Source organism: Diabrotica undecimpunctata, chromosome 3, assembly GCF_040954645.1.
Source record: "Diabrotica undecimpunctata isolate CICGRU chromosome 3, icDiaUnde3, whole genome shotgun sequence".
Classification (NCBI taxonomy): domain Eukaryota; kingdom Metazoa; phylum Arthropoda; class Insecta; order Coleoptera; family Chrysomelidae; genus Diabrotica; species Diabrotica undecimpunctata.
The window spans coordinates 12,837,513-13,990,945 of NC_092805.1; the positions used below are offsets into that span (position 1 = coordinate 12,837,513).

General features: G+C 33.2%; 19 protein-coding genes and 1 non-coding gene across 23 annotated transcripts in view; 11 read left to right on the forward strand and 9 right to left on the reverse strand.

Moving 5' to 3' along the window:
- Positions 1-5,901: 5,901 nt before the first annotated feature.
- LOC140436452 (uncharacterized) lies at positions 5,902-514,306 on the reverse strand. Its single transcript, XM_072525289.1, has 18 exons — positions 514,058-514,306; positions 460,855-461,592; positions 391,368-391,597; positions 342,305-342,671; positions 335,810-336,024; positions 178,897-179,048; positions 159,588-159,800; positions 134,371-134,731; positions 118,618-118,901; positions 82,210-82,511; positions 63,099-63,380; positions 57,041-57,334; positions 38,241-38,360; positions 20,224-20,294; positions 20,031-20,168; positions 16,082-16,709; positions 6,927-7,204; positions 5,902-6,521 (listed from the first exon to the last, which is right to left on the reverse strand). The coding sequence occupies exons 2-18, from the start codon at positions 461,296-461,298 to the stop codon at positions 6,323-6,325; spliced, it is 4,578 nt and encodes a 1,525-aa protein (XP_072381390.1). The 5' UTR covers positions 461,299-461,592; positions 514,058-514,306; the 3' UTR covers positions 5,902-6,322.
- Positions 514,307-663,615: 149,309 nt separating this feature from the next.
- Positions 663,616-665,268, reverse strand: LOC140437880 (uncharacterized). Its single transcript, XM_072527675.1, has 4 exons — positions 665,174-665,268; positions 665,000-665,143; positions 664,757-664,894; positions 663,616-664,688 (listed from the first exon to the last, which is right to left on the reverse strand). Exons 1-4 carry the CDS (start codon positions 665,266-665,268, stop codon positions 663,794-663,796), a joined length of 1,272 nt encoding a protein of 423 aa, XP_072383776.1. The 3' UTR covers positions 663,616-663,793.
- Positions 665,269-671,084: 5,816 nt separating this feature from the next.
- On the forward strand, positions 671,085-686,566 carry LOC140435492 (uncharacterized). The gene is made up of 2 exons (XM_072524226.1): positions 671,085-671,596; positions 683,831-686,566. Exons 1-2 carry the CDS (start codon positions 671,101-671,103, stop codon positions 684,100-684,102), a joined length of 768 nt encoding a protein of 255 aa, XP_072380327.1. The 5' UTR covers positions 671,085-671,100; the 3' UTR covers positions 684,103-686,566.
- Positions 686,567-774,185: 87,619 nt separating this feature from the next.
- LOC140435493 (NADH dehydrogenase [ubiquinone] 1 alpha subcomplex assembly factor 3) lies at positions 774,186-775,414 on the forward strand. 2 transcript variants are annotated; one of them, XM_072524227.1, is made up of 4 exons: positions 774,186-774,319; positions 774,376-774,499; positions 774,554-774,612; positions 775,060-775,414. In XM_072524227.1, the coding sequence occupies exons 1-4, from the start codon at positions 774,252-774,254 to the stop codon at positions 775,397-775,399; spliced, it is 591 nt and encodes a 196-aa protein (XP_072380328.1). In that variant the 5' UTR covers positions 774,186-774,251; the 3' UTR covers positions 775,400-775,414. The 2 variants fall into 2 exon arrangements, with proteins under 2 accessions (XP_072380328.1, XP_072380329.1); XM_072524228.1 differs by having other exon boundaries at positions 774,192-774,319; positions 774,379-774,499.
- A 652-nt stretch (positions 775,415-776,066) lies between these two features.
- Positions 776,067-785,955, forward strand: LOC140436453 (uncharacterized). The gene is made up of 8 exons (XM_072525290.1): positions 776,067-776,258; positions 776,319-776,754; positions 776,894-777,072; positions 777,627-777,816; positions 778,836-779,040; positions 782,781-782,911; positions 783,036-783,287; positions 785,548-785,955. The coding sequence occupies exons 1-8, from the start codon at positions 776,112-776,114 to the stop codon at positions 785,763-785,765; spliced, it is 1,758 nt and encodes a 585-aa protein (XP_072381391.1). The 5' UTR covers positions 776,067-776,111; the 3' UTR covers positions 785,766-785,955.
- Positions 785,956-792,351: 6,396 nt separating this feature from the next.
- Positions 792,352-792,505, reverse strand: LOC140437934 (U12 minor spliceosomal RNA). Its single transcript, XR_011950416.1, has one exon. It is a non-coding gene; the product is annotated as a U12 minor spliceosomal RNA (small nuclear RNA).
- A 14,979-nt stretch (positions 792,506-807,484) lies between these two features.
- Positions 807,485-815,610, reverse strand: LOC140436454 (E3 ubiquitin-protein ligase MARCHF5). The gene is made up of 4 exons (XM_072525291.1): positions 815,253-815,610; positions 812,293-812,538; positions 810,525-810,712; positions 807,485-810,102 (listed from the first exon to the last, which is right to left on the reverse strand). Exons 1-4 carry the CDS (start codon positions 815,439-815,441, stop codon positions 809,772-809,774), a joined length of 954 nt encoding a protein of 317 aa, XP_072381392.1. The 5' UTR covers positions 815,442-815,610; the 3' UTR covers positions 807,485-809,771.
- A 288-nt stretch (positions 815,611-815,898) lies between these two features.
- On the reverse strand, positions 815,899-816,643 carry LOC140435494 (uncharacterized). The gene has a single exon (XM_072524229.1). The coding sequence runs from the start codon at positions 816,520-816,522 to the stop codon at positions 815,947-815,949; it is 576 nt and encodes a 191-aa protein (XP_072380330.1). The 5' UTR covers positions 816,523-816,643; the 3' UTR covers positions 815,899-815,946.
- A 234-nt stretch (positions 816,644-816,877) lies between these two features.
- On the forward strand, positions 816,878-846,830 carry LOC140436455 (uncharacterized). Its single transcript, XM_072525292.1, has 10 exons — positions 816,878-817,231; positions 817,313-817,478; positions 817,581-817,822; positions 818,675-818,870; positions 819,653-819,831; positions 822,194-822,517; positions 829,274-829,622; positions 834,776-834,988; positions 840,944-841,185; positions 843,730-846,830. Exons 1-10 carry the CDS (start codon positions 817,091-817,093, stop codon positions 843,901-843,903), a joined length of 2,226 nt encoding a protein of 741 aa, XP_072381393.1. The 5' UTR covers positions 816,878-817,090; the 3' UTR covers positions 843,904-846,830.
- A 120-nt stretch (positions 846,831-846,950) lies between these two features.
- Positions 846,951-854,809, reverse strand: Atg3 (Autophagy-related protein 3). Its single transcript, XM_072525293.1, has 6 exons — positions 854,576-854,809; positions 854,180-854,402; positions 852,843-853,069; positions 851,066-851,209; positions 850,393-850,520; positions 846,951-848,833 (listed from the first exon to the last, which is right to left on the reverse strand). The coding sequence occupies exons 1-6, from the start codon at positions 854,645-854,647 to the stop codon at positions 848,683-848,685; spliced, it is 945 nt and encodes a 314-aa protein (XP_072381394.1). The 5' UTR covers positions 854,648-854,809; the 3' UTR covers positions 846,951-848,682.
- Positions 854,810-855,321: 512 nt separating this feature from the next.
- Positions 855,322-876,552, forward strand: LOC140436457 (uncharacterized). 2 transcript variants are annotated; one of them, XM_072525295.1, is made up of 3 exons: positions 855,322-855,451; positions 874,623-874,969; positions 876,254-876,552. In XM_072525295.1, the coding sequence occupies exons 2-3, from the start codon at positions 874,672-874,674 to the stop codon at positions 876,445-876,447; spliced, it is 492 nt and encodes a 163-aa protein (XP_072381396.1). In that variant the 5' UTR covers positions 855,322-855,451; positions 874,623-874,671; the 3' UTR covers positions 876,448-876,552. The 2 variants fall into 2 exon arrangements, with proteins under 2 accessions (XP_072381396.1, XP_072381395.1); XM_072525294.1 differs by lacking the exon at positions 855,322-855,451 and having other exon boundaries at positions 862,362-874,969.
- On the forward strand, positions 855,445-856,032 carry LOC140436458 (uncharacterized). The gene has a single exon (XM_072525297.1). The coding sequence runs from the start codon at positions 855,667-855,669 to the stop codon at positions 856,030-856,032; it is 366 nt and encodes a 121-aa protein (XP_072381398.1). The 5' UTR covers positions 855,445-855,666.
- On the forward strand, positions 856,050-859,731 carry LOC140436459 (uncharacterized). Its single transcript, XM_072525298.1, has one exon. The coding sequence runs from the start codon at positions 856,050-856,052 to the stop codon at positions 856,329-856,331; it is 282 nt and encodes a 93-aa protein (XP_072381399.1). The 3' UTR covers positions 856,332-859,731.
- A 7,350-nt stretch (positions 876,553-883,902) lies between the features above and the next one.
- On the reverse strand, positions 883,903-901,149 carry LOC140436460 (ankyrin repeat domain-containing protein 16). Its single transcript, XM_072525299.1, has 8 exons — positions 900,979-901,149; positions 900,613-900,927; positions 900,351-900,555; positions 898,881-899,074; positions 894,583-894,758; positions 892,337-892,527; positions 888,717-889,038; positions 883,903-884,248 (listed from the first exon to the last, which is right to left on the reverse strand). The coding sequence occupies exons 1-8, from the start codon at positions 901,055-901,057 to the stop codon at positions 884,012-884,014; spliced, it is 1,719 nt and encodes a 572-aa protein (XP_072381400.1). The 5' UTR covers positions 901,058-901,149; the 3' UTR covers positions 883,903-884,011.
- A 620-nt stretch (positions 901,150-901,769) lies between these two features.
- Positions 901,770-946,246, forward strand: LOC140436461 (ATP-binding cassette sub-family C member 4-like). The gene is made up of 21 exons (XM_072525300.1): positions 901,770-902,247; positions 908,001-908,072; positions 908,309-908,516; positions 909,291-909,513; positions 909,564-909,720; positions 918,980-919,193; positions 919,433-919,835; positions 920,063-920,342; positions 922,033-922,306; positions 927,296-927,465; positions 927,548-927,724; positions 932,531-932,678; positions 934,412-934,562; positions 937,194-937,424; positions 939,601-939,764; positions 940,302-940,436; positions 940,788-940,943; positions 941,256-941,379; positions 942,976-943,214; positions 943,732-943,872; positions 946,110-946,246. Exons 1-21 carry the CDS (start codon positions 901,841-901,843, stop codon positions 946,191-946,193), a joined length of 4,158 nt encoding a protein of 1,385 aa, XP_072381401.1. The 5' UTR covers positions 901,770-901,840; the 3' UTR covers positions 946,194-946,246.
- A 927-nt stretch (positions 946,247-947,173) lies between these two features.
- Positions 947,174-1,017,657, reverse strand: LOC140436462 (NAD(P) transhydrogenase, mitochondrial-like). Its single transcript, XM_072525301.1, has 19 exons — positions 1,017,457-1,017,657; positions 980,789-981,049; positions 977,264-977,418; positions 976,956-977,096; positions 971,487-971,609; positions 971,212-971,399; positions 970,997-971,152; positions 970,394-970,598; positions 970,119-970,334; positions 966,858-967,084; positions 966,607-966,695; positions 966,198-966,396; positions 965,920-966,086; positions 964,299-964,436; positions 963,999-964,219; positions 962,781-962,932; positions 962,408-962,672; positions 952,293-952,535; positions 947,174-948,280 (listed from the first exon to the last, which is right to left on the reverse strand). Exons 2-19 carry the CDS (start codon positions 981,019-981,021, stop codon positions 948,171-948,173), a joined length of 3,228 nt encoding a protein of 1,075 aa, XP_072381402.1. The 5' UTR covers positions 981,022-981,049; positions 1,017,457-1,017,657; the 3' UTR covers positions 947,174-948,170.
- Positions 1,017,658-1,040,708: 23,051 nt separating this feature from the next.
- LOC140436463 (isocitrate dehydrogenase [NADP], mitochondrial-like) lies at positions 1,040,709-1,081,046 on the forward strand. Its single transcript, XM_072525302.1, has 7 exons — positions 1,040,709-1,040,964; positions 1,062,044-1,062,197; positions 1,063,305-1,063,411; positions 1,073,023-1,073,222; positions 1,074,113-1,074,351; positions 1,074,486-1,074,737; positions 1,080,358-1,081,046. The coding sequence occupies exons 1-7, from the start codon at positions 1,040,865-1,040,867 to the stop codon at positions 1,080,635-1,080,637; spliced, it is 1,332 nt and encodes a 443-aa protein (XP_072381403.1). The 5' UTR covers positions 1,040,709-1,040,864; the 3' UTR covers positions 1,080,638-1,081,046.
- A 6,267-nt stretch (positions 1,081,047-1,087,313) lies between these two features.
- On the forward strand, positions 1,087,314-1,101,219 carry LOC140436464 (2-Hydroxyacid oxidase 1-like). Its single transcript, XM_072525303.1, has 7 exons — positions 1,087,314-1,087,750; positions 1,091,563-1,091,714; positions 1,092,119-1,092,239; positions 1,095,852-1,095,986; positions 1,097,280-1,097,541; positions 1,100,560-1,100,788; positions 1,101,101-1,101,219. Exons 1-7 carry the CDS (start codon positions 1,087,617-1,087,619, stop codon positions 1,101,166-1,101,168), a joined length of 1,101 nt encoding a protein of 366 aa, XP_072381404.1. The 5' UTR covers positions 1,087,314-1,087,616; the 3' UTR covers positions 1,101,169-1,101,219.
- A 17,174-nt stretch (positions 1,101,220-1,118,393) lies between these two features.
- Positions 1,118,394-1,132,498, reverse strand: Hao (Hydroxyacid oxidase). Its single transcript, XM_072525304.1, has 7 exons — positions 1,132,281-1,132,498; positions 1,123,971-1,124,122; positions 1,123,501-1,123,621; positions 1,123,016-1,123,150; positions 1,122,688-1,122,949; positions 1,122,397-1,122,625; positions 1,118,394-1,118,585 (listed from the first exon to the last, which is right to left on the reverse strand). The coding sequence occupies exons 1-7, from the start codon at positions 1,132,412-1,132,414 to the stop codon at positions 1,118,518-1,118,520; spliced, it is 1,101 nt and encodes a 366-aa protein (XP_072381405.1). The 5' UTR covers positions 1,132,415-1,132,498; the 3' UTR covers positions 1,118,394-1,118,517.
- Positions 1,132,499-1,139,321: 6,823 nt separating this feature from the next.
- Positions 1,139,322-1,153,433, forward strand: part of LOC140436466 (breast cancer anti-estrogen resistance protein 3 homolog) — a 293,734-nt gene continuing 279,622 nt past the window's right edge. For both annotated transcript variants that reach the window (XM_072525305.1, XM_072525308.1), the window contains exon 1: positions 1,139,322-1,139,611. In XM_072525305.1, the coding sequence (XP_072381406.1) occupies positions 1,139,610-1,139,611 (2 nt within the window). In that variant the 5' untranslated portion in view covers positions 1,139,322-1,139,609. The remainder of the gene's footprint in view (positions 1,139,612-1,153,433) is intronic.

The window sequence follows — 1,153,433 nt, forward strand, 5'->3', positions numbered from 1 at the left end:
CTGTTAAAATGGAGTCACACTCAATTTCACTATGATCGGAAATTAAGAAATTTAGTTCAATGCTTTCCAAATGTAGAATATTTTGAACAGCTGTTAAGCACATACTAGCGACGTTTTTATTTAAATTTTGTCCACCACATCTATCACTAAAACACTGAACCTGAGTTACTCGTTCCGGCAAAGATTCAAACTATTGGTATAAGTAACTGGCAATCTTACAGCTGCCTCGTTTTCCTTTGACCTTTGTCCACATGAAGCAATCAGCCTGTTTAGAGACTGTATTATAAATGGTGAAGTTAAATACTTTTAATCTTTGATTGTAAAAAACAGCGTTATTCGTTGGGTCGTTTGGTACCAAAAGCACTTGTTAAAGATCAAAATTGCAACTTATGAGTGTACCGTTAGAATTTTCTGCCAACTGTCTACTTATTCTCGTTACATCACAGGCTCTGTTTTTGGCTGCTATGTGAGCGAGATATTCGGTTTGCATAGATTCTTTATCGCTTAAGGGGAGTTGTAGGCCATACAAACCCCGCCTCGGTCTTTACGAGGTCGGTAGAAGCCAAGGTTATATTCCTCTGAAAATATCTTTCTATAAATGGCAGAGTTAGCTGTTTGATTATTCTCACTGCATTGTTTCTTGTATAACGAATACATAAAAGTAATGTTCTGAGGATACATATTTCTGTTGTGTTTTTGAACGGTAATAATGTGAACTGACTACATAGAAATTCTCAATATGTTTTTTTACCCTTGCCAGGATAGCAAGTGACGTGAACTTTTTTGTATGTTTTTCCCGATTGTCTACCTTTCCCGAAGTCGTGTTTTCTTCAGTTCTCTTTTTCATAGCTATGTCTAGAATTCCTTTTCGAATTCCCAGGGTATTGATAAATATGATTGTACAAACCTGGATTCTATTAGAATTTTTGGGTAAATATAATAAAATGGTTTTTTACTTTTGTGTCACAAAATATCACGAAAAATAAAGCGACAATGACACTCACAACGTATGCTATGAACCAGTGCACAAATAGCTATCTTAAAGAATATCCGGAAGAGGCAATGCATAACACGTGTTACCCGGACCCACAATTAGGTATGTCAAATTAAATACTTGCTGCAGCGGAAATTTTTTGGCGTTGTCAGCTGCACTTTTAGATATTTCAATATGACCACTTTAAGCACTAATTTTTTTTCGGACTCCATGACATAACTATTACTGTGTAATTGGATTCTCATGTATGGACATGGAACTTACCTATTTGTAGTTTTAAAAAGAGCGTGAAAAATTGTATAGGTGACGGTAGATAACTCAAAATCGCAACATTTCGAGTTGCCTAGTTGTAGTATTAAGAGGACGGTATTATTTACTTGTTTCCGTTATTTTGTTCATTAAGTTTTGCAGCCCTTCTATGATATTGGAAAACACTATTGTACCATCTGCATACCGCAAGTTATTGAGCTTGACTCCATGTATTGAGATGCCTTCATCAAGATCTTTTAGAGCCTCTTCAAAAATGTGCTCCGAGTACAGATTGAATATCAGTGGTGAAATTATGCACCCCTGTCTCGCTCCCCTTAAGATTTTGACCTGATCTGTATATTCTCCATCTATTCGGAGTACCGCTGATTGATTCCAATACAGGTTAGCTATTATTTTTAAGTCTTTTTAGTCAATCCCTGTCCTCTTCAGCACTTCCATCATTTGTTCATGCCTGAGTCTATCGAAAGCCTTCTTGTAGTCAATCAGGCATGCAAAAACATTACAGCTGACTCAAAGAGTCATTGGTTTCTTTAATAAAAAGAATTTCTACTTTATTAAAGTAGTTTTTATTAGTGTATAGACAGGACTATAGCTGAACCAATGAGATGAAATCAATAAGAAATTAAGACTCAATTAACTCAACTATTTTTTTCATTAATTAGTTTTTCTATGTTTTACTATGTTTTTCAAGTAGATTTTATGTATTTCACATTAAAAAAAAAAACAAGTCCGAAATTTGTAAAAGAAAAATTCTCAACACAAAAATTTGAATGAATTCTAGAACCAGTCCTAGTTAAAAGGCGATTAGGCATTTATAGCCTACAAAGATAATAGTCTAAGCACTTATGACCAATTTTTTATCAAAAAATACCACATTTTATGTAGGAAATACTATGTTAGCAACACTTTTGTTAATAATAAACAGTTCGTCTCTAAAATCTTCTAAAGAACTAACATACGAGGTATTTTTTAAATACTGATTTATGATTTTGGTCGTATTGTATGGTATTAGTTTGGTATTGTTTAACTATAATACTGGATGTGTAGTTTCTTTCATTGTTAAGTATTTTTATCATCAACTAACTCATTTATTCGTTTTTAAAATTGTTTAACAATTATACTGTTTAATTTATTTGACAGTATTGTCGTTCAATATCAACAGTTATAAGTAGTGCGTGTAAAGTGGGTATTCGTGTCATTTTTTTTTAATTGTTGAGAATATACTGAGTCTTCTTTTTCTTGATGTACCTATCCGTTACGAATGTTGGCGATCATCATGGCAATCATTATCTTATCTGTAACAGCGCGGAAAAGCTGCACAGATGTTGTATTGAACCAAATTCTGAGGTTCTTTAACCAAGATGCTCTTCTTCTTCCCGGACCTCGTTTTCCAAATATTTTTCCTTTCAGGATGGCTTGAAGCAGAGCATATCTGGATTCATTTCACATAATATGTCCGAAGATACCTTTGTACCTTTCGAGATGTGATAGTGGCCAGTACCTCTCGGTTCATATTCATAATTTTAAGGACCTCCTCATTTGTAACTCCGTCAGTCCACGAGATCTTAAGTATTCTCCGATATACTGAGTGGAACAGTAAAATGGAGTGAATTATTCCTTCTTCTTCTCGTAGCACTACAACCCGGGGTAAGTTTTGGCTGATTGCACAACTTGCTTAGATCTTGAACGGTCGTCCATAATAGTTGGGTCAGTGGGCAGCCCCATTGCTCTTAGATCTGACTATATATTGTCTCTCCACCGCATTCGTGAACGTTCTAAGGGCCTTCTTCCTATGGGGGCTTCCTCCCATATTAACTTGGCAGAGCCGTTATTATGGAGTCTATGGACATGGAGTCTATGGACATCTTAGACGTTGGGATTTAATCTTTTGGACTATATTGCTCGCTCTATATATCTGCTTGACCTTAGCATTTGTTCTCATTCGGTATTGGTTGCTATTAATGTCGTGATAAGGCCCAAAGATTGTTCTGATGATTTTCCTCTCAAACCATCTAAGTTTTCTTTCAGTTTCTTTGGTCAGGGTCTACGTCTCACACCCATACATGAGCACCGGTCTAATCACCGTTTTATATATTCTAATCTTTGATGTTGGTGTTAGGCTTTTAGATTTAATAGTAGGTTAATAGTAGGAATAAATTCTATAATAACTAAATGGTGGCGTATGCAGAAAAACGCTCGGACATGTCGGTTGGTATTTTAGTTGCGCATTTTTTGAAATAATAACTTTTTATACAGGATGTGTCATGTAACAACCGGTAAAATGTTTTTTTCAAGTCGATCAAATATAGGAATGCTTGATCAAGCATCGTTATGACCAGTATTTCATCTGTACATGACCTTCCTGAACGTAATTCTTGTCGCTCATCTGCTAGGTTTAAGCTTTATTATTAAGTTGGTTAAAAGAAAAAAGTTCGATAAGTAATCAAGAGATTTCAGACCAGTCTTCTCGAAAAAGAGCAAAAGTTTCCATATTATACAAATATATTAAGAAGGCTAATGTAACCAATTGTATTTTTTTATCTATAATATATCTTTATTTAGCGACTCATCGCGTTTTTGGTCATAGAAATTTTGAACATATTTATGCAAAATCTATTATTGGTAATCATAAAACGTGATTAGTTGAACAAATAAACATATTAAAGAAATATGTAGTGCTATATCAGCAGAATATGGTTATTGCTGCGGTAAAAGCAATTGGTAATTCATTACCTTCCATGACGATATTTCCATGGGTTCATTTTAAAAAAAGAATGCTGTTTTGTGTACCAAAAAAAATGCTTTTACACAGTAAATTAATCGGGTTTGTCAAACGAAGAGTCCTTCTGGAAGTTTTTAACCATTTTATGAAGTCAAAACATCTAAAGGCGAGCGTTTACTATTAATACTTGGTCGATGAGACAATCTCTTTCCAGCGGTTCTTGACAAAGCATCTGATCAAGGTATTGTAAATGTGACTTTCTCTCCTCACACGTCACACAGGCTACAACCCTTGAACCTATCAGTCTGGGATTCATTGCAAACATATTAAAATCTAGCTGCTGAACGACGGCTTTTAAGCAATAAAAGAAAAACCTTTGATATTTACAGTGTAGCCGAGGTTTTAGGTACTGCTAACAAAAAATATTTCACACCAAACAACATCTTATCTGGCTTCCGTAAATCAGAAATGTTTCCTTTCAATGAGAAAATTTTTACTGATGATCATTATTTATTTTCTTACGTGACTAATAAACCCTCAAACGCTTCTAGCTGAGTCATTTCTATTTCCTTAGATACTGGTCATTAACTTATTTAGAAGATATGTCTTTGACTTTTTCACATCTGTCTTCAGTTTCTCCAATGCTGTTACCTTTGAGTTCTTCAGAGCTTGCGTCTTTTTCTTCAGTTTCTGAGGCACTAACTGTTTTTAAACCTGCTACGTCTTCATCTTCAAATCCTTTTGCAACACTAATGGCTAACAAGGAAAAAATGAATAGATTTCTAAGCCCTGAAGTACTACTTTAAGGCAAGACCGAGGAGCGTAAGAGGAAGAAGCAACGTAGAAAACCAGAAAGAACCATTATTGCCACTGAAATAACAGAAAAATGCAACCAAAGAATTAAAATAAAAGAAAGAAAAGTCAAAGAAGGAAATCAATATAGTGGAAAAAGTAACACGAAATCTAGGGACATATTTAAAAAATCCTACTGAGAAAAGAGTACATAGACAGAAAAAAACAAACAAAAAAAGTAAAAAGATGAACGTCGACTAACTCATCTGATTTTCAAGAGTTATCCTTGGTATCAACGATTAATGATCACAGTGTTGGTAAAGAAGAAGATGCTTATATTGTTGTTAAGATGAACTTAAACCATAAAACCTTTATGTTTGTACTTAATAAAAATATGCTTTAAATAATCAAAATATTTTTGAAAACTGAGTGCATTTTTTATTAGTATTCTTTGTTGTTTTGTACTTGGCTCAAGGTATTAGATGCCTTTCACAAGGCATATGAGCATCGTGCACCATAGACCATTTGACACAAAATTAATTTTGTATTTTTTTAAGCTTTTCTGGATTCTTCTTAGTTAAAACTAAGAATTAAAAAATTTTAAGCAAGAAGTGGTCCAAGGTACATCTGTCTCCCCTACGATGTAAACTGGAAGTTAAAAATAACGAAAATAAAGTAATACAATGTCCAGCTATAAAGTAGTTGAAACAGAAGTAAGAGAACAAGTACACAGAGCAAATAGATTGGCAGGATCGTGAATTTCCTTTTTCGTGCCAATTTGCCCTTTTCCTTTATTAAATAACGTTATCGAAAATTTATTATATAAAGGAAAAAGAAGAAGAAGAGTAATAAAACGAGACCATACACTATCGATAGCTAATTATTTGGTGATTGTTTTATTTTAGAAAACGTTTTAGGAAGGAAAATCAGGTGAGAGTTACTGACTCGATGGACTGACCAAATCTGACATTCAACAGACTACTCATTCTGTAAGCTACTTAAAACAGCTGAAGATAGAAACCAATATAAACATCTAGAGAGACAACAGTGTCTATATAGAAACTCAACTTTTATACCGATTTATTTGATATGGTGTAATTTATCTAATTAAATTGAACACATCTCAAATTTAAGCTTCTGTAACTGTATTGTTTTTAGAAATGATCTCCAAAAAATAAAAGTCGATTACTTTTATAACGATCTTAGTAATTTTATGGATACAGTACTTCATCATAAAATGTAGTATTTTTTTCATAAAGGGCTTAGACTACAAGGCTTCTAATAACACTTAGTGGTCAATTTTTATATCACTCTACAATTCTATAAGGCCGTTTAGTCATCCTTAGGCACCACCGCAATGCGCGTTTCTCCATGCCCAAAGATTAAACGACTTCCAAAATGTATTATTTGGTTTTTCTAATGATGACTCGTCTTAAAAGATGCTGATGATGATGGTCGATGATCATAAAAAACGCATTTTTTAAATTTGTCTGCCACAAGTGGCTCCAAATGTCACAGAAAGTAAGATTTCCTCTTTACTTTCTTCAAGGCGGGTCCGAAGGTTCTTCTTTACCGCGAAGCGCCTTCAGCAGATGGCTTCTTAGTTCTGATTCAGAACTTCTCCATAGGAGTACGAGTTCGTCTTTGGACAAACGTTCCAGGGGTGATCTACCGTTCGAGTTCCTCGGTGAGCAATTGGGTGGTGGAGGAGCTGGTGGTAAATCATCGTCTCTGGATTTAGATCTGTGGATAACAAATAAATACGAAAATTACTTTAATTAATAGTTAAATAATATCTTTAAGTAGTAAATTAAAGAAAATGATTGAATAGTAATCTAACAAACAATTTCTATAAAACTTTTGGGAATGTAACAGAGAAATCCATATAGTATTTTTTAACTTTAAAGCTTTGTAGACAAGACGATATAAGCATTAAAGCAACTGTTGCTGCTAAAGAAACTAAGGAAACTGAAACAAAGGTTACTAGAGAAAAAAAAATGCAAACTTTAAGGGCAAGTAACAGAGAAGAGCTAAAACTAAGGAGCAAAATTATCTCTCCAACAAAACTGTTTAACCTTAATGCAGATGATTTATTATTATTTACAGGACAAACAAAAACTATTAAAGATTATAAAAAATCCAACTTACCTAGCTCTAGATCTTCTTCGTTCAGAAGTAGATGGGTTGCTGCTATCTAACGACTTGGACTGTTCCGTTAGTTTGTTGCGCTTTGGAGGATCTGAACTATTGGTAGCGTCTCCTAGACTTTGATGCCTAGTTTTGGTTTTTCTTGAAAGGGGAGGATGACGTGCTTCATTCTTAGATGTGTCTTCTACTTGGATTCGTATCTGGGGATTGGTGTTTTGCTTTGAATTATTGTCATTGCTTCGTTTAAGTGGCGGTCTTGGTTTATTGATGATCACTCCCTAAAAATGGTTGTAATATATATTATTTACCAATATAATTTTAAACAAAATATTGTTGTTATTACCAAAATTTTATTTAAAATGGTCACAAAATAATGCCACTTTTAAAACTACCTTAATGACCCAGTTGTAAGAGCGTTGATTTACTGAGGGTAAAAATTCATAGGTCGTGATTTTGGCAGAGATAGGAATTTTTAGTAAAAAAAATTTCTTTTGTGGGACCGGCTCTCGATCCCGAGCCAAGTTACTGAAGGCGTTCGGATATAATAGGCAAGTTTTTGTAAAGACAATGAAGCCGACTTTACTTAGCAATAAGTAAATTATCCAACACATCTATGCGAACTACAACATACACGTGGTATCATGCTCCAGGCCGTCAAAAAACATTTCAATTGTTGTATTCGGACTCCAAGAAATGATTTAAAAAACCGATAAATACCAAGTACAAAACAAATTTACCTTGATTTTTGGATATATTTTACAATAGACGGAGGAGCTTTTGTACAGATTTCACTTTTGATATTATTGGATTAAGGACCGGTAAGTATTTTTACAATCATTAACTATACAATCATGTTCAAATATAGCTAAATGCTTCTTTTCAATATCTATTTAAAAAGAATACATATAGTCTAGGCGGGATCTGTTTTGGATTGGACATTTTCCATAGGAAGCTATTTTTTAGCTGGAATCCCTTCAGGATGTGCCCAATATCGATAATCACGATATGCGCCAGTCGCAAACCCTGTGCTAAATTTTTTATTTTACAAAATCTGAAAACAATTGAAAATTTCTCATTTTTTTTGCTCCTATTTTCGTTTATAATTCGGAAAATATTGATCCTAGAGAAAAAATTAAAAGAAGTTAAAAGTTTCGCTATTCAATTTTACACAATATTTCGTTAGCTAGAAATTGAAAATTTAATGTTTATTGTTGAAAACATAGCAATAATTGGAAAAAAAAGTACAAAAAAATGAAGTTAATCCTTTAAATGTTTTCGATTTTCTAAACTTGACTTACAGGCTCCATATTCCGCCTAGAAAAACCTTTTAATATATTTAAAACGTGTGCTTAATTTTGTTAAGATCGATCGGATAGGTTTTTGCATAATAATTTTGCAATCAAGCCTACTGGAAAAAAATCGCAAATTTTCAAATTTATAGTAGGCCCTAAATAAGGCCCTCAGATAGTTGTAACTTTTTTAACGTATAAAGGAAGGCTCAAACTTTCAAACGCTTTTTGTAAAATTCAAATCGGTTCACTATGAGAGCCTAGAAATTTTTTTAAAGTTTTAAATTTTTTTTATATATATTAGGCTTATAAACAAATTGAATAACTTTACGAGCTTTAAACATATCAATTTCAAAATTTATACACTTACAGAACATGAAAAGTCGCTTCTTTAAAAACAAAAGATACATTCGGCTTACTGGTTGCCGAGATATTGAAGGTCAAAGTTGGCATACATTTGCCGTGTAACCATAAGTGATAGAGGGCTCGTTTTAAACAAATACCCTCGTCTTGTCAAGTACTTTTTATATGAAAAGTTTTACGTAATGCGCTTCATGCCAACATTCATAAAAAAGACAAATAAAAAACCGTTTTCGGGTAAACTGTCGCTCGGAATGCATGAGAGGTGGTGGTGGGGGAATTTCACTCTAAATGTGAATCGGCGAGTTCAAAATCATAGCGCGCGCTAAAAATTGCATTATCTTGGCTTCTTGTTAACCAATTTTGCTCTTTTTTTTTGAATCGATGTCTCGGACGACAAGGATTTCAAATATCATATTTTCAAATAACATTTTTAATTGCTAATTGGGAAATTTGCAATAAACAATTGTATGTTAAACAAGTAATTGCATTTTTTCTTCATGCATTTTTTTTGAGCTTGCAATTTATACATTGAAGTAAATTGTTACTTTTAGTAAACAAATATGTATTTATAAATTGTTAATAAATAATTTAAATTGTTAAAACAAAGGCGAACGAAAAAAACTTTTTTTTTTATAAATTAACTTTTCTTTTTTGGAAGGATATGTTTAAAGCTCGTAAAGTTATTCAATTTGTTTATAAGCCTAAAAAATGTTTAAAACTTTTAAAAAATTTCTAGGCTCTCCTAGTAAACCGATTTGAATTTTACAAAAAGCGTTTGAAAGCTTGAGTCTTCCTTTATATGCAAAAAAATTTGCAACTATCTGAGAGCCTTATTTAGAGCCTACTATAAATTTGAAAATTTGCGATTTTTTTTCAGTAGGCTGGATTGCAAAATTATTATGCAAAACGTATCCGACCGATCTTAACAAAATTTAGCACACGTTTTAAACATATTAAAAAGTTTTTTTAGGCGGAATGTGGAGCTTGTAAGTCAAGTTTAGAAAGTCGAAAACATTTAAAGTATTAACTTAATTTTTTTGTACTTTTTTTTTCCAATTATTGCTATTTTTTCAATAATAAACATTAAATTTTCAATTTCTAGCTAACGAAATATTGTGTAAAATTGAATAACGAAACTTTTAACTTGTTATAATTTTTTCTCTAGGATCAATATTTTCCGAATTATAAACGAAAATAGGAGCAAAAAAACGAGAAATTTTCAATTGTTTTCAGATTTTGTTAAATAAAAAATTTAGCACAGGGTTTGCGACTGGCGCATATCGTAATTATCGATATTGGGCACATCCTGAAGGAATTTTGGCAAAAAATAGCTTCCTATGGAAAATGTCCATTATGGTCTGAATTTCTACAGATCCCGCCTAGTCTAATAAGGTATCATTGTATCTACAATGAGAACAATACCTAAAAAGTATGTACGCCCACTATTTTTAGAAGGAAAGTTAAAAAACCTGGAAAGGGAATTAAATCCAAATGGATTATTTATTGAGTAACGCATTTTTTGTCGTGAATATCTAAATAATTATTACAATTATGTTTTTATAAATTAATGAAAAATAATAACAATAAATGTGGTTATAAACCAGCTGAATAAACAACAAAATAAAGTATTGCATTTAACAAAGTAAATTAAAAAAGATGCAACGCGCTGAACGAAAATCTCTTTTAAATAAATAAAATTGTTCGCATTTGCAATGTGACAAAGAATAATTGAACCACGTTTTTTATTTAACTGAAATATATGTTCAAACTCAATCGCGGCATGAAATAAAGTTTCAAATATAGAGACAATATTGCTATTGTGTAGCATTGAAAATATAATATTCATTATAACTGTGTGTTTTAAATATATATTGTTAAAAATTAATATTTCTACATAAATTGGAAAACAAATAGTTATAGAGGGTAAGTTATATTTACTGTGGAGGCAATGGAGGCAAATTATTTCAACCAAAATATGCTTCATAGGCCAGGGTGGATAATTTTTGAGTCCACAAAAATAGTAAGACGATGGAACCAATTGGAAAAAGAAATTATTTAAAGCGATCTGAGGTCGAGAAGTAGAAAGAGATAAGTTTTTAAGGAGAAAAAACTGTTTATTACGATTTTCGGAAAAACTAGAAGGCCAATGGAGAAAAGCACAAACTGAGTGGAAGATTAGAACCCTGATTGTCCATTATCAGAAAAAGCAGAACCAATACTGAGTAGCTAAAAAATAGACTTGTTCGGTCAAATATACAAATTATATTTGAGGCCATTATTTGCAAAACTTGCTGCAAAGTTTGACTGCTCGAAAGTCATTTTTTGGGAAATTAAAAAACACGATTAACGGCCGAGTAGTGTTTAGCTCACAGCATAAAGAATTTTATTAAGGTTGCTTAAAATTTTTAGCAATAGAAATTAGAAGTTTCTAGCCTAAAATATTTACAGATTTTAGAAAAAAAAATGTTTATTTTTATTTTTTTTTTATTTAATTTAACGTGCTTGTGACAGCTTCGGCCATTAGCACGAGGCACCGTGGATACAATTATATATAAGGTACAATTACATAATATAATATACTATAGTTATATATTATTTAGTAAGTTTTCTAGCTTCAGGAACTGGATAGCTGTGATGACTTGGCTCTGGTTCAATAATATATCTGTGATATCGCCCTTCATGCCCAGTTCTTGGCGTCGTTTATTGTAATGAGGGCAGTCCACAAGGATGTGTAGAACGCTTAGTGGAGATTGGCAATAGTGACAGATTGGCTTAGGTGTAGAATTCATTAGGTGACCATGTGTAGATCTGGTGTGACCGATACGCAATCTTCTAGCAACAACCATCTCATTTCTAGTTATACCAGGAATAACGAAGCGCTCAATCGTCTGATCTATTTGGTGTAAAGTAGTAAATAACCAGTTTTGCAAATAAAAAATATTTATATATTATATAAAATAATTACAAACAAAAGCAGTCTCAAGCAGTCATGCTCAAATGAAAAAACAGTCATTTTCTGCATTTTGGAAATTTTCCAAACCATCAACGGTTTCTTCTGGTGAGGTAGAATCTATCTTCAAGTGTTCTTTGTAAAAATTTAGGTCAAGAAGGCTCTTCCAATATACTCCATAGTGTTTGGAAATGAGACTATTATTAGTTCCATTATCCCGCTTTAAATCTTTTCCCAGTGGTAATTTCTTAGGAGCCATTGAAGAAAGAGAAAAATTTTTCTTACAAACGCTTTTAGCTTTTCCAACGTCAATTTGGTAATTGGGTTGACGTTGGACTAGAACATTTTTGCCTTTTTTGTAAAAAATAAACCGCTTTGCCTGATTAAATTCAAAGTGCCATGAACTAAGCAGCTTAATAACTCGTTTTGTTTGTGTTTTTTTCTAATCAAACACATCCCAATCCATAACGATTTTCCATACAGTGGAATGTTGACAGCAAAATCAAAATTCTTTAGAGCATGTTGCAAAGCTGGCGCTATTGTATTAGAATCTTTTCGAGTGTCAATTTCTGTTAACACCTAAGAAAACACATTTTTTGGTCTTAGTTTATCAGTAGAAGTTCTAGCAACAATTGTAAAATTATTCTAGTTTATTTGCTGGCTGAAATATGCTGCTTGATCAGGCAGTCTGGGCAGGGCAAGTTTTTTTGGCAGTCGAACGAAAGGTAAGTTGTGTTGGGTTTTGGATTATTAAGGAGTTTGAAAAAAGCCTTTGCTTTTACGACATGAACACGATGCTCAGTGGCTAACTTTTGCCAAACAGCAAAAGGAGTTGCTACGTTTAACTGCTCCTTTGTTCTCCAGCAAGTGGAGCAACAGTCAGTCAGCGGAGTTCCAAAAGCGATGTTGTAGTAAACATTCACATACTTTCGAAAATAACTAAGCTTTACATGCATAGGCTGAGGCACTCTTCGAAGATAATGGTCAAAAAGTTTCTTAAAATTTAAGTCTTGTGGCAAGTAGACCTTAACGCTTGTCTTGCTTCTACAGTAACGAGACTCTGTACATGTTATGGATTCTATAAATTTTTTGATGCAATTTCTTTTTTTATTCTTTTTGGACCCACTGTATTACCACCTCTACGTTCCCTGGGTAGCTCCCCAAGTGATAACAAAATTTCTTACAATTCTTTGTATGCGGCCCTTGCTTAAATTTGTGATTTCTAGAAACGGCTTGGCACATACTCTAATCATCTTAATCTCACTCAAACGTACATGGTACTTTATCGACACTGCAGCATGATTAGACTTTTTTTTGGTTTATGTCCCTTAGTACAAGCCAATATCAGAAGGTCTTGTTTATTTTTATCTTTTGACTGATAAAGGTAGGCATGAAAATCACTTGCTTCATCGTGAGTGTGGTACAATAATACGGCAATCTGGGTCGTCCGTTACGACCACAAGTTGGAAAGACCGGCAATGCTTTTGGTGTATTTCTGTAACAATACAATTTTTTTAATAAACTTTTCTGTAGCTCTACTCAACGTTAAAACGCGAAAAACAAGTGAAACTGCATAAAAAATCAAATGATTGTGGCAGAATTCTAAAATCATAAATTTTAATATGAAGAACTCACCTATCAAGTTTACCCACCTTCCTTTTATATGTTACTGACTGAAGAACTTTTTTGCGTCCTTTTCCCTTTGGACTAGGTTTAACAAAACAACCATTTTCACTTACTAACTCCTTGAAAATAAAAAAAAAACTGTTCCTAATTCGCAAAAATACAACTGATTAATCACTTGGATAATTATAAACTACTGAAAATTTGTTTCTTCGACACTGCTGTTAGTTGTAGTAGCGTGTTCGTCACGTGATCCAACCGGCAAATTTCATTGGTGTTAAAGCAAACAGCGAGTTTTGCAAATAACTGTAATTTTCTCGAGAGCGTTTGTATGCTAAAGAACGAGTTTCTTAATATTGTTTTGAACCTAGTTTCTTGTGGCATTTTAATGTAATTACTATTTAAATGGGAATAAGTCACAATTAAAAGTTAAAGTATCGTTCTCAAAAAAAAAAAAAATTATTTTTTTTGGAACGATTTCCGAAGCGGATTATTCCCATTTATATAGTAATTACTAAAGAACGAGTTATGGGAAATTCTGATTATATCATTCGATTCCTATTTAAAATTGAGATAAACCCACCAAAAAAAAATAATTTTCGAAATTTTAACTCGTTTAGCGAGTTTCGCAAATAATGGCCTCATTTAAGTTACTACCTTACTTGAGTTTGGTAGTGGGAAGGTCACGTAGGTAATAAACCCCACCCATTAAAAAGAGATGCAGGGACTACTATGCGTCATTTTTCTTTGTCAAACTGGGGGAACGGGTCTATACTGCAGCGCTCAACCCAATAAGTCTTTTGTGACTAATGTATAGGTTACAGTACCTAACTAAATTGTTAGGTCAAGCATTAAAAATTTGCACTTGTTAGAATTAATAATTTTTATCAACAAAAATTTTCATGTTGGCAACATCGACCTATCCACCATTTCTAGTCAGCATTACATCATGTCAAGTAGTGTGCATTCATAATCACAAATACTGTGTGTGGACATTTGAGTTTTAAACGGTTTTGACTTAAAATTTCATTGCTGAGATGAGGCTTTTTTATTATTTTTTAGATTATAAACATATACAGTGCAGTTATTGGCATAATTAATGGTATTAGACTTTTTTAAAAAAGAAAAAACGCTTATCTGTCACCTAAAACAGAAAGTACTCTTAAAAGGACTCCTTAAAACTATATGGACTCCTAAAAGCTGACCAAATGTCTTAACATAAATTAGCAGCAATGGTAGAGGTATCAAGAAGTTCTTTAAAGCACATAAAACAAAAAACTGCGTCTGGAGTCAGTTTGGATCCAAAGCGAAAGGGTCACAGTGAAAGACATTTTGTGACCACTCCCAGGAATTATCGTAAAATATGAGATATTGATCTAGAAAACAGAAAAACCCATTGCTAATGCTTACTTAGGAGATAAAATATGAATGAGTTTGTGTACCACAAACAACAGTTCATCGAAAACAAACTGCTAGCCAACAAACCAGGTCGAAAGCCAAGGCTTACTCTGACTATGATAAAGAAACATTTTGAATGGGAACAAGAATACAAAAATTGGACATTGGAAGACTGGAAAATGTATATTTGTGTTATTTTACATAAATATCAATATAAAAATTAATAAAATATGAGCATTTCTTAAAATAATTATTGATTTCAGGTCTGCTTTTCAGACAAATGTGCTTTTCAAGTTTTGACAGAAAAAACAAAGTTTGTTAGGAGACATCCTAATGAGAAATATAAGCCCGAATGCATTGTGCCCACAATCAAACACCCACTGTCACTCATGGCCTGGTCTGTGATATCCGGCAAAGGTACATGCCGTCTCTACTTGGTGAAAAATGCAGTGAGACACGACCAGTACCGGAAAGTTCTCGAGACGAGACTTTTGCCACAGCTGCAGGGATGGTTTCCTGGAGAAGAGGAACTTATATGTATGCACGATGGTGCCCGCTGCCACATGGCTAAAAATATTTCAGCTCATTTAGAGCAAAAATATGAGACTGGGTGAAAAATACTGAAAAGGGATATTTTGAAGAAAAAAAACATTACATATAAAAGAGAGTTACTTTCTCTAAATACGCATAAAATGTTCATATATAATTTTAATCATAATTCGCACCTCCAGGACAAGCCTGCATCGAGCGCAGGCCTCGAAGTGATCAAGATCTTCTAGCAGCCAAAGGCGGACATACCAAGTGTTGAACTAATCACTACTTTGTAAAAATTATACTTTTTTAATAAATAAATATTTTTGCTCAACTTTTGTAGCAAATTTTATTACCTAAAAGTCAATATTTATAAAAAAAAAGAACAAAACAGTAATTTTTATCAAATGTATTCATAATCATAAGAGAAATAACTTTGTGTAGTGAATTTTACCTTGCTTGGCCCAATAATTTGGCCAGGTATTGTAAAGTTGTGCCTTCAGCCTAGTCTTTTTAGCAAAGTCTATTATGGCCTTAAGTGATACTTCTACTAAGCCGTAGGGTCCGAGTTTGTAACACTTAAGTGTATTGAAACTTATCCTATCCATCTCTCAGCAGTTTCACATAACGTGTTCTGCCCTCTCGTCATCATAAAAAATTTGCCATTCTAATACTCAAAATGTTAGACACATTCCAAAACTCACACAAACCAAAAATTTTTGAAAATAGACAAGGCTTTCCATACATAAAATTCACTTTGTATGGATTTTTAAGTAAAAAAATAATTATCCTAATAAATGTGTTCATTAATTTTAAGTACGTTGCAGAAGTTTAAAATTATATTAATTACAGAGTTTGTGCACTTACGGTTTATGAACATATAACACATATTCAAAATACATATATTAACTAGTTTGACGAAATATTTGTAAAATTAAATTTTATATGTAATTCTAAAAACATTTAAAAACGTATATGAATATTTTAAACCAAATTCTCACCTGTAACTGACTAATCGTCTCTTTATTCCTCCTCGCTATTTCGTCATCCGACAAATTACTTTTTTCGTTCGTGTTTGTCTGTGATACGTTGTTGAAACTTCTCGCTTGCGCCACAGGTTCAGGTTTCAAGGTTTTGGACAAAGCTTCGTCACTTTTACCCAAATTCAGACTGTGTTGAGGCTGTAATAAACGATGCTTGTCTATAGATTCGTACCTTGGCAAAGTAGCCAGCTTTTTCCCTATACTTTCCGAGTCCGACAGTTTTCTCATAGGCTCCGAGTACTTGCTGCAGTCAGAGAGGTTTTCGATGGACAGGATAGGGCTTTTGCCAGCCAGTTTACTTCCGGTGTTTATTATGTCTAGATAGCTGGACCGCCTGCTGTTGATGTCGGGTGGAGAGCTGGATAAAAACGCGGACGCATCTTTACTAAGTCGTCGACCGACTACAGTACTGTAGTCTTTGTTATTAAGTGTCTGTGAGTTAAATATACTATCTGTACTAAAACGCCTTACGTTAAGGTTGGTTGAACTTTTGTTTTTATTTTTGGACCGTGGACTGAATAGTTGTTTGCTAAGATACGTTGTTGGTGATCTGCTCTTTGTTCCATTATCAGCTTTTGGACTAGACCTGAAAATTATATTATTATATTTAGAAATATTAAGATACATAATTATTTTTTTTTTGTGATTTCCAACTTGTATTCTGTATGAAATGTACCTTATTATAAAATAGAAATAGCGGAAACAGATAAAGTAGCTATTATAAAGATAACAATTATAATTGCTTTGACTAAAATGTTAAAAATAAAACTGAGGTAACTGAAGGTAATCCGGCTCGAAGGACCATCGTAAAATCAAATTTTCTATGTCCGGACTTTGGCGATGTGAAATAATACGCATTGAAGACGACATTGTATAAGGTAAAAGTTCTAAGGGACTACATACATAAAACAGTTTTATTCCAAATTTATAAGCTCACAATAGAAAATAACAATGCATAAAAAAGCAAACAACTTGTAACTTTGGCTGACGGTGCTAACATAAAAAAAATATTTGCATTATGTAGTTATCGCCATAATATTTTTCAAATGATCTAGTTTTACCGGAAGTAAAATAACCTCAACTGCAGTTTTTTCAATGTTTTCTGGTTAAGATTTCTGCGGTGTCGCCTACAGAATTTATCGTCAAAATGATGTGATGTTCTTTGGTAAACGATAGGTAAGATGGGTCAAGATCAATTTCTTGAACAACTTGGACATCATTGGTAATAGTCGATAAAAATGAGTCGATATGACTCTACTCTGCTTAATCCGTTACAAAATTTTTAAACCATTATGACAGACTGTTTTTTATCCAGCATGTACATAGTTAAACTTTGTTCATTTGATAAAAGCCTTTCTTCAAAATCTCCTCAAAACCTCTCCCGTTATTAGATCAAAAGCTAGTGCCTTTTTGGGATTGAAATTGTTTCTAATATCCTCAGCAACTTCCTTAACAGTGAGATTCTGTCAATGTTCTTATTTGAGTTACATTTTTTCAATGTATAACTATTTTATTTATGTATATTTATTTGTATATATTATGCATATTTATGTATATTTATTTTAACCTAACTTGGTTATGGTAAAATAAAAAAAGTACAAAAAGGGGGTAAGACGTCTGAGATGCAAAGCTCTAAGGGAGCACTAAGACGGGACAAGTAAAATCCTAAATAAAAAGGGCATCTCTAATGGAATTATGCCCCTTTAGAATGATAGAGGGAAGAGCGCTTAAGGTTGCACAAAGGTCCTGCAAGATAATTTTCAGCACGTTAGGCAGCAACGCCTATGGTATGCAAAATGTTTGACAAATAAGGTTTATATCTAGCCCTACTTTAAAAACCTTGTTCTTATAATGAAAAGGTTGTAAGCCTAATGCCAAATAAATGTAAAATACTGTATAAATGTTTTCGGGAAAACCCCTAGCTTAGGTAATATGTAGTAACGGCAAGAATTCCGAGATTTACACCAGAGATTTTGTTACAGGTATCTTAAATTCATTCAAGGAGCAATGCAGTAGAAGATATTTGGTTTGCTCTGCCTACTTCACAGTAGATCAGAAGGTCTGTCATCCAGGCATTGTAAAGGATATAATTTTCTACATCCAGAAGGAGAATGATAACGCTAATAATTTGATGTGGAAAAGTACAAACATCAACAGTAGAGGTGACTCTTTTTTACAATTCATCTTAAGAATTTATTTTTATACAAGATAAAAATATTGGGAAAGACTGAGGGAAAAATAAGTAGCATTACAGGCATGAAGGGTCTTAAATGGGTAGTAGAAATAAAAAGTAAGGCCATAACGATGGCTTACCACGAGAGCTGGCCAGAGAGATCAAGAAAGCAACCAAAAAAAAAATACCTTGGTGGACTAAATATTTGCAAAAAAGGTTGAAGCAGTAAGAATGATATTTAATAGGGCCAAATCCAACAAAGAGTGGGATATTTGAGAAATAATACAATCCAATGGAGAAAAACTGATCTGGTACAATAAAGAAAATCCGTAAAGGCAAAAGGGTTTTATTTCTTATCTATGGCATTTCTGAAATATTCAGGGTGATTCTTTTAAAATGAACATAGTATATATTGATATAAATATAAAGGGTGTTTTTTAGAGATTTAGAATTTTAAATGAAATAAAACATAATCTTTTGGCAATATAATTTAAATATAATTTCTGGTATATAACCATCATGGCTGGCTCTGACATAGTCTTATTCTTAAGTCCAATCACTTTTTCCAATATTTGTCGCCGCATATCGGCAATAACGCGGCGAATGTTATCCTTCAAGTGGTCAATTAATTCATGCTTATCGGCGTAGACCAGCACCTTCATATATTCCCACATAAAATAGTCTAGCAGGTTTAAATCGCACAATCTTGAAGGCCAATTCACGGTCCAAAACGTAAAACTATACGGTTGCCAAATGTTCCTTCAATAAATCAATTTTGGCACAACCAGTGTAAGATATTGAGCCGTCTTATTGAAACTACAGCTCCTGAACATCATGGTTGTTTAAATGGGGAATGAAAAAGGCAGTAATCATAGCTCTATAGCGGTCACTATTGACTGTAACGTTCTGACCAGCATCGTTTTTGAAAAAGTACGGTTCAATGATTCCACTAGACCATAAAGCACACCAAACAGTCAAAGTTTTCTGAATTTAATGGTCTTTCAACATACATTTGAGGATTATCTTTTTTCGAAATGCGGCAGTTGTGTTTGTTGACGTAGCCATTCAACCAAAAGTGAGCCTCATCGCTAAACAAAATTCACTTATGAAAATTTTAATCAAACGGCAATCCCGATTTGGACCCACTCATTAAATCTACGAATCTGCGCCTTACTAGGTGATGATGTCCCTCAATTCTTTCATGAGTTGGATTTTGTAAGCACGCAAAGTAATATCTTTCCTCAAAATATTTCATAGTCGATGGACACGTATGCGATGTGATGGACACGATGGCAGATAGACTGATTCGGGTCTTCCTGTATGCTACGCTCTACAGCAGCAACACCTTCTTCTGTACACCCTGTACGACGTGTCTGTGGATGCATATTATCATTTAAAGTAAACGTGGTGCAAAAACGTTTCATGGATAATCGAATTACTTGCTCTGATGGACTATTATGTTAACCACAAAACGGACGTAGGCGCGATACGTATTTCGAACAGAACCACAATTTTCAAAATAAATTTGTACAATTTGGAAGTTGGAATCATTGTTTAGTTTATTTATGCTGAAATGCCAAACCCAACTTAACATAAATCACTAGACAGCTATCAAAATGACCAACAGCTAAAAAAGTGTTATCAACTTACATTTCTTTACTTCTAAAAAACACCCTAATAGACTATGATGCGAGCTAGCATAATATTTATTATCAAATCATAACAAAAACATACCTTAAGAAAGTCCTTTTAATAATACTCGGACTTAATCTCGACTTTTTCTCATCCGGACTTAACTGATACTCAGAATCCACCTCGGTAACGGACTCCAGCGGTGGTTCGCGCTCCTCTTGTTGCTGCCTACGGATGGTGCTTTAATTTTAATAGTAATTGAGTATTGGGGAGGGACGCATGCCTTGTTACTTACCTGCGTATCTCCTGAATCATCTCGAAAAATTGCGCTTTGCTCTTTCTTCGCCTACGCTGTTCGTGTTCCTTCTGAAACAAGAATCATCAAGACAATTGCAACTAATACTCTATAGTGCGCAATATACTCTACGACATTAATTGTTTGTGTAGAGATACTTCACATTTGCACTACCAATATAAGGTTAAATGTATATAAAAAAAACAGAGTTAGCATTTAGGTTACTTGAAGACTGGAATTATGTCAAATATTAAAAGAGTTGGTTTAACATTACGGTATTGTTAGTATTCAAAAATTATTATCTCAAAAGAATATATTGCCAAGTTTTCATATGTTCATCAATTGTTGAAAATATAGTAATAATCCTTGACATAACAAAAGTTTTCTATTGGATAGCATACTATGACACAAGAAAAAAATGAAGCCTCCAGTAAGGTGCTTACTCAAAGAACTATAACAACTGTAGAAAATTACCCGACAAAGAGAAGAAAAGAAAAGAGGATACACAAAAGGAAAAAACGAAACCACCCAAATGAGGAATTTAAATATATAGAAAACCTCGACAAAGAAAAATAATTCAGAGCATTCTATAAGAACATTAACATTAGAATTAACAAAAGAATTCAAGACAACCACAGGACAATGCAAAAGTCAGAATGGCGACCTATCAACAACAAGGAAAGATGTAATTAACAGATGAGTGAGATACTTTAACCAAGCACTTAATATACAAGAAGAAGAAGAAAACCTGGACGATGAAAGAGATGAGGTAAGGAGAACAGATGAGAGGAAAGAGGAACCACCAATGATTCTTGGGTACCATGAGGTATTACAGCAGCTTATAAAAGAAATATGGACACAGAAATCCCTTCCCAATGATTGGAATATTGAAATACTTTGCACCATACACAAAAAATGAGATATCTTTGAATACTTTAACCACAAAGGAATTACAATAGGATGTTTTTAAGATTTTTTTTTAAACTTACAGCAGAAAACAACACATACACTGGCTTGGGCTTTGCAGTTTCGTAGCTTACAGAGAGAGTATACTTTTGATCGACAAGTCCCTGTATAGAGGAGTACATATGATAGTCGATGTATACGTATTTGAACAAATATATGCCTAGGAATCGTTAACCCATCTAAGAAAGTTCTGTTATAGTGATAGGAGAAAATAATTGTAACAGATTTACAGTTACAGATTGATTTTGAACAGGAATTGTATCATTATAATGTATAGAATGGAAGTCACCAACAGTGTTATTTTAATTCATTTGATGCAGTTATAGATCAAAATTTTCTTTAATTGGCAATATAATTCCACATTGGCTACTTGTAATTCGAGAAAATGAAGACATTGCTTATTTGATCTTATCTTCAAAGAAACTTTAATTACATTGACCATATTTGCAATAAATATCTGAAAGTAATTGATGATGTACAAGATTATGTACATGATCGATGCCTTAAACTCTTTAACAGTGTTTACTGTCTTGACTTTGACTGCAAATCAGACAAGGTAGAATTAAAAATTTATAGGAAAATATGAACATGTATTTCCTGTCCTGACAGACAATGAGGAACGGTATATTGTTATAAAAAGTAATTTATCTAATTATCGAAAACAAAGAAGTCTTGCAATGGTGTTAGATCTATCTGCGTCTTCATTTTGTTTGATTCCAAGTAAAAATACTTTCTCACTAATCTTATTTGTATTTTCATAGTTTAAACTTTTATTCAAGATTGATGTGTACTGTATCATAACAACAGCAATTCTAAAGCATTGTGAAAAAATGTTTTCAAATCTAAGTCACTTCTGAGTTCGGTCTCATATTTTTCCAAAAATGCTACTACTAAAATGTCCAAACAATATTTCAAGTAAAATACTTATAATTAATATTAAATACAAAAACTCGCAGATATAACTACTGTGCTGCGTTCAAGGAAAAGGTGTTTGCAACAAAAAATATAATTTTAATCATTCATCAAAAATTCAAACTACACTACGATACATTATAATTATTAAGATTATCTAAATGTTAAATTAAATTATTGTTTAATTTGTCATTGTTCTTTGAAGATATGTTATGTTATTTTGAAGCAGAAAAAAATGGTAGTTTTCCGTGATAATAAAATCAACAATAGACATCCAGAAATTAACTTTAAGGAAAACCATCGACCTTACTAAAACACATCTCTTCCCAATCCCGGATACTCCGCCTTGGAATAGACCAATCCCACATTTAATCACTTCTCTATTAAAATACAGTAAACATGAAACATCAAACCTTCTTATAAGGCAACACTTCGAAGAAATCATAAGCAAGAACCAATTCCAAAAAATTCTGTATACAGATGCCTCCAAAAGCGAAGCAGGCGTTGGATGTGCCGTTACACCCAACCGTTACCGAATTTATGCAGCGTATACACTGGAGAACCTTATGCGATACTAGAAGCTTTTAAAAAACTAGAAACAAATGATAAAAACCAACCAATATGCACAGACTCCCTGTGGTCACTGCACTAGATAACAAGTCTATACTCTCAGCATCCTTTAGTTCAAGAAATCCATAGGATTTACATTGCACTCGCTTTTCAAGGTGTAAATATCACTATCGTCTGGCTACCATCCCATATTGGCATCCCCGGTAATGAAAAAGCAGACCAAGCAGCCAAGCAAGCTTCTTGTGTAAACAGTCAATCCTCAAAAGCCCAACATATTCAAATCTATAATGACCTAAAGCAAATATTCAAGCAACAACAGTATCATACCTGGCAAACCCACTGGAACACAATAAAGAGTGCATTAAATGAGATCCGGAAGACTGTCGAAAAATTTGAACTTCCAACAATCTGTAGAAAAGAAAAAGCTGCCATCCGAAGGTTAAGAATAGGACATACCCGTCTCTTACATGAATACTTAATGATGACCGAGCCGTACCCCAATTGCCAAATCTGCTCAAGTGTATTAACTGTGAAATACATCCTGATCGAGTGTCCCCGGTACGCAAAACACAGCATGCAACATAAACTTAAGTCAAATATCAAAGACGTTCTAAACTCACCCGATCAAGTCTTTAACCTAATTGGTTTCTTGAAAGACATAGTATATGACCCCTTGTTTTCCATGTACTTTACTTATATTATATTATTTAGTCATAGGTTCTAAGCTTATAGATTAATTGTGGCAATTAGTAACATGTGCTTTTTGTAATTATTGTACACAATATTGTTTGTGTCAATGGTCTTTGCAGCCGAGACACATTAATTTAAATAAAAAAAATTACTTTGGTGTAGACATACTAATTACAAAGAAGTATTGTAGTCTGTATTTAAATTGACAAAACCATAACTATACGATAATAATACGATAATGCGGTTTATGTGGGTTTAAGGATAAACCCAAGAGTATGAGACTGTTATTGCAAACATTGAAAGAAATACAGTCAACTCCCAGCCATTTTAAAAGTGAACTAAAAAGTATATAATAAAATATATCAAATGCATTAATTTTAATTTTAATTTTAATATTATATTTTCAACATATTTTCAAACATATTTTCTTACTGCCGATAATGATCTAATTCACTATTTCTGAGAATTCATGATTGACACGTGATTTCTGCTAGTTTTGACTACTAAGGACGCGTGATTTTGGATGACTTGTTTCACTATTTTTCTGTTAAGGCCGGTTTTCACGCTGTGTTATTGCACCTTTTTTGGAAACAAATCCTATCAAATAAAAGGTGACTTGTAAACAGCAAAACGTACGACTTGTCAAATCGAAATGAAATCCAAGGTTAGAATAAAGAACGGATGAAAAAAGCATTATTTTGCGAGAACTGATAGGACAAAATAAAACGTGTAGACTCATGTTCGGACAAGATGCCCGTTCTTACCTAAAAATTTACAATGGGCTGAGATTTTCGTTAGCAAATAATTGCACCATTCGTCAGGTTCCGTTCTCAGTTCTTTTAGTAACAAAACGAAAAAATACTGGCTTTTTTCTAAAACCACTCCCTTGGCTATCTTGTCTTTTCCCTCTTCGTCTCTTTTCCTGTCAGTTATTGTATCATTATATGTAAAAAAATTAAAGAAAGCAACCGTGTGTCCCCATATTTAAAAAATTATGTCTCTTAAAATGATTCACAAAAAAAATTTTACATAACTTAAGAATCTGGATTAAAACTGAGGTAGAAAGCAGAAGAAAAAACACATAGTGTGTATGCCCTCGACAAAACATACATTCTGTCGTACGTAATGCTTCACAAAAGTTACAATAAAACAGCGTAAATGCGCTCTTTAGACTAAGTTTTTTGTCTGCTTTGTGGTGAAAAAAAACCTTGACTGTGACTGGCAGGCAGTAATGAAAGAGGACTGTAAACGAGCTTGTGTTGATACTCAGTCTTAGTTTGCAGTTCGTTCAGTTTTATTTTGACCTACAGTGTCACGTGTATAATCTTTCTAAATAAATAAAAGGCCAGGACAAGGCGCTACTTGCTAAAAAAATGATACAGTTTAAAGTGAAATATAAAATTAAGAAACGCCTTTTTCAATTTAAGAAACAGAAAAAAGTCGCAGACTAATTTGAAAAGTGTAAATTAAAGCTATAGTTACAGCTATTAATTAAGTAGGTAAAAATGGAAATTTAAATTTTTTTTGTATTCATATAGAAAGAAGAAATTTTTGTATACAACTTTCTGCTGTAAGTGAATATTTTATAAATCATTTTTTGTTGCATCATTAAAGAGCTCTTTTCTAAATTTTAAAAGCCAAACTTTTCGCAACTAAGTTATCCAAGGAAACGTCAAAGTATATGTTATAAAGAGCTGGTGAGAGATTAAACGTAAGAAAGAAAGTTCGGCTGAGACTTGTTAACCATAAAAGAATCGTTCGGTAAACTACTTAACTGTGAAAAATCTGTCCCTTGAAGTCGTGCAAAGAGCTGAGGATATAAAGAAAAAATCAAGAGAAGCAAAGACACGCAAAGGTTTTATAGTCTAGGAGCTTTACTTTTACTTACCTTTAGCTGTAGAAGATTTTGTTAAAAATATTATATTAATGATGAACTGCCAAATCCACTGTTTGATTACTTTATTTGGGTAACTTATGATTTCCAGATTTCCAGATTTTTTGAGCACATACGGTATAAACACTTTATTTCCTTTAATATAAGTTTTATTTCTTATATATTATTATAATATGAAGGTAATTGAACATTGTGATGTATTTGACGCAAAATTAAAGTCAGTAATTTTTTGTTTCAAAATTTACAACAAGTTTTAATTGAGAAACAATTAATAGTGCTGTACTATGCCAAGTAGAGACCAAGACAAAATAATATTTGTCGATTATGAAAAGGCATTCGACACCGTAAATCAACAAAAAATGTTGGAAGCCTTGACAGAATGCCGAATTGACTATCGGTATATAAATATAATTAAACACATATACCAAAACGCAACAGCCAGTGTTAGAGTGGGTGATCGTCAAACCCAGAAATTCCCGATACAACGTGGAGTACGCCAGGGGGACACCATATCGCCGAAACTGTTCACTACGCTTTTGGAATATATATGCAAAAGGGCAAAACTGACCGACAAGGGCATAAACATAAACGGAGAAAAGCTTAGCCATCTAAGGTTTGCAGATGATATTGTACTAATAGCTGATAGGATAGATGAGGCCAAAGAACTTTTAAATGAGCTCTACCTTTCCTCGCTAGAAAGGGGATTGAAAATAAATATATCTAAAACCCAGATGATGACAAATCTTGTAGTCAGCGAAGATATATGCGTAGGAACAAGATCCATAGACCAGGTAATGGCCTATAAATACCTAGGTCGTCATGAGATTCGCATAAGAAAAGATAACCAAACCGTTGAGCTTCTCCGTCGTATAAGACTGACTTGAGCAGCCTTCGGCAAGCTGAACCATATTTTTAAATCGTCTGATATACCAATATGCCTTAAAAGAAAAACGTTTAATCAGTGTGTTTTGCCAGTGTTAACTTACGGTGCAGAAACGTTGACCATGACAAGGAGAACAGTTTAAAAGATCCGTGTGTGTCAAAGGGCGATGGAGCGTGCTATGTTGGGCGTTTCACTACGAGACAAGATCCCAAATCGCCAGCTAGGACTAAGAACATGAGTGGCTGATGCAGTAGAGAGAGTAGCAACACTGAAATTGAGCTGGGCAGGTCACGTGGCTCGAATGACAGATAATAGATGGACAAAGCGGATACTGGAATGGAGACCAAGAAATGATGCCTACCGAAGCAGAGGTCATCCACCAACACGTTGGACTGACGATCTAAAACGTTGTCATAGGAATTGGATGCAAGAGGCACAAGATCGAAATAGATGAAAAATTATGAGGGAGATCTATATTCAGCAGTGGATAAGCGAAGATTGAATGATGATGATGAATATGCCAAATCCCGTGTAAGATATAGGATTTGTTTTTGGGGAACACGTAGCCATATTAATGAAGCTTTAAAGAATGACAAGCTTTAAACTATAACTAAAATATAAATTAAAAGAAATTTTTGACTGTACACATTTTCGATTGTATTGAAGAATTTCTTCAATTTTAAACATTACTCATTTTGTTAATAGTTTGTTTAGTGTGTTTGTTTTATTTAATTAACTGACTATTTCTACACAAACTATGTTTGTCTAAAAGGAAATACAGTATTTATTTATTTATTTATTTATTTATTTAGTAATGGAGCCCAGAGACAGCGCAAGGTACCAACGCTCACACTGTAATAAACCTCTAAGAAATGTCACCGTTATAGGAGAAATACCCTATCCAGAATTAAACCATGCCGATTGATGACAAGACCTAATGTTTCTGACTGATGTCATGGAACATTTGCAGACACTGAATTTACAAATGCAGTCAAATATAAAATAATATCATACCTCCACAGTCTATATCAAGGTTTCAAATTTTAGTGCAACCTTTTTTAAAGGACATTAAAAATAAAAAAATTTCATTTTCCTTGAATTAAAAACATTGTTCCAATATTAAACATGAAAATCTCAACGAGTAAGTATATTAAAAAGAGAGAAGAAGTGTTGACGGAATTCCAAAATATATTTCAAAACATAAATTTTTTTTAATCATTACTTGATTTTTTCTGAATCCACTTGAAATTAACTTAATTCAGGGTGAGTTTTCCATTTCCAATATAATTATATAATTATTACCCAAAAAGGATCAAGAGACCTGGAATCAATAGAGGGGTAAAAAGATTAAGCTTTACGATTAAAATAAAAGTCGAAGTCGATTGCTGAATGTTGGAAATTTAAACCAGAATTAAAGAAATCGGAATTGTATCCAGAAATAAAGCTTTTTGTTGAATTATTTACATATTCAGAACAATGTACTTATGTGACACATTTTATTACACTTAAAAATTCGTGAAATCCAAACACCGATCAGTATTAACTAACCAGCATCTGAAAGAAGGTATGCAGACAATAATACACTTAAAGGTATTATCTTTTGAATGGTGCTTATTAGGTGTTTGTCCAGGTAATATTACTAAAATTGCAAGTCGGATGTCCACTATGACATTAGTTGCAAAAAGCCATATGTGGTACATCGGTTTTTTTTTGCATGGCACACTGATTCTTCAAAAGACGGTAGTCCAATCTCTATGGACAACTGCCTGCCAGCTGTGTAAAAATTGAGGTTATAAGCTAATGTTTTTGCATGGTTTATAGATAAAAGTAACTTTTTTCTTTATCGAGATTATTGTGATATTAATATAGAATAACCAGAAATGTCTAAATCAAAAGCAATGAAGATGGTAAAAATGTGTTTACAAGAAAAAAATGAAGGTAAGTGAACTTTTTTCTGTGTACTGTGAAAATCTTTAAAATTTTGTACCTATCCGCTCTACACATTACTAACTTAAAGTAGGTACACAATTGTTGTGAAGTGTAATATCTTACAGCGTTTAATCTACGTGTCTGTGGTTAATAACAAGAGCTGAATTTTTAATAAAACTATTTAAGGAGTATCGCAATAATTGAATAATTGTTATTTTTCAGATATTCGTGATGTTCACTTTACTTATGTGCCTGAATCTGATTCATCCAATGAACAAAACCATGTTTCTGTTCATGAGAACCATAAAACCTACTGTCAGTCTGTAAAGCCTGATATGTTTAATGATGTTGCCAATGGAAATTTCTCCATGTATGAAGAAACTGAGAGTGAAAAAATATTTGCTAAACCTTCTTGTAGTAGATATTCTGACATTTCCAATGAAAATTTATCCACGGATGAAGACATTGAGACATATTTGATTAACTTTCTTGTAGTAGATATTCTGACAACTCTGTGGATGACCAGATAATTGCGGTATCAGTGATGATTGTAAGGAAAATACAACCACTACCTGTGTTTCAGAACATGATTACAGAAAGGTGCTTTCCAAAAAACTAAACATGGATAACATTACTGAAGTGAACAAGAGAGATAAAACAGAAACAATTAAAAAAAACTAGAAAGAGAAAGCAGAAGCCTTCAACTTGGAAACGCAACGTACCAAAGAAGAAGAGACGATTGGGAGAGGCATATGTAGGTTTTAAAAATATATTGAAAAAAGCTAAAGAAGTAGGTCCCTTGTGCAATAGATTATGTAGGTTTAAATGTACTACTAACATACAGGATAATGTTAGAACGCAAATACTGAATAGTTTCTGGAAAAGCCAGACAGACTGGGGCCATAGAAGACAATTTATTGCACAAGCAGTTGATGTGGGTACCGTTATTAGAAGACGTCCAAGAAATGACAATCAAAAGGACCATTGTTACACTTACACTCTCTTCTTAAACGGATCTAACATAGGGGTGTGCAAGTCATTTTGTTTAACTGCACTAGCCATCTCTGAGAAAAGGTCAGAAATTTAATAAAAAAGAAAATTAATGATGCGGCTGGGCTGGTAATTAGTCACCATGTACTTAACCACCAAATTACAAAAGAGGCAAAACAATTAGTTATGAAACAGTAAAGAAAAGTATGTTCCACGAAATTTTTTCTACCGACTTCAACCTTCATTTCAAGCCCCCTAGCATTGATATCTGTGGGATGTGAAACCTGTGATAGTTTTGAAAATAAGCGAAAAAGGGCAGATCTTAATGGAGTTAAAGATATTTAAAGGAAAAAGGCAGATCATTTGAACGACACAACAAACAGATACAAGTTATAAAGGCAGTATAAGATAAGATTTTAAAAGCAGAATTTAAAACAAATCGTAGCAATGATAGATTTGCAAAAATGCCTCTCCACACCTATGTTAACTAATTGATAAGCACTTATCGTCAGACATTGCCCTAAGGAAAGCCGCCCTAGAGACGATACACACCAAGTACCCAGCACATGAGTGGCTCCACATCTACTGCGATGGATCCTCGATGCCGGACTCGGGAAGAACAGGAGCAGGATATGTCTCAACGTTCTTCTCAAGGCTCTATAGCTGTGGGTGCCCCCCTCACCAACTACGACGGCGAAATTGCTGCTATACACGAAGCTGCAAAAAATCTTGAGAATTTCCAACACCCCCAAAAAGTTGCCTTCTTCATCGACTGCCAAGCCGCAATCCTCGCCCTGTCGACAAATCGATACACCGACTGTGCCAAAACAATATCTTGCCGCGTCCAACTATCGAACTTGGTGGAAAAAGAGTGGCTGATTACTCTACAATGGATCCCTAGTTATGTCGGTGTTGAAGAAAATGAAGCGGCGGATGAACTTGCAAAAGAAGGCACAACTCTTCCACAGCCCCTAGCTTCCAATCGTACGCATCAGCAAAGTCCACCATTAGAAGAGGAATCAAAGCGAAGATAAAAGAGCAGCAAATACAAGCCGGTGCTGGAAAATCTTGGGCCCACCTAATAGAGTCACCAATCCCTCGCAACTTGCCGAGACCCATTAGTGTAGCCGTGTTCAGAACAACTACGGGGCATGACTACCTGGCCTCCCATCTACATCGCATCGGCGTCCGCGAAAATGACAACTGCTCACTATGTGATCAGCCCCAGATGGATGCTGCTCACCTTCCAGAGTGCCCAGCCCTGAAAACAGACCCACCCGAGGAGGATGAAGATCGCCTACGAGAAACGGCTCGTCTATACTGGTCAGCGCGCCACCAAATGGCTAACATGCCAAGGGTGGGCGTTGGCTAGTAAGTAAGTAAGTACCTATGTTAACTAATGGAAAATCGTTTTATTTAAAGCAGTTATGGACATTTAATTTTACCGACTACGATGATGGTACTGCCGAAGGTTCATGCTTCATGTGGGACGAGTCTATTGCAAAAAGGAGTGGGAACGAGATATCTTCCGCTATAATAATAATAATTGAAATATATTATATTTTTTATTTTGCATTTAATAAATTAAAGAAACGTTTTTTATTTCTATAATTCATGTATTTAATATTTAACTTTTTCCTTAATATTTTATTCATTATATATTTTATCAAAAAACTTTGACCAAAGCTGCTCGTATTTTCACATTCTATTAGCACACTATTTCTATATAAACGAATCAAATCAAAGATTCCATAGACCCATTTCCGAAAACTAAGCTTAAAAGAAAATATAAACCCGTTTTCAATGAAATCCACTCTAAAATCGTTAGGATATTGAAAGATAAAATTGGCACGTACTTTTATTGGTGTATCGATACTCTGGTAGACACTTTTCAATTTGTTCCATTAAAATCGGTGGATTCTAAACGAATTTTCTCCGATTTCACAAGTACACTAGACGCAAAGAAGGAGAAAATTATAATAACAAAAGTAAATAGGCTTCCATGTATATGTGTAAAACTCGGACCAGAAAATTGTTTTAGATTAAACGGTTTTTAATAATAATAATATTGCGATTGTATTGTTAGACACTTAAATAACTATACAGCGCAAATAAGACTAAGGAATACGAGTAGTATTCTCTAAGTATAACCAAAACTTTAAGTAATAAATTTGGTCAACGTAATATATGCTTTGTAACTCACAAAGATTGTACTACTGATAGATAAAGCTAGAAATTAGGGCGATTTTATTGCTCGTGTTAGCAATGATATAGCGATATAATGAAAATATCGGAGATAAAAACGGAGACCTCCTTACAGACCTCTGCAGCCTAAACAAAAGACGTATTAATAATATATTTTTTCCTTTCAAAACAGTAGAGGACAAATATTTATGATAGACTATATTCTGTAGAATAGAGAGTTACACCCCTCTCAAATCTTGGATGTAACATCAGCAGAAATAGGAAGCGATCATAAATTGGTATTGTGCAAAATCCGAATGAAAACACATATATGTGATAACAAAGCACCAGAATACACCACAAAGATATAACTCGAAAGCTTACACGATGCCTGCACAAAATAACTATTCCAAAAAAGAATAACCAAAAAAGGCAGAAACACACATATCACAGAAATTTATTGAGTCGAAGAAAGCTGGGCAAAAATTAAGTCTAATATCTTAGCCTCAACCAAGGAAGTTCTTGGTGAAAGAAATATAAATAAAAATAAATTGTTCCCAAGGTGAAGATCTCCATTGTTTTTTACATACATGAAGAAAAGATTTAAAGAAAAGAAAAAAGTTTACTCGTTTATTAGCGGAAAATACTCGAAAACGTTAAGAACAGAAAAGCAGCCGGTGAAGACGAGATACCAAACGAATTACTAAAATATTCTGAAGCAACAATGACAGAATAATTATAAAACACAGTAAAATATCGGAAAATCGAGAACGATCAAACTAATTTTACTATTCAAAAAAAGAGAAAAAAAAAAACAGCCAGAAAACTACAGAGGTATAAACTTATTAAATACTATGCTAAAACTTAACACTAGAAAGTCGGAGGGGCCAATTTGGCCCCTGTTGCGATTTGAAGTTATTGTAGTTCTTTTATTTGACACAATAATAATTTCATATTTTATGACTTTTAATATTTTGATACAAAGTCTTATTTAACGCAAAAAAATATTGTTTACTAAATTTATTAAATGGATTTTCTAACAAACCTACCATAGAAGTCTGAAGGGGCCAAACTGGCCCTGTATTAATTATTATCGTTTTCTCGGAAATTTGACGATTTCTTTTAACTTTCTGTCGGATAGATAAAATTATGTTTATGTACGTTTATTCCTAGAAGGTATTTTGTTACATACTGTTTGTTTCTCGAAAGTATTTTGTTTATTGAGCGGCTTATTAGGTTCTGCTGACTCTCGTTTCTAGAGTATTGAAACATTCGTTCAATTGTGAAAATTCAAGACGACTGTTAAGATGTCTCGTCGTGGACTATCAGAGCTTGAACTTCTTAAAGAAATACGAAAAATACAAGAAGATGTTTCGGGAGGTGAATCAGAATTTGCAGAAAATAATGAGCCAGACGATGAACAATATGTACCACCACAAAATAATGATTCAAGTGACTCTGATGCTTCAGAGCAGTTAGAAAGTTTTATTGTACAAGACTCACCAATTTATTTAAACACTACTTCTACAACTCAACAGCACGAGTCAGCTGATTTTATCGTAAATCCAAGTGCATATAAGCCAAGTCACAAGAGAAAAAGAGGTTAACAAGGAAAAACTATTTCAATCGGAGACACCGAACAATCGAAAGACGGAACAACGTGGAAAGTTATTGATTCTGGATCAGTACCTGGTAAGATTCTGATTTTTAGTATCTTCATATTCATTGAATGTTTGCTCATTACAGGACGCCGCGCTCAGCACAACATTTATCGAGAGAAATCAGGTCCTACGTCGTATGCAAAAAGGAAAGTGAGGAACAATTGTGTGGTAAGTGCTTGGCATCAACGACAGCATGTTACGTCATATAAAAGATTGCACTATTGCAGAAGCACATCGATGTTTGAAAAATGACACATGGACTATAACTTTGGAAGAACTGGAGGCTGCTATTATGTACGCAAGAGGAGTCTACGGCGCCACAAATTTCCCAACCAACAGCTTGTGGTCAACAGTATGGGGTCCTCAGTTTTTTAGGCAAACTATGCCACGAGACAGATTCAAGGATATTATAAAATATCTCAGATTTGACATAAAGCAAACGAGATCTGAACGATTGAAAACCGACAAATTTGCTCTAGCCTTTGCGGTTTGGAATGGATTTATAGAAAATAGTGGCGCATGTTACAAACCGGGAATAAACCTTACTGTGGACGAACAACTACTGCCTTCTAAAGCTAGGTGCCCGTTCACACAGTACATATCAAATAAGCCGGATAAGTTTGGCATTAAATTTTGGCTTTTGACATGCGTGGAATCAAAATATATTGTAAATGGTTACCCTTATACTGGCACTGATAATCTACGCAAGAAGGATACAAGTGTTGGTGAACATGTTGTTTTGCGGTTAATGGAAAATCAACTGGGAAAGGGCAAAACTGTTACGACAGATAACTACTTTACATCGTTAAAATTGGCCAAGGCATTGCAAAAAAAATCAACAACTCTTGTGGGTACTTTGAATCGCAACAGAAAGGAAGTTCCTCTAAGCGTAAAGAGTAAAAATGGAGAATTATATGTTACCCATATATTCCAGAGCGACGAAAAGATAACACTTACTGCATACCAAGGAAAGAGTTACAAAAATGTGCTTTTGTTAAGCTCATTACATCAATCAGTGGATGTTGCTGTCGATGGAAAAAAACTTCCTCAAACAGTAAGTTTTTATAATAAAACAAACTACGGGGTTGATGTAGTGGACCAAATGGCGCGTCTTTATACTACAAAAGTTGCTTCAAGACGATGGCCAATGCACGTGTTATATAACATTCTTGACTTAGGAGCAATAAATGCATGGATTATTTATAAAGAAGTTACTGGAAGTAAAATCAGTCGTCGTAAGTTTATTCTTCAGCTGTGTGAAGAATTACGGGCTCCATACCTTGCCTCCCGAAATCTGGTACTATACCCAGCACCACCGGATTTACCAACCACCAGCACTGTTACTAGCCAAAAAAGAAAAAAATGTCAGTTAAAAATGTTTTGTAAAGGAAATCATACTTCCAATAAGTGCCACGGCTGTAACAAGGCAATGTGTGGCAAATGCCAAAAACTGCAAACTGTATGGTGTTCCAAATGTTTAAAATGAAACTAAAAAATGAAATCAAATTCTATCGTCAAGAGTTTATATAATTTCTTAAAACTGTTTATTTTTATTTTTTGTTTATTCCCAAATAAATAGTTAATTCTAAACTTGGTTTTTATTGATTTAGGAACTTGGGGCCAAAATGATCCCTTCGGACTTTCTAGGTAGGTATGCTAAGCCCGACTTTCTAGTGTTAAAACTAGAATTTTACAAGTGCTAATAAATCAGAGGATACGTTTAGCAGATAAACCACAGGGTTTTCGTAGTGGAAGATTATGTACAGTTGCAATATTTGTTATAAAGCAAATTACCTACTGAGAAATCACTAGAGTATAATAGGACAGCATGTCTGTGTCTGATTGACCTAAAAAAATCGTTTAAAAGAGTAAGACTCAAATATGTAATCCATTTTTTCTATAATAGAGAAGTTTTCCTAAATATTATAAAAACTATCTAAAACATCTACCACAAAATGGAAGTCAGAATAGATGGACAACTTACAGAACCTATAGAAATAGGCAGCGAAACAAAATAAGTGGATTCATCGAGCCCCATGCTTTTTAATTTGATCGTGGATGAAATCATCAAAAGCGGTAATAAAGGAAGAGAATACAGAATGGGAAACAAAGAAATAAAAACACTCTGTTACGCAGACGACGTAATATTGATAGCCCAAGATGAAGATCAGTATGCCGACCAAGAAAAAGATGGAAGGATGATTTTGAAGCCGATTTATCTAGAATTGGGGTACAACAATGGGAAATAGAAGCGCAAGATCGTAGAGGATGGAGGGCGTTAGTGGATGCGGCGAAGACTCACCCCAAGTTGTAAAGCCAGCCAAGAAGAAAAAGAAGAGCATATTTATAGATTTCAAATAGGCCTACGACTCAACACGATAAACAAAAGTTATATCAAATATTGCATAGCTTTTACAAATTTCAGAAACAAAACCGACTAGTAAAAGCAACAATGGATTTATCAACAGCAACTGCCGGAGTACAAAATGAGCTCACTGAGAATGTTTCAATAGTCAAAGGATTAAATCAGGGATAATGACTTGTGTAACAAAATAATGACTGTCACCGACACTGTTCAACCTGACTCTTAAATATGTGATAACATAGCTGAATATAGAAAGAGCTGATCTGCTAACAAAAAAACTATTACAGATTGTCGCCTATGCCGATAACACCAGCATTATGGTCCCGCAGAACGGAAAAAGCAGCAGAAATACACACAACGCAAAAGTCTTGCTTAATAGGTGAGTTAGAGAAATTGTCTTTTAACATGCAACGACAACATTTAACGTTGGACGAGATGAATAGAGCCGTGGGCCTCCTTCAAGCTGGTATGCGACAAACTCAAGTTGTTGACCAGCTGGGTCAGTCGTAAGTCCTTTGTGGCGTCGATATAGAGACACTGGGAGTCCAGCCGAGCAACATCCAGGACGTGGTCGCCCTACAGCCGTCGCTCGAGACCGATATTTAATTTTAAATTCCAGAAGGCAGCCAACAATCACAGCACCCGAGCTAGTTAATGAATTACAGCTTGCACATAATGTAACAATTAGCACCAGTACTGTGAACAATCGTCTCTATGAAGCCAATCTTCATAGTCGGCGATCACTGAGATGTCCACCTCTATCTAGAGGCAATCGCGCCGCGAGATTAACCTGGTGTCAAGAGTTTTAGAATTGGACTGACAATGACTGGGCCTCAGTTTTGTTTAGTGGCGAATCTAGATATGGATTTCATTCAGATTCTCGTCAGACAAGAGTTTGGAAACGACCCGGAAATGGAGAACGATTACGACATCTTCAAGAAGTGTATATATACAGAGGTGGTACATTAATGGTATGGGGCGGAATCATAATTGACGGAAGAACTGACCTCATTTTCCCACGTGGCTTTCTCACAAGTCAGCAATATTTGGACACTATTCTTGAACCTGTTGTGGGCCTGTTTGCTGCTGTTGTTGTAGAGAATTTTTACTTTATGCATGATAACGCTCGACCACATGTTGCGCATATTGTAACAAACTGGTTGGATAACGATGGTATTGATGTATTGCCGTGGCCAGCACAATCACTGGACTTAAATCCCATTGAGCATGTATGGGACATGCTCCAACGAAGAATTACTCCACATATGGGCAATATCTACAATAAGTTTCAATTAAAAGAACTTCTGAGACAACAATGGACACAACTACCTCAAGCAGACATTAACAATGTGATTCGGAGTATGAACAGTAGATGTAGAGCTGTGATAAACCAACGTGGTGGTCATACTTAATTTTAAGTTTATATTTCGTATTTTTGACATTCTATGGTGGTATGTGAAACATGGGTGATTTGCAATATATTTTTTTCGCTCCAATTTTCTGTTTATTTTCCAATTTATGGTTTTTGACATATAAAACAACAATTTAAACTACAATTTTTGTATTACTTTTTTACGTTGACTACAGATAAACAAAATACGTCTATTTATAAAAATATCCCTAGACTTTTGCGTTGTGTGTATATTCACAATAAATTAAAAACAGCGGCAAAAGAGCCCAGACTAGAAATAAATATTTAAAAGACAAACAAGCTAACACAGATAAGGGCTAGGAGAAATAGAGACACAGTTGAATTAGGACGATTTTATTACTGTAGAAGGTTTTACATTGAGAGTTGCGTTAAGCACAAATGGAACAGAAATTCAAGAACAGTAAAGCTTATTTTTACTTGCCTAAGTGTTCAGCTACAAAGCACACACTGAAAATCGAATGTGAGGATTTCCAAAACTTTTTTCAGAGCAACTATTATGTTATAGATGGGAAAGATAAGTGATGACAAAAAATACACAAAGAAAGCTGGAAATGTTTGAAAGAAAAGTCATAAGGAAGATATTTGGATCTATTTTCGAAAAAGAATATGGAGATCCAGGTACAACCATAAACTCTACCAATTGTTCAAAGAGGCAACGATCTCAGAATTAGTTAAACTTCAGAGACTTCGATGGGCTGGTCATGTAGTAAGAATGGTGTCCGAAAGATTGTTGAAAAGAGCCCTAGATAGTAAAAACCAAAAGCAAGGCCACGGAAGAGACAAAAGGATAAAGCGGCAGCAGAGGCGCAAAATTTGCTAGACGTAAGAACCTGGAGAAAATCGGTGCGGGACTAGCAAAGTTAGAGACATAGTTTTGAGGGAGCAAGGCTCGAGCCATCTCTCCAATGGCTGTAGAGCCATTGGAGAGAAACATATTTCTACAAATGAGTTGTAATAAATTCAGTAATAGTGGGTGTATCTTTTTTCAAAAGCAATTTAGTTCGGGAGAAAATTTCAAAAACATAAATAAATAATTAGTAAAATATCAAATGGACAAAAATTTCAAAGCCAACAATGCCAAAAGATCTCCATAGTTTTAAATTCCTTGATTTGCTTTATGGATTAAACTCTACGCAAAATAACTTATTGTATATGTTTAACTAATATACAACATTTGAAAAGGAATAATTTTCTAAATGTTTTAGAGTGACCGATTCGTCTGATTGCAAGTGACCTTGGGCGTAACAAAAAAACTATCTAACTAATATCAACTATATCAACAATTAGCAACATCCCTCTCTAACGAGAAAGAAAAGTTGTTTTAAAGCATTTGGAAGCTTTGTAGTGTATATTTTACCGACTTTGTTCTTTGATATATTTTAGTAATCGATCTGGACCATGTACTCTATCTTTCTATCGTAACTTTATATATTTTTTTTGTCTCTAGTTATAGTAAAACGAGCTGCAGCTCCTAGACTAAGCAAGCAAAAGAGTGTTTTTGTGTAAAAGCAAAAAGAAAGAAAACGATCCTATATACGAACCCTTTTGATGCTTTTCTGAAACAGGCTAGTTATCTGTCCTTGTCTAATGGTGTGGACTAATTCCCTGGCAGCGTGATGGGGTGAAACTAATTCCACGCAGTTGATGAACCGATACAGTTTCTGCAAATAAAGAGAAAATATAAAGATATATAGATCGTCTATCAAACTAGAATCTATTTTTGTCACTTAAAATATAATAGGTACGAAAATATACCAAGATAAGACGACAAAAATTTACTGTGTAATAAATCTTGTCACTTCTAAAGTATATTTTATGTTACATTAGGTTATTAGATTATGATCAGTCACCAACAAAGTTTTTTAAATTTTTTTATAAGTTGTATAACACAATCATATGCTGCTACACATTTTTTGTCACTAATAACTTTACTTTTTGACGTTGACAGCTCTAGAACTGTCATTTGTGTCAAATTATGTCACAACATAATCATTGTGCTGAATTTGCGCATGGAAGATAGACTTGAATTTGTCTGTTTTTATTTTGTTTTTAATAGATTAATATCGTTTATCTATGTAGTATGTTTTAATAATATATTAAATGTGTTTTTAATTTTAAAGACATTTTTAAAAAATACCAATTTTTGAGAATAAAATCCTAATGGGTAAGGCTAAAGACATTTGTGAAATTTAAATAGTGGAGTTAGACGACACTTTCATGAAATACAAAGCTTTCCCAACAAATATATCATACCAACAAATCCCTGATTCATCAACGTGCCTAAAATGTGGTCGAAAGCGTGTCACTACACCCAGAGATAAGAGAAAAATAAGGATATCTTCGTAAATAACAGGAAGAAACCACAAAAAAATTCTCACGGGACTTATTCGTGAAGCTGGGGTGCCATTTTCTGACATATAGTCCGCAGAAGGCTTGTTGAGCAAGGTTTGACATAAAACAAAACAAATGTTGACCGTCGCAATGATGAAAAAGAGACTGCAATGGGCCAAAAATACCAAAATTGGACAATTAAATCCCTATAACCACTCTTTTTATTCTAAAAAATCTTATTTTTTTATTATTCACAGGTTTGTTTTTCCAATGAGTTTACAGTGGAAATACTAATAGAAAACTCAACAGAGAAAAAAATACAAAGATACAATTTTCTAGAGGATCTTGGATAATAGTTAATTAAATCACACGTGTGTAAGCGCACTAACATCACCGGTGTACCACAGACAATTAAACTAAGAATTCAGGAAATCTATAACATTACCGAGGTGAAAGAGGAAGAGAAGTCAAGATATAATACAAATGACCAATGTTTCGTTGGTTCCAGAAAAATAAGCAGGAAGACTAGATTCACATCTCATCGTTGTAAACATTTCTTATGCTTAGATCATGTGACTTCCTCCTGTGAAAAATGTATTCGTCAATGAACTTACTAGATAGTTTTTAACAATATGTGGATATATTTTCAATATTTTTCTTATTTGCTTTTTATATTAAACTCTTTATGACATTTAAAATAACAAAACTTCCCGGAAACATAAATATTGGTAAAGAGCTGGGGTTAACCATCACTAATAAACTTTTAAAAATCCCCATCGATATTTAAATTCTATCAAAAAAATTTTTACAAATTTTATCGAAAAAAAACCTTAAACCAAAGTTTTAGATCTTAAAATTCTCTACAAAAATGATCTAAATTATTTTTTTCTAAGAGTTACCATTCCTGAGATATAGCGATTCTAAAAGTCACATTACACATGATATGCACACATTTCCGCGCCACCTCTGAGGTAGTGTACTCGGCGTTTTTTTTACTGTGGTTTGCCCTGTAGGCTTACTTCACTAACTGTCATCTTAATTTTAGGATAATTTAAGGGAACAATACCCGTCAAGTTCTAGATATTACCTTATTATTGATATTGATTATTTATATTGCTATTGATTATTGATATTGCTATTGATTATTGGGTTAACTTTTGTTTTGATTTCTTTAGATATTTTAATCAGATTTATTATATTGAAAGTCTACTTTAACAGTCAAGTCTTCTTGATTTCTTCTTATTCCTCTTGCTCTTGCTGGATGTTCATAAATTGTTCGAATGTGGCTGAGTTATTGGTCTCTACATTAAAATCACAAGAATCTTTTATTGTACACAACTGAACATTTGAGCAAGACTAACCCTGGCAATTGGTACACGCTGGAGAATACAGCAACCCGACTTTTTTACAGCCACAATTAGCACTGCAATCTTTTTTGCAATTGCAAACAATACTGCGGAGGATTTTTTCTGGAGCAGGTGGGAGTAAAGTTTTAATCGGTTCCAGAGTATTATCTATTAATTTCCAACCCCATACTTCTGGATTCAGTTGATTGCTTAGACATGTTTGAACTTGATAATATTCTCGATACAAGTGTTGAATAGCAGATACAGATGTTGGAGGAAGACAGGATAGTTGTACTTGTGTCTTGTTTCGCGTATTTTTTACAAAAGTTAAATATCCGTATTTATCAATGCAAGTAATTCGTTTTAGCTCCATAAATCACACGAAGAAAGCGAATTCTTTCTGTAATTATTGTTTGAGGTGTTTCTTCATCGCAGAGTTTTTAGTTTAATCTTGTGGACGCACAATTTTACCACCAGTATTGGGTTTTCAGAAAAATTTGTAACAACTGCCATGGTATTTTGCATCAGTAGCGACTAAATCATATTCAAAATTGATACGTTGAAGAACAGTTTTTAAATCATCATCAAAACGATCTTTAGCTAATTTTAAAACGGGATTCTTTGAATTTTAGTGTAATCACGTTACAATTTTTTTTCGAAGATGCTGTGTTTTTTTTTTCAGTTTCTTTATTGGCTTCATTGACACAAAATAAACAGTACTTTTCAAAACAACAATTTGATTCACTTATTTGCGTTCTAGTACGAGGTGGACTTAATTATTTAGAATAGAATAGAATAGAATAGAAATAAGCTTTATTGTCACTGAAAATTATTGAACAATTTTATGGACAAAGCTAAAAAAAATCGGTCAAAAAGTACAAAAAGTATAAAACAAAAACAAATATAATAAAAAAACAGAACAATACAATTTTAAATTAGTAAAATTATTGTATAACTTACATAATTTGTACAGACAACAACAAATGAGACAAATTGTAAGCCACTGCTTGAGACACCCAAATGTAATTATAAACAATACTAATTTTGTTTCTTTGTTATACATTAACTCGTCAACTGAATAATATGGTCTTTCAGAGAGATAGATTTTTGTCATCTTACGAAACTTAATGAAAGATGTTGCGGGTATAATTTCTCTTGGAAGGTGATTATAAAGCAAATTTTTTTGCACTATATAGAATAGAATTCTTTACTAGCTGAGTGGACGGGATCGGTAAATAAACGTTACAATCCGAATTTCTAATGGAGTAGCCATGATCAGGTCTATCGGGAAAAAATTTAATTCTTATCCTGTTTGTCCTCACGTTGTCTTTTCACTGCAGCGACTGAAGTTTTCCGGGTGTATGATTTGCTGCAATCCACGTGTATTGTAACGGATTTTTGAGTTCTTAAATACTCAGTAAACTTCTCACCTCTCGCGACACTAGCCTCGATTAAATTTGGCATTCCACGATCAACCACAACTGCTTTATCTTCACTAAAAAGTTTATTCCAAATAAAGCGAAATAGAGACATTTTTCGGAGCTATAAAATAGCACAAATAACCTAAATCGTAGGCGCTTGTAATAAGTATGTATATTTACTTGCACTGAATCTTCACCTGAAAGTGAAGGTGAAGGTGTCTCAGGAATGGTAACTCTTAGGAAAAAAATTATAAAGACTATTTTTGTAGAAAAGTTTAAAATCTACAACTTTGGTTCAAAATTTTTTTTTTAAAACCGTTTTCGAGAAAAATCCGAAAAAAAATTAAATTTTGACCTTTAACCCCGAATAAGTTTTGTACAATTGATAGAAATAGATGGGGATTTTTAAACTTTATTTGCAACTATGACCAGTTTGTTATAATTAAATTTTAGGTAAATTGTTTTTATTTTGTTTGGTGTTTTGTTAATATTTAAGAGGCTTAATAACTTTTTTTATTGAAATTAACGTGTCTCGACATTTATGGCCATTGACACGGGTACAAGAACGTCTGTAGTATTACATTATACATATAAGATTATTACATTATATAAGATAAATACAGTAAGTTACATTAGATTTGGAAAAATATAGTGTTACAAACTTTGTTTTTTTTTGAGCGAATAATGTTACAATATTTGTTATATACAATAATATAATCTGCAATCTTTTAAAAAGTCACTGTGCACATTTGGCGAACTAAGTATCTGTTTCAGGTTACCGTTTACACTATGCGTTAGTCTATATAGTCTATAATAACTGCACTCAACGAATAAGTGTTCTACTGTAAGGCGGTGGGAGTCACAATGTTCACAAGCAATGGGTTTTCAGAAATCATCAAGTATCCGTGAGTGCGAGTGTGTCATAGTCGGAGTCTTCGAATGATGAGTTTGTCCCTTCTAGTCATTGTAGGTATCTTAAATGAGTATACAGTGGGATTAATTATGTGCAGTTTTGTGTTTTGTCCATTATAATGATTTTACCATGTTTTACGAGTGATTTGTTTTATGGTTTCTGCTAGATGAAGTTGAATTTTTCATAGGCGTAGGTCAGAACAACTTGCTTTTCTTGCTGCGATATCTGCAGACTTATTTCCACTGATCCCCACATGAGATGGGGTCCAAAGAATGGTTATTGATGTTCCCCTGCTGTGTTTTTGATGACAGATGCGTTGAATTTTTTGGACTATCGGCTATAACGAGTATATGTTGACAATGGACTGAATTGAAGAAAGAGAATCGGTGAATATAGCTAGAGATTTCGTATTAGGGCAAGTCAAGAGCTTTAAGGATACTATATAATTCTGCAGTGTGAATACTACAAGTGGTTGGTAGTCGATGTAGAGCTAAGGTTATGTTTTCGGTACAGACAGCACAGCCATATTGTTTTTATCTTTAGATGCGTCGGTTTAAAGAACCGACTATTGCTTCTTGAAATAATTGTCTAAGAAAGTGGTTAGGAGTGTCTTCTTTTTTATGTCGAGTTAGACTAGTATTAAAAGCTAGGCTAGGTACCTTATTGGTCAATATTGGAAGAACTGATACGGGGCAGTTATGTTTAGGTCTATAGCTGCTAGCAAAGATTTAACTAATTGTGAATTGTGGAAGGGGGTAAAAGACCTGTCTCTATTTTCAGGAGCGTGGTGAATGTTAATGAGCTTAATTACTGGGTTTTTTGGATTGACGGAAACTCTAGTGAGATAGGAAGAGAGTAAAAGCTGACGTTGTATGGAAAGAGAAGGTCCTAAAGCTTTAATGCACATGGTTTCGGCGGGGCTAGATCGAAATGCACGTAGACATATACGTAAGGAGGTCGTTTAAATTGAATTTAGGGATTTAAGATAAGTATTACAGGCGGTCATGTAGAGCATGCATCCATAATCTAATCTAGAGCGGATAAGAGATCTATAGATTCTCATTAACATATTTTCTTCAGCTCCCCATTGATAATGTACAATTGTTTTTAATATGTTTAGTTTAACAGTACAGTTGTCCTTTAGATTTTTTAAGCGTATTTTCCAGTTTAACTTCTGATCGAATATTAGCCCCAAGATTTTATGATGATTTACTGTAGGTAAAGAAACATCGTTCAGATATATTTTTGGGTTTTGAACACTTTGATTTTTGATAAATCTTAAGTATCGAAGATTTTGAGCTGTAAAGTTTGATGCAGTATTGTGTGGACCAAGAATATACGTTGTTCACAGCATTTTGAATAAGATATGATGTACTGGATATGCTTGCTCCACTACAGCACTACAATAAATAAGTAGATCATCAGCATACAGTAGAGCTTTTACCGGTTGACGAACTTCTTTTGAGATGTCATTAGTTGCTAAGTTAGTCAGAGTTCGACTTAAGAAAAAGAGCCTTGAGATACACCATTGAGTTGTTCAAAAACATTTGACTCATTACCGTTTATTGCAACTTTAAATTTACTGTGATTTAAAAAGTTATTTATGAACATGTAAATATTGCCTGTAATAATATTATCGATAGGTTTCTGTATACCTTAGTAAATTAAAAATAGGTATTATTCTTGTTTAATTTCATTCCTTCAAGGAGTTAACAAAATTCTACGCCTGAAAATGTGCCAATGGAAACATTTTTTTATGTAGGTCTCTAAGATCTTTTTTTTTTCTTCTTCTTCTTCTTCCTTTTTCTACTTTTTTCTACATGAAGGAAGAAAAAGAAGAAGAAGTCTCTGAAACCGGTATTAGCTTTAATGATCAGAAAACCTATGTTAGTTTGTTGTAAAAGGTTAAGAGTATATGAGGAGGTTTCAATCAAAATCAATCATGTCCACCTTAAGAAGTTTTAGGGAAATCGCAAAAAACGTATTAGTAAATAACCTTACATGAAAAATCGGATAAATTAGCATATATCATTTTATTTATTGAAATTAACTGACTCAGTAAATATTTTAAATCTGAAGGTATAAATAAACCTGTAAATACATTTTAAAAAAAGGACATGTTCTTATTGGATTGGACTTCATGGACGTTGATAGAAGGGGTTGATAAAAAAACTCTTAGACTACTTAAAATATCTATTGTATTGTTACAAAAAATATCTTGAAAAATGGCTAACATTTACCAACGACACTTTCCACAAAATATAAATGTTTAAATGTGTAGTCCAATGTCAGGTTCTAGACAATCACAGGATTCGTCCACTTCGTCAGCATCAATTTCGTCGTCCTGGACTTCCACTATTATGGTCTTATACCAAGATAAAAAGTCATGTTTCTGCCAGTCATCACCATACATTTTCACAAGTAACGTCTCCACGTCCTTCTTCTTAGCTGCTTTCACTATTATTGCTTAGTGGAAGTGACTCTACAGGAGTTGAGAATGACCTTGCAGAATGCCAGCCTTTTTTTTGAGGCTTGTTGTAGGTTTCAAAATCACTTTGAAACCTAAAATTCTGTGCCGATTTCACTTTGATAACAGTAAGTTCTTGTCCATTGCGGTTGACAGCTTTCTCTTTCCTCACAAAAATCCTCTTCTTTTCAGATATCATTTCAATGTTTTTAAATCGTGCAGCCAAACTTTTAGCATCAATCAATCCCTAATCCTCTCCAAGTTTCCGTACTTCTCCAACAGAACTATATACATTGCAGTACTCTTCCTTTTGTTGCAATGGTAGGCTGCTTCCTGAGTAACTTTTCAACCCTTCCGAACACCCGATCAGCAAGGAGGGAGCTATGCCCGCGAACAGGATATGTTAGAACAATCTCCTCTAAAGCATTTTGCACTGATCCTTAGTAATACACTAATGTGTGAACAACAGCATTGTTTTTGTTTTGACCGGCACACCCATCACAGAACAGATTCAGTCTTGTTACATTTGAAAAATTAGCGGAGTTCAAGAAATTTATAAGTGCAGATGAAACTTCGGTCGCACCCCTTTCTGCAAGTTCTTCAGTCCATACGTAAAATATGGGGTTTTGTGCGTTTGATGCTACAATGCAAAAAGAGTAAAAACTTAATTGTCTTTTGTAGAACGCGTCTTGAATAGGAGTTTTGGGAAGTGCTTGAATTTGCTGGAGATCAAAACAGAAAGTAACCTCATTTTCTTTGTTTTCCTTTAAGAGCCCATAAAAATCATTAGCTCTTAATCTGTGTATCCTTTTCTACATCATAAATTGGTTGACCACTACCAAGTCTTTCACAGCTTTAGCCTTCTCAATTTTCAGCTGAAGATCTATTTTATTGCATGTACTGCAAACGTCAGAAGCTGGTGATGAAAATCCGATATTTAATTCATTGAAAACTCTCCTAAACATAGATTTCTTAACTTTAAGATTATCAAGTACAGAATCATTGTATATTAGCCACAACTTCTTAATGTTTAAATCTGCACCAAGATAAATCCTTTTTGATTTTTTTCGATTATAGTGGCTTTCTTTTCCTCTTAAATTTCTCAAAAAAAGGCGGACTGATTCCTTGTTCGAAGCAGATTTGTGAGTCTTCCTATCGCCACCCCTCTGATCCTTAACAGCCTTTCCCTCTTTCACCTTTTTAGAAATATTAGTCAATCTTGTTCCCTTCACCATGGTAATATGCATGAAAAGTTTCCTACACACAGGTATAACTTTACCGGTTGATGAAAGTATAGAATATTGTACACTAAAACTTTTAGCCTTTGATTTTTCAGAGGTAGGCCTAGGCCTTCGCCGCTTTATGTTACGTTGATTTATCCAACTGGTAATGGTGTTATCTTGCGTGTTTTTGTCAGGTATTTTGTAGAGGATATTTCGAACAAAAATAGCATCTATAGGCCTAACTAATGCACATTTCATACCTTTGTTCATGTGTTTACATGGAACAAACACACGACATCCCACTGGAGTACTGTATCGCTTAAGCTTGGCTCTAGTTTTTTTATCCACAGTCTTTTTATTTTTACGAGATCCTTCATTGGCATCGCCCACTCTCACTAAGTTTTCTTCATCCATGGAAAATTTCAATTTTATTTAATAAAAACTACTATAATAATATTAAAATTAAACCACAGTGCAATACAAACTCAATACTCGCTATCGACAAAACCTAGAGGGAAAACACAGACAATGTGTTGACATGGTCAAATCACGTGACCAAATCGGGACACTCCTATTAGCTGAATGGACATGTGGTGGTATGATTGAAACCAACTGTGGACATGATTTCATTTGATTTGGGAACCTAATATTGTGTATTCATTTTAAACAGGACATGATTTTTTTTAACCGAAACCGAAAACACCATAGAATAGGATTCACTCTTTATATTATGAAACAGCTGCTAACTCATTTTTTGAGTTTTATGGACATGATTGATTTTGATTGACACCTCCTCATATGTTCTCTTGTTTTATAGTATTACGCCTATTATACCGATTGCTGCAATACTTAAAAACACTTTAAATAAATCTTTACGTGTTATTACTTTTATTCTATTAAAAATTAATCAAAGTTAAGTATTAAATTTTTTGTTTTTCAATGATTCTGTTCTTTTTTTTATATCAATATAAAAATAGGATTGGAATTAAGTTTTTTGTGAAGATTCCAAAAAATTCTCATGTATAATAAAACATTCACTCGAGCTTGAACAAACTCTTATACACTATTTTCTTCTTTGTGAGCTGTTATATTTGTTCTCACAATTTTGTCGATTTTGGAAAATCGATCCGACTTAAACAACAAAATTTATCGTCGTTCGTCGTGTTATCCCGGTGTTTACTGTGCTTTATTTACTATGTAGCTGCATAGAAATATTTATGTGTTCGATAAATGTCAGAAACACGTTCGTTTATGTTTTCCAAACAAAGAAGGACGTTGTCATTTCATGACGTGAAATGTAAAACAATACCTTTATAGATGTGACACGTAGGTAACTCGATTCAGTAATGCACTTAACACCGACAGTAATCGTTGTGTTTATAAAGGGTGTTTTAGAAACTATATTTGAGATGGATAAATATACGCCGATAAAATTTTACGAATATAAAATTAAATTTAATATAAAAATTTCAGTGTATTGGAAGTTGTCTTGGAAGGTTACCTAAAATATTCGTGACATAAAAAATTAATATAGTGAGTTTTATTAGTAGATATCAGTAATTTAACTAAATAATCTTAGTTTAAAAACTAAGACAATAACTTTTTGGCTTCTCTCCTATCTCTCCTATCTATCCCTCTCTTTTCCATTCCCATTTCTCCTTGACGTATTTCTCTCTCTTATGGCTTTGTCTAATGTTGTATCTTGTTAAATAGTGATACCTAGATATTTGTAGTTACAGCAGTGCTTTATCGTGGTGTTATCGTCTAATATAAGATCTTTTAGTTCTACTCCAATGTACAGGTATTTTGTTTTCTGTGTATTTACTTCTTGACCCTATATATCATACTCTTCAATTAATTTTCGTACCATATAGTTCAAATCGTCATAATCTTGAGTTATTATCACTTGATCGTCTGTAAAGTTGAGCGTATATACCATAGTGTTGGTGAGCGGTATCGCCATTGTCCTGCATTTTTGTTTCCATCTTTTTAAAGCACTTTCGAGCTATATTTTAATCCTTTTGATGTTGTAAAGCCTGTTGTTATTTGTGTCCCTGCTTTTATTTTTGTTACTGGTTGGTTGTATAGCACTTTGACGGCTTTTATTATTTCTATATTAATATTCGTGCTTTCCATTGATTGCCACAGCTCCTTCAGTGGAACGCTGTCATAGACTCTCCGTAGGTCGGCGAACAACATATGAATCTCTTGATTCCGTGCCACCTTTTTTTCTATTATCTGGGTTAAGGAGAAAATGTGGTCAATAGTGGATCGAACCGTATGAAATCCTGCTTGTTCTTCTGCTTCATAATCTGAGTAATCTCTCTCAATTCGGTTCTTTAAATAAAACCTTTCCATATATTCGACTCATAGATCCGGTTACAGCTATTCCTTGGTAATTTTTACAATTATTTTTATCACCCTTTATATGTATAGTACTGAGGTATGATATCTTCCATTCCGTAGGGATTTCGCTTGTGTTTATGTATTCTTGAAATAGTCCAAGACATTCGTACAATTTGTTCGTTCCATACTTAAACAATTCTCCGGGTATATCCCCTGGTCCGGGTGCTCTGTTCCTCTTCAGCTGTTTACATACATTTTTAATTTCCTCTGTTGTTAATCTTATTGGCGAACCGACTATTGAAAATCTATCTTGGTTTTGATTTCTAGGTTCTTGAAATTCAATACGAATCTATTCTCTACCAAAAGTTCTTTAAAATACTCTTCCCAGTCTTCAGGTTTTATGCTCTGTATTACTTCTTTATTCTTTTCTTTTCTCCATTTTTTTATCAGTTTCCAGCTTGCTGTGCTTCTGGTTCCTCCTAGATAAGTATCTATTCGTTGACAGTTTCTTTCCCAAGACTCTTTCTTCTTCTTACATATTTTCCTTCGTACTTCTGCTTGTTTTTTTTATATTTTATTTTGCCTTGTAATGATTTGGAGTTTAAATATTGTTGGTATAGTTTTTTTACATTTTATTTCTTCCTCTATTTCGTTATCCCACCAGTATGGTTTGTTTACCTTTGGTTTTATGTAGTATCTTATTGCTTCAAATGCTGCTTTGTGTAAACAGTTTTTTATATGTTCATATAACTGGTCGATATTCTTATAGGCGGGAATTTGTAACTTCTCATTCAATTTATTTTTGAATAAGTCTTGGGTACATTCTTCATCTATGCTTCTGGTGTTGTATCTTCGTTCCTGTAGCTTTTCTGTCTTGTTTATGTCTATATGTGTTTCTCTTTGTAGTCTTTGGCTTTAAAAGTGTATTTTTGAACGTAATAAATAGTGATCGCTGCCGCATTTTGCGCTTTTCTGAACTCTTACATCTTGTACTCGCAGACTGTATAGCTGTGTATCAGTTTATGTGGAAAGTATATATTTAAGATTCTGAATTGATTCTGGTTGCATAAATCTATGAATCTTTCACCATTGTTGTTCGTGGTGTCTTCTTCGTATTTTCCTACTATTTCATCTGCATCTTTTCTTCCTACTCTACTGTTAATATCCCCCATTAATATTATTTCCCGCGATTTACTTATTTTCGAAATTTTTTCGTGAAGCTGTTCAAAAAATGCGTCTTTTACGTTGGCTAGTGCGTCGTTATTTATTGCGTATACGCCCATAATAATTGTTAGTTTATATCCATAAATACACATATTTACTTTAATTAATCTTTCATTTATGGCTTCCCAGGTTGTTATAAACTTTCATAGTCTTCTGTGAATCATTAAAGGAATTCCCTGTTAAGCTCTACATTCTTTTGGTACTCCACTATAGAAATGGTCATATTTTCCTAGATTTTCAGAGCCGGTTCCCTTATTTTTTGTTTCGGTAATGACTGCTATGTCTATTTTTAGTTCTGTTAATTCATGTAAGACTTTATTGAGTTTTTTTGACATAACATGAACGTTCCATGTGCCAAAAAATCGTGTCCTTTTTCGAAGCTTATGTCGTCTTTGTTGTGCCGTCCTATTCCTAGGCGTGCGATTGGGTTTTTTAACAGTTTTTATGTTTTTTTACAAGTACTGGGGAATTAGCCCAATGCCTTAACCTCCAACTTGGAGGACCAGGGGTTTGGGTTCAGAGTCTCCCTCTCCTAGAGGGATTGCGGGATCTACCGCTAACGGGTTCCGTCCACCCTTTTAATTTTATACGAACCCTAAAATCGGGGGTCGCCACTTCCGCCATACACACCGTACCGAAGATGTTCTTCTCCGCCGTGGATACCGTTGTGGGTCTTCATCCGTGACCCTGGACAAGGGACTCTAAACAGGTACTAGTTTCCCGGATCTGGAAACTTGATTCACTTTCCCTGGTAGGACTGTCCAAAGGAGTTCCTACCCGCTCCCCACGGAGTATTATTACGTATCTAAATTTTTTATTAAGACTATCTTTCTTCGCTTTTCTTTACATTTAGGGAGAGCTCCTATTCAAACATAGTTTTGTTAATACTGAATATCATAATTTTTCAAAATACTTGCTGTGTAGAATAATATTCAAAGCAGAATTTAACAAAAAGAAAGCTACCCGAGGGCATTCTACGTTTTTCAGTTTAACTAAAAAAAACAACTTTTCCAAACACACAACATCGTATAATTGAATTATAAATAATAAATGCTAAATCTCCTATAGTCTGGGACAAAAACTGTATGCAAAAATGGAACGTTTTGATAACAAAAACCAATTAATCTTCTCTGCGTTATGTATATAATCGGTATATTTGTGTGTATGTATAGTAGCTGCATAGGATTAAGTTGAAAGTAAATTGTGGATGATATTGAGTCGGTAATTTCAACTGCGAAATTTGTGGTGTAATCTCAGTTGAGCTATTAAATATTGTCACAGCAGGAATAATTCGTATGTACAAACCAACTGCATAAATTCGTCAATATTTCGTCACATACCGATTATTTACTCGTATATACAGGGTGCCAGAAAATCCTTCCTTTTCTTATAGTGCACCTATAATGCGTTGGCAAATTATCTTAAGGCCAGACGTCTGTCTTTTGCGGCATGCAAAAGCTTGCCAGTATTATTTATGCCTGTTCAGTTTTTTATATTTCGTAGCCACGACATTTACTTTTAACCTCCTCCTCTTTTTCCCTTAATCTTTTCTTGAATAATTAGTTGAGGGATTACGATTTTGTTTCTCTCAAGATATTTTTTTCGTACCTTGATCAAGTTCAGTAATTCTCTCTCAGTAGTTGCGCTTCTTAAGACTTTATCATTTCTCACCCTATCTGTCCATAGTATGCGGAACATTCTTCACAAGGTCCATATTTCGAAGGCATTCAACTTGTTAATGGAGGAGATTTTTAATGTCCATGTCTCTATGTCGTATAACAATATGAACCATACATAGCATTTAAATATCCTATAGCGGAGATTGCAATAAAGATTGCGGTTACGTAGTAGCGGTTTAAATTTAATAAAAGCATGTCTTGCTTGTGAGGTACAGCATTATATTTTTTGTTGAGGATCACCATCATTCCCAAGTACCTATTTGAATGTTTTTACTTGCTAGATTGAATTACAGAAAACAGGGAATGATACTCTCGAACATATGCTTATATACTATTTCAATATATTATTAAGATGAAAAGTGAGATATTTACCTCAGTTTCCGGTTGGCAATACTGTTGGTATTGTTAAATGTAGGTGGTAAATATTAATTAAAACTAGACTTGAAAAAGAAGTAATGGAAGAGAGAGAAATATCAATAAAAACATGGGTTTGGGAAAGGAAACTATGCAATAGACGTAGTGGAAATAGTATCTACATGTAGAAATAGGTGGTTGGTGGCCTTCTTTCTATATAACAAAAATACTCTTAATTGTACAAGCTAGAGAACAAAAATAAAGATAGTAAAAAACGTGGAAGTATCTCCATACCTTAGATTTAGTAAATATATACTTCATAAAAGACAAATAGGTATAGTAAAGGGCAATCTAATGAGGTAAAAGATACAATATGTGTCATACGCAGAAGACTTGGTAGCACTTATAGAATACAATGATGATAATTGGCTTATCATGGACATAACAAATACTGCACTAAAAAGTGTTTAAATTTGGTGAGAAAACGGAGATCTAAAATCTGCTTCACAAAAGATGGAAGCAATATGTCTCCTTAACCCATTAACACCCAGTGATCTATTTGTAGATCACTTTATCTTCCTGTGTATATTATAATGACCTTGAACGTATCAGCGGACAATATTTCTGTTATTATTATTAATTACAGTGTTAATGTGCTAGACTTGTCTCTTGGTACTGCTATGTTATATTGTCGGTTTGTTGATATATAAGTAAAGACTAATATTATGTGTTTATGTTATCGTCAGATAACGCGTTTATCAAATGTGATTTATTCAATTTTGTGTAGCGTTAGAGTCATAGTCATTAGAGCATCTATGTATAGATCTGTAAATATTTATCATTTGGTTCCAAAAATCGCCATAACCAACAAACCGTTGAAAACAATGGAAAAAGCGTTGGAATACTATTTTTCAGATTTCATCGAAGCGGATATCGCTATGTTTCCACCAAAAGTTGATGACCAATCGGATAAAAATGGCATTGATGATGACAACATTGGTTGGTCAGATGTTACTGATCTTCCTGGTTCTATGGAAGTGATAGTAAATTCTCCAGAAAATCCAGGAAATAAAGAAAAAAGCGACGAGGAGCTGGAAGGTTCATCGACATCTTCTTTTGTTAAAAAAAGTAATAATTTATCCTAAAATGGTGATGTATATATAGAAAATTCCAGACGTGTTGTCAGTGATACAAAAGAAAAAACTCTTGTAAAATATTTTCAATTTTTTGATGGTAAAGCATACTATCTTATTGTAACCGAAACAATTCGCTATGTTAAAGAGGTGAAGAATAAACAGAATATTACCACATCAAAGGACGACATAAGGACCTTTATTGGATTTCTAATTTTTGTGGGATACTATACTTTGCCCAGCAGACTATTGAAACGAAAAAAAAGACTTAGGAATTTCTTCCGTAGGTCTGGAGTAGGTATGGGGTATCTTTTTTTATTATGGAAATCACTTTCAATTCATGTTGAAAATGAATTATTGGCTATTTGTGGGAATGACAAAGAGCAGCAAAACAATAAGGTTTTGAACCGCTTGAAACTCGTGAGGTAAACAATATGCTGTCCATTGTCATTTTTTTTAATAAAAAAAGGTTATCGTGCACTTTACGAAATGACAGAATCTTAGGTACGCCAATAAAGTCTTTCAAGGACATTGAAAAATGCTCCCGAGGTTGCCATGATTCAGTTTTCGATCTCAAAAACAAAATACTCTTGCTGAGATGGAACGATAATCAATGTGCCACAAAGGCCACCAATTTTGATACAATTAAATCACTGGCTTCAGCATAAAGGTGAAATAAAAACGAAAAATCCAAAACACCCGTATCGCAGTCAGCCGCAATCAACAGATCATATACCCATACGATGGAAAAAGTAGTGGTACTGTTGTCTTATAACGCGAATTATAGACAAGAAAGTTGTCAAGGCTTGCCAACTTTATAAAAAAGTGAAAGAACACCTTTAATAAAAAATTTCGTAGATCCATTGCAGTTCCCTACCTGAAGTTAGGGCATGGATCTAGTATTGTTAAAGGAAGACCATCTGGTGGAGAGGATAAATTTATTACCAAGATTTCCACATTTTGGAAAGGCGTAGTTGAACACCTAATTGCTTCAAAATATTTAATAAGGACCACTGAAGCAATAAAACACTTAAGACGCTTTTTCCTTCGATTTATTTATAGTAAACTTAAGGGCCGATTCAATACATTGACAACTGTCGCAATTCTGATAGTAACAAAAAGACTTATAAAGGATGATTCATTTAGAGGTACTTTTTTGGTGGGGATTTGATTGGAGATCGTGCATGAATACTGTCAAACTGACATTTCACTTTTGTTCAGTATTGTTTGACATTTCATGATGGAAAGACTTAGCCCGGCACAGCATCTAGAAATTATTAAGTTGTATTTTGAAAATGGGAGTTCTGTGAGGAATGTTTTCGTGCCCTTAGAGCAATTTATGGTCCACATAATCGGTCTACCGAACGTAAAATTCGCTTTAAAATTAGTAAGTTTGAAACCCAGTTTTTATTAGCACGTACTGAAGAAAATATAGTGGCGGTAACGGATAGTGTACTCTAAAATAATGAAGAATCGATTCGTCGCCGTTCTCAACAGCTTGGCTTGCCATATAGCAACCACTTGGCGTATTTTACGTAAGGATCTTGATTTAAAAGCATACAAAATTCAATAAGTGCAAGAGCTGAAGCCGACCGACCTTTCGAGTCGTCACCGTTTCAGTCGATGGGCTTTTGATAAGCTTTTAGAAGATCCACTGTTTTCGAGAAAAATTTTGTTTTCAGATGAGGCCCATTTTTGGCTTAATGGGTACGTTAATAAACAACAAAATGCCCGTATTTGTGGTGACGAACAACCCAAAGAGGTTCAATAGTTGCCATTACACCCTGAAAAATCAACTGTTTGGTGTGGTTTATATGCTGGTGGAATCGTGGGTCCACATTTCTTTAAAACAGTGGCCGGCCAGAATGTTACTGTCTATGGAGACCGTTATCGTGCCATGATAACGGACTATTTGGTACCTCAAATTGAAGTTCGTGGTCTCGGCGGCATTTGGTTCCAACAATATGGCGCCACTTGCCATACAGCCCGTGGAAACATGGCTTTACTACGAGACGTACTTTTTTTGTCTACAAAACATAGAGACGATATGATAGAAGTAACGCATAAGAAAGGTCCTTAAAGAAAACCTGCAGCCATTGTCGAGTAAAATCGTTTGTGAACATATCAGATTAAAAAATAGCTTATTCAAACTGCTTATGAAAGTCTGTCAAATGGTAAGTGGCATTTAAGATGATAATTGGTACTTCAGTGGTGAATGGTCTAATTATTTTCAATATCACTAACCAAAGCAAAATGTCAAAAGCTGCAAAATTCAAAAAAAAAATGTGTGCGTACAACTTCTTAAATGTAGTAGCCTACACTTTCCTGTACAAGTTCAAACTAAATATGAACTTACTTAAGATGCTTTGAATAAAAGAAGCAGATGCACGATTTGTTACAAAAAAAACTCTGAACTGCATCGTCGAATTTATACTGCAAAACACACAAAACGAGTAACATGTATATGCAAAGGATGTGAAGACAACCTTTTGATGTGTTAATAATGTTTCTTTGCCATCCATGTTTTCACAAAAAAATAAATAAAAGATGTCCAACAAAACTGACTATCAGTACTTAATTTTCTAGTTAAAAAATACTACATGCTATGTTTCTTTTGATTATATAATATGCTGTACTACTCATGGACAAAAATATCGAATATTTTGGAATTTTCTAATTTTTGGTTTTTCAAAATAAATTCTGGCCAATCAAGTCGTTTATTGTAAAATAGAGTTTATTTTAACAATGTTTAATGAACAATTTTAAGTTTTTATGCGCAGAAAATTGTGAAAAAAAAAGAAATGTTTAATAGTAAGTAAATAAGGTTATTTTACTCTAAACTTAAATGATAATTTAAATTGCTTAAACAAGTCGTTTTAACTGAAAGAAGTGCACGATCAGTAACGAGTATTCCGCTCTCTAGCTCTTATTACTGCTTGCATCTTTTTCAGCATGCTTAAAAGTAAATTTTGGACATATCCTTGGGAAATTGCATTCCATTTATCCTGTGCAGCAAGCCGAAGCTGCTCTATCGTATTTGGAACGGGATTTCTTTGTCGTATGCTGCGCTTTAGGTGATCCCATATGTGCTCTATTGGATTTAAATCCGAGCTAAACGGCGGCCAATCCAATCTTCGAATTTGAAACTCATCAAGATAATTACACACTATAGCAGCAGCATGTGGTCGAGCATTATCGTCCATTAACGTGAATCTTTCATATCCAATGTAACCACCATATGACAAAACATGATCTTGCAGGATGTTTTAAACGTAAGAATCACCAGTCATCCGTCCAATCACTTACACAAATGCGGTACGTACCTTCCAACTAATACCTTTCCAAAGAATGATACCTTCAACTCCAAAACTAACAGTCTGGGCGAGACTGCAGCTGGCGAATCGTTCTTCAACTCTTCTGTAGAGGTAGATTTGACCATCTGGCTTCCATAATAGGATTCTAGTCTCATCAGTGAAAAGAACGTTTTTCCAGTTGTCGATATTCCACTAAATATGTGTTCTTGCAAATTCCAAACGACGAGCTTTATGATTTTGAAGGAGACATGGAACTTTGGCGGGGCGTCTAGGCTTTATGTTTGCTTCTTTTGATCTTCGTTTAAATTGCCTGTGTTCATATATGGTACACATGACACTTAAAGTGTTGAGCAAATAATTCAATATTTATGCTATACAATTTAATTTCAGTTATTAACTTTACCATCCTGTACCTATTTACCATAATTTTCAAAGTAGTAACGTAATAAGTCCTGATTTATATGGTTTAAAATTAAATTAATAAACAGTTTCAACACCACTAACACTGTAATTTAAGGAGTTTCTCAATATAAAAAAAGTTGGAAAACATTTATTCTACTTAAATGTAAACCTCCTAGACTATCACTTACCTGACTGAAAAACATAATATTTCTACTCCTCCAAATACTTCCCTTCGGCTTATCCCTCAAAAGGGGCAGAGTATACCGGAAAAACAGATGTTCGACGAGCAGGATGAGCAATCCAAGGGCAATGCCCACCCCCAACAGGATGAAAACCCCCGTGACGGCGGCAACCCCTAGAGGACGAGGTTGAGCTATATCCGTCGCTAGCTTGAAACACGGCAGACCTCCGTACCACTTCTCCTGGAGGATGTCCATGTAGCCGTTGTTGGAGTATTTCGCTATTACGGCTGATATACTGTCCTAAAATAATAAATAAGTATTTTAGTATCTAACACACAACAAGGGGGAGTGTAAAAGACGTAAGTTACTATAATATTGTTAAAATATTTATTTTTAACGAACAAATTAAGAATACATACCAATAATAACTTCGAAAACTATTTTCTTGTGTTTCGATTGTTTAATGTTTCGATTTCCAAATTTTCAAAAAATTTTAAAATAAAAATTAATAATGATTTTAATCTGTAAATGTTTATATTTGACACTGAGTTGTAATAATAATTATACAGTTATTTTAATTGGCATTGATCTTGTAAGCGATAGCCATATTTTTAATGAAATGCTGAAAGCTGTTGTTACGTACACTCTCTTATGTAAATTATGTGACGAGGAGGAAAATTTTCCTAATTTCTTAATCTGAGTAACATCAAATTGACCTTATTGATTAGCGCAGTGGTAGTTAGGGCCACTGCTGGTGCTAACGTTGGGTGCCCGACTAAAATCTGTCTTCGAAGAATAAAAGAAAGTCTGACATAACTTAACTTAAGTTAATTTAATCCCACGTATATAAACTCCCGAGCCTGTCCACTCATGAATCTGGCATTATTCTGTAAACCAAACGAGTCCACTCAAAGGCAGATGTGCTACTTCTGATTCTACCCACTAACCACGATCAGAAAAGTAAGCCGAGAAGAAGGTTATGAACTCAAAGGAAGTGAGTATACTGTGCTGCATCATGAAAAGCATAGGGAAATACTTGACAACCTTTGTCCAAATATCACAATTATCAGTCCGAACGGTCCAAACGATAGTTGTTTTTAGTAGTACAGACCACTGTAACAAAAACCTATATGTTTACTGCAGTCGATCTTTTGGACTTAGTTATAACAAATAAAGGCCACAAAATGGTAAATTATATTATTTTTTCGTCTATCCGCAAAAGGTAAAACATTTGTAACAAATTTTCGTTGTTTTCCACAGCAAATAGTCTGTGGACTCTGTAGGTGTAAGGCTTCCCAGGTAACACTGGATTCTCTTATTTTGTTCTGCTGTGGTTAGCTCTTTCAATTCTTTGGTGGTGGTGGTTCAACTTTTCCTCTGACTGAAAGAGATATTTGATTTTTTTCTTGACACATTTTATAATGCCAGGTAGCCTCCTGTATATTATTAGTCAACACTTTTCAGCCCCCGTTTCTATGTCAAGCTCATTTCTTAATAGCTTAATAGACTATTTAATCACTTTAGATTAAATAGTCTTCTTCTTCTTAACATGCCATACACCAAAGTGCGTAGGCGACTATCTCATTACTAGAATTCTGTTCTTGGCGGCGTGACACAGCTCGCCTGTATTGTGTATTCCTGTCCATTCTTTAATATTCCTTAACCAGGATAATTGTTTGCGGCCGGCTCCTCTCCTACCTTCGATCTTCCCTTGTAGGATTAACTGTGGTATTTCATATTTTGCTCCACTCAATATGTGCCCAAGGTAACCAATCTTGCGTTTTTTAATTAATTTAAAGAGTTCTCTTTCCACGCCGGCTCTCTTAAGGACGTCATCGTTTCGAACTCTATCCACCCAAGGTATGCGCATCATTCTTCGTAATGACCACATTTCAAATGCTTCAAGTTTGTTGATAGATGTTTTTTTTAAGTCCACGTTTCCATACCATAAAGCAAGATGGACCATATGTAGCACTTGACCATTTTGTAGCTTATTTCGAAGTTTAGGTTTTGATTACATAGGAGCGGTCTGAATTTCACAAAAGCTTGTCTTGCCATTTTTATTCGGGTTTTTATCTCTTGTTGTGGATCCGATTTGTCATTGATTGTGGTGCCAAGGTATTTAAAAGTTTTCACGCGTTTTATGCGATCGTCACCTATGCATATTATCGGGTTTTCTGGAGGGTTTCTGCTAATGACCATATATTTCGTTTTCAAAATGTTGATTTTGAGGCCATATTTTTTACCTATGCTATTCACCCTATCAAGTAATAACTGCTGATTTTCCAAATTATCAGTTATAATCACTGTGTCGTCCGCATAGCGTAGGTTGCTAATTGGTATGCCGTTCATCTTAGTGCCTAATTCCGTGTCTTCTAATGCTTCCGCAAATATATTTTCACCATTAAAAATAAAAAACATCGGAGAGATTATGCAGCCTTGGCGGACACCTTTCCGGATTTCAAATTCATCCGTATATTGGTCTTGATCAATCCTCACCTTTGCCATTTGGTTCCAGTATAGATTCTGAATAATTCTGATCTCCTTCTGGTCAATGTTGGCCCTATGTAGTAGTTCCATCATGATATCATGTTTAACATTGCCAAATGCCTTTTCGTAGTCGATGAAGGTGAGGTAGACATCTTTTCGTTGATCTAAACAGTTTTGTATTAAAATGTTCAAACATAAAATTGCCTCTCTTGTTCCTAGTCCTCCCTTAAAACCGAATTGTGTTGACCCGCTAAGTTCTTCTAGTATCTTGTACATTCTTGAGTGTAATATCCTAAGGAAGAATTTCAGCAAGTGACTCATTAAACTGATTAAGCGGTGTTCATTGCATTTTGTGGCATTAGCTGTTTTTGGGATCATCACAAAGGATGACTGCAGCCATTCTCGCGGAATGTAAACAGTATCATAAATTCTATTGAATAGCTTTACCAAGATTTTAATATTCTTCTCGTCTAGTAGTTTTATTGCTTCTATATTAATTTCATCTGGACCTGTTGCTTTATGCAACATTGTGGTTCTAACTGCATATTCTATTTCACTTTGCATTATTGATGGCCCTGATAAGTTTTCGGAAGGAAGTTTGCGCGTTGGTTGTGTTGGTCTTTCGTCATTAAAAAGTCTTTCTGCATATTCTTTCCACGCCATTGCTATCTCCTCTTCTGACTCTATGTATTCGTTTCTGTCGTTGCGTATTCTTGTTCTGTGGTGGCTTTTGTATTAGCCTATATTAAATAGTCTATTTTTTCCTAAATACTGCCCAATCGGTTTTATTGTTATTTGGGGATGGTTGCTTTGGCTGACATAATATTTCTGAATATATTGATATTATTACTGGAGAATGATCCGATGATAACTCATGGCAGGATTTCGCTATGCTCTTTTTGGTATCAACGCATTTTTTGATGCAAAAGTCAATAGCATTGAGCATTTTTTCCTGTCAGATGGCCAGTATATTATTATTTTACTTAATAATAACACCTTTTGTCTAATTTATATATCTTCTGCATTAAATGTAAGATGATACATTTTTTAAATTATACCACTGTCAAGTCGTTCTGGTACCAAGTTTATAATATTTTCCTACATAAATATTTTTAAAAATCATGACGTTCTATGTCACAAGAATTTAGCATTTTTGCTTCGATTCTATGAAGAACTCAATGTAAATAATATTCAGGCATTTAAACTTTTAGTTAGTTGGATAGTTTTCTAAAGTATAAAAAGTTTTCCCTTTACCAGAATGCATTTTGTTTCGATAAGTGCTATAACTTCGATGGTATTGTTAGGATTACTTTTAACCATTTTCTCGAGTATTATACTTTTGAACTTTTTCAATACGTTTTTTTTTCGATTACTACTTTTGAATTATCAGAAATATTTTTATAAACCTAATTAATTTTATTTCCTAGCTACCGCGCCCTGAATTAAGTTCGAATAAACGTTTTTCTAGATATTTCTAATCAAAAATAAAAGAGGCACATTAAAGGAAAATTAAATAAAAGAAAAGAGTAAATGTAGTAACCGAAAGTTTTACGTATTGTGTTACAATGACACGGTTAATTGTTTATTTTTTAAGTTTTTATTCATCAATAATTTGCGAAGATAATAATTGAAAAATGCCAATTTTTTGCACTATTTATTAAATGGTAACAACTTTGCAATAATTGCATTAGTAACATAAATATACTACCTTCACAATAAAAATATTATGTGTCTATACAGTAAAACCTCCGTTAACCGAAATATTTGGGGGGGCCGTTTCGGATAACAAGAATTTCGGTTAAAAGTAAAATTGTTTTTTATAGTATTCTTGGTCAAAGTATTAGTATTAAAAAATACTATGAGGTGATTTCGTAATGTTTTCTAATAAGTAAATACAGAATAAAGTAATAAAATTAAGGAAAATGAACAAGTTTAACATGCTTTTTTAAAGAAATCTTCTATTTTCTTTTGCGTTTTTGTTTGACAACGATATTTTACAGCTATATCTTTTCATCGTTCAATTGCAGAACGTCATGAGTTTGCCTCATTCGATTGTTCGACGAAACGTAAAGCAATTTGAAAAGGACAAAACTTTATGCAAAGACCACAAAAATTAAGAACCTAGCCGTGTCCCTAACTAACTAGGCCTACTGTATAAAGTTCTTACCTCTACGGCATTGAAAATCATTGAAGACAGCGCGAGTCGGCGGTTTCGTGCTGCCTGTTGTCTGTTGGGTCGTCATCTTCGTCGTCTGATACGCTCAGGTTGTCTGAATGAAGAACCATATCAATGATGTCCTGGTCGATAAATTTACTTTGTGAGTCATCGGCTGCTAATCACTCACGTTTCTCTTCTTGGTTAATTTCTTCACATCCCGGCAAAATTTTTTATTAAAGTTTTAATTTTTTCTGTTGTTTCTTTACGATTTTCTTCTTCAGGATCATCAATCAAAATTCCATCAAAAAGGTTGTTCCAGCATTTGAAGATTTGATCTTGGCCCACGACTCAGCACACCAATAAACAACATGTTTCATTGTTAAAGATTGAGAATCAACACTTTTGGATTCATTTGTCTTCTGTAATAACATATGTCTTAAGAATGTTCCTCTATAATATTTGTTAAATGTCTCTATTACTTCCTGGTCTAACGTCTGAATTAAGCTCGTGACATTCGGTGGCAAAAATCTGACCATTTTGTACATTTTGAGGGTGAGTTGGCGCATTGTCAACAAGCAACAATGCTTTGATGGGAATGTTTTCTGATTTTAAAAAAAAATTTACACTTAGGACGAATTCATGTTCGAACAGTGGAAAAAGTGGTCGACATCCATGAGCTTTTTTGGCCTCGATAAAAAGCTGGAAGTGCTTTTTCGGAAATATCCTTTAGAACTCTTGGTTTTTTGATATCCCAACACACATAGGCATTACTCGGTGAGTGAAATTAATGAAACTGTTACGTTTTGCGATAAAAATTTACTTTTTATTGACGAAATTATTGAAACTCAGCCGTTTCGGTTAAACGAGGTTTCGGTTAAAAAGGTTTCGGTTAAGGGAGGTTTTACTGTATAAGTGTGCAACATTTTAAACACATCGGTTTCTTAGTTCTGGAGTTAAAGGAATTAAAGTGGAAATCGAAACGTTAAAAATAAACTTTTTTTAACGTAAAATTGTGGCTTATTCCCAGAAAAAATAGTAAATTGTATTAGTTTAAGAAATTATTGCTACTAAAGGTAATCTTCTACAGTTATTTAAAAAAGAGCAATAGATTCTTGAACATAAAAATTACGACTAATGAAAAAAACAAATTATATTTACAAAAAAATGGCTTTAAATAAGCCATTACAAAAACTGATGTCTTTTTGTTAATAAATAAATAGAATAACTTCCGAAGGCTCCGAAATTGATCTCTTGTGGCATGAATAAGTTAAATGTTGTAATAAAAATTACTTTTTTAGCTACTGATTCACTTTTTGAATTCCACTTAGGAAATCGTATTAAAAAAAATATATATTTGTGAATAATGAGCTGTTAAGACAAATCAGACACACACCAGATGGTTACAATGATACTTACCTTAAGTGGAAACCCCTTGGCCATTCCAATTGCATAACTGTCTTCATTTATACTGTCGCCAATTTTTTGCAGTTTGCAGCCATGGTCAGTAGCTCTGTAATAATCCAAAACAGGTGTGTCAGCGATGAGAATATCTAAGGATCCATTTCGGAGTCGCTTAACGCCTTCTTCTATACTCTCGAGGGAGTATTTGTGCATGTGTTGCCAAAGAAGTTGGTTGGCTCTTTGGACGTAGTATTCAGCGGCTGATGATCTTGGTGCTCCTACCTTTTGACTCAATAACTGAAATTAAGAAAAAAATATAGCTGAGACATATATTTAACGATTTTACAGTATTAAGTCGCTTTAAATGGTAAAGATAGAATTAAAAAAAAACAAGATGATACCTAAGAAAACAGAAGATTGCAATGCAAAATATCGAATGATATAAAAAAACATAATAGTTAGTATTCAATTTTGATTTGTAAGTAACGATCTGTAAGATATGATTTTAGAATAAAGTATAGTTGGCTGCCAGAGTAAATGTTATCAAAGGAAAAGATAGTTGACGTGAGGTTTTGGGATACATTCTTATATCATCATCTTTATAGTTACTAGTATCTGGTGCTGAGAATACAGTTGCAAGATGCCTGTTTGTACGGGCCATATTCATGTGAGAGGTTCGAAAACTAAACCTAAAAAAGTCAAGTCGAGCGCTTCTTTTTTCTGCTACACGTTCTCTTATATGAAGGTGTATATTATGGTATTTTTGCACACTTCTTTAGCGCTGTGGTGTTGCTTCCCATCCTGTTGTTTGTAAAACGCTTGTAAAATAGTCTACTGCTTTTTCTACTCTTTCTCTGGTTATCTTTTATCCTAATATCTAATATAATATATGTATTTACAGTATTTTGGAAAATACCCCAATTTGGTTTTTTTAGTTGTGAGTTTAGTGGTAGTATTCTCCATATTATAGACATCGTAAAACGTATTAAGATACGACGTCTGAAGTGGAAAGGGCTTGTAATAAGGATGGAACAAAACGATTTAGCTAGAAAAACCCTCTTTGATAGACACATTGGTCAGAGAAGCAGAAGAAGACCCAGAACAAGGTTCCTTGATAACATCGATGAAGACGTGAGAAATATGGGAATACGGGATTGGAGGAGGAAGGCGATGGATATAGACGACTGGAGAAAAATGTTTGAGGACACCAGGACCCATTTAGGGTTGTAATTTCACATATTAATTATAATCCACATATAGTAATAAATAATAATATAAATTGGGGTCTAGGGTTGTGTTATAGAGGTAGTACCTTTTATTGGAACGACCACATCGAGCGTCATAAACGAGAGATGGTTCTTGATAACTGGTCCTCATAAGCCACCTAACTCTCACTTATGGCTCCAAGTGCCACACCCCGGGCAACTGCATTGGTCTGCAGGCTAAACTAAGTGAGGGTAGCCAGATATGGCGAAAAATTTCACGTAGTGATTGCCGGTATAAGCAGTCCCTCACTTACTGACCAACGGCTTCGGGCGTAGGAGTTGGTAAGTGGTAAGGCACTTTTTATCCTGGGGTTAAAAAATCGACCCCGAAGGCGGATGAACAAAATAGGCCAACGGCATAAAGATGTAGAAGGTAAGGAGAAACCAATATATTAAAGATGTCTACGGATATCCCTGAAATAATGATCTTACATGTTGGACAAAATTGAAGCAAAGGCCCTCAGTCCCGGGCAGACCTTAGATGGTCCGAGGGTGCTAAAAATCCCCCGGGTTCCACTTCAAGATATTATTCATAAAGTAGCGATATGGAACGTCAATAGTTTGTACATCCCAGGAAAGTTACATAACCTGCTCAAAGAAATGCGGCGCCTAGAAGTGAAAACAATGGGTGTATGTGAATTGAGGTGGTCTGGCTCAGATATTTCTCACAAAGACAACTTTACAGTGTACTATTCCGGTAGCGACGTCACAGATAATTACCATAAGCATGGAGTTGTAAGAGTGCTTAATAATAGAATTGCCATATCTGTTATAGATTACATACCCATTTCAAATAGAGTAATCATAGTGAAGTTAGCCAGACAGCCTATTAATATAAATCTAATCCAAGTTTACGCACCCACATCTGATAAACCGGAAACTGAAGTTTTAGATTTCTATAAAGACATAAAGGAAGCATTAAGGGTTACAAAGAAAAACAATATCAACATCATAATATGCGATTTTAATGCCAAAGTCGGTAGGGGTAGATGTGGTATTACAGTCGGTGATTTCGGTCTGGGTAACAAAAATGAGCGAGGAGAGTTACTAATTGAATTTTGTAATGACAACGATATCGTCATATCCAGTACGTAGTATCAACTTCCACCAAGAAGATTGTATACATGACGAGCACCAGGAGATCGTCCAGGTCATTTGATACGAAATCATACGAAATCAAATTCATTAAATCTTGATAAACAAAAGATTCCGCAACTATATAAAAAGAGTGGCCGCTTACCCTGGTGCGGACATTTCGTTTGAGCACGACCACAACCCCTAATCGCGAATGTAAGGCTTCGATTGGCAAAGGTTAAAAAGCCATCCAATAAAAAATACATAAACACTAAAGAATTAATGAGAGATGAATAGCTTAGATCTACATACAGTAAGTACATCAACGAGAACTTGCATAAAGGAAACCTGAAGAAAAAAGAGATACTTGATCTAATGGAGCAACGCAGACAGTACAAAATACATCAGAATTAATAGGAATACAAGGAAATCCAATGTACGATAAGGGCAAAAATTTAAAACGCAAAAGAAAGCTGGATGAAAGAGCGTTGTGAAGAATTGAAATCACTACAAAAAAAGGGAGACAGCTTTGAACTACATAAAAAGGTCAAAGAAACAAGACAAGCTTTTATCAAATTTAAACCGCTACTATGTAACCGCAATCTTTCCTTTAATCTCCGCTACAGGATGGTTTAATGCTATTGTATGCTCCATATTGTTATACGGCATAGAAACATGGACGTTAAGAATATATATATATATATATATATATATATATATATATATATATATATATATATATATATATATATATATATATATATATATATATATCCGGTATTTAGGCGTTTCACGCCCTTCCGGTAGGGATCTATGGAGGAGTATCACCTAGCCGCAAGCCCTTATCTCTTGCCGTACTGCTCCACCATAGGCCGATCAGATACCAGCATATTCTAGACTAAGCCGCAGATTCATTTTATAATTTTAAACTACTGCGTTAGCCTTTTTGTTTGCTATTCACCGAGCCGGGGATTTGAACTGACATCTCTCGCATTGAAGCGAAGGAGAAGCCAGCCGCCCAGCCCGCTTGGCTATCCGATCGACAACGACAACGTTAAGAATACCTTCCATTATTAAGTTGGAGACCTTCGAAATGTGGACGTTGCGAAGAATGTTCCGCATACCATGTACAGATAGGGTGAGAAACGAGGAAGTCTTAAGAAAGGCAAATACTGAGAGAGAACTACTCAATTTGATCAAGGTGCGAAAAATTTTATACCTCGGCCATATTCTGAGCGGAAAAAAATACGCAATCCCTTAACTAATCATCCAGGGAAAGATTGAAGGCAAGAGATGAGTAGGTCGCAAACAAATGTCGTGGCTACGGAACATAAACAACGGGACAGGCATAAATAACACTAGCGATCTTTTCCATGCCGCAAAAGACAGACGTCTGGCCTTAAGATAATTCGCCAACGCACTATAAGTGCACGGCACTATAAGAAGAAGAAGTAATAACGCGTTATAAGAAATATCCACTTCAGCCTCCTCAAAAGCCATGCGCCATTTTTATATTGGTGTCCTTGTATTTCACATAAATATACAAGTTTTTATCTAAATTAAGTTTTGAACTAAAGAATTTATTTTTATCAGTAATTGAGCGAACGTTTTCTTAAAGATCACTGTCATTAACATGTATTTATTATTTATTTGTAAATACTTCTAAAGCGTTGGTGTAATTACTTATCTAATTAAATATTTCCCCACAGTTTTTTAAACTTACACCCTTAAGGTCGTCTTTAAAATGATTAGGATCTTAATGCTGCAGACAGCCATTGATGAATTAATTAAAACGACTGTGGTATCTCCATTTATCTCATACTAATCACACTTCTTGGGGTTACTTCAAGTCATTTCCATTTTCCGTATACTTTATTTAATTAAAAAAGTGAAGTTTAAGCTGCCTGAGTTCGTTAAGCAAAATTTATTTTAATATATTCAGTGTATGCTTTTTGTTCTGTTTTATGTAGTTGACTTTCGTAATCGTCCTGAGAAGACTGGAAGCTTTGAAAAACTTAATAATCTACTGACATGAATAAATATTTAGATATACACTTGTCACAAAAGTGCCGAGTTATATAGGATATTTTAAGTATTGTATTAAAGAGATTACTTTCTTGAATACACTGCTCAAGAGTTCTTACTAGAGCTCGGGAAATTTGAAAAATGCCTATTAAGTGCATATTTGCATATTTTGGATAAATTGTATAAGTGCATATTATGCATATATTAAAAGTGCATATTTTCAGGTATACCACAATATAGACGAATATCTGATAACACAAGTAATGCAATTTAGCGAGGTAGGTAAAAATATCTCTCGGAAATACCCCTTATTGATATAAGTATAATATGACATTATGCCCAGTAAAACGCGATTAGCCGGTTGCCGGCATTAAATAAAATCATTAATCATAAATCAATATGGTTTTTCTCGAAAGCTTAACAAATCAAAAATTACTAGAATTTGTATTACCAAAAGACAAAATGCAATTGTCGTTCTGTCTGTAGTTACAGTTAATTCTCTTTGTCAACCATTTTCCATCCACTCTGAATGTAGGTCTTTCCTAATTGCTTTAATCTTTCTCTATCTTGCGACAATCTAATCCACTGTTTGCCTGCCACTGCTCTTATGTCATCTACCCATCTTTTTTGAGGTCTTCCCACGCTTCTTGTTGTCGTCCTTGGTGTCCATTCTAGAATTCTCCGTGTCCACCTGTTGTCATTATATCGGACTAGCCCAGCTAGTGACCTGCCCAGCGCCATTTAATTTTTGTAATTTCTTCCATAATATCCCTAATCTTTGTTCTACGTCTTATCTCGCTGTTTCTAATCTTCTCTCTGTGATATTCCAAGCATGATTCGTTCCATTGCTCTTTGCGTTGTTTCTAATTTTTTAGCAGATTTTTTGGTAAAGGCTACTGTCTCCAAACCGTACATAGGTACAAACCAGCAGGTGTTATACACCTTTTTCTTTAAGTTTACAGGAATGGAGGTGTTTTTCAAGATATATGCTAGTTTGCCGAAAGCGCCCCATGCCATTTGTGATCTTCTTTTAATTTCAGCATCTTAATTTGGTTTTTCAAGTTTGATGACATGACCTAAATATACATAATGTTCAACATTTTCTATGGTATTATTTTGTATTGTTATATTTGTGTGGTCTCGGCTCAGTATTTTTGTTTTACTGTAGTTTATTTTTAAGCCTACTGCTCCTGAAACTGCATTTAATTGTTGTAACATATTATTTAGTTCTTGGATATTATCGGCTATTAAAACTATGTCATCTGCGAATCTCAAGTGGTTTAAGTATGCTCCGTCGACGTTGATACCCTTGTTGTTCCATTCTATAGAGTTAGTTCAGTTTGGTGTATTCTTTGGTTCAGTAAAGTTGTGTTTAAGTTTATATCAAAAGTGTTTGAAAATGCCAAAACAAAGTGCAAGTAAAACAATTCTTCTAAAAAAGTGGATTAATAATAAAACAGAGTTCAAAATCATTGATGACGATCATATACTTTGCAGGGTTTGTGACAAACCGGTCAATATTATGTTTAATTTAATTATTGTTTTAACTTTTAAATATTTTTCATCATAAATTAATATGTCATTTTCTGACGGTAAAGTTGTGACATTTTACTAGAACCTCTGATATTTTTAAAGAAAAATTCTACGATCAAAACTCAAAAAACAGTTTATATAGGAGTTACTTCGGGAAACAAGTTTTTTAAAGTGAAGAAGTACTACAATTTATTTGTTAATTATTCATTAATTTCTTTATTTTAAATTTTCATATTGTGTGTGAAAAAGAGATGTTGTACAAGTTCCTTTTGCTACGACACTACTCTTCCTTCTGCTCGCGGAGATAAGAATACGACCGAGGCAATTTACCCTGCCTGTCGTAAGAGGTGACTAATGTGAAGTAATTGAGAGGTGTAGAGCCGTCGTTTGAGGTGTCGGGTTTGTAGAAACACACGCAGGGCGCTTCGGCGTTACGGTCACCGCTCTACTCTCCTAGTATCCGAGACGAGACTATCGTGGGACTACTCTACTCTCATTTCCACAAGATCCAGGTGAGGTTGAACGAGCTGCATCCCTGACGCACTTTTTCCCCATTAGGGGTGCTGGGTCACGGCACTTACTTACCTTGGAAGACACAAGAGTGGTAGAGGAGAGATCTTCAGTGGCTACCTGTCTACGTGCGAGGTGGAATTCCTCTACCTGTTCACCTTTTCGCCCCCGAGGGGGGGGGGATAACGAACGGGTGTTGGTAATCGCAACACAGGTATGGTGTCGGACTCGTAGGGGCTAGTGGTTCCGCTTACAGTCGTATGCCAAAAGGTCAGGAAGACCAGGGTCCTGCCAATGTTTTCATTGGAGGGAACACGAATATATTTAATGCTATGACTCTAGAAAAAAATATGTAGATTCCAGCATGTAATTTACTGTTGAAGCGATTAAAACTGCAATTGGAAATAATCAAATATGGATATTTGTTGACGAGACGACTGATGTTAAAGGATGGTATATTGCAAATCTGGTTATAGGAAGTTTAATTGGGAGTGAGTGTAGCACCGGCCATTTAGCTTCCGTTACGGAGTTGCAAAAAATAAATAATGTAACTATTTGTAGATTTGTAAATGAATGTCTGAGTAACTTTTTTTTACCTCAACTGATACCAACTTAAAAAATTTTGTTATTAAGTGATGCTGCGCCATATATGATTAAAGCTGGACAGCATTTAAAAACATTTTTTCCAAATTTGATATAAGTTACTTGTTTAGCACATGATTTAAATAGAGTAGCATCCACTGTAGGGACAGAGTTTCCAATGGTCAATACCCTTGTATCAAATATATATAAAAAAATATTTTAAAAGCCCCTCTGCGAGTTCAGGCGTATAAAGATGATTTGCCAAATGTATTTTTATCACCTGAACCGGTGATAACTAGGTGGGGTACATGGATAAATTCAGTAAATTTTATAACAAATATTTTGAGGAAATTGGAGTCATCATTTTTAGTTTCGATGTAAAAAAACCGTTTTAAGAATAACGTATAAATATTGCTAAATCAATTACTAGATTAGAAAAGCGAAACATTTCATTAGACCAAAGTATTAAAATTATCAATTTAATAAATGAAAAAGTTAACCACCTTGGGGAAACCAAAAAAGTGTATCAAAAATTCTGCACAGTGTTAGTGAATGAGAAACATCAAAAAAAAAATTAAATAAATAATATTATTAAGATAGGGAATTGTGAAGATAATTTAATTTTACAGGTAGAACCCTAAATTATACAATACACAGTTTGCTCCTTTAACTTCGTGTGACGTAGAAAGAAGTTTTTCTCGTGATTGATCATGAATCAAAGAATAAATGAATATAATGATTTAGATAATACAAATTACAATAAATATTTTTTGTGACTTTAGGATAAAATAAATTAAATAACTTGAATACAAGTATTACTGCGTTTTTTATTTATATGCATTAAATGCATAAAAGAATAAAAAGCATATTTAAGTAAGTACATTTTCAACTGTTTTTTTGTGCATATTTGCATGCATATTTTAAGTGCATATTTCCTGGGCTCTAGTTATTACTCTTGTATTGTCACATTTAAGCTTATCGCCTTTTTTCTGTAATCTTCACATCCATTCCACCAATATTTTATTCTTCAGATATTTGTCATTCTTCCCATACTCTTTCTCTTATTGGGTTTTGTCTGTTAAGTGTTCTGCATATCTTGTCTGCGGAATTTCGTAAATTTTCTGGTGCTTTGATTTTCTTTTATTTTTAGACAGCCACATTAGTTTCCTATAAGGCCACTTATTTTTCTACATGGAAGATGGGTGCTGACAGCAACTCTATACATTTTATACAGAGATAAATAGATAAAATACTAAAAAAACTATTTATAATCACCGAAGCAATACCATTAGTGCAGTTCACCAAAAATAGCAGAAAGTCTGAAACTGCCTGCATGAACAATGAAGTGAGAACGCACTCGGAAGGAAAAAGATAGCCTGTGCGCGCGGGTGAACTTTAAAATATATGTCTAATCGGAGACACAAATATAGAAACGTAAAGTTTGAATAGTTTCTAATAGGTCCCATACACAATTATTATTATTGTTATTACTTTTCTTCAGTATATTTGTAGTATTTGTTCTACAAAGTGAGATGTAAAAAAATAGATCCAACAAAAGCCGCTTGTGTTGCTATAAATTATGGCATTTTAAACCAAAAATTATATTTTTATATTGACCATTTATACTTTATATTACCATCATATTGACCAAAAGGTTTCGGAGAAAAAGGGCGCAAGCAGTAGGGTTAAAAAGTAGTAATAAAATCGTCTACTGCAATACTAATAGAAATGAGATGTTCGGTTCCGGTGAAGCATAATTATGGTGTCTTTGTACCAGTACCTTTTATTGACAGTGGCCTTTATCTTTGAAGATTTCCCAACGTATGAAACAAGTGTAAACTCTGATAACAGGTCAATTTACAGAGAACTGCGTACATATTTAAAAATACGAAAATAGAATTCAGACTTTTCCCTTCAGATTCGATTTAAATTACATGTTTAATATAGGTACACAACACAGATTTGCAAATTTGGAAATGACTTTCCTTTGCGGTTTGTACTTACAAAAAATATTTCGCAGCCTTTCGGCTATTTTTGGTGAACTGTAAAGTCACTTTGAAGAGGTATAAGTGTTATCAAGAATATCTGTTATACTCCAGGCGTCAGAGACGAAAATGCCACTGATCCTCTAAAAATCATACGCTCTAAATTTTGCCGAGCATATTAACTTTGTATCCCCAAAAAAGATGCAAAAAAGTTTACCACTTTTATCCCCGGGCTTCCCCAGTAAAAACGCAAAAAATCGATTTACCAAGAATTTGTACACCGTAGAAAAAGATGTTTTAAATAAAAAATGTAGCTAAGATAATTTTAAACAAACTGCATACGAAATATACACTCTTTGTATTTAAAACGCATTTTGATTTTTGTCGATAGGACACTTGGATCAAAAATATCGAATTTTACCGTCGAGCTGATACAAATTTGATTGAACATTGATTCTGGCATGCAAAATCGACGGTCGCTTCAAGCGTTGTTTCTAAGAGAACGGTTTACACGTTTTTTTTTAGGGGTAAAAGTGGTAAAACTTTTTTGCATCTTCTTGGGGTCCCACAATTAATATTCTCCGCAAAATTCAGCTTGTTCGCATGATTTTTAGTGGTCAACAAGTCGATATTCTAAAAGAACTTTATATAAACTAAACAAAAGGGATTTGTAATAAGTTTAATTCCCCTGTGCGTCAGATATATCACTTATTTTTATTTAATAATAAAATTATCAACAATCAAAAACTTTATGCACGATATATATCAATTATTATATTTACGGCTTGATATATCGCGACTGGGGGATGTATTTGCATCACCAAATTAAATAAAATATCGGAGGTTTGTGGGCAACCGTTTGTAAACTGTGGTTAAAATATTTTTGAATTGGAAATTTGTTACGATTTAATTTATTGGACAGTCATTTTGTTAACTAAATCGATAAATGGTTTATATAGTTCACCATTGCTACATTCTAATCAGGTGATATATACCACAAAAGCCACTATATGTATATATTTACAATTTTGATTTACTGTATTTTGGTTATATTCTTCTTTTTATTATTACGATTTAAATTTAAATTAAATATTCTCTAGACATTTAGATAAATATAGACACAGTTGTGAATTTACACTTGGACGAAGTTCTTTAAAGTGTTGCGTCATTCAATTAGTAACTATGGTTTTCAAAAGATTCCTAAACCAGCAATATTTAATAGATGGTTTAGAAGAAGCTGTCAAGAAAATTCAATATGTTGTGTTTAAATTTAAAAGATTAACGAGTAAGGGAACATTGACGGGGATACTAATCTTGAAAACACCAGAGCTTCGCAGGATATTGCAAGAACTGTTGAAGTATATAGAACACAAATAGTTTTTAAAAACTAAAAGACAGCGTCTATTATCTGTTTATAAAAAGAGATTACGATGTACGAGACGACAGGTATAGTGGACAAAAGTGGTTACGTCATGTAACTACTCAAAAAAGCCAGTCAAGTATTTTAATTTAATGGAACCATTTTAGATATATATATATATATATATATATATATATATATATATATATATATATATATATATATATATATATATAAATATATATACCCCTATAAAGAAATAATAATAATATAAAAGAATAATAATGTTATAGGTGAAAACCCTCCCAATGAACATAAACAAAACATAAAAGCTTATGAAGACAATTTAAAATAAGAAAAACATCTGGGCCGCATATTTCGAAGCGATAAATACTCTTTTCTCTACGTGATCATGCCTGGAAGAGTAGAGGGAAGAAAAGACGAAACCTTGGCTGAGGAATATCGGAGATTGGACTAAACTCAGAAGACACAGGAAGTGAACACAAACTATTGCTAGAAAAATAAGAATAAAAATAACACCAAAACATTTTCTACAGGAAATCACCGAGGATAAATTCAATGTAAAATCATTGTGAAACGACTCTACAAGCGAAATGTACCTAAGGAGGCTAGCACAGAAGATACAGCTGAAACAAATGGACGACATCGAAGATATAAATGAGGGCTGGGAGAAAATTAAAAACAACATTGAAGAAGCAGCAACAGAAGCTCTATGAAAACGCAAAGTCATACTGAACAAAAGAAACAACAACAATACACCATGGTTCAGAGGCCTACACAAAGTACAAAACATCAAATACTCCAGAAACCCGAGACACACATAGAAGAATACAAAATGAAACAAAGCAGTTGGTAAGAGAAATAAAAAATGAACACTGGGAACAGTTTACAAAAAGGATGTAAAGCGACTTCTACACTATACAAGACAAATATGAAGATTCATAAAAAACCAATGGAAAAAAATGGCACAATAGAAAGAATACAATAACAATACAATACCAGCAAACGAATGTGAAAGATCCCTGACGGAGTTGTTTAAAGAAAAGGAAAATAATAATCAACACAATAACGTACCTGAATTAAGACACGAAATAGAAATCAATTTGCAGGAAGTAGAGATAACCATAAATTCATTCAAAAATAGAAAGTCACCAGGACCAGACGAAATAACCAACGAGCTTTTAAAACACGGAAAAACAGCATAATGGTACCAATGTTCAAGAAAGGAGATAAAGAAGACCCCAACAATTAAAGAGGTATAAATCTGCTGAAAACCACACTAAGCTTACCACAAAAGTCCTAACCAAGAAAATCAATAAACTAACAATTTCATACGATGAACAACAAGAATTCAGATGATCCTACGTAGATGCCGTATTTCTACTAAGACAAATCACAGGAAAGGCCATCGAGTACAATAAACGAGCATATCTACGTTTTATAGACCAGATAAAGGCTTTTGATTGCATCCAACTCAAAGACGTCTTACACCTACTGTACAAAAGAAACATACCAATCAATATTATAAAAACCATCGAAAACATCTACTTCCATAATCGAATAAAGGCAAATATAAATGCAGATAGAAGACATAAGTGAATGGGTGACAAAACAGAAACAGGAGTGGAACGAACACATTAGAAGAATGGCAGATGGTAGGATAGTACGAATGGCACGAGATAAGTCACCAAATGGACGAAGAAGTATTGGCAGACCAAGAAAAAGATGGTGCGATAATTTAAACAATTTAGGAGGCTACGATTGAAGAAGAAACAGGCTTTAAAGCCTACAGACAAAAAGAAAGAAGAAAAAAGGACTAACCTCAGTGTTGAACAGTTATTTACCGTTGCAAAAGATAGGGAAGCATTTAAAGAAGTGATCGCCAACCTTCGGCAAGTTTCTTAGAAGACGGCATAATAAGAAGAAGGACCATTTTAGTTCCTTGTAATGTGGGTTTCAATGGAATTTTTGAAGACATCATAAAAAATAAATATTTGAACAGAAATTGATTCATTTTAATCTGCATATAATTTTAATTTGTAATTTTGACTGTTGTAATTTTTCATATTTAATAAATATGTGGTGACTCCGCCGATAATCAAGTTTCATTTGGGCTTTTTTTAAATAACCGAATAGGAAAAATATTTACGTAATTTTCACCGATATTATAACTCGCATCACTAGCTCCTTTATATTTCATTTCCATACAATTAAATTTATTCTAAATGATATCGCCCTGAAAACACGATATGTCAATTTATAAATTAATTACGGCATTCCGCGTCAGTGCCCTCCATCCAAATAGCGCATAAAATTGAAAAGTATGTGCCTGTTTATATTCTAAAAGAGTTTACTGGGTCACTGGCTTTTAATTGATTGATTGTAAATTAAAAATCAACCCTTTGCGAGTCAACGGCTGAAATAATAAAGAGTATTGTAAGAGCAACGTGATCCACTTCGAAACAAGTTAATAATTCAAAGAACAGTCCGAACTGGAAGAGAAAATTTTGAAATAAACGAGTTAATTAGAGAAGCTAAAAATGCCATTTAAGTATTTTAAATCCTTTGTAATTGTGCTTGTATAATTACTAGACGCGACAGTTTGTTTGTTTTAAAGTTACAGATTATTTTTAGCAGTAAAAAGACCATAGAAACGAGTTATATCCGACAAAAATATACAGAATAAAAAGGCCAATTAAGAATCATCGAAGCATTTGCAGATTTTTAGATACTAAACTTACAGATGTATTCATTTTTAAAATTAGATTGGTCTAGAGCATCACTAAATTGTTAGGCGTAGTCGACTCCAAACATACATTGATGTCCTTCCATAAACGATATCGAATATCGAATAAAATTGTCTATACTCGAAAAAAAAAGAAAGCTATTTTCGTAAACTTTGATAAACTCAATGTGTTTGTTGTTTTAAATGTAGTAACCTTTTCGTGCGTGAAGTTGACTCACAACAATTCGCGATTGGATTTTCTTCTGCCTATTCTATAAATTGCGGCGATTTACATTAGAGGACTTATCTCAGTAATTTTACTAATCGAGCGGAAGTGTAGTATTCCACATATTTGAGCTTTAAGCATGCGACAGATTGCATGTAGTTCAAAGATATACATTTCTTAAATATATATATATATATATATATATATATATATATATATATATATATATATATATATATATAAAAAGGTTTGTGTAAGTAATTTTTCAATTATTCGAGTTTGAGTGAGTCGCTGACGATTTTGTACAATTTAATTTACTCGATGATAATAAATAAGATTAGCAAGTTATTATTTTTGTTTTAAATGTTTATAAAATAAAACTTTCCTGATGGGTGGGGTATTGCTACTAGTGAAAAAGGTTGGATACAAGTAGATGCCTTTCATAATTGTATATCTAAAATATTATATCCTTATTTAATAAAACAACATATTGAATTTCCAATTATAATGTTTGTAGATGAACACAAAACACTTTTAACATACCAACTAAGTCAACTATGTACAGAACTCGAAATTTTCTTAGTGGCATTATATTCAAATGCCACTAGAATTCTTCAACCCGCCGATGTCTTTAGTTTCAAGCCACTTAAAAATGCGTGGAAAAGAGCTTTGAAAGAGACAAAATCCATTTGAACAACTAAGTAAGACGAACTTTGCTCCAATTTTAAAAGAAGCGGTAGATACTCTTAAACCATCGTCTATCTTAAGTGGTTTTAGAGTGTGTGGTCTCTGTCCTTGGAACGCGGATAGTATTGACTACAGCAAATGCCTAGGTAAAAAATATACCGTTGATAAATTTGGCGATGCCTAGGTAAAAAATATACCGTTGATAAATTTGGCGAAACCACAACAAAATCAATCAATTTGACCGATTTTTGCAACATATGCGATGAAGATACTTTACAGCTCTTAAAAGAAGCCAAAAAAAATGATAAGTCTGATAACACTAGCAAAAGTTTTAGGGTACTACTTAATCTATTTACCATTTTTTATCCGAATAATCCAAATATCGAAGAAGGCGATAATTCATAAATTGTAATAGATGAAATGTTTTTGGAAGATATGTCTGTAATAGAAGAGAGAGCAGTGATGACTTTAACTTACGATACAGAATCTGTACCTGTTGTTCTTTTGAAACAAGTTCGTGAACAAAGGTGGCACAAAATCTAGCACTTTACTCAGAAAATACTCACGAAATAATCACAGGATCGCTGCCATTTCAACATTTGATTCAGTTCCCTATACTAGTCAAAACTCTATAAATAAGAGCAGTAACATATGTTAGATTATTTGCCTTTGGCCAAAACTTCCGAAGGTAAGGAAATACGTAATACCCAAAGATCTAGTGTTGTAATTTTTCTCCAATTTTTAAAAGAGAACTAGAGGAAAAGGAACGCGAAAAAAATTAAAAAGAGGGGACAAAGTGAGAAAATAAAGCAAAACGATTTCTGAAAACTAAAGAAAATTTATGGAAAGGAAAAAGTGTTAAACGAAATACTAAGATCAAGGTACTCAAAGAAATATCTTTATTTCAACAGAAACCTGGTATTTTAGAGGACTTAAAAGTACACAAACTTTTAAATAAAGAAGATGATCGACAGCCTCATGAAAAAAATATGGAAATAGGTCAATTCCAAAAGGACGTTAGAAATCTGTTAGTATTGGGATTTGGTCCAGAAGTTCCAGTTACCCTATCTCCAATAAATTTTCTTTATTCCCCCTGTATCTCAGCCACTAAGCCCTTCAAGGTTTCATCTTATTACATTAAAACGTTTTTTGTCGATTGACGATAAATGCATTGTATATAAATTTTGGCTTTAAATGCATTACTATTAAGTGAAAACTAGTGCAAACGTAATGAAAAAGTGTCAATTATTTAACGAATCACTCGAGAGATAATAATGGCTGTGCAAACGAATTAACTATAATTCTTACAAATGCTAGAAAATCCATCTCTCAAAAATGAAGCTCGTTAAGATTGCAATTAGTGATAAATTAGTTCTCACATACGGTTACCATCACTCTGCGATTTAATAGGAAAAAAACAACGCGGAAAGAGAGATAAATGGGAAAAAGCGGTAGAACGAGCGGTAATTGACTTAAAAAGAGAGACGCAAAGTAAACAGTAAAATTTTTGAGCACACAATGGTTTATTTGTGGACTTTAATAAGTAGATAAAAAAATACTAAAAGCCAAAATGCAATCAGCAGAAACTATGCATTTTAACCAAATGTTATAATTAAAGAATGATGTTTAAATTTACAAGCTTTGTTAGTTTTATTTCTAGAGGGCAAAATAAATAAATAAAATCAAAACATTTTATCACTTTATTTTTTTATGCATATGCGGTGCCGCCTTTTTTTACATGGCGCGTCAACCGCGTAGGGTTATTGGCGTGTATGGATTATGATACAGAGTATTTCTATACTATTATTGTCGTTCTTTATGTATATCGCTACTCTTCCGCTGGCTATTTTAGCATGCTGTCGATTTTTAAAGAAACAGCTAAAGTTTTTTTACTTTATGTACAGTGTTTCTTTTAAAGTTAGTTGCTTGTAAACATAGAATCATTGGTCTGTAGTTTGAGACCAGTATTTGAAACATTTCTAAATGGGTGTAATACACTCGCGATCATAAAATCCGGGTCATCTTGAAAATTTCAAGTTTCTTAAATATTTTTGCCTCTGGTGCAGTAATTACCTTTTTTTTGGCTAATGTATTTTTTATTTGTCATCAATGTTTGTTTTGAAGGAAAAAAAATGGGTTCTTATTGTTTTTATTGAAAAAAACAGAAAACAAATCAAATTTTTGATAAAACAGACATACGAAAAAAAATTGAAAATACAGAACGTGGTAAAAAATCAGTGAAATTTCAATGACCAATATCGTGTATTGCCTCCCCTTGCTCTAATAATCTCTTGCAGACGACGGGGCATACTCTCAATTTTTCTCCGGATTACATGTTGTGGTATGTTATTCCACTCTCTTACTAACAGATCCTTAAGCTCCTGTGCGTTGTTAGGAGGAGGTGTATGGGTTTGAATACGTTTTTCAAATCGTCCCAGAGATGTTCGATGGGATTCAGGTCCGGAGACCTAGCTGGCCAGGGTACCCTCGTAATTCCAACTTCGTCCAAGTATTACATACTGATCCTGGCAACATGCGGTCGCACGTTGTCCTGCATAAAAACGGCGTTTTCTCCAAGCCCTGCCAAGTTGGGTATAACATGTTCTTCCGGAATCTCCGTAATGTACCTTCGTGCAGTTAGGGACCCATTTTCGATGAAAGGTAATTCTGTGTGGAAGTCGGAAGATATACCTCCCAAAGCCATGACCGAGCCTCCACCAAATGGCATTCTTGGAGCAATGCAAGCTTGTGTAAATCGTTCACCGGTTCTCCTCCAAACTCTTACACGTCCATCGGATCCAGTTAGGCAGAAACGGGATTCATCTGAGAATAACACTTTGCTACAATCGTTAATTCCCCAATGCGCGTATTGTCGAGCAAAAGCTAGTCGTGCAACTCGAGACACCCGGCGAAGTGGCGGTCCTCTAGCCATTACCCGAGAAGATAGTCAAGAAGAACGAAGTCTTCTTCTGACTGTTGCAACACTAAAATTGCGATTTCGTACTTCCTCTAGACGATTTTGGTGCATAACCGCAGTTGAGGTCCGGTTTCGTAAAGCCTGAAACACAAGGAAACAGTCATCTAGTGCCTTGGTCGTTCTTCTTCGTCCAGAGCCAGGTCGCCTGGTTAGCAAACTTGCCTCCTGAAAGCGTTGAAGCACTCGTTAAACCGTAGAAAGGCTTACGCCAACAGTTCTTGCGACTTGCCGTTGAGTGTGACCGTCTTCCACAAGTGCAACAATTTGTACCGTTTCAAACAGTTAAAGGCATTTTTGTCAAAAAATAAACAGTAATAATTGCACTAATAAACACTAATGGTGGCAATAATAAACGTTTGTCCGTTGCATTTAAACAAAAAGTCGAAGTACAAACGAGACATTTAAAACAAGCGGAGTTACAGGTAGCGTTCATTTTGGGAAGTGTGCACTTTACCGCGAAATCGGCACTATTGGAATTCTTTGTTACAAAGGAAACCGCAACAATTCTCAGAAACATGCATTAGTTTGTATTTGTGTTATTATTATTTACGATAAAGCTCGTTAAAAATGAAATATCGGTGATTTTCAAGGTGACCCGGATTTTATGATCGCGTATCATGGACGTATAAATAAAGATCTTTATTTATACGTAAATGGTGTAATATACATTTAGATTCCATTGCAATAAACTGCTCAATGTTATTATTATGTTAGTATGTGTCTATAGAGGTATCGCTGTCTGCCTCGATATGGAAGTTTGGATCAATTTGTCAAATAATTTTATTTCTTAGCCGGGTGCATCTACTTTTAATTTTTCTGTCATTTAGTTTAGAGTATATTTTTGTCAGTAGATCTGTGACTAAAGAAATTTCATTGGTATATATTCTTGCAATACTTAGTGTGTCCGAAAATCCTGTGTAGTTTTCGAAAAAATCTATTAGTTGTTCATAGTTTAAGGGATAATTGGAATTTTGGTCGCTAAAAAATTCTTCTGTTGGTTTCAGCATTTGCTCTAGCGTCTTCTCTTGGTTTAATTTAGTCTTTTTCTCTTTGTCTTTTGGTAATTCAAAGATGTGTTCTAATGAAAGAGTTGGGGATGGTGTAGAACGCTCAGAAACTGTGCGTTTTTGTGGAACTGAATCTGTTTCTATTTAATTAGTTAGAGGAGTTTTGTACTTGTAACTTGTATACTTCTGTACTTGTTTTGTAATTGTTACTATTTTCTATAGGGTTCTGACATGCTTCTATATTGTGAGGTATAGAAGATGTGTCGCCTGATACAAACACCTTTGCTCGACAGTCTTTTGATAAGTGATTGGTGTTTTTACATATTTGGCAAGTCTGGTTATTGAAAGATAAGTATAGTCTATATGATGTCTCCTCATAAGTAATAACAAAAGAATCTGTTAAGCTATGGTTGGTTAAAGAAGATATGTAAGTTTGCCGCCTGAAGCTTAATATATGCTGGAATTCAGGACTTGAAGTCCCTATCCGTAGAAACGATAGGGGTGACAAAAGTTTGACACCAAGTGCTTGCAGTTCAGATTCTAAGATTAAGTGTGGAATGGACGGACATAGGTTAGAAAGTACTAGTCGTTGGCTGGTGGTGATTAGTCGACGTGCTTGTAAGAGTTGTTGATTAATGTTAATTTTTCCGTGGTTGGTTGTTTTTTTTTTTTCTCGTTTTTACAATATTTTTTCGACTGTTAATTTAAAAGCACCTATATATATATATTAATACCTCTATATTAAGACATGAAACAATCTCGTTTACATTTTTATTTATTTTATTTAGATTTGACATTATCAACTCTTCTTCTTCCTCTTATTCTTGTAGCAATAAAATTATTGCGATAAGTTTGCGAGAATTTATTTTTCTAAACGTACAATCTTTTGAAGAACGAACGTGAAACTAATTTCTAAACTTGTTTTGAGCACGACAGAATCTATGTATGCGAACTAATCTAACAAACCGACTTACCCAAAACTGCAATGAGTCGATTACAACAGATTCTGCTGTACCTGTATGCCGTGCGCTGAGCAGTTTTCTAACAAACCGTAGCTTTACACTCATGATAGGCCACGTCATGTAACGTACCCAACACTGAATAATATATAAATACTGTAGGATATTAAAAATAAAAATAAAGACTTACACTTCGATCATGGTAGTTGCTGACGGTATTATGGAAAAATAATCCAGCAATTAACGCCGCAATGTTGGCAGTATAACTAGCTACAAATATCACTGAGAATCCTCCCCAAACGTTGATTAGGAACTTATTGGGCCAACTTTTCGGTGCCTTAAATGCTACTAGGTGGCCGCATAGTAGACCCCACATCACCCAAAGCGCCGAAGACATGCTGAAGTTTTTGGACCGCTGTCTGCCCCATGGATTCAGTCCGAACGGACTGAGCCACTCGTAAATCGCTACGGCTATGGCGGTGATGTTGAGACCTGCAAGTAAAAACATAATTAATACTGATAAAGGAGATTAGTATTAACCCTTAACTTGGCAAAGTATGTTATAATATACAAATTTTTTATTTAACAAGCAGTAGTATTTGAAATCCAGTTCTTGGCACTCTATAGTTGAGTATACTGTTATGTCTTTATTAATTCCAATTTATTGTTCTTATTTTAATTGGCATTACAATACACTTGGCAATAACACTTGGCATTTGTAAACCTGAGAAAGGCGTATGACTCTGTACCAAGGTCAGAACTATGGGAGGCAATGTACAAATTAGAAATACAGACGGAACTTATAGAAGCTACAAAAGCTCTGTATAAAGAAAATAAAGTATCCATTAAAATGGGAACAAGAATCATAGGAGACTTCACCACAACAAAAGGGCTCCTGCAGGGTTGCTCCACATCTCCAACCCTATTTAAAATATACTTAGAAAAAGCCTTGACTACATGGAAAAGAAAATGCGAAGGCATGGGAGTACCGGTACGGAACGAATAGCTATATACATTAAGTTTTGCAGACGATCAAGTAGTGATTGCACAAGACCAAGACGACCTCAGCTACATTATAAAGAAACTACAAGAAGAATATACCAAGGCTGGCCTAGATATTAACCTCGCGAAAACAGAGTACCTATCTACAAGTGAAGAAGACATAGAAGATCTACAGATTGATGACAACGTAACAATCAAAGGAAAGGATAAATTCAAATACCTGGGGTTTATAATCACAAAAAAAGCAACAACAGAGGAAGAAATTACACAAAGATTAGGACAAACAAGAACAGCAATCCGACAACTTAACTCAGTATGGTGGGATAGACACCTAAATATGAAGACAAAAATGCAGATTTATAAAACATTAGTGCTAAGTATTATGACATATGGGGCTGAAAATTGGATCATAAACAAGAGAAACGGCAGTAAGATAGTAGCAACAGAGATGGAATGCCTGCGAAGATGCTGCAGAGTAACAAGAATGGATAGGAGAAGTAATGACGAAATAAAGCAAAGAACATCAATAGAAACAGACATACTAACATATATAGAACAAAAAAGACTAAAGTGGTATGGACATGTAAGAAGAACTAGCGACAGCAGATGGATATAGAGAATAACCGAATGGAGCCCCATAGGAAGGAGGAAAAGAGGACGACCCCGAAAATCCCGGAGGAACGAAGTAGACGACGCCATGAGTAAGAGAGGACTAAACGATGGAGAATGGAACAACAGAGAGAGATGGAAACGGTTGAGCGAGAGAAGGCAGTGAATACTGTAGAATCCCTAAATAAATATATATTTTAATTTAATAAAACACGATAATTAATATCAATTTATTAAACCACTGTATAACAATTTATTTGACTAATAATTACATAATTTATCTATCGGACGTTACATTTGAAACGTGTCGCGATCTTCTTTTCTGACTGCCCGTTTTCCTCAAAAAGGTCCTGTTATATACCCAATACCGTTAGACTAAAAAAGTCGGTGGCCTTCTCGACTAGACAGAGCGGCGAATGGTCTCAAAACTGGTATTTTTACATCGGCTCGTCTCCAGAAAGTTCGATTGTTGTTTTTATAGCGGAGGGGGACCCATCGTGTGTCAGGTACGTATTACCTAGAGAATACGTGAATGAATGAGAATATTATTATCTGTCTACGGAAAAGACGGAGTAATAAAAATGCATTATCTGCACGTGATCGTTGTCAAATTACTTTCTTCGCAGAAGTTGTATGGGTCAGTTATCGGTATTGTACACAAGGGCGTACGTTAAGGTATTTTGAAGAAATATTGTGCTTTGTATTGTGGTATTGTGCTAATTGTATTTATTTTATATGTTAAGATTTATATTGTGTATTGTACATTTTTGTGTTTTGTAAAGAAATTAGGTAAGTACATATACCAATACAGATATTGGTCAACAAAGTATTGTGGATGTAATCACGCAGTATAAATATGTATAAATTATTTTATAAGAAACAGGGACGCGCCAAGTAACTTCCAGTAAAATTACCAGGGTAGAACTATTATAATCAATCACTCCTTCACATTTTAACGAGGAAAACTATGAAGTTTTCTCTACATCTACCTACATTTTTTAAGGAACAATCAGTACACAGTACACTTAAAAAATACTACATTAAACACTAAAATTCCACTAAAATCCCACGTTTCACCGGGAAAAGACCCAGATTTCGACGGCATCCACCACGAATACATACTCAATTGCATTCAGAATCCCACGGGAATTTAAACATTCAAAATTCATAGCAATACTAAAACCAGGTAAACCAGCTGATCACCCAAAAAGCTATCGACCAATTTCTTATAATATAAATCTTATAGTATAAACTACTTAAAACAGTAATGTTTAAAAGAATCAGCCCAATGATCTGCAGCTTTCAACACAGTCTGACCAGAAGGAATGATTTATAGACTCTTACGTACTCTGCCTTGCAAATTCACCGCTAGACTAATAGAAAATATGCTCACCGACAAAGTATTTCAAGTAACTATGGGATACGAAATAAGCAAACAACATCAACAAAGTTTGGCTATGCTGATGACTGGGCTTTATTAACAACAAGAAAATCACAAAAGAAGCTGAAGAGATTCTGACAGAAGACCTAGTAATTATGGAACGTTACTTTCAAAAATGGAGACTTTGTCCCAATGCCTCTAAAACTGAAGTAACCTACTTTCACCTAAACAGCAATCTGGAGTCCAGAATACTACTTAACGTTATTTTGATAACACATGACTCAACCACAATAAACATCCAAAATACCTAGGCGTGGTTTTGGGCAGAACGGTAAGCTTTAGAAAACATTTAAATACAGTTGCTAAAAACTAAAAACCAAAAATAACATAATTCAGAAGCTCTGCGGCACAAAATGGAGGCATCGTTATCCAGACTCACGTCTTCAGGCTTAGCTCTTGTTTATTCTATAGCTAAATATTGCATACCAATATGGATCAACAGTACTTACGTTCAAAAGATTGATATCCAGCTCAATAACAGCATGAGAATGAGAGCTGGAGTAATCAAACCTAAACCAACCCATTGGCTACCAATCTGCTGACCAAAGAATATACGAAGATCCTTAGCAACATGGCGCTGCCGATTCATAACTATATAAAAGATGCAAACCAAGGTCGACTGCGCTCCAGAAAATCTCCAATACAAACCGCAGAATTAGCTGCAACTACCGAGTTCAACATGATCACCAAATGGATCCATGAATGGTCGGAACCTTAACCAAATACAGTTATACCTTGCATCACAGAGACACCTCCTGGATTTGACCTACCACGTAAGACCTGGCACTTAAGACACTTAAAAGCATCAGAACTCAACATGGTCGATGTTGCGTAGTTCCGTATATGTTGTACAAACGGGGTAAGCTACCATCACCTACACATTTACATTTACATGTGTATAAGGTCCACATTGCCTAAAGTTAGCCTATAGTATTTTGATACCCATTTCTCCCCATTTGTTAAAGACACTTCCAGGTTTTATTGTTTACTTTTTAAGGAACTTCTATTATTTTTGTATTGCATTAAAAATTTTTAAGTTATAGTGTCAGATCGAGGTTATATTTTAAAGTTATATTTTAAAATTGAATTGTCCACTTCTACGCCAAATGTTAAAAATTGTTTAAAATTAACGCTATATATTTCCCGTACAGTCAAGCTTGCGTTACTTACATTTTAGCGGTATCTCTCTTTTATAACGCTCCCAATTAATCCTATTGAAATTTACGTTTTTTTTATTACGACGTACATAACATGTTTTTATAAAATAATCGTTCATTTTAGTTTTTGTCTGTATAACTTTTTATTTTATTTTTCTGGTACGTCACTGGTTTAATGCGAACATGGCAGTATCAATAGGCGAAAATGGCAGTATCAGCGCGAGTAGGGAGGATAGCACTAATGACAGTATTCTTGTTCTTTCACTGATCAACTGTTTGCCACGAATTCTGACTAGTTTGACTGTTTGTAGGAATGATTATAATATTTCATGAGTTCACATGGTATTCACGTGATAACTCCGTCTGTTGGGTAGACGGAGTAAGTAATAAATATTTAATATGTTTACGGTTTTGGGTCAGAATTTATCGTAACAATACATTAAAGGCGGGTACACATATGCGAGCAGAACGGCTATATTCGTTAATTTGTACGACAGGACGAACCGCTTGCGAGCTGTTCGTTCGTTGCTCATCAGGAACCACAGCCTGTCGGTTTTTGGGACGAACACAAAGAATGTTCGCAGAACTATAAATTGTGTCTTGTTTCTGCTAAGTGTGCGATGAGATCATTCGGTTAAACAAAATTGCTGAACGAGCGCGGCTTATTCAAAAGTAACGAGAGAAATTAATAACAGATAATGTAAACAAAATACCGAAATGTTTAGAATAACGAAGAAAATTAATTCTCGGTTTGTTATTACATACTTCGGGTATTGGATAGTCTGAACATAAACATATTTTCAACGAACTCTTCGCGAACAGCTCACGAGCAGTTCGCAAACAGTTCGGCTCGCATATGTGTACCCGCCTTAAGGTTACAGAACTGTTCGCGAACCGTTTGTGAACGCTATATTCGTTAATTTGTACGACGGGACGAACCGCTTGCGAGCTGTTCGTTCGTTGCTCGTCAGGAACCACCGCCTGTCGGTTTTTGGGACGAACACAAAGAATGTTCGCAGAACTATAAATTGTGTCTATAAATTGTTTCTGCTAAGTGTGCGATGAGATCATTCGGTTAAACAAAATTGCTGAACGAGCGCGGCTTATTTAAAAGTAATTAGAGAAATTAATCACAGATAATCTAAACAAAATACCGAAATGTTTAGATTAACGAAGTAAATTAATTCTCGGTTTGTTATTAGATACTTAGGGTATTGGATAGCCTGAACATAAACATATTTTCAACGAACTCTTCGCGAACAGCTCACGAGCAGTTCGCAAACAGTTCGGCTCGCATATGTGTACCCACCTTTAGGTACTGCATGTGGCCGACTGGAAATCGGCCCAAAAATTCTTAACTTCGCGCATTTAGTTCTGACGGTATGTATGGATTATGGATACAGTATATAATCCAAATTTTTTGACATAAAGATATCATATTTTTTGTTGTTATAGAATATTTGTATGATGCCCATCTGGCAACATACCAATTTACAGATTTTAAGATTCAAAATTAATCTTTTACCTGAGGGTTAAACTAAATAGCGAAAAAGTTCTTTTGAGGCTGTTGAACAAATTAATATAAATATAACATTGTTATTCTCAACATAAACTTTTTTTGTAAACTAGTATATGCTTTAATTTATTTTTAAATTGTAAACAATAAGTTTAGTTATGTAAATGTTATTTTATGGAAATTACTAAAATCTAAAATATTGAAATTTTATTGCACAGACTATTCTAATCAAGTTTTTTTTTCAATGGCTTTATATTTTTGGCTTTTTCCTTTGTATTGTCTGAAGAAAGGAAATATAATTTTTCAGTTTATCTAATACAAAATGAAATTCAGCTACAAAAGAATTTAAACAGACTTTTATACAAGAATGTATCTTTTCCGACGATTTTCTTAATACACATTCTTTGTTGAAAAGATATTGTAGATAATGAAATTAACAACCGGAGGGTATAAATACAGTCAAAGAATGCTACATGTTTATACAGCTCATTTATTTACAGGTTCCGCAAATAATTTGTTTTTAGCGGAGTCCTGAAATAATGAAGAGTAAGCGGATTATTGATTTTTTATGGAATATTACTTACTTTATTACGTTATAAGGAATTTTATAATTATTTTACTGATATTTATAAATATACGAACAACCATTAGGAGATAGTAAATCTATATTATTAAAAATGAATCGCCGAAATGTATATACATTGTATATAGAGTCTGCTTTTTAATTTTGTTTTATTTGCTGCAAAATCATTATCACAGGGCAGGAAGGAATGACCGACCCCTAACAGCAAAATAATGGTCAATGGTCTTAAATTTTACGAGTGAAATCAAATCGGAAAATAACCATAACACAGAACGGTTTTTATTTTGCTGTCCACAACCATCAGGGACAATCATCATCAGTTGGCGCTACAGTCCTTCGTGAGCGTTGGCCTGCTTCAAAACATTCTTCCATCCTTCCCTATTGAGTGTCTGTCTTCTTCAGCCCCCCACTCCAATCTCCCTCAGATCTTCCTGTACATCGTCCAGATATCTGAGTTTAGGTCGCCCCCTTCTTCTTCTTCCGACCGGCCTGTTTAGCATAGTTATTTTAGTGGGATCACTCTCATCCATCCGCATAACGTGGCCCACCCACCTTAGGCGGTTTATTTTGATGGTCTTCACAATATCTGCATCACCAAAAAGTCTATAGAGTTCAAAGTTATATCGCCTTCTTCACAGACCCTGTTCGTTTACTCCGCCATATATGGTCCTCAATACTTTTCTTTCAAAGACTCGCAGTAACTCTTCATTTCGGGTCGTCATTGCCCATGTTTCCGATCCGTATGTGAGCACTGGGCGTATTATTGTTTTATAAAGTTTGCACTTTGTTGCTATTGACATACTTCTCGCTCTTAGTTAAGGGCCCAGGCCAAAATAACAGCGGTTAGCCACGCATATTCTTTTTTTTTTATCTCGTTGGATGTGTTATTTTTGTAGTCTACCAGTGATCCTAAGTAGCAAAATTCTTCTACCATTTCTATCGTTTCGTGTTGCACCGCTAAGTTATTTTGTTGAATTCTTGATATGGCCAGCATATATTTAGTTTTCTGGATGTTAATCAGAAGTCCGATGTTTTCTGCGGTATTTTTGATACGTGTGAAAGCATCCACTGCTTCATTTTGGGTTCTTCCAATTATGACGATATCATCAGCGTATGCCATTAGTTGTATACTACGGGTATAAATCGTACCTTTTAAGTTTATTCCCGAATCTCTCATAACTTTTTCTAACGCTAGGTTGAACAGCGTGCATGATAGCGCATCTCCCTGGCGCAGTCCTCCGTTGGTTTTAAATGGTTCTGAAACACCCCCTTCTACGCGCACTTTACATTCGACTTTCATCATTGTCCTTGTCATTTTAGTTAATTCTACCAATCCTTTTGGTGTTCCTAATTCGATCATCGCCGAATATAATTGGGACCTGTCAATAGTATCGTACGCTGCCTTAAAGTCTACGAAGATGTAATGGCAGTCTATGTCGTACTCCGTCGTTTTTTCTAATATTTGTCTGATGGATGATATGTGATCAATGGTAGATTTATTTTTCAAGAAGCCTCTTTGGTAGGATCCTATTATATTGTCAGTATACCGTGCCAGTCGTTCGTTAAGTATCAGGGACATAATTTTATATGCTGTATTAAGAAGGGAAATCCCTCTAAAGTTGGAACATTCAAGAACGTTTCCTTTTTTGTGTATGGGGCATATACTTCCAGTATTCCAATCTTCTGGTAACGCGCGATCTTGCGATACCTGTATTAGTAGTTTGTGAAGGAGGGTTACAAATGTTCGACCACCACATTTAAATATTTTTGCGGGTAGGTTGTCTGCTCCGGGTGACTTGTTTCTGGCTCGAGACTGAATTACTTTGTTTATTTCTTCCAAAGTTGGTAGTTCAGTATCCTTCTGTTCTATTTCTATATCATATCTACCTTTAACTCTACTTTCTCCATTAAGTAGCGTACTAAAATGTTCCTGCCATCTTTCTAGTACTTCCACTCTCTCGTTTAAAAGAATTCCGTTAAGGGCCTTGACTTGGTTCGCTTGTAGCTTGAAAACTTTTTTTTTTGTGTTAACCGGTTTGTAAAATTTTCTGTATTCGTGTTCTCTACTAAGGTTTTCCATTTCTTCGAACTCTTTATTGATTTGTTGCCGCTTTTTCTGTTTGTGTTTTGTTTTTCCTCTCGTCTCTTTATCAGGGACAATATTGTAACGAAACAGTGAATATAAAATTGCATTCTACGACACATCAGTTCACCTAGGTAAGAACCTTTCGTAAATTGGTTTCTTATAGTCAGAATAAACTTGTCATGTATACGTATTACGCCTTTACAGGACTTATAACTGTCTTTATTATAAAATCAATTATGTCTTAAAACAAAGAAGTAGATATACTAACAAAATAAATTGAAGTATGGAACAGATGCATAGAATTCTTAAAAAAAGTTGAAAAGAAGAGAGAGGTTAAAAATAATAAATAGAAATAGGCGATATAAAAAATAGATCCCAACAATATAAGTAATCTACTATAGGTTGTTATTATATCAGAATTAATTAAAAAAGCCCATGTTTCTTAAGAATTAATTTCATTTAAGTTTCCAATAAGACAACTAATTTGTTCAAGTAAAATAAATTATCACTTAATTTACGGTAGCGTTATATCTCGAGACGGTTAGAAATAGAACTGGCAAAAAGTTAATCTATTTTTTTTATAAACTCAATGCTTTTATCTATCAATATTTTCAAGATATACGTCGTCAGCCTAAAATCCGTCTTAAACGACGTGATATACTTTTCCACAAAGACAGCAAAACCCAAAATGACATAATTTTTTCTGTCTTGGGTTCGTGTTATGCGGTAATAATTCTCAGATAGCATCATATATACTCTCAGTGGTGGCGTAACAAAAGAAGTAAAAAAGATTATAATATTTATTTAGGTGCTGATTTATAAATTATGTTTACTCTTTTATTTGTAACGATCTCTATAACTGAAGTCGTTGGTAGTGTATAACATGCACACATCAAAATAATCTAGGAGACAAAAACAAAATGCGAGATTACAAAATAATCTAACATCATTTATTTTAAATATTTTTAATAAAAAGGTATAAACAAGCGTCCCGAATATAAATTAAACATTTTTTCTTAGAATTATCGCAATAGCTTTTAACAAAATTAAAAGAGAACACCATAAGTAAAAATATGGTAACGAAAAAAAGAAAAAACTAATTTTTTAACCCTCAACTCCCAACAAAGTAGTCTTTAGGTTAAGTTAGTACAGTGTATGGTCTTCACAGTTGTTGATTACTGTTCCACATCTGTAAGGCAAACTCATGATCAGAAGGTCAATGTCTTGCTGCGGTATTCTCTTCCACTCCATTAAAAGGCCCTTATACAGTTGCTCTCTTATATTAAACGCAATATTTTGTTGTAGCATCTGCTCAATATGTCCCATATATGCTCAATCTGTTTAAATCTGGCGATTGTGCAGGCCATGGTAAAATCTCAACTTCATTATCTTCGTTGAATGTTCGCACGACCCTGGCAGTATACGGACGCGCATTGTCGTGCATTAATTGAAATTGGGGATCAGTTTGTTGTGCATTTAAAAACCGTTCCAGACAAACGAGATTGGTTCTTCCACCAAGAGTGATGCCACCTCATACCATTATACTGCCGCCTTGCTGTCTATAAAACTCCTGCACATTGTCCAATCGTTAAGCACTGCCAGATAGTCTCCAAATTCTTGTTCGTCTTGTACCTGGTGCAAATTCAAATCGGGAAGCATCTGTGAGAAAAATAAAGGACCACTTACGTCTAACCCAATTTGCGTGTTCTTGCACGCAAAGAACACGAGCACTCTCACAGGTCTTTGAGCTTTTAACCCTACTTCATGTAGTCTATTTTTATTGGTATGGCATCTTACAAATACCTGATGGGTCTCTTGTAGCCTCATTTGTAATTGGAATGCAGTTATAGTACGACTTGCAAAGCCTGCAACCTAATTAAACGGTCTTTAATCTGGTTGGTTATTCTTGTAGGGCCTGTATGACGTTCAGTAACATCACGTTTCTTGACACCTTAACCACAAACGATTAATGACACTTCTATTCGTGTGGAGAACCTCAGCAACATCTCTTTGATTTCTGCCAGCTTGAAGCATCCCGATAGGACGAAACTGTGTGTCGCGTTATAAATGATGTCTCTCCATTATTAGCAATTGCAAAACTAAATAAAAATCCACATAGACATCGAAAACCAGGTATCAAGTTTTGTTAAATTTTTTATAGTCATTCTTATGAGAAATACCGTCCAAGTTCCTACAATAGTCGACAAAACAACAAAAAAGATTAAAAGGTAAATTTATTTTTGTATTTGCAGCTAACATTGATTTAAAGCTATTAATAGAAGTATTCCCTAGATTATTTTGATGTGTGTATAATGACTCCACTTGATATTTGAAGAATTAGTATAAGTGTTATCCCAATGACGAATTGAGAAAAAGATCAAAAAAGATAAACTGAAGGATAAACGAATATTCGAAATCGATTAAAAAAATAACAATAACAATTTGAAATTTACTGAAATCACATAAATCGTCAATATTACAAAATAAAAGGTAATAAAATAAAATACTCAATCCATTGCAAAATTTAAATATATTGCGAATTGCATAATAAAGCCTTATGAACTAATAGGTTTAACTTGCTGCATGTGATACCCAAATATATAGTGATTTTTAATGTAGCTTCTGCAATGTGTTATTCTACTGAGGCCAAAAAATACCATATTGCCATTTTTTGTAATTTAAAAATAATATCAGATTGGGCAGCGGTACTAGAACCAAAAAAGAAAACCATATTGTTGTAGTTTCGCAAGTATATACAAACATTTATAAAATATTAACAGACTTTGTGCTAGTTTTGGTTCTCTTTTTATTCCAAGATTCCGTGTACAAAAATACAGCTGTGTTAAAAACTACATATTACGAGACGAGCCATCTGCAAAATGACACCGACGTGTATTTGAGATAAGAATGAGATAAGAGACCAGTTCCATATGCCATATGAGACAGACGTGCGTTTGGGTTAAGAATACCTGACACACTTTGCTTCGGTCTTGTGAGAGAGTCAAGTTTTATCTTCCAACCAACACAGATGTGTATGGGTTAAGGGCAGCGCTTCCTAGGTGACTTCGAATCGGTCTTGTGAAAGAGGCTAGTTTTGATTCATAAATTTCACCGAACCAGAGGGTTCGCAATTCATTCTGTGGATGAATCCGTTTCACGAGGTAAAGTACAACTTATATAAACCATCACATTGATGCTGATACACTAAATTTTATAGTTTGTGCTAAACTATATTTCACATTATATCGCGTGTTAAATATTTTAACCGTTTGAGAATATTTTACGTTTGGTTAAATGTTATTACCTTTATCGTAGATTTGTATATTAATTTATTAGATTGTAATAATTTCACTATTCTTTTTTTTTTCGTATGTATATTACAGCGTTTACGTGATAGATTTACTAATTTTATTAATTTCATTATTAATTTAATGTCTATTTTATTACCGATTATACTTTTTGAATTGAGTTTATTGATTAAATTGATTGAATATAATTGATATATATTATGTCTGATTGCATTTTATTAACAAGGTTTGTTCATTTTTCCACGCATTAATTATATTATTATAGGTGCGCATATTTTTTACTCTAACGTCTAATTTCAATGTATGCGTTAATTCCAGTCATACTCAACCATAGCAATGGAAATCTCAAATTTTTTGTTGTTAATATGTTTTTAAAACCTATTTATCGACATCCTGCATCCAGATATTCTTGTTTATTTAGTTATAATTATATGTTTGTTCATGTATATGTATGTTTGATTTTACTTCTTTTTTTTTATTAAAGTTAACCCATTACCCAATGCGAAAAGGGGAAACCAGCGAGTTCTAGATTGAACATAATATATTCTCTCCCCTTTCTGATGACCCCAATTGTTATACTGAGGTCATCGTCTGTGCAGAACGCAACACATATCGAAGATGGGACTCGAACAAATAAAATATGATATTTTAGAAGATGCTAAATTGATTTCCGTTGAAACAGATCTTATTACATATCAGGCTCAGGCAAGTTTCTTATTTAACAAATCGTTATAAAGGGACCATTTAAGATTTCTGTCTATAAAAATACCAAGAAATTTTACAGACTCAACGATACTGATCTGGCTGTTATTGAGAAGCAAAGGTTAAAGAGCTTTTTTATAGAATAATGATACTGTGATCTAATGATCCACGTTAAAAGAGAGTAAATTAGAGTCAGACCAGGTTTTTATTTTAAGTAGATCAAAAGTTATAATTGCATAGAGAGTTGCAACATTACAGTTCCTCTAGGTGATACTGGTATCATCAGCAAAAAGAAAAATTTTTTCATCGATTTTTAAGTTATTGATGTCATTTATAAAGATAAGGAAAAGTAGAGGACCCAATACTAAACTTTGTGGTACTTTACATACAATGCTTTTGTGACTAGAGTCAGTATCATTTGCTCTAACTAGCTGTTTCCTATTCTTCAAGTAAGATTGGAACTAATTCAAAGAAATACCTCGAATTCCGTAGAAATTTAGTTTGTCTATCAAAAAAGCTTTGCCATAGTCACAAAAAACAGTGGCAGTGTAAAGATTCTTGTTTAGTGCTTGATAGACCTCAGTTAGTACAGAAAACATAGCATCACTGGTACATTTATTAGATAAAAAACCGAACTGACCTTTTTATTAAATGTTGTTTTTAACGTGAAATGACGTAATTCCGGCTTTTATAAGTATATATATACAAGGATTTCCACAGTTTTCACTGTATTCCTTCACTCAACCGTTTTCTCCAATTTTTCCTGTTTAGCCAGTCCCCTTCCTGTAGGTTTCTTCTACTCATTGCTTCGTCCACTTCATCTCTGAAAGATTTTCGGGGTCTGCCTCTCTTTCTTCTTCCTATCGGCTTTTATAAGTCTCTCAATAATTTTGGATACGACCGGTAGTAATGCAATAGGTGTATAGTGGCAGACATTCAATTTTTCACCACCTTTATGAAGAGGAATAATAATAGCTATCTTTAGGCACTCTAAAAATATACCATATATCATTAATTAGTGAGACCAGGACTTCTAACACATTTTTTGCGAGATTTTAGAAATTTTTTATAGATAGTCCGTCAGTACTACAGGAAGATTTGCTTTTGATACTACTGATTGTTTTGATCAGTTCAGATTTATCAACTGGTCTTATAAAGAATGAATTCAAGACCTTGGGGACATAGAAAATAGGATCTTGTTGTGGCAAAATACTTGATGTTATATTTTTACTCACAATATCGAACGAAGTATTTATTCAGATTTTCAGCGTTTGCAAAATGTTTGAGCTATGTTAGTTTTACTTGGTCCATAATAAACGAAGATCGGATTATGGACCAAGTTTCTCTTGCAACATTTTAAGAGTTTCCCAGACGATTTTGATGGTACATTTTTTTAGCTATTTTATTAAATTTTAAATGAGTTCCCCTGTATTTGAAAATATATTCAGTGACAAAGACGTTGGTAGTAAATTTCTTGATGTGCAGTAGTGAACGCATATTCTTGGCTGATATGCGGATGCTTTTGGTAGTCTAAAGTTTTTGTGATGTTTTTACTTAACTGTAATTAAAGGAAATACCTTATTGAAAAGACAGACAAGTCTAAACGTTGAATTTTCGAGGATGGTTTGTTAACAGCGTTAAACTTTGTATATCCTGCTTTATGGCCAGATAACCCTGCATTAATAATTGTAAAGCTAACGTAGAATTGGTGGACTATAGAACTTTGTTCATTTTAACAAAGTCAATTGTTGAGTTTTATTTGTTTTACACAACACGTAAATTATACAAATATACAGTATTAGCCAAACCTAGCTACACACAATGTGAGGTATTGAAGTGAAAAAAATCCGTGCACCTTTCATGAAAAACGTACTCAATTTACAGAAAAAGTAAACATTTGGGCAGGTATTTCGGAAAACCACATAGTTGAGTCTCGTTTTCTTAATTCTAACTTAATGAGTGAAATGTATCTAGAGATGTTACAAAACGCAATTGAGCCAATAAATTCTTGAAATTCAGGAAGATAATCCAGTTAAATTCGGCAACTTGGAAATAACGTTTCAACAAAAAGAGGAACGTTGAGAAAGAAATCGAAGATGCAAAAGATCCAGGGAGTGGAGCTATTCCGGATCCTAAGCACAATCACCTTACCCGATTTTATATACATATTTTGAAACGTATGCGTAAAGAGAAACATTTTAGTATTATTTTAGATTGTATTTCTGATTGTATTCAGCGACTTAAAAATCCAGGAGGCCAAGGATATGACAACAGCTTTAACATGAAGGAAAAAATAAAAGAGTTTAATCTTGTATTTGTAAAGATTATCGTGCTTTTTATGGCATGTGGATGCCACTCACTCAATTTAGTCATTGGAAATGCAGCTTTATCTTGCACATCATCAACATCTTTTTTTTTAAATTGTACAACGTTTATAGATATTTTTTCTGTTTCCGTGGTGCAGGGGAAAATGACCAATTCAATAGATTTTAATAATGCTGTTAATTTACTAAAATATTGTTCTAAATATTTTTGTGGCCTGCGTAGCGCAAGCGGTAGGATGCTTGCCTCGCATGCCGGTGGTCCGGAGTTCGAATCCTACCGCCGGCAAGAATAACTAGACATTTTTAAAAATGTCTATAGGCCCCAGGTCGACTCAGTCTGAATAAAATAAGTACCTTGCGTAAAACCAGGGGTAATAATAGGCGGTTGAAGCGTAGCACTGGCCATGTTACCTTCCTTGTATACCGTAGGCCCTAGATATAGCAGACTACCCTGCTATACTACCAAAGCCACGAGCGGTAAAAAACGGGAGACTATTATATTGTACTAAATATCTTAAAAACCGTTTCAGTCATTTGAAAAATGCTTGGTAGTCGCGATTGTCGCTTGGTGTAATATTTTTTAAATCAATAGATAAGAATTCCAATAGTGCCGATTTCGCGGTAAAGTGCACACTTCCCAAAATGAATGCTACCTGTAACTCCGCTTGTTTTAAATGTCTCGTTTGTGCTTCGACTTTCTGTTCAAATGCAAGGGACAAACGTTTATTATTCGACAAAAATGCCTTTGACTGTTGAAACGGCACAAATTGTTGCACTTGAGGAAGACGGTCACACTCAACGGCAAGTCGCAAGAACTGTTGGCCTAAGTCTTTCTACGGTTCAACGAGTGCTTCAATGCTTTCAGGAGGCAAGTTTGCTAACCAGGCGACCTCACTCTGGACGAAGAAGAACGACCACGGCACTAGATGACCGTTTCCTTGTGTTTCAGTCTTTACGAAACCAGACCTCAACAGCGGTTATGCATCAAAATCGTCTAGAGGAAGTACGAAATCGCAATTTTAGTGTTGCAACAGTCAGAAGAAGACTTCGTTCTTCTTGACTATCTTCTCGGGTAATGGCTAGACGACCGCCACTTCGCCGGGTGCCTCGAGTTGCACGACTAGCTTTTGCTCGACAATATGCGCATTGGGGAATTAACGATTGTAGCAAAGTGTTATTCTCAGATGAATCCCGTTTCTGCCTAACTGGATCCGATGGACGTGTAAGAGTTTGGAGGAGAACCGGTGAACGATTTTCACAAGCTTGCATTGCTCCAAGAATGCCATTTGGTGGAGACTCGGTCATGGCTTGGGGAGGTATATCTTTCGACTTCCACACAGAATTACCTTTCATCGAAAATGGGTCCCTAACTGTACGAAGGTACATTACGGAGATTCCGGAAGAACATGTTATGCCCAACATGGCAGGGCTTGGAGAAAACGCCGTTTTTATGCAGGACAACGTGCGATCGCACGTTGCCAGGATCAGTATGTAATGCTTGGACGAAGTTGGAATTACGAGGGTAGCCTGGCCAGCTAGGTCTCCGGACCTGAATCCCATCGAACATCTTTGGGACGATTTGAAAAAACGTATTCAAACCCATACACCTCCTCCTAACAACGCACAGGAGCTTAAGGATCTGTTAGTGAGAGAGTGGAATAACATACCACAACATGTAATCCGGAGAAAAATTGAGAGTATGCCCCGTCGTCTGCAAGAGGTTATTAGAGCAAGGGGAGGCAATACACGATATTGGTCATTGAAATTTCACTGATTTTTTACCACGTTCTGTATTTTCCATATTTTTTCGTATGTCTGTTTTATTAACAATTTGATTTGTTTTCTGTTTTTTTCAATAAAAACAATAAAAAACTATTTTTTTTCTTTCAAAACAATCATTGATGACAAATAAAAAATACATTAGCCAAAAAAAAGGTTATTACTGCACCAGAGGCAAAAATATTTAAGAAACTTGAAATTTTCAAGATGACCCGGATTTTATGATCGCGAGTGTATATTATTGTATAAAGGGGCACCAAATTTTGTTTTTTCCGCGGCGCTTGAAGCGGCTCTGTACGGGTTGATTTGAGAGAATTTAAAACTAGAAACTGAAGAAAGAAAGATAAAAATAGTAGCAAATTAAGGGGATTAATTAAATAGGCCAAGGCCCAACCTAATCGGTAAAGCTAGTAGTGATAATTGCCTGAAGTAGCTAACTGCCATTTGCTATTTAATATTAAAATATTAGGTACTTAAGATGACTCACAAGTTCAGAAAGTTATTTATGGGGCAGGTTGTTTATTAAAAGTTATAATTATCTTTGAAAGTTTCCCAATAATATCGCATACAGACATGTTAATTCTCTCAAAAGATTAATTTAATAAAGATACAACTTCACACTAAACTTGACCCTAAACTTTAACTACCCATCACGCAATTTTAATGTGAAAATACATTAAATTTATGAATGCATCCACGGATCGATAGACCCAGTTTCCTAGCGAAACGTGCTCAGAACTCGTAACTTACCGTCCGGTTGGTCTAGTGATAAATTTTTGTCTGGTTTTTATTTAGCGGTATCGTAAATCATTCACCAAAATAAGAAACATACTGCTCCTCGACGCTGACGCTGACCAATTTATTAAATAAATAAATTGACCTGTAGTGGCATGTCATCTTTGACAATTTGAGGTATTTTGGACACAGTATAGTAGAGAATAAAACATGTTGAATAATCTATAAAAATCACTATAAAAATCATTTGTCTTTTGTTACTTTTATTTTAGGAGTAATATTATTTTGCTAATTATAAAAATATGCCGATTAAACTATATACCGTATTAATTATTTAAGACATAAAAACGTCGTCACAGTACATATTAAAAATATTGGGAGAAAGTTTGCAGCTCTGTTTCGCTCTTTGGTTGGGTTCGATTTGTTGGATCCCTTTCTCGCAATTCTTCATAATTTTATCTGGATGAGGAAAGCAACCATGGCCAATCCTATTAATTCGTAATGTGGCTGAAATAAGCCCATTTTATGTTTTGCTACGGTGTTAATAATTTCTTTGTCATTTCTTAGCCTCTGGAGGATAGTTATGTTAAAGTTGTGCCGCCGAACAAATAGAATCCCAAGGCTGCGTGATCACTGAGTATCGGAGAGTTGCATGGTTGTGACTGGCTGTCTGCAGACTTACATGCGTTTGAAACCGAACGGGAGAAGCCGTGTGCACAACGCGTTGTATTAATAAAATCAGTTTGTGTTAGATTATCGTTTGTTTTAAATATGGATGGAAATACTCTTTCGCCTCCAAGAAAAAGGGCAAAAAATATAAAACTTACTGTTGAAGAAAAATGTGTAGTTTTAAATACATATAAAAAAGCATCTGAGGAGGTAAACACAGAGAAGGGCTGCGAAGGTGTTAAATTCACTGCTGAAGCTACAGGTAAATTGTTAATATTTATACGTTATTAATAAAAATAATAATAAAAATAATTTTAAGTATTAACAAATCATCTATTTATAATATTTTAGAAGAGAATCGCCAAAATAGTTAGAATTTAATTTAAACCTCCAAAACCTTACCAAAGATCTAAAAAAAGTGCTTGATGAAATTACCGATGCACATAAGAGCATGATTCGACGAATTGATCACTGTTTCTTTTTACTAAATGAGCTTCCAACGGTTCAGACCGTTTAACATTCCAAACTTAAAGAAAAGTACTTTGAAAAAAGTTTTGAAATTAATTTTGAGTGAGTACAATTTTAATACCAACTAACTAATATTAAATGTACCAGGGATTTAAAACTGGAACTAAGAGTTAGGTTGGCGAGGTGCTATGTTTTTTCGACTTTATTTTATGGAATGGAATCTTGGACCTTGAATGCGACATCAATGAAAAAACTGGAATCATTTGAGCTGTGGGTGTACAGAAGAATTCTGAAAATATCATGGACAGAACACGTCACAAACAAAGAGGTTCTGGGAAGGATAAACAAAGAAATGAAAATTTTAAATTCAATAAAAACAAGAAAGTTAGAGTATCTCGGGCATATTACACGTGGAGAGAAATACACCTTGCTCCAACTGATTATGCAGGGAAAGATCCAAGGAAAGAGAAGCGTAGGGAGGCGTAGAATGTCATGGCTGCGCAACCTGAGAGACTGGTACGGATGTACATCAAATGAACTTTTCAGAGCAGCCGTCTCAAAAGTCCGAATCGCTGTGATGATTGCCGACCTCCGCCGCGGAGATGGCACTTGAAGAAGAAGAAGAATATTAAATCTCATATAAATAATAATAAACTGGCTGAATGACTTCGGTCGATGGCATTTTGGTGCATAGTATCAATAAAGTATAATTCTCTTTCTAATAATAAACCTTTTATCTGGACTGATTCATTCTTGTTTTAGGTTTAAGAAAAGATGTCAAAACAGAGTTTTAAAGGAAAAAAATAAAATTATATTACGGAGGCGACGATACTTTCGATCCGTAAGGCAATATATGCAAGAAGAGCGTACTATTTATTCATCATCCAGCCTTAAGAGTCCACTGCTGAACATAGGCCTCTTCCTCATGTTTCCAACCCCGTCTATCTTGCGCCGCTCTCATCCAGTTTTTATTGAGTCTTCTTAAATCGTGAGTCCATCTTGTAGGTGGTCGATCGACTCTTCTCTTGTCTTCTTCCCTTGGCCTCCATTCCAATAACCTCTTTGTCCATCGCCCATCTGTCATTCTGGCTATGTGTCCTGCCCATCTCCATTTTAGTCTGGCTATCTTCTCGATGATGTCAGTCAGTCACTGTACTATTTATTATTTGGATGAAACTTGGGTGAACGCTGGTCATACTGTTGACAGATTCTGAACTGACATCCAGTCATCGACATGGTCATCCGTCAATTACCAGTGCTCGACAAGCATAATGTTAAAGGCCTTTCTACAGGATTGAAACATCTTTCTGGGAAAGGCAAACGACTTATTGTTTTACACATCGGATCTAAAAATGGATTTATGGAAAACGCACTGCTTTTGTTTGAATAAAAAAAAGGCGACCAATATAAAGACATAAATTCCAACCTTTTTGAAGAGTTGCTGCAAAGGGTTTTGCTAACTTTAGCTAAAGCGGCAGTTATTATCCTAGATAATGCGTCCTACCATAGCAGAAAATATGCAAGATACCAACTAGTGCTATGCGCAAAACTAATATTCAAGAATGGTTGCTGCAAAAAAATATTTTATTTACTGACAGCATGGTCAAAGCTGGGTTACTAAAGCTAGCAAAAAGTCATCCCATAGAACAAAAGTATGTGGTAGATGAAATTATTAAGTTTTTAGGTAGATGAATGAGTAGATTGCCCCCTTATAACTGCGAACTAAACCCCGTTGAGCTAATATGAGCACAAGTAAAGGGTGAATTTGCAAGAAAAAATACCACATATAAATTAACTTTGATCAAATAAAAGGCAGATATCGAGCACAGTTTATTAATTAAATCTTGCCCAAGTACTTTCGCTTCCTAGAGCATCTTCAGGGGCATTTCGTCAATTTTGGCATATCCAACAACCAAAGATGATGAAAGAATCATTCTCTCATCATATTTGGATATAAAGACATTTGGCATTATCCTTATCATTTACTTCACTTGAAATGATCTTCTTCTTCTTCAAGTGCCATCTCCGCGGCGGAGGTCGGCAATCATCATAGCTATTCGAACTTTTGAGACGGCTGCTCTGAAAAGTTCATTTGATGTACATCCGTACTACTCTCTCCGTACCACTTGAAATGATCGGGGAAAGTCTAATATCTTATAAAATATTCACTTTTTGACGTGACAACGTCTTAAATTAGGTTGTGGCTCGGAGTCATTTAAGAAAAAGTGTAACGCCCGCTCACGTCTGTTACAGTGAGTCGCCGAACGAGAGGGAGGCCCGCCGGACCGGCGAATGCCTTGCGTCTCCCACTCAAACATGATCGGTCCGCTGCGCGCGGCACTAGAGAATTAGGCGCGTTGAATCGCTAAAGTTGAAAATCGTTGAAAGTATCGTCAGCTGTGTCTGTAGTGAAAATGTGGAGTGCTTAGATTCGTCATTTACAACAACTACAACAATAAAGGTAAATAATTGTACACTAATGTTTCATTATCGTAAACTATGATTGATTGATTAATTGTTAGATTGACACAAAAGTTGAGAAACTGAGTTTATAGGTTATGTCATACTATTGACAAATGTTAATAGTGTTAAGTAAATTATTACTTTAAATCACTCTGCAATCAATCGTAATTCAGTCGATTGAGAAGAAACAGCGCGTATTTCTAGTCAAACATTTAAAATAACAAATTATAACTTCTAACCTGTCAAAACAGGGCGACCAAACAAACGAACTAAACCGACCAATCACCACGCGCGGAGTTAGAATTTAACTGTGTTTAGCAAGAATTTCAAATTCCAATTTTAGTAAATATTTTAATTTTCAACTTTACCATTTACATTTACAAATTTTAATTAATTTCAAATTTATTTAGCAAAAATTTGAACCTTCGATCTGAATAAGTGTTTTGATTTTCAAATTGATTCTTTAAAATTAAAAATATTAAAATATATATAATCAGAAGTGAACGTCACATAACATTATCTGTACTTATTATTATTTAATATGTAGGCAAATACATGTGACCATACTTGGTAGACACAATTGGAAATAATAATTTTTTATAACTGAAAAAAATAAATATATAAAATACTGGTAGCAAACAATAACTTCAATGATCGATATCTCCGCAACTAATTGATATATCGAAAAAATTTTCAAATAAATTTTGTAGAAAATAATAAGATCAATAATATAATATAAAATAAATAATATATAAAATAATACATATATAAAAATATAATATATAAAATATAAATAATATATAAAATAATAATATAATAATATATAATATATAAAATAATATATAAAAAAGACGTTGTCACGTAAAATCTTCGCCCGTAAAACCGACTTTACAGGCAACCGATTTTTTTTATCATCATTTCTTTTGAAATTATTTTTAAATGTATTTGGAAACAGCAAATCGAAATCCCTGTCACTATCATTACCACTTTCACATATTACAAGTTATTATCTAAGAATAAGTCATCAATTGCCATAATTTCGTTGACTATGTCTTGCAATTCTGTTTCAGAAAGAGTAAAACCGTTTTATTTTTTTATGCTTCTTGTTCCTTAGCGCTTACCTTTTCTTGTAAAATGTCGAAAACAAGATAAAAGTTATTACTAGTTGGATACTAACCTCATACCATGCACTTCAGAATGTAAAGCGGAAGATACCCACGCCTGTTACTAGCACAATGGCATACCAGTACCTAGCAAGCACCAGCTACTGTCCCCAAACTGACAAGTGTGTACGTTAACTGGCATGCTAGTTCCTGGCATGCTAGCTAATGGCAAAGAATTTGATTTTTCTTGAGAGTAGCTGGCTGTGAAATGCAAAGCGCATGCGTGGGAAGTGTCACTGGCGTGTGTGAACGTGCGCTATCGCTACGGGCATGCCAGTAGCTAGCAGAGAATTGTCAGATTTGTTGTGTTGGTGATAAAAATTAATCGTTTTATTTTTAAACTTGTTGATTAAAAAAATGTTTCGTTGGGGTGATGAAAAAACCATCAAATTTATTGCTATATTAAGAGAATTGGAGTGTCTTTGGAATTCTAAATTATCTTTATATAAAAATAAAATAGTCCGTGAAAATGCTTACACAAAAATTCAAGAGGGAATGGGCGAAGGTGTTACTATAAAGAAAATAAAGGCCAAAATAAAAAATTGCTCCAAGATTTTCTCGTCTACCAATCCAATTTCTCACCCAAATTTTTCTCTTTTTTGAGTTTCGCTTCGAATTCATTATTAAATTTTTAACAATATCTGTGGTTTGTTAAGCTGTTTGGCATCTTCTGGAGATTTTACTGCTTCGCTTATAAGCTGAAACTACAAGCGAAGCAGTAAAAACTCCAGAAGATGCCAACCCCTAGTGTTGGCGAAACTAATCTCAGAAGACAACGGCCTAACAACCCGAACAACTTAACAAGTTAGACGATGGCCGTGAAAGCCTAACGCATTATATCAATATCTTTGGTCATTAGCAATATTTGCTCGTTGAATTTATTCCGAATACCTTCCATGGATCCCCTTTTTTTTTTGTTGGAAACTCAAAAACTTTTAATTACAAAACACGTATTTTAGTTTCAAATGAAAACCACTCGATTGTTTATTAGCACTGGCATGTGTAAAAATCTACCCTGCTATTTCGTCTTGTCAGTATAGGCAAGCGAGCTACTGGCATACCAATTCCTAGCAAATATATTTTGTGCTTGCCAGTTACTGGCCTATGTCAGCAACTGGCATGCCAGCTACTTTCTTAACTTACTGGCATGTGTGTACTGATCAAATAGGAATAATGTAAATATTACTTTTGCACATGCGCTGCATCGAAGATGTAGAAAATACATAGGATTTTTGTGTACCGTCAGGAAGAAGCAAAACAAATGAAATATATACAATATACAAGCGTTCAAACTCAGTGGTACTTTAAAGTACCGTCGGGCAGCAAAGGGTTAAGCTTGTTATAAAAGCAAGAGAGATGCGGGAGTTGTTAGAAAATAAGAATTAGTGTAAATATTTTCTTAGCTGGAATTCTGTATACATCCTTTTATTTCTATTAAAAAAAATATTATGTCGTAAACAATAATAAGTCTACACCCTTAAATATGTGTATCGCCTCCAGCCATGGTGATGTGAAACGTGGCATGCTACGATCGTCCGGTCGCAATCCCAGCGCCTTCTTATCTAACGACTGTAATCCTTACTTCTTGTAAAAATGGCGGTCGCGGTCTCTTCACTTCTTTAGCCCCGGCACGAAACGACATCAACTTTTTTATTTCAACTAAATGCATTAAACGAAAGAGCATGTCGCTGCCAAGAAAATTTTATAGTATTACAAGTTGGAATGAGTGGTAGAGCTCCTTAACGTAGCAAAATCTTGTACGACGAAAGCTGTAATTTAGAAATGTTGACTTTTAACGTGACTTCCCGGAATAAACACAAACTTGCGACATGTTCCATTTTTATAGAATCTTAAATGAAGACGTTCACAAAATTTTAGAATTTGACGAATTTATATTTGATTACGATGGTAAGAAATATACGCGAAAAAGAGAAAAAACGGTGTAGAAACTTATATTATGTAGAATGTATAGCTGACCTGTAGGTCAGTTACCAAAGACTTAAGTTAAACTGCTATAATATGTACTACTAAACTATTTCATAGCAATGTGTATTTTGTGCAGTTTTTTATATGTAAAAAAAAACTTTTATTTATTATTGAATTAAACGAAAATTGATTGTAATGAGACGAAGATTTTACATTTCGATTTCCAAATACTTGAAAAGCTGAAGAACCGAAAAGCAGCAGATAAGACGGGATACGAGAAGAATGGAGAACGAGCGCAGTTATTCTACTATTCAAAAAAGAAGATAAAAACAGCCAGAAAACTACAGGGGTAGAACTTGCTAAATACTACCCTAAAACTTACAAGTAATAATAAATCAGAGGATAAGTTTAGCAGACGAACAACAGGGTTTTCGTAGTGGAATATCATGTACAGATGTAATACTCGTTATAAAGCATTAGAATACAACAAACCGGCATATCCATGTTTCTTGGACCTTAAGAAGGCATTTTACAGGGTCAAATTAAAGAACGTTATCCATTTATTAGACGCAAGAGAGATACCTTTAGGAATAATCAAAACGATCAAAAACATTCATCAAAACAACACAATAAAAGTAAAAGTAGAAGAAGAACTAACCGACCCTATTGAAGCTGGCAATAGGATAAGACAGGAAGATTTCCTGAGTCCTCTATTGTTCAACCTAATTATGGATGAAATATTAAAAAAAGTAAAAACTAAAAAAGGATACCAAATGGGACAAAAATAACTTAAAATAATCTGCTATGCAGACAAAACAATACTACTCTCTCAAAGTAAAGACGATTTACAAACTATGCTGCACCAATTTAATATCAACATCAATTAGCCTATATTTATCCACTGCTGAACGTAGGCCTCCCATAAAAAAATTTTACGGGAGGCCTACAAATTTAATATAACCACCAGAAAATTTAACATGTTAATTTCCCCAAAAAAGAGAAAATGCATGGTTACAACAAAAAATTTACCAAGATGTAAATTGAACCTGGAAGGTCAGATACCAGAAAAAGTGATGGAGTTTAAATATCTAGGCATCACAATATCTAGCTACGAAGAGCTCGAAACTGAAGTGGAAGATTAATTGAATGGAGCAAACAGAGCCGCAGGCTGCCTGAATAAAACAATATGAAGAAATAAAAATATCGGAAAAGATATGAAAGGCAGAATTTACAAAACAGTCATCGAACCAATAAAGACATATACGGCAGGAACACGACCTGACACAGAGTAGTCAAAAAGGATGTTATAAGCAGAAGAGATAAAAACACTTGAAAAATTGATGGCAAGTCACTATAAGATAGAGCTAGAAGTATAGATATACGACGTAGATGCAAGGTGGAGAACATCAAGAACTGAGTAAGAAATAGAAGAGAAAAATGGAACGATCATATAAGCCGAATGACAACAAAAAGAGTAGTAAAGACGGCAACAGACGGTTCCCCAATAGGAAGACGATCAGTAGGAAGACCACGAAAACGATGAAACGATAACTTACTAGAGGCACATTGAAAACCAGACAGAGTCATGTCTACATAAAAAAAGAAGAAGAAGAAGAAGAAAATTACTGAGAAATCACAAGAGTATAATAGACCAGCATTTCTGTGTCTGATTGACTTAAAAAAAGGGTTTGACAGAGTAAGACTCAAAGATGTAATCCATCTTCTGTATAATAGAGAAGTTTTCCTAAATATTATAAAAACTATCGGAAATATCTACCACAATAACAAAATGGAAGTCAGAATAGATGAACAACTTAGAGAACCAATAAAAGTAGGCAGCGAAATAACAGAAGGGGACTCATTAAGACCTATGATCTTCAATTTTTTCATGTATGAAATCATCAAAAGCAATAACAAAGGAACAAGATACAGAATGGAAAACAAAAAAATAAAAATACTCTGTTACGCAGATAATGCAATATTGATAGCACAAGATGAAGATAGTCTGCAAAGACTGGTCCACAGATGTAAAATAAGAGCAAAAGAATTTAATATGACAATCTCACCTCAGAAAACGAAAACAATAGTAATCAGGAGAGAACCCATCAAATGTAAAATAGAAATTAATGGCATCAGTATTGAACAAGTAATGGAAATAAAATACATTGGAATTACATTGTCCAGCTATGAAGACCTGGACAAACAAGTGAAATATCAAGTAAAAAAAAGCAAATATAGTGGCACGATGCCTTAATAACAATATATGGAGAAACAGACACATTAACACTATGTTTAAATCAAGAATACATAAAGCTAGTGTAAGACCAATAATGACATATGCCTCAGAAATAAGACCCGACACAGCCGCAGCATAAAGGCTACTGGAAACGGCAGAGATGAAAGTACAAAAAATACGCTGAGAGATCGAAATAGGAGTAAAGACATAAGAAGAAAATGTAACGTACATTGTATAAACGAATGGACACTCAATAAAAAAAAGAATGGAATAACCACATAAGCAGAATGGAGGGGACGTATGTCGTCAAAGTAGCAAGAGATAAGTCACCAATCGACAGAAAAAGTATCGGACGACCGCGCAAAAGATGGACTGACAACCTTCAATAGAGTCATTAATCCATAGAGGCATTAATGAACAAGCAGAATTGCTTATAAAGAGGACAAAAAAGAAAACTGTGTTATTCACTTCACCAGCTTAATGTAGATTTCTAACATTCCAAGTCACTATTTTGCGGGTTTTTTTGCGTATTAACGACTGGAGATACTTACAGTATTGAGAATTTTCTCCTCCCTCCAATTTTTTTTTCGATTTCGATGTAAGGTTGTTAGGTTAATTCTTCTTAGCCATGATGATATAATAAGTCTGATTTTTAAGCGTGTAATGTCGTGGTTCTTCCATTGTTTTATGCATACCTATATCGTTAACCATTTCTGGTTCGTCCACCTTTAGAAATGGTTTATCATTTATAGAATAATGAAGGTGCTCTTTTACTTACCGACCCTTCCACTCAAAACTGTAGATCAGTAACTAAAAGGTTGATAATCATTCTTCTTTAAAAGGCAAAATTTACTACTTAGCTCTACCATGAAATTATTATGCTGTCAGTATCAATAATTTGGTCGCTTCCTTGGAGTTTGGACTAAACATTATTACAAACAAGACAATAATGACTAATGTGATGCAAAATGGAAATATTGCTATTGCCAGAGGTGATTTTGTTTAAGTACTTGTGATTTGAAATTCGGTTGGGCAGAGATAACCAGACATTTTAGCTCCCACATCTCATAAGATTAGCCTGGGCAACGTTTGGTAAATTAAACTATGTATTTAAATCGGACCTACCCATATAGAACCAGAGTTTTAACCTTGTTTAAGCTTTTTGCTTCTTCAAGGAAGAGGTACTCCTTTTTTTTTGCGGAGTAGTGGTAGTGTGACAAAACGTGATGATTGATGTTTTATGTGGAGAAGTAGTGGACTACTAAGGAGCAGGGATTCAGAAGGTGGCGTGTTTGTGTGGACGATGTGTTAAAAGTGCACAAGATGAATTTAGGTGACTGTGCCAAACATGTCGAAGGTACTTCAGGGGTTACCAGCCATACAATAGGAACGGCTCTTAATCAGCATTTTTAGCGTGTAGATATTAGCTGCGATATTTAATGAGGGTTGTTTCTAAGATTTTAAAATACTCATCACGAAGTTCGTGTCCATTGTTATGCAGAAGTTTAGCTGGAGGGAACGGAACTTTACCACGGAGCTAACTACCTACTTTACGGAACTAACCTACCCATATGCCACAAAAGGAAAATCTTTGACCAATGTGTGTTACCTGTACCGACTTATAGAGTGGAAATATTAATAGGTAGTGAATAAGACTTTTAGTCACGAGAGTCTTATTCACTACCTTCACCTATTAGTCTGCAGCTTAAAATCCGAACGATCAGATGTTACTTTTTTTCTGTCTTACTGTAAAGCTGTGAAAGTTGGACAATGGACTCTGAAATAGAAAAAAGAATAGATAACTTTGAGATGTATATATACAGAGGAATGGTAAGAATTCCATGGGTACAAAGAGTTACTAATGTTGAGGTACTTCGTCGCATGTGTAAACAAAAAGAATTACTAAGAATAATCAAAGAGAGGAAAATGCAATACTTGGGTCATGTGTTGAGAGGCGAAAGATATGAATTACTTCAAGTTATACTGGAAGGAAAAGTACAGGGCAAAAGATCAGTAGGAAGACGCCATAACTCGTGGCTGTAAGACCTGAGGAGATGGTTCGACAGCTCATCCACAGAAATCTCTCGCGCAGCAGTTTCCACAACTACAATTGCCGTTGGGATCGCCAACCTTCGAAAGGAGGCGGCGCCATGAGAAGAAAGAAGACTCAGAGAGCTAAGGAGCGCCAGATATTAGGTGTCTCTCTGAGAGACCGAACCCCAAGCGAAGAAATACGTCATAGAATAAAAACAAAAGACGCCATCAAAAAAATTGCTTCGCTAAAATGGAATTGGGCAGGAGACACCACCAGATTATTGGGCAACTGATGGACAAAACGTATTGTCACAAGATAGAGACAGATGAAAAGAGCTGAGGGAGATATTTGTCCAGCAGTGGACGAATATGGATTGATGATAATGATTATTAGTAATTTTATAATAACAACAAAAATATAAAAGATTTATTACAGGACGAATATAAATAAAAAGTTTCAATGAACTGTAATAATGGCTTATATATTTTTAACACTTTTTTTCTTTAAGATTTGGGTCATATTATTTTATATTTAAAATGGTGCTTAACTTTACAAATAACATCGGTATAAACAAACTTCACCAGTTAACTTCCATGTACTGAAGTAAATATATTTTTCATATTTCTCGAAACACAGTCTAAGATACATCGTAATAAATTTAGGTCACACATTTTAAGAACACATTTCTCTAAAAGGCATTTCTACAAACAAGTCCTCATATAGTAATAACATATACAGTTCGCTAGAAGCTCTCGCAAACATAAATATTTTTGCTGTTACGTTTACTGCTTATATTGTATAACTAATATGATACGACACTTCGGAAAAATCATGGGAAATAAACGTGGTTCGCAAACAACTTCTTTCTAGCTAAGATAACAATAAGAAGTGTCAAATGGGAAAATTGTAAAAGATAACAAAAAATTTTAAAAATAATACGTGAATCTCTTACTCACAGATATGATTGAACGACCAAATCGTTCAATAGATAATCAAAATAATAAACCGTATAAATAAGTTGAATGTAAGCTAAATTTTGCCGAGAATATTAATTTTGGGACCCCAACAAACATGCAAAAAAGTTTACCACTTCTACTTCTCCCGAAAAACCCCCTCGCAGGGGGGTAAATACGCAAAAAAATCGATTTACCAAAAATCTGTACGCCGTAGAATAAAATATTTCAAATGAAAAATGTAGTTGAGATAAGTTTAAACAAAAATGTTTATTAGCACTTTTTGTGTAGAATAACCCTCACAAACAACGCTTGAAGCGACCGTCGATTTTGAATGTCAGTTTCGTGCGCGAAATCAATGTTCAATAAAATTTGTACTAGATCGTCAGTAAAAATTCGATATCTTTTTATTAGTGTCCTATCGTCACAAATCAAGATGCGGTTTAACGGTAAAATTGCTCAAAGGTGTATTTTGCTGCAAGTAAACTTAGATTTTATAAAAGTGTTAAATAAATAAAGGTAGCGCGATTTTAGCAGCGTAGCAGCAGCGCAAAACGGGATCAAACCTGGAAGACTATGAAAATTTTAAACGAGAAGAAAAAAGGAAGTTTAGAACAAAAAATAAAGAGCCATATAAAAACGCTCTAAACGAGATTATTAACCACCACAATAGAAAAGACTCGCGAAAATTCTACCAGAAGATAAACAGCTGCAGAAAATAATTCAAACCGAGAATAACAGCATGTAAAGACAGAGATGGTTCTATAATTAGTGACAAAGAACAGATACTAAACAGTCAGTCTTAAAGAAGACCAAATAGAAATTACTTTGCCTTAAATGGATGAAAACGCTCAAGAGCCGCCCCCCACCGAAGAAAAAATTAGAGAAGCCATTTCAAAACTGAAAAATAACTAAGCCCTTGATTTGGACAATCTTCCTGCCGGAGAGGCAGGAAGATTTCTCTTTAAAAATGGTAATGACACCCTTTTTAAACACATGCATAAATTATTAACCGAAATTTGGCAACGGAAGGAAACGCCCGCGGACTGGAAATTGGGTGTAATGCACCCTCTTCACAAAAAGGGAGATATGATGGTGTGTGATAATTATAGAGGCATCACTTAACGTGGCATATAAAGTATTTTCCAACTTATTGTACAGAAGATTGATCCCCTATGCTGAACAAATTGTTGGGAACTACCAGTGCGGTTTCCGACCCAATAAATCAACAACAGATCAAATCTTCACAGTCAGGCAGATTATTGAGAAAACGCTTGAGTTCGGAGTCGACACCCACCACATATTCGTGGATTTCAAAGCCGCATACGACTCAGTCAACAGACAAAAACTTCTACAGGCTATGGTGGAATTTCAAATGCCGCTTCATATTGTTCAACTAACGGAACTTACACTCACAGGCGCAGAGAGTGTAGTCAGAATCGAAAACGACTTTTCAAGAACCTTCCATTGTAAAAGTGAACTGAGACAGGGAGATGGACTGTTGTGTCCCTTATTTAACCTTTCCCTAGAAAAAGTAATTCGAGAGTGCCATATTAATACGAATGACGCGACCTTTAATAAATCTGTACTAGTGGTCGGATATGCAGATGAAATAGACATTATTAGTAGGTCCATAGAATCTCTGATCGAAGCATTTTGATCACTAACGGCGTCTGCACTAAGAATGGGATTAAAAATAAACGCGGAGAAAACCAAATATATGTATTGTACTAGATCAGGCAACCAGATACCTAGACTATTAATTGATGATCTGGAACTGGAAGGTGTGGACACCTTCGTCTACCTGGGCTCGCTGCTGACCAAAGACAACAATGTCAGCGAAGAAATTAAAAGAAGAATAGTGCTTGCCAATAAGTGCTATTATGGCTTGAGGAAACAGGTGGCCCCAAAACTGCCCAGAAAAATTAAAGTTACCATATATAAAACACTAATAACGACAGTGTTAACATACGGGCCAGAAACGTGGTCACTTACACAGAACGACTAAGAATTGCTTAAACGTTTCGAGAGAAAAATTCTAAGGAAAATATATGGAGGAGTCCAAGAACAGAGTTTGTGGTATAGGCGCTACAACTTTGAGTCATACAGAAGTTTTGGGGAACCTGACGTTGTAAAATGTATTAAATTAGCACGCCTTCGATGGATAGGACATGTAATTAGGCGAGATGAAGACGCAATGATCAAAAAAATTTTTGACCGAAGAGGACCAGCGGGAAGACGAGCCAGAGGAAGACCAAAAATTAGATATCAAGATAACATAGAGGATGATCTAAAATTCATCGGAGTTAAAGCATGGAGAAGAGTTGCCAGAGACAGGGACGAATGGAAGATTGTTCTGAAGAAGGATTTGGCTCATAACGAGCTGTAATGCCACTGATGATAATGTAGCGCAATTTTTGCTCTATATAGATCAATACAATCTATCCCTCTTATTGACTGGCTACTATAAAATTTCATTTACTAGAGCCTTACCTTCAGAACCTATAGCATGAAATTTTAGTTTTGAGCTTTGGCAACAAATGTGGCGCATTTGTAATATGCTTAAAAAACGCTGGATTTAAACTTTCACATAACAAACAATCTAAAACAATTAAAACTTTTTTTTTCAATAAAACTCGTACGTTTTTCAAAAGAATTAAACCTTTGCTATAAACTACACATTTTATTTGTTGCCACAACTCAAAATTGAAATTTTTTGTCATAGGTTTTAAAGATTGATTTCTAAAAATGAAAATTTACTACGAATGATCAATGAAACTGATCAATTTTATTGATATTTATATTGATATATTAAATAATGGCAAAAATCGAGCAACGTTAATTTATTTAACACCTTTATAAAAACTAAATTTATTCGGAGCAAAATATAAACACTGCATAGAAAAGCTGCATTCTTTATATTTAAAACGCATCTTGATTTTTGTGGATAGGATACTTAGATCAAAAGATTTTTACTGTCGAGCTGATACAAATTTTATTGAACATTGATTTCGCGCCCGTAACTAACATGCAAAATCGACGGTGGCTTCAAGCGTTGTTTCTAAGAAAACGGTTCACTTTACACAAAAAATGCTTACAAACATTATTCTTTAAAATCGTCTCAGCTACATTTTTTTTTAATATTGTTTCTACAGCAGCGTGCAGATTCTTGGTAAATTAATTTTTTTGTGTTTTTACCTCCCTGCGAGGGGAGTTTTAGGGGGAAGCCCGGGAGTAAAAGTGGTAAACTTTTTTGCATCTTTCTGGGGCCCCAAAAATTGGCTCGGCAAAATTCAGCTTGTTCGTATGATTTTTAGGGTCAACTCTCTGACGACGAAACTGTTTACTTGTGCGTTATGCTAATTAAAACATTTTGTATTATAAAAGGGCATAAAATATTAGAGAATGAATAATATAAGGCTGTAACGCTTGCCGTGCTACAATAATATTACAAGGCCAGAATCGCTCGTTGTCGAAGAGAATAGGGCGGGGTTATAGAAACTATATCGTATTTTAAATTCAAGCACAATTAGATAATATGAAATTATTATTTATTATTGGACGCCACCCCTGGTTTATCCTCGAAGGGGAAGAGCAAAAAAAAATTAAGATTTATTGAAAGTTTACAAGAAAACTATTCTTTATTATTTCTTAGTAATGAACAAAAAGAAAACATTAAAAGTTATGTCATCCCAAAATATTATTTTATGTTAACATTATCATAAACAAAAAATATTTGTATCGTATTAAATTAAGAATTGGTTATAAAGAAAATGAATGTATATATATATATTAACCCCAAATTTCGAAATTTGTTTACATTGAAAATAATATAGTTATTTATCAACTAGGAACAATGAAGAAAATAAACCTTTAAATTAAATTAGAACACTTCACTATATTTTAATTTTTTTTGAGTTCATAATCATTTCTGTTGTCTTGAAAGTAGGTATAATAAAAATTGGTACAACCTTAATCTGCTCTGTTTCTCTTCTTATTTAATCAGTCACCAAATTGATTCAGCTACGTACTATATCAAATCACCACCATCCTAGATAAGAGGGGTTAGGGATTCCATAAAAAGATACTGCTACTGGGCCATGATCTGGAATAACTCCATAGCAATACTATCTTGCGACGAGTATTAGAAATATAATATCAGCATTATAGCCTCTCCAATAAGGGTCTCTGAATTGAGGCCCACTTTGGAAACACGTCTTAACGGTTGGACGGTCTTAACAGAAAAGAGCGAAGCGCTATCATGGCGCCTGAATCTGGAAATGGACAGTGGAAGTGTGACGTCACAACTGTCAATTACTTTCCAAACAAAAGTTGAAATGCCCAATCTCAAGACTTTTTAAATTCTATAAAGTTAACATTTCGCTTCCTCTGCTGCTTTTTTTTAAGTATAGTGTTTTTTACGATAATACCATCATAATTCAGTGTTCTATTTCTATGAAATATAGTTTAAAAATTTAAATTAAAGACATTCTAACCTTACTTTATTGATACATTCATTTTATTGCTATTTTTATAAAACAACATGCTTTATTATTTACACAACCTTGTAAAATTGTTGTAGTAACTATTAGAATACTTAGATATTGCTAAAAGCGGAAAGATTCTGTAAAAAAATGAAAAAATAAGGAAAAATACAAATTATCCACACTAAACAAGGTTTGTTTGGAAAGTGAAACTGACAGATGTCAATAAAATCTACGTCATCACTTCCACGGTCCATTGGGCGTGAGTGACAAGTTGAAAAATATGCTCATCTACCGGATATATTTGGGAATTACAGAAGAATCCTTGAGTCGGCTACAGGTAGGTACTTGACAGATAGATGGGCTATTAGTTGTATTAAAAAAAAATATAATCGAAATATATAATGAGTTTCTTTTAAATCTTTTGAAACGGTTACAAGGCTACAATTGAGTTTTAATTTCAATATTTTATAAATGCTAGAATATTCTACAGGGAGTTCCAAACTTTGAGAAAAAACACAGTATAATTGTTACACCCGGTATATAATGACATTTACCTGTCTAGCAACAATATTATTACAGCGATAATCTTAAAGAATAAGGCTATAATAACATATTAAAAAAATCACTTAAATCGAACAACAAGTTTAGAAAATTCGAGACATCAAAAATGTCTCAATTTTAAGGCGGTGCGTTAATTTTGATGCTTGGTGTATGTTTATAATTATTTGAAACAAAAAACTTTTAATCAGTAAAAACTTTCTATTAGCTAGCAGCTGTGGCCTGTTATACATAATAAATGATATTTACATCCAAATTTTGTTTACAATTTTGTCTTTTTTTTTTAAATCAATTTCATAATTTGTAAAATAAAATTTGTAACAATCTTTATGTATAGGATATTTTATTTTGCAATTGGTAGCAAGTAAATGTAATTTTTTTAACAGTTAATCACACTTTGTTTATTAAATTAAAGTGTTTTAAAAACAGAAGTAGGTTATCTATAGTGTTTTCTGAATTTAAAATATCTTTAAGATTGTTTGGTAAATGGTATTTAATTCTGTGACTATTGAACTCTTCGCACTTTTCCACTAGCATATATGTTTTACTGTAAGGGGTGAACCGCACTCATCACAAATTGGACGTTCTCCTTTCTTGAACACATGAGAAAACTGAGTATATCTAAGTAGTAACGGGAAATAATTATTTGCTTTCGTCTGCATACCACGGGTGGTTGCCACAATCCAATCTTATTTTTTATCTCCTGAAGCTTTGATCGTGTGGATTTCCAATTTATTGTTTCAGTTCTCGAACAGGTTCTTTATGAAATAGCTTTTTAGATCCATACTTACAGATTGGGGTCATATGAGATACTGTTATCGTTTATAGCTTCTTTGGCATTTTTGTCCGCTGCTTCGTTACCTGCTATTCCAACATGTGACGAGACTCGATGCTTGTATCTTTAATATGCAATTTATTTAGTCCTTCCTTCAATAGTAAAGCTAATGGATGCGGCGTGTATATTTTCCTAATTATTTGTAGTGATGACATAGAATATGTCATGATTATTATTTTGTTCATCTTATTTGCATTTGCGTGTAGCATCGCTTGGTCAATAGCATAGAGATTCCCTGTTAATATAGTTGCAGTATCTGGAATTCTATGTTTGAGAATCTCTGTGCTGTTAATTATTGCTACTTCGCTACTTTCTGTGCTACTTTCGACGCATATATATGATACTAGTGACGTTATCCATATGTGAAGAAAGAGTTATTCTTTCACCGAGAGTTAATTTAATAAGATTTTCACAATTTAGTGAAAATTTTGAAACGGTGCCACAAAGAATCAAAAAAATCCAGGGACCTAATGATTTATACAAGTGCTTTCAAATAATATATTAATTTCTTCATGGTCCCATTTAAAAGTAGCTTACAAAATGGCGCCAAGACGCTATTAAATACAACTGAGGCTTAGTTCAGTTACCTAAAAATTTAGTAATTTAAGTTTTAAGGTTCAAAAAAGAGTTGTTTGGGTGGGACTTACTTTGTTTTTTTCCACGTTAGCATATTGAATAAATTTTTCGCTAGAATATATGTTGAATATGTTGTAATTATCTCCATAATTTTTGAGAACAACCTATATACTAAAATTTTTGACCCTTTTAATATTTATTATTAAGGATTTATTGTCTGTCTGTTTTTCTACCTTTATGTGCTATAACTATAAAGGAAAAATCCTAACAACTTGATACTTGATACATAGCTTGGTCCAAGATCTAACCCTATTGAATTTCTTCTTCTTATTCTTATTCTTTATAAACAATCCTGCTTGTTCATTGGCGAATTAGATAAAACATCTACGGAAGGTTGTAAATCCGTCTTTTGCCCGGCCGTTCGATACTTCTGGTGACTTACCTCTTCCTATTTTGACGACACGGGTCTTCTTCATTCTACTTATGGGGTTATTCCACTTTAAATTTTTCTATTTATTGTCTATTCGCTTATACACTGTACGGTACATTTTCTTCTCAGTACATTCATCTCTGTCGTTTCCAGTAGCCTTTGCGTTATGACTGTGTCGGGTCTTGTTTCTGAGGCATATGTCATTATTGGTCTTACACTGGCTTTATAAATTCTTGACTTCATCTCAGTGTTAATGTGTCTGTTTCGCCATATAGTGTTATTAATTCATCCTGTCAGTCAATTTGCTTTTTATACTTGATTTCTCACTTCTTTGTTCAAGACTCCATAGCTGCACAATGTAGCTGCACATTAATAATAATAGTATTTTATTTCCATTACTTGTTCAAAGTTTTTGCACCGGGGTGTTCAATTGTTTTACTTAATCGTGTTATACTGTTTTAAATCGTGTTTTTTTAAAATATTTACAGAATTATATTTATTACGATTACCTATTTCATTTTCAGATTGAAACTGAAACCACTAACAAACATACTCACTTGTAAATATAGCGATCCATAACTCCGGTGAAAAAGGTAACAAGAAAGCCATTAGTGGTATCTCGGATTTCTGTTGTGGAGCCGCCAAAAACGAGACGCCGCTAAAGAAATACGGAACGCTGAAATCTATCACTTCGCTTCTTACGCTGGAGACGCTAAGAGCCGCAAAAGACATGTGCGCTGCCCCCGATACTAAATCCCCTACAATACCGTTCCATTTGATGTCCACTTCGTCAGGGTTCAGCTCCTTGACACGATCAGATTTCACGTGATCGTCTTTAAACCTGGAATCAAAGAAAACGTTTTAGAATCTGGGCTTTAAAATGTGGGAAGGATATTGTATTTTATCCTGAATTTCGCGTAACGTTAAGCACGTGATAGTGAAACGGTAATAGTTGTGTTATAATAAAAGAACTTATTTTCATACGAATCTTTTATCCATATCGAGATTATATTATTTTGCTTAAAAATAGAAAGTGAAATATTGAAATAAATATTTGTTTTTTTTTCTATGCAAAAAAAATCAAAACTCTATTCCGTTTTTTGACATCAAAATTATTAGAAATGAGAATAACATCTTTATCACAGAGTGGTACAGAAAACCAATGCGTAGTAATAGGTTCAATAATTATTACACTTATCGGCCTTTAAAAACGAAAATACATTTATTAATAATATTAAAAGCTGGAGTAATCAACGTCACAGACACAAAAGAGAAGAAAATTTGAAAAAACTTACCATTTGTGACCCAATTTTTCATAAAAATTTTCACCACGCCCCCTATCGTACAATTACAATAAATGTATGCAATAATAATATACCTTAAGTATTTTGATGCTAAACTTACAGTAAAACCTTAATACCTAAATTACCGAGATTAAGTAAATTTATTGATATGTGGCAACACCTATCCCATATCTCTCTTCCCGAGAAGTTCCAAGTTATTTGGAATATTCTCGACCGTCTGCATCTCCTCAGTTCTGACATGGTATAAAGAATAACAGGTATGATATTGCGCAGGCCACTCTCCTAGTGTCGACGTAGTAGTGAGAGTTGCCGTCATTGTAATACATCTGATTATAATGGGATTTTTATCAATGTTTTAACTTTCGACGTCTTTAATAAGCTTGTAGAAAATTTTATAGTGTTTTGTGACAGTTAAGTAGATTTGTAGGCATTTTAGTAAAAAAGAATTATTATTAAGAATATGTTCACCTCTCTATGCGAGTTTTTTAAGTGATAGTGGCTTTGTAGGTATACCTACTTTATATGGACAACATTTTGGTCTTTTTTGGCAAAAGGTGCCGATAAATCTATTAGGTTTTAAAGTTTTCGAAGATATAAGAAATAGAAGAAAATTAATAATAAATTGTAACTTAAAACCTTGTGTTTGATTTGTTTTCCGATTTTAGTGCAGATAATTAATGATCAATTATTTTCTTCGACACCGGCGCCAAATAAGACAATACAATCAAAAGCTAGCTCGTAAAATTTACGAAGATTACCTTTCTAGGTTTTAAAAAGCGAAAAACACAAAATAACTCACAAATTTATTTTACAGATTTATTTATTTTTTTTCACTGTATTATTATTTTTTTAATCAAAATAATAAAACACCTATATTTCAATAAATCCGAAATAGTTCAATAGAAACTCTATTAATCCATTAAAACGACTTTTTTTATTGCCAATTAAAAATTAATTGTGTTCTGATTGCTAACGTTCTTACGGGGAATATTTAAAATCACTCTCATTGTGAGGTAATGCGCGAACTCGTCCCAATTTCTCTCTCGGGAGTATCATACCTGTTCTTTGTACCATGGTTCTGACCAATCTTACTTGAGTCACTCCTTCTGTACGTGTTAAATTTATTGTGAATATGTATTTTGTAGTTTGCGTGTTAATTGCAGTTACGGTATTGAAATAAGCTGTAAATATAAATTTGTACAAAATCGTGCATAAATTTTTAACTGGGCGTAAGCAAGTGCACAGGCGAGAGTGGTTACAAAAATAAAATTAAGAAAATATTCTCAAGAATACTAATACAAATTATGGGTTGAGCTTTACTGAAGTAAATAAAGAAGAAAGGCTTCTGTGTATCATTTGCTCAAAAATTTTAGCAGCCGACAGCATGAAATCTACTAAACTTAAAAGACATTTGAAAATGCTTCATAGTTAGTACATTAACAAACCCCGAGAATTCTTCGAGTTAAAATTAAAATCACATGAAAAGTCTTACTCATTTTTAAAAAAAAATTTGACTGTGAATGAAAAAGCTTTTCTTGACTCTTATAAGGTCTCATATCAAACAGCCGGATGTAAAAACCTCGCACTATTAGTGAAGAGCTTATTTTGCCAGCATTTTGCCAAAAAATTGAAGTCTATACCTTTATCAAATGATACTGTTGCCCGTCGAATCGGTAATATAGCTAAATATGTACAGGATTAGCTACAAGGGAAGTTGGGCGACAAGCTGTTTTCGATTCAGCTTAATGAGACAGCAGATAGCAATAAATATGCTCATTTTATTGCCCACGTTCGATTTAGTGATGGCAAGTCAGTAGTAGAAGAAATACTTTTTGCAAAACAATAAAACTTAAAACAACATCACTCGCATTGTATGCTATCCTAAATGATTATATACATAAAGCAAAAATAGAGTGAAAAAATTGCGTTGAAATATGCACCGATGGTACTCGTGCAATATCTGTAAAACTATACGAGCACTTGTAAAAAAAAGTCTCCAATGTGTATATGAACACACAGAGAACATAGTCTTTGCAAGGAGACATAACAGATTTAAAAACCACCGTCCTGTCAATTTGCTTTCACACATATATAAACTTTTCACAAAAGTTATCAAAAAAAGACGACGCTAAATTAGATTTTTATCAGCCTAGAAAACAAGCGGGATTTAGATCGGGATACAGCAGTAACGACCACATACTAGTGAAAAAGAACCTGGTAGCAGAATACACCAAATCATTGGCAATGATATTTGTCGACTACGAGAAAGCATTCGATAACATTAGCCATCAGAAAATGTTAAAAGCATTGAAGCATTGACCGAATGCCGAATAGACCATCGCTACACTAACATAATCAAACATATCTACCAAAATTTCACAGATAGCGTAAGACTATCTGAACAAGAAACTCTGTAATACAGAAATTCTGTATACAGCGAGGAGTACGGCAAGGAGACAGAGTCTCTCCAAAGTTATTCACGAGGCTTTTAGAACATACTTGTATCTAAACGAGCATGGTATCAACATAAATGGAGAGAAGCTCAGTCATTTGATATTTGCAGATAATACAATGATGACTGCATTATTCCATTAAGAAGGAGTTTTTCCTTGGTAGGTGCATTCAGTGAAAAGCTTGGCCAAAGCCTGGATAATTTTATTTCCACCTAGTTTGATCACTTCGATTACTACTAGGGGATTTGTTATTTTTCATTTCTAAAAGCGCCGTTTTGATTTCGTATAGAATTATTTCTGGCATTTCTGGTACTAATAGTACTATTACGGTACTCTTTATAACTATTAATTCAGTATTATATCAGCGGTTATGTGTATTTAATTTTTTATTTTGTCAAAATTTTGTTTTGTTTTGATTGTAGTAAATTAGTCAATGCGCCCCACAGTTTGAGAATCACTGACTTAGAACCATTTTATCAGAAAATTGGTAGCACTTACTTAACTAACTTTTTTTCAGCGAATTATAATGTTGACAATAGTAATGCTACACTGCTAAATCCTAATGAAAATTTACAGGATAATATTGAATCTGGTAACGCCAAACAGGACAGTTATTTTGTCGTCACTTAATTACATTAACGAATTGACGCCAAATTTATTTAAAAATGAAAATATAAACATAGCTGAGAGTAATGATTGGTCAAATAGATAGTAAGGTAAAAGCACCATTAACACAATTAGAAATATCCAACATAATCTGTTCTATATTGTGTGGGGATTGTGTGTAAGGTAAGGTATATGTTGGGCAAACTTCAAGAAATATAAAAGGAAGAATAATCTCTCACAAAAATGATTGCAGATTGCAGAAAATTCTTGTGCCTTAGTCGAACATTATAAGACTACTAAACATACTCGTATTATTAATTATTTTAATGCGGTGAAAACATTGGATGGAGAGAAGAACTACCACAAATGGGTTTTCTTGGAAATGTGACTTGAGTAACATTTACACTTACATGTTAAAATGTATATCTAAGCCTATTCGTGGAACCTGCTCGTGGCTAATGGTCATTAGCGACAAACTAATAGATTACATAAATTTAATAAATTTTGTGGTGCTTATTAAATGTCTTTCAATAAATTTAAAATACTGTTGAAATTACAGTCTGCACCTAGAACTGCTATAAGTGTCGCTGGTATCTTGTTGTTATCTCTTTCTCTCTCTCTCTCTTTGTCTTTTCAACCAATTAGGACATAGGTCTTCTCCGAAGCAATTCAGTGTTTTCCATTTTAAGCCACTTGCTTCCAGTCGTGTCCTCCGATCTTCTTAACGCCATCAGCTCATCTCATTTCTGATCTTCCTCTGCTTCTCTTTCCTAACCATGGCCTCCATTGTTGTATTTCGTGGTTCCATCTTTTACCCTTTAGTCGGGCATTGTGTCCTGCAGAGCTCCATTTTAATTTGGCAGTGTGTTCTCCTGCGTCTTTTACTTTGGTTTTGCTTTTAATATATTTGTTTGTTTTTCTGTCTATAAGTCTCACCCCGAGCATTGATCTTTCCATCGCTTTTTGAGCATTTACTTGGTTATCCATATTAGACTTAGTGTGTGTCCATACGTATGTCTGTAAACCATACGTGAGTATGAGGAGGATATACTGATCGTAAATTGTGGTTTTTAATAATTGTTCTATTTTAGGTCCTTTCAAGATCCAACTTAGTTTTCCAAATCCTTTCCAAGCTAACCTTATTCTTCAGGTAATTTCGGCAGTTTAATTTTCTTTGTTAACTTTTATTATCTGTCTCAGGTAAGATAAAGATATATTCGCCTACTGTTATAAAATTCGCCTAAATTTATGTCGTTCAACGTTATTTCTGTAATGTTCGGTGTATGTGTTATTATTTTTGTTTTTTTCATCTTATCACAAATTCATCTTAAGACCTACTTTTTCTAAAGCTTGAAATATTTGCGTCATCATGGTCTGTAGTTTTTCGAAACTTGTAGCGAATATTACAATATCATCAGCGTATCTCAAATGACTCAGTTTCCTTCCATTAACATTTATTCCTTTATCTACCCGGTTAATGTCTTTGAACACGTCGTCCAGTCCAAGTGTGAATAGCTTTGGTGAGATAACATCGCCCTAACGTACTCCTCTGTTGATTGGTGTAGCTTTGGTTATCGCATCTATTTGTAATTTTATTGTAGCTTTCTTGTAAATATTATGTATGAGAATTCTGTATCGGGAATCTCTCCTGCAGTTGTTCCCAAAATTCTTTGGAGTCGAATGCCTTTTCATAATCAACGAAGCATTGGCTTTCTCTATTAGCGTTCTGACTGTAAGAAGATGATCCGCTCTACTGTAACCTTTTCGGAATGCTGCCTTCTCTACCGGTTGATAGCTATCAACCTATATTGTCAAACTTTCATTCCAATCATCTGGGACTTCTCCTCTGTGAAGACATTTGTTGAAAACATTTTTCAGTTCTTCGAGAATAATTTCACTTCCCTCCTTCAACTTTTCTACAAGTATTCCATCTGGGCCCGGAGCCTTATTATTCTTTAGTTGTGCCATAGCTTGTTTTATTTCGAATGATTCTATGTTAGGGAGTATTTCTGAGTTTACATTCGTTATCATTCTCTTAAGATCTTCCATTACAGCGTTATCTGGATTTTTGTTTGAGAAATATAAATCACGGTAAAATATTTGAGTAACTTTTAGGATTTCGTTCTTTTCTCTTATTTCTTTTCCATCTTTATCCTTGATTGAGATTATAATAGGCTTTCCTAAGTTTCATCTTAAGCATTAAAGGCTCGGTTCTATTCTATTATTTTTTCACCTTGTCTTCATTGTAGATCCTTAAATATTCCTTTACTTCCTTCTTTATTTGTTTATTAAATTCTCTGAAACAATCCGTGTTTCGCTTTCCTTCGCTTAGAAATGTGCGTTCCTTTTTCATCAACCGTTTTGTTCCATCACTTATTCTGTCTTCTTTCCTTTTCGTTTTCTTTGCAACACTCAGTCCTGCTTTCAATAGCTTTTGTTGCATTTCTTTATTATTTGTGTTCATATCGGAATATTCTTGTTGATAATGTTCTTCAAATTCTTTTCTTAAGACTTCTCTGTACTCATCTCCCTTCTGTCGCATTTATCTGGTTTCTCAACCGGAAATACTTTTCTAGCAGAAGATTATTTTCCTATGATTTTTGTATATTTTTATCGATATTCCAGAAGGTTTTTTAGTAGTGTAATTTAAAAGATTTAGCCAGCAATTGATGTGTAAGTTAGCATTATATTAACATTACGTACAGAACAATTTTGCAAACACGCTAATGCATCTTGATTCCAAACATTTATCTTAATTACAAAAATTAGATAAAACGTTCAGTATATTGAACCATAAGTTTGGAAATTACAACATTCCGAGTCGCTTATCTGGGCGCCGCTGGTGCACTAGATATGCCATAACAGTTAGTTAAGATATACTACAGCAAACTTAAACAGATAGATGTAATTGTCAAACTTCTATTAAAACTTAATAAGGGATAATTTTACTGCAAACAAACAAACCAATATTTAGTATGTAATTAATGTGTTTTCTATTCCCATACAACGAAAGCATTAACAGTAATTACGTATTACATAAAAATTAAAAAATTGTTAAAGCTTGCAGTGAAATTTTAATATATTATTAATTAGATTCATAACGGGAAGCAATTTACAATTAATTAAGAAAGAATACGATTTATAGACGAGGTAGTCTTCATTTCTAATGATCTGAAAACTAACAGCAATATTGCTTCAATATAAATGTAACCTTAAAAATATGTCCAATAATCTTTTTCGATACTGTTTCTTAATTTATGAAGGCATTTTTCCTTCTTTTAGAAATCTATTACGTCTTTATTTGACTGAATTTTATCCGTAATTAAATAGCGATTTAGGTGCAATAAATCGATGCACTCAAAACCGTCCACATGCACTTAAAACCGCACACTCCCATAAAAAAAACAGATCGAAATATTTTAATAAACAAGAGACAAAAAAGGAAGCCAATGTGAGCGAGATAAAGCGTTTTAACATGATTTAGTTAGTGATAAAACTTTCTTTATTATGAAAAAAAATATGTAGAGTGTATATGTATACAGTGTGTAAAAGCCAAATGGAATAAATTCATTATTTAGGTTACTGTACATATTTATAAAAAATCCCGAAACACGTCAAATTTAAATTATAACTTGACATTCTTTAACGTGAAAATGCAACCCCTACCTTCAAACCCCTTAGAATGACAGGTACAACCCCCAATTTTTAAAATAGGAAGTATAGGCTTGTGATATATCGTTTGAAAGGTCTTTTCATTATCCATTCAAAAATGTTGTCGTTTTAAGTTTATTAAGATTAATTAAGATAAAATAAATTAAAATCATGTGGTTACCGAAATTCGCTAAAATATACTTAAAACTTATTTCCCGTTTAGGTCTTGATAATGAGAAAGAGAACAAAAATCATAGCAATGTGGTTTTTAGATGGTAACCATTAAAAAACTTTAAAGAATTTCCGTGGCAACGTTATTTTAACACGTATTAGTAAATTGTTTTATTTAAGTTGTCAGTATTTTAATTTAAGTAAAAAGTTCGTTCAATTCACATCTGAAAAATGGTTAAATTAACGGAAATGCATAAAATAACAGTTTTATAAATGATTGGTTACGGAGATAACACCCGAACACAACAGGAAGTAACTCGCCTATTTCATGAGAAATTTCCTAATTTACCGCCTATATCCCAAGGAACAATAAGTAAAATAGAGAAGCAGTTTCGCAAGTTTGGTCATGTAAGGCAGATAAAAAAAGCAACTGCCAATGCTCCGAGTGATGAACTCAAATTAGACGTGTTGCTTGAGTTTCACGAAAATCCACATACATCGAGTAGACAGGCATCACTACATTTAATGCTAGCCATACATCGATAGTAAACATATTAAAAGAAAATAAATTGCATTCCTATAAGATGATACCTACTCAGGAGCTCATGGAAGACGGTTTTGATAGAAGAACTTTTTTTTGTGAGCAAATGATGGACAAATACCCTCAAAAGGTTAATGTTTGGGCAGGGATTGTAGGAAACAATATCAATGGTCCCTTTTTCATTGAGGGCAACAATTATTTGGCACTACTTGATGTCATTCCAACGTTGGCAAATTTATATCCTGATCCAGGAAACCCTCAAGTTCCAGCGAATACCATATGGTTTCAGCAGGATGAAGCACCACCACATTACCAACTTAATATCCGGCAGTACCTCGATACAATATTTCCCAATCGGTGGATAGGGAGGCGAGGATCGATTGATTGGCCAGCGCGATCACCTGATCTTACATTATTAGATTTCTTTTTATGGGGATATGTGAAGAGCCATGTGTACAAAACTAAACCTTCTGATTTAAATGACTTAAAAGAACGAATAACGCTTGCGATTAGGTCGATCACGCCTGTTATGTTAAATAATGTTAGAAGACAGTTTTATTTGAGATTAGGATGTTGCAAAAACCTTCGTGGTGAAACATTTTGAACATTTACTTCATTAACATTCATAGTTCTTTTTCGTGTTCTACATTTTATTACGTTTTGCATTACATTTTAGTTTTTGATTGTATTGTAGCGAATTTCGGTAACCACATGATTTTAATTTATTTTATCTTAATTAATCTTAATAAACTTGAAAGCGACAACATTTTTGAATGGAGAATGAAGAGACCTTTCAAACAATATATCACAAGCCTATACTTAGTATTTTAAAAATTGGGGGTTGTACCTGTCATTCTAAGGGGGTTGAAGGTAGGGGTTGCATTTTCACATTAAAGAATGTCAAGTTATAATTTAAATTTGACGTGTTTCGGGATTTTTTATAAATGTGTACAGTAACCTAAATAATGAATTTATTCCATTTGGCTTTAACACACTGTATATATATTAGAAGAATGAACTACTACTACTATCGGTTTACAGCGTTCTCGGACGCCTTCCGACTCCTAACCGCCATTCTTCTCTATTCAGCCATAGGCCTGGAGGGATTTCTCTTTCCTCTAGTTCTTTTTCAATTCCCTCTCTCCAGCTTTTTCTCGGCCTTCCTCTTTTCCTTCTCCCTTGTGGTGTCCACGTCAAAATCTGTTTTGGAATCCTGTCATCTGGCATTCTCTGTACATGGCCGTACCATATTAACTGTTTTGTTATTAGAAGAATGAATCTTCCTTTAATTACAATTATATAATTAAAGATTTTAGTATTTATTCAGAGGATTTATAGCATACATTTGTATTAAGGTCTGTGATGTTATGAACATTCATTATTTCTAAGTATTTTATTCTTATAGATTTTGCTTATTTGTCAAATTATTTGTTGTTTTTAATTTTGTTTTTCTAATATAATTGTCACTTAAATTTGTTAACCACTAAGTATCCTATAACAGACAAAATCCTTGCCAATCTAGTGCAAAGAAAATGCTCACGATCTGCACATGGAATGTTAAAACATAATACGATGCCGGTAAGACATATAATGTAATCAAGGAGATGGATAGACTCTATTAATAGACATCTAGGGAATAAGCAAAATGAGATGGACGAATTCTAAGCAATGTAAAATTACCAATCATCATATATATTATTCAGGTAACCCCAACGGAAGACATGAAAATGGAGTAAGTATAATTTTAAATCAACAAACTGCCAAACATTTTAAAAACTTTGTACCCATATCGGAAACACACAGACGTACACAGTGATCAACCCTGCCCCTAAGGAACATGTGTTTACCATTGTAAAGTGGGATCCACATGTCTAAAGATCAAATCGGCCACACTTCGCTATTGAAGCCGTACCTATCTGACCCCCAGGCTTTTCCTCCACCCCTCCTCAGCGTGTGACTTACGTGAGGAGGAGGCTTATGATCTGAAAGTTACTTTGGGTACCCTGGGTAATGGAACACCCTCTGTTTTTATTGACTGTGGCTACGCCACCTCATTTTAGGGGTAGCACACATATCGGCGTTTCTCCCTATTTACTTTACTGACTCTATTGAAGTTACTCTAACTTGACGTCGGTACTTGAGTCCCTAAAAAAAAAGAAGAAAAAAGTGTGTGTTTCGACCAGAGAGCCGAAAGGTGGCTCTCTGACCGAAAGAATGTGTGTTCTCAGCCACTCAGCCGCCGATTTGGCAAAATAAATTTTGTTCTCCTCGCCGGCTGAGCATCCGAGTGGGGTCCGGCCACCGAGCCCATGTATGCAGCACATGACTTTAGTGCTCGGAGTTCACGAATAAATCTTCAATTGATCTGCCTGAGGGGCCTAGTCCGCTATTACGGTTGTTATAAAAGACCTGAAGGGTCTTTTATACATGTTCAATTTATTTATTTATCACCTCACCCGATTTCAGCGATTCCGCGATGACTTAGACAGAAGGCATTTTTTTGTTTTTTTTTATTATTTTTTTGGTTTTGTTTTTTTTTGCCTAAAACTAACTGAAGCTATCCAAACTTAAAAGTATGCGTGTGGTGCAGCTTATTCTCTCGCCAGAGTGATTTTTTTGGTTTCTTTCTCTCCAACTTTACATTCGTTTTTGGGACTACTGCGCAACTATAACATTCTTTATCATTAATTTTGGATTTCTCTATGTCCTGCTATCTGTTGTTTAGGTTTTGTTTGTACCATCCTTTTGTTCTCGTTGTAATTCGTCAGCTCTCTTAGCATTCTGCTAGGATGATTTGATCCGTTGAATATCTCGTATGCTCGTTCATTCAATATACGAAGGATTCTTTTCTGTCCAGAGTTTCTGTATACGTATCTCAGTTATACGTATATAGGTATTATTAGAGCGGCTCTTTTAATTGGTTTTGTGTCGTCTGGATTTTTTCCTGTTGGTTTTACAGGTGTCCCCAAGCAGCGGAGGCATACGCTGCCTTTTTTTAGCACTTTAGCTTTATATATCGATTGGTTGACGTGCTCGGTGAACGTGAGCCTTTTTGTCGATTATCACCCCCAGGTATTTTGCTTAATTTGTCCATTCTACGTGTTTTATATGATTTAAGGCAATTTTCTATTTGATATACCATCTTTGAAACTTATTCAGTGCTCTCTGCAGATGATTAGCTGCATGATTTGGGTATCTCCAGCTGACAGCTATTGCCGTGTCATCAGCATACAAACCTAAAAGGGATCCTGGCTCTGTTGGCGTGTCGGCCGTGTATATGGTGTATAGGTAAGGAGATAACACCGCTCCTTGAGGCACACTTACTTCCAGGACCCCGACTTCGGATAGGGTTGCCCCTATCCGAACTCTGAACCTTTTATTGGCTAGGTATGACACAAGAAGACATGTCATCGCCTCGCTGTATCCCATATCACTCATTCTGACGTCTAGGAATGCGGTTGTAGTGTACATTTTCTCGTTGTATGAATTCCGTTAGTCTTAATACCTGCAATTCACAGGAGTGTTCGCTTCTGAACCCGAATTGAGCTTCCGAAATAGTGCCTAAAGCCTGTGACTCTTCGTTGAGTCTTTTCAGCATTACTCTTTCCGCTAGTTTCCCTATTGACGATAATAGGCTGTAGTTCAAAAAAGTCTAGAAGAGTTGGATATTTGGCAGACAACCAAAGTAATCCACTACTAAGTGTGGAAGAGAGACTAGACAGTTAAAAGAAATATATGGAAATAACATTTGCAGATAAAAAGCAGATTGCCGTTGAAGACATAGAATGCCAAACAGGACCTCCGATTACTATTGAAGAAGTCACGGCAGCTATTCGAAAAACTAAAGGTGGTAAAACTGTAGGGCCTGACACATTTTATACAGAATTCCTGAAACCTATGGACGAACAAGGAATAAAATGGATAACGAGCATATTTAACAATATATATATATATATATATATATATATATATATATATACATATATATAGCTGAAAATATTCCCCAAAGCTGGTTAAAGTCGATCTGTGTAATTATACCAAAAAATCAAATGCAAAAACATCCGAACACTACTGAATAATTAGCTTAATGAGCCACTTACTTAAAACGTTTTAAAAAGTAATACATAACAGAATATATAAAAAATGTGAAAAACAAGTGTCATGGACACAACCTTAGGCACTCGAGAAGCTATGTTCGCTATACAACTGGTTATCTACAGGTGCAGGGATGTCAACTCTAATGTATATATTTATTTTATCGATTACAAAAAGGCATTTGATAGAGTAAAACATGACAAGCTCATATCCATCTTTAAAGAAATGGACTTGGATGATACAGACTTGCGAATTATATATAATTTATATTACAATGAACCTGCCAAAATTAAAGTGGATAACCAGTTGACAGAGATAATCTCCATAGATAGAGGAGTAAGACAAGGATGCATTCTGTCTCCAGTGCTGTTCAACATGTACTCCAAGCGTATCTTCGGGCAAGCAATGGGACAACTACAGGAAGGCGTCTTAGTTAACGGAGTGCGTCTAAACAACATTACATATGCTGACAACGCAGTAGTTTTTGCAGATAGCCTAAATGGTTTACAAACAATAATGTCGCTCATATCAGATATAAGTCGAGAATATGGGCTGGATCTCAATACGAACCAAACAATGTACATTGTAGTTAGTAAGCGCAAAATATTAAATACACATCTTTTGGTAATTACCAACAGCCAATTGACAGGATAAACAGCTACACATATCTTGGTACTAACATAAACCGTCAATGGGACCACTCCAATGAAATAAAACAAGGCATAAGCAAAGCAAGATCAGCGTTCGTAAAGATAAAGTCTCTTTTCAGAAGTCACGATTTAGCACTTAGTACCAAAATCTCTATCATCAGATGCTATGTATTTTCTACATTATTATACGGAGTAAAGACATGGACGCTCTCTAAAGCTTCTTTAGGAAAGCTCGAGGCGTTCGAGATGTGGTGTTTCAGGCGCATCTTACGAATTTCATGGGTGGATCGTGTGACTAATATTGAGGTCCTACGTAGAATGGGGAAGGAATGCGAGATCACTAACAATCAGAGAACGCAAATTAGAATATCTTTGCCATGTTATGAGAAATAAACACAGATATGGCTTATTGCAACTCATTCTTCAGGGCAAGGTATTTGGAAAGAGAGGACCAGGGAGAAGAAGAATATCTGGGCTTTAATACATAAGGAAGTTGTTCGCTACGTCTACAACTGAAACATTCTGAATAGCTGAGAGTAAAGTTAGGATAGCTATACTGATCGCCAACATCCGGAATGGATAGGCATCGTAAGAAGAAGAAGAAGAAGTATCATATTCAGTTAGTTTTCCATTTTTAATTTTCCCCTTATTTAATTAAATTTCACATTTACCTTTTGTATAATTCTTAGATACATATTGACTAGTTAATGTAGTTAACTATAGGATCAGAATTTAAACAAAAATAGTAACCTAGTTTGGACCCTAATATTTTTGTAAACCAATATATGTAACCTTTTTTTAAATAATTACAGCTAATTCTAGTCTCTTAATTTTCTAGAATTTTGATATAAACGTTCTTCGTTGCGCTTTGAATATATGTAGACAACTGAGCTTATAACATACACCTCGAACCTCTAACGTAAGCAAACACCACACGCTACTTATATTTGAAGATCAGTCTGATTTTATTAAACGCGCTTTTGAAAAGAAAGAGCATTCAATAAAAACGACAACAAGAAAAACGAGAGCTCTACTGAGAGATATTAAAGTCAAAAGAGTCGTCAGGATACGCAGGAAATATGAGGAAGATTTTTATTGTAGTGAGTTTCGTTCCGGAGCGTCCGAGCGTCATTAGGGTTGAGTTATTACGTTAAATCCAAAAAAGAAAAACGAAAAAGTTAATTTATCTATCTTGTCAGAACGTTTCAACCGGTATGTTAATCATTGTGATTTATTGGCTTTTTTACGTTATTAATTGGAGTTTTACTACTACAATTGCCATGTATAAAGAGTGTGGATTTATGTGTGTTAGTATAACATATTATATAGAGAATAAGCGTACAATTTATGCTTAATAAAATAATAGCAAGAAGAACAAAACAATCATATCCCCAAACATTAGTTATTGAAACAAGATATCAAATATCTGATATACCGCATCCGCCATAGGTCGATTGGCGGGAATAAAATTCTAATACTCAACAATACGAACAGCCGTCGAATTATTTGAGAAGAAAGGAATGACGATTAACGCTGGTAAGAGTGCAGCTATTACGGTTAATGTTACAGTAATAAGTACTCTTACTGCGTGACGCGTTCGCTCTTCTCTGTCGGCAACGACAGGATTCGGCAGCTGCAACCGAGTGAGTTGGTTGGATATTGACAAGCTCCAGAGTCCCACAATTACGATCAAAACGCTGAAGGGCGTTGACAGGTCCATACGTATAGTCGTTCGGAAAATTCTGTCCCTCAATCGAACGTGTGCCAATGAATACATCCAAGCTCCCACTAAAGAGGGTGGTCTGGACGTCATGACCATGGCCATGCACGTCCTGGCTATCATGAGAAGGAGACTGAAAAAATTGATCAGCTCAGCAACTGATACTACGTTGTTCTTCTTCTTTAGGTGCCGTCTTCTTAGCGAAGGTTGGCGATGACCTCTGCAAAGTCTTCCCAATTTTGGGCTTTCCTTATTAAACTTTGAAAGTCTAATCCTGTCCAATCTTTGATGTTGCGCAGCCAGGTCATTTGTCGTCTACCCGGGCCGCGTCTGCCTTTTATTTTCCCTTCTATAATAAGCTGAAGGAAGTTATACCTGTCGTGTCTAAATATGTGTCCAAGATAAGACGTTTTACCTTCAGTTTACCACATATGTCACGTCTCTTGAGAGGTCTCACGGAGAAGTCTGGCAGTTCTGGCATCGATCGCACGTGAGTTGAGCCAGAAACTTGAGGACGGCTATAGCGGAAACGAACTTCGTTAGGGCTCTTCACACTCCGAAAGCTCTGCCTAAATAAGCAATCCACCGTCCTACGGATCGGGGAGAGATTTTATTAAGGCAATACAACTGCGAGGAGATCTACTTCCAACTAGAGCATCCCTTCAAATCCACCACATGAGCGTAGGTGCCAAAAGAGATGCGAACGTAACGAGAGCCTTAGTCACGTAAGAATGACAATAAATAGTGTAGTAAAGTGGCAACAGACGGCTCCACAATAGGTAGACGATTAGTACGAAGAGCACGAAAAACAGATAGAGTCATGACTACATAAAAATAAGAAGAAGGAGACATGTTCAATAGCTTTGAATATTGCATGAAGTTCAGTAGAGAAAATACTGAATTATTGTCTAAAAGTCCAAATTGTAATTGATTGGTCGGCATTACATATACAACACCAACTCCTATAATACATTTGATTTCCACACTAAGAAATACTGATAGACTCGGCAATGCTTATTAGAATAAAAGAAGAAATATTATATACGGAAAATCCTAAGAAATAAAAATGAAAAAAAAAGTTTTATAATAATTGATTATAGAAAACAAACAATGACTTACCTATAACTTAAAAATTTCTTCCCCACATCCCTCTCACTTCTTTTGCCTTTCCTCTTTACAATTCTTGATCCGAACAGTCCATCGGCGACTATATACAACCTAAAATCGAATTCTAATTCTTGAGCAACATTCTCGAGTAAGTCCATGGATAAACCGTAGCAGCAGTTGGTCTTGTATTTGAACTTTTGAAACGGAAAAAACCTTTCGTCATCATCGCTGTAATCGCTTGTAAATTGCTTGTAGTCCGAGTAGTCCGATTGGTCGATTTGTGCGTCGTCTTCGTCTTCTAATCGCTGCATTTCGTTGAAAACCAAAGTGAGGTTATCTTTGTCCGATGTAAGTACGCGATGACAAGGGAGACCTGAAAAAAATTAGTCTATATTAGTAAAATACAGTGGTGTTAAAAAGTCGTGCATCACCTAAGCGCCTTATAGTTTTTGAGGTTTAACACACAAGTTTTTTGTATATTTTCGCTAATTCATTTTAAGTTTGTGCTTGTAATTAGCATTATCGGTATACTTACTAATGATTTTTTAATTACTAGCTCAAAATTCTACAGAAAAAAATGAAATAATCTGATTGAAGGGATTTCCCATAATCCGAGAAAATTATGAGGTGATTATTAAGTCGTTAAAGTACTATTAAATTGAATCTTAATGACAAATTTGCCACATATTTTGACTATATAAACACTGTAGTTACCCTAACACATTTACTCGCTCTTTGATTTTTGCTAAAAAGGTCAAAATGCCATCCCAGACCAAACAAACTAAATTATCGGACGAAAAGCGTTTTGAAATTATTTTTCACCATAAAAATGACAAATCTAATCGCGAAATAGCATCCGCAGTAAACTGTAATTAATCAATCAATTTGAAAAATTTAAACGCAGAATGAATGATTACGTTATTACGGAGGGCCAAAAGTCTCTGAAAACTACTATAATGTTTATTTTAATAAGTTACAGGGGTGAAAATAAAAGAGAAATTTTAGAGTGACTTTTAATTTTAAATATTTGATTCAAAAATAACTTTTTTGTTATTTTAAGGGAATTTTGGCCCTCGTTAATAATGCAATTGTTCATTTTGCGTTTAAATTTTTTAATACATTTAAAGCATAATGCATTTAAAACGCATTAAACATTTTAACAGGCGGCATTTTGAGCCTACGCCGTTAAATGTAGGTTACATCAAATAAGGTAGATGAAGGTACAAATATACAAAATATCATTAAGTAAACCTTTGATCAAATTTATTATTTTTTTTTATATTTAATTAAACGTGCTTGTGACAGCTTCGGCTATTAGCACGAGGCACCGTGGATAGAATTATACATCAGGTACAATTACTTATTATAATATACTATAGTTATATATTATTTAGTAAGTTTTCTAGCTTCAGGAACCGGATAGCTGTGATGACCTGACTCTGGTTTGATAATATATCTGTGATGTCGCCCTTCAAGCCCAATTCTTGGCGTCGTTTATTGTAATGGGGGCAATCCACAAGGACGTGTAGAACGCTTAGTGGATATTGGCAATAGTGACAGATTGGCTTAGGTGTAGAATTCATTAGGTGACCATGTGTAAATCTGGTATGACCGATACGTATTCTTCTAGAAACCATCACAATTCTAGTTATACCAGAGATAACTAACCGCTCAATCGTCTGATCTATTTGGTGTAAAAATGTAGTGGATTCGTTCCAATGATTCTGCCAGTAATTATGTACGAGTTTCTTTATACTAGTTTTTAGGTCACTGGCAATTTGTATATTACGTGGTATACAATTGGATACAGCAGCTTCTTTGGCAAAGCGATCGGCGTTGTCGTTACCCATAATCCCGATGTGGGAGGGAATCCATATGATAGTGATATGGATGTCGTGGATGATAAAATTTTGGTAAGTGACATGGATTTTTTCTACAAGAGGATGATTATTAAATAGATTATTGATGGATTGGATAGAGGCAAGGGAGTCTGTACAGATGGCAATATGTTGATTGGGTGCTGTACAGAGTTTGAAGGATTGGTAAATAGCATACAGTTCACCAGTATGAACGCTGTATGTGGCCACCCCCTTTTCACTCTTTGATGCGTCAGTGTAGAGTACCCGATCGAATTTCTTAAAATTAAGAATTTCTAGTAAGGATTTCTTAATCAAATCCTGGTTGGTTTCTGCCTTACTAAACTTTTTAAGTGACACATTAAATTTATCGGATCGGGAGAGGGTTAGTTAGGGAAAAATTTATATGTGGTATTAAAGTTGGAAGTAGGAAGGCGATAGTGTGTATGCGTGGAACAGGAAGGTGAGTACTAGTATAGTTGGGTAATGTCAACAGTGTGTGTACTGAATTAGAAAGGTTAGCTGAAGTAGAGGCAGCACAAGAAAGGAGGAGATATTAGCGCCTAAGCTAAAGAGGGGGTTCGTTGGCTTCGCGGTAGAGGCTCTCAGTTGGACTGCTATGAAAAGCTCCTAAACAGAGGCGGATAGCAGTATTATGCACTGAATTAAGGGTTTGTAAGGATGTTTTGGATGCTGACACATATATAAAGCTGCCGTAATCGAGTTTAGAGCGAATAAGAGACCTATATATTTTTAATAGTGTACATTCGCTAGCGCCCCATTGGTAGTGGGAAAGTGTTTTGATAATATTTAAACGTTTTAGGCACTCTGCTCTAGTTTCCTGAATATGTTGTTTCCAAGAAAGTCGAGAGTCGAATATTAGTCCTAGAATTTTGCGGTAATCGACGACTGGGAGAGGGTGATTTAATATTTAAATTATAATATTCTGAGGTAAAGAACTAAATATATTTTATGTACAATTACATAAAAATCATCATTTATATATTTTATATGTTTTTACGAGCTTGAACATTATACAGAATTGTGTTGTATAGGCAGAAGGTAAATCAAATTTACTTCCATCAGTGTCTCAATTAACGTATTGAGATATAGCGAAGCTGGGCTATGTGCTAAATAAATTATTTGATTTTCTGACATTTGTGCGTCTATATTTGGAACTAGTATGATAAATTAATACTATGGCGAAAATAAAAAACTAATAAATATGATATTAATATCTAACAATAAAACACTGAAAACTTTTGTTTTCAACAATTCTACAAAATTTATTTAAAATACCATAATATCAATACAGCTGTTTCGGCCAGAGTGCCTTTTTCAAGGGATCTATTTTTTGTGTTTATATTTTATAGTCTTTTTACTGAATAAGTTGAGAAGGGAAGAACTGATTGTCCGAATTATGTATGTATTGTTTTATTTGCTGATTTCCATAGATTCTAATAAAGCTAATAAGACCTTTATTTTGAATGTGAATAATTCGAAATTCGTCATTAAAAGAATGATTATGGTCTAAAAGCTGAAGTGCCTACGTAGAATCTATTTTCTTGTTATTGAAAGCTCTTTTATGTTCTGCTATACGTTTGATAAAAGTTCTACCCGTTTGACCGATGTAAGTTTTTGGGCAGTCACCACATTTAAACTTGTATACACTGCTGGGTAGTTGCTTTTTCTGTTAACTCTTGTTGTTCTTAATATATTCGCCCAAGTTGTTGTTTGTTTTTAAAGCTGGTGTTATTCCTTTCTTGTTTATGTGTTTGGCTATTTTCGATGATATCTTGCCTGTATATGTAATCAAGCAGATGGTATTGGGTTTTTTCTCTGGTGGTGGAAATACTAATTTCAAGGCTTTCTTATGTAGTTTTTGGTTTAAACTCGGCTTTGGCCGAAACAGCTGTAGTGATAATAATTTAAAATAAATTTTGTGGAAGTGTTGAAAACAAAAGTTTTCAGTGTTTTGTTGTTAGATAAAGTAAATTTTTATCAAGTAACGGTGGAATCTATCACCTATATTAATAATATACTGAACCAAAAGTATTTCCGTTTGTCTTTTTAATCCATGATTTTTAAAGAATTGTCTTTTGTTTTAATACAGTACCTAAAAGTTGGTAGAATTAAATGGACATTTGTTCAACAAATTAGGATGGCGATCTTGCTACCATTTAGAGCGTACTAAGTCTTGTAATTACTTCCAACTTGAAGGACCACCCACTGGTGCGGGAAATAAGAACACAATCAGTTTAAACAATACGTAGTTTAATAATTGAATGTTACTACAATTAAATCAATATCTAGCCAAAGTTTTAGCGCAAGTTCTTTTATTAAAAACAGCCTATCACTGTCCATACTAGTCCGCGACACACTACACTAGCACTGATACAGATTAAAATGTTACTAATAATTATCACTTTAACTAAGGACGTTTTCTTCTATATCAATATACTTAATTAATAGTGAGCGTTCTGCTTTTAACTATAAGCTATGTAACGATAACTAAAATGCGAGAGATAAAACTCTAAAACAAGACGTGGCCAACTTAGCTGGGACACAATTTGATACTGAATACGCGAGAGTCTAAACTGTTAAACCAGAAATGCTTTGAATTTGATCGAATATGAAACTAAACACTAACTAATATGCGAGAGCGACCAGCTAAGCTGGGGGACAACTTGGATATATCTATACAGAGGTAGGTAAAACCAACCTTTTGAATTCTTGTCTAACAGGGAAATTTTTGAAATTGGTCGGAGAAAGTTAATCTATGGGTAAAAATATCTTTTGAATACATTTTCGGCTTTTATGAGAATTTGCGTGAAAATTTACTTAGGTCTTATTTAAGAAGTGTAAGTTAATTGCTACCAGTGGCGTAGCAACACTTGGATACATTTCTTACAGAAGTTTATCCAAAAGTTTATAAATACATAGTATAAAATATAGGTCAAAACGGCAACGGGTGAACGTTCAAAAAAAAAACTTGATAGTGTGTAAATGTTTATTAAAATCTGCTAAGTACTTTCAGCATATCAGAATGCCATCTTCACAGCTTCGTCTTATAGGAGGTTATAAATACAATATTATCATTATTGTCAACACAAAATACAATAAAAAGTATTAAAAAGCTGTAAAAATTACATTTAAAAATGCTTGGTATACCAATGGCTGCCTTGTTGAAAGAAGAAACAGCTGTAAGAGTAAGTTAAGGGCAGACCTCTGTATCGTAGAATTAAAATTAAAAATGACTAAGTTGCCATGTGCACTTGTCTACACCATGGTTAGATAAATTAAAGAGCAACTGGAGCAAAAAGCAATAAATTCAGTTTCAGACATAATTTAAGAAAGGATCATTAACGAAACTCACGATAGAGTACTAATATCAGAAGAAGAGCTACAAGAACGAATAAAAAAATTAAAAAACAGAAAAGCACCTGGTCTTGATAGGATAAACAATGAACTGCTAATATATGGAGGAACAACACTACGCAAATGACGTATTTCGTCGATATAATAAGTACCGGAGTAGTACCAGCTGAATGGAAGGAAAGTCTCCTGCTACCGATACTTAAAAAGAGAGACTCGAGATAAAATCATAAAAGATCAAATCGAGGAAAAAGCGAACACGGCAGATGAACAACAAGGCTTCCGGAAGAACCGCAGCACAATAGACGCAATTTTTATTATCAGACAAATATTAGAGAAGTCTATTGAATATGGAAAACCAGCATACATGTGCTTTGTAGATTTAAAAAGTGCTTTTGACAGGGTGGAGCGAAATGACATCTTAAATTTATTACAGGCTGAACAAATAGACCATCAGATAATAAGGACAATTAATGAAATTAACAAGAACAACAAGACCAGAGTTATAATGCCAACAGGAGCAATAAAATGCGTAGAACTAAAAGGAGGAATCCGCCAAGGAAACTCGCTCAGCCCGTTGTTATTCAATATGGTGATGAATCAAATAATTCATGGAGTAAGATAATGTACAGTAAACAACGACTAAAACAGAATAAGAGGCAGACAGACAGGAGAAATCTTAGTCGCACGAAGAAGAGGAAGAAGAAGAAGACATTATTTGAGTAAATACTACAAAGTACTTGGTTTAGTTCAATCTACATCGTGAACAATTCATTTCAGGCAATGTGCTTTCATCATCATCCAGCCTCAAGAGTCCACTGCTGAACATAGGCCTCTTCCTCATGTTTTTAACCCCGTCTATCTTGCGCCGCTCTTATCCAGTTTTTATCGAGTCTTCTTAAATCGTCAGTCCATCTTGTAGGTGGTCGACCGACGCTTCTCTTGTCTTCCCTCGGCGTCCATTCCAATAACCTCTTTGTCCATCACCCATCTGTCATTCTGGATATGTGTCCTGCCCATCTCCATTTTAGTCTGGCTATCTTCTCGATGATGTCAGTCACTCCGGTTCTTCTCCTGATGTCTTCGTTGGTTATTCTGTCTCGCAGAGTTATTCCTAACATGGACCGCTCCATTCTTCTCTGCGTGACTGCGATTCTTCTCTTCAGTTCATGAGTCTGGTTATTCCTGCCAATCATAATTCTATGTCTCAGGTATTTATATCTATCTACGAGTTCTATTTCTTTCCCACCAATACTGATGTTCTGGTTGGGTACCAAATTGGTCATGATTTTTGTTTTCGAGATATTTATATTTAAACCTACACTTTCTGTAGCCACAACGAGTTCCTGTACCATCTCTCTTGCCATACCTAGATCTTCAGCTATTATAAGTATATCATCGGCGAAACGTAAGTTGTTTCGTTATTCTCCATCTATTTTTATTCCCTTTGTCATCCAATCCAAATTCCTAAAAGCATGTTCTAGCACCATATTAAAAAGTTTAGGTGACATTGGGTCTCCTTGTCTAATCCCCCGTTCTATTTTTATGCGATTACTGTTAGTATGTAATCTGACAGTGGTTGTTGCCTGCAGGTATATTTTGTATAATAATTTAGTATATCTATAATCTAGCCTGCATTCTTTAAGCGCCTGTAATATTTTGCTTAGCTCAACTGTGTAAAAGGCTTTGTGAAAATCAATAAATATTATAACTAGAGGTTTATTGTATTCCACTGCTTTCTCTATTAGGGTTTTTATACTTTGTAGATGGTCATTTGTTCCGTAACTTTTTCGGAATCCTGCCTGTTCCCTTGGTTGATAAGTCTCTAATTTTCTTTCCATTCTCTTAACTAGTATTCGCGTAAACAACTTATATATATGGCTGAGGAGGCTAATCGGTCTGTAATTCTCTAAATTTGCTTTGTCTCCTGCTTTGTGTAATAGAATCATAGTAGCGTTGTTCCAGTCTGTTGAAATATTGGCGCTGTGAAGGCAGATATTGAAAAGTTGTTTAATTTTTTCAAGTAATACATCCCCTTCAATTTTTAGTGCTTCTGATACTATTCCATCTTCACCCGGGGTTCGATTATTTTTCATTTTTTTCAGGGCTTCTTTGATTTCTGATTTTGTTATATCGGGCATTAAATCTGATCCTTGGTTTAATACCCCAGTTTTTAGTGTAATTGGAGGTTCCGTATTGTTATCGTAATGTGCTTTAAATTAAATATATATTGCTATATGAATAATTTAAAACCAAACAAAAATACATTAAATGCATTAAGTCTAAGCAAACTGACATAAATTAATCATATTTTTGTTCAGTTTGAGCAAATAACCAAAATATGAGAATCACAGGTCTGTTCAAAGAATGTATTTTGCTTACTTAGGTACTTTAGAGGAAGTTGTTTTTTTGTACGGTTGCATCAGACACTGCATATGTATTTATTAAAATGGAAGACATTATCTTTAGTATTTGTGTAAAAGATCGTAACCAGGGAAGTCAAAAGAGAATAGCTAAAGTGTCTAAAAGATCGGTTAAAAAAGTAAAAGGTAAAAACACATTAACATTTACTGTTTCTAACGGTTCTAACTGGTGATTTAAATTATTTGTAGGTATGAAGAATAACATTCGTTACTAAAGAAGTTTGATATACCATGTAATCATTCAGAATAATGGACTAATATTAATGTATCTGATATAAGACGATTAAGGCAATCTTTTTAGGCTACGACTGATAAATCAGCGCAAGATATAAAACTATTTTATATGATAACTATTGGCCCCGTAGAAAGAAAAGGAGGTATTTAATACTCTTTATCATTTAACACCCATAAAGGGTATAAGACCTACAAGAGTTTGTCTAAAATTCTTGTCAACAGCTCTAGGAATCAGTGAGAAAAGAGTAAATACACTTTGTAAAAAGAAACACAATACTGTTTCACTAAAAGAACGAAGAGGGAAAGATAAGGTTTTTCATAAATCAGTAAAGAAAAAAGAAAAATATTATTGAATTTATTGGAAACCTAAAAGGCTGCAAAAGTCACTGTAACAGATCAAAATCAAAGATGACCCATTTTCCTGCCAACGTAAATATATCAAAATTACATAAACTATATAACTCACAATGTAAAGATAATAACCATATCTCCAGTTTAACGATGTTTGTCAATATTTTTAGAACAAAATTCAATATCGGATTTTCTTCCCCTGCATCTAATTTCTGTTCTCCGTGTACTCGATTAAAGCACAAAATTAAAGCAAAGGATGACAAGGAAAAAAGCGACTTGATGTTACAATACAGAATTCATAATAAAAGAGGCAAAGCTTTTTATGAGTTAATAAGAGAACACCTATTAATGATTTTTTTGCGCAATAAGTTAGTTTCTACGTTTCATGCTGTGTCGACATGCATGCTAAAAGTCCCGTATTCTACAGATGGACAGAAGATATAGCTGGGCGAGGATAGATGGAAGTATTATCTGCTTTACTTTGTCATCTGAATTCTGAATCTTGAAAATAAACAAAAAGAAAATAAACAAAAAATGTAAAAGGAATGTGATTGTCTAGAAGGCCTACATATTTGAGAAGCTTTGTTTTATAAATAAACAATAGTATTTTCGTATACCGGTGTTTTATTTTCGATATTTAGGTATTTATTTATTTAACAAAATGGCATGAATCCAACCAACAGTTAAGCTAAACGAAAAAAATCCATTCATATGGAGCAAAATGCTAGAATTTCATACAAAGTTTAAGCCAACAGATAAATCCAACAAAATGAAAGCTTTAAAAATTGGAAGCTCGAAAATTAAACAAAAAACTTCAACTTTCTGTCCAAAATAATATTATTAATAAAGTTCTATAGTCAATAAAATATTTACTTTTAACTAGATTTAACTCAATTAGATTTTTGTCGATAACTCAAAATCATATATTTTGGATTTAATACGTTTTGCTGAGGTGCTCTTAAATTGGTGTCTACTTGACCAAATAACAAAAAGCTCACCCTAGGGTAACTAGAATGAAACTCACGTATAGTTAAAAAAAGGATAATGTTAAAATAAAGAATAAATTCGAATATATTGCAGATCATCACTTAAAAAAAAAATAAAAATCACAAAAAGTCGACTATAACTACCAATGAATAGGACTTTACGAATCATTAATTATATAGGTGGTACCAGTAGTACTATTGTTTACACCCATTGTGCCATACTTCCAATATAATTAGGAATTTTAAAGAAGGCGTTTACTTTTTCTAACTAATTATTTTCTAGCACTGCCTCGAAATCTTTTTATTCGTCAATAATCACTTAGCAATTTCGTAGTATGTGAATCATCACCAACAATTATTCTCGGTACACAAAGTTTAAGGTTCGGTATTGCGACTGATATTTTTTGTGGTAGTAAATCTAATTTTTATGAATACGTTATTACGAATACGAGTTAAATAAAATATACGAATTAGAAAAATGGAAAATTGTTACGAAAAATGTAAATATTAAATCAATTCACCCAATATCCAAGTCCAGTATACCAAGATAAAATGAGGTATAAAATCAAATTTTTTGAAGACGCATCGATTTGTATAAAAATTTGGAAATAAGCTATATTTACCCTCCACATCAAAATCTACCATATGTCGATATGTGATTATTGTTTGAAAGGATGTAAACTACCCATTTTATTAAAAACCAATAAAAGTAGAAAATGAAGCATGTAACAATTTCAAAAACATTTGTACGTCCAGAATTAAGGTTTTCTGATACTTTAATATACTATTTATCATTTTTCAACTCTTTTTGAATTATTTCATCCCTTATAAAGCATCCAGTGGTGATATAGAAATAGAAAAATAATTTCATGACCAATTATGACACTAATTATAATTAATTGTTATCTTTTATCGTATTTAACTTAAATATTTCACATCCCTAATTTTCAACCCCTATTACGAAAACAATGGAACCATTGTTTACCGGCTAACTTGTATAATGTGATACTTTATTTATATTAAATCAATATCTTTTTATCGCGTTTAACTAAAATGTTTATTTTCCATTTTTTTCAACCGTTATCAATCATTCCTTATCACAAAACATCGTTTAGGAATCGATTTATAAAATTAATCATATAATATAATAATATATTTCATTTGATAGTAAATTTAGTTATTATATAAACTAAATAATATGTTTAAAAATAATTGTATTTATATGAAAATATTTTAAAATGAGAATTTATTAATAACTTGTATTAAATTTAGACAATCGCTACGAATCGAATCTTCTAGTGATAGATATTTTTTTAATTTTTTACTTTTCATTTAATGTCTATATTTTGTTCACGCAGTTTTTAATTTAAATCTGCCTAGAATAAAAATATGATAACTAGAAACGAATTTATCGAGAGTAGCGAATCGATGTCAAGAACCGCTATTCTATGACGCTACCCGTGGCTATGCCAAAATCTATACATTTTTTGCTTAAAATGTGCCCCCTTATCCATTTGTGGAGTTATTTTTGATTTAAAAAATTTGATCGCTGAGACAGGGTGGTATTTACTCCCAGGAAAATATCACATCAACATAGGATATATTTTGCTCGCTGAAGTATTCTCTAGCTACTATTACCTATAATTTCAAGGAATTCGATGTCTCTTTAAGGAAATCGAAGGTGAAAACCTTGATAAACTGGACTATAAACGTTGTTGATAAACACATTGTATTTACATATTTATTAAAAATATTTTTCCGTCGACCGTCCATTTATCACCCTCAAAATCATTGATTAATGACCCCTATTAATGAATGATTTTCTATTAATGAACGATTTTATTATAGGCAACACAACATACATTGCTTGTATAAATTAATTTAACCACATTTAACGCTCTGTGATTGGCAGTGACCTGTGGTGTAGGCAACCAAATACCTATTTATATTCCCACTAAAAAATTATTTAAAATGACATAGCCGCTGTAAGTACTGTCTGTCATTGTATGTCATTATTTATCGTTAAGTAAATAAAAATTTACGATATTTTTAAAGATATTTTTATTTCTGAAAAGTACGGTCGACGGAAAAGTTTTGTAACGAACTCGTGAATTAAAATGGCAATTAACAATTTCGAACATTAACGCGCTCGCTTCGCTCACGCTTAAAAATATCTCAATTGTTAATCGCCCTTATTAATACACTTGTTAGTTAATAGTTATTTAACCAACAAGTGTATTAATAAGGGCAATTAACAATTGAGATTGTTATCACAATTGTTTTACATTAATTGTTAATTGTTCAGATTAACAATTGAGATTCGAGATTGTTAATCGCCATTTTAATTCATGAGTTAGTTTAAAAACTTTTCCGTGGACCGTACTTTTCAGAAATAAAGATATCTTAGTTTAAATATTTATTTACTTAACGATAAACAACAATTTTTTCAGCTTTCATTGACTTTATTCAAAGTTTCCTTAGTGGTAGTTTTATTACAGTAAACATTAATATTCTAAATGGTACAATTACTGAAATTAAAGAAAGATATTGATAAATAATTATCTGCTGTATAGCATTTTGACAAATTTATATTTAAGTCTTCTTGGACCTCTGTAAATTCTGTGATAGAAGAAGTTAAATTCTGGTGGAGTTAAATTAAACTCTTCGTCAATATCCATCCTTTGATTTTTCAAATACACAGAATTTTAAACAATAAAGTAAATAATGACATACAATGACAGATAGTACTAACATCGGCTACTTCATTTTAAATTAATTTTTGAGTGGGTTTATAAATAGGTATATGTTTGGTTGCCTACATCACAGGTCACTGCCAATCTCAGAGCGTTTAATTAATTTATGCAAGCAATGTATGTTGTGTTGCCCATAATAAAATCGTTCATTAATAGAAAATCATACATTAATAGGGGTCATTAATCAATGATTTTGAGGGTGTTAAAATTGATCATAAATGATCGGTCGACGGAAAATAACTATTAAACACTAATAAAGGTTATTATATCGGTCCGCGCTAAAGACTAAGGCAAGTAAGCAAGCAATTTAATTGAACCCAGGTGTTCAATTTGAAATGGCGTTCGGGTATTACAATTCATTGGAGCGAGGTCTATTAATTCGTGTAAAAATAAGAAGCACTTTACCGCGCTCCAGACCATCTCTTTTCCCTCTATAGCACTCTGCTGCGCGATAGTGGCACAACTATCAGCCAAATACTATTCATGTGGGAGTCCTGGTTATAAGAACTCTAACACGGTTTCCTACCCGATCAATTCAGGCTAACATTAGGCGCTTTATTCCCCTTGTGACTTATTCGCAAATCTAAATTGCTTTCTCGGACCTTAAGTATCCGCCCCGGGCTATGTCCAGTTCGGCTATTTTGTGCTTGAGGTTTTGGGCCCTCGTGCCCGGGTTTTTGGTCTTTGTTATTTTTTTTTGTTGGTTTTCGTCGGTTTTTGTCAGTATATTTTAAATTTTTTGGTGACCGAAACCGTTTTTTTGGTTTTTATTAAATGTCCTGAAAGAAAAATCATTGCTAATGGGAACTATCCCTCTGATTTTGTTTATTTACTTTCTCTCTGATAAGTATTTTCTTTTACTTCAGTATTTGCTGTTTGGGGCGTTTTTCCTTCCATCAATATACCGCATCATATTTCATTATCTCTCGCAGTATCGGACTTCAGTTATTCTCCAATTCTGCGAATTTTGTCCTTGTTTTCCTTGATTATATCAGTCACCCTGACTTGTAGTTCTCTGAAGAAAGAGATGGAAGGACGCTGTAGCCAGTGATCTACGCAAAATGAGAATATAGCAATGGGAAATAGCTGCTCAGGACCGACAACAATGGAGGAAAGCGGCCAAGACTCACATAGCGTTGTAAATGATGATGATGATGATGACGTATCTCGGTACGTTGACTACTTCTCTTAAGCTGCTGTTGTGGGCCACTTGTATCCTTTTCGTAGTTGTTTTACAGACATTTTTTCATGCGAGAGATGTGTATATTAATATCGGTAATATGCTGCTATTTATAAATTTTATCTTTGTTTTTATTCTTAATTTTCTTTTTGTATTGTTGCGTCTATATGTTTTTGAAAAGTTAGTCCTTTATCCATTGAGACATCCAGGCATTTAGCTTGACTTTTCCATTCGATAAATTGTTTTGCAGCGTCAGTTGTTCCTCTGTGTATTGTTATCTTATTTTAAAGAGCATCGCTTGCATTTATGGCGAATTTCCATTGTATGCTCCATTCTTCAATATTGTGTAACGCTCTTTGCAGGTTGTTTACTGCAATGTCTACATTTCTATGTTTGGCCGCTGTCGCCGTGTCGTTGGCATAAAAACTGAGTGGAGTTCCAGGTGTTCTTGGAACATTGGCGATGTATATTGTATACAGAAGTGGTGAGAGGACATGAAGCTACAGTTGCCCAGGTATGAAAAAATCAGTCCCTTCATTTCTCCACTATATCCATAGCCTCTCATTTTGTATAATATAAGTAATTTATGCCAGACTTTGTCGAAAGCTTTTCTTACATCCAGGAACGCTTCACCTGTGTCATGTTTGTCATGTTTCGAAATGTTCGCTCGGAATCTAAACTGAGCTTCTGGAATTAGTCCTAGCCGGTCGGTTTCTGCTCGGAGTCTGCTAAGGATAACTCTTTACACAATCTTTCTTACTGTTAGACAGAGGGTAAGGACATATAGGCTGAAAGAATAGATATTGTAGTGCATCGGACAAATAAACAACAAGAGATTTCAACTCGTAGAAGAACAATGACAAAGATCCTCATGGATCCTCATGGTGATTATAAAATGGTGTAAGCAATTCTGTTTGTTTATCGAACTTAGTAATTTTGGTAAATGAATATTAATTCTAATGAACTTATTTTACAATTTAGTTTTTATATAATTGATGGATTCGACCGTTACTTGATGGAAATTCATTTTATATAACAATAAAACACTGAAAACTTTGTTTTCAAAACTTCCACAAATTTTTATTTTAAATTATTATCACTACAGCTGTTTCGGCTGATTGCCTTTCTCAAGTGATCTGTTTTTGGCATGGGTTTACACTTTATAGTCTCTAATGAAATAGGTTGAGGAGGGGAGAACTGTTTGTCTCAAGCTGGTCATTCAGAATTATATCTGTGTTTTTTAATTTGTTGATTTCCATAGATTCTAACAAAGATAGCTTAAGGCCTTTATTTTGAATGTGAAGAATTTTAAATTCGTCATCAAAAGAATGATTATGATCAAGAAGGTGAAGTGCGTATGTAGAATCTGTTTTTCTATTATTGAAAGCCGTTTTATGTTCTGCTATTCGTTTATTAAAATTTCTACCTGTTTGATCAATGTAAGTTTTTGGGCAGTCGCCACATTTAAGTTTGTACACACCACTGTGTAAGTGTTTTTTATGTTGGCTCTTATTGTTTTTAATATATTTGCCTAGGTTGTTATTTGTTCTGAAATCTGGTGTTATTCCTTTCTTTTTTATGTGTTTGGCTATTTTTGTTGATATTTTGCCTGTATATGTAATCGAGCAGAAGGTACTGGGTTTTTTCTCTGGTGGTGGAAATACTAAGTTCAGGGATTTCTTGTGTAGTTTTTGATTTAACATTTTATTAATTGTTTGTTCGTTGTATCCATTGTTTACTGCTATTTGCTTAATGATATTTAATTCTGTCTCAAAATTGTATTTTGACATAGGAATTGCTGTTAATCTATGTAACATACTATGATAGGCTGCCAGTTTATGTTGTGTGGGATGGGATGATGAATTGTGAATAGTCGTGTCAGTATGGGTAGGTTTATGAAATATGGAGAAGTCATGTTTGTTTTTATGTCTGGTAATTTTTAAATCTAAAAAATTTATGGATTGATTTTGTTCTGTTTCTATTGTAAATTCAATATGACTATGAAGAGAATTAATATAAGATAAAAATTGGTCGAGTTGCCTGTTAGTTCCTGTGAAACATACCAGTACGTCGTCTACGTATCTCCACCAATATAAAAACTGTTTGAATATGGGATGTTTTGAAATCTTTGTCTCTAGATGATCCATAAAAATAACTATAGATGATAATAAAATAATAATAAGATTATATACAAATAACAGTGCAGGACTTATAATGGGCAACCCTCTAAGCCCATTGCTATCAGATATTTTTATGGATCATCTAGAGACAAAGATTTCAAAACATCCCATATTCAAACAGTTTTTATATTGGTGGAGATACGTAGACGACGTACTGGTATGTTTCACAGGAACTAACAGGCAACTCGACCAATTTTTATCTTATATTAATTCTCTTCATAGTCATATTGAATTTACAATAGAAACAGAATAAAATCAATTCATAAATTTTTTAGATTTAAAAATTACCAGACATAAAAACAAACATGACTTCTCCATATTTCATAAACCTACCCATACTGACACGACTACTCACAATTCATCATCCCATCCCACACAACATAAACTGGCAGCCTATCATAGTATGTTACATAGATTAACAGCAATTCCTATGTCAAAATACAATTTTGAGACAGAATTAAATATCATTAAGCAAATAGCAGTAAACAATGGATACAACGAACAAACAATTAATAAAATGTTAAATCAAAAACTACACAAGAAAGCCCTGAACTTAGTATTCCAGCTTTCAGAACAAATAACAACCTAGGCAAATATATTAAAAACAATAAGAGCCAACATAAAAAACACTTACACAGTGGTGTGTACAAACTTAAATGTGGCGACTGCCCAAAAACTTACATTGGTCAAACAGGTAGAAATTTTAATAAACGAATAGCAGAACATAAAAGGGCTTTCAATAATAGAAAAACAGATTCTACATACGCACTTCACCTTCTTGATCATAATCATTCTTTTGATGACGAATTTAAAATTCTTCACATTCAAAATAAAGGCCTTAAGCTATCTTTGTTAGAATCTATGGAAATCAACAAATTAAAAAACACAGATATAATTCTGAATGACCAGCTTGAGACAAACAGTTCTCCCCTCCTCAACTTATTTCATTAGAGACTATAAAGTGTAAACCCATGCCAAAAACAGATCACTTGAGAAAGGCAATCAGCCGAAACAGCTGTAGTGATAATAATTTAAAATAAAAATTTGTGGAAGTTTTGAAAACAAAGTTTTCAGTGTTTTAGTTTTTATTTTAATTTGAAAATGAGTTTTATAATTTGGAAATAATATAATAAAATGGCTTTGAAACAGATACAAAAAATAGCTTATTTGGTTATAAAAACTTTACTAATAATTAACATGGAAATCTGTTTTTGTCAACAACTACCAATTAACAATCTCATTTTCAAACAAACTTTTAAAATGCGGATGCTCCCTCTAGTGTATAAATAACATCAACATAATAACCAAAGTTTAGAAGTAGGCCATTTGTCGAACTAAAAATGCGTCGACTGTATAACAGAACGCAAACTTTACCAAAAGAAAAGCAGAGTAGATATATAACAAGAGAGTTATTGAGACCATCAATTAGACAACCTCGAAATGAATATAACAGAATGTGCTGCCGGATTTCAAAGGGTTTATATATAATATATTTCGTCAGCTCTCGGTCCTTTACAAACACTCACCCGCAATGTAATTTCAAACTGTAGATCCAGTGCCGTAATAATAAAGATGGTGGTGTGTACTTTTATATACAGAATAATACTATTAAAAAGGAGGAAGTTATATGTGCCATATGCATTATGCCCCAACATCTTCACATAAAAGAGTTGTTTTTGTATTTGTTTTCAAAGAAACATAAACTGCATGATTATGTACCTCAATGACAAAAGACGTTACAAAAAAAATTTATGAAGGTTCATTAAATTTTATAATTTGACAATTTATATATATGACAACAACAACAACACAACAACAACAACAACACAACAACAACAACAACAACAACAACAACAACAACAACAACCTATGAACTGAAATTCAGTGAAGACGATGAAATAACAGTACAGGAAGTCGAGAATTCAATACAAACTCTAAAAAATCGGAAGTCATGCGGACCACAAGGTATACCAAATGAATTATTAAAACATAGCCCACAAGTATTACGGGAATTATTGGCGTATGTCTTCACCTTATTCTATAGTGGACACGACTTACCACCGGAGTGGACAAAAGCACATATTAACAACATCTACAAAAAAGGAGATAGAAAGAATTGTTCAAACTACAGGGGGCTAAGTGTCATAAATTCACTCTCAAGACTGTATGGAAAAATAATAAAAAACAAAATTGAAAAAGAGATGACAGATGTTGAGGAACAGAATGGCTTTCGTGCAGGCAGATCCTGTATGGCAGTATATTCTCTCTAAAGCAAGTTATCGAGAAAAGATTAGCCCACAACCTTTCAACTTATATAGTCTTTATAGATCTGACAAAGGCATACGATAGTGTACCACTTTCAATGCTTTCATTAGCAATGGAAAAACAAGAAATAAGCAAAAAAAAAATATACAAGCAGTACAACAGCTCTACAAAAATATGACGGCAAACATTAAAACTGGAAATAGATTAACTAGAGAAATTCCTATTAGTGAGGGCCTAAAGCAAGGCTGCTGCATAGCACCTACACTCTTCAAAATATATCTAAATGAGGCACTCTCAGTGTGGAGAAGAAAGTGCTGTAATATGGGCATCCCAATCGGAGATGATAGATTGTACACGATACACTTCGCTGACGACCAAGCCATTCTAGCTGAAGACGAGAGTGATGTAGGCTACATGCTTAGAAAACTGGAAGATGAGTATACCAAATGGGGCCTCACAATTAATATACAAAAAAATGAGTACTTAGTTGTAGGAGAAAAACCAGAAAGCCTACAAATCGAAACGGGAACTATAAAACCAAAAGACAATTTCAAATACTTGGGAGTCCAAATAACATCAAAAGCAGGAAGTAGCGAAGAAATAAACTCCAGGATTGGCCAAGCAAGATCAGCCACCAGACAGCTACACGGACTATTATGGAATAAAAAAATAATAAAAGAAAATAAAAGAAGAATTTATAAAACAGCAATAGAAAGTATTGGGCTGTACGGCGCCGAACTCTGGGAAATAAACCAAAGAAACAAATCAAAAATTAAGGCCATCGAAATGAACTACTGGAGACGATGTTGCCAGCTCACTAGACTTTATAGGGTGAGAAACGAAAATATTCGGAGAGAAATGGAAATCGATCTAGACATAATAGACACAATCGAAGCCAAAAGACTTAACTGGTATGGACACCTTCAGAGAATTCCTGAAAATAGATGGCCAAAAAAATAGAAGAATGGACTTTGCCAACTAGAAGAAAACGAGGTAGACCAAGACAATCCTGGAGAGACGATGTCGACGATGCAATGACCGCCAGAGATCTAACAACTGAAGATTGTTTCTACAGAAAACGCTGGAAATTAGGATGCGAGAAGCGGCGCCAGCTGTAAAAGACTCGCTTGTTATATATATACAATTTATATAGATATACATTATTAAAATATAAAAAAGTGTTTTTTGGTTGCAGGCAAAGAGTCATTTAAAATTCAGTTTATTTATATCATTTTTTCAAACGTAGGTCAGAGGTGTCTCTTAATAAATATATCGACGCAACTAGTGTTATTTATTTAATACTTTTCTTCTTCTTCTTATTGCGTCCCCTTTTGAAGGTTGGCGATCCAAATGGTAATTCTAGCTTTGAAAATTGCTACATGAAAGCTTACTGTCGATGAGCGTCAAACCATCTCCTAACCAGACGAGGATGTTAGATACAGCAGAGATGAAAACACTTAGAACAACTGATGGTAAATTATTATGGAACAGAGCTTGAAATACAGATATACGACATAGATGCAAGGTGAAGAACATCAAGAACTGGGTAAGAAATAGAAGAGTAGAATGGAATGATCATATAAGCCGAATGACAACAAGTAGAGTAGTAAAGACGGCAAGAGACGGTTCCCGGAAGCACGGAAGCATGGAAGCACATTGAAAAACAGACTAGTCATGTCCACATAAAAAAAAGAAGAAGAAGAATTTATGTATTAATTTGGCGGTATTTTTTTAAGATCAATCTTTACTTTTATGACTTCTCCTGATGTCCCTTAATTGCAGAATCTCTTCTTTCATCCATCCTTCTTTTTTCGATAAGTTATCTTTAGTTACTCTTTTCACATATTTTTGATTATCTGTTTGGTCTCGTTCCATTTTTCTAAGGTATCGTTACTTCTTCTTCTTTTTCTTCAGCTTTTTCGTCCTCCATAGCACTCTATTCTCCCAGTCACCTTTTCTGAGGTCTCTATCTATCATAGCATTTCCGACGTATGTTTTCCATCTTGTAGCAGGTCTTCCTCTCCGTCTTCTTCCCGGCGGGTCCCAGTTTAATATTCTTTTCGGCCACCTATGCTCTGGCATTCTTTGTACATGCCCGTACCACTACAGGGCTCTGTTTTCCAACTTTTTTGTAATTGAGCATTTTACTTCCATTCTGTTCCATATTTCCTCCGTTCTTATTCTATCCGCTCTTGTGATTTGTAGACATCTTCTTATAAAGTCGAGTTCAACTGTTCTTATTTTATTTTGTATTGTTGTTGTCATTGGCCATACTTCCGCTACATATAGGGTAATATTCATCAATATGCTTTGAAAGATCCTCTTTTTGTTTTCTTTGGTTAGAGTGTTGTTCCATATCACTCCATGAAGTGCTCTTGTGGCTTGTTTTCCCAGTGTAATTTTCATTTCTATATCTTTCATACAAGTACCATCTCGGCCAATCATTGACCCTAAATACTTAAAAGCCTTACAACTCTTAATAGTCTCTTCTTCTAAACTTAAGTTCAAATCTGCAACCTCGGGTCCAATACATGGTATCATTACTTGATGTTATTATCTATATTTTTATTTTAAGTGTGGTTGCAATCTGAATCCTTGTTCCTTCATCTCGGAGTTTTATAATATCCGTTCTTCGATTAATAGTGTGTTTATTAATATATACATACACTTTAAACAAATATTTATTTATATAGAAAATCGTTCTAGCATACGATTAAGAATTATTTTTAAAACTATAGTTTTATAAAGAATTTTCCATTCCTAAAAAGATTAAAAGCAGTTTATATTACTTCCGCTTCCACGTAAATCCAACTCTGATCTCTTGCCGTCTCGTTCTCTTTTCATCATTGTTTGGATAATGGTCTACCCGCTAATGGACAAAGCTTTGAATCTCCTATTAAATTTCCAACAATACAACTGAATGCAACTATTGTTTCAAGTTCGTACGAACTTTTTTATAAAAAGTACTTCGTAATTAACCCCAGCAATAACTGCGAGATTCTGGCAATTACGGAAGTGATCTATAGAGCTAGTTCTTGCCGCTTTGCAATTTGTAAGTTAACAGTGACGACATACGTGGAATTATATTACCTATCAAGGAGATCGTTTGTCAACACAAAAGCTCCAAAACTACAAGTATGGTTGCGTTAGTAAAGTGAAACCTGGAGTAGCGTATACAGTAGCAAAGACAATTACCATGATTGAATTCTGGAAAGCTTTTGTAATATGGTAAGACTATCATTTGGTTAGCATAACAATATTTTTTCTTTGTTATATACTTTTATATAAATTCACAATATTTTCGTTAAAAATAACTACAGTCCTCTCTCTCTATAACGATATGCAAGGGACCGGGAATTTTCATCGTTATAAGGAGAGATCGTTATACAGAGAGAGACAAAATTCGGTACTGTAATATTTATAATACTGTACTAAATAACCTATTTTAATTTAAAAAAATTATCAAAACGAATATAAATGAATTAACATTGTATTCCACATAGATTTATTAACGAATAATATAAGCAATACAGTATAAAAAATGACTGTACAATTAAAACATGTGTACTGTACAATAAAAAAAAATATGCTTCTGTAAAATATATTTAGCCTACATTACCAAAAATATCTGTCACCTTGGTCTATCTTCTTTTCCCTTTCCACAGAACTGACCTGACCCTGTCCTGAAGACGCATCGAATCTTCCACAGCACTCATATCGTCTTCCTGGTGGATGAAGAATCGATGCAGTACTTTTGCCGCATCCAATGCCTGCTGAGTAGTTGGAGCTGGTTCTGGCTCTGCTTCCATTTCCGAATCACTGTTTTTTTCTTTTTCTACACGAACTGATTGCAGGGTGTCCTCGTCAGAAAGTCCAGATGTTGTAGCTACATTTTCATCAACTTCTTCAAAATCTGTTAGCTCTTCCGGTCCGTAGGTGATAGTAAGTTCAAACTGTCTTGCCCAAACATCACGTCACCTTGCTCGTCACCTTGTCCCAGAATTTACTAATCATTACGATGGAGCCAAGAATGTTTAGTTTAAGATCTCCATTATTCTCAACCAATTCCATCAAAAGTCTCCTTTAATGGCTTTTCAAACTCTTGATGACACTTTGGTCCATGGGCTGAAGGACACTCATTTTGTTTGCTGGCAGAAAACAGAGTTCGATGTTTTGAAGGTCGCGCAATACAGGATGAGCAGGAGAATTGTCTACAAGCAAAAGAATTTTTTTCTCTTTAAGCTCGATATCCCACTTTATTATCGCTTCTTCAAAAATTTTCGAGGTCATCCACGCACTCTTGTTTGCTTTATAGGTCACCGGTAGATTTTTTTATGTTTTTATAGCAACGCGGGTTTTTTAACTTCCCTATCACTAACAATTTTCGCTTCACTGAACCTGTCATGTTAGCGGCCACTAAAACTGTAATGCGTTCCTTAGAGAGCTTTTCACCAACTCACTTTTCCAATTTAAATTTTAGAGTTCTGTTTGGTGTCATTTTAAAAAACAATCCAGTCTCATCCGCATTGAAAATATCGCCTGACGCATATCGTGCCTTCAGTCCAGGCCACACGTTTTCTAGCCAATCATCCGTTACGTTTTTGTTAACATCGCGAGCCTCTTTGCTGATTTGCCCGTAGTTGAGCAGTCTTGTTCCGCAGCTTCCACTTGCTCAGCCAACCCTCAGATGCCTTGAAATTCTCAATTCCAAGTCCAGTTACAAAAAATTCAGCTTTTGTCCTGACGACAGGCCCAGAAAGTGGAAGATGGTTCAAACGCTGCTGCTGGAACCACTGAAGCATAGCGCGATCTAAATCTTCGTGCTGAGGTTTCCGCAACTTCGTCCTGCTACAGCCCTCCATCTCCGCTTTAAGCCACTTTTTTCTGTCCTTCCATATCGTAGCCACAATTGACTGAGACAGCCCCGTCCGGCGAACGATATCCGATTGCTTTTCACCTTTCTCTATTGCTCGAGTTATCGATAACTTTTCCTCCACCGAGAGCACTTTACCCTTTATCGAAAACATGTTGACTGTTGACACACTAAGACACAACTCAAACTGGAAATGAAAAGTCGTCAATAGATGACAACATCTGTGTGATAACAGTTAGGTCACTTAATTCTCTGATAAGAAAGAGTAGAATGGGTGGCCGCATTCATTAAGCGCAAAACAAAACAACCGCTGGACAATGATCTTGCCACTCGTGACTCAGGTAGTCTGAACTTTAAACACAATAACACATTTGTTATCAACTATTGAACGCTAAAAAGTTATCGCTATAAAGGGAGAACGATATCGGTATAGAGAAAGATTGAGCTTGTTTTAAAGTTAAACAACATAATCAACATCTAGTTTTTGGAGTGGACCTTTATTGCCTTCCAACTTTTCGTTGATCGTGGTGATTAACTATTTAAAGTGGTACTCTAAATATTGATTATGGACTGCCGACCTATTGGCATACATTTAATATAAATTTACGAAGGTACTACAGGCGACTGAATAGAATAGAATGGAAATATGCTTTATTGTCACGAAAAATTGTACAATTGCAACAAAGCTTACAAAATGTCGAAAAAAAATAACAATATATTGCAAGTTCATCCTCATTAAGCGCGTGTATACAGGGTGTTTCAAAAAAAGGTAACCCCGTCTCTAGGGTAGGAAAAACTGAAAAATAATTGGGGTTTGCTTAGTAAAAAATTTTTGTTTCGCCATCCGTTTTCAAGATACAGGGCCTTGAAGAAAAAAAAATTACGCATTTTTTACGATTTTGCCGAAACTACTGGCAACATTGTAATGAAATTTTATACGAATATGTTTTGAAAGCTGATACATCCCATGAATTTGTTTTTGTATCTGATTTTCATAGAGGGCGCTAGTTACACGGATCGTACTAAGTATTAGTCAATATAACTTTTTTAAGAGTATAATTATTAATCAAACTTTCAAGTAAACTTAAACACCATTCAATTTTACACGAAAAAGGTACTTTTGATAAAACTCCGTACCGTTTTCGGAATATTTTGATTTGAAAATTATGAAGTAATAATTGATGCTGGTATAAAATAGTTAGTAATTAAACAAAACTCACAAGAAGAAAATTAAATTAATGACTAAGAACATAAAATAAAATTCAATTACAGTAAGTGTTCAAAATGCCCTCCGTTTTCGCGAATACACAAGTCTATTCTTTTTTCTAAAGATTCCATTAACATTCTAAACGGTAGGGGATCAGCTATGATGTCATTAATTTGACGTTGAATTCTTTCTTCCAATTCTTGACGTGAATTTTCCTCTGTAGCATAGACTTTTTCCTTAATATACGACCAAACTGCGTAGTCCAAAGGGTTAAAATCGCATGACCGAGGAGGCCAATGAATCGGAGCTTCTGCACCTCTACCAATCCATCGATTCGGAAAATGATTACTCAACCAATTACGACACCTTCTATCAAAGTATGATGGAGCTTCATCGTGCATAAAAAATAAAGATCTTCGCTCGTTTAGCGTTAAATCTTCTAATATCTCGAATAAGGAATTGTTTAAAAAATCGAGATACATATCACCATTTAAATTTCCAGGTAGAATATGATAACCTATTAATTTGTTACCTAAAGTTGCTGCCCAAACATTAACTTTAAATGAGTGTTGGTAATGTGATACCCTTTTGACTCGTGGATTCTGATTACACCAGTAGTGTGCATTATGGGAGTTAAACATACCTTGTCGCGTAAAGGTGGCCTCGTCCGTAAAAAGAATGCATTTAAAAAAATTTGGATTGTGGGCTGTCCTTTGTTTGTTTTATTTGGTCTTAATTTCCAGTTTCTCGACAACGTCGTTCAACGGCTCTAAATATTTGTTTACTTGGTAAGTTTCTTCTAGGAAACTTTTCTGCATAACGTGTCACAGCTGCACTAGAACATCCTAAACATTCGCCTAAGGTTAATAACATGTCAGTGTATTCAACATTTGACTACATTTTGATTTGATTTTATAAATAACAAGGTTTCAAAACTCTAATTATTGTTGATTTATCGTCATAACAATCAATAGATGTCAGATTTCCATGGCACACTTGGAGAAAGTAGAGGTATACCTATTAGAACTTTATCATTACTACCAGCATCAATTATTACTTCATAATTTTCAAATCAAAATATTCCGAAAACGATACACGGTATCGAGTTTTACCAAGAGTACCTTTTTCGTGTAAAATTGAATGATGTTTAAGTTTACTTGAAATTTGATTAATAATTGTACTCCTAAGAAAGTTATATTGACTAATACTTAGTACGATCCGTGTAACTAGCGCCCTCTATAAGAATCAGATATAAAAACAAATTTATGGGATGTATCAGCTTCCAAAACATATTCGTATAAAATTTCATTACAATGTTACCAGTAGTTTCGGCAAAATCGTAAAAAATGCGACAAATTTTTTTTCTTCAAGGCCCTGTATCTTGAAAATGGATGGCGTTACAAAAATTTTTTACTAAGCAAACCCCAATTATTTTTCAGTTTTTTACCTACCCTAGAGACGGGGTTACCTTTTTTTGAAACACCCTGTATATTCAAAACTAAGAAAGGCGTAAGTAAGCTACCTTAACTATGAATCCCTCACTTACCTCTTAGACATTGTCCATCTTCATCTAATTCACTTTCCATAACGAACGGCGGTGCAAGTGCCGTTACGACCCTAAAAACGGTTCTCGCTCGCGATGATACTGCAGCTACTGATAGATCTCCTCCAGGCCAGATGATGGTGTCCAACCGTACCGCTCGGCCAGATACCATTCCGACACGTTTCCATTTTACGTTCGATAATGAAGACGGACTATCTGAAACTAAAATAATTAAGTTTAAATATTAAATTAAAAACCGCTTGATAATTTCTTCTAATACCGGCTTCAGATTTTAGCACATCAGGATTATATTTCTAGCTGTATATAAGTAACAGCTGATAAAAAAGTGACATTTTTATTTGAGAATAAGATCAGAAAATCTACCACAGGACTCATACGAACGGAATACTTAAGCCACTTGTTTTATTTTCTCTAGAAAGTTGAATTTTTAAAGTCTGTTACCAGTTATAGTAACTGTGTTATCAAAGAACTGTAAATTAGAGAAAAAGCTTTTAAATCTAATTTTTGACAAACCCACGTACTTTCCACCATCATTGGTATATAACATTTTTTGTACCAAATACTTACACTATTATTTTTACTAAAGCAATCTTTCAACGTAGACATCCATGTACATTAGATGTAAACATTTCTGGAATTCTCAGTTTATGTGAAAAGGAATAGTATTTAACAACTACTTTATTACTTTGTCCTTAATTACCAAGAAAATGGTTAATAACCCAAATTATTATGTAACCAAACCTATATTTTCTTATAAACACTCTGTCTACTTATCTATTTATTTTCCCACTGTCTCTTGCTTCATTATTTCGTTAAATAAAGGACGGTCTGTAGTGATAGATGATGTACATAAGAAAAATATTAGTTAAATTTTGCAAAAGCTCATCCAACTATACCAAATCCGGCCTACATTACACAATAATTGTTAAAGCAATCGTAAGATAGCGATCACCATAACACAAACAACGGATTACAATAAGCTATTGATTTTCCGTCGATGGTATCGTTCGGTTAATAGACAGGCTCTGGACAAACATTTGGATTTAATGCAGTGATAAGTTTAATTAGCTGTTAGTGAATATTAAATTATGGCATTTAATAATATTATGATAAATTATAATAAATAGATACCAATAAACAAATCACCGTATAAAACAAAATTCGAAGATTAAATGATACTGTCAATTAGCTTGCAGAGTTTGGTATATTAAGCATTGATTTTGTGATTAAAAAAGTTAAAAGATGGCAAAAATATTTATAAGATGGTATTTTATTATCCATGTTCTTGTCTTTAGGTTGCAATTTCGTTGACAAGTTTCTTTAACTTTTACACAACGTCATTCATTCTTCTTCTTTTTCTTCCTCTTTATAAGCAATTCTGCTTGTTCGTTGGCGGATTAATACCTCTATGGAAGGTTGTCAATCCATCTTTAACGCGGTCGTCCGATACTTCTTTTGCCGATTGGTGAATTATCTCTGGACGCTCCGTTCGGCTCGCGGAGATAAAAATACGGCCAAGGTCAGAAAGCCCTTCCTGTCGTAAGAAGCGACTAATGGGTAGGAATTGAGAGGTGGAGAGCCGTCGCTTGAGGTTTTGGGTTTGTAGAAACGCACACGGTCGCTTAGGCGACACAGTCACCGGTCTACACTCCTAGTATCCGAGACGAGACTCTCGTGGGACCACTTTACTCTCATTCCAAGGGAACCAGGCGAGGTTGAACGAGCTGGGCCCGTACACATCTCTCTTGGCCTTGTGTCAAGCGTGGTGTTGGTGTCCCGGTACGTACCCGCCAGGAGATTTAAGAGTGGTAGAGGAGAGATCCTCGGCGGCAACCTGTCTACGTGCGAGGTGGAAAATTCCTCTGCCTGCTTCGCCTATCCGCCCGTGGGTGGGATAACGGGTAGGTGCGGTAATCGCAACACAGGTATTATACTACGGGGAAGGTGAAGCCCCACGAAACGTTTCTGGTATACGTGGCGTGGCACCTTCATTTTGGTGTCGAAATCGTAGTGGATTAGTTAACGGTCGTATAGCCGAAAGGCCAGGTAGACTAGGGTCCTGCCAGTTCTTTAATTGGAGGGCACAAACGCTTTGCAATGCTATTTGGGTGATACAGGTCTCCTCCATTCTGCTTATGTGATTATGCCAATATGTTTTTTGTATTTTATTCCAAATATGTTTTGTATCCATTCATTTATACACTACATTTTCTCCTAATGGCCTCACTTTTTTTTCGATCTCTCGGCGTATTTCCTTTAATTCTTCTCAGTACTCTAATCTCAGTTTTAGTATGTGTATTTCGCCATGTGCTAAGGCATTCTGCCAGTATATTTGCTTCTTTACTTGATCTCTTTGTCTAAGTCTCTGTAGCCGTGCAGTGTAATTCCCAAATATTTTATGTCCAATACTTGTTAAATACTGATGCCATAAATTTCTGTTTTACAACTGGTTGGTTCTTTGCTGATTACCATTGTTTTAATTTTGTGAGTTTTTATTTATTTTTACTTAGATATATGACGAATTCCACAGAAAATATTGATTTATCTATTGTTTTGGCTGATGGAAATATTTTTTTCCACAGAAAATATCCACTTATCCCTTGTTTAGGGTGGTGGCACTATTGGCTTTAAAAAAGCAGATATCTTCTGAGAAATTTGTCATATGTATCCTCCATTATGTATTTCTGTGAATAAGGTATGTGATCTCTATTCCAGGATCTTTGCTTCACTTTCAGACCTGAGATATTTGTTCTATCACTATTATTCTCATCTACCCACCCAGTTAATATTCTACTTACTTTATATCTCTTTTTTAATCATTTTTAATTCAGTTCTTTGGAAATGACTTAAATCTTCTGCAATACTTCTGTAATTACTCCATGTCATCAGGCTTTTAAAAAATGTACAAAAAATATTCGCACCTTGAAAACCATATGGCAATATCTGCAATTTTTTCGTAAAATGACCTTTTAATGCAGTCTAATAGAAAAAAAAATCTATTTTTTAATGCTATTTAGCAGCATCTGCAACGAATTTTAAATTCGGCACCAGAAAGATACGTCCTTATGGCTTTTGTAAAAAATCTATTCATCTTTTTATACCATCAGGCATTATCTGCAGTTGTTGCTCTATGGTTCTAAAATAGGAACAAAAACTCAGATCTATCTGGCAATATCAGCAGTTAATACGAAATGGTTTTTCAAGCCTGGCAAAAATGTAACATTGCCTGTAACTACTTTTATCTGTTGTGTTGTGAGTAAACAATCGTTTTTAATTTAGTTAAACGTAACATTTCGTAGTAGCAGCTTGCCTAGTACTTCACGAGTACTTTCAGCACATGAATTTGACTTTTCCTATGAGAAGGTAACTACTTGTAACAATTTTTTCCATTTATGCCACTGAGGAGCACGGGCGTCTCTCGCTCAATTACGTGAGGAGATGGAGTTTACACGCCTTCTTTTTGTATTGCATTTTATGCGCTCCCTCTAATATAACGTTCTTTAAATCAAAATTGTTATTAACTTCGCTTAATTTTTTTTTTGCAGTATGACTCAGTGGAAACGAAGAACATTACTGTTGATTTAATCACTACTATACTTGAGGAAACGAGTGGAAATGAGGGCAACAACACGGTTATTAAATCATACAACATTGGTGATCAAAACGAAATATCTGTTTATAACGACCCAGTGATATTCAACCGTCATCAAAATCGAGTGATAATGAGGAAATATGCTCATCCGAGTCATTATTTGGAGAACTCAGTGACGACGATCGTACCTGGCACCGATGACAACACAGATGAGGAAATTTGTCCAAGACTGAATAGTGTTACTAATTCTAATACTCTTAAAAATAAAGGTGTTGTGGAGATAAGCTCTCAAAAGAAAAATAGAAAGAGGAAATGTCAATCGGAGGAATGGGGCAAAAATAAAAGAAAGAAATTACGCAGTTCAGGAATGGATTATGTTAATGTAAAAAAAAATGTGACCCTTGCTCGTAAAATGAAAGCAAGATGTACTGAGGGAAAATGCAAATTTGAAAGCAAAAATGTAACTGATGAACAAAGAACGCAATTATTTAAAAATTATTGGGCATTAGGAGACTTACATCTGTAGTGGAATTTTATAGGAAGATCAATGGAAAAACTAATGTGAAATATAGAAGAGTAAATCCAGACAGTAATCGTGAAGCAAACTATGCCTATTTCTTCGAAGTGGAAAGCAAGAAACAGGGTGTGTAAGCACAATTTTATTGCAACACTGGAAATAATCGACAAAACTATAACAAATATACAACGTCGTGCTGTAGATGGGTTTATCCCAAAAGACAATCGAGAACAAGACAAGAGAAACTCACAAGAATGGAAAAAGAATCGACGAAGTCGTGAAACAAAACATAATGAGTTACATCCAATCCATTTCTAGAGTGGAATCTCACTACTTAAGAAAACAAACTACCAGAGAATTCGTCAGTGGTGACAAAACTCTGGCTGATATTCATCGCGATTATATGAAATTTTGCGAAGATAAAGGTTCGGTGCTCGGAAATTACGCTACGTTTGGGACCATATTTAACACGGAATTTAATATAAGTTTCTTTAAGCCCAAAAAAGACCTCTGCTCGCTATGTGAAAGTTACAAAAATTCATTAGCTAAAACTACATTAGAAGCAGCCTATAATACTCACCGTCAAGAAGTGGAACTTAGTAGAAAAGAAAAAAAAATGACTCAAAATCTGCAAAATCCAATACTTGCATTACTGCTTGTTTTGACTTACAAGCCGTATTACCGACACCTTCAGGCGATCTTCAGGTCGTCTGGGATGAGATTAAGATAATCAAGGTGGAGAAGACACTTGAAAATAAGTTTCAGGTTAAGACAAGCTACAATGATACAGAGTTCAGAACCTTAATATAAGGCGAAGACAACGAGGGTTGGTGGCCAATATGGAACTAAGTAAAGCATATTCACATCCACCAGAAATATCCAATCTAAAAAAACAAGATCTGCTCTGTGTAAGGCTAATGTTATTCAAGAACAGTAGAAACCGAACAAACAGAATACAATATGCATGACTTTGATTAAGTGTTAAAACCAAAAAGTTGTAATAAATAAGTACAATCTTAAATAAAAAAACTTATATTTGATATGAATTTTTACAGCATCATTTTCCAAAATTAATATATATTTTAAAACCATATGGCCGTATATGCTAAAATACCTATTTCCTGAAATAAATTTCACATACTCCTTACTGCATATGAAAATATGCAAAATTAAAGACAATTATGCTAAATACCAGGTTTGTAGCTTAATTTTTGGAATAACAGTAAATAATATTAACTTAAAAAAAAATTGAAACGCTCATAACTGAACATTATGATTTTTGCAGTTACTGCCCTATGGTTTTCAAGGTGCGAATGTCTATATTGTCATTTTAGAGTACCAAATACAATTGCCAAATTACCGTTTTTGTTCTGATTATTTTTTTTTGAATGTCAGTTTGATCTCTTTCATCCAATGTAATGATGGCACCTAATTATGATATTTTAAAAAATGTTTAATAATTGTGCCAGGACAAAATCCATTCAAAATTTTTACTCCACTGTGGCAAATATGCTAGGAAGTGTCTGACTGATTTCTATACAGATATATTAAAATTAGGAGAAATTTTCCATTCACTAAAAAAGACCTCCATTATAGCCATATTAAAACCAGGAAAGGAAAATGATGAGCCCCAAACAGCTCATCACTAAAGACCGATTTCACTGCTGAGCTGTGTCTACAAACTGTTGGAACTCCTAATCTACAACAGAATTAATAGATACATATTTAAATTGATACCTATTAAGCAAGCAGGGTTTCGACCTAACCACAGCTGCACAGATCAGATCCTATCTCTAACAACACATATTAAAAAAGGTTTTCAAAGAAAGCAAAAAACATCCTTTACTTTTATTGACCTATCAGCTGCATACGATAGTGTTTGGAGACAAAAACTAATCTGCAAACTAATCCGTGCAGTCCCGTATCAAAAGGTAACTAAACTTATTGATAGCATGCTCACCGACAGACCTTTCCAAGTCACAATAGGCAACTTTAAAATTATCAAAATAAAGCTCAGCAATGGGCTGCCACAGAGATCTGTTTTGGCACCCTTACTGTTTAATTTACACATCGGCCCTACTTGGGACAACTTGGTATAAATTTGGCTACGCTGACGACTGGGCCATTGCAGCAAGACATAATAACATGGATATCACAAAAACCATACTAATGGATGACCTTGTCGTTATGGGAGAATACTTTCGCAAATGGAGGCTGTGGCCCAATGAAACTAAAACCAAAGTGTGCTGTTTTCATCTTAATAATGCCCAAATAAAAAAAAACTCTCCGTACACTTTGAAAAGAGACTGCTCACTCATAACTCAACACCAAAATATCTTGGAGTGACTTTAAACAGAATATTAAGTTCTGTTCAGAAAACAGATAAAGAACACCCACAAAGAACGGCAACAAAATTAAAACGCAAAATAATATAGTCCAAAAGCTCTGTGGCAACACATGGAGTTTCCACCTACCGTACTCAGATCATCCGTTCTTGAACTTGTATACTCGGCTTCTGAATACTCTTCCCCAGTATGGCTTAATAGCAAACATACGAAGATTATTGACACCGAATTAAACCAGAGAATTCGAATGGTCTCAGGTACAATTAGACTCACACCGAACTATTTCCCATTCTGGGGCTAACCATCAACTACCCATCCACCATGATTAGCTTGATATTAAAATAAACAGACTACGCTCCAGATATCTTTTATTGTTAAGAGTCAACTCCTTACATCAGAAACATTTCAAGCTCACCAACGCTTGGAGAAGACAATGGAAAAGCAACTCACCACAGAAAGCACACCAAATGGCCTGTATAGACCAGAAACCGCCAGGCTTTGAACTGACCCGCAATATATGGACAACGCTAAACAGAATAAGAATAAGCAGCGGTAGATGTGCTGGCAGCTTATATAGATAAAGAAATGTCCTTACTCCTGAGTGTGACTATAATGCGCAACGACAGACCGTCCGACACATTGTTGAAGAATGAGCCCGAAGGCGATTTCCTGGAGTTTTCGATGAGTTTCTGAATGCGACTGTAAATGTTTTACATTATATTAATAATACATTAGATGTTCGTTTGTAATACTTCATGTAACATTTTATATTGATTTTAATTATGTATTCTTATTGTATGCCATACAATAAATAAATAAATTATGCCAGTATCTAACTGTAAGTCCTGCCCTTATCGTTCGATTACCATATAGTCCTAACTGTTTTGTTTTATTAAACTTCAACAAGTCCTGTGGTCTAAACAAAAGATAACAGTTTCGTCATTGGTAGAGTAAGGATCTCTTCTGGTTTAAGCCTTAGATGATCAGTCAATTCCTGTCTCAAATCACCCATCCATATTACAATTGCGTTTTCTATTTGCTTTAGGGTCTCCTTTTAGGATTTCATCAGTTCAGGCCACTAAAGCAAAAACTTAGGCGTGGAACACAGTTGTATATTGACTAAGGCTGTAAGATTTATTAAAATTGTATCTTTTTCCAAAGACTCCTTATCCAGTACCATGGGAAGTTGTAGATCCATCAGTGAATCAAAATAAGTCCCCATGAATGTTTGGGTCTTCTTGTTCTTTATATGGTATAATTTTGTTAATCTTCTCAGTAAAAGTTAGTTCTGGTGTCATAATATTTGGATTTATCTGAAAGATGGATTCCTAAAGTATAATTCCAGTGGTATTTGTATGACAAATGATGATGATATAATTCATAATTTAACCTTCAAGTATTGTTTGCTTTAAGTGTCATGATGGTCATAAAAACTACCGCTGAAATATATTTTTCCAGCGAGGGGAGACCTATAAAAGCCTGTGGAAATGCTATTCCTATACTACTAAAGGTTATTGTCGGATCTAGAAGCGCTTTTTTTTGTAGACTGGCAAAAGAAGTCACACAATATTGCAAAGCTGTCTTTTTTTCAATAAAGTACTAAACTATATGTAACTATCGCTCTTATCACTGATGTGCGAACAAATTATCTTCTGTTTCAGTGGCCAAGTTTTGCCCACAATTCTAAAACTATTTGGTTAAGTTTCTACGACACCAAAAAATGACACCGAAAAATGATGGATGTTCCAACAAAACCTCAAATAGATAATAAAGACCGGCGTATAATACAAAATTTAGACTGGAATTAATTAGCCACAATAAGAGCAAATCTTGGAGATGAACCGACGGAAGCGATACAGATCGAGGCGTTAAAGAAGGATGTTTACTTTTACCTTTATTATTTAGCCTATATTTAGGGGAAATATTTAGTGAAGCCTTAAAACATTGCGAACATGGAATCCTCTTAAATGGAGAACGCCTAAACAACACCCGCTATGCAGATGACATCGTTATTTTTGCAGACAATTTAAACAGTTAACAGCAGCTAATAAACAAAGTAAATGAAATAAGTGAAAGATTTGGACTACAAGTAAACATATCAAAAACTACATTTATGGACATCAGCAAAAATAAAATTAGAGACGTCCAACTGCTTATCAAGAATACAGCAGTGGACCGAGTAAAACAGTTTACCTATGTTGGAACAATAGTAAAGTAATGATGGGATCACTCACAAAAAGTAAAATGTAGAATAGAAAAGGCTAGGAGTACTTTCAACAACATGGCCAAACTCTTTAAAAGCCACAACCCTAATCTGGAGATAAAAGTAAGGCTCCTAAGATGTTATATCTTCTCGATATTATACCACGGAGTTGAATCCAAGACACTCACTGAAGCGATGGAGAAAAAACTTGAAGCCTTTGAGATAAGGCTATACAGAAGAATCCTAAGAATATCATGGCAGGACAAGATAACCAACGAGACTGTACTACGAAGAATAAAGAAAGAAAGAGAAGTGATGTATACGATTTAAATAAGAAAGTTAGAATATTTCGGACACCTAATGAGAAATGGCACTAAATACAGATTCTTGAAAATAATTTTTCAAGGCAAAGTATATGGAAAGCGAGGAATTGGAAGAAGAATATCATGGTTAAAAACCTAAGGAAATGGTTCTCCACAACAACTACTTGATCTCTAGTTAAAACATAAGTTAATAAAATAATTATAGTCAGAATAATCGCCAATATTCGAATCGAATAGGTACCAAAAGAAGAGAAGAAGCTTCTACGTTTTTTTTGTAATCTTTTACGACTCTTCCACTCACACTTGTTATTTCTCCAGACGTGAAGTGACCACTGTAAGTATATTCAAATAAATGGAGCTTTTGAAGTAAGTCTTTAGCAAATGCAAGCCTTTATATATATAATCTAAGCTATTTTAAAGTATTTGCTCAAGGTGTAGCAAATGCTTTTGCTTTAGTTGTAAATCAATTGCTCCAGACTCATTTATCATAATCTTTGAAGGTTTTATCTAGATACCCAATGTGTTCTCTGTTTTGGTGTAGATCTAGAACAGACATCCTGTATAGAAATTCCAATCGTTTTTACTCTTAATTAGTATTATCAATATTCTTACAACATTTCTTAAATGCACCTTTAAAGGTAAATTTAAATACTTTTTAAAACATTTTTTATCAATTTTTTTATAATTATTAAAGTCCCATCATTTAACACCATTCGAATCGGTTCCACCTTATTGACCAGCATTCAATTAAGGTCGTCTTTAACAAGCTGTAAGATAAAATTGAATCAATATTTTTTGCCACTGATGACACCGTAATGAACTCGCCGGAAATATTCTTTTCTCTCGCTTTTCCGTACTAATAAAATTACTGAGACAACATGCAATTTCTGGAAACGTACAACCGAGTTCTCGAGATGCTTTTGTGTCCAGAGCTGGTGTCGGGAAAGGAAGTTGTTAGTTAAATATTTTACATAATTCTATTTTATGGAGCTCTATCTTAGTTTTAAAACTTTGCTTTTTGCATATTTAGTGAACTTAATAAACTCTTTTATTATTATACTATGTAAGTAATTACATTTCTTTTTTTATTTGGTAAAATATTTACTTACTGTATTTTACAATAAAATTATGAACGAAGCAATTTGGCAGCCTTAACTGGATATACACTATTAAATAGACCATCCATGCGTAGACTTGATGTAGGAAAGCACCTTGTTTAGATTTTTTACACAATTAAAAATTTACAATAAATTTTTATTCAGGTTCGTATTCATATGACAGCTTAAATATGTTTAACACTTTCGTTATATCTGTCAATGTACAGGAAATACTCTCCTTTAGTATCTTATCCGCTCTGGATGTTAGTAATCATCAAGGGCCTCATGGGTTTGTTAACAGCTCTTAGAAAAAATTCACCATCGCCATCATCCTCCAAGCCTGCACTAAGATTCGTCGCACATTCTGTTTGGTTTCTGGTGACCTGCTGACATCTTCTGATTTTTAATATCCCTAGTTCGGTATTAGTAAAGACAGTGATGATAAAGATATTGACGAAATAGACAACATACTTACAGCAGCCATGAATACATCAGGAAAACAACTATATATCAACAGAAACAAAGAAGCTTATGGATAAAAGAAGGAAGCTGAATGAAGAAGGCAAAAGAAAATCTATAGAATATGTAGATATCAATAAAACAATAAGCAGAATGATAAAAGAAAATAAGAGAAAAAAACAAGAAATAAAAATAGAAGAAGTAGTACAGAACAACAAAAATATGAAAAAATATGAAATCAGCTTATTATAGAAGGGAAAATAGAAGGCAGACGCGGCCCGGATAGACGACAAATGACCTGGCTGCGCAACACCAAAGATTGGACAGGATTAGACTTTCAAAGTTTAATAAGGAAAGCCCAAAATAGGGAAGACTTGGCAGAGGTCATCGCCAACCTTCGCTGAGAAGACGGCACCTAAAGAAGAAGAAGAAGACCAAAATTAGGTAAGTGTGAAATAAACAAAATTAAAGATTTAAACGGAGTAGAAACAAACATTAAAGATGACATCATAAATATAATCCACCATTTCTACTCAGAATTATATAAAACAAAAAAGGAACCACCAGAAGAATTTAAAAACCAACTTAAGGCTAAAATAAAAAATGTCAAAAATTTTTATTAAAAATCCTTTATAAAAGGTATATAATTTAAAAAAAACCCAATTGGGCTATATCACAAAACGTTTTCGGAATCCATATTCCATCATCAGTGCACTAGGTGGGTATACATGTATTGAGCCACTAAATATGTGGCTAAAAACCCGTTAAAATTGTTTTTTTTTAATTTGGTTTACATTATATGGTGATACGTTCTATGATGTTAAAGTTACCAGTGGATTTGGTAACATGGCGACGTATGACTCCAACTGTCAAAAAATATTACCTTAGAGCTACAACCAGAAATAAGCAAATCAGAAATAAAAATGGCATTAAAAGAAATAAAAAACAACAAATCACCTGGAAAAGATGGAATAACTGTAGAAATGCTGAAATCCCCTTTTTAACAAGATTTTAAAAGAAAAAAGAATCCCAAACTGGAAAGAATCCGTAACCATTATCCTACACAAGAAAATGAATAAAGCAGATATAAAAAAATAACGTTCTATAACACTCCTCAATCGCGTCATCCATTTCTTTACCACGCTGCCTGTATTGAGATCTGGGCCACTACCGGTACAGTGAGGTCATCCGCGAATGCGAAATATGCCAAATTCCATAGTGTCATGCCCAAAACAGATCCCTGAGGGACACCGGCCGTCACGTCCACGATCGTGCCCTTTTCCACCATCTACTAGGGTGACATCGGATTTTTCGATATGACGATCGTTAAATTTTGCGTGGAAGAATTCAACCCATTTATTCAAGATTGAGGCCGTATCATTACGAATAGTTGCATTTTTAAAGCTTCCTATTATTACTTAAAGCTCTTTGTTAATTTTGTTTAGATTTCTGTAGAAGTTTCGAATTTCGTTTTGATTTCTAAGCCCTTCTATACCTTCTAACTGCTTTTCCTCAAATGGTCTCTTTGTTCCTCTATGTAATTTTTTTTCTCTTTTTAAAATCCAGTATTCCTCCACTGCTCCTGTTCTGCATCTTGCTTGATTTGTCTTTATGTATGCTTTATTTTTGTTATATGCTGCTTCTTGGTACTCCTTGTCAAACCATTTACTTGTTTTTAATGCGATAAAATTGTAAACACTTAATTTTTCCGCTTGTTTCTGTCAACTTACTTTCTGTATATTGAGTACACAAAAACCCCTAAAGCCGAATCTGTATATTGTAGCAATATTTATTAGCTGTTGTCGCCCCTTGAAAAGGACTAAAAAGTACCTTGTAGACTTGTTTATCTCTCAGAAATTGTCATTTTCGCAAAATTCCAGAGAACGGTAATGCTTGTTTTCTTGGCAAAGTTGATATTAAAAACCATAATGCCTCTTCTTGTTTTTTTTTCTATATTTTTTTTTGAAAATGATGTTGTATAAGGAAAATTTATTGGATTTTTTATAAGGTATGAATATGGCGTAATGTTTTAGATAGTATGAATTTATTGAACTTTTATTATATTAAAACATACCCACATAATATTTAGTATAAAATTTTATGATTGTAAGATATGAATATGAAAATAATAAAAAAACGTACAAATAAAAAAAACCTAAATTTGAATAACTTAAAACATTATAGCGCATTCTTGACCGAATTTACTTGTTAACGAAGAAAATCTTAGCGATAAACACTAATAACAAAGAGAAAAAATATAAAAAAAACGATTTCTTTTATAATAAGACATAACTTGCCTGTAAAGAAACCCTAGGCGGTAGAAATTGCTCGCAAGAAATCGTGGGATACATTTATAATAAAATTAAAGGATATTTTAAATTACTGCAGGATGCTATTCAAGAATTAGGTAAAGCAGATAAACTCCATTTGATTTTTAGTTGCCATGAGACTAGTTTCTATGAAGATCATTTCAGAAGCAAAGTAGTAGGTGTCAAAGGTAAGCCACGCACAAGATCTACGAGCAGATCATCAGAAGAATATATAGATATTTATCACAAGAATATATACATCACAAGAATATATAGTCTTATCAACACTTAGTGCATATGAAAAACAGTTACCGCATTAAAAAGGTAAAAATATTTGGGATCAATGACGTACACCAGAAGGCACAGGTTTTCCAGGAACAATGGATGGATGGATGCAAGTTGTAGTATTTGAAAATGACTTCATTAACAGTTTTGTAAAAAATTCAGTCAACGACGAATAAAGTTAACACGTTCGCACCTAACCTATTGATACTAGACGTTCCTCAGAAACGGATATGGGTTTTTAGGTAAAAAACAGGAATATTGGATTAAAACTCGGACATATGGATTAGTATATAGATATTAAAACATTTTTTTTTGGTTTCCTTTGCCTGTCAGTATACTGGTAGTCAGGATATAGATGTACGTTTTTAACTATATACTAAATACCAGTATACTGGCAGGCTAATCTAGACAAAATAAACAACAATAATCGCTGTATAATTGGGAAAAAAATTTCTCTTATCAATTTTATCATTTTTTTTTTATTACAAAAGAAACATAATTATCATTCTAAACTTAAAACTATAAGAAATAAATTTATTGTTTGACTTGTGTATGGAACAATTTGTAGCAAGGAACTATGCATAGTCCTGGTGAGTCGGGGCAGCTGAGATAATAATAACGGGACCTTTTGCGGGCATTTTGCTTAGTACAATATCGGCACCGTAACATACCACTTTTTTTCCGTGACAGAAACTTGTTCTGGGTAATGCATATTGTTTGCAGTTGTTTGTACCTGAATAGCTTTGTTATTGTCGATAAGGTCCATTACTATGCTCTCACGAAATTGCAAAAAAGAAGTTTTCTTATTCGATGCTCTCTTGTAGATGTAAAAGCTGTTCCAAATGCATATGTCTAATAGATGGAAAAACAATTTTCTATACCACCGAAGTGTTTTTTTTGGTACCGAGTAATATGACAACTGAGTAATATGACAACAGACAACTGGTCTGCTCGATCTATCCCAGACATGTGCTTATTGTAGTCAAGCACGCAATCGGGGTTAATTTTCGTAGCACCTCGTTTACAAACAACCTCAGTCATAACGTGCTTATGCTTTGTGCTGATCATTCTGACATCACGCTTATCTTTCCATTTAGTAACCAATACGGGCCCTTTACGTTTCCATACAGCATCTCCTTTCTTTAGCTTCTTTTTTAACATGTCCTTGGGGTTTCCAGTTCTGTCTTCTCGTAGAGTTCCAACAACGTGTGTCTTTTCCTTGAATAGGGCTTCCGCCAATCCTACGCTGTTGTAGAAATTATCCATGTATAAAACATGACCTTTTCCGAAATAATCCTTCGTCAACTCTTTGACAATATCCGCCGTTTTTAAGGTACCTCTTCCGGTATATACAATAATATTTAATATATATCTATCGTGTGTAGTGAGTTCGTATAGTTTAATCCCATACTTGTGACGTTTACTGGCTATGTATTGTCGAAAGATGAGACGACCACGCCACAAGATCATGGCCTCATCAATAGAGAGCTCTCTATTAGGGTATAGACAATTTTGTATATTTTTTAGAACTGCGTTTAAAATAGTCCGAATCTTGTAAAGACGGTCCTCAGTATTAACATCAGTATGGTCTACGAATTGTAGCATTTTTAAAATCTCTAGAAATCTATCGCGGGCCATAGTTTTTCCAAAAACAGGGTGGTAGTAAATACTTTCCCTGCTCCAGTGTTTGGCAAGGGAAGGAAATTTTACGATGCCTCCCAAAACACACAAACCTAGGAATTTTTTGATTTCCTCATTAGAAACTTCTTTCCATACACTTCTTTTTCGTTGAAGTGTTGTAGATGTGGATACAGTGGGTCGTCTATTAGTTTCACATACAATTGTGTTGATTATATCGTTGTCGAAAAGCACATTAAAATAATCTATGGGTTTTGCATTGGCCGGAATATTTACATTGATAGACGATATTCCAGTAAAATCAAATTCTGTTACATCTTCTTTTACTTCGCCCCAACCATAATGTTCATCTGAAATGTATTTTGTAGATTTTTTCTGTGTCATAGTGGTAATTGTTGTCTTATTATGGCAAATATGTGGTTCATCTGTTAGATCAAAATGTTGTTCATTCCCAGATTCACTTTGATCGGACTCTGTATCTTCAGAACTATTTACACTAGTTTCGCTAAGATAAGTTTTATCAACTACAAAATCATCGTCAGAAAAATCGTCTTCGGACTCATTAAGATTTTCTGGGAGACTATCGAAACATTCTGCCTCTATTTTATTTGCTTCAATCTGTAATTCTTGTTCTGTTAACGGGCGATTGCTAGCATACTTTGAAAGTCTAGGTTTTTTCATACCACTTGGGCTAAAACAAAAAGAAAACAATTAATAATGGACAAACTATTGAACTACTCTGTACATAACTTTATTTTTCATCTAAATTTTATAATACTTTTAAGAACAATCAAAACATTTCAATATTATTTATTCGTCCAAGAAATATTCAAGTGTTTATAATGGGGCAATAAAAAAAATCTTGTAACTAAATAAAGTGAACAAAATTTAAGAATGCTAAATTTAACTTAAGAGTGAGAGGTTTAAGTTCATACAATCAACTACATTTAAAGTAAAATCATCTAAAAAAATAATAAAAAAATTATCAAAAGTGGAATTAGTTGCACAAGTGCTTTTAATTATTCAGTAACTAAATAACACTAAAATATTAGACCAAAATTATTTTGTTTTATTACTAGCACTATTATGACTTATTTTATAAATGATATTTAATATTTCTTACCCTGGAATATTTGTATTATCCATATTTCATCAATAAAATTCACCAATATCACCATATAACCTTAAAATTATCACGTGCTCTAAATGTGCCAATAAAATTGTTTAGGAACGAACTACCAGTATACTGGCAAAGATTACAATATTAGAGACTACATACAATACGGCGTCTACATCTCGTTCCTTTACTCCTGGTCTGTGTGAATATATAAAGCATTGAAATTAGTAGAGCTGTGAGCCAGTAAAGTAGTAGTCAGTATATTACGGAAAACTCGAACTACCAGTATAGTGGTAGTCAGGTGCGAACGTGTTAAAGCAATGTCGTATGTATAAATCTAATACAACTTTTAAGTTTTTTATATATAATACGATTATAATAAATTATTTTGAAATATTTTATACACATAGTAGACACTAGCGGGTTGTGAGAAATATATCGCCCTTTAATTTAAAAAAATGTTAAATAAAATTGGTAGTTAACCCCTGCTCGTGTCTCTAGAGAAGGGACCGAGGAAAAGCTATTTACCTAACGTTCCACAACTTCGTCGCTCATATCCTCCAGAGATGGTGCGTCCATCGTTCCGTAAGATTTTCTTTATTTAATTTTAAAAATTTATTCTAATTTTATTTTTTTATTGCGAAATATTTCAAAAGCAGGAAAATCTTAAAGTTTCGCGACTTTATTATTTTCCTTTCCTGTTGAATTTTCTTGGGTCGGCTGTGGATGACTGGTGTATAATATTTGTTAATATAAAAAGGAAGTAATAAAAGGATTTTAAATACTTCACAAGTTTACCGCCTTTTCAGATAGCTAAACAGTTAATAAAATATTGATAGTTATACAGTGTTGTAACCGTTTCAAAAGATTTAAAAGAAAATCATTATAAATTTCGATAATTTTTTTTTAAATAAAACTTCTAACCCCATCTATCTGTCAAGTACCTACCTGTAGCCGACTCAAGGATTCTTCTGTAATTCCCAAATATATCCGGTAGATGAGCCTATTCATCAACTTGTCACTCACGCCCAATTTCCAGAATCAGGCGCCATGATAGCGCTTCGCTCTTTCCTGTTAAGAACGTCCAACCGTTAAGACGTGTTTCCAAAGTGGGTCTCAATTCAGAGGTGAGCTAAGCAATCCTTTTCTTGTTCATATTTCAGATAAATATTTATTTTTTTTAGACCCTTATTGGAGAGGCTATAATGCTGATATTATATTTCTAATACATTGTCGCAAGATAATATTGCTATGGAGTTATTCCAGATCATGGCCCAGTAGCGGTATCTTTTTATGGAATACCTAACCCCTCTTATCTAGGATGGTGGTGGATTAATATCGGGTGTAGCCAAATCAATGGTTTATTTGGTGGCTGATTAAATAAGAAGAGAAACAGAGCAGATTAAGGTTGTACCAATTTTTATTATACCTACTTTCAAGACAACAGAAATGATTATGAACTCAAAAAAAAATGAAAATATAGTGAAGTGTTCTAATTTAGTAGTATTTAAAGGTTTATTTTCTTCACTATTCCTAGTTGATAAATAACTATATTATTTTCAATGTAAACAAATTTCGAAATTTGGGGTTAATATATATATATATATATATATATATATATATATATATATATATACATTCATTTCCTTTATAACCAATTCTTAATTTAATACGATACAAAGATTTTTTGTTTATGATAATGTTAACATAAAATAATATTTTGGAATCCCTTTGGGATGACGTAACTTTTAATGTTTTCTTTTTGTTCATTACTAAGAAATAATAAAGAATAGTTTTCTTGTAAACTTTCAATAAATCTTAATTTTTTTTTGCTCTTCCCCTTCGAGGATAAACCAGGGGTGGCGTCCAATAATAAATTATAATTTCATATTATCTAATTGTGCTTGAATTTAAGATACGATATAGTTTCTATATGTTTAAAAGAAAACCCCGCCCAATTCTCTTCGACAGTGAGCGATTCAGGCCTTGTATATATCATTGTAGCACGGCAGTGTTACAGTGTTGCAGTTAACAGTAATATTTTTATTGATGTAAGTACACCAATATTTCAGATTTATCACAGTCTCAACTTTTAGCATAAAACCTAACATTTTGTGTATTAAGTCCTATTTACAACACCTGTCACTAAGCCATATCTACAAAGTTATTGCATTAACATTAACAATATAGTACTGATTTAGTCTTAAACAAATTTAAATTTGTGATAACACTTAACTTTCTTCTTCCTCAGTTTATCCTTTTTCATGATTCGTTGTTCCTGACTCTTCTTTGCCACCCATCTTTTCCTCTTAAGTCCTCTGCCAAATAGTTCCTCCATCTTCCGCTCTATTTTCCAATATCTTTCTTTCCTCCCCCTTTCACTGTCTACCTCTCTGCGATAAGGGCGATAAAAACGTAGAAATTATCAGTAGTAAATTCAAATCTTTGATTAAAAAATTACTTTTCCATTACAAATAATACCCATTATTATATTAATGTGGCTAAAAATTGTTGACAGTACAGAACAGAAATTATCTGAATACTGTAAGATATTGCAATTAATGCATATAGTATGTATATCGTTACGCCACTGTCTTCGAATCTAACATCGGACGCAGACGCCGCGTCGCCAGAAACTGGCCGAAAAACCGAGAAAAAGAACTGGTCTTTAGAGGGTTTGGATGAAGTTCTAAGAGTAACTATACGGTGCAGAGTCGAACCGTATAAATACAAAGGAGTTAGATTTTTAAGATCTTTGTCAGAGTAAAATAAACTGTTGTATCGCATAAGCTAGTAAATAAATTAATATTGTGTTTCTTTTGTCGATTAGAAGTGTAAAAGTCTGTAACACATTATATAGTATAAATTAATAAATAAATAAATTAAGTATTAGCACATTTTAATAATAAATTAAGAGATTGTGAATAAAGATAGTATAATCGTTACAATATTCATAGTGTACAGATTACAGAATCTTGGATCTTGAATGCGACATCAATGAAAAAACTGAAATCATTCGAGCTGTGGGTATATAAAAGAATTATGAAAATATCGTGGACAGAACACGTCACAAACAAAGAGGTTCTGAGAAGGATGAATAAAGAAATAGAAATTTTAACAATTAAAATAAGAAAATTGGAATATCTCGGACATATTACACGTGGAAAGAAATACACCTTGCTCCAACTGATTATGCAGGGAAAGATTCAAGGAAAGAGAAGCATAGGAAGGTGTAGAATGCCATGGTTGCGCAACCTGAGAAAGTGGTACGGATGTACATCAAATGAACTTTTCAGAGCAGCTGTCTCAAAAGTCCGAATAGCTATGATGATTGCCGACCTCCACCGCGGAGATGGCACTTGAAGAAGAAGATAGATTACAGAGATTTTAATGTAAAAGTACTTACCTGTTTCAGATTTATTAGCGTATATACTAGGCTCTGGAACTAAATTGAGAATTTCGAAATTTGCAACTAATGATTTGTCCACTTTTTCAACGCCAATTTCTTGTGTGAATTTTATCCCCGCTAAGGCATTTGTACAGGCTATCTTCAACTCTCTGAAACAAAATAAGTCACTTAGATAAATCTCATAATCAAAATAATAAATCAAAAAGTATAATTGGAAGTAAACAATTGTAAAATTGGAACTACTTTATTTGAGATTTCCGCGCTCTACCTATATATAAATTTATATTAGATAATTTTATGTATAGTTAAATACTTTTAATAAACATAACTTTTTAAAAATTAAAAGCAGATTATTTCCGCTATTCTAATATGTTCCATGCTTTGTTTTTTTTAGTTGGTAATCCTTGTAGTTTCCAAATCTTCTACTTGTTCCATACATCTTTTGTTTAAGTCTTCTATTTGATCTTCTACTTACTAGTCTTATCATCTGTATTAGTTTCTTTTGATCATATCCAGTGTAAATTTCGAATCTTTATAAATTTCACAAATCAAACATCGTCTATCCGTATAGAGGCAGGAGAATTCGATAACAAAATCAAACGTGGATTCCGACAGGGATGTATACTATAATCCTTGCTGTACAATATATACTTTAAGGAAAACTTTTGAGAAGCTGTAGAGGATGTTAAATTTGGAATGCGAATTAACGATGAATTGTGGTGTTCGCTGACAGTTATGAAGCCGAAATCAAACGTAGGATAGAGAGAGCAAGATCTGCATTTCAAAAAATGGCTAAGCTATTTAACTGCCATAATTTATCAATACCCATCAGATTGCTACGATGTTATATCTTTTCTATACTGTTGTACAGAGTTGAGTCGTGGACTCTCACAGACGCTACCTGTAAGAAAATTGAGGCTTTTGAAATGTGGCTTTATCGTTGAATCCTGCAGATATTCTGTATCGACCACGTTACTAACCAGGCCGTTTTATTAAGGGGTCTTGTCTCAATAACAGTAACAAAGCATCAATAACCACACAACGGAAAGCTACGCTAGGTTCGCGCACGATCTCTGCTCTGCGTCTGAAAGCCCTCCCCTGAGCGGATCTACCTGGTTTTGTTGCAAACTTTGTGACTTACCTGGTTTTGAAACCAACCTTAATTAATTAATTCGAATAGGATGTACATGGTTTTGAACATTTTTACTTAGCACACATATTGATCCGTATTTTAACTCAATAAAAATAACACAAAAATAAAATCTGAAAAAAATAGATGCATCTGGTTTTGAAACTAGACGGCTCACTTGATCAGCACAATAGTCTCCATCTTTAATTATTTTCGCCAGCTCCTATGGAAATATTTTTGCTGCTGCTTCTTCTTCTGTAGCATTGTCTCCTGTAATATTGATATTATGAAATGCATTTCTCTTTATAAACCTGATTAGCCATTATTTGCTAGCTGAAAAATTTTTACTACCTTGAGAATTGGAAGTAAACTGAAGAGCTTTACATAGTTCCTCAATCCAAATTGTGACGGCTCTTTCTGTTCTTTCTAATAATGCATTCCTTGAGTAAGATAAAAATTTTGCGCTGATTTGAATTTTGTACCTGAAATTATAGATCTCCTTATAGCAACTTTATTCTTTTTAATTGCTCCTTCAGTTGATTCGCCTAAATTAAAATGCTTTACAATTGCCGTAGATCCTTCTTGTTTTTCTAAGCGCTCTAAAATTTCAATTTTCGTTTTCAACGAAATTAATTTCTTTTTTTTCTAAAATCTTAAAAACAGAAATGAAAAAAAAATTGGACTTATTGAGATGGCAAAAACCTTTCCTCATGACAAATAAAACTTTACTATAACTCACTTGAAACATTTCAATCCGAAAACCATGCTGCTTATTATACTGCAACTTAGAATCAGCAAAATTTTAAATAATAGGGACATCATGTAACAAGAAAATCCCGGAATTGCAAACGCTCACTTTTACTGACATCTTGATGTGAATAGTTAATATTTAATTATAATAGTTAATAAAAGAAATTTTTGGATAAAATCAAAGAAATTTTTGGATGGTTTAACTTACAGTACTGTACTCAACAGTATACGAAATAATTGATTTTGAAAATGCAAGTCGCAAACTGGCTTATATTGATTGGAATGATGTTTTCGGCGACATAAGGAATCCAGTTGTATTCTGGGATAAGTTCTTACACGTTATTAATTTCTGCAAAAACCAAAATACCTTTAAAAAACCATTCACAAAAATAACATAAAACCTTGGATTCATGGGGAATTAATGTATCTGATCAAGTATAAAAGAAAGTTGTGAAACAAATAAAGACGTACAAATCGCATAGAGGATTTAATAATTCATCGAGACTTTGCCAAGAATTTAAAGAAATCTCTACATGAAGCTCATGTTGCCTACGAAGAGAGTATAGCCGTTAGTAATAATTGTAAAAAATTGTACATTGTAAAGTATATTAGATCTTCGTTGACAACAAAAGTTTCTATACCCTTACTGGAAAATGATAATGGGGATATATCCCAAAGTAACTATGAGAATGCCGAAGTCCTCGCCAATACTTTCTCTAAGATTTTCTCTGTCGAACCCACTAATCATTAGTTGCCTAATATTACTTTGTCACGAGTTTCTTTTTCCCTTGAAAATATAAACATTATTACTAAAAAAGGTAAACATCATCTTCAAAGCCTAAAAAATAATTCGTCTCCTGGTCTTGACTTAATATCTTTATTTTTGTTAAGAAATGTTCTGATGCTTTAGCTTACCCACTATATGTGATTATGTCCTTATCATTTACCACATATATTTTACCTCCTATAGGGAAAACCGCATCTGTAACACCGATTTTTAAAAAAAGGAACAAATTGAATCCTAATAACTATCGTCCTATCAGCTTATATATATATACAAGGATTTCCACAGTTTTCACTGTATTCCTTCACTCAACCGTTTTCTCCAATTTTTCTTGTTTAGCCAGTCCCCTTCCTGTAGGTTTCTTCTACTCATTGCTTCGTCCACTTCATCTCTGAAAGATCTTCGGGGTCTGCCTATCTTTCTTCTTCCTATCGGGCTCCACTCTGTTATTCTATTTATCCACCGATTTTGGTCTGCTCTTCTGACATGTCCGTACCAGCTTATCAGCTATACCAGCTTAACATCTATAATATCTAAGATAATGGAATCTATTATTGCCGAGACAATTTCTGATTTTGCTGCAAACTGAACTGGTTGTATCAGAACAGCAGCATGGTTTTGTCAAAGGACGTTCTACAATAACAAATCTTCTTTGGTGTGTCAATGAATGGTCAAGAGCATTAGATAGAAAAGCCCCGGTAGACATTATTTACCTTGATTTTGCTAAAATTTTTGATCGAGTTCCCAAGCGAAGACTATTACATAAATTGGAACACCTTGGTATCCGTGGTCAATTACTGAGATGGATTGAAGCGTATTTAACAGATAGAAACTTTTGTGTTAGAGTTGGGGACTCTTTCTCGGTTGAGAGAACGGCTTTAAGTGGGGTACCGTAAGGATCAGTTTTGGGTCCACTTTTATTCATAGCATACTCAAGTGATCTACAATTTCACATTAAATGCAGCAAAGCTTTCTATGCAGATGATACGAAGCTATTTTCCGATCCCTTCGTAAATTTCCAGTTACTACAAGATGACCTTGATTGCGTATCGGAATGGTGTTCTACTTGAATGCTGCCTCTTAATGTCGACAAATGTGTAGTTCTTTACATTGGTAAAAATAATACGTATCTTCCTTACTCTATTAATGGGCGCTTGTTAAAAACAGTGAAATCACATAATGATCTGGGTGTTATAATTAATAACAATGTATGTTGGTTGGAACAAATTTGGCATATTTCTAAAAAAGGTAACAGTAAATTATATCTACTAAATAGAACGTTTGCGAAAGTGCCATTTATGAGCTCAGTTTATCTGTATAAACTGTACATTCGTCCAGTTCTGGAATATTACGGAACTGTTTGGTGTCCGGTATTAGTGCGCGATCGTAATATTCTCGAAAACGTACAGCGGCAGTGCACTAGAATGTCTTTTGGTTGCTCAAGATCTACGTATACAGAAAAACTGAATATGACAAATCTCACTACATTTGAACAATGTCGACTTCGAGGCGATTTAATTATTACGTTTCGGATAGTAAAATACAAATTTGGAAATGTGGGGGATATGTTTATACTAGACAATGACAATCGTCTTCGTGGCCACAAACTTAAGTTTAAAAAGGAAACTTCTTTAACAACAACTAGACAATTGTTTATCTGTAATCGATTGTTCTCGATATGGAATAGCCTTCCGGCTGAAATCATAGATGCTCCATCTGTCAATATTTTTAAAAATAAACTGGATGACCATCTTCTTCATAGTTGAACATTTAATTTGTACTAAACACTTGCTATTACCTATGTTTTTGTATATTTATTTAGTTAGTTAGTGCTTAATATGTAACTATTGCAATGTAACCTTTTAATTGCACACTATATAACATTGTATTCGCATGGGCATATGGGTTTTGCGACCCCTGCTCACATTAATGGTAAAATAAAAAAATAAATAAATAAAAAATACAAACCACACAACTTTAAAATCGCATAATAATAATCGTAATTAAAGAGACTTTACTCTATGCTATATTTTTGGCTGTGATTGTGTATAAATAGTTATTTTCAGTTCATAATGTTTAATGAAATACTCGTACAGTAAAAAAGTAACTAGGGAAAGATATATTGTGACTTCTATAATATATAACGTAAACCATTAATGTAACATTAATTAATTTGGCTTCCTTCTTAATAAAGTACAAAAACATACATAAAAGAATAAATCATACTTAAAAAAGAAGCTTCCACAGCTATTCCATTGTGCTAACTTTGGGCGAATTCAACTACAAAACCAATTCGATTTAGGAACGTATAAATCAGCGAAAGAAAATCATTAATTTAACTCGGGATGATTTACCGCAATAAATTTTATCAAGGAAATTCGGAAAATGATATCCGGAATCGTTACTTTTTCCTCTTATTAAACTCAGTCAATCTGGAACAGTATAATCTGACGAGAAAAAAGATATTAATTCTTGGTAACAAATGATTCCCATCGCACCGATTTACAGAAAAATTTTATGGGATTATCGCAGTGCCAGAGGTGAATTTCTTTGGAAAAAATAGTGTTTTACATATTTTTTAACCCTCCATCACTCGCACCGTTAGAAAAAATCTAACATTTTTAAATATTTCGTCATAGTTTTCGAAATATTGCTTCTTTTGGGTTGTGCAACCAGGAATACTCCTATGAAGACTCGTATAAGACTATGTGAAATAATGGTGGGAGTACATCTCATCTTACAGCTAAAAGCAGTAGTTGTTGTTAGTTCAAATCTAACACGCTAGCGACCGCGTTCGTCTGAACGTTAGAAAAAATCTAACTACGCGAGTGTTGGCGTGCGTTGATTTTTAGAGAGATCACTTAAGAAAAATTATAATATTATCATAAAAGGTAAGATTTTTAGTGAAATACCTATAGATTCTTGAACATCCGTTATTATGAGCACTATGTTGTTTTATTGCAGGTAAATACGGACAAGAAAATCAAAAACCAGTTACTAAAATGTTATGAAGAGATAGACAGCGAAGTGGAACAACTAGATTCTAATAAGGACTTAAGTCATGTTCGTTCTAAACACAGTATCCACAGTACAGATTTTGAGCAGTCCACACAAGATCCTCCCAGTGATCCTGAAGATGCCATGGAAGAAAGCTGCCAAGATGACGGTTATCCAAGATTTTATGGCAAAGATAAAACACCATGGTTGAAACATAAGAAGCAAACTCCTAAAGGTAAGACCAAAGCTTGTATTATTGTTACAAACTTACCTGGGATAGAAGCAAAAGCAAAAAGCGCCAAAATAATATTAGAATGCTGGAAATTGAAAACATTTTTCACACAAAATCTCGAAATTTACTTCGGCAAATAACCTGAAGGACCATATCAACTACCCACCGATGCATCTAGTGTAGAGAAAAGACTTATACGACCCATAAGTGGAACCAGTCGAAATGTAACTACGGATAATTACTTTTCCTCTGTACCCTTAGCCAACTCTTTATTGAACAATCATTGCTTAACAACGATAGGTACTTTGCGTAAAAGCAAACAACAAATTTTCCCTGTGTTGACAAACGTATAAGGAAGACCTTTATGTAGTAGTACGTTTGCATATGGTGACGATGGAAACAAGTATGTACTTGTATCATATTTGCCAAAAAAATAAGAATGTACTACTACTTTCAACACTACACAGCGATGGTTATATTGACGAAAACGCCAAAGAGCATATGATGAAGCCAGAGATTATTACTAATTACAACCTCACAAAACGCGGGGTGGATGTTGTTGATAAAATGAAGGCAGAATACTCGGTGACTCCATTTAGCAATTGCTGTTTTTTGCAGCCTACTAAATATTTCAACTATAAACTGCCAAATAATTTACAACAATAACACTAATATTGTAACATCTCGAAGAAGGTACATTGCGGAGCTTGGCAAGCAACTTTTAATGTCCCATCTTCAACAACGTTCCAATATCCCAAATCTGCCTTTTCAGTTGAGACTTAGGATTCGAAATATAACCGGAGAAAAGCCATCAGTTTCTCAAAGGACAACTCCCACTATAAAACTAAGAAGTTCTTTTTGCCCTGTAATGAAGAACAGATTTACCCAACATTATTGTACTAACTGTAAGTTGATAAGTTATTTGTTTTGTTCTAGGGTAATGTGTATATTTTTTTAGTTTACTTAGTAGATTTTTTTTGCAGTTTTGTTTTAAAAAAATATAAGTTTATCGTTTTTTGTGAGTTAACAGCCAACAAACTTAACCAATAAGTACTAATGACTCATTTATTTGATCTATACCCATATGTTAGATAAAATCTAACACGCGAGTGATGGCGTAATTTTTTTGTGGTGCGAGTGATGGAGGGGTAAGACGTGATTTTGATGCAGCTTAAAAAAGAATTTCTAATTATTTAAATATTATGCATCTATATATTACGGCAAAAAAAGAGGACGAAAATGTTTTACTACTACTGTCAAACCAGTTTAGAAAAAATATCTCAACTCTCCAAAAATCCCAACTGTCTAGTAAATTTAGTGATTCAGTTTTTGCTATGTTGTTTGGATAAATTTTTACCGACTGGCAGTTAAAAACCGGATTTTAATTTTCAGGAAATAATTTAGGCCTTAATTGACAAAGACAGAAAATCATATCATTACAGGGCATTCTGAACAAAAGATATCGATTTTTTACTGTCAAGTTGATACAAATTATAGTTAACATTGATATCGCGCGCCTAACTGACATTCAGAATCGCCAGTCGCTTTAAGCGTTGTTTCTAAAGGAAACGCTTTATTCTACGCAAAAAGTGCTAATTACCATATTTCTAAACTACATTTTCTATTTAAAATATTTTATAAATAAATATATTCTTGGTAAATCGATTTTTTTGCGGTTGTACTCCCCTGCGAGGGAGGTTTTAGAGGGAAGCCCGGGGGTTAAAGAGGTAAACTTTTTTGCTTTTTTTGTGGATCCCAAACTTGATATTTTCGGCATAATTTACCTTGTTTGTATGATTTTTAGTGGTCAAATCTTTGAAGACTGGACTGTACGTGTCCATAGCCAATATTTAAATAAAAAAACTCACGTTCACAAACAAGAACACTTAAAAAAACTAGTAAATCGTCTCGAAACATCGGTTTTAGTTTTTGTTCCAATACAGCAAAATGTATAATATTGTCAAAAAAACATCGTGGATAACTAAACCTCACGCTTGACAATGAAAATATTTCCTATATATAATATAATAGGCGAGTCTTCGACAGCTGGCGCCGTTTCTCGTATCCTAATTTCCAGCGTTTCCTGCCGAAGCAATCTTCAGTTTTTAAATCTCTAGCGGTCATTGCAACTTCGACATTTTCTCTTCATGATGATCTTGGCCACTTCGTTTTCTTCTAGTGGGCGGATTCCATTTTTCCATCTTTTTTGGCCATCTATTTTCAGGTATTCTCTGCGGTGTCTATACTAGTTTAGTCTTCTCGCTTCGATAGTATCTATTATGTCTAGGCCAATGCGTCTTCACAAACGAAATAAAATTTCTAGGAATGATACGTAATCAACAGTTAAATTGGAAAAGTCATATTTAGCAGTTAATTCTTTTATGACAAAATAGCGTTAACTTTTTAAATTACATACCTAGATCACATGAACAATGCTCATATTATATAGATCCTTAATTCGTTCCAATATTGATTACGGATGTGTAGCAAATGCAAGTGTCAGCAAAACAAACGTTACAAACCTTTGAATACGTTGCATAACACATCTCAAGAATTATTATACTTCGAGCATACAGAACAACTTCGAGAAATATCATACAACCTGAAAAAGGTGAACCTGCGCTAAAGCTTCCTAAACAGCTGTTAACCTTAACTACGCTTCTAACATAACTATAAATAAAATTCAATGACAATGCTCCCGTAATAGTGGCAAGTAATCATTTTGTAGTAAGCCATGTGCAAAATACAACCAGGAGAGTAAAATTTGAACATAATAAAGATGTCTTCTTCTTCTTCCTATGCCGTCCCCATTAACGGAGGTTGGCGACCACATTTTTAAAAGCTTCTCTGTCTTTTGCAACGTGGAATAATTCGTCTACAGTCATGTTTGTCCAGTCTCGAATATTTCGCAGCCATGACTTCCTCTTTCTACCTATTCCCTTTTTGCCATCGACTCTACCCTGCATGATGACCTGCAGAAGGCTATATTTATTATTTCTTAGTATGTGTCCAAGGTATGCAGTCTTGCGTACTTTTATCGTTCTCAAAAATTTTTTGATAAAATTTGATTTGAACATAAAAAAGATGTAAATAAATCAAATTTGATAAGACAGTATAACATTGGAATAGGTGGTGTTGACCTTTTTGATCATTTAACTGCTTCTTATCGTCCCCGACGATAAAGCTAAAAAAATGGTGGTGGAACTTGTTTGTTAATGCTTTGAATTTGGCTGTTGTGGCAGCTGTTCGCTTTTTTCAATATGTGAATGCAGGAACAAATATAACACACCTTAAATTTCGCAGAAACGTTGCCTTAGCACTTGTTAAAGCAGGATAAATTTAAAGAAAAAAAAAAGCAGTCCATCTGCCCCTGTTTTAAACGACATAAAATTTGACGGTATAAATCATATTCTCGAAGGCACTAAGCAAGGGCGTTGTGTTGTGTGCCATAAAAATACTAGACTTGCTAAAACTGCAGGAGATAAAAATAAGATTGGATCATCGCAACCACCCAAGGTATTCAGAAGAAAGCAAATAATTTTTTCTCGTTTGCGACTCTGACATACCCAGTTTTCTCATGAACATTTGTTTAAAATATGTGCCAGTGGAACAGTGCGAGAAGTTCAATCGTCACAGAATTAAATATTTAAACACACTTAAAATCTACTTCTTCTTTTTTTCTGGTTTATATATATATATATATATATATATATATATATATATATATATATATATATATATATATATATATATGTTCGGATAAGTTTCCGCGGTCAGATAAATGAAAATTACTGAGTTCTCGGGAAGAACCGCGTTGAGAATTTAAAACCAAGCCGAAGTTGCCAGACAAGATGTCGCCAGAATTCTCCGTACTTCCAAACCCCCACCTTCAAATATCAGTCTTTCAGAAAGACGTGCCCTCAAAGAACTTTACAACAACCCTGACATCGTCATCCTTCCGGCCGACAAAGGTAATGCCACCGTCATTCTCAACTCTTCTAACTATTTCGACAAAATGTCCGAACTTCTGAATTCCACAGAATACAAACATGTCCCAAATGATCCAACCACATATCTAAAAAAAACGACCAAATCCATTATAAATAAGTCTACTCTACCTCCAGACCTCAAAAAATCTCTTATACCCAGAGAAAAATCATCCCGAATTCCAAAGATATACGGCCTTCCAAAAATCCATAAGCCCAATGTTCCCCTAAGACCCATCGTCAGTGCATACAACTGTCCTACTCAGAAATTGGCAAAACATCTCGCTTCATCCTTATAACCATTAGCCGAAAACGCCTCGTCCTTTGTCAAAAACTCTTTTCATTTCATTGATCTTCTGAAAAACTTTTCTATTTCACCCTTAGACATACTAGTCAGTTTTGACATTGTTTCTTTATTCACCAACATTCCCATCGATGAAACCATTTCCATCTTGGACTCTAAACATCAAATTCCCCAAGACACATTATCTCTTATAAAACACTGGATGTCTAATACATATTTCACGTTCCAAAATCATTTCTATCGTCAAATCAAAGGTGCCCCAATGGGATCGCCCCTCTCTCCCGTAATAGCAGATATCTACATGGAACATTTCGAAACAGTAGCCTTGTCCTCGTAAAATCTCAAACCCACCTGCTGGTTACGGTACGTTGATGACACCTTTGTCATTTGGCCCCATGGTAAAGACACATTAGATCTCTTCCTCTCCCACCTGAATGGAATACATCCCAGCATTCAATTCACGATGGAAGTTGAGTCTGAAGCGTCTTTGCCATTTCTTGATGTTCTTATGTAGAAAAATCCACCTCACAGTTTTTCTTATTCCGTGTACCGGAAACCCACTCATACAAACCGCTATCTCAATGCCCAGTCACATCATCACCCCGCCCAACTTAATTCAGTCATCAACACTCTTATTTCCCGTTCCATAATACTTAGCGATAACAACCACAGGTCATGCGAAATCAATTCAATAAGACAAACACTCCTACAAAACGGCTACCACAAAACCCAAATCAATAGAAGCATTCAAAAACTTCTAAACCCCATTCCATCCAAAAAAGAAACCTTGCCGCCGGATCAACCCAAAATCTTTCTACCTTTCATTAAAGGTGTCACTGACAAGATCAGTAGAACTCTTATCCCTCTTAATATCAAAACCATCTTCACCACTCACTCCAAATTGTCCAATCTCGTCAGATCCGTAAAAGACCAAATCCCCAATGAAGACCATGGTGTCTACGAGATACCTTGTTCCAGTTGCCCACGTACATCCGTAGGACAAACAAACCGACGAATCCATAACCGTATTTACGAACATTCTCTATCAGTCAAACATTCCGATACCACTTCAGCCCTAGCCCAACATCATATTCAGACAGGCCACAAAATAGATTTCGAAAAAGCAAAAACCATCGCTCCCATCCGCTCATTAAAAGCGAGAATCATTCGTGAAGCTATCGAAATCGAAAAACGGCCTAACAGCTTGAACACGCGCGATGACGCGAAACGATTGCCGGCAACATGGCGACCCCTGCTTCAGCGACCTCCCGCCCACACCGCTCAGGCCACGTCAGTTCAGACCACGTCAGCGCATACCGTTCCCGCGCATACAGCGAGTATAAAAGCAGCCACACAGGGTAAGACCGGTTGTCACTCGACACTGAGGAGTAGGCAGATTGAGACCTCAGTGCCGAGAGACAGTTCTTGCAATATAGAACACGATACTGGTACGTCTCGAGTGAGGGGAGTAGGCAGATTGAGACCCCGAACTCGAACCGAACCGTATCACTCTTGATAATGGCTCCAAAATGGGTGCAGTTTAAATTCTCAATCTTCCCGAGAACTCAGTAATTTTCATATATATATGTATATATATATATATATATATATATATATATATATATATATATATATATATATATATATATTTGAGCAATATAAATGTGAAGTATTCGTTACTTTATGGTTATAAAAACGCTTCACTAGCAAAAGAAAAGAAGAAACGTATTGTGTATTCGCTTTTTCGCTTTTATATATAAATCCGTACAGGACAAGAGGATACGCCATTGATAACAATAAATATCAAATTGAGACTACGTCGTTCACATCAGAAATACAAGGGACCCGTTAAAAATGTCGTAAATTCCCTTCGATTTTATGAGCGTTTTCTTTGATTACTTTTGTATCTATATTTTTCTTTCGTCTTTTTAAGAGCACTTGCGATTTAATTGGTACTTTGCTTGGTGGCAACAATGTAGAAAGTAAAAAGGTTAATTTTATTTCAGTATTATCGGTGAATAATAAAGATTTAGATGCTGTTTTAAAAAAACCGCTGAAATAAACAGTATTGGACAAATGCATTTTATGTGTTTATAAATATTTACGCCATCGATAGAAGGAAAGGATTGTTGTTAGAAAGGACGTCTATTTGAAAAGGTAAAATATGTTACGAACAATTTCATTTACAGGTGTTTAAAAAGAAATTAAGATAAGTTTTTGCGACCATTAATACAATAAACTAATTTAATAAATGTTTAGTGGATTTCTTATGAAAGTGTAAACGAAATAAAGTAAAAGCACGATCTGTCATATTTACTGTAAATCCGTCTAGTAATTTCAGGTGCCTTTGTGTATGTCTTTTCGAGAAAATTTAAAATTTTAAAAACTACTATAAAAAAAGCTGCTATAAAAAATATTTAATGTTCGGTGTTTGGGAAAGTATGTACTATTTGTTTTCATATTTTTACTATTAATATTTCTGTTACGGTACTGTAATGTGATCTAAATTCAATACTGTATCCTGACGACTTTGGTAAAATATATTGCTTCCTGTAAAATTGTTAAACTGGCCATCTCATGTATTGTGTTTTAAGTACGGAGAATTTGACTTCTCTTCTGTATTCTGTGTCACAAATGTGCACATAAGTGTACGGTTTCGTATTACGGTCTCAATTAACTTAAATTATCGCATTCAAAATCATAATACAATAGAGTGATTTATGGGTTTGCCCTCTTGCTACCGACCATCTCGAAGCGTGGTCAGAGGGTTTTTTCTGAAGATTTCAAGACACTTCATCTCAAGACAGCGAACTAAACGGACCTAGTGTGTGATAGGTTCTCGCCATCGAGCTTCGGCGGGCGCCCCGACGCGGTACCAACGAGATTCTCTTGGCAACGACTAAAATATTTCAAAGGGTAAGTCTATATTCTTTGTACAAACATCAATAATGAGTAAGACCAGTTATTTTTCTAATTTATTTACAGTTGTGTTTGCTATTTTTCGCTAATTTATTCACAAACAAAATATCGCATTTTTACTTTATAATTATTTATCTATTATCATTTAACCAGCGACCTCTTAAGTTTTATACAAAACATTCGAGAACCTATCACAAACTAGGTCCGTTTAGTTCGCTGTCTTTAGATGAAGTGTCTTGAAATCTTCAGAAAAAACCCTCTGACCACGCTTCGAGATGGTCGGTAGCAAGAGGGCAAACCCATAAATCACTCTATTGTATTATGATTTTGAATGCGATAATTTAAGTTAATTGAGACCGTAATACGAAACCGTACACTTGTGTGCACATTTGTGACACAGAATACAAAAGAGAAGTCAAATTCTCCGTACTTAAAACACAATACATGAGATGGCCAGTTTAACAATTTTACAGGAAGCAATATATTTTACCAAAGTCGTCAGGATACAGTATTGAATTTAGATCACATTACAGTACCGTAACAGAAATATTAATAGTAAAAATATGAAAAGAAATAGTACATACTTTCCCAAACATTCGGTATTTTTCAAATTTTGCTTTTTTCATTTTGTTGGGTTGTGTTATCATTCGTATTACATACCATTTAAGTTAAATGTTTACTTTGTGTTCCAGTTCTTCCTTTGAAAGAATTTTCAGTTTTTTATTGACGGTTATAAAATGAAAGTATTTGCTTGGTTGCTTAGTTGCAGAAATCTGCTAATTCAACTGTTGATTCATCTGTTTTGTCTTTATTTTGCTGGATTGGATCAGGATTGGATTAGGACATTGATTAATTCCGCTAATAAATAGACTAAATCGGTTATTTTGACAGTCAAGAAAATAAAGTTTTTCTCAGAAATATACTTCGAATCTTGATAATTGCCTTTCGCTCTGTTTACTGCCGAAAACAAGATCAATTGCGGAGATGATTGTATTTGTAATAATACGATTCATAAAAACTTATATTATAAACACGATCTTGTGTATCATTTTTATTATTATAAGCAGAAATATAATATTTTATTGTTACAATGTAAAGTTATCAGCAAGGAAACAAATTTTTTTACGCATCGCCAATGAGGCAATTTAAAATTTCCGAGAATTCATGATAGACACGCTGTCTGTTATTTTGAGCCAGTTATGACGCGTAATTTTAGATGACTAATTTCATTTTTTGTTGGCTAGAGTATATAGGTACTTGTCGCAGTCTGTTTATTTCGATATCAAGCTTATTATAATGAATGGGTAGTTTATAGTTAGCCTCGATTTTTCGATATTCCTCAAGAAGAGAATGACTTCTTCGCAGTTTCGGCGGTAGAATGTAACTCTAAATTAAAAGCCAATAGTCGGTGTGGCTCTAATTGTACCTGAGATCAGTCGCATTGTCTGGTTTAATTGGAATAAATAATCTTCGTGTGTTTTGCTATTGAGCCATACCTGGGAAGCATATTCAGCCGCCGAGTGTACAAGTCCGAGAGTGTATGATCTGAGTACGGAGGCTAAGGATCTCCATGTGGTGCCACATAGCTTTTAGACTATATTATTTCACGTTTTTAGTTTTGCTGCCATTCTTTGTAGGTGCTGTTTGAAACTTAATGTTCTATCCAGAGTCACTCCAAGATATTTTGGTAGTAAGTTATGAGGTAGCAGTCTGTTTTCAAAGTGAACAGAGAGTTTTTGTTGGCTTGGGCATTATTTAGATGAAAATAGATGGTAAACATTATTTCGTTATCCTCCATTTGCGACAATATTCTCCCGTAACGGTAAGGTCATCCATTAGTATTGTTTATAGACAGTTTAGACACAGTTCGGCAGTGCAATCGGTCGGTAGTTTTAGAACTGATCATTTGCCTTTCCTAATTTTTAACTCGTATGTTATGTTATGTAACCAATAATTAAATTAACGTCCCCAGCAAGTGTTCTTTCCATTAACTTCCTTTTATCAGCCTTGTACGCACCTTGTTCTATTTTTGTCTGCTTCTTTGAGATCTTGAATAAGTTTCTCGAAGTTTACCTCTAGACTTATATACGCAAATTATCCAGTTTTAATAGTAGATAACGAAAAGTATTTAAGACGAGAACTGGATCAGTAAAAAGTTTTGAAGAAAAAGGTTTAAAATTTGATAAAACAAAACTAGAGTATAATTCATTAAAAAATAATATTATTACAACAAATAAGATGATATTTGATTTGTTATAGTAAAATAATAGTAAAAAGTCTTATTTTTTGGTATTACATAGTAATGAGAAAATAAATGGAGATGTATGCAATATAAATAGAGCCGGATCGTTTTTCCTTAAAGAATTATCTCGTACTTGAAGAAAACTGTTCTTGGATATGCAAGACGGGTGGTACTGTCTAATTCTAATTGATAATGGCAATCTAAAACTTCTTTATGTTTGAAATATGTACGAACATAAATAAAATAAGTCAGAATATGCAGATAAAGAAAGTAGATATCTACATTGTATATGTTACTGAAAAATTTTTTTTGGATATTTTAACGATATCATCGACCAATATGTCGGTCCAAAATCAACGGCCCCTCGTAATGTTACATGTTGGGGGAAAACTGAACTAAACATAAGAAAATAAAGAACGTATAGTTTGTGTATCTCTTGTTCAAATTTTCGATGTTCGAAACTATTGATATATCTTCCTAGACAACTTTTTATATGCTTCCTTTAAACTAATATTTTCCCTCAAACGCTAGACAGTTATTATTAGTTTCGGATGTAGTAAAAAGCAACAAAATCGCAAAGCAAATAAAAGGCCAATTTCATATCCATCCAGAATTCATCTTTTACCCAAACTATACGAGCAGTTCATTTTAGAAACTCATAAATTATTCCCAGGAGTTCCAACTGGATTCGCCGTTTGCGATATGAATCAGCACTAAAACAAATTTAATATTTTATTTCCGTAGATGATTTATTGTCAATTTTTATATTCACTTTATAAGAAATAATAGCAAACATTTATTTCTGTCAATTAAAATTAGATTTACATATAGTTACTATTATTACATTTATTACCAAAATACGGTACAAGAAAAGCTCTCTTTACTTTAAACGTCCTAACACAGAGATGTCTAGATGTTAACCAAGAGGTACACGCCTGCTTTATAGGCTTTGAAAAGGCCTTTGACAAAGTACGCCATAATAAACTCAAAGAAATCCTGGAGGGTAAGAACATCGACACTAGAGACATACAAATAATATTATCTGTGTTATAATACAAATCTGTACTGGAATCAGTGAGCTAATATAACAATAGAAGACTAAACATCGGACGAAATAGAAATACGTAGAGGAGTACGATAGGGTTGTATATTGTCACCGCTCTTGTTAAATATCTACAGCGAACAAATATGCCAAGAAGTTCTGTCACATGCAAACGAAGGGATAATAGTCAATGGAGAAGTTATAAATAACATTCGATATGCTGACAATACTCTGATAATGGCAAGAACAGCGGAAGATCTACAACATCTAGTTGAAAGTATGAATAAGATATGTAATAACTACGACATAAGGATGAACGTCAAAAAAACCAAATATATGACCTTCAGTAAGAATCCAATACATGACACTAGTATCGCAATAAACGGTACCCAACTCGAAAAAGTAATCGAATACAAATATTTGGGAACCCTCATCAATGAAACAGGTGACCAAAATCACGAGATAAAAAGACGTATTGAAATTGCCAGGTATACCTTTATAAAAATAAAAAAATTATTTTGTAATCGTGATATTAGCATTCAGCTACGAACTAGAATGTTAAAATGCTATGTATTCAGTGCTTTGCTTTACGGTGTTGAGGCATGGACTCTTAAACAGAGGAATATTAAAAATCTTGTAAGCTTTGAGATGTGGTGCTACCTCCGTATACTAAAAATAAGTTGGGTTGATATAATTACAAATGAAGAGGTAATCAGCAGAATAAATAACGATCCAGAAGTTATACTGAATATAAAAAAGAGAAAACTTGAATACTTAGGCCATCTGATGAGAGGACAATGGTACACATTCCTACAAAATATAATGCAAGGAAAAATCCAAGGACGCAGAAATCCAGGCCGTAGAAGAATGTCCTGGATTAAAAATTTAAGAGAGTGGTTTGGCTGTACCACTAACGAATTGTTCAAAACAGCAGTAAATAAAATTAGAATCGCCCTAATGATACCCAATCTCCGATAGGAGAGGCACTCAAAGAAGAAGAAGAAGACCAAAATACGTTTTCAGCATATGAAGAAGACGGAGGAAGAAATCTAAAAGCTTCTACAAACTTTTATCAAAATGAACTAAGGGAACTTCGACAAGATACAGTAAGCATGTTTCATCTGAATTTGCAGTGTATTTCATACAAAGTCGATTAAAATTTTCATGACGTCATATGTTTTTCGGAGCACTGGCAAAGTGAACAAAATTTAAAATTAATTAGCCTCTTCGGCTTTCCATTAGCTAATTTTAGCTTTTTCAAAATTTTTGAAGTTATACTTCTATACGCACGGTCGGCGTTGGAAATTTGCATGAGAGTGAATCTGTGAAACCATTACATATGTAAGATAATGAGTAAGGGAGAGACAGAAGATATATTATACATAATATAATATGTATTAATATTATTATTTATGTGATATGTTTTGTATTATTTAAAATTAAACGTTTATAATTATTTTAGTCTTTTGTATTTCAAAAATAATCACTGTTTTACCGAGAACTGTCAATTTTGAAATCCGTTAGTGTCATGTCTAATTGGCAAATCCTTTACGTGTTTGGTTCATACGCTGGTGGTTGTGAGTTCGAATCCCAATTATGAATTTCCCCTTTTTATTTTTGAAATTTTTAAAAACCTCACGTTAATCTTATTAAATATATGTAATATATGCAAAAAACATAAATTTTAAAATAAAATGAAAATTTACAACATAATCCGAGTTGTTGGTTTTTTATTTTTATCTTCTTAAAGTAAGTTATGTATATTGGCAGTTTTAAATACTTATGAATATTACATTTTAATTTATATTGTATTATTATATTGAATTATGTTGCAGTGTATTTATTGTATTGTAATTTGTAATTAATAACAAAATAAACAATGAATTTTACTGCAAAGTATGTGTAAATTTTTTTTTTTGCATTCAACTCCTTTTATACATATATAAAAATATCCTTCATTTACTATACTCCTATTACAGGTCAAATGTTTATATACAGCAAACGATGCACCATATACCTATATAACTAATTATTTTTCTCTTTCTGCTCTCTCTTACCTATAGCATTACATATGTAATGATTGTGCAGATTGACTCCTATATAAATTTTTAACGGCGAACGCGTGTATAGAAGTATAACTTCTACCGGCAGTCCCACTGGACTGCCACACCTATTTTTTTTTTTGTATGGTAAAAAATAAACAAGGTAGAGTTGTGCAATTTATGTATCTTCAATAAAAACAATATTTTAACTGTATACAGATCTGGTAAGGGTGACTTTAACACGTTTTTGGTGAATTTTGAGAATGTCATAACTTCCTTGCTTAGTAAAGCAGACAAACTGATCATACTTGATGATTTTATTATAAATTTTAAAATTGAATCTGACCGTTCTTTTGATATTCAAAATCTATTAATATCTTTTGGTCTAAAAGTCACTATAAAAGATTATACTAGAGATCACATCCCAGTCCAGTAGTTGCATCGACAACATTACGACAAATTTTTCTGAAAATATCTACAGAGTGGGCATATTTGAACCTTGTTTTTCTGACCATCGAGCTCAATTTTTATTTATTTACTCTGAGCATAAAGTTGTTGACACTAATCAAAAATTTTACTTGTTTATTACTTCTTCTGATTTACAGAAGCTAAAACATGCGCTAGCTAGTACAAAAAGGACTTTTTCTATGATGTTAATATTGATCTTAATTATTTGACAGTATTTCTTACCGAAACTTATAACAACTTAATATTAAAGCATTTTCCAGTAAAACAGTATGACAAACTGCTGTAGAAACACCCATGCAATGGTTTAATAATGAATTAGTGTCTTACAGATCTAATCCTTATTTTCTTAAATACATTGGTCATTGCAGATACCACTAAGGATCTCGATTTTTTAAAAGTATATAAACAACAAAATTGAATATAACCGGCAATTACAGAAGTCAACTTACTGTTATTTTATTACTACTTCCAATAATAAACCTAGAGACTGCTGGACAATAGTAAAATTCAAACGAAACAATACAAGATCCAGTTCGGTACAACTGGATCTACTTCCAGATGAAATAAAACATTTTTTTACTACAATTGCAGAGAATATAATTACATCTCATCCCACTATTAATGTTGATGTCCTCTTCAAATATAGAAATTATCCTTCTTCGAGCAAGTCCTTTTTTTTCGTCCCGTTGTGGAAGAAGAGGTCTCTCAAATAAAAGTCTGTTAGTAATTCTATTTGTAGGGACGTTTACGAAATTAAAAGCAACATTTTGAAAGAAACTTACCAAAAATTTTAACAAATTTAACTCCTTTTATTATTTTACTTCTATCATCTGGAGTATTTCCGGAAGTATTAAAATATTTAAAAGTACAACTTATCTACAAAAAAGGTATTCCTTAAAAACTGACAATTACAGACCCATAAGCATTATTTCTACTTTTATAAAAGTAATTGAAAACTTTATCAAGAACAATTTTATTCCTATTTTGAGTCAAATAATTACTTCAGCAACCCTTTAAGCTTTAAGTAGGGTGTACAGCCATAAATCCCCCCAAACTTTTGAGTACGTTCAAATTAAACGAATGTTGTGGCATCATTAGTTTAACACATTTTTTTAAAAAAAATTTTGCCTCCTATCACTTTTTTAAAAAACAGTTTTTATTGAGTTACGGCCATTTTCGTTAACCTTTAAAAAATTACGTGCAACTAAATAAATGGCTTAAATGAATTAATAAGTACAAAAAATGTCTATAACCTCCATAAATATGATATTACAATAAATGTTCAAAATGGCCCCCATTTTCTTCAATACACATTCGGTATCGTTTTAATAAGGAAAACCGAATGCGCTAAAAAATCATATTTTTCTGACGAAATTGATTTGCAGCTTCAATTAGTTTAACCCTCAATTGTTGTTCGTCCTTTTTTATTACAGAATACACTTTCTCTTTCATCAACCCCCAAAAGCAAAAGTCCATGGGGTTAGGACCTGGACTTCTGGGTCCAGGAATCCACCGACCAGGATACTACCTGCAAAGGTATTCCCGGATTTCATTACTGCAGTGCGGTGAAGCGCCATCTTGTAGAAAAGACATATTTTGCATTATTGCAATATTAACTTCTTCCAAATACCCTTGTAAATCATTTGCCAAGAACTGCAAATAATTATCACCATTTAAATTGTTGGGAAGATATACTGGGCCTATTAGATTGTTATCCACAATTCCTGCCCAAACATTACCTTTGAAAGTCCTATGGTGAAGATTCGTTTTTTTGGCGTGAGGATTTTCGTCGGCCCAAATCTGCTCGTTATGATGGTTTGTTATTTAATTTATACTGAAGGTAGCCTCGTCGGTAAACAAAATATTTCTAATAAAATTAACATTTCAAGTGTTTTCCAATAACAATAAATCGCAAAATCCAATTATTTTTATATTCAACCAATAACTCTTGAAATGTTGTTAAGTGATAGGGTTCAAGCAGCTGATCCTTCAAACGCCTCCAAACCCTTACGTGAGCAAGGGTTTCAATTTAGTTGATCAGCTATTACCCTTATGCTTATTCCAGGGACTTCTTCAATGATGTCCAAAATGTCTTCATCAGTTGCACTCATTATTGGACGACCACTATTGCCAGCAACTTGCGGTTGGAATGTACCCGTTTCCCGTAAACGACGATCAATGGTCAGAAATAATTGTCTATCGGGTGTATTTCGATTGGGGTATTTTACTGCATAACGCCTTGCGGCTGCTGCACTATTTCCTTGACATTCACCTACGATATTCCCGAAAGTTTATTGAAATCCTAATTTAATCTTATCCAACTTACCCAAAGTTAAATGCATATCTACCATTTCCTGAAATGTGTAGGCCATTGTAATATCAAAATTTTTAATATTAATCTTATTCACACAATAAATGATAGCTTCAAATTATTGACTATTATCGATGGAACTGTTTGTAATTATTGTATCCGTAGAAACTAGTTGTAATTTTATGGCCAACTAGGAAAAAATTAGTTTTTCGAAAAAGTGATAAGAGGCAAAAAGTTTTAAAAATAATGTGTTAAACTAATGATTCCACAAAATTCATTTGATTTGAACGTACTCAAAAGTTTGGAGGAATTTAGGGCTGCACACCCCCCTTAAATTTTTTCTGTTCGCTTAGATTTTGTTATTTCTTTTGTATGAAAAATGCTTTCAGAACAAGAAAGTAACGTGTCCATTTTTATTACAAAATGTCAAGTAGTTTAGGAGATAATCCAAAAAAACAATTTTTATTTTGTAACTTTAAAGGGCTGTAACTTTCTTTGTGTACACTTTTTTACTAAGGTAAGTTGGATTCAATCAATTTATTTTTGTCCCCGGAATGCGTGGTTTAATTTATGACATAACTTTTTGAAACACCCTGGATATCAGGAATATCAGGCATATCAGGATTTTAGCAGTGGTTAGTTATCTAGAATACTGCCGACCTTTCTTTATTAAATTCAAAATTATGCCGCCACCTACCCTGTTGATATTTCGAGTTCTGACTGAAATTCACAGAAAACGGGCCAAGTTAATCAAGCAGTCTGATGTTCACGTTCACAATACGCGAAACTGTCACTATTCACGAAAATATCACTGCAGATTACGTCTTTCATATAAAAATTGTCTTAAAACATTACCCCAGACTCTCCTAAGGCTCTTATACAAATAATGAGCTTGCGTTGATACACATAGATTGCCTTTGTATGCGTCTGGGGGAATGGGGAATGCCCTCCTGATTGTTCTGGCTACTTACAAAAATTACTGAATTAGTTCCATGAGTATCATGTATAAAAATCAAAAGTTACATATTTTTTTGGAAGCTTTAAAGCCTGTAGTAAATTTTATCGCCAACGAAATGAGTCCGTCTGTATTAATTATTAATTTTAAATATTATATACTTTAAATATTTTTAAAACATACCTAAAAATAAGCACTGAAACTTTAAGAAAAGTAAGTACCTTTGTAAACATATAGCAAGCCTTTGTGTGTTTCAGGCGTAATTTTAGTATTAGAAGTAAAACCAAGTAACATTATTTGAAAGTATTTTATAGTTTCTATGCATATTTCAGAAGTATTAAATTATAATTAAATTATGTAGCACAATATGAGTTTATTAAACGTTCAAATATTTTGTAAAATACAAACGGTTACTTTTATCAAAATACTAACATTTATAATCGATTCTATTTATTATTCAGCCCATATTCGAGCAATGCCCTTAGGGAGGTGACCCAGTTGACCTAGATAATTAAAATTACATTTTTCCTTCGTAATACACAATGGCTCGTGAGGATTTATGGCCAATACTGTTATGATCGATACTAAAATTATATTTGTTTTATCTAAAATACCTACAAAATTCCATGCATCGCTATTGTACCTCAGCTTTGTATATTTGTGAAAAGGGGTAAAATTGATGACACTTCTCGTGTACGATGGTGGTTTTCAATGTTATCAAGCATTAATGATAGAGATATTTTGTCGATATTAAACAATTTTTTAAAATATAGGTGCTTTTTAATTTGTATATTGCTTTTTCGAGAAAAGTTCCAGAAGTTCACTGTTGAAGATAGTTTTTTTATTTTGATGAAAGCTGTTTTTGCCTTATTCTATAACCAATGAAATGCATTTATCAGTCCGGTTAGAGAACGAGATTTTGGGGTATGGGGCGGTTGCACAGAAATTGAGTATTTTGGGTATTTTCCCAATTAGAAAGCTTATAAAAAGTTGGAATAAGAATGTGTAAACCTTTTCGCTCAATCCAAAGTCAAACTGTTTGGATGTCACAACTGTCCAAAATGTGAAAATGGTCACTTTTCAAACGTCAATATCTAAAAACCAATTGAAATTACAACAACAACACAAAATATATTCTTCTCTTCTTATGGTGCCGCCTTCTTTCGAAGGTTGGCGATCCAAATGGCAATTGTAGTTTTGGAAACTGCTGCGCGAAAGATTTCTGCGGATGAGCGGTCGAATCATCTCCTCAGGTCTTTCAGCCACGAGTTCTGGTGTCTTCCTACTGATCTTTTGCCCTGTACTTTTCCTTCCAGTATAACTTGAAGTAATTCATATCTTTCGCCTCTCAGCACATGACCCAAGTATTGCATTTTCCTCTCTTTGATTATTCTTAGTAATTCTTTTTGTTTACACATGCGACGAACTACCTCAACATTAGTAACTCTTTGTACCCATGGAATCCTCAACATTCGTCTGTATATATACATCTCAAAGGCATCTATTCTTTTTTCTATTTCAGAGTCCATTGTCCAACTTTCACAGCCAGACAGTAAGATAGAAAAAACGTAACATCTGATCATTCGGATTCTAAGCTGTAGACTAAGGTCTGATCTTGTAAAAAATGTTATCATGCTCATGAATGCTTTCCTTGCTTGTTCGATTCTTGATAAGATTTTTTTTTTGATTACACTGACTATTGACATTTGCTCCCAAATATTTTATGGAATTTACCTGTTCTATTATTTGACCCTTGGCATACACCTGTCCGTTTATTGGTGTCTTTGAAAATACTAAAGTTTTAGTTTTGGAAACGTTTAGATGTAAACCGAACATTTCGCTGTGGTGAACTAGCGTATTTATTATATTTTGTAGTTCTTGTGCGTTGCTTGCTATTAAGACGGTATCATCAGCATATCTGATGTTGTCTATGCTGATTCTATTAATCTTAATTTCGCCTTGGACCTCGTCTTATGTTTATCTGAATATAGACTCCGAATATAAATTAAACAGTAGCGGTGATAAGACGCAACCCTGTCTCACTCCTCGTCAAATTTGTACATCTTCGGATGTTGTATGCTCTATTTCAATTGTTGCCGTTTGGTGCCAGTATAGTTGCAGGCATTTGCCTATTTTGCAGGCACTCTGTACATAAAATTGTTGGCAAAAAAAATTCTTGAGTTTTTCACCCTGTATAAATGGTTCCTATTATCGGATATCAACTAAAACAATCAGGTTCTGTGTCGAGCACTTTTGCAAAATTAAAATATAAATTTTGTATTTTATAAGATAATATATATTCTGACTAAACAAAAAGATAATCCTAAATGCGGCCCTGTTGGAGGCCTACACGTGGTAATGTTTACATTTCCCTGCATCGCTTAATGAATTTTACTAATAAGTAGTTTGTTTCCATTTAAATATCACCAACTACTTCTGACTTATTGTTATACTGCAATTTACCGACAAGTGGGTTATATTCCTACTTAATATCTGCGCTAGGGCAGGTTTTTAGATTGCCAACCCTTTCTTTTTCTAATCCAATAAGAAAATACACATTTTGTGTCACGTTTAGTATTTTATTTTTAAGAATACTAATCTGCATGTGTCGTTCTTAGTCATTCAGGTCTTTTCGATCTTGGTGATAACACTTCAAAAATACTAATAATATTGCAGTTAAATTTGTGGTAAAATTTAAGCAAGAAGTGCGATGTTCCTTAACACAGTTTCATAAGTAAATACTTTAAGTATTCCACTTCCGATAGTTAGTTAGTCGCGTAGACATTGTGTAAATTATGTAACCTGGATTACAAGTTTTAAGAACAGTTCAAGTGGTCGGAAACATGAACGTTCTATTCCCTGCACGTTCCATTAATGAACTCACAGGCGTACCAACCGCATATTAGACATGCCACACTTATATTGAAGGTATTTAAAGTTGTAAAGGTATTTAAAACGAAACTGCTCGTAATAAAAATTAGGTTGTAATGGCCGAACAGATACATATAAGGTTTCTTTTTTTGAACAAAATAGAAAACATTTAACCGCTGGGGACTAGAATAGAAATAAAATACATGATATTCTAGACCAGGGGCTCTAAAACTTGTGAGCATGAGACGAGTTAAACAATAAATTAAATTTAAGTAGTCTCTCTTATATTCTAAAGGAACCATGATGTTTAGAAAATTAAAACAAACTACTATAATATCTGAGTTTGCTACATAAACTTGAAATCGAAGGCTTGAAAGAAGGGAATGTGAACCATTCAAGGTGGCAACAGCACGCATTTGGCAACCGAGCATTTCCAAGCATTGCCTCCCTTCTTTTCTCCCACCACCAGGCACAGGCCGGCTAACTGCACGTAACCATAGTACAATGAATACACAAGATATGATACATAATGTTCCAAAATCTGTTCGCTTTCGCGCATGACCGATCGTATTTTCGTAGTCAAGATCGCTTATTCCCGCAACATTTAAATGTAGTTGTATAGGAAAGACTTTTAATTTTAAGTTTTTTTATATAATTTGGCTAATTTAATTATAGTAATTATAAAGAGATGATAAAATTATGTTATTATAATATTTATCATTTATAAAACATAGATATCCTTTATAAGACAAGTTAATTATCTTTTATTACACGTAGGTACAGGTTAATTAACTTATACTCCAGAGTTCGATATTTCAGATGTTTAAAAAGATACAGAAAAGTGGTAATGGAGGTACACAAAATTTGTACGTATATATACCTACTGAACTAAACACAAAATCAAAATAAATAATGACAAAGTCAACTTTATTTATATCGAATGAGCTAGCTGGCCATCGAATATGAGTGTAGTGAGGGCACACAATATTGCACAACATTTAAAATGACATTTTTGTAATATCCACACATAAAATTATCTTGGTATTGTTTATAATAACAATAATATTATAACATTGTATATTTTAATAATGATAACATGATTTAACAAAGAAAAATATGTTATTTTGGAAGATCCTAAATTGATTTCCTGCGAAACAGTTCTTATTGCAAATTGCATAGCAGGCTGAGGCTAATTTCTTACTTAACAAATCGATATGAAAAAACCATTAAGGTTTCATGACTAATAATTAATAAAAATAAAGATTTAGACTTACGTCGTTGACCTAGAAGTAGTAAGAAGCTGCTCAACATACTTTTTGGACTCTCTGTGTTCGCCTCCTTGTACACTTTTCTTTTGGTTGGTTAAAAGTGTAGCCGATGTTGATTTAGGCAAATAAAGAGTAGGTACTGCCTCAGGTTTGAGTTTTAGACCCTTTTTAGAAACGTAATTTAAAAGTTCCTGTTGTAGATTTCTTTGGTAATCTTCAGTTTTAAAATGTGTATAACAAATTCTTGTAGTATTACAATTAAAATTATCCTATCTACAACAAGATATAATCCACAGTTTTCTGGTCACGCTATCTTTAGGAAATGTATGAAACCTAAAGATTTTATCTTCATTGTCACTATTGCAACAAGCAATTGCACAGCGTACTTTGAAAAAGGTACAAAACCAGATATACAATGGCAAATAAAAACTTTCAGTTTTACAAAAAAATACTATACAGTAGAAATAAATAGTAACTAAACACCATTTGTATAAAGACACATATATAAGCATATATCTAAATTATTTTTCTATTATAAAATAGATGACTCAGTCAGTATTGAGATACTTTAAAATATATTTATTATCTCATAACTTGCAATTTGCAATAGTCACCATTGATAACCGATATTATTGTTGAACTTTTGTTTTTATACAAGCTTTCTGTCTTGCCGGTGTAGAGTCGTCTGAAGTCGATATTTATTGTGTTTTGTGTTTGAACTAATTCGTGTCTTATTTTCATATTATTATATTGTTTGATAAGTAAATTTTACATATAATAATCGGTAGGTTATAGTAATGTGTATATTTTTTATTTTACTAAATTTCATTATAACTCATCTAAAATACCATATTAAATTGTAAAACAGATTTTTCTCTATTGTACTCTATTTTGTTTTTATTTCAGTAAAACTGCTTGGAAGTGAGTGACAGTGAATCAGAATAAGCAAATCTACTACTATACCTATTCACAGTATTTCCTCTGCAGAAAATTTTTAAATTGCAAGTGATTTGCATACAAAAAGAGTACTTATATTATTAGTATATGTATGAAAACAAAAATAAATATTTTGCCTGAATCTCTAGGAGAAGTAAAGGTTTTACGCTACTGAAAATATATTTTTTATTCAATTATAACCAAAACAAAACATTTAAAAAAAAATTAGATCACTTTTTAACCATAATTTCAAAATTAATGTGTACGTTAAGTTGTAATAATGGGTTCGAGGTGGTTCAGGCGATCTTAACTACGTCACACTCCTGGGCCAGCTGTCAAATGTCAAGCGCAATATCATACCTTGTGTATTTATTGTACCATGGCACGTAACCAATTATGACTCAGTGTTTGAGGTACCTCGGCCTAATCCTCATGTGTCCTTGCATTATAAGAGTGTACGTATTTTGAGATTTTAATTATTGTCGGACCAAACATGCAAAATATCTGGAGACTTTAAAGGATTTGGAGAAATGATAGAAAGCCAATCCTTCCATTACATGGAGAAAATGGAATTGTATACACCACAGAGGAAAAAGCATAGGTAATGAGGAGTACTCTCGAGAGAGAGTGTACATTAAATTACCACCCAGACGAGGACATCGACTTCATAGAAGAAGTCGAAAGATAAAGAGACAGACCCGAAAATCCCAACGAAATCATCCCTGCTACATCACCGGAGGAGATAAATGAATTAATCAAAAATATCTCGCCGAAAAAAGCACCTGGTCCTGAACAAATCACGAACAGGGCTCTAAAATACTTACCAGCGAGAGCCATAGTATATTTAACAAACATTATAAATGCAATGCTAAGATTCAAGAAATTCCCAAACAGATGGAAAGAGGCCCATGTCATAATGTTACCAAAGCCCTTGAATATAGCCCTTGTATGTTATAATCTATATCTTGATAAGCTTATAAAAATCTTAAAAGAAAGAGGTTTAGATGACAGAAATTTTCAGAATACACAAAAAAAAATTTGAACTGAAATCACAATATAAATAAAAAAACTTACCAATGAGTGACAAGAACAATAAGAGGTTAGATATAAACCCCTATACCAATTTATCTTTCGTACATAATTTGTTTTATTTTTATATCATCATCATCATCATATAACGGGGGTCCTACGGCGATTGCCGCTTCCCGCATTTCAGCCTCCATCTTTTCCTGTCTCTCCAATCTCCCTCTTCTAAGCCTCTAGATTGCATTGTTTTTGTAATTTCTCTTCTCCAGGAATTTGGTGGTCTTCCCCTTTTCCTTCTTTCTGGCGGAAGATACGTTAAGGCTTTCTTTGGCCACCGCTCCTCCTCCATTCTCATCACGTGACCATACCATTGTAATTGCCTTCCTTGTATTCTATCTGAAAGAGTATCTCTAATTCCTGTACGGTTTCGTAGTTCCTCATTCCTGATTCTTTCCATTCTCGATACTCGACATGACCTTCTAAGATAATCCATTTCCACAACGTCTACTTTATCTCGTTCATTCTTTGTTATCGTCCAACATTCAGCACCATATGTGGTAATTGGTTCTACAATTGCTCTGTATACGCGAAGTTTGGTATGCATCTTTATTTTATTAGACCACAGTAATGAATTCGGTATTCGGATGCATTTTTTTCCTTGGGTTATTCGGTTTTGTACATCTATCTTAATTCTGCCATCTGCTGATATGATGCTTCCTAGATATTTATACTGGTTGCAGCCTTTTATAACTGCGTTTTCAAGCCTCAGATCTGTGGTATTTCCTCCAATTTTTAAATATTCTGTTTTGCTTATGTTTACAGTAAGCCCCCATTTGGCATATTCCTCAAATAATTTTCGATTCATATAATTTATATCTTCCTCATCAGTTGCAACCACCACCTGATCATCTGCAAATAACAATGTATACAGAGTTTCTTGTCCCACTTCGATGCCCATAAATCTACATTTATTTCTACAATTCCTCAATGCTTCTTGGACGTATATTTTAAAGAGTGTCGGTGACAAACAGCATCCTTGCTTTAGGCCTTTAGTGACTTTAAATTCATTTGAGGTTCTGGTTCCTATTTTTATTGGTTTTATTTTTATAAAGCTTAATAAATAAATTCCATGGTGGAAATCCAATCGTCAATAAAATATTTCCTAAAGTATTGTGAAATACTTTCATTATGTAGTAATTAAAAAAGACAATATAGGTAGGCCAACTCCTTTCCGAGAAAAAGCGGAATTTAATGCTAAACAAGTTTATGCGGTTTTTAATTGATATTCTAAAATTAAATGAGCTGTGTTGCCCATTTAGTCCTCACAGGAACGCTCCGGGATGAAGCCAACCTCACACATGACACTTGATGACCTAACAAGGGAATAAACGGTGAACTGCGTAAAATTGATATTACTAAAGGGTTGAAATTGTAGCTTCCCCTACATGTCGGCACAAGTAACAAAAACGGGTTGATTTCCCTTGCTTCGGTGGACACGGAAATGTAATTGTGTCTAAAATCAACGAAATTTAGACCAGTTTGTGGGTTTATGGAAATATCGTAGACTATATTATTATATCAAAATAATAATCGCTAGTTTACTATTTCGAACCGTGAACAAGTATCGAAGTAATTGTTACTTTAATAATGTATTTAGTAAATATTTTAAATATTTTATTTTTAACATAATATGACTTTATTTACTTATATATTTTCGTTATATATTTCATTGTTTATTTTCATATTTTTAAATTTCTACGTTAAAATTGGCATATTTATATGTTTGTCAAGTTCTGAGAACCACTCCCTCTTAATTACCCAGATTGCTCGAAAAAGCCAAAATTGTTGTCCTTTTATTTAATATTGTTCTGAAGCTATTTTCTTGTGGCATTTTAAATTAATTACTATTTAAATGGGAATAAGCCACAATTAAAGGTTAAAATACGTTTATTGACGTTTCAATTTCCACTTCGGAAATCGTTCTCAAAATACAAACATTAGTAAATTAAACAAATTTTGTTTTTGTTACTTAGTGAAAAATTCTTCTAATAATTTAATTTGATCTGACTCATCTATATTGACAATTCAGACATACATTATACATTTTAAAGTAGACGACTTTAAAATGATATTGCCAATATTGTTGAGTTGCGTTCCTGGGACGACTTTACTTATAAGATAGTTCATTCGATTACATGAAATCAACTTTAACTTGAGAATATCCGTCAGAAAAGATCATAACATGTAATTCGTCTTTAAAAAGACAAATACATGCCATGATGACAGTAAAATTCTCCTGTTAGTGATTCCATAGTAAATTATGAGGCAAAAAGCAGGAAAAAAAACCTCATAATACTATCCCGACATGGTAAGTATTTGATCTTGCATTTAGTTTACCTTCAATAAATACCAAATTCCGATTTTATATGTTTGTTATTTAAAAAATATAAATGATGTATTCTCCATATGTTACTGACTTATCAATATTGGCATTTTCTTTTTAATAACTTCCTCTTTCAATATGGGTAACCATATCCTACTACATTCTGCCGAGGAATTCGCGACACAATTGGTCTCATTTAGCATAATTAGAGCCGCTTCTTTGATTTTTCTCTTTTTACCATCCGTTTCTTTTAGGACTATATTTGAATCATTCCATTGAACCCTATGTTCATTATCCCATGCATGTTTACATATTTGAGATCTATCAAATTCTCTATTTTTAATATAGGATTGATGTTCACTTATTCTAACATTTAATGGCCTCGATGTTTCACCTAAATAAAACTGATCGCATTCACAAGGTATTTTATAAATGCAATTCTTTGTCCTTTCTTGTTCATTGTTAGGTTTGGTTTTGGACAAAATAGATCTCAACGTGTTTGTTGTTTTGAATGTTGTTGAAATGTTGAATTTATTTCCTATCCTTTTAAGCTTTTCCGATAATCCTTTTATGTATGGTATTGTTATTTTCCTCGTATTATTCCTTGTATATGCTGTAGGATCTCGTTCTAAGTTGTTTTGTTCTATTCGATCGATTGTTGAAAATTCCTTATTTATAAACGATAAAGGATAATCATTTTTTAATAAAACAGATGTTAACAAATGTTTCTCCTCCAAGAACGAATTTTATTTAATGTATTGCTTCTCTCAAGGAGGGAATGCATACGTTATTTTGTGCAAAGGGCTTGAGTTACAGATTTAAAGATAAACAGTTTTAATCTAATTTAAAAACGGTGTAATGTCGACGTTCGATATATCCCCAGAGCGACCATCTCTAGGTAAGAGAATTTTGTCTCTACGGAGGACGCAGAAATTAGCAAGAACTTGGAGCGATCACAAGCACAAGCCTCTACTGTTAAGTCAAAATCATTTCTTTCCGTTGTAACGTTGTCGATTATTTTTTTATACCAACACGATGCTACTATGAGTTTCGACGTTGATTCTATCTTTCTGCCAACTACAATACCACGGAAATGGTAAGTGTGCCCCTTTTGAATCGATCAAATTTATTAGTTATGCCAATTTCTTTTCTTGTTTACAATAATCATAATATATTTCATTTCTTTGTTTACTAATTTAATTAGCTACCCAGCGTATTCAATATTTGCTACAAAAGCAAGTACCAAAAGTAATTAGTATAAATATACAGTTAATAAATAAATAATAATACAAAGCTTGAAAATACCCAAGTGATATTGAGACTTTTAATAATCATTCTGGCTTTATAACCCTGCGTAGGTCCTGGCTGGTTGTTCTGGATCTTCCTCTTCTTTTCTGACCAATAGGTCTATTAAGCAGCGGTTTTCAAGCTGGGTCATTTTGTTCCATCGGCATTACATGCCCTATCCACCTCAGACGTCCTATCTTAATATGTTTTACGATATCGGATTCCTGGTATATTCTATAAAGTTCAAAGTTGTATCGTCTTCACCACACTCCATTGACATGTTTTCATTACTTTTTGTTAGAGTCCAGGTCTCTGAACCGTATGTTAGGACTGGGCGTATTATTGTTTTGTAGGGTTTTATTTTTGTATTTTTCGATATAATTGTGGACTTAAGGAGGAGATCAAGCCCAAAACAGCATCTGTTGGTAGTGCAAATTCTGCGGTTTATTTTTGCGGTAGTAATATTTTCGGTGTTACGCCCTTTAAGGCTGTACACCCTTTCAGTCTCCTGGAAGCCTTAGTTTTTAGAGTAACGTATTTCCTTCTCATCCAGTTACTCTACAAACCATCGAACGAGATGGTCATCTGCGTCTGTGGTACTAACTTCGCCACGCAGGCCGGTATAAGTATCCACATACGGAGGCTACGCTGCCGAGGATCCGGACGAGATGACGACAATATCTGCGGCATTTGTGAGCGCGCATTCAAGTCCTAACCGAGTTACAGGCCCACCGATTCTAATCTCAGAAGTTCAGAAGGCTATCGACCAAGCGAAACGAAGGAAGGCTTCTGGTCCTGACGAAATACCTGCAGAATTGTTAAAACTATTAGATAATGAGAGTGTTGCGATTATCACATCCTTCTTTAATAAGATATACAGCAGCGGCAAATTACCAGACAATTGGTTAGAATTAATATTTATAACTATTCCCAAGATAAAAAATACCAGACAGTGTAGCGACTATCGACTTATCAGTTTAATGAGTTACACGCTCAAAATTTTTATGAAAATATTGCATTGTCGCATATATAAACTTTGTGAGGGGATAACTGGTGATGAGCAGTTTGGTTTCCGCAACGGTATGGGTACTCGAGAAGCTCTTTTTGCATGCGAATACTCTTACAAAAGAGCATTGACTTTAGGAAAAACATTTACGTATGTTTTATATATTTCGAAAAAGCCTTTGATAGAGTACCACATACATTATTATTTCAATGCTTAGACTCAGTTGGTCTGGACACGCATGACATAAGAGTGCTTAAAAATCTTTACTACAATCAGACCGCTTGTGTTAAGGGGGACCAAGAGGTTTTAGCTAATTTTTCTATTAAACTTGGTGTCAGACAGGGATGTGTTATGTCACCGATGTTGTTTAATGCCTACACTGAACCAGTTTTTGAAATATCGTTAAATAATTGCCGCGAAGGTGTTAACATCGGTGGTGACATTATTAACAACATCAGATACGCCAATGACACCGCAATAATGGCTTAACAATCAACGCAAAAAAAAACAAAATGGATGGTGGTCGGAAAAATTAATATCGAAGACTCAGTACTAAGATTAGATAACAAAATCCTGGAAAGGGTGGAACACTTAAGATATCTGGGTAGCTGGATTGACTGTAGGGTTGAAAGTGACGAGAAAATTTCGACCAGAATAGAACTCACACGGAAAAACTTTATTAACTGTATTATGCAGTAGAAGTCTGTCGTTGATCACACGTCTAAGAGTATTGAAGTGATACCTCTGGTCCACTTTGTTCTATGGATGTGAAACCTGGACAACAAAAATAAAAAATCTTAACAAATTAGAAGCGTTTGAGTTAAAACGTGTTACCGTCGCATGCTCAGAATCCCGTGGACAACACACATATCTAACAAGAGGAGCAAGAATTGATCAACATCATCAAAATCGCTTACTCCGGTTAATCATTCAGAGCAAAATCGAAAGAAAACGTTGGGTCGGAAGAAAACAACTGTCCTGGCTGCGTAACATTAGACAATGGACAGGTCGAACGGTCGAGGAACTGTTTCATTTCGCTGCCGACCGAGAATCATTTTATCAGCTTGTCAATATGACGATAGCCAACGCTTGAATACAAGCACGGCACACAAAGAAGAAATTCAAGTCCTGGACTGGAGTGCGTCAACACATCAGCCGCGCTCATCCTGATGCGTGCAACGGGGAGCTCGAGCCGAAGTACGAGAACCCCAGTAGGCTGGTGAGATTCACCGACGAGGACCTCATCCGGATGGGGCAAGAGGAATTTTGGTACGAGGGCCGGTTCATTCTGAAGTATTTGATGGAAATTTTTCCTGACAATACTAAGGAACAGATCCGGCATGCTCGAGCCAAGCCAGAATACAAGGAATACCTCGAAAGTCTCAAGGAGGAAGAGCGACGTAGGAATCGGTGTCCGAGTCCCGTCGTTGGACGTTCTAACACCAAGGCTTTTGCCAACTACTCAACTGTTCCGTTGAGAGACCGTGTAACGATTGCCTCTTACATGAAAGATTATCTCAACGAAAAGAACGGATGGTCGGAAGTAGAAAAACAGCTATAGAGGTATACTTAATTCACGAATGCGTCGACATCGTGAGGGCGTCAGGTCTATTTTAAATGAGTATATCACCGCAGATTTTGTCCCTGCAAGTGCCAAGAAGCGAAAATAGTAGCCAAAACAACTCAAGAATTCTAAAGCTTCTAACGCCTCGGCTATCGAAAATAGACGCCACCAAAGGGCTCAACTATACCGTTTGACCCAAACACGATACCATACCGACAGATCCGCTCTGGCTCGGGCAATCATAGATGACCATTTTCACTTTGGTAACGATGTACACCCTGACATCAGAGCTGTTGAACGGGAATATCAGACGATCTTTTCATTAAGATCGCCTACAGATGACGAACCAATTTTAGATCAGAAGGAACCGCTACTGATCAGCCATGCTGTAACATAAGCGGAAATCCTTAGGGCCTTAAAAACCATGAAATCTCAAGCAACCGGTCCTGATTTCATTAAGATCCGAGAGCTGCGTAAAATACTTCAGAAATTGGTTCTAATCTATAATACCCTGCTCCAGTTTGGTGTTCTGGCCATATATTGTCTCTTCATCGCATTCGTTGACGTCCTAAGGGCCTTCTTCCTCTGGGGGCTTCCTCCCATATTAACTTGGCAAGGCGGTTACTTGGCGAGTCTATGGACATGGCCAGCCCATCTTAGACGTTGGGATTTAATCTCTTGGGCTATATCGCTCGCTCTATACATCTGCTTAACCTCAGCATTTGTTATCATTCGGTATTGGTTGCTATTAATGCCGTGATAAGACCTAAAGATCTTTCTGAGGATTTTCCTCTCAAAACATCTAAGTTTTCTTTGAGTTTCTTTGGTCAGGGTCCACGTCTCACACCCATACATGAGCACCGGTCCAATTACCGTTTTATATATTTTAATCTTTGATGTTCGTGTTAGGTTTTTAGATTTAATATTATTGTGGAGGCTGCACATACATCTGTTTGCTGTCTGAATTATTCCTTTAATCTGTTCCGCGATATCGTTATCTGCAGTGATTGTTGCTTCGAGATATTTAAAACTGTTGTTGGTAGATCAAAGCCAACTAGTGCAAGAAAGCACTATTAATTTAACTTTTATGACTAAAAAACGAAAAATTTTCAAATCGATTTTTCTGGACAACTATGTATCCTATCGACTTAGAGTAACCTTTTTGTACTAGAATACCTAAAAATTTAATAATCTAGTATCACGGATACTTAAAAGGTAAAGACAAAAAAGTCATGCGTTAAAATAACCTATCCAAAACGGACGTCCATGATCGGTACTAGAAATTAGCAATTTATAAAATCGATTTAACTCTGGAGGATAAATATAATCGTATCAGTTTTTGTTTTTCTAAATAGGAGCATTCTAGAGGTATTAAAAAAATCAATTACAAGGCGCCATATTCAAAAAGCTTTAGCTCTTAGTAACGTTGAATGTTAGTAACGTAAAATTATCTGAGGAATCTTCGGTTTTTGTTTGTCAGGAGAGTTTCTAGATACCCTGTATAGTCTCTCAATATTAAAACAAACTTTACTTTAACTTATTGTCAAAATAGTTTAATAATCATTTTTGACTCTCCTTGTATAAAATATTTGAAAAGCGAAGATCACCTATAAACAACTCTTCCTAATAAGTTTCCTTTCTTGGGCACGCTTCCTTCAATAACCAAAGTTTCGACGAAAGGTTCACGTAGAAGGAGCGCATCTCGGAACGTAACTCGCTCACGAACTTTTCAAATTTCATTTATGTTTTCAGAGTCTGCGGTTGTTTAAGAAATTTTCTTCGAAGTGGTTTCCCTTGACGAGCAAACTTAATGGTTCGTGAAATTAAACTCAAATTTCTGATTATTTATTTAAGTTATTAGTGAAACAAGGTAGTTTTGGATGAGTTAACCAAAAGGAAAATAGTTTCAAAGTAAATAAACCTTGATTACTTGTTGGGCTAAGGATTCAAACATTTGTTTGTAAAGCTTAAATCAAAATATCATGTTTCAAAGGTGCTTGAAAATATAAACTTGTTTGTTAGTTCCTAGGTAATTAAAACCTGTAGATATAAAAAGTATAGTTAAATGAAGCATGATGAAATAAAATTGCACAATAAATTTATATCGATGGCGTTTTGCCCAGCGGCGATATAAGGAATTAAATATCAAAACGAAGTGTCAACGAACAGTTGCTAATTTAGCATAACCTAGCAAAGCTTTTGGAGCGGTGAAAATTACTGGAAATGTAAGAGAAGATGTAAAAAGCAATAAAAACAAGAATTTAGTTGCCTGAAGGGAATTAATATATTTTATTAAAATATTCTTTTCGATAAAGTGCAGCTGTCAGTACTCTTGTAAGCTAATTACGGTTGTTGCAAGAAAAAGAGTGTTTGAGCAGTTTTGGAAACTGGCAGATTATAATGAGCAGCAGAACTTTTTACGTTCCCTTATTCGACCTACTTTAATCAAACATAGAAGACATGGAAATAATGATAATCCTAACCATAGCTGACGACAACACTCATTTAAACATTTTCTACCACTTCCAGGAGAATCTGAAGTTCAGGTATGTAAAATTACTTTGTGTTTAACTTTGGCTATTACACAAAGGATGTTGGAGATACCTGGTTAGCGATTACTCTCCTTCGGCATATCTGTTCAAGATAGACGAGGTGGTAAACGTCTTGCCAGAAACAAAACCCTACGGAAACAAAAAATTATTGATTTTATTGCGTCAATTCCTAGCAGAGAAAGCCATTACAGTCGAGAAAAAGTTATAAACTAAAGATTCCTATCTGAAGATTTGAATGTTTGTAAGCTATATAATTCTTTTTTTCAAAAACATCGGCTTGATAGAACAAAGCCCCCAGTCTCCCGACAATGGTTTACTGAAATTTTTAACCTTAGAATTCAGTTTAGCTTTCGAAGCCCCAAGAGTGGACACCTGTCTTATTTTCGTCTAGTCCAACATTTCTATAGCTGCTAGTAAGACTCCTGTGGAAAAAAATGAATTCGAACTACAGCGAGACTTACATCAACGTAAAGCAGAGAGCGCTCAAAAAATGATGTCCCAAAAAAAGTAGATCAGATGCAAAAGTTCTCAGTCTGATGTATGTGTGCTGTCTTACGATTTACAAAAACAGCTATATATTTCAGCATTGACTCATACGCAGATGTACTATAGTCGGCAGTTTACTTGTTTAATCTGGGAATACATTTTGAAGATCAAGGAAAAAGTTTTATGTACCTATGGGATGAAACAGCTGGAAAACGAGGTTGTACCGAAATCGGTAGTTGTTTGTATAAGCGAAAATTGATTCTATGGTCCAATAACTGCGGAAAGCAGAATAAAAACCAGGGTATTTTGACTGTTTATATTACTCTGATAGCCAAAGGGTATCAGGGTATCAAAAAAGAACTTAAGCCTGAAGTACCTATGGATTTGGTGCGTATAATGGCAAGTGCGCGTTTAAATTATTCATTTGTAATTAAATGCACTACTAGATTTTTCAACTGGATAAAAATTGCAAAAACTACCATAGTTACCTCCATCCTGGACATCTCCCATGCTGTTATGCTGAAAATATCTAAGGACAACATAGAGCAAATTGAAGTTAAAACGTCGTACTCGGAGGTCGCACCCTGGCGCAAAGTGCGTGTGTTTAAACCAAAGGTTACACCACAATATTTTTAAAATTTAAAAGTTGAATTGGTGGAACACCCCGTAAATGGAACAAAGAAAGAATTAAAAAAATTAGAAGTATGATCCCTTTCATTTCACCCGCCAATCAAGAATTTTATCAAAAACTGGTGGAGAGTCCTACAAAATGAATAAAAGTAAGTGACAACTTTAAGTTTGTAATAAAATGTTTTGTATTGACATTATATTAACATTGTATTTAACAAACAGTTTTGTATAGTAAAGGCATCAGAAAAACAATACATGTTCATCTTTTGTTTAAAATATGATTTCTACCATCCATTATACATGTGCAACATACTACGTGTTTATAACTAATGGCAAATAACAAATTTATTACCAATGGTTCCATTAAAGTATGTATTTTATTACTTGCCTATATCGATGGTCTAGTGCACAGATGTTGTAAGTGCATTTTTAGTAAAATTGAGTTAAATATACTATCATATAATTTCAGACATGAATTTTCTTATGCACATAAGTTGCAAGTAAAATATTTAAATTTGTTGACACCAGCGTCATCTTCCAAAAGTGACAAGTACTTCTACACTATATAATACTACTCCACATGTTGTAAGAGCACTGAACACTCTTGTGTGCGCTGAATTAAATAGCGTTAATGAAATTACCACGTTTGTGTCCAATAAAAACTAAGGTTAGTGTTGCTTTAATTCGGGTGCAATCATGTCGTTTTCTAGAGGTAAACAATTGGTGAACCTAGTATTATCCGGAAATATAAACAATAATATCGGTAAGTTTCCTTTTATTTTAGAAATAGCTTCCGAGTTGTTGACCCCGGGCGATTAAGTTTAAAATGTTTATTATTCTAAAATGTTTCTAGCAGAAATAATACAAACAATTGAACCTAAAGCTTTAGATGTTACTGTTCCAAGTGAAAAACATAGCGAACTATCGGAAGGAAATAGACAGCTCTTGTTTTCTGTTGAAGGTAAAGGTTAGGAATTAATTTAATGTAAACCATATTTTAGTAATACCTATCTTTTTAGAAACATCTGAACAAAAAAGTAGTTGCTATTCCAGAACCCTCTGTTTTTGAAGAGGTTGTAAAGTATGAAAAATTGAGTGAACCTTATCGTCAAGTTCTTACAATCCTTCTGTATATGGTAATGATTATTTGACTGAGTCTGATAACGAAATACTTGAAAATATCGCGGAGAAAACAAAAGAGAACAAAAATAAGAAAAAAAAAAGAAAACGTAAAGCGAACAGAATCAATTGGCACCGATCCGTTGTTAAGAAATTAAGATTAAGTGGGAAAAAGTATATTAATCGAAGTGGAAAAGAAGTACCGGATAAACAACCTAAGAATGTGGATTGCAGCAAATACAGATATAAATGTAGTGAACATTTTTCGCAAGGTGATAGAGAGGCGATGTGTCAAAAGTATTACAATCTGGCTGATGATGTTCATCAGAAAATTCATTTAACATCGTTAATGCAAAAGGTACCAGTCGTTAGAAAACTAGATAACCCAAAATCTAAAAATCGATAAACATCCCGAGTTTATTATTTGAAAAACTCTGCAGGAGAAAACCACAGAGTAGGTTTAAAATTTTTCTGTGGTACATTTACGATTTCGCATAGAATAGTCGAAAACTGTGCAAATGGTATGAGTGCAAACGGGCTTTATATCGGACGTGATAAGAGAATTGGTGTCCAACCACCAAATGTCACTCTTTCGTTTCCAAGAATAGAATCACATTATTGTAGGCGTGATTCGCAGAAGCAGTACCTATCACCTGACCTTAATATTTCTAAAATGTATACATTGTACAAGTACGATTTTTGTGTGCAAAAGAATGTGCAAGCTGTATCACTTGTTGTTTACCAAAAAGCATTTTACGAATATGATCCGAGATTGGATTTTTACAAACCTAAGAAAGATCAATGTTCGCAATGCAATTTATATAATATCGCCAAAGACAAAGGACTTCTACAAGAAGATTACAACAATCACAAGAAACGCGAAAAATATGCTGAGCAAATGAAAGCGGATGATAAACAAAGATCACGCGCAGACGAAGGCAAAACTTTGAGGTCAATATCTTTTAATATGCAAGCGATTTTGACTATTACTTACGCAGGTGACAATCAAATTTATTATAAACACAAGTTAAATGTTTATAATTTTACCATTTATGATACATCCAATGGGCACTGTTTTGTTTGGGATGAAACACATGGAAATAAAGGCAGTGTTGAAATTGGTAGTTGCTTGTTGAAATATCTAATGAACTTAACGGAAAATGTGACACACGTGGCATCGTTCTCTGATACTTGCGGTGGCAAAATCGAAATAAATTTGTGACCGCAGTCATCTTATATGCTGTTAATAAAATCGATAATTTAAAGATTATTGACCTAAAATTTATGGAAACTGGACACTCATATCTAGAGGCAGACACAATGCACTCCACGATAGAGAGGGCCAAACGTCATAAGAAAATTTACTCTACAAGTGAATGGTGTTTATTAATTTCGACGGCCAGGCTAAAACCTAGGGAATATTATGTCACTAATATGAAATTCACTGATTTTTTCGATTTGCAAAAACTCGTTGCAGATACTGCATTTAACACAACAGTAAATACAAATAGAGAAAAAGTTAACTAGTTCAGAATCAAGTGGCTTCATTTCCAGAAGGAAACTCCTAACATTATACAATACAATACAATAAGTATAACCTTACAGAAGAAAGCTTTTTTGAAATCGATATTTCAAACAAACGCATTTAAACAAAAAATACACATCGCGTTTATCAGTTTCCAAAAAAAAGGACCTAGTGTTTCTTTTAGAAAAGAAGGTTATCCCAGAGGACTACGAAAACTTTATAAAAGAACTTCCATAATAGCGATTAATGTTAGAGAATACTTTATTAATTGTCTCCTTTTAAATTTTACTTATTAATTCACATAAAAGTATAAAATAATTGGTACCTGTCGCTTTTTTAGCAAATACTTGTGCTACGCCTAATATGGTAAGTACAATTAAAAAAAAATTATTGCACCAAATGTGGTAAGTACATGTATTTTAGATCATTTTCAAAATTTTTAGTACTAAATAATCAAATATCACAAATTAGCATTTTCATGATTAAGATAACGCTACGGCCTAATTTAGGAAAGCCTATTAGATCATGCAGGAAATGGGGCATACGACCAGATAGAAATAAGCCTGGCAGAAGTTAAGAGAGCAATCAAGACATTGAAGAACAAAAAAGCCAAAGGACCCGGAGGAATACCAAACGAACTAATTAAAAACGGAACGGAAAAGTTATTCCGCATGCTACATAGAATGTTCGAAAGAGGACTAAATGGAGAAGAAATACCTGCGGAATGGACACAAGTATACATCACATCCATGCATAAGAAAGGAAACAGGAAAAAATGTAAAAACTATAGAGGAATTAGTATAATATCGTCGGTAGGTAGACTTTACGGGAAAATTATTAAAGAAAAACTAGAAACTGAAATAATAGGAAAAATTGGAGAAGACCAAGCAGGGTTCACAGTAGGAAAATCATGCCTAGATCATACGTATACATTAGAACAACTGATAGAGAAGAAAATGGCAAAAGTTAGACCGGTCCATCTGGCCTTTGTTGATCTAAAGAAAGCATATGACTCAATACCTAGAGTCAAATTATGGGAAGCAATGAATGATCTCGGAATCCGACAAACACTAATAAAAGCAGTTAAAGCACTATACAAAGAAAACAAAGTAGCTATTAAATGTGGAAATAAAGCCTACAATCCATTTAAGACGACAAAAGGACTTCTACAAGGCTGTGCTACGTCCCCTACTCTGTTCAAAATATTCTTGGAAAAGACACTCAAACCATGGAGGAGAAAGTGCGAAGGAATGGGCATACCAGTAAGAGACGAATACCTATACACCTTAAGTTTTGCCGACGATCAAGTAGTCATCGCACAAGATGAAGAAGATCTCAGCTTTATGCTCAGAAAACTAGAAGAAGAATATAAAAACAACGGAATGGAAATAAACTTAGAGAAAACCGAATACCTAACAACAGAAAACAAGGATATGAGAAACCTAGAGATAGACGAGGGAAGACAAATAAATGGAACAGATAAATTCAAGTATTTAGGAACCATAATATCGAACCAGGGAACAACAGAAGAAGATATAAACAACAGACTGAGACAAACAAGAAACTGTATAAGACAACTAAACTCAGTGTTGTGGGATAAGAACATTACGATAAAGACAAAAAAGAGAATATATAACACCCTGACAAGAAGTATCCTGACATATGGGTCCGAAAACTGGACAATAAACAAGAGAAATAGAGGTAGAATAAGAGCAGTAGAAATGGAGTTCCTGAGGAGAAGCTGTAGACTTACAAAAAGAGACAGAATTGAAAACGCAGAGATTAAGCGGAGAATGGGAGTGCAATCAGACATAATCGACTATATAGAGGAGAAGAGACTATCCTGGTACGGCCACGTGAGAAGAGCGGACAGAGGACGCTGGATAAACAAAATCACAGAATGGAGCCCGATTGGAAGAAGAAAGAGAGGAAGACCCCGAAGGTCATTCAGAGATTAAATCGACGAGGCTATGGAGAAAAGAACCCTGCGAGATGGAGACTGGAATGACAGGGAAAATTGGAGAAAACGGTTGAGTGACGGAAGACAGTGAAAACTGTGGAAATCCTTAGTAGTAGTAGTATATTAGATGTCTTAGAACATTACTGTGAATTATGGCAAACTAATGAACTTTAAATTTTCAATAACATCATATATTTTTGCAAAACATTTGTGTACTAGACCATCGATATCTAAAATGATAACAGAAACAGCTACAAATATTTTGTATTTCTCAGTAAGCTAAAACAAAACAAATTAATGCGCCTACTGCAAAATTTTTAAAATTTCACATATTACCTTTTGCATATGGCACGCTTAACTTCTAAATCTTATAAATATTTTATAAAAAATATATGTATTCTACAATAAAATCATAAAGAAGATATTACTGCTAGGTACTCATTGAAATAAAAAGTTTGTCATTAGTAACTTTAAATATAATTATATCTATATTTGAGCAATTATGTTTTCTCTTGATTGTTGAATAGCATGTTACTTCAGAGGTTAACTTCGAAACGAAAATGCTACGCTTACACATTATCATTAGGAAATAATATCCTTTGTACTATCTCACCTCTATAGCCTATTTTACCTATTTAATATCCTACTTGAACGTTTGACAGCTTTCGGCTTTTACACGATATACTCACAAGTGCTCTGAACGTCATTCCAATCCATTAATTCAGAAGTACGTCACCCAAAGCGCGTTTGAAATTTTCGAGGTAAATAAATTCTCGATTCTCTTTATTTTCAATTTTCCGCTGTTGAGTTTTTGATTTTAGAGTGAGACATAAAGCATTCCCACAGCTGATCTGTTTATGATCTTGTCAGAGGAAGTATAGAACGTGGAGTGAAGGCAGGAAATAAAGCAGAGATAACATTATTGGTTGAATTGTTCTACCAACATAAGCTGGTTTTGATTTATGGTTTTGGGAATATGGTTACGATAGTTCTATTTTGTGAAATTTCGAATGTATTACTCAAGAAAAAAGCAAAATTTGTTATTAATTACTACTATTGTTCAATGTTGAGACGTCAGAACATAAAAGAATTAATAGAAAAAATCTAAAACAAAAAACTATATTCTATTAATTAACAAATATTCTGCCTAATTATATTCTATAATAATAAAACAGTTTTACAAACATTTTAAAATATTACTAGAGATTTTGCCCATCACCATGAGACAAGGGATCCAATTAATTGCATCTACAATCACTCCACTTAATTAATTCTCTCTTCCTCCTATTTAAGGCTAGGACAACAACAGGATAATATTTTAATCTGTTGTACAACTTTCATAACAAATAAGTCAGTTTTGGAGAGTCGCTGAACTTTCTAGTAAAGTCGTCTTATTAAATCGACCCACCTATAAAACCAGCGTAACTCTAGTTTGGCAATTTATTTGTTGGGAAAGCTCGAGTTTTGTATAATATTTTTTACCGGTCACCAAATTAGTAGCCAATTTTTTAGGATTAACAAAATTTTCAAAAGAATTAAAAATAAAATTTTTAAAATAATGAACTTCTTGGATGAAAGGGCCGATCTTTTCACCTCCAGTTTAATATTTTCCCATCTGGCAGAAACTTATCTGAAGGATAGTCATTGATTTATAAAATTAAATGTACCCGATTTATCACATCAAATTACAGTGGTGTTAAAAAATCCTACATCACCTAAGCGCCATATATAGTTTTTGAGGTTTAACACAAGTTTTTTGTATATTTTCGCTAATTCATTTTAAGTTTGTGCTTGTAATTAGCATTACCGGTGCACTTACTAATGTTTTTTTAATTACTAGCTTAAAATTCTACACAAAAGATTAAAATAATCTGATTGAAGGGATTTCCCATAATTAGAGAAAATTATGAGGTGATTATTAAATCGTTAAAGTACTATTAAATTGAATCTACATGACAAATTTGCCACATATTTTGACTATATAAACAAAGTAGTTAGTCTAACACATTTATTCGCTCTTTGATTTTTGATAAAAAGGTCAAAATGTCGTCCCAGACCAAACAAACTAAATTATCGGACGAAAAGCGTTTTGAAATTATTTTTCATCATGAAAACGACAAATCTAGTCGCGAAATAGCATCCACAGTAAACTATCATAAACTGTAAATAATCAATCTACAGTAATTAGAGTCATTAAGAAGTAAGCTGAATAAGGAAAAATCGACAACAGACTGCATTAAGACGCTGCGTTAAGAAGAACAAGTCTGACAGACAGAAGCCTTAATTTCACCCAATTGACGAAGCTGTGGTCTGAATCTACATGTGTAAGGGTGTGCACTTCCACTGTGAAAAATAAACTGCTTAGTTTTGGACTTAGAGGATGTAAGGCACGGAAGAAACCACTGCTTTCAGAAAAGCAAAGATTGCACTGTTTGAAATGGGCTAATGAACATCGAATCTGGACAGCAGAGTAGTGGCAGAGTGTACTGTTTAGTGATGTATCCACTTTCAATATTAATAATTATGCTGGAAATGCCTATGTCAGAAGAAGATTTCCTGGTGAAGAATTTTCTCCAAAATGTGTTCTTCCCACAATTAAACATCATTTCCAAAAGCAAACCCACAAATAAAACGAAATTAATCGAATCTCTAATCCACGCTTGGCATCACTGTAGTGTCATGGACGAACTGCAAAAATTAATGAATTCCATGCCCAAAAGATGTGAACTAGTTATTAAAAACAAAGGCTGGCCAATTAAATATTAAAATTAATTTAAATTACTATAAACATTACTATTATGTTGCATATCTGGTTCTAATATGAAATTCGTTATAAAAATTGGACTGTTTAGTGGACTTCTTAAAAATGGCTTTACCTTATAATGGCTAATTAAATGGTTTTTTTTTTTTAACTTCTTATCAAGAATACAGAATTAGTTATTTCTACCTGGTAGGTATCTAGAAAAACATATCCAAAAACATATCTAGAAAGTTTTGAAAATTGCTAACTACTGGATATCTTGTATACTTAGACTTTTTTAAATATAATTGAATGTATTTTATGATTATTAAAAGAATCTGACAACCTAGGTACTATGTGCATATTTTTCATTTTGGAATTCGATACTACTCTTATTCAAACAATACCACCAATATCTCTTAAAGAAAGTTAATTAATCCATTTTTTAATTATCAAAAATATGAAAATATTGAATCCCAAAACTAAGTAAAAAAAAAATATGCATAGACCTACTTTTATAAACATTTATTAATAACTATGTAAAAAATGTTCTCAGAATTTAGATCACTGACGGTTTACTTAATTTTAATCTTCTAAAAAAGTCTTTATCATTACCTACAAAAAATAAAATGTTCAATTCTGCATCAAACAATACATTCTCGCACTAAGTTTATAAACATTAAATATCATAATGATCATTAAAGCTCGGACTTATAGGCAACAAAAATTGAAGAAAAAGGCGCCTATATAGGCAAAGATTTTTATTAAAAAAGGCAGGAATATTAACATTTAGGCAAAATATAGGCAATAAAGGAATATAACTTATTATTTATTGTACAAAGTGAATTAACGTAATATTAACTTAAGGCAGGTATATTTACACATCATAATCACAACATTAGTATAAATAAACTAGTAACTAAATAACTGTAAATTTATAATTAAACATTGTAACCACTTAAAATTTTATCATTAATAGAAACAACTAAATGTTTTTCAATATTTTCGGTCTTAAAACTATGTCTTCGATCACTTAAAATTAATTTGTACATTGAAAACGAACGTTCGACATCGACAGATGTAATTGGAGCATATTTCAGAGCGGATAATAAATCTGGCATAATTTGAAATTCCTCGGATAATTTCCTATTCAAAACTTTAGCAACATTAGATAAAAACGAAAAACCTTCATTCTTGTTGAAAACATATTTCATTTTTTTTTTTAATTAATTGACCGTTACTTCCAGGTGCCGATTTAATTTTCTCTTTAAATTATCTATTAATTTTACTGACTCACATAAATTTATCACTTTTTTTTCTAATAAGGTAATTGTGGTAACTATTAATTTATAATTGTCATTGATATAAGCGAGTTCCTGTTTCAATTTGGGATTTTTTTGCTTCTCGAATGGCTTCGGAAATATCATCAAATTCTGACATAACTAATTCTATTTTATTGCAGTGTTCAAAGTAAAAAAAACTGCTTGGAGCCAGGTTCCCCACCTTGTAATTACTGGTTTAGGTGGCAAAGGGACACCGGGCACAATAAAAAAGGCACAAATAGGCGGAATTTACGAAAAAAAGGCAAAAAGTGCAAAAAACAATTATAATATGCAAAAAAGGCATTTTGCCTATAATCCGAGCTTTACTGATAATACTATCCTATTTCATTAAATCTTTTAATATTCATGTCTCTAACCTACACTAAACAACAATATTTAAGTTATATTTTTGATTTCGCGATATCCTACAACAGAATAACGAACTGCAATAAAGAATTTAATTTTTAAATAAATTTTTATTCAATATTTTATTTGGCAAATAAATATTTTATATTTTATATGTCAGATAATTTTAATTTATTAAAATCTGTCACTTTATTAAAATATCTGTTCAGATTTCATGTCATAAAAATGTCAGTTTATCTGTTCAAATTTCTTTCTTAGGTGACGCAAAAATTTTAAATCTAAACTAACTTAAAACTTTTATTATTATATTAAAATTATTTTGTATTAAATCGTACCTTAAAAATATTAATAATATTATTTATTAATTATAATAATATGTAATTCATATTTTTTGTATTAATAATTAAACATATCGTTTCAAAAACAAAATATGATTGACTCATAGGTTGAAATGTCAGTAGTTCAGATTTCTTTGTTCAGATGGCGTTAGGATTTTAAATCTAAACTAACATAAAGCTTTATATTATTTTGTATTAAATTCCCTACCTTAAAAATATTATTAAAATGAATTATTATTTGTATTAATATGTATTTAATACAGTATTATTAACTAGACGTATCATTTCAAGAACAAAATATGATTGAAATGTCAAATGGTGGTAGTTTAGGTTTCTTTCCTAAATGGCGTCGTTAGTTTACTGGACAAACGGTAAGACTTGTCAACATAGCCTTTTATATAAGTAGATGTTTACATTTTTCATTCTTTTTGCACAGCTGAAGGGAATTAATAAACACAATTCACACATTTTAGCCCATTTCTCACTTTTTTTAGCACATTTAATTCACAAGCAACTTGACACATCTTGGTATACGCCATCTTGAAAAAAAGAAAAGGTTTGTCTGATCACCTCATAATTAACATAATTAATTTGTATTATCTTCCTGTATACCTTAAAGTAATCCTGTGGTTTCTGCTTTATATTTTTTATTTTGTTGTAATATTTACTCGCCATTAGAAGAATTATACTTTTTTAATTGACGTCGCTCTTATAGGGCGCAAGGAACGCGAGAAGAAAAAGAAGAATTAAGAACATTTTTTTAAGTACTTTCGATACAATTTTTTAGAGTACGATACTGTTCAAAAAGCCTAATTTTACAAAATTTCTTCTTCTATCAAACTGTATTAAAAATCGAAAACTTACTAACGAAAAGACACGCGACAAAGATTTACCACTCCATTTATAATTTACCCTCCAGATCGCATGTTCAAGGTAGACAACACTTGTAAACTCGAACCCTAAAACTTTGGTAATATGTAATAGCAACGCATTACGAATACACTGGCGGAGCCGATGGCAAAATTTCCGGAGAAGTTTTAATTAATAAATTATACATCCACACTTCCTGGCACAAATTAATTATATTGAATGTTGAGATGTGAGACGATACCCAGTTTAGTTCTTCACTACAATATCTTGCTAATTAAATTGGGAAATTTGTGAATGTGTAAATGATACTGTAATATATAGTAGGTTTTCTTTGATGGTAAGCTAGTAGTGTAATAATGAAGTTTGAAATAGTTAATGTATACCAAGAAACATAAGCAATTACATTCTTCAAGTTGCCTTTACCTTATTTAACTAACTTAGCTAACTTAGCTCTCAAAAATGAGAGAAGAACTCTATAGAAATATGAAAAGTACAATAGAGCGTCGATTATCCGAACTAATTGGGGGACATAGGTGTTCAGAAAACCGATTTGTTCGGATAATCGAACTATATTGATTATATACTAAAACAATTTTTAATTGAAGGTGATTACTTGGCAACATCGCATTTTACGAGGCTCTTAACGATAACTTTTCAATGAAATCATATTCCACTTATCAATTTTGCAGAGGTGTACCAAAAAAATTTTAATTATTTATTCAAACACATAAGTAATTACGTAAAAATTAAATCTAAGACCGATATAATTATTAAATTATCATGTGACTTTTGACAGGTATCTTATAGTTGTCTAACAAATTAAAGTAAAATTTTATTTTATTAGAGAGTACCTAATACAAAACTTCAAAAAACAGAAAACTTATTAAATACTTATACTTATTTTTTTATTAGGGTATATCAAGATTTTTATAGAATTGCTGTGTGCTGTAGACGTTATATTTGTTTTTTTTTTAACTTAATTTGAAAGTTTTGTTATGTTTATTTGTTTATGTAAATATAAAAATATATTATGAAGTTCATATAAATTAAAATGAACTTAGCTAAACCAGTATCATGTGAATGCGTGTATGTTGTAGTGCATTTGTTTATTTCAGTAAATTCTCGAAATATGAAATGAAGATGGCACTAACTACTAAAGAGTTAATAGCTTTGTTAGAAGAAGGCCGACTCACTTAATATGGTTCATTTGCCGCCGAGATTAGATTAGAAAGTTTCTGATGTAGAAGACATTGATGATAATATTATTTGTGAAGAATCAATAAAATCGGATATTGCAGGTACATATGAAATACAAGTGATTGGGATTTCTGACGATTCTGATTATGATATTCCTCTGAACCACAGAAAAAACGTTCAAAGAAAAAACCAGGCAAAAATAGTAAATCCTAATTTGTCTCAAGTTGTAACAACAGATACTCCTTCGTGCTCAGTAGTAATTCAACATCAGTCTGATTGATATTTAGACAATATAAAAGCCAACCATGGAAGCAAGTCATATATTGAAGTTTTTCACTCTTTTTTGATAAAAAAGTAATTGAGAGCATTCTATATTTTACAAATATTTGTGCATCTCAGAATAACCGTCACGATTTTGAAATGAATATCATAGATTTAAAAAAAAAACTATTAGCATATGTATATTACCTGGTTCACACTCTGCTTCAAGTTGATATGCATTGGTCAAAGGATGGGGATAAAGAAGGACACATTATAAGAGAAAGCATGAGCCGACATAGATTTATATTTATAATTTATAATAGTAAAGAAACCGCTATTTCAGTGTCAAACTTAGTACATGGATGTCAATCTAAATTTGCTTTACCAGATGAAACCAGATTCGACAATATTGGCCACATTACAAAAAGAGACGATAGTGCAAGAATGTGCAAAAGTAATACTATTTATTTATGTAAAAGGTGTAGAATGCATCTACACCCGAATGTTTCGAAAATTTTCACCTTAAAATTTAATTTACATTTAAGATACAATATGTTCCTTTATCAAAAATTGTACTGTTTTCCTTGAAAATGAGAAAAAAAATCTTTTTGGTTGTAAATTAGTCTTAATTTATGTGTTTTTAATCCAATCTAATGAATTAATTGTCAAATTTCTCTTTGTATATTGAGCGGCCGTTAATGAGTTATTACTATATAAAGAATAAACTTGCCTCAAATTTACTTTACTTACGTCAAAACTATTTTAAAGTAAGTAATAATCTATTTAATAAAAGTCTATTTAATAAATATATTTCCAAGAAATAGAACACACTGCGCCTTTGCACATATAAAATGTGAAGCTAATAAACTAAAATATCATATTTCTCTCATTCCCATTCTTTCTAAGAACGTAAATATATATAGACCAGCAAAATATTGATAATTTTACCGATTTTTTAAACTATTCAATGAACTTGTCTCACTATACACTAGTGAATCGCACCAATTTATATTGTTATGGGAGCAAATTTTATGGGATTTATCTTAGTTTTTCACTTATCTACATGGGCGAACCATACACATAAAAATGACCCCGGTAAGAAATTACTGCTAACATTTTACAAGGTTGCTGCTACCGTTTAGTTCAATTTGTAGTTAGGTCACCTTTAATTGAAAATTGCCCAACTGTAGTCATACATATTTATCCACAAGTGAATGAAACCCATATTTATATACCTTCATATTTATTTATATCTTTAATGACAAATAGGAATTAAACAAAAAAGTGCAGTCTTTGCAACAACATATTTTTAGATACAATATTGAAGAAAATTGAAGATATTTTAAGCGTTAATTACAAAAGCTTAAAAAATCTTCAATTTTCGTCTGCCGAAGCAAGCCTACCCGTTTACGAGCGACTAGGTCGCGTATTTTGATTGTGGTCACTTTCAGCTTATGTTTGAAACCAACGCAAGGCCATATCTTGTAGCATTTGTAAATTCCTTGGGATATATATTAAAATCCCCTTGTATTTGCTAAAGTACCAAATTTCATTTTCTATTCGTACGTATTCATTCCACATTCAACACCGAATTCTTTTAATTCATCTTAGCGTCACCGAGGTCGAAAATAAACCATTTTAGAGTTTGTTTATTATTTCACAGATGTGTATTTTCTCGGCATTCTTTGATCCTTAAACCGCTCGATACTGCGTTTTAAATAAATATACCCGTTTGGTGTTTTGTTTATACCAAGTTAAGCGAATGAATTTAAAAGATAATTGCCCACTCTCGCTGAGGCGTTGTCAGCGTTGACAGCTGCTTCTAGCGTTTGTCCAAAATTCTACGTCGAGTTTGTATTGTTTCCTCGTCCTTCGTTCTTTTTTCATGGGAAAATGTGTAGCAGTGTACACGCAAAATAGTAGCAGATCAATATGTGGCTGCAGTTTAAGTGAAATTTTGAAGATAACCACATGTTGCCATTGTGTTCAATTGTAGCTGTTCTAGTCTTTTAAGAAGACGAGTTTTCCAAAGTTTGTGTTCCAGTGCCCCAATTTCCAACCTCAATAATGGCTGTGATGGTGTGATAGGCAGTTTTTGTTCGTGTGTCAGAGATTTCCAGCCACTGTTGAGTTTTTAAGAAGTACAGTTTACAACTCAAGTGTAATTTAGTGAAAATCAAGGTAACTTTTTTGTGTTAAAATTTAAATTAAAGATTTTTATATCACATTTAGAGACATTTTTTTAATAATAATAATTTGTTTTCATAACAAAATGAATTTGTAATAATTATTATTGTACTGTCTAATCATATTTGACATTAGTTTGCTTTGCTTTTTTTCTCTCGCTTGTAAACAGAGTTTGTAAACTAATAGGACATACGTAAGTTTTTCTTTTTAATAATTTTTTATAAATCCTTGTAACTATTTATATCGTAAGTATTTTTGTATTCTCTATTTTTGTAACTGTTTGTGGTGAGACAACAATACATGTTCAGTTTTTTTTTAAACCATTTTGTTTACTTCCCTTAACTAACTCTCTAACCCCTTTTTTGAGTTTCATTTAAAAAGATATATTTTTCGTTTCTAATAATTATTTCAATAGTTACAACTAGTTGTTGTAATCGTTATAATTTGGCATCTCGAAGCGGCGTACATTTTAAATTGCTAGAGGTCTTTCTTGTGTTTTGTTTTGTCTGTTCCAAGAGACTTATGTAAGCATCCCTTTGTTTTATTTTTTTAGTTGCCCCAATCCAACCCCCTTGCCATTCACTTATCCACGACCTAGCTACTTCAAATAAACCCTGAGTGTCCCATAAACGTTAAAGTTCCTATAAACCATTCCATGAAAATTGTACTATTCATCCAAGCACTCTTTTGCGAAGTATAAACGATAGGCCTCGCATTCATATTATCGTGTTTAAAACAACGTGGTTTCTTGCTTTTACCAATGACAAGCATAAGCAATCGGTGACTGCCAGTAGCATTAACACAAGCTAAGACAGTGTTACGATCCCTGCTTATTTTAGGTCCAGGTGCTGCTAATTCACGCCGTGACGCAAGAGTTTTTCTTTGCAAAGTTTTCCAATTCAGTCCAGTTTCGTCAGCATTGTAAACGTTTTACCCTAGTCGTAAATTCACTTAGTCTTATTTTAAATGACTGCTGCTGATGAATCAGCAGATAATTTTTCTCCTTTTATTAGAAGCTCACGAATGCCATGTTTGGACTTAAATCGTTTTAACCAGGCTGTGCTTGCTTTTGAAAATTTGACAAACCTTCGAGTTTTTCATTGAGTTGAACTACTTTTTTACATAGAATCGAACCAGAAATAGGTTCTCCCTTGGATCTTTTTTGAGTAAACCACTTATATACAGCATCATCTAAATTCGTGTTTGAGTCAAGTTTCATAGTTTAATGACTTGTGGATCCACCAGAAGAATCAAGATGGGACATAAAGTTACATATATGCTCGCCTTTTGTTTTTTTTATCTCCGTAATGATAGATTTACCAACTTTGTATTAATTGAATAACTTGGTTGCAGATTCACCTTCCTCTAACAGTTTATTAATATTGTATTTACCTTTCATACAAAGGACAACAAGCTTACGTTTAGGCATTTTCTATCAAGAACTGTTTGCTTTTGACGTGATAAAATTTCGTTTATTGCCTATCGGCTACTGAGAAGTGGCTAATACATATTTATATACGAATATTTACAATTGACAATAATTTCAAGAATGTGACGCATTCACTATTTTGCCTCATATTAAATGACCCTCTCATAAATGTTAAATGCCAAGTGACAATAAATTACTGAATCAGAGTCTTGTAAAAATTGTGGGAGTTGGGACTTCGGATAACCGGTCTTCTTCATCTTCATCAATTTGGTGAAGCCATTTTAAAATATGTAAAGTTCTTTTAAACTAAGCCCAATTCACTGTTTAACATTTCTGGTTCAGAACAAAGTTTTTCTGCTACGTGTTTCTTTTATTTTCCTCTTCTTCAGGGCCTTATCCAGTCCGAAAATTTGCGATAAAGATCTCTTTGATAGAAGAATAAGACAAAGAGAAAGAAGAAAATAATGAATGTGAAAATGGCAGACTGAACTGAAAATCGAAAAAGAATTACACGTGAAATGGGTAAAGAATATAACGACAGACAAACATTAATAGCACATGAAATTAAACCAACAATATGGAATCCAAAACGTTAAAATTCACATTCACATTGCAAATTCTTTATTAGTGGGAAAACACTGAAATGTAGAACTTTAAGATACACTTCTCAGAACAGGAACTACACTTATAGTAGCTTGAATTAAATTGAAATGCTTTTAACTATTTGGCTGTCATACTAACATAACATGCCTAAGTACGCTAATAGAAGCAAATGTCTCAAATTACTCCTGATGAGAGGTGAATACTTTTGAACATTTGTAGAGCAATGATGGAAAAATATTCAATCGTCTACTTTCATTACAACGTTGTTTCACTACGTAAAAAGTGCAAAAATGGTATTTTTCAAGGGTACTCTGTAGATGTATAATCGGAATAAACAGATATTCCTAGCATCGTCCAATAGCTTTCAGTAAGCTTGGATCTGTAGTTTGCCTAACTCGCTATCGAAGAGGTCTATTGAATTCTCGTTGCTTCATATAGAGGTCGCTAGTAGCGCTAAGTAGCTAAGAAAAGGGTTAACAAAGCTCTACCATAAAATATTCTAGTTCGGTCTCTTTTGATGAGTACGACCATCTGTACTTTGAGATATCCGTGATAGTCGGTATGTTCCAATAAAATTAGCTAAGAGTGAGCGAGCCCACTTGCATATCTATTTGCGGATACGGCCATGGGTGTATCAGCAACAGGGGTAAAGGGATTAAAAATTATATACTATTTTGATTATAAAAAAAATGTTACAATGTGCATAATATATCTTTTTCTGTCTCTTTTCTATTTTTTATCGAACTATTTTTATTGATTTTATTATAATTTGATCCAATAGCATATTAACCGAAATAGATAATAACCTTATACAAAGATTCTTCTTAATTTAAATTGATATTTAAACAAATTATATCTAAACTTTGTACAGTGTAGTGAGATGATTTTTTAAATTATAGAGCCACAGTCACCTGCAGAAGTCACACAGGTGATACCCAATAAACATTAAGCTGTTACCCTAAGGCAATGTTGATTGGCTTTGAACAAGCATCATTCTAACCTCGTTATTATCATCAATCTATTTGGTACGTAATTGTATTTTCCGCAAATTGATATGCAACGAATTCTGCATAGCAATACCGCGTTCCAGCAGGATATCTGCATTTACTATCCATAATTCGAGATTAGGAGATGTGAAGCACCATCGCACGCTAAATTTGAATATATGGCACTCGAGAGTTAAATTGTGAAAGGGGAATTGAGAAAAGGATGGTGTTGGGCAAGACAGAGTAAGTGATAGAGTCGATTATGCTTATACTACGAGGTAAGGTATACCACTGCTTAAGTTTTAAGATCAAGTAAAAACTGATAGTAATTAATAGGAATCCCATTTAGTTATTCTTTTTTTCATTTAAAAAGTTCAAACATGGCACACTTTTATTTAATTTTGGCCTCATTCGCATCTTGCCATACTACTTTCTTATGCGTATTTCTTTCTTACATATCATATTACAGCTTGTAACATTATCCTAATACTAATATTTATATTTAATAAAACATCGCTACAGGTCATGAAGACCCTTGGCTACTATTTTTTCGTTATTTTTTTCCACTTATTTCGGTCGTTTGCTCTGTCTCTTCAATTATGCATTCCTATAGCATTTAAATCACCTTTAACTGCTTCTAACCACTTTTTCCATGGTCGTTCTCTCTTCATTTTACTCCCGCCTCCTCCAAAAAAACATCTTTTTTACACGTTTCTCTGGCATTCGAGTGGTGTGACCTAATCACCTGACACTCTGTGCTTTGACTTTTTGTACAATTAGGGGTTTTCCATACATCTTCATTACCTCTTTATTTGTTCTTCTTCGCCATTCTAATTCCACCAAAAATCTTCCGCAACGCCTTCCTTTCCCAGATCTAGATTTTCATTTCAACTTTTTTATTCATAGTCCAGGTTTCACAGGCATAAACTGCCAATGGCCGAATGATTGTTTCATATGTTCGAATTTTTGCTGCCCTACATATATTTGTTGCTTTTAGAATATTGTTTAATGAGCCCATTGCTCTACTTCCTTTTAATAGTCTCGAAAGTTTTATTGCTAGAAACTTTTTATTTCTTTTTTTTTTCTTCTTCTCCTTTATTCGTTATTGTTACACCCAAATACTCGAACTGAATGACATTTTCAATTTTGTAATTCTTTCCTCTTGTTTTAAGTGGGACCTGTGTTTTCAAAGTTCTTAAACATGTATTCTTGTTTTTTCTTGTTGTTTTTTTGTTCTTGACTACATTATCTGCGTACGCTATACATTACTGTTTATAGTTGAAAATGGTACCCGCAGTTTGGATCTTACTTTCTGTCATTATTGGCTCCAAGACAAAGTTAAACAGATCAGGAGAAAGTGGATCCCCTTGTCTTAATCGTCTTGTAACTGAAAACAGATTTGACGTACTTCCTTCTATGACCACTCTATTGTTTGTACTTGTTAGCAATATTTTTAATAATTTTATCAACTTTTTTAATATTCCTAATTTTTTTGTAGAGTTTTATACAACTTTTCCCGATCGACAGAGTTATACGCCTCTTTAAAATCAACGAAGAACATGTATCCTAGGTTTTGTTCGTAACTGTTATTTTGTACCAATTCTAAGGTAAATATTTGATCCACTGTCGATCTTCCTGCTTTAAACCCTCCTTGGTATTCACTTACTATGCCATTCTCATATTTTTTTCATCTATTACCTTATCCAGAAGGTTACACGAACTTTTTTCAATCTAATACCTATGATCTTTGTTAATATTTTATATACAACATCCAGTAGCGCTATCCGTCTGTAATTTTCACATAGGGTTCTGTCATCTTTGTTATTCTTTCTTATTTTTAAAAGATTTTATTAGCCGGTCATAAAATATTTTATTGCTTTTGAGTTTCCAAAACCGTAAGATATAAATTATACACCTATATTTTTTGTAGTTCTAAATTCTCTATTTGTACTAAAAGGTTCTTTAATAATCTATCTTAAAAACATTTTATTGATGCCGCAGTGAAAAATGATTGACATATAGAAAAATGATCGACGTATAGATATGTCAGTGGACCACATCTCTCTTGTAGATTCTTTTTTACATTTAAGGGCACCTGTTTTGATAAAAAAACCGTTAAAACAGTCCATTTCTTCTCTTGTAAGCCGAATCCATTGCTTTTAATTAGTAGGTTTTTTTATTCCAGTCGTCAAAATATCTATCTGCTTCTTTGTTTGTGTAACAACAAATTTGTAAAGTCAATATTTATATGAATGTATTGGCACTATTACTATACTGAGTGATACCTGGACGAGTATTAACTATGTTTTCAGTAATCTTCTAACACAAAATGGATAAAAAACTCAAAAAATAAATATTATAAATTTGAAACGTGGATGTGTAAGTGGAATAGCGGCAGAACCTCAGCTCACTTCTTCCGTCGTAACAAACAAACAACACGTGACAGATCTCAGCATAAACTAAAAATAAGTCAAGAGGCTTTGCTCCAATGCATACCTAGACACGCTGTTTGCCAACTTGTGCAATTAAAATATATATTAAAGAAAATTTATTACTGAGGTTCCTGAGGTACTCCGCTTAGGCATTCAAGGGATAATATTCGTCAAGTCTCCAAGTAGAGGTAATTCGGAAGCTCGATAACTGAGTACCTTAAGCCAGAATGACACAGAAATATGTGTTTTTTAAAACTATATATTTACTCATTGCTGCTGTATGAGGTAGAGCCTTGGACAATAAAAGCTTATGTTATAAATCGCCTCGATGCCTTTTTTTAATGCCCTAGACGGATTATATAACAGCCTACCCTTAGAAAAGCCTACCTGGGTCACATTTTTGGGAATTCCAATCAATTTTTAAAATTGATCATGGAAGGCAAAATTAAAAGAAAAAATACATGGTGAGAAGGAAGTGGAAAAACCATGACGCTTATGCAGTTTTCAGAGCCAGACAAGATCGAAACGAGCATTCCGTTAAAATTGAGTAGATAAATTAGGCACTTTAAGAAAAAAGTGAGTTCGAGAACATCATTTACCTTTTACTTTCTGTGTTACTTAAGTGTTTTATATTTTTTTGTCAAGGCTAAGATTTGCGGCTCTGTAAGTAAGGACTGACAAGGCACACTGTTTGAACGCCTTTTTTATGCTGATGAGCACTTTCGATTTAGTATTATTGGTCATTTGTAGTATACAGGGTGTTTGGTAGGTCGATGGGAATTTTTTAAGGCATAATAGGGAACACCATTTGCAAAAATTTTTGCTAATAATGTATCGCTCAAACTGTTAAGGTTTCCGAAATAAAGATAAATTAGTCAATATTCGAAAATAAGGCTGTTCGTCTATTTTATTTTTAAAAATAATTATCTAAGCGAGATATTTTCCTGACATACAAAATGCCTTACATATTACTTGCTCAGATTGCAAAAACCCTTCGTTGAAGCTTAATGCATTGTTAAAATAACCTTCATTAATGAAACGGGTAAGAAAGGTAAAACACAACAACGATACATCATGCTTTTTGCAACATTTAAGTATGTACATAAACTTCAGAAAACAGTCATTGTTGTTCAAAATGAGAACCTCTATTCCTAATGCACGCTCTTGCCCTGCCTCGTATTTCTGATGTGGTTACTTTTAACCTCAGTTCTGCCCTTATAATGTCAGCTGCTTCGATAATTCTTTCCATTAAATGAGCTCTAGTTCGGATAGCAACTTGATAAACAAATTCTTTGAATCTGCCCCAGATGTGTTAGTTACACGGTGTTAAATCGGGCGATCTAGCAGGCAATAAAATAGGTTCAGTTCGTCCGATCCACCTATTGGGATAGTGATTGTTAAACCAAGCTATAACAGCATGTGCACAATGTGCAGGGCATCCATCATGTTGGTACACCATTCTTCGTATGAGAGCGAGGGGTAAATCTTCTAAGATTAGTGGTAATTCATTATCTAGAAAGTTTAAGTACACTTGACTATTTAACCCGCCAGGCAAAAAGTAAGGTCCTATTAACTCTCGTCCGATAACTACTACCCAAACTTTGAGACTAAATTTTTGCTGAAAAAATGTTTCTTTCGGTAAATGGGGATTGTCATGCTCAATAATGCAGGTTGTGAAAATTTGTTATTTCTTCTCTATTAAAACTGGATTCATCAGTCCATAAAATACTTTTAAGAAAATTACCACCGTTGATGTCTGCATCTAACAAAAAGCGGCAAAAATTTACCCTTCTAAATTGGGTCACCGTTTTGAAGACCTTGTACTGGCGTGTAATGATAAGGGTAGCGTCCATCGTTGTGCATTACCGACCAGACCTTCCATTGCGAGACATTTAACTGTCGAGCAAACTTTCTGACGCTTGTGGTAGGCTCATTCTTAACAGCTTGCAAATTTTGGGCGTCTACACCAGGACCGTAACGTCCAGGATTAATACCGGAAACAGAATTGTTAACACTACCAGTTTCACTAATTCGTCGATATGTGTGTTAATAAAGACACTTACATGGGGAAGTTGCCGGTTAGGGTAACGGCGCTGATATTCTCGACGTGCTGCAGATGCATTTCCACCACTCCAGTCATAGGGAAACAGAATGTCGTACTCTGCATTAGAAAACGAAGCCATCACAACTAATCCATAAATCACGTTATGCAGATACACAGTCTGGTTTTTCACTCAAACAAAGTTCAAAATCGTAATGCACAAAAAACTCACAAAAAACTCCAAACACAATTCGGATGTCAAAACAGCAAACCACCTTTCATACGCATACAATAAACATGTTTATAAACCAAAATAAACCACTTCATAGCAGGTAGATTGTTTTTTGTTTGTTATGCGTTCGGAGAATGACGATAGCTGATGGAAATTTTATGCGAAGAGTCAGTATTTTCATTTTTATTCCATTCGTAAAACAGGAGGGTAGTACGTCTAGATAATTTTTAAACGTGAAATAGACGGTTCTCGAATATTGACAAATTTTACTTTATTTCGGAAACCTTAACAGTTTGAGCGATAGATTATTAGCAAAAAATTTTGCAAATGGCGCCCCCTTATATCCCTTAAAAACTTTCAATCGGCCTTTTGTTAACTATTTTTTCCATGAATTTGCACATTCATTGATGAGTGAGATAAGGATTAATAATAAACCGAACAAAAACGCAATATATGGAAATGTGAGAAGATATAACAAATAATAACAAAGATATCAAAATGAAAGGAGCAGAGACTGTCTATAATTTTGAAAAAGTATCAGAATTTGAATACTTAAGAGTAACCATAACGAACCCGAAAAACGAAGAAAAAGGTCATTAAATTAATTACTGAAAGCAAAAAATGTGTCAAAAACAGCTAAACTGCGAGTGTACGAAGCAGTACTCAGACCCACAGTGATGTATGCCAGTGAAACGTGGATTATTAACCAGCAGGAAGAAAAGAAAGTAGAGATCTGGAAAAGAAAGGTGCTAGGAAAAATCTTCGGAGGAATAAAGATGACAGAAAATATTTTGCGAAGACGAACGAATAATGAAAATAATAAGGATATATGGAAAACCAGCAATTACGGCAAAAATACGAGTCCAAAAAACTAGATAGCTTGGTCACATTATACGAATGCCAGAGAATCATAGTGTTAAAACAATACTGATGGAGGGAGAAATGGGGAAAAAAGAAGAGGACGTTCAAAGAAAAAATGGTTGGAAGCAGTAAAGCAAAACTTGCCAGAAATAAACGTGAGAAATTGGAGAGAGAAAGCAAGGGACCGAAAGAAATGGAAGGAAATAACCAAGTTTTTAGAAGCCATTTCGACAAAATTGAATTGCTACTGATAATCTCATTGATTTAGCGTCTGAAATTCTTGAATGTTTTACGAAGAAATAGGAAACTATTGCAGTATTCATAGATATTACGAAAGCATTTGATGCAGCATGGCGTTACGATATTATCAGATCATTACACACATGGAATATTAGAGGTAATGTCATTAATTTCTTTATAAATTTTCTTAAACAACGCAATTTTGCACCAACGCAACAGCCACTACACATCTTCAATTAGACATCAAGCAAATGACACCCCTCAAGGGTCTGTAATAAGTGTAACGCTATTTTTAATTGCCATGAATAATATTATACCATCAAAATCTAGCTTGGTTCGTGGCAGATTATATGCAGATGATCTGGTGTTAATATCTTCGGAAAAAAATTTATTTTCAATTTAGCGTAACTTATAAACCGCACTTCAAGAACTCCAAAACTGGTCAGAAAAAAAACAGAATTTCAGTTTTGACTCTGCAAATCAAAAGGTTTGTTATTTTTAAATAAGTGTGATCCAATTAAACTACAATTAAAATTAACCAAATCCTGAATTACGCTCGATGATCTAAAAATGGTTTTTAGTAATAATCTTCGATATGAAACTTACATGGAAAAAACATATACTACAAATTAAAAAACATGCCAAAATGTAATCAACCTTATAAAAACTCCATCTAATAAAAACTATGGAGCAGACTAACTGCTTAATCCATGTCTATAGAACCCTAATTAGATCTAAAATACTACTTGATACCGAATTGGTTTTGGTGTTGACATTTGCCATTCATGACATGACGTCTGTCAAAATTTTAAGTTTTAAAAACAATTAGTTTGGTTTTTACAGCCGTCAAAAGCAAACAAATTTTGTGTTTTCGGAGAAATGGAAAAAGTTGAGTATCGTTCGGTGATCAAGTTCCTCCACAAAAAGAGTAAAACGAATGTGCAAATCAAAGCCGACCTGGACAAAGTTTATGGTGAGGTTGCACCTTCGTTAACAACAGTAAAATGTTGGAAATCTGAATTTGTTCGTGGTCGTACGTGTGTTTTTGATGATGAGCGTCCCGGGAGGCCAAATGAAGTCACCACGCCAGAAATGATCAACAAAGTCCATGACATGATTATGGCAGATCGTCGAATTAAGCTCCACGAGTTAATAGAGGTCCTAAACATTTTCTACGAACGCATACACATCATTCACCATCATTTGGACATGAAAAAGCTATCCGCGTGATGGGTGCCGCGTTTGCTGACAATCATCATCATCATCATTGGTGCTACAGCCCTATAAAAGAGCCTCGACCTTCCCAAGTCTATTACGCCAGTCAGTTCTATCCATTGCCAACTGTTGCCAGTTTGCTGCGCCTATTTGTCTACCATCCTTCCATCTGAGTTTTGGTCTACCCCTTTTTCTACTTCCCACAGGTTGTGACATAAGGATTCTTCTAGGAGGGTTGTTCTGCTGTGATCTTGCCAGATGTCCTGCCCATCTTAGTCTTCCTATTTTTATAAAGGATACTACGTCTTTACCACCAAATATATGTTTATATCTGTGATATATCTCGTAGTTGTACCTCCTTCTCCAAACACCATTTTCACAAATGCCACCAAATATTCTTTTCAGGATCCTTCGTTCAAATATAAGCAGGAGATTTTCATTTGCCTTGGAAATGGTCCATGCCTCCGACCCATATGTCAACACTGGTTGTATAAGGGTTTTGTATATGGTTATTTTTGTTTTTTGGCTTAAGTTTCTGCTTTTCATATGTCTACTCAGTCCAAAATAGCATTTGTTTGCTAGGATTATTCTTCGCTTAATTTCTTCCGTCATGACGTTCTCCTTGGTGATCAGGGAGCCTTAGTATGTGAATTTGTCCACCACTTCAAAGGTAGAATTATCAACCGTGAATTGGTGGCCGATGTTTCTGGCTCTATTGTTGGGTGTTGATACCATTATCTTAGTTTGCTGACAATCTATCAAATGCAAAAATGTGTGATCACTTCGGAGACGCTTTTAGCGATGATACGGCGCGATCCGAAGGATTTATTTTGCCGATTTATCACTGTTGATAAAACCTGGATGCATTATTACACACCGGAAACCAAAGAACAGTCAAAACAGTGGCGCAAACGCGGCGAAGGGCCGCCGAAGAAGGAAAAGAGTGCATATTCGGCCAGCAAAGTGATGGTGACTGTTTTCTGGGATGCGAAGGGCATCATCCACATCGACTACTTGAAAAAAGAAAAAACAATCAATGATAAGTACTACGCAGCATTATTGGATCGATTCGATGCCGAATTGCGTCGAAAACGCCCCGGTTTGGAACGCAAAGAAGTGCTCCTTCACCAAGACAATGCACCGGCTCACCGATCGGCCGTCGTTATGGCAAGCTACACGAATTAGGCTATGAATTGGTTGAACACCCACCGTATTCCCCAGATCTTGCCGCCAGTGATTTTTCCTGTTTCCAAACCTAAAAAAATGGCTCGCGCAACAAATGATGAAGTCGTCGCTGAAACTTTGGCCTATTTTGAAGAGCTCGAGCAAAAGTACTATTCGGATGGGATAAAAAAATTGGAACATCGTCTTACTAAGTGTATCGAGCTAAAAGGGGACTATGTTGAGAAATAAATCGATTTATTTCCAAAAAAATTGTTTTTTCTATCAAAGGCTAGTTTTATATCAATCCACCCTCGTAGATTATGGTTCCATAGTACCTATATTCACCTGCCAAACAATCAACCTGACGTTATTCAAAATCTCTACAAATTATGTCCATAAATAGCCTAGCTAAGCAAATTGCTGTAGCATTGACTAAATGTGAAATTTTGTATATTTAATTAGGACATTAACATTCTCCCTTGATTGCAAATTGTTAAATTTAATTAATTAGATTGAGAAAAATGCCTGGGACAATGAATACAGAGTCTAATGGAAAAATGCATCAATACTTTGATAAACTTTGGAAAAAAACAAATTATACTAAAAAGAGGAATACCAAAAAAGCAACAAATTGTATAGCAAATACATCTATTATCACTATACAGTTAACTAAAAGTCACATACAGCTATAAATATCAAACACTGAAAGATCACAATGTTATATCAATCTGAAGATAAAACGACATCTCTTGTTTACGATTGTTGTAAACGGTAGTTTAACACCAAAATAATGTTAACTTGCTGACGCTTATAAAACCAATGAAATTGAATTGCAAGTTAAAAATTTAAACATCAAAACAAAATAGAAAATATAATTTTCATTACGAGTAATTTTTGTTTAAAATCCGATATATAGTAATTAGGTTAAAAAGGACACTAATATTTTAATATATTCTAATTTTTGCATTTCAACCCTCCCATGACACTCTAAACCGACCAAATCCTAGATTCAAATATCCCGAAAAGGTTATAAAGCGAAAACGATCGCATAATATTATCGCTTTAGCTTCCATATACTCGTTCCATTTGCGATTTTCGATACCATTGTCATCGAGTTCGTACCTATTGAAGGCAAAAGGGCCAATTTGTGACGTCAGCAAGTTGAAGAGAGAATTTCAAGCGTGGCCTCTGTTTTCTGACTCAATTATACGATGTAAAGGACCTTTCACGTTTAATATGGAAAGGAAATATTAGTTAGATAGAGATACCGCTCCACTCAAAAGATTGAAGAGGCTCCCTTCATACGTGGTGGCATCTTTCGTGTGGTACAAAAAAGGATGTTGAAATAGACTACCGTACAAAAAACTTATACACTTGAATTTTCTGCGAGTGTTTGTAATTATTATCGATCTAACAGTCGAACTTTAGAAAGAAATATTTTAATTAGTCGTAACCTACTAAAAAAAGAACTATAAATGTATAATAATTTTTTTTGCCCAAAATTAAACTAAAATAAGTTATCTAACAATAGCTTATAAACGCTCAAGTAACTGACACGCAAAATCGACGGTCGCTTCCAGCATTGTTTCTAAGAGAACAGCTCATTCTACACAAAAAATGCTTATAAACGTTTTTGTTTAAAATTATCTTAGCTATATTTGATTTGAAACATTTTTTTGTACGGTGTATAGATTCTTGGTAAATCGATTTTTTTGCGTTTTTACATCCCCACGAGGGGAGTTTCAGGGGTAAGCCCGGGGGTAAAAGTGGTTAACTTTTTTGCACCTTTTTTGGGGTCCCGAAATTGATATTATCGGCAAAATTCAGCTTGTTCGTATGATTTTTAGGGTCAACTCTCTGACGACTGGACTATAGAAGATGAAGTGCGTACGTAGAGTTGATTTTTCTATTATTGAAAGCCCTTTTATGTTCTGCTGTACGTTTGATAAAAGTTTTACCAGTTTGACTGATGTAAGTTTTTTTGCAGTCGCTACAGTTTGTATACACCGCTATGTAATTGCTTTTTGTTTTGGCTCTTGTTGTTTTAATATATTTGCCCAAGTTGTTGTTTGGTCTAAAAGCTGGTGTTATTTATTTCCTTTTTAAGTGTTTAAATAATATAACATTATTAAATATATGTTTTTACTGACAATATGCATATTTTCTAAAAAAAAATGTATATTTAATGAATATTTTCTAAAAGAAATGCATATTAAATGCATACTTTGGATTGAGTAAATTAGTGAATATTTATGCGAATATTTTTCACTTTTTTGTATACTTACCAAAGTTTAATTATTATTTATCCTTCAAAACGTGCTTAATACTCGTAGAACAAGTTTTCGTTGCTGAAATGTATTATTATGTTACGTATTATCGTTTTATTACTTATAGATTCGTTAACCTAATAAATAAAACAACTGTCTTTTTCTACCTTTTAATAAAATACAATTTAATGCTAACCTCTCCGCAATAAACACAAAATACACAAAATTCATTCAACGGTCAGCATAATTTATTGTACGGTTTTTAACACAAAAAAGGTCTACGTAATGCACTGTATTTGCATTATTGAAGGAAAAGAAAGAAAAACCGTACCCATTTTCCAAGAGCTTTCAAGTTTTATATGGGCCCGTTTCAATTGCAATAAAACTGAATCTCAACTCGATTCAGAAGTGGCACGTAACCGATCTTTCAACAATTTTAAATTTTAAATGGACATCTCTAACTCTTTTTAAATTATGTAAGTGATGATATATTTACTTTATAAATCTCAACTGATTTAAAGAAGAAATATACTACTTATTGTTTCAATTTTGCATATTGTTCTGAAGCTATTGTCTTGTGGCATTTCAAATTAGATACTATTTTAATGGGAATAAGCCACAAAAGAAGGTTAAAATTTAGTTTTTTTTTATTAACAATTTTCACTTCGCATCTTAAAATATTTGAAATTTTTAGGTGAAATAGGTAAAATAGGTGGTGAAACCACCACCTAATAACGGTTAACTAGAAGGATAGATCCTGTCCGATGCTCTAATGTACGAAATGTGCTTGTGTTGAGTGTCACGTAGGCGTCGGGATCTGTGGTTGACATTTCTTATTATTTTCTATAGAATAGTTGTGCCTGCTGCTGATTTTTTTGTTGTGCTAGCGATTTAATGGTCTTATAAGGCTACTTAATTATTGTGTATTGTTTCTATACATTTCGATCTACTTCTATAAAAATTGCGTGGTAATAGATGTACCTACCATATATGGTTGTGACAAAAATTTTAAGAGAATGTTTGTTATTTTTACAGTTTTCCAAAAAGAAAGGATTTAGTGTTGAAAAATATAAGAGCTGAATAGGTAAATCGATGCCGAAAAACCGATAATTTGAATTCTGATTCTAGTAGAATGTGGTCTGTTCATTTTACAAACAATGACTATGAAGGAGATCTTTAAAATGAATTATTAGGTAAAATACATTAAGCAATAAAATGCATATAATAATTTTTTAACCAAACATATTTTAGGTTTACCTACTAAACGCCTTTTGAGAGTAAACTGACCTTTATCACTTCAATTATAACACTAGCAAATGAATTCATTTTGAAAATAAATTTTATTTTCCATGTAAAACAAATCATTAAGAATACTTTTTCTAAAAGTCTGAATTTCTTAGGTATTGTTTTAAATCTGATTATTCTTCATCTATTTACAAAAACAAAACGTTAATTTTTCATTTTAAATTTTTTGAATCTCAAATTCTTCGTATCTTCAAAGGTTCATCTTCCGTAAAAGTTTATAGTAACAATAAGGTCGGTAATAGCTAGTAATCCCCACAACTACGTCATAGCCACGTGCTGCTGTGACAGACATATTTGGACGATGGAACTATCCTTCTAGTTAAGCGTTCTTGACCACCATCAAGTTAAAAAATAAGCAGGATTCGCGCTAGTAGTGGCCACCTTGTTTGCCGCCATGGGTGTGCACTTGTGAATAAATTGTTTTAGACCTTCGATTTCGAACCGATTTTATAACTTTAGAATTGTTGTATATTTTGCTGTCAATTTCCAATATCGTTGCTGCTACGTGGACAAGTATTGCTGCCTACTTGTTCAAAAGTACTATTATCTTGTAAGATATAACGACAAACATTTGTTTTCTTTTTTTTTTATATTTTGTTTCATTTTGAACATTTAAGAATATTGAAAAACACTTTACATTCGTATGTAGTGTCCGCTATATAGACTAGAAAAACAAGAGCTAGGGGTTTGCGTCTTGGTGTTACTCATACTACATAGATCCCTATTAATCGATTGTTCACGATTAAAAAACTAGAATATAAATAGTTACAAATAAAATTGTTTTTAAGAGTTAGAACTTATAACAAAGAAAAGAAAGACGTCATATCACATAATAAGAAATGACCAATATAACCTGCTCCGATTAATAATTGACGGAAGGATAGAGAGCCGAAGTGAAGTAGGCAGAAGAGCCATGTCATGGATGGATAGAGAACATTTTGATATAGTGATCACTAGACTTCGGCAAATATGCAAATAAAAATGTAGAAAATATGCGCATAAATATGCACGTGTTTACCCGAAAATATGCAAATATTTTACAAAATATGCATACAAATAAATAAAAAAATCGTAAAATAGTAACAATTGTATTTAAAAAAAAAAGTGTACATAACTAAATATTTCCTACTATTCATTAAGATTTACATTTATTTTAAGTAACTACATCATTTTTAAGTATGAATTAACTTATTTAGAATTATGGTAACAATAAATGACCAAGCGGTGTTCAAAATTTTCTAACAAAAACTTGTGGCTTCTGTCTGAGTACATATACACTCGCGATCATAAAATCCGGGTCACCTTGAAAATCACCGTTATTTCATTTTTAACGAGCTTTATCGTAAATGATAATAACACAAATACAAACTAATACATGTTTTTGAGAATTGATGTCGCCTTATTGGTTTCCTTTGTAACAAAGAATTCCAATAATGCCGATTTCGCGGAAAACTATACACTTGCCAAAATGAACGGTACCTGTAACTGCCGCTTGTTTTAAATGTCTCATTTGTGATTCGACTTTCTGTTCAAACGCAACAACCAAACGTTTATTATTGCCACCATTAGTGTGTATTAGTGCCATTATTAGTGTTTATTATTGTTTATTTTTTGCCAAAAATGCCTTTGAATGCTGTTGAAACGGCACGCATTGTTGCGCTTCTGGAAGACGGTCATACTCAACGCAAATCGCAAGAACTGTTGGCGTAAGCCTTTCTACGGTTCAACGAGTGCTTCAACGCTTTTAGGAGACAGGTTTGCTAACCAGACGACCTGGATCTGGACGAAGAAGAACAACTACGGCACGAGATGACCGTTTCCTTACGTTTCAGGCATTACGAAACCGGACCTCAACTGCGGTTATGCATCGAAATTGTCTACAGGAAGTACGAAATAGCAATGTTAGCGTTGCAACAGTCAGGAGAAGACTTCGTTCTTCTGGACTATCTTCTCGGGTAATGGCTACAGGACCGCCACTTCGCCGGGCGCATCGAGTTGCACGACTAGCTTTTGCTCGACAATACGCGCATTGGGGAATTAATGATTGAAGCAAAGTGTTATTCTCAGATGAATCCCGTTTCTGCCTAACTGGATCCGATGGACGTTTAAGAGTTTGGAGAAGAACCGGTGACCGATTTTCACAAGCTTGCATTGCTCCAAGAATGCCATTTGGTGGAGTCTCGGTTATGGTTTGGGGAGGTGTATCTTCCGACTTCCGCACAGAATTACCCTGCATCGAAAATGGGTCCTTAACTGCACGAAGGTACATTACGGAGATTCTGGAAGAACATGTTATGCCCACCATGACAGGGCTTGGAGACGACGCCGTTTTTTTGCAGGACAACGCGCGACCGTACGTTGCCAGGATCAGTATGCAATACTTAGACGAGGTTGGAATTACGAGGTTACCCTGGCCAGCTAGGTCTCCGGACCTGAATCCCATTGAACATCTCTGGGACGATTTAAAAAAACGTATTCAAACCCATACACCACCTCCTAACAACGCACAGGAGCTTAAGGATCTGTTAGTGAGAGAGTGGAATAACATACTACAACATGTAATCCGGAGAAAAATTGAGAGTATGCCCCGTCGTCTGCAAGAGGTTATTAGAGCAGGGGAGGCAATACACGATATTAGTCATCGAAATTCCACTGTTTTACCACGTTCTGTATTTTTCATTCTTTTTTTCGTATGTCTGTTTTATCAACAATTTGGTTTGTTTTCTGCTTTTTCAATAAAAACAATAAAAAAATCGGTTTTTTTTTCAAAACAAACATTGATGACAAATAAAAAGTACGTTAGCCTAAAAAAAAGGTTATTACTGTACCAGATACAAAAATATTCAATAAACTTGAAATTTTCGAGGTGACCCGGATTTTATGATCGCGAGTGTATTTATATATGGAAAAACTTCGTTCAACATCAACTGATGTAACGGGAGCATTTTTCAAACTAACCAAAACATTTGGTTCTAAATTAATTGTTTCCGAAATATTTCCAGCTAGAACACTGACTACTTCAGAAAGAATATGGTAACCTTTATTTTTTTCCATAGTAGCTTCAAATTTTTTAAAAATATCTTTTCCAATATTACCTCTAACGTTCCGACAACATGACGCAAATTCTTTTATTAATGCTGTACTTTCGAACAATGACAGTTTTGGTGATTCTAACTGAGTAATTGTTTTTTGAACAAAACTAAAATTTGATTTTATAAATGAAAGTTCTTGTTGAAGCAAGTTACTCTGAAAAGTTTGTTTAGAATCCAAAAGAGATTGGGAACTTTCATCTGTTAACGTATCAATTATGTTCTTTATTTTAACAAAATGATCTGCATAAAAATTAGCTGCTTCTAACCATATTCCCCATCGCGTTAAAATAGGTTGTGGTGGAAGAGGAATGTTAGGTAGCATTTCTTTATAAAGTTGAATTCTTATAGGAGATTTAAGAAATACTTTTTTGACACTGGATATCATGGTATTTACAAGAGGAAACTTTTTTCGTATTTCCTCTGCAACTCTGTTTAATCCATGCGCTACACAAGTAACATGTATTAAATCTGGGAAAAATATTTTTAAATTTTGTCCTGCTTTCACCATATAAGGAGCAGCATCCGATAAAATAAGCAGTAATTTATTAGAAGGAATAGTTGTCGGAAGAAAAAATTGCTAATGTTTCTTGTATAAAACGCGAAATTGTTAAAGCATTTGTTTTCTCAAGTTGCTGGCATGAAATAAGATGAGATTTTGGTAATGTATCTTCTTTAAGAACACCAATCAATAAATGAGCAATATACTTTCCTGAGGAATCAGTAGTTTCGTCTACAGATATGTAAAAATAATTATCTGCAATTTCTTCCTTAATATTAATTAACACCGACGAGTATAGCCCGTTCACATTATTTCTTCTTAGAGACCGATCACTTGGAACATTAAGTTTGCAATATTTTTTTAGAAACGAACTAAAATTTACATTTGCTAATTTTGAAAGCGATATGTTTGCAGACACTAATGCGCGACACAAGTCTTCATTAAAAGTTTCTTGCTCATCTAATTTTTTTGAAGTAGATTGGAAACATTTAGCCATTGAAGTTTGATGTTTTCCTCCTATTTTTCCTTTTTTTGCAATGTGTGAAGCAGTTCTCACATGTTGGTCTATCTGAAATTTCTTCTCACATGCTATCTATAAATAAAAATAAAAACCTTTATTTTAACCCAACCTTTAAAATATAAAAATATACAAGGTGTTTTTGGTTAACCAAATAACTGGTTTGGAAAAAAAAACACTCGTGTTTTTAATGCAGTATTAATCCACAAATTAGTTTTTGTTACTAACCATTAGTACATCATATAACTTATTTTAAAATTCAACAAAAGTTTTTTTTTTGTTAATTCAATTACAATAAAAATAATTGTGTTTTAGAATAACTGACTTCATAAAAAAAAGTAAAGGTGAAAAATTTTTCTAAATACACACCATTGTATTGTGCCATGGACAATTTTTTTTCACTAAAGGAAGCTACTTTTCATTTAAAAACAACCTACGAGTACTAAATTTCAAGTAAATACGTTTATTGGTTTTAAAGTTATTGTTGTTATTAACTAAAAGAATTTAATTTTGTTTAATTTTAACACCCTGTATCTCGAAAAGTAAATAAGTGTGACCCCTGATTAACTATATCGTTTTGTTCAATTTTTCGAGAAGTATCTACAGTCAAACGTTGTAAGTCTCATTTGGAAACACCCTGTATGTATGAAATATTAGATATTTAATAGAAAATATTAGATACTTACAATTTTGCCACAGACTGAACAGTAGATTTTTCCCATATCCATAGACAGCTCTTTATAAGGTTTAATCCAAGTTGAAGCACTGGTTGTTTTAGGCATTATAAAATCACAATCTTCCTTTTTGTTACGCACAACGAGTGTTTACGCTTTGAATATCAAAACAAAAATGATTTACAAATCTGAGCATCAAATTAGAAATGTTTAGGTACCTAATTCAATAAACTGGGAGATTTTGGAAAATCCCTAAATTAGGAACAAAACTATTAGCCGTTTACCTGCTGTTAAGATACAATAAATTGTAGATAGATTTGGGGATTAGATCATAAAATGCAAATGAGCGAACCCTTAGCGATTATCCAATAACTGAATGCCTCAGTGACCGAGACTTTCTAAGAATGTTGAGGGCTACTTAAATTGATCTTCTTTGAAATTGTAAATGTTTTGTACCTGTAGAGATTACGTACTTAGATCATTTTTTGATTAAAATGACTACAAAATTTTATACAAGAATTGAAATAAATTGGTATGTTTAAAAATTTTCAAATACAGTATAAAAATCTGAACTTTTATGCACTTTATGCAAACTTTTATACAAATATGCCAAAATATGAAATATTTGCATAAAATATGCACAATATGCAAAATATGCAATATGCATATTTGCCGAAGTCTAGTGATCACAAATGTCCAGTAATGGAATGTACCAGAAGAAAAAGAAAATACTAATTTTTACTAATAGTGGTTTAATTTATTATTTGGCAGTTAATTATCTAAACAAAATTTAAAAAACACAAGATGTAGACAAGACATTTAAGATGTCTTCATAAAACGCCACTGCAAAAGTAAATAATTTAGAATTCGGATAAATTGTGCTGACCAAATTTTAATTTGCTAAAACGTATAGTCAATTCGTCTGTTGTTACAGCTGGCTCACTGTAAAAAACCACTTATTATCGATTAATCGGTTTAAACGGCGTATTTGATTTGCACCTCTTCAATAATTGAATACAACAATACTATTATTAATGTGTCATGTTACATTAATGAGTCACCTTCCCCAGTCTCTTGTTGAAGTATACGAAGTATGTCGAAATTCTAAACTGAATATATATACCCAGACCCTTTTCTGATTAAATTTAGAGTCATCGCATGTGCGTAACGCACCACTTATCTCCATTTTTTTGCTTTTGTTCTTTTCTTTTATATTTGGGTCGATGCGTTTATGTTATTTCTTACTTCATTAAACATATATATCTACTTTATCAACTTCCGGGAATTATGTAGAAATTTTTTTGGAGTTTTTAAAAAGTCTCGCATTTCTTAGAGCGTTAAGTATCTTAACCGCTGTGTCAAACTCTGGCGAAAAGTTTTAAAAAGTTTAAAGCATCTTTAGTTCCGGACTTTAATAGTTATTTTCTAGAGATTAGGATTTTTGTTATTACGTCATCGCCAGAAATATAGCGATAAAAATGCAAATCGTGTAACGGATATATAATCTGAAGAAGCTTTAAAATATTCAATATGCCAAGAGAATAAGATATGAGAAAGAAATTGGGTTTTTGAAAAATAGTAAAAAGTTAACTCAATTGTTTTATGGTTGAAAATAGTTTGTGCCGTTAAGCTTGAATTTTGCAGATTAAATAAACATAATATAAGACAAAGGAAGATGATAAAAACACAGATGGGATACTTTTTTTGTGTGGAAAAGAACGATTTACAAGCTAAAGCATTTTAAATTTATAATTTAACTTTATTATTAAATTTTGTTACTTAATAATAGAATTTAAAAAACTTTAAGAGTAAAATAAATAATATATCAAATTCATAAGTAAAACGATGTTCTGGATTATGTTAAATAAAAGACAAAATATTATTTCTAAGCTCAACCTGCAATCATCACTTGACAAACAGTCAATGTATCTTTGTGGACAAATAGTATGCTGTCCTTTCATGCGCCATAGACCTTAAAAGCCTGAAGGTGAACCAGATTTTCACACATTTTTGTATTCTTACAAGATAAGAGGAGTAAAAAATAAGAAGGTAGTAGAAATACCTGTATGTTGTAAAGCATTTCTGTCCCTTTACGGCATTACGGCCAAAAGAGTACATAATTTACAAATGCGCCTAAAAACAACAGGCGTAGCACCATTGGACATACTAGGAAAGCATTGTTTGAAGCCTAATACGACTACAGATGATAACATTGCCTCTGTAATTAATCACATTAAATTCTTTAAAACTAGAAACTCACACTGTAGGTTAGCAAAATTCAAAAAATAATGTAACGAAAACCTGAAGAGCTTAATGTAAGTAAAATGTTTTTTTTTATACAAAATAGCTTATCCAAACAACGAAGTATCTCTGGAACAGTACAGGCAAATATTTAATTCCAATTTTAACTTGTCTTTTGGCTATCCTAGGTGTGACACCTGCAGCACCTGTGATGAACTTACAGTAAATATAGACACAATTTAAACCAAGTTGTGCTTGTGCTAAACTCTACCTGCTACAGCCGATAATCACAATGATCTTGCAAACCTAAACTGTGAACTAAAAACTATTTTGCAAAAAAAAAGAATTGCGTTTAAGAAAAGCTGTTTCTTTTTACAAAATTAAGAAAAGTGCTAGACAAGCACAAAAGAACAAAACAAAAGAAGCGATTTGCAATGCAAACTCAAATAAAATTATCACACGTGGCAGTTTCAATTATCGTAAATAACACCCCTACAAGTACGCACCGATGCGTTACAACTGGCGTCCCTTAAGCAACTGACATTAAAAAATACAACAGATTTGGATATACTTGCCCTGTTGCCAAGCTTGGTCAAGTATACCTAGCGGACCGACTATCCTCCTGGTCCATCTCTTCTCCCTTTACCCTATTGTTACTAAGCCTAAGAGAAAACAAATTGCACTACCAGAAGGCTTTTCTCACCTGCCAGAGCTAGCATACTGTGGACTTTTGCCTTTAAAGCAAAATAAGACGATATTCAGCATTTGAAAAAAATTTGGTCTGTAAAGTTTTAAGCATATTTTGACGTACTGCCAAATGCTTAAAGCTTTTCATTGTATCCATTACTAACAATCTTTTACTGTATTTAACTTTTTAAGCAGATCTGTATAACAGGAGCAGGATCTTTATTTTAAGACACGTTAGTGGACCTTCATCCATTTAGCCTGAGATTTCATGAGATCAAAAGATAATTAAATGTATATTTATAGTAATTTGTAAATTGATAACCCAAAACAGAACCGATACTTTCCTGTACGTTACTGCATGAATCAGTAACCAAAATGAAGTGCCATTTCTGTTAATTATTTTTATATCTAGTTTTATAATTTAAAAACCTAATTTCTTAAAGCTTGTTTTTTTGGATCCTCATAACTTTAGCGCTGAGCTCTTCATATGTAAAAAAATTTTTTAAGTATCTCAAGGTTTTCGTTTTGGATCCGCATAATTTTGAAAATTATTCATTAAAAAAAATTGGTTTTAAAATTATTCTGCAAAAGCTAATAAATTGATTTTAATGAAATTTTGTGTGATTATTAAATAAACTCCTGGACAAAATTAACGCACCACTTTAATTAATCTAAATATGTACAATATGAACACAAAATAAAACTAAGTTACATTGAAATAATAATAAACACCTACACATAAGTCCAACATGACTTTATCATGACCTTAATTTGCCTTATTGTTTCTTTAAAAATTTGTTTTTGTCGGAAATGCGTAAATAAGCTAGCATAACTCCAAATTGCAAAAAGAAAAAAATCAGTGAAGTAACACAATAAAATGCATCTGGGTCAACACTAATACCATGTAGGCCCTCCTCTACTTCTTATGACTGCATTTATGCGTCGAAGTATGCTTGATATCAAATGTTCAACAGAAGCTTGCGGAATATTCTCCCATTCTTCAATAACGGCCTCAATGAGTTGGTTATAATTGGCAATAGGGGGTCTACGACTTCGAATCTTTTTTTTTTGAGATAGTCCCACAGATGCTCTATAGGATTCATGTCCGGACTATTAGGTGGCCACTCTAATAATGGAATATCAACATCATTTAGGTAGCCAATAACCTGTCGAGCCACATGAGGACGAGCGTTATCCTGCATGAATAAAAAATTAGGTCCAAGAAACGGAGCAAAAGGCATTACATGTTCGACAATAATGTTGTCTAAGTAATAATGGGCATTCATAGACCTCGTACGTATGGGGACCAAATCCGTACGAGCTTCAAAACAAATTCCCCCCCAACACATATTAGAGTCACCAGCAAAAGGTACTTTAGGAGAGATATTGCAGCTGGCAAACCTTTCTTCTCGCCTTCGCCAGACACACTCACGACCATCTGGAGCTTTTAAGCTTACTCTAGTCTCATCGGAGAAAAGAACTCGTTCCCAATCATCGATGGTCCAATTTTGATGCAATCTTGCAAAATTCAATCTGTGAACCCTGTGTTCTCTGGTAAGCAAGGGTTTTTTGGCCGGTTTTCTGTTGCTCAATTCTGCTTTATGTAAACGTCTTCTAACAGTTCGAGACAATATCGCGACATTTCGAACATCTGCTAGTTAATTTTTTCGCAAATTGCTAGTGACTCTCCTATCTCTGAGCGCACGTTGTCTCAAAAAACGATCATCAATTTGATTAGTGCAACGTTTTCGCCTTTGCCCTGGTCATCGATGGTACTACCCTGTTTCATTATATCGCCACACCTTGCGACTGATGCTGGAATGATGTCTTCCAAACAATCCTGCAACGTATCGCATTGAATATCCTTCATCTAGGAGAGTCGATGATCGCACTGCCTCCTCCATCGACAAATTTCTTTGGCGGTTTATTTTTTTATTTGATTTGTATGCAAATGAACTTCCAAACATGCATGTGAAAAAAATATCACAATAAAAAGCTTGTTTCTCACAAGTACTTTGCTTTAATCGGTATTTTTTATGAAAAGTTTAACTCACTTTTAGTCTAAAACAAAGTTTAATACAATTAAAACAAGACTATTATTAGCTTACATAACAACTGTCACTGTCAAACAAGGTCCATATGCAACTTGTCGTACAGTAAATTATCAATAAATAAAGATTATTGAGAAAAATATGAGTGGTTCGTTAATTTTGTCCAGGAGTTTATACTAAAGAATTTTCTTTCTTAGTATATAGAGGTCCTCGGTCTGATTGTAGTCTGGAAAATAAACTCACAAACAAAAACATTTTTTAAAGTATTTTTTTTTGTGTTTTTTTGGTATTTTTTAAATAAAAATAATAATTCTTAAGATTTAAAACTAGCATTGTCTTATGTAAAGTTTAATTATAAAACTTTTATGTCGTTCAAACACCGCCTGGACGATAGAACAACAAGAAAATACCTAATGGAAAAAAATACTAGTATGGATTTTAAATAAGATGCAATTTTACTGCAAAGTATGTTCGTGTTTGCGGTCTAGTATGCGACACGACACAGTATATAAGGAAATCTACAAGGTTTTATAAATTATAGTACCAACTTCTTAAATGAGCTTTTTTTTTTATCTATAAAGACTATCCACTGTATTACAAAACTATTTAAAATTATCTACTATTGTTTATAACAATATTATCCAATCGGTAGAATGGTTAGAAAATTGTTAGATTGTAGTTGATAGTATTTATATTGATATTACTTACTGTGAACGTATTATTGGTCTAGTTATTGAGATACAATGCTTTAACCAAAAATTTTTCAACACAAAATTCAAAATATTACTTTATTTCTTTTCCATTATTTATTACCTTGTTTCTAGAACAGTTGCAGATAAATGGAGTCTAAAATTGGTGCTCTACTTTTGTACAAGAATATGACGCGCTGCATGAAATAGTTTGCAATGAATAATTTAGGCAACGAAAAATAGTTTCAATACCTTCCACCATACATCTCTGCTCGCGACGAATTGAAGTAATCTCGGGGCGAATTATTCGAGCGGAAATAAATGGTTCCATCTGTTTTTGTGTCTAGGAATATAGTATAATTTTATTTGTAACGTTTCTTTCTTGTCTACTGATTTATTTATTTTATATACGAGGTATCCTGTAGCGTTATGTTGAAATTTTGGTAATATTATTTAGATCCAATTATAATACAAAATATCTATTGTAGTTACCATATAGTGTAAGTAGTATACCATAGTAGTATACCATAAATCATAAAAATTTTATTTAAAAAGTCGTTTATAAAAGGTATATAATTAAGCAGACCGTTTCGGGCTACATGACAGAAGGTTTTCGGCCTAACAAGTCCATCATCATTGCATTTACCAGGTGTACATGAGTAAAGCCACTAATACTTAATTGCTTTTAGTTCCCAAGCCTACATTTTCAACTCCAATGACGCATTCACACCACTTATTTTGAAAGTTTCTTAGCCAGATCTTTGTACTAAACCGCTGCATGAGAATTTCTGCATCGTGTGACCTCGAACACGCCTTATATGAAACTGTTAACGGCATTCGGTAGATTGATCTACTCGATTTTTTAACTATTTACCTGAATGATCTCGGTTATATTACGGTGGCTGTCATTACATCTATATTCGCCATTAATATTGCTGCAAAGGTTATCAGAGTTATAGTTCTAATATTGTCGTAAATTATTAAACCAGGATATACGTCGCCTTCTTGGGCTTTTTTAGGTCAGTATCTTGCCCTATAGTACAATGACCTGCAGCAACATATATCACAGTCCTCATGACATGGGACAGATACTGCAATAATTTTTTTATTTTAATTCAATTTACGTCGTAATTTAATTTTTTACGTCGATGGTCGTAATATTAACTACCTAGTTTATTTTTAAGATTATTCTTTAAGTCCACATCTCAACTTCTATTCTATTGCTAGTACAAAGTAATTTTCACATATAATTAAATTTTAATCGTGCTTTTCCTATTAGGGGTATCTCTTACTAAGTCTTATCGAAAAGAACTACCTTTAAAACATTTAGGCTTTTTTCGCATTTAATTAAACAGTTATTAATATATTCTTTCTATGTCAGTTTAGTATCAAGTGTGACGCCGAGATAAGTCTAGTGTTTTTGGACAGGTATACTTAGATTATCAATTCTAATACTGGATATATTCGGTAAGCGCTAACGAGTATGGAATTCCAAACATCATAAAAATAAACTTTAACAGTTGGGCCAAAAATAGAAAAGGTATTTAAAATTAAAATTTGTTAATATTTTAAAATGGCAATTATTATGCATTTGCGTCTACAAAGAACACTTTTATTGGCCTGAACAATTACGGCATTAAAACGATATACATTTTGAATAACGAATAATTTGCAAAATTACAGATATAAAGCTTATATTGGTTTTGCTGATTTAATTCTTATTAAAACTGTATATGGGTATGTTTAGATTTATAATAAATCCGATTAAACATGAAACTGTAATACCTTGTGAATGCACCGTTGAATTCAACGAGGCTGTTTCATTAACTGCATATAAATAGCACTTAATCAGTTCGTTTTCGTTATTTCGTTACCATAATTTCAACTTCGATAAGTCTTTGTGCATATTATAGCCGATAATTAATTTGGTTTGAAAGTACTACCCGGGAAGCGCTCAGTGGATAAACTAATTGAATTAGGTGGAAATTCACCTGCTCTGATGCCGAATGCACCAATCTATTCCCTAGACAGGTCCGATTTAGAATGCTGAATTATATCTATTTAATTTTTTGATTTTAAATTGGAACTAAATCTAAACTAATTCCGCTTTATATTACAAATTGCTTGTGAGTGTTCACAGAAAGATGTAAATAATGGAAAATGTTTTGATTTAACCGCCTAAAGGTAGCAAAGTTAATAGTTAATGTTTTTCATATTTTACAGAATTTGTAGAGACTAATATTCACCGTTAATTAAGAGAATTACTTGTATAGCTTGATTGCCCGTGTTCTGTATGCTAGAAGTCACACTGTTTCTCCGGTAGGGTAACTACGCCACCTATGAAAGAAATATGAACTATCAACATCTGTCATTTCAAACATATTTTCTTCTTGAAACTACATGGTTGATTTATTGCTAATTCATTCTATAAATTGATTATTCAAATATCCATACTCGGTAATTTTACTATTTCATCGGTAAAAATTAAATAAAATTAAATAAAGGTAAATAAAATTAAATAAAATTAAATAAAACTAAATAAAATTAAGTAAAATTAAATAAAATAAAATAAAATTAAATAAAATTAAATAAAATTAAATAAAATTAAATAAAATTAAATAAAATTAAATAAAATTAAATAAAATTAAATAAAATTAAATAAAATTAAATAAAATTAAATAAAATTAAATAAAATTAAATAAAATTAAATAAAATTAAATAAAATTAAATAAAATTAAATAAAATTTAATAAAATTAAATAAAATTAAATAAAATTAAATAAAATTAAATAAAATTAAATAAAATTAAATAAAATTTAATAAAATTAAATAAAATTAAATAAAATATAATAAAATATAGTAAAATTTAATAAAATCATACAAAATTAAATAAAGATAAATAGAATTAAATAAAATTAAATCAAATTAAACCAGAGGTATACCTGTAAAAGATCTGTACCGTTTCTGCCTGATTTGCCATATAAAATCCCATAAGAAAAGAGAAGGATATAAAGAATATACTAAGCTAAACAATCAAACAAGGCGACTACCAAAAAGGTAGTAACTACACAGGAACTTTATTATTAATCAACGCATAGCAACATACGAGATATCATAGGGCACTATAGATAAAAGTAGCTATACTATAAGACTAATATTTATTTATTGACTCTGGCTGACTACAAAATAAACAACTGATAAAATACTAACACGCGACATGGCAAATGAAAGGACATTATATATCGAATATAGTCAGGTAGAAAAAACAAACAAACTAATAAAAAGGCACTACACAGCATTTCCGTTATTAATAAACGTATATGACATACGAGATATCACATGACACTAAGGATGATAATGGACATACTATAAGTATATCTATTAAAAAAGACACAATATAATCACAATATTTTTCTAAGATTTGATCTTCGCACTCATAACCTTTCATTTCCTCAAAAGAGATTGATGGGTATTATAACAATTTTGATTTTATTTGGAACTGGTCTAAACCATTGCTTTTATAAAAAAACATATATAAATAATCAAATAAACCTTCTTTTTCTTCTTCAAGTGCCCTGTCCGTTGCGAACGTTGGCTATTAACATGGCAATTCTGATCTTGTTTGCGGCGCTTCTGAGTAGTTCGACCGATGTGCCTGGTGCCTGCCGATGTGTCTTCTCCTGCCTGGCCCTCGCTTACTGTCTATTTTTCCCTGGACAATCAATTGCAGTAGACGGTACTTATCGTGTCTCAATATGTGGCCTAGATATTCAAGCTTTCTTTGTTTAATTGTATTCACGATTTCTTTCTCCTTTCCGATTCTTTGGATTACCTCTATGTTGGTGACATGTTCGGTCCAGGATATACGAAGAATGCGTCGGTACACCCACATTTCCAATGCTTCTAGTTTTCTCGTGAGCGTCTCCGTCAGCGTCCAGGCCTCTACACCATACAGTAAGATCGGAAAAATGTAGCATTTAACTAGACGTAGTTTTAGGGGAAGAGACAAATCCCTGCTTATGAGGAGCTTTTTCATATTGCTAAATGCTGCTTTAGCTCGTTCTATTCTCGCCTTAATTTCTGTGGCCTGTTCCTATTTTGCATTTACGTTCGTGCCAAGGTACACATAAGATTCTACATGGTCAATTAGTATGTTACTTATCCGTAACTGTCGAGCAGGCTGTTGCTTCCTGCTTATCAGCATCCACTTTGTTTTCTTGAAGTTGAGGCTCCGTATTCCTCACTAACTGAATAAACTCTTTCCATTACCTGCTGTAATTCGTCTATGGTACTGGCAAGGATCACCGTGTCGTCGGCATATTTTATATTGTTCGTTAACTCGCCGTTTATTTTTATGCCCTCATTTGCATTTTCCATACATTTGTTAAATATTTCTTCGGAATAAATATTGAAAAGGAGTGGGGATAATATACACCCCTGACGGACACCTCTTTTGATCTGCACACTTTCAGTGAGTTCGTTGCCAATTTTTGCTCTTGCTGTTTGACCCCAGTATAGGTTTGTCACAATTCGAATGTCCTTGTCGTCAATACCTGTCTTTCGCAGAATATCTATCAATTGTTCATGATTGACATTGTCAAATGCTTTTCTAAAATCCACAAAGCACAAATACACGTCCTTATCAACGTCTCTACACCGCTGTATAAGCACCTGGAAAGCGAAAATTGCTTCTCTAGTTCCAAGTGCTTTCCGAAAGCCAAACTGCGATCTATCAATATTTGACTCACATTTATCATTATATTCTTCTATGAATGATGTTAGTGAACGCTTTAGTGACATGATTGATCGAGCTTATAAGCCGGTAGTCATCACAGATCTGGGCATTTGGTTTCTTCGGGATTGTAATAAATGTTGACTGCAGCCAGTTCTCCGGGATTTTACCGCTATTATATATGTTGTTAAAAAGTTCAACTAGATTATCAAGGAACTGTTTGTCTGATTTACATAGGATCTTTAATATTTCGCAGGGTACATTGTCTGGACCTGCTGACTTATTGTTCTTTAGTGCTGCAATGGCATCTTCTATCTCCGATTTAAGGATTGAAGGTCCTGTTTCTCCTTCTCCTGCAATTCTCCTGCATTTTGTGGATCTGCTGGTATTTTTCTGCATTTTTATTTTTGAATTTACGTCTTTCATCCATCATATCCATTATCTCATCAGACATCCATTCTTTCTTCTTCCGTCTGTCACGCTTTAATAGAGTCGCTCATGTTGTTTGGATTGCTTCCCTCGATTTATCCCATCTCTCTATTATGTCCGACGTGTTCTCGTTAATGTCGTTTATTTTCTTTCCTAGTTGTTCTCGTACTTTTATTTCGGTTTCTGGGTTAGTGAGTTTCTTAATTTCAACTGTGTTTAAATTAGATCTTTTCTCGAGCCGTTTTACTCTCATGACCATTCTGCATACCAACAGATTGTGGTCCGTAGGAACATCGGCACCTGGGTACGTTTTTGATGATTTTATCATGTTTTTATATTATCTTGTTGGTACTGCTATATAATCTATCTGATTCCTTATGATGTTGTCAGGTGAGTCAGTGGGGGATTTCCATGTGTAAAATCGACGTTTGGGGAGCTTGAAGAGTGTATTACTTAACAGCAGGTTATATTCCTGACAGAAGCATATAAGTCTATCACCTCTATCGTTTCTCTCTCCTAGGCCGAAGTTACCCACGATCTCATTCACCTTGCCTCTGCCAACCTTTGCGTTAAAATCTCCCATCACTATTGTTACTTCATGTTTTTTTGTCATTTTCATCAGGCTTCCCAGTTGTTCATAGAATTCTTCGCTGGTTGCCTTATCTTTATCTGCCGTTGGCGCGTATACCTGTAATATGTTAATATCCACCGGTGTTGCTTGAATTTGTAAAAGCATCATTATATCTGAATGGGGAGTAAAAGATTTTACTACCGAATTAATACGTGGGGCAACTATTATTGCGGTGCTGTTTCTGTGATGTGTTGTGTCGTTTCCAGCATAGTAAACTTTATATCCAAGTATATCGCATTGTCCAGAGTTTTGCCAGTGTGTTTCACTAATTCCCAATATATCAATTTTTAATCTTTTCATCTCTTTTACAATGTTATGAGTTTTGCCGCTCTCGTACATACTTCGTACATTCCAAGTTCCAATCCTTAGGTGTTGAGGACTTGCTTCCTTTTTTAGGCCGTAGGGATTTCGCTTCTTTCTACCTTCTTACAAAAATCAATTAGAGCCTTAGATTAACCTCTCGACTACATGTTTAGTTCAACATACGCGGAAACTCTGGCAATATAAACTCAATAGTTCGTTTTATGATTTATGTTCGTATGTTTTACAATAGCTTATACAATCGTTGATAAAGCTAAAAACATAATTAAAAGATTCTATCAGTACAAGTGGTAATATTACAAAGTTTATCGATACATTCACATATATTTATTCACTTTTGAAGGCTGCATACCATTATTTCAAAAATCTGACGGGTGTTTCCGTTCCTCGAATAAAGAATCCTCGGAATATTTATCATTACTGTTATTTTAGGTTTTTACAGATAAAACTAATAATATCGTTTCTTTAATAATGTGTCCACATCTGCATGTAACACTTAACATCTCTTTTACACTGGAGGCAATGAAACAACATTTTTAGAAATTACTCAATAATTCATCGCCTGCATTGAACAGACTAACCTTCTTTTTTTCTTCTTCTTCCTCAACCTTCTTCTTTAATAATGTTTATAATCTGCAGCAACTTCTATATTTGTCATAATGAATATCTCTTTTATATTATGATCAGTACATTTTTTATCGTATGGTATTTTGACATATTTATAAGATTACAATAAACAATAAACAAGTTCAATTAAAATTTACTTTGTTTAAAAAAAACAAGCATAACTAATTTATAGGCAAACATCGAGATTGTTTATGTTGCCTAGTAACTACAGTATCACTACAACTAAAGCATCGAGTTAGAATCTATGGAGAAGCTATGAGCATATTAACGTGTGTATTAAAAACGGCGTAGGTAGGCGTGGCTAACGCTGATACCAATATGGCGGTGGGATCATGACCGGACTCAATAATATTAAAACTACTATAAAAATATGACTAGTTATTCAGAAGATTTAATCATAATCTACAAAGTGCAATACATTTTTAATAAACTATGATTTATTTATCCCGCGATAAACTCTAAAAACACGATATATTATACATAAAGATAAATTAATACAGTCAAATACTATTAATTTATTCTCTGAAGTACGGGCCATTACTTTCTTTACATATTTGTATACTAACCTGTAGAACGTTATTCCTGAAGATTTTGTATTAACATTGCTTCTGCCACTGCAACTCCGTTGAGAACAAGAAGCCATTATTATGCACTATCACAATATATTATTACAGTTTCTATAAAAGTATTATAAAACTAAATTTATTCGAAAAAGAACAAACGTAAAAAAACATATACGAACTGTCAAAAGTGTAAAAACAATATGGCCGAAGTGAGGTTGTTTTTAGTCACGTGATGCCCTCTCCATAGATTCTAACTCGATGAACTAAAGTAAGAAAGTTTAAACTGTCAAAATATTTTTTTATCACTTATTCACAGCTATTCAAATTTTTATCTTATAATGGTTTACGTTTCGTAAACGATTTCCGGACAAAACTCCTAACGCTCATAAAATGTGTACTTTTGAATAAAATAATTATGGTTTATGGTCAGCAAACATATAATATTCTAATTTACATCTGTCACAAAAGAGTAACTTCAAACCTATATAAAAGAATGCCCATAGACAAATCTCAGCATGCTGTTCGCCCTTTTCCACAAGTTTTAGTCAAAAGACAGCGGTGTACCGTTATATCATATAAATTTAGTGTCGCTTTTGAATTTGATTGAGTAAATCGAATAAAGACGCAAAGACCGTAATCAAAGTGAATCTGCCAGAAACGGGTCAGGCCGAAAATCTTTCTTTATTTGTCTGGGATTTATGAATCAGCAGTGTTGCGGTAAATGGGGGTTTCTTAATAGTTCTTTTGTAACCGAAGTTGAATAAAGGAAATTTGACTGATTTTTCCACTTAACACAGTTCTCTGGTTGGTTAAATTAAGGAATAAATAGTGAATAACAAAGTTTGTGAAAAAAAAACAAGTACCATTAAAAAACTGCTACTTGGTGATGCTGCTGATGTTTAGAATGTTCCTTGTTACTCAGAGATAAACTTAGTACATTCAATATATATAAAAAAAGAAGTGTTGCTGAAGTGAATTCATAACGTTCAAGTACTCATATTCCGAATGAAATATTTGGTTAATGTAAAATGGGCAATCGAAAATTCTGAAAACTAAAGTCTATAAAAACAAAGTATTAGAGTTTATTTATTAGCCATATCAATATGCAATAAATATATATATATATATATATATATATATATATATATATATATATATATATATATATATATATATATATAAATGTAATATTATGAAACTATATATTTCCTTTAGAAACATATTATGAAACTATAAATTTGCACAAGATAAGTCAAGAAATAACAGAGAACTACTTAAAACCTGAAAGAACAAATAAAAAGGAATGGATGACAGAGGAGATTCTATGTATGATGGAAGACAGAAGAAACGCTGAAGATAATAAGAATTACTACAACAACATAAATAACGAAATAAAAAGGGCTATTAAAATAGCAAAAGAAAATTGGTTTAGCTCGAAGTGTACAGAGATAGAGTCATTACAACAAAAACATGATTCATTTAACCTCCATAAAAAGATTAAAGAAGCGGCAGGCTTATATAAACACAAGAACACTGGATTCCTGACAGATAATCAGGGAAACAGTACTGGAAATAGAGCATAAAAGAGATATTTGGATTAAATATGTGGAAAAAACTTTTGAAGATATACGAAGTAACACTGGTATTACAACAAACACCAATTGCGAATCTGGACCACCATTTACAGTCGAAGAAGTAAAATATGCCATCAAAAGCACCAAAGATGGTAAAGCAGTAGGCCCTGATAATTTTCACTCCGAATTCTTAAAACTTATGGACTATGATGGCATAAAATGGTTGACAAATATATTTAACAGTATATATGATACGGGCGTGGTTCCCCAAGAGTAGTTAGTGTCAACTTTTATAAATCTTCCAAAAAAACCCCAATGCGAGAAAGTGCGAAGACTATAGAATTATAAGCCTTATGAGCCATTTACTAAAAAATTTCTAAAGGTCATCCACAAAAGAATATATACAAAATGTGAGGAACAACTAACAAGAACACAATTCGGATTTCGTGATGCTCTGGGAACACGGGAGGCCCTTTTTGCTGTACAGGTGCTATTTCAGAGATGCAGGGATGTGAATTGTGACATATACGTATGCTTTATAGATTACCAGAAGGCATTTGACAGAGTAAAACATGACAAATTAATGACTCTAATACAAGAAATTGGAATTGACAACAAAAATCTTAGAATTATCAGAAACATTTACTACAATCAAACGGCCAAAATCAAAATATAAGACCAGTTAACTGATAAAATTGCAATAGAACGTGGAGTACGACAGGGCTGTATTTTGTCTCCATTGTTGTTCAATATTTATTCTGAATGGGTATTTAAGGAAGCTTTAGACGGTTGTGCGAAAGGAATACTAATAAACGGTGAATGGTTGAATAACATTAGATATGCAGATGACACTATAGTTTTTGCCGATAATCTGAATGACTTACAGATATTAACAAATCGCATAACAGAAGTCAGCAACAAATACGGACTAGCTCTTAACGTAAAGAAAACCAAATTTATGACAATTAGTAAAAAACCAATACTAAACGCTCAACTTACAATCAACCAACAGAATATCGAAAGAGTCGAGCAATATACATATCTAGGCACCAATTTAAATAGCCAATGGGACCACCCAACAGAAATTAAACAACAAATAATAAAAGCAAAAGCAGCATTGGTTAGAATGAGAACTATTTTCAACAGTCGAGACATATCATTAAAAACAAAATGCCGTCTATTTTACTGCTACATATTCACAGTTCTGCTCTACGGAATGGAAGCATAGACACTGACTGTTGCATCTATGAATCGGCTCGAAGCTTTCGAAATGTGGTGTTATAGGCGCATCTTACGTATATCCTGGGTTGACAGAGTTACTAATGTGGAGGTCCTGCGTAGAATGGGGAAAGAATGTGAAATTCTCATGCATGACCGTCAAAACTAAAAAGTTGGAATATCTAGGACATGTAATGAGAAATCAAGAACGTTATGGCCTTCTCCAGCTGATTCTCCAAGGGAAAGTAAATGGTAAGAGAGGACCGGGAAGAAGACGCATTTCCTGGCTTCAAAATTTACGAAAGTGGTATAACACGACCACCACTGTGGTGGTCGTGTTCCGCGCTGCAATAAACAAAGTAAAGATAGCCGTGATGATCGCCAACATCCGGAACGGATAGGCACTTTAAGAAGAAGAAGATATATTTCCTTAATCAAATACAAGATTATTAAAATTCCTACAGGATAATATGTTTTGTATAATATTATAATAAGATTATTTTTATTTAATAAAGAACTCACGCAAAACAGAAAGCAAAACAATATACAATTGATGTAACAATTCTTAGATTGTTATATCAACAGTATTCTAAGCCAAGAATTTTTAATAAAACATTTCTAACTGCCGATTGTGTCGCGCAGTTATTAATAAGTAAAAGACTACTTGTGCCAGTTACAAAGGTAAAAAAGTAGGCTTTGAAAAATGACAGTTTTCATATTATTACCTTTTTAATCGGTCTGTGTGGCTTGTCTTGTTAAAAATGAATTGTTCTGTAGAAGAGTTAACAGATATGATCTGGGTATTTGGAGAAAGTTCGCGAAATTGCTTACTTGCATCCAGAATATACCACGAGCGATATCTCGAACGGAAGAAGCCAAACGCAAGAGCTTTTGAAAAATAATAGATCGTTTTGTTCGCACTGGGTCAGTTGAATATTGAAAAAATGAGTGCGTGAAGAAAAGGAATATCATGTACTGATAGCTACTACTGAGGATCCCCACATCAAAACTGAATCTGAGGGAATATATTTAATTATAGTCAGTCAGTCAATTATATAAAACAATATAATTAACTAACGTTTGTATTTTGAGAACGATTTCTGAAGTGGAAATTGAAACGTCAATAAACTTACTTTAACCGTACATTGTGTCTTATTCCCATTTAAATAGAAAAATAGTAAGTTTAGGTATAAAAAATGCTATATAAAAATGAAAGAGTATCATAAATTCAATATTTCTAAAAAATAAAATACAGGGTGATCTATTTAAAAAAATTGGGAAAATCGTAATTTTGTTTTGTAGTTCACCCAGTATACAAAGTGTTTGATGATTTGATACAAAATGATTTCGATTAAACTTAATTTAAAAACTACAATATATTGCTTACCTTATTATGTCAAATTAATAATTGTTTATGCATTACTTCTTTATATACATGGTGTTGATTTTATAGGGATATCGAAATAAAAATGGTCATAACTTGTTAAATATATAGCGACAAACTAATTACGAATTAAATTTTTGTATTCAAAAATTAAATAAAACAATCTCATATTAAAATTTACATTTCCGCAAATGGTTTATATGCATAAGAAATAGAAATGTGTTTTTTCAATATGTTTATTTACTACAGATATTAAATATGCTCGACACTTTAATAACTTTTACATGTTGAGTGCGTTTCATTTATGGGAAACAAAATTAATATAACGACCAGCCCTATAATAAAAGTTTAAGGCCTGGCTTTTAAAAACATAGAACGCGTGTTCTGTGTTAAGTTTTAGTTTTCAGTAATCATTGAGACACAATTTGAATCGGTCCGCGATACATTCAATCCCTTCGAGAATTAATTACGCTTTATGATAATATATATTACTAACAACTTTTTTCTACGTTTTATTCAATTTTATTTTTGTTTCCGTGGTACCACGATTTTTGTTTTGCCTTTGTCCCTTTGAGTGTTTTCTTAACATTTTCTTACTTATTTTTTCAGGAAGTATTTATTACAGGAAGTACAATTCCATTGTCTCTTCAGTGGTCCTTCTTATTAATATATCTTTAATTCTCTTGCCTCATATATTCTTCGTAATGTTTTCTCTTTTATATCATTGTAGCATTTGTATTAGTTTCCTTGTACCACACTAAAGTAAAGTGTATTATTTACATCCATAAAGCAAAAAAAATCGGTTGCCTGTAAAGTCGGTTTTACGGGCGGAGATTTTACGTGACAACGTCTTTTTCTCGGTAGAATATTTATTGATATGAATATTATTAAATTGCACAATAGGAACAAGGAATTGAATGAAAATAAGAATTGCATTACCGATTTATTAGGTATTTTATATATTATTTATATTTTATATATTATATTTTTATATATTATTTTATATATTATTTATTTTATATTATATTATTGATCTTATTATTTTCTACAAAATTAATTTGAAAATTTTTTCGATATATCAATTAGTTGCGGAGATATCGATCATTGAAGTTATTGTTTGCTACAAGTATTTTATATATTTATTTTTTTCAGTTATAAAAAATTACTATTTCCAATTGTGTCTACCAAGTATGGTCACATGTATTTGCCTACATACTAAATAATAATAAGTACAGATAATGTTATGTGACGTTCACTTCTGATTATATATATTTTAATATTTTTAATTTTAAAGAATCAATTTGAAAATCAAAACACTTATTCAGATCGAAGGTTCAAATTTTTGCTAAATAAATTTGAAATTAATTAAAATTTGTAAATGTAAATGGTAAAGTTGAAAATTAAAACATTTACTAAAATTGGAATTTGCAATTCTTGCTAAACACAGTTAAATTCTAACTCCGCGCGTGGTGATTGGTCGGTTTAGTTCGTTTGTTTGGTCGCCCTGTTTTGACAGGCTAGAAGTTATAATTTGTTATTTTAAATGTTTGACTAGCAATACGCGCTGTTTCTTCTCAATCGACTGAATTACGATTTATTGCAGAGTGATTTAAACTAATAATTTACTTAACACTATCAACATTTGTCAATAGTATGACATAACCTATAAACTCAGTTTCTCAACTTTTGTGTCAATCTAACAATTAATCAATCAATCATAGTTTACGATAATGAAATATTAGTGTACAATTATTTACCTTTATTGTTGTAGTTGTTGTAAATGACGAATCTAAGCACTCCAAATTTTCACTACAGACACAGCTGACGATACTTTCAACGATTTTCAACTTTAGCGATTCAACGCGCCTAATTCTCTAGTGCCGCGCGCAGCGGACCGATCATGTTTGAGTGGGAGAGAGACGCAAGGCATTCGCCGGTCCGGCGGGCCTCTCTCTCGTTCGGCGACTCACTGTAACAGACGTGAGCGGGCGTTACACTTTTTCTTAAATGACTCCGAGCCACAACCTAATTTAAGACGTTGTCACGTCAAAAGTTTGATTTGAATATTTTCGTCATCGTTCCTGTACTCTTGCTTCGATTTTATCTGCTTCCTTTGCTTTTGTAGTTTGTATTTACTCACAGATAGATGAAATTTTCTATGCTTCCCAGTCTGTAGAACTTTTGGTCAACAAGGTTACTAATTTTAAGATATTTTTTATTGATTATTTTTTATTTGCCATCACTGTGTACTTAGTTTTGTCTCTATTTATTTCTAAATCGTACCTATCTCTAAAACTTTTAGTAAGCATTTTCATTGTTTTCTCATTTCGTTGCTGAATCTAATATTTGCATTCATGAAAAAGAAATTCAGCTTGTTTTCTGGTGTTTCCATTCGAATACTTTTTTACTTATTTTTATCTTGTGTTCTAACAAACAAAATTACGTTTTTACTTTTGGCAAATACTTTTTTATTAGTTCTAGCTGATTTGCAATCAGATTTCTAATTATATCAAGTTAACGGAAATATCACATTAAAGAACAAAATGCGGAGATAAAAAAGTGTGGAACAAAATTACAAAATTACTGCAGCTGGCACATATCCAAAACTATAAAAAAAGAACGGGTGTGGCAGTCCAGTGGGACTGCCGGTGGAAGTTACACTTCTATACACGCATTCGCCGTTACAAATTTATTTGAGAGTCAATCTGCACAATCATTACATATGTAATGCTATAGGTAAGATATAGCAGAAAGAGAAACAGAATTAATAACAACTTACTAACAATTAATAAACAAGTTTTGACCTGTAATAATTAAATGAAGGATTGAATCAATATTTTGATGTAAATGTTTTTTTTTATTTTCATATATGTATGAAAGGAGTTGAATGCAAAAATTTTTTTACACATACTCTGCAGTAAAATTCATTGTTTATTTTGTTATTAATATAATAATACAATACAAATTAAAATGCAATATTCATAAGTATTTAAAAATGACAATAATATACATAACTTTTCTCCTGGCGCATATATGTTTTATCATTATACATTTACCATGTAATAATAATAATAAAAAAGTCCTCCCCGACTGGGAATCGAACCCCGGTCTCCGCGTGACAGGCGGGGATACTGACTACTATACTACCGAGGACATAACATAAACGTATTTCAAAATTGACAGTTCTGGATCATACAGTGATTTATTGAGATTATTATTTTGAAATACAAAAGACTAATATAATTATGAACATTTAATAAATAATACAAAACATATCGCATAAATAATAATATTAATAAATATTTTATTATATATATATAATATTATATGTACATTTATCTTTATACAATATAATATATAATATTAAATTATATATACAAAATTATATATACAACATTTTTATATTCGAGAGAGGAAGAGAGAGAAAATATATCTTCTGTCTCTCTCTTACTCATTATTTTACATATGTAATGATTTCACTGATTCACTCCCATACAAATTTCCAACGTGGAGCGCGCGTATAGAAGTATAACTTCAATAAGAAAAACAAGAGTAGTCCACCTCATAAAACGAATAAAAAACACACTTTACATCGTATGTCATTATAATACGTTTTACAACATCTGCCTAATCCTTTAATATCCGTGATTAAATGCCGTTATGATAGGAAAACAACAAACCCTTTGCACAAATCTCATTAATATTTATTAGCCCTTACACTGTGTTCAAATTTTTGTCAATATATTTAGAATAAAACAATCATGAAAATATTAATTTCATTAGAACGATCATGACTGCTTTTATAAGTAGACTAGTATCTTTCCTCTCTGATACGCCACTGACTGGGATTTTGGGAATTATTTCTTTCCACTTTTCCCTTACAGTCGGTGGTGAGCAATTAAATTAAGGTTTTCAGCTTGTTCATTTCGGCGAGAACTAAACAAAATGAGTCTTTTTGAAGAGGGCATCAAAAGAACCGCTCAGCTTCTGTTATTTTAAGGGTTGTTTAAAAAGAACTTTTGATTTTTATGAGAAAGTGTGTGAAGGGTTCAATATTAATTACCGCAGTTTTATACCACCGAGGGTAGTCAAAATACGAGAAAAATGGTGACAAGCAAAATCAATGAAATTTGGAATTCACTCATGTTTCCTTTGATAGAAATATTTCATATCCTCCCCTCTTTATTTTACTTTAAGTTATAGTAGAAGTCACAGTTAGAACGCAGTATTAGACACAATAAATATATTTACATAAAATACACAAGGAAATCAAATTTGTGGGAGTGGCATGACGTGTTATCCAAAGACGTTTTTTTTGTCTTTCGACAAGTTTGGTCTTCTTAAACCATTCTTCATATAAATCTCCGTCCATTATGTCGTGTTAATCAGCGATTGCCTTCTTGGACAAGAAAATTAATTCATTCCATGCCACAGTACCAGTTTCGCTTTCAGCATGAAGAACAAACCAAGGACCCCTTTGGGTTACAGCTTTCAGTCCAGTAGAGAACTCTTTTATCAAGGCATCTTATGGATTCTTGATCGTTAATTCCCTCCACTCCTTTTTGACTGAAGTACTAACGTTAGTGTAAGACTCATCGATATAAACAAGGTTTATATTATCCTTTTTCTCAATGTTTTTATTGGTCTGAGGTATTTGTGTCTCCAAAATATTATATCTTTCTTTCCATCATTATCGAATCTTGACCTCCTACCATATTCAAAACACATGCCATTTAGTAGCCTACAAAATGTGGTTTTTAAAAAAGTTGGTAGGTCCTGTTTTCAAAAAAAATCATAAAAAATCTTCCTTATTCAAGATATCATCGTAAGTATCCTCACGTGAATTGGACTGGAAACTGTTTTTCTTTTTGTTTTTGTACCGGTTTCAGTTCGCCTTGCTGTGCCTCTTCGCGGATGTCATAAATTTTACGAACACTCACACCGCACATATTCGAAACTTTTTATACGGTAATAGTCAAGCTGTCAACATTTTGTAAGTTCAGATGGTAGTTTATTAACACGTTTTACACTAAGAGTCATACCCGGTTTGAAATTCACGACAGATACTGACAACGGGTCCATGATGAAGATACTTTTATCCGCTTGTGAAAATAAAATAGAACTGAGGTTTCATAGTTTTTGCCAAACAAGTTTTTGGTCTAATGGTCAGTACCCAAGTCGACAAAAAAGATACGTTTGCTTTGCGTGGACAATGGAGATTAAAACTGATTCGCTTTTCCTAATCACTTTATAATAAATGATCTTTATTTCTCAAAGAATGTATTTACAATGGAAGCTAATTGAAAATTGATACATATACATAAGCTGTAGACCTGTTCATGATTGATAGATTAGTAGGTTATAGGTTACAAGCCTGTTGTAAAATCTGGGAGACGACCACTGAAAATTATTAAAAATGTTAAAAGTGTAATTTGAAGAAAGGTTCATTCTTTTTATTTTGCCAAGGAAATTACAAAATCTTCAAAAATTTATACGGCATTGCAAGATTATAATGTACTGGGCATCAGTAGAACTCAATTGTGGAATATACTTCACGAAATAAATTTTTCATGCGAAACTATTAACAGAAAATCAATGTTAATGGACAGTCTGAAAATCGTTTCTTTGAAAAATTAGACAGCACAGAGAAAAAAACCAAAGAATATATTATTTAGATGAGACATGGATAAATGAAGGCCATACGGTTTCCAAGGTATGGCAAGACAAAAATGTTAAAAGCAACCACGAAGCTGTGTTGAAGAGATTGTCCACAGGTATTAAAGCACCATTGAGAAAGGAAGAAGGCTTATAATTACCCACAATAGGAGTTCTGAGGGTTTCCTTAAAGAAGGGTTCCTATTTAAATCCAAAAAAACGGGCGACTACCAAGAGGACATGAACGCCGATGTGTTTGAAGAATATTTTGAACAAATGCTGAAATTTATACCAAAAGGTTCGATTATCATTTTGGACAATGCCAAATATCATTTACGGCAAACCGAATAGTTTTCTATAACAGCGTGGAAGAAAGAGAATATAAGACAGTGGTTAATTAATAAAAATATATCCTTTGGAGATTACCTTCTAAAATTCTAGCTTTTGCAAATCTCTAGGCAACACATACCTTCACCCGCATCAAGAATGCATGTCGTAGACGAAATTGTCAAAAAACTTACCCTTACAGTACTCAGATTTCCGCCTTATCACTGTGAATTAAATCCTATAGAGATGATTTTGGCCCAAGTTAAAGGGGACGTGGCAAGAAATAACAGCACTTAAAAACTTGCAGACGTTAAAGAACTTTTTAAACAAGCTCTTCACAATGTCCATGCCTTAAACTGGAACGAATGCATTCCACATGTGATAAAGGAAGAAGAAAAAATGTGGGACTTGGACAACACATTAGACATCTTGGTGGAACAATTAATTATTAACGTGACTGCTGAAGACACCTCCACAGATGAAGAATAAGTCAACGCAGATTATGTATAACGTCATACTTCTTATATAAATAATCTTTTAGCTATTTAGTATTATTTGAAATTTTTATTAAAGCAATATGTACGATTTTCATTACTTTTAAGAAAAATTCTCAAAATTATTACAATTTTGTACAAAATAAAATTATTATACATTGACAAAGTTTTTAATCTCGAAAAAGTAAACTGTTTGTTGCGATAAAATAATATTTTTTTTTTGCTTAAAAAACTGTCATTTTGTATCACTTAAATAGCAAACAACATTCTTCAATTAATTATATACATAATATAAAACATTTGCTAAAAATCAAAAAAGTGATGCTTCTTCTTCATATGTAACTTTTACAAATGCTATGAAACCCATTGAAACTTACATGGGCGTGCACCATGTACATTTTACACTTGTAAATAAAACCATTAGAAGCTCATTAACTATTATCTATGAGACTCTTTAAAACCCTTATAACTATGGAGCCTATTAAATACTAGTTTTTAAACGGAAATTGCACATCCCTTTACTGCACGGACATCTGAAATGAAGTGTAGTAAGAAATTCTCGTTTTTTTTTAAATTGTTTGCACATTTAAATTATCTAAAATAATTCCGTGGCATCATTAAAACAGTTAAAGCTCCTCAAAATAGTGAGTCTCTACTTTTTTGAACCACTGTATTTTGAAACTTAAACAATAGGCAAAAAAGATCATTTAATAACGAGTTTACCAACAATTTTTGTATGTAAGTAAATCAGGTCTTTAAATTGACTCCTCTGGATTATTAAACAAGCCATTAAATAATTATATTACAGTAAATCTCGGAGCCTAAAATAGGATAATTCATTAGAATTCCCAAGAAAAGAGACAACTTACGGTAAGACACAAACTTCGCTATATTATAAGTTTGATACGAGCGACGCGTATGTAAATGACAGATATGTAAATAGTAGTGAAAAGTCGGAAGTTTCCCGGATAACACAGTGAGCGACGCGATGGCACGAAGACTCAAGGATTTAAATGTGAGATGGATGAGACGAGACTTTACTCTTTAAGTGATTAATTGTTTGGGCCAATTAGTCTAATTAGTTGGGATCGTAAAGAAAATTTGCAGAATCTTTGAAGTGGAATTCAACAGCTTTGAAAGGAAAGGGTGCCGAGTTAAATAAGATGAAAATAACGCGGAATTGATCGATTTTTGAAAGCGACAAATGGCAGTTAAGGAGAGCTTGGCATTAACGCCAGAAATAAATATTTTTATTTTAAAGTATAATATAATGTCATTAATATTTAATGAATGCTTTATTTATAAAGTATTCATAAAATATTAATGTCATTATATACTTTTTATACATACTTTTATATGTATTGTATATCTAGAATATCTAGATGATCAGCTTTTGGTACCCGACCTTTATTTTGTAAATTAATGAGGACATATTTTGAATGTGGCAGGTAATACTTTTATGTGATATAGGTATTACGTGAGGCATCAACCTTTATGGTTAATTTTATTTTATGTCATAAAGGTATTACATAGGGTATTAATTTTCAACGTTTTCAACAACGTAACAAATGATTCATTTGTTACAGCACTAACTCAACAAGAAATTGAAGAGCTTCTTTACGAATCGGATCTAAACCTTTCCGATGGAGAAGACCCTTTATTTATAACGCCAAAATCAGATAACCACAATTCTGACTACATAAATTTTTCAGGTAACTCGGATATCTCAGAAGAAACCTCAGAGATTCTCTTGGAGTCAGTATTATATACTTTCATCGCCACTAATACAACTAATATAAACGTCTCGTAGATCTATCATAGTAGGTTGTAGGAGTGATGCCAGAACACGAGTAAGACGTAGTGGAGGTCGCCGTAATGGTACTTCAGTACCACTACCAGTTTTAACTGATGCATGAACCGGTAATTTATCTCACCTAGAAAGACCCCTTTACCAGCCAAGGTATAAAGATGTGGATTGTCAGTTATGGACTCCTGAAACTTTTTTAAGCAATATATTCATGACCGCATATTGGAAACCATGACTGTAGCAACAACTAGAACATACTTTGAAAGAAAAGGAACAGAGCTGAAATTGACAAGTAAAGAGTTAAAAACAGTTATTGGTGTCCTATTCGTGATCAGTGCCATAGAGCTACCGGAAATTGGAATGTATTGGTCGCAAAAGTATGGTGTCCCAATCGTCCAAAACGCTATGAGCGAACCCGATTTTTTATAATCAGAACATCTCTAAAGTATGTTATGTTGTTTTTGATGAAGAAATCGATGATTAACAGAAAGTAAACAAAATTTGGAAAGTTTTACATCTGTTCAATAGTATATTAAATGGTTGTCATGCTCAAATAAGATCTGATGATACAAGTATAGATGAAATTATATTACCTTTTACCGATCATTGCGGAATTCGTCAATACTACCCAGAAAAACCAAATCCTGTTTCCCAGGGCGATTCAACATTCCCAGAGCTTACAGCACATAAATATGGCTTGGGTAAATTAAAAATTCTTGTTTTGTGTGAAAGTCTTGTTCCTGGTCATGACATTTACTACAATCGCTATTTTACGACAATAAAAGTTGCTGATGTATTACTAGAAAGAGGTTTCCATGCAACAGGCACAATTGTAAACAAGAGAGCTCCTTGGAATTTTATCTTTTTTCCAAAAAAATAGTTCATGAAAAATCCAAGAGGTACATCTGGAACGAAGGTTCGAGGTAATGAAAGTATTGACATAACTCGCTGGTTAGACAACTAACCTCTGACAATTCTGTCAACAAACTATGCTGCTAACAACCCAGATCAATACAGAATATGATCAAAACATAAAAAGGAATACGAAATGGTTAATAGACCTGAGATGATCAAGAACTACAATCAGTTCATGGGTGAAGTTGACCTTGTTGACAGAATGTTGGCAGTCTGGCCGGCACGAGCAATTACAAAAAAGTGGACAATTGGTTTTATTAGCCACACGCTATATTTAGCAGTTTGCAACTCTTGGTGGCTATACAAAGCAGTACAAAAGGAAAAACATGTACCAGTCAAAAACATTCCTAAACTGAGATTATTCAAATTAGAAATGGGATAACAAATGATTTTGGACAACAGTTTTAGTCTTCCGATTCTGAGACCTGTAGCAACTACGAAGACCTGGAGCCAAAACATATAAAACGAAGAGTCGAAATTTAACCCATACCTGCCAAAGTTAAACGTCTTCATAAGGCTGAACATTTATTGGACTATGTTTTATTAATAAAATCCTGCCAAAGTACTTGATCTCTAGAGGATCTTCAAAGAAGATCTCTAAAGGATCTTCAGGGGCATTTCGTCAATTTTGGGCTATCCAACAATTTCAGAATATCATAAATATAAAATTAAACATAAAGTTGAACATAACACTACACTAGATAAGGACAAAGAGTTTAAAATTATTTAAAAAAGAAAATTTCTCTCTGCTGTTGCCGACCAGAATGTAGCTTCGACTTTTTTAATTAATTTTAAACTGTTTGTCCTTGTCTACTGTAGTGTTATGTTTAACTTTATGTTTAATTCTATGTTTATGACATTCTGCGATTGTTGGATAGCCCAAAATTGACGAAATGCCCCTGAAGATGCTCGAGGGAGCGAAAGTATTTGGGCAAGATTTAATTAATAAAACTGTGCTCGATATCTGCCTTTATTTTATCAAAGTTTATATAATATATGACCTTGAGAAAAGCCAGATTTTCCATTGCATACTTTTTTTTGGTTATTTCTGCTCATCAAGTAGCAATCAAACAAAAGAGTAGAAACCCAAAATAGTTTAAAAATATTTAAAAAAATATACTCTGGGTCTCAGGAAGTTATACTAAACACTCTTGCTCTAAACAGTTTTGTGTTAGTGTGTAACAAATTCTTACATTGTAAAACTGGCCAATATTATTTAACTCATATAAATGTTTCTGCTTAGCACCAACCTCAGGAAGTCAACTGTATCCTGTACCGTATTATATATGCTCACTACAATTAAGCAGCTAACTTTGTTGAATTATAGTTTAACACCGCTATACTCGGAGATTCAACTCCGAGGTCATATGATGTTTAATGACTAACTCCGACTGGAAGCCAAGAGTTTAGAAATTGTTGCTTTGCGGTGGGTGTTCAGTTTCCAAAGTTTGTGTTTTTCCCCCTGGATATAACACTTTCGAGGTTGATGCTAATAAAGATAATTAATAAGTAAATATTGGGGGGAGGTTTTTGAAAACGATTTTCCCTTTTTTCCTACACAATATATACTTTATAATGTTTAATCTTATTATTGTTAAGTTAATTAATATTACTAATAAGAAAAGTGACGTATTTTTTAAGGGGTTTTATTTAACAATCAATGATAATTTTCAGCTAAAAAGTGGTAAATCTCTCGGACCTGATAAAGTTCCTATCGAATTACTGAAAATTGTTGATACTGTATCTATTGACCTACTTTTGGATCTATTAAATACCATATCTATAACAGGTATAATATCTAAAGAATTGCTTCAATTGGCATTTCTACGGCTTCCCAAAAAAGAGAATGCAAAGAAGTGCAATGAACATAGCACCTTAGCCTTAGTCAGTCATGTCTTGAAACTGTTTTTAAAAGTAATTCACAATAGAATACATGAGAAATTAGATGAAGGCATAAGTAATACACAAATGGGATTTAGAAAAAGTCTGGGAACACATGATGCTCTGTTTGCAGTGAGTGGTTTTTCGCAGAGATGCCTAAATATGAATCAGGAAGTATATGCCTGTTTCATTAATTTTAAGAAAGCATTTAACAGAATGCAGCATAGTCGGCTTAGAGTAAATTTGTTAAATAAAAACATAATTAACACAATAAAAGTAAAAGTAGGAGAAGGACTAACCGACCTCATTGAAGCTGGCAATGGAGTAAGACAGGAAGATTCCCTGAGTCCTCTATTGTTAAACATGATTATGGATAAAATAATAAAAAAAGTAAGAACTAAAAAAGGATACCAAATAGAAGAAAAACATTTTAAAATGATCTGCTATGCAGACGACGCAATACTACTCTCACAAAGTGAAGATGATCTACAACGTATGCTGCACCAATTTAATATAACTGCCAGAAAATTTAATAAGTTAATGTCCATAAAAAAAGACAAAATGCATGGTTACAACAGCTATTTTACTAAGATATAAATTGGAGCTGAAATGTCAGATAATAGAACAAGTGAGGGAGTTTAAATATCTAGGCATCATATTATCTAGCTACTGAAAGCTCTAAACTGAAGTGGAAGATCAAGTGAATAGAGCAAACAGAGCCGCAGGCTGACTGAATGAAATAATATGGAGAAATGAAAATATCGGGAAAGAAATAAAAGGCAGAATTTACAAAACTGTCATCAGACCAATAATAACATACGCAGCAGAAACACGACTTTACATAGAGAGGACAAAAAGGACGTTAGAAACAGCAGAGATGAAAACACTAGAAAAATTGATGGTAAGAGACTATGGAACAGAGCTAGAAGTAAGATATACGACGTAGATGCAAGGTGGAAAACATCGAGAACTGGGTAAGAAATAGAAGAGTCGAATAAAACGATCATATAAACCGAATAACAATAAATAGAGTAGTAAAGACGACAATAAACAGTTCCAAATAGGAAGACGATCAGTAGATAGACCACGAAAACATGGACGTATAAACACAGATGGACTCAGTTATTTACATAAAAATGTGAAGCCAAAATTATTTGAATAGGTCACATTCTCAGCACCTTCAAATGTTGTCACGTTTTTTTATTAAAATATCTTATTCACTTATCGCTGAAAATATTACTATATTTATTTTATATTCTACAGGTGCTATCAAACCAAAATAATAATTTATTAGTTAAATTAATAGATTTAATTGTAATTAAAACATCAAGTGTGCACATAGTGTGCATATCATTTAATAATAGCGTATAACAGATATCAACCAATTATTTTATACCTATGTAGAAGCACTGAAAACTATTTATTAATGGCAACGGTGTTTACATTTCTCTGTCTTATGGCTCTACGTCAAACTTCAAATGCTGTTCCATGTTTGTTTACTTTTTACCAAGATGAGGAAAAGTTGTTGTTTTTCGATATTTTGGCTGTATTTTGAGTGATATTTGTAAATAGTGAAATAAACATATATTATAATAATGGTGCTACAGTATTGCATTTGCAAAAAACGAAATATTTACATCCCAATGCCTCATTTAATTTGTAAGTACTGTTTATTTACATTATTTAAGATGAGGAACTGAGGAAGCATGTTTGTTTACATTTTAAAATATGTCTTTCATAGGCGTACCATTGGGTTTGTTCATATACATTAATGTATTAAATAAGATATTAGTTTATGAAATTAGTATAGACATTTTTAAATTGTAAGTAGACATCATCTGATTAAAAAGATCTGTTTAGTAGCTTTTTAATTTAATATTTCTCATGAATTCAAATAAATTAGTGAAATGAATAAAACTCATTTATTTTTCTATGTAGGTTTCCAAATAATATTGATTAATGATAAAACTTACTCTAAACTTCAACAGAGAAAACAGTATAAAAACCTTTCAAAAGCATCCTTTTTGGTTATTAAAACTTGTAAGAAAGCTGAAAAATATTTCAGATTTTTTAATCTTCTTCTTCCTATGCCTTCCCCATTAACGGAGGTTGGCGACCACATTTTTAAAAGCTTCTCTGTCTTTTGCAACGTGGAATAATTCGTCTACAGTCATGTTTGTCCAGTCTCGATTTTTTAATAAAACTATAAATATCTACAACAGACCAGTTAAAAACCTTATGAATATTTTGATTATTAAAACCATACAAAATGTTCCAAAATCAATTTATGAGCATTTTGGTGACCATATGTATAATGAAGATGCAATCGATGGTCACTCTATGCAACTTTTAAAATTGGTTCTTGAGAAATATTTTAAAATTGGAATTCATCATGAAACGAAGACTACTTTAGATGCTAACACCGTGCGCATAAGAAGCGTTTTTTATACATTATTACTTAGAATTATTAACGTCTGAATAATTATCCCCGCGAATAAAAATTCAAGCACGCTTATGCTCAATGAGGAAATATCACAGTCTATCGATACCCGTTTTACGCCCCTTTACCCTCTTGTCCAGGAATATCGAAGCTTCAAAACAGTGTGTGTTTAAGGTATCTTATTGCTGTGTCCATCTATGTTTATACGTCCATGCACGAAAACGATGGAACGACAACTTACTGGAGGCACATTAAAAAACAGACAGAGCCATTTTTACATAAAAAGAAGGAAGAAGACCACTAAAGCCACAACCACAATACACTTTACGCAAACATAGAATATAAACACATATACCCCAAAAACACACAAAACAGTCATGATTTGAAATTGCTAGGGTAATAATGAGGAAGTCCTAGAATTTTTCCGTATAATTTGAATAACCTTAAGTTTTTTGAACTCTTTTTGAAGCGACATAAACTAATAACAGCTTGGTTTTAAATTTAGGCAGAATTTTTAAAGTAATATTTTTTAAAAACGTTTTGCGGTGTAGCAATCGAAACGTCAAACCTTAGTTAGTTAAAAATTTAATGTTCTCTACAGTCATGAATTGTGGCTTAATCTTATAAAAAAATCATATTTAAATTATATGTGACACAAGATAGTAGTTTCAGAGCCTTGTTAATTTTTATTTATATATTATTTCCGCTATAATGTTGCATGTCGATGGTGAAAGTCCCCAACCTCCTATGTCAATTTTTGACCGTTTTTTACCCTAAATTAAAGATAAATATATATTTTTACTGTTCTCCTGTGTCATTATTTCATTAATTGGTCTCTAACGCAGCAATATCCCGGATCTCATATGTCACATTACTCGTTTCATACTTCTCCAAACTCTTATGTCAGTTCGCCACGGACATTGGAGTTTGAGTCGGACTTTTTTCACCTAACCTAAATTACTATTACCTTTCATGTCAACAGATTCAATGTGCGTTCAACGCGTGAATTTATTTCGTTTCGTAAATTTAAATCTTTGTTTGCTTTATACCTACTTTTTAGTATTCGTATAATAAACAGTTGTATAGTTTTCGTATAATATTCGTATAATAAACAGTTTATTTAGTGCCAAACACGATGTTTAGAGATTCCAATAGGGGGTTTACATCAAGAGGCCATGTGTTGGTCAATCTTGCTCGAAATATTCAAGTTAATAACGATGATTGCTTAGGGAGTTTAAACAATCTTGGTAAGTTTATATATTTTATAATATGATTGTAGCAATAAATCTAGGTATTAGTGTTGTTTGTCCGTTTTTTTTAATTGTAACATACGTAAATTTTGATTTCTAATTTTAGACTCAGTGTCATTACATACCGTTGGAGATTCTCGTAATCAGAAAGAAATCAATATTGTGTCGATCGGAAAATTGTATTCACAGTACTTAGGCAAATAAATAATTACACAGTAGAAAATTGCCATGAAAATTCAGTTTATACATATCCTGAGATAAACAACCTGGAATTAGCTGATAATAATCCACAAAAATTATTTACTTTAGGTATGCAATTATGAATCATTTTCAGGCCGTAACCTTTTGTTAATCCTATTTTATTTTATTTTTTAGAATCAGTAGGCAACACATTACCATCCAGCAAAGTTTTTAGTAACACATTGCTATGCAGCGAAATTTCTAGTAACACATTACTATCCAGTGAAGTTCCTATTTGGTTAAACGGCAATCATAATAGAAAAAAAAAACGAGGACGATAGTAAAAATAAAAATGCAGTTACCATAAATTATGTGGTAAATGAAAACTCTAAATTAGAATTAGTCAATGACAAAGAAAATGATCCTGATTTTTCTCCCAACAGTACTAACTTCAGCAATGACACCTTTAATCAAGAGGAATTGCCTGGTACTTCTGTTACAACTGTTATAGATACACCGAGTGATGACTATACTACAAAGAAGAGGAATTGTAAAGCAGAACCTACAAAGTGAAAAAAACATGAAGATATAGCTTAGAAAAGAAGGTAAAATTTATGAATATAAAGATAGAAGAAGAGAAACAATAAATAAAGGAATCGTTAAAGTCTAAGTAAAAGCTGACGAAAGAAAGATTGGCACTCGTTTTACCAAAGAAACCTGTAACAGATCAAATAAAAGGTTTTGTCAAATTTTTTCGGATGAAGTTAGAAACTAAATGTTTGAACACTTTTGGGCAGTTCTGTCTCGGGATGAAAAACCTTTGTTTCGTCCTTAGTAGACTGCAAAAAACCTGTCCAAAAACGAAGACCAACGTCTGGATATAGACAAAAGAATAGTTTTAATTATCACCTAAAAATAAATGATGAACGAAAAGGAGTGTGTAAGGAAGTGTTTTGCAACACCATATCTATAAATAGTGGATCTTGTCAGAACTGGGAGAAAAATGGAGAACATGGGATGAGATCTGATAAAAATATTTATATAGTGGTTCAAAAAGAAAAGCTCACACAGACAAAACTGCAAAATCAAAGTTTGCCGCGGAATATATCGACTCTTTACCTAAACTTAAATCCCACTACTGTCAAAAGGACAGCAGTAATCTTTACTTAGAACCAATAATTTCTTCTTTTGAACAGTTACATAGGTTGTACTTAGAAAGATGTAAGGAAACGGAAACAGGACAAGAAGGACTGTACAGAACCAGTTTCAGAGACCTTCTTGTTTCAAAAAATATTTCACTATTTACGCCTAAAAAAAATCAGTGCGATAATTGTTGTCAGCATAGCGTTGGTAATTTGTCTGATGAAGATTATGATTCAAATGTCAATGAGAAACAAATGGCTCGGGCAGAAAAAGAGAGGGACAAGGAAAAAGGGGTATTAAACAAGTGCAAAGTCCTTTACCTTGATATGCAGGCAGTAAAGCTGTTACCTTGAATAAAAGCATCTGCACTGTATTATAAAACAAAATGCTACTGGTGTGACAAAAGCGAAGGCGAGCTGAAATCGTCAAATTGTGTTAGCTGTTTGATAAACTATTTAGAGGAGTTAATTTTAAACTAGTCTCCTGGAGTAGATCGTAAAATAATTATTTGGAACGATTGCAGCGGTTACCAAAATAAAAATAAAATCCTTAGTAATGCTGTACTGCAATTTGCGGTTTTGAATAATGTCACAATAATTCAAAAATACCTGGTTCCTGGTCCTGGAGTCTGACTAGTGCAACTATTGAAAAGAAATTAAAAAATAGAGACATCTATTTACCCCACAAATACCTAGCAGTTACTAGAGAAGCACGACTGAAACCTTTTCCTTACAGGACCAAATATCTCACGTACGAAGTTTTTAAAGATTTTTCTTCACCGAATTATGAAAGTTAATGAAATAAACTATAAAAGAAATATATGCACCTACTACTACTATTGTTTAAATTTTACTGTTATTGAATAATCCTGTCTTATATTTTAGATTTTCGTCCATTAGTCCAGGTGCGAAAACCATAGATCCAACAGTACACCAAATGTGTGCCATTAAGTATACTCCAAAAGGAAGACTGTACTATAAACTGAGCTTTATGGACAACATTTTTACTGAACTGAAATGTCGTGGGAAAAAAATATCTAACGACCCGTATCCACAAATCTACAAAGAAAAACCAAAAATAAATGAATCAAAATTCAACCATTTTCTGCAGCTTAAAAGTGTTATACCTCTTGCGGCTTATTCTTTTTACAATAACTTACCATATTAAACTATGTTTTTATTATTCTTAAAACTAATTATTTATGGGTAATATATATTACATTTATGATTTATTGTTTTACATTTTTTACATTGTTTTTGTGCCGATTTTTGTGAATTATTTTTGTTCTACTTGTATCATACTTTCCAAGTCATTCTGTACGTCTTGTTTGTTAACTTAAACACATTTCTTTTGATTTTCTTTGTTACTATACCTTTCGTTACTTACCTTTTTATCGATATTCTCACTTGTTTGCAATTGATTTTGTTTAAAACCGTTCGCTTCTTTAATTTAGATATTATCTTCGTGTTGATTTGTTAATTTATCTTTGCAGTGTCCTCTCTTTCGTGCTTGTATCTCACAATGCTCAACAAAATGAACAAATGCAACTTTTCGCGCAATACTCGGCATTCTCTAGATTCAAAGAGGCCTATAAAACGCATTCAAGTATCAAAAACACACGCCTTCATTATTATTCGTAGCCAGGGTAGAGTTTCATAAATCTCACAACCTTGTGTCGATTAAATTTATTGTCTTCTTCTACTTACTTTCAATTATCCCTGTCTTATTTCAATATTTTGATAAAATCTCCGTTACCTGTGTTTTCGTTAGTGCCACGAAGCACCCTAAGGTAACTAATCAAGGTGTTAAATGTGTCTTGTATTCCGGTTCTTATCAGTCATATAAATGTTTATATTTTTGTGACTAAACGGCTTCAAGAACTTTTCTCGTTGGTTAATCCACATAATTCTTGTGTACGTGGCCTGATTCCACCCCATTCGGAGCGACGAATTGTACGGTTGGCGAATCACGATCTCGCGTTTTGCTTCGTTTGTTAACCAACCGTCAAATTTATCTTGTTCCTTTAGACAATCACTTCTTTAAATACCCACATTTCTAATTTGCTTCACAAACACATTTAACATCCTCGACTATTTCGTGCTTTGTATTCTGGTTCTCACCATTCATATAAATGTTCGTATTTTTTGGGACTAAATGGCTTCAAGAACTTGTTGGTTAATCCACATTTGTGTACGTGGCCTGATTCCACCTTATTCGGAGCGACGAATTGTACCGTTTGCGAATCATGGTCTTGCGTTTTGCTTCATTTGTTAACCAACCGTCAAATTGATCTTATTCCTCTAGACAACCACTTTATCTGTAAGCAGCGAACGAAGCAATTGAGCCTCGGCGTTCCCGGGCGTCTTGACATGGTACCAACGAGATTCCACTGGCTAAGAATCTTACGACATCGATATTTCAAAAGGTGAGTCTATATTCTTTGTACAGACAACAATAATGAGTAAGGCTAGTTAATATCATAATTTATTCACAGTTGTATTTGCTATTTTTCGCTAATTAATTTACAAACAAAATATTGCATTTTTCCTTTATTATAATTTATCTAATATCATTTAGCCAGCGACCTCTTAAGTTTTATACAAAACAGGTATAATACGAACTGAAAAATATAGTAAAACGCTAGTTTTTTGTTTCTTTTGCTACCACCTATGTCATTAACTTTTTGAATACTGATCGGTACCCTACCTCCTATATTAATTTATAATTATAGTATTTTATACCTGTCAAAGATTTCTTTATTAAGTTAAACTAAACTGATTTCCTAAAAGGGAGTAATGAAAAAACTAATAATAATTTGTAAAACTTATGTAAAAATCTAAAAATTTCTCTCCAAAATTTTTAAAGGTGTATATTTTTGCCACAACTATTAACTAACAATTAACAGTTCTATCTTGTATATTTCGCGAACATATGTTACCATTCAAATTTCGCATTGTTCTAGATAATACCTGCTTGTCATTGTTCCGCAACACATTGCAAATTACTTGTCGCCAGGTCCGTGTATAGTTAATTCCAATTAAAATTAGATTGGGATACGGACAGAAGAACAGAAGGAAGGTAACACTATTGTAATAACCTTGTTATATGACCCAATGGTTTAATTCAAGTTGAGCTATAGCGATACCGGATTTATTAATGGGTCTTAGGGAAATTGGAGTTCACGCTTTTATTTGCTGTCCATCTAAATGTTAATATTAGTTGGTGAATCTGTGAAATTTGCTATTGAATATAATTTGGTCTTGTTTTTCTAAAGGTAGCACAGAATAAGATTTTCATATTAATCAGATTTGATAGATGGCGCTAAACAAGTAGGCTGTGTTCAAGTCGAGCTCCGAGAAGAATTTATTTATGTTTAATTGAATTCGTTTTAAAAGTATTCAATACTAATTAGTGAAATATTACATATAGTTACCACAAGTTTAAAAATGCCATCCACAAATAATTTTTTTTTAAATAGTGAATAAAATTGTTGTAGCACATGTTGAAAAACTTAAAGAAATTTTTAAAAATTTATGACGGATCTTAAATATCATAGCACACAAGTACTTAACAAGATTTTATAAGATTAAAAATGAATATGTTTAAATTAGTTAAGGCCATTAAAGAAGAATTATATAAATAAAATAAAAAAACTCTTTTAAGTCCAAAAGAGGATTTAATATTTAAAGGAAGACAATTATCTTAAGTCTCAAATCTAAAAAAGTAATAAACTTGATATACATATTTTACCTACCAATTTACTTTAACATATCTGCAATGTACAGCTCACCTCGTCATGCAATTTCTACAGATGAATACAAAGCCTTCTTTCAATTACTTGGCAGTAAATTTGTAGCTAGAGGAGAGTGGAATTATAAACACACACACACACTGGGACTCAAAACTCTACAAAAGGTCCTGATCTTCTAAAAGCAATGACCGACAACTATGACTACCACACGAAATCCCTAGGTACTGGCCGAGTGACCACAGAAAACTTCCAGATCTACTGGACTACTACATAAGCAAAGTAGTATCCAAAAACAACTGTCTAATAAAATCCAGCTATGATCTCTCATCGGATCATGCACCCGGTATTATGAGCCTGAGTACCACATTGGGAAATAACTTACCTTCTCCTCGACTCATGTCAAAAAACAAACAAACAAACTGGCAGATATTTAATCCTACCTAGAAGAAATTAATAATCTTAATCTGCGGATCAAATCTACACCTACATAGATACAGCAGTTCAATACTTTACCTTCTTCTTCTTCTTAAAGTGCCCTCTCCTCAATGGAGGTTGGCTACTACAATTTTAAAATCTTCTCTATCTTCAGCTGTTCTTATTAGCTGTTCAAAATTTAGCCCTGTCCATTGTCGGATGTTTCTAAGCCACGATAGTCTTTTCCTTCCTAGGTCTCTCTTTCCCTCGATTTTTCCTTTCACTATAAGTTGGGCATATTGGTACTTATTATTTCTCAGTATGTGGCCTAGCTATGATGTTTTTCTAACTTTTACTGTGTTAAAAAGTTCTCTTTCCTTGCCTATTCTATGCAGCACTTCTTCGTTTGAGGTATGCGATGTCCATGAAATTTTGAGTATTCTCCGGTAGATCCACATTTCAAAGGCCTCCAATTTATTTACGGTTAATGTTTTAAGTGTCCACGTTTCAACTGCATATAGAAGAGTCGACCAGACGTAGCATTTTGATAAACGTAGTCAAATTTCGAGTTTTATTCGAGAATCACAAAGCAGTTTTTTTATTTTTTCGAAAAATTTTCTGGCCTGTTCTATTCTCGATCTTATTTCTAGATCAGGATTTAGGCTGCTATCGATCCAACATCCCAGGTACTTAAATCTATTGACCTGTTCTAAAATGTGCCCATTTATTGTGCAAGGTTGAGGTACGTTTTGGTTTTTTCGGATTGACATCACTTTGCTTTTTTTAATGTTTATTTTCATACCAAATTGCTCACATGTCGAGTTGGTCTTGTCGATGAGTCGTTATAGACCTAAGTCGGAATCCGCAATTAACACTGTATCATCGGCGTATCTGATACTGTTGATATTTACGCCATTCACATTAACTCCATCCTTGGAATGCTTCTTTAAATAGAAACTCGGAGTAAAGATTAAACAGCAGAGGCGACAGAACACATCCCTGTCTAACTCCCCTCCTAATTTCTACTTCTGCGGATGTGGAACCTTCGATCTTAACTCTGGCGTTTTGGTTCCAGTACAAGTTTTTTTAAAATTTGATGTCTTTTCCATCTAAACCGACTTCTTGCAAACGTTCTAATAGTAGGTCGTGTCTTACTCTGTCAAATGCTTTTTCGAAGTCTATAAAGCATATAAATATAACTTTCTGTTGGTCGTAGCATTTTTGGGCGAGAACTAGTAAACTGAACAGGGCTTCTCTCGTTCCCATGCCGGCTCTGAATCCAAACTGATCGTCTCCGATGATTGCTTCGCACTTTCTATAGATACGATTATGACTCATAAGGCTTATCAGACGGAACTCATTGCAGTGTTGTGGGTTTGGCTTTTTTGGTAGTGGGATGAATATTGACTCCAGCCAATCTTGGAGTATTTTGCCTGTATCATAAATGCGATTGAATAAAAGGACAAATATTTCGATATTTTCTTCGCTGATTAATTTTAACATTTCTGGGTATATTTCGTCTGGACCTGGGCTTTTATTTGTTTTAAGATGATTAATTTAAATACTTTACAACACTTGTGCAAAAAGCAGCATGGCAATCTATTTCATAAACTGAACGCAAACCAACACATAACCCAAATGTTCCTCTACAACTTATTGCTAAATACTAGGAGAGCCTGGAAAAGATCTAGAAACAACATAGATCTACGTACATTCAATAGACTACGTAGGCAACTTGGAGTAACCATCAAAGTTGCAAAACAACGAATCCTTCGAACATTACACTACAAACCTTACAGCATATCCCCAGACGTTATGAAAGGCGACTAAGAAGCTTAAGCAACCATACACAACTATTCCTTCCATGCTTAAAATAAGTGGCGAATGGGCCTGTTAAAACAAACAAAGAGCGGACGTCTTTGCTGAACATCTAACAAAGGTATTTCAAACAGAGCTAGCAGACCCTGATAAAAAAGTGAAGAACTAATTAACGCAGAATGTCAAATGTCCTTTCCGATTTAAATTTTTATTCCTATCAAAGGCAAGAAAGATATGAACAAATTTAACTTGCCGATAAGAATGCAAAAAGGAAAAGGGTTGTCAACCACAATAAAAAACAGCCAAAATTAAATACCTAGGTCACAACATGAGGAACAGCGAAAGATATAGGTTGCGGTAATTAATTCTTCAATGAAAAGTAAAAGGAAAACGAGGACCAGAAAGGCAAAAATTTCCTGGCTGAAAAATCTACGTACGTCATTCAACACAAGAACCACAAATCTTTTCAGAGCAGCAGTTTGCAAAATACAGATTGCCATGCTTGCTGTACTTCATTGGCCGTCAAGAAACAAATAAATAAACTCAATTCACGAAAAGCCCTACACAAGTACTATAACAACTTCCTCGCAAGACCATTACTTTGCTAGCTGGACCTTTATATTTAACCGGATGCTAACCTTATCACACTTTCCAGAAATATGGAAAGTTGCTAAAATCAATATGGTCCTCAAACCAACCAGCCTACTCCCAACCGTAAGCAAAGTTTTTGAAAGATTGCAGCTACAAAGGATATACACAGATCATGAATTACTAACAACTACCAAAACATCAGTTTGATTTTCGGGAAAATCACTCCACTATCCAACAAGTTCATCGAATGATAAATGTAATAGTCCAGTCGTCAGAGAGTTGATCCCTAAAAAGCATACGAACAAGCTGAATTTTGCAGAAAATATTAACTCTGGGACCACAAAAAAGATACAAAAAGTTTACCACTTTTAGCCCCGGGCTTTCCCCTAAAATCCCCCTCGCAGGGGGGTAAAAACGCAAAAAAATCGATTTTTTGTGTAGCATGAACCGTTCTCTTAGAAAGAACTTTTGAAGTGACCGTCGATTTTCCATGTCAGTTAGGCGCGAAATCAATGTTTAATAAAATTTGTGTCAGCGGGACGGTAAAAATTCCATATCTGGCTCTACTTTTCTACGTCTATTTTCTTGCTTACTTCCTGTTTTATACATTTTCTGGAGTTCCACACCTTACGAGACACTCTGGGATATTTCGATGATATCTAGAACATTCTAGATTATTAATACCACTTTTTTTTCGTCAAGGGCCTTTTTCTACATGGAATACATCTTACGAAACTGTCGTAATAATAGTATATTTTGTGTCTAGCGGAAAAAGCAATATATTTCCGAATCACGCTACAGATTAGTGATCATAATTAAAAATTATCATCGTACTAGAAATATCCATAGAAATCTTTATTGATTTCTCCTTCTACATTAACAAGCTATTGACCAAATCGCTGATTATTCCGACTTTGGAGCCAGTTTTTCAGCACCAGGGCAAAGAAGTGCCCTACTACCTACCAACTCTTTCACCCGAAACCGTTGGTTGGTAAGTGAGGTTGGGAATGCAATCACTACTTAAGCCAATATATAGATGTTGCTTATCCTCTACCGGATGAACGTGCAGATTCAGATTTTTCCTTCATCCAAATTAATACCTTTTGGCATTTCATAATCTCCTTAGAGTTTTAGAAAACATATATATATATATATATATATATATATATATATATATATATATATATATATATATATATATATATATAATATAAAATTAGTTTTTCTTGGGTTTAGGTTCAATAAATTATATTAGATGTGGAACTAGATTTTATTTTCAATAAACATCAACGTTTCGGCAGGAAACCTTTGCCTTTGTCAAGATTCTAAAATGAACAAGATTAAGAACAAACAGTTATTGTAAAATATATATATATATATATATATATATATATATATGTATGTATAAATGTATATATGTATATATATATATATATATATATATATATATATATACATAACTTCTTCTTCTTAAAGTTCCATCTCCTATCGGAGGTTGGATATCATAACGGCTATGGTCACTTTGTTGGCTGCTGCTCTGAAAAGTTGTAGTGAACTACAGTTAAACCATTCTCTAAGGTTCTTCAGCCAGGAGATGCGTCTTCTTCCTATGCTTCTTCTTCCTTGGATCCTTCCTTGCATAATAATTCTCAGCAGCTCATATTTTTCTCCTCTGGTTATGTGACCCAAATATTCTAGTTTTTTTCATTTTTATGCTATTCATAATTTCTAACTCCTTATTTAGACGTCGTAGTACCTCAGCATTGGTAATCCTTTGAACCCACTGAATTTTTAATATTCTTCTGTAACACCACATTTCGAACGCTTCTATTTTTCTTATGTGTTGTTTCTTCAATGTCCAAGCTTCCATTCCGTATAGTAAGATAGAAAATATGTAACATCTTAAAGCCCTCAATCTGAGATGCAACTGAAGGTCTCTGTTGGTAAGCATTGTCTTTATTTTCACAAATGCTTGCCTTGCAGTTTCAATTCGGACTTTGATTTCTCTACTTTGGTCATTTTTGTCATCAACCCAGGTTCCCAGATATTTATATGTCTCTACTTTTTCTATTTGGGTTTGCTCTATCATTAATCTTTCATTTCCATGTTGCGTGTTTGAGACAATCATAAATTTAGTTTTTCTCTTATTTATTTTTAGTCCGTATCTAATGCAATAATCGTTAAGTCTATTTACCAATTCTTGTAGCGATTCCAGGGTGTCTGCCATTATGACGGTGTCATCAGCGAATCTTACGTTATTTACTATTCTTCCGTTTACAGAGATTCCATCACCCAGATCCCCTATCGCTTCCTGGAATATGGCTTCACTGTACACGTTAAACAGTAATGGTGACAGAACGCAGCCCTGTCTTACTCCTCTCTTTATATCTATATTTTCGGACTTTTGTCTACATAACTTACCAAAACGTAAAAACGGACTGACATTAATGAAGTGACAAATAAAAGTTGATATCTGATATCTCATGGTTTACTGTCATTAATGTGTAATTATAATTATGCACCAGAGAGAACTTGTTTCAGCATAAATACATGGTCACTAGTTGATAGTGCTCTATTGGTTTCTAAAACCAGCTTGATAGTGGCCCAATATAGTTTCTGTGTACACTTCTCTTTTTTTTAGTATGGTTGCCATTATTTTGTATGTGACGTCCAGGAGTGCTATTCCTCTATAGTTATTACAACTTGACAGGTCTCTCTTCTTATGTATTGGGTATATTATAGACTTGCACCACTCTTTATTATTTTTTCCCAGATATGACATATTAGTTTGTAGATTTTTTTCTCTCAGGTAGTCTCCTCCATATTTTAAGTTTTCTGCTGTTATCTCGTTTTCTGCAGAGCTTTTATTGTTTTTCATTTCAAAAATATCATTTTCGTTCAAGTGTTCTTCGAAATATTGTTTCCATCTCTCCAATTGTTGTTGTTCATTTCCTATCAGATTACTTTCTTTGTCTCTCAGAAAACATATTTATAGCAATCTAAATAACAATTTTTTTTAATATCAATAGTTAAAAAAATTATTAACCAAATCCAAATTTTATTTCTCAAAGATTTTTCAAGCATTAAATTTTCTCAAAAATATTTTTATCCCTGTTCTTGTCATTATACTTATAAAAATATGTACCCTTACGATGCAATCACATTACGGGTGCTATACATTCGAATTTCTCATGAATACATGAATGCAGCGCATATCGCAAGCAATTAAACAACCACTTTGCTATTACTCAAAAACTTTCCGCTCTTTTCTACGTCACTGAAATTCTTATATGTAGACCCTGCTGCTGAAATTAACATATCGGGGTCAAACCCGTAGAACGTTCTGGAAAGTGAATAGAGAATCTAAATTGCAGATTACCGACGAAATTCGAGAGTAGTGGTTTGTGTTCAAATTTTGTAGTGCACATAAAACCGACTTTTCAAATTGCAGTACACTGCGATCACTTCTGGAAAGTCAATATGGAAATAGAAAACGGTTCACTTCGTGGTTTGTATAATGAGTTATTTAAATTTATTTAATGACCTTCTTTAAAATTATTCATATTTATTTATATGTGCTGGATTTCACTGGAATAATAGGTGATTTGAATAAATACGTTTGCAATTTAAAAATTGTAGAAAGCGATTTAGGGAGAAATAAATTTTAGAATTACACTGTGCACCAAAACTAAGGCATAAAAGATATACTGAAACAATTCTGCGTAGAGAACAACCTGTTAGTAGTCAACACCTTCTTCAAACAATATCCTAGAAGGCTATACACTTGGAGATCACCTGCAGATAGGAAATACAAGATTGTTAGAAATTAAATTGGCTTCATTTTGCTCGATAATACCTTCTTAAAGTACATAAAATCTACCAAAACCTATCCTGGAGCTAACATTCATAGCGATCACAATCTAGTTATAATAGACTTTAGACTTAAAAGATTTATTAAAGATAAAAGTAAAAAAATGTCAAGAAAAATAGGCATTTCACAACTGAAGAACCCTGAAAAGAAAAATGAAATAAGTATCAAGGTTGAGAAATAAATAAAAACGCTAGAGAACTTGGTACAGACAGAAGTTAAAGTAATATGGACTGCTATAAAAACAAAAATAACAAAGATACAAGAAAACGACATCGAATTTACGAAAAACAATAGAAAACAAGAATGGATAACGCAAGAGATCATGGACCTCATTAAGGTAAGACAAAAACATATAAAAAACCCAATAGAATACAATTGAGCCAATTAAATCATTAAAAAAAGTGCAGAGAAGCTAAAGAAAACTGAATGTCAACCAAATGCCTAGAAATTGAACAACTTAAGAAAAGATCTTCCTCCTCAGTCCTAATCCCTTTTGGGATGTGGTGACACCATCAGGTCTTTACAGTTTTTTTACGATTTCCCCCCATCCTTCCCCGTTCTGTGCTGGTTGTTCGGTTTCATGTAACTTTTGGTTAATCAATATTTTTGTTTCATCTACCCAAGGCTTACAGATCTTTTCCTAGGTCTCTTTCCTTCAACTCTGCCCTCGAGTATTAGTTTTTCCATCGCACCTGTTCTTCAAGCAATGTGTCCAAAATACTGCAAATATCTCTGTTGTATTTGTTTAAGCAATTTATCCTTAACTTTAAGTTGTTCTAATATCGATACGTTAGTGCGATGATCAATCCAGGTCTCAAACAAACAGTTCTCCCTGAATTCGTACTCTACATCCAACTTTTTCAAGAGTTAGTTTTGTTAAATTTACCAACTGATTTCGTATTTCTAGCTTTTTCATTACTTCGAACTATTCTCTTTTATTCACAATAGTCGTAGTAGAGTCGTAGGCTGGTTTGTAGTCTATAAATATATAATATCTATGCCATATTCCAGTATTTCTCCTATAAGATATCTCCTTTTTTGTGTATGATGCAAAGTATTTCAATATTCCAATCATTAAGAAGAGATTTCTGTTTCCAAACCGAGTGTATTTCCAGAATTAATTTTTGATATTACTACGGTTATTTCTTCTGAAATAAACTTGTCATAGAATTCAGATATAGGTGGGCATGAAAACTTTACTATTTTTAGTTCTTGTTTTACTTTTGTGGTGTGGTAACAATCTTAATCTTTGCTATTAAGGTTGATGGAATGTGAGAGATCACTCTGTTGGGACTTATTTGAACTTTTTCTCTAGTACTTTCAAATTTTCTAAGTAAGGACCATGCTTTTCTGCTTAATTTACTAAAGTCTAGTTTTTCCAGTTTCCAACTATTTTTGTTGTCTGGCTGCATCCAAATCCAGCATAAGTTTGTCTGTAATTTCTTAATCTTGTCTAGAGATGTATCATTCCGATACATCCTGTATACCAGAGTTTCCCAACCAGTGTGCGGCGGCATACTGGTGTGTCCTGAAGTCCCTGTAGTTGTGCCCCAAAGTTTTACTTTTAGTATCTTTTTAGACTGAATGGTTGTCAACGGAACTAGAAGAGAAAGTTCTCAAGAAAAAACAAGCATATCACATATGGCTTCAATCCAAAGATCCTCAAGACAGAGAAATATACGCTAAATGGAATAGAGAAGTTAAAAAGGACGTGGATAAGGCGAAAAATATAAACTGGGAGGCTAAGTGTGATGAACTGGACAGATTTATGGGTGGAACAAAAGTGGCGCAAGCTTGGAAAACATTAAAACAGTTTAAGAAAAATGAGAAAAATAAAGACAACATTTCTCTTATAAAGTTAAATGAATGGGAAGAATATTATACGAAACTGCTGAAAGAGGATAGAGTAGAGTACAGATGGGAAAAGATAAGGGAATTAATAGACAACAGAGACGAAAGACAGGAAATCCCTATAATAACATTATCTGAATTGACGAAAACCTTAAAAGAGATTAAAAACGGAAAAGCCGCAGGGCCTGGAGACATTCCCATAGAGCTGGTTAAATATGGGCCGACTGCACTTTTAGAATTAATAGTAGACCTTTTCAATAAATGTATGTGTGGACAGGAAATTCCTAAAGATTGGAATAAATCTTATATAAGCTCCATATATAAGAGAGGGAATAAAAGAGACTGTTCCAATTATAGAGGTATTAGTGTGACGAGCTCTGTGGGCCGGTTGTACGGCAGAATATTAAAGAAGAGGGTTGAAAGACAGATACAAGATATTGAAGAACAAAGCGGCTTTCGTACCGGGAGATCCTGCCTTGATAATATATTTATCCTAAGACAAATAATTGAAAAGCGTGTCGAAAGAAGTAGAGAGACTCATTTGGTATTTATAGACCTTAAAAAAGCATATGATAGTGTCCCGTTAAAGAAAATGTTTGAGGTCCTCAAAAGGTCCGGATTGGATTCGACGTATATCCTAGCGATATATAAATTGTACGAAAATGCAGTTAGTTGTGTAAAAATTGGAACCAGAACCTCAAATGAATTTAAAGTCACTAAAGGCCTATAGCAAGGATGCTGTTTGTCACCGACACTCTTTAAAATATACGTCCAAGAAGCATTGAGGAATTGGAGAAATAAATGTAGATTTATGGGCATCGAAGTGGGACAAGAAACTCTGTATACATTGTTGTTTGCAGATGATCAGGTGGTGGTTGCAACCGATGAGGAAGATATAAATTATATGAATCGAAAATTATTTGAGGAATATGCCAAATGGGGGCTTACTGTAAACATAAGCAAAACAGAATATTTAAAAATTGGAGGAAATACCACAGATCTGAGGCTTGAAAACGCAGTCATAAAAGGCTGCAACCAGTATAAATATCTAGGAAGCATCATATCAGCAGATGGCAGAGTTAAGATAGATGTACAAAACCGAATAACCCAAGGGAAAAAATGCATCCGAATACTGAATTCATTACTGTGGTCTAATAAAATAAAGATGCATACCAAACTTCGCGTATACAGTTGGACGATGTTGGACGATGACAAAGAATGAACGAGATAAAGTAGACGTTGTGGAAATGGATTATCTTAGAAGGTCATGTCGAGTATCGAGAATGGAAAGAATCAGGAATGAGGAAATACGAAACCGTACAGGAATTAGAGATACTCTTTCAGATAGAATACAAGGAAGGCAATTACAATGGTATGGTCACGTGATGAGAATGGAGGAGGAGCGGTGGCCAAAGAAAGCCTTAATGTATGTTCCGCCAGAAAGAAGGAAAAGGGGAAGACCACCAAATTCCTGGAGAAGAGAAATTACAAAAACAATGCAATCTAGAGGCTTAGAAGAGGGAGATTGGAGAGATAGGAAAAGATGGAGGCTGAAATGCGGGAAGCGGCAATCGCCGTAGGACCCCCGTTATATGATGATGATGATCTTTTTTAGAAATCTTTTTAGTATCTACTTTTTTAATTTGTCGTGATAATAATTTTTACCGACTATTTTTCATTAAATAAAACTGTTTTGCGGTTGTCTGCTATTTCAGTAGTTCAACACTCGACCAAGAAAATGTGGTAGCATCAGTATCGTGTGCAGACGGGCGTTAGTTCAACATATTACCGATTGTGGCAATAGCGTTTGAAGATACCCACATCTAGAGATGAGCATCGTTGGAAAAACATTTGTGTTAGTTCAGCTACAGATTCTGAGTATACGCAGCTATTGTTGCATATAGAAGTAAGATGGTTATCTCGTGGACGTGTCCTTTAAAGATTCTATGAGCTTAACGAGAAGCTGTTAATATTTTTTGCTCGTGAAGAGTCTGAATATGTCAATTTCCTTAGTAGGCAGATATTTTTGGGAAATTGTATGTTTTAATAAAGAGAAATGCATGCAGAGAAAGCAAGGACACATCCTCACCTCTGCTAATAAAATCAATGTCTTCCTATAGCATATTTCATATAAAAATGCTTGCACGTCACAATTTATATAAAGTGACGTCACTTATATTTAAAATTTCCAGAATGTCAACCTTAGAGTTCAAATTTTCCTAACACAACTAATAATACGAAACCTATACGGAACTGCTCGATCTTTCATAGGCGTCAACATGGTGTAATAATCAGAAAAATAAAATCATCATTATATTGTAAATTTTAGAATTATATTGATTAAATTACCAAAAACATTTGTTATTATTAATAATATAAATTTTATGTTTTTAAGTCTAATATTCCACAAAATAATAATTTTAATTAAATAGATTAGACAATTGTACGCAACTGATACAGGAATACTTCAAATTTTATTGACAGTTCAGCGTGTGGCAAGAGTGTATAAAGTGTTGCTGCTTTTTTAGAGTAAGAATTTTGTTTATCTTTTGATTTCTTGCACAATTTGATCATAATATAATATATGTTGAAAAACGTATACGTACGTGAAAATAACGTATGTATTAATTTTCAAAGTGTCTTTTTAAACATTAACATTTTTAAGGTTAGTTGCAATTTCAGTACATATCATGTTATTTAACGTTGTTATTTATGCCACGAATCTTACATTCGGGTAAGTTTTTTATAGCTTTTTTATTGCATCATTCAAATTGTTACAACATAGTAATTTTCTTTGTAGACCTTGATAAAGGTGGCAAAAAACCACCGAAAGCTGGGATTCAGAATAAATAGTACGCCTTAGCAAAGCTCTATTTTTTATTGACTACCACACCCAAAAAGAAAAAAGTATTTACATATATATATATATATATATATATATATATATATATATATATATAAATATATATATATATATATATATATATATATATATATATATATATATATATATATATTGGTTTAAATTTATTAAAATCTAAAAAAAAATTAAATTCACCGACCGGTGAAGTCGTTTTACCCTATAAATAGGAATACTAGATTTTTAAGACTCAAATATTTGAATGAGTAGCAGTTTTTCTAATTTAGTAAAAATTACACAGATAGGAGAATAGATATTAGTACGTTAATATATGAAAACAATAGAGGAAATCTCATAAACGATTAATGCTTTTATAATAAGATAGCAATTTTAAAATATAAGGTTTAAGCCTTTTGTTTACAAAGAAATTGGACAAAGAATTAGAAAGTTTTGTGATCAGGAATAAGTATACAATAAACTAAGTAGTATTAGCTGTATTGTCTCTAAAAAATTTAAAACAAAGAAAAGATCCTATACATGTAAAATTTGGAAATACCAAGCTCATGTGATATCATAATAGCATTGAGCTTGTGTTTGAGTCACAGAATTTGATTGGTCGAAAGGGATGGTGTGGTATGTAGGATATGTGTGTCTAATTGGTGAAAAGAAGAAGGGAGGATTGGAGTGAAGGAAGTCAGGTTTTGCCCGGGAAAAGGAAGATTACTGTGATTTGAACGTCGAATGTCGAACGAAGGCATGTGGTTTATTTCTCGATTTATCCAAGGCTTTTGACACTTTGGATCATAATTTGTTGCTAATAAAACTTGAGGGTATTGGTATTCGTGGTGTAGTTCTAAAATGGTTTACTTCCTACCTAGAGAATAGAAGACAAAAAGTAAAGATAACATCTATTGAACTTATAAACGAATCAAACACATTGGATATCCCTTATGATATCCCTCAGGGTAGTGTATTGGGTCCTCTACTTTTTATAGTATTTATTAATTATATGGCTTTGGTAACTAATTCACTGACTGGGGTTAACATCATCAGTTATGCGGATGATACTAACATTCTAGTCACAGGAACGTCTGATCAAAATTTGCAAAATAAAACTACACAGATACTATCCACCATCAACAGTTATTTCTTATCCAACACATTAGTTTTGAATAAAGAGAAATCAAAGTATATGATTTTCACGTCAAATAATTTATTAAACCATCAAGCCACTATAGAAGCAGCAATAGATAAAACAGACTGCACGAAGTTGCTGGGGGTACTTCTAGACAGTAATTGTAAATGGTCAAACCACATTTCTAATTTGAAATCCAGATTAAGTAGCGCGTGTTATGCATTGAGAATTCTTTCACGTCTCTTTCATACATCAGTATTAAAAACAGTATACTTTGCCCATTTTTACTCAATAGACAAATATGGCATTGAAGTCTGGGGTTGTACCTCTGAATTAGAGCAGATATTCGTAATTCGTATTCAGAAGAGAGCTATTAGGATAATGTATAAAATTAAATTTGGACATTCTTGTAGAGGCATCTTTAGACAAAACAATATTCTCACAATTCCTGGTCTGTATATATTTTCGTGTATAATGTATTTACATAGCAAAATTTATGAATTTAATAAATTTTAATTTAACCATGTTTATTCAACAAGATTCAGAGACAATCACTTTATGCTTCCACAACATCGTTCTATTTTGTTGGAAGGTAGCACACATTATGCAGCCATAAGTTTCTTTAACAAATTACTAATAGATATACGAATGAATTTACATCAGACAAACTTTCGAAGGTGTGTACATCAATACATTTGTGAGCTATAGCCATATTCTAAAAATAACTTTTAAGTATGTTTTATCGTGTTTATTAATTTATATACTTTTAAGATGTATTTCTGTAACTTTGACTTGTCTCATACATGTACTTTGTATAATGTCGCATGTGATCAATAAATTTGACTTGACTTGAGAAGCAATTTGTTTTTGTTCCATATCCTGCAGTGAAAATTAGCAGAGTTCTTTTCAAATAATAATTATGAAAGGTGTTTTGTGTCTGTTAGAACGAGCCCCAAGGATTGGTAGCGGTGAACAACGAAAGTACATCCTGGAATAAATATACAGGTGTGTAGTATATTTGGTACTAGTCGATTAAGTGAAAATCCTTTCGATTCGAAAAGAATTGGGTTCCTGTGAGATAGGAGTTTGGTACAGGTGCTTTTGGAGAGACTGTTGCGGCGATAGCGTGTCCGAGAGACGTTGACAAGCAGAGGAGATAGCTGGAGTGTGTAGAGCAACTGAGAGTACGATCAATACTTGGGCAGATTACAGTCGTAAGAAGAAAATGAGCTAGTAGAGAATTCTTGGGAATAAAAGGTTAGTTTGTCATATAATCAACAAATACTTTCAACCACGATCATAACTAGATCATAATTAATTTGGTTTTTTTTTTAATATTTTAATCACTAATATAGTGATTTCATTTTACAACGAACGAATATAATCTTTTATGTAGTTTAGATATAAAAAAATTAAAAGAGGTAATATTTCTTGAAAAGAAATTTTTGTATTGATTTAATTAAAGTTTGTATTTAGTTTAGTATCACAAAATTATTTGGTTTAGTTTGTTTTCCTATTGTTTATCCTTTCCTTAAAGGCAACTGCTTAAAGAATAATTTGAAGCCACTTATTATAATTGACAATAAAAGGAGCCCTGAGATCAAATTTTAATTAAAATAAATTTATTTGTTTTGCAAAATTAAGCCTAAGGCATATTAAATCAATTAAATATATAAAAGGTCCAAATTTGCAAATCATAATAATAATAGCAGCGAACAAATCAAAATAACAGCGACTAACTGTCTGCTTGTAGACACTGACAGGGCTACCGACCACAGTAAGAGTTTAGATGTTTTTATGCTTTGGCCATCACCTGTATTTCTCTTAATTTTTGTGTTAACTATTTTACGGATTTATTATCAGATGTCGCTATTGCGTCCGTTTCGAAGCCATTTTAGTGTTGCTTCTTAAAGACAGGAAAGATTTATTTTTCACGTTGAGAACGCCTATGAATAGCTGTTCTGATGAGCCTTATTAAGGCGAAATACGTATAAACAGATACATAGACGCTTTGTACGTGAAATCAAATCTTGACTGTCTTTTTCATTTTATTCGGATCTACTCTGTATGAGTACAAGAAACCAATTCGCTAATGATTTCTGCTTAGTTGAGGAGACATGTCGTGGAATGCAAATTTTAGATTCCCCATGTCTCTATTAACATCTTTATCAACGTCTGCTTTGCCTTGCAATTTTTAGAAGGCTCAGATTAAGGCAGAAATCTGAATTGTGTTTCGAAACTATTTTACGGATTTATTATCAGATGTCGCTATTGCGTCCGTTTCGAAGCCATTTTAGTGTTGCTTCTTAAAGACAGGAAAAATTTATTTTTCACGTTGAGAACGCCTATGAATAGCTGTTTTGATGAGCCTTATTAGGGCGAAATACGTATTAACAGATACATACCGCTTTGTACGTGAAATCAAATCTTGACTGTCTTTTTCATTTTTTTTTTGTGTTAACTTTCAAAAATTAAATAAATTTTGTCACTTGTGTGTTGATAAAAATTGCACTAAATATTATTTATAGCCCTTGCAAGAACTTCATACCTACCGATAACAATTATTTGCTTTAAAAGTTCGAAAAGAACAGCGTAAGAACAAATTATTGCAAAAAAAAACCCAAAAATGAAAACTTTTACAGTTTGTTTCTTAGATATAATGATTTTGTTTCAAATAAAATCATTAATGGTCTCGTAAAGTACCTTTTGAAAGAGAGACAAACGTGTTGGAATTTTACAATTAATTTCTGGTAAGTCCTCCGCATTTACCAAAATGCCTTTTCCAATAGCAATTAATTTTATTGCCTCTAAATCGGTCTTTGACTTAGGATACCACTCAGAGAGAAACAACAGTTTAAAGAAGAAAAATGCTGGAACGGATCATTGGCGTAGAAAAGCGTTGAAAATGTGTAAATAAATGTATTTTAGTCTTTATATTTAAAACACAATCAAACCCTTATAATACATTGTGTAAGCTGCTAGAAAAACTAATAAACAAAAGACTTATATGGTATCTGGAAAAACGCAAAATTGTAGATTTAGCTTAATCCGGATTCCGTTTATCCCGAAGCACGGCTGACAACTTAGTAATGTTACAGAGATCACAACCGCTTTTCAGAATAAGCAAGATTTAATAGCAACATAATTTTCATCGAGAGCGCCTTTGACACTCTATTACGTTCCACTGTATTGACCAAATTAGAGAATACAATATTACGAGAAATACATTATCTTTTATCGAACAGTTTCTTTCTAATCGCCGCTTCAAAGTATTAGTTAACGGAAAAGCTTCCTCAACCTACGTTTAGGAAAATGGAGTACCCCAAGGATCAGTTTCAAGTTACACTTTACTTATAATAACTATTAATGATACTTGCAAGAATATTTACAAGCCAGTGAAGTACAACTTATATGCTGACGACCTGATTTTAGATTGCCGCGGTAAAGATACGTTTACAAACAAACTTTATCCAAAAAGCAGTAAATAAACGAGCTTCCATAAGCTTCCCTATTAATTTCTCTGCTGAAAAATTAAAAGTACTCAAATTCAGTTAGAAAACACGTAGCATATTATTACCTCAAATTACATTAAATGGTACTCCGCTCACAGTACCTAATGTTCACAAGATACTAGGTTTAATTTTTGGTAGTCGACTAACATGTAATCTAGTTCATCAATTAGCTTTAACGTTTTCAATCTTTGGTTTCCATCTATTAAAATCTCTAGCAAACCGTCACTGGTGAGCTAATGAAGATATCCTAATTAAGGTATACATATCTCTCATTTGCTCTCAACTGGATTATGGATGTTTTGTAACATGTCAGCATCTAAGATTTATTTAAAGACTCTTGATATTATTCAGAAAAACCCATTAAAAATATGTCTCGGAGCTTTCAGATCTAGTCCCCCCGAAAGTCTTCACTGTGAAACAGGTAAACTTCCTCTTTCGCTTTGTAGGCAACAATTTCTTCTGACAAGCTTTGCTAAAGTGTCTTCGAATCAAAACAATCCTATATATAAGCTAATATACAAACCCTATAATTGTGAGCCTAACAATAAATATCAGATAGTACGTCAAGTTTTACTCCTACTTTCACCATCTGTTGATTTTCAATAACAGATACTCATATACTGTCATTAACTCCTCCTTGGATTAGTAACATACCAAAAATTATTCTTTTGGTTAATAATTATCACAAAAATAAAACCAACAGCCAAATTCTGAGGCAACCTTTCCTAGAGCTGATCAACACAAACTCATATGACAAGAGTCTCTACACAGATTCATTTAACCCTTAAATGCCCGTGATATGAAAATAACCATAAATGCCCATGTGGGGTCTTCTAGGGACCCCACTAAAATTTTCAATTTAGTAACGTCATTTAGCACTGACTAAAAGGAAAACACGGTTAAAAATAATTTTAAGCATATTTGAATAATTTTTATTTATTTTTCATACAAAATTAACGGCTTTTCTAGAAACAAATTATTTTCAATTCGAACAAAATTAAAATTAAATAATAATATAAGCATATAACTTTTAGTTGCAATTTTTACATACAATAGTTTTTTCTTCTTTTCTGTGCACCTGGCATATAAATTTTTTGCAAAAAGAGCAAACGGTATTCACTTTTCTGTCACAGTTTCGCGGACACTGGTAACAACGAGCACGTTTCTTAGCTGAATGGACGGATTGAGTTGCAACTTCGGTAGTTGGGTTTACCATTGGTATGCCACAATCTTTTAGAGCAGATTTTACATAGGCTTTATGTTTTATATATTTCGCTCTTTTTTCCATGTTGTTTCGAGCAAGCTCAGCCCCTAATTGTAACAGGAAAATACGTCTTCGTGAAAAATTATTTTTCTTCCAATCAGGATTTTTTTCAATGTATAAAATATAGGCATTTAGTGCACATATGTCTATAATATTCATAAAGAGCCTGAATGGCCAACGAGCAGTTCTTCTTTTACAGGAATATTCCCTAATCAGTTTGTCGGCATTATCAACACCACCCTTGGTATTATTATAGTCTAAAATCATCAAGGTTTGTTTTTAGAGTCTTGACAAATTATATCACTATCGTGTTGACTTGAAAGAAGATGTACCATCCTGTGTATTTTAGGTATGTACGAAACCATAGCTAATTCTTTAGTAAAAGCAAATATTGACGACTCCGCAGGTCTTTTTGTCAAACTTAGTTGTGGTGGTGTATCAGGTTATTTTTGCGGACGGTCCCAAGTAAAGTAAGGTTTTTAGATAAAAGATATTGAGCAAGAGGAACACTGGTAAAAAAGTTGTCAGTTGTAATTCCTCTCCAACTGACATGATATGGTTCCACCAGATCTTTCACAACACGAAATCCCTGATTTTTCTCTATTCTACCACCTGGTAGTTTTCCAAGGTACACCTGAAGTTTTGATAAATAAGATGTTTTAACATCCGCGGCAGCCCAAATTTTTATCCCATAGCGGCAAGGTTTTGGTTTTATATATGGTCTAAAAGGACACTTTCCTCTAAAACTCACTAACTGTTCGTCAACGGTTATATGTTCGTATGGTTCAAAGGCTTTGTCACAGTTAGAGACGAACATGTCCAAATTACTCGTATCGCCGCTAACTTATCCTGTTTCTTCCGCTCCACCCTGGTCACTTTGTCATCAAACCTCAAGAAACTCGATAATTCTTCAAATCGGTTCCTAGCGAATGCAGCTGTAAAAAATGACCGGCGTATTGAGGTGTCTGTAGACCATATCTCTCGTGTCGATTCTTTCCCACACCTTAAAGCACCAGCTTTGATAAGTGCTCCTAAAAAGCTATCCAGTTCATTGTTGGTAAGTACCGTCCACTCTTTTTTGTTATTCGGATGTTTTTCGTTCCACTCTTGATAACGCCTAACAGCTTCTTCATTAGTATGAAGGCATATGACATTCTTCATCTCTTCGGTCAAAAATAAATTGAAATAGTCTAAAAACGTGTTGGAATTTTTACTATAGTTTGTTAAGCCTGGATGTACATTTATAATATTTTTTTTGTTGCCTCTTGGATCTCACGAAAGGTAGGCTATTCCACTGCATTCCAGATTTGGATGTATATGTTGGACCACTAACCTCACTAATATTATCGTCCACTTCGGTAGGTTCTGCATCTGATTCCTCGTCACTGTTGACTTCTAAATTGTCCTCAGTTTCCGAAACATTTTCCTCAAAAACATCTTGCTCTTCGCTATCTGATTCGTCGGTAATCTCATAGTCGAAATCGGAGTCTGATATCCCTTCTTCTATATTTCGGATAATTTTTTCATGTTCTTGTCGCTTATTGTCATTTTCATTCTCTTACGGTCCATTTTTCAATGTAAACTGGCGAAAAATGTTAAAAATAATAAAAATATTCTGGTGCCTCTAAATGCCAATCGGGGTCACAGCGAGACCCCACTTATCTAAATCTCTCTTACAGACCACTGCACCTCACGAATGTTCGTGGTATACTAACAGAAAACGTAGGAGACACGTCCACACAAATACCTGATTGCGCGGTTGCCAAATGTTTCAATAAAGATATTATAGCCAAAAATGTATGTCTGGGGTCCCATAGTGACCCCGATTGGGCATTTAAGGGTTAAAACTGAGACAGGTGTCGGATATTATAATATAACAACTTTAAATAGTATCATTTAGAAGTTCTACCTTCCACAATTTACCTCTTTTCATAAAGGAGAGCTGTACGTCATCTTACAAGCATTAAAATGCTTATGTAACCAAACTAAAGCCAAGAACACTGGAAGATGTACAGATACGATGTCCTCCATCGACTCGATTAAAAATATATATGCCGAACATCCATTAGTTCATGTCATACATGAAGCAACAAACTATCTCGCTTCTTTTGGAACAAACATAGCATTAATCTAATACTGCTGCAAAAGAAGCAATTACGACCAAATCGGACATCAAATATGTTCAACTAGCATCAGATCTAACACCACTTCAGTTCCAAAATCAAATACTGGAAAACCAATGAAAAAATTTAATCTCAAAATTACACAAAATACAACCTACCCCCGAAACCTTTCAGCTACCTTACTTAAGTAGAATAAACAAATCAATCGTTCGCAGGCTAAGAACTGGTCATACACGGCCGATATGGACACCTGATGACTTCAGAAAAATCACCTGTTTTTGAAATGTGTAGTGAATCAAACCTTTTACATGCCAACGTTCCCATTTTGGGAACATACTTATATATATATATGTATATATATATATATATATATATATATATATATCTACGGCATTAAGTGAACTCCGCCCATGTTAAAATTCAGGTTCAATTGAGCTCCGTGGTCAAGTGGATACCGATATACGGAGCTCACTTGACAATTCCGTAATATTGGTTCAGTCGATTCATCAGCATGTAGAGTTTAATAATTTATAAAAATTTTTTGGAGCCCGTAAATACCCCTGTATCATAAATGTATATCGCTTAGTTCACGTGTATATATTATAGGGGTCGTTCAGATCTTCTTCATTGTATATTTGAACCATACGTTTATCGGTTTAACTAAGCTCTGAGAGTTTGGCAACTGTGCGATTATACCGTATATTTTCAACATATACCCTGAACGGTTTATATGGGCTCCTTATTTTTATCTACTGTTTGTAGACAGTGGAATGTCATACGCATAACACTGTGTAACAGAGGATATCATATTACCTGGTATAACTACGTACTAAAATGTAACTGGTTCTTTAAAAAACAGGTATGAAGATACAAAAGGATTTGGGCTTATTATTGAATGGAATGTTCGCTTGCATAGAAAATTTTATTTTTTCTGTATTTTTAAAGATGTTGTTTTTTCATTTAATATAATTTTATTAGTTCAATGCCGAACTTGATGTTTTTTTTAATTACAGAAATTTCGTATTATATTTTGTTTACGTGAGTGTCTTTGTACATTTTATGTAAGCATCTGAATAATAAAAACTACTTTTATTTTATTCAATCTTCTGCGATATATTGTATAAAGCTTTTTTAATATTTTAGTTCTGGTCTTATTTGTATACTACATGTGATATCTCGATAGAAGGTTATCTCAAAATAAATATGGTTAAATGCTACAATAGATATTTTTGTGTTAAAATGGGTAGTAGTGTGCACAAAAAGAAAGAATGGTTAATTTGTCTAACAAGGTATATTCGGCAGCAGAAGCATATAGTACAAGCGTCTATGTTTTAAGGGCGGAAGGACGTGCGCCTCATTTTTAGCTGACAAGCTTGCGAAGAATATTATTTCTGGTTCTCAATTTACCTTTTAGTTTTAAACAATAATCTATGGCTGACCCGGTGTGATACAAACTATTTTCAAGGAATTTATAGGAAGTCTACAGTTCAATGATTTTATGACAAGATTGGATGTTCAGTTTTGTGAAAACGTCTATGTTAAGGAAATTGAAGGAGCACCCACGAGTTTTTCAGGGGTTTTGGCTGAAAATTTATTCATAGTTTATTTTTATTGTGCAATAATAGGTGTCTCGTCTATATAATAGAAGTCCTAGTATCTACCGGTATGGATCGTTTGTTTGTGTAAATGTTATACAGTGTAGGTGCCTTTATGCTACCCCAAGCGAGACCGTTCTTCATCTGCTACTCTTACCAGTGAGTGATACAAAAAATATTCTCTTATGTTGGCATACGCAGACAATGTAAGTGAGCTTGTTATCTAAGGAGATATCATATAGTTTTTGGAGAAATATTCTGTAATTTAAGGTGTCGTAAGCGGCATTTAGATTGAAAAATACCACCCCTGATACCGGATATTTTTCGTACCCGTCTTTTTTTTTGCCAGGTTTAAGCAAGGTAACAACTTTGGCTTGTCTCTAAATTTTGGCTATCTCCATAATTTGAATACAGTTGTTTATCATGCGGATAAGCCATTGTAGAGTGTTTTTGGTCCAGGTTTCGTAATAAGCTTTGTGCTCAGATCCTCAATGTCGGTAGTTGTATTATTTTTCATTAAATATGTAGATGGTGGATCCAAGCTCAACATCGTTAAAAGGTTCTCTCGGCTGACTGGTTTTGTCCTTTCTTACTTTAAGTTATTCTTTGCTTATTTTGCGACAGAAATAGCATGTCTATATCTATGATGTCGATACCTTTTTGCCATAACATCGTAAGTGTCAAATTTATGGAAAACAGTTTTATTGAAGCATCATATCTATCAAGCCGCCAGGCACCTCCCAGCAAAATTATCGTAAGGTATAATAGCATAGTCTTAGAGAAAAAACCGAATTTGCTGTAACGTAAGTCACATAAAAATGTGAACAAATCTATTTTGTAGTTGTGAAAACATCGCATGGTCACTAAAACATCGTAAGGTGCAAGTCACGTGGTACAAAAATTGTTACTTACGCTGCAGCGAAGTGCGTTACGATCTATTAGTGTACTCTGTATAGCCGCAGAGTCAGAACGTAAATACCACAAAATAATTGTTTCGGTTATTATTTATGAAGTTTAGTAAAAAAATGTAGTTAAAAATCAAAATTTTCTCAACCTAACAGTTTTTTTTTTTAATTATAGAGGTTTCTTAGTAACTGTATTGGTGTGATAGGTAATGGTTGTTCTAGATTTATTTCATCTCAAGTGAATCGTAATTCTATCTTTTTGTATTATTTTGTAGTGTTCACTTGTTGTACAAGTTCCATATTTTTCGTACAAGGTGTCTTACCTCGGTTGACACATTTTTGGTGAATATAGGATGTTTCATCTCACGCGTAATATTGCGTAAAATTGAATAATACAAGATACGTTCCGTACCGATCGAGCTATCGGACGGCCACACCGTTAATCACACCTGGCCAGAAAAGAAAAAAATTAAAGACAAGAAGACTGGAGGCCACATTTGGCGCACTTATAATTCAAAATAATATAACTTTTATAAGTAATATTTTAAAGTCGACAAACACGATAAAATATTCTTTTATTTTAGATTATCGCCATGAGTAGTAGATCTAGACATCTAGTAAGATTAGCTCTTAGTTCTCAAGAAACAGAAGAATCAAATGCTATACCGTCTTTGGTAACCACTCGGTCTGAGTCTTCACATGGAGAGTTGGAGTCACTCTCCCTATATGTGGATGACTAACTTTGACAGCGAATTATTTGAAATATCTTCAGTTTCGTATGATGTAAAAGACTCAACATCTTTGTATGTATCAAGCGAATTCGAAGAGATTCCACTGGTATCACAGAAGTCCTTAGACACCATTATAGACTCAACCACATGCTCTAGAACCAGTATTCCTTCACAAGTTGGTTAAATCTCGAACTTTAAAGATTTACAATCTTCAGACGCGATCGTAATTAGTTTAGATGAACCTATAATTTACCATATCACTGCCGACGGAACAGAAATAAAATCCAAATGTAATGTGCCAAGTTCTTCAGTTGATGATGAACTTTACCAGAACCAGCCAGTAGTTTCAACACGACCCTCTGTGAAACTCGTTGAATATGAGTCTTCCAGTAGCGAAAATGATCAAAATAGTCGTGCCTGTAATACAGCTAAACGTTTTCGTCGCCACTCTTCAGAATATTCATTTTAAGAAAATATTAGCAATGGTGACAGCAACTCGCCTGACAATAAAGAAGATGCAATGGGAAAACATTGTTTTAGAAAACAGAAAAAACCGTGCAAAAAAGCAATAAGAAAAAGTAATCACAAGTTCGGTGCCAAAAAGTCTGTTAGAGAGAATCCTTGCAGTATTAAATGCCCAAAACAGTGTATTTCAAAATTTCCAGAGATAGTGAGAGAACACGTTTTCGAATTTTATTGGGGCTTGGGAAGCCTACAAAGGCAACGAGACTGGCTGCTTTCATGCATAAAAGATGTTGAAATAAAACGTCGAAAACAAGAGGCTGGAAGAAGCAGAAGACAATGTTCGTACAAGTATATCATTAGGTGGAATGATGTGGAACACGAGGTGTGCCAACAATTTTTATTGAAAACCTTGGATATTTCACAAATAACTTTGAGATATACGAAAGAAAACTCTACGTCAGCCTCATTTTCCAAAATAGATCAGAGAGGTGTGCATGTTCCCTATAACAAGACTGGGAAAGAGCAGAAGCAGAATGTTTTAGATTTTATCACGTTGCAATATAATTCCTCTCAGGTTTCAAAATTAATATACGCTAATGAAAACGTCAGCTACGCCAGATAAGCTAGCATAATCCGATGAGAAAGACGAAAGCAATGAAGGGCCCCAAGATTAGATTTTTGCTGACTTTCTATGATTCACATTTATTATAGCACATGCAATAACATTAGATATTATGACTATTTGAAAGTTTATGACTAAAGCGATTTGTTGTTCAGTTAAATAGTAAAAAGTTGTTGTTCAAGTAAAAAGTTAAAGTCTATTGTACTTTTTACTTTTTACAAATAAATTACCTTAAATAAACGATGTTTGGTATTTTTTTATATATTATTTATGTTACTTTAAGGGGCTGTGTCTAAACATACTTTTTATCGTAAGTGCTGAGCTTACGATAACAATCACAATATGAAATTATTTCTAAATTTACCAAAATTATCGTAAGTGTTGGACTTGTATAAAACTACAGTAGCAAAATTATTTTTGATGCTTCCAAAGTAACGTAAGTCCAATTACAAAAAAACTGAAATTATTTTGAAGAAAAATCATTACTTTACTTCAAACACTCATCATAATACGTCCGGATGCCAATTTTTACTTCAATTGGACATTTCTAAACACGTTTATTGAAAAAACTGCCGTACTGTAAAATTTACTAAACGAGACTTACGATGTTATGGCAAAAAGGTATCGATGTGGTTTTCAGCGATCAGCTATATACCAAATACCCTAGGTTAGGCCCTATATGTGTTTCCTGCACTAGAGATAAGTTACATTCGTGTTTAGCTCATATGTCTGATAAGTTTAAGTAAAGTAAAGTTTCTTGATCTCTAGATATACCCTTAACAGTTATAGACATATGTTATTAGAATAGTTGGTTCTAAAAAGGACCAATTTGACAAAATCATATTAAAGGGGTGACTGAAGAATTAGCCGATTAATTAATTAATCATTACCCGGGGTATGCCCAATTGCGGTGATCTTATTAGTACTTTAATCTTCCTTAACGCGCGTTCTTTAAATCCCATAAGTAATGCCTAATCTTTTACTTTTTATTAAAAATTTAAATTTTACATGCCATGTATTACTTTTTGACGATATTTCGAATCAGATTTGTATAGTAATAATTTTAGGTATTAAAGAGCCTCTTTGTGAAAAATAAATAAGTTTGTGATATCGGTCGCAACTCATATCTAGATAATAACAAAATAAACAGTTAAAATAAGTGTAAACAATTTCAACTACATATATCGGTGCCACTGTTCAGGTGATGGGTTTATCACAGATTATCAAAGATTACATTTTAATTCAATGTTCTATTTACGTATTTTCAATATTAAAAAAGTAGGAAAAGACATGTTTATGCTTTTATTTTTTTAAATCTATTCTATTTTCATTTTAGAGTTCCATCTTTTTTGAACGACCTGTGTTCTTTTTTTAATTGGGCACTTGTCCAAAGCTATGACAAATACTCTGTCCTCTACTATTCTACAATAATATGACTGATTCATTATTTTCTCTAAACACTCTGTCCTCTGCTATTCTACATTAATATGACTGATTTATTTTATCTTTCTTGCAGCAATTTTAATGTTTATCCTGCGTATCTTCTTCTTCTTCTTCTTCTTCTTCTTCTTCTATTTATATAGACATGACTGTCATTTTTCAATGTGCCTCCAGTAAGTTGCCGTTCCATCGTTTTCGTGATCTTCCTACTGATCGTCTTCCTACGGGTTGACCGTCTCTTGCCGTCTTTACTACTCTATTTGTTGTCATTCGGCTTATATGATCGTTCCATTCTACTCTTCTATTTCTTAACCAGTTCTTGATCTTCTCCATCTTGCATCTACGTCGTATATCTGTACTTCTAGCTCTGTCCCATAGTGTCTTACCATCAATTTTTCTAAGTGTTTTCATCTCTGCTGTTTCTAATATCCTTTCTGTCCTCTCTGTGTCAGGTCTTGTTTCTGCCGCGTATGTCATTGGTCTGATGACTGTTTTGTAAATTCTGCCTTTCGTTTCTTTCCCGATAGTTTTATTGCTTCATATTGTTTCATTTAGTCAGCCTGCGGCTCTGTTTGCTCTATTCACTGGATCTTCCACTTCAGTTTCGAGCTTTCCGTAGCTAGATAATGTGATGGCTAGATATTTAAACTCCATCACTTGTTCTATTATCTGACCTTTCAGCTCCAATTAACATCTTAGTAAATTTGCTGTTGTAACCATGAATTTTGTCTCTTTTGGGGAAATTAACATGTTAAATTTTCTGGCAGTTATATGAAATTGGTGCAGCACACGTTGTAAATCATCTTCATTTTGAAAGAGTAGTATTGCGTCGTTTGCACAGCAATTTTAATTTGTTTTTCTTCCATTTGGTATCTTTTTTTAGTTCTTACTTTTTTATTATTTCATCCATAATCAGGTTGAACAATAGAGGACTCAGGAAATATCCCTGTCTTATCCCATTGTCAGCTTTATTAGGGTCAGTTGATTCTTCTTCTACTTTTACTTTTATTGTGTTATTTTGGTATATATTTTTGGTCGTTTTGATTTTTCCTAGAGGTATCTCTCTTGCGTACAATAAGTGGATAACGTTTTTTAATTTGTGTTTCTTCTGCATATCATTATTTCTCCTGTGTATTAAAAGTTAAATTTTGTTTATCATTAAGATTCCCTTAACGTGTTTATTAATTGTCTTGTTTCTGCAGTACGAATATATGTGTATCATGAAAGATTGTAATGCATATTTCATTTGCGTTTGCCAATTACTTTTTCACTTCCTCAGCGATAGGTCTTTTTTTCCTCATCAATAACCTTATCTTATCCTCGCTCGATACAGCTATTCTAAGATATTTATATTTCACTATATGCTCTATCATTTGGTTTTTATCTCAAATTTGCACCTATGACGAAATTTATAATACATATCTCATATCTGGTGCTTTCATATGAAACTGGAATAAAACACTTGGTAGATAATATTTATTTGTTTTGAGTACACTTTTTTTAGAACCTAGTACATAAAGGAATAAATATTTGTCTGTTTAGTGTTTTCCAAGTCTGTAAAACATAAACAGGCTTAAATATTAGATTATACATTTATTAAGAATATTCAATATCGAAATTGAAGATTTTGTATCACAAAATATGAATAGGTTTTTACATTTTGTTTGACGTTTTAATCTTCTAATCGGAGTTCATTTTTCCAAAAACTATAAAATTGTGAGAACAAATTGCTATATAAAAGTACGAGGCAATATTCTCATGCTGTGAGCTTTGCTGCTCTGTTACTTGTATAACGCTTAAGCTATTTTTAATTTTTTGTCAATATTTTTGAGGTGTTTCCTTAAATGACCATGTTTAAGGTTAGTACGTTTGATTAAATGAAATTGACATTAATTTAATAGTTTCCATTTTATTAGTACTGATGGTATATAACTAGCATCTGTTGGTACTATATATAAATTTTAACATGTGGAAGTGAGAGCACTCTCTTGTTAGTATTTTCAGTGTAAATTATGTGGCAGCCGTAGCTCAGTGGCTGTGTTACTGGCTTAACAAGCTGGAGGGCCCGGGTTCGAATCCTGGCACCGACAAAATTTTCAATTTCTAATTTAACTGCGCTGCCAACGTGCTTCGGAGAAGCACGACAGACAGAATAGAAGCTCGTAATTGCTACGTTTTAAGCAAAAAAATTAAATCCAAAAAAATAAGAATCTACGTATGTAAGTGAAACATGGACAATGAAAAAACAAAATAAGAGCCGATTGAGCGTCGCAGAAAGAAGAATTCTTAGAGAAATATATGAATCTTATGAATCACCAATCAATACAGAGTGCAAAACAATAACTTTGGCGTTGAGATTTAGTTTCCTGTACGACGTTGCAATCTTTATACCTGTTTGACCTTAGCATTAGTTCCCGGTCGTAAAACACTTCTGGGGGTTTTCCTAGCAATCCTGATCTAATTAATACCTGAGTTTTACTTACATTGTTTTATATATCCTCATTTTAGTAGTTAGTGTTAGACTTCTGGATTTAAAATTGTTATGAGGGTTATACATATATTAGTTTGCTGCCAGAATTTTCCCTTTGATCTCTTATGTGAAAACATTATCTGCGATATCTAAAACGCTCCTATCTTTCAAAATTATAGGGATCTATTGTTAAGTTATATGCCCTACTACATGGTCTCTTTTGTCTGTTAATGAACATTTATTTGGTTTTCTCGTTACTGACTACTATATCGTTTTTTTTGCTGCTAATAGCATTATTCTATAGTATTCTAATATTTAATCTATGGATTAAATCCGGATAGCGGATAGATATTCTTTACTTTCTCGGAGAAATTATATTCTAACTCACAAAAATCCTATTAAATTGCCAAAATCGCCCTTGCATATTCTATTTACTTATGAGGGGCAGCAGCAATATCAGTACCATAATAATGCATATAGTCATGGACTGGCTAATCGTTGGATAATAGGAAGCATGAATGTAGCAGTTTTAAAAGTTTGGTGACTGCTTTCTGAAATCGGGGAGTAGAGATATATATCTACCTGGGATACCTGGGAATTACACTGTCTAGCTACGGAGACCTGGACAAAGAAATGAGAGATCAAGTACTAAAAGCAAATAGACTGGCAGGATGCCTTAATAACACTATATGGCTAAACAGACACATTAACACTGAGATGATATCAATTTATAAAGCCAGTGTAAGACAAATAATGACATATGCTTCAGAAACAAGACCCGGCACAGCCACAATGCAAAGAATAATGGAAACGGCAGAGATGAGAGTACTGAGAACAATTATAGGAAATACGCTGAGAAATCAAAAGAGAAGTGAAGACATTAGAAGAAAATGTAACGTAAAGTGTATAAATGAATTTACACAAAATAGAAAAAAAGAATGGAATAATCACATAAGCAGAATGGAGGAGACCCGTGACGTCAAAATTGGAAGAGATAAGTCACGAATTATCTCTCAGATAAATAAGCGGAACAACAGAAACTGAGTATAAACGTGAAATTCCAGAATTAACATTAAATAAATTACCGCAAATCGTACGAACTGAAATAAGTGTTATTTTCTGCTCATATATATAATAAGAACTATATTTAAACCAAGTGACAGAAAAAAAATTATATATACTATTATATATTATATTTACTTCTAAATGATTAAGGTCTATAAAATTATTATTAAAGTTAAAGCTTATACAAGCGTCAAAGTTTTTAAAACAATTAGACCGAACATAATATCTATCATAACTGTAAAACATGATATATACGGAAACAATAAAGAAATAGATATGTTTAGTGGTTATGAAACCGCTTGTCGTCTGCCATGAATTTTATTACAGAATCAAGTTACCAATACCATAAGACACCAAAATATTTTGTCTGAGTAATGACTTACTACGATAAAAAGAAATAGAATACTTTTATAATACACAACGTTATAACGTTGTGTAAACGCATGTTAATAACAATTGGTAATAAAGACATAAAGATACCCACTAGAAAGTTTAAAATTTCAAAACGACAGTAAAATAAAGTTCAAGTATATTATTTTCATTATTTGTTCAATACTGATGCCATCAATTTTTATTTTACATCTAGTTGGTTCTTTGCTGACTACTATTGTTTTAGTTTTCTGAGATGAAATTGTCATAATAAATTCATAATGCCAGGTATTTTATTTCCATTACCTATGTGGTTATTCCATTCTTTTTTTCTATTTTGTATCCATTCATTTATACACTATACGTTACATTTTCTTTTCGATTTCTCAGAGTATTTCCTGTAATTCTTCTCAGTACTCTCATCTCTGCCGCGTCCATTATTCTTTGCGTTGTGGCTGTGTCGGGTCTTGTTTCTGCTAATGCCATCAATTTCTATTTTATATCTGTGGTCCTTTGCTGACTACTATTGTTTTAGTTTTCTGAGATGAGATTGTCATATTAAATTCTTTTGCTCTTATGTTAAATTTGTAGACCAATCTTTGCAGACTATCTTCATCTTGGGCTATTAATATTGCGTCATCTGCGTAACGGAGTATTTTAATTTCTTTGTTTCCCATTCTGTATCCTCTTCTTTTGTTAACGCTTTTGATGATTTGATCCATGATCAAATTGAAGAGCATGGGGCTTAATCTCAACGAATCCCCTTGTCTTATTCTGCTGCCTATTTCTATAGGTTCTGTAAGTTGTCCCTCTATTCTGACTTCAATTTTGTTGTTTTGGTCGATGTTTTCGATAGTTTTTATAATATTTAGGAGAGCTTCTCTATTATACAGAAGATGGATTACATCTTTCAGTCTTACTCTGTCAAACGCTTTCTTTAGGTCAATCAGACACAGAAATGCTAGTCTATTATACTTCAGTGATTTCTCAGTAATTTGCTTTATAACGAATTTTGCATCTGTACACGATCTACCACTTAAAAAGCCCGGTTGTTCATCTGCTAAACTTATATTGTGATTAATTAGCACTTGTAAAATTTTAGTTGTAAGTTTTAGCGTAGTATTTAACAAGTTTATACCTCTGTAGTTTTTTGTCTGTTTTTATCTCCTTTTTTATATAGTAGAGTTAGTTCGCTCCTTCTCCATTCTTCCGGCATTTGATTGTGTTTTATAATTTTATTAATTAATATTGTTAATTGTTCTGTCATTGCTGCTCCACAATATTTCAGTATTCGTTTGGTATCTCGTCTTGACCTGCTGCTTTTCTGTTCCTCAGGTTTTCAAGTATTTTCCGAACTTCCTGTACATTTATATTAAGTTCTTTATATGTTGTAATTTCTGATGTTTCCGGTTCTAGCGTCGTTTGTTCTTCTCCTGTTTATAGCTTTTTTAGGTAGTCAATCCACGTATCATTTTCTATGTATTTTAGTTCTATTAGTTACTTTACCTCCGTTCTTTGACGTCTGATGAAGCGCTATATTTCCTTTTGCAGACGAGAAAAATTATGTTCCATTTCTTTCGAAAAACGTTCCCAGTGACCATTTTTTATTTTTCTTATAAGTGCATGTGTTTCGTTTCTAATTGTCTTGTAATTATGTTATGCCTCTTGTGTTTTGGTTGACATGTATTTCAGGTAAGCTTTTTTGTTTTCTTTACATTTTTCCTTCACTTTACTTATATTTCTTTTAACGAGAACTTTCTTGGCCGAGGCTAAGATATTAGACTTAAGTATTGTTCAGCTTTCTTTGACTCCATCACTTTCTGTGATATATGTATTTCTGTTTTTTTTTCGGTTCTTCTTTTCTGGAATAGGTATCTTGTCGAGTCATCCTGTAAGCTTTCGACTTTTATCTTTGTGGTGTATTTCGGTGTTTTGTTATCACATATATGTGTTTTCATTCGGCACAATACCAATTTGTGATCGCTTCCTATTTCTGCTGATTTTAGTGCTCTCTATTTAACAGAATATAGTCTATAATAGATCTTTGTCCTCTACTGTTTTCAAAAATAATGTATTTGTATTGTTTTTTGTGAGGGAATAATGTATTATTATTACGTATCTGGTTTTTGCTGCAGAGGTCCGTTAGAAGGTTTCCGTTTTCATTTCTGATATTTTCGTTATATCGCTGTTTTATCGCTGGAACTAAATCATTGCCAACACGGGCGTTAAAATCACCCATAATGATTATATATTTATCATTTGGGGTCTCGTTTATTACAGTCTGAAGGTGTTCCTAGAAGTTTTTCCTTGTGGTGGTATCTTTGTTGTTCTCTGGAAGTGAATTGCTACCACATTTAGAGGTTTAACATCCAGTATAATTTTTACACTTACTATTTTTATACTTGGTGTAAAAAATTTTTGTGTACTAACAGAGCGACTCCTTCTTTGGCTCTGGTTTCTTTGGCAACGCCACTGTAAATCATGAGATGGTCATCTATAATAATTTGACCCTTTTCCTTTTTTCTTTGTATCTTTTAACGCACACATGTCTATATTTTTTTTTCTACAAGCTCTTTTGTAATTTTCTGCTCTCTTGTAGAGACTTCACGTTCAAAGCACCGATGCGAAGTGTATTTCTCGTTTACCACAAATTCGTTGTCCTCTTTCTCCCGTTAGTTGTCGTAATGAAATCATTCCTGTCCCGAGGCATAATTCTGTTTCTATGAGCTGTATGGTTTTAAAGTCTATCAGTAGGGTGCTAAACTGGCTGTAGACCCCCTCCTCCTTTATTTGGGCTTGGAACCGGCAACAGTTCTGTCGAGCTACTCGATCTACCCAAAAAAACTGCAGGCGGATTTGAGATATGTTACTTAAGGATGTACTTAATCTCTATTAATTCTTTGATCTGTTTTTTATTCTCTTTCAGATCTATTTTATATTAGGTAAATTCTTATTTCATTCCTTAGGTAAATTCTTATTTCAAACCCTCCGGCGCACTTTCAGGTCTACCTATTATATAAGTATTTTAGTTTTTTTTTTTTCATTTTACTTTTACCTCTTTTTTTACTTACTTTACTTTCCGTGTCCGGAATACCAACAGCTTTAAATTTTGTATTTCCAATGGTTGGCTACATAAATGGCCCTGTCATTCGCTAAAAATAAATCTTCTTCTGTGTAGGTCTCTCTCATCTCTGTGCATGCTAGTAGATTTTTTGTGGTAACAAACTTTATAATCTTACCGAAGGGGCTTCTAATTTCAGAAACTGTTACACGATTACTCTATTTGATATACGTACATTTATGTACTAAATGTTTTAGTGCCAATGCATTTTAATAAAAAATACTAATTAATAAAAACGGAAATTTTCGCTTTTCCAAGTTTATAATACACACTTTCTTATGTTTGAAAATATATAAAAGTAATATAAATTACCGCCTTGCTTATTAAAACTAAAAAGTAAAATAAAGGTATATGGCGGTTAACAATTTATATTTAACTACATAAATTAGCCAAATAGTCCTTAAATTCCTCTATGATTAAATTGATGGATATTTAAATAAATTTCAAGTTCCAGAATGTATCTGCTGTAAAATTTGAAAATCTACTACTAATATAATTATTGGCAACATCGCAGGAGTTTAGAAGTATATGCAATATCGTAAATACGGATCCCAAAAATGGTTTATCCTTTTGTGGAGTCCACTTAATCCTACGTGTTGGTCGGAGTCTACATAAAGCGCTACTTAGATAATAAAATACACGGTGTATATTCTACTGGAGTTAGTATAATACCGTTTTAGAACGGAGCTTACATTAACCGCTAGATGTATATATATATATATATATATATATATATATATATATATATATATATATATATATATATATATATATATATATATATATGTGTGTATGTATAATTTTAGATTTTTTACGTCAGTTTTAGTTTTAAAACCAATATTGAATAAACCAACCTATAATCTACCAGAATAACTGCAAGACTTTCTGAAACAATGATTTTTAGTATTTTTTCATGATTTATGAAATTTACTGTTTTTATAAAATTATGATCTTCAACTTTGAATTTCATTTTAAATATAATAAAAAGATCTTTTTTCAATATTTTTTTTTCTATTTAGTTATTAGTATGGTAATGACTGTACCTAATTGTCTTTATATAAAACTAATTTGTTTTTAAAAAGTGTCAAAAGTATAGCTTTCTAATACTTGTTCCCAGAATGGGAACGTTGGCATGTTTTAGTAGGGAAATCCGGTAACAATGAAGAAACTTCTCCTTCCCGCTCAAAGTGTTCGTAACGTATTACCGATAACAAATTGTAGTTGGTTCGTTCTATCAGTGTAGTGTTGTAGTGTTTGCTCAGCATAATTTACGAAACATTTTAAAATTAGAATATTTAGTTAGCTTATTTTCCAATTTTACCATGGACCCAAAAACGTTTTACGGGTAAGTTATACTTTTTATTTTAGCGTATTCTTGTTAGCATCTTCTGTACAGTTACATATAATACATAACATTATATGTTTCATTGTGTAAGCTACTTATCACTCAAAATTAGCACTCAAATTTGCTAAGCAATAAGAGTCTTCAATGTAACCAGATGTAGAAATAATTTTACTTGTTTATTTTTTATCATTTGTACAAAAACACGTTTATTTTGTTTTTCAGTGACTCTTTTAGAAGATATAGATTTCTGAGTGAGGCTATTGATTCATTGGCTTCTTCCTCATAAGGAACAGCTGACATAGTTCTTCTGCCACCTGATTCTGGAGACAAAGCCAATGAAAGCGACGAGGATGGGGAAATGATGAACTACTATTAGACAATCCAGGTCTACCCAAGGAAGTTTCTGGAGAAGTAGAGGTGCACGAATCAGATAATGACTCTTTCAGTAACACAGAAGAACCAGGACCTTCCAAAGCAAAACGAACTGGTAAGATTTTTCTAATAAAGAAATTACATGGAAAAAGCAAGAGAGTGTACATATTCAGACTCCATCAGTCGCGCCTAGAAAAGTAGGAGAGGAGCACCTTGGAAAGTCACCTTTTGAAATCTTTGGCCTGTTTTTTACACCGGATATTATGGAATTTATCTTAGAACAGACATTATTGTACGCTCATCTAGAAAAGAATAATCCATCCTTTCAAATTACTGATCAAGAACTGAGTCAATTTCATGGATTATTGCTACTCAGTGGCTATTACTCTCTTCCTAGCGAGAACGATTACTGGTCTACGGCAGAAGATCTATCTGCTCCATTATTTGGAAAAACTATGAGCAGAGAAACATTTCGCTCTATCAAAAAATACTTACATACATGCGACAATCAGAACCTCACTCCGTCTAAAGTAGCTAAGGTCCAACCTTTGTATGACAAGCTTCTAGCGCAATTTCAACAATTTGGATTATTTCACGAATTATTAAACATAGATGAAGAAATGGTTCCATATCATGGACACCATTCTGCAAAAATGTTTATAAAAAATAAACCTATAAGATTCGGGTTCAAGTTATGGATGCTTTGTGGAGTAGACGGTTATCCATACAATGCTCAAATATATTGTGGGAAATCAGAAAATTGTTCAGCGCCACTGGGAACGCGTGTTGTTAATGACCTCCTTGCCATTGTTCAAAATCCTCAACAACATTTAGTGTTCTTTGATAAGTCACAAATTATTGACAGATTTGGCAAAGCAAGGATTCCGAGCTTGTGGAACAATTCGCTAGAACCGTACAGCTAATTGTCCGCTAATGAGCTCAAAGGAGATGAAAAAAAAAACAACGTGGTTTTTACGACTTTCGTTCAGACGGAACAGTCATTTGTGTCAAGTGGAATGATAACTCTGTCGTTACAGTCGCAAGTAATCATTTCACAGTCAAACCAGTCCACACAGCGAAACGAAGGGTGAAACATGAAAGTAGGAAAGATGTGCCTCAGCCGGACCTAATAAGAAAATATAACGAAGGAATGGGGAAGTTGATCTTCTGGATCGAATGTTGAGCACCTACCGGCCCAGATTGCGGTCAAAAAAATGGTGGTGGAATCTGTTTTCTAATGCCTTGAATATGGCAGTCGTTGCTTCTTTCAGATTCTATCAACACTTACATCCAATTAATTACTATTTAACTGGGAATAAGCCTTAATAAGAATAATAACCTTTAATTGTGGCTTATTCCCAGTTAAATAGTAATTAATTTAAAATGCCACAAGAAAATAGCTTCAGAACAATACTTACATCCAAAGGAAAACATTTCTCATCTAACTTTTTGTCGACAAGTGACACTAGCTCTTCTGAAGGCAGAAATAGTGCCTCGACAAAGATTGGGTGGGCCGACGGCGTCCGTTATCCAGGACATCAGGTATGACGGAGTCAATCATATACTGTTAACCGATACTCAAGGTAGATGTATTGTTTGCCAAAAAAATACGCGCCTGCGTTGTAGAAAATGTGAGAAGAGGATTAATAAGCTGTGCTTCATTACGTACCATAGCGAATAATGATTTCTATGTACCAAATTAAAAATAAACGTTCTTATAACAAACATGTCAAAAAATTGATTTTTTTTACTCTTGAAACATGCCAACGTTCCCATTTTGGGAACATATAATAAAAATGAAATGTGTGATTTTTTTTATATAAAACCAAAATATTATCCATACATAGACCTCCAATGATACCATATCTCAATTGCAAGTCAAAATTTTAATCCTATCTAGTAGCGGCATTTAAAAGGTTAATCGTTCAACATATTCTTACACAGTGCGTCAAATACGTGCAAAAATAAACTCTATACAAGGTCTTCCAAATGTTATCCTAAGCAAATTTGAAGTTTTTAATGTATTAGATTTCCTTCGAGAAACGAAGTTTTATTACAAAATTTAGTGTATTTTTTTTATTACTTTCTCTTTCACATATTCTCTTTATTGTTACTGTGTAAAATGTATAGTAACCAAATTTTATAGTTGAGACACAATAAACTCAATAAAAAAATCCTTATATTTCGTTATTAACAGTCTTATCCAGGTGGGCCTTTTGTCCTGTAACTGATGGGAATAATCTGGTGGTCATTGTGTGACTGTTAATAACATTGAGAGCTCTTCTTGATAGGTCAATTTTGTAGTTTTGTATCAGTTTCGTTTTCCTCTTTACAGATTGGAAATATGTTATTTTTTAAGTGTGCATTTATTTTATTTGGTCTTTATTTTCCTATTTTTTATTTTATCATAAGTTTTTTTAAGTATTACTTTTATTACCTACAATTTGTTATTACTATACATTTATTACCATAAATATACTTCTTATTATACTACTTAAATAGTTAGTAGTATTAAAATTGTTGTTTTAAGTTTAAGTATCAAATTTTTAGTCAAAATAAAAAAATATTAAGTTTTTGGCACTTAGCCTACTCTTGATGTCAAATCAATATTTTATTCTGTGCTACTAAACTTTATAAATTCTGTATAAATTTTCAATCCATTACAATCCATCACGAAGATGAATCCTTTGATGGCTCCCTAAAAACTAACCACTTTGGCGTGTCGGACGCCCATGTAGGAAACGAACATGGCTCTTTGAGCAGAAAGATTAGTGGAGATGTTCCCTACCTCGGGCGGATAAGGATTGGTAGCAGGAAATTGGGGATTATTGATGTAGATAGATACACGTGTTTAAAAATTGTGGCACTGGATTTTTTCCGAAAATTCCACTTCCACTGTAAGTAAGATCCGGAATTCCGTTATCCAGATCAACACCGAGGGCGACTGAATAAACTTTGTAACTCTAGTGATTAGTTGAATTAGATAAAATGCAGATGGAAGTTTGTGGAGAGCGAATTGTGTTTATAAGAGATTTACTGGAAAATTACTTTAATGTTGTTTTAAAGTTAAAAAAACCGATTTATGAGCTGTTTATGTAGTGCATGAGTCACACAGCTCTTTAAACCGGACTGAACGAGTGAAGTGCTGTAATTTTTGTTATAATCGCTCTACTCTTGGTGTTGTAACCGAATTAAAGTGAGATTACATTGTTTAAATTAGTCGGTATGCTTTTGGATACATAACTATAAATGTACTTATCTGATACTTCTATTTGTTGTATGATAAAACTATCAGAACACTCGTTAGTAAATAGGCTGCAAGTGAACGGCCGCAAAATCTGCGATACGGCAGATTCTCCATAAGAATTAGCGTCGGCGCCTTCACCATAATCTAAGGTTCATTTTCGAACATGCAATTTTAGATTCCCCATGTCTCTAATAACATCTTTATCAACCTCTGTTTTGCCTTTAAAGATTCTTAGAAGGCACAGATTAAAGCATAAATCCGAATTTGGTTTCGAAAAATTAGTTTACGGATTTATTATCAGATATTATTTGCGTCCATACGAAGCCATGTTAGAGTTGCTTCCCAAGTAGGGATGGGAAAAACCTACCGGTTTTAACCGAAAACCGGTTTTTTTTACATCGCAATAACCGGTTTTATCGGTTGTTTTTTTTTTGTCCCGGTTATAACCGGTTTTTTATTTTTAAAGTAAAAGGTTTTTACGGTGATTAGGATTAGGTTAGGCATTATTTTGGATCCCAATCATAATTATTATTCTCAAGTAATTATTCCAAACAAAACCATAATTCAAATTTTATTTTATTTTATAAATACAGAAGCAAACTGAAAGTGCAAACTCACATCAGCCAGAAACAATTTTTTTATAATATTTCGTTGAAAAGGTATTTGTAATCATAATATTTACATAAGAAGTGATCTGGTACATCATCTATTTTTCACACTTCACTCTTGACATTGAAAGTGAGTGAATGTAATGTTCTGATTATGAATATCGAATTAGGTACCGATTACGAGTACGAATCTCCAAGGATTTCCCTACGTTTTCAAAACGATACACTCATACAGGAAGTATTAAATGAGTTAAAATGTACCTATTATACAAATATACAAACGTGTTAAAAGTAATACATGATAAATTTTTTTTGATGGTAGTAAAAATAAAAGATGAATTGCATTATCCAATTTATTTTTAAGTAAAATATTTATGTTGATATTATTTTTTTTTTAATCCCATTTGAAAGAATTTGGGAATTTTTGTGGAAAAAGTTTAAATGGTTGGGGTAACAGGAAACAGGGAAACAGGAGAGAATCTCTCTCCTGTTGCCGACTAGAATGTAGCTTCGACTATTTTTTAAATAATTTTAAATTGTTTGTCCTTGTCTAGTGTAGTGTTGTCATCGAATTCCATAGTCTGTGGACTTGTACGCATTTCGATGCGCATCGCCCCGCTTCGAATTATCCCATTGGCTCTTGACCTGGAAATCCCTATTTATCGCTCGAACAGCGCATATAAATATTGGCGATTTTCAGGTCAGCCAGAGCAGTCCCTCACGGGCTCTCCGAGAGCTTAGTGCTCTCGGGGCTCTGCTTCCTGCATTTATTTTCCATACTCTGTAGCTGAGAATTGTTTCAACTTAACTTGGTGTTTTATTTCGACGAAGAAATTGTCATGTAAGAAATATCTTGCCTTTTTCAAGGCAAGACACTGAAGATAAATATTTTCCAAGTCCATAACCCGAAAATGGACTTAAGTAGAGGAGCTCTCAACAGTATATTCGGAGCCCTCTACAGAGCACCCGGGGATATCAGAAGGTGGTTAGACCCTTATTTGTTTCCCGAGGTGACATGACGCCCGACAACGTGGTTAAAATCCGAACCCACGACCCAGCTCGAATTCACAGAAGGCAACACACCATTGACTTCAACATAGGTTGAAGTCAAGAGAAGAATGGGGAGAACCATGTAGTGTTAGAAATCAATACTCTAACACTCCGACATCGAGGCCTTCTGCAGACCTGACGACTTCGACGTGCAGACACCTTTGACGAGCCAGACTTATTCCAAGTTAGAAGCCCCAGATGCCGATGGAAGTCCCGGAGTAGACCCAGTCATCGCCCCCCTACCGAAAGTGATTGGACGACCACGTAGGCTTCGGCACACTGGTACTCTACGAAACCCCGTCGGATATGGCAGATGGGATCCGGACGACCGAGAAGAGGACGAGCCCGTTGGAGGAGTTGACACACCGACCGAGGATGGACCTGTAGGAGCTTAAGATGCCGTCATCACCACCGATCTCCCCCTGTAAGTAGTGCAGTGTTTACTTGTATTTTATGCATATTTTCTTGTGTATTTTCACATTTGTATTTTTTAATCAATAAATATTTTTCCCAGCCGCAGAGTCTCCCGCTTTCAGAGGAGGGGGGACGGCATGACAGTGTTATGGACAATTTTATGTTTAATTTTATGTTTACGACATTCTGCGATTGTTGGATAGCCCAAATTTGATAAAATTCCCTTGAAGATGCTCTAGGAGGCGAAAGTACTTGGGCAAGATTTAATTAATAAAACTGTGCTCGATATCTCCCTTTCATTTTATCAAAGTTCATTTATTTGAGCATTCGAAAGCATTATTATGCATTATTGAGCATTCGAAGTAGCGCAAACTAAAGTGCATTGTAAATGTAACTTTGTAACCTATTGGATTAAAAATACCGAAAACCGGTTTTTGGAAAAACCGGTTTTTTTGGCCGGTTATAACCGCCAGGTTAAACCGTAAGCAAAAAAAAACCGGTATAACCGAAAACCGGTGTTTTGTCAAAAACCGCCATCCCTATTCCCAAGACAGGAAAGATTTGTTTTCACGTTCAGAGCGTCTGTGAATAGTCGTCTCTGATGATCCCTATTATGGTGAAATACGTATAAGCGGATATATAGACGCACTATACGTGAAATCAAATCTTAACTGTTTTTTCCTATTATATATATATATATATATATATATATATATATATATATATATATATATATATTTCTTATCGTTTTACTTATATCTGGAATCGCTACTTTTACAGTTATTTTCATATTGTCTTATCAAGATACCTCTATATAGAATAATAAAAAATATCTGCCAAAACATGATACATCGATAAAGTCATTGTTCAGAGTAGAATTTAATCATACCTTAATTTAAAGAACATGCAATGTATATACAAAAATTTCATTTATATGTAATAAAAATTTAGAGACCAAAATTAAAAAAAATTGTAATGAAATTCCAAACTTTTATTTTTAATCTCCTAAATGGCTAATAATATATTTTGGCATAATAACCATGTTATTTTAAGTACCTCGAATGTAAATCATTGTTTATTGAAAATATTGAATAATTTGTCCGACAATGACAGATCGAGTTTTCAATGATTTTGATTTAAATTTATACGCATTTAGCATAAGAATACATTTCCATCGAAATCTGCATGGGACTGACAGATTGACTCGTATGAGATTTAACGTAGAATGCTTGTACATGGAAATTTCGGAATTTATCTCTTCCCAACAAATAATTTTAATAGGGATTTATGTTATGGTAAAGCTTTATAAAGAGTTTACACGTTGACGAATTTAGCACGACAACAAATTTATAGGAAGTGTAGTACAAATATACAAATCGTTGTCATATACAGGGTGGTGCTTATTTAATTGTATTTATATATTTAGTTGATTTTTCACAACATTATAGGATTATGATTTTTTGTTTTCTCTTAGCTCAATATACATAAGTTAATTTGAAAATTTTTTCATTTAAGAATTTTAGGATGTTCATCTATTCTTATGTTATTATTGTTTAAATAACTTTTAAGAGTCAAAACTTAATAGAAACTGATCAAATTCTTACTTTCTTATAGGGAATCTTATTAAAAAATATATTTAAATGATAAAAATACTACCAGTGGAAGTATCTTCGGCCTGGCGAAAAAACTTGGATAAGTCATTTTAGGAAACTTTAAAACGCCTTCAAAGTGTTTGTATTTAAAATATTGTATCTCATTTAAAATAATTACTAAACGGTAAACAAATTAATGAAGACTATTTCTAATTACTTCTTCTTTTTACAAAATGCTGTCTATCATAGTATTGCAAAAGAATTTTTCACAATTATATCAACAACCTTTAAAATATATTTTCTGCATTAAATACATTCTTTAGTTTTCCGTTATTATTAAATTGTAGTATTGTAAACAAATGAGGAGTCAGGGGAAAAACAAGTCCACAAAAACAGTTTTCATGAAAATCAAAAACCTCTCAGTTCCATTAAGAACCGTTGATCAACTAGAGGCACAAGTAGCATTCATCATCATCCAGCCCCATTTTTACATCCATTGTTGGATATAGGCATCCTCCAAACGTCTCCAGTTCTCTCTATCTCTAGCTGCTGCAATCCAGTTTGTTTCTATTCTCCTTAGGTCGTCGGTCCATCGAGTGGGTGGTCTGCCTCGACTTCGCTTGTCGGCTCTTGGTCTCCACTCCAATAATCTCTTCGTCCATCTTCCGTCTTTCATTCTAGCAGCATGTCCAGCCCACCTCCACTTTTGTTTATTGATTCGCAGTATAATATCGTCTACGCCAGTTCGTCGGCGTATCTCCTCATTTCTCACGCGATCTTTCAAGGTCAGGCCCAGCATTGATCTCTCCATTCGCCTTTGTGTTACCCTCAGTTTCTCGGCAGTAGCTTTCGTTAAAGTTAGGGTCTCTGCTCCGTAGGTCAAGACTGGTAAGATGCATTGGTTAAATGCCTTCCTTTTCAGGTGAATTGGGGTATTTGTTTTAAAAATGTCTCTCATCCTTCCATATGCCGCCCATCCCAACGTGATTTGTCTATTTAGCTCGCAGGTTTGGTTGTCTCTGGTTATTCTAATTTCATGACCCAAGTATGTGTATTTATCGATTAATTCTACCTTGTTGTTATTGATCTGTATCTCTTCGCTGGGAACCATATTGATCATCATTTTGGTTTTCTCGAAATTTATCTCCAGCCCAGTTTCTTATAGTATGTCATTCAGTTCTTGGAGCATGTCTTTAATCTCTCCCAGATTATCTGACAAAAGCACGATATCGTCCGCAAAACGTAGATGGTTTGATCTTTCTCCATCGATGGATACTCCTTTCTGTTGCCATGTTAATCTTTTAAATGCATACTCAAGAACGGTAATGAACAGCTTTGCTGACATGGTATCACCTTGCCTGACTCCCCTTTTTATCTTTATTTTATTAGTTGCTAAATGTAGACTTATGGTTGTTGTGGCATTTTCATATATATTTTTAACTATATTACAATATCTGTGGTCGACCCTGCAATCTTGTAGTGCTCTTAAGATGGACGGTAGGTCCACTGTATCAAACGCCCTTTTAAAGTCTACAAATATCAATACCAAGGGACGGTTATATTCGTTAGTTTTTTCTATCAGGGTTTTTAGGCAATGCAGGTGATCGTTTGTGCCGTAATTATAGAGTAAGATCCCAGAGCGATCAGACATAACTTATTTTCACACAGATGAAACCTTAGAGTCTGAGTAGCGTCTCATGTGCTTTGAATACCTGCGTATTTATGAAACTGGCTGAGTGACACCTGGACAGATACCAGGTGAGAAAGGTAACTAAAAATAAAAGCTATTTACATAACTGATTTTTATACATATTTTGTTGAATATTATTTTGAAAATACTGTAATAAGTGTCAGACACTTGTCATGGACCAGAACTTTTGTCAGACGCTTTAAAGTTCCACTAAAATTAAATGAACTTTACTTACTTTTACTTGTCTGATTTTTAAATAGAGATGCAAAAATATTTAATCGGATCGAAAACAGTAAGTATTCTTGTTGAATTTTTTACTCTCTGGCTCATGCGCACAGCACTCTCGCGCTCATACTTCTGGTTAACTAATTTTTGTGTTTGAGGGATGTTTGGTCATTTTAATTTGTCTGACTGATTAAATATAACTTTATTATAGTTCCATTAATAACATACTTAAAAATCAGACATGTAAAAGTAAGTAAAGTTCATTTAATTTTAGTGGAACTTTAATGCGTCTGAAAAAAGTTCTGGTCCATGACAAGTGTCTGACACTTATTACAGTATTTTTAAAATAATATTCTACAAAATATGTATAAAAATCAGTTATGTAAATTTAAGTTAAATAGCTCTTATTTTTAGTTACCTTCCTCACCTGGTACCTGCCCAGGTGTCACTCAGCAAGTTTCACAAATACGCAGGTATTCAAAGCACACGAGACGCTACTCAGACTCTAAGGTTTCATCTGTGTGAAAATAAGTTATGTCTGATCGCTCTGGGATCTTGGACTATTAGGGCGGAAACCGGCTTGTTCCCGAGGTTGGTAAAAATCCAGCTTTGTCTCTAATCTGTTCGTTATTATTCGGGTGTATAAATTATAAAGATGGTTAAGGAGAAGTAGCATTACTCAATAAAAATGTAAAACAAGCTGCTTGGAACAACAGCACGAACAGTGTCGAAAGAATAAAGGGAAATAACTACCCGAAAGAAATCAGAGAAATGATAACCAAAAAAAGAAAACTGAGACGCAAGTGGCATCAGTCTAAAGCACCAGTTGACAAAACTAGATTAAATAATGCCACACAAAAATTAAAAAGAGAAATTCAAAAAATTAAAAATAAATCGGTAAGCATCTACCTAAGTAAACTATCAAATGATAGCGCTACTGATTACTTATTGTGGAAGGCTACCATACGATTAAAAAGGTCAATCTTACAGAATCCACCAATTAGAAATACTAATGGTAGCTAGACAAGAAGCAATATACAAAAGTCCAACAGGTTTGCTGACCACCTAAAAATACTTTTCAACCAAACGAAGAACAAGAAATAATTAACTGGGAGCTCCCTGATCAAGATAAAATGGAGATTATCCCTGTAACTACAAAAGAAGTATATTTGGAAATAAAAAAATATATAAATTATAAAAGCTATAATAAAATTAACAGATCTTATAAACGCTTCCTTTAGACTAAGGTATGTACCAAAGATATGGAAGGTGGCAGACATAATGACACTAAAATGTTATAATGACACTAAAACCAGGAAAACCTCAATAAGAAGGTAAAAGAAGTAATAAGTTAGACTTACTCACAATCAATTTAATTTAACTATCCAGACGGCCGGCTTCGCTTTCTGCAATATGCAATATGAGAAAAAAAAACTCATTGTCTCCAAGTAAGAGATGTAGTGCATTCAAGTCCCCCTTTTTTAAATTTAATGTTTGTTTCGTCCCCCTTTTAAGTGTTTTCTGTGTCTTAAATTGTCCTTAATATTTAATTTTAAATACTTGACTTTACAATCATTTGCCATATATAACAATAGAACTTTATCAAAGAAATTTGATAATTACAAGATGAAAGAATTGCACACCCACACCCACACAATTGTACATCTAATCTCATTCATTGTCTTACAACTGTCATCATAAAATAAAATCTCAATAAATAAAACACATCTCATAAATATATCTCTAGAATAAATATAAATAACTTTTAAATAACTCAATGGTATAGAACATTACTTTCATCTAACAAACAATCACATTATACCTATCTCTAATTCATTGGATAAAATCTGTTTCTTCAAGAACTTCCCCGTTTACTGTCAAACAATTACAATAGCAGACTTAAGTTCTCCATTCAACAATACAGGATAGTTTGAACCATGTTCTTTCAACCATCAATTAATAGAGTACCGGTATCATTTATTTAACTTTGTATCGAGAACTGAAGATGCTTTGCATATTGTAGAAAGCGAAAGCGGTCGTCTGGATAGTTAAGTTAATTTGATTGTGAGTAAGTCTAATTTATTATTTCTTTTACCTTTTGAAATGGACTCACACAAGCAACACATTCATAATCTCAATAAGAAGCTCCTTACAGCTATGGGGCTGTACAAAAGAAAGTAACATCCAAATTATACAACGATATCAAAATAAATTATTAAGGAACATCGTAACACGGCCTGTTTTTCTTCTTTTTTTAGCAGCGGTCCCCACATCTACATCACTACAATCGATACCACTACTTTTCATTTTAATCAGTATCTACTGACAACTTTATTAGTGATTAAATAAAATCAACTGGCAAACTAGAACACACCAACAAAGTCGCTACACTAGACTAGAAGAGAATCACAGAAATGCTGCACCCGATCGGACCTGTTGAGACAGAGAGGAGGCGCCTTCGGACCCTGACGGTTATTCCCTCGCAGAAGGGATAGTTCTTCACCAGTACACTGTTTTATTATTTTTACTTCGTACCATTTATAAGTAATATTTATTCATTACTAGAAAACTTCGTCATCTCAATTTCGTCCAAAAGTGGATTTTGATTGTTTTTCCCTCCTCCTCAAATATAGTCTTTAATGTTTCTTTACAGAAACAAGTAAAATTGTTGGCTCATGTGGCAAAACTTAAAATTGTAAATTCCAATGTATGTAAAGTTTGTCAAAAAGAAGCAGATTTAAACCACATTTGTTTTGAATGCACAAAATATATACACCAAACTGACGAATTAATAAAAAAATTAATGAAACATGAAACAGAGTGGAGCCCGATAGGAAGAAGAAAGAGAGGCAGACCCCGAAGATCTTTCAGAGATGAAGTGGACGAAGCAATGAGTAGAAGAAACCTACAGGAAGGAGACTGGCTAAACAGGAAAAATTGGAGAAAGCGGTTGAGTGAAGGAATACAGTGAAAACTGTGGAAATCCTTGTATACAGGGTGGTCCTTAAGTAATTGTACAAAAAGAAACAGTAGATTCTACACTTTAAAATATTACGATTTAAGCCAAATTGCTTTAATAAAATGTTGATACTAAGAAAGATACAGGGTGTTAAAATGCAAAATTAAAATTTTATTTTTCGCTATAACTTTCATGTTTGTAAACATTTATGTATAAAAATTTACAAATGGGTACTTTTAAATATGAGAAACTATAATTTAATGCACACTTTGATGTAACTGATAGAGGGCTCCACTTATGCCACATATGTTGTATAAATTTGCACTTAACTTTTTTACTCTTTAAGTTACCTATATTTGGGATACAAAATATTAAAGATACATTATTTTAACAAAAAAAAGATATACTTGTTAATAACTTCAAAACTCAACAGTTTTCGAGATAATCGCATTTTAAAAATCAGCTGCATAATTCTGATCTAAGGCAATTACTCCAGGCAACGAAGAAAAAATAGACAAAAACATTAATACTTCTGAATTTTGGTATAAATACCTTTGACTAAAGTTAATAGTTAACGAAATATTAAATAAAATAAATATATATCAGCAGGATAATTAATAATAGGATTTGACAAAATAACAGAATAATAGGATTTTACATCAAACATTTTACGTTTTATGTTAAATTAAAGTCATAATCAAAACATTTTGTTTACAAACCAAATTAAGAAATAGTTAAACTAAATAACAAAAATTTTTGTCAAAGTAAGTGTTCAATATGTCCACCATTTTCTTTAATTCATTTGTCAATATATTACATATAAGATCGTCTCATATTAAATAACATCATTGGTTCTAAAGCAACTGCTGCAGTATTTATTTCTTCCCATAGTTGATTGCGAATGTTTATGACACACGTTGTTTTAATGCGCCCCATACACCAAAATCAAGCGGATTAAATTCGAGGCTACGTGGTGGCTATAATGTATAATGGATGAATATATCGATGACATTACTTATTTATATGATTACGTTACAGCTTACGAGTAACTATAATTACATCTCGAACGAATGGACTATTATGATTTACTAACGAACTAATATTATGCTGAACTAAATTGCCTGTGTGTTTACTATATTTATAACAATATGGGTTATTAGTTCAACGATAAATGTTTTTGTAAAAATGCTGAGTCTTTTAGGTTAGATTTGTAGCAAAAATATTATGAAACAGGACACATATGTGTTATTCAATACCTGTGCTCTAGTTTCTATTTGTCTTAATAAAATTGGGTAAACAATTTACGTAATGACCAATAAGTATTCTTTTCGGATGTTTTATGAATTAAATAATTATAACAATATCTCATCACATTCCCAAGGAATGTGACTACCACGACCAATCCAACGTTCAGAAAAGTTGTATTTAAGTATGTTCTAACTGTCTTCTCACTAGAATGTGGTTGTGTACCATCTTGCATAAACCACATATTTTGGGTTTTTAGCATTTTACATTAGAGATAAAGTAATACAACACAATTATAAAAACTTAAGAAGCGATAGCAAAGGGACATTGTAAACATGATGACGGCCAACGTCTGAATACGGACACGGCACCTAAAGAAGAAGATGACATATCTTTTCTCCAATAAGACATTTAGCACATATAACAAAGCATTTTGTGATGTTACATTATCATCTTTGAGTTGTTTTAATAAGAATAAACTATGAATTATGCTTATCTACAGATATTCAGTGCTTTACCGCACAAATATCAAACTAAGAACTATTGTGCAGCCGACTTATAAAATGCATTTATCTTGAAAACGGTTGAATTTTCAGGTTACTAACAAGTATGCCTTTTCTTTGTAAAAATAATGTATCTTTAATATTTTTTAACACAAACAGAGCTAACTTAAAGAGCAAAAAAGTTAAGCGCAAATTTATGTCACACATATTGCATATGTGGCGCCCTCTATTAGTTACATTAAAATAAGTATAAAATTATAATTTATCCTACTCAAAAGCATTTGACTGTAGATTTTGTCCAAAAATATATACAAACGTAAAAGTTATAGCGAAAAATAAAATTTTAAATTTTCACTTTAACACCCTGTATCTTTTTTAATATTAACATTTTATTAAAGCAAGTTGGCTTAAATCGTAATATTTTAAAGTGCAGAATCTACGATTTCTGTTTGTACAATTACTTACGGACCACCCTGTATATATATGAAACATAAAATCCTTCCACCCTATAACATTTGTTACCTTTTGTCATTAAATAAAATTGTATATAAATACCTAACAGAATTTATTTCGAAAAGTAACCTCAATTTGTAAGCTCAGTTAAAATAGTAACTTTTGTTTTATCCCATTTGGTTTAAACCTACTACATGACCCAGTCTAGTTTATGTTTTAATATTTTAAGTACAGTTGTTTCATATGGTCTAATCTAAAATAGTTGATGATGTATGTCCAATTTTATTTAAATAACTAGAAATTTGTCCAAAAATATACCTCATTTAGTTTAAATTTAATTATCTTGCGTAATTTTTGTAACAAATTAACAACCAAAAATCTTACCTTGCATACTCGCTAATAAAACTGATCTCTCTGCCATTATTCTTCCAGCAACCATTATTCTGTCCATTCAAAAGATTATCTAACATCCATTCCGGGCTTTGGTTTAACACCTGCTTTAAAGTATACACCAATAACCGCACAGCACCTTTAACCAAATGTCTATCTACTTTAACCGGTAGTGGTTTAACACTAAGTAGTCCGGGCGGGAGTTGATCCTAAAAAATACCAAGATTAATACAGGTGTTGCGGTTTGGCAATTGTATATAAATAGTAATAAATATCAAATGAAAATTATTCCCAAGTCGCAACTAGTCACCTCATCTAGCGCCGATTAGAAGCTGAAAGTACGAATCAAATTGGAGGAATACACAATAATTGCTTAAGAAAAGTAACATTGGCGCTAATAGTCTCCTCTATCTATATTTTCGATATGTAGTCACCCGGAGATTAACTCAAATCAAGTAAAGGCTATAGCGGGATAAGATGGTCGAAATTGCACCATGCTCGATTCAGTTTTGGGTCTGGCAATTCGAAAGCACATAACTAAAAACCCACTTAGGGTTAAAAAAAGATATTTTTTAAAAAAAGATTTTTTTTAGACGCTGTATTTCTGCAAACAATCTGAAAAAAATTCATGAAAGCGTATTTTAATAATACAAAACTGCCTGATTTTTTTGAGATTTTTAGCTTAAAAATTGAGCCCAGGAAAAATATTTGAAATTTTCAGTGATATTTTAGGTTATGTCGGAAATTTTTAGCCAAAATAAAACAATGGTTTTTATGGGTTTTTTCCCGTTCTTTCGAATGGCATAGGTATTATTTTCATTTTCAACGTGGAAAATGCCTAAAAATCGAAAAAACTGCTTTGGCATTTTTCTGAAGTTTTTGACTCATAACCTCAACAACATACACCTAAGTTAATAATAATTCATATTTTTATATGTATTCTTACCTTTACAATCAAAATAAGCTATTAAAACTATTTTTTTTTTTTTCAGTATGCTCCAAAAACCGAACAACCCCGTTTTTTCGACGTTGTTTTTAAGCTTTCACTATAAAACCTCTAAATTCAGTGTCCAATTGAATGGTAATTTATATTTTTACATGTATCTTTCCCCCTACAATCAAAATTAGCTATTAAAAGCATTTAGTGTTTTATCTCACAAGATTTCCAAAAACCGAAAAACCTCGTTCTCTCCATGTTTTTACTACATAACCTCAAAAGACTCTGAAAAATGAATCGTGAATTAGAATGCACTTGTACACTCAAAAGTTGTGGAATTTTAAGCTAGCGAATATATCTATATACGTGATATTATATCACAATGTACATGCATTTATACACAGGCGCATATCTATATAGTTCCATGACTTTTGAGATCTTTGTTATATACATTCATAAGCTCGTACTACGCTCGTCCATGCCCTACTCTTCCGCTTAGATACAAGAGCATTATACCCATGCTTATATCATTATTCTTTTATTTTATATTTTATATTTACTTAACTGTTCTGGCGTTCATGTCTTAGCCCTACATCCCGCATATCCAGGGAGCCTGATTGTAACAGAAAACATGGCGTTGATAGTTGCGCCGCACGGTAGTTGATATTACGCAGCGCACCTACCAAATTTATAAATGTTACATTGAGTATAAGCCAGAATCTATTGGCTACAATGCAATTTTACGTCACTCGTCCGATTGTACTAATGGATTGAGAACTGTTGGATCCTGCTCACATGTTGCTGCTATTATATTATTTAAGCAATGCTAGTTACAAATCGGACATTATTAGACCAGCTTAATTTCTTTCAGAAATATTTGGTGAAACGGAGATTGATCCGGTAATCGACGAGGATAGTGAGGAAGATTAACCACCACTTTAATAAATCAATTTTATTTGTAAACAGGCAAAGAATAAAAAATAAAACTTCACCAAATTTACTCTACATTTTATTAGTAATAATAAAAAATTTGTCTAATCATCAGAAAATTTTGAAGTACAGGAGAAAAAATAAATAAATAAATAAAACGGAAAATTCTAAAAAAATAATGATAAGAAAAGTAAACTGAAATATAAAAATAGTCCTAATAACAAGTGTTTCCACCTCTACTACGTATAACAGCCTCACATCGTTGGCCCATACTTAAAATTAATTGTGGTATTTCATGTTGGTCTAGTTCTCTCCAAATCTGGATCAGCCTCTCTCCCACTTCCTGTTGTTTGGTTGGATGGGTGCCGCTCTTAATCACCTACCAAGGATATCCTAGAGATTTTCAATCGGATTTAAATCCGAACTATGTGCTGGCCATTCCATAGTGTTAATTTCTACCTCTTCTAGATAATTTCTGACGATCTGTGCAGCGTGAGGTCTGGCATTATCTTGCATTAGTAAGAAATTTTCACCGATATAAGAAGCGAGTGGTACTACATGTTGCTCCAGGATCTCCAATATATACCTTTCAGCTGTAACAGTTCCATTTTGTATGACCACTAGGTCTGGTCCGTACGTGCGGTCAAAGAAATACCACCTCACGCTATAACGGATCCTCCACCAAAAAATGTGCTGTGTGAGAAGTTGTACTGAGCATATCGTTCGTTGGGTCGTCGCAACACACGAACACGTCTCTCGTTATTGTACAAACAAAATCGGGATTCATCAGTAAATAGCACTCGTTCCCAGTCAGCCTCTAACCAATTAACGTGTTCGCTGGCAAAACGTAGTCTCCACCTTCGATTCTCTGCCGTTAATAGAGGACCTCGGGCGGCAATCCTAGGTGTTAAGTTGTATTCCCTAAGTTACTGGCGAACAGTTTCAGTACTGATTTGTATAGCATGCACGTCTCGAAGCTGAATTTGTAGACTTCGATGTATTACAAAACGTTGACAAATAGCAGAAATTCTTAAAAATCGATCTTGAATAGGGGTAGTTACCCGGTTTCAGCCTTGCCTTGGTCTGCGAGTATGATCCCTGTTTTGAGGAGTCTTTCTAACACCCGTGAGACGGATGTGTGGGACACATTAAACCGACAACCAATTCTTCGGTAACTCCAACCTTCTTCCGACAGTATCACTGCTTGGGCACATTCATCTTGGGTTAAATTACGCTTCATAATAAACACAATTAACAATAATCAACAATTAAACAGTAGCCAAATAAAATTCGTGAACACTTGAAAATTAGTATATTTATAGAATTAGTACATTTTTTGCTTATTTTTGTTTTGTTGCAAAAAAAACTATAGCGATAAAACACAATCAATAAATATAGAGTGTACGAATAGCATATACAAGGGGCTTGCAAAATATAACTTTATAATGAAAATTTTTATTAACGCTAATAAAATATTTTAATATTTCAAAGTGGTGCGTTAATTTCTTGGAGAAGTGTATAAAAATATGAATTATAATTTAGGTGTATGTTGTTGAGGTTATGAGTCAAAAACTCAGAAAAATGCCAAAAAAGCAGTTTTTTCGATTTTTAGGCATTTTCCACGTTGAAAATGTTCCATGTTTAAAACATTGTTTTAAAGTTGGCCAAAAATTTCCGACATAACCTAAAATATCACTGAAAATTTCAAATATTTCTTGGCAGTTTAAAAAAAATTTCTTGGCAAAAAAATTAGGCAGTTTTGTATTATTAAAATATGCTTTCATGAATTTTTTTAGATTTTTTGCAGAAATACAGCGCCAAAAAAAAAAGTCTTTTTTTAAAAAACACTTTTTTCCTATAGCGGACCCCCATAGACACCTAGGGACTTGAAAATTTAACTGAGTGAGTTTTTAATTATGTCCTTTCGAATGGCCAGACCCAAAATTAAATCGAGCATGGTGCAATTTTGACCATCTTATCCCGCTATAGCCTTTACTTGTATAACGCTCTTGTACACATTATTTGTTACAAATTTATATTGCATGTACTGAAATATATTTATTCGTTTGTCGCGTACTGGACATTTTAAACGTCTAAGAACATTTAACGTTTTGTTAGACATTTATATTATCCTATATCCAGACATATACAAGACTTTCAAGATGAAATAGAAGATGTAGATCAAGTAAATGATGACATAAAGAAAGCTCTAAAAGAAACGGAAAAGGAGTGCCGCCCGACCGTTCGGACTCATAAAGAAAAACTAAGCCAAAGTACCAAAGAGCTAAAGGTGAAAGAAGACAGCTGACGAAAAAAATACGGCTCCAACTATACAACGATGAAGAAATTAAATAGAGATAATCCGAGAGACCGGTGGATAATAAGATATCCACCGGTCAATCCGAAATGACGTAAAAGAAATAATACAAGAGAAATAACTTCAATAATTTAAGAAAAAAAGTTTTGAGGCAAAATAAAAACAACATGGCAACAAAAATATGTAAAAAACAAAAAATAAAGATAGCAAATATTTACTGATAGAACCAAAATCCTTGAGGTTGTCGAGTTCTTTTATCTCGAAATGTATTATCTTATGTTTGTATTTATTATCACCAATTCTATTTCATGTATCTTTATTATTAATTGTATTAATTATTTGTATGTATACAGTATGATGCAAATGTATGGAATAAATTCATTATTTCAGAAAGAGACGACTTTTAAAAAAAATCTTAAACAACGTTAATTTTAATTTTTGAGTGACCATCAACTGACATAATATGTGTTGTACATTACGTCATCCGTTTCGACGTAATGACGTAATCGACGATTTTTTTAAATACAAACCGAGGGCACGCGACAGCTCATTTAAAAGGTCTCCCTATCGTCATTGCAACGATGTTATCACTTGGATATTTATTTCTACAGGGTTCACTAAAATTATGAACTTTGTCAAGTAACATGGAATTGCAATAAATATTCATTCACTGAACAAAAATACACTAAGGAAAGCCACTGGGAATAAAACAAAATATGGTTTTTAATTACTCAATTACTCAATCAACAGTGAGTAAAATTGAGAAAAAAAATTAGAGAAACGGGCCATGTTAAAGATCTTCCCAGAAGTGGTAAAAAATCAATATCCGAAGCCAAGAAATTGGACGTTGTACTGGCGTTTCAACACAATCCCCATACCAGTTCTAGGCAGGTCCCACTGGATAATAATGTCCACCAATCAACTGTTGTAAGAGTGCTAAAAAAGAGAAGTGGCATCCATAGAAAGTACATCTGGTCCAGGAGCTATTAGAAGATGACTTTAATAGAAGTATCGAATTCTGCGAAACCATTATGGAAAAATGTAACAGAGGTCAGGGTTTCATACAAAAGGTACTTTTTTCTGATAAATCGTCTTTTATGCTGAACGGTCACGTAAATCGCCAGACATATCGATACTGGGCAAGTGAAAATCCACATTGGATGGAAGAGTATAGGACACAATATCCCGACAAGGTGAATGTTTGAGACGGCATTATAACAATCGAATTGTATGGCCATATTTTTTTTAGGAGAATTTAACTGCCCCTCGTTATCAAGAATTTCTTCAGGACTATCTGTTGCCACAGCTGAATCAGCTATTTCCAAATAGAAATAATTTGTGGTACCAACATGACGGGACTCCCCCACACTACGGCGTTGAGGTACGAAATTATCTTAATAACGTTTTCCCAGGTAGGTGGATAGGTAGAAGGGGGTCCATTTAATGGCCACCGAGGGCTCCAGATTTTACTCCGTTAGACTTTTATTTGTGGGAATATTTAAAGAGCAGACGGTATCAAAATCGACCGAATAATGTAGAAGAGTTAAAGGAGCGCGTGGCCTCGGTTAATATTTAAAAAAATCGTCGATTACGTCATTACGCCGACAATGATGACGTAATGTCTAACACATATATAGCATGGCAATTTAAAAATTAAAATAGACGTGTTTTAGGATTTTTTTTAAAAGTCGTCTGTTTCTGAAATAATGAATTTATTCCATACATTTGCATCATACTGTATGTATTGCAGATACTAATTTCATTATTAATTAAATATGTATTTAATTACTGATTTTATTTTTGAATTGCCTACGTTAATTTTTAAATTGTTTCCAATATAATTCATATACTTGTCTTATTGCATTTTGTATACCATTAGTTGTTATCAAACGCAATCAAAGCAATCGATTTTTCAAAAAATGTATATCAAAATTTTCCATCAATGTTAGGAATTGAGTGTATGTTAGGAAAACCTCTACTAGAACAAACTTTGGTGAATATAAATCATTGGATGTATTGATGAGACATACCAATTTCCTTAATATTGATATCTTAAATGTTTTTAAGACATTTTGACTTTGCAGGCAAATATTCTGGGTAGTGGTCTAACATTGCTAAAATAATTACATACTCAAGTGAAGTTTCTTCACGCTCATTAGATAATGGGCTTTATAAAGCACATCAAATATGATAATAACAAAATTAAATAATAGTAACTTAATAAAGCACCAACAGACAAACAAAAAACGAGCAAGGATGGTATCATTGTTGACACGTTTTGTGAATGAATAAAATTGAAACTTACCCCAAGACTTCGCGTTGTTTGAGGATTTAAGTGATCCCTTGGAAATTTAGAACTTTCTACGCCATAGTTTTGGTTATTTAATAAAAGGAACTGATCGTTTCTTAATAAATAATTTACGTTCACATCGTTTATATCGTTTTCTACACTACGTTTAAGACGGTCCTCTTTATCTCTGTCTCTATCGTCGTCCGTTATTGTTGTCGCATTTTTGATCGTGATAATGGCGGCCGTGTCTATCCAAATCCAAACGAAATGCCCGTCCATCATGTTGAGACGTTTCGCGTCTTCGAGAATACGAATACAGCTGGCGCGATCGCTTAGCAGGATTACTACACCTCTAGTGGATCTCGAAATATCAGCTAATTTTCTGGAAAAAAAAAATACATAACTCAGTATTCGAATTTTTAAAAATAAATAAATATGAATATATTTAGCATCCACATAAAATCACAGTAAATTTGTTTTTTTAACATAAGTGATGGACATAAATCACCAAGAGATGTACAGATCGACCATTATATCAGTGCGGATCAAACTTTAGGCAGATGCGCATGGCCTGGACAAAAATAGAAGTTTTGCTAGTTTTGATTAATTGATCTGTCGCTTAATTTATTAATAATGTTGACTGCTGATGAACTACTTAAACTGTATAACTTGACTAAATATTTTTATTTTAATTTATTACAACAAAAACTTATTGTCCAATTAATCAAAGACAATATTCCAAATAAACAACACGGAATTTATAAAATTCCTTTGAAAATGAAAATTCCATTTTCGTTCGCAATTCCAATTTAATTTCAGCTCTAGCTTAACACCATCTTCATACAGGTCACAATATTGATTTTGAACACTCCAGAACCATAGCCTTCATGCACTTCTACAAACCAAGAATGATCCGAGAAACCATAGAAATTAAAAAAAGGCCAAATTGTATCAATAAAAGAGATGACTGCATACGGTTACTTTCGACATGGAGATCTCTCATAAAGAATCCTCCGCGCCAAACCTCACGCCAACCTCCACCCAAACCAAGTCACCATCGACGGTATAAATGAACCGTCCTCTGTTTCCACCAGCAGTAATGCGTTGGTTAATGATCTGTGTAGTAGTGTCTAGAAGCTCGGGAAACTGAGACCTCAGAAACCCTGAAGAAGACATCATATGTCGGTCAGATAGCCAAGCGGGCCAGGCGGCCGATTCTCATTCGCTTCACACACCCTACATATATCATTCCCCGACAATATTTTAGAATACAGATAAAGAAGGCCAGAGCTGCATTCTTTAAGATGAAGAAACTGTTATGTGAAAACAATACTACTTTAAGTCTGAAAATTAGATTAGTGAGATGTTATGTGTTCTTTACTCTTTTGTATGGTGTCGAAGGTTGGACTTTGATGGATACACTTCTCAAGAAACTGGAAGCCTTTGAAATCTGGGTGTATCGGAGAATCCTACGAATAAGTTGGGTGGATAGAGTTCGTAACGAAGTTGTTTTGCATCGGATGGGAAAAGTTACGGAAGTCGTCAAAACAGTTAAAAATCACAAACTTGAATATTTTGGCCATGTTATGCACCACTCAGAGAGATGTAATATACTCTATTTAATAATACAAGGCAAGGTAGACGGAAGAAGAGGGCCAGGTCGAAGAAGAACGTCATGGCTTAGAAACCTGAGAGAGTGAAGAAGAAGAGTGAGAAATTACTATAGCCAATTTGATAACCAACGCTCGATAATCGAGCTCGGCATATGAAGAAGAACGAAGACAATATTTTGATCGTTTTTTCTTTGTCTCTATGTGAAATTCTTCTACTCCTAATATTTTTATTCTTTATTTACATTAGTACTGTAGTCTAAAACACATCAAAAACATGCAATTTCAGGGATATAAATCAGGAATGAATGAGACTTGTTTTATTTAATAGAGGGCGAGATCAAAATGTCCCTTGTCATTTTTGCCTCTTTGAATTCGTTGAGATTTCAGAGCTATGATATTTTAAAATTGCAAAACACGTTTTTTATTCTCAAATATTGAATACGGTAATGTAGAGTTTTCAAATTTTAACTTTTTGGAAGTTTTTAATTGTATAACACATATATCTCGTATAGATATAGCTGTTTATGAAATACTTTTAAATGGCCGATTTGGAACTTGCTCCAACGTTCATTCAAATTTTCATATGGCATAAAGAGATGCCTCGTTTAAGATACAAACGTTTATAAAAATTGCTACCGCTATAATGCATTTAATCCTCTTCGCAATCCAAAAGGATAATTTACCAGATTACGTCCTTGGCGAAACACTGTAATAGGATTTGCGCACGAACTAACTTTTATACTTTTTGTTTCCGGACTAGCAACTGTGTTGGTGTATTATGCAACATAGAAGCAGAAAGAAAGCGCTTTTAAAGAGTGATTCATATTTTAAAAATATAAAAATATATAGTTTAAAATTCACTAGATATTGTAGAAAATAAAAATGTATGGTGTTATACATTTAACTGTATATGTATTATACATATACAGTTAAACTATATATATAAATATAATTATAATGTACAGGGTTACACAATTGAATTGATAATGACAGCTACGTCAATGTTGGCCTTATAACACTTTAGTATGTTTATAATCCGTCAAAAGCATTTGCATTTAAATTTTATACATACAACAAAAGTTATTTGCAATGAAATTTAATCGTAATAGTGTGATTGCGTTGTATTTGGCTGTAAAATCACAACCAGCTAAAGTTTGTCAGCTCAAACATCTCAAAGTGAATAAAATGTTTGTGTATCGCACCATAACTCATTATAATGATACTGGTAGCATTGCCAAATGCTATGGTGGTGGATGAAACAAAACAGCAACATTACCTGAAATTAAATGGCCAAAGAACTGAAAATATCCCAGCTAAGTATGAAACGAACATTGAAGAAGGAGCTCAAGGTCAAACCTTAGAAGTTCCAAAAAGCACACAATCTTACACCAAAGCAAGAAAATTTCGGCTTGAAAGAGCAAAGGAGTTGTTACGCCTGCGCGAACGTGGCGAATTTCCGAACATAGTGTTCTCTGATGAGAAAAATTTTCTTATTGAGCAGTTCATGAACTCTTAAAATGATCGTGTTTACTTGACCGAACGCACCTACAAAAGTTTGAGCTTACGAACGGCCACCTGAAGTAATTTACTATCTCAAGTAATGGTATGGGCAGCTGTAACCGCCGATGGACGCTCTCCAATCGTTTTTATTGAATCTGGTGTTAAAGTCAATGCAACATATTATCGGGAAAATATTTTAGAAGCTGCTTTAGAGCCATGGGCACGCAAACATTTCGTTTTTAAACCATGGACGTTCCAACAAGACTCGGCACCGTCTCATAAAGCTAGTGTGAATCAAGAATGGTTAAAAAACCATGTTCCACACTTTATTTCATCCACACAATGGCTTTCGAATTTGCCAGACGCAAATCCGATGGACTATTCCATCTGGTCCATTTTGACTAAAAAATATGCCAGTATGGATGCGCTGAAGAAAGCAATTATACGTGAATGGACCAAAATACCGGAAGATCACATTCGTGCAGCATGCAACTCGTTTTTAGATTGTTTGAAGGCCATAGTTAAGGCAAAAGGTGGCTACATCGTGCTAAAGTGACTAATTTTGAAATTTTGATTATTTCCACACATGTTTGTCATTTGAGTCAATAAAAAATAATTTCACAAAAAAAATTATGGTCGTTTGAATAGGTAACAGTTCAATTGAGTAATCCTGTAAAAAATATTTGGTGTATCAATTTGGTCGGCTGTTACGGTAAGTACTGTTACCTTAAAAATATTTAAAATAGGTACTGTTTCTCATCACAGTTGGCTTTAATTGATTAAGTAGAACATTTTTTTAATACTTGATTTGGCTGCAAACCTTGGTGAGATGTTTATTTTTTATGTCCACAATTATCCCAAAAAAATATGTACAAGAGGTACATAAAGACAAAATTTTGGGTAAATTGCGTTCGGGTCACCAATTACCCATAATTACTATTATACTAGTTCTAGTAGTAGTTCTAGTACTACAGGCCTAGATATTAACCTCGCGAAAACAAAGTACCTATCTACAAGTGAAGAAGACATAGAAGATCTACAGATTGATGACAACGTAACACTTAAAGGAAAGGATAAATTCAAATACCTGGGGTTTATAATTACGAAAAAGGCAACAACAGAGGAAGAAATTACACAAAGATTAGGACAAACAAGAACAGCAATCCGACAACTTAACTCAGTATGGTGGGATAGACACCTAAATATGAAGACAAAAACGCAGATTTATAAAACATTAGTGCGAAGTATTATGACATATGGGGCTGAAAATTGGATCATAAACAAGAAAAATAGCAGTAAGATAGTAGCAACAGAGATGGAATGCCTGCGAAGATGCTGCAGAGTAACAAGAATGGATAGGAGAAGTAATGACGCAATAAAGCAAAGAACATCAATAGAAACAGACATATTAACATATATAGAACAAAAAAGACTAAAGTGGTATGGACATGTAAGAAGACCTAGCGACAGCAGATGGATAAAGAGAATAACCGAATGGAGCCCCATAGGAAGGAGGAAAAGAGGACGACCCCGAAAATCCTGGAGGAACGAAGTAGACGACGCCATGAGTAAGAGAGGACTAAACGATGGAGAATGGAACAACAGAGAGAGATGGAAACGGTTGATCAAGGGAAGGAAGTGAATACTGTAGAATCCCTAAATATATATATATATATATATATATATATATATATATATATATATACTATTATACAGAGACTTGGTTTGTAGTTGGTACTCATTTTTTTCGTTACAGGTTGCAATATGGTAAGAAAATATATTAAAAAAAGACTAGAGAAAACCTACACCGCAGAAAACGTAAAAGCTGTCGTAAACGACGTCAAAAACCACAACCGTTCTTATCACTATGTTGCAGAATATTATGGAGTTTTAAAAAGCGTTATATTTAACCGAATAAATGGAAGAAAAACATCACTGGAATCTCTCGGCACTGGTCGGCATAATGCCCTTTCAAAAGTAGCTGAGGACCAACTAGAACAGCTAATTTTAGCGAGAACCGACTTTGGTTAGTCCATGGATAAAGACGAATTATTATCTTTCATTCTAAGTTATCGTGAAGATTCAAACATTTTCACTCTTTTCAACCAAAATAAATCCGGTCAAGATTGGTATAAGAATTTTATGAATCAACATTCCCGATTATCATTAAAGAAGCCACAAAGTTTGCAAAATAAAAGGGTCCTGTCTTCTGATCCTTTGGTTGTAGCAGACCATTACAATAAATTACAACAAATTGTAAATGAAAATTTATTTGATCAAATGCTCGAGCTTTTTTTCAATTGCGACGAGTCTGGATTTTGTACGGATCCCTCCAAAATTAAGAGTATTGGAAAAAAAAAGCGCTTTATCAACGCATTCGTGGTACAGGTCATGAAAATATATCAATCAACTGTTGCATTAGTGCTGATGGTTCTTATTTATCACCTCACATAATTTTTTAAGGAAGTGAAGTCTTACCAAGATGGACTGGAAGTGGTTTAGATTTTCCGGTGCAAGTCTTGTAAAAGCTGCCCTAGAAAATCAAATAATTTTATTTTGACTTCCTAGCCATCTAACGCACAGACTCCAGCGTGTAGATATTTTGGTTTTTAGTCCTCTAAAAACAGGATGGAATGGAATATTACTCACAGAAATGAGAGAATGTGTGGGTGTTAGCAATAAGAAAAAATGTCGAAAAAAAAATTTTCTATTGCCATGAAAGACATTGATAAAATATCTAACTCCGGATATCATCGTTCCTGGATTTGTTGATACAGGTTCTTTGCCAGTGCAGTTGCGTTAGCTAGGTACAAATCTACCATTAAAAAACATATGACGGCCGAGGACATATTAACCACAAGTTTGGAAAATGCTGATACCAGTCAAATGACTTCTAGTTCCAACGTTTCCATAAGCGAATTAACAAATGAGAATGCCGCTAAACGAAATGTAATTGATTTCTTCGTAAATAAATTAAAGACGAATGTAAAAAGTTCGGTTTCTCCAACACCAGTCAAAAAAAGACAAATACGGCTTAAGTAACTTCAATATGAAGAAGTTTTAACTTCCGAAGAGGTTTTAGAACGACTGCGTCAAGAAGAAGAGAGAAAAAAAAGTAAAGTTACAAAACAAAAAACAGGCAAAGAAGATAAATCTCCACAAACTAGAACAAAGAATAATGTTCTAAAGAAAAAATTTTCGGAAAGCGAATCTAATACCAACGAAGATTTGGAAAAAGAAATGCAAGAGAATATGAGACAGAGCGATAGCGCTATAAGCTTAGTTCGTCGCAGAAAAATACGATTGAATAAGGGCTAGAAAAGGCGCAGCGAGAATAACAGGTAATATTTTTCAACTATTTGGCTGCAATGATAGTTGCCAAGATTTACTTAATCGTTATTTTATAGTAACCAATTCGATAAAATGGTACGTTGGTCTGGTATCGAAAATTGTTTCCGATAAAGAAGTGAAATTTTTAGATAGCCAAGTACTTTTAGATGGCCAATGCATCTGAAGATTGGGAATGTAGCGGTAGAATCAATTATAATGGAGGTATTTCCAGAAGGCAAAAATCCCGTAACATTATACCATTCTGGACATTGAACAAGCCTGGTAAGAGTCGAAGGTTTCTCACAAATAGTATTGTTTTTATTTAATTTGTTCGTTTTAAATTTAGTTAATCACTTAGTTGACAATGTACCGTTTAACTTCTGAATAAAATAATAAGTGAAATTATCGATTTTATTATGTTTTTATATGAATTAAATGCTTTGTATTTTGTCTTCATTTACCCATTTTATTTTATAGGTGAGTTAAATTGGGAAAAATTGCAGTCTTCATTTACCCCGTACATTGAGGGAAATAAGAACATTTGACTATGATTTAAAAAAAAATTATAGAGTACTTGCCTTACACAAATATATGTTGAAAGTCATAATTTCTTGAAGGATTATCTCTACTCGATCACATAAAAATATACGAAAAATTTAATCAAACTAATTGTTCCCAAAATATCTTAATATATTTGAAATTGAGGTAAGTGTCCCCTTTACTTCTACTGACCTTATTTGAAGAGGTAAAAGAAATATTTTAATTAAAATATTTAACTTAAAAGAAATAAAACTTAAAACACATAGAAAAGACAGTTTTCAGGACAGGATATAGTATACACAAATATCTCCGTGTAGTGATCAAGAAAAAAGAAGAGGAAGAAAGACAGCTGAAAGAAGAAAGAAACGGTAAAGGTAAGAGGGAAATATACTGGAAGTTGAAGCTAGAAAAGTGAGTTAAACTGTGTGAGTCAGACTGTGGGGAAGGAGGAAATGCCGGTCTGGGTGGGATGCCGTACTAGGAGCGATGAGGGTCTTCTACGCGCTACCTTGAACGAGACAGGGAGCCTCCTTGCCGACAGTATGTGGATGAATAAAGTTAGTGCTTTGGAAGCGATGCCAGCCTTACAGCGGCCATTTTGCCTCCGGATCGCTTGGTGACAGAGGAGGGTCTGGTTTAGCAGGTAGGCGTTTGGCGTAAACTCGGCGACGAGAGAGCATTTTAAAGTACCTCAGGAACTATCGCCGGAAGTACGAAGAATGAATCCTGCACTACGGTCAGTCAGGCGGCGTCCTGGACTGAGATGTCTTGTGAAGATTCCAGACCCCCTCGCTATAGAGACAAAAAAAATGTTAGGCATAACAAAGAGAGATCGCAAAGTAGGAGAGATGCACTACGAAGAATAGCAGAGAGTAGACAAAAACTTTTCAAAGACATCTCCAAAATTCAATAATTGAGTAGAGCACCATAAAAACAAAAAGAAGAAGATGTAATCAATTTACATTTAAGCGACATCAAAATATAAATACTGTTCAAAATATATTGGTTATCATAGAGCATCATCACTTGGTTTGTCTTTTCTATCCCCATTTATTTTGAGGACCATGTCGTGAAAATTACCAATATTTGCTCATAAATATGACACAAGCCGTTTTTTATTCATGTCCAGCATCCAAAAAATGCGATCTGGTGTATTGCTCCTTTTTTATTTCCGGTTTTAACGATAGAGGACATAATGCACAACGACGACGAGTCAGCTTCAGATACATTATTCATATGAGACCGTAAAATATAAAGTTTATGTTGGTATAAGGTGGAACTCGTTTTTCAAATGTGTTATCCAAGTTACCCTTATTTCCTGTTGCCGTATGGTTTTATGGGGGATGCACGGTTATAAAGATAATTAGGTCGCAGTATAAATCTTAGCTTAAAGCATGTTGCATAATTTATATTATAAAGATCTAACGAATTTTATTAACTTTCAGGTAGTGCTGTACGTTTCAGATACCGGGTATATCGTTATTATTATCTTATATTTTATTTTGGGTTGGTTAAGTAAATGGTTTCTAATTTGACCTCGACTATATTTGAATCTGTCATTAGTAGATATTTAAGGAAGAATTTTGTGGGAATGTGGTTGATAATATATTCCGATTTGCCTGTCTTTCGTTTTTCGTATTTATTAAAGCAGTCCTCTTAGTTTGCGTCTAGAAGATGTCGATATTTTTTCTTTATGTACACCTAATTCTATGATATAGGCTAGCTGTGGCTATTACTATTGTTACATGATGAACTTTTTTACCAAAATCACACAATACCCTCTTTATTTTCTTCCTTATTTTTTTGATTACTGTTTTTTCTCTGGCATTTCCAACTTTTCCACATTGATTCTTTCACTCGCGTTGTTATAATTTAAATTTACCTAACATTTTGTAGCTCAAGTTTTTCTTTTTCGTTTTAATTAACATTTCCATTTTTTCTTATTTTATAATTAATTTGAAATATTTTCTGATATTATATAGATAGATAGATAGATGGTTTATTGGTAATAAATGAATACAAAAGTATTTTTTACAAGTCATAGAAAAAAAAATATATGCCAATATAGTTAATATACACATATGTAAATATAAATATAAAACATAAAACATATATACATTGTTTTTACTTATACTGTTGACAATTACAACAAATTAATTACTTATATGTAAAAAAGGCATTCACTATAAGGTAACTCTTAATTTTTGCCTTAAAGTGATGAAAATTAAGAGCTGTTATTCTGGCTGGCACTAAGTTGTAGAATTTTATGGCTAAATACCTTGAACCATTTCTGGATCTCTCAAGTCGGCCAAATTCTGGTATAAGATTATTGTTAAGTCTGGTGGGATAATTGTGAAAATCTACATGCGCATTGTATTGGCTAAGATTTTGTTTGATGTGCAACAGACACTGCATAATGTATACACAAGCTAAAGTTAAAATGTTTAAAGCTGTAAAGGAGTTTCTACAGTGTGCTCTATAACAGAGCCCAGAAATAATACGAACACATTTTCTTTGTTGTGTAAACACTTTATCAATATGACAAGAGTGACCCCAGGAGAGAATAGCATATGTCAGGTGAGAATGGAAATTACTATGATAAGCTGTTAAAATAGTTTCCCTGGAAGTCACTTGTACAAGGTTGCTGAAGAGGAAAAATTGTCGGGAAAGCTTTTTCGATTGATTAACTATATATTGTTCCCAGGTTAATCCTGCATCCAAATATATCCCCCATACGGCTCACACTCCCTCTAAGAAGAAAATTCACTCATCCCATATACCTGCGGTGTCAAAAGAATTGAGCTCTGGTGGGACTTTTTCCGTGTTATCGAGCCCTAGGTGACTTAGTATGCTGGAGTAAAAATTTTCGTACACATCTGGACGTCGCGATGAGGACAGCTTTCTGCATAGCCTTATCAAGATGTTCATTTAGACCAAGCTGTTTTATGTTCTCTAGGAGGATTTTAAGAATAACACCAGTAGTAGATATAACAACAGGTACTATCTGGGTACTTTCTATTCTCCATTGTCTTCTGATTTGTATTTCTAGATCTCTGTACTTGGCGATCTTTTCGTTGTATTTAACACGTATTTTATTGGTGTTGGGTATCGCCACTTCAATAAGTCTTGTTTGCCTAGTAAGTTTATTAACTGGTATGAGATCCGGTCTACTATGTGCGACTGGTTGGTCTGTGAGGACAGTGCGGTCCCAGTATAGCTTGTAGTTGTCATTTATAAGTATTCTGTCAGGGATTTATAGATTAGAGAGTAAGGAAGATATTCGGTTAAGAGAAGTCCCAGTTTGTTAGCTAGTTCTTGGTGGATAATATTTCCTACTGAGTCATGGCATTCTTTATAATTAGTACCGACAAACGCCTGGCAGCCACCGGTAAGATATTGGGTGATTTCTTGGGCCTGGCATCCATATCGGAATTTGTCATTTTGGACTTGAGGTAACTTTTAGTTGGAATATCCTGATCCTGAATGGCAAGTAGGAAACCCTCAGTCTCGGGAAACATCTTTCCTGATGTCAACCAATAGTTCAACGCTGTATTGTCGACATATTCTTGGCTAATCTCATGTCACCCCTGCAGAGGTTTACTTATCCAGGTGCGCATTTTTTATTGTCAGATGATTTTTGCGCATTTAAAAACCCAATCGGGCTATGTCATGAAGACAAAACGTTTTCGGAATCCATATTCCATTATCAGTGTCCTAAAAAGTATATAACTACTTTAATTAAAAAGAACATGAAGTTTAAATTTTGACCAAGGTTAATACAAAATGTGGTTAATACTTACTAGGTGTACATGTTTTGAGCCACGAAATATATGGGTAAAAACCCGTTAAAAGTTATCGGTTACAATTTAGTTTACATTATTTGGTATTATATTTTAGGATGTTAAAGTTACCAGTGGATATGATAACATGGCAACGTACGACGCCACATGAAGTTGCTGGTCCTAACACAAAGTGTCTACGAGGACTTGATGATAGCAACTGATTGAAATGACAAAATTGACATGTTAGGACATGAGTAAATGTTTTTATTTTGAGAACGATTTCCGAAGTGGAAATTGAAACGTCAATAGACGTACTTTAACCTTTAGTTGTGGCTTATTGCCATTTAAATATTAATTATTCCATATTATAGATGATTAAGCTTTGTCACAACAGTATTGTTATTTTTGATGCTAAATCCTGAGTCAGTGGAGTTCAGTAGCTGACATAGTGGGTTAATCGCTAGACAGAACCAAAGTGGACTCAATAAATCCTCCTGGAAAAGGCCCCGGTTGATTGGGAAATCTTTAGTTTCGATATTATTTTCACCAGGAATTTGAATGTGAATTTTAGTCTTCCACGTCATTTTATATTTTAAAAAGGTCACTATAATATTATCGACTTTTTATATTTTTAATATATTCAATATATATGTCATTCATGCGAAACTGAATCAAAGGCCTTCTTGTAGTTAATGAAGGACGCAAAAAGGTTCCTTATTTCGGTGTATGCCTGGTTAGAAATGAGTCGATAATAAGTTGTTCTTTGCAACCCATAAAACTCCCATAAGCGCATCCGTTCTGTTAAGGCTCTATGACATTGGTTAAAGCACAGTGTGGGTAGATATGCCGGGCTACACAGGATGTGACCAACTTATACAAAGTTGGAAGACATGTAATTGGGAGGTACTTGACTGGATCTTGGGTATGAGATAAGTGGTTCCCTGTGTAAAAAATGATGATATTTTATGTGGATTAGAGATGATATGATTAATCAACATTGACAAACAATCATGAATACTCCAAAACTTCTTTAGCCAGAAGTTTTAAACTCCGTCTGGTCTAGGAGATTTCCAGTTATAAAGCTCTTTGATAGACTTCTTCAGTAGTGAACTTCGCAAGGAATATTATTGTAATTCTGACAGTTGTTCGTTGTGTCTTCAATCCATTTAGCATTGGTGTTATGAGTAGCTGGCGTTGAAAGTGATTTTCCCAAAATTCGCGAATTTTCTCTTGGCGTGAATATGATTTATTTTTATTTTTCACAGTGGAATTAAGTTTTTTCTAAAACGCCTTCTCTGCATGCTCAAAAAGTATATTGTCGCATTTCCGGTTGTCGCTAACTTTGTATCTCCTCAGGCAGATTGAATAAACTGAGAGTTTTTTTTACGTGTCTCGTCATTGTTGAGGTGTGTTGTTTTCTGGATCATGTCGTGAATGTCTTAGACTGTTAAACAACATTTCAGCTCTCTTGATGAATTTTCTATTTCTTACTTCTCGTATGTATTCCGTTATTTGACAATGTCTCTACGAAGTAAATCACTCTTCAATCTTCCGATATCATATATATTATTGTATAATATTTTACTATTATTAATATCCAATATATGTTTATATATGTATATATATATATATATATATATATATATATATATATTGTTATGATATGTAAAATCGAGAAAAATATTGGTTTGTTTAAAATATTTCAAAATTCAATAACATTAAAATAATTCAGATAAGTAGGATAATATCCAACAAACATTTCGAAGAAGGAGAGTTATTAATTTCTTGAATTACCTGTACTAAACAAAATGTAATCTATACATAAATTATTTCTTTGTTATACTTGAGTGACCCGCATAAGTTCAAGTGAAAGCCACAGACAATTGAACGGGGTTTTTCAAAATACATTAATGCGGTGATTAAAGACAATAGAAGGGATTATAGAAAGAGGTTTTTGTTAGTTTTTAAGAATTATAGAAATTATTAAATTAAGAATTATAGGAATTATAGAAAAATATTATAAAAATAAGTTTTAGGAAATTTATAATTATAGGTAAAGATTTGTTTGTTATCGAAATGAAAAATGGGGGAATTGTGACGAGTTTTGATTGGCGGAGATTGAAAAAGGTGGGATAAGTATGTAGGAAAAAGTTTAGCGAGATTGAGGAGAGAGAACGGGGAGCAGTTGGTTTCCAAGTCTGTGAGAGGAACGGTGATTGTTTTTCTCTGGCGGTTCCTGAAATGTAGCAAGCAGTAGTGGAATGTTAGTGAGTTTTTGTGGAGTTAGTGTATCCGACAGAAGCTGAAGCAGCAAAATATTGTAAGTCATATTTCTCTACTTATATTCCAAGAGTCACTGTTCAGGCCAACGAGAGATTCAGTTTATCGTAAAGAGAAGATATTCCAAGAGTCATTTTTCACTCGGGCCAACGAGAGATTCAGTTTATCGAGAGGAGAAAGGCTATCATAATTGGAATGATTTGTGCTTTTGAAGGAGATCATTAAGGACGATATACTTGCAACAATCTGTGTAAGATTGCTGTTTACATAGGGAGCGGTTGAGAGGAGATAATATAGTCTACAAGGAACAAGGATTTGGACCACTCATCATCAGAGAGAGATATTTTTGTTTCTGCAGTTTTTTCTTTTATTGATAGCAAAATTTTTACACGTAATTGAGAAAGGATATAAATATTTTGATTAGGAGAGTTAGAATAGTTTGGGATTTTGAGATTTCAATTAATATTGTTTGTACCATTAATTTTGTTTGTTCACGTACGGAGAACAAAATTTTGAGAATCCTTATATGAGATTTGTTTATTGAAAACTTTTGAGTGTGAATTATTTCATTATTTTTATTTCAATATATAGTGTTAGATCATATGTGTTTTTTATTATTCCGGTATTCTCTGGACCTTACCTTTCACATGTTATAGCATAGATATTGAAGCACAAATTTAACCCTGAGATAAAAGAATTAAAAATTGTGATAGAGTCATAATCATATCATTTAAATAATTTTAATTAATCAAAAAAATTTAATTAGCTAATTATTGCTTGGCGCACCAAGACTTTAAATATCACAATAATATATATATATATATATATATATATATATATATATATATATATATATATATATATATATATATATATATATATATAACATTACTTTATCGAAAAGCAAATTTGTATATTGACACATTTATACACTGCTACCAGCCGCTTATTTTATCCTAGGTAATTTTGAAACACCAAAAATTTTACATAAATAAATATTTATCGTTTGGGTAAGACAGTTAGATAGCTTGTTGGTCTTTTGTTTCCCCGTGACGATGGATTTTGAGATATTGACAAAATATTTACGAAGCGGAAGTGCTTACAAAGCCTTCCGGGGTCTATGTAAACACATAAATACAAGGAAGTTAAAAAAATACTTTAAAATTTTTATGACATCAAGGAAGAATGGCATATTTTAAAATATAAAGTACTAAAGATATCTATGAAGTAATTGGAAAAAGATACGATATAGAAACATATGTTCTCTAAAAACGCTTTAATAAATGTAACTTTTTTCTAATAAAGATCAATTTGAGGGAGCGATAAAGAAACTATGGATGAGAGAGAGATATATACGGAAAAGATATAAACTTTTAAAAAATAGAAACATTCTGCAATGAACTATAAATTATTACAAAATTGCCAAGGACTGGTTTAACTCAGTATGTACAGCTGTTTCCTAAAAAAACTGATACGACTTTTAAAGCATATTTTGTAGAAAATTGAGCAGTGTATTTTGAAGGATAAATACATTATTTAAATACTGCCACTGTCACTGCCAAATCTTAAAATTTGTCAGATAACTTTGTTCTAAAGCTATTTTCTTGTGGCATTTTAAATTAATTACTATTTAAATGGGAATAAGCCACAATTAAGGGTTAAAATACGTTTATTGACGTTTCAATTTCCACTTCGGAAATCGTTCTCAAAATACAAATATTAGTAAATTAAACAAATTTTGTTTTTTGTTACTTAGTGAAAAATTCTTCTAATAATTTAATTTTATCTGACTCATCTATATTGACAATTCAGACATACATTATATATTTTAAAGTAGACGACTTTAAAATGATATTGCCAATATTGTTGAGTTGCGTTCCTGGGACGACTTTACTTATAAGATAGTTCATTCGATTACATGAAATCAACTTTAACTTGAAAATATCCGTCAGAAAAGATCATGACATGTAATTCGTCTTTAAAAAGACAAATACATGCCATGATGACAGTAAAATTCTCCTGTTAATAATTCCATAGTAAATTATGAGGGAAAAACCAGGAAAAAAACCTCATAATACTATCCCGGTAAGTATTTGATCGTGCATTTAGTTTACCTTCAATAACCACCAAATTCCGATTTTATATGTTTGTTATTTAAAAAAACATAAATGATGTATTCTCTATATGTTACTGACTTACCAATACTGGTATTTTCCTTTTAATAACTTCGTCTTTCAATATGGGTAACCAGATCCTACTACATTCTGCCGAGGAATTCGCGACACAATTGGTCTCATTTAGCATAATTAGAGCCGCTTCTTTGATTTTTCTCTTTTTACCATCCGTTTCTTTTAGGACTATATTTGAATCATTCCATTGAACCCTATGTTAATTATCCCATGCGTGTTTACATATTTGAGATTTATCAAATTCTCTATTTTTAATATAGGATTGATGATGACTTGTTCTAACATTTAATGGTCTTGATGTTTCACCTAAATAAAACTTATCGCATTCACAAGGTATTTTATAAATGCAATTCTTTGTCCTTTCTTGTTCATTGTTAGGTTTGGTTTTGGACAAAATAGATCTTAACGTGTTTGTTGTTTTGAATGTTGTTGAAATGTTGAATTTCTTTCCTATCCTTTTAAGCTTTTCCGATAATCCTTTTATGTATGGTATTGTTAAATAACGTACGTTAAATAAGGTATGTCTAAATTGTCAATATAGATGAGTCAGATAAAATTAAATTATTAGAAGAATTTTTCACTAAGTAACAAAAAACAAAATTTGTTTAATTTTGAAGTGGAAATTGAAACGTTAATAAACGTATTTTAACCCTTAATTGTGGCTTATTCCCATTTAAATAGTAGTCAGATAACTTATTCTGATCATCCTCACAAAATGGCTCCACATGCTAACAAAGAACTAAAATCAAGAATTGTAACGCAATTAGAAGATGGTTGGTTACTATCTGCCGTAGCGAACCATTTTAACGTAAGCCGAAAATCAGTTTTTAATATTAATAAAAGATGGAGAGAACAAGAGACTCTCAAAAGGAAGCAAGGTTCTGAAAGACCAAAAATATTTATCGCTTATTAAGATCGTACGCTTTTCGAGAGAGAATCCATTTGAAGATGTAAAAACTGCAAGAATTATGTCACAGTTTCCGGGAAGAAAGACGACATGTTTGGCACAGAATTAAAGCATCGCGTCTTAGGTACCGAACTGCAGCAAAAAAACAAGCCCTTACACCAGAACAGAAGCAATCAAGACTTATATTTGCTTTAAAACATTAGCTACAAAATTAAGAATTTTGGGAGAGGGTAATATTTACAGATGAGAAGGTAATAATATAGATCAGATAATAATAGATATAATCCTCTATATGTTGATAGATCTCGAGCAGCTGGTCATTTTAGCGCCAATGTATAAGGATGGATTTTATCTAGAGATATGGGAATGGTATGGCGTATTGATGGCAGGTGTGTTGGGAAGACTTATCTGAATATTCTAGGAAGCATCATGTTTCCTAGTGTAGAACAGTTGTATCCAGATAATAAGTTTATCCTTTAACAAGATAATTGTCCTGTTCAAACTATAAATATAATAAATCAGTGGCTCCAGAATAACAACATCGAAACCTTACTGTGGCCCAGCTGCAGTCCAGATTTAAACCCAATCGAGAATGTGTGAGGGATTATTATAAAACGCTTGCATCTGCATAATTTTATACCACACATTGCTGAAGAGCTGTGGCACGGTATTAAACAGGTTTGGGAAGAGCTCTCTGAAGAAGACGATCTCATAGTTTCTTTTACGCAGATGAATCGAAGACTACAAGCTGTTATCAGTGCTGATAGAGATATTACAAAATGTTAATTTTATTTCTACATACCTTAATTTAGTATAGTTTTTGTCGTCCAGACCCTCGTTTTCTTTCGAGAGTTTCTTATTCCCTTCATTTTCTATTAATAGAAAAACTATGGTTCTGCTTAAGTTAAAATGTTTTACTGCCCCTGATAGTACCCTTCTTCTTCTTCTTCTTAACATGCCATACACCAAAGTGCGTAGGCGACTATCTCATTACTAGAATTCTGTTCTTGGCGGCGTGACACAGCTCGCCTGTATTGTGTATTCCTGTCCATTCTTTAATATTCCTTAACCAGGATAATTGTTTGCGGCCGGCTCGTCTCCTACCTTCGATCTTCCCTTGTAGGATTAACTGTGGTATTTCATATTTTGCTCCTCTCAATATGTGCCCAAGGTAACCAATCTTGCGTTTTTTAATTAATTCAAAGAGTTCTCTTTCCACGCCGGCTCTCTTAAGGACGTCATCGTTTCGAACTCTATCCACCCAAGGTATGCGCATCATTCTTCTCAATGACCACATTTCAAATGCTTCAAGTTTGTTGATAGATGTTTTTTTTTCAAAGTCCACGTTTCCATGCCATAAAGCAAGATGGACCATATGTAGCACTTGACCATTCTGTAGCGTATTTCGAAATTTAGGTTTTGATTACATAGGAGCGGTCTGAATTTCACAAAAGCTTGTCTTGCCATTTGTATTCGGGTTTTTATCTCTTGTTGTGGATCCGATTGGTCATTGATTGTGGTACCAAGGTATTTAAAAGTTTTCACGCGTTTTATAGGATCGTCACCTATGCATATTATTGGGTTTTCTGGAGGGTTTCTGCTAATGACCATATATTTCGTTTTCAAGATGTTGATTTTGAGGCCATATTTTTTACCTATGCTATTCACCCTATCAAGTAACAACTGCTGATCTTCCAAATTATCAGTTATAATCACTGTGTCGTCCGCATAGCGTAGGTTGCTAATTGGTATGCCGTTCACCTTAATGCCTAATTCCGTGTCTTCTAATGCTTCCACAAATATATTTTCAACATATAAATTAAAAAGCATCGGAGAGAGTATGCAGCCTTGGCGGACACCTTTCCGGAATTTAAATTCATCCGTATATTGGTCTTGATCAATCCTCACCTTTGCCATTTGGTTCCAGTATAGATTCTGAATAATTCTGATCTCCTTCTGGTCAATGTTGGCCCTATGTAGTAGTTCCATCATGATATCATGTTTAACATTGTCAAATGCCTTCTCGTAGTCGATGAAGGTGAGGTAGACATCTTTTCGTTGATCTAAACAGTTTTGTATTAAGGTGTTCAAACATAAAATTGCCTCTCTTGTTCCTAGTCCTCCCTTAAAACCGAATTGTGTTGACCCGCTAAGTTCTTCTAGTATCTTGTACATTCTTGAGTGTAGTATCCTAAGGAAGAGTTTCAGCAAGTGACTCATTAAACTGATTAAGCGGTGTTCATTGCATTTTGTGGCATTAGCTGTTTTTGGGATCATCACAAAGGATGACTGCAGCCATTCTCGCGGAATGTAACCAGTATCATAAATTCTATTGATATTGATAGTACCCAGTTATCTTTTATTTTGGTTACAATTCTTGCTTTAATATATTGTTGAGTTAAGTCGTTTGTTTTATTCCTTAATAATATTAAAAATAATAACAACAACCCTATTTTATGTAAAAACTATCATTTATATACTCTTTATAAAATGCAGTAATTCAAAATATTATCAAAATTTAAACCTTAATAATTATAACAATTTATGAATTAACATAATCAATTGTTTGTTGTTTGTTTGTTTATTTTATTATTTGTCTGTCATAATAAATATAATTTGATGTCAGACCAATCAAATACACTGCTCAAAATGTTCTTCTTGTTATCATCAACAAGAGATTAAAATTATCACAGATTTTCTAATAAATTGAGAATTTGTTCGCTTTTCAACTTAATTGAAGTTCTTTTGTAAATGAATTTAGTTACCCATGTGTGATTGCAAGAATTTACTTTACATTCGATTAGAGATCAGAATTTAAGAACTACAGTATTGTGCGAATTAATGTGAACAAACAGAGAAATAATTTGTAAATATGATTTATTTAGGCCAAAGGTAAATTTAGTTAGACTTACATAAGATTTTTTCATTAATTAGTATTTAATATATCCCCCTTTTACTTTTGTGACTTTCTAGAGTCTTCTAGGTATGGAATAAACAAGCTTTTTTCAATTGTTTGTTCTTGCTCTCTAAACCACACCCTAATCACTGCTTTCACCATTTTTGTTTTTGTCGTACAGTAAAATTTTTGCAGTTTAGTCTTACATATTGCCCACCCATTTTCAATAGGATTAAGGTCAGGTGAATTCCCAGGTCAATCAAGAAGGGTAATATTATTATCCTTTAAGTATTTCATCATAACCTTCGATACATGGCACGGAACTGAATCTTGTTGAAAAATTGCAGTCCCTTCGGCCTGTACTTTGTCAAGCTTTATAGCTAAGCGTTGCACTAGCATGGCTTTGTACTTTTTGACTCTTCATCATACCTTCAATAGGAATAAGAGTGCCACTCCTGAGTATGAAAAACAGCCCCAGAACATTTTTTTGGTGGGAGGTTTAACTGTTTGGTTAATATGGCTAGCTGAAAGTGATTCATTGGCTGCCTTTCGTAAGAATTTTGATCGCTGGCCCTGCACTAGAAAGTGGGTCTCATCAGAAAATAACACTTTTCTCCAATCTTCTGCACTCCAATGAGCGTATTTTTTGGCCCAATTTAGTCTTTTTTTAATCATAGGCGCTGTCAGAAGTTAATTTTTCTGCAGTCTTACGGCTCTTCTTCCTCCTTCTAAGAGACGTCTGCGTACCGTTGAGTTGTGAATTTTTATTCCAGCCTTTTCTAAATCTTGCTGGAGGTCATTACTTGTTTTTTTGAGATAAAGTTTGCTACCGCGCAAAAAAAAGGCTTTATCTCGAGAAGTAGTCTTCCGTTTTCTTCCACATTTTCCTTTCCGCTGCACGTCAACTGACCCTGTTTCCTTTTTTTGTATAATTATTTTGTTTACTGCACCCAAACTTACACAACACTCCTTTGCGATGTCCCTCTGAGTCATTGGTTTATGCTCACTAAGTATTATGATCCTTTCTCTTTTCCTAGAAGTGATATCCGTATTAAAAATTAAACCTGATTGTACAGTTAGATCAATGAAAATAACCAACTTGCACATAACCTGAGATACTTCTTCTTCTTCTTCCTTTATTGGGTAATATCCCAGGGGATAATTTGCCCAGCTAATTTAGGGGGGATATTCTCAACTTGCTCTAGACAATCGAATATCCCCATATAAAACTAAATTCAAATTATTTCATATGGAATGAACACTATGTTGAAACTTCTTCTTCTTGGGCCAGACAGTTAGTAGATACAACAAAATATAGTAATCATATAAAACACAAAGCACGTGTTTTGAACAATATACTAATAAGGTTTTAAAGTTATGTTGTTTTTTTGACAAAACAGTTGACAAAATAGGCACAGCAGATGTGCCAACTTATGAAAACTGAATTTCGATTTCTGTTTACATTAATTCGCACAATACATTAGAATAAACTGGAGCTTCGTGCAATAAAGATGTTTTCATTCTCCCTTAGCTACTTTACATGGCGATCTTGCGGTTCATAGTTGTTGTAATTAGTTATGTGTACAGTTTAATAAGTGTAATTAAGTAAAGTAGGAATTAATTATAAAATAAGAAAGGCTTCTATTCTTGTCCAAGTCTAGTATATAGGAGTGCATTTCATTCAAATAATGCAGTTAATATCTGATTTTTTTTTGATACAATTCATACTCTGCTATAAAAGCCATCTCTAGAAAGATTTTCTTACTAGAGTTACTTTCAACACCTGATTTTAAAAGAACTATAGTCCATAGTGTGATTTGATTATTATCATGTACATGTGTGACAATAGTACATCTTTCTGGGAATAATCAACAGTCAATTTTGCGGGAGCTAATCCGATCTTTTACGGATCTTGAACTTTGTCCTATATATTCTTTATTATAATCTGCACCAGGGATACTGTTGATTATATTTCTTATTAATTCTTTATAATGTATATTCTTTAACTTTGAGAACACTTTATTTATGGTTAGAACTGTTTTATTTTAAATTTTTTACATCTCTGAGTTACCTATTTCACTCTCTTGGTTCCCGCAATAAATTTTCTGCTAATATATTAAAATAAGTTGTAGATATACAATAGTTCTGTCTCATTTTATTATTATTATTTTTTATTTAGAGTTGCAGCATCAACTATTAAGGTTAATAGCGGGTTTTAAAGATTTTACAGTAACAAAATACACTAATTACAAATTAAATTACAAATACTAAATTATAAATTACAAAATAATATAACTATTAAATTTTATGTAATAAACGTATGTCCTTAAGGAATTTGATTGTATTTAATACATTACAGTTTAAAATATCTTTGAGTTTATTTGCTTCATCTGGTATGTTGTTGGTGGCCCTTTCGTAGGAATGAAGAGGGCATTCATTCAATATATGCTAAACAGTTATTGGACATTCACAGTAGGGACATTCAGGTGGTAGCTCTTTTGTTATGAGATGCTGGTGAGTTAACGCTGTATGTTCAATTCTTGATCGGTTTATAATCACCTGTTGCCTTTTATTTTCTGGAAATTGCAGTTTAGTGCCAATCCTAGTTTTAACATTTTTAACAGTTTAGCCGTAGTAGAATTCCACACTTGGTGCCAATTTTTTACACAATGCTGTTTAATATTGAGCTGGATATCACTAAATGGAATTGTTGTCATTATTTCAGTTTGCTCGTTGGTAACAGCTTTCTTTGCCAATTTATCTACTTTTTAACTTCCTACGATACTTGTGTGCGACGGTACGCAAAGAAATTTAACTTTTGTATGTCTATTTTGTAGGTGGTAAAGTACCAATTGTATTTGTTGCAGGATAGCATGTGCTGGATATATTTGCCTAAAGAATGAATATGTGAAGAAGCTCTAAAAAACAGATAAAGAGTCAGTAATGAGAAGAAAGTTTGAGCTTGCATGATTCTTACATACGTCTAATGCCTTTAAAATGGCGATTGCCGTAAAAATGCTGCAGAATTGAGGGATACGAATTGCATATTCAGTATTTCCTAGTATAAAGGCCGCTGCATGTCCATTTTCATTTCTCGATTCAGTAAAAATCTTATAGCCAGTGTATGCTGATATCCGTGCTTGATATAGCTTGTTAATCATTATAGGATTTGTGGTACTCTTTGGGTAGGCCATAAGGGATATGTTAATTTTGGGAAAATTAGTAATCCAGAAAGGTATAGTTTGTTGTGTATGATAAGAATGTGTCAGCTGCTCCAGGTCAAAACCATATCTCGTTAAACGTTCTTTAAGGGGTGGATATTTTAATTTTTGATGGCAATGTCTAGGTGGATGTATTTTATAAAGAAGTGGGTAGTTTATGTTGACATACTGGAAATAGGACTAGTTTGGTTAGCACCCAGAACAACTCTTAAACATGTACTTTGTATAATGTCTAGTTTTTTAAGAATATAATTACTCGCAGTTGAATAGCATATTCAAAATACAAACATTAAATAAACATTAATTAAATAATAAAGCACCATAATCCAGTTTACTTCGGATATGCAGCAATTTTATAGTGTCCGCTCCCCAAGATTTTTAATATGTTCTGCCCATGTTAACTGGCCGTCCTGTCTCAGGCTAAGAAAGTCAATGCTCTCTACTTGTTTTAGGTTGATACCATTTAGAGTAAGTGTTGTTTTGCAATCAATTTGTCTTTTACTGAATATGATGAAACGAGATTTATCACTTGAAAACGTAAAACCAATTTTTCGGAACCAGTCTTTAAGTTTATCCAGACATGATTGCAGAATTTTTGAGGCTAGTGTAATATTACAGCTACTAGTATATACAAGTAAGTCATCTGCATACAGACTTGCTTTCAAAGGTAGCTTTATCTCTTGTGCAGTATTATTAATTGCTATTAAAAATAGAGTGAGGCTTAAAGTTGAACCCTGTGGAATTCCGTTTTGAAGACATTCTGTTTTTGAAGTTATTCTATTGACGCGTACTTGGAATACTCTATTATTTATGAAATGTTTTACAAAGGCAAGAAAATTTATCTGGATACCCCAGTTAAACATGGTTTGTAAAATGCTGTATCTCCATGCAGTATCAAATACTTTATTTATATCAAAAAATATTGCAATTACTTTTTGGATAATTTTAAAGGACTCACGTGTATAATTGTCACATATATAATAGCTACTAAGGCATCATGAGTTGATCTGCCTTTTCTGAAACTGCTTTGGATAGGGCTTAATAATTAATTTTTTTCAAGGAACCATATAAATCTGTTATTTAACATTTTTTCTAGTAGTTTGCATGTATTATTTGTAAGAGAAATTGGTCTATAGGAAAGAGAGTTAGTGTTTGATTTGTAAGGTTTTAAAATTAGAATAATTGTTGATTCAAACTAGAAGGAAATTTTTTATTAAGAAATATATAATTAAAAATATCTAAGAGAATGTCTCATTTTATTGTTTAGTTGTATATTCATCGAATGATTTCCGTTAGAATATAATATTATTTGGGTATTAACCTCTATGCCTACAGCGTTCCACGTTATATTTAAAATTATTATTATCATTCGTGATCCAAATATTAATTTCAAATAGAAAAAAAAATCTTGAACCTACGCTTACATCTAACCTGAACACAATTTGTCACTTCACTTAAATATTTTTCATAAAGCCCATTTTACTCCAAAGTCCATTCTGTACACACAGGCTATATCTACCAAAATTTGCCTTAGGGTCACAATTTCATCTCTATAAAGGAAAACTACCCTTTCCCCGTTGGATTTTAACAAAAACTCCATATTTTTCAGGCGATCTGTTTTCTGATATCCCCAAGCACTTCGATGGTCTCAGGAGAAATCCCGTATATAGGTCACGATGGGTCAACCAGCCCTGGAAGACTTTTTTTAGGAAATGTATTGAAGACAATTCGTTAAAGGGGTTGTAAAAGTGCGTTTGCTGAAGGAGAAAAAGAAAGCTTTTAATATTATAGCTGAATTTAAAAATTTAGTTACAAAACAATCCTAAGGCAACTTCATTTGTTCAAAAACATTTAGACGTGAATAATATATGAAACAGAGAGAAAAATTTTTAGAAATACAAATTTGTTTTTTTTTATTATGTTCAAATGTTTACCTAATGCTGCAAAAAAATGGCAAATATGTATTTAAATGGAATTCATTATGACGACCTACAAAATCTGTACCAAAGTTTACAATACCTAGCCCTTAAAATAGCCAATAAATTCAGTATTAGCTATATAAATATTACTATTAACAGACAGATTTTTGTTTTAGACTATTTTTTATTGAAAAATTTACTGCATCCAATATAAGGTGATTAGTGGGAAAGTTCAGGATTACATCTGGGCAATGGTCTGAGATGAGTTTCTGTAAAAGGGCAAGTCGATGGAAAAGTTCATCGATATTTTTTCATTGCAGTACCTACTGCTGTAAATTTAATTATTTAAAAGTAGAAAAAATGTTTAGGTACTAAATTATAATGTGTCACTATCGGATTCTAAATTTCTGTTGCTAAAAATGTTCTTTTTTCGTGTGGTGATGATTTGTTTATCAGATCTCTTTTTTATATGGGAGTAAACTGTGTTTAACATGTGAATAAGTGCTGATATTATCTGTAATTAAATCCTTAATTACTGAATGGCGTTTTGTTATAGCACCAAAATTACTTCAAAGTGATTCAAATGGATCGAAATTAAAGACAAAACAGTTGTGATTAATTTTAAGTAAAGTGTTTTACTGGTTCGAAAAGAGCATAAGTAGCTCTGCCGGTACTACAGCCGATCTCAAGCTCGGATACAGTGGAGGGTGATTGGAATTCTACGGAAAATAGAAAGAAATATGGAAAATAATCAGAGCACAAAGAAACGAGATGAACGAACTAATAAAAATGAAACACATTCAGAAGGAAACATGAGGAGACTATTTCAATCTCCATTTGCTAAAGGTGACGATAACCAACCACCAACACCAGAGGTGACGATAAATGAATAAATAAATATTAAGGAGTAAGAAGTAAGGAAGGCATTAAGGAAACTAAAAAATAGAATCACCAGGAGAGGACAAAATACCAAACAAACTCCTAGAGTACAGAGGACCAGATCTGACCAAACAACTATTAAAACTACTCCAAAAAATAATAGAACAAAACAGAATTCCTCAAGAATTGAGATCAAACATCCTCTATACCTCTCTTTAAAAAGGGAGATAAATCGAACCCAGAAAATTACGGAGGAATTAATTTATTAAACCCAACACTAAAATTAACAGCCAAATTGATAACAAATAAATTGAATGAAATTATAACACTCGCAGAAGAACAACAAGGTTTTAGGTCGGGAAGATCATGCACCTACGCTATATTTATATTGAGGCAAGTACAAGACAAATCATGAGAATATAACAAACTGGCATATCTATGTTTCGTGGACCTTAAGAAGGCAAGAGAGATGCCTCTAGGCCAAAAATGACCAGAATGGACGTTAAAATTTTTTTAAAATTTCCCCAGAATCTGGGGAAACGTTGATTTTCTGCCTCACTTTAACACTTAGGCTCTTATGGAAGGCGTTGTTGCTAGATGTTGTGAAATGCCCTGTTTTTCAGTAGATCTGGGGATTTAATTTTGTGGCCCCGAACCAGTGCTGCCCTTTTACCCCTTCCCTTTCCGATAATACCTCACACGTCACGATCAGATGAGCCGTTTTACCCCCCCCTACAAAATAAGCCAATGGACCTTTAAAATTTTTTAAAATTTCACCAGAATCTGGGGAAAAATTGATTTTCTACCTCACTCTAACATATAGGCTATGATGGAAGGCGTTGCTGCCAGATGTTGTGAAATGCTCTGTTTTTCAGTAAATCTGGGAAATTTTATTTTTGTGGTCCCGAACCGGTGCTGCCCTTTTACTACGCTACAACTATGATCACAGAAGCTTCGAAGCTGCTGACTTTTTGAAATTCATTAAGGTACCTCAGATGGTTTGGGAAGGTAATCAGAAGAGAGAAAGATGCGAAAGTGAGAAAAATTAAAGGATGGAGAAGAGTTGCTAGAGATAGGATGGAATGGGTAGTATTCTAAAGAAGGTTTTTTCTTAATTTCATCAAATAACTTGAATTGTTAACTGTAACTTTCAATTAACTTATTTTTTAGTATTACTTAAATTTATTCACAAGATTCGATAAATATTTATTTATTGTATTTTTTTCTTTTAAATTCTTTGTGTTACTAAATAAAAAATATTTCCTAGAAATATTCTAGATATTTGATTGTTAGAGTAATAACTGGTTCAATTAGCTACTTCATTCTCTCCAATTAAAGCTTGCTTCCGTTTCATCTTTACCAACGTTTTACATCTTTAACTGATATGAATTTTGCGCATATATAACTTCCCCCCATCTGTTAACTCTCTAAACTTTAAAAACAGAATATGTTACTTATATTCATACCGGAAAATCTCAAATCTTTACACTACAGGAGTATGTAAGTAATTTAAAGGTAAAAAGAGGGTATCCAAAATAAAAAATTCATTAGCTGGCTATCGCCTTCTCAAATCTCTCACAACGTCTTTCTACCTTTCATCAAGGATACTTTGGATAAATATTTGAGCGAATTCCTTTGTGTGCTATCATTTCTCTTTCAGGGAATCTCAGGTATGTTTCGGTTATATGCACAGCCCTTTGAGGATTTCGTAAGGTAAATATCTTTCACCGGCAAGTAATATAACCCAGGTGTAATTATGTTGTAAAGTTGTATATTTCATAACAAACAGACCTACTCTTGTAAGATATTTTTCGCAGTTAACAATAATCTTTTTATAGGATATGCTTCTGTATAGAACGTTCATTATTATTAATATTACTTTTTAATGGGTTTAAATTAATTTCTAAGTCACATATTTACAAGTAGGTATATTAGCTCTCAGAGAATTCATTAAAATTAATGGAAATTTGATAATCAGGAATATCATATCGATGAATGAGGATATCAGTGATAGTGATAGCATTATATTAATCTATGTTAATAAAAATGAATCGCCAAAATGTTTGTATGGGCATCAGTTCAGAGCGACGGTACCAAGTTACATAGATAATTCTTTTTTTGTGTTGGTTATTGTCAAGAGAAAGTTTGTATGTCAGATAATTTTCAAAAAATTGTACGAAAACACCTTAAAACAGTTTTTCTGCAGTTTTAAATCGCAAGATAACTAAAAGATGGCGCCATATTATTACTAACAAAGGAAGCTGTGATTAACAAAATAAATATAGTAGTTGTCAAATATGAAGAAGCCAAGGGACCGCATTTATCATACTTCGAGCACGACTACCGGTAGATACAATTTCAGGAGAGCCAAAAATACAAAATTATTTTAAAATCCACAAGGAAACTAAGTTCCTGTGTTTGGCTGTATACCATATATTAAAAATTTTGAATAAAATCCTTTGTATAAAAAGGTATATAAAAAACCCAGTTGGGCTATGTTAAATTGGCAAAACGTTTTCGGAATAAGTATTCCATCATCAGTACCCTAAAAGTATTTAACCACTTAATTAAAAAGAATTGAAATAATTTAAGTTTTGACTAAGGTTAGTGTAAAATGTGGTTAATACTTACAAGTTAATACATGGATGTAGCCACTAAATATGGGGTTACAAACCCTTTAAAAATTGCTAATTGAAATTTAGTTTACATAATGTCTGTTTTACAATTTAGATGGTAAAGTTACCGTTGGATTGGTAACATGGCGACATATGACTCTGCAATAAGTTGCAAGTCCTGAGACGGTATGTCTACGAGGACTTCAATAAAGCAACTGATTAAAATGACAATCTTGGCAGGTTATGACGGAAGTTATGACAGAGCAGTCAGTGTAACTATATGTGTCTATTTAAGACAAAAGCCAACGTTATTTAAAAATTGTGAAAAATTGAAATAAAATAAAATTATAACAGTATCAACCATCAATGTTATTGTTGTAAATTATGTATGTAAGATAGAGTTATGGTGAGAAAATTATGTGATTAAAGTTAGGCAACCAACTATACAGTGTCAAGTGGTGTGATGAAAAGATTCTAATATAAGGCCCTTTATGTTTTAATAACATCTGGTACCTGGAAAATGGAAACTAGACACAGGTGGACAGTTGGGTTCTTGAAAAGTATAGGAATTAATATGTTTGATATGTGAGAATATTATTCAATGAATGGAATAAAACTATTGTAGTATAAGACAGATGTAAAAATTGACTTATAACTCAATTATATTAGGCCCTGTATGTCAAAAAACAACATTTGGTACCTGGAAAATGTAGAATTTCTTGAGTTGCAAGTTCATAAATGTAATATCTGATTGGGTGTTAACAAACTGAGTGATGTAGTTATATTTTGGGTGTTGACAGGTATCTGAAATGGACAAAAAATTGATGGTTGGAAGTGGTTTTATAATGTGCTGGTCATAAAGTACTCAACTTATAACTTGAGAAAAGGCCCTATCTGTTATAAAGCAACACTAGGTACATAAGGAAAATAAAAGATTAAGTTATAAGTTGGTAGGTTGAATGAACTATTGGTCTATATTGAATATATTAGTAAACTGAAATTGTTGTTGGTGGCTCTGTTCAGTTTGAGTAAAGAGGATAAAAAATTAAGGTGTTATTTGAGAGAATTGTGATAAACGGATAGACTACGGAAGGCTGAGGTCCCCAGAGAACCGAAGCCAAACCCTGAGGGAATTGTGTGGAGAAGTAAAATAAGAATTTAATAGTCGGGAAGGGGTGGGGGATGACGGGTGATCTGATCTGAATTTGGAAATGACGAAATAGAGGAATGTAAAGTATTGGTTATAGTGGTTAAGAAATGAAATTTGGTTTGAAAAGTAAAGAGTGTGATAAATGGAGAGTAAAGTGTATTGGAAGAAAAGTTATTAGAATTAACTATCCATTACCTCATCTACCACTACCTACATTATCCAACTTTTACAACTTTGTTTAGATCAAGATTTCTTCGTTTTTAACAACAATTACTATAGACAACCTGATGGCTTAGCCATGGGCAGCTGTCTCTCCCCTCTATTAGCTGATGTCTTCATGGATCATTTAGAATCCACACAGATCATGAAAAACCCTGAAATATTACACTGGTTTCGCTATGTTGATGACTGTTTAGTCTTCATTTCAGGTAATTCCAATTCAGCTGAACTTTTACTTTCCAAAATCAACCAAATTCACCCCAATATCAAGTTCACCATGGAACTAGAATCTTCCAAGTCAATTAATTTTCTTGATCTAACCATCACCAGATTAAATGACCACTTCGACTTCAGTATCTATAGGAAACCTACACAGACTGACCACGTAATTCCATTTTCATCCAACCATCCCATGTCACATAAACATGCAGCTTTTCATAGTTACATCCATCGTCTAGAAAGCATTCCACTGTCAGATTTAAACTACAAAAAAGAACTAAATATACTGAGACAAATAGCAGTCAACAACGGATATGATCACAACATCATTAACAAATTCATCCACAAAAAACGCCTTAAGACCCTGCGGGAGACTGCGTTCCCCAGAGACCTTACCACCAAACCCAACTATGTTTCACTCCCTTTCTATCATGAAAGTCTTTCTGGAGATATTCGAAATCTCATCCAACGTTCGGTTGAAAACATCCATGTTTCTTTCAAAGTACCCAACAATCTGGGACAACATATTTCTAATTCCAAAGATCCTATCAATTATATGAACCGGAGTGGAGTATATAGACTCAAATGTTCAGATTGCAATGCCACCTACATAGGTAGAACATGCAGATCTCTTTCTTCACGCTCTCTAGAGCACATAAAAAGAGAAAACACTTCCACTTTCTCCCAACATCTCAAAGAACACAACCACACCCTCAATATCCCAGAAGACGTTTCACTTATCCACAATATCTCCCAAAAAAATTTCCTCAAATTAGATTTATATGAAGATCTTGAAATTCTTAAAGAAAAACAAAAAAGCCCAAATTGCGTTAATCGCCATGTTTCATTCAATCGAGATTTTCTCCCTCTCCATCGCCAACTATTCTCCTAACCCACATTCCCAATTTACTTCTATAATTAAAAATCCATATTCATTATTAGTCTACCATCCTCCTTAGTTAATTCTAATAACTTTTCTTCCAATACACTTTACTCTCCATTTATCACACTCTTTACTTTTCAAACCAAATTTCATTTCTTAACCACTATAACCAATACTTTACATTCCTCTATTTCGTCATTTCCAAATTCAGATCAGATCACCCGTCATCCCCCACCCCTTCCCGACTATTAAATTCTTATTTTACTTCTCCACACAATTCCCTCAGGGTTTGGCTTCGGTTCTCTGGGGACCTCAGCCTTCCGTAGTCTATCCGTTTATCACAATTCTCTCAAATAACACCTTAATTTTTTATCCTCTTTACTCAAACTGAACAGAGCCACCAACAACAATTTCAGTTTACTAATATATTCAATATAGACCAATAGTTCATTCAACCTACCAACTTATAACTTAATCTTTTATTTTCCTTATGTACCTAGTGTTGCTTTATAACAGATAGGGCCTTTTCTCAAGTTATAAGTTGAGTACTTTATGACCAGCACATTATAAAACCACTTCCAACCATCAATTTTTTGTCCATTTCAGATACCTGTCAACACCCAAAATATAACTACATCACTCAGTTTGTTAACACCCAATCAGATATTACATTTATGAACTTGCAACTCAAGAAATTCTACATTTTCCAGGTACCAAATGTTGTTTTTTGACATACAGGGCCTAATATAATTGAGTTATAAGTCAATTTTTACATCTGTCTTATACTACAATAGTTTTATTCCATTCATTGAATAATATTCTCACATATCAAACATATTAATTCCTATACTTTTCAAGAACCCAACTGTCCACCTGTGTCTAGTTTCCATTTTCCAGGTACCAGATGTTATTAAAACATAAAGGGCCTTATATTAGAATCTTTTCATCACACCACTTGACACTGTATAGTTGGTTGCCTAACTTTAATCACATAATTTTCTCACCATAACTTTATCTTACATACATAATTTACAACAATAACATTGATGGTTGATACTGTTATAATTTTATTTTATTTCAATTTTTCACAATTTTTAAATAACGTTGGCTTTTGTCTTAAATAGACACATATAGTTACACTGACTGCTCTGTCATAACTTCCGTCATAACCTGCCAAGATTGTCATTTTAATCAGTTGCTTTATTGAAGTCCTCGTAGACATACCGTCTCAGGACTTGCAACTTATTGCAGAGTCATATGTCGCCATGTTACCAATCCAACGGTAACTTTACCATCTAAATTGTAAAACAGACATTATGTAAACTAAATTTCAATTAGCAATTTTTAAAGGGTTTGTAACCCCATATTTAGTGGCTACATCCATGTATTAACTTGTAAGTATTAACCACATTTTACACTAACCTTAGTCAAAACTTAAATTATTTCAATTCTTTTTAATTAAGTGGTTAAATACTTTTAGGGTACTGATGATGGAATACTTATTCCGAAAACGTTTTGCCAATTTAACATAGCCCAACTGGGTTTTTTATATACCTTTTTATACAAAGGATTTTATTCAAAATTATTTTACTTAATCTTTCCATCCCTAAATTTGATCCCCAATTGCAATTACGTCATTGTTGCCACAAAATAACTGAGGCAACAATGATGTAATTGTAATTGGGGATCAAATTTAGGAATAAAAAGTTAAGAATTTAGAATTTAGTTAGAAAAAAACAATTTAGAATTTAGTTTTAAAGATTAAATATTCCACATACATACTCATTTTGTAAAATTTTTGGTTACCTAGCTTGTTTTGAAAGGTGGCATCTAAATAAGAGCAAAAAGTCATTGAAAAAGTTTAATAAAAAAATTGAAAATTGTAGTAAAAGCAAACATTTTTAATAAAAAGGAACTTAAAAATAAAATTCAAATTACAAAAAAATTATCAACGATAAATTGAATCGTAAAAGACTTTACAAAATCCAGAAATATGTTTTGAAACAACTGTCTCAAATCTTTAAGTTTGTTATCACCTAAAGGAATTTTTGGAGAGTAAGCCCTACACAACTGGCATTTCGGTGAAAACAATTCGGATGAACTCTGACCCCTTCTTTTTTGGCAAACATCAACTTTCGTCCACGTTGGTTTTTTATACAGAAAGTAATTTTTCCCTTTTAAGATTTAAAGTAACATTACTTCAGTTATTTTGAAGTCACGGCCTTCCTCGTTTTTGATGAAATCTAGTCCCATTTCATTGTACAGTGCTTTTACATCATAAAACTCAGTGAAATCCATTTCTTTAGCGGTTAAAGGAGCTCCTGTTTTCTTAGCATTCCTAATTAATTCAACGTATTGCTCGGGAATGTATGTAGGCCCTGATTTGGTTGCCTTCTTCACTGCTTTTTCTATTATGCTGTGGACTGAATCACGTACATTTTAGGTGTGACCGCGAACAACTCTTCTGGTTAATTAGTTTTTTTATATATTTTTTTGTTATTTAAAAACATCTAAGCGCTGCCTTGGTTATTACAATTAGTCACAAAAGATTAGACTAACGAGCAATTTTTTTCTATTAGCAATCATAAAACTAATGTTAGTTGAGTTCTCCCCAATGATGTTCCCCAATTTTTTAAACGACTTGAACATAGCACTTGATACGCAAAGAACTTTTAGACAAAAACAATTTGCACTTGAAAGGTTACACTAACTCGAAAAGTTTGGTTCTTTTAAGTCTTCTCACTATTCTATGTTGATCCATGAGTTGGATATCCTTAACGTTTGCATAATATAAAGTATGTTTTCATGCTTCTTTCCAAATACTACAATCACATCTGCGCTATTTCCGTACCTAGGTCTGGGTGTAGGTCGCTTCTTCTTCTTTATGTACCAGAGAGCATTTACAATATTCCTTAGTACTTTATTTTAAACACTTTGTTAGATATCTTTTATTTTATCTTTGGTACCTCACGTGTTAACAGCTCGCAACCCTAATTTGCGACCATTCTTCTCATGTAACCTTATATCATCATATTAAAAAAAGGCTTTAATTTGCATATACGTGGTTGGCGTTTGTTGTTACCACTCGTTGGACCAGGTTCATTTTTCGAGCTGGGAATTTATATATTCTTTTAATGTAATTTTTATCATCGATCTAGTGTCATAAATATTTATGAGATTTATTATATTATTATATTATGTTATATTTTTATTATAGCGCCCAGTAATTTTTCAATTTTTCAAGTGATTTTTCGGCTTCGTTTGATGGGGTAATAAGCTAGAAACAACTTATAAATTTAATTTAATTGAAGTATTTATTTCTTAGTACTTATAAGGTAGAATGAATTGATAACAGAAGAGTGGCTAAAGGGAATAATATGTCCGTTGCACAAAAAGGGTGATCAACTGAAGCGTAAGAACTACAGAGGCATTACTCTGTTAGCATCTGCGTATAAAATCGTCGTCAATATATTGGTTGAAAGACTTAAAGATTTTATAAAGGATATATATCAATGCGGATTTAATGCTGAAAAGTCAACTACACATCAAATTTAAGCATATAGGCAGATTCTAGAAAAGTCACTTAAATATACATAACCTATATACACACCAACTTTTTGTCGACTTCACAGCAGCCTATGACAGTGTGAAAATAACTGTATTTTATAATCCAATGATAGACTTTATGATCCCATCTAAGTAAGTTAAGTTGGCACAACTAATAATGCAAAACGTAAGTTCATGCGTTAGAATTAAAGGAGAAAACTCTACGTTCTTTGACATTAATAATGGTCTAAGACGGGACGCGCTGGCGTGTCTTCTCTTTAATGTTTCCTTGGAAAAGGCAATCAGACAATTAAATATTAAAATGAATAGTACTATTGTTAATAGATTGACTCTTGCATTCGCTGACGATATAGTTATAGTGGGCAGATGTATAATAGACATGGTGCAGTGTTTTACAAGGCTTGCGGACGCGGCAAGTAAATTAGGACTTATGGTAAACGAAAAAAAAAACCAAATTTATGTTGGTTTCTAAAAATATCAAACAGAGAAGTTAAATTAACAACCATACCTTTGACCAAGTCAAAGAATTCACATATCTTGGATGGTGGACCTTATCTCAAAACGATAAAAGACTTCTTGGTATTTTTAAGAGAAAAATTCTTAGAAAGATTTTTGGGGCGGTAAATGAAAATGAGCTATGGCGTCGAATATAAAATAAAATGCTTTGAACTAGATCAATTATACACCGATCCAGATATTGTGAAATTCGTCAAAGTGCATAGACTTAGATGAGTTTCAGAGGATATATTTCCAGGATGTCAGATCACGAATACACGAAGAGATTAACATTTTCAAAACCAGAGGGTACAAGAAGTAGAGGACGACCACGAAAGAGATGAATTGAGGATGCGGAAGAAGACCTACAGATTCTAAGGGTGAGAAGATGGAGGGAAGTTGCCAGGAATCGACAGGAGTGGCGACTTCTTTGTGAGCAGGTCAATATTCACAACGGATTGTCGAGCCACTTATGATGATTTATTTCTTTGTATAACAAACACAAAATACTAGTGTCATTTTTTTATGTAGATAAGTGACTTAAATAATTTATACAGTTGTATAAATTCCCAAAAGCGCATAATTCGCTTGATTTTTAATTTACCATATAGACATACGTGTAGAGAGCATTTTAGAAAATATCAAATACTCACCGTTCCCTCAATTTTTATAAACAGAAGTATTCTGTATACAAAAGCTAATATCAATAGATTGAAATCAAATTCAGATGTACACAATTATCGTACCAGAAAAAAAGATTTCTTTAGGACTCCTAAACATTACACTTCTATGTTTGAAAAAAACCCTGATTATAGCGGCGTAAGGTTTTTTAATCAGCTCCCATCCAAATTAAAAAGTGAAGCAGATAATGATAGGGCATTTAAGAATAAATTGAAGACTTATCTCATCGAGTCATGTTTTTATAGTGTCTCGGAATTTATGTCTTAGATATGTTGTATGTTGTTTCTATATTTATGTGTATGTTTATATTGTATAGGTAGTCTTTAACGTTTCTTTTTACTTTGACATGTCCTATATTATGTAAATAATCTGCAAAGATGAATAAAGTTTTATTATTATTTATTATTAAAATTGTTGTATTATTGTTTATTTAATATTAAGCTATATTCCTAACTTATGCCTAGCAGTTTATATAGGCTATTGCTGCATATATCACTATTAATATGTAACAATGTAGGGAACGAGAAATCAGTAATAATTTTCGTACTAAAACTTTTGGAAAATTAACATTCAACTGCAGAATATTATCTCATATAATTATACAACTTCTTGTAGATTTAAGTTCAAACAGAGTTGTCACGTCCTCGTTAGATATAACGATGGCATATTTAGCGAAGTGTCCCAAGTTTCATCTAGTATGTGATGTTTAGTGACAACCAAATATCTTGACAAAATCCGAGCCAAATTCATGAACCCGACTGTATTTTCGATTAAATTCCTTTGTTTAATGTCAGTGTATGTAAATTAATTGAGAATTATATAATCCGCTATATGTAAATTCGTGGTTTTAATATTATTAGCTTGGAGAAATACATAAAGGAAATTTCAAAACTGGCGTAGGTGAATTGAATACAACCGCATCATATAGATTATTGAAACTATTCAATCTTGAAAAATTAATAGTCCTAGGGAAATGAAAGGCTGATAAATATTGATCACAAAACCGTTGATTTATCAAAAAATTTAAATTAAAAGAGCCTCTGAGAATCAAAACGTCAATACGGATGTACGATTTTTATAGACTGGACATAACAAACCAACATTCTTTTTCAGAGTTATATTTTACCCCAACCATTGTGATTTATTAAAATTTTTACCTGTTTAAACTAAAACATTCCGGTAGTAACGCCGGATTTGGGACTAACAAACATTTTTTCAACTTCATCTATCAGTTTTACAAATCTGTTAAATGAAGTATCGATTTCAACCCAACTCTAAAGTAACCTAAGGGCACTTGAATTTCAGCGAATTTGGCAGCGTGATATTTGAACAAAGTTGATGGACAGCACTTATTAGAATAGCGCAATTTTTGATTTACGAACTTTTTACAATCGATGTTTATTTACGTATTTGCTCTAAAGTTATTTATTACATACTTTACACTGTGAATAATTCTTAAATGGCAGAAAAATATACGTTTCCAACACAATTGAAGATCAGACTCACATTTTGTTCATTTTGTACAAATCGAATTTTAAAGTTTCAAGTCGTTTATTTTTAACAAGAGAAATAGAGGTAGAATAAGAGCAGTAGAAATGGAGTTCCTGAGGAGAAGCTGTAGACTTACAAAAAGAGACAGAATTGAAAACGCAGAGATTAAGCGGAGAATGGGAGTGCAATCAGACATAATCGACTATATAGAGGAGAAGAGACTATCCTGGTACGGCCACGTCAGAAGAGCGGACAGAGGACGCTGGATAAACAAAATCACAGAATGGAGCCCGATTGGAAGAAGAAAGAGAGGAAGACCCCGAAGGTCATTCAGAGATGAAATCGACGAGGCTATGGAGAAAAGAACCCTGCGAGATGGAGACTGGAATGACAGGGAAAATTGGAGAAAACGGTTGAGTGAAGGAAGATAGTGAAAACTGTGGAAATCCTTAGTAGTAGTAGTAGTAAGTCGTTTATTTTGGTTCATAAAAATTAAATACAAAATGTTTAGTTATCAGTTTATTACTATATGACTTTTTAATACAAAAATGAAAAAAAAATAGTTTGCCAATTATATATGTACTTGAAATCTTCAAATTTTTAATTAAGGAACTGGACTCTGATCTATTTTGCGCGTTAAATGTCGATTGGTGGATCGTCGGCAAATTCCACATCACTACCTTCATTCGTACCGGCATCGGAAACTAGTCCTTGGTAAAAGGAATGCGCTTCAGAGTTTGTCAGAAATTGGGTTAGGTGCAATAAATCGTGCAACTTAGCAGTCTTAATAGGCAGGGGTTCATTATATAGCTTCTTTAGTGGAACAGGTTTCAATTTTCTCTTACGTGCCTGATTTTTTGAGGGAACTACCACGGCTGTAAGATATAGCCCAAAATAGTGGACTTTGTGTAACACAAACCGTGGGTGGTTTTTTTCTATTTTTAAAATCCTGATAGGCCTAGTCGCCGTAGGACATTTTGGCACATAAAGATGGGACAACTACTCGGTCCATGTCTGAAAGTTAACTTCATCTGCACAGTTTATTACCTTGAATGGTGATGGTTTAATGCGACTATTCTTTAATACATCTCTCCAGTCGTCCGGTATTTCCGTATACGATTTGGAATTCACCAAACTCATGTCCTTATCACATTCTAGGTAAGAATGTCCACGAATAGGAAATATTACTTTCACTAGGTCGAATCGATTAAGCTTGTGCACTGCATAGTGGAGAAAGCGAATTACGGTAAAAATTTTGTTTTGTCCGCCGCACGAATCACAAAAAATTATCAGATGGCGTATGTTTGAGTCCAAAATATGCAAAATAAAATGTTCCAACATCGAAAAAACATCATCGGCACCCTTTCGGGCAACACTTTCGTCGTACGTATAACACACTGAAGTTGCATCTGACAGTACATGAATATTAAATGATATGAAGTTGAGTTATCGGCGATAGTAAACATCAGATGTTGATATGTTGGGAGTGGGGAGGTTTTTTTGGTAATCCATCGTTATGGCTTCCATTGTTTCGTTTTTTTGTGATTTTTTTCTATGTATTTTTTTCATGGTGTAAAACTTTTCGCTTTTCCGTAAATGGATTGTCTTTTCACGCATTAGTGTCTGCAGTGTTGTTGTCAATGATGTTTTGTTTTCTGCATCAGTGCAGTTAGCAATTTTATCCGTCGTAATGGCAATGTTAGCTTTGAAAGTGTCGCAAGTTCTGCAGGTAAATATATTTTACTAGTATCATGCAAAGAATAATAAGATTTCCTACCTTTCAGGAACTGTATAAAGCTCATTACCATTGTTCTTGTTTCATCGGTCAACTTATGTTGACTTATGTCTGTTTTTATGACCGCCTCGTCCATCTTCTTTAGCATCACCAAATTCAAGTAAATTTTTCTGTATGGTTTGAACACGGCGATTAGTGATGCCGTGTAAAGATAAAAACGCTTTATAGCAAACAACATTATCTTGTAACGAGCCACTCACATGAACTCTATAGCTATAGGAAGATTAATTAAAATTTGCTTCAGCTTTAGGGTTTTGGCTTTTCCGTCTACCAACAGGTATAAGCGTGACAAGACCTGTTAAATATTTGTTTTGAACATTGTAGTCCCCTAACTCATTAAAATGAGAAATTAATCATTGTCTTTCATTCAAAGGGATGACTTGAAAACAGTTGTAACGAATACACTTACAGTCTTCCCCGACCTCGTGAGTGGTGACACGTAATTTGTTCATTACATCACTCATTTTGCCGGTTTTTCTCCGCTTTTTGACATCTCCTGGCTGATTATTTTCATTAGATATATCACTATCACTAAGATCACTTAACATTATGAATTTTCGCAAAAACAAACTAATAAAAACTATAAAACGGCAGCAGCTCTCTTAGCGATAACAGAATAAAACTGACGCTAAGATGCAAACGACAATCTACGTTTAGTTACAAGGTGGTCGGAATCTGATCGCCGTCAGCGCGAGGAACCTGATCGTTCTTTTCCGTTGGCTTATATCTTTCCCCTTTAATATCTTCTGTACGTTTATCGTTATTGTACAAATGAAACCATGCTTGGGTTCTTTCCAAGATAAGCTAAAATATGGCACCAATATCTAAATTCCGACCAAAAATGGAGTCTGATCGTTCTTTCCCGTGGCCCTTCAATTGTAAAAAGAATCTCATTCTATAATACTACTTGTGGATTAAAAAGTTACAACACACAAAGATATATGCGACTCTTAGATCAAATTTGAAGTACTACCTGTCAATGTACGACCATTCTATGCTTTAACTGAGTGTTGATCATAATATAAGTTCTATAGTCATAAAAGTAATAATACCTTTTTGGCAATATTATTGTACTCACGCCTTTCAAGAAACACAAGAATTCTGACCGATTGTATGACAGACTTCCATCTCGGGACAGCGAGTGCGGATTTGATTCACGACTATAAGCCGTTGTTGAAGAACCAATACTGCCCAAGTGCCAAAAAGCTAATTTTTCAGGAGCCAGTAAAAACTAATTAATTAGAAAAGTTATTAATAAAATAACACAATTTTGACCTAAATGATTAAATTCTTGATTGTTTAAAAGAGTATATAATTATTTTATCGAAATTACATAATTGCAGTTTGTTTTGTTACTTGGGCGGTATTTTGTGTACAGATTTATAGAAAAGTAAGGTTTTGTGTTCTACATAATAAATAAACAACTTACAACATTATTTCTTTATTTCATCCTTTGTTACAGGGGCAGATACTACACAACGTTCTGTTCTAGATCCATCTGCTAATAACTGTTTGAAGGAAGAAAATTGAGACTTAAGGTTTGATATTTAGAATTAATTAGATGACGATTGCTTTCTTTCTTATTTTCTAATAATAGATCCAAATTTATGTGAGGAGAAGATAATAGACAAGGAGGGGAAGTTGGCATCTTGCTAGGATAGATTTCGGGGACTTAAAGTTTTAATTTATTTATGATTCGTCTGCATCTTTCGTAAAAGGAAATGTGGATTTTTACGTACTGGATATTCGAGCAGAGAATGGTTTGGTGGTATTGTAAAGAGTACCGCTTCAATGCATATGAGAGCATTAATTTCTGTCTTCTTAAATCTAATGGTAGTTCACCGAGTTCGGCTTGAAGACTTAAGATAGGGGTTATTCTAAATGCACCGCTTATTATTCTAAGAGCGTTATTTTGAATGGTGCCTAGAACTTTTAGAGTTGTTGAAGCAGACGAGTAAGCGTGGCATCCATAATCGATCTTGGAGCGGATCAGATTTTTATATAATATGAGTAGAGTTCTACCGTCCGCTCTTCAGTTCATACCAGAAAGACATATCAAGAGGTTTAGTCTTTTTAACATATAGCTGATATATATTTGATATGGTCCTTCCAGGTTATAGCTTGATCAAATATTAAACCTAGATATTTAATTGTATTTACATATTCAAGTGTTTGACCCCCAAGTTTTAAAGAAGGTATTTCTTTTATCTGTTTTGGTCTCTTTGAGAATATGAAAACCACTCCTTTTAGACCAAACTATAAATTTATCGAGTTGATCTTGTAGTAATTTGGCCATACTCTGTATAGTGTTTCCATTTAAGAATATTATAAGATCATTCGCGTACAATCTCGCTTGAATGAGTTTGTTCATTGATTTGCGTCGGGCTGATTACCGAACCTTGGGGTGTACCATTTTTTTGATATCTCACATTAGATAGAAGACCGTTTACTTTTACCTTGAAATTTCTATTTGGGAGAAAATGTTTAATAAAAGCAAGTATCCTTGATAGCCCCATGATTCTAGTGTTGAAATTATCTTGTGATGCCAAGGCATATCAAATGCTTTGTGCAAATCAAAATAAATTGCAATACATTTTTGGTTGTTGTAGAATGCTCTATTAATATGTGATTCTATATCTACTAAATTGTCAGTAGTCGATCTTAAAGGACGAAATCCAGATTGTTCATTAATCAGTTGGTTATTTTCTTCCAGACACCACAATAAACGTTTATTTATATTTTTTTAAAGCTTACACATTACACGAGTTAGAGACACTGGACGATAGGAATCTGCTTTGTTTTGTGGCTTATTAGAATTGAAAATGGGAATAGTTATAGCTGTTTTCCATAAATTGAGAAATTCATCGTATTTATTTGTTAAACAGAAAATAACATTGACAATGAAATAGATTTTATAACTATCCCTTTGATCATGTGGCAACTGATCGTAATACGAATGAAAATCATGCGTCAAAACAAGTTTTAATTCTTGAAGGTTGTTCCATTTGGAGTAGGTCAACTTTCGCTTTTCTTGGTTTAAAGGGGGAGCATTCGCGAGTGAATTATCATGAATGATTTTTTTTTTGGTCTTTTTGGTAAAGCAGAATTGTCAAAATAGTCATCAAAATTCATTTTTACAATTGTTTCTCTGTTACTATATTTTATGGCTTTAATATCCACTACGGTTGGATCACCAACTGATCTACCTGGTCTTATGGAATCATAACTTAAAAAAAAATTCTGAAATTGATCTTTAAAAAAGTTATAGTCCAAATAGTAACTTCTATAAGAAAATGCTTTACATCGAGCCTCTTTTCTAATATCAGAATACTGACCGGGAAGAGAAATATCTCGATTTTTTAATTTTGCTTAGATAAAACTGTATTTCTGTTTTGATAGTTACAGCCATCCGACCAAAAGATAACTGGCAATCGTTTTTCTTCCAAAGTGTTTTCAAAATTATGTATAATGCACGAAGCAAATGAAGACGATACCAATTCTGTGGATGTTTCGTCGAACCAATAACAAAACGCGTCATGAGTGTGTAGGTTATACATAGTAAAGTAATGTGCTTCACTTTTTAAGGCTCTTTCTTTGTCTTGTCTTTTTTCAATTCGTGCTCTTTCTTTATTTTGTATATGTATATTATATTCAGCTTTAAAAATGTTCCTACTTTTATGAGCACAACATAAATCGCACTGATCTTTCCTCGGATTAAACAATGACAAATTCTCTTTTTTAAAAATCTATTCAAAAATAAATCTACTGACTTTTTTTAAATTTTCTTGTGGCAATTTTCCGAGATAAAGACTGTACTGTTGCGAAAGTCATGTTACGATAGGCTCTAAGTACTTCCTTGTTGTTGCTTGTCTGCAAAAATGGGACAGCATCTTTGATAGAGAATTGAAAAAACTTCTAACGAAATCTTTGTCCTTTGTGTGACGCTTTGCAGCAGTCTTTGTAGATTTTGAGTAAGCCACATTAGAAGCAGGAGTAATACCATCACTATTTTCTTTAAAGTCAAGCTAGTAGCGTAGTCTATTTTTTAATACTAAACGTACTTAAGTAAGTTTTACAACAAACTTACTTAAGTCTTCTAGTCCTATTAATAATTAGGAAATATTGTAGCGATGGGTGGCGTCTAGAATTATCAGCATGGCTTCGTCGTTTGATAGTGTGTTTTTCAACTGTATTTACAATAAATGTTTTTTGTTGGTCCCATGTCATGGTTTTCCAAAACAAACTAAAAATTTCTTGCCTGTTTCTCGGTAATTTCATTACAGGCTCCAACCTTCGATTTTTGGCCCTTATCAGAAGAACAGGGTGATCCCATTTTTCGTTGACCTCCCTGAATATCTTGATATACTTTTCCCTCTCTAGTTCTTCGATACCCTAAATACGCTTCCCCTTGCAAAATTTTGTTTTATGGTTTTTTCCATTCCTTTTTGTTGACAAGTTTTCTTTTCTTTAGTGTATGTGCATTTCCATCAAAAAGTGCCCCTTTCGCATCTTCAGAAGATGAACTAGATGGTTCTATATTAGTACCATCCATTTCCTACAAACCAAAGAACGGTTTTTAAATCAGCAAATGATTTTCAGTATGGATTTCTTTATTGTGTATGGTTAAAATTCCCTTGTCTATCGAAAAATCTGCAGATGTTAAAGCTCCCGAAAATATGAACAGAAATTTAGGAGGTTTCTCTATAGGATCCTTAATATTGGAACTTTTACGACCTTTCTTCATATTTGACTGATATGCGTCATTAGTTCGGTGTTCGAGAAAAGGCCATCGTAATCCTCTATTTTATCAGCCATCGTAATCCTCTATTTTAGCAGTATTAACGACACAACTTTGAAAAACATCGACCTGCAGACAAAGTTTATTTATAATTAGTTTATTTTCATTAACAATATTAGTAAAATAAACAGGTTCCCCTGTATTCCTGTTTATCGACACGATATAAATAAATATAAATAGTCACAAAAACGAATAGAAATATGGACCAGTTTTTTTATTAAGCTTTTGTAGGAATTTCTTTCAGAGATTCCATGAAATTTATCATGCGGCCTATTTCTTTTAATTTCTGGAAATAAGTAAATCAATAATAACCTTTCGCGTTCTTTACAATATTATATATTTATATAGTGTTTGTAGTTTTAAAATAGATTTGCAAAGATTAACAAATGCGAAGTGAAAGGTGAAAATTTATTTTTACTGATTGCTGTATTTTTGCAAACTGGTGTTTATAATTTTTTTATGGGGATAGTACTTTACTGCATCATTTTTAATTAATGGACCTATTTCGATCTCGACCATTATGAAAATGTCTGCAATAAAACCGATAAAGCAGCGCCAATAAAAGTGCATAAAAAAACATTGTTTTATAATCCCAATATCGGTGAATCATTTTGGTCTATCATGTCATAAACATGACGATACATAAACCTGAATTTTGACAGCACCATAATGCATTTTATAATGAACGTTTGTACCCTTCGAGATAAAGATTGATTACCTCTATCAGTCACCAACCGTTTGCATATCCACCAACAAAATGATCTGCAATGCAAATTTTGACTTGACATAGTTTAATATTATATGTAAACAACTAGATATTCTACGAAAATGGAATTCTATTGTACCTTGCATAAACCTGGTATAAATTTGATAGATATATTGCTTCAATATAAAAGCTTTTAATATTCAATATTGTTATTTATTTCCTACAATATTAAACTATAATACGTGGTTGGGATAAAGTATAGAACCAACTAAATATCTTTGAAACAAAAAAGACACTATTGATGACACTTTAAATGCACAGGTATAATGACACATAACGCATCTGATGCCGTATTTTTTAAAGACACTAAACTTATTTAATTTAATTACTTCAAATTTAATTTAATTACTTCAAATGTTCAAAATGCTCGCCTTTCACATCCACCTCCTAACAATGTGTAAGTCTATTGTTAAATTAGTGAGTCACTCTTTCCAGGACTTCTCCACGTATTAGTTCACGTTTACATTTACTTTTTTTAAAACTGGGGTCCCATAAGGTAAAACTTTCAAATGTTGTACTTTTAAAAGCGTATACAGTGTGTTCGTAAAGTATGAAATAAATTTGATATTTCCTAAATGAAAAGCCTTTTTAAAAAAATCTAAAACACGTCAATTTTTAAATTTAATGTTCTACATTTTACAATAAAATTTCATTATACAAAGTGATACACATTACAGAGATGACGTCATCGGCCCTTTTTTTAAATGTAACCCTGTATTTTAGGACATTTTTAGATCGACAAAAATAAGCTGATTCCAAAAAAGTATAATACTGGGGGTCTAACGGATATAATTTAAAAGATATGCGCTTAGAAAATTAATTTTTAATGATTTATAATATTAATAAATCATAAATAAAATATAATAAATAACTTGAAAGTAATCCAGTAATTAATACATGACTTAATCCTAAATGTTCGAATTGTAGCCCCTGTTGTATTTGACACTAACCCAAACGTTGTACAAATTCTTTAAGAACCTTGTTTATGCTTTCTTGAGAAATATTGTTTATTTCTTCACGAATTCTTGTTTCTAAGTCTCCAATATTTGCAGGTTTCGTTTTATAAACAACATTCTTTAAATGACCCCACATAAAATAATCCAAAGGATTGAGGTCTGGCGACCTCGCTGGCCATTCAATATGTCCACGTCTTCCAATCCACCTGTTCGGAAAAATTTCGTTTAAGTACCTTCGAACATCTAAAGCATAATGCGGAGGCGCACCATCCTGTTGAAACCATAAACGTTTATCAAAACCTCCAAGATTAACTGAAGGTATGCTGGCCCGTTTAAATTACCTTCGAAATAGTAGGGTCCAACGATTTTATTTCATACAATGCCAGCCCATACGTTTATCTTTTGCGGGTATTGTGTTTGATGTTTCCGCATCCAGTTGAAGTTTTCTTTTGCCCAGTATCTACATTTCTGACAATTGACCTCGCCATTTAATTTGATTGTAGCCTCATCAGAAAAAATAATATTTTGAACCGAGAAAGGGTTTCGGTGGCTGTTATCCATCATTATTTCGCAAAATTGTATTCTCTTATCTAGATCATCCTCGTTTAATTCCTGTACAACTGTGCATTTTACTTACTTTACTTACTTTTACGTACTTTGTGTACCGTTGTTTTGCGAACATCGAGATCACTACTAACCCTACGAACAGAAGTGTGCGCATCTTCTTCAAAAGCAAGTAGGACATCTAATGTTGTAACATAATTTACAGAGGGACAACCTGATTTGCGTGCATTTTCAACCGTACCAGTTTCTCGAATTTTTTTTTCAATCTTACTTACTGTTGACTGCGTGATGGGTATTTCTGGATATTTATTAAATATATTAAATAAATTACACATTTCCATCTGAGTTCACGATTTGTCTCCATACCCAACCATCATGAGTATTTCAATTCTTTGCTTTACACTCAAATTCATTTCTACTTAAAATTAATTCTAAGCAATAATACAGAACATTCACGAATTAATACAATTATTGTACTACTTATTTTTTATTGAACATTACTAGTTTACCAAAAACTAGAAGTAGGCTACTTTTTTGCAATTGATAATAAATAATTTAGTTTCTAAGCACGTATTTTTCAAATTATATCCATTAGACCCGAGTATTATACTTTTTTGAAATCAGCTCATTTTTATCGATCAAAAATGTCGTAAAATACAGGGCGTTACATTTAAAAAAAGAGCCGATGGCGTCATCACTGTAATGTAGATCACCTTGTATAATGAAATTTTATTGTAAAATGTAGAACCTTAAATTTAAAAATCGACGTGTTTTAGATTTTTTTAAAAAGGCTTTTCATTTAGGAAATATCGAATTTATTCCGTACTTTACGGACACACTGTATGTTCACTGAAACGGAATATAAACCGATGAAAGTTTTTTGTTGCGTTCTATGAGCGCAAAGTCTCTATCACAGGGCAGAAAGCGTGCGTGCTCAATTTGGGTTAAGTATTTTTCTAATAGTAGTAGTCAAAGTAATGTTATGACTTTCCAATTGTTATTTTGGCCGACACATCTATCAGACCAAATAACAAGTTTTCCTTCTTGGTTGGATCAAGACGATTGAAGTTTTTAGTTATATAAAGTAGCAATGCTGATGCTATCTCAGTAAGCCTCGATGCGCCATTACTTCGTTCCACAGCATCATTGTAGCAGTAGTACTCCCCATATTATGAACAGCTTAGTTATACGAAGAAAGTACGCAGTACATAAAACGAAATAATAAGCATTTACTTTTGCAATTTCAGTATCTTGTCTTAATGTTTTGTAACCTGCTTCCGCTCACATATAATGAATTTTATTTTTAATTTCTATTTTCTTTCTTTCACATTCATCGCTAACAGAAGAAAGTTGCTGTTGGTACTAGAGAGGCTTTGTTCTCAGTACAAGTCTTAGGTATTCCAGGGATGCAATGACGTCAAATGCGACGTATACGCATGTCTGATTGATAACGAGAAAGCGTTTAATCGAGTACAGCACGCAAAGATGATGCAAATACTAAAATAAACAGGAATTATCAACAAAGATCTGAAAATAATTAGACATCTTTACTGGAATCAGACAACAAATCTCAGAGTTGAAGGTGAACACACTGACTATGTGAAAATCATGCCGGGAGTGATGCAAGGCTGTATTTTGTCTCTTCTAATCTTCAATATCTACTCTGAAAGAATATTTATCGAAGCTTTGCACGAAACTGAAAAAGGTATTCTACTAAATGGTTACCGGCTAAACAATATCAGATATGCAGATGACACCATAGTATTTGCGGACAACTTAGAAGATCTATAAGTTCTTATGAACAAACTCACGTATAACAGTCAATAATATGGACTCAATATAAACGTTAAGAAGACAAAGCTTATGATAATTAGCAAGAAAAGGATAACAGAACGTCAACTCTACGTCAACCAATCCCCTGTAGAAAGAGTGACGCACTACAACTACCTCGGCACCATAATAAATGAAGAATGGACCAACAACCAGGAAATTAGAGCACGCATCGAAAAAACTAGAACCACCTTCAATCGGATGGGGGCCTTCTTCAAGAGTCACAGCCTCTCTCTTGATACAAAAGTAAGATTACTGCGATGCTACGTCTTCTCTGTCCTTTTTTATGGTGCTGAATCGTGGACCTTGAACGAAGATATGTGCAGAAAACTGAAAGCATTTGAGATGTGGCTATATCGGAGAATGCTTAAGATCCCGTGGACTGACCGAGTCACAAATGAGGAGGTTCTCAGAAGAATTAATAAGAACAGAATAAGTTACAGTTCTTCGGACATATTATGCGAGATGAATCCAGATATGTTCTTCTTCAAGCCATCCTGCAAGAAAAAATATTTGGAAAACGAGGTCCAGGAAGAAGAAGAACATATTTTTTAAAGAACCTCAGAATCTGGTTCAATACAACATCTGTGCAGCTGCAGATAAGATAAAGATTGCCATGCTGATCGCCAACATTCGTAACGGATAAGCACATCAAGAAGAAGGAGAAGAAAGTTTGATAAAGAGTTTTTCACAATATAAACAAATATCTAATCTGGGAAGTACAAAACACAAGTTGAATTTACTTTTAAAAATGTCGCTGTAGGTTCGTAGACAGATTTTAGTATCAGGGTACATTTTTACCTGCTTTCATTTTGTCAACAAGGTACTGAAGTCTTCTAGCGGTTATTGAAAATATATAACATACCGTTGCTTCACATACCTTTATGTTTTCCACTGTATATTTCACTGTACACTGACGATGAGATGTTGCTTCCCCAACTCTTTTTGTTTTTCGCTCTTGCAGCGAAAGAAACGCTTCTCTAAACGTTTTGAATAGTTTTGCCTGATTGTCCAGTAATAACTCAGCAGAACAACCCGTAGAAGGCTTAAATTTACAAATACACCTAAAATAAATATTGTTTTAAAACATGAAACTAGTTTAAATTGCTTTAACTTAACTTCATCTGGGCAATTCAGAGTTAGATTCTGTTAATTTGGATAATGACTGACTTGGTTATACTAACATCCATTTTAGATCGAAATGAAAAATTACACGATTAAAAACGTTGACTTACAAAACACGTGCAGAAAATTTGGCGTGAAACACGACCTGCTTTAACACATACAAGGTTGTTACATTGAAATTTTTGGTTCACTAATTTTCAAACTACCTAAACAGACAAGTTAATTCTCATGATATGTTTTACAGTCAGCAGTACAATATTTTGCACATATAGAACGTTGTATCATGGAAAATCCACATATGAAATTATTGGCGGTTACAATGTTGTTTCAGCATAGCATTCAATTGTGTGGTTACACAGTAGAAGAATTATTTCGCACAGCAGCCAACAAAAAAGGTTTCAGAAACTTGTAAATATGATGACGGCCAACTTCTCATTATGGACATGGTACCTACTAAACAAGAAGACCACCCACAGATAAAATATTTTCTTTTTTTTTATTTAATGAGGAGGATAATTTTTTATGAGGACTATATTTATGCTACGATTTTTTAGTTTCTCGGTTATTTCTAATCTTGTTAGTTAATGTGACATAAATTTATTATAAAATGCAGTATTGGCCAAAATTTAAACACAGTTTTAAACAAACTGTGTTTAAATAAATACACGATTATTATGAATTCTAAAAATATTTAAAATATTTAATTTACATAAAATATTATAATTAATAATAAACTTAACAAAAATAACTAATTTTAAAATCTAGTGCCACAAATAATTCTAGAATTTACAAAGCATTTCTTTGTCCCATTTATCGAACTTCTTCCTTCCCCAACAAATATAAATACCTAGTTGGAATCGGAACTAACCTGAACAAAGTTTGAGGCCTGATCGGCGTCGGTAGGGCGACGAGCGTCGGATGCAGGGGCGTCGAATCGAGCGTCTGCCAAAGTTCGGGACGTCGCAAGGCCGTCGCCGTCGCTTGGTCGGCAGCCAGAAGGGTGAAAGTATGCCAGTGGGCTTGCAGAAGGAGACCCCGAACAGCTTGGACGAGTTCACGACCGGTCGGCGCCAAGTGCACTTCTAACGGACTCGATTCCTGCAATCAAAAAATTGGCGAATTATAAAATATAACTAAAAATTATATTCGTTCGTAAGCGAAATATATCCTTTAACAAGATTGAATTGGTTTTTGAATATGTTATACATAGACCCAAAGTTACATGTTTGATAACCGTAAGAAAATTAACCATAAAATCAGTTAGATAAAATGACAAATATCGTCAAATAAATATGTCCTTTTATTCGTCTTGTTAAAATAATAAACGTTGAAAACTTATAATAAAGTAAACATTTCTGGTGTGATTGGAATATTCGAAAAATTAAAAATTATTTGAAATAATTCAAAATAGATTACAATATTTATCAGATCCGTTTCGATCTTATCAGACCATCATCAGTGAAAACCTGAAAGTAAGTATTTCCACTTTAGTTTAACCCTTTGAGTCATGTAATTCCTACAGGAATTTGTAATTAAACCAGTTTAAAGACATTTACATTCTATTATTATTATACTTCTGCGTTTTGTACCCAAATGGCGTATGGGTGGTTTTACTCTAAAAGAAAATTAAGTTCGTCAGAGGTAAGTGTACTTGTTTCTTCAAACATTAGTTTGAATTAAAGTTAATCGCGGTTTATATTTCAGTGCAATGTTGAAGATAATGTTACTTCTTACTAATTGTGAGTATATTTTATTGAAATTTGACTTTTTTCAAATATATAAGTGTACCTACCTCAAATTCGATTGGCACAATATTGTATCCAAAATAACTAAGTGTTATTTTTGTTTTTAGAGTAAAATGCCTCCAATAACATATTTAACGGAGAAGGAACTGCTAGAAGAGCTGGAAAAACTGTCCGACATAGAAAGATGTGTTAGTGATGATAGTGACTGCAAAGAGGAAATACAAGTAAGACAGAGAATTGGCCATATGATAGATGATCTCTCAGAAAATTAAAACGAAGGGAAGGATAAGGAAAGAGATAATGAGGAAAAACACAAGTTTCCTTCGTTTAATCCAAAAAAACAGTGTTATATTCCTACCTATGTGCAGATCCTTGTTCTAATCTCAGACACGTAGGATGGGTCGAATTTTTTTTTTTTTTCGATTGGGAAAACTGCTACCAAATTAATAAGCACCAATTTATTTTTAACAATGCGAAATGTTTTTAAATGTGATTTTGAACGTCTGTCGAAGAATGAATTCATATGAATGTATATTTCTTTTAATCAATAGACAACCTGTTACACGTCTTTATACGTCTGTGAATAGCCGTTCTGATGATCCCTTTTAGAGTGAAATACGTATAAGCGTATATACAGACGCACTATACGTGAAATCAAATCTTAACCCTCTTTTTTCTTTTAATATCTTGTCATGCAGAGATAGTTGTGATTTTTTATTTAATAACCAGTGAAATTTGCTAAGCTTAAGGCCTAGTTATTTTCTTTTCGTGAATCTATGCTTCTTCGATGTTAACCGCCTGTAGAGATGCATACCCAGGTATTTGACATGATCTTTTTGTTGTAACTCTTGGTTATTTAAAGACAGTGGTTTGCATCTGTTTTTTCTCTTAGAGAATGTTATGTGGATTGTTTTTATCTAATTTGCTTTTAGTCTTCACCATCTTAGATAAATTTGTATTTTGTTAAGATTGGCATGTAGTAGCTGGGAAGCAACGTTGAGGTTTGGGTGTGAAACTAAAATTGCTTTGTTGTCTGCATACGTTATTGTAATGATATCGTTGCTCGTATGTAGAAATATTGAGTAGAGAACAGATCCCAGAACACTACCCTGCTTTGATTACATTTAAACTTGTGTACTGATCGTAGTGGCATACTAGGAAATGCAGGTCATGAAGGTAAGACTTAGTCCTAGTAGACCAGTATGCCAAACTGTATCGAAAGCTTAAGAAATATCAAAAATGGCTGCTGTACAGTAATTTCTTTCTTCTAGAGCTTTATAAATAAAATTAGAGACTCTATGTATTCGCTCAGTAATGGCATGTTATCGTCTGAATCCAAACTTGTGGTTATGTACTTATTGACGTTCTGCAAGAATGGGTTGTAACCTATTCCACAGTAGTTTTTCAAAAACCTTTGACATCATTGGCAGTCGACTAATAGGTCTATATGATTTAAGGTCTTCTGTAGATTTACCTGACCTGAGAATTACAATAATTTATGCCACTTTCCATGGAAAAGGGTTCTCAGGATTGAATTGGATATGAAATAGTAAATATCGGAACGATTTTGAGGTTTTCAACCCAAACGTTCACATTATATAAATAATATGTCAAAATTTCCTAAAAATTTTTTCGATTTAATTTTCAATTATGTTTTTCTGAAAATGTTCTGTATTTATCAATAAGATACGGGGTCCAACATGGGTAATCTGACTTCTTCTCCAATGCCCTTTTCAATTATTCTTTAGAATTAGTAGATTACATATATTTTCAATTTGTTTCAAAAGCAATGCCAAATGATTTATAGTTCTAATTTTTATGCCATTGAAGTTTTTATGGTGTAGAAGTGTACACGACACGCCGTCACGATATGCAGTTCACAGATTGATCTAAAGCTCTAATTACTCGGCATTGTATGGCCCCCATTGTTTAAAGCTCTCTAAGTGTAATTAATTGGTGGATGTCAGTGCCGCCACCACCGGTGGTTTATCAAGAAACCAAAGATAACATTAAAGACAAAGCGACGGAAAGTCGTCGAATTAATAGCTTTCGTGTATTTGCTGTAACGTATGGGGATTTGATCATCGGCAGAAGTAGAATGAAGTCGTGAACAAATTGTTTCGGGAATTAATACGTTTTGTGTAATGTGATCGAGGATTTGAATTTTTCAGTATTTGTTTTATTATTAATAAACGTAGGTTTAATATTTTTATTCCGTGTTTTGTTTTAGAGATTTTACAATTCATAACGCTAGTTATGGCATATAGCGTCATTGGTAATATGACATCTTAAAAGGTATACATCGGACATAAAACATAAAACAATACATAGAACAATACTTAGAGCTAAATACATATAATAACGATTAGTACACTGAATGAAGGTAATAATCAAATATTACCTCCGATTTCGGTGAACCTCCATCGAATTGCATGAAAATTTAGGATTGAGTATATTTTACCCTCAACTTCAAAAATGACATATGCTCAACTAGCGCGTTTTGAATTTTAGGGGTGAAATTCACCCCTTTTTTTTAAATGGTAAAAAATGCAGATTTAAGCATTCTGGCATAAGCAATCTCGATTAATTAAATAAAATAAATATTTTGCAACATTTATAAGCATGATTTATGATTTTAATTAATTTTTCAACCTTTTTAGCAACTATCCCTTAAATCGAAAATCACGAAAAAATCATTTTTTATTTTTCTGAAATATCAATAGCATATTAATATTACCCAAATAGTTTCTTTAATGTTTATGACATAATTTTTGATTGACTGTGAAATTTCAACTCTTAAAAACCACCCCCTTAAAGCAGAATCTCTAAAATAATTAATAAATTAATTTCAAGAAACTTTAATGACTTGAATAATACATCACTGAATTGAAATCTCATTTACTGAGCATTTTCGGTGCTTATGTGACTTATAAAAATTTAGTTTGTTAGTTAAGAGAAAAACGTATTAAAATAAATATTAAAATATATGAAAAGTTCATTTTTTTTAAGTAATGTTTCATAAATTAATCAAATATTAATAGTACTTTAATTGTTAATTTTTATCTTTCGTCACAGCTCTCTTCAACAATTTCTCCTTTTTCATTAATTAGAGGGCTATTTTGGCAATTGTCCCCACTGCATGATCCGCAGACTGCATTGCAAAATAACCCTACTCTTCGACACCCGCAAGAAGCGCCGCCCTCTTTCTTGCAGTTACAAAAAAACATTTTTAAAAATTCTTCTGGAGCAGGTGGATTGGGATTTTTAGTTGGAAACAAATACTTTTCAATTTTGCACCATCCCCAGTCAACTGGACGAATATCTTTGTTTCCAAGCCATATCTGGGTTTGTAAATAAACTCTTTTAATGTGTTCATCCAATGCAGCAACCGTTGGGACCAGAGATGAAAACTTTACTACACTATTTTCAGTGGTATCCGTAATAAAGGAATCGTTATGCATCTGTTCCAGATAAGCTGATAGGTCTTCGATATAATTTCACGATATTGTGCACTCAGAATCCTACGTTATCGAAGTTATCCGACAACGTAGCAAACGCAGTAGAATTTATGTTCAATACTAAATATATGGATGTTTACGCTTCGGCCGCTTGCATATAACTGAGTTTTGGCTCCTCCCTTTATCGATGAAGTGACCTTAAACGTTGCAGCTATATCTGTTGAGTTATACTGAAATATTCAATAGACACACAGCATACTAGAAAGTCCCACTATGTTTTTGAGCAGATACAGAATTCCTTTCACTAGCTTCTTATATCTTCAAAACATACATATACACATCCACACATGTATATTTCGTGAGCATATACCTATCGATACGTCTACTTCTTATTACCTATCTTTTTTCCTATATATACATAAAAAATCTCTACTCCAAAAATTTTTCTAAAAAAATGTTATTGATTTTTTTACAATAACTCTTAGTAACAATAAATACCTTTGAAAGGTAATTTCAAAGGCAAATTAATTAAATCCCTTATTTTTTAAAGATAAAGGTTACAGGGCCCCAGTTACATGGTTCTCGCGGTAAAATTTAATTTTTAAACGTTTTTATCTCAGTTATTTTTTATCCTACAAAAATATAAAAAAAAATCTGGAAAAATTCTGATTTTTTTAAATCACTTTTTTTTAACAATATGCATTTTAAACCGTCGAAATTTTTGAAGTCATTACTTATGCAAAAATAAAGAAAGTCGTATAGGGATTACTATAAATTTTAATTTTTGTGAAAATGGCGTACGTTTTATTTTTCACTTTTTCTAAAAAAATTCGAAAGGGTTCTCTAATTTTCATCATAACTTGCTTAATTTTGACGCTATCAACTTCTTCTACAGCTAAGTATATTTTATAAAATGCATTGTTTTCCCGTTATTTAAGCTTGAATATTCAGATTTGAGTACTCACCGAAAAAAAAAATACATTTAATTACCTATAACTCACTTTGAATTAATATTAAAAAGTTTTTCAAGAAAGGAATTTATTCAATTTTTTATTAGCTTTAATTTTGATAATGACAACTTTTTTATAAAAACTTATAGTTTTTGAGTTATTTATGCAAAACCGCTTTAAAACATACATTTTTTTCACGAAAAATTAAAATCTTTGATCTTCAATAACTCAAAAAGTATTGATTTATTTTATTAACTTTATAAAATAAATTTTGTTTGGATTTGGACCCTCTATCGATTTCTGGGGTTATTTTTAATTTTTGTTTCTTAAGGTATCCTCTAACTACTCACCAATTTTCATGAAAATCGATAAAGGTTCAAGGAAATCGGAGTGAAAACCTTCAGTGACTGTACTAGATATAATACTTTATGACAGAATTAATATTATCAATATTAGTAATATTAAACCTTTTATTACATTTTCTATGTAATATAATATACATAAAAATAGAAATCAATAGCACATAAATAACATTTATTTATTTATTAATTTATTTAGCGAAAAATTTAGCGAGTTTATTTATTAAGCTTTGGAAAACAACAGTTTGAAAGTTACAAACTTAAATCATACAATGCAAATTACATAATTTGACAAACCTAATCTTCTTCTTTAAGTAACTCCGTTACCTAGTTGGCAATCATCAAGGACAGTCTAACTTCCGAAGCTACTGCTTTAACCCTAAGGGTTACCCTCAAAAACACCCCTCTTAGGGAGATAAAAACGCAAAAAAACCAATTTACCAAGAATCTGTACATCGCAGAAAAAAATGTTTTAAATAAAAAATGTAGCTGAGAAAATTTTAAACAAAAAGTATTTTTTGTGTAAAATAAACCGTTCTCTTAAAAACAATGCTTGAAGCGACCGTCGATTTGGCAATCAGTTACACGCGCGAAATAAATATTCAGTAAAATTTGTATCAGCTCGACGGTAAAAATTCGATATCTTTTGATTCAAGATGCATTTTAAAAGTAAAGAGTTTGGCTTTCGTACGCAGTTATTTCGCTCAGATTTTATACAGGTGTTAAATAAAAGTTGCGCGATTTTTGCCATTTTTTATGATTGTCACGAGATCAATACAATATATTCCTTTTATTGACTGGTCACTGTAAAATTTTATGTACTAGAGCCTAACCTTTAAAGCCTATAGCATAAAATTTTAGTTTTGAGTTTTGGCAAAAAATGCGAGGCATTTGAAATATGCTTAAAAAACGCTGGATTTAAACTTTCACACAACAAACGATCTGAAACATTTAAAACTTTTTTTTTAATTACATTAGTACGTTTTTCATAAGAACAAAACTTCTGCAATAAACTAAATCCAAAATCGTCTTCTTAAATGCATTTCCCCTGACGTGTGATTGTAATGTAAAACATTAAATTCTGCGTTTTTTATTCATATTTCAAATTCCTCATATTTGTTAACATAACTCAAAATTAAAATTTCATGTCATAGGTTTTAAAGATTAAACTCTAAATACGAAAATTTTACTAAAACTGATCAATAAAAGTGATCAATTTTATTGATCTCACGAGAATCGTAAAAAATGGCAAAACTCGCGCCACGTTAATTTATTCAACACGTTCATAAAAATTAAGTTTATTGTTGGCAAAATACAAAAACCGCATACGAAAGCTGAATTCTTTGTCTTTAAAACGCATCTTGATTTTTGTCGATAGGACATTTGGATTAAAAGATATTGAATTTTTACAGTCCAGCTGATACAAATTTTATTGAACATTGATTTCGCGCGTAACTTACATACAAAATCGATGGTCGCTACACAAAAAATGCTTTAAAAAAATTTTTATTTCAAATTATCCCAGCTATATTTTTTATTTGAAATATTTTTTTAAGGTGTACAGATTCTTGGTAAATCGATTTTTTTGCGTTTTCACCATCCTGCAAGGGGGTTTTAGGGGGAAGCCCAGGGGTAAAAGTAGTAAACTTTCTTGCATCTTTTTTGAGGTCCCAAAATTAATATTCTCTGCAAAATTTAGCATGTTTGTAGGATTTTTAGGGATCAACTCTCTGACGACTGGACTATAAGAAAATTTGCCCGTTCCAATAACATCCAAACACAATTCGTACAAATGTTTATAGACTCTAAGCCAAAGTTCGCTGAACCACTAACAGGTGTTATTTGTACTCCAGAGGCTGTCAAAGCGGACATTATATTACAGAATACCCACGGAAAGCCACAATCTGTCATAACTGTGGAGAAAACCATAAATCAAACAAATGTTCTAAGGCATATATGCGCTCTGCTATCTAAACTGGCGCACACACAAGTATTTCCAGACTTTAAACAGACATAAGCCTTCAGCAAGATTTTCATCCATGCCAATTCCAAACTTGAGTGCAGTAAACAGTGTAAGTTAGGTAATCCGTGGGCTCCTGAGACTGAAATCCACATGAAGCTCTGACGAGTACTTCATATAGCAAGTCAAAAGCTTGGATAATATTGGAAAAATTTAAAATCAAACTAACCTGGTTTCCGGGTTGGACTGGAATATATATTCGACTTTTTTTCGATGTTTATTTCCGTTGATGCGATGAGCGATGACGTATACGTTAAAACTGTTGATTTTGATTATACTGGGTTATATTAAATATAACATTTTTTTTGTTTTGCTTAAAAAAATTAATGTTTTTTATAGAGAAAACTTGTTGCACAATACTCTGAATAATAGAAAGTATTTGTACAGAAAAAACAAAACGACTCGCATAAACACTTGGATGTTGAAATAAAAAAAGAATAACCCACAATTTAGGAGCTGTTGAGCGACGTAAATACCTGATTTGTGGCAAAAAAAACCGACAAGGACTTGTATAGAGCCCTCATAAATAAAGAATAATTTTATTACGTCTTTTCTTTTAATGGGCGAGAAGGAAAATAAAATCTTAACAAAAATTGGGTGCTATTCATTTAGTTGAATAAAATCCAAATACACGAAACTCAAATATATATTTAAATTGAAATATATATATATATATATATATATATATATATATATATATATATATATATATATATATATATATATATATATATATATATATATATGTATATATATATTTATATATTTATATTATTAAGTTAAAAAATGAATAAATTTAGTATTGAATCAAGAAATGAAATAAATAGTTTGAATTTTGGAAAAGATGAAAAGGGGAGCATAAAAAATATCTTTATAGAGAAAATTTAAAAAATATATTGGATAGGACATTATACAAATTTACTGACAGCTGTGAATATTTTAAATTACTACTAACTACTAACTATACTCGATTCGCTATTCCCACAAGTTAGTTACTTTTTGACAGACTAAAAGTGGCTGGAAATTACTATACAACCAAGCACACGTACTCATAGCCAATATTAATAGTAAACAAACTAAATAGTAAATAAAATAGAACTTTGCGAATTACCGACAATTAATATTTATTTATCTGCACCATATAATAAATAGTTATGTTAAATTATAACAACTAAAATATATTTTTTAAATATATACTACCCAAAATTTGATGGGTTTAGTATACACTTCCACTATTTAGAATAATTCTTCTTGTTTTAAAGAAAGAAGTCTGCAATTGTAGTATACTTGAGCTATTAATACTGAGAAGGAGGAATTGTTGTGTTGTAGGTTTCCGACAATGAATCTGTCAAAATATGCCCGAGCTAAGCGAATGGAGTATACCAATTTTTTTTGTCATTCGTCTTTTATAAAGGGAGGTGGCCAAAATGATCAAAGCATACCTCGGTCCTAGAAGGTGAGCAGAACCGCCTTCCAGCCTTGGTTATGCAGGATTCCTCCAGCGTGGCTACGATGATATCCGAGACTGCACGCAGGGGTTGTTCGGACACCATCTCCGTCAATGACAAAGACCTACCTGCTATAAAAATCACCCTCCTCAACAATGAATTACTGGCTGGACCGCCATGATTCTTAAATCTCGTTCCTTCTGGTTCTGTCTTATCTTAATGCTGGCTCCTGGGCACGCTGCTTCTCTTTATATCACCTTTCTTCTCATTCCTTACTCTACAACGTTCTCTTCACATATCTCTGAAATGTCCTCGACAGATCTGGTGACCTAAGCATCTCCTCCTCCAGTTCCGTGATTGATTGCACTCTACTCCCTAGCTCTCTCTCAAGCAAGCTCCTCTCGAATATCCATCTACCGCATACCAATAATATGAGACAGTGTCCGATATTTAACAGTACAAGAATTTGTCATTTTCTGTCTATCCAAATCTGTATGAGTATGCTTTGAAACAACCGTATCCCGTGAGCATTTACGTCAGGAAGTAATCCAAACGCCAGTCTATCCATCTTCTCATTTTGTCCAATTCCTCTTTCCACATCATAATGGACCTCTCTCTTTCTTCTTTTATTAAACGTTCTGTTGCTATGTCTTCATTTCTTCTCACGTATTTTCTTTCTGTTTTCTTCACTAACACGTGCATCGGAAAATATCCGGTGATAACTCCCAGCGCCTCGGTAAATACCAAGTATATCTGTTTGCACATGCCACTCTCAACAGACTCTTCCTATCCGCTCGGGTAAGCTGCCTTCTGTACACCTTTTTTAAAACTGTAGTACCCCAGACAGGCGTCGCGTAACGGACAATCGATTGCACAACAGAATGAAGGACCTTCTTTCTCTCAGTTTTGAGCCCTTAGATGTTGGGTATGATCCCCCCAAAGCGGCGGATCTCACCACAGCTCTTTGACTAACTGCCTTAACTTGCTTCCCCCACTTGATCATCAAGGTTGGCGATCATCAGGGCTATACGTATTTTCGAAACTGCTGACCGAAACAATTCGTTGCTGCTACATCTATACCATTCCCGTAGATTCTTTAGCCAGGAGTTTCGTCTTCTTCCTATGGACCTTTTCCTGCTATTTTCCCTTTCATAATTATGCGAAGCAGTTCATATTTTTCGCCTCTTGTAATGTGTCCCAAGTATTGCAGTTTTCGTTTTTTGATCGTAAATAAGACTTCCTTTTCTTTATTCATTCTTCTCAAGACCTCGACATTTGTGACTCTCTCGGTCCATGATATTCTCAGGATTCTGCGATACATCCACAGTTCAAATGCCTCTAATTTTTTGGTATCAATCTTTTTCAACGTCTATGACTCCATTCCGTAGAACAGCACAGAAAGTACGTAACATCTTATCAGGCGAAGTTTCATTTCAAGGCTCAAATCTCTTCCGCAGAACACTCTCTTCATTTTAGTGAATATGGATCTGGCTTTTCTATTCTTATTTTGATTTCTGCTGAGCTATCGTTGTCTTCATTTATAAAAGTGCCTAAATATTTGTATTTGCTAACTCGATCGATAATTTCATTGTCTAAATATAAATTTTGGACATTTTGTGTTGATTTCGATATTACCATAAATTTAGTTTTCTTTATGTTCAAATATAGTCCATATTCCTCGCTGCAGTCTGTCACAATTGTCTTAACTTACCTCTAAACAATATGTTAACAAAAAACCTTGTTCTTGACAGTTGGAAATCCTAAACGATTTCTGATTTGTGAAATGTAAATTTGCCAACTAGCGTCATTTCAACGTAAAAATTATTCAATCCATAATATAATTACAATTTTTTCAATGGTTCGGTAGATATATGAGCAGTATCGGTATAAAAACGTTAAATGTGTCATTTATCTAATTAATATACGTGTTTAGAATATTTTGTCTTGTTTGAAAAATTCTGTGTATGTTGTTTAAAATATAAAAAGAAAAAGTGCATTAAAAACGTATTTAGTTATTTATTTTTTATTTAAGTAACTGAAACTTCCTCCGTTATATAATTTTTGATTTTATCCAATTTATCATACCAAAGTTAGTAAAGCCAAGTGGCATTGTGGTAATTCTATTAGACTACTCCATTTAATTTTAATTGGTGGTTGGCAGAGTTCCGTACTTATTTAGGTCAAATAGTATTTGAGTGATTTATTTGTTTCGCCAACAAACTGCCTCCCTAAAGTTTGCAAATATTAATTGGATAGTTAGTATATCGTCAATCGATACTAAACGAGATATGGTAGTCATAATGTATTTATTGCTTAAGTTAGACATTTGTGCATCTTTAATTGTATAGAAGACGTAAAATATACAGGAATATAATTGAGTAAATAGCAATATAATTATCTTTTTATGCCTCGTGTCCATTACAATGGACACAAACTTATGCACTTTAGTTACTTTGCACAAGTCATTAGTTACTTTTGTATGTTAGTAACGTTAGTTAAAATTTTTCAATCGTGGCGAAGGCAGTACTCCTTAAGGTATGTACAACTCATTTTTTTGAGATATACAGAATGTTTCAAAAAAAGGTAACCCCGTCTCTAGGGTAGGTAAAAAACTGAAAAATAATTGGGGTTTGCTTAGTAAAAAATTTTTGTAACGCCATCCGTTTTAAAGATACAGGGCGTTGAAGAAAAAAAAATTTTACGCATTTTTTACGATTTTGCCGAAACTACTGGCAACATTGTAATAAAATTGTATACGAATATGTTTTGGAAGCTGATACATCCCATGAATTTGTTTTTATATCTGATTCTCATAGAGGGCGCTAGTTACACGGATCGTACTAAGGATTAGTCAATATAACTTTTTTAAGAGTATAATTATTAATCAAAATTTCAAGTAAACTTAAACATCATTCAATTTTACACGAAAAAGGTACTCTTGGTAAAACTCGATACTGTATACCGTTTTCGGAATATTTTGATTTGAAAATTATGAAGTAATAATCGATACTGGTAGTAATGATAAAGTTCTAATAGGTATACCTCTATTTTCTCCAAGTGTGTCATGGAAATCTGACATTTATTGATTGTTATGACGATAAATCAACAATAATTAGAGTTTTGAAACCTTGTTATTGGTAAAACCAAATCAAAATGTACTCAAATGTTGAATACACTGACATGTTATTAACCTTAGGCGAATGTTTAGGATGTTCTAGTGCAGCTGTAACACGTTTTGCAGAAAAGTTTCCTAGAAGAAACTTACCAAGTAAAAAAACATTTAGAGCCGTTGAACGACGTTGTCGAGAAACTGGGAATGTGAGACCAAATAAAATAAATTCTGGTAGACCAAGAACAAGAACAATTAATAAAGAAAATATTATTTTACATTTACTTGATCAAGATCCAACAGTTAGCGTAAGGAATATAGCAAGACAAACAAATACTTCTTCTTCAAGTACTTGGCGGATACTGAAAGAACAGCAATTACATCCTTATCATTACAGACAAGTCCAAGAGCTCTTGCCAGATGATCTACCGGTTAGAGTGGATTTTTGTGAAACATCACCAACAAAGGACAGCCCACAATCCAAATTTTTTAAAATGCATTCTTTTTACGTACGAGGCCACCTTTACGCGACAAGGTATGTTTAACTCCCATAATGCACACTACTGGTGTAATGAGAATCCACGAGTCAAAAGGGTATCACATTACCAACACTAATTTAAAGTTAATGTTTGGGCAGCAACTTTAGGTAACAAATTAATAGGTTATCATATTCTATCTGGAAATTTAAATGGTGATATGTATCTTGATTTTTTAAACAATTCCTTATTCGAGATATTAAAAGATTTAACGCTAAACGAGCGAAGATCTTTATTTTTTATGCACGATGGAGCTCCACCACACTTTGATAGAAGGTGTCGTAATTGGTTGAGTAATCATTTTCTGAATCGATGGATTGGTAGAGGTGCAGAAGCTCCGATTCATTGGCCTCCTAGGTTATGCGATTTTAACCCTTTGGACTACGCAGTTTGGTCGTATATTAAGGAAAAAGTCTATGCTATAATAGTAATTTCACGCCAAGAATTGGAAGAAAGAATTCAACGTCCATTTAATGACATCATAGCTGATCCGCTACCGTCTAGAAGGCTAATGGAATCTTTAGAAAAAAGAATAGACTTGTGTATTTGCGAAAACGGAGGGCATTTTGAACACTTACTGTAATTGAACTTTATTTTATGTTATTAGTCATTAATTTAATTTTCTTCTTGTGAGTTTTGTTTAATTACTAACTATTTTATACCAGCATCAATTATTAGGTACTTCATAATTTTCAAATCAAAATATACCGAAAACGGTACACAGTATCAAGTTTTACCAAGAAAACTTTTTCGTGTAAAATTGAATGATGTTTAAGTTTACTTCCAAAACAGATTCGTATAAAATTGCATTACAATGTTGCCATTAGTTTCGGCAAAATCGTAAAAAATGCGTAAATTTTTTACTAAGCAAACCCCAATTATTTTTCAGATTTTTACCTACCCTAGAGACGGGGTTACCTTTTTTTGAGACACCCTGTATAAATAAGAATTGGTTAATAAATTATTATAATCTAAATAAAATTGTGATTGACCCATCATTAGCATCCTAATGCTGCCAAACTGTATCATTATGCAACCTCTTCTGTTCACTGCTGGACATAAGTCTCTCCCATTTTTCGCTAATCTTTACGGTTTTGTGCATCTTGTTGCCATTTCTTGGATATTCGTTTAATGTCGTCCATCCAGTGTGTTGGTGGTTATCCTCTGCTGCGTTTGTCTTCTCTTAGGCGCCAGTCAATTACGTTTTCTAGTCCATCTTGAGTCTTTTAGTCTCTCTTCTAGTCTTTAGTCTTTAGATTCCATTTAGCTTAGCTATACGTTCAACAACATCAGTGATACCTGTTCTTTTCCTTAGGTCCTGTTTCCTTATTTTGTCCTTTTTTGTCACGCCGAGACTCGATCTTTAGATTCGATCTTTCCATGCGCCTTTGTGTCTGTGTTTAGTGCTGTTGTTTTTGTGAGAGTTTCTGCTCCACATGTGATAATAGGAAGAACGCTTTGGACAAATGTCTTCCGTTTTATAGCTATCGGGATGTTATTCTTAAAGATGTCGCTTAATGAACCATACGCTGCCCAAGTAAGTGTTATTCGTAGTTAAAATTCACAGTTCTGATTATCCTTGTTTATTCTGATTTCATGACCGAGATATATGTACTTTTCTGTCAATTTTACACTTGATTTTGGATGGTTAGGTGTTCGCTGGGAACCAAATTTGTCATAAATTTGATCTTATTTATGTTCATTTTTATTAATACTTACTAATATTTATTAATAATAAGTCTATTGTTAAAGATACGTTATCTAATTCTTATAGCGTTTGTCGTGCTTCACGTAGATCTTCGGTAATAAGTAATATATAGTCGGCAAAACGCAGATGATTGAGCATTTTCCCGTCTATTTTTATTCCTCCGTTTTCCCACTTTAGCATTTTAAAGGCGTATTCGAGGACCGATATAAATAATGGATATATAATCCAAACTGGATAAAAATTATGTTATGCCTAGATTGCTAAATTTAATTTATATGTCCATTAACATGGACGATTGGCCTCAATTATAAAATTTTAGAAAGAACGAATAACTTAATAACGTAATAAGAGAGCGGTAACTATCTTAGTAGTAACCAGACGATCTCACGAAAACATGTGTGGTTTCACTACTTCAAAAGATCTAAAACACACATTGTAATACACATATAAACTATACATTATTTAAATTAACTGTCCCATTAATCTAAATACGCTAATGACCCTGCGTGGTTGATGGGTTATTAAATAAAAAAAATGGCCCAAGAGAATAGCTTCAGAAGAATAATTATAAATTCAGAATACAATTTTTGTGGTTTAACAAGTTTTATTATATTTGTTTATTTTATCAATTTTATTCAGTATAGTAGTATTAAGTTGATATAAAAATCAGACCGAGGCGACGGTCCTTTAGTTTCGACATCAAAATACACTCGCTCAAGCCCCAAGATATTTGAGTCTTTGTTTTGCTCTCATGTCCGTCCCAGTTTAGTCTTCTAGAATTCCTTTGAGAACAGTCCACTGACAAAACAGTTAAAATGCAAACGCTGTTCGAAACTACTTTAATATCCTGAATCAGAATCAAGATGTATATTCAAGTTGATAGGGGGTAAGCTAAAGAAGCGTAGTTATTTTTATCCTGTAGTTTACATATAAACTATATTAAATCAAAAATTTAAGTGTTAAATTAAATAGAAAACTACAAGGATGATCCATAGCTTTTATTTCTATTTTTCTTTTATCCATCTCTTATAGATCCTATTCTATTCTAGACAACCCACTCACAGAAGATATTTTCTTATAGAAACAATGACAATTTGTTGTGGCATTTTTTTTCTATTCAGTGTCTTTTTGCCGAGAGATTCCATTGCATGAAGAAAACTTACCGTGTAAATCACATATAAAAAATAAGATACGGCCACTTGAGCTTAAAATTAAAAGCATGTGCTGACTAATACAAAATAGCAGCTAATAGCACATAAGAAGACTTAAGAAATTTACAAAGAACAATTATTGTTGGATGGTATCTAAATCAAGCTCTTTTTTCTACATCGTAATTAAATTATTTAATGCTTTTGTTGAGTAGATCGTTAATTGCACAAAATAAATTAAAAATAAAAAAATACAACTCATTGGTATACTTTTTAAATCTTAATTAGGATAAAAATGTTTGTGTGCTCTTCATTTATAAGTCCCTAATTTAAACAGTAAACTTGATCTTTGTTAAGTTTCAGATAAAGCAAATTTTCTGATTAGGCAACTTAAAAAGCAATTAAGTGAAAACCTATTTTTCTTCCGAGAACAAAAAACGATAATTAAGAAATTTCTGACAACGTGTAACAAAAAAATTTCCTGGAGCGTTAACAATTTCGCAGGATATTATTGTAAGAAAAACATATTATTAACGCTCAAAAATTCCCTCCCTTTGTTAATACAATTTCCGGTTTTATTCTGAGACGACGGAACTTTCGAATTTCCAAATAAAATCTAAAAATTAATTTCGCGCCCATGGTGGGCATCAAAGTTATTTCCATCAGAAATTTGTTTCATTTCTGAAGGAATACAAAGAAGATCCGACTACAAAATGAGTAATTCTCATTTTGTAGTAAAAACACGTAACTTGATCTCCTAATTTCAGTTCTATTTCAAAGAATTTTACTGCGAAACAGTGGCGGTTTCTTATAACTTTCAGAGGGATATTATGGAGTTAACATTATACTAATGTATAGAAAAAAGTCTTCGTTCGATTGGGTATTTAAAAGTTAAATATCTCAAGTAAGTAAGTAAGTATAAAAAATTTTCCAATAAAATCCTTTATAAAAAGGTATATAAAAAACCCAGTCGGGCTATGTTAAAAAGACAAAACGTTTTCGGAATAAGTATTCCATCATCAGTGTCCTAAAATATTTAACCACTTAATTAAAAAGAACATGAAATGATTTAAATTTTGACTAAGGTTAATGTGAAATGTGGTTAATACTTACAATATATTACATGAATGTAGCCACTAAATATGAGGGTAAAAACCCTTTAAAAATTAATGTATGAAGTTTAGTTTACATTATGTCGTGTTTACAAATAGGATGGTAAAGTTATCGTTGGATTGGTAACATGGCGACATATGACTCTACATTAAGCTGCAAGTCCTGAGACGGTATGTCTACGAGGACTTTATTAAAGCAACTGATTGAAATGACAATCTTAACAGGTTATGACGGAAGTCATGGCAGAGCAGTCATTGTAACTGTATGTGTCTATTTGAGACAGAAGCCACCGTTAATATATGAAGTAATATATTTAAAATTGTGAAAGTTGAAATAAAATTAAAAAATTATAACAGTATCAATCATCAATGTTGTTGTTTTAAATTATGTATGTGAGATGAAATTGTGATGAGAAAATTATGTGATTATAGTTAGGCAACCAACTATACAGTGTCAAGTGGTGTGATGAAAAAGATTCTAATATAAGGCCCTTTATGTTTCAATAACATTTGGTACATGGAAAATGGAAACTAGACACAGGTGGAAAGTTTGGTTCTTGAAAAGTATAGGAATTAATATATTTATTATGTGAGAATGTTATTCAATGAATGAAATAAAACTATTGTAATATAAAGTTCATGTAAAAATTGACTTATAACTCAATTATATTAGGCCCTGTATGTCAAAAAACAACATTTGGTACCTGGTAAATGTAAAACTTCTTGAGTTACAAGTTCATGAATATAAATATCTGATTAGGTGTTAACAGACTGAGTGATGTAGTTATATTTTGTGTGTTGACAAGTATATGAAATGGACAAAAATTGATGGTTGGGAGTGGTTTTGTAATATATTGATCGTAATGTACTCAACTTATAACTTGAGAAAAGGCCCTAACAGATAGGGTCTTCGTCCAGATTTCGAGCGCTAATCGCTTTCCTAACTCCCAGGGTCCAGTTCTGTGGTGGTCTTCCTGGTTTCCTCTTCTCTGGGGGTTGCCACATCATCGTTTTTTTAGGCAATCTTTCGTCCCCCATTCGGCTCACATGCCCATACCATATGAGCTGTTTTCTCTCAATATCCTCAACTATAGTGCCCTCTATACCTATTTGTTGTTTTATCACTTCATTCCGTATTCTGTCAGCTCTTGATATTCTCATAGATCTTCTGATGGCATCCATTTCCGTGGCTTCGACCTTTTTCTTATATTTTTCGGTTATTCTCCATGTCTCAGCTCCATAAAGTAGGTTAGTTTTAACCATTGTCTCATAGATGTTCCATTTTCTTTTCTTTGATATTTCTTTACTCCATAGAATTCCGTTCAAACATGGTATAGCTCTTCGTTCTTGTACAATTCGATGTTCTATTTCTCGTTTGTCTTTTCCACTACGGTCGAAGATGACGCCCAGGTATTTATATTCGTTGCATGGATTTATTTTTTGATTGTCATTGATATCGAGTTGTTCTGCTTCAGCTCCAATTGAGAGGTATTTTGTCTTTTCCAAATTGATATTTAATCCCCATTTCTGGTATTCTTCAATTAGTTTTCTAAGCATGTATTCCATGTCATCTTTGTCATTTGAGATTACCACCTGATCATCTGCAAACTGTAAAGTATATATGTAATCCTGATCGTTCAATTGTATACCCATTCCTTTGACTTTCCTTTTCCATTGTTTCAGAGCTGCAGAGATATAAATCTTAAATAGAGTCGGAGAGATACAACATCCTTGTCTGAGACCCTTAGTAACTGCAAATTTTTCAGCTAAGAGGTTTCCGAATTTCATTTGGGAGTTTGAACCATAATATAGATCTTTGAGAGCACTAACCAATGTTTGATGTATGTTTGATGTGCCCAGGACTTCCCATAGTTTATTTAGCGGGACTGTGTCATATGCCTTCTCAAGATCTACAAAAGTCATATGTAACTCTCTATTTGTCACAATTTTCTTTTCTATAATTTGTTTAAGACAGAAGATGTTATCTGTACATGAACGACCTGCTCTAAATCCTCCTTGTTCTTCGTCTTCAGACGATTGATAATCTTGAATTTTTAAATATTGTTAACATAATTTAAAAATCTTGTCTAATATGTGATAATATACATTTTAAATATCATTTAAAAAATTAAATTAAATTACCGACTAATTTGCTCAACTCGTTTGTAACTTTACTAAATAATGATTTTTAATTCTTGTAAGTTCCCTAGTACGAGGAATTTGTGAAACGTTTTAGAATTAAGCTGCTTTACACCATTAGAACTTGGAGCAAATTACTAAAATTTATCTAACAAGTCTATTTATCTCGTAAGAAATTATCTACAAGTCTCCTTCCCTAGGAAGTCCTATCATCAAGTCCCTGCCACTGTCGTACATCTAATGAAAACGTTAAGAACACTAAACTACCCCCAATTGTTGAGCAGGGCAAGGGGCATTAACCGAGATTGAATTGTTTCCCTAATTGGTTCACTGAGGGCGCTATTTAATCGAGGACTTGATTATCATGCAGATATACTGACGACGTCCGCTGAAAACGTTCAAATTTGGCGTTGAAGAAGTCGTATATTTGTATTCTTGTTAACGTCAATTTAGTTAATTATGTAAAAAAATGTAGTTAGTAAGTTTGTTTTTCTCATTAAAAGTTAAAGGACTTTATTAGACAGGAACTTCAACATCATCGATGCTTTTTATAAATATTTAGTTAGTTAATTCATAAGGAGTATCAAATCAAGAAAGTTGGTAAAAATATTGGAGGCTATGACTTAGTTGCTGAACCAGAACTTTATTAAAATTATGTTTAATTGGATGCTTTTTAATAATTTGAAAATATATTTCTACAAAATATGTATGATGTATGTACCATGCTCTGGAATAATTATTCGATCTCTGTATGATACCCTTTCAGATGACAGTCGTAGCTCTATTTTTTTATAAATAAAAGTTGCAGTTATACTGCAGATTTTCAGTTATATCAGTAAAGCTCGGATTATAGGCAAAATGCCTTTTTTGCCTATTTTGCCTATTATAATTGTTTTTTGCACTTTTTGCCTTTTTTCGTAAATTCCGCCTATTTGTGCCTTTATTAAAATTTCATGGTACTACCCATGATATTATTCTATTACTAAACCCTTCTATAATAAAATTTTGGGTCAATAATAAAATATCAATGGTTTGTTTATATAACAGATTTCTAGGAAAATGTACCTGATCCAGACTTGAGGGTTAACTATTTGGATATCCCTAAGCTTTATTAGTTTATTATCAGTTGTACAGTCGGTTACTGTATCAGAGTTTAGGCACAAATTGCTATATCCTAGTTTAGTTTTGTTGCGTATACCGAAAAGCAAAGAATACGTTTTAAAACGTTTTAGACATTTGTGTGAAAAGATGACATCTAAATTAAGGCTATGAATCGCACCTTATTCGAAACTTTCTCTAGAAGGAGATGGATCATTTTGTAAACCATGCGGCATATCGGTAAGTTTTATTTTTTCTCGTCCCACAACATAACTAAATTCTAAAGAGGTTTTAGAATTCTAATTATTATTTTTTTTAATTCTTAGATTTCAAGTAGAAAAAGGTACTTTATTGACCAGCATTGTGGAACCCCACTTCATAAACGTAATTTAAAAAAATTAAATTCCTCTAAGTTAGCCCAAACATCTCTGCGGGATAGTTTAAGCAGTTCAAAAAAAAAGCAGGAAGACGCATTTAAATTTAATTTATGTCAGATGATGATTGCATCCAACATTCCTCTATATAAAGTTAATAACCCTAATTTTAAATGCTTTTTGAAAAAATATCTTAATAAATCCTTACCGGACGAGAGTACATTGAGAAAACATACTGTGGAAAAATGTTATGTGGAATGTATTTCAAAAATTAAGCGGGTGTTAGAGGGGAATTATTTAGTTGCCGTTAAAGAATTGGAAAAAACAAACAATTTAACAATAAGTCGATTTATACAAGATAGTTTAACAAACCTCTTTTTACCCAACGCTATACCAGTGAATAAAATAGTTTTAATGCTTTCAGATGCTGCGGCATATATGTTAAAAGCTGCTGTTAATTTAAAGATTTTTTATACTAATTGAATTCATTGCACTTGTCCACGGGGTAAATAGAATATCTGAATAAATAAGAAATCTGTTTCCGTTGGTAAATAATTTTATAAATTTTAAGAAAAAAGTTTTTGTAAAGGCTCCGTTGAGGATGCAAATATATAAAGAAAGACTTCCCGGTGTCCCTTTGCCAACTAAACCAGTAATTACAAGGTGGGGAACCTGGCTCGAAGCAGTTTTTTTTTACTTTGAACACTGCAATGAAATAGAATAAGTTATGTCAGAATTTGATAATGATATTTCCGAAGCCATTCGAGACGCAAAAAAAAATATTAAAAAATCCCAAATTGAAACAGGAACTCGCTTATATCAATGACAATTATAAATTAATAGTTGCCACAATTACCTTATTAGAAAAACAAGAGATAAATTTATATGAGTCAGTAAAATTAATAGATAATTTAAAGACGAAAATTAAATCGGCACCTGGAAGTAACGGTCAATTAATTTAAAAAAAAAATGAAATATGTTTTCGACAAGAATGAAGGTTTTTGGTTTTTATCTAATGTTGCTAAAGTTTTGAATGGGACATTTTCCGAGGAATTTCAAATTATGCCAGATTTATTATCCGCTCTGAAATATGCTGAATGTGCTAATTACATATGTCGATGTCGAACGTTCGTTTTCAATGTACAAATTAACTTTATGTGATCGAAGACATAGTTTTTAAACCGAAAATATTGAAAAACATTTAGTTGTTTCTATTAATGATAAAAGTTAAAGTGGTTACAATGTTTCATTATTAATTTACAGTTATTTAGTTACTAGTTTATTTATACTAATGTTATGATTATGATGTGTAAATATACCTGCCTTAAGTTAATATTACGGTAATTCACTTTGTACAATAAATAATAAGTTATATTCCTTTATTGCCTATATTTTGCCTAAATGTTAATATTCCTGCTTTTTTAAAATAAATCTTTGCCTATATAGGCGCCTTTTTCTTCAATTTTTGTTGCCTATAAATCCGAGCTTTATATATCACTAAATAGGCTGCAAAAATTAAACCACAAAAAATATGATTCCCAATATCTGGGAAAAAATAAGGCATTTTAACGTAAAAAAATGTTTTATTTTGATTCAAAAACGGGATATTTTCCCCTAGATCTGGCTGAATATTGAAATGTGTTCTATGGTTCACTTCGATCATTAGAGCTCGGGAAATATGCAAAATGCATATTAAGTGCATATTTGCATATTTTGGATAAACTGTATAAGTGCATATGCATTTATTAAAAGTGCATATTTTCAGGTATACCACAATATAGAGAAATATCTGAGAATGCAAGTAATGCAATTTAGCGAGGAGGGTAAAAATATCCCTTGGAAATACCACTTATTGGTATTAGCGTAATATGACAATATGAATAGTAAAACGCGATAGGCCGATTGCCGACATTAAATAAAATCATAAATCATAAATCAGTATGTTTCTTTCCGAAAGCTTAATAACTAACAAATTATAAGAATTTGCATTAGCAAAAGACAAAATGCAATTGTCATTCTGTCCTCAGTTACAGTTAGTTCAGTTAAGTGTATTCTTTGGTTCAGTAATATTGTGTTTATCAAAACAAAGTGCAAGTAAATCAAGTCTTCTAAAAAAGTGGATTAATAGTAAAACGGAGTTCAAAATCATACGGTTGATATATATAAGGTTCTTGAACTCCTAAGTGGAGCATAGAGCTTCAGTGAAAACGCGCCATCGGGTTCTATTTTGCGCTAAGACCTTCACCTCATTCCAAGACTTTTCATTGGCCTCTTATCTCGTCCATGATGGATCTTCTCCAAGTTTGAACTGGGCGACCTCTTTTTCTTTTCCCTTGGGAATTCCACTCTAGAACAGTCTTTGCGATACTGGAACTATTTTTTCGGAGTGTGTGACCGATCCAACCCCACTTTCTGGACTTAATTTCATTTTGCACCCTCTTTTGTTCGGTCAGGTGTAGCAGATCTTCGTTTCTGATGGTGTTAGGCCAGAATATACGAACAATTCTTCGTAGACATTTGTTAACAAAGACCTGCAGTTTGTCTGTGAGGCTGTTTGTCACTTTCCAGGTTTCACATCCGTAGAGTAGAACAGACATGACATTTGATCGGAATATTCGGATCTTTGTCCTTGTAGTATACTCGCCAGATCTCCAAACAGGGTTGAGCGTGCAGAAAGCTTGTTGGGCTTTTTGTATCCTCATACGAATATCGTCTTCTTTACCTCCGTTTTCTGTTATGACACTTCCAAAAAAAGTTTTCCACATTTTCAATCTGCATATTGTCGAGATGGTAAATAGCGTGTTGTTCGTTGCATTTATTCTCATGGACTTGGTTTTACTAATATTGATTTTCAAACCTATTTTATTGGCTTCAGTGGAAAGTGTTTCCAATTGGTAAGCCAGATCTTGGAACCTTTGACCTAATAGGCAGATATCGTCCGCGTATTCTAGATCGCTTAGGCGTGTGGTTAACGTCCATTGTATCCCTCTTGTGTCGGAGTAGTTTGGAGAAAACATAGTCTATAGCTATGTGAAAAAGAAACGGAGAAAGCACGAATCCCTGTCTAACTCCAGTAAGTACGTCGAATTCGTCACTGTTGATCCCATTGTGTGTAACGCTGCATTTCTCATCAGTATATAGTGACTTTATAATAGAAATTATTTTTTACGGGATGTTTCTTAGCTCTAAAATTTTCCATACAGCAGCGTGAGACAAGCTATCAAAGGCACGTTCAAAATCAACAAAAACCACGTACGGTTGATGACAACCATATATTTTGCACGGTTGGTAACAAACCGGTAAGTATTATATTTAATTTAATTATTGTTTTAATTTTTAAATATTTTTCTAAAAGTATACGCTAAATATAATTTTACGTTAAAATGTAAATTTTAGAATAGAACTGTCATTTATTATGAAAAACTTATTTTTTAGAATTATGTTTAGCAAAGGAGTAAACATGGTTACGACACTGACTTTTTCGTCATAAAATCGACGGTCGTTTTAAACGTTGTGCATTCTACGGTTCATTCTACACAAAAAATGCTCATAAACATTTTGGTTTAAAATTATCTCAGCTACGTTTTTTATTTTAAACATTTTTCCTTCGGTGTACAGATTCTTGGTACTTGGTAATCGATTTTTTTGCGTTTTTACCCCCCTGCAGGTGGGTGTCAGGGGGAAGCCCGGGAGTAAAAGTGGTAAACTTTTTTCTGTCTTTTTTGGGGTCCCAAAATTAATATTTTTAGCAAAATTTAGGTTGTTCGTATGATTTTTAGACGATTGGACTATATTAGACTATTTCCTGAATAAATAATTGTAAGATTTTATCTGATCTGAAAGGTCTATTAACGCTTTTCAGTTATTGTATTCGACTATAGGTTCAGGTTTTTTTTTACATTATTGCCTTATTTATTTTTAACAGTTTTCATAGTGTCAGTATATTTGGTACTAAGCATCAACACCTCGCGCTTGTCTTTCTACTTTAGCATCAACACTCCCGTATCACTTTCTCTAACATAAATGCTTTTTTAAGTTTTTTTGCAATTATGTTTTCGATTTTGTCTTACTGTTTCAACTAAGTAAGTTTTATGTTTCAAAAGCTTATGAACCAAAGTAGTACCTGTGTCAAAATTGTCGGTCTAAATCATATGACCCTTTTATGTGAGATGTAAAACTAGTTGATGAGTTAAGGTCAAAGGTGTATCCTTCTATACATAGTTTGTAGAACTATGTACAAACGTACATAGGGCGTACTACGTACGGCGTACAACTTTGTACGCCAATTTATGGCTTTTTTTTTGACATGCCTCCAAAAAGATACTGGTCAGCAAAATGGCACAATTGTCTCATCAATACATAGTTCTTTTTCTGGTACAATGACATCTTGATATCTCTTTTTTAGCATATATAGAAGAGGCATCCATTTTCTTATTCTATCATTAGGATCCAGATGTATAAATTCATTATTGTTGAAATAAATGACTCATAGTAATAATTCAAAACGTTTTCTACTTATGTGTTTTTTCATAAATGACTTTTGGATAAGTAATTTGTGATTTTTGGGTAGGAACATAATTCTATCCATATGACAAGGCCTAAAAATTTTTCAATTTCTTCAGTTGTTGTATCGCGCCACCATTTCAAACGGGAACTTCTATATTTTGTTTGGGTTTTCTTCTGCACTGAATATCTATTGGTTTTTTCTACTATCTTAGAGATTTTATATGGTCCTTTGTCAAGATAACCGTGAAGTATATGGGGCTTTGTGTCGGGCGTTGACTTGACAAATGAAAATCGTTTTATGTACCTGCCTTCCGGTATATACCAATTAAGATTGTCATTTTCACTTGTTCTTTTGTTACCACCTTTATCATCACGTTGATCGTGAGGAAGTTCGTGATTGACATTATCAACATAATCCTCAAACAACGTTATAAACTTTACAAAAACCATTTCTAGCAAAATAAGTTTGTCGCAAATCGCGAGGTGGTGTAGGAATTAATTTTAACTGGCGATTAACGTGTTAATTTTGTAGAAATTATGGTGACAAAATTACACATTTTGACGACCAATCTAGTGAATTCGCGGGTCAGTTATGTAATCTAATTAAGTATGTTTGCGTACAAATGATAGTACAAACATATCAAACGAGATTTGGTTTATTTTTTATCTACCAGAAGTGACGACAAACAAAGCAAAATGGCTCAATTTTGCGCTCAACGTCTAAATTGGAGGTTAAAGAAAAGTTTGTTTACTATGATATTATCATTCTCTTATGAGAAACGTAACAACATAAGAGTTTTATATGTCGCTGGGATTTATAGATGTATACGCTCTTGCGAGACATACAACTGTCGAGCCAGACGCCTTCGCGTTTGTACGATCGTCACCCTTAGGGCATAAACGTCTACTTAATACTAGTGGTACATAAATAAATATTAAAGTACATTTACATCTTTAATGCCTACCGTCTGATATCTCACAAGAAAATAAACCTGTCTTATATCACCCAACTCATAATTAAATAGAATTATTCATAAAATCCGTGTCACATTTCTTTATAGGGCAGCGACGTAAAGAAGCATTTAATATAATATAGTAAACAACATTAAGCCTCCTTTTACAAGTCATTACATAAAAAAGAGATTAAGACAAAGATCTGCAGACAAACCTGTAACAGAGCCAACATTTCTTGTAAGCTTAACATAAATCCTAATTTATGTCTTTATTTTCTTAAAGTTTCGCGTTCTACCAATTTTCGTACAATGAAAATTCTAAACAGCCTTGCAGATACATTTATCTTTTCAAATATAATTCGTGAGAATTGTTTCAAGGTGTTCAAATTGGGTACATTGCCAAAATTTGTCTACTAGAGTTAGAAAATTAAATGTCAAGATAAGCATAGAATCGATTTCCAAAGAGAAATAAGCTCTAAAATTACTGCTAAGGATTACTTCCTGAGTGCGTCGTTATTTACTCTGTTAAATCTTTTATTGTTGTTTTTATTCATTTTACAAAAAACAAAATTGTGAAAACCTTGAATTCTTCTTGTTTTTCTCTCTTTCTCTGTTCTCCATCTTTCTCTCCGCAAACACAACTCCTGAGTTTATTTATAAAATTTATTACTTAAATAAAATTAATATTTTTACAAGTGAATGTATTTAGAATAATTGTGAAAAAAATGAGCAAAACACTGAAGACTATTTTTGTGGTTATGTCAATTGTCGAGGGGTTATCCAGCACCCATGGTAATACGAATCACATGGTTTTGTTTAGGAAAGCGGCCACTCCTTTTTAATTACTATTTTGGTTTCGTTTAACTTTCAATGTTTAATCATTATTGTATAACCTCACAGTGTCTTAACAATACAAGTATACCATTTTTATCCTTGGCATCGCGACGTTATATAATCGTGGTTAAAAGTCAAACTGTGATCGGTCAAGTTAAATGGGAGATTATACTGGTTTTTACATAATACATTAATTACATAAGCTTTAGCTGTCATCGAATGCCATAGTCTGTGGACTAGTACGCATTTCGATGCGCATCGCCCCGCCTCGAATTTTCCCATTGGCTCTTGACCTGGAAATCCCTATTTATTGCTAGAACAGCGCATATAAATATTGGCGATTTTCAGGTCAGCAGGTCAGTCCCTCACGGGCTCTTCGGAGCTTAGTGCTCTCGGGGCTCTGCTTCCTGCATTTATTTTCCATACTCTGTGGCTGTGAATTGATTCAACTTAACTTGGTGTTTTTATTTCGACGAAGAAATTGTCATGTAAGAAATATCTTGCCTTTTTCAAGGCAAGACACCGAAGATAAATATTTTCCAAGTCCATAACCCGAAAATGGACTTAAGTAGAGGAGCTCTCGACAGTATATTCGAAGCCCTTTACAGAGCACCCGGGGATATCAGAAGGTGGTTAGACGCTTATTTGTTCCCCCGAGGTGACATAGCGTGTTACGTGGGGCTTATTTAACAAGAATTTTAGTTTTATTCACTGTTTGACAAATTTGAAAATGAGAATCTGAAATTTTCCGAGGAAAAAATTTTCCCCTGTTGACATTTGATATGAAAAATATTGTTATTATAGTGACGCTGTTTTATAACTGACTAACGTATTTTAGATTTCTTAGAAATACTGTTCTTATATATAAATAGTAATTCTATCTTTATTCACTTGAGAATTAGCATAATCCCTTTTTTGATCAATATTTTCCTGTTTTTCAAACAATTCCAAATTTCTTTATCAGTTTGAAATCAATATTTTTGGGCAGATAAAGAATTTTAATCATTTGAAATAAGTAATAAAATATGTCCAAATGAATGAACGTTTTGTATCTATTAGTTAGATTAGGATAAATGTTAAGTAAGTACTTGCTAGTCAGATTAGGATAAAAGTCAAGTAACTACTATGTTGACTTAAAAAATTCCCTAATCAACACATCCAGCTAAGTGCTGGTGTAAGGCAATCCACTTTTACGACTTTTTCATCTAGGAATATATGGAGTATCATATATCAGATTATTAATCATGAATGTGTTGCTTGTGTGAGTCCATTTCAAAAGGTAAAAGAAATAATAAATTAGACTTACTCACAATCAATTTAATTTAACTAATCAGACGACCGGTTTCGTTTTCTACAATATGCAAAGCATCTTCAGGTCACGATACAAAGTTAAATAAATGCTGAAAATAATAAACCCATATTAGGGTGTTGTCTAATAAAGATAAAACAAAGATAGGTGATATAAATTATATAAATTACAGTAATTATGCCAATATTACATGTCTGTGGTCTTTCAAAATGAATAAAATATTTAAGCAGACAAGGTAAGACCCACAAATTGGTAAATTAGTCTATTAAACTGTAATGAATTAATAAATAAACAAATAAATAAAACATTACTTACATGCCGGTACTCTATTAATTGATGGTTGAAAGAACATGGTTCAAACTATCTTGTATGTTGATTGGAGAACTCAAGTCAACTATTGTAATTGTTTAACAGTAAACGGGGAAGTTCTTGAGGAGACAGATTTTATCCAATGAAGTAGAGATAGGTAAATGTAATTGTTTGTTTGATGAAAGTAATGTTCTATGCCATTAAGTTCTTTAAAGTTATTTATATTTATTCTGGAGATATATTTATGAAATGTGTGTTATTTATTCAGATTTTTATTTTCGTTTTGGAGGTGACAGTTGTGAAACAATGAATAAGAATAGATGTACAAATTGTGTGGGTGTGCAATTATATCAGCTTGTAATTATCAAATTTCTTTGATAAAGTTATGTTGCAATATATGGCAAATGGTTGTAAAGTCCAATATAAAAAGTTAAAAATTAAAATTGAGACACTTTAAGACACACAGAAAACACTTAAAAAACGGGGGGACGAAACAGACATTAAATTTAAAAAGGGGGAGGATTTTAAAAGAACTACACCTCTTATTTGGCGACAATGAGTTTTTTATGTTATATATCAGATTTTAGAGGTAAACTTGACAAATGTAGGTTAAAGTGTGACAGTTCTTCTTCTATTTTAAATGCTGTAAGTTAAGTTATCTAGTTTTATGAAACAAGCTGATATTAATAAATGTCTAAAAAATTTTAATTTTAGATATCAAAGTTATTTGATGTGTTAATATTGGCATACTTTAACAAACTTTAAATAATTAGCTTTCAATGTAACAATATAAATAATTGTAATACATCTTCTATGATAACTAACTCAGCTTAGTCAAAGTTACAGAACAAACTTAAGTGATTATTTGGTAATTAAATTAAATATATACATTTGTAATCAAAATGTATAACAAAATTACAAACTTTCTTTGAAATAATTGTTGGTGTGAGTTATCTGTCATGGTGTGTATAAATATTTCAAATATTTATTCCAGTTCTGATATGTTAATATGGAACTTAAATAATAAGCAAATAAACTATTGATGATAAAATTATTGATAAATTAAAGAAAATTGACTGAATTATTAAGCTTTCAATAGTTAGTTGGTAATTTTAATATCTGACAGTTGGGGCCGGAAATTGGTTATACCAACAGGTAAAAAGTTCTCTATTTAAACCGGTGTAAAGCAAAATTATTCTTATTTCAATTTTTCTGTACCATGAGCAGAAATATCATCACACCGACATGAACAATGGTGAGTTTGTATAATAATTTCTGTAACACTTTAACAATTTCAAATTTATAGCAGTTTATAGTTAAAATATAATATTTCTATTTGAAAATGTTGATTTGCATAGTATTAGGAATAACAAAATTCATTTAATTAATACTGCTAGTCTGAACGACTTTACAATGTTGTGTTGGGAACAATCAAACCACGTGTTGAATTTGAAATCAAATATTTTGTAAAATGAGCGTATTTCGAAACCAGATGGGATGTAATATTAATTTTGAGTTAAATAAGTTGAGGTACCATACCAGTTCAATACTGATTTTTAATATAGTTTTAGGAAGATGTAGTTTCTAGTAATATGTTAATGAAATTCTGTACACAAAAATTATGTGTTTTTTTTTTTGTTCTTTGTTTTATCTTTATTAGACAACATCCTAATATGGGTTTATTATTTATTTTCAGCATTTATTTAACTTTGTATCGTGACCTGAGGATGCTTTGCATATTGTAGAAAGCGAAACCGGTCGTCTGATTAGTTAAATTAAATTGATTGTGAGTAAGTCTAATTTATTATTTCTTTTACCTTTTTTCAGATTAATAATATTAGAATTGCGTGGACAAAGTTAGTCGAATTTGTACCACCAAAGCAAATTGTATTAGAATAAAACCTCACTTGTGTAATTTAATATAAAAGTAAGTTTTTTTGTACTTGAAATTTAATTTTGTATTATTGCGAACCCGGAATCTTTCGCAGAAAATAACTGCGGGACGTTCCACACATAACCTTTGGCGACTGTGACAAGACTTGTATACAAAAAGTTAGTTATTTTCAATTATTTTTTTCCGGCTATTTTTGTTTGCTGAACCGGTTGACATGAGACCCTGACAGAAAATTAGCGTACAGTGGGAACTCTTAAAAGTAAAGTACAATGAGCTTTGTGAAGAAGAAAGTGCGTTACTTGAAAGTACATTCGAAAAAGCTTTCAAAGAAGAGTTAATCAGTGAGATGGAGGCAAAGGATAAATACAGTGCAAGGTTCTTTGAACTTAAGTACAAATGATGACAGAACAGGTTCAGTAAGTTCAGAGTCATCAAGTGTAAAAGGTAAGCGCAAATTTAAATTATCTCCAATCGAGTTAAAAAATTATTCAAAGTGTGCAGTCTACTTTTGACAGAGAGGATCTCCAGATTGAAGTTTACATTAGAGAGCTCTTAAAGTTAATTTTGAGTAGAGTTTCTAGTAGTCCTTGTAATATTTCTGCTCCTTATGATATGATTGAGAGTCAACTTAGTTCACTTGAGATCTTAGACAAAACTGCTGATAAGTTTGCAGCGATATTGTATCCTCTTACTGAATCATGTTTGCCAGAAGATATGATTCGACTATGCTTTGCTTAGTATGTATTTAAATATCAGATTAGTGAAAATTGGCAAGTCTAAATAAGAGGGCTATATAATTGTTAGTTTGTCTATCAGAACTTCAAGATCTTGTTCGTAAAAAGGAAATTTTGGTAGCTGTAATGTATAAGATTGAAATGAATTCGTATCAATAAAAGATTCGGCAAAAGGAGGAAAATTTTTTATTCTTCAGTAAGATTTTGCTAAATTTTCAGTCAAAAGTAAAAGTTTTTTGTAAACCACAGTTGTATTAAACGATCTGTATGTTATTAGACATTTGTTGGCTAACATTTGCCTACGTATGTGTAAAGGCGGTTCTTGGGTGAAGACTTAGTTTGGTGAAGACGGCATAGCTCCTAGACAAATTTTTATTGATTAAAATTCTGTCAAGTGTTGAGAATATAATATACATTCTAAACTTAACTTTTCTTGCACTCTTATTAAAACTCTACTTAATTTTCTCCGCATAAGATTAACATTTAAATCAAAACTTTGGGAAAACTAAAACCATTTTAACGATATATTTCTTGACATTGTAACAACTCCTATATACAGAACTTTAAAGTGATGATCTGCACTCGACGACTAAAAGTTTTATGCTAATGTACTAGTTGTGTTCTTCGCAATCGTATAAACGTAGTTTACTTTCAGAATGCACTGTGCCACTCATAAAAGCAAATTGTAAAAATATTATATTGCTGAAAAGTTAAGAAAATAATTGAGTATCTATAACTTTTTGTTATGTTTTGTTATTTGGATATAAAATATCCAAACTCCAAAAGCTCTGACAATAAATTAATCAATGTAAAAAGCAACAACTCATTTTTAACATGTGATCATTTGTAATGTAAAAATTTAAATTAAGCATTTTTTAGACATATGTCAAATGCCTCGTATTTGTTGCCAAAAGTTAAAATCGAAATTTCGTGTTATACAGTGGGTGGCCAAATTATTAGGGACAGTAAAAGATTTCTTAATTTTTTAGTTTTACTGATTTTTTTGCAATTTGTTGGCTTTAAGGCTTGCATTTATTTTTTGTATAAGAGATTGAGAAATTAGGGTCACAAAAACATTAAGTTTTGTTAGTAAAACCATTTATTTTTTCGCAAAATTTTTTTTAACATAATATGACTAATTTTAATATTTAGTGATGCCACCCTTTGCTGCAATTACAGCTTCTACGCGTCGGGGCATGCTCTGAATACAAACTCCTGCGTTGTGTTTTAAGTTAGGGTTATGATGCCATTCTCTAATAAGAGCTTCAATCAACTGCCGCTTCGTGGTGATAACATCTTTGGCGATCTCCCGTTTGGTTAACTCCCACATGCTCTCTATAGGGTTCATGTCAGGTGAGTTTCCCGGCCAGGGCAGAACTGCAATATTTTCTTTGATCAGATATGAAGTTACACTCCTGGCTTTGTGGCACGGTGCAGAATCGTGCATAAAAATGTAATTTTTTTCACCAGGGAACCATTCTTTGAGCTGGGGCAGTAGCCGAGTTTCAAGTACTCGCTTATACTTGTCCTGTCTCATTGTCCCTTCCACGATCTATAAGCGTCCCATACCCTTTGCCGAGATTACAGACCACACCATGACACTCACCGGATGTTTAACTCTCTCCACAATGCAATCTGGATGGAACTGCTCCCCAGGACGTCGTCGGACAAACGCACTTTTATCCACCAAAATCTGAATCGTTGATTCGTCGGAGAAGCATACCTGTAAAAATGATAATATTCGCTGTTCACAAACTTCATTCGTTAAAAAAAGTCATACTTACTCGACTCCAGTCTTTAACAGTCATGCTTCGGTGTTCTTTGGCCCATTGGAGTCTCTTTCTCTTCATGGCTTCGGTGAGCCGTGGTTTTTTCATAGGCCGGCGACCTAGCAGATTCTCTTCGGCCAGTCGTCGTCGTACTGTCCTTCTGGAAACATTAATTCCTTCATCATTAATCATCGTAGTCAGATGTGTCACACTCTTTTTACAATTTTGGGGACAAATATCCCTAATTTTACGATCAGTACGAGGAGTAGTAATCCTTTTCCTGCCACATTTTCCAACACGGCCCGGTTCCAATGCCTCGTTTGAATTCATTTTTATTTTTATTCAATTAACTACAGACTTTGAAACACCTGCAGTAGTTGCTATAACTCTCTGGGAAAGCCTCGAGTGCAGTAATAATGTTTTTATTTCTCTAATTTTCCCTGGAGACAAGTCTGCAATTTTGCCCATGCTAAAAAAATAATTTTGAATTTAAACAATCTTTTTAAATAAACTCGTGTCATTAAATGTAGCAAAAATTACTAAATAACAAATATTACTTACCTGTTAAATATATCTAACACGAAAACCGACCAAAAACAATTTAAAACGATTTGCAAATATTTTTAAACCTCACTGCGGTGACATCCGATGACCAACTGAGATGCAACAATAATTATTATTTTATAGATAAGCAGTCTGCCAGTGTTGCCGCTTATCAAAAATTTTAATAGTTATACCAGAAGAATTACCAAGTAAAATACAGATATGAACACCAATTTTTTTGGTCAAAAAATAATTTTAAGTAGAAAATACAAAAATATATGCAGTGTCCCTAATAAGTTGGCCACCCACTTTAAGTTTTAAAAATTAGACTTCAGCAATGTGAAATTGCCTAGCGACCAATCAATGGAAGTGATAAGTTTTAGTCACAAAACGAATCACTTTCGAATTTCCTTATAGACAAAACTATTTCAAGAGTTCGCTGTTTATTTATGCTCTAAGTCCTACTATAATAATCCTGAAAGAAATGATAATACATCAAGAATATACTACATTGATGAAGTGATTTCTTGTTTAAAACAAACTCTTGTAAAGGCGAGGACTAAGAGTTCCCATCAGTCCATCGACGAATCAATGAATAAGTTCAAAGAAAGATCTGCCGTGAAGCAGTATCTTCCTATGAAGTCAGGAAAAAGAGATATAACAATGTGGCAACGAAGTGATTTTTTCACAGGATGTATATACAATTTCAATGTTTACTCGGGAAAAGAATTAACACCAACTACTGGAACTCTAAGAGAACGAGTTGTTGAAACTCTAGTCAACACAATATGGTCACCAGATGTGTGTCTATACTTTAATAGATTTTTCTCTTCGTTCAACCTACTAAACACCCCACATTTTCTATGCTTAGGAACCTATATGTCCAATCGGGTAAAGGTAACCAAATTTGAAAATAACAAAATGTTAAGGGGTGGTAAGTTTTTAGTGCCATCCGAAGGAATTTTAGCGACTAAATGGAAAGATACGAAAGAAGTGATGCTGATATCTAATTGTCACAGTACAACTCTTGGAATTATTAACAAAAAGCTTAAAACTGGAGAAAAAGCTGAGTTCACTTGTCCAGAAGCAATAATTTTTTACATTTTATGGGAGAAGTAGATCTCTCTCCGATCAAAACGTTAGCACATTTACGATATTGACCGAAAATCTGCAAAATGCTGGAGAAAAGTTTTTGATAGATTAGTTATGTACGGCTATTGTAAAATCTTGGATTATTTACAAGGATTTGCTTAAAAGAAGTGTATAACAAGATAATACAAAATTTTCACTTTTGAATTTTTTGGTGCCACTAACAAAACAGCTAATTAAATTAGGAAAATCGAAATCAAATGTAAAAAGACGAATAAGTGGTCGATCTGGGAAAATGTCTAAACAACAGAAACAGATGATCAATGTTTAAGACTATTTGCCATAACAAATACCTACAAGGATAAGGTGCTTTAGATGTTCATAAAATAAATCAGAAACTCAAACTATGACTATACAGCGTCCAATGTACCTCTATGCAAAAAATTGTTTTTTATTACATCATTCATATGAAGTAATGTTTTTTTTTTGTAATGTATTTTTTTATTTTGAATATAAGTTTGTTTGTTTACTAATGGGATTTATTTATCCCACCATTCAACACTAATGGGACATAAGTTAGTTTGGTATGGTATGGGTTTGTTAGGTTTCTTGATATCAACGAATATCATTAAAGTCATTTTAAACACTTTTTTCTTCAAACATCAAATAATGATGACATTACTTATCTAACTTGATCCTGTCAAAGTTTGATGTCTCCGCCGGCAGCAGTTTTTTTCCCATTTCTTTACGGCGGAGGGAAAAATGTTGTCATGGCAACAATATGAAACATGTCACAAAGCAACAATACAAATGCCATTAACAACAATTAAACATCATTTTTATTTATAGTAATATTAAAAGTACAATTAGTTAATGAGGCATTTTCAAAATTGAAACCGTGCAAAAATGTTCCCGACTCTTGATACGCATTGGTAATTGTTGATGATACTAATTGTCGAGAACAACTTTCAGCAATCATTCCCAATGTTGGCGAATCATGAGGGTTTAAGATTTTTTGAGCATTATCGTTCTTATCGGACTTGGAGGGCCCCAAACGTGCTACTGCATCATTAGCCGCGGACTCAATTTCGTTTAGGTTTTCCATTTTCGCACTAAATTTGCGCTTGCGGTTGCAACAACAATAAGCTGTCTTTAATAATTGCAAACAACTGTCAAACAACTGTAACCAGGGAGACGAAAATCCCACCGACGACTTAATTATTTTAATTTCTAACATCTAGACGACTTTGATAGTTGTCACAGTTAATTTCGAGTAAAAATTGCGTATGAATTGTACTATTTATGGTTGAAAATTGCTACGTTTGAAGAAAAAATAGTATACTTTATTCGGCAAAGAAGCGACTTTTCTTGTCTTGCCCTCTATTACGCGCCTCACTTCGTTCGGCGCGTAATATCGGGCGCGTCAAGAAAAGTCATGCTTCTCCGCCTCATAAAGTAATATGCTATTATTTAGCTACAATCAAATCAGTAATGAAAGGGTTAAATTGCGAGTTTCTAAATTAAAATACATAAACAAATGACTGAGATTTTTCCAAAAAAAAACTCTTATTTTTGCAGTAATTATAAATGTGAATAACTTTGTTTTTTGAACTATGACATGTAATATAATTATGACAATTAAATCTCAGAGAAATCCACCAATAGTTATTTATTGTACAAGACGATAAAATTGCACTTTATCTTCGAGAGCGTTTTTTAGCGTCGAGACGTCAGTTAAGACGGTAATTATGCTCGAGAAGATAATGCGATTATATCGTCGTGTGCAATACAACATTTTTTTTATAGCAAGACTTCAAGTTCAGGTGAAAAATAGAATTTCAAAGAAAATTGTACTTTTTAGCACAAAAATCGCAATTGTGTTGCTCCGTTGTTAGGGATATGAATTACTCTGTCAACAAATGTTACGTTTTGGATTTTGCGGAGAATATTGTTGCGTTTTGTGTACAAAGTAAATAAATACGAAATGGACGGAAAAGAATTGACACAAGAAAAGGAAAACCTGCCATCAGATGTAGAAAATGCAACGTTGGAAGCAGAAAGTTTATTGTTGCCACAAAAATCTAGCATGATGTATGAGAAAGAATACCAGTCTTTTAAAAAATGTAAAAGCATTAAGAATATCAATGGCGTGAGTGAAAAAATACTTCTGGCTTATTTTTCTGAAAAGTCGAAGAAAGCGATGCCATCGTCATTATGGTCGTATTATTAGATGATGAAGCGTACGTTGTTGGTGAATGAAAATTGTGACATTTCTAAATTCAGCAAGTTAACCACCTTACTAAAAAACCTTAGTGGAGGATACAAAAGTCCAAAATCCTAGAGTCAGATGACATTATTAAATTTCTGACAGAAGCTCCTGATGACGTCTATTTGTTGATGAAGGTTATTGCTATTTTTGGTGTGCATGGAGCGACTAGGTGCGATGAATCGTACGTAAGTTAGAAGTGTTTAACGTGGACGACAGAAAATAGGTGATAATCGGTGACAAGAAAAGTGGACTGAATTCCTTGAAAATTGTGAGAAAATATATTGCCTTGCGCCCCAAAAACGTACCTCACAGTAAGTTTTTTGTAAATTACCGACAGCAAAAGTGCACTACTCAACCGGTGGGAATCAACACTATATATAATATCCCCAAGAAGATTGCAGATTTTTTGAAACTTGCAAATTCAGAAATGTACACGGGGCATTGTTTCCGTTGTTCTTCAGCTACTATTTTCGCAAATTCTGGAGCTGATCTAGTAAAAGTTAAACGTTTAGGTGGATGGAAATCGTCATCTGTTGCAGAATCTTACATTGAAGAGTCAATAAGCAATAAGATTGCTGTATCCAAGTGTATACTGGGCGGACCAGAAAATCAATCCAGTACCTCGAATCAAGTGTTTAAGCAAACGAGTACAAGTTGTGATGCTCCAAAAATAGACATTTCTAATAATGTTAATTGTAAAATTTCAGTTGTTTTTATTTCTTAATGTGTTTGAATTTGTAAATTTTATTGAGTAAAAAAAAAGGTAAAACATTTTAACTACTCTTGCGGTTAAAGTGATACTTTATCTACTCAAAACAGTTTTTATAGCAAAATTTAACATTAGCTATGGAAAAAATAGTTTTTAAGTTATTCATATTTCGTTTACATATACCAAAAGTAGTATTTTAACAGAATTTGTTTTGTATCGAGCTCAGAATATAAAGAACCAATATTCAAAAACAAGCATTTTACAACCAAAGCGACCTAATGTTATGTATTCTGAACGGACCAAAAGCATCCTGCATTTGCAATCATTTATGCCGATAAAACTAAATGATACAAAACCGAACAGAATTCTAAAACTCATTTCATGAATTTATCAACGACTGGCCATCTGTTTTATGGTACAAGAGTTGCATGTGTTTTTGATCGGACACAAAGTTGGTAATATATGAAACTTTTGTGAAATTTAAATTTATTTGTCGGCTGGTTTATTTAAAACAGAAAATTATAATATTTACTGTTTTTATAAAAATATTTATTTCTCTTATAATATTAGTAATTGGTGCAGTTAGTCAAAATAAAAAAAAACTAATAACTTAATAACTAAGCCAGATATAAATAACTATATACTTTGTCCCAGTAGTTACAAAAGTTACTCAAATGTAGTTGATTGTTCTAAAGTGCTACAAACACTATATTTTATGAAATCAATTTTTAACTGCACTAGTGTTAAACACGATGTAAAAATATATGAATCGCTAACTGCAGAAAGGCATCATGTCCAATATGTGCGAATTTTGTGTATTTTATTCAAATTGTTTCCAGTAGCAAACGCAACGTTTACTACAAAAAAGAAACACGTTCGCATATTAGTATTGGCATGGCAACGCTTTCAATATTCTATTTACTGCAGAAAGGAAATTAGTCCAGGACAAGTTCTCTTTCTGCGGTAAACAGTTGCGGCGCTACAACTGCGTGGCAAATATTCGAACTATCCTCACAGCTGAGTTTAGTCAGACAATATTGTGCTTTGTTTATTGATGATTGTTGTCGTCTTTACTGTGGTTAATAATTAAATTAGAATGAGCGGTTCAGATGAGGAATGGCCTGTAAACAAGAAAAGAAAAGGTTTTACGAATGATGACAAATATAAAAGGAACATAAAGAAGTCTAAAGTGGCTGGACAAGAACACGTAAACTGGGTTGGCAACACTGTACCAGCTAAAAACCGGGCTCAAATTTTTACAGGTAAATAATGTTTTATTCATTATTGTTAATTCGTACGTTTTGGTTTAAATACCATTTTACTGATAATTTAATCTTGTATGTATTTCGAAGTAATATTAGGCTACTAAAACCTAACCTCAAAGCCATTTACTTATCTCCAATATCTTTTTCACTGAATTACAGTTACAATAAAGACTTTTGTTGTTTCAGTTGCAAATCCAATTGCCTTAGAGTTTTCACTAAAAAAGATATGATTGAAATATCCGCCAAACTACATAACACGACAACCAAATCGGAACAGGACATTTACATCCAATCTATTATGGAAATTAGTCAGATTGCAAGGGAAAGACCCAGGTCTAGTTCGTCAACCGCGAAACCTAAGGCTTTTAGTGTGATTTATTATGAAGTACACAATGGAAAACGTACACAAGTATGTAAAAATGGATTTATGAAAACCTATGGATACACTGCAAAGTAGTGTTACCGTTTGTCCCATCTATTGCAACTAAATGAAATACCAACTGACAACAGAGGTAAAAACGTTTCAGGAAATGCAATACTTGGGTCCGTACTGTCTAAATTAAGGGTCTTTTCCAAGCTTAAAAAGCTTATCGGACGATAGGAAGAAGGTTCTGTAGGCAGTTTAACTGGCGTACCAATCAATATAATATGAGCATATTTCCACTACATTGGAAAATGGTTTAACTGTAGCATTCTATTTCAGATAATAGTAATCGTCAGAACTGTTTTCCTGGCTAGATGTTTTAGAATTCTTCCATCGATTAAATTGTATCCTGGGGCTTTGTCAGAGTTGGTTCTTATTCTGCGAACCTCCAATGGGGAGAATGCTTTTATTGAAGGTGATAGTTGGTAGGGTGCATCTAGATATTCGCTAACTACATCATCATTTATGTTTTGACCTAAATTTGGAGTAAATATATTTTCTAAATATTCTGCAAATATATGAGCTTTTTTATTGTCAGTCTACGCCCAACTTCTATCAGGTTTTCTTATTGAAAAAATTAGTAGTGTCGGTTTCTTGAATTTTTTAGTTGCTCTTCATATACAGTGGTCATCTACAGAGAGATTTTTAATATAGAAAATGAAGGTGTCATTAGAAGTTTGATTTAGCGCTGACGTTAGCTGGTGTGTAAGTCTATTTAACTGTATCTTATAAACAGATGATCTAACTATGTCGAGCCTGCATGGGCTGTTCCATCGGAATGGTAGGTAAAATAAATATGTTGTGTAAAATGGAATTTTTACAACCGTTTTAACACAGACTAAGGCACGAGACGACATCCCCCCTCCTTTGAAGATACTCAGGCTGAAAAAAAAGTTTATTAAAATATAGAAATACAAAAGATATAAACAACACTTGCAGGATTCCATGGGGCAATGGTGGTAGCAGCATCTCCTTCTTCTGCAGGTACCATCTCTCTTCAGCGGGCTCATCTTCCTCTCAGCTATCCGGTTTCTATCTGCATTATCCACATAGGGAGTTTCATGTTTACTTGTATGACTTTTGATTTCTTCTTTGCTCGATGCCTGATGTGGAGAATAATTTGGGTTTTCGACTGTATACTGAGGATATTGTATTGGTTTCAATGAGTGTATAAAGGTGCTAGGTTTGTATTAACGTTAACCGGTGGAGGTGGTTGTAGCTGAAGATTGAATTGATTAGCAGAAGTGTTGAGAAAGGGTTATAATTGGTTTTGGTGGTACTGTGACATATCTACCGACACTGGGTTTGGCTGTTGTAGAAGTATGTATAATGTTTTGCATCCCTGGCATTGGTCGAATCGATCAGTCTTCTGGTTGAGATTTAATCCGGGTCCACTCCCGATCGGGAACATTTTTGGTGTAAGGAATTAGATTTAATGATTATTAAATTTTTATCCTTTTGTGTAGATGATTTTCTCGCATGAAAACATTGATAATTACTGTCAACTGTTTTATTTATTTTTATGTAATGATTTAATAAAATTCTGTTAAATTAAGATTTGCAAACACTTCTGGCCTACTTTTACAAATTATTAACTGTTAATTTGTATGGTTCAACTACACGGGTTATTAAACTAGGTTAGAACTGCACGAAATATAGATATGAAAGAGCCTTTAAGTGAATAATTCTTTATGGTTCTAGATTTCTAGATAGCTTAAGGAAATGAAGAGCTGGAAGGAAACATACAAGAGTGTAGTGGATCCTGCGTTAGTGTATGATGGCAAATTATAGTGTATAAAGAGGGCATATGTACTGAATTACAAAAAGTACAGAGATATGATAACCAGAGCCCAGCGAAAGCACCTATTAAAAGTGACAAGTGCGTACAGGACTATTTCAACGATACAGGTGATAGCGGGCACGCTTCCCATTCACCTCAGACTGTCTCAACGGCAGACGCTCTATAACTCTCGAGACGGCCACCTACCTTCGATCAGGGTTGTCATTAGAGAACAATTACTAACAAAATGGCAAGCAGAATGGGAGGCACAGATAAGCAACGTGATAGAGTGGTACAAATGTAAGTTAAAGCAAGTAATTTTGTTTTATGCAGTTACTGACCGGACATGGATCTTTCAGGTCATATACGTATCGTATATAAAAAACCAGCAATGATAATTGTATCATATGTAACGTAGAAGACGATGCAGAGCATAATATCTTCAGGTGCAAGGTCTTTGCGTTGAAACAACATATAATGCGAACAAAGCTAGGAGAGATATCCTCTATCAACTTGATACGTATCGCTATGGAAAGCAAGAGAACTTTGAATTTCTTATAGACCAAGTAACAAAAATTATGAAAAGAACGTCCATGATAGAGAAAGAAACTGAGACAGGATGAGAGTGATCTGGGGTAATCCGCCTCCATTCAAATGATTATATATTATACATAAATATATAGATATGTGTATACGTGTGTATATATGTATTTGTGTGTGAATGTAGGTGTGTATATGTGATTATACGTATGTATGTATGTACATATGTAAGTACTACACTTGCTTACTATACTTACTTATTGTTATCTAGTATACCTATACATTCCATAAACTTTCCCTTGGTTCCTTACCGCTCTTAGGTAATACCATCGGTAAGGCCATGTCTCTATTTTACATACATTTTCTTTTGGTTTCTTACCGCTCCTAGCTAAGAACCGGCAACAAATCTTCATTATTAATTTAGGCAGCGTAAGGCATCCCTAAGTTTCGTTTGTTAACTGAACACGTACGGGGGTGTCTTGACAAAGAATGGGTGGTTTTAGTCGGCAGGCAGGAAAACAGGAAGGCATCTGTTTGCAGGATCTCCTCTACACAGGGGGAAATGGGCTCGGATGTTTTCCTCTGCCTTGAATCGAACACACAGTGAAAATGTTACGGTGTTTAGAACATTTTCACCCTCATTGAAAAAAAGGGTGACTACAGTCTAAAAAATGATCGAATAATAAAGAATTCAATGGTTTAATCACTCCAGGCGTAGAAATGAGGATTATGTGGGAGGTAGAATAGAGTTGTTGGAAGTTGAGGAAAAGACAGAAGAAAAGCGAGAAGAAGATGGAAGAACTGTGTAACAGAGGACTTGAGAGAGAAAGGTTTAAATGTCGAACAAGTGTCGAAGACTAGTAAGGATCCCTAAAAAGGGAAAATCTGAGGAAGAAGAAGAAGACACTACAATAATTTTTTATGTAAAAAAAATTAAAAACCATTTTATTGCAAAAAAAGTTTTTGGTTAAATGTTTAAACAAATCATATAGTTAATTTAGAATTTAAATAAAAAGTAAATTGCATATTTGCATGGTAAAATAAAGGATTAAAACTAAAATCATTTGTGGTATTTTTTAAACTATTTCTTATATTTTACTATATTGTGTCTATAAAAACGTAGCGTCTGCTTTATATACACAATATTCGTAAAGCCAAACTTTGTAGCATCCTCTACTGATATCGATATTTAAAGTAAATCATAAATCAGCAAGTCGTGGTTCATTAAACTGCTATTTTGGCGGTGTTTCCGTTAAAGCTCAAAGCTTCAGGCTTGCTATTTACTTTGTAATTAATTATAGTGTGCACTTAACACAGGGTATGGTATTGGAACATAAATTATATCGTTTAAATATATGAGGGCTTTGTTTTTATTACCTTGAGGTAATAGTGTCAAAAGATTATAATATGCTGTGAATAATGAACATAAGTTATGTTATTGTAGAGTGGCATGTATTAATGATAATAAAAGGCATAGTCTCAAAGAAAAATAAAAGGCAGTAAAGTATCTTCATTCAGGATCTTTAAGTTTAAGAATAATGTAATTGTTGTATAAATTCCCCTTCTATTAAAGATTACATTAAATCAGATCAATAGTTTATTCTAGTTTTTAAAAGTTCCTAAAAAACTTAAATTTTTGGACAAAAAGACAATAGACATAATAAATTTTCCTATTATCGTGACTAGCTCGTTTTCCGTACTTTATATGCGCAGAAAAATATTTACCCTCATATTTCAAACTGCTAGTCTAGTCCCAGATCACGTCCGACCACTCATGTACCTTTTTCTACAAAAATGAAATATCCTTCTGATAAAAGTTTTATGTTGTAGGACGCTCACGAAATCATGACGAGGATGGATTTGTGTTTGCTGAGCAATAAAAATTATTGTAGGTTTAAGCGGAGTTGGAAAACGTCAGACCATCAGAGAAAGCGGCGATTTTGGTTGCGAGTACGGTGTATATGATTTTAAAGCGTTTAAGAAGAAAGTATCTGCTGAAAACTGTTTTTTTACACAGGTCTTAATACAGGGTGAGTCATGAGGAACTTTACATACTTCTACCATATGTAGAGTCCCTCAGGGAGCATATCATGTGGCCACTAAAAAATGTCAACTCCTCTTCTTTATTAATTAACAGGGTGATTTGTGTAATTGACCATTTATTTCATTTTACTGTAGTGTTTATACGGCTCATTTGATTTTTTTAATTTTTGCATGATACAGTACACTACTATCAAGCATTCGACTGGTATTAGCTAAACTAAAAAATTCCAGGACTGGCTTTGGAAAAATTAATTTAGGGATTCGTATTAAATATTACACCCTGTATATATTTTTTTTAAAATGCAATAAGTGATTTTCAAACTACATAAATAGCCAATGAAAACGACAGATGCGACAATATTGTCGCATTTTTATTAAATTTTTAGTGAACGATCAAATCTTACCAAAAATAGAACAACCATAATGAAGTATCAAATTATAAGGTATTAATTTAAACAAATGTTATAAATTTCAAACATTTTAATTAAAATGAGTTCCTACAACATAATAGAAAATTAACATCTTTACTGTCACTTTGTATTATCTCTATGATAGAATCAATTGTTTTTCAATTTTAAATTTTTACTCATTGATCGTATTGGGGCATTATTTTCGATTAATAATAAATTAAATTAATTAAAAAGTCAAACCTCTTGTATATGTTAGTTTTTGTTGATTGTAAATGATTAAAATTTTATGTCAAATAATAATACATTGCATCAACTGTACTAAATATAAATAAATCTAAAAAAGTTTAAAATGAAGGTTGGCGTTGACCGTTTGACGTTTCTTGATATTTTATACCTATTGTCATTATTGTCATTATCAATTGTTGTTTATGTATACAAGAATACATATTTCTTCTGTCATATCTACGTTAAGTACATTGTGTTAGTTTTGGTAGAGTTTTTGTTACTTTCGTCAAAATGCCACATCAGTTTTCGACCACAGAATATGCAGACATAATATTTGTTTATGGATTCTGTAATGGGAATGGTAGGGCTGCTAGTAGAGAATATCGCAGGAGATTTCCTAATCGTCGAACTCCCAGTCATCCAACATTTGGGTCAGTTTTTAATTATTTGCGAGAAAATGGCACTTTTCCTAGTGGAACAACAGAGCGACATGTAGATGAAGCGCAGGAAGATGACATTATGGACGCCGTTACTATGAACCCTACAATAAGCACTAGACAAGTAAGTCGAGAACTCAATGTTACTCAATCAAAAGTAAGTAGAGTCTTACAAAAAAATAATCTATACCCATATCACATTCAAATGGTTCAGCGACTACATGCTGGAGATGAGATCGATAGGTTGGAATTTTGTAGATGGATTAACAATAATCGACCAACGCTATACAGGACACTATTTACAGATGAAGCCCAATTTACCAAAGACGGGATAAATAATTCACGAAATTCACATGTGTGGGCAGAAGAAAATCCCCATGCTATTCGAGAACGTCGTTCTCAGTTAAGGTTTTCGGTTAACGTGTGGATTGGTGTCATAAATAACCAATTAGTAGGTCCTCACTTTTTTGATGGTCCTTTAACAGGGCAGGTCTATTTGAACTTTCTACAAAATATTTTGCCGAATTTGCTTACCAACGCGAACGTTGCTATCCGAGGGATGTATTTTCAGCATGATGGGGCACCCCCACACTTTTTACTGACAGTGAGACAACATCTCAATAATGTTTATGGCAACAGGTGGATAGGACGTGCAGGTCCTATTTCGTGGCTTCCAAGATCCCCTGATTTCAATCCCGTTGATTACCATATTTGGGGACGATTGAAGCAACTAGTTTACGCAGTGAATATTAATAACCGACAGCAATTAATTGATAGAATTATACATTGTTGTAATACTATTAGAAACGATCCCCAGAGTATCCGTAATTCAATACGTCAATTAACAATTCGGCAACAAAAATGTGTACAGGCTGCAGGGTTCCATTTCGAAAATCTATTTTGAAATATTTTTATTTTGTTACCATTATTGTATCTTTTCCAGTTCTAATTTATCATGACTATGTACATATTTTTAGTTTTTTTTTTTAAATTGTTCTTCGTTATTGTTAGTAGTTACTGTTTTTTGTTGTGCAGTGACTCAGTTTATCATTTCAATTAAAATGTTTGAAATTTATAACATTTGTTTAAATTAATTACCTTATAATTTGATACTTCATTATGGTTGTTCTATTTTTGGTAAGATTTGATCGTTCACTAAAAATTTAATAAAAGTGCGACAACATTGTCGCATATGTCGTTTTCATTGGCTATTTATGTAGTTTGAAAATCACTTATTGCATTTTAAAAAAAAATATGTACAGGGTGTAATATTTAATACGAATCCCTAAATTAATTTTTCCAAAGCCAGTCCTGGAATTTTTTAATTTAGCTAATACCAGTCGAATGCTTGATAGTAGTGTACTGTATCATGCAAAAATTTAAAAAATCAAATGAGCCGTATAAACACTACAGTAAAATGAAATAAATGGTCAATTACACAAATCACCCTGTTAATTAATAAAGAAGAGGAGTTGACATTTTTTAGTGGCCACATGATATGCTCCCTGAGGGACTCTACATATGGTAGAAGTATGTAAAGTTCCTCATGACTCACCCTGTATAAAAACCTCTCTTAAAAAAACATTTGACTCCGATAAATTTTGATGTACTAAATTTTGTATACAAGTTGAGCTACTTTCTACCCACGTTTGGTTCTTAATTATAGAGAAACCAATAAAATGTAATAAAACATTTTGAAGGTTTTAATATATACGTAATCAAACGGCTGCGGTCATTGAATAGTTTACACCCTTAAATATCTAGTAGCCGATTTTTTGAGGTTTTTCGTCGTTTAAACGCACATTTTACTTCGAAGTTACATTAATTACCAGTGGTGGACCTAGAAATGGTTGGTTAAACTTTTTTCCATCGACCGTCCATTTATGATCAATTTTAACACCCTCAAAATCATTAATTAATGACCCCTATTAATGAATGATTTTCTATTAATGAACGATTTCATTATAGACAACACAACATACATTGCTTGCATAAATTAATATTAAACCCTCTGTGATTGACAGAGACCTGTGGTGTAGGCAACCAAACATATACCTATTTATATTCCCACTAAAAAATTTAAAACGAAGTAGCTGCTTTTAGTACTATCTCTCATTGTTGACGTTTCAATTTCCACTTCGGAAATAGTTCTCAAAATACAAACATTAGTGATTTGTATTTTGTATTATATCTGTCATTGTATGTCATTATTTAATTTATTGTTTAAAATTCTGTGTATTTGAAAAATCAAAAGATGGATATTGACGAAGAGTTTAATTTAACTCCATCAGAAATGGCAAAAACTGCAAATGAAATATCTTTACGAAGTTTACTGCCTGAAAGAAAGAACAGAGTGTTGTACGAAAAAACATACGCTGAATTTATTGCATGGTGTGACGAGAGAAAAATAATACGATATTCAGAATCTGTATTGTTGACATATTTTTCAAAGATTGCAGAAAAACGACTAATAGCAAATTTGTGGCCTAAATATTGGACGCCAAAATCAACCTTAAGTTTAAAATCAAACATTGATATCTAAATTTAATAAGTTAATTATGTTTATCAAAAAAAAAACGAACAGTTTATGTACCAAAGAAGTTGAAAAAGAACAAGTCCAGAAATTCATCTCTGATGCTCCTAACGACGTGTTTCTAATGATAAAGGTAAACCAGTAAATTATGTTTATATATTTAATCCTCGTATTTTATAACATGAGGACACGAGGGTCATAAGGGCAATGAAAAAGTACAAGCACATTCGCCAAAATTTACAGCAGACCTAATAAACAAGGACAGGAAAACAGTCTAAGCTGTACTAGGTCTGTTAACAGGGTACTATAAGCTGAATGGACAGTTAAAGCTGATGAGATTAACAGATGATGATTTATGTAGATTCTGTCATCTAACGGAAGAAACAGCAGAGAACATTTTGTGTCCTTGCGATAGCCTGGCAAATGTTTGGTTCTTATGTCTTCTTCTTCTTCTTTTTCTACTTGTTGGAGATCTTTCGATCTGTTTAATTCTGAAGCTGCATCTGGTTAATTTCCTGGGAGGTATAGATTGCCAACTATCCCTCCATCTTTCAGGTGGACCAGGTGGTCCACGAGGTCTTGAACTGGGCGGGTTGTTTTCTAGGGCAATTTTTAGGAGTCTATTCTCAGCCATTCGTCTTACATGATTGTACCACATCCTCTTATGCTGCCTTTCCCATCTTACAATATCTTGAATTTTGCACTGCTCTCTGACGTTTGTATTTCTCACCCTGTCTCTTTTTGTTTTGTCCACTATTGTTCTTAGGGTTTTCGTTTCGGTTCTTATGTACGGTGCATTAATATTTGGTGTATTTGGTGGATCAGAGGACGAATACGAATGAGATGGATTGATGAAGTGGAAGAAGACCAACAGATTCTAAGGGTTAGAAGATGGAGGGAAGTTGCCAGGAATTGACAGAAGTGGCGACTCCTTTGTGAACAGGCCAAGATCCACAACGGATTTTCGAGCCACTTATGATGATGATGATGTATTTGGTGGATATCGACGGCAAGAAGTGCTGAATAATTGCTGGAATTGCTAATAGAACTGCTAATTACTTACGTAGAAGATAGAAGATAAAAAAAATCAGTTTTTGTGGTAAACATTCCAGAGACAAAAACGGACAAAAGGCCTGTTTTTACCAATATTGACAAAGACAAAATAAATAGTTTAACAGATTACATGTCTTTACGGCCACGTGGTTGTTCAGAAAAAAAGATTTTTTTTCTGACCCATAGATAAGGTTTCTGTACTGTACAACCATTTGGAAACTACACATTTGGAAAAATCCCCTTTATCATTGCAAAATATCTGGGTTTGAGCAAGTCTTACAAGTGTACAGGTCACTGTCTGCGTCGAACATCGGCAAATCTTCTGGCAGACGCTGGAACCAGTATAACAACGTTGAAGCATCATGGTAAATGCAAGAGTACGTCAGTTGCTCAAAGATATATAGAATGTAGTATGTCTTCAAAAAATAATGTATCAGCCTGAGGCTTATACATGAACAGAATTAACTTTTTTCTTCAGCCATTAAGGAGTTACTTTTTACAGTACATTGTGAGCAGTTACCTAATCAGACATTATTGTTTCGCCGTCGCTTATTGAATACTAATTCTTTTCGTCAGAATATCAATTGCAATAATAGTTTTCGTGAACAGACAAACAGGAATAACTTTTTTCGTCGTCACTAATTCAGATTTATTTTTTTGCCGCGCATTTATTGAAAATTATACTCTGTAGGGATATGTTATATGAAAAATAAAACTTAAATGATTTGGGCATTTTATTGTTTTTTGAATAAATAAGAAAAACTGGTTGAAAACCTTTCGGTGACCTACTATATATTTATGTATGTATATGGTAAGTATATGGTTAAAACTCAAAATCCACGAATAAAGAAAATCCAGGCAATATTCAAATGATTAAGATGGTAACTAATATGATGTAGAGTATTTCATTTTTAACGACTTATTTAATGACTTAGTGTTAGTTTATAGTATACAAAGAACCAGTATGATACAAAAACTTTTTAAAACCAATATGGTAACATTTGTGTAATAACATTGTAATTTATTGGCGACATAAACCAGAAATTCGGAGCACATAATTGATATTAATTACTTCTCCCATTTTCTGTATATATAAACAACTTTTTGGATTAATGAGGTAACAAAAATAAATAAATTAAAAAACAGTAGAACTTCTTCAGGGCCACAAGAAAATTACACTACAAAAATGTCCAATAAAACTAAAAACTTCTTCGAACTTTCAAACTATTTACGACTACTTATGAATACTGTTGTGTAAAAGGTCACTAAAAAGTCGCCTGAAACTTAAAGTTGATGCATTTTGAGAGTTAAATTTTACGGGAAAATTAAATAACAACTTCAGTTTAAGTACATTTTCTTGTTCAAGTTTAAAAGTTTAAAATTTGCCGTAAAATAATGAAAGTGTTTGGTGTCAAAAATGTTTTAAAAAGTGGTAAAAAGGATATTATTAGTTCTACTGCTTGTTTTAAATACGTTTTTAAAACATATTGACGATATTAGATTTTTATTTCGATGCAGGGCAGCGGCAAGCCGCTTATACGTATTTCAACCTCTTAGGGTCTCATCAGAGCGGCATATGCTGCTGCTCTAAGTCGAAACAAAATCTATCCCGTCGTAGGACAATAACTATCGAAATAATTATTTACAGACGTCACAACGCCATCTAATAACAAGAGAAATCATAAGATTTCCTACTTGGCGAAACTGGATTCAAATCTTTACCACTGTGCTTTCTACCAGTTGCAAAGAAGACAGATTGATGAATTAGTCGGCAAGGAAATCTAAAATATGCATTCCACATGCCGTTCATCATGGTCAATCTGTTTGCTTTGCAACTTGTAAAAATCACAGTGGTAAAGATTTGGATTCAGTTTCGCCAAGTAGGAAATCTTATGATTTCTCTTGTTATTAGATGGCGTTGTGACGTCTGTAAATAATTATTTCGATAATTATTGTCCTACGACAAGATAGATCTTATTTTGATTCAGAGCAGCAGCATATGCCGCTCTGATAAGACTTAAAGGGGTTGAATTACGTGTAAGCGGCTTGCCGCTGCCCTGCATCGAAATAAAAATCTAATACCGTCATTATGTTTTATTTCTTTACTCTTTTTGGAGTACCAGAAACTGAATTCACTACGAATTTTGATTATGGCGAACGACATGTGGAATGCATATTTTAGATTCCCTTGCCGACTAATTCATCAATCTGTCTGCTTTGTAACTTGTAGAAAGCACAATGGTAAAGATTTGAATTCAGTTTCGCCAAGTAGGAAATCTTATGATTTCTGTTGTTGACATTTTTAAAAATCAATATTTTCCAAATAATTCCTTGCAAAATTTTTATGTAAAACTTTTATTAATTTTACTAGTGATTTATACATTTTACATATCGCTCATCCGGAAGAATAGTGTCACAAGTCAAAACATCATTTTTCAGGAGAGAAAAATATAGATTTTTGTAACAATGTAACATTGAACATTTTTAGTTTGAATGTTGCAGACAGTTAGATTATAAACGTTCACTTTGGAAACATAATAGGAGAATAGGCTTCTCCAGATGGGCATAGTAAAACCGCCTGAAGATCATAGACTGCAACCGTGTTGTTAGAACTTTTTTCGTTTTCCTTTTCTTTACGAGATAAATCTGTTTCTACACAATGCACGTCATACTTGATCCGAAGACCGTTTTCTCCTCTTCCGTAGCATTATTATAACCAACACATACTTCGCACCGGTCTTTATTTGGGACAAAGAAAGACAGATTAAATTCTTTGTTAAAAATACGACCGTACAACATGTAGTTTCTAAACGGTTGATTTTTCTCCTCACAAATTTTTGTATAATTGTTATGTAGCTATGCAATTGTTTCACCGTGAATGTAAGAGTCATTAACGAATATAAACATTAAACAAATCAAGGATAGTTGATAAGTTTAAAACAGTATTTTATTTTCTAAATCAACTTATAAGTAGGTATCACTAATTATTAAAATGTTTAGTTATTTGCAAAAAAGTAGATGAATATACCAGAGAAAAGTCATTTTTTTAAATATTTCAACAGTGACGATAAATAGTAAATCTGTTTTTTCAAGAACAACGTCACATGTGGAAAAAAACAAAAACGTATAATATTATGTTATCAAATACTTCATGAATTATTATATAAATCAAAATATGACAATATTTTATTAAAAATGTAATAAAAAACCTACTTACATTTTTAAGAAAAACGACACAAATCTAAATATTTCTTTTTTCCGTCGAAACGCCGAAACATACTAGGACACTTCTCAAAATATAACGGTTTTCTTGATAAAAATCGATACGTTCACTTCGAACGTCAGAGCCCAACTGAAAAGTGTCACTCTTTCGGAATAAAAGTATTCATTTTACCACCAAAAGAATAATGACACTACTGCTATCTTTCGAATTTGGTAGTAGATATACATGTAACATTTTTCCTGCTAAAAGTATAAAATATTTAGAGTCAATTTAACAAGATAACTGGAATTATGCATTTTTTGAGTTATGTCACTTTTCTTCCGGATGAGCGATATTTTAATTCACTACAGAATAATGACACTACTGCTATCTTTCGAATTTGGTAGTAGATATCTATGTAATATTTTTCCTGCTAAAAGTATAGGATATTTAGAGTTAATTTAACAAGATAACTGGAATTATGCATTTTTTGAGTTATGTCACTTTTCTTCCGGATGAGCGATATTTTAATTAACTTCTAATAAAAACATGACCAGTTGCATTTTTATATGAAAAATTATTGAACCAGCTACTTCCATAAGTCTAAAAGTAGACGGCTTATCTCTTGCTTGTAAAATGAGGTCTTCCCAATCTTCTGGAGTTTCAACACGTTCAGTTCTTTTTTCTTGAGATAAAAGAAAAATTCTGCTTAGCGCAAGCGGTAGGATGCTTGCCTCGCAAGCCGGTGGTCCGGGGTTCGAATCCCACCGCCGGCAAGAACATCTAGACATTTTAAAAATGTCTATAGGCCCCAGGTCGACTCAGCCTGAATAAAAATGAGTACCTTGGGTAAAACCAGGGGTAATAATAGACGGTTGAAGCGTAGCACTGGCCATGTTACCTTCCTTGTATACCGTAGGCCCTAGATATAGCAGACTACCCTGCTATACTCCCAAAGCCGCGACAGCGGTATAAAACGGGAGACTATTATTATAAAAGAAAAATTCTAGTCATTGTGATAGAAGAATATAAAGAATACCCTCATATAGGAAACAGGTAAGTTATATTATTAAACATTTTTAACACATAACTAATACATATAACAAGTGTAATATCATGTAGTCCCTGTTCTTGCCGGGACAGCCATCACTAATCAAAACCAAACTTCTATATCAACGTAACAACGATTGATCCATTTTTTGTTTTATGTTCTATATAAGTATACATTGTTGCTTGATTACTCCCCAAATTATGGATCCCGAAAACAGTACCATATCTGCTTTGGAAAAAATAGAGGATTTGACGGTATATGTGTCAGTGGTAAATTTTGTATAAAATCAAAAGTAATTGTAAATAATTTCGCCTGCTCTTGCTTGTTTCTTGTATCAGCGTTTTTTAGCATGGAATGCATTAGCTTTTCTTAGATAAACTTCTTTTTGTATTTTGCAAGTAGCTGCAGCGGCCACAAAATATCCTTGTTGATTAAGGTATGTTCAAATTTGCCACATTCATGAACAAAAACACAAATTACCCCCTTTCACTTCAACAAGAAAAAAGTCACAAAAAAACCTTAATGTTCAATGAAATGGAGTCACATTGCCGCATGGTCTATTCTTCAAGTACCTCGTAGTTGTGTCATATAAAAATTAAGCTACAAGCAGCATATTGAAAATACTAAAGCTAAGACTCAAGCTAGAAATAATGTGATAAAAAGACTTACGTCATTCAGATCGGAAGCTAATCAAAGTGGATTACTAAAAACAACCAGCTGACCTCCCAAAAAACTATCGACCAATTGCTCTACTGTCTATAATGTATAACCTACTCGAAAGACTAATTTTTAACAGAATAAGCTTAACAATCCTTAAAGCTATACCAATTGAGCAAGCAGGTGTTAGACCAAATCGAGGTTGCACAGACCAGGTGTTATTTCTTTGTTCTTACATAGAAGCCGACTTTCAAAGAAAACTAAAGAGTTCTGCTGCGTTCGTAGATCTGTCAGCAGCTTTCGACACCATCTGGCGAGAGGGAACAATTTATAAACTCTTATTCACTATTCCTTGCAAATTCACCGTTAGATTGATAGAAAATATGCTCACCGACAAAGTATTTCAAGTAAGTATAGGATCCGAAGTAAGCACCCACAGAAAACTCAAAAATGGTCTGCCACAAGGCTCTATACTCGCACCACTGCTTTTTATCATTTACATCGCAGACATGCCAACAACAACATCAACAAAAGAGATTCTTACGGAAGACCTAGAGTTTATGGAAAATTACTTTCAAAAATGGAGACTTCGCTACAATGCCTCAAAGACCAAAGTAACCTGCTTCCACCTGTAACGATGTTCTGATCGTTTAATAGTTCGAACCGTGGGAGTATCAATATTTGCGCATCCACTTCTACAACGAGACGACAAAGTGGGATTCGGAACGGCTATTTAAGGCGTGTGACTAGCGGAATTAGGGAGTCTTCTAGCTAGCGCTCTAGGCTCCCTGACTCGCCGGTGTAGTGAACCTGCGAGCCAACCCGGACAGAGAGATTTCCGTATTGAGGATCGTACTTTGTCCTTAACCAAGCGGAACCCATCGGTATTGTGTATTAAACATTACCGTGGATCTGCACAGAGCCAACACGGACAGAGAGATTTCCGTATTGAGGATCGTACTCTGTCCTTAACCAAGCGGAACCCATCGGTATTGTGTATTGAACATCGCCGTGGGTCTGCACAGCCGGATATTTTATTTGTGAGTACGTTCAGAGCTCCCGCTGAATTGAAGCGGAAGCGAGCATAAGTCTGCGTGTGATCGACTTCATTTCTTTATTAGTAATAATTAGTGTCTTTTCTTTTATAGACGTTCACCGGGGAGTTCATTTATCGCGGGACCCAGACGGGGACGTAGAATTCACTTCATTTTTATTTATTGTATGTACGGCGTAGAATTCATTTTATTTTATTTATTGTATATATGCTAAATTAATAGATTTATTTTTTTATTTCAACCTGTGTTTTACTGAATCTGTCGCCCCGAAAGAGCTACCCATCACACACCTAAACAACAATCTAGCTTTAAGGACCCTTAACGTTCACTTTGATAACACACAACTCAACCACAATAAACATCCAAAATATCTAGGCGTGGGCTTGGACAGAACGTTAAGCTTTAGAGAATATTTAAGTACAGTTGCTGAGAAGCTAAAAACCAGAAAAAACATCATTCAGAAGCTTTGCGGCACAGCATGGGGGGCATCGTCATCCACACTTAGGTCTTCAGGCTCAGCTCTTGTTTATTCCATAACTGAGTACTGCGCGCCAATATGGATCAACAGTGCTCACGTTAGAAAGATAAATGTTCAGCTAAATAACACCATGAGAATGATCGCTGGAGTAATAAAATCTACACCAACACATTGGCTACCAGTGCTGAGCGACATTTCACCACCACATCTTCGCCGATTCAATCTGCTTACCAAAGAATATAACAAGATCCTTAGCAACACGGCGCTGCCGATTCATAAGTATATGGAAAATGCAACTAAAAGTCGACTGCGCCGAGTCGAATGCAACTGAAAGTCGATCCAGAAAATCTCCAATACAAACTGCAGAATCAGTCGCAGCCACACGGTTTAACATGATCACCAAATAGATTCATGAATGGTGGGCAGCTCAACCAAATATAGCCATATCTTGCATCACAGAGACACCTCCTGGATTTGACCTATTACGTAAAACCTGGTGCACACTTAACCACATCAGAACTCAACATGGTTGATGTGCAGATATGTTGTACAAATGGGGCTAGATACAATCACCACTATGCAGCTGTGGCAAGGTCCAATCTATCAAGCACATAACGGAAGAGTGCCACCAGCGAGCCTACGAGGGTAGTTCACATGACTTCCTGTTTGCGACGATCGAGTCGATTAACTATATACACAACCTCGACGTTTGCCTATAAACTGGGCATGATTTAAGTATTTTTATATCGAGTCAATTTTAGCGTTTATTGGAATGTTTATTGTAATATTGTGGATGTGCCGAAATGCCATACGCTAAATGAAAAAAATATCTAAAAACAACAACTTCAACAACGTCAAAGAAAAACGCACAGTATGGTAGAATGAACTAAACAGATAAACAACCATTACCGTCCACTATTCGGCCGTATTCCTCGACATAATCGACTAAAATTTAAAAGAACATTTATTGATATAGTCGAGCTATTTACCCACAATTCAATCCATAATGTGGAAAAATCAGTAGACAAAAAATATCACAAATACCTCAGAAGTACTACAACGAGGTACACAACTAATGCAATTCATAATGTGGGGAAAGCAGGAGACAGGAAATATCACAAATACCTCAGATAGACTGCGTACAGGTGTCTAAAGATTTAAATAAAATATGGTGTATTCGAAAATCATTAATGATAACTATTGATGCAATGTGATCCAATTATCCAATTAACGAGACACTCACTGCAGTTTCGTCTCGTAAGCTGTGGGCCAGTGTGCTTTGAAATGACCGACGCAACATTAGCTTATCACTGTTAACCACTGGTAATACGAAATATGAAGGTTTTATTGTTTTAATTCATTTTTTTATAAGCTTACGTCTATTTAAATGTATTTAATTTTTTATAATTTTACTGTGTTATATTTTAATAATTGTTAATGTAATTCCTAAACGAAATAAAATAAAATTTAAAAATAAGATTTTAAGTTGATTAAAATCTATATTTTTTTAAAAATTAATTTTGTGAGCACCTCACAAGCCCTTTTCGTGTAAAAAGTCCGTCGTCGGTAAATTTTCTGTAGCAACTAGTAGACCTAATTTAATTATGCCACTCGGTGTCCAACTTATCAAAACTAGAACCAAATTATTACAAAGTTTTGTCGAAAAAGTAATTTATCACTCAATCTGAGCGCCAACACTATTCCCCTAAAACTAAGAGAATGGCAGTGTTACACGAAACTTTTCCCATTTCGTTGCCATCTCACGACAGCCGTCATTCCAAATTAAAAAAAGGTGTTTGCAACATTCGGGGCCGAACCAGTGTGTTTCATATCTGACAAGATGTTTGGTGTAAATTCGAAACTTTTGATTCGGATGCGAAAATTGAAGAATAATGCCTCAGCATATAAATTAATGCAGTATATATATATATATATATATATATATATATATATATATATATATATATATATATATATATATATATATATATATATATATATAGTAAACTCTTAAATATTGGGGAAATCTGCAAGAAATACTCTAATGTGTATCAATTGTTTCGCCGAACGTTTTCGCCAAAGAGAATTAATTTGGCTTCTTCAGGGCTGAAAGAGAATAAATTATAATTAGCTACCATATATTATATATATATATATATTAATGTGATATCAAGAATTTTAATTTTAAAACTTTACAAAAAATATATATAAAACATTATTTAATGTAATAAAATAAACTGATTAAAATACCTTCAAAAATTTTTAGCATACAATGTTTATCAAACAAAATTCGATCTACGTACGTAAACCTTCAATAATGCGTGGATAATATAATACAATTACAATCTAAAATCCAGCTTATTATTCTACATAAACAAATCAAGTAATATTCAGTGTCCTTCCCAATGCAATTTTGGTATATCGATTGTACCAAGAAAAATTTGTATGAATTATCCAATTCTCTCCACAGCTCTGTGTCCCCTCTCAGAACAAATTTGATCTCCTTCGACTATCGACAACTTATTCACACGTTACTAATATGATATAATATAATTTGACCCAAAATTCTCAAATTGAATATGAATGTTTCTCCCGTTGAAACGCTTCCTCTGCCTTGAGTTGTCCAATTCCTCGTTCTATGTAAAATTAACTGTCAGTTCTCAGCAGCCTCCTATGTAATTGGCAATATTAAACAAGATATTGCAATTTAGTGTCTTCAATGCTCTCCTTCGAATGCACGTACCTTTCCAATGATGCCAGCCTCTTTTACTCTCGCCAAACTGAATCTCTCGTTCCGAAATAAACAGCGATACGTAGAATAGAAGTAGGAAAAGAAGTAGGAAAAGTTTACTTACAAATTTGTACCAGATCAACTACCGTCAGACACACTTACTTCACTAACTCACAACTTATTCTTTATCACTTACTACCCCTGGAGACCACCTCGAAAACCAACCATTCACTTTAAGAAACTGGAACTAACTACTTCTCTCATCTCATCTATCCATCCAACCAACCTCTCATTATACACACTCATCTCACCACTTTCCAAATTCTCGGCCAATTAGAAATTTGCATACCACTCCCCACATAAAATCAGAAATACCTACAGACTTTCCTAATTCATATTATTTCTACAAGGACACTTAATTTCTACTGGGTATTTACAGATTCCGAAAAACCATTTACTTATTAACTATTTTTATTATCCTGTTCATGGCGCAAACCCGGATTACGGAACACTTTATGGCTTATGGGAAAAAACCATCGTTAACTTCTATTCATTGTACCCGCACTATCCACTTGTTATATTTATACAAAAGATTATTTATGACTAAGATTACCTTTTGTTAATTCCAGGCAGTTCGGAGCAGCAGTTCGGACTTTTACCGATAATACAGCCGTTTTAGTTTCAAACAAAGACCCAGGCATAGCAGCTGAAAAGCTGCAAAATTACTTGCATACATTAGAGAATTGGTTGACAAAATGGAAAACTCAATAATGAAAAATCGGCACAAATTACATTTACGACAAGAAGACGCACTGGTCTACAAGTTAGTGTAAACAATTTACCCATTCCTGCTAGAGACGTTGTAAAATATCTTGGATTGCATTTGGACTAAAAGCTCACCTGGAAGCAACACATTACCGCCAAAAAAACTCAGCTCAGTATAAAATTAAATTAAATGAATTAGTTACTTGGCAGAAAGTCATAACTATCATTGAAGAACAAAATATTGCTTTACAATGTCATACTAAAACCATTATGGACTTACGGTGTAGAACTTCGTTTAAGTTTCGTAACAAAGTAGGTCTTCTAACAGGGCACTGTAAGCTGAATAGGCACTTGAAGCTGATGGGATTATCAGATGATGATCTGTGCAGATTCTGTCACCTCGAAGAAGAAACAGCAGAGCACATTCTATGTCAGTGTGAATATTATCTAGGACGAGAGGATCACAATAGATCTGAAAAGATCGCAGTGGAATAGGAAAAAAGGCCACCTCTCTAAATCTATCTATCTATAGTCCTCTCGCTTGGACAGTTATGGCAAAAAACAACCTTATCATTTGCACCTGTTGGTGTACATTTATCCATGGTGATTTAGAAAAATAGACTGAGTAATTGACAGCCAATTTGACCAGTGAAACTTTAACAATATAACCGCTACCAACTGACAAATTTCGGATATATGTGTATATATATATATATATATATATATATATATATATATATATATATATATATATAGTTATAATTAATTAAAACTAAATTGAAGACAATCTGAGCAACAAGCATAAACCAATATTTAACTTTATTCCTTTGTGATATTTTCTCTTAAGTGACTTCTTTTTTAATTAAAAATAGCGGATACGAAATTCACATAAAACGGTAGAATAAAGTTACAAAAGAAAAAACCTTGTATTTTTAAATCTCTTGGCCACTTTTTAAAACTGCATAGTGTTTTCATAATTACCTTTATCGTAGTCACAAAACGGGAGTGTCCTTCCATAGCCATTTTTTTTTGTTCTACCTCGGAACAAAAGTACCAAATAGCTCCATCACTCTCTGCTCCCTTTCAGGGCCGTTATCAATGATTCCAACCGGATGAAATAAAAAGAACTTTTTTTGTCCCGGGAAACAAACAATTTTTCGTTAAAAGCAAGTTGACAATATCACATGGGCGTAGATAGGTCGCATGCATTATATTCTCGATAACAATGAAAATAATTTTTCGTGTTTTATTCATTGCAATTGTTTAAATTTATTTTTTTCTTGACACATCATTACTGATTCTGGATTGATACTTTTATTCAGTTAAAATCTACTTACTTAAAAAAGATCAAAATGAAGTAGTTAACAAAGAAGAAATAAAAACAGATAAAACAAAAGAAATAATAAATATACTAAAAAGAGGAGAGGCAGTTCGCTACTACAAAATAGAGAAAACGATAAAAAATATGGGTGAAAAAGGTAATGAAATCCTTAGAGACTGGGAAATGGGAACACTATTTTTAAAAAAGATGGCAGATGGGAATACAACAACTATAGAGGTATAATGCTCCTAAGCATTTATTCCGAAGTATATCAAAGAATATTAGAAAAAAGAATACTTAAAAAAGTAGACAATAAACTGGCGAAGTCATAGAGCGGATTAAGAAAAGGACGGAGTATCTCTCTGAAGTAACTATTATAAAATACACGAATCGGAAAAAAAAAGATAAGTCATAGGCGTAACCAGATTGTACATGATTAGAAACGCGGCAATAAGAGAACAGATGAACATACAACCAATCGAAAAAGAAATTTAAGAGGCCCAGCTAAGACGGCTTGGCCACAGGGTTCGGATAGATAAAGATAGACTAGTAAAACAAGACTGAAACCGCGAAGAAATGTTAAAAGACTAAAGGCAGCACAATGAAGACGTGAGGCGATTACCGCCATACTGGACAAGAGGGAAATTACCAAAGAGCAAGTCAAGAAGAGAGAAAAGGGCAAGAAGAAATGGAGAAAATTTATCTACGAAAACTTAAAAGAGAAAAAAGAACTACGTTCAACACCATAGATGAGAAGATTTAATGCTTTAGATCAGTGATTCCCAAAGTCGTCTATATCGATCTCAGGGGCCGATGAAAATCTGCAAGTGGCCTACGTGGGCGAAAAAAAAAAATTGGGGGTCTATAAAATGAAAAGGGATCAATAGCAAGAAATTTCAGTCATCAATCCTTGTCGTCTAAACAAATGCCCTTGTGGCTTTTATGCAACGAAGTTTTTAGGAATGACGCTATGAAGTCATTTAAGATGGAAGATCATCTGAGAATATGTTACTCTGATAAGACAGATTTGAAATATTTTCAAAAACTAAGACCCACGCCGGACAAAATCTTCGCTTTCACATTACAAAAAAACTATGATGGTTTGCGAGTGGAAAACCGCATACTATCGGAAAACAGTTAATTTTACCAGCCATTGAAGTGGTTTTAAAATCTGTTCTACACAAACCTGTATCTGATATCATTAAAACAATTTCTTTAAGCAAGAACAAAATTTAAAGATGTATTGATGATATCAGTTATGATGTTTAAACTTATTTTAAACAATTAGCCTTAGTTTCTTGTATACGGTTTCTCCACGATAGCCTTTTATCGAATTTTATATCTAAATTTTTTTGATTATGTACTACATGAAGGGAAATTCCATGTAGCTGTAAATTTGGTTGGCTAAAAATGTGTTGGTAAAAATTTAAATGCCTGTATTTTTTACTAAACTGCATTAATACTGACTTAGGTGGTAAAAATGTAAATACCAATCTTGATTACCAATGATTGATACTTTACGGTATTTTGAAGTAAGGTTTGTGTACTGAATGTGGTTCTATTACAAAATAATAAAATCAAAATCCCCAATCTGTTTTGTGACATTATATCTGGTGTGCACAGAAAAAATAACTCGGTTTAATTTACTTAGGGCTACTATAAACATAATATGCACTATTTTATTCGTACTTTTATTTGAAGAATAGTAAAATTTTAATCAAAGTTGTGTCGTAGCTTGTCACAAATTTCTTAATTCGAGTCTATGTTTCCGTTTAAAATATGGCGATCGCGTGCTGACAAACTTCAAAGGCGGCATCTGAGAGTGTGCATTCTGATTGTTATTTATTCTGTGGTTTTACCTTGAAAATGAAGACGTTAAAGTCATAAAAAGTGTCAACAGACACGAAACATGTTAGCTTGCACAAATATTTAATAGGTAGAAGGCAGACGTATTAATGACAGACGACAAATGATCTGGCGGGAGGTAATGTCAAAGTATAGACAGGACTAAATATCCAAAAGTTAACAAAAAATGTCAAAATATGGAAAAGTTTGCAATAGTCCACTGAGGAGACAGCACCCAAAAAATATATTACAATATTTTGTACTATCTAAAGTGGTTTCCAATTAATTTACAACAACTTATTACTATAATAAAGTATGACTTTTTTTGTATTTTAGCCTTGGTTTAGAACCTTTTGTTATTACATTACCTTTTATTATGAATTACTTACAAATATTAGTATTCATTCATTTAGGATTACACAGGGAAAACACTTCTCACGCTCAGGGTTTCATCAGAGCGACTTCATTGTAACACACAAGATATAAACCACGATTAGATTGGTGGGCAACAAATAGGTACACATATAATAGAAATATTCATTCAAACGATCAAATTTTTCATTCACACCTTTAATTTAATTTTTTGTAGAAATACTATAATGAATTTAAAATTTTTTGTATTTTTAAGTTTAATGGCGTCTTTAATACGGCGGAGTAAAAACTCTACAAAATAATAATACGCCCAGTCCTAACATATGGTTCAGAAACCTGGACTTTAACAAAAAGCAATGAAAACATGTTAGGATGTTTCGAAAGAAAAATACTAAGACGAATCTATGGAGCGGTAAATGAAAATGGTGTCTGGAGAAGACAATACAACTTCGAACTCTATAGAATATACCAGAAACCAGATATCGTAAAACACATTAAGATAGGACGTCTGAGGTGGGTAGGCCATGTAATGCGGATGGAGCACACCGACCCATCTAGAAAAACGCTCCTTGATAGACCTACTGGTCAAAGAAAAGGAAGACCCAGAACAAGATTCCTACATAACATAGATCAAGATATGAGAAATATGGAAATACGTGCTTGGCGGAGGAAGGCGATAGATAGGGACGAGTGGAAGAAAATTCTTGGGGAGGCTAGGACCCACACAGGGTTGTAAAGCCAAAATGATTATGATGGCGTTTCTAAACCAGCTTTCAGCAATTCAGCCATGTACTTGTATTGACTTGTAACAGACAGTTAAAGAATTTGTGATTTAGATCAGCTATACTAGTTCCATACTCACATCTGTTTGTTGGCAGAACTCCGATTTTATATGGATGCTTCGGAAAACATCCATGATCTACTTTTAATCTTAGGATGGTCGACACTGTATTTCTACTTAGTGTATTTCTACTTAGTGCAACAACTTTGTAAAATTGGTTCGCAGCCACTGTTGGTTGAAATTTAAACAAATTAGTGCCTTTAGTTTCACCGAACTAATTCCAACGTCTGTCCCATTTAAATTTAATATGCTGTTATACATAATATGCACGGAGATCACATGTGTTAAATTCTATGTATGTGTTCTAAATATGTGGGTGCTTTAGTGGAATTTTAGCTACTGAATCCGCAATACTACTATCCAATATGTCTGAATGTCCCTTAACCCATACGAATTTAACATCATACAATAAAGTTGATAATTTTAGTAACTGTTGAAAAATTTTTAGTATGAATATATTGCTGTTAATTGTGACCTTCTTCTTTTTCTGGTACCGTCTTCAGTAATAAAGGTTGGCTATAACCATTGCAAATTCGTCTCTATCTTTTACTTTTCTTAAGAGCGTCTGTGTGTCAGGGTTAAGGTCCAGTAGGGAATGTTTTTCAGCCAGGATATTTGTCGACTATGAGGACCCCTTTTTCCTTCGATTTTACAATTTTGACTTTTGTTTTATTTTATTTTACAATTTTTTAATAAATTTAATACTGATAATACTTACTTTTACTTATTTATCGTGTCCGGACATATCATTCAGAAAATTTCGGTCCAGTATCGGGCTACGTCGGTTCCATCCTTGTTGGCGAGCCACAAATCTTCGAAGGTATATCGATGAGGACACTTTGTGCATGTGAGAAGATGTTCCATTTTCTGTGTTTCTCCTCAGTTACAGTTCACATCATCTGGGTCAATTTTTCCCCATTTTGCCATATTTGATTTTACTGGAGCGACCCCCGTTTTTATTCTAATCATAGTTTTACACGTCTAGAGACTGGCCGGTCCATTGAACCTGGGTAAGAGGAAAATACTCAAGCGGTTCATCCTGCACTGTTTCAAGGAAGGTTTTCATAGATTTTAGTCGCTTTCGTGGTGTTCGAGCTTTGTATAGGGCATGCCGCTCGTCCGCGATCTATTTAATTTTCTCTATGTGCTCTGCAATACCTCTGCGTGTTGAGGGTTCTGCAAAACCCGCTGCTTTATATAGATTTGAGAGTGATGTTGGTTTCATGCACCCCGTTACTATCTTGCATGTCTCATTTAGCGCAGTATCAACTTGTTTGGTGTGGGCAGCTCTGCCCCAAACGGAGCACGCATATTCAGCAGTTAAAATTTGGAGTTTTTGCTTGGTTTCCTTTGCGCGAATGTGAAAAGCGCAGACTTGGGTTTTAGAGGAAGTGCTTAGTTTCGTGCTAGTGGTAAAGAAATAAAAATGAGTGTACGTCAAGTGGAGTGAAAAAGAAACAATGATTACATAGATAAAGTCAAGATAAAAGCTGCCTATTCCAGATTAACTAATTCTGCTTAAGTGCGCCACAACGGCTAAAATATTCAAAACGTAAAAAATAAAATAAAGAACATTAGATCCACATACTATCAGGAAATGAAAACAGTTGAAAAATCAATGGGCACTGAAGTTGGCGCAGATGCTGTTTACAAACATAAGATTAAGTGGTAGGAGACTTTACATGCGGTTATCAGAGACAGATACAGAGGTAAATAATAATAACTACCAGTCAAAAAGAACTTCATTTATTTTTTTTAAATATTTATTGAAATGTACCTACAAATTATTACAAAGAAATCGTTGAGTTAATTCTGAATTTTTAAATTTTGTTCAGTTCTTATCTAAATTATGAATTTGCTTTGCCAGGAGACACTTCCGTTACCATTAAAATAGTCAACGTATTAACTTCTGATAGCTTCTGCTTGTCGGGAATAATTATTACTACCTCTAGATGAGACAGATTTTAGTTCCTTATTTAGTTCAGATCGCCATTTCCCAAAATTTAAGACACTCGTGATAATATCTTAAGAATCTACAGATTCGCTGATAATACAGGTTTTGCTGGTTTTTCTCAGCCAATTATGAATGCTGCATGCAGCAGTCACTATTAAATCAACTATAGATGTTTTTGTGGAATATGTTTGTCAAATATACGAAATCTCGAAGGTATTTTTAACAATTCTCCGTAGTCTAGATAAGCGGTAGTTAAAAATTTTCTTTCGTTTGTCTATAACTTCTCGAAAAGGATATTACGACAGCATCCTTTAGTAAGTTGTGAGTCTTATTTTTTTAAATATTTAGCAGTAATGAATTTGCAAAAAACACCCCCATCAGACGCTCTTCCATTAGATCCAACGTCAATGTAGGAAAAACAGTAATTGTCGTCAACTAAAGCCAATACTATTATACTATTACAGCCCTTATAGTTAAAAAAATTTGAATCACAGTTTTCAGGACGTTTAATATTCACATGTTTTCCATATATGGCTCCTATATACCCTGGAAAGTTCCATTTTGTTCTGAAACCTTCTTGGATTATTCCCCAATCTTTTCTTGTGAAAGGTACCTGAAATTAGAATTTATACTCCAAATATGTCGATAGAGAGAATGGTTTCAATTTAGAAAAACTGAATTTTAAATAATACTGTAAAAGAGAGAAAAATCACGCAATAAAAAAATTAAGCCAAAACTGCAAATAATAACACTCTGTAGATAGCAATCTGAGATATAGTTTTATTTTCAGAACAATACAGAAATTGAAGTACAGGATCATGAAGAGCCGAATAGTATTCAGGTCGTTACTCCAACACCTACCACTAAAACACCTTGCCGTGCACAAATTGGCAGAAGAAAAAACAAGATGAGCGAATTGAAGCTATTCAATGTGATTGACGAACTAAAACAATTAAAAAGTGCCTCTGTTCAAGGTGATGACGAAATTTGATTTTTTTGAAAAAAATATAGCTTCACAATTGCGGCAGATGCCGCTGGTAAATTCTCTTAGAGTAAAAACAAAGATACAGGCTTTATTAGCAGAAGAACGTATTTCGTTGATGCAAGAAACCAATTTGCAAGAAGATTCATGGAATGCTCCTGCGACCTCCTCTACTGTACAATACCTATAATTACAATAGTAATCGCTTAAGAGCCTAAAATTCGAATGAGAAAAATAGTAGATTTACTGGAGATATACCCTCAAAAGCTGTTCGTTCCATAGATTCAGTTAAAGAATCTGATGTTAAGGAGTTTTATAATTTATAATGTCATAAATTGTATTTCAAACCCAATCTAAATACATAAATAAGTGAAAAATGGTTAGAAGTTATTAAAGACTTACCTGAATATAACTTTTAAAAGCAACCCCTATTGTCTTACAAACTTCTGGAATAAACTCACACATTGTTGAACGTGGAATTCTGTACAGAAATTCCAAAGACCCAGAACTGTCTCCACTAGCAAAAAATCTTAATGTAACTTCCAGTTTTGTCCTGGCAGACATTGCATTTCTCATGTGGGTATTCGTTCGCTGAATGTCATTTGAAACTTTTAAAAGTAACTCATCAATTTATCTAGTTCCATTCGAAGGTTATTCCTATAAGCAGAAATATCTTCAGTTCTCAGTAGCTGGAGAAGGGTGCTAGAGGCACCCATATATAGACGACGTGCGATCCAATTTCTAACATACACTTAATTCTTCTACCATTTGACTTCTGTTCACGTAATATATCCTCCAATATGTCCGCTATTTGGTCAATTAAAATCGTTGTCAGGTTGTCTATACAACGATTTATAGCCTGACTACTCATTATTAAGTTGTTTTTAAATCTATATCCTTGTATTAATTTTTGAAAATTAATCTGGAAGGACGCTACACACACAACTGAACTAGCATGCAAAAAAGCATGCTAGTTACAGTAGCATGTGTGAATACGAAAACACTTTTCACTCGGCCGAGTACACTGGTATGTGCGAATGGGCCTTATCTTCCGCAATGGAAGGGGGAGCATGTTTAATGTTTCTGTTTTTATTGTTCAATTTGTTCACCATCTTCCATATTTGAGTTGATGGGTATGTGAAGTTAAGTATAACTATATGACTCGAAATCATGTTAAAATAATCCCAAAACCGATTTATTTTACCACTCTAGACAACTAGACAGATATATTACATCCTAATTCGAATAAATGAAGCACTACACGTTCTCTTCTTGTAGTCATTTAAAGTATTATATAGATTTATAGTACATACCCACGTCACTGCAATATTTCAAAAATTATATTGTGGAAATTTCGCCACATAAAGATTATACATAGTACATAAAAAGGTTGACTTATATTCAGAAATCTCCAAAGAGCGAACAGAATAATAAAGAAAGAATATCAGATAGAAGCTAATTTGAAATTCAAATTTCAAAGTGGCTTAAATACCATGTCTCTGAATTCGAAATTAAAAATAGAGCCATTAGTCCTTTTTGCCTATAAATAAGGGAGCTTGTTGGGAAAATCGAGCTATTTAAATAATGAACATTTGGATTGAGCGCTTCATGTTAGCCATTTGTTATTACACGAAAATATGTAAATTAAAATAATAAAACAATTAATATAAAAAGAAGCTGTTAACTCTACAATAAATATACTGTTCCATTAAGCGAAAAGGGGGTGGCTTAGTAATTGTATTTGATAAACTATGAGCACAATCATCTATTATATCTAGTAGCATACTCAAAAAATAGTATTTCTTTTTAATTGTTTCTTTATTTTGTTTATATAATAATTAATACATTATGTATGTAAGTATTGAAAAGTAACCAGATTGTGTGATTTACTAAAGATTTAGAGCTAAGTTGGTTATTTTACTACCATAACCTCAAATTGACAAAATAGTGTTTATATTATGACGTGCAGTCTAACCTCCTTTACACAAAAAGTATATGAAAAGTATACAAAAGTATATATTATACTATGAAAACAGGCGGTATACGTGTTGAGTTAGGTGGAAAGTATATAAACGTATTTTTTGCATAAATCGCTTCTAAGTATCACCAGAAATCGTAATTTCAATCACTCCACGTGAGTCTTCCAAAGTGGGCTTGGTGTTTTATTTAACAATATAACAAAAAAAACACAAATGCAGTATTTTTTCTTATTATATCATATCTTAGCAACTATAGGTTTTAGGACAATTTTCAAAAAAAAAATAAGTAATATCTAGGGTAGATGTGTTACTGAGTGGGTAAATTGAGAAACGTCATTTTCTGGGATACCAAACACGAAGAAATTATTCAAGAACTGGAACACTAGAATATAAGCAAAATGAGCAAGAACTGTATAAGAGCGAGAAAGCGGCCGCGCGCTCGTCTTCTTCTAACTCCGGCACTAAGATATTAACCAACTTCTTTTTTAACAGGCATATTTTAAAGTACTTTTTATATGTACTTTATTAAAAATAACTAACGATTGAAAGTTATTTTGTAATTGTTTAGTAACTCAAGAATATATTAGTTATTAACGAATGTCCCTAGACCCTCCTATTTAACGAATTTTAAATTTTCAAAATACCTTTAAAAGTTTGAATGCCCTCCTATATGTCGTAAAATGTTTAGCTATTTATAGTTTATTTTTGATATTTCATAATTTTGAAAATAATCGATCAGGAGTTAGTTAACAACTATAGCTTCACCTTCTTCGAAGCCCTCACTGCGTTTCTACCTGACATTTATAAAATTATTGTCCAAACCTTATCTATATCTGGATCGTTCCTAAGTAGGCTTAGAGCCTAAAGCAAGGATGCATAGCTGTCAATAGCGTCTGTACACACAAGAGTGTGTGCATCCTTAAACTCGTTAATATCCAAGGATAGCGTATTGATTTAATTACTAGTAGCCGTTTATTTATTTATTTATAGTTTTATCAAATATGAAAACCAAAACGGGTTTACACCAAAGAAAGTAGAATGGAAAATTCAGAATCTCACACTGATTTTCATCGTTTGTTCCATATATAGTTTTATGTTTTTTTTTTGCGTTGAATCACAGTCCACGTATTATCGGATATCCATGGCTTACGGCCCGTGGAAACCACAGTCTTTTGCAGCCTCGATTTGCTTATCTTTGACATAAATGTGCTCTCAGGGTCACTATCAGTAATATTCAATAAAAGGACTCAAATATATGACAATAACAATCAGCATAGCTTTTTCACTACGAAGGCGCAGTCATTTGCCAATAAATTGGGTTTTTCGAAGACTAGAAAAATAATTACAGAAAACTGAAGCTTTGTTACCCACTGGTTACCACTTATTTGCAAAGTTTGGAGATGTGTTTGTTCTCGGCGAGGACTGGTTTACTTATGACTGGAAACTATCGTTTATAAGGCACATAAAATTACTTCACTAAGGCACTACAAAATGGAATTCAATACAACAGAAATGAAATCTATAGAGATAACAGGTAGTAAAATGTGTTGCACGTTTATCTACTCGGATCTTTCCATATGTTTTCATGCTGTGTTAAAAAACGGAATAAATGGTCATTTAGTATAAACAGACAGGCCATAGGCCATTTAATAAAGGAAGGGAACTTGAAATATGTTAAAATACTTTTAAGTAAGCTAGGTAACAGCAATGTTGTTGAAAACTTTATTTCTAATGTAGTTGTAATGTAATGATGACGATTATAACTTTTAAAAGCTCTGTTTACTAACAAAACTTATTGTAACTAAGCATAAATACACAATTGTTACTAATTATCCAATATTTGAGTTTATGAATTCAAATTTACCCGATATTGATCATATTAAATACCTTTGTAATCCCAAAACATGTTAAACCCAGTTCATGTGATTTTAATTTTAGTACTTCCAAAGGTTCAAGATTTTTGTACATCTGTAAAGAAATTGACAATATAGTTTGTGAAGTATTAGACTCTTATTAAGGTAAAGAAAATCTATGATTTCCGAGTTATACCATAAATAAATAACTTTAAAAATAACTCAATGTTCGTTATTGGAAATATAAAAATGAAAATATATTTTTAAATTTATAATCTTTTTAAAATACGATGTAATGCCAACGGCTCAAATATAAATACAATCTTAATAAAAGCGTCTTAACATAAAACGAAAAGAATTTCGCCTAAAACTAAAGTCGTTTCAGAACAATAATAATTTCAGCCGAAGTGTCACAGTAAAGCAATCAAATAACTTACCAAACTTTTGAAGCCCGGCAGAAACTGGCCCTGGCCTCGAGCCCATAAGACGGGAATCCCCGCGTGTTTGGCTGTTATCGAAACCGTAAAGGCCGCCGGGGAATGGCCAATAATCAAAATAGCCACGACGCGCTTCTCCTCCAACTTTTGGCACACCCCCTCAAGCAAAATAGCACTGAAACTACCATTTTCCGGTAGATCGATAACGATCGTCTCCAAACTAACGTTAAAACCAATTTTTCCGCTTCGACCCGCTAAATAATTCGAGGTTATGTTCATCAGAGTTTTGTTGAAAGCTCTGGAGAAGCCTTGTGCGCTTGGAGTAGCTGCTATAGCGAAATAAACGCGGCCGTTCGACGGGTGAAGGTCCTCGCTACGGACTGAAGTTAGCAACAGGCAAAACTGTATAATTGCTATCTTTATTAGGTTATCCGGTAACAACATTTTGGGTTATTTGGGTAAGGGGGAAGGGGTTTTCATGGGTTTTTCTCGAGGAGGGTCATACTAGAAAAAGGGAGTTACGACACAAAGAGTCGGTCATTATGGTATCTAGGTCGATGATGAGAATAAGTGATTTCGACATTTTAAAGGTTAGGAAAAGGGTTATTGCTTTGGTTACTAGAGCTAAGGCGAAAGAGTGGAAGAGAAAGGTTCACTTAAACTTTACTTTGTTGTAAATGGGCTGCTTCCTTTTGGGAACAGTCATTTTCTTTGCGAGGTACTATAGGTAGCGGTCATCTGAAAAAAAAACACAAGAATTATATTTAGAATAAAAACATAACATGTTGCTTTTATTATGTTTATTGAAATATACAGTTTGATTGGTGTATATAGCCAAATATGTCAAATAAATTTAAAATAAACTTTAATTTCTTATTTAACATATCTAAAATTTATAGTCGTTATACTGAGCATGCGCTTTCGAAGCTTTTTTTAAATAACAGATCTCTATAAAACCGACGTGGTAGCACTTCAATAAATAAAGTGGACCGGACATGAAATCATAGAGAAACAAAGACATACACTGTACTATAGCTATCATTATAGAGGCAAGTATTTGAAGTGGGATTTCTTGTCAATCAGAGAAAGAAACAATTCATAATGGGACAAAGTAATGAGTCGCCGAATCTACTGCATAAATGGGTAATTATTTTACTACAATACTAAAAACGCACACTTCCCCACAGAAGACAAAACAGCGTTTTTGCAGCAAGATTTTTATGAAAATAAATAAAAGAGAAAACGAGGAAGGAGTTTATTAACTTAATAAGGCAATTGGTAAATGGCAAAAGACCTGAATAAATACAAATAAATTCAGAAAAACACCAGAAAGAAAATTCAACAGGCAAAACAGAGGTGGCTCTCCGACAGATTCAAGGAAATAGAAGATATGGATAAAAAGTATGATAGCTTTAATTTATACAAAAAAATCAAAGAAATGACAGGTTCTAGAAAAAGCAGAAGAAAGAATATCCTTAAAAATGATAAAAACTATTTAATGAGGAAAGAGAAGAACTATCATTAGAAACCACAGAGGACACTGGACCACCAATATTACGGGAACAAGTTACCTATACCATCAAAAACACAAAAAAATTGTTGCCTTTGAATGTTGGTGTTACAGAAGAATCTTAGGAATATCATGGACTTAAAGAATGTAAAACGCAGAAGTTACTAGAAGAATAGGAAATGAAGCTGAAATAATATTGACTATTCAAAGAAAAAAACTTAAGTACTTAGGCCGTGTTATGAGAAGGCAAAGATACTTATTATTGCAGCTTATTAGGAGCCAAAATTCGAGGAAAGCGAAATGTGGAAAGACGAAGAATATCGTTGGTTAAAAACTTGAGGGAACGGTTTAAATACAGTAGTGCAGAACTATTTAGATCGACGGTCAACAGGGTCCGCATACCCATGATAATTTCCAACCTTCGATAGAAGATAGAACTTAAAGGAGAAGAAGAAGTAAATAAAGTAAAACCTAATCTACCCAGCACTGACAGAACTGTTTAAGAAGGCCGGAGAAAATCTTAGTAGATGTCTACATACACTGAGTACGTGGATGAAGACACAGAAAACTTTCCCCAGCTACCAGAATACTGGTAGAATTTAAACCATACACAAGAATGAATTGAATTGAACAACCATACATTGAATGTTCCTTAAAACTACAGAGGGATCACTTTACTAAACAGAGCTTACGAAAGTTCTCCACATTTTTTTGTAGTCGCCTAAACTCATATGCAGAAAGGTAAGTGGTAAAATACCAAACTGATTTTAGGCAGATTGCCAAGCTGAAGCACAAACTGCAGACAACAAGGGAGCTAAACATAGAAACGCAACACCTTCTTGAGGACTTCAAATCTGATTATGACACAATTAATACAAAAAAGCTGTTCTAATACTGGAGAACTTGTGTTTACAGACGGACTGACAAACATGTGTAATTCAAGGTTGTCACATTTTAATGTTGCAAAATTGGTAAAATCAATTTAAGTTACACGTGAGGGCCAGTTATCAAAATGGAAAAATTATTTTATTTTGTTTTTATTTATAAAATTCAACATTACGAAATTTTATGTTACTCGATTAAAAGATTAACAAGTATTCATTTGGATACTTGTTAAATAAAACTATTTATCGTTACTGATACATCATACCGATAAATTTACAATTGATTTATGTAAATAACTAACAATATAAATGTAAACATGGATGCTATAATACACTGCCCTGCAAAATTAAACGGACATTATGGATCTATAACCGGACTTTAAAAGTGTTAGAAAAACTTTAATTTTAATATATTTTTTTTTAATTTCTGTTCAATAACAAACCATAAAATAAGAAAGGGTTTCAAAAGATTAATTAACAAATAAAAAATAAAAAAAATCTAAAATGTGGATAATAAAATCAAGTATTTCCTCCTCGAGCTCTAATAACAGCTCCCACCCTTTGTGGCATAAACTGGATCAAAGCGATAATCTCGTTTTCCGGTATTTGTCCACATTCGTTTACCAGCACCTGTTCTAACGCTACCACAGTTTTAAACTCGCCTTAATGTTACCTAACTAATCTTCCCAAGTTGTCCCACAAATGCTCTATGGGGTTAAGATATGAACTTGTAGGAGGCCAGTCTAATAGCATATACACCTGTAAAGTATTGCATTGTTACCCTGGCTCCTACGATGTTATATCTTCTCAATATTGTATTACGGAGTTGAATCCTGGACACTAACTGAAGCAATGGAGAAAAAACTTGAAGCCTTCGAGATGTGGCTATACAGGCGAATTCTAAGGATATCATGGACAGACAAGATAACCAACGAGACCGTATTACGAAGAGTGGGCAAAGAAAGAGAGGTGATGTATACCATTAAAAGGAGAAAGTTGGAATATCTCGGACATATAATGAGAAACAGCACTAAATACAGATTACTGAAGGTAATCCTACAGGGTAAAGTATTCGGAAAGCGAGGAATTGGGAGAAGGAGAATATCATGGTTGAAGAACCTGAGGAAATGGTTCTCCACAACAACAACGAATCTATTTAAAGCATCAGTCAATAAAATAATTATAGCCAGAATGATTGCCAATATTCGGAACGAATAGGCACTGAAAGAAGAAGAACCCTGGCTATGTGCAGCCGAGCATTATCCTGCATTATGAGAAAATTTTCACCTACAACATGCATATAAGGTACCACATGTTCCAGACATTCTCTAATGTACTTGTCAGCATAAAGGCCAGCTCTCACTAACATAGGTAGATCTGTATGTGCTTCCAAAGAAATGCAGCCCCAGTTGGTAAAAATCAAAGTCCCATAAGTCCAATTTTATGAAATTTTGAGATATCTGTGGTTTCGACTTGTTCCGTGTACTACTAACGAATTGTTATATATCAAATATTCATATGTCCTCTAATTTTATACTAAAATCTGTATTGAAAATGTCATTTTATTTCAAAATCAAGTAAGTCCAAGTGCAGTTTCTAATCAAACGTCGATATGTCCATCGCATCCAATCAGAAGCAAGAAGTGCATTATCAGAGGGTGTGCGAGTCTGCGCATTTACCGTCGCTTTGACCGTTACACTATTTTCAGTGGTTTGTTTAGTGGCTAAGCATAACGTTTTTATTAAGTTTTTATCAAATTTTGAGGTGAAAATGGAAAACAAATTAGTTATAGTGGATCCACAACATGCAAAGAAGAGAAATAGAAATAAATCCAAAGAAAAACATGCTCTCAAGATGAAAAAAATGTAAGTAAAATACTTTGTTTTAAAGCTAATTTTAAAAATAAACAGAGCCGCACTAGTTTAATATTGTATTACTACAAAATAAATGAAACATTGTAAATTAAATATCTGATATTTAGTTGAGTTTAGAAAAAAATTAAACTACCTACTTAGTTTTTATTTTAAATCGAAATATCAAAATATAAGAAACTTTGGGGTACAATTTTTTGAAATTTTGAGAGTTCAAATTTTTGACGTTATATTTTTTAAATGTATTAATTTTTTTCAAATCCTAAGGAAACTAATAAGTATTTTTAAAAAATTTAAACGCAGAATGAAATATTACATGATTTCTGAGGACCGAATGTCCCTGAAAACTTCTATAATGTTTATTTCAATAGGTTACAGGAGTGACAATAAAAGAGAAAATTTAGTGTGATTTTTAATTGGAAATATTTCATTCAAAAGAAACTTTTTATTCATTCTAAGGGACTTTCGGCCCTCGATAATAACGTAATCTCTCATTCTGCGTTTAAATTTTTCAAAAATACTTATTAGTTTTATTTTCATATGACAGGCGACATTTTGCGCCTTTCCTCTTAATTAATATCTTAACTTCATAATTTTATTTTGTTTCAGGTATTCTGCTCCGAGCCTACCGATGAAACCACGATGCGGACACAATTCAATTAAATTGCAATCTGCAAATTTAAATTCCAATGATGTGTTCTCCAAAAAATTTTATAATATTGTGTCAAAAATTGAAGATAATTTTATTCTCAAAAACATTTTGGTCACAGCTACAAAGAGGAGTCGACCAAGGAATAATACTAGAAACCCGAGAGCATTCACTATTGATTATTTTATTTCGCGAAATGTAAATAATGTTCAAGTTCCTGTATGTAGTTCTGCATTTTTGGGTATTTTAAAAATAAAGAGTTCTGGTGTACTGGGTGTTGCAAGAAGACATTTTAATACGGGTTCGATGGCCAATGAAAATCGTGGAGGAGATAGGAAAAAGATACTTTATTCATCAAGATGGGAAGCTGTGGAAAGTTGCATCATCGGTTTTAAACCACTAGAAATGCATTACTGTCGTAATACAATAAAAGTACGACAATATCTACATTCTGATTTGAATAAGAAAGTTATTTAAAATGTATAATGAACAAGCTCCAGCAGACCTGGTAGTGAAAGAAGGCACGTTTAGTAACGTTTTCAATACTCGCTTCAATATTGGTTTTGGTAGTCCACGACAGGATGTTTGCTCAACATGCTTGCAACTTGGCGAGACAATTAAAGCAGAACAATCAAAAACGAAAAAACAGGAGCTTATACCACAACACCGCATTCATAAATTAAGGGCTAAAGCATTTTATCGTTTGCTACTAAATATTCAAACAGTAAGATCTTATATTTGGACAGAAAATGAGTCAGGTAAAGGTAAAGTCTAAGTACCATGAATTTAGAAGGTAAAACGGAGCTGAGATTGTTTGCAGATGGTTGCGGAGGACAAAATAAAACTTCAATGATTATCTGCATGGTAATGAAATGGCTCAGTACTGTACAAAGTGGTATAACCAAGGTTCACCTTATTTTTCCAGTAACTGGGCATTCATTCCTACCTTCAGACCGCATATTTGCCCTTACAAAAAAACAAATCAGAAAAATAGAAAAAATTGTAGATCCTTCACAATATATAGACATAATGCGACAGCATGCGACTATATATCGGTTAATGGCAGATATTCCTGTTTATGACTGGAAACAGCAGTGCAAAGAGTTTCTAAAATCAACACAAGCCTGGCATTTTCAAATTAAGAAATGTAAAAGAATTATAATAACCAAGCTACCACATCGTATAACATTAAGAGGCGAAATATCATATAGAAACGACATGGGTAAGGAAAAAACACTTCTGAAGCCTGGAAAACGTTTAACTGAGATGAAACTGCAGCAGTTAACACAGGGAAACACTGTTAAAATAATTGATGTCAAAACTTTGCTTACCAAACACTACGGGGACCAATGGCAAAATTTTGAAGAATTAAAATTCTTAAGAATATACTGTTTACTAATAACACCTCAGATCAATCTAGAAATGAAACTGGTTGTGAAAATAATGCACAAGATTTCATAGATATAGGAGACGCAGAAATCGAAGAAGTATTAGATTTTGTTTAAAATTTATATCATCTTTTTTTATATTTTCTATATTTTATTAAGTTGGTAATATATTGGTGTTATAATTTAAAAAATATATTTCTTTTTTCTTTATTATTTCATATTGTGTTTAATTTTGTTAACATTTTTCTCAATTAATAAAGATTATTTTTAACAAACATGACTTTTTAACCTTAATTCGCTTCTGTAAACAATATAAAAATATTTTAAATCAAATTCCAATAAGTCCAAGTAATATGTATTTCAAACATTAATAAGTCCATCATTTTAAAACAAAATCCAATATGTCCAAAATACAATTTGCAATTTTGGATTAATCATTTGTGTTATTTTACTAAAATCGCTTTAAAACTACGTGAGAACATAGCAGAAGTAGTAAAATAATAAAGAAGAGGTTTGTAAACAATATTATTTGCCTAAAGGAGAAATAGCCCATTATCTCAGTTTCACTTGTTCAGGACTTAACAGGGTTTGATTTTCACCAACACCCATATCATTGTACCTTTGTCACCAAACTATACACTAGAAGAGAATAAACTTAGGGCATAGCATCCTCCAAGTCTTCTTTACACTCTTTGGCAACCATAAATATCTCATAAAACAAAATTCGTCTACAAATAAAACGTTTTTCAAAAATTCCATATTCCAATTTGCATGAGCACGAGATAATTCCAAGCGTTGTCTTGTGTCGTTTGGCTTGCACCGCTCTGGTTCAACTGGAGTTTTCACAAAAAAAAACAGATATTACTTTTCACGTTTAGATCACGTTCTAGTTATGACCTAATTTTATTTTGAAACGCAAATAATTAAAATTAACACTCTATTACGAATTAATAAATAACTCATGGGTTTATTTCCCCTATGTTACAATTCCCAGCAGAAGAAAAAATTAAAGAAATGTGATGATCGGCATCCAATAAAAGGCCTGTAGCAGGTATATAAGATGACAAATGTTGTTCGCTTAATCTTCTGTGTACGGTATCAGGTATAGGTTATTCCACGAATATACGACTGTTGGGGATTATTGTGACAACGAATATTTTACTGTGCAAGTAGAAGTATGAAAGTAAATTGGTCTAATTATTATTCCAATAAAAAGGGTCTACTATTAGTATGACATCTGAACTAAAATTATTTCAGTTAATAGATGTTCAGATAGACGCAAAATTTATTGTGAAATTTAATCCGAAAATAACAAAAATTTTTACGCAAACGCTCATTTTTACGCAAATGTGTTCATCAGACATTTGAGTTGGATTTCGATGAAATATATACACCAAAGAGGCGTGCCGGGTTTCTTTGATATTACACTATTTTATTACTTTATTAGGTACTACTAACTGTAATAAAAATAAATGTACTATTTTTAATATAAATGAAAAAAAATTGGTAGAACGATGGTTCAGAAACCAGAAAAAGAATCTATATAATATTTCACTTTGTTAGTTTTAAATATTTGTTTGCTTTGAGTGAATGTACTCTTAAAAGTTCCGAAAGTAACGGGTATAACATACCGGCTATTGATAGTTAAAGTACCGAGTCGTTACAGGTATTAAAAAGTAACGAAAATATACATACAGTTTCATATATCGCCGACTGATTTTAGTTTTAAAAACCATCCGTATAGAGGTTTCCGGTGAAGAGAGGTGTCCGTTAAGGGAGAGTGTAGTGTAGTGTATTTGTTTATTGAAGCCAAAAATGCCGATACGTGTTTTAGATGTAGATAACTTTATATTTAATGTACTTTCTTATTTTACTGCCGAGAAAACAAACGGGGGCCCTTTGCGACCTGTTCAGTCCGTACATAAACGTGTGTGTCATGCACTCTGTATTAGTGAAACAAAACTAAAGTCGGTTTTGCAAAAAGCAAAAAAAAGTGGACAAAGTGAACAAAATCTCGCACAATAAACTCGCCGACAACCAAAGACTATAGATCTTTCCGAAGGTTGCAAATTTGAAATCCATGAGACAATATATAAAATACGCGAAAAGAAAGAACATGTTTCTTTAGATTCAGTACTACAAAAATTAAAAGACAGAAACATATTTCAAATTTCCAAAACAAGTCTCTGGATAGTTTTAAGACAGATTGGCTTTAAGTTCAAAAAGGAAGACGAGAGAAAGGCTTTGTGTGAAAGAGCTAGTGTCGTTCACAAAAGAATAGAATTTTTAAGAAATTATAACAAATTTAAAAAAGAATTTTCTTCCTTCGTTTATTTAGACGAAACATGGATTTTTGCTAAAGGCGGTATCAAACGAATTTGGCAGGACGAGAGCATAAAATCCATAAAAGACATCGATAACGAGGGAAAGAGATATATTATAGTGCATGCAGGTGGGAAACATGGTTTTATTGAGGGAGCAGATCTTGTGTTTTCATCAAAATTAAAATCGGCCGATTATCATGACAATAAGAATACGGAGATGTTTGTGAAATGGTTGAAAGAAAAACTGTTGCCAAGTTTACATGAACCATCTGTTATAGTACTGGATAATGCTCGGTACCATTCGGAAATTTTAAATAAGCAACCAAGAAACACCTGGACCGTCGATAAAATAAAAGAATGGTTAACGAATAAAACTATTACATTTCCTCAATACTGTTTTAAGCCTCAATTACTAAATTTAGCTAAAAGTCATGCACAACTAAACATATATATAGTAGACGCAATTATATATAGCTTTGGACAACGTGTATTAAGACTACCGCCCTATCATTGCCAATTCAATCCAATTGAATATATTTGGGGGATATTCAAAACATATTATGATAACCATATTGGATACAAGGGTTACAGTGACGAGGCAGTCTTGTAAACATGGCAACAAGCATTGGATTGGAAAAAGTGTAAAAAAATGTGAAGACTTAATTGAAGAATGGTGGATCCGTGAAGGTCGCATCGAAGCGGTTAATCCTGTTATAATTTACCATCCGAATGAGGATAGCGACGACAATGATTATGGCTGTGAATCTGATGGTTGATGATAGTTTTAGGAGATTGGGAAAATAAGAGAATAAGTAAGTTTTTTTGTTTTTTTTTAATACTAATTGAATATTCGATTAAATAAAGTACACTATTTAATCACTTAAGTATTGTTACACTTCGTTTAAATCATTTAATTCAAAAACTATTTTGTTTATAATACTAAACTCAATGATAGTAATTATATAATTCAAAATCTGAATTACAACTGTTCTATAAACTATCAACTCTATATTTATATCATGACTTCATATTTAAATCTAAGGTTGATATCTGCCATAACAGTATTTTAAAAATAGGGAGAATTTACTATTGTACAATTCAGCACATTGGACCATTTAAGTCGATACCTTAAACCGAATTTAAAACAGTCGTATATTCGTGGAATGGAGTATAACACTATAACCATGGTACCATGAATATCTGCAGGTCTCCTAGTCAAAGCTATAACATTAACTATCCGCTCTCAAAGCAATTGAAGTCTAAGATACCGATCTTTCACGGCGTTGGTTGCCTTTGGTCTTTCCTGTTCAGGTCTTATTGAGTAAGAATTACTTTCTCGAAACTTTATAAAGCATTGAATATTGTTCTTAGCGGAGTGCATTTTTTCGATATATTGAATGGAACATGTAGAGCAACAACCTGCGCTATTTGATCTGGACTCACTATTCGATCTATCGAGACCACCCTAACAAAAACGGTCTTTTCAGGTACAAAAATGACAAACTTTTAAAAAACAAGCGAAAAAAGGCAACTTATATTCTGATAAATATGTTTAAAATTGTGCAGAACAATTCAACAAAACTAAAAGGAGAATACTTTGAAATTTCAGGTATCTGGTTTATTCATCTGGTCCACTGGCGGGCAGTGTACTTTGTGACCATTAGCTCTAGATATTCGAAGCAATTTGGTGTAATTAATTATATTAAATTATTCGGCATTGTTCAATATTGATATTTTAAGCGATACTTAATTAAGAGTAAATGCTTGGTAGTTAATCATAATTGCATATATTTCGCCTACATCAACGTAGCAGTCATTTATTAAACGTGTTTATAATTATTTATACCGTCAATTTAATAAATACATATACAATAAAACATATATACATATACAATATTACAGTTCATTTGATGGTAAAATAAATTAAAAAAATATAGTGACATATTTTACTAACTTATAAAGAAATGAGAAATGAGACATATGATACATGAGATAAAAAAGTAATGATAAAATATAATTTTTGAAATTCTAAACATTAAAAATTATATCAGAGAAATTGCAGTAAAATAATATTAACCAACCTTCTAAAAAAGATACAAGAAAAAGGCACAACGAGAATACAGGCGTTTTAGTGAAAACCAAGGTTGTCTAGTCTTGGAACACTCTAGAATTATATTATAATCTAACCAATCTAAATAACCAGATATTAGCATTACTGCAACGATATCACCAACAGTTAAAACCCAACGAAAAAGATGAACTTGTATTGCTTTAGACTGTAGAAATTTTACAACCAGTTATGGTAAGTCATATTATATGCATAGTTTGTGTATGTTACTTAAAACAGTGATATTATATGGTAAGGTAATTAAGGTGTCACTATTCAGCTAGAATTGGTTCATACTTTTTTCTTTTTTCTTTTTTTTTTTCTTTGAAGCTTAGTGTATAACTTTTTCTGCGATAAGTCGCTTGCAGAATTTCTCGGTGAAGTTATCAACAGTAGTTTTCCACCATGTTAGTGTTCTAGCGATCCTGGTGGCGTGTTTCTATCAATTTATTCTCCTCGTAAAATGATTATCTTGCTTCTCTCTAACATCTACTAAATTATTCGGGAAATAACCAAGGTGTCTATGTTAAATTAAACTTTCAGGATTATTGAATATCAAAAAAAATTTTGGAGCTACTCTAAAAGTATATTCTGGGTTTTTGGCAAAAACTCTATACCGGCTACCCATTTTTTCTTTTTATTTAAGCTTGTTGTGGATTACAAGTTAACGTTACACATAATTTTTCTAATGTCTTTTGATAAGGACGCTTTCTTGCAGTTTGGCATCCAAAGACGTAAAAACTGTTGGCACATATATATATATATATATATATATATATATATATATATATATATATATATATAATATATATATATATATATATATATATAATATATATATATATATATATATATGTATATATATATATATATGTATATATATATATATGTATATATATATATGTATATATATATATGTATATATATATATATATATATATATATATATATATATATATATATATATAGTAGTATAAATACGTCTTTTGGATCTACAAGGTTTTTGCGTTCTCCAGATTGGTACTCCGATAACATCACCAACAGGCAAAGAAATCAAAATGTAAATAAAGAAGGCCAGATAGATATAGACTCCTACTAGACCAGAATAAAGAAAGAAGCAGCGACGAAAGATGAAATAGGAACAGAAATTGGTGTCCGTAAAAATCATTGATTTGACGATGAATGCAACAATAGAAAACAAAAAGCCTACAGAAAGATGCTTACCCGACAAACTAAAACAACTGTAGAGAAATACCACACAAACAAAGAGAAGAGGATAAAAAATGGTACACAAAAGAAAAAAAACGAAATCACTTAAATAAGGAAATTAAATATATAAAATAATCTCAACAGAGAGAAATAATTCAGGGCATTCTATAAGAATGCTAACATCGACAAAAAATAATTCAAGGCAACCACAAGTCAATGCAGAAATCAGAATAGGGACCTATCAACAACAAGGAAAGATGTATTAAATAGATGGATGGAATACTTTGACCAGGCACTTAATATAGAGGAAGAATAAGAAATCCTGGAAGACGAAAGAGATGAGGTAAGGGGAATAGACGAGAGGTAAGAGCAACCACCAACGATTGTTAAAGTTAAAGATGCCCTTAAAAAGCTAACCAGAAACAAATCACCCGGAATAGATAATCTTCCAGCTAAATTATATAAAGAAGGTGGCCTTGAGAGGATCACTGGACCACAGAGGAATTACGTTTTTAAATGCAGCGTATAAAATATTTTCCACAGTACAATGTCACCGTATGGCACCATATTCAGAACGGATAGTGGGAAAATACCAGGCTGATTTCAGAGGTGGTAAATCGACAATTCATCAGATTGCAATCCTGAAACCAAATTTTAGAAAAAAACTTTGGAATACGGCATCGACACTCATCACATATTTATAGACTACAAATCAGCCTACGACTCTGTGAATAGAAGAGAAATGTTAAAAGCAATGAAATAGCTAGAAATACCAAATCAGTTGGTAAATTTAACAAAACTAATTCTTGAGAAAGTTGAATGTAGAGTACGAATTCAGGGGGAACTGTCTGATCCTTTTAAAATAAATAACGTGCTGCGCCCTGAGGATCCCCTCTCCTGTATACTGTTCAATCTGGCTCTGGAGAAAGTAATAAGTATGTCAAAAATCACAACCATTGGTTCATAATATAATAAATCAGTGCAAATCTTTGCCTATGCTAATGATGTCAATATTGTTGGGAGAACGGAAAACGCTGTACGAGAGGTACAGAGAATAAAATATTCGAGAGAATGAAGAAATGAACCTTCAAAAATTTGGTGTCTTGGATTTTAGAGAGCATCAGGAACTTTTGTGAACTAATGCGACCATAAAGAAATAAAAATTGGCATTTGTGTATATAAAAAATGAATAAAATGTCGCTGAACACGAATATCATGACCTACTTTCACAGTATACAGTAATAGTATAAGCGCTCATGTGCATATTTTGTCTTATTTATTTATGTATTAAAGTTATTTAATAAATAAAAAACTAATTTAAAAAGTTGTTTAAATTTTTGATTTAATTACTTAAAAAAATAATTTAAAAAAAAATTTAAACCTATTACGTGCAAGATGAATAAAACATTCTATTTTTTCAGTTGTGCGATTAATTAGTGACAAAACATTCTTTTGTTATTCGATAAATAACTAGTGATTATTTGTTTTTTATACTTTTTTTAAATAAATTTTTTTACACATATTTATCAATGTTTTATTGCATTTCTTACCTTTGCTAAAATAATATTCGTGTATATTAACCTTGAAAACCTCCGAAAAATGAGTATCGAATGATTTGGAATGAAATCTGTAGGAAACTCCTGGAGAAGAGGTAAGTGTGATGACGCCCTGGGCACCAGGCACTTTAAATACCTTCAACAACATGATATTCGTGTTCACCGACCCCGAAAACCCCCGAGCAACAAGTTTCGAATAATATTAATGGAATTTATTACAATTACATTGAAGACCTTCACCTACTTCATGATATTCGTATTCAGCGATCCCCAAAACCCTGAGTAGCAAAATTGGATGTATTTTATTCAATATTTGCCCAGTTAAATTTTTTAAATGAGCAACTCTGGAAAATACCTTTTCGAAATACAATTTTTCATTTCTTCATAGTCGCATTAGTTTACAAATTTCACGAATCGAATGCACCAAACAGAATCTTAATCCGTCTTACTGCGCCAATTTTTGAAGATTAAGCCGATTTTTGTGATTCATTGCCTCAAATATAAAAATGAATCAGTATGTGTCAAGTGCCATACGATAAATACATAAATAAACTACACTTTTGTTAAATACAGTTGCACCTTAATTATTAATATACATTTGCAATAATAGCCTATTAGTTATTTATTGAAGTCAAAGAAAAAGTTTTTAATAATTGTTAGATACTTCGAAATCTTAAATGATAATTAAATAAGTTAATAATTGGTGCAAACTAGAATTATAGCCGCAATAAAACGTAGGAAACAAATACATTATTCGACAATCCGAGGCTGTAAAATCTTGTAGTTATCGAACGAATATAGTCCAGTTAAGTCCTTAATCGGGCAGTCTCCCTCGAGAAATGGGCCAAAAGGGATGAACAATCGGCAAGTTATTAACTAGTTAAGGGTTGGTTTTGACCTCAAATCTATTAAACAGGACAATTCAGTAATTTCTTAACACTTAAAATCACTTAGATATCTTAACCGTAAACTGGACGTGTCGCTTGAGAACACAGTAACTAAATAACACGATTGTGGAATTGTTCACAGATATACAAACCATTGCATATTCATGTCCAATGATTGTGGTATAAATATATCTTGCTCTCCTTAATTTTCTAATTTGGTAAAAGTTGAGAGAATAGACATTATTTGTATTTCATCAATTTCGTCACAACATTTAAGTCGACAAGTGCATCGTGTTGTGTGTGTGTGAGAGATGGCATTAGACAAAAAATCTTTTTGCCACAAAAAATTGTTATAAGGACGTTTAAATTTTTATTTTAGAATCGTTTATAAACTTGATTAGAATATTATATATATATATATATATATATATATATATATATATATATATATATATATATATATATTTATACATATATATATATATATATATATATATATATATATATATATAGATTTGTCAGAATAAGATAACAGATTGCTGATGTTAACTGGTAGGCTAATATTGAGATCAATTAAACCTAAATATAGGCTTCGAGTCTGTTCGCTATGATAAGGAAAATCGAAAAATAAGTGGTTCAAATCTCCGACAGATTTACCATCACAAGGACAGAAAGGGGTTTCATAGATTCCAATCCTATGTAGATGCTCTGGAAAGAGGCCATGGTTAAGTTTTAACTGGGTTATTAACGAAGAATGTACTTTATTACAGTTAAAATTAAAATGGGGAATATTTTTTGGTAAGCATGGATGAATAGAAATGCAATGGTTTCTTGAAGTCTTCTGAACCTCTTTATATTTTGACATCCATCTTTCCCTGATAATACTCCTGATAATAGAAAAAAGATCTTTAAAGTAGTAAAAATTTGTAATTTCGGATATATCAGATGTATTTTTTGCCATACCATCCACTAATTCGTTTCCAATTACTCCATTATGTCCTTTAACCCAGAGTAAAGCAACTGTTTTTTTTTGTGAATTTTAGATCATGTAATAATTTTTTGATATCAAGTAGAATGGAGTTTTGAAAACTATCCAATGGATGGCTATGAATAGCTTGTAATACTGCCTGAGAATCTGATACTATTACGATGTTCTCACAATAATTAGTGACACACCAGGTTAGTGCTTTCTGTATAGCAGCAGCCTCGGCTATAAAAATAGAACAACATTCAGGAATTCGAGATTTCTCAACATAATTGCTGTTTGAAACTAAAAAAGCGAAACCAGTACTTTCAATAGTTTTTGAACCATCTGTATAAATTACTGTTAAATCTTACCCTAATTTGCTTAGTATGGATTTAAATATCAGATTAGTTAAAATTGGCAAGTCTGCATAAAAGAGCATTATAATAATGGTTGGTTTGTCTATCAGAACTTCAAAGTCTTGTATGTTAAAAGGAAATTTTGGTAGCTGTAATATATAAGATTGAAATGAATTCGTATCGATAAAAGATTCTGCAAAAGGAGGAGAATTTTTTATTCTCCAGTAAGAATTTGTTAAATTTTCTGTCAAAAGTAAACCTATTTTGTGAACCATAGTTGTATTAAACGATCTATATGTTATTAGACGTTTGTTGTCTAACATTTGCCTACGTAAAGTGCATCATGTTCTAACTATTCTTTTTGGTACAACCTTTTTAACAAAATTAATATGCTCATATTTACAGCCTTTTAACAATTTCCTTATGTTATTTGGCCTCCCACTTTCGTTTCTTACTCGTTTTCTATCTCTCTTCTCTGTTAATGTTGTCCGATTCAAACGTCTGCGAACTCGCTTTTTTTGTTTTTTCCTTCTATTTGATGCACGACTTGTACTAGGTTAATCCAGATCACAAATTACCTCTAGCACTGTAAAAGTTTATTTTAAATTACTATCGAGCGACGTAAGTTATTGCAATGATCTCGTAAAACTATCTTTCGATTCTCGAATACATTAGATAGTTTAATACAGACTTTTTATTAACATCCGAAGCAATTCTTTTTTAGTATAATATTTACAAATTCAACACACCCCAAGAACATTAATAATCCGCAAAAAGACGTAACGAATAACGAATTCATTAGATTCACCTCTTGTTGACACAAACACTAGGAACTATGGACGCTTAGTATCATTTCACTATATAAATTGTTAAGCAATATATTGATAATAATATTGTCTGTAGAAAAGATGTTTTACACAGTTTTATTTCACAAAATACCTCTTGTTCCATCACCCTTCGCTGTTTCGCCATGCAAACTCATTCCGTCAACATTTGGCGCGAGAAAAGTGTTGCGGAAAATCTACCAGATGGCGTTTTTGTTGTGCTCGGTGAAATTGAATTTTCTACTCTTCGCACAGAAATGTGATGTTTTAACAATTCCACCTCTACATTTTGTCTGAGTGTGTTAATAAAATTGTTCTTGCAACTGCTTTTACAATTTTGTTAGAAAAAAACTACAATGTGTTTAGAAAATTGACTTTTGTTTTACTTTAGTTTCAGGGTTTGAACAAAAATTGTAAATCATTATCTTTCATTTTATTTATATATATATATATATATATATATATATATATATACATATATATTAGTGGATTTTCTTGGGCATAGGTTCATAAAAAAAATTTGTTTTGATACTAAGACATTTTTATATGTTTTTTCGACGTTTCGGCAGGAAATCCATGCCTTTTTCAAGAAGTAATATGGACAAGCATGTAAAAATTTGGTGCTAACAAGTATACATAAACTTCACAATTAAAATACTATTAAAAGCATAGGACAGACCCACTAAGTCACTACATGTAAAATATATTTTAAATTTAATATGTTATTTATTCTTATATATTATTGTTATTATATATTATTATTTATATGTTGTTTAGAAATAAATACCTTTTGGTACTAGAATACCTAAAAATTTAATAAACTACTATCACAAATGCTTAAAAGTTAAAGACAAAAAAGTTATGCGTTAAAATAACTATTGACCTACCCAAAACGGATACCTATGAACGGTACTAGAAATTCGCAATTGATGGAAATGATTCACCTATGACGTATAAATAGTTGTACGAGTTTTCGTTTTTCTAAATAGAAGGGTTCTGTAGGTTTTAGAAAAAAAACTACTTACAGGGCGCCATCTTCAAACACCTCTATCTCACTTAGGAAGCATTTTCGGATAAGGTGAATTGGGTTAAATCGTCTTAAAATTATTTGATCTCCGGTTTTTGTTTGTCAGAAGAGTTTCTGGACACTGTATTTGCAAAAACTTACCAAACATCTTATTTTTATATGAAAGACTCGAAGGCACACTAATATTATTACCACATGCAACTCCTCAATTTGTGTTTTTACTCGTGGAAAATAATAATCAAGTTTGTAAAAGAATTAGATTAGGTTAGGTTAGGTTAGGTTAGTTAAAAAAATTAGGTTAGGTATGTTGACAATGCTGAATAGATTGAAAAAACTTTTGTAAATTAATATTACTTAAACTTTATTATGAAAAATATTTTCACGCTATATTTTACACTGCTACAATTTTTTTCATCCAATTTTTCAATGAATAAACTAACAAAACACTACTATCTTTACCGCTCAACGATCTTCATATTGGTGCAAACACACTCGAATTATGTGGTACCTAATTTCACCAAAGATCCTTTATAACAGCACTGCTTGTGCTTACACTCTGGTACTGTTTTACTATAAAAATATAGCTACCACTGATACTTAAAAAGTTAATAGATGTCCATAATCAAAAAGCAATATATTAATATACAGAAAAGGTTTTATTTCTAAACGAGTACAAAGATACACATTTTATTATTTTGCTGTGCATTAGATATAGTTCTCGAAGACAAATAATAAAAATAAAACCAAGCACATCCATCTGATGTTGGAGTTTCTGACTTGTACATTCGCTAGATGTTTTTAAAATATACCTCGTCTTGTTTGTACATTTTCTATTTCCAGCATTTCTCTGAGACATCAAAAATATTGTTCGTTCTTTGCGAGTAATGTTTATGCAATTTGTAATGTTTATGCAATTTACTTATAGGTCTTCTAAATAGAACTCTTCATTTAATATTCCATCGGTTTGTATAGTCAGAAATGTGTTATCTCAATTGCTTGATAAAATTCTCTTGTGTCACTAAAACCATTATTTATTTATTTGATCATTTGTATGATTTATATTAAAATGCAAATTTCTTTGCTTTGAATAGAATAATAGCATTAATGGTACTTTTAGTATAAAATACCACCTGAAATAACGATTCATATACAAATTAATTCGTTTTGTGTAAAGTTTAATGTGCATGAAGAATATTATGGTTTTAAAATATTTAAATTTATTTATATAATCTTTTTTCTTTATTATTATATTATAATTAGGTTCTTCCCATTCATACGCACAAACTTAATACTTGGTATGACAAATGTAGTCCCCAATTTTCCTGGACAACGTTGTTACCATAGTGTCATTCCAGGAATTCTATGATATACTGTAGTTGTGACTTTTAACAGATTATGAATCCAAAAGAGCTGGCTTTAAAATAATATATTGTCTACAATTGCCTACAATAGAGGAAAGTGCCCAAATGTGGAAAATCCTTCTAAAGCGGACCCCTAGCTTTCTTGGTAAGTTTTAATTTGAATCGTGGTGACAATGAGTGCAAATGGTATATTTATTAGAGTTCCATGACTCAGTGGTGAAGTGCACAAGCCGGCTACGTCACTTATTGCTTGCCAGTCGTCTTGCACGTGTGTTGGTTGTGTGGAAAGTTTTTATGTTGTGTTATATTTTTCATTATTTCTTCGAGATATTAGCAGGTAAGCTATTCAATCTATATATTATTTTAAATAATAGGGTTTGAGGTCATTGTTTCTCACTAATATAGTTCATATAATGGTGTGGTTAAAAAATTATGACATTATTAAAATGTATGCTATAGTCGCTCAAACCGGACCCCCCGTAGTTGCCTAAATCGGACCCCTTATTTTTTAGATTTAAAACTTCGCTGTTATGCAACTTCGCAACTTTGCACTTCTATGATTTCCATTTTTATTACAGATTAAAAATTAATTAAATGGGGAAGGTCGAACAGAGAAAGTGGAGTCCATCTAAAATGACTAAGGCCATTGATGCAGTTCGAAATAAGAAGATGGGGTGGAAGAAGGCGAGTAAATATTTTAATGTGCCAAAGACCACGCTGATGAGATTAAGCAAGATAAATATGGTAGGTCTATCGAAGCAGCACAAACAAAAAGAGGCAGATCTACAATATTGGGCAAAAATCTGGAAGACGAGCTAGTCTAATATTGTTGTGCAATGAAAGCATCGTTTTTTGGACTTACTAGAAGTAATTTAAAAAGAATGGCCCAGATAAATGGCATTAATCATCCATTCAAAGAAGAAATAGCTGGTAAAAAGTGGGCCAATCTATTTCTTAAACGGTACAAAACAAAACTGTCAGAAATAAAGCCCACTGGAACATCTTATAGCAGGGCTCTTGGGTTCAATAAGGAAAATGCGCAGAAATTTTATCAACTCCTGGAGGATTTGTACGTTAAAAATGAATTTAGTCCTAAAAGAATGAATAACGTAGACGAAAACGGAATTAGTGTGGTGCAGTGTTAAATACCCAAAGTTATAGGCCTTAAAGGTAAAAGGCGGATTTCTGCCCTGACATCAGGAGAATGTGGAGCCCTTATAACGATTGTTGCTTGTATGAATGCCACTGGCATACAAGCGTACCTCCTCTAGTGATTTTTCCGTGAAAAAATATGAGTGAACAATTGAAAAAATAGGCGCCATCAGGAACAATTTTTGCAGTGCATCCTTCAGGTTGGATTCAAATCAACTCCTTCACTTAATGGTTTAAGCACTTTATCGACCATCCAAAATATTGAAGTGATCGTTTTGGCAAGAACACACCATGTTACCATTGTGTCCATACCACCTCACTCCTCACACAAACTTCTTCCTTAGGACAAAAGTTTCATGGGTTGTCTCAAAACTTATTATCGTGAGGAAGTAAGGCAGTGGTTAAGAAACAATGAAAGGCCACTTACAGCTTATTATGTAATGAAGCTCTTTGGTAAAGCATACATTAAACGTCAAACAGCTGAAATTGCAATGGGTTTAAAGCCACAGGAATATACCCACTCAACAAGGAGCTGTTTTCTGATGCCCAATATATTGAAGAAGTAAACAAAATGCCAGATTCATCTTTCTACGAATCCATGTCAAAGCAAAAAACGGCAGGTAATGAAAGCTCTACAGCGATCAGTGAAAAATGCGTTATGACGATGAATGAATCACAAGTTAATGCAGAGTTTGGCCCGAATCAACCGTCAACATCTTTGGCAGGTCAAGGTAATCCTGTGTTACCATCTAAATCTGACATGGGGCTGATAAGGATGCCTACATATGCGATTTTTGCAGATAAATTAATAATTGTGCTAAATATTTTTGTATATTTTATGTTTTATATTAAAAATTGTTGCAATATACGTCTATTTAGATAGTAGATCATGTTTTCTTTTACTTAATACTTTTTTCCAATTATTGTTACAACTTTATTAATAATTTTTAAGGGCACTTTTAGCAACTATTTTTTGAATTCACCAAAGGCTGGATTTTGGAAAATACATATTTTTTATATTAATTTTTAATTATTATTAATGAAAGTTGAGTATAAATGAATTTTAACATTATGAAGTAAATTGTATGTACTTTTATAATATTTTTTTTGCTACTTTTCATACGCATGAATTGAAAAACAAAATGGGGTCCAGTTTTAGGCATTTTCCTCTACATATGCAACACACAATACACAAACACAATACACGAACATCCATATTAATTTTTAATAGCTTATAAATCCAAAAAAGAAGACTTTGAAATATAAAAAATATAAAAATATTCGTTGTTGTATCAGAAGCCAGAGATAGGGTTATCGCTATAACAATATTATCAAATAAAATAAAACCATTATGGTTTATTTTTTCTTCACTTATTCTTACTGGCAAAAAAAAACAACTCTTTTACTTGCCATTTCCAATATTTTTTTTTTGAGTATGTAAAAAATTCCAGTTTTCTACCAAATGAGCAGATATATATATAAAAAAGTTTATATTCACACTTAGAGAAGCTCCACCTGCTGAAATGTTAAAAGTGTTCAGCAAACATTTTGCTCCAAAACTTCGGGAAAAAGATTAAGGCGCTTTTTAAAGGGTGATGAATTTCTACACTGTTAAAACAAAGTGAATGGTTTAACTAGAAAAAATTAGGATGTAGTTGTTTTTATGATTTTTTTGTTTTAGTTGCATCAGCTAACAATAATTATTTAGCCCAGTAAAGAAACACAACCGATTTAAATATCTGACCCAGACTCGAACCATGAAAAAGGGATCATACGCTTCAGCCCTAAAGAAATTTCCAAAAACAATCAAAAAAGTTATGCTTGCAGTATGGATTTGCAAAAAGCTTTACCCTTTCCAGTATTAACAGTTTTAGATGCCTACTACAAACGAAACCTCTACTGCTACAATTATGGAGTATATGATTTTAAGAAAGATTCTGGATATTTTTATGTGTAGAATAAAACCACAGCCAAAAGAGGCTCACAAGACTTTTCTTCGTGTCTAATAAGTCACTTTAAACTAAATTCTAGCAATAAAAAACTTGTAACTATATTCAGCGATACCTCTGGAGGTCAAAATCGTAACATGAATATGTATTTGGCATTAATGAAAGTTATTAAAGGATGGTTAGATTAATATCGATGTCATAAATCAAAAATTTTTGGTTCCAAGCCATTCATATTTGCCAAACGACGCTAATTTTGTCATATATGTTCCAATAGACTGGCATAACATCATGGCAAAGTATAAAAATGAAAATTTTTTCAACTAATAATGTAGAGAGAAATATGAGCAAGAGAAAGAAAACACTGACAAAAATCCTATGAACTGGTTGAAAATGTAATAGATCAGACTACATAAACCTAATCTTTATGGAATAATGTGCAAAGAAACATTACAGAATACAGTGGAGTTTATTGTGATAAACATAAAGCCAACTGAAAGTAAAGGAAGGCTCTTAGCTTTAAAGCTATGTTAAATTTTATCCATCAAAGAGACCTGTTTAGGAGTTGAAAAAGCAAGACGTCATTGATCTGCTACCGTTTATTACAAGAACTATCACGTTAAATGTTCAACACAATTTATTGCTTTTTCATTTTAATATTTGGTTCGGTATTATTAAATTTACCTTGGACATATTTAGAGTAAAAGTAGCTTAACTAGCTTATCTTGCCCAATTCTTGTATTTTATCTAGCCCATCAATCAGCCCTGAGTTGTCCATTGTTGAACATAGGCCTCCTCTAGACTTTTCCATCTGCTTCTGTTCTGCGCCTCTGCTATCCAATTGGTCACAATTCTTGTGAGGTCGTCGGTCCATCGCGTTGGGGGTCTTCCTCGGCTTCGCTTGTCAGCCCGTGGTCTCCACTCAAGCAATTTTTTTGTCCAACTGTCGTCTTTCATTCTTGCAACATGTTCTGCCCATCTCCATTTTTGCCTTGTAATATGTTCGATAATGTCTTCCACTCCGGTTCGTCTACCAACTTCCTCGTTTCTTATTCTATTTCTTAGGCTTATTCCAAGCATTGATCTCTCCATCTTTCGTTGTGTCCTTCTCAATTTTTCGATTGATTTTTTTGTGAGAGTTAAGGTTTCTGCTCCGTATGTGAGGACTGGTAGAACGCACTGGTTAAAAGCTTTTCTTTTTAAATGGATCGGTATATTTGTTTTAAATACTCTCTCATTTTTCCGAATGCAGCCCAACCCAGACTGATTCTTCTGAGTAGCTCGCATGTTTGGTTATCTCGCGTTAACCTTATTTCGTGACCCAAATACACATATTTTTCCACAAGTTCTATGGGCGACTTTTCGATTTCTATTAGCTCATTGGGGACGAGATTGGTCATCATTTTTGTTTTTTCACAGTTTATTTTTAAACCGACTTTCTGGGTTACTTGCTGTAGTTGTTGTAGCATAAATCTGGCTTCTCCTAAGTTGTCTGTTATGAGAACAATATCATCGGCATATCTGAGATGATTGAGCCCAATTTTTGTAGTTTATATAAAAGATGTAGATTTTACTTTTCTAGACAAGATTGGCCACTTAAACAAATACATTTTTCAGTTATTTGTATTGTAATAATGTTTAATTTGACTTTTTTTAAACGATTTTAATAAACAACTATATTCCTTAGACATGTCTAAATTGACTGATGCCACTTGTATTTTCACGGGCTTATATGTAATGAGCTTATCAGAAAAACTAAAAAGGATAAAAAATAAGTACATCATAACAACCAATACACCCAGATCTCCCCTGTCCAATATCAAATAACACACAAAAAAAATCAAAGAACTGTATCTATAAAATATCCTGTGAATGCAACAATTTTCATAATCAAAGAAGCAGCTTTCATTCTACTCAATAAAGTAAAATGTGTAGCAAAATCATCAGCATAAAGAAGCAGGCTTTGATTGCCAATGGTAAAAGAAGAAGTAATACACAAGAATATACACACAATATATCAAAGAATATACCAACAATATATCAAAGAATACATCAAAAAGAAAGTTGAAGACACATCGTTCACTTCTTCTTAAGGTGCCTTCTTCATTACTGAAGGTTGGCTATAACTACAACAAATTGCTCTCTATCTTGAGTTGTTCTTAGTATCGAATGTGTGTCCATGCCTGTCCAGTCTCTTACATTCTTCAACCAGGAGCATTTTCTTCTTCCTGGACCTCTTCTTCCTTCCACTTTCCCTTCCATTATAAGTCGTAGGAAGTTGTATTTTTCTCCTCTGTAAATATGTCCTAGATAACTCGTTTTTCGATTTTTTACAATATTTAGGAGTTCTCTCAGTACCCATTCTTCTTAGCACCTCGTTGTTGGTCACGTGCTCTGTCCGAGAGATCTTCAGCATTCTTCGAAAAACCCACATCTCAAAGGCCTCTATACGCCTCATACTTGTAATTCCGAGAGTCCATGTTTCCACTCCGTATAGTAATATGGAATTAATAAACGTTTTTACAAATTTGTATCGGATATTCAACGACAACGTAGAGTTACATCGTTCACAATCACACATAATACATATGCAACACATAACACACAAGCACATTACACGCCCACAATACACGCCTACAAAACCCACGCAATAACGCATAATGCACATATAAATAATGCAGAAAGACACATAATAATTGGAATTTGATGTCCCGAGGGGACAAAATCCACCCTTAGATATTTTTCAGCCAAAAGCATGGCTGTTGCCGGTAACACCATGGCCACGGTAAACCGTCAATTTTGAAAAAACATACCGAATACAAGCTCATAATAGGTGAAGAACAGGCCAAGAGACCTAATATATATAAAAAGATCAAATTGAAAATAAAGAATCAGAAGGAGAAGAAAAGCAGCAAAAAAAGGAGAAGAAGAACAATGAGTAGAAAGAGAAGAAATAGTAATAAGTACAGTCTTCAAGGTTTTCTTTAAAAAAAAAGGAAATTTCCGTCATATTTACTAGTAATCAGTTGCTTATTCGTACTTTTCTATAGAATCTGTTTTTTAAAGTGTATAAGTATTATTTTCCGTTATGGTGACGACCATAAAACACATATAGGCCAAACAAAATTGTATTTAAACTTTGATAAGATGATTATTTTATAAGACGGGAGGGTGGAAATTTTGGCAAAAGTTCAGAGTTCGTGCTGAGGTGCCACAAAATAAAAACGAACGGCTCAAAAGGGTGTGAAACTGTTTGATTGAAATGGCAAACGTCAGACTATTTAAGTTTAATGCTACCGTGTATAACGGTTTAGGGGTAAGCGTATTGATTTTGGGATCAAACAGAAAGTGAGACCGTTTTAGACGTTAAGGGATGAATTGGTGTGTATAGCGGTGATAAATTCTGGAGTAAAATGTGGCTGTGCTCCCACTTCTGTATCCGATAAAATAAAGAACAACTTCGGTAAACAAGTTAAAACGTAATGGAATTTTACCATTACTTTTGTATTTGGTGGCGCAGAATAAAGCTTTTCTAAAATCTGGTTCGGAAGTTGTTTATGATATCTCCAATTTTAAATTATTCTAATTTTTTTAATTATATTTTGTACTTATGCCAAATAAATGAAATAAACAACTTATTGTTAAACTTTATTGTTAATATTTTCCTTCCCAATTTGAACACTTTATTTGAGAACCCCAAATATTTTTTTGCTTTTTGCAAAGAGGCAATAGTTTAGGGATTATTTTCATGACCTAACCTCCAAATTGGTAAAACACGTTGTGGGAGAAATTTGATATTGTTTAGCTTTAGAACAAGGTTTCCTAAATTGGACCAGCAATTGACTTGATAAAGTCCAATTATGGTTCTTATATGCTTAATGAATGTGCAAGGTTTTTTAAAGTGCCTAAAGTTACACTAAAAAGATATCTTGAAGAGAAAAACAAACGGGCAAACAATGCAATTTAAAAAAGGCAAGTTTACTGTATTTAATGAAGAAATTGAAGCAAAATTGGCTAAGCAAATTTTGATTTTCGAAGAGCGAATGTTTAAGATGGACATACGAGACGTCCGCAAACTGGCATTTGAATTGGCAACAAGAAACAAATTGAAACACAATTTCAACAGAGATAAACGTATGGCAGGCAAGAAGTAGTATTATGGCTTCATGTCAAGACATAAAGGAATATCATTACGGCAGCCGGAGAAAACATCAATGACAAGGGCTGCAGGATTTAGCAAAGCAAGAGTTAATAAATTTTATGAACTTTTACAAAGAATTTGTGAAGAGGAAAAATTGGCCGCCACACGCATATTCAACGTCGATAAGACAGGCTGCTCAACCGTACAAGGGCAATGTGAAAATATTAGCCAAAAAGGAAAAACAAATTGGAAGCATTTTTAGTGAAAACAGGGGGTAAATACTACTGTGGTTTATTGTGCTAATGCAGCAGAGCAGTTTACAGCAGATCATAATCATCATCAATGGCGCTACAACTCTTTGTGAGTCTTTGCCGCGTTTACTATTGCCTTCCATGTTTGTCGGTCCTGTGCCAGTAATTCCCATTGTCTCACTCCCATTTTCTCTAGATCTTTTTTGACTACATCTTTCCACCTTTTTCTAGGCCGCCCTATAGATCTTCTTCCCTCTGGCCTTTCCCAGAACACATTGTTAATAAGTTTACAACAGATAGATATCAATAATTTTAAATTCCAATTGCAATAAATTTCAATTCAATAAGAAAATTAATATTTACAAAACTGTTAGAGACAAACCAAAGTATGTATATAAAATATGTATGTGTTTGTCTTCAACACTGAGTCTTGGGACACAATCACGTAAGCAAATTTCAAAAACTTAGCCATCAAGTCATCAGCAACTCCTGCAATATAAAAGTTCAAGAGAGGCCATCAAAAATCATTCACCAAAAGATTGCAACTTCTTTTTTCAAATAACACATGACAACAAGAGACATCTTTTGTATTCGGAGGAATATGAGCAACGATCGTTTTCCTTTTATGTCAACTGTACCTAAGACAATGGGAAATCCCATCAAGCAATCCAACAGATGAATCTAAAGACGGACCGCGATAAATGTTTTGTGTTGGATAACGATTCGCAACAAAATAATATTCTTTTTGGCATTCTTGAGAATTTACGATACTTGGCGAAAGCAGAGGCATATTACCTGGATGATACATTTCAATATGCTCCACCATCCATAGCTTATTAAATGGGCATTACTCAATTAATTCGTTGCTTGGTTGCCCCGAAGAAGTTGGTGTCCGAATTTGGTGGTTTTTAAGTCCATTAAGACTTGTGAACCATCTGTGAACCGAATTGCGTATTTATTTTACTTGACTCAGAGTTGGTTTCTCAAAATCCAAAAACTTGGTTTTGTAACCACTTACAAGAGAGGAGATTTCAACGGCAAGTGGCTGCACCACTTATTTGGCTGGTCATTTTTGGACCCAGAACGAGTCGGCGATTGTTTTGTCAGCGATTTCATGAGGACACCCCTAACCATTTTAAATATCTAGGATGTTGGATAAACGAGACACTAAATCCTGATGAAGAAATTAGAACTCGTATAGAAATTGCAAGAGAAGCATTTATGAAACTTAGATCTATTCTGAGCAATTCTCAGCTGAACTTACAGCTGAGAATTAAGTTCCTAAAATGTTATGTGTATCCTGTATTACTGTATGGATGTGAAATCTGGATTATAAAGGTAAACATGATGAACAAATTAGAAGCCTTCGAGATGTGGTTATATCGTAGGAGAAAATGGCACGACGTAAATATTATACTGAAGAGGAATTGCGTAGAATTTTAGAAGAAAGTGACAATAGTGACGATGAATGCAAGCTTAGTGATAGTGAATCAGAAAGTACGGACAATGTCGAAGAACAAGAAATAGTTCTAGATGAAATTAAAGTCCTTGAAAACGAAAGCGAAAAATCTACTTTTGAGCCAGTTGCCAAAATACTAAAATGGAAATCTGGATATGATTGTAAAACACAACCACCTGCACCAACAAGGCGCAGGGCTCATAATATAGTAAGTTGTCGTGAATGTTTACAAAATAATAGGTGAGTATACATTTTCAAAATAAACAAACGTTTTGTAAAATTCGCAATTTGTTTTAGCATTGCTCTTACTTCGATAAAAGAAGCGTTCCTATATAAATAAGAATATGCTAGCTGACATATGCACGCACACAAATCGACACGAAGAAGTATATACTGAAAAATTTAATGAAAATCATCCTGCTGATCAAATGGTTTGAAAAAATGTTCTTTTTCTTCCTATGCCGTCCCCATTAACGGAGGTTGGCGACCACATTTTTAAAAGCTTCTCTGTCTTTTGCAACGTGGAATAATTCGTCTACAGTCATGTTTGTCCAGTCTCGGAAAAATGTTATTATGTTATTATATTTGTTATTATTATGTTATTACAATTATTAAACTATACGCTTTCATTGCACTACTTATAGCCAGTGGAAGAAATCGCGGAAGAAAACTTCACTGGCGGAAATGTGGGCCGAAAATGAACTATTCAAATGCTGTAATGTCTCGAAATAGATTCAAGATGATCTAGAGACACATAAGATTTGATGAATCCTCCACAAGAACAAATATAATAATAGATACTTATGATCAATACATATGATCAATTTGTAAAGAATTGTATTGATAATTATTCACCTGATGAAAATATCACAGTCGATGATAGGTTAGCTACATTCAGAGGAAAATGTCCATTTAGAGTTTATATAAAAAGTAAACCTGGTCGATATGAAGTAAAAATTTGGGTTTATTCGGACTCTGATACTGCTTATATTTTGAACAGTCAGATATACACTGGAATGATAGAAAAACAACGAGAGTGAATCAAGGTTTTAGGGTAGTTTTAGATATGGTTAGACCCTATTTTGGATTGGGGCGTGGCGTTACTACAGACCATTTTTTTACCCCGATTCCCCTAGCCGAAGAACTGCTAAGACATCAACTTACAATTACGGGAACTCTAAAGGCTAAATAAAAAGAGATTCCTGCCGAATTTGCTCCGAATTTAATGCGCAAAGAACGTTCCTCTATTTTTGGATTTTCTAATGATCTCACATTAGTGTCCTATGTACCTACAAAAAAGGACACAGTTTCACAGCAATGAAATATCCTCTGATGAAAAAGCAAAACGTAAGCCTGAAATTATTTTACACTATAATAAAACCAAAGGGTCCGTTGACACCGAAGATAAAATGACCAGAGAATATACATGTGTTAGTTCAAGTAGAAGATGGCCATTTAGGATTTTTATGGAAATTATTGATATGGCTGTACTCAATGCCCATATTATATTCACTAAAAAGTGTCCCGATTGGAAAAGTAATGACCAAAGTAGGCGAAGGATTTTTTTACAAAACTTCGTACAAGAACTTGCACTCCCAAACGTTCTAAACCGGAAACAAAATAGGAATAATTTTCACAAAACTATAAAAACCGCGATACATGTATTTTTTTCTAACAATAATGCCACAATATCAGAAAACCCTGCTAGACGAACTCAACATTATACAAATCGAAGATGCAGCTTTTGTGCTAGATCATGGGATACAAAGATTAAAACATCATGTAGTATATGGAGAAAATCCATTTGCAACATACATCGAGAAGAAAGTAAAAAATGTATGCCCTGACTGTAAAAATCATGAATTTAAAGATTTTAGTTAAAGGTTAAAATAAAAACAATGTATATTTTTTTGATAATAAAAACAAATTATTTTAGTTACTAGTGCTTCATTGTATAACTTCCCAAACAATAATGTATAATTTAAATGAATTATTAAAGTATTTTAGTTGGGTACCATAGTTACCCCACACGGCCTGAAGCGTAAGTTTTTGTAGCACGGTTCCGTAAAGGTTAAAGACAACATAACTAAATGTAAGAAAATAAATGGATGAGAATCAATTAACTAATCCAATAACTACTAAATTACAAACTAAAATGGACCAAGGAGATTTGTTTTATTATCCTATTTAAGCTAAAACTACGAGCTTGTTTTTCACCTTTATCTATTTATAGAACTAGAATAGAATTTAATCCCCAATTTAAATCCCCCTTTCATTACATATACACACCTCCCTTTTCGTTATAATGAGCCTTAATGCACTAGTTACTTATCACCATTTCCCTCACGTTTAACTATTTAAAGGAAGGTGAATGCGCGCCGCTCGTCACAAAAGGATTTCTAATCTTTAGCAATTTGTTCATTATCCATTTGTAACTATTCTCCTAGTAAACTATTTCGGTGTTCACCACTTTAATTTCGTTCTAAACTGCACAGTTACTTAACGTTAGGCCAAATTATCATCTCGAATAGCTTTATATTAGCTCAACCGAAATCAGTTTAAGGAAAATTAACGATACGGGAGTTTACTCTACATTTAACAAACCCTGCGTCTTGGTACTTTTACGATGCTTAGAGTGGAGATAGAGTTCTATAAAGATAATAGTCGATTACCGGTTTATGGCCATCTGGATGAACGTATTTGAAAAAGTATTTTTAGTAAAGTTTCAAGATTAAGAACTAGGATGTTATATGTTGCCTCGTAGGCAGTAAATAGACTACCAGTTTTATTTCCTTATAAAAATCAACAAAGCGCAAATAGTATATTATATCTAAACACCATTTTATGCTTTTTTTTGGGCGGTATATAAAAATTGTCACTTAAAAACAGTTTTATCTAAATCAAACGTACGAAGCACTACTAATTATAATTTTTGTTAATATCACACGGAAAATTTTGTTTTGGAGATAAACATGTCCGAGTGCGAATGGAAAACTAGAAACGAGATCAATTTTATCTTTATCAACTCTTTACATCAGATTTTATCTCTAGTAACTCTTAATCTTTTCTATCAGTCTCTCTTGGCTAACTCTTGTTTCTTCCGATCCCGAATGGCTATTAGGTTTCCAAAGGTAAACGGGCCACTATATTTACTTTTTCCACACACTCTGGAAAGTCAACCCTAGAGCCTAACTTTCCCAAGAAACAATCATAAAAATGGCTGATAAATACAATGGCCCCGAGTACAGGCGCTACTTAAATGGAGCAGAGATGCTAAGAATCTTCTGATCAGCTAGAAGCGTGAACAAATTTTCTGATAAAAGTAAAATAGGTACATGGAATGTAAGAAGCATGTAGGAACCAGCAACAAGCTTGACAATATCATGATAAAAATGAAGCAATCAAATGTACTTGGAATATGTGAAATTTGTGAACGATAATCACAGAAAATATGCATGCCTCGTATGCCGATGGTCCGGAGTTCGAATCCTACCGCCGGCAAGAATAACTAAAATAGACATTTTTAAAAAAATGTCTATAAGCCCCAGGTCGACTCAGCCTGAATAAAAATGAGTACCTTGGGTAAAACCAGGGGTAATAATAGGCGGTTGAAGCGTAGCACTGGCCATGTTACCTTCCTTGTATACCGTAGGCCCTAGATATAGCAGACTACCCTGCTATACTTTCAAAGCCGCGAAGCAGTATAAAACGGGAGACTATTATTATTATTAATCACAGAAAATAACGATTATACTGCAGAAATAAGAGTCAGAATTGAAAAAGCACGTGGCAACTTCGTGAAAATGAAAAAGATTTTATGCATCAAAGATCTAACATTGGCCCTCAGAATAAGGCTAATTAAATGCTATGTACACAGTGTACTCTACTATGGAGCTGAATCATGGACATTAAACAGGAATACAATAAAACGACTTAACGAGTTTGAAATGTGGACATTTAGGAGACTGTTAAGGATTCCATGGGTAGATAGAGTCACGAATACAAAAGTGTTAAGGAGAATAGGCAGAGAGAGGGAAATGGAAAATACAATAAAAGAGAGGAAATTGCAATATCTCCGACATGTGATGAGAGGCGAAAGATACAACATCTTGAGACTCATAATTCAAGAAAAAGTAGAGGGTAGGAGAAGCGTAGGAAGACGACGCCTTTCCTGGTTTAAGAACCTGAGAGAATGGTTTAGTTGCAGCTTAAGGCAATTGTTCAGAGCAGCTGCCTCGAAGGTCAGAATAGCCATGATGATTGCTAACCTTCGTCACGGAGATGGCACTTAAAGAAGAACAAGTGAAATTTAATGTAAAAGATTAAAGATAAAATGTAAAGGATAAACTCTTAAAGACAGATAGATTAATGAAGAAGAACTCATTGATGACAGATGAGATCCTGAAACTAATGGACAATAGAAGAGAAGCCAAAAACGAAACACACAAATATAAAACCATAAATATATTAATAAGAACGAAAATCAGAAAAGCGAAAGAAAAAAAAGCAAGGGAAAGTTGCGAAAAAATTGAGACTCTGCAGTTAAAGTACGATAGCCAGAATGTACATAGGAAAGTTAACCTCAAAGGGGGACTAAGACGAAGGCAGAAAGAAAATATAACTGATTCTGATGGAAACATCATCTTGGACAAACAAAGTAAAATAAGGACGTGGAAAGAATATCCAGAAAAACTATTTGAAGACCAAAGAGATAACACCTTTGAGCTAGAATAAGAGGTAAATGAAGATCCCGAAATTGGTGACAACTTACTGAAGTCACTGGACTCAACAAGACTTAATAAATGAAAGTCTACCGTAGAACATATTGATTTCTCACGTTGCAGTCGAAAGGCATGGGGACTGATCCGCAAACTGGGCGAAGCAAGCAGAGCGCAACACTTAAACAAATCAACAATTGAGCCAAATAAAATAGCCAATAGAATAATTGAGAACTCCCGAGCTCCATCTGAGAAAACTCATACATCTACCGTAAAAAGAGCTCTTAAACAACTTAAAGCAAATACTCCCGCAACATCAGAATACTCACGTGCCTTCTCATTGGATGAAATAAACGAAGCGCTTAATCAAACTAAAACAGGAAAAGCAGCAGGCTTCGATGGAATGTATCCTGAGTTTATAGTCCACACTGGTACAAAAACACGACAGTGGCTCAAAAAATTCTTTAGCGACATTGTGAATACAGCTGTGCTACCCCCAGAATTCAAAAGAACAAAAATTATCGCAATCCAGAAGCCTGGCAAAGACAACAAGCTGCCTGAAAGTTACCGGCCTATTGCCTTACTCAGTTGCTGTTATAAATTACTAAAACGACTTTTATATAACCGAATATGTGACACCATTGAGGATGCGATACCAATTGAACAAGCTGGATTTAGAAGATGATGAAGTTGCTGTGACCAAGTGCTGTCCTTAACTACATTTATTGAAGCTGGCTTTGAAAGACGCGAAAAATCTGCCATAACATTTATAGATCTCACGGCTGCGTATGACACTGTGTGGAGAGAGGTCCTTATTTATAAGCTGATGAAAATCATACCTTGCCTCAAAACTTGTCAGCTGATAAACAGACTGTTTCAGGTATATATGAATGATGCACAGAGTAACGTTAGAAAACTTAACAACGGCTTACCTCAAGGCTCAGTGCTAGCTCCTTTATTATTTAACCTTTATACAGCAGATATACCTGAAACAAAATCAAGAAAATTTACTTATGCTGACGACCTGGCCATTGGCTTCCAAGATAATAGTAAAGAAGCAGGAGAACGAGCTCTAAACGAGGACTTAACTACACTAAGTAACTATTTTAAGAACTGGCGCTTATGTCCTAACACAAGCAAAACTAAAACCTGTCTCTTTCACCTGTCGAATCAACTTGCGGGCGATACTCTCAATGTAACTCTAAATGATACAGCTATTAAACATAACAACAACCCCAAATATCTAGGCGTCACACTTGATAGAACACTCACCTTCAAAAGTCATCTTACAAACACAGCCGGTAAACTAAGAACAAGAAATAACTTAATATCAAAACTTGTCAGAACAACTTGGAGTGCTTCTGCAGATACTCTTCGGACCTCTGCTCTAGCTTTGGTTTTTTCAGTGGCAGAATATTGTGCACCAGTATGGCTAAATAGTGCACATACAAGCAAAATCGATGTCCAACTTAACCAAACCATGAGAATAATCACTGGAACAATAAAACCAACGCCAGTGAGATGGCTGCCTACTCTGAGCAATATTGTTCCACCAGATCTACGCCGTACAGCAGCATTAGTAAGAGAGTACCAGAAAATTGTAGCCAACGTACAATTACCAATACATCAAGATATCCCAGACATCTCAAAAGAGCACCAGCGACTGAGATCTAGAAATCCTCCAATACGATCTGCCCGAAAAATTGGTAATTCCTATGATATACATAGGCAATGGACAACAAGATGGATGCGAACAGTAGAATCGGATTATATTAAGATATCCACCCCAACTCAGGGTTTCATCGGATTAAATCTGCCCCGGTCCACTTGGGCAAGGCTTAATCGTATACGTACCGGATATGGTAAATGTGCTGATTCGCTGTTCAGGTGGGGTCGTGCAGAAAGTCCACAGTGCGATTGCGGAAAATCTAGACAGACCATAAGCCATTGTGTTTCAGACTGCTTGAATCGTGCCTACCATGGAAACCTCCAGGACTTTGCGGAATGTTCCCCAGAAGCAATTGAATGGCTATGTAAATTGGACATTAATATTTAGTGTCATTCATTATGTCATCTTTAGTGTTTAAATAATATATTTAATATATATATGTAAATATTATTGTATTTGTATATTTATCGTACTGAGAAAGTCCATACGCTAAATAAATAAATAAATATATGAATTAGCATCTTCAAAGAAACACAAGATTAATATTGTCATGGGAGATTTTAATGCGAAAATTAATGAAGGGAACCAAAAGATATCATAGAAAAATATGTTCTGAGAATATGAAATGAAATAAAAATAAAATAGGAAATGTGTTGGCATCATTTTGTGTAAAAGAACAACTAGTAGAATTCGTTTTTGGAGGTTCACAGTGGGGTTTTTGACTGAATATCCCTGGAATAATCACAAATAGATTCCCTTAAACTTTTTGAAAACCGTATTATTCTTTCTTTGTTGTATATAATATTATACTAATGTATCAGCTAAGGACTTCAGAAATTTTTCAGTAGTCGGGGAAAAACAGTTGCCATAATTAACAGTTTATGTTAGTTGTATTTGTAGCTTCCCTACTTGGACCGGGTAGATGAAGAATGATATTTTTAAGTTCTGGTTTTCTTACTTATTATAGGTTATGTGAACCAAACATTATTATTTGGACCTAATAGTTTAGGGCAGTTGTCTTCTTCTAAATCTTGGTCCATGGCGTTTTGATATAAATCAACATTACCTTCTTGTCGCAATTCTGTCAAATCAAATATATCGTCAAAATGGTTGTCCGGTAGTACATCATCTCCATCTTTACTTCCGTTTTCACCTAAAGAACTTTCTACTTTATCAATAGAATCGTCCTCATTAAGAACTTTCCACAATCCTTCTTGCGTAAGATGACGTTTATTTGGACTTATGAAGTGCTATAGTTAAAAAAAAAACTTATAAGCCGCTATAAATTATTAATACTTAGTAAAAAACTTAGCGATAAAAAACTTGTTACGTTAACCACAAAATGGTGTCAAAAATAAGTATTGCGCTGCAAATACGACTAAATGTGAACTTTCATAAAAACACACATCCCAGTTACGAGTCATATAAATAAAGGTAGATGGGCGGCCAACTCAAAAGTTCATCAGGATCGCGTACATATCAAAAAATTTGTGCTACCTCACCTTATGGTTCTAGGGTTAATATGAACAAAGAAATCAACATTTATGACGTGCAATGTCTTTGTAGAAAAAATGGCGAAGTCTTAGAGATCTCAATACTTTTATTTTCTTTTTGCATCTTTTTCTCCTAATTTTCATACTCCAATATTTTTTTGTACCAAAAAAATTTTATTAACTAATATTCTCACTATTCAATGATCACATTTTATCACAGAAACATAATTTACTACGCCCTGGCAAAGCCATTTCTACATTTTAATGGGACATCAACGATAAAACCATTTATTTAAATTTTAATATTAAATTAACATTGGTGAGTATTTCATTATGTATTTTGTTTATTTTAATAATTCTACAAAATTAAATTTTGACGTATATGCTGACAATAAAATAACATTGATGACATTGCATTATTAATTCGATAAACAAGTTGGGTAAATAAAGAAAAGGAATAATTATTTTATTTTATAATAAAATAGTTTAAAAAGATTTCTGTACCAATCAATGTTTTATATTTTTTTGTGCCCTTTTATTAGTTGTATACAGACACTTTTATATACGAATCCGCTCGATATGTCAGCGATCTAAAAAATTGGAGTCACAAGTGACAATTGAATAAGAAAACTTAAGTTTTCCCTTTAGTCTTTTAAAAATCAAATAAGAAATTGTATTAAAATAGTAGTTTATCATCCTTAACTGTAATACAACTATTTACTGTCTCTACAGTGGTAAATGTACTAAAGAAAAAGCGACACAATCCTGTTAACCTTAACATTATACAAATCTATGCACTAACTTTGTACAAGCCTGAAAATGAAGTAAAACAATTGTACAGAGAGATTAAGGAGTTAATGAAACTGATCAAGAAGAACCAGATATTTATAATGAGGGGAAATTTTAATTGGAAGGTAGGGCAAGGACGTGTTGAAGATGTCGTGAATGACTTTGGCTTAGGAGATCGAAACGAGAGAGGTGATATGCTAATCCAGTTCTGTCAAGAAGAAAAATTGGTCATTGCGAATACCTGCTACAAACTGCCACCTCGGAGACTCTACACCTGGCAGTCTCCACAACATACGCATGACAACAATACAGAAATAAATTGCAAGGAGTAAAAAAGTACCCTAAAACAGATATCGGATCTAATCACAATCCCGTAGTAGGAAAATTAAAAATTAAGCTTAAGAAAATTAAAAGAAAATCAAACAAAAATCAAATTAAACAACCAGCCAGTATAGAAGACAAATGGAATTGTATTAAAAAAGCTATCGTAACCACCACCAAGTCTCTGATCGCTTCCCAAAAGTACAAAAAAAAGAATTGGATAACTGACGAAATATTTTCAATAATGGACGACCGCAAATCATTTAAAAACAAAGACCTCCAAACATCAGCAGATTAACTGACAAATACGAAAAGAGCGTCGTAAAGCTAAAGAATAGTGGCTGCTAGACAGGTGTACAGAAATGGAGGAATTAGAAGAAAAACATGACCACTTTAACATACCTAAACTTGTTAAAGAAATGACAGGTCATACAAAACCTTGCAGTTTTAACAGTATTGTAAAGGACAATAAAGTAATTACTGATATCAAGGATCTACTTTAACATTGGAGAAACTACATACAGCAACTATACTCAGACAACACTAGAAGAAACTCTGAAACTAAATATAAAAGTGAACCCTCCCCCAAAATATTGAAGTCAGAAGTTGTAAGAGCGATCAAACATAGCAAATGGGGAAAAGCACCATGCCCAGACGACATATACATAGAGGCTCTAACAATGTTGAGTGAAGACAATATAGACGCCTTGGTAGATCTTTTTAATTACATTTATGGGTCCGGTCAAATACCGTCTTCCGATTGGCTTTAATCAACCTTTATACCAATCCCAAAAAAGCCAAACGCTAATAGTTGCGACCTATTTCGAATGATCAGCTTATTGAGCCAGGTCCTAAAACTCTTCTTAAAGATAATTTACGCAAGAATATACAACAGATGTGAAAGAGACATTAGCCCCACACAGATCGGTTTCAGACAAGGATTTGGCACAAGAGAAGCACTTTATAGCTTACTGTCTTACTTTAGAAATGCAGAGATCAGCAAAAATATGTCTTCGTATGCTTTATAGATTACCAGAAAGCGTTTGATTGTGTTAATCATTTAGAGTTAGTAATATTGCAACCGTCTTTATATATTTATTTTGGTTCTAACGTTTAAAACACAGTATAAGTCTTTTATCAGACAATAATTTTGTTTGGAAACCTTTTTTCACACACGGTATCATAAAAAATTTAGATAAACAATCCTATAAAGGTAGCAAAAGTTGCGATATGATATAAGAAACTACTCTAAGTTAAACTCGGTCCAATAAAGTTTCACAAATTCTCTTTAGACAATTTTCAAAACAAAACAATAATTATACCAGTGTTTATCTTAAACTTTCAACCAACCGTTCCATATAAACCCTGTCGGAATAGAGTATCTTGGGTATTTCGTCATAAAAGTTTCACATTCTCAAACAACACAAAATTCCTGCTATATTGAAGTTGTTCCTACTCTTGTTAATTAAGGTGTCAACCGAAGGTTGATTCATATCCGGGCTGTGTACTTCTTAGTATTAAGATTCGTATCTTCTCAAATCTTCAGGTAAGAACATAAAGTAAATAGGGATGACAACGCGTAAAGTAACTTGTAAATGAGATAGAAAGTGAAAATTAGATGATGTTTGTTAAGCTTTACGCGGGTCATAAAATGTATCCTGTTGTTGTTATCAATAAACTGGTTTATTTGAGAAATAAAACACAAAATTCTTAAAATATGTGAATGAAAAATAATAATTTATTGTGACTGTCCCGAAAGCCTGTGATTTTAAAGTTAAAATTAAATATTAGCGCGCAAAATAATAAATAAGCCGATAAATTGAGTCCACGTTAATTAGCAGGGAGGGGAGAGACTGTTTTCGTACCTTCCTTAAAATAAACAGCACCTTGACTCGGTTTGAGTAGTAAACGCATGTGTTACAAAATCTGTTGACCACACGTAAAAAAATTGTAATTTCATTGAATGATAAGTGTTAAACTTTAATGATAAAGAGCTTAGCAGAAGAATTATCCCAGCCAATATGGCATACTTTGCTATGAATTAGATATTTAAATCACCAAACATACATTAAAGGACTAAAATATAAATCTACAAGACCATAGTCTGACCGAGAGTGAGCTGTTGACCTGAAACTTTGATAATGACTCAAAAATCTGTAAACCGCGTGGGCATCTTTGAAAGAAAGATGCTGATACGAAAATTAGGTTCTATAAATGAGAAGAGTAGGTGGCAAATAAGAAACAATTATCTTCTTCTTTTTCCTCTTTATAAGCAATTCTGCTTGTTCATTGGCAGATTAATACCTCTATGGAAGGTTGTCATTCCATCTTCTGCGTGGTCGTCCGATACTTCTTTTGCCAATTGGTGACTTACCTCTTACTATTTTGACGACACGGGTGTCCTTCGTTTTGCTTATGTGGTTATTTTATTTATTTTATTTTGTGTTCATTCTTTTATAAACTGTACGTTACATTTTCTTCTAATATCTTCACTTCTCTTAGGATATTTCCTGTAATTCTTAGTACTCTCATTTCTGCCGTTTCCAGTGACATCTTTGTATTGTGACTGTGTCGGATCTTGTTTCTGAGGCATATGTCATTATTGGTCTTACACTGACTTTATAAATTTTTGACTTCATCTCAGTCTTAATGTGTCTGTTTCGCCATATATTGGTATTAAGGCATCCCGCCAGTCTATTTGTTTTTTGTACTTGATATCGCACTTCTTTGCCTAGGTCTCCACAGCTAGACAGTGTAATGTATTTTATTTCCATTACTTTTTCAATACTGATGCCATCAATTTCTATTTTACATCTGGTTTGTTCATTGCCGACTACTATTTTTTAATTTTCTGGGATGAGATTGTCATATTAAATTCTTTTGCTCTTTTGTTAAATTTATGGACCAGTCTTTGTAGACTATCTTCATCTTGGGCTATCAGTTTTGCCTCGTGTGCGAACAGAGGATTTTTATTTCTTTGTTTCGCATTCTGGATTCTCTTCCTTGGTTAACGCTTTTAATGATTTCATTCATAATCAAATTGAAGAGCATTGGGCTCAATGAGCCCCCTTATCTTATTCCGCTGCCTATTTCTATAGGTTCTGTAAGTTGTCCATCTATTCTGACTTCTACAAATTCTGTTGTTTTGGTAGATGTTTTCTATAGTTTTTATAATATGTAAAGGAACTTTTTTATTATACAGAAGATGTATTACATCTTTTAGTCTTACTCTGTCAAACGCTTTCTTTAGGTCAAACAGCCACAAAAATGCTGGTTTATTATACTGTAGTGATTTCTCAGTAATTTGCTGAAAAACGAATATTGCAACGCAAATGGAAAACTTCTGGCTAATCTATGTGTCTTTAACGAACTGAGAATCAATAATACATTTTTCGACCATAAGCTCCAGTATAAATATATATTTGAAAACTCCAGGGAGCACAAATCTATGATTAATTTTATAGTCACTAATAGAAAAATCCACTCAAAGCGAATTCTAGATATCCGAACTTTAAACTCAGCAGACGCATGGAGTGAACACAAACTAGTACTAGCAAAGATAAAAATGAAAATAACATCAAAACAGAAGCACTAGAAAAACGCCAAGTCATACTGAATAAAAGAAATAACAGCGATACACCATGGTTCAGAAAAGGAATAAAAGAGAAATGTAAAGAGAAACGAGAGGCCTACACAAAGTACAAAACATCAAATACCCCAGAATCTCGAGACAGCTATAGAATAATACGAAATGAAACAAAGCAGTTGGTAAGAAGAACAAAAAATGAACACTGGGAACAGTTTACAAAAAGGATGGAAAGCCGAAGACGTCTTACACCTATTGTGTAAAAGAAACATACCAAAAAGACGAACTCCAAAGATTAACACACATCTTCAATACAATAGCCAAAAAATACCATATGATAATATTAACATAACATTAACAGAAAAAATCAAATATATGACAACATCTAAATACCTACTACGATGTAAAATCGAAATTGATGGGAAAAAAAAAGAAACAGGCGTTAAAGCCTACATATAAGAAGGAAGAAGAAGAAGAATGTGTTTTTTATGTGTTTTGGTTCTATTAGTTCCTTTACCTCGATTGATTGACCTCTTATGAATTGCCTTTTGCAGACCATAAAAATCATGTTCCATTTTTTTCGAAAAGCGTTCTTAGTGATCATTTTTATTTCTTATAAGTGCATGTGTTTCGTTTCTAGTTGTCCTGTAATCATGGTATGCCTCTTGTGTTTTAATTGAGATGTATTTCAGGTAAGCTTTTTTGTTTTCTTTACATTTTTCCTTCACTTCTGTACAAAACCATGAAGTTTTCTGCCTTGGGAATGATTTCTTTTATTTATATTTCTTTTAGCCAGACTTTCCTTGGCCGAGGCTTAGATATTCGACTTAATTTTTGCCCAGTTTTCTTCGACTCCATCACTTTCTGTGATATATGTGTTTCTGCTTTTTTCGGTTATTGTTTTTTGGAATAGGTATCTTGTGGAGTGATCCTGTATGCTTTCGACTTTTATCTTTGATGTGTATTCTGGTGTTTTGTTATCACATATATATATTTTTATTCGGATTTTGCACAATACCAATTTATAATCACTTTCTATTTCTGCTAATATTTGTGCTCTTACATCCAAGATTTAAGAGGGCTGTAACTCTCTATTCGACAGAATATAGTCCTGTCATAGATCTTTGTCCTCTACTGTGTTTAAAAGTGTAGTTGTATTGTTCTTTGTGAAGGAAAACAATTATGCAATATATAATTAAAGATTGAAATTTATTTCAACATAGTAAGTCCACCTAGAGCTTCTTCAATGGACAGGTCATGTATTTAGAATAAAAGAAAACTGGCTTCCAAAAAAACTTTGGAATGCAAGAATGCAGGGAAAGAAATTCATTGAAAGAGCGAGAAAACGATAGGAGTATGATGTGGATTAGGATGCAAGAAATATCCTTGGCAGTTGATCATGGAGGAGAATGTCTACAAACCGAAACGAATGGAGAGGTTTACTGAAGGAGGCCAGGACTAGAATTCGGCTGTAGAGCCTTAGAAGTGATAATAAATTTCTAAATTTTGGTATTACCTTTCACAAAGTTTTTAGGTCTCAGATGTTAGTTGCAGCTTTTGAATGTCACATTTTGCTAAAGCTAAACTTTAGAATTCGATATATATCTATTTATACAATATCCTGTTATATAATTGTCAAGTTTTGTTCGTCCGTCCATCGAAAAAATTATGTTTTCTTAGATAAGTATTATGTTTATGTATAAAATTTTCCTAGATAAAGGTGGCACTAGTAATAATATAACATTTTTGTTTCTTTGTTAAGTTTAATATAAATACTATATTATAAATCAATAACATTCTAATTGTATAAGCTAATTTGGGTAACACGTAATCCTGTCCATAATAAAAAATTAGTAGTTAGTGAGCGTGAAATTCGGTTGTCATAAAATTCACTGTACTATCAATGTTTTATAATATTCACCAATATTAAATCTAATGAGCACATTACAAACACATTTACATACTGGCGCCTGGTGTTAATCTGAAACTCTGGTCTTCGTATTACGCTTCCAAGATATTAAAAGCCAACTTTAGAGCTAGTAGATAGCACACATTCGCCAGATTATCTAAATATTTGCTCTAAGTGCCTCATAAACCATGTAAATAATTTTGGAGATTAATATGTAAACCGCAAGTAGCGCAGAAAGGATAACACTACACGTTTTACGTTCCAATATGTCGTTTATCTTGACATACTGGCTGTATATATCATGATTCAACCTTGATTGTGGGGTTTTACTGCGTATGCACAAAGCTTTAGCTATGCGAATCGTAGTGACTACTGTACCGTCGTTACGGCTTTGTACTAAATATTGTACGATAAGAAAGCTCTTTGTTTATAATTTGTTTTTAAGATATCTTGTAACAAAAAGAATATATGTAAACACTATATGAGTGACAGTTCGACAGTTAATAAAAAGAAGACGAGAATAGTCTGGCCATGTCAATTAAATAAAATATATTTTATTTTATCGCGTAGTAGGCTTTTGTTTATAACTATGTATTCGAGTCAAAGCCCTACTAAAAATCGAAACTTTTCAAATTGTTCTTCCAAATCTTCTGGCAATACAAATAAAGATGTCGAAGCATCTATAAGTGCCATAACGATTTTTAAACATTTACAGTATTAACATTTTAGATGAAAATACAATAAAAGGTTTGCCGATGTTATTAGATCATCATGTTGCAACTTGGTGGTAAGGTATTCAATCCACAATCCTTAGTTGGGATGATTATTTAAAGGCTTTAAGAACTCTCATGGTTTAAACATACCTCCACATAACATTTTTAAAGAACTGTTTTCCGGTGAGCAAGGTGAGAGAATCATTCTTAGTAGACTAATCCCTTATGCTGAAAATGTCCTAGGCGAATATCAAGCCGGTTTTAGGGCAAACAGATCAACAATAGATCAACTATTCACGCTGAGACAACTTCTAGAAAAGGGATGGGAGTATAACAGACCCATACACAATCTTTTTATAGATTTTCGACAGGCATATGATAGCGTAGAAAGAAGCCAAGTATGGAATGCCATGGCGGAGTTCTCAATAACAAAGAAACTCCTTCGGATGATCAAAGTCTGTATGGAGGGTGGAATATCTAAAGTACGTGTAAATACAATGAACTCAAACAGGGTGGTGCATTATCTCCACTACTTTTTAACCTTGTATTAGAGAAAGCCATGAGGTCAGCCGAAATAAAAACAGAATTGCTATCGGTTCAAGGTCCCAAGCTATTACTCGCATATGTATATGACATAGATCTCGTTGGAGACTCCATTTCATCCACGAAAGACATCTACCACAAGGTGGAAGAAGCAACAAGTGGAGTAGGGCTGAAGATTAATGAAGAGAAGACGAAATATATGTGTATAAATAGAACGTCATGAAGAGACAGAATAGAACAAAATGTGAGGGTCAATACCTTCTATTTCGAAAGAGTACAACGTTTTAAGTATCTGGTGGCCGTAATCACAGCTGACAACGATGTTACTGAAGAAATAAAAGACAGAATCTAATCTACAAACCGCTGTCTATTCGCACTGCATAAGCTCATAAAATCAAAAAATCTTACAAGAAGTTCAAAGATAAAAATCTATAAATCCATCGTCAGACCTGTAATAACATACGGATGCAAAACGTGGACCATGACCAAAGCAAACCAAGAAAAGCTCAGACGCTTTAAACGAAAAATACGAAAAATTTTTGGACGTCACCATGACATCACCACAAACCAGTATAAGATCAGAATCAATATCGAATTAAAAGCTCTACAATGACGCCGATATTGCCCAATAAATTAAATCACAGCGACTAAGATGGGCAGGCCACGTGCAAAGACTGCATAACGAGAGACTTGTAAAACTAGTATGGGAGAAGATTCCCACAGGAGAAAGACCACTCGGACGTCCCAGAATACGATAAAGAGGTAACATCCAAGCAGATCTCCGGAAAATGAAGATTCCATTTGACCCTAGGTTAATGGAAGACCGAACAAATTGGAAAAAAGTTGTACAGTCAGCCAAGACCCACCCAGAGTTGTAGCGCTACGTGATGATGATGAAGGTGAGAGAGAACCAACAGACAAGTTTGTTAATTCCTGTCGTGCTCTCATTGCTACTTTGCCAAAGCCACCTAAGCTCAATCACTTATTAAATTGATATGGTATATGCATGACCTACTCAATTGTACAATTAGAAATAGACTTGGAATTCAATCTGTTGCTAATCTTATAGAAAAAGCAAGAGAAATCGAAGATACTTTTGAAGGTGCGCCTAAAGATACAGTTAATACATTGGTTGGACATAATCCCTTTGTAAATGATGACAACAAATCTACCAGATTAGGACCAAAATGTCCGTTTTGCAATAATTTTATACATATGTAAGCTAATTGTCGTAAATTTGCCGCAACTCAACAAAGGAGTCATTTCAGCTCTTTTCAAGTTTCAAATGGATCTAGAGTTGTATGCTATGGATGCATAACACCTGGTTATATAAAGTCCAAATGTTGCTTGTCATATTTCGAGCAATAAGCTCACTTCTGTAAATTTAGCTACTACCACTCACACTTTAAGGCTAGGTGTGCTTTATACAGATATTTGTACAGTATTCCTCATATCTAGACCTTTGATCTAAGTTAATATTGTTGGAAGGAATGGGTTAGTATATATCAATTCTGGTGATAGAAATACATTTGCAGAAAATATTTTTTCAAACAATTTTGTTCAATAAATTTATCACTCCAAGATCGTTGTGGGAGGTTACCGAGTTTAAGGGATGTCGATTAATAAAGTACGGTAGTGATGGGTCATTTTTTCCAATATGTAAAACAACTCATTTTTCAATGTTAAGCGGAAGTAACCATTTTGAGAACCACTTGAATATTGCATTAAGATCATGTTGAAGAACATGTTGGTTAATTGTTGGATTCAAATATAATATCGTATCATCAGCGTAAATGGAAACCTTACTTGATACAATGAGAGGAAGATTACTAATGTAGCCGTAAAAAAGTAGCGGTGAAAGTACTGATCCTTGTGGTACTCCACTCTTTACTGGCTTATCTAGTGAGTAATCTTCCCCAATACGAACCCTGAAGTATCTGTTGGATAAAAAATCTTCAATCCAAATGTTTAACTTTCCGCGGATACCATAGTGATCCAATTTAGCTAGTAATCGACGTTTTGGAACATGCTCGAAAGCTTTGAAAAAGTCTAAGTAGACTACATCGATAAGATACCGATTGTTTAAAGATAATGACTAACTATTTACACAATGAAGTAAGTTTGTCCTCGTTGAACAACCTTTGTAAAGCCATACCGTTGGTGAGGGATGACATTTTCTTGAAGAAGAAACTCAGACATAGCTTCCGAAATAATCGATTCCATGACCTTGCCGACAATAGAAACCAGGCTGATTGGACGATAATGATTGCAATTAAGTTTATTTTCTTTCTTCAATATAGGACAATATAGGAGTTCATGATAAAGTTTTTAAACAAATTTTGGGAATTGATAGTATCAGTTTTGAAAATAATGGGCCAGCTAACCTCTGGAAAATTCAAATATCTAACAACAATAAGATTTTCAAGGGATGATAATTCCTCAAGTTTGTTAATAAGCATATTGTTCTGAGTGAGTACTGTATCCGGAGGTCGGTATATGCAAACTATATTAAATATGAAAGAGTTAATAGTAATAAGTAGGTGGATAATTTCTATACCGGGTACGTATATTGTTTTATTACTGATAAAAAAAGTATTGGTAATTTTATTTGCTAAATAGATTTATACTCCTTCCCCTCGACAAGTACCTCTGTCTCTATAAAATCATTAAATTTGGGCATGAGAGACTTTAGATTCGTATTATCTGGAAAATAATATAATATCTGCGGAATTTAAAGACAGCTAAAAAACAGGGATATCAAAGCCCTTCATCAAATCTGAACGAGCTATTTAAAGACATATAAAATATAATAAAGGTTCAATTAAAACGATAAAAAACATCCTTTAAAATGATATATCACATGATACTCTTTTTTATTTAAGAATTTTCGATTGAACTTTGAGAATGATTAAATTTAAGATATGTAAATTCGGCCGAGCGTTTTTTGCATTAATAAGGGTGAAAAGGTTCTGGGGGTCCACCTTGTGCATTATTCTCAATGGAGATTGGTAATTTTTAGGGAACAAGTGTATAACGAATTTTTATTTTCCATTTTTCCATAAAATGACACGAAACTCACATAGTCATTTAACGATATATTGCTAACAGCATCCTTTGCAAAAAAACGATAACCAAGCAAAAAGATAAGTCAACGTTAAAGCTCGTAGTTAATATTCTTCAACGAGATTATCGATTCTTCGTGGAAAATTCTTTTTATCATTTTTAGATCTAGTTATCGGATTTAAAAAGCACTGTGTTTTTTAAATGTAATTTACATTACCAGGATTTATTTTCTTTAGTATTAAATGTAAATTTAATATCGTTCGTAATTCAGTAAAATTGTAAATAATCATTGTAATGTGAGTTTGTAATTTTGATGAGGTTTAGGACAATAATTATCTACAATTAATATAATTTATTATTTAATGGTAATTACCAAAATCAATTTTCAACTGTAATGCAGCGGTTATACATAATTCACAATTAAGGAGTTAATTTGAAAATGAAAAAATAAATTCAAATTGCTTTCCACAAAGCTTATTAAATTGACCAAACTTTGTGATCTTTGTCTCTTATGCAAATAGAGCTACAATTAGTTATAAGTACCATGAATAATTAAAATAGTTTTATTAAACTCTCATGTGCTTCTAGAACGTAGAAAGCCAATTTTTCTGCTTTTTATCTGCTGCAATAGTTATTTAGTGCTAGTATTTCAATTTGGCCTTAAATTATTAGTTTCAATGAAATAAATATAGTAGGGTGGGAAGGGAAAGCCAGATGTATTTTTGGAATGTAGAAAAAGTCAGCTAAAAAAGGTTACCAACGTGATAAAGAGTGAGTGTGTAGCTAGTCAACACTGGCCGGTGATGGTGAATACGGAGATAAAGGTGAAGCGGAAAGAAAAGCAACTAGAACACCAGAAAGTAAAGTGGTGGAAGTTAAAGGATAAGGATTTGGTAATAGTGTTTAAGAGTAGAGTGCTGGTGGAGCTTGAGGAAAAAGATACGACGAGTGACTGGTGGAAAGCCACTAGTAAAGTTGTGGTGCGAGTAGGCGAGAAAGTGCTAAGAAAAACATGTTAAAGGGCATCCTAGAGACAAAGAAACTTGGGGGAGGAACGATGAAGTGCAACAAAAGGTTAGAGAGAAGAAGGAGGCTAGAAAGTTGTATGATAGGTCTAAAAGGAAGAAAAGATTATATACAAGGTGTCAAAGAGAGAATTAAAAAGCGCAGTAGCTACTGCTAAGAAAAGATTATCTGCACAGCTGTATGAAGAGTTGGCAACCCCCGAGGGGATGAAACGGTTATACAGCATTGCTATAGCAAGAGACAAGTCATTAAAGAACTTGACCCACGTAGATTAAAAATGTTGATGGAAAAGTGTTAAAAACCAATGTTGAAATAAAGCAAGTTAAGTAAATAAAGAACAGCAGAGGAGAGACAGAGGATACGGAATCCCAAATGGGAATGTAATACCGGAGATAGCGAGGGATGAAGTTCAAGATCAAGACGTTAAATAGGATGAAGAATGATAGGCAGTAGGACCTGATGGAATACCTGTGGAGGTTGGAAAGGCTCTAGGAAAGAAAGGGGTTGATATTTTGTAACAAATGATGAGTAGGATATATGAGGAAGAGAGGCTGCCCCATGCATGAAGAGAGAGTGTGATGGTATCATTGTATAAAGAGAAAGGAGATATTTGAGACTATAAGAACTATAGAAGGATAAAAGTTAATGTCGCATACAATGAAAATTTGGGGAAGAACTGTATAGCGAAGGTTAAGGAGACAGGCATCGATAAGAGAAACACAGTTTGGGTTTATGTCAGAAAGGAGAACAACAGATGCCTTGTTTGGTTTGAGACAGTTGATCAAGATGCTAAAAGTGAAAGAACACAACTGGCATGTATGCCGCTTGTCGCAAATGAACATTTTTCTTAAAAATCATCTCCATTCCTACAAACTTAAAGAAAAAAGAGTATAACACATGCATACTACCGGTTTGTATCTACAGGTTGATTACCATAACCATTACCAAAAAATTTGCTAACTAACTAAAAACAACGCAAGGGGCAATGGAACGAAACATGCTTTTAATATCACTGAAAGATAAGATTAGATATACCGAGATATAGAAGACGTAAAACGAACATAAGGAATATCAGCTGGTCACATAGCCAAAAATGATGATAACAGTTGGACAACGAGACTTTGGGAACGGAAACCAAGGAGAACAAGAAGCATGGGAAGACCTCGAAAGAGATGGGGAGAGGACATAAAAGCAGGGTCAGGCAAACAGTGAATTAGACTGGCGCAAGATAGAAAAAGATGGAAGCAATTGGCAGAGACTTACATTCAGGATACAAAAGAAGACCAGGATATACCTGACAAAGGGTGCATAAAAATCTCTGGAAGGAAACTTAAAATTAGAACGTCGACAATTACAAGTATTTTCTAAGTAAGCAAACTGCATAACACAAGGGTTAAATAGACACAAAGAGTTAAAACAAATTTGAAATTAGTGAAGTTAGATGGCCCGGTAATAGAAAATCCACCAGAATGTTATGTAATTTTTGCAGTAAGGACCACCAAAAAAATTCAAATGATGCTGAAATCGCAGTAAAAAAGAAATAGAGATATCGGTTTTGCATTCCTCTCAGTAAAACAATTACGGTACAATTAGAAATACCAAAAAACAGACAAATTTACAAAAGAATAGAACAGAAATATGCTTTGATAAAGCTTACAAAAAGTCAGAAAATAACAATAACAATTAGAATTTACTAAAATTACTTAAATTGTCAATTTCACAAAAATTTTTGTAATAAAATAAACAATCCTTTGCAAAATTTAAATAAAGTTGAAGTTACTCCATGTGATACCAAAATATATAAAAATACTATTCGTTAAGAAACTCTTCTACTGAATAATATGGTCTTTCAGATAGATAGTCTTTTGTCATTTTACGGAACAACGGGGGAAATGCTGCAGATTTAAGTGTAAAGGAAATGGTTGTATAGTTTTTTTTTCCAAATTAAATTTCTTTACTTACTTATTAGACAGGATCAGTAAATAGATATCAAAGGTTGAATTTCTTGTAGAATAGTCTTGATTAGGTCTTGTTAGAAAAACATGTAGGTGTTTACGAATTAAGCAAACAGTTTCTAAAATATATAACGAGGAAAGTGTTAAAATCCCGTGATTTTTGAAGTAGTTTCTGCAATGTGTTGTTTTTCTAGATTATCAATAATGGAATTTAATATGGATTATCAACAAACATCAAAAAAACTAATATAGTGAGATTATGAAAAACCCAAAATAATGATAAAAGTCTGACAATTAACGAACAGAAGAAAAGAGAAAGCACGAACAAACTTCAATAAAATGAGAAAGGTACTTTGTGCAAGAAAACTGAAATTAGACTTAAGAGTTAGGCTGGCAAAGTGTTATATTTTCTTGACTCTGCTTTACGAGATTGAGGAATGGACACTTCATGCGTAGACTAATAAAAAGTTGGAAGCATTTGAACTGTGGTTGTATAAAAGAATCCTGAAGATATCATTGACCGAGCATGTTACAAACAACGAAGTCATGATAAGAGTCAACAAAAGAATGGAAATATAGGAAACCATCAAGACACGAAAGTTGCGATACCTGGGGCATATTATGTGTAATGAAAGATACAACATACTTAAATTAATTATACAAAAAAAAATCTGGGCTAAGAAAAGTATAGGAAGAAGAAGAATCTCATGGTTGCGTAACTTGAGGGAATGGTACGGATGCACATCAATCGAACTATTCAGAGTGGCAGCATCTAAGATCAGAATAGCCATGATGATTGCCAACCTCCGTCGCGGAGATGGCACGTAAAAAAGAAGAAGTTGTTTTTCTGAGACCAAACAAATACCGGATTGTTTTTTTTTTGTAATAGAAAAATAACATCAGATTGGGCAGCTGCACTAGAACTTCAAAAAGGAAGACCATATCAAAGACGTGACTAATAAAAAAAAATATGTTATTTTAAAAAGCAGTAAATTGATTTCCTACGAAACAGACGTTATAGTTTCATGAAGAGTTGCAATATTAGAGTTGTACAAGTGATATTGATATCATCAGCAAAAAGAAAAATTTTTCCATCGATTATTTAGTTAGTGATGTCATTTATAAAGATAAAGTTGTAATTAGAGTCAGTATTATTTTCTCAAACTACTTGTTTCCTATTTCCCAAGTAAGATTGGAACCAATTCAAAAAATTATCTCAAATTCCTTAGAAATTTAGTTTCTTTTTATCAAAATGTCGTGATTGACGCAATCAAAAGCTTTGGCATAGGCACAAAAAATAGTGGCAGTCTACTACTGCTTAGTACTTAATAAACCTTATGTAGTACAGAAAACAACATTACTGGTACATTTACTATTTTTGTGATAAAATGTTGTTTTCAACGACAAAGAACGTAAGTCTCTTAATAATTTTATATTGTACTGGTAGTAAGGCAATAGGTGTTTAGTTGCAAAAATTTGATTTTTCGCCAACTTTATGAAGAAGAATAATAATGGCTGTCTTTACATACTCTGAAATATACATTTTTCAAAGGTATCATTAATTAGTGGGACCAGGACTTTTAACACATTTTTTAGGAGATTTAAGAAGATTTTTATGGATAGCCCATTAGTACTACAGGAAGATTTGCTTTTGGTACTATTGGTTGTTTCAATTAGTTCAGATTTATCAACTGGTCTTATAAAGAATAAATTTGAGACCTTTTTTAAATTGGGAAGGTAGAAAATGGATCTTTCGGAAAGATCGTTTATTATGGAATAAGTTACCAAGTTACAGCACTTTTAGAGAGAACTACGCAGACGATTTTAATAGTACGTTTCTATAGCTGCTTTGATAAGTTTTAGATATGTTTCTCTGTTCTTGGTGATATATTCAGTGACCAAGACATTGGTAGTAGATTTCTTGATGCACAGTAATGAATACATATTCTTGGCTGATAAGCGGATACCTGTGATAGTCCAGGGTATGTGATATTTTGGCTTAATTTTAATTATTGAAAATATGTCCACAGAAGGAAAATGCTACCCAGAAGTCAAGCATTAATTTTCGAATTTACGAAAGTTCTGAGGGGCTGATACATCAAGGGCTAAGAAATCTAAGACAATATGGTCAATTATGGTAGATGTTGTTTTAATAATTCTTGTTGGAGAATAAACGTGCACTATGAGACCATACCATTTGAATATATTGTCCAAGGGCAGTAAAGACAAGTCACCGCATAGAAATTTTTGTGCTTTTATTGGGCAAGTCATCTAAAAAATTTAGCAGGTTCTGAAAAAATAGTTACGTGGATGAGTTAGGTGATTAAATGCAAAGAACGTATAGATTAAGATTCTTATTACACATTAAGAACAACTCGAAGAAGGCTTTACTCAACAGAAAATCATTTCTGGAGAAAAATCATTATTTGTAAAAAGAATTAGGGTGCCATCATGAGCTGAATTTAAACGATCATACCTAGCAATTGTGGTATATTTTTCTACAAAAAACGCTTATTGACTTTTTTTATGTTCGCTCGTGTTTGATAGGCAAGACATGGAAGACAAGAATGGAACGGGTATGCCGTACAAATAGATAGTAAGGAACCAATCCGAATAGTATCAGGTTTAAAACCAATAGGCATCAGACTATCAGTAAAATCCTTTAAAAGATGTCAGTCAACGTCACAAATATAATTATAGCCTTAAGATCAGGCAAAGCAGGCCTATATTTGAAGAAAAAAAGATATCAAAGCTGTGTGACGGAATGGTTAAACTGAATGAATATACATAGTAATATTCGTATATGATCCTACTGTTCTATTACAACTTGTAAACAACACAAGTATTTATGACTTCAGATAATGAAATATATGATGAAAACATACTTTATGGCTAAAGAATCTTAAAAAATGATATAACTAAACCTTATTATAGCTATTTACAGTAGCAAAGCATTAGCACTAGCAAAATCATGGCTTTGATCATATTCAATATCCGACAGGAGAACATATTTTAAGAAGAAGTCAAATAAACCACAAATATATAAAATACTTCCAAGGATTGACCAAATTCTACTAAGTACCTAAATATGAATTTGAATTCGTAAACACGCAAAAGTTTACTTATCGCGTTAAGCCTAGGTGTAGCGATGATCAATATGGTCAATAAACTTGAATAAAAAAATAATTTAAAAGCCTTTTCTATTGCATAGATACGCCCACTAGAATAGAGAACTTCAAAAGTTTGGGTTATATAATCACAAATGCGCATAGACAGATATTTCGTAAATCCAAAATACAAAACCAAAAAATACAATATTGTCACTTATTTTGAAAATCTAAACTTAAAAGAATAAATTAAAGTAAGGAACATCGTGATTTCAATTTTTTAATATTTAGTTTGTCCAGTTCAAAAATGAATATTTTCAAATATTCAATAGTATCATTTGCACTGTTATTTTGCTAGATAAATTAAGAGCTTTATCATATTGTCAGACAAAGTTCATAAAGTTTAAAATTAAATCCTTGTAAAATAAACTTCCCATCTCACCTTATTAAAAAACTTCCCGAAACTTTTTCTCATATTTCCTATCACGATTTACCACAGACAAACGCAAATCAAGAAAAAATAAAGTATTCGTTGCTATTCTAATCCTCGTATTTCACCCGATTCGGTTCCGTAAAGTACCGTCTACTTTATAGTACCCGCGAACTTAATTTCAAACTACCCGACGATGCGCGATGGTTTCGTCATAGTTGGCCACGATCAGCGATACGGAATTTGATGCGTTCAGCACAAGCGTTGAAGTTCCTCTATCTAGCAGGCCCTGTAACTGGGTGGAGGCGCATGCTTCGAGAGAGAATCGATGAGACCCATCCCATCGGCGAAGATATAATTTCTCATGTTTTTTTTTCTTGATTATTTTTATTTAGAAAGGGGTATTAGATGTAGAAGGTTGTTAAAGAGGTTCTTAGAGTGGTTTTTAGTAGCAGGGTTTATAATGGAGAGGTTTAAGGATGTCGGCTCGTAGGGAAATTTTGGAGGTCGCCGGTGCGAGATGTTTTCTTACGATCATATGACGTCAATGAATCGTAATGCGTACGTAGCGATAGGGCGCGAATTTAAGTAAACGACAGGAAGATGCAATAGAAAAGCGAAACGTGTTGAAATTTTAATAGTATAGAAACCGATATTTTTTTAAATATAGCATTTCTATTGGAATTTTTTGAATTAATATTGATCGAGACATTTTTTTTAACTGTAATATTAATAATAAGGTTTGAGAAAAGCAAATATAAGACAATTATTTAAAAAGACTTCAAAGAAAAATAATTGCGTGTTCTATTAAAGACGCAATTTACTACTTTTATTCTGAATAAGCCACAACTTTACTTTAAAATAAGTTTATTTTACTTCCGATTTTCACTTTGAAAATCGTTCTTAAAATTTAAAATATTATTAAATTAAACAAATTTTGATTTTGTTACTGTAGAGGTACAATGGATTTGTTTGATATTATTTGTCGTTTTTGCCAATTCAAATTTGTTTTTATCGCAGATATCCAGAAAACGAAAAATCAGATTGGAACTGAAACTACATAAGTTAGAGGCATTGGTTTTTTTTCATAAAAACCACGCGAACAAGATAATAAACATCTAAAGTATATCATCTAAAGTGGCATATCTTATTTTGAAGCTGAACAGTAGATATCAACTTAAAATCATCTAAGTGTACGCTCCAACAACAGACTAAGAAATCGAAATGTTTTATGACGATATATCTACTGCGCTTAATGACTCTCGTACTTAATTTAAAATTTTATGTGGCGATTTCAACGCAAAAATATTTTATTTTTTTTTTTTTACTAAAGACACAGAAGTGTACTTACATTAAAATCTAGTCAGTAAGACCAATTATCAATTTGTTTCTAACTTAAATTACTAATGAAATCTTAAAATTAGGTGTCTACTCACTAGTATCTTTCCTATTATTTCTAATAACTAGCATTAAATTTAGCATGCATACTCGCACAACACTTTACTCTGCTTTTCACTCACTCATTATACCAGTTCAAAAGGCTTTGTTCTTTTGAGCCTTCTTTCTAGGTTTGTATTGTCGAGGAGCTGGATAGCCTCGACGTTTACATGATGATGGAGTCGTTGTTCATGGCTCCCTGCAAATTTCTTGATTATCTGATTGACGTCTTCCATCTTGAGGTAACGGTGAAGGTCGTTGTTCCTAACGTACCAAGGCGCATCTACGATGTTCCTCAGTACTTTATTCTGAAATATCTGGATTACTTTGATGTTACTAGGCTTGGCACAGCCCCAGAGTTGGCAGCCATAGGTCCATACTGGTCTCAGTATTTGTTTATAGATTAGGAGTTTATTATTTATGGATAGAGAGGAATGTCTTCCCATTAACCAATACATTTTCTTGTAGCGGATGCCTAGTTCTTCTCTTTTCTTCTTCACGTGAGCTTTCCAGCGAAGTTTCGCATCAAGAGTGATCCCCAAGTACTTTGCTGATGTTGCAATAGGCACTTGGACATCATTTATTGCGCAAAAATATGTGTAAAAGAAGCAGCGCTGGAAACAGGCTTGGAAATACGAAATTCAAAACTTAAGAAACAAGCAAAATGAAATATTATCACGTAGAGACGAACTAATAGGTACAGGTCGTCGAGGTTTACGAGGAATTATATGGAAGCAGACGAGAGAATCAAACAGGAATACAAACAGCCGCAGCTGTTTCAAAGAAGATCATAAATCAAGATTCCGAACTAATGCCAGAGATAAAAATAGATGAGATTCGACAAGCATTAAGAAAAATGAAAAATAACAAAGCTCCAGAAGAGGATGGAATTGTAATAGAAGCTATCGTGAATGGATGAGATATGCTATTAAATAAATTAAGGAAACTATTTAATCTATGTTTGCAGCAAAGAGAGGTACCTAAAGAATGAAACAATGCTATAACCATCCTTTTGCCCAAAAAAAAGAAGAAAAAACGGACCTAGAAAATTATAGACCTATTAGCCTGTTGAACCACATATACAAGCTCTTCACTAGGTTAATGACATTAATATTGGAGAAAAAATTAGATTTCTCCCAACCGAGAGAGCAGGCAGGATTCCGTTTAAATGACGGTACCAATAATCACCTCCATACAGTAAAGACACTCCTTGAAAAATCTACAGAATACAACAAACCTCTTGTCCTCACTTTCATAGATTTTCATAAAGCGTTCGACACGATCAAAATAGGCAGCCTTATAGAAGCAATGAATGACAGCAGGATTGACCATAGGTATAGTGAACTTATTTACAATATTTACAAAAATGTCACTACGACTGTTAAGATACACGATTTATAAAAATAAAATGTGTGATAAGGCAAGGAAATACAATGTTACCGAAATTATTCATAACGGCATTAGAGTGTGTCTTTGAGGTGGTCAATTGAGACCACAGAGGAGTATAATAGACGGCGAAATTGCATGTTATTGAATGCACGCATAGCCTTCTCTATTTTACATTTTACTTGTTGTGAGTGATGCCATTGTTCGTTTACTATTGTTCCAAGATAGGTAAACTGTTTTACTCAGTATATTGGTGTATTCGTGATAAGCAGTTGGACGTCTTTAATTTTATTTTTGCTGACAACCTTAAATTTAGTTTTTGATGTGTTTACTTGTAGTCGAAATCTTTCACTTACTTCATTTACTTTGTTTAGTAGTTGCTGTAAACTGTTTAAACTGTCTGCAAAAATAACAGTGTTATCTACATAGCGGATTTTGTTTAGGCTTTCTCCATTTAAAAGGATTCCATGTTCGCAATTTTCTAAGGTTTCACTAAATATTTCCCTAAGATATAGATTGAATAATATAGGTAAAAGTATACATCATTGTTTGTGCAGAATTTGGATCGCTTCCGTCGGTTCATTTCCAAGATTTGTTTTTATTGTGGCTGATTGGTTCCAGTATAAATTTTGTATTATACGCCGGTCTTTATCCTTATTTGGGCTTTTGTTAAAACATCCATCATTTTGTCGGTGTTGAATTGATTCACATGCTTTTTGGAAGTCCACAAAGCAGGTGTAGATATCACAAGTTATGTCTCTGCATCTTTGGAATAATACCTGTAGACTAAACAGTGCACATCTCGTACCTACGCCTTTCAAAAATCCAAACTGTGTGTCTTGTATTCTCTCTTCGCATAGCTTGTATATTCTGCGATGTATAATTTTAAGAAAAAGTTTTAGTGTAGGGCTCATAAGGCTTATTAGCCTAAATTCTCCGCACGTGTTTCTTTGGTAACGTAATAAATTTTGAAAGTAGCCAATCTTTTGGAATATTGCCTATGTCATAGATATTATTAAAGATTTTACATAGTATTCTTAAAGATTCATCATCAAGGGGTTTAAGAAATTCAGACTGTACTCCATCTGATCCTGGAGCTCTCCCGTTTTTTAGTGATATTATGGCTGCTCTTAGGTACTGGTTCTTTCTCTCATCAAAAAATAAATTTCGTATGTCATTTTTCCAGGTATTATCAATACTCTCTTTGGTCACGATTACCTCCCCATTGTCCCAATTAACAAGTTTACTTACTCTTCTGTTTTTGCATTTGCCTTTAATTTCTCTATTTCTCTTACCTTCTATGCACGTTGAAGTCGTCATAATTACTTTGTAGGATTTCAATTTCTTGGAATTTTTTCTCCAGTTCTTTCAATTTGGCTTCTCTGATCTTTCTCTGTATATCTTGTTGTAATGTTTTATATATAGAGTTATTATTCTTGTTTTTCCTTCTTTCTTTTATCAATTGCAGAATCTCTCTCGTCATCCGTGTCTTATTCTTACCTTCTTCGTTCTTCATAAAATTGTCTTCAATGTCGTTTATTGTTTTGTTAAGAGATTCTATCTTCTATTCTGTGCTTTTCATTGTATTATCGATTTCTTTGAGTTTTTGCTGATTATATCTTTTACTTCACTTCATTTAAGTTTTTCTCTAGTCATGTTTTTTTATAGTTTTTCCGCGTATTTTCTTTAACACTGTTAAAACTATTTCAATATCTTTTATTAACAAGTATATAGTCTATTTGGTTTCTTATAATAACGTGTTCTCTGTTGTCTCTAAGTGATTTCCACGTATACAGGCGTCTAGGTGGTAGTTTGTAAAATGTGTTTCGCACAAATAAGTCATTTTCAGCTGCAAAGATACTCATTGTTTCTCCTCGTTGATTTCTCTCTGATAATCCAGAAGGACCAATATGTTGCCCTTCTTTTCCGTTGCCGATTTTAGCACTTAAATCTCCCATGACTTTGCTATGCTTTGTGTCCTCCAATTTATAAACTGGCAGGACCCTGGTCTTCCTGGCCTTTCGGCTATACAACCGTTAACGACTCCACTGCCCGTACGAGACCGACACCAAAATGAAGGTGCCACGCTACGTACACAAGGAACGTCTCGTGGGGCTCCACCTTCCCCGTAGTACCTGTGTTGCGTACCTTACCTACCCGTTATCCCACCCACGAGCGTATAGGTGACGCAGGCAGAGGAATTTCCCTTGCACGTAGACAGGTCAAGGCCGAGGATCTCTCCTCTACCACTCTTAAATCTCCTGGCGGGTACGTGCCGGGGCACCAACACCACGCTTGACACAAGGCCAAGAGAGACCAAGAGGTCAGCTCATTCAACCTCGCCAGGTTCTCTTGAAATGGTCCGACGAGAGTTTCGTCTCGGATACTAGGAATGTAGACCGGTGACCGTGACGCCTAAACGACCGTGTACGTTACTACAAACCCGACACCTCAAGCGACGGCTCTCCAGCTCTCAATTCCTACCCATTAGTCGCCTCTTACGACAGGCAGGGCCTTTTGACCTTAGCCGTATTCTTATCTCCGCGAGCCGAACGGAATGTGAGCCGAACGGAGAATCTCCCATGACTATAAGGAGTTCATGTCACGGTATATCTCTTATAAGTTTGCTTATTTGTTTGTAAAATTCTGATATTTCCTCATCACTGTGGTCTGCTGTGGATGCATAGACTTGTATAATGTTAGTGTTCCTCGGTGACGTATTCATTTCTAACAAGAGGATTCTATCGTTCACTGGTATAAAGTTGTTGACATGTTTGGCTATACTCTTATGTGTGATAATTCCTTACAACTAACAAACAATAAAAAAAATTACAAATCAAAAACTACATAAGAAGGGCCTGAAATAAGTATTTCCACCACCAGACAAAAAACCTCTACCTTTTGCACGATTACATATTTTAATACAAGCTCTCAGAACAAACAACAACCAAGGCAAATATGTTAAGAACAACAAGAACCAAAAGTAAAAGCACTTACACAGTGGTGTATACAAACTTAAATGCGGCGACTACCGAAAAACTTACATCGGTCAAACTGGTAGAACTTTTATTAACAGTATAGCGGACCATAAATGGACTTTCAATAATAGAAAAACAGATTCTACGTGCCCACTTCACCTTCTAGACTATAATCATTCTTTTAATGACGAATTTCAAATTTTTCACATGCAAAACAAAGGCTTTAAGCTATCTTCTATACCATCTATGAAAATTAACAAATTAAAAATACAGTTATAATTCTGAATGACTAACTTGAGAAGAAAAAACTTGTTCTAGAAAAAATGAAGAAGGAACCAGAGATTGTGTTTACGATCAAACGCATAAAATTGCAATATCTGGGACACGTTATGAGAAATCAGCACCGTTACTCCCTGCTGCAGTCTATATTGCAAGGTAAAGTCAAAGGTAAGCGAGGACCCGGTAGAAGGAGAATATCATGGCTGCGGAATTTAAGAACATGGTTTAAGAAAACCTCAACGGAGCTGTTTCGAGCCGCAGCGAGCAAGGTCATGATTGCCAATATGATTTCCAACATCCGAAACGGATAGGAACCAGAAGAAGAAGAAGAACTTGAGACAAATAGTTCTCCCCTTCTCAACTTATTCAGGTAGGCACTCTGTCAAGAGAGCTGTAGTAATAATAAATTATAATAAATGTTGTAGAAGTTTTGAAAACAAAAGTTTGCAGTGTTTTATTATTAGAAAAATCGACAAAACTAAACTAATATGGTTGAAATTCCAATCACTTATTGCTTTTGCTAAGATAATCGTGGTCTTTTTAACTTATTTCTTTATGCCCCACTTAATATTAACATGATAAACAAGTACTTTGAACATATCATGTTGTATTGAAATATATGATGTCAAAAACTAAAAACCAATTTTTAAAAATTTTATTTGTATTCAGAAATAACATACTTTGATGAAAAACTAAATAAAACTCAAAAAATTAGTTTATAAATTCCAGCGGGAGCGAAATACGCTCGAGAATGGATATAATCGTGTTCGGATTGCCACCCCAAATTCAATTCCGGTGATGCAAGCTCAAGTAAATAAAAAAGGGGCAAAAGAAAGCATTCGTTTGAATTGATCCAAATTAAAATTGATCATATAATACAATTTACAGTGCTCTGAAGTAGCAAAGAGATACATATTGATATGTTTGAAATGTGAGGTTGTTCAGAAAAAATTTTTGATGATCATATTGTCTTTTTTAACTTCGGAATGCAAAAATGTTTATAAAAAGGAACGTATTATCAGAAAATTAAAAGTAACAAATATGATTTACAAATTGCAGAAATAAACAGGCGAATAGAGATTTACAGATCAGCATTTATACAAATGAAGCCACTCCCATCGTGCAGAAATCTTAATTTGGAAATCAGACTACGTAGCATTCGATGTTAAATACTTTTAATATTATTGTATGGAGCTGAGAGTTGGGCATTAAATATTGCAATTTAAAAAGAATCGGGACTTTCGAACTCTGTTTATATTGCAGAGTATTAAAAATATCATGCCAACCTCCGCAATTGCACGACACTCTAAGAAGAAAGGCTTCGATTCTATATGGTTTTAACAAAATGGAACACCTCCCCATTGCCAAAAAAATGTTTATATGGATCGATGGAATGGCCCGCATGGTCTCACAATCTGTTGTTATTAGGGATTATATCTTACTAGTGATTTTGCATTAGAAGACACGGAATTAGGCATTAAGGTGAACGGCATACCAATTAGCAACCTACGCTATGCGGCCGACACAGTGATTATAACTGATAAATTGGAAGATCAGCAGTTATTACTTGATAGAGTGAATAGCATAGGTAAAAAATATGGCCTCAAAATCAACATTTTGAAAACGAAATATATGGTCATTAGCAGATACCCTCCAGAAAACCCGATAATATGTATAGGTGACGATCGCATAAAATGCGTGAAAACTTTTAAATACCTTGGCACCACAATCAATGACCAATCGGATCCACAACAAGAGATAAAAACCCGAATACAAATGGCAAGACAAGCTTTTGTGAAATTCAGACCGCTCCTATGTAATCAAAACCTACATTTCGAAATATGCTACAGAATGGTCAAGTGCTACATATGGTCCATCTTGCTTTATGGCATGGAAACGTGGACTTTGAAAAAAACATCTATCAACAAACTTGAAGCATTTGAAATGTGGTTATTAAGAAGAATGATGCGCATACCTTGGGTGGATAGAGTTCGAAACGATGACGTCATTAAGAGAGTCGGCGTGGAAAGAGAAATCTTTAAATTAATTAAAAAACGCAAGATTGGTTACCTTGGGCACATATTGAGAGGAGCAAAATATGAAATACCACAGTTAATCCTACAAGGGAAGATCGAAGGTAGGAGAGGAGCCGGCCGCAAACAATTATCCTGGTTAAGAAATATTAAAGAATGGACAGGAATACACAATACAGGCGAGCTGTGTCACGCCGCCAAGAACATAATTCTAGTAATGAGATAGTCGCCTACGCACTTTGGTGTATAGCATGTTAAGAAGAAGTGATTTTGCCTGTCGCCATGCGAGAGGGGATTCAATCAATTGAATTTACAATCACTCCACTTAATTGTTTCTATCTTCCTAATATTTAAGGCTAGATCGACAACAGAATATTATTTTAATTTGTTGTACAACTGTTATAACAAATAAGTCAAATTGGTCGCTGAACTTTTGCGTAAAGTCGTCTTATGAAAGCGACCTACGTATAAAACCAGCGTATTTCTAGTTTGGCAATTTATTTATTTGAAAATCTCGAGTTTTATATTATATATTTTATTAATGACCAAATTCGCAGTTAATTTTTTAGGATCAACAAAATTTTCAAAAAAATTAAAAATAAAATTTTTAAAATAATAAACTTTTTGCATAAAAGAATAAATTAGATTACGTAAAGAAAAAATTATTAACGAGTAAAAAAATAATACTTGTTTAATGATTATTATCAGGTTTTCTCGTAACACTAAAATATTATACATGGTGTTTCAAAAAAAGGTAACCCCGTCTCTAGGGTAGGTAAAAAACTGAAAATAATTGGGGTTTGCTTAGTAAAAAATTTTTGTAACGCTATCCGTTTTCAAGATACAGGGCGTTGAAGAAAAAAAAATTTACGCATTTTTTACGATTTTGCCGAAACTACTGGCAACATTGTAATGAAATTTTATACGAATATGTTTTGGAAGCTGATACATCCCATCAATTTGTTTTTATATCTGATTCTCATACAGGGCACTAGTTACACGAATCGTACTAAGTATTAATCAATATAACTTTTTTAAGAGTATAATTATTAATCAAAATTTCAAGTAAACTTAAACATCATTCAATTTTACACGAAAAAGGTACTCTTGGTAAAACTCGATGCTGTGTACCGTTTTCGGATTATTTTGATTTGAAAATTATGAAGTAATAATTGATGCTGGTAGTAATGATAAAGTTCTAATAGGTATACCTCTATTTTCTCCAAGTATGCTATGGAAATCTGACATTTATTGATTGTTATGACGATAAATCAACAATAATTAATGTTTTGAAACCTTGTTATTTGTAAAATCAAATCAAAATGTACTTAAATGTTGAATACACTGACATGTTATTAACCTTAGGCGAATGTTTAGGATGTTCTAGTGCAGCTGTGACACGTTATGCAGAAAAGTTTCCTAGAAGAAACTTACCAAGTAAAAAAACATTTAGAGCCGTTGAACGACGTTGTCGAGAAACTGGGAATGTGAGACCAAATAAAATAAATTCTGGTAGACCAAGAACAACAAGAACAATTAATAAAGAAAATAATATTTTAAATTTACTTGATCAAGATCCAACAGTTAGCGTAAGGAATATAGCAAGACAAACAAATACTTCTTCTTCAATTACTTGGCGGATACTGAAAGAACAGCAATTACATCCTTATCATTACAGAAAAGTCCAAGAGCTCTTGCCAGATGATTTACCGGTTAGAGTGGATTTTTGTGAAACATTGCAACAAAGGATAGTCCAGAATCCAAATTTTTTAAAATTCATTCTTTTTACGGACGAGACCACCTTTACGCGACAAGGTATGTTTAACTCCCATAATGCACACTACTGGTGTGATGAGAATCCACGAGTCAAAAGGGTATAACATTACCAACACTCATTTAAAGTTAATGTTTGGGCAGCAACTTTAGGTAACAAATTAATAGGTTATCATATTCTACCTGGAAATTTAAATGGTGATATGTATCTTCATTTTTTAAACAATTCCTTATTAGAGATATTAGAAGATTTAACGCTAAACGAGCGAAGATCTTTATTTTTTATGCACGATGGAGCTCCACCACACTTTGATAGAAGGTGTCGAAATTGGTTGAGTAATCATTTTCCGAATCGATGGACTGGTAGAGGTGCAGAAGCTTCGATTCATTGACCTCCTCGGTCATGCAATTTTAACTCTTTGGACTACGCAGTTTAGTCTATGCTACAGAGGTAAGAATTGGAAGAAAGAATTCAACGTCAATTTAATGACATCATTGCTGATCCCCTACTGTTTAGAAGGTTAATGGAATCTTTAGAAGAAAGAATAGACTTGTGAATTCGCGAAAATCGAGGGCATTTTGAACACTTACTGTAATTGAATTTTATTAAAATATTTCGAAAACGGTACACAGTATCGAGTTTTACCAAGAGTACCTTTTTAGTTTTAAATTGAATGATGTTTAAGTTTACTTGAAATTTTGATTAATAATTATACTCTTAAAAAAGTTATATTGACTAATACTTAGTACGATCCGTGTAAATAGCGTTCTCTATGAGAATCAGATATAAAAACAAATTCATGGGCTGTATCAGCTTCCAAAACATATTCGTATAAAATTTCATTAGAATGTTGCCAGTAGTTTCGGCAAAATCATAAAAAATGCGTAATTTTTTTTTTCTTTAGCGCCCTGTATCTTGAAAACGGATGACGTAACAAAATTTTTTACTAAGCAAACCCCAATTATTTTTCAGTTTTTTACCTACCCTAGAGACGGGGTTCCTTTTTTTGAAACACCCTGTGGTATAAGGTTAGCTGAAACATCTTCAACTTCAAAAACTTTAGTAGTGTCTTCATTTAGCAGTTCATCTTCAAAATTGTCTTAATTTTGATCTTTTCCTAGGTTATGCTCATAGAATATGGCTGTAGAAAAGAACGGTTGAATCTTTTCAACCTTACAGCCACTTCCACTGGAATGTTGCTTATCTTTATTATAGAAATTGAATTGTTTAGTGGACTTCTTGAATGACTTTACTTTATAATCAAAATCTCCTTGTAAGAACCCATTTCTATTAACTCCATTTAAACTTCTTATCAAGAATACAGAATTTATTATTTCTACCTGGTAGGTACCTGGAAAAATATCATGACAATGTCAGAATTTAAAATCAGTATTCCATATATTATATAAAATATTTATTGAAATTATTAAAATAATCTGACAACCTAGGTAGTATGTGCATATTTTTTATTTTAAAATGTGATACTACTAATATTGAATCAATAAACTGAGTAAATAAAAATATGTATACACCTACTTTTATATTTAGTTATTAACAACTATTTACAATATTTTCTCAGAATATAGATCACTGCCGTTTTACTTAATCTCAACCTTTTAAAAAAGTCTTTATCATTACAAAAATTAAAATGTTTAATTCTGCATCAAATATTATATTCTCGAACGAAGTTTATAAACAACAAACATCATACTGATCATACTCTCCGATTTCATTAAATTATTCAATATCCGTGTCTCTAACCTAAACTAAACAAAAATATTTTGGTTATATTTTTGATTTAGCGACAACTTTTAATATAATAGCGAACTACAATAAACACGATTTATTTTTATAACTTTTTATTCAGTTTTTTATTTGACAAAAAATATTTTATATTTTATATGTCAGATAATTTTAATTTATTTTATCTGTCAGTTTAATTGTTCAGATTTGTTTCCTAGGCGACGTTGGAATTTTAAATCTAAACTAACATAAAATCGTTTCAAGAACAAAATATGATTGTGGTAGTTCAGATTTCGTTCCTAGATGGCGTCGCTAGTTTACTGGACAAACGGTGTGACTTGCCATCATAGCCTTTAATATAGATAGATAGATTATTGTATACAAAACTAAACTTCTCGACTTATGAAACTGACTTATTAAAAATTAATAACACTTGTGATTTTGAACATCTCCTAGATAAACATTAAGTTCCTTTTTTTAAGTTTTTTACAATATCGACAAGCAAACAGCAATAAATATTAGTTGTTGAGTCTATTGTAAAGAAATAAGAATAGTAATGCAATTAGAATAGTAAAATAGTAGACTACAAAATATTCAAACATAATTTGGAAGATCTGCTATAAAATGAAAGTTAGATTGAAAAAATCAGGCCATATTTTCAAGAGTCTCGATAAAACTTTTAGATAAACGCTAAAAGCTATTAAAATAATGTCATAAAAATATCAAATCGTAAAACGCAAATTTACAGTATTTTATATTATTCTTGCGGAAGCTGTATAATCTGTGCAATTGTCTAGGTCTTAAACGGATTCAGTTATAAATATTTTATGTGCATTGCAGCCGATAAAATATAGATTAAAGTAAAGGATTCTGAGACTCTGAAATTTTAAATAAATAATTTTACTTTAAATAATATTACAGAGAATGAAATACAAATTTATAAAAGGTAAACAATTTTACTTCAGTTCTATTGTTCTAGATCTTATATTCACTTATCAACTAGTCATTTTCAGCTTTTCATCAACTAGTTTAAATTTTTTTATTTTAATTTACTCATCTACTAAGATTGTTAGTAAGATAATATCATTTTTACGTAGATTTAACACAGATTTTTAACGCAATCCTAAGAGCTGGTTACTATCCCCTTTTGTGATAAGCTGCACAGTTCATTTTAATACCCAAACTAGACAAATCTGTAGAAGAAGTTAAGTCCTATAGACCTATCAGTCTACTTTCACTGATGTCAAAGATTTTTGAAAAACTACTACTAGACAGATCACAGCCAATCCTCGTACAACAGCAGCTAATATCCAACCACCAGTTTGGATTTAGACAACAGCATGCTACCATTGAGCAAATTCACCGAATCTTCAATTCCATAAACAAAGCCTTAGAAGAGAAGAAACACTGTTCTGCAGCCTTTTTGGATATCTCTTAGGCTTTTGATAAAGTCTGGCACACTGGTCTGCTATACAAAATAAGACAAGTCCTTCCTCTCAACTACTTTTTAATCCTCAAGTCCTATCTTTCCGACCGGCATTTCCTTGTAAAAGTAAAGGATCAGTGCACTTACTTATGACAATTAAAGCTGGAGTACCCCAGGGTAGTGTCCTCGGACCTGTTCTCTACCTACTTTACACAGCAGATCTTTCTACAAGTCAAAACATCGTCACAGCCACATACGCAGATGACACAGCAATCCTTGCGGCTCACTCAAACCCGAATACCGTCTCACAACTACTCCAGACCAATCTCGACAAAATAAAGATTCGGTTACAAACATGGCGAATTAAAGTTAACAAAAGCAAGTCAGTTCATATAACGATCACTAATCGAAAAAGTACATGCCCAACCGTCTCATTAAATAACCAAATAGTACAACAAAAGGATGATGTAAAACACTTAGGTATGCACCTGGACAGCAGATTAACGTGAAGGAAACACATATTCACGAAAAGAAAACAGTTGGGTCCGAAACTCAGTAAAATGTACTGGCTAATAGGAAAAAGATCACAGCTGAATTTGTACAATAAAAACCTAGTATACAAGTCAGTGATAAAGCCAATATGGAGCTATGTGATCCAATTGTGGGGATCTGCGTCAAAATCCAATATCGACATACTTCTTCTTCTTGCAGTACCGTCTCCTATCGAAGGTTAACTATCATCACAGCAATCTTTACTTTGTTGGCTGCAGCTCTGAACAACTGTATTGAACTGCACCCATATCACTCCCTTAAATTTCGCAACCAGGAAATCCTCCTACGTCCCACATTTCTCTTTCCCGAGATTTTTCCTTGTACCCCAGGGTAGTGTGACATACTGGAGAGATTCTAATCGAAGACCTTCCGCATTATTACAAACGCACCGTGGTACATGCCCAATGAATTCATCAATCGCGATCTTCAGATGAAAACTGTCAAAGAAGAAATTGCCAGTTACTCCCAAAAATATGACAGACGACTGTAAAACCACCCCAACAGGTTAGCGAAGAACCTTATGAGACCCCAGGCAAACAGAAGGCTAAAGTGTGTTACTCCAAGCGATATACCAACAAAATTTTAAACTTTTAAATTAAAAAAAAAATTATTTATTATAAACATTATATTAGTCACAAATAATTTTGTTACTACAATTATGATTTAATAGGGTATTGCCACTGGATAGTCTCCTGCAAGTCTCTTGTAATCTAATTAAACAAGTTACTTATTGTAATCCTTATTACAGATTTTAAATAAATAGGATGTTCAAAAAAAAAGGTGTTTAATATTTTTATAGTTTTTTAGTGTAGCTAACTACAATTCACTTTTTAACACGATATTTACAACTAAAAATGTTTCCTACTCTATAATGTACATCTATTGTTCTACTTCTCATAAATTCTTGTAGGTTGTGGAATTACGCCACTGTATATTGTCGTATAACACTATCGATCTTCTAACTCAAATATATTGGCCTTGTTTACAAAAAGATTCTTGGGATAGTAAAATATCAGATGACAATGCTGGATAGCACAAAAAACACTAAAAGCCCTTTTTATTTTCGGGACACTTTTTACACGGTTTGTAGTTTAATTGGGGCACCATTTTCTTTTGTTTTTCCTCAAAACAAAAATTGATAGCGGCTAGAAAAACATTTTTTTTTGATAATTTTTTATCGGCGTCGTTATAATTGTTTTAAGGGAAACGTATTTAATAAACTATTGATTTTATTTTTAAAACGTGCATCATCTTTAACAATAATTCCAGGTGATATAAGAATAGTAACACAATCTTTATTGTGAAAAAGCTCATCAGTACAATCGACAAACAAATAAGGCCAAACAAAAAAATTAACGTTAGACAATCATTAATATTTATATATCAACATATTCATATAAATTGTAAGGTACTCTCATTAAATATAATTTTTATTTTGTATTTTTTATATCCTTAACTAATTTATTAAGCTCGTGACAAATCATTTATGTTTCAAATGCTGTCACAAAAACTTCATTTTTTTGTATTTTCTCCCCCACTTCTTTCAGAGTATGGAAATTCCGTCAGTAACAATTTTTGGTATTTTTTTAATCTTTTGAATGCTGTAAATTATCAGTAGTAATATTCCTAGGACATTGATAACAGACGAGATAATTTCATGACAATCGAAAGCTCGTTCCTCAAGCAACGAGCTTGAGAAATTTGTCATGAAATTATAAAGCATTCATCAATGTCCGAGGGATATTCGGCGGATAATTTTTCGAAAAAAAAAATCATAACTCAACATAACGAAACATTTATTTATTAAAAGTACATTTAGTGAAAGTAGCACTTTGATTAGCGCATTTATACTTTGAACATTCTCATTACCGAAACGTGACATTTTGAAATTTATTTGGATGAAGTTGTCAAACTCGATCGTGTTGTCATAGGGATTGCACTGAATGCAATTATCAGTCTAATGTTGACATGATTGGGTGAAATTGTTCCACATGACACAAAATGACGAAATTTGAATGGTTGTTAGAACAGTCGAAAAATTATCTAAGTAAGATATCTCGAGATATCCTGTTTAGTAATTGTAGGATGAAAATTAAAATGTGTGAATAAGTAGTTTTGGTATTATTGAATAATCATTTATTAAGACAGTAATACCTTGATTCACGCCTAACCTTCTTTCCATATTTATCTATAGCCTTAATGTACACATACACAAATGCTAGTTGCAAGAAATTTCTTCGCTATGGCAGGAATAATATTAAGAAAATGCCCACTGCGATGTGTAAAGCGGTTGCGAAGTTTAAAAAGTATTTCTTTTACACTTATATCTTTATCTCTTTGGTAATTTTAATTAAGAGTTAGTTGCATTATAAACCGTTGGATTTTAGACGAAGTTAGACCACGATATTATCCCTTATTTACAGACGAAGAACATACTCACAAAGAGTAAAAAAATGGAAAAACTGTGATGTTCTTCGGTGGCATTTGCATAAAAATTGAATTTCCTTTTGTAAATAAAATCTTCTTATTTAAAAAAATGTTCTTCTTTATACCATTTTACGAATCGATAGAGTATTGATTCTATTTTTATAAATGTTGACATAAGGGCTACTGGTGCCCTAAGGGTGTTAATTGGTTTCTCCTTTGCCATACAACACGCACTTTTACCACCTTTTATGCACAAACGATGTTTTACTTATATAAAGTACATTTTTTGGAGAAACTTGTCCACGATCTTAGAACAATACAAGAAACTCTACCAGAAGAATTACCAGAAACTCTACCTAACGGCAGTCATCAGACAAATGAAGGATGAAAAGGTACCGAGACATGATCAAATTTCTGGAGAACTGCTGAAGCTATTAGATACAGAACAAATAAAAGTAATAACTGAATAATTTAATGAAATATACAAAGCAGGAAAAATACCAGTAAAGTGGCTCAAATTAAAGTTCATACCATTGCCCAAAAAACCAGGAGCAAAAGATCACTGTGTTTTGTTGTATGCCGTATCTCATATGAGAGATTTGTAAAATGGCGTTTTACAACAATTTTGAAGATAACTACATGTTGCCATTGTGTTCAGTTGTACTTGTTCCAGTTTTTTAAGGAGACGAGTTTTCCAGGTTTGCGTTCCAGTGCTAGCTTCCATCCTCATTTTCTTATCCCTGGTCGTCATCCCAGTCGTTAGATGCAGTTTTTTGTGTGGCAGTAAACCTCCACTTCCAACCTCAGAAAATATGTAAAGTAAGGAAATTTTATGAAATCCAGGTAACTCTTTTGTGTTGAACTTTTAAAGTAAAATAGACATTTTTTTAATAATAATAATAATTGCTTTTATAAATTAAAAAAATTGTAATAATTAGAATCATATGTGTTAGGGCGTGGCCATAGCTGTCATAATTATTCTCAGTTTTAAATTTCAAGTAATGACAACTGACAATTAGTTTTATTTTTTGCCATTAGTTTGTTTTGTTTTTAGAAAAGAGTTAACCTATATGAATAGTCTCATTTTAAAGTTATTTCTTTATTTGTAAAAATTTATTTCTGCCACAGTTTATAGGCCAATAACAATTGTTTGTAAGTTTTGTAGCAATTCCCACTTGTAAACAGATGTTGTAAACGGATAGGATACTATTGTTCGGAACTAATATTGTTCTAAAGCTATGTTCTTGTGGCATTTTAAATTAATTACTATTTAAATGGGAATAAGCTACAATTAAAGGTTAAAATACGTTTATTGACGTTTCAATTTCCACTTCGGAAATCGTTCTCAAAATACAAACATTAGTAAATTAAACAAATTTTGTTTTTTGATACTTAGTGAAAAATTCTTTTAATAATTTAATTTTATCTGACTCATCTATATTGACAATTCAGACATACATTATATATTTTAAAGTAGACGACTTTAAAATGATATTGCCAATATTGTTGAGTTGCGTTCCTGGGACGGCTTTACTTATAAGATAGTTCATTCGATTACATGAAATCAACTTTAACTTGAGAATATCCATCAGAAAAGATCCTAACATGTAATTCGTCTTTAAAAAGACAAATACATGCCATGATGACAGTAAAATTCTCCTGTTAGTGATTCCATAGTAAATTATGAGGGAAAAATAGGAAAAAACCTCATAATACTATCCCGACATGGTAAGTATTTGATCGTGCATTTAGTTTACCTTCAATAAACACCAAATTCCGATTTTATATGTTTGTTATTTAAAAAACATAAATGATGTATTCTCTATATGTTACTGACTTACCAAGACTGGTATTTTAATTTTAATAACTTTCTCTTTCAATATGGGTAACCAGATCCTACTACATTCTGCCGAGGAATTCGCGACACGAATCAATAAAAATAAAATAAACGTCAATAAACGTATTTTAACCTTTAATTATGGCTTATTCTTATTTAAATATTAATGTATTTGTAATTGTTTGTGGTAAGACAGTAATAAATGTTAAATTTATTTCTCTGAACCATTTTGTCTATTTAGTTTAAAAAAAGTCTCCTAACCTCTTTTTTGTGTTTTTTAGGATGAAAGAACGTTTTATTTCCTCCAGCAGGAAGTTTCCTCGAAGCGGCGTCCCATTTGAAATAGCTAGAGGGAACTCTTATGTTTTGTTTGTCTGTTCCAGAAAATTCATGTAAGTACCCCTTTGTTTCATTTTTTTGTAGCTGCCCCAATCTAATCCCCTTGCCATTCAACCTATCCACGACCCAGCTACTCCAAATAAGCTGAGCACCGTTCGCATAAGTTTCGATTTCTTTTGCTTGCCCTATCTCTGCCCCAATAATTTCTGTCCCAATTTTCAACCCCCTATAATAATACCCTATGTGGTAGGCAAATAGTTCGTTACAGGGTAATCAATGGCGAATTCACCAAAAATTATAATGGCTACACAAAAAAATATATTTTGCACTACCTTCTCTAAGAAAAAAGCGGACATTAGAAATTAAAGATAGTAATAAATTAGTAAGAAAATTTCGTATTGTAACTAATTTTTTGTTTTTGATTTAACAAAATACGATTTTATTTTTGTTACACGTAAAATATCGAATAGTAAGGAATAATATCAGTTTTAAAGATGTGCTAACCTAGCGCATACACCATTTTTTAGAATTACTATTCAAATTTTTAATTGTTTACAAAATGTGGTATCTTGAAAACGGATTCATTGCTGTCATTAGTTAATCTTATTTACTCGTATTTTTCTATGTTGCCTATTAATTTTGGATATTACCGATTAATATGGTTATTTTAACTTTGCTTATTCAGGGCTCTAATTATTATTTTAACCCGTCGTTAATTTGGCCAATGCTAATGCTTTGACTTAATTATATAAATTGAATGACAACACATGGGAAGGTTCTAACCGGATCAAATAAATAAACGGCCACGTTGCGATTGCTGACTGTCACAAAATACATATTTACTTTGCAATTTCTTTTTAAAATACAAAAAAATTCATTTAGTTACATTTTTAATAGTTTTTTAAGAGACTGAACCGTTTACGATGGCTCTGTCTATATTATATTACGAAGTGTGTTTCTATGCCGTCTCGAGGTAAACTCGGGGTTGTCTAACAAGTCACGTAATAGATTGTACGCAGAGTCATCTTCGACGCATTAGAAAACCTTCTACAAGAAAACTAACGCTGATAGAACCGAATAAAAAGAAGATTAAGTTTAAGTTGTCGGCCAGTCTTTTTGCGATATACGACACGGAGAAATAACGTGCGACAAGAATAAAACTAAAACAATATGTTCAACAAAGTTTCTGGGCATTTGCTTTTTTTTCCTTTTTGTTTAGTTTCGTGTATAGCTTTCAAGTTGTTTTAAAACTTTTAAGGTTAAGAACACAATAGATCTTGTTTGTAATAACAAAAACGTAGGTTTAAAAAGTCCCACTAGACTTTATATAATTTGTACAGTACTTAGTGTAAATTCAAATATATAAAAATTAGAGCGATTTGTGATTTTTGAAGCGAAGCTTCTATATTGGCGTTGTATTACTTTTTTCTTTGTAGTAAAATACTAAGATGCTCGTCAGGTAACTAGCGTCACAAGATGGCACCGTTACGGGTAGCGTCGCAAAATAGCAATCCTTCACATCTATTCATTACTATCGTAAAACAAAAAAAAATCATAATCAATTTAAAGTGAACATTAAGTAAATTAAAAGAATTAAATTCGCAAATAATAGGTTTATCCCATTATTGTCACTGTGGCTTAAATGCACAGTAATCACATTTTAAAGTCATACTAGCATATCTACATACATATTTGATTTCACAGCGACGAATATATATAAAAATTTATAAGTAAATAATAAAATACAATAAAACATATTAAGAAATAACTGAGTATGGTTTTTTCCTTTGGTTATTGTAATCATTAAAATATCCTTTAAAATCTTGATCACCCAAAACAACAAACTTTGGTCAAAAAAAGTTAAACTTGCATAATTTTGTTTTTCAGTTTTCCCTTTATATACATTATTATATTCAGATTTTCATACTATTAAATGAATTTTAGTGCCATTCGTGTAGTTCTCCCCTCTAAATTCTACAATATGGCAAATTTAATAACTCACAACTTATAGTAGCTGCAATATAAACTTAAACATTTAGTACACTGTTGTGCGGTTCGTTCTAAATCATGAAAATATTACCACATTTGTATAGTGGAAACAAAATTGCGCCGCTATTTACTATGTAAATACATGGGTTGGTGAAAATAAACCACAACACAATATTAAGCTAGCTATCACAAACAGAAAGCTAATAAACAACAAATATTCTATCCAGAATTAAGATAAACCGTCGGCTTGATTTAACATGCCAAAAATTATATAAAATTATATTGTGTAGCAATATTAATGATTACGTACATTATTTTAATAATAGTTTAATATGGATTAAAGAGTAAAATTACTTTGTATAAAATATTTCAGTGGGAATAAACCATAAATATTTTGTTTTGAACTGTTTTAGGTTATTACATTGTTGATCTATATTTTAAGATCTAATCGAATTAAATTATTGTTATTTATAGAAATTTTGTCAAGAATTTTATTTCTTTTAGTCTGCTTATACGCAAAGTAATCAAACTCGAATTTTATATATATATGCAACTCTATAACATAAGTTATAGAGTTGTATATATATATATATATATATATATATATATATATATATATATATATATCCTCAATAGGTTATTTACTTACTAATAGCGGTATTTCATTTTTATTAATTTGTTCTTTTACTCTTGGTAACCAATTTCTTGTACATTTTCCTAAAAAATATGCGTCCCAGTTTACAATCTGTTTTTTTCAGGTATAAGCATGAATCATTCTGTTGAATTTTATGTTTAGTTTTCCATGCATGTTTACGGTTCTGAGATCTATCAAACTCTCAATTTTTGACATAAGATCGTTGTTCACATATGTTAATAATTATGTGCTTTCTATTCTACTCTTCTACTTCTAACTCAGTCCTTGATGTTCTTCACCTTGCATCTTCGTCGTATATCTGTAGTTCTAGCTCTGTCCCATACTGTCTTACCATCGCTTTTTCAAGAGTTTTCATCTCTACTGTTTGCTATTGTAGATTTTTTGGTCGTGTTTCTCCCATTTCGTATCCTTTTTTAGTTCTTACTTTTTTTATTATTTCATTTATGATCAGGTTAAATTATCGAGAACTGAGGGAATCCCCCCGTCTTATACCCTTGCCAGCTTCAATTGGGCAGTTAGTTTTTCTTTTACTTTTACTGTTATTATTTTGGTAAATATATTCAATTGTTTTGATTATTTCTAGAGGTATCTCTCTTGCGTACAATAAGTCGATAACGTCCTTTAATTTTACCCGGTAAAATGGTTTCTTATTATCCACGAAACATAGTTATGCCGGTTTTTTGTATGCTAATGATTTCTCTTGCACTTGCCTCATTATAAATATAGCGTCACTGCATGATTTTCCTGACCTAAAACCTTATTATTCTTCTGCTAATGTTATACCTAATTTAATTTAGTTTATTTGTTATCTCTTTTTGATTGTAAATTTTGGTTTTGTGTTTAATAAATTAATTTCTTTGTAATTCTCTGTGTTCTATTTGTCTCCCTTTTTGAAGAAGGGTATCTTAATCAGTTTTATTAGTTGTTTGATCAGATTTGGTCTTCCGTACTTTGGGAGTTCATTCGGCATTCTGTCCTTTCCTGATGATTTTCTATTTAATAATTCCCTTATTTCTTCTCCTACCTCTGTCTCCTCAATGTATATTTTTTTAATGTTTAGGAGATGAGTCAATGCTGACAATTTTAGGTAGATTTATTATTGTTGAATTTCTAAGCTACCGGTTTCGAGAGTTACAATACATGCCCCATTGTATATAGATCTATATTCTAACAAAAACTAAACAACATAAAACAAACAAATGAATACCGAGTAAAACCAAGAGCTACAATCAAAATTAAATTAAATTAGGCCAACAACTATAACCTTAACTAAGTAAGAGATATGATACTATATAATGTTAATTAAATGAAAACTGTGAAATTCGTTAAGTGAGAGAATTGGCGCAATACACAATATATTGAGACAGCGGCATTGGCTATAACCAGTCCGATGAAAACTCTACAATATAGTCAGTCTTTTATTAGTTAATAGATAAAGGGTTTCTAAATTTAGATTTAAAAAAAGTTCAAAGATAAACCTATTATATGAAAGAGTTACGGCTTACATATCAGACACAAGAAGGCTCTTCTCACAAGGGAACCATTTACTCAAATCTGGGAATATTTATTTCTATATTGTATGTGACTAAACCATATGTATGTACTATTTTTTACTGTGTACCACTTATAAATTTAGCTGTGGTTGCTTTTGTCAATTATAGTTATTTGCGTAAAATGTTTAATTGTTAAAATATAAGGACATCACATACATTGAATTTACAAGAACAATTGTTAAAGTAAAATAGCATTTTTTCCAAGGGTGTTTTTATGTTACTATAACATGTTTTGGAGGTTATGTAATCATTTCTTTCTCTTCTTTCAAGGGAGTGGTGATTACATAGCCTTGATGTTGTGATTAAACAGTTGGTCTTTATATAAATATAAATGAATTCTATGTGTTGGTTGTGTTATAGTAAATAAATAACAAACTACAAATATACTGATAGTTAATTTCTTCGTTTGTTGTCAGTTCTGGTATTGGTGTTCATTATTATCACCTTTATCAAATAGAGATCGAAAGTTGCCAATGTTTCTTTCTGAATGTGTTTCGTTTTTATTAGTTAGTACATCTTTTTTCTTTGTCCTCTGACCATTATATATATATATTTCTTTTTGTGTTCCTTAGAAGTCACGTTCCATCTGTTTTGAGAATCTTTACCACTGTTCCTCTTTTTTATCTGACTAAAGTATTCGTTTTATTTCTGATTTGTTTCCAATGGTTGTATGCGTGTTGTGTTTGTTGTGGTCGGTATTGTAAAAACGCTTACTTCTTTTTTTTACATGTCTTTACTTTCTCTCTACTAAAGAAAACAGAATGTAGAGCCAGATGCTAAATTCTGCACAGATTGTTAAAAAAAAACGGTATTGACCTGATCGCAATATAAGAAATGCGTACAGAAAACGAAGTCCAATTGAGTTCAAGAGCAAAAATCCCAGGCTATGATCTAGTTTGTGATACCTATGATAGAGCCTTCGATGTAGGAACAACCTAGAAAATGCAGGCTTAATTTCCACTTCTATCAATAACAACATCCATGAGGTAACTGTGAAAATCGGTGATATCACAATAGCCAATATTTATATATTATATTGTATTATATCGTCCTCTTTGTTTATACACAAAACGTTACTGTAATGTAGCCATATGCTAAATAAATAAATAATTAGATAAGTCTCAATTTATCTGTTTCCTGTTGGATCTTCTTCTTTATGTACCGTCTTCTACCGAAGGTTGGCGACGATCAAACGATAGGTTTCTCTGTTTTGTGCCGCATGTATTATGTTCGCAGCTTCTGGTATTTGAAACTATTCTCTCAAGTTTTTCAGCCAGGATTTCTTCTGCCCAAACCTCTTCTACCTTCGATCTTGCCTTCCACGATAAACTGTAGCAGACTATACTTATCATTACGGAACACATGGCCCAGGTATGTCGCTTTGTTGGATGTAAAAACTCTAAACACTCGAAAAACTCGAAAAAAATTAGTTTTTATATCCTGTTGGATATAAAAACGAATATAATCAATTTTAACGTGGGACATTTAGAGGAGATAAACAGTAAAATAAGTATTTGAGTAAGGTCATAGGTTAAAAATATTAAGAATAATAAAAAAAAATATTTAAGTAGCCACTATACTTTTCCAAATAACTATTTTTTCGTGAAACAGATGTTAAAAAAATTTTTTCCTCGCAAATAATGAATATTCGTTAGAACAAGTAATTTTAGCTCTATATTATATTAAAAATTTAATGTTTTCGATTATTGGAATTAAACTTTGTATAGTAATAAAATTTTTTTTATTTAAACACAAAACCACATCAACCGCGCAGGGTTATTAGTGGATATAACAAATACATGAAATATTACAATAAATAAAATTGAACTTGATGTCTTTTAAATAGCTTAACACTGTCGAATTTTTTTTGGTGGGAACTGTCTTGAGATCATCATCTGTGAATCAGTGGCATCTTCTTTTGTCCTTGAATTGAGGACAATCAAGCAGGATGTGTTTCACAGTTAGTGGGTTAGAGCATGAAGATAGCTACTCCGCCCCTGGCCTGTTGTGCTACTCGGTTTTTTGGAAAACATTGATAATTTCGAAGATTTATATTAACTTGTTTAAAATGAGTTTCTTGAAGACATAAGATCTTTGGGCATAATTCATTTATTAATAGTTTTAACTGTTCCAAATGGGTATAAAACCCATATAGATTCCACTGTAAAATAAAGGAATTGGACATGTTAGAATTCTGCCTGAGATAATTGTTCATCTGTTTCTTCTGTGAAAGAGATATTATTGGGCTTTAGTTTCTTTTTTAATTTAGTTATATTATTTTTTTATTTTGAATTGTGGGTATAAGCATGAACAAAATTAAGGATCTCAATTAGCTCGGTAGTTTCATTCGAGTAATCTTTTGAAATTATTTCAGGGTATTTGGGATATATTTTTTTTTTCTAGAAAGTCACATATTTCATTATAATTTAGGGTAAACGGTGGTGATCTGTTTTCTATTTTGTCTTTAATTGACTCTAGTGAAAGTAAAAGTTCTTCGCGGAAATCTCTTTTTGACTTTTTTGGGTTTTTTTTTGGTTTGCTTACTACAGGAGAAGTAAATATCTGTGAATCGATCTGTGGGGTATTTTCGTTAGTATCTGGAGAAGATGAGATGAACCTTTTTAGTTGATTAGAGACGTTTGTATTAATTGGATTTGGTGTTATTTCTACTGGAGTAGGATTTCTGATGTTATTTGAGGTTGATGATGTTGGAGTTTTTAAGGAAGATGTTTCACTTCTATTACTTATGGATCCTGACAGGTTATTGTCAGTTTCCATAGTTTGTTCTGTTTGGTTATTAGAGGATTTTATTGTAATTAATGTGTTTTGAAAAGTTTCTGGGTGAGCACTAGCAGTGGATGAATTAGCTTTGTCAGAACTTTGTAGTTCTGTTTGGTTATTAGATGTATTTACTGTAGGTAATATATTTTGAGAAGTTTCTGAGTGTACATTAGAAGTAGTGGGGTTTGCTTGGTTAGAGCATTGAGCATCCTGATGACCAATAGTCTTGCATTTTTTACAGTTAAATCCTTCTATAGAAAGGTATAAACGATAATTGGTATTACCATAAGAGATAATGAAAGAATCAGGAATAGATATATTGTCTAAAGGTGTAATAAATGTTTGTCTTCTAAAACTCAAGACATGATTGTATTCGCTTTCAGGCATACCTACTCTTAGAAAAGTCATTTTTGAGACGGAGTTTATACCCATCTGATGTAGTTCTTGTTCAATTAATAAGTTTGGAACAGTAGGACAAGCATTTGATATGACTATTCTTTGAGCTGGAGAGATAAGTCTTCTTATTTCTACTTAAGTTTATATACTATAAAGATTTTCTCCAATAAGTTTACTACCTTTTTACTGCCGAAGTTCACACACTACTTAGTTTTTAACCAGTTTTACAAAATGAGACTGTGAAAAATACTTTAATATTAATTAATATTGAGTATTGTTGAAAGAATTCTAACTATAATATGTATTCTGACTTTGACATTCATTTGACCGTGTAAAATTTTATACGAATTAAAAACGAGTTTTAAAGTGTAAATTGAAACATTAAAATATACAAATTTTAAACTAAATATTTGATTAATTTTAATTAAATTATTAACTAATTATTTGTTTCTCTTAAACTTTATATTATATTCAATGTTTTTATTTTAATTAATTAAAAATAATATTTCATTTTGAAACTGTTGCATTTTATATGGAAAAATATATCTTAAATAATGTATATACATTTTGAAGTGTACATAGTAACAACTTTATTTTATACAATTATTTGCCTTAAATGTTTCGTGTCCATATATTAGTTTATCCTTTTTGCTCTCTTAACCTCTGAATTTGTTTGCTCTAGCTTAAATTTATGGTCCGTTTCCTGATATATTTGTTTAACATTACTGAGAACACGTGCGTCTCCAGGAGCGAAACATTTCTGCCTTTTCCAGTTAATTAAGTGTATTTTGAGTAATTAAAATGATAATTTATTCATTGGAATATGACAAATTTTATTTCAAAGAGTAATACCAAAAGAAAAGGAAGAGACAGCGTTTATTAATTATTTCAATAAAATCTAAACAATACATAATTGTTGGGTTTACTTATTAGTCTCTTAAAGAAAACTATTTAATGTTTTTGACAAACTCAGTTTATTTTTAATATGTCCAGTTCTATCAGCATTTATTCCAATAATATTCCAAATTGTATTTTTCTTCGTCCTCTTCCATTGTGCGAAACACTACTTGTCTCGGTCATTTAATCGCAAGATATTTATAGCAAATCTTGTCCATTTATTAAATTATACCCATAAGTTTTGTCCTCTTGATCAAAGTCGACAATTCTGTGATGGAGAGTTTGTCAAAATACTATTTTTTACTGACGTAAACACACTCTCTGACGGAGTATACCCACGTCTTTTCACTATCATTTCACATTCACGCAAGATCCATGTGACAGTTTTTTGAAGTTATACTTCTATACGCGCGCTCCACGTTGGAAATTTGTATGGAAGTGAATCTGTGAAATCATTACATATGTAAGATAATGAGTAAGAGAGATACAGAAGATATATTTTCTCTCTCTTCCTCTCTCGAATATAAAAATGTTCCTTTTGTATATATATTTAATATTATATATATATATATACATATAATATTATATATATATATATATATATATATATATATATATATATAATAAAATATTTATTAATATTATTATTTATGTGATATGTTTTTTATTATTTATTAAATGTTCATAATTATATTAGTCTTTTGTATTTCAAAATAATAATCTCAACAAATCACTGTAGGACCCAGAACTGTCAATTTTGAAATACATTTGTGTCGTGTCCTCAGTAGTATAGTAGTCAGTATTCCCGCCTGTCACGCGGGAGACCGGGGTTCGATTCCCAGTCGGGCAGGAGTTTTTTATTAATATTATTACATGGTAAATTAAACATATGCGTAAATAGAAAAGTTATGTATATTATTGTCATTTTTAAATACTTATGAATATTGCATTTTAAGTTGTATTGTATTATTATATTGAATTATGTTACAGTGTATTGTATTGTATTTTTATATTAACCCCTTAACGTACACATTAATTTTGAAGTTATGGTCAAAAAATAATCGAATTTTTTTTTAGTAAAAATGTTTTGTTTTGGTTATAATTGAATAAAAAAAAATATTTTCAATGGCGTAAAACCTTTACTTTTCGTGGGGGGGGGGTGTATGCAAAAATCCGTTGAAATTTAAAAATTTTGTTCAGGCGAAATACTTTGAATAGGTAAATAGTAGTATGATTTATATGAACAATACAAATATTCCAACATATTTTATTGACAAAAATATACACATTACTCTAATCTACCGAATATTATATGCAAAATTTACTTACCAAACAATATAATAATATGTTGAAAATATGGCAAAAATTAGTTCAAATGCAAAAAACAATAAATATCAGAAGGCAAGACAGAAGGCTTGTATTAAAACAAAAGTTCGACAATAATATTGGTTATAAATGATGATGATTGCAAATTGCAAGTTATGAGATAATAAATATGTTTTAAAGTAACTCAATACTGACTGAGTCATCTATTTTATAATAGAAAAATAATTTAGATATATGCTTACATATGTCTCTTTATACAAATATCCGCTTTGCAAGGCTTGAAAAATTTTATGGATAAAATTTAACCGGCGCCCGTCTCCCAGACGAGCGCGTACAAAATTACCAGTAAGGGGCGCCCGTGTCTGAGACAGGCACGTACGTTAAGGGGTTAATAACAAAATAAACACTGAAATTTTACTGCAGAGTATGTGTAAAAAAAATTTTGCATTCAACTCCTTTCATACATATATGAAAATAAAAATATACATTTTCATCAAAATATTGATTTAATCCTTCATTTACTATACTCCTATTACAGGTCAGTGTTGTTTTTTAATTGTTAGTAAGTTGTTATTAATTCTGTTTCTCTTTCTGCTATGTCTTACCTATAGCATTACATATGTAATGAATGTGCAGATTGACTCCCAAATAAATTTGTAACGGCGAATGCATGTATAGAAGTATAACTTCTACCGGCAGTCCCACTGGACTGCCACACCCGTTTTTTTCTATATTTGCATTCCATGTACCATGTGTTATTCGCTGTAGTTAGATTGTACAGGTAGTTCCTCACATAAAAGCGTATATTCACCATATCTACGATAGTTTTCAACTCTTATGTGCAACTATCAATTAGACTTAATAAAATCTTTTTGTAGATGTTAATAATATTTTTTATACGAATTTGCTCCTCTATTTAAATGTATAATTGTTTTCTCTTTTTTATCAAAAAATTACCATAGATTAGTGAAGTCTAAGGCAAGTTAATTAAATATTTAAATATTTATGGATATAGTTCTAAATTGGCGATTTTTTTAGAAATATCTTATTTTTTGGAATTCTGTATGCAAACAGGAAATACACAGAATTATTTGTTTTAAAAATATATAAATTTATTCCAACATTACTTTAAATTTTTAAAGAGTTCTTTAATATTTTTACTTTTTTGCATTTATTGTACATCTATTTTAATTAATTAATTACAATATTAAAAGATAAAGGAGTTGATAGTCAAGACATACGATTCATAGACAAGTTATACTGGCGTCAAACAGCGACAGCTCGCATAAACGGAAAATCAACAGAAATATGTAAAATACAAAGAGGTGTCAGACAGGGTTGTATACTATCCCCACTGTTATTTCATTTATATTCAGATAGAATATTTAAAGAAACGCTGCATAATTTGGAATGGGGCGTGAAAGTTAATGGAATTCTGATAAATACAATCAGATATGCAGACGATACAGTTATTTTAAGTGATGACATGAATGGATTACAATGCCTTTTAAATGCCATTGATACAGTGGGAAGAGAGTTTGGCCTAAACATAAACTGTTCAAAAACAAAACACATTGTGTTTAGCCATTTAGCACATCAAGATGCACGGTTATATGTTGATGGTCATATAATTCAAAGAGTGTCCAGTTTTAATTATCTTGGTTGCCATATTACTGAACAACTAGATCCAGATCAAGAGATAAAACGTAGAATCGAGATAGCCCCCACGACATTTTTAAAAATGAAGTCATTCTTCTGTAATGATAACTTGCAACTTCAACTTCGAAAGCGCATGGTTAAATGCTACATTTGGTCAGTCCTCTTATACGGTCTCGAAGCATGAACATTAAAAATATCCACCATTAATCGTCTGGAGGCCTTTGAAATGTGGCTGCACAGACGTATACTAAAAATTCCATGGACGGCTATGCTGACAAATGTGGCAGTCCTTGAGAGAGCAAATGCTGCTCGCGAGCTGCTTGATAACATCAAATGTAGAAAGATGGCCTATTTTGGACATGTAGTAAGGGAAGACCGATATAATGTTCTTCAACTTATTATGATGGGTAAAATCGAAGGACGCAGAGGAATTGGTAGAAAGCAGGCCTCTTGGTTAAAGAATATCAGGGAGTGGACAGGAATGAGGAAAGCTGAGCAACTCTTTAGAATAGCTCAAGACAGAGACAGTTTCGCCATGTTAATCGCCAACGTCAAGGGGACTTGATAGGGTACGTTAAGAAGAAGAAGTACATCTATTTGCAAAAATTATGAAATGGCTATCAAACAATATTACAATACTTATAAACAACTCGATGACAGAGTAGTGATCTAAGCGATCCCCACTCCGTGATCGGTAATACCATCATCCTGAGGTGGGTTAAGGGACATAATAGGAATAAAGGCAACCACATTGCTGACCAATTGGCTAGGAAGGTGGCAGGCCTAAGACTCTTAGGACCTGGGATCTTTTTGGTTGGTCAATTACAACAATCGCGAAAATTGTTGTGTAACCTTAAAAAGTCAGCATCAAGAATTACTTGGGAATACCAGAAAAAACCTACGCTTGACAGTTGGTTTTTTAACTGGTCATTGTCAACTAAGGAAACACCTACACACACTGAGGCTAGTAGACACACCTTTATGCAGGAAGTGTGAACGAGAAGACGAAACAATAGACCATTCCTATGTGAATGCTTGGAGTTATCGTTAATACGAGAGTACTCGTTCGTCCTGGCCCACACCTGCCCACATAAGGGAGATGTCCCCTGGTGACTTGTCCACCTTCCTAGAAATGGCATAATGGGCAATGACCTAAGGACGATAGCTCCCTGGAAGGATGCACAATGGGTCAATTATGGCATAGGTGCTGTGAAACTTAAGTCGCCTTCCTTACTCTACAGATACAGATGGCATATATGTCTCCAGAGTGGACATATCAGAGCGAAGATTGTTACTCCGGCCAATCAAAACAAAGATTATTATCTTGATTTCATTGGCCCTCAGACGGAAGATCGCTGGTTTGCGCGGTTAAACCATTGGTCCGAAATATATAAAAGTATGAAAGGACTTTTCGAAATGTTCCAAGACAACCTGTTCCTGTTTAACAATTGAGGTGCCTTCTGAGCATAGAAAACTCCTAAACCTTTATTATGTAAGATATATATTTGAATGTAAGAAATTTCTAACTGCCAAAGTACTCTATATTGCCAGTAGCACCCCGTTGGTGGCAGAGAACCGGTAAACCTCTCGTTAGTGTTAATTAGAACTGTCTAATTTCTCAAATAATAAGAAGAGTCTTCGTTCCTCTTCTCTAGCGGCGACTGATAACCATCCAGTAACTCCAGATACTGTGGAGGATGAACCGATCGTACGACACATTAAGATTTTGTTTCATTTAGAGAGCTTAACGCAAGTTCACTCTGCTCTGTATTTAAATTAAATTCTAACTGTCTTTCGTGTAAAAAGTGTTTATTGCTTTCGATATATCAACAATTTCTTGTCACATACAATAGAGGCTTTAATGTTTTAGTTTTTGCATGAATAGCTATTAAATTCCAATTTTTCTAGCGGTATGTTTTAATATGTAATATGTTTTAATTATTAATCATAATGTAAAATTTTCTTTAAAAAGGTAAGTTTTACTTTGAAAATGTACTAAAACGTTGAAAAACATATTTGCCTTTGAGAATTTCAATTTTTTATCCTCATTATGTTTAATAAAAAAATTGTAAGTGTATAAAAAGTATTGACCCAATTTCTTGAGCATTGTATAACAAAATCAAAATACTTCAGTTCACATTTTAAACTTTATTATAAAATTGATTTTTCAATCAAAATGTGTTCACAAAGGACTCAAAAACCCCAGATTCGAGAATCGGTTCGTCAAACAAAAGGAATTGAACTGCAAGTATGAGTATATGTATTAGGAATTCCAGACATATGTAACCTTCAAATTGGAAAAGTTTGTTTGACGAATTCCAAAAGAAAGGATAACGCTGTGTATCCGTATTCTCCGTTGATTCTGTCTGGTTGAAAAACGGTTTGATAAACCCCTTAAATCACTGTTATATCAATATTTTTTTAAGATAAATTGAAACACAGAATTTATGTTTCGTGTAACTTTTATGAAAGAAGCAATAATTTTTTTTTAATTAAAGTTAAAAATGTGTTAAAGTATGTGTTTATTGTACGGTATGTATTTCTTTTTTTTTTGAATGATATATGGCACTTGCAGAGACAGCGTGACAAACGAATGGAGGGGCCGATACAATAACGAGCTAGAATCTCTATTCGGAAAAGAAAATCTCAGACTCAGATGGGGAGGGCATGTGATACGCAGTAACGACAATCGCCTTATAAACAATGTGTTCTGGGAAAGGCCAGAGGGAAGAAGGTCTGTAGGGCGGCCTAGAAAAAGGTGGAAAGATGCAGTCAAAGAGGATCTAGAGAAAATGGGAGTGCGACAATGGGAATTAATGGCACAGGACCGACAAACATGAAAGGCAATAGTAAACGCGGCAAAGACTCACGAAGAGTTGTAGCGCCATTGATGATGATGATGATGATGATGATGATGATGATGTATTTCTTTAAATATTTTATAGCAGTCTTTTTCTTCTTCTTCTTCTTCTCTAAATTTCTTTTACCCACTAGAGTGTCGAGTTGTTCCCTTTATTGGTGATTATTCTCTTTTTTCATTATTTTTTGTTTCTCGATATCATTTTCATTTCTGTGTAGTTTATTCACATAATTTTATTCACTTTTATAATAGTTTAGGAAAATTAATTAGCAAAAAAATACCCTGTTTGTAACTTCAAAATAGCGTTTTTCAAATAATTGTATTGTTATTTGTAACTTGAAAATAATTACTATTTAAATGGGAATAAGCCACAATTAAAGGGTAAAGTAAATTTATTGACGTTTTAATTTCCACTTCAGAAATCGTTCTCAAAATACAAATATTTAATGTTTGTATTCTTTAATTGTGGCTTATTCCCATTTAAATAGTAATTACTTTAACATTTAACATGCCACAAGAAAATAGCTTCAGAATAATGTTACTTGAAAAGTTAAAAAGTAAGTCAGAAATTTAGCTTTTCTATAAATGTTAATAATTTTTTTTAAAATAAACGTGGAACCTGGTTGAGACTTGTAGTGCTTGAAATATGACCAAAATTTAAAATCAAATGGTAAAATAGTTTAAAAGTTATTTTATTTGTGTTTCCCAAATATAATTTTTTTGCAACAATATTACAAGATACAAAATAATAAAATTACAGTAATTGTTCTGATTGCTTATATAAGAAGAAGATTTGTTCTATTAATATTACCAAAAAAAATTAAGAACAATAGATTTGAATATTGCAATGGATGATTTGTGTCAAAACCATTGAAGTTTATATACAGCCAAATTAAACAAACAGGCACTAAAAGTCTTAGTGTGGTAGATGTACATTTGATTAGAAAAAATATTTATAATGGCAGAAAACAAGTTATTCCCAAAATTCCGAAGTGCGCGCAGGAAGTACATGACTCGTTAAACTCCGTGGAAGTGACAACCAACCAAAAAGAACAATTTTTATTAAAAAATGATCCGGTAAAAAAATTTGTTGCTTTTTCTTCTGTATCTAACTTAACATTTTTAAGTAAATTAGAAACAATTTATGTTGATGGAACTTTTAAATACTGCACTAAATTTTTTATTCAACTATTTACAGTTCACGGACTCAAAAATGGACAGTGCCGTTGGCATTCTTTTTGCTTTCAAATAAGTTAACAAATTCATATGTGACTGCCTTAAATTGTTTAATGACGGAGTGTCAAAAACTGAACTTAAATTTTACTCTCAAGGGGTCCATGTAGCTGTAAGTGAAGTGTTTCCATCTGCGAAAATAAAAGGATGTAGGTTTCATCTCGGACAATTATGGAGGAGAAAAATTCAAAAAGTTGGTCTGGCTACTCAGTATTCAAACGACAATGAAGTCGGACAATACTTTAGATATATGTTTGGTCTACCTTCCCTAGATCCATTAGAAGTAAGTGAGTGTTTTGCTTTAGTTTTAGTTTTAGCTTTAGTGTTTTGTTTTTCTGTGTGTAAGACAACACGAAAGACAAGGACAACGATTTGCCCAATGCAATATGGCCGACAGAATAACCTATCGAGGAGGCTCAGTTATGGTTTAGGCTGGTATAAGCTCCGATGTTCGTACTGACTTAGTTCATGTGTATGGAGGTCCTATGACAGGAGTAAGATATATAACAACCATTTTAGATTAAGATGTGGTACACTTCCCGTCATATAAAACTGGTACACTTTTTTTTCCAATGTAAACCTGTGTTTAGACTGGACACAATGGTCCGTGAATCAATTCGTTGTTGCCATCACAGATAACGGAATTGCACAAAATCTAAATATATAAAAAATAACGTTCAAAAATGTATAAAGTTTTTAGATAGGTATTATTTTTAACATTAACAACAAAAAATCGTATCTAATAAATTTAAAAACCAGAGATAGGGTTAAGCTAATATCCAAAATGTTTGAAGGATCTTTAAACCTAGGGTATTGACACAGGGAACATTGGAATGCATTTTATGCATATTTTGTGTTAATAAATTTAGTAACAGGCAAAACTAGCAAAATTAACTTATTATTTATTACAAGAACAATAAATGTGAAAAACTAACATTATACTTTATCCTACGTATTATTAACTATAAAATATCCGGGACAAAAAAACACTTTTCAAAACGTGACAGTTACAATTTACAATCCAATATCTCACTGTAATGTTTTATTATAATAATTTAAAGTTATGTCTAAATCGATTATCTATCATTATTTTTTAATTGAAATATTTTCATAAATTATAATAAAACACAAATCAATGTGTGGGTACTTAATTGAGATTACGGGAAATTACAATAGTAATAGGAGAATTTTTTAGGATGCATGTTTAAATAAATGTGACTGACTGATAGAGAATGTTCGATAATGTTTTAGTTTTTAGTATACTCAAAACTGGCGGTCTGTCGCACAGCCCTGCTTTTAGCTGGTTTCATATAATATTTTCGTTGAACTGGCAACAGTGCCCTAGAAATTAGAATGACACATGTGACAAGACCAACGTACACAACTTAAAAAACACGGTTTTTGGTTATAAGAGTTGTACCAGTTTTTTATGAAGCGAACGGTACCTTTTGCGTCATTCACAGGACCTAAATAAATATTTAAAAGACATCGAAGTTGTCCGTATGAATTAGCCAGCTTCTAGCCCCAAACTCTCCATTCCCCATTCCAGTATCCGCTTTGTCCATCTATTATCTATATATTTAAATACATTGTAACTATTCTTTTAGGTTCTGGTGTCAATCTGATCTGTTTACTCCTACTACACTTAACCATCTCCATTCTACAAAATAGTTCTAATACGCGTGGTAGCACCTTTCTTGTTGAGACTCGACAATATAATGAGGCTAAACTACGAACTCGTTTAATATCTATGAATAAAAGTCTAAAAATTCTCGGAAATAATTCTTATCAGTTCTTTGTTTGTTCTTAATGAGTCGTTAAGAAGTCATTAACGACATAGAAATTAACTTTTACCAAACTTAATAGAGTATCAATTATTAAAGATGGTATTATAACAAACAACAAGTTTGGTATCTGTAAAACAATCTGTGTACAATCAAACTCCATTTATTATTTAAGTGAGTAATAATTTTGTAATTAGTGCGATTTCAAATAATTTAATTTGTTTAATATTGCAACGCCACTGCATGGGTCTGATCATAGATACTCTATTGTCTGCATGATTAACTATTTCGTGGAAGGGCTCGCTACTCGATTTGAAATAAGCTGTATATTTAGTTGTAATTTTATATAGATTTTTTTTAAATTAATACTCTATTGATCATTCCATTCCTTTTGCTGTCTTCTGTAACCATATATTTATCTTTATTTTGTCTTAATAAAGAAAAAGAAAATCTTCCTGCCTTCCTAGAAATTGATTCATGACTTATTTAAGGACAAATTTTTTGATTATGTATTAGAGAACTTGATAAAAATTTCTAATTTCCGCTTCCGACTAAATATTTGATATAATATATAAAAATTTAAGTGTATGAACAAACTTTATGAATGCATTCCATCCAAACAAGAAAAATCCAGAAGTGTAACTTCAGTTGTAATGAAATCTCTTTATGATCGCAACCGCACAAAGAGATAAAAATCAGATTGTAAAATTGTAGAATAGTCGGATCTCTAACTACCCGCCCCATTCGAATGAGATACTTGGAGACTTATCTACTCCGAAATCGTTTTATATTCAGTAGCGGTGGCGAGTTAAAGCTTATGGGGGTTTATAATCTTATTATGGGTAATAACAGGAAAAATTAACTACTATATGAAATAATCGAATAAGAGAAAAAAAAGTTTATATAATAATAAATGTTTATATGTATTAGTTTATCCAGCGTCAAACATTGGTGTGACACCAGTAATAATGGACTTGAAAATCCGTGTTGGGACAGGAAATGGAAAAGATTTTGTTCATGGATCTTATTTGAGGTGGAAGTCGACGTAAAAATCTGAAGACTATCATGATGACATGAACGTTACAAATTTTAAAAAAATAGTTGAAAGAACAACTTTTAAGTAACCTGCCTCCAAATAGTGTAGTCTTGGATAATTCACCATATCATAATACACAGGAAGATGGATAGTGGGAGTAGGAAGATAAGGAGTGTGTTATGCAGGAATGGCTTCAAAAAAAAATATTTCATATACTGCTCCTATGTTGAAGCCTGATCTGTAAACATGATAAAATTGCATAAACCTCGTTATGTAAAATATGCAATCGATAAAATTATACCAGCACAAGGACATGATGTATTTAGAGTCCCACCGTAATATCCGGATTTGAACCCTATTGAAATGGTTTGGGTAGCTTTGAAATCCTATGTGGGAGCCAGAAATGTAGACTTTACAGATACATCAATATAGCAGCTATCGGAAGAATGTTTTAAAACATTTGCTTTGGAAGAATGAAAAAAAAAAATAACTGAAAAAGTCATCGCAACTGAACGTGAGTTAATATCAATACAGCCATTAATTGATGTAGTCGTGGATAATATGGTTCTTAATGTAGACAAAGATTTAGACAGCGAAGATTTTTAATAAAATTCTGACAGCGAAAACAGCAATTTTGATGATATTTGAATAAAAACTGGTAGGTATATTTTTATAAGCTTTTACCATTATCGTTGAAAACAATTTATTTTACCCAAATTGCTTATTATTAGCTTTCTAATATAATAGACTTTTGTTCATGTTCAAAAACAAACCTCTTAAATAATCAATTAGGCAACGCTGCATAAATGACCTTCTCTATCGCTTCTCTTATTCGTGGTTTCAGATAAATATGTTTCACTGTACTGATATCATTCTCAATATTGGTAAGGATTTTGTTTTCTACTGAAACTGGCAGTTTTCATGTAACTTCTTCCTGATTTTGTCCAATTTTATAATCCAGGTAGCTATTATATCATGTATGTATAAGAAGTAAAGTACCGTTCCAGCTAGACTACCTACTAATATTTCTGCCTTGATCGCTTATAACGTGTAACGATATATTTTGCCTACTACATAGGGTGTTAATAAGAGGTTGAAAATTGGGGACAGAAATTATTGGGGCAGAGATAGGGCAAGCAAAATAAATCGAAAGTTATGCGAACGGTGCTCAGGGTTTATTTGGAGAGCTAGTGTCGTAGATAAGTAAATGAAACAGGGGGATTAGATTGGGGCAACTACAAAAATGAAACAAAGGGGAACTTACATGAATCTCCTGGAACAAACAGACAAACAAAACACAAGAGGTCTCTCTTCCTGCTAGAGGAAAGAAAAGGTTCTTTCGTCCTAAAAAACACAAACAAGAGGTTAGGAGACTTTCTATACAGATACTGCAAAAATAATTACTATATAAATAGTTACAAAGATTTATACCAAATAACAAAGAAGAAAAACTTACATATCCTATCCGTTTACAACATCCGTTTACAAGTGGGAATTGCTACAAAACTTACAAAAAATTGTTACTGGGCTGTAAACTGTGGCAGAAATAAATTATTACAAATAAAGAAATATCTTTAAAATGAGACTTTTCACATAGGTTAATCTTTTTCTAAAAACAAAACAAACTAATGTCAAAAAATAAAACTAGCTGTCAGATGTCACTACTTGAATTTTAAAACTGAGAATAATTATAACAGCTATGGCCACGCCCTAACACATATAATTCTAATTATTACAATTTCTTTAATTTGTGAAAGCAATTATTATTAAAAAATGTCTATTTTTACTTTAAAAGTTCAACACAAAAGAGTTACCTGGATTTCATAAAATTTCCTTACTTTACATATTTTCAGAGAATGAAACTGGAGATTCACTGCCACGCAAAAAACTGCATCTAAAGACTGGGACGACGACCAGGGATAAGAAAATGAGGATAAAAGCTAGCACTGGAATACAAACCTTGGGAAACTCGTCTTCTTAAAGACTGGAACAGGTACTACTGAACACAAGGGCAATATTTGGTTATCTTCAAAATTGTTGTAAAACGCCAATTTGCAAATCTCTCATGAAATACGGCATACAAAAAAACACAGTGATTTCTCGTTCAAAGTTGACACATTACTTTGAGTAAAAATTACCTTTTTCACAAAATTGCCGGTTCCCTCCAACTAAATTAAACACGACCGCTTTTAATGGGCCATCTTCCAAACCTCACTTAAACTGCAACTGCACATTGAACTGCTACTATTAACTGCCACAAAACTACTTATTTTTCATAAAAAGGGATAAAAAACGAGAAAATATTTCAAATTTGACGTGAAATTTGGACAAACGCTGGAAGCAGCTGTCCCTAACAACGCCTCAGCGAGAGTGAGCTAATTCTTAGAAATTATTCACTTAACTTGGTATAAACAAAACACTTAGACGGAAACGGAAACGCAAAATATCTTAAAGGCGGCTTCGACCAAAGAAAATACCAAAGAATATGCGTCTGTGAAATATAAACAAACTGTAAAATGGTTTATATCAACTCGGCGACGCAAAAAGGATTGAAAATACTTAACTTGAACGATAGGAAACAAAAATACATGGAAATTATTCTTGGGTGTTTTAATACATAAATACGAGGAGATTTCAATATATAGCAAAGAATTTAGAAATGCTACAAACGAATCTACGAACTGTAACAACATATTGCAGATGAAGAATTTTGGTAGTTTTTCCAAAAACTTTTCACCTACAAAGTTACTTTATACTCTTATACAAAATGTTTTATACGATCTACTGCTACAGTGGTAGTTCATTTGAACATAAAGTGACGTTTAACAACTTTATGCCCATTTACTTTTTTCGTTTCGGTTGAACTCGAGAAAATCTGATGACATTGTAAGGAAAATGGTAAAAGCAGTTTTGTTCTGCTACAAAAACAGTTATATATACTGATCTATAACTTATACTATCAGATATCAACTTGTATTAGTTGTATATGAAGTGTTTTTAGTTTAGTGAAAAGTTTTTATATTACAGATATTTTTATCGTATGCTTAAAGAAAGTAAGTTCTATTATTTCTAAAAGAATATATAAAAAAAATTATAATAATTTACAGTCGTTGAGTTGCGCCAAGTGTAAGCAACTTACAGTTGGTCTTTCCAATGCGGAAAGCTGAGATATCAATTCACTTAACCCTATATTGCATACCGTAGCTTAAAGGCAACACCGGAATTAATTTCCGTTAGAAAACTAACCTTTAATTTATTAAGAGAATTAAAACTGCATATTGCGTACTGAAAGACACATTCTATCTAAGTAATCGCGCAAACTCCTATGTCATTACGTCAAGTCAAGTTTTAGCGCCTAAAATTCTGGGGCGTTGCAAGTCGTGTGTTATAAGCGAAAGGTAGAAGATCTTTTAACTTGTTTCCTTGTTGTACACTACTTTTGAACGTAGAATTGGTTACTTTATGTAATAAGCTTATGTAAGGGGAAGTAATTCCTAGTAATTTTATAATTGTAAATATAAAATAAGAATCACAAATAAAGTTGTAAACAGGTGTTGCTTTGAGGCAATTTTATGCAATTGAGTCATGGAACTATCTGAAGTTAGTGTAAATCGATTCTATGGAAATCGAAGTAGCAGAAATGCAAATGTTGTTATAAGACCAGTGCCAGATGATTCTGATTACAGCGAATTAGAGGATAATGACGCTGATATTGATGATCCCTGTTATTTACCTTCTGACAATATTGATGCATCTGTAAGTAAATATTTTAGACTCATCTCATGAGTGACATTTCTAACATCGCCATTTTTTAGGAAGAAAATACTCACGAGGATGATGATATTGTCTCTGATGAGACATCTGATGATGAGGTGGATGATTCTTCCAAACCTAAAGCCAAAAAAATAAAAGTAGCCTACCAATGAAAGGTTTGCAAAACAAAAATTGCATTACCTATTCCTAAGTGGAAAGGTAATATACCTATGTCACACGAGATAAAACAACCAATAGAATACTTTACTAAATTTTTTGATGACGAGTTGATTGGAACTCTAATAGAGCAGTCAAATTTATATAGTATTCAACAAAGTCCAAATAAGCCACTTGGTGTAACAAAAAATGAAATTGAACAATTTATTGATATGTCATGCTACATGTCTATATATAAACTACTACGACAACGAATGTTTTGGAATCCAAAAACGACGATTACCCAAGTAGCCGATGTAATGTCTGTGAATCGATTTGATGCTTTAAAAAAAATGTACATATGAGCGACAATACTAAACAACCACCTAAAGAGTCTCCAGATTATGACAAATTATACAAAATAAGACCATTGATCACTAAAGTGAATGAAGTATGTTCCATAATTCCCCTTGAAGAGTTCTTGTCAATAGATGAACAAATTGTTCCTTTCAAAGGAAGAAGCAGTCTAAAACAGTATAACCCAAAAAAACCGAAAAAGTGGGGGTACAAAATTTTTGTTTTATCTACTTCTGGTTTGATGTATAAATTCGAAATATATACTGGAAAAGAACCTCATACTCTAACCGATATAGGTTCAGCTGGTAATGTAGTCCTCAGGTTATCAGAGATTATTCCAAAACACCAGAATCACAAATTACACTTTGACAATTGGTTCAATAGTATCAACTTGCAATTAGAATTAGCAAAAAATGGTATACAATGTGTAGGGACTGTAAGGCAAAATAGACTTGCTGGTTGTGATTTGATATGGGACAAAGACATGAAAAAACAAGGGCGTGGATCATTTCAGGAACAGAAAACTATTATCAACGGTACTTCCCTAACTGTTGTGAAGTGGTATGACAACAAAGGCGTTACAATTCTAAGCTCATACGCAGGAGCTTATCCAGTGGCAAAAAGAAGAGGTGGGATCGTATATCTAAGCAATATATTAAAATTGATTGTCCATCATCTATCCTCTTATACAATGGGAGGCGTTGATTTGCTCGACTCGCTTATTGCTATACACAGAATATCAATTAGGTCCAAAAAGTGGTACCACAAATTCTTTTATCACTTTATTGACATTATTGTTGTTCAAGCATGGCTTTTATATAGAAGAGACTGCACTGCTTTAAAAATACCAAAAAAGGAACAATCACCCCTATTGGAATTCAAGGCAGAAATTGCACAAACTCTGTGTATGAAAAATAAAGTAAATGGTTCTAAAAGAGGGTGTCCATCTAGTTCAAATGTATCCACAGCATATGAGGAAAACAAAAGGAAATACCATGCAACAGCACCCATTCCCTGCGCAGAGGTTAGAAAAGATGGAATGCGTCATTGGCCTATATATTTTGAAAAGAAAGGAAGATGCAAATATCCTAATTATAAAGGAACTCCCAAAGTTCAATGCCAAAAGTGTAAAATATTTCTTTGTTTTACTACAACTTCTAATTGTTTTAAGAATTTTCATACCTAATAAAGTTTTCACATAATAAATTTTTATTTCACTAAATGTAGTTTAATTGCATATTGTTGCTTACAGTACACATTCCGTAAAAAAAGGGGGTCCAACTCAAAAATTAAATTAGGGAACATTTATGATCATAATTAAAGCCATATACAATGAAAAAAAAGATTTTTAGTTCGCATATTTAAAATTCATGCAATATAGGGTTAATATTTTCTTAAAGTAAAAATACGATTTAATATTATTCAATATTAACATCTTAAATTCAAAGTAATGATTCTAAATAAATTTTATTATTTACTGAAAATCGAGCATCGTCGATGACACTGTGTTACTAGCAACCAGCCAAAATGATCTACAAGCCTTACTAGACCGAGTGAAAACTGTGAGCGTACATACGGACTAGACCCTAATATAAGGAAAACTAAATTCATGGTTGTCAGCCGTGCAAATTTAGATGCCGGAGCACTAATGGCAGGTAGCGAATAGATCCAGAGAGTCGACAGATTCACTTACCTCGGAACTACCCTTAATTCACAATGTGAATACGCTCAAGAGATTAGATCCAGAATTGAAATGGCACGGTCTGCATTTATCAAGTTGAGATACTTGCTATGCCGCAGTGATTTCAGTTTGTGAACCAAGATGCGAATAGTGACGTGCTACATTCTTCCAGTGTTACTATATGGAGTTGAAGCCTGGACACTGACGCAAGCTACAGAAAAGCGGATTGAAGCCTTCGAGATGTGGATCTACTGGAGGATACTAAAAATATTGTATGTGGACCATGTCCAGAAAGAGAAGTACTTAATTTAGTGAAACAACGTGAGCTTGCGTATCTTGGGCACGTGGCAAGAAAAAGAAGTACTTAATTTAGTGAAACAACGTAAGCTTACGTACCTTGGGCACGTGATGCGAAACGAAGAAAAATATCAAATTCTTCAACTGGTTATGCAGGGTGAAGTATTTGGCAGGACCCGACCGGGACGCTGCCGTATATCTTGGTTAAAAAAACCTCCGACAATGGTTGGGGATGACCTCCGCGGAGCTGTTTCGCAGAGCAGTCAACAAAACCATGATAGCCTTGATGATCGCCAAAATCCGGAACGGATAAGGCACTGAAGAAGAAGAAGAAGAGCACCACTGTTTTGTAATTTTATATTTCAAATTATTATACAATTTCAAAAATATGAACAATAAACCTTTGACTTATTGTTTTACGCAATTTTACTTTGCATGTGTTACTAGTGAATAATTGTTAGTTTACATTACTTTACAGACAGACATTACCGGTTATTCCTCTCTTTACATATGCGCAGGAGATTAATCCATATTTAACACAGCCATGTGCACACACAAAGATTTAACGGAGACATCTCAAATTTGATATGGAGATTAAATATGGATATATTGCTAAGAGCTCGAAACGAAAACCAGTCAACTATTTATATGGGTGTTTCAAAACGAGTCAAAGCCAACAAAATTACGCTAGCAGCGTTGACACAAATGGTCACGAGTTTTTTTGGAAAAAAGATACATGTTGCACGATTTCGTTAAAAATGTTATAACTGTCAATGTTGAATGGTATGTACCCAGCTGTTTAACAGAAGTGATTGATGAACTTAGCAACTTCGCAAAATAAACCGGGACTATTGCCATTTCTTACATCAGAACAATGTTAGCTCTCACACGGCTCGTAAAACATCCGAATGTTTGAAAGCAAAAAACATCGATTTGGTAAAGAATCCTGCATCCAGTCCTAACTTACCACCGTGTGATTTCTTGGTGTATCCAAGAATCAAAATAAATTAGGCGATAAACGTTTTAAGACGTCAGATGAGGCGGTCGAAGCATATAAATAGGTATCTTATATATATATGAGATATCTATTTCGAACTGGCATACATATTTCGACGATTGGTTTAATCGAATGCAAAGTGTATTTATCCCTATTTTTCTTTTATTATTTGTGCAAAACTTTTAGTGTATATTTCTTCTAACTTAATATACTTAAATATAATAATTTTCCCTCACGGTTCTTCACAACTCGTTACCATTTTCTCCTATCCTGTACAATTCATTATTTTAAGCCTATCCTTTTGAAACTGTTTTCTAAATGAATACTCCATCTTTGCCGTGATCTGCCATTTTTCTTTTTGAAGTTATACTTCTATACGCACGGTCGGCGTTGGAAATTTGCATGAGAGTGAATCTGTGAAACCATTACATATGTAAGATAATGAGTAAGAGAGAGACAGAAGATATATTTTCTCTCTCTTCCTCTCTCGAGAATAAAAATGTTCCTTTTGTATTTAATATTATATAGGTATATTATATATATATATATATATATATATATAATATGTATTAATATTATTATTTATGTTATATGTTTTGTATTATTTAAAATTAAACGTTTTTAATTATTTTAGGCTTTTGTATTTCAAAATAATCACTGTTTTACCGAGAACTGTCAATTTTGAAATCCGTTAGTGTCATGTCTAATTGACAAATACTTTACGTGTTTGGTTCATACGCTGGTGGTTGTGAGTTCGAATCCCAATTATGAATTTCCTTTTTTATTTTTGAAATATTTAAAAACCTCACGTTAATCTTATTAAATATATGTAATATACGCAAAAAACATAAATTGTAAAATAAAATGAAAATTTACAATATAATCTGAGTTGTTTTCTTTTTTATTTTTATCTTCGTAAAGCAAGTTATGTATATTGGCAGTTTTAAATACTTATGAATATTACATTTTAATTTATATTGTATTAATATATTGAATTATGTTGCAGTGTATTTATTGGATTGTAATTTTTATATTAATAACAAAATAAACAATGAATTTTACTGCGCAGAGTATGTGTAAATTTTTTTTGCATTCAACTCCTTTTATGCATATATAAAAATAAAAATATATATTTTCATTAAAATATTGATACAATCCTTCATTTACTATACTCCTATTACAGGTCAAATGTTTATATACAGCAAACGATGCACCATATACCTATATAACTAATTCTTTTTCTCTCTCTGCTCTCTCTTACCTATAGCATTACATATGTAATGATTGTGCAGATTGACTCCTATATAAATTTTTAACGGCGAACGCGTATAAAGAAGTATAACTTCTACCGGCAGTCCCACTGAACACACCCGTTTTTTTTTCTCTCTCTTTCTCTCGTGTTAAGAAAGAAGGGTCCGAGAAGAAGGCAATATTTATGGCTTAAAAATGTGAGAGATTGGACTGGTCTAAATTCACAATCACTTAGGATCGCCCACAAGCTGGAACGACTTGCCAAAATTGTAGTGAACTTTGTATGAAATAGACGACACTTCAATGAAAAGAAGAATCAATCTTCAATAGCCGTAGTTTTAAAAAAAACGGTTGTGGCAGTCCAGTGTGACTGCTGGTAGAAGTTATATTTCTAAACACGCATTCACCGTTACAAATTTATATGATACAAATGATTTTGCCGATTCACTCCCGTACAAATTGTCAACGTCGAACGCGCGTATAAAAGTATAACTTCAAAAAATGCTTGTGAAAGATAAAAATCTCGGATTATGTTGTAAATTTTCATTTTATTTAAAAATTTTCCTTTTTGGCGTATATTACATATATTTAATAAAATTAACATGGGGTTTCTAAATATTTCAAAAATAAAAAAGGAAATTCGTATTGGGATTCGAACTCACATATAACAGCGTATGAACAAAACACGCAAAAAATCGGCCAATTAAACATAAGAGTAATGTATTTCAAAATTGACAGTTCTCGGTCATACATTCTCGAGAGAGAAAGACAGAGAAAATATATCTTCTGTCTCTCTCTTACCTATATCTTACATATGTAATGATTTTGCCGATTCACTCCCGTACAAATTTCCCGCGTATAAAAGTATAACTTCAAAAATCATTATCATTACCTTATGTTAAAGACTCTTTATCATTAACGATATTATTATGAATAAAAAAACTAATACTAATAGTAAAAGTCTATACAATTTTATCTCTATTTACAATTATTTTATAAATACATCGATTTTTTTCTTTGTCAATAATGAAGTCTCAGCGAAAAAATTGTTTGAAAAATCTTCCCCCGTGTCCTTAAATCCCATCAGAGAATTTATGAATCGATGACGCTTAAAAAAGAAAGTCGACGATTTTTGGTGTTCGGCGACAGTCACTATATATGTCTGTATTCCAGAGTCTTTAAGCGATTTATGACAAATACGTTTTCGGGGATGGAGTGGAAGTTAAAAACAAGTGAGGGGACTGCTATTCCAGCTCTAAATCGTTAAATCGTTGAGATGTTCAGCCAAGATCTTAGGTTAACGTTATCCAATTTTTCAATTTATTATACCAGTCTTTTTAGATTGTTTGGAAACTTTGTTACTATGGCATCTTAAATTTGTTATTTTAATTGTAGAGAATGCTGTATTAGTTGTAAAAATTAATTTTTCTAAAGTTGCGAATAATAATTCAAAATTGCTTAAATAGGTATACATTAATTTTTCTTTTGTAATTTTTTTAGGCTGACATCAACACGTGTTGTAGTGCTTTCACCATAGACATAATAAGAATGTCTATGGTGAATGTCTTATTATGTCTATGGTTTTCACACAGTTGTCGTAAGTTCTTCGCCAACAATTAACTACCTTAACTCTGACGTCACATTGGCCGGGGATTTTAAAAATCTTTCCAAACATTTTGTGTGTAGGTATTTGTCCCATAAGAAGTTTACAATATTGGTTTTTTTTTAATTGTTTGAAGAATAAATAAGGACTGTTGGTTATGAAGATTTATTCTGTGCGGTTGGTATTATTTTTTGTTCATGAATTTGTGAGGTAAGAATATCAAAGTATTAAGATATTTACAATGAATGTTCATATTTTAAGGATATGAATCTTTAAATAAACTTTAAATATTTTTTACTGTATTTCAAGATATTTTGTTGTTGTTTTTATCGGGGTTATTTTAAAACTAATCAATAAATCATTGAATTTATTTACTAAGGTAAAAAATATTTAAATGAAGGTTTTATTCTTTTTAGGTGCTTGTGATTATATCCCTTAAAAGACTAATATATTCCTTTTCTTGTAGTTTAAATAGTCAATAGTAATTTTGTTGTGATTACTGAAAAATTTAGTAATACTGAATATATTTAATACATTTTTACTAGCGATTATATGCCCAGATCTAAAAAATAAATTCAAAAACTATTACAATACTCAAAAACATTTTTTAAACACGCTTTATGGCAATTTGGTAAAAAGTTTTCCACATAATGTTATATTACAATTAAACTACGAGAAAACAAATATATTTAGTCTTTTACAGGATAAAATCACTGGCAACTAAAAAGGAATAAAACATTAATTTAAATATTTTTCAACTTCGTAAATAAATTGAATGATTTATTGATTTATTTTGAAATAACCCTGATAAAAGCAACAACAAAATACCTTGAAATAAGGTAAAAAATAACCAAATATTTAATCAAACAATAACATAAATAACCTTAAAATATGAAAATTTAGAGTAAATATCTTAAAACTTTGATATTCTTACCTTACAAATTCTCGAATATCAAGTAATACCAATCGCACCGAATGAATGTTTTTAGCCAAAAGTTCTTATTTACTCTTCAAATAATTAAAAAAAAAATATTTTTAACTTCTTATGGGACAAATACACACAAATTAGAAATGTTTGGAAAGGTTTTTAAAAACCCCGCCCATTGTGACGTTTTACTTAGGTAGTTCATTCTGGGATGGCATGGACCCCTTTTTTCGTAAAGCATTACTCTGAAACTAATTTTTGTGGCATTTATATGATATCTTGTAGTGTCGGGCGCCCACTGAATTAGCCCAACTGATTTTCCATTAATGCGTTCCTCAAAACAGATACGGTTTATGTCTAATAAGAATATTTAATATAAATCGCGGGTATGCAAGGTTATTAGATAAAAATCATTTCTCTGTTTTAAAGAAGTCAGTTTATACGAACTTTGCAAAAACTAAAAATGCCGAAATAAAAGAACAACGACAACTAGTCGAACTGACTTTCTAACAGCACATCAGTTATCTTAAAGCAACGTTCGGTTCGCGGTGACCTAATTTTCCAAACCGGACGGTACGTCGGAAAATCCACGAATTGTCACAGCGGTAAACAGAGAAAACTCGGGAAAGCCCGAGACAAATTTGGTACAAAGAGATTACACACATGACTAAGCGCCGGAGATGGGAATAAGACTAAAGCTAATTGCGTTCACTAAGATAATCGTATTTTAGTTAAGACTTTAGTTGGACCACGCTAAGGTTAGACTATGCAAAGCTGGTGCATGCTTTTAAATCTTAAGTCAAAAGATTTTATCCTGTAATTCAAAATTAACTTAATGGTCTAAAAGAAATAGATCGTTTTTATATTTTGTGAGTGTTCTGATTATACAGGGTGTACAGAAACTCTCCTGACAAACAAAGACCGGAGATTCCTCAAATAATTTTAAGATAATTTAACCCAATTCAACTAGTCCGAAAATGCATTCTCAGGAAGCTAGAGCTCTTTGAAGATGGCGCCTTGTAATTAATTTTTTTTTTTAATGCCTCCAGAACGCTTCTAGTTAGAAAAACGAAAACTGGTACGATTATTTATCATCCAGAGTTAAATCGACTCCATTAATTGCGAATTTCTAGTACCGGTCATAGGCGTCCGTTTTGAGTGGGTCAACGGTTATTTTAAGGCATAATTTTTTTGTCAACGGAGAAAATTGGTTAGAAGAAAAATGTTATATGGGTTTCACGATGTATACTTTGCATCCTGTTTCTGACGCAGATATCTCTGGCCTTTATTAGTCTTCTTGTGACTTCGTGGTATATATTTTTGGTCCCCTTCATGTCTACCCAACTCAGTGGTGTGTACTAGAGCCTTTCTTGGAGGGTGAATTTGTGACTGTCTTGCCATGGTAATCCTTTTATGATTCTGTAGTATGCCGAATCTGTTATTATCAGCTTCTTCCAGCTGCTCTCTGCTGTGAAACTTCATACTGTAATTCCATATAACATCAACACTTGAAGGTAGGCCTGATATAACTGAATATTTTTGGTCTACGATAGACGGCTGGTCCTAAAAGAGTATAGTTGTATCAATTTCTTCGTCACTGACTTTTAATTTCTTGAATGTTTCTTGAAAATTTAGAGTTTTCGTCTTCGTTCTAGATCCTGTCGCCATGTTTTTTTTTTTTTTTTTTTCATTTTATTTATTCTCTAAATAGCTGTGCCGCTGTGTAAAGATGATGAACTGGGTCTTCCCTGTATTGATTTTTAGCTTTCTTTGTCCATCAAATCTGTGATTCTCTTCAGCTGGTTTTCTTACTTCTCAATGATTCTTCTATTTTTTTTTGGTTGCAGTGTTGATCTCTGTGTCATCTGCGTAGATAACTGTGTTTATTTTGGCACCATTTGTTAAATAGTAGCAAAAATGTTATATAGTATCTGTGATACAATGCAGTCCTAAGGTATCCCTTTTTGAACTGCTTTTATCCGAGACATCTTTTTTTAGCCAAAACCTAAAAAGTTCTATTAGTCTAGTTAGAGCAGTCTAGCAAGAATTGGGACAGTCAAGCTCTCTTACTCTTGCAGATTAGAGTCTTTTTTCAAATTTTGCTGTAGGTTGTTGGATGATCATGAATGACCAAATTCATAATCTTTATACATCAGTATGAGCCACTCAGAGAAATAAAAAATTAAGAGGAATCGGTATCCATAGCGGACTATAATCAACTTTACAAGAAACATTCACGAAATTAAAAAAAAAAGGTATCAGTGGCAAAGAGATCGACACAACTCTACATTTACAGGAGCAACCCTCTATTGCAGGCCAAGAAGATTGATTTATACTAGGTCTATATTAGAGCCATGATGTTTCATGCAGTTTTACAGCAGAAACCAGCTTAAAGAAGCTCATAAGAAAAGACACGGCATGCTATAGAATCATAGAAGGATCGTGATGGAAAGAAAGATTCACAAATGCAAACATCAAAGAAAGGCTCCAGTATACATTACTGTGGACTAAGGACCAGAAATTTTTACCACCAGATCACAAGAAAACTTCCAAAAGACCAGAGATATCCTCATCAGAAACAGGGTGTAGAGTATACATCATGAAACCTATAGACTGGCTGATCATCTAGTCAGGGTCTAGTTAAGCGGTTCGAAGGTCTACGGTGCTGAAAATAGTACCTACTAAAATAGATGTCCAAGAACTCAGTAGCATATAGATCAGGTACACGAAGAGGATGCGATCACATAAAGTACGCGCTGCAAAAGAGCAACGATGGCTACGAAGAAAGAAAAAAGTAATTTATATAACATATTTTAAAATGTGCATAGTTAGATCAATAAACATTTTTATTGTTTATTTTAATTTTTATCATATTTTTATTTTATTCAGTTTCTAAAAGACACAAAATCATTAAATAAACTTTATTTTATGTATTGTATTACATTAGTAGAACACATATTATTCGTTATGGAAGTCAACAAAAATAATGAAGAGACCAATTATTAATTCTTCTCCTATCAAGTTACAAAACGGCAATTGGGCACGAACTGGGCAACTAGAAGTAACGAACAGAAAGCAGAACGATTTGTAGATCACTTAGAAAGTACGTTCAAACTCAACGACAATGATGGTAAAGAACTGAGATGGGAAGAAACATTCCAAACCGCAGAAAGAATAACGTTGACATTATTTAGAGGAAGTATCAACAGAGATAAAAAAAATATAAATCCTAAGAAAGCTCCAGGATATGATCTTATAACAGGAGAACTATTAAAAAATCTACCAAGAAAAGCCATAGTTAAGCTGACACACCTGCTTTAGATTGAGATATTTTCCCAGAATCTGGAAAGTAGCTGAAGTCATCATGATTGCCAAACCAGGTAAATCTCCCAATAACATCTTATCGACCAATATCACTCTTTCCGGTAATGTCAAAACTATTTGGAAAACTTCTATTGAAAAGATTAAAACCAATAATAGAAAGAAAAAGTCTTATACCAAATCATCCAATGGTTTCAGAAATAAACATTACACTATAGATCAAGTTCACAGAATAACGAATATAATAGAAAAAACATTAGAAGAAAAAAAGTCTGCTCTACAGTTTTCTTGGACGTAGCACAGGCGTTTGATAAAGTCTGGCCTTCTCTATCTTTTCTCCTTCCGAAGGATGTAGTGGCGTCATGTAGTTTGTTTGACTTTTTCTGTCCAAATATCTCTCCTGTGCGTGTTTTTTTGCTTCGGAGGATGAGTAACCAGTCATGCCCTTTATTTGGTCGGACCATCATACTGGAGGTCTTCATCTGGATCTTTTACCTGCTACGTTACCTTCAACTATCATTGGCTCCATGCCTTCTCTTCTTCTAGTTATATGTTCAAAATATCTCAGTATATTTTGGTTGATAGTTGTGATGAGTCTAGTTTTTATGTTAAGTTTTGCTAGAATTGAGTTATTTGTGCGATGGGTGGTCCATGGTATGCGAAACATTCTACGGTAAACCCACATTTTAAATGCCATTATACCCTTTGAATCCGCTTTTTTATTGTCTAAGTTTCTGAAGCATAGGTGGCGATAGGAAATATCGATGCTCGAACAAGGCGTAATTTTGTGTTTTTTGTGATGTCAGTGTTCTTCCAAATTTTTGTGAGTTTGTCTGTTGCCGATCTGGCCATTATGATGTGTTGACGGATCTCGTCTTCCCATCCTCCACTGTTAGTAATAACGGAAACTAAGTAATTAAATTGTCTGATCACTTTGTAACCTGCCATCGTAACCTGTCCTGCATAAGCGTTTAAACTATAGACTAAAAACGTTCATGCCTAAACAGTATTTAGAAATCTTAGAATCATACATTGCGAATAGATATTTCAAAGTAAAACAAGAAGAACTGTAAACCGATGTTATACAAAAGGATTAAAAATAAAAAACATATATAAATAGCTTCATTGCATTTCTTTTATCAAATATTTATATGTATTTTGTTCCGTTATCACAACTTTATAAGTAACTGTTTCAAAATTTTTTCACCGCTTCAAGGATGCAAAGCTAATGTATAACATATTACCTATCTCATATGTCCTAGAGCCACAGCAGGAAATATTGTTTTGATCGTGGATAAGTTACAAATTGAAACGAATTAAAGTGTTGTTCAGATAATAAATATAATTTATTGGATAGATAGCTTTATTTACTTTACTTTACTTTAAATGTCTCTGAATCACAATTTATCTATATAGGGTGATAAAAATAGGGTATTTATACAAGGAAGAAATACAAAAAAAGGTATATATTTTTTATTTGTTTTTGTTTCCCCATGTAGAACATGGCAGTTATTTATATTGTTTTGACAAGTGACAGATGTAGATAAAATTAGTATCTACACAATAGGACAAACATGAAGAATGTCGTAAAATGAGATAGAGAGTATAACATAGATTGCTGGTTACAAAATATGAGAGCTCTTACCTGTAATATAAGAATGTCTTAAACACTAATGGTTCAGAAAGCTACAAAAGTACAAAACGATTTATTAAAGAGAAAAAAAGAGAAAAACAAATAGCATAAAATAATAAAATCAGTACAAATACAGAAATAACTAAAGAAAATTCCTACTACTAAATACTACTTACTAGCTAATAAGTCTTTCGAAAGTGTATGTGCACTATTGTCTATCCAAGTCGTTATCACGAAGATCCTGGATCAAAAGATGCGGAGATGTGGTAACCATGTATCAAAGGCCACCCAGAGAACCATGCGAAAAAAACTTCTAATACTTCTAGTGTATACAAAAACGGGCACTACTGTATTATAATCAATATGTATATATCTGTTATTATAATCGATTGCTGTTATACCAACAGCGGGACAAATGGTTGACCGATTTGGAGAGCACTGTATACTTTTTGGGGATTAAATCCTTGACGGATTTTTAGGACTTCTGCCAAACAGAGATGTTGCTTCGTCCACGTCTAAATTCGCTCTGAGGGTAGGCGGGGTGTCTGATTTTTCGTGGAGTATTTTTTTGAAAAGTTTTAAGTGCACAAGAAAACCATATTACTAAAAAACTGTTGACAAATTGTTTTGTCAATCGCTTGACATTTATGACATTTATAGAGTGGGTGCATTTGTGTCAAAAGTGGAGTTAAATACTAAATTAAAAATATTTATAAATAGTTTTACATGTTCGAATGGATTTATTTGAACAACAGATTAAGGATATATTCATAGAAGTGAAAGATATTTATTGCTTAAGAAGATTAAAATTCAACAAATTCTGTGAGCCACTGTTTGCTCAGAAAATTAAAGATGTTGCTTCTCCTTCGTATTAGAGAAGCCATCACCTAGTACAACCATTCTTATTTTTGATGCTGTCGACTCAAAACTCCAGGTGCAGCCAAATTATTCATATAGGTTTCTTAACCGCAAAATTCTTCTTCTTCTGTTCGATCTCTTTCACTTTATTTTACCCTGCATGATCAACTGATGTAAGGCATATCTCATTCACTTCATTGCAACAAAATATTCTAATTTTCTCTTCTGGATGACGAATATTAGCTCAAAGTTTCTCAAGGTTTCTGCATGAGGCTCAAAATTAGCTCATTTGTTCCAAGAAATCTTCAACCGACTTCTATTTGTCCATCTTGTTCACGTTTCTACATGTGATTAAATGTTCTTTGATAGTATATTCCCAGTATAGATTAAATATTAGTAGAGATAATATGCACTTCTGTATAACTATTTTTTGTAGTCAAAAAAAAAACATCATTGCGTCTCTAAGGATGATAACATAAACATTTTTAGTCTGTTTATAATAAAACAAATTGCGTTTTTTTTTTTATATTGGTTTCGCCTAGCTATTTACGCTGGAAATAAATATGAATCTTTCCACTTAGGTTGGTGAGAGAATGTATGATAACAAGAGAATGATTTTTTGAGGATATTGTCACTCCTTGGTGGACCGGCCACGAAAGCAGTCGATTTCATTGTTGAAGTCATGAAGAATTTTGTCATCGGGAATTCAAATTAGCGGAGAAGCGAAAAGAACAGCTTAGGGGTCTGAACAAGAAAACATGGTTCTCGTGGTTTTAAAAAGTGGCAAATTTTCATTTAATTCCATGAGTTTTGATAAAAAGAAGGTGGTTTAAGCTCAAAATTCTCTGTGATAGTCTTTGTAAAGTGAGATGATCACCGGTTTGTTGCTGTATTTCATGTCAAGGGATTTTGATAACAGCGTTTCTGAGGGCTAAGTGGGCCTACACGACATGCAGTGCAGTAGAGAGAAAATATTACCGCGATATCAAGGGGGAAAAGGATCTCCAAGTCTTCATACAAGTCCGGAATTAAAAGGTTTTTGTCTTGCATGTTGTGAATTAATGTGACACCATCTGAGATGTTCAGATGGTGTTTGTTAACTTTCATGTGGTGGGAAAATGCTGAAGTGTTTTCCCGTTTGGAGTGTTCTGCAGATCTAATTGATAATTATCTATATGTTCTGCCAATATAGAAAGCATCACAATCAAAGGAAGATAATCTGTAAACCTCACTATGGTTCATATGGTGGATGGGATCTTTGGTGTTAGTTAATATATTATTAAGAGTGTTGTAGTATTTTCGTTTTGTCCCGTATATCATAAAACACCGAAAATTTTACCGATTTTTAATGTTCTTCCGTCTCTAATATTGATAATGTAAACATTTTTGAGTCTGTTTACAATAAAAATATTGCTATTTCGATTGACCTCGATTCAGATTATTAGATATTCATGCAAAAAGTAAACAGAAATCTTTTCGTTAACATTTATACCGATTTCTGGAGAATCAAGTCACTCCTCGGTGGACCGGCAGCCCGAGCAGTCGATTTCATTGTTTGAGTTCGGATTTTGTCATCTGAAATCCGTTAGTGTAGCAGTCAAGGAAAACAAATAGGGGGGGAAACATAGTTTTCGGTTAAAGTTTCAAAAACAGGCAAATTTTGGCTTAGTTCGAATGAGTTTTGGTTAAAGAAGGTGAGTTAAACTCAAAATACTGTTTCGTTAGTCACCGGTTTATTGGAAGCTGTTTCCTTTGTCAAGAAATTTGATAATAGCTTTCTGAAGGGTAGTTTTAAGCGAAAAATAAGCAGCTGAGTTTTAAAGAATAGGTACCTAGTGTTATCATCCAGGATAACCTGAAACCCAGTTTAACGTTTGACCTCTCCCAAGATTTGTCCAGCTTCCGTGGGTCGGATCTAGATCGTTTGAAGTTTGTATGTGACAATGTTTTTTGTATTCAAATCTAAGGTAACAAACTTTTTTTAATAATTTTAAAAGAAATAATTTGCCAGTGAAGCGATTGATTTTGTTAAATTTTTCTAAATAAACATTTATCTTTAATATACTAAGATTTGCTCTCATTTCAGTTTAAAGGTTTATAAATAAATATAAGTTTTATGGATCAGCTAATTGTCATATTTTAGTTTTCTTTTAAATAAAGTTAACTTTGATAATTAATTAATATTTCAGAAAAATTTGGTATTTTATTTCTACATATGACAGTCAGTATATCCCTTTCTGTCATTTAGTACATAACCATAATTTTAAATTCTGTTTCGTTAGAAGGTCAAATTCAATGTAAGGCTTGTTGATAAATTTGGATATTTTTATTTGTAATAACTATTTATGCGAAATAAAATTAAATATATAATTTTTCTCTTTAAACCACGAGTTAACTTTAAACCTTCAAACTGGTCGAACATGATAAATTTTAAGTTGAAGTAAGTGATATTATTGCCATTTTCCCCTATCCTAAATTCCTTAATTCAAGAGAAACAGCTTGTATGTTTAAAAAACGGGTTATTTCGCACCAGTATACATTTTTCAGAATGCTAACATTTTCTGAAAAATATTTATAACGTGGGGTGAACATGATCGGCCGGCATTACATATTATGTGCTATTTTCATTCGCTTAAACGTACGGCAGATTGTAGAAAAATCCAGAAAATTCAACATCACAACATATTTGTGCTTCATAGATTATAGTAAAGCTTTCGATTTGGTCAACTGGAGTAAAATGTGGCAGGTTTTGTCTGAAATGGGAGTCCCCAATCATCTGATACTGCTAATTAAAAGCCTGTACAATAACAATTATGCCAGAGTTAGAATAAATGGGGAACTAACCAATAGTTTCAGGGTCACAAAGGGCGTGAGACAAGGCTGCATACTAAGCCCAATTCTATTTAACATCTATGGTGAATGGATAATGCGGAAAGCTACTGAGGACTGGAACGGTGGTATCACCATTGGCGGGAAGAAGATTTGCAACTTGAGATATGCAGATGATACTACTATCCTCGCTAGTTCTGAAGCTGAATTGATTCACCTGCTACAACGGATAGAAGACGTAAGCTTAACGATGGGCCTTAAAATAAACAGAGATAAAACGAGAATCATGATAATTGACAGAGCTAACAACAATCAAAATCATCTGGTCATGATAAACAATATCGCTGTTGTAGATAAATTTGTGTATCTGGGCTCATTAATAACCAACAAAGGAGGCTGTACTGAAGAAATAAAGCGGCGGTCAGCAATCGCAAAAAGCGCTATGGCAAAATTAACAAAAATTTGGAAAAGCCATGAAATAACTACCGATACAAAAATGAGACTAGTAAGAAGTCTAGTTTTTCCAGTTTTTACTTATGCATCGGAATGCTGGACCCTTACTGAGAAAGACAAAAAGAACATAGATGTATTTGAGATGTACTGCTGGAGACGAATGCTGAGAATACCATGGGTGGCCCGAAGAACAAATGAATCCATCCTGGACCAGCTAAACATAAAGAAAAGACTAAGAACACAAATATCAGAACAAATAATAAGCTATTTTGGACATGTGCTTCGAAGAAATGGTCTTGAAAAACTTACCATCCAGGGAAAAGTAGAAGGCAGAAGAAATAGAGGTAGATCTCCCACACGATACACAGACCATATCGTTGCTACCATTGGCGCTCCATTGTCAGAATGTGCTAGAATGGCAGAAGATAGAAAAACGTGGAGGAACGTTGGGAAATTTAGCTAATAGCTTCATGATCACGATACCTGCATCAGGTTAACGACTAAGAAGAAGAAGAAAAAGGGGTGACCAATTTGGCTCCATTCAGGGTACGAAATTGTTCATCCAGTTGTTTGCATTTTTTAGTCAAAATCTTAATCAAAAAAATATTTTTTATTGAGAAATATCTAATATAGATCCTGTTGAATTATATTAGTAAAAAATATGTAGTGAATTTTATAATTTAATATCATATTTTTGAATGAATAATTTTAGACTGATCAATTTCACCCCATTTTAGGGTTCTTTCTTACTTAAAAGTAAAGATAATACTAACCGAATGATAAAGAAATAATAAGTGATATCAATATTAATTATTACAAAAAGGGTAATAAAACAATATCAGTATTTATCAATTTTTAAATTTTATATGTGAAAAGTATATAAATAACGTCTATAACCTACTAATAAATAATATACAGCATCTTCGTGCCATTTTCTCCCACCGATCAGAAAGGTATCTATTATTACCAACCACGGCACATCCAAATCGTCACTGGAATCATCGAAGCGCGAGAAAGGAATAAAAGGCGATCTTTCAACTGTTTCCCATTTCTATTATTTATGATCAAGCAAGCTGATGCAGCTGGCTCGACCTATAAAAATTATGCTTGTGACAAATGACACAGATCCGGCGATCGCGTGGCTTGTGTCTGTCACAGAATTCGATTGTTTTCTTATTTCATTGTCTTTAACTTTTAGTTGCAGAAGTTTGTAAGGCATGGAGATTAATAGGCTGGGTGTTTGTTCGAAAACAAGAAGTATTTTTTTTTTAATTGGCGATATTGTGTCAACTTCACGGTAAAATTTCTATTCTGAGCGAAAACTTATTTTATAAAAGAAAGTTCAGTTTGGGGTTAAGTTTTTAGTGAAGTATTTCAATTTACTCCTGAAGTTTTAATTAATTTACAAACTATTTAAACCGGCTAGAAGCGTCAGCTCCGTGTCAAACTTTAATCCAAAGTTTTGGTGGAGAATTATGTTAAAAAATACTAAATAAGTGACTTCGGGAAAACTTTAGTAAGTGATATAAAAGTTATTTATTGTGTTCGGCAGAATTAGTGACAAAAACAAAAGGATGATAAGAGAACATGTCAAAAAACTAAAAACGACAGAAAAGTATCGTATCTTTTTCTATTTTTAGCTTCTCTTTATACCCTATAAAAGGAGTCGGAGCTGCTATTAGCTATTCTTTTATCTCATGTATAACCTGCTTTATTCATATATAACCTTTATTCATATATAACCGGCTACTAGGTTGACGACACACGTAAAATTTTGTGCTCCTGTTGATTTTCAAGATTTACTTTGTAAAAAATAATTATTTCGCAAACAAACTTTGCATGATTTTCTATATACCAATAGTCAGTAGTGTTTATAAACATTTTGTGTATAAACTGCAGTTATAGCGAATAATTACTGTGACTATTTCACAATTTATTAATATAAAACCAACTACTAATAATTATATACAAGAAAAACCGGACCATGCCGTCCACTTATTTTTGTTCAAACTGTTCGAAAACCATAGCGACAGCTGACCGCAAACTTTAGTGTGACGGATGTAAGCGACAAATACACATCACATGCACCGACCTTTCTTTAGAAGATTGACAAAAAATTCGTGGATTGAGCATCCTTTGCAACTCAAATATCTCTAATATTTTGGAAATAAAAGATCTTCTGCTAGACTTTAAAATGGAAATTGATACGAAAATTGATGATTTTGATAATAAAATAACTGAGTTGAACAATAATCTTAGCCAGATTGATTGATTTAAGTCTAGCCAATTCACGGATGACATTGCTAACGGAGCTGAAGATCGAATAACACGTGCTAAATATATTCTAATCAGAGGGGTGCCAGAATCTTCGTCTGGGGATGAACAACGCAGAAAAGATGCCGATGCAAATAAGGTTAATTTTATTAAACTGTTTATTCGGGCTGTTGGGCCGTTGTCTTCTGTTGAGATTTGTTCTCGACGTTTCGCCAACACTAGGGGTTGGCATCTTCTGGAGATGTTGATGCTTCGCTTGTAAGCAGAAACTGACGACGCGTTGTACTACGGAGGCAATATTTATAATTCCCACTCGCCTCCCCTCCACTGGTTTCGGCTTGAGGGGGCGTGTCGTTGTTTATAGTAGCTTTTCTATCTCCGTGTTTGGCGGGAAGGGCGTTTGTGGATTTTAATACTGTTATCCATGTTTTGTTGATTTTTAGTCCTTCTTCTATCCTATTGAAATTGTTTGGGTGCTTGTATATTTCCACCGCTTCCCGATATAACCGTGGGTAGTACTGTGAAGTTTTGTCCAGCATCTGTGTTTCTTCAAATAGTATTCGATGTTCTCCGCTTCCCAAAGCGTGTTCGGCAACGGCAGATTTGTCGATATGTCCTAAACGACAATGGCTTTTATGTTCATTTATCCTGGTGTTGGTGTGTCTTTTTGTGGTTCCCACATATACCATTCCACATGTGCATGGTATTCGGTATACTCCGGCCGTTGCTAATGGGTCGCGTTTGTCTTTTACCGATCTTAAACAATCCTTGATCTTCTTTGTAGGTCTGAAGATGGTCTTTATGTTGGCTTTCTTGAGTATTCGCCCAATTCTGTCCGTTACCCCCGATATATAGGGCAAGAACGCTTTCCCTTTACATTCTGTTTCTTCGTCCCTTCTTCTAGATACGTTGTTCATCGCCTTGTGTATTTCTCTTCTGGTGTACCCATTAGAGGTGAGCGCTTTTTCAATATAAAGAAGTTCACTTTGGAGATGTTGTGGTTCACAAATTCTCTTCGCCCTCTCTGCCAAAGTTTTGATGATACCTTGTTTTTGGCTAGGATGATGATTTGAGTTCCTGTTTAGGTATCTGTCTGTGTGTGTAGGTTTTCGATACACTTTATGTCCTAAGTGACCTTCCTTTCGATTTACTAATACATCCAGGAACGCTAGTTGTTGAGCTTTTTCTGTTTCCATCGTAAATTGAATATTTGGATGTAGTGTATTTATATAAGCCAGGAAATCGTTTAGTTTTTCTGCTCCGTGACCCCAAATCACAAAGGTGTCATCAACGTATCTGAACCATACCCTAGGCTTGTATGCTGAGTCCATTATCGTCTTCTCTAAATGCTCCATGAAAAGGTTGGCTACGACCGGGCTTAGTGGGCTTCCCATTGCTACTCCATCCATCTGTTCATAAATTTGGTCTTCCCATGAAAAGTATGTGGTAGTTAGGCAAATACGGTATAATTCCACCATATCCTTGGAAACTAGTCCCTCAATTAAATTCAGAACGTCTTCTAGGGGGACTCTTGTAAATAGGGAAACCACATCAAAACTAACAAGAATGTCAGATTCCTACAAAGTTATTCCTTTGATCTTCTCAATAAAATGGGCGGAGTCTTTTACAAAGGCATCGTTTTTTCCTATATGTGGTTGTAAAATATCGGCCAGATGTTTTGCAAGGCTGTAAGACGGAGATCCTATGGAGCTCACAATAGGGCGGAGAGGTACATCGTCTTTGTGTATTTTCGGCAAGCCATATAAGCGTGGTGGGACTGCTTCGCTGTTGCATATTCTTGGCTTTATCTCCTCTGGTATGGACGAAGATTTAATAAGTCTGTTGATTTTCCGTAGGGTGACTGCTGTGGGATCTTTTTTAAGTTTCTTATAAACCGCAGGATCTAGAAGATTTTGTCGTCGTCGATTTCATCTCTGAATGACCTTCGGGGTCTTCCTCTCTTTCTTCTTCCAATCGGGCTCCATTCTGTGATTTTGTTTATCCAGCGTCCTCTGTCCGCTCTTCTGACGTGGCCGTACCAGGATAGTCTCTTCTCCTCTATATAGTCGATTATGTCTGATTGCACTCCCATTCTCCGCTTAATCTCTGCATTTTCAATTCTGTCTCTTTTTGTAAGTCTACAGCTTCTCCTCAGGAACTTCATTTCTACTGCTTTTATTCTACCTCTATTTCTCTTGTTTATTGTCCAGTTTTCGGACCCATATGTCAGGATACTTCTTGTCAGGGTATTATATATTCTCTTTTTTGTCTTTATCGTAGTGTTCTTATTCCACAACACTGAGTTTAGTTGTCTTATACAGTTTCTTGTTTGTCTCAGTCTGTTGTTTATATCTTCTTCTTTTGTTCCCTGGTTCGATATTATGGTTCCTAAATACTTGAATTTATCTGTTCCATTTGTCTTCCCTCGTCTATCTCTAGGTTTCTCATATCCTTGTTTTCTGTTGTTAGGTATTCGGTTTTCTCTAAGTTTATTTCCATTCCGTTGTTTTTATATTCTTCTTCTAGTTTTCTGAGCATAAAGCTGAGATCTTCTTCATCTTGTGCGATGACTACTTGATCGTCGGCAAAACTTAAGGTGTATAGGTATTCGTCTCTTACTGGTATGCCCATTCCTTCGCACTTTCTCCTCCATGGTTTGAGTGTCTTTTCCAAGAATATTTTAAACAGAGTAGGGGACGTAGCAGAGCCTTGTAGAAGTCCTTTTGTCGTCTTAAATGGATTGTAGGCTTTATTTCCACATTTAATAGCTACTTTGTTTTCTTTGTATAGTGCTTTAACTGCTTTTTTTAGTGTTTGTCGGATTCCGAGATCATTCATTGCTTCCCATAATTTGACTCTAGGTATTGACTCACATGCTTTCTTTAGATCAACAAAGGCCAGATGGACCGGTCTACCTTTTGCCATTTTCTTCTCTATCAGTTGTTCTAATGTGTACGTATGATCTAGGCATAATTTTCCTACTGTGAACCCTGCTTGGTCTTCTCCAATTTTTCCTATTATTTCAGTTTCTAGTTTTTCTATAATAATTTTCCCGTAAAGTCTACCTACCGACGATATTATACTAATTCCTCTATAGTTTTCACATTTTTTTCTGTTTCCTTTCTTATGTATGGATGTGATGTATGCTTGTGTCCATTCCGCAGGTATTTCTTCTCCATTTAGTCCTCTTTCGAACATTCTATGTAGCATGCGGAATAACTTTTCCGTTCCGTTTTTAATTAGTTCGTTTGGTATTCCTCCGGGTCCTTTGGCTTTTTTGTTCTTCAATGTCTTGATTGCTCTCTTAACTTCTGTCAGGCTTATTTCTATCTGGTCGTATGCCCCATTTCCTGCATGTTCTATATTCTCTTCCTGAAATTGGGGACGGTTTTCTGTAAGTAGTTCTACGTAGTATTCTTGCCACTCGTTTTCACTAATTTTGCCGATCTGGGTTTTCTCTGTCTTATTTCGTTGAAGTGCTTTTAATATTCGCCATGATTCTGAATTTCTCGTTCCTCCGATATGTCGTTTTATCTCTGTGGATGCTTGTTCCCATCGTTCGTTCTTTTCATTTGTTACTCTTTTCTTTACCTCTCTGTTTTTCGCTCTATATAGGTCTAAGTCTTCCTGTTTTTTGGTGTTTAGGTATTTTATGTGTAGTTTTTTCTTTTCTTTTATGCATTTCAATGTGTCTTCCCTTAATTTGATATTCTGATGGGTGTTCCTTTGGTCGTCTTCTCCAAGAGCTTCTAGGGCCGCTGAAATCAGGCAGGTTTTTATGTGTTCATGCATTTCATCTAACGTGTCATATCTGAATTCTTCTAGTTTTTGGTCTAGTCTTCTTTTGTATAAATCTTTTATTGATTCTTCCTGCAATATATGTAATTTGAGCCTCTTTTTGTTTATTGTCGTTCCCGTTGTAACAATCGATGTATGTTTTTGTTTTTTCCAGATATAGGGGAATTCCATCCATGCCACCACAAGTTTGTGATCTGTTCCACACTCTGCCCCTCTTTTCGCGGCATGGAAAGAATAGGGGAACTAATCCATTGTTGGAGCGGAGTAGAAAAGAAAGACCGCGCAAAAGCTGGAGTTGGAATTCTACAAAAGAAGAAATGGGAAAAATCTATAGACGATTGGGAACCCATAAACGAGAGAATTGCCAAACTGAAAATCAAGATGTATGGCAGAGAAATTATAATATTAGCAACATACGGTCCAACCGATACAGTCCAGCCAATGAGAAAGAACGATTTATCGAACAACTTCAAGAACAAATGGATAAGAGAAAACCTAAACAAGAAATAATAATAGTGGGGGTTCTAAATGGAAGAGTCGGAAGAAAAGACAATGACAGAACAGTTGGTCCATTTGGAGAAGACACAATTAACGACAACGGAGAAAGATTGGTAGAACTATGTGAAGTAAATGATTTGAAAATTATGAACGGATTCTACAAACACAAAAATATACATAAGTACACATGGACTCAAGAGACGAGAAAACTAAGATCCATTATTGACTACATTATCATGAACCACAAAAGCTCCATCAAAGTGAAAAACACCAGAGTGAAAAGAAAAGAAGAATATATACAACATTATCAAAATATGGGCATATATTATGTATTACTTTTACTAAAAATATTCAGCTATTTTTCCTTAATTTGCGTAAATATCCAAATGTATAGTATAAAAATACTCAACTCAATAATTTAAATAAATAAATATCAATACTCAACGATTAAAAACTAAAAAAGTAAAATAAAAAATAACAAGATTATATAAGCAAATATACTAATAGACATATTAAAGATTATAATTTAAAAATAAAACTAAAGAAGCTCTTGCAGGTTTAAATCGACTTCGTTTCACGCTGATAAGTTGTCCAGCCTTTGAAAATGTTCGCTTGCATGGAACGGATGTTGCTACCGCACATAATCTTCTCCGCTTAGCTTATAAAAGCTACGATATATTTGTTATTTTTTCCTCCCACCAATGTAGTCGATCTTCTGTTCTGCTAATAAGATGTTCGGCAATTTTTTAAGTAGTAGCATGTAGTAGTTAAAATGCTCGTACTAATAACTTCCAAACTGTTATATATCATTAGGCTTATATATCGTTTTTCTTTAAATGATCGTGCAGCTAGATTATCTTATATGCCACTGCACAATAGCTTCAAAGGATACAGTTCCAATAAATTAGCCATGTCCCGAAAATGTAGCACATAAAAATATCTCTATTCAGATATACTTTCAAAACTATAAGTTGGCATTCGAAACGAATGGCATATTGAAATGTGTGCAAAATCGTTAGGTACACGCGACATAAAAGAATCTATAAATATTTTAGTAAGAGGCAGGTATATACAAGCACACTGAGATAAAAGTTCATCGAATGAAATGTGTGACAAATTCTGAGACCGCATCCATTCATTGTACTCATTTTATTGCTACTTTTACCTTCGGGCAACATTTTCAATATTTCTTATAATGTATATATATTATTGTATTGTTCAATATATTAAATAAGGTCTGTTGGTAACCCGTAAAATGTTTTTATTTATAAAAAATATTTTTAACATTTCAGAATGTAAAATCGATAATATTTACTGTTTTTATTGTGAATAAACTACGTTTTTACTTCAAAATAAGTTTAGTAATATAATTTCGCCACGTTCCGAATATATCTAAGTCACAAAAGTACGCAATGGGACGCGTATCGACCATTGTATCAGTTGCGGCGGTTTACGTTAAGGAATAATTCACATTAATCTCACTATTCGAACAAGGTCGCAGAATTACGCATACTTAAAGTTTAATTTTTGTCAGCTTATATGTCGTGCTTTATTGTCTCGTTGTCAAAATTAAATCTAAATTAAAGTGATGTGAGTGAATTTTAAATTAATAGAGTTTATATAAGTTATTTAAGAGTTTGCTCAGTGTTTCCACTGTATAAAGATGCTACGATATGTTTTACAAAACATGACAGTACGTCTCTTAAGACATAAATGTTCTGTTCAATTTCTTCTCGGTAAAACGAAAACAGTCAACCGTTATTGGAAAAATTTAGCGTGAATTTGTATCCCCTAATAAAGATAATATACTAGATGTTTAAATACTGTACACGATTTTCGTGTATATTCTGTACACGTAAGCTGACCTTCAATAGCCTTAAATTAACTAGTATAAGTAGCTTCTCGCCACAACTTCTCGTTCTGTTTTTCAGAAAAGCAGTATAGTTTTTAAATTCGCCACTGGATCCTCTCTGAAGTGAGCTTCTTGTATACATATTTTAAGGGACGAATATTGTTGAATTAAAAGTTTGAGTGATTCTAGATGTGTAAAAATCCATTTGGGTTCTTTAAAAGATAAAGTGAGTTATTCATTGCATTTTCACTTTGGGGAAAATTTATTCCAACTAGCTGTTCGTAGAAGAACCGGCGCAAAAAAAGAACTCAAATTTAACGAATGATGCACCTACTATTTCAATACGCGTCTTAATTTCTTTTATATACATTCTATTAAATCTGAGAACGCTTCTTTAAAGACTGCTTCACTATAGACGTGGAACAGTAGTGGGGACAGCACGCAACCCTGGTGGACTACTGTCCGTATTTTGATATCTCGGGTGTTTTGGTTGTCCACCCCTAACTTGGCAGTTTGATTTCAATATAGATTAGATAAAATTTGTATGCAGTAACACCAGAATAAATCTCATATAGTAAGTTATTTGTGGAATAACTATTTAGAGATTTGCTTATTGACCATGATGTAGATGTGCATGTGGCTATGTTATATTGTGTGAGGGGGTATATGTGAGCTTATGTCATGCTTACTTAACAACTCTAACGTTTCTTAATAATATAAGGTTAGCCTCTATAGTCTATTTCATATTCTCAGTTAATCTGCCGGCGTTTACCATCCAGCCTATTCTACGTTGAGCGGAGGCGAACTTAGACTGACAGTCTCAGAGCAGCACGGTAATGAGAGAGCTTACACAAGAGTTAAGTAAAAAAAATCTATGACCTCACCGCCATTATAATAAAGATTTTGCTCAGCTGATGATCAGCTGATCACGCACGTAGGAAAACAAAACAGATACACCATAATCTTTGTAGGTGAATCATTGTTGTGTCTAAAAATTATCCGTATTTATTATCTTCCATTTATTTTTTTGTTAACGCAATGGCAAATAAAGAAATTGAAGTTAGTCTGCTCGATATTTTGAAATATATAGGAGACACAAAAAGACCTTTAAAAGAAGGCGAGGCCTTGTTAAAGGCTGGCCACGTTGTGTTGTGTGGCAAATATAATAACAAATTAGTCGGTTTGTGTCTGCAAACGACTAATTTAAATAGTGCCCCACATGAAATCACTGTGGATGTATTAAGAGACGGCCAAGGATAACTGATTTTGAAGCTGCATTGTTTAATCAGTTTATATCAGTATCCGATGATATAAAACAATTAATGTTATTAAGTGCTTGTGAACAATCAACTATAAACTTTTATAATGAATTTGTAAGTATTAAACAGTGTGAAGCTGGGAGTATTTGCAAAAATACAAGGCAACAGAATAGTGAAAATAAAATGTGGATGCAACATCGGCAGATAAGAATCACAGGTACTTCTGCATATAATTTATATACATATTATTGCGGTAAGAATACATCCTGGGAAACAAAATTATTAAAAATAATGTTTCCTAAATTCGCTGGAAATCATGCTACCAGGTATGGTAAAAATTGTGAAAAAGTTGCTAAGGAATATTTAAAGCAAAAATATAATTTCATTTTACATGAAACAGGGTTAATAATTAATTCTAATAGCCCTCATCTGGCATTTAGTCCAGATGGATTTAATAAAGAAAATGGAGAGGTGCACTTGATAGAGATAAAGTGTCCTTTACAAGGTAAAACTAGTGGAATTCATGAGTTTATAAACACTTTAAATTTTCTGTATGTGGATGAAGAAAAAAAAATACGCTTGAATACTAAACATGCCTATTATGGGCAAATACAATTAAGACTTGCACTGTGTAATTTGAAAACAGCAAAATTATGCATATATTCAAAGCAAGAGGACAATTGTCTCATTGTTGAAGTTTCAATTGATGATAATTTCATATTTAATTTAATTAATACATTAAATATAATTTATTTTGATTTATATTTACTATTATTGTTAAAAAATAAAGATGACTTGCTAATTAATAAATAGAAATAATAAATTGTTGAGTTTTTATCTTATCCATTATTTCCTACCCATAACATAAAGAGTACTAGAAGAAGATTACAAAGAAAAAAAACGAGCTAGATTTGACAAAAGGTTGCACATAGAGCAAAAAATGACACACAGATACTACACGCAATAACAAAAAGACTGAAAAGAACTAAAAAATAAAAGAGAAAGAAGGAGATATACTTACAAGACAAAAAAAGTAGCAGATAGATGGACTCAATTTTGTGCAGAATTGTATGATGAAGACATGGAACTCAATATAGTTCAGCCGAACAACTCTTGTATAGATCATGCAAACACTTCAAGAATCATTTTGGAAGAGGTAACGAAAAAAATGGAGATTTTTTATTAATTTTATAGACTTTGAAAAAACGTTTGATTCGATTAACCGAAACATAATGTGGAATATACTGAAACACTACGGAATATCAGACAAATATATTATTACAATAAGGCTCCTTTACGACCAATGTACTGCATGAGTTGAGCACAAAGGTGAACTATCCGAACAAATAAATACTAAAAAAGGAGTTAGATAGGGATGTGTTCTGTCACCTATGCTGTTCATAGTAGATTGGATAATTTAACACTTAAGATGGGACTCGAGCAATGATTGGTGAGGCTAGCAACCTTACTATCAAACCTTTTGCTTTTACTATTGAACCACTGATGTGCCCTTTGCTCCAATATGGAGCTATATTATATATTATATCCTAAATACATATAAATAAAAGACTTGGTTGTTTTTATATCATTATTATTATTAGCAATAATATTACAATTTGTTTACTGATCAAATAATAAGTAATTTATTTCTAACCTAAACTAACTAACTTTTTCTAATCTGAAGTCTTACTTAGCAGTATTTCGTTAGTTACTATTATGACATTTATTATATTTACATATTGTAAATGTCCTAATAGTAACTAAATTATACAATATTATAATTAATATTTACATATTACTACTGATCACTTCTGTACAATAGGAGAACTTAACTTTAATATGAACATTGATAAAACAAATATTATTACATTTAAGACTAGTTACATTAATTACAACAAATTAAGAGTACTATTAAGAAACTAAAATTGTAACACTTTAAAATAAAAGAATGTACTTATGTAAAAAAAATAAGACGGAATGAAGTTAAACTTTTGTCCTTAATTTTAAACATTCTATATCTGGAAAATGTGGTAAAATACTCTTTATTATCGCTTCGAATATATCTACTGTAACTCCCATGCAAGTAAGAATTTTTTTTTCACTTGTAAACAATTGATCCACAATAGTAAACTTTGGGAATAATTGGAAGATATCAGCTTGTGTTTCTTTGTCACATTTAAACTCTACTTCCATATTAATATTTAGTTCTTCCATATTACTTTCGTCCTTTGATGTACATGCAGCATTCAATGTACCTGCAGCAGATAACTCAGTAATTTTAATTGCATCATCTGTATTGGCCTCAGGTACAACTTCTCTCTTAAGTTGTGTCCTAAAAAAAGATTATTTTATTTATAGGCAAATATGTGTACTCAAAACAAATACCTTAATAATTCCCGTGTTTTATTACGCATTAGTCTAGCATTCACCAGTTCCTCATTGATTTTTCTTTCGTGTTTTCCTTTAGGAAGGCATTGAGAGGGAACAACACCTTTCTTTAAAAGTTTCTTTTCCCCTGCTGCAGCTGTAATAGAAATTTTAATTAAGATCTATGTTAGTGTATATATTTGGTTAGATTAGGTAGGCACATTATATATAATAAATGTTGCAATTCTGTTCTGCAAACTTACTTGAAAAAAAAATCTGTTGATAAAAAATGTTGTTAACACACCATCATACCACTTGATATCGATTTCCCAATTTTTAATTCCTCTGCCCAACGATCTTGTAGGTTTTTGTCACGAGGAAAAAATTACAGCTTTGCGATGCAGAACAATACTGTTTACATTTACTTTTTAACATTTTTATACCTTATTGTGCTTTATTTAATAATATTTATAACTATGTTATGTGTGTATACCTAAATACAAAATGTTTTGTTATCCTACGTGCACTAGTTCAAATTTTTACCGCACCGCGCCGTCTCTTTCGTTTGACATCGCCAATAGCCTTTAACGTTAATTTACATACGTAAATTATGTTTTAACAACGTACAAGAATAGTTAAGTTTAAAATCCCTTTGAGGCAATACTTACTAAAGTTATTTATTATATATGTTTCTAAAAAGTTTGTATATTTGAATTTGTCTATACATGATTAATCACTTTCGCGAATAAGCCACGCTAAAATTGTTAACTTATCGGATTTCAAACGCGCCGCAAGAAAAGCTAACATTGCCTGTTACTGCGATCGTTTGTTCTTATAAATTTACGGCATTTTTCTGTTGGTGTAACGTCACGAGAAAAGGGACGACGGATCAGGGAAGGCCAATCCTATTTTTCACGTAAACAACCCTTCCAGCATGATATACAATCATGCAATTTGTTTTATTTTACCGAACGTTGTTTCCAATTGAATTCCAGTTATTGGCTTATTCCGCACACGAATTTTTTAACATATCAAGAAGAAAACAAAAAAAAACTACCATTTTGTTTCACTAAAATTTAAGCGGCGATTATATTATATCAAATTGTCTTGTTTATTTCCCATTTCTTAAGATAAAATGGAATAAAGTCATTATTCTAAAATAACATCATTCTAATTGAAAAAAAAAATTTGCAAATTTTTCTCAAATTACCAATACCGAACATAATTTTTATTTATTACAAATATGGTAACTCTTCCGTTCCGATAGAAAAAGGTTATTAACTCTTCAATATCTTGTTTTATTAAAAGAACAAATTATTACAAGAACAGAATTATGTACAAGAACAGAACAAAATAAATTAGCTTGGAGAGCGAGATCAAGTAAAAGCGCGTGCGTTAGCTGTTGGTACGATAAAGAGATGAGTCACTAGCTAGTGTTATTGTTCTAGCCACTATGCTTCTAAAAAAATAAATGGTATAAAACGCTTGGATAAGGATAAGTCAGTAAAAAAGGTTGCTGCTGACCTAGGTGTTGGAGAAGTTATTGAACAATGAGTTAATAAAAGTGTGAGGGGTGGAAGTGATTTGTTGCTAGTGAAAAACTATGAAAAAAGGAGATTACGAGCAGACTTCTGAAGCCTAATTTTTATTGTTTTCTAATCTTCGAGGGTTGGGAAGTCCAATTGGTGGGTCCATGCTTCAAGCTAAGGCTATCGAGTTTCACAAACAGTTTAAGGATGGCGAGGAAAATTTTGCTGCAATTGTTGATTGGTTCGACAGATGGAAGAAGAGGTATTGCACTAGAGAACTAAATATTTCGGATAAAAAAAAACTGGCCGATTCATCTGAAATTGAGCCGTTTAATTTAAAATTAATAGATCTCATTTTAGAGCATGGTCTCACCAAATCTTCAATTGTCGGATCTCAATTTCAGAATGCTTCCAGCCAAAACACTAGCAGGTGAAAAAACTGCACCTGGATACAAAAAAAGCAAAGAGCAAGTAACTCTTTTGATGTGTAGCAGCTCCTCTGGATCCTTAAAATTAAGACCTTTACTTATTGGAAAATCAAATAATCCAAGGTCTTTTAAAAATGTTTAAGTAAACTGAATCAACGTAATGCATAAATGTTTTGCCAAATTTTAAAGATTGGTTTTTTGACGAGTTCGTTTGCGTTGTTGAGGCCGACTTAAAAAAGAAAAACCTACCAAGAAAAGCTATTCTTGTTTTGGAAAACGCGCCATCTCATTAAGATGCAAGTTTGTTTGTTAGTGGTGACACTAAAGCTGTTTTCTTGCCACCAAACATCACATCTCTCATTCAAACTCTGGGCCAAAGAGTTTGAAAGGCTATGAAACAGAACTATAGTTGAAGACTTCTCCAAGTGTTGTTGACCTGGTTTGATGAGGGAATGACTGATCAGGAAAGTCGCCCATTTCTTGCTGGGAATTATTCATGGATAGTATTATTGTAGAAGATATTGTCCAATGCACTAATAAAAAAATCAGTTTAGTCGCTCAGAATTATAATGACTAACATAAATATATCACCTAGTCTACGGACGCAGAAGAAATTCGTGCAGTTTTCGGATTATTATATCTATCAGGCGTTTATAAAGCCAATAGGTTAAATCTGGAGGATCTGTGGGCTACAGATGGAACAGAAATTGACATTTTCAGGCTAACAATGTCCCTGCAAAGATTTATATTACTTTTAAAGTGCCTACGATTCGACAATATCAAAAATAGAGAAGAACGAAAAAGAGTAGATAAATTGGTAGCTAATCGAGCTGTTTTTGATCGATTTGTATCCAATTGTCAACAATATTTTATTCCTAGTCGATACTTGACGATAATCTGTCCAAAATGGCATTAAAATTCTATTCTATTCCATTCTACATTTTAAATTTAGAGGTATATGTTGGTTCACAGCCTGAAGGACCTTTTCAATTTAGTAATAGACCGTTTGATGTAGTAAACAGGCTTGTAAATCCAATTCGTGGTACTAACCGCAACATTACATTCGACAACTGGTTTACCAGCATACCGCTAATGGAACATTTGCTTAATGAACATCAGTTAACATCTGTTGGATCTATTCGTAAAAACAAGAGGGAAATACCGACAATCTTTTTGAATTCGAAAAACAGAGCTGAAAACCACGCAATTTTCGGATTTAAAAAAGGCATTTCTTTGGTGTCCTTTGCCCCGAAGAACAATAAAATAGTGTTAGTAGCTTCTTCACTTCATCATGATACAGAATTTGACCACAAATCAAATAAACCTGAGATTATAGATTTTTATAATCACACAAAAGGTGGCGTAGATATGGTTGACGAAATGTCTGCGTTATATAATGTGTAATAGCAAACGATGGCCTCTAACATTTTTTTTCACTGCTTAATAATGCAGGAATAAATAGTTATGTTATTTATCAACATAACAAGCCAACTAAAAAAACTAAAGCGCAGATTTTTTTTAAAGAACTTGGTTTGGCACTAATTAAACCATATATTGAAAAAAGAGGTAACAATCAAAGAATGCCATCAGACATAAGAGCGAAACTAAAAGAAATGATAGCGGAGAGAACTCTCAAGGACCTCCAAACAAGAAACAACGAACAACATCCAGATGTGGAGTGTGTCCCCGTGGAAAGGACAGAAAGTGTCAAAAAAAAATGTGTGAAATGTGACATTTTTCTTTGTCTTGAACATTGTGTATATTTTTCTTCTAAATGTGCAAATAATTGTTAATTATGCTATTTAAACAAAAGTTCATAGTTACTTTTTATCAAATTTTTATTTTTTTTTATTCTATATCTCTAATAAAAATTTCTGTAACAAAAATTGTGGTAGTGGTTTAAATATAAACTAAATTTTAGTATATTTTTTAAATCGTTGAATTTTTAACGGAAATTTTTTAAATGATTTAACTTTGAAAAAGATTTTATAACAATATACCTAACCATGATTTAAAATATGAAGGTTGCATGTAAAAATAAAATATTTTTTCAATTTTATAAATAAAAAATGGGGTGATAATTACCCCAACACACAGCTCCTGTCAAAAAATTTCACCACGCAGTCGGCGGGTTAATATTTATAAACTAAAGAACGTGAATTTATATGTAAGGCCTAAAGTATTTAGTGAATAGATCTCATTGATCGTGGCCCTATTTTAAATTTAGAAACACCAAATTCCTAAATCATTACACTACTCCGCCCCTAACACCTGGCCGAATTCCAGCCACTTAAGAAATCACGATCATCATAAACTTTCGCACTTACACTTTACACTTACACAGTCAAAAGCTGCCCGTCTTGCCATTCCGTTTCTCCGTCTCTTTCCCGCCTCAATACGTTCGGTTTGATCCTTGCGGCTGAAGCTTTGTCGGCGCAATGATTCAAGTAAATTACATCTAGTTGACTGCTTCCATTGACGATTGTCTGTCGATATAATCGGACCGGGCCATTTTATGCGGTGGCTCTGAAGTACCGCATCGGGGTACGTCCATTGTTGGCTTGTCAAAGGTGCTTCACACTTTGCAAAAAGACACAATGTCACTTTCACACTGATTCCGCAGTCACAAGTCATTGTTTATTGTTTGTATGTTTGTTAGTTTGGCTAGATTACGGCCTAACGTGAATAAAGGGCATTCATGTGTCGAAGTGTCGGTGTTTTTGTAGGTTTGCTAGTTATTGGATTGAAATCTTAAGTGGGTCCGGTGATGACATGACAGAGACATTTTTCAGTTCATCGGTAATAAATAGGATTTGGGTCAGTTAAGTTGTTAGGCAAATCACTTCGGTTTGACTATTTAAAGATTTCTCTGGATCTTACACGAAAATAACCTTGAATGAACATAAGAATTAGCTTGAATTAATTTTCTGTATATTTTCATAAATGTCTTACTATTTTTAAGGCTTTGAATTGCTTGATACATTCAGCCACGATAAATTAGGAATGATAAAATATTAAATATTGAAATATTAAAAAAACGCACATTACATTCCAGGCGTAACATGAATTATTACAAAATTGTCATACTCTGTTTGAAAATTATTGATAGCACAGCTTTTGTGACATAGATGATCATCTCAGATTGATTTTAAAAACACATTTTTATTAACAAGTTTTCTTGTTTTAAATGTTTAAGTCATTTTAATAAATGTGTAGGTATATACATACATTATGTTCAAGTATAAAATATCATTATTTAGAAGCACTCAAGTTTATTAGAAGAGATTAATTTTCAAATAGAGTTTACTATGGACAAACATAAAGTAAGTCAAAAGAAAACAATTAACACAATTTTCAAAATTTTGATCGTCAAAAGACGATCCAAATTCCTATCGTCCAATATCACTTACGTGTTGTACCTGCAAACTTTAGGAAAAATTCTTAATTATCGTCGTAAATGGCACCTTGAAAACAATAACCTAATAAGTATCAGACAAAGTGGATTTCGTACGGGTAGATCCACACCAATAATTGGTCTGATGTATGTTTTTTTAGATGTGCAGAATAGTAACATGGTTAGTGTTCCCAAATGTATCAATTAATGCTTTTAGGAGGTTGGCTCTGTTTCTTACCCTGCTTAATGTGGTTTTGATGCCAGTGCTCCAGATGAGTGTCTTTAAAAATTCAACACCCAAGTAGGACACTCATGGTCTGAATTCAAGCCTTTCTCCATTAAGTACGATGTGGTTGATCTGTTTAAGTTTTAAACGAGAGTATTTGAGATGTCTGAATAATATTAATTGTGTTTTGTTGAATTTAGAGACTCTCCATTTATTACACCACTTGACTATGGAGCAAAGCTGTGATTATGGCTTGTCGAACACCGAGTGTTCTCTTCTGTTGTCGTATGGAAGTCCTGCGGAGAGTAGGGCCGTGTTGTCAGCATACACGATGCTTTCATGTGTATTATTGGGGATGGGGATGTCTCTGTTATAGACTGTATATAGAATCATCGCTAGTATTGCCCTGTGAGACTCCTGCTTGAGGAGTAAAGGGTGTGGAGAGATAGTCCAAGCAGAGAAGTAGGAGTGGATTATGCTCAGGAAATAATTTGGCGCTAAGGATTGGTGTAGTTTTTCGATCAAACTGAATTCAATCAGAAAGAAGTGCATAACAAGTGAAGGTTGCTTCTATGAATGCTTTATGAATAGAATGACCGGCTCTGAATCCAAATTGAATGTTGGGTATGATGTGATGTGCCTCTAGGTGTTTTAGGATATTCTCGTAGTTTTTGCCTAGAGTACTAAAGATCGAAAATGTTTGTAAGATTTAGTGCTGATGGAGAGGTTTTTCCGGATTTTTGGATCATAATTATTGTCCTGACTATTTTCCAGGAAGTGCGAGGATCGAGGGACAGAGAAGACTACATAGGAAACATCCGACAATGGACAGGGTTAAATTTTAAACAGCTAATAACAGCTAAAGTCAAAGAAGAGTTTGTCATTGTAACAGCCAACCTTCATTGAGAAGAGGACACTTTAATAGGAAGTAAAACGCTACTCCTGTGTACGCTATACAGCTTCCTGATGATGTCGGTATTTTCTTGGGCCACTATCTCGTAATAGTTGGGCCTTATGTAGGGGTATGGGTTATGGAGAAAGTAGTTAGTCTATTCTACGCTTAGCGTTTATTCGGAATCGCTGTTTGAAAGTTCAGTTTTCAGGAGTTATGAATGGGGCTTGGAGTCAATTTTTGAAAACATTTATCTATTTGAGAGAAAACTGTGGCAATCGCTGACAAAAGTTACAACCTTCAGTGTAGCTTCAGTCTTCATTACTACTGTTAAATTAAGATCAACATTCTGAGATCTTCATTTCTGAGATCAACAAATTTGGAATTACTAATCTGGCTTAGTTGCTACAATTATTCTTTATTGCTGTCGTCGTTCAAGTTATTCCTACTTAATCTCCTGTAGAATATCCCACACGTTTTTTTATTATTTAAGTTTTATTTAATTATTAAAATAGAAGCTTGGAAATAATATTGTAATAATCAAAAACATTGAGCGATTCAGTGCAATGGCAAATAAAAAATTCGTGAGTTAACAGTTAAAGAACCTCTTCAGTGACCCTGTAGAATCAGCAGAAATTATGTGTTATAGATTAGGTATTTAAAAGCAACTTTTGATTTTACGATATTATTATTATTGCTGTTAGTAGTAGAGTTTAGACACCGTCTTTTGTTTACGCTTTCGAACTGACTCGGAGCGCTATTGTGATGTTGATTTATCAATAAAGAACGAAAAGTACATCTTTATTTTTCGAAGTCCAACGTGAAAAATTAGTTGGGCTAGCCTGGTGAATACCCAATACCACACATATTTTTTCTTCTTTCTCCTGTGTATAAGTCAATTTTTACTATTAAATTTCTAATTTCCTTTTAGTACTAAAACATTTTATCAATCACCAATATTTTACGTAAAAGCCATAATTTAGGACTTTTCTCGTATACGTTCAGAAACAGTTCTAAAGAACAATTGTATTCAAACGTTCGAGTGGAAAGCAAGACGTTGAATAGAAAAAGCAATTTAAGTCAATTTTCATAGAAAACTTTTTCAAGGTAGGGTAACCACTTTAGCGACAACTTTTTTGCGATTTACATAATCCTAATAACAGTAGTATAAGAATAAAAGTATAATATTCTGGTTTTTTCGCCGAGACGGTTTTTGCTGATTAGCATAATAGTATCTCTTTCGAGAAAGAATTTGGATTATTTGTTTGGATTTACTGAAGGGTATTATTTATTTCATCGCTGTAATAATCTGGTAGTATTATTTATTTTAAGATAAGAAGGAAGATAACAAAGATAATTTTAATCAAAAATTGAGGAAAATAACAATAAATTCCAAAATAAAACGAAAAATAAATGATATTTGGCGATTGTAACGCTAAAATTGAAAAAGAAAAGATGTACCTTTCTGTTATAAGAATTCTCAGTAAATATAATGATAATAATACTAATGATATCCACCGGTCAATCCGAAAAGACGTAAGAGAAAACAATACAAGAGAAATAACTAAAATAATTCAAGAAAACAAAAGTTTAAAGTTTTGAGGCAAAATACGAACAAAATAGGCAACAAAAATGTGTACAAAATAAAAAACAAAGATGGAAACATTACTACTAATAGAACCAAAATCCTTGAGGTTGTCGAATCCTTTTATCGCGAAACGTATGAGAGCACCGACGAAAGGCAAGATCAGCCCATGCCCAAAATCACAAACCGGGGATCAGAATTAATGCCCGAAATAACTCCATACCAAATCAAAACGGCACTTTTATAAATTAAAAATAACAAATCCCCTGGCGATGACCGAGTATTAATCGAAGCGATCACAGTAGGTGGAAATAAAATTATCCAGGCTTTGGCCAAGCTTTTTACCGAATGTATCTACCAAGGAAAAACTCCTACTCAATGGAACAATGCAGTCATTATTTTATTACACAAGCAAGGAGAAATAACAGATCTAAAAAACTACAGTCCTATCAGTTTTCTTTCACACATACAGATTGAACCAATTTAAAACGGAACATACAATTTAATATATGTCTGTTTGAACTGCATTTGAAATAGTGGACCAATATAAAACTTGGACAAAAATAAATCCATACCCGGTGATAGACATTGTATAAAATATCGTTCAACTATCTGTCTCCTTTAAAGGAAAGAGGAGCTTGCCTAATAGTCGGAGAGATAGAGCCGAAATTTTGAACTGATCAGTAATATGACATTTCTCTATTGGAATATATTCATTGTAACTGGATTAAGACTTTGCCTTACAGGCGGACGCCCCTCGTGGTACAGGGGGTGGCTATACAGGGATGAAGTTGTCATTTTTTTTCGGAAAAATTAACGATCGATAATATGGCTGAACATTTGCCCAGAGTAAGATCTTGGTATAACTAGACGAAATCCCAAAGGGCGGACGCGAGAGTGGATACATAAGGGGTGGCGGACAGGGGTGAAGTTGCAATTTTTTGGGGAAAAATTAACGATAAGTAATATGTCCGCCATTTTCATGGCTTATTATTTAGCTCCTAAAAACTCTAAATCCAAAAGTGCGGACAGCTGGGTTGGTACAGAGAGCCATAAAACGGGGTCAAATGTACCACTTACCTGCGCATTTTAGGTCTCGGTAACAATTTTCAAACTGATTTTATTATGATATTTTTATACCGATTGATTTGGAAATTTGTATGCTCACTTCTGTTACTATTCTGAAAAGCGTCAAGTAGAGTTTTCCTCAAAATTTTTCAAAAAAATTTCCGTAAATGAAAATTTTCGTAATTTTTTGAGGTAAAATCTAATTTGTAGAATCCTTTCGATTTTCTGTCAGTTATACCATGATTTTTTTCCAAAAATTTTCAAACGATTTTTCCGATAAATTTTTCTCACTCTCATTGATGTTATCACATTCATCATCTTCGTCACTTTCACTTTCAATAATATCACATTCATTATCTGCTTCATTTTCAATCACTACTTCTCGAACTGATTCTGGCATCTGAGGTCCACTAAACCATTTGAATTTATATGTTTCATCTTCAAACTCCCAACCATGTTCTTCAACAATCAATTCTGTTGGTACTTTTTTATGAGCATTTGTCCAAATATTTGAAATATAATGAGCTCGCAGTAGATGTTGGTGTAATTCATCTTGACATGGTGGTAAGCTTGAAGCATCGAAATTGTTTTGGCTTTTTTTTAAGGCTCGTTCACATCATGCAACTTATACTGCCGGTTAAATAGTAAAAATCTGACATCGTTTACTTTTCTTTTTGAAATTGTTCTCGTCAGTCCTGTTCCATATAAGTGACTAAGGTTTCAAAAACTTCATTACAATCGAAGTCAGTTTCACCAAGTTGAATAAAAGCATCTTGATACTTATTACATTTAGCGCATGCGTCTAGAATTACTGGTATAAATGAACGCGCATCATTATTATTTTAATATTTTAAAATAATAATGATGCAAAATTGAATGATGCAGAATTTGTAAAATTATAATTAACTAATGAAAAAAAATTTAATCAATTTGAAAGTTAAAAAAAATATTGAAAATATCTACAAAGTAAATTTCAAAACTTAAAAAATTGATAATTCCACTATTAAATTGATTTTTATTAATAATTATTTGTAAAATGTTAAAGGAATTCTACAAATTGAATTTTACCTATTGATAAATAGAAATAATATATTTTGTAATTGATTATTAATGTAATAATAAATCAAATTTTTCTTATATCTGAACAATCATTATTTATGCAATATAAATTTAAAAACCTTTTTATTGTAATAAAAAATAAGTAAAATTACTATTTGTTATACCAAAAATATTTAATAGTTAACATTATAAAATTACTTTAATTTAATAAAATATCAAATATCAAACATTTATTCAATCAAAAATTAATTCGTGAAATATTTGTATTTAAGAAAAAAATGTGATTTGTAAAGTAAATATGACTTTAGTTTAAAAAAAAAAACATTATCATAATATCATTTTAAAACTACAAAATATTCTATAAAAGATTCAGACGATGACGTAGAGGTTTATCAAATGTTTTAGAAAAGTTTTTCTAAATTTTTTTTTCTTATCGGAAAAATCGTTTGAAAATTTTTGGAAAAAAATCATGGTATAACTTACAGAAAATTGAAAGGATTCTACAAATTAGATTTTACCTCAAAAAATTACGAAAATTTTCATTTACGGAAATTTTTTTGGAAAATTTTGAGGAAAACTCTACTTGACGCTTCTCAGAATAGTAACAGAAGTGAGCCTACAAATTTTCAAATCAATCGGTATAAAAATATCATAATAAAATTAGTTTGAAAATTGTTACCGAGACCTAAAATGCGCAGGCAAGTGATACATTTGACCCCGCTTTGTGGCTCTCTGTACCAACCCAGCTGTCCGTCCTTTTGGATTTAAAGTTTTTAGGGGCTAAATAATGAGCCATGGCGGATATATTACTTATCGTTAATTTTTTCCCAAAAAATTGCAACTTCACCCCTGTCCGCCACCCCTTATGTATCCACTCTCGCGTCCGCCCTTTGTGATTTCGTCTAGTTATACCAAGATTTTACCCTGGGCAAATTTTCAGCCATATTATCGATCGTTAATTTTTCCGAAAAAAATTTCAACTGCATCCCTGTATAGCCACCCCCTGTACCACGAGGGGCGTCCGCCTGTAGGGCAAAGTCTTAACCCAGTTACAATGAATATATTTCAATAGAGAAATGTCATATTACTGATCAGTTCAAAATTTCGGCTCTATCTCTTGGACTATAAGGAAGCGATAAGTGGTTTGACAGCATAATAACTGCTTGTGTAGTCTAGTTTTCAAAGTGATTCTAGGCAACCTATTTGGGTGGAGTTTTGACTTGTTCTTGAATGAATTCAGAATCCAGCAGCCCGCTGAAGTATTAGATTTTTATAATATAATTATTTGACAACCTTTTGTTGGCCAACCACCTAGAGCGGAGTTGAGCCGAAATACATTGATTTCGTATGTTCCGTTTTAAATTCGTTCAATCTGTATATAAACTTTTCACAAAAATTATAAACAAAAGACTTTAAATTAGACTTCTATTGTAGCATTTACATTTTCCTTGATATATATTTTGAAATCTCCTCGTATATGTATTAAATTAAAATCCCCTTATATATGTATTAAAATAACGAATAATGTTTTCAATGTTTCTCTGTTCCTGTCGTACGAGTTAAAACCCAAATAGTATTTCGTTATTTTTACGTCGTCGAAGTTAATGTAAACCATTTTAAAGATTGTTTATATCACCGACACAAATTCTTTGATTTGATCGAAACAGCTAAATATTCTGCGTTTCAAATAAACATTCATTGAGAAGGCGGCTGTCGGTTACAGACACAGTCGCTTACAATGTTAGTCAAAAATGTTTCGTCGAATTTGTATTGTTTCCTCGTCCTTCGTCCTTTTTTTATGGAAAAATGTGTAGCAGTGTTCACTCTCGCTGAGGCGTGGTCAAGAGCGATGTGCCTCAGCGTTATGTCCAAAATTCTACGTCGAATTTGAAAGTTTTATGTTTTGTTCCTTTTTATGGAAAATGTGTAGCAGTTTAATCAGTTTAATGGTTCAGTTGCAGTTTAAGTGAGGTTTGGAAGAATCGTTATTTCCATCCTCGTTTTGTTTCTTCCTGGTTTTCATCCCAGGCTTATTGTCAGTTTGGAAATGAATTTGTTCGTGTTCAGAAATTTCCTATCTAGTTCTATCCCCAGAAAATTTTATAGATCAAGTTACCGACCCCAGACATTATGCAGAGTGAAATTTAAGGTAACTTTTTGTGTAAAATATTTAAAGTCACGACAGACATTTTTTTTAATAATAATTGCTTTCATTATTTAAAAAGATAATTTTTTATTTGCAATAATTTTTTTATTTGCCACAGTTTATAGTTTAGTAACATTTGCAAGTTTTGTAGCAACAGAGTTTGTAAATGAATAGGACATAATTATGTAAGTTTTTTCTTCTTTATTATTTTGGCATAAATCTCTGTAACTATTAATATAGTGTTTTTTTTTGCCATCTGTATTTTTGTAACTGTTTGTGGTGAGACACAATAAATGTTTAATTTATTTGTCTGAACCATTTTGTTTATTTTAGAAAAGTCTCCTAACCATTTTTGTATTTCTAATAATTATTTCAATAGTTGCAACTACAGTGGGTGGCCAAATTATTAGGGACAGTAAAAGATTTCTTAATTTTTTAGTTTTACTGATTTTTTTTGCAATTTGTTGGCTTTAAGGCTTGCATTTATTTTTTGTATAAGAGATTGAGAAATTAGGGTCACAAAAACATTAAGTTTTCTTAGTAAAACCATTTATTTTTTTCGCAAAATTTTTTTTGACATAATATGACTAATTTTAATATTTAGTGATGCCACCCTTTGCTGCAATTACAGCTTCTACGCGTCGGGGCATGCTCTGAATACAAACTCCTGCGTTGTGTTTTAAGTTAGGGTTATGATGCCATTCTCTAATAAGAGCTTCAATCAACTGCCGCTTCGTGGTGATAACATCTTTGGCGATCTCCCGTTTTGTTAACTCCCACATGCTCTCTATAGGGTTCATGTCAGGTGAGTTTCCCGGCCAGGGCAGAACTGCAATATTTTCTTTGATCAGATATGAAGTTACACTCCTGGCTTTGTGGCACGGTGCAGAATCGTGCATAAAAATGTAATTTTTTTCACCAGGGAACCATTCTTTGAGCTGGGGCAGTAGCCGAGTTTCAAGTACTCGCTTATACTGGTCCTGTCTCATTGTCCCTTCCACGATGTATAAGCGTCCCATACCCTTTGCCGAGATTACAGACCACACCATGACACTCACCGGATGTTTAACTCTCTCCACAATGCAATCTGGATGGAACTGCTCCCCAGGACGTCGTCGGACAAACGCACTTTTATCCACCAAAATCTGAAATGTTGATTCGTCGGAGAAGCATACCTGTAAAAATGATAATATTCGCTGTTCACAAACTTCATTCGTTAAAAAAAGTCATACTTACTCGACTCCAGTCTTCAATAGTCATACTTCGGTGTTCTTTGGCCCATTGGAGTCTCTTTCTCTTCATGGCTTCGGTGAGCCGTGGTTTTTTCATAGGCCGGCGGCCTAGCAGATTCTCTTCGGCCAGTCGTCGTCGTACTGTCCTTCTGGAAACATTAATTCCTTCATCATTAATCATCATAGTCAGATGTGTCACACTCTTTTTATGATTTTGGAGACAAATATCCCTAATTTTACGATCAGTACGAGGAGTAGTAATCCTTTTCCTGCCACATTTTCCAACACGGCCCGGTTCCAATGCCTCGTTTGAATTCATTTTTATTTTTATTCGATTAAGTACAGACTTTAAAACACCTGCAGTAGTTGGTATAACTCTCTGGGAAAGCCTCGAGTGCAGTAATAATGTTTTTATTTCTCTAATTTTCCCTGGAGACAAGTCTGCAATTTTGCCCATGCTAAAGAAATAATTTTGAATTTAAACAATCTTTTTAAATAAACTCGTGTCATTAAATGTAGCAAAAATTACTAAATAACAAATATTACTTACCTGTTAAATATATCTGACACGAAAACCGACCAAAAACAATTTAAAACGATTTGCAAATATTTTTAAACCTCACTGCGGTGACAGCCGATGACCAACTGAGATGCAACAATAATTATTATTTTATAGATAAGCAGTCTACCAGTGTTGCCGCTTATCAAAAATTTTAATAGTTATACCAGAAGAATTACCAAGTAAAATACAGATATGAACACCAATTTTTTTGGTCAAAAAAATAATTTTAAGTAGAAAATACAAAAATATATGCAGTGTCCCTAATAATTTGGCCACCCACTGTATTTGTTGTAATCGCTATAATTTGGCACCTCGAAGCGGCGTCCATTTTAAATCGCTAGAGGTCCTTCCTGTTTTTGTTTTGTTTGTCTATTTGTTCCAGGAGATTCATGTCAGTACCCCTTTGTTTCATTTTTGTAGTTGCCCCAATCCAATCCCCTTGCCATCAATTTATCCACGACCCAGCTCTCCAAACAAACCCTGAGTGCCGTTCGCACAATTTTGTTTAGTTTGCTTGCTCTATCTCTACATCCAGTAGTTTCTGTCCCCAATTTTTAACCCCTATAATTATATCCTATGTGTTAGGCAAAATATTTCGTTACAAAATGGCGCCCAACGTGAGGCATGTTTTAGATTTGCGCCATTTATATCTACGTTACACTATTAGCCTAGAGAACAAGTTGGATTTAAATCGGGATAGAGCACTAACGACGACTTACTAGTGATAAAGAACCTGATAGAGAAGTCTGCAGAATACAACAAACCATTGGCACTGACATTTGTCGACTACAAGAAAGCATTTGATACCATAAGCCATCAGAAAATGTTATAAGCTTTGACAGAATGCCGAATAGACCATTGCTATACTAACATAATCAAATATATCGACCAAAATGCCACAGCTAGCGGAAGACTATCTGAACAAGAAACAAATAAATTCTGTATACAGCGAGGAATACGGAAAGGAGACACCGTCTCTTCAAAACTATTCATGACGCTTTTAGATCACACTCGCAGGAAGGCACATCTGATCGAGCATGGTATCAAAATAAATGGAGAAACTCAGTCATTTGAGATTTGCAGATGACATCGTCCTTATAGCCGATCGTAAGGATGATGGAATAATAATGTTTGAAAAATAATACTACGCTTCCTTGGAGGTCGGATCAAAGATTAATATGAACAAGACGCAAATAATGACTAATCTGTTGCTAAATCGAAATATTGCTGTTAATGGAAGGGATATTGTGCAGATTACATCGTATAAGTACTTAGGACATAAAATTCGGTTGGGCAGAGATAACCAGACATGTGAGCTCCCACGTCGCATAGCATTAGCCTGGACAGCCTTTGGTAAACTAAACTATGTATTTAAATCGGATCAACTCATATGCATCAAAAGGAAATTCTTTGACCAATGTGTGTTACCTGTAGTTACTTATGTAACGGAAACATTAACACTCACAAAAAAGGTAGTTAATAAGATTGGCATGACTCAGAGGGCTATGGAGCGCCAGATGTTAAGTGTCTCTCTGAGAGACCGAATCATCGGTTAGGAATTGGGCAGGACACGTCACCAGATTATCAGACAACTAATGGACAAAACGTATTTTAGAGTGGAGACCAAGACAAGAAGCAATACAGAGGAGAGGACGCCCATCAACTAGATGGACTGAAGACCTGAAGCGTGGTAGCAATAACTGGATGCAGGCTGCACAAAGCAGAGACCGATGGAAAGAGCTGAGGGAGACCTATGTCCAGCAATGGACGAATATAGGTTGATGATGATGATAAATACTAATTAGAAGTGAAATTGTCTTTCAAACAACTTAAAAGATGACATAAAATTGAAGTTAAAGATAAAGAAAGCCATAAAAACTTTCATAGAAAGTGTGGAATGCTGGGGAATGCATAAAACCAAACGCGATATTGATGATGTTTATTTACAATCACAATAGATATAGCGACAACAGTTATTATGACTGCGTATGATGTTTAATATATTCAACTAAATAAGTCACTAAATAAATATTCACCCGTAATTCAAGTTTGGGGAAATTTATTGTTATACTTTTTAACATAATGTGCCATTTTAATCAATAATTAATTGAAAACAGTCGTAATGGAATGTATTGTATATTTCGCTCTCCGTTTAAGTTTTTTTGACAAAATTTGACAAGGATAAGAGCAGGAAACTGATAAAATATTGGATTAATGTTATACGGTACATAAACCCTTTCCATTATATTTTTTTGGTAAAAAGGACCTTAAACAAGACAGAAATTGGCTCTTAAATACGTCTAATACTAATGAAAGCCCGAAATGATATCGTAAACATCATTCTCGGCACTTTTATAATTGTTTTAAGACCGAAGCATTTATCGTAAAAAGAAACATTTTTTCAACGTGTTGCTTATGAACATATCCGTACTGTTCTACCAGTGGAGTTTCTTAATAAAGAAAAAGTGCTTAAATTTATAAAATTATTTACCCTTCGTTATTGTTCGTGGCGTATTAGTTAGTTTTGTTCATCAGGAAGATACAAATTCAACTTTCCTCTATGAGAAGACAAAAGTATGTATTACAAATTATTATTAAATAAATATAGAATAACTAAAAAAATATAAAATCCACTGTTAACAAATAGCTATAGAGGGTATTAACATAATATTCATACAAAAGCCATAAATAAATTAAATAAATTTTAGGAGACCAATATTTAAAAAAACTTATAATAAAAATATTTACAGATAAACTAGATTCACTGGATTTATTTAATATTTGTGTTCTAAAACATAAATTTCCTAACCTTTGGTCCCAGGCAGTAATAATTCCCATCATTAAGCCAAATAAACCTAAAGATAAGCCCACTTCTTACCGCCCCATCTCGCTTACATGTAGTAAGTGTAAAAATCTTGGAAAAAATTCTAAACCTTTGTCTAATATGGCACTTGTAAAACAATAATCTCCTTTCTCCTGATCAAAATGGGTTTCGAAGAGATAGATCTACATCAGATAACCATGTTACTTTACAAACCTTAATTAATGAAGCTTTTGCAAACAACCATTGATGATTGCAATATTTTTTTATATAAGCCAAGCTTTTGAGAGAACTTGGAGATACTGCATTTTGAAAAATCTAAGCGATAAAGGGATTCAAGGGAACATACTAGCATTCGTAAACAATTTTTTGTGACATCGTGTTTATACTAAAGGAAGCAATATAGAATCAGCAACTTAAATTTTACAATTTTTTTCAACTCGGTTAATGTTTACAAAAAAGAAATTGTGTATGGCTATCAGATTGGGGTTCATCGAATGTTACGTATGGTCACAACTGCTATATGGGGTAGAAGCTTGGACTCTAAAAGTCTAACCCGTAAAATATTAGAGGCATTGGAAATATGGCTATACAGGCGGATTTTTAAAATTCCTACGACTGCAAAAGTTTCAAACGAAGAAGTATGGATATGGCAGAAAGCTTATGAACACAATTAAAATAAAAAAAACATCGTATCTGGGCCACATACTTTGTAGGACAAATACTCTCTGCTACACGTCATCATGCAAGGAAGAGTAGATGAAAGAAAAAGCTTGGAAGAAAGAAAAAATCTTGGCTAAAAAATATCAGAGATTGGAGTAATCCCAGTGTTAAACAGATATTTTACATTGCAGAAGATAGAAAAGCGTTTAAAGAAGTTCGTGCCAAACTGCGTTAGAAGATCTCACAAAAAGAAGAAGAAGAAACCGCGATTTTATACAGACCTTAAAAAAAAGGAATGTGTATCTTGCAAGGGATTTTCGAACAAGCATTCGGAACTATCTAAGGAGGTACATTGAAGATGATCTGGTGGTTAGTTGGCTGCACGAAGCAACATTACTCCATATGAGGAGTATGAGGGGGAACTGCCCATTAACATAGAAGTGCCTCCTTTGGCAAACTCTGATGGCATGAGGAGTTGTTTGGTCTCAGAAGAAAACAAGACTTTTTTTATAGGGCCAAAAAAATTGAAAACGTATCAGTCTACGTTGCAAATATTTTAACAAAAACATGATTTTTTTAAAGCTGAATCCTCAACAAGTCCAAGCCAATTAAGCTGCCAAATGAAAAGTACGATACAAACTGATATGTATTAGTAGTAGTAGGAAACCTACAGTATTGAATATCTACACTAACATTACTGTTCTTGAAATACCTATCTTACACATGAACCCAGACATCATGAAACCATAATTTATTTTTATCGTGAAGTTTAATATTGTTATACCATCTAGACCAGTGATTCCCAACCTGGGGGCGATCGCCCCCCGGGGGGCGATTTGAGATATTCAGGGGGGCGATAGAGCGAAGGGGGCGACAGAGAAAAGGGGGCGATAAGGGGGGCGTTTAGTATCCGGAAAACGAGAAATGGGTAAATGAGAAAAATAATAAAAGAGAAAAAAAATACAATACTTTCGATCGGATATCCATAGGATAATAAAAAGTAAATATATGTATACCAATGCAGGTAATAATAACACAAACATCTCGTCTAGTCACAGAGAGCTATGAATCATAATACAATTTAATTCTATACATTATCGTTATAATTATACATTATAACGAATTCTGGATTTTCCTTTGATCGAGCTTTCGTATTGTGCGATCATCCGCACAAAAGAGAAAGAGAGAGAAGTGGGATAAGAATGATGAGAAGTAGGTACCGCTCCTGCCGATCTGACTCGAACAAAAAGCGAACGGCCGAGGTTGTCGTCGCTTCAAATGCGGAGTCTTTCGTTCCCGAGTTTTGTATTGTGGTATATAAAGTTGTTTTGTTTCAACTGACAGTCATTGTGTTCAGTGAGTCAAAAAGTGCCAAGCCGCACACAATTGGAGAAGAACTCATCCTCCCAGCTGTCAAAGAGATAGTTGATACTATGTTGGGACCTAGTCAGGCCGGCCAAGTAACAGATGCAGTTTCTCTCAGCAATAATACTATCTCCAGAAGGATTGATGAAATGGGAGCAAACGTCGAAGATGTTTTCTGCAAGCTTTGCTGCTGTCATATGTCCGATTCATTGACGACAATGGAGAAATGGCCAAGGAAATGCTGTTTGTTAGAAGTCTGATTACTGATACAAAAGGATCTTCCATATTTGAGGTCGTTAAGAGATTTTTTGAGGAAAAAGAGATTCCCTTATTAAATATGATCGCCTGTGCTACTGACGGTGCAGCAGCAATGACAGGACGCCATCGGGGATTTATTGCACATCTGAAACAAGCAGTACCTAGAATTTTGTGTGTTCACTGCGTCATTCACAGAGAGCATTTGGCTGCCAAGAATTTAAGTGGGAGGTTGCACGATTCTCTTCCACTTGTCATAGATGCGGTAAATAAAATTAATAACCAAAGAATGATCGCATATTTCGTACACTTTGTGAAGAAAATGATGAGATATTTAATACATTGCTACTACATATGGAAGTCCGCTGGCTTTCTAAAGGCAATTGCTTAAGGCGGTTCTTCAGCCTCATGGATACTGTTATTGAATTTCTTAATACTACTGACAACACACTGAGTACAGAACTACAAGAGAAGCGAAATGACATCGCTTACTTATCAGATATTTTTCAAAAATTAAATGAAATGAATCTGCAACTACAGGGAAAGAACATAAATATGGCCAAAGCGAAGGGAGTAGTCGGAGCATTCATTGACAAACTATCTATTTTTGAAGAGAATATGCAGAGAAGAGATCTGACCAAATTCCCCAACTTGAAATCGTCTTGTGTTGATTTTGAGCATCTTCAAACATACTGCCTTCACCTTCAAACACTGAAAGAAGATCTGCAGTCCCGATTCCAAGATTTGACTAGTCTGAAAGTGCCAACTTGGTTTATCAATCCTTTCAGCGTGGAAGTTTCAACGGTATGTCCTTCTCTTCAAGAAAACTTGATTGATTTGAGACATGATGTTGAAATTGAAAGTTTGTTTCGGGAGTGTGGCACGAAAGATTTTGGCCGCGGATAAAAGAAGTGTATCCAATCTTGTGGAATGCAATCAAATTATTATTATTGGCATTCCCCACAACATATCTAGTGGAGAAAGGTTTTAGTTCTATGTGTATATTGAAAAACAGACAAAGAAATAGGCTCGGCATAATAGAAAGAGGGGATTTGAGGTTGTTATTAACCAACATTGAGCCAGATATAAAGAAATTATGTGAGAGACACCAGGCCCAAGGAAGCCATTAACAATTCTTTTACACACATATAACCATTTATCATTTTACGAAATGTAAAAATAAATAAATATGGATACTTACCTTTTGTATAGATTCATTATTTGTTTCAATTTAATTGGGTGGGGGGAGGGGGCTGGGGCGATTGTAGTATTCATAACTAGTGAAACCTGTCTAAGGGGGCCATCATGGGAAAAAGGTTAGGAACCACTGATCTAGACCAACGTTTCTTAAACAGTCTTCAGCGGAACCCCGGGATTCCGCTGCACGAGTTTCTGCGCGGTAAAAATTGTTTTAAGTAAAAAATGAGAACTCTCTCTTGAAAGGTTACTTGTGCTGTTATTTTTGTCTTAACACCGTTTTCGATATTTTGTTGCAGGATGGAGAGGAACTTAATTCTCCTATTTCAGGCCCAACAACTGGCTCTTTTGCTAAGATATGCCTTGTATCTACAAGTAATCAACCCAGATGAGTTACTAAAAAACTAAGGAAATATGATGAAAAATTGTATATGTTTAGGATTCATGAATAATAATGATAATCCTCAATGTGTTTTATGCAACAAAGTTCTACCTATGCTCTAATATGCTCTAATAGCTCTATGGCTCCAGCTAAAATGCGTCGTCATTCATTACGAGCTTAACGAAAAAATGTTGAATTCTTTATTCGGCAGCCTGACGAACTTTTAAAATTAAAAACGCTTATGATTCCAACCACAAAAACGGTGAATGAAAAAGCAACTGAGGCTTCTTACTTCATCAGCTATCTGATACATTAACGCGATGAAGCATACTCAATTGTGGAAAATCTTCATGTATGGAGTTGGTAAAATGTATGTTAGGTGCAAAATCTGCAAAAGAAATGGCTAAGATTCCACTTTCGAATGACACAGAAGATCTGCACATCAGAGATATAGCAGCCAATATAAAGAATGAACTTAATTTTCGTCTCAAATCATGTAAATTTTCATTACAAGTGGATTACTTAACCGATGTAGCTGGACTCGCAATATTAGTTGTAATCGTTAGATATCAGCACGAAAACGCATTATTTGAAGATCTTCTATGCAAATCTCTACCAACACGTACTACTGGAGTCGAAATATTTGTTCTTCTAAACTTCTTTCTTGAAGAAAATAAAATACCATGGGACAACTGTATTAACATCTGTACCGATTACCCATAAATAGCATTATTAATAGGGCTATACAGCTTATTAAAAATGTAGCTAAAAATTGTTTTACTAGCAACTGCATAGGCAGTGACTTGTTGCTAAAAAATTATTCTTCAGTTATAAGAAGGCTCTTGATAAGGTCTTAAAAATCATTAAATTCATAAAATTTCAGCCGCTAAATAATCGTTTATTTAAAATATTCTGTGAGACGATTAGACATGTACATATATCCCTTCTTTACGTCAGATGATTATCATGAGCAAAGATACTACTTAACTCGTTTTCTTAAGTTAAGGGATAAGGTTCGTGCTGATAATTTTAAATTGACACGAAGATTATTTAATAGAAATCGGTTACTTGAAATTGCCCATCATTGCAAAATAAATTTAAATTAACACCATTAACGGAATTCTGAAGCAGTGTAAAAGAAGAATATCTTCAATTCTCGCAATTCTCGTTCGGTGCTTTTACTATTATTTGTTACCATATATATGTGCGAAATGGGACTCTCAGCTTATTTGTCGACAAATTCTAAATACCAGAAGAGATTTGATGTCGAACCTGACATCAGATTTCAACTTTAATCAATTAAGCCCAATATTAAGTACTTATGTATATTTGTGATAATAAAACGCAATATCACTCATCCCATTAAAATTCATTTTCAGAATATTGCAATAAAAGCATATTATAGAAACAAACCAGGGGTTCCAAATAAAAGTGACTACTAAAAGGTAAAAGGGATTTACATGTCAATCTCCAATCAGTCAGATTAAGTATCGTTCATTTTCTGAACGTTTCTGCTTCATCTTAAGTCATGTTGGACATTTGATCCATTTCCATTGCTTTAATTGTTATATTATTTTCCTGTTCTTTTTTTTACAATACAGTCATACGCTAAATCCAGTCAGTGTTATTTGGTTTAAATAAATGTTTATCTGTAAATATTTCTCTTAATGTACCTTTTAGAACAACACCCAAGCTACGCCAGCGCTAAACATACAACGACACCATTACAGCATTTTATTATCGCAGAATTCTTTACCAAACGTTCGGCGACCTACACCCTAATTTTTGAACCCTTCCCTATCACAGAAACCGCAATAAATAATACCAAAATGGCCGCCAGCCGTTCTTTCCGCTACCATGAGCTTACTTAATACTAATTTCTAAATCCGTTTAGGAAAAATACATACAGGGAGGGATTATGTCGATACTTTTCGGTAAAATCGACAACCTTTTTATACTCTTCGTTTTATATAAAACACTGAACCAGAAGCACGATACATGTGTACCTTCTTGTGACATGCTGTCATGTAGATACTCACAAAAAAGTACATAAATTATACAATATTAAAATATGTTAATAATTTTGATTAAGTAACATTTCAATTTTCATACTTATCTATAAACAGTAGATCCGTTATAATAATAGATAGCAATAAAAGTTAATAAAAAACTTGTAGACAACTTGAACTTCATATTACAAAATTAGAAAAAATGTTACAGGGCGTTCGATAACATAATGGCAGACCAAACATGTTTTTTTATTGGAACACCCTGTATTTTAGTTTATATTCGAAATCTTCTTTAATAAAGTTACATAATTACTTACTATACATTAATAACTCGTTGTATAATTAAAAAGAAGCACAATGATACATTGCTGCCACATTTTTTATTGATTGTCAAAATTTTAAAAAATAATTGATGTTGCTAATTTTATTTATATCAAATGCAGGGTGAGTCAAAACGCAAGTACATTATTTTCTCAGTAATTTTAAATAGAGCACCCTGATTTTCTAGGTCACAGTACTTTTTGTTCGTTCATATTTTTCATACATAACTGAACTTCCGATTGAACCGATCCTTCAATCTTTTAACGCTGGCTGTTGTCGTCTCTCAGAAAACCGTTCATGATAAATTCTTACTGATACTAACGCATTTTATTGCATTTCCCCAATATTCAGATCATATCTACCATTTCATCAACGGTAAAATTCATTTTTTTTCTATAGCTAATGTTAAATTGTTGCTATAACAACTGTTTTGAGTAGATAAAGTATCACTTTAACCGCAAGGGTAGATAAAGTGACACTTTAACAGCAAGAGTAGATCAAATGTTTTAACTTTTTTTTATTCAATAAAATTTACAAATTCAAACACATTAAGGATTAAAAACAACTGAAATTTTACAATTAACATTATTAGAAATATCTATTTTTGGAGCATCAGAACTTATACTCGTTTGCTTAAACACTTGATTCGAGGTACTGGATTGATTTTATATTGGATACAGAGTAATTCATATTCCTAGCAACGGAGCAACACAATTGCGATTTTTGTGCTAAAAATTACAATTTTCTTTGAAATTCTATTTTTCACCTGAACTTGAAGTCTTGCTATAGAAAAAAATGTTGTATTGCACACGACGATAAAATCGCGCATAATTAGCGTCTCGACTGACGTCTCGACGCTAAAAGACGCTCTCGAAGATAAAGTACAATTTTATCGTCTTGTACAATAAATAACTATTAACTACCGTAATTTCGGGTGATTTTGACTTACTTTCGAAGTTTAAATGTAGGTTTCAGTATTCTGAATATATAAAAGCATATTTCTTTATTTATTTGTATTTGAACTGCTGACTAGTTTTTACAAAAATTACACGAACACGCAAAGAAGCGCTAACTTTATGATAAAAAAAGGAAATATGTGGTGTGCAAAGTCATCTGCTAGTGTCGGGGACTTTGTCTCGAACTTTTAAATTTATTATTTGTGATTATTATTGTTTGGGCTAAAGTCACCCTACAAGTTAAATCAGAAACAAAGATTTTGTTAGGTACAAAAAATATTTATTTAAATTTCAAACAAAAAAAACTAAAACTAACATGAAACTCTACATAGGGCCCTAAGTTCACCAAAAATAGAAATTCTTATCAAAAAATGAACAATAAAACGATTTACAAGCTTTTTTTTTTAATCTGGAAAGAAATGTCGGTTATCTCCAAGTTCCAATGGCTCTGTAAAGTCAATATTACCCAAGTGGTAGGATTTCCTTACGGCGACTTCGGGCCATTGCCATAAACTTCTTTCACCCAGTACCATTACTTACACCCAACCGTAACAGTTATTACTACCTCTTACAAATCCATCGAATTTTCCTGGAAAGCTGTCCAAGTAGTCGGATACAATTACGAAGTCTCAAACTTGAATGGAAAACTCTTGTAGATTTGCATTATTTCTATAGCTCTCATTAGATGCAAAATTAGATTTAGTATCTGCAGTGTTTCCAAAATCTTGTATTTTATTCAAAACTTTTGTTGTTTTTTTACCATCTTATGTTTAGGCAATTCACTAGAGCCAACTACAGCAATGATCACTTCTTTCTTGATCTAGGCTACTGCCAAGTACAACTTCGTTATTAACGTCTCCGAGGACCTCATTTTGTAGATATTCTTTCTCTGTTTTGCAAATCTGATTATTGGCTTGATTGCTGGCCTGTTCAGTTCTCCTTCCAATGTTACGTTTTGCTGCCATTCCAGTTTTCGTTTTTGTAGTGCCATTTTCTTTTACTGGCTTCTTCTTAACCGTTTTTTTGCAACTGCAGCATCTTGTTGGCTTTTAACATCTTCAGCACAGATACTTTTTCCTGCTGCAATTTCTATTTTTCTTTTTCTTTTAACAACTTCATCAGCTGTGGACTGTAATGCCCTTTTTCTGCAAGAAAATTTAAAACAGCGTCACTTACTCTCGAGGGTACTTGCGCAGCATCAGTTTTATAGTTTGGAATTCTGGTTAGTGCTTCCTCTTCGTTTAGGGAAAAATGCCACATTTTCTAAAACCACTTTTTAAGTTTTTTTCGCCATTTACACTAATTATTTCAACCAGTTTTTTCAAAAGGGTGGGAAAGGTGCTTTTTGGGATTAAGTTGGTGTTAACATTCAGTGTTTTCTATTCTACCAAAATATTTTGCCAAGCTATTTTCATCGGTCGAAAGTAAGCGACATCTAATGGCTGTGTTAGGTGCGTAGAATTGACAGAAAGACACACGAATTTAATGTTTTCTGCTTCACAAAGCTGTAAAATTTTTAATGATATATGGGACGATAAATTATCACCAATTAACTCTTAAATGCCAGGAATATGTTTCAATGTTGGCAATAAAAGAGAAGTGAACCAGTCTCAAATTTAATTTAATTTTGGAAAGATGTAAACCCATATATGGATGTCATAGCCACAAATTCATTGTTAGCTTTAAGTACATAAGGCACTGAAGATGATCTGATTAGATCGAAAACGTTATGCTACTGTATAAATTTTGACGACACTTGTAAAAGTTTTAACTATATGTTTTTATATACCTAAATACAATGGTGAAGTGTTTTAACTTCTGTATGTTTTTTTAAAATATCGTTCTCCCAAAATGAGCCAAAGTCACCCGAAATTACGGTACTTTAAAATTTGTAAAAATTTAGACCCCTAATTAATAATTCGCTTTGAAAAATGAAAAAATCTCAAAATCTAATAAATTTAGACATAGGAAATATTAAATAAAAATTAAAGTATGTAATGGTACTTTTCGACAGTGATATAAAACACAGGGTGTTCTATTTAAAATTAATAAGAAAATAATATACTTGCGTTTTGACTCACCCTGTATTCGATATAAAAAACTAATCAATATCAATCATTTTTAAAAATTTTGACAATCAATAAAAAATCTGGCAGCAATATATCATTGTTATTGTGCGTCTTTTTAATTATACCGGGAGTTGAACTTGTTATGATTTTTATAGAAAATTGGTTATAACTTTGTAAATACCCTGTATAAGTTTGTAATGTGTACCTCAAAGTTGCCGATCATTTTTGTTATTAACTTTTATTCAAATTCAGAGACTGTACTATTTTTTGTTCGTATTTCAACTGTAAACGAACAATGAAACACAAATAACAATGCCATTTAGAATTACTAAACTTACAGCCGAGATACTGAAACATTGTTAAAACTTTTTAATGGGTAAGTTTTTTAGATCTATTAATAAAGTAGTTTTGTTCCAAAAACTAGCCATTTTTGTACCGTTCTCTAGTTTGAAAATTTAAACTCTTAAATGAAAACTGAAGTCGGCAGATTGTTTTGATAGGATTTGGGATGCACACGAAATTTGTTTAATTTTATTTAATTATATTAGTGTCCAACTTCATAATTGAAGACTTGTCACTAGAAGTTTTAAAACTTTCACGGGTCATTAAATGTACAATGGAGTTGTATTTAAGTAATAATACAATATTATTCAACAATTAAATTAATAAATTATTTATTTACTTATTTAAATTAACCAGCATGTGACAACTGTAGTCACTAGTAGGAGTTACAGTTTACAGCTCACATTAAATTAAATTAAATTAAAACTTTAATAATTCAACAATTAAAATTAAAAAAAAAGAACTACAGTTAATGACTTTTTGTTTTAAAAATGTGACATAAACCATAAAAAGTCATACACCGAGTGATGTGGATCTAGTAGATTGCAGCTGCATAAGTTTATTTTTTTGTCATTTTTATCATTTTTTTAATAGCTAATCAGAAAACTTTATTTTTGGATAAAAATATTAACAGACCAATCCATCTTTTGCATAAGAAGATCCCTTGAATATCATTAAAAACATTGAAAAGAACTATCAAGTTGGAAGTTAGAATAGATGCACAACTTAATACCCATAAACATGGGTAACACAAAGAGATAAGCAGGCTCATTAAGCCCTATGGTATTTAATACAATAGCAGCGTCAAGGCATGGCAAAAACTTGCTGTAAATGCTTAATATCGTCTCTGCGAAAAAGAGATGCCACTCAAATCTTACAGCCAATCAGATAGCACACCAACTACTGATGAATAGTAAAGCGGAATACTCTCCACCAGAATCCTATACTACCATAAAATGACGAAATGAGCTAGAAATAAACAACTTTTAAATACTTATGTAGGATTAACAGAGGATTCCAAAAATGACACAATAAGAAAGCAGCGGCTCTTAATGACCTGAGTCAAACAAATAAAGCACTATGGTATAACTACAAAAAATCCTCAACTTTTATAATTCTTGCATAAACTCATGCAAGGTCCCGAAAATTTGGAGAAAAGCCATTTTGAAACCTGGCAAACACCCTTCTGATCCTAAAATCTATAGACCAGTATGTATGCTTTGCTAAATGTGAAAATTATGGAACAAAAAATCCTTGACCGGATCATGAATACCGTAAAGGAACTGTCTTCGAAAGAAAGATGATAATGTGCCGTCTTTATTGATTTGACAGTCAATTTGTTGACTTGACACTCAATTTTGTTGATATGTCATATTCAATCACCAACAAGAACATTTATACCATCACAAAAGACTTCATCTTCACATAGATAATATCAACTTTTCTCCAGAACCGCATATATTTTGTGGATAATCGGAGTCAAAAGAGTTGTTGGCGAATCCAGAAAACGATTTGTCACAGGGAAGTGTACTTGCTCTACTACTATTTAGTATACTGGCGCTTGTTTTTCATGCCTTTAGCTTTGAAAAGCTAGAAAATACACTAACTGGTGTATCAGCTAACCTCGGAGTATATTATAAACGTAATCAACTAAAATCAAGCCATAATAGAACGCAGATAAGTGCCGTACACCAAAAAAAAGCAAGCGTCGATGTGCATGCAAATAATCTATGGTTATAACTGGACCACTGCTTTACATAGAACTCCCTGGGTGAAGAAAACCACAAAAAAAAGACAATAACCTTGAATGTGACAATTTTAGAGCGATAAATCTCTTGAAAGTCATAAAATACTCTGAAAAAGGTCGAGGCTTAACTATGACCGTAGCACGAATGATGATGATGATGACTATCTATAAGAATCTGTGTATCAGCACAGTAAAGAATTACTGGAAAACATAGTTCTAAGTAGCTAAACTTTCTTTTGTTTTATGGTTATGGATGCAAAAAAAATTTTGACATCCTCTAAAAAGACGATCTTGGGATAGAGATAGGTGAAATATTCTTTAACGCCTTAACCGCCAAATAAGGTAGTATAAATTTTTCTCCTAGGGCCAATTTCTGTTTTTATTTTAATTAGTTGTAGAATATCAAAATTAACTCAAAGAAAAATTTCTAAATAAATCTTTATGTGGCATACCTCCGTGTCCACACTTATAAAGAAAGGAGAATAATCAGAAGACAGATTAAATGATGGTATATTTAAGTAATTAGAAGCGATGTCTTTTATGACCCAGAAGTCAATGAGATCTGATATTTTTCGCCGGTCCGTAGGCCAGTAGTTAGGTTGACCTATGGATAGACTGATAAGCTTATTTATCTGGTACTTTTGAGAAGAGTTCGGCTATGTGTGGTTTTGATCCTTGATCTCCATCGATGATGCTTAGAATTGATGTCCAAGTGTTTTAAAGTAGATGTATTTTCCCTTAATAAACAGCAGATAAGATCAGTTGTCCATGCTAGTACTCTATTGATATCGAGGTGGAATGTATGTTTAATTCTCTATGAGTTTCGCCATGTGGATTTTCAGTGGAGTAGGTTTGGTAATTTTGAATTTTAAAATAACTTTTTTTGTCATATGTGACCCAGAAATCAGCATGATGTCAATGTTGTGTTGAAAATAAATTATTTTACTTCTTGACTTACTTTACTTTCGACCAAAAGCTGCAGTATAAATATATATTTGAAAACTCCAGGGGGCACACATTTATGATTGATTTTATAGTCACTAATAGAAAAATCCACCCAAAGCAGATTCTAGATATCCGAACTTTAAACTCAGCAGACGCAGGGAGTGAACACAAACTAGTACTAGCAAAAATAAGAATGAAAATATCACCAAAACATTTTCTACAGGAAATCACGGAGGAAAAATTTAATGTAGAATCACTGTGGAATCACTGAGGCACCTATAGAAGACTGCGAAATGAAACAAAGCAGTTGGTAAGAAGAACAAAAAATTAACACTGGGAACAGTCTACAAAAAGGATGAAAAGCGACTTCTACGGTACACAAAAACAAATATGGAGATTCATAAGAAAATAACGGAAAGAAATTGCAGAATTGAAGGAATACAATAACATACCAGCAAAAGAATTAGAAAGACACCTTACGCAACTGTTTAAAAGATAGGAAAATAATAATGAATACAATAACGTACCTAAATTAAGACACGAAATAGAAATCAATTTTCAGAAAGTAGAGATAGCCATAAATTTACTCAAAAATAGAAAATCTGCGTAGGCGCCATATTGAGTACTATAAGCCAGCATATCTATATTTTATAGACACGACAAAGGCTTTCGATCGCATCCAAGTCGAAGACGTCTTACACCTACTGTATAAAAGAAACATACCAATCAATATTATACAAACAATCGAAAACATCTACTTCCATAATCAAATACAGGCAAAGATAAATGGAAAACATAAAAATACGAAAACATAAGAAGAGAATGCAGTATAGAAGACATAAATGGATGGGTGACAAAACGGAAACAGGAGTGGAATGAACACATTAGTAAAATGGCAGAGGATAGGATAGTAGGAATAGCACTAGATAAGTCACCAAATGGACGAAGAAGTATTGGCAGACCAAGAAAAAGATGGTGCGATAATTTAAACAATTTAGGAGGCTTATATTGAAGAAGAAACAGGCTTTAAAGCCTAAATACAAGAACGAAGAAGAAAAAGAAGACTTCTTGACTATGTTTTGTCAATTCTTTGGCGTTCCAGACTCCATGGTAACATGAAGTACTAAATGTGAGCTGTAAGTTGATGAAAAACTGTTGCATTTTTTTAAATATCAAAATAAAAAATGTATTTTGATAATTCTGTTATTTTTTTATTACTTTGTTATGAAGAATTAAGTAACATGTAAGGACTTCTCTAAAAAAATTCAAAGTAGTTAGATTTTCAACCGGTCAACATATTTTAAAACTTTATGACATAACTAAATGAAAATATTATATGTTTTGAAAATGATAAAGCTTCATCGTTTTAATGGAGCACGTACTTAATTTAAAATAATTCGCAGATGGAATAAAGAATAGAAATAAATGGCATGTAATTTAATAAGAAAATTAGAGATGGCCTTTTAACAAAAAAATAATAATAAGATTCAAAACGATTAAAATTTGTCTCTCGAGACATCAGACTACTTTAAATTATATTTTTTAACTGAAATAGGAAAATAAAAATGCAGTTTAATAGATAGTCAACTATCTAGCAGACGACATACTGCTATTGCAGACGACTCATGCAGAATTTTATTTTTCTTATCACAGTAAAAGCCTCGTTTTCTAGTTGTTGGTTTTCTATTAAATATAAACTGAACAAAATTAATGTATAAAATTTTTATAATTTCGAATAACATTATAGAATTAATTTTTAGCTAAATACAATCCTGTTAATATGATTGTTTTTGAGGCTAGGGCTACTGATAGTTGTCTGGGGTGACACATGGGTATATAAAGGCGGGGAAATGGTACGATGTTCCCATGATTCAAGGGTGCATGTAGGGCGTCCTAAGGAGGGATCATAATTGGTTTAGTGCTGGCCCTGACTTTCGATACAACAGCCCTCCTTTGCATAAAACTCGCCCCTACACGTGGGGTTGTTAAGTTGATGTATGTGGCGATGAAAGAAAATTGAATTTGAGCGATATCATGTTCTGTGGCCGCAATCATGCAGAGTGATTTGTTTGGGAAGATCTGTCTGGGGTTTTCCTTATTGTTTTATTTGGTTGAATAACCGCCATACTTTAAAATAAACTTCTATATCTTTTTAAAATAAACTCTTATATCATTTTAAAATAAACTATCAACAATAATAATAAAGTTCGTTGTAAAAGACGGTAGAAAGAGTGAGAAAATATAACTTTTTGCGCAGTCAAGTAAAATTTTAATACAAGCATTTTGTACTCAAGTCTCAAATTGGGACCTTTTACAAATCAAAGATTACGTGAAAAGAAAATGATTTTTTCATGAAAGTGTCGGTTTAATTTTACAGGATCATTGTTTAAACAATGATTATAATGTCAAAATTGATTTTTTTAATTCCTAATAAAATTCTCCCAAATTGTAAAAGTTTATAATTTTTTTTCAAATTTTTTTAAGAACTGCTTTTTTTTATACTTTTCTAGAACTCTCTCTAGAACAAAATTTTATGTATAATTTATTAAAATGAGTTAAAAAAAAAACATTTAAATCAGAAATCTCATAAGATTAAATAAATATAGATAAATAATTTTATTATTAACGTTACGAGGAATAAATATTTTATGATTTTGTTTTGGAATTAGTTTTGCTAGTAATTTTTCACGAATTTTATAAAAAAGAAAGTTTATTTAGGATTTTTTAGTGTTACCCGAGATAATCATTTGTTTAATTCAATTTAATTAATTAATTTATTAACATTTTTAAGACGTTTGACTTTACACTGTGATAATAAATCTTTCAATCCTTCAACTTACCAATCACCATTGCAGATGTTTAACACTAGAAAGTCGGAGGGGCCAATTTGGCCCCTGTTGCCATTTGAAGTTATTGTAGTTCTTTTATTTGACACAATAATAATTTCATATTTTATGACTTTTAATATTTTGATACAAAGTCTTATTTAACGCAAAAAAATATTGTTTACTAAATTTATTAAATGGATTTTCTAACAAACCTACCATAGAAGTCTAAAGAGGCCAAACTGGCCCTGTATTAATTATTATCGTTTTCTCGGAAATTTGACGATTTCTTTTAACTTTCTGTCGGATAGATAAAATTATGTTTATGTACGTTTATTCCTAGAAGGTATTTTGTTACATACTGTTTGTTCCTTGAAAGTATTTTGTTTATTGAGCGGTTTATTAGGTTCTGCTGACTCTCGATTCTAGAATATTGAAATATTCGTTCAATTGTGAAAATTCAAAGACTGTAAAGATGTCTCGTCGTGGACTATCAGAGCTTGAACTTCTTGAAGAAATACGAAAAATACAAGAAGATGTTTCGGGAGGTGAATTTGAATTTGCAGAAAATAATGAGTCAGACGATGAACAATACGTACCACCACAAAATAATGATTCAAGTGACTCTGATGCTTCAGAGCAGTTAGAAAGTTTTATTGTACAAGACTCACCAATTTATGTAAACACTGCTTCTACAACTCAACAGCACGAGTCAGTTAATTTTATCGTGAATCCAAGTGCATCTAAGCCAAGTCACAAGAGAAAAAGAGGTCAACAAGGAAAAACTATTTCAATCGGAGACACCGAACAATCGAAAGACGGAACAACGTGGAAAGTTATTGATTCTGGATCAGTAACTGGTAAGATTATGATTTTTAGTATCTTCATATTCATTGAATGTTTGCTCATTACAGGACGCCGCGCTCAGCACAACATTTATCGAGAGGAATCAGGTCCTACGTCGTATGCAAAAAGGAACGTGAGGAACAATTGTGTGTAAGTGCTTGGCATCTAATAATCAACGACAGCATGTTACGTCATATAAAAGAATGCACTATTGCAGAAGCACATCGATGTTTGAAAAATTACACATGGACTATAACTTTGGAAGAACTGGAGGCTGCCCTTGCTATTATGTACGCAAGAGGAGTCTACGGCGCCAAAAATTTCCCAACCAATAGCTTGTGGTCAACAGTATGGGGTCCTCAGTTTTTTAGGCAAACTATGCCACGAGACAGATTCAAGGATAATATAAAATATCTCAGATTTGTCATAAAGCAAACGAGATCTGAACGATTGAAAACCGACAAATTTGCTCTAGCCTCTGCGGTTTGGAATGGATTTATAGAAAATAGTGGTGCATGTTATAAACCGGGAATAAACCTTACTGTGGACGAACAACTACTGCCTTCTAAAGCCAGGTGCCCGTTCACACAGTACATATCAAATAAGCCGGATAAGTTTGGCATAAAATTTTGGCTTTTGACATGCGTGGAATTAAAATATATTGTAAATGGTTACCCTTATGCTGGCACTGATCATCTACGCAAGAAAAAAGTGTTGGTGAACATGTTGTTTTGCGGTTAATGGAAAATCAACTGGGAAAGGGCAAAAATGTTACGACAGATAACTACTTTATATCATTAAAATTGGCCAAGGCATTGCAAAAAAAAATCAACAAGTCTTGTGGATACTTTGAATCGCAACAGAAAGGAAGTTCCTCTAAGCGTAAAGAGTAAAAAATGGAGAATTATATGTTACCCATATATTCCAGAGCGACGAAAAGATAACACTTACTGCATACCAAGGAAAGAGTCACAAAAATGTGCTTTTGTTGAGCTCATTACATCAATCAGTGGATGTTGCTGTCGATGGAAAAAAACTTCCTCAAACAGTAAGTTTTTATAATAAAACAAAATACGGGGTTGATGTAGTGGACCAAATGGCGCGTCTTTATACTACAAAAGTTGCTTCAAGACGATGGCCAATGCACGTGTTTGATAACATTCTTGACTTAGGAGCAATAAATGCATGGATTATTTATAAAGAAGTTACTGGAAGTAAAATCAGTCGTCGTAAGTTTATTCTTCAGCTGTGTGAAGAATTACGGGCTCCATACCTTGCCTGCCGAAATCTGGTACTATACCCAGCACCACCGGATTTACCAACCACCAGCACTGTTACTAGCCAAAAAAGAAAAAAATGTCAGTTAAAAATGTTTTGTAAAGGAAATCATACTTCCAATGAGTGCCACGGCTGTAACAAGGCAATGTGTGGCAAATGCCAAAAACTGCAAACTGTATGGTGTTCCAAATATTTAAAATGAAACTAAAAAATTAAATCAAATTCTATCGTCAAGAGTTTATATAATTTCTTAAAACTGTTTATTTTTATTTTTTGTTTATTCCCAAATAAATAGTTAATTGTAAACTTGGTTTTTATTGATTTAGGAACTTGGGGCCAAAATGATCCCTTCGGGCTTTCTAGGTAGGTATGCTAAGCCCGACTTTCTAGTGTTAAGTTATTTTTTATTTTATTTTTATTTTATTTATTCGCGGGATGTCTCTATTTTTACAAAAATTTAACAGCAAAATAGAATATCCTAACCATAACAATAATACTACAATTAAATATTAAATAATGTTAAACAAATGTTTAAATTAAAATAAATTAAATTTTCCTGAAATTCTTATTAAAATGAGTTAAAATTCTTTTCTTTTTAAAAGAATTAAAGAATAAAATTCTTATTAAAATCCCCAAGTTAACGGTCACGCCTCTTCAATCCCTAATATACTCAGTCAACGAGTGCTTAAATCTTACAGATTTTATATCCATCAGATCATAATATTGATTAAAATCATTTCACAGTGTCTATATTCTATTAATAGGTGAAAAATTGCCATAGTTTATGTGAGTGATAGTCTTTTATAGAAAACAGAGGCATGTCTCTAAACATTCTAATACTACATCTAAAGTTGATAAATCAGAACAGTCAGTAATATGGTCAAGTAGTTTATAGAGAAAAATTAGATCTCATTTATATCTGTAGTTTTCTATGAAATTTATATTTAGCCTTGACTTAAATTCCACCAAAGATATCTTCTTTAAGTTTAATCTATAAGCACAAATCCGGAGAAACTTATTATGGATTTTTTCTAGGGTATAAATATGGTTAAAAAATTATGGTGACCATACCATAGGAGTATAAGACATGATGCCATGAACGAAAGTAAGATATATAATTCTATATGTAAAAACCGAGAGATTTTGAGAGATTTTTGAGAGAAAAGAGTGATACAGTATTGCAAGAAGTATAGACTTTGGAGGCGTTTTATCCTTCAGAAGCTTTATTTAAAAAATCATATCATTGCTCACGAAAGTACGGAAATAAATACGGATCTTACAAGCATGGTTTAAAATGTTCCGTACTAATTGCCATGGGAAAACTTGTAAAAATATGGTACAAATGAAGTTTCGTCATACAGACCTATATCCCTATTGCCTATACCATCAAACCTATTTGAGGAACTATTGCTAAAACGGTTAAAACCAAAAATAGACAAAAGAACACTCATATCATCTCATTAGAATGTAAAGCTAGAATTAAAAATAGTGTAAAGCTAGACCATTGTGCGAGCTTAATATGCCTGTGTAAATATTGCTCTCAGTAAGTTCGTATATATAGAAACATTACTGAATTAATCGATAGTTTTTAAAAAGACAACTGAAATAATTTTTGGTAAGAATAGACATTTTTCATTTTCTTAATTATATTCTAGTAAAAAGTACCCTCAGCTTTTTGGTATAATGAATAACAATAATAAAAAATGTTCATTAATTGTAATGTTTTTGAATATAACAACATTTTGAAAACATGTAGTTTTCATTTTCATCTAAGCTATTTTAATAATGGAAGGGCTCGGGTGAAGATAATGGTAAGTCACATTTCTACAAATGTTCAGAAATTGAACTTAAAAGTTTACCGATTGATTGCTCTGTTGCAATGACATTTGTCATAGCAGTATTTTCACATGTATACTTGTGAATCTTCTAACTAGCTTATTTTAAAGCACGTGGTGTTCGTGTGTATTAAGGTATAAAAAAAATTGCTTATTACAAGCTTAAATTTTTATTTTAAGAAGATCTTTTCGGAATTAAATCATTCCATCATCAGTTAAATAAAAAGTTGTTAAAAAACATTGTATGGCCACTTAAAAAAAAACTTTCGAAGGACATCCGTATTAAAATATAATCCTCATGGTTTTATCAAGGTAAATGCAATAGACTTAACTTATTGATTATTAAAACTGAAGATGGGGGCATCTTACATGACCCCCTGTAGCTGGTGAAGTTTTTTCGACTTACATTACCTCTGATCTGTTCTGGAGTCTTGGGCTAACTGATATAAAGATGGTATGAAAAATCAGTTAGTTTTTTAACTTCACCGCTGAAAACGAATTTTAAATTTACTAGTAAAACGATACTTTGAATAAAAAACACTGTAGATACCATTTTTTACGTTTATTGAATTGCACATAGGATACAAAAATGAAACAAATATACTAAACAATGTTATTAGAAATAAACACAAGAAACAATAATAGAAATAAAAAAAAACATTACAGGGACTTTGCAAATAATGACCTGTAAAACTCGTGATGAACGTTGGGAATCCAATTCAAACACGAAAGTACATGTTCAAGTTTACTAGGTTCAATAGCAAGCCGTATAGCATATATTTTTTTTTTAAATCTCTAATAAAATGTTCTAATGTTCTTGTAGGATCCCAGTTCTTTCTCTTTTTTGAATTGAGTATGAATTAAACTCACCATTGTGTGTATCAGCGATTTTGATTTGTTCAAAGTTCTCAGCAGAGAAGCGCATTCGCACAGCATTTCTAATACTACATGGATTAGCCTGTGTAGACTTGGGTTGTACAAAATAGTTTCTCATTTCAGACACTTTTAAAAAATCTTCTTGATTCATCTTGTAAACGATGAATGGATTCCAGAGCCAGTAAACGAAGCCACACTCCAACCAAAGACCAGTTTTTCCTTTAATATTGTGCATCTGGAAGTGTTTAAGCAGACAGCTTCCGATCTCGTCTGCACCTCTAGCAACAGTTGACTCGTCCCACAAATAAAAGTATCCCTGTTAGGGATACAACGAGTGTATACGCAGATTGTAAGAAAAAAGTTTGTTTTTATAAAATGTAGGACTAGTAGACAATTTGGGGGTTGGAAGTGCTTGTTGAAGGCCAAATGTTATTGCATATGTTTCGTTGCTCTCTTGTGCTTTTTTTGTTGCATTTTTTATCGCGTCTTGTCCAGCTTTAGCCTTCCTGTAATGCAGTTCTTGCTTCAATTTTAACGCTTGAATTTGTTCGTTATTTCTTTGTATTGTAGCCTCTTTCATACTAACATAAATTGAATCACATATGTGGCACGTGTCGGATTTAGGAGATTTAAATTTAATATTAAAATCGTCAGTAAATACTCTTCGAAACTTATCAGTAGATACACATTTTTGATTTTGCGATAGACATTCAATTTTGCAACCTCATAGCACTTCTCTATTGTATAGTCCATTGTCATAAAATACGTGTTACAGTTGTCATATTGAGACTCTCATATTTTGGGAGTCTTTCAATAAATTCTTTAAGAAATAGGATGTTCTCATTAGAAAGTTTTTTTTGTGATTTACATGACGTCCTCTTCCATCCATTTTCGGCGTTAGTAAACCTTGTTTGATGTTTTTAGCAATATTCTCGACTCTACCCCTATTATGTTGTAGTCCATGAATATTTAGAAATGCTTTCTTAGAAATTTGATACCTCGTGTTGCCTGCAGTTGTTATTAAATAATCGACAGAGTGACTCCTTCGGGAAGGCGACTCCTTTGGTTTGGTACTGCGGGCCTTTGTTTTAATCTGCATGCATCCAAATAAATACGCATACAAAACTTCTGAAACATTCTTTTCCTTTCGTCTGCTGATACTACCTCAAAACATTTTCTTTTGCACAAACAATCTTCTCCCATCGATTTTTGTAGTATAACGTTTCCCTTTCCTCTTGTACAAGTAAATGATTGACCACTGTTCCGTTTGTTTTGTTGTCGCTGATCAATGTTACATCCTCGTTTCCTTTTTCTTCCTCGAGCAGGGTTTTCCTTGTCAGGTTCACCAGATACTACATTAGTATTGTGGTTGGATAACGGTCTAGGCCATATCTTACGATGTTTCTGCAAAAGAAATTAAATTTGTACATAAAGAACATTTTTAAGCGTAAGAAAATTTCGGGCCAATGCATTATAAATGCATTTATTTTTTCGAATCCTGAGAAAACTAATAAGTATTTTTGATAATTTAAACACATAACGAAAGATTAAATTATTACCAAGGGGCAAAAGTCCCTTAGAATAAGCGAAAAGTTTCTTTTGAATGAGATATTTAAAATTAAAATTTACACTAAATTTTCTCTTCTTTTTCACTCCCATAACTTATTAAAATACACATTGTAAGAAGTTTTTAAGGATTTTCGGCCCTCGCTCATAATATAGTCTTTCATTCTGGGTTTAAATTTTTCAAAAACACTTATTAGTTTTGTCAATATTCGAAAAAATAAATGCATTTAAAAAGCATTAGCTCGATCTTTATAATGTATCACTGCACATGTAAATTGATGAAAACAATGGTAACTACTTATGAATTGGTTATATTCGTTAGTCTCGTCATTATACGTAAAAAATGGTATCTACACAATTACCATTATTTTCAAGCTAAATCAAGTTGGAGACAAATATTCAAAAACTTACCTTTTTCGTGCCAATATCTTTGTTAAAACTGTAGTCTGGATCTTTATCGCTATCATCGCATTCTGAACTACCATTTGTGTCACATATTTCTTGCAAATTTCGCTTATTTTGTTCACAAAAAGACGTAAACAACTTATTGTTCGCCGCCATGATGACAAATACCATTATATTCGTCACGACGACTGTCAGTTACCAGGATGTTAGGGTGCTACTGTAGCGTCATCTATTAAGATATCGATAAATCTTCACAAGGAATCTGTTTCAAGCTACATTTACCATTATTTCCATATAAAAAGTCGATTTCGCCAAAAATGTGAGATACCATTATCTTCACCCGAGCCCTTCAATGATAGAAACATACCACATATAACTTTACAAATTCCATAAGATTCAATGACGCCCTCATAATTATTATTTGCAATGAATACAACGGAAGAGGCAACATGGTGCATCGTCTTTTAAAATACGTATTTAATGTATTGGCATATTTAACCAAAAATGTTCATTTACATTATTTACGTTATACACTGAGCCAGCTAATAGTCATATTTAGAATTCCAAAATAATTTATTTTTGATCGACATTATTACAATTTTTTCCTGTCACTATATGTTAGAGTTTCCAAGATGTAGCCGGTGACTGACATTGTTGAGAGACCCTGTATAGATATTTACATTTTTTTTAAATTCTTCTATCGAATATTGCATTCGAATTGCATTCTTGCAGCCTTTGCGGTATATTAAAAAGGTTAAAAGGTTCATTTTTATACTGACAAATATATACTAAGTGTGATGGATAGGCTAAAAATCTGGTAGATCTATGAAGGTAAACCTTTAGTTTTATAAAGAAAGAGTGCATCGACTGCCATATCAATCAAAATTTGTCAATGATTAGTATGACATATATATTATATCTGTCTATATGTTTAAGTCCGCTAAGCATGAAATCTGAGGGAGCAAAGTAATTGAGAGTATTTATGAAGGTATTCTAATAAAACTTATAAGCTCTTTTGAAAGCAAGACCTAGGTATACGAAATTACTAGTAAGTTTTATATCGCGAAGCAAGAAGGGTTAAAATACAGAAGAATTGAGAAGAGAAAAAAAAAGCATTGATCGTTTATCTATTTAAAAATCATATTTAATATAATACAAACGATTTTGAGAAAATATTTATTGAGAGAAGTGTAAATAATTTCAGCTCGGAATATAAAGTGTTTTATAATAGTTTATACTAAATACTAAAAACAAGGGTGTTAAATTAAAGTGTGTTTCTAACTAGAGGGAAAAAATTGTCAGTAAAGTTTTTATTTAATCCATGTAACCATTTGAAACGTATTGGATTGAAATCATACCATGATTTTGTTTTTTTTTTAACTGATAAGCCAAACCAATTGCATCGTAATTTTTCGAACGCCACCGCAAGTGGATTTCGCAAAAACAGATCAATCCTAGACAATCTAATAGATTTAGAATCAGAAAAACATGAAAACGTCACTATAGGACAAACAGGTCTTGTTTTATTTTTTGACATAATAAAAGCATTTCTTGCGGCTTGGAGGAACTATTTTCTAAACAATAATTTAAAGTCCGACTAAATAGTACCATATCGAGCACAAAACAGCAAGCAAATGGAACTCAGCAAGGATCTGTTATCAGTTCAACACTTTTTCTGATTTTAATTAACAAAATATTAGAACATCTACCTCAATTTGTGAAAACAAGATTATATCCTGACGATTTGGTCTTATATTCAAAAGAGGAATATATTCAATACAAAACCTGCCTAGAAAGTTGATCTAAATCTGAGGGATTACAATTCTCTACAACCAAGACAAATTATATATAATATTCTCAAAATATGGGCATTTTCCAAATCCAGATCTGTGAATAACGGAAACAATTTAGATTATGTAGTTCATATAAAATTTTTAGGAACGTTTTTTTTGATAAAAAAACTATCTTGGATAAATTACATTATGCACATTAAGAAACCTTGCTAACCTGGCCTTAATTTAATGTAAACTTTATGTAACTACAATTGGGGATCAAATTTTAAAAGCCTTATTCGAATTTACAAAATAATTTCCAATATCAAAACTGGATTATGGTTTAATTGTTTACTCTTCTGCAAAGAAAACAGTACGTTCTTAACTCGAAATTATACAAAATACGGCATCGAATAGCTACAGGAGCTTTTCGTACCAGTCGGCATGAAAATCTACTATGTTAAACGGGTGAACCAACTTTAAAATTTAGAAGAATGTATCTTTGTATAAATGCACCTTATGTTTCGATTATTTAAGCGATAAAGTACATTGGAACGCATCTCAAAGAAACTTACAATAAAAACAATTAGACAGATCCTCTATTCTATAAGATAATTCGACAGTACTTATCATCACATAGTACTCACTTTCCAAAATTCTTCGATGCATCAACTAAAGCTCTACCTTCAATCTAAACTGTACCCCCTATACAATGTGATCTATCTCTCACTAAACACAACAAATTTGAAACCTCCTGTAAACGGTAAAACGGAAAAGTTGGCCAACGAACTTTCCCGTTTTACCGATTGTTACCACATTTATACAGATGCATCCAAATCTACTAATGGTGTAGGATCAGCAATTGTTACATCAAATACTATATTACAGTTTAAATTACCATTAATCAGCATCATCCAGTCTGAGGAACTATACGCAATTCTACAAACAATAATTTCTATAAGTGACCACAACATATCCAAAGTTGTGATAATTATTGATTCCCTCAGTTCATTACTGACAATAAAACAACTGTATTTAAATAATTCCATAGGCTAGATAATTCAACATCAGTTACATCTTCATATTTACATATTTACATTCTACTTATAAACAGTACATTTAGTAATTAGTAAATATGATGACAATACTAACTTGATTTGGATACCGTACAGCGACAGTTCTCCATTTTCACCTATGTAACCAGGTCTTCTGGCCAAGTCCTCTTCAGTCTTCGTTCCTCCCTTGGTAGCTAATATAATCCATTGATAATTTGGCTGTATTGCGATGAATTAAGAATTTTGGCCTTGTTGGCTTGAAGTGATATGACATTTTTTACGGTTGGTGCTCCTAAAGCTACGGTTTGTTAGAACAGTACGCAGCGCATAGCATACACGTACAGCAGAAACTGTTGTACTCGACTCACGGCAGTTTTGGGTGAGCCGGTTTATTAGATTAATTCGCATAAATATTCTGTCGCTCTAAAAACAAGTTTAGAAATTAGTTTCATGTTTATTCTCTCAAGGTTGTACGTTTAAAAAAATGAATTTTCGCAAACTTAACGCAATAATTTTATTACTCCAAGAAGAGTAGGAAGAAGAAGAGTTGATAACGTTAAATCTAAATAAAAGAAATAAAAATGTAAATGAAATGTTTTCATATTTTAATACAGAAGGTGCTTTTAAATTAACAGTCGAAGAAAGATTGTTTCAAAACGAGAAAAAATTTCGAGAATATTTTAGACTTTCCAGGGATTTATTTGAAACTGTCTTAAAATTTGTACTAGATCCACTAGTCTTTCATCTTCTTTGGGAGAAAATTTAGTAGATATCACTTAATTATTACAATAATAATAACTACATAAAAATAAAATTATAATTTCGGTATAGATGTGTACGCTGTGAGCTCAGCTGAACGTTTGCATCCAAATCAAATCGCAGTTGATTACAGCGCACACCGTCGACGTACACGGCTATCGCTTTGCAGTGCGCGCAGCTCAGCAGAACCTAACAAACCGTTATCACAGAGAACCATTTCTTTGATTTTGACGAACGTACGCGGCGTTCGACTGACTGTGAGTTATGCGTCGCTCACTGTTCTAACAAACCATAGCTTAAGTCATTATGGATGGTTACATTGCTCACATATCAAAGGGCGTTTTGGAGGTCTGCAAATTTTTTGTGTTTGAAGGCTTGCTATAGCTCCAGAGTTCTACGCCGTAAGTCCATATTGGGTTTAGTAGGACTTTGTAAAGCAGTATATTGTTCTCCAATGACAATTGTGACTTTCTGCCAAGTAACCAATTCATTTGTTTTATATTGAGCTGAGTTTTTTGGCGTTTAGCTTTCGGTCCAAATGCAACCCAAGATATTTCACAACGTCTCTAGCAGGAACGGGGGCATTGTTTAGACTAACTTGTGGACAAGTACGTCTTCCTGTTGTAATTGAAGTCTTCCAGATTGTCTTCCAGATTGAATTGAGTGATGGGTTGAAAAATCATTATTGATTTTTACTTGGAAAGAACGTTCGTTACTATAGGACTTCAGGATAAGGTACATATCGCCAGGCAGTAAAGATTTTAATTTATATAGCAAACCGTTGTGCCTGCTAAATATCGAAAAATACTAAGGCACACATTATCTTTTCTTCCAAACTTTTCTTGATTATATTTACTACACTACTTATTTTTGACGGAAACCAAACTGATGTTCAGGTATTATGTTCTCGAGTGGTACAGTTTCGCTCATTCTATTTAGCAGGAGTCTTTCAAATATCTTGGATATCAAAGGTAACAAGCTTACCAGACGATAGAAAGAAGATTCTGTAGGCAATCTACCTGGCTTTCCAATTATTATAATATGAGAATATTTCCACTATATTGGAAAATGACTGTATTGCAACATTCTATTGTAGATAATAGTAAGCATGAGAACTGCTTTCCTGGGTAGCTGTTTTAGGATTCTCCCATCGATTAAATCGTATCCTGGTGCTTTGTAAGAGTTAGTAGTCATTATTATTCTGTGAACCTCGAATGGGGAGAATGTTTTTATTGGAGGTGATAGTTGGCAGGGTGCATCTAGATATTTGCTAATTACATCATCCTAAACACTAAGAATCGGTATCCGATTTTAAGTGTTTTGTTAAACAAGAAATGCTAAGTGTATTGAAAAATGAATGGCACCAGTCACACTCGTTTCTAAATACTGCTAAGACTACAATAAATTGTTTCATTCCATAAGTGCATAGTGGCATAACTGCTTTTAAAATTATGAATGTTAAAGTTATAGCAGGAAAGTTGTCACTGGTAGAACACAGAAGAGTGCTTTAATGTTGGACAAAATAGTACTTGCTTGAGGTCAACACACAAAACCACAATATTAGTATTATTGACAGCAGTATTCTGATCTTCCTTACGAAATTTGTATCTAGTTCCCGTTCTATGGTAATAGTATTACCTTCCGCTTCTGTTGTTGCATTAACAAGCTTTAAATATATCATGTAGCAATATTTACATGTATCTGATGTCGGGACCCCCAAATCGCAAATTAAAATCATTCTGAAAAATTTGTTGATATATTACACGACTAACCTTTTGGTTTGGATATTGCTCTTTGAACATTCTATACATTTTGCACAAATTTAAGTCAGGACCAAGACATTTTTTTTATGTTTTAGCTCTTAAATAGTGACTGGGTTGTTTCCGAAAGCTTTTTATGTGTTGTCTCACCACATCCCTGTCAGCGTCCACAAAAGCATGAGACCTATTTCCATGTTTTCCTCTTTGATCTTTGGGAGTTACTTCAGTCGTCACAGACGAAAATGACACTTAACCTCTAATAATCATACCAACAAAGTTTACTACTTTTACCCCCGGGATTCCCCCTAAAACGCCCTCGCAGGGGTGTCATCGTTAATAACATCAAAGCATTTGATAGGGTTGATCATGGTTTGTTATTAGAAAAACTGAGCACATTCGGCCTTTCAAATAATGCAGTAATATTTCTGAATACATATCTAACAGATAGAAGCCAACAAGTTAGGTTGGTAATTCTTCTCATAGGAATATTTGGTAACGTCAGGAGTTTTTCAGGGTAGCAACCTAGGTCTACTCTCTTTTGCTTGCTTTATAAATGATCTTTCTAGATGTCTCAAATTTTCATCTTGCAGATATTCGCAGATGATTTTAAGATGTTTAGAGTTGTAGAAAATTAATGTAATTGCCAACTATTACAACTAGACTTAAATGCAGTATCCAATTGGTTTCAGATAAATGAAATGGATCTAAATGTTGACAAGTGTTCAGTGATGACCTTCACACGTAACAGGAACTTTGTAGTATGGGCACCTCATGCAGAATTAAATATAGATTTGGTTGAAAAGTTACAGAAAAGATTTTTAAGATACCTATATGTTAGAAAATATAGTTTTTATCCTTACTTGGTGTCTTACGGAAGTATGCTTGAAACTTTTAAATTTGTAACACTGGAACAGAGACGGAGAATGCAAGCAATGCTGTTTGTATATGTTGTCGTAAATAACTTAAAATCTAAATATTTGTTCTTCATTAACTACATAATGTTTTTTGTACCTAAGATTAACTAAAGGTTAAGTCATAGAAGGCTGTTTTGTATTTGTGAGAAATATTGCTAGCCCATAAACAGCATTATGAGGCAGTGCAATATAATACTACAAAATAGCAAAATAGATATCTTTAACACCAACACCAAAGCCTTAGATCTAGCTTTCTACCTACTTCATCCACTTTATATTAGTGGGTATATCTGGCATATATACACTGAGATATGGATGCTTTTTATCTACATGTATATGTGTCTGTACACCTATATATTTCTATATGTGTGCAATGTAAAATTCATACTTGTAATTACATTTTTTATTGTAAAATGTGTTTGTTGTGAAATAAATTTAATAAATAAAACAGATCGTTCTTCCTTTCCTTTCCTTTAGAGTCACGCCAAAAACTGCATGGACCATCGGATGTCCAACAACCCAGATTATTGTTCTACGTAAACCATCGAGCAAAAAGACAAAAGAGGGAATTTAAAGGTAGTGGGGGCAAGAATATTGTTAGACAGGAAGTGTCATCTTGAGAGGCCAAATTAAACAAGAAAAGAGAGTCTTTCCTTGTTTAAGAAATCAAATTTAGTTGGGTTATGTTATTATTTGTCCCAACTGTCACATGAAAATCTTATTTATATTGAAGTTTTTTAACAATTGTTTCACATTTTAGACTGTTATCCTTAATATTTAATTAAAATTTTCTCGTCTAAGACACATTCTGAAAACTATTTTATAGCTAAAGTTAATAAGTGTCGGAAAATTTAAATTTGGCGCATTCGCATTTCCGGATATGTCCGCCATCAGAGGTCACTTTTTTGGTCGCCTTTTTATAACGATTAGATTTGCTCTTTTGTCTTTTTGCTCGATGACGTAAACCCAACATACTGTCAAAATGTAACGTAAATCGTTTCGGTGCACGCTTCAATTATTATTGTATTTTGTCCTCCCGCTATATATAAAAAAAAAATTTAGTGATTATTGGTCAGCTTGTCCGATTTATTTCATCAGCCAATTTCGATTCGTAAAAATTTCGAAAGATAACGAAATAACGATAAAAAGAATTAAATTAAATTTTATATTGTCCGAATAAGCCGATCCATCAAGCATATCAAGGATATTGTTTATGATTCGGTTTTAGCGAAGTGATTGACTATTGTTAGAGATACGAAACTCCAAAATGTGGAAAAAAATTGAATATCTGTCTTCTGCCACACCACTCGATCAAATATGAAATGACGCATGTGTTGTGTCATTTAGACAAAAAGGTGTTCGGGATTTCTGTTAGTTTGGCGTGAGATGATTTTTAAAACGTGCGAAGAAAAAAAAGCAATGTGTCGAAATTTAATCAATATTTTATATGCAAATATGCATTAAGTTTGTACCGTTTGTCTCAGTAACATAACATACACTGTAGAAAAATTAAAGCAATATTTTTTTTCTTTGTAAATTCCGTGGAGTTCCCTGTACATTGGAGTACAGTATTTATTCTTCGTCTCTTTAGCATACCATGTTCTATCGAACATAACGCTCGAAAAAGAAGACGGAAAAAGTGAAACTACTTTCTCTCTTAGACATGCTTCGTTTGTCTCAGTAACATAACATACACTGTAGAAAAATTAAAGCAATATTTTTTTTCTTTGTAAATTTCGTGGAGTTCCCTGTACATTGGAGTACAGTATTTATTCTTCATCTCTTTAGCGTACCATGTTCTATCGAACATAACGCTCGGAAAAGAAGACGGAAAAAGTGAAACTACTTTCCCTCTTAAAGACACGCTTCGAACATTAGAACTGGAAAATAGTGAAGTTAAGAAGATGGTGAAAAACTGAAACACTTGAGATTTGCAGATCTCTTCTTCTTCTTCATCCTTAAGTAATCCAACTTTGGACATAGGCCTCCCCCAAAAAATTTGCAGATAATATCGCAAAATTACAAGATATTATATTAGACCTAATATGATAGAGGGGTAAAGGGAAAAAGCGGTGAATTAATTGGTGATTTTGGTCTAGGGAAGAGAAATGAACGGGGAGAAAGACTAAAATTATTTGTAGAGGTAGAATGCAATACTAAATACGTTCTTTCAAATACCACCAAGACGTTTGTATACTTGGGTCTCCCCGCAAGATCAACCAGGAAACATAATAAAGAATAAAATTGATTACATATTGGTAAACAAGAGATTCCGTAATGGATGTCTATCAGTTAAAAGTTACCCCGGTGCTGACTTATCGTCAGATCATATTCCTGTTATTGGTAAATTTAATAATTTAATGGTAATAACCCAGAGTGGTTGAAGTGGTTAAAAAAAAATAAAAAACATTTTTTCCAATACTATTTAATTTTTATAATTCAATTCATTTCAAATCTACAAAGTGATTTTAAAAGAATTTAAAATTCGTTAAAACACAAATGCCCAACTCGTTAAAACACAAATCATTCCTCCGTAATTTGGCAATAAAACTAAAAATCATTTTTCTCTGGTGGTCCTAAATTATCAGCTGAATAAAATTTCCAATTTAAATTTCGTTACCCGCTTGTTTCCGTTCGGGTAATCAATTACTTAAGTTATATTGAATTTGACGGTTTGCAACATTATTTATGAATGACAGGTGCTTATGAGTTTGAGATTATTTATCACAAATCGTCAATTTGGTACAATATTGACATTTATATTATATTAAATACTTTACACACTTAAGATTTTGTGTTATTCCTTTTTATCCAGTGTTATCATCGATTTCTGAATATGCTTCTCCTGCAATGTATTAACGTTTCCCTTATTTTACCAATCCACTTCCCTATTCCATAGTATGCCCTATTTGCAAGGTTTATTTGGAGAGTTTTTAATTTCTTATTAAAACTTATTTAGTAAAAACTTATTTAATAAGTTTTTCTAATATACCAAACTCACGCATTGATTGGTATAGTACTGTTCTCTTGATACTGTCATATGCGGCCTTAAAGTCAACGAATAGGTGATGGGTTTCAATGTTAAATTCTAATGTTTTCTGCAGGGTTTGTTTTATTAAATGAATCTGGTCAATTGTTGATTTTTCTGGAGTAAATCTGGCCTGGTATTTTCCAACTGTGTAAACTTGTAGCATGTCGTAGAGAATATTTGCTAGTATTTTGTAAGCAGTTGTTACAGGGTTATACCTCTGTAATTGTCACACTGGAGCTGATCGCCTTTTTATGTAACGGGTATATCATGCCTTGAGACCATTCAAAGGGCATAGTCTCATTTTGCCCGACAAGAAGTAAAATTTTATGCAGTGCTTGTAGCAAGGCGTCGCCACCATTCTTGTAGAGCTCACTACAAATTTAATCAGTTCCTGGTGCTTTATTACTTGTAAGCTTTTTAATGGCTTAAATTTAAATTTTGTTTCGGAAAATTCAACACATCGGAAATATCACTTAGCATATTTCCTTATCCATCCTTACAGCTCGCTGTTCTTGGCTTAAACTCTTTACTCATTTTGTTTACATTTCTGTAGAACTTTCGAGTGTCGTTTTGATTTCTTAGCCATTCTATGTTTTCTAACTGTTTTATTTCAAATTGCCTTTTTTTCTTCTATGTAGTTTTTTCCCTTTCTTAGGTTCCGGTATTCCTCCTTTGCTCTTCTTGGGCATCTGGCTTGATCTTTAGATATGCTTTATTTTTTTATCTGTTGCTTTTAAGCTCTTCTCGTCAAACCATTCGTTTTGTGTAACTGGTTTGGTTTTCCCCAATATTTCCGATGCATTCTCAGTTATTATGTTTCTACATTTTGTTCGCATTTCCTCCACATTTTCTCCCGCTTCCATTTTCTCAGTTTCTCGGATTATCAACATTAATTCTGTCTTGTTTCATTATGTTCATCCTTCTTTAGGTTTGAAATTCTTCCACTGATTTTTACGATATCTAATACTATTTGTACCTATTGCAGTCTGTGTATCAGATAACATACACATTTCTTGGGACATACTAACGATCCAGCTTATGTTCCAAGATCGTCAGATTTTGAACCTGCTGCTCAGGTGCCGTCAAAGTCTGAGATGGAAAAAACGCAGACAGAAAGTGAATCATTAGATTCCGATTCGAGTGATACCCTATTGACAAATTACAACACAACAGTCTCCCAAGTCAACCGACTCGTTACAGAAATTAATGATGGTTGGTCTGAACCTACCGGACGGCAAAAAAGTTTTCTTTTAAGATGAATGTGATCCTAATAACGCGGTTGTGGCTCAACTTTCATGTAGTACTCCGTTTAATTTTTATTCCGCTTGTGTGGATAATAACATATTTAACCACATTGTCGAGCAAACAAATTTATATGCTACACAATTCCTAACAACAGCAAATGTTATCCCAGGATCCTCGCGACTACATAAATGGGAACCGAGGGCTATTTCTGAAATGAAAAGATTTCTAGGACTCATAGTATAATTCATAGTATAATTCCTAACAACAGCAAATCATTCATAGTACGTTAATTCCTAATAACAGCAAATGTTATCCCAGGATCCTCGCGACTACATAAATGGGAACCCAGGGCTATTTCTGAAATGAAAAGATTTCTAGGACTCATAGTATAGGCTACATGGGTCTGGTGAAAATGCCAGCAATAAAGAGTTACTGGTCCAAATCCATATTGTATAATAATATTGTTGTGAGAAATACAATGAGCCGGAACAGATTCCAGCTTCTTCTACGGATGATGCATTTTGCAGGCAATGAACTTTACCCCCAAGGTGATCGTCTTTATAAAATACAGGGATTAGTAAATATGTGCAATACAAATTTTTAAGCATTGTATACTCCTGGTGAAGTTGTTTGTTTGATAAGAGTATGGTTCCATTTCAAGGACACTTGCTTTTAAAACTATATGTACCGCAAAAAACCCACAAGTATGGGATAAAAATTTTTAAACTATGCTTTAAATCTGGTTATACCTGAAACTTGGAAGTATATGGTGGTAAAACTAATAACAATAATCTGAGATTGTTTAAGAAGCCCTTAGTAAATTTTTCTTAATTCGTTAAGAAGCTCTGCCACTGAATAATATGGTCTTTGAGATAAATAGGCTTTTGTTAATTTACGGAACTTGAGGAAACAAGGAAAGAAGTTTTTTGAAGAATTTTTAGAAGAATTTTTTTGCCGAATAAATATATATAATATTTCTTTACTAACTCAGTGGACGGGATCGGCATATACACATCAAAGCTTGAATTTCTGGTGGAGTAGTCATGATTTGGTCTTGCTGGAAAAACATGTTGGTGCTTACGAATTCAGTTCATGTTGTTGTTACGAATTCAGTTGTTCAAAAATTCAGAGAACATATTGTAACAGAATACTTAAACACTGCTGATGAGACTTTACTACCAGATACGCCTGAAAATCCTGAACTACCAAAACAAAAGTCGATATCCAATCATAAATTTGTAAAAAAAGAAAGTAGTTCAAGAGTGGGCCGTAAATATTGTCGAGGTTGCTACAAAAAAAAAATTGGGCGATAGTCCACGAAGTAAAATATTAAAAGTTACCACATTTTGTAATGATTGTATTGAAAAACCCCTAATGTGTCCTTGTTTTAATAAAACACATTACAATTAGATGCTACGTATGCTATTTTTTATGAAAGTAAATATTTGTCTTCGAAATTAGTATTTTTGTAACCTTCAAAAAAAGCAGTCCCGTAAGAAAATTTAAAGAGTTTAGGTATCGTTGTCGCATATAAACCATTACCTTAGCAGACACCGATGAATGTTAAATACACAGGATTTCCAGAGACTATGAAAGTATAGTCAAAAATGTGTATAAAGTCATAGCAGACACGGGTGATTGCTCTGGCAATACTAGGCAGATACCTCTGAGCAGACACCCGTGTCTGCTGTGGCACTCAACCTGTTAATATTCAAATATTCTTATTTTAATAGTCGACATAACTTCCGATTCTGTGCTGATCCAGCGTATTAATTTAGACGAAATTTGTTTTATAATTTTGCTTTATCTTAAAGAATATTTGACAAAAAATAATACGACAAATGAACGAAAGACGAATATTTTCTTATTGCTCAATATGCTTTTAAATATTTACTCTCTGTATTTTGTGCGTTTAGACACTATATTTTAGCTACTCTGTATAAATTATCAAATTAGTTTTTGACCGATTTCAAAAGCGTGTTTCGACTTTTATATAAAACGTTGCATCCCTCACTTATTTTCAGATTTCTCGATTTTAACACAATACAACATCAATCTTTGATATGGGCACTGGTTTCTTAAAGCTCACAATGTGGATCTTGATACACAAAACTCAATAAGCCCATTTGGGACTTGTATTCTTCGGTCAAGAAGTTTGGCGCGCGATGCGCTTTGGGCGCTATAATCCATTTTAGCCGAACAATGGAAGGACGATCGTCGGGAGCTCGAAGCGGTTTTCTGTCAATTTTCAATCACACTCGAGAATCTTCTAATTTCGTTCGAAAGATTCGTGTTTGATTTTGTTCGTTTTTCTTTGTAACATTTACTTACTATACGTTGAGAAAGTAGACGTGCACTTGGAACGAAAAACGTGCAAATTTGTGAAAACTGCACAAAGAATCTTCGATTTATTTTATTCATTTTTCATTCAAGTTTTTTAACATTTCATTGATTTATAATCTGAAATATAACATACAATAAGTAAATTGGTTATTTATTTACATGTAAATTGCAGGCAAATATCCTATGACATTTTCGTATTTCGTCGTTTGGTTTAAAATTTTAACAAAAATTAAATGTGTCCTTGGAATTTATAAAAAATAGAATAAATACTCGAATGTATATATATATATATATATATATATATATATATATATATATATATATATATATATATATATATATGTATGTATATATAGTGGAACTTGGTTATAGCGTCATTGAAGGGTCTAGTAAAAAAATGACGCTATATAAGAATGACGTTATAAAAGAGGTAGAAAAAAATTAAATTTTAACGGGGCAAAATTTTATTACAGCATTATTTATTAATACAGCTGTATTTAGTATAAAAAAATAGGAAATAAAATATATCATGTATATGAAACTTATATTTTTTTATGAAACAGTTCTCTAGTGTTGAAAAAAGTCAGTTATTTTCTTCTGCACAACCCTTCCCAAAAAGGTTTTTTTTTAGTGTCCTTATATAATAATAATCTGAGCTGCTTCTTTGGTAGTTGTTGATGCCTTCCTGAACTGGTTGGTCTTATTACATGTCCGAAATACTCCAGCTTTCTCTACTTGATGCTTTTTATGATCTAGGTAGTCTTGCTGACACGTTCTAGTATTATGGAGTTTTAAATCTTTTCCACCCAGGAAACTTTTAAAATTCTTCTATAGCACCATATTTCGAAAGTCTCAAGGCGATTTAGATCGATTTTATTCACAGTCCAGGACTCGACACCATAAAGTAAGACTGAGAACACATAGCAGCAAAGTAGGCGGATCGTCAATGACAATTTTAGGTCTCTGTTACATAACACCTTGGACATCCTTCTAAAAGCCGCTCTAGCCTGCTCTATCCTAGATCTAATTTCGTCGTGACTTTCTGCGTTACAATTTAATTGCTGTCCAAGGTAAACGATTTTATCAACTTGCTCAAGTTTGGTATTATTTACATATATAGACGGTAATATATGCTGTTGTTTACTTATTACGAGTATTTTGGTTTTCTGTATGTTCAGATCCATACCTGCCTCCCTACAACTCTCAACAACACTATCAAGTAGTGTTTACGGATCTTCTTGTCTATAATAGAAGCTAGGAGTACTGTATCGTCCGCATATCGCAAATTATTGATGACTATGATGTCTTCTTCAAGAATCCGAGGTCTCAGTCTCTTTAGCCTCCAGACACTACTACACAGTACTGGGAACAGAGGACGGTTCATTTATACCGTCGATGGTGACGTTGTTTAGGTGAAGGTTGGCGTGGGAGTTAGTGTAAGGATTGGCGCGGTGATTGGCGCGGGGGTTGGCGCGAACATTTCTCACAGTAGGATTTTAATTGGCGGGTGGATCGAGCGATATTTTCTTAATGAGAGGACTCCATGTCGAAGGTAACCGTATGCCATCACCTTTTATTTGACAATTTGACCTTTATTTAAATTCTATGGTTTCCCGAATAATTCTTGGTTTATAGGAGCGGATGGAGGCTATGCTTCTGGAGTTTTCAAAATTAATTTTGTGACCTCTATGAAGATGGTGTTGACCTAGAGCTGAATTTAATCGGAATTGCGAACAGAAATGAAATGTTCATAAATCCTATTTTTTGTTGTTCATTTGAAATATAGTAACATGTAATCATCGATTAATTAATAATATTTATAATAACTGATAATAACTGATAATATTAATAATATTAATAATAATTATCGATTTTCTCTACATTTAACTCCTCTTGTGTACTTGTGGATATTTTTGTTTTCAAAACATATATTCATTATTACTAAATTGTGCATCATACAAGAGCAAGAATTCCGCTTTGGTGGTATACTAATGCACCGCTGTTTATTTGGTTCAACCAGGCAGCTATTGGTTTACTAGACACTCTTAAATGTGATTTTTCAAATTTTGAATGGGTTTAACTACTATAATTTTTTTTTCCTTCTTATGTGTCATTTTAATGTGTTTTGTGCTGACAATTACTTTTTATCAGGTATTTATACCCTTCTATAAGACGAAGCTCTGAAGATGGTATGTGACATGCTGAAAGTACTTAGCTAATACTTGTATTGTACACATTACCAAGTTTTTGAAAACATACACATGTTGCCAGTTTGACCCATATCTTTATTATAGTCCAGTTTCCATTCTTTGGGAAACTTTTTCTCTCTCCAAGCCCTCTGCAATGGGTTAATTACCTCTTTTGTTGTGTTTTTGCATGCTTTTAACAATTCTGGTGGAATATTGTCAGGCCCGGCTGCTTTGTGGGTTTTTAGTTTTTCTGTGGTTATTTCTATATGGATACTGAATGGATACAAATTATTGTTAATTAGTACAAAGCAAGATCTAGCATGAGATGCTACAAGGATAAAAATAATAGTAACTGTTCGTCCATATGGAATGGTGAAGATTAGTTAAAAATACAAAAAAATAGATATCAGATTATAAGCGATAAAAATATAGAAATATGGAGGACACTGAAGATTCCATTGCTCATATATAGAGACTAAGCTTTAAACTTTATTAAGAGTTCGTATTTTCTGCTATTTTATTTTACAAATATCGCGACAGCCTAGACTATAACAAATACATCCCTTATGTTTATTCCATATTCGCAATTTAATATAATTTTAAGCATATCTACAGTGCCGTTTGGTTTCTTTAAAGTTATATAACTTATTTATTAAAAGAACTTTTTCTTTACAAAAAAAAAACGAATATTGCGAAATTTCCAGATCAAGTCCTTAATTGAAACGACTCTCTAGTGATTGCTTGGCAAAATTAATTTTCTTATATCGATCTTTGTTAAAATTTTATCAATAAAGCAGTAAGTTTTTAATCTTTTTTCGTTTACTCCAGTAAGATTTAATCAAGCTTTTGTTGTAAGTTGTAAAATAAGTTTAATATTGAAAGGAAACATGGTGTATATTGTAGTTCAAATATTAGAGTTTAATTTACAAGTTGATGTGACTATTAAAATAAAAATGGAGGTTAGTAGTTTATATAGATTCTTCCGTACTAAATTAAGATACTGGTTCTAGAATACTTGTGCTATTTTCATAAATGTATTTCTTCAATTCGAATTTATAATGCTTTGGATCTAGTTATATTATCTTGAGGCAGGCCTCATTTAGAATATTGTCCTTCAGGTTGATCTTTTCATAATAATAATTGGAGATTTAAATATTGATTTCAAAAAGCTTCTAATGAACTAAACAGTTTCCGTGACCATAAATATTAATAAATTAACTAGAATCACAACTAGATCAGCAACTTGTTTAGATAACATCTTAACAAACAAGCAGTGAGATAGTTGGTTGTAGAATTGCGTACCCATGTATTTCTGATGATCTTGATCAGTTTCTCTACTCAAAAATAAAATCTGAAAAAACTCATAGAGCTAATACATACAGAAGACATATAACAAGTGATGGCATCTTGATGTTAAAACAGTCGTTAAATAACGTTGACTGGGCTTCAGTTGTTTCTCTCAAAACAGCAACAGAATTAGCTCAATTTATTACCGAAATGTATGTCAAGTTAAATGAATTTCATTTTCCATTAAAAAAATCACGAACTTATAGTAAAGCTCAAGTTTCTTTATTTGATGATGAACTAATAGTAATGCGAGAAAATCTTTCCACAGTCAAGATAATTGCTGATGTTACAAAGGAATATAGTGAGTATAAAAAGTTTAAGAAGCACTATAAATCAACATTATCATTAAAGAAAAAACTGGCTTATGAGAATTTCTTTTCCAATTCAGAAAATATATCTCGTGACAGTTGGAAAGTTATAAATTATCACAGAAATAAATTTCAAAGCAAAAAAGTCTGTCCAAGCGCGATTACATCAAACGATTTCAATAATTACATTACTTCAGTAGCTAAACATATTAGAAGTTCTAGTTCTACAAATGAAAATGTAGCCATAGATTTTTTGAAAGATGTATACTCTCCTTGCCACTCTTTATTTTTATTACCTGTTAGTGATACTGAAATCAGAAATGTTTTGCATTGATTAAAAAATTCACACTGCATGGATTTTTATTTCTTAAACAAAAAAATAATTGTGTAAACAATCGATATAACTATTGACAAATTAATTATACTTAATAATAATTGTCTTACTGAAGGGATTTTCCCAGATGTATTACAAGTAACAAAAGTGCTAACGGTGTTCAAAAAGGGAGCTTTAGATGAAATTGCAAATTATCGTCCCATCTCAATCAATCCAATTTTTGGCAAAATTTTTGAGAGTATTCTAAATGTTCGTTTGATAAAATATCTAGAAAAATACAAAATACTTCATTGTAATCAATATGGCTTTAGAAAAAAGTGTAGCACTTTACTAGCTATACAGAAAACTATGAGAGATATAGTTGATGGCTTGAAGGAAGGTCATTTTGTGTCTTTGACATTGTGTGACTTATCCAAAGTTTTTGGCAGTGTTTCGCATGAATTAATGTTTGAATAGATGCATAAATACGGTATTAGGGGAAACACTCATTGGGAAAACAAACATTTAGATGATACCTAACAAATAGAATGATACCTAACAAATAGAAAACAGGCAGTTTTTCTTAATAACAGCTATTCTGATGTTAACACTGTCGAATACGGGGTTCCTTAAGGTTCGGTATTAGGACCCACTTTGTTCTTATTTATTTGAACGATTTATTTTCCTATACATTTCCTATAAAATGTGTTTGCTTCGCAAATGATACAACTCTCATTCATATTGGTATTAATCAGCATAATTTAAAAATTAAAATAGATAGTGAAACGCAGAAAGCAAAAAACTGGTTTGCGCATAATGGACTGAAGCTAAATAAAGAGAAAAATCAGAATTTGATTTTAAGTTCCGATTGGAAGTATATCTCAGAAATAATGTTAAACTATTAGGAATCTTTCTAGATGATAACTTAGATTGGAGTGCTCATACAGATTACTTAAGTTCTAGACTTGCTACAATTATATTTTTAATACGCAACTTGGTTTATATGATTCCTAAAAAAGTACCCTTAGAATGTGCTACTTTGCACTATTCCATAGTTATTTACAGTACGGAATAATTGTTTGAGGTAATTCTTCTCACGCAGGTCGAATTTTTAAACTACAAAAAAGAGTAATGAGGATACTTGCAAAAGCAAAGTATTATATATATATATATATATATATATATATATATATATATATATATATATATATATATATGACGCTGATTGAAATTCATCCCAACAAAGGTAAAGTTTAACATAAACTCCAACTTTCATGCCTTCACTTGTTATCGTTTAAGCTTAAAATCAAATCACGCTTTTTGAAACATCGTTTCTATTCAAAAACGAAGTACCTAAGTACAGCTTTTACACAATAGTACTAGTTTGATCAGGGTATTTGCCTATTATGATGATATTTCATGGTTTTATATTTTTATTTAGTGTGTTTGTCGTTTCTTAAATTGTTAATATTAAATATCTGTTTGTAATGTTTAAATTCGCAAAAATTTTATATGTCAAACACATTGGATCACAATCGCGTGATATCTTAAGTTAAAATAAAGTTAATTTTATGTAGCAAAATGAACTACCTGGAGTGATTGAGGGGGTGGATTGAGTAGCCGGTCCCAAGCCCGGATAAAATGTGGAGGGTGATTGGCAAGGTTAGCAACCTACCAATCGTAAAAACAAATATTGCTCAAAGAAACAATGTACAGCCTCGGAACCAGATTGATACTATGAAGACGACTACGGCAAGAAATAAGGACAAGCGAAAAACATCCAAAACCCAGATGAGAATCATTACTTGGAATATCAGATCGCTCAACTCAAGGGACCAAGAAATAACTCAAGTGCTGAAAGAGAAAGAAATAGACGTTTGTGCTCTACAGAAAACAAAAAAGAAAGGAAAATGACAATCAAAATTAGGTGAATACATACTAATCTACAGTGGAGTAGCAAAAGAAAACAGGGCCAAAGCTTTATACACCAAAGGTACAAAAATCACATCAAAGAGTTTCAATATATATCAGAAAGAATAGTAACAGCAAATATTAGAATGGAGAAGGAAGACCTGAACATCATCGGAGTATACGGCTCAGAAAATAACATGCCTCAAACAACAAGGGAAGCGTTTTATGGCCGATTATAACAAGTAGTAGATCAAGTTAAAGGAAAGATGATAATATTGGGGGATTTTAACGCTTGAATAGGCAATCAAGTAATACCCAGAACTAAGTAAAAACATAACGAGGAGTTAATTTCCCCAAAAAAGACAATATGCATGGTTACAACAGCAAAATCACTAAGATGTAAATTGAAGCTGGAAGGTCAAATAATAGAACAAGTGATGGAGTTTAAATATCTAGGAATCACATTATCTAGCTACGGAAAGCTTGAAACTGAAGTGGAAGATCAAGTGAATAGAGCAAACAGAGCCGCAGGCTGTCTGAATGAAACAATATGTAGAAATAAAAATATCAGCAAAGAAACGAAAGAGAGAATTTACAAAACAGTCATCAGACCAATAATGACATACGCGGCAGAAACAAGACCTGACATAGAGAGGACAAAATGGATGTTAGAAACAGCACAGATGAAAACACTTAGAAAAATTGATGGTAAGACACTATGGGAGAAAGCTAGAAGTACAGATATACAACGTAGATGCAAAGTGGAGAATATCAAGAACTGGGTAAAAAATAGAAGAGTAGAATGGATCGATTATATAAGCTGAATGACAACAAATAGTAGAGTAGTAAAGACGGCAAGAGACGGTTTCCCAATAGGAAGATAATCAGTAGGAAGACCACGAAAACGATGGAACAACAACTTACTGGAGGCACATTGAAAAACAGACAGAGTCATGTTGTAACGAGTCCGTCACTTCAATAATCCTTTAAATATTTTTAAATAAAATTTTTAAATCCATATCCCATTAATATTTCTTAATTTTAAATTTCCAAGTTGGTATTAAACAGCAACCCCAGCGACTGTTTTAGGCAGACCTTCTTATCCGACTAATAAGTAAGAATTAGCGCACATTCTGGTCTCAACTCTGGACAGAGGAAGTTCGTTGAACTAAAATAAATAGGCGGCAAGAGATGAGCTAAATTTGTTTTAAGAAAAGTATTTTTTTTTGGGGAAGAAGATAAGAAAGTTTTAGTTTGTTTTAGTGTATACCGTTTGAGTTATAGCCACTCTTAGCCGGTAAGTGGATTCAATTATCAATAAAAATTATAAAACCATCAGCCATTTTGATTCCTATATTGTCATGTTTCCTTTGATAGTCGATATATCTATCTGTAATTTTTCACATCATTTCATTAAGAAATATTCTAATCTTTCTAAATCGAAATTTATAAGATAAAATCATATGTCCAATTTCTATTTTACTTTCCGGCCTTAAACAAACATATAATTATATATCTATTAAGACTATCTATAAACATATTCTGTCCTATAGCGTTCTTTGATATTATATAATAGATCCATAGCATGCGTTTTCGTTTATAAAATTATCTATTTAATCAATCCATTTTACTTAGAATATTGTCAAACCATGCGAAGGTCACACTATTAACAAAATCATTAAAGCTCTTTGTTCCCAGTAACTTTTTTTTATCGTATCTTTCAAGGTTAACAAACCTTGTGTTTTTCCCTACTTCTTATTAAGAGTAAGGAGGAACGCTAACACAAATGTTATTTTAGCCTACTTCAGAAGTTCAGTCCAGAATCAAGAATTCGTTTTTATTTTTGTTGGGGATTATATAAGAAAAGAAATTGAGTTATTCCATACTGGGTTGGCACCTCTGCCGTCTTCCTGACCTGTTCCATCAGAGATCCAGGTCTCATATATGACTTCCCGGATAACTTCAGGGAACCAGTTGGAAATACCACCAGAGTGTGGAACACAGCTAATTTGTGTTAAGTCTTATTATCAATTTTAATAACCTTTATATACTATTTCTTTGTGTTTAACTTTAAATCGTACTATTTAGACTAATAATAAAGACCGTTCATTTTTTTTTAATAATTTTAAATAACGTTTACGGACTAATTGTCAATTACAGGTTGAGTTTTTAAATACTCCCTTTCAACTCTGTTGTACGGTTTTATGTGTACACATTTAATCAGAGAGTTATTTATTGGTATTTTATTATTATATAATAAAACCTTTGGACATCTATCCCGTCAGGATAGTGTCCTCATTACTTGATTAGAACATTTAGTTGAAAGCCGAGGTACAGAGTTACATCTCTAGTGTCATATCATTAAAATTTCTTATATTTTATTATTAGTAAATTCAGATCATCAATGATCAGTTGTGTATAACCAGGGAATTTATTTTTTTGTATATAAGTAACTAGGTTGACTGTACATAGTTGGTGGTGGATAGCTATAAAAAAATTATATTGTATATATTTGGATAGGGATTAAAATTTAAGGTGAAAACTAAATATTTTAATTAATACCTGTTTCTCGTTTATTACAGCAAACAGCTTTACAAGATACCTTGGAAGGTATATGTTAATATTTTCCTGGCGCCCAATCATATCTTAGAGCAACTTCCATAATTTACCACTTTCATTTACGTTATTTCTATTTTTTTTAAGTATCCTGTCATTCATATTCTCACTTTACGGTCTCTGTAGGGCATGCAAATTGGCCGAATCCTCTTTTGAGTGTCAAGTAGTCACTCTCCGGTACCTTCTGCTAGCCAGCTTTAAATTTTTTTGTTACCTTTACATTACTCCAAATACTTGTGTTATATTACACATACACATTTTTATTACATTGGCGTCCTAAACCTCGCAGTCCCACATATTTTGTTACAAGGTCTATTTAAAAAGAAGAAGAAGAAGAAGAGGACAAACGAAATACCATCCAATAAATTTATCCAAATTACGACCTCAAAAATACTAACACCATTTTAATTCTTATCTTTAAAATTTACGTTACTTATTTGAATTATGAGTGAGATAGATAAACTTAAACTATAAGCAGAATTTTTTTCATTTCTACGTAACAAAACAAAATACATAATTTGTTTAACTGGTACTTTAAGAACGATTTGGAAGATGAAAATCGAAACGCCAAATATATGAAGTGACGATAACATAAGACATTTAAAAGGTTTTTATGCATATCCTAATATGGAAGAAATCCATAACCACCAACTATAGAGATGATATTTGACATTAATTTATTATACTGACTGCTATTATAACACGTCGATTTACCTGGCCACAACATCGGTGGCCACTTTTTTGAAGTTCCATTAGTCAGTTTCCTTTTCTTTGTTAAATACATAACTACGATAATTTCACCCCATTGCAAACAACTGTTCCCTGTAGATGTAAATCCGGATTGAGGCGATATCATTCTACTAGGAGTGGTAAAGTGTCAATTAATTTTTTCCTTTTTGCATTTCACCCCCCGGATCGACGATTCTGAAGAGGGTGCGGGCAGGGCAGAAACTCAGTGCGAGAGAGCGGAGGGGGACAAAAGAATATTCGAAATGCGGTCTGTCACCCAAACCGAGTCCTGTATTTATGACACCACCAAGAACTACGCTTGATATCCCTAATATGGAACGGGTATAGAGAATGCAGGGAACTGGGGTTTCCATATATTGAGTTTAGACACTTGAGCTAATGGTTTCAGGATGACACTTCAGGGATATTGAAATAAATCTGTTGTCGGATTTTTCGGTTTGTTTAGCTTTACTAATGAAAGATTTCAGTGACAAGATGAGCAAATCAAGGAACTTTTCATTATTAAATATTATTTCTAACTATTTTTATAACTACACAGTCTTTCTTTTACTTTGACTAATTTTATTTTTGCTATTTTATGACATGACAGTATGTAAAAAGGGTAAATGTAATATTCAAAATTAAAGTATATAGACAAAAAAATTAATTGGTTAGTTTGACGGAGACTTTAAAGCTGGTAAGAATATTAGAAGGTTAATGCTAAGGTAAATAATAAGGTTAATAATATTAAAACAGGATGGCTAGAACATTCAGGCCATGGGTGAAAATGATATGTATAAATACCTCGGAGTAAAGCAAGAGCAGAAGATTGACCATAAGCAAATGAAAACTGAGATAACTACTGAGTTTACTCGAAGGGTAAAACAGCTGCTTCGTTCACACCTTAATAGTAAAAATTTGTTTAAGGCATTAAACACCTAAGCATGTTCCGTGTTTAGCTACTCATTTGGTATTGTTAAGTGAACAAAAACGAATATACAAAATCTTCAGCGAAAAGTACGAACACACCTCACAAAGACACAAAAACACCATCCTCGAAGTGCAGTAGAAAGAACGACATTACCGCGGTATTTAGGAGGACGAGGACTTATGGATATAAGTGAGCAACTAGAAAAATACATTACTAATTTAAGAACTTATTTTCAGGTGCAGGCTGAGACATCTACTCTACATGGCGCGATTTGTGCAGTAAATGATACGACACCGATCAAACTGAGGGAACTAGAAATGCGCATAAACCATTTAACCAAGGACGAAAAAATGCGCACCTGGATGGGTAAACCTCTTCACGGGCGACATTCTAATGAGGTCAGTCAAGACCATGTCGACCATATAGCGTCGAACTATTGGGTGACATCAGGAAAGTTGTTCCCTGAAACAGAAGGTTCATTACTCGCCATTCAGGATCAGGTTATACCAACCAAAAATTACCTGAAATATATCGTCAAAGACCTTCAGGTCGAAAATGACAAATGCCGATATGGATGTCAAGCTTAAGAAACCATCCAACACCTTACCGGGGGCTGCCAGGCATTTGCTGCAACTGAATATAAGGAACGGCACGACTCAGTAGGAAAGATCCTTCATCAAGAGATAGCCATCAAACCGGGACTTCTCCAAACAAACCATGTCCTATATTATTAATACGTACCTGAAAGTATACTTGAGAATGATAACTACAAGTTATACTGGGACCGCACTGTGCTCATAGACCAAACAGTGGCTTATAATAGACCAGATCTCATACTAGTTAAAAAACTAAAGAGACAAACAACACTAATTGATGTGGCGATACCCAATAACAATACTCTTCGTATTAAACAGAACGAAAAGATCGCCAAGTACAGGGATCTGGAAATTCAAATGCAAAGACAGTGGAGAATGGAAAGTACCCAGACAATACCTATTATTCTCCCTACTACTGGAGTCATTCCAAAGAACCTTCTAGAAAACATAAAAAAGCTAGATCTGAATGAACATCTCTACGAGATCATGCAGAAAGCTGTACTGTTCTCAACGTCCAGATGTGTACGAAAATTTTGGGAGATACTCCAGCACACCAAGTCACCTAGAGCTCGATAACACGGAAAGAGTCCCATCAGAGCTCAATCCTTTTGATACCGTAGGTATCTGGAATAAGTGAATTTTCCCCTCAGAGGGAGTGTGAGTCGTATGGGTAAATATGCTTAAAACAGGATGGAAATTGTTGTGTAACAGTTACAAATAAATAGGTTTAATTCTTTGTAAGTAGGTATATTTAAAAAACCCTTAGAAGGGCTACATTAAAATAACAAACGTTTTCGGAATAATAATTCCATCATCAGGTTAAAAGCAGGTTAACAAGCCTGAGCCACCAAAATATTAGGGTAAAACCCTTTACAGAAGTTAAAGTTGCCAAAAATGTACATGTTGTTGTTAAAAATAAAGGATGTTTAAGATTTTATTAGATTTAACTTCAGGCAACACATAACCATGCCTCACGTGAGTACCAGCGTCCGGAGGGTAGACCTCTTTAAACGGACTTCAGCTGGCAACTCTTCAGCTGCCAATGTTCTGTCAAAAAAAAAAGAAAAACGTAAATTTACTTTTGGAAAAGCAGTTTAACCATGAGGAGTTACAGTGGCAAGAACTCCCAGAACTCAATTTTTATAAAGACATATTGTCCGGTAATGTTGACGTCGAAGCAGAAAGGGTTGAGGAAGAAATTGACTCAAATGCGACTGTATAGAAGAAGACCATGAGATGCATGTATAACAAAAAAGTTATGCTAATACAGTTTTTCATTTCCTGTTACCAATAAAAATATTTGAACCCTTATGTGTTATTATTATTATTATTCAATAAAAATATCATTTCTATGCTTCTGTTTTGTATAAATAATGATGTTTACTCATCATCATCATCAGTAGCTCGACAACCCTTTCTGGGTCCTGGCTTGTTCTAGGATTTTCCGCTATTCTGTTCTGTTCCTTGCTTTGTTTTTCCAGTTGGTAATCTTAAGTGTTTTCAGATCTTGTTCCACTTGTTCCATGTATCTAAGTTTGGGTCTTCCCTTTGACCTTCTTCCTACTGGTGTTTGTCTCATAATATGTTTTGGTGTTTCAGTCTCCAACATTCGTTCAACATGGCCCATCCAGCGCAGACGTTAGATCTTTATGGATGTTATGATCTCGATTGTATGCTGTGTATAGTTCAAAGTTATATCTTCTGCGCCATATGTCATTTTCCTTTACCCCCTTATATATGTGTCTAAGGATTTTTCGTTCAAATGTGCCTAATAGGTTTTCATCGCTTTTCGATAGTGTCCATGTCTCTGATCCATATACAAGGACCGGTTTTATCAGGGTCTTGTATATTTTGCATTTGGTTTTTCTTGTGATGTTGTTAGATCTTAGATGTTTAATTAGTCCATTATATGTTTTATTAGCGATATGTATTCTTCTCTTAACTTCTTCAATGACATTGTTATCTGCGGTAACTAGTGAACCTAGGTATGTAAAATTTTTCACGCTTTCGATGTTATAGTCTCCTATTGTCAGATTCTGTAGGTTTCTTTGGCCTGTCGATTTACTGACCTTCATGTATTTGGTTTTTATTTCATTAATGTTTAGGCCACTGTTTTGTGCCGCTCTTTCTATCGCATTAAATGCTTCTATCATCTCTCTTTCGCTTCTGGCTATGATATCAACATCATCTGCAAATGCCAATATTTGTACACTTTTTGTTATTATTATTCCTCTGGTGTTGACTTTTGACTCCCTAATTATTTTCTCTAATGTGATGTTGAATAGAATACAGGATAGGGCATCTCCCTGTCGTAGGCCCGTTCTCACGTGAATTGTATCTGTTAGTTCGTTTTGAATTCGAATTTTGCTTTGTACTTTAAGTGTTTCTTTTATGATATCAATGAGTTGAGTTGGAATATTAAACTCTTTCACTCTTTCAATGATGTTTATTAGGATGCTTTAAAATATCCAGTCCACAATCAAACAAAAACGGACAGATCCAACATGCGTTCAGACAAAACACGACATCCATTTGTTAATTTGAGTTTTTTGCTTTAATATAACTGTTTTTTAAAAAGTGGTATGTAAGTTCAAAGTGTCATTTCAACCCACGCAAAATGGCAGAAATTGCAAAAGAAAAATATAAATATTCAACGAATAATCAGTTTATTGAACGCTCCTCAACTGTAAATTTTTAATATAAATTTGACTTCCTTGTCAGCTGGCTGCCACTAATCGGTGAACAAAGTCGTCCTCCTTTCGAGCAGGAAAGATGTATGTTCCCTGTAGGTGAAATCCTGTAACACCAACCTTGTGTCACTAATTTAACCATAATTGTTATTTAATTCAAAGGTTTTTACACCTATTTGCGTAGATAGTTTTAACTACTCTTAAAATGCAAGTATTTTCCACATGTTTATATCATTTTAAAGTGAAAATATACGTTAAGATTTCACTGATGATAGTCCGTAAACGTTTTGAAAAATTTTAAATATCTTTGTGTGTGTAACGGGATTTAATTAAGCATCAGATTCAAGTAATCTTTTAAATAACGTGACACACATTTGCCAAAATATATTAATTGTTTACGACATTGAAAATATCGTTGTAACTGGAACGCGCTCTGACCTAGTGAAATTTGCAATGTAATCAAAAGCTTATTAAATAATGTGTACAAATTAAACAAGTAAAAACAATAATATATCAACAAGCGCACTTGTGATAAATAGCTGGAAATCACGGGATTATTGATTATTATCAATATTGTTAAGAATGAAAGTCAAGTCAGTCAAAGTCAACTGAGTACTACCCAGTATTGTACTTAGATAACTAATAAACTAAATCATGAGTATCTAGTGTGTTTTAAATAAATCTACCATACGAGACGATAAGTGAAGCATTATTTATTACATGTGGGGTAGTATATTATATTGACATAATTTAGACACACACAACCAATACAAACCTAAATAGTAAAATATTTTCTCTTTGTATTTGATCTATTGAAAACGTGTTCCTATAAATAATTCAACTACCCTCCTTCCCGTAGACAAACTTCTCCAGTATTTTATACACCAGAGAAATAAACTCGAAACTTCCATAAAACTATTGCAGAAAGAAACATTGTTTAAATCCGCCAAATAAATAAATTCAAGGGAAACTATTATGGCACACAGTGAACGCCATATGTCCAACTGAAGGTTCCAATAAACCGTCTGAAAACTTCCGTCCGGTCGTAATACTGCTAGAAGTTTGATAAACGAAAAACCAGAGACGTTTGAAGGATAGATTGAAACATACTTAAATATCATTTTCTTGCAATATTTGAAGATTAAAAATAAATACAATGTACCTGAACAATAAACTTGCGTTTGTTACGTTTAGTTAGGCGGTGGTCTGCAATAAACACAGTACTCCGCGTATAGCGTTATGTTTTACGTCACGTATATATGCATGTACAGCACTTGCACGCGGCGTTCAGCGTACAATAAGAGACCGCATCTATAATTTATTATATAAAGCATACAGACGCGACGTCTGCTTATCGGCGTAACGCTATACGTAGCATACGGCGTTTATTGGAGACCATTGCCTTATATATTATGATTGGTGCGTCAATTGAAGTGAAACAATTGGGTAAAATCACTATTACCAGTGTCATTACACTGATCTTCTACATCTCTAATTGATTTGTTTGGTTGGAAACTATTTAACGTATTCGTTTTACCTTACCTAATTACATAATATACTCAATCGAGTTTAAATTATAGAAATAAGATAATTTAAGCATGGTATTCTCCATGTTGCAAACACAGTTAACAAAATGTTTCATATATCATGAGCACCCTCTCATAACTGGTTTTTATTATATAAATAGCCTATAGCATATATAAAATATTATATAAATAGGCATCTCTTGGTCCCATATAAGTATGATACACTAAATAGCGATCTTTTCATCGTGAGTTACAGCGCTTAAAGCGTGACGTTCAAAACCTTAGTAGACATTTTTAGGTCTGTTAGTATGTAGTTTAGATACCGGCGTAAGCAAAATACATTTGAAAATTATTTGTTGTTGTGATTGTATGTTGAGAGTTCGTTTTTATTTTGAATACATATCGAAATGTGTTCTTATAAAAGGTAGGTTATTATTTTACTAGTACAGAGAACCCCTAAGTATATAGAACAACCGGAAAATCAAGAAGAATTAGACAAATATTCCAAAGATGAATCTGGTTGTGGACTAGATAGTGTATCAGGTAAGCAGCTGAAAGCTTCTGCAGAAATAGTATTCAATAGTAAAGAACGAATTGGTACTGATGATTATAAAAAATACAGAAGATATTGCACATAAAAACTCTAATGAAGGTAATACCACTCTCCGTACTAAATCTGGTGAAAATAAAAAAAAATTAAAAAAAAATGGTAAACTGGTTAAAAAATAGTGACTTACCCGGGATTACAAACCAAAACATGTTTCCAATTTCAAATTTCTCGAAGTATGCAATATGTCACCAGTGGACCTGTTCGAGCTTTTCATTACTGATCATACATACAGTTACTTTGTGTTGAGGCTGCTCGATGAGCTCAATTTAAAAATAGTTCAGACCCAAAAATTACAATGCTTTTGGACAGCTTCCTTATTGCAGCTTATTAAAGAGATGCGCGAGGAAACTAAATTTTTGCCATACCATTTTTATTTTGATAATCCATTCATACTCATCGATATTCTTTATTATTTTAAAGGGGGGGTTATAAAGCAACAGGAACAGTTAGAGAAAATGTACTAACAAAGAGTTGTCCACTCCGGTCAGTAAAAGAGTTAAAAAAGAAACCTATAGATTGTCTCAAAGTGACTAGTCTGTACAGGGTAAATGCGCAACATCGATGCCATACTTCTTTGCAAACTTGTATTAAAATAAACATCACTTCTTACTACTTAGCCTAATCCATCTTTTGTGTCGAGGATAGCTTAAGTACTAATGCTCACTAACGACCCTGCCTGGCTTCCTTCTGTCAGTGGTTCTCAAACATAAATAATATTTGCTACAACATACTTGGGTTAAATTAAAATAAAATAGAAATTAAGAAATGCCTTTTATTTATGTCACACAAGCAGTTTGTTTTTAATTCTACAGTATGTGCTAGCGATACAAACCATTTGTTTATAGATTTAAATAAAATCGAATAAAATAAAACTTAAATATAAAGAAACATTTTATTTATGTATTGTTCCATTCAAAAGTTAAGGGAGGAATGACTTTTAAAAATCGCACTGTATATGTTGGCAGTAACAAAACGTAGAAATATCTGAAAATAAAACTAATAAATAAGTTGAAAATAAAAGAAGTTATTGTATTTAATTTCGTGTGTAAGTAACCGTAATTATACACCATTATATTTAGTTCCTTTTTCTGTCAATCGCTGTCACATTTAGTTTCTGCTTCACTATCATCATCATCATTATTATCGTCACTGTCCTCACTCCGTTATTTATATTTATAATAATTAGTTCGATATCATCCAACAAATTGTCAATTTCCCACATTTTTTTTCTGTTGCTATTACGTGGTTTACGTAATTTTTCCATTTCTCTGGCGTAATGACCTGGTACGCTGCTGTAATTAAATTTCGCATTTCAGCTTCTTTAAAATTCGCGTTGCGTCCAGCTATATACCGTTTCACTTCACTCCAAACCATTTCGATGAGATTAAGTTTACAGTGATAGGGTGGAAGTCTCAGAATCTTCACATTGTGCTTTTTGGCAATATCTTCTATTATGTACCTGTCATATTTTGCTTTGACGGCCTTGACTACATCAAGTAACTCGCATTTTAGGTAGTCTTCTTCAAAAAATAGGTCCTTTGACAGAAGCCATTCTTGAATATCTTTTTTTAGTGTTGAACTGTTGGGAATTTGTTCTGACTTTCTGCTGTGATAGGAGGCATTGTCCATTACCACAACAGTTTTTTCTGGCAAATTTAGCATTAAGTTATTTTTTAACCAATTTTCGAAGGTCGGTCCATCCATTTCGTCGTGGTAGTCCTGAGTATTTTGCTTTGCCAAAAACGTGAACTCTGCTCCATCAACAAATCCACTGGTAGATCCTGCGTTCAATAAAATGAACCGTGCACCATGAACTGTTTGAGCTTTTAATCCTGTTGTCAGACCACGAACAAAAGCATCGCGATGAGATGTACTTGTTTTATCAACTCATTCTTTTTTCACACTGTGTCCTATATTTACGATGTTGTATCCTTCTGCACGGTATTTACGAATTGCGCGTAAATCACGATGACGCCACGAGATGATTTCTGGTTTTTTAATCAAAATTGAATTTCTGCCACGTTTTCTAAACACAAAATCCATATCACTCAGCAAGTGATGTAGCTTGTCCCGTAAAAAATTGGGCAAAGTTTCTTCGACATTTACAACAGTTAAGATGGACTTTATTGTTGGTAGTATGTTGTCACGAAAAAATTGATGAACTATTCTACGAATTTGGCCCCTGACACCTTCATCGTACTTGTTGTCACGAGAATTACCAACCTTTGGCTTCTTGGGCCTGCTCTTTGGAGATTGTAATCCAGCAGGTGATGAATATTTCTGTCGTATGCGAAACAGAGTGTTTTCGCAAACACCACTCATTTCTGACACTTTCCTAATTACACTTGATACAGAATCGTTGTTATCCTGATTAAGATGATAATTAACAATATTTATTAGTATCTGCTTCTCTGAAAGTTTTAGAGCTTTTCCACGTTTCCATTGAACAATTTCCTCCATTTTGCGGTAAGAATTCGGCGTCAAATATAACAATGGCCAACAACAGAAAATAACAATAATTGCCAACAGCAAATCACAACAACAGCCACCAACAAATAATAACAATAACAAAACAGTAACAGTACATCCAAGATGGTACAAATAATCGTAACTCGAATATATTTACGCGCTCCGAAGAACAAATAATAAAGACTAATTAAGGCCCTGGATGTATCAAGCTTTTAAACATATTCTGTACAAGAATTACTCTAATTGCTTCTTAATTACGGAATAACTTGGAAGAAAGTATTTGCAGTTGATATCAACCAAAATTAAAAATTCCTTACACATTATGGCAGTAATTAGCACCGCAGGGACATAAATAACATTTTAAATTTGGCAGTTAGTAAAAATTACCGGAATTATTTTAAACTTTGAAACAAATGTTTATTTAATGCACATTTTATTATACTACTGCAACTAATAAAAGATAAAAGTTGATAAGTTACTATTAGCAACAAATAATGTATAGTATTATGTAAAATTATTAGCAAACGATATTTGTAAATTACTTAAAATTGTACGTGAGGACTTATTGAGAACTCCTAGTTTATTCCGTTTATTTTGAAAGATAGACAATAGAGAACGCCATCGCTCACTGCATAAAACTGACAACGTCTTGGCGAAACTCTCATAAGGTTAGCATTGCATATCTTACTCTGTACAGGCTAGTCACTTTGAGATAAAGTATAGAAGTACTTATGACTATGCCGCAACCACAGATCAACAAGTAATGGTTACACGCTAGATGGATAATTCTTTAGTTACTCTAGCATCAACTGTTCATGGAGTTTCTCTAGTATCGAAAGGAAGACGCTACTCATCGACTGAAAAAAAGAAAATAGAGATTCATAGACCTAATTGTCTTGGAAAATACAATTGCATTTATGGGGGTAACCGATCAAATAGATGTGAATACAAATGTTTCAAATGTTTACAGAGTTCGAATTAGAGGCAAGAAATGGTGGTGGCTCATCTTTATTTGGCTAGTAGATAAATCTATCCAAAATTCGTGGATAATACAGTAGACTCCCTCTATAACGAGAAGTGAAATGACAGACTAATTCCCTCGTTATAAGCCGATCTCGTTATATCAGACAATAATAATACTGTGCATACATATGAATCTGTAGTTTTCTAAACCATTAACTTCCTATAGTGAAGCCATTCGGAGCAATATAAGATGCTAATAAATATTGTTTGAATGGCGTTTTTGAAAAAAAGTTATTTAGGTACTTTTATTGTCAATGAAATATATTAAAACATAAAAGAGTTGTTTACTTTTATTATCAATGATATCCGTTAAAATAAAAAATCTGTACTTATATTTTTTTCCAACTACATAATGTATAAAGCGTATTTTCAAGGATATCATAAACTATTGCTTCTGCAATTTTAAGAACTCTGTCATTTTTAACTGCTTTAAATGGTCCAGTATCATTCCCTCATATTTTCTAAAGATGTGAAACAGTTGTATTTATTCATTGTAAAGAAGTTTATTGCGGGCTGCAGTTAAGTTTATTGAGGGTCTGTTTGAAACGGTATTTATTTATAGCCACGACCCGACCAAAAACGTAAAAAACACGTTTTTGGATCTTATTGTCTCTCGTTATAACCAAATTTGCCTCGCTATAGACGGTTATAGTTCAATAGAAATTTCACGGGACATCTAATGTAGCTCGTTATAAGCGAAACTTCGTAATAACCGTGTTCGTTATAGAAGGAGTATACTGTATATAGAAAACATTATCCACGTGCACCCCAATTGAATTTTAAAGAGACATAGCACAAGTGTATTTAAAAAAGTTTCAAAATCTACCTAGAGCTGCTGGACGACCATCCACATATTCACCTGAAAGCAGGATTGCTGACAATGTTAGGTACGATCACAGTGATGACTATGTTAAATATGTTCTGAATAATAAAAGAAGACTTTGTGCTGGCAATTACGCACAATCGAGCGCCGTGAGAATACACACAATGTAGGGTTGTGTATTCAGTGATTTAGTGACTTTCACAAACAAAATTGAAGCTTTGTAAGCAATTTTCATATTTTCATATTTTTGTAAAATTAACAATAAAAATACATCTTTTCTAATATTCGTTTACTTTAGTAGTATATGGGACCACTCTGTCATATAGTGTAATATTGTTATTACCAGACGGGTATTTAAAATATTAGTTATGTACAATATTTGGACACTCCTATTATAGAAAAAATAATTAAAAACTACAGCAAATTCCACAATTTTAAAATTCAATACTTAATGGGTTAAATAGAAATTTTTGAATTTGTGCTTTGTTCTAAGTAGTATTGAGAATTTTTCTTAATAATCTCAAGCAATGCGAAGCGTTATCCATTATGCTATGTTGAGGTAATTGCTAAATCATTCCAAACTTCATCCACTTTTTGTTCACATGAAAATATTGTTTCATTAATTTATCTAGTTTTTCTACTAGTATTAACTAGTTCCTATATGTTAACTTTAAAGTCTTTCCTATTCTTCTTAGATAAAAATATAATTCCGAGAGATATTTCTTGGCAATTACACTGAACACTCTACGAAACTGGAAACTTCCGCTAACTATGTGATTCATTAACACATTAAAGGTATATATTACCGCCTAACACGAAGTATGCTGTACCGACCAAGATATAATTCAATGAAGATAGTGTGATGTTAGTCCAATTGCCACAAAACGAAGCCCGAACTCGAAATTGTTTTTTGTCGCTATATTTAAAGTAAAATAGCTGGTCATAGTTCTTATGTCAACAAGTTTTATAATATGTATATTATTACACTTCTTGAGTAGTATATTAAAGTATAAGTGGATATTGAGGACCTGAATATGCTGTAAAATGATGTAAAATGAAATGTAAACAGCGAAACCGGTAGCCCACTCTTTTCTCAACTGTAATAAAACCTACTACGGATTGTAAGTAGAAGACTTATGTCCCTATATATGTATATTAGTGTCACAGAGTTAGTTTCCATACACCGCCGAAGCTGCTTTACCGATTTTGATGAAATTTTATATTTATATTTGGTAGGTATAAGAATCCGTTGTGATCTATTTTTTATACCCCCAAGGGTGGTCCATCCCAAACATTTTTTTTATTTTTTGGACAAAATTTTTTATTTTTTTTTATGTTGTGGTATTAAACTATACATATAACCCTTAATTTTCACCGTTCTATCACCAATTCCTATTTTTTAACAGCGAAATTAGTGTGACAGAGTTATTAGTGTCACAGAGTTAGTTCCCACACCCCTTCAAAACGACTTGACCGGTTTGGATAAAATTTAATATGTAAATTCGATTGAATAAACTACTCTGAATTTCTTCCCGGAAAGTTGTTTTCATTCAAATCAGTTGACCCAGTTATAAATCAGAATGACGTAGTCAACTATCTGACAGAGTTTTTAAATTCATTGGAATTTCCTGGACTCCCATCTAACAATTTATAATTAAAAGTAGTATCAGTTGTCATTATGCTTCGTAACATAAATCAACCTACTCTGTACAATGGAATGGGACCGACTGTGAACAGGCTGATGAATAATGTCATTGCGGCAACAATCGTCAAGGAAAAATACAAAGGAGAGGATATCATGATCCCACCTATACTGATGATTTCAACGAACGTACTATTTGATTTTCATCATCATCATCCAGCTTTTATTTATCACGTTTACTGCTGGACATAGGCCTCCCTTAAACTTCTCCATTCTATGCGATTTTGTGCTCTTTGTTACCAATTTTTCGTGATACGCCTGATGTCTTCAGCCCAACGTGTAGGTGGTTTTCCTCTACTACGTTTGTCTGCTCTTGGCGTCCAATGTGTAATTTTGCTCGTCCATCGTGAGTCATGCATTCTCGCTACATGGCCTGCCCAATTCCATTTTAGTTCCGCTATGCGTTTCACAATATCAGCAATACTCGTCCTTCTTCGCAGATCTTCGTTTCTTATTCGTTCCCGCAACATCACTTCCAGCATAGACCGTTCCATTCGTCTCTGTGCCACTCTCAATTTCGAAGCCGTAGTGTTGGTTCGAGTCATAGTTTCCGCCCCATAGGTCATGACCGGTAATACGCATTGGTCAAATACTTTTCTTTTAAGGCTAATTGGTATGTTGGCCCTAAGAGTGTCTCGCAGTTTTCCAAAGGCTACACCCGCTAAAGTAATTCGTCTTTGGATTTCGCATGTTTGGTTCTGCTGATTCTTATTTCATGACCCAAATACGTATATTTCTCCACCAGTTCTACCGCTTTATCTTGAATAGTTAAATGGTTATTGGGGACCATATTTGTCATAAACTTAGTATTGGACAAGTTGATTCTGAGGCCCACCTTCGAACATGCAAAGTTTAATTCATTTAACATATATGTGGCTTCTCCTAAATTATCTGTGATAAGGACAATGCCATCTGCGAAACGGAGATAGTTAAGTTTTTCGCCGTCTATTGTTACTCCTCTATGGTCCCAATTGACTATCTTAAAGGCATACTCTAATGCAGTTATGAATAATTTCGGTGACAATGTCCTTACCTTATCCCACATTTTATTTTTATTGGTCGGGTTTTATCGTTTATCTTAACACTCATAGTGGCATTTTTGTAATTATTGTAAATAAGTTTATTATACCTATGATCAATCCTCATTCATTGCTTCCATAAGACTTTCTATTTCGATCGTGTCGAACGCTTTATGAAAATCTATGAAAGTGAGGACAAGAGGTTTGTTGTATTCTATAGATTTTTCAATGAGCGTCTTTACTGTATGGAGGTGATTATTGGTACCATAATTTGATCGGAATCCTGCCTGCTCTCTCGGTTGGTAGAAATATAATTTTTTCTCCAATCTTGATTTCACTAACCGAGTGAAGAGCTTTTATATGTGCTTCAACAGGCTAATAGGTCTATAATTCTCTAGGTCTGTTCTATCTCCTTTTTTATGTAAAAGGATGGTTATAGCATTGTTCCATTCTTTATGCACCTTTCTTTGCTGCAAACATAGATTAAACAGTTTCCTTAATTGATTTATAGCATATCTCCTCAATTTTCGACAGCTTCTATTACAATTCCATCCTCTCTTGGGGCTTTGTTATTTTCATTTTTCTTAACGCTTGTCGAATCTCATCTACCTTTATTTCTGGCATTAGTTCGGAAACTTGATTCATGATCTTCTTTGAAATGGCTGTATTCCTGTTTGATCTTCTCGTCTACTTCCATATAATTCCTCGTAGAACTCTTCGACGACCTGTATTAACTCGTCTCTATGTGATATTATTTCATTTTGCTTGTTTCTTAATTTATGAATTTCCCATTTCCCATTCGTTAACTTTCTACGTAGAACTTTTATACTGTTATTTTACTGTATAGTGCGTATTCTTTGATCTAGCAGCGTTTCAGTATATGGACTTATTTTACTATCTGGAGCTGGAGCGAAAGTCTATTTGATTTTAAACGTTTGCAATTTCCCGTGCTTTTGGCTTTTACAATGACAATAAACAAATCACAAAATCAACCGTTGAAAATTTATGGCATTAACTTGAAGTGTAGAATTTTTATGTTTCGTGCTTGGGCAATTATTCGCGGGTCGGAAAACTGTCATCGTTGTATATTGATTTAATGCAAAAAATTAGAAATATGTTTATCAGAAAGCATTAAATTGATTCAACTTTTTTCATGCTAATATTTTTGAGTGCTTTTTTGGTTTTATTTTCTGTTAATTTTTTAGACACATTATTTAATTCTAAGGCGCTACGGAGCCCGGCGGGTCAGCTAGTTTTCCAATAAATTTATATAAGTGTTAGTTTAAAATTTTGTAAATTAAATACAAATTAGTACTAAAACCCTTATTATACATTCTCAAATACTAAGACTGCTATTAAAATTATTCTTAAACCAATACTGAAAATCCAAACTCCTAAACGAACTTGACCAGAAGAATTTTCCGGGATTTAATAGCAACTTCAAGAAAATTTTAACCAAAAAGTATACAACTTATATTACTTTTTGATTTAGTTTCGTTAGAAACTAATAGAACAAAACTTTACAGAAAAGAAACAAATTGGAGAGATAACAAAGAACTGTTAATGGAGGTGTGTTAGGATTTCGCAATGAATATTTCTTTTAGGAACGATTTAATTTATAAATTACAAAATGTCTACTATATTTCAACGTTCTTGACTTATGTATATATCGGATTTGATGGCTATTGCAGCTGTACGAATATAAATGCACAATTGTTTTCATCTGGAACTATCATTACTCAATGTTACCCGGAATTAGAAGGGAATTAGAAAGGAATTAGAAGAATTGCAACGAAAACATGACGAATTTAACACACATAAGAAAATAAAAGAAGTTACAGTACACAAAAGAAATACACCCATAACATTAACGAATAACGAAGGTCATGCACTATCCCTAGAAGACGAAGTAATGGAGGATTGGGAAAACTACATTAAAGCATTATTTAAGGATGATCGAGGATCATCCTCTATCTAAGAAGCCAAACGTTAAGAAATGTAGCGATTGTAGACTCATTAGTTTAATGAGCCATGCCGTTAAAATACTGTTGCATATTCTTCGAAACCGAATTAACAACAAGTGCGAAGAAATAATTAGTCAAGAGCAGTTCGGGTTCCGGAGATGCCTTGGAACTAGAAAAGCACTATTTTCTATGCAAACACTCCTTCAACGATGTTGGGAGATAAGAAAACCCGTATATATGTGCTTCATTGATTTTGAAAAGGCATTTGATCGCGTTCAGCATACCAGACTAATTACCGCCTTGCAGAGCATCCAACTAGATGAGAAAGACATTAAACTTATTGCCAAACTTTACTGGAACCAAACAGCCATTATTAATACCAACAACAGAGAATCAAAGCCAATCAGTATTGAACGAGGCGTAAGACAAGGCTGTATACTATCTCCCACCCTCTTTAACGTGTATTCTGAGAATCTATTTAGGGAAGCTTTAAAAGATCAAAAAGGAATTATCATAGGAGGAGAAATAATTAACAATATACGGTACGCCGACGATACTGTGATTCTAGTTGAAAACATCGACGATCTGCAGGAGCTAATCAGTAGAGTTGACATGGAATGCACAAATTGGGGACTGTCGATAAATATCGATAAAACTAAATACATGGTGACCAGTAAAGTGGATATCGGTGCAACCCAACTGATATTAAACCAACAACCGCTGCAGAGAGTTCAGAGATTCAAATACCTTGGATGTTGGATTACCCAAAATCTAGATCCATCCTTCGAAATTCGATGTAGAATTGAACAGGCAAGAAACTCATTTCAAAAATTCAAGCCTCTATTATCCAATAACTCATTAAATTTGGAAATTCGTGAAAAGTTTACAAGATGTTATATGTGGTCTGTACTTTTGTATGGATGTGAAACTTGGACTTTAAACGCCGATATCATGAATAAAATCGAGGCGTTTGAGATGTGGTTGTATCGAAGGATACTAAAAATTCCATGGACTAGCAGAACTAGAAACGAAGAAGTTCTTCGAAGAATGGGACATCAACGAACTCTATTAAATATTATTAAGAGGCGTAAACTAGAATATCTTGGACATATAATCAGAGGACCAAGATATGAGTTCCTTCGGCTAATTCTCAACGGTAAAATCGAAGGAAAGAAATGGATAGGACGGAAGAAACTCTCTTAGGTGAGGAATTTGCTGCAGTGGACAGGTTTGACAGCGGACCAATTGCTACACGTAGCGCAAGACCGAGATCAGTATAAAAATATTATAAGCATGGTAGTCGCCGACGTTCCGTAGGGATATGGCACTCTAAGAAGAAGACCCGGATGTAATATATAATATATAGATAGAGCAATCAATAAAGGTACGAATAAGGCTTAGTCAAATAAGTACCCGCGAATCAACTGAAGACATAACACAGGTCAGCAACTGTGCCATTAGTGGCCCGTGGCTGAGTAATACAATTCCTGACAGGTGTGGTGCCACAGAGTTGCAGGCGGCAATCAAGTTGATTTAACCGGCTGTGATACTGCGAACACTCACCAACTCGTCTGGCAGGCGTGGTCTTTTAATGCCAATATACCCCTTAAAACCACGAAGTCAGATTTTAAAACAAATACAAATTTACCCCAGATGAGCAGGATGCGTCTAAAATCTCACACTGATTTATCAGTCTTTCCCAAAGATTCTGGGGGGAAAAACTGACTATACGGAAACTCAAAAACTCCATCAAAAACTCTTTACGTTAATATATACAATGCCAGAAGTCTACTGTCCGACGAGAGATTCGCAGAAATGGAAACTGAAATGAATATAATCAGGAGAGGTGAAACTTTGAAAGCACTGAACTCGAGGCATATATTCTATTAGATTGGCCCTGAAACTACATCAGTTGGAGGCATCGGTTTCTTTGTCCATAGAAACCACGGGAACAAGATAATAAACATCCAAAGTGTATTACCTAGAGTGGCATATCTTATTCTGAAGCTGAACAGTAGGTATCAATTCAAAATTATCCAAGTATTCGCTTCAACAACAGACCATACAGACGAAGATATCGAAATGTTTTATGATAATATATCTTCTTCTTCTTTCTTCTTGTATGTAGGCTTTAAAGCCTGTTTCTTCTTCAATATTAGCCTCTTAAATTGTTTGAATTGTCGCACCATCTTTTTCTTGGTCTGCCAATACTTCTTCGTCCATTTGGTGACTTATTTCGTGCTAATCGTACTATCCTATCCTCTGCCATTCTATTAACGTGTTCATTCCACTCCTGTTTCCGTTTTGTCGCCCTTCCATTTATGTCTTCTATATTGCATGCACTTTTTATGTTTTCACTTCTCTCCATATCTAACATACTTTTCCCGGATATTCGTCTTTAGTTTCAAGGTCACGACTCGACTAGATATATTATATTTCTTGGATACCTTAGATACTATCTTTATGTTTTGTTTATATTTTCAACGTATTGTTAATCGTTAATAGAACAACTAGAAACTGTGCAACTGCCACATCAGTATTATATGTTGTGCTATATTATAAGCTACAAAATAATTACTGTAAGTTACTATCCAGAAGTAATCAGAAAAATGAAATCATTAATTAAAAAACGAGACTACAAAGAAGAAAATAAGATTCATTATAAATCGTATATAGGTTTTGCTTGGCATTGAGAGAAAAATAACATATTTTTTAATTAATTTTATCCTAATCATAAAGAGAAAACTTTTCCAATGCAGTAAACTGTAATGTAACACAATGGTATCTGGAATCGTAAACTTCATTAACGATTTCCGTTTTAAAACTGGAAACGGAAAGCCGAAGTGAACTTTGTTTTGTCAAAACACATATTGTAGATATTCCACGCAAAATTTACAATTTACAAACCTTGTGTTTATTATTTCCATTACAAAAGTATAAAAGATTTATAAAAGTTTAATTTATTTACGAACTAAGAATTTAAATATGTGGAACATAGTATCCCGAAACACATAACTATGTGAATAATTCATGGAAATGGAGCTCCGCGAACTGGCACTCATTTTTCTTTCGTATGGAGTGGGTGTACACCACTCGACGTGCAGCATTTTAACCATCTCTCGCTGATTTATACCGAAAAATGAACTTAAAATAGCGTGCAGTTGCCGTGACACGTCTTTACTGCTAGCTTTGGCGTTTTGTTTTTCTTAGATATATGCACACTTATCCGATGACTCCGTACCACTTAAAGCTTTTATATACCTTCATTTAGAAAAAAACGAAATTGTTTTCATTTTACAAAATGTTTATTGGGAATAAGCCACAATTTTACTTTAAAATAAGTTTATTTTGACGTTTCGATTTCCACTTCGGAAACATAAATAAATTAAATAAATTTTGTGTTTGTTACTTCGCTACCCTAATATTACAAGGTTGTATGTAACAATATTGCTAATTTGAGAAAAATCTATTTAAAAAAATGAGCTTTCATAAAAATCAAATTGTTTTATATATTTTTAATTTGAATTTAAATTAAAAATGTACATATGTATTAAAGGTGATTTAAAGAAAAAATTAACAAAAAATTGGTTTTTGTATTAGAAGAAAAGGTATTTGAAAAAAAAAAACATAGAACCTTGATATAGCAAGAAAATTTTACTTATTTAAAAAATTAACATAGAACTTTGTTAACTACAAAAAAAAAAACAAATTAAATCTTATTTTTGGAGGAAAATACACTCGTAGTATTCCTTATCAACTTCAGGGATATACTTGAACATAGATTTTAGGGCATCTATCTTATTTGGGGAAAGTACAACAGCCTTATCACATTTTTTTAATTGAAGCGGAATGAGTGGTTCTGTTTCGGTTTTAACATGACCTTTTCGTAATTTTCTTTGATGTAAATTTACAGTTTTTAGCTCTTTGGTTGAATCAAAAGTATCTTTATACTTCAGTTCAAAAAAAGATTTAGAAAATTCGAATGCTACTACTTTTGAAAATAGTACAGCGTTGTAGTTCAGTTGGCTGGAAAAAGACTGAAAATCTATAAAATGTTCTTGTTTCATTTGAATTATTGTATATGGATTTTGTCGGTTTACTTTTAAAAGGTAGCGCAGAAGTGATATAGGAGAATAATATTCTACTTTATTCAACGTTCTTTCAATTGCACTGTGGATTGCATCGACCTCTTGAATACAAGCATGTCCTGGAACAGAAAATTTCATGGAAATATTTTGCACATTCTGATGTTTTTGAATTAGGTAACTGAGAGCATAACTCATAAGACTGTTTCGATTCTGTGGAACGCAGCTATCGCTCCACAATATTATTTTTGTAAACTCTGGATGGTCCTCCAACACTTTTCCTACTATTTTATAAACTGCGCTTGCAATGTCATTTCCCTTTCTTCCATGTAAAGCTTCTGTCCACACGGCACAATACACCTTTTTCCCAACCGAAAGGTTACCGGTCATATTGTACACATTTAATTTGCTCTTATAAAAGAAATTTTTTATGTCTGCTTTTGGACATGTCAAAACATTTTTCAGATCAAAACATAATAAAGGTATTCCGCTTTCTTTATCTCTTTGTTTTTCTTCTCTCATATACTCTTTCTCTTTCAAATGATCAGTATATCTTCGTTGTGATTCTTCGTCTTCCCTCTTCTCCATTTTTCTTAATTTTATTTCTTCGCAGGTATCACATCTATCTTTTCTTGGTTTGTAAAAAGCTATATTAAAATAGTTGCAAAATATTTTTCTGTAGACAGCAAAAGAAACTGGATTTTTTTTTGCATTCTCCAGCAAAATCCAAATAAAGCTCATACAATTTTTTGATACTTAATCCGCTTTCTAAATACTCTTTATTAGTTTTTTTGCGACAGTAATGGGATTCCACTCTTGGAATCATGTTAATGTGCTCCTTGACCAAGTTACTATCTTCGAGTGATGTTACCCGTTTTTGATGTTTGCCTTGTTTACTTTCGGGTAAGGTTTTGGTGGAAGTTTTATTGTTGTGCACCGTATAAATTGGTTTCTGGCTTATGCATAAAGTCCCAGTGTAAAAAGCCTTGCAAACTTGGATCTTTTGATTATTTATCTCAAAATAAAACCTAAAACTTTTGCTTTTTCTCGAATTTTCTGGATTTTTGCCTTTTCTTCGTCTCCAAGGAGTCTCAGCTTCTGTGGTATGCAAAATATAGTTTTTCTTTTCGATGGCTGAGAGTAAATAATAGTTTTTAAAAATTTCCTTCCTTTGTTCGTCGCTAATTTGACGCGAGCACTTCATTCTGCACTTTTGTACACAATCTTTTTTATTCCTAATCTTTCTAGCAGGTACTACCTTTTTTCGAGAAGAAATATACTCTAGACCTTGATCAAATAAAGATTTTCTTTTGTTACATGTCCATTCAGAAGTGTTTTTCTGTCGTTTTCTAGTAAATATCTTTTTATCTTTTATTATATTATGAGTTGCTTCTTCTAGTAAAATTTCTTCGGAAATGTGTCCAATATTATTTGTATCATCGAAATCAGAATGGTCTGGTTCTAGAATCTTAATTTTGTTATCTTCTGAAGACGGGATTTTCTTGGTGAATTCTGGAACTAAAGTTGTAGAACTGCTAGGTACATTTCTAAAATAAAAATAAAAAAAAAATGTTTTCGCGATTTAGTTAAACAAAATAATTGTCAAAAATATTACCTATTTAAGTTAGACTGCAAGTCACCAGAACCAGAGTTAGATGCATTTTTAATCTTAATATTGCTAACAACTATGATTGGGGCCTTTTTATTCTTTGGAGTGTGAATGATTGAGGTGGAAGACGAACTAGGAGCTTTTCTAAAACAAATTAGTTTTTAAATAGTAACAACAAGCTAAATTATAAAAAGAAATTAATAAAATGTTACGTTGTTTAATTTTTTTTGTTTAGCAAATCATGCCTACCTGCTTGAATCCGTTTCTGAGTTAGTTTCGTCATCACTTTCGCTGCTACTTCTTGACACGGGAATATTAATAACACGTCCACGAATTTTAAGTCTGAAACAAAGAACTTTTTGTAAAAAAAGAAATAAAAAATAAAAACCTAACCTCACAATGTAAGATATAGAAAAATCTTACCTGCATTCTTTCATCTTCGATGATTTTTGAACTGGTAATACGTAATACTCATCATCATCAGAGTCTTGGATATAGTCATCACTTAAATTACTCATTTTTTTTTAATTCTAGACACAAATAACACTCTCGAAAACGCTTGCGATTTGTATTATAAATACAGGAACATAACCTCACTTTTACAAAAAATACAATAACAAGGTTGTATGTTACAACATAGAACCATGTAATATTTAGATTTTAATCAAATTTTAAATTCCAAAGTTCTATGTTTACCATAGAACTTTGCTATTCATATAAAGCATAATTTTGTACATACACCCTTGGTTTTTTTAATATTACCAGAGTTGTATGTGAGCAAACTAATTTCCATACAAATTGTGATGTAGTGCTAGTCACATAGAACTTTGTAATATTGAAAACTTAATTTAGTAAAAAATGTTACATAGAACCTTGTAATATTAGGGTAACGACTTGGTAAAAAAATTCTTCTAATAATTTAATTATATTTGGCCCATTCATATTGACAATTCAGACATACTGGGTGAGTTTTTAATGCGACATCGGTCGATAATTCCATTTTGGTACAAGAAATCCCTATGAAATCAACACCATGTATATTAAGAAGTAATGCATAAACAATTATTTATTTAATAAAATAAGGAAAGCAATATATTGTAGTTTTTAAATTAAGTTTAATTAAAATCATTAACTAACATTTGTATAGAGGGTGAACTACAAAACGAAATTATGATTTTACAATTTTTTTAAATGGATCCCCCTATATTTTATTTTTTAGAAATATTGTATTTATAATACTCTTATGGCATTCTCTATATCTAAACTCATTATTTTTTTAAATATTTTTAGTTTTCTTCAAATTTCGGAAATACATTCAATTTTTGTAAGTAGAAATAAGTATTGTATAACAAAAGTATAACAAAATTATTTTTATTCAATAAGGAACTAACAACAAATATAAACCATAATTATATGTAATAAATATAACAAATAAAGAGATATTAAGCAAAAAAGTCAAAAGTAAATGTTCGAAATGTCCACCTTCAACGTCTATACAAGTTTGTAACTGATATTCAAATGACCGAGCCACATTTCATAACGTCAATTTTATTAAAAGCTTCTCTTATTCTATTTGTCACATCATCTGGCGTTGTTGGTGGCTTTTGGTATACAAGGTCTTTCATAAAGCCCCATGAAAAATCAATTTTGAAGAATTCAGATGATCGCGGTGGCCAAACAGTTGGTCCTCCTCTGCCTATCCATCTCTTAGGAAAGTTATTATTTAGATGATTGTGAAGGAGCAGTGTGCTAAACTGGAGCAATGTCTTGTAAAAACCACATTTGTTGTCGAATATTAAGCGGTACATTTTGTAGTAGCATTGGCCAATGATTATTTAGAAAATCCTGATATATGGCACCATTGACATGACGGTCAAAAAAATGTGGGCCAATCGCACAATTGCCAACTATACCACCCCAAAACATTTATAGACCACCTAGTTTGACTCTGAGTGTTAACAAAATAGGGATTGCTTGATGCATAGTAATGAAAATCATGCCGATTTACCGCTCCATTATTGTGAAATGTAGCCTCATCTCCAAAAAGCACATAATCGAAAAAAAAATCGGTCTCTTTGCACTTGCTGCTGAGATCATTGACACAAAGCTTATCTGCGTTGATAATCATTGACTGTCAATTCTTGATGTAACTGTATGCGGCAAGGATGCAGTTTATGTTTACGAAGGATTTTTGCCGCCAAAGTTTGATTAATGTCATGTTGATGTAAAATTTCAGGGGTCCTGATGTGGGGATCTTTAGTAGTAGCTATCAGTACATCATATTCCTTTTCTTCACATAGAACAGTTTTCGTTCTCTCATTTTTTCATATACAACTGACCCAGTGCGAACAAAAAGTTCCATTAATTTTTCAAAAGCTCTTGCATTTGGCTTTCTCCGTTCAGAATATCACTCGAGGTATATTCTGGATGCAAGTAAGCAATTTCTCGAACTTTCTCCTAATACTCAGATCATGTCTGTTAGCTCTTTTACAGCAAAATTTATTTTTAACAATAAAGACAAGCCACACAGACCGATTAAAAAGGTAATAATCTGAAAACTGTCATTTTCAAAGCCTACCGTTTACGGTTTAATAATATGAAAACTGTCATTTTTTTAAAGCCTACTATTTAACCGTCGTAACTGACACAAATGACCTTTCACTTATTAATAACTCCTCGTCACAATCGGCAATTAGGAATGATTTATTAGAAATTTCTCTCTTAGAATACTGTTGATATAACAATCTAAAAATTGTTACATCAATTGTATATTGTTAAGTATTCTAAGAATTAGTATTTATGAATTCCTTCATTCCATGAGCGTCGAGGTCTACCTCTTTTTCTTCTTCCAGGGGGCTTCCATCTGTGAAGTTTTTGGGGCCAACGTTCGTCAGGCATTCCTTTTCAGCCTTGATGTTCTAGCACTTCTTAAATAATCCATTTCAACTGCCAACAATTTTCTTGTCAGGTCTGGATTAATTGTCCATACTTCAGAGCCATAACAAAGAACTGATTCAACCATGGTTTGCCCTATTCTTTTTTTGTTTCTTTTGGAAATGTTGCGATCCCACCATAAGGAGTTCAGACATCCTATAATTTTACGTCCCTGATTAATTCGGTGTTTAATTTCGGTTTGTCCCAAGCCGTTCTTAGCAATGAGTGCACCTAAATATTTAAATTTTTCCACTTGTTTGATTTCCACGTCCTCGTCTATCAACACTTTAAACCTTGCATCTGAATTGATAACTAAATATTCTGTTTTCTTCATGCTGACTTGAAATCCCAATTTTACATATTCCCTTTATAGACGCTTTATCATAAATTCTAGATCATAAGAAGCTAAAATCAAAACTGCATTACATGAAACAAAAACACATAAAGCAAAGATTAATATTATTACAAGAATTAATATTAATCTCGACAGTCTTCCGGGTTGACCCACCTCGATGATCATTGCGCCGAGCTTTCGACATCTTCTTCGATGTCTTCTTCGGGGCTTCCGAGGTCTTAGTCTCCAGAGCCAGCAAATACTACTACACTGATCACTAAACAATGCATTACTGCTACTGGGAACAGAGGACGGTTCATTTATACCGTCGTTGGTGATGTGGTTTGAGTGGAGGTTGGCGCGAGGTTTGCGTGGGGATTGACGCAAGGATTAGCGCGGAAGTTAACGCGAACATTTCTGATAGTAGGATTTTGATTGGCGGGTGAAGCGGTGATATTTTATTTATAACAGGTCTCAATATCGAAGGTAACCGTATGCCGTCATCGCTTTTATTGAGACAATTTGGCCTTTTTCCAATTTATATGGTTTTTTAGAGAGTTCTTAAAAGCCGTGAAAGAACTTCAATCAAATCCAAATCTAGTCATTCTTCCCGTCGATAAAGGCAATTCCACCATCATCCTAAACACTTCTTCTTGCATCAATAAACTCTTAAATCTCATTAATACTCCAGACTAAAGACTAATTCTTAATAATCCAACAAACTATCTAGAGAAAACAACAAAAGCCATTAGCAATAAAACCTTTCTTCCTGTTGACTTAAAACAATCTTTAAATTTCTTGTGAAAAGTCTTTCAGAACACCTCGAATATATGGACTACCCAAAATTCACAAACAGTTATTAATAACCTTGTCTCCAGATCAATGCGCCTTTGCGATGATGCAAGCAGATCCCCTGAGCTCTTTGGTTTAAAACAAGCCCTCATCCAAAATGGTTACCGTGAAAATCACATCAATAGGATCCACAGGCATCAATCTCCCACTCCTTTTCAACCCAAAGACTCAGACCCTCATCATATGAAAGCTTTTCTTCCTTAGATCAAAGGTGTCACTGACAAAATTGACAAAATTCCTTAATCAAGAGGAATAATCAAGACAAGACGTAAATTCATTACTATTGACTCCACCATTTGCTTCATGCCAAACGTACAACTGGACATCTTCATCATTTAGAGAATAAATGGTGAAGTTGTGTACTTGGAGTTTAAGCTTATAATACGATTGGGAAGCTAATACTTTTGGACACGTTAAGACACTTTGACGATCAACTTTTGTCAGAATTTGCGTTATTTTTTAATAATTATTTTGCCCGTATTCCTTATTTCTGCTGTGACATGTGCTGATTATAACCTTCAGTTAGTATCATTAATCATTAATCTTTCCTTGACTTACGTATAGATAGTTTCTCTGTTTCTTAAAACAGCTTTAAACAACTTGATATGAGCAACTGAATACTTTCTATCATCGCACCATTCTTCATATAGTCTGTACATGTAATTTTTTGTTATGAAACGGTGGTCAACGTATACCCTGCTAGTATATGCTCTACAATAGTGTGAAGGAACTTAAGGAATCTCTTGCAACAATTCCTTTACATTCTTTTCTTTGAAAGTTTATCTCATTTTTATGGGAGTAATCTTGTTTTTTTGGTTGTGGAATGTTGGAATCTTGTAAACTTTTACCAAAAGTATCAATTTCATGAGTGGCTGGTTCCCTTGGGACCCATGATTTCATTGTCATCATCATCAGTAGCTCGACAACCCTTTCTGGGTCCTGGCTTGTTCTAGGATTTTCCGCCATTCTGTTCTGTTCCTTGCTTTGTTTTTCCAGTTGGTAATCTTAAGTGTTTTCAGATCTTGTTCCACTTGTTCCATGTATCTAAGTTTGGGTCTTCCCTTTGACCTTCTTCCTACTGGTGTTTGTCTCATAATATGTTTTGGTGTTTCAGTCTCCAACATTCGTTCAACATGGCCCATCAAGCGCAGACGTCCGATCTTTATGGATGTTATGATCTCGGGTTCATTGTATGCTGTGTATAGTTCAAAGTTATATCTTCTGCGCCATATGTCATTTTCCTTTACCCCCTTATATATGTGTCTAAGGATTTTCATTTGTGATTTCATTGTATCTTCTCCTAAATTGAATGTATTAAAAAACATAATGGGGCATACCTTGATGTAACTTCCATCTTTAGAAACCAAAAAGTAGTCGTGAGCACTCTTCTTTTTGGACCTTTTGTCTGAATTTTGAGTATCTTTTTGGTACCTTTGCTCTGCTCTTGCCCAAACAAGATTTTTAACATAATTGCTGTTATGTTTTCACGAGAAATTGAAAAAAGGCCAAATTGCTTTGAATGTAATGCGAGAATATAACCATCAATTTGTCACTAATGGCCATCTGATCAAAAGGATGGTTTAAAAAAAAGAACAATGTATTGTGGTCATAAGATTACTAAATTTAGTAAAATTATATTAAAAATAATAAAAATTAAGCTAAAATTAAGGAAAAACGTTAAATTTTCATGATTAAAGATATCATATTTATTTATTTTTTATCTATATTTTAGGGATTTCTCTGAATACAACTCTTTTATAAAATATATTAATGTTATGCATTTCATTCAACCCTTGTCAGCACCTTTCAGTATATTTCCTTTTGAAAAAATCCTATTATTATTCTCGTGCAAAAAATCATTATCCCACTTATACCTGAGAAGTCAGTGTCAATTCTAATCCAAATTTAGTTGTTATCCAACCGCAAATACTCCAGATTTAAACAGACAACCGTGAAAAAATGGAATCACTTACAATGTATAACAAAAATCCCTATTACAGCCCTTACGAACACCCCATACCGCCTTTTATTCACCCTAAGGTCTAAAATCGTACAATATATCTCTCATTCAATAAAGCGTACAATAGAGGGTTAGTTATTGTTGTACTAACTACCCCCACCATACGTAAGCACTGCCCCTTTTCGAAATCACAAGAGTATATACCCATGTATAACTTAAACTAGTTTAGTCACCCTTACTAAGCGGGCCGAGTTTATATTCTCCATCAAAATGTTTATCCAAAATTACCCTTACGAAGAAAAACCTAGTAATAAAATATTTAGACCCTGGGATTCCAGTAGTGATTCCAAAGATGTTTCTCAAGATTCCACTATATCGACAACGACTTCCGAAGATAATAGTTCAGTTAGTGAAAAAGTGCCTGCGGAAACTGTTGAAGGTTTCAGACCTATTTCAAACAGTCATAAACCTCTTAAGACAAAAGAAATTGTGCCAGAATACCCTGTCGAATTATATCCTTCTATTTATCCAGACTTATTACAGACACAACTTGCGCAATCAATAGGATTACCCGCGGATCCCTTAATTATGGAAACCTTATCGCAAGGTATAGCGATAGAAGAATATATGAGGGTGTTGAACCAAGAACACCACGAAAAACTCTTGGCGGCGAAAAAGCAACGACCAAAGAAATACAAGTGCCCTCATTGTGATGTCGGGTTTTCAAATAATGGACAGCTTAAAGGACACATCAGGATACATACAGGTTAGTACTTTCAGGTTTACTTACATATTTAATATTTTAGCTTGTTTTGTTTTCCAATGGGAGAGTGGATCGTCCTCAATGTGTATGTTTATTGTCAATTATTCTGTTTATCTTATAGACTAGGCGGGATCTGTAAAAATTCAGACCATAATGGACATTTTCCATAGGAAGCTATTTTTTTGCTGTAATCTCTTCAGGATGTGCCCAATATCGATAATCACGATATGTGCCAGTCGCAAACCCTGTGCTAAATTTTTTATTTAACAAAATCTGAAAACAATTGAAAATTTCTCATTTTTTTGCTCCTATTTTCGTTTATAATTCGGAAAATATTGATCCTAGAGAAAAAATTATAAGAAGTGAAAAGTTTCGTTATTCAATTTTACACAATATTTCGTTAGCTAGAAATTGAAAATTTAATGTTTTTTGTTGAAAAAATAGCAATAATTGGAAAAAAAGTACAAAAAAATTAAGTTAATACTTTAATGTTTTCGACTTTCTAAACTTGACTTACAAGCTCCATATTCCGTCTAGAAAAACTTTCTAATATGTTTAAAACGTGTGCTAAATTTTGTTAAGATAGGTCGGATAGGTTTTGCATAATAATTTTGCAATCCAGCCTACTGGAAAATTTTCAAATTTATAGTAGGCCCTAAATAAGGCTCTCAGATCATTGCAAATTTTTTTTCGTATAAAGGAAGGCTCAATCTTTAAAACGCTTTCTGTAAAATTCAAATCTGTTTACTAGAAGAGCCTAGAAAATTTTTTAAAGTTTTAAACATATTTTAGGCTTATAAACAAATTGAATAAATTTACGAGCTTTAAACATATCAATTTCAAAATTTATACACTTACAGAACATTAAAAGACGCTTCTTAAAAAAAAAGATACATCCGGCTTACTGGTTGCCGAGATATTGAAGGTCAAAGTTGACATACATTTGCCGTGTAACCATAAGTGATAGAGGGCTCGTTTTTAAACAAATACCCTCGTCTTGTCAAGTACTTTTTATCTGAAAAGTTTTACGTAATGCGCTTCATGGAAACATCCATAAAAAAGACAAATAAAAAACCCTTTTCGCGTAAAATGTCGCTCGGAATGCATGAGAGGTGGTGGTGGGGGACATTCACTCGACATATATAAAAAATGTTTAAACCTTTAAAAAAATTTCTAGGCTTTCCTAGTAAACCGATTTGAATTTTACAAAAAGCGTTTGAAAGTTTGAGCCTTCCTTTATGTGTAAAAAAATTTGCAACTATCTGAGGGCCTTATTTAGGGCCTACTATAAATTTGAAAATTTGCAATTTTTTTTCCAGTAGGCTGGGTTGCAAAATTATTATGCAAAACCTATCCGACCGATCTTAACAAAATTTAGCACACGTTTTAAACATATTAAAAAGTTTTTCTAGGCGGAATATGGAGCTTGTAAGTCAAGTTTAGAAAGTCAAAAACATTTAAAAGTTTAACTTCATTTGTTTGTACTTTTTTTTCCAATTATTGCTATTTTTTCAACAATAAACATTAAATTTTCAATTTCTAGCTAACGAAATATTGTGTAAAATTGAATAATGAAACTTTTAACTTTTTATAATTTTTTCTCTAGGATCAATATTTTCCGAATTATAAACGAAAATAGGAGCAAAAAATGAGAAATTTTCAATTGTTTTCAGATTTTGTTAAATAAAAAATTTAGCACAGGGTTTGCGACTGGCGCATATCGTGATTATCGATATTGGGCACCTCCTGAAGGGATTACAGCAAAAAAATAGCTTCCTATGGAAAATGTCCAATCCAAAACAGATCCCGCCTAGACTATTATTATGTTCCACTGTTTTGAAGAATGAAAGATGAATTTTTATTGTATAAGTTTTTTGTACCATCTTAACTTATTGCTGCTTACTCAAATTTTTCAGATCTCTTTTTAGATTTTACTGTGAAAATTTTTGTAAATAATTCAATTTTTTGTAGTTATAGTTTTCTTCCTAGCTCAATTTTTAAGTTTTAGATCCATATTTTAGAACATAGCAGAACATGCTTATTTTAATTGTTAGTTTTATTTCTTTGATTTTTGATTTTTATGATAAAAAAATATATTTTTGATTTTTTTTGTTTTTCTTGTTTCAAGTACCACAATAGTCTGTTGTTTATAATTTTTTTGTAGAAATTTACATGATACATTAGTGTGTTTCTTGTTCTTCTTCTTCCTTCTTGTATGTAGACTTTAAAGTCTGTTTCTTTCTCAATATTAGCCTACAAATTGTTTAAATTATCGCACCATCTTTTTCTTAGTCTGCCAATACTTCTTCGTCCATTTGGGGACTTATCTCGTGCTATTCGTACTATCCTATCCTCTGCCATTCTACTAATATGTTCGTTTCATTCCTGTTTTCGTTTTGTCACCCATCCATTTATGTCTTCTACATTGCATGCATGCTCTTTTTACATCTTCGCTTCTCTCCCTATCTAACATACCTTTCCAGGATATTCGTCGGAGTATTTTAATCTCTGTTGTTTCTAGTAGTCTTCCCGTTTTACATGTATCAGGTCTTGTCTCCGCCGTGTATGTTAATGTAGGTCTAATTGCTGCTTTATAGATTTTTGTTTTTGTGTCTTGTCTTAGGTGTTTGTTCTTTCAGATTGTGTCATTAAGAGATCCCGCCGCTTTACTTGGTTTTAAGCGTTGTTGTCGTACTTCTTCAATATCTCCGTAACTAGTTAGATCTATTCCCAGATATCTAAACCTTGCTTCCTGCTTTATTATTTTTCCATTAATTTCAATTTTACGTCATAGTGGGTATTTAGCTGTTGTGATACATTTGTTTTTTTCTGCTGATGTTATCATATTGTATTTCTTGGCTGTTGTATTGAAGATATGTGTTAATCTTTGGAGCTCGTCTTCTATCTCGGCGATTAATGCGGCGTCGTCTGCATAACATAATATTTGATTATGGTGATAATATTTCGTAAAAACTCGGTGATTTCCCGTAAAAAATGTTTTGGTGTTATTTTCATTCTTATCCATTTGTTGGGTTTGAGCAGAGGAATTATAATGCTGTCTGACCATACGGATTTGTCCAAATAGACTAGGTAAAGACTTGATTTGTCCAAATAAAATTGTATAATATTAACAGTCAAGACGTTCCACCTTCTGGTGGGTTTAACAAAAAACTTAATGGTATACCATCTGGACCTGGAGCGGAATATTTAGTTGACATCATGGCATTCCCAAGTTCTTGAGCTGTAGTTGGTACATCCAGTACGTTGTACTCATGAAAATAGTAGTCCAACATTGTTTTTACTGCGCTTTGTTTTTTAAGCTTAAAGTCCGGTGAATAGTTACCGTTACTTGAATTTGACTCAAATTCACTGGCGAATAGCTTCGCAATTTTATTTCTTTTATATTTTATATTTTATTTCTTTTATCTTATAATTTTGTTATCTTTTGATAGGAAAGGTGTTTTTTGAACATTTGAACATTTTAACATTTTTTTTCAGATATTTTTCTTATATTTTGCCACACTTTACTTGCTGGGATATAACTATTACTTAAAACAAATGTTTGCCATGATGTTTTCCTGCTTTTTTTTTAAATATATCTAGCCTTTGCCCGACGTCTTGTGTATTCTACCATAGTTTCATTAGTTTTGTGGTGCTTCTACCTATTGAAGGCTCTTTTATCTGTTTTTACGACTTCTTTGCATTCTGGAGACCACCATGGTGAAGGTTTGTGATATTTTAGTCTTCTTTTTCTTCTTCCTTCTTGTATGTAGGCTTTAAAGCCAGTTTCTTCTTCAATATTAGCCTCCTAATTTATTTAAATTATCGCACCATCTTTTTCTTGGTCTGCCAATACTTCTTCGTCCATTGGTTGGTGACTTATCTCGTGCTATTCGTACTATCCTATCCTCTGCCATTCTACTAATGTGTTTGTTCTAATCCTGTTTCCGTTTTGTCACCCATTCATTTATGTTTTCTATATAGCATGCTCTTCTTATTTTTCGCTTCTCTCCCTATCCAACAGACTTTTCCCTGATATTCGTCGAAGTATTTTCATCACAGTTGTTTCTAGTAGTCGTCTCGTTTCAGACCTGTCAGGTCTTGTCTCCGCCGTATATATTAATATAGGTCTAATTGCTGCTTTATAGATTCTTGTTTTTGTGTCTTGTCTTAGGTATTTGTTCTTCCAGATTGGGTCATTAAGAGATCCCGCCGCATTACTGGCTTTTAAGCTTTGTTGTTGTACTTCTTCTTCAATATCTCCGTAACTAGTTATATCTATTCCCAGATATCTAAACGTTGCTTCCTGCTTTATTATTTTCACATCAATTTCGATTTTTTATCGTAGTGGGCATTTAGATGTTGTCATACATTTGGTTTTTTCTGCTGATATTATCATATTGTATTTCTTGGCTGTTGTATTGAAGATATGTGTTAATCTTTGGAACTCGTCTTCTGTCTTGGCGATTATTGCGGCGTCGTCTGCATAACATAATATTTGGATTTCTTTTTTCCCCATTCTGTAACCTAGACCTTTACGTACTGCTTGTATTATTTCTCCATTATTATATTAAAGAGAAGTGGGCTTAACGAGTTTTATATTTTAGTGTTTTTTTTTCAATATGATTTTCTGCTGCTTTGTTGGTTATTGATATGAAGGTTTTTAGGTATTTATCTATGTCATTAAGAGTAATATCTTTTGTGTTGTTTATTTTATTTTGTAAATATTTTGTAAAATTCTCCTAGTTTGCATTTTTAAATATTTTAATTTTGATGGGGTGTAGCAATATTGTTATTTTTTGTCGTGAAAATGCAATTTTAATGTGGTAGTTGTCACTTCCATATATGTACGGGATAACGTCCCCTTCTAGTGTTGAGGATAAGGTTGGATCACACAACGATATATCAATGGCCGACTCACTTCCCGTTTGAATGCTAAACTTGATGAGGCCACCATCGTTTAACAGATTTAGATTATGTAAGGTCATACCAAATTCCACTATTATGCCTCCAGCTTTAGTTTTTGTTGAACCTCGTATAAGATTGTGTCAAATAAAATTACCTAAAATGATATGAGGGCTGGGAATTTGTTGCAGTAGGTTGTCAAAATCTTTTTGGTCTATAGTGTGATCTGTAAATATATGTTGCAAATAATAATGGTTCATTCCATGTTTACTGTAATCGCTACTGCTTCAAAGTTATATGTGTTGATTTGTAATTTTGGGCTCTATATTTTTTATCGACGTAAATAGCAACCCCGTCACTAGCTATCTCAGCGTTTTACCTGTTTTCAAGTTTTACAAGTTTGTGTATTTTTGAAACTTAAATGCATGATTGAAATCTTTAAAGTTGGCCTTTGTAAGTAAAGTAGCAATGGGTTGATTTCAGAGGTAATATAAAATTCGTTCTCAGAGGAGAAACATTTGTTATCATCTGTTTTATTAAAAAATGATTATCCTTTATCGTTTATAAATAAATAATTTTCAAAAATCGACCGAATAGAATAGAACAACGATATCCTACAGCATATACAAGGAATAATATGAGAAAAATAACAATACCATACATAAAAGGATTATCGGAAAAACTTAAAAGGATAGGAAATAAATTCAACATTTCAACAACATTCAAAACAACAAACACATTGAGATATATTTTATCTAAAACTAAACCTAACTTGTAATTATAAAATACCTTGTGAATGTGATCAGTTTTATTTATATAAAATTTTTATAAAATTGGATTATTTTATATAAAGATCACTGGATCAGAAATTTTGGATGCGATCTTCTTTAATTAAACTCATCATATAACTAATACTATACTATATATGTACTTTGTAATAATATTTTTTTTCCATAGCTAATGTTAAAGTGTTGCTATAATAACTGTTTTGAGTAGATAAATTATCACTTTAACCGCAAGGGTAGATAAAGTGACACTTTAACAGCAAGAGTAGATAAAATGTTTTAACTTTTTTTTATTCAATAAAATTTACAAATTCAAACAAATTAAGGATTAAAAACAACTGAAATTTTACAATTAACATTATTGGAAATATCTATTTTTGGAGTATCACAACTTGAACTCGTTTGCTTAAAAAACACTTGATTCGAGGTACTGGATTGATTTTTTGGTCCACCAAGTATACACTTGGATACAGCAATCTTATTGCTTATTGACTCTTCAATGTAAGATTCTGCAACAGATGACGATTTCCATCCACCTAAACGTTTAACTTTTACTAGATCAGCTCCGGAATTTGCGAACATAGTAGCTGAGGAACGACGGAAACAATATCCCGTGTACATTTCTGAATTTGCAAGTTTCAAAAAATCTGCAATCTTCTTGGGGATATTATATATAGTGTTAATCCCCACCGGTTGAGTAGTGCACTTTTGCTGTCGGTAATTTACAAAAAACTTACTGTGAGGTACGTTTTTGGGGCGCAAGGCAATATACTTTCTCACAATTTCCAAGAAACTCAGTCCACTTTTCTTGTCAGTAATACAAAACGACCTTTCCTGCTTGGTTTTAGTATCAGATAATGAAACGATTATCACCGATTTTCTGTCGTCCACGTTAAACACTTCTAACTTGTACAATTCATCGGACCTAGTCGCTACATGCACCCCAAAAATAGCAATAACCTTCATCAACAAATAGACGTCATCAGGAGCTTCTGTCAGAAATTTAATAATGTTCTTGGTGCTAGGTGGTTAACTTGCTGAATTTAGAAATGTCACAATTTTCATTCACCAACAACGAACGCTTCAGCATCGAATAATACGACCATAATGACGATGGCATCGCTTTCTTTGACTTTTCAGAAAAATACGCCAGAAGTATTTTTTGACTCACGCCATTGATATTCTTAATGCTCTTCCACTTTTTAAAAGACTGGTATTCTTTCCCATACATCATCCTAGATTTTTGTGGCAACAATAAACTTTCTGCTTCCAACGCTGCATTTTCTACATCTGATGGCAGGTTTTCCTTTCCTTGCGTCAATTCTTTTCCGTCCATTTCGTATTTATTCACTTTGTACACAAAACGCAACAATATTCTCCGCAAAAACCAAAACGTACCATTTGTTTGACATTTGTTGACAGAGTCAACATGAAGTGTGCCGTCCGCACATGAAGCTACTAAAAAGAAACTAAACTAGTTGGTAACTAGAATTACCAACTGTTTACTAACTGTGACTCGCACACTACGCTACTGAAAATTAATAGAAACGAGTCACTTCTTGCCTGTACGAGTAGCTTTGTTATAGGGTGTTTAAATTTTAACCTTTATATAATATTATTGAGTGTTTTCATCGCGTTAAAAATGTCACTCGAAAAATTATTAAGATAACACAATCTGTGTTCTACATAATTATGTACGAAAACGGGAAGGAATACCATATAATATATCATTCTAAGCCTTTTCGGTAATATCTTTACGCGAATATTCATTTAACGTATAGTTGTATAGGCAGGGATATTTTTCCACTTCTTGCACTAATTTTATATTAAACGACCATTCTACCAATTTCGCCATTTCGCGTGTAAACTTTAAAAATATCACAACAAACTAGAAACTAGTCCCCAAGCTACCTGCACGTCCAGTCTGCTGTCGACTGATCACTGATGAATTAGAGACCAGTTACTAACTAGTAGCGCTGTGTGCGGATACTCATTAAAATACATGGACAGTAACTAATAAGCAACTGATTGGTAACTAAAGTTACCAACTGGTTTCTTTTTACTAGCTTCATGTGCGGACGGCCTAATTCATATCCCTAGCAACGGAGCAACACAATTGCGATTTTTGTGCTAAAAATTACAATTTTCTTTGAAATTCTATTTTTTATCTGAACTTGAAGTCTTGCTATAGAAAAAAATGTTGTATTGCACACTACGATAAAATCGCATTATTTTCTCGAGCGTAATTAGCGTCTCGACTGACGTCTCGACGCTAAAAAACGCTCTCGAAGATAAAGTACAATTGTATCGTCTTGTACAATAAATAACTAATATTATCAACCTGATGGTACTGTAGAACAAATATTTGAATAGTGTAAATGAGTGTAATCCCTGAGCACAACCTCTGGTTCATCAGGGAATTTCTTCTTTGTTTATTTGCTAACAACTATTTGTTTGTACAAAATATTTAACTTCGAATTAATTTGTAACTCTATTATATTTGTAACATTGTTTAATATTGTATATCGGGAAGTAAATAAACATTATTATTATATTATTATTATTTATTAGTAGTTGATAATTATTAAAATAAATTTGTTTTATTTACAATTCAATTTACATTAGCATTGATATATATTAATCGTTGACAGTTCTATTATATTTCGTGCAATTTTCATCTAAAGCTATAACTAATTATTATTTTAAAAGTTATTAATTAATTAATGGTAGTCAATTCGGATTCCGGAACGGACTTATATTATTTTCTCTTAACGGTTTATCCCAAAATATTTAAACTTTAAAGGAAGAAGCGGTACAGATTCTCATTTTCTAGATAAGTGGAAAAGCTCGGGATCGTTCGAAAAAGTATTTCCATGAGATATGTTTGCCTAATCATTTTCGTTAGACACCCAAAAATAACGTTCCCATGCGAAAAGTGGTCCTCATTTATTTAAATATTGCTTAAACAAAATTTAAATTTTGTATAATTCTGAACAAAAAAAGTCTGTTGCAATGTTTTTCTAGTTGATCATTTTTGAGTTAGAAACAATTTAAAACTGTAAAAACGTAAAGTGAAGATTTTCAAAAAGCATATATATATTCAGGGATTTGACAGTCTTCACTGCCTTCCCTCGCTCAACCGTTTCCATCTCTCTCTGTGTTCCCATTATCCATCGTTTAGGCCTCTCTTACTCATGCCTTCGTCTACTTCGTTCCTCCAGGATCTTCGGGGTCGTCCTTTTTTCCTCCTTCCTATGGGGCTCCATTCGGTTATTCTCTTTATCCATCTGCTGTCGCTAGTTCTTCTTACATGTCCATACCACTTTGGTCTGTTTTGTTCTATTTATGTTAGTATGTCTATTTCTATTGAGGTTCTTTTCTTTATTTCATCATTACTTCTTCCATCCATTCTTTTTACTCTGCAGCATCTTCGCAGGCATTCCATCTCTGTTGCTACTATCTTACTGCTGTTTTTCTTGTTTATAATCCAATTGTCAGCCCCATAAGTCATAATACTTCGCACTAATGTTTTATCAATCTGTGTTTTTGTCTTCATATTTAGGTGTCTACCCCACCATATTTTATTAAGTTGTAGGATTACTGTTTTTGTTTGTCCTAATTTTTGCTTAATTTGCTTAATTAGTGTTGCCTTTTTCGTGATTATAAACCCCAAGTATTTGAATTTATCCTTTCCTTTGATTGTTACGTTGTCGTCAATCTGTAGATCTTCTTTATCTTCTTTACTTGTAGATAGGTACTCTGGTTTCGCGAGGTTAATATCTAGACCAGCCTTGGTATATTCTTCTTGTAGTTTCTTTATCATGCAATATATTGGTATTGGTTTCGTACTGGCACTCCCATTTTTCGCATTTTCTTTTCCATGTAGTCAAGGCTTTCTCTAAGAATATTTTGAATAGGGTTGGAGATGTGGAACAACCCTGTAAGAGCCCTTTTGTTGTGATGAAGTCTCTAGTGAAATCTATGATTCTTGTTCCCATTTTAATGGACACTTTGTTTTTTTTTTTATACAGAGCTTTTGTAGCTTCTATGAGTTCCTCTGTATTTCTAATTTATACATTGCCTCCCATTGTTCTGACCTTGGCACAGAGTCATACGCCTTTCTCAGGTCCACAAATGCGAAATGTATATCTTTATTTTTTGCTTTTTTCTTTTCCAACAGTTGTTCCAGTGTGTATATGTGGTCTATGCATGATCTTCCTGCCGTGAAGCCTGCCTGATCCTCCGCTAGCCTTATCGCTTGCTCTATCTTTTCTAGCAGTATCTTCCCATATAATCTTCTATTGATGGTATTACGGTTATTCCTCTGTAGTTTTTGCGCTGTTTTCTATGTCCTTTCTTAAATATATATGTCGTATATGCCTCTGTCCATTCCTTTGGGAGCTGTTCTCCATTTACAGCTTTCTGAAATATCCATTTTATCATCCGGTGTAATTTATTTGAACCGTACTTTATAAGCTCAGGTGAGATGCCTGTAGGTCCCGGTTCTTTCTTATTTTTGATTGCTTTTATGGCCGTTCTCATTACCCTATCTGTTATTTCTATTTCTTGTTGTGGGCTGCTTCGTCTTCGCCTGTTTTCTTTTCCAATGAATTATGGTCTTTGTTTTGTTAACAGTTCCTTGTAATAATCTTTCCATTCTTTGACCTGTATATTTCCCAATTTAATTTTTTCTTTAGAGTTTTGTTTTAATCCTCTGAGTACTCTCCATGACTCCAAAGTTCTTGTACCTTCTATGTATGTTTCAATATTTAATCAGGTTCTTTCCCATTCTTCATTCTTTTGTTGTGTTATTTGTTTTTTCACGTCTCTATCTTTTTCTCTATATTCTTTATAAACTTAATCGTTGTTTGTAGTCAGCTATTTTCTGTACAGTTGCTTTGTTTCTTCAATTATTATTTTTGTTGGTTCATTTCTTTCATAATAGTGCTGTTTATTTGTTATATGTTCTTTCTGTCCAAGAGCTTCGCATGCTGCTTGTTTTATACTTGCCTTTATATGCTCATATATTTCTTCGATGTTTCCGTATCTCAATTCTATTAATTTTTGGTCTAGGAGCAAAGAAAAGATAGAAACGTGAGTCAGGACGTTCTTTTAATCGACAGGACTGTTTTTATAAGCAGAACCAAGGAAAGAGTTTTTTTCGATAGAGAGTTAATTAAAGTGAAGAGAAATATTTATTGAGGCGAGATAATAGATTGGACTCATTTTCCTATTGTAATTTTATATGAGAAAGCTGTATGATTTGGGGAACATTTATTTCTAAGGGATTTCATTAGTTGTATAAACAGTTTTAAAAGGTTTATTTTACTATTATATTTTAATTGAATTGCACAAATTTGAGTTTTTTTTTATTTATTCCTTTTTATTCCTCTTCTTATTGAACACTATTGAAGATAAAGGTATTTTTTGAACTCAAATAGTAACCCTGAGATAAGAAAACATATTAATTATGAAAATGGCGTCGCTAATAAAATTTATTCACATATGAAATCCATTAAATAAAATTTTTTTTTATCATATTTCAAAATTACAATATCATATTGATATATATCAGATGTGAGTCATCCTTTCGCAAGCACAACACCACAAACAGAATGAGCGATTACAATATTTAGCTGTCTGAATTTAGTGCTCAGGCCACCAACATTCAGTCGAGATAATTTTATTATATTCATTAATATCACGAATAGTGTATGTTTGTCTAGTTCTTGTTCCACCTTTTGCCTAAATTCATCACGTGCTCTGTTGTACTAGTTTCGCTCTAATATTATTTGGTCCTGGCTATTTTTATAATTTGCATTAGTAAGTCTATACTTATGAGATGGTGACTTGGACAATAAAAGCGAACGTCAAGAATCGCCTTGAGGCCTTCGAAGTGTGGGTGTCTAGGAATCCAACGCCGAAGTATTACGCCGAATAGGGAGAGAAAGCAAACTGCTACAAATAGTGAAGGGAAGGACAGCAGCCTACCTGGATCAAATATTTAGGAATTCCAAGTACCAACTTTTAAAATTAATCATAGAGGCAAAGATTTTAAGAAAGAGAAGCATCAGGTGAAAAAATACTCGTGGCTAAAGAATATAAGGGGATAGACAAACCTCTGCCAGATTTGTCACTAACATTCATTAAGACAATAAGGCACCCTAATAAAAAGAAGCCCATGCCTCTAATTATAGATTTAAAGCAAATTGCACTGTACTTTTGCCACACCAAATTATCTTAATTTGTCGTGATTTATTCGTATTAGATATTTTACTACTTTTGAAATTCTCTTTAATGCATTATTATTTCATTTTGACTTTAAAATTTCGATTTTTAGTTGACAGGTAATTATCTGTTAGTCCAGCTTGTAAACTTTTTTCCTTAAGTTTCTTTAAATTTTATTTTTGTCCATTTCCATAAACATAGCCTGATTTATTTTTCGAAACATCTACGTTTAATTCTTGTTAGTTAATAAACTAGATTTATTATTTAAATTTTTACAGTGTCCGAACCGCACTTAATACGAATGATTTCATTGTTTCAGGAGAACGCCCATTCAAATGTGACGAAAAAGATTGCGGGAAGACATTCACCAGAAACGAGGAACTGACCCGCCACAAACGAATCCATTCCGGCCTTAGACCCTTCCCGTGCACGCACTGTGGAAAGAGATTCGGACGAAAAGACCATCTCAAGAAACATTCCCGCACGCATTTCCAACCCAGAGGCATGTACGCCGTTCCTGTGATGTTACCTTACGAGACGTGGGCATCTTCCCCCGGTAGTTACCCCTTCGTTCCTATGTTCGGATACTAAGAATGATGCTCATTTAGAGGGTGAATGAGAATTTAGGAAATTAGAGTCGGGAGATCAAAAGATAAAGTATGCGATGAGTATTGTTCTGCATTTGGGTGCAAAAACTAGGTATAATATCTTAAAATTTCAGTTTTTTGTTAAGTTATGACAATGTGTAGCACTTTAACATTAGTATCGCTGATAGTAAAAAACTGAAATTTTTTTAAAAAAATTTAAATAATTTACAAAAAAGTAGTGCAGTAAGTAGACAAATTTCACTTCAAAAAAAATATTTTTCTTATAGTATCATCTTAATTGAAGGTTGGCAACAATCTCATCCAAGTAATGTATATATTATGCAGCTCGAAACATTGAATGTGTATACAAACTAGTCTAGTATCATTGTGTTTTTCAACCACGAATATTTTCATCTTCCCAATTCTCTCTTGTCTTATATTTTCTTAATCCCTTTAATTTTAATTTAAAAGTAGGTTAAATTTAACGTTTTGTTATAAAATCTTACTGTTTCTTATAACATGGTCAAGGCATAAAGTTTGTATCTTCTTTTCTTGCTGTTCTATTCGAGATCTAACACCTAAATAAAGATCCAAGTCCGATGTTACTCATGAACCCAGGTATACAAAATTGTTCACTATGGAAATGGATTATTTGTCTTACTAATAACTATTTTCTTGGTTTCGGTAGTATTTATTTTAAGGCTCAATTGATCTCTTTCCTGAATAACCTGATATTAGAAGTTAATAAAGAGCTTCCGGTTTGTCGTACTAAGTGTCTGAATATAAGCAGTCTTCAGCAAATTGAACCACATTTTCAAATCGTCCAACATACCAATATGCTTTAGAAGAAAAACCTTTAATCAGTTTGTTTTGCCAGTGTTGACTTACAGAGCGGAAATGTTGATTATGACAAGAAGAACAATAAAAAAATCCCTGTTGCTCAAAGTGAAAAAGATCAGTGAGAGAATTGCAACACTGAAGTGGAACTGGGAAGTTTACGTGGCTCGAATGACAGATAACAAATGGACAAAGCTGTTACTCAAATGAACACCAAGAGATGATGCCTACTGAAGCAGAAGTCGTCTACCAACACGTTGGACTGGTGATCTAAAACGTTGCCACAGGAATTAAATTCAAGATGCACAAGATCGAAGCAAATGGAAAATTATTGGGAGATCTATATCCTACTGTGGATAAGCGAAGATTGATTTATGATCTGCATATCATACGTTGGCAATTATGACGCCGTTTATTTTTCATCTTCTGTCTCCATCATTACGACTCCATACGATACATCCATCGAAAATAATCGACGTAAAATGCCTCAACTAGTATTATGTAAAATAAGAATCATCCTGGAATACTTTACACCCAAAAGAGCGGCGGCGCCAATACAAACAAAAATCAAAGTCGAAGGACTAAATACGGAATCCACGGATTACTTATAAAGAAAAAGAATATCAGAGAAGATCGCTGGGAATAAAATATTAGATCACGATAACATCGAGGAAAGCTGGGAAAACCTCAAAAACCATAGTAACAACAGCAAATTTACTAAGATGTAAATTGGAGCTGCAAGGTCAGATAATAGAACAAGTGATGGAGTCTAAATATCTAGGATCACATTATCTAGCTACGGAAAGCTCGAAACTGAAGTGAAAGATCAACTGAATAGAGCAAACAGAGCCGCAGGCTGCCTGAATGAGACAATATGGAGAAATTAAAATATCGGGAAAGAAATGAAAGGCAGAATTTAAAAACAGTCATCAGACCAATAATGACGTACGCGACAGAAACAAGACCTGACACAGAGAGGATAAAAAGGATGTTAGAAACAGCAAAGATGAAAACACTTGGAAACATTGATGGTAAGGCACTAGGGGACGGAGCTAGAAGTACAGATATACAACGTAGATGCAAGGTGAAGAATATCAAGAACTGTGTAAGAAATAGAAGAGTAGAATGGAATGATCATATAAGCCGAATGACAACAAATAGAGTAGGAAAGACGGCAAGAGACGGTTCCCCAATAGGAAGACAATCAGTAGGAAGACCACGAAAACGATGGAACGACAACTTAATGGAGGCACATTGAAAAACAGACAAAGTCATATATAAAAAAAAGAAGAAGAAGATCCTTAGATTTTCTTAAACTGACGATGGATACTGGCTGCTGATTCTCCTTTTGTAAGTTTCCATGTTTTATATATTCGAGATTATGGTTTCGATACGTTTGAAAGACTCCCAAAACTTTATTTAGTCTTCTTAATACTTCTTCATTGAACATAGAGTCCCTCCTATGGAATCCTTAGTGACCTTTTAAATAGCCACCTCTTAAAAGCCGTTAATTTTTTGTGGATGCATCTGTAACAATTCATGTTTTAATACCGTAGGGAACTACTGGAGAAAAATAAGCAATTTATTTTAAATAACTGAATTTGATCATCAGTTCCTCTTGAACATATCCAAGAAACGGAACACTCATCTGATTTAGTAAGCGAAGCCTTACGGAAACGTCATCAAAACAATGGTTTTTTTCAAAAACCAAAGTTATTCAATGCGAAATCAAACTCGGAAAACCACAGAAACGACAACCACTTGATAATAAATTGAGGAATGTAGTACTTTTAGTTACGTATTTCTTAGAGAATAGCATCTTAAGAAATGGAACATCTATATTAAAGCCCCAAAATGTTTCTGGTTATAGTTGAAAAGTTGTTCTTAATGATCTCTATCCAACTACAATAATGTGGACCTAAGGCAAAGTTATATCCTGTCAATTTTTTTTAGTTTATCCACCATGCTATTTTGAGCATATACACGACTAAATATTTACTGAAAATGAGATTGTTGCTGCTTTATGCTTTCCCATTAGTCCCTTACTATTTGAACCCATTCCAGTTAATCCCAATACAATTATTATGACGAAAAACCCAATTTGTATACTTACTGTATGTTTAAAAACTAATATTTCTACTAATATGATGGTCTTTTACTAAACTTATACTCTAAATTCAAAACACTATCTATGTACACTGTATATGTATCTTTTTTTTGTTTGCTCAATTAGTAATAGTACTGTTTTGAAAATGTATGTGTAATATTTTGTATATATTGTAAATAAAATAAATTTTATAATGATGTGATAATATATTGAATCAGATGTTAATATTTTGTACAATTTTGAAAATATATAATTTTAATAACGTAAATATCTGGTTTTATTATTATAAAGTAAAAACTCCCGCATACAATCGATTTTTCCACGAATAAACACTTTAGTCGAATCGTATTGGTATTGCGATTTGTACTCTTATATCATGTCTTATAACAAAAAAGTACTTGCCTGTGCATTACTGTACATTAAAGATAATGAAAAAAGGAAAAGAAAATTCTGTGTACATCTCATACTAAGAGTTTAAGGACGTTACATAACTTAAACATCCTAGTATTTTATCATCAATTTTACCCATATACAGGGTGTTTCAAAAAGGTAGTCATAAATTAAATCACGCATTCCGGGGACAAAAATAAATTGATTGAATCCAACTTACCTTAGTACAAAAGTGTACACAAAAAAAGTTACAACCCTTTGAAGTTACAAAATAAAAATTGTTTTTTTGCATTATCTCCTAAACTACTTGACATTTTGTAATAAAAATGGATACGTTACTTTCTTGTTTTGAAAGCATTTGTCATACAAAAGAAACAACAAAATCTAAACGCACAGAAAAATTTTAAGGGGGGTGTGCAGCCCTAAATCCCCCCAAACTTTTGAGTACATTCAAATCGAATGAATTTTGTGGCATCATTAGTTTAACGCATTATTTTTAAAACTTTTTTGCCTTTTATCACTTTTTCGAAAAACTAGTTTTTTCCTAGTTGACCATAAAATTACAATTAGTTTCTACGGATACAATAATTAAAAACAGTTCCATCAATAATAGTCAATAATTTGAAGCTATTATTTATTGTGTGAATAAGATTAATATTAAAAATTTTGATATTACAATGGCCTACACATTTCAGGAAATGGCAGATATGCATTTAACTTTGGGTAAGTTGGATCAGATTAAATTATGATTTCAATAAACTATCGGGAATATTGTAGGTGAATGTCAAGGAAATAGTGCAGCAGCCGCAAGGCGTTATGAAGTAAAATACTCCAATCGAAATACACCCGATAGACGATTATTTCTGACCATTGATCGTCGCGTCGTTTACGGGAAACGGATACATTCCAACCGCAACTTGCTGGCAATAGTGGTCGTTCAATAATGGATGCAACTGATGAAGACATTTTAGAAATCATTGAAGAAGTCCCTGGAACAAGTACAAGGGTAATAGCTGCTCAACTAAATGTCACGTACGGTTTTGGAGGCGTTTGAAGGATCAGCTGCTTAAACCCTATCACTTAACAACGGTTCAAGAGTTATTGGTTGAAGATTATCCTAAAAGGATTGGATTTTGCGATTGGTTGTTAATGGAAAACACTCGAAATTTTAATTTTATTAGAAATATTTTGTTTACCGACAAGGTAAGCTACCTTCAGTAGAAATGGAATAACAAACCATCATAACGAGCACATTTGGGCCGACGAAAATCCTCACGTTAAAAAAACGACTCATCACCAAAGGACTTTCAAAGTTAATGTTTGGGCAGGAATTGTGGATAACACTTTAACAGGCCCAGTATTTCTTCCCAACAATTTCTTCTTCTTCTTCAGGTGAGCTCTCCGCTACGGAGGTCGGCAATCATCATAGCTATTTTAATTTTTGAGGCAGTAGCTCTAAAAAGTTGTTTTGAGCTGCATCCAAACCATCCCAACAATTTAAATGGTGATAATTATTTGCAGCTCTTGGCAAACAATTTACAAGAGTATTTGGAAGAAGTGAATATTGCAATATGGCAAAATATGGTTTCTACAAGATGGCGCTCCACCACATTACAGTAATGAAGTCCTGGAATACCTTTGCAGGCAATATCCTGGTCGGTGGATTGGAAGGGGCTACGCACCTATTTCTTGGCCACCCAGAAGTCCAGGTCTTAACCCCATGAACTTTTGCTTTTGAAGGTTTATGAAAGAAGTGTATTCTGTAACAATAGAGGACGAACAACAATTGAGGGTTAGAATAATTGAAGCTGCAAATCAATTTCGTCAGAAAAATATGATTTTTCAGTGCATTCGGTTTTCCTTATTAAAACGATACCGAATGCGTATTGGTGAAAATGAGGGTCATTTTTAACATTTATTATAATATCATATTTATAGAGGTTATAGACATTTTTTGTACTTGTTAATTCATTTAAGCCATTTATTTAGTTGCACGTAATTTTTTAACGGTTAATGAAAAGGGCCGTAACTCAATAAAAACTGTTTTTTGACAAAAGTGATAAGAAGCAAAAAAATTTTAAAATAATGTGTTAAACTAATGATGCCACAAAATATATTTGATTTGAAAGTGCTTAAATGTTTGGGGATTTAGGGCTGCACACCCCCATTAAAATTTTTCTATGCGCTTAGATTTTGTTGTTATTTTTGTATGACAAATGCTTTCAGAACAAGTAGTTTAGGAGATAATGCAAAAAAACAATTTTTATTTTGTAACTTCAAAGAGCTGTAACTTTTTTTGTGTACACTTTTGTACTAAGGTAAGTTGGATTTAATCAAATTATTTTTGTCCCCGGAATGCGTGATTTAATTTATGACATACCTTTTTGAAACACCCTGTATTTAGTGCCTTCAAACATGTAGACCTAGAAAGCACTGTAGAAAGATAAACAATAAATTAAGTTGACGATCTTATTACCGTTTAAAGCGTATAGTCAATGTAATAAATTATAATTCGAAGGACCACCCACTAAAGTGGGAATAAAAGAATACAAGCATTAAAAAATATGTAATTTAATGACTAACTTTGTTATAGTATTATTTAATGACTAGTATAACTAACTTATATCTAGTCAAATTTTTTTCATAGAGTTCTTATATTTAAACATACGATTCACACAAGTCCGCGAAGCACAAAACACTATATCACTGATACAGTTTTAAGGTCACTAACTAGAACATAAACTACTCTTTCGAATAACGATCGACAGACAACTGTTTAGTTGAGTGTATGCGCGAGGACATCTAATACCATGGAAATTTAGTTGCTTATCGATAGTTGTGCGATTTTTCAGTCAAAAGGCGATGGATGAGAATTGACTATTATGTTGAGCAACCATTAGATAATAGTATGCGAGTCTCCATTTGATACATTAATCTTTTAACAAACAACTAAATAGTTATACGATTAAAAATTAATAGTTGAGTCATTTAATAGTTGACAAATCGTTTTAAGTTTATATTGTATGTTAATGTTGTAAGTTAATGTTGTATAGTTTCTTGCGACAAATCCCTTTATTTGAGTTCAGATTAGTTGCATAGGGTTAAGTTTGCACTGATATGGTGGTAATTCTTTTGCTACTTAATCATACTTCTTAAATTTTGCTGAATATAATCCCTTTATGTGGATCTCATTGTTTGATAATATAACAACCTATACATTTAGACACAGTTTTTGTCGAACATGCTCTTTGTATTGGTTATCCATCTACTTGTAATTATGTAAATTAGTAAGGTGAGCGAGTAAATACAATCTAGTTTTTTTAGAACAACTACTTTTAAGGCCATCTCTCGTGCCACCGTGTTAATGAACTTTAATAGACATTGCGATCCATTTAAGCCATCGCTGCTCAATATAACCGTGTCATCTGCGTATCTGATGGTATTTATCAGTTTTTCATTAATTTTTACACCATATTTTAAGTTGTGCAAAGTACTTTAAAGATTCGTTTGGAATATAAACTAAACAACAGTGGGAACAGCATAAAACACTGCCTGGATCCCTTTAGAATCATACACTCTTCTGTCAACTTGTAATTAATACGAATGGTCGCTATTTGATGCCAATGTAATGTTTCAATATTCCTGACGTCGCAGCTGTCAACTTCTTTATCTCTTAATATTTTACTTATCTTGTCATTATGTACTGTTTCGAATGATTTTTCAAAATCAATAAACACGAAAACGACATATTTGCGTTGATCTCGACATTTCTGTATAAAACATTCAGTGCAAAAACTTCTTCTCTAGTGCCCAATCCATCTCCAAATCCAAAATGGGTTAAATCTTAATCTTCCTCACACTTATTTCTTATTCCACAATGGATAATACATAGAAATAACTTCAAAGTGTGACTGGTAAGACTTGCAAGACTATAGTTGCTACAGTGTACGGACGTTGTTTTATTTTTTTTTATAAAGTTATGAATTCTGACCTCAACCAGTCCTCTGGGATTTCACTAGTTGAGTACACATGATTGAAAAGCTTAACCAATATTTTAATGTTTTCTTCTATAATTAGTTTTAACATATCTGCCGGGATATTATAAGAGCCAACAGCTTTCCTGTTCTTTGCCAACTCTATAGCAGTACTTCTATTGTTAGTATTCGTAATTCTTCGCTACAATCCAACTTTGCAGCAGCCCTTTGTTGAATGTCCGTTAACGCTAAGGTAGGATTATCTTTTGTTATTTATATTTGTATGTATTAACCATTATTTGTTTGATTCTTATATCTATGTGACTTTTTTAACTCTTTTCCTAGGAGAAATTAGTGATAAAAGTTGGCCGCTTTCATCCGCAGACTCCGTAGACATTTTTAATAAATGTAATTATTATACTTTTTCAACTAAAATTACAAAATGTGCATAGTCAAAATTATCTCTTGTAAGTGCTTTATACTATACTTACAGGAATAATTTTAAAGTAGGAAAACTTTTGTTCTTAAAAAAATTAATTTACTATATCAACACACGTACTAGCAATTACCAAATCAACAAAATAACAGTTTTGCACAACTAATTACTGGGATACGTTATTTGACGGGTCGAAAAAACAAAGTGTGTGCCTGTTAGCCCAACCGGCATAACTAAAGGAGCGATCTCACAGAACGAGGAGTGTCGTTCTTCATCGTCGAAGAGAAATAGAAAATAAGTAATAGAAAAACATAAAATATAAAGACGGGAACCAACACAATGTGGAATACTGTTTTTATTCTCAATATTTGTGGTTTACGATACCTGGGATAGGGCAAAACTGTCTATTTATGGCCGCCGCGTACTATCCCCTTGTCCCTAGCCCCAACTCTGATGGCGTACAACAGACCTAACCCTCAATACTCACTACCGGAATGGTCTGTCTACATTTTGAGGTAGGTTCAGTGCATTTATCAAAAAGCAAATATTTACTAATGTTACAGTAACGTGGGGTGCTAACGAGCTGTCTGATTCCTGCTTTAAGATAATTCGATAAATTGTAGCCAATAGCAAGGTGTTCGTCACGGGCAGACTCGAATATCACGCGGTGACTTCTGTTTATTCTGTCGGTAGCTTGGGGTTGAACATAGTTATAGTATCAACTTTTTATCAAATTCAAATTCAAGTTCTAACGATAGAATTATGTCATTGACTTCATTACAACTCCTCGTTTTGTGTAGCTTTTGTATCACAATGGATACTCCTCTACTGGCTTTTGCGATTTTATTCACTCCACTGTAAAATTGTATATAGTCGTCTATTGTTTAATTTCCTCTTCCCATTTAATATATGTGTATATATATTTACATACTCGTATTGCATGCTATTTTGCTTTTCTAAATTAACATCATACGACATAATATACACAATTAAAAGCTTTTATCCGTCGTATCACAATATCACATCTTTATTTCTATTGTAAAATGAGAACGTCTAATTCATCCGTTTGTTTATATCCCGTTTGTTTGGGAAATCAACTGGAAAAACCTCATACAATTTTCTCCGTCCCTTTAATTTTCATTTAAGGGTATAATTAACCTTTATATTAGCTTTGTAAATATAATTAGAAATATAACGTTTTCGGGTCTGAAATTGAGATACTCTACGTTTTAGTAAAGATTTAGAGGGGTTAGTGGATGGGGTATTCAAATTATTGAATGAGTTTTGTTGATTACAAAAGAACTCGACGCCGCAAACAAGTTCGAAGTTAATGGGTCTCAAAAATAAGCGAGAGTAAATAAAATGCTATTTTTGCTTAATGTGAATTAATCAAATTAAAAATATATTGCCTTCGGGTAAATGGTGTTAAATACATTTTGTATAAATGTTGTATATTCTGAATCTATTTTATTGTGGCATTTTAATAGCATTTACTACTTTATTATATAATGGGATTTAACCACAATTTCAGTTGAAAATAGGTAAAAGTAGCCGAAATTGTACTGGCGCCAATATTGTACCACCGCTGTATCATTCTCTCTGAGGAAGCCAGAGCACTCTTACGTAGTTTAGTGGAACTAGTTACTACCTAGAGGTGAGTGTTGAAGTTTTACAACGTTCACATTTGTCGATTTTGTTTTATTGAATTTTTTGTATTTCATAGTATTTCAGTATAGTTTTCTAGTTCCATACGTAAGGTTACAGCATCTGTAAAGGTATGCGCAAACCATTTGGATTCATAAATACAAGAAAAGCATGTATTTAGGTGTATAAAATTGAGTTGTTTTCCTTTGCTGGACCATTTTTAGGTTAGGAGTCGTAGTTTATTTACTTAAAGTGCAAGTTTCCCATATTGTACCACGCCGAGTTGCCTATATTGAACCAGTACAATTTTAGATACCATTGGATATTTAAGACCTACTTATTTTCAAAAATAAATAAATAAATACTATTTTAATGGGAACAAGCGACAATTGTGGCTTATTAAACTTCTTCTTCTTCTTAAAGTGCCTATCCGTTCCGGATGTTGGCGATCATCCCGGCTATATTTACTTTATTTATTGCAGCGCGGAACAGTTCAGTGGTAGTCGTGTTATACGAGAAGGCCGTAACGTTCTTGATTTCTCATTACATGTCCTAGATATTCCAACTTTTTAATTTTGACGGTCATGAGAATTTCACATTCTTTCCCCATTCTACGCAGGACCTCCACATTAGTAACTCTCTCAACCCAGGATATACGTAAGATGCGCCTATAACACCACATTTCGAAAGCTTCGACCCGATTCATAGATGCAACAGTCAGTGTCCATGCTTCCATTCCGTAGAGCAGAACTGTGAATATGTAGCAGTTTAATAGACGACATTTTGTTTTTAATGATATGTCTCGACTGTTAAAAATGGTTCTCATTCTAACGAGTGCTGCTTTTGCTTTTATTATTCGCTGTTTAATTCCTGTTGAGTGGTCCCATTGGCTATTTAAATTGGTGCCTAGATATGTATATTGCTCGACTCTTTCGATATTCTGTTGGTTGATTGTAAGTTGAGCGTTTAGTATTGGTTTTTTACTAATTGTCATAAATTTGGTTTTCTTTATGTTAAGAGCTAGTCCGTATCTTTTGCTGACTTCTGTTATGCGATTTGTTAATAGCTGTAAGTCATTCAGATTATCGGCAAAAACTATAGTGTCATCTGCATATCTAATGTTATTCAACCATTCACCGTTTATTAGTATTCCTTTCGCACAACCGTCTAAAGCTTCCTTTAATGCCCATTCAGAATAAATGTTGAACAACAATGGAGACAAAATACAGCCCTGTCGTACTCCACGTTCTATTGCAATTTTATCAGTTAACTGGTCTTCTATTTTGATTTTGGCCGTTTGATTGTAGCAAATGTTTCTGATAATTCTAAGATCTTTGTTGTCAATTCCAATTTCTTGCATTAAAGTCATTAATTTGTCATGTTTTACTCTGTCAAATGCCTTCTGGTAATCTATAAAGCATACGTATATGTCACAATTCACATCCCTGCATCTCTGAAATAGCACCTGTACAGCAAACAGGGCCTCCCGTGTTCCCAGAGCATCACGAAATCCGAATTGTGTTCTTGTTAGTTGGTCCTCACATTTTGTATATATTCTTTTGTGAATGACCTTTAGACATGGTTTTTCTGTACGAGCCCACGTTTTTCTTTTAGGCGTTTTTGTACCTTTTCCTTTACTGTTTTATTTTTCAGTTGGTTAATATCGTACTTCATAATTTTTGGTCTTTGAACTTTCTTTAAACTAAGTTTCATTTTGGCGATAAGTGGATTGTGGTCCGAATTTATGTCGGATCCCGGGTACGCTTTAACAGATGTTATAGAGTTTCTAAATCGTTTGTTAATAAGAATATAGTCTATTTGATTTCGTACTGTGTGATCTGGAGTATCCTGGGGAGATTTCCACGTATATAGTCGTCTTGGAGGAGGATCATAAAAGGTGTTTGTCACTACGAGCTGTTCTTCAGTTGCAAATTCAATCAAACGGTCTCCGCGTTCATTACGTTCCCCTAGGCCAAAGGATCCCACTAAAGGATCCTTTGGTCTAGGGGATTATTAAACTGCCACAAGAAAATACCTGCAGAACAATAGTAAATAAAAAAATAACACAGACCGTTCTTGTGTGTTTTAGATGCCCAAAGAAAAATATGGGACTTGGAATGTGGACGACATGAGTCGGCCTCTTCAAACATTTCGTAATGGAGACATGGGATTAAATTAATGCTGCAGACAGTATGGAGTCCCTAACCCTACCTTACTCCATCACCTTAAGGGGACCAATGTCAAGGCAAATTAAGAAACGAAGGCTTTTGGCCGAGGCAGTGTGTTACCAACAGCAGTGGAGAAGGAGCTGATCGATCACATTTTAAATCTGGAGACATTGAAAACTGGTCACACTATCAATGATGTTCGACGGCTTGCATTTCAAATCAAATACCACATAATTCTAATAAAGAATCCCAAATGGCAGGAAAAAATTGGTTTTATGCTTTTAAAGCTCATCGTAAGGACATAATCTCAATGATAGAACGTCAAGCATCGTCCATGATGCGCGCAAAAGGATTCAATAAAAATAATGTTTACGTCTTTTTCGACCTTCTGGAAAAAAGTGTTAATAACAATAATATTGATGTAACTCGCATATTTAACGTTGACGAAACGGGTGTCAGCACTATGCAGAACAAATGCCAAAAGGTTCTCGCATAAAAAGGTAAAAGGCAAGTTGGGTCAGTGTTCAGTAAAGAACGTTGAGTCAACACGACAGTTGTTTGCTGTGCGAGTACTTCAGGAATCTACGTTCCACCTGTGCTTATATTTAAGCGTATGCCAATGAACAATGATTTGAAGGTTGTTATTCCACCAGTGAGTATGGTTGAGATATCAGAATCAGGCTACATGACTAGTGATCTCTTTGTAAAATGGCTCCAGCCTTTTATTGATTCTGTAGACCCAACAGTGGAAAAAATAGTTCCTTTGGTACTGGATAGGCATATAACGCACTCCAGGAATCTTAAAACAATTTTACGTGCTAGAGAGCACGGCGTAATAATGCTAAAATTGCCTGGGCATACGGCCCATCACGTGTAGCTTTTGGATAGATCATTATTTAAGCCTTTCAAGGGCTACCACACACAATCAGTTAAAAAGTGGCTTCGTTCTAACCCCGGATTATGTGTTACACTTTATTATTATACACTACATTAGTTTATGATAATATCATCTTAATCTACAACTGTTATCTTTTTCTACAGGTTTCTGTAAGCATTTATCTCGCTATTATATTTATGTGACAATAAATCTAATAAAAGAATATGTTACAACATATTTTACAAAATGCTATTTCAGTTGCTTTCTTCATCTTGTAACCGATGGTATTCGTAGAATACGCTAAATAAATAAATCCATGGGAAAAGATGAAAATATGAAGTACAAATGAACCGCACGTGTTGAAAAAGTTACAAAACATCCAGATATCGTGACCAAGACAATGTTGTTGTGAGTCATATACCCCTAATTGCGGCCCTGTGTATTAGAGAAGTCACCGAACTTTGATAAAGAGTTATATATATATATATATATATATATATATATATATATATATATATATATATATATATATATATATATATATATATATGTATATATACAAGGATTTCCACAGTTTTCACTGTATTCCTTCACTCAACCGTTTTCTCCAATTTTTCCTATTTAGCCAGTCCCCTTCCTGTAGGTTTCTTCTACTCATTGCTTCGTCCACCTCATCTCTGAAAGATCTTCGGGGTCTGCCTCTCTTTCTTCTTCCTATCGGGCTCCACTCTGTTATTCTATTTATCCACCGATTTTGGTTTGCTCTTCTGACATGTCCGTACCATGTTAATCTCTTCTGTTCGATGTAGTCTATTATGTCGGAGTTCATTCCCATTCTCCTCTTAATCTCCATGTTATTTATTCTGTCTCTTTTTGTTACTCTGCAGCTTCTCCTTAGGAATTCCATCTCTGTTGCTCTTATTTTGTTTTTGGTTTTCTTATTTATTGTCCAATTTTCACACCCATAAGTGAGGATACTTCTTGTCATGGTATTATATATTTTTTTCTTTGTTTTCATGCTGATGTTCTTATCCCATAGTACCGGGTTCAATTTTCGTATGCAGTCTCTTGTTTGTCCTAGTCTATTTTTTATCTCTTCCTCCGTTGTTCCTTTGTTTGATATTATGAAACCTAAATACTTATACTTGTCTGTTCCTTTGATTTGTTTACCTTCGTCTATTTCCAGCTGTTTTATTTCTGTATTCTCCGTTGTTAGGTATTCAGTTTTCTTTAGGTTTATTTCCATCCCATTCTTTGTATATTCCTGCTCCAGTTTTCTCATCATAAAACTGAGGTCATCCTCGTCTTGTGCGATCACTATTTGGTCGTAGGCAAAACTTAGCGTATATAGATATTCGTTCCTTACTGGTATACCCATTCCTTCGCACTTTCTTTTCCATGGTTTCAGGGTTTTTTCCAGGAATATTTTGAACAGGGTGGGGGATGTGGAGCAACCCTGTAGTAGTCCCTTTGTCGTCTTAAATGGCCTGCATATTCTATTGCCCTATAAAGAGTTAACCTTCGAGAATTTCGAACTTTCTCGATGATTCGACTAGTCTGCTGATATTAGTATTGACGATTCTACGCATTGGTGCAAATTCTTCTAAGTGATAATTATTAATGTAATTAGATATTTTGATATTTGAAAATAAGAGCAGAGGATGGGGCACTTGAGATAGACGGTCAAAGTCCATTCTGATGTCACTGTCGGTAAGCGTTGAATCGGCATTAGCGGCCGAGCATTAACCTTAGCCAGGACCGGAACCATTTGTCAACTGTCGATTCTTCTTCTACTGTCAGAATGTCAGAACGAAGCTACCGACCAATGGGAACAAGGTCTCATCCACAACAAAGTCCCGTCCACAACAAATTCCCGTCCACTTACGTGGGGATATGACAGACATATTTTACTGTACAACGTTTTGAGACTGTCTCATGTGTGGAAACTGTAACGAGCTGCATACTGTATTTTATCTACGATGAACATGACTCAAAAAGCTGACATTGTACATAAGTCTCCGGTAAGAATATATGTTGGCCATACGCGGTTCTTCGATAGCCATCAGGTAACAATTTCCCCTGATCATATTTACAAAACATACGGAATCCACTGTATGTACTATCTCAATCTGACAGATTTTAAAGTTGAATATTTGATGGTCCTCTTCGGATTGTAAAAATGACAGTCGACTTTTATCCTGAGCGGATGCACACCTGTGTACCTTCACGAAGAGAGTTGTACATACACCTATAAGTTGATCGTAATCCATATCTACAAAGTATGTTGACGACGTTAAACGACATTGTGCTTCACTTAATCCCTGAACCCACATAATAACCTACTAAAACCTAGAAATATGGAAAAGACTGCAGGAGTCTTGCGTCTAGAGCCAGATCTGCATAGATAATGATAAATATTATCTGTGTTATTTTCTGTTAACTTTTTTGTTTGTGTCAGTGTTTATAATTATATTCCACATACGCTTTATATTCTTTTATATACTTAAATCATATAAAATTGCGGTTGAACTTTTTCACTTAAATCCCATTGTCTCCATCTACCCTGCTTTATTTTTGTTCTAGACTACATTTAAATGTAAATTGAGCTGGACTTCATTTTAATTAATGTACATTCCCTTTATGAACTTTGAAAGGCCTCTAAATGAAAATTGATGCTATACATTATGTGGAGCTTTACATTATTAATCTAACTCACAAAACTAAATGGAATAAATGAAATTTTGTTTGTACATTTAATTATCGGTAAACAATAAACAATGTATATATTGAAAATGTGATCAATTAATTGTAAAAACAATTGAAAACAAACAAATAATGTATCACAGTCCCGTGGCCCCAGCAACTAAGCTGCAATATTTATTTTAATAATTTGTGTAAATACTACACATTTATACATTTTCTTTTGGATTCGTATAAACATACATTGAAGACGAGCTCATTATAAAACAATTCATTGTGTTTATTATTGGTTTATACAAGAAGAAGGAAACTTCTTTCAAATAAATTATTTCCACCAGAAATAGTAAAAGATATTAGAAATTTTTAACAACTCAACGATTACCTACAAGTAAGTAAAATTAACTTCATGCAGAGGCGGACTAAAGCCTAGGCAACCTAGGGACATGTTAATTTTTTTTTTAATCTTTATAATTAATTTTTATTTTATTTAACAGAAAAACGTTATATTAAAACGGGATATGATGATAATTATTGCTGAAACATATTCAAATGTTGCCGAATGCCATATTTAATTTTGACCCCCATTAAAAGGCGAAAGACAGCATATTTGGAGCACATACTTAGAAATGATAAGTACGAGTTGTTGCAGCTGATTATGAAAGGTAAAATCGAAGGAAAAAGGGGTCCTGGTAAACGACAAATATCCTGTCTGAAAAACATTCGCGACTGGACCGGGTTAAATACACAGATGCTCTTAATACTCCAGTCACTGTAAAGGAAAAGAGGTCAATACCTCTAAATTTTTTATAACTGAATCGATTTTGCTAAAAATTTGGAATTAGGCTAATCTTACCTCCCTCTTCAAAAGTTATATATGCGCTAGGTAAGCTTTTTATTTTTAAGGGGTGAAATCACCCCTTATTGAAAATAATGAAAAAAATTTATATTAAAGCATTTTATGGATTTAAATCGTGTTAAATTAGGTAAGTGAAATATTGTCAATTATAATAATGGATATTGTGTACATTCTCAACCCTTAAATAATCTTAAAAACCACCCCTTCTAATAAAAATAATTGTAAAAAATCGTTTAACAGGTTCAAACGCTTTTGTAGTGCATTTATATCATCTACAATGTAATTCTCTGCTTATATAAAATAATTTTGGTTGATTGCAACACTTCAACCCTTAAAAACTACCCCCTATGTCAAAATATATAAAAAAATCTTTTTAAACTACTTCAAAAGTTTTTAATGTACATTTATATTCAAAAATTCCTTTCTTATCAATAAAATATTTTTTGATTGGTTGCTTATTTTCAACCTTTAAAAACCACCTCTATGCTCACGAAACAAATTCCCCTTTGGTAAATGTCTAAATAAAAAAATTAAGTATACTCATGATGTTTTTATTATAAACATATATATATATATATATATATATATATATATATATATATATATATATATATATAGTAAGAAAAAGTAGTCCAAAATTTTTGACTAGTTTGGAAAAAATATATGTAAATACTTTTTTCTTTTGGGTGTGGTAGTCAATAAAAACAGAGCTTTGCTAAGGCGTACTATTTATTCTGAATCCAAGCTTTCGGTGGTTTTTTGCCACCTTTATCAAGGTCTACAAAGAAAATTACTATGTTTTAAACAGTTTGAATGGTGCCAAAAAAAAAGGCTATAAAAAGTATAAAAAACTTACCCGAATGTAAGATTCGTGGCAGAAACAACAACGTTAAATAACATGATATACTGAAGTTGCAATTACACTTTAAAAATTACTGTTAAAAAAACACTTTAAAATTTCTAAATACGTTAAAAGTTAAAAACAAAATTAAGGACGACATGTTAAAACAGTCGTCGCTGCAGGCTTGATTTCAGTCACATTTCACGAGCAGAAAGAGAACGTGGGTGGACAATTATTGTTTAAATAGTTAGGAGAAAATACAAAAAACAACTTTGAAATTAAAGTCTCACAAGATACTGTTTATGAATTTTGAGTACTACCAACTGTATTACCAACTTAAAAATAAGCGGGAAGTTCAAAATGTTATTCATGACATAAGCAATCGAAAGAAAATAGTATTTAATAAATAGGTTTAGAAAAAATAATAACTCAAACAAAACAAATCTAAATTAGTAACTGAAGTTTGATCACAAGTATTCAATTAATACTGAAATATTTAACAAAAGAAAAGAACAAAGAAAACTCTGAGATGCAAAATAGCTCAGTCAAAAGTCAATATAAAATTGTAAATTTTGCTAAGATTCTGGATCTCAGATCTCTTATTAAGATTGTTATTATCACTCTTGCTGATATGTACCATCTCTAAGAAAGTTCTCTTAAATTTATTTTTCTCTCTGGCTAATATTTTTACATTGTTGAAATCTATCTTATGGTCTAGATCGATAGTATGCTCTGCCAAAGCACAAGTAGGTTTGTTTAATCTACAATCACTCTTATGAGAAATAATACGGCTAGACAGATTCCTTCCAGTTTCACCAATGTACGTGGATGGACATTCAGTACATTGAATGCAATAAACAACATCTGTAGTCTCTAGACTGGTTAGGGGTTGTTTTATTTTGCTATACAGCTGACGTATGGTTTTGATGTTCTTGTTAGCTATTTTGATATTCTTAAAGTCTTTAAAATACTAACTAACTAACTAACTAAAAACTAACCGTTGAACTCACTAAGATTTTTAAAGACTTTAAGAATATCAAAATAGCTAACAAGAACATCAAAACTATACGTCAGCTGTATAGCAAAATAAAACAACCCCTAACCACTCTAGAGACTACAGATGTTGTTTATTGCATTCAATGTACTGAATGTCCATCCACGTACATTGGTGAAACTGGAAGGAATCTGTCTAGCCGTATTATTTCTCATAAGAGTGATTGTAGATTAAACAAACCTACTTGTGCTTTGGCAGAGCATACTATCGATCTATTATTTCTCATAAGAGTGATTGTAGATTAAACAAACCTACTTGTGCTTTGGCAGAGCATACTATCGATCTAGACCATAAGATAGATTTCAACAATGTAAAAATATTAGCCAGAGAGAAAAATAAATTTAAGAGAACTTTCTTAGAGATGGTACATATCAGCAAGAGTGATAATAACAATCTTAATAAGAGATCTGAGATCCAGAATCTTAGCAAAATTTACAATTTTATATTGACTTTTGACTGAACTATTTTGCATCTCAGAGTTTTCTTTGTTCTTTTCTTTTGTTAAATATTTCAGTATTAATTGAATACTTGTGATCAAACTTCAGTTACTAATTTAGATTTGTTTTGTTTGAGTTATTATTTTTTCTAAACCTATTTACTAAATACTATTTTCTTTCGATTGCTTATGTCATGAATAACATTTTGAACTTCCCGCTTATTTTTAAGTTGGTAATACAGTTGGTAGTACTCAAAATTCATAAACAGTATCTTGTGAGACGTTAATTTCAAAGTTGTTTTTTGTATTTTCTCCTAACTATTTAAACAATAATTGTCCACCCACGTTCTCTTTCTGCTCGTGAAATGTGACTGAAATCAAGCCTGCAGCGACGACTGTTTTAACATGTCGTCCTTAATTTTGTTTTTAACTTTTAACGTATTTAGAAATTTTAAAGTGTTTTTTTAACAGTAATTTTTAAAGTGTAATTGCAACTTCAGTATATCATGTTATTTAACGTTGTTGTTTCTGCCACGAATCTTACATTCGGGTAAGTTTTTTATACTTTTTATAGCCTTTTTTTTTGGCACCATTCAAACTGTTTAAAACATAGTAATTTTCTTTGTAGACCTTGATAAAGGTGGCAAAAAACCACCGAAAGCTTGGATTCGGAATAAATAGTACGCCTTAGCAAAGCTCTGTTTTTATTGACTACCACACCCAAAAGAAAAGAGTATTTACATATATATATATATATATATATATATATATATATATATATATATATATATATATATATATATATATATATATATATATATATATATATATGTGTATGTATGTATTATATACATATTTGTGTGAGTGTTAGTGTGTCTGTTACCAGTTTTTCGAATATACTTGAATAAAGCATTTATTTATACAGAAAATAAGTTGATGCTCCAAAATATAAATAACAAGCTCCAAAATTTTTTTAGAATAACTCCGTTAATTTTTAAGCTACAGTGTCCATTAAAAAAATATTTTGCAGGTAATTTCAAAAGCTACAAGACTAAGTAGATTAAAATATGTTAAAATTCTTTCTTTTTAAATAGTAAAGGGCCAAAGTGCTGATTACAGGTGTGTCAGCCGCTGTATCTCAAACTTCAATTGGCTATATCTCTATTATTTTTCGAGCTACAACAAAAATAAAAATATCAAAATGTTTGTTAAAAAAACTACATTTTGGTTTGGAACCATTTTCACGTATCTCTTATAGTTTTAGATTTATTTTGAAAAAATGTAAATTTTTATATAATTAAAAAAAAAGATTTTTTAATTTAAACATGATTTTTTCAAAAAATACGCATTTTAAACAGGCTAAACTTTTAAAACTTATAAATAACACTAAAAAAAATGAATTGTAGAAGATATACGTTTAATTTCAATTCTGATCGAAATAGTGTTACTTATACTGCTCGTTTTTTTTTTTAAACGCTAGAGTAATTCAAATTCTTTCCTTCGTATTTCGCTTTGTTTTAATCGAAATGGCTTTTAACATAGCTCATTTTAAAGGTTTTTTCTAGCTCTTTAAAAAGTGTTGTATGAGTTTTTATCAAAAAAGATGTCCATTTTCCGATATTTGATGTTAAATGCATCGAGTATAGTATCCCAAAAATAAAAAGTCATCTTCAAACAATTATAAATCGCTTAGTATTGTACTTATAAAAATTAATAAAAAAACAATCTCTTTGTTTTTTTATAAGCTTTATTTTTGTTTATTATAGATTTTTTAATAAAACGCTTTGTTTTTGAGTTATTCGTACAAAATCATTGGAAAACATGTTTTCTTTTTGCGAAAAGTTTACTTTTTCAAATGCGTATAACTCAAAAAGTATTGATTAAGCGAAAAAAATTTATATGACATTTTTTGTTTAAAATTTGATTCTCTATCAATTCGCGGGGTTATTTTGAGTGTAAAAAGTTCAACCCCCTAGATGGGGTGCCAACCACCCCAGGGGTAGAAGCACACATTGGCACCATATAACTTATGTTTTTTGAGCAATTTACTACCTACTGTAAAAATTTCGGATAAATCGGTGCAGTTATAAAAAATTTAAAGTGAAAATGCCACAGTAACTGGACTATAAGAAAAGCAGAAGATAGAGACGAATTTGCAATGGTTATAGCCAACCTTTATTAGTGGAGACGCACTAGAAGAAGAAGAAATGAAAAAATGCGAAAAGTTCCATCGTCACAGAATTAAATACCATTTACTAAACAATCTAAAAATACATTTTAAATTTAAAAAACACTATAGATAAACTACTTTTGTCTTTACAATACTTTAATTTACTAAGCACAGTGTAATTAACTGTTACCGTTTCGCTAATAACCTCATTAGGTTGAAGCGGGTTTTTTGTCAATAAAAAAAAGATATTTTAATAACAATTTACAACGTTGTTTTTTCAGTTTTCACAGTTTGGCAGTTAGCCCGGTTTTTACTTATCTGCTTGCTATATTTGACCTTTATTTATGAACGGAATATTATACTAAAAGTTTAGAAAATGCCAGTTTTTTTATAAAGAAGGAAATATTCTCAAAACTTTGCTTTCCATTGTATTACGTGTCGAACATAAACTTTCTGTAATTCTATCAACGCTGTAAAATATTGCACCTATTTCCTCTTATCTCCCGCAATAATTCTCACTCAATCCTTAAAAGTAGGGCAATAAACGTTAACACAAATCATTGAAACCGTAACTTCAACGGTCAGTTGAATGTCCACTAGGAAAAATGATCATTACGTCACAGCTGGACGTACGAGTGTTGACAATAATTATTGTGCTTCTAACTTCCGGAAGGTACCAACGTTGAATTGTCAAAACATCCTTATGATCTCGACCCCGGGAGGTCTTTACCTTTTGAATTGTTCCTCTAAACGCCTTTGTTGCACGATATCGATACTTTGAGTGAGTGATTCCTAAAAGGGAGTTTACGACAGAGGCGGAACTGTAGAAAATCCAATTATCCTTCTATTGGATTCGTTAGTTATCCTTTTATATTCTTGCTGTACACTCACGGTAAATTTAAGTTAAATTGTATAATATACTTACTTCAAGTTGGTTATATGATATTTCGTTTTATTTAATACCTGTTTGGAGAAAATGGAAAACCAATACAATTAAAATTTATCATAGCGTCAGGCAAAGGCATTGAAGATATTTAAATTATTTATTATCTGCTTTAAAACATTACAGTACAACAATAGAGAATTTTAGCGTTTTATATTATTAATTTTATATTATTACATAATTCATTTCTTGTCTGACCGTCAAGCGGATGAGATCGAGTGCCTAACGTTAAATTCAGTGCAGTGTTGTCAGATATTTAAATATTTCTTTGAAGCGAACCGGTACGTTTTTGTGTTAAAATGGAAAGTTCAGTGAAAAATAAATATTTGAGATCCCAAGCACGAGAAATTATTTTTAATGTATTGAAGGAGCTAATTTAAAGCCCGTGGCAAATTTAACGGATAAATGTTGAGTAGTCTTTTAATATTTTTGTTTTTATTATTCTTCTTATGTAGCGTACCGTAAAATGGGGTGAATAGAAACAGATTTTAATTAGATTGTCTCTCAGTAACAACCAATCTTGTACAGAGCACTTTAAAGAAATATTCAAAAGTACTCCAAAATAAATATAAAACTCTGCTTGACTGGTGCAATATACTCGTATCGAGCTAAAGATCGGACAATATATCGCGCAATATTTCGCGCCATTTATTGAACAATATAATATGCATTTTAATAATAATAATATTGACCACGTCAGGTGCCATTAAGTAGAATTAAATCAATATCATGAAAATATTTGCAATACCCTTAAATCACTAATTCGGGACGCCTATGACTTTTCAATGAAATTTTGTAAACTTTACATAAAACGATTTGTAAATACTGAATACACCTTTTTCCAAAAGTTTGTACAACATTTGAAGTTTCTTTAGGCTACGGAGTCTTTTATTTCCTCAGTATTTTGATATACAAAGCGATTTGGAAATAAATTGAGAAATCTGAAACTTTTTCGGGATGCTTATTTTTCTCTGTAAAAGATTAATGACTTTTTTAAAAGTTGTGTGTAATATTTTCGGAACTAACAAAGAGTTAATTTTATTATACTGATAGATCTTAGCTGAAAAAAGATAAGAAGGAGATTTTTAAAACCTGATACCAATTCGCTTACTATGTTTCTGTTTGCTGAGAAAAATATAGCATTATTTTTGCATGTGAAAAATTGAACACTACTAACACAACTTTTTAACTACATATCTGAAAGTGGTGTAATACCAAAGGAATGGCTTAACTCAAAATTCAAAGCTATGCCAAAGAAATCCAGTTCCCGCAAATGCAACGAATTTAGGCTCATTAGCTTAAGGAGTCACTAAAAATATTCTTAAGGATCATACAGAATCGAATTTATAAAAAATGTGAAATAGGCATAAGTGACTATCAGTTCGGATTTAGAAAGGCCTTGGGAACAAGAGAGGCGTTGTTTGCGACTCAAACATTCGTTCAAAAATACCTCGATCACCAGAAAAAAGTATATCTCCGTTTCAGCGACTACCAGAAGGCTTTTGATAAAGTCCAGCAAGAAAAATTGTTGTAGGGACTACAGAAAATGAAGCTAAACACAAAAGATCTCCGCATAATTCAAAATCTTTATTGGAAACAAGAAGCAACCTTAAAATATTCCAACTACACTACTAAAAGCGTCCGTATACAGCTGTCCGACAAGGCTGTGTCATGTCTCCATTGCTCTTTAACTATTACTGTAAATGCATATTTAAACAAGGACTAGATGGCGCCGAAATTTGTATAAAAACAAACGGTAAATATATTAACAATAGCAGATATGTAGATGATACCGTTCTAATAGCAGAAAAAATGGAAGACTTACAAAATATATTAGACAGAGTTAATAATACAAGGGAAGCAATGGGGCTGACAATAAATCTTTAAAAACTAAAGTAATGGTAATTGCAAAACCGATGAACCAGATATGGAAATAAAAAAAATAGAACAGGCTAGGAACATGTACAGTAAATTGAAACAAATTATCTATAACCGAAAACTTAGACATCCGAATTAGATTTATTAAACACTATGTTTGGTCAGTCTTTCGATATGTAGTTAAAGCCTGGATATTAGAATTAAATACCATAAGATGGCTGAACAATTGACAATTTTACATGGCTTTATCGCAGAATGCTCAGAATATCGAACACATTACAAATCGAACAGTATTAAATATCATAAATAGAGAGTTAGAACCTATAACAACAAAATAGACCGGCAGGATACCTGAATAACACTATATGGCGACACATTAACACTGAGATGAAGTCAAGCTTTCTAGCATTAATGGAAGAGAGGAGAAAACCCAAAGGGAGAAATGAGCCAAAATATCAAGAACTACAAAGTAGAATTAAAGTAGAAATAAAAAAGGCCAAGGAAAAGTGGTTAACAGATCAATGCATAGAAAACGAAGAGTATGACAAAAGATACGGCAGCTTTAATATGCATAAAAAAAATAAAAGAACTAACCAAAAAGCGAGCACACTATGAGATACTCAAAGATGATAATGGTAAACTCATTGCAGACATTAAAGATAAACTAAGATTTTGGCAAGAATACATAACGAAAGTATTCTACGATGATAAAATGATACAATAAGAACCTCAGGAACAAACAGGACCGAAAATAATAATGTGCGAATTAGAAGATGCAATTCGAAATGCAAAGACCGCAAAATCAGTAGATCCAGATCAGATATCCACTGAGCTAATTAAATGCATTGACGAAGAAACACTGCATATACTTGTAGATCTGTTCAACAAAGTATATACAACAGGAGTAACACTCGAAGATTGGTTTTTTGACTCACTCGAGTGTTACTTTGCGCGAGTAACACTCGCGCAAAGACGACTAGATATGAACCAGGATCTCTATGTCGGCTTTATAGATCATCAAAAGGCTTTTGATAGAGTACGACATCAGTAACTCGTAAAACTGTTTAAAGAAATGAATGTGCATAGTCGACATATACGGCATATTGTCAATCTGTACTGAAATCAAAAAGTAAAGGTTAGAATCGAAAATGTGGATACAGAAACTATAGAAATCAAAAGAAGTGTTAAACAGGGTTGTGTGCTGTCCCCATTGTTATTTAATCTGTACAGCGAAGCTATTTTTAGGGAAGCAATATCAGAGGAACAACAATGGCTTCGCAATCATGGACCGGCATGAACGTTCAACAATTACTAAGAGTGGCGCAGAATAGAGAACATTTTGATGTAGTGATCGCAAACCTCCATTAATTGAGTGCACCAGAAGAAGAAGAAGAAGAAGAAGAACTCGATACGTCTTAGAAATAATTTCTATTTAATATTTAAGTAATATTTATATAAAGTTGCGAAACTGCAACAAAGTACGCTTCTTTCAATATTGGTATGAGCTTATTATGTTTTACTCTAGCAAAGGCCTTTTTGTAGTCAATAAAATAAATATATACACTACAGTTGATATTTCTGCACCTCTTAGTAAGATTTTGAATAACGAATAATCAATCATAAAGAAATACCAATCATAAGAAAATTAAAATTGTTGTTTTAGATCATTTTTACGGCTTTTAATCACAATTCTATCTTCTGGATTTTTTTTATTTTTTAAAGCAATTTAATTAATCATTAAACATTATTCATTCAGTATAACAAAGTTTTCCAGACTTCCACGATAATTGAAAATCCTTTTGTTTAAGAAAAACATTAATTTCGGCTGCGATTTTAAAAAGCATTCAATATTGTTTGTATATCCGAAATCAATAACCTATTATAACCTCTGGAGCGTACCTCTCGACCCGTCGCTTAAAATAAAAACATTTTAAGGTTAGAAACGGGATTAAGGATAACTAATAGCTGTTAGTCAAGACGTTGCTCTATCCTTGATCCAATTTCAGACACTAATTTGTTACTTAGACGGCGTTTCTCGTTTCTGTGAGCTCTTTCTGCAAAATCCGCACACAATTATCAATCAAACTTCCATCTTAGTTACTCGAACGATCGGGAAAATTATTTTCAATCCAAGTTTTCAATACGGTACATTCTTGGGAGTGGCTATTTCGGCGAAAGAGGGAAGACTAATATATTTTTTTATTAGTGTTATAGAAGCTTTGGAGGCAGAGATCTAGGGCGTATAAAGCTTCAGTACAATATCAATATAATAATGGAATGACAAGGCATCGATATCAATACAATACCAACTATTGTTATGAAACTTTTCCTTTTTGTATTTCATCTTTTATCAAATATATCGATGGGAAGTATATAAATACAAGTTGGAAAAATGACTAGGTAATTTTAAATAAGAATAATAAAATCATTTATAAATAAAAAATAATTTAATATGGTTCATACGTTTCGGTGACTTTTTTTTATTGTAAGAAAATATCTCTCATGTCTATATACATATTATATCATTCGCCGTAATGTAGTTTTGAATTTTGAATTGTGTATTATTTGAATTTCGAACTTTACTTAAGTAGTTGGCTACTGTGATAGCTTGCATTGCCCATTCATCATCATTAACTGCTAACACATTGTTTCCTACACCCAGTTTAGAATTTTTGTACACTGTAGAAGTTTGTACAGATCTTTGCTTTTTTGTGTCCTAAATATACGAGGATCTCCTCTTGGTCCTAAATATACCATACAGTTTTTGTCTTTTACAGTCCATACGGTCCTCGCAATCACATAATACATATTTTACAGTTTCTAGTTCCTTAAGGTCTCCATTGTAAATGCCTATTTTATTAAGCAATTCTTTTACTGGTGCATGCCCGGCATTTCTGTTACATTTCTTAATTTGTATTAAGTTATTTGATGCAGTCCCACACCAGCCTAGACGTCACTTCCTGGCAGTGACGACTTCAGTGCCGCTTGACTGTCAAAAAATATATGGATCTGCTCTTTTTCAAGAGATCTTTCATTATTTCCTTTTGCACATTACAGTATGGAAATATTAAAGAAATGGAAAGGCTGAATATAGATATTTTAGGAATCAGCGATGTCCAATGGCTCGACTCAGGAAAGATAACAATCAACAATAAAACAATATATTATTCAGGAAGTCAAGACGGTTCACACAGATATGGTGTAGGGATAATATTAAACAAAGACATTGATGAAGCTGTAATAAATTTCACTCCATACTCCAACAGAATTATACTCTTACAATTAAACCAGAACAAACCCAAAATAAACATCCTACAAGTTTATGCTACAATTGTGGACAAACCAGAGAGCGATATTGAAACTTTCTACGAAGACCTAGACAACATTTTAAAATCCATTAAAACGCAAGATGTAACAATTATAATAGGAGACTTTAACGCAAAGGTTGGGGAAGAAAAAGTAGAAGAATGTACAGGAGGATATGGTCTGGGCAACAGAAACGAAAGGGGTGACAGGCTTATCGAATTTTGCCAAAACAATAATTTTGTTATAGCTAATACAATATTCAAAATGCCAAAGAGAAGACTATATACCTTGAAGTCACCAGCAGATCAAAAAGAGAGAATTGTAAGAAACCAAATAGACTATTTATTAATTAGACAAAGATACAGGAACGCAATTATATCGGCAAAAACCTATCCAAGTGCCGACATAGGATCAGATCACAACCCAGTAGTGACCAAAATTAGGCTCGAAATAAAAATAATAAAACGAAGAACAACAAACGCATTAACATGGATGTACTCACTATGTTGGTATATGTCTTATTTTGTATATTTTATGTTTTATTTTATGTTATGCGCATTAATGTATTTTCATCTCCTATTGTATTTTATGTATGTTATAGATATATATATATATATATATATATATATATATATATATATTTATATATATATATATATATATATATATATATATTTATATATATATATATATATATATATATATATATATATATTATCTTGTTTACTTATACATATAAACAATTTTTTTTACAAACAAATATAAAATTTGTAATCGTAGTTAAATAAATCTTGAATCTTGAAAAATAAATCTTGAATCTTGAACCATCCATGTCGGGATTAGTGGTAACGAAAAAGCTGATTGTTTTGCCAAAAAACCGCATCGTCAATGGATATCATAATATAGAAATCTGCAACGATCTAAAAGCTAGACTGAAGAATCTTAATCTGTCCACCTGGCAGATTCACTGGAATAAAGTTACCTTAGCACTGTATGAAAGTAAACCCTTTAAGTTTAAGTTAATCTCGGAAAAATATGGCAATCATACGGAGATTGCGTATAAGGCATACCCGTCTAACACATGGCTATCTGATGACCGCATCTGCACAATCAAAATGTCAGCACTGTAATACGAGTCTCCAAATCAGACATATACTTATCGAATGTCCTTTTTATGCCAAATACGCCAACAGCTCGGTATCAAAGAGGTCCTAAACAGTGCAGACTAAATCAAAAAGGTGATCAAGTTCCTCGAGAAACGTCAACTGCTAAAAAAAATACAAATGTTATGTTAAATATTTTTTTTTTTTTTAATGTTAGACGTTAACTATAATATTTTGTAATTAACATCATATTACCATATAAACCTTAAATTATAACTTGTGCTAATAACCATAGATGTCACATGCACGTTAATTTAAATAAAAAAAAAACAGGTGTGGCAGTCCAATGGGACTGCCGGTGGAAGTTACACTTCTATACACGCATGTTACAAATTTATTTGGGAGTCAATCTGCACAATCATTACATATGTAATTCTATAGGTAAGACATAGCAGAAAGAGAAACAGAATTAATAACAACTTACTAACAATGAAGGATTGAATCATTAATTTGTGTAAAATGTTTCATAGTATCAGACCTTTGTTAGTAATATATAAAATGTGTAAGGTGTGAAAGGATTTGAATGCAAAAATTTTTTTACACATACTCTGCAGTAAAATTCATTGTTTATTTTGTTATTAATATAATAATACAATACAAATTAAACTGCAATATTCATAAGTATTTAAAAATGACAATAATGTAATAATATTAATAAAAAAGTCCTCCCCGACTGGGAATCGAAATCCGGTCTTCCGCGTGACAGGCGGGGATACTGACTACTATACTACCGAAAACATTACACAAACAAACTGCAATATTTATAAGTATTTAAAAATGACAATAATATACATAAAAAAATACACTACAATACAGTGCAACATAATTCCATATAATAATACAATACAAATTAAAATGCAATATCCATAAGTATTTAAAAATGACAATAATGTAATAATATTAATAAAAAAGTCCTCCCCGACTGGGAATCGAACCCCGGTCTCCCGCATGACAGGCAGGGATACTGACTACTATACTACCGAGGACACAACACAGAAATATTTCAAAATTGACAGTTCTAGATCATACAGTGACTTATTGAGATTATTATTTTGAAATACAAAAGACTAATATAATTATGAACATTTAATAAATAATACAAAACATATCACATAAATAATAATATTAATAAATATTTTATTATATGTGTAATATTATATGTATATATATATCTTTATATAATATATATAATATTAAATTTTATACAGGGTGGTCCTTAAGTAATTGTACAAAAAGAAACAGTAGATTCTACACTTTAAAATATTACGATTTAAGCCAAATTGCTTTAATAAAATGTTAATATTAAGAAAGATACAGGGTGTTAAAGTGCAAAATTAAAATTTTATTTTTTACTATAACTTTCATGTTTGTAAATATTTATGTATAAAAATTTACAACTGGGTACATTTTTATATGAAAAATTATAATTTGATACATACTTTAATGTAACTGATAGAGGGCGCCACTTATGCCACATATGTGGTATAAATTTGCACTTAACTTTTTTGGTCTTTAAGTTACCTGTATTTGGGATAAAAAATATTAAAGATTCATTATTTTAACAAAAAAAAGGTATACCTGTTAATAACTTCAAAACTCAACGGTTTTCGAAAAAATCGCATTTTAAAAGTCAGCTGCATAGTTCTGATCTAAGGCAATTACTCCAGGCAACAAAGAAAAAAATAGACAAAACCATTAATACTTCTGAATTTTGGTATAAAATACCTTTAACTAAAGTTAATAGTGAACGAAATATTAAATAAAATAAATATATCAGCAGGATAATTAATAACAGGATTTGACAAAATAACAGAATAATATGATTTTACAACAAACATTTTACGTTTTATGTTAAATTAAAGTCATAATCAAAACATTTTGTTTACAAACCAAATTAAGAAATAGTTAAACTAAATAACATAACTTTTTGTCAAAGTAAGTGTTCGATATGTATACCATTTTCTTTAATTCATTTGTCAATATATTCCATAAAAAATAGTCTCATATTAAATAGCATCATTGGTTCTAAAGAAACTGCTGCAGTATTTATTTTTATTTCTTCACATAGTTGGTTGCGAATGTTTATGGAATTCTTATAGACACGTTGTTTTAATGCTCCCCATACACCAAAATCAAGCGGATTAAATTCGGGCCTACGTGTTGGCTATAATCTATAATGGATGAATATATCGATGACATTACTTATTTATATGATTTCGTTACAGCTTATGAGTAACTATAATTACATCTCAAACAAATGGACTATTATGATTTACTAACGAACTAATATTATGCTGAACTAAATTGCCTATGTGTTTACTATATTTATAACAATATCGGTTATTAGGACAACGATGATGTTTTTGTAAAAATGCTGAGTCTTTCAGGTTATGTTTGTAGCAAATGTATTATGAAACAGGACACATATGTGTCATTAACTACCTGTGCTCTAGTTTCTATTTGTCCTAATAAAAATGAGTAAACAATTTACGTAATAAACAATAAGTACTTATTCTTTTCGGATTTTTTATGAATTAAATAATTATATCAATATCTCACAACATTGCCAAAGAATATGACTACCACGACCAATCCAACATTCAGAAAAGTATAAGTATGTTCCAACTGCCTTCTCTCTAGAATGTGGATGTGTACTCTCTTGCATAAACCATATATTTTGGGTTTTTAGCATTTTACAATAGAGAAAAAGTAATACAACGCCATTATAGAAACTTAAGAAGCGATAGCAAAGGGAAATTGTAAACATGATGACTGCCAACGTCTGAATACGGACACGGCACCTAAAGAAGGAGGTGAAATATCTTTTCTCCAATAAGACATTGGACATATAACAAAGCATTTTGTGATGTTACATTATTATATTTGAGTTGTTTTAATAAGAATAAACTATGAATTATGCTTATCTACAGGTATTCAGTGCTTTACCGCACAAATATCAAACTAAGAATTATTGTGCAGCTGATTTATAAAATGCATTTATCTCGAAAACGGTTCAATTTTCAGGTTACTATCAAGTGTACCTTTTCTTTGTAAAAATAATGTATCTTTAATATTTTTTAACACAAATAGAGCTAACTTAAGGAGCAAAAAAGTTAAGCGCAAATTTATGCCACACATGTGTCATATGTGGCGCCCTCTATTAGTTACATTAAAGTAAGTATAAAATTATAATTTATCCTACTTAAAAGCATCCAACTGTAAATTTTTGTCTAAAAATATTCACAAACGTAAAAGTTATAGCGAAAAATAAAATTTTAAATTTCCAGTTTAACACCCTGTATCTTTCTTAATATCAACATTTTATTAAAGCAAGTTGGCTTAAATTGTAATATTTTAAAGTGGAGAATCTACGGTTTCTGTTTGTACAATTACTTAAGGACCACCCTGTATATAAAAGGAACATTTTTATATTCGAGAGAGGAAGAGAGAGAAAATATATCTTCTATCTCTCTCTTACTCATTATCTTACATATGTAATGGTTTCACAGATTCACTCCCATACAAATTTCCAACGTGAAGCGCGCGTATAGAAGTATAACTTCAAAAAAATTTTTTTATAATTGTTCTTCGTAATACCTCTAACAATATTAGAGTTTGTACATTGTTTATATCATTATATTATTCACATGGTTTATATAGCTACAATGGACTCAATCAAATCAGATTAGTCAAAAGCGCTTTGTGCTCTCATATTTAACAATAAAAGAATGTTCTATGGAGCGATAAAGAATATTACACCGACTTATCGTCATTTCTCTATTAGATCGAGTAATACGGAACAATCTTCTTATTTGAAAATTTTCATCTCACGTCAGTATATTCCGTTGTCGTCTGAGAATTACATCTTTCACTATTTATTATAAAGAAGATAGATATGTTGAAGTTTATCGGGCATGATGCAAGCACGATCAGCGGTTCTAATAAGAAGACTCATACACAAAACCGAACAGACTGTCGTAGAAAACTTGACAAGGGAGAGTCTCTCTGAGGAAGATTGTATGAGATATATATATATAAGATGTAGTCTAGAATTCCCAAGATCTTAAAGCTATATGTCGGTAAGTTATTTATTTCATTTTTCCCTCTGTATACAGTAAGTATCGAAACATAACATTTTTTTAATGAGTTAAATTTATTTTACCCAAAAATAAATCGGTTTTTATTGAAGACGTGATCTAACGGAAACTACAATATAACTTCTTTAGAAATATACAAAAATCACAAATAATTGTATTTAAATATTTGTGAAACTAATGTCACAAATTCACTTTCTCTTGTTTTTTTTTTACTTTTCTAATAGTGAATATGAACATGCTGTTATTATCTAGATTTAGCCATACGGCTCACACTCCCTCTAAGGGGAAAATTCAATTATCCCAGATACCTACGGTATCAAAAGGATTGAGATCTGGTGGGACCCTTTCCGTGTTATCGAGTCCTAGGTGACTTGGTACATTGGAGTATCTTCCAAAAATTTTCGTACACATCTGGACGTTGAAAGTAGTACAGCTTTCTGCATAGTCTTGTAGAGATGTTCATTCAGACCTAGCTTTTTTATGTTTTCTAGGAGGTTCTTTGGAATGACTCCAGTAGTAGAGAGAATAATAGGTATTGTCTGGATACTTTCCATTCTCCACTGTCTTCGTATTTGAATTTCGAGATCCCTGTACTTGGCTATCTTTTCGTTCCGTTTAACACGAAGTGTAGTTTATTAACTAGTATAAGATCTGGTCTATTATGTGCCGCTGTTTGGTCTGTGAGCACAGTGTGGTCCCAGTACAGCTTGTAGTTGTTATTCTCAAGTATACTTTCAGGAACGTATTAATAATATGCAAGATGGTTTGTTTGGAGAAGTCCCAGTTTGATAGCCATCTCTTGATTAAGGATCTTTCCTACTGAGTCGTGCGGTTCCTTATATTCAGTTGCAGCAAATGCCTGGCAGCGCCCGGTAAGATGTTGGATAGTTTCTTGAGCTTGACATCATATCGGCATTTGTCATTTTGGACCTGAGGGTCTTTGACGATATATTTCAAGTAATTTTTGGTTGGTATCCTGAATGGCGAGTAATGAACCTTCTGTTTCAGGGAACATCTTTCCTGATGTCAGCCAATAGTTCGACGCTATATTGTCGACATGGTCTTGACAGACCTCATTGGGATGTCGCCCGTGTAGAGGTTTACCCATCCAAGTGCACATTTTTTCATCCTTAGTAAGAGGGGTTTCCGGTTTCCTTAGTTTGAGCGATGTTATCATCTACTGCACAAATCACGCGATATAGAGTAGATGTCTGAGCCTGCACCTGAAAACAAGGAAACATACTATATTATTTTAAGTTTTATTACATAGTGATAAGGGCTGGGGTCATAAGTTCATAAGACCATGCAAATAAACTAAAGACTAGTAGATTGTACACTATACTGTTCAGTTTACAAATAAATAGCATTTATAGTTGGTTTTTAAATGTATTTATAAATAGAGAGTTTATAATTTCCGTTAAGAGACGTTCTTAAGCACGTCCCTTAAACATGTCTTTGGGAGAATAACTTGGGACATTGTTCTTGTTTCATCTGGACTCTCCTATTTACGAGTGATGACGCGATTTTGCATACATATCGTTCTTCTTGGCGCTTGCAGAATCGGCAGTTACTCTCTTTGTATGGTCTTCTCAAGACGCCGTCTGTAACTAAACTTTCGCTACTTGGTCTTATTGTAATTGAATAGTGTCTTATTGTGATCCTATTGAAGCAACAACAGGAGCTCTAGGAAAACGCAAAGTCATAATGAACAAAAGAAATAACAACAGTACACCATGGTTCAGAAAAAAAAAATAGAAATGTAAAGAGAAACGAGAGGCCTACACGAAGGACAAAACATCAAATACTCCAGATTCCCATGACACCTATAAAAGAATACGAAATGAAACAAAGCAGTTGGTAAGAAGAACCAAAAATGAACACTGGGAACAGTTTACGGTACATCGTACATCGCTTTGGTTTGATGCTTCGGGCTAAGCGAGTCATGCCATCATAATTTCGCTCTGTATTCTTGCACAGATTCGTTGGAGCCTTGGATACGCACTTCCAGTTCTCTGGTACTTACTTCAAATATTGGCTGCCGTATTCAGAGCTGATACGATGGTATCATAGCTCTTTTGCGTGTCCTCTGGGATGTTTTGGAGGATTTCTACAGCTTTATGAGAGCTATTATGTTGACTTCTGTGCATTTGCCATCCATTATTTTGTGCATTATTGATAGAGTAACGAACAATGAAGTACTGAAAAGCATAGGTAAAGAGAAGAAAGTTGAACTTACAATTAAAGATAGAAAGCTACAGTATCTCGGACATATGATGCGGGGCGAGAAGTATGGCATCCTGCGACTCATAATGCAAGGAAAGATAGATGGCAGAAGAAGCATCGGAAGAAGACGAATTTCATGGCTCAAGAACCTGAGAGAAAACAACAATTTAGAGCTACTGCCTCAAAAATTAAAATAGCTATGATGATTGCCAAGCACCTGATTTGATTGATGGCACCTGAAGAAGAAGAAGAAGAAGATTTTGTGCACTGGCTTCGAATTGTCTTCTATACACTGCCGTCAAATGTAGGAGGCTTAATTATTCCGTTGACAGGAAAACAAATTACTTCTCGTTTACATTCAATTGCTTGGTCTTTTTAATTTGTAGGTGGATATTTTCAAGCATTCTCGTTACCTCATCACGTCTTTTCTCCACCAGACCTCCTATTACTTTAATTTATTCTAATTATATCTTATTTTTTGTCTTCACTATTTTTTTTATATCTTCTTTACTCACTTGTGAGGCCTCTATTTTTGATGTAAGACTCATGAGCAGCTCTCTCTCTCTTCATAAAGACGTCTCTCTTCAGCTTCTTGTCGACGTTTTTCTTTTTTTGTTCTTGCCGTTTTCAATCTGCCTCTCTTTCTTCCTGGCGACGTCTCTCTTTAGCTTTCTTTTCCTTTAGACGGCGTTTCTCTTCAGCTTCTTTTTCTTTTCTTTGACGTTGTTCCATTGCGGCAATGATATCTCGAATTTCCTCCATCTTGGTCTTGCTTCTTGTTTTGATTCCCTATAATAACTTATTTTACTTACTTCCACTTCTAACACCAATTGTTACGTTTTTCTGCGAGTTCAGAGATTAAGTGAAGTACAATTTAGTTTATCTAACTTTATTTAACTCCAAAAATTTACTTAATTATAAATTATAATTACATTAGTAATTCTCGCTTACAATTCCCACTGATATCGCTTACAAAACAATTCGCCGATACTAATAATCTAATGTCACCTCGGTGGACTTATAAAAACTGAACGTAATTTCTGGAACTGCTTACCGGCGCCAAGAAACTTCACATCGATACAAACGTTACGTTAGAGCAGTGTTCCCCAAAGTGGGGGTCGCGACCCCCTGGGGGGTCGCCATGAGGTACTAGGGGGGTCGCCGAACATTTCCAAAATAAGACAAAAGCACCACTTTGTTAGATCATGTATTTTTATTTTAACAACACCGTAAATAGAAATTAACAATTAATTATCAGACGAAATATAAAACTAAATATTAAAGTCCGTAAAAATAAAAGAGTAAAACAAAGTCAAATATTATAATCTTAATGAGAGCTAAGCGCCTGTTTCTGTGAAACTAATCTATCAAATCTAGGCTGTGTATTTGAGACACACACAATTATATCATTTTCAAGTACGAGGCGATTTCTAACTCTTGTTTTAATGGCAGTCATAGACGAGAAACATAACTCACACAAATATGATGTTACAAATGGAACCAAACATGTTACAGCTTCACTCTCCAACTGGGGGTATTCCTGCATTTTTCGGTCCAAAATTGGTCCGAGTTCTGGGAAAAAAATTGGAGCTTCAACATTCCATCACTTGATATTTCAATAAGTTTTTCTTTCATGTTTATTGGTATTTCAACATGCTGAAAGGAATCGGCTAAAAACGGATTTAGTATCCATCTGCAACTGTCGTAACTGTTTTGAATTTCTTCGGGGAAATAATCACAGAGCTGTTGTTTTAAATTGACCAAAGTAACATGCATGTCAGCAAAAACTTGTTCAAAATTTGTAGCACTGTAATTGGATACATTTTCCATAATTTCCTGAAGGCACTGGAATGAATCGAGTTGTTTTTTGCCAAGTGAGGTCGACCATAAATCGATTTTTCTTAGAAACGCCTTAATTTTATCTGTGGCTGTAATTATATTAATGTCGCGACCTTGTAAATTACTGTTCAAAATATTTAATTGCTCGAAAATATCAGCAAGGAAACCTAGTTTCAGAAGCCAAATAGGATCGGAAAATTGATTTTCATATGGGGACTTCTCATCTTTCAAATACATTAAAAGCTCTGCTCTTAAGTGAAATACTCTTTTTAAGACGTTGCCCCTTGAAAGCCACCTTACTTCGGTGTGATAGAGAAGATTTTCAAATAAAGCACCCATGTCTTCGCAAATTTTTCTAAAAATACGGGTCTGCAAAGCTTTTCCTTTATTGGAATTTACAACTTTAATGATGGTTTTCATAACACTGTCCATTTCAGGAGGTAAAGCTTTGGACGCAAGAGCTTCTCGATGTAAAAAACAATGTCTCCATTTGGCATTAGGCATTATTTCTTGTAATTTGACGACAAGACCAGATTTATATCCTGTCATAGCTTTAGCGCCATCTGTGCATATAGCAATACATTTACCCCAGTCAATATCATATTTACTTGTACGTTTCACAAAAGTGTCGAGTAAACATTTTCCAGTCGTATTGGAACAAAATAAAATATCTTCTTGAATGCCATTATTTGTATCATATCTTACAAACGTAATGAATTGGGCACAGTTAGATAATATATCTGTGGATTCGTCCATTTGAAGAGAGAAGTACGTGCATTTATTAAGATTTTCCACAACTTGCGCTTGAATATCTTCTGCCTTATCACTAATTCTTCTTTGGATAGTATTATTTGGCAGAGGTATTGTATTTAATTTTGCAGCCTCTCTTTCCCCACACATTATATGAACCATTTCAACAGCTGCTGGAAAAATCAGATTTTCAGCAATTGTGTGCGGATTACTAGTTTTGGCAACACGATAAGCAACTTTATAATTTGCTAATAATGCTTTTTCATTAGTAGTGGTTGCCAAGGGAAAACTGTCTTGCTGTTTGTGAAGGACGTTCAGCTTTCTTTCAAAGAATTCTACGGGCTTGTCTTTTTTATCTGGATGGTTGCTATTTAAATGTCGAAGAAAATTTGATGGCTTCATGCTTTCTTTTGACAAAACTTATCCACAAATAACACATTGTGGTTTATTGGAAATAACGGTAAAACCATATTTAAGATATTCATCAATGTAGAATCTGTTTTTCTTTTTATTGCTGCTACTGCCACTTTCAGACGTAGATGGTTCTGCACTTCTTTTTAAAAACTTATCCATAATTTATAATTTATCGTCGACGTAAATACGTAAACGGGAATACGTAAGTCGTAAAATATTTACTCATTACTCAACACCGCGTTCGCCACTATAGGCTGTTTGGATTCGAACTGAGGTTTCGTTGTGCATCGCCGCTTATATAAAGCCAAAACGAGGCTACGAGAACGTTCCAGAGTGCCATCTAGTAGCGAGCGCTTTCGCGATTATCATGGAAGAGTTTTGCGATGTAGACACAAGCTAATATGTCGCGGTGTACAATGTGCAGTCGACTTCTTATTATTTATTTTTATTGTAAATGCTATTCTGGCAGAAGTACTTACTACTAATTACTAGTGGGACACATCGCAATCATTAAAATAATTGTATTAAAATAAAATAATTGTTTTTGATTTAAACTTAAACAGTAAAGTAAAATTAAATTTGAGAAACCATCAGATAATTGTAAATCAGGCACGCTATTTCTGTCAAATAATATTGAATAAATGAGTGGGGGGAAATTGGGGGGTCGCGAACAATTTTTTTAGCAAAAAGGGGTCGCGGTTTAGATAAGTTTATGAAACTCTGCGTTAGAGAATTCGAGAAGCCCCTATGTCGCGATAAAAAGGTGATCTTCGATAATTTCTGACTTCGCTAAACCACAAAGCCGCAATTAGGCATATGCGACACAACAATATATGTATGGAGACTAAGTAAGAGTCTCAAATACAGAAATACTAAACCAACTAGACAAATAAACATAGAAAATCATAAAGACCGAAAAAAATTAAAGTAATTCGGAAAATCTTTCGGACATACATATATTTGATTTTCTAACCTTGTCCGTTAATATATTGTTTACTATCACTCAGGTTTTTCTTGAGTTTATTTCGGTAAATATCTACTAATAATGTAAATCGTATCAATGTTCATTTCTTTAGGAAAACCTACATCCCTAACAGCAAATAATTATCTAGAACATTTCCGTAAAAGAACGCTTCTTCGATGGTAGTAAAACACCGCTATCGGGAGCATAGCCACGTCCAACAAAATTTAATGCTCCACAATTTCAAAGAGGCGACAAATACGTCTAAAGAGTTTGGGATACCCATTAATCTTAACAAAATCAGAATTTATGCCGCTCTAGTTGGGTCGAAAATGTGTCAAGTTTGTACTTGTAAAGGTTTGGTACAAAAAGTATCTGGATATCCATTTATAAGAAGTGTTGAAGAAGGAGGGTGAGAGGTGGACTCATTGATTTTGAATGAGTGGGCAATTTATTATAAACAAAGATTTGATGAAGAGAATTGGGAAATTGTATTGGAGGAAACGTATTATTAAATATATGTTTGTAAATTTCTTGTAACAAAAATCCCTGAGAAAAAGTAAATTCATGCTATATATTTGGCGACCAACTCGTGGCATAGGTATACAGGGTGTCCCGGAAAATAGTGCGTTCCTTAAAGGTATGGGCTGAATGTAGCATTTAAAACAAAAAAGTCTTATAACATTTTTTTATAAAGTCAACCGTTTTCAAAAAAAAAATATATTAAATTTAATCCATTTGATTAGTGTCCACAGAAAAGCAAATACATCCGGCAACGTTGCGCTCCAAAAGGTATGGGCAGAATGCGATAGCTTAATTTATTTTGATACAGAAAAGGTACATTATTTGTAAACAGTTGTAATTACCCGTAGCTCAAGAATAAATAGTATTGTCATGTTTTCGATTCGCGAGTATCACGATATGTTAATTACGTACGGTGAAGCCCACTGTGACAGTAATAGGGCTGTTAGACTTTATGTTGAACGCTATCCCGAACGACGACATTCTAATGCCCGAAGTTTTGTGAACGTGTCCCAAAGGTTATTAGAGACGGGTTGTGTGATACCTAAAAAAACTAGCGGTAGAACACGAAGTAACCGTAGACTAAATGCAGAAGATGTGATTTTGGATATAGTCAGTAATAATCCAAGAGTAAGTACTCGATCTGTGGCTAGAATGGTTAGCATTTCAAAAAACATTGTTCACAAGACATTTACGGAACAACTGTTACATCCTTACCATTACCAACGAGTGCAAGATTTACACCAAGGCGATTTACCTCGAAGATTAAGATTTTGTAGATGGTTTCAAAACAAAATCGCCAGAGAACCCGAATTTCCGTGCAAAGTGTTGTGTGCAGATGAAGCTTGTTTTACGAGAAATGGTGTGTTTAATTTTCACAATTGTCACGTGTGGAGTGATGAAAACCCGTATGCTATACGTAAGACAAATTTTCAAAAACAATTTAGTATAAATTTATGGGCTGGGATTATTGGTAATCGTCTGATTGGACTGTACGAACTTCCCAGAAGATTGAATGGAGAATCCTATTTAAATTTTTTGCAGCATGTTCTACCGATACTTCTTGAAGACGTTCCGTTACAAATACGCTCTGAAATGTGGTTTCTTCATGACGGGGCTCCAGCACATTTTACGAGACATATTAAAGATTTCCTCGACATCACTTTTCCTCGTCGTTGAATCGGTAGAAATGGACACGTTCTGTGGCCACCCAGAACACCAGAATGCAATGTTATGGACTTTTATTTTTGGGGACATCTAAAATCATTAGTATACGACAACCAGGATGAAATTAAAACAGAAGCTGAATTGCGACAACGAATTTTTGATGCTGCTCAAATAATCAGACATAATTTACATACTTATAATATTAATAATAATTGGATTCGTTGAATAAACGCGTGTATCTGTGCAAATGGTGGCCATTTCGAACATTTATTGTAATAATAATTTTCTATGTAAGTAAAAACAGTGTTCAAACTTTAATTATTAAATATTTAATAAAAACAAATACATGCTTTTTCTCTATCACTGTTATCAGTATCAATACATATTATGCCTAACGATCGATGATTCATGATAGCTGATTTACAGTAATTAACGAAGAATAACAAGGAACGCAACGTTGCCAGCTGTATTTCCTTTTCTGCGAACAATAATCAAATGGATTAAAATTAATAATTTTTTTTTTTTTAAAACGATTAACTTCATAAAAAAATGTTATAAGACTTTTTTGTTTTAAATGCTGCAATCTGCACATATCGTTAAGGAACGCACTATTTTCCGGGACACCCTGTATATTTGTCACGCAACTTGTGGCACGAAATTATATACAGTGATGAGTGTCTTACCACCCGGCTTTTTAACGTAAGAGATAGAAAACACAGTTACCTTGTGAAATAAAAAGAGATGAAACTCGTAGAGGTGAGAAATAATCGGAAAAACCTATAATTTATATTACATTACATTACCACTATCGATAGTCTCACACCTTTAGACTTTAGATTCGAGCTAAATCACCTCGGTCATAATTATTATGAGTAACGTCGAATGTGTGACGTATTTCCATTTTTTAATTTCGCATAAAGTAAAACTGATTGACCACAATAAAGCAAAAATGTGAATAAAATAATTTAATTAATAGTGATTATTTAATCTAAAGTTTTAAATTATTAACCAAGAATAATTTCTACTATGATTTGAGGAGTTTCATACGCTCTTGTCACGGATTAATTATAAATCCTTCGTAGATTAGTGGTAAGAATTCGGCATTGTGATACAGACATCGCAGACGATTAGAGTTCAAAACCCACATGTGGTTTTCTTTTTTTTTTTTTTTAATAATTTGAAATTATGCAAAGATCGTTTTGCTTTGAATCACTAAACAAAACTAAACAAAAACTAAAGTTAAAACAAAAAATCTTATTGACAAAACAGTATCGTCGTACTTTCGAAAATAAAGTAAAAACTTTTAAAGAATGTTTAAATAAGTAAAAATTCTACAAAAATAAAAAAATATCCGTTGCCACTAATCAATCGATTAGGAAAAGTCGCACTGAGATATTCACTGACGATGCTAGAATTATGTGCAGGACAACCATCGTGTTGAAACCATATGGAATCGAAAGGTATTGGTAAATTACAAAGGGCTGGGACAATTTCATTTTGCAGAAGTTCCAAGTATTTCCGCCCAGTCAACATACCGTCTATAAAAAATGGACCAATGACATGATTCCCTATTATGCCTCCCCAAACAGTTACTTTTCGCTGGGTACGAGCGACATAAATCTGACGAGTATTTCCTCGAGATCAATACCTAGCATTGATTGAATTGTGACGGCCATGCAATGAAAACGTACATTCATCGGTGAACAAAACGTTCTCTAAAAAATGTTCATCTTGATGTGACATTTCCATTGCAGTTTGACAAAATTCTAAACGTCTATATTGATCCTCAGGGAATTGTTCGTTGGATTTATGAAGTTTATAGGGACGGTATCGATGTCTTTACAAAATTTTCACCTACTCTAAATCTTGGAATTCCACATTGCTCTCCGAGACGAGGTGTTGATTGGGTAGGATTTTGCTCAATACTTACACAAATCAAAGTGTCCCTTAGTTCCAAATCTGGATTTACCTCCCTTCGTCTGCGAACTCCTCTTGGATCGAACACGGATCCATAAGTAAAAAATTACGTATAATAGACTGAATTGTTGACCGTGCTGGAGCCGGCCTATTTGGAAACATATTTACAAATTGTTGTCTGATCATGTTGTCTGATAATCAATTCACATGCCAGACAACAATTTGCACTTTTTCCTCGACCGTTAAAATCCTTTTCACGACTGTTTGCCGTAAAAAACACTTCTCGATGTGTTGTTATTTGATAACTTGAAGGCTTGATGATTTGGTTAGCTATAAAGCAGGTAGCTGTTCGCGCGCATCCATTCCAATGTCGTCAATTGTTTTGAAAATCATTACCTGTACAGAGGAATTGATATTAACACTGAGAATTTAGTGATGGATTTGACATTAAACAGTCTTCAATGGATTATTTTCCATTCACAACTGAAGACTGTAAAACTGGAATTGAATTTGAAATATTTTGTATTTCTATTTTATAACATTGGAATAAGAATAAATTGTAAATAATGAGTTTTTCGAAAACTTGTTACCTAATATGTATCATATTTTCTATTATTTTTGATCGAGTAAAACAAAAATTTTACCCTTGGTGTGAATTGAACCCCAGTGTTCTTATCAATAGACAACGTCTCTAATTATTACGCCAACTCTACGTACAACAATTTATTTCGGACTGATCATACCTATTTAGTTTAGTCAAATATTTCAGTTGAGTTATTTTTATTATTAAATAAACTTAAAGATTTATAATTTAAAATCGCTACTAATTAATGTTTTTTACTATAATATATCTTAATATATTTAATCATTTATTCTAAACATCAGAAATTATTAAAATAAAATATTTTCGAGGTCATCCGTATAATTATGACTGACGTCAAATAGACACGTCTAATAACTAGCCTTACCTCGTACTATCTCACAACTTAATCTGTCTTCTATCCTTTCCGCTATTTTGCCGGGTGGTAAGACACTCATCACTGTATAGATAAATCAACGTTTTAGTCTGTTTTAAGGGTTAATTAACGACAGTATTCGTCAGTGAAAACGTATTTCAGACTCTTTTTGACTGGTGTAATTTTTTAAAATAATTGTCTGCTTCGTGTTTAGTTACTGGACAGAAAATTTGTTGAGTTCAGGGGATTCGATAATTAGTTATATACGAACGCTAGTGCTTTGATATTTAATTACGGGACTTCGGTTACTAAAAAGAACAAAGTGTTTCGGGAATTAAATCCGGACTGTCTGTGGTGTATTTTATTTAAACAATAAAGTAGCTTCGGTCTAATTACTGGAGTACATACTCTATACAGTTGTGTCGAATAAAAATCTAACTTAATTTGTGTATTATCACATATTGTAAATATATGAAATTAAACCACACAAAACGAGTTCATTATATAAATCCTCTCCACTATCTCTAGTTCGACAGCATTTTCATTCAAGGCACAACAGCAAAAAAGTATCTGACAAATTTATATTTATTGTCGTTATTATAGTGTGAGCATTACCGGGATTTCGATGGCATTCAGACCACACACATATCACGTGTAGTATCTTCTCAAATTATTTCGCAATATTTTACTTAGGGTCTTTTGTCAGTTATCAGTTTTGGGATTTACTACAATGCGGCTAGACTCTTGAATGGATCTCTCTTTATTGTAAAGATGAGATATTTGTTTGTGTGGGGAATTATTTAATAGAGGAGTCCGTGATTCAAGTTGTTTGTTCGTGTAAATATAACGTTAGAAATTTAAAGTTGTAGAATTATTGTAATGCTGGGGATACACTAGCATCTAATGCCGTTAATTATCGCATTATTTGACACTAAAGAGAAGTGTAGCCGCGACTTAACGTGACAATTTGTTATTGTCATTATTAGTTACGTTAGGCGGCGGTTACATTGGATATGAATTCGTACGAAAATGTATTCGTACGAATTCGTAGGAATCAGTTCTTACGAATTTAAGAGACGTGTATGGTTACACTAGACGAGTTCATTTTATTATTGACTACAGTGGGAAATATGAAGAATATAGTTCGTCCCAAACCCTTCTTTCAGTGCGTCATAGTTGATCGAATTCTATCTAACACATTAAGCTAGAAGTGACATAAAAAACGTAAGTCTGTGATTATTATACATAGAACTTAGAAAATTAAAGAAGAGGGTTGAAAGACAGATACAAGATATTGAAGAACAAAGCGGCTTTCGTACCGGGAGATCCTGCCTTGATAATATATTTATCCTACTACAAATAATTGAAAAGCGTGTCGAAAGAAGTAGAGAGACCCATTTGGTATTTATAGACCTTGAGAAAGCATATGATAGTGTCCCGTTAAAGAAAATGTTTGAGGTCCTCGAAAGGTCCGGATTGGATTCGACGTATATCCGAGCGATATATAAATTGTACGAAAATGCAGTTAGTTGTGTAAAAATTGGAACCAGAACCTCAAATGAATTTAAAGTCACTAAAGGCCTAAAGCAAGGATGCTGTTTGTCACTGACACTCTTTAAAATATACGTCCAAGAAGCATTGAGGAATTGGAGAAATAAATGTAGATTTATGGGCATCGAAGTGGGACAAGAAACTCTGTATACATTGTTGTTTGCAGATGATCAGGTGGTGGTTGCAACCGATGAGGAAGATATAAATTATATGAATCGAAAATTATTTGAGGAATATGCCAAATGGGGGCTTACTGTAAACATAAGCAAAACAGAATATTTAAAAATTGGAGGAAATACCACAGATCTGAGGCTTGAAAACGCAGTCATAAAAGGCTGCAACCAGTATAAATATGTAGGAAGCATCATATCAGCAGATGGCAGAGTTAAGATAGATGTACAAAACCGAATAACCCAAGGGAAAAAATGCATCCGAATACTGAATTCATTACTGTGGTCTAATAAAATAAAGATGCATACCAAACTTCGCGTATACAAAGCAATTGTAGAACCAATTACCACATATGGTGCCGAATGTTGGACGATGACAAAGAATGAACGAGATAAAGTAGACGTTGTGGAAATGGATTATCTTGGAAGGTCATGTCGAGTATCGAGAATGGAAAGAATCAGGAATGAGGAAATACGAAACCGTACAGGAATTAGAGATACTCTTTCAGATAGAATACAAGGAAGGCAATTACAATGGTATGGTCACGTGATGAGAATGGAGTAGGAGCGGTGGCCAAAGAAAGCCTTAATGTATGTTCCGCCAGAAAGAAGGAAAAGGGGAAGACCACAAAATTCCTGGAGAAAAGAAATTGCAAAAACAATGCAATATAGAGGCTTAGAAGAGGGAGATTGGAGAGATAGGAAAAGATGGAGTCTGCAATGCGGGAAGCGGCAATCGCCGTAGGACCCCCGTTATATGATGATGATGACTTAGAAAATTATGTATCGTTTACGGGTATTTGTATATTAAAGCGAATTCTACTTACGGATGTATAATTGGTTGGAGTTTATAATACTCTAAATAGATATCCAATCAATGACGCGTATAAATATAATTTGACGCAGAAGGTCTTGATCTTGACAGTACTTTCAAAACGTCAACTGATAAAATGGTAATTGTCATTCCAGGTTAGTATTTTCAGACATTTTACAGTGAAACTTTAATTTTGTATTTATTGTCATAAAAATATTTTAAATATGCCGAGATATACCGAGAAGGAATAAAGACTAATATTAAAATTATTAAATTATTTTCAATTAGAAAAAAAACTGGGACAACTTTATTACCAGTTTCTGGCGTTCATTAACCAATAACTATGAACATGTTATGAGCCTCGGCCTACCCCTCGACTTAGCTGGTGTTCCAGAAATGAACATATAATTTTAAAATATAAAATAAAAATATAGTTCTTTACACTTTTCTTAGTGTAGAATAAGTAAAATATTCACTAATATCAAGTTGCTCGGGATACCCGACTGATTGGCACCACAGCCTCTTAAATAGTTTTCACACCTAAATACAAGAGGGATAATCTACACTTTTACGCAACAAGTATTATTTTATTAGTTCGTTCTCACAGATCGCCCTTGAGGCATCGCATTTTAAAACACTCTCAATTCACGTATAAAATATTTCTCTACGCCGAAATCGGGCATTTTTCTCATAAATACGGTTTTCTCTTTTACGTGTGATAAAGAAAGAATTATTTGATATTGTACTGTCAGCTACGGTCGTTTTGAACCTCTCTACTCTAAAAATGGTTAATTATAAGTCGATAAACTAAAGGTGATTTTATTTCTCTGGAGTTATATTTGCTCACATTAACAATCCTTATCCTTCAACGGTCACTGAAGAACCAAACCTATGGAGATACATCCACTCACAAGTCCTTTGAAGTAAGGCTTGGAATCAAAAGATTTCCAACCCTCGAATGTAGGGATCCAGTAACAAGGCCCTCACATTTCGTGGTCCTTCGAGCACAGATTATTTGATGAAACAGGACTGAAGAAAGAAAAGGATTACACACGCCGGAGAGCAACAGGAAGAAAGAATAATGTTTTCTCGTCCCTAGAAGAAAGATTGCACAAGTTGACCTTCGTTCAAGATTAGACACGTGTGTTTTGTGAAAAGTGCGTTATGTGCTGGTAAGCGACAGCGGTAATTAAATTGGATACTTGAAAAACATTTGGTGAGGTTAAAACTCTTTCTATATATTTCTATAGTCACTGCATGTACACATTTATATTTGGTAGATATTTGTCTCGACTTTTATTTGTTTATTAATATTTATATTAACTAATGGCTTTGATTTGACAACAGATCTTTCTTCTCAATATCGCTAAAGATAGCTGACAATTATTTATTATACAGATTGTCTCACAGACCGCTCTCAAGAAAAATATTTGTTTATCACTCTAGTAAAAATACTCTATTAAAATTAAAATCGCGTCTTAGTTGAAAAAGATATTTACACTAAACAAAATCATTCACTCTTATTTCTCGCTCAGCATATATTTGCAAATAAAATCACTTTAAATAAAAAATGGAAGCTTTAAAGAAAAAGCGCAAGTCACTTAAAGCATCAATTACACGTATCTCAGAATGGTTTATAGCCAATAAAGACACAGAAAACGAAATACTTGATTTTGAAAATAGGAAAGAAAAACTTTTTAATTTTTTCACACAATACGAACAAATTCAATTAGAAATCGAACAGACTGATGACAGCGACCGACAATCAGCTGATCGAGCAAATGTTGAAGAAAAATACTTCAACACACTCAAAGGTTTGCAAAGAAAAATAATAGAATTAAATTTAACAGAAAACAAAGTACCTAGCTCAAATAGTAATGCTGTTTCCAGTGCGAGGCTGCCTGAAATTAGCATGAAAACCTTTACCGGAAATTTCTCAGAATTCAATGAATTCTTTCAACTATTTGAAACTCTGATCACAAACAATTCAATTTTAAATAATGTACAAAAGTTTATATATTTAAAATCCTTCCTCAAAGGAGAACCTTTAAACTTAATTAGCAGTATCGAAGTAGTAGATGCAAATTTTGCTATCGCTATAAAACCCCTAAAAGAAAGATATGATGACAAATCACGAGTGATTAGTACTCTTATAAAAAAGCTGTTAAAGTCTCAATCTCTAGTTAAATGCACTCCTCAGGTACTAAGAGATTTTCTTGTACACACAAAGCAAACGCTTCAAGCTCTTTGTAATCTCGAAGTTCCAATTGAACATTGGGACCTCCTTTTAATAGAAATATTTTTAGAAAAAATAGATTTTACTTCTCACAAGGCTTTTGAATATGAAGTAGGTTCTAAGAGTGTTCCAACACTCAAACAATTTTTTGAATTTCTAGAAAAAAGATGTGATGTTTTAGAGAAACTTAATTACACTGAAACTCAGTCAAAGTTTAATAATAAAGTCACTCAAAAAACTGCTGATATTTCCACTATAAATAATAATAAATCTAGCTATGAAAATTGCATATTTTGTAAACAAACTGGTCATAAAATATATCAGTGTAACTTATTTAAAGACACAAATTCTCGAGAAAGGTTTAATTTTGTAAAGCGAGCACAGCTTTGCAGAAACTGTTTTGGCACTAAGCATTTTACTGATAAATGCATCTCTAAATACACATGTAAACTTTGCAATAAAAAGCACAATACACTTCTGCATGAAGAAAATAATTTTTCTCACACTCATCAAAATAATTTATTCTCTCCCACTCGAAGCAATCAAAGTGCTTCAAATTCACATGATGGTAATCAAAGTCACGCCAATAGGCAACAATCACGCTTTAATGCACCACAAACCTCTCAATCCTCCGCAAGTATACAGGGTGATTCACAAACTCGCCATAGTGCACCACATATCTCTCAAAGTCATTTTCATGTTCCTCAAAGGAGTAATAATGCCCAAGTTACTCAAAGAATTAATTCTCCACATTCATATAATGAATCACCAAACACTTCTACTCACTTAAGCACCCAGACAAATGAAAATTGTCTACTCTCAGACACACAAAGTCAAAATTCATCTTGCATCTCTTCTCTCTCAACTTTCAATCCAAAAAACGAAGTTTTGCTAGCCACAGCGCTGGTAACAATTTACTCTAAAAGTGGACAACCTGTACACGCAAGATGTCTTCTCGATAATGGATCTCAATCGAGCTTTGCAACAAAAGATTTAGTAAATAAACTAAATTACTCTACCACTAATAAAAGATTACAAATTTCCACAATCTCTCAAAATTGTTCCATCTCAAATGAAATGATAAACATTGAATTTTTCCCATATAAAAACAATGATATAAAATTTGAAGTATCATGTGCAGTTTTGGATAATATTAGGTGTAAAATACCTCAGGTACCTCTAGATCGTAGCAAAATAAAAATACCAGCTGGCATAAAGCTCAGTGATCCCTCTTACTCCTCCCCAGGGAGAATCGATCTCTTATTAGGTGCAGAAATTTACTGTGATCTATTAAAGGATGGTTTAATTCATATAGGAGCAGGTCTTCCAGTGCTTCAAAACACTCATTTAGGATATGTCATGTTCGGTAACCTATCTCCACAAGTTTCATCTAAGAAAAAGATGCACTCTCACTCAAACTGTAACTATTCACACTCGAATCATATTTCTTTATTTGTTCAATCTCACACTGAAGAAGAAAATATAAATAATCTTCTCCAAAGGTTTTGGGACATTGAAGAAGATCCCGAAATAAAGCATTTAAGTCCTGATGATGAAAAGACTGAGAAAATATTTAAAGCCACAACACAAATCCTACCGAATGGACAGTTCCAAGTAGATTTACCCCTATGCATGCCTAATGAAAATAATAAATTGGGCGACTCTTTCCAAATGGCGCGAAGGCGATTTCTAAACTTGGAGAACAAATTCTCAAAAAATGATTCTCTTTACAAACAATATAAATCTTTTATAGATAAGTATGTTGAATTAGGACATGCAAAATATGTTCCGTTGTCTCTGCAGAATGTACACTCAGAAAACAAATATTTCTTGCCTCACCACAGTGTAGAAAAAGACACTTCTCTCACAACTCGTTTGCGCGTAGTTTTTGACGCATCCATGAAAACCACTTCTGGTTTTAGCTTTAATGATATTATGTTAAAGGGTTATACCACACAACCAGAACTATTTGACACTTTAGTCAATTTTAGACTCTTTAAGTATGTGTTCACATCTGATATAAAAAAGATGTTTAGACAAATCAGAATTAACCCCAACCAAACTTTCTTATTAAATATTTTGTGGCGCAACTCTCCCTCGGAGCCGTTAAAATGTATACAATTGGAAACGGTTACCTATGGAACGAAACCAGCTACCTTCCTTAGCACACGATGTTTAATTGAACTAGCAAACATGCATAAGGAAGAATATCCTCTCGCTCATGATATGCTCATTAATTTTTGCTATATTGATGACATATTATATGGTACAAATAGTATTAAAACACTCACACTTGTGCATGAGCAAATCACTGCACTGCTACAAAAGGCAGGCATATCTCTTCACAAATGGTGTTCAAATTCACCACAATTTTTAGAAAATATTTCACAATTTTCAACTGACTCCACGTATGTTATATCTTCAGAAAATCATTCCAATAAAATATTAGGTCTTTGTTGGGACTCTAAATTAGATAGTTTCTCTATTTCAGTACCAGAAATCGAAATAAAAGATTCCTACACTAAGAGACAAGTGCTCTCGATAATCGCAAGTTTTTTCGACCCCAAGGGATTAATTAATCCTGTAATAGTAACTGCAAAAATAATAATGCAAAAAATTTGGCTTTCAAAAATTCAGTGGAATGAAAGTTTAGACTCTACACTCTTAAATGAATGGTTAAATTTTCTCAAACATATTTCAGCACTAAAACATTTAAAAATTCACAGACCTTTTTTTATTGAAAATTATATATGTAGTATACAAATACACGCATTTTCCGACGCTAGTGAAAAGGCATACGCCAGCTGCATATATATTAGAGTTACTTATAGCTCAAGAAATGTCTCTTCCACACTCATCACTTTCAAAAGAATAGTTGAAATTCTAAATAATAAATTAACTCAAATAGACTCAATAAACTGCTGGACGGACTCAGAAATCGTACTTGCTTGGTTAGGCTCACATAGCTCGAGATGGTCACAGTTTGTTGCAAATAGAGTTTCTGAAATACAAGGAAACCCACAATTTACGTGGCGATATATAAAGTCAAAACAAAACCCCGCAGATATTGCGTCAAGAGGCATGTCTGCTCCTGAACTTCTAAACTCAAAATTTTGGTTTCAAGGTCCCTCATTTCTACTTAATTATGACTTAGATTTAACTTCTTATGATTCAAAACCAAATGTAAGTAAAATACCCGAGGAAAAGAAAATAGTTCATCTAGCACAAGAAAGCCCAATAAGTTTCATTGAAAATTTATCTCTCAAATTTTCAAACTTCTCAAAACTACAACGCAGTATCGCACTTATTCTCAGGTACATTCACAATTTCAAGTTTCCAAATGAAAAATATGTTGGACCCTTCTCTGTTTCAGAATTAAAAAATGCTGAAAATTTAATAATAAAACTTTTGCAAGAGGCACACTTTTTTCGAGAATTTTCTTGTCTTAAAAATAAGGAGATAATTTCAAATAGAACAATTTTAAAACTCAACCCATTCATAGATAATCAGCAAATAATTCGTGTAGGTGGTCGTCTAAGGTACTCAGACGTCCCATATGAACACAAGTACCCATTACTTCTACCCTCTCATAATCACATAGTAAAATTAATGCTGCATAGAGAACATATAAGATTATGTCATGCAGGCCCTCAAAATACTCTTTCCAATTTTCGTTTAAGATATTGGTGTCTAAATGGTCTCAAAGAAACTAAAAGAATAATTAATAAATGTCACGATTGTTTTAAATTTAAAGCAAAGACAGCCACACAGTTAATGGCTGATTTACCACGGGAACGTTCATGTTTCTCCCCTCCATTTACCAATGTTGGTCTAGACTTTGGTGGTCCATTTCTTATAAAAAGCTCCAATTTAAGAAAGGCTCCAAAAATAAAATCCTACATAGCGTTGTTCGTATGTATGGTTACTCGTGCAGTGCACATCGAATTAGTCACAGGTCTCTCCACCGAAAGTTTCTTACTTGCTTTAAAAAGATTCATCTGTAAGAGAGGCTGTCCACAAATTATCTACTTAGATAACGCCACTAATTTTCTAGGAGCTAGAAATCAGTTGAGGGAAGTTGCACTATTTCTTAAACAAAAGGAAACCTCTGAGTCCATATTCAATTTTCTCTCCTCTTCTGAAATCCAATGGAAATTTATTGTAGCCCATTATCCGCATCATGGTGGAATTTGGGAGGCAGCCATAAAAAGTGCCAAATATCACATTTTAAGGCTTTTAGGCAATACCACTTTAACTTTTGAAGCCTTTAGCACAGTTCTCGCACAAATAGAAGCAGTATTAAACTCACGCCCTCTTTGTGCTATGTCAAATGATCCAAATGACTTTAACACATTGTCTCCAGGACATTTCCTAATAGGAAAACCAATTACGTCATTTCCTGAAGAGATAGTGACGGAAATACCTGACAATAAATTAACAATTTGGCAAAACTACATGAAGATTCAGCAATCATTTGCCAAACGCTGGAAAATTGATTACCTTAATCAACTTCAGAATCGCCCCAAGTGGTTAACACCACAGAAGAATCTTGAAGTTAACGACTTAGTTCTATTAAAGGAAGATAAAGTTCCACCCCTACACTGGCCATTGGCAAGAATTGTTGAATTGTTTACTGGTAAGGACGATAAGGTCCGTAATGTTAAAATAAAGACTAGAGATGGATATTTTAACAGACCCATTACAAAACTCTGTCCTCTTCCTGTGGACAAAGTAGAAAATTAAAATTTTAAATTTTGTCACATTTATATGTATTACTCTAGTTTAGGAATAGTTATTTCTTAAATTACATTTAAGTTTGCTTACTTTCTCAAATCACTCTTTCTTTCGTTTTGAAGTAAATACTTCAACGCGGGCAGTCTATGTTCCAGAAATGAACATATAATTATAAAATATAAAATAAAAATATAGTTCTTTACACTTTTCTTAGTGTAGAATAAGTAAAATATTCACTAATATCAAGTTGCTCGGGATACCCGACTGATTGGCACCACAGCCTCTTAAATAGTTTTCACACCTAAATACAAGAGGGATAATCTACACTTTTACGCAACAAGTATTATTTTATTAGTTCGTTCTCACAGATCGCCCTTGAGGCATCGCATTTTAAAACACTCTCAATTCACGTATAAAATATTTCTCTACGCCGAAATCGGGCATTTTTCTCATAAATAGGGTTTTCTCTTTAACGTGTGATAAAGAAAGAATTATTTGATATTGTACTGTCAGCTACGGTCGTTTTGAACCTCTCTACTCTAAAAATAGTTAATTATAAGTCGATAAACTAAAGGTGATTTTATTTCTCTGGAGTTATATTTGCTCACATTAACAATCCATATCCTTCAACGGTCACTGAAGAACCAAACCTATGGAGATACATCCACTCACAAGTCCTTTGAAGTAGGGCTTGGAATCAAAAGATTTCCAACCCTCGAATGTAGGGATCCAGTTACAAGGCCCCCACAGCTGGTTTAAGAAGAGAATAACGCTTTAGGTTAGATCGCAAGCAAGCAAGCAAGCAAGCAAGCAAGCAATTTAATTAAACCCAGCCTGTGAGACATGTTCACCCCTAAGAATTACGTTCGGGTGTAACAATTCATTGGAGCGAAGTGTATTAACTCGAGTAAAAACAGGAGTCACTTCACCCCGCTCCAATGCTCCCTTTCTCCACTATAGCACCATCTCCACTATAGACTATCCCTTTCCCTACTATAGCACTCTAATGCGCGATAGTAGCACAACTATCAGCCAAATGCTCTTCATGTGGGCGTCCTAAGTAATAGAACTCCAACATGGTTCCCTAACCGATTCAAATTCAGGATAGCGTGACGAACTTTATTCCTGTAATCCTTTAGTGACTTGTCCGCGAATCTAAAATTGCTTGCTTGAGCCTCAAGCCTCCTTTATGTTTTTTGTTAATTTTCTTTTGTAGGATGTCTATATAAAAGATCCTGTTGTTGTTCTGTTGGTCCTTACCCCTTGGGGCCCACACAGTACGGAGATTTGCAGTTTTTGTCGACTAATTAGAGCTAAGAACTATCCTCTGTTGATTTGTTAATTTTTCTCTATGCGGTTTTTGTTTTCTCTCTCTGGTGATTTTGTTTATTTCCTTGTTTGATTTTCTCTCCCGGATTTATTTCATTTTCGCTCACTACTTTTTATTTTGACTTCACTTTTATTCGGTTTCTTTATTTATTCCGCTATTTGTTGTTTAGGCCTTTTGTGTTTCCATCGGCGGAAAGCGTCGTATCTCATGATCACTCGCAGTATGGGACTAAGACGGTTTTGAAATTCTGCGAATTTTGTTCTGGCTCTATCCTTTATTATTTCCGTCACTCTAACCTGTAGCTCCCTGAATATAAAGCGTTCTACTACATATCTTGGGATGTTGTCTTTTAAGCAGCTGTTGTGAACTGCTTGAATCCTCTTCTTTGTGGTGTTACAGGTGTGTCCCCATGCGAGAGATGCAAATGTAAGTATCGATAGAATGATACTGTTTATTAATCTCATGCAAGTTTTAGACCTCAGTTTGCTTTTTCTGCCTGTGAGTCCTCTGATGGATGCTTTAGCCATATTGGCTTTTTGTACTGTTGCGTCTACATACTTTTTGAATTTAAGGCCTTTATCTATGATTACTCCCAGGTATTTTGCCTCGCTTTTCCACTAGATGGAATTGTTCTGTACAGTAAGTTGTTCCTCTGGCTGCTGAAATCTCTTTTTGAATAGCACAGCTTGCGTTTTGTCGGAGTTTATGGCGATTTTCCGTCTGATACTCCATTCCTTGATTTCGTCCTTTTTGCAGGTTGTTAACTGCTATGTCCAAATTTCGGTGCTTGGCCGCTATTGCAGTGTCGTCGGCACAAAGGCTTAATGGGATTTCTGGTGTTCTGAGAACGTCTGCGGCAAATATTGAGTACAGCAGGGATGACAGGACCGCTCCCTGTGGTACTCCAGTAATAAGGTTCGAATAAATTTCTACTAAAGATTAGGATGTTGCCAAGACGTTCGCGGCGAACATTTCGAACATTTGCTATAATCACATTATTATTTTTTTGCTTTTCACGTTAATAAGAAATATACAGCATCATTTATTGGTTTTTCAGTGTGTTGTAACAAATTTCTCTACTCACAATATAATTTTGAAACTTGAAAAACACTTATTATTTCCGAAATCGTTAAAGATCGGTATATGACATTGTACATAAGATATATCTAGAATATTGAACTGAGTTTATTAGTCTAATTTATTAACATTATTTATTATAAAAATATTCTTACACTTAGTTTATTTAAAGTCTTTATTTAATTTATATATACAATATTCTTACACTTATCACAACTACTTTAATTTATATTATTTATTTACAATATTTATTTTCGCGTTACAATCAGAAACTTGACGCGATATTATTCTTCAGACTGCCTAATACCATGAGAATTCTTCTATTTATATCGAACAGCCGTTATCCTGGAATCTCTCGAAGCAGGCGGATGTTGACCCTTGAATTGTCTCGAATGAACGGGAACCCAGACTGGTTTTATAGCGGCTCGCAGCTGTGTTGACCTTTCCCAGACAGGTTTCTAGCGGGTCGGAGAAAATACTAGAACAAAAGTAAGAATAAACAAAATGTTTACAGGTTTTTAATATGACTCATATTTTATTGTAACAATATCCTAAGAAATCCAAAAGTTGAATAATATACAGGAGATTGTATTTGAAATAAGGAACTTGGTATTGGCCACTATTAAATGACGACACACCCTGTATGAAACGTTTTTATTGCAAACAATGAACAACTGCAAATACCAATGGACGTGTCTGAGCATTTTTTGAACATGCTCCTATTTATTTATTATCGAATTTATTCCATTTGGCTGTTCCACTCTGTATTTATTTTACATCTCTCAAGTAATCTTCCAAAAAATATATGAAAATTTCCCGTTATATCATAAAATCACAATACGCCTCTCACATAAGCTAGAAATGGCGCATCCTAAAAGCTACATTAATATATACGTAAATGAAAGATGAAAAGAATTATTTGCCAGTTGTAATAATCTACATGCACCGCAAAATGAAAAACTACAAAACCAAACAAAACGCGATTGATGGTAGCAGATCGATCACTTTTGTTCCATTCTGTTTGCAACTTTTGCTTTTGTAATTATATTTAAATTGGATGAACGTAAATATAGAACGTAATGAAAAGTTTCGCTTTATGGAGATTAATCCTAGATGAGCTTTAGTTTATTACATGGTTATCCTGCGGGATTTCAGTCGACAATATGCTGTTCGTATACATGGGCACTATAAAAGTAGATGAAGAAATCTTGTTTAATTTATCAGCAATATTGAGTCAGGCTTAGACTTAATAATACATTAATATTATTGAAGGCATAATGTACTTAATAGTAGTTGTACATAATTAAGACTAGTTTGGATACACACGACTTAGAGAATATCAGCATCAATGAAATGAACAATAATATTACTCAAATATTGAAAGAAGCTGAAAACAAATACTGTCCTCGTCCTGAAAATAATAACAAAAAATTAAGCCACAACACAAAACATCTTCTAGAGGAAAGAAGAAAACTTAGGGAAAATCAGGATCATAACCAAAATGAACTAAGAATTTTGAATAAGACAATTAAAAAGGAAGTTAGAAAAGATCTGAGAAGAAAACAAAAGCTTGAAAGTACTCAGACAGAGCATGTCCATTGGAAGAAAAAACGTCCACAAATTAAGAAATGAACAGGGGCAAATCATTGAGGATAGAATTCAAATTATGAATACGATAGAGAGTTTTTATAGACAACTATACAAAGAACAGCAATGTAACCGGAGTGGATCATTACCAAAGATAATCAATCAGGGATCTGAAATTTTACCGGACGTAACACCCAATGAAGTTCGAAGGTCAGTGCAAGAAATGAAAAACAATAAGTCCCCCGGAGGCGATGAAATAGTGGCAGATGCCTTGAAGGTGGCTGGAAAAAGATTATGGCAGGTCCTTGCCAAACTATTCGCTAGATGTTTGCAGGAAGCAATAACACCAACCCAGTGGTATAACGCAGAAATTATCATACTTCATAAAAAAGGGGATGCTACCGACCTCAGGAATTACAGGCCCATAAGTCTACTTTCACATATTTATAAACTATTTACAAAAATAATTACGAAACGACTAGAAAATAAATTGGAATTTTATCAGCCCATAGAACAGGCGGGTTTTAGAAAAGGCTATGGAACAAACGATCACCTACTGGTAATAAAAAATCTTATAGAAAAATGCACTGAATATAATAAACCACTAGCTTTAATATTTGTCGACTATGAAAAGGCATTCGACACCGTAAATCAACAAAAAATGTTGGAAGCCTTGACAGAATGCCGAATTGACTATCGGTATATAAATATAATTAAACATATATACCAAAACGCAACAGCCAGTGTTAGAGTGGGTGATCGTCAAACCCAGAAATTCCCGATACAACGTGGAGTACGCCAGGGGGACACCATATCGCCGAAACTGTTCACTACGCTTTTGGAATATATATGTAAAAGGGCAAAACTGACCGACAAGGGCATAAACATAAACGGAGAAAAGCTTAGCCATCTAAGGTTTGCAGATGATATTGTACTAATAGCTGATAGGATAGATGAGGCCAAAGAACTTTTAAATCAGCTCTACCTTTCCTCGCTAGAAGGGGGATTGAAAATAAATATATCTAAAACCCAGATGATGACAAATCTTGTAGTCAGCGAAGATATATGCGTAGGAACAAGATCCATAGACCAGGTAATGGCCTATAAATACCTAGGTCATGAAATTCGCATAGGAAAAGATAACCAAACCGTTAAGCTTTTCCGTCGTATAAGACTGACTTGGGCAGCCTTCGGCAAGCTGAACCATATTTTCAAATCGTCTGATATACCAATATGCCTTAAAAGAAAAACGTTTAATCAGTGTGTTTTGCCAGTGTTAACTTACGGTGCCGAAACGTTGACCATGACAAGGAGAAGAGTTCAAAAGATCCGTGTGTGTCAAAGGGCGATGGAGCGTGCTATGTTGGGCGTTTCACTACGAGACAAGATCCCAAATCGCCAGCTACGACAAAGAACAGGAGTGGTTGATGCAGTAGAGAGAGTAGCAACACTGAAATGGAACTGGGCAGGTCACGTGGCTCGAATGACAGATAATAGATGGACAAAGCGGATACTGGAATGGAGACCAAGAGATGATGCCTGCCGAAGCAGAGGTCGTCCACCAACACGTTGGACTGACGATCTAAAACGTTGTCATAGGAATTGGATGCAAGAGGCACAAGATCGAAATAGATGGAAAATTATGAGGGAGATCTATGTCCAGCAGTGGATAAGCGAAGATTGAATGATGATGAATGTACTTAAGAAGTATTAATATTTAAATAAATTTGGATAAAAATATTCATCTCTATCGTTATATCTATATGGAGCCAGCATACTTTAGTTTAATGAGTAGCTACACAATGAGAGTATAAAGTCTTAACCCACTCTGTCAACTCATTTATTATAAAGATAAAATAAAATCGCTCGGACATGTACATTTGTTGTGTATGATGAGAGAGTGATATATCTAGCTCAAATTATCAATGTATCAATACGCAACAAATAAGAAACACTTCATATCCCATATTTCTTTCTAAACAAATAATCATAGATTGGTTTATCTTATAAAACCTTCTATATTGAAAAAATTATTTCACGAACCCTTAGAGTAGGAAATTTTACTCGTCAAAACGATTGACCAGCAAAATTTCCTACTTTAAGCACGAACCACATACATTCTACCTTTAATGCTCCTCTACAACAGCGCAGCTTAATCTCACCGACCCCCCATGTAGATCAATACGACAACAAAATAGACACGCGCATGTCGCACATAGCACGATATTCTTGCAAACAAGCAATTAAATTTAACCCAGTCTGTGAGACTTGCACACTCCTTAAGAATGTCACTCGGGCAAGGAGGATATATATATAGCACTCTGATGCGCGATAGGGGCTTCCTTTCAGTAGTGTTTAGCATCGTCTGTCTTTGTGATTTCGAAATGGATTGGGAACACGAGAAGCTCTTTTTCTCTTAAATGTGTTAACACAACGATGCAGAGTCATGAATGTAGATGTATATGCATGTTTTATTGATTATCGTAAAGCATTTGACTGCGTTAACCATCAAAAGATGATTGAAGTTCTGAGAACAACTGGAATTGACGAACAAGAACTATATTGGCACCAAACATCAACAATTGAAATAGAGCACAAAACATTCGAAGATATATGAATCTGACGAGGAGTGAAACAAGGTTGCGTCTTATCACCACCATTATTTAATCTGTATTCGGAATCTATATTCAGAAAAGCATTAGACGAGGTTCAAGGTGGAATCAAGATGAACGGAACCAGCATAGACAACATCAGGTACGCTGATGATACCGTCCTAATAACAAGCAACGCACAAGAACTACAAAATATAATAAATGCGGTAGTTCGTCATAGCGAAATGTTCGGTGTTCATCTAAATGTTTCCAAAACTAAAATTCTAGTAGTTTGACCGCTCATCCACAGAAGTCTTTCGTACAGCACTATCCAAAGCTACAATTGCCATTTGGATCGCCAACCTTCGAAAGGAGACGGCGCAATAAGAAGAAGATTCGTTTGTCTATATATGATCCCGTTAAATTCAAATCACCAGACAATAAGTAATCAACAGTAGTGCTCGGTTTTCGTTAATCTTTTTTTGTTTTTAATCTTAAGTAACCATGCAGTTTTCATAACAACTAAAAAAACCTACATTGTTGATTTTTACTGATAAACGTACACCATTTATTTTTTTAATGAACTGAGGATACTTTAGAAAATTATAAAACGAAACGTATTCAATTAAATCAATGAAATACATAGTTAACTTCATTTATTTGCCAATAATTTTGCGATAAATGCAAGTGCAATAAATACAAATGTACAACTGCAGCTGACTCTTGAGTCACGAAATGTACATTCAAGGAGATTCCCTTCTACGCCCCTGATTCCCACGATTAAATTTGCTGTTAGCCGCGGTACCACAGTGACAAGATATTTAGCGACCTCCACGGGGGTTCGGAACATCCCTTTATGTGAATAACCACCACAAAAATGTCCGGGCTCGCTTTACGACAATCAATACATTTATTGCGTTTGAGTAATGTAACAAATTGAATTTGGGGTGAGAATCATCACACGTAATGTTGAGAAAGTAATATTTTTGAGATAAATGAGTTTACTTATTGTACTGTCAGGGCAGAGAGACCCTGCTAGGTTAAGGTTGTGAAATATGAGAAAGCTGGAAATGAAGGAAATGAAATAAAACGTATTTTAAGACGCGAGGTAATTTGGGTTGTTTTTATACTTTTAGACACAATTTCCCAAAGCGAATGTGGCGATATTAACTTTAAGAAACATTAGTCGATATTATATGTTTAGTCATTTCCGATAAAATCTTTTTCAAAAATGGTTATTTTAAAAATTGTACAAAAAAAAGTTGTTAGGCTGGGTAAGACGACAATATTTAGAAACCCCGAGCTTCTTTAGTAGTTTGAGGACTTCTTCCTTGCTGGTATGTATAGTCCAAGGAATTTTCAGCATTAACCGGTTTTACCACATCTCAAACACCTCTATTTTATTTATTGTGTCAAACTTTGGCGTCAATATTTCACAACCATAAAGAAAAATAGACCAGACACAATGTTTAAGTGTTCTTAATCTCGTTTGAATAGTTAGGTTTCTGTTGATAAGTGAGGATTTTCATTTACTTAATGTTCTGTGTTAAGGTTATATCATTTGCTTCTTCGTCGTATGTGATTTCATTGTTTAGCTAACTTCCCAAATATTTAAAGTGTGATACTAATCAGACCATTCATTTTCTCTTCTTTCTGTTTATATTTATGCCTTACCTTTGACTGACTACAAGTACTCTATCAAGTAGCCACTGTAAATATTTTCAGCACTTCTGATGCTTTCAGCCATAATGGCCGTGTCTTCAGTGTGTCTTTGTTTATATCTATTGTTTCTTACACTTTCGGTCCTATCATACAACCCCTCTTAAAAAATATTTTTTAAATGTATGCAATAGCAACGGCGACAGAACACCTCCCTGTTTCACATCTCGTTCTATTAATGTTCTTCTTTATTTTGGTATTTCTCTTAATATTTGTTTTTTTTTTTTTTTTTTTTTTTTTTAGCCCGTTTTTCTATCCGAATTGTCGAATAAAGGCCTCTCCCATTTCTCGCCATTCATCCCTGTTGTGTGCTAGGCGTTTCCACATTGGTCCTGCGACTCTTTTGATATCGTCGCTCCAGCGCATTTGAGGTCTTCCTCTTGGTCTCTTCGCATCGTACGGTCGCCAGTTTCCGACTTCTTTGTTCCATCTACCATCTTCGAGACGTTCGTTGTGTCCAGCCCATTTCCATTTTAATTTAGCTGCTTGTTTCGCGGCGTCCTTTATTTTTGTTTTGTTCCGGATTGCTTCGTTCGTTTGCCGATCTATTAGTGAGATACCAAGCATCTGTCGTTCCATGGCTCGCTGAGTTTTTCGAATCTGGTCCATGTTCTTTTTTGTGAATGTCCAGGTTTGAGCTCCGTAAGTGAGAACGGGAAGGATACAAGAATCGAACACTTTGGTTCGAAGGTTTTGGGGTATCTTTTTGTCTTTCAGTATGTATGAGAGTTTTCCAAATGCGGCCCATCCCATTCTTACTCGTCTGCTTATTTCGGTAGTTTGGTTTTCTTTGTTTGCCTTGATATTCTGACCCAGATATATGTATTCTTCTACATGTTCCACTTTTGTTCCTTGGATGGTTATCGTCGGTTGATCATCTTTATTCGACATTAGCTTAGTTTTACTCAGATTCATTTTCAGTCCTTTTTTTATGGATTCCGTATGAAGCTCATCGATCATCGTCTTCAGTTCTTTCCAGTTGTCGGCTATTAGTACTACGTCATCTGCATATCTTAGATGGTTTAAATACTTTCCGTTTATCGACAGTCCCTTCGTTTCCCAATTTAGTGATTTAAAGATATCTTCAAGTGCGGCAGTAAATAGTTTTGGAGATATGGTGTCTCCCTGTCTTACTCCTCGGTTGATTTTTATTGGCCTCGTTTTCATTCCGTTATCCATCGTGACTACCATTTCAGCGTGTTGGTATATATTATGTAATATATAATAATATGTAATATGTAATATATATATAATATTTGTTATTGTCGCAATTTTAAGCAATTTAGGTGCTTTTAACCTTCCAGTGCTCGCTCTCGGTGTAGGAGACCGGCTTGAAATGGATTAGTACATATCTTTAGGAGTAGAGGGCACGAATCGATCCGTCCGTGTACATTTCTATCTAGTGGGCAGTTAGTTACTACTTGAAACAGTGGGTGGCGTCTAAGTAGGTGGTGTCTACAGAAAATTGTCGACGTACACGGTTGGGTAGACCGGGTGAGTATTCGTGTTATTATTTTGTCTAAAAGTTGTTAAGTTATATTGGGTAGGTCTCTTTTAGCTTTTTATCTTTTTCTTACAGAGCTTGCAAACAGCCTAAAATTAAATAATTTAACTTTATTAGGAACCATCCACAAATATAAAAGAGATCGCTTTGGAATTTACTATAAATTCAAGTCGGCCCATCGCCTCCTCGATGTTTGGAATTGGTAATCGGACAACAGTTCCTTCTTACATCCCAAAAAAATCGCAATGTTCTAGTAATATCTACTATAACAGAAAACTAAAAATTATTTTGTTAGTAAAAATAATAATTGAAACCGTTATGGGCCCAGCGTTATTCAAAATTTTCGGAAATTGGAAATTCTTTACAAGAAACTGGCGCACTAATGTTTGTATTTTGAGAACGATTTCCGAAGTGGAAATTGAAACGCCACATAAACTTACTTTAACCTTTAATTGTGGCTTATTCCCATTTAAATAGTAGTTATTTTGTTATATAATCCAACAAAAGGGGGCGTAGATATGGTAAATAAATTATGAGCTCAATAAAATTGTGCTCGTGCTACTCAACGATGGCCAGTGGTACCTTTTTATAGCATGTTAAATGTGGCTGCTATAAACGCTTTTGTAATTTACAATGGTAATAATCCTGATTCTTAATCACCACGTAAAAAAATTCTGCAGATGCTCTCAATGTCCCTTGTGAATGCACATCAAATAGAGCGTGCTATTTCCATCAATTTAGCGAGGAGCATTAGGCTGAGGTTGCAAGAAATCTGTGGTTTGGAACCAGAACAAGGACTATCAGAGAGTGTTCCCGGGGACCATTGGTCGCTGTGTGATTGGAAAAAGAAGAGAAAAACGAAATACTTTTGTCACCATTGTGGAAAATATCTATGTTTACAACACGTACATGCTATGTGTGCTACCTGCGTTGAAAATTTATGTTAATAATATAGGTATATTCAGGTTTTGTAGCGTTTTACAACCAATATGTTTTTTACACATTTGTTTTAGCTTTTTGCTAGTGAAACGTTCCCTTTTTATTGCATTATAAATCTTTAACGTAAAGAGAAATACGTCCCTCTAAGGGTTGTATCTTTTCTCTTATCAATAAAATTATTTAAAATTTGTTTGTATCTTTATTTAGTTAATCTAATTAATAAAGATACCACAATAAACAGAAAATAACAAAAATTTAAATTATTTAAGTCAAAAACTGAAAAAAGCTAACCCGGAATTCTAGACCCAGTGCGAGCACTTACGTTCTAAATTTTGCTGCGAGTAATGGAAACTTAATGACAATATTTTATATTGGTTATATATGGTATATATTATTGGTTTTTTAACTTGCAACATTGCAACATTATTTCAAATGATTTTGAAATTCCTCGTCATGAAGTTTAAATGCCTGTTAATTTAGGTTCTCGATTGCTTTTAATATGTATATATATATTATATTAAATTATATAGTCTTCAACAAACGTATATAAATATTTTCGACCTACATAGAGAATATTTTTAAACTGAAGGATTAAAAAAAGCAAATTGTAATCAATCATGCCAGAGACCACCCTCGCTAATAGTTTCCTCTTACAAAAGGTTACAAAAAATGCCCGATGAATTTCGAGGCTGTGCGCCTTTTTAATAAGAAAATCAATTGCAGTCGAATCTAAAAGGTCCTTAAGGCTAATCGCCGACTCCCGCATTGAAAGTGTCAAACAGGCTCAACGTCTTTTAAAAAAATTTAACGAATGAGCAAAAATCGTTTCATTTGAAGAAAGAAAAAAGATCGATTGCGCAACGTTCTCACGGCAATGAATGGGATTTTTTTGCAGCATCTTTTTTGGAACAGTAGGTCGAATACAGGTGCAACTAAGTCGGTGAATGGGATTATTGTAAGGATTATTTGGGGGCGTGTTGTGAAAATCGTTCTTGAATAAGAGGTTAATGTTTTGTGACTACAAAAGGTGTTACACGGGATTATCTGCGGGTATTTTAGAGTATTTACTTTGACTTAAGGATCAGGTGAACCCATAGAACGTTTTCGTAACTTTATTATCGTTTGTGTTATATTTTTGAATACACTACTGGACAAAATAAACCAAATACATTTATATGTGTAACTTTAAGGAGACTATTATCAAAATAAAACTTTAAAATTACTCAGTAAACTGAAAGTTCTTATTCCTTCTCGAAACTCATTATTAATTAGCACATTTAAAAAATTGTCATAGGAAGTAAAAGGCTCTAAACAGTTATCATAGAATCAGAAGTGAAACAAACCTGATTCAATTCAAACTACTAAAACTCAAAGTGCGAAGACCGGAGAAGAAAAAGTAGCATTAAAAAATCATGACAATTACAGTAAAGGCTCAACTTTGAACGGCATTTACTCAAAATTTCTTCTTCTTAAAGTGCCTATCCGTTCCGGATGTTGGCGATCATTACTGCTATCTTTACTTTGTTTATTTCAGCGCGGAACAGTTCAGTGGTATTCGTGTTATACCACTTTCGTAAATTTTGAAGCCAGGAAATGCGTCTTCTTCCCGGTCCTCTCTTACCATTTACCTTCCCTTGGAGAATCAGCTGGAGAAGGCCGTAACGTTCTTGATTTCTCATTACATGTCCTAGATATTCCAACTTTTTAGTTTTGACGGTCATGAGAATTTCACATTCTTTCCCCATTCTACGCAGGACCTCCACATTAGTAACTCTATCAACCCAGGATATACGTAAGATGCGCCTATAACACCACATTTTGAAAGCTTCGATAGTTCAATAGACGGCATTTTGTTTTTAATGATATGTCTCGACTGTTGAAAATGGTTCTCATTCTAACGAATGCTGCTTTTGCTTTTATTATTCGCTGTTTAATTTCTATTGAGTGGTCCCATTGGCTATTTAAATTGGTGTCTAAGTATGTATATTGCTCGACTCTTTCGATATTCTGTTGATTGATTGTAAGTTGAGCGTTTAGTATTGGTTTTTTTACGTTCCCCTAGACCGAAGGATCCCACTAAATTTCCACTTTGTCCTTTGCCAACTTTGGCATTAAAGTTTCCCATTATTAGTATTATTTCGTTTTTTCGAATCGTTTTGACAATATTAGTAAGGTCATTGTAAAATTCTTCTATGATTTCTTCTGGGGCGTCCGCTGTAGGAGCGTATGTTTGTTTTTATGGGAGTTGTGTTTAGCTGAACTCAAAATTTACTTAAATATATGTCATTAAATATTTTTATAAGTCGTTGAGTACCGTCCGGGTTAAATAGTTTTATGAGTTTAGCATATGCATTGTCAGGTCTAGGAGCTTTGCCATCATCTTTTAGTTGTGATATTGCTTTTTCCACTTTATCTGATGTGATTGGTAAGTATGTGATTGACAAATTTGGCCGATATGAGCGCCTTAAACGTGACGTTCTCCTCCCGTCAGCTGTGTAGAACGAATACTTACTATCGAATGAGATGACTGGTACTTTTACTTAATCATTTGCAGTCACTCGACGATTTTCCAAAACAATATCCTATATTTTTTCTACGATTTCTGGTGTTGTTGCTCTTTTTGGACGTCCTTGACATGGATTGTCTTTAAGTTTTGTACGACCACGTTTAACTTCAGCAATCTTTCTATTGGACTAATTAAAGGTGGAGAGTCCTTATACACTTTCAACATTCATTCATAAATTTTCCTTGCTTTTAAACCTTTCAAAAATGAAAGTTGATTCACTGAACGATACTTGATTTTTACCATTAAAAAAAATAAGTACTATGGCACGTTGACACGAAATAGCTTTTAAACAAAGAATGGACTAACAGATTGAAACGAAATTTCAAATACGTTCATATGAAGAGTATACCAACATAACAAAAAAAATTTAGGCTATAAGCAACGCCCTCTCTTATCGAAACGCAAAATTTATTGCAAAAAAACAATATCTATCAACAGATAGATATTGATAGACATAATTTGCATATTGTTATGGTTTTTTTCCTTATCTAAAGTGTTGCTTAAGTTTATTCATATTCGCACACCAAAAACAAAAACAAAAACAAGAACTGCGTACCATCCTATTCTCTTGTGCGATGTCGTTGAATGCATTTTCATAATCCATTGTATTTTATTTTCCCATATGCCATTTTATCACTAAATTTTACTCTGGTCAAATTTTATAATTCAGTTATTTAGTCGAGTCTCCCCAGAACACAGTCTCTCACGTTTAAAACCCCTCATGCATTATTCAACGAGAGTTTTAGACTTTGTAATTAACCAGTTTTCTGCCATACCTTCTTAAAAAGTTGTAAAATATTTTTATTGTAACTCCTTTAAGAAACCGCCGAAAAATTCAACATAAGAAAAGCGGTTAGCTTTTGGATAAACGAAACGGTCTGATTATGCTTTGGCAGAGGCTTTTCCCTTGATACCCAAATTAGGCGGAAATAAGTGACGAAGTTAGATGGAATTTATTCGTATCCGAAGATTATTCTTTAAAATAATTATGACAGTGATAGCGGTCTGTGATTAATTTCAATTAAAAATTGTTATTTGGTTTTAATTGTTACAGTATTAAACGAAGTGTCGATTTGAAGCTTTGCTTAACCCTTTATAGGTCAAATCTATTTTTTTACTACATATATGTTTAATGAATGCATTGAAAAGAAAAGTACTTTAAAAGTGTGTCAAATATTTAATGCCTAGCTGAGAGCTTTCTGCTTACAAAGCCACCTTCAGAGCTATGCTACAATAGAATAACTTAATATTTAAGTGTTACAATGTTTACCTTACGTCAAAATTTAAAGAGTACCACTATGAAACAAGGATCCTATTGTTCAAAATAATAAAAAAAATTTTCTTCAAAATTTAAAAAACTTTTAAAAAACCTTATTCCAAAAAACATCAAAATGACAGCACATTAAAAGACTTCACAAAAGACTCCATAAGTAGGATACTCCTGTAAGTCATAGGATTTTCTTTCTTGGATTTGTAGTTGCTTTGTGCACAATGTACGAATTAAAAAAGGATGCATCACATAAAGAAAAATGCAAAAATCAGTACTATAGGTTTCAAAAATCTGTAAATTGCATAACATTTTTGAAATATTTTGAATAAAATCCTTTATAAAAAGGTATATAAAAAACCCAGTTGGGCTATGTTGAATTGACAAAACGTTTTCGGAATAAATATTCCATCATCAGTGTCCTAAAATAGTATTTAACCACTTAATTAAAAAGAACATGAAATAATTTAAGTTTTGACTAAGGTTAATGTAAAAATGTGGTTAATACTTACTAGTTAATACATGGATGTAGCCACTAAATATGTGGGTAAAAACCCTGAAAAAATTATTAAATAAAATTTGGTTTACATTATGTCTAATTTACAGTTAAGATGTTAAAGTTACCGTTGGATTGGTAACATGGCGACATATGACTCTACATTAGTTGCGAGTCCTGAGACGGTATGTCTACGAGGACTTTGTCAAAGCAACTGATTGAAATGACAACCTTGGCAGGTTGAGACGGAAGTTATGACAGAGCAGTCAGTGTAACTGTATATGTCTATTTAAGACAGAAGCCAACGTTGTTTAAAATTGTGAAAGTTGAAATAAAATAAAATTATAACAGTATCAACCATCAATGTTATTGTTTTAAATTATGTATGTGAAATGAAATTGTGGTGAGAAAATTATGTGATTATAGTTAGGCAATTTTTTTTTTTTTTTTTTTTTGGGAGATATTGTGGATAAGTGAAACATTAAGTTTTATTATCCACAATATCTCCCAAAAAAAATTCCTCAAATTAGATTTATACGAAGATCTTGAAATTCTTAAAGAAAAACAAAAAAGCCCAAATTGCGTTAATCGTCATGTTTCATTCAATCGAGATTTTCTCCCTCTCCATCGCCAACTATTCTCCTAAGCCACATCCCCAATTTACTTCTACAATTAAATTCCATATTAATTATTAGTTCACCTAATACTCATCTCCCTTAGTTCACTCTAAAAACCTTTCTTCCAATACATCTTACTTTCCATCTATCCCACTCTTTTCTTTTCAACCCAAACTTCATGTCTTAATCACTATAACCAATACTTTCCATGCTTCTATTTCGACACTCCCAAATTCAGATCAGATCATCCATCATCCACCACCCATTCCATATTATTAAATTCTTATTTTACTCCTCTACACAATTCCCTCAGGGTTTGGCTTCGGTTCTCTGGGGAACTCAGCCTTTCGTAGTCTATCCGTTTATCACAATTTTCTCAAAACACCTTAATTTTCATTCTCTTTACTCAAATTTAACAGAGCCACATACAACAATTTCATTTTACTATTATAGTCAATATAGACCAATAGTTCATTCAACTTACCAACTTATAACTTAATCTTTTATCTTCCCATGTACCTAGTGTTGCTTTATAACAGATAGGGCTTTTTCTCAAGTTACAAGTTAAGTACTTTACGACCAATATATTACAAAACCACTTTCAACCATCAAATTTTGTCCATTTCATACTTGTCAACACACAAAATATAACTACTTCACTCAGTTTGTCAACACCCAATCAGATATTCATATTCATGAACTTACAACTCAAGAAGTTTTACATTTTCCAGGTACCAAATGTTGTTTTTTGACATACAGGGCCTAATATAATTGAGTTATAAGTTAATTTTTACATGAACTTTATATCATAATAGTTTTATTTCATTCATTGAACAACATCCTCACATATTAAATATATCAATTCCTATACTTTTTCAAGAACCCAACTTTCCACCAGTGTCTAGTTTCCATTTTCCAGGTACCAAATGTTATTAAAACATAAAGGGCCTTATATTAGAATCTTTTCATCACACCACTTGACACTGTATAGTTGGTTGCCTAACTATAATCACATAATTTTCTCACCACAATTTCATTTCACATACATAATTTAAAACAATAACATTGATGGTTGATACTGTTATAATTTTATTTTATTTCAACTTTCAGAATTTTAAACAACGTTGGCTTCTGTCTTAAATAGACATATACAGTTACACTGACTGCTCTGTCATAACTTCCGTCTCAACCTGCCAAGATTGTCATTTCAATCAGTTGCTTTGACAAAGTCCTCGTAGACATACCGTCTCAGGACTCGCAACTAATGTAGAGTCATATGTCGCCATGTTACCAATCCAACGGTAACTTTAACATCTTAACTGTAAATTAGACATAATGTAAACCAAATTTTATTTAATAATTTTTAAAGGGTTTTTACCCACATATTTAGTGGCTACATCCATGTATTAACTAGTAAGTATTAACCACATTTTTACATTAACCTTAGTCAAAACTTAAATTATTTCATGTTCTTTTTAATTAAGTGGTTAAATACTATTTTAGGAGACTGATGATGGAATATTTATTCCGAAAACGATTTGTCAATTCAACATAGCCCAACTGGGTTTTTTATATACCTTTTTATAAAGCATTTTATTCAAAATTTTTTAATATATGGTATACAGCCAAATACAGGAACTTTGTTTCCTTGTGGATTTTTGAAATAATAAGTGAATATGAAGAGATTATAATGTGATTATAATTGTATACATTATTTACATAATGATTATAATTATATACATTATGTATATAAAGAAACCTATATTAAACTACAGAAAAATTATTGAGTGCTTATTGCAGTAGATTGCGGAGTTATTGCTGAATCGTGTTATTCCAATCACCCGTTTCTGTTCACTTTTTCGCGTAAAACGTGGTAAGCCAGATGAAAATGGCGTTGACTTCAATTACACGTGCTGAATTAAGTGCAGTTTTAAGCGAAAATAGTAGTTTAAATGTAAGTTCTATTGACGATAGTGATGATAGTAACAGACAAAGACTATAGGCCCACTAGCGATGATTTTTCGTCTAAATCTAGTGAGGTGGGCATTTTTTCCTATTTTTTGGCTTATCATGTTTTTGTAAAAATATATTTCATTTATATTATATGGAAAAATGTGGTATGTCATGTGGCTTATCGAGTTTTAGTATAAAAATTTTGGAATATTCATAAATTCTAGAGTCTAAGGATGCGTTCATAATGGAGACCATCGCATCTTATCCTCGCCCAGATCATAGCACTGACAGTGAAAGCTCGCATTTAAAATAAAATGCATTTATTTTACCTGGCGATCGATACGATAGTCGGAGCGAGGGTCGGGGGTTGGCGCTTCGCAGTGTCGATCGTAGATCACTAGGGTCGAGGGGCGAAAAAATACTAAGCTGGAATACTATGATCCAAGTCTATGGTCCGATACCTGGCTCCAGGCTGGGTGCTGCGCTTTGACAGTGAACGCTGGCATTTTTAAAATAATGCATTTATTTTACCTGGCGATGAAAATATGACACCATCCTACGGTCCGAGGGAGGGTCGGCGCCCCTTTATGAGCGCACACTAATACAGTTATATTTTTTGTATTCTAGGATGAATTGCAGGAGCCCATACCTACGGTTTCCGCAGGTAACGAGTATATGGTCTTCAGTAAGAACATGACACAACCAGCACATATTAGTATAAACTGCATTCAAATTGAAAAAATCAAGTTACAAATACTTGGGTACTTTAATAGGATAGGAAAAGATCCAGAAATTTTGTCAACGACCAAACTAAGAAAACTCGAATATTTGGGTCACCTGATGAGAGGACATAAATACGCATTACTTCAAAATATAATGCAAGGAAAAATAGAAGGAAAACGGAATCCAGGCCGTAGAAGAATGTCATGGTTGCGTAATTTGAGAGAGTGGTTTGGCTGTAGGAGTGGCACAAGAAGAAGAAGAAGATTATGGAAACGAAAGAAAACGAAGCCGTAATTTGGGACAAGAGTATGCTTCGAAAAAAACGAAGATGATTTTTAGTTCACGTGAAATCGGCGAGCCGTGTAGTCGTAAAAATTAATGTAGGGAGAAACTGAAAGGTAATCATTTATCAACTGCAATCACATTTATTTAAGAAATTTTGGGAGTTGGGCTCATTCGACCTTCAAAACAGTTACCTCTTTGGGAGTACCAGTTAGGGAGTTAAAGTAGGAGATGTGGAGATTAAAGGATGCTAGACTGAAACGGTCTAAATAAACGGAATAAAGTCAAACTGGGTTATGGTACCTATTCCTGATATGAGAGGTAAGCACAAAAACAGACCCAATAAACTTTCAGAGGAACAGATTCAGTCAGTAATAGCTCATATTGAATCTATTCCTAAATACCAAAGTCACTATATCCGAGCCAAAAATATGAAGAAGGAATATCTGAACTGCGATATGACAATTACAGGACTGTATACAGATTTTTATGTGTTTTATCTCTACACCAACTTGGTGTAGAAAACTGAATATTACTGAATTGTACTGAATATAACATAGGGTTTAAACTACCTCGATCTGATACCTGCAAGACTTGTGATGAGACGATCATTAATATAAAGACAGCAAAATACGCTAATAATAGAGATCAAGAAAAAGAGTTAATTACTTTATTGAATTTACACATAGCTTGTGCTGATGCAATGCAAACTTTGCTAAACACTGAAAAAAACGAATGTACTAGAAACAAGTTAAAATTAGAATTTTCGTTTCCCTTACAGCAAAGTATGCCTCTGCCAAAATTAACCACTGGTCCTGCATTTTAGTGTAGAAAAATTTGGCTTTATAACTTGGGGATTCACGAATGTACCAATGATAAAGGACACATGTACTTATGGACCGAAGATCAAGCTAAGCGCGGAGGTTACTTCTGTTGTGATGAAATTTTTAGATAATCATGTTATGAAGAGGTTGTTGTTTTTACCGATAACTGTCCAGGTCAGAACATGAAATGGCAATGAATGGCTTTTTGGTTGCAGTTAGTCAAGGAAAAGAAATTTAAACAAATAACACATCATTTTTTGGTTAGTGGTCATTCTATTATGCCATCAGACCGGGGTTTTGCTCAAATTGAGAAATGCCACAGAAACCGTGCACCAGTTATTTATTCGCCAGAAGGTTGGGCAAATGTTATTATGAAACCTATTCTAAATAATGTTAATAAAAACACACGTTTTCCTGACAAGCAGAGCTGAAATTTTGTCTGAAACATAAAGCTTTCTATTTAAATCACAAAATATTGGGTCATTTTTTGTCAAACTTGTTAATGCCATAAGAAAAGGAACACCTGTAACAGAGTTGTCAAACGTTCAATAAAAAATAAAAAGAGCCTCTAAAAATTGTAAAAAATAAAACAAAAAATATAAAAAGCTTATTACCTCATATTCCGCCAGTCTACCATACTTTTTATAATCAGCTAAAAGAAGCTACTGACAGTGATAATGAAGAAGTGGAAATTGTACATATATCTTCTGCCGTCCCCATTAACGGAGGTTGGCGACCACATTTCTAAATATTTCTCTGTCTTTTGCAACGTGGAATAATTCGTCTACAGTCATGGTTGTCCAGTCTCGAATATTTCGCAGCCATGACTTCCTCTTTCTACCTATTACCTTTTTGCCATCGACTCTACCCTGCATGATGACCTGCAGAACACTATATTTATCATTCCTCAGTATGTGTCCAAGGTACGCAGTCTTGCGTACTTTTATTGTTCTCAACAATTTTTTGTCTCGACCCATCCTTCTCAGCACTTCCTCATTGGTGACCCTGGCAGTCCATGAAATTCTCAACATTTGCCGGTATATTGAAAGTTCAAAGGCTCCAAGCTTCTTAACTATTTTCGCTTTCTGCGTGCTGGTGTAGTTTCCAAGAAGAAGGGGTTTTGTATTGAGTAGGGGCTCTTCAGTACTTCTTGGAAAATACACTCGGAGGAGGGTAGTTCTCAACCTCAACACGGCGCATCCCAATGGCTGATAGGGAACGTCCTACAGATATGTGAGGAAGGTGTGAATAAGGCTTTGCCAAATAAACACCCGCGGATCAACTGAGAGCATGGCATAGAGCAGCAGCTATGTCATTACAGGATCGGAGCGGTAGAGAAGATCTCTTTACCGGTCTGATACTGAATAATCACAGGCGGTAATTATGATTTAACCGATTGTGACACTGCGAAATTACCGAATTTTTGCATTTATAAGCAAACTCCCACTTACTGACCAACGGCTTCGGGCGGATGAGTTGGTAAGTGGGAGGGCACTCTTTTTGTCCTGAGATTGAGAAATCGATCTCAAAGGCGAATGAACCAAGATCAACGGCATAAGGATAAGAAGGCAAGGAGAAACCACTGCATTAAAGATCTCTAAGGATTCTTAAGAACAACCTCAAATGGACGTAAATCAAACAGTGGCCCCGAGTGCCCTGCGTCCCTTTAATGCAATACTTTATAAAGCAGGAAAATTATACCACAAAATGTCCTGTGCAAAAACACAATACCGAGCGATAAGAATTATTCACTTCAAAAAGTTTTTCCGAAAAAGTATATTTAATGATTTTATTATTAACTTTCAATAAATTAATCACTGCCCATAATTGTTTAGAGCAAATTATTGCGTTAATTATTAACTTTTTACTTATGGGAAAAGCTATTTTTTGTCCCTGAAATGCGTACAAGTCAATTTACTATTGACATTTCGGCGTAAATCAATATTCGCTCCGAAATTTTTCAATGCTGGCCAGTCCATTACACATTTCACACAATCCAATGACATAAATTACTCAAAAGCGATCAGTACCTCCCACGTAGATTCAAAAAGACTGAAAGAACCGTGTTTTCAGCAACGAATGAATGTATCAATGAAGTGGTTTCAGTGGTTTCATATAAAATGAGAGTGAATGAAAACGATATAAATTATCCACGCTGGACGTTGTCAAAGAATCGAAATCAAAAGATTTTTGTGTGTGGGCCAGTTTTGCGACGAATTTTTGGCCAGCGTGAATTTTAAAATATAAAGTAAGGGGCGGTTTAAATGTCGGAGGTTGAAAAGGTGAAATGTGTAATAAAATTATGAAAAATTATGACTTTTATTGTAAAAATTGTGGAATTAATAGTGGCGATATAAAATTTGCTTTTTTTATTGTAAACATAAGCACTTTTTTTGAATGAAACCGTATTGTATTGTAGTCGTATTTGGAAATTTGTCACTTAGTAGGCTTTTTTGTGTAGTGATGGTAGGAATTTGTTTTCAGATTATGTAAATATACAAATTTTAATTCCTAAGAAAAATATGCAGAAGGTAATATATTTTTTCTAACAATAGTATTACTCATATTCAATGAAAAATAAGGATATATTTGAATTAAAAAGAAAAGAAAGATGTAGAAAAAATATACACTCAGATGCAAAAAAAAAACGCAACGGAGAAAATTTTGATCAAATTCAAAGTATTTCAGTTTTTTTTATTTGTAGCCCTATTTTTACGATTTCTTTAGCACACTGTGTAAAAAGTTATAAATTTTAATTTAGTATAGTGATCTTTTTAATAAAATTTTGTATTTGACTTATTATTAGGGGTAAATCTAAAGGTGGTTTTTTATCCTAATTTTGGAACATCCTGTGGAACAATTCCGTTAGCGGATTTTTGTAAAACGTTTTTCGGTTGCAACCATGTCTTTTAAGTATGTATTATGTTTTTTGTTTCATGTGAAAATATGGATTGGTTCATCTTTAGGAGAGAAATGACTTTGCCACCCACAATTTACGATTTTTCTTATTATTACCATTATCTTTTGTATTTATTTGTCATACCACGACGGGGGCTTTGGTGATTGATGTCGAAGGAATGTCATATTAACATCCCAGAAGTACTGTATTTAAATCATGATTAAAAGCAACGACATGATCTTGGTTTTAATGAACAATGATAACAATAACAAAACATAAAAAAACAACTTAAATGTAACACAACCTAAATACGCAAATAACAAAGAAAAATACTAAAAAATAACTTAATACTTTGTATTGCCTCCCCTAGCCTCTATAACTGCCTGTACACGTCGGCTCATGCTGTCTATGAGCTTGCGAATATCATCTTGCTAGATGTTTTGCCATTCCTGTGCTAGAGCCAAGCGAAGTTCGTTAATAATTGAGGCTGGTGCGACTTCGTGACCTCTAATATTTTTACCAAGCATGTCCCAGACGTGCTCTATTGGGTTCAGATCTGGCGAACACGCTGGCCAGTTCATTTTAATAATTCCAACTTCCTCTAAATATTGCGTGACACACATTACAGAATGGGGTCGCGCATTATCTTGCATTAATAGAAAATCATCGCCGATATATTGAGAAAAGGGTACTACGTGATTCGCTAAAATTTCCTCAATATACCGGAGTGCAGTCAACGAACACTTAATAAATACCAATTCAGTGTGCACCTCTCAGGATATTCCTGCCCATACCATCACCGAACCCCCTCCATGGCTAACGCGGGGATTGAAAGCGCACTCCGCAAATCTCTCTCCAGTTCGACGCGGTACTCGTTCTCTCCCATCTGTTGAGTGAAGACAGTATCTCAACTAATCCGTCAAAAGAACATTACTCCATTGTTCTAATATCCAATGTAAATGTTCTCTGGAAAATTGTAGTCTAGCCACTCTGTGCCGTGGAAGTAATTTGGGCCCAGTTGCTGGTCTGCAACTTTGCAAACCAATTTCACGTAATCTTCGACGAACTGTAAATACACTTACATTATTGCCTCGAACCTCTTGAAGCTGATTTCTTGTTTGCACCGCTGTTAAATGACGATCTCGCAATTCGTTGACTCATATAAAACGATCGTCTAAAACTGTAGTTTTGCGCTTCCTGTCAGTTCCCGTTTTACGCTTGTTTGTTCCAGTTCATATGAAACGTTCCACTACCCTTTGAATCGTAGAGTGATGAGTGTGTAGTACTCTTGCCACATATTCATATTTTCGCCCATCTTCAACCAGAGCAACGGCTTTCACACAATCTTCGACACTAAGAAGCATGATCAAGCATAGGTAAACAAAATAATCATAATTAAAAAAGTCCTAAATTGTGGGTGGCAAATTAATTTGGCTCTAAAAAATGAACCAAGGCATATTTTGACATGAAACAAAAAACACAATTCTTAGGAGACATGGTTGAAACCGAAAAATAAGGTTTTACTAAAATTTCCAAACGAAATTATTCCACAGGATGTTTCAAAGTTAAGATAATAAAACCACGTTTTAATTAACCCCGTACAATAAATCAAATATATATATTTTTTAAACTGACTACACCAAATTAAAACTTATAAATTTATACACAATGTGTTAAAAAAATCATCAAAATAGGGCTAAAAATAAAAAAATTGAAATACTTTGAATTTGACCAAAATTTTCTTCGTTGCGTTTTTTTTGCATCTGAGTGTACAATAATATAATACTTACATATTTCAAAACTTTTATTAAGTGGTGTGGCTTCTTGTCCAATCATGCAAATTAACTTATTATTCTCCTCCATTCATCTCTGCTTGTTCTCTTTCTTCCCATCCATCAGTTTCCATTTTTCTGAGGACTTCCTGTACACTTTCAAACCCTTTTTGGGTCGACCTTTCCTCCTTTTCGTAATTAGGCTCCGTTTTAGGATCATCTTTGGCACCCTCTTCCTTTCCATTCTCATCACGTGCTCCATCCATCTCACTCTCTGTGTCTTTATGAAGCGACTACTGCTTGGTTCATTATACGGTTCCTCTATGTTGTGGATACTTCACTATCTTATGTCACTGTGGGCCTTATTACCATTTTATGTATCCTTAACTTTATTTTTCTCGGTACATCTTTGGATTAGTGGTCTTAGGCCTCCCATCTTTTTATTTCTCTTTGCCAATCTGGTATTTAGTTCCCATTTTTATTGACCTTTCTGCTCTATAATAACCAGCAGATATATAAAATGGACCACTTTCTCGAAATTATATTGGCAACGTTACTGCCCCTTTTCTTTTTGCTCTGTATTTCCGAGTATCAAGTACTTTGACTTCTCCTGGTTTATTTCTAGGTCAAAATATTTTTTCTCATTTTTTAATCTTATTATAACATTTCTTAATTCGTTTCTTGTTTTTATTAAAATTGTAAGATCATTAATATTCATTGTTGAAGATATATCCGGTCGTTTTAATTCAGCTATTTCTGATCATTGTTTCCAATAGCAAATTAAAAAGCACCGTGGATAACGGATCTCCTTGTCTAAGACCTCTGTTCACTTCAAATTCATGCAAATTGAATCCTCTCTGTACTACATGACTTCGTGTGCTATTCAGAGTCATTCTTACTAACCTAACAAGTTTTGCGAGTATGCCAAAGGAGCTCAGTACTTCATACATTTTATTGCTTCTTATTCTATCAACGCTTGTTTAAAATCTATAAACAACGCATGAAGAGTTACCTTATGTTGCTCTAAAAAAAATAATTCGAGGGTCCCAAATTAACACAAATGGCACTATCTTTAAAAAATCTGTACAAGTTGTCGCATATATAGAAGACATAAACATTTAGGTCAACAGAGTCTTTGATCGATGCATTCCAGTCGTTAAGAGCATCTGCACAGAGAATGGGACTAAAAAATATAAATGCCCAAAAGACCAAACATATAGAACTGGTAGGTGAAGACACTTTTATATACCTAGGCTCGCTGTTGATTAAAGATAACAACGTTAACGAAGAAATTAAAAGAAATTAAAAGACCAGTGCTAACATATGGAGCAGAAACAAGGTCACTTACACAGAAGGCCAAGAACTGATTAAACGTTTCGAGCGAAACATTCTTAGAAGAATACATGCAGGAATAAAAAAGCATGTTTCATGTGCAGGCGTTCAACTTTGAGTTATTAAAGTCTTGGGTAACCTGAGGTAAAATTTATTAAGGTAGCACGTCTTATATGAATGGGGCATGTAATCAGCAAGAGGAAGGTGTAACGGTCGGAAATTTTTTTGACCGAAGAGGACCGATGCGACAACTAACCAGAGGAAGACCAAGACTTAGGTTTAAAGATAACTTTAAAGAGGACAATTCAAAATCTATTGGAGTTTTTTCTAGAGAATTTATTAAAAGTCGCCAGAGACACGGCAAATGGAGGATTTGTCATTGTAAAAACTGTATCTTTGATGGTGAATGATTTCCAAAATTTCACCAGATTTACTTCATCCATAAAATTATCATAAATTCTCTTCGTAGAAGGGTTTCATTTTCCTAATAACACCCTGATCCATTGGTTGAGCAATTGATGTAATATGGGCTGAAAAACAAAGGAGAAAGAAATTTTATCGTCATATCTTAGGGTTGCCTCATTGGGGTGAGCACCAGCATAATCCGGCAGAATAAGCGGATTTTGTGGTAACTTTTCCTTCTTCAAATCAGACTTTACTTCAGAAATAAACTTTTTATGCAATCAGTCTTAAAAGATATCACAAGTTATCTAAGCAGCTTGCTGGTTATGATAGTGAATTGGAAGATTCTGCGGTTTTAAGTTTTTAAAAGCACGAGAATTTTTTACTTTCCAATCACAGTCAGCTTTAATCTATGGTTGCCAGAAGCATTGGCACAACACAACACTGTTGTCCAGTCTTTGCAGCCAAGGTTTTTATAGGTATTGCTCGCCAGTATAACCCTCTTTTCTGTAATTATGGTTTATAGTTTATAGGAAAAATGAGCTTTTCGCCTTGAATAGTAAACTCACGAAATGTAAACTTTTTTTATTGGATCGATCCAACCACTGTATGCATTGAAAAGTTCTTTGATTCTTAGGTGTTCGTGAAACAACTCCGCTTGCTTAGCACACATTGGACCAGAAATTGATACGTCCTGATCTTTTCCACAGAAACCACTTGGAAAGTGCCTTATCAAGTTATTGAAAAGTCAGTCCTTTCAATGACTTCCGTGAAGATATGTTTTTATATCAGTCAGACTGAGATATGAAATTTGGTAGTTTTACTTTGTTTTATATGTTTATGTTTGTATTGTTTACTTGCCAACGTCACAGATTCGTGATAATGATGCGTCACTTTCATCCTTTTCCATTCTTCATAACATCTCTAGTTTTTGTTCAATCGTTAAAACATTTTTTTTACGTTGAACAAGAGTTATTGCAATTTTGAAAACAAAGACACGTGTTTAGAATAAAGATGAGCAGCGATTCTTCTGTAGCACGCAACTAAATCTCAAGCAAGCAAGCAATTTAAGCCTGTGAGACGTGTTCATCCCTAGGAATTATGTTCGGGTGTAACAATTCATTGGAGCGAGGTGTATTAACTCGAGTTAAAAACAGGAGTCACTCCACCGCGCTCCAATGCTCCAGGCCATCCCTTTCCCACCTATAGCATTTTGATGCGCGATAGATGCACAACTATCAGCCAAATGCTTTTCGTGTGGAAGTCCTGGGTACCAGAACTCCAACACGATATCCTAACCCGATCAATGCAGGCTAGCGTCACGCGCGCTTTTCCTGCTTTCTCTAGTGACGTATCATCGAACTGAAATTGCTTGTTCGGGCCTCGAGTCTCTGTTCCAAGCTGCGCCCAGTTCGGCGACTCGGTGTCCGAGAATTTGTGCCCAGGATTTGGGGTTTTGTTAATTTTTTTGGATGGTTATCGCCTTTTTGTTAGCATTTTTTGATGGCCAAAGCTTTTATTTATTTATTATTATTATTATTTTTCAATTAGTTTCGCGGCCTGAGAAGACAAACGCAGCAGAGGACGACCACCAATACGCTGGATGGACGACATTAGACGAATATCCAAGAAATGGCAACAAGAAGCACAGAACCGTGAAGAGTGGCGAAAATGGGAAAGACATATGTCCAGCAATGGACAGAAGAGGTTGCATGGCGATTATTGTTTTTTTAAAGGTTGTCCTGAAAATAAACATCAATTAATAAATTTCTAGCGCTGTGTGCTGGGGCTTCTTCTGTTGGTAGAGCTACGATTTATCTAGACTTTGGCTTTTTCTGCCATTTTATCTGTCACTCTTACTTGTTGCAGTTCTCTAAACAGAAAGCGTTCGATGACGTATCTGGGTACATTTGCCGCTTCTCTGAGGATGTTATTGTGGGCTGCTTGTATTTTATTTTTATTTGAATTGCTTATATTTCCCCATGCGAGAGATGCATATGTGATTATTAGAAGTGTGATGCTGTTTATCAGTCTCATTTTCATCTTTATGCGCAGTTTGCTTTTTCTACTTGTGAGCCCACTTATTGCTGCTCTGGTTGTTGCTGTTTTTGGATGGTTGTATCTACGTGTTGCGTGAAGGTTAAGCCTTGGTCAATAGTGACTCCTAGGTATTTTACTTCTCTTTTCCATTCGATGGGATTATCTTATACTAACAGCTGGGGTTTCTCTTTTCTTTTTGAATACAATTGCTTGTGTCTTTTCTGAATTGATTGCTATTTTCCATTGGATATACCATTCTTTAATGTTTTTAATGCTGTCTGTAGATTGTTGACCGCTACTTCTAAGTTTCTGTGTTTGACCGCAATCGCTGTGTCGTCTGCATAAAGGCTGAGTAGTGTTCCTGGTGTTTTTGGAACATCTGCGGTGTATATTATGTACAGTAGGGGTGACAGGGTTGCTCCCTGTGACTCTCCAGCCTCCGGAGTTCAATGCTCGGCTAGTACTTGTCATATTCGTACCCTGATTTATGTCAGACTCTATCGAAAGCTTTTCTTACATCCAGGAACGCTGCTCCTGTGTACTGTTTTTCATTAAATCCAGCTATTATGTATTCTGTCAGTCTAAGTACTTGTAATTCGCTAGAGTATTCTGCTCTTAAGGTGTGTTAAGGTGGACCAAGAGGTTTCAGCTAAAGTTTCTATTAAGCGTGGTGTCAGACAGGGATGTGTTATGTCACCGATGTTGTTTAATGCCTACACTGAACCAGTTTTTGAAATAGCGTTAAATAATCGCCGCGAAGGTGTTAAGATCGGTGGTGAAATTATAAACAACATCAGATACGCCGATGACACCGCAATAATGGCAGAGAGTCTAGAAGATCTTCAAACCCTGTTGAATGCTGTAAACAACGAATGCACTGAAAAGGGCTTAACAATCAACGCAAAAAAAAAAACAAAATGGATGGTGGTCGGAAAAATTAATATCGAAGACTCAGTGCTAAGATTATATAACAAAATCCTGGAAAGGGTGGAACACTTTAGATATCTGGGTAGCTGGATTGACTGCAGGGTTGAAAGTGACGAGGAAAATTCGACCAGAATAGAACTCGCACGGAAAAACTTTATTAACTGGCGTTCTGTATTATGCAGTAGAAGTCTGTCGTTGACCACACGTCTAAGAGTATTGAAGTGCTACGGCTGGTCCACTTTGTTCTATGGATGTGAAACCTGGACAACAAAAAATCTCAACAAATTAGAAGCGTTTTAGTTATGGTGTTACCGTCGCATGCTCAGAATCCCGTGGACAGCACACATATCTAACGAACGCGTGCTAGAGACCGTGCACAAAGAGCTAGAATTGATCAACATCATCAAAATGAGAAAGGTCCAATACTTCGGTCATATAATGAGAGGACCTAAATATCGCTTACTCCGGTTAATCATTCAGGCAAAATCGAAGGAAAACGTTGGGTCGGAAGAAAACAACTGTCCTGGCTGCGTAACATTAGACAATGGACAGGTCGAACGGTCGAGGAACTGTTTCATCTAGCTGCCGACCAAGAATAATTTCATCAGCTTGTCAATATGACGATAGCCAACGCTTGAATACAAGCACGGCACTCCTCAAAGAAGAAGAAGATTCTGCTCTAAATCCGAACTGATCTTCTGGGATTAGTCCTATTTCGTATGTTTCAGCTTGTAGTCTTCTTAGTATTACTCTTTCTACGATTTTGCTGACTGCTGGCAGTAAGCTTATCGGCCTGTAGTTTTGCGTAAACATGGTATTCTTTCCTGGCTTCGGAATCATGATAACCGCAACTAAATCTCAAACATTCGACGTAGCAAGCAGAGGCATTAAAGAATGTGAAATCATAGCACGGTTAATCTGCGGCCCGGATAAACTGCGCACGGATAGTTGGGGTTTTACTGTATATATAGTAACGGGAATTAAAACTCACGATTCGAATTATTTACACAGACAATTTATTTAAATGTTTATAATGGTCACTTATCACATTCATCACTGTCACACTCATTCCAGACTATTCGAAAGCATTCTAGTGAAGTTAAGGTTTTTAAATTGAATAGAAGTATTGTCTTGTATTTTCATTCAGTCCTAATTGAGTAGTGTACTCTCACAACATTCAACAATTATTATTATACTATTAAAAATACTTAACATTTTCATCTATCCGTCAAAGTCCGGTCCTGATATTTCTTAACATAATTCATCTGATTCAGTGACGATACTCCTTCATTTCTTTTCGATATTCTTTCGCATTTATTTACTCGGGTCGCTTCTGATTTGGTTTAAATTTATTGGTGATGATTCTGTCCACTCTAGTTTAATAGAGTTCGATATCCGTGACCGAGTATATTCAGAGTTTGTTTAGAATTCAAGTTTAAGAGCTCAATAAATCAGAGTTTTCAATAGGTTCTTTACCTCAACAAGCTATTCAAACTTTAAAACACGGAATTTATTTTGAGATAGAACTAGAACGTTTCTTTTAAATTACGATTTCTTAGATCCGAGTATTGTATGTAGGTTCGTTGAGTAATTTCGTTTAAAAAAAAGTTTACTTTATTAAAACAATCAAAAACAAGAACCAAAATTAACAGGCATTTAAACTTCATGACGAAGAATTTTGAAATTTTTTTAAATTTTGCAGCGTTTTATAGAAATAAAAAACTGTTTAGAGATAAGAAGATAAAGCCGAAACACAAAAATGCAAATCTACAAAATAAGAAGAGCAATTGTCATATTAGTAGGTTATGATTACGGTCACAGGGCTCTAGGCACAATGTATGGATACTCTTTGTCAGTTGTCACTCAAGGTTAGTAGATGTTAAGTTAAGATGTTAAGATGTTAACTTAATATCTACTAACCTTGGTTGTCACTACTTGTCAACGTCATTGTTAGAACATGGGTTTTGGGGATATTGTTGATTCTTGAAGACTTTGTTAAAAAGTATGTTTAAATAAATGTATTAAACACAATGAAATATTATTACTTGGGGCAGCCTAGTGGAAATTAAACGAAAATCATGGAAGCAAGGTTACCAAATCCATTATCATTTGAAGGCAATGTGGCCGCAAATTTCAAACGATTTAAGCAAAGTTTTTAAATATATCTAATGGCATCAGGAAAAAGTGGTAAAAGTGATGAGGTTAAGGTAGCAATTTTACTCAATTTAATTGGAGAAGAAGGCATTGGGATTTATAACAGTTTGGAATTAACAGAGGTCCAACAAGGAAAGCTAGCAGATGTATTGGAAGCATTTGAGTCTTATGTCACCCCTAGAAAAAACTTGGTTTATGAAAGATATTTGTTTTATAAGCGCATTCAAGAAGAAGGAGAGGCTTTTGACCACTTTTTAACAGATTTAAAAAATAAAGTAAGAAATTGTGAGTTTGGTGTTGAAGCATTTTCAATGGTAAATTATTTAAGGGCATTTATTCCAAACTTGTCAGAGATTTCCACGCTCTTAAAAAAAAGGAATGCATGGGTATGGACACATAGACATTCTGATGCACTAAATAAAATAAAAGAAGTAATTATGTCAAGTAGTGTGCCTGCCAATTTCAATGAGAAGTTACCAACCGTGATACAGACTGACAGTAGTAGTAATGGCTTGGGGTGCTGTCTCTTACAGAATAACAGACCGGTAGCATTTGCATCTAGGGCGCTAACGACAGCAGAGTGAAATATGAGTCAAATTGAAAAGTAGTTCTTGGCAAACCTATATGCATGCAATAAATTTCACAATTTTATCTACGGAAGGAAAGTGCAAATTGATTCTGACCATAAGCCTTTGGAGGCATTAATGCATAAAGGCATTGCGGACATAATGTCGCCGAGATTACAAAGGATTAGGGTAAGATTATCTAAATATGACATAGAAGTAAAATTTAAGCCAGGCAAGTGGCAGATTTATTATCGAGGAATTTTATAAAAGATGAAGTGAGTGATGATAAATTTATTACAGAAATAGTTCATACTATTGACATGACTGATGAGAAGAGAGAACAATTTAGGACTGAAGTGGATGCTGATGAGGATCTGAAACTATAACCTTGTCAAGAGTAAGCGATTCAATTAGGTATTATTATTATATAAGAAATGAACTATATTTACTTGACGGACTAATATTTTACAAAGACAGAGTTATAGTCCCAAAATATTGAGAGAGAGCATGCTAAGACTATTGCATTCGAGTCATTTTGGCATTCAGAAAACCCAACAGAGAGCAAGACAGATATTACATTGGCCACAAATGAACAAAAGTATAGAAGACTGGGTAAGAAATTGTAGCAAGTGTGAGATATTTAAAAGTCACAATGCTAAAGAACCACTATTACTTAGAGAGTTGCCTCAAGCACCTTTTGAAAAGGTAGCAAGTGATATATTAAATTACGGGGGACAGTCATATCTAGTTCTGATCGATTATTTTTCTAAATGGCTTGATATAGTGAAAATTAATTCAAAAACTTCTCAGGTGGTCATCAAGGAGTTAAAGAAAATTTTTTCAACACACGGAATACCCTACGAAGTCATATCAGATAACATGCCTTATAATTCGTGGCATTGTCAGCAATTTACTAAAGACTGGAATTTTCGGTTTGTAACGTCCAGTCCCCGTTATCCACGGTCTAATGGGCAGGCAGAAGCCGTTCAAATTGCAAAAAACATGCTTAGAAAGTGTGACGACTTAGATATGGCGCTCCTAGAGTATCGCAATACTCCAATAAATGGAACAGATAAAACACCGGCCCAATTAGTGACTAACAGGGTTCTTAGATCGAAGCTACCATCAAATAAAAAGCACAAAGACATAAATCTAAAGGAAGAGTGGGAGAAACTAGAGGCAAAAAGAAACGAATATAAAAATTATTATGATACAAACACCAAGGTAAGAAGAGAAATAGTGCTAGGAGAGAATGTAGGTGTCAGAGAGGGTAGAGAATGGAGACCAGGTAAAATTTTGGAAAAAGTAGATGAGGCACCCATATCTTATTTAGTGCAGAAAGAAAATGGGGAAGTGGTCAGGCGAAACAGTTATCACTTGAGGCCTTCCCTAGTTAAAGCGGAAATTAAGAAGAATACTGATTTTGCGCATAATAATAGATCATTAAACTCCTCATCTGGGAATCAGAGTTGTGGAGTAGAGGAACCTTCAACCTCCCAGATGAATGCTGAAAATAGAACTAGCGCTAGACTCAAAAGGGCTCCAGTGCGTTTTAAGGACTATCAAATGTAAGGGGAAAGATGTCATATCAGTAGGTTATGATTACGGTCACGGGGCTCTAGGTACAATGTATGGAGACTCTTTGTCAGTTGTCACTACTTGTCAACATCATTGTTAGAACATGGGTTTTGGGGATATTGTTGATTCTTGGAGACCTTGTTAAAAAGTATGTTTAAATAAATGTATTAAACACAATGAAATATTATTACTGCAATTTAAAGTTTTTGAGAGGAAAGTTATCAGAAAAATACTGGGACCAAAGAGGAAAAACGAAGAGAATGCGAGACAATGGATGAATCACGAAATATAAGAATGGATGGGTTAAGAGAACATAGTTAGAGCAATAAAAGCACAAAGAATTAGATGGTATGGACACATAACGAAAAGAGAAAAGAGCAATCCGTTAAGAGTTATAACGAAGTGAATACCACCAGGCAAAGGAACCAGAGGCGACCTAAACTGAGATGGAGACAACAAGTGGAAGAAGAGTTAAGGAGTATGGAAATTAGGAATATAGAGAGGACAATGAAAGAGAGAGAAGAATGGAGAAAAATAGTGGAAATAACGAAGTCAGACCAGAAACTGTAAAACCAAACCCAGAATGGGATGATCCATCACGCAAAAAGGATTAACCCCATACTAAAAGGAGTAGACCAAAAGTCTGGGAAATATGAAAAATATGAAGATTTGAAATTTGATGTTGCCAGATTTAACATGTTTCTGATGTCATTAGTCACTTTGGTTTTATAAATACAACACCGTGTATATTGTATGTACCTTTGTTGAAATCTCTACTTTAATACCAGTTCAACCATATACAATACTTTCGATTTTATGTAGTCAGGAACGTCTTAAAAAGTTAAAACCAAAAGTCCAGAAACGCCGAATCGTGTCAATAATTTTTTTAAATCAAATTATGTACAACTAAATTTGAACCTAATAATTAAAATCTACCTAATCAAGTTTTCAAAATGTTATCCATTGTTAATTTGGCAGTATCCTAAACGATGGTAGAATCCTTCTATTACATTTCTCCGTGTTTTTCTAGAAATTAATGTGGATTTATAGATAATTGCTTGCCTTGGCATTGTAATACTTGTTGGTTTAGTTTTATAAATTCTAGTTTACAAATATCTCCAATAGAAATAATCTTTAGGTATCAAATCGGCTGATCGAGGATGCCATTCAATACTACCTAATCTAAGAATCCATCGTCCGGAAATGTCTGATCTAAATAACGCCAGACATTTACACCAAAATAAGTTGGAGCTTTGTCTTGCTGAAACAATATCTCATTAAAATTGGCTCCTAATTTGTTTTTTAGGGCATATACAATTTCCTTTATAAGTAGAATTTCATAATTATCGCTTGTTAAATTTTCTTCTATAAAAAAACTGCCGAATTAACTGAGTACCTACTATAACCGACCATACATTAGGTTTTTGTGGTTTCTGAGTATGATTTTCACGTATCCAGTGTGGATTTACGTCACTCCAATGCCTTCAATTTTGGCGATTTACATTCCCACACCGTGTAAATATTGCTTCGTCGTAAAAATAAATCTTGTCAATGAAGTTTGGTTTCTTTGGTTTGATTCAGTTTGGTTTCAAAAACAGAGTTAGAATCATATAAGACACTCAACTATTTGCAGATGATCTTGTTGTCTATGTTGAAGGAAGTAACAGTACTACGATGACAAACGCACTGAAGTAGAAGAAAGTTGCCTAATATGTGGTACTTTTTTTAAGAACACTATTAAAAAATAACGTAACTAGTTTTAGGCACTATTTTTTAATTTTTGGTTTTCTTTTTAAGCATTTAGTAAAAAGACACTGTTTAAAAAAATATAAAAATAAATAGGCAGTATTTAAAAAAAGGTTTTCTATCCCATATTAGAGTCATAGAATATTCTAATATGGAATACTATTTACAATGTAAAATTTAAAAATATATAAATTTGATTATTTTGGGTTTTTTGGATTAAAACTAGGTTAAAATTTTTGGTTTTCTTTTGAAGCATTTAGTAAAAAGACACTGCTTAAAAAAAAAATCGGTTGCCTGTAAAGTCGGTTTTACGGGCGAAGATTTTACGTGACAACGTCTTTTTCTCGGTAGAATATTTATTGATATGAATATTATTAAATTGCACAATAGGAACAAGGAATTGAATGAAAATAAGAATTGCACAAATTTTAACTATAGAAATATATTTTGTTTACTAAAACATTGTACATGTAAACTTAAACTTAACTAATTTCTATTTGAGTGATTTTGTTGAGGATAGGACGATGATAGGAGAAATATGAAATGAAAGGAAGTGTTTCTGCTGTAATGTGTCTTGAACGCCAAGAACGCTCGAGAAAGACAGAGACACAAGCACGGAAGCACGCACCGATTCAACGCGCCTAATTCTCTAGTGCTGCGCGCGCAGCGGACCGATCATGTTTGAGTGGGAGAGAGACGCAAGGCATTGGCCGGTCCGGCGGGCCTCTCTCTCGTTCGGTGACTCACTGTAACAGACGTGAGCGGGCGTTACACTCTTTCATGAATGACTCCGAGCCACAACCTAATTTAAGACGTTGTCACGTCAAAATATATAAATAAATAGGCAGTATTAAAAAAAAAAAGGTTTTTTTATCCCATATTAGAGGCATAGAATATCCTAATATGGAGTACCATTTACAAGGTAAAATTTAAAAATATATAAATTTGATTATTTTGGGTTTTTTGGATTAAAACTATTTATTTATGAAAATGACATAAGTATAAAAAGTCATCTAACAAGAAGGTATTTTTTCTTAAATGATTTAAAAATCTAGTTATCTAAGAATAAAACACAATAAATCTATTTATCAGAGCAAAAGTCACAAATATACCAGTCTCTTTCACATCCAGAACATTTAACGTGAGCCCATTTAAAACGGCACTGACACATTACCCATTGTTCTGACCATTTGTTCTGACATCTTTAGAATATGGATATTGGCAAAAAAACAAACGGCGTCTTCTACAAAGTTTTCTACCAGGTCATCTACATCTGAATCTTGATACCCTACCGAAGGGCCGAATCTAAAGATGAAGAACTTTTGGATCCTTTTTTACGTTTATTTGGTTTTTCTTTTTCCACTGACAATTTCTTTTTTGTTAGGCAGGTTTAGTTTTTATTTTTATTTATTTGTTTTTGAAATAATTACCTTTCTTTTAACGCCAGAAGTTAAATGTAATTTCCTTTTTTCAATACTGCTCTCTAATTCGTCTTTGTATGGAGTGTCTGTTACAATGGCAGCTTTGCCACTTCTTGTACTCTTTTTTTAGGATCTTTTTAGAAACTGTTGAAATAGGCATCAAATATTCAAGAGTAACGTGTCCTGTAACATTGAAGAAGGTTACAATATAGACAATCAACAAAATCTACAACGTCAAACACACAGTGAAGACCCAACGAGAGAAGAAGTGTCAATGCCATCCTAAAACTCAATGACAATAAAACTCCGGGAATCGATGAAATCTGTTCGGAAATGTATGAAAAAGGTGGTGATCAACTTTGCCACAAAGAATGGCTAAAGGGAATAATATGTCTGTTGCATAAAAAGGGTGATCAACTGGAGTGTAAGAATTAAAACTACTCTGTTAGCATCTGCGTATAAAAACTTCGGCAATGTATTGTTTAAAAGACTTAAACATTTTACGAAGGATATTTTTGGTCAATATCAATGCAGATTTACTGCTGGAAAGTCAACTACACATCAAATTCAAGCACATAGGCAGATTCTAGATCTCTATGAGGCTGAAACGTGGACCTTACCTCAAAATGATGAAAGACTTCTTTTTGGTATTTTTGAGAGAAAAATTCTTAGAAAGATTTTTGGAGTAGTAAATGAAAATGGGTTATTGCGTCGAAGATACAACTTAACACTATATCAGTTAAACACCGATCCATATATTGTGAAATTCGTTAAAGTGCAGAGACTTAGATGGGCTTTACACAAAGAGATTAACATTTTCAAAACCAGAGGGTACAAGAAGTAGAGGATGACCACGAAGAAGATGGATTGATGAAGTGAAAGACTTACAGATTCTAAGGGTCAGAAGATGGAGGGAAGTTGCCAGGAACCGACAGGAGTGACGACTTCTTTGTGAGCAGGCCAACAACCACAACAGATTTTCAAACCACTTATGAACATGTCTTTCGGGGATTTTTTCTTCTGCTAGGTACATTCTTATAAAATTGCATTTCATCTACTGCTTTTTCTTCTATTATTTCTCCATTGACTGTTTCCTCTTCCACAGCTTCTTTATAAACTGTTTGTTCTTCTACTCTTTCTTCAACCGTTTCTTGTATTTCTGCCACAAAATCACATTCTGTGAATACTTTTCTGTTTGGGGAGATACATATCAGTTTTCTTAAACCGATTAATTGCTGTATCCATGGTAGCTGCTTGCAATGCCAACCAAATAAATTGGAAATATGTTGAACAGAATAGAGATCGATGGAAGGAGTTGGGAGAGACCTATTTCCAAAAATGAAGGATAGAAGGCTAAGGAGAAGAAGAAGAATAGAATATAAATCAATAGCATAAGTATGTCTCTGCTTAAATATAGTATTCAAAATATCCGTTTAACAAGCATAAATTTCGTAAACAAATTTTTTTTTCATCAGTTTTATATTTCCCTAAGAGAAAAAAGAATTTTGAATCTTATTGAATCTTAAAATTTAGATTTTATTTTGATTCTCATCACAAGTGTGCTGCCATCTACTAAGTAATAATCAAACGAGTGCCGAAATGTACAGACAGCAACTAAACTTTATTATTTTATCGATCAGATGACTCTAGTGTAATAATTGTCAAATGACATATGTTTTTGTAGGTTAAATTTCAAAAATAATAAGCAAAATGTACCTCAGAAATATAACAAAACTAACACAATATCTAAATAAATTTTCACCTAATAATAATGTGAGGTAAATTAAACTATACGTTTTGTTTTTAATCAAGTTAATTATATCATTTATTTCAGAAGAAATATCACCTCAACCACAAAGTTATTTATTCCAGGTGCTTATGAAGCTTCAGGTCAAACATCTGTACAAATTTTGAATAAGGATACAGAGTTAGGAATAATGATAAACGGGTTTAGTCAGGTAGATGTTCCAGGCGGATATTTAATAATATTATTACATAATTGTCTTTTTTAGGTTGGATTTAGGCTAAATAATGACTTCACTGTGTTGGGATCTATGGTTATATTTCCAAGGTATGTTATTTTATTTTGTTCATTTCTTATAAGATTGTACCAATTTTTGTTAGTAACTAACTCTGAATTATGTTATGATTTCATCTTAAACTCTCACTCTTTATGTTATATATTATGTACCTAGTACTAATATTTTTATATTCTACCACATTGTGATCCATATCACATGTATATGAATTATTGTAATTCATGTCTGAATGTATAAAATATCCATTTTATTTACAAGATTGTTTCTTTTTCTATTTCTTTATAGTTAATAATTTTTGTACAATATATTGAATCATTTTTTGTTTGGAATATATTTGTTGATATAAGAGTTCTTACATTATGCTTCTGTAGTCCCTCTTAATAAATATGTTAATAAACGCTCTAATGATTTTATAATTTTTTTTAAATCAATGAATACCCCCACATTTGCATAACTCATGTTAACTGATTTGTTTTTAGGTCAGTTCTATCATGGAATGTACATGATGTTTCAGAGATAACAGAAGATGCCCTTAGCCTGTTTTCCATTTTAGAACCAAAGATAGACATTTTAGTGATAGGAGTGGGTGATAGATTAGAAAACTTTGATTTTTACAAAAATCTATTACCTTTCATGAGAAAGCATAAAATTGCCTTGGAAATTCTTCCCACAGAATCAGCATGTTCTACTTTTAACTTTTTGAATTCTGAAGGAAGAAATGTAGTGGGTGCTATGATACCACCTAAAACATTTAGGGTTTCTGAAGATGATGAATTAGTTTCCAAAATGAGATATCAGAATTTATATGTTAAAGAATAAATAGTTTTAAAAATACTTTCTTTTATTTCTATGTTTGAAATTCATTCTTATGGGAGATGATTGGTTTCTCTCTTGTATAAAGAACTCTTGAAACACAAAAGACTTATTGTTAATAAAGATGCTATATTTTTTTTCTCTAATAAAATATATCAACCATTGTTTTACAGATTATTTTGTGAATTTAAAAAAAAAATTGTTTAACATAATTTAAAGTTTATGATTTCTAACTACATATTTTTATTAGGATATACCAACAGTGAGATGTGTTTATTTAATCTGATGCAATTTCTAGCACAAAAGCCATGAATTGCTTTATATCCTCTTTCGGACTAACTCACATATGCATTAATATTGACTTATGACTCTCCTTCAATGGAAACGATCTAAAGTTGATCTAGATGGTACAGTAAGTACTATAGAAAACAAAATAACCTAACTAATCTCATAAAACAATAAATTTTAGCGTTCAAATTAATATAATACAAAAATTTGATTTGTATAACAGGAAATAATAATTGTGGAAGATGCTAATAATGTAAAATGTGTTGCTTGCCAAGTAGATCATATCGCTTTTGGATGCATACACACTATAGTAAAACCATTTAAAAATCGGAAAAGAAGATTTTCAACCTTAAACTTGTGACAACTAAAAACGTAAAATATATTGGATTTGGATTTATTGTTAAATTGAAACATTTAAAAAAACAATAAAATGGCATTTCAACAACTTCAGACTGATAAAATTTGTAGAACTTGTTTATCGGAAGAGAATCTGTTGCGATCTCTATTTACTATTGATGAATCTATTGCTGAAAATCTACCATTAGTGGAGATGCTAATGTCTTTTACATCACTGCAAGTAAATAAGATAACTACTAAACCGAGACATTAAGTTTAAAATGCCTTTCGTGTGTTCTAGGTAATAATGGATGACAACTTGCCACACCAAGTATGTATTCAATGTGCCTACTACATTCAGAGAGTTTTTACTTTTAAGCAAATGTGTGAGAGGTCTGAAACTGTTCTTAGAGGCATGATAAACAGCCAACTGCAAAGAGATTTCTTGGAATTGAAACCTTTGTTAACTAGTCAATCTTTATCGCCTGATTGTACTGATACTTTACTGGAAAGCCAGAATCGAACTGTTAGTGAATTAAAGTCAGAACTGACATTATCAAATTCTGTTTCAGAAAACATAGTTGTTAATGAAGTTATATCATCTAGTAATGAAGCACTTAAAAGCGTAGAATCAATTCAATCTTATTTAGAAAATGTTGGTGATCATCTATCTGATAATGAAGACATTAAGAGTTGTGGTTTAGATATCAAGTACACTGAATTCACTGCTGTGCATTGTAAGTATACATTTTGGGGATGTAACTTATCAGTTCTAACATAAGCTTAAATGTATACAAATTAATGGCGCACTCATTAATATGTTAAAGACAAGATATCAGTGTTTTGCTATACAGACTAACAGCTTTTTTATTTTAGTTTCTAATAGCAATGAAGGAGTTATAGATACAGGTCAAGATAAAATAGGTCAAAACACTGTTAATAATAAAAATACAAACCAACCACAAAATGATAGAACTAGAGCTGATGAAACTGAAGAACCTATATTTCCTTGTGAAGAATGTACTCTTTGTTTTACTACACAGACTGATTTAAAGGTAAAATGTACATTTCCACACTCTACCAGTGAGCACTACAAAATTGAAAAGAAGATCGCACACATCTTATAGAAAATGTAGTTTTACTAAAATACAATAAAATTTACACACGAATAGATTTGTCTTAAAATTATAATCATTTCATATCATTGTGTCAACTATGAATTGTGATAAATAACATAAATTGATATAAATAGGACAAATAGGACCTAAATCTAAAATCAAGAGATTTTGTAAATCTTCAGTTCATAAATCTTATTGCAGGTGAAATGATTGTAATTTCAAGACAAATCTATTCATGTAAATTTCATTGCATTTGAGTGACATTACATTTTCCATAAGATGAGTGTGATCTGCTTTAGATCAGTATGAATATAAAGATAATCTCATATGTTACCCACTCAACACATAAAACTAATCACTAGAAGAAAATATATTTTGTTCCTAAATTATTTTTTTATCAAATTCATGCTATCAGTTGTCTAATATAATACAGTCTATAATAAAAAAACTGTATAAAAAATTTTGTTAATTATGGATATTTTCTTTTACAGGCACATAGTAAAATCCACTATAAGTCAGGCCAGATTATCTGTAAGATTTGTAAACAGGTATTTTCCAGTCAAAGCACATTATGTAGACATATGAAAACACACAATGGAGCAAGGAAGCATGTTTGTAATGAATGTGGTAAAGGATTCACCAGATCAGATGATCTCACAAGACATTTGAGGACTCACACAGGTTTGTATATTGCTATAATGTTTTCTAATATGTTATTTAACACAATAAGTATTATTGTCTTATAAACTCTCTCTGAAATAATAAGTATTTGATCTATCTTATGGCTTAGATACTTTAAATTAAGTCAACAATGATTATTATCTTTGCATTTATCATTATGCAGGGTCAGGTTTGATAATTACATTTGTCTATGAGTTTGTATCCAATATGAATTCCATTTACCAACATTTTCTAAATGCCCACTCCTTACAGGAGTCTGCAAATCAACAATTCTTCATATTGGGTGATTAGAGTACAAATTTCACTCATTGTTACAACTTGCACTACATTGTCTTTCATCGTTCTATCCACAATTATACCAACTCAATTTCTATTGTCCTAGTGTGACTTTTCTAACCTCTAATGGCCTTTCCCTGAAATAGTCCTCATCACCTCATTACTAATTTTTGTTATTATGGCACATATTTAATATGGAATTTATTTGAATCAATTCAGCAGTATTGAGACAAAAGTATTTTTTCCTTTCCCAGATGCTTCCTCAAAAAATTTTTAGAGAAGATTCAATTTCTGGTGAAACTTCTGTCATTAGATAATTGTTGGAATATTCTTTGGCTGTCTGGAATTCACTCTATCTGTGATTATCTTTCTTATTTCTCTATTTTTCCATCTCTATATCTGTCTATCAGTTTATTCTGACTTTTTTATTTCAAAAGAAAAACCTTGAATAGTTAGATTAGCTGAAAAATTTATTAATTTTGTTTTCAAGTGTTTACATAGGCTTAGATTGGTTAAAGTATTATAATATTATGTATTTAAGTTGAAGGCTCATTTTAAATTATAATTTTCTCATTCTGTCTTCACTGAAAGACCTTTTTATTGAAATGCAACATAAATTTCACCTATTACCATCCACTTCAAGATTGTTTGCTGAGCTCTTGCTACTGTAATTCATACCACTTATCAGTTTCTCTTTTTTGTCATGTATACAGTATGAATTTTTTATTCTAACAACTTTTTAGGTGAAAAACCATTTAAATGTGAAGAATGCGGAAAATCTTTTGCCCAATCGTTTAGATTATTAGAACACACAAGAGCACATGCTGATAAAAAGACCTTTATCTGTTCAGTTTGTGGGAAAGCATTTTCGAGATATACCAGTTTTGCAGCTCATAGTAAAACCCACAGTGGTATAAAGAATGTTATTTGTTCTGTTTGTGGCAAGGGGTAAGTAGTATTTCAGTTTAAATATTTGATACTGTTTCAGTCTCTTGAAGTTTCTTCTGTAAAGAAATTGTTTCAAAGTTTTGAATGCAATAGTTTTGAGCATTTTTTTTTATTAGTGTTAAGATAGCATTAAAAATTTAATAATTTTGAATTTTTTATGACTATTCTTAAGATTTTAATGATATTTCTACTAACTCAGTTGGTTTACATAGAAATTACTGATTTAGAAATTGTTACCTTAATATCCAACACAAAAATCTTAAAACCCTACACATGTACACTAATTGGATCGGAGCTGTTGTAAGTCGTTTTTTTTTACCGCAAGAAAAAACAGACAGAGGAAGCTTAGTTTTTGATCCAGATATTACATTATTAAATATCCCAAGTGTTAATCAGAAAACTGGTTTCAAATTGAATAAGTTAGAAGTATTCAATTCTCCAAATTTTGACACAGTTGGTAAAAATTCTTCAACTTTCAATCAAAAAAGTTTTGGCTTAGTTCATCAAAATATACAATGTATATCAACAAGCATTGAAAAACTAGAGTTCTTCCTGCAGTGCGACAGTCTACATAATATATGTGTCTGTTTAACTGAGCACTGGAAATCTAAAGAACAACTAGAACTACACCATATAAATGGATTTTCTCTGGCTTCTTCTTACTGCCGTGACCAGGGGGAACATGGAGGGTCTTCAATCCATGTGAAAGAGGGTGTGGTTTGGAAGGAACGTTCTGATATATGTTCTGAATTGGAGAAATATAATTTTGAAGTGAGTGCTGTTGAAATAGACTATTGCCTTTTTAATTGTGTTGTGTTGTGTATTTATCTGCCTGGACGTGGCTCTATTGATGTTTTTATGTCAAAACTGGATCTAATACTTGATGTCCTAGTCTCCGAAGGTAAGGCTATAATATTAACAGGTGATTTTAATATAGATTTCAAATCAAATACACTAAGTAAGCAGAACTTGGTAAATGTTTTAGATTCTTATGGCTTAACCGTAACTGTAAATGATTATACAAGAGTTACTGCAACTAGTAAAACTCAAATTGATTATATTGCTACAAACATAAATCACCCACAAAAAACAAGGGTTGTGGAAGGTTTTATCTCTGATCATCGTGCGCAATTGTTCCAATATAGCATTAGCACAGACAATGATGCCTATATATTCATCCGTTCATATAGTAAAAGGAACATAAATCGTTTTGTTCAAACCCTTGAGTCAACAAATTGGTCAGAAGTATTTAATACAATTTCTGCTGAGGATAAATCATTAGCTTTTTTAAATACTATTCAAAATTACTTTCGGTCCCATTTTCCACTACTTAAATGTAAACCTAAAAAATGTACACGTTTGAATTGGTTTACGCAGGAACTGTACAATTTAAGGGATCAGCTAAAAGTTTTTGAAACGATCTGTCAGAAAAATAGTAATCTTAGGCCAGTCCTTCATTTTGCAAAGGCAGAATATTCAATTAAATTAAAAGCAGCTAAAAGTAGTCACTTCATGAGACAGTTAAACGAATCATCAAATAAAATGTAAAACTCAAAAGTACCTAGTGATGATAACAGTAATTTAGCAGACAGATTTAACCACCATTTTGTTGAAATGGCTCCAAAGTTACTTGCCGCTTTGGATCCTACTAAAATAGGTGGGTTTACATCAGCATCAAAAAACCGTAATAGTTGTTCTATGTTTTTATATCCTACTAACCCACAGGAAATAACTAGTATAGTCGAAAGTTTTAAATCCAAACATAGTTGTGGTTTTGATCAGATTTCCCCTAAGTTATTAAAACAATGCATTCATGCTCTCGCAGATCCACTGACGGATATTTGTAATGCCTCTTTTCAACAAGGAATATTTCCTAGTATGTTTAAACTATCTATTGTAATCCCTTTATTCAAAAGTGGTGATAAAGATGACCTTAACAACTATCGTCCCATAAGTCTCTTATCTGTGTTTTCAAAGATAATTGAAACTCTGGTTTATACTAGAATGAATGCATTCCTAAAAAAGCATAGTGTCTTGCATAATTTTCAACATGGTTTTATATCTTCTAAGTCTACAACTACAGCTCTTGCAAATTTCGTCAGCTTAGTGTTGGATGCTTTGGACAGACGAGAGAAGGCATGTGGTTTATTTCTCGATTTGTCCAAGGCTTTTGACACTTTGGATCATAATTTGTTGCTAATAAAACTTGAGGGTATTGGTATTCGTGGTGTAGTTCTAAAATGGTTTACTTCCTACCTAGAGAATAGAAGACAAAAAGTAAAGATAACATCTAATGAACTTGTAAATGAATTAAACACATTGGATATCCATTATGGTATCCCTCAGGGTAGTGTATTGGGTCCTCTACTTTTTATAGTATTTATTAATGATATGGCTTTGTTAACTAATTCACTGACTGGGGTTAACATCATCAGTTATGCGGATGATACTAACATTCTAGTCACAGGAACGTCTGATCAAAATTTGCAAAATAAAACCACACAGATACTATCCACCATCAACAGTTATTTCTTATCCAACAAATTAGTTTTGAATAAAGAGAAATCAAAGTATATGATTTTCACGACAAATAATTTATTAAACCACTATAGAAGCCACTATAGAAGCAGCAATAGATAAAACAGACTGCACGAAGTTGCTGGGGGTACTTCTAGACAGTAATTGTAAATGGTCAAACCACATTTCTAATTTGAAATCCAGATTAAGTAGCGCATGTTATGCATTGAGAATTCTTTCACGTCTCTTTCATACATCAGTATTAAAAACAGTATACTTTGCCCATTTTCACTCAATAGCCAAATATGGCATTGAAGTCTGGGGTTGTACCTCTGAGTTAGAGCAGATATTCGTACTTCAGAAAAGAGCTATTAGGATAATGTATAAAATGAAATTTAGAGATTCTTGTAGAGGCATCTTTAGACAAAACAATATTCTTACAATTCCTGGTCTGTATATATTTTCGTGTATAATGTATTTACATAGCAAAATTTATGAATTTAATAAATTGCAATTTAACCATGTTTATTCAACAAGATTCAGAGACAATCACTTTATGCTTCCACAACATCGTTCTGTTTTGTTGGAAAGTAGCACACACTATGCAGCCATAAGTTTCTTTAACAAATTGCCAATAGATATACGAATGAATTTACATCAGCCAAACTTTCGGAGGTGTGTACATCAATACATTTGTGAGCTAGAGCCATATTCTAAAAATAACTTTTAAGTATGTTTTATCGTGTTTATTAATTTATATACTTTTAAGATAACTTTGTAAAATGTAACTTTGACTTGTCTCATACATGTACTTTGTATAATGTCGCATGTGATCAATAAATTTGACTTGACTTGACAAAGTTTATCGTTTAGTTCTGTACGGTCAATCATTCTCTGGATTTTTAGACCCAAAACTGCAACAGATACAAAAAAACTAACATTGTATATTCTCTTTGCAGTTTGGTTGCATAGATTCGAATGATGTCCACAGTGTTTTTATTTTTATATAAAATTAAACTTGTAGAAAATATAGTTAAATTATACAAAAACTATTATAGCTAGAAAAAGTTTGATAGCAGGTTCATTATACATGTGAAAAAAACGTTTTAACAGTACTTAATATTGGGATTCATCATCGATTGGAAAAAAGATCTAGATGATATGTAATGTACTTTATAGCTCTATGTTTGGCAAACTACTCATTTTGGTTCTTAAATTTTTAGGTTATGTGGAACAGGATCTTTGGCGATACATATGAAAACTCATACTGGAGTTAAAGATCATATATGTCCATTCTGCGGAAAAGGATTTACTACACCTAGTAATTTAAATATTCATAAACGAATACACACAGGTAATTTCTTCTTTAAAATATTTGATATTGTTTGAAGTTTATTGCAGAAATTTTCAAAAAACGCTGCTCTGGATAATTTAAATGTTTGTTATTTTATGTTAAAAGTATTATTGAACAATTTTAGGTGAAAGACCTTACGTTTGCAACGATTGTGGCAAGGGATTCCCTGACCTGTCTCGTCTTACCGTCCATTCGAGATTACACACAGGAGAAAAACCTTACGTTTGTTCGACGTGCGGTCGGGGTTGCATAACTTCCTCTCAACTGAAGAAACATATACGAATACATTCTGGTGAAAAGCCCTATCTGTGTCAACTATGTCCAAGGGCGTTCATTAGGAGCGACGATTTAAAAACACATGTAAAGACTCATACAGGTTAGTATACACATATATATTATTTAAAGAAAAAGAAATACTCATATTCGAATCACAGGTTGAGATTACCGAAAGTACAAGCTGAATATAGCCGCAAATGTCAACCATGAAATAAAATATTTCGGTTTGGCAGTGTTGGGATGTTTTTATAATTTATATCTTGTATGCTTCAAATATAAAGTATTTTATTTAAATAGTGGCCTGAAAAACGGTTATTTGATATTAACTTTTATAATTAATTGTGTATCTTAAATATTTTCTGCAATGACACTGCTATGACATTAGAGTTATCCTATTGTCTATGCTGCACACCACTTCTTAGAATGCTTCGTCATTCTGTTTAAAATGAAAATACACTAAAATTAAAATATATCACAATGTACATTATGTCATCACTTTTATGATGTCAAGAATCAATGGTACCAATATAATGCCATAAAAAATCAACTAATTTTTACTCTAAATTTAATTATTTTAAAATCCTAGTATACTCGGTTCGATATTCCCAGTCCGGACTGTCTAGTGAATTTAGTAATTATTTTTTTGCGAAGTTAGTTACTTTTTGACAGACTAGAAGTGACTGGAAATTATTATACAACCAAGCACACGTACTCTTAGCCAATATTAATAGTAAACAAACTAAATAGTAAATAAAATAGAACTTTGCAAATTACCGACAATCAATATTGCACCATATAATAAATAGTTATGTTAAATTATAACAACTAAAATATATTTTTTAAATATATACTACCCAAAATTTGATGGGTTTAGTATACACTTCCACTATTCAGAATAATTCTTCTTTTTTTAAAGAAAGAAGTCTGCAATACTAGGATACTTGAGCTATTAATACTGAAAAGTAGAAATTGTTGTGTTTCTGACAATGAATCTGTCAAAATATGCCCGAGCTAAGCGAATGGAGTATATTTAATATTTATGTATAAAGTTACATCATGGAACTTGATTAATTTGTCTCCTGCGTCTTTGAAGTCGACTGCTCCGAGGATTCCGACGATAACTATGAATATTTTTATTATCTATATAATTTCTTGATGGTTTCTCCCATGAGTTATCAACAATGTTTGTTCCTAGCCCTGGACGTTTGCTATTACCATTCCCAAAGTATAATTACGGAAATCCTACTGCCACTGCGTCAATTACAATATTGGCTTTAACTAAAAACACTATAAAATTCTGGAAAAATACTACTGACTGCGACAATTACAATATCAGGAGCCGAAAACGGGTTTTTAAAAAATGAATATTGCAATAACATTAATTTATTCGGAACATACAATTTCAAATAGAGTGACAACTACAAACTAAAAGCTCTTAATACAATAAAATACCGGTATATATAGTCTTTCTAGACTTCGTAAACATATTGGATAGCGCAGGGTGGTAACTCCGTTCTAAGAGAACTTAAATATATATTATTATATGATCGTAATAGTGTATATTTGATATTTTTGGTACTTCTGATCATTTTTCAACTTATATCGAAATAATCAATGGATAGAATAAGAGATATTTTTATAATGACTAATAATTTCCTCAAATATATTAATTAGTATGCTATTTTTGCTTGGTTTTATTTCTCATTAACAAATGTGTTCATATTTAAATAAAATCCTTTATAAAAAGGTATATAAAAAACCCAGTTGGGCTATGTTAAATTGGCAAAACGTTTTCGGAATAAGTATTCCATCATCAGTACCAAGTTAATACATGGATGTAGCCACTAAATATGGGGTTACAAACCCTTTAAAATTTGCTAATTGAAATTTAGTTTACATAATGTCTGTTTTACAATTTAGATGGTAAAGTTACCGTTGGATTGGTAACATGGTGACATATGACTCTGCAATAAGTTGCAAGTCCTGAGACGGTATGTCTACGAGTAGACATACCGCAACTTATTGCAGAGTCATATGTCACCATGTTACCAATCCAACGGTAACTTTACCATCTAAATTGTAAAACAGACATTATGTAAACTAAATTTCAATTAGCAAATTTTAAAGGGTTTGTAACCCCATATTTAGTGGCTACATCCATGTATTAACTTGGTACTGATGATGGAATACTTATTCCGAAAACGTTTTGCCAATTTAACATAGCCCAACTGGGTTTTTTATATACCTTTTTATAAAGGATTTTATTTAAATTTTTAATATATGGTATACAGCCAAACACAGGAACTTAGTTTCCTTGTGGAAATGTGTTCATCTTACTAATTGTCATTCTTGTTTTTTAGGTGATAGGAGCCATGTGTGCACCTACTGCAATAAAGGTTTCTTCCAGGCATCGACTCTCAAAGTCCACATGAGGATACATACTGGCGAAAAACCCTACGACTGCAAAATATGTAATATTTCCTTTTCTCAAACAGGTCCCTTAACTACTCATATGATGAAGGTTCACTGCCATCGACTGAAGAAAGAAAATGTAGAACAAAATATACAAGGCAGTTAAATCTTTTCTGTGTGATATTGAAGCTGGTCTAAGATCAAATTTTGTTCCATTAAAACGTTTCAACTGACTCACTGGGGTTTGTTTCTGATTGGTTCCAAAGCTGGTTCTGTACTCTTTTGAGTTTTTCTCTCAACTGACACTAGCTCTCACTCATTGTTATACTGTTCTTCTTAAAGAGTATCCTTTCTAGTAGTAGTATAATGTGAATATCTTTAGTTTTTTACAGGATAAAATCATTGGCAAAGAAAAATAATAAACAATTTAAATATTTTTCAACTTGATACCCTGATAAAAACAACAACAAAATACCTTGAAATACAGTAAAAAATAATGTTTTAAACAAACAATAACATAACCTTAAAATATGAACATTCATAGTAAATATCTTAATACTTTGATATTCTTACCTCATAAATTCACAAACAACAAATAATACCAATGGCACAGAATGAATGTTCATAACCAAAAGTCCTTAGTTATTCTTCAAACAATTAGAAAATCAATATTTTCAACTTCTTATGGAAAAAATACACACAAATTAGAAACGTTTGGAAAGGTTTTTAAAAACCCGCCCATTGTGACGTCAGACTTAGGTATTCCATACATCATCAGCCGTTTTGAGTCCACTGCTGGACATAGGCCTCCCGTAAATAATTCCAATGCATTCTATCTTGAGCACCCTGAATCGAGTTGTGTTGAATGCGCTTGATGTCATCTGACCACCTTGTTGGAGGACGTCATCGATTAGCATAAGCATCGTGTTTAGGTCTCCTTCCAGAATTTTCTTCGTCCACCTTCCATCTTTTAATCTGGCAACATGCCTCGCCCAGTTCCATTTCAATGTTATAATCCTTTGAACTGCGTCAGTAACACCAGTTTTTCTCCTAATTATTGTATTTGATACTCTGTCTCTGAGGGATATATTCAGCATTGACCTATCCATCGTTCTCTGTGCCAGTTGTACTTTATTGATTACTTTTCTGGTAAGGATCAATGTTTCTGCTACATACGTTAGAACTGGGAGTACGCATTGATCAAAGACCTTCCTTTTCAAGCACATGGGAATATCTGATCTAAAGACTTCTCTGTTTTCCGTAAGCCGCCCATGCCAGTCCTATTCTCCTGTTTAGCTCCGTTGTTTGATTATCTCTTCCTAATTTAATCTCGTGGCCCAGATATTTCTAGCTATACACCTGTTCAATTTGCGTGCCGTTAGTTGAGATGTTTTTCGCCAGTACTAGGTTGGTCATATATTGTGTTTTGAAGAAATTCATTTTAAGTCCAACTCGTGTACACCAGCTCTGAAGGTCTTAAAGAAGCTGGCAGGCATGATCTGCCCTGTCTGCAATAAGGACTATGTCGTCTGCAAATCTCAAATTGTTCAGAAATTCTCCATTTATGTTGACTCCAATATTCTCCCAATTATTGTTTCTCATAGCACTCTGCAACAAAGCGGTGAATAGCTTAGGAGATATGGTATCTTCTTGCCTAATACCCCTCTCGAAGGGAAATGTATTTGTGTTGCCATAATACATTCTAACTGCAGCTGTTGCGCTATTATATATATTCCGAAGAAGAGTTGTGTACCTATGATCAATACTGAACTCTGTAAGAGCTCTTAACATGGAGCTACGCTGGACTGAGTCAAACGCTTTCTCAAAGTCTACAAATATTAATATGAATGGCTTGTTGTATTCTGTAACTTTCTCTATTAAGGATTTTATTACTTGTAGGTGGTCATTCGTTCCAAAGCCACTCCTAAATCCGGCCTGCTCTAATGGTTGTTGAAAATCCAGCTTAGGTTCCAGTCTGTTAGTAATTATTCCATATTCCGTAGTAGTTCATACATCACAACTGAAAGGGTGACATTTTGAAATTATTTTCTTCACGAAATTCAATTCAATATCTTTGGACACGAGAGAAATTAATATACTCGACTTTAATAATAAAAAAATTATAGACTATTTCTTAATTTGTTTAAATTCCCCCAGTCATGGTTCTTTGCCGTCTAAAGGCTATCGTTAGCTTTATAGTGGTAGTTTGTAGTGGACAAAGGGCTCTAAAATTTCACTTCCAGATTGCCTAAGGTAGCCGTATGCAAATTTACTAATCATCAATTGATTGAACATAGGAAAAAACATTTTTTAGCGCTTTATGGCGTTTTCGTCCCACTTTGCGGCGAGCCTTTTACTACGGTAAATCCAATTCCTATATAATATTTTAGAGAGGTATTTTTGAAGGTGAAAGGAATCTAACGATGTAAAAAAAAATTGAAAATTCTAGACGGTAATTCCACGTAATTTTCGCATGGACACTTTTGTATACTTTCTAGATGTATTACATAAGTATTTTCTCATTTTAACGCAGACAAATCCAGAGCTGGCTGTAAATTGTAGATAAAGCCTCTCCTCTTACCAGGTGTCGACTGATTCCCGGCTACTAACCGTCCTTAGCTTCCATTCGATTTAACTCGCCTAACAGAATTAGCAACCACTACCGATCATTAAGAGAATCATTTTAAAATTTTGTACGTCTCTCAAAATTGTAGATGAATGAGAAAAATTGATAAGAGGTATAAAAGGTATAGAGATAAGATAAAGAGGAAAAGTTTTTCTGGTATAGACCCTTGTGTAATTTATACTTCATAAAAAGATGATATTGTTATTCATGATTTGCAGGGTTGGCAAAAACCAAGGTTTTTAAAAAAAAAAACCAAAAAACCAGGTTTTTTGGTTTAAATCAGGTTTCTTTGTTTTAAACCAGTTTTATTTGATACAAAGTATTATAGGTCTAAATACTTGACTAAATAAATTAAATATTTATAAAATAATAGTAATAAACAATGAAAACAAGGTTATTTTTATTTACATAAAAAAAATTAATATAACAAAAAAACATCAAACGTAAAAATATTCAAAATAATTAAGATTGAAAACACAAAAATATAATTTATCTTTATTTTAAGCAGATGTATTAAACACTTTAAATGAAAAAAAAAACAATTTGGAGGCTTTTTCTGTGCCAAACCTGTTTCTAAGTTTCGACTGCACTAACCCAAAGGAAGAAAACATTTTTTCAACGCCAGCTGAAGACGCTTGGGCTATGTGAACTTGTTCAATAACATTAATGATGTTAGTGTCAATATTTTTGTGGCTTTTCCACCACTCAATCGGTGTCACTTTTGAAGTGACACTGTTTTCAAAAAAATGTTTTTGAAAAGGTACACTTTTTGCCTGAAACTTTACAATTATTGGTAAAACGTCAATTTCGGGATACTTTTCTTTTGCGATGTCCAGTGCTTTTGAGGTCTCTTTCTATGTTAAATCTAAGTTAGGAGATTTTTCCCTTGGGTCATCAGATATGACGAAAAATGTGCTTCTGTCATTGCCATTTCATACCGACTTTTGAATTTTCTTATATACTCCTCATTGCCAATATTTCTGAAATTGTTTTCAAGCTCAAGAAAGTATGAAAATACAATCATCATTATCATTATTTCCAGAAGAACATTTGATTAAGTGATGCTTCATTCTTGATACCTGACCGTCTAAAGTTATCCCACATTTTTTTGCTCTTTCACCTTTTCTTATGCTAAGTTTAATACTTTCAAAGAAATTCCATACTAAGTCACGTCTTCGTCCACTTAAACCTGACATTGTCTCTTTTTTCCAATTTAATAATCACACAAGCGTTTATAAAAATAACTAAAATAAGTAGGTACTAACTAAGTGCCAAGTCAAAAGCATAAACTATTATGCTGGAAGCTGGAATCATAGATCAACTTGGGAATCCCCTGAGCCACCTGATCGCCGCACCATCACTCACAGTGAACGATGCTATGGGGAAACCACCTTGTTGAATAATAATAAAATACAATAGAGATATTCAAAAGTGATCTCCATCAGGACCGGTCTTGAATGATTATATTTTTGTTGAGATAACAAAATGAAGAAAAATTTAAATACATATTACTAGTGTAAAATTACAGTTGTTTTAATTATTAGAATAATTTAAAATATATTAATTTAAAAATTTAAATCACCAAATTTGTATTTGTAGTTTGTGGAGCTGTAGTTTTCATTATTAGGATAATATCAACAACATAGAGAAAAAAAAATCAATAAAAAACCGTGGTTTAAACCATGTTGGTTTAAACCTGCCAACCCTGAACATTTGTTATTAAGATGTGATAATACATTTTGATTTTTTAAACTCTTCTCAATGCTGTAGCGAAATTCTTAATTTTTAAACTTAATTATTTATTTTTAAAGTTAAATATTTGTAGGTATTTATGTAAAAAAGTGATAATATTGTATTTGAAATAAAATCTGTTTTATTATTTTTGATGTTGTACACACGGTGACCAAGTTGTGGTCTCTAGGAGGCCGCGTTCTTGTGAGCAACGTGAAATCGATTGCCTAAACTCCCGAACTCTATAAAACCATTTTAATCCTACGCCCTGTGGCCTACGCCTTATGAAATTTCCAGAAATTGAACCTTCTTCTGGAACTTGGATTTTAAGGAAAACAGGTATAATATGAACTGTTTTATCCGCCCTTTTCTATGGGGTCTGGAGACTGAAACAATCCAACATTAAAAACCTGGAAGCATTCGAAATGTGGTGTTACCGACGTTCATAAACTGCAAATAATTATCACCATTTAAATTGTTATCCACAATTCCTGCCCAAACATTAACTTTGAAAGTCCTTTGGTGATGAGTCGTTTTTTTGACGTGAGGATTTTCGTCGGCCCAAATGTGCTCGTTATGATCATTATTCCATTTCTACTGAAGGTAGCCTCGTCGGTAAAAAAAATATTTCTAATAAAATTAACATTTCGAGTATTTTCCATTAACAACCAATCGCAAAATCCAATCCTTTTAGAATAATCTTCAACCAATAACTCTTGAACCGTTGTTAAGTGATAGGGTTTAAGCAGCTGCTCCTTCAAACGCCTCCAAACCCTTGCGTGAGGAACATTTAGTTGAGCAGCTATTACCCTTGTACTTGTTCCACGGACTTCTTCAATGATTTCTAGAATGTCTTCATCAGTTGCATCCAATATTAGACGACGACTATTGCCAGCAACTTGCAGTTGGAATGTAAACGACGATCAATGGTCAGAAATAATCGTCTATCAGGTGTATTTCGATTGGGGTATTTTACTGCATAACGCCTTGCGGCTGCGGCACTATTTCCTTGACATTCACCTACGATATTCCGGATAGTTTATTGAAATCATAATTTAATCTGATCCAACTTACCCAAAGTTAAATGCATATCTGCCATTTCCTGAAATCTGTAGGCCATTGTAATATCAAAATTTTTAATATTAATCTTATTCACACGATAGAAGACGATACAACTTCGAACTCTATAGGATATACCAGGAACCAGATATCTTAAAACACAAAGATAGGACGTCTGAGGTGGGTAGACCATGTAATGCGGATGGAGCAAACCGACCCAGCTAGAAAAACGCTCCTTGATATACCTATTGGTCAAAGAAGAAGAGGAAGACCCAGAACAAGATTCCTAGATAACATAGACCAAGATATGAGAAATATGGAAATACGTGCTTGGCGGAGGAAGGCGATGGATAGGGACGACTGGAGAAAAATTCTTGGGGAGGCTAGGACCCACACAGGGTTGTAAAGCCAAAATGATAATGATGAATCTTATTCACACAATAAATGATAGCTTCAAATTATTGACTATTATCGATGGAACTGTTTGTAATTATTATATCCGTAGAAACTAATTGTAATTTTATGGCCAACTAGGAAAAAACTAGTTTTTCGAAAAAGTGATAAGAGGCAAAAAGTTTTAAAATTAATGTGTTGACTAATGATGCCACAAAATTCATTTGATTTGAACGTACTCAAAAGTGTGGGTGGATTTAGGGCTGCACACCCCCTTAAAATTTTTCTGTGCGTTTAGATTTTGTTGTTTCTTTTGTATGACAAATGCTGTCAGAACAAGAAAGTAACGTGTCTATTTTTCTTACAAAATGCCAAGTAGTTTAGGAGATAATGCAAAAAAACAATTTTTATTTTGTAACTTCAAAGAGCTGTAACTTTTTTTGTGTACACTTTTGTACTAAGGTAAGTTGGATTCAATCGATTAATTTTTATACCCGGAATGCGTGATTTAATTTATGAGATGCCTTTTTGAAACACCCTGTATAAATGTTTTTTAGAAACACAAATTTAATATGGTTGTGGTGTTTCCATTAAATATTTTCTACATCGGAGTAAACCACAACGAATTGTAATGAAAATTCCATTTTTTGTTTTTGGCATTTACATTTTTAATTCCATTTCTGAAATTCAAAGAAATTCCTGAAATAAAATTGTAAAAAATTTATGTATTTTAATATGGTTGCAAATTTCTTGGCTTTCCATTCCATGTAACAAAGGGATGTTGATGATCAAGATGATAGATAACAGAAAAAAAAATCTGAATTTGTCGTTTACTGTGTATAGTAGTTTGCTTTTGCTGCACGCTGCACCCCTGTATCCTTCCGTTTTCATTTTTTTCTTGAGCTACTGTTCACCTATTGCTTCTTACACTTAATTAATTGATGGGGCAGATCGCTAACACCAGGTAGCCTGCTAGAGTATGCATTCCTCCACGGGACGACCTTTACCCCTACAAAAATTACAGACTAATAAAATTAGTATGTAAGCCAAGCGTTACCAGGGCTTGTTTATTTTCCTTACTCATTAGTTTAAGGCACGAATTCATTAAGTCTACATTTTTTATGTCAACATATTTTTACAATGGTACATATGTATGCAAAATGTGGTGCCATCTATTACAAGATGGAAGAAATACCTTCTTTGAAAATTATAGGTAACTATAACATTAAATAACTTAGAATTTCAAGACGTAAGAAAACTGTTTTTGAAATATTATAGACGCTCGGAGACCTTGACTCATAAGGGGATTTTGTCCAAAGTAAATAAAAGTTAAGAAAGTCCATATTTTTTGTGTATGTATTATCCTGAATAGATAAATGTTTCTTGTCTATACAAAGAAATTATTTTCATTAGGCATAGATTATTCAGAGTTTATTGATCATAAATTTTCCACCTCAATAAATATCTAAATGTATTTTGGGTTGCATATAGAACTGTTCTTTGAACTGTTTCGTGCCATTTCCTACAGTTTAAGAGATACAAATCAAATGTGGTGACACTTTAGTTGAAATTAAGATATAGTAGTGGTAGAAGTCAAAAAATTGTTTCTGTAAAGCTTTACAGGAGTAATGTAAGATTACAATAAATTAAAGAAAAACAGCAGTTTAGCTCAGCAGAAATCAAAATAAGAATAGAAAAAGCCAGATCCATATTCACTAAAATGAAGAGAGTGTTCTGCGGAAGAGATTTGAGCCTTGAAATGAAACTTCGCCTGATGAGATGTTACGCACTTTCTGTGCTGTTCTACGGAATGGAGTCATGGACGTTGAAAAAGATTGATACCAAAAAATTAGAGGCATTTGAACTGTGGATGTATCGCAGAATCCTGAGAATATCATGGACCGAGAGAGTCACAAATGTCGAGGTCTTGAGAAGAATGAATAAAGAAAAGGAAGTCATATTTACGATCAAAAAACGAAAACTGCAATACTTGGGACACATTACAAGAGGCGAAAGATATGAACTGCTTCGAATAATTATGCAAGGGAAAATAGCAGGAAAAAGGTCCATAGGAAGAAGATGAAACTCCTGGCTAAAGAATCTACGGGAATGGTATAGCTGTAGCAGCAACGAATTGTTTCGGTCAGCAGTTTCGAAAATACGTATAGCTCTGATGATCGCCAACCTTCGGAACGAAGATGGCACTTAAAGAAGAAGCAGTTTAATAGGTATGATATTCCGACTTTGACAGGCAATTAATACAATTAAGTGTCAACGTTCTTTTTTCACATCAAAATAAGGTGTTCTCGTAAATCAGCCTTGTTGTACGACGTAACGAATTGTCAAAAAACAAAATAAATGTAGAATAGAAGCGTGTAAGTAGAGCCAATATAGAAATGGTAAATTCTGCAGTCTAGACACTTCGAACTGATGATTTTTAAGTTGGAATTTTGGAAACAGCTCATTTTTTAGATGAATTATGCCGTCAAAGTCTAATGTAGAACGCCAAATTATGCCAAACGTTCAAATAGTATTTCTTCCGCCTAATACAACAAGCATTATTCAGCCATTAGATCAAGGCATATTGCAACGTTTAAAAAATATTACATAAAGGCAACTAAATCCATCGTGAGTAAACTAGAAAATTAGCCCTTAACAGTAAAAGACGTGTGGAAGCAAATTTCCTGCTGGAAAAAGGTTTGGTCAGCATATGTAACAAGCAATGCAACTATTCAAACATCGACACTATCAGATGAAATAATTAATTTGGCACATTAAATTGGCGGAGATGGTTTTAATACCTTCAGCCATGATGATACCCCCTTTCGCATTTGCGGACGACTTCGCTATGCTGGTAGTGGCGCGGGACAGGGAGGACCTTATCTTTGGTGCACAGCGTACATGCAACCAAGTCGAGGAATGGATGAAAATGCATGAGCTTAAACTGTCTGCGGGTAAGACCGAGGCTATAATTCTCAAGGGACCAAGGAAAAGGGACGGGATAACATTTGAGTGTGCAGGAAAGAGAGTGGTTCCAACGAAATGCGTGAGGTATTTAGGGGTGACTCTGAGTCAAAACGGAAAGTGGGGGTAACACGTAAAAGTGATGACTCGAAGAGCTGGCTCAAAAGAGGGCCTAAAACTGAGAGGAGGAGAGCCCTTCATTCTGTTGTGCAATCGATCGTCCTCTACGCTGCGCCTATCTGCAGTTTTAACAAAGCCATAAAGAAAGCAGCTCACTCGAGCAGATAGGAAGAGTCTATTGAGGGTGGCGTGTGCATACAGAACAGTCTCTGCCGAGGCGTTAGGAGTTATCACCAGGTGTATTCCGATGTACGTGCTAGTGAAGGAAAGAGGAAGAATATACGAGAAAAGAAATGAAGATACAGCAACAGAACGTTTAAAAAAAGAAAAAAGGGAAAGGTCTATAATAGTGTGGCAAGAGGAATGGGATGAGATGAGAAGGGTGGCGCAGTGGACGAAGTCGTTGATTCCTAATTTGAGAAGATGGATGGATTGCGGGCACCAGCGTTTGGATTATTTCCTGACGCAGATGCTCACATTACATTAGATCAGGACATGGTTGCTTTAGGCAGGGCATACCTTTACAGATTTGGAAAGGCAGAAAATGACAAATGCCTGTATTGTGAAATATCGGACACTGTCTCACACACTCTATTGGTATGCGATAGATGGATAGGTGAGAATAGCCTGCTTGAAAGAGAGATAGGAAGTAGGGTGCAATCAGTTACGGAACTAGTGGAGGAGATGCTTAGGTCGTCAGATCGATGGAGAGCAGCTCAGAGATATGTGAGGAGAACATTAGAAAGAAAGGAACAAGAAGAAAGGCAACCCGGAGGTAGGCAGGATGCCCAGGACCGATCAAGAAGATAAGACAGAATGAGAAGGGGTGAGATTGAACATGAACAGGGAGGAATAGAGGGAGAGAAGAATTCCGTCGTAGTGAGAAAGGGCTAGAATGCGTGAAAATTGTGCGAGAATGAATTATCGGGTGAATGCCGTGCCGATGTTGCGTCCCAATCAGGGCGATCCGGCTGGTAATTCACCGATGAGGAGGGTGTTATTTTAGCAGGTAGGTCTCTAGCATTGACGGCGATAGTGTCCGAACAACCCTAGCGTGCGGCCTCGGATATCATCGTGGCCACGCTGGAGAAGTCCTGCATAACCGAGGCTGGAACGCGGTTCTGCCCACCTTCTAGGACCGAGGTATGTTTCGAACAGTTGGACCACCCCCTCATAAAAGAAAACAAAACCATGATAAACCATATTACCATGGTATGGTAAGTTTTAAGCTTTTGTATGAATTTCTTTCAGATATTCAAAGTAATTTATCATGTAATTTTAGAAGGCTACGGAACGTATCCCTATTTTTTCAAGGCAAGTAATATCTTTTTAATGCGATTTTTTTATATACGCTTTTCTGTGGAACGTATCCACCGCATAAAACGAGACGTTACTGTATTTGATATTTGGAAGGGTGTACAGTACAGACCCCTGGTCATCCCCTGGCTACCTTTACTGCTATGGCTTGTAACCTCTGGAGAATAAACTCTCCACTGTCTCAAGGCTTCCAATGCTCTCGTTAATAAGTAGAATTTATCCATTTAATGGTAGAACTTGCCATTTAAACTGCACTGTTTTCATTTATCCATTTTGAATTTTTTTATACTTAATGAGCATGTCTAGGCTCATATTATATCAGCGAAGGGGGTAAAAAATAAAACACAATTTTCTCAAAAAATTTATTCACAAAAATAAAACGAATGTATGCAAAAATTTAGTAACAACGCCATATCTACTTTTGATTTTAATTGAAAACTGTACAAAACAACATATTCTTATTCTCAAAATATCGTGAACATTTTAACCGTCACATAACAGATGAAATTGTATAAAAATTATATTATTTATAAACTTTGATCAAATAAAAGGGAGATATCGAGCACAGTTTTATTAATTAAATCTTGCCCAAGTACTTTCGCTTCCTAGAGCATCTTCAGGGGCATTTCGTCAATTTTGGCCTATCCAGCAACTATAGAATGTCATAAACATAAAATTGTACATCACACTACCATAGAAAAACCGATCACATAGAAGCGACACAACGGTCCAAAAGCGTGTACCATTTTTGTATACGCATGCCCGATTCTGGTTGTGTAACTGTCAAAAACACGTGCTTATTCTTTAATTCTGGTTGTTTTCGATAGTCCGTAGGCGTCTTTGGTAAATACTCGACACAACAAGTGCATTTGACCATTTATATAATTTATTTATAGTTAAAAGGTTATAGTTATAGTTTATAGTTATAGTTAAATATATAAGTTTATAGTTATAGTTTATAGTTAAAAGTTTAATTTATATATATTTAAAATGTCTGGATATATTTGTGCGATTCGCGGATGTTCATCTGTGACAGGAAAAGGAATAAGTTTATTTAGATTTCCTAAGAATAATAACAGGTAATTACTATTGCTTTGTAATTATTATTAGTTATTACATAATAGTATTGGTTTGACTTTCGAACAGTAAGCCGACGCCGACGTGTCTGTCCGACCTATAAAAAATAAACTTTGGTCTGCCAAGGGATAGTTCAAAATGAAAACATTAAATTTGGTGTCAGTGCTATTTCTTTTATTGAAAGACGCAAGTCTCCGAAGGCTCAGGTCAAAAAATCAACAGATGGTGGCCCGGCGTCAGTGCGCTCGAAGACAACAATACGAATATAGTATTTTTAGGAAATAAAAATATATAGAGGGTTTTATACACGAGAATATTTTATTTAAGAGCGTAGGCGCAAAATTTCGGGCAAATGTTTTTTAAATGTATTCATTTTTTTCGAATCCTGAAAAAACTAATAAGTATTTTTGAAAAATTTAAACGCAGAATGAAAGACCACATTATTACTGAGGGCCAAAAGTCCCCGAAAACTTCTATAATGTTTATTTTAATAAGTTACAGGGGTGAAAAAAAAAAGAGAAAATTTAGTGTGATTTTTAATTTCAAATATCTCATTCAAAAAAACTTTTTGTTTATTCTAAGGGACTTTCGGCCCTCGGTAATAATGTAATCTTTCATTCTGTGTTTAAATTTTTCAAAAATATTTGTTAGTTTTCTCAGGATTCCAAAAAAATGTTAAAAAGCATTGGCCCGAAATTTTGCGCCTACGCTCTTAAACGAAACAAAGAAATTACTAAAATGCTCAAACTAAAAATTGTTGGAAACATAATTAGACCGATAATTGGGAAATCTTAAAATTACAATAGAACAAGACTTCAAAATTGCAAAAACATGGTTGCAAATAAACAAACTTACATTAAATTATGAAAAAACTAAATAGGTACTCATCTACTTTTTGCTATATACAAAAGTTGTCTGCCAATTTTTAATTCGTTAAATATAAATAAAAAAGATCAAATATATGGATCGAAGTACATAAAATATTTAGGAGTTTTAAATGGGAATTACAAATAAAAAATATTAAAACTTTATTTGTTGCATATCTCAATGTTTAGTGACATTTTTGTGACTTAGTCAGGAGAAAACTGTAAATTTATTAAGATTAGATATTGACAAAAGTTAAATATTTCATAACTTACAATATACTTAGAATATACTAATACTCTTATAGTTGTAAGTAATAAAGTATTATTTATAAATACAGAAAAAGTTCTTTGTTTAAAATTTGTTCTGTTAAAAATTTGTAGTGCCAAAGTGTGGATAGAAGCTTGCAGACGAGAACACTTTATAATAATTATAGGATTTGTGAACTGCATTTTGAAGATAATGTTATTGTAAAAGGAAATAAAAGAAAAACATTGGCGCATGACGCAGTACCTTAAATGATCTTTGTTATTTATATTTAACGAATTAAAAATTGGCAGACAACTTTTGTATAGGTATAGCAAAAAGTAGATGAGTACCTATTTAGTTTTTCATAATTTAATGTAAGTTTGTTTATTTGCAACCATGTTTTTGCAATTTTGAAGTCTTGTTCTGTTGTAATTTTAAGATTTTTAGTAATTTCTTTGTTTCGCTTAAGAGCGTAGGCGCAAAATTTCGGGCCAATCCTTTTTAAATACAATCATTTTTTTCGAATCCTGAGAAAACTAACAAATATTTTTGAAAAATTTAAACACAGAATGAAAGATTACATTATTACCAAGGGCCGAAAGTCCCTTAGAATAAACAAAAAGTTTTTTTGAATGAGATATTTGAAATTAAAAATTACACTACATTTTCTCTTTTTTTTCACCCCTGTAACTTATTAAAATAAACATTATAGGTGTTTTCAGGGACTTTCGGCCCTCAGTAATAATGTAGTGTTTCATTCTGCGTTTAAATTTTTCAAAAATACTTATTAGTTTTTTCAGGATTCGAAAAAAATGAATGCATTTAAAAAACATTGGCCCGAAATTTTGCGCCTACGCTCTTAAGAATTTATATTGTGTGATATGCCCACTGACTATTAATTTTCTGGTTGTTAGCTGTCATTGGCGGCTTGGCCACGTAACTTCAAAGGACTGTCGCTTCTCTGTGTTCGGTTGTTCTCTGACACTACACTACACAATGACAAACACTTTAAAAAATTTTTAAAATAGGCGAAGCTGCATTATGGTCGGCATCAGGAGAGAGAATGATCATTCTCTCCGAACATAATGTAGCTTCGCCTATTTTAAAAAAATTTTAAAGTGTTTGTCATTGTGTAGTGTAGTGTGATGTACAATTTTATGTTTATGACATTCTATAATTGCTGGATAGGCCAAAATTGACGAAATGCCCTTGAAGATGCTCTAGGAAGCGAAAGTACTTGGGCAAGATTTAATTAATAAAACTGTGCTCGATATCTTCCTTTTATTTGATCAAAGTTCATTTACTCGAGCATTCAATCTTATATCAATATATTATTTATATTTTAGACATCTGGTCTCGGAATATAGTCAAAACATTTTACTGAATTTGTCAATATATATATATATATATATATATATATATATATATATATATATATATATATATATATATATATATATTACAGGGAGTCAAATTAAAGTGTATATTAGTTCTGAAAATTGATAACGCTGTATAGAGGGCGCCAGTAAAAACAACAATACAGCTCCAATCGATTTCAACATTTTTTGTAAGATTCATATGTTTGTTTTCCTATATATAAATTCGCTTAGTTAAACATAAAAGTCACACAGTTGTATTAGCGTCCTCTTAAAATATCTAATGACATATTTAGTATAGGCCGGTTACAGATAATTGAGAAATTTAAAGAGATAGACCAATTTGTGTACGAGTGATACCGAACAAAATATATCCATGTGCTTAGATCAAATGACATCTGTTTTAATAGTTCCTCTTTAATATTTTGCCTTATTACAGGATAGTATTCAGAAAAAGTTTTTAAATTTCCACGAAATTCTGAACGAGCGATAACAAAACTGATGTGGCTTTCGGTATTGTTATACATATAATTTTTAGTTTAAACTCTGTAAAGAGAGCACGCATTTATTAGTGACGATTTCGCAATCAGAAAATATTAAGTAAATAAAAATGAGGCGTCCATGGGAGAATAGTGCATTAGAAATTGTTGAAGAAAATGAGGAAATTCTACCACCAAATAATCCTGAAAATGTTGCTGGACCAAGTAGAGGAAGTATTAAAAAGCCAGAAAAAAAACATTTATCGAAAGACGCTAAAGAAATTGTGTTAAATGTGTTTAATGGATTATATGAAGATTGGAACGGCACGCGAGTGTTTTAAAAACTGCGGCTTTAACAAAAGTTTCATGTGCTACTGTATATCGAATTATAAAGGAGGGCATTACAAATAGACAAAAAAGGAGCGACTTTGGACGACATCGATCTATTGAGCAACATCTTTTAGGTCTCATTTCAGAAACCATTTATAATATGTTTGCAGGTAATATTATACCCACACTTAATCAAATTTTAGCTGAATTAAAATCTAAAAATATTATTAATTGTTGTAAATCAACTTTAAGAAAATTTTTACTATCAAATGGTTTTAAATATAAAACAATCAATAAACGACATACTATAATGGAAAGTGCCCGTTTAATAAAATGGCATAATGAATATTTGGAAAAGATAACCGAGTATAGAAATAGCGGAAGAAAAATTTATTACTTAGATGAAACGTGGTTTGACACTAACGAAACGATTGGAAAAGGTTGGAGTAATGACAATGTAAAGTGCAAAGTTAATGTACCAGCTTCCAGGGGAAGACGGTTGGGTAACCGATGGCTTACTATTAAGTGCAAAAGACATTAAAGACAGTTGTTTGGACTATCATCAAGATATTACGGGTGAACTTTTCGAACCGTGGTTTAAAAATAACTTATTACCAAATTTAGCAGACAACAGTGTTATTGTTTTAGATATCATTCTAGACAACTTAAACAAATTCCGAATAAATACTCTAGAAAGGATGAATTGCAAGATTTTTTATTATCACAAGATTTATATTTTGAAGATTGGTATACTAAAGACCAATTAGTAGAGGTACTTAATACAAAATTATTTGTAAAGGAATATATTATTGATGATGCAGCAAGTAAAAATGGACATACAACTTTAAGACTACCACCATATTACTGCGTTTTAAATCCAATAGAGCTGTTATGGTCTCAACTGAAATATAATGTGAGACAAAAAAATGTAAGTCCAAAATGTTACAACACTGTCGTGAAACTAATAGATTCTGACTTTAAAAATATCTCTGAGGATAACTGGAAGAACACAATAGAGCACGTAAAAAATATCGAAAAAGAATATCTTAAAAACATTCCTGTTTTAAATAAAATTATTATCAATGTGGAGAACAGTGATTCAGAGGAAGAAAGTGACGAAGTGTAATACCAAGACAACTTTCTCTCAATACTGAGCTTACCCGGAATATTTTCTTACATAATCAGATGTAGGGATTATCGACATATATTCAACACCAAACTACTGCTTCAATTTAAAAAAAAAACTTAGCCTTATTATGAAAACTTCACTTATTGTTGCAATATATATATATATCTTTTAAAATCAGTTCTTAGGAGAAAATAATAATGTAAGTAAGTGTTGACTAGATAAACTTTTAATTTTTACTTCAAGGTTTTATAAATTATTTAAATATATATTTTTTATCTTTAAGTGCCTACCGTTCGCTCAATTATTAATTAGTTTTTGTATACAAACCAATTATTGTTTAAACATTTTATAGAAAATGCATTGTAGAAATATGATTAAAGTAATTTAAACTTACACAAAATCATCAATACATAAAATTAAGCTTTGTTTATAACAATACAAATTTATAGAACCAATTTCTTATAAAATATACCATATTATAATTCATTTAGGTAGGTACTATCCTGTTCTTCACTGTTCATAGTGCTGCTTATCGCATTTTTCTCAAATAAATATAACCGACCTATACCTGCGATCTAATTACAATCCTGATTCTTTTGATTTTTTACTATTCTAAAGCTTTTGATTTTTTAACGCTTAACCACTCTCTATTGATTTCACTATTTAAGTACATTGGTATGTCTAAGCGGGCATATAATATGCTATATATCTAGTTATCCCAGTAATAGAAGTCAATCTTTCGATTACAATGGTAAGACATCGAATAAGACGTCTTAAAACAAACAAAGCGGTACTACAGGGCTCTATATTGAGTCCCACATTATTTAGCATATACACTTCAAACTTTGCTGCTAACTTTCTCTCCTGTACTCAGCACTATTTTGCTGATGACACTCAGATCTATTTATTTGTTCATCCTGATGAATTTAAACAAGTAGTGGCTGCAATTAATTATAATTTAGAAAGAGTTTCTTAATTCTCTTTGCCTTCTTAATGAAAACAAATTGGTAGGTATAGTGTTTAATCCAGCTACACACAGAAATACTCTGAAGGACCCTTCTTCGAACAAAGTAAGCTGTCGATTTCGCCGATACTTATCATCATTTATAGATTAACCAATGACTTTCCACAAAAACAAATCAAGAAACAAGCCTCACTCAGTGTCGATGATGGAGCTATTTTTATATATTTCTGTCGAGAAATTTATACCAGATATTTGGAGGAGCATCCTGTGGAAATTGGAGGATTCGATGAGAACGGTGAACCAATCACTGTGGAAATAGACGCCTACAAGATCGAGGTGCTTATAGGCACGGAAAATGGATTTTTGGAGGTGTGGATAGAAATAGTGGGAAGTTTTTCATAACACCACTGGCAGCAAAAAGTAAAGAAACACTTTTACCCATCATATTCTAATATGTTAATGTTACAAATATTCTTCTTCTCATGGCGCCGACTCCTTTCGAAGGTTGGCGATCCAAATGGCAATTGTAGTTTTGGAAAATGCTGCGCGAAAGATTTCTGCGGATGAGCGGTCGAACCATCTCCTCAGGTCTTTCAGCCACGAGTTCTGGCGGCTTCCTACTGAGGATATCAAATATATATCCAGGGAATAAAGTAATATTATTTTCTTAATGATTTTATCGGGATCAATCATTGTTTCTGATAGATGGAGAGCGTATGCCAATATAGGTCGCCTGGGCGGTGGGGTGTATGAACACAGGATTAAATTTTAGACTTCTGCCCAGAAAAACCTTTGCCACCCCACAAGAAACATCTGCGGCAGGATTTAAAGTCAGCAAACAGAGGATAACGGTGAGAGCGTTTAAGAACATAAACATGGAAACTCTACCAGTGGATCACCCGTCGCAGAATTCAGCATGGATGGACACATATTTGTTCAGGGAATAGTTTGTGTGCGAATTTGTTCCAAAAGTGAAAAACAATTTGACAAAATTAGATCTGCCCATCAAAGCACTTCTACTGCTTGACAACGCGCCTACTCACCAGGAAGGTCTTCAGTGTGACGATGAAAAAGAAATTAAACTGCTGTTCCTGACACCGAATGTAACCAGTCTTCAACAGCCAATGGACCAAAGGGTCATTGAGTTCTTCAAGAGAAAACTGCTTTCTGAAGTTCTTTCCAAACTGGACGCTGATGACAACTTAGACCTCTTAAAAGTGCTGAAAGCAGTTATGAAGGATGTTGTGTACATGTAGGCCAAGCTATACGATGAAATTGTCGTTTGTAAAGTCTTGGAAAAAACTTTGACCAAATATAGAAGATAATATTCACCAAGCAAACACATCAGCAGATGAGCCAAACAACATTCTTGTTAACGAACCTGATGACAATGCAGCTCTATTGCACGACCTTCAGCAACTACCGAGTCCTATTGTCGAAGATGTTTTGGAGTGGATCAACTTTGAAAAGGAGCTACACAACGAGGTTTTGAACGACGACGAAATCGCCGAGTGTGTCATTCGCCAAAAAAATGAGAAGGATACCGATACAGATGCTGTTGAGAATGAAGAGGAAGATGAAGAAAATAAAATGAGCCACGCTGAAGGCAAAGCAGCTCTGCAACTGGCAGTTACCTATGTCGAACAGCAAAAAGAAACAACTGCCATCCATTAAAAAGTGGCGTGACTTTGCACATCAAAAATCATTAGAAAAGAAAATTCAGAAAAAAAATTACTGACTTTTTTAAATTTTTAAGAAGCCAAACCACCAATATGCAATATTTTTAAATTTTATTAGGGCTAGAGTTCTGTAAGTATTGTTTTATAGTATTTTTGTAACGGTCTATCTTTTCATATGTGTTAAATATATGTCAGAGTATCCCTATGTGTTGTCTTCTACTTAATGTAGAAGTGTTTTGTTTTTGCTAGATCCATACAAACAATAAATGGGCATTTTTTAGATAAGCATCGGTTAGTTCAGCCTAGGTTTCGGTCCCGAGGTGACCGAACTTACAGGAGTCTACTGTACCAACAAATATAGTTTATATTAATTTAAGAAACATTAAAATCTTAAAATAGCAGAATTTAACTTCTTTTGCACTTTTAACTTTATTATTTATACTGAAATTTTACGATTTACTTTTTAAAAATTGTTTTAAAACTATTTACTTCTTTGTTGGTATTGCTTTTGATTGCATACGGTATATGTCTCATTTTTAATGTAAATTTAGCTAATTTGTTATGTGCTAAATTGAATTTTTCTTGATTTTTCCCATTTTGTGTTTGTTTTCCATGTTTAATTAATTAATGAATATATATAGCATGCTTTTTCCCGATTTTGAATATAGCTACGTTTACGTTGCACTATTTTGTAGGATAACCAAATATTGGTTATGAGCATAGACATATAATACAAATACCTAACGTGACCAATAGGACTTTTTATCAAAAAATAGTGAAAGCCATTTTTTTCGAACAGACATTTTGTAAACAAACAGGTTGTTAGTAATATAAATAATAATATATACTTCATCTAATTTACTTACCGTCGCACGTCATCCGCGTCATAGCCCGTGAGGTCACACGATACCAACACGAAATATTTAGGCGGTAGGTGCGTTCTTTTTTAGAATCACTTTGCCGAGTACACTGGCATTACAGCCACTAGACATATTTTATTATCTATTAATGTTAACTTAAAGAAATATACAATAATATGTTTCATTTAATATTGTATTGTATTGTATAAATGCGTTATAAAGCGTTTTTATGAAGAACATTTGTTCGGAACACACTGCAACTGTAATCGAACGAAGGTGATATTTTGGCATAAATTGGTAACACTTATTTGACAGTTGCGGTGTTGACTAATGTTAATAAGTAATGAAAAAAGTGTTGTTTTTGTTTAAGTATTCCATTTTACATCTTTATACTACGCATACAAGCGGCTCAAATTGTTTTTAACAAGATTATTTTTTAACTCTTGTTTTGTTTCTATTTATTTACATTAAATATTAATTTATTTTGTTATATAATCCACTTTTACAATAATTATGTGACCTATTTGATTTAAAATGTATTCACGATTTTTTTATACTTTGGCAACTTCGATCTCGGTCATGATAAAGACGTGCAAAGGTAAGTAAATTAGATGGACTGTAGATAATTAATATAAAAAATAACAAAAGTCTAGTTATTGAAAAAAATAAAGTGCCACAATTGGCAAATCAATTATTATTATGATGCCTGTACAAAAAGGAACAACGAAGCGGTGTTGTGATGGAATATGTAAGAGTAATACACGTTCTAAATCATTTAAAGACAATACATATATATTATTTTATAAATTTTCTCAAGCCTTCTTTATAAGCAATGTTATTTCTTTATTAAATAAAAAGTATTTATTTAATAAATATTTCTTTATAAATTTACAAATCTGTCTGTACTAAAAACATGGCGGCCGATGAAAAGTCCTACGGGAAGATCACGTGGTCGATAAATCCGGCCCATTAGAAAGGGATGCGGAGACTGTTTTGCGTCAGTTTTCTCTGTCGCGCTTGGAGAACGGGACTGTATTGCAGCGCTCAGTCTATTTGTATTATATTTCTATGGTTATGAACACATATGCTTGGTTGTATAGTAATTCTCAGTCTATAATTCTTAAATTTACTAGACAGTTGAGACTGGGATCATCGAACCTAATATAAATACATTAATTGTAGAAATGAATAACAAACATCTAATCTGAAAGGAAATAATTGCTTATAGATTGCTAGAATGTCCAGAAACATAACCTCAAACAAAATCCATTAAAATATTCAGCGTAATCATCAAACAGTGTCAATGTTAGTCGAATAGTCGAATAGTTGCATAACCTTTCGAAACGTCTTATCTTTGTAATTAAAATTGTATGTAAAAATGTTTCAGAATCACACTTATTTTATTATTAAAATTCTCAGACAGTCTTTAAATTATTTTACAACCCCATTAATACATCAACTTAAAAATAAATTATTTTTATATGAGAACATACATTACTTTTTATGGGCAAGCTTGATTTGATAAATATTCTGTTCAGGAATCTGGATTAAGGTCGTATACTGAGGTTCCAATGTACTGTTTTCTCTAGCAGTAAAATACGAGGGCGGTCCGATAAGTAATTTAGCCACAGCACCAGATGGCGCCACTATCGCAAGAGAAATTTACTATAGAAAATTCTCGTAGACGGCTACTGTCAAAATTTCAGCCGAATCGAACTTGTAAGTTTGTTAAGCCGACTTGTGGGCGGATTTTAGACAAATAGAAAAAGAGCAATATCGGTCGATGGTTCGTTTCTTGTTTTTGGAAGGGAAAATGGCGCAACGATATCAAAAAGCACTTGGATGTTGCAAGCGACCGTCTAAAATTGGTTTAACAAGTTTCAACGTCGTCGCACGTCTTTTTTTTTATGAGTCACGCCCAGGTAAATGAAAGTGCGCGAGATAGCTGAGACAGTAGACATCTGAGAAAAGACCGCGTGGGTCATATCGTGCATACATTTTTGGGCATGAAGCAGTCAGCAGAAGCACAGCAGTGTTTAACACTTGTACACACCAAAGACTGAAACACACCGTTTTCTGAGATTCACACATCACGAATTCACCTTAAGAAGAGTAAAACGATCGCAGGGCTCTACTATACCGATTTATTGTACCGATTCGGCTCCGAATTCCAGAAAAAATGGCCCATTTGCAAAGAAAAAGTCCCCTTCCACCATGACAACGGGGCGGCTCAAACCTCTGCCGTCGCCACGGCAAAATTAGTCGAAATGCTGCCTCATCCACCGCATTTTCGAGATTTGAGCCCGTGCGACTTCTTTTTGGTTCAAAACTTGAAAAAGTCACTCGCGGGATTGAAATTTGAGCCGAATGAGGAGGTCATCGCCGCCATTGAGACCTACTTTGGAAACTTCGAGAAAACGCATTTTTCAGACGGGTTAAGTAAGTTGGAGCATCGCTGAGTCAAGTGAATCGAGAAGGCTATGTTCAGAAATACAGTACATTCAACCAACTTACACCTCTAAACAATTAACGGAATTCGCAGAAAACCTTTCGCTGTAGTAAAAGGCACGGTAAACTGCACTGGAGTTCCCCATAATGTCATTAACCCGTTTTTCGTAGTTTTGCATGTTTTGTTTTATATTTTTTTAATAAATAGTATTCTTGCATAATATTATTTAACGTAAATTTCTTTCACCTACTTGTTTAATAATTTTTTTTCTGAAACAAATACTACCGTGCTAAGGATAATTTATATTTAAAGTAGATGTACAAAGTATTAAAATATCACTTTTAATTTTTGTTAAAAGATACTTCGGAGTGAACTACAACATTTTGTCAATTTAAATAGTGGTGGTTAGATTGACCATATGTCTGTTAGAGTGTACCGTTTTTGAGACGTCTGCGGTTATTGGTTAAAGTTAGAGTTTTGGTAAATATATTTAACCCTTTATTTTCAAATGAAAATACTTGTCCTAAAAATAAAATAATTGTGGGAAACATTTTAATTTGTTTATGTACGGTTTCCAACCATTTCTAAACTTTTATCATTACAATCGGCATTCCTAATGATCATTAGGCTAATTTGCTTAATGTGTTTAGGATCTTTGTAAGCGGTTATATTTATTTTTACCTCTCAAGCACAACAGTTAGAAAGTTTCTGTCATATTGATCTAAACTCAGTATATTGCAATTCAAACGTGTAGTTTCAAGTGACCATCATGCCTAGACGTAAGATGGATATTGATGAAGTGATTTTAAATGTGCATAAATACTTTACCATGGAAAGAGACAATGGTTGACCTTTAAAGTCATTATTATGTATAAATCAACGCGTTTGTGACGCACTCGGGATAAGTGAAAATAAGTTAAAAACTGTAATGAAGACTGTGAGAGATTCTCAAGAAGATCTTACTGTGACTGAGTATCACGAAGACAAGAAAATAATTCGTAAATATTCTAGCAGCATTGACTTGCCTGATGGAGAAAAATTTGAAATTCGCAATATTTTGTATCGAATGCGTGAAAACAATCAACATATTAATTTAGATACTTTACTGGCCAAAATAAGAGAAAGACAAGTTTCTGAAATTAAGAGGACTAGCCTTTGGAAAATGTTAAGAGATTTAGGATTTACATTCCAAAAAAAATAATAGGTTACTTTTATGAGAAAGGAGTAGTGTGGTTCACAAAAGAAATAAATTTTTGAGAAAATATACTAGATTTAAATCTGAAAATGCAACATTCTATATACGTATACTTAGATGAGACATGGATATTTGCAAAGGGTGAAATTAAAAGAATTTGGCCAGACGACAGCATAAAATCATCAAAACACACAGATAGCGAAGGCAAAAAGACACATCATTCTTCATGCAGGAGGGAAAGAAGGCTTTATAGTAAACGCAGATTTGATGTTTTCTTCACAATCAAAATCTGCTGATTACCATGAAAACATGAATGCAAAGACGTTTGTTAAATGCCTTGAGGAGAAACTGTTACCTAGTCTGAGTGAACAATCAGTTATAGTTTTAGATAATAATGCACCTTACCATTCGGAGATTTTGGAGAAATAACCAAAACAGTCGTGGAACGTACCGAGCATAAAAAATTGGTTAGTTAAAAATAATATCAATTTTCCGGAATACGCCTTCAAATCAGAGTTACTGGAAATTTCTTCGAAACGTAATGAAAAACCAACAGTTCATATAGTTGACCAAATTATATCAAGAAAAATTAATAGAAGAGTGGTGGATCCGGGAAAATAAAATTAGTGAAATTAATCCAGTGATTACAGATATACATAATGATAGCGGTAGTGAATTTAGTGACGATGATGATGATTTATAAATTTAAATAACCAGTAAGTACCCTGCTATAATGTTATGTACAAAATAATTGTACACCAGGTTAACCATTATATTTATACATTCATTATTAGCCAAATAAACAATAATATTTAAAATTCCATTTGAATTTTTGCTCCTAATTTTATACAAATTAACTCTAACTGATAATACAAGCAAAAATATTCTAAACAAAGTAATTAAAAAGATTATGGAGAACTCCAGTGCAGTTTACCGTTCCTTTTACTACAAACAAAGGTTTTCTGCGAATTCCATTAATCGTTTATATCTGTAAGTTGGTTGAATGTACTGTAAATGGCCACATGTCCAAAATTTTCGTTTTTTGTAGGTTAAGTTTATCTGACCGACCTCGTATATAGGACATGAAGTGTAGAATTAATGCTATTCAAAACAAATACCACTATACACAGATATATTAGGTTAGGTTTGACAGATTTTCGCGCGCCTTTATTTAAAATTCGGAATTTATGAGAATATATTAAAAAGAATTACAAATTTCAAAACGTTAATTTCTGAATAGTTTATTAAAACAGATATTATTCCGAGCCAGAGGTGTAAACATACTCCGTAGTAAAATTTAAAAGCATTAATTTATTCTTCTCTCCTGTGGAGATAAGTTGAAATGTTAGATTCCGTATAATCCAAGATTTTCCTTTGACACTGCCTAATGTACTGCTGTTGCTTGTGGTAGATCTTCAAACAGCCTTTGATAGCGATGAAGGTAAACCCGCCCAGAACTGTTTTGTGAAAATTCGACCTAATGGAATCGAAGAAGAATTTTCCGAACATGTTAGCGATGGTCGGCATTAACAGGGCACCGCAGAGAACTCTCGTGGCAGATACTGGATTTGAAAGCGGTGGGATGTCTTCATTATTCGATGTTTCTGACGAGCTAGAATTCATTTCTAGTCTGGTACATTCGCTAAATAAAAAAAGCTATTATTGGAAAATGATACTGGATTTACGAATATTTTCAGTCTAATCCAAAGTCTCACTTGAATCATAATGATTGTTGCAAAAGTGTTTAAATAAAAATTGAATCTTATAATTTATTAAATTGGTTGTCTATACCGATAACCCTCTACTTCTGATGCTGTATTTTTAGACAATTTTGAGAATATTTTTGACATTATATTTTGTTCTAACCTGAAATGTATTGTGGCTGGAGATTTTAACATAGATTTGTTGTCCACAAGTTTTTATAGAGGTAAAATTAAGAGATTGTTTTTACAATATGGAATTGAACAGATTACACAGTGGTGCAATTTAAAATTCACTGAAATTCATACTATTTTATAATAACAATTTGTCTCCATTGTTAAAATATGACAATAAAATTCTTACCTAAATGGAAAAACATTTCTTATGATTGGAATTTTCGATAGGTTCTTCCTCATAAAGGTAAGCACTGCATCTTCCCATCTAATCATTTTGCCCAGTACTAAAGCTACCGGTATAGCTGGCAAACCTATCAATAAAACTAGAGGATCAGCTTGTTCCATTATTGCCAAACCTTCTTTTTGTCCAATTACCTAAAATGTTTCTAAATAACCACAATGTTTTATTGATTCTTGATAAAAATCTGTCCTAGGTATCTAACGCAGTGCCTATCAATATAAAATTGTAATCCTACACAGGCTACTAAATATAAACAACACACGAAAACAATAAGTTCTATGAGTCATATACTTATTTGATTTGCTAAATGTTATAATCCTCAGTTTCTTATGTTTAGTAAGTAATCTGGTTAATTTTGGTAATTGTTTGTCATAATAATACTATTTTATTACAGAATCTCATATCCAAGAAGAAGAAGAATATCCTGGTTGCTAACCTGAGAACATGGTATAAAAGTACCTCCACACAGCTATTCCATATAGCAACCAACAAAGTAGTCATAACCAGAATGATCGCCAACGTTCGGAAAGGACAGGCACCATAAGAAGATATCCAATGCCTAATAAAATGTATTTAAACTTCTGGACAGAGCACGTGACCAACGAAGAGGTACTACGCCGGATAGGTAAAGAGAGAGAGGTAGGAATAAGTATAAAGAAAAGAAAGTTGGAATACTTGGGTCACGTTATGAGACATAATAAATATAGAGTACTACAGCTGATTGTTCAAGGGAACATAGACAGCAGAAGGGGTCCAGGGAGGAGAAGACACTCGTGGCTCCAAAACTTGTGGCAATGGTTCGGATTGTCATCTACTGAACTATTCAGATCTGCCGTAAACAAAGTCAGAATAGCCATGTTGATTGCCAACGTTCGGAACGGACAAGGCACATGAAGAAGAAGAAGATAAAACTTGCATGAGCTTTCCTTCTTCTACAGTGTGACTTATTTAGATTCGAAACACCTATACCATTTGAAGTTGATAATATTATCTTTTAAGTGTCATGTAATAAAAGATCTACTTCGGAACATAATTTAAAATGTTAATTCAAGTTTCCAAGACATACTACACTACTTTTTCTTAACCAAAAATGGAGAATTTTTATTGGTGATATATGAGTTTGAAACGGTAGAACACTTTAAATATCTTTAGGTCTCAGTTAATGGAACTAATGATAGAAGCATAATAATCAATAAAAGAATTCTGGCAGGAAACGGAAATACAATTTCCTCAAAGATAAGAAGTTTACTCAGAATACTAAACTGAAAATTTACAGAGCAGCAATTAGACCAGTAATCATCTATGGTGCTGAAGTAATGTACTTGACACAGAAAGATGAAGAAAGACTGAGCATCCTAGAGAGAACAATCATTCGGAGAATAGCAGGCCTACTACACTTGGTAATAATGAATTTGAAAAAACTGATGAACTGAAGACTGAAAATGACTGAGATGGGAGAACCAGATAATTGCAGACCTTAAGAAGTTGGGGTCAGAGAATGAAAAATCATAAGCAAAAAGAGAAAAGACTGGAGAAATATTTTAGGAAGTCACACAACAAATTTATTGTAAAACCAAGATGTTAATGTACACTGAATCCCTGCCACAAATGAATCAGAAGAGAGAAAAGGGGGTGTACAAGTTCAAAGTACATATATATGTTAAACAGTAAAGACAACAGTGTACCTTGTTCTATTCATATAGCAAAATCTTACCTGCATAATTGTTATGGCGCCATAAGTGACTGCACACCAATATATAGCTCCTACAACTATCCCTGCTGCTAAGAAGGGACATCCTTTGTAAATAAAACTATCCACTGTGTCCAATACCAAAACTAAAACACCCATATTCGGAAAAACTATTATATATTCTGTTTGGCATTGTGGACATGTCACTTTTCCAAGATTACCACCTTTTTGTTTTTCGTCTACCCACCTTTGTAAACAAGCTTGATGAACCTACAAAATTAAAAGTTACTGTATTTTCTAGGGGTCTAAAAACTTAAATTATTCAATATAAGTAGTATGTTTAATGGGACAATTATTACAAAAAAAAGTAGCATATATATATTACATATATGTATATATATATATATATATATATATATATAAATATATATATATATATAAATATATATATATATATATATATATATATATATATATATATATATATATATATATAATTTGGAAGAGGATTGGATTAAGGATATATAATCGCTCTGTCTGCAGAAGCTCTCAAATAGAGGTGTGCTTATTAGTTCTTTTAGACGAACTAGTTCAAGAGAAGTATTTCACAAAAATGAACTAGTTCAGTGAACTAGTTCGCGAAAGAACTATTTGTAGGACCGAAATCGAAATCCAACCCTAACATAACTGGTTGCCAGATGTCTCGTCTTATCATCACACAAGCTCGGCGCGGCCGCGCGTTTTCTTCCGTTTTCAGTCAGTCTTTCACTACCGTACAAGTAGTTCGGGTTCGGAACCATTTCTTTCGATCGTATGTTTATGTTTAAATGTTTTAAATTTATTTCTCAAATGTTTTGCAAATAACATTTTTTTATTTGCAAAAAATTATTAAGATTTGTTTTTTATTAACCGTTTTAAATATAAATATGGTTCACGTATGATTTATTTTTATATTTACGTATATTTAAACTCATAGGTATCTATATTAGGTTATTTCTAAAAGAACCTTACAAAAAAAATCAGTGAATTTTCTAGGAACATTAAATAACACATATTCATTCTCACTTTTACATAAAATTATATTTTATGGAGATGCATCAATCATTTTAACCAACTTAAAATTGTTATTTCAAAATTACAATACGAGAAACAACACAGCATGTCAACATTCAAGCCAATGCATGGGCAAAATCCGAACCATTATGATATTAAGATAAGACTGTTTATGTTATTGTCAAGTTTATAAGAATTATGATCTGTTATCTGAGGCTAATCGACACTTCTTTTTTTAAACTATTCAGTCCATCCCATTCTCAAAATAATAAATATATGATCTCATTCATTCATTATTTTCTTCTTTAAAAGTTGAGACACAATTTATAATGCAAATCGTTCGCAGTGAACTAGTTCTATGAAAATTAATGAACTAGTTCAATTAGTTCAGTTGAAAGAATCGTTCATTTGAACTATTTCGATGGTGAACTACACATCTCTACTCTCAAACATTTTAAACTTTTCAATATAAACAAAAAACTGAATGCCACTGTTAAAGCAATATATTAAACACACTCTGTGGTGGAATACAACTTTGAGATGTCACTCAAAACTATCATATTATATTATGCAAATTTAATTCATTCTTTCTCTATACAATTTTTTTTATTCATATTCATATCTTGAATAGCAATTATGGAAAAATTAACAATAACAACCAATACATTTCATATTAATACCCACAGCATCCTTATTAAGCATTAATGTAGATGTTATGGGTCACAGATAGACCTGCAACTTAAGAAAACCATACAAGAAAAATTCTAATAGGGTCAAATCACAGTTCACATCACCTCCATGTGAAATGACTATGTCCTCAAATTGCTTGTGTAGAATGTCCAATGTGGCATGAGCAGTGTGATGTGGTCCTGTTAAAACCACATGCTGATGGTGTCCATATCATCAAATTCAGATTAAAATAAGTTAGAATCACCTTATACTAGGAGAATCGTTAGAAATTAAATTGCTATATTATCTATATGGTAAATTTAAGTATTTTTATTCTTTTAATGACAATATAATTTTTCCAGCTACTGAAATGCATACTGTATTTTCAAGAGTGGTAATAAAAACATCACTAAATTTTTTATAACTGAGTTTTACACAAATGTAGAATAATAAAAGTGAAATTACAACAAATTGAAAATAAACAAAACTGCTAGTATAGCCTCATAAACAAATGACAATATGTGGAGCAAGGAGACCAGAAATTTATCTTCAAGTATATTCAACAAAGAATAATCAAGTAATCAAATTAAAATATTTAAATAAAATGTTATGTATTCATTTGTTATTAGAATTACAAACATGCAGTCATTGTTGTATAAAGTTTACCTAATTTAAGTGTAAATTTATTGCATGATATGACCCATTAAAATAATCTTTCACAACTTAGCAGGCAGGCTATATATTAACAAATTGTAAAAGTAATTAACAACAAAAATAATTATGTAACTATTTTTTAAATTACCCAAATACACACCCAACTGACCTGGATTTGAGATAAACAAATTAATAATAGCTTTTATTCAGTATACTATTCTATATGTTACATATTGACTATAAAATATTTATGCCTACACATTTTTTAGGTCATAATTAGACAAATTGTTTAATATTATATGTATATATATATATATATATATATATATATATATATATATATATATATATATATATATATATATATATATATATATATATGTGATCAAATTAAAAAATTAGAGAAACCATAACAAAAACACTGTAATTAAATAATAGAAATTATAGAAAAATAACACTGTATAAAAACAAAAAAATATAAAACCTATGTAAAACGATTTAATGATATTCCTGTAATGTGTATTCAAAGGTCATCTAGAGCATTTAATTTTCAAAAAAATAGTCATTAACTTTTTGCAAATACTTGAAAATACGTAAAAAAAACTTACCCATTTTGTAGTGCCCCTACAATTACAGGGTTGAACCCATGCAGCGGTTCTATCTTCCTCATCTGTTGCAAAACATACCCAACAGTACCTGGCAGAGTCTTTGCTGTGTACTTGAACCCCAGTCTCTGTATTACTGCCTCTATCTTCTTGCGAATTACTAGGCGATTGTTCATCAGTAACTGAGTCCATAATGTTATATTTTCATAACAAGTGATTTAGAGACAATCCGTGACAATTAGTAATTGAAATATATGAAACTACAAATTATATCATATTGTCCAAATATTGCAAAATTTATATTGAAAAACACATTACAAATGTCAATTACGAAATGTCACTTTTGACTTGGGGTTGAGGAGATTTCTTCTGACTGAAGTTAGGTACAATTTCAATGTGTTTTATTTTTTATCTGACCAGTGGCAGACAACATATTATTTTAAGGAGATATTTTGAAGGGAATGATGAAATAAAAATAAATCTTCAGAAATTAATTACGAAATTTGTAATAAAAATATGAAATTACTTCTGATAAAAACAGTGCAAAAAGCAATACACCAAAACAATCCTTAATACAATACAATTCTGAAATTATTTTCTTTTCGTATTTTTATATTAACTAGGTATCATATTTTATGAAAATGGAGGATGTATCCAAAGATTTATTAAAATAAAATATAATACAATTTGTATATTATTAAGTTTTCTTTCCCTTTTTTCCTTTTTTCTTTTTTGGTTCAGCGGTCATTTTATTAATAAACTGTTCATATTGAAAAGCTCCCTCTAATTCCTCGGCTTTAGCTGCTTTCAATGTTTGTTTCTCCAATTCCTTCCATTCTAATAAACTTAATTTTTCTCCCACCTTACACAGACCTTGTCTCAACTCTTCTAACAGTATAATTCCGTCTTGGTCTTCATCGAATACTTTAAATGCTTGAAAAATCTCATCCTCGTTAGTGGATTCCATTTTTCGATGAATAAGTATAAGCAAAGGAAAGAACGCTAAAAAACCTGTATTTTCTGGATCCATTTCCTCCATCATATCCATTAATTCCGCCTCAGTAGGATATAATTTTAAGCTACGAAGAACAATTCCAAGTTCTTTAATTTTCATTCTATCTGCTGGTTCTTTTTTAGTTGCGAGATTAAAGTTTTCATCGAAGAAAAGTTTATACTTTTCAATTTCTTCGGGGGGAAATAGCTCCTTAGCTTCATTTTCAAATGGTTCAGCCTTTTTTAGTTTATTTTTCTTTGCTCCAAATGGTTGGGCCATTTTTAAGATAAAAACTTTAAAGTTTACAAATTTAATAGATATAATATGATTAGGTATACGTTATAGCAAATATGTCATGACAGATCAACGTCACACATAAGAATAATTGATTTGAATACCCAAAATATTAAGTGTGATTAAGAACCAATATCACCCTTAAAAGAAATAAATTAATAACAATAAAATTGTTTGTCAATTTGTGTCACCTTCATACTTAACATTAAATTGTGAACCGATAACCATCCTTTACCTACGACCTATTCCATCAAAATGAAGGTCATATTGGCTTTTTTGTAAATATATTAAAGGCCATTTATTCGTATACTTACAAACGTCGGATTTATAACTACCATTAATTTTTCTTAATACTTAATTAGTAAAAAGTGATTTATATAGAAGTGTATTGAAATATTGTAATGTATTATTGATTAATTAATTAAAAATTTATTATAATAATTTGTTTAAAAAATATAAAAATTGCAGATTGCTCAACGGGATGAGAAATGTTAGCCATTTTTACGGGATGAAAAGCTGAATATTTTGGAATGAATCTTTTTTTTAAACAAAAATGGAGGTTTTGACTTTGTTATCCGATTCAAATTTTTGCAGGCTTTGTGCTGAAACTAACGAGCATGGCATAGACTTATTTACACCAGACGAAAATAGTTCAAATTTACAACAATTAATAAATAAATATTTACCTGTAGAAGTAAGTAAAACTGTCAAGTTTAGAATTCAACTTGATCCTTTAAGTAGTTGGGGAAGTTTAAATAAAAATTTCTCTTTTCAGGTTGAAATGGACACTAAATTTCCAAAATATATTTGTCCAGGATGTCACATTCAGCTGGAATCTACAAAATTGTTTTTAGACTTGATAGTGGAAGGACAAGCAAAGTTAAGGGAAATGTACAAGAAACAACAAGAAATGTTACAAAAACAAACAGTTGATATTTTCTGTAAGGGAATATTACATAGTATATTCGTATATATTAAGTTTTAAAAAATTTGTTCTAAACTGGAAGTCAAAATATTTCTGATTATTCCATTCTATCTTTTAGCTTCAATCAGTTATCCTCTTTATGCAGTAGATAATGCCCTGAGGTTACAGGCGGAAGGGCTGGAAAGACCGAAAAGGAAACGAGGTAGACCAGCTAAAAAAACTGTTCCTGAGGAAGGACTAAGCAATCAGGAAATAGAGATTAAACATGATGAAAAAGAGGAGGAGATTGAAGAAGTTGGAGCAGATGGAAGGCGAAAAAGGAGAATTAGAGCACCTGCTAGATATCAAGGAGTTGTACAAGTATGGATTTTTTTTTAATTAATAGATATTTGCCATAGATTATGTTTCCATGATAGCAAATTTTTTTTATAGAATAGCATTTTTCTGCTTTCACATATGTCCAAATATCAGTGTTTTTCATTGCTATTTATAGATTTCTATGAGTTCTGTGAATTTCATCAACAATATTGTTCTGAAGCTATTTTCTTGTGGCATTTTAAATTAATTACTATTTAACTGGGAATAAGCCACAATTAAAGGTTAAAATACGTTTATTGACGTTTCAATTTCCACTTTTCCGAAGTGGAAATTGAAACGTCAATAAACGTATTTTAACCTTTAATTGTGGCTTATTCCCAGTTAAATAGTAATTAATTTCATCAACAATGTTTTACTTAGTGCTTGTGTTCATAATTGCTTATTCATATTTTTTTAGATTTCTCCCATCAGTTTTTACAACTTGTTAGTACTTATTAACTTTATTAAGGATGTGATTCGTCAAAAATATTCTTATAATCCACCTATTTTATATTGAAATTCCGTTGCAAACAGCAATAACAATTGAAATTCAAATCGATTAATTGATTATTGCTGAAACCTGGTTAGAGCGAATAATATTTTAACTGCATTGGTTATAATGCAGAATATATCAGTAGAGTTAAACCAGGAGATGGTATTGGCATACTTATACCACCAAAAAAATGTCATATTAAATAAATATCTCAAAATACCATTTGTGTTTCAAGGTATTACTTAACAATAGTATTACTAATATCATTTCTATAGTTTTTTTCCTTCCTGTTTGTGACTTTTTTTAAACAATTATTATTTTATTTTAATTTTTTGGCAATTCTCTTAAAATAAACATTTTAGGGCAAAGAATTAGATGATATACTTAAAAAAGAAGGTGTAATTGATGAAAGAAATACTTCAATGGAAACAATATTAAAAGTAGAACAACCAAAATTTAATATAACTGAATTAATTATTGGCAGAACAGAAGGAGAATGTGGAGAAGATTTAGATACACCAGTTTTTCTTAATAAACCAAGATCCAAACGAAAAGCAAGTAAGTAGTCACTAACTCTTGTTATTACTACTCAGTGTTTTTATGCAGTAGTGCTTTGAGAGAAATGTTGTGGGTATTGAATGAAAACTAAGCTATTTGTGAGTATCTGAAAATTGTGGAAGGTAGATACAATGAAATAACTAGTATCATGGCAGATTTAGGAGAAACTGATAAATTTTATAAGTGAGATTAGATTATGGCTCAATGTTAAGCCCATATTTGGGCCAATCATATCAATGGATAGATATTAAAAAAAATACTACCATACTTAATGGATTTTAAGGAAAGGGTGAGAAAGGGTGATTTTAAGTAAATAGTAGAGTTGGTACACACATTATAAAAATGTTTTTACTGCTAAATACATGTAGTGTATATAATGGAGAACTGTCTGCAATCTATCAAATCTTTAACAGCAAACTATTAAACATCAGAGGTCTGTACAGATTCTATATCATCTATATATTTAATAAAAAATCTTTATATGAAAACCCAATCATCCAAAATATACATGATGAATATGAATGGATAGAAAATCCCTGATCTGCACTTTATCACATCTAGGTATTCTTGAGAATGAGATGGCTGACAGCATACAAAATAAGTTGCTGAGGAAACAAACATCTGCAAATAAATAGTAATCGGAATGCTATTTTTAAGAAGCAAATGATAAGGGAAATTTTACCAGTTTCAATGACTAGATTAGTCAAGACACAAATTTAAATAAAAAAATTCTATAAAATCACTTTACTACATTTTTCCTTAATGTAACCTTTGTCTTACAGTTATTCATAAAAAAGTTGAAATGGTTGTTTATAAGTGCGATATTTGTTCTAAAGAGTACATAAATAAAGTGCATTTTGACCTTCATGTACAATCCCATGAAAATGAGGATCTGAACACAGTGCAACTGGAGACTAGTCTCGAAGATCCATGCAATACTACAGAAGAGTCAATAGAACAGGTAAATAAAACATTTTAATATATACTCTGAGATTATCTCTTTCTATATATATATATATATATATATATATATATATATATATATATATATATATATATATATATATATAACATAACATAACATAACATAACAATATCTTTATTTTTAGAAAATAATATACATTCCGTGAACATAAAATTATTTAAAAAAAACAGTGTCACAAACGAAAATATTATTTACTTATTCCTAACCGTTACATATACAAATAGTCCTCCACAGAATATGGCTCAAGAGCTACCAGTAATTTAAATATTTGATGTTTATACAAACTTAATCTTTCCTCCCTTTTGATAGGTTCAGGCAGTTTATTAAACAATTTGATGCAGCAATAAAGAGCGTTTTTTTCTGTTATACTTAACCTGTGTATTGGAATTTTATAATTATATAACCTGGTATTTACTATACTATTGGGCTCAAAGTTCCTAAAGAGTATTTTATTCTTATATAGAAACAGTAAGCATTCTTGAATAAATACAGCGTAAACTGTTAAAATATTATTACTCCTAAAATGCCCTTTACATGATTCCCTACTTTTTAAATCAAACATAACTCTGATTATTTTTTTCTGAACCAGAAATATATTATTTATGTCCCTACTGTGGCCAAAATTTATTAGACCATATCTAAATTTTGCTTCAAAATTAGCATGATACACTGTTTTTAATGAGTTACTATTCATGTATTTTTTTAGAACTCTAAAGCTGTAAATCACTTTACTCAAAGACATATGTAACTGGTCAACATGTTTATCCCAACATAAAAAACTGTCAATATATAATCCTAAAAATTTGGTACTGCTGCTAATATTTAAAGTGTCATTATTTACAATAATACTGTTTGGCATATCTGAATGTGCATAATTTGTCTTAAACAAAAGAAGATCTGTTTTATTTTGATTTAAAACCAACCTATTCATAGAAAACCAGTCTTTAGCTTTCTGGAACTCTAAACTAGCATTAACGCTTAGAACAGACATGTCTTTACCACTGACTAAAATGTTTGTATCATCTGCATAATTTGTTATGCTGGAAGTAGTATTAGCCACTAGACCATGAAGATCATTGATATAGATCACAAACAGTAAAGGACCAATCACACTTCCTTGTGGTACTCCAATATTGATAGTGCTTTCAGATGAGATGCCTATTTCAGTGTTTTTATGTATTTTTACTAAATGTCTCCTATTTGCCAAGTAGGACTTAAACCAGTTCAATGCTGGTCCACGTATACCATATTTCTCCAATTTATCAAATAATAGGTCATGCACTAAACAGTCATATGCCTTTGATAGGTCCAAAAAGAGACCCAAAGCCATATGACCAATCTCAGTACATTTCAAAATATCCCAGACAAATTGAAAAATCGCAGTCTGAGTTGATTTTCCCTGTTGATAACCATGCTGATTTGCACTAATAATATGACATTTTGTTAAAAATTCTGTTATCCGCCTATACATAGTCATTTCTAAGATTTTTGAAAAGGAACATATAAGGCTAATTGGTCTATAGTTATTAATTAATTTAGGATCACCCTTTTTGTAAACAGGTGTTACTATGGCAGTTTTCAGGCATTCAGGAAATACACCAGATTTTAGTGAATTATTTATGATTGTAGTGAGAGGATTCACTATCTCCTTTATACAAAGTTTAAGGATTTTAGTGGGTATTTCATCAATTCCACAACTCATTTTGTTTTTTAAATTTTTAGTTATATCCATAATTTCAGTTTCTGTCACAGGTGCGACAAACACTGAATTTATGTTACTTGCAATGTTGTCTTTATATTCAATGTATTGTAATTGAGATAAAGTGTTATTTAAAGTAGTATTTAAGTGGATCATGTATTTATCAGCAATCTCTTGAGGACTACCCTCTACTTTTATTGAATTTACACTTTTTAATTGACCATTAATTTCACTAACAATTTGCCACATGCATTTATTTTTGTTGGCAGCTTCAGACATCCTGTTTTCATATAGCTTTGATCGTTTTGTTATTAGTTTCTTATTATATTCTTTTTTACCTGTCTATAGGAATCATATATATATATATATATATATATATATATATATATATATATATATATATATATATATATATATATATATATATATATTATATACATATATATGTGAGATTTAACTAAGTAGGTCCTGGAATCACATAAATATACAGCTCGAGTATTTATATATACAATTTGCCATTGTCAATTCAGATTAGCTTCTTCTAGATGTTCTAAGAGAACTGATACCTAGGCTGCTCTAGTCATAGGTCATGTGTACATGTTAGATCTGTCTTTTTTTAGTAAAATTATTATATTTTAGGTTACTTTAGAGTTTGACACGATTGAAGGTCCCGGAAACAAAATCGATGAATTTTCATTGGACAATAACAATCTTCACGACTCAGATGAAAATAAAAATGTTTGTAATAAATGCAATGTATCGTTTCCTTCACAAGAATTACTAGAACTACATTTAACTGACTGTAATAAAACAAAAAATTATACTTGCAATATTTGTGGTAAAGTTTTACACCATCCCAGCAGCTTGTTATATCACAAAGAGGCCGAACACAACAATAAGAGGTTCGTTTGTATTATATGTAATAAACAGTTTAGACATCGGATGCTGTTGCAGAAACACCAGGTAAGTTGTATATTCTATGAAATAATTTTAATTTATATTTATTATATAAGTAATAATTATATACATGATATGTGCAATAACATGGTAGCAATTCAAATATCGCAGAAGAATAATGTGAAGGCTATTATGTTTATTTGATAAATTAATAATATTGTAGCATTTTTTTGTCCACTTTTGTCTATCATGTACATTTCATTATGGTTTTTATTTACCACTTTGAAAATTACGTCTAAAAATGTTAAGTCTTCTTTTGTTAGAGCTTTTAGGAGCTCCGCCGTTTTTCGCTCCATTTCCAGAGCACTATAATGCCTCTAGCGGCTAAATAACGCTTCACAGACAACGCGTTATGGGCAGGTGCGTTATCCTGGTGCAAGATCCACGGCTTGTTTTTCCACAACTCCTGCCGTTTCTTAAAACTAGAAAACACATTTTCTCCAAGTAAGAGATGTAGTTCTTCCAAATCCTCCCCCTTTTTAAACTTAATGTCTGTTTCGTCCCCCCGTTTTTTTAAGTGTTTTTAAGTGTTTTCTGTGTGTCTTAAAGTGTCTCAATTTTAATTTTTAACTTTATATAGTGAACTTTACATCCATTTGCCACATATTACAAGATCACTCTATCAAAGAAATTTGATAATTACAAGCTAATCTAATTGCACACCCACACAATTTGTACATCTATTCTTATTCATTGTCTTACAACTGTCACCTTCCAAAACAAAAATAAAAATCTCAATAAATAACACACATTTCATAAATATATCTCCAGAATAAAAATAAATAACTTTTAAAAAACTTAAGGCTGTTTTATCGGTGCATCAAAACCTAGGGACAGTGTTTTCTCTGTTATTTACTGACAAAATGTCTCGAAATTTGGACACGTTATTCGAAATTATGTTGCCTTTAAACTGATGGTTTTACTTTTTTTATTTTTTTGAAACTTCTGTTGAAAAATTGGAATATACTGTTTAACGTTCTATTATAACCAAACTTTTTACGCCCATCACTCGAAAGAGTTTTTTTTTTTCTGTAATCGTTAATTTTTGTTTCACCTTTCTGTGTCCAGTAATAATCGAGAAAAGCGTGTTCCAAATTTAAAGAAAATTGCTAAAAAAGACTGAAATCTAATAGTGAAACGTGTTACTCATCATTGGGCTTAGTTTCATCGTTATCGCCTTCGTGACGTCAAATCTCATGAACGTACGGTCAGTTAGTTCGTGTTAAAACTAATTTGAATGGAGAATAATGTATTTGTTGTCATTAAACTACCCGTCGGCCGGCGGCACTGAGTAAAGATGGTCTCGCGTAAGCAGTGTAGAAAAGTAAGTGATACGCCCATTTCAAATCGCAGTTGGCTTGAACTGCTAAAACAGCCTTAATGGTATAGAACATTACTTTCATCAAACAAACAATTACATTTACCTATCTCTACTTCATTGGATAAAATCTGTTTCCTCAAGAACTTCCCTGTTTACTGTTAAACAATTACAATAGTTGACTTGAGTTCTCCAATCAACAATACAAGATAGTTTGAACCATGTTCTTTCAACCAACAATTAATAGAGTACCGGCATCATTTATTTAACTTTGTATCGTGACCTGAAGATGCTTTGCATATTATAGAAAGCGAAACCGGTCGTCTGATTAGTTAAATTAAATTGATTGTGAGTAAGTCTAATTTATTATTTCTTTTGCCTTTTGAAATGGATTCACACAAGCAACACATTCATGATATTACATAAACTTACCAAAAAATTGTTATTGCAATAGAGGTTAACCTTTAAAAAAAAAAAACAAAACAAATTGATATCGAAAATAATAAAGCGAGCTGTCATATGTTAATATTAAATTTAAAACAGAAAAGTTAAAATGATAGCTAAAGTCAAAACCTATCATTTACAATTTTAAATATTACAATTTTTATATTTTAATGAAAGCAATTTTTATTTTAAACTGTTTATTTTTACTTCAAATTTTAACACAAAAAGTTACCTTAAATTTCACTAAATTTCACTTTGCATGTCTGGGGTCGGGAACTGGATTTATTAAAATTTCTGGGTAGAACTGGATGGGAAATCTCTGAATATGAACAAAAAAACTGCTTCAATGGTCTGGAACGTTGATCAGCCGGGGACAAACATAGGTGAGGAAGAAACAAATCAGCTGCACATTTTTACAAAACTAACTGGAACTATTGCACGTAACGTAACACGTACTGCACAATTAACTGCAAAACAACTAATCTTCCATAGCATAAGACGAAAAAACAAAGAAACATTTCAAATTTGACGAATAAATTTGGATCCACATCTAAGCCGACTGTCTCTCACAGCGACTCAAGTGAGAATCAGGACAGCAATTATCTTTTAAATAAAATTCACTCGCACAACTTGGAATAAACAAAACACTTGACGGGAATTAAAACGCAAATTATTAATTTGAAAACGCAGTATCGAGCGCTTCAAATCAAAAGAAAATTATCGAAGAATTTGAGCCTGTGACAAACACAACGAGAACGGAAACGTAAAATATCCTATTTCTTCGACGCACAAAAATTGAAAGGCGACTTCGAATAAAACATTAAAAGAAATGCCTAGAAAATACACATCTATTTTACATAAACAAACTTTTAAAAACGTGTTTATATTACTTGGCGACGCTAAGAGGAATTGAAAATACTTTTTGCGTATTTTAACTTGTAAGATAGGAACTGAGAAACATATAAAACATTCTTCGTTATTTTAATTCATATGTGAGGGGATTTCAATATATATATATATATATATATATATATATATATATATATATATATATATATATTATTGTGATATTTAAAGTCTTGGTGCGCCAAGCAATAATTAGCTAATTAATTTTTTGATTAATTAAAATTATTTAAATGATATGATTATGACTCTATCACAATTTTTAATTCTTTTATCTCAGGGTTAAATTCGTGCTTCAATATCTATGCTATTAGATGTGAAAGGTAAGGTCCAAAGAATACCGGAATAATAAAAAACACATATGATCTAACACTATATATTTAAATAAAATTAATGAAATACTTCACACTCAAAAGTTTTCAATAAACAAATCTCATATAATGATTCTCAAAATTTTGTTCTACGCACGTGAACAATCAAAATTAATGGTACAAACAATATTAATTGAAATCTCAAAATTCCAAACTATTCTAACTCTCCTAATCAAAATATTTATATCCTTTCTAAATTAAGTGTAAAAATTGTGTTATCAATAAAAGAAAAAACTGCAGAAAACAAAAATATCTCTCTCTGATGATGAGTGGTCCAAATCCTTGTTCCTTGTAGACTATATTATCTCCTCTCAACCGCTCCCTATGTAATCAGCAATCTTACAACAGATTGTTGCAAGTATATCGTCCTTAATGATCTCTTTCAAAAGCACAAATCATTCAAATTATGATAGCCTTTCTCCTCTCGATAAACTGAATCTCTCGTTGGCCCGAGTGAAAAATGACTCTTTGGATTATCTTCTCTTTACGATAAACTGAATCTCTCGTTGGCCTGAACAGTGACTCTTGGAATATAAGTAGAAAAATATGACTTACAATATTTTGCTGCTTCAGCTTCTGTCAGATACACTAACTCCACAAAAAACTCACTAACATTCAACACTACTGCTTGCTACTTCTCGGGAACCGCCAGAGAACAATCACTGTTCGTCTTACAGACTTGGAAAACCAACTGATTATCTTTTCTCTCTCCTAAATCTAGCTAAACTTTCATTCCTACATATCTATCCCACCTTTTTCAATCTCCGCCAATCAAAACTCGTCACAATTCCCCCATTTTTTCATTTCGATAACAAACAAATTTTTACCTATAATTATAAAATTTCCTAAAACTTATTTACAAATAATATTTTTCTATAATTCTTAAAAACTAACAAAAACCTGTTTCTAAAATCTCTTCTATTGTCTTTAATCACTGCATTAATGTATTTGGAAAACCCGGTTCAATTGTCTTTGGATTTCACTTAAAATTATGCGGGTCACTCAAGTATAACAAAGAAATAATTTATGCATAGCTTACATTTTGTTTAGTACAGGTAATCCAAGAATTTAATAACTTTCCTTCTTCGAAATGTTTGTTGGTTATACTTTCTGAATTATTTTAATGTTTTTTGAACTTTGAAATATTTTCAACAAACCAATATTTTTCTCGATTTTACATATCATAACAATATATATATATATATATATATATATATATATATATATATATATATATATATATATATATATATATATATATATATATATTGTTCTGAAGCTATTTTCTTGTGGCATTTTAAATTAATTTATATTTAAATGGGAATAAGCCACAATTAAAGGTTAAAATACGTTTATTGACGTTTCAATTTCCACTTCGGAAATCGTTCTCAAAATACAAACTAATGTTTGTATTTTGAGAACGATTTCCGAAGTGGAAAGTGAAACGTCAATAAACGTATTTTAACCTTTAATTGTGGCTTATTCCCATTTAAATATAAATTAATATATATATATATATATATATATATATATATATATATATTAATATATATATATATTAATATATATATATATATATATATATATATATATATATATATATATATATATATATTATATATCTCAAGGAATTAATATACCAAAGAATTTGTAAATGATACAAATGCAGCTGTAATAAAATTTTTCCTCCTTAAAATTTCATTTTTTTCTGCCTCTTTTATAGCGCCACTCTGATATAGCATCATTTTTTACTGGACCCTTCATTGACGCCAGTGGCGGCTGGTGTGGTAAAATTTTGGGTAGGCCAAGCCAGCAAATTACATATAGCTATGCGTAATCAGTGACGGATCCAGAGGGGGGTCACGGGGCCATGACCCCCTAACTAATTTTTTAATGATTTCTCCGTTCATTTTAACTTCTGCGTTGTATCTAATTTTTGCGATTTTTGATTTTTCATCCAGCAAATCGCTAACAGAAAACACTCTCTTCTGTACATCCTTAAAGGGCAGGAAATTACTTAAATGTTCGTTGCAACTACAATGTTTTTTTAAGAAGGCAGACATATTTTTTAAATCAAAGTATCCTTCACAATTCTATAGGTACACATTTCTTATTAGAAAATAACAAACACGGCCAACAATATAGTCTGTTTTTCGTAATATTTCCAGACAACCATTTGTACATCAATACCAAGAGCAATTAAAAGTACGCACCTTTTTCCCATCTTTTTGGTCAATACGCAATGTTGGAGAAGGCCTTTTATTTATAATAATTTTTTTTCTATCAATTTCATTTCTTCTAGATAATGGCGATTCCAATAGTGAAACAACAATGTCTAAACACTCACTATCAACATTACTATTACTGCAACCTGGTAAAGCGTCATAAAAACTCATTTTTATGTATCAGTTATAAAACAATCTCACATATATAAGTTGCATACAATCAGGCGATATAGAAATCACGCAAATGTGATTTTTTTTCTTCGAATTTTACGAATTTTTTTAAATTTATTTGGGCAACCGTGCACTTGTTTGCAATTGTGTTGTTTGTTTAAAAATATGTTACAATTATAGATTATGTTACATATTTTTTTATCATAATTTAAAAGAAAATTTATATTACAATTCGATAATTACGTTACAAGTGACAACGATGGTCGGCATAGGCCCGATCGTCTGGTGCCTAAACAGCAAGCATATACACGACAATATAAATCGTTGTCCGACAAGCTGCTTAACTTTTTGTACGGGGATCTTATGTGAGCGGGGTAGGCCAGTTCCGATCGGACCTATTAATGATATTTAAAATGCCTGAATACGATTCGATGTTTTCTGTGGTAATATAATAACATAGTTGTTTTAACGGACGCTAATGTATTGAGTGATTTAGTACATTTAAAAGTTATTTACATGCATTAACATAATTTTTGAATTATGTTTTTCAATTTTAAAGCTCTTAAAATTATTGGGTAGGCCCGGCCTATCCTGCCTACCCCCAAAAACCGCCACTGATTGACGCTATAACCAAGTTCCACTGTATACGTTATAAAAAAAATAAATTATATAGCATGATGATCATCGAGCAAAAAGACAAAAGAGGGAATGTAAAGGTAGTGGGGGCAAAAATATTGTTAGACAGGAAGTGCCATCTTGAGAGGCCAAATTAAACAAGGAAAGGGAGTCTTTCCTTGTTTAAGAAATCAAATTTAGTTGGGTTATGTTATTATTTGTCCCAACTGTCACATGAAATCTTATTTATATTGAAGTTTTTTAACAATTGTTTCACATTTTAGACTGTTATCGTTAATATTTAATTAAAATTTTCTCGTCTAAGACACATTCTGAAAACTATTTTATAGCTACTGTTAATAAGTGTCGGAAAATTTAAATTTGGCGCATTCGCATTTCCGGATATGTCCGCCATCAGAGGCCACTTTTTTGGTCGCCTTTTCATAACGATTAGATTCCCTCTTTTGTCTTTTTGCTCGATGATGATGATTCACTGACTGTTATGCAACTCATTCAGCACCTTGGTATCACTGCGAAGAAACATTAATACACTTAAAATAAAAAAAAAACTTTTAGTTGTGTGAAATTTTTAGAGTGGGTCTAATAATGTTTTATTATTAGTTATGATTATTTTTTATTGATTTTAACAATATTCAACCATAAAAACAAAATTCACATGCTAGCATATTATAAATAGTAAATATTTTTGTTTTAGATGGTTCACAGCGACAAGAGGCCGTACATTTGTCAAATCTGCAACGCCGCTTTTAAATCAATAAGTTATCTAGTGAATCACCAAAAGATTCACTCGGGCGAAAAGAAGTACGAATGTACGGAATGCGGCCATAAGTTCACCCACAAAACCTCATTGGCTGTGCACCAGCGCGGACACGACGGTATCAAACCGTACGAATGCGAATTTTGTCATAAAACTTTCTCACAAAGCGGGAATTTGATAGAACACAAAAGGATACATACGGGAGAAAAGCCGTATTGTTGCGACGTATGCGGAAAAAACTTTACTACATCGTCGCAGATGAGGATGCATATGAAAATCCATACAGGTAAAAATATTTATTCTGAATAATACTTGCATTTATAGCGTTATTCTTTTCTAAGTAGTCTACTAAAATAATCTAAAAAAAAACACAGCTGCCATGAGAATCCTAAGATACTGATTGTTGTCCTCTCTTATTTATTTACCAATAGAACTCTAACATAAAAATGGTCGGTGCCGGTTCGGTATGCGGTCTACCGTCTAATATGCGATCTACGGCAGTTTAACTGATTCTGAATGAAAACAAATTAGAGAAACTATTACAAAATCATTACTGGTCAATTAGGAATGCAAAAATGAATTAGGGAAATTATGATACACTCATTACTGGTCAATTATGTTGTGCTAATATCAAAACTTTTATTGACCTATTTTGGTATAAAATGAGCCCTAAATTGAAGATTGATTTAGTTGCAAACAAAATTCTGCTAAAAGAGTTGTATGGAACTGTCATTTCGAGCGAAGCAGAGGCAGTAGCATTTCTACAAGTGAACGGTTTATTACAAAATGCCGAAGACGCTGGGTCGTGCCACCGATGTGGGGCAGAAATGGAAGAAAAGCGGAGACGAGGTCGGGGTGATGAATATAGACTAGTTCTCCGCTGCCCAAGGAGAGGATACCAGTTAGACATGGCAACCGTTTTTTCATTTCACCTACTAACATAGAAAAAGTAACTGCAAGTTAACTTTATGTGAAATTTTGGAGTTGATGTTCATGTTCATTTTGGAACTCGATTTTGACACAGTAATGAAATTAACGGGGAGACTATGCGACTGGTACAACATGTGTCGAGAAGTCTATAGAAGTCAATAAACCCGACGATAAAGTTGAAAGCTACCATCCTATAACACTTCTCAGTTGCTGCTATAAACTGCTGGAACGACTTATCCTAAACCGAATAGGCCCACAAATTCTTGAAAATATCCCACTCGAACAAGCAGGTTTCATACCTAATCGAAGCTGCGCAGATCAGATCCTAAGTCTAACTACGCATATAGAAGCAGGCTTCCAAAAGGAACAAAAGACGGCTGTAGTCTTTGTGGATTTGACAGCTGCCTACGACACAGTATGGAAGGAGGGACTCCTCTATAAACTAACCAAACTAATGTCATGCCAAAGACTATTGCAACTAATAAACAACATGCTCTTTGATCGATACTTCCAGGTAATCCACGGTAATGACATAAGCAAACAGAGGAAATTAAATAATGGACTACCCCAAGGATCAGTCCTTGCTCCGATGCTTTTCAACTTATATATATCGGACCTACCTGACACTGATGGAAGAAAGTTTGGCTACGCTGACGACCTAGCAATAGCAGTACAACACAAACAGTTTGAAATTACTCAAAACGTGCTGACAAACGACCTCAAACAAACTATATGAATATTTCACAAAATGGCGCCTGATACCCAACTTAAATAAAACTGAGGTAAGCTGTTTTCACCTCAATAACAAACAGACAAACCAAAAATTAGAGGTCAAAATGAGAAATGTAGCACTACCCTACCAACCCTACCCAAAATATCTGGGGGTTACCTTGGACAGGACTCTCTCGTTTAAAAAACATCTACAAATAACTACACAAAAAATAAGTAGTAGAAATAACCTTATCCAGAATCTTTGTGGTACCAACTGGGGCGCATCTGCGGATACACTACGAACATTTGTGCTAAGTTTGGTTTATTCTGTGGCAGAGTACTGTGCACCGGTCTTGCTAAATAGTCGTCATGTGAAAATAGTTGATACGCAGCTTAATATAGCAATGAGAATGATTAGCGGCTGCATCAAGACTACCCCACTATATTGGCTTCCGATTCTTAGCCATATTCCTCCGCCTACTCTACGAAGACAAAACGCCTTGATAACGGAGTATACGAAAGTAAATAGCAACTTGCAACTACCATCCATGAAGACATCCCGAGTTTAGCAGCAAACCCCCAAAAAGCAGCAGACTCCCATCCAGAAAACCACCCATAAGAACAGCCCAACAGCTAACAGCAGATGGTTTCAATGTTACCTCCAGATGGCGCACACTGTGGACTGAGGAAGCCCCACCTAAAGTATCCAACCTTATTGACCCAGTCCAAAAGCCTGATGGCTTCGACCAGCCACGAAACATATGGAAGAGCCTAAACCGAATTAGAACGGGACATGTAGTATGCGCACACAACCTACATAAATGGGGAAAACAGCCTACCTCCAGCTGCGACTGTGGAGCTCCAGATCAAACCATCCAACACATAGTGGAGACATGTGAATTGAGGGCATATCGAGGGGACCCAAAAGACTTTTTCAAAACTACGCCTGCAAGCCTTAAATGGATAGCTCAACTTGACTTAAAGATATAACCAGAGAACAACCGAACACAGAGAAGCGACAGTCCTTTGAAGTTACGTGGCCAAGCCGCCAATGACAGCTAACAACCAGAAAATTAATAGTCAGTGGGCATATCACACAATATAAATTCTTAAAAGCGTAGGCGCAAAATTTCGGGCCAATGTTTTTTAAATGCATTCATTTTTTTCGAATCCTGAAAAAACTAATAAGTATTTTTGAAAAATTTAAACGCAGAATGAAAGACTACATTATTACTGAGGGCCGAAAGTCCCTGAAAACTTCTATAATGTTTATTTTAATAAGTTATAGGGGTTAAAAAAAAAAGAGAAAATTTAGTGTGATTTTTAATTTCAAATATCTCATTCAAAAAAACTTTTTGTTTATTCTAACGGACTTTCGGCCCTCGGTAATAATGTAATCTTTCATTCTGTGTTTAAATTTTTCAAAAATATTTGTTAGTTTTCTCAGGATTCGAAAAAAATGATTGTATTTAAAAAGCATTGGCCCGAAATTTTGCGCCTATGCTCTTAAACGAAACAAAGAAATTACTAAAAATCTTAAAATTACAACAGAACAAGACTTCAAAATTGCAAAAACATGGTTGCAAATAAACAAACTTACATTAAATTATGAAAAAACTAAATAGGTACTCATCTACTTTTTGCTATATACAAAAGTTGTCTGCCAATTTTTAATTCGTTAAATATAAATAACAAAGATCATTGAAGGTACTGCGTCATGCGCCAATGTTTTTCTTCTATTTCCTTTTACAATAACATTATCTTCAAAATGCAGTTCACAAATCCTATAATTATTATAAAGTGAATCCATTTTGAATAACAAATGTTCTCGTCTGCAAGCTTCTATCCACACTTTGGCACTACAAATTTTTAACAGAACAAATTTTAAACAAAGAACTTTTTCTGTATTTATAAATAATACTTTATTACTTACAACTATAAGAGTATTAGTATATTCTAAGTATATTGTAAGTAATGAAATATTTAACTTTTGTCAATATCTAATCTTAATAAATTTACAGTTTTCTCCTGATTAAGTCACAAAAATGTCACTAAATATTGAGATATGCAACAAATAAAGTTTTAATATTTTTTATTTGTAGTTCCCATTTAAAACTCCTAAATATGTTATGTACTTCGATCCATATATTTGATCTTTTTTATTTATATTTAACGAATTAAAAATTGGCAGACAACTTTTGTATATAGCAAAAAGTAGGTGAGTACCTATTTAGTTTTTTCATAATTTAATGTAAGTTTGTTTATTTGCAACCATGTTTTTGCAATTTTGAAGTCTTGTTCTGTTGTAATTTTAAGATTTTCCCAATTATCGGTCTAATTATGTTTCCAACAATTTTTAGTTTGAGCATTTTAGTAATTTCTTTGTTTCGTTTAAGAGCGTAGGCGCAAAATTTCGGGCTAATGCTTTTTAACATTTTTTTGGAATCCTGAGAAAACTAACAAATATTTTTGAAAAATTTAAACACAGAATGAAAGATTACATTATTACCGAGGGCCGAAAGTCCCTTAGAATAAACAAAAAGTTTTTTTGAATGAGATATTTGAAATTAAAAATCACACTAAATTTTCTCTTTTTTTTTTCACCCCTGTAACTTATTAAAATAAACATTATAGAAGTTTTCGGGGACTTTTGGCCCTCAGTAATAATGTGGTCTTTCATTCTGCGTTTAAATTTTTCAAAAATACTTATTAGTTTTTTCAGGATTCGAAAAAAATGAATACATTTAAAAAACATTTGCCCGAAATTTTGCGCCTACGCTCTTAAATCAAATATTCTCGTGTATAAAACCCTCTATATATTTTTATTTCCTAAAAATACTATATTCGTATTGTTGTCTTCGGGCGCGCTGACACCCGGCCACCATCTGTTGATTTTTTTGACCTGAGCCTTCGGAGACTTGCGTCTTTCAATAAAAGAAATAGCACTGACACCAAATTTAATGTTTTCATTTTGAACTATCCCTTGGCAGACCAAAGTTTATTTTTTATAGCTCGGACAGACACGTCGGCGTCGGCTTACTGTTCGAAAGTCAAACCAATACTATTATGTAATAACTAGTAATAATTACAAAGCAATAATAATTACCTGTTATTATTCTTAGGAAATCTAAATAAACTTATTCATTTTCCTGTCACAGATGAACATCCGCGAATCGCACAAATATATCCAGACATTTTAAATATAAATTAAACTTTTAACTATAAACTATAACTATAAACTTATATATTTAACTATAACTATAACCTTTTAACTATAAATAAATTATATAAATGGTCAAATGCACTTGTTGTGTTGAGTATTTACCATAGACGCTTACGGACTATCGAAAACAACCAGAATTAAAGAATAAGCACGTGTTTTTGACAGTTAAATAACCAGAATCGGGCATGCGTATACAAAAATGGTACACGCTTTTGGACCGTTGTGTCGCTTCTATGTGTGTTCGGTTATTCTATGATATAACCATATATGTTTGTATTATCTTATATTTTATCTGTATTTTGTCTATGTTCGTTTTTTTACAATCTTATGTTTGTATTTTTGAATTATGTACTTACGTTTTTTACAATTATTACAGTATTTACTCCATGTATTGAGCCATACGCTAAATAAAAAAATAAATAAATCTTGTTTGTATATATTTAAGTCACGTTTTATATTCCTTTCTTATACACTATGTATTTTTTTTTCACTTGCTACAAACAATATTTGTATTTGTTATGTAGTTAAATAATAAATACTCTACTAGTCTACTCTAAAAAAAAATTAATTTTTAGGAGAAAAGCCTTGGAAATGTGCGACGTGCGGAAAGCGTTTCTTACATAAAGACTCATACACATTTCACGTACGTCGTCATCACGACGAGGAACCGCATAAGTGTGAAGTGTGTAGTCAAACCTTTATTACACGCTGGGCTGCTAAAAAGCATATGCGTTGTCATACCGGTGAGAAGCCTTATAAATGTGAATTTTGCGATAAAACGTTTGCAGGTGAGTAATGCTGTTAGACCAGATATTCTGTTTACATTTTGCTTGTTTGTAACGTTCGTCTTAATTTGCATCTGTCATAATTATGCAACACTTTTTGTCGTCTTTACCATTTCTATAACGAGAATTCATGTGCGACATTCTTTTTTTATTTAATTGACCCACGTCTTTTTTTCATTGGCTATAGATTTTTTTCCAAATAATTAATTCCAATAAGTACTTGTAAATACAGTGGAACTTGGTTATAGCGTCATTGAAGGGCCCAGTAAAAAAATGACACTATACGAGGGTGGATTGATATAAAACCAGCCTTTGGTAGAAAAACAAGTTTTTTTGGAATTAAATCTATTTATTTCTCAACACAGTCCTCTTTTAGCTCGATACACTTAGTAAGATGATGTTCCATTTTTTTTATCCCATCTGAATACTACTTTTGAAAAAATCACTGGTTTGACGATGAATGCAAAGACGCAACACATAAAAAAAATGAAGCCTATGCAAAAATGCTTACCCGCCGAACTAGTACAAGTATAGAGAATTACCAGACAAAGAGAAGAGAAGAAAAGAAAATACACAGAATGAAGAAACGAAACCACTTAAAAAAGGAACTTCAATATATAGAAAACCTCAACAGAGAGAAAGAATTCAGAACATTCTATAAGAAGGTTAACATCAACAGAAAAGAATTTAAGGCAAACACAAATCAATGTAGAAGTTTAAATGGCGATCTCTTAACAACAAGAACAGGCGTACTAAACCGATGGACGGAATATTTTAACCAGATACTTAATATAGAGGAAGAAGAAGAAAACCCGGAAGACGAAAGCTGTGAGGTAAGCGGAGCAGACGAGAGGGAGGAGGATCCACCAACGATCCTGGAAGTTAAAGACGCTGTAAACAAACTAGCCAGAAACAAATCACCCGGAATAGATAATCTCCCAGCGGAATTATATAAAGAAGGTGGCCACGATATCATAATAGCGCTACAGCAGCTTATAAAAGAAATATGGATACAGAAGTCCCTTCCCAATGATTGGAATATTGGAATACTTTTCACCATACACAAAAAGGGAGATATCTTTGAATGCTCTAACCATCGAGGAATTACGCTCCTAAATGCAGCGTATAAAATATTTTCCAATATACTATGCCATCGTATGGCACCATATGCAGAGCGAATAATAGGACAATACCAGGCTGGTTTCAGAGGTGGTAAATCAACAATTCATCAGATTTCAACCCTGAGACAAATTCTAGAGAAAACACTGGAATACGGTGTAGACACGCACCACATATTTATAGACTACAAGGCAGCCTACGACTCTGTAAATAGAAGAGAATTGTTTAGAGCAATGATAGACCTAGGAGTACCAAATCAGTTGGTAAGTTTAACCAAACTAACCCTTGAAAAAGTTGAATGCAAAGTACGAATCCAGGGGGAACTCTCTGAACCTTTTAAAACAAATAACGGGCTACGTCAGGGAGACCCACTCTCCTGTATACTATTCAATCTAGCTCTGGAGAAAGTTATACGTACGTCACAAATCACAACTACCGGTTCAATATATAACAAATCTGTGCAAATCTTAGCATATGCTGATGATATCAATATTGTTGGGAGAACGGAAAACGCAGCACGAGAGGCGTACGTAGCATTAAAAAAAGCGGCTACAAAAATGGGTTTAATAATAAACACCAATAAAACAAAATACATGAAAATAGGTACGCAATCACAAACACTACGGCCACTTGTTATAGAAAATGACGTCATCGAAGCAGTTAACGAATTTGTATACCTGGGAACGCTCGTCAATACTGAAAATGACACTACCGCAGAGATAAACCGCAGAATTTGCACGGCTCATAGATACTATTTTGGGATTAATCTCCTTTTTAAATCTACAGTTATATCAAGAAATACAAAAGTAAAACTCTACAAAACAATAATACGCCCAGTCCTAACACATGTTTCAGAAACCTGGACTTTAACAAAAAGCAATGAAAACATGTTGGGATGTTTCGAAAGAAAAATACTAAGGCGCATCTATGGAGCGGTAAATGAAAATGGTGTCTGGAGAAGACGATACAACTTCGAACTCTATAGGATATACCAGGAACCAGATATCGTAAAACACATAAAGATAGGACGTCTGAGGTGGGTAGGCCATGTAATGCGGATGGAGCAAACCGACCCAGCTAGAAAAACGCTCCTTGATAGACCTATTGGTCAAAGAAGAAGAGGAAGACCCAGAACAAGATTCCTAGATAACATCGATGAAGACATGAGAAATATGGAAATACGTGCTTGGCGGAGGAAGGCGATGGATAGGGACGACTGGAGAAAAATTCTTGGGGAGGCTAGGACCCACACAAGGTTGTAAAGCCAAAATGATGATGATGAATACTACTTTTGCTCGAGCTCTTCAAAATAGGCCGAAGTTTCAGCGACAACTTCATCATTTGTTGCGAAACGGCGTCCTCCGAGCCATTTGTTTAAGTTTGGAAACAGGAAAAAATCGCTGACGGCAAGATCTGGGGAATACGGTGGGTGTTCAACCAATTCATAGCCCAATTCGTCTAATTAGCACTTTTTTGTGTTCCAAACCGGGGCGTTCTCGACGCAATTCGGCATCGAATCGATCCAATAATGCTGCGTAGTACTCACCATTGATTGTTTTTCCTTTTTCCAAGTAGTCGATGTGGATGATGCCCTTCGCTTCCCAGAAAACAGTCGCCATCACTTTGCCGGCCGAATGTGCACTCTTTGCCTTCTTCGGCGGCTCTTCGCCTCGTTTGCGCCACTGTTTCGACTGTTCTTTGATTTCCGGTGTGTAATAATGCACCTAGGTTTCATCAACGGTGATAAATCGGCGAAAAAAATCCTTCGGATCGCGTCGTATCATCGCCAAAAGCTTCTCCGAAGTGGTCACACGTTTTTGCATTTGATCGATTGTCAGCAAACGCGGCACCCATCGCGCTGATAGCTTTTTCATGTCCAAATGATGGTGAATGATGTGTACGCGTTCGTAAAAAATGTTTAATAACTCTATTAACTCGCGGAGCTTAATTCGACGATCTTTCATAAACATGTCATGGACTTTATTGATCATTTCCGGCGTGGTGACTTCATTTGGCCTCCCGTTACGCTCATCATCAAAAACACTCGTACGACCACGAACAACTTCAGCTTTCCAAAATTTTACTGTTGCTAACGAAGGTGCAACCTCACCATAAACTTCGTCCAGGTCGGCTTTGATTTGCACATTCGTTTTACCCTTTTTGTAGGTTAATCACCGAACGATACTCGACTTTTTCCGTTTCTCCGAAAACACAAAATTTGCTTGCTTTTGACGCCTGTAAAAACCAAACTAATTGTTTTTAAAACTTAAAATTTTGACAGATGTCATGTCATGAATGGCAAATGTCAACACCGAAACAAATTCAGGATCAAGTAGCGCCATCTATCAAAGGCTAGTTTAATATCAATCTATCCTCGTATAAGAACGACGTTATAAGATATAGAAAAAAATGAAATTTTAACGAGGCAAAATTTTATTACATCATTATTTATTACTACAGCTGCATTTAGGATAAAAAAATTAAGAAATAAAACGTATTATGTATATGAAACTTACATTTTTTATGAAAAAGTTCTCTAATGCTGAAAAAAAAAGTCAGTAATTTTCTTCTGCACAACCCTTTCTGAAAAATAAAGTTTTTCTTTAGTGTCTTTAATAACCTGAGCTGCTTCGTTGGTACTTGTGGATGCCTCCCTGAACTGGTAAAACCTGAATATGGTCTCAGCAGCTCTCATTGCTTCTTGGATTATAGGACAATCAACGCCGTCTTCTTCTCCTTCTTCATTATCTTCATCAACATCCATTTCCACATTTTGCACTTGTTCCACAATTTCTTTATCACTTAAAACTTAAAATGTTTCTACCTGATCGTCTACTGAAATGTAGAAGTCAAGATCAGTTCCAAACTCTCTCTGGTTTACATTAAATTTTTGTATCCACTCTGACAAAGGCATTTCTCCATCCTCGTCAACATCCTGAACATTGGGAGAAATTACAGTTAATTTAGCTTGACGAAAGCACTTACAAATTGTCACTAACGTAACCGCACTTCACGCATTTTTTAAAAACTGAACTGCATCAAAGATGGCAATGTTCACGGGTTTCCCATTGTCCATATAAAAAATCATCATTTTCAAAAGCTGTTTCCGATAATGGTACTTTAAACTTTTTGTGACTCGTTGGTCCATAGGCTGCAAGACACTCGTGTTGTTGGCTGGTAAGAAAACTAGGTTGATATTGGTCAAATTAAGCTTGGGGTGGGTTGCACAGTTGTCAACTAAGAGAAGAATTTTCCTTTTCTTTGAAGGGAGTTCCTTGTTCCACTTTCTCAATTCTTCTTCAAAAATATCATAAGTCATCCACGCTTTTTTGTTGGCTGTGTAGTTTACAGGAAGTGTTTTTATGTTTTTGAAACATCTAGGATGTAAACTTTTCCCAATAACCAAAAGCTTTCTTTTCTCTGTACCTGTCATGTTTGCACAAACAAAAGCCTCAACCCTTTGTTTTAAAAGCTTTCCACCGACACATTTTTGATTTTTGAAATTTAAAGTTTTGTCTTGCGTTAATTTGTAAAAGACACCAGTTTCATCGCCATGGAAGATATCTTCATCCTTATACGGTTGCCCTAGTTGTGGCCATATGTGTTGTAATCAATCACCTGTCACGTTCTCGTCCACACATTTTGCCTCCAACAATGTTTGCGAAGGAAATTGAGTGCAGGGCTTTAAACTGATCTAGCCAGCCGTTAGAGCATGTGAAATCTTCACCAAACAGTTTTCCGAACTCTGTAGCTTTTTCCTTTAAAAGTGGTCCTGATACAGGAATATTAGAATTGTGACACTGCGTGAACCATTTGAGTAGAGCTGACTCTACATCACCATGAATGCACAAATTGCCGACATACACCAGCGATTTTTCGACCACTTTCAAAAACTCTTATAACACGCACTTTATCTTTAATAGGCAAAGCGTTCCTTTTAGTACTACAACTTGCCATATTAAAAAATAAAAAGTTAATTACTAAATTAAAATCTAAAACCAAAACGAGCCGAACACAATTTCACGGTAGCGAAAATTTCCTAAAATGACTGTTCTGAAACAGAAAATTTGACTGTTAGGATGACACTGATAAATGAGAAATCATATAACTGTCAAGGTCACATAACTGTACACAGAATGATTAATCGGGTTTTCTCACATTCTTGGAAGGAACAATGCCGCAAATTGATTCTTCATTAAATAAAAAACGACAATCTACTGTAAAATTTTCTGACGCTATAGACGAGGCTTACTTTATTTTTAGACCAATAAACCGGGTTTTTAATAATGTTATCGAATAGTTTTTGGCCGGACCTATTAAAAATTGACATTACAACCGAGATGACGTAACTACCGAGGCCGTAATATCCAAGTTCCACTGTATACAATAAAATTTCAAAAATATATAATAGTCTCCCGTTTTATACCGCTGTCGCGGCTTTGGGAGTATAGCAGGGTAGTCTGCTATATCTAGGGCCTACGGTATACAAGGAAGGCAACATGGCCAGTGCTATGCTTCAACCGTCTATTATTACCCCTGGTTTTACCCAAGGTACTCATTTTTATTCAGGCTGAGTCGACCTGGGGCCTATAGACATTTTTAAAATGTCTAGATGTTCTTGCCCCCGGTGGTAGGATTCGAACTCCGGACCACCGGCTTGCGAGGCAAGCATCCTACCGCTTGCGCTACGCAGGCCCTTTTAAAATTTCAAAAATGTCTTTATTTAAAAATACATCTAGTTTTTAGATTAGTTGGAGATTTGTTCTGATTCATTCTGCAACCGCAACACGCTGTAACTGGATACACAACAGTTTTTAATATCATGACTATAATTTTTAGATAGATCGAATAAAGATAGACATATTAAAATTCACAATAAACACCAACAAGGGCTTGTGAATACTCTGCAGTTGTCACAGTTGCTCGATGAACAGGGAAATCCATTGAAGATCACGCAGGACGGACAAACTGTATCTATTGTTACGTCCGGAGAGGATGATAGCAACTTGCATGGTATGCTACCTGATGGCAGATTGATACCGATAGAAATTACGTCGGCTCCTGAGAAAGACTTTGACCTGGTGAGTATGATTTCTTGTAAAATATTATTTAACTACAACTTGGCTCGATTTTAACGCATCGGAAGTCTAGAACGTATGATTTCCACTAAAATGCTTTTATTTTGTCACACCAAAAATATTCTATGCAGATTTATTTTGATATTACGAATGAATATGAAAAATGCAAAACAATACGTTTTAAAACGCTCAAAACGGTACACTACAAATAAGCTATAGTATCTTAGTAACTTAGTAACAAACAGACTTCGATCTAATAGTCGTCATCATTTCTACACGGGTGGTAACAATCTTAATATATTCGTTATATTCTCTCTTTTATTTGCTGTGTCGTATGTTAGAATTCTTAAGAACCCGAACGGGTAACGGGTAGATACACTTTACGATCCCGGTAAAGTTAGGTCTACTACAGGTTCGCGACCCTGCCCTGCCTACGTGCCGTGGTTCACTCTCACTCCCTTTAACCGAGAGGATATCACGTCCCAACCGATCATCCTTGTCAAAGACCCCAAAATTTCCTAACCCATCCTAACATCCGTCTACCAACCCGCACAGGCCAGCGTGGTAGAGAAACGGCCATGAACCCCCGTAAAATGAGAAACGATGAAGACGCAAAGCCCTCAGTCTCCGGCAGTCCCTTGAAACTAGGCTATGATAGCAGTCACGGAGGTAGAGGGACAGAGAGTGCTAAGAATCTCCAGAGTGGACCAGGCTACCTATACAAACGACAACGGCAAAGAATATGGTTTATGGCAACATAAAAAGAATATGGCAACATAAAGAATATGGTTTATGGCAACATAAACATAAAGAATTTGAAAATCTTCGCGGACAGCTTGACGTGCCATTAACCCTTTTTCGAATCCCTTTTGTAATTTATTTGAGTAAATTCATTTTGACCAAATATATAAACCAAATACATATGTTAAGAGGTATACATGAAAAATGTGTTGAATATAACATACCTATTTATATACAGGGTCTGCGTAGCGCAAGCGGTAGGATGCTTGCCTCGCACGCCGGTGGTTCGGAGTTCGAATCCTACCGCCGCCAAGAACAACTAGACATTTTTAAAAATGTCTATAGGCCCCAGGTCGACTCAGCCTGAATAAAATGAGTACCTTGGGTAAAACCAGGGGTAATAATAGGCGGTTGAAGCGTAGCACTGGCCATGTTACCTTCCTTGTATACCGTAGGCCCTAGATATAGCAGACTACCCTGCTATACTCCCAAAGCCGCGAAGCGGTATAAAACGGGAGACTATTATTATTATATCGATTTCAAACAGGCGTTTGATGGAGTAGATCGACAAAAGATGTTAAAGCAACTATCTATGTTAGGGATACCCAATAAGTTGGTTAAACTTATACGAATGACTCTGGAGGGTTCCAAAGCTATGGTGAGAATAGATGGAGATATGACGCAGGCCTTTGATATTGAAAATGGAGTTAGACAAGGGGATGCCTTATCAACAACACTTTTTAATCTAACTTTAGAAGCTGTTGTTAGAAAACTGGATATAAACGGCTGTATTAATACAAGATCTATGCAAATATGCGCATATGCGGATGATGTTGCCATAATAAGCCGCAACAAAAGGGTATTAAGCGAAAAAGTTATAGAACTGAAACGAGAAGCTGCTACGTTTGGTCTATATATAAATGAAAGCAAAACAAAATATATGGAGTGCACAAAATCGAATGAACATGAGAATCTGAAGGTAGACAACCATACCTACAAATATGCCTCCACTTTTCCCTACCTAGGCTCAATAATAAATGACAACAACATCAGTCAAGAAATACAAGCACGGATTCTTAGCGGTAATAAGTGCTTTTATGCATACAAAGACTTGATGAAAAGTAAGTTACTGAATCGTGAGTCTAAGCTGAGAATCTACAAAACAGTAATTAGACCAGTGGTCACATATGGATGTGAAACGTGGACCCTCTCAACCACTGATGAAAATCAACTGAGAATATTTGAGCGCAAAATACTAAGGAAGATATTTGGACCAACCCAATGCAGCGATAGTTCGTGGAAAATTAAAATGAACCACGAGCTGGATGAACTAATGCAGAGCGCAGATATTGTCAGATTTGTAAAGTCACAAAGACTAAACTGGCTTGGTCACCTAGAAAGAATGCCAGATAATCGAGCTGTAAAAGTAGTCCAGAGATGGAAGCCCCAAGGAAACAGAACAAGAGGAAGGCCCCGTAAAAGATGGATAGACGACGTAGAGAGGGATCTTAAAACCATGAACATCAGGCAGTGGCGAAGGAAAGTACCCGACAGGGCAGAATGGAAGAACATTGTTAAGCAGGCCAAGACTCACAAAGGGTTGTAGCGCCATTAGAAGAAGAAGAAGAAATTCATTTTGACGCTGCATTTTTTTTTAATGCAAATTTGTTGCCTGATTTTTATGCTGATCCCGTAATTAGACATTTTAGTCTTGATTTAACTTATTTCTTTTTATCTATTTTTAATCTCCATATTAAATCATAAACGTGTAATAAAAACTTCATTCAAGACTAATTTGTTTTTTAGGAAATGAACCAAAATTCTGAAATGGGTCTTTTGGAACCGAATTCTTCGGATGCAATGATCCTACAAGACGTCTTAGACAACAAAGATATCGTTCCAAGTTTACAGGTATTGACAGATTCCCAAGGACAACAAGTATGCTTGATAACATATTCAATTAAAGAAGGACGTGAGTAGAAGAATTGGTATCAAACTCGGTTCTAGTCAAAAGTTGATACCGATAAATATTTCCTAGGTTTTTATCAATACTAGGAGATATACAGAACGTTTTTATCTCTAATTGCTACCGGTTTGCCCTTGAATTTAATTTATACAATCCCTATTCCAGTCTTGTTCCTTTTAAGAAGCTTAGAATGTTAAACTTATAGAGAAAGAAAGAGAGAGTACATTTGACCGAGCATACCGGATACTTTCTACAAGGAAACGTAGAAGGAAAACGAGGACCAGGAGGGTGAAGGATTTCCTGGCTGAAAAATCTACGCAGGTACGTGGTTCAACACAACAACCACAAATCTTTTCAGAGCCGCAGTTTGCAAAATACAGCATACCAGCCGCGCGTACTGATGACAAGATCTCTTGGGCTTGTTCGTTCTGTCTTTTTCTAGCACATTGTATCGAGAAGTTAAGAGGGGGTATAACCACATTAGGGGAGGAATAGGTAAATGAGAAGTGGTTAAGGTGGTATGTTCACGCCGCAGTTAAAATGAGTGGCATTCAAATAAACTAACGTTTAACAATTCTTTGAGTAGATAGCAGCAGGAAAAGTTTGTTTAGCAGAAAGAAAATGGTTGACTTCAGTTAATGCGGTCGTAAATATTATTAAATTTATCTGACTTGACCCATTGTTCAGACCGGTCCGGAGCGATAAGCAAACGAGGTAGGCAGAGTTAGTATTTTGACAATTAACACTAACCAGACGGTACTCCTATAATAAAGCAAAGGATCCACAAAATTTACAATAATTACCACGACAAAAAAAAACGGATGTAAAATATATTGCTTCGCCTTATATACCCGAAATTAATGTTTTCAAATGAGTTTTAAAATAAATTAAATCTATTTTAATTGCTAAGATGATAGAAAAACAAACATTAATAATAATTTGTGGTGCTGAAAAAAACCGTTTTTTTTAATCGTAACATTTGTAGATTTTATGACAGTATCACTCCACACATAGTTCTGTTTCGCTATCGCTATCCTCATCTAAATTAATTATGATCGGTTCAATTATATTATGATCTACATGAAAATATGAATTTTCTTTACTTATTACGTGTCGAATCAAATTTCTCCAACTATTTGGAAGAATATTATTGACACATTTTCTTATTAACTCCGCAAAAGTACTACTTAACGTTGGAGAAATATTTTTTGACCTCACGTTAGACTTCAATTCGTGCCACATATGTACTATGGGATTACTACTACTACTACTACTTGTCGGTTTATAACGTTCTCCGCCGTTTTTCGACTTCCAATCGCCACTTAGTCCGGTTGTTCCATAGGTCTTCTTCTATGGCCCTCTCTCTGTTCTTTATTTATTCCTTCGCTCCAACTTTTTCTCGGTCTACCTCGTTTTTTCTTTCCTTCTGGTTGCCATTTTAATATTTCTTTTGGTAATCATTGTTCATCCATTCTTTGTATGTGTCCGAACCAGATAAGTTTTGTTGTTACGTCATCTGTGATTGTTCGTATGATCCCCATTATTTCTCTAATGCTTTCATTGGTAATCCTTTCTCTTCTAGATCTTCCTGCAGCTCTTCTCCAAAAATCAATTTCCGTCGCTTTCAGCGTTGCCAGTGTTCTTTCTTTCAGTGGCCATACCTCACAGCTGTACAAAGTGATACTTTTTACTATAGTCTCATATATCCTGTTTTTATTTTCTTTGCTGATGGATTGGTCCCATAAAATGCTGTTTAACAGTGTGATGACTTTTCTCCCTGATGTATTTCTCTCTCTTATGGCTTTGTCTATTGTTCCATCTTGTGAAATAGTGATACCTAGATATTTGTAGTCACAGCGGTGCTTTATCGTGGTGTTATCGTCTAATATGAGATCTTTTTGTTCTACTCCAATGCACAGGTATTCGGTTTTCTTTTTATTTACTTCTAGACCCCATATATCATACTCTTCAATTACTTTTCGTGCCATATAGTTTAAATCGTCATAATCTTGAGCCATTATTACTTGATCGTCTGAAAAGTTGAGCGTATATGCCATAGTGTTGGTGAGCGGTATCCCCCTTCTCCTGGGGATACCGTGACAAGTCCTCTTTTAAGTAAGGTACTGTATATAGTTTTTACAATTTGCTTTGCATCTACAGATAAATGTTTCTTCTTTACCGGAACACTAGAAGAAGCCCCATTATTATTATCTCACGGACGCCACATAATGATAGAAAACGTAATGAATAAAATGAGTAATACTACTTACACCAACACTTCCCGTGATACATAAAGACAAACAAATTTGATCAAGAACTCGTATTTAAATACTGGTTGGTGTTCAGTTTCATAAACTTATTATATAAATACCTGAAAACCATTTAAAAGGTGATTAGCAGACCCGTCGCGCACTATCATCGAATTCGAAAAACCCTCTTATCAGTAAAGTTTCGTTAATATAAGCCTTATCTGTATTAATGAAATTATAATGAGTTTGGATTGTACGCAATTAAATCAACATTAAGAAATGAAGATTGACAAATTTTACCAGGAAAAATTTTGCCCGATTTCGAAAATTAGATGTGAGAGTAAAAAATAATTGACGATATTACAACACACATCTGAAATAATGAACTGCAAACCATCACCTAACTTCATACGTCTACTTCTCCCCACTTAAAAGACACTGTCGCAGCTTTACTATTTGTCAGAGTGAGACAGATCGAACAACGAAAAAAAAAAGATAATGTAGTCACTTCGCTCCACAGACTGTTCAGTCTATGTATATATATATATATATATATATATATATATATATATATATATATATATATATATATATGTACGTCTATGCATTTACCGTTTGGTATTATATTCGAATATTTTGTCAATGCGTACATTTTATTGGATTGTTACTTGCTTACCAACGTTGTCATTGCTCATCTAAAAATCAGTAATGATGTAATTCAACTTAGATACAGTCTCTCCATGTATGTAGCTGTTATTTGTTAACTAGGATTTTATATAGGAATAAAACATATGTAATTAAAAGCCGTGAAATGGTATACTTAAAATATTTTATTTTTATTGTATATTATAAATATTTTAATAAAGCAAATGAATTTTAAAACAAAATGAGTGTATTTATTGCGTAGGCGCTTTCCTCTAATTGTAAAAATATATTTATAACAAAAAGTCTATATCTTTGCACTTTTAAAACTTGCCAGTTTTTTGCTCCAAGTAAACAAGAATCTCATACATAAAGTTTATTCTGCTGTTAATCATTTTTCTAGAAATCAACATCAAAATGTTTAACATAAAAATATAACCATTTAAAGTGTATAAAGAAGAAAAGTTTTGTTTAATTGTTTGTAGAATTACCTGCTTAACCCTACGGTGCGTACTGATGCATTAACAATATTTTTATTCATCAATATAGGCAACACGTTTTGCGCCAGTTCGTATTGCTGTGCTGGGACATAAATATCCCTATGATTGAAATTAGTCAGATTGAAAACATTTTTGTTTTGGTGGGACAACTGACACTTGTCGATAAAACTTTTTATAATTTACTTCAGTTGAAAATTGAAATAAATGTTTTCTAATTGCTAAATAAGACAAGATTATTTGTTTATATTGCATTGTATATGAGGCCATTATTTTCAAAACTCGATAATCGACAAAAGTTTCGAAAATTATTTTTTTTTCGATAAGTTTATTTAAATTTAAACGTTGATGGTTTGGAAAATTGCCAAAATGCAGAAAATTACTGTTTTTTCGTTTGAGCATGACTGACTGCTTTTGATTTTTTTTTTTCGTTTAAACATTTTCTTTATATAACTAAAAATCTTAAAAGTTTTATTTTCATGAATAAATCCCTTATGTTTTTTATTGAACTAAAATTTTGTTATTATTTTATATATTTATTTGCAAAACTGGTTGTTTACATAAAAATCTAAATATTTTAGGCTAAAAACTTCTAATTTCTTTTGCTAAAAACTCTAAGCAACAGTAATAAAATTCTTTACGTTGTGAGCTAAAGACTACTCGGCCTTTAATCGTTTTTATCGACGTATATGCATGTTTTATATCAAATTAAAGATAATTTCTTTAAAATTAAACTTTTGCTTAATATGATATTAAAAAATGGTCGCAAATTAGGGTTGCAAGCTGTTAAAAACGCGAGGTATCAAAGACAATGTAAAATATAGTTAGCCCGCAACGACACTGGTTGGACAAGTGATAATACGTATTTTATTATATATCTATCGACGCATGCTTTAAAAACTCACACAACTGACACTTCAAACGGGATGTCAGTTCATATCTACATGTAATTGACGTCACAATTTCACCAGACCGGGTCAGAAACCTCATACCTTATCTACTAAATAAGTTATAGAATCGTTATATAGGTACTGTATGTTAATATTAGGATGATTGATGACAGCAACATGTTAGGATATGTAATGATAAAAACAGAAATAATGAGAAAAGTAAGAAAAAGCTGTTATTAGTGCCTAAAAACTTTTTTAATGACTTTTTATTAACTAGGTTGATTCTAGGGACTCATAAGTTTGAAGTAAATTAAATGAGACAATTACTTTAACCATATCTCCTTCGTTTAACACATGGACCAGAGTAACAGAACAAAATGAATCTATAATAAAACATTTGAGACTCAACCAAGTATTTTAAAAACAAAACACTTCAAATTGGAGCAAAATACTGATTTTGATCTTTTATATCGTTCAACAGCATTCGACTACAGCGTCAAATAAAAATATCAGCTTTACATGGTAAAATTTTGCGTGTAATCATATTCGATAGTAGGTATAACCGATTGCATGAATTTTAAGAAAATAATTAAATACATATGCACTCCTAATTCTCCACCACCTTCCATCACAGTTTCTATGATGCTCTTCATCACTTCAGCATGTCTGGAATAAAAAAGTAATTAATGTTATGGCATAATGTGATTCTTTTCGAAAAACAAATTAATAAAATAGTACTAATAAAAGAAATATATTCCAAGTGACTGGAAATTACTATACAACCAAGCATACGTGTTTAGATCCAATAATAATTGTAACTTGAAAATAAAAAAAAATATATTTCAAACTATAGGCAAATTGTATTTTTAAACATCTTATTTAGTTTATTCAGGTATGAAAAAAAAATTATCTGACTATAGGGCATTAAGACAATGCAAAGAAATGAGAAAAAATATTATATAGACTTGTAAGTCCGAGAGAATAACATGTAACCACATGTCTGTGATAGATCCCTAAGCATTATGAGCATGTCTTTGTTGCAGAAAGAAAGTTTATTTTTTAGATGGTCTGGGGAAATATTTCAACGACGTGATTACAAGATTTAAAAGCAGGTTCATATCTTAGATTAAATCAACAGTTTCTTAAATCTCAATTCATAAAAAATAACATAATAAATTCTTAACGGCATAAATTAAAACAGGTCAATTGAAATCGCTGCACTGTTGCCGCCAGTTTTACAAATATTTTGGTATAGCCCCAGATCAGCAAAATTTGCACATATAATGAAATTCTATACTTTAGAAATTGAAGTATAAGATTTCATTACTAAGTATAAATATATTGTAAATTATAATAATATAAATATATTGTTAGAATTCTTCCTGATAGTACAAGATCCCACGTTAGGAGAGTCTCGTTAGGATGGGTAAGGCAAAGGACGATCTTTGGTCAATATTCAAAGGCCGTAGGAACGGCTGATCAATACTTAGTCTAGGCGAGAGGTGGGACGGAATCAGGCAAGGAACGGAAGCGATATATCAATATTCGATCACTGGTACGTGAAAGGACGGTGGCATCTGATCAGTTCTCTGTTGGCTGTTCACGGCGTTTTCTACTTTTGGCCGGTATTTCATCTACAGCGCGCATCAATCATATTGGTAGGTTGTTGATGGGAGGAGGGCGTACAGTGAGGGCCAGCCGCCGACAGGGAATGACGGTGTCATCGTCAGTGTTAATAAGGGAAAAAGGTGTTAAGTGGTTGTACAATAGACAACTAAATGAGAAGCTACTGAAAAATCATACGTTTGAAGGCGTGAAGTACTATAGAGAAAATAAATAACTGGGTATGAAACTTACTATACCGGAACACTAGATGAAACCATTAGCAAAAGAAATATTCAAGGAAGAAAATCAGTAGCAATATTGGTGGGATATAAATATAAGCAAAGAAAACAAAACAAGAACATATAACATCATTTTAAAAAGCGTAATATATTATATAAAAATGACTCTCTATTTCCCTCTATTACGCTATAACTTAAGAACAACTGCACCAATTTCACTCATTTTTTTTTTTAAGTTTCCTAGTACTGTGTAGGAGGTTCTTACAGAAAGAAAAATTGAAAAATTTTGGTTGTCATGGAATTTTACAGAAATATTGGTAGTATTGTATCAGTAAGACATATTAAAATTTTTAATGCACCTCGATGGATGTGTATACTTACCGACATGGATGCACAGATGCCATTTTGGGTACACTGAGATGAGGATGGGTTTCCATAGTTACCGTTTTCTGAATATAATCTTTACTAACGTCTTCATATAATTCGTCAACTGTCAATGGTTCGTGTTTCTAAAATAACAGGTTAAAAAAAATGAAAATGAACAGAATACAATTTAAACTCTTTTAAGAAAAATATACTTTTTCTATAGTGCTTTAATGTCCTTCATCTCTGGCGTTTAGAAATGAAACAATGTTTTCAGTTGTGTACTGCGAAAAAATCCGCGAGATTCAGTTCTACCATTGCCAAATGATTCTCAGATCAGAATAAAATGTATCAGCTTTTGATCGAAAGTGAGCAAATGTAACAACAATAACACAGTGCTTTTCATATCCAAATGTTTGTGTATGATACTATGTATATGCCCAACTGACATATTTAGGGCCTGGCCTCTTTTATCCCCCCAATTTTGATTTTAGAGTCTGTCATGATCATCAAGCATACTCACAGATTCGCCATAAACATCATATTATATTTCAGCTTTTTTTCTACATTGTTAAAAAATCATTGTTTTTGTTGGTAATTGACAGGCTTCATGCTCGTATGACAGGTGTCAAAAACGGAGAACAATTATTTATTACGCAACAACACCTACTATAAGAAAGTATTTCCTTACCTCATTATATCCTGTAAGCCACAATCTTGGTGTTTGATAATATTTATCATAAGTAATGTGCAAATCATAAGTTCTAGTATGTATAATTTCACCATCTTCTTCAATATTCTTTTTGGATTCTACTGGTTCAATTACTTTAGCTATCTGTCAAAATATGAAATAATGAATCAAAACATCCACTGGTGATGACAATTACAAGATAATATTATATGTTATAACATAATTTGGGTGATTATAAACAGGTTAAGAGAAGAAAAAGGGGAGAACAGGATGAAGATAATAAATTTCATTGTAACAAAATAATTATAAAGACTATGAGAAATATATAGACAATAAATTACAAAGTGCAACACCAAGTACCAATATAAATGCATTAAATCAAACAATAGTCAAGAAATTACAACAGACGCAAACGAAATATTGTACAAGAAATATAAAAGTTGAAAAATTAGGCCAATCTACAAATTTTCTTATTGAAGAAATATGAAAGATGAAAAACACTAAAAATAGGAGCAAAGAAAAACTCACAGATATAAATAAAACAATTAGTAACGCAATACGAAAATGCAGAAGAAACTGTAAAGAAGAAAAAATCAAACAAATAATGATTTTATTTAATAAAAAAAAAATAGACAAGACAAATTTAGAAAATTATCAGTTGCTATCCAAGAAACAAAACAAAAATTAATCTTTATAACAGAAGGACAATACTATAGTATTTTTCATATAAAAATGCGTGCACGTCACAATTTATATAAAGTGACGTCACTTATATTTAAAATTTCCAGAATGTCAACCTTAGAGTTCAAATTTTCCTAACACGGCTAATAATACGAAACCCATATGGAACTGCTTGATCTTTCATAGGCTTCAACATGGTATAATAATCAGAAAAATGTAATCATCATTATATTCAGAATTTTAGAATTATATTAATTAAATAACCAAAAACATTTGTTATTATTAATAGTATAAATTTTATGAAATAACTCTAAGTCTAATATTCCACAAAATAATAATTTTAATTAAATATATTAAACAATTGTATGCAACTGATACAGGAATACTTCAAATTTTTTGACAGTTCAGCGTGTGGCAAAATTGTTTAAAGTGTTGCCGCTTTTTTAGAGTAAGAATTTTATTTGTTTTGATTTCTTACACAATTTGATCATAATATATTATATATTAATAAATTGTACTTATAAATACATATTAAATTTAGATTAATTGCTTCAAAAACTAATTATTGTTGTGTATTGTGATTGTGCTATGCCAAAACAACTAAATGATCTGTCGAAAGCTGATAAGCTTTCATATAAGATAGATTATTTTGAACAAGAAATAATGGCGGGACGTTTTTACTATTAATGCTCTAAAAGAGGTAAGTTTAAAATTTAGAATATATAATTTTGTATTAAAATATTTTCTTATGTATTTTAGTGTGTTGCAGTACTCTTAAAACTAAGTGTATTTACTGTTAATAAACTAGTTTGACAAATAGATGACATTTTAAAAATTCCTCACTTACTATCTATTCTGATGTTTTGGCAACGCTGTGGGGTTCTGACGTCGTAAATCTTGAATGACGTGCACGCATTTTTATATGAAAAATACTATATAAGTTGTTCTATCAAAAAGTTACAGAAAAACTACAAATGCAAAGATCATGAATTAATATCTATAATAGTATGATATTGATGAAAACAACAATATATGCATTGATTACTTTCAACAAGCTTTAGGTAGTATAATCTTAATTATAAAACAATATTATTACCTGGTCATCTTCTAACATTCCACTTTCTTCAAATTCTTCCATATCAGCTGCTTCTTCATCATCATCATCTTCCTCATCATCATCATCATTGTCCCTGAGAGCAGCTTCCTCCATGCTTTCAGATTTAGTGTTTTCTAGAGTCATTTCTGAAACTTTATTTTCCACTGATGACATTTCTTTGTCATAATGATGGGTATCTATCCAACCATTGTCAGCATCATCTGATTCTGAAATTTAAAAAATGATTCATGTTTGTATAGGATATGTTATCTACCACAGGATATGTTTGTTCTTGTGGTGGCTTCTCCATGAGAGGAGTTTGGTATTGAATTTATCAAGGTACACTTAACCATTCAGCTATAGGGCCCTAAGCCCTAAATAAAAACTCAAAGAAAAAGTATAATAAAAATATAACACAATTAACCTTCAACATAAATAGTTTGTAATAAATCAATTAAACCAGTTGATTTTTACTTGTCTGTCATACTACAGTAACTACAAAACCTTTTTATCAAAAATTTCTATTGAAAATCTGTGGCATTTATCTAAATTGACCTTTTTCTTTTTCCTCAATTTATTACTCTTCTTTTTTGTTGGTTTTTATACCATAACCAATGTATTTCTGATCATGTTTCAGTTGATTCTCCTGTTTGCAAGGGATATAAAGATTTTAAAATAATCTTTTCTCATCATTATCAGTTGGTGTTACAGGTCTTTGTGAGCCTTGGCCTGCATCAAAACATTCTTCCATCCCCTTACTCCAATCTCCATTAAATCGCCCAGATACCTGTGTTTAGGTCACGCCCTTATTCTTATTCTGACCAGCCTATTTAGTATGGTTATTTTAGAAGGATCACTTTCATCCACCCACATAACGTGGCCCACCCATCTTAGGCAGTTTATTTTGATGGTTTTTATGATATCTGCATCACCAAAAAGTCTATAGAGTTCGAAATTATATCGCCTTCTCTACAGACCCTTTTTCGTTAACTCCGCCATATATGGTCCTCAATACCTTTTTTTCAAATATTCGTAGTAACTATTCATCTCGGGTCATCATTGCCCATGTTTCGAAAATGTAGGTCAGCACTGGGTGTATTATTGTTTTATAAAGTTTTCAAGCACTTTGTTGGTCTTGACATATTAACAACAACCATAATCTTTTTTACTCATTCTCATACTTATTATCAATATATCATAACATTTACTAGTGGATGACTTAATAAGTTATAAATGAATGATATTCTTTATGTAACTTCTAAACATTTTTTTAAATATATGTCAGCTCAGTATATATAATTGTCTAATTCAATTAAGCTGATACTAAATCTACTTACCAATTATCTTTTCCATCTCTCGTGAATATTCCATCTGTTCACATCTTCTACTACATGGCACATTTCTGGTTATCAAAAATTGTTTATCTTTTGGTAAATAGGGTTTTGTTTTTGATTCATCTCCTCCAGCCCACTGCCAGGTGGGACAATGATGTACTAGATGATCTCCTGCAGCTATAAATTCTTCTGGAGTTAGCACTCCTGTTTCTTTGAACTTTGACTCCTAGGTAACAAAAATATACTGTATTTACCAAAACAATTTGTTCAAATATTTGCATAAATTATTGTTAATGTAAATTACACTAGTGGTATGTAAATAACATAATTAATTATTACATATGTGTTACTTAACTAAATAAACAGTATTATAACCATAAGTTTACATATATATTTTACCTTTAAAACTGGTGTCAAATATTCCCCAACTGCAAGAGCTGTACCTTTAACACTGTTGATTACGTTTTGCATGTTTTCTACAATTCTATCTTATTCAAAATGATTTTTTTCAGTTCAGAAATTCTACAAAATCAATTATCGTGTCGCCAATAAGGCTAGCCTGTAAGTCTGGTCTGGTTTTTGTCAAATAATATAATACCTCCCTCACAACCCCGCACACTTTAACCGGTGTTGATAAATTTTGACGTTGGGTTGGAGTTGGACTTGGAGTACCAGATAAAATCATAAAATAAAATAAAATCACAAGTTAAAACAGTTGGCTATCCTGGTTTATCACAAAAGGTTAAAGCGTAGAAAAGATAGAAAATAGGTTAGGGGCTGGTCTATGTCATGTACTCTGGTCTATGTTGTCGCTGAAACTGTCATTTTCATGAAAAAGTATAATATTATTATTTATCTATGTTATGTGACATGATGAAAATTAAATTCACTTTTTTTAATAAATCAATGTAGAATGTAGAAATAATGACAACTAAATTTTATAGTTAATCACAAAAAATAATCAAAGAACCCTTTAAAATGCATACAATTTAATGATATAATGCTCAAACAAATTTGATTTTAAACTTTCACTCGCTAGGAAAAATAGTACTATGACTTTTGCTAATTCGATTCCTAAATAATTCCAAGAGAATGCTTAGGGTTGGAACACTACTGTCAAATTAATGTGACTGTACCTGTAGCATTGCTACCTTCAGAGTGGTTTTGTTTTATTACAAAAGTGACTATTTCAACTTCAACCTTTCTATTAAAATTTATTTAATTTTTATAATTGATGTTTAAAATTCTTTTCATTGACTCGATAGAATGTGCTAGGTAAAATATAGTTTTTTAAAAATGTAAACTCTAAACAACAGGTAGCTGGACACGGCAACAAAAACAAATCCCACTTTATGTGTGGGCGGTGAATATATCGACCTTTTTGTAAAATTTTCCATATTTATACCGGTTGTGTTTACTACTTATATTCGATAAAAAGTGCAAACAGTGATAGCTCAATAAGTGATAAGATAAAATAAATAGGTCTCCCAATGCCATACATTTTAGTACGGGGTAATCTAGCGGCTTATGGTCAAAGATTTCCTTGGAGAGTATTAGTTTCTGGTTTAAAAACAGACGATATTGAACAGTTAAAAAGATTTGCATCAGGTGGATATTGTGACGATTCTACTATAGTGTATATGGTACATCCTTGTGTGATATTGACAGCACTTGAAGTCTTAGGATATAGAGTAGTTGCTTCATCTTCTACTAGTGTAAAACAGGACTACAATGAGTATATGTGGACTATGAGAAAAGATTTTTCCGAACCAGAACCAATTAGTGAAGAAAAATTACCTGAATTCAAAATAGATCATAAATTAGAGCATAAGCTCTCACCTTCTGAAGAAATTTGAGGTTGAATACATAAAAAATGGAAATACCAGCAAGTGTACTGATGGCTACTGGAACTTATGCATATGTAGCCATTAAGGGATCTTTATATGCTAACGACAGTGCTGTTTTTGGCCTTAATGAGGTAGAGACTAAGGCTTTGGTGAAAAAATTTTCGAATTCCCAGAGAGAGGTGATAAATGGAATATTACTATCTGCACCACCTATCCAGGTGGTTAATGCTTTGGGTCAATTAGGCTATAGAGTTGTTTGTACGACAGGAGAAGCTGAAGTAGTATGGACAATGCAGAGGGAAGTGTAATTTCCAACACATGTGTTCAGTTTGATTTGTGCCAGAATGTTCTAGATAAGTAGTTAAAATTAAATCAAAAAGAGCAACATGCTTTCCATCTCTTTTTGTAGAACAGTTTCTAATAGTAAGTACAACATTAAAAGATAATACCTAACACATAAGGCAATAATAATTATTCTCTCAATTAATTTAGATAAATGGTTTGTACAGTAAAAGTAAATATTTGTTTGCTGTTGTCAGAAGCTTTATTTTTCGTTTCAATTGATTTTCAGTCATTTTTCTTTTTGGATTTAAAGTTTCTAATCTAAAGAACTGTTGCATTTTTTAGCCTAAAAGTCAATATTTGATTAGATAGATTAGATAACATAACAATGAATTTAAAATTTGTTTTAAAAGTACTACCTTAATTAAAAGTAAGTACTTAAAGTGCTACCTAACAAAACTGTTTTCATGTAAATGTTTACTTACATACATTTTTATGTGACATAAAATCATTAAAAATATTTAATTTTTTTTAGTTGGCCTTAAATATATATGTTAAAATTTATATTGTCTGTGATTTCCATATGGATTTTAAATTATATAGACAAAGTGATACTAGGAAAATTTTTGTGTATTTTGTTAGGTAGTTATTACATTATATGCTATGCTATGAGGCTTCAACTTAGATTTAGAATTTAAATAACCAATAAGATGGCAAATGCACATAGCTTTCAGATAATTCAGGTATTTCAGCACATAGTAGTCAATAGTATAAGTCAATAAAAATAAAAACTTTTTTAATAAATTCTATGATCTTAAAAATATTTAGATAGCCCATACAGCGCAGCATTTCTTTAGTCAGATTTGACATTTTTGTGGAAATGTCTTTAGAAGGTTGTATATAACTAGAATTTGGATAAGTTTTGGAAAATGGTGGCAATCTAAAAAGGGATGAAAAAGTACATATAAAATTTATAAAAAAAATTTTAAAATAACTTGGGATATTGGCTTATGAGAAATTGGAAAACTCTCATGTTTTTGAAACATATTTGAGTAATAAAAATACCACTTTTTAACCATTTAAAAATTTCCCTAGGCTTATTTAATTGTCAGATTTCAATTTTTTGAAATGTGTTTGAAAATTTATTTGATCTTCTATACAGATTTGAAATTGATTTTACGGAACATAGGCTTTTTAATACAATAACCCAGATTAGCTGATTTACAATTAACCAGTGTAAATTTCTATATCTATCAGTCAGTAGATTAAACAGAAGAAGTTTATTGCGGGCGGCAGTTAAAAAGGTTATTTATTTATAGTCACGGCCGGACCAAAAACGTAAGAAAACACGTTTTTCGATCTTATTTTCTTTCTTTATAACCAAATTTGCCTCGCTATAGAGGGTTATAGTTCAATAGGAATTTCACGAGATATCTAATGTACCTCGTTATAAATGAAACCTCGTATTAACCGTGTTATAGAGGGAGTATACTGTATTTCCAAAGATGGTTTCTAAATAATTTTGAACTGCTCGTGTATTGTGAGCAGGACAGCTGTCTTGCTGAAACCACATATCGTCAAAGTTGACAGGAAGTAATTGAACTGCTGGAATAATTTGATTTTGCAAAAAGTCTAAATATTTATTTCCTGTTAAACTACTATCAATAAAAAATGGACTGACGATATAGTCGCCCAAAATACCTGTCCAAACATTAAGTTTTTGGGGATATTGTGTTCATACTGGAATAGTAGTTTCAATTCAAGTGTTTATTATGCCAAGACCAATATCATACGACAGAAGGATTATGTTTCCGATGTAACGAAAATGACGATTCATCAGTAAACAAAATGTTTTCTAAAAAATGTTCATTTTTATTTTGTTTATTCATCATGAGTTCACAAAATTCCTTGCGTTTGAAATTGTCCTCGGCTAATAACTTTTGAGTAGTTGAAAATTTAAAACAACGGTAACTGTTTCGTTTCAAAATATTCCTGACAGTCCTATCATTCATGCCAACTTCTTCAGCAATAGTTTTGCTTGAACAAGGATCACTAGTTACAACTACGCCACAAACATCAATTTTCCTATTTTGCAGAACTTCGTTGATTATTTTCTCTTGTGGTAGATCCGTACATTTTTGACAGTTTTGTACACAACCAAACGATTCAAATTTTTTAATAATACAACTAATTGTTGATTGTGTCAGTGGCGTATCATCGAGTTGCCCCCAAAATACCATTTTAAAATTTGTACTTTTTCTATGTTTGTATACGCGGTTAGAAACACTACTTTAATTTCAGCTTATGGCATTATAATGAGAAGCAAAGGTACACACATCACTGCTCGGCCAGATGTTATGTCGATATATCATAATGTACACCCTTTTAAATTTTAAATTATAAACAATATTTGGAATAATAAATTAACCAATTCAAATAATACCTAATGAACACAAACAAAATTGTTGTTAATAAAACATTATTATCTGCACAAAAATATAGAATTACGAATATTCAAAACGGAGTTTTTAGGAAAATATCAGTAGAAGGAACAACACTGTCGGTGTCGCGTGCCAAATACGCTGCTACAAGTCTCGAAAGAGTAGCAATCCAGGGAAACAAACATATTACTTATAAAACATCGCGACGTTATATTGAAATTTACACTGGTTAATTGCAAATCAGAGAATCTGAGTTGCTGTATTAAAAAGACTATGTTACATAAGATAATTTTAAAAATAAAAAAATTTAGTTTTTTATTATTATATTAGTATTTAAAAGTTATGTCAAAACCAAAAAAGGTATCAGATTGCTATTTAAGCCATTGCTTTGGAGATAACTTCATATTTTTGTATCATTTTTTCAAAAACATTAAAAAATTTTCATTCGTACACCCTTAAAAAATAATTGATTCTCAACACGACACTTTTGATAAGAACAATTTTGCATTTAACATTTTTGTTTTTAAAACATTGTTGAATGTGGCATACATTTTTCATAAGGGACATTTCTACAAAAATGTATGATCTAATTCAGTCTACACACTGTCAAAGTAGTTTCTATATATAAATTTTGCTTTAGTGTTGATTCAATTATGTAAACCACCAATTAAGGGATATCTGTCACGTTATAAACTATTTTTTTTTTTCTTTATATGGACATGTATCATTTACTCGAGAAAAAATTAAATGTTTCTACTTGGAGATGGATTTCATATTGTTCAGAACAAATTATATTTTATATATTATATTCTTGAAAACATATGTGATGTAATTTAACGAGAAACATATTTTTTGCAATAATGCTGTAATTTTTACTGTGCTTTTTATAGTATAGGGTATAAACATATTGTGCTATTAATTATTAAAAGAGTGGAACAAAATAATAATATAGTAGTCAATATAATCTTTAAAATTAAATACTAAATCTTTATTGTATATTAATGTTGTGCTTTTGAACTTTATTAGATTTTGATTTATTTTCTTTTAAAAATTAATATAACAACCACTCTGCAGTAGAGATCTGTGTCCATCGAATCTGTTTAACATTTCATAGAGCTGTGAAACATTATTAATTCTTTATCTAGTACTGGACAGATTTTGGTCAACTACAGACAATCCTGGAAAATATACTAGTCCCAATATCAACACAAGATGCCGAGAAGATCAGAGTCAGTAACTGGCAAATGCAAGCGAGGGACAGAATAGAATGGCGTAGAAAGCTTGAGAAGGTCGAGGCCCTCTAAGGGCTGTAGCACCAAGATGAATGAATTGCAAATCAGAGAATCTGAGTTGCTGTATTAAAAAGAGTATGTTACGTAAAATAATTTTAAAAATAAAAAAAAATTATATCTATAAAAAATTTTTACATAGCCAAGATTTAAAAATTCCACAACTATGAAATATCACAACTATGAAAGCTACCTTATGGAACTAGAGCATAGCTATGTGATCCATAAAATACTCAATAAAATGTTCAAAACTTCCGTTTTAAGCATACTCAGATTTTTGTTCTTACTATATCTGATCTTATATAGCTTTAAACTATTTATTCTACAGCAGATTTTTGTAGAAATTTTTATTTTTTATCTTCATCAGACTTTAATATTTTATGGAGAAATAAGGCATCAAGTAGAATAGTACAAATAATGCTTTAGTATCTATTTATAAAACTCTTAAAATTCTGTATGTATATAATTGGATCATCATATGCTTTGCCGTATATCCCTACTAAGAGCCGGTTTTAAGAGGAGGTTAATCCTCTTCACGGCTATATCTCTCTTTTTTCTAATATACCTTTTGGCATTTCTCTCCTACTCAAGCCAGGTACTGGGCACTCAAATATTTTTTGTATTGGATGATTTTCATTTATGCATCGAACATTATGTAAAAATCTCATTTTCCACTTCTTTTTGTCATTACAATCATTCACATAGTATATTATTGTTCCTACAACATAAATTTATTGTCTTTCTTTATTTTTAATCACTTAAGTCAGTGCCGTAAATAGCAAATCTTTAAACATTCTTAGCGTGTTATTAAAACTTTTCTATATAGTAGAATTTTGTTAATCCTAGCACCACAACATGACGTCACCAATACACTATTAAGGTGGAACCCCTGTTGATGATTAAAATTATGAACAACAAATGAATGACAAAATAAAAAATAAACATTTTTACTTGGTAAAAATCCATAAAATTGAACAAAAACCAGCCAATTAGTTAAGAACAACATAGAGGGTGATTGAACGAGCTGTAAGAGCTTTTCTGAGAGAACATATATATGAAACGAGGACATGGGAAGCAGGATGAAGGTGGCAGACGTAATTGGAAGAACTGCACAAATGAAATGCAGCAGTTTTTTTCTGTCTATGCTTTTTTAAATATCAGCAAAATAAAAAGCCCAAACAAAGCTGTAATGTAAAAATGTATTCTGCATTATGCTTTTCTTGTAGTTATCACTGTTTTGAAGTAAATTTAGAATTTTGAAATTCTATTTCTCTATTTGTACTATTGACAATTGATCATATCTAAAATTTTGAGAGTAAAAAATAGCTTTTGAGTTTCTAGTGCCTTTAGCTCTTCCAATTTAGACAGGTAAATGTATACTTGTTGTAGAGGGCCTCGTTTTCTTCGAAACTAATGACTATATCACTTAAAACCGCTGTTACAAGGTAAAAATCCTCGATCATTAACCTGTGTAGTATCTAGGTATCTACGTTCAAATCTTTCTTATTATTTGTGTTTAGTATAATTCTTCAAATATTAATTTATCAGGTAGAGTCGCATGTTAAGAAACCTCATCTTCAGTATCTTCTTCAGCTGACTACTGGTCTGGTTGATTTTCATTTTTATCCTGGTTCCCAAGTTCTTTTTCATTGAGGAGAACTTCATTCGTTTACGCAGCATCTGACGTGTAGCATTCTTTAAGTATTTATCGGCATTTTTCTATGATAAATAATTTTGACAAACCAGAAAGAAAATTAATTCACAACGTGGTCAAAATCTGTATAATGCCTCATATGCCCACCAGAAGCTAGTAACAAGTATTGAAACTAGGTGGCATTGAATTCCAGTGTCTTGATCGCGCGCAGGCGTATTTAGAAAAAAATAAAAACCGTTTTGTCACGGGCGATCTTACGTTGTAGTTCTAGAGTTAATTTGTAGGGTAAGGAAATTTTTATAGTTCAAATATTCCTCAGCAATCCATTTTTTGTTTTTTGCTTTTATGTAATTGAATAAACTAGCACTTACTAGCTGATACCTTTAATATGTATATTTAGTATAGTTCTATAATACTTTCCAATATTCAAAAAACTCTTTACTCAATTAAATATAATCTATTTTGTCACATACAATTTTTAATGTTATACTAGTGAGTTTTAAAGTTGACAATAACATAGTCAATGTCTTGAATTGTATATTAATGTCATTACATATATATATATATATATATATATATATATATATATATATATATATATATATATATATATATATATATATATATATATACACTTAATGGAATTGCTTTTAAAACAATTTTAAATGCCAAAATTATGGAATATACTTAATAATTGATATTTCTAGAAATGTATAACTGGTTCCCAAAAAAACTGATACGACTATTAAAGCGTATTTTGTAGAAAATTGAGCAGTGTATTTTGAAGGATAAATAGTTATTACTTACATACTGTCATTGTCACTGCCAAATCTTAAAATTTGTCAGATAATATTATGTTCAACCTCAGAAAGTGGCTCCACATTAGCAAAAAACTAAAAGCAAGAATTGTAACGAAATTAGAAGATGGTTGGTCACTATCTGCCGTAGCAAACCATTTTAACGTAAACAGAACAACAGTTTTTTAATAATAATAAATGATGGAGAGAACAAGAAACTCTCGAAAAAAGGCAAGGTTCTGGAAGACCAAAAATATCTACCCCTCATGAAGATCGTACGCTTTTGGGGAGATTAGAAGAGAATCCTTTTGAAGATGGGAAAACTGCAAGAATATTCTCAAGTTTCCGGGAAGAAAGACAACAACTTGGCTCAGAATTAAAGCATCGCATCTTAGGTACCGAACTGCAGCAAAAAAAAACAAGCTCATACACCACAACAGAAGCAATCAAGACTTATATTTGCTTTAAACCATCAGCTACAAAATCAAGATTCATCTGTAAATATTACCCTGTCCTAACCCTGGGACAGGGTAATATTTACAGATGAGAACATTTTTCAATCTTGTAAAAAGAGCAAAATTGGGGTGTATAGACCAGATAATAATAGATTTAATTCCCTATATGTTGATAGATATCGAGCAGCTGGTCATTTTAGCGCCAATGTATGGGGATGTGTAGAACAGTTGGGTTGAGTTTACCGAAAGTACAAGCTGAATATAGCCGCAAATGTCAAAAATATTTCGGTTTGGCAGTGTTGGCATGTTTGTATAATGCATATGTTGTATGCTTCAAATATAAAGCTTTTAAAAAGTACATTTTGACTATACTATTTTATGAAATCTGCAATTTTTAATTTATATGAAGCCAAAACGAGTAAATATTTGTCTCTTTCGAGCTTAATTGCTAACATCTGTTGTAATCTGGCAACTGCTGATTTGACGATTGTCAAATCTATCCCCTAATATATCAAAGGGTAATTGCTAAAAAAATTTCTAATAATTAACTGCAATTAATCTACAGAGCGGTAGAAGACCGGTACTCACATACGGCTCAGAAACCTGGACACTCACTAAAAGAGAGGAAACGTTGTTAGCCACCTTCGAAAGAAAAATCTTGCGACACATATATAAGGGCACAAAAGAAAACGGAATATGGCGAAGAAGATACAACTCTGAACTATACAAAATATACCAGGATCCGGATATTATAACATTCATTAAAATAGGATGGCTGCGTTGGATAGGACATGTAGAAAGAATGGAAGAAGGCGAAATACCAAACAAAATATTCAAACAGATGCCACTAGGAAAAAGAACAAGAGGAAGACCGAAGCTGAGATACTTAGAACAAATAGAAAATGATATAACAACCTTAAAAATAAAAAACTGGAGAAAAAAAGCACGAAACAGATCAGAATGGAGAAAAATCCTGGACAGACCAAGACCCAAAAAGGGTTGCCGAGACAGTGATGATGATGAATATACAAAGAAACTAATATGTACTCATTGTTGTTTTATATAAATCAAAAATTGCAGAATTCATAACATAATATAAACAAAATGTACTTTTCTAAAGCTTTATCTTTTTATATTTGAAGCATACAGCATTACAGCATCTACATTATAAAAACATGCCAACACTGCTATACCGAAATTTTTTGTTCCATGTTTGACATTTGCGGCTATAATCAGCTTGTACTTTCGGTAAACTCAACCGAACAGTTGTATCCAGAAAATAATTTTATCCTCCAACAAGATAATTGTCCTGTTCATACTGCAAATATAATAAACAGCTGCAGTCAAGATTTAAACCCAATCGAGAATGTGTGGGAGTTTATTATAAAACAGTTGGATCGGCGTAATTTTATACCTCAAAATGCTGAAGAGCTGTAGCATGGTATACAACAGGTTTGGGAAGAGCTCTCTGAAGAAGACAATTTCATAGTTCCTTTCACGCAGATGGACCGAACACTACAAGCTGTTATCAATGCTGATGGAGGGACGATTTTCACATTTGGTCCCATTGAAGATAGCTATAATTGAGCTGTCAATTAAAGTTCATAGAACGAAATGTTGGTTCTTAACTGTGTTGCCATGTTTTTTTAATAAATCGGGAAATAGCATGTGATTTATAATTAATAAAAATCCAATAGAACGTTAACAAACTAACAGTAAAAAAGAAATTCTTTCAAAAAATAATAAGAATAGTATTCAGGTACTTTCCACAGATATCTGGTGACCATCTGTAACAATCTGGCAACTAGCGGTTTCTATAACTATAAGCTATAATAAACTATAAATCTATTATAGTTTATTATAGCTTATTATCAAAGGCAAATGCCAAAAAAATGTAATAATAACTGCAATTTATATGAGAAGAAACGAGTATTTATTCGTTCGTGTTGTATATAAAAAAATAAAAAAATTGCATAATTCATATAATAATATAATAAAAATGTATTTTTGAAAGCTTCTGTATTTGTAATTGAAGCCTACAACATATACATTATAAAGCCATGACAACACAGTCAAACGTCAAAAATTTGTTTTGTGAATTTAATTCACAGCTCCTTTGTAGCTATCTTCAATGGGACCAAATGTGAAAATCGTCCCTGATGGAGATATTTACATACCTAAATTTAGTATAGTTTTGGTCTTCCAGGCTTTCGCTTTCTTTCGAGAGTTTCTTGTTCCCTCCATTTTTTATTAATAGAAAAACTGTGGTTCTGCATATGTTAAAATGTTTTGCTGCCTCTGATAGTGCCCAGTTATCTTTTAATTTGGTTACAATTCTTGCTTTAATATATTATTGAGTAAAGTCGTTTGTTTTATTCCTTAATAATAATAAAAGTAATAACAACAACCCTATTTTATGTAAAAACTATCATTTATAATATACTCTTTATAAAATACAGGAATTCAAAATAACTTACTATGAGTCATATTAGTTTTTTTTAGGAACCAGTTGTACAAATCATTGTTTTTACAAAAGTTGCGTAAAAATGGAATTATTTTAATAGGTTTTTATGTATTGCAAATGTATTTACGATATATATCTTATATATAGTGGAATAGGGGAACAAGTGAAAATTAAAGACCAACTAGAACTAGAACAGTCGCTCTGTGATCCAAAATGCGAATATATAAAGTAGAAATCATACAGTATGTGATTAAAACTGCAAAAAGGTAAAACATCAACTGATTTGGAGTTTATAATGTTTCCTTTGTGTTGGGAATAAAAATGAATTATGAGCTGGATGAATTAATGCAGACACAGATATCATTAGATTTGCAAAGTCACAAACACTAAACTGGCTTGGTTATTTAGAAAGAATGCCAGACAATAGAGCTCTAAAAGTAATCCAGAGATGGAATCCCCAAGGAAAGGCCCCGTAAAAGGTGGATACATGATGTAAAGGAAGATCTTAAAGCCATGAACAGCAGGCAGTGGCGAAAGAAAGTATCCGACAGGGCAGAATGGAAGAACGTTGTTAAGCAGGCCTAGACCCACGGACAGAATGAAAAATGTTGTTAAGTGGACCAAGAACTACAAAGGGTTGTAGTGCGATTAGAAGAAGAATGTTTCCTTTGTGATTTCAAAAAATTTATTGTATGAGAATTGTTTTAATCGATCAACTAAAAAGAATCTTAGCTTAGGGTCCTTCCACCATAATTTTAATAAAGATAGATCACCACATATCTGCATAACTCACCTTACTTATAGGGAAGAAGGGAGTAATATAGAATTAATGTTTTTGTATTGATCAGTTTGTTTTGTAGACGATAAGATAGGGAAAAATTTTGAGCTTTTATTTGTTCACTTGTTCAAACATTCATTCACTCAGGTTCAAAACAATTTTGGAATTAAAAAGGAAAAGACAGTTAAGATTTGATTTCACGTACAGGGCGCTTGCGCATCCGCTTATACGTATTTCGGCCCAATCGGCCTCATCAGATCGGCTTTCGCAATCGCTCTGAACGTGAAATAAATCTTTTCTGTCCTAGGAAGCAACTCTAACATGGCTTCGTATAGACGCAATGTAGCGACATCTGATAATAAAATCGTAGACTAATTTTCGAAACCAAATTTAGAATTTCGCTTTAATCTGTGTCTTCTAAGAATTGCAAGGCAAAACAGACGTTGATAAAGATGTTAAGAGAGACATGGGGAATCTAAAAATTGCATTCCGCAACATATCTCCTCAACTAAGCAAAATTTTGGAATTATGTAAAATTTTGGAATTATGTAAACTTTAATAAAAGCCACGTAATTCCAAATATTATGCATTTTAATGACTTGTCAGTTGAATCAAGTGAGGAAATAGTAAACTTGTTTGCGAGTCATTTCTTTAATGCCTATCGCTCAGATAAAGTTAATTTAAGTAATTTCAATTTGAAAGTAAAAAATTCTGTTAACTTTCCATTTACTTATTCAATTTTCACTTTCTGAAATCTTTGAGTATATAAATGGTCTCAAAGATAAACTGAATTCTGATAATATTCCTACAAATAATTTCTTAAAAAGATGTGTCCACAGTTTATCAAAACATTTACACGCATTATTTAATTTATCTTTGAGACTGTACACCTTTCCTAGTAAGGGGCGTGTCTCCTTAATCTATAACTCCGGTCTTCAACACGGTAAAAAAATAGCTCTAACAGAAGAAGTAAAAACTGATGATGAGCAAAGACTGGAAATTCACCACAGGCAAGCTGACAAGACAAGAGAACAGGAGAATATTCAAATGGTTTAATTTGATCTTCAGCAACAGATGTATCTTCCAACAATAACTCAACCAAATGTACTACAGCCGTCAGCTTGTCTCTGTTAATATGGGTATTCATTTAGAAGACGAAAGAATGGAATCATGTTCCTTTGAAATGAAACTGTTGCAAATAGGGCTCTAACGAGAAAGCAAAAAAGCGTGACAAGCCGCTTATGCCAAAAGACCTCATTTAAATTATTGCTAATTTCAGCAATTAGACCTATATTAACATACACGGCGGAGACAAGACCTGACATCTAAAACGAGACGACTACTAGAAACAACAGAGATGAAAATACTCCGACGAATATCGGGGAAAAGTCTGTTGGATAGGGAGAGAAGCGAAAACATAAGAAGAGCATGTAACATAGAAGACATAAATGGATGGGTGACAAAACGGAAACAGGAGTGGAACGAACACATTAGTAGAATTTAGTAGAATGGCAGAGGATAGAATAGTACGAGATAAGTTGCCAAATGGACGAAAAAGTATTGACAGACCAAGAAAAAGATGGTGCGATAATTTAAACAATTTATTAGGCTAATATTGAAGAAGAACACACTAAAAAGTTGCAGATATCTTTGGCTACTATGATTCTACTAACATCTAAAAATGTTGGTGAAGTTTATATAAAGGAAATTTACGGGGATTTTGATCCATGCTTAAAACTTCAGTGAGCAAACCTAGAATCACTAAGGTAAGTTTTGAGGAGTTGGAAATCGAGAAGAAGGAAACCCCTGTGCCATTGTCTACCGAAAACAAGAAAAATGTCCAAGGCATGCTACTATATTTATCAGGGGAAGCAAAAACTTTCTACGAAAACCTTACAAAATGATGTTTTACTTAAGTAAATAAATAAATATTAGTTTTATTTTCACTATAATTGTTAATTTGATTTTTTTCTTTAGACATATAAGTGCAATTAAATACACTGGCACTTAAAACGTTTTGTCTTCTTAGTTTTTCTTTAACGAATAAAAGTATAAACTATTTAATTTCACTAGACTTTAAATTTGTATGTCGATATCGTTAATTGAACCAAAGTTTAATAATAAAAATATTAAGAATTATTTCGATCACTATTTTTAAACAAAAAATAGTTTTTTGGCTCTACTGAAAACTTTTATTTTGGGCACTTATACTACATTATTATATATACATACTTATGCTGAGCAGAGCGCAGATATTGTCAGATTTGTAAAATCACAAAGACTAAACTGGCTTGGTCACCTAGAAAGAATGCCAGATAATCGAGCTGTAAAAGTAGTCCAGAGATGGAAGCCCCAAGAAAACAGAACAAGAGGAAGGCCCCGTAAAAGATGGATAGACGACGTAGAGAGGGATCTTAAAACCATGAACATCAGGCAGTGGCGAAGGAAAGTATCCGACAGGGCAGAATGGAAGAACATTGTTAAGCAGGCCAAGACTCACAAAGGGTTGTAGCGCCATTAGAAGAAGAAGAAGAAGAAGAATACTACATTATGGTTTGGCGTCACTCAATTCTTAAAGACATGCCTTTGTTTTCTATAAAATACTATCACACTGACTATGGCAATTCTCTTGTATTAACAGAATTCAGACAGTGGAAAATGACAAATTAATCTTTTGATCAGGTGAATATAAAATCTGTAAGATATAAGCTCTCTTTGACTGAGTATGTTAGGGATCCAAGATGAGTGACCTTTAACTTCAGGAGTATTCATTTCGTTTTAATATGATTATCAGGAAAATTTAATTTATTTTAATTTAATTATTTGTATTGTTCTGAGACTCTTTTCTTGTGGCATTTTAAAGTAGATACTATTTTATTGGGAATAAGCCACAATTGAAGGTCAAAGTAAGTTTATTGACATTTCAATTTCCACTTTTGGAAAAATCATAATTTAATATTTAGTTTTTAATATTTTTGTTATGATTAGGATATTTTATTTTCGTTATATTTTTGTAAAACGGGAGATATCCCGTGAATAAAATAAAATAAAATATAATCAAAAGATCATATAATTCAAAAATTGCCTTCTATAATTCCATTTTTACAACTTTTTAGAAATTAGTACCTGAAAAGCACATATTTCATTAAAGCTATTTTTTGCGATATCAGTTGGACAAGCATCAAATCGACCGATTTTTGGCATCGTTGTTAATAATAAAAGTTGTTTTTATAATTTAATATTCGACAAGATTCGTTTGTCACTTATACATAGGTTTATTTACTGATATTCGTGATAAAGAGTTACACTATTGGGAACATTTAATATCACAATTTTCGGAATAGTTACAATCTGTTAAATTGTATTAAAAAGTTTAATTTAATGAGGCGTTCAAATAGTCTTATAAATTACAAAAGTTGTCGTTTCGCTAAAATGTCTATCGCCTTCGTCGAAATATTCCCATTATCGTATCAAACAGTATCACACCATTCATGCATTACGAAATTAAGTTGTCATTTATAGTTATATCTACCTTTTAAGTATCTTTTTATTCGGCACTAGAAAAAAGGTACACAAAGAAAAAATTCTACCCTTTTTATTTGACATCCTGAATTTTAATAACCCCCTAAAATTATAGAATGTTTAGTCTATTATTCTATATGAATATTTTAGTCTTATATTAGCTGCAAATAAAGTGGCTTAAACTTGTTTAGTTAATTACAATAATTATTGTAATTAACTATTTACTACAATAATTAACTGTAAAAAGTCGTAAGTATATTTTTTACGTTTGTATCAAAGAATATATAGACGCTTAAGCGTCTATATTCTTTGTTTATATTTCATTATTTGACATTTAAGATTGAGGTTATGAGGTTATTAAAGGTAAACATTGTATGTAGTAAATACAATTAATTTCTTATATACTAAAACGCTAAGCCCTTTTCTTGTCCACCACTTTACTCAAAACCCATATTAGATAATTAAAATATTTTTCCGGAATATTATTAGTATTACGTATGAGATTGTCAAGATATACTTTTGGTACAAAAATTCTCTTTCGGTTTTGAGATGACCGGAAGTTAAAATTTACTGTAAGTTTTAGTCCCCACAATGTATATATGGATCGAAAGGTCTCGTCGAGACGAATCTAAATATGTACTTTCGGTTGCGATCCGACACCGGAAGTGACCCAAAACGCGCATAAAACGTCAAGATGGAGCAAATCTGACACCGGATTCGTGATCAGCATGCAAAATTAACTGCTAAATGCATAAAAATTGCATTCCGGTTTTGAGGTCGACTTCCGGTTTCGTTTTTATTAGTCAAATCAATAGAGAATTCAACGTAGAGTTCAAAAATGTAACTTCACGAAATTATAATTTATAGTTTTTGAGTTATTGATAAAAATATTTTTACTTCCGGTCATTGTATATATTGTATATTTTTCTCGCAAAATAAAAATTTCATTTAAAAAACTCGATGTCGAGTTGGTCCGCTAGTTACTATTAATATGGATGCAATAATATAAACTGGATTCCAGAAAATAAATCATAAAATACCTTTTCAATCAACTACCATATCCACTGTAAAATACGATTAATAATTGCATATTATATTAATATTTTGGAGGGACATTAACGCCCGATTTCATAATGACAACCTAAAGTTCTATTTCGCATTTTTTATTGAAGCTGACATTCACATACCAACATATTATAATACTCCATTATTAGATTCGTGCATATTAAATTCTTATATAAAAAAAATGGCCCAAGCAACTGTAATCTATACAGATGCATCCAAAACATCGGAAGGGACCGGATGTGCTTTCTACATTCCATCCAGTCCACAGAAAAAATATTCAAACTACCTCTCAATTGCTCAATTTTTAGTGCTGAAGCACTTGCAATTCTTGAAGCCTTGATATATTTCGACAGTTTAAACAATAATGCAGTTTAAATAATATCCAACTCATTTTCAGTCTTATTATCTCTCAAAAGTACAAAGTTACCCAATTATAATTCTAATCCTTTCATTTACCAAGTTAATAACATGCTTGTCAATCTTAAATATAAAAATAAAACTACGAATTTTATTTGGGTAAAAGGTCATGTTGGTATAAAACATAATAAGCACGTTGATTCCATTGCTAAAGATGCAATAACCTCTACAGCTGAAATTTTACCAGATGAGAGAATTTGTGTTCCTGACGCTTTTCTAATCGCCAAAAGAAATCAAACAGATCGTTGGAATACTTCCTAGCAAACTTTTTGTGACCACTCAACAACACAATACGTGTATATACAACCACACATTCCTAATTCCAGATGGTTTAAGAATTTCAATACCGCCCGTAAGTATACAAAAACTTTAATAAGATGGCCACGCTTGTTATCCTGCTCATCTTGCACAAATCAAAATATACAATTCAGACTTATGTGAAACTTGTCAAGAACAAGGAGATCTCAACCACATATTTTTAAGTGTTCCAAATATCTTCAGCATTCAGGAATTCTTTTAAACAACTTGCAAACTCTGCAAATATTTCCTCCATATCAAATAAATAACCTATTGGCTACTAATAATAAAAAAGTCTATGATTGTCTGATTAAATTTATACATAGTGTAAAGAATTTACAACTTAGATGAAACTGCAACCACAACGGTACAAAAAACACAGAAAATATTGGCACCAAAAGGGAAAAAGTGTTTGGATTAAGTCACCAGCGGTGAGAAAGGGACGCTAGTAGTAACAACGTGCTGTTTTATATGGCCACTGGCTCCTTAGGCCTTGCTACGCCGACAGGATGGATGACTTCTGATTTATTTGTAGAGGTAATGAGACAATTCATTAAACATAGCAGAAGCTGTCCTGATAACCCATCAATTTTAATATTCGATAATCATGAATCTCATTTATCCATCGAAGCCTTAGATTTGGCAAAAGCTTCTTCTTAGGGTGCCTGTGCGTTCCGAACGTTGGCGATCATTCTGGCTATGATGACTTTGTTGGTTGCTATACGGAATAGATTTGTTGAGGTCTTTCTATACCATGCTCTCAGGTTAGCAAGCCAGGATATTCTTCTTCGGTCTATTGACCCCTGGCAAAAGCTACAGGGGTTAATATTGTAACTTTGCATCCCCACACATCGGCTAAATTACAGCCACTTGACGTTGGTTTATACGCGCCATTCAAGACGTATTATAACAGTGCCATAGAGTCATGGCTTCTAAGAAATCCTGGTAGGCCGATATCTATTTATGACTTAGCTAAATGTTTTGGAATAGCACACAGCCGTTTCATAACTCCTACAAATATAGCCAGTGCCTTTAAAAAATGCGGTATATATCCCTGTGATCGGGATATCTTTGATGAAGTCTAGTCATCACACTTGAAATCTAAGGTTTATTTTTCTTCAAAGTGCTTGCAAACTTCAAGTAGCTGCCTAACTGCTTCATTGGTAACCGTGCGCTAACTGGACCGACCTTGCAAATACTATTTTCTCTATTCTTTTTGTGACCTATAGCAAGCCCATTAATTTAAAAATGCTTTGTAGACTCATTTTTGATGTTTATTTACCGATTTCAAGACATTTGCCTTGCGAGGGGCAACTTCCAATGAAACACCAACCAAAAGAACATAAAAAGATAAACCCAAACTATATACAGGACATAAATAATAGGTTTTCTTTAATTTTAAACTTTCTCCATCCCTTCCGTATATCCGCTACTGACTGATTTAAAAAGAACTATTTCAATGGATAGCCGGAGTGTGACGTCACGGCGGCCATATTGTTGTTATTACTTTCCAAACAAAAGTTGAAATGCCCAATCTCAAGACTTTTTAATTTCTATAAAGTTAAAATTTTGCTTACTCTGCTGCTTTTTCTTCTAAGTATAGTGTTTTTTACGACAATACCATCATAATTCGGTGTTATATTTCTATGAAATATAGTTTAAAAGTTTAAATTAAAGACATTCTAACCTTACTTTATTGATACATGCATTTTATTGCTATTTTATAAAACAACATGCTTTATTATTTACACAACCTTGTAAAATTGTTGTAGTAACTATTAGAATATTTAGATATTGCAAAAAGCGGAAAGATTCTGTAAAAAAAAAATGAAAAAATAATAAAAAATACAAATTATCCACACTAAACAAGGTTTGTTTGGAAGGTGAAACTGAATTACTAAAACATAAAGTTGAAAGTGATTAATAAAATCTACGTCATCACTCCGGCAGTTTATTGCATAAATAATGAAAAAATGAGAGTTGGGCATCGGTGTACCCGGGTATATAACAATGTCGGTAAAGTTGAGTATGTACACGAGGGCTTAGCTAAGTGCATCTCATGCACATGTATTTATTAGAAACCAATTTTAGGTTTCTACATACTTATGGCAACGAATATAGACGCATATGTGCGTATATTTGTTCCTTATGGATAAATGTAAATAAATGACAAAAATTAACTTCAGTATCTCAGTAATTCAATAAATCACTATTTACAAATTCAGTGTTATCTTTAATAACCAATCAATATTTACTTTATGTGAGATATACTTACTAGATATCAAAAATTGCAAATAAATACTGTTACATAGAACTATCTACAATGTTGCCAAATGTATAACAGCACGGTTTGAGAAGTAGTGGTTACTTTGTATTTGTCTGTATGTCAGTCATCGAGCAAAAAGATAAAAGAGGGAATGTATAGGTAGTGGGGGCAAAAATATTGTTAGACAGGAAGTGCCATCTTGAGAGGCCACATTAAACAAGGAAAGAGAGGCTCTTTCCTTGTTTAAGAAATTAAATTTAGTTGGGTTATGTTATTGCTGATGTTATTGTTTGTCCCAACTGTCACATGAAAGATTATTTGTATTTGTATTGAAGTTTTTTAACAATTATTTCACATTTTAGACTATTATTGTTATTATTTAATTAAAACTTTATTGTGTTCTAGTGTTAAAAAAGTATTTTAAGTGTATTATGTATTAATATTATGTAATATAACAAATAAATAGAAAACTTAAAACCCCTACACCACTGTATGATTATTGTGAAGTGTCATGAAATTTAAATTTGGCGCATTCGCATTTCCGGATATGTCCGCCATCAGAGGCCACTTTTTTGGTCTCCTTTTCATAACGATTAGATTCCCTCTTTTGTCTTTTTGCTCGATGATGTCAGTGCTCGCCGTGGTATTATTGGCCTAAATTAGTCTGTTCCAATTGACATCGTAAGCACCTTAATATGTTTTATTATAATAAAATAGATATAAAAAATTTTCAAAATCATATGTATTATTTATATTTGAAAAATGTATACCTACACCCTTGACCACTTATAACAAAAATCAAAACAATAACATTCAGGTACATTTTAGACGAACACTATTTTTAATTTATATCTGTTTTACATTTACAACAGTAGATACACAGGACGTTATAAAAAGACTGATATCTAAAACCCAAAAAAAATGTGTGATCATAACTGTAAGTGTTCCGCCCATCCAGTGGCGTCTCAATCTTTAGACGAAATGGATTTTGAAAGAGGTATTTGGTATGCAGCTCAGTATGGTGACCTAGATAGAGTCAGGAAACTAGCGAACGAGAGAAGATGTATAGATGAGAAAGATTCAGCAGGTTATACTGCTCTTCACTATGCAGCACGAAATGGGCAACTGGCAGTTTGTTTGTTTTTGTTGGACAATGGTGCAGATGTTAATGCTGTTACGAAAGGAGGAGCTACAGCATTATGTCGAGCCGCAACTGCAGGTAAATTTTAAAAACTAGTGATTAGGCATTTTCACGGTTTGTGTATTAGGGGGCACCTATTCATGTATTCAGCACAAGCGTTCTTAAGATTTCTCAGATCATAGAGTTCCCTTCCATTATAAGACGCGGTCTACTTTTTCTATGCTTGAAATGACAGCATTATTTTTCTTATTTTTTACTACTATTGTTACGATATTTTCAATATAGTGAATATTCTCTTAACCCTATATTGCATAATGATCCCAATTGGGTACATACATTTGAATGCTATGCTGAATAAGCATTTATGGACATATATGCTATATTTTAATAAAACAACGTGTTAAATCCCCTTCGGTTAAAACGTCGCTGGTAGAAGATTGATGAGTGAATTAGATTAGGGTAAAAAAGAACTTGTTGCAAATCAGTACATAAAACGACATAATTTGCATTTACTTTTGCAATTTCAGTATCTTTTGATAAAGAGCTTGTCACAATATGAACTAGTATCTGATCTGGGAAGTCCAAAACGCAAGTTGAATTTACTTTTAAAAATGTCGTGGTAGGTTCGTAAAGAGATTTTGGTATCAGGGTACATTTTTAAAAATAATCTGTACATTTTTGAGATACTTAAATCAGCTGGAAGGCAACTTTTAGAAGAAGCATTGCTGCTATAATGATTTTCTCGTTGCTGAAATGACCTAATATGTTCGCATATTTTCTCTGCATCTGTTATCATAAGTTTTTTGGGACGATTAGTATGTTTGCCACGTTGATCATTTAGATTTACTCCTGCTTTCATTTTATCAACAAGGTACTGGTCTAGCTTATTTACATACCGTGTCTTTACATACCCTTAAATTTTCTACTGTATATTTCACTGTACACTGACGACGAGGTATTGCTTCCCCAACGTTTCTTCTTTTTGGCTCTTGCAGCGAAAGAGACAGATAAAAATTTTGATTGGCCATTGTAACTCAGTTCTCTAAACGTTTTGAATAGTTTTTCGTGATTGCCCACTAATAACTCGGCAGCTACTCAGCAACTACGCAGCTAAAATATTGTTTTAAAACATTTTCAAAACATGAACTTACTTCATCTGGACAAGATGAACTTTTAAATTTAATGTAGAACATTAAATTTAAAAATCGACGTGTTTCAGATTTTTTTAAGAAGGCTTTTCATTTAGGAAATATCGAATTTATTCCATACTTTACGGACACACTGTATAGTTCTTTTGGAAGCATTTTAATTTTTATTAAGTTTAACTGTCATTAATGCATTATAATAGATTTTATATTCTAGGCAAAGAAGATGTGGTAAACCTCTTACTGTCCAAAAAAGCAGATCCCTTCATTCAAGATTCTGATGGTAAGACAGCCTTGCATCGAGCGACGGAAAACAAACATTTTGATATTGGCAAAAGACTGTTGAATGTGGCACCCTCGCTTGGCGAAGTGGCAGACAATCGGGGGAATAAGGCAGCTTTACGGAACTGATCAAAAATACGGCCTAGATATTTAATAAAACTATTTTCAAATCGTTTTATTCATTTATAATTATTGTATTGGTGCACTAAATTTATTAAAAAATTTAGACAGTAATTTGGTGTTTTAATTTTTAATAATATAATTTAACTTAGACCATTCAGAAAATGTGGTAGTTAATGGGATCAGATATCGAAACTGAAATCCAGGATAAGAGACAAATGTACCTGAAATATTTCAATAGAAAACGTAGTGACATGATCCTTTACAAAGCGGATCATCAGGATAACGATAATTTAAAAAAAAACTGGAAAAAATGCAACAAAATTCATACTTACATAGGTAAAGAAAAAGCTTGGGTATGGTAGAAATCGGGTAGAGCTCATTTCTGTGCCCATCAGATAGTTAGACCTCTTAAAGATATACTTTTGAACTAAGCTAATTTTATGAGGACCTACATATGTTAAAAAAAAGTAAAGTTAAACCGCATGTGATCGGTTAGTCACGTGGTAAGAAGGAACCCTGGAAACCACACCAAAATATCTTCAATATGTTCCAAAACCTAGTAGGAAGTAGACCTAGAAGAACACCGACACTAAGATATCTCGACGATGTGGAAGAGAATCTTAGTTGACATTAGAGGATGAAGAAGATAGGCATTGAGATGCATTAAACCATTTAGTTTGAACGAATGTACTAATTTTAAACCCACAATAGAAAGAAGTGCACGGTAAACTGACGAGAAACAAGAAAGTTGCATTGCTAAACGATGTTTTTGCCGAAGAGTTCTCAAAGCAATTGATGGCTATGAGTAATGGCCGTATTCCTGTCAACGACTGGAATGGTTTGATTTCTTTTTCGCTGAATGTTTGGTCTTAATGAACGAGACCTCATTAATAAAGTGTTCTCAAACATCATCGCTAAACTCAAAAATGACAATTAGTTGAGTGGAAGAACGATTTTAGCAGCAAATAACAAAAATATAGATAACTTAAACAATAATTGTAAATGTAAAAACTAAAAGGTATAGGCGACGGTACTCAAAGGAAAATTTAAAGATCAAGAAGTCCTCATTCCGATGATACCGAGCGATATCTGATTCGTCCTGAATTTGCCATGATATTAAACGAATCATAAGGCAAATCCTTGAGTGTTTATGGACTGAATAAAGAAAATAATTGTTTTTCTCGTAGTATATTGAAGTGTAGCCAAACCATTCACTTTGTTCATTCTCACGCTTGGTAACAACGAAAAATATAGTATAACCATAAGTCCTTCAATGAAAATAATCGACACGAGTGCAACCCATTCAGCTAATCGTTGTCACATGCTCTTTGTAAAAATTAAAAAGATTATTAGCTCATTTTGAATTTTTATTTATCAGAAAAAAAAAATTTATTCTTAATGTAATAAAGTTAATAGAACTCAGCTAATAAAAAAACCTCGTTTACTATACTAAAATCACAATCAAGATGCACTAGAAATAAACAAACCAATACACTCGAATGTTATAAGGAACACTCCCGAATCATGATTTACAATGTATAAACTTTGTAAATCATGATTTGGGATTTATACAATGTCTATACAATATAAATAATTATTTGAGAGTGCTCCTTGCAACATTTAACGTGTCTTGGTTTGTTTATTTCTAGTGCATCTTGATTGTGATTTTAGTACAGCTCATTTTTATTTGCGCAAATTTTTAAATAAATATTATAGTCTACTGAAATATCGAAACTCCGGCAATACTGTAATCGGCAACAACAATGATTTTCACCCAAATTGTTTACTTTAGATTTAACAACAGCATAATACTAACTATACTATACTATATAATTATGTCATGTGGATCCAACGACATACAGTTTTCAGTATAGGGTCACAGTCAAGGAACGTAGAGTATAGTACATTCAATGTGGATCGGTTAATAGGCTCTTAAATTTTGAAGAGATTTGAATTTAGGTAAATTGATATACTAACGTAGTTATGACGACTAGAACTTATGAATTTGCTGTTGTTAAAGGAAATATAGACGCGAAGTGGAAGAACACGTCATCTAGTTTCCTTATATGCCTAAATGAGCAAGATACAAAAGTTTTGCAGAATAAGTTTGTAGTTAAAGGATATGGCGATCCAAACCAAGGAGTTCCGATGAAACTAAATGGATATCCCCTGAATGTAGTCGCTGCTTTGGGCCAACTGGGTTATAAAATTGTGTCTACTATTCAAGATGCAAGCCAGTATTTTGTATGGACAATGCAGAAGGAAGTATAATTTCCAAACTATATTGTTACGTTTCATTTTTGATAGCATATTGTAGATATAAGTATTTTATGTATGACGATATCTATGAATACATTTTTTGTAAACTTGTAAACAGAAACCACAAGTAAATAAAACACTTACTTCATATTATTTTCATAATTTTAGAAGATTTTATTCTTTATATATTTTATCTATGATATAAGATATAGATATCTTATATCTATATTATTATAATTTTATTTTGTAATTTTAAGTGTCCTGCAACGTGTTAAGTAAATGTTACAATATAATCGTTGTGTTTTTTAAGACGGTTCTGGTGCTATTATTAATTTGTTTATATAAGTACACACACAATGTATATACATATATATATATATATATATATATATATATATATATATACATATATATATATATATATATATATATATATATATATATATATATATATATATATATATATATATATACAGTGATGAGTGTCTTACCACCCGGCTTTTTAACGTAAGAGATAGAAAACACAGTTACCTTGTGAAATAAAAAGAGATGAAACTCATAGAGGTGAGAAATAATCGGAAAAACCTATAATTTATATTACATTACATTACCAATATCGATAGTCTCACACCTTTAGACGTTAGATTCGAGCTAAATCACCTCGGTCATAATTATTATGAGTAACGTCGAATGTGTGACGTATTTCCATTTTTTAATTTCGCATAAAGTAAAAACTGATTGACCACAATAAAGCAAAAATGTAAATAAAATAATTTAGTTAATAGTGATTATTTAATCTAAAGTTTTAAATTATTAACCAAGAATAATTTCTACTATGATTTGAGGAGTTTCATACGCTCTTGTCACGGAATAACTATAAATCCTTGGTGGATTAGTGGTAAGAATTCGACATTGCGATACAGACATCGCAGACGATTAGAGTTCAAAACCCACATGTGGTTTTCTTTTTTTTTTATAATAATTTGAAATTATGCAAAGATCGTTTTGCTTTGAATCACTAAACAAAACTAAACAAAAACTAAAGTTAAAACAAAAAATCTTATTGACAAAACAGTATCGTCGTACTTTCGAAAATAAAGTAAAAACTTTTAAAGAATGTTTAAATAAGTAAAAATTCTATAAAAATAAAAAAATATCCGTGGCCACTAATCAATCGATTAGGAAAAGTCGCACTGAGATATTCACTGACGATGCGAGAATTATGTGCAGGACAACCATCGTGTTGAAACCATATGGAATCGAAAGGTATTGGTAAATTACAAAGGGCTGGGACAATTTGATTTTGCAGAAGTTCCAAGTATTTCCGCCCAGTCAACATACCGTCTATAAAAAATGGACCAATGACATGATTCCCTATTATGCCTCCCCAAACATTTACTTTTCGAAGACGCTGGGTACGAGCGACATAAATCTGACGAGGATTTCCTCGAGATCAATACCTAGCATTGATTGAATTGTGACGGCCATGCAATGAAAACGTACATTCATCGGTGAACAAAACGTTCTCTAAAAAATGTTCATCTTGATGTGACATTTCCATCAGTTTGACAAAAATGTAAACGTCTATATTGATCCCCAGGGAATTGTTCGTTGGATTTATGAAGTTTATAGAGACGGTATTGATGTCTTTACAAAATTTCACCTACTCTAAATCTTGGAATTCCACATTGTTCTCCGAGACGAGGTGTTGATTGGGTAGGATTTTGCTCAATACTTGCACAAATCAAAGTGTCCCTTAGTTCCAAATCTGGATTTACCTCCCTTCGTCTGCGAACTACTCTTGGATCGAACACGGAATCCATAAGTAAAAAAATTACGTATAATAGACCGAATTGTTGATCGTGCTGGAGCCGGCCTATTTGGAAACATATTTACAAATTGTTGTCTAATCATGTTATCTGATAATCCATTCACATGCCAGACAACAATTTGCACTTTTTCCTCGACCGTTAAAATCTTTTTCAGGAATTATTTTTTCAATAAAAAGTTTCTGTTTACCGTAAAAAACACTTCTCGATGTGTTGTTATTTGATAACTTGAAGGCTTGATGATTTGGTTAGCTATAAAGCAGGTAGCTGTTCGCGCGCATCCATTCCAATGTCGTCAATTGTTTTGAAAATCATTACCTGTACAGAGGAATTGATATTAACACTGAGAATTTAGTGATGGATTTGACATTAAACAGTCTTCAATGGATTATTTTCCATTCACAACTGAAGACTGTAAAACTGGAATTGAATTTGAAATATTTTGTATTTCTATTTTATAACATTGGAATAAGAATAAATTGTAAATAATGAGTTTTTCGAAAACTTGTTACCTAATATGTATCATATTTTCTATTATTTTTGATTAAGTAAAACAAAAATTTTACCCTTGGTGTGAATTGAACCCCAGTCTTCTTATCAATAGACAACATCTCTAACTATTACGCCAAATCTACATACAACAATTTATTTCGGACTGATTATACCTATTTAGTTTAGTCAAATATTTCAGTTGAGTTATTTTTATTATTAAATAAACTTAAAGATTTATAATTTAAAATCGCTACTAATTAATGTTTTTTACTATAATATATCTTAATATATTTAATCATTTATTCTAACATCAGAAATTATTAAAATAAATATTTTCGAGGTCATCCGTATTATTATGACTGAAGTCAAATAGACACGTCTAATAACTAGCCTTATCTCTTTCTATCTCACAACTTAATCTGTCTTCTATCCTTTCCGCTATTTTGCCGGGCGGTAAGACACTCATCACTGTATATATATATATATATATATATATATATATATATATATATATATATATATATATATATATATATATATGTAAGAGATTAAATCTTCTATCGCTTTGTTGAATTAAATGGCCAAATATATGGCCTAATCCTCCTCCTGTGTTATGAATAATTTTGGCCTATCTGTCTGATGAGGCTGGGATAAGACAATAATAAGGAGGAAGTCTAAGCACGGTATACTCATTACTGCGAGTACAGTTATCAACAACATATTCCTTCTGGTACTATCTAATATAAACAACCTCCAACAATGGCTTTTTACTATATGATGCCTCAAAGTACAAATCTTTCTCAAATAAAAATTCTTGAATTTGTAATTTGTTTTAAGTAATATTTGGAATTTTCTCATTAATCTTAAATGATATGATGCGTTGTCCATGACAATCACACTATATTTAGGTAAACTCGGAAGAAGAGATTTTTCAAATCATGATTCAAAAATTAAACTTTCCATATCCTCATGATAATCTAGATTCACGTCTTTAATTTTTTTTTGAAGATATTAATAATACATCGTCGATGCATCCATTTTCTGCACCACAGTGTAAAATTATAATTCTCTGTCCTTTATTGGGCGGTACTGACTTAACACTTTTTGTTATTATTCATCCAACTTTTTTTCACGGTGTCATGAGTATCATACCAAGTCTCATCCAAATAAACAATATTTTGTTTCATTTTTCGATACTCCGTTATCTGTCTGATATAATTGTTTCTTAAAGAAATTATTCTAGTACTTTCCTACTAGCAAAAGACATTCATAAACATGTTTCAGCATACGTTTGGCATCATCAGAAAGGTATTGAACATGTCGATTACGTTTAACTACACAGGTTTGTAAATCTTCCAACTGATTAGAGAGTTACACTGGCTCTTCAGCTGCAGAATTATTATCACACTGCAGACGCCACATTTTAAAAATATCTTCATAAAATGATAAAAGAAGTTTAGAAAGAACACTGGTGAAGTCACAAGCAAACTTACTTGCAGTTCACTATTTGAATTTAACTGAACGCTGTAGTAGTTATGGTTATATTTAAAATATTCTTGTTTCGTAAAATCTGATTATGCTGGTTTAAAAATAAAATATTATACCTACCTACCCAAGTGCAAACCAATGGGCGGTCGAAACGACATTTTTTCGGATAAACTACTTTATGGTTTCGGTCGCTCAGGCAAATATTGTTATATCTTACCCGAAGAATGCATAAGTTTACCGATACAAGATAACGCATTGTGATTTGTCATAATAGCGATATCCGATGTTTTCATTGGATCTTGGTCCACGTGGACTGATCAACTTGTAACGGGATTTATTTAAGCATCAGATTTAAGTAATCTTTTTAATTACGTGACACACATTTGCCAAAATATATTATTTGTTTACGACATTGAAAATATCGGTGTAACTGGAACGCGCTCTGACCTAGTGAAATTTGCAATGTAATCAAAAGCTTATTAAATAATGTGTACAAATTAAACAAGTAAAAACAATAATATATCAACAAGCGCACGTGAGGTAAATAGCTGGAAATCACAGGATTATTGGGAGGAGTATTATCATTATTGTTAAGAATGAAGAATCAAGAGAACGGTCTAAGTTAGTCAAAGTCAACTGAGTACTATCTAGTATTGTACTTAGATAACCAATAAACTAAATCATGAGTATCTAGTGTATTTTAAATAAATCTACCATACGAGACGATAAGTGAAGCATTATTTATTTATTACAAACTGTTCTATGATAACTTCAACTGGGTGACTGCCCATATTTTCAAACATAATACCAGACACATCTGAATGTAAATATCGATGAGAATATTAACACTTTGTATTATTATGAGGGCCTGCGTAGCGCAAGCGGTAGGATGCTTGCCTCGCACGCCGGTGGTCCGGAGTTCGAATCCTACCGCCGGCAAAGAACAACTAGAGATTTTTAAAAATGTCTATAGGCCCCAGGTCGACTCAGCCTGAATAAAATGAGTACCTTGGGTAAAACCAGGGGTAATAATAGGCGGTTGAAGCGTAGCACTGGCCACGTTACCTTCCTTGTATACCGTAGGCCCTAGATATAGCAGACTACCCTGCTATACTCCCAAAGCCGCGAAGCGGTATAAAACGGGAGACTATTATTATTATTATACATCTCGGTCATTGATAATTTTGCAGTTAATAACTATTCCTGGTAGATTACTTTTATTTTAATTTTTATTACCTGTTTTTATTACAGATAAATATATTTTTACAAAGTCTCACCGAAATACGAGGCAACTTTACAATCTTCGCTGGATGAATCGAATGGTAGAACCGCCTGTAATTATGACACAGGTAAAAACTAGTTTGGAAAAAACTAAAATAAAACAATCTTTGGTTTCATACAGTCTATATTAGAATAAATACTGAAAGTAAAAAGTAAACAAACAATAAATACATTAATGACTAGAGTTACATCGAAATTACACTTATGAGATCGATATAATCTTATAATATTTCTAACGTTAGATACCTCTGTAACATCGTAGGTAACGGCAGTGCTAAAATTTTAGATCTCAATCCTTTGGCCCCGATTTGTTTTCTAATCGCTATTCGACACATTTCTCTTAAATTCAAAGGGTTCGTTTTAACGTTAATAAGAAAATCACAGGCAGAGTCGGGGGATTTCGTCCGTAACGCACGCGGATCCCAGGCCATATCGGACAATTTAAATCCTCCGTACACCTGAAAAATAAAAAAAATTGTTAATATTACCCCTAAGTATGTTCAATATTAACTTTTAGTAAAGTTTATGGATCCAAATTAACTATGCGAATCAGTATATATAGATATAATTTCAATTTTCGCCGTCAATTAGTCAACAAAAATTTACGTACTTTTTAGCATTTTTTTGCCCACTCTGTATTTCATATTTTCGTAACATTTTATTCAAAATTTCTAATTAAGTCTTAAAATCTTCAAAGAGAATAAGATAATCTAAAAGTTTATTTGTGCTGCCAGATTCCTCAAACAGATAACGGGATAAGTACTGTCGTTTTGTTTCGCTTTTATCTCTCAATCTCGCATGGATTTTAAAATAATATTCGAATTAAAAATCCTCAGAACTGTTTACGCTTATTTTTTTTCTAATTTCAGAACAATTTATGCTCTAAAAGTCACAAAATTAACAAAAATATATGTTTAAAAAATGAAAAACTCTATTTTTTGATATTTAGTTGTTGCGAAAACGCAACACTGGGCAATTAGGATGTAAAAAAATTAAAAATACGTTGTTTCAAATGTTTTATTAAATAATATAAAAGAGTTTTAAATAAACTGACATTAAAATAATATAAAAAAATTATTGCGTATTACTATGAAATTTAATAAAACATTTTTTATTGGTTGTTGAGTGACAAAGGACGCATCGGGTTCGTTTTTCGTGAGTAGAAAAAAGATGGCTGATGTTGTCGACTCGAACATCTTGTGTAACGTTGTTTATTGAAGATTGAGATGGAGCAGGTCTTCTTGGAGGAGTTCCGAACATCGTCAACAAGGCTTTGGCTATATTTCGACTAAACTGCAGCAAATCCATTTCGGGTTGTTCAGAGATAATATGTCTCATTCTACGGTAAATTAACCAAGCATTTTGTTTGGAGACATCAAGACCCCAGATAAATAAAGGCCAATACCATTTCTTGATTCTTATATTTGTTCTGTGTGTATGTGCTCCATTGAGTTTTTTATGTTCAATATCCAAATAAAGGGAATTTTCATCTGCTAAATCTCCCTCAATCCATTTCTGTGGTAGAAGAGTTACACTTTTTGCACGAATCTCAGTGGATGCCACTTGAACATCTTGAATTTCTTCATGTTGTGTCTATTTCTGTTTCCATCTTAATCTCTTCCGTAAATTCTTCTTTTTGAACTTGTGTCACACTTTCAAGATTTGCCTCTTTTTCATATAGATTTATATTTTCTTCGTCGATCCTTTTTTCTTCTTCTTGATGAATTACAGCTTCTGATTCCGGATCCAACATATTTTTGTTTAGGTTATTGAATGCTCTTCCACAGTCTTCATCTTCACTGTCTTTATCAGTCAATTCAGTGGGGTCAGGAGCTATTGGAAAACATCTGCACTGGAAGCCGACTCCATAAGGTTCGATTCTTCCAGCATGGACATAAATTTATGTGCCCTTGATTCGTAAAGAAATTTTTTAGAACGACTATTATTACTAGTACGGCCGAAACTGGACAAGCCAAGTTGACTTGACATCTTATTTCCTCCTTCTAGAACAAAAATCATTTTATGTACTAATAATATGCCTTGTGAACAGTGTTGCGAAAACGCAACAATGATAATTGGGCAGTTGTACCAACTAGCATAGATAAAATAATAGCACTTACTTGATAGATATATCTTATTCAATGATTTAATAATACGTTGCTGCCAAAAACCAAATTTTTATCCAGTTAATTAAATAATAATAAACAAACGACTTACTACTAACTAAAAACACGTGTTCACAGAAGTCAAAATCAACCTACAACTTTCAATATGGTATCTGTTAATAGAAACCTAAATTTTGCGACCAATTCCCATTAAAACATACATAGAAAGCTGTTGTGAAATAAATCTGAACTTTGTCTGCCCGAATAAGTCATGTCATTTTTCAAAAAAAGACGCCATAGTTGGTTATATGTCAACTGTTGCGAAAACGCAACGCTGGGCATTAATGGGTTAAGGATATTGCGTTTAAATGAAATTGTTACGGGAAAAGCGGGACATGTGACGCCTCGGAGAGCTTGAGTCGATCATTCTGATTTTAGCGGTGTGGGTGGCTAGTTGGGCCGCGTCCGGATGCTTAACATCTCAGGTACTTCTTTGACAGTGTTTTATGCTTTTATTTTTAAGGGACTTGGGAAGCATCTCGAGCTAGGGATTTTCGTTCGAATGTCATTCAATTTTAAAACTAAATGCAGTATATGCTTAAAGTCAGTTCTCCCAACCATTAAATTAATAAATTTTCAGGATATTGGAACCCCCTACCTCCTTTATAAACTTATTTGTAAGCATTTAAGCATTAATTTTTGTAATCATTTGTCATATATAATTGGACAAATTAATTTTATCTTAACGCCAAATAAAGTACATATAATAATCAGCATTGAAAGACAGAGAAAGTGATAACAAAGAAAAATTTATTGCTAAATAAAGTAAAAGTCCACTATTTGGAAGAGTGATTTCATCGTTTAAACGCCGAATATCCTCAAATTTTAATGTACACAGCGGCCCCCGAAAACTACCTGTTTAATTTGTGTTTCTCATAAGAAATCACAGAATGTATAATTAGTACATTTATTTGTACTTCTGTATGGCAGGGTTGACCACGAGCTGACGTACAGTGTAGCCGATTCTTGTTCGCAGGTAGCAATTATGGCCATACAAACCTGAGTTCTTCGACGCAGCGATTATTATCGTCATAAAAATACCAAAAAAACATAATTTTTTTCAATAGTGAAAATTGAGCACAAAATTGCATATTTAAGTTACATATTTAAGTTTATAAAATAAAAATCGATATTTTAAATTTCATTACCATTCTTTTTCAAACACTTGGCAACCTGGGCATTTGTAAAGTAACACCATCGCACGTGCCTAAGCAAGAAAAGTTCATTTACATATGGGTGCTGACGGGAGTGCTTCTGTTGAATTTTGTGATTATATTTTGTGCGGTTGAAGTTTGTGGTGGTAAATCGAGTGTTATTGGAGTTTGTTGTTTTATAGTAAATTTTAAGATATATTCTGTGATTATTAAAATACAATGGACGAACAACCGAGTTGTTCCAAGACAAGGCAGCAAAATTCTGATTGTTATTCCAAAAATGAAAAGCTACAAGAGAGACAGAAAATGTTAACGTCACAAGAGAAGGTTTACAGGGTCACGTACGAAACGTTTATGAAGGAATTTTCGGCAGAAAAATAGCATCAAATATCCGTAAGCCATATTTATCGTGTGCTTAAAAATACAAGCGTGTGCTACAAAAATAAATTAATTGTTTAACTCTTTAAGGACGGGTCACGTCAATAGACGTTTTAGCGTAATTTCCGCGACAGCTAGGTAGCATCTTGTTTCTAATAGTTTTTTGCTTATGGCATTCTGTATTTTTAGGAGAATGTAAGGAATAAGCCGCAAAATATTTATTCATATGTTTAATTTACTGACGTTTCGATCTTTATTCCAGAGACAGTTTTCAAAATTAGAAAAAAAAAATAGAAAATAAATAATATAAGATTGTATAAATAAGATTATATAAATACATAATAGTAATGGACAAATAAAATAAATGTAACTATCTTTGAAAACGGTCTTTGAATATAGAGATCGAAACGTCACTAAAAACCTGCAAATAAATATATTGTGGCCTATTTCGAACAAATAATATATATATATATATATATATATATATATATATATATATATATATATATATATATATCGGTTTCAAAACGTCTTGCGCCGTTGTCCGATACCTAATTTCCACGAATTTCTATCATTCCATTGTTCTTCGGTCAAGTCTCGGGAGCTCATTGCCTTTGTTATTCCCTCCTTCCATGTTCTTTTTGGTCTTCCTCGTTTCTTACGATTTGGTGGTATCAATTTCATGGCGATTTTTGGTAGTCTTGTTTCTGGCATTCTTTGAACATGGCCATACCATATAAGTTGTTTCCTTTCTATGTCTGTTGCCAGTGATCCATCTACCCCCATCCGATTCCTTATTTCATCGTTTTTAATTCTGTCTGCCCTAGATATTGGAAGTGATCGTCTAAATACATCCATTTCTGTTGCTTCGAGTTTTCTTTTATTGCTTTCTGTTAGTCTCCATGTCTCTGTACCATAGGTTAAGCTGGTTTTTATGAGAGAGTCATATATATTGTATTTTCGTCTTTTACCAATTTCTGAGCTCCAAAGAACTCCGTTAAGGCATCCAATTGTTCTACGGGCCTGGGTTACAAATAATATTTAAAAAATATAATATAATTAAAGTTGAAATAAAAGTGAGTGTACGCCACTGGATTTTCAAACGTCTTTCCCCACTTCTCCGCCTTGAAACGATGAAATCACTCTTCCAAATAGTGAAATCTTAGTCTAGAAACATTAATGCTAAACCAGAATATACATTTTTGCTTTCAAATTTCAGAGATACCTACCAATAATTTGACTAGTTCCAAATCTCCATGTCTTTTCGCCAAACTCAAATTATCAACATAAGCTCGTTCGTCCCTGAGGTTTACATCTGCTCCCTGTTGCACCAAGGCAGCGGCGGCGATTCGATTTTCCAAAATTATTGAATAAAAGAGCACGTTGCCTTGATAACTGGGTGCGTTCATATCAGCGCCGTGGCTTACCAGCAGATCCACTAGTTGATAGACACTTTTGGCTTCTCGTACATCCTGAACGCATACGTGTAGTGCCGTCCGACCGTCTATGTGGCTAGAGGCGTTTACGTCTGCTCCACGAGATAGTAGATACCTAAAAATACGTATAATTAATCTATAGAGATCTGTGATTGGTATAAGAGAATGAACTAACGCAAGAATAGTCTAGTGCGCTTAAGGGCATAGACGCAAAATGTCGCCTGTCAAAATGTGCAATGCGTTTTAAATGTATTAATTTTATTCGAATCCTGAGAAAACTAATAAGTATTTTTGAAAAACTTAAACGCAGAATGAAAGATTACATTATTACCGAGGGTAATAATGAAAAAGTTTTTTTGAATGAGATATTTGAAATTAAAAATCACACTAAATTTTCTCTTTTTTTTTTCACCCCTGTAACTTATTAAAATAAACATTATAGAAGTTTTCAGGGACTTTCGGCCATCTGTAACGAGTCCGTTACTTTAATAATCCGTAAACATTTTTAAATACAATTTTAAAATCCCAATCCTCTTAATGCTTTTCTGAATTTTGAATTTCTAAGTTGGCTTAAACAGCGACACCTACGATGATGTAGGGCAACATGATCATCCGGCTAGCAATTAGCGCTCATTCTGGTTTTAACCTTTTGGTAGACAACATCGTTTAACAAAAAAAAAGGGTAGGCGACAGAAGAAGGCTAAATTTGTTTTAAAGAATATTAATTTCGTTGGGAAGGAAGAATATATACAGTTTTAGTTGTTTCGTAGTGTATACCCGTTGATTTATAAGCCACTTCTAGTCGGTAAGTTGATTCAATTATAAATAACAGTGTAAAAACCATCAGCCATTTTAACTTCTATAATATCGTCATTTTTCCCTTCGTTAGGGATATATCTATCTGTCATTTATCACATTATTTCATTAAGAAACATTCTGGATTTAGATATAGTAATGTTATAAAATCATATCAATTTTCTATTTTACTTCCCGGCCTTAAAAACATATAATTAGGTATCCATTTTTAAAACTATCTATTATCTATTAAGTCTATCTGTAAAAATATTCTGCCTCATATCGTTCTTTTACATTCAAAAATATTTCCGTAGCAAGTTTTCCTTAAAAATTATCTATTTGATCAATTTATTTTACATCAAATATTGTCAGACCATGCGAAGGTCACATTATCTACAAAATCATTACAGCTTTTTTCTTTGATACAAGCTTCCCAGCAACTTTTTGTAATATTTTTCAAGTTATTTCATTTGTTAATAAACCTTGTATTTTTCCCTTCTTTTTATTAAGCGTAAGGAGGAATTGTAACACAACTGTTCTTTTTAGCCTACCCCAAGAAGTTAAATCCAGGATCGAGGATTTTTTTTTCTCATTTATTTTTGGGGATTTTTTTTTACAAGGAGGAAAAGAATTTGCGTTTTTGAATTTGCCCATTTGCCCGTCTGTTCCATCAGAGGTCCAGAGCTCTCTCAGACTACTCTCGGACCACTTCAGGATACCAGCCCGAAAGACCTCCCTTATTTAGAGGGTGGAACATTGTTCATTTTTTTTTATATTTTAAAATCATACTGTTTTCATTTAATAATAAAGACCCGTCATTTTTTCTAAATAATTATAATATATATATATATATATATATATATATATATATATATATATATATATATATATATATATATATATATATATATATATATATATATATATATATATATATATATATATATATATATATATATATATATATATATATATATATATATATATATATATATATATATATATATATATATATATATATATATATATATGCAGTAAAATTGTCACGTCCAGGTCGAGGTTTTAAATCCTCCCATTTATCCCTTCAGGATATTGTCCTCATTACTTTATTACAACCTTCGATTGAAAGCCAAATGACAGAGTTGCATCTCTGAGGCAAGTAATTACCTTTTTAGGTCAATCATTACAATTTTTTCTATATCTTATTATTGGTAAATTTAGATCATCAAGGATCAGTTGCGTATAATTAGGGCATTTATTTTTTTTGTAGATAATTAACTAAGTTGACTGTACATAATTGGTGGTGGGTATTTTAGGGTAAATTTAGATTGTATATATTGGATAGGGATTAAATTTTTGGTGAAAACTAAATATTTCAATTCATACCTGTATCCTTTTTTTTGTATTTCAGCAAATAGCTTTACAAGATACCTTGGAAAGTTTATGTTAATACTTTCCTGGCGCCCACTCACATTTTGGAGCAACTTCTATAATCATTTTTATTTACCTCAGTTATATACCTATAGATTGTTTATTACCTTGTCATTCATTTTTTTATTCTACGGTCTCTGTAGGGCATGCAAATTTGCCGAATCCTCTTTTGAGTGTTAAGTAGTCACTCTCCGGCACATTCAGCTAGCCAGCTTTAATTTATTTGTTTTGTTACAACCATCCGCATTTGTTTTTGTTTCACATCGGTAATAACGCAATCTTGCATTCTGCGTTTACATTTTTCAAATATACTTATCAGTTTGCCCTATGTAAATTAAGTTAAATTACTTTGTGGCACAAAAATAGATAGATATTGTATATAGACATTTATTTAGAGAGCAGATTTAGTAAACATCAACTAAATAAACGAGAAACTGAAGCTTATTTATTTAAACCCAATGATCTAAGTTTTAGAATATTCCAAATATATTGCAATTGCTTTTGCAGACATTATAGTGAAATCATTAAGACAACCAATAAGGTCGGTTCAATTTTTAAGAAGGGTCATATTAACCGGCTTCATTGAACTGTAAATAGGACATTTAAATAGTAAATGTTTAAGAAAGAAGAAATTTAGAGTTGAATCAGGGTGCGTTTTTCTGAAAATAGAATTTTCCTAATTTTCTGCAACTTTTTCAAGGTAAATTTTTCGTTTTCACAACCTGCCTTTATGTCTTTTTTTGCAGGTTCCTTATCGTGTAAACCAACAAACTTTCAAGTGGCATGAAGGAGAAAATCAGGGACATTGATTTAAAAACATAACATGCTTAGGTCATTGTTAACACCTTTAGTGCACCAGTGGCCCTTATGCCAAAATTTTTTAAAAATAGAATCAATACTTCCCTATCGATTCGTAAAATGGCATGAGGAAGAAACATTTTTTACAAAAGAAAATTTTTTTTGCAAAATTAAATTAAAATTTCTTGAAACCCGGAAAATTATGCAGTTTTCACATATCTCAAAGGCATAAGGGTTACTCTCAAAGACATAAGGGATAAAATGGTGGACGAACTTATGTTAAAAGCTGCCGAGGAAATTATGTTAAACCGCTTATTGATGTTACCCATACTTAAAGGGTTAAATAAAAATGTATCATTTATAATAATTATAAATTTACTATAACTTACTTAGCAATCGCAACATTTTTTCTCGAACAAGCCAACATGAGAGGCGTCAATCCTTGATCATCTCTGGAGTTCACCATCGCACCAGCTTCTACCAATAGCTTTATTATTTCTAAATTGCTATTTGAAACGCCCACATGTACCAAGTGATGGGAATGTATAACTCTGGCACCGTTTTCTAACAAAATTTTTACCTATAAGAGAAGAAATATTACAGTTATTACAATATTGTCAGGAATATTTTCGTTTTCTGTACAGTGGAACTTGTCTATAGCGTCATTGAAGGGTCCAGTAAAAAAATGACGCTATATCAGAACGACGTTATAAGAGATAGAAAAAAATGAAATTTTAACGAGGAAAAATTTTATTACACCATTATTTATTACTACAGCTGCATTTACGATAAAAAATTAAAAAATAAAACATATCGTGTATATGAAACTTACATTTTTTATGAAAAAGTTCTCTAATGCTGAAAAAGTCAGTTATTTTCTTCTGCACAACCCTTTCCGAAAAATAAAGTTTTTCTGTAGTGTCCTCAATAAGCTGAGCTACTTCTTTGGTAGTTGTGGATGCGTCACTGAACTGGTAAATCGTGGATATGGTCTCAGCAGCTCTCATTGCTTCTTGGATTGTAGGACAATCGATGCCATCTTCTTCTTCATTATCTTCATCAACATCCATTTCCACATTTTGCACTTGTTCCACAATTTCTTTATCACTTAAAACTTAAAATGTTTCTACCTGATCGTCTACTGAAATGTAGGAGTCAAGATCAGTTCCAAACTCTCTCTGGTTTACATTAAATTTTTGTATCCACTCTGACAAAGGCATTTCTCCATCCTCGTCAATATCCTGAACATTGGGAGAAACTACAGTTAATTTAGCTTGACGAAAGCACTTACAAATTGTCACTAACGTAACCGCACTCTACGCATTGTCTAAAAACTGAACTGCATCAAGGATGGTAATGTTCACGGGTTCCCCATTTTCCATACAAAAAATCATCCTTTTCAACAGCTGTTTCCGATAATGGCACTTTAAACTTCTTATGACTCCTTGGTCCATATGCAGCAAGACACTTGTGCAGTTGGCTGGTAAGAAGACTAGGTTGATATTGATATGCTCAAATTAAGCTTGAGATGGGCTACACAGTTGTCAAGAAGAAGAAGTTTTAGATTACTGGCACTTACTGACAAGATAGGCGCTTTAGATTACTGGCTCTGCGAGACCGTTTTGCTACTACGCGTCAAAATGCTGACCAATGGTTTGGAGTAGTAGGTAGACCTGTTAGTATGTGTACATTATATATCGTCGCATTCGAGCATTTGCACTGGTTTCATTCTGCCCACGACTAGTGCTTCCTTTGACTGTGGAATACTGTCATCAACGTTTGAATTGGCGCAGAGAACGGCAGCATTGGGTGGCAGAATGACGTAATGTAGCATTCAGCGATGAATCACGATTCTGTCTAGGAATGCATGATGGTCGTAGGATGGTAAGACGCTGCCGTGGAGAGCAACGAGATATCGGGTTTGCTGTTGAGAGGCATGTACACAGGACAGTTGGAGTAATGGTTTGCCTATGGTAGCCGATCACCACTTGTGTTTATTCGAGAAAATATGACAACTGCTCGTTATGTTGATAACATCTTACAAACCACTTTACTTATCCTCTCACCACTTATCTCGACAGCCGTCGAGTCGTCCTTTTTCAGCAAGAAAACGTGCGTCCCCATATTGCTCGTCAAACTAGGGACTTTCTCCAAGAAGCTGGCGTTAATGGCGAAAATGTTCACCTGGTGAAAACACAAGACAATTGATTATCTCTCGGCGGTTAGATATATAATGGCGCGCTGTTTTACACGGGGCAAGCTTGTCCCTGTCGGAATTACCCTACACTTAAATCGTTCGATTTATTTTGACCAATAAAAAAAAAGAAGATATATATTATATAAGACGCTTGTGTCATTTTCCAAGAATCGACAATCAGAACAATCTTAATTACCAGACATACTTTTAAAACGAAATAATATATACATGTTCGCATAAAAAGTATTCCGTTCTGAATTAGATATAATAAAGAAAAACTATAACAGTTTTTTGGATCGTTACAGCAATACAATGCATATTACAATATATTTAAAGTATAATTTGTGTATTCATCTTTTCGCTGAATGATAATAGCCTTGCACACTTTGTCTAATGTAAATATGTTGCAAATTATTTATATTTGAATAAAACTCTTACCACTGGACAATTATTTGCCCACACAGCCAAACGAAGCGCCGTTACTCCTCCAGGTTCTTCATGGTTAACCCTTGCACCCTTCTTGACAAGAAACCTTACATTTTCTTCGTAACCTTGACGAACCGCACAGGTCAAAACAGAATGCTCCTCTACGTCTACAGCATTCACATCAGCACCTAAAAATCTCATTATATATCGAGCAATCGAACAAAACCGTAAGTAGAACAGACTAGGAGGAAGTAGACGGATAATGAATCCCATATACAGAAATATACAAAATTGTAGAGTTTAGAGTTTATTGATTTAACTACATAACAAATACAAATACTGGTTGTAGCATGTCAAAAAAATATACATAGTGTATCAAAAAGGAATATAAAACTTAACTTAATATATTATATAATATACTTAATATATAATTTTGAATTTGATAAAGAAAGGTCGGCAGTGTTCTAGATAACTAACCCTTGCTAAAATCCTGATAGCTTTCTTTTACATTCTTAAAATTTGAAGTGCATTTGTTGAATTGCCCCATATGATTAAACCACAGTTTAGATGAGAGTGAAATCTTTGTTAGTTGACGAATAACAAATAATGAACTTGATAGCTTTTTCTTTAATTATGAGATATGAACCGACCAGTTCAGTCGATTATCTATGGTTATTTCCATTAGTTTAATAGTCTCTTTGTTATCTGGATTATTGTACGCAATTTTTGCGTTTTATCAGAGTTAAGTTTTGGTTTGTTTGCGGCAAACCATGCAAACCAGGTTGTACCAAACTGGATATTGTGTTTTTTCTTTCGAAATTTACTATTTTCCAGCAGTCTCTAGGTTTATTATTGGAATTAGTAATAAAATGACAGTAAGCTGACTTTTTTGCAATTTGTAATTGTCGATTATATTCAAATTATTGTTGGTTACATACTTTGGACAAATCGGGATCCTTAGTGGCATCTGCAATGTACACTCGCGATCATAAAATTCGGGTCATCTTGAAAATTTCAAGTTTCTTAAATATTTTTGCCTCTGGTGCAGTAATAACCTTTTTTTTGGCTAATGTATTTTTTATCTGTCATCAATGTTTGTTTTGAAAGAAAAAAATGGTTTTTTATTGCTTTTATTGAAAAAAACAGAAAACAAATCAAATTTTTGATAAAACAGACATACGAAAAAAAATGGAAAATACAGAACGTGATAAAAAATCAGTGAAATTTCAATGACCAATATCGTGTATTGCCTCCTCTTGCTCTAATAACCTCTTGCAGACGACAGGGCATACTCTCAATTTTTCTCCGGATTACAAGTTGTGGTATGTTATTCCACTTTCTCACTAACAGATCCTTAAGCTCCTGTGCGTTGTTAGGAGGATGTGTATGGGTTTGAATACGTTTTTTCAAATCGTTCTAGAGATGTTCGATGGGATTCAGGTCCGGAGACCTAGCTGGCCAGGGTACCCTCGTAATTCGAACTTCATCCAAGTATTACATACTGATCCTGGCAACGTGCGGTCGCACGTTGTCCTGCATAAAAACGTCGTTTTCTCCAAGCCCTGCCATTTTGGGCATAACATGTTCTTCCGGAATCTCCGTAATGTACCTTCGTGCAGTTAGGGACCCATTTTCGATGAAGGGTAATTCTGTGTGGAAGTCGGAAGATATACCTCCCCAAGCCATGACCGATCCTCCACCAAATGGCATTCTTGGAGCAATGCAAGCTTGTGAAAATCGTTCACCGGTTCTCCTCCAAACTCTTACACGTCCATCGGATCCAGTTAGGCAGAAACGGGATTCATCTGAGAATAACATTTTGCTACAATCGTTAATTCCCCAATGTCGTGCAACTCGAGACACCCGGCGAAGTGACGGTCCTCTAGCCATTACCCGAGAAGATAGTCAAGAAGAACGAAGTCTTCTTCTGACTGTTGCAACACTAAAATTGCGATTTCGTACTTCCTCTAGACGATTTTGATGCATAACCGCAGTTGAGGTCCGGTTTCGTAAAGCCTGAAACACAAGGAAACGGTCATCTAGTGCCTTGGTCGTTCTTCGTCCAGAGCCAGATCGCCTGGTTAGAAAACTTGCCTCCTGAAAGCGTTGAAGCACTCGTTGAACCGTAAAAAGGCTTACGCCAACAGTTTGAGTGTGACCATCTTCCACAAGTGCAACAATTTGTGCCGTTTCAACAACAGTCAAAGGGATTTTTGTCAAAAAATAAACACTAATAATGGCACTAATAAACACTAATGGTGGCAATAATAAACGTTTGTCCGTTGCATTTGAACAGAAAGTCGAAGTACAAACGAGACATTTAAAACAAGCGGAGTTACAGGTAGCGTTCATTTTGGGAAGTGTGCACTTTACCGCGAAATCGGCACTATTGTAATTCTTTGTTACAAAGGAAACCGCAACAATTCTCAGAAACATGCATTAGTTTGTATTTGTGTTATTATTATTTACGATAAAGCTCGTTAAAAATGAAATATCGGTGATTTTCAAGGTGACCCGGATTTTATGACCGAGAGTGTATTTAATAAGAGAAAGATTAGATCTGTAAGATCTTATTTCATTATTAAACCATTGCACGGGTGTTTTTCAGCAGTTTGTCGTACTTTTTTTGATGGAAAATGCTTTAATATTAAGTTGTTATAAGTTTCAGTAAGAACGACTGTCAAAAAATCAGGATCATTATTAATATCATAGAAAAAGTCCATCTTTGTACTAGCTAGCGCACGTTTAAGCTTCTGTAAACCAGAAGAAGTAATAAACCGTTGAAATGTTTGATTAGTGTCAACAACTTTATGCTCAGAGTCAATAAAGAAAAATTGAGCTCGACGATCAGAAAAACAAGGTTCAAATACGCCCACTCTGTAGATATTTTCAGAAAAAATTTGTCATAATGTTGTTGATGCAACTACTGGTCTTAGATGTGATTCTAGTATAATCCTTTATAGTTACTTTTAGACCAAAAGATCTTAATAGATTTTGAATATCAAAAGATATTGTAGATAGCTTTAAAACCCATGCTTTGAAATTAGTTAAAATCTTACAGGGTGTTTCATAACGGCGTGTCAGACCAAAGTTATATTTTCTTTTATACAAGACACACTTTATTTTATCCTAAATTTTAAATCTGGTTCACTTCCCCATCACATCAGTATAAAATTATAACATGTTATACTGGGTATTTAAAAAGATATAAAAAATATTACATGAAAATCGTATCAATCTCAACTCCCTGTATAATTACAAATGAGTATAAGAACAATAATATAAAATTTTAAAAATTTTTTATTTCTTATTTTTTTTTTCAACATACTACTGATACGCTACTGAGTTTCCATCCGCTTTGAAATCTTTTTATACTGCTTTTTGATAACCTTCAAAAGCAACATGATTTCTGTCGCAGTTTAAGAAATTGAAATTGTTATAGAAATTGCATCCCTTAAAACTAAAGGAGGTAAATTTTGTAACGACGATTAGACACCAGTGGCGGCTCGTGACCACAGTATGCGGGTAGGCAACACGCGACACATATACTTTTTTATTTATATATATATATATATATATATATATATATATATATATATATATATATATATATATATATATATATATTTATATATATGTATATACAAACAAAAACTAGTCTGACAGAGGAAAACGAAATGAATTTGTTGATGGCAGTTAACAAAAACCCACACATAAGAGGATTTCCAAAGAATAATAACTTAGCTACTAATCTGCTCAAAAAATTCTATCTAAAACAAAATACACCCTTATTATATTCAAATGCACCAATAATTAAATAATGATAATTTTCAGAAACGAATAGTATTTAGCGTTAGAAAAAATTAATCAGCAGAAAGAATTTTTTGATTATTTTATATCGAGATTAAGCTACATTCCATCAAAACAGTTCTATTAATAGACATAACTTTCACTAATATTCAGCAAGTAATCGATAGCACATAGTAACACCCAGTCAAACCAAATATTCTCTAAATATATAGGGATATATTGTCGGTAGTATAGATATATTTTATTGATGATACCTTAAATGGTGAGATTTTATTGCGAATCAGTTACTGATTGTCTTATGAAAGCCAATCGTACTTCAGATATCTTCTCGGCATTAGCATTTTTATTTACAAATATTAGTCAAAATCTAAAACTTGTCTCAATTTTTCTAAAGAAATGTCCATCAGCTATTGATTTATAAATTCTTCAACATTTGGGACATTGCAAGATGTATCTGGTGATTCATTTCTTGAACTTCCAACCCAGTATAGTTAATTTACCTGCTTCCACCAAAATTTTCATAACACCTAAGAATGATCCCCTAGCAGCAACGTACAAGGCGTTCTGCCTATGTCTTCCTCCAGCTGCATTAACATTGGCCCCTCTTTTTAACAACCATTTTGCCATTTCTATGTCCCCATTTGCAGCTGCCATGTGAAGAGGGCTAAAGTAGCAGGCATCACTCTGATTAACGCTAAAAAAAAGAACATTTTAACAGTTATTACAGTAATTGCTATTGAGACAGAATAAAGCATTTTGGTTTTCCTAGGTGTACAAACATTATGTGTATTATAACATAAGACTGACAAGCTTCCAGACTATGGAATTAGCTTATGTTATAGCAAAAAATAAGTGTTTAAAAAATAGTCACCTGTAGTTCTAATATACAGAGAGATGTTCTACATGGGGTCAAATACTACCAGATCAATGCAGTAACTAAAAAAGGTCAATATTCCTTGCTCAGAATAGCTGATACATTGGATACTATCACCAGGTATTGTGGATTCCCTACCTGGCCTCATAAAAAGTGATTACTCTTACATGGGAATAGACCCATCTGAAGTCAGCCAAATATGTATGTCTCTTAGTCTCTGTAATTTTCAGAGGCTACTGGCAGTTTTAGGAGAGCGGATATGACAAAATTTTTATTGTTGATTCCCTACCTGACCTAAAAAGTGGATAGTCTTATGTGGAAATGGGGCCATCTGAAGTCAGCCAAATATGCCTCTTGGTTTCTATAATGATCCAAAGCTACTTGTAGTTTAAGGAGAGCTGATATGGCACGATTTTGAGGCTGTATTTGGCCAGGTATCTCAATGTTAATGTAGTCCACGAGAAATTAAGTAACTTCATTCAGAACTTTTTGTCTGTTTCTTGATAGTAGGTATGAAAGTTGTTATCTTATTGTGGTAAGCTGTTTCCAAAGACATTGCCATCAGAGTGCACTCAGTGACAACAGTCACTCACTTGTGTGGCTTTATAATGAAACACCTATCAGAATGCGCAGTTGTTCCACAACTTGTGTGCTTGCTTATGTGTTAAGGTACAAAAATATCACTTCTGACAAAATCTACATTTCAGTAAAAACTGACTGTTTCTAAAATGACTGATTCAATTGGCTTTGGCAGATATAGGTCACTGTTCAGAAAACCTTGATTTCTCCCCTTTTTCACTATTTAAAAAATAAATTTTAATCAGTAATCAGTAGTTTGCAATTGGTTACTAGTATAAAGGCAAAAAAATTGTTACATTTGATAGCAAATCCTGGTTATTTGACTTAACTATTTTAATGTTTCCATTTCAGTATGCATTTAGATAGAAACAGTAATAAATGAAAGGTATAGAAAGAAAAATGTTGTAGGTATATAAAGGAAAATATTTAAATATTGCACAGACGTGTTAGTATGCCAATATTTCATAAGTAAAGTAACTTTTATATAAATTTTACAGCTTTATACAACTATTTATACCTCAAATCTTTGCCAACTGCTGTCATCAAATATTCTACCATTTCCACACTTCCTGTATTGATAGCATAGTGTAGAACACTTTGGCCATGCCGATCTAAACGAGAAATATCACGCTCTGGAGACTCCAGAAGAATAGAGGTTCGTGTAAGTATATTTGCATACCATTTGTACATGTTCAAGTCACTGTCTTCTAGGCCGTTGTCATCTAAAATAGCACCTTATTTAACATAACTATAAAGGTCAATGAAAAAATACTACTTACCAGTAGAAAAATCTGTTTCATTGACTTCCATGTCCCATTCTAGAGCTTCCATTCCATCTGGAGTAGGCCCATCTCCAAATTCATTCTCTTCCATATCTTTACATACCACAAAGTATCCGATATTTTTGAACCGTTTCTGTTCACTAGTATCTAGCTGTAGATATTGAGGTTTACAAAAGTTTTCATTCCTAAAATCTAAATTGTATGAAGACTTGTGGTGTTCTAATAAAGCTTTTAAAATTGATAAGTTTCCAGTTTGTGCAGCTACTCCCAGAGGTGTCATTCCATTGGAACATATTTTGTTAATGCTAACGCCTAAAAGACCACATTGTTTAAAAAAAATATTTATTTATATGCTAAATTTACCTTTTGATAAACAACGATTTATTAAACCTAAGTCATTTTTATATACTGCTTGCATAAGGAGTTCATTTGGGGTATCCATGATAGATTTTTTAAGTATTTCTATATTTTGTTAGCATATTTGATATTTGTGATTATTTCTCGTTTATTGACATTTTTTGTTGAAAAAATATTTATTTTGGTGATTGACAGCACCATAGTAGTGACATCTATGTGCAATGATTGTGTAATTAAGTTCATTCATACCGCATTGTTAAAGAAAACTACGATTCTGGCTGTGATGACTATCATCTGGCTAATCAGTTACAAATCCACTGGATGATTTCAAATCTAACATCTTTAGAAATATTATTTTGGATATTTTATTTTACTATATACATTATTTTCCCGTTTAAATTCCCGGTATACAGTTCAGTTGTTCTGAGCATACATATGGAAGAATGAACATTGTACCAAATAATATAGACGCTATGAGCCATAATTTTACTTTAAAATAAGTTTATTTTGCCGTTTGTTCGGTCTTTTGAGAACGAATTCTGAAGTGGAAATATTTAGTAAACTGTTAAGGATGTTAACTGTTATAATGAAATCTCATAAAAATAAATAAATAAATCTTCAAATACTTAGAAGAAAAGCGGTGAAAAAATATGATTAAATTATTATACCTAGGTACGAGTATAAACCAACAGTTGTTGTCCGCAATGAAAGATAGAACAATGAACAATCAATTTCGGATTGATCACTTAGTGTTGATAAGTATTTGATAAGACTTGTAGGCATGTCATTTTATTATTCTTCTGTCATTCAAAAATATGTTTATACTTGTATTGTAAACGTTAAAAGATGAAAAGTTTAGTGTGGAATTATGGTTTGGTTTTCGATTTCTAATACAGTAACATTACTTAAAAAGAGACTTAATTTAACAAAAAAATCTAAATCAAAGATGTATGGTGATGAAGAAACTAAGAGGGAAAGACCGCCGTGTCCTAGAGAAAAAGCGAATTTCTTATCAGCGATAACCTTTTTCTACTCTTTAAAAGTTTTCCACAGAGGCAGAAAGAAGGAATTTACCGAAGATGATCTCACTCAACCTTTACCCGAACACAAATCTTCCTATTTGGGCGATAGAATTTCAGAAGTTTGGAGAGAAGAATACGACAAAGCCATTGAACAAAAAAGGAGACCAAGAATGGGACGTGTGATTTTGAAGACATTTATTAGGGAATTTTTGTTGTATGGCTGTGTGATATTTTGCATGGAAATACCTATCAGGTGCGTGTATCCTTATTTCCCTACGTTCCTCATATATTGATACTTTTGTCCACTGAAACTATTTTTTTCCAATATTTTTTAAAAAATTCTTATCTTTTTCAAAATATTCTTCAAAAACTATTAGTAACTTAAGTTTTTATTTCGATTGTCGAATTATAGTTTTATAGATTTTTGGTTATTTTTTCTGAATGTATTTACTGTCCACAGTCATATAAACCTAAATGTTCCAATGGACCCACATGTCTGAAGATCAAACAAGTTTTCTTCTTCTTCTTTTGGCATCATAACCCTGGATGGGTCTTTGCCTGTCTGGCTATGTCCTTCCATTCAGATCTCTCTTGTGACCTTCTTCTCCATTATCTTATGTTCATTGTTTTCAGGTCGTCTTCCACGTCATCCAACCATCTCGTTCTGGGCCTTCCTTTTTTTCGCCTTCCTATGGGCTTCCATTGTAACATTTTCTTTGTTGTTTTTGCATCGTTTTGTCTCTGCACATGTCCCAGCCATGACAGTCTTTGACTTTTCACAAATCTTACAATGTCATAACCTTCATTTAACTCATTAACCTCGTCGTTTCTCCTGATTCTCCATGTGCCATCTTCCTCTTGTACCGGGCCATATAATTTCCTCAGTATTTTTCTCTCGAATGTCCTGAGTTGGGCTTCATCTTTTTTCGTCATTACCCAAGTTTCACATCCATAGGTTACTACGGGTCTAATCAGTGTTCTGTAGATAGTCACTTTGGTTCTTTTGTCTAATAATTTCGATGTCATCAATCTTTTATTAGCATAGTATGTACGATTCCCGCTGGAAATACGTGCATTAATTTCGCTACTTACGGAGTTCTTCTGATTGATTTCTGTGCCGAGATATGTAAAGGCATCCACTCGTTCGATAGTATAGTTGTCTATTGTGATATTATTTTCATTGTCAGTTATTCTTTTGACTGTCATATACTTCGTTTTTGCTTTGTTTATTTTGAGACCTCTTTTTCTTGCTTCAGGATCAATTTGTTTAAACACTTCCATTAGTCGTGGCTTATTCCTACTAATGATGGCTAGATCGTCTGCATATGCAGTAATTTGTACTGATTTGGTGTTTATATGGCCGGTTATATTGGTTTTTCTGATGACTGCCTCAAGAACTAGGTTGAATAGCATGGTTGATAGGGCATCTCCCCATCTTACTCCCATGTTGATGTTAAACAGGGGAGTCAGTTCTCCATCTACTCTGACTGCGGCCTTTGAACCCTGCAACGTCATTTTTATGAGGCTGATGTATTTCTTAGGTATACCTAGATTACAAAGGTCTTCCAGCATTCTGTCTCTTTAGTCACTATCAAAAGCTTGTTTAAAGTCTATATACATATTATATAGGTCTATGTCGTATTCATAAGCTTTTTCTTGTATTGTTCTTAGTATGAATATGTTATCTGTAGTGGCTCTATTTGGTCTGAATCCATTTTGATAATCACCAATTATATTTTCGGAGTATTCTAATAATCTATTGTAGATTATACCAGAAAGAATTTTGTATATTACATTTAGTAATGTAATTGGCCTATAATTCTGGCTTCCCTCTTATCTCCTTTTTTATATATTGGCTGTATGAGGCCAACTGTCCATTCCTCTGGCATTTGCTCCTTCGTCCATATTAATGTTATTATGTAATGGATTATTTCCCAGAGTTAGGATCCTCCATGCTTTAATAATTCTGCCGAAATTCCGTCCGTTCCTGGTGATTTATTGTTTTTTAGTTTATTTCAACTTGTTTAGATCATACAAGTCACAATCCTTAATAAAGCGGTTCCTATCTGACCCCCTAATCACAGCTGACAACCATGTTATTGAGGAAATAAAAGACAGAATCCAATCTGCAAACCGCTGTCTATTCGCACTGGATAAGCTCATAAAATCAAAAAATCTGACAAGAAGTTCAAAGATAAAAATCTATAAATCCATCGTCAGACCTGTAATAACATACGGATGCGAAACGTGGACCATGACCAAAGCAAACGAAGAAAAGCTGAGACGCTTTGAACGAAAAATACTTACAAAAATATTCGGACCTCACCATGACATCACCACAAACCAGTATAAGATCAGAACCAATATCGAATTAAAAGCACTCTACAATGACGCCGATATTGTCCAAGAAATTAAATCACAGCTACTAAGATGAGCAGGCCACGTGCACAGACTGCATAACGAGAGACTTGTAAAACTGGTATGGGAGGAGATTCCCACAGGCAAAAGACCATTCGGACGTCCCAGAATGCGATGGAGAGATAACATCCAAGCAGATCTCCGGAAAATGAACATTACATTTGACCCTAGGTTGATGGAAGACCGAACAAATTGGAAAAAAGTTGTACAGTCAGCCAAGACCCACCCAGGGTTGTAGCGCTACGTGATGATGATGATATCTGACCCCCAACCTATAACCAACCACCATCCTCTGTTTTACTTTGTGTGGTTAGGCCACCTAATTTTAGGGGTAGCAAGACGAGCTTTTCTCCCTATGACTAATTAAAGTTTTTATTTGATTTGAGTTTGGACTTGTGTCCCAAAAGTTTGTTCCAGACAGAAGTCCGGATTTTTGTGTGTTCGGTCACTAAGCCGCCGAATCGGCAAAATAAATTTTGTTCTCCTCGCCGGCTGAATGCCCGAAAGGTCTGGCCGCCGAGCTCACGCTTATCGCACGTGACCTCGATGCTCAGATTTCGCGACTGTACGCTCTTTGACCTGCCTGAGGGGCGCATTTATGTTTGCGCCTCAGAATTCACTTGATGTGGTTGCATCGTTGGCATAACTGCTGTAACAGAGGGTTGTTAGTAAAGGTTCAGATGAAATAATAATAGAAAGAAAGTAGCAATGGGTGGGGTGTGCACTCCAAGAAGTATACGGCCATCACACACCCCGTTTATATATTTTTTGGTTTTTATCTTTTACAGTATATCTGGTTAGTGAAATAAAACATAACTAAATAAAAGAAATAAGATAATATAGCAATTTTTTTCTGTTACTGCGTACGTTAGACTATCGCATGGCTCTTTCATTCTTTATTAATATTCCTGGTTATCTCTATATCTTGCTAGCTGCTGCCTGGGCCGTCTATGTATCGTCCTTACGTCATAGTCTGCCAACTCTCTTAATAATCTGCTCGAGTGATTTTTGAGGTTGTTGAATATCTCTTTAATTTCGTCCATTGTGCTCAGGATTCTCTTTTGTTGTGAATGTATTCAGAGTCTCTCTGATCATGAATGTCTGGACGGTCTGTATTCTTTTTTTGTTGGTTTTACACGTATGTCTTCATGCTTCTGAGGCATATGTTAGTGTTGGCAAAATTATGCAGTTTGCCATCCTAATCTTTGTTTTAAATTTTAGTTTACTCTTTCGACCTATGTCGAAACCTATGTTTTTTATTCAACGTTATGCCCAGATATTTGACTTGGTTTGACCATTCGATTGGGATATCGAATAGGAATAGTACTCCATTTGATCTGCCTTTTCTTTTTAATAACTAACCGTCTGTATTTTGTCAGGGTTGACGGCTACTTTTTACTGCACACACCATGCCTCAAGTTCGTTGTGTACTCTTTGTAGATGTCTCGTAGCTAGATCTGGGTTAATACTGCTAGCAGCTATCGCTGTATCGTCTGCGTACAGGCTTAGCATCGAACTGGGTTTAGATGATGTCTCTGCCGTATATATAGTGTATAGGTATGGCGACAGTACCGCCCTCTGTGGCACACCAGCTTCCATAGTCCCGACTTCGGACAGGATTGGCCCTATCCGAAGTCTGAACCTTCTGTCGGCTAGGTATGACGAGAGGAGATAGGTCATAGCCTCGCTATAACCATACTGACTCATTTTATACAACAGGAGTTCGTGCCATACTTTATCGAAAGCTTTACTGACATCTAGAAAGGCTGCTGTATATTTCGTTTCATTGAAACCTTTCGTGACATATTCTGTTAGTCTCAGAACCTGAAGTTCAGATGAGTGTTCGGAGCTAAATCCAAACTGTGCTTTCGGTATTGTTCCGATTGCTTCTGATTCTTTTTTCAGTCTAGTTAGTATGACCCGCTCTACGATTTTGCTTATAGCTGGTAATAAGCTTATTGGTCGATAGTTTTGTGGAAATGTGCCATTTTTGTCTGTTTTTTTAATCATTTGTACGTGAGCTTCCTTCCATCTGTCAGGAAAGTATCTTAGTTTTAGCATGTTGTTAATTATATTTACTATGTATACTATTGCCTTTGCTGGCAGATTTTTCAGAGCTCTGTTCGTAATGTTGTCCGGTCCTGGAGCTTTCTTGACGTTGGCACACTTAATTAGTTGTCTGACTTCTTCAGGGGAGGTGTGAGTTTTACCTATGTTACTCTTCCTTCTTTTTAGATTCCTATATCTTCTTTCTACTTCTTCTGTGAAGTCTAAATCTGCATCATAATGATAATTCTTCAAAAATCCTCTTTCTAGCGTGTTTTTTATTACTTCTGCTTTGTCTGTTTCTATGTACACTATTCCATTTTCTCCATGTAGGAGTGGATTAGGTTTTTTTGTCTTTTTTTTTTTGGTTTGAAAACCGATTCATCCCTACCATTTTTCGACGTTATCATTAAGAAAATCCAATCCCAAAGATTTCATCACTCTGTTTATCGAAAACCCACTCATACCAATCGTTACTTGCATGCCGACTCTCATCATCCACCTTCACAAATTAATTCAGTCATTAATACCCTTGTCTCCAGATCAATACGCCTTTGTGATGATGCAAATATACCCGCTGAGCTCTCTTGTTTAAAACAAGCTCTCATCCAAAACGGTTACCGCGAAGGAGCCTCCACACACATCAATCTCCCACTTAATCTCAACCCAAAGATACAAACCCCCATCATATGAAAGCTTTTCTTCCTTACATCAAAGGTGACACGGACAAAATCGACAAAATTCTTAAATCAAGAGGAATAAAGGCAATATTTATCCTCCAACAAAAACTTTCATCTTTTGTCCGATCAATCAAAGACAATATTCCAAATGAACAACACGGAGTTTATGAAATTTCTTGTGCTGATTTTCCCCGATCTTATATAGGCCAAACAAATCGTAGAATCCAAAATAGGATTTATTAACACTCCATTTCTGTTCGCAATTCCGATTCAATTTGAGCCTAGGTCAACACCATTTTCATACAGGTCACAAAATTGATTTTAAAAACTCCAGAACCACAGCCTCCATCCGCTTTTATAAACCAATAATTATCCGAGAAGCCATAGAAATTGAAAAAAGGCCAAATTGTCGCAATAAATGAGATGACGGCATACAGTTACCTTCGACATGGAGAACTCTCATAAAGAAAATATCGTCTGCTCCATCCGTCAATCAAAATCCTACTGTCAGAAATGATCAGTGTAGTAGTGTCTGGGGATTCGGGACACTGAGACCTCTAAAGCCACGAAGAAGACAGCAGAAAGGATGTCGAAAGCTCGGCGCAGTGACAATCGACGCGGTTCAAACCGGGAGTCTCTGGAATTTAATATAATTCTTGTAATAGTATTAATCTTAGCTTTAGGTTTAATATATATATATATATATATATATATATATATATATATATATATATATATATATATATATATATATACATTTAATATATATATATACATATATATATATATATATATATATATATATATATATATATATATATATATATAAATATATATTTATATATTTATTGATTTGTTGTAGACTTTTCCAGCCACTTTTTGTTGGACTATTCATACGATATTTTAATGCAGCTAACAGGAACGCCACGGAACCGTAAGTAAAGTATTACAATCAAGAAGAAATTATTTATATAATAATATATTAGGTCCAAATTTTACGAACTTTTTCGACCACATTATGCATTTCGACACGAGTCGTGTATTTGTCCAGTATGTATCGTTAAGATCTTTCGAAGCATCATGATTAGACTTTATTTCTTACAGACACCTGGCAGTTAGCATAATAGTTGATTTAATTTTCTACGACAATATAAGATGTTGTATTTTTAGCCCAAGGTACCCTATGTACTTCAATAGAGTATTTTCGTTTTGGGATCCAAATCAAGGTAGAATTACTAGAGAAGAATCATTCTTTTTCGCAGCAGGAGTTGGAATTATCAATGCTATCGTAGTAATGACGACCCATCCTTACATGTTGGCGGTCCTACATATAGGAATGAAAGTGAGAGTTGCATGCTGCTCCCTTATTTATAGAAAGGTAATGAAATTTAGCTAGGTATTTCAGGGATGTAGGCAGCTGGTAAGTATTGTAATACTTCTACATTTACTTCAGTAAAGTTAAACCCAAAATTTAAGTATTCTTGATTTTATTTTTGGAATCACTCTCGCCTTTGTATTTGTTAATCCTTCACTTGTATCTAATGCTCGCTTACGCCCAGTTAAAAATTTATCCATGATTATGTATAAATTTATATTTACCTACGCTTGGGATATCTTATTGTACCTAGTACCGTCAACTGCAATTAACACGCAAACTAGAACATACACGTTCACAATAAATTTAACAGGTACAGAAGGACTAATTAAACTGACTTGACCAAGACTGGTCACGGTCACGGTCAGAACTGAGGAGTGAGGAGAGGAGATGCAGGCAGAGGCAGACAGATGATCGAGAACGTTCAAAATATCAAAACTTCTCGCAAAGAAAGGCGATTGGTTCCGAACCGGTGTTGCCACATATCAACAAATTTATTTATTCTCAGTAATATGGTAATTACAGTAAGATTTTACTGTAAGTTTTTTGTCAAAATACTTAAGGTACATTATGATTGCATAGATATATTGTTATTGTACGAGAGGGAGCGCGGTGAAAATAATTATAGAAAATTGGGTCGCAAATGGTAAAAGGTTGAGAAACACTGTTGTAACTGCTTCTTCAATTTTTTTATTCTATTGAATGTCGTCTATAATCTTAAACAACTTTTGTATAATACATTCACTGACATTTATGTAAATTTGTTACACGTTTTAGGTATTGAGGCTTAAATTTACCTCTATAGGTGGCCGTACGGTAGGAAATGTAGTAAACCTAATGTCCAACGATGTGACCAGATTTGACCTTGCTGCCATGTTTGTCCATTACCTTTGGATTGCTCCTTTACAAACGATTTGTATAGTTTATTTTATGTACAAAGAAGTTGAATGGTCTGCGTTAGTTGGAATTGTAGCCGTACTGGTAGTAATGCCGTTGCAAAGTAAGGTTATTTATTCTTTATAGGACGGAATATTGATCTAAATCTTTTAGTGCTTTTTGGAGCGAGAACTTCATATCTTAGAAAGAAAGCAGGAGCTAGAACGGACGAAAGGGTTAGACAGATGAATGAAATCATACAGTCAATACAAGTAATAAAAATGTACTCTTGGGAAAATGCTTTTGCAGATTTGATAAACAAGTTACGAAAGTAAGTAAGGGAATCTTTATATTTTCTTTAGACACTTTGTTTCAGGACCAGCAACTTTCAGTGGAGTCTTATGTTGCCATGTTATCAATTCTAATTGTAACTTTAACATCATAACATATAAGATCCAATAATATAACCTAAATTCAAATTAATAACATTTAACGGGTTTTTACACAAATATTTAGTGGCTCAAAACATGACAAATAAATTTTTTGTGATACATGTATAGAGCCAGCTACAGGAACTTAGTTTCCTTGCAGATTATACACTAAACATGGAAGGTGTTGATTACTTTGACCACTGTAGAGCATCATATCCCATAAGTAGGAAGTCTAGAAAATCGTGGTTGAGATTGTTCTTTTTTCTTTTTGATGCTAGTGTGATTAATGTATATATTATCTACACAAGAATTCATGGTAAAGGCATCTCGACCTGGGATATTTAAAAATAAAAAAAAAACAGGAAACTTTGGTGTTCCATACGAAATTCGGCTGAGAAATGTAAGACTACATTTACCAGATGTTCAAAAAAATTATACAATATGCAGATTTTGCTCAACAAAAAAAGGAGAAAAACGAACGAACATTATAATGTAGTTATTGTCAAGTAGCTTTATGCTCAAAAAATGTTTTAAATCATTTCACACTGCTGTAGTTGAGACCTAAATTAGTTTTGTCGCCCATATATGTATTTTTTTATTTTTTAATAAATAAATTGTGTCACAAACTGTACAAGGGTAACTAATTTCCCACCTACAAACATTTTTTAAAAAACAACGGCAAAATAGTTCCCACCACTTTTTTTTATTACTTTTTCAAATTATTTTTTATTCCAACAAAAATATGTTTTATTTACCTCCTTTAGATACCAAAAGTATATAAATAAACAAATTAATTCTTCTTAGATCCCATGTCTTTAAGAGTTAAACCGATCTGTCAATTTTTCTAAGGTATCTTGTCTAGGTTGCTGCCTATTAAAACCATTATTGACTAATTCTAGGTGATAATAATGCATTTTTATTGCATTCACCCAAGATCCACCTTTCATATCTACCTTTTTAACTTTCAAAATGCATTATTGTTAACTAGAATGTGGCCCAATTCTAAAGCATCAGGATTCTAGAGCGTATGATGTTCTACTAAAATGCTGGGAGGCTGGGGTTGAGTCTTATAATTAATCTATTTTTATCCATAGTGTCCTATAATATCTCGTATGTCACTATACGTTCATTAGTAAAAAAGATGCTGTTTAGTGCCCTTTTGGTAGTCGCCTTATTTGTTTTTTCTTCCCTTCCCTTTCGTTTGGTATGTCATATGTTAAGATTCGATCAGATTTTTATGTTGTACTCAGTCACAGGCGTTTTTTAAGTCAATAAAGTCAATGGTTGATAATTTAGGGTGTATTATAATACTAAAGTAATAAACAATAATGGAAAACTGTCAATTAATCATGGCCAGCTAAAAACTTGTTAAACATTTGAATATCTAGTTCATTAATACACTCGCGATCATAAAATCCGGGTCACTTTGAAAATTTCAAGTTTCTTGAATATTTTTGCATCTGGTGCAGTAATAACCTTTTTTTAAGCTAATTTATTTTTTATTTGTCATCAATGTTTGTTTTGAAAAAAAAAACGTTTTTATTGAAAAAGCAGAAAACAAACCAAATTGTTGAAACAGACATACGAAAGAAAAAATGAAAAATACAGAACGTGGTAAAACATCAGTGGAATTTCAATGACTAATATCGTGTATTGCCTCTCCTTGCTCTAATAACCTCTTGCAGACGACGGGGCATATTCTCAATTTTTCTCCGGATTACATGTTGTGGTATGTTATTCCACTCTCTCACTAACAGATCTTTAAGCTCCTGTGCGTTGTTAGGAGGAGGTGTATGGGTTTGAATACGTTTTTCCAAATCGTCCCAGAGATGTTTGATGGGATTCAGGTACGGAGACTTAGCTGGCCAGGGTAATGTATTGGGATTTAATTAAGCATCAGATCTAAGTAACCCAATTCAGTTTATTGATTATTGCTAAACGGATGATTGTTTGTTTACGACATTGAAAATATCGTTGTAACGAGGACACACTCTGACCTAGTGAAATTTGCAAGGTAGTCGAAAGATTATTAAATAACGTGTATCAATTAACAAATAACAAACGTATTATGATAACAAACTAACGTGTGTTAAATAGCTGGAAATCACGGGATTAGGAGTATTATTATCAATACAGTTAAGAATGAAGAATCAAGAGAACGCTCTAAGTTAGTCAACGTCAACTGAGTACTATTTAGTATTGTACTTGATTCTAATAAACTAAACTATGAGTATCTAGTGTTTTAAATAAATCTACCATACAAGACGATAAGTGAAGATTATTTATTACATGGCGATCCTGCCTTTCGAATAAGGAGTTTTCTGATTCGCAGAAACAAATCAAAAATGCCAACCACATACTGGAAATTTAAATGGAAAAATGAAGTAAAGTATCCATCACCATAATGGATGATATATGGAAGGCATTGTACCAGTTTAAAAATAGAAAATGCATCAGCAGTCAAGAAAATTCCCGAAAAATTTCGGTCCAAACCCGCCAGGAGCCCCGCGACAGAATCCCAGCTCATGATAATGGACAATAAATGGGAACAATGGATAATTGGACAAAATGTGGAAAAGTGAATTAACAAAAAAACCATGTATATATATTATGTAAGTAAATTTTATTTTTTATCCCTTATATAAATTATGCAGTCTAACATATACTATATAGATATTACTTAGTATTTAATATAAGAATTTAACTAATTCAAGTTCAGAATGTTGAGTACACAATTTTTATTGCTTTTGAAAGTAGTACAGAATATAATTTATTTTTAAATTATCGCAAATAACTGTTTATATATCAAATTCTATTTTTTAATGAAAGAAATGTGCCATATAATTTTATTTACTAAAGGTATATTTTTAAAAATATTTATATTTGACCATGAACATACACTGTGACATAAGTCAGAAAATATTAAATTACGACATGAATTTGCTTAAATGACAAATTCTTCAATTAATATAGACGAAGAAATCAGATATGACTTTTTATTTTACTATTTAGCTACAATAAATTAGGATATTTAGAATTATTGTTACATTTATAAGGAAGAAAAACGAATTTAAAACAACTTTTAAAGACAATTGACCATGGCGTCAGAAAAATTTTCATTATGTTGGAACAATTTCCACGAAAATATGAGTTTAGGAATAAATTCATTATGGGAGAGTCAAGATTTTGTAGATGTAACGCTTGCAGCACAAGGAAAATGCATCAAAGCGCATAAAATGGTTCTTTCGGTTTGTAGCCCATATTTTAAAGAAATTTTTAAGGCAAATCCCTGTCAACATCCTATAGTAATTTTGACAAACGTGACTTACGAAGCACTAAGAGACTTGTTACAATTTATATACCATGGAGAAGTACAAATTAGACAAGAAGATTTAAATACCTTCATTGAAACGGCCGAATCATTGCAAATACAAGGAATCACTGGAGATAGAAAAGTTTTAAATGATAATAACATTATGGAAATTTCGGATAAAGAATATACTCAAAATGTAAAAGATTTTAAACCAGTTTCTCTACCTGTGACAAAGAAACAACAACCTATAAAGAAGGAAGAACATAGCGACACAGAGCAAGAAATAAGTATGGCTCTTACAACAAACGAATTTTTAAATATCGCAAGCAAGGTGTTACCCAGCGAGTTTGATGGAAAAGCAGGTAAACTGCAGTCATTTTTAGATGCACTAGAACTCCTTGAGAAAATAGCGATAGGACACGAGGAGACAGCGACAACATTAATAAAGACAAGATTAACGAATAAGGCCAGAAACGTTATAGCTACAGAGGATACAATCGCAAGAATAGCAGAGGTACTGAAGAGAGAACTGAGAGGCGACAGTCCAAAGACGGTAATAGCTAAATTGGCGAAGAAAAGACAAGGACATAAAGATGCAGAGGTCTATGCATCTGAAGTTGAAGAATTAGCGGAACAGCTAAAAGTTGCATACGTAGCGGAAGGAATGTCATTGGAACTAGCGAGAAAATACACAACAGAGGCAGTAGTAGCTACAATGAAACGCAACGTCAACACAGAAAAAGCTAAATTCATTTTGGAAGCATGTAACTTTTCAACCACACAAGAGGTAATGTGCAAATTTTTATCGATCGACGAGACAGAAGATAGCACACAAGGAAAAGTGTTAAATTACAGGAACAAATACGATTTTGATATGAGAAAAGAAAGTAAGAATACAATATATGGATATTATAAAAATAAATTCGAAGAAAGAAAACAATATAGAAACAAAAATTATAGAAATATAAGGGAATATGGAAGACATAATACGAGGATATATCGTAATAAAAACAGAGCAGATTGGCAATCACAACGAAGAACAAAGAATAGTCAATGGACACAGGTGAGATGCCACAGAAATAGAGGCACAGCAAGATCATATTACGCACCGCATGCGAATACGAATACAGTGAGAGGAGTAGATTTTTGACAGAAATGTAGGCAAACTGCATAGGGTTCGACCTTAATGGTTGAAACCTACGTCGAGCAGGAGACTGCTAAGAGGATAAGCTAGGGTGGTACTTGAATCCCAACCCGCTGAGAGTCCTGCGGCTCCAGCACGACAATACAGTAACTACAGAATGGATTAAAATTGCGGAACGAATTTTGAATAATGATTTTTTTTTAATGAAATAAATGGAAAAATGATTGAAAAAGAAGTTTGTCACAATGAAAGACGATTCCCTACAATTATTTTATTTATATGGCAAGAGAAGAAAATATGTTAAGTAAGTTAAGTACGCACAAAGGCGAAAAATGATGAACAGATTATTTTGAAAAGTATATGTCAGTATTATTACATATTTGGAGAAATGAATTTCGAGATCGAACCGAAAAACAGAAGAAACAGTTACAGTAATAAAGAAACCAGAAGTTGAGAAGGAATTTACAGTAGGATTAATAGATAAACCGATTAAAATTATGTTAACTATACGAATCATAAATGTAAATAATCGAGAAATATAAATTAGATGTTTAATTCCGAAGATACAAAACCCAGGAAAAATTTTATATATTTTATATGGAAGAAACAAGGCAAAGAGTAAAAAAGAGTCAAACAACTATTAAGCACAGTAAAAATCATTAATATTTGAAGAAAAAGGCCCATAGAAAAAATGAAAAATATGTAGACGTTTTTATTTGGGAAAAGACCTATATGTACAAAGCAACAGTTAGTTTGTAAACCAAACAAAACAAACCGTACCTATAATATTTTATCACAACAACAAACACAGTAGCACAGTATTCGTACCTAATATAAACATTACATAACGACATTAGGTTAATGATAGAGTTGGAATGTACGTAGTCAGCATGTCCGTAAAATATGAAATGAGTTCAATAATAACTGACCAGGTTAAATATTTTATTATGATCCGTATGTCTAAAATTTTATTTACAATGCAAGAAAAAATTTTGCGGAAATAGTCAAACCACGTAACAGATTATCTAGGAAGAAAGTAAAGTTTAATAGACTACTGAATGTCAAGAAGCATTTAATAAGCCCAAGATATATCTAATAAGCCCCGATTATGGAATTCCCCGATTTATCGAAGAAAAACAAATTTATTTTAAGGATTTATGCTTCAGGAATAGCATTAGGAGACTTGTTGAGATTTTGTCTCACAAATGTGAGTGCAGAAGATTATAACGAAAATGATAATAATGAAATGAGAATAAAACGAGATGAAAAAAGAATCAACCAATTCTTAATGAAATACGAAGAGAAAAAATAATAATTTTTTTAAGGAAAGTATAAAAGCTTGTATAGTACAAGATAAACATAATACAATCAATACATAATATAGTACAAGATAAGCAGATCAAGAAGAGTTATAATTAATGACTTCCACATGTTACAGGAAGGATATGGAAGAATAAATAGGATATGTTAAATACAGAAATATAAGTTAATACTATTTGTGGAACGAATTACGAAGAAATGTTGAGAAATATGTGAAATGTGAAGAGATGCGACGACTGCCAAAGGCATAAGCACTAAATCATAAACAAGGAACCCATGAAAATGTACATGGATGAAAATGGAAACAGATATATTGACGTACAATGCGAATTAAGCAACTACGTAGAAGAATATGTAATAAAAAATAAAATAAGCCAAAACAGTAGCCAAATCATTGGTAGAAAAATTTATCTTGAGGTATGGAGTACCCAGAAAAATAATAGCAGACCAAGGCACAAAGTTTATAGCTAGAATAATCAAGGAAACAATACTTTGCTACAATTAGAGTCAATGAATATACTCGTAATATATACATGTACTTTTGAATGCAAATAATATACAAAAATATATTTAAATGAATATAATGTGTAAATATAGTTTTAAGTTCGTACAATATATATTTAAAATGTGTATAACAAAAAGAAAAATGTTAGACTGTATAGTAGTAGTTAAACAAAAGAAATAGGGATAAACGAATAAATGAATAAAACGACAAAACTTTATTGTGAAATGTCGAAGTTATTAATAGTGTATATGAACAGTGAAAACAGAACTATTACTTGGTACCAAGAATTAATGCAAGAATTAATGCAAGAATTAATGCAAGAATTAATGCAAGAATTAATGCAAGAATTAATGCAAGAATTAATACAAGAATTAAGATAAGATTTTATTATTATAAATTTTTATTTATTATTTAAAATATGTAAAGGTTATTGTAAATATTATGTGCACATAATAGGGGGTAAGATATAATACATAATAACATAATAAGGTTAATATATGTAATATAATCTAAATAATTTAACGTAAGGTAAAATAACGTAGGTAAAATATTAAGCTAATATAAGGTATAATAAAGGATAATAAATAGCATATTACAAAGGAACAATCAGGGTAACTTTATAATATGCTGAGGTTAGGTTAGGTTAGGTTACTAAATTTTTTTAGATATAAGGAAATATGTACCAAAAATTTGTATATAATTCTATTAATATGTATATGTAAATACTGAATGTAAATAATGTATATATGTACAGTAATCAGTTGATGATGACACGAAAAATTTTCTTCTTTCGGAAGGGAAGAGTAAAAACAGTTCATGTAATTGACTGAAAACGAACAGCACTCAGAAAATTTTTCTTCTGAGGGATAGGGATGTATTGGGATTTAATTAAGCATCAGATCTAAGTAACCCAATTCAGTTTATTGATTATTGCTAAACGGATGATTGTTTGTTTACGACATTGAAAATATCGTTGTAACGAGGACACACTCTGACCTAGTGAAATTTGCAAGGTAGTCGAAAGATTATTAAATAACGTGTATCAATTAACAAATAACAAACGTATTATGATAACAAACTAACGTGTGTTAAATAGCTGGAAATCACGGGATTAGGAGTATTATTATCAATACAGTTAAGAATGAAGAATCAAGAGAACGCTCTAAGTTAGTCAACGTCAACTGAGTACTATTTAGTATTGTACTTGATTCTAATAAACTAAACTATGAGTATCTAGTGTTTTAAATAAATCTACCATACAAGACGATAAGTGAAGATTATTTATTACAGTAACCTCGTAATTCTAACCTCGTCCAAGGATTGCATACTGATCCTGGCAACGTGCGGTCGCGCGTTGTCCTGCATAAAAACGGCATCTTCTCCAAGCCCTGCCATGGTGGGCATAACATGTTCTTCCAGAATCTCCGTAATGTACCTTCGTGCAGTTAAGGACCCATTTTCGATGAAGGGTAATTCTGTGCGGAAGTCGGAAGATACACCTCCCCAAGCCATGACCGAGCCTCCACCAAATGGCATTCTTGGAGCAATGCAAGTTTGTGAAAATCGTTCATCGGTTCTCCTCCAAACCCTTGCACGTACATTGGATCCAGTTAGGCAGAAACGGGATTCATCTAAGAATAACACTTCAATCATTAATTCCCCAATGTATTGTCGAGCAAAAGCTAGTCGTGCAACTCGATGCGCCCTGCCAAGTGGCGGTTCTGTAGCCATTATCCGAGAAGATAGTCCAGAAGAACGAAGTCTTCTCCTGACTGTTGGAACGCTAACATTGCAATTTCGTACTTCCTGTAGGCAATTTCGATGCATAACCGCAGTTGAGGTCCGGTTTCGTAAAGCCTGAAACACAAGAAAACGGTCATCTTGTGCTGTGGTCGTTCTTCTTCGTCCAGAGCCAGGTCGTCTGGTTAGAAAACTCGTCTCCTGAAAGCGTTGAAGCACTCGTTGAACCGCAGAAAGGCTTACACCAACAGTTCTTGCGACTTGCCGTTGAGTGTGACCGTCTTCCACAAACGCAACAATGCGTGCCGTTTCAACAACAGTCAAGGAATTTTTGGCAAAAAATAATCAATAATAATGGCACTAATAAACACTAATGGCTGCAATAATAAACGTTTGTTTGTTGCGTTTGAACAGAAAGTCGAAGCACAAATGAGACATTTAAAACAAGCGGCAATTACAGGTACCGTTCATTTTGGGAAGTGTACAGTTTTCCGCGCAATCGGCATTATTGGAATTCTTTGTTACAAAGGAAACCGCTAAGCTGACAAAAAGTCTCAGAAACATGCATAAGTTTGTATTTGTGTTATTATTATTTACGATAAAGCTCGTTAAAAATGAAATAACGGCGATTTTCAAGGTGACCCGGATTTTATGATCGCGAGTGTACATATAAAAATGAAAATATCTAAAAAACTAATAACTTTCGATATTAGTTTTGTTTTTTAGATTAGATTTTTAGATGTTTCGATAGTAGTTTTATCATGTATGTCAAATGTCAAAATAAATCATTTTTAAATTTTTGACTCTCCTTATAAAACCAAGGCTACATCAGATTGTTGCTTTTCAACTGTTTGCTAACGCTTTTCAATTATACAGGACGTTGAACTTACGATCTTGTTACGATCTTTATTCAAATTTCGTTATAACGTTTTAAATACTATTTATAACACAAAACAACTTATATTCTTATATTCTTGTATCGAGGACGTGAAGTGGATATTAAATTTAAAATAAAATACAGGGTCCTTCGTTAAAAAACATATATCCTTGATGCGGTACAGTGTTATTGAAGACCCTGTATATTTGTAATTAATTTTAAATTAATAACTAATGTACATTGAATTTTTCTGCTTTTAGAAACGAATTACAAGTATTAATACAAACTTCGTATATCAGAGGTCTAATAATGTCATTTATTATGTTCACAAGCAGATCAGCTATATTTTTAACTATAATGGCGTTTATATTCCTGGGAAATAATATCACAGCAGATAAGACCTTTGTTATAATTTCATACTATCAGATTTTAAGACAAACTATGACTGTGTATTTCCCACAAGGAGTGGCTATGGTAAGTCTTTTTTACAAAATCGGAGCAGGCAAGCGCAAATTATAGTATGATTATAACAATAATAAATTTAAAGAGGTACCTTTTTGCTTCATTCCGCTTCTCTGTATATCTCTTTGTTTTTTATGACTTATTTTACAAGTATTTGTGATATATTTATACATTTTGAACGGTCTGACACTATTATCAAGGATACGAGCTGTTGCTAATTCCGAATTGATACAACAATGTTTTGTTTAAAGGTCGCAGAAGCACTAGTATCAGTAAAACGAATAGAAGAATTTATGGCCACTGAAGAAACAACCGTAGGCGATCCAAGTCCTATCGACAAACATTGGCAATCAAAATTAAACATCCACACCACCAAACACCAAGTTCGCAAAATATTCTTTGACACAGACACAAAAGATGCTCAAAATGCGATCCATATTATTCACGGAATCGCAAAGTATGGCGAAAACGTGTGCTTAGATGATATCAACCTAGACATACCCTCCGGGCAGCTCGTGGCAGTGGTGGGGCCTGTTGGAGCTGGTAAAAGTTGCCTTTTGCACTTGATTATGGGAGAGTTACCTTTGTTTAGCGGAACGATGGGTGTTGATGGCGTTGTGTCATATGCTTCGCAGGAACCATGGTTATTTGCAGGTAAAAATGTTAATTTTTTGTTAAATAAAACTATAAATTCTCTAAAAATACAATAAATTCGGTAGTTCTTCATAGCGAAATATTCGGCTTAAATGTTTCCAAAACTAACATTCTATTTTCAAAGACACCAATAAAGGCAGATTTCGGCGTTTTATTATTTTTTATATATAAATTTATTGATTAGTGAATTAGTAAATAAAACGTTGAATATTTTGAATTGTATTTAGGCTCCGTTCGACAGAATATTCTCTTTGGCAGGGAATTCAACTATCAAAAATACAAACAAGTGGTTAAAGTTTGCGCTCTTAACAGAGATTTTGGCATTCTTCAGTTTGGAGACAGGACCATCGTGGGCGAAAGAGGCGTTTCTTTGAGTGGAGGTCAAAGAGCTAGAGTGAATCTTGCGCGATGTGTTTATAAAGAAGCCGACATTTATCTCTTGGATGATCCTCTGTCTGCTGTTGATATTCAAGTCGGACAACAACTGTTCGAAGGGTGTATAAGAAGGTAAGACTTTCTGTTAAAGACTGATTATTTAAATAAAATTCGATTATTCTTCTACAACTTTGTCCTTTATTGGACAAAATCGGTTAACAATATGCTAAAACAAAAATCTCTCTGCTTTAGTCTTATTTTAAAAGAAGTTGACATAACTGTAGAAGTAAATAGTGCACATCACCACAAAACTCTCATTTTGGTGTAACATACAAAATAATCAACAAAAAATTGTTAAAAATATTCATAATGTATTTATATTTCTCTTAAATCTACCAACCAACGTTATCATATCGTTATCGTAAAATGACGTTATTAGTGCCAATAATCGAACTCGAGCGCTATGGCTTAGGCTTTTTAATATGAGGGGTCTCGTCTAACCGACAAGATGAATCCTCAAGCTGAGGGCTGAGTCTCAATAGATCGCAGCGTGGAAACTGCTCTACCAGGTACAACACCCTGTTAGGTACGTAAGTCATCTACAGACAATTCCGAGTTCCAACATCGAAAAGATTATAATACCCATGTTCGTCCGTCTAAAGATCTGATCTACTGGCAAGGATCGACTCCAGCGTAAACCGATAATCTCAACGGAAATAAGGACTCGTGCGACAATCGTAGCGAACTACGATTGCCTAGTAAAGTCACATTGTTTTGAGCCTTTCGACTGTCGGAACTCCAAGAGATTTCGTTGCCATCTTTGACTAAAAAGGATACGGCCTTAAAGGCTTTCAGGCATATTCCAACGGGCGGTAGCTTCGCACCATTAGCCGCTCGGGTAATTGCGTCAACCAAATGTCCGAACCTGCGGTTCCTCTCGTACTGAGCAGAATTACTATCGCAACGACGAGTCATCAGTAGGGTAAAACTAACCTGTCTCGCGACGGTCTAAATCCAGCTCACGTTCCCTGTCTATGGGTGAACAATCCAACGCTTGGCGAATTCTGCTTCGCATTGATAGGAAGAACCGTCATCGAAGGATCAAAAAGCGACTTCGCTATAAACGCTTGGCCTCCACAAGCCAGTTATCCGTGTGGTAACTTTTCTAATACCTCTTGCTGAAAACTCTTCAAGCCAAAAGGATCGATAGGTCGTATTTTCGCAGTCTCTATGCACACTGAATATCAGAATCTAGCTAGCCTTAGGACACCTGCGTTATTCTTTGACAGATGTACCGCCCTAGTCAAATTCCACGCCTGGCAGTGTCCTCGAATCGAATCAGGCTGGAGGTAAGTTAACGCTCGAAACGAAGCACACGAACGCTAGCCGGGTATCCGAAAGGCAAGCCTTATCGGAACCACGAAACCGACGAACGGCACAGCGCAACGAAACGTCACTCCATGCCGTTGGCTCAAGAAAACCGTGACAGACGCCGCCTCGTGAGCGAACGACGGGCGTTTCGCCTTACCAAGTAAGTAAAGAAACGATGAAAGCATAAGCCTACAGTAGCATAAGCATAAGCCTAAATGTATTAAACATAGAAAAAAGTTAAAGAGAAATTAAAAAAAAGATGCTAAAATGTGTAGATGACTCCCAATTAGAAAACCTCAGAGAAAAAACAATAGCATATCAAATGTGGAAGTGTTTGCACATGAGTTCATGACATCCACGGTACGGTATTGTAATACAATCCTAGTATAGAAGCTTCGCTTTAAAAAAGTTTTGTTTTTAATTTCTTTTTATAATTTTCTTATTCTTATAGATACCTGAAAGACAAAATAGTAGTACTAATAACTCATCAGTTGCAATATCTAAAAAGAGCCGATCACATCATTATAATGAACGAAGGTGTTATACAGTGTCAAGGAAGTTATTCAGAACTAATGGGTAGGGAAGATATGCCGGTGTTTGCAACTGTTTTAAAAGATGCATCCTCTGCGGCTCCCATTGAAGAAAAAGAAATTGAAAAGTTGCTGAGAAATATCTCTGTGACGAGTGCTGCATTTCAAAGTATGATAGATATAGAAGGAAAAAAGGTAACTGTCTTGATATTTACAATAATTTCTTCATAAATATAATGTTGAGAGAATTATGTCATGTTTTACCCCAATTGATTTTAATATTTTTCTACCATTGGAAATTTGGAACAATAAGTTATATATTTGAGAAACGCCTTAAGTCACAAAACTAAAACTTTCGGAAAACAAGAAAAAACTGTGTAAGGAAAACACGAAGATTTCTACATGTTAAAAACTGACCTAATATTAAAACAAGATTGAGAATAAGCTCAAACTTGATTGACTTATGGGGTTTCTCAAATAAACTGTTTGGCGTCACCTGAAACTGAACTTTATAAGGAACTAAAATGAAACAAAATAAACATAGTACTGTAAATTATATTTAAAAGTACAAATAATACTATTATAACTTAAAAAAAAACGAAAAGTGTGATCATTTATCTTCTTCAGGTATATTATTGAGCGTTGTGGGATAGTTGAACAATTCGTTATAATAATCCTGGATATTTTCTACATCCGGTATATAACTTTGTAGTTTTTGTATATCAACAATCTTCTTATAATTCGGAATTTTAATATCGGAATCTTTCTGCTGGGATATATGCCAATGCTTCAGGCAATATTAGTGTATTCTTTTTCGACCAATTTTTAAACCAATTTCGACGTAGATGGAATCATTTTCTCGGTGGCTGCAACTCTCTTTGCATTATCGTTCAATATATTTGTCGTATATAATCGTAATACATATTTTTATTGCAAGCTCCTCACACACACAACATGTGTCTAACTGAAGTCTTCCAAATGATAATTCAAAATCTTCTTTAAAAACTTTTCTTCAGTATGAATACTTAACAGTGGCATATTCCGGAAATTTTTCTGTAGACATTTTGTACATAGTAATATCTAGTTTCTCATTTAAATAATACTTTTCCTTGCTAGTATAGTGAGCTAACTTTGTGGGATATGATTTAATATGTTCACGAATAGCATCTGTAATAATACCTGAAATTATATTGCCTAGGCACTTTTTCTCCGTTTGTCGAATGGTGATTTTCCTGCACTTAGAAGAATTATAAGCCTCCTTACTCGGTCAATTGTTACTCCGTGAAGAAAACAGAAGGGTAATTTACAAACAGTAATTTTTCTATTAGCGGTTGATATAGAGTATACATAGCTACTACTTCTAAATCTTATCTAATACTTATCTAATTTTCTAATTTTCCATCCATTCTCGTATTTACTAGGTTTCCCTGTTCCTTCATAAATAGAGCGGTGCCCAAAAGTTTCTTCTCTTACGTGTATTTACCTCACTCGCGAATCTATTGTAGTCTAGCTCTGTCGAACCCCGACCAAGAAACCTCTACCAGATTGAAACCCATACCGTAGTACCCTTATTTGTGTAACCATGTTGCCAATGATGAGCATTTTCCATCTTCCATTGAGCACACTTATCCACAGTCTAACAGTGGCATTTATTACGCTACACTTTTAATCAATGTGCATCTTGTATTCCTACATTTTAATCAATTTATTTCCTACATTTTTTATACTCGCGCAGTTAGTGAATTTAGTGTACATCATGATTTTTTAATAACTACCCAATGGCAACCCCTTTATTTTTCATTGAATAAATTATAGCTTATTAAAAATGTATTGCACTTTTTTAGATTATGTTTAAATCTTCTGAATAACTAATCATAATTGTATAGTAGTTCTTTCTTCTTTCAGTGCCTATTCGTTCCGAATATTGGCAATCATTCTGGCTATAATTATTTTATTGACTGATGCTTTAAATAGATTCGTTGTTGTTGTGGAGAACCATTTCCTCAGGTTCTTCAACCATGATATTCTCCTTCTCCCAATTCCTCGCTTTCCGAATACTTTACCCTGTAGGATTACCTTCAGTAATCTGTATTTAGTGCTGTTTCTCATTATATGTCCGAGATATTCCAACTTTCTCCTTTTAATGGTATACATCACCTCTCTTTCTTTGCCCACTCTTCGTAATACGGTCTCGTTGGTTATCTTGTCTGTCCATGATATCCTTAGAATTCGCCTGTATAGCCACATCTCGAAGGCTTCAAGTTTTTTCTCCATTGCTTCAGTTAGTGTCCAGGATTCAACTCCGTAATAGAATATTGAGAAGATATAACATCGTAGGAGCCTTACTTTTATCTCCAGATTAAGATTGTGGCTTTTAAAGAGTTTGGCCATGTTATTGAATGCACTCCTAGCCTTCTCTATTCTACATTTTATTTCCTGTGAGTGATCCCATTGTTCATTTACTGTTGTTCCAAGATAGTTATACTGTTTTACTCGGTCCACTGGTGTATTATTGATAAGTAGTTGAGCGTCTCTAACTTTATTTTTGCTGATGATCATAAATTTAGTTTTTGTTATATTTACTTGAAGTCCAAATCTTTCACTTACTTCATTTACTTTGTTTATCAGTTGCTGTAAACTGTTCAAACTGTCTGCAAAAATAACGGTGTCGTCTGCATAACGGATGTTGTTTAGGCGTTCTCCATTTAGAAGTATTCCATGTTCGCATTTTTCCAAGGCTTCACTAAATATTTCCTCTGAATATAGATTAAATAATATAGGTGAAAGTATACAACCTTGTCTAACGCCTCGTAGAATCTGGATCATTTCCGTTGGTTCACCTCCAAAATTCGTTCTTATTGTGGCTGATTGGTTCCAGTATAAATTTTGTATTATACGCCGATCTTTATCATCCATTTGGGCTTTTGTTAGAATATCCATCATTTTTTGGTGTTGAACTGTATCAAATGCTTTTTGGTAGTCCACAAAGCAGGTGTAAATATCGCAAGTCATATCTCTGCATCTTTGAAATAATACTTGTAGACTAAACAGTGCATCTCTTGTACCTACGCCCTTCATGAATCCAAACTGTGTGTCTTGTATTCTCTCTTCGCATAGCTTGTATATTCTACGATGTATAATTTTAAGAAAAAGTTTTAATGTATGGCTCATTAGACTTATCAGCCTATATTCTCCGCACTTTTTTGCTCCCTGTTTCTTTGGTAAGGTAATAAATTCTGAAAGTAGCCAATCTTTTGGGATATTGCCTGGTATAGTAGTTAGTTAGTATATATTATTGAATCCGGCCATGATCCCACTGCCATATTGGTATGATCGTTAACCACACCTTCTGATGCCGTTTTTAATATACACGTTAATATGCTCATAGTTTCTCCATAGATTCTAACTCGATGGGTATAACGTATGTTTGTGCCGCAATAGCCCAGGCTGTGGGGGAAAAAGTACTCTCTAATCCAGGAATTTATGTAATGTGGCCTAGTTTATAAAGGGCAACCTCAGGAGCAATCCCCCAGTTCATTCAACAAAAAATGTTTGGTTATTGTTTATCTATGAACGTTTATAGGTGCAAAATACCAGTCTTTTGAGTTTTTTTCATTTTTTGCCTAAAGTAAGTGTAATGGGTAATTTCTGTATAGATTATGAAAGTACTCTAAAAGACCTTTAATTTGAGCCGGTGTACGTTCAATTTAATTAATTTGTTATTGCAAAAATTAGGAATGAAGGTCAAAATTAAAAAACGTAATATTTATTGCAAAATTGCTTTTTTATTTATTTCAAATGTATAACATTCAAGCCAACAAAATTACGAATCGAATGAGCCATAGTAGGCCTAGATCACTTAATTTGTTGCTGAGATACATTAATTAGTTTATCCCACGACGTTCAACCTTAAATGCTCATAGGATTGCCAAAAAAAAATGGTAGAGGGCTAATTCTTGTTTCATTCTCTTCCTAAAGCCGTAAATTTTCATAATCCTCTAGAAAATAATGAAAAAAAATTTTTAACCCTTTAAAAACAATTATTTATGAAGTTGTAAAATTGCAGTTATAAACATTTAGAGCTGCAGCGCCCCCTATGTACCCTACAAATTTCTAATTTGCAGATTATTGTAGCTGGCTTTGAGACGAAGATTAAAAAAAAGAGTTTTCTCATTTAACGGGTTAAATTTTTTTTCGTTATTTTCCAGTGGAATATGAAAATTTACGGCTTTAGAAAGATTTGGCAATCCTATGAGCATTCAAAGTTGAAGGTCGTGGGATAAACTAATTAACGTATCTCAGCAACAAATTAAGCGATCTAGGCCTACTACGGCTCATTCGATTCATAATTTTATAGGCTTGAATGTAATATATTTGGAATAAAAAAAGCAATTTTGCAATAAATATTACGTTTTTTAATTTTGACCTTCATTCGTCATTTTTGCAATAACAAATAAATTAAATTGAACGTATATCGGCTCAAATTAAAGGTCTTTTAGAGTACTTTCATAATCTATACAGAAATTACCCATTACAACACTTAATTTAGACAAAAAATGAAAAAAACTCAAAAAATACGTATTTTGCACCTATAAACGCTCATAAATAAACAATACCAAAAATTTTTTGTTGAATGAACTGGGGGATTGCTCCTGAGGTTGCCCTTTATAACCTAGGCCACATTACATAAATTCATGGATTACAGTGTAAAATCACCCTTTTTTTCCCCACAGCCTGGGCTACAATGGCATTTAAAAAATTATCAGAGGCAGAGTTAGAAAGGGTTTTGTTAGAGAGTGATGATGAGCTTGATAATGTTAAACCACACTATTAAAAATTTGTATTTTTTTGAGAAAAATTTAGAATTATGTATGTTTTGCATAAAAATTATTTTTTCGAATAAAAATAAGTGTTTTGTAAAAAAATTGCCGTCCTTTTTAACGATTTCATTACTAAAACGGCATAAAAATAAACAGGTACTTTAGTTTAGTTACCCATAAATTTATTAAATCAAGTTATTACCTTACTGTTTATTGGTTTTATTTGTTAATTAATTAATATAATTACTAATGATCATTCGATGGTAGTACAAGTTAAGTTTCCTTTTTGTTAAATATATTTTCGCTCTACTTTACATTATATTTTATATAAAACCAAAATAAACATAGTTTTTTGTTGTTTTAGAAACGTCCATTTGTAATACCCGAAATAAGAACTTTTGGATCAGTAGATTTCTCCAACTACACCGAATATTTCGGTGCAGGCGCCAATTGGTTGGGCGTATTTTGCATGATATTTCTGTTTTTATTTGCACAGGTGGTGGCCAGTAGTGGTGATTACTTCTTGTCCCAGTGGTAAGATGCATTTCATATATAATGTGCAGAGTAAGTACCCTTTTAAGAAGCGCATTGTGTATTAGATAACTTATATTTTCAGGGTTAATGTTGAGGAACTCCGAGAGTTTAAAGGTTCGGCCGAATCAATGAGATTCTTTAATCGTTTTTCCAGATTAGATTTTGTGATCATATACAATGTTTTAATAGTGGGTACTATTGTCGTATCCATCACAAGATCTTTGGTATACTACACAATTTGCATGAGGGCGTCACAAAGGTATGATATTAAGTATAGTTAGTTTTATTATGAACAATCACTAAATTAAATTGGTTTCGTTCGTTTGGTTCGTCGCCTTCTTCAATGGTTCTTACTCGATGACTCCGTGAAGTTTGACTAGCTGTTTCATGTTCCAAGGTAATAGCGAGCGCTTCATCTAGAACTTGTGGTCTTGCTAGTCGTAAAGCTTTCTGTAATTCACTTTCTTTTAACCCATTGACGAAGGTATCTACAGCAATTTCTTCTAAAATGTTGTCTGGTACCTCCGGATAAGCCAACCGCACTATACGAGCAACATCTGCTTCAAACTCTTGCAAATTTTCACTTGCTCGTTGAATTCTACTTCTTAGTTGCGCCTTGTAGACTTGTTGTAGATGGGCATCTCCATAACGTTTGTCTAGTCGGGTAAACAAGGTCTGGTAACATTTTTCTTGGCCCTTAGGAATCGATCTTAGGATATCTGCAGCATCACCTCGTAAAGCAGCAGTCAAGGAAACGGCTTTTTCTTGTTCTGTCCAATGATTGGCTGTCGCAATAGCTTCAAATTGTCTAAGGTATATGGACCAAGAAGACTTTCCATCAAATGGTGGCAATTTGAATCTCATATTATGTGTCGTTTCGTCTCTAGGTGATTCTTCTTTCACTACCGGATCTAAGGCTATTGTATTAACTGGTGGTAGCACTTTTGTATTAGTTATCATGCTCTCTAACTGTTTGATCTTCTCTTCTACTTTATCAAATGTTTTAGAAACTTCTTCAAATTTTTCATTGTTCTTTATAGAAGTTTCTTCCATCATTTGAGAAACATTTTCAAATTTCTCGTCGAATCTTCGAGATACAGTTTCGAATTTCTCATCGAATCTTTTGGAAACATTCTCGAATTTTCCATCAATTATTTTAGTTAAAACGGCTTCGTCTGCTGACTGGAACTGGAATGTCTCTGGGTCTTCTCCATTCTTGTTGAGAACAGTCTTCAGTCGTTCTTGGAGTATCTTCTTGGACCCACTGCAGTCTTCATCGCGTTCTTCTAGCTGCTCACGCAACTGTTTTACTGAAAGTTCTACTAGCAGCATCTTTGGTCAGGCACACACGTACTTTTTAAATGTTCTTTCATATAAAGATGACTACGCGGATGTTCCCGACGAATAATACTTTTTTTTTAAAGTCTTTTTCAAAAGTCACTGTTGAATTTATATTTTCTTTTACCCCACACCTGACACCAACTGTAGCGAGATTAAATAAAACGAGCGGTTCGAATTTATATACATATATTTATTTATAGTTTACAGTTCGGTACTCTCTTATCAACTGGACTAACTCCTAAAAACGTTACATATATATAACAAAGTTACTATGTTCTAGAATATTCTGGCGTTGTCCCACCTCTAATTCGCCTACGTGACCGGCTATTCTCTCTCGCACTCGATACATCGCGAATGTTTTCGAAGAGTATTAGAGATGCAATGCAACCGTTACCTGGGCCATGCCAAAAGTATGTTCGTAACAATATCAATTTCACCTAAACCAACTTATCGAAAAATGGAAGTTAGAGATCTTTAAAGATAGAGCCGTAACGTCGGTTTAATTCAAATATCTTTAAAACACTTGTCATTATCGGCGGAAAGAAGATCTGTAAGCTAAAATAAGCAAATGATAAAACCTATCATCGCTAGCTCCGAAGTGGAAAAGATTCACCTCCTACAATGGATTGAATATGCCCTCACTCCTAGAATTTAAGTTTATTCATTTTTTTACTTTTTCCGTGATTATAAAAATTAGATTTAGTGCAATTTTTATCCTCCACTCCTTCTACCCACCCCCTATCTCTAAAAACTTCATTTTTCTGGTTCTATTTTTATTTGCTAGGTTGCAATCAAATAAAAATTTCAAAAAATTCACACGCATAGGCTAAGGCTTTTACAAAATTTGTTTATTTTTTATCGACCCATAGGTTGAATGTACATAACCTTAAAATGAATTTTTTTTTTCGAGAAAAGCGAGTAACATTTTTTTGGAGATGGCTGCAGATCTAGTTTTTTATCTATTTTATGTATTTAATCAAAAACTATACCTATTTCTGATTTGTCCTAGATTTTTCCGTTAGGTGCCCTACCTTAAAAACCCCAAAAAACTGTTTTTTAGGGGTTTTGAGGAATTTTCTTCTTTTTATATACCTACTTCAAAATAGATCAAATCAGGTATTTTATAGGTTATATATAGTTTGAAGTAACTGGATCCTTTGGGACATTCAAAAATTTGACTAAACACCTTTAAAACCACAAAACATGGGTTTTCAGGGTTTTTAAGGGTTTTTGCTAGTTTTTTCGGGGTTAATAATATTTTTTGAGATCGATACAACCTCAATCATTTTTTCATTTGTAACGTTTTATGTGAATAAAAAATAAGACTCAACGTTTTCCCGCACCCTTCTTCCCTTGCCAAAGACGTAGATAATTTTTTTGTTTTGATTTTTTTTTGGTAAGATGCAATAAATTTAAAGAGAGCATTTTTTTTTTAGAAAAAAATTTAACTTTTTTTTTGGAGATAGCTGCACGTCTAATTTTTTTCTATTTTGTATATGTTATTAAAAACTATATTTCCGATTTTTTCCAGATTTTTCCGTTAAGTGTGCCATCTTCAAAAACTGAAAAAACTGTTTTTAGGGTGTTTCTCCATTTTATACACTTCAAAAGAGATTAAAACAAGGTTTTGTGGTAGGTTATATCTAATTTGAAGTAACTGAGTTCTTTAGGATATTCAAAAATTGAGCGAAACACCTTTAAACCCCTCAAAAACATGTTTTTTAGAGTTTTCGTGAGCTTTTCAGAGGTTTATTATATTTTTGAGATCGATAAAACTTCATCATTTATTTTATTTTATTTTATTTGAAAGTCTATAGAATGGGGATATTCCCAAAAATCCCTGTAATTGAAAAAAATCTACTTTTTCATTAATTACACAAAATAAAAAAAATAGACCTGCAGCCATTTCAAAAAAGAGATTATTTCGAAAAAATGCATTTTTAGGTTATGTAGATATAACCTATGGGTCTATAAAAAATATACAAATTTTTAAAAGCCTTAGCCTATGCCTGTGAATTTTTTGAAATTTTTAAATTAATTGCAACTTACCGAAAAAAAAATAAATAAATAAATAAAAACAAAAAAATGAGGTTTTTGGGTGTAAAGCGTGGTAGCGGGCTATAATTTCGCCTTGTTCTTTTTAATCACATAAAACGTAAAGAATGAAAAAAAAATATTCAAGTTGTACCCATTTCAAAACGTGGGATTAACCCTATAAAAACTGACAAAAACTCTTAAAAATTTTGGAAAAACATGTTTTTGGGGCGTTTAATGGTGTTTTATTCAATTTTTAAATATCCTAAAGGACCCAGTTCCTTTAAATTATATTATAACCTATAAAAACTCTGACTTGATCTATTTTAAAGCCTACAATATGGAGAAATCCCTAAAAAAAACACTAAAACAGTTTTTATTAAAATTATTTTTACGAAATTCGATCAATGAGGTGCCAACATCCCAGAGCTTTGGTTATGTATCTGAGCTACCTAACAAACGGGATTGTACTGAAGAAATAAAGTGTCGGTCAGCAACTGCACACATTTCTATGGCAAAATTAACAAAAATTCCATACTAACTAAGCTAAACATAAAGACAAAGACTAAGAATGCAAATATCAAAACAAATATTAGGCTAACACGTGTTTCAAGAAATGGTATTGAAAAATTTACGATCTACCACACGATACACGGACCATATTGTTGTTACTATCGGCGCATCACTGAGAGAATGTGCTAGAATGGCAGAAAATAGAAGAACATGGAAAAAATCAGATAATACATAGTTTTATGATATCATGATACCTGCATCAAGTTAACAACTAAGGAGAAATATATAGTAGTAGAGCAGAATCTGACTTGGAAGGAATAAAGTAGACAAAAAGACAATGTGCAGTAATAAAAAAGAGCATAGCATGACACTTGTGGAGTGCCGACAGAAGTGAATACTTCTTATATTATTATATGTAGGTTAATGAAATTTTATCTCTGCTTATTACTGAATTTTTAATGTGTTTTATAAAATTGTTCTGAAGCTATTTTCTTGTGGCATCTTAAAACAATTACTATTTTAATGGGAATACGCCACAATTGAAGTTTAAAATAAGTTTATTGCCGTTTCAATTTATTAATGTTTATATTCTGAAAGCGATTTCCGAAGTGAAAATTGAAGCGTCAATAAACTTATTTTAAACTTTAATTGTGGCTTATTCCCATTAAAATAGTAAATGTCTTATAGTAACACTACACTAAAAATATTCAGGAATAATGGGAGGGTATATTATTTAATTTTCATTAAAAACTTTACATTTGTAAATAAATAATAAATAATAATAATAAAGACTGTAAAATTTCTAAAATACACTTTTGTTTATTTTAACTAATTTTATATAATTTGATTTAGTTTTATTTAACTTTCTTTAATTTCATTTAATTGTATTTAATTTTATTTCATTTATTGTATTTTATTTTACATAAATATTTTAAAATAAAAATTAACCAAATCGATCCAGTCGTTCTCAAGTTGTTAAAAAATATATATATTATATAAAATTATACATAAGTGTATTTATGTATGGACATTATGTACATTACGGTATACCGCAAGGTTACTAAAACCGTCTCGATTTTTCGAGTCACACTAAATAGAATTTCGGGCCGTGCATACCGAGCGCTAAGAAGTATTCCCTTCAAAAATTACCCTAATAATTATAGTTAACATTTTTTAGACTTCATAACCGAATGTTTGAAAGCATAATTCATGCCAATATGCTATTTTTTAATGTAAACTCATCTGGAAGAATTTTAAACAGATTTTCGAAAGATTTAGGAGCTGTTGATGAAATGCTGCCCAATGCTTTTTGTGACACAACACAGGTAATATTCTTTATATATATGGTAAATAATATAACTAATAACGTATTTTATCGTTCTGGTAGAGCCTGTTTTAAAAGGAAAAAAAGTCAAGAGTACCATAGATTTTCGGTACTGTATTTATTTTCCTCTCCAGTCTGTTATTCCAATGTCCTAACATTCGCCTTGTCTGCTTCTATCGATCTATTTTTTAGTGGTCTTTTTCTTTTCTTCCCTCTTATCCCGAATTTACATGGTATAATTTGACAAAATCCTGGAAGCATGCCGCATTGATTACCGATATACAAGGTTAATTTACAATACATACAAGAACGGAACTATGTCGGTGAAACTACATAAAAACACGGATCATATCACAATCGGCAGAGGAGTTGGACAGGGTGATACCTTATCGCCTAAACTGTTTACCGGAGTACTAGAATATGATTGTAAAGAACTTAACTAGGAAGAGAAAGGCCTGAACATTGACGGTAGAAGATTAACAAATTTGAAATTCGCAGACGACATAGTTTGGTTCTCGGACAACCTCAAGGAGATATGTACAATGCTGCATGAACTTCAGTTAGTGTGTGCCAGTGTGAGTCTTAAAATAAAAAATAAATGAAGGAGGCCTATGTCCAGCAGTGGACGCAAAGAGCTGGGTATGATGATGATGATGATCCCGAATGTAATAAGGGTTTTAACAGCGCAGCCTGTAGGAATAAGAAGACCTGGCAGAATAAGAAGAAGCTAACGTGGATAGACGGTGTACTATACCAACTGAAAAACCCAAGTAAGGGACAGATCAGAATCGCTCAGAAAGCTTGAGAAGATCGGGGCCCTTTAAGAGCGTAGGCGCAAAATTTCGGGCCAATGCTTTTTAAATGCAATCATTTTTTTCGAATCCTGAGAAAACTAACAAATATTTTTGAAAAATTTAAACGCAGAATGAAAGATTACATTATTACCGAGGGCCGAAAGTCCCTTAGAATAAACAAAAAGTTTTTTTGAATGAGATATTTGAAATTAAAAATCACACTAAATTTTCTCTTTTTTTTCACCCCTGTAACTTATTAAAATAAACATTATAGAAGTTTTCAGGGACTTTTGGCCCTCAGTAATAATGTAGTCTTTCATTCTGCGTTTAAATTTTTCAAAAATACTTATTAGTTTTTTCAGGATTCGAAAAAAATGAATGCATTTAAAAAGCATTGGCCCGAAATTTTGCGCCTACGCTCTTAAGGTCCTGTAGCGTCATGATGATTATAATGATACTTTTTCTTCTGTTTCAACGAGAAACATCAATGAAAAACTGTTCATTTTTATTACTTAGCATATAGTTAGCGTGACCGTCGGCAAAAAAGTTTATAAGAGGTATTACTCTCTCTATGTACTCTCTCCAAACTGTGAGTATCGCTATATTAGACCGAGTTTCCCTTTGCAACTTTTTTTGGTTCTAGGGTGTTTTCCTCTAATTTTTCTTGTCGATTTTACGACATACCGAAAATTTATAGATACTGCTATTCTTTTTAATTAAATAGCTTAAAAATAATAAGACAAACACGAAAATAAAATTGTGTGTATCGGCCTAATGAAGCGATACTCAATGTTCGGAGAGTGTTATGTTATATATCATAAATTATTCTAAACTTTCTCTATCAAGAACTTTGCTACTTATTGATAATGTTAATGATTATTGAATAAGCGAGTTAATTCAGAATTTAATGTAATTCTTTAAACATAATATATTTTTCTAGCTTCTACTAAATCTAATCGGTGCCATCATTGTAGTGACTCTAATAGATTACTTGCTTCTAATTCCCACTGCGGTAATCTTTGTTTCCTTTTATTTGCTAAGAAGAGTATACCTGCACACAAGTAGGAACGTTAAGCGACTGGAAGGAATAAGTAAGTGATTTAAATAGAATTTTAGATATTGTAAGTGTTTTTTTATGGTATTAATATTATGTAGGTATATTAAAATAATAAATTAATAATATCGTATCTCATTGAGCTTTCGGAGAGAACCATAAAAGATGTCGATTTGATTTGAACGTCATTTGAATAAATCAACAATAAGACCGATAATGACGTACACAGCGGAAACAAGAGCAGATACGGCGAAAACACAAAGACTACTGGAAACAACAGAAATGAAAGTCTTACGAAAAATAACAAATCAAACTCTAAGAGACAGAGTAAGAAGTGAAGAAATACGAGCAAGATGTGGTATAGAGGAAATAAACGCGTGGACCAAAAGAAGAAAAGTGAAATGGAATCAACACATCGAAAGAATGACAGAAAATAGAATAGTACGAATATCAAGAGACAAATCGCCAAATGGAAGAAGATAATTGGGACGACCGAGGAAAAGACGGTCGGACAACGTCAATTGAGGCTAAAAACCGAAGTAAAACAGGCATTAAGCCTATTTATAAAGTAGGAAGAAGAAGAAGAAGTCATTTGAACAGCGTTTATTTGAACATCCATCTATATAAAAGGCTATGATTACAAGTCACACCGTTTGTCCAGTAGGGTAACGACGCCATCCAGGAAAGAAATATGAACTACCAACATCTGACATTTCAATCATATTTTGTTCTTTATAATACTGTATTAATTAGGTACATATTAATATAATTAATGATTAATTTTAATATCATTTTTAAGGTAGAATTTAATACAAAATAATTTAAAGCTTTATGTTAGTATAGATATAAAATCCTAACGCCATCTGAACAAAGTAATTTGAATTAATTATTTTTTCGAAAATTGCTAAAAATACAGGTTACTGTAATTGTAAAGTACGATCACTGACATATAATATGTATTTATTATATGTCACTGGGTAAGATAAACATACACTTACTATAAAAGTAAAATGACTTATAACAAACGTCAACGCTTTACCAAAATAAAATAAAACAAAAACTAAATAAGATTAAATAAAATTAAATAAAGATAAGTAAAATTAAATCAAATTAAATCAAGAGAATTATGTAGAATTAAATAATTTTTTGAGCGTTTTGTGGTGGGGGTAGAATAATTTGTTAGATCGTGAAGTATGAGAGATCATTAGAAAGAAGAGACGGTAGCGAATATTTTGAGACAGAAAAAACACACATTGTGGCAATGCTAAGACGGCATTTCATGATATCTCCTTTGTGTTTTGTCCGATTTGAGCGTTTGATACGTTAAATAAAAGAGAAGGATATCACGAATATATTAAGATAAAGAAAAAATAAACAAAGCGACTACCAAAAGGTCACTACGCAGTGTCTTTATTATTAGTGAACGTATAGTTACATAAAAGATCTCAAAGGGCACTATGTATAAAAATAGTTTAACTTAAAGACAAATTTTGATTTATTGACTTAAAGAAGGCCTCTGGCTGAGTAAAAATTAACAACTGAACGAATCCTAACATGCGATACAGCAAATGAAAGGGGAGGATAATAACGAATATATTCAGATAGAAAAAGCAAACAAGGCGACTGCCAAAAGGGCACTACACAGTATCTTCATTGTAAATGAACGTATAACGACATACGAGGTATTACAGGGCACTATAGATAAAAAGATTTACTATAAGACAAATTTTGATTTATTGCCTTAAAGAAAGCCTTTGGCTGAATACAAAATAAACAACTGATTGAATCCTAACATGCGACATAGCAAATGAAAAAAGAGGATATAACGAATATATTCAGATAGAAAAAACAAGCAAGGCGACTACCAAAAGGGCACTACACAGTATCTTCATTATTAATGAACGTATAGCAACATACTAGATATCATAGATCACTATAGATAAAAATAGATTTACTGTAAGACAAATTTTGATTTATTGGCTTAAAGAAGGCCTCTGGTTGTATACAAAATAAACAACTAATCGAATCCTAACATAAAAAAAAAAACAAAACAAGGCAACTACTAAAATCCGAACCTTTTATTTCTTGTTTTTTTGTTGTTTAGACTATTTTCGTGACAAACTTTTGATGGTTTTCACTTTACTATTAGGTATTTAAAGGTGTCTCCACAAGCAAGGGAAAAACCGAAGGCATCCCTCAAGGCGCGAGATCTTAAGAAAAACTTTTATGTATGTATGGAGAATTCTCAGAGATATTTTGTGCAGGTCTGATGCCTGGAAACCGGAAATTACAAAACAAAAATCCTGCTAGGATTTCCATAGAATATTCCATAGGATTTCCATATAACTTATTAAATGCCCCCTATATAACACAAAACAAGTTTATAGTCTTGTAACGAGATAGTGGATTTTAAATTTAAAATAAAATATAGGGTGTTTCATTAAAAAAATATTTATTTGATGCGGTGTTGTGAAAGACCCTGTATGTTTATAAATAATTTTAAAATGTAAAGCTTCTATTTTTGTATATATCTTTTTTGGTACCTCCTATAATAAGAAATTTAACAGACTTTGTCACAAAAGTTGATCACCGTGTATAAATCTTCTAACAATTTAAATATAATGACCTTTAGGAGAAAAATAATATCCAGACACATTTCTGATTTTAGCCCGAAGTCCAGTTTTTGCTCACTTGAACGCCACTCTGCAAGGTTTAACAACTATTCGTTCGAACGGAGCTGAAAAGATTTTGGTTGAAGAATTCGACTATTTGCAAGATATACACAGCAGTGCTTGGTTTATGTTTTTGTTTACGTCAAGAGCTTTTGGACTCTGGCTGGATTTGATTTGCACCTTGTTTATTTTATATGTTACATTTAACTTTGCAATTTTTGATCACAGTAAGTAAAAATTAGTTTTTTTAACATCTATTTTTTTTGTATCAGACACTATTTTACAAATTAATCAATATACATAGGTAAGGAACAAAAATAATTTAAATAGTTCTATTGCACTAGGAGAACATAACTCTGTAGTTCAGATAGAGATGGTTGCAATTATAAGGTGGGCTATAGTTTGGGAATGTTGGAATGTCGAGGGAATGTTCAATATAAATTTAGAATACTTTTAGTAGGTACTTCATGTACCTAGTATTTATATACTTGTATGCTAATGTTTAAAATGATATTTATTCTCGTATTGATAATTTATTATGATATTTTTTTCTAAATACTTATACAGTGTGACCCATTTAGATTGCAAACACCTCTATAAAATTTGAAGTTGTTAACCGATTTTAACCAATTTTTTTTATGTCATGTAATAAAAGGTCTATTGCGGGACAAAATATGAAATATTAAGTTAAATTTTCAAGGCATTCTACGATACTTTTTCTTCGTCGAAAATGGAGAATTTGTATTAGCGATTTTTTTATTAAAAAAATTTCTACGCCACTGGATTTAGAGTGGCTTCAAATAGCTATGACAAAAATTTCATTAAGATATATTTATTAATAACAAACTTATGACAACTTAAAATTTTAAAACGCACTAAGAAAAAAACACTCTGTATTAACGTTAAAAAAAACACTCTGTATTAACAGAAACATGGAAACATAATTTTTTCTAATTACATATATATTTCTAATTACATTTCTTAGTTGTTGGGGTGTAATTTCTGCACATGCCTGTCGAATTCTTGCACGAAGTTCGTTTACGTCCCTTGCACGGGTTTGGTAAACTTTTTGTTTGATAACTCCTCAGAGAAAGAAGTCTAAAATTATGAGATCTGGGTGGCCAATCTATCAACGGACTACCCCGGCCTATCCAACGGTTCGGATAAATTTCATTTAGCCATTGCTTCACGGTTCTGGTGTAATGAACAGAACACCCATCTAACTGGATATACAAATTTAATCGTTCATTAATTGGGAGCTCATGAACAGCATCCCACAAGTCGGTGTTTAAAAATTCTAAAAAGTTCTGTGAATTCAAGTTTTAACAAACAACACGTTTTTTTAGAAAATTTATATTGTTTAAATATTCTCCTTAGGCCCATAAACAATATTCTAAACGTTTTACTTCGTCGCCTTCTTGTAATGTGTGTAAGAATTTTGGTTTGAAAGGTTTAATATTATTTACCTTAAACTGGCATTAGGGTTATTTCTGAAATGATCTAAAATGAATTGATCATTTCCTCTTCTTCTTTGTAACGGGTTATTTTTTAAAATTAGTTTTGATACTGCACCATATTCATTAAATATTCTACTTATTTTGTTTACCGTACCGCAGCTAATATTAGGACTATCCACATGTCTCATTAAATATTGGACAAACTTCCCTGGCACTTCTATCGTATCTCCCAAAAGACGTATAATTTCAATTTTTTCTCTCAAACTTAATCTTGCAGCCATGACACAAAATATTATTAAAATAATTTGAAGTAAAATTGTTGCAGATATTATGCATAAATTTATGCTAGCACTGAAATTTGTATGACACAAATAATGTCAAACAGTAATATCGTTGTCATGGCAACTGGGATTTAAGTTGTAGCATGTAAAGTTAATAATAATGTAAGTGCGTTACTTGCATTAAGTTTTTATGCTATTTTAAACATTTTTTTTGTCTAGTAGTGGTTTATTATTAAAATTATTTGATAAATAATTAGTTTTATGGTTATCTGTTGATACAGAGTGTTCTTTTTGACTCGTAGCTTAGTGAGTTTTAAAATTTTAAGTTGTCATAACTTCGTTATTAATAAATATATTTTAATGAAATTTTTGTCATAGCTATTTGAAGCCACTCTAAATCCAGTGGCGTAGAAATTTTTTTAATAAAAAATCGCTAATACAAATTCTCCATTTTCGACGAAGAAAAAGTATCCTAGAATGCCCTGAAAATTTAACTAAATATTTCATATTTTGTCCCGCAATAGACCTTTTATTACATGACATTAAAAAAAAATTGGTTAAAATCGGTTAACAACTTCAAATTTTATAGAGGTGTTTCCAATCTAAATGGGTCACACTGTATAAGTTACAAGTTCAATTGTAAGACATATTATCTATTATTTCAGAACATTATGGTAGCGGAGTTGGATTGGCCATTACTCAGTGTATAGGTCTGAGTGGATTGGTACAATGGGGCATGCGTCAGTCAGCTGAATTAGAGAACCAAATGACGTCGGTGGAAAGAGTTTTGGAATTCACTAGGATTGAACATGAACCTGACCTTGAATCGGTAACTTATTTTTCTTCTATTCTATTTCGCACTAAACTGCTGAATAAAAAACATGCATATTTAGGTACAATATTTTAAGATAGAACTTCACAACTTAGAAACTCAAAATGTCGAAATCACAGGGCTGTAATTACAGTACATTGACAGTAAATGCTAGCTCATTTGATACTATTCTTTTGGAAGAATAATTTCTGATTTGTTTTGGAAACGTATGCGTGTACATTTTTATATTAAAGAGAATTTAGTGCACTGATACTACAGTAACAATGTCTTGGGCACCAGTTTGGATTTGATAAGTGGGATCTTTACTACTATTTTCACGCAAACAATGAATAATTATGTTCTCTATAGAATTATACTCTTTTCTGTCAATGATCTGCTAAAAGTTTTAAAAGCTTTCTACCAATCAGACATACTATATTTAATCTTTAAATAAAAGGGGTTTCTTTTTGTTTCAGGTTTTGTCATTTTATTATTTAATTATTCTCTTCTATAATATATAATGATTTATTATAGCTTTGTTTTTTTATATTTTAGACCCCCGATAAAAAACCACCACCGACATGGCCAAAGCATGGGAAAATCGAATTCATTGATACAACTATGCGGTATAGCAAGACAGGAGCAACGGTTTTGAAACATTTGAATTTCATCATCAAACCTAAAGAAAAAGTTAAGTATCGCTTTATACCTCGAAAGCCAAAATTTTTACCAAAAATGAAAGAAAAAGTAAATTATTTCTTTTTTATTTTATTGATTTTAATATAAAAAATAAAAAAAACAAAAAATGTCTGTGGATTTAAGAAAGTGATTCCGATAAAAGCTAGGTACGATTCGTAGGAAGTTACATTCTCATAATAGTAAGGCAAGATCGGGAAATTACTAATAAAATAATTCAATTCTAATAAAAAAATAATGAAATAACCACGCCGCTGGAATTGTATAATTTTCCAACAGTTGGCAGTTTTAAAATCGGTTCTTAACAATGAATGGTGTGTTTAATGTTTATAAAAATTGTTTCAGATCGGAATTGTTGGAAGAACTGGCGCAGGAAAGTCGTCTCTTATATCTACTATCTTCAGGCTGCAACCTTATGAAGGAATTATACTTATTGATAATTTGGATATTAGCGTACCCGGTTTACACGACTTAAGAAGGAAAATATCTATTATCCCACAGGTAAAATACGATACTTCATCATCTTTACCAATTTCTAAAACAACAAAATAAAATTATATGTTTGCTAATTTGATTTCCTCACTCATTCCGTGACGCGTTCCAAGTCTTCATATTATGATCAAGAATAATAAAATATAAAAGTATACAGGTTGATTCATTTAAAAAACAAAAGTATCATTTTCTACTGCAAATAAATGAATCATGTTTTGAAGCTAAAAGTTGATTGAAAATAAATAATTTTTAAAACAAAAAACTGACCTCTATATACGAGGTTTAAAAAAAATTTATATATTTATATATTTATTTTTGTAGGAACCAGTAATTTTTTCTGGAACGCTTAGATACAATCTGGATCCTTTTGATGAATATTCGGATGAACAGGTTTTTGCTGCTTTATTAGATGTGGAAATAAAGAATGCGATCCAGGGCGGCATAGGTTAGTCTACATTTATATTTAAAATTTATAAAATTATTAAACTTTCGGGGATACATACTACATGTTAGGGAATCTTGGAAATCTTTCTTATGTCCTCCTGAGACCTGACCTCATGTTTTTTGTTGTTTTTTATTAAATAATAGAATTCATATGATTTTTAGTATAAAGCACATGTAAATTTTTCTAAATTTTTATTTTTTTGCTAAATGTGAAAAAAAAAAATGTCCATTCAAAAGAACATCAGGATCGCATCAATACAAAATTATTGTAAATGAAAGTGTTTAAAGCAATTGTTATTTTGATGAATATTCGGATGAACAGGTTTTTGCTGCTTTATTAGATGTGGAAATAAAGAATGCGATCCAGGGCGGCATAGGTTAGTCTACATTTATATTTAAAATTTATAAAATTATTAAACTTTCGGGGATACATACTACATGTTAGAATAGAGTCTTGGAATCTTGGAAATCTTTCTTATATGTCCTCCTGAGACCTGACCTCATGTTTTTTGTTGTTTTTTATTAAATAATAGAATTCATATGATTTTTAATATAAAGCACATGTAAATTTTTCTAAATTTTTATTTTTTTGCTAAATGTGAAAAAAAAAATATGTTCATTCAAAAGAACATCAGGATCGCATCAGTACAAAATTATTGTAAATGAAACTGTTTAAAGCAATTGTTATTTCCCGTTAAACATAAAAATATGTCACATGGTTCACAATAAACTTTTGTTTAACCTTTACAACCTGGAAACTTACATCTAACAGAATTTTTTAACTCCGATGCCATTGCAGGAATGTGTTGTATCTTTCTATTAGTAGACGTTTGAAGTGATGCTCTAGGTTTGTAGCTGCTTCTAGTTAGCAGCGTTGAAATGTTCCCAAAATCAGAATTTTCAGAAATGTTATCTTTAAGAAACAACTCAGAAACATCTATTTTAAACTCCAGGAACTCCATAGCGGTTTTATCAGCATCACCAAATTGCTTATGATTATCACTGTATAGAATCCAAGAATTGGCAAACGCAAGGTCAAATCAGTGAAAAATGGTTTTGACTGTTCATTTCTTACTTCTAGCTCCCATTCGATAATAACTGATCATCCTGTCAATTACATCTATTTCCTCTGGATTCTGGATTCATTGTACTTTTTAACAATGTTTAGTCTAGATACCTCAACATATCGGGAGTCCTTTTTTGGCCATCGCTTACATTCATCTGATGGTTCTGTTTGCAACGTAGTTGACGCTAGCATAACTGATTTCATATTATACCATTGGACTATGTTATTTCTTCCATCAGATCTTACATCTTGCTCAGAACAACCACGACCTAATGTTGGTTGGTTACTACAATTGCAAACTCTTCTCCTTCTTCGGCTGTTCTTATTAGCTATTTAAAATTTAGCCCTGTCCATTGTCTGATGTTTCTTAGCCACACTAGTCTTTTCCTTCCTAGTCCGCTCTTTGTCTCGATCCGCATGAGTATAAAGACAAAGAGAATGATGACGATGTAATATAATTTATATGTAATCTCCATGTAATGTATTTCTATGAATATTTGTTGTTTCCTTCATCTTTTTTCTTATTTACAGATTGCTTAAACGATGTTATGTCAGAAGGAGGTACCAATTTAAGTGTAGGATCTAGACAAATGGTTTGTTTAGCGAGAGCTATTCTAAGAAACAACCGTATCCTTGTACTAGATGAAGCTACCGCTAATGTGGACGCTCAAACAGATAAATTCATCCAAACAACAATTCGAACAAAATTTGCTCACTGTACAGTGTTGACAATTGCTCACAGGCTAAATACTGTCATGGATTCCGATAGAGTAAGTGGTTTTTAAATAATCTATTCGAAGGGTTAATATAACTTTTAAAGAATAAGTACATATAGGTACTTTATTTCAGCGTTTTTAACCCGCAACGAATATTTTCGTATTTATATGTTCCAATTTTCTGGCGTCTTAACAGTGATCGATGAGTGAGCACAACACTTAATCTGTCACCGTACTTCATCAGCTTATTCGATTTCCTCACAAAATTCACTTCAAAGTCGCAGAGGCATGTGCTTCAGAGATAAAATACATATGGCTTGGATTATAGCCTGCAGATATCTTGACTTTCAACTTAAGTTTCAAAGTATGAGTTAACCTACAAGATGATTTATCACACCTGATATTCAATCACGAGAAGGAGCGAAGTGTGAAGAGTTATAAAAAAACTTACAGGTGTAAAAGAAGCACAACTTTTTCTCGCTTGGGCGGAGACACAACAAAAAAATATTATTTTTAGTGTATCATATTATGTAGTAGCTATATTAAATGACCTCTGTCATTATTTTTGTAGCTTATGGTTCTGGACAATGGCATCCTTATTGAATTTGACCATCCGCATATCTTATTACAAAATAGAGAAGGATTGCTTTCAGAAATGGTTAAAAAAACAGGACCTGGTGTTTCAGACCATTTAAAGCTAGTTGCAAAAGAGGTAAATATTGGTTTTGTAAAATTAGATTCATTAATAATTACTTTTCCCTTCATTTATTTAAGATAATTTAAGTTTTCTAAAATACCAATGTGCTCAAAAGCGTCACCAAGCCTGCTCAAGTCAAGGTCGAAGACCAGCTGACCGACCAAGTGAAGATCATGCGAGGAGTAAGGCAAGGATGTGTGCTATCGCCGACTCTTTTCAATATATACTCTGAGGAGATTTTTAATGAAGCCCTCACAAACCTAGACATGGGAATCCGAGTGAACGGTGAATATATCAATAATATCCGCTACGCCGATGACACTGTGTTACTAGCAACCAGCCTAAACGATCTGCAGGCCTTACTAGACCGAGTGCGAACTGTGAGCGTAACATACGGACTGAACCTTAATATTAAGAAAACTAAATTCATGGTTGTCAGCCGTACAAATTTAGATCCCGGGGCACTAATGGCAGGTAGCGAAGAGATCCAGAGAGTCGACAGATTCACTTACCTCGGAACTACCCTCAACGTACAATGGGACTACGCTCAAGAGATTAGATCCAGAATTGAAATGGCACGGTCTACATTTATTAAGTTGAGATCCTTGCTGTGCTGCAGTGATCTCAGTTTGGGAACCAAGATGCGGATAGTGAGGTGCTACGTTATTCCAGTGTTACTATATGGAGTTGAAGCCTGGACACTGACGCAAGCCACTGAAAAACGAATCGAAGCCTTCGAGATGTGGATATACAGAAGGATACTAAAAATATCTTATGTGGACCATGTCATCAACGTTGAGGTCCTACAGCACATGACAAAATAAAAAGAAGTGCTTAATTTAATTAAACAACGTAAGCTTGAGTACCTCGGCCACGTGATGCGGAACGAAGAAAAATATCGAATTCTTCAACTCGTTATGCAGGGTAAAGTATTTGGCAGAAGCGGACCGGGACGCCGTCGTATCTCGTGGTTGAAAAATCTCCGACAATGGTTTGAGATGACCTCAGCGGAGCTGTTTCGCAGAGCAGTCAACAAAACCATGATAGCCTTGATGATCGCCAACATCCGGACCGGATAAGGCACTGAAGAAGAAGAAGAAAATACCAATATAAATTTTTGTTAAAATTGATTGCTATAAAAGATTATTTTTGACAGATTACCAAACAGTGGCGGCTGATGAGCGGGGTAACAGGTTATACCCCCCAAGAAAAATGACGTACAAACAATTAATAATTGCATTTCATATTCACACTTTTCTGTTGAAACTTTATTCCATTAACATTTATTTACCCAACCGATAAGAATTACAATAACAAACAATAGAGAGAATACCCTATTTTACGAAAATATACGAACAAATATTAGAAAAGAAAGAGACGTATACTAGAACCAACACAAAATAAATCCTAAAGTGGTTTTAGATTACATAGATGAACGCAGGATTATATTTGCATCTTTTCACTTTATAAGCCCTGAAGAAGACATCAAAGAGAATGTCGAAAGCTCGGCATAATGATAATCGACGCGGTTCAACCCGGAAGACTGTTGAGTTTAATGTTAATTCTTGTAATAGTACATAATGACGGTATTAGATTTTTGTTTCGATACAGGGCAGCGGCAAGACGCTTATACGTATTTCGACCTCTTTAGAACTCCTCAGTGCGGTATAGTCACTGCTCTGAATCGAAACAAAATCTATCCCGTCGTGGACCAATAGTTATCAAAATAACTATTTACGGACGTAACTACGCCATCTAATAACAAAAAGGGAAATCAAGCGATTTCTACCTGGCGAAACCGAATTCAAATTTTTACCATTGTGCCTCCTAAAACTTGCAAAGCAAACAGCTTGATAAATTACAGCGGCAAACCCGCTGCCCTGTATCGAAACAAAAATCTAATACGATCATTATGTTTTATTTCTTTACGCTGTTTGGAGTATCAGAAACTGAATTCACTACGAATTTTCACCATGATGAAAGGCAGGTGGAATGCAATTTTTAGATTCCCTTGTCGAGTAATTTATCAAGCTGTTTGAATTCGGTTTCGCTAGGTAGAAATCGTTTGATTTCTCTTTTTTGTAATATTATTAATCTTAGATCTAGGTTTAATTGTACTAACCGCGGAAATCTTTCGGAACACACACACACACACACACACACATATATATATATATATATATATATATATATATATATATATATATATATATATATATATATATATATATTAAATGCAGCATCATTTTTAGAATTACAGCCTAAAGCAGCAAAACGAAATGAAAAATATTGTGGGAGAAGTAGTCCTGCAGGTTTTGGACCAAGTCTCTACATAATCTCAACAATAATAAATTTAATATATTATGTATTTAAATGAAATTTTAATAAACAGTTGTTTTTTAAACAAATATTTTATTCAATATGGACGTTATTATCAGAAAGAGTCTACTATAGCATATACACCATATCTACCCTATATGCTTCTTGTTTACGTGCCATCTCCGCGACAAAGGTTTGCAATCATCACTGCTATTCTAACTTTTGACACTACAGCCCGAAAGAGTTCAGTTGAGCTGCATCCAAACCATTCTCTGAGGTTTCTGAGTCAGGACATTCTTCTTCTACCTATCCTGCGCTTTCCTTGAATTTTTCCCTGTATTATTAGTTTAAGGAATTCATTAGGTAACATTGCGCCATGTTACCTCATCCAACGGTAACTTTAACATCATAAGTATTTATAAGATATAATGTCGAACAAATGTAACTAATTATTTGTTAACGGGTTTTTACCCATATATTTAGTGGCTACATTCATGTACTCCTAGACACCGATGATGGAATGATGTATTCCGAAAACGTTTTTTCTAACACAGCCCGTTTGGGTTTTTAAATATATACCTTTTACAAAGGATTTTAATTAACTTTTTTAAAGGTTCTATTAAGTCAGCCTTTAATTTTTCCCAGTTTTTGTTGATTGTATGTTGATGTTGATGTAATTCTATTAGTTATCTATTTTGGCAGCACGGTCGTTTGAGAACGCGAATAGCTTTCTTATCGTCTACGCATGGAGCGATGGTTTTTATACGATTCCAATCGATTTGATTAGATTCCAGTTTGATTCGATTCCAGTCGATTAGACTATAATATCAGACTCATTCGATAAACAATTATTTCACCGACTTGGTACATAAATAACTATTCTAGTACACGTATGCGAAGTTTTAGAGTTGTAACTTTTATGAAGAAAATCGTCACATAAAGGGTAAATTAAAGTTATTCTCCTATAATTTGTTTTTTATTTATAAAGAAAAAACAATTAAATTTTATACTAAAATCTTTATTGCTCTAAAATGTAGAAATAATATATTCACAAAAAATCAATATTAGATCAAAAATGATAAAATTACAATGAAAGAATTGAATGACATGCAATTTATACTAAATGTAACATAAAAATACTTATTGCTCGAAATATCGCAAAAAAACAAATAAAATGCAAATTAAAAACACAAAAAGCTGTGAAAAAATACTTTTGGTTCCTGAGAAATAAACTAATATCAGACATGATGTGATAGCGACACTCAGACTATTCTTCTCCATTATTATTTGAAGTACACAAAGTTTTTTCACATTTATTTACAAATATGGACATTTATTGCAAAAAAGTCTAAAAAATATCACTTTTTTATCGATCTTAGTAAAAGGTAACATTAAACAGCTTTTAAATATGTTATGATGGTAGAAATATTTGAAAATGTGTTAAGAATTGTTCGGTAACACCAGAAGTATGACCGATGATCATCATTCTACTATTAAATGCAGTACACTTTGAATTCTGATACAAAAGTTGTCAATAGTGATACAAGGTGGCGCTCGTAAACATACTGCATTACCGCCATACTGAGATTAAACATATACATAATCGTAAATTCATTCAAAGATACAGACCACATCATTTTCTATATAAAATTATATTCAAATTTTACAATGATGAAGATATGATACAGGGTGAACAAGCAACAAATCAGATAAGTTATATACAGTAATATATCATAGATTTCAATCTAAATGATATATGATTGAAGTTGACACAAATCTTCAAATTTTAAAAGTTGTATCAATTGCCAAATTTGGTAATATTAAGTAAGGTCTTCCTTTTATTATTTTCAAATTGCAAATATTTATAATCTAAATATTTTTGGCACAAGGTCCCACAGCATTATTAAAGTTTGACATCCACCCTGTTATAATACTGTTCAATGTTCCAATGAAGTTATGTACAAAATTAATGCCTAAAAATTAAAACTATTAACCTATTCTGCTGTAACTTTGGCTAATAACTGATCACAAGTCTTCTTAGCGTCACCGAGCAGCATTGAAGTGTTTGGTTTGTAGAAAACTGGGTTGTCCACAGCGGCATAACCTAAAATTAAAAAAAGAAAGTTTAAATCGAGTTTTGGTCAATATTTTAGGTTAGAATCAGTACATTTTACAGTTTCCCATCCTTGTAGGTAGTTTGTTTAGGAGCAACGAAAAGTTGCTACTCACGGTAACTCGAGTACTCAATGTATGTAGTTGTTCTGTCGCTGTGGAATGGGATCAAATATAGACGTAATGCATCTTTATGGAGCATAATATAATGCATCAAATATAGACGTTTTGCCGATGTGTATATCGATGTATACACTATGTGTCAGCCAAATGGAATAAATTAGCTAATAAATAAATGAGGGAGTATTCGAAAAAACGGTCGAACACGTCGATTGGTATTTATAGTCGCGCATTTTTTTTTTCAATAAAAACTTTTCATACCGTATCAGATAACGGTGGACCAACTTGCTTATTTTAAATAGAACACCCTGTATATTAATTAACTTTTAGATTCCTCAAATCATTTTAGACAATTTTAAATGCAATGTCCTATACCTATATTTAAGCGTTTCGGAAATACTAAGTAAAATGCAAAAATTGGTAATGGTCTTGGTAATGATAAAGTAAGTAAAAACTATTTAAGCAAAAAAAAAATTGTTTACTTTGGTTTAAAACGCCAATGTTTTACTGTTCCGTGACAGAAGTAGTTGTCAGTGCTATAGTCGTTTGAATTTCATTAACCGCAAGCCAGAAAAATGGTTCATTCAATAGAAATGCACAAAATTACAATCATACAGATGATTGGCTATGGAGATAAGACACGGACGCAAATAGAAGTAGCTCGTTTATTTCACGAAGAATTACTGATTTGCCGCACATATCTCAAGGGACAATTAGTAAAATAGAGAAGCATTTCCACGAGCAGGGCCATGTTAGGAAGGTCAAGAAAGAAGCTGCCAATGCAATAAGTGAGGACACCAAATTGGCTGTTATGCTTGAGTTTGAGGAACACCCACATACATCTGTTCGAAAAGCAGCCCCAGTACTCGATATTAGCTATTCATTGGTTATTCGAATATTACAAGAAAACAAAATGCATCCCTATAAAATTATGCACACTAAGGAGCTCATGGAAGATAATTTTGACAGGAGAACGAATTTTTGCGAACAAATGATGGCAATGTTAGACAGCAATGTGATCCAATTAGAACATGTTTTGTTTTCTGATGAGTGTACCTTTACTCTTAACGATCATGCTAATCGTCAAAATTGCCGCTATTGGACCAGGGAAAATCCTCACTGGATGAGAGAAGGCAATACTCAATACCCTGAGAAGGTTAACGTGTGGGCAGGACTTATTGAAGATCAGATCATAGGTCCCTTTTTCATAGATGGCAATTTGAATGGCGACAATTATTTAGCATTACTCCAAAATAATGTAGTGCCAACGTTAGCCAACTTGTATCCTGATCTAGGAAACCCACAAGTTCCATCGAATATGATATGGTTTGAACAAGATGGAGCACCACCCCACTACCAAATCCATGTCCGGTAGTACCTCAACCAAATATTTTCAAATCGGTGAATAAGGAGACGATGATCGATGGAATGGCCACCACGATACCCCGATTTGACGCCATTAGACTTTTTCTTATGGGGATATTTGAAAAGTATTGTATACAAAACTAAACCCACTGACTTAGTTGACTTACGAAGACGAATAACGCTTGCGATTAGATCGATCATATCTGAGATATTGAGTAACTTAGAAGAAATTTCTATTCACGGTTAGGGTGTTGCCAAGACGTTCGTGGGCAGCATTTTGAACATCTCCTACATTGACAGTATTGTTTAGATTTGTATTATTTATAAGTTTTTGAATATGTTGTAGTGACTTTCGGCAAATAGATTATTTTCTTTTCTAAATGTGAATTTTTGCATTTTACTTAATATATCCGAAACAGTCAAATATATGTATATGACATTGTATTCAAAAATGTACAAAATAATGTACAAAAAAATAAAAGAACTGACAGGTCAGAACAAAAAACAGGCAAATAACATCGTTGATAGAGACGGAAAACTGATTATCACTAATTTGCATAAAATAAACAGATGGAAAGAGTATATTGAGGAACTGTTTAGTGATGAAAGGTCCGAGCTTGAAATTAACGAAGTAGTTACAGGACCTGACATAACTATGGACGAAATTGAACAAGCAATACGATTAGCAAAGACCCGAAAAGCGACGGGACCAGATGAAATACCGAGTGAAATAATAAAGCTCTTCGAAAGTTCAGGTAAAATATCTCTCCTTCATCTGTTTAATAAAATTTATGAAACTGGCTATATACCAACGGATTGGCGGCTGTCGACTTTTGTGACGATACCTAAAAAAGCAAATACAAAAAGATGTAGTAACTACCGAACCATCAGCTTGATGAGTCATGTTTTAAAGATATTTCTACGAATTCTGCACTCTAGGATGTACCAAAAAATAGAACAACAACTTGGTGACACCCAGTTTGGATTCCGCAATAACCTTGGAACAAGAGAAGCACTATTTAGTATTCAGGCTATGGTCAGAGATGCAGAGATGTCGGACATCCAATTTATATGTGTTTTATTACTTTGAGACTTTGAGAAGGCCTTTGATCGAGTAAAACATACTGAAATGATAGCCATTCTTCAGCAGGTAGGTATTGATGATAAAGACCTACGCATTATTAAAAATCTTTACAGGCATCAACATGCAAACATCAGGATTGGCCGGGACACTTCTGAAGAGCTTCAAATAAGAAGAGGAGTAAGGCAGGGCTACATTTTGTCCCCGCTACTATTTAACATCTATTCTGAGTTCGTTTTCAATAAAGCAGTGGATAATGTTCAATGTGGTATAAAAATGAATGGCGTCAATATTAATAATTTGAGATATGCGGATGACACAGTGTTAATTGCAAGCAATTACGAAGAACTTCAACATCTAATTAATAGGATTACCACAACGTGTGATGAATATGGCCTTAAGCTAAACACCGCAAAGACAAAGGTGATGGTCGTCAGTAAAACGCCAATACAACCGGAAGTGGTAACAGCTTATGGTGAACAACTGGAGAGAACTAACAGTATCACTTACCTTGGGTGTAATCTAAATGATAACTGGAACATGAGCAAAGAAATTAGAATACGGATAGAGAAGGCCAGAGCTGCATTCTTTAAGATGAAGAAACTGTTATGTGGAAACAATATTACTTTAAGTCTGAAAATTAGATTAGTGAGATGTTATGTGTTCTCTACTCTTTTGTATGGTGTCGAAGGTTGGACTTTGACGGATACACTTCTCAAGAAACTGGAAGCCTTTGAAATCTGGGTGTATCGGAGAATCCTACGAATAAGTTGGGTGGATAGAGTTCGTAACGGAGTTGTTTTGCATCGGATAGGAAAAGTTACGGAAGTCATCAAAACAGTTAAAAATCGCAAACTTGAATATTTTGGCCATGTTATGCGCCACCCAGAGAGATATAATATACTCCATTTAATAATACAAGGCAAGGTAGACGGAAGAAGAGGGCCAGGTCGAAGAAGAACGTCATGGCTTAGAAACCTGAGAGATTGGTTTAACAGATCCTCTGCATCTCTTTTCCGAGCTGCCGTCGATAAAATTACTATAGCCAATTTGATAGCCAACGCTCTATAATCGAGCTCGGCACATGAAGAAGATTAAAAAAATGTCAATGATTTAAGGAATCTAAAAATTAATTAATATACAAGGTGTTCTATTTAAAATAAATAAGTTGGTATTGGCCACCGTTATCTGATACATCCCGTATAAAAAGTTTTTATGGAAAAAAAATGCGCACTCATAAATACTAATCGATGTGTTCGACCCTTTTCTCGAATACTCCCTCATTTATTTATTAGCTAATTTATTCCATTTGGCTGACACAAAGTGTATATGTGTATATACAAGAAGCAGGTCGTTGTAATATACTCAAGAATGCATAATTTTTATTACTTTTTACTATTTTATTATATCCTTAGCTTCAAAGAATAGTTTTACTTACCTACACCTAGTGACCTCTTCATCACGATGACATGTTCTGCATTCCAAACGTTTAATACAGGCATACCAGCGATGGGTGAGTTCGGATCTTCTAAAGCTGCACTGTTAACTGTGTCGTTAGCTCCAATTACTAAAACTAGATCAGTTTCTGGAAATTCATCATTGATTTCGTCCATTTCTAGTACATCATCGTATGGAACACCCGCTTCAGCTAAAAGAACATTAAGCTGTCCCGGCATCCTACCTAAAAAAATAAAGACTTTGATTTAGGATTTCAAATAATTTACAATGATATATAATGATATAAAGATATAATGATATATCAAAATTGAATGTTACGTCTGGTCGCAACTATTGTACGGGGTAGAAACATGGACATTAAAAACGCCAATAGTTAAGAAGCTTGAAGCCTTTGACCTTTGGATATACCGGAGAGTGTTGAGAATTCCATGGACTGCCAGGGTCACCAATGAGGAAGTGCTGAGAAGGATGGGGCGAGACAAAAAATTGTTGAGAACAATAAAAGTACGCAAGACTGCATACCTTGGACACATACTGAGAAATGATAAATGTAGTCTTCTGCAGGTCATCATGCAGGGTAGAGTCGATGGCGAAAAGGGAATAGGTAGAAAGAGGAAGTCATGGCTGCGAAATATTCGAGACTGGACAAACATGACTATAGACGAATTATTCCACGTTGCAAAAGACATAGAAACTTTTAGAAATGTGGTCGCCAACCTCCGTTAATGGGGACGGCATAAGAAGAAGAAGAAGAAGATATATCAAAATATTTTAAAGTTTTAAAATCCTTTTAGATGTGTGTGTATGTGAAAGATATGGCATGGAAACAAGTCCATCAGCCACAGAATGTTTTCAGAATTTATGTTTAAAGATATTTTTTTATTCTTGTTTGTTTTTATTTTTTAAATATATGTATAAATCACTGAAGTTACACTAATTTATATTTCTACTGTTACACCTTTAATAAAAATTATTAGCAATTCTAAGGTTTCTCTATTAGCAGTTGACAAAATGTGTGATAGACTTAACGGAAGCAAATATTTCATTTCAATAAGAGTTTGAATTAATTTATTGGATCGAACTTTTCAGAGCAGCCGTCTCAAAAGTTCGAATAGCTATGATGATTGCCGACCTCCGCCGCGGAGATGGCACTTGAAGAAGAAGATTGGATTTTTCTGAATATTTGTTGTATCCAAAGAAAATATGGTTAAGATATCCGTAAGAACTTATATTGCAACTGCAGGAAGGTGCCGGTAATATGTCAGTAATATGCCGGTAATATGTCAAGGTGATGGGCGATATGAACGCTAAAGTTGGAGTAGACAATATTAACTTAGAAACCGTAATGGGCAAACATGGCCTAGGAATGATGAATCAAAACGGAGAGCGCTTTACAAATTTTTGTTCCAGTCATAGTTTGGTTATTGGTGGAACGATCTTTCCACATAAAAATATTCACAAGGTAACATGGACTGCACCTGGCCATACAAGAGAAAATCAAATAGACCACATCGCTATATCAAAAAGATGGAGATCATCTCTTCTTGATGTACGTAATAAAAGAGGAGCAGACATCGCAAGTGACCATCATCTCGTAATTGGTACCATTAAAATCAACATGGCAAAAAACAAAACCACGCGAAACATCAAGAGACCAACATACAATCTAGATAAACTAAAAACGGCCCCAGGAAGACATATGTTTAGAGAGGAACTTCAACTCAAAACAAGAGAACGTGAAATAAATAGCTGGGAAGATTTCGCAGATGTTTTGACAGAAATAGCTGAAGACAAACTGGGTAAAAAAGAGAAAGATAGAAAGGAATGGATATTAGATGAAACATGGAATCTTATCGAGGAAAGAAAACAACGAAAAAAAGATATCCTGCAAGCAAGAACTGTAGAAAGAAGAGCACACCGATAACAGGAATATCAAACAATAAATAAATCAGTTAAAAGAAAAGCAAGAAGAGACAAAAGAAGGTGGGCCGAAGAACTGGCAAAACAAGCAGAAACAGCTGCACAACACAACAGAACTAGGGAGCTTTACCAAATTACTAGACGACTAACACAAAAAGGGTCCAACTGTTCGAACATTGTAAGATCCAAGACAGGCGAATTACTTACTACAACAGATGACCAAGTAGAGATATGGAAAGAGCATTTTCAGGAGATGATAGGTAGATAACGCAGACGAAATTGTCGAAAACCCGCAGAATATAGACATCCCCTTCCAAAACGGAGATAATAGCAGCTATCAAATCTCTGAGAAACAACAAGTCACCGAAAATCGATAACATTGCTGCTGAAATACTTAAAGCTGATTCGCATCTAACTGCTGAACTTTTGCTCCCCATAATCCGAGAGGTGTGGGAAACAAACCACATTCCAGCGGACTGGAAAAAAGGTAACATTATCAAGCTTCCAAAAGGCAAAAAGGCAACCTCACACTGTGCAAAAATTGGAGAGGAATAACCTTGCTTACTGTCATAAATAAAATTTTCACGACCCTCATACTGAAAAGAATAACAAACAAGGTTGAGTTTTCACAGTTGTGTGCTGGCATCGATAGTGTCCACATCAATTAAGTGCTAATTAGTTTTCAATTTCTAAGCAGTTAAAGTTTAGTTTTTTAAATAGTAAGGAATAATACAACAAAGTAGGATTGTTCTTTATATTTAAAAATGGATGATTCTTCGGGTGGCGAAAAGCCACCCCCTGATAAAGGTGAAAATATGGAGGCAGTAAGTGCCCGTTTTGATTTAAATAATAGATATAAATCCTCTGATAAAGGCCCGTTTTTTGTTTTTGTCGAGTCCATCGACCCAAATATTAAACGTTTATCACCAGTCCGAGTAGGTCATTATTTATTCATTAATAACTTTTTTAAGAAAGATGTTGTCGATATTAAACTCGTCGGTAGAAATAAAGTGAAAGTAATTTTTAATTCTTACACTTGTGCAAATAGTTTAGTCAATCACGACATAATTATTTCTAACAAATTTATTGCGTATATTCCGAATTTTTTTAATCACAAAAAAGGAATAATTAGACAAGTTGATACTTTTTTGGACGAAAATTATATGATGAATAATATTATTTCCGACCAAAAAATAACCGAGGTAAGACGTATGAAAAGAAAACTTATTGATTCAGATAATGAAACTATTTTTGTTCCTAGGCAAATGGTAATTTTAACATTTGAAGGAAATATTATTCCTCAATATATTACGTTAGATTTGGTAAGGTTTCAAGTTGAACAATACATATACCCTGTGGTACAGTGTTTAAATTGTTTTAAATTTGGTCATACTCTCAGACAGTGTAAGTCCACTTTCAGCTTATGTAAAAATTGTGGCAAAGAACACGAAGACAACTCCCGTTGTAGTAACTCACAATATTGTCTTCACTGTAAAACAAACGATCATACGACTCTAACGAAACAATGCCCAGCTTATCAACATCAATATAATATTAAAAAAATAATGGCGATTGAGAATACTACATTTAAAGAAGCTGAGTTTTTAGCAAAAAATCCATCCTATGCCAAAATCACGACACATAATAAATTTGAATTGCTTAGCAACTTAAATAACTTTCCCCAACTCCCGACTGCGGAAAATGACCGTACAGTAAACAATTCATTCGTTCCTAAACCTAAACAAACTTCTAATCCTCTTAAACGAAAAGCCATATCCCCGACTCAATGTAAAACTGCCTTACAATTTCCTTCAACTTCTAAAACAAAATCAGTGTCACATCCTATAATTCCTAACCCATATCGTAATGAGTTTATAGCATATAAAGAAAAAATACAATTACAAATTCTACAAGAAATTCCATTTGCTTTAGAAAGAATAATTAAACAAATTGACCCCAAACTAGTCTCAGTTGAATTCCAAAAAGTCACTCAAAATGAAATCAGAAATATACTTTCTTGTTTATCAGACAACGATAGTGATGGGGAATCATAGAACACTTAATATTCTTCAGTGGAAGTGCCAATCTATTATAAAACAAAAGACTAATTTGCTTAATTTTCTAGAAAATCATACAATTGATGTCATTCTTCTGAACGAAACTTGGTTGTCACAAAATAAAAATTTATATATTAAAGGTTTTAATAATGTTAGAGTTGATCGACGTGATGGCTATGGAGGCGTTGCTGTTTTAGTTGCAAACAACATTTCCTTTTCAGATATAAAATTCAAAACAAATTATAATCCAAATATAGAGGTTTGCGGTGTCTTTCTAGAACAAGTTAAATTATCAATAGTATGTGTTTACAAACCTCCTAAAATATATGTCTCATCTAAAGATTGGGAAAATTTATTTGGACAAATAAAAGGCAAAGTTTTAATTGGGGGCGACTTTAATAGTCATCACTGTAGGTGGGGTTCCATACAGGATAGTGCACAAGGTAATATTTTAGCTGACGCTTTAGACAATACTAATCTAATTTTACTCAATGACGGAAGACCAACCAAAATATCCAGACCAAACGAACGTCCTTCAATGATTGACTTAACATTAGTATCTCCTCATTTAACAGGCTTTACTACCTGGAATCCTCTAAATGACTCACTAGGTACAATCCACATCCCTATCCAAATCACCCTAGATTTGAAATATTCCCCAAGAACAATCCATACCTCCACAAAATGGAAAGAGTCTTCAGCGAACTGGTCTATATTTGAAAATTACTTAGAAAAATGCCTTCTAGACACTCATTCTATAGATGTTACATCTTTGGAAATGTTTAATAACTTAATAAAAACAATTAGCGAAGCTGCAGACTCTGCTATGATTACTCAAAAATCATTTCAACCAAAATCCGGTCTTCCCGTATGGTGGGACGACGAATGTAAAAATTTAATATCGTGTCGAAAAAAAGCTTTTCGAGAGTATAATATTGTCTCAAATCTTGAAAATTATTTAAAATTTAAACACATCCAAGCCAAATGCAAAGTTGCTTTTATGAAAAAACAAAAAACATCTTGGATCAACTTTGTAAATACTATCAATAAAAATACACCGCTCAACAAAATATGGAAATTTGTTAATAAAATGGCTAACAAAAATTATCATTCAAAGACACAACCAATTTCAACAGAGCTAATAGAAGAGTTACTTGACAAGTTCGCTCCACCATACGTGCAAGACCAATTAAAACACGTATCAATATGCAATTCCAGTAAATTTAAATTACTAGAAAATCCAATAAACATCCAAGAACTGGATGCAGCTATTAAAATATCAAAATCTACTGCGCCCGGGAAAGATTATATTACTTATTCCATAATTAACCACCTTCCCGATAAGGCAAAAAATCACTTATTAAAAATATTTAATGATTGGCTTTTGAAAGGAAATTACATTGACAAAATGAAAGAAACAATTATATGTCTTTTTATCAAACCCAACAAAGACAAAACTCTCTCATCGTCTTATCGACCCATTTCTCTATTGTCTTGTATAACAAAAACTTTCGAAAGAATTATCAAAAATCGTCTTAACTGGACAGTCGAACACTATAATCTTTTGCCAAGCACTCAATACGGATTTCGATCTGGTCTGGGAACACTAGATGCAATAAGTCACTTAACAACAGATATCCAACTAAATTTTTCAAAAAATAAATATTTAGCATGTTTCTTTCTAGACCTTAAAGGCGCTTACGACTGTGTTAATTTAACAGTAATGCATTCAAAGTTATGCAAACTGGGGTTGTCCACAAATTTATCCGCTAATATAGTTAATCTTTTTAGCAACCGAACTTTATATATCAGAGACCATAGTAATCAGTTATATGGTCCACGAATAACTCATACAGGATTACCACAGGGGTCTGTATTAAGCCCAATTCTCTTCAACATATTTTCGGCAAGTATACACGACATTTTTGTTGATTCCATAAAATGTATACAGTACGCCGATGATATATGTATTTACTCCGTCAGTGATTCATATGACGATTGTGTGGAGGTCCTGGAACACATCATGAAACTAGTAGATAATTGGACTAAAGACCACGAACTTACTATATCCCTAGAAAAATCTGCCATTATGATATTTACAAGACATAGGTTACGTACGCCTGATAGTCTACACCTGTCAGGATATGATATACCCGTTGTCACTGAGTTTAAATATCTTGGTATAATCCTAGACCCCAAATTACTATGGTCTAAACATGTCCAATACGTAAAAAAAAGATGTGAGAAAGGCATCAATCTCCTTAAATGTGTCACTTGCAGGAAATGGGGTGCTGATCCCAAAGTTGCATTGATGTTTTACAGGACCTACGTGCGATCAATTTTGGATTACGGATGTGTGTTATACGGATCAGCAAGCAAAACACATTTACTAAAAATAGATCGTATTCAGTTTAAAAGTTTGAGATTAACTTTGGGTGCTATGAAATCAACACCATGTCCCCTGTTACTTGCTGAAAGTAATGAAATGCCACTAGCATATCGTAGAAATTTATTAGCAACAAAATATGTATTAAAATTAAGGGCTAGAACAAGCGGCCTACTAAGTATGCTGTATGAATTATCCATTCAAAATCTAGTAAACAATTATTGGAGAATAAAAAATTCACCACCATTAGCAGATGCCTTTCTGGAAACCAATGATTTACCGGTTACACTTTCAACAAATTATATTAAACCATCTTATAAATTAGAATTTAATACAATCTTCAAAAAATTAAATATTATATTTCCGAAATATTCAGATTCACATCAAATAAATAACAAGCTGTTGAACTCCATATTGAGTGAATATACTAATAAAACTATAATTTACACAGATGGCTCGAAACTGAACGATGGGAAAGTAGGGTTTGCAGTGTATATTCCTTCCAAAAACAAATCACTTAAAATAAAACTTCCTCCACATTGCTCTATTTACACAGCAGAAGCGGTAGCTATTAGAAAAGCTCTGGATTGGCTAGAGCACGCAAATTTGCAAGATGCTGTGATCATCTCAGACTCTAAGTCAATTCTTAGTGGACTTAATAATACTGAGTTAAACCATAAAACATGTGAGCTAATATGTGACATTAAACAAAAAATGAGAAACAAAGATATAACATTTATTTGGGCAAAAAGTCACTCCGGGATAAAAGGTAATGAAATAGTAGACGAGCTCGCTAAGGATTCTACTCATTCAGGTATACAAGAACATATTTACACAGTATCAGACCTAATCAATTTTTATACTAAAAAAATAAATTTTAACTGGCAAGACAGATGGAAAATATTGGCGAATACTTCAAATAATCATTATTACAAGATCCATCCTACGTTACCATCCCTAACAGAATTACCACACATATTCCATTATAATATATCTAAACGATCAGCAGCAACTATCACAAGATTAAAAACTAGTCACGGTGCTGTTCCTGCTCACCTGGCTAGATTAAACATTATAGAATCAGGAAAGTGTTTATGCGATAATATTTCCCAGTGTGATGTTAATCACATCCTGTTTGGATGTATTAAAAATAAAGCACTCTCATCTACGTTTTATGAAAACCTAGTTAAAAGTAATGTGCAACTTCCAGTAAACATAACCCACCTACTGTCATTGAATCAGAAATCTATATACGAACTTATATGTAATCACTTATATGCATCCGGATATATAATATAAATTTAGTACAATCAAGTTTTTAATTGATAAACATAACATAAATCATTTAAAAATCTGTGGCAAAAGGACTAGTTTCCATGCCAAACACACTATCATCATCATCATCATCATCAAGGTTGAGTTTCGAGCTAATCAAGCAGGCTTTAGACCAGAATCCTCCTGCATAGACCACATTAATACTGTGAGGGTAATAATGGAACAATCGGTTGAATGGAACACACCCCTATACATGGTTTTTGTTGATTTTGAACGTGTCTTTGATAGCTTGTCTCACGCTGCTGTATGGAAAATTTTAGAGCTAAGAAACATCCCGCAAAAAATAATTTCTATTATAAAGTCACTATATACTGATGCGAAATGCAGCGTTACACACAATGGGATCAACAGTGACGAATTCGACGTACTTACTGGAGTTAGACAGGGATGCGTGCTTTCTCCGTTTCTTTTTAACATATCTATAGACTATGTTCTCTCCAAACTAGACTCCGACACAAGAAGGATACAATGGACGTTAACCACACGCCTAAGCGATCTAGAATACGCGGACGATATCTGCCTATTAGGTCAAAGGTTCCAAGATCTGGCTTACCAATTGGAAACACTTTCCACTGAAGCCAATAAAATAGGTTTGAAAATCAATATTAATAAAACCAAGTCCATGAGAATAAATGCAAGGAACAACACGCTATTTACTATCGACAATATGCAGATTGAAAATGTGGAAAACTTTACGTATCTTGGAAGTGTCATAACAGAAAACGGAGGTACAGAAGACGATATTCGTATGAGGATACGAAAAGCCCAACAAGCTTTCAGCACGCTCAATCCTGTTTGGAGATCTGGCGAGTATACTACAAGGACAAAGATACGAATATTCCGATCAAATGTCATGTCTGTTCTACTTTACGGATGTGAAACCTGGAAAGTGACAAACCCTCACATACAAACTGCAGGTCTTTGTTAACATATGTCTACGAAGAATTGTTCGTATATTCTGGCCTAACACCATCATAAACGAAGATCTGCTACACCTGACCGAACAAAAGAGGGTACAAAATGAAATTAAGTCCAGAAAGTGGGGTTGGATCGGTCACACACTCCGAAAAAATAGTTCCAGTATCGCAAAGACTGCCCTAGAGTGGAATCCCCAAGGGAAAAGAAAAAGAGGTCGCCCAATACAAACTTGGAGAAGATCCATCATGGACGAGATAAGAGGCCAAGGAAAGTCTTGGAATGAGGTGAAGGCCTTAGCGCAAAACAGAACCAGATGGCGCGTTTTCACTGAAGCTCTATGCTCCACTTAGCAGTTTAAGAACCTTAATGCCAAGGTAATATGCCAATAAATGGGACGGGAATCGACATGATTCGTTTTTAGGCGAAATACACTTGCCGAGAACAATTTGGTAGTCGAGTAATTGAATATGTATTGGGTGGGAGTGGTAAAGTGGTGTGTATCTGGAAATATGTATTTTGCGTTTTATGAGGAAATATGAAGAATATTCTCATATTGCTGTTCCCATTTCAGTCTTATTTTATTTTTTATTGAGTTAAATATATCCCTTACTGTATAAATATTGCAAAATACTCCATTCTGCACTGCTTCCTTAGCTAGAGTATCAGCTTTTTTTATTCCCTGGTATACCTACACGGTCTCTCACCCAAATAAATGTTATATTTAAATTTGCAATCATGTTTTTAAACAACATAACATAGGACACTTCATTTCTTCAAATTTTGTATTTTTTATAGAGTTTAACGCAGATTTAGAATCTGCTAATATTACTTCTTCGAGTATGTTATTGAATGTTAACCAAGTAACACCTTTTATAATTGCAAAAAGCTCGGCAGTATAAATGCTAAAAACAGATAGTATTTTATATACCAATGATTGGTTTGTATTTTGAATAAACACACCACAACTAACAGCTTCCTTCGTATTAGATCCATCTGTAAATATAAGAGTTTTGTTATAGAAATCACCTAATATGGATTTTAGGAGGGTGCCATTTATTTGATGAGGTTCAGTATACTTGGGAATTATAATTTTGTGTGTTTTTTAAAGATTTAAAAGGTATGGTTTACATGTATTGTAATTTGTTACTACCAAACAAATTTTGGACTCCATTGGTTTCAATACATGCTTTTGCGAACGAAGAAGAATGTTTTAGTTCCCAATACTGGTTTGTTAAGTCTTCTTTTACAATAAGACTTAATGTGTTGATCATATTTGTCTCCCGGTTTTTAGTTTTAACAAATATTTTTGCGATAACAACTGACGGCGTAAATCCAAAGGAAATTCATTACATTCTGCCAGTATTGCATTCACTGGCGAGGATATCATCCCTTTTAGATAATAATTGTAAAATTTAAATATACCAACTACAAAAAAAAGTCTACACTTCCTCTTAATCATTTAAAAAGATATTAATTTACCTGCGACAGGATGAATAGCAAATCTAACGTGTTTTCCGGCTGCTTTCAATTTGCTGACCATTTCAGCAATTGGATATTGTGCTTTGGCTACACAAAGTCCATATCCAGGTACAATAATTATATTTCTGGCATTTTTAATAGCTTCTACAGCAGAATCAATGTTGATTTCAGTGTGGGTTCCAGTTATTTCCATTGGTTTGCCAGTACCTGTGCTTGAAGTGCCATAGCCTCCCAAAATAACATTTACTAGAGATCTGTTCATTGCCTAAAATGTAAAAATTAAATATAAAGTAAATGAAATGAAAGATAAAATAAAAACGCAAAAAAGTGTAAGAAAATACATGGTGGAACCTGGTCAGAAGGATATACTTACTTTACACATAATGTAGGACAAAATGGCACCAGAAGAACCGATAAGTGCACCTACGATGGTCATCAAATTATTGTTTAACATGAATCCTTCAGCACATAACGCCCAGCCGGAATAACTGTTGAGCACTGTAATAACAACAGGCATGTCTGCTCCTAAAACAACGAATAAATATAATGGACAAAGTAAAAAAATACAGGAAATTTGTATAAGATTGTCCTAAATAAACTTCCATATATACTATAATTCACAGATTTAATGGTTACTGACAGTTTTGAAGAAATAATTATGAAGTTTTTAAAAATTAAGCGCTATACATAAGCTATTAGGCGAAGCAATGAAGCAATAAACCTACCAAATTTTTGCAGTAAGATGGATTTCAATGAAATTTTTTTGCATTCGATTCGAATGAGTGTCAGGAAATTTTGTGAACAAAAGGATGAAGTGGAAATGAAAATTGCATTATTGGACAAGGAAAATGCATTTTCCAAAGTGCATTTCGAAGTAATGAAAAATGATAAATGTGTAAATCAGAAATAATTGACGGAAATAAGTTCAATATCACTACTCGAGGGTTTTTGGAGTCACTGAACATGAATATCATGACGGCGATGTTCTCCTAGGCAACTAGTACACCTAGGACTCGTCTCCTGAAGAGTTTTCTGGAAATTCGTTACAAAATCAGTGCAAACTCGTTACTCTGTGGTCTTTGGGGTCGCTGGACACTAATATCAAGTCGGCGATGGTGTCCGAAGCACCTTGTGCTCAGGAGAGTCTTTTGGAGTTTGTGCATCGGAGACCATCATCGTTATGATATTTGTGATTAACGACCACAAAATCCCCCGAATAACGAGTTTGCAATGATTTTGTATCGAATTTCCACAAAACACTAGGAGAAGAGGCTCCTCCTAGCACAAGGTACCTTGCACATCATCGCCAATATTATATTAGTGTCCAGCGACCCCAAAAACCCCCAAGTAACCTTGTGTGACAGAGGAGAGGTTTTTAGTTGGACGCAAAACTGAGCAAAAAATTACTATTTCAACTAGTTTGTGTTTTTCCGGAAATAAAGTTTTTCTTTTTGATTTTAATTTTAGCAAGAAAATATATTTATTTGCTCCTTAATCTTACAGTACCTAGAGGCTTACAAACAGCGAATAAAAATATCTACTGTAGCCTAGTCGCTAAAGGTGTTACAATAAATGATAAAAATTATCTTACCTCCAATAGCAGCAGTTAATGTGAGACCCATAACTGAAGATAAAGCAGCTGTGGTTCCAAGAGCTCCCAGACCTCCAGCCATGGTAGGATCATAGAACAAGTAACCGCCTGCGGCAATATTAGCTAAGAGAAGACCGCTGTTCAAAGCATGTCGACCGGGTAGCAGCAAGGCGTTTGATTTCAGAAGACCTTGTAGTTTTCCGTAAGCCACTAATGAGCCGCTAAAAAACGTACATAACAAAAATGTAGCGAATTGCATCAAATAAACGAAAAAGAAAAGTGTTGTACACGTCTTCTTACCTGAATGTAACACCTCCAATATATGTTCCTAAGAATAGAGCTGTTTTAATAACATTAGCTGCTGGATCGACGGCAAAAGTTGGAAAATCATGGATAAATGTCGCAACACAAGTCAGTACAGCTGCCAAACCAACTAAACTGTAGATAAATACAAGTTTAAAGTAGTATTAAAAAATATATAAAAAATAATATTCATAAAAAATTATGATTAATAAATTCGATGTCGTTGGTTGTCAATTTAGGCATTTTCACCGAATAACGTGACATTGGCAATACAAAGGACATTCATTGACATTGAGGTCTCAATCTGCCTACTCCTCAGTGCCGTTTGACGGGTCTTGTATTTCTATAGAACACGATACTGGTATGTCACGAGTGAGGGGAGTAGGCAGATTGAGGCCCCGAACTCGAATGGAACCGTATCAATCTTGATAATGGCTCCAAATTGGGTGCCAAAACGTCGAATATTAAATTTTCAACGCGGTTCTTCCCAAGAACTTGGTAATTTTCATTTACCTGACCGCGGAAATTTATCCGAACATATAGTGGCTTTCGGATTTTTGCAGAAATAGTTAGATGATAATAGTATTTTTTTATAAGATCTGCATCCCAGATTTATTTGTAACAATCAAGAATATTGTAAACAATCAGTGGAAACAAGAATATCATGAATACAGTCAACACTCTAAATCACAATATGCACTCATACAACCCTCAATCCCGAGTGAATTTTGGTTTAAAAATTACTCTGTTCCACGTAGATACATTACATCTATTATCAGAATGAAATCAGGACACGCATCATGTTATCCGGCTCATCTGGCAAAACTTAAAATTGTAAATTCCAATTTATGCGAAGTTTGTCAAAAAGAAGCAGATTTAAACCACATTTTCTTTGAAAGTACAAAATATATACAACAAACTGACGACTTAATAAAAATTTAATCAAACATAAGATCCTTCCACCCTATAACATTTGTTACCTTTTGTCATTAAATAACAAAAATGTATATAACTACTTAACAGAATTTATTTCGAAAAGTAACCTCAATTTGTAAGTTCAGTCAAAAAAATAGTAACCTTTGTTTTATCCCATTTGTTTTAAACCTACTATCCGTGACCCTGTCTAGTTTGTGTTTTAATTAAATGTCTTGATGGGTCCTTAGACGAGAAGAGAAGCGAGTAACCATGTTTGTTTCATGGATAACCAAATAACCAATAATAAATATATTGTGATAATTATTTTCTTTTCTTTCCTTTGGGAAGAACTTAAAAAAGTTGTGAGTGGATGAATGGCCAATGCCTATGCCAAAAAAAATACGTATTTTTATTTTTGGAGCAAAAGTCAACATCATACACCTTAGTTAGAAAAATAGACATGTTTTACGTCCCACATATGCGATATTGGCAAATATATACCCCGATTGGGTTAAAAAAAAAATAGAAAATTCTAAACAAAAACTTAGGTTATGTATATATTAATCTGTAAAAACCCACGATATATTTATTGCACAGTTTCCTTTAATTAGAATTTGTCTCAATCGTTATTTACAACAAAGTAAAATCGTTGAAAAATCGATTAAACCAAAAATAAACTAAAAAATATTGGGCTATAACGTACCTATGGAAAGCCGCAACAAGTTGTGGCAGGTCGGAAATTTGGATTCTCTTGGCTATTACAGTACCAATACCACCGCCTGCTACCAGACAGGCGGCCATTTGGGCTAATACTTCGTTGGTTGGTGATAGTTGACCTAAAGTGGCTGCTATTCCTCCAGTAACCCCAATCTAAGACAACAAACATTCATAAATAACGATAAAAACCCCATTTAAAAAAGAAGTTTTAGACACCATTAGCTATTATTTAAATATAGTAAAAAAAGTAAATATGGATCTTACTATTCCTAAATTATTTCCTAATCTTGAAGTAGTCTGCGAGCTTAGACCAGCTAAAGCTCCAACACAACAAAGCGAAGCTGCTAGATAAGCAGCTTGATGAATCTCCGCTAAACCATTCATGGAGGCCCAGCCGTATGCACCCAAGAAACCAATTGCGGGGATGGCGTACAAGGAGTTATATTCCTTCGGATCTCCCGGCCTGAAAACACGAACCAATGTTTCCTTTAATTAATACAACAAAGTTACAGTCACACAAGAATCTAGAAAGATTTTATTTCAAAGTGTGACAGTACTACGATAACTTTACAGCATACTTACCATTTAGCGAGGCGCTGTTTTCGAGTTAAACTCTGCGGTATCAAATTTGATTTTAATTATAATCGAAAATATGGGAAACGAAATAATTTACCTTTTGAACATGTCTAACATTCGCTTAGTGACTAAAAATCCTCCGAATACGTTGATGAACGACACAAATGCTGCTGTTGCTGCCAAACTCTAAACAAAGAAAACACACGTTCTTAAACCTTGTAAAAAAAATCATTTACAAAAGTATAGTCATCGAAAAAAATATATTTCTACGGTTTGATAGTAGCGTAGTCACCATGCTGTTGACGCGACCTTAGTTGTTTGACATTGTCAACGTAAAATAGTACGTACCTCAACCGAATTTGTTGGATAATATCCTCCATTCATCAAAAGTAATCCTCCTACAGCTGTGATTCCGGAAATGGCGTTCGTAACGGACATTAAAGGCGAATGCAACGCTGGAGTAACACCCCACACTGTGTGATAGCCAACTATGCCAGAGAGTCCGAGTACTGACAACATAGCTGTAAACTCAGGCTTAGGAGAAACCATTCCTAGACCTAAGATCGAGCCAATACCTACAAAATATTATAAAATATATAAATTATTATAGAAATACAAACACTATTAACACTCTTACAAATCTAATAAAGGTTCTTGGTTTCTATGAACGAGAATATAATAAAAACAGAATTTTTTCGTTTTGTTAAACAAAAACGACTTGTCTTTCTCTAAAAGGTTTTAATTCCTATAGATTTTAGACAAATAAACACACTGTGCTAGTTGTAATATACGTCAAGCTGCAGAATTGGTAGATAACCTAATAGAGGACGCTGAATCCTAAACTTTTTTGAGATATCCATTTAAAAATGTTTAAATGGATATCCAAATGCGCAAAAATTTTAAATATGTACAATTTTTATTATTTTTGAAATATTTATTATAAACAAGAAAAAATACAATAGTCTTGGCAGAGCAGTGGCTATACCGTTCTAACGAGACCTAAAGAGGTCGAAATACGTATAAGCTGCTTTGTCGCTGCCCTGTATCAAAACAAGAATCTAATACCATCATTATGTTTTATTACTTACTTCGTTTGGAGTACCAGAAACTGAGTTCACTACGAATTTTGACCAGGATGAACGGCATGTGAAATGCAATTTTAGATTCCCTTGCCGAGTAATTTATCCAGCTGTTTGTTTCGCAAGTTTTAGGAAACACAGTGGTAAAAATTTGAATTCGGTTTCGCTAGGTAGAAATCGTTTGATTTCTCTTTTTGACAATAGTCTTAGTCTATGTTCTACAATGTGATTACAAGGGGCAGTAATATTTGATGGTTGATATACTTGCTTCGTCCGTTTGGGTGGTTTCTAATATTGATGAATAAGATTGTCCTGGAATGCCTGGAATACCAAAGGAATGGCTTACCTCAGAATTCACAGCTGTGCCAAAAAAAATCCAGTTAAGGATCCTTAACTGGATAAATCCTAAAGATCATACAGAATCGAATTATAGACAAAGAAATTTTAGATTAGACATAAGTGTTTTCAACTCAAACACTCATTCAAAAATGCCTCGATCACTAGAAAAAAGTAAATCTCTGTTTCATCGACTACCAGAAGGCTTTTGATATGCAAGGCTTTTGATCAAGCCTGAAAAATTGTTGTATGAACCACAGAAAATGAAGATAGACGGAAAAGATCTTCGCATAATTCAAAACCTTTATTGGAACCAAGAAGAAACCTTATAATATTACAACCAGACTACTAAAAGTGGTGCCCGACAAGGCTGTGTCATGTCTCTATTACTCTTTAACTTGTACTATGTAATCTCGAACTTTTCACTGTTTAATTTGTCTTTGTTATTTTTTTTAATAAGTACTTACTTACTACCTGACTGTTGTTGTATACGAAGCCGCTTATACAGATTGAACGAATTTAAAACGGAACATACAATTTAATATATGTCTGTTTGAACTGCATTTGAAATAGTGGACCAATATAAAACTTGGACAAAAATAAATCCATACCCGGTGATAGACATTGTATAAAATATCGTTCAACTATCTGTCTCCTTTAAAGGAAAGAGGAGCTTGCCTAATAGTCGGAGAGATAGAGCCGAAATTTTGAACTGATCAGTAATAAGACATTTCTCTATTGGAATATATTCATTGTAACTTCGTTAAGACTTTGCCTTACAGGCGGACGCCCCTCGTGGTACAGGGGGTGGCTATACAGGGATGAAGTTGTCATTTTTTTCGGAAAAATTAACGATCGATAATATGGCTGAAAATTTGCCCAGAGTAAGATCTTGGTATAACTAGACGAAATCCCAAAGGGCGGACGCAAGAGTGGATACATAAGGGGTGGCGGACAGGGGTGAAATTGCAATTTTTTGGGGAAAAATTAACGATAAGTAATATGTCCGCCATTTTCATGGCTCATTATTTAGCCCCTAAAAACTCTAAATCGAAAAGAGCGGACAGCTGGGTTGTTACAGGGAGCCATAAAACGGGATCAAATGTACCACTTGCCTGCGCATTTTAGGTATCGGTAACAATTTTCAAACTGATTTTATTATGATATTTTTATACCGATTGATTTGAAAATTTGTATGCTCACTTCTGTTACTATTCTGAAAAGCGTCAAGTAGAGTTTTCCTCAAAATTTTCCAAAAAAAATTCCGTAAATGAAAATTTTCGTAATTTTTTAAGGTAAAATCTAATTTGTAGAATCCTTTCGATTTTCTGTCAGTTATACCATGATTTTTTTCCAAAAATTTTCAAACGATTTTTCCGATAAGAAAAAAAAAATTAGAAAAACTTTTCTAAAACATTTGATAAAACTCTACGTCATCGTCTGAATCTTTTATAGAATATTTTGTAGTTTTAAAATAATATTATGATAATGTTTTTTTTTTCAAACTAAAGTCATATTTACTTTACAAATCACATTTTTTTCTTAAATATACCTCTGGGCAAATTTTCAGCCATATTATCGATCGTTAATTTTTCCGAAAAAAATGACAACTTCATCCCTGTATAGCCACCCCCTGTACCACGAGGGGCGTCCGCCTGTAAGGCAAAGTCTTAACCCAGTTACAATGAATATATTCCAATAGAGAAATGTCATATTACTGATAAGTTCAAAATTTCGGCTCTATCTCTTGGACTATAAGGAAGCGATAAGTGGTTTGACAGCATAATAACTGCTTGTGTAGTCTAGTTTTTTCAGTGATTCTAGGAAACCTATTTGGGTGGAGTTTTGACTTGTTCTTGAAAGAATTCAGAATCCAGCAGCCCGCTGAAGTATTGGATTTTTATAATATAATTATTTGACAACCTTTTGTTGGCCAACCACCTAGAGCGGAGTTGAGCCGAAATACATTGATTTCGTATGTTCCGTTTTAAATTCGTTCAATCTGTATACACATTTTACTAAGTATAAGAATGTTCTAGCTTCTCGAAAGTTTCAGAAAGATCTTCACCCGTTACTGCAATTACATGAAACGATTAGACCGTTGGATTCAGCGTTCTCGAATTAGGTTTATCCACTAAGTTCGCAACTTAACGCACAAGTTTCCGAATCAAACACAGTATATCCATTAACTTACCGGTTGTGATAGCCAGTGATTTATTTAAGTCAGCTTTGAAAGGAGAAATTTCCTTAGGTACAGCCTTCACAGCTTCCAGTTCTTGTTTCGGGGCTGCAGCGGGTGTCGGTTGGGTTTGTGGAGGTGGTGGTGGCCACATCAGTTTTCCCTTATCCAAAATTATGCTTCCACGTATAACTTCGTCTTCCAGATTTACATTGAAGTGATCTTTTTCTCCTAAAACACAAAATTTCAGAATTCTGTACAGATTATTATAACATAATTATATCATTTACCAATCGATAGCAAAAATTTGGAGATATTGTTAGCATAAAGCGTGGAGCTTTGAGTTGGAAGCATGCTCGGAAAATCTGTTAAACCAACATGGACGACATCTTTGTACGTGTATATTTCTCCTGGTTTGGTTGTTTCAATATTACCACCTGCTTCGGCTGCTAGATCCACTACTACGCTACCTGGCTTCATCGATTCAATGTGTTCCTAAAATAAATATTTATTAACTTTATTACATGCTTTACTCATATTTCTTGTAGTATATAAAAATTGAAATACCACAACCAGCTCCAAAATAGTATGAAAAGCATACCACATTCTTCAACAAAAGTGTAAGTCACAAACTATTTGAGGGTAATGCAACAATGAGCACTATTCTGTGCCAAAAGCACACAGTAAAGTGTGTACGTCGAGTAAAGTGTGCTAGTACTAGTAAATTAGTAAAAACATAAACGGTCAGTCATTGAAATACTCTACGATAGAGGATGAAACACCAGCATAACCATCGCGATTTGAAAAATGATCCAAAGATACTCAACAAGACGTCTCTACATATTTTTCACCTAAGTGACAGTGTTTTACCACTAATTTGCTGTTTCACTTACTTTTAGTACCAAAATGGGTGCCTTCCTCCCAGGTATCAAAGCAGTGGAAATGATAATATCGACATCTTTACACTGTTTTGCAAACAGTGCATGTTCTGCATCAATAAATTCTTTAGACATTTCTTTACTATAACCACCGGCAGTACCTCCTTCTTCCTGAAATAATCGAACAATAATTAAACGTGGTGCAATATTAACTATTTGTTACAAAATACCTGAATGCTGACAGTCAAAAACTCTGCTCCCAAAGACTCAACCTGTTCCTTCACAGCTGCTCTAGTGTCAAAGGCTCTAACAATTGCCCCCATACTTTTAGCTTGTCCTATGGCAGCTAAACCTGCTACTCCACCACCAATTACCAAAACTTTGGACGGGGGAACTTTTCCCGCGGCCGTTATTTGACCTATAAATTATGAAAAATGTAATATTAGGTTATTAAAACTACCAATAGCCTTCTTGTAATAGTTATGTAGAAACAGTTTTTAATTACCTGACAAGAATCGTGGAAAATGATTTGCTGCCTCCACCACTGCTCTGTATCCGGATATGTTTGCCATTGAACTCAAAGCATCAAACACTTGGGCTCTTGATATTCGAGGTATACAGTCCATAGCTAAAAAATTAATTGCAAATACTATTATGACATCGAGTTTTTTTTTAATTTTAAATATAAATGATAAAAAATTCATATTATCTGGAGCTATTTTCTTATGGCCTGTTAATACAATTTATTATTTTTACTGTGAAAAGCCACAATTTTACTTTAAAATAAGTTTATTTTGACGTAGTAGCTGGAATACATAGCAAGCATGAAGTGACAAACGATAATGGCCAAATACTAATTAATTTTTTGAAGGAAAAAATATGGTGTTGAACGAAAAGAAATCAATATGGAAACCTGGATGTGTCCTGATGGAAGGACGGTTAACCTGATCGATCACGTATTTTTGGAAAGAAACCACAAGGAATGTATAAGAAATGTAAGAAGTATGAGAGGAGCCGAAATGGATTCGGACCATTTTCTGGTTAGAGCTATAAGTGGAATGGTGCAAAAAGATAAAGAACTGGGAAAAACAAATGCAAAGAGAAAAAATCGATATATTATAGACAAGCTAAGCGAAATGAAAAGAAATATATCTAGGAGGTGCTCCTTAATTTGGTATTGGAAATAATAATCAGAAATAGCCGAGTTAAAATGACATGACAATTATTTACAGTGGATGCCAAATCTGAAGAACCAGCGCACAAACCGGATTTCGTTTACTTAAAAGTCAACACGCCCACTTACATTTTAAACCTTATTCTGGCTTACTGTCAGTAGCGTAGCTACAGCTCGTCAAGAATACCAATGTCTCTGAGTTTTGACAAGAATATAAATTTGGAGGGGAGGATCCGTCAGTAGCCCGAATATACTCAGTTCCATTTTGTTCATCATCATCCAGCCTCAAGAGTCCACTGCTGAACATAGGCCTCTTCCTCATGTTTCCAACCCCGTCTATCTTGCGCCGCTCTTATCCAGTTTTTATTGAGTCTTCTTAAATCGTCAGTCCATCTTGTAGGTGGTCGACCGACGCTTCTCTTGTCTTCCCTTGGCCTCCATTGCAATAACCTCTTTGTCCATCGCCCATCTGTCATTCTGGCTATGTGTCCTGCCCATCTCCATTTTAGTCTGGCTATCTTCTCGATGATGTCAGTCACTCCGGTTCTTCTCCTGATGTCTTCGTTGGTTAAGGTAAGTGTTTCTGCTCCGTACGTCAAGACTGGGAGGACGCACTGATCAAATACCTTTCTCTTTAGGCATGTGGGCAGCTCAGTTTTAAAAGTTTCTCTCAGTTTTCCAAATGCTGCCCACCCAAGGCCGATTCTTCTCCTCAGTTCATGAGTCTGGTTATCCCTGCCAATCATAATTTCATGTCCAATGTCCATTTTGTTAGCAGAAGTAAACAGATCAGACGCATATCAATTACACTGGTGCAGGACTTATTAATCCGGTACCATTACAATGGAATATAAATCAAAAGTTCATCGTAAAGTTTTGAGTGGTCAATCTCGTGAAGCTATAGCAAATGTGATATATTTTATTTAACGAGAAGCGGAGGCTAAACATCCGATAATAGAACTAACGAAAATTCAAGAACGTGTTTCGGGCGCAACTGGTGTTAGTTTTGGTTCTGTAAAGCAAATTTCAAAGGAAATGAGATATGTTGAAGATGGTGAAAGTGATTCGTTCCATACACCTAATATTAAAAGACAAAAAAGTGCGCCCAAAACTAAGTTGGATAATATAGATAAGGAAATTCTTCGGAGATTTGTAATAAACTTTCACGTCCACGAAAAAAAAGTTCCTACGTTGAGAGGCATACACAGGAAATTTGTCAATGAAATTAATTACACATAATCGTATGAAAGTTTATGAAAAGTATTACACTAAATTTGTTTTCTGTTGATGAAATGATGTGTTGAAATGATTAAGAATAATGCTAGTCAAAGGAATGTCACGTTTAAACTTAAGGACATAAGAAAATTAGCAGAAGAAGAATTTAATAAAATCGGTATTGAAGAATAGAAAAAACGGTGCAATCATGTTATAAAGATAATAGATGAATATTTTGAAAGAGAAATACAAACTAATCTATAATCGGAAATGAATCCTATGATTAATGACTGTGAGTCTTCTTCTTACGAATAAATATGAATATTATTAGTGTAGGAGAAGAAAGATATAGAGATAGTGTAGTCTCCTACACTATAAAGAGAAAAATAAAGAGTCAGACAAATGCTGCAAAACAAAAAAGAAGAAATGGATCGAACAATTACTGCAGGAACTCGAAGCCAATAGTAATGACAATGCAAGACTATACAAATACATAAAATCACAGAGAAAAAAGAGATACCGGCAAATATTGGAAAAATGGAATGGGAAACACACTATAGAGAACTGTTTAAAAAGAAAGACGATGCTGAAAACGCAGAAAATGAAGAACAAACAGAAAATAGGAATGGAGAACAATCAGAGCCTCCCTCATACAGCGAAGTATTGGCGACCATAAACAGATTAAAGACAAGGAAAGCAGCAGGACCAGACGACATTATAAATGAGTTTTTCAAGAAAGGGGGAGAGGAACTAGCCCACAGAATCCACAACCTAATAGAACGAATATGGGAAGAAGAACGCATGCCGAACGACTGGAATTGTGGTCTGATAACACCAATCCCTAAAAAAGGCGACAAGACGAAATGCACTAACTACAGGGGAATCACGTTATTAAATACAATGTACAAAATATTAACTAATTTGATCAGACAAAGAATAGAAAAAGAAACTAGAACAAAAATAGGTGAATACCAACATGGATTCAGGGAAGGTAAGTCAACAATAGATGCAATACACATTGTAACGCAAATCGTCGAAAAAAGTTACGAGCACGGAATAGATCTACATATACTGTTTATTGACTACAAGCAAGCTTTTGACAGTGTTATAAGGGAGGAGCTAATTAAGGATATGAATCAATTAGGCATCCAAGAAAAACTAATAAGTCTCACGAAAATGACGATGAAGGAATCCAAGGCACGAATCTTAACAAGGGAAGGCCCGTCAGATGAAGTACACATGGAGGTAGGTGTCAGACAGGGAGACTCCCTGTCAACAACATTATTTAACATTGCCATAGAGGGGGCAGTAAGAGCAGCCAAAATTATGGGAACGATTATCGAATCTTCAGCCCAACTGATAGCGTATGCAGACGATATGGCACTGGTTACTAGAGATTTAAAAACCATGCAGAACATAATATTAATACTATATAAAGAAGCAAAGAAGAGAGGGCTAGTAATAAACCAAAGCAAAACGAAATACCTCAAGTGTTCAAGAGAGAATACGAACATAGAGAAAGAAATTAAGCTTGGTGCATATACATTTGAAAGAGTACACCGTTTCAAATACCTGGGAGTGATGGTGAATGACAGAAATGATAAAACGGATGAAATAAATTAACGCATCCTACTGGGTAATAAAACCTACTGGAATTACCAAAAATTCCTGAAAGAAAAGTACATTAGTAAGAAAACCAAATTAAAAATTTACAAGACTGCAATCAGGCCAGTGATCACCTATGGTGCAGAGACGATGTGCCTAACACAAAAAGATCAAATGAGGTTGGAAATCCTAGAGAGAAAGATAATTCGACGAATAATGGGACCGGTGGGAATAAGTGTAGGCGAATTTAGAAGATTAACCAATGAAGAAATTAAAGAAGTCATCGAGGGTGAAGACATAATCAAGTTCGTGAAGACGCAAAGGCTCAGGTGGCTGAGACACACAGAAAGAGCTAACCCAGACTCTACCCTAAAGCGAATAACTGGATGGAGACCAACAACAAAGAGACCAAAGGGAAGACCCAAAACAAGATGGAGAGATCATGTCTTAGGAGACATAAAGAAGCTGAGAATCTACAATTGGAAGGAGCGCTGTAAGGACCGGAAAGAATGGAGGAAAATTGTAGACAGGGCCAAGTCACACACGCTGCTATAATAATAAAAAAAACAACAGCGGACTGATTCTCCGCAACAAATAAATCAGAGAGCCCAAAAGGGCGGCAAACACTCCGCCAGGAGTGAATAACCCATGATGATGATGATTAGTGTAGTATAATGTAAATAATTTAGGTTGTTGTACTTTTAAACATGATTATTAGTTTTTAAAGTTGTGTTGTAATATATTTAACTAACACATATATAACTCTGTATTAGTTTATGTAAATAGTCATTGGAAATATAATTTCGGTATTTTTTTTATAAAAATACCACACAGCCGAGTAGGAGACGTTTAAAAAAGATAATGCCTCAAGAAACAGCCGAAGATGCTGGACTATCGCTCGAAGATGAAACTAAAACATCTAAGCTTGAATGTTTATTTCTGTTTCAGCAGAAACATTTTGTGAATCCTTAAAGTTTATTCATTTAGCAAATTCCTATCTGTAAACATGAGCACGTGTTGATATTCGCCCTCTCATTCGTCAAGAGGCTATTAAATATAATTTATTGCCTTACGCCAGACGGATTCTCATGTTACAGATAAAACTTACAGGTCTGTTTAAATTCAAATTGTAGCGTGTTGCTTTTTTATTCAAAATTTTTACTTTGTTATGTGTCTCTCAGTTAATGAATATTTTATTTTAGCACATTTTCCTTCAATGGAAAATTAAATTTTGCTTACAGTGATTAAATTTCAAGAAATTCTTACACTAATAGTTTCAAAAGTAAATATTTTTAAAAATCATATAATGTACCTCAGTACGACACTGTTTGGCTTTCACGTGCGTTTGTTGATGGATGGGAATATGTAAAACGAATGTAGTTTAGAAGATTTGATAAGCAAGAAATTGTTAATGAAATCAAAAGGCTGCCATCATTGAAGATGACACAGTTTATTCTTGATATGGACCTGATGGAATCTGTTCCAAAAATGTCTTTGTTGTCATTAAAAACTGTTTTTAACAGTATGTGTCTCTATTGCTGCTAATGAAAGGAGTTTTCAAAAGGTTTGGCAATAATCTCGATTGAACGTGAAGTATCAAACACCATTAACTTTGATAATGTAATCAATCCACAACTTTCAGAAACAAAAATAAGAAAAAAAATGTTTGTAAGTAAAAACTCTGAAATAAATTAAAATATGAATATTAACAAAATGATCTTGTATTATTAATATTAACCCTTGCTTTAATGTTTAAATAATGAATAAAACCAAACCAGATTAATTTAAAAGTAATTTTTAGTATAGCATAGGTATAAATTTTATTATATTTTATCTTCAAATTTCAAACGTGTATTTAGGTAGTTCCTATATGGAGGTAAGTCTTAGCTTTTTATTATGTTGGGGAGAGGGCGGAACTGGAAATCGATATGATTATCATAGGAAGTGCAATATTTCAAAAGTAACTAAAAATATACTTACCAAAAGCACTAATCTTTCTTTCGGCTAAATTATTTACCAGATCTTTATTCAACCCTGGATACAGAAACGAAATGAGTGTTGAGTTTTCCCTAAATTTTATAACTTCTGGATCTAAGGGTTGTCTGACTTTTAAAATAATATCTAGAATGTAAAAATCGATGTGAGTTAAAGCATAATTAAAAACATTAAATATTTTAACCTGGTAGCTGGTACATTCTTGTTGTGAACCAGCTTAACCTTTCCAAATACCATTAGTACAACCTAATTAAAAAAATATTTTTCACTAGTTGTCTAAAGTAGGTACTTACCAGTTGCGAAAACGTTTTGGTTGTCGACGATCTTAGCGCCAGCATGTTCGTAATCCTTATTTCTAAATTTAGACAATATTCCAGCATCTTCTTCGATATTCACAGTAAATCCTTTCTTTGTTAACGTGTGTGCTACAGCTGGAGTAATTGACACTCTAAAATATGAAAGTGTATTACAAATAAAAATATAGCTTTAACTGGAGCTAAAGTTACATCTACTGTTACATCTTTTATGTAACAGTTCGTTTAGTCTTCATCAGATTGATCGGGGTAAGTTGATACTATCACGAATTACAATTTTTTACAGTATTTTTATAAATCTATAATTTTACTATGTTGGTTATAAAAAAATGTGTATATAACAATATATAATGGTTGAATTAAGTGTAATCTTCAGTTCTAGATCTTGGGGTATCCTAATTTAGATATGAATATAAATCACGAGTTAGCTAGAATCAGTTAGATTCTTGTCATATTCTGTGTCATCATCATCATCGTGCAACCTCTTCTGTCCACTGCTGGACATAGGTCTCTCCCATTTTTCGCCACTCTTCACGGTTCTGAGCGTCTTGTTGCCATTTCTTGGATATTCGTTTCATGTCGTCCGTCCAGCGTGTTGGTGGTCGTCCTCTGCTTCGTTTGTCTTCTCTTGGGCGCCAGTCAATTACTTTTCTGGTCCATGAATCTTTTAGTCTCGCTATGTGACCTTCCCAATTCCATTTCAGCTTGGCTATACGTTCGACGACATTAGTGATACCTGTTCTTTTCTTTAGGTCTCGGTTCCTTATTTTGTCTTTTTTTGTCACGCCGAGAATCGATCTTTCCATGCGTCTTTGTGCCACTCGCATTTTTAGTGCTGTTGTTTTTGTGAGAGTGAGAGTTTCTGCTCCGTATGTCATAATAGGAAGAACGCATTGGTCAAATGTCTTCCGTTTCATAGCTATCGGGGTGTTGTTCTTAAAGATGTCTCTTAGTGAACCATACGCCATATCCATAACCATACCATATTCTGTGTATACTTCACAAAATTCTGAGGATAAGTAGTCCGTTTTCATTTAAATACGATCGGAAGGAGCTGAGTGAGGATGAACTAGGTGATTTAGAAGATGAAGATAATTTTATAGAGGTAGAAAAAAAATGGCTTCATTATTAATCAATTCATAGAGAAAATCGACTAACATTATTCTCTCTAGTATATATAAACGGTATTCCAATAGAGACTTCCAAACTTTCGACAGTTGGTAGTAGCCATACATATGTCTACGTTAAAGGTACATAAATATGTCAAATTGTTTGAGAAAATATAGAGATATACATTTGGCATTTTTGGAACTGAGAAAGGCGTATGACTCTGTACCAAGGTCAGAACTATGGGAAGCAATGTACAAATTACAAATACAGACGGAACTCATAGAAGCTACGAAAGCTCTGTAAAAAGAAAATAAAGTGTGCATTAAAAATGGAAACAAGAATCATAGGGAACTTCATCATCATCATATAACGGGGGTCTTACGGCGATTGCCGCTTCCCGCATTTCAGCCTCCATCTTTTCCTATCTCTCCAATCTCCCTCTTCTAAGCCTCTAGATTGCATTGTTTTTGTAATTTCTCTTCTCCAGGAATTTGGTGGTCTTCCCCTTTTCCTTCTTTCTGGCGGAACATACATTAAGGCTTTTTTTGGCCACCGCTCCTCCTCCATTCTCATCACGTGACCATACCATTGTAATTGCCTTCCTTGTATTCTATCTGAAAGAGTATCTCTAATTCCTGTACGGTTTCGTATTTCCTCATTCCTGATTCTTTCCATTCTCGATACTCGATATGACTTTCTAAGATAATCCATTTCCACAACGTCTACTTTATCTCGTTCATTCTTTGTCATCGTCCAACATTCAGCACCATATGTGTTGGTTCTACAATTGCTCTGTATAAGCGAAGTTTGGTATGCATCTTTATTTTATTAGACCACAGTAATGAACTCAGTATTCGGATGCATTTTTCCCTTGGGTTATTCGGTTTTGTACAGCTATCTTAACTCTGCCATCTGCTGATATGATGCTTCCTAGATATTTATACTGGTTGCAGCCTTTTATAACTGCGTTTTCAAGCCTCAGATCTGTGGTATTTCCTCCAATTTTTAAATATTCTGTTTTGCTTATGTTTACAGTAAGCCCCCATTTGGCATATTCCTCAAATAATTTTCGATTCATATAATTTATATCTTCCTCATCGGTTGCAACCACCACCTGATCATCTGCAAATAACAATGTATACAGAGTTTCTTGTCCCACTTCGATGCCCATAAATCTACATTTATTTCTCCAATTCCTCAATGCTTCTTGGACGTATATTTTAAAGAGTGTCGGTGACAAACAGCATCCATGCTTTAGGCCTTTAGTGACTTTAAATTCATTTGAGGTTCTGGTTCCAATTTTTACACAACTAACTGCATTTTCGTACAATTTATATATCGCTCGGATATACGTCGAATCCAATCCGGACCTTTCGAGGACCTCAAACATTTTCTTTAACGGGACACTATCATATGCTTTCTCAAGGTCTATAAATACCACATGGGTCTCTCTACTTCTTTCGACACGCTTTTCAATTATTTGTCGTAGGATAAATATATTATCAAGGAATATTCTGCCGTACAACAGGCCCACAGAGCTCGTCACACTAATACCTCTATAATTGGAACAGTCTCTTTTATTCCCTCTCTTATATATGGATTATATAAGATTTATTCCAATCTTTAGGAATTTCCTGGTCTCCACACATACATTTATTGAAAATGTCTACTATTAATTCTAAAAGTGCAGTCGGCCCATATTTAACCAGCTCTATGGGAATGTCTCCAGGCCCTGCGGCTTTTCCGTTTTTAACCTCTTTTAAGGTTTCCGTCAATTCAGATAATGTTATTATAGGGATTTCCTGTCTTTCGTCTCTGTTGTCTATTAATTCCCTTGGTGTCAATCATAGGAGACTTCACCACAATAAAAGGGCTTCTGCAGGGTTGCTCCACATCTCCAACCCCATTCAAAATATACTTGAGAAAGCCTTGACTACATGGAAAAGAAAATGCGAAGGCATGGGAGTACCGGTTCGGAACGAATACCTTTATACGTAAATCTTTGCAAACGATCAAATAGTGATTGCAAAAGACCAAGAAGTTACATGATGAAGAAACTACAAGAATAATATACCAAGGCTGGCCTAGATATTAACCTCGCGAAAACAGAGTAACTTTAATTAACAATTAATTAACATCTACAGTTGATAACACATCTACGATGACATAGCTGATACTTTTAATAAGAACAAACTAAATTTTAACTAAAAATACTTTATATATTATTTTTCGTTTTTTTTAACTCAAAAATCGTTCTCAAACTACAAATTAAACAAATAAATCTTTGAAATGTATCTTCCGTTATACATTCCCATTAAACTATACTTCAAATACTCATTGTCTTCGTATTCATGTACCCCAAGACAAATTATCTAGTTAAATGTTATCTCTTACCTTTTCTCATTCTTCCACACCTCCTTTGGTACTCCGATGGTTAATTTTTTATATGGAGTTCCCTTAACCTCGGACGCTTCCTTATTTGACCGTTTCCCAGTAGAAAAATACCGTTTACCAGCATGTTCTGTGTATGATTTAGCTTTTTGAACTTTCTGCCAATTTGTTAGTAAGTAGGTAACATTGTTGATTTGCTTCCTAGAATAATGGAGACTCAGAATGCCCTTTGCCATGGTTTGTCCTTACGCTGTCCACATTTGCCTGCACAAAAATAAACAAGTAAGTAACCAAATAAGTTATTTCTGTGCATATTTGATATCTATTAATACATATGCAGTGATGATCTCGATCTTTCCTTAATACTAATACGAATTTTCATACTTTTAATACATTGTACTACGATTTGTCCCCCTTTAAGACGTTTGTAGTACTTCCTTAAAACATTTCATGTTAATTTTTCTAGATTATATTTTATATAGGTACTCAGTTTTTCACCCAACTCCTTTTTATTGAACATATTTCAGCAGCGTATATAGATATCATTAATATCAGTATTTAACATAACATTCAGTAGTATTGTTAAAATAAATTGTTAAATATTTTTGTAAATTTAAAAGAGAAATAAAATAAATGATCGGCTTATTTGAGATTTCAGAACAATATTCCGATATTCATAATTCGAGATATATTAGAGGATATTCCGGTGCGACAGGGGTGTATTTTGTCTCCTATGCTCTTTAATCTCTATGTGGAGAACATTTTTGCAGAGGCACTGGAAGGTTCTGAGTGTGGAATAAAGGTAAACGGGTGCCCGATAAATACCATTCGTTACGCCGACGACACCGCGATAATAACAGACAACGAACATGATATGCACATGCAGTTGATGTTAAATAAAATAAACACCGTAGAAAAAATATATGGCTTGAAGATAAATGCTGAAAAAACTAAATGCATGGCGATAAGAAAAAACGCACTTTTAGGAATACAACTGCAAGTAGATAATGCTCCAATCGATCAAGTGAAAACATTTAAATACTTGAGAATGATGATGAATGACCAATGGGATCCTCAACAAGAAATAAAATGCCATACCGAACAAGCTAGACAAGCTTTTATCAAATTTAAACCCCTACTATGTAACCGCAATCTTTCCTTCAATCTCAGCTACAGGATGGTTAAATGCTATGTAGGGTCCATATTGTTATACGGATTGGAAACATGGACGTTAAGAGTATCTTTCATTAGTAAGTTGGGGGCCTTCGAAATGTGGACGTTGCGAAGAATGTTCCGCATACCATGACAGATAGGGTGCGAAACGAGGAAGTCTTAAGAAAGGCAAATACTGAGAGAGAACTACTAAATTTGATCAAGGTACGAAAAATTGGATACCTCGGCCATATTCTGAGAGGAAAAAAATACGCAATCCCTCAACTAATCATCCAGGGAAAGATTGAAGGCAAGAGAGGAGTAGGTCGCAAACAAATGTCGTGGCTACGGAACATAAAGAACTGGGCAGGCATAAATAACACTGGCGATCTTTTGCATGCCAGACAGACGTCTGGCCTTAAGATAATTCGCCAACGCACTAGAGGTGCACGGCACTATAAGAAGATGAAGAAGATTTTCTTTTATTACTGACGTCGGTAAAATAACTATACCATTTTTCAAAGTAAAAAAGTTGCAGGTCAAAATGTATATAAAGTGACGTCACTTATATTTAAAATTTCCAGAACGTCAACCTTAGAGTTCAAATTTTCCTAACACAGCTAATAATACGAAACCCATACTGAACTGCTCGATCTTTCATAGGCGTCAACATGGTATAATAATCAGAAAAATGTAATCATCATTATATTGGGAATTTTAGAATTATATTGATTAAATAACCAAAAACATTTGTTATTATTAATAATATAAATTTTATGAAATAACTCTTTAAGTCTAATATTCCACAAAATAATAATTTTAATTAAATAGACTAGACAATTGTACGCAGCTGATATAGGAATACTTAAAATTTTATTGACAGGTCAGCGTGTGGCAAAAAGTGTTGCCGCTTTTTTAGAGTAAGAATTTTGTTTATGTTTTGATTTCTTACACAATTTGATCATAATATATTATATATTAATAAATTGTATTTATAAATACATATTAAATTTAGATTAATAGCTTTAAAATCTAATTATTGTTGTGTATTGTGACTGTGCTATGCCAAAACAACTGAATAGTCTGTAGAAAGCTGATAAGCTTTCACATAAGATAGATTATTTTGAACAAGAAATAATCGCGGGACGTTTTTACTATTAATGCTCTAAAAGAGGTATAAAATTATATAAGAGATATAATTTTGTATTAAAATGTTTTCTTATGTATTTTAGTGTGTTGCAGTAGTCTTAAAACTAAGTGTATTTACTGTTAATATAACAGTTTGACAAATAGTTGACATTTTAAAAATTCCTCACTTACTAACTATTCTGATGTTTTGGCAACGCTGTGGGGTTCTGACGTCGTAAATCTTGAATGACGTGCAATCATTTTTATATGAAAAATTCTATATTAAATTTTGGCAATGTTGAAGTGGATGAGCGTGAGCAAACAATAAAACCACCCACACACTATGCAACTTGTATGACAACTTTTATAACCCGATTTATTACGATCGTTGAAACCAAAGACATTATAATACAAGTTAGACTGATCGTTGCAATACCAGCCCATTCCCCAGGTGTAACAGAGAAAACTGACGCAAAGCAGTCCCTGCAGTAAATGACCAATGAGGTCACTAGGTCGATAAACCCGGTTCATTAGACAGAGATGCAAGGACTGCTTTCCGTCAGTTTTTTTCTGCCGCACTGGGGAAAGTATGGTTAAAACGATAACTGCATAACCTGGTTCCTCGTTGGAAGTTTTCTATGGTACAATGGTAATATCAATATCCAAGAGTAACATAGATTCCATACAGATAAAATAATATATGTTCCAAAACGTAAAAAGATTTAAATATTTAAGGATAACGGTTGGCAGCTCAAATAACAGATCTACTGAAATATGCGAAAGAATAAGTGCACGCCACTGTTTCACGTAGGATACGTCGATCTTTTTGTCAAATATGACAGAGTAATAATTTGCACTTTGAACTTGATTCATTATTTGTTCAATTATTTCTTCACCACAACTGTCTATCAATTGATTTTGACTGGTGCTACTCATATATCTTGCTCGGGAAGATGCTATGGATAGGTGTTAGGTGTAAATGAAAGGGGGACAGTAGACGCAGACGCTTAGTCTGTTGCTTTCTCCAACGGAGCGCTGTTGTGTTATATACGCATAGCTTATGGTTACCTCACACTTTGCCTCGTTCAGCACAACATCTACTACCCTCAAAACTAAAAACACTATATATATATATATATATATATATATATATATATATATATATAAATGCCTCTGTTTAGAAATACAATTTTGTAGAATAATTAAGACAACCAGTAACAAGATGCAGACTTGTTTGACTTTATACCAATGAACCATAGTATCTAACATAGCTGAGTGTGCACTGTAGATAAACCTTCACCTTCACTTAGTTGTATTTCCATCAATTTCAATTAAAATATTCTACCAATTAATAATAACTGGTTGATGACATGACTTTTCATTTATATTCAACGTATTTAATGGATTGTCATTTGGATATATGCTATTGTATTATTTAAATAACGTTTTATTAAAACAAGCATTTTTTTTCTTGTATAAGTAATAAACGGTTACTGTGTGGGGTCCTAAAAAGTCGTAATTTGATCAGGCTGAATTATATGGCGTGGGAAGGGCTTTTTGTATAGCATATAGGTGGATACAGTAGACTCAGTCGTGATTTTTTTCTTTTTCTTGTATTGACTATCCGTTTCGAATGTTGGCGAACATCATGGCAATTTGTATTTTGCACATTGTTGCTCTGCAAAGATTTGTGGTCGTTGTGTCGATGTTGTGATTCTTTTAAAATTTGCAAATACTGGAACCGTAATTTTAAGAACATAAAATTTTTAAATATTAATACATTCTTATTATATTATATTAAACGTTAAGAATAAAACAACATTTAGATAAAAAACAAGGAGGAAGTCAAAAGGAATAGTGAAGGCTATTTTTTTAAATTAATTTACATTAATACACATAATAGGAAGGAGGGTACAGTTGCCGTAGGATCTAGCTCCAGTCCTGACAAGGTTCTAGGAGGAACCATCTATTAAGGAGGATGCAATGTTACGCCAGCCTTGCTACGCCCCTGACTGAACTTCACGGTATCCGATGATTCGAGCCACATGTTCTAATGGCGCCGAGAAAGTTCTATGGTTGAGTAGGGTTGATTTGTACGGTTAAATAAATAAATATAATAAATTAATTGTGTTGCAGTGTTAATGTTAGAAGACTTTAAATAAAATAAATAAACATTACACTATATAATAGCATAGATTAAACTCAAAAGATAATCACCGATGACAAAAATTTGAGAACCATTTAGATAAAACTCAGTTCAATGTTGTGGCAGTAGCCACCAAGGTTACAATCTTTGTAATAATTGCCAAGATTGGTGGCTACTCGGAATCGGTAAGTAAAAGAAGGTCCGGTTCTATAATGTACTACTTACCTAAGATTAGACGTTCTATGGAAAGCAATCAAATTTGAATATGTTATATATAATATATAATTATATGGATATTATGAAGGAAGTACAATTTTTTTATCTTACCTTATTATCTGATTATCAATATAATAAAAATTTGGATACTTAACATAAATATAAAAAAAGACGTAGGTAAACATAAAAAAAGTTACAGTGATTGACACTTGCATTTTTATTTTTGAATTGTCAGTTACATATCTCCTCTTCTTCTATATTTTTCTATCAGTCTATCTGCGAAAAAATCATTGATTTCACGTAAAAATATTATACAGCCACTTGAAAGTTTTAAAAGATATAAGAGGGGTAGCTTATGATGACGAATATTAATAACTTTGTTTTTTTATTACATGCATGTAATATAAATACTTGAAATCGTTGTAATTAATGAGTTATTGAAGTGCTAATTTCAGCTAGGTCTTTTAATTCTACCACTTGATTTTGGATGGTTAGGTGATCGCTGGGAACCAAATTTGTCATAAATTTGGTCTTACTGATGTTCATTTTTAGACCTATTGTTGAAGATACGTTTTCTAATTCTTGTAGCAGTTGTTGTGCTTCACGCAGATCTTCGGTACTATACCGTCGGCAAAATGCAGATGATTGAGCATTTCCCCGTCTATTTTTATTCCTCTATTTTCCCACTTTAGCATTTTAAAGGCGTATTCGAGGACCGTTATAAATAATTTAGGTGAGAGAGTGTCACCCTGTCTCACACCTCGCTTTATATGAATTTCTCTGGTGGTATCATGTAGTTTTACACGCATTGTGGCGTTTTGGTACAATTTGTGTACTAACTTGGTAAGCCGGTAGTCTATTCTACTATTATTTAGGGCAGTTATAATGCTGTCTAATTCCACGGTATCGAAGGCTATTCTATCGATTTTTCTATTACGGTTTTTACTGCTTGTAGGTGATCGTTTGTTCGGAATTTTGAGCGGAAGCCAGCTTGTTCTCGGGGCTGGTAGAAATCAGACTTTTTTTCTAGTCTGGTTTGGTTTTTAATTCAGCCGCTCATTGTGAGTACCGACGGTGTTTGAAGTCGCCCGCTCCGGGTCAGAAGCTTCTTGGTTTGTGATCTATTACTATCCCTAAAATCAGGGGTTGCCAACTCCGCCATCTTCGCCGTACCGATAATATTCTTCGACGCCTTGGATGAAGTTCTGGACTTCATCCATGACCCTGGACAAGGGACCCTTAACACGTGCTAGCTTCCCGGGTCAAGAAGCTCCTGGAATCTGCGGAGGGCAGGGATTGATTCACTTTCCAATAGAATCCAAGGGACTCCAAAGGAGTTCCTACCCGCTATCCGCTGACTATCGGTATATAAATAAAATTAAACACAGACACCAAAACGCAATAGCTAGTTAGAGTGGGTGATCGTCAAACTCAGAAATTACCGATACAACGTGGAGTACGTCAGAGAGACGAAACTGTTCACTGCGCTTTTGGAATATATATATACACACATGTCCAAAAGTTTGGAATACGTATAAATAATATATCTACGCGTATGGTGGTTTTAAAACTGTTGTTGATATTTATTCTAGAGCGTTTTTAAATGAAAATGATAAAAAATTTGAATCGTTTTTGTATGATTTTGGTCGCATTCAACTGATTAGCGTATTTACACATTATTTCAGTCTTTGTTTAAATTTGAATTGGGCCGTTTAAAAATGCCTAGAAATGTGATATCTCATTTTGACAGATCTAGAGTAATTGCTATGTTACAACAGGGCTTTAGTCAAAGTTATATCGCGAATATTGTTAATCTTACTCAGAGTGCTGTATCGAAAATTAAAAAAAAAATCCAAGATACAAATGACATCAAGGATCGTCCCAGAAGTGGTAGAAGTCAATGTACAACTGCAGCAAAAGACCGGCAAATAACATTGATGGCTCGTAGAATCGTCTGGAATCTACAAGTGGCATTTTCAGAGAAATTTCTAGGCTTCAAGAACTGAATATTTCACGGCAAACAATAACACGTAGACTAAATGCGGTAAATTTGTATCGTAGAAGACCGCTACGTGTTCCTAAACTAACCTACCAACACAAAATAGTAAGGTTGCAATAGGCTAGAGAAATGGTGCATTATGGTTTTAACTGGAATATCGTGATGTTCTCTGACGAGTCAAAAATTGGCTTGGTATCTAATTCGCAAAGAACACTGGTTCGGAGGGCTCCAGGACGACAAGCCCGACTAGAAACAGCCCAACCTCATATCCCATTTGAAGATGGCAGTATTATGGTTTGGGTTGGTATTATGAGTGATACACGGACGCCACTGCTGGTTCTCGAGAGAAGAGTTACTAGTGCTGTGTACATCGAGGAAATTTTAAATCCTGTTGTACGTCTATTCCGAGGGGAATTTGGTGATGAATTTGTGTTTATGCATGACAATGCCCCTCCTCATCGAACAGCAGTAGTACAAAATTTTCTGGAAGAAGAAGGAATATCTACATTACAGTGGCCCTCGAATTCCCCCGACATGAACGTTATTGAACAAGCTTGGGGCATTCTCAAAACACGCATCAAGAAGCGAAACAATCCTCCTATTACACTTTCGAGAACTAAGCGATGATGCTCGTGAAGAATGGGAGAAAATTCCGCAAGTCCAGCTCGACCAGTTAATCGGCAGCATGCCAAATCACCTACAGGCATGCATACAGGCCAATAGAGGAAAATACTAGTTATTAGTTTTATTAAAAATTATTTTTTTCTATACTAGTGTATTTTTAAATGTAAGTTGTACATTGTAAGTTTTTCACTCCAAGAAAATAAATAATTTTTTTGCATATCTTTTATCTGGTTTTGAGATTTATTTAGTATTGTTGAGAATTGAAACAAAATGATGTTTAACTATTCAGAAGAGTTTAGATATAAAAATCAATAAAAAGATCAAATATTCCAATATTCCAAACTTTTGGACATATTTGTATATATATACAGTATACTCCCTTTATAACGAACACGGTTATTACGAGGTTTCGCTTATAACGAGGTACATTAGATGTCCCGTGAAATTTCTATTGAACTATAACCTTTTATAGCGAGGTAAATTTGCTTATAACGAGAGAAAATAAGATTGAAAAACGTGTTTTTTACGTTTTGGCCCGGCCGTAGCTATAAATAAATACCCTTTTTAACTGCGGGCCGCCGCAGCCTTTTAAACTTCTTACAATTTATGATTCTTAGTCGGAAATGTAAAATTTATGATTCACAAGTGTCATTGTATTGGCTTGACCATTCACACCTAATAATATGGGTCCTAATAGACAAGATGTGGAAAGTGTTTTAAAGGTTGTCAGAAACTATCCAAGGACAAAACGCAAATGAAGAAGCATAAAACTGTTTCACATCTTTAGAAAATATGATAGATAGAATACTGGACAATTTAAAGCAGTCAAAAATGACAAAATAACTTTATACGCTTTATACATATTTGCAGAATACAGATTTTTTGTTTTAACGTATATCATTGACAGTAAAAGTAAACAACTTTGTTTTAAAAACGCCATTCAAACAATATTTATTAGCATCTTATATTGCTCCGAATGGCTTCACTATAGAAAGTTAATGTTTTAGAAAACTACATATTCATATGTATGCACAATATTATAAGCGTCTATATTCTTTGATATTATTGTTGTTGGATATAACGAGATCCGCTTGTAACGAGGTAATTAGTCTACCATTTCAGTTCTCGTTATAGAGGGAGTCTACTGTATATATATATATATATATATATATATATATATATATATATATATATATATATATATATATATATATATATATATATATATGTAAAAGGGCAAAACTGACCGACACATAAATGGAGAAAAGCTTAGCCACCTGAGGTTTGCATATGATATTGTGCTAGGATATTGATATTGTAGGAACAAGATCCATATACCAATTAATGGCATATAAATACCTAGGTCACGAGATTCGCATATGTTATGTGGTTCGCCATATATAGCGTATAATTGTCGTTTTTAAGCAGTCTATCAGGGACATATTGATGATAAGGGAGATGGTTATATATATGATTTTGTTATATAAATTAAATTTGTATACTTTTTTAAATATTGAATTTCTTCGAATGTTGCATTGATTTTTCTTCTAAGCATCCAAGTCAAATCTCAAACGTGTTTTGATATTTGATAAACTGTACATATAAATTAATTTGATGTGATGTAAATCATGACTTCAATTAACAGCTTTTATTTATTTACTCTTGAAAGTACACGTGAGCTATCTTTATATGCTTGCATAATACACATTGCATACATGATTGGCCACTTGTATGTGATGTTCGTAATTCGTTAAATAAGAGGATTGATGCATACCTTCCGGCGCTTGCAAATCGTTCTAAGTGGCGCCTTTGTTCCTTTAAATTTGCAAGTTCCGGGATTATAAAAGACCATCGTAGTTAAATTTTTTATTTGAAAGACTTTAACAATCCACCGTATAAATAAAGACATTGCAGCTGAAATTTACACTAAAAATAGTACACACTTTAAAAATGTTTAATGAATATCGTCCCTATAGTTTGCTAATTGATAAAAAAATGAAAACAAATATTACAAATTATAAAAATATTGCCAAGGTGTTGTAATAAAAATGCAGTGTAAATGTACAGAAGTATATTAGCTGTTAGTTGTAGATTATATTTAAAAAATTAACAAAAACCAGATATAAACTATCATTTCTGATAAACGAACAGTTACGTCACTAAAATGATAATAGAAATAGTTTTATACATTCCGGATAAATGAATTTGTTAGTGAAAAAAGTAATTTTGCATGAAATAAAAATTGAAAGTTTAATTTTATTTCTGACGTGTTTTCTTCAACTTTGGTAAAAACCGTTTGACCACCATGTTGTTTATGCATCGCCCATGTATTCTATTCATTAACGTACCCGTCTATGAATTCTACGAGTCTTTCCTTAAGGATCCTCTCGTAGACTTCACCTAGGGTACTCAGTAGAGAAAGGGGTCTATACGATTCAGGGTTGGTTAGGGGTTTCCCTTGTTTGGGAATCATAACTGTGCTGACCACTTTCCATGGAATTGGAAAATAGCTCAGCGTAAGACATGCATTGATTATGTTGGTGCGCAACGGGATAATATTCTCTGGAAGATTTTTAAGGCATCTTCTATGGATGTCATCTGGGCCAGGAGATGTATTTTTTCCAATGTTACACATCTGCCTGACAGTATCCTCAGTCACAGGGGCCATCATCGGGTGAGGATAAGGTCCCAAATGTGCCTGAGGGTAATAGAATATATCTTCCACTCTCCGTTCGGCATCCCTTTTGGATCTTTCATTAAAATTGGGATTATTAGGGGAAACGAGTGCGGCCTGAAGTGTATTTTTGAAGGCTTCGGCCTTGTCTTGTGGATAATTACTAACTCATTTCATAATCACCAAAAATGGCAAAAACGTGCTTTTTATCAGTTTTTTGTACTTTACCATGAAAACTGATGTAGAATTGATAATAATTTATGATAATTTAATGGCCTGCATACATACTAATTTTATTTTAATTACATTCAAACACTGGGCAATGTTTAAATAATATCTCGAAATAAATAGTTAATTGATATACACAACACGATTGCGACAAATAATATTTATATAATATATATTTATACAATTTTACAGAGTATTAGAAAATATTATCTTTATGCCTTGAGTTTTCCTAAGATTAAGTAATGATGTATGTACGCAAATGTAACAACCAACTAGTCATCATCAATGATACCAGTAAATACACGCAACATACTAAAGATGATGTTATTAATTAATAAAATTTAAAAGTGTTGTGAATGCTACACATTTGTTTGTTGCTTTTATAAAAATTCGGAATCGTTTCACCATTGCGGAGGAATTGTGAAGAAGATAGTAGATATCTCTAATCTCTAGTAGTTATCTAACCTCCCTTAATTTATAGCAGTATTTTGTATTTTTGCTATATTCGTGCCCTTTGATCTTGCGCATTTTTTCAGGTCAGCCGCCCATCGCATTTGAGGTCTTTCTTATCTCCATTATTTTCCAAGGTCTCCACAATACCATTATAGTCTCCAACCTTTCATATTCTTTGTAATATTTATTCTTTGTAGAAGAAATTGCGGAAACGCATACAGAATATACTTTACCTTTTCATTCTACTTATTTTTAAGTATTTAATAAATCTTCAACGACCAACGCAAAGGTTGCTTAACAGCTGCATTGGTCGGTCAAATTTATTGAGTTCTTAATACAATATTCATACATTTGGAACGTTTATTCAGTTTTTGGTTTGTTCAGTGGGTGTTTTGAGAAGGATTTTTGCAAAAATAAATTATAAACAAGAGTTAAAAAGAGCCGCGGTTAATTCATCGCAATTATGCCTTATATTGAAAGTTTAATTTAATATCATGTTTGATTAAGTTTTGCTACTCGTAGAGTAACACGTGGTATACATGGTTATACAGAAACACTAAGGAAGTCAATTTTGTATATTCCGTTGAATTTTTATTCTTAAAAATGCTACCATAAGTCGTAGTACTCGCATCGCTGCAAGTCAAAAAATATACGAGAAAGTTAAACTGACGAGCAACGTAGAAATGTGGCGTTTAATCCCTATCGGGTCATCGACTAGTATTCAAATACAATAATCTTTGTGTGTCGAAATTGCAAGGCATTTAGGGAAAGATGTTGCAGATTTAGTTGTAAATGGAGATGGTTATATACCTTTTTTCTCCAAATACAATACAGATTTCTTTACAAACTCAATGGAAAGGATCGGTAAATAAACATCAAAGGTTGAATTTCTGATGGAGTAGTCATGATTAGGTCTTGCAGGAAAAACACGTAGGTGTTTACACATTAAGTAAACTTTACTAGAACCCCAAGAAGGAAGACCATATTGGATGAAACTCGAACAAAGAAAAATATGTTATTTTGGAAGATGCTAAATTGATTTCCTTCGAAACAAATCTTATTTCATAGCAGGCTGAGGCTAGTTTCTTACTTAACAAATCGATATGAAGGGACCATTTAAGGTTGCTGTCTCAAAAAATACCAAGAAATTTTACAGAATGAACGATACTGATCTGGCTGTTATTAAAAAGCAAGGGTTGATAAGCTCTTTTATAGGATAATGCTACTGTCTTATTCATGTTAAAAGAGCGAAAATTAGAGTCGGACCAGGTTTTTATTTTGAGTAGATCAGAAGTTATAATTGTATAAAGCCAAAGACCTGACAAGGTCAGGTTTTTGAGGAGGGTTTGTAGAGAGATTATAGATAATTCTATTCTACTTTCAAGGTAAGTATAATGGGAAACAATAAACTTTTAGCACCATGTGGATGGTGCATAATACGTTGACAGCTTTCAGTTGACATGGTATAAAGTATATTGGTAGCTCTGAATTGCTGAAAAAACAGAAGGGAGTGTTTTTACAGAAGTTTATGGGACAATGGCAATGCTGCTAACAAATTTTGCCATCCAATGGTAAAAAATGGGCTACACGATTACCTATATTATATCTATTTACTCTTGCAGAATCACGATCAAATATATCACCAAACAAGTTTCCTATTGCCAACGTCAGATAGTGACTACAAAATAAGACTAAACTAGAAAACCATCAACATTCTTTACCCGGAATCAAAACTAACAATGTTGTGTATCAAGAAGTATGACTTTTGTCTGATCAGAAGCGATTCTGGTCAGACAAAACCATAATATCTATTTTAGAAATTCTTTGCCACTAGATTTAGTCAAGCAGAAGCCAAACAGAATCGGCAACCCATAAAAGTGAGAAACCTATAAATAATAATTACATGAAAAAAATGGAAATGGATAAGCCATATTCAATACATTCGATATTCAATTTGACAAAACAGAAAAGAGTTGCAGACGACAAAATATGGAGGATATAGAAAGAGAATGCAGAAAGAAAGAAAATATAGATAGAAAGAATTTCAAAAAAGTCAGGAAAAAATAGAGGGACTTAGTTAAGAATCTAGCACATGACAAGGTATCCATACTTGCATAGGAGTAGCATATCTGTCTGCATCGATTGCACTGTGCGAAATTGTCCTAAACTCCACGAGAAGAATAAAGAATAAATAAGTAGAATCCACATAAACATTGTAGAACGTGGTGTGAAAACAAAAAAGAAATATGTAGAAGAAAGCTAAAAGAAAATTATGGATCTTCCAAAAAAATTATTACATCTGTATTTAGCAAGTCTTGAAAAATATATAATGTATTTTTTCGAGAGCGGTACTTATCTATTACAGATGCACGTATTTTCAACTTATTATTTTTATATGTACTTGAAAATTATATGTACTGACACTTTATAAAGGTTCTGCAAATAATTGATAGGATCATATGATAAGCCACTTACTTGAACTACTTCACATAATTTTGATGCATATAAAAATCTTATCTATTCACCAGAATTTGCAGTTAAAAAGTCATGTACTCGCAGTTACTTACAGTACATATACGTTGTTACCATTTTATAAAAAAATTAAACTAACTGTATTCGGAACAAAAACGAATATGAATGTCGAGAAAAGTGTCATGGGTCATTTTGCGGTTATCTTTATTATGACAAAATGAATTTGATTGTAAATAAAATATAAAAATATATATGTATCGACGCAGTGAAAAAACATTTTATGCTAGGGGTGGAAGTGAATGAAAGTAGAAGTCAGCTAATCATCCGAAATTTCTCCGGAAAAGTTTAATAAGCACATGTATATTGTTTTCATTGGTTTTTTATTTATTTTCAACAATAAAAAAAAATTTCACTAAACCCTGGCTATGCATTTACTTATGTCAGCATACGTTGATTTTTTCATAATTATTACGTTAAATCCAGAGGTAGCTATGGAAAAATGACATGAAAACAATATTATTGTCAGTTAATGTCAATTTTATTTTGTAGTATTGTAAAGCTTTTTGCCGTTTGTGGATTGTACAATGGGTCGAGGTGAAGTTATCGATGGGAAAATTTGTTCAATCATTATTAGATTTTTTAATTTTGGAAAATCTAATTCGGAAATCGCGAATATGTTGCAATTGTCACGCTATAGTGTAAGAAATATAGTAAAAAGATACAAAACTACAGGTTCGGTTGTCATAAAACCTAGAAATGTACAAAAAAAAACGGGTGTGGCAGTCCAGTGGGACTGCCGGTAGAAGTTATACTTCTATACACGCGTTCGCCGTTAAAAATTTATATAGGAGTCAATCTGCACAATCATTACATATGTAATGTTATAGCTAAGAGAGAGCAGAAAGAGAAAACTAATTAGTTATATAGGTATATGGTGCATCGTTTGCTGTATATAGACATTTGACCTGTAATAGGAGTATAGTAAATGAAGGATTGTATCAATATTTTAATGAAAATATATATTTTTATTTTTATATATGTATAAAAGGAGTTGAATGCAAAAAAAAATTTAAACATACTCTGCAGTAAAATTCATTGTTTATTTTGTTATTAATATAAAAATTACAATACAATAAATACACTGCAACATAATTCAATATAATAATACAATATAAAAATTAAAATGTAATATTCATAAGTATTTAAAACTGCCAATATACATATAACTTACTTTACGAAGATAAAAATAAAAAACTCGGATTATGTTGTAAATTTTCATTTTATTTTAAAATCTATGTTTTTTGCGTATATTACATATATTTAATACGATTAACGTGAGGTTTTTAAATATTTCAAAAATAAAAAACGAAATTCATAATTGGGATTCGAACTCACAACCACCAGCGTATGAACCAAACACGTAAAGGATTTGCCAATTAGACATGACACTAACGGATTTCAAAATTGAGATGTAGCAGTCACAACTGCTAACATATAATTAATTAATATAATTTATTATTAAAATCCTAAAACCCCTCAGAATCCCGTTTATGAAACGTTTATGGGCAATAGACGAGACGATGCGCAAGTGTAACAACTACAGGTCAAGAGGCGCTCGGCTAAGGTCAGTTTTGGCCAACAACTCACACAGAGAGGTGTATTTTTCCAAGCCTTAACCGGCATTTTTTTTTGTCTTAAAATCGGGTAGAAAATCTGGGATTGGATTTAATGTTTTCCCCGAACATCAAGGGAGAAATTGGAACAAATGATAAAAAATCTTGATTGAAAAACCGGCTTCCAAATCTGCAGAAATGAATATTTAAAACCCGGCTTCCAAATCTACCGAAATAATTATTTAAAACCCAGATTTCACCCGATTAGGATAACGTTTAATATTAGGATTAGTTTAACCAAACACCTACTTCAACCCATTGGTAACCAGGAACCGATTGTCTCCTGAACCACAGCGTTCTTCTTCATTCGCTTTTTTCGGAGCCCCAAGGACCGTCAGAGTCTTAAGGGGACTTAACCAGGACAGCTGTAGTGTTGTGACAGACATTAACATCAAGTTTCATAGGGCTAAGGTTTTTTTTCTTGTAACTTTCAACTTTGTATATGCATATACCAAGGTTAGTACTTATTACAGTTTTGTATCATCTATAAGAAGTTAGGTAAATGTTTATTAATTAATTAAATTAGATTGATTGTTAGGGAAGGGGTTCATGATTTTTGTATAGCGGTTTTTAAAAGGAAAGGGAAGAAATTTATGTATCAGGGTTTTTAAAATTATAGATTATATATTTACTAATACATTTTTTCGTTTGGCCCAGTAGTGGGGATATTTCATTTTGTCGTGGTTTTTTTGGTCCTCGTATACCGTAGCCCCACTACTGTAATTATATTTTATATATATATATATATATATATATATATATATATATATATATATATATATATATATATACATATATAGGTGAGTTTTGTTAGTTGTTAATATTATAAATATATTTGTTACAAGTAGTTTTGCTTTTATTTCAGTTCCTGCTTACAGTTATAATATAGCAGAACAAGGTCAATAGTGTCTTTTCGGTTTTTAAACATTATTACAGAATATTAAATCAATAGTACTTTATTCCTTGTTGTTCACTTCATTTATTTTTTTCGTTAATTTCCTTCAGAAATTAGCTGGCGCCCATTTCAGTATTTTCCTAGGCATCTCCGTATATTCTCTTATCTTACCCCTTTTATAGTTCCAGATTTTCCGGTGTATTATTATATTGTATTCCTTTTGGTTAAAAGATCTCTTTTCCCCTTATCTCAAAGCCAAATTCTAGTGTAGTGAGGCTAGCCCGAATTCGTGCTTGAGGTTTTGTGTCTCTGTGTTCTTTTGAGCTAAGCCATTCTTTTTATTATAACTTCTTTGCTAGTTCTTCTCTAATTTATCATCTCCTTCTCCATATACCACCCCCTAAATTTTATTTAGGTTTCAAGTTCTCGGTAAAACAGTGATTATTTTGAAATACAAAAGCCTAAAATACTTATAAACGATTAATTTTAAATAATACAAAACATATCACATAAATAATAATATTAATACATATTATATTATATATAATATTATATAAATATACAATATTATATAATATTAAATATATATACAAAAGGAACATTTTTATTCTCGAGAGAGGAAGAGACAGGAAATATATCTTCTGTCTCTCTCTTACTCATTATCTTACATATGTAATGGTTTCGCAGATTCACTCTCATGCAAATTTCCAACGCCGACCGTGCGTATAGAAGTATAACTTCAAAAAGTAAAATAACCAAAGCAGATCGAAGGGCATTAAGACGCATTATAGTGAAAAATCGACGAGCAAATTATATGGAGTTAAGCGATTTATGGAGTGACGTTATTGGAAGACACGTTTCTAGATCAACATGTCACCGAGAGGCCTACAAATTAGGATTCGGTACTTACAAAGTAAATTCTATAATTGAAAAATTAGTACGAATTGTTTTTAATAAATTTCATTTTATTTTAGGATAAGGAAAAGCCACTTTTAACATTACAACAAAAGAAAAATAGACTAAGATGGTCAAAAGAGCATAAAGATTGGACTCAGTCGCAATGCGATTCAATGCAATGGAGTGATGAGACCAGATTTGAAGTGTGTGTTGGAGACAGTAGGAGTCGCGTCATTCGCGGAAAAAATCATAAAAACTATGCCTCGAAGAATTGTGGATGTCATTAAAAATAAAGGGGATGTAACTCAGTGATAAACTTTCACATTTTTTTTTGTTAATATTACATTTTCTATGCGTTTTTTTTTAAATTTATTATTACTCTGTTTAATCAATAGTTTTCATTACGTAATAAAATATTTTCTATAATTAGGAAATTCAAAAATGTTATTCGATGCATGAAAATTTCTAAAATTTACGCAGCGCTTTTATTTTTGTTCCCTAAAATTTATTTTCTTATAAATCTAACGTTGGGCCAACTAATATGGGAGGGGGCTCGTAGTAACAATTTATTATCATTGGTCCTCTATCTGGTTCTTCTGATATTGTTGGATCAAGTCTTTCAATATTGAAAGAGGCCTTCTATGTTCGTAATTTTGCTTCGTTGTCTGCTGCTATCTACCCGCTGCCCCCAATTAGTTTTTGCTTGCGTCTCTAGCTTCTGGTGATTTCTCTAATCTTATGTATATTAAACGAGGCGTGTAGTTACTCTCAGAGAGTATGGAAAGATCACGGAATCTCCAAAAACACAAAAAGGATACTTGTTATGGCATTCATATTTCTCATTCTCACCTACACTGCAGAGTCATGGACGATGAAATCGGTAGGTAGGAAACGAATAGACGCTTTCGAAATGTTCACTTAAAGGCGAATGCTAAGAATACCATAACATCAATGTCCCAATCCCCACCGAATTCAACATCACTGAACGACTAAGCAAAACTATTCAGAAGAAAGTCATGAGATATTGTGGCCACATTAAGAGAAAGAATAACGATTCGTTCGAGAAGCTGGAAGTACAGGGAAAAAATACCTAAAGGAAAATCATCCCCACACTATATTTATTAAATATCACAATCAAAGAGTACTTTACATATAAATATATTTTGATTTATTTAAAATTAATTAAGTGAAGTTTTGAACTGAATATTCTTATTAAAGATTTAATTTCTTTATTATTATAAGTTCCTGGTGCTTTTCCATCTTTCAGTAGATATATCACATTTTTCATTTTTGACTCTCTAATGGGTGGTCCAGTTTTGTTTGGATGGTTTGGTTGTTTGGAAATAAACTAAAGTTCGAAAGAAATATTAAGTTTTTATTGTTACGAAATTTTCGGGTTATGTAGACCTGCAACTGGAATTTTTTCTCACGAACCGTTATATGTAGAAAAATTCTGAGCAAGCGAAAAGAATGAGCGGCCAATATTATGTAAGAAAAGTACAACGATTTGACTCTCGGACCGAAATTGAGGCCAATATGCCCGATTATTAAATTTTGAAAAAAATCGAAAGGGTCCCCCTTTTAACATTTTTGGGCAAATTCAAATTTTAAGAAATCGTTTTTTTAATGTTGATAGATGCACTTGGTTTAGTTTATTCCAAACATGTGTTTTTTTTTCTATCTTGTGCCCACAGTTTGGCAAAAAAATGGAAAAATCGAATTGAAAAATTTTCAGTTTTTTCCATTTTCCGGCCAAACGGTGCATTTTCTCATAAGGGTATTTATAGATTATTTGAATCAGTACGTCAAGCTTAATCGAAATAAACTAAAGTTGGAAAGAAATATTAGGTTTTTATTTTTACGAAATTTTCGGGTTATGTAGAACCTCTAACTGCAATTTTTTCTCGCGAACCGTTATATGTAGAAAAATTCTGAGCATACGAGAAGAACGAGCGGCCAATTTTATGTAATAAAAGTGCAACAGTTTGACTCTCAGACCGAAATTGAGGCCAATATGCCCAATTATTGAATTTTGAAAAAAAATCGAAAGGGTCCCCCTTTGAACATTTTTGGACAAATTCAAGTTTTATTAAATCGTTTTTTAATGTTAATAGATGCACTTGCTTTATTTTATTCCAAACATGTTTTTTTTTCTATCCTATGCCCACAGTTTGGCAAAAAAATGGAAAAATCGAATTGAAAATTTTTCAGTTTTTTCCATTTTCCGGCCAAACGGTGCATTTTCTCATAAGAGTATTTATAGTTTCTTTGAATCAGTACGTCAAGCTTAATCGAAATAAACTAAAGTTGGAAAGAAATATTAAGTTTTTTGTTTTTACGAAATTTTCGGCTTATTTAGAACCTCTAACTGCAATTTTTCTCGCGAACCGTTATATGTAGAAAAATTCTGAGCATACGAGAAGAACGAGCGACCAATTTTATGTAAGAAAAGTGCAATGGTTTGACACTCGTACTGAAATTGAGGCCAATATGCCCAATTATTGAATTTTGAAAAAAAATCGAAAGGTTACCCACTTTAAACATTTTTGGGCAAATTCAAATTTTTAGAAATCGTTTTTTGAATGTTGATAGATGCACTTGGTCTAGGTTATTCCAAACATGTGTTTTTTTTTTCTATTCCCTGTCCACAGTTTGGCAAAAAAAATAGAAAAATCGAATTGAAAATTTTTCAGTTTTTTCGTTTTAATCGTTTAATCGTAAAAATCGTTTTTTTTTAATGTTGATAGATGCACTTAGTCTAGCTTATTCCCAAATTTCAACTTCATTATAGTTCGTCCAAATTTATAATTGCTGAGATTTGTCCACCAAGACCACGAAAACGATGGAACGACAACTTACTGGAGGCACATTGAAAAACAGACAGAGTCATGTCTCTATAAAAAGAAGAAGAAGGGATTTGTCCACTAGTATTGTTGCACTCTCCTTTCCTGTTTCCAAATCTCCTTGGACGAAATTTACAAGGCTCTAAAAAAGATGAAGAATAACAAAGCTCCGGGGGAGGACGGTGTCGTCACGGAAGCGATAAAGATAGGAGGCTCAGTACTGATAACCAAAATTCAAAAGCTCTTTAATCTATGTCTATGGAATCAAAATATCCCAACAAAGTGGAATAATTCAATAACTGTACTCTTACACAAGAAGGGAGATATAGCAGACCTGGAAAGATACAGACCAATCAGTCTCCTTAACCATCTTTATAAATTATACACCCGAATAATAACGAACAGATTAGAGACAAAGCTGGATTTTTACCAACCTCGGGAACAAGCCGGTTTCCGCCCTAATTACGGCACAAATGATCACCTGCAGTGCCTAAAAACCCTGATAGAAAAAACTAACGAATATAACCGTCCCTTGGCATTGATATTTGTAGACTTTAAAAAGGCGTTTGATACAGTGGAATTACCGTCCATCTTAAGAGCACTACAAGATTGCAGGGTCGACCACAGATATTGTAATATAGTTAAGAATATATATGAAAATGCCACAACAACCATAAGTCTACATTCAGCAACTAATAAGATAAAGATAAAAAGGGGAGTCAGGCAAGGTGATACCATGTCACCAAAGCTGTTCATTACCGTTCTTGAGTATGCATTTAAAAGACTAACATGGCAACAGAAAGGAATATCCATCGATGGAGAAAGATTAAACCATCTACGTTTTGCGGACGATATCGTGCTTCTGTCAGATAATCTGGGAGAGATCAAAGACATGCTCCAAGAATTGAATTACATACTACAAGAAACTGGGCTGGAGATAAATTTCGAGAAAACCAAAATGATGACCAATATAGTGATGACCAGCGAAGAGATACAGATCAATAACAACAAGGTAGAATTAATCGATAAATACACATACTTGGGTCATGAAATCAGAATAACCAGAGACAACCAAACCTGCGAGCTAAATAGACGAATCACGTTGGGATGGGCGGCATATGGAAGGATGAGAGACATTTTTAAAACAAATACTCCAATTCACCTGAAAAGGAAGGCATTTAACCAATGCATCCTACCAGTCTTGACCTACGGAGCAGAGACCCTAACTTTAACGAAAGCTACTGCCGAAAAACTGAGGGTAACACAAAGGCGAATGGAGAGATCAATGCTGGGTCTGACCTTGAAAGATCGCGTGAGAAATGAGGAGATACGCCGACGAACTGGCGTTGACGATATTATACTGCGAATCAATAAACAAAAGTGGAGGTGGGCTGGACATGTTGCTAGAATGGAAGACGGAAGATGGACGAAGAGATTATTGGAGTGGAGACCAAGAGCCGACAAGCGAAGTCGAGGCAGACCACCCATCCGATGGACCGACGACCTAAGGAGAATAGAAACAAACTGGATTGCAGCAGCTAGAGATAGAGAGAACTGGAGACGTTTGGAGGAGGCCTATATCCAACAATGGATGTGAAAACGGGCTGGATGATGATGATGATGATGATTGTTGCACTGCTATCCATTAGTCTACCTTTGTTATTATTTCTGTAAATACTTAAACTATTTCTCGGCCTTTCTTGTACAAATTAAAGTTGTCATGCTTCTTCTCTAGTTGATCTCGCTACATTTAATGTAATACTTAATTGTATTTTATTATAAGTAAATTTAATATAATTAGTATAACATAGCCAGGTACTTGGCCCGTCTCTCAAGTCGTCTCAAGTTCTTTTCAGGCCAACAAATAGCAATCTGCTAGCTGGATAAGGATAACTGAAGAAGTTGACCCAGGCACCGAAATTCTTAGCAGAATTGAACAGGCAAGAAGAACATTTACGAATATCAGAACTTTGCTTAGCAACAAGAGTCTTAATTTAACGGCAAGGTACCGTTTTGTGAAGTGCTACATTTGCTCAGTACTGCTGTAGAAGGTAGAGACTTGGACAATAAAAGCTAACAAATCGCCCTGAAGCCTTCTAAATGTGGATGTTTAGGAGAATTGTTACAATTCCCGGGATGGATCAGATTATAACCAATGGCGACAAAGAGAACTGCCGCAAATAATGAAGCGAAGGAGAGCAGCCTATCTGGGTCGTATATTTAGGAATTCCAAATAGCAATTTTTAAAACTGATTATAGATAGAAAGACTAAAGGACCAAAAAGTGTGCCAGAATTGTCTCCAATATTAAGTAAATGATTAAGTCAGCTTAAGAAGAATAGCCATATATACCGCAAAATCTACCAAATCTCTTAAAAAATATTGTACGGTAAAAAGTCAAAAATGATACTTGTTAAATATACCTATTTAACAAGTACACCTTTGTAAATAATTACGAGCATAATCTTGTTTTGAATTTGTTTCAATGTAAATTTAGTATATCAATAGGATCAACGTAGATTTGCTTGTCAAAACGACTAAAATGCTCACCTTGAAAAATTGTATAATAAGACTTAATATTAAAACAAATACAATGCAATAAAGATATGTATTTCAATCACATGCTCCATAATTTGGTTTACTTTATGAATTGAAATATATGGTCAATGTCACTAGGTCGTACTCTTCAAATATTTTTAGAAAAACATTGATATCAAAAACATTATGTATTTGCACATGATTTACCTATATTACCACATCCGCAAGTCACTACTGTCTTCTTTAAATGTCCCAAATAGTAACTGAGTTATTTTAATTTTTTTATTTTAGATACTAAAGATGAAAACGTGTAAATTATATGGAAAAGTGACATAATTTTACTGAAAAATCGTAGAAAATCCTTTAAAATAAAAGTTTATTCAGTGCGTAAACTATTGGGTCTGTTTTAACATCGATCCAATTTAGGGCACTAATGGTCCAATTAAAGATGCCCAAATTGGACTTTTATTTATATTTTTTTCAATTGAAAAATAAAATATTATAAACTACCATGTAGGTATCTATTATTTGTGATTTTTTGTAATATAAACAGTATTTAGTAAATGATTTATATGATAAAATTTTGAAAAATATTAACACTATAATGCGCGATTTTTTGTATTGTAATAAAAAAAATATTTTTAATTGCATTAAGGTATAAAGTTATGCCTAAAAATAGTAAAAAATCTAGCTTTCAAAAAAACATTAATTTTATAAAAAATCTTGTATCTAGTATGATTATATATATATATATATATATATATATATATATATATATTTATATATATTCAGGGATTCTACAGTATTCACTGCCTTCCCTCGCTCAACCGTTTTCATCTCTCTCTGTTGTCCCATTTTCCATCGTTTAGGCCTCTCTTACTCATGGCGTCGTCTACTTCGTTTCTCCAAGATCTTCGGGGTCGTCCTCTTTTCCTCCTTCCTATGGGGCCACATTCGGTTATTCTCTTTATCCATCTGCTGTCGCTAGTTCTTCTTACATGTCCATACCACTTTAGTCTTTTTTGTTCTATATATGTTAGTATGTCTGTTTCTATTGATGTTCTTTGCTTTATTTCGTCATTACTTCTCCTATTCATTCTTGTTACTCTGCAGCATCTTCGCAGGCATTCCATCTCTGTTGCTACTATCTTACTGCTGTTTTTCTTGTTTATGATCCAATTTTCAGCCCCATATGTCATAATACTTCGCACTAATGTTTTATAAATCTGTGTTTTCGTCTTCATATTTAGATGTCTATCCCACCATACTGAGTTAAGTTGTCGGATTGCTGTTCTTGTTTGTCCTAATCTTTGCTAAATATCTTCCTCTGTTGTTGTCTTTTTGGTGATTATAAACCTCAAGTATTTGAATTTATCCTTTCCTTTGATTGTTACGTCGTTGTCAATCTGTAGATCTTCTATGTCTTCTTTACTTGTAGATAGGTACTCTGTTTTCGCGAGGTTAATATCTAGGCCAGGCTTGGTATATTCTTCTTGTAGTTTCTTCATCATGTAACTGAGGTCTTCTTGGTCTTGTACAATCTTTACTTGATCATCTGCAAAGCCTAACGTATATTCGTTTCGTACCGGTACTCCCATGCCTTCGCATTTTCTTTTCCATGTAGTCAAGGCTTTCTGTAAGTATATTTTGAATAGGGTTGAAGATGTGGACCAACCCTGTAGGAACCCTTTTGTTGTGGTGAAGTCTCCTATGATTTTTGTTCCCATTTTAATGGACACTTTATTTTCTTTCAATCTGACAAAAGTCACACCCGATCAGATAGCTCATCGTCTCCTGACAAAGTGTAAGACGACATCAAGGAAGAACAAAGTGAGAGTACAACGAAATAACGACGAAGAAGAGGATGCTCTAGGTATCTCCTTTTGTCTGGAGGAGATGAGAGGTGCGATCCACCAAATGAAAGATAATAAAGCAGTTGGCTAAACGATATACGAACAGAACAAATAAAGCACTTTGGACCAAAAATCCTAGAGTGGCTCGTAAAAATGATGAACTGTTGCGTCCGTACATTCCAAATCCCCAAAATCTGGAGGAAAGCTAGAGTGGTGGCTCTCTTAAAACCAGGAAAGGATCCGGCGGATAAGAAGAATTTTAGCCTGTCTCTCTTTTATGTCACCTTTTTAAGGCGTTCTAAAAAATGATACTGAATCAGATCGCTGAATCTGTGGACACTAAAATTATTGCTGAACAAGCAGGGTTTAGACCCGGAAAATGCTGCTGCTGTCAAACTCTTAATCTCACCCAACATATTGAAGATGTAGATTAAGATCTCAAGTAGATTAAGATCTCGGAAAAGCTTTCTGAAAAAATCACGATCCCTACCCGAAGAGCCAAAGACGCGCCGAATACACCTATGGCAAGCGTCAGCTACAACACATTTTGCTCCCTCAGATGAAATGGCCGCTGGACACAATTTGCCGTATCTCACATGGAAAGCGCTAAACAGACTTAGAACTGGCGTTTCACGTTGTGCTAGTAACCTGAAGAAATGGGGATACCAGGAGGACGATACCTGATATTCTTAGCGAATGACAGGGCCATCTATGTGGCCAACTATTGGAAACACAAAATTTAAAGCTGTTGGTGTTCCGGACACGGAAAGTAAGTAAGTTAAACATTTTCATATTTTATACAGTCACAGCGGAAGAGTCCATTTGTGGTCCTAATGAAGGGATGGCCGTTAGGTATATAAAATGTTAAAAACTCTTTTTTTTTGAAAATCCAATCTATAATTTTAATTTTTCTTGAACTAATTATAAAAAATAATCAATTTCCATTGATTAGAATGGAAGATATTGCGACTTTTATAAATTTGAAGTTATGACTTCAGTTTTTAAAATAGTAAAATCGAGAGGCTGCAAATCGCTTGGCTTTTAAACCCTTCATTTTTGCTGCATCGTGGGCAAATTTTTTTTTGTCAAAACTTGTCTTTTTTAGTACCCATTTTTTATTATTTATATTATTAATTTTTAAGATTTTTTTTCTGGAAATGTTTTTTTTTTCAATGGAAGTTGTAAGTTGCAATGTAGTTTTCTGCTATTTATATATACTTCTTCTTCGTGGATTCTTCTCTGTCGTTTCTTATTTCCCATATTTTTTCTTTGGAAAATGCACGTATCTAAAGTCTTTTTCCATTTCCAATTAGTATAAAATTAAATTATATTTAAAAAAAAATTAACCGCCTTTATACATGTCTATATAGATAATAACAACACAATAATTTATCGATATTTTAATCCTTCTGACTAGAAAATCCGGTTCGGGAACTGAATTAGATTGAAGATAAGGACAATGACTTATCGTTGTTTACTTTTCGGGTATTTCTAAATCAGTATATTCGAAAGTAGTAAATAAATCAACAGCACAGCGATAAAATTATCAATTTTAACCATTTTAACCAACGTCCTATCACTTTTCGATATTAATGAAGTAATAGAGATGGAAAGGGTTGTTATTTATTTTTGGAATATTTTGATAAATAAAGCCGGTTCATAGCGAATGCGGTCGCCTTTCGGTTCTGTTTCCATATTATGCTCATACAGTCGCTATTTTTCTCTCAGATCTCTTTCATTGATAATATTGAGAATTCCTTAAATCGAATAACAATAAATAAGTTATTTTAAAATATTTTTGTGTATATTATACACTTCTAGAGTTTGGTGCGTTTCTCTCCACTCACCCTGTATATATGAATTAAGTATTATTCTTATAATAGACAACTTTATTTTTTGTTTCCAGCATACATATTGTAATGAATTTTTGCTTGTAAAATAGATCATTTTTTTGACTTGTTTACACTTTTGAAAGGAAAATAAACAAAAATCCACGTTATGACGTCCGTGAATCCAATGTTTTTTTGTCTAAATTGAAAATAGTTGTAAATTGTATAATGATTATATTTAGTTATACTGGTTTTTAGCAATTACAAGGCAAATGTGTCTGTCTATACACAATATAACAAATTGATTTTGAATGCATATATTTATTGTAACGATAGCCAAACAAAGGTAAATGTAAAAAATATGAGACTTGCTAAGTAAGATGGTAGAGTGAAGAATGAAATTCCTTCTTCTTTTTGTGTGTCTTGTAGGCCATTAAATGAGCGAGGAATACGGCGATATCCTGTAATTTTCCATGTTACCATCTAATTGTAGAAAATTTGGATTTGGCTTCTACTTACCCTCCACTTTACTTTTGGACTTGTGCCGTTAATTGCTTTTTATTTTTTAGGGGACAAAACTAGCCCTATTAGAGAAAACATCGTATAATTGTAAATTAAAGCGGGTAATTGATTAAAATTGAAATGTTATTGAATAACTTGTCTCCATTGATTTGCATGGAAATTTGGATTTAGGTTATACTTAAAAAGTACTAATCATTCTGGCAAATTTTTCTCGATCCTGCACAAATTTAGAGAGTTGGTCGACACTACGTATAGTATATCTGTACCGTAGCGAATGTTATTCAGCCATGATGTGTGTTTTCTTCCAACCCCGCTTCGTCCTTCTATCTTGACCTTTATTATTAGTTGTAAATATGGTTCTTGTTCCTCTTTCTACAACTTCTTTAGATAGTCAATCCATGTATCGTTTTCTATGTTTCGGATTTCTTAGTTCCTCCATATTCGGTTTTTCAACTCTTATAAAGAGCAATATTTCCTTTGTAGTTCCGAGAGTTCATTTGTAACTCTTCTTTAAAGTGAATAAGCCTTTATTACTTTTTTATTCTCTTGAAATTATAATATAGTACACCCTTGATACTCGACACGCTCGGTAGTCCGACGCACCTTCCGTCAAGGTCGCCGCCGTGTCTGCTTCTACTGAAACCTGTCGCGACATGAATCTGATTCTTACCAGATGCTTCATTTCGTATGTTTTTTACGTGAGCAGTTCGGTTCGATAGGGTTTTTAGATACAATAATACGTAGTGACAAACTTTTATTTAATTCGTTTAGAAAGTTCAGTTCAATGGCGAGCACCAGTTCAAAACGAAAGCATAAAACGCTGACTATAAAAGATAAATAGGATATTATCAAGAGATGCGAGTGTGGTGACTGCGATATCTAGATTCTATGATATTGGACGAGCTACAGTGTACAACATCATGAAAAACAAAGACAAAATCGAAAAATTTATGAAATCTGTAGAGAATAATTCTAAGGACAGAAAAACCCTTAAAATTAGTGAATTTCCTGATGTTGAAGAAGCTCTGCACATCTGGTTTAAGCAACAACGAAGCAGACAAGCTTCTATTTCAGTTGAGAATTTAAAAAAAATAAAGCTCAGTTTTTTATCAGGAATTAAAAAAGAAAAATTTTCGTGCTGGTCAATGTTGGTTCTAAAACTTTAAAAAACGGTAGGGAATACGATTTTTGCAGATGAGTGGAAAGAAGTTGAGTGCTGATGAGTCTTAGATATCTAAATTTATTCAGAATTTGAGCAAAAAGATCATCGAATTAGACCCAATTCCTGAACAACTTTATAACGCTGATGAAACTGGTCTAAACTGGCGGCAACTTACAATAAAGACATTTCTCACTTCAACCGAAAAATTTTTTTGGTACAAAACTCCAGAAAGAACATCTCACTCTCATGGTATGCACGAATGCATCAGGATCCCACAAATTCAAATTGCTAATCGTGGGTAAGTCCAAAAAACCTCGTGCGTTGAAAAATGTTAAAATTGAGAAACCATTAATTACGTCTTCTTCTTCTTCTTCTTCTTCTTCTAATGGCGCTACAACCCTTTGTGAGTCTTGGCCTGCTTAACAATGTTCTTCCATTCTGCCCTGTCGGATACTTTCCTTCGCCACTGCCTGATGTTCATGGTTTTAAGATCCCTCTCTACGTCGTCTATCCATCTTTTACGGGGCCTTCCTCTTGTTCTGTTTCCTTGGGGCCATTAATTACGTACATGTGGCTAAGTCGTGCCTGGGTGACAAAAGAAGTTTTTCTGGATTGATACAAGAACAGCTTTGTCCCACAAGTTAAAAATGAGCTAAGAAAAAAGAAACTGTCAGTGAAAGTCCTCCTCTTGTTGTACAGTGCTCCAGGACATTCTGATAAGGACGAATTAAAAATCGAAACTGCCGATGGATATATCGAGGCAATGTACTTACCAAAAAATACTACTGTATTGATTCAGCCCATGGATTAAAACTCTCAAGGCACACTACAAGAAACAACTCCTTGTGGATATTGTAAGTCAACCTGATGTTGACATCACTTTAATTTTGAAAAAATTTAACATCAAAGATGCGATTATTAATGCTGCGTTTGCCTGGCAGCAAGTCAAGCCTACTACACTGATTAAATCGTGGAAGAATATTTGGCCCAACAACCCATCCCTTCCAAGAAGTTAACAAAGAATCCAATAGCCAACCTAAGAAAGTTGTACTAGATACTGCCCTTCAAATTTGCAACGATATGACTAATTTATCACAATCAAGAGAAGCTTTACAAGAGTGGATTTTATATGAAAATCTCAATGCTGACTTAACAGATGAAGAAATAATTAAAGAATTGACAGAATCTGATGAACACGTGACCCAGGAAGCACAGGATTAAAAATCTTTCACCGTCAACTGTGATGATGCTATATTGGCGGCAAACACTTTAATGCGTTGGTGTGAGGAGAGGGCATATGACATTGAAAAAAAATTTTGATGGTAAAGGAGGTACAAGAACAAGCAATGACAGACTATACAACAAGAAGAAGCAAAAGACAATCAAAGATTTCTTCAGAGTGTGAGCACAATACATATGAAGAGCACAGGAATAAAACAAGGAATGTCCATTTTTACAGAAATTAAGATTACTGGCTCAATCTGTTCCAAAATATTGTAACTTTCTCTGGACAGACTATCTGTCGAATACAACAGGAACAGTCCACACAATTTACTTTTAAAATATTGACGTACCTGAATAAAACTGGGTATGTCCCCGCGCGACCGAAATAAAACTAGAAATGTCCATGTCCAATGATGTTTGTTTCGCGCTTAGTGTAGTGTTCATTCTTGCCGCTATGTATTAGCAGGTTTGTATGTATTAGTAACGTAATAGATACGTAGTATTATAGGTTATTGTGTTAGTAAAAAATGGGTAAAAATATTGTATTAAGTTCGAAAAAAAGGCAAAAAACTGGTAGATTACAAGATATTATGAAGAAGTTAAGACTTTCTTCTCATGAAATGGGCCCACCATGCCACTGCAAGCGGCTTAAGTATTTTGATGTGTTGAATGACTTGGTACGGAATAGCATATTGTCTGATTTTAACAATACGACATCCATTGATGAGCAGAATAGCTACCTTTGTGGATTAATATCAGTGGTTCCAGTTCAAGGACGCAGAAGTCGGCTGCCCGAAAGAACAGTTTCATACCATCAAAGTAGTTTTATTTATAAAATAAGGGTCAGAAGAGATGGAAATATAAAAGAAATGTGTGTTTGTAGCAAAGCTTTTATTAGCATTCATGGAATCACTAAAGGTAAATTAGAGCATTTACAAATATCTCTTAAACAAAATGGCGTAGCACCAAAAGATAGGAGAGGCAAACACAGTGCATTAAGTAATAAGTTATCTGATGCTTTATACAATAAAGTCTATGAACATATTAAATCTTTTAAGGGAAGGCTTTCCATTACAGCCTTAAATAGTCAAAAAAGTTGTACTTACCAGAAAGCCTTATCATTAAAAAGATGTTCTTGATGTTTAAACAACTGTATCTTAATGAAAAAGTTTCGTATGAAACATACAGAATGGTTTTTAATACGAAATTTAACATAAGTTTTGGGTATCCACGTAGTGACACGTGTAGTGTATGTGACAATTTCACTGCAGAAAGAAATAAATTGAATATGCAACCGCATCACGAGGCAGAAATAAAGCGATTGGAGGTAGAGCACGAATTGCATAAAAGAAAAGCACAATGGTTTTATGATAGAAAGAAGGAAGCTAAAATTAGAGCTAGGACCAATCAAGATTTTGCAGCCATTGCGTTGGATTTCCAGAAAAACGTTTCCTTACCCAATGTATCAACCAATGACGTATATTATTGCAGGTAGTTGTCAATGTATTCATTTAACATTCACGTATTAGCTTCTGGGAGGTCATTTTTTTATTCTTATCCTGAACATGTTGCTAGGAAAGGATCCAATAAAGTGATCTTTTTTCTTTTTGATTTTATAATAAATCACCTTGATAATGATGTTAGAAGTTAGCATATTTTTTGCGATTCTGCTGGAGGGCAGAACAAAATTTCACAATGTTAAGGTTTATTCATTTTATGGTACATCAGGTCAAACGACTTGATTACATCCAAATAACATTTCCCATACGAGGTCACTCGTATTTAGAATGTGACAAAAATATGGGATTAATAAACCTCAAAACAAAAATGGAGTTGCCGGATGACTGGTACGAGTTGATTCGAGATTCAAGAAAGAATCCGCTTCCATTTACAGTTATTGAAGTTGAACAAAATATGGTCAGAAACTGGAACCAGTTTTTGCAACCAGAGTTTACACCAAAATGTTTATTTGCTATTCAACCTGTAAGAGAGATTTTTTGCAAAAAGGAAAATTGTCGCCTAATTACTTACCGCACCTCTTATAATGGTCACTGGCTATAAAGCCCTATCCTATAACTAAAGCAAACAAGAAGACACCGCAACACCTTCACTTGGCAGAAAACGAATTTAGACTTCCTTCTGTGAGTTATTCTGGTAAGAATTTATTAATTTTTTTTGGCCTAGGTCAGATTTTAATCATAAGTTTTTGCTTCAGATTATCTTCCAATCAACGAAGCCAAGTACCTAGATCTTATGAAACTAAAACGCTTTTGCGAAAACCCAAACGCAGCAAACTTTTTTACCACTATTCCTCACCAAATCAAGCAGAACCAAACAAAAAATCGGTTGCCTGTAAAGTCGGTTTTACGGGCGAAGATTTTACGTGACAACGTCTTTTTCCCGGTAGAATATTTATTGATATGAATATTATTAAATTGCACAATAGGAACAAGGAATTGAATGAAAATAAGAATTGCACAAATTTTAACTATAGAAATATATTTTGTTTACTAAAACATTGTACATGTAAACTTAAACTTAACTAATTTCTATTTGAGTGATTTTGTTGAGGATAGGACGATGATAGGAGAAATATGAAATGAAAGGAAGTGTTTCTGCTGTAATGTGTCTTGAACGCCAAGAACGCTCGATAAAGACAGAGACACAAGCACGGAAGCACGCACCGATTCAACGCGCCTAATTCTCTAGTGCTGCGCGCGCAGCGGACCGATCATGTTTGAGAGGGAGAGAGACGCAAGGCATTCGCCGGTCCGGCGGGCCTCTCTCTCGTTCGGTGACTCACTGTAACAGACGTGAGCGGGCGTTACACTTTTTCATGAATGACTCCGAGCCACAACCTAATTTAAGACGTTGTCACGTCAAAAAAAAGTAGTGTAAAAAACATATACCTACTGGGTATCTTTTTAACTGATAAGAGATTTTTGTAACATTTTTATTAAGCAGATTGTTCAAAAGATTTTTCCGTTCTTCCTATAAAAGAATAAAAGTTAAAAACTGCAATATCTCAAAATCTTAATTTTGTGACAATTCCTGTGCTCTTCATATATAATTACTTACGTCCATAATTAATCTACCTTAGTTGCGGCATTTGATTATTAGTACGAATAATGTTTATAGTTACTATTTACACACTTTATGTACATTAAATTTATTAGCTTCCATATTTCTTTTAAGAAACATGTTTTAGTTAGCCGAAATGGGTGTTCTATTTGCATATTAATTTGGGTAGCATTTTACTCATAAAATTTAAGAATATTGTAGGCTATTGCTAGTAAAACACTGCCTAATATATAATCACTTTCGGCAATCCGGACACTTTTGGTAATCTGACACCCCTTTGGTCCCATACTTATCGGATTATCATGGGACAACTGTATACTTGTATTGTCGTGTTAATTTTACAGCAAAGAAATATCGAACAAACATCGTACTTATAGCTAACAATAGAAGTATATAATTTGAAGTATAATTTTAAAGGCGAATTCCTAACATTTTGTAACACTACATTTAAATAAGTACCCACAAGAGCAACCGCAACATACTAATTCATATTAATATTTTTATTGCGAACAATAAACGGTTATACAATAAATAAACTAAATAGTGTTCCATATATAATGTTTTTATAGTATTTAGCTACTTATTTAAGTTATAAATACGACGAATACATACCATTTAAGAAATAATAAATGTTCCTAATTACTTTTATATGAATACGATCCGTATTTACAAATATTTAATATTAGTTTTCGACAAATCCGAAAGGAAATGCCTGTCGTTTAATTGAATAATTTATAAAATATTAATGACTTATAAACGATATATTGCTATTTAGGATTTGATGGGATAAAGGAATTTTTTCGGATGGCGTGAAGTTTGAATTGTAGCTAGGGAGAAATCCAAGAAACAAAAGTTATATACTACTGATGTGTGATTTTACACACCTCCTTTCCTAAGCTTTTTAAATACCTCGAGAAGTATACAACTGGCATTGTCAAACTGTGGAAAATGTTGTTCTGCAATACTCAGCACACAATATCTATGTTTTTGGTGATTACAATCTTCCCAATATATCATGGGAGAATAATGAGTTTGGTGTAATGGTGCATTGTCCTGCAGCTGTGAATATTGCTCAAGCCTTTGGGTTTTTAAAATTGTATTAACATAATAATATTTATTTGCTTCAGCAACTATATCAAAGGTATAGATACTGACCTAAACAAAAGATCCAAAATCATTTTGGAAGTACATCAATGATAAGCGATCCTGTCATAACAAGTAGTACAAATATTTGTCCTTCTAAGATTACCATGACTGCTATTTTTAATGGCATAAATGAGCTGCCTAATAACTGCTGGTCCAGATGGAATGCTCAATTTTTTATTAAACAAGTGTGTCTGTACCCTTGTAATAGCATTTGTTATATTGTTTAATAGATCTCTGGAAACCTCTATGTTTCCTTCTTCATGGAAAGAAAGTTATGTTGTTCCTATATTTAAAAATAGTCAGAAAGACAATATTGAAAATTATCGTAGCATTTGTATACAATCTCCAATCCCTAAGTTCTTCGACTGTCTTATAGCAAAGCAACTCTCTTGGTTATGTAAAAGCTTAATATCTCAATCACAACATAGTTTTCAACAAACTTGGTTTGCTATCAACCTGATGTATTATCAATCTGATATTATTATCAACCTGATATATGGAAGGCCGTAAACAGGTAGATGCAATATACACAGATTTATCCAAAGCATTTGATCGTGTAGATCACCAAATACTTTTGGGCAAATTAATTAATGTAGGCTTTCAAGTCAGGTTTGTTTAATGGATTAAAAACTCTACATCTGGGAGAAGTCAAAGAGTCAAGATAGGTTGTCATCTGTCTGATGGTATCTCAGTAATATCTGGAGTTCCTCAAGGAGGCCACACTTCTCCACTTGCTTTTAATATCTTCGTTAAAGACATCACTTCCTGTTTCCAAAATAGCAAATGTCCAATGTTGGCAGATGACCTGAAATTTTGGAAAGTTATTCTTCTTCTTAAGGTGCCGTGCATTTCTGCGTAGGCGTCCACCGTACATCGTCTTGTCAGGTGAGATGTTAAATAGTCAGGATTAAATAATTCTGTTTATAGCAGCATTGCGAAGCATTTCATAGCTGTGGATTCCTGTCCATTGTCGAATATTGCGCAGCCATGACATTTTTTACGTCCCAGACCTCTCCTACCCTCTATCTTCCCTTCGAGTATCAGTTGCTGAAAAGTATATCTTTCTCCTCGTAATATGTGTCCCAAGTATGTAGTCTTCTTACTTTTTACATAACTAAAAAGTTCCCTATCCTGTAAGCCCGCTCTTCTGAGTACTTCCTCATTTCTGACCCTGTCCGTCCATGTTATTCTAACACTGGCTAACTATTCTAACTGGCCTTTAACGTCAATGCTTCCATTCCGTACGAGAGAACAGGCCACACGTAGCACTTAAGCATCTTGCTTTACATTTTACTGATTACTATATACACAATACATTATAAATACAAAAATGACCGCCACAGTTCGGAGGCATATAATAGTAATTAACAAATAAGTGTCAAAAATGACAGTTTTTTGTTTAAATCGCTACAGGTAAAAATAGGGTAATTTAATATATTATTTAAAGTATTCATCTTTTATTAGATGGGCAAAGGTTTAAAATGGCAGTTCTTGAATTTTGGTCCGATTCTTTGTTGCTTCGGAAATTGAAAAATAAGGTTAACATTTCGAAAATCAAAAATTTGTTATAACTTTTTCAAACATTCTACGGTTTTGATATTGCACGAAAAGTTGAGTCAAATAGTCCCTATAATGTACAAAAAATTTCAAGACGATCCGTCAATTAGTTTAGATGTTATTCAATTTGTTTATCCCACAGAGCCTTTTTGCAATGTTATTGCTCAGAAAATGATAATGATACAGCGATTCTGCGGTTACCACGTGAAAGAAGAAGATTTATGCTTTCAATAAATTCAATCATTTTTGGCTTATAAATAATATGAATAACTTTATTAATATTAACTGTAGACTACTTAAATCCACTTTGATATTTGAAAAGCTGGTATTTTTAGACGAATTTTCAAAAAAAAATCGCCTAGGTCAATTATTGTCAAAGTTAGCTTTTGTAACCTTTTTTTATTTATTTCACAGCAACTTTGTTTATGACCTTCATATTCAGTAACCTAACTAGCGCCATTTTGAAGTTCAAGGTTTATAGTCTGTGTAAAAGTTTGAGTAAACTTTAAACTTCATCAGAGCGGTCAGTAAAGCTTTAAAAATGAAGTCCTAATGAAGTCGGCTCGAAGACGGTGGACGGAATATTATAAAATCTTGCACTCAAAAAATGAAATTGATTCTTCAAACACATTCTTTTTCTTTTCTTGTACTCTACGAGTGTACGAGTACATATAATTAAAAAAAAAAAAGAATAATCAAAATCCATCAACAAGTTCCAGAGATATTAAAAACAACACGTGTTTGAAGAATCAATTTCATTTTTTGAGTGATTTAAAGCTTTACTGACCGCTGGCGCTGTGTTCAAAGTTTACTTAAACTTTTACACTTAAACTATAAACCTTGAACTTCAAAATGGCGTTAGTTAGGTTAGGTAATTGTTATAAACAAAATAGCTGTGAATTAATTTTAAAAAACTTTGACCCTAATTGACCTAGGCAAAAGTATTTTCTGAAAATTCCTCTAAAAATACCAGCTTTTTAAATGTCAAAGAGAATTTAGTGTAAAGTCAATATTAACAAAGTTATTCAAATTATTTATAAGCCTAAAATCACTCTAATTTAGAAAACTGTTTTTGCAATATTAAAAATGACTTATTGATATTTTTTAAATATGTTGAAAATACAAGTCGTCTTTTTTCATATGGTTCTGTATCATTATTATTTTATGAGCAATAACATTGCAAAATAGAGCTGTGGGATAAACAAACTGAATAAAATTTAAACTATTTGACGAGTCGTCTTGAATTTTGTGCATTATAAGGACTACTTGACTAAACTTTTCATGCAATATCAAAGTTCCAAGTTCATTTTTGAAAAAGTTCATTTTTGCAATTTCCGAAGCAACAAATGATCGGACTTCAATTCAAAAAATGCCATTTTAAATCTTTCTCAAGTACTAAAAGATGAATACTCTAAATAATATATTAAATTACCCTATTTTTACCTGTAGCGATTTAAACGAAAAAAAAAACATTTCCTTATATTGCATAGTTATTCCGTTATTGTTAATAATATATCAGCTAATGTGTTGCAGCTACATATTGCAGTAAACATTTAGGGGCACCTTAAGAAAATTAGGGAACAGAACAAAAAAGAGTTTAAAATACTCTTTTTAAATACCCATAAAACCGCTAAAAATCTAATTTAATACCGTACCGTAATTTGAAATAAAGGTGAAAATTATGAATGATAAATATTTTAACAAATATAATATACATATATTTGTTAAGATAAATTGAAAATATTTGAAAATAGTACCATAATATAATATAATAGGAATCAAATAATTATTTTTGAAATAAAACATTCCAATAAACGAACACAAAAAAATAAAATACAAGAAAGAGAAGCAAACGAAAACCTTATGTGTCCAAAAGCTACAAAACAATATAAAGTAATTAACCGAGAACACCTCAGAATACGTTTTGCTTTGTTGATATTTAAAAAAAATACATTTTTAACTAAATTTATCCATCAGAGCCAGTCCATATCTGTATTTTACACAATGTATGTATATGAGACACAAAACAACAAAAACTAACCCAATAAATGCAACCGTTTAAATGTTATCAACATTTATCTGATCATACCGATCAACCGAAACGTTTTTAGTCCACCATATAAAACCACTTGCCAATCTCAAGGAAAACAAAAGGCAATGACCCAATAACTACCCAAATAAAAATAAAATAATCCCTGTCTGGACGTGCCTACGTTAATAATAGTTAGCAACCACCTCAGCTTGAGATCCACTTCCCACAGAAAATGCACTCGACGCCTAATAAAACTATTATTATCCTGTCCCAGTTCTACATACGATGAATTTGAATCATAAACAGGAAGAGTAGCAAAAGTACTTACCGATACAAGAATGAATTTTTACTTCTTTGTGTTCACTGAATTTTTTTGTTCCGACCGGCGAAATATGGACAACGATTGTTCGTTCGTATACCGCAGATTGCTGGTAAACAACTGTTTTAAAAACGTTTTTCAGATGCGATTGGAAACGATTGAGTCGAGACAGAAATTTCATAGGCAGAGGCAGGCACTGAAATGAGCCAGAGGCTTCAGTTTTGCCGGTGGGCACGTTTACACGGTCGTCGAAACGTCTGCGTTTCAGTATAGCTTATCGGTACCTGTTGATTCCACCAAAACATATGGAGGTAATAAAAAAAGTCAAAAAAAGAAAGAGATTTACTTTTAGATGTTCCTGTTTTACATTGACGTTTTGATATTGATAACATAAGTAGAATATTTCTTTCGTCAAATAAAAACTAGTACAATATTAAATAAATATTGGCTGAACCTAAACCTGCAGGCTGTCACAGCTGTGACGAGATGAATAAATAAAATTTGAACCCATGCTTTAGTGTTTTTACGGTTCATACATTATTTTGATGGGTCTCGGGTCGCAAAGGTGTTTTTGTTTAGACTCTTAACCATAAAGCCAGTCACAAGCGGGATAATAAACCTGGACTATAACGTAAACCTAATATCGCTAAAAAACAAGTACAGTTGTGTTTAACAGAGAAAAAAAGTCCTAACAAGAGGGAATACACGTGGGGCCTTGCTTCACGCCTAGGACGTTATAGGTTCAATTTCTTAAGTAATTAACCTCTAACTTCAGCACCTCAGTATTATCCCTTGTCAAAATGTGTTTGTTTGAGTTTAGTTTTAACTTCATATTATTCAGTTCATCAATTTTACCATTTCTGAGCTATGATTTTCTCGTTTAAGCGAAGAACATATCTAAGCGACCATGGCGATGGCGATCTCGGTTTCTATAGGAAGCGGACACATTGGACCGATAGCGACCAGCGATTTCAAATACAATTGGAAATATAGTTTCCATACCCAAGATGCTTGGGTACGTGACATTAACCTGAGGCGCAAGCAATAAGGAGAAATTCATAAATTGTACCCAGAACTTCGTAGAGATGATAACTGTTTCTATACATATTTTAGAACGAATTTTCAAAGTTTTGATGGAATTTTAGATCAGACAAAAAAATCACCAAACAACAAACAAATTTGAAGGAACCAAATGATGCTACAGAACGATTTTATTTTTAATACGTACGTTCTTGTAATCTGGGTGGGACAGGTCGAACAGTATATCATATTTTTTACAATTCTACAAGTTTTTCGATATTCATTTTTATTTTCAACGACGCGACCGCGATAAACGTAAACTTCTGCGTTCTGAAAGCTAAACTAATTATATCGCCGCGATTGCCGTCAGAACGCAGATCGCGACCAGTATGTGCTGATTCACTTATTTGTTTCAGACGAGTCGAATCGCGGTCGCCATCGTGAACGTCATCGCGTCGTGATCGCTTAGGTGTGTTTTACACATTTCAGATGGAAAATGCCGAAAATTAATAAGTTAAATACGAATAACTGTAACGAAAGACTGGAGATAACTACAGTGCATGGGAAGGAGAGGAATGTCTTGATTAAGGAACCTCAGGGAATGGTTCTTTCGCAGTTCTATTCAACTGTTCCGCGCAGCAGCCTCGGGGGGTCAGAATTGCCATGACGATAGCCAACCTTCGTACCGGAGATGGCAAATGAAGAAGATAAGAATAATTTCACACATAACTTTGGGAGATAAATATCAAATGAGAAAATTACGTGTATCATGGAATATATGTCAAAAAATAATTAGATTAAAATAAGTACGCATCGATTGCGAAATAGAAGAAATACGTTCTTCCCCATATTGCAAACTGACAGAAGCAGCAATCAAAGGATCAAAGATCAATAGAACAAAAATCTGGTATCCTAGTAATATTTTACTGGAATTGGCAGACCATTCCACACCACAATGTGTAGACTGTTTTTCAGACAACAAATGAGCAATAAAATAGGAAAAACATATAAGAATAAATGTTCTTAAAGCCATTTCATTATTTTCTAATGGAAGCACACTTACAGATAAACACTGAAGAGTATCGAAGGTACAATATTTTTACGCCCAAGTCTTTCCTCCGCTACTGATCACGATTCTAACGCTTTCTATGATGTACTGACATCATGAGGAGTCTAGAAGTTGTTTAGTTTACTTCAAGCACCAGCAAGAAGCGTTTACCTGACTTGACAATGGCAAGTGCGACCCTGCCGAAACGCCATCACAATAATGGTTTTTATCAAAACCCAAAATTATTCAACGCGGAGTCAAACCCAGAAAACAGTGTTAAATCATCGTTTAAACAGTAAGATATTATGCTCCAAGATTAACGGTGCTTAAGAATATCACTGCCTTCAAAGGCAAAAAGAGAAGTAAGCAATTATGATGCTTTGTTAAACCCTAAACTTTTTTAAAACCTTAAACACTGATAAATATTAAAATATAAAATTCCAGTAAAAAAGTGGCAAGTGGTCAATGGAAAACAAGTATAAAAAAACGTTACAAATTACAAAAATATCACTCTTGTGACTTGAGACTATGTCTTGAATTGAAATCTCTTTTGTGTGAACATTGGAATATCGAAAGACTCCAATATATCAAAAACCCTAAACATGAGACTGGTCATCGCATTATTTTTTCCTTCATCTCATTAATATAGTATTAACATATAGATATGCGAATCTTGAACGTTAAGGCAATCAGAAAGGAGAAAGATAAACGCCACTGAAATGTTCTGTTGGAGAAGGATGTTGCTAATTTCATGGACCAACCGAAGAACAAGTAATTTTATTCTGGAAGTACTAAAGATCTGTAAGAGAGTCTCCGGAAAAATCCAACAACAACAATTAAAATATTTTGGACATGTCATGAGGTCAGACGTAAACAATATGGAGAGACTTATTCATTGATCCATATGGAGAGATCATTACAGGATAGGTAGAAGATCACAGGAGGAAGATCTCCAACGTGATGGGTTGACCTTATCACAGGAAGTTGCAAAAGACCTATGCATGATGTAATGGAAATGACCAGCAACAAAAATATATGAAGATAGGCCATATACGATAACACGACGACCACTGTCCATTACCGTCCTTCAAAGCGGGACTGGAGAGAGAGATAATTTTTAAATGATCGTGAAGATTTATATCAGTGAAATTAGTTCCAAACAAATTAAATTTTATATTTAAACAATAATATACTATACATAAAATAAGGTAAACATATTTAAAAAAATCCACAAGGAAAATAATTATAATATAATACAAAGACTAACCTCTTTTTGTAAACATATTTGTCCAAATAGTTATTCAAAATATTGAAATGGTTTCTCAAGAATATGTGACGTCCATCTCTACAAAAATATTTATAACTTTTTGTTATCTTTATTTTATTGATTGTGTAGAAATGCCTTAAAATATCTACAAGTCAGATTTGTTTTTTTTTTACTTGCGACAGTTTTATTTTAGATTTTAATTCAGCTTAGGGATAGACTATTTAATATTGTGTGAATAATTTACGCTATTGTTGCATATATTTCGGCTAAAAAGATAGTACAGAAACATTTTTATTTGTTGTGTAGAAGAATTCAGTGTGCCTATGTGTAAAAGTTTGCGGAATTGATAACTCATTCAGATCACTCAGTATTAAAAAGATCTTGAAAGTATTTTGTGCAAAAAAGAAGCAGAAAAGTCAAAACTTTATGACAAGAAAAGCTCATTTAATAGTTACAAAATACAAAAAATCTAAAACAAAATGAGATTTATTACTACAAAAATGGTTTTTTCTATTGTTTGCTCTCTCTCTCTCTCTCTCTCTCTCTCTCTCTCTCTCTCTCTCTCTCTCTCTCTCTCTCTCTCTCTCTCCAATTTTACACTCCTATACCATTTAAATCACCCTTATCTTCTTCTAAGCATTTTTTCCGTAGTCTTCCTCTATTCATTTTACCCCCGCCTCCTTCAAAAGCAGCTTTTTTAACAAAGTTTCTCTGGCATTCAAGTGATGTGACCTAACCACCTGACTCTCTGTGTTTTGACTTTTTGTACAATTAGGGGTTTTCCATACCACTTTTTCCATTTCCACTACCATTTCCTCGTTTTCCATTACCTCTTTATTTGTTCTTCTTCGCCAGTTTCCTTCCGCCGTCCTAATACGACCAAAAATCTTTCGCAACACCACCCTTTCCCAGATCTCGATTTTTATTCCATCTTTATTATTCATAGTCCAGGTCTCATAGGCCACTGACCGAATGACTGTTTAATATATTACAATTTTTGCTGTTCTACATACATTTTTTGCTTTTAGAATATTGTTTAATGAGCCCATTGCTCTACTTCCTTTTGATAGTCCCTTTTCTATTTCTTTTTCTTCTTCCCCTTTATTCGTTATTGTTACACCCAAATACTCGAACTGGCTGACATTTTCAATTTTGTAATCCTTTCCTCTTGTTTTAAATGTGACGAATTTAGTGTGTTCTGTTATCTTACCACGCATTTCCATATACTTTGTTTTCGCTTCATTTATATACAACCCAAATTTTCTTGCTTCATCTTCAAAGTTCTTAAACATGTGTTCAGGTTCTTTTTTTGTTCTTGTTAAGAGGAATACATCATCTACGTACCGCTATACATTGCTGTTTATAGTGGAAAATGGTACCCATAGTTTAGATCTTACTTTCTCTCATTATTGCCTCCAAGACAAAGTTGAACATATCAATAGAAAGTGGATCCCCTTGTCTTAATTCTCTTGTAACCGAAAACAGATTTAACATACTTCCTTCTATGACCACTATATTGTTTACTGTATATATTGTACTTTACTTGTTAGCGACATTTTCAATCATTTTATCAACTTTTTTGATATTCCTAAATTTTGTAGAGCTTTATACAACTTTTCCCGATCGATAGAGTCATACACCTGTTTAAAATCAATGAAGAGCATGTGGAGCCCTAGGTTTTGTTCATAACTGTTATTTTGTATCAATTTTAAGGTAAATATTAGATCCACTGTCGATTTTCCTGCTCTAAACCCTCCTTGGTATTCACCTAATATGTCATTCTCGTATTTTTTCAATTTATTACGTATGATATTTGCTAATATTTTGTACACATCATCCAGTAGCGCTATCCCTCTGTAATTTTCACAAGGGGTTCTGTCACCTTTCTTATGTATTGGACAAATTACGGCATTAATCCATCTCTCTGGCATTTTCTCCTCTTTCCACACTCTCAGTATCAAATTACATAGCTTTCTTTGCAGTGTGACCCCTCCTTCCTTTAAAATTTCCACCGGGATTCCGTTTTCCCCCGCTTTTAAGCCATTTAATTGTTTCCTTTATTTCCTGTTCTGTTGGTTCCTCTACGTACTCCTCATCATTATCCTCTGATTGGTCCATTGCCTCATCTGTTTGCATCTGATTCATTAATTAGCAGTTCTTTAAAATATTGTGCCCATCTGTTTAATTTCTCTGCAGTATTTCCAAGGAGTAGTCCTTCTTTATTCCCACAAAAAATTGTTTGCGAGTTATTTGTTTGTCTGTTTCACTTCACTTTTTTATAGAAATTTTTTATTTCTTTGCTAATGTAAAGCTCCTATTATTTTTAATTTTCTTTCCAAATATTCTCTCTTTTTTTACCTGCAGATTCTTTTAGCTTCTTTCCTTTTCGTTCCATGTTCAGTAATTGTTTTTTTGGTTCTATTATTGTCTTTTTCCAACTTTGCCTTATTTCTTAGCATTAGTGCTCTTTTACATTCCTCGTCGAACCAGTCTTCTTCTCTCTTCACTCCTGTATTTGTTAAGCAAACATTAGCTGCTTCTGTCATTGAATTTTTAATGTTACTCCATTCTTCTTTCAATATATCAGACATTAGGTTTCCTTCCTATAATCTTGCGTTAATCTCATTTTTTAACCTCTTTCCCACTTGTTGATCCTTAAGTAAGGCCACGTTATATCTCATCTCATTCTGTCTTACCATTTAATTACCAGAACAAAAAAATTCATATATGAATGAGTAAAATAACAGACACTAAATTTGTATATATATGCCAAAATATAGACATAAAAATTAGCAACAGAAATAGAGGAAAAACCTGTTAAAATTATAATTATTTTTCTCAATTACGTTATTTGATAAAAATATAAGACATGTTCAGAATAGAAAGCAAACTACTGGCAAGATAAATAGACTTTCCTATAAGGTCAGTAGGAAGATCCAAAACCTAGCCAAAGAGATAGCCAAATTTATAAGTATAAGAGAGCTAAGACAGGTGTACAGAAAACTATGAAAATTAAGAAACGGAGGAGGACACATTCGCTATGAACTCGGATGTTGCTCAAACTAAAATTTAATAAAAAGGTGCATACAAACAAAATTTTTAAAGACGCTTATATTATGTTCAACATTGTTGTTTTGGGCGTCCTCGAAAAAGACGCATGCGCGAATTATACCGCTCTCCCCGCGTTCAGCGCGCATTGCCAAGCAACGCGAAGAGAGGATAATACCATTGTTTAAAAGAATAATTAGACAATCATTACCAAAGAAGTTTTTGACTTTTAATCTGCCGTCAGGTGGCGGTTTCTAGTAAAAACTTCAAAAACTATTAGCAGAAACTTAATTGTATGCAGAGTTCTACTCGAATATATCTTTATTTGTCCGATCTCTAATACAAACCTGTACACGGATGATAATAAAGCAGTTCTTTTTTAAATAATGATAATACCTAGAACGAATACCGGTTTTTTGACGCGTTTTGTCGTTGTGTTTAGAATGAAATGGTAGAGAAAGTTGCGTTAAGTTTACGTTAGAACAACGTGTGTTTTATTAAAACAGTTTTACTGTCAGGGTCGCGATTACGAAGCTATTGAAGAAGATTTTACAGAAATATAGCTTAATGTATGTTTCCGAATCGAAATTACAAGGAATAGAACGAACCGATAGTGTTGAAGATGCAAAATGTAACAAACTACCACGATCGATGCCCACAAATGAGAATACCATAACAATAACGCAACAATTGAAAATACTCGTCTCTTCGCCACATAGACGTCAATGGCATACCATCTCACACGCTCCGTAGGATTATAAAAGATATCGGATTGCACTGTTACCATCCAGGTCTTCCGCAGGACTTCCACTCTCGCATCGATTTCTGCGAGTATTACCTAATCTTGTGGAGTGACTTCAAGGTTAACGGCAAGTAAATAAGCACAACTGCAATTACTGGGCTGATGCTTAACCTCATGAAATCATGGACAAGAAAGTGAATTCTCCTGGAGTTATGGATTGGGTAATTATCGATGGATTGTTGGCCCCTTTTTTTCGACGGGTTCGGTAACTCAGAAAGGTACTTGGATTACCCGTAACTTTGGATGAAGATGACAGATTCGAAGGACGAAACATAATTTTGCAGCAGGACTTTCAGCAGGACGCGCTTTCTCAAAACTAGCAGCATTTTCCTGGATGGATTGGTATATATTGTGGCAAATCGTGGCCTCCAAGGTCGTCAAATATTACTCCTATGGATTTGTTAATCTGGTGCATGCTTAAGAATAGTGATTTTGCGCATACGATCGAAAACATCGAAGAAGAACTCACCTTATTAATTCGAAAACCTGTATTTGAAGTGTTTTGACATGATAAGTGAACACTTGAACACTTATTGTAATTACATATTTTTGAGTTATGAGGAAAAAAAACAATGTTTTGTAAATGTGTTTTTTTTTAAATTTTTTTTTGCAAATTTGCCAGTTGAAATGCCCACCCCTGTAGAAACGATCATTTATTTACCCAATTTGGTATTATATATGTTTTATTTTATTGTGTTTATATTTTATGGGGAAATTCCAAGAATTTGTTTTTAATCAATTAAAATAAATAAACAAAAGTTTATTAAGAAGCTTAGCCGAATTTAACAGCTATTCGTAGAAAATAAAAATAAATCTTTTGTTAAAATTTATTAACCATTTACATAGTTTCAATGATAAAAAATATTACGACGGTTTAATTTCTAATTAAATTTTTTATTTCTAGGCGCCAATTGGCAAGGATTAGATATTTTTTTTGAAAGAATTTAAGTTGTTTTCTTTTTACTACGATATATTTATAACATTGCGGTTTGTTCATTATAAAACAGTGATTTCTATTCTAGCATCATTTATCTTGTACACAGCATACTTTTAGAGATAAACAATATTATTTTGTTATTTAAAAGCATTATTAAACTGAGTAATGAAATTAAATAGAATTTATTTATACATGTGACTATACATATCTATAACAACACCCGTACAATTCGCAGATGATACGACATACATTATATCAGGAAAAATAATGATGATTTAAAAATATCTTATGAGGAAGTTTCTATTAAATCTAGCTCATGGTTTGCTGCAAAAAAATTAAAACTTAAGTTTGATAAAACGCAAAATTTGGTTATACCTGCAAGTAATTTACATAATGATCCAGATAAAGAAGTTAAACTATTGGGAATAACCATAGATAATCGACTGAACTGGTCGGCTCATATCTCACAACTAAAAAAAAGCTATCAGTTCATTATTTTTTATTCGCCAACTAGCAATGGATGTCAATTTTGAAACATTAAAAATGACATTTTTCTTTATTCCACTCGCACCTAAACTATGGATTAATCATATGGGACAATTCAACAAATGCACTTCAAATTTTTAGAATGCAAAAGAAAGCTATCAATATTTTAGCAGGAGTTAGTTATCTAGAACACTGTCGACCTTTCTTTATCAAATTCAAAATTATGCCGCTACCTACTCTGTTGATATTGCAAGTTCTGACTGAAATTCACAGAAAACGGGCACATTTAATAAAGCAGTCTGATGTTCACGTTCACAATACGCTAAACTGTCACTACTTACAAACAAATCGCTGTAGATTACGTCTTTCAGATAAAAATTGCATTAATTATAACTATTATAATATTTTACCAAAAAATATTAAACAGCTGTAACAGTTTCGAAAAAGTTATAAAAAAATATCTTCTGAAACATTGCTTTTACTGCTCAGAAGAATATATGACTCATTGCAGAACATCCATTGAAAGACTGAACTGCTTACCGTGACTTTGTCATAAATATTTTTCTGTTTAGTATATGTTCTTGTTTGTGATATAATATTTAAGTTACGGTTTATATTCCTTTGTTATATACTATAATCGTTTTCATCGTTCTTGGCGTGTGCGTGTAAAAACACTTGCAATAAGTTGTTTCATCTGTCTTTCCTCGTCTAAGCTCGATTCGTTTACCTCCTCCAGTAGCGGAGCAAAATGTAGCATGTCAAACGAAATAATAGGATATAACATATATAATACAGGATATAACGAAAAGTACATTTTAAAAGGATTTTGAAATATACCCAAAAAAGTGTTAATTATTTAACCCACTTTAATTAAAAAATGATACAGATTTTTTAAGTTTTAAGCACTGTGGCGAATTCTGAACTGTTACAACGCACTGACTTTGATTAATTAGCTAATCATTTAGCGTCTTCACTGGAACTGTCTTCATCATTGGAATCTTCCGCCAAATCGATGATAATCCTACTTTCATTTTCATCATATGTGACCATTTTTGCCCAGTCGTCCTGAATTAATTTTTCAATATGGTTAACACAACTCGCCCACACTGCAGGTGTTGCCTCAGCTAATGCATCGCCCCAAACTTTTTTCACTGTTTCATCTCCACGTCCATGTTCTCCAATATGACGATCATAGTATTGTTTAGAAATGCCCCAGACCAACTCAATCGGATTATATTGACAGTGATATGGAGGCAATCTCAAAACCTGATGCCCATGTTCTTGGAGTAGCTCGTCTATAACGTACCTGGCATTTTGTGGTTTATTCTGGCGACAAAGACTCAATAGCTCTGTCTTGCCCGAATCGTCGTCAAAAATTATTTTTTTCGCTCGTAACCATTCTTGTAAGTCCGATTTTTTCCAACTGGCATTCGGTAACTTTTCTATTAAAGAGCTATGGTATGAGGCATTATCCATAATAATTAGAGATGGTACCTCCAACATTGGTATCAGCTTTTCGGAGACCCACTTTTTAAAAGACTCTTTATCCATAGAATCATGATAGTCTGCACTCTTCGATTTCGTAGAAAACAGTAATCCAGCATCTTTAACAAATCCTTGCCTACTTCCGGCATGTAAAACAACAAAGCGTTTACCTGTATTTTCGTGTCCTTTTCTGATGCTTTTCACAAAGTCATCTTGCCAAGTACGTTTATATGCCCCTTTTAGGAATATCCATGTTTCATCTAAAAAAACGAACTGAAGTGGGCTTGGACTTAAAAAATTTCTCATATAATGACTCAAAAAATACAGTCGTTTGGAGACAATACATGGTTTCTCACATAGCACTCGTCTACTATTTTCTAGTTTGTATGAAAACCCACAATTTTTCATAAGACGCCACAAACTTGTATCAGAACCGCCATAGAGATGCTTGTTTCTTAATTGTGTATTTAGAACTTTAATTGTAACGTGCTCTCCTTTTGCTTTCATGCCATACAGTACATTTCTAATCTCTCCTTTTATAGTATCGCTGACATCATTAGTCTTTTTTTTTGTACATTACGTGACTCTCCTGGTGTAGTAAGAGCTGCCCCTGTCTTGTATTCACTCTTTATTCTTGTCACTGTGCGAAGACTGATTTTCAAAGCGTCCGCTACTCGTTCATGTACCGATGATAACGAAAGCAAAGGTCCGTTGTTTTCTTTTTCTTTTTTAAAATACTCCAATAAATGAACTACACATTGTCGCATTTCTCCTGTTATCGTTTTTCCCGGCATTTTTTTTTATTAAATAGAACAATTAGTTATTCACAACAAAAAATAATAAGTAAAACTGTTCGGAACAAATTCCAACAATGACTGACTAAAATCGACTAAAACAACATAAAATATCCATGGTAATTGCTACAATTATAAACCTATTAGCCAGCTCATTCAAGAACAATGCCACAAGTCATTATTGCAATGGGTATCGGAAGAGAGAGAGAGTTAATTTATAATAAACTGGAATTTTTAAGGTGTCGAGAGTATTATTTTATGTAATGGAATTCCACACAGTAAGAGCTCAAATTATTAATTAATTAAAAACTGTTTACTTATAAAAACTATTTCATCAGCTACTTCAAACCTGCACAGATCAGGGTAACATGTTAAAAAAAATACGTCACTGCCAGCTATCTGTATTCGTAAAGAGGCCGAACTTATCACCGACACCGTATCGGCCAAACGCATCGGTGTTATTGCTACAATACTGGGAGACGTGAGTGGTCTCTTCATTCCCTTCTCATCGCACTTTACCATGACGAACGTGACTCGCACAATTGAATTACGCATCAGTGATTGCGTCAATCAGAAATTGAATTAGTGTATCAGAGAGAGACGAATATTAAAAATTCTGTAGTACCTTATTTCAGGCACACGCCAAGAACGATGAAAACGAGTTTATGTATTTTTTTTTGACTTGCTACAAACAATATTTGTATTTATTAAGTAGTTAAATAAAAAAACTCTAAACCCACCAACAAATGTTAAATCAATTCATATTATTTTAATGTAAAAAACTATTCAGTATATTCTGAGCTTAGCAACAATGGCGGCTCCGGCATTATTACGAAGGAGGGCCGATTTTGAGCTATAGGGTATGTGAGTTTAAATTATATGTCTTGGGCTTAAGACCCTTCTTTTATAGCCATAGGGCATGTTAGATTAAATTTGTTTACTTGTAATTTGTCTAATTATGAACAAACTTTCCTGATACTTTTCCTAATCGAATACAAAAAATTGCAGAGCAATTCATGTTGTTGCGGGAAATTGGTAGGCTTAGTGATTCGTTGCCTAGCCTACAGGTCCTGATGACATTTATCCAGAAATATTGAAATTATTTGAAAACGATAATCTAAATCGATTAGCAGCTATATTCAATGTAATTTATGAAACGTTATGAAATAAATTGTTAAAGGTCACGCTCTCAAAATGCTTTTAAATATTTCATGCAGATCAGTTCGTTTTCCGGAGTGGATTGGACGCGAGCGAAGCTCTTTTTACATTAAAATGATGTTTGGAAAATGCCACGATCAAATAAAATATGTTTCCTTGATCTTAAGGAGGCCTTTGAGAAAGTCAACAACGGCAAACTTTTACAACTACTAAAGGGTATGGGATAAGCCTTAAGGTTAACTAAAAACCTGTACTGGCAGCAAATAGCAGAAATCAAAATTGATAATAACCTGTCAAAACAAATATCCTCGACAGGGCTGTATGTTGCCGCCTATATTCTTTTTGTTTAAAACTCCTTTGTGCAAGAGAAATAAGTTTTGGGAGGATTTCCGCTATTGATTTTGAATGGTTTGGGCTTCAGGCCCTCTGTATAGAGCATAATATCATGGATCATGAATAAATTATTTACATACTACACAATTTTCTAATTATTCAAATAATGAAAGCTATAATAAAAAAAAATAGTCAATAAAATATTTGTACTGAATAATTTTTTTTAAATTTTCTACTATACCAGCCCATTTTTGCTTACCGACCCACCGGGAAAAGTACCACACTAATAAAATATATGTATATAATTCATATATTGTAATTTTAAAAATGTATTCGTAAATTAATTTTTCGAAACCAAATTCAGATTTATGCTTTAATCTGTGCCTTCTAAGAATTGCAAGGCAAAACAGACGTTGATAAAGATGTTATTAGAGACATGGGGAATCTAAAATTGCATTCCACAATATATCTCCTCAACTAAGCAAAAATCCTTAGCGAATTGGTTTCTAGTACTCATAAAGAGTATAACAGAATAAAAGGAAAAAGACAGTTAAGATTATCTATATAGTTAAATCTTAACTGTCCTTTTCCTTGTATAATTATCCATTTAAAAAAAAGTGAATATTTTTATAATCTTTAAATATAATTTTAAAAAATCACTTTCTTTGAGAGGAGGCCGATTGCAACCAACGCCCACCCCTCTTGGCTACGCCGCTGTTTAGTAACAATAAAATTTAATAGCGTCAACAATAAGTACAGAAGAACTAGCAAATGTTTTAATGTATTAGACCTAGCAACTGTTGTGCTTAAGAGGTAACATAGTATAATATAACCGCTTACAAAGATCCCAAACACATTAATCAAATTAGCCTAATGATCATTAGGAATGCCGATTATAATTTAATTATGTTTGATAAAAAGTTTAGAAATGGTTGGAAACCGTACATAAACAAGTATTTTCATTTGAAAATAAAAAGTTAAATATATTTATCAAAACCCTAACTTTAACCCGTAATCGCAGACGTCTCAAAAACGGTATAAAATATGATCAATCTAACCACCACTATTGACAAAATGTTCGTAGTTTACTCCGAATTATTTTTTAACAAAAATAGTGATATTTAAAAGTCAAAAGTTAAAAGTGATATTTTAGTACTTTGTATATCTACTTTGAATATACAGAGTTGTGTGCTGGCATCGATAGTGTCCACATCAATTAAGTGCTAATTAGTTTTCAATTTATAAGCAGTTAAAGTTTAGTTTTTTAAATAGTAAGGAATAATAAAACAAGGTAGGATTGTTCTTTATATTTAAAAATGGATGATTCTTGATGAAAAGCCACCCCCTGATAAAGGTGAAAATATGGAGGCAGTAAGTGCCCGTTTTGATTTAAATAATAGGTATAAATCCTCTGATAAAGGCTCGTTTTTTGTTTTTGTCGAGTCCATCGACCCAAATATTAAACGTTTATCACCAGTCCGAGTAGGTCATTATTTATTCATTAATAACTTTTTTAAGAAAGATGTTGTCGATATTAAACTCGTCGGTAGAAATAAAGTGAAAGTAATTTTTAATTCTTACACTTGTGCAAATAGTTTAGTCAATCACGACATAATTATTTCTAACAAATTTATTGCTTACATTCCGAATTTTTTTTAATCACAAAAAAGGGATAATTAGACAAGTTGATACGTTTTTGGACGAAAATTATATGATGAATAATATTATTTCCGACCAAAAAATAACCGAGGTAAGACGTATGAAAAGAAAACTTATTGATTCAGATAATGAAACTATTTTTGTTCCTAGGCAAATGGTAATTTTAACATTTGAAGGAAATATTATTCCTCAATATATTACGTTAGATTTGGTAAGGTTTCAAGTTGAACAATACATATACCCTGTGGTACAGTGTTTAAATTGTTTTAAATTTGGTCATACTTTCAGACAGTGTAAGTCCACTTTCAGCTTATGCAAAAATTGTGGCAAAGAACACGAAGACAACTCCCGTTGTAGTAACTCACAATATTGTCTTCACTGTAAAACAAACGATCATACGACTCTAACGAAACAATGCCCAGCTTATCAACATCAATATAATATTAAAAAAATAATGGCGATTGAAAATACTACATTTAAAGAAGCTGAGTTTTTAGCAAAAAATCCATCCTATGCCAAAATCACGACACATAATAAATTTGAATTGCTTAGTAACTTAAATAACTTTCCCCAACTCCCGACTGCGGCAAATGACCGTACAGTAAACAATTCATTCGTTCCTAAACCTAAACAAACTTCTAATCCTCTTAAACGAAAAGCCATATCCCCGACTCAATGTAAAACTGCCTTACAATTTCCTTCAACTTCTAAAACAAAATCAGTGTCACATCCTATAATTCCTAACCCATATCGTAATGAGTTTATAGCATATAAAGAAAAAATACAATTACAAATTCTACAAGAAATTCCATTTGCTTTAGAAAGAATAATTAAACAAATTGACCCCAAACTAGTCTCAGTTGAATTCCAAAAAGTCACTCAAAATGAAATCAGAAATATACTTTCTTGTTTATCAGACAACGATAGTGATGGGGAATCATAGAACACTTAATATTCTTCAGTGGAACTGCCAATCTATTATAAAACAAAAGACTAATTTGCTTAATTTTCTAGAAAGTCATACAATTGATGTCATTCTTCTGAACGAAACTTGGTTGTCACAAAATAAAAATTTATATATTAAAGGTTTTAATAATGTTAGAGTTGATCGACGTGATGGCTATGGAGGCGTTGCTGTTTTAGTTGCAAACAACATTTCCTTTTCAGATATAAAATTCAAAACAAATTATAATCCAAATATAGAGGTTTGCGGTGTTTTTCTAGAACAAGTTAAATTATCAATAGTATGTGTTTACAAACCTCCTAAAATATATGTCTCATCCAAAGATTGGGAAAATTTATTTGGACAAATTAAAGGCAGAGTTTTAATTGGGGGCGACTTTAATAGTCATCACTGTAGGTGGGGTTCCATACAGGATAGTGCACAAGGTAATATTTTAGCTGACGCTTTAGACAATACTAATCTAATTTTACTCAATGACGGAAGACCAACCAAAATATCCAGACCAAACGAACGTCCTTCAATGATAGACTTAACATTAGTATCTCCTCATTTAACAGGCTTTACTACCTGGAATCCTCTAAATGACTCACTAGGTACAATCCACATCCCTATCCAAATCACCCTAGATTTGAAATATTCCCCAAGAACAATCCATACCTCCACAAAATGGAAAGAGTCTTCAGCGAACTGGTCTATATTTGAAAATTACTTAGAAAAATGCCTTCTAGACACTCATTCTATAGATGTTACATCTTTGGAAATGTTTAATAACTTAATAAAAACAATTAGCGAAGCTGCAGACTCTGCTATGATTACTCAAAAATCATTTCAACCAAAATCCGGTCTTCCCGTATGGTGGGACGACGAATGTAAAAATTTAATATCGTGTCGAAAAAAAGCTTTTCGAGAGTATAATATTGTCTCAAATCTTGAAAATTATCTAAAATTTAAACACATCCAAGCCAAATGCAAAGTTGCTTTTATGAAAAAACAAAAAACATCTTGGATCAACTTTGTAAATACTATCAATAAAAATACACCGCTCAACAAAATATGGAAATTTGTTAATAAAATGGCTAACAAAAATTATCATTCAAAGACACAACCAATTTCAACAGAGCTAATAGAAGAGTTACTTGACAAGTTCGCTCCACCATACGTTCAAGACCAATTAAAACACGTATCAATATGCAATTCCAGTAAATTTAAATTACTAGAAAATCCAATAAACATCCAAGAACTGGATGCAGCTATTAAAATATCAAAATCTACTGCGCCCGGGAAAGATTATATTACTTATTCCATAATTAACCACCTTCCCGATAAGGCAAAAAATCATTTATTAAAAATATTTAATGATTGGCTTTTGAAAGGAAATTACATTGACAAAATGAAAGAAACAATTATATGTCTTTTTATCAAACCCAACAAAGACAAAACTCTCTCATCGTCTTATCGACCCATTTCTCTATTGTCTTGTATAACAAAAACTTTCGAAAGAATTATCAAAAATCGTCTTAACTGGACAGTCGAACACTATAATCTTTTGCCAAGCACTCAATACGGATTTCGATCTGGTCTGGGAACACTAGATGCAATAAGTCACTTAACAACAGATATCCAACTAAATTTTTCAAAAAATAAATATTTAGCATGTTTCTTTCTAGACCTTAAAGGCGCTTACGACTGTGTTAATTTAACAGTAATGCATTCAAAGTTACGCAAACTGGGGTTTTCCACAAATTTATCCGCTAATATAGTTAATCTTTTTAGCAACCGGACTTTATATATCAGAGACCATAGTAATCAGTTATATGGTCCACGAATAACTCATACAGGATTACCACAGGGGTCTGTATTAAGCCCAATTCTCTTCAACATATTTTCGGCAAGTATACACGACATTTTTGTTGATTCCATAAAATGTATACAGTACGCCGATGATATATGTATTTACTCCGTCCGTGATTCATATGACGATTGTGTGGAGGTCCTGGAACACATCATGAAACTAGTAGATAATTGGACTAAAGACCACGAACTTACTATATCCCCAGAAAAATCTGCCATTATGATATTTACAAGACATAGGTTACGTACGCCTGATAGTCTACACCTGTCAGGATATGATATACCCGTTGTCACTGAGTATAAATATCTTGGTATAATCCTAGACCCCAAATTACTATGGTCTAAACATGTCCAATATGTAAAAAAATGATGTGAGAAAGGCATTAATCTTCTTAAATGTGTCACTTGCAGGAAATGGGGTGCTGATCCCAAAGTTGCATTGATGTTTTACAGGACCTACGTGCGATCAATTTTGGATTACGGATGTGTGTTATACGGATCAGCAAGCAAAACACATTTACTAAAAATAGATCGTATTCAGTTTAAAAGTTTGAGATTAACTTTGGGTGCTATGAAATCAACACCATGCCCCCCTGTTACTTGCTGAAAGTAATGAAATGCCATTAGAATATCGTAGAAATTTATTAGCAACAAAATATGTATTAAAATTAAGGGCTAGAACAAGTGGCCTATTAAGTATGCTGTATGAATTATCCATTCAAAATCTAGTAAACAATTATTGGAGAATAAAAAATTCACCACCATTAGCAGATGCCTTTCTGGAAACCAATGATTTACCGGTTACACTTTCAACAAATTATATTAAACCATCTTATAAATTAGAATTTAATACAATCCTCAAAAAATTAAATATTATATTTCCGAAATATTCAGATTCACATCAAATAAATAACAAGCTGTTGAACTCTATATTGAGTGAATATACTAATAAAACTATAATTTACACAGATGGCTCTAAACTGAACGATGGGAAAGTAGGGTCTGCAGTGTATATTCCTTCCAAAAACAAATCACTTAAAATAAAGCTTCCTCCACATTGCTCTATTTACACTGCAGAAGCGGTAGCTATTGGGAAAGCTCTGGATTGGCTAGAGCACGCAAATTTGCAAGATGCTGTGATCATCTCAGACTCTAAGTCAATTCTTAGTGGACTTAATAATACTGAGTTAAACCATAAAACATGTGAGCTGATATGTGACATTAAACAAAAAATGAGAAACAAAGATATAACATTTATTTGGGCAAAAAGTCACTCCGGGATAAAAGGTAATGAAATAGTAGACGAGCTCGCTAAGGATTCTACTCATTCAGGTATACAAGAACATATTTACACAGTATCAGACCTAATCAATTTTTATACTAAAAAAATAAATTTTAACTGGCAAGACAGATGGAAAATATTGGCGAATACTTCAAATAATCATTATTACAAGATCCATCCTACGTTACCATCCCTAACAGAATTACCACACATATTCCATTATAATATATCTAAACGATCAGCAGCAACTATCACAAGATTAAAAACTAGTCACGGTGCTGTTCCTGCTCACCTGGCTAGATTAAACATTATAGAATCAGGAAAGTGTTTATGCGATAATATTTCCCAGTGTGATGTTAATCACATCCTGTTTGGATGTATTAAAAATAAAGCACTCTCATCTACGTTTTATGAAAACCTAGTTAAAAGTAATGTGCAACTTCCAGTAAACATAACCCACCTACTGTCATTGAATCAGAAATCTATATACAAACTCATATGTAATCACTTATATGCATCCGGATATATAATATAAATTTAGTACAATCAAGTTTTTAATTGATAAACATAACATAAATCATTTAAAAATCTGTGGCAAAAGGACTAGTTTCCATGCCAAACACACTATCATCATCATCATCATCATCATACTTTGAATATAAATTATCCTTAGAAATTTACGTTAAATAACATTATGCAAGAATACTATTTATTAAAAAAAAAAATGTAACAAAATATGCAAAACTATGAACAACGGGTTAATCACACATATATTCATTTTTTACCTAAACTTTAGCAAAGTGTTAAACATTATGGAGAACACCAGTGCAGTTTACTTTATGTACTGTAGATGACAATACTCAATGTTTTATTTCTACATTTTGGTTTTCTTTGGTGTCCTTTCTTTCTTAATCTGAAAAAAATAGATTGAGGAAATAAAGATAGGAAAAAGGGCCTGAGAATTATTTGTGAGACAATAGTTCATATATAACTACTAAAAAATAGAAAATATCTTAAATGAAAGGTCTTCAAACAATAATTTTAAATTGAACAGAATACTTTTTAAGTTGAGAAACACTTACAATTTAAAAAGTTAACAAGAGATACATTTTTATCAGAATAAAACAAAAATAAAATATTTCTTGGAAATATAATCGCATCTGGTAAATAATTACCCGAATAAAATTTCCTCCCGATGTTGGTAATTTTTAATTGTTTTAGCAAATAAACGAAGTTCAAAGTTTTCACTCTATGATCAATAACAGAATGTTTCGTAATAGATTAACAACATTCACTTAGGATGATCCCGTTAAATAAATATGTGGTAAATATTTATTCCACAACATCGACTTTATTGGCATAAAAATTTTAATGAACTATGATCGCCCCAAATAAAAACACGTATTTGCTAACAAAGTGTGTGTTAATGTTATTTATATATTATAATCAGTAGACTTTTTCCGGGCTTTGCTAAATGAAGATGAAATTTGATTGGGGTCAATGTCAATATTTAGTTTAAGCGTTTACACGTTAAGCCTATTATTGAACACCCATATTGAAGAATTAAAATAGAAGAAGTGAAGTAATAAAAAAATTAAGTAAGTTTGTCTTCTTAATATGCCATAAAGATCGCTTCTCGCTTACCTTTAACAATATACGTAGAGAATATAGGTAGATACTAAAAGGTAACGAAGATTGTAATGCCAATGCAAAAAATTCTCTAAAAACAGGTAGTATCAGAAAAAAGTTGGAACTTTACCAAAATTTTAACCGAAACAAAAGAACACCTTGGAACAGAAATAAATATTTCCCAAAAAAAGAGTCAAAATCAACAGAATAACAACAAATTCATTTCCCTACACATCACATTCCCCCGATCTGACACCGCCTGATGCTCATATCTTAGCAATATATCAGCCAAAGCTGTTCTTAAATTACGTCGCTGTACCAGATCGTCTCGTTTTTCAGTACTCTGAAGCAACGTATATTCCGGAATATGTTTCAATATCTGCGTGATCGATATGAACACTGTCTAAAGAGCAGTGGAGTACATTTTGAACATTTACATTATCGTTCCAATAACTAAATACTTTAACAGTACTGTATATTGTAGCACTTACTGGATTAAAAAATCTTTTTATGGAAAATATTGAGAAATGAAAGTAAATTATTAAAGAAATATATTTATATTACTTAAAAAATATATTATATTTTATATATTGCAAAGGATCGACAGGAAAGTTTCTACGATTTAACCTTACACCAGTGAGAGAGAGAGAGAGAGAGAGAGAGAGAGAGAGGAGAAATAAAATCAGCCATGTTATGATCCAATATATGTAGAGTAGTTTGAAGTAGTTGTAAATATATGCATGTTAACGAATTACTTTAGGCAAAGTGTGAATAAACTCAACCTAAGACTTATCTAAATTCTTTTGTTTGTTTAGCTTTTGTAGTTTAGCTTTTAATTTTGTAACGAAATGGGTAGGGATGATTAAATTTTCTGGTGTTTAAATTTACACAATATCTTCTTCTTATGGTGCCTATCCATTCCGGAAGTTGGCGATCAGCATATCTATCCTAACAAATAATAGTTTCCCAGATTTTAAAGCCAATATATTCTTAACGTACTATGCCATCCATTTATTTTGACGTGACAACGTCTTAAATTAGGTTGTGGCTCGGAGTCATTCATGAAAAAGTGTAACGCCCGCTCACGTCTGTTACAGTCACCGAACGAGAGAGAGGCCCGCCGGACCGGCGAATGCCTTGCGTCTCTCTCCCACTCAAACATGATCGGTCCGCTGCGCGCGCAGCACTAGAGAATTAGTCGCGTTGAATCGGTGCGTACTTCCGTGCTTGTGTCTCTGTCTTTCTCGAGCGTTCTTGGCGTTCAAGACACATTACAGCAGAAACACTTCCTTTCATTTCATATTTCTCCTATCATCGTCCTATCCTCAACAAAATCACTCAAATAGAAATTAGTTAAGTTTAAGTTTACATGTACAATGTTTTAGTAAACAAAATATATTTCTATAGTTAAAATTTGTGCAATTCTTATTTTCATTCAATTCCTTGTTCCTATTGTGCAATTTAATAATATTCATATCAATAAATATTCTACCGAGAAAAAGACGTTGTCACGTAAAATCTTCGCCCGTAAAACCGACTTTACAGGCAACCGATTTTTTAAACAGTATTAAATACGTGTTATTTGGATTATTATTGTGAAGTGTATTTCTCCATATTTCAAACCCTATTAAAAATTTTCCTATGGTAACACGATAAATCTTTTATTTCCGATTGTGGGGCCGTTTATTAACCGTTTGAAAAAAATTTTTATGTAGGGTGACTTATTTTTTTAATTGTTGAATATTTTTTAACCATAACTAAAACTAAGTCAGTATTATTTATTATTTGAAACCTGATAAATATTTTTAATTTTAAAAGAATGTATTGTTCTAAAGCTATATGGCCTTATAGAACAAAGTTGTTGGAGACATTCCTGAATGATCTAAACGATAAAGAAGAGACAATAAAATTTACCATGGAAAAAAATATAATAACCTACCTTTCCTGGATGTTTTAATCTCTAAAAACGATACTGGATGTGAGACTCAGGTGAATAGAAAATTAACACACACAAACAGATATCTAAATTACAAATCAAATCACAATATTCATATTAAAAAGGGAATCATTAAATCCTTATACCAAAGAGCCAAAATTATTTTGTTCTAACGAAAATTCGTTCTTAGACGAAAAGACATTTTTTAAAAAAACATTTGTTAACATCTGTTTTATTAAAAAATGATTATCCTTTATCGTTTATGAATAAGGAATTTTCAACAATCGACCGAATAGAACAGAACAACTTAGAACGAGAGCCTATAGCATACACAAGGAATAATACTAGGAAAATAATAATACCATACATAAAAGGATTATCAGAAAAACTTAAAAAGATAGGAAATAAATTCAACAACATTCAAAACAACAAACACATTGAGATTTATTTTATCTAAAACTAAACCTAGCAGGGAACAAGAAAGAACAAAGAATTGCATTTATAAAATACGTTGTGAATGCGATCAGATTTATTTAGGTAAAACATCAAGGACATTAAATGTTCAGAATAAGTGAACTTCAATCTTATACTAAAAATAGAGAATTTTATAGATCTCAGATATGTAAACACGCCTGGGAAAATGAACATAGGGTTCAACGGAACGAGTATATCGAGTCAGTAGTATATCGAGGATACATCATTTATGTGTTTTAAATGACATTCATATAAAATCAGAATTTATTGGTGTTTATTGAGAATAAACTAAATGTAAGACCAAATACTTACCATCTCGGGATAGTATTATGAGGTTTTTTCCTCATAATACAATCCTGACATGGGATAGTCTTATAGGTCATTTAAAAGTCACGTGGTCGATAAACCTGGCAAATTAAAAAGAGATACAGGGACTGCTTTGAGTCAGTTTTCTCTGTCACACTAGGGGAACAGGCTTGTATTGCAACGATCAGTCTATTTTGTATTATATGTCTATGTACAGGAGTGTGATTGACACCGGGAATTTCCTATTTTAACAATGTTAAAATGGCAGCTTTCTTGTTTATAACCGATTTTAGTACTATTTAAATGAGGCTAAATGCATATTTCTGAGCTAATAACATGAATACTATCCTAAGCTCTAATTAATATTTTAAATAATCTAATTAATTTGATATATCTCAATTCTCACATCTACGGTATACTTTGACTTACAGGTTTTGATTTAGCCTGATACTGATATAAAAATTATTTTATTTGCACATTTTTAATTGTTAATAAGGAACAATTACAAGCAAATCACATTATTGCACATTCCACAACGCTATTAAAAACAACATAGGTACTGGAAAAAATTGAATTTTTATTATCTCTTTAGTGAGGTGTAATGGAAGTTTATGCTTTTCTGTTCAACATGCACATACATTTCAAAAAAACTAATAAATTACATATAAATCAATGCATTCATTCTCTTTAATTTATTTAATTGATCTTTGATGCCAGGCGCCATTCAGAATAACACGCTTGTGTAAACGTAGTCGTATCGTAGTATACTACCGCTCGCTACAATGATCCCTCCATTTCATTATCGCCAGCTTTTCGTCGGTATCCGCCTCCCTCTATAGCCTGCACAATCGTACCTTTTCAACTGTGTATCGAGTCAGACAAACGGAGTTTCATATCATACAAAAATTTATTAAGTTCATCCTAAAAGTGAGGTTATAATGGCCGGTACCCTAACAAAATTCTGCAAAAATTTAAAAGATGTGTCTGCTGTTAAAAATGGTGTTCTAGCACCTGCTGTCTACGTTCAAAATCGCAACTGTGAGTATTGTTTTTATTTTTTTGCTAAATATATATAATTATTATCTCATCCTCGTTTCGCTGTATACTTGTGTAATAGCTCTCGTTTTATATTATTTTCTCGTGTATTTTAATGCTCCATTCATTCCAAACAGCACTATTTTTTGTATCTTCAAATTATTCACACCTGTTATCTGCTATCGCATTTATATTTTTCATATTACTAGCTATTATTTTTCATATTATTAATAGCGCATTAATTATGTAGGTAAATTAAGTAATTTGTGTTGATGATTTTTGTATGAGGATCGAATGCATTTACAAATTTTAACTCACTTTCACTCAGACTAAGCTACAGCAATAAATGTAGGAAAAGGTCCAGACAGTCGTAATTCTCTGGTCCAGATATGCAACCCTCATAAATAACACTAGCCCTTCAGATTTTTCTTATTTATGATGCTGGAGGCTAGATACAACAGCTGGTGTGATACAGGGTGGGTCAAGACTGATTTATATAAAATAGGTTTTTTATTACTTTTATTTATAAATTTAACAAAAGGTTGTAGGAGTTATTTATCATATTATTAAAACCTTTTTTTAAATTTTCTGTCTTACTCTAGTCGTCAGAGTCAGAGAGATTTTTGTCGATAGATCAAAAGATATCGAATTTTTACTGTCGAGTTGATACAAATTTTATTTAACGTTGATTTCACGCGCGCAACTGTCATTCAAAATCGCCAGTCGCTTCAAGCTTTGTTTCTGAGAGAACGGTTCATTCTACGGAAAAAGTGCTAATTAATATTTTTGTTCAAAATTATCTCAGCTACATTTTTTATTTGAAACATTTTTTGTACGACGTACAGATTCTTGGTAAATCGATTTTTTTGCGTTTTTACCCCCCTACGAGGGGAGTTTTAGAGAGAAGCCCGGAGCTTAAAGAAATAAACTTTTTTGGTTTATTCCTTTTAGGCCTATTTTTTAGCATAATCAATAGCCCACTATTCTATGAACGTACTTTTCTTTTTTGAAAATAGGGATTTTGATAATAGAGATGATTTTTTTACGAAAATATTGAGAAAATATGAAGCTATATCGCAATCGGCTGTTTCTATAATAATAAATTCTACAGGAAGTTACAAAATAATATGAAAAAACACAACTTTAAACACCTCGTATATGGGTAGAACGTTGACATTTCTCAGAAACCATTAGTACCTTAATTCTTTAGAAATGGATTTATAATGTGAAATAAAAATTATCAACATGCAATCAACGGTTCAGAAGGAAATTAGCTTCAACATAAACTTTATAGTATTTTACATTTAAGGTATATGTAAAAGGCGTATGGTAATATGAAAAACTATGTGGTTTATATCACTTTCAAATTCCTGTAGAGCGTAAAATTAGCCGTCACTTCCCACGCCTTCCTTGATCTAGATCTAGAACATTTTAATTACAACTTATCTCTTGTGGCATTCTCAATCATAATAGTGATAGGACAACCTACTGCGATGGCGGGAAATCTGAACAAATTATTATGCAATTCTGCAGCTCAAAATGCATTTAATTGATAACAGTTGATGAATTAGTAGTAGTTTAGACATTTGTGTAAATGTAGGGCAGTGAATGCGTTTTACTAGATGCGTATTTAACGATTGCAACACGAGATAATTAGATTGTTACGGTCATTAGTCTTTAGGAAAATTAACATGATTCGAGATGATATTTGGATTAAAATTAGGTGGAAAGGATTAGGTGTAAGCAAATTAGCCTTAGCCCATACCGTTTCCTAGATGCCCCGTGTTTAATGTAGATGTTTCGTCGTACGCCATTTTTTCGTTAATTCTTCTTTTATATTTTTTGCATAATTGTGTAAGTGATTACTATTTAAATGGGAATAAGCCACAAGTAAAGGTTAAAGTAAGTTTATTGACTTATGTTTGTATTTTGAGAACTATTTTCGAAGTGGAAATTGAAACGTCAATAAACTTACTATAACCTTTAATTGTGATGTAATTACTTACTTATTTTATGTCGATCAGAGAACGACATAAAATCGGTGGCATACGGACACCGTATTATGTTAAGTTGCAATTAGTAATCAGATATATGCGTTCCAACGGATAGCTGCACAACCGAGCTACACAAAGCAGTCCGTTTAATTGCTTATCTTTAATAGCCGGCAAAATGTATGATTTAGCTGAGCAATAATTTCTACTGATTTCCATGATTCAGGGCATATGGTATTCTCACCGAAAAACAAATAAACTGTCGTTACATGCCACAATAGCTTCAGAACAATATGTGTAAGTGATAAGTGGATTACACATTTTGTTTAACTTATTCATTATCTTTATGTTTTGACATTTTTTGTTTTCTTTTGCTTTGAAAATCCAATTACCATTCGATTTATGTATTCAAGATTTTTTCTCACTGTGAGCATCCATGTTTCGCTATCCTACATAGAATTTAATTAATATTACTTAAACAAGAGGAAATTTAAAGTGTATTTGCTATATATTTTAATAATTTACCAAAGACGTACCAAAAAAAAAATCAATATTTGGAAGAACAATCTACTAAACCAGATTGATTAATTTTGATCAAAACTTGTATCCAATATTTTGTTTTGGCAAAAAACCATCTTCAATTGGAAATGACTTTGGGCAAAGACTTTTGTCCATTCTTGCCCGGCTCAAATTGATAAAAAACTCATCAGATAGAGCTGTGGCATTCTTGAATTTATTTTAGCTCAAAAATTGTCCAATTTTCAATTGATTTAGATCTGGGAGATGAGGTGGAAGTCTTCGTGTTAAACTCATAGCTCTGATCACAAATTAACAGTCATTAATAATCAGTATCTTCTTCTTTATTTCCTAAGTCAATTATGTGGTTAAAAATTACATCAAATGATTTTTTTGCAAAAAACCATCTTGAATTGGACTGGACTGTGGCAAATACTTTTGTCTATTTTTGCACAGCTCAAATTGATCAAGATATTCATCAGATAAAGCTGTGACATCTGTTGTGAATTTATTTAACTGCTATGTCTTTATTTAATTTATAATGTCTTTATTAATTTATTATATTGTTCTTATTTTAATTTATTAAAAAGCACGATAATTTATATCAGTTTATTTAACCACTAATAATACATAATTTATTTTATACGAACGCATTAAAATCGCGGGCGCGGGTCTTCAGATATTAACTGTTTTCAAAATGAAAGTTCCCTCATATTTATACGAAAACAGCTGCTCTAGAACCCATGGATGTTGACCTCAATTGACCTGGTTTTTCCTCGAATGGACAGGCTTAATTCCGGAAGGTTCGAATGGAACCAGTTTTTTTTATTGCTTGGAGTTCCTGCCAGCTGGTCGAAGGGTCTCGTACAATCTAAAACATATTAGTGAATAAACATGTTTACAGGTTTTTAATATGACTCATATTTTTACGTAACATTGCCCCCCTCTTAAAAGATGGTTCCTCCTGGAACCTTGTCGGGACTGGAACTGGAACGGTATGCTGGTATCGGCAATTGGACCCTCTTTTATAACTCCCAGTTGTATAAAAATGACAAGGGACGGTTTTCTCTCCGCACCAGTAACTATGCGGATTGCAACAGACTAACACCTGGACTTCGGTGTCTTTAAAGATCTCCTCCACCATATTTTGGATAACCCTCCAATCTAATTGGCGGCACTCCAACTTTGGCATCGCTAACTTTTGCACGTCGGACTCTAGTACGTGCTATCTCAATTGAAATAAGGCTTCCCATACATCTCGGTAGGTAGGTTGGTCACGGGCAGTGTCTTTTGTTACCAAGTAGAAAAGGTAACGTGATGCATCTTGGAGTTTCAAGGTTTTACCGGGAGCTGGCACTTGGCATTGAAGTTCTGCAACTCGACCAAACTTCCTTCGAAAGACGGATGCCAACCCTGGTGCGTCTTTGATACTGGCCGGGATGGTAAGGGCCAGCGAGTAGTCATCGGGTAGAGTGAGTAGATCTTGCTTTTCTTCAGTGGTAACACCATGTCTTGCTTTACCGGTACCTCCATAGGCACCCATGAATTCCTCAAACGTGAGGTCGGACACATCTTGGACTTGGTTTACTTCAACTTCTTCATCTACGTCGTGGTCACCTTCGAAAGACGCCAGCCGGTTATGGTGTACTATCATCGGCTTTCCTCTCGGAATCTTGCTTATTCGGTAGATGACATCGTTGATCTTCTCCATAATTAAGTATGGGCCTTCCCAAAACTGCTGCAATTTGGGAGAACAACCTTTTCGCCTCTTGGGATTATAGAGCCAGACTTTGTCGTTCTTCTTAAAGCAACCCTTTTCGGCTTGTGTATCGTACCGTTTCTTCATTCGGTCGCTAGCGATCTGAAGGTGGGAACGGACCAACTCATGTCCATCGTCTATTCTTCTTCGTAATTCGATCACATAATCTTCACCTGCCACATCTTCTCCAGGTCGACACCCAAACTCTAGATCACAAGGTAGTCGCATTTCGCGTCCGAATAGGACTCTGGCTGGTGTCTGGCCTGTTGATTCGTTAACAGCAGATCTGTAGGCCATTGTGAAGAACGGAAGATATTGGTCCCAGTCTCTCTGATGATCGGACACCATCTTTGTCAAATACTTGCCAACTGTCCTATTCATCCGTTCTACCATACCATCAGATTGCGGATGATATGCTGTAGTTCTTGTTTTCTTCATGCCTAGTCTATCACATATTCCTTGGAATAGATCGCTTTCGAAGTTCCTGCCTTGGTCACTATGTATCTCCAAAGGCACTCCAAATCGGCTGATATATTCTTGGATCAACTTATCTGCAACGGTGGCGGCCTTCTGGTCTGGAAGTGCGTAAATCTCGACCCACTTAGTAAAGTAATCCATTACCACCAACATGTACTTGCCTCCATTTTCACTTTCTGGAAATGGCCCAGCGATATCCAAAGCTATTCTTTCAAACGGGCTTCCAACATTATATTGTCTCATAGGTGCTCTCCTTTTTCGGTAAGGCCCGTTACTCGTAGCACAAATAGTACATTTCTTACACCAGTCTTTTACGTCGTCGGAACTGTTCTTTAGTTGTCACTGTGAGCTCATAAATCGTAGTCATTTTCACAATTTATTTTATATTCACTTTTGACACCAATTTTGTGAATTTATTTAACTGCTATGTCTTTATTTAATTTATAATGTCTTTATTAATTTATTATATTGTTCTTATTTTAATTTATTAAAAAGCACGATAATTTATATCAGTTTATTTAACCACTAATAATAGGTACATAATTTATTTTATACGAATGCTACAATTAAAATCGCGGGCGCGGGTCTTCAGATATTAACTGTTTTCAAAATGAAAGTTCCCTCATATTTTTACGTAACACATCATTGAATCGAAGGCTGACACATTTTAGATCGAACACTGTCCAATTTTGAATTGGATTTAGATCTAAATTATGAATGGAAAATGTAGAACATGTATTGAAACATCAGCTTAGGGACCCTAAGCAAAAAAAAAAAAAAGAAAATAGAACCATGAAAAAATTACGACAATGTATTCAAAAATTAAAAAACAAAGTTATTGAAAAGAAATAAAGAAGCCACAGGTATTTGCAAAATAAGAGAGAGAAAACAAAGAAATACTTTTTTCTTCGAATTGTTTGTTTTAACATATCGTCATTTTACGAAGTTTTTTTTTCTGTTGACGTTTTCAGTGCTTCTATAATAATTTCTTGATGTTTTTTTTTGTTTCAAAAGTCTATAAATGGTTGCTTCTCCAACTCCGATTATGGTTGAATACTTAGAAACTATACTCCAACTACAGTACTAGTGTGGTATTCGTGTGCAAGAGCGTCATGTACATTTGCCACTACATTCTACAAAGAAGAAGAATTTTATTGTTCCTTATTTCTATTAGTAATGTGTTTGTTTATAATTTTATTGATTCTCCATATTTTTACATGACTATATGCGATCATGATGACAGTTCACATCGATATGGAGCAGTTAGTAACCATGATAGATAAAGACATACATTAATCAAGTATTTAAGTTACGCTAAATATATTCAGAGAGATTCTAAATGGCTTAAGACCAACATCTAAAAATGAATGTAATTTAAGTTTATAGACCCACTGTGAATAAAGAAGAACAGCAGATTGAACAATTTTACCTATATGTATTTGGACACAACATTAATTTTCCTCCTCTTAAACTCCTTTTTTCTTATTCGTTCCGCAATATTTTAATAGTTCATTTGTTATTTCGTTCATGCCTTCAGCTTTTCTGTTCTTTAACCCCTTACAGCTTCATTAACTTTGCATAAACACTCTGCTACTGCCATTTTGAAATCTGTAAGAGCTAAATTATTATGCTCATTGTTACTTCTTCTCCAAAGAATCCACGCATTGATAGTCATCAAATCAATCATATGGAAAAATATACGCATTTTTTGGATCTGAGTTTGATCCTATAATATCCCAACATTGAATCCAGGAAATCTACTCCTCTCATATACTTGTTGTAGATTGTTACAGCTTTTGGACATATAACCATTATATGTGTCTTATTCCTCCCTGAAAACCGTTTAACTTTAACTGTTGGCATACTCCCAGCATATGTTGATAAAATGTTTAATAATTTGTTGTCATACCATGTAACAACAGATATTGTTGTACCATCAATTGTGGCGACTTTCTCTACCATAGCTCCTCGGCCGTTCTTTTTTAATTCAGCCTCTTTTGGCATATTACTGTTTGGCACTCTGTTTATTCTAACTGTTCCTAGTGGTAACATACTCTGTTTCGTTAGATACATTTGCAATGGGACGCTGTTGAACCAATTATCAAAAAATATTTTGTGATTTATAAGTCTTGGTACTGTTTTTGTTAGCCGAAGAACCACATTTGGACTTACTCCTAAATCAGGAAAACCATCGGGTACAACATTAGTTTGGCTTCCTACAAAAAGTTCATATTCGTAAGAAAATCCGCTGACACCACTAAGAACAAACGCCGTATATCCCCATTTGTAAGGTTTTTGAGGATTATATTGTTTTATAGATGAACGCGCATTTGTTGGAATTATCTGCTCATCTATGGCTAAAAATTCCTCTTTGGTAACTTTGAGTAACTGATTCCTCATTTATTTAGTAGCGGTCGGATCTTAAAAAGTTTATCATGACCAGGATTACCGGCAGCAATGGCATCGTTATTGTTCGCAAAATATAAAAAACGTTTTATTTCTTTCCATCTATTGCATGACATAACATCTGAGATCAATCCATGATTCAGGTTGCAGTTCCAATAACTTCTAGCGTTTGGTAATTGCACTATTGACATATAAATACAGGTTCCTAAGAACTGTTCTAGCTCATTTTCAGAAGGTTTCAAAGGTTTTTGAGGTCTTTTTTCCACGGAATATAATATAGTTTGATAAACTATATCTTTGACCATTTCATTTGTTAAAAAAAATTTTAAAAATGCGTAAGGGGAATCCGCTTGTTGCAACTCAGGTGGCAGGTCAGTATAACCGAGAAATCTTCTATCATCATCTAATGTTACCAAATTTCCTTCTTTCCAAGTTGGATGATTTTTATTTCAATTCTTTATTAGATTACGTCGTAATTGATCCAAAGAAATATCATCTTCGCAATCCGAACTGCTTTCTAAATGCGTTTCTGGGATAGTAATATCATTATTATCTATTATATCATCTTCATAGTCTGACTCTGGGGCTAATATAATAGGGGAAATATCATCATCTGATAGCCCTTCGTCTTCACTACCATCTGGTATGTCCACTACCACAAGAGTTTCACCATAAAACTTTGGGTCCATTATCTAAATAAAAAAAAAATAATATTACCTAGTTCAGAACCCATATTGTGCCATATATGAAAGATATTTTGATTTGATCAAAAAATACCAAAATATAAAGAAATACGTGAAAATACTTACAGAAATTCTTTCTTGAAGGTCTATCCTTGATGTCGCTATTTTTTTTGTACAAAAATATTCAGTAGAAACTTCGATAATTTAATATCAAATTACACAATTCTTATGAACAGCTGTCAGACCGCGGCCATTTGAAAATTTTCATAAAAGTTCACTTTGCTGCATTGAGATGGCGCTTTATTACCGGTTATACGAAATATGTGCTCTATATGGACATGTCATGCATAAACACTTTAAAATAAGATTCGATCTCTAACGGTTAGGTATAGTAACTAAGTATGACCCACTATGCGGTAAGGGGTTAATTTTCTTTTTACTTCTGCCACTTCCACTGTGCTTATTGTAGTTTGTTCATCAGTTGTAATTTCCGGTGTTTCTGGTTGTGCGAATGTCGGTTGGTTTTCTGAGTAGTCTTTCCAAGTTATCTATCCACGTTATTGCCTCTATGCCTTCTACTATTTTTCTTATGTCTTGTCTTTGGCTCTTAAAAATCTCCACATTTTCTTTTGTAATCCGTAGAAATCATGTTCCAGATCTTTTGTAAAGCGTCCAGTGGTCGTTTTTGGGTAATCTAATTCTCTTATAGTTTTCATATTAATGTAATGTCTGATTATTCATGTATTTCAGATATGCTTTTTTCTTTTCATTGCATTTTTCTTTAACTTCCTTACAGGACCATTGTGTTTTGTAGTGAAATTTTAAAACTGAGATAGGAAAAGTTGATGGGTCTGTGGGGAAATTCAGTCTAGGTTATCTTCGATTTTGACATGTATGATAGCATATTTTTTATGGCGGATTTTAACGTTCTTTATACAAAACTGTTTAACCCGCGATCACTGTCGATGTTAGAAAAAATCTAACAAATTCGAATTTACCCTTATATTTTTGATTTTCGGGTAGTTATGATTTAAAGCTTCTAGATATGCCTGGTGATGCTTTGGATATATCGCATTTTAAAGCGAAACAATGGGTTGGAGTGGGAGGTGCGGACTGCGCGGTGCACGTTGGATAAAATCTAACACGACAGTGATCGCGTACTCGCTGTCGAGTAAGGTTGTTGTTTATTTCGTGTAGTCTGTCGAGATTATTTACGCTCGTCTTTTACACTTATTATCTAAAATGGATGAGAAAACACAACAACAATTGATAAAATGGTTCGAGGAGTGTGAGAGTGATGTGGAAATGGATAATAACTCGGATTCAGATGCTCCATCTGGGCATAGTGAACACTGTTCCGATAAAGAACAATCTGGGTTGAGTGAGAGTGAGGAAATAATTGAAAGTGAGCTGGTTCCATCCACAAGTGCTTCAAATATAACTATTTTGCCAATTGATGTGCCAATCTCTAGAGGAAAAGACAAAACAGTGGCTTCATCACAAAAGAACTGATCTCAGAAATAAAACTTCCCGGCAAAATATAATTACGAAGTTGCCAGGCGTTAAAAATGGAGCGAAACGATATAAAACAGCTCTAGATTGTTGGAAATTGTTTTTCCCCGATGAGATAATTTCTTATATTGTTGATTGCACCAATCAAAAATTAGATAAAATGAGGCCATCATACAATAATTCAAAAAACTGCGCGCCAACCGATTTTATAGAAATTAGTGCATTCTTGGGTTTGCTTTATCTGGCCGGAGTCAAAAAAGCTCAGCATTTGAATACCGCAGAGTTATGGAGCACCGATGGAACCGCACCGGACTTTTTTGCGGCTACATTATCAAAATATCGGTATCATATTCTGGTTCAAGCTATAAGATTTGACGACAGCAATTCAAGGAAGGAACGAGCAAAATTTGACAATTTAGCCCCTATACGTCACATTTTTGATGCCTTTGTTCAACAATGCTTGAATAATTACACAATTAGTGAATACGCAACAATTGATGAAATGTTGGAAGCATTTCGGGGTAGATGCAAATTTAGACAGTATATTGCTAATAAACCGGCAAAATACGGGATTAAAATATATGCGCTTTGTGATGCTAGAATGTTCTATACATCTAATATGGAAATTTATGCTGGCAGACAACCCGATGGGCCTTTCCAAAAGCCCAATGATGCGAGTAGTGTAGTAAAACGACTTATTCAACCAATTAATAACTCAGGAAGAAATGTTACTATGGACAACTATTTTACATCGGTTCCTCTAGCCAATGATTTATACGAAAACCACAGATTAACTATAGTAGGTACAATACGAAAAAATAAAGCCCAAATTCCTCCAATGCTACTGGATGTTAAAAATCGGCCAATAAAAAGTTCCGTATGGTGACAAAGAAGGAAATACGAAAAACCATTGTATATTAGCTTCTTACGTACCAAAAAAAAACAAAAACGTACTAATGTTATCAACATTGCATGACGATGATTCCATAGATCCTTCATCCCAAGATCCGAAACCTGAGGTCATTACCTTTTACAACAGTACGAAGGGAGGTGTAGATGTCGTTGATCGGCAAAATCAGAGTATTCTGTGAGCAGAATAAGTAACCGTTGGCCCCTTACTGTCTTTTATACTCTGCTCAATATTGCCACTGTAAATAGCCAGATAATTTTTAGAAGCAATACTAATGTAATTTTAAAACGAAGAGCTTTCATTACTGATTTAGCAAAACAACTTGCACTACCCCATGTAACTCGTCGAGCATCTATACCAAGGTTATCTACAAGTCTTCGTCAAAAAATACATAACGTAGCTGGAATCAAACCTCAACCGGCACCGTCAACAGCAAATAATGAAAAACCAAGATGCCTTTACTGCCCAGTAAGAAAAACCGCTTTACCCAACATCGTTGCAATATTTGCACAAGCCCAATTTGTAAAGAACACACGCAGAGAACAAGTTATACATGCACGGAATGCACAGATGACGATAATGATGAAAATTAAATCATTGTAAGTTTTTTGTTTACTTACCTTTTTAGCTTACTTATTCCCTTTTTGTGTTTTTTTAGGCAGTGAGACAGAATAACGTTAAGCAATTGTTCGCAGAGTCTAAGCGAAACAGGGAATACTTTGCTTACCAAAACTTACTTTTTCTTATCTTTTAACTTACCCTTTTCGGTTTTGTTGCCATAATTATGTTAAGTTTGAATGTGTTAAATAATTTAGTTTCAGTTTTTGCTTATTAAAATGAGCTATTGGGAAACTAAAATTGTTTTATTGAAAAAACACTAATGTTAGATAAAATCTAACACGACAGTGATGGTGTAATAAAATTAACGACATTGATGCTGGGTTAAAGGAAAAAATTATAAATATCGCAGCTTCTTGTCTTGTTTTGTACAAGAATTTATAAAAATAACCTGACAACCGGGACAAACATTGAATATAATACATAATTTAAATGAACAACAGTTACTTTTTTGTGTTTTGGCATGGCAGTTTTCAACCATCACAAAAGATATATTACTGAATCTAAATATTACCGCCAATGTAGGTAGTTTCTTCTTTCATAGGGATTAAATTCAGACATTCACCTTTTTGGTACTGGTCCATACTACCTGTTCCTTTTTATAAAATCTTTTTGGGATAGATGAGATTATAAGTTAAGTTGTTTAAATCCTTCTATTTTTATGCAAATTTTTGCTGAGGATATAGTGGTCATAAACTGGTCAGAATAAGGAAGATTTTATACCTTTTTGTAAGATCTACTACCTGCTAGTTCAATACTTTACTTTTATAAATTCGGTTCTTGTAAACAGTGATGTCAGATTTATTAATTTTTCACTGGGACTCTTGATGTTATTTACTGAATTTGTTTTACATATTGTGTGTTACAAAAATAAAAATGTTTTTATTTGTGTTACAAAGGCTACCCTGAGTCTTTTTACAACTCTGCTGCTTTTTTTTCTACCGACTCCACAAAAATCACCAGTACTGCATAAAAATGAACCATTTGAACATAAATTCAGAGTGAGCAGTAACTGCTGCAAAGGTGTAACATCATTCCTAGAATCACAGATGTTTTAATTGAAAATATATCTGAATCTGAAAAAATCTTCATGGTTCAGTTCTTGAAAATGATTTCTGTGCCTAATTATTCGTGGTTTACCAGCTTCCTCATCTGCTAAAAGCATTTATTATAATCATTCATATCTAATATTGTTCTGAAGCTATTTTCTTGTTGCATTTTAAAGTAATTACTATTTAAATGGGAATAAGCCACAATTAAAGGTTAAAGTACGTTTATTGAGGTTTCTGTATGTACGTTTGTACGTCTGTACGTTTATTGACGTAATGTTTTTACTATTTTCTTTTAGGACAGTGTACTCGGTGATTTTCTTGTAAGGCGTTTATGATGCAATTATTCGTATTATGCAAGTCGTTAAGATCGTTCTCTTAGGTATCATGCAGTAGTAGCTTATTATTGATATTGGTTGATTTCTAATGGGGGGTGTCCAGATACCATGAGATTTATTTTTAATCCTTATGTTCCTTTCTCTTTTTATGTTGATTTGAACTTTCGCTAGTATCATTCTGTGGTCATTGCTTGTGGTGAACTTGTTGAGTACTGTTACTCTAAATAATAATCTTTAATTATTTGTTTTTTGTCATTTATGATGTAATCGATTTCGTTCCTTGTTCTACCGTTTAGACTTTCCCAGGTCCATCTTCTGTGCATCTTTTTCTGAAAGGAGCTGTTTGTGTTGAATAAATTATTCTGGAGTAGCAATCCTGGTAGCGTTTCTCCTCGGTCATTTCTTCCTGGGAAACTGAATTTTCCCAAGAATGTTTCTAGCTCTACTTCTTTTACACCTATTTTTGCGTTGAAATCGCCACATAAAATTGTGAATTGAATACGAGAGTCATTAAGCGCAGTAGATATATCGTCATAAAACATTTCGATTTCTTCGTCTGTATGGTCTGTTGTTGGAGCGTATACTTGGATAATTTTGAGTTGATACCTGCTGTTCAACTTCAGAATAAGATATGCCACTCTAGATGATATACTTTGAATGTTTATTATCTTGTTCGCGTGGTTTTTATGGACAAAGAAACCGATGCAATCAACTGTATAGTTTGTTTCACGAAAAATGGTTGAGTGCTTAATGGTTACCTGAGTTGATCCTATTGTGTATACAAGAGTCTCTCAATAAACTACCGACGTACACAGGGTCGCACTTCAAAAAGTTTGTTATTTAATATATTTCATTGGTAGCTGTGTAATACACGATTATAAAAATTTATTAAATTATTTCCTATGGTATTTTCAGGTTGTTCAAGGGAATATACTTGATAATTGAACAATTTTTAACATGAAGAAAGTGTTTTTTTTTTGTTCTACGTGAATAATTGTAGTATATGGATCTAAATTCAGAAAGGTACTTTCCTTCACACTTTTTACAGGCTTAGGACTGTCAGCAAAAAACTGGCGTGTTTAAAAGTTTTTGCTCTTCCTAATCGGATATCGTTAAAAATGTACTAAATGTAAAAGTAATAATAGTTCTATTTACAGTATATACATACAAACGAATACATAATGTACAAAAAATAGATGAATTGAAAAAAAAATATAGACAAATATATTATACAAGTTAATATTTACAAAAAAAATACCCAAAATAACCAAAATATATTTATGAATTCCTAAATACCTAATTCTGTTTCGCTGTCGCTATCCTCTTCAAGATTAATAACAATTGGTTTAATTATGTGACTCAAAGTAACATATGAATTTTCTACGTTCATTACATGGTGTACTGAATTTTTCCAACTTTCTGGGGAGATATCATCAACACATTTCCTTATTAATTCGACTATACTACCACTTAAAGTCGGAGAAACATTTTGTGACCTAACATTTGACTTTAGTTGGTGCCACATATGCTCTATGTGATTAAATAAACAATAGTAGGGCGGAAGCCGTAACACTCTATGTCCCATGTCCTCGGCCAATGCGTCACAAACATATACTTTTTAATAGAAAATGATTTTAACACTTCTAACAGTTCATTTTTTAAGTAACTTTCTTCAAAATATATATCGTTTTCTAACAGGTAGTTTTAAATTTCAATTTTCGTGTTATTTGCACTTGGAGACTTATGTAATTGACGACTGTGGTAACTTGCATTGTCCATTCCTATCACACTATTTTGAGGAAGGTTAGGTATAAGACAATTCTTAAACCATTGCTCAAAAAGTTCTGCCGTTGTATCCTCATGGTAGTTCACGCAGGAGTCTTTAATGTTCTTTGCAGAAAGCCATAAGGCATTTGGGACCCAACCATTTTCTGATCCTGCATGTAAAATTCTTTTCCCTTTGTTTCATGGAGCTTTTGCTTGACATCTGTTGGAAAACCTTTGGATGGTGTTTCATTAGTGTCAAACCATGTCTCGTCCAGATAAATTATTGGGCGATCTTCTGTACGGTACTTTCTTATGGAAGTTATATATTCAGTACGCCACTTTTGTAAACGATGGGACTCCATAATCACTTGCCTTTTGTCAATTGTACGATATCTGAAGCCCATTTTAGACAAAATCCTCCAAAGATTAATGCGGCTATAGTTTATTTGTGTATCATCATTAGTAAGCCGTTGTTTTAAAGCATCTAATGTAGGTATCCGTTGCTCTTCGTACATTGTGTAAATTTTTCGTCTTATTAAGTCCTTATCCCTTTCGTCAATACATTTGGTAAAACCGGCATCCTTACGCTTCCTTCTTGACTAAATGGGATTTTATGTAATTCTTTTCACTGTGGTTAGAGGTATTTTCGTTAAATCAGATATTTTACTGGCAGCAGTATCAGCAGTAAGTCCTCTTGTAAGTAAAGAACTATATATTGTTTTTACGATTTCTGTAGCGTCAGCAGATAAATGCTTTTTCTTTACTGGAACACTGGAAGAAGCACCATCAATGTTTTTCCACGGACGCCACATAATGCTGTTTTATAGGTATAAATAGGTATAACACTGGTAACACTTGTAACACTTTCAACTAAATGAAACAAAATGTATATTTAAAAATTTCTCATCGGTTTTATATACTTTTACAAATTATACAGAATAGAGGGAACCTGTATAATTATTCCAGGAAATTCTTAACGATCAACAAATTTATTGTGGTCATTAAAAGATCAACCATTGATAGTGAAACTCACTGTTAAAATGTTTACAACTTTATGAAATAAAATGTATTCTATTCTATTTTTTAATCGTTTTTATATTACCAGGAATTTATTATACAAACAAGATAAGGACACTCCACAGTAGCTTTAATTTTACCTGAATACTTACCTGTTCAACTAATGTTGACTAAGCTGGAGTACTTGCGGTCGGTTTTTATTGCAATCATTAAGCACTCAACCATTTTTCGTGAAATAAACTATACTTGTCGATTAATAATTTATGTGTCTATACCCCATCAAGGAATTCCCTGTTCAAGTACTCGAGTATCCCTGTTCAAGCTCTAAACCAGCACCCTTACTTTTAAAAAAATTTAAAATTTTTGTAGCTTAACGACAACCCAAGGCATTGATCTTATATTGTGAAACGTATATTTCAGGATAACTACTGGTTATCTCTTAACCAGAAGGTAACTTCACTTTGTAAAACCGGCCGTAAAACTTCCAAATTTCTATTATACTGATTTTATTAAACTGTAACAATGTTGTACCAGTCTTGGTTTTATACGTTTTTTGCATTAGAAAATGAAAATCGGAAAAAAAACTTGGCTTCCTAATACTAATAAACAAAAAGTATTCAAAGCACTCTCGAATCCTAAAATAAATCGCGAAAATTATCTACTTATAATTATACTGATTCCATTGCTATTATAGCATATGTTTGTTAATATCATAAATATGTATGATGGAAATAAGTTATATAGTTTAAGCGAATATATGACGTAAGTAAAAGTAATAGATATAATTGATCCAAGTTTGCATACACAGTGGTATAATGTATACATTTTTATACAATTTTTATGTCAAATATTTTTAAAATGTTTTATTGCAATCGAGTTAAATATGAATTTGCGAAAAGCAACATATTTATTTTTAAATTTCAGTACTACATTTTCTAATCTTCTTCAGTGTTTAGTTCAATTTTTTTCCGTAGACGAGATCGGTTTTTTTTTGTTTTAGATCAAATCAATGTGAATCAACTTAACGATCTTCCTCCATCGATCCTGTTGTACTTCTTGACATTGATTATATTCTCTACTTTAAACCTCCTTTGGTGATTTCTTTTCTGAAGTCTTATTTATCTGGTCTACTCATATTTACTCCATTTATGCTGTTTTCCTCATTATTTTTAACATTCCGACATCATGAACGACTAAATGTAATCGTTTGTTGTAAGGCTGTGTTTAAATAAGTTCCTCTGTATTATAAATCGCTTCTTCTTCTAAACGAACTTAAGATTAACACGGCAACGCTCTCTCTGTCTTAATCTATTGTTAACAGTAAAGTTATTCGACTCTCCTCATCCCGGTTCATTCTCTGACCTTCTTCAACCACGAGGCTTCTCTTCTACTAACTCCCCTGCGCCCTTTGATTTTACTCTCCCCAGTACCTATACATCGACGAAACACAAGCTCTACCGAAAACATCGCCGCTGTCCGTGAGACTGTCTAGGAAAATTTGAAGCAGTCGATTTTACGTCGCTTAGCATTCAGCATTCCACAGACCATAAATTGGCAAATTTTGCGTCCTGACTTGAATTTGGCATGGAAAATTCTTCCCCATTTTCTGTTAAAAAGCTTCTTCTACAGTTCTAAGAAATAGTTTTTTACTCTTTCACTCTCATCAGTGTGAGATCATCAAAACACAAATTCGAATACAGATCACAGAATCACAGAAAGATATCAAATGAAACATCACAGAAAGGCTAGTAATGATTAGGGAATAGAGGAAATGAAATTAGTTGATAAAATATACAAATGTATAAAACTGTAATCTTTATTAGCACTATTGGAAGGCATTAGCTGACAGATTAAACTCTATTGAACTTTATTTAGTATGCTTGAAAGAAGGGTTATTCTTAGCTCTCCCTTATTCTTCATCTAACTTTAGTTACGATCATAATGCTATTATTTGTTTCGACGTTTTTAAGTTAAAGCGAATATTTGGATAAAGTATAAATATATTTTATTTTTAAATATAAATCAAATTCCAATATGGATTTCGTTGTATAGGCAAATCAAAACTATTGTTCTTTTCCATTAATTTATTTCTAATTATTTAATAGGTTTATCACACTCTGTATGTGGCGAACTGATGTGTGTGTGGTCGTTAAAATATTTTAGTGTTTGAACATTTTTTGGCAAGGTCAAAGTCAAGAGAATAATGACCTTTTCAGAACCAATATAATAAATTTTAATCGTCATTAATTGATCCTCCTACAAATTAATCATAGTCAATATGAATAGAGAATTAGTTAATTATTTATAACGAGTAAGCCATAAATTTTGACATTTGTACATTGTTTAAGTATGTAATATTCGTATAGAAGGTGATCCATTTCAAAACTTTAGAGACTTATTTACAGTTTCAAAATATTAAGTGTATTTTTCATATCGGGATATTGGAATTCTATTCAGAACAAGTACAGATGAAGAATTTGTAGAACTTCTTTCGGTAGAGGAAGTGAAAATATCTGTATAAAAAACTAAAAAACCACAAATCCTCAGGCAGCGATGGTATCTCAGCAAAATTAAACACGGGACAGCAAATCTCCAATGTCATGCAAAATATAGTTTCTAAAATTTGATCTTAGGAGAAAATGCCCGAGGATTGGAGCCTAGTCTTAATATGCTCGTTGCACAAAAAGGGAAACCAACTAAAGTGCAATAATGATCTCGGAATAACTCTCCTAAACACCACATACAAGATATTGTCAAACATCTTGCATGAGATTAATGCCTTATACTGAAGCGTGAATTATCATGCACGTTGCGTTTCCAGCACACATAGCGTTTAGTTTCCGAAAAATATAATTTAAATGGTTTTAAATATGAACAACGCACACTGTCCGGAACATAGCGTTTCAGACACTTAACGTTTCCGTTCAGTATATTTGAAAACAATATTTTACTGATGCCGACGGCTACGTAACGAGTCGTAACCGGTTGGTAAGGATAATGTGAATTAGATGTCCGTCGTTCCCCCCCCCCCCCCCCGTTGTTTATTTAGGTATTTGTTTGATTTGTCATTTATGCATGTGTTTTTATTGCTTTGTGACAATTAATCACGGAAGTGATAAACAAGTAGGACTTTTGTACGGAAGTGATACCTCTTCTTTTTAAAAATACTTTTTGGTTTGATATGTATGGCTTCGTTAAATGTAGTATTTTGTTTTTTAACTGAAGGTGAAATTTAATTTAAAACATATTTAAACTGAATCCTATTCATTCTAAAATATCCATAATATTTTTCATCGTCATGAATTAATTCTCTGTATAAAGTCCAGTCGTCCAGTATTCACATTCCTTCTTCCTTTCTCTTAGCATTGGATGTACTTCAAACCTTCTTTTTAACACAGTTTTTCATTCTTCATCGTTAAGTAGAAGAGCGAGATCATATCTTCACCAAACCAAACTGAAACGTTCTATGTATGAAAATGTGAACGCGCAGCCCAATTGCTGGAGTGGAAACGCTACGTGCCGGAAACTATACGTGCACGATAATATGCCGCGACCTTTACTGGGAGAATAGAATAGAATAGAGACTAGCAGGTTTCAGGCGTAAATGTTCAACTATTCACCAGATTTTCACCCTACGTAAAATTCTCAAAAAAGCGCAGGAGTTTAATATAGTATATACCATCTGTTTTTCGGTTTTTCAGCGGCATATGATAGTATCATAAGACCAAATATGAACAAACGCTATGAATGAGTTAGGAATACCGAAAAACTCATTTGCATGATATATGGAAACGAACAATAGTTTTAATTTGCCTATATAACGAAATCCATATTGGAATTTGATTTATATTTGAAATGATGATGATGAAGATGTTGTCGGCAGTAAAAAATCAGAACGACCTGTCAACCCCATTTGAAACACAAGGGGGTTAGCAGTGACGTAGCCAAGATTTTGTTTCTGGGTGTGTCCACTCTTTTAAGCTTTCCACAAACCGTTGATAAATTGAATCCACCAATGAATATTTGTTAATAAATATTTTTGGAAGCGTAGCTTTCTTATCGCTGGCTACGGACGGAGCGGGGGATCGCAAGTATGAAAAAAATAAAAACGACTGAAATAATAAAATTTAACGATCTCGCCACCATGCACTACATGGCGTAGTAAATACAGTCCCATGCGTGTTTCTTAACAACATGTCGAATCGAATTAAATTGATAAAATTAAAACCATCGCTCTGTGCGTTGCCGATATAAAGCTATACTTTCTATCGTCTGCCGAGACCAGTTTCCCACTAGTTTTTCCACTAGGTTCAACCGTTATTTTAAAAACAGTTGCGTCATGGGCGCTCGAACTAACACAAACACAAGAGCTGGAGATGTTGGCGTTCCAATGACAAAAACTTCGAAACGTTCAAAGAATTCATATATCTAGGGACATAGGTTGAGCCCAAGAATAACACATCAGTGGAAATAAAAAGACGGATCATAACCTATCCTGTATAGAACACTGATAGTCCATGTTCTCACATATTGGTCAGAGGCATGGACCCTAACCAAAACCGACGAATCCTGTCTTATCGATTTTGGAAAAAAAGGTATTACGCAAAATATTCGGAGCGGTCTGTGAAAATGGAATATAACTTTGAATTACAGAATATCTACAAGCGTTTGGTGGAAAGCTAGTCATGTAGCTCGGGCCCTAAAATCGAACATGATAAAAAGTATTTTAACGGCGCAGTCCCGCAGTGGGTGGGAATAAGAAGACGAGACAAACCAAAGAAGGTGGATAGACTGCGTAACACAGGATGCTGAGGAGATCGGTGCTGCCAACTGGAGAACCTAAGGCAAAGAACAGAGCAGAATGACGCAGAAAGCTTGAGTAAGTCGGGGCCCTTTAAAGACTGTGCACCGTGGTGCTGATGATGACAAGTACAGATTTTGAGAGGTATTTACCGGGCTGTATAGTATATGATGTTTTCACTTGGATTTATATAAATCTAACATGCGATTCGTAGACCATCATTAAAATAGATAATCCCTTATCAATTGTACTCCTGGCCTATTTTTTTTTAAATACTTATTTCCCAAGATCGGAGGTAACAAAGTTGTTTAACTTCTTTGTTATATAAATAAGTATAAGAATTTGAATTTTAAATTTTTTCCTGCGTAGTGACAATGACTAAGAAGCAAAGACATTGAACTTGAAATACATTAGTATTATCGACGAGTATTTTGCAGATGTTTGTATTCATTTAGATATGGGTGTAATGTTTGTTTGCTAAATTTTATTATGATTACTACTATGTTAGAAAGGAAAAGTGTAGATGTCCCATTACTTTATATTGATTATATACTTATACGAGGTCTGACCGAATAGTATCCGCCGTTGTTTTTAGATTCACAGTCCTTTATTGTTTACGTCATTATCGTGATGAAGAAACTAGTAGCCATTCGCACAAATTCACGTAGTCAATTCGTCACGTAGTCCTCTTAGAACTGCATTCCGCTTTCGCATTAGCTGCCATTTTATATGTAAGGTAGAACCACTTTTGCGTAACATCTCCGCCATTTTCAACTTTTCGACAAAAATGGTAACGGCTGAAATTGTTGCAAATACGATTTCCTACAATTTCTTCTTTGCAAATTTTTTTCGTGCGGTCGATATTTTCCAAGTTAATGAGGAAAATAGTGATAAAGTATAATTATTATTTAAAGTTGAAAATGGCCGAGATATTGAACAAAAAAAAATTCGTATAAAACCAATCCCGCAAGGTCTGACGTTCGCGCCTTTACCGTTTACGTACGACCGTATTTATACGGTCTATATAATTATATATAATTCTCTTCATTTCTGTTTATGTATGTTGATGTAAAGTTAATAATAAATTAGATAATTCACATATGACGATATTTTATAGGCTATTTATATATAGGTAACAGAAACTGATTTTTTATTTTATTTTTTTTTAATTTGTTACTGAAAATATACCCTGTTTGGTTCTTGTTAATGAACTTGTTAATGAACTATTTTGATTTTAGATGCTAGTGGAAAAAGGGTTGAAGTGGCGAAACCCGTCGTCGAAATGGATGGCGATGAAATGACAAGAATCATTTGGCACAAGATTAAGGAATCCCTCATTTTTCCTTACGTTAAACTCGAATGCCTTTACTTCGATTTGGGGCTACCACACAGGTATTTATTAGATTTTATAATTATTAAATTTTATTTAAGATAGAAAAAATATAATTTACTCATGTCTTTGTCTTATGAGTTGTTAGGTCAGGAATTTGGCATGCCCATCCTCAGGAGCTTTGACTTATATATCTCCTGGTAGAAGTGGCATCGCAGTTGCTTCCATCTAATGATGATGATGATTCCCAGCGCGAATGCAGCAACACCTAGTAGTTCGGATATGGATAATTTCCCCTTTGTTTCAGTCACCGTCATCGTTTTCTCCTTTGTTGTTCCTCCATCGTTTTCCGTCTGATTGGTGAAAATTTGTTCTTCTTTCTCCTTGTTTTCGTGGTTACCCATCCCAGTGAGCGGCGGCCATTGGCTTGCAAGGTTTTCCCTGTGTTGTTTTGCCTGTGTGATGCTAGATCAGAAGATCCATCTCTTTAAATGCAGGATCGCCATGTGATGTTGGTACTAGAGTTATGGAGACATCTTAATACAGGTGTGATGGAAGAGTATTTAATTTACTCTTTCGGAGATAGATTTAATACATAGTTGAAAAAAATACATTTATTGGTAATTTAAAGCACATTATTTGTTAAATAAATATTGAGGTAGGCCTGACACCGATAAACTATAAATACAGTAGTAAACGTGCTCCACACGCGAAATGTCATAATTTATATCTAATAACTGGGACTATAATAAAGGTCTATTGGTTGTTGGTTAACCAAAAGTTGTGTATTTAATATTTCGCGCCTACTGACTATCATATACTACGTTGTCGGCAAAAATTACTGTATCGCCAGCGTATCTAATGTTATTTAGATGCATTTCGTTGAGTAGTATGCCTTCCTGTCGTTCTTAGTCCGTTCGCGAAGATATGTTCAGAGTATATGTGAAACAACAACGGGGAGAGAATGCACCGTTGTCTCACTCCTCTATCTATGGAGATTTCCTCGGTCAATTAGTCATCCACTTTAATGTTGGCATTTTAATTATAGTATAGATTATATAAGACTCCTTCTTTTATCCATAAAGATACAATAAATGAGTTACAAGTATATAATAAGACTGTAATCGCATTATAAATAATAAATTTGACCTTATTTTGGCTTATTTTAGGGACCAAACTAATGATCAGGTGACCATTGATGCGGCACATGCCATCTTAAAACATAATGTCGGAATTAAATGTGCTACTATTACACCAGATGAACAAAGAGTAGAAGGTGAGTAATAAAACAGTGTCAAACTGTTTGAAAAAACTACAAGAGAAAATATACTCTTTTGATTTTGTCATTTTCCCTTTTTTCGTGATCTAAGTTCTTAATAACGGATTTGATATGTAAATCGTATAGTATTTCCTTTTACGAGTATTATATATTATCTTTTTTTTTAATTACCTTAAACATAAATATTAATTGTTAGAGTACTTGCAAGAAATAGGGTTAAAATACACAAGACGCAAAAGTCTAAGGATATTTTAATAATTTGACAATACCAATGACAGAAATTTCATGGCCATATAAATTTGCTTGTACTATAATTGTTGATACAGACAGTCACTTCTTATCAAAAAAAAATTGTAAAACTAATAGCAATACGTATTTTAGAATGTTTTTTATAAGGGACAAAAAAATCGACATTTTTATGTTTTGTTTATTTTTAATTTTAGTCACTTTATACCATTCTTGCTTAATAGGTGAGTTAAAGATATTGTCTTTTTGCCATGCAACGACAACATTTAATGTTGGACGAGATGAATAGAGCCGTGGGCCTCCTTTAAGCTGGTATGCGACAAACTCAAGTTGCTGACCAGAAGGGTGACTCCCAAAGCGTCGCAAGTCATTTGTGGCGTCAGTTTAGAGACATTGGGAGTCCAGCCGAGCAACATCCAGGACGTGGTCGCTCAAGACCGATATTTAATTTTAAATGCCAGAAGGCAGCCAACAATCACAGCACCCGAGCTGGTTAATGAATTACAGCTTGCACATAATGTAACAATTAGCAGCAGTACTGTAAGGAATCGTCTCTATGAAGCCAATCTTTGTAGTCGGCGACCACTGAGATGCCCACCTCTATCTAAAGGCAATCGCGCTGCAAGAGTAATCTGGTGTCAAGAGTTTCAGAATTGGACTGACAATGACTGGGCCACAGTTTTGTTTAGAGACTAGTCTAGATATTGATTTCATTCAGATTCCCGTCGGACAAGAGTTTGGAGACGACCCGGAAATGGAAAACGATTACGACATCTTCAAGAAGTGTATACATACAGAAGTGGTACATTAATGTTATGGGGCGGAATCATGATTGACGGAAGAACTGACCTCATTTTCCCACGTGGCTTTCTCACGTGACATCTCAAGTCAGCAATATTTGGACACTATTCTTGAACCTGTTGTGCGCCCGTTTGCTGCTGCTGTTGGAGAAAATTTTTACTTTATGTATGATAACGCTCGACCACATGTTGCGCATATTGTAACAAACTGGTTGGATAACGAGGGTATTGATGTATTGCCGTGGCCAGCACAATCACCGGACTTGAATCCCATTGAGCATGTATGAGACATGCTCCAACGAAGAATTACTCCACATATGGGCAATATCTACAATGAGTTTCAATGAAAAGAGCTTCTGAGAGAAAAATGGACACAACTACCTCAATCAGACATTAACAATGTGATTCGGAGCATGAACAGTAGATGTAGAACTGTGATAAACGAACGTGGTGGCCATACTTTATTTTAAGTTTAATTATTTCGTATTTTTGACATTTTATGGTGGTATGTGGAACATGGGTGATTTGCAATATATTTTTTTTGCTCCAATTTTCTGTTTTTTTTGCAATTTATGGTTTTTGACATATTAAACAACAATTTAAACTACAAATTTTGTATTAATTTTTTTAAGTTGATTACAGATAAACAAAATACGTCTATTTATAAAAATATCCCTAGACTTTTGCGTTGTGTGTAGATACATCCTTTGACGGTTATGGTTATAAAGATGTCTCTTAATAGCTGGAGGTTTTGTTCAACGAATCGTTTTTTATGTTCTTTTGAATTGATTATAATAACATTCGATGTATATGATGTAATAGTACTTTGGAAACTTAAGGAAACTCAAAGGAAACAATTCCTTTCTTAGTAGGCTAGTAAAAAAAAACAGGCTGAAAAAATCTTATGTCGGTTTCTGAAGGTTCTAAAACGTACTTAAATCCTTGACGACGTACACCTAGTTTTGTATAGTTTTTTTAACAATATTAAAAAATGAAAAAAAATTTTTTGGCTTAAAACGTTTTTTATACATTTTAGAGAAAAATGGTTCAAATAAAAGTTGTAGGTCTTAAAAAGTTTTAATCTGCGAGGTTTTAAATTACAATACATAAACAATTGAAGTTATTGCAAAAAAACCTTATTTTTGCAGTCATTTATAAATGTTAATTTTTTTGCATAATGATATGTAATATGGCATACTTGAAATTATGGCAAGTAATGAGTTAAAAAAATACTAGAAATTGATCATAAATCCATCAAATAGTTTGTAAGTTATTCAATTTGTTTATCCTGGAGAGCGGTTATTTAAACAACTGTTCTTGCCAAACCTAGAGTTATTTGGCAGATCGCAATCGATTCTTTGAGGCTTCAATGTTAATATTAAAACAATTTTAACGTTTTATCGAAATTGTTATTAAAAAAACCGTTTTAATAAGGGCTGACTTTTTAGCTTGTAAACATTTGTAATAACTTTGCTATTTTTGTTGTAAATAGTAAAGAGTATAGAGTAAATGGTGAAAAAACACAATCTTAAAAAAAGAACCTTTCATGACAAACAATAGGAACCAAGATGACAATTTTTTATTGTTAAAATCACATTTCTATTTTTTATTAACATTAACAGCTGAAAATTGAACAGATTATAAACGAAGATCTAAATTTTATGATCCTTTTATAGATGGCATATACCGAGAAACAGTAAAAATGTAAAACCCGTTAAAGTCATGGTACTCGTAAAATATCGCCTTTCCGAGCTCCGTTTTTTTTTTTTAGTGGAACTTCAAATTGGATCGCGCTGAAAAATGACAATATCTCGGTTTCTTTGGCTAATTGCAATATTTTTAAAATGTATAACAACCGTTTTATAGGCAAAAAAATCAGCTGTAAATCTTCAAGGATTTGTCATCAGCTATCCCTCATATACCTTCTAGAACCTTAAAATACCTGTATAGGATTCTTTCAGCTTTTTTTCTTTACTGGCTCTTTTACCTTCTCTCCAGCTACCTCCGACGTGGAGCATTTACGATGTACGATCTGGCACCATTTGCCAATCAGTAACCTTCAGTCTCTTCAGAGCTCCTTTTTGCAGTTAACTTCTAAATAAATAAGAGCCGAATCTTTAATCAGTCCCACAGCATATATATTTTTCTGTGAATTGGTTTGTCTATTTAAGGCTTCCTTAGGGTCTGATATACAGGAAATATGTAAACTTATAAACTTTTAAGTTAAATTATAATATATATCCTACTCCTGTATATTTTTATCTTAGATTCATCGATAATTATATCGTCATTATGTTTACCTACATCGCCACTTTCAAGAAAATCCTTCATTCCTTCCTTCAAAACCATTTTCTGTTGTAATCGAATACTTTTCATAATTCAAAAAAGTTTTGAGATACCTTGACAACATAATGTATTTATTTCAAAAATAAATACCTTGGCTAATATTTGGTATATCTATATTCCCTATCTTGTACTCATAATAAAGATAAAAAGTAATAATCTAATTATATCTGAAAAACAAATTAACATTAGGATCAAACGTAACAAAGTACAGACTAACTGGATTTATTATTTTCAATTGATTTTTGACCTACCATTAGTTATGTTTTTTAGATAAGTAGTTTTCTCTGGTAATCTGTTACGAAACAGTTTGAGCACAATAATTATGTTTAGACTGATGTATATGCAATAAATAGGTCGGTTTGTTATCTATTATAAATATTTGACCTTTCGACGGCATTTTGAAAATATTATTTTTGAGTTGTTCTCACGTTTTGGTCTATTTTTAAAATACTAAGATAGGAAACACTAAAAACAAAGATCCCGCTTGCTGTAACTGGTACAAGATTCAGGTAAAACTTACAAAAAGAACAGGTTTAAGTTTTAGTACACCGTGTAAACCATACCTACTCTGTTTTGAGACTACAGATTTACTTAAATTCAATATTTTCATATGAATGTTCACTTAAGAGCTTTTGCATCTTTTATAATAGCATTTATAATTGCAGAACTCACAATGTAGCTGTAAGGTCTAAGGTCTGAAAAGAGGTGTGGCCTGCTGCCTCCAGTAGGATAGTTCATTTTAAATGCACAAATACCACGCAGGCACCTTTTATCTTGCGTGTTACTGCTCTTTCAGTCTCCTGGCAGCATTCCGCCCGGCTCAAGTGTGTTGAACAGTAAAAGTGGGGTATACAACCCTACATGACTCCTTAAACGAAAGTCCTTGGAAACATGTTGCTCTTTGTGAATAATTGCTTTTCATTGAATAAAATCATTACATATATTTTTTTGAATAGGTTTCTTGGGAAGATAAAATTTTTTCATTTATTTTGCTCTGTCCAAAGTTGTAGTCTTTGAAACACCTTCCAAATTTATTTATTTATTAGCAATAGTACAGTGTAAATACAAATACTAGACAATAAATCACATTTCAGTAATAGAATAGTAGTAAAAATTAACAATAATTTAGTTTCTTTTACACCTCCTTAACACTAAATCCTACTGCTAACCGTTTTGACACACAATGATATCTAGGATATTGTGAGTGTGTCCTTTCCCATATCATTTACAATTAACTAATGAGCTTTTTATCAATCATTTAATAAAAAATAATAAAAACAATATAAATTAAACATACAATTTTTCTAATAAAATTAAACTAAAAGTAATTTTTTGTTTTAAATAATTCCCTATTTTATGTTGTCTCTAATCCATTTAAAGATTTCTTTTTTTACTTTATGGTAAGGTTTTGCCCTAATATTCTGTGGTAACTTATTAAATAATTTTGGTCCTACAGTATATATATAGTTCTGACATAGTGTATGTTTAGGACTGCTCACTTTTACGTTATTTAGGGTTACATTTCTTGTATTTATACCGTGTTCTATGTTTACTTTATAATATGTATTTTTTAACATAAATCTAATTACACACTTATTATACAGTTGATCAATATTTAATATTTCACTTTCTCTATATAATAAGTTAGTTGCATACCTTCTATTTTTGAACAGCATAATTTTTATGACCCATTTTTGTGCTATTCTGAGTTTTGAAAGAATTGTTGTACCCGCATTTCCCCAAACTACTATGCCATAACCAATTACCGATTCTATAAACGCATAATATACCTGCTTAAGTACTTTAAAATTTAGTATGTTTCTTAGTTCGTAGAATTTAAAAATAAGCTTTCTAACTTTATTAGTTACATAATTTATATGTTCTTTCCATTGAAAAGTTTCATCAATGTATATTCCCAAGTACTTTAAAAATGGTGTCCTTTCAACTACTTTATTACAACTATCGTTATTATCTAATTTACAGCCCACTTTATGTAATTTAATGTTTTGAAAATCTGGCAATGAACGAGTAGACATCGAGAAAGTGATAATCTTAGTTTTTTCAACATTTAGTGAGAGTAAGCTATCTTCTAACCACCCATTAATTTTTTGAAAAGCCAATTCAGCATTTCTTTTTACCACGTCCCAATTATCTCCACTAATTACAGCCACAGAATCATCTGCATAACAAAAGATGTCATCTTTATCCAGCAATGACATAATTTCATTTATATATACATTGAATAACAGAGCTGACAGCACAGTACCCTGTGGCACCCCTACCTCTAGTTCCAGTCTTTCACTTTCTGTCTCTGATATTTTTACACTTTGTTTCCTGCCTGTTAAATAAGATTTTACTAAATTATTAGGAATACCTCTTATGCCTATCATATCTAAACGCTTTAAAAGAATTGGGTGTGCTACAGTGTCAAATGCTTTGCGAAGATCCATGAATATACCTATTAATTTCTTACCTTCATCAAGTTTTTTTTTGTATTTTTTCTGTAACTTTACAAAGTACATTTTCGGTGCTACAGCCTTCCCTGAACGCAAACTGATTTGAGTGTAGAATTTTATTTTTTTCTAGATATTTTAGTAGTTTTGTTTTAAAGCATTTTTCAATTATTTTACTTACAGTACTAGTTAACGCAATCGGTCTATAGTTGTTTGTAGACTTTCTGTCACCTGCTTATATAATGGCAGTACTATTGTCGTTTTTAAGATTTCTGGGAAGACTCCAGTACCAAATACTATATTAATAATATGCTGAAGTGGCTTTATTAACTTTTCTTTATATTTTTTAATTAAATTTGAACAAATGTTATCTTCACCTCCCTTCACCCCATTTTTTAGGCTTTGTATCTCTCTCAATATTTCTTTTTCATTGCATGGAGTTAATAAGAATGAATTTAACACCCTTTTTTTATCCCTGCTATCTCTCCTGTCAGGACACTGCATGATTTTATCAGCTAATGTTTTTCCTATACTAGTAAAATATGTATTAAATTCATTTGCAACGTCTTTTTTATCATTTAGCTCTACATTATCACTATTTACAATTGTTCTAATTTCTGTCTTACATACTTCATCATTAGTAGCTTGTTTTATTACCTTCCATAGTTTTTTGGGATCATTTGCATTATTTTGTACTAGCTTTTTATAGTAAAAGTATTTTGCATTTTGTATTAGTTTAGATAGAGTTTTTCTATACATCCTATATTTATTTATAAGAAATAAATTATTATTATTTAAAGTACACTCTTTTTTTAACCTATCCCTTTTTCTTATTGAAACTATTAGTCCCCCCGTAATCCATGGTTTTAATCTTTCTTTTTTACAACCTACATTAATAGTTTTTGTTGACCTTACAATCATATTTTTAGTTTTATCAATAAAAAGCTTTGTACTTACATTCACATCATGTGTTCCGAGAACATCATCCCATTCCGCTGCTTCCAAAAATCCATCAAGTTTCTCATAATTAATTAGATTGTAAGATTTTTTGTTATTTTTAGAATTAACATGACCTAGAATTGGTATATTAAGCAGAATGGGATCATGATCCGTAAGATTATGTTCTAATACCACAGCATACATTTTTTGAAAGATTTCATTATTACACCTTAGAAAATAATGATCCAAACATGTCTTAGAGTCTCCTATTTTTCTAGTTGCTTTATTTATTACACTAGAGAAACCAAACCCTTGCATTGTTGTTAAATAGTTATTTGTAGTATCTTCTTCTGTTGTAAGTAAGTTAATGTTCATGTCACCCACCATCACATACATTTTATTTTGTTCAAAAGTTGTTTTTAACATAATTCTATTTAGGTTCTTTATAAACTCTTCTTTCTCTGTTGAAAAACATCTATAAGTTGCAAAAATCACTAGGTTTTTGTTATTTTTTTCTATTGTGGTTTTTAACATTTTAAGGTTGTTTTCTTTAATTATTTGACAATCTACAATATACTCCTGCTTAACATAAACAACACACCCATCGCATCTATTTAGTGTGCTATCATTGAAATATATATTGAATCCTGGAATATTAAAATCTGTTAAATTATACAATTTATGGGACTCAGACATTACTATCACATCAAAGTTTTTCTCTGTAGATTCTAAAAAAACCAAAAACTGATTGAAGTTTTGGTATGTGCTTCTTATATTAATATGTATTACGTTAATATCTTGTAAATAATTGTCAAAAAAGTTTATCTCATTTAGATTATCACATTCGTAAGTTTCACTTGCCTTATAGTCATCAAAAATATTATTAATATCAGCGAATTTATCAACAAAATTTCTTAATGTTTACATATTTTATGAGGAATGATTAGTATTATGGCAAATCATTTTCGCCTCTTATCCTAATGGGAACATCTTTTTCAGTTTTCTTCAAATAAATGATTCCATTTGTACAATATGCTGCTTTGTATCCTTTATCTCTCCTAATTTCTCTAACCTTTTTAAAAAGCAAGCGTTTATTTAATGGTAAATCTTCATTAAGATAAATTTTTCTTTCTGTGCCCTCCAGTTTACATTTATTTAAAGTGATTCCTTTTAACTGTTTAATTGTTTTTAGTACGTCCTTTTTTAATTGAACATTACTAAACTTTACTAAAATTGGTCCATCATCCTGGTTCTTCATTCTAAAACATTCCTTAATATCTTTTTCCTCAATCTTTACTTCCATCGCTCTCAGTATCTTATTCATTATCTGAACAGGGCTTTTGTTGACTTGTTTTGGAACGCCAGCAACTATGATATTGTTTTCTTTTTCTCTAACTTCAATATCATCCAACTTGCTTTCCATTATCTGTAATCGTTTTTTCATTTCTTGATTTTCATGTTTTAGTATCTTAAGCTCCTCTAGGACAGACTCAAATCTAGTTTTCTGTTCCTCAAAAGAATCTGACATAAACTGCATAGCACCTTCCAATCCTTGTATTTTTTGGTCATATTATCTTCCATTGGTTTGAGAAACTGCTGGAAAGACTCTTTTATGATAGCTTTAATCTTTCTCTCATCCATATCAGTGAAATTTTCAGTATTTTCACTCTTTTTACAAAGTTTTTGTGAACTAACCTCACTTTTTTCGATGTTTTCACAGCATAGATATTTTCCGCCTATTGTAGCAGTTTCTACCCGCGTTGCACAACTGGGATGGTAATTAGCTTCACAAACAGCACAATCTACTAACTCTATGACTTTTTTTGCAATAATTACACTTTTTTCCTGTTTGTTTATTTTTATGATCCATGTGTCATGATTAACCTCGAATATATAAATGTTTCTAATGTATTGATTACTGAATATTAAACGCTCATATCTTCCCTTTAAAGTTGACATCATCAAGAGATGAAAGATTTAATGAATTACAATTTAAGAAACTCAATCAGGGGAGAAAGGGAAAGATACAATCAGGGGAGGCCTATGTCCTTCATCGTCATCATCATTCTGGCTTTACAACCCTGCTTGGATCCTAGCCTCTTCACGAATTTCCCTCCAGTCGTCCCTATCCATCGCCTTCTTCCGCCAAACACGTATTCCCATATTTCTCATGTCTTCATCGATGTTAGCAAGGAACCTGGTTCTGGGTCTTTCTCTTCTTCTCTAACCAATGGGTCTATCAAGGAGCGTTTTTCTAGCTGGGTCATTTTGTTCCATCCGTTACATGCCCTATCCACCTTGACGTCCTGTCTTATATGATTTACTATATCTGGTTCCTGGTATATTCTATAAAGCTCGAAGTTGTATCGTCTTCTCCACACTTCGTTGTCATTCACTACTCCATAGATTCATCTTAATACTTTTCTTTCCAAACATCCTAACATGTTTTAATTACTTTTTGTTAGAGTCCAGGTTGCTGAACCATATGTTAGGACTGGACGTATTATTGTTTTATTTTTGTATTTCTCGTTATAATTGTGGATTTAAGGAGGAGATTGAGCCCAAAATAACATCTGTTTGCCGTGCAAATTCTGCGGTAGTATTATGCCTATGTCCTTCAGTAAACTTACCACGGTGATGATGATGATGATGGTATTTCTTAGTGTAAACTTAGTAAACATTTAGAAGTGATGTAAACGCATACCAAAAATATATCTGTAGTGTTGAAAACAAAAGTTTTCAGTGTTTTATTGTTAGACCCACATTTATATTTTTATTTATGCAATTTTAATAATTTTGATTTAAAAATGTGTTTTTTTCGTAGAATATAAACTAAAATCGATGTGGAAATCTCCAAATGGAACCATAAGAAATATTCTTGGAGGAACAGTATTCAGAGAACCTATTTTATGTAAAAACATTCCAAGACTAATACCTGGTTGGACTCAATCCATGGTAATTGGTCGTCATGCACACGGTGATCAATACAAGGCTGTCGATATTGTTGTAGATAAACCTGGAAAGGTAAATATAAATGTATTATCTAGCTTATTGTAAACATGTAGGAGATAATTTTCTTTTGTATTGCACAAGAATTAATTTTAATAAGGATTTTTCGCCAATCCTAAATGTCAAAACATCAAAGATTGGTATAAATAATTATTTTATTAATAAATCAGTATAAAGTACATACAGTTTACTCTCTAGCATCTTGTTTGCCACGTTGTTTCCGGACTTACAGCTCTGTAAAATTAGTATATAAGAAGATTTATTAAAGAAAAACGAAGCCAGAATCAGTTAACAGTTTAAAGTACATTTTTAAAGTTATGTTTAATAATAAAATTATACACTGGACTACTTATCTAAGTGATGAAACACAAGGCTTATATTAGGCTCCATTGTTAAAATTATGCCATCGTGACTCTTGCTATACGCTCAACAATTGGAACTAAACCACGCGATAGATTTTCAATCTGCCATTGTTGTTTACTATAAGAAATGTCACAATTTACGAAAATCATAGTCAAGTAACTTCCGCTAGATGGCTCTGTGCCGAACTTTTAATGTACGTCGCAGGTATAGGAAATCAATCAACCAGAAAGTTTTATTTACTCATTACTAGATGCAGCTAATAACTACTTGTTTAGGGGTATCGGCGACACGACGGCTAAAGTTGTTTGCGAAATTAAGTGCTTTATTAATTAAATTCTTTTCTTGTATTAACTAAGTGTATGCCGATAGAACCAAGATAAAACCAAGAATAACAATTGGAGGCTGAATCATAGCATTTCTACTGTTACCTCTTTGGCTATAATTCTAAACTTCACTAGCTGTATAAAGAGTAGTATTATTAACTGTTTTTCACAATATTTTTTAAATGGATAAATATTTTCAAAATGTTTATCAATTTTCAGCTAGAATTAGTCGTAACAACTGATGATGGCAAAGAACAGAGGTATGAAGTGTTCAGGTACAAAGACTCAGGTGTTGGGATGGCTATGTACAACACAGACGAAAGTATTGCATCATTTGCTCATTCTTCATTCCAAGTTGGTATTCAAAAGGGCTGGCCAGTATACTTGTCCACGAAAAACACAATTTTGAAAAAATATGATGGTAGATTTAAAGATATATTCCAGGAAATCTTCGAGAAGTAAGTTTTTATGTTCTCGTACTTTTTAAATTAAAACAACATATTTATTTATGTCTGTATACATATTTTTAGACACCTACTAGAAGTGTTTTTTATGGACAAATCTGAATATTAAAGGTATTTTTTATTTCTAGAAACTACAAAGCCCAGTTTGATGCCAAAAAGATCTGGTACGAGCATCGTCTTATCGACGACATGGTAGCCCAAGCTATTAAGTCTTCAGGAGGGTTCGTATGGGCTTGCAAGAACTACGATGGAGACGTCCAATCAGATGTAATTGCCCAGGGTTATGGCTCTTTGGGTATGATGACTTCAGTATTGATGTGTCCCGATGGAAAGACCATCGAATCGGAAGCTGCGCACGGAACAGTAACCAGACATTATAGGTGACTACGTCTTAATATTACTTTGGTTTTATTAAACTTTGACTATTGCTACAAGAAATTATCCCAGGCTGGCTGTATTACATATTTTCTTTCTTTTTGTCCTTATCATTATAGCGGCAGTCATCTTCAAAATGTCACGATCGAAATCACGGAATTATACTGTCTAAATGTAGGTTTATTTCAAATAAAAGTAGAGATTCTAATTGTTTCTGAAGCATTTTCTGCTGCGATACGAATTTTCCGACATGACTGAACATTTTTACGTACTATTGACAAAAGTGAGTGTCAGAAGACAACTGGTTAAAATGAAATTTTATTTCCCTGCTCTTATTATTAGTCACTGAGCAATTTTTCTTTGTTTCAAAATCAGTTATAATTATAACTAGGTTAGCTCTACATAGAGGATTACATAAATGATAGTCTTAATCTTCATGTATATTTATTGAACAAAAAAAAAATTAAATTATTACACAATTTTACTACAATACTATTTTGTTAAGCCACCCTCGTCTTTAACAAGTGCAGTCACTATCCTAGGAATGCTATTTATGTATCTTGCTGCTATTTCTTTTAAAAATTGTCATTATGGTTCCAATGAAAAATAATGCTCTCTATCAACTGAACCTTGTTTATTATTACTTTCTTGGTCAATTTCTTTTTTAGGCGCTCCCAGACATTTTCGATGGTGTTCATGTCTGGTGAGTTGCCTGGCCATCGTAATAGAGAAATTTCTTACCCATCAAAAAACTTTTTGATGGGCAAGCATCCCTTCATTAAGACATTGTGACCATTACCAAACCATTCGTTCATTTGTGCTCTAATCTTGTCTGCAAGGCTCTTTTATACTGGTCCTGTCTAGCACATATAAACGTCCAATTCCTTTACCGCCCATTGTAGACCAGGTAATTACTGAAGAAGAGCATGATTCGATGACGTGTGCAGACAAACAATAGAGGAAAGAAATGAAGCACACAAAATGTATATAACAAGAAGAAAAGAGAAGGACGAACATCATTTGAACTCGCAAGACGGAAAGCAGACAAGATATGTAGAAATAAAAAAGAGCCTCTAAAAATGGACAAATAAAAAAAAAATTAAAGAAAATTTCAAAAACAACGAAATTAGACGGGCATACGAATACCTAAAAAAGGTAAAAAGTGGGTATAAACCTCAAACAAGTCTATGTAAAGATGAAATCAGTACGAATAGTACGAAAGCATTATTTTCAGACACTACTTGGTACACAAGTGGAAATGGAGGATGAAATGGGTACGAACTACGTAGAAGAGAATGAAGTAGTAAATGGAGTAAGAGCTCTAACCATAGAGGAAGTTCTCGAAGCTATTAAGGCTCAGAAAAACAATAAAGCCCCGGGAGTTGACGAAATACCAGCAGAATTGTATAAGGTAGGTGGCGACCACCTAGCAAGTCACATCCACGTGCTCATGCAAGACGTATGGCAAGAAGAAGAGAAAATACTCGACGACTGAAAGAAAAGTATAGTATGCCCGATCTATAAAAAAGGAGACTCCAGGGCAAAAACTACTGTGGAATTTCTCTAAAGTCCTCACGTATAGTATAAACCAGCGGCTCCAACCACTAGCAGATAATATTATTGGAGAGTATCAGACGGGCTTCCGACGGGGAAGATCGACACTGGATCAAATATTTGCAGTCAAACAGATCTTGAGTAAATCATGGGAACATGACATTGATGTTCACAACGTGTTTGTAGACTTCAAATAGGGATACGACTCAGTCAAAAGGAACAAACTCTTCTTCTTCTTCTCGTGCCACTCCTAGCGGAGATTGGAAATTATAATGGCCACTGCGACTTTGTTAGCAGCGTGCCTAAAAAGTTCAATCGAACTACACCCGAACCATTCACGTAGATTACGAAGCCACGATATTTTTCTCCTTCCCACACTTCTTTTGCCCTTAATTTTGCCCTGCATGATATTTCTTAAAAGTTCGTGCTTTTCACCTCTCACAATGTGCCCCAAGTATTCCATCTTTCTAGTTTTTATCTCATTTAGAATTTCGCATCTTTTGTCTAAAGTTTGGAGTACTTGCGTGTTAGTGACGCGGTCCATCCATGATATTCTGAGAATGCGCCTATAGCACCACATCTCGAAAGCTTCGATGTTTTTTGTGGTCAACTGTTTTAGTGTCCAAGCCTCTACTCCATACAACAGGGTAGAAAAGACATAACACCGCAGCATTCGTATTCGTAACTTTATATTGATATCACGATTGCAAAAGAGTTTGCGCATTCTATTAAAGACTGATCTAGCGATTTCTATTCTACATCTAATCTCTTTTGTTTGATCAGTATCGTCTGTGATCCAAGCACCTAGATATTTATAACAGGACACACGCTCAATCGTTGTATTGTCTATTACAAGATTAGCTCTGATGTTCTTTGATTTCGTGATTACCATAAATTTAGTTTTTTTCAAATTAATTTTCAAGCCGTAACTGTTACAGTCTATATTGAGACTTTGAACGAGATGTTGTAGTTCTACTAGCGTTCCCGTTAGGAGAACCGTATCGTCAGCATACCTTATATTGTTGATCGTCTCACCATTTATTATCAGACCAAGATCTTCTTCCTCGAGTGCTTGTTCACAAATAGCTTCACTATACAGATTAAATAAAAGTGGCGACAAGATGCATCCCTGCCGGACTCCTCGACGGATTTGAATTTCTTCTGTTAGCCTACCCTCAACCTTCACATTTGCTGTTTGATTCCAATATAGGTTGCATATAATTCGAATATCTCGGCTGTCTATATTTTTCTTTATTAGAATTTGTCTTAGTGGTTCATGTTGTACTTTGTCAAAGGCCTTTTCGAAATCAATAAAGCAGGTGTAAATTTCTTGGTTCGTGTCTAAGCATCTCTGTGAGAGAACGTTCATTGCAAACAGAGCCTCCCTTGTACCCAGCCCTTTTCTGAATCCCATCTGAGTGTTACTGATGTCTGCGTCTAATTTCCTATAGATCCTATTATGGATTATTTTCAGGAACAGTTTTAGAGCATGACTCATCAAAGCTATCGTACGATATTCGCTGCATTCCCTTGTATTTGCCTTTTTTGGCAGTAGTATAAAGGTCGAACGGAGCCATTCCCTAGGTATTATTCCAGTTCTATATATTGTGTTAAATAGATCTAGGAGTGTTTTAATAGATTCATCGTCCATAAGTTTGAGCAGTTCTACGGGAATTTCATCAGGACCGGGGGCCTTACCACTTTTCGCTTGTTTGATTGCATAATCTATTTCTTCTCTGATTATATCAGGCCCTGTATCATCTGTATATTCGTTTGAGATTTCTTGTCTATCTTTGTCATCAAAAAGTTGTGATATGTATTCTGTCCATCGATTCATTTTTTGTTGTAAATCTGTTATGAGTATACCATCTGTATCTTTGATCTGTCCTATCTGTGTTGTTCTTCTCCTTCCTGTCATTTCTTTAATCTTTTTGTGTACATTAAAAAGTCATATTTTCGCTCCAGTTGTTCCAACTCCTGGCATTGCTCACTTAGCCATCTTTCTCTAGCTTCTCTTATTTTCTTTTTTATCAGTTTATCTGTTTCTTTGTATCTTATCGGGTTATTTGTTTTGTGTACCCTTCTTTCACACATCAACTGTAGTATTTCCTCATTCATCCATTCTTTATGTTTCCTTTCTTTCGGTGTTAAATTTTCTCTCCCTGCCAGCATTACGGCATGTTTAATGAACAAACTCTACAATATATTAACTGAATTGGCAATACCACACAAGCTAATTAGACTCAATACAGCCACAATGGATAAAACTCAGGCATCTGTACGAATACAAAACCACCGGATAGACTTTTTCAAGATTTCGCAGGGACTAAAGCAGGTAAATGGGCTGGCCCCAACTTTTTTTAACCTGGCACTGGAGTATGCGGTTAGGCAAGTGCAAACTGGACGAGAAAACATACTGACCAAACGAACGGTTCAACTACAAACAACGCAAACAAAGAGGCTAGGTCTGAAAACACAGAAAAAACAGAAATAATGATACAGACGAGAAGAAATATAGTCCCACAAAACATTATGCATGAAGATGACATTGAAACGGTTGGAAAGTTTACATACCTGGGAGTAGAAATATATGCCGACAGATCAGAAGATGGAGAAATACGGAAGAGAATAATGCAGACAAACAGAGCTTATTTTGCCCTCTCCCATATATTTCGGTCTAAAAATGTCTACCGAAATAAAAAAAAATGAGAATCTATAAAACCTTAATTCGACCAATAGCATGCTATGGCAGTGAAGCATGGTCCTGAAAGAAACATCCAAAAGCAAACTCGACACATTCGAAAGGAAAGTACTGAGAAGAATACTAGGACCTGTGAGGGAAAACGGAATCTTCAGAAGTCGATACAACAACGAGCTTTATCAACTTTATAAGGAAGCACCACTGTCAGACTTCATTAGAATACAAAGATTGCATTGGGCCGGACATGTGTTAAGAATGGGAGAGGATAGGCTACCAAAAAGAGCACTGAATGCTAGAATGCAAGGAAAGAGACCGGTTGGAAAGCCAAGAAAGCGCTGGAAGACACAGTAAACAGCGACGCACAAGCCCTTTTAGGAGTCCGTGTATGGAGAAAATTAGCCACAGACAAGCAAAGGTGGAGGCAAAAATAAAGGAGGCCAAGGCTCAATTTGGGATCTAGTGCCGTAGAAGAAGAATTACTGAAGTGGTTTGTTTAATTCTATTTGTTAAACAACCTTTCACATGGTTTCCCTTGGCCGTCTTTGGACAAATTGGGTCTTATTATCCATAATTTTAAATGTGGGTTCATCACTAAACAAAACCTGCAAATGTTAATAGTCTAATCTTTATGTAAGCAAGTTCAGCTTTTCTTGAGGATTTTTGGTGTTAGTTCTGACTTCTTAACCAGCTTGCGTCATTTGAAGCCCATGCTGTACCTACACATTTCGGCGTACACTGGCCACCGATACTGAACACCCTGTTTCTTTACAGCCAAATTCTTTCAAATTCGTTGCCTTCTGGGGGTGACAGAAATCTTTCCCAACCGTAAGAAAACGTTTATCTTTTTTTTACTCAATCTTAGAACTGACGATTGATATGCCACTTTCTGGCTATTTTCTAATCCAATCACTAATTTAGGTGAAAAGCTAAAGTTGAAAAAAGTCGAGATACTGCACACTTTTAGCAAATTCTATTGCCATCTGTAAAATTTTGAAAACTAAATCAAAACGATTGATTTAACCATTTTTAACTTACATGATTATTCACTAATTGTTATGCACCCCATTCAGCACCTCTGTATCACTGCTAAGATACTTTTATGGCGCTTGAAATTAAAAAAAAATTGAGCAGGGACTGTAGACATAAATAAATCTAAATAATCACCCCCATCACGTCACACCTTCCTTCTGTCAGTTTAATACCGTTTGGATTATTCATGTTTGAACTCTTTCCCGAGTTTCTCTTCCTTTTTCATTAAAACATATAACAATCGGTATATTTTCTTATAATCATAGACCATCCTTGAAGTTATGGTAGATTGGGAACGGAAATACTTTACTTACAAAGCTGTAATGTTGACATTGTTTCAGGATGCACCAAAAAGGCCAGCAAACCTCAACCAATCCCATCGCATCTATCTTCGCGTGGACCAGAGGTCTAATCCACCGTGGAAACCTCGATGGTAATAAAGATCTCGTCGCTTTCGGCAACAAGTTGGAGCAAGCTTGCGTAGACACAGTTGAAAGTGGAAAAATGACCAAAGATTTGGCAGCTTCCATCCATGGACTTCCCAATGTTAAGGAGGGAATGTTCTTGAACACCCAAGACTTTTTAGAAGCTATTTCTGAACAATTAAAGAGAACAGTTTGAATCATTTTAATGTAAATCAGTTTTTTTATCACGAGAAGTCCCAGAAGTTTTTCGATAAAAAGTTTTAACAATTTTTTACTTTTTTTATTGTTAACTAGGTCGAAGTAGACAAGTTAGCACAGGCAGACTGATAAAAACGCTGTTTTAACTTGCATTTTAAGTAGTTAATTATTTTTATTCTAAATGTTTTATCACTTTGGGACTTCTCTTTTACATAAGACCTAAGAGTAACGCTTTCGCTATTTTTGTGAATGCCGAGTTTAAGAAAACCTTCTAGGCAACATCATTTTTAGGTAATTTTTCATTGTTTATGTCCATCTTTCATTTATATCGGTCATAATTTATTTTTAATGTAACTTTAATAACTAAATCATTTACTTTAAAAAGTGAAATAAAAAGTATTTTTGTATTTTCTTTTTTTATTTATAAAAGAGGTATTTCTCTTGAATAGTCCAAGGAGATCAACAGGAAAATATTATCTTTAAACAATGTACTAAGATGAAAAACTATCACTGAAGTTGAAGGAAAAAGTATATTTTTATCATTTTCATTAAGCCACTTCGTCTTTGATGTATTTTTGTCAAATTCGTTCTTGTTGTACGCTGTACTAACTCAAGTCTATAAGGAATTAAAGATATTCGATACTTTTAGCCAAGAACGCTATATTATCCGTATATCAGACATTATTCTAACAATTTCCCCCCTAATTCGAAGTAATTCCATATTGTTCTTCTAAGACTTTTAACATTGGGGTCAAGACACCTTCTCTGACTCCTCTGGATGAAAATTTTGTCGGTCTCGTCAAAGCCAGACAGGCTTTTTGCTTCTAATATAAATTTTGTTCAAACCTTTTATCTTTATCACATATTCCCATCATCTCTAGATATTTAAACGACCGATTAAACGCCTTTTTTGAGTTTATAAAGCAGACGTAATTTGCTTTATGTACTTCTTATGATGGTTTGAGTAATGTAAACTCAATTCATCACTGAAACAGAATTATTATTTTCCATTGTTTCTTTGCATTTCTGTTCATTGAGTCCATTGAGAATTATCTTGACAAGCAGTTTGAGAGAGTGACTTACGAGACTAATTAGTCTAAAGTCTTTACATCATAATGTATTAGGTTTCTTTAGACACCATCAAGAAAGTTTGGCTATGCCGATGACTGGGCTATGTTAATACAAGCTGAAGTGATTCTGACGGAAGACCTAGATGCTATGGGAAGTTACTTTTAAAAACCGAAGTAAACTGCTTATATGTAAACAACAATTTGGCTTCAAGAACACTTGATAATACACAACTCAACCACAATAAACACCCAAAATATTTAGGCATGACTGTGTCAGTACGTTAAGCTTTAGATAACATTTAAGTACAGTTGCCGAGAAGCTTAATAACAGAAATAACTTCATTTAGCTCTGCAGTACAACATAAGGAGCATTGGCATCCGCACTCAAGTTTTCAGGCTTAGGTTTTGTTTATTCTGTAGCTGAATATTGCGCACCAATATGAATCAACAGTGCTTATGTTCAAAATATTGATGTCCAGCTAAATAATACACTGAGAGGGATTTCTGAAGTACCTAATCAAATCCACACCAACCAGGGTATTTACCAGTGCTGAACGACAATTGAGGAGGTGTCAATCAAAATCAATCATGTCCATAAAAATCAAAAAATGAGTTAGCAGCTGTTTCATAATATAAAGAGTGAATCCTATTCTATGGTGTTTTCGGTTTCGGTTAAAAAAAAATCATGTCCTGTTTAAAATGAATACACAATATTAGGTTCCCAAATCAAATGAAATCATGTCCACAGTTGGTTTCAATCATACCACCACATGTCCATTCAGCTAATAGGAGTGCCCCGATTTGGTCACGTGATTTGACCATGTCAACACATTGTCTGTGTTTTCCCTCTAGGTTATGTCGATAGCGAGTATTGAGTTTGTATTGCACTATGGTTTAATTTTAATATTATTATAGTAGTTTTTATTAAATAAAATTGAAATTTTCCATGGATGAAGAAAACTTAGTGAGAGTGGGCGATGCCAATGAAGGATCTCGTAAAAATAAAAAGACTGTGGATAAAAAAACTAGAGCCAAGCTTAAGCGATACAGTACTCCAGTGGGATGTCGTGTGTTTGTTCCATGTAAACACATGAACAAAGGTATGAAATGTGCAATAGTTAGGCCTATAGATGCTATTTTTGTTTGAAATATCCTCTACAAAATACCTGACAAAAACACGCAAGATAACACCATTGCCAGTTGGATAAATCAACGTAACATAAAGCGGCGAAGGCCTAGGCCTACCTCTGAAAAATCAAAGGTTAAAAGTTTTAGTGTACAATATTCTATACTTTCATCAACCGGTAAAGTTATACCTGTGTGTAGGAAACTTTTCATGCATATTACCATGGTGAAGGGAACAAGATTGACTAATATTTCTAAAAAGGTGAAAGAGGGAAAGGCTGTTAAGGATCAGAGGGGTGGCGATAGGAAGAGTCACAAATCTGCTGCAAACAAGGAATCAGTCCGCCTTTTTTTGAGAAATTTAAGAGGAAAAGAAAGCCACTGTAATCGAAAAAAATCGAAAAGGATTTATCTTGGTGCAGACTTAAACATTAAGAAGTTGTGGCTAATATACAATGATTCTGTACTTGATAATCTTAAAGTTAAGAAATCTATGTTTAGGAGAGTTTTCAATGAATTAAATATCGGATTTTCATCACCAGCTTCTGACGTTTGCAGTACATGCAATAAAATAGATCTTCAGCTGAAAATTGAGAAGGCTAAAGCTGTGAAAGACTTGGTAGTGGTCAACCAATTTATGATGGAGAAAAGAATACACAGATTAAGATCTAATGCTTTTTATGGGCTCTTAAAGGAAAACAAAGAAAATGAGGTTACTTCTGTTTTGATCTCCAGCAAATTCAAGCACTTCGCAAAACTCCTATTCAAGACGCGTTCTACAAAAGACAATTAAGTTTTTACTCTTTTTGCATTGTAGCATCAAACGCACAAAACCCCATATTTTACGTATGGACTGAAGAACTTGCAGGAAGGGGTGCGACCGAAGTTTCATCTGCACTTATAAATTTCTTGAACTCCGCTAATTTTTCAAATCTCAAATCAAAGACTGAATCTGTTCTGTGATGGGTGTGCCGGTCAAAACAAAAACAATGCCGTTGTTCACACATTAGTGTATTACTTAGGATCAGTGCAAAATGCTTTAGAGGAGATTGTTCTAACATACCCTGTTCGCGGGCATAGCTTCCTCCCCGCTGATCGGGTGTTCGGAAGGGTTGAAAAGTTACTCAGGAAGCAGCCTACCATTGCAACAAAGGAAGAGTACTACAATGTATATAGTTCTGTTGGAGAAGTACGGAAACTTGGAGAGGATTGGGGATTGATTGATGCTAAAAGTTTGGCTACACGATTTAAAAACATTGAAATGATATCTGAAAAGAAGAGGATTTTTGTGAGGAAAGAGAAAGCTGTCAACCGCAATGGACAAGAACTTACTGTTATCAAAGTGAAATCGGCACAGAATTTTAGGTTTGAAAGTGATTTTGAAACCTACAACAAGCCTCAAAAAAAAAGGCTGGCATTCTGCAAGGTCGTTCTCAACTCCTGTAGAGTCACTTCCACTGAGCAATATAGTGAAAGCAGCTAAGAAGAAGGACGTGGAGACGTTACTTGTGAAAATGTATGGTGATGACTGGCAGAAACATGACTTTTTATCTTGGTATAAGACCATAATAGTGGAAGTCCAGGACGACGAAATTGATGCTGATGAAGTGGACGAATCCTGTGATTGTCTAGAACCTGACATTGGACTACACATTTAAACATTTATATTTTGTGGAAAGTGTCGTTGGTAAATGTTAGCCATTTTTCAAGATATTTTTTGTAACAATACAATAGATATTTTAAGTAGTCTAAGAGTTTTTTTTATCAACCCCTTCTATCAACGTCCATGAAGTCCAATCAAATAAGAACATGTCCTTTTTTTAAAATGTATTTACAGGCTTATTTATACCTTCAGATTTGAAATATTTACTAAGAGTCAGTTAATTTCAATAAATAAAATGATATATGCTAATTTATCCGATTTTTCATGTAAGGTTATTTACTAATACGTTTTTTACGATTTCCCTAAAACTTCTTAAGGTGGACATGATTGATTTTGATTGACACCTCCTCAATTCACCACCATACATTCGCCGACTCAACCTTATGACTAAAGAATATAAACAGCTCCTTAACAATACGGCGCTGCCGATACCTATATAACTATAAGAAAAGCAACCCAAAAAACCCATGACACCTCTATGTGACAATCCGACAAATATTCTGATTTTCTGATAACGAGAGTATTGACACCGAACAATGCCGAACAACTTTGTTCGGCGGAATTGAATCAAATTAATTATTTTTGGACATGACATAAACCGACTGCAAATAACTTAGTTTTAGATAAAAACTAATGTAATAGATAGGAAATCGTTTATAGAAAATTACAAAACTCATTAGTTTGTAGATGTAGGGTCAAATAATTAACGAAACAACAATTAAGTTATTCTGAACGTGGCGCCATCTGACAGTAGAGTTCCAGACTAATTATTACCTAAGAGTCAAATTTTGTAAATTATTCCAAGATTTATAAAATAGACAAAATCCTTACTAAAAAAAACTAATATAATAGATGGGAAATCATTTGTAGCTTATTATAAAACGAATTAGTTGTATGTAGGGTCAAATAAAGACAAAATAATTTAATTCTCATGAGTGTGGCGTCATCTGGTAGCAGAGTGCCAGATTAATTATTTCTAAAGAGAGAAATCATTTATCAGATGGATAATCGTTGAAAAATTATTGTGAGATTCAGATCATTTACACACACAACCAAACTTATATAGAATCATCATGCATTTCAAACTAATATTTATTTCTTTTGAAAAAACTTGTTATTGTTGCGAAGAATAAAGGTTTTTATTGAAAATAAACAAACCAATAAAACAATCAGATAACACTGCCCGACACGGAATAGATTTTGTTTTAGTTGTAAATTGAACGAAAATAAATAAACTAACTTTCTCTTTCAAAAAGGAAAATATGCCTTATGTGGGGTTAACGGATGTGCAAAGGGGAAAAATTATTAGTCTTGTGTAGCAATGAATGTCTTAGAGGGACATAGCTACAGTGGTAGGCGTAATACAGGGCATTGTGCCAAAAACCTATGCTAGGTATCAGGAATTAGGAACGCTTAAGAATAGACCAAGATAAAGTCGCCAAAAAGTAACAACGGTTTGACAGAATCGTTTTATTGTCCAAGTAGCTAGAAAAGACACAACAATTTCTCACCGCAACTCCAAAAGTAGCTTTTGGAAGGTACAGGTGTAAGTGTTTCAGTTGAAACGATAAGAAGACTTCGTGCCCAAGCACTATATAGCAGTAGACAGTTACGGATTCTCGAGTTAACCAGGCGGCATAAGATTGATCGCCTAAATTGGTGTCTTCAATACCAAAACAAGAACATTGGAAATTGTCAAAATGTGCTATTTTCAGACGAAACTACGATTTGGGCAAAATCATATGACCAATAAATTCGTCTACTTAGAGGTCCAGGAAGATCTGTTCACAGACATAAAGGAGGAAGTGTTCTGGGGAAGTAATATGTTCGGTGAAGAAACTTCCTTAATTTCCATTCAACCAACTTTAATAGCTAGAAGGTATGTTAATTTGGTTCTAGAACCTCTAGTTAGACTCTTAAAAAGTGCAGTGGAAAAAAATTTAATTTTCATGCATGATAATTGATAATGCACCTCCACATACCAACAGAGTCACTACAGACTTCCTTGAAGCTGAAGATATCGCTATTCTGTAGAGACCTGCTTGCTCACCCGATCTTAATCCTATAGAGCATTTGTGGTATATGCTTAAAAAAAGAATTAGACCTCGCCAGGATAATCCACTAAACACCGTACAGCTAGTACAAGTTGTTCTTAAAGAAAGGAAACAACCTACCACAATAAAAATTTTACAATTTGTTTAGGAGCATGCCCACGCGAATTGGAGGCTGCCTAAGGTCTAGTATTAGTAACTGTCTACTAAAAAAACATAAATAAATAAAAAAAATTTAAACGCCATTCCTTGTACATTGAAATTTTGTATGCTATTAACTATAAAACAAATAATTTCTATTTAATTATTTAAGAATTTATGGGTTTCTTTAATTTTTATCTCTTGGTGATTAAATTGCTTTAAAATAAATATTCTTTGACTTAGGTTGGTGTTTTTTTAATTCGCTTAAAATAATAAGAAATATCAGATGATTCCATATAAGTTTGGTTGTGTGTAGATGTTTGTAGTGTAGAATAAACAGTGATATGGAAAGAAAATCTCTATAAAAAATAAAACTAAAAAAATGAAATATTTTGAAATAACAAATATAAAAAATTAACACCGAAGGCAAAAAATCAAAATTAAAATGAATAAAAATTAACGAAAAAAAATTTACACCAACACAGAACCTGATCGTAAATGTGTGAATATAAAAATAATCTAGTCAATTGGTTTTACCAAGACCATAACAAGAAAAAGTAAACCCAATTAATTAAATTTTGTTAACATAGGAAATAAATAAGTTGTAGCACCTTTATATTTAAATATCACTAAGTTAAAGACACTCAATGTACCTGTTGACACTAGTTTTGATACAATTTGAAGTGACTGGCAATTTCATCACGTGTTGATTCATGATTATCTGAAATACCTAATCACTTTTAAGTAAAATTATGCAATTAAATTTTAATTTAAAATTTTACACCCAAACAGTGATACCTTATCTCATGTGTGATTTATATTAATTATTAAAAACATTGTGTGTGTTTGTATAATTCTTTATGTACCTACTATTGTAAGTAGATAATAATATAATTCTTACACCAGCGAAATAATTTGCTTGTCAAAATGTCCGATTTATTTAGTGTTTCGGAATTTGAAAAACATGCTTTGGAAGTTTTACCTAAAGATATTCGGGATTACTATAGAAGTGGTGCAGGACGACAGGAGACATTGGCTGATAACAGAAAAGCATTCTTCAGGTACGTACTTTTGCAACTTATAAATTATATAATTTCTATACTAATTGTTATTTTTTTCATTTATTTTGCTAATAAAATATAATGCTAATAATTTTGCTCGTTTTTCTTATCTCATTTGTAATATTTTTCCTACATATGCCGTACATTTCCATACAACAATGATAGTTTTTCCTGTAGTATTTTTTATCTCGCGTCATTTTACATCCCTCTCGAATAGGTTCTTCTTTTTTTATTCAAGTTCGTCTCTTTTCCTGGACCCTACTCTTTTCTGCTGGTTTTTCCTGGACCCCTAGCTCTTCTGGATGCCTGGACCCTCAGTAATATACTAAGGAAGGTTAATATACTTGTAAGTTTGTTATTAATCTCCTCCAGAACTGAATGTGTTTTTTCTTTTGAATTTTGAATTTACTCTGTTATTTTCCTTCCCTTTGTAAGTAAGACATGACTTAAATTAGTCTATTTTTTCATATTAACTTCAGATAGATCGTATCTATACCAGAGAATTTGTAGCGTACTTAGTTCCTTTATAGCAGTTTTGATTTCTTTTAACATAAACAATTTTGGTCAACGGATTTTAACTAATGTTCATTTAATAGTTGGTATCGCTTGAGCAGATATGTACAGCAGCGTTACAGGCATTGTAGGCCCTTGGCTTCCAAAACCTTGGTTATTTCCTTCCATTTTTTCCGGTTCCTTGTTTTTCCTTTCCTTCCGGTTTTCTCTTCAATCTCATGCCAATTTCTGAAAAATCTTCCTTTACTGTTTCCAATTTCTTCTTGGGATCCTATTATTTTCTCCATTTCTCCATACTTCAGTATTCGTTTTACATTTTTATTTTCTAACATTCTTGTGATGTGAGCAAGCTGTCTAGCTCTTTTGAATCGTATTTTTATCGTAATTATTGATTTTCTCCTATTCCTTACTTTCAATATGTACATCTTAACAGATGCTTAGTGATAATGAATGTTGCATTTCTTTCAGGGATTGTATCTTTTTATACTGTCTTTCCAGCTATGCCTATTTTGGGTGGCATATAATCATTTAATATAAATCGCACATGAGATAAGGTATCACTGTTTGGTGCATTAACGAAGTTAATAATGATTTTCCTTTTCTTTGTCTTGGTTTATAATCTACGTTTCGCATGCATAAATCTTTGAGGGTCTTATTATTGTCTCGTAGACTATCAGTTTCGCTGTCGACATATTTTTTGCTTTTAATATTGAAGTTAGTGACCCTACAGATCTAATCTAATTAATCTTTTGTCTATTTTTTTTCCGTATTCTTTATGGATACTCCAAAGTATTCAAAGTTTATACACAATTCATCATCCCATCCTACACAACATAAATTAGCACCCTGCCATAACATGTTACATAGATTAACAGAAATTCCCATGTCAAAAATACTTCGAGATAGAATTGAATATCATTAAGCAAATAGCAGTAAACAATGGGTACAACGAACAAACAGTAAACAAAATTTTAAACCAAAATCTCCATAAGAAAGCCCTGAAATTAATCTTCTCACTACCAGAGAAAATACCCAGTACCTTCTGCTCCATTACATATACAGACAAGATATCAACAAAAATAGCCAAACACATAAAAAAGAAAGGAATAACACCAGAACGAGAAGAGCCAAAAGAAAAAGCACTTAAACAGTGGTGTACACAAAGTTACATGTGGGCACTGCCCAAAACTTACATCGGTCAAACTGGTAGAACCTTTAACAAATGGACAGCAGAACACAAAAGGGCTTTCAATAATCGAAAAACAGCCACATTCAAAATAAAGGCCCTAAGCTATCTTTATTAGAATCTATGAAAATTAACAAATTAAAAAATACAGACATAATTCTGAATGATCAATTTGAGACAAACAACTCTCCCTCCTTATTAACTTATTAGGCTAAAGATATAAAGAGTAGCCGCATAGTAAAAATACATCACATGTGAAAGGCACTATGCCGAAACAGCTGTAGTGATAATAAATTATAATAAATGTTGTGGAAATTATGAAAACAAAAGTTTTAGTGTTTTATTGTTAGATAAAAAAATTATCACCAATCAGCTTCAAAGTTAAGGTAGTCAAGGGATGCGAAAAATAACCGCAATGAATGCTAGGAACCACCCGAAGTTGAAAAATTGTAATGCGGAAAATCTCAGATTTGACAGTGAATATTTCTCTTTTCTTTGCTTCGATTTTCTATCAAAAGTCTCTGTTAGTGTTCTTTTTCGTTGCCATGTTCAACTTCATTTTTGTTACTTGCTTTTTAGATGCGTAGTTTTCTTTATATTCCCAGCTCTTTCTATCGTATCAATTGCTCTTCCTTCGAAAACGATCTTTCATCGTAGTTTTTTGGTCGATTCTTTTACAAATCTTCTTTCTTGTCCGTTTAACGTGAATAATTCTTCATCTAAAAGAAATTTGTTGTATTGGAGTCCTGCAGTTTGGTATTTCCTTCTTGCCTCTTTTTGATATTTGCGAAAATCCAATTCTTTGTGTTTGTATAACTTTTGGATGATTCTCATTTGTAATATGAACTCTAAGAATCTCTTTTTTTGCTACAAATTTTTGAATTAGATGAGGACTCATTACCTCATTACTATTTTCATCATCATAATTCTGGCTTTACAACCCTTCGTGGGTCCTAGCCTCCTCAAGAATTTCTCTCCAGTTGTCCCTATCCATCGCCTTCCTCCGCCAAGCACGTATTCCCATTTTTCTCATGTCTTCATCGATATTATCAAGGAACTTGTTCTGAGTCTTCCTCTTCTTCTCTGACCAACGGGTCTATTAAGGAGCAATTTTCTAGCTGGTTAATTTTGTTCCATCCGCATTACATGCCCTATCCACCTCAGACCTCCTATCTTAACATGTTTTACGATATCAGGTTCCTGGTATATTCTATAAAGTTCGAAGTTCTATCGTCTTCTCCACACTCCATTGTCATTCACAGCTCCACAGATTCGCCATAGTACTTTTCTTTCGAAACATCCTAACATGTTTTCCTTACTTTTTGTTGAAGTCCAAATCTCTTTCTTAACTATATGTTAGGACTGGGCGTATTATTATTTTGTAGATTTTTATTTTTGTATTTCTCGATATAATTGTGGATTTAAGGAGGAGATTGAGCCCAAAATAGTATCTGTTGGTCGTGCAAATTCTGCGGTTTATCTCTGCGGTAGTATTATTTTCAGTGTTCAGGAGCGCTCCCAGGTATACAAATTCGTTCACTGCTTCGATGACGTCGTTTTCTATAACACGTGGTCGTAGGATATGTGGTTGCCTGTTTTTTTCATATACTTCGTTTTGTAAGTGTTTATTATGAAACCTATTTTTGTAGCAGGTTCTTTGAATGCTACATACGCGTCTCGTACAGCGTTTCCCTTTCTCCCAACAATATTGATATCATCAGCATAGGCCAGGATTTGCACTGATTGGTATATTGAACCAATTGTTATAATTTGTGACATACGTATTACTTTTCCAGAGCCAGATTGAACAGTATACAGGAGAGAGAGTTTCCCTGGCGCAGCTCGTTATTTGTTTTAAAAGTTTCAGACAGTTCTCCCCGAATTGGTAATCTACAGTCAACTTTTTCAAGAGTTAGTTTCGTTAAATTTACCACTTGATTTGCTTTACCAACTGATACTGCTTTGTAGTCATTAATATTTTAGTTTACATAAATTCTATATTAACGATCAACTGGTTTCCAAATTTTCAGTCATTTTGTTATAGTCATGACCTCAGCCCCAAAGGTTTAAATATATTGTAAGATGATTTTCTATAATGTGTCTTTCTTTAAAGGTATAAAATAAGACCAAGATGTTTAAGAAATGTGGAAAATATAGATTTATCCACGGTAGTTCTTGGAGAGAAGATTTCCATGCCAATTGGAATTGCTCCGTCTGGTATGCAAAAAATGGCTCATCCAATGGGCGAAATTGCTGTTGTTAAAGGTAAATGGTATTATATTAATCCATATATTAATTTTCCTGTACATTTTTATGACTTGAATATATTAGCAGTTATTCAGTGTAAGTACCTTGGCACTTTAGGTAAAATGAGGGCTAATAAATGTAGCACTCAGTCTGTTATTTTCTCTGCATCTCTTACATCTCAAGAATAACAGACCTGTGGTGTAAAACTCAAGATAAAGTATGATAGGGAGACTGTTATTATATTATCGCTTATATTAATATGATAAAAGATAACTACAGAAGAATCATTAAAAAAACCCATTATGATTATGAAGCAATGAAAAATAAATGTTTTCGAATACCATTTCCTTAAATTACAAAAAAAGTTAATGTTTTTAGCAAATATACTTTTTTTAACATAAACTTTACTTTTTTAACTTTAGCTGCTGAAGAAATGGGTGTAGTTTACACTCTTAGCACTATGTCAACTTACAGCATTGAAGAAGTTGCTCAAGCTGCTCCAAAGGCTGTGAAATGGTATCAAGTATATATTTATAAGAACAGGTAAATTTCTATTAGTACTACCACCATAAATTATTAATTTTATTTACTATCTTTAATGGTAATTAAGCACAATTTCAACTATAAGAAATAAAACACTATAGCGAATATACAAGCAAAACAAACGGAACGATCAATAGTATAATGGAATTAAGAAGGAAGAAAGAGAAGGAGAAGACGGACATCAAAATAGTTCCAAGACTGTGGTGAGATATTAAGAGTTTAAAGATTCATAAAAAATCTCCAAAGAATAATTAATTAAATTATGTTAATTGTCTACCCATTTTTATTAGTACAATTGAGTAACTGAGATGCAAAACTCGCTCATTACCAAGAATTAAAAATTTGAGATAGTTGTGGATTCTGACACGTGTCACTGCCCTTTACAATAGTCTTATCCCAAAGTGTAGCGAAACGTGCTCGTTTCTCTTGATTTTCACTATATAAAATGAGAGTTGGTAGCAAAACTAGTTCGTTATATGTAAGAGTTGGTTGCAAAACTAGCTCGTTGCATATTCTGCATCAAAACTCGGTCATACCTTGTTTTAACGAATCTAACCTAACATTTCATGCGTATATTCGCTTTGTTGCGAACATTAAAAAGTTTACTTTTTTAAATAATAATACAGTTTTTATTTTAATTATTATTTTTAACAGTGTTAATAGTAATGAATCCTAAACCAAAGAAAACAAGAATGGTTAAATATAAGTGGAAGAGGAATATTGAGAAATGAAACAGCTAGGTTTATTTGAGGTTATGTTTAGATAAATAATTTTTTGCTTCAATTATTCAAACAGTTTATTTATTTTATTTTTATTTATTATTATATTTATATGAACGGAAGTAACAGGCTTTGCCTGTGCATTACCAACATGCACTCATTCAAAAACATTTTATTGTTCAAAGCTTAAACTCCAAGATGTAGGGCGCTTCCATCAATCTTTTTATGAGACACCAAATAAAGTGGACCAAGATAATTTTATTTTAAAACATACGAAGCAACTAGCTCCAGTAAAGAATAGAAAACGAAAAAATTATGAAAGACTGGATAACAATCTAGAGAGAAAAAGCTGTAGGTATATCCATAAAATATTTCATGTCAACCCGGCTCGAGGGAATGGTACAGGTTTGCTCCAAAGCTTTTCTTACAATTTTTCTAAATACCGCATTCAAAATATTGGCAAGAAATATGTTTTAGAATTTCAGTCTCCAAGAGAACGCAGGGGAGGTGACAAAAAAACTGAAAAATTTAAAGGAAAAAAAGAGGCTGTTTCAAATTTCTTAAAATCACTACAGTTTGTGGAGTCCCATTACACAAGGGAGAAAAGCACCAGACACTATATGTTAAGTGATTGCACAGCAAAAAACTCTGGAAACAGTGCAATCAATCAGTAATTGACAACCTGCAGGTGAAGTATTCTTATTTCCTGTATATTTTCAACTATTATTTTAATATTAGTTTCAAGAATCCAGCAGCAGATGCTTGTTCGCAATGCATTCGTCTGAAATGCCAAATAAAAACGATGCGTGCAGGACCCAGAAAGGTTGAAGTTATGGCTGAATATGCGGTTCATAAAATGAAGGCAAAAACTTTTTAGTCTATGTTGAAAAAAGACGACGGGCCTTCTGTACTTAAACTTTCTTTTGATTGTCAAAAGAACCTTGTGTTGCCACGTGTCCCAGACCAGGCTGCCTATTATAGCAGGCAACTGGACCTCTACAATTTTACCATCTGTGAGAAAAATTCTGCTAGTGTTCAAAATCCTGGTTCGGTGTATGCTTATACATAGTGTGAACACCAAAGATATAAACGGTTTAATGAAATCGCTTTGATTTTATACTACCATCTTAGAAATAAAGACCTTTCAGACATAAAGGAAATAATGATTTTCTGCGATGGCTGCCCCGGCCAAAATAAAAACATCACTGTGATTGGTATGTTGTGCAAATTTTTATATGAAAGATTGTTGCAAAAAAATTACTGTTACTTATCCTGTCGTTGGACACACCTTTATTCCTCCCGATAGGGTATTTGGGAGAATTGAACAAAAAATTTAAAAAAAGGACACAATAATACAATCTAGTGAATATTGGAATTTGTTTTCCCAATTTAGCACAGTTAGAAAAGTTGGGACCCAGGTAGCCGTTCAAGACTGTGCAGTTCCTACAGTTGTAAAACCTCCAGGCCAACTCCTCTTCAAATTTGCTGCTTAAAAAAATAGTCATATTGAAAAAAATAATCAAAAGATTGTGACTGTGCAGGGTGAAATTAATTGCAGGTGCAATCTAGGCGTCCAGAAACCAAAAAAAGGGAAAGAAAATTAATCACATTATTCCAGCTTTACTTCCAAACAACGTCATGGTTGCAAAAGAAAAAAATTAAAGATGTAGAAAAACTCCTTAACACTCATTTTGGTGAGAACTGTAGAACCTACGACAATTTGCAGTTCTATGTACCCCTTGTGGATAATAGTTTTGAAGGAGTAGAAAAAAACAATGAGGAAGAGCACATTGAAATAATAGAGGAAGCTAATGGGCTCTCTATTTACCATTTTTTTGGCCTTAATATTAATAAAATTATTATGATTACGTTTTTTAATAAATAATATTGTTTTGTACAAGTTCTGTAAATAAAAAATATTTCAACAACTTTCTACTATACTATTTTCTATTTGGTTGGATTACAACTCCTACAATGCATGTGAGTTAAAACTAGTTCGTTTTAAGTTAATATTTTTCTATTAAAATGCTTCTGATTTTTTAATTCTTAGTTTCTTTATGGAGACCAGGATAATATTCCACAAGCAGAAGAATTCATTTGACATAAGTTAATTAGTTAGACATAATAAGTTTTATACATTTCCTGAAAAACTCGTTTAAGGGTAACGAGCGAGTTTTGAATCTCAGCTACTCAATTAGAATCTAGAAGACGTATTGTATAACATGTTATTTTAACACATTCCTGAAGCAAAGTGCAACCTTGCAGGCTAAGCATTTTCAATAGTAGGTATCTAGCCTAGTGAACAAGCCGATTAGTCATAGGTGTTATGATATAAAATGAGTAGAAGGGGAAGGAATACAAACACTAAACTCATTACTTTAGTCTCCTAATTATAATATATTTGCTATGTCGGGTTCGCATCATATAAATTTTACTGCTTTTTCTCATCATTGACAGTGGCACTGCTAACATAGAGTTGTGTTCTCATTACTGGATATGATAGATTGTTTTATTAATAAAGACTAATCCTCTGAGATTATCGCTCACTCGATTTAAAATTTTGTTAAGGTCGGTAATATGTAATCAGATGAATTTCCAGGAATTTAATTAAAATGTCGTGCCAGACACATACCTCCAAAATACTGTCATTACTTTAAAATACTTCCTGTGATTTGTATTTATGTTTCAGGCGATTGATTCTTTCCCTTCTGTGTTTTTTTTTTCTAGGTGATGTAGTTTGAGTTCTTTTACGCACATTATTCAAAAAACTCAAAAATTGTCGGCGTATTAGATTTAGTTGAGATTATGATAGAAAAAATGATACTCTCTTTTACTGTAAACAAAACCGCCAACTTATAAAAAATTTCTATATACATTTTCTTTATTTTTCTAGAGATTTAACCAGAAATTTAATTTTGAGAGCGGAAAGAGCTGGTTTTAAAGCAATAGTATTAACTGTGGATACACCGTTATTTGGTTTGCGTATACCTGATTTGAAGAACAAGTTTACATTACCTCCGCATCTCAAGTAAGTACAAAACGATGAATTGTTTCCAAATGTGAGTCCATTTCCAAAAGGTAAAAGACAAAGGCTTAAGGTACAATGAGTTTTATTATTACTTGAATCTCTACAATTTCAGCCCATCGGTGACTTGAAGACGTTAGAAGACTTTTCTAATATTTAATGTTTTTTGTTATAGTTTCAGTAGATGTGAGTCTTAGTCAGCCATGTCAGTAAGCACCTGGCCTAACTAATTTATTTATCCACATAGTCTCTTTATGTGATAATAAACTGATTATGCTACTCCAATAATTTAAAGCTTTTTATAGAAAGATTGGATCTCAAAACACATCCCAGTTTTTCCCCAATCGCTTTTTCTTTTGATCCAAATATCTTCTTGAATATTATTTAGAGTAGTTCTACAAACAAACAGTAGTTGCTGAGGGTTGTAAATCTGAAGAAAAGGAAAAAGTAAAGGAAATTCACCTATTTTTGTTATCTTTGCAATTCACTTGTGACACAGTGCTATTTCGTATCTCTTAACTTTTACTTTGTGTGCCCAAGCACAAGCGTTGAGTGTGTACGCTTTCTTGTTGTAATCGTTTATGCGTAAATGCGACACTCACTTTGAACACAACTTTTTTATTGACAAATGTTCATGCAAAATGGTGATACACCGCCTTCTAATATCTTTAACTTCTCTATTCTTTTACGCAGCTTTAACTTTAAGTTTTTGGGCATTTTACGGACGTTTTTTTTGCCGAATTTAGGCAACTAGAGCATTTAATTTCATTTTTGTTTTCGACGAAGCAGAGTTAGAACAATTATTCCGCTGAATCTTTGTTTGAGTAGTATTTTTTAATATCTAAAAAACAATAATATTAACACCTGAAATTCACACTTTTTCTTTGATTTGAAAATTGCAAAAGTAATGTCATTAATATACTGTTAGGTACTTGTAAACCATTGACATAATTGCGCTTAAAATTTGACACATGACATTTGAAAGTTGATGCTTTCCAAATATGGATTTATGATTGATTGCGCCATCTATATGCAATGTCTTTAATATTAAAGACCGGCTAGAAGATATAGAAAAATATAGAACAAAAAGAATTAACTAAACTAAGCATTTATAACGTTTTTGGCCATAGTATTACTTGTTTACTTGTTCAACTTTTAACAGTTTCTAGTATTCTCTTCGTAAATTTTCGGGTGTTATTCCTCACAAAAATGATTTAGTTTTTTCTCAAATACATTCTTGCTCTTAAATTAATTTGTGATATATGTTATGATTATTTTTCAACACATAGTTTTTAGATTGGCGAATTTCGAAGGAACAGTTTCCGAAATGAGCCAGGACCCTACAAAAGGATCAGGTCTTAACAACTACGTTACTGATTTATTCGATCCGTCTATCAATTGGGAAGACATTAAGTGGTTGAAAAGTATTACAAATCTTCCCATAGTTCTCAAAGGAATATTGACTGCAGAGGATGCGTTACTCGCTGTCGAGGCTGGGGTAGCTGCCGTTCAAGTTTCTAACCATGGATCTAGACAGTTGGATGGAACACCTGCTGCGGTATAAAATATATTTTCTTTTTTATATTTTTAGATCTTTTAATACAGACATAAACAAAATCTAGTTGTAATGTATAAACGTTTTATTAACTCTATTATGTTTTCAGAAAATAATTGAAATTTGAATACTCATAATACTACACTCATCATCATCATCATCATCATCAAGCCTTCATTTATCACGTCCACTGCTGGACATGGGCCTCCCTTAAACTCCTCCATTCTTTGCGATTTTGTGCTCTTTCGATTTTGATCGTCAGCCCAGCGTGTAGGTAGTCTTCCTCTACTACGTTTGTCTGCTCTTGGCCTCCAATGTGTAATTTTACTCGTCCATCGTGAGTCATGCATTCTCGTTACATGGCCTGCCCAATTCCATTTTAGGCCAATACTACACTCACCGGCACGAAAAACGGGCAACCTTATAATTTCTGACGAAATTACCGTAATCTTTTGATTTTTTTTTTCAATTATTTTTAAAAATTTGGCAAACAATGAACGCAGGTTAGTAGAAATTCCTAAAGATATTTTTTAACGAGATATGTCTTTTAAATTGAAATTTTCCAGACATTTTTAGAAAATCTCAACGATATTGAAGTTATCATCTTACCCTTACTTCAGTGTTATAAGAAGTGTACTTTCAATTGTTTTTATTATGACATTTCTGTTTATTGATGTCAAAAGTGTTTATTATTATTGTGTTTATGCCAATTCTTGGCAATTTCAAGATGTTTTTGAGTGCAAAAATTATTGCATCTCTTGTTGTTTTTATTCATGACGCAAGAAGTCAAGTTTACGTAACTAACAAATGTTCCTCTTCTTCTTATTCCTCTTTATAAGTTATTCTGCTTGTTCATTGGCGGAATAATACCTCTATGGAAGTTATCTTAATACCATCTTTTGGGTTGTCGTCCGATACTTCTTCTGCCGATTGGTGACATCTCTTGCTATTTTGACGACACTGGTCTCTTCCATTCTTCTTATGTGGTTATTCCATTCTTTTTTTCTTTTTTGTGTCCATTAATTTATACACTGTACGTTACATTTTCTTCTAATGTCTTCACTTTTCTTTCAATCTCTCAGCGTATTTCCTGTAATTCTTCTCAGTACTCTCATCTCTGCAGTTTCCAGTAGCCTTTGCGATGTGGCTGTGTCGGGTCTTGTTTCTGAGGCGTATGCCATTATTGGTCTTACACTGGCTTTATAAATTCTCAACTTCATCTCAGTGTTAATGTGTCTGTTTCGCCATATAGTGTTATTAAGGCATTAACAAATGTTAGCTACGTAAAAAATTGTAATTGTAATGTAGAGACAGGAGCTTACACCCGACATCCTGGAACAGGTCCCTAGAGAAGAACTAATCATCGGGAAGATAGTTTTATAGTGTCATTAGTATAAACAAAACGTCATTCAACTACCATAGAGGTTAGAAACAGTCTTCATCATGTCAGAAACGTAAATATTAGTGAACGAAGCGTTAGAAGACGGTTAAATGAGGCTAATCTGAATGTTTGAAGGCCAGATGAGTCCAGATTTTGTCTACGTTTATCACGGTGGTCACGGAACAGTCTGAAGAAGAAATGGTGAACGATATGCCGAGTACACTTTGAGCAGTAGAGTAAGTTTTTAGGTTCAGGTTCAGTTATAGTGTGGACTGTTCAGATATATATCTTCGGAGACGCGTACAGAATTGTACGTTGTCCGTAGGGGTTTTCTGACCGCTGATAGGTACATAAATGAGATACTGGCAATATGTTGTCCCATATGTACCATTTATTGAAGAAAACTTCACACTGATGCATGACAAGGTCGCCCACATTGTCAAAGAATACTTAAATAAGGTTGATATTACTCCTATGGCATGGCCAGCGCACAGTCCCGATTTAAATCCTATGGAGCATGTTTGTGATAGGTTTGGTAGAAGTATTTGAAGCCGGGTACCTGTTTCTCTCACCTTTGATCAACTCAAAGTGGCTCTTTTAGCAGAATGGGAAGCAATTCCACAGAATGAAGTTTTACAGTTAATTAACAGTATGCCTAGAAGAAATGCCTTTATACAGGCTCGTGGAGGTAAAACGAGGTAATAATTAAATCGAGAAGTAATTTGTATAGGTTTCTTTGTTATTTTTATTTTGTTTATAAAGATACTTGAATAAGTAGCAATTTTATTTTTTTCTGTATTAATTTGTAATTTTGTATACTTCTCTATAAATAAAAGTTTTTCGTTCGCATTTCCTACCTAAAACATACCTTAAAACCCTGTGTCAGAGCATGCCATGCGTCGACAAAACAAAATATTATTGTCAAATATTAAACTAAACATAAAAATATCTTAATCGAAAACGGTAGAAACAGATTTAATAAAGACAGATTTACCAAGAATTTTATGTATTGGTAGTTGTGTTACCCATATTTACTTGATATACTATTCAGTTAATGTCTATGTTTAATATATTATTAACTTTAAAAATAAAAGGCAGATACCGATTACAGTCTTTTAATAACTCTTGCTCAAGTACTTTCGCTCTCAGAGCATCTTCAGAGGCATTTCGTCAAAAATGTTGGCTATTAAGCACGTCAATGAATGTTATTTAATGTGTATAACAAAACGCCCCTGAAGATGCTCTGAGAGCGAAGTTATTGGGCAAGATTTAATAAAAAACTGTGCTCGATATCTGTCTTTTATTTGTAAAGTTCATATCTCTATCGCCTTGGAATGTATGTTCTGATCACCCACATCTTCGGGGGACGCTATTTATGTGTCGATATAATTTCCTAATCATTCGTTTTATTAATATGATAATCTGCAGCCCCATTATTTTTGTTGCTGCTTCTAATGTTATGGAAGGTTTAATGGTTTAATCAAGTGTCAGGTCGTTTTTCTTCTTGTCATGATGTTGATGTCAACGGTGTAGCATTTTTTTCTGTCTTTAATTAATGCTGAATTTTACGTCATATCGAAAAATTAGAGCCAAATAACAAACATCTGTATATTTCATATTTATTTATATTATCATTTTAGATTGACGCTCTTTGTGAGGTAGTAAAGGCGGTAGGTGAAAAAATAGAAGTTTACATCGACGGCGGAGTGACAGATGGCGTTGATGTTCTCAAAGCTGTTGCTCTTGGTGCCAAGATGGCTCTCGTAGGACGATCTGCTTTGTGGGGACTGGTTCATAGTGGACAACAAGGAGTCGAGAGAGTTCTCAATATTCTTAAAAACGAACTTAGGACCGGATTAGGAATATCAGGTAAGGATTTGATGAACGATATAATTTAATAAAGATACAAAATATGCCTTCTATTGGGCTATCACTATAAATAGTGATAGCCCAATGTTATATGGCACTGTAAGCGCTAACTTCTATTGATAGATATTGATAGAGAGAGTTTGATTGATAGATATTGAAGAAGGTATTAATCAGCTGCAGTGAAAGATCCAATGATATAATAGTAATATAGAGTTTCAAGAAATCTGTAAATATATTACTGTACCTTGTACATACTCTTTATTATATTTCTCTATATTAATTAATACTACTAAAATATTTTTTTATTTACAGGTTATTCAAATGTAGATCAAATTGACAGAAACTTGGTGGTACATGAAAGTTATTATGCAAAGCTTTAAGATGAATGAAGCACTCACAAATTGTAAAATACAAATTCACTTAAAAGATATTAGTACACGAAAATATATTTTTTTGCAACAACAAACGTGTTTTATTTGTGTGCTTTGAAGAGTAAATTGGACCAACCATTAAGTAATTGTCCGCTAGTATAACTGGTATTGAAAAATGAAGCCTGCCAGGTCTTCTTTACTCTTTCTCTCCTATTCCTCACAGGAACCTGCAAATCAGCAATTCTTCGTATTGGATGATTGACGTCTCGACTTTAAACATGACCAAACCATCTTAAGGTATGTTCCCTCATTTTGGCATTAATTGGTGCCACCCCTAGTCTTCCCCTAATATATTCATTCTTAATGTTTTCCTTTTTTGTCACTCCACTCATCCATCTAAGCATTCTCATTTCCGCCACATGGATTCGTTGTTCCTCTTTCCGTTTAACTGCCCAAGATTCAGTTCCGTACATCAGCTGGTCTTATGGCTGTTTTATAGAATTTTCACTTTAGATTCATTGGAGTTTTTCTGTGACACAGCTCACCACTCGGTTCTTTCCACTTCATGCATCCAACCCTAATTCTAGTGCATGCATGTCCATCTATTCTCACAGTTCCAGTACTCTGTATTACCGATCCTATAGTAGAAGCCACAGTTAGAATGCAGTGTTGCTCTTACCGTGCAGCGATGCCGCTCATGTCGGCACAGTGGTAGGTGTGTGGTAATTTGATGATAGGCTAAGAAATCACGACCGTACGCGCTTCGTTTTTTCTAAAATTTTTAAATTTTTTTAAACAAAAAACAAATTAATTCTTCAAAAAAGTTTTTCTTCTACTTTGTTGACGTGGTTCATAATTATGCCACTGCTCTTTAGATACGCTTTGGTAAGCTTCTTTTATCAACCGATTACCTAGTTTTCTTTAAAATCGACGTTGTTTGAAGCCACATACCTTTTCACTTAACTCCACACCATCTCAATTGGATTTAGCTTTAAATGGTAAGTAAATGGTCTCAAAATCTTAACGCCATATTTTTCCGCAATTGTTTCAATTTTGTACTTGTCGTACTCCTCTCTAAATGCGGTCGCAGTATCCAGTAATTCACTGTTTAGGTAATCTTCCTCGAAGAAAATGTTCTTTTCGATTAGCCAATCCTTGATTTGCCTTTTGTTCCACCATTTTTTTTCAGGAAATCAAATTTGCGGGAGTATTATGACAAATTATCCAAAACGACAACGTTTTCTTTGTCTTTCGGTAAGTTTGGAATTAACGTCTTCTCAAACCATTCTTCATATAGATCCCTGTCGATTTCGTCGTGTTAATCAGCGGTTTTCTTCTTGTCCAAGAATGTTAATTCGGCCCATGCCACAAAATCAGTTTGGCTTCCATCATGAAGAAGAACAAACCGAGGACATCTTTAGGTTAGGGGTTGGAGCTTTCAGTCCAGTAGAGAGCCCTTTTATGAAGGCATCTCGTGGATTTTTGATCGTTGTGTCCCTCCATTCCTTTTTGACTAAAGCACCGACGTTAATCCAAGACTCATCGGTATAAACAAGGTTTATATTATCCTTCTTACTCAATGTTTTTATTTGGCTGAGGTACTTTGTCTTAAGGATATATCTTTTCTTTCCATCATTATAGAATCTCGATCTCTTTTACCATATTCAAAACCCATGTCATTTAGTAGCCTACGAAATGTGGTTTTTGAAAAAGCTGGTAGGTCCTTCATTATCCTTCAATCTGTTTATTATGCTGTCGAGGGTTGGTGGTATGTTTAAAAAAATATGGACTGGTAACTGTTTTTCTTCCTTTTCTGTACCGGTTTTAGTTCGTCTTGCTGCGCCTCTTCGTGGATGTCATAAATTTTTGACTGCACACCGCACATTTTCGAAACTTTTTTGACTTGGTTAGTCAAGCTGTCACTATTTTTAAGTTCAGATGATAGTTCAATACATTTAACACCAGCCCTTTTACTTGCATACTAAGAGTCATACTCTGTTTGAAATTTACGACAGATACTGGCAACGGCTCCATGATGTAGGTATTTTCATTTGCTAGCGAAAATGAAAGATGAAAGTGAAATAGAACTGTACTTTCATAGCTTTTGCCAAGCAGTTTTTGGTCTAATGATTAAAACTGATTCGCTTCTCCTAATGACTTTATAATGATCTTCATTTTCCAAAGAATGTGTTTACAATAAAAGCTATTGAAAATTGATAAATATAGATAAGCTATCGACAATGAGTTTTTGATATATTTTACTTTTTTTATAGCATTTTTCTTCATGTTGTTGTTTATTTAGACAATGTAACTCTTTTATTTATACGTCGATGATTGAATCATACTTTAGTTGAAACAATAATGATAGTCTTTTATACAACAGTATACAATTGTTGTGTGCGTGTATATTCCAGTGCTATTATTCTTACATCCGGTCCTGATGCGCCGCTCGGGGCAATCTGGCAACGTGGTCGGCCGTTCTTCCGTAAGAAATATATTGCCTATCTCACCTGCACTGCATTCTAACAGTGGTTTCTACTATAGTTACTAAAAACTATTAAAATCCGTAAAATAATTTTCGAAACCAAATTCAGAATTTCGCTTTAATCTGTGCCTTCTAAGAATTGCAAGGCAAAACAGACGTTGATAAAGATGTTATTAGAGACATGGGGAATCTAAAAATTGCATTCCACAACATATCTTCTCAACTAAGCAAAATTCTTAGCGAATTGGTTTCTAGTACTCGTACATAGTATATCGGAATAAAAAGGAAAATACAGTTAAGATTTGATTTCACGTACAGGGCGCCTGCGCCCTGTACGTGATCTATTACTTTTCGCAATCATTTTACCATCCAAAGATATCATTTTATTTTTAGTGTTTAGGAAGGGGGCTCATTAATAAATGCTCTTTGCGGATGATATAGTCTTATTGGAGGAGATCAAAGAAATGTTGGTGGATTGAAGAGGGGTTATTGAAGGGGAGGAGCTAAGGTAAGCAGGTAGAAAACGGAGTATATGTATTAGTTAGAAGAAAGAGAAATGGTTGGCGATATCGAATTGTGAAGGGAAAAACTAGGACAAGTGGGAGGATTTAAATACCTTGGCTCCTACATAACAAAAAATGGAATACTAGATAGAGAAATTGTCCACAGGATACAGGCTACTTGTTTTAACTGGAAGCGAATGAGCGTGGTACTCTATGATCGAAAAATCGGGAAAGGACTGAAAGGAAAGATATACAAGAGTGTCTTGAGGCTTGCGTTGGTCTAAGGCAGTTAAGTGTGGTCTGTAAAGAGGAAAATAGCAAATTAGTTGTCTATGTCATATTTTTTTCATCACATAAATAACAGTTAACTGCTCTACGATCTTTTCCTTCACCACGTATATAAAATAATCATTCGTATTATAACGACATGATTGGAAAACACACTGGTCTTTAAAGTAGTGTTTTTGTCCCATTACTTTATACTACTACTACTACTATCGGTTTACAGCGTTCTCCGACGCCTTCCGACTCCTAACCGCCATTCTTCTCTATTCAGCCATAGTCCTGGAGGGATTTCTCTTTCCTCTAGTTCTTTTTCAATTCCCTCTCTCCAGCTTTTTCTCGGCCTTCCTCTTTTCCTTCTCCCTTGTGGTGTCCACGTCAAAATCTGTTTTGGAATCCTGTCATCTGGCATTCTCTGTACATGGCCGTACCATATTAACTGTTTTGTTTTTATGTCATCAACTATTGTATGCTTGACTCCCATCATTTCACGTATTCTCTCATTTGGTATCCGATCTCTTCTTGATTTTCCTGCTGCTCTTCTCCAGAAGTCCATTTCTGTTGCTAGTAACAGTTTCTCTGTTCTTTGTTTCATTTGCCAAACTTCGCTGCCATATGTGATTACACTTTTAAGTATGGTGTTGTATATGAGTTGTTTGTTCGCTTTAGATATTGTTTGGTCCCACAGAATTCCGTTCATCATGGATATGGCTTTTCTACCCTGTATGTTTCTGTCTTTTATAGCAGCATCGAGTGTTCCATCTTGAGTTATCTTCATACCCAGGTACTTGTATTCATCACAGTTTCTAATTTCTACCCCATCGTCTAATATAATGGACTGTTTTGTCCCTCCAATACACATGGCTTCAGTTTTCTTAATGTTGACTTCGAGACCCCATTTGTTATATTCTTCTATTAGCTTCCGAGTCATGTAACTCAAGTCGTCATGATCCTGAGCAATCAGTATTTGGTCATCAGCGAAACATAAGGTGTACAGTGTAGTCTCGTCATTGAGAGGAATTCCCATGCCATTACATTTTCTTTTCCACAGCTTGAGTGCTTGTTCCAGATAAATTTTGAAAAGGGTAGGCGAAATACAGCAACCCTGCTTTAGTCCTTTCGTGACCTTAAATCCTTCAGATATCCTTGATCCAGTTTTAATTTTTGCAGTCGTTCCATTATACAGACTTTGGACTGCTTTGATAAGACCATGCTTAATGTTGGTTTGCTGTAGGGTTGACCATAGTTTACTTAGGGGTACACTGTCATATGATTTTTGTAAGTCTACGTACATCAGGTGAACTTCTTTATTGACGGCTGATTTTTTTTTCAATAACTTGCGTAATAGAGTACAGGTGGTCTACTGTGGATCGCCCAGCTCTAAAACCAGCTTGTTCCTCTGCTCGTAATCTCTATAGTCATTTTCTATTTTGTTCTTAATAAGTTTCCCATACATCCTACTTATTGTGCTGTTTACCGCAATTCCTCTGTAATTTTCACACTGATCCTTGCTGCCCTTTTTGTGGATAGTTGACATGATAGATAATTTCCACTCTTTTGGTAATTCGGCTCCATTCAAGCAGTCTTGAAAGAGTTTTCTTAACTGTTCCTGGAGTTTGTCTGTACCGGCTTTCACTAATTCTGCAGGGATGTCACCAGGACCAGGGGATTTTCCATTTTTCAGGGATTTGGTTATTTCTTCCATTTCTGATTTACTTGTTTGGAATGGTGATGAATTTATACGTATACCTATCGTGTTGTCTTCCATGTTAGCAAATTCTGGTCTTTGTTCTGTTAGTAATTTTTTGAAATATTCTTGCCATTTTTCTGTTGTTATTGGTGATATAACGTCTTTTTTCTTATTATTTCTTATACTTTTAATCAATCTCCAACTCTCTGTGCTTCTTCTACCTCCTATGTAGGTGTTGATCTTTTGGCAGTTCTGTTCCCATGATTCGTTCTTTTTTTGAGTGATCTTTTTTCTTACTTTGGCTTGTGCTTCTTTGTAAATTGTTTTATCGTTTTCTGTTTTTGTTGTTAAGAATGTTTGGTATTTCCGACGTTTATCTTTAATTTCCTTCTCTATTTCTTCATCCCACCAGTATGGTTTTATTCCTTTATGATTTTCGTCACATTTCCCCAGTGCTTCTTCTGCTGCTAAATGAATCGCCCTTTTGATGTGTTCGTAGTGTTCTTCGGTATTTTCGAAATTACCCATTTCTAATTTCTAGTCTAATCGTTTTTTATACAGTAGCTTTACACTCTCATGGTTTAAACTGTCTAGGTTGTAGCGTACTTGTTTTATTAACTGATTTGACTCGATGTGCTCTTTTTCTTTTTCGTACCTGTTTGGAAGTATCGTTTTAACTTTTAGCAAATGATGATCGGTGCCACATGATGGCCCTCTGGCTACTCGAACATCTTGTATTTTAATTTTAGTTCTCTGTCTTACAATGCTATAATCTATTATAGATTTCAGATTTCTGGTCTGTTGTATCCACGTGTATTTGTGTATATCGCGATGTGGATAAAATCCATTTATTATTTTTAAGTTATTTTGGGTGCATGTTGTTATTAATCTGGTTCCCATCACTTTATTCCGACTTTAAAACTACAGTCAGCTGAGTACACAGCAGCAGATAATAGCCGTTCAAAGCGTCCAAAGGGCATATATAAAATATTTTATTAGCGTGTTCGTAAAAGAAATTAAAAAAAGCCACACATCCATTTTTCACATAATGCACCATGTCACAAGTCGATCGCAACTATGACAGCAGTACATAAACTGCACTTCGAATTTCTTCCGATCGACCGATCTGGCTCGCAGAGACTACTGATTGTTTCGGAAAAAGATATTTGAATAAACTGATGATGTGATTGCGGAAACTAGGGCGTGTAATAAGGCCTAAGACAAATCGCTCTATAAAAAAGGTATCGAATTCTTAAAGAAGCGCTGTAATCCGTGCAGTGTTGCCAACCACAGGAAAGCAAAAAGCGCAAATGTAACTTTAAAAAACAGCAGAAAAGAGTAAAATAGTAATTTCAAAACATTAAATTTTCTATCCGAGATAACATTTACATAATTGATAAATAGTTATACACATATTGTTAGATTTACCGCAAATTGCTTTTATATAACGAACTTTTGGGAACTGTAAAATAAATGTAGTCAAAATGAAAAGGATTTAATCAAAATTATCCATTTTATAACAATAGACACATTACTCATTAAGATTTTCAATTTCACGGCCTTCAACGTTTTCGGAGTCATTATTTTTTATTAAAATCGTACATGCATTTATTTGATTTTTTTCATATACACCCCAGTTGCGATAAATGCAAAACATTTCTTTACTTCTGCCTTCGTGTGCAAAGTGCATTTAATAGTCGTCGTGGGCATTTATTTCTTAACTTTCTTTTCATTATATTTGTTACTGAAAAAAGTCTTTCAACGAAAGCGCTCCTTCTTCTTCTTCTTCTTCTTCTTCTTTTTATGTAGACATAACTCTGCCTGTTTTTCAATGATCCTCCAGTAAGTCGTCGTTCAATCGTATTCGTAGTTTTCCCACTGATCGTCTTCCTATTGTGGAACCGCCTTTTGTCGTCTTTCTATTTGTTGTCGCCATTCTACTCTTCTATTTCTTACCCGGTCCTTGATATTCTCCACTTTGCATTTACGTCGTATATCCGTACTTTTAGCTTTATTCGATAGAGTTAAACCATAAATTTTTCTAAGCGTTTTCATCTCTGCTGTTTCTAATATCCTTTTTGTCCTCTCTGTGTTAGGTCGTGCTACTGCTGCGTATGTTATTATCGGTCTCATGACTGTTTTGTAAATTCTGCCTTTCATTTCTTTTCCGATATTCTTAGTTATCCATATTATTTCATTCAGGCAATCTGCGGCTCTGTTTGCTCTATTCACTTGATCTTTCACTTCTGTTTCGAGCTTTCCGTAGCTAGATAATGTGATGCCTTGATATTTAAACTCCATCACTTGTTCTATTATCTGACCTTCCAGCTTCAATTTACATCTTAGTAAATTGGCTATTATAACCATACATTTTGTCTTTTTTAGGGAAATTAACAGGTTAAATTTTCTGGCGGTTATATTAAATTGGTGCAGCATACGTTGTACATCATCTTCACTTTGAGAGAGTCGTATCGTGTTGTCTGCATAGCAGATTATGTTAAGTTATTTTTCTCCCATTTGGTATCCTTTTTTAGTTCTTACTTTTTTTATTATTTCATCCATAATCAGGTTGAACAATAGGGGACTCAGGGAATCTCCCTGTCTTATCCCATTGCCAGCTTCAATAGGGTCAGTTAGTTCTTTCTCTACTTTTACTTTTATTGTGTTGTTTTGGTAGATATTTACGATCGTTTTGATTATTCCTAAAGGTATGTCTCTTGCATATAATAAGTGGATAACGTCCTTTAATTGGTCCCGGTCATATGCCTTCTAAAGGTCCACGAAACATAAATATGCAGGGTTTGTTGTATTCTAATGATTTCTCTTTCACTTGTCTCATTGTCATTATAAATATAGCGTCACTGCATGATCTTCCCGACTTAAAATCTTGTTGTTCTTCTACTAGTACTAGGATTTCATTCAGATTATTTTAGTGCTGTGTTTAATAAATTAATTAATCTGTAATTTGGCTGAGCTGCTGTGGGACAGAAATGTTTGTGAACCATCTCCATTGTTCATTTGAAAAACTTGTTTCTAAAATTGGTGAATTTCTGGGATTTCGTTGTGAAAGGGCAAGTCTGTATGACTTAACTTTATTCTCTATTATTCTCTATTAAGTTCAGTCACAATAAAGTAAATATAGTTTTGGTGTTTCAGACTGTATTTCCTTGTTGAGCTCTATAAAGATGAGTAACGCAATTTTCAAAAATTCTATGATAGACGAAAAATTCTTGGTTCGATAGTTTTGTTGAGAATTGCTTGAACATCAACGTAAACTGTGACTTGAAAATAAAATTTTAAAGGTGGTAATTATTCCAGGACCTTGTCGACCTCCTCAATGAGTGACGCTTTCTTGTGTGACAAGCATGAAGTAGTTTGTGTGGCTTGACGTTTGCGAAAACTTGAAATGTCTTATAATCACCAATACCTCTTGTGAATTTTTTATATGGTTAAATACTCGCAGAAATCTTCTATACCTTTTGGGAATTTTTTGCATGCATATGAGACGCTTTGACTGAAGGAAGGACATATGCACTTTATTGTAAAAATATGAGGTACGTCACTGTTCAATAGTGTAACTAACGAATGATTGCTTCGAAACATAACGTTAGCAGCATCAAATGCAAATCCAAACATGTTGGATTTGTAAGGTATGCTTTTCTTGGTAAAATATTCAATGATTTTACCATGTAATGCTATTGTCGTATCATCTTCGACAGATATTAGTGTCAGAAATCTATCTTCCAATGAAAAATCTGAGTTTACTATCCTAACGACGAAAGCCAAATGTTTAATAGTAGATTTATGCTTTCGTCAACAAGTATTGAAAAATTATTGTTTTGTAACTATTCTACTAGGTTTTTTTCTGCGATTTCTACAGCTAAGTTTCCAATAATCGCTCTAGCTTTTGTACTACTCATCGATAGGTCCTCAGCAATTTTTGAACCTGGCCACACACATACAGTGATATTAAAAGAGAGGTTGTGCTCAGCAATAAAACAATCCATATTTACTTAGCCTTTTTTCACCGCACGCTCTGGATCTAGTGATTTCAAGGTCGAATGTAGCATCGATGTTAATGTTGATTGTGTTAGATCATGGTCATGGACGTATAAACATAGATGGACCCAGCAATAAGATACCTTAAACACACACTGTTTTGAAGCTTCGATATTCCTGGACAAGAGGGTAAAGGGGAGTAAAACGAGTATCGATAGACTGTGATACTTCCTCAATGAGCATAAGCGTGCTTGAATTTTTACTCGCGGGGATAATTATTCAGACGTTAATAATTGGAAGTAGTAATAATGTATAAAAACACGTTTTTATAGAAAAAATAAAATACAATTTTATTTGCTTTAAAATTAATACAATAAAATATAGTTGAGCTCAAGTTAATTTTTTAATAGGTATCAAATAATCCTATTGCTAGGATGTCAGATCACGAATACACGAAGAGATTAACATTTTCACAACCAGAGGGCACAAGAAGCAGAGGACGACCACGAATGAGATGGATTGATGATGTGGAAGAAGACCTACAGATTCTAGGGGTTAGAAGATGGAGGGAAGTTGCCAGGAATCGACAGGAGTGGCGACTTCTTTGTGAGCAGGCCAAGATCCACAACGGATTGTCGAGCCACTTATGATGATGATCAAATAATCCTACGATAAAAAAAAAACAATTAAAAAATATACATTTGTCAAATTTAAGTACATACCTATATTTATTGATAATGTGTTAAAACATATTTTTTCAAATTGTGACAAATTTGTTTTAATGCAATATCAATAGATTCCACGTAGTAAGCGTTTCTGCTACAAAATTATTTATTGATCATTCCAAAGCTCTTGCTGGCATTTGACATAAAATTATTTGCAAATATACCTACAGAAATATACCGAACAGAATATACCGTACATACCGAACAGAAATATTAAAGTAAAAATGGTAAATAGACATTATAGAAGACGTTGGTATAGAAATAAATTTTTATTGATTGCGAAATAAAACAGTCTTAGTAAGAACGCTTCTTATGCGCACGGTGTTAGCATCTAAAGTAGTCCTCGTTTCATGATGAATTCCAATTTTAAAATATTTCTCAAGAACCAATTTTAAAAGTTGCATAGAGTGACCATCGATTGCATCTTCATCATACATATGGTCACCAAAATGCTCATAGATTGATTTTGGGACATTTTGTATGGTTTTATTAATCAAAATATTCATAAGGTTTTTAACTAGTCTGTTGTAGATATTTATAGTTTTATTAAAAAATCTGAAATATTTTTCAGCTTCCTTACAATTTTAAATAACCAAAAAGGATGCTTTTGAAAGGTTTTTTTATTCTGTTTTCTCTGTTGAAGTTTAGAGTAAGTTTCATCATTAATCAATATTATTTGGAAACCTACATAGAAAAATAAATGAGTTTTATTCATTTCACTAATTTATTGTTAATTCATGAGAAATATTAAATTAAAAAGCTACTAAACAGATCTTTTTAATCAGATGATGTCTACTTACAATTTAAAAATGTCTAAGGTAAGATGGGGCAAGTGCGAACGAAAAAATTCATAGTTAATATTCATTTAACTACAAATATTGCCTCTTTCAAATTAAGATTTTTTTAAACTTCTGTCGTATAAATTGTGATTATTAACCGACCAATTAAAACTATTTAGATAACAAAAATACATTACCTACCAAATTTGCCTATACATTTTTTTTCGCAAGTACATGTTACGCACTTGCCCCACTGATCCGGGGTAAGAGCAGAATGTGCCATTATTTTGGCTAATAATAATAAGTGTTCCATACGGGGCTAGTGCAGAAATCCTACATATATGTAATTTTTATTCTTTATGCTTAACTTTAATAAAATATTAAGAAAAAAATGCTACGAAATATTTTTTAGGAGAGAATCAAAACAATTTCAGATATTTTGACTGAAAAATATTTATTTAAAATAAAAACATAAACTAAACGTACCAGAATGAATAAATCCTGTTAACAGTAACAAAAAATAATAATATTTGGAAAAAATACTTATGCTATGCTTCAAACACTTCAGGTGCAGTCTCAAAAATATACTTTTCGTATCAGCAGTTATTGATATTTTTGGAACAGGTAGTTTTGTTTCTATGTCCGACAGTAGAATAGTGCAGACATCGTTGGGTTTTAAAATAAAATGGCACTTATTTGTGAGCCTTTTCAAGCCTGTTACTTCGGCTTCATCACCATTGATCAGTTGTTTCACCAAACAAACATATTTGAACATTTTCTTTTTTCCAGGAAAATTTACTAATACAAAATCCCCAATTTGTATTTTGGTAAATGTAAGTTTGTCAGTAGGGTTTTTTTCATCAAACTCTTCCAAATCACTTTTGCTTAGCTCGTCAAATTCAACAATTCTGTTTTCGCTTGAATCACTGTACCAAGAACTATTATCATTTTCGGAACTGCTTTCAGCAATTTTTTTTTTGTAAATCTTTTTAATTTTTTTTTTCTGGTTTATATTTTTTTGTTGTATTTGAACTTAAAATTTTTTCAACATCGGCTCTTGTTATCACCTCTGCACCCAAGCACACGCGTTTTCTTTTCTTCGAATTAGAATTGTTTTCACGTTTGGTTGACTTCAATAACAACTCTTCGAATGAAACATCCAGAATCTTCTCAGTTTCTTGAAATGTTTGTATATCTGTCGAGCTGGAAGTTGACTGTGCTTCGACTGTGATTGGATTTAGGAGTGTTTGTATATCTAGGACTGATGTACTAGGCAAAGTTAAGTCAGGACCATCAAACCTAGCCACGTTACGGGTTTTTTGCCAACGTTGGAGAGCCACTGGGTCAAATTAATCTTGGTGAATAATATTCCTATTCAGCGGAACTATTCCTGCTTTAATGAAACCACTCACTAATATTTCGGGCCTGGTTTCCTGCCATATTTCTCCTATCATCTTGGAAAGCATACTTTTTGTTACAGCGGCCCCCACATTTCTTCTCTGCCATTCAACAAGTTTAGCATCCAACGGGTCTTCAGTGATTTAAATACACACAAATCTAAGGGCTGGAGTACATGACTGGTGTGAGGAGGGAGCTTAAGTATCGTAATATGGTTTTCAACAGCTATATTTATGACATCTGCTCCAAGATGACTCGCGTGTCCGTCGTAAATTACTAATACCGGTCGTTCTGAACCAATAAACTTTAAAAAACTGTTTTCAAAATAGTTTCTAAATACAGTTGTCTCCATCCACCCTTTAGGAGTGGCAGCGTAGGTAGTATCTAAAAACTCCGTGCCACGCGGAGCAGTCCACTGGTCCCAAACATGTTTACCTTTGAAGACAATAAGCGGAGGTGCTTTTTTGCCACTTGCGCTGCAGCACATAAGAACAGTTGTATTTTGTTTGCCAGGCCCACTAATAGTTCTTGTGGATGGAGCTCCCCTTTGTCCGACAATTTTTGTTTTTGACGGATCTGTGCAAAAACTGCGTTAATCCAAGTTCCAAATTTGCGACGGGCGTTCTTGTAAACCAAGTTCTTCTATAACGTTTTCAAGTAAATCAAAATAGGTGTAGATCAGGAATGGGTCAAGGTTTTTTTTTCTAGCAAATTCAACACTCTGGGGTTTTTTAATAGAGAGGTTATGTCTACGCTTGAAATTAAGAAACAAATCTTCTCCTGGTTTACCATCTTTAAACTGTGTCTTAATGTTATTCTCTTTGACGGAGTCAGCTACAACCTGCAACACTTCTTTTCTAGAAAGGCCAAAACCCCATTTTTCCATAGTACGAGGGCCATTTGCTAGTTTTTCTTCTTCCTGTTGAGGAATGTCCTGAGTTCTTTCATAGCTGGAACTTTTTTGTCCTCTCCTACCTTTAAGGTGATCATGGAGAGTACTTCTTGGAATTGTGTACACTTTAGTAGCTCGGTATAAAGTCATTTGCCCAGATTTAATTGCCGACAGTGCAGTTTTCAAACTCTCTTTCGTATATCCTTTGCCCCTGCTACTTCTGCGAATGTAATTTCTCACCATGGTGGAACTAAAAGCATAAAGAAAAACTGTGTGAGATTTGGGGCAAGTGCGTAATATGTGCCGCTCTTACCCCACAATTTTATCCGCACTAGCCCCGACTTTAAAAATACGTGGGGCAAGAGCGGTACAACAATCAAAACTGTCAAAAAGTAAATATTTAAAAAATATATTATGTTTATCATAAACTATTGTGCCTAAGATACTTACCTACCAAAAATAATATAAAGATGTTCACAGATTCGGTAGATATAAATGGATTAATTTTTATCAGTGACCTTGCTCGAGAAGTTGCAAAACACAAGTGACACTACCGTACCTATAACATCAGTGAAACGTAATAAAGCAGCTCGCTGTTGTTAAAGACTGTTGTCACGGGTATTAAAGATACCAAATAATAGATGGCAGCCCATATTTCAAAAGTGATAGGTTTTTATGATAATGTTCTGCACTTGCCCCGATAATGCACTTGCCCCATCTTACCTTATACTAATTTCATGAACTAATATCTTGTTCAATACATTAATTAATATGAATAAACCCAATGGTACGCCTATGAAATACATATTTTAAAATGTAAACACACAGGCTTCCTCAGTTCCTCATCTTAAATAATGTAAACAAACAGTACTTACAAATTAAATGAGACATTGGGATGTAAATATTTCGTTTTTTTTTGCAAATGCAAAACTGTAGCACCATTATTATAATTTGTTTATTTCACTATTTACAAATATCACTTAAAATACAGCCAAAATATCGAAAACCAACTTTTCCTCATCTTGGGTAAAAAGTAAACAAACATGGACATGACATGGAACAGCATTTGAAGTTTGACGTATAGCCATAAGACAGAGAAATGTAATCACCGTTGCCATTAATAAATAGGTTTCAGTGCTTCTACATATAAAATAATTGGTTGATATCTGTTATACGCTATTATTAAATGATATGCACACTATGTGCACATTTGATGTTTTAATTACAATTAAATATATTAATATAAGTAATAAATTATTATTTTGGTTTAATAGCACCTGTAGAGTATAAAATAAATATAGTAATATTTTCAGCGATACGTAAATAAGATATTTTAATAAAAAAATGTGACAACATTTGAAGGTGCTGAGAATGTGACCTAGTCAAATAATTTTGGCTTCACATTTTTATGTAAATAACTGAGTCCATCTGTGTTTATACGTCCATGATCATGGTTATACAATGAATACACAAGGTATGATACATAATGAATGTTCCAAAATCGGTTCGCTTTCGCGCATGACGTAGTCAAGAACGCTTATTCCCGCAACATTTGAATGTAGTATAGGAAAGACTTTTAATTTTAAGTTTTTTTATATAATTTGGCTAATTTAATTATAGTAATTATAAAGAGATGATAAAGTTATGTTATTATAATATTTTAATCATAAATACAATTTTGAAGTTAATTTAAATTTATTGTTTTTTGGTACAGTTATTTTGTTAACATAGATATCTTTTATAAAACAAGTTTTAATTATCTTTTATTACACGTAGGTGCAGGTTAATTAACTTATACTCCAGAGTTCGATATTTCAGATGTTTAAAAAGATACAAAAAACTGGTAATGAAGGTACACAAAATTTGTACGTATATACCTACTGAACAAAACACAAAATCAAAATAAATAATGATAAAGTCAACTTTATTTAGATCGGATGAGCTAGCTGGCCATCGAATATTGTAGTGTAGTGAGGTCACACAATATTGCACAACATTTTAAATGACATCTTTTGTAATATTCAAACATTAAATTATCTTGGTATTGTTTATAATAATGATAACATTATATATTTTAATAATGATAACATGATTTAACAAAGAAAAATATCTTATTCTGGAAGATGCTAAATTGATTTCTTCCGAAACAGTTCTTATTGCAAATTGCATAGCAGACTGAGGCTAGTTTCTTACTTAACAAATCGATACGAAAGAACCATTTAAGGTTGCTGTCTAAAAAAATAACAATTTTGCAGTTACAGATAATTCCGAGTTCCAACATCGAAAAGATTATAATACCCATATTCGTCCGTCTAAAGATCTGGTCTACTGGCAAGGATCGATCCCACCGTAAACCGATAATCTCAACGGAAATAAGGGCTCGTGCGACAATCGTAGCGAACTACGATTGCCTAGTAAAGTCACATTGTTTTGAGCCTTTCGACTCTTGAAACTCCAAGAGATATCGTTGCCACCTTTGACTAGAAAGGATACGGCCTTAGAGGCGTTCAGGCATAATCCCACGGATGGTAGCTTCGCACCATTACCCGCTCGAGTAAGTGCGTCAACCAAATGTCCGAACCTGCGGTTCCTCTCGTACTGAGCAGGATTACTATCGCAACGACGAGTCATCAGTAGGGTAAAACTAACCTGTCTCACGACGGTCTAACGCTCACGATCGGATGAGCTAGCTGGCCATCGAATATTGTAGTGTAGTGAGGTCACACAATATTGCACAACATTTTAAATGACATCTTTTGTAATATTTAAACATAAAATTATCTTGGTATTGTTTATAATAATGATAACATTATATATTTTAATAATGATAACATGATTTAACAAAGAAAAATATCTTATTCTGGAAGATGCTAAATTGATTTCTTCCGAAACAGTTCTTATTGCAAATTGCATAGCAGACTGAGGCTAGTTTCTTACTTAACAAATCTATATGAAAGAACCATTTAAGGTTACTGTCTAAAAAAATAACAACAATCTTGCAGTAACATGTTAAAAAGCTTTAAACTGATATACTCATATGAATTCTGGGTCTTCGTTAATCTATAAAATGAAAGATATTATAATGGAGTTTTTTCTAGTTGCATAACTATGCACATCACTCGGTTTATCCAAATGTTTTTAAAAGCACCTATTTTTAACAGCGATGGTTCATAACGATGTGGAATATTCACTTGCGACGTGTATATATTTGTATAAAGAGATATTATGTAAGCATATATATAAATTATTTTTCTATTATAAAATAGATGACTCAGTCAGTATTGAGTTACTTTAAAATATATTTATTATCTCATAACTTGCAACTTGCAGATAACCGATATTATCGTCGAACTTTTGTTTTTATACAAGCCTTCTGTCTTGCCGGTGTAAAGTCGTCTGAAGTCGATATTTATTGTGTTTTGCGTTTGAACTTATTTGTGCCTTATTTTTATATTATTATATTGTTTGATAAGTAAATTTTGCATATAATAGTCGGTAGGTTATAGTAATGTGTATATTTTTTATTTTACTAAATTTCATTATAACTCATCTAAAATACCATATTGAATTGTAAAACAGATTTTTCTTTATTGTAATCTATTTTGTTTTTATTTCAGTAAAACTGCTGGGAAATGAGTGACAGTGAAACAGAATACGCAAATCTACTACTATTTACCTATTCACAGTATTTCCTCTGCAGAAAATTTTTAAATTTCAAAGGATTTGCGTACAGAAAAAAAGCTTATATTATTAGTATATGTACGAAAACAAAAATAAATATTTCACCTGAATCCCTAGGAAAAGTAAAGGTTTTATGCTACTGAAAATATATTTTTTATTCAATTATAACCAAAACAAAACATTAAAAAAAAATTGATCATTTTTTGACCATAATTTCAAAATAGCTATCTTTATAGTACAAAATAGATAGTACGTTAAGCTGTAATAATGGGTTCGAGGTGGTTGACCAGTCTTGACTACGTCACACTCCTGGGCCAGCTGTCAAATGTCATGCGCAATATCATACCATAGATACTTACATATCTCTGTATCATACCTTCTGTATTCATTCTACCATGGTGTTAGATTGTGTTTTACTAACTTTTTACAGTAGTTGTCGAGGTATTTTATAGAACTTTTATGACACAGCAACTCATGAATTGTAAATTTTATTTCATTTTAAACTCTTCTTCAGCCAGCCTCTGAATCCTTCATCGTTTAACCACGAATCAATAAATTTCTGTTCAAATTTTAAACTATTCTTTTTAGGAGCGGTTTTATCAGAATATGTATCACTGCTTATTGTGTTCAACCTTTTTTTCGAATAAATAAGCGAAATGATAGAATCATATAATTTCATAGAATGAGATTATGTTGACTAAAATGGTGGAATAAGGCCTAAAAGCTCGTATTTTTTTAGAAACGGAACTTATTTGGGAAGCAGTACGATATTGAAATGTTTATGTTAAATTAAACAAGTATTTAATATCACAAAATATTTATTTTTTTTAATTAAATAGAAAATAGAATATTAATTGATAAATACATTGATCTTGCGTTTCCTAGGTTGTTTATCATTTCATAGCATCGAAGTTTGTAATCTTCTTATAGTTTTGCGTAATAACTCTCGTGTACAACCAAATTCCTGGGCACGTCACTTATTTTTGAATAACCTACAAAACGAAACAAAAAATCACTTGTAGCAAAATTATTTCGATTGTATAATATACTTTCGATTTCTAAATATGTTACTATTTGAAATTATATCTATTAAATAAAAAATTTGTCTGGTCTACGGATTGGACATGATTCTAGAAAAAAAAAACAACGGGAATCCAGGAGAGTTACACAGAAGAATTTTTGAAAAGTATTTTTATGCTTTATTGAATTAGTTGGAGTCATAGTAGAAACGTTCACCTTGCGATCTCTGTCGGGCCTGGCAACAGGCCGCCAATTCTGCTAACAATGAACTACAACTACAATTAACATGTCACTCCAATGCAGAACACGGCTTTTATCAAAACCAACCATGACTATTTCATTTAACGTGTAAGCATCAACACAAATACCCATTGCGTCATTGTACAAAGAACATAAATGCGACATCCTGTGCCTTCAAAAAAAAAACGCAAGGGGCCTAATCATCCACGACCAAAAATTGCAGCTATGCAGGTAGTGAAAGAATTAAAACACAACCAATACGGTATTACTATATTTGTTAGACCAAATTAGACCAGATTAGATAACATTGATATATTCTACATATACAAACCACCAAACCAAGAGATCTTCTGTAATACCTTACTAGATGATAAGCCTACAATTATTATTAGTGACTTTAATAACAAATTATTAAATTTATTAAACATTAATTAATTAACACTACCATTAACACTAAACATTACTAAATAACCCTACTAAAATTAACAACCAAAGTGATAATAAATAAACTGAATGAAATTAGTAACACTAGTAGAACAACAAAGTTTTAGGTCGGGAAAATCATGCACCAACGCTATATTTATAATGGGGCAAGTGCAAGAGAAATCATTAGAATACAACAAACCGGCATGTCTACGTTTGTGGACATTAAGAAGGCATTTAACCAGGTCAAATTAAAGGACGTTATCTACTTATTGTTCGCAAGAGAGATACCTCTAGGAATAATCAAAACGATCAAAAATATCTACCAAAACAACACAATAAAAGTAAAAGTAGAAGAAGAACTAACTTACCATATATTGAAGCTGGCAATGAAATAAGACAGGGAGATTCCCTGAGTCCTCTATTGTTCAACTTGATTATGGATGAAATAATAAAAAAAGTAAGAACTAAAAAAGGATACCAAATGGGAGAAAAACTGCTTAAAATAATCTGCTATGCAGACGACGCAATACTACTTTCTTAGTCATGATTTGCAACGTTTTTTTTTTTTTTGGAGTGAGGTGGAAAGGTTCTAAACCGACTAGGGAAGATTCCTAGTACTGTTGGATTCGATCCGGAAAGGAGCACATGCTAGGACATAGCATCCAAAGTATGGATTATATGCGCAACATGCACCCCTGACCAGTCGCCTACCAACTAAAAAACCACCCCTTCTTCGGACAAGGCACTCCCGGACGAGTTCAATCGGTGAACGAAACATTGAGATGCATTGTGCAGTCTGAAAATTTCGGAGAAAATTGTAAAGGGGTTCTTACCTAAAAACCATAAGAACCACTTAAAATGATATGCAGAGACGGTAATTGTGGGGAAACAAAATATGGGTTGTCACTGTAGGGCAATCGTAGAAGTAGTCTGGTATGCGCTTGCTACCTTTAGTAGAGGCTTCCTTTGTGCCTTTGCAAGCAGTTCTTTATACTTAGCCATTCTCAAGGCTTCGTACCATACGGGAGCGCCGTATAAGAGGGTAGATTGCACAATCTGAAGGTACATTCTTCTTTTGAGGGCACTTGGACCGCTGATATTTGGCATAATTTTTATTAATGCCGCGGTTCTCTCTTCTGCTCTTTGGACTACTTTCATCAGGTGCTTTGTAAATCTTAGACCTGTGTCTAGTTGGATGCCCAGATATTTAGCACAGTACGTAGGCTCTATACTTGTACTACCTACTACAAAAGCAAGGTTTGGGCGGGCTCTAGGGCCTTTCAAGATCAGAATTTCTGTTTTTTCTGTTGCCAACTCTAGATCTTGTTTCACCATCCATCTTTTGACTCATCTACAGCTTCTGTTGACTAACATTTCTAACTCCAAGTTATTGTTACACTGAATGAGTAGAGCTAAATCGTCTGCGTATGCAATAGCTTTGGTCTCTGCTCCATAGTCGATTTCTAGGATTTCATTATATAAAATGTTCCAAAGCATTGGTCCTAGTACGGATCCTTGCGGTACACCTGCTGATGTTTTCAGGTCTTTAGGTTCTGCCACTTGGACATACCTTTCATTGAGGTAGTCCTTAATTATATTGGTCAAATAATCTGACACATTTGCTTTTTCCAGTGAGGTGATAATGTGACCCCAGTTGGCTGAGTTGAAAGCGTTTCTCACATCAAACATCACGAGGGCGGCCCATTTCTTCCTCGTCCTTTTTACAGTGTCAACTATTTCTTTTACCGCATCGATGGATGATCTAGATTTCCTGAATCCGTACTGTTTGTCAGATATACTTCCATTTATCTGTAATTCGTCTTCTAGGCGATTTTTAATAAGATTTTCATAAAATTTTCCCAGGCTGTCTAGAAGGCAGATCGGCCTGTATGAGTTGGCAATCTCGGGATCCCTGCCCGGTTTAAGTATTAACGTAAGTCTTGCCTGTTTAATCATTATGGGAAACATTTGCTTCTGGAGGAGTTCATTGAAGATCCTCCGAACCATCTCAGGATTTTTCTCTATGATGATCTTTATCGCCTCAGGAGGCACACCATCAGGACCAGCTGCTTTTCCTAATTTAATACTTTTTGTCGCTATTGCTATTTCTTCAGCCGAAAAATCAACAGGTCGAACGTTGACATTATTTTGAGTGAACTGCTGTGGGGGCTTAGCAGGAAATAGGGTATTAGCTATTTCCTTCCGTTTTTTTGCACAAAGGCTGTATGGGGTCTCTGTTCTTAATGTTTTTGTGACAATTCTATAGGCTTCGCCCCATACATCATCTTCTAGTGCTGTGCATAGGTTATGCCAGCAAGAGTGCTTTGCCCGTTTAATTTCTCTGCCCAATTCTTTTTTAGCTCGCTTGTAATTTTCAGTGTGTTGTGGAGTCCTATACCTTTGTGCCGTACGCCTGAGTCTAAAACATTCGGCTCTCTTGCTCTGGATCTCATCATTCCACCAGTATGGCACTGTATATATGACGTTCTCGGTGGAGCTACTTGAAGTGTATGCATTTATAATTTTCTGTCTGAAATCTTGGAATTCGGTAGTGTCGTCTTCTTGTAGGTTACTTATTTGCCTCGTATAAGCTTCTTTATTAAAGGTTACTTTTTTCCGGCCGGTCTTCGAGACCTGCCGGATTTGCAACGTAAGCTGCACCAATTTAATATAACAAACAAAATGCATGGTTATAACAGCAAATTGACTAAGAAGTAAATTGGAGCTGGAAGGTCAGATAATAGAACAAGTAATGGAGTTTAAATGTCTAGGCATCACATGGAAACATGAACATGACTACGGAAAGCTCGAAACAGAAGTGGAAGTTCAAGTGAATATCGGGAAAGAAATGAAAGGCAGAATTTACAAAACAGTTATCAGACCAATAACGACATACGCGACAGAAAGATGACCTGACACAGAGAGAGCAAAAAGGATTAGAAACAGCAGTTTTGATTACAATTATATTGAAATAGTTTATTTTAAACTATAAGACAGCCACATGCTTCTTAGAACATCATAGCGTACTATCTTTTTAATGACTTGATTTGTACCTACAGTATTTTAATTGATATGATGTCCTAAAATTAAAAAAATCTTACACGATGTATTCTTTACCTGAGATTCCTATAGCAGTTTTAAGTTCGTTTTTAAGAATATTGAGAACTTTCTCAACTCCTTGTTGTCCACTATGAGCAAGGCCCCACAAAGCTGGACGTCCTATAAAAGCCATTTTAGCTCCCAAAGCCACTGCTTTAAGTACATCAATGCCGTCTGTTACTCCTCCGTCAACATATACTTCTATTTTGTCTCCCACTGCTTTGACGATTTCTGGTAGAGCTTCTATCTAAAAGGGCAATATTAAACATAGTTATTTAAAGACAAATAGGTAAAAATAAAATAGTGTACCGAAGCAGGTGTTCCGTCTATTTGCCTAGCACCATGGTTAGATACTTGAACAGCAGACACTCCAGCTTGAACAGCAAGTAAAGCGTCTTCAGCTGTCAATATTCCTTTAAGAACAATTGGGAGTTTAGTAATGCTCTTCAACCACTTAATATCGTCCCAGCTGATAGTTGCGTCGAAGAGATCCGTTACGTAATTGTTAAGACCTGATCCTTTTTCTAGTTCCTGGCTCATTTCAGATGTTTGTCCTTGGAAATTCGCCAATCTGAAAATATAAAATTTGGATACCTTGTCATTATTTTGAATAATAGCTGATAATTGTTATGTTTACCTTAAATGTGGGGGTAGAGTAAATTTGTTCTTCAAATCTGCTAAACGTAGACCAAAAACAGGAGCGTCGACAGTTAATACCAATGCCTTATAACCAGCTCTTTCTGCTCTTAGGACCAAGTTTTTTGTAACATTTCTAAAAAGCAAATGAACATTTTAAGAATAAATTCATTAATAACGTTTTTGATTGGAATGCAAAGTCCTGCTTTAGCGACGAGAAAATTGGTAGGTAGGAACTATGAATAAAACATTTTCACAATTCTCTAGTTATTTCGTCTGCTGGGATGCACTTAGTAAGTATATACAAGGTTTAAATGAATATTTTGAAAATCAGAATCAAAAATTGAGGACAATTATTGGAGAAACATTACACAAAAGACTATGTTGAAAAAAAGTGGAAAAAACAAATAATATACTCATTTTTTCGCTTCTAATATTAAATCTTTGCAGGCTACCATAATATGGCTGCACAAGTAAGTGATTTACCTGTCTCTATAGATGTATAATTGATACCATTTCACAGCATGGGGTGCAGCTTCAGCCACTTCTTCAATGCTGCTTGTTGAAAGAGTGCTAAGGGTATAGATTATCCCCAAAGCTTGAGCAGCTAAAAAGTAAATAAAAATATATTTACTAACAATGTTAATTTAGGGTTAAATATATAAATCTGAATATATATATATATATATATATATATATATATATATATATATATATATATATATATATATATAATATAAGTATAATAAAATATGTGTATAAGATGGAAGGCAACCGTATATTTGTATATTTGTATATTTGTGACCAGTGGTCGTCTTCAGTACGGTGCTGCCAAGTTAGAAAAGGAGCATGTTAACTTGGGAAAGGATCGCTACAGAAGCAATGCGACCAATTTGTAGCAATAACGTTAGAAGACTCTGAGGTTTCCTGAAGACCTCACTACATATACTACCTACCTCTGGCATTGGCACATTCTCCGAGTGGATGTGCCATCCTTTGCATAGCAGTCGGAGCAATTCCAATGGGCATGGAAATCTTTTCTCCAAGGATGACAGTGGACAAGTCTATGTTTTCTACGTTTCTTAAACATCTTGGTCTTAGTTTATATCTGGAAGAAGGAAAAAATGTTTTTTAATCTATTACTAGAAAATTAATATTTAATTAAAGGATTATCACTTAATGTTAATTGGAAATGGGCGAAAATGGATAAATAATGTTATTTTTTAAACAACGGATAGAGGACGTCATCTTTCTCTTGTTAATAACTCCTTTTAATTATGCATCAATAATGCTAATACAGAGCAATGTAAATCAGCCAAAACCAAGAAAGCAACTGTACCGGACAATATTCCAGCGGAACTCTTGATGTTACATGATACAAGAGGACCACATCAGTGCTCTAGTTAAGTTCTTTAATGGAGGAATTAGGAATTTATGCAGATTTCTCCTTCAAAGCAGGAATACTTATAACATTATAGGATGACAAAAAAATTGACGAATTATTACACTCATTAAGTAGTCATGTTTCAGTAAGTCGTAAAACCGAAAAATCATTATAATCTTTAACAAATTCCTCCACATTAACAAATTCTTGACAATTCTTGAGTCCCATTTCATGTTCCTTTCTACCACCTTTTATTTCCTTCTTGTAGTAATTCTAGGTATATTATTTATGTACCTAATTGTTAAATTTTTCTCCCTATTATCTACACGACTTTGAAGCTCTGTTCGTAATTCAGCCAGATATTTTGGCTGACAAGGTGTCAAGTCTTGTTTTATGTATATGTTTGCGTTTAATTTTTCATTCGACGTCATAGTAATTTTCAGCGGCCATGGTTTCATATCTTGGCGAGGATAACCAAGCCGGAGTTGCGAAACTGTTTTTAAGTAAGGAGCTACCAGGTTTAAAATTTATTTTGCTTCAATTTCATCAGATTCTGTATTATTTTCCGCAACAAACATTGGCAAAACAGTTCTTTTCCTTTGTTTCTTATCTGCCAGCTCTATGAGGATATTTTCTGCAGAAGCAGACTCTATTTTCTCTAAGTTTCCGCTGTTCGTTTTCTTGATGTCTGATGAGTTACAAGCCCCAATTTTTGTCGACTGAGAATTGACTAAATTGTGTAATTCAGATATTTTATATGTTGCAAAATTAGCAAATTGAGCCATAATTGCATTGGGCTAATATCTACTTCTGGTGTACAATTTTCACACTTACACATTAATAGAGTTGCAGGTGAAAAATTCAAGAGTTTGGGATCGAGCATAAACAGAGGGACATGTTGTTTTGCATCCAGAACGTTCCAATTTATTATTATTCAATGATGCAATAGTCGCCAAATATGAAGAACCAAGGGCGCGCATTTATTATACTTCGAGCACGCCCACCGGTAGATACAATTGGTACATAGGTTAGTTAGAACATTGTGAAACAATGTCATAGGTTAGTAAGAACATTGTGAAACAATGTCGTGCATATTTTGAGACATGAAATAAATGGGTAATGGTATAGAATAAAATAAAAAATCATTATTTTCAGGTATTATATTTTCAACCAAAATTACTATAATAATTTTATTTTTTAGCTTAACTTAAACTTACTTATCTTAATCACTCATTTGGAAAAAACAATATTTTGTAACTTAACAGAAAAGTGACTTGGCTGTTGTGTGGTATTTTTATAGAAAAATACCGAAATTATATTTTCCAGGACAATTTAGATAAACTAATAGATCGTTATATATATTTAGTTAAATATATTACAACACAACTTAAAAACTAATAATCATCTTTACAAGTATAACTACCTGAATTATTTACAAGTATTAACATCGTTATTAACATTAACATAACGTCACAAGAAGATTCACAAACGTGACATTCCTTTGACTGACATTATTCTTAACCGTTGCCCGAATTAATTCGATTGGGTTCAAGTCTGGGAGATAAGGGGCATATAATTCTGGTTTTAAACTCGTTGGACTAAAAGGTATATTGTGTTGTGTCAACCATTTAATTATTTCATTCTTCAAACAATTGGAATTAGGCGCTCGATTTATCTGTACATTGAGATAACTAGCATTATCACAAACTATTACTGAATTATGTGGTACTTTTACTTTTAACTTTTAATTCAATATATAACACCGGAGTGATTCCCACAGATTGGCTCAAATCCATCTTTATCGCAATACCTAAAAAACACAATGCGAGAAAATGCTCAGAATATCTACTAATGAGCCACACTTTTAAAATTTTCCTAAGAATACTTCACAACAGAATTAGAAGCAAATGCGAAGAAGATCTCGAAGATACAGAATTTGGTTTTAAAAATGCTATGGGAACCAGGGAGGCACTTTTTGCGCTTAACACCCTATTACAAAAATGCCGTGACCAAACAAAAGATGTATTTGCATGTTTCGTGGACTTCGAAAAGGCATTCGATAAAGTACAGCATATAAAATTAATGCAAACACTGAAAAATATCGGAATAGATGACAAAGATATTCGTGTCATTAAAAATTTGTACTGGAATCAAACTGCTATCCTAAAAATTGGAGATAACTACACCGATGAAATCTCCATACAACGAGAAGTCAGACAAGGTTGCATTTTGTCGCCAACATTGTTCAATGTTTACTCGGATCAGGTATTTAAAAAGGCACTTGAGAGACAACCATATGGAATAAAAATCAACGGGGAACTACTTAATGTGATTAGATATGCAGACGATACAGTAATTCTGTCAGATAATATTGAAGATCTCCAAATTCTGCTTGATCGTATTCACGAGCTAGGAGGGGAAATGGGCATTAAAATAAACTCAAACAAAACCAAATTTTTAGTGTTTAGTCGTGACCCACATTCCGATGCAAAGCTTCAATTAAACGGAGTTTAAGTTGAGAAAGTTCACAAAATGACATATTTGGGAACTATGATAACGGACCAACTAGATCCAGACATAGAAATAAAACAGAATAGCAATGACTAAAACTACTTTTATGAAAATGAAGTGATTTCTTTGCAATAATCATCTCAGTTTAATACTAAGACAAAGAATGGTTAAATACTATGTTTGGTCCGTACTTTTGTAGAGTGCCGAAGTGTGGACGCTAAAAGTATCGATCATGAACAAAATTGAAGCATTGGAAATGTGGGTTCATAGACAAATGCTGAAGATACCTTGGACATCAAGGAAAACTAATGAAGAAGTGCTAAGGCGAGTCAACAAAGATAGAGAACTCCTAGAGCATGTTAAATATCGAAAAATGTCTTATCTGTAACAATTAGTAAGGCTAAGTCGATATAAAATATTACAACTGACCCTTAAAGGCAAAATAGAGGGCCGTCGTAGAGGTGTAGGAAGAAGACAAGTTTCTTGGTTAAAAACATTCGTGAATGGACTTAGATATCAAATGCAGGACAATTATTCCATATTGCGGATAATTCTGATATGGCACGTGAAGAAGAAGCTAAAGGTCAGTAGATTTATTGTACTGAAAGATACCAAGAATTTCTGATTCTTATTTCACAAAATTGTTATCTTTTTGTACATTTTTTAGTCAGCTGGTTTTTTTTTGCCCTTTTTTTTGTTTTATCAAAATATTTAAATATATTAAATATTATTTCACGAATTTGTCCTGCTATCACGGATCTGCATTTTTTATTTTCCACGATGGCAGACATTATCCAAATCACCAGTCACTTTGCAAATAGACACAATAGAAAAAAACAAACAACGGCATCTGTACATGTACACTTGTTACTGACAAGTAGTTACGCTACTGACAGTAAGCCAGAATAAGGTTTAAAGTGTAAGTGGGCATGTAAGTAAGTAAACGAAATCCAGTTTGTGCGCTGGTTCTTCAGATTTGGCGTCCAGTGTATTGTATTGAGCTAACGTAGAGCTTATGTAGCCCAAATTACAAAATATTTGTGGTACTAAACTAAATATATCAAACATCAAATAAACAAAAAAAATCCAATTTTCTTACAAAGTAAAAATAATAATTTGCTATAACCTTTCGCTGGTATGGCCTACCTGACAATTTAAATCCATTTTAAAAATATCAACTGTGCTATTATGGATACCGCTAATTGCTTAATTTTTTGTCTTAAGGCAATATTCAAGTTTTTGGTTAGGTAGAACGTTGAAATGCAAATTGTATTTCTTGTTTAAAAATTAAGTTTTTCTACTTACAGTTGTGTTTACAGGAAAAACCGTTCAACTTTTAACCTGTATTGTTTAATTGCACCAGCCACTATTAAACGATGTTAACTCTACGGCTGCTAGAGCTAAACTCGAGGCGTTTGAGATGTGGTTGCATAGAAGAATGCTAAACATATCCTGGACAGTAAATGAGTTATTGAAAACTATTTTAATAAGAAAAATTTCATACCTAGGGCATGTTCTTAGAGGAGACCGCTACAGAAACCTTCAGCATATCTTATCATAAAAGCTAAAATCGAGATTCGAAGGGGAACGTTAGGGGAACCTAATATGGTACTGAAAGAAGAAAAGCTCTATATTTGGCTATATTATGTATCTTTATTTCTAGTTAGCTAAACTAACGTATCCACATATTAAAAAAAACTAATTGATAAGGAAAATCTGATAGTATTTTTGGATTCAGCCACAAAAAAAATTAAAAACGAAATTAAAAAGTCTGTAAATGACATATGGTAGGCAATGTTTGATATATTCATTAATATTTTCTTTGTTATTAATAGTCCCTAGTAACAACCCATATCTTTTGTAAACTAGCTGATACAGAAAACCTGATAGCGCACCAAAAAATATTTAAAAAATAAGTTAAAAGTCTATAAATGATATAATGCTACACGATAATTATGTTGATTAATATTTTCTTTGTTTATAGGTGGTCGCTAGTACAAGTACTACAGCTCTTTTCGAATCCAGCGTGTTAAGAATAAAAACACGAAATCTTGACTTGCACTGTACTACTTTCAATTAGGGCAACCGTTTACGCTTTTTGAACTTCACTAAGATGTACCATTTAGTTTAACCAGACAATATTTTGACGTTTACAATAACTTAAATTTTTCACATATATGTATAACAATAAAATAACATTAAGATAACCATAGGTAGGTGGTTGTCACGAGTCTGTATAGCTTATTTATAAATATGCTAACGAAATTTGCTAAATTTATATGCAGTAGATGCATCGTTTCCTACTAAGTTTTAACTCCTCCAAAAAATGTTTCTTAATATTATTCTGAATCTACTTTCTTGTGGTATCTTAAAGTAACTTCTATTTTAATGGAAATAAGCCACAATTGAAGTTTATTGACGTTTCATTTTCCACTACGGCAACGTTCTCAAAATACAAACATTAATAAATTAAACTAATAATTTAATTTTATCTAAATCATTTATATTGACAATTCAGACATGTATTATAAAATGATATTGCCAATATTGCTGAGTTGCGTTCCTGGGACGACTTTATTGTAAGATAGTTCATTCGATTACATGAAATCAACACTTGACAATATCCGTCAAAAAATCATAGTATATGTGATTCGTCTTTAAAAAGACAACCACATACCACTAAAATTCTCCTGTTAGTGATTCCATAGTAAATCATGACGAAAAAACCAGGAAAAAAATCTTATAATACTATCCCGATATGGTAAGTATTTGGTCTTACATTTAGTTAACTCTCAATAAACACCAAGTTCTGAGTTTATATGTATACGAAAATTTTATAGATAATAAAATTCGAATTTAGCCAAATATAAGAAAACTAAAAACGTCTTAGACTATAGTTACTATAAAGATCTTCGAAATGCAGTTACTAACGCAGTCCGTCTGGAGAAGAAGGGTTATTTAAATTATCGGTCTGCTTCTTCGAATAAAAAAGATCTTTGGAAAGCTATGAGGTTATTCAAAATTGTAAATAAACCAGTTATAGAGATCCCTCAGGAGCTTAAAGATCCTATATCTATAAATTATTTTACATCTGTCTTTAGCCCTGTAAATTGTTGTCCTGAGACAACCCAATGGTATCAGTCAAATATTTTCAATACAGATATTATTTTCTCGTTTAAAATGGCCACTATTTCCACATTTCTATAGCCACTTCGCCCAATAAGCATTCTACCGGGACTGTCAAAATTTTTACAAAAAGGTTATCTATAAACAGATATACGATTATATTTTTAGAAATAATGTAGTTACGTATATACAATCAGGCTTTAGAAAAGAGTTTAGTACAACAACCCTGCTTCTTGACTTAACAGATAATATACTTCGATCATTTGATGAAGGAAAAGCAACCTGTCATCTTGCTTGATTTTTCTAAAGCCTTCGACACTATTGATCACGCTCTTTTGTGTGCTAAATTGAAATATTTTGGATTTGATGATACCTCCTTACAGTTTTTCAAATTTTATTTGGTAAATCGTTATCAAAAGGTCATAATCGATAATAATTCATCAGAATTTGCATCAGTCAATTCAGGGGTGCCTCAAGGTTCGGTTCTTGGTCCTCTTCTTTTTTCTATATATATTTCCGACCTGTATAAATCTTTAAATAATCTGAAACTGCACTCTTTTGCAGATGACACACAACTATATTTCTCTTTGAACCTACCTCTGTAAATCAAGCGTCACAAAAATAAATCAGGATTTGGAATCTATTTGTACTTATTCCACTAGACATAATCTTAAACTAAATGCTAAAAAATGTAATTCTTTGTTATATTGTTCAAAAAATTATAAAGCCACTGTTCAGGATAACTTAAAACTAATTATAAAAAATGAACCTCTAAAAAATGTTAATAGTTGCAGAAACTTAGGAGTCATATGACTGTACGCTAAGTTTTCAAAAGCATGTCACGCTGTCAACTGTATAGAAGTAAAGGCATTTTAAAATTTAAATTGCGTAAGTTACTTTGTGAAACTGTGGTAATGTGAATTATTAATTATGGGCTCTTGGTATTTTATCCTTGCTTAGATCAAGTTACGAAATTAAGGTTGCAAAAAATTCAAAATAATTGTTGCAGATTTGTCTTTGGCATAAGAAAATAATGATCTTGTATCATGCAAAATAAAAGAACTTCAATGGTTAACCATAGATAATTTATACAAATATCACCTCGCCTCATTGATATATGGAATTATTTCGTCGTCAAATCCTATTTATTTAAGGAACAAATTAGTATTTCGTAGAGACGTTCATAATCTGGATCTGAGATATCCTCATAGTCTTATGCTGCCAAGATATAGACTAGCTATTTTCCAGCGATCGTTTACCTACAATGCTGTTTTAGTGTTTAATAGTTTAACAAAAATTTTAAGAGGTAAATCTCTTGATTTCATGAAGCGGCATTATAAGAAATTTTTACTACAATCGCAGTAACGTTATTATTATTATATAGTATATTGTTGTCGTTACTATTACCATTAGAAATTTTTTTGGTTTTTATTTATCATTAATATCATTTATCACATAACATCACAAATTATTTTCTTTATATTATTTTTCTAGTAGCCACATGACTATTTCTATCAGTTCAATATTATATTATTATTTATGTCAATTTATAAATCATTTTTTTTTCCATTTTTTACTTATTTCAAACTAACTCTGTAAACTTGAGGTTAAGTGGAGTAGCTCTAGCTAGACTTCGCCTCATGTATCTCGTGTTTGTAAATTTTTACAGACTAAATAAAGGCAATTTATTATTATTATTATTATTATAAAAACATAAAGTTATGTATTTTTTTCCTGGTTTTTTCCGTATTGTTTACTATGGAATCACTAACAGGAGAATTTTACTGCCATCTTTTTAAAGACGAATCACATGCTATGACTTTTTCTGACGGATATTCTCAAGTTAAAGTTGATTTCATAATAATGTTGTCCCAGGAACGCAACTCAGCAATATTGGCAATATCATTTTAAAGTCGTCTACTTTAAAATTTATAATATATGTCTGAATTGTCATTATAAATGATTTAGATAAAATTAAATTATTAGAAGAATTTTTCTCCAAGTAACAAAAAACAAAATGTGTTTAATTTATTAATAATTTATATTTTGATAAAGATTTCCGAAGTGGAAATTGAAACGTCAATAAACTTAGTTTAAACTTCAATTATGGCTTAATCTCATTAAAATAGTAATTAAAAAATGTTTCACAAATTGAAATGAATTATATCTACCATTTTCTGCATATTTATAGACATACATTATTTTGTTATTGTTATTGTTTTGTTATTGAAAAAAGTAAAATTACCTGAAAAAAGCTCTCCTGTTGTCCGCCAATGTCTCCTGTTTTCCAGCTCCACTTCTATAATAATCCAAAGCATTTCTGGGAAGAACTTTAAAAGCGTGCTCCTCAAATTCCAAAACACTGACCAAATCTGACATTTTAACGTACAAGATACTAACCAGATCGAGAAGTACGTAGTACTTTTATTCACGCCGATAGTGGAGCAACTAATGCTGTCTTAAGTAATGACCTGATAGGTCATTTCAAAAGTTTTAGATAAGATATCAAAAAGTCGTTTCAATGTTATGATTTGCGAACGTTAATTGGTAACTATCGAATTTTTATGTACACAATGTGTGTGCAAAGAAGTGGTTAATAATAGAGTGAAAATACAGGGCTTTGACACTTTTTAGTACTCAAAGCGATAGCAAAAAATAATAAATATTTATTTTGCTCTTGGAACAGAAAGTGTTAACGTGTTGCTATTTATTTCGGATGAGATTTACTTTGAGGGAAGATAATATTTGCTTCAAAAAACAAGTGGAACAGTACAATAGACGTTAAACCTTTTATACGGAGTGGAATATAGTTTTAGTTCTCCTTAATAATTAGTTACTGTCATTTTTTTGCCATTTTGCATGTCTGTTAAGTTACTGAAGTATGGTATAGTTCATTTCACGGATTTTGTCGTATGAGCGAAATCCCTAAAAGTACATTCGTTTACAAAATTTTCATCAGTAAACATAAGCACGTGTTGATATTCGCCGTCTTATTCGTCAAGAGGCTATTAAATATAATTTATTACCTTAAGTCAGACAGATTCTCATGTTACAGATCCAAACTTGCCAGCATTTTAAATTCAAATTGTATCGTGTTGATTTTTAAGTTAATATATTGTGTTATATTTATGTTATAGTTATTGTTAAGCTATTTACTGGTCGTGTTATTTTTTAGAGTTTAGTTTAATTGTGATATAATGATTAAATTTCAAGAAATTCTTTCACTAACAGTTTCAAAAGTAAATATTTTTAAAAATCATATGATACATAGGTCGTACATCAGTACGACTCTGGCTTACACGTGGTTCTATTGACGATTGGGAATTTTTAAAATGAATACGGTTTATTATTCCTGTTATTTGCACGCATTCATAATTCAATTGCAGTTGATTTATTTTAATTTAGAAAATGTATTTCTCTCCGCCATTGATAATTTTATTGACAGTTTCATCTTACGTCAGTGGTTTTCAATATCCAATCGGCCAAAATGGGTGAAAGAGACTATAGTGTCCATTTTTATTTGCAGCAGGGGTTCGTGTATCCTTTCAAATTATCATGAAATTTCTTCAATTCTTCTCTGTTTGTTGCTATATTCATCCATCTTGGGCCTTCGAACTTTTTGATGTCGTCTGTCCATTGAATTTATAGTTATCCATGTCTTCGCCTGTTTTCTCAAGCTTTTCACGCGTACGATTATTTGTTGGGATTATTTAGTCCGGAATTGGGTAGAACCCAGTCGAACCGAGATCAATATTCATCTGACATTGAATATCACAATTAAATTAAATATCACAAAAAACACACACGTCGTCGTAATTGAATACAGAAACAAGACAGCGGTCGTGCTCTTCGAGCGACCCGATAACATTGCGAAAGACACGGTTATTTTGATAAATAGTTATATCAACATGAAGTACGAAAAAACGAATCAGTATTAGTGTTTTGTTACGATTCACGTCGGTGCATTCACATATCATTATATTGTAACATTTTTTTAATTAATATATTAAATTAATTTTAATTCCTTTTACCCATGTGGATGATACGTTGATGGTCGTGTTTACGATCAGAAATTTTTATTGCGAAACTACCGAAATATGACTGAAGAATCTACCTACGTATTTATTTAAAGACGCCGGTTTGGTGAATCCTTAGTTAATCCTTTTCCGGGTTCTTTGTCATAAATTCGGTAATTGTCGTCGAACGCCCGTTGTAATGTTTTTCGGGAAAGACCTAATCTAGGAGATTTGATATTTCATCACGTTGGTAGGTAGAAGTATACCGTTATGTTCAATGTTAGTTAGAACTTTTTACCTTCTCAGAAATACATACAACTGGCCTATGATTTTTGAGTGGAAGATACCCTCACCTTTTCTTGGATAGTTTGGTAAAATTTTAGAGGAACCAAGTCACTTACCGGTGGGCATTCGTCGAGTTAAGACGCTTAACTCACATTATCGTATCTGCTACCTTACCGTCTCTGTGCATTTTCTTTATAAGTGTGTATACACTTGTTTATTAGAGTTTTTTTATCTTACACTATATTAGATTAAGTATAGTTGTAAAGCACCTTTAAGGGTAATTAAATTCAGTGTTTAATACCAGTATAGTATTAACTTCAGTGGCTTAATGCAGCAGTCGTCAGGAATTACCGTAAGTTACTATAATCTAAGTATCTCCACTTATCTTGGCGAGTAACATGGTATGGCATCATATCATCTTCCATTATCTGGACGTATCTAACGATCATACATGTCTTCAAATGTAGTTGAGAGTAACTACTGAATTTTGCATTAAATTTAAAGAACAGTCAGTATTTTGTTACGAATCAAATAATCGACTTAACCAAGTGCGGTTTGGTTAGATTTTTATGTTTTCACTTCAGTAACTTTTTTGTATTTTTGTAAATTTAGATTTTATTAATTTTTGTTATCTTTGGTGTTTGTTATAATTTTTTATTCATTTTTTTGCTGTAATATCTCGAGATACGCCAAAGCTTTATGTGTGCATGATTGTGTTATACTTATATCTTTGTAAAGATAGTTTCTAATTATATTTCTGCTTATTTTTATATGTATACCACCATTTCATAGTTGTTGGTGTATTTTTATTACTTGTGTTGCATTCAGCAGCGTCATAATTTTGTTGTTGAATATATTGTTATTGTTTTATGTATGTATTTTATTTGTCGACTCCTAACAAAGTTCCCTGATATAACCATAACTCTGAATATTTGCTTTTTACCTTTAAATATAACTATACCTTTGATCAGTAGAAAGATCAGGCTGATTAAGTTTCGTAGGTAAGTAAGTGTAATACCTTATATATTTATTTTTTGTTTATGTAGAGTGTTGACCAAATTTATTTCATCATTAACTGTTGATATCTTTTCTTGGGTTGGATCTCTGAACCTAAATATCTTTCCTTATCTCTTTTCTTTTCTAAGGTTTCTTAATTTTCTCCTTAAACCCTTAAAAATTAAGTGGGGCCCTGTTCCCTATCTTATCTTATCTTTGGTAATTTTACCCATCTATCTTTTTGTTTATTTCTGTATCTTTTCCAATATATCTTATCGTATCTTTACTTATTTCGTCCGTTGGACCCATTCCTGGTTCCAAAAGCTAGTTTCGAACCCACGACTCGCTCTCCACCAACCATCTGGCTGCCGTCCGCAGTGTCTCCATTGGTGACCTTTCTAGCACCATCCAAAAAAGGTTTCCGAGGTTACAATATTCAGATGAAGTCGACAAGTTCATTTTTTTTCAGATCAATAAAATTGTTGACATTGTAATCTTGACCTAGCTTACGTTCGTTTATCATTCGCAAGTTACTATATTACTTTGAAACCATTGCATTTTATTATCAAATCAGTTGCGAAACTGATGACCTAAGGACCACAACACATGGCAGTACCTATAACAAAAAAATTATATTGATCAATTTGGTGTGTTGATTTATCACTGTTATTTGATGGGGAAAAATGCAGTCCAAACTGAGCAATGGTTCAAAAAGTGTTACCGGAACTCTACTCCATCCATTGCAACCATTAAACTATGGTTCGGTGAATTCAAACGCGGTTGTACTGACACCAATGATGATGAGCGATTCGGAAGGAAAAATGATGCAGATATTCCCGAAAACATCGAAGAAACGCTAAAAATTAGTATGGAAAACGCCAAAGTAAAGTTGCAAGGGATATCTGACACTGACACTCTAAAGATATTAAACTATTATATTAAAGAATTTATCAATCTCGGTGCTGTTTGGCTGTTTAATCGGAATAAGTCGGATTTTTTGCATCGGTCTGTGACAATGGATGAAACATGGATTCATAACTTTACTCCCAAATTAAATTGGCAGTCATCTGAGTGGACTGCATTCGGAGAAATCCGTCCAACGTGACCAAAGACGCAAAAAAACACCAGAAAGTTTATGGCGTCTGTATTTTGGGGCCCGCAATTAATTATTTTCATTAACTATTTGAAACATGGAGACACAATTAACAGTGTTGTAATTTACCACTACATTGATTTATGGGAGCGTTTGAATGTCGAAATCCCAAAGAAAAGGAATCATTTGTTGAAGAAAAAATTGTTGTTTCAACAAGATAATATACCATGTCAAAAGTCGATGAAAACGATGGCAAAAATGCACGAATTGAATGCACAGCTTTGCGTTGTTTCCGCATCCACTGTATAGTCCAGATCTGGGCCCCTGCGATTACCACCTATCTTTCGATCTAAAAAAATGCTCCGTGGCAAGAGATATCGCTCCAATGAGGAAGTAATAGCTGAAACTGAAGCCTTTTTGAATTGAATTAAATTTTGTATTCAACTATAACTGGTTTTACAAGGGCGGTATCGCCCTTAATGTCGTACAAAAATATTGGTAACAGTAGAAGGGAGAATCTGTGATTTTCGGAAAATTTTGACCCCATTTTCGATAATTTCATACAGTACGGCATTCAAAGACATAGTATCGGATCGTTATTTAGATTACTTTTTTGCAGTGCCGTACCTATCGGATGGTACTGGGGTGAGAAATCTATGGCACAACCCTTGATTTTAACCCCCATTCGTTGAGGTCATTGAAAAATGTAGGGCATCAATTTCAAATGCTTACTTGATACGTAAAACAATTTTTGGCCATTATGCCATCTAAAAGTATTTGAGAATAGGATTGTTGTTTTTTCGATAAGATACGAGTAATTATTTCTTATACAACGATCAATTCATATACAACACCATACTTAAAAATGTAATCACATATGGCAGTGAAGTTTTTCCAATGAAACAAAGAACAGAGAAACTGTTGCTAGCAACAGAAATGGACTTCTGGAGAAGAGCAGCAGGCAAATCAAGAAGAGATCGGATACCAAATGAGAGAATACGAGAAATGATGGGAGTCAAGCATACAATAGTTGATGACATAAAAACAAAACAGTTAATATGGTAACTTAGTTGGGATCCCAAAGTCTATCATTGCATTACACATTGCAGTTCTTTTTACACTGTCATAGGCTGCTTTAAAGTGGACGAAGAGATGGTGTGTATCTATGTTATATTCTAGTCACTTTGTGCTGCCTAATTTGATGTGTAATTGACTTTCCAGTAGTAAATCCGCATTGATATTGATCAACAATACAGTCTTTTAAACAATACATTGCCGAAGATTTTATACGCAGATGTTAACAGAGTAATGCCTCTATAGTTCTTATACTCCAGTTGATCACCCTTTTTATGCAAAGGACGTATTCCCTTTAGCCACTCTTCTGGTACCAATTCATTCTGCCATATAAGTACTATTAGTTTATGGATGGCTGCAAAAAGTTGATTACCACCTTTTTTATACATTTCCGAACAGATTTCACCGATTCCTGGGGCTTTATTGTCTTCGAGTTTTAGGATGGCATTTGACACTTCTTCTCTTGTTAGGTCTTCACTGTGTAGTTGACGTTGCAAATTTTGTTGATTTTCTATGTTGTAACCTCCTTCAATATCGTTAATATTTAGATGTTCGCTGAAATGTTGTGCCCATACGTTAAGAACTGAGTTTTTATCATGTAGAATTTCACCGTTAGTGTCTTTACAAATTTTTAATCGTTGTTTAAATTCTCGACGGCTATTACTTAAGGATTTGTAGTATTTCCTCGTTTCATTTTTATCAAATAAACTTTGTATCCCATTGAGAGTGTTCTGTTTGTATTCGTCTATACTCTTCTTTTTTTCTCCGTGTACAACCTGCGTTCTTTCTATTTGTGGCCATTTCGTACTCATGATCAAACCAATGATTTCTTTTTACTGACTTGGTTTTGCCCAATATTTCAACCGATTTCTTTTGCTTTTTCTCCTTCTATTTGCTGTCTGTATACATTTGCAATGTCGAGATCTTTTAGTTTATTAATGTCGATTTTTTCTCTCCTTTTCCCGATCTCCTTTTTTAAATTGGATATTCTCTCTCTGTACAAAAACGTTTGACCAAAATACCCACCCCCTTGAGTGATATGCTTACCTTAGCCACTGTACCTTAGATCTGTGTAGCCACTGTACCGATAAAAATTGACGGCATAATTTCTAAAGTTGTTCTTACATATTGTAGTATTGATTTATATATGATTAATGCTGGGTCAAATGACCCCTTAAAAATGTCCCATGGGCTTGTAGACTATCACTGATAAGAAACAATCTAAAACGGCGATCAAACGAAGCCCATGCATTATTCTCTTTAATCTTATTAACATCTAAAACATTATTTCATTAATTTAGAACTTTTGGAACATTTTTAAAGGACTCACAGTTGTTAATTATATAAAAAAATATTTGTGTCGTATCTCTCAATGTTTAAAACTAACTCCATACCTATTGTATCATAAAAGCTAGAGCTAATAAAATAATATTCCTGTCATATTCATGTTTTTCAACGCAAAATTAATAAGATTTGGCTCAACAAGTGGAGGAAATATTTAGAAAAAATTGTAGCGCAATGTTATAAATAGCAAATAAGACAATAAAATGAAGCTTACGAAGAAGAAAAGCCCTTATTCTTGTTTAAATTTAAAATCGTTAAACTTTATGGTCTTCAAATATCCCTGTACTGACTCATGCCCCATAATCACCCGAGCTAAATGAACAATGCCGACTTTCAACTTTTGTCTTATCATTGCCAGCTCGCGAACAGAATGAAGAGATGATACCTGCGGGTATCCGTTACCGTATTCTTATTCTTCTTTCTCATCTTCTGCATGCTCAGTATTTCGCGGTTCTCTCGGCGATCTAGTGGTCTCTGCTCGGAATTTTAAGTGCAATGGGAAATTAAAGTTTTTTCGATATCTCGCGGCTTGGACTCACTCGACTCGCGTTTGTTTTTGTTATATTGTTATATATGGGACTGGATGGTGCATCAAAGTGGCCGGGAGCTGTAGTGATTTGTCTTGTTCTTGAAAAGTGGTTTTTGCGTTCGCCTTTTTGTTTGTTGGTACATAAATTTTGGTTTTGACTGGTACACTTTCTCAAATTGATTTGGGACAGTTCGTGCACGAATATTTGCATAATTTGTGAAAGAATGTTAGTGAATAATGTAAGTTAAAAGGATTTTAAATAATCTGTTTATTAAATATCAAACTCTTCAAATAAATACATATGATATAAGATTTAAATTTACACATCGCAACTTAATGAAATCACCCAATATTTGTGGGAAGCGATTATTAGAAAGAAATCATTTAAGAAAATAAAAGTGTATTTCTGAATATTGAAGACTCTGCTGCAATAAGGAGTTATGTGTGACTTTTACGGGAGACAACAAAATATGAATAATTCACTTAATATAAAACAAAACAGATCATTTTTTTTTGGAAACTTAATGTCAGTGTATTGAATTGCTGTGTTTTTTTTTATTTATTAACGCATTAACCACTTAATGGTTAATGCGTTAATAATCCTACCCTTAATTTCTACTGATGCTAATTACTGTACTTTAGTGTCACCACTCAAGTGGTCCCCGAGCAGGGGATTAAAATTTCTGGAAATACCAACTTCAGTTTAACAAAGTTGTAAATTTATTTCCACTTTCATTTTGTAATAACTCCGTGCAAGAAAAACGTTATAGAATGCTCTAATAGTTTTAGTGAATATGGAAAACCTGTATTAATAGTAGAATCTCAGAAATTTACTAGATATAAAGAGTTAAAAGGTGGTGAAGTGTGTTGGAGATAAAATTTATACTGTCGGTTCCAAAAACTGGATTATGCGCAGTGAACTAGAACATACCAATGAAAAAAATTTCTAAATAGGCAGATAGTGAGTATTGGTGTTAAACATAAAGCAACCGATGACATTTGAGTCCGCCAGATGCAAAACTTTGTATTTATCGTATAAGTCGAAATGAGTTCTTTGCAAAAAACTGGTAAATTTTGCAAAAAAACCTTAAATTTAATAAATGACACTTTTTTGTGATAGATAAATGCTTTATTAAGTAAAATATCATGATTTTTTTCTTAGAATGTTATTGAGTTTGCTAGGAAAGGAAGAAAAATTTGAAAATACTGATTTTTGCAAGTGAACTATGTAAATACAGATTTTTTGCAACTAAAATTATGATAATAGTCAACCATTAACGATATTAGTGATTCTTGGATTTAGTCTGTTTTCCAAACCTGTGTGTTACAAATAAGGAAGAAAGCATGTGGAAGTAAACTATTTTTATCCAAAGTTCAAAAGGTCTAACAAATTATGTGTATATATTTATATTAATTCCTAAACTCTAAGTTCCTCTGGGTCCTCATCATCAATATGATCATTTTCTGCCATTCAAATTATTATTTGTCTGTACATCAGTATCTATTATTTTATAAAATATGAGATCCGGCTGGTCTCCCCAATTTTCACCAAAATATTTTCCAAGGACAGTGTCTATGGACGGTTTATCTCCTTTCAGTGAACATCCCATCTGTTGTTACTTAGGTTTCAATAAAGAAATGTTTTTCCCTTTTCGTATTATAAACTTGCTGAACCCTATGTCAGAACGATAAAATATTTCCCCTCTTACCGTGGCCATATGATCTTTGTCCTTCGTTAAATATAAATCTTTGCAATGCATTACATTTAATATGCCACTGGAAAGGTTTTTTAACAACAACGTTACTCGTCTTTCTCCAGTCTTTACCAAGTCTCAGCACCTACATTCTGTAAAGCTTTGTGAAATTCAGATCACATGGTAAATACAATCTAGTTGATCGTCCTCTATTATAATGACTCCCTGCACCTTTCAAATGCCCCATAAATGTTTGGAAAGATAATTTTATTGGATCAAATCTATCTTTTGTTGTATCTTCCCCTCTTCTCTCTTTTGGTATATCACTCCGGATAACAAACCTTCTTACAACACGCTCTATTTCTTCAGAACTTAAATCAGTTATTACAAGAAATGCTCTCTTGCATACTCTTAAAAGTCAGCCCTCTACTGTAGGAACAAAATATTTAATTGAAATTCCATGTAGGTTTGTACTTGATCTCTTGGGCTTTCGACCTTCACAAAATTTCAACAAAAAAATATTTTGTTTTAGTTTGTCAGTGGTTGAATACATATTATTATGGAACCGCTAAAAATGTCTCACATCTTTAAATCTTTACAACAATACACTTTCTTCGTATCATTACAGGTGGGAAACCCGGGTAAATCCTTCGGTTTATCCCTAAAAATACTGACCATAAGTCCCGAACCTATCTAGTTAATTGTAGACACCACTTACCTCTTAAGTTTCATTTCATTTCGTTTCCATTTTTCTGTTTGTACAACTCGTTTTCTCCCTTTTCCTTTTTCACATGGTTTAATATACACATGAAGATCCATAATGTGAATTATTTGCAATAAACTTGGTATTATTAGCACTCAAACAACAAACAGTGCACCCGGTCGCATGTGCACATATGCACGTGTGACGTGTCACGTGACTCAAACAATGTAAGCGATTGGCCAATCGCAATTACACAGTTATGCAACTGGCATAGGCTCACAAATACAGATTTTTGCATCTGACTCAAGATATCTGATGTCTATTTCTTAGCAAATACCTGACTTTGCAGCTGAATTTCTACATCAGAAGATAGCTATAACATGTAACAAATAACTGTCAGCTGAACCTTAATTTTTACAATTTTTGCAAATACAGAGTTTTGCATCTAGTGGACTGATTTGTGAGAAGTCTTGCAAGGTAATACATTATGTTTTAAGAGAAAATTCTGCCCAGTTAAGTACCTACTTTAACAGTCAAAGACATTCACTATATTCGTAACATCATTTATAAGAACAGAAGAACAACTTTACCGGTTTTACCAAAAAGTAGAACAGACGCAATTGCGTCTATAAGAACAATGACTATTAAGACAATAAAAGATGAAAACTTCTTTTTTATTCCCGACGACTTGAAGAAATGATCGCATTTTCGTGTCTAACAAATGTTACCCTTTTTTGCAAAAGTTGCAAATTGATCGTATTTTCGTGTCTAACAAATGTTACTCTTTTTTGCAAAAGTAGCAAATTATATATATATATATATATATATATATATATATATATATATATATATATATATATATATATATATATATATATATATACATATTATCGATGCTACATTCAGCTACTGTCCAGATCATTTCTTGTAATTGTTCACTCTGCATATATTGGAAAATGGATATTATATTTCACTTGCTCTTTGTTAACAACCAAATAAAAATAAATGTTCTTACAAAAATCTTTTTAAACTTTTGCAAATGAAATGCTTAATTATAGTTTATTCGTCTTCCGGGTTTGGACCGTGTCATTTGTGAGTGACCCAAAAGTGGGTTCATCTCGACGTTTCGCTACAATTGTATGTAGCTTCTTCAGGAGAACAAAAAAGAAAAAGAAAACAAAAGACAGGAAGATGGGTAGTTAGCAACGGTAACTCAGTTACTCAACGCAACCAGAGGCGAATACTAACTACCAAGATGGGCATTTGGTCACAGTAACTCAACTACTTAACGCAGCCAGAAGAAGAAGCTTGGTTTTCACCTCTGGCTGCGTTAAGTAGTTGAGTTACTGTGACCAAATGCCCATCTTGGTAGTTAGTATTCGCCTCTGGTTGCGTTGAGTAACTGAGTTACCGTTGCTAACTACCCATCTTCCTGTCTTTTGTTTTCTTTTTCTTTTTTGTTCTCCTGAAGAAGCTACATACAATTGTAGCGAAACGTCGAGATGAACCCACTTTTGGGTCACTCACAAATGACACGGTCCAAACCCGGAAGACGAATAAACTATAATTCTGACTCTGGCCGTGGAAGCCTACGATTTCATTTGAAATGCTTAAGTTTGGGATTAAATCTGAACCTAGAATTTATTGTGGCAGACTTTGAAATAGCCATTCACAATTCCATAAGAACAGTGTTCCCAAATTCCAAAATAGTAGGCGGCAGTTTTCATTTGAAAGAAGCATGGTTCGGCAAAATTCAAAATCTGGACATTATATGTAAACATTAACAAGTAAAAAAAAGCTGGACAAAAAAATTCAAGAATGTGAGATGGATTTAGATGGGAAGATCACAGTGGAGTGGAGGGTGTGTTTGGCTTGATGCTCCGTAGCGAGGACAATTGGCACTTTGTTATTGGTAGGGTTACGAGAGATAGCGAAGAACAAGGAGATAATTTAGAGTAGAGTAGAGTGGAGTATGTAGAGTAAGATTGTAATAATACAACAGTAGAGTAGATAAGACAGACAGATTTTGCACATGGTTTCACTATAAAAATAGGTCAAATAAATAAAAATGAAGAAAAAAAAACTTCTACGCTTATTTTGTCTTTCACTATTTGATATTTGACAATATCATCGACAAATACATATGCATAATCAATAAACTTTCTTATTACTAGTCTGTGTTGAACATATTCTATAACGTCTACCAAGTAGCCAAAGCCAACGGTAGCAAATGCAGGTATATACGAACTATTTTTATAATAACTAATATGCATAATAAACCATAGGAATAGACTGTGGTGCAAAAAATTAACGAAGGTTCTGCAGATGTAAACTTGTTTGGTATTTATATTTTAATGAATGTTCCATGCACAGTATTGTATTCAGCCGATCAGAATATAAATTAATTTTATTAAATCGAATTTATATGGCATTCAAAATCGTGTTCAAAAAAGATTATTATAAAATAAAGAATTTTTAACGTGTATTTGTTTATTAATTGGCGCTTTTGCAGCCAATTTGCAGGTGACTTGTTGGCCTCTATCTTGTAGACAAATAGCCTTGTTTTGAGGTTAAAATTCTGAGGGTGATGTACCCTCGGTTTGATATCAAAGACTTATTTTTGTTTATTGATGAAGTTAATTGTAAATACGACTTTCTATTAATCCGTTATTTCGTTAATCCAATTTCCGTTGGCGTGTTTAAGGTGTGTAAAGGGATAGGTGTATACTGCCAGATACTGTTGGCACACACTCTCCTACTTAATTCATATCTTTACGTTTAAGTTGGTTATACAAACCGCTAACCTGGGAGTCCACTGGAGATTGGGCAACCAACCCTCAGTGGAAGGTGAATAGAATAGAATAGAATTTATTTAGTCAATATACAAAAATAGTTTTGTTTTTGACGTTAAAGGAATAGTGAAAATTTTTACATACATATAAATTTACACATACATATTTACATATAAAATTTTTGCGAATTTAAACATTACAAACAGATATTTAATATTAACAATTTAAGAAACGACAAACACACTAAATAAAAATATGAACACATGAAGTAATCATCATAATAGGCAAATACCCTGACTAAACTAGTACAATTGTGTAAAAGCTGTACTTAGGTACTCCGTTTTTGAATAGAGACAATGTTTCAAAACGTGTGATTTGATTTTTAGCTTAAACGATAACAAGTTAAGACTTTTTACTTCATGTGGCAAAATTAAAAACAAACCAACGTCAGTCTAATTTTTTATGCTCTTTGTCAATCTAAAACGTTGAGCTCTAATAGCATCTCTAGATTTTGTATCGTGATCATGGAAGTTGGAGTTTATGTTAAACTTACCTTTGTTAGCATGACTTTCAATCAGCGTTTCATATATACATATATATATATATATATATATATATATATATATATATATATATATATATATATATATATATATATATATATATAGAGTGAAAGTAGTGGCATAATACCTAAATCCAGAAATAAAGGTTTACAATGTCCCCTATACTCTGCTCTTGCAAGTATCCTCACTACTCTTTTTTTAGTTTAAAAATTCGATCTGCGTGAGAAGAATTACCCCAAACAGTTATTCCGTACTGTAAATGGCTATGGAATAGTGCAAAGTAGCACATTCTAAGGGTACTTTTAGAAATCATATAAACTAAGTTGCGTATTAAAAATATACTTGTGGCAAGTCTAGAACTTAAGTAATCTGTATGAGCGCTCCAATCCAAATTATCATCTAGAAAGATTCCTAATAGTTTAACACTATTTCTTGAGATATACTTCTAATGGGAACTAAAAATCAACTTCTGATTTCTCTCTTCATTTAGCCCATTATGTACAAACCAGTTTTTTGCTTTCTGGGTATCACTATCTATTTTAATTTTTAAATTATGCTGATTAATATCAGTATTAATGAGAGTTGTATTATATGCGAAGCAAGCACATTTTATAGGAAAAGTATAGTGAAATAAATCGTTCAGATAAATAAGAAACAAAGTAGGTCCTAATTTGAACCTTGAGGGACCCCATAAACTCAGAATAGCTTTTATTAAGAAAAACTGGTTAAATGTGTTAAGTATGATCTAAATAGATTAAGAGTGTTTCCCCTAATACCGTATTTATGCATTTTTTCCAAGAGTAATTCATGCGAAACACAGTCAAAAGCTTTGGATAAGTCACACAATATCAAAGACACAAAATGACCCTCCAAGCCATCAACTATATCTCATAATTTTCTGTATAGCTAGTGTAGTGCTACATTTTTTTCTAGAGCCATATTGATTACAGTAAAGTATTTTGTGTTTTTCTAGATATTCTATCAAACGAACATTTAGAATACGCTCAAAAATTTTGCTGAAAATGGGAATGATTGAGATGGAACGATAATTTACAAGTTCATCCAAAACTCCCTTTTTGAACACTCTTAGCATTTTTGTTAAATACATCTGGCAAAATCCCTTCCGTAAGACAATTATTATAAAGTATAATTAATTTGTCCATAACTATATCAATTGTTTCCACAATTATTTTTTTGTTTAAGAAATAAAAATCCGTGCAGTGAGAATTTTTCAATCTATGCAAAAAATTCCTCATTTCAGTGGCACTAACGGGAAATAAAAATAAAGACTTGCAACGAGAGTGTACATCTTTCAAAACATCTATGACTACATTTTCATTTATATAATTAAAAGAACTTCTAACATGTTTATTCTAATATAAAGTTGTTAGTTTATTGTTTTTGTTGGTTAGGACTTTTGTAGTAAACATAAGTGCGGTGTTCAGTAGATTTATACCTCTATAATTGTTGGGGTCCTCTTTATCTCCTTTCTTGAACATTGGTATCATTATGCTGTTTCTCCATGCGTCTGGTATCTTGCAGTGCATTATTTGTTGTTGTATCAGTTTTGTCATCTCTTAAGGTTATACTTTCTACTCCGTGTTTAAGAAGCTCGTTGGTTATTCCGTCTGGTCCAAGTGACACTATTTCTGTCTTAACTGATTTCTATTTTGTGTCTTAATTCAGGTACGTTATTGTATTGATTATTATTTTCCTTTTCTTTAAACAGTTCCGTCAGGTATCTTTGCCATTCGTTTACTGGTATGTTACTGTATTCCTTCAATTCTGCTATTTTTTTCTGTTGGTTTCTTATGAATCTCCATATTTTTTTTTGTGTACCGTAGAAGTCGCTTTCCATCCTTTTTGTAAACTATTCCCAGTGTTCATTTTTTGTTCTTCTTACCAACTCCTTTGTCTCATTTCGTATTCTTCTATAGGTCTCTCGGGATTCTGGAGTATTTGATGTTTTGTACTTCGTGAAGGGCTCTCGTTTCTCTTTACATTTTTCTTTTGTTTATTTTCTGAACCATGGTGTATTGTTGTTGTTTCTTTTGTTCAGTATGACTTTGCGTTTTCCTAGAGCTTCTGTTGCTGCTTCTTCAATGTTGTTTTTAATTTTATCCCAGCTCGCGTTTATATCTTCGATTTCGTCTATTTGTTTCAGCTGTATCTTCCGTGCTAGCCTCCTTTGGTACATTTCTCGTAGAGTCGTTCCACAGTGATTCTACATTGAATTTTTCCTCGGTGATTTTCTGTAGAAAATGTTTTGGTGTTAGTTTCATTCTTATTTTTGCTAGTACTAGTTTGTGTTCACTCCCTGCATCTGCTGAGTTTAAAGTTCGGATATCTAGAATCTGCTTTGGGTGGATTTTTCCATTAGTGACTATAAAATCAATCATAGATGTGTGCCCCTGGAGTTTTCAAATGTATATTTATACTGGAGCTTATGGTCGAAAAATGTATTATTGATTCTCAGTTCACTATAAGCACAGATATTCGCCATGAGTTCTCCATTCGCGTTGACATGGTTTTTATTAAATCTTTGTTTTACTTCTGGAACTATTTCATTTTCGATTCGTGCATTAAAGTCAGTCAATTAAGGGTTCTTCATGAGGTATTTCATCCAGGATGGTTTGCAATTGTTCGTAGAATGCCTCTCGTTTCTCCTTAGGTTTACAGTCCTCGGGGCTATAGATAGATATGTCATTTAATTGTTGGTGGTCCATTGTGATATTCATATATATTATTCTTTAGGAGATATAACGTTGTCTTTAAATTATTTATGGACAAATATACCTACGCCTGCTCGTGATCGTTCTTCTTTCTCTACTCCACTGTACCTATGCTAGAAAATATTGGTTATAATCTCTTTGGCCTTTACCTTTCTTCTTGGTTTCTTGGATTGCACAAATGTGTTGACTATGTTTTTATTTATCAGTTCTTTTATTATTTTTTGGTCTTTGTTATTGAAATAAGTAATGTTCCATATTGCTAATCTGATTGTGGGCTTCTTTTTCCTTTTCTTTACGTGGTTCGCCATCTTAGGTTCCATCTGGTTCAGAGGCTTTATATCGGTTCTTTGAGCCATGTTTTCTTTTACAATGGGTAGGATGCTGACCTGGCCCATTAATCCTTCTCTTTTACCTAGACTTGGGACTGGCTGTGGGCATAACCGCTCCTTTTGAGCTACTCAATCCACCCAGTTCTTGCGCTCATAACCCCCAGGCAGAGTTGGTTAATACCCAATAAACATAATAAATCAACATTTATTTCACGAAATTATAAAAATTATTGTTAAAAATATAAACATATAGACTACTCGTATAGTAATTAATATAGACCAATTCATTACATTCATTAATTAATGAAAGCCATTTTAGTTTAATATAGATTACAATTCTAATGAAATAACTATTCCCAATTATTTTTTTATATTCTTTTTCTTATCTCAAAGCAATCTCAATAACTTTATTCAACCAATACTAATTCGAGTCCCGACATCTTCATCAAACTCATCATTATTCTACAATGCCGATAGGAATTCTCCTGCTTTTCTTTTGATAAAGAATGTGATAATAAGAGATAGTTAATGAGATAATACACTCTTGTTGAATCATGCATGTTAGATTTTACCGATATGACAATTTTAAGATTATACATGTTGATTTAAAAATTAAAATATGAAGAAACAAACTCTTTATATTACAAATATAGTGCGAGCACGAAAAATTCTGTAGACATTTTTTAAAAACAGAATATTTATCCGAGCATCTCCCTTCTTCTTTGAGTACTGTTTCCTTTAATCAACTTGGTAATCATCAAATCAAAGCTATTAGTATCTTCAAAGTTCTAAATAGATGGATTGGAGTGGTGTTGAACCATTCGTGCAGTTTTTAACCAGGAATGTCTTCTCCTTCCTATTGATCTTCTTTCGCTAATTGCTAATGCCAGAGGCATCACGTAAGAAGAAGAAGAAGAACAGACTCTCTATTGGTTTCTCAATTGAGGGGTCTAGAAGAAAAACCAGCAATCTCCACTTTGGCAAAATTTTCAGGAAATATAAATGTTTAATAAAATTTTAGCGTTTCATTAAATTTTTATTTTTTTTGTTATTTATATTTATTTGTACATTGGCTTTAGTTATTCACAAAATTAACCTAATTATTTCATTAAATTTTAAGCAATTATCAATTTCAGTTTGAAGATTTCTGGTTTTGCTTCAAACACTTGGAGATTGCCGATTTTGCAACAGAAAAAACAATAATATGATTGCAAAAAATACACATCCTCCTTGAAACTAAATTTTTATTGAAAAAATCTTAAAACAACTATTTATGGAACAAAAAAGATTTAAACAACCAAATCTAACATTTCATCACAAGCATCAGCTTCTTCTTCACTATGTTCAATATCTCCTTCATTTTCTTCAGAATCACTAACGTTTTCTAGCATATCATTATTCTTGTTTAGACCGTTATTTTAAAACTCAAGATTTTCTACTATTCAAGTTTTTTACTATTCTGCAAAATTTTTTGTTAGGATTTATTAACGTCCCAAAGTTTTAAGGGGTTAACTTTAATAGCCCCCAATTCAATAATATCAGGATAAATCATCCTGATATATTTTCCAGCCTTACAAACACTTTTTGGTTTTCCAATATCGCTTCGATAGTGCGGCTCTCCCCGTACCAAAACGTTTAATCCATTTTTAGTCTTGGTTAAAATAATACGTTTAATAATTGAAAACTTAAAGTGTTCGTGTTCGATTCTGCCAAAAACGCGATCGCTAGGAAGAAATGAGTGACATGTGACTGCGGGTATATAAGTTCAATAGAATGGCAAATTTGTGGGGCAATTTTTATTTTGACCACCGCATCCATCGGAGACCAATCTCTAAGTTTTAAGCCTTCCAAATTGGTTTCATTAAGTCGATGAAATAAAGCGGAACTTACCTCACTGGATCCTTTATAAAACTCATTTTCGGTCCTTGTACACATGCAAGTTTTTTCTTTGGTTTGCTTATTTTTTGATGATCCTTGTACAAAGCAAAGGTTATAAATATATAACTGTCGGATATAGTAAGCGTTTTGATACGAGACCTTTGGCAGTAGCTGATTTTTTTGACAGTCGAAGCTTATTGCAATTAAATCATCTTTAGTCTCTCGTTGCAGTAAATAAAAAGTCTGCTCTTAGTTGATGAACGAGTTTGTTGATAAATAGGTCTTTTTATGCGCATAATTTGTTTCAACTTTGATTTGCTCATCAAATGACAAACATGTAATATATCCGTTCGTGGTATTCCAAACCCAAAGTTGAAACATTTGTTAAAAATATTTCGAAAATAATAATCTTTAACTTTAAGATTGTCTGTTACCTTGTTATTATAGATGCTTTGCGTTTTTCTTATATTCAACTCAGATAAAAGATACCGCGCAATAATTGTTGCGTTTCTTGTGTAGTGAGCTTCTACACACTTGAATTTTTAAATAAAATTCATCACCGACTCTTTTCTACTTTTAAACTTAAAGCTGATTTCGTCCCCTCCTCTGGAAAAACCATGGGGATTGACCCGTCATAAGTTAATTTTTCATAACGTCTTGAAAACTATGTTTCTTAATATGCAAAATATTTAAAAATGTTGCTTGACAAACGGAAAGCAAAATACCATTTTGCGTTCTAAGTAAACATTTAACTGTGGATGTTTTAGGGGCATGACGGTCATTTTTTGGGCGTCTTCTTTTACAAGGTGTAACCATTGATGGGTGGTTTATAATCAATAGTGTAACTTTACAAAATCTAGTAAGAAATGCATCCTGGATTTGTTTATTTCGTGAGGCATAAAAATTATTGTCAAAATCAGCAAGATCTGCCATTTTTGGTTGCATTTAGGGAAATCTGGAAGTCCCGCTGGTGCATATCTGTAAAAAACAAAAAATATAGCGGTAACTATTTCGTGTTGTTTTCAGTTAAATATTAAATAAAAAAGTGGCAAATCTAATAAAGCAAAGATTGTACATTATATTTTACATTTATAAAACATTATATTTTACAAAAAAAAATCGTTTTATTTTCTTTTCAAAAAAAGGAAATTACTTTGTCCTTATTTATTTTAGTTTCCCTCTAGTTTCGGGTATCTAAATTGATGAGCATATCGTAGGAAATTATGTAAATATTATACAGATGGTATTCACTAGGCTGGGTTTCCCCGATCGAGAATATGCAGTGTAAAGGCGGGTACACATATGCGAGCAGAACTGTTCTGAACCGTGGATGAACCGCTTGCGAGCTGTTCGTTCGTTGCTCGTCAGGAACCGCGGCCTGTCGGTTTTTGGGACGAACACAAAGAATATTCGCAGTTAAATTTGAACGGTGTTCGAGACTATAAACTGTTTCTGCTAAGTGTGCGATGAGATCATTCGGTTAAACAAAATTGCTGAACGAGCGCGGCTTATTCAAAAGTAACGAGAGAAATTAATAACAGATAATGTAAACAAAATACCGAAATGTTTAGAATAACGAAGTAAATTAATTCTTGGTTTGTTATTAGATACTTAGGGTATTGGATAGCCTGAACATAAACATATTTTCAACGAACTCTTCGCGAACAGCTCACGAGCAGTTCGCAAACAGTTCGGCTCGCATATGTGTACCCACCTTTAGATATGCCTCACCCTCAGTTGTTATTTTGGTTTCGTGTGAAATATGTCTGATAATATAGTGATTTCGCGAGAACTATACCTAGCAGTTAATTATTTTATTCATCAATTTGCGTACCTATTTTTAAGGTTAGTAGGTCTTTTATTAATTTTTGACATTGAAACTTAGGACAATTATTTCAGTGATGGGTCCTTATAAAAGAGAAATTCAACGTCTAACTACTCTATATGAAGGAGTAACTTCGGATGTAGAAAATGATTCCGATGCTGATTCTGAGCAAGAGGATATCCCGGAAGCAACACCAACGATTGAAGAACAAACAATTAATGAAGAACAATCTGACAGGAGATTATATTATTATGCGAAGAATGGAATGGAATGAGTCCCATTGAATCGTGGGATCTTCTAATGCAAAATATTATTGAACTTTTAGTAGAATACACAAATATTTATATTAGAGAGATATCTGGAAGATACAAAAATCAAAACGACGTCAAACTTACATCTGTTCCGGAAATGAGAGCTTTTATTGGTTTGTTATATTTAACAGTTTTGGATCACGGCTCTCGACAAAAATTAGAAGAATTTTGGGCAGACGATGGAATGGGATCAAAAATATTTGTAGCGACCATGGCACGAAGACGAGTTAGATTTTTGTTAAAAGTAATATGTTTTGATAGTAAACAAATCAGACTCAAAATCGATAAACTAACTCCGATAAGAAAGATTTTTGAAACATTTATAAAAAACAGTCAATCTTGTTATACCGTTGCTGACTATGTAACTCTTGATGAGATGTTTTTTGGTTTTTGTGTCGACGCAAAAACATTTTACACTAATAATATGGAAATATATGCTGTTCAACAACCTGCTGAACCCTATAAAGTAGATAATTCATGTGCAGCAGTTACTACAAGGATGTGTGAACCTCTCTATGGAGCAGGAAGAAATATTACGATGGATCGCTGGTTTGTTACTTGCAACCTTGTTATCCAACTGAAAAGAGAACACAGGTAACGGTTGTGGGTACAATTCAGTCCCAAAGAAAAGGATTGCCCCCAATTATGACCAATGTAAAAGACCGCCCTGCAGATTCCTCTGTTTTTGGTTTTGGTGCACATGTGCTGCTGACATTGCATGTACCAAAAAAGAATAAAAATGTTTTACTAGTTTTATACTTTTATCACACTGATGCAGTAGACGAAACTAGCAAGAAGCTAGAGATGATTTTATTTTATAATGATACGAAATGTGGGGTAGATATTACAGATAAAATGGTGTCTTACGATCTTACAATCTTACGATGTGTCTAGAAATACTAAACACAATTTATTAAAACGTTAGTAGGAGACCTAATAAAAAGTTATTTGGAATCAAGTGCTACAACGTCATGATTACATTCTAACATTCGACAAGCTGTTATTAAATACTCTGGAATGCCGACACATAATCCACTATCAGTTAAAAGAGGGCATTGCAAATACTGCAAGAAACGGAAAACCCGATATTTTTGCACATTTTGCAAATGTTGGTTATGCATGGATCATATCGTAGCCTGCTGTGAGGAGTGTATTCAGCAAAAAACCTCAGAAACTATCCGCGTGATTAATTTTCTTGTATTTTCTATGTCATAGAGTTTTACTGAACTCTTTG

Coding starts and splice junctions, on each gene's coding strand:
- LOC140436455 (XM_072525292.1), top strand. CDS start 817,091: ATGGAGGTTTTGACTTTGTTATCCGATTCAAATTTTTGCAGGCTTTGT. Junction 817,232..817,312: donor ATAAATATTTACCTGTAGAA/GTAAGTAAAACT, acceptor TTCTCTTTTCAG/GTTGAAATGGACACTAAATT. Junction 817,823..818,674: donor GATATCAAGGAGTTGTACAA/GTATGGATTTTT, acceptor TAAACATTTTAG/GGCAAAGAATTAGATGATAT.
- Atg3 (XM_072525293.1), bottom strand. CDS start 854,647: ATGCAAAACGTAATCAACAGTGTTAAAGGTACAGCTCTTGCAGTTGGG. Junction 853,070..854,179: donor AGAGATGGAAAAGATAATTG/GTAAGTAGATTT, acceptor TTTAAATTTCAG/AATCAGATGATGCTGACAAT. Junction 848,834..850,392: donor GCATCTGTGCATCCATGTCG/GTAAGTATACAC, acceptor TTTTTATTCCAG/ACATGCTGAAGTGATGAAGA.
- LOC140436452 (XM_072525289.1), bottom strand. CDS start 461,298: ATGTTGTTACCGGATAACCTAATAAAGATAGCAATTATACAGTTTTGC. Junction 118,902..134,370: donor AAGAAATTTTTAAGTTATAG/GTAAGTCATTGT, acceptor CTTTGATTCCAG/GTTTAAAGACGATCACGTGA. Junction 57,335..63,098: donor CCAAGGGGTTTCCACTTAAG/GTAAGTATCATT, acceptor TTATTATTTTAG/GACAGTATATCAGCCGTAAT.
- LOC140436462 (XM_072525301.1), bottom strand. CDS start 981,021: ATGGCAAAGGGCATTCTGAGTCTCCATTATTCTAGGAAGCAAATCAAC. Junction 970,335..970,393: donor CAAATTTTTGCTATCGATTG/GTAAATGATATA, acceptor TTTGTGTTTTAG/GAGAAAAAGATCACTTCAAT. Junction 964,220..964,298: donor ATTGGAGGTGTTACATTCAG/GTAAGAAGACGT, acceptor TACGTTTTTTAG/CGGCTCATTAGTGGCTTACG.
- LOC140436464 (XM_072525303.1), top strand. CDS start 1,087,617: ATGTCCGATTTATTTAGTGTTTCGGAATTTGAAAAACATGCTTTGGAA. Junction 1,092,240..1,095,851: donor GTATATATTTATAAGAACAG/GTAAATTTCTAT, acceptor TTATTTTTCTAG/AGATTTAACCAGAAATTTAA. Junction 1,097,542..1,100,559: donor TGGATGGAACACCTGCTGCG/GTATAAAATATA, acceptor TTATCATTTTAG/ATTGACGCTCTTTGTGAGGT.
- LOC140436454 (XM_072525291.1), bottom strand. CDS start 815,441: ATGGACTCAGTTACTGATGAACAATCGCCTAGTAATTCGCAAGAAGAT. Junction 812,539..815,252: donor GTAGGGGCACTACAAAATGG/GTAAGTTTTTTT, acceptor TTAATTTTGTAG/GTTCATCAAGCTTGTTTACA. Junction 810,713..812,292: donor GCGCCATAACAATTATGCAG/GTAAGATTTTGC, acceptor GAAACATTTTAG/GTAATTGGACAAAAAGAAGG.
- LOC140436463 (XM_072525302.1), top strand. CDS start 1,040,865: ATGGCCGGTACCCTAACAAAATTCTGCAAAAATTTAAAAGATGTGTCT. Junction 1,040,965..1,062,043: donor CTACGTTCAAAATCGCAACT/GTGAGTATTGTT, acceptor TTTTGATTTTAG/ATGCTAGTGGAAAAAGGGTT. Junction 1,073,223..1,074,112: donor TTGTAGATAAACCTGGAAAG/GTAAATATAAAT, acceptor ATCAATTTTCAG/CTAGAATTAGTCGTAACAAC.
- LOC140436453 (XM_072525290.1), top strand. CDS start 776,112: ATGGCATTTCAACAACTTCAGACTGATAAAATTTGTAGAACTTGTTTA. Junction 776,755..776,893: donor TGAATTCACTGCTGTGCATT/GTAAGTATACAT, acceptor TTTTTATTTTAG/TTTCTAATAGCAATGAAGGA. Junction 777,073..777,626: donor CTACACAGACTGATTTAAAG/GTAAAATGTACA, acceptor TTTCTTTTACAG/GCACATAGTAAAATCCACTA.
- LOC140436460 (XM_072525299.1), bottom strand. CDS start 901,057: ATGGATACCCCAAATGAACTCCTTATGCAAGCAGTATATAAAAATGAC. Junction 900,556..900,612: donor TGAAACAGATTTTTCTACTG/GTAAGTAGTATT, acceptor GTGCTATTTTAG/ATGACAACGGCCTAGAAGAC. Junction 899,075..900,350: donor GCAGTTGGCAAAGATTTGAG/GTATAAATAGTT, acceptor TCTTTTTTTTAG/CGTTAATCAGAGTGATGCCT.
- LOC140436459 (XM_072525298.1), top strand. CDS start 856,050: ATGGAAATACCAGCAAGTGTACTGATGGCTACTGGAACTTATGCATAT.
- Hao (XM_072525304.1), bottom strand. CDS start 1,132,414: ATGTCAGATTTGGTCAGTGTTTTGGAATTTGAGGAGCACGCTTTTAAA. Junction 1,123,151..1,123,500: donor TTATACATCTATAGAGACAG/GTAAATCACTTA, acceptor TTTGCTTTTTAG/AAATGTTACAAAAAACTTGG. Junction 1,118,586..1,122,396: donor AACTGCTATAGGAATCTCAG/GTAAAGAATACA, acceptor TTCGTTTTGTAG/GTTATTCAAAAATAAGTGAC.
- LOC140435494 (XM_072524229.1), bottom strand. CDS start 816,522: ATGGCCCAACCATTTGGAGCAAAGAAAAATAAACTAAAAAAGGCTGAA.
- LOC140436457 (XM_072525295.1), top strand. CDS start 874,672: ATGTGTGATCATAACTGTAAGTGTTCCGCCCATCCAGTGGCGTCTCAA. Junction 874,970..876,253: donor ATGTCGAGCCGCAACTGCAG/GTAAATTTTAAA, acceptor TTTATATTCTAG/GCAAAGAAGATGTGGTAAAC.
- LOC140436458 (XM_072525297.1), top strand. CDS start 855,667: ATGCCATACATTTTAGTACGGGGTAATCTAGCGGCTTATGGTCAAAGA.
- LOC140435493 (XM_072524227.1), top strand. CDS start 774,252: ATGTACCTCAGAAATATAACAAAACTAACACAATATCTAAATAAATTT. Junction 774,320..774,375: donor TCACCTAATAATAATGTGAG/GTAAATTAAACT, acceptor CATTTATTTCAG/AAGAAATATCACCTCAACCA. Junction 774,500..774,553: donor TGATAAACGGGTTTAGTCAG/GTAGATGTTCCA, acceptor TGTCTTTTTTAG/GTTGGATTTAGGCTAAATAA.
- LOC140437880 (XM_072527675.1), bottom strand. CDS start 665,268: ATGAGTAATTTAAGTGATGACTATATCCAAGACTCTGATGATGATGAG. Junction 665,144..665,173: donor TCGAAGATGAAAGAATGCAG/GTAAGATTTTTC, acceptor TTACATTGTGAG/GTTAGGTTTTTATTTTTTAT. Junction 664,689..664,756: donor TTGCAGTCTAACTTAAATAG/GTAATATTTTTG, acceptor TTTTTATTTTAG/AAATGTACCTAGCAGTTCTA.
- LOC140435492 (XM_072524226.1), top strand. CDS start 671,101: ATGTTTATCCAAAATTACCCTTACGAAGAAAAACCTAGTAATAAAATA. Junction 671,597..683,830: donor ACACATCAGGATACATACAG/GTTAGTACTTTC, acceptor TCATTGTTTCAG/GAGAACGCCCATTCAAATGT.
- LOC140436461 (XM_072525300.1), top strand. CDS start 901,841: ATGGTTTGGTTTTCGATTTCTAATACAGTAACATTACTTAAAAAGAGA. Junction 909,514..909,563: donor GGTAGTAATGCCGTTGCAAA/GTAAGGTTATTT, acceptor TAAATCTTTTAG/TGCTTTTTGGAGCGAGAACT. Junction 920,343..922,032: donor TTCGAAGGGTGTATAAGAAG/GTAAGACTTTCT, acceptor TTATTCTTATAG/ATACCTGAAAGACAAAATAG.